The sequence below is a fragment of the Pseudophryne corroboree genome, chromosome 8 (genome assembly GCF_028390025.1).
Source record: "Pseudophryne corroboree isolate aPseCor3 chromosome 8, aPseCor3.hap2, whole genome shotgun sequence".
NCBI classification, from domain to species: domain Eukaryota; kingdom Metazoa; phylum Chordata; class Amphibia; order Anura; family Myobatrachidae; genus Pseudophryne; species Pseudophryne corroboree.
Genome location: NC_086451.1, coordinates 15,001,184 through 15,899,146, shown reverse-complemented (window position 1 = coordinate 15,899,146; position 897,963 = coordinate 15,001,184). Strand labels below are relative to the sequence as shown.

At 49.3% G+C, this 897,963-nt stretch overlaps 5 protein-coding genes and 1 non-coding gene across 14 annotated transcripts; 3 read left to right on the top strand and 3 right to left on the bottom strand.

Moving 5' to 3' along the window:
• Positions 1–139,939: 139,939 nt before the first annotated feature.
• On the top strand, positions 139,940–569,022 carry GARNL3 (GTPase activating Rap/RanGAP domain like 3). 4 transcript variants are annotated; one of them, XM_063935954.1, is made up of 30 exons: positions 139,940–140,181; positions 226,756–226,776; positions 324,199–324,268; positions 425,451–425,525; positions 447,111–447,210; positions 453,159–453,277; positions 456,982–457,046; positions 458,406–458,469; positions 459,976–460,002; positions 461,011–461,086; positions 463,000–463,098; positions 470,676–470,779; positions 480,310–480,418; positions 481,025–481,070; positions 481,653–481,759; positions 483,146–483,261; positions 494,350–494,454; positions 495,241–495,315; positions 500,242–500,353; positions 515,036–515,134; positions 537,671–537,787; positions 539,823–539,974; positions 540,060–540,218; positions 542,782–542,848; positions 550,021–550,128; positions 550,743–550,861; positions 552,485–552,623; positions 558,044–558,253; positions 561,000–561,123; positions 564,933–569,022. In XM_063935954.1, the coding sequence occupies exons 1-30, from the start codon at positions 140,081–140,083 to the stop codon at positions 565,090–565,092; spliced, it is 3,045 nt and encodes a 1,014-aa protein (XP_063792024.1). In that variant the 5' UTR covers positions 139,940–140,080; the 3' UTR covers positions 565,093–569,022. The 4 variants fall into 4 exon arrangements, with proteins under 4 accessions (XP_063792024.1, XP_063792025.1, XP_063792023.1 ...); XM_063935953.1 differs by lacking the exon at positions 139,940–140,181 and adding an exon at positions 201,838–202,107; XM_063935955.1 differs by lacking the exon at positions 226,756–226,776.
• Positions 569,023–570,637: 1,615 nt separating this feature from the next.
• Positions 570,638–608,794, bottom strand: SLC2A8 (solute carrier family 2 member 8). 3 transcript variants are annotated; one of them, XM_063935950.1, is made up of 11 exons: positions 608,689–608,794; positions 588,818–588,901; positions 588,199–588,361; positions 585,453–585,659; positions 584,326–584,425; positions 583,900–584,111; positions 581,813–581,959; positions 581,607–581,715; positions 581,012–581,173; positions 573,247–573,392; positions 570,638–572,062 (listed from the first exon to the last, which is right to left on the bottom strand). In XM_063935950.1, the coding sequence occupies exons 2-11, from the start codon at positions 588,895–588,897 to the stop codon at positions 571,883–571,885; spliced, it is 1,506 nt and encodes a 501-aa protein (XP_063792020.1). In that variant the 5' UTR covers positions 588,898–588,901; positions 608,689–608,794; the 3' UTR covers positions 570,638–571,882. The 3 variants fall into 3 exon arrangements, with proteins under 3 accessions (XP_063792020.1, XP_063792021.1, XP_063792022.1); XM_063935951.1 differs by lacking the exon at positions 608,689–608,794 and adding an exon at positions 590,871–590,920; XM_063935952.1 differs by lacking the exons at positions 588,199–588,361; positions 608,689–608,794 and having other exon boundaries at positions 588,818–588,903.
• Positions 608,795–616,955: 8,161 nt separating this feature from the next.
• Positions 616,956–729,507, top strand: FBXW2 (F-box and WD repeat domain containing 2). 2 transcript variants are annotated; one of them, XM_063935949.1, is made up of 8 exons: positions 616,956–617,058; positions 675,226–675,285; positions 688,033–688,542; positions 704,107–704,301; positions 706,720–706,853; positions 707,443–707,529; positions 726,987–727,156; positions 728,543–729,507. In XM_063935949.1, exons 3-8 carry the CDS (start codon positions 688,053–688,055, stop codon positions 728,829–728,831), a joined length of 1,365 nt encoding a protein of 454 aa, XP_063792019.1. In that variant the 5' UTR covers positions 616,956–617,058; positions 675,226–675,285; positions 688,033–688,052; the 3' UTR covers positions 728,832–729,507. The 2 variants fall into 2 exon arrangements, with proteins under 2 accessions (XP_063792019.1, XP_063792018.1); XM_063935948.1 differs by having other exon boundaries at positions 687,994–688,542.
• Positions 722,433–722,551, top strand: LOC134951269 (5S ribosomal RNA). The gene has a single exon (XR_010184041.1). It is a non-coding gene; the product is annotated as a 5S ribosomal RNA (ribosomal RNA).
• A 39,809-nt stretch (positions 729,508–769,316) lies between the features above and the next one.
• LOC134948139 (histo-blood group ABO system transferase-like) lies at positions 769,317–817,878 on the bottom strand. 2 transcript variants are annotated; one of them, XM_063935946.1, is made up of 5 exons: positions 817,677–817,878; positions 787,147–787,219; positions 782,420–782,476; positions 773,419–773,553; positions 769,317–770,116 (listed from the first exon to the last, which is right to left on the bottom strand). In XM_063935946.1, exons 1-5 carry the CDS (start codon positions 817,690–817,692, stop codon positions 769,426–769,428), a joined length of 972 nt encoding a protein of 323 aa, XP_063792016.1. In that variant the 5' UTR covers positions 817,693–817,878; the 3' UTR covers positions 769,317–769,425. The 2 variants fall into 2 exon arrangements, with proteins under 2 accessions (XP_063792016.1, XP_063792017.1); XM_063935947.1 differs by lacking the exon at positions 817,677–817,878 and adding an exon at positions 817,318–817,409.
• A 63,336-nt stretch (positions 817,879–881,214) lies between these two features.
• On the bottom strand, positions 881,215–887,800 carry LOC134947421 (beta-1,4-galactosyltransferase galt-1-like). Of its 2 annotated transcripts, none has more exons than XM_063935517.1 (2): positions 887,595–887,800; positions 881,215–882,778 (listed from the first exon to the last, which is right to left on the bottom strand). In XM_063935517.1, the coding sequence occupies exon 2, from the start codon at positions 882,756–882,758 to the stop codon at positions 881,466–881,468; it is 1,293 nt and encodes a 430-aa protein (XP_063791587.1). In that variant the 5' UTR covers positions 882,759–882,778; positions 887,595–887,800; the 3' UTR covers positions 881,215–881,465. The 2 variants fall into 2 exon arrangements, with proteins under 2 accessions (XP_063791587.1, XP_063791586.1); XM_063935516.1 differs by having other exon boundaries at positions 881,216–882,778; positions 887,565–887,800.
• Positions 887,801–897,963: the final 10,163 nt, after the last annotated feature.

Sequence of the window (897,963 nt, the reverse complement as noted above, 5' to 3'; positions counted from 1 at the left end):
AAGCTGGAACATATTGTTCCCATCTAGGGACCATGTTAATATTCACAAATTATTTTAATTGCCAGAACTGATAGATTCCTTGCGATGGAGTCATAAATTACAGTTTATTTGTTTTGTGTGTATTTTTTCTGCATGGAAGAGAAAAACATAAGCAGATGTTACATCTCCTCGTGCCGAGTTATACAAAACACAGTCTGCTCCCTCTGCCCGTACAGAAGTCAGAGACCAGAGGCCTGAAGAGGACCCTGCCATATAATTACTCTCTAGTCATTATACACCACACTGGCAGAGGCCAGAATAAGTAATCTAGTGCTTAGGGCCCTAAACTGCTCCAACACCCCCCAGTCCGGTAATTAGCGTCCGCCAGCTACCTATAGGAATGATATGGAAATATTCCATAAAGTGGAATTATTCTGTACTCTATATGCATTTTCATTGTCCCGTGTAGAAGATAATTTGCTGTTCTCCATTGTCTGCTGAGATAAATGTTGCAAAGCAATAGAACAGTGCCACCTAGTGGACACACTTAGCTGAAGATTGTTTGACGTGTGAACAAAACTACTCGCAAGTAGCAGTTTCTGGAAAGGAAATGGAATGAAGGAGCAATCAGATCTCCATAATGGCAGATTTCCTGTGAGGGGAAAAAAGCAGAAATGACTCTCACTCACACTCTCTCTCTCTCTCTCTCTCTCTCTCTCTCTCTCTCTCTCTCTCTCTCTCTCTCTCTCTCTCTCTCTCTCTCTCTCTCTCTCTCTCTCTCTATATATATATATATATATATATATATATATATATATATATACATATATGTATGTATAGAGAGAGAGAAAAAAAAATACATTTCTCTGACGTCCTAGTGGATGCTGGGAACTCCGTAAGGACCATGGGGAATAGCGGGCTCCGAAGGAGGCTGGGCACTCTAGAAAGATTTATGACTACCTGGTGTGCACTGGCTCCTCCCACTATGACCCTCCTCCAAGCCTCAGTTAGATTTTGTGCCCGGCCGAGGTTGGATGCACACTAGGGGCTCTCCTGAGCCCTTAAAAAGAAAGTATAGATTTAGGTTTTTTATTTTCAGTGAGACCTGCTGGCAACAGGCTCACTGCAGCGAGGGACTAAGGGGAGAAGAAGCGAACTCGCCTGCTTGCAGCCGGATTGGGCTTCTTAGGCTACTGGACACCATTAGCTCCAGAGGGATCGACCGCAGGCCCAGTCCTTGGTGTTCGGTCCCGGAGCCGCGCCGCCGTCCCCCTTACAGAGCCAGAAGCAAGAAGAGGTCTGGAAAAACGGCGGCAGAAGACATCAGTCTTCACCAAGGTAGCGCACAGCACTGCAGCTGTGCGCCATTGCTCCTCATACACACTTCATACTCCGGTCACTGAGGGTGCAGGGCGCTGGGGGGGGGCGCCCTGAGAAGCAATAATAACACCTTGGCTGGCAAAAATTCCACAATATATAGTCCCAGAGGCTATATATGTGGAAAATACCCCTGCCAGAATATGGAAAAAAGCGGGAGAATAGTCTGCGGAAAAGGGGCGGAGCTATCTCTCACAGCACACTGGCGCCATTTCTCCTTCACAGATCCGCTGGAAGGAAGCTCCCTGGCTCTCCCCTGCAGTCTACACTACAGAACAGGGTAAAAACAGAGAGGGGGGGCACTAAATTTAGGCGCAGTATATAATATATAGAAAAAGCAGCTATAGGGGACATAACTCAGTTAGTCCCTGCATTATATAGCGCTCTGGTGTGTGCTGGCATACTCTCACTCTGTCCCCCCAAAGGGCTTTTGTGGGTCCTGTCCTCATTCGGAGCATTCCTTGTGTGTGTGTCGGTACGGCTGTGTCGACATGTTTGATGAGGATAATGATGTGGAGGCGGAGCAGATGCCTTTAGAAGGGATGTCACCCCCTGCGGGGCAGACACCTGAGTGGATGAGCTTATGGAAAGTAATGAGTGCACGTATAGACTCCTTACATAAGAAAATTGACGACATGCCAAATGTGGGACAGCCGACTTCTCAGCTCGTGCCTGCCCAGGCGTCGCATGGGTCGTCAGGGGCTCTAAAACGCCCGCTACCGCAAGCAGACCCAGATGTCGACACTGATACTGACACCAGTGTCGACGACAATGAGTCTAACCTGATGCCCACTAAGGCCATTCACTGCATGATTGAGGCAATGAAAGAGGTGTTACACATTTCTGATATAACTACAGGTACCACTAAAAAGGGTATTATGTTTGGGGAGAAAAAACTACCCGTAGTTTCTCTGACGTCCTAGTGGATGCTGGGACTCCGTAAGGACCATGGGGAATAGCGGCTCCGCAGGAGACAGGGCACAAGAATAAAAGCTTTAGGATCAGGTGGTGTGCACTGGCTCCTCCCCCTATGACCCTCCTCCAAGCCTCAGTTAGATTTTTGTGCCCGAACGAGAAGGGTGCAGGCTAGGTGGCTCTCCTGAGCTGCTTAGAATAAAAGTATATTTTAGGTTTTTTATTTTCAGTGAGTCCTGCTGGCAACAGGCTCACTGCATCGTGGGACTAAGGGGAGAAGAAACGGACTCACCTGCGTGCAGAGTGGATCGGGTTTCTTAGGCTACTGGACATTAGCTCCAGAGGGACGATCACAGGTTCAGCCTGGATGGGTCCCGGAGCCGCGCCGCCGGCCCCCTTACAGAGCCAGAAGAGCGAAGAGGTCCGGTGAAATCGGCGGCAGAAGACGATCCTGTCTTCAGACTAAGGTAGCGCACAGCACCGCAGCTGTGCGCCATTGCTCTCAGCACACTTCACACTCCGGTCACTGAGGGTGCAGGGCGCTGGGGGGGAGCGCCCTGAGACGCAATATAACATGATATACCTTAGATTGGCTAAAGAATACATCACATATAGCTCTGGGGCTATATGGATGTATTTTAACCCCTGCCATTTTTTACAGAAAAAGCGGGAGATAAGGACGTCGTGAAGGGGCGGAGCCTATCTCCTCAGCACACAAGCGCCATTTTCCCTCACAGCTCCGCTGGAAGGACGGCTCCCTGACTCTCCCCTGCAGACTTGCTACTGAATCAGGGTAAAAAAGAGAAGGGGGGGCACTATTGGCAGCTAAAAACTATATAAACAGCAGCTATAAGGGATTAACACTTATATAAGGTTATCCCTGTATATATATATAGCGCTTGGTGTGTGCTGGCAGACTCTCCCTCTGTCTCTCCAAAGGGCTTGTGGGGTCCTGTCCTCTATCAGAGCATTCCCGGTGTGTGTGCTGTGTGTCGGTACGTGTGTGTCGACATGTATGAGGAGGAAAATGATGTGGAGGCGGAGCAATTGCCTGGGTTAGTGATGTCACCCCCTAGGGAGTCGACACCTGACTGGATGATCGTATTTAAAGAATTAAGTGATAATGTCAGCACTTTGCAAAGAACGGTTGATGACATGAGACAGCCGGCAAATCAATTAGTGCCTGTCCAGGCGTCTCAGACACCGTCAGGGGCCCTAAAACGCCCGTTACCTCAGTGGGTCGACACAGATCCAGACACAGATACTGAGTCTAGTGTCGACGGTGAGGAGACAAACGTAATGTCCAGTAGGGCCACACGTTACATGATCACGGCAATGAAGGAAGCATTGAACATTTCTGACACTACAAGTACCACAAAGAAGGGTATTATGTTGGGTGTGAAAAAACTACCAATAGTTTTCCCTGAGTCAGATGAGTTAAATGAGGTGTGTGATAAAGCGTGGGTTTCCCCCGACAAAAAACTGCTAATTTCTAAAAAATTATTGGCACTATATCCTTTCCCGTTAGAGGTTAGGACACGTTGGGAAACACCCCCTAGGGTAGATAAGGCGCTCACACGTTTATCTAAACAAGTAGCGTTACCGTCTCCTGATACGGCCACCCTCAAAGAACCAGCAGATAGAAGGCTGGAAAATATTCTTAAAAGTATATACACACATACTGGTGTTATACTGCGACCAGCAATCGCTTCAGCCTGGATGTGCAGTGCTGGCGTCGCGTGGTCGGATTCCCTGACTGAAAATATTGATACCCTGGATAGGGACAATATATTGTTAACTATAGAGCATTTGAAGGATGCATTACTATATATGCGTGATGCACAGAGGGATATTTGCACCCTGGCATCAAGAGTAAGTGCTATGTCCATTTCTGCCAGAAGAGCGTTATGGACGCGACAGTGGTCAGGCGATGCGGATTCCAAACGACATATGGAAGTATTGCCGTATAAAAGGGAGGAGTTATTTGGGGCTGGTCTATCGGACCTGGTGGCCACGGCAACGGCTGGAAAATCCACCTTTTTACCCCAGGTCACTTCACATCAGCAGAAAAAGACACCGTCTTTTCAAACTCAGTCCTTTCGTTCCCATAAGTACAAGCGAGCTAAAGGCCATTCCTTCCTGCCCCGGGGCAGAGGAAGGGGAAAAAGACTGCACCATGCAGCCGCTTCCCAGGAGCAGAAGCCCTCCCCTGCTTCTGCCAAGTCTTCAGCATGACGCTGGGGCTTTACAAGCAGACTCAGACATGGTGGGGGCCCGTCTCAAGAATTTCAACGCGCAGTGGGCTCACTCGCACGTGGACCCCTGGATTCTACAGGTGGTATCGCAGGGGTACAAACTGGAATTCGAGGCGTTTCCCCCTCGCCGGTTCCTGAAGTCTGCTCTACCAAAGTCTCCCTCCGACAGGGAGGCAGTTTTGGAAGCCATTCACAAGCTGTATTCCCAGCAGGTGATAATCAAGGTACCCCTCCTACAACAGGGAAAGGGGTATTATTCCACGCTGTTTGTGGTACCGAAGCCGGACGGCTCGGTGAGACCAATTTTAAATCTAAAATCCCTGAACACTTACATAAAGAGGTTCAAATTCAAGATGGAATCACTCAGAGCGGTGATAGCAAACCTGGAAGAAGGGGACTATATGGTGTCTCTGGACATCAAGGATGCTTATCTCCACGTCCCAATCTACCCGTCTCACCAAGGGTACCTCAGGTTTGTAGTACAAAACTGTCATTATCAGTTTCAGACGCTGCCGTTTGGGTTGTCCACGGCACCTCGGGTCTTTACCAAGGTAATGGCCGAAATGATGATTCTTCTTCGAAGAAAAGGCATCTTAATTATCCCTTACTTGGACGTAAGGCTGCAGAGTGCTCATCTACTAGAGGGCCGCAGATTTGGCATTCAGGATTGGGTCCTGGTGACCACGGATGCCAGCCTGAGAGGCTGGGGGGCAGTCACACAGGGAAAAAATTTCCAGGGCTTGTGGTCAAGCATGGAAACATCTCTTCATATAAACATTCTGGAACTAAGGGCCATTTACAATGCCCTAGGTCAAGCGAAACCCCTGCTTCAGGGTCAGGCGGTATTGATCCAATCGGACAACATCACGTCATTCGCCCACGTAAACAGACAGGGCGGCACGAGAAGCAGGAGGGCAATGGCAGAAGCTGCAAGGATTCTTCGCTGGGCGGAAAATCATGTGATAGCTCTGTCAGCAGTGTTCATTCCGGGAGTGGACAACTGGGAAGCAGACTTCCTCAGCAGACACGACCTTCACCCGGGAGAGTGGGGACTTCATCCAGAAGTCTTCCACCTGATTGTAAACCGTTGGGAAAAACCAAAGGTGGACATGATGGCGTCACGTCTAAACAAAAAACTAGACAGATATTGCGCCAGGTCAAGGGACCCTCAGGCAATAGCGGTGGACGCTCTGGTGACACCGTGGGTGTACCAGTCAGTGTATGTGTTCCCTCCTCTGCCTCTCATACCAAAAGTACTGAGAATCATAAGAAGGAGAGGAGTAAGAACGATACTCGTGGTTCCGGATTGGCCAAGAAGGACTTGGTACCCGGAACTTCAAGAGATGCTCACGGAAGACCCGTGGCCTCTACCTCTAAGAAAGGACCTGCTCCAACAGGGGCCTTGTCTGTTCCAAGACTTACCGCGGCTGCGTTTGACGGCGTGGCGGTTGAACGCCGGATCCTGAAGGAAAAAGGCATTCCAGATGAAGTCATCCCTACCCTGGTCAAAGCCAGGAAGGATGTAACCGCAAAACATTATCACCGCATTTGGCGAAAATATGTTGCGTGGTGTGAGGCCAAGAAGGCCCCTACAGAGGAATTTCAACTGGGTCGTTTCCTCCATTTCCTGCAAACAGGACTGTCTATGGGCCTAAAATTAGGGTCCATTAAGGTTCAAATTTCGGCCCTGTCGATTTTCTTCCAGAAAGAACTGGCTTCAGTACCTGAAGTTCAGACATTTGTAAAAGGGGTACTGCATATACAACCTCCTTTTGTGCCTCCAGTGGCACCTTGGGATCTCAATGTTGTTTTGAGGTTCCTTAAGTCACATTGGTTTGAACCACTCACCACTGTGGACTTAAAATATCTCACATGGAAGGTGACGATGCTGTTAGCCCTGGCTTCAGCCAGGCGTGTGTCAGAATTGGCGGCTTTATCATATAAAAGCCCTTACTTAATTTTTCATTCTGACAGGGCAGAATTGAGGACTCGTCCTCAATTTCTCCCTAAGGTGGTTTCTGCCTTTCACATGAACCAACCTATTGTGGTGCCTGCGGCTACTAGGGACTTGGAGGACTCAGTTACTTGACGTTGTCAGGGCCCTGAAAATATATGTTTCCAGGACGGCGGGAGTCAGAAAGTCTGACTCGCTGTTTATCCTGTATGCACCCAACAAGCTGGGTGCTCCTGCTTCTAAGCAGACTATTGCTCGTTGGATTTGTAGTACAATTCAGCTTGCACATTCTGTGGCAGGCCTGCCACAGCCAAAATCTGTGAAAGCCCATTCCACAAGGAAAGTGGGCTCATCTGGGGCGGCTGCCCGAGGGGTCTCGGCTTTACAACTTTGCCGAGCAGCTACTTGGTCAGGGGCAAACACGTTTGCTAAATTCTACAAATTTGATACCCTGGCTGAGGAGGACCTGGAGTTCTCTCATTCGGTGCTGCAGAGTCATCCGCACTCTCCCGCCCGTTTGGGAGCTTTGGTATAATCCCCATGGTCCTTACGGAGTCCCAGCATCCACTAGGACGTCAGAGAAAATAAGATTTTACTTACCGATAAATCTATTTCTCGTAGTCCGTAGTGGATGCTGGGCGCCCATCCCAAGTGCGGATTGTCTGCAATACTTGTACATAGTTATTGTTAACTAAATCGGGTTATTGTTGTTGTGAGCCATCTTTTCAGAGGCTCCTTCGTTGTTATACTGTTAACTGGGTTCAGATCACAAGTTGTACGGTGTGATTGGTGTGGCTGGTAGGAGTCTTACCCGGGATTCAATATCCTTCCTTATTATGTACGCTCGTCCGGGCACAGTATCCTAACTGAGGCTTGGAGGAGGGTCATAGGGGGAGGAGCCAGTGCACACCACCTGATCCTAAAGCTTTTATTCTTGTGCCCTGTCTCCTGCGGAGCCGCTATTCCCCATGGTCCTTACGGAGTCCCAGCATCCACTACGGACTACGAGAAATAGATTTATCGGTAAGTAAAATCTTATTTTTCCCCCCATCAGATGAATTAAATGAAGTGTGTGAAGAAGCGTGGGTTTTCCCTGATAAAAAATTGGTAATTCCTAAGAAGGTACTAATGGCGTTCCCTTTCCCGCCAGAGGATAGGTCACGTTGGGAAACACCCCCGAGGGTGTGGATAAAGCGCTCACACGTTTGTCTAAAAAGGTGGCACTACCGTCTCCGGATACGGCCGCCCTCAAGGAACCTGCTGATAGAAAGCAGGAGGCGATCCTGAAGTCTGTATATACACACTCAGGCGTTATACTTAGGCCAGCTATTGCGTCAGCTTGTATGTGCAGTGCTGCCGCTGCGTGGTCAGATAAACTGTCAGAAAATATTGACACATTAGACAGAGACACGATCCTGTTTACCATAGACCATATAAAAGACTCAGTCTTATATATGAGAGATGCACAGAGGGAAATCTGCAGACTGGCATCTAAAGTAAGTGCATTGTCCATTTCTGCTAGGAGAGGCTTATGGACTCGCCAGTGGACAGGAGATGCAGATTCTAAAAAGCACATGGAAGTGTTGCCATATAAGGGTGAGGAATTATTTGGGGATGGTCTCTCGGACCTAGTTTCCACAGCAACGTCTGGGAAGTCAGCATTTTTACCCCATGTCCCCTCACAGCCTAAGAAGGCGCCGTTTTATCAGGTTCAGTCCTTTCGGACCCAGAAAAACAGGCGTGGAAAAGGCGGGTCCTTTCTGTCCAGAGGCAGAGGTAGGGGAAAAAGGCTGCAACAAACAGCAGGTTCCCAGGAGCAAAAGTCCTCCCCCGCTTCTTCTTCCAAGTCCGCCGCATGACGGTGGGGCTCCACAGGCGGAGCCAGGTACGGTGGGGGGTCGCCTCAAGAATTTCAGCGATCAGTGGGCTCACTCACAGGTGGATCCCTGGATCCTGCAAATAGTATCTCAGGGGTACAAACTGGAATTCGAGGCGTCCCCACCCCACCGGTTCCTAAAATCTGCCTTGCCGACTGCGCCCTCAGACAGGGAGGCGGTGCTAGCGGCAATTCACAAGCTGTATTCCCAGCAGGTGATAATCAAGGTACCCCTACTTCAACAAGGCCGGGGTTATTATTCCACACTATTTGTGGTACCGAAACCGGACGGTTCGGTGAGACCCATTTTAAATTTAAAATCCTTGAACACGTACATAAAAAAATTCAAGTTCAAGATGGAATCGCTCAGGGCGGTTATTGCAAGCCTGGACGAGGGGGATTACATGGTATCCCTGGACATCAAGGATGCTTACTTGCATGTCCCTATTTACCATCCTCACCAGGAGTACCTCAGATTTGTGGTACAGGATTGCCATTACCAATTCCAGACGCTGCCGTTTGGCCTGTCCACGGCACCGAGGGTATTTACCAAGGTTATGGCGGAAATGATGATACTCCTTCGAAAAAAAGGAGTTTTAATTATCCCGTACTTGGACGATCTCCTAATAAAAGCGAGGTCCAAGGAACAGTTGTTGGTGGGAGTAGCACTATCTCAGGAGGTGCTGCACCAGCACGGCTGGATTCTGAATATCCCAAAGTCACAGCTGGTTCCGACGACACGGCTACTGTTCCTGGGTATGATTCTGGATACAGTCCAGAAGAAAGTGTTTCTCCCGGAGGAGAAAGCCAGGGAGTTGTCATCTCTAGTCAGAGACCTCCTGAAACCAAAACAGGTATCAGTGCATCGCTGCACACGGGTCCTGGGAAAGATGGTGGCTTCTTACGAAGCAATTCCCTTCGGCAGGTTCCATGCCAGAATCTTTCAGTGGGACCTGTTGGACCAGTGGTCCGGATCGCATCTTCAGATGCATCGCTTAATAACCCTGTCTCCAAGAACCAGGGTGTCTCTACTGTGGTGGCTGCAGAGTGCCCATCTTCTAGAGGGCCGCAGGTTCGGCATACAGGACTGGGTCCTGGTGACCACGGATGCCAGCCTTCGAGGCTGGGGGGCAGTCATACAGGGAAGAAACTTCCAAGGACTATGGTCGAGTCAGGAGACTTCCCTTCACATAAATATTCTGGAACTAAGGGCCATCTACAATGCCCTAAGTCAAGCAAGATCCCTGCTCCTACACCAGCCGGTGCTGATCCAGTCAGACAACATCACGGCAGTCGCCCATGTAAATCGACAGGGCGGCACAAGAAGCAGGATGGCGATGGCAGAAGCCACAAGAATTCTCCGATGGGCGGAGAATCATGTACTAGCACTGTCAGCAGTGTTCATTCCGGGAGTGGACAACTGGGAAGCAGACTTCCTCAGGAGACACGACCTCCACCCGGGAGAGTGGGGACTTCACCCAGAAGTCTTCCAGATGCTGGTAAACCGTTGGGAAAAACCACAGGTGGACATGATGGCGTCCCGTCTCAACAAAAAGTTAAAAAGATATTGCGCCAGGTCAAGGGACCCTCAGGCGATAGCTGTGGACGCTCTAGTGACACCGTGGGTGTACCAGTCGGTTTATGTGTTCCCTCCTCTGCCTCTCATTCCAAAGGTATTGAGAATAATAAGAAAGCGAGGAGTAAACACAATTCTCGTGGTTCCGGATTGGCCAAGACGAGCGTGGTACCCGGAACTTCAAGAGATGCTCTCAGAGGACCCGTGGCCTCTACCGCTCAGACAGGACCTGTTACAGCAGGGGCCCTGTCTGTTCCAAGACTTACCGCGGCTGCGTTTGACGGCATGGCGGTTGAACACCGGATCCTAAAGGAAAAGGGTATTCCGGAAGAAGTCATTCCTACGCTTATTAAGGCCAGGAAAGATGTTACGGCAACGCATTATCACCGCATATGGCGGAAATATGTTGCATGGTGCGAGGCCAATAAGGCCCCAACAGAGGAATTTCAACTAGGTCGATTTCTGCATTTCCTGCAAGCAGGAGTGGATATGGGCCTAAAACTAGGCTCCATTAAAGTACAGATCTCGGCTCTGTCGATTTTCTTTCAAAAAGCATTAGCTTCAGTACCTGAAGTTCAGACATTTGTGAAAGGAGTGCTGCATATTCAGCCCCCATTTGTGCCTCCTGTGGCACCTTGGGATCTCAACGTGATGTTGAGTTTCTTAAAATCACATTGGTTTGAGCCACTAAAAACCGTGGATCTGAAATATCTCACGTGGAAAGTGGTCATGTTATTAGCCTTGGCTTCAGCCAGGCGAGTGTCAGAATTGGCGGCTTTATCATGTAAAAGCCCTTATCTGATTTTCCAGATGGATAGGGCAGAGTTGAGGACTCGTCCCCAATTTCTCCCTAAGGTGGTGTCAGCATTTCACCTGAACCAGCCTATTGTGGTGCCGGCGGCTACTAGTGAATTGGAGGACTCCAAGTTGCTAGACGTTGTCAGGGCCCTGAAAATATATGTTTCCAGGACGGCTGGAGTCAGAAAATCTGACTCGCTGTTTATCCTGTATGCACCCAACAAGCTGGGTGCTCCTGCTTCTAAGCAGTCTATTGCTCGCTGGATTTGTAGTACAATTCAGCTTGCACATTCTGTGGCAGGCATACCACAGCCAAAATCTGTAAATGCCCATTCCACAAGGAAGGGGGCTCATCTTGGGCGGCTGCCCAAGGGGTCTCGGCTTTACAACTTCGCCGAGCAGCTACTTGGTCAGGGGTAAACACGTTTGCAAAATTCTACAAATTTGATACCCTGGCTGAGGAGGACCTGGAGTTCTCTCATTCGGTGCTACAGAGTCATCCGCACTCTCCCGCCCGTTTGGGAGCTTTGGTATAATCCCCATGGTCCTTACGGAGTTCCCAGCATCCACTAGGACGTCAGAGAAAATAAGAATTTACTCACCGGTAATTCTATTTCTCGTAGTCCGTAGTGGATGCTGGGCGCCCATCCCAAGTGCGGATTGTCTGCAATACTTGTAAATAGTTATTGTTAACTAAAGGGTTATTGTTGAGCCATCTGTTGAGAGGCTCAGTTGTTTTTCATACTGTCAAACTGGATATAGTATCACGAGTTGTACGGTGTGATTGGTGTGGCTGGTAAGAGTCTTACCCGGGATTCTAAATCCTTCCTTATTATGTCAGCTCGTCCGGGCACAGTGTCCTAACTGAGGCTTGGAGGAGGGTCATAGTGGGAGGAGCCAGTGCACACCAGGTAGTCATAAATCTTTCTAGAGTGCCCAGCCTCCTTCGGAGCCCGCTATTCCCCATGGTCCTTACGGAGTTCCCAGCATCCACTACGGACTACGAGAAATAGAATTACCGGTGAGTAAATTCTTATTTTTTCCAATAGGACTTGAGCTTTTAAATACCCAATAAAAGTACAAATCATCTTCGGGAGAGATATGAGGATCTGTAACCGCAGAAAGAGACGGTCTCTGATCACTGTATTGAGGCCAAGCAGTAATGAGACAGCAGTGGATTACTATGTTTGAACTGCAGGAAACGGTTACAGTAATACCCAAGGGAGAAGAGACTCATTTGCTGGATATAAGACATTAGGAAAAACTGAAAATATTAATTAATTTGCCCCCTGCAGTTATGTTAGGAAGTAAATATTTTGTAGCTGATTATATTGTTGACTGCAAGTTTTTAACAACTATTTCTCTGACGTCCTAGTGGATGCTGGGGACTCCGTAAGGACCATGGGGAATAGACGGCTCCGCAGGAGATTGGGCACATCTAAAGAAAGATTTAGGTCTATCTGGTGTGCACTGTATCCTCCCCCTATGACCCTCCTCAAAGCCTCAGTTAGATTTCTGTGCCCGGCCGAGCTGGATGCACACTAGGGGCTCTCCTGAGCTCCTAGAAAGAAAGTATAGTTTAGGTTTTTTTATTTTACAGTGAGACCTGCTGGCAACAGGCTCACTGCAGCGAGGGACTAAGGGGAGAAGAAGCGAACCTACCTAAGTGGTGGTAGCTTGGGCTTCTTAGGCTACTGGACACCATTAGCTCCAGAGGGATCGCACACAGGACCCGACCTCGTCGTCCGTTCCCGGAGCCGCGCCGCCGTCCCCCTTACAGAGCCAGAAGCAAGAAGGTCCGGAAAATCGGCGGCTGAAGACTTCTGTCTTCCCCAAGGTAGCGCACAGCACTGCAGCTGTGCGCCATTGCTCCTCATGCACACCACACACTTCGGTCACTGATGGGTGCAGGGCGCTGGGGGGGGGGGCGCCCTGAGCAGCAATATTAACACCTTGGCTGGCAAAACTGACACCATATATAGCCCCAGAGGCTATATAGGTGTTAATTACCCCTGCCAGAATAACACAAAAAGCGGGAGAAAGCCCGCCGAAAAAGGGGCGGAGCCATCTCCCTCAGCACACTGGCGCCATTTTCCCTCACGGCTCCGCTGGAAGGATCGCTCCCTGGCTCTCCCCTGCAGTCCTGCACTACAGAAAGGGTAAAAAAGAGAGGGGGGGCACAAATTTAGGCGCAGTATAATATATATATATGCAGCTATAAGGGAAAACACTCTTTATAGGTGATATCCCTGTGGTATATAGCGCTCTGGTGTGTGCTGGCATACTCTCCCTCTGTCTCCCCAAAGGGCTTTGTGGGGTCCTGTCCTCTGTCAGAGCATTCTCTGTGTGTGTGCTGTGTGTCGGTACCGCTGTGTCGACATGTATGATGAGGAAAATGATGTGGAGGCAGAGCAAATGCCTGTAAATGTGTTGTCACCCCCTGAGGGGTCGACACCTGTGTGGATGGACTTATAGAAGGAATTACGTGACAGTGTCAGCTCCTTACATAAAAGGTTTGACGACATAGGACAGCCGGCTACTCAGCTTGTGACTGTTCCAGCGTCTCAAATGTCATCAGGGGCTTTAAAACGCCCGCTACCTCAGATGGCAAACACAGATGTCGACACGGATACCGACTCCAGTGTCGACGACGATGAGACTAGTGTACCCTCCAATAGGTCCACCCGTTACATGATTGAGGCAATGAAAAATGTATTACACATTTCTGATAGTACCCCAGGTACCACAAAAAAGGGTATTATGTTCGGTGAGAAAAAAATACCAGTAGTTTTTCCTGCATCTGAGGAATTAAATGAGGTGTGTGAAGAAGCCTGGACTTCCCCCGATAAGAAATTGATAATTTCTAAACGGTTATTGGCAGCGTACCCTTTCCCGCCAGAGGATAGGTCACGTTGGGAAACATCCCCTAGGGTAGATAAAGCGCTTACACGTTTATCAAAACAGGTGGCACTACCGTCTCCGGATACGGCCGCCCTAAAGGATCCTGCTGATAGGAAGCAGGAGGCTACCCTAAAAGCTATATATACACACACGGGCATTATATTGCGACCAGCGATTGCATCAGCATGGATGTGCAGTGCTGCTGCTGCGTGGTCAGATTCCCTGTCGGATAATATTGATACCCTGGATAGGGACACTATTTTGCTGACAGTAGAGCATATAAAGGACGCTGTCTTATACATGCGTGATGCACAGAGGGATATTTGCCGGCTGGCATCAAAAATAAGCGCAATGTCCATTGCCGCCAGAAGGGGGTTATGGACTAGGCAGTGGTCAGGTGATGCCGATTCAAAAAGGCACATGGAAGTTTTGCCTTATAAGGGGGTGGAACTGTTTGGGGATGGTCTTTCAGACCTCGTTTCCACAGCTACGGCTGGGAAATCGACATTTTTGCCACAGGCTACCCCACAGCAAAAGAAGGCACCGTATTATCAAGTACAGTCCTTTCGGCCCCATAAACACAAGAGGGCGCGAGGAGCATCCTTTCTGCCGAGAGGCAAAGGTAGAGGGAAAAAGCTGCAGCATACAGCCAGTTCCCAAGAGCAAAAGTCCTCCTCCGCGTCCGGTAAGTCCACAGCATGACGCTGGGGCTTCACAGGCGGATCCGTGTACGGTGGGGGCCCGTCTCAGAAATTTCAGCACACAGTGGGCTCTCTCACAGGTGGATCCCTGGGCCCTTCAAGTAGTATTTCAGGGGTACAGGCTGGAATTCGAGACGTCCCCCCCCCCCCCCCCCCCCCCCCCGCCGTTTTCTAAAATCTGCCTCACCAGCAACTCCCTCTGCCAGGGAGGCAGTGTTGGTGGCTATCCAAAAACTGTATTCAACAGCAGTGTTCATTCCGGGAGTGGACAACTGGGAAGCAGACTTCCTCAGCAGGCACGACCTCCACCCGGGAGAATGGGGACTTCATCCAGAAGTCTTCCAAATGCTGGTAAACCGGTGGGAAAGACCACAGGTGGACATGATGGCGTCCCGCCTCAACAAAAAGCTAAAAAGATATTGCGCCAGGTCAAGGGACCCTCAGGCGATCGCTGTGGACGCTCTAGTAACACCGTGGGTGTACCAGTCGGTTTATGTGTTTCCTCCTCTGCCTCTCATTCCCAAGGTACTGAGAATAATACGAAGGCGAGGAGTGAAAACTATACTCGTGGTTCCGGATTGGCCAAGAAGAGCTTGGTACCCGGAACTTCAAGAGATGCTTTCAGAGGACCCTTGGCCTCTGCCGCTCAGACAGGACCTGCTGCAGCAGGGGCCCTGTCTGTTCCAAGACTTACCGCGGCTACGTTTGACGGCATGGCGGTTGAACACCGGATCCTGAAGGAAAAGGGTATTCCGGAGGAAGTCATCCCTACCCTGAACAAAGCCAGGAAGGATGTCACCGCAAAACATTATCACCGCATTTGGCGGAAATATGTTGCTTGGTGTGAGGCCAGGAAGGCCCCAACGGAGGAATTTCAACTGGGTCGATTCCTGCATTTCCTGCAAGCAGGGGTGACGTTGGGCCTCAAATTGGGGTCCACTAAGGTCAAGATTTCGGCCCTGTCGATTTTCTTCCAGAAAGAACTGGCTTCACTGCCTGAAGTTCAGACTTTTGTCAAAGGAGTTCTGCGTATTCAGCCTCCTTTTGTGCCCCCAGTGGCACCTTGGGATCTCAATGTAGTTTTGGAGTTCCTGAAATCACATTGGTTTGAACCACTTAAGACTGGATTTGAAATATCTCACGTGGAAAGTGGTCATGCTGTTGGCTCTGGCTTCGGCCAGGCGTGTGTCAGAAATGGCGGCTTTGTCCTTTAAAAGCCCTTATCTGATTTTCCATATGGATAGGGCAGAGTTGAGGACTCGTCCTCAGTTTCTCCCGAAGGTGGTATCAGCGTTTCACTTGAACCAGCCTATTGTGGTGCCTGCGGCTACTAGGAACTTGGAGGATTCCAAGTTACTGGACGTAGTCAGGGCCCTGAAAATGTATGTTTCCAGGACGGCTGGAGTCAGGAAAACTGATTCGCTGTTTATCCTGTATGCACCCAACAAACTGGGTGCTCCTGCTTCTAAGCAGACTATCGCGCGCTGGATTTGTAGCACTATTCAGCTGGCACATTCTGCAATGGGACTACCGCAGCCTAAATCTGTAAAAGCCCATTCCACAAGGAAGGTGGGTTCATCTTGGGCGGCTGCCCGAGGGGTCTCGGCTTTACAACTTTGCCGAGCTGCTACTTGGTCAGGGGCAAACACGTTTGCAAAATTCTACAAATTTGATACCCTGGCTGAGGAGGACCTGGAGTTCTCTCATTCGGTGTTGCAGAGTCATCCGCACTCTCCCGCCCGTTTGGGAGCTTTGGTATAATCCCCATGGTCCTTACGGAGTCCCCAGCATCCACTAGGACGTCAGAGAAAATAAGAATTTACTCACCGGTAATTCTATTTCTCGTAGTCCGTAGTGGATGCTGGGCGCCCATCCCAAGTGCGGATTGTCTGCAATACTTGTAAATAGTTATTGTTACACAAATCGGGTTGTTATTGCGAGCCATCTGTTCAGAGGCTCCATTGTTATCATACTGTTAACCGGGGTTCCTATCACGAGTTATACGGTGTGATTGGTGTGGCTGGTATGAGTCTTACCCGGGATTCAAAATCCTTCCTTATTGTGTCAGCTCTTCCGGGCACAGTGTCCTAACTGAGGCTTGGAGGAGGGTCATAGGGGGAGGAGCCAGTGCACGCCAGATAGACCTAAATCTTTCTTTAGATGTGCCCAGTCTCCTGCGGAGCCGTCTATTCCCCATGGTCCTTATGGAGTCCCCAGCATCCACTACGGACTACGAGAAATAGAATTACCGGTGAGTAAATTCTTATTTTCTGTTAAATGACCAGTTGGTGCCTCTGACCCCCTGTCTGCGCTGCCTAGTCCCAGCCGAGCGCTGAATGAGCAGATAACTGGGCCCATTTATCATTAAAATTTGCGGCTTATTGTACCAAAACAGTTTTCAGCAAGTATTTGGTATCATCCCCGTGGTTCCTGCATTTCCGACAGCAGCTGCAGCCCCCATAGTTTTCTTTGGGGAATGCACTGTTATAAGCGAAAAAAACAGTCCTCTCTGCTTCTGCAGAGAAAACTAGAGAAAAAAAGGAGACCTTATCTTTTTCTGGGGCACGCTTTATGAAATATATATTATAATTAAAATTAATTCTTTATTGATCACTATTAAAAATTCTAGGCTTTATCATAATTTAGTCATATCAGGCATGAAAATTTGCCGAATGTCAAGCGATAATCTCTATATCATTATCCGTGCCCGGGTATCCCTGATATAAATATATCTACCGATAGGTGTACTTTAGGGATATGATCACTTTATCTCCTCCACCGAAATCAACAATAGATCAGAAATTACCAAAATATATTTTTGGGAGTTTATATGTACTCCTTTTTGTGCAATAAGTGAAAATTACAAAAATTTCAAAAAAAAATGTTTTTGTTGGAGTTTGTATGTACTCCTTTTTATTATGGTCTGTTCAAAGAAAATTATTTTAAAATAGAACAGATAATGTGCTTGTCCCCTCGCAATTATATATGTGAGCAGGACACCTTACATAAGGCTTATTCACATGGATTTAAACCAACACCACTGTATACATATACTCTTACTCCACACCACTGTGTCATTATAGTTCTTATGATCAAACACTTATTCTTAATCCCTTTATTCTATCTTGCTGTTATTCCACACCACTGGATCTTGGTTGAATAAAAAACCCAGTGGTATCCACAGGGTATATCAAATATGAATTTGTTCTCTTCAAAAATAATCCAAATGTTGAATAAATGAATTATGCTATATATTCATACTTGCTACCAAATCTATATTTTATGGAGAACATACATCTCACATACGAAGTTTTAGATCGAGCTGATTTACCAATCCTACTAGTCAGTGCCCACTAGATCACAGTTTGATATGCACTAAATGTTTTCATATGCATGTGGAAATTCCGGATCTATTATTCCAAACGGTGGGTGCACAATTGCTATATACCAAATGCATTCACATGTATAAATCCCCACACATACGGAATTTCAAAATCCAACCAAAATTAATCCATATATACACAAAATTACTGCGAAAACCTGTGTTTGCAGAGACACATATCCAACATAGAAAATTACAGATCCAGCTATTTATAATGCAATTAATTTCATATATACACACACCTATAGAATTGGCTAGAAAAACCCACATGGAGGAGTCAGCTAATAATTTTCCTTGGCGCTGCACTAGGAGCCCTGATGTCTACTGTTGATTACAGAGACAACACTGGGCATCCCGGCTGCTAAAATGAGTAAGCCTTCTGCTATGAAGAGAAGACAAAAAAAGGGGATACTCTGTGGATACAATAGTGTAAAAGTGGAGTGGAAAAAAACGTTATGTATACTTTACGTATACAGTGGTGGTCCAGCGGTGTTGAATTACGGTGAGGAGAGATCGTGACCACCGGCGTCCGTGTCCGTGAAAACCGGAAGTCGGAGCCGGCCCGGGGCGGAAGTTCTTTGGGGAATGCACTGTTGTCAGATCTAACAGTCAGGGGTGAGAGTAAGAGAGGAGGGGCCCCGTGTGCAGTCTCTGTCTGGATACCCACCTCTCTGGCACGCATCTCAGTAGACTCTGGGCACTAGGAGAACCTAGAGCTGTACCAGAGTCTATTGTGCCATTTTCTCTGTGATTCTTCCACGGCGCATGCACGAAATGCGGGGGGAAATGGCCACTGTTCCACTTTCAGGTTGATTTGTGCAGCGCTGCTGCTGCCGGATGCGGGCCTCCGTAGGTGTGAGAATTCAAGAAGATGGATGCAAGATGTGCAGTGCGGGCCTCCCCTGGACACCACACGCCTTGCACTCATTATACTGTAGATGCACCACTGTCCGCAACCCCATCTCCTGATGGCGTTAGCCCGTTTTAGCCACTTCACAAAAAGTTCTCCTCTGGAACCCTTCCCATTGCCACCATGCATGCGCAGGAGTCCCGACACTGCAGCGAACACGTCGGAGCCCCTGTCCCTGCATATATTCATTCATACATATGCTGGCAGTGTAATAACATCTGGCAATATGATTTGGGGCGCTAATAATGCAGCAAAATTTCATGAAGTCAGCATAGTACTGGAGTCACAAACGAGGGGTCTGCAATAAGTTTCCAGATGTGCAGGATGATGCAATCTGACTGTCTGGTTGTGAATTGTAATCTCTGACAAAAGCTTCAAGTTCTTGTGAAATGTCAGAGCACAGAACTGTACATAAGTAGCACTGCACACTGAAGAAGTCAGCATGTTCACTTCCTTCACAAACTCATTATGGAGGCCACTGGTGAACCATGATGATCTACCACTACAAGAGTGCTCTGCGGCAGCAGGAGAGTTCTGACCGACTGCGCACCGCTCTTGGGGAGAAAGCAGCGTCCTGAACCACTGTGTTTGAATGGTTTGCGTAGGATTAACTGAGTCCCTGGAAGCTGCAGTGGAGAGTCTCATCCAGTATGTAGAAGACATACCTGCTTCTGACTGGTCCAGTGGCTTCACCAAGTGGTTTGAGCGCATGCAACTTAGCACAGACTGTAGAGGACGTGGATGAGATGGAGAGCTCGGTAGTGCTATTGGTAGTGAAACCTCTGAAGGAGATCCGTCACCAGGATATATGATGCCGTGTTCCACAGCCCGCTGCGCTCTCTCCAGGCTACCCCCAGCCATCGTTACAGCTGCAAGAGATTACGCTCATAAAATATAATGCTCTCTCCTTATACTAGCACCAGGCATGACGCACGAACGCAAAAAAAACAAACCTAAAAATAACATCACAGGACTGGGGTCAATAGATCCTCTGCATAAAATGGAATACACACAATAAGCACCGCTGACATTTTGCATGTAGTGAAGACATGAGAACAGAAGTCCGTTCTCAGAAGGTGCAATACAATATTAACACTTAGTAACTTTCATTGGTATCCTGTAAATCAAATGCAACTATTGTAGTTAGGACAGCAATATATAAACTTGCAGAATAGGTGAGGGTATTATACAAGGAAAGTCAAAAGGAATAAACCAGTGGTTCCCAAAAGCAGTCCTCAAGGCACCACAACAGGTCAGGTTTTAAGGAAAAACGCAGGCGTGTCCAAGCGTTTGCAGGGAGGGTTCCTGACGTCATTTCCGGTCCCGGACAGGCTGATGTAATCGCAGCGGCTGAGTAAGTCCTGGGCTGCGCAGAGACTGCACAAGATCTGTTTGTACAGCTCTGCTACACATGCGATCGCACACTTGCACAGCTAAAATACACTCCCCTATGGGCAGCGACTATGCGAACGCAGCAGTGCAAAAAAACTAGCGAGCGAACAGGTCTGAATTAACCCCTTTGTTACTGCCTACTATACTGCAGGCAGCTTGTGCGGCCACATGCCACCCTGCGAAGTGATATACAGTAACTTGGTCAATGTGGTAAAGCAATGTTCTGCAGACCTCTAGAGATGTCAGTAATGTAATAATCTGCAGAATATGGTACTAGAGGGCAGATAGAACACAGCGATGTTCTGCAGATCTGTAGAGGTGTCCGGTATGTAATCGTTTGCAGAATATATTACTGTGGTTTAGATGGGACAGAGCAATGTTCTGCAGATCCCTAGAGACAGCAGGAATGTAATAATCTGCGGAATATGGCTCTAGAGGTTAGATAGAACAGAGCAATATTCTGCAGATCTCTAGTGGTGTCAGGTATGTACCTGAAGGTACCTCAGAATAGGGAAGAGCGGAGTACGGACGTGCTGGGAGACAACACACAGTAATTATTCCTATACATCACAATCTCTGCCTTCAGCAAAAATCAATTCAGTGATAACACAACTGACTGCTTACTAAATTCCCTAATTAGCTGTAATTACAGGATTATATAACAGGTTACTATGAGGAAACCCGCATTATGAAGGATATCACCTCTGACAGCTCCGTATCCGCGCCACTTATCTGCGCCCTCAGCCATTGCGCGGCCTGGTGTTAATGAGACAACATGGAGCCTCTGAACAGGCCGTCCTGAGGAGATTATCTGAGGAAAACAATTTCCCAGCCAGCGCTGTCTCTGGGTTCTGACTGTAATCAGGGAAATCGCCGCTGAACTTCATCTGACAGATATTAATAGAAGTCAGTCTCCTCAGAAAACAATATGTCCGCCCCGCACTGGCAACAAAGGTTCTCTTCATCATGAACCATTTAAGTTCTTGGAAATGACAAGGAAGAAGTAAAAAAGAACAATGTGATGCACAAGAACGTTGTATAAATCTGCTTTATTCACCGTGTACGGTGTATGTAGCACGGGAGGCCCGTTCAGTCCTATATCCTGAGCACATAAGCCCTAAATCAGTCATTGTGAAACGCTGACGCTGCACAATACGGAAAATGGCGGTGTTTTGGGTTCGTTTGGTTGTCAGATAATGGTCTCTTGCAAAAGAGCTTGGGCGTATCCGTAATGGGCGCAGGGTGGGCGGTGCTACTATAGACTGTACTTGCTGGCACCACAGAAATCACAGGGAAAATGGCGCTGGCATCACTTTCCCAGAGATCTGAGCAGTAAAGGAATCACCGGGAAAATGGCGCCATGTGCAATAGACTCCGTCACAGTGCGAGAGCCTGCGCGGTGCACGCTCCGGAGAGAGAGGGGCAGAATGGTCACCGAGACTGCACCTGGGCCCCCTCCTTTCCCAAAAGAGGGGACATAAAATGGCTTAGAAATGTCCATGTTCCATCCAGAATACCATAAATCTAGACAGTGTGAAGCAGAGGGGTCTATTTACCAAGCCTTGGCGAGAGATAATCTAGAGAGAGATAGAGTACCAGCCAATCAGCTCCTAACTGCCATGTTACAGGCTGTGTTTGAAAAACGACAGGAGCTGATTGGCTGGTACTTTATCTCTCTCCAAGGCTCAGTACATAGTCCCCTAAGAGGCCTATTTACCATCAGTGGGCGGTGTTCTCTCCATACGTACTGGAAAAGGAGGAAATGCTATGCGCACCTGGTGACCTGCATAATGATTTGGCCCAGGGGGGGTGCAGTGATGCCTCTTTGGCTTTGCTGAGCCCCCCAACGCCCAGGTAACCAGGCGCCACCCGGAGGTTGCATTGTGCATAAAGTTTTGCTGAAAATAAGAATTTACTTACCGATAATTCTATTTCTCATAGTCCGTAGTGGATGCTGGGGACTCCGAAAGGACCATGGGGAATAGCGGCTCCGCAGGAGAGTGGGCACAAAGTAAAAAGCTTTAGGACTACCTGGTGTGCACTGGCTCCTCCCCCTATGACCCTCCTCCAAGCCTCAGTTAGGATACTGTGCCCGGACGAGCGTACACAATAAGGAAGGATTTTGAATCCCGGGTAAGACTCATACCAGCCACACCAATCACACCGTACAACTTGTGATCTGAACCCAGTTAACAGCATGATAACAGAAGGAGCCTCTGAAAAGATGGCTCACAACAACAATAACCCAATTTTTGTAACAATAACTATGTACAAGTAATGCAGACAATCCGCACTTGGGATGGGCGCCCAGCATCCACTACGGACTATGAGAAATAGAATTATCGGTAAGTAAATTCTTATTTTCTCTAACGTCCTAGTGGATGCTGGGGACTCCGAAAGGACCATGGGGATTATACCAAAGCTCCCAAACGGGCGGGAGAGTGCGGATGACTCTGCAGCACCGAATGAGAGAACTCCAGGTCCTCCTCAGCCAGGGTATCAAATTTGTAGAATTTAGCAAACGTGTTTGCCCCTGACCAAGTAGCTGCTCGGCAAAGTTGTAAAGCCGAGACCCCTCGGGCAGCCGCCCAAGATGAGCCCACTTTCCTTGTGGAATGGGCTTTTACAGATTTTGGCTGTGGCAGGCCTGCCACAGAATGAGCAAGCTGAATTGTACTACAAATCCAACGAGCAATAGTCTGCTTAGAAGCAGGAGCACCCAGCTTGTTGGGTGCATACAGGATAAACAGCGAGTCAGATTTTCTGACTCCAGCCGTCCTGGAAACATATATTTCTCTAACGTCCTAGTGGATGCTGGGGACTCCGTCAGGACCATGGGGATTAGCGGCTCCGCAGGAGACAGGGCACAAAAATAAAGCTTTAGGATCAGGTGGTGTGCACTGGCTCCTCCCCCTATGACCCTCCTCCAAGCCTCAGTTAGGTTTTTGTGCCCGTCCGAGCAGGGTGCAATCTAGGTGGCTCTCCTAAAGAGCTGCTTAGAAAAAGTTTTTAGGTTTTTTATTTTCAGTGAGTCCTGCTGGCAACAGGCTCACTGCATCGAGGGACTTAGGGGAGAGAAGTGAACTCACCTGCGTGCAGGATGGATTGGCTTCTTAGGCTACTGGACACCATTAGCTCCAGAGGGATCGAACACAGGCCCAGCCATGGAGTCCGGTCCCGGAGCCGCGCCGCCGACCCCCCTTGCAGATGCCGAAGATTGAAGAGGTCCAGAAACAGGCGGCAGAAGACTTTTCAGTCTTCATGAGGTAGCGCACAGCACTGCAGCTGTGCGCCATTGTTGTCAGCACACTTCACACAGCGGTCACTGAGGGTGCAGGGCGCTGGGGGGGGGGCGCCCTGGGCAGCAATGTATAATACCTTTTTTATGGCTAAAAATACATCACATATAGCCCTTGAGGCTATATGGATGTATTTAACCCCTGCCAGATCTCACAAACTCCGGAGAAGAGCCCGCCGAAATAGGGGGCGGGGCTTATTCTCCTCAGCACACAGCGCCATTTTCCTGCTCAGCTCCGCTGTGAGGAGGGCTCCCAGGACTCTCCCCTGCACTGCACTACAGAAACAGGGTAAAACAGAGAGGGGGGGCACTTTTTTGGCGATATTACTATATTTAAGCTGCTATAAGGATACAACACTTATATAGGGTTGTTCCCATATATATTATAGCGCTTGGGTGTGTGCTGGCAAACTCTCCCTCTGTCTCCCCAAAGGGCTAGTGGGGTCCTGTCTTCAATAGAGCATTCCCTGTGTGTCTGCTGTGTGTCGGTACGTGTGTGTCGACATGTATGAGAACGATGTTGGTGTGGAGGCAGAGCAATTGCCGGTAATGGTGATGTCACCCCCCAGGGAGTCGACACCGGAATGGATGGCTTTGTTTATGGAATTACGTGATAATGTCAGCACATTACAAAAATCAGTTGACGACATGAGACGGCCGGAAAACCAGTTAGTACCTGCCCAGGCGTCTCAGACACCGTCAGGGGCTGTAAAACGCCCTTTACCTCAGTCGGTCGACACAGACCCAGACACGGACACTGAATCTAGTGTCGACGGTGAAGAAACAAACGTATTTTCGAGTAGGGCCACACGTTATATGATCACGGCAATGAAGGAGACTTTACATATCTCTGATACTGCAAGTACCACAAAAAGGGGTATTATGTGGGGTGTGAAAAAACTACCTGTAGTTTTTCCTGAATCAGAGGAATTGAATGATGTATGTGATGAAGCGTGGGTTAACCCAGATAGAAAAGTGCTAATTTCAAAAAAGTTATTGGCATTATACCCTTTCCCGCCAGAGGTTAGGGCGCGCTGGGAAACACCCCCTAGGGTGGATAAGGCGCTCACACGCTTATCAAAACAAGTGGCGTTACCGTCTCCTGATACGGCCGCCCTCAAGGATCCAGCTGATAGGAGGCTGGAAACTACCTTAAAAAGTATATACACACATACTGGTGTTATACTGCGACCAGCCATCGCCTCAGCCTGGATGTGCAGTGCTGGGGTGGTCTGGTCGGATTCCCTGACTGAAAATATTGATACCCTGGATAGGGACAGTATTTTATTGACTTTAGAGCAATTAAAGGAGGCTTTTCTTTATATGCGAGATGCTCAGAGGGATATTTGCACTCTGGCATCGAGAGTAAGTGCGATGTCCATATCTGCCAGAAGAAGTTTATGGACGCGACAGTGGTCAGGTGATGCGGATTCCAAACGGCATATGGAAGTATTGCCGTATAAAGGGGAGGAATTATTTGGCGTCGGTCTATCGGATCTGGTGGCCACGGCAACTGCCGGAAAATCCACCTTTTTACCTCAGACCCCCTCCCAACAGAAAAAGACACCGTCTTTTCAGCCGCAGTCCTTTCGGTCCTATAAGAACAAGCGGGCAAAAGGACAGTCATATCTGCCCCGAGGTAGAGGAAAGGGTAAGAGAGGGCAGCAAGCAGCTCCTTCCCAGGAACAGAAGCCCGCCCCGGGTTCTGCAAAGCCCTCAGCATGACGCTGGGGCTTTACAAGCGGACTCAGGAGCGGTGGGGGGTCGACTCAAGAATTTCAGCGCGCAGTGGGCTTGCTCTCAGGTGGACCCCTGGATCCTGCAGGTAGTATCTCAGGGTTACAGGTTGGAATTCGAGAAGTCTCCCCCTCGCCGGTTCCTAAAGTCTGCTTTGCCAACGTCTCCCTCAGACAGGGCGACGGTATTGGAAGCCATTCACAAGCTGTTTTCTCAGCAGGTGATAGTCAAGGTACCCCTCCTACAACAGGAAAAGGGGTATTACTCCACACTATTTGTGGTACCGAAGCCGGACGGCTCGGTAAGACCTATTCTAAATCTGAAATCTTTGAACCTGTACATACAAAAATTCAAGTTCAAGATGGAGTCACTCAGAGCAGTGATAGCGAATCTGGAAGAAGGGGACTTTATGGTGTCCCTGGACATAAAAGATGCTTATCTGCATGTCCCAATTTGCCCTTCACATCAAGGGTACCTCAGGTTCGTGGTGCAAAACTGTCATTATCAGTTTCAGACGCTGCCGTTTGGATTGTCCACGGCACCTCGGGTCTTTACCAAGGTAATGGCCGAAATGATGATTCTTCTGCGAAGAAGAGGCGTATTAATTATCCCTTACTTGGACGATGATCTGATTAGGGCAAGGTCCAGAGAACAGCTGGAGGACGGAGTAGCACTAACCCAAGTAGTGCTGCAACAACACGGGTGGATTCTGAATTTTCCAAAATCTCAGTTGACCCCGACAACACGTCTGCTGTTCCTGGGAATGATTCTGGACACGGTTCAGAAAAAGGTGTTTCTTCCGGAGGAGAAAGCCAAGGAGTTATCCGAACTTGTCAGGAACCTCCTAAAACCAGGAAAAGTGTCTGTGCATCAATGCACAAGAGTCCTGGGAAAGATGGTGGCTTCTTACGAAGCGATTCCATTCGGCAGATTCCACGCACGAACTTTTCAGTGGGATCTGCTGGACAAATGGTCCGGATCGCATCTGCAGATGCATCAGCGGATAACCTTATCGCCACGGACAAGGGTGTCTCTTCTGTGGTGGTTGAACATCTGTTAGAGGGCCGCAGATTCGGCATACAGGACTGGGTCCTGGTGACCACGGATGCCAGTCTGAGAGGCTGGGGAGCGGTCACACAGGGAAGAAACTTCCAGGGAGTATGGTCAAACCTGGAGATATCTCTTCACATAAATATACTGGAGCTAAGAGCGATTTACAATGTTCTAAGCCTGGCAAAACCCCTGCTTCAGGGTCAGCCGGTGTTGATCCAGTCGGACAACATCACGGCAGTCGCCCACGTAAACAGACAGGGCGGCACAAGAAGCAGGAGAGCAATGGCAGAAGCTGCAAGGATTCTTCGCTGGGCGGAAGATCATGTGATAGCACTGTCAGCAGTGTTCATTCCGGGAGTGGACAACTGGGAAGCAGACTTCCTCAGCAGACACGATCTACACCCGGGAGAGTGGGGACTTCATCCAGAAGTCTTCCACATGATTGTGAACCGTTGGGAAAAACCAAAGGTGGACATGATGGCGTCTCGCCTCAACAAAAAACTGGACAGGTATTGCGCCAGGTCAAGAGACCCTCAGGCAATAGCTGTGGACGCTCTGGTAACGCCGTGGGTGTTCCAGTCAGTGTATGTGTTTCCTCCTCTGCCTCTCATACCAAAAGTACTGAGAATCATACGGCAAAGGGGAGTAAGAACGATACTCGTGGCTCCGGATTGGCCAAGAAGAACTTGGTACCCGGAACTTCAGGAGATGCTCACGGAAGATCCGTGGCCTCTACCTCTAAGACGGGACCTGCTTCAGCAGGGACCGTGTCTATTCCAAGACTTACCGCGGCTGCGTTTGACGGCATGGCGGTTGAACGCCAAATTCTAAGGGAAAAAGGCATTCCGGAAGAGGTCATTCCTACACTGGTAAAAGCCAGGAAGGAGGTGACTGCACAACATTATCACCGCATTTGGAGAAAATATGTTGCGTGGTGTGAGGCCAGGAAGGCCCCCACGGAGGAATTTCAATTGGGTCGATTCCTACATTTCCTGCAAACAGGATTGTCTATGGGCCTCAAGTTGGGGTCCATTAAGGTTCAAATTTCGGCCCTGTCGATTTTCTTCCAAAAAGAATTGGCTTCAGTTCCTGAAGTCCAGACTTTTGTAAAAGGAGTACTACATATACAGCCCCCGGTTGTGCCCCCAGTGGCTCCGTGGGACCTTAATGTAGTTTTGGATTTTCTCAAATCCCATTGGTTTGAGCCACTCAAATCGGCGGATTTGAAATATCTTACATGGAAGGTAACCATGCTACTGGCCCTGGCTTCAGCCAGGAGAGTGTCAGAATTGGCGGCTTTATCGTATAAAAGCCCATATCTGATTTTCCATTCGGACAGGGCAGAACTGCGGACGCGTCCTCATTTTCTGCCTAAGGTGGTGTCAGCGTTTCACCTGAACCAGCCTATTGTAGTGCCTGCGGCTACTAGCGATTTGGAGGATTCCAAGTTGCTGGACGTTGTCAGGGCATTGAAAATATATATTTCAAGGACGGCTGGAGTCAGAAAATCTGACTCGCTGTTTATACTGTATGCACCCAACAAGCTGGGTGCTCCTGCTTCTAAGCAGACGATTGCTCGTTGGATTTGTAGCACAATTCAACTTGCACATTCTGTGGCAGGCCTGCCACAGCCTAAATCTGTCAAGGCCCATTCCACAAGGAAGGTGGGCTCATCCTGGGCGGCTGCCCGAGGGGTCTCGGCTTTACAACTCTGCCGAGCAGCTACGTGGTCGGGGGAGAACACGTTTGTAAAATTCTACAAATTTGATACCCTGGCTAAAGAGGACCTGGAGTTCTCTCATTCGGTGCTGCAGAGTCATCCGCACTCTCCCGCCCGTTTGGGAGCTTTGGTATAATCCCCATGGTCCTGACGGAGTCCCCAGCATCCACTAGGACGTTAGAGAAAATAAGATTTTACTTACCGATAAATCTATTTCTCGTAGTCCGTAGTGGATGCTGGGCGCCCATCCCAAGTGCGGATTGTCTGCAATACTTGTACATAGTTATTGTTACAAAAAAATTGGGTTGTTCTTGTTGTGAGCCGTCTGTTCAGAGGCTCCTACGTTGTCATACTGTTAACTGGGTTCAGATCACAAGTTGTACGGTGTGATTGGTGTGGCTGGTATGAGTCTTACCCGGGATTCAATATCCTTCCTTATTGTGTACGCTCGTCCGGGCACAGTATCCTAACTGAGGCTTGGAGGAGGGTCATAGGGGGAGGAGCCAGTGCACACCACCTGATCCTAAAGCTTTATTTTTGTGCCCTGTCTCCTGCGGAGCCGCTAATCCCCATGGTCCTGACGGAGTCCCCAGCATCCACTACGGACTACGAGAAATAGATTTATCGGTAAGTAAAATCTTATTTTTCAGGGCCCTGACTACGTCCAGTAACTTGGAATCCTCCAAGTCCCTAGTAGCCGCAGGCACCACAATAGGCTGGTTTAAGTGAAATGCTGAAACCACCTTAGGGAGAAATTGAGGACGAGTCCTCAATTCTGCCCTGTCCGTATGAAAAATTAGGTAATGGTTTTTATAGGATAAAGCCGCCAATTCTGAAACACGCCTGGCTGAAGCCAGGGCTAACAGCATTACCACTTTCCATGTGAGATATTTTAAGTCCACAGTGGTGAGTGGTTCAAACCAATGTGATTTTAGGAACCCCAAAACAACATTGAGATCCCAAGGTGCCACTGGAGGCACAAAAGGAGGCTGTATATGCAGTACTCCCTTGACAAACGTCTGAACTTCAGGAACAGAAGCTAGTTCTTTTTGGAAGAATATTGACAGGGCCGAAATTTGAACCTTAATGGACCCTAATTTTAGGCCCATAGACAGTCCTGTTTGCAGGAAATGCAGGAATCAACCCAGTTGAAATTCCTCTGTAGGGGCCTTCCTGGCCTCGCACCACGCAACATATTTTCGCCAAATACGGTGATAATGTTGTACGGTCACATCCTTCCTGGCTTTGATCAGGGTAGGGATGACTTCATCCGGAATGCCTTTTTCCTTCAGGATCCGGCGTTCAACCGCCATGCCGTCAAACGCCGCCGCGGTAAGTCTTGGAACAGACATGGTCCCTGCTGGAGCAGGTCCTTTCTTAGAGGTAGAGGCCACGGGTCTTCCGTGAGCATCTCTTGAATTTCCGGGTACCAAGTCCTTCTTGGCCAATCCGGAGCCACAAGTATAGTCTTTACTCCTCTCCTTTTTATGATTCTCAGTACTTTTGGTATGAGAGGAAGAGGAGGGAACACATACACTGACTGGTACACCCACGGTGTTACCAGAGCGTCCCCAGCTATTGCCTGAGGGTCCCTTGACCTGGCGCAATATCTGTCCAGTTTTTTGTTGAGGCGGGACGCCATCATGTCCACCTTTGGTTTTTCCCAACGGTTCACAATCATGTGGAAGACTTCTGGGTGAAGTCCCCACTCCCCCGGGTGAAGATCGTGTCTGCTGAGGAAGTCTGCTTCCCAGTTGTCCACTCCCGGAATGAACACTGCTGACAGTGCTATCACATGATTTTCCGCCCAGCGAAGAATCCTTGCCACTTCCGTCATTGCCCTCCTGCTTCTTGTGCCGCCCTGTCTGTTTACGTGGGCGACTGCCGTGATGTTGTCCGACTGGATCAACACCGGCTGACCCTGAAGCAGAGGTCTTGCCTGACTTAGGGCATTGTAAATGGCCCTGAGTTCCAGGATATTTATGTGAAGTGACGTTTCCATGCTTGACCACAAGCCCTGGAAATTTCTTCCCTGTGTGACTGCTCCCCAGCCCCTCAGGCTGGCATCCGTGGTCACCAGGACCCAATCCTGAATGCCGAATCTGCGGCCCTCTAGGAGATGAGCACTCTGTAACCACCACAGGAGAGACACCCTTGTCCTTGGAGACAGGGTTATCCGCTGATGCATTTGAAGATGCGATCCGGACCATTTGTCCAGCAGATCCCACTGAAAAGTTCTTGCGTGGAATCTGCCGAATGGAATCGCTTCGTAAGAAGCCACCATCTTTCCCAGGACCCTTGTGCATTGATGTACTGACACTTGGTCTGGTCTTAGGAGGTTCCTGACTAGGTCGGATAACTCCCTGGCTTTCTCTTCCGGGAGAAACACCTTTTTCTGTACTGTGTCCAGAATCATTCCTAGGAACAGCAGACGTGTCGTCGGAATCAGCTGCGATTTTGGAATATTTAGAATCCATCCGTGCTGTCGTAGTACTACTTGAGATAGTGCTACTCCGACCTCTAACTGTTCCCTGGACCTTGCCCTTATCAGGAGATCGTCCAAGTAAGGGATAATTAAGACGCCTTTTCTTCGAAGAAGTATCATCATTTCAGCCATTACCTTGGTAAAGACCCGGGGTGCCGTGGACAATCCAAACGGCAGCGTCTGAAACTGATAGTGACAGTTCTGTACCACAAACCTGAGGTACCCTTGGTGAGAAGGGCAAATTGGGACATGGAGGTAAGCATCCTTGATGTCCAGAGACACCATATAGTCCCCTTCTTCCAGGTTCGCTATCACTGCTCTGAGTGACTCCATCTTGAACTTGAACCTTTTTATGTAAGTGTTCAAGGATTTCAGATTTAAAATGGGTCTCACCGAGCCGTCCGGCTTCGGTACCACAAACAGCGTGGAATAATACCCCTTTCCCTGTTGTAGGAGGGGTACCTTGATTATCACTTGCTGGGAATACAGCTTGTGAATGGCTTCCAATACCGCCTCCCTGTCGGGGGGAGACGTTGGTAAAGCAGACTTCAGGAACCGGCGAGGGGGAGACGTCTCGAATTCCAATTTGTACCCCTGAGATACTACCTGCAGGATCCAGGGGTCCACTTGCGAGTGAGCCCACTGCGCGCTGAAATTCTTGAGACGGGCCTTCACCGTCTTGCCTGAGTCCGCTTGTAAGGCCCCAGCGTCATGCTGAGGACTTGGCAGAAGCGGGGGAGGGCTTCTGTTCGTGGGAAGAGGCTGTCTGCTGCAGTCTTTTTCCCCTTCCTCTGCCCCGGGGCAGATATGAGTGGCCTTTTGCCCGCTTGCCCTTATGGGGACGAAAGGACTGAGCCTGAAAAGACGGTATCTTTTTCTGCTGTGAGGTGACTTGGGGTAAAAAGGTGGATTTCCCAGCCGTTGCCGTGGCCACCAGGTCCGATAGACCGACCCCAAATAACTCCTCCCCTTTATACGGCAATACTTCCATATGCCGTTTGGAATCCGCATCACCTGACCACTGTCGCGTCCATAACCCTCTTCTGGCAGAAATGGACATCGCACTTACTCTTGATGCCAGAGTGCAAATATCCCTCTGTGCATCACGCATATATAGAAATGCATCCTTTAAATGCTCTATAGTCAATAATATATTGTCCCTGTCCAGGGTATCAATATTTTCAGTCAGGGAATCCGACCAAGCCACCCCAGCACTGCACATCCAGGCTGAGGCGATTGCTGGTCGCAGTATAATACCAGTATGTGTGTATATACTTTTTAGGATATTTTCCAGCTTCCTATCAGCTGGTTCCTTGAGGGCGGCCGTATCAGGAGACGGTAACGCCACTTGTTTTGATAAGCGTGTGAGCGCCTTATCCACTCTAGGGGGTGTTTCCCAACGCGTCCTAACCTCTGGCGGGAAAGGGTATAATGCCAATAATTTTTTAGAAATTAGCAGTTTTTTATCGGGGGAAACCCACGCTTCATCACACACCTCATTTAATTCATCTGATTCAGGAAAAACTACGGGTAGTTTTTTCACACCCCACATAATACCCTTTTTTGTGGTACTTGTAGTATCAGAAATGTTCAAAACCTCCTTCATTGCCGTGATCATATAACGTGTGGCCCTACTGGAAAATACGTTTGTTTCCTCACCGTCGACACTGGAGTCAGTGTCCGTGTCAGTGTCTGTATCGACCTGAGGTAACGGGCGTTTTATAGCCCCTGACGGTGTTTGAGACGCCTGTACAGGTATTAACTGATTTGCCGGCTGTCTCATGTCGTCAACAGTCTTTTGTAAAGTGCCGACACTATCACGTAATTCTTTCCATAAGACCATCCAGTCAGGTGTCGACTCCCTAGGGGGTGACATCACTAACACAGGCAATTGCTCCGCCTCCACACCATTTTCCTCCTCATACATGTCGACACAGCGTACCGACACACAGCACACACACAGGGAATGCTCTGATAGAGGACAGGACCCCACTAGCCCTTTGGGGAGACAGAGGGAGAGTTTGCCAGCACACACCAGAGCGCTATATATATACAGGGATAACCTTATATAAGTGTTTTTCCCTAATATAGCTGCTGTATATATTTATATGCCAATTTAGTGCCCCCCCTCTCTTGTTTTACCCTGTTTCTGTAGTGCAGGACTGCAGGGGAGAGTCAGGGAGCCTTCCTCCAACGGAGCTGTGAGGAAAAAATGGCGCCAGTGTGCTGAGGAGATAGGCTCCGCCCCTTTTTTGGCGGCCTTTCTCCCGCTTTTTTTATGTAAAAATAGGCAGGGGTTAAATACATCCATATAGCCCAGGAGCTATATGTGATGTATTTTTTGCCAAAAAAGGTGTTTTTATTGCGTCTCAGGGCGCCCCCCCCCCAGCGCCCTGCACCCTCAGTGACCGGAGTGTGAAGTGTGCTGAGAGCAATGGCGCACAGCTGCGGTGCTGTGCGCTACCTTAGTGAAGACAGGACGTCTTCTGCCGCCGATTTTCCGGACCTCTTCAGTCTTCTGGCTCTGTAAGGGGGCCGGCGGCGCGGCTCCGGGACCCATCCATGGCTGGGCCTGTGATCGTCCCTCTGGAGCTAATGTCCAGTAGCCTAAGAAGCCCAATCCACTCTGCACGCAGGTGAGTTCGCTTCTTCTCCCCTTAGTCCCTCGATGCAGTGAGCCAGTTGCCAGCAGGTCTCACTGAAAATAAACAAAACTATTTAAACTTTTACTCTAAGCAGCTCAGGAGAGCCACCTAGATTGCACCCTTCTCGTTCGGGCACAAAATCTTAACTGAGGCTTGGAGGAGGGTCATAGGGGGAGGAGCCAGTGCACACCAGGTAGTCCTAAAGCTTTTTACTTTGTGCCCAGTCTCCTGCGGACCCGCTATTCCCCATGGTCCTTTCGGAGTCCCCAGCATCCACTAGGACGTTAGAGAAATAAATTACTCGCAGTCGCCGTCGTCGTGCTCCTGCGACAAAAGTAACGTCAGGGAACTCTGTTGTCTCCCACGTTAACCCTTTAGTTAAATGGTGAACAGCGATAGAGCCACACCGCCATTTTAGCTCTTCACCGCTTCCTAAATAGACCCTTAAGTTCCGTCAGCATGTCATTCTGGGGATTGTAGTGCTCCAAGATCCTATAGAGGTTAGCGCACATGATGTGTCAGCTTGGAGGCCCCCAAACGTATTTTATAAATACTTCACCGTCATCTTTAGATCCCAAAATATGGGCTACGAGAGATACACAAGATGATCGGGATCACCTACCATTGCAGTAAAATAATAAAATACCCACATATACCGCTACGATATAGAAGCGGTGGCACAATGGTTAGCTTTGGGTTGGGTTAGGAATATAGATTGTAAGCTCCACTGGGGCAGGGACTGATGTTAATGACTAAATATTATTTGCAAAGTGCTGCTTAAAGGGGGTCATTCCGAGTTGTTCGCTTGCTAGCAGTTTTTAGCAGCCGTGCAAACGCTAAGCCGCCTCCCACTGGGAGTGTATTTTAGCTTAGCAGAAGTGCGAACGAAAGGATCGCAGAGCGGCTACAAAATAATTTTGTGCAGTTTCATAGTAGCTTCAAACCTACTCAGCGCTTGCGATCACTTCAGACCATTCGGTTCCTGATTAGACGTCACAAACACGCCCTGCGTTCACCCAGCCACGCCTGCGTTTTTCCGAACACTCCCTGAAAACGGTCAGTTGACACCCAGAAACGCCCACTTCCTGTCACTCTGCGGCCAGCAGTGCGACTGAAAAGCATCGCTAGACCCTGTGTAAAACTACATCGTTCATTGTAATCGTATGGCGCGCGTGCGCATTGCGCCGCATACGCATGCACAGAAGTGCCTTTTTTTGCCTCGTCGCTGCACAGCGAACAACTCGGAATGACCACCAAAATATCTATATAGATAGCCTAATAAATAATATGTGACATAGAACAGTCATGTAAAAATACTGCAACGTAATACAGCATGCTGCCACTAGGGGGCACTGTTCCATTACAGTCTAGGGAGAATATTCAATTCCATGGTTTTAAATATACAGGATGATTCAAAAGTTGCAGTACACCCTTTTGTTTCAAAAACTGTGCAGGAAATGGGAAAACTGAATACTCCAGTAAGGTATGGGTGAGGTGGGCTATCTTATAGGGTATGTACCAAACATGGGCGCTATCTTGAAATTGGCCATCTTGAATCTGTCAGTTTTTTCAAATAGAAAGGGGGTCGTGTAACATGTCAGACAACATCAGATTTTGATGAAAAGTTTATTGCTGAAAACAGATTTAAAATAGCAGATATGGATCAAAAGTTACTACACTTTTTTATTGTTCCACTTAGATGAAAATGGCTTTGACAAAAGAGGAGAGAATTGAGGTCATTCTGCTGACGAACGTCGTGTGCTGCATTGTGGGCTCTTTACGAAGGATCCCAAAACTATTGTTGATATTGTCTCGTCAATAGCACTTTTTGGACGACCACTCCGTGACTTGTCAGCCACAGTCCCAGTTTCTCGTAATTTGGAAATTAGGCACCTGACAGTGTTATGTGAAATTGGAGGTCTTTCTGGGTGCCGGTTGTTAAAATCTGCAGCTATGACACAAATGTCATTCTCCAGACATCAAAATGACCTCAATTCTCTCCTCTTTTGTCAAAGCCATCTTCAATTACCTGCAACAAAAAAAGTGTTGTAACTTTTGAACCATAGCTGCTATTTCAAATCTGTTTGCAGAAATAAACTTTTCAGCAAATTTTGATGTTGTTTGATTTGTTACACGACCCCCTTTCCATTTGAAAAAACTGATTTAGATTCAAGATGGACGATTTCAAGATGGCGCCCATGTTTGGTACATACCCTAAAAGATAGCCCACCTCACCCATACCTTACTGGGGTATTCAGTTTTCCCATTTCCTGCACAGTTTTTGAAACAAAAGGGTGTACTGCAACTTTTGAATCACCCTGTATTTTGTTTGGATACATGTACAGTGCCTTCACCCCATTCAATTAACTATTTTCTTGCAATGCCACTACATAAAAGAAGGCGCAGAATGGGATGACTGTAGAAATGTATAATGTTTTGGTGACCATGTTACTACCCCTGGATCGATGCTCAGGATACATCATTCTGCCCTGCGGACTGTGTGGGTGCAGGAGGGGGCCCTTAATGTAGTGGGGACTACTAATTTAATGATGGGTAAGGATGAGTGCTTATCATTTTGCAATGGGTAGGGGCTATTTAATGTAATAAAGGGAGCCATTCATTTAACGTGAGATGTCGGGACCTTTAATTTAATGCTATGTTGGTTTGGAGGACAATTAACTGAATGTGGGGAGAAGGAAAACTATTCCATGTAATTAAGTACATGGTGTTAATTTATTTAAATGTAATTATTAAATTAATGTCTGGGCTAGTTGAGGGAAAATATGTCTTTATTAAATGAATGTGAATGCTATTAAGTTGAATTTCAGGCTGGTTTATAATAGAAACGTCTAATTATTAGACATGATCTGGATAAGAATCTTCATAACAGGCCTCCAACGTTCCAGGGTTCCGGCAGGTTGCAACTGAGCTTAAGACACAAGTGGCACAGCCTTCAATGAACGCTGCGCAACCATGTAGGAGAGAGGGGGGGTCTGCCAGATGCTCTGATCCCGACTGAGCGGTCCCAGTTTTGCAGCATATGTAGTTCATACGTGTCCAGATTTGTATGCCGGTCAACGAGTCTTATATTCCCTCATTTCCAATGAATGCATACATTTTATTTTATTTTTTTTGCAAAAAGTCCCATTTCCAATTGTCATTCGGGAAATAGTATACCGCCGTTTTCAAATACTGAATTTTTTTTATGTTGTTGTTGCTATGTAACATTTCTTTGGGATGAACCATTTCCTACATCCCACCCAACATCTGGGCCAATTACGCGTCATGGAGGCCTGCTGGCGATTACTTCACGCCGGTCACTTATCTGCTATTTATAGATGTATTATTACAAACAGACACGGCTCTCTGCAGCTAGGAGAAAACGAGGAACGAGGCTTCAGGAGGCAGATAATTCCCTAGCCCCAAATTATTCTGTATTTTCAGTGGGCACGTTACTAGAATAATCCGACCGCCTACACTTCAGCTGCGCTGTATCCTACGGGGTGCTCGGACTGTCTGCAGTAGTGATGGACAATACCTATATACACATTACTGGTTGTAATACTGCCGGACTATCTCATACACAGTCCCTCTGTGATAGACAGTAAAAGCCAGATGGGTGAATGGCGGATCAGCTATAACGGATTGCACAGGACCTGCAGGGGCGGCAGGATTGCACAGGTGTGTTCAGAGACACAGATAATATAATTACAGGTTATGTACCAATGGGAACTGAACACACTGAGACACAAGAAAAATGTAATCTACTTCTAGAACATTCCAACCCAGATAAGGCTAGAACCTTTGAGAAATGCATTTCTGAAAGTGCTGGAGGGTGCAGGAAAAGGAAGTACATGTTGCTTGGAGGCGTGCGCAGACAAGTAAGCAGGGGAGGGGGGGGGGCAGATAGAGGGACACAGGGCAAAGAACAGATATTCGGGGGGGGGGGGGGGGGGGATAAACATCCAGTAAAATAAACATTTAACAGATACAGCAAACACCAGAGAGAGCTGCAGCACGAGACGCAAACGAAGCAATGATCACGTGACAGGGATGCAGCTACTTGGGGGCGGGCAGTGGGTGGGCTGGGCAGCGTTTCCATAAATTGGGGTGGTTGGCCAACACAGACTTACTGGCCTGGTGAAAAGTAAGGAGGAGCCAGTGATATTGCATACTAGCATACAGTCGCTGGCCAACCCCAAACCCCCCACCGTACCTTCCAGCAAGAGGTCACTGTCTGTCATTCGCTCTGCGTCCTGATCCACACTACGACCACCGTGGCAGGTGTAGGCCCATTATACCTCTAAAGGATCATATCAGACCCAGGTTATTACTGTCTGCCTCCACGCTCAGTACTTGTTTATACCGCAGCTAATGGGGAATGTGTGTAGTTACTATTTCATCCCCATGATCTTGTTAATAGAAACTCAATATTAAAAGCAAAGTAACGCGCTCAATAAATGTAAATTCAGCGCCATCTGTTCTCATTAGATATATAGATTCTTCAGCTATAGCACAAAGCAGGAAATCAATAACTGCAGAGACCGATATGAGGCAACAGCAGTAACGATGTGAATGAGGGGTCCAGGCAGAGCTATAAAACTTTTCATATGGTCCAAGGGCAGATACGGAACTACCAATAGTCCCCAATGGGCCTCAGAGGTAGACTCCTATCTGTCACATACGAGGAGTAAAACCATTGCAATTATACTTTTCGATTTGTGCTACGGCAGTACTTTGTTACAATTGCATAGTCGTGGCCCCGCCCACCGATATACAAGTGGCGCCATTGAAAAGTGGGGTGTGGCCATAATGGAGTCATCATGCCACCCTGAGTGAAGTAGGCCACAGAGGCGGAGCCTCCGGGAGACTTGCCCACATTTCCAGACACCCAGGAGAACCATCTGAGATTTATTAGTCTCCTGGATGTACCGGGAAAGTAGGCAGAGGGTCTGATTTACATACGGACAGTAATTCAAGTAAGCGGCTTTGAATTACCATCCGATTTGAAGGAGGAACATGCAGGAGACGTCTTAGTAGAAGAGACGAGCACTGCGACCGGCGTCATAAGCTGGGATTCAACATCGCGACCATCAGCTGCGATGTTCTCGGAGACGGGCAGCTGACCAACGGGAGCGGAGGTTGCGAGGCCAGGAAGGAAGGCTGCATGGTGACACACAGACCCTTGGCTCTCCCTCCCAGAAAACGTGAGGCGACACCCCCCCTTCCCCCATATCTGGGAACGCTGGCCTCCCCACTTCCTCAGCGCTGCTGCTGCCAGCCGCATATTCACGATTATTGGGAATCTGCGGTAAAGGGCAACCACAGGCGGAATCGCAAGACCCATACTGCGCAGGCGCAGATTCAGGATAATCAGGAATCTGCGAGCGGTGGGTCTCCTGTGTCCATCTCTCAATCAGGCTCAGAGTATGCTGCACCATCGATGGTTCAAACCAATCAAGTGGCTTAGAAGCAATGGTCACGTGCTCTTGCTAGGCATGTAATGACTGCGGAGAAAATGCATCAGTTCAATTCCGCCCTTTCAATGGCCATTCATACGTAATCCACTGGTCTGTTATTATGCACAGAAAAAACTAGGCCCCACCCACTTCCAGCATAAACTGCTAAAAACACATCCCACAACTGCTAAAATATGCTAATGTCTACAAATCTGACTCGACCATACGGCTGCACACTGGTGCCTTCTCATATCCGCCCCTGGCAACGTACAATATGGAATATCGACGCAGATTGGGCAACTGCGCCGCCTCTGAGTGAGTCTGACCTGTCTCACACTCTGCGGCTCACCTGACACACAGAGAGCTCTCGTGCTGCGAGGGAGATCGCAAAGGCTAATTTACGCACGTCCATGAAATGGTGTTTCAACAGTCTCGTGCTCGTCCGACTGCCTCCCGTTACTTCACCCAAACGCTGGCTACCTGTCACTCACTTTGCAAGCGATTCCTCTGTGCGAGCGGCATCGCAAAAACAATCGTTGCGTCTATGCAGTGCGGCTTTAGCACATGCATAATGGATAGCAATCGGTCCAGTTGCGTCCACATCGGTTGTTGCGTCCCCATCTGAATTAGGCCCAATGCTTTCCGCAAAATATAAACACTACTATAAATGGGGAAAAGTAGCAGCACAACAATGATGGAGTGAAAGCTCTGCAGCTCCCCGGTTACCGAGCTCCCATTTCTTGTGGTTATTAAAGGAATAATGAAAATGACATTTTACTGGCGCGTCCTCCTCTCCCGATGGATAAGCCGAAGACAAGGAATGGTCGCCTACGTGCAACGGTCACGGTTTCTCTGGTCCAGTATATCTCTTGTGGCCTCTGGCTGACCTACTCTGCTGTCCATGGTGCTGAACTAATTATACCCAGCCGTCCAATTACCGCCAGTATCTCGGACAGTAGGGTCCCACCAGGGGCTTGTGCGGAGATTACGCAGCAACACAACAAAAGAAACAGTGTCAGAAGTATAATAGTAACAAAGAACAAAACCACAAGTCCTGGGAGTATCCCGCTTTAATCAGTTTTACCAGCCGCAGGTCTGTGTTGCACATTTCTCATCTCTGTGCTCTGTTGATGCATTTTATAGTCTAGACCTGTGTTTCCCAGATTCACTTTACAGTCCAGGTTTTAAGGATAGCCATGCTTGAGCATATGTGACTTTATTAGTACTTTATTATTCGTATTTAACCATCTCTGCCTAAGAACGGATATTCTTCAAGGCGACGTCTGTACTTCTAAACACTTCTGTCAGTTGGATGGTGAGCACAAAGTATTTCCTTAGAGGAACAGAAACCATTACACGGGTTAATGGTCGGTCCCTGATTTGGCGTCTGAGCCTTAGCACCACGCATCTCCCAAACAGCCTCATCCATTATGCAGATTGTTGCTGGGAACCCAGAATCCCTGCGAGGGATATAATCAGGAGAGTCCTGCCGCCATAACACAAATAGGGCGAGGTTCGTCCATGTTAGATAACTGCTGCTGGGTGTTAGCTGCAATGGCACCGTGCTACTAAAGAATAATGCACCCTCAGGTCACTTGAACTTATTGGCTTGCATATGCCCTCCTGTAACGTTTACCATTTGCATTGCTTTGTCCTTCCAGGTTCATTCTGACTCTTGTTTATTTGTACAGTATCATGGGTCAGAGACGCTGAATTTGAAGACAGGGCAAAGCTCTGCGCCCGCACTTCTATCCAGGCTGCAGGACAGTGATAATAACCACCTGATAAAGGACGATGGTGAAAAGCACAGAAGGAACAAACGTGTTTGTTAAAAGGTAAAGCTGCAGGAGGGTGCGCACAAACCAGGAAACTAAAGTGCACTGAAGTCTTAAGCACCCTGTAGTTATATACGGTATCCAGTCAGCTAGTCGACAATTCAGGAGGGTGACAACAGTCAGAATACCGTCAGGTTCTGAATGTCGCCGGTCTGAATGCCGACACGGGTGTTAGCTTGACAACCGAACTGTCGACATACACTTTGGTCTACTTGGTTAAAATGTTGTCACACTCAGAATGCAACCATTTAACATGTCAACACCAGAATGCCGACACGCAGTTGTTTATTTTTTAGGTTTAGTTTTAGGCTAAAATATATTTAAGAAAATAGGTCAACATTCTTGTGTCGATAAATGTCAACATTTTGAAGGTGTCGACATTATGGATATTGCCGACATCTGAATGTTGGCTAGCCACGCCCTCATATACAATGCACAGTGCGCACAGACTACCCATTAAAAATGTTTGTCTTTTTCTTTTTCCTCTGGAGTCGCAAGATAAGCAGAGAGGGACGTTCCTGTCAGCAGCTGTCACCGCGTATGTCTGTGTGAGTGGCGAGCCGCGAGTAAGGTCACCTCTCAGCGGCTGCCCGTTGCGCCCCGCTGGCCGCGTTTAAAACAAAAGCATAACATTTATTTTGTGTAACGTAAGTATAAATGACACACGTTGTGTACACGCATAAACACGTTACATTTATATGTATCTTTATGAAATCTCAGAAGGGAATTGATGAATCACAACTTTCTGTTCCCTGTCCATTTCCTCGTCTTCCAGTCCAGATACTGGGTGCGGATAACGATTACCGTGATAAGAGACAATGACATATTTTACAGACTTTTCTCCTAGATTATAGCAGTGATGATGCACTACAGACTACACAGCCGCATATATATATAAGAATTAAACCATGTTGTCTTGAGCCATTGAACAGTAACAAAACCAATTTTATTCTGCGGTCTTAGCCACCGCTGTGAGTCTCTCATCCCGTTAATGCTGGGCCCAAGGCAACTGAATAAATGTTGGATTTGGAGAAGATTTTCCCCGCGCACCCCGCAGATAGTGTGTGTCCAGCTGGCGTTCTCCTCTCAGAAAGTGATGTTCCAATTATTTACTTATTGAAACTGAATAAATACTTTGAACTGTTTAAAACGCTGCACCTGCTCCCAACCTACGTGGAACGCAGCGAAGCTCGGGGTTTAAGCAGAAAGCCTGGGCTTCGTTACAGAACACAGAATTAGCTGGCCGGTTATTGGCACCTATGATGGTAGCAATTAGAGGCATAAATTGCTTTCTATCATTAAATACAGGTTTTGTAAACTATTCCATGAAGAAAATAAAAAAAAAATTTGCACCACGTGACCCTCCAGCTCTGTTATTATATTTCCCCAATTTACAACATATGTTTCTTAGCGTCCACCTGTATCCACGCACCACCAAGGCAGCCATTTTCCAAGATGGAGCTCCCTGGGGACCAGCACTTCATTAATATTTGGGCCTGGCATACTTCTGTGATGTCGTTGGGTCCTAGTGGAGATATGGATACACTATGGTCACCATTCAAATCTCTGGCACAATAAGAATGTGACCGTGTCTTGGAAGACGAGGCAGTATAAGTGCTCTTCAGCAATATATTAACGAACACTTTGGTTGGGGTTAGAGATGTGGGGTTCAGTTCTCTAGAAATCCGAACCCACCTGAATTATGTGGATCCAAACCGGATTTTGGTTCGGATCTCCTGAGAAGATCAGAACCGATTCCTGGTTTAGATTGTGGTTCAGAATTCGGATTTTAAATCCGAATTTCGGGTTTTGGATTGCAGAAATTTCGTGATTTTAGCTGTTTTTATCCATTTTCAAGAAATCCAAAACCCAAAATTTTGAATTTTAAATCTGAATTTCAAACCAAAACTCTTGAGGGTGGTTTTGCAAAAACCAAAACATGACAATGACATTGGAACCAAAACATCATCTATCTTGTGATGTTATATCGCTACGTTATAATGCACCGTACGGTAGAAATAGGGAGTGTCAGTTCCACATATGACACTACTCATTATGCTGTCCACCCCTGATAGCATCTCCAGCTGTTGAGTCTAGTGATCAAGCGGAGGCCATCTTTAAGATGCCCAAAACAGAGGTATCGCCATTTAGCTGCTGCGGTCCCCTGGATATTAATCTGTAGAAAGCTGTCATATTGCGGAGCGCTCAAAGTAATGTCCCTAATTATTACACTCCGCTGCAGTTTGTACCCCAGGAGGAGAGCTGATGGTGATTTCAATTTAAGGTGGATCTAAGAAGGTTTTTTGACGCTGCTCCATCTATTCTTCATGATTGAGGCTGAGTTGGCGCTATAGACCAAATATATAACTGGTCTATATTTACAAAGGAATAATTGTAGATATTGCCCCATCTGTAGAGCTGCAGGCATCTCTTTGTCCTCTTCTCCCCTATCCAAACCCTTACTGAAGTAGCGTCATTACATCAGCGCTCATTTGCACGTGGTGTAAGATATCTGGCCAGAATCAGATGGATCTTTGTGTACCCTAAACTCAGACTAGCTGGCACACCCTCAGACCACTTAGTCTATGTGCACACCCACTCAGCTGCGAGTGGATGTGTCCGTGACTCTGGATCACCCATAGTTGCGCACAGTTGAGTATGCTCGGACATAGAGCATGCAAAGTGCAAAAATGCACAGGATCCATCCTGGTTTATCACAGCTGAGGTGGAGGGTTCATCACAGCTGAGGTGGAGGGTTGATCACAACTGAGGTGAAGGGTTCATCTCAGTTGAGGTGGAGGGTTTATCACAGCTGAGGTGGAGGGTTTATCACAGCTGAGGTGGAGGGTACATCTCAGTTGAGGTGGAGGGTTTATCACAGCTGAGGTGGAGGGTTCATCTCAGTTGAGGAGGAGGATTTATCACAGCTGAGGTGGAGGGTTTATCACAGCTTAGGTGGAGGGTTCATCTCAGTTGAGGTGGAGGGTTTATCACAGCTGAGGTGGAGGGTTTATCTCAGTGAGGTGGACAGTTTATCACAACTGAGGTGAAGGGTTCATCACAGCTGAGGTGGAGGGTTCATCTCAGTTGAGGTGGAGGATTAATCACAGCTGAGGTGGAGGGTTTATCACAGCTGAGGTGGAGGGTTTATCATAGCTTAGGTGGAGGGTTCATCTCAGTTGAGGTGGAGGGTTCATCACAGCTGAGGTAGAGGGTTTATCACAGCTGAGGTGGAGGGTTTATCTCAGTGAGGTGGAGGGTTTATCACAGCTGAGGTAGAGGGTTTATCACAGCTGTGGTGGAGGGTTTATCACAGCTGAGGTGGAGGGTTCATCTCAGTTGAGGTGGAGGGTTCATCACAGCTGTGGTGGAGGGTTTATCACAGCTGAGGTGGAGGGTTCATCTCAGTTGAGGTGGAGGGTTCATCACAGCTGAGGTGGAGGGTTATCACAGCTGAGGTGGAGGGTTTATCTCAGTGAGGTGGAGGGTTTATCACAGCTGAGGTAGAGGGTTTATCACAGCTGTGGTGGAGGGTTTATCACAGCTGAGGTGGAGGGTTCATCTCAGTTGAGGTGGAGGGTTTATCACAGCTGAGGTGGAGGGTTATCACAGCTGAGGTGGAGGGTTCATCTCAGTTGAGGTGGAGGGTTCATCACAGCTGAGGTAGAGGGTTATCACAGCTGAGGTGGAGGGTTCATCTCAGTTGAGGTGGAGGGTTTATCACAGCTGAGGTGGAGGGTTATCACAGCTGAGGTGGAGGGTTCATCTCAGTTGAGGTGGAGGGTTTATCACAGCTGAGGTGGAGGGTTATCACAGCTGAGGTGGAGGGTTTATCTCAGTGAGGTGGACAGTTTATCACAACTGAGGTGAAGGGTTCATCACAGCTGAGGTGGAGGGTTTATCACAGCTGAGGTGGAGGGTTCATCTCAGTTGAGGTGGAGGATTAATCACAGCTGAGGTGGAGGGTTTATCACAGCTGAGGTGGAGGGTTTATCATAGCTTAGGTGGAGGGTTCATCTCAGTTGAGGTGGAGGGTTCATCACAGCTGAGGTAGAGGGTTTATCACAGCTGAGGTGGAGGGTTATCACAGCTGAGGTGGAGGGTTTATCTCAGTGAGGTGGAGGGTTTATCACAGCTGAGGTAGAGGGTTTATCACAGCTGAGGTGGAGGGTTTATCTCAGTGATGTGGAGGGTTATCACATCTGAGGTGGAGGGCTCATCATCACAGCTGAGGTGGAGGGTTCATCACAGCTGAGGTCTATCTCAGTTGAGGAACATTTATCCCTTTGCACCCCCTTAGGAGTGGAATTTGGAAAAATCCAGCTGCTTAGTGGGTGTCTGCAAATAACTGTCACAGTTTCCAGACCACCCAGAAGGTCACATGTTCCAGGTCACCCAGCAGATGCACCGGGAGAGTTCACCAACTGTCACATTTTCCAGAGCACAGTGTTGATGCATTGTAAATTGCAGGCAGACGTTTTGCCTTATAACTCCGAAACGAAGCAACCAATTACAATGTTTTTCTGCAACTCTACTGGTCAATGCCTTTAATTTGGTATATGATGTTCGCTGCTCAGACAACGGCATCAAAGAAATAAAAGGCGTCCTTCTGCTACTAATATATAGATACTGTAAAGAAAAAAAAATGTAATATTGGAGCAGACTTTGAGCGACATTATCCTGTTCCCCAGCTTACTGCGCAGGTCTCCTGTGCTTACTGCATTTATAGCCACTGTACGGCTGTAGTGCTCGGTACTCAGATGCACAGAGCATCACACCTGCCGGCACTCTGAGTATTTTTAGTCTTTGGGGGAAGAAGAACAAAAGGAGCGGATCTCGTTACGGCGGCTGACATGACAATCACTGTTGGAGACATGAAATCACAGATCTGCCATCATCTAGCACTCACTGTCTGCACTCAGCTGACGTGTCTCAGTTCTCAAACATTTTCTTTGCTTAACAGAACAAGACGGAACCCATCTCTGGGGGTGTCTGCAGAGAGACAAAGGGCTACATTTACTAAGTGGCGCTATTCAAAGTTGCTGCCACACTGACAGTTTTGCGGGCGATGGATTTGAAGGGGCTATGGGGCAGATGTATTAACCTGGAGAAGGCATAAGGAAGTGATAAACCAGTGATAAATGCAAGGTGATAAAAGCACCAGCCAATCAGCTCCTAACTGTTAATTGACATATGGGAGCTGATTGGCTGGTGCGTTATCACCTTGCACTTATCACTGCTTTATCACTTTTTTATGCCTTCTCCAGATTAATACATCTGCCCCAGTAAACCAAGTGGCTGGTAACTAGTTGTCCACGAAAACAGATCTGGACAGCGAGCAAAATACTGAACTAGCAAAACAGCAAAATATCTGTCCACACAAAGCATACAGTACTTTGCTAAACAACAATAATAGACAAGAAGACAGGAGTGAAGAGGTTCCTGCTCCCAAGAGCTTACAATCTAATGGATCGTCGTACAGACTGTCGCTTTGTATTGGCTGTGCCACGTCACATGATCGTGCAGGTAAGATATCTAATATTACAGTATCCCGTCCCAAATCTGCCGCTACCCTGAAGGTGTCTGTAGCACCACACGACCCTGGTGTCCAAATGCCTCAATATCCAAACTTACTATCATCCAACCTTCTTTTTATCATGAAGCATTTAACTCATCCACAGCTAAAGGACCTACTGGCTGCGGGCTTAGATCTCTGCCACCCTGACCACGTGATAACTGCCCTAGGCCGGCAGACCATGGGCGTCACCAGGGACCGGCATCCAAATGCATTTTGCAGGCGTAATTTGCGATGATTCAGCGTCATCCGCATCTCTTCTTGTGAGTGGTTGGGTGTCACTGTTTATGTGCAGCCAGACATACACCGAGATCCATATTCATTTCAACTACTTCCCTAGTGAGCGGATGAGATCGGTGCAGGCAGCTCTGACAATGGGCAGAGAGACGCCTCTATCTCTGATCACAATGGAGGCATCTGCCGCCAACTTGCATGGAACTTTGACACTTCCTTTCCCAGCTTCTGCCAGAAATAGGGGGTCATTCCGAGTTGATCGCTAGCTGCCATTATTCGCCGCATAGCGATCAGTGAAAAAAATGGCTAATCTGCGCATGCGTATGCACCGCAATGCGCACGCGCGATGTACGGGTACAAAGAGCATAGTGGTTTTGCACAGGTTCTAGCGACGCATTCAGTCGCACTGGTGGTCGCAAGGAGACTGACAGGAAGAAAGCGTTTCTGGGTGTCAACTGACCGTTTTCTAGGAGTGTTTGGGAAAACGCAGGCGTGGTCGGGCGTTTGCTGGGCGGGTATCTGACGTCATTACCGTGTCAGTCGTTGCAGCAATCATCGCACAGGATAAGTAACTACAGGGCTGGTCTTGTTCTGCACAAAATGTGTTTGCAGGTGCTCGGCTGCACACGCGTTTGCACCCCTGCAAAGCGATAATACACTCCCCCGTGGGCGGCGACTATGCGTTTGCACGGCTGCTGAAACTGCTAGCGAGTGATCAACTCGGAATGACCCCTATAGACTTTTGGGGCTCTCAAAATGTTCTAAAATCCCCCCCTATCAAAAAAAAGGGGGCACTGCATATACAGTAGGTGCAAATCGTATCCCGAAGCATGATTCCGCAATGCGCCTATATTGCAGACTTGTATATTCCCACATAGAGGTGCACACAAATATCTGCGACTTTGCATGATTCTGGGGCTATCATATATGGCAAATGTAATTATAATAAAAATATATATTTACATAGCGCTCTTTTCCAATAGGACTTCAAGGCGCTTAACAGATACTGTAGATTAATGTAATATAATACAATACAGAAACAATGAAGTACACAAAAGCTTGTCATAAAACACAGAGAGCATGGAGATACTAAAGGGACATTAGTGAAACGCGTGAGGAACCGGGAAAGTCTTCAGTCAGCTTTTGAAGGGTTCTAGAGCGGGGGCTTCTCGAACTGTGCGGGGCAGTGACTTCCACAGAGTCAGAGCCACATGGCTAAAAGCTCCACCCCAGATATACGCGCAACCGCCCCCCCCCCCCATTGTATCCTCTTATTGAATTGACCCCTAATATTTTTGCACCCACAAAATTCACCCTACCAACGTTCCTTTATATGTTGCACTTATAAGCTTAATACCTACACAGATCTATCACCAAACACCACCACCACCTCCTACACGCTGAACACCCCCCTTTGCTGACCCCGGGACACATGTAACCAGCTACGAGTTGCGGTAAGTGCCGATATTGTGTGGCTGTAGCTGTGAGATTTAAAGTGACACTTTTTTTTTAAGCAAACCCGACTTGGAAAGTCCAAATTAATTCAGTTCTGTCCGGGCTGCTTTATGTATTCCGGGCTCTCCAGGTTATAACGCACACTTGTCCTACGTTCTTCCAACACTACATATTGCTCTTTATATCTGTAGACGTAATGAGTTCCACGTCACCCCTTGCACAAGCCCGGATAGAATGCGCCTGTTACATTACGTACCAGACGGTTTATTAGTTTCCATCTTGAGCGACAACAAAGTAAGATAACGATGCACATGCCGGAGGGAAGATATTAAATCATGCGGCACAATGACAGATGCTCATGTGCGATACACACAGTGACCTCTATCGCGTCAAATATTGTTTGCAACAAATTACAAAATGTACAGTTTATATATATATATATATATATATATATATAAAAGGAGGTGATAAAGCTAAATATTTATCTTGTTTAAAACCCTTTAAGAGGCCTAAGAACACTGTACGCTATTGACGTATGGAGTACCGTAAGGGTACGCACGTTGCGTAGCAATCGCTTAGCCGTGGTCGAGACGCTCAAGCGTCACGTTCGCTCACGGCCAAGAGATCACAGGCAGGCACGCTATTGGCTGCTGACTAACGTAATGGTTCGCTATAGCGTAGCGGACGCTCGGGACCACGAGGAGATCACCAGCGGCGCAGACGCTCACAATGTTAAACCTTTATATCTAAACCATAAACAATGTAATATGCAGTAAAACCTTAGTGTAGAGATAGGGTGTAGATGCAACACAGTGTAACCTTATTAACTTAAAAGTTGTTCGAGCGTCACCGACGCTCTGAGAATACTTAACACTATAATGAACACACAACTACCGGGCTTAGGGTCTAACGCCTTATGAATATGTTATACTTGCAAAAAGAATAATACAATACAAGTCATACACTACAATATAACATAGACTACCTAACCAGAAAACTACACGTGAAATACAATATCAGTACAATAACTATATAAGAGAAACGAGAGAGAAAGAGAAGAGAGAGAGAGAGATATGGCCCATAATAACAAGAAATACAATATGATTGCGGAGAATAACTTACGCACAAAGGGGAACGATCGCATGCGCCTCTGGACATCCAGCTCCCGATTATCAGCAATGAGAACCGTTGAAGAGTGAGAGCTGGATGTGATCGGCTTGTCTATTTATGCCCCACACACAATACAATTCAATGGTCCCTACAATCTCATTGTTCATTGGACACAGGAATTCCTCCTCGCATTATAACAAAAGGTCATAGGTTGATTCATACAGGTGGGCTGTGACAATTTCCAACTGCTCAGGTGGGTGGGAAACTAGGTTTCCCGCCGCATGGATAAGTAAGTGCAAATAATAGTAAATGGACATAAACTTCTTATGTCCATAACTATTCGCACGAGCGATTAATTCGCTTCAAACCAACACCGGAATATTGCTAATTAAATACTCTTCCGATGGATACTAAACACCACTGTATTACTCCTGTCTGACCCTTCGTATCAAACAAAGAGGGATTTCTCCGTCCATGAACATTCTACATTAACCAAACTTTCAGATTCTATCAAAGGGACCATAATCTACAAAATACATTATATGGTAAAAATATGTAACGAAAGAGTCGCCCGCTAGACGCATACAATCTCTACCGTAAATGCGCATACCGTGCGCCTGCGGGTGCCCGCAACAGCGAGTATGCGCACGCACGGGAGAGCGCACGCATGCGCAGCAGGGACACATATGAGGTGCAAATATGGCAGTGTGCATCGTGATATTTTTCTGACTTTGACAGTCCACCCTTTGCAGTCAACAATAACTGCCACTTCCTAAAACATTTCAAAACGAGAAAAATATATGTCAGGGGTTAATACATTTCCATGGTTGGGTAAGGGGGGAGAGAGGAGAAGGTGTGAAGAGGGTATGACCTAGTGAGATAGTAGAAGCATGTGTGTATGAATCCATGTTTGGGGGGTCATGTATCATCGTGCCGTACGTGTTGTACATCAAGCTTCGAGGTATTGCGAAGTATACATTTGAATTCCTTCTTATCCCGCGGTACGGGTCTGTGGATGGGCTGTCCAACTTTACCGAGCTCTTTTCGGATTTTGGTTGCAACAAAATGGGGGAGCACATTTTAGTTGATGATACATGAATGGGGGGATATGTGATTGCTGATATCTGTGCCTGTATTCCCTATCGACTATGTGTGTCATTACCTGAAGGTTGTAGAGATGAAGAAAAAGAACACTTATGGTAAATGCAGTGGTATTCTATGTCAGGTTAATGAACATTTGTCGGTTGAAGTCTTGTTCGGTGTCTGTTGAATGCAGTCTTCTTTGTGCTTTTGCCCAAAAGGTGTGAGCAAAAGCTTTGTCAATGTCCATAGACTTACAAAAGTGTTGGGCTAGCGTAAATTTAAAATTTCTAGGGAAACTGGGGGTCCATGGCATAGTTCATCAAATATCTGTGTATAAGGTTTGTCAAAACTTCTTCTTTAATCCATCAGTTGTCTGTATACAGGGTCATCAAATTCCTCGTCCAAGTGGGTCTTTTTACCTTGGAGAAAACGGAAAAACAGGTGAAAGAAACGGACCGTATAATCGCATTTTCATCACATCATTGTTTCTACCGTTGGGTCATAAATCAAATCCATTGGAATTGCAATTTCCTCACTCCTTAAACTCATCACCCTAGTACTTCGTTTGCACTTCATTAAAGCCTGACCGCATCTAAATATCAAGCCAATCGTTATGATAACACCTAAGATACATAGGAGAAACTTCCCTACATCCATTATGACTCCCTGAGCCCATTCTCCTAAACCAGAGAACCAATTTCGCGGGTTCAACCATGACACCCAACTAGTCAGCTCGTTACTCACAGCAGCAAGGGTGAGATTGTGTCTCCTGCGAAATTCCCACTTCAATTGGAGAATATCGCCCATCTTTTGGGCTATGACCTCGACCGGGTCCTCGGTACTATTCGTTATATATGTGCAGCATTTCACGCCGTACTGCGTTGCCAGTGTGACACAATATCCACCTGTTACTGCCGTGAGATAATTGAGAATCATTCTATGCTGAACCAGTTCTGTTTTATAAGCTTGAAGTTCTCTTCCAGTATACCTAAACGTGTCATCATACATTTCTGTGATATTGTCTAACAAATTTGCGAGCGCAGATATGTATTTAGAATTCAACACTCCTCTGGCGGTGCGAGTGATGTCTAACGCAATTAGAAACTGAATCCCGGTGGATTCATGGATCATGTCAGAGGCCGGATGCTCTGTTCTTTCTATCAGGTGCCGTTTAACTACGTGCTCGTAGTGGGTGTGAGTATAAGGAGCTTGGGCAACACGGTGTATATCTTTCATTTTGGCATGTGATACAGTCATTACTTCAGGCAGTACTTTTCCAATATAACACAATCCTTCAGAGTTTGGGGCAAGCCACTTATACGCCTTCCTCCCGCATATGAAATATGCATCATCGGGGAGAACATATGGGACGGAGTAGGACATAACCATATTACACATTTTCCATGTGAAATCTCCTAACCCTAATTCTCCCATCTGTCTAGTACACGTATCAGCTTGTACGATATGTGCACAGTATCCTGGTGATACCTCTCCAACTCTCGTAATCCTACCTCCTAGGGTATACCTATATCGGAAAGATTTTCCTCTACTGGCTATGTGGCGTATAAGCTCTGTATCTGTCGGCATTCTATCTGCTCTATATGAAAAGGTCATGGTTTGGTTACTCCATGACACTTCCCAATTTCCCGGCTTTCGGGGATTGGAAATGTTAAAACATATTAGGGATCTATCCACATGATATTGGTGGAGCTTCAAACTAGGAGGACTGGAGATATTAAACCTCCTGTCCACCGGCCTCCCACCACTTAGCTCAAGTACCTCACCTATCGTTAAAGGAAATGGTACTAGTCCTGATTTGCTATGACCTTGAGGTACTTGAGAGCATACCCAACAATCTGTTTGATTTAACACACTACCCACTAAGGAGTGATAGTCACTCAAGGGATGCCGGTCCATGTGGATATTAAAACTGGATTGGCATTTCTTGATGCACCCATCCTCAACCACATTGTCACAGAGCCTACAGATACAGTTTTCTTCAGCTAACAATCCTTCACAATTCCTTCTATGGTCAATGCTATCGGATCGTTTTCTGATACTCGCCTTTGCTTGTTGATTATGTTGTTCTTGGGAAACTACGCCTCCATCTCTGTCATCAGAACCCATTCCAGAACCTCTCTCGACCTCCATGGTACTCTCGCCGGAACAGACTGCTCTGGTCAACATCATGGTCAACAGGAAAATCCGGATCACAGTCTCTTGAGGCAAGTCCATCTTAGGAGGAAACGAAGAAGAATGAGAAGGGGGAGAAAATGATTTGAGGGAGAGGGGATGGGAAGTGGAGAAAAACAATAAAAGGGAACAGGGAATCGACAACTGCTTTTGATCTTGTGATTTTCAATGCTCAGGTGCCGCCTCAGTCCTCCTGGAACAGACACTCCAGTGATACAACTTCCTCTACTGTCTGTTCCTTATCACGGGACCTCTCTGGATCAGCAACCTTCTTACAGTGGGACGAATGAACCCAAGTCTCTCTCTCGGCAACCTTCAATGCTGTAGTGCTAGTCAATAAGACTTGGTATGGTCCTTCCCATCTGTCAATAAGGCAACCTGAGCGTAGAAAATTCCGTATCATTACATAATCCCCAGGTTCAGTGTCATGACAATTACTATCTGGTAAATCAGGAATCACCAACCTCAAATTATCATTTTGATTCCTTAACTGTTTACTCATGTTAATCAAGTATTTTACAGTCACTTCATTGTTACACTTCAAATCATCCTGAGGGTTAATCATACCATGCGGTTGTCGACCAAACAAGATTTCAAAGGGAGACAGATTAAGAGGGGACCTGGGAGTGGTTCTGATGCTGTACAGTACAATGGGTAAAGCTTCTGGCCATGTCAATCCTGTCTCTGCCATAACTTTGCTCAGTTTATTTTTAATAGTGCTGTTCACTCTTTCCACCTTCGCACTCGCCTGTGGACGGTATGGAGTGTTCAGCTTGCTATCAATTCCCATCAACTTACACATTCCTTGGAAGACATCACCTGTAAAATGGGTACCCCTATCACTTTCAATTATTCTAGGGATACCATATCTACATACAAATTCCTGCACTATTTTCTTAGCAGTAAACATAGCGGTATTTGTGGCCGCAGGAAATGCTTCGACCCAATTTGAAAAAACATCTATACAAACAAGTACATATTTCAAATTTCGACAAGGGGGTAATTGGATAAAGTCAATCTGTATTACCTGAAAAGGACCGCCTGTAGGTGGGATATGAGATGGTTCTGTTGGTATTGCCTTTCCGATATTCTTTCTCAAGCATGTAAGGCATAACATTGCTCTCTTACTTGCATGAGATGAAAATCCTGGGGCGCACCAATATGCTCTTACCAACTTGCACATTCCTTCCTTGCCCAGATGAGTCAGCCCGTGAGCTGCCTCAGCTAAACATGGAAGATATGCTCTGGGGGGCCACTGGTTTACCTTGTCCATCCGTCCAGAGTCCTGAGGACTCCTGGCCATATCCCTTTGCCTTCCAGACTGCCTTTTCCTGTGTGGAACACAAATTTTGCATCTCACACAACTTCTGTGTGTTGATGGTATTAAATACCATCAGTTGTGTGGTGTCTGTCTGTCTGGGGGTAGCAGCTGCTAACTTAGCTGCTTCGTCTGCTCGGCTGTTACCAAGTGATACTGGGTCTTGGCTATATGTGTGTGCTTTACACTTGATAACGGCCACTCTGTCGGGTTCCTGTATCGCTGTTAGAAGCCTTTTGATGTGAGCTGCATGCGCTACCGGTGTACCAGCTGCCGTCATGAAATTTCTGAGGCGCCATAGGGCTCCGAAATCATGGACTACCCCGAATGCGTATCTAGAGTCGGTGTAGATATTGGCTGATTTGCCCTTAGCCAATTCACATGCTCTGGTTAGGGCGACCAGTTCAGCAACCTGGGCTGAGTGAGGTGGGCCTAGCGGTTCTGCTTCTATGGTGCCTTGGTCATCTACGACTGCGTATCCAGTACACAAGTCTCCCGAGTCTGACTGTCTGTGACAACTACCGTCCGTGTAGAAAGTTAGATCTACATCTTCCAGTGGGTTGTCACTGATGTCAGGCCTTGCGGTAAAATTTTGGGTCAAATATTCCATACAATCATGTGTGTCCTCCTTTGTATTAACTTCTCCTTCCCCACCACTCTCATCCTCCACCCTTTGTGCCTGTCCAGGCACACCTGGGAGATATGTTGCAGGATTTAATGCACTGCATCTCCTTATGGTGATGTTTACGGGGGCCATTAGTGCCAATTCCCATCTTGTAAACCGCGCTGATGAGACGTGCCTGGTTTGGGCAGAATTTAGCAAGGCTGACACTGCATGTGGTGTATGAATTGTGAGGTTGTGGCCTAGCACTACATCTTCGCTTTCCGTTACTAGCAATGCTATCGCAGCAACGCTTCGCAAGCATGTGGGGAGGGATCGCGCTACCGTATCTAGCTGAGCGCTGTAGTATGCTACTGGCCTGCTGGCATCACCGTGCTTTTGGGTTAAGACGCCTGCTGCGCAACCAGCACTTTCTGTTCCGTACAGCTCAAAGGGTTTCCCATAGTCTGGCATACCTAATGCTGGTGCCTGCGTTAGGCACTGTTTAAGTCTCTCAAATGCCATCTCGGACTCGTCTGTATGCGAAATCCGATCAGGTTTGTTTGAGGAGACCATCTCCTGCAAAGGTAATGCTAGAATGGAAAACCCTGGGATCCAGTTACGGCAATACCCACACATTCCTAAAAATGTTCTGATCTGTTGCTGGGTTTGTGGCAGAGTCATGTCTCTAATTGCTTGAATTCTATCAGCGGTCAGGTGTCTCAGTCCTTGTGTTAGACAGTGTCCCAAGTATTTTACTTTAGTTTGGCATAATTGTAACTTGTCTTTGGAAACCTTGTGTCCTGTGTCTGAAAGATGAAACAGGAGCTGTTTCGTATCCTTCAGGGATGCTTCCACTGAATCAGAACACAGTAGTAGATCATCCACGTACTGTATTAATACTGATCCACTCTCTGGTTGGAAAGACTGTAAACAATCATGCAAAGCATGGGAAAATATACTTGGACTGTCTATGAAACCTTGTGGTAATCGAGTCCATGTGTATTGGACTCCTCTGTATGTGAATGCAAACAAGTATTGGCTGTCAGGGTGCAGAGGTACCGAAAAGAAAGCGGAGCAGAGGTCAATAACAGTGAAAAATTTCGCAGTGGGAGGGATTTGCATAAGGATGACAGCTGGATCTGGCACTACGGGGAACTGACTCTCAACTATTTTGTTAATCCCCCTTAGATCCTGCACTAGCCGGTAACCCCTCCCCCCACTCTTTTTCACAGGGAAGATGGGACTATTGGCAGTGCTGGATGTTCTTACCAGAATGCCCTGTTGTAGCAAGCGCTCTATTACGGGATACACTCCTAACTCCACCTCTGGCTTCAGAGGGTATTGTGGGATTTTTGGAGCTATCCTACCATCTTTTACTTGTACAACTACCGGAGCTACGTTTGCCATTAATCCAGTGTCCTGTCCATCTTTAGTCCAAAGTGACTCTGGTATCTGAGATGTCATTTCTTCTACTTGGGATGGAGTCCTATTTGTCATAATGGTATGTGACATTAATTTTGATGGGGAGTCTAACATGTCTCGCACTTCCTGAGCGTGATTCTCAGGTATGTCCAAGAATACACCTTCAGGAGTACAATAAATGACGCACCCCATTTTACACAATAAGTCTCTTCCCAGGAGATTAGTCGGTGCCGATGCAGCCAGCAAAAAGGAATGCTTGGTATGTAAAGGCCCTATTGTAATCTCGGCTGGTTTGCTAACAGGGTAGTGCTGGACTACTCCTGTTACTCCTATGGCTGGAATTGTCTTACCAGTGGTTCTCATGCCCACTGTCGAATTTATCACTGATTTGGCCGCCCCCGTATCTACAAGAAAGTTTAATGATTTACCAGCTACATTTATTGCAATTTCGGGTTCACTTCCAAGATTTGCAATCAATTTTACTGGCTGCAGATTACAGGTATGGCCACACCCCTATTGGGTATGGTGACCTCCCTGAATCCCGCTGGCAGCAACTACTTGTGAAGGGGTTAAATGGGAACTGCCAGAAGTTTGCCAGTCTCCTTTTGGGGGATATCTTTTTGTTTCCCCTGTATGTGGCTCATAACTCCGTCTCTGTGGACCCTGATCCCAATCTCGTGTGTCATGTCGTTGTCTAGGGGGTTGGTATGATCTTTGTGAATTTTTCGCTCTACAGTCTCGTGCTATGTGTCCCTGTTTATGACAAAAATAACATGTTACCACATTTGACTTACCCACAGGGTTTGGTGATCTATACAAAGGCTGCTTTGTGGTCAGGGCCTGTATACTTACGGCCATTAACTTATCACCTTGTGACTCCCTGTGTCTGGTGATATTCCGGTCGTGATCAATAGCAGCCTCTCTCAAAGTAGCCACCGACAGACCTCGCCAACATGGTTGCGTGGTCTGTACCCTTGTCTTTAATGCTTCTTTTAAACCATCCATTAGCACAGATACTGCTACTTCTTGATGATTTGCATTGGTCCTAATGTCCTCTATGCCAGTGTATTTTGCCATTTCTAATAATGCCCGGTGAAAATAATCAGCAGCTGTTTCTGACTCTTTTTGTTTAATGGAAAAAATTCTATTCCATTTGGCTACAGCTGGGAAATACTCCTTTAACTGTAAATTTATTCTTTTTACATTGTCTTTGTTGTACACATCTGTAAGAGGTACATCCTGATCCAGTCCACAGTCAGCTAAAAATTGAGCTGCGTCGACATTGGAGGGCAAACATGCCCTCAGCAATACCTGCCAGTCTTTGTTATTGGGCTCTAAAGTGTTCCCTAGGTCTCTGATGTATTTCTGGCTAGCAACTAAGTCTTTTCTAGGATCAGGGAATTCAGACACTATGGTTCTTAATTCCATTCGGGAAAACGGGCTGTACATGGCAATGTTCCTGATAGGAGTGACTCCTGTAGTGTCCGTTTTCCCATTTGGAACTGCTATTACCCTCACGGGAGCAAGTTTAACAACATCATTCTGTGTAGATTCTACAGTCTGTGGTGAAATGGTTTCAGCATAGTGTATGGTGCCGTACTTACCCGTTGATACGACCTCACCTGTCCCTCCGCTAGGGGGCTTTGTTACTAATCTTATGGGTTGGGCCGTGCCTACTGTTGTTTCTGATATAGTGGCTGCTAGAGAGAGCGCCGATATTGTTGCCGATTCGTCCTCTTGATCACACTCCTGGGGAAAGTTCAAAACAGGGTACAACTTGCACGGGTTAATACTTGCATTGGTTAGCTTATTAACATTATCCTTAACATTTATACAGTTGCTAAGTGCCTGTTTGTTACCCCCTGATGCGTCATTCTCCGCAACCAATTTCTCTCCTGATATGTATGGTGGCGGCGGGGCCGTGGCTACCAGTTTCCTGATAGGATTAGATCCCGCCGCCTGAGCCAATCCTCTCTGTATTTCACCCTCCTGTTGCCATAGCTGCAAATAATCATAATGTTGGATTCGTCTCTTTGTTGATTTAATGAGACATATCCTTCTCCTTAGATTTTGTAACACTTCTGGGCTAAAGCTGCCTACTCTTGGGAATTTCTCCCCGTCATGTACCGTCATTCTCTCCCATTCATCACATAAAACTTCTGTGTGTGAGCCGTATTTTTCACACATTACGTACCTTGCCGACCCGATTGGTCGGTTCACTAAATCAACCCAAACCGAGGTTGATCGCCCCCTTCCTGAACAACTGGCCCCCATAATTTGCAGGTGTTGCTTGCTCTACCTCTGACCTTTATATCAGGGTCTTCAGCGAACCCTTACAAAAAAACAAAATATTCAAAGATAGGTTGACGGTGGTGGTTTACCGAGTACCCCACTTACTCGCCCACGCCGACCAATACGCCCACACACTGCTTTAGCGCTGGCGTACTCGACCTAGGGCCCCTATGAACCTTTGTTTACTGGAACATGTGGGTGTGATCCGCAGAGCATTAACCCTTTCCAGTAACTGTGGGGTTGTTGGATAATTCCTGAGTGACCAGCGAACTTCCCTTTTAAAAATAAAAAATTACACAAATCACGTCAGAATGTACAAATAGTGTTTATGACCGGGTTCGTACACAAATGGTACTGGTCAGACTAACTAATGCACACAATTACGTGCGGTACAATCGTTCAGTACATAAGCAACTAATCTTATGTACGGAGCGACCAGTGGAATCGACATTCAGCAGCTGCGAATTCCTTCAGCCTGAGCTTTATGGCCTATATGGGTTCCGCTCCAACCCTTCTTGGTGTTGGGCTACTTGACTCTTTAGCGGACTTCCTTGTCTGCTGTACCTGGACCTCCTGGTCTGTTATGCGACCTCCTGGTCTGACCTCCTGGTCTGACCTCCTGGTCTGTTACAGTATGACCTCCTGGTCTGCTACACTCTAATGCTCTTTATATGTTTAACAAGGGATGCCTCCCTAGCCACCATGTATGTCACTTACACGTATGTACTTCACGAGAACTCGATGATTTCTGTGGTTCAATCCCCAAAATTGTAAAAACTTATATAATTGCAAACACTCACTCACCACATGTACACTTTTGTTTCTATTTCTATTTCTGCGCAGAAATTTTCTTTAAACCAGATGTGTTGTAAATTTGGAGAAGGATCTGTTAGTCTAAATTTCGGACACTAAAATAAACTTGCGCTATTTATCGCCTGTTGCGCTATTTATCGCCTGTTGCGCTATTTATCGCCTGTTGAAAATCAACACTATCGTGTGACTTGAGTTACGTGGGCGTACCCAGACGCTCCGTTGCGTAATTTACGCTGCGTGCGTCGGCCTTTGCGTACGCGAGTCTCAGCCCTTTGTTAGAGACACGTGTACACAAAACCCATGTCCACCGTAACACAATGTACACGTTTATCAATGTAGATGATCCTCGATCCTCTACTAAACCCCACACCAATCTCTCCTTGTACCTTTAGGTAGAGCTGCGTGTGTGCTTTACACTTTATCCCTTAATATATTACTTTTACACTTACTATGAAATAGCGACAAATCTCTCTTAGCACGTTTTATCAATTATAAAATGGCAAACAGGAGAGTGATATATGAAAATACACGAATGAAAAAGAAATGCAGATATGTGCGTGCGTACGCAAGACAGAAATAAACAGTTTTAAAAGACACTAGCGTGTTGTTCTTACATCCGGTTCCGGATTCCCTCAGCACCCTTTACTAAGCGAAGCAGACGCTTAACCCGTCAGCACTGCGAAGAATATGATCTCCCGCCCTTTGCTGATGGATAATGTCTGCTGAAATTACCTAGCAGAGATATGTGAAGGACGGACGAGCCGCCAATTGATAAAGCTAAATATTTATCTTATTTAAAACCCTTTAAGAGGCCTAAGAACACTGTACGCTATTGACGTATGGAGTACCGTAAGGGTACGCACGTTGCGTAGCAATCGCTTAGCCGTGGTCGAGACGCTCAAGCGTCACGTTCGCTCACGGCCAAGAGATCACAGGCAGGCACGCTATTGGCTGCTGACTAACGTAATGGTTCGCTATAGCGTAGCGGACGCTCGGGACCACGAGGAGATCACCAGCGGCGCAGACGCTCACAATGTTAAACCTTTATATCTAAACCATAAACAATGTAATATGCAGTAAAACCTTAGTGTAGAGATAGGGTGTAGATGCAACACAGTGTAACCTTATTAACTTAAAAGTTGTTCGAGCGTCACCGACGCTCTGAGAATACTTAACACTATAATGAACACACAACTACCGGGCTTAGGGTCTAACGCCTTATGAATATGTTATACTTGCAAAAAGAATAATACAATACAAGTCATACACTACAATATAACATAGACTAACCAGAAAACTACACGTGAAATACAATATCAGTACAATAACTATATAAGAGAAACGAGAGAGAAAGAGAAGAGAGAGAGAGAGATATGGCCCATAATAACAAGAAATACAATATGATTGCGGAGAATAACTTACGCACAAAGGGGAACGATCGCATGCGCCTCTGGACATCCAGCTCCCGATTATCAGCAATGAGAACCGTTGAAGAGTGAGAGCTGGATGTGATCGGCTTGTCTATTTATGCCCCACACACAATACAATTCAATGGTCCCTACAATCTCATTGTTCATTGGACACAGGAATTCCTCCTCGCATTATAACAAAAGGTCATAGGTTGATTCATACAGGTGGGCTGTGACAATTTCCAACTGCTCAGGTGGGTGGGAAACTAGGTTTCCCGCCGCATGGATAAGTAAGTGCAAATAATAGTAAATGGACATAAACTTCTTATGTCCATAACTATTCGCACAATCGATTAATTCGCTTCAAACCAACACCGGAATATTGCTAATTAAATACTCTTCCGATGGATACTAAACACCACTGTATTACTCCTGTCTGACCCTTCGTATCAAACAAAGAGGGATTTCTCCGTCCATGAACATTCTACATTAACCAAACTTTCAGATTCTATCAAAGGGACCATAATCTACAAAATACATTATATGGTGAAAATATGTAACGAAAGAGTCGCCCGCTAGACGCATACAATCTCTACCGTAAATGCGCATACCGTGCGCCTGCGGGTGCCCGCAACAGCGAGTATGCGCACGCACGGGAGAGCGCACGCATGCGCAGCAGGGACACATATGAGGTGCAAATATGGCAGTGTGCATCGTGATATTTTTCTGACTTTGACAGAGGATTTCGGCGGCACTCAGGAAAATAAAGAACACAGACGCAGCCACTTAAAGCAAGCCAACGTTTCAATGCTGTTGCATTTTCGTCAGGGCAGTAACAAGATATAAAAACACTCCCCATTATATGTGCTCCCCTCACCATCAAAGCCCGCGCCGCCGGCTCCACTTCCCGTAGGCTGACGTTTCCCAATGACGTCACCCAGTGCGCCCATCACCATGGAGACAATTGATACACTGGCAAAATACAGTACAATACGTAGCATAATGATACAATGCTATACAGACAATCTGCTTTCACAGTAAAAATACGCTGCTTACTGGATACAAAGAAAATATACAGGATACACTCCGAAGTTTCAAAGAAAACTATTAAAGCCTGACTGCTCATTTTACCCACGAGGATTTAGTGCATCCAATAAAAATATCCATCTCGATTCACGTTGTAACAACATTTTAGACCTATTACCCCCCCTTTGTTAACGGGGGTATGTGATCGATAATTTTGTGTTTGAGGGAGGTAGGTGAGTGGCCGGCTGAGGCGAAGTGTCTCGCCACTGGCTGTTCACTACTACCAGACAGGACTGCTTCCCGTATAGCATATCTATGTTGGCCCATGCGCACTTTAAATGCACATTCTGTTTTACCTATGTAGTATTTGCCACAAGGGCAAATCAAAACATATATAACAAATTTCGACATACATGATAATCTATGCCTAATTTTAAAACTCTTGCCTGTATAGGGATTTTTTATTGTATCCCCGGTCAACATGTAGCCACATGTGACACAGCCTGTACATTTAAAACACCCATTTCTAGGCACTCCCAAAAAGGAGGTAGTTAACTTTTTGTCAAGATTTGTGATGTCATTATGTACAACATAATCACGTACATTTTTACCTCTCGAATAGCTACACATAATTTGTTTATTACGTATGCTAGGCAGATCTCTATCTGTTGCTAATAAAGGCCAATTAGATCGAACTGCTTTCCTGATCTTATTGCTAGCAACATTATAACGATTGGGCCATATAATCTTATTAGCTGTAGATTTCTTGGGTTTAGATTTAAGCGTATCTGACCTGGGAATTGACATGACCTTTTGTTTCAATTTTAACAATGATTGTTTAGTATAACCCCTTGCCACAAATTTATCAATCATTAAATCTAATTTTGGGGAGAAACATCTTTCTCATCACTGCAGATACGTCTCACACGTAAAAAATTGAGAGAAAGGTAGACCTTTCTGTATGGTTACAGGGTGGTGACTGGTGGCACTCAGTAATGTGTTGCGGTCTGTAGGCTTCACAAACAAAGAGGTTTTTAACCCAGTGTCGGTTTTAGTTATTCTAATGTCCAAAAAACTCAATTGAATATTTATCCATTTTATAGGTGAGTTTAATCGGACTATTACTGCTGTTGTGTTTTTTAATAACCTCATCCAATGACTCCTCATCCCCCCTCCATAGGAGTAACATGTCATCTATGAAGCGGGTATAATATATGACATTCTGTTGAACAGCAGGATCTGCAAAAAGAATATCTTGTTCAACTGATATCATATAGGCGTTCGCGTATGCCGGTGCTACCGATGCTCCCATAGCACACCCGGAGACTTGGAGGTAATACCGCTCATCAAAGTAAAAATAATTTTTACTGAGTACCATCTCTAGGAGTGCACAAAAAAAATCAACATTAGGTCCCTTGTACCAAACATCTGTAATTAATCTTCTAGTGGCCGCTATGCCCTCACCATGAGGGATGCACGTATACAGCGACGTAACATCTTTTTTTGTATAATCTGTTTTTATTGTAACAATACAGACTTACAACAGGTTGTAAACATTTCTGGGTAACAATCAAAGCGAGATGATGTGTCAACATGAGCGTACATATATTGATAATCGCATATTCCATACAGTTATAGTCTGCATTAACATTTTGGGTTAATAAAGTAAAGTAAAGAATAGGTGTATAATATGAGAAAAGAGAAAGAAAACATCACAAAGGTGAGGTGACTGAACCGAGTATGTTGTGGTAAGGAGAGTAGGATATGTGCAATGTTTCAATGATTAAGTTTATTTGTCTAGGACCCTATACAGGTTGAGTCAGGGAGGTATTTCCGTCTTCTGCTCTATTTTACAGAGGAAATGTAAGACTTATATAAGTCTGATGTTTTATAATCTATCCAAGGCCACCACAGAGCAGTAAATTCCGAGCGCCTGTCTTCGGCGCTCATTAGGACATCTTCCATGTTCATGTAATAATCTAGTCTAGAAAACCAGGTATGTCTTGTGGGGGGACTGGGAGATTTCCACATTGTGGGGATCACTGCTCGTGCGGCGTTGCCTAGGTGTCTTAATAGCGATGACTTGTAGGTAGAGATTGGGGTAGTGGAATGATTTAGTAACCAAAAGGCCGGGTCAGATGGGACGGGAGTATGTAAAACAGCACCAGAGATAGAAATTACGTCGTCCCAGTAGTTTTTTATAGAGGGGCAGGTCCACCAGATGTGTAATAGAGAGCCTAGGTCTCCACGACATCTCCAACAGATAGGTGATATGGATGGGGAAATGACGTGTAAGAGAGTGGGGTGTCTGTACCATCTCATCAAGATCTTATATTGTGTTTCTCTAACCTGGATACAGATGGAGCTCTGATGTGTTTTAAGAAAGATAGAGTTCCATTCCTTGTCTGAGAGTGAAATGTTTAGATCCCTCTCCCACTTTTGAATAAAATGGGGAGGTGTCAGGGAGTCAGATGCACTTAGGAGTTTGTACAGGGTGGAGACAGTGTGTACGGGAGTCATAGGAGCCACACACATTTTTTCAAACGCGGTCAGCTCCCTTGAAGCCTCACGATATGCATTATCTGTGTGTAGGAAGTGTCGGACCTGTAGGAACTTCCAGAAATCTGTCTGTGGGATCTCCCATTTCTCCCGTATCTCCGAGAACTGTTTAATCCCAGATGGGTGGACCAACTGCCCCACTCTAAAGAGTCCCTCTAGCGCCCAATTTTGATAATATCCCAGTGAGAGGCCAGGTGGAAAGTTTGGGTTGCTGAGAAAGGAGGTGAGGGGGCCAAAGACAGAAGAGATATATGATCTTCGTCGTGTCCCCTTCCAAAAAGAAAGTGTGGGAGTAATGGTCGGGTGAGGGCGTTGTAATTTGGGCAAGATCGGGAGCCACGGGAATATTTCTGGGAACAATTGTATGCATAAACTTTCCAAGACCACCCATTGTTTAATCTCCCGGCTCCTGGTCCAGTCCAAGACTCTGTTTAAGAGGATTGCTTGGTAGTAAATTTTAATATCTGGGAGCGAGAACCCCCCTTTTTGAGGTGGTCGAGTCAGGATAGATCCACTGATCCTGGGTCTCTTGCGACGCCAAATGAATTGCTGAATCAAAGATCTCACAGTCCGGAACCAGGAGTCGGGGATCTGGATTGGTAAGGTCTGAAGGAGATAAAGCAGTTTGGGTAACGTATTCATCTTTACAACGTTAATTCTTCCTAGCCAAGAGAGGTTATGATATTGCCATCTGCAATAGTCGTTTCTGATGGCTTGGAGAATAGGGTGGAAGTTCAGTGACAGTAGACGTGAAGGGTCGCTGGATAGTTGAACTCCCAGGTAAGTGATGTGGGAGTCTCTCCACTGAAAGGGAAATGTAGCTTTCAAATCGGTTAAGACCGAATGGGGGATGGAGATATGAAGGGCGTAGGATTTGGATGTGTTGATTTTAAAACCCGACATGGAGCTAAAGATGTCCAGCTCGCTCATCAGGTTGGGGAGCGAAAGCGCCGGGTCTGTGACCGTTGTTAGCAGATCATCTGCAAATAGAGCAAGTTTATAATCTATATCTCCTACTTGTAGTCCTTTAATCTTGTCATTAGCCCTGATCGCCCTGGCTAGGGCTTCAATACAAAGGACGAAAATCAGGGGGGACAAGGGGCAGCCCTGTCTCGTTCCATTACTGATAGAAAAGTTATCAGAGAGGGTCCCGTTAACCCGTACCTTAGCTGATGGTTGTGTATACAAAGATAATATTCTATGGAGGGCTCGAGGGCCCACCCCAATATGCTCCAGCACCGCTCTTATGAAGTCCCAACTTACCCTGTCGAAGGCCTTTTCGGCATCTGTGGACAACAATACAGTGGATGTTTTACTGCTAGAGGCCAAATGGATTAAATTGAGGAGTTTAGTCGTATTATCTTTAGCTTCACGACCGGGTACAAAGCCCACTTGGTCGTTATGGACGAGCGACGGGAGGAAGTCATTTAGTCTAAGAGCCATCAGCTTCGCAAAGAATTTGAGATCTAGATTAAGTAAGGAGATTGGCCTGTAACTGGAGCATACTGAGGGGTCCTTCCCTTGTTTGGGAATTACTGTGATATGGGCTTCAAGTGATTGTCTAGAAAAGTGGGTTTCGGCAGATATGGAGTTGAAAGCCTGCAATAGTTTGGGAGCAAGAACTTCTTTAAACATCTTATAATAGGTGGCTGTAAAACCGTCTGGGCCTGGACTTTTACGTAAGGGGGCGATAGAAATGACATGTTCCACCTCGTTTAAAGTGAAAGGTACTTATAAAGATTCCCGAGCGGATTGTGATAGTTGAGGAAATGCTACATCGGCTAAATATTTCCTGGCTCTCAACATATTGGAGAGGGGATCGTGGGTCTGGGAAGGGTTACCTAGGTTATATAGGGAATTATAATAGTTTTTAAAGCATGTTGCTATCTCCGGAGATTTAAAGCATATGGAGCCCGTGTTGTTTTTCATTGAAGGAATGAAGGAGGCCAGTCTCTGAGATCTAAGTGCTTGGGCCAACAGTCTACCTGGTTTGTTCCCCCACTAATAATATTTACTATTACATCTGCGTAGGGTGGCTTGAGTTTTGTTATTAAGGGTCATTCGGAGTTGTGTTCGGGCCGCAGACAACTCCACCAAATCTGATGGAGTCAGGGAGGATTTGTGGCGGGTTTCTAGGGCGTGAATTTTATGTAATAATGTAGTGATCAAGGCCTGACTATTTTTCTTCACAAATGAGCCTAATTGGATTAGTTTACCCCGTATAACACATTTGTGGGCCTCCCAAATCGTAATTTTAGACACCTCTCCTGCATCGTTGATATCAAAGTAGTCAGACAATGCCTTATCCAGTTCTGATTTGCAGTACGTATCGTATAAGAGTGATTCATTGAGGCGCCAGGTCCAAGGACCGGGGGTTCGGGAGGGGGTCGATAAGGATAAAAATACTGGGGCATGGTCAGACCACGTGATGGAGCCTATAGAGGCTTCTACAATTAGGGGGAGGTGTCTATGGCCCAAGAACAAATAATCAAGGCGTGAGTAAACCTGATGTGGGTGTGAGAAAAAAGAGAAGTCCCTATCGGTGGGATGTGTGACCCGCCAGGAATCAGCCAGTTGAGATTCATGGAAGATCTTCCTAACCTGTCTATGTTTGTGTTCAGAGAATCTCGGGGCTGGGGGAGAAGTGTCTACGGAGGGATCCATGGACCAATTTAGGTCACCCCCTAACACCATTATACCTATTGCAAGTGCTTCAAGTCGGGGAAGGAAGGATCGAAAAAAGGGTACTTGGCCTTGATTTGGCGCGTAAAGGGATATGAGAGTGTATGCTTGGGAAAATATAGTGCACTGGACTACTAGCAACCTCCCTGGGACAAGTTTATGGACCGAGACATTAGATACTTGGAGGGCCTTGGAAAAAATTATGGCGACTCCCTTAGATTTACTGTCAGGGTTATTGGAATAGAAAGCTAAGGGATATCTTTGGTTTACTAAAGAGGAGCCTCGAGCGGAGATCCTAAAGTGTGTCTCCTGAATTAGAGCTACATCTACCTTGTCAGATCTTAGTGTCCGAAGTAAATGGGATCTTTTCTCGGGGGTATTGAGTCCCTTTGCATTGATCGAAGTAAATTTAATTACTTTTGAAGTGGACATCACACTATATCGCAACACTAAGAAGCATAGGACTCGGACAGTTCACCAAAGAAAAAGTAAGAAAGTTAAAGAAACCATGAAGAGAAAGAGAGTGAAAAAAAGAGCAAGTTACAGAGAATAGAAACATCATAAACATAGTAACATCCGCAATGGGGAAGTTGGTAGGTATATTAACCAGCATCCCCATGGGGCACGACGGCCGTATGCGGGATCGGGGTAAGGGAGTCACCCCTACAAGCACTATTGTAGCATAAACATCGCGATAGTGCAAAACCAATTTAATAAGGTTTATTTCAACCGATAATAATATTCATCGGTGGATACAGGTACTCATCTTCTAATAGAGTCTCGTCGCTGAGCTCTAGGACCAAGAACAAGACCGGGGGGGGGAAGGGTAGGGTACAATACAACGAGGTCAAACTGGCACTATGCCGTGTTTGGCTTGTCTCACCCGGTACCTTAAAGTCAAGATATTCAGTTCTCTCACAGAGAACAGCAGAGTTCATTCAGCGAGATAGTGGGAAGTAATTTCTTCAGGCGGGGGGATGATCCTGGCGTGGAGAAAGTGGATTTGAGGGTTTCTTTTGAGCACTGCTGACCACTTGCCATGGTTCCCCTCCTCTTGATGGCTGTGGTGGATGTAAATCTGGGGGGGCAAAGTCCCAGTCTGGGATCTTTAAAGATGGGAGGCCGAGACCGGAGCAGAAGGTTGGGAGGTCAGATATGGTGTGGAGAGAGTGTATTTTGCCAGAGGAAGATACTTGTAGGTTGAAAGGGAAACCCCATCTATATTTCAGCTGTCGTTTGCGTAGTTCATCTGTCAAGGGGCGAAGAATCTTCCTTTGTTGTAGGGTGTGCCAGGAGAGATCTTGAAAAATGGAGATAGGGTCGCCGTTGTAGTTCAAGTCATCAATATGACGCGCTTTATTCATGATTTCTTCCTTCTGGGAGTAATAATGCAGGCGACATATGACGTCTCGGGGTCGATCGGAGGAAAGCCCCCTTGGTTTTAGAGCGCGGTGGGCTCTATCAAATGTTATGGCGGTGGTTGGGTCTTTGCCCATAATTGTGTTGAAGATTATCGTCAAGGCATCCACTATGCCTGTCTGGGGGACCTCTTCCGGAACCCCTCTCACCCGGATATTATTCCTCCTTCCTCTGTTATCTAAATCCACTACACGGGACCGTAGCACTCTTATCTCGTCCGACTGGGATTTTATGGCGTCTGTTAAGGACCCCAGGAATTTATCAGTGGAGTCTCGGTGTTCTTCCAGTGTGTTTACCCTTTCAGAGAGCTGTGAGATATCTTGTTTGATTGATGCCAGCTCTCTTCGCATAGTATCTTGGATATCCTGTTTAGTTGGTAGCGTTTTCATGAATTGCAGGATATCTTGAAGAGCGGTATCGCTGTGAGTGTGTAAGATAGGTTGCTCCATCGTTGACGGGGAAGCAGAGGAAGCCGAATGGCAGGAAGATGGGCTGGAGGGGGAGAGGTTTTCGGATAGCCTTGTGGGAGTAGGTTGTAGGAACGGTCTCATCCCCGGTTGGGTCGCGGTCTCCTTAGGTTGCGTGGCTTTACCTCTTTTTTTTTTTTTTTCCCAGGATCTGACCATGCTTAAGAATGAGTAGATGAGTACCTGGTTGCAAGAGCTATCATAAGTGTAAACTTGGCTTTGCTTGGTGCATTATGAGGTGCCTATAGCATGGTGACTCCCAGTGGAATGGCACTAGCACGCCATTAATCGGTGGTCGGTATTACAATTCTGGGCATATAGATGGCGTCGGATCTCGTTTCTTCGGCGGTGCGGAGGCAGACATGAAGTGTCTGCATTGCCAGCTCCCAGGGAGCGGCCCACCTCCTTTACAGAGTCTCTTGTGAAAGTACAAAGGGGCTTGAGTGACACGTGTATAACTGTGTATATAGATAGGCCACTAGAGGGAGCTCCAACTCAGGACATTAACCACAGAGGGCACAGTCTCTGTAGATTAGGAGTTGCTGGTCTCAGGAGGTATAATAGTAAAACTATGCTTTATGGAGAGACCTCGCTGGGATTCTGCAGGCCTAATGGGATATGAGGAGATAAATGGTGCAGGGTCTCCAGGGGCGTATTCACCTCAATGTGCTGTGTGTCATTAGGGTTTTTAGTATTAAATAACCAATACCCCTGTGTCTTGTTTGCTGGTGTAGGTTATTGTTATTAGGCCTACCACACGTGGTTCAGGATCTTGGGGTCCGCCGTGTCTCGTTCCGGTCCCGGAACTCACAGCCGGGCCTCCGTTAGGTTTCAGTTCCTTGTCCTCGGATGCAGGGGAGAGGTGGGGGCCTCGGATATCAGGCCTAAGTTGAGCGCCTTTTGGTTAGGCGACAAGGAGCGAGGGGAGTGCAGCGGGTGTCGTGGGGCCGCCGGGAAACGAGGGACCGGCAAGCCAGCAGAGACCTACCAGCTGTCGCCTCCGTCTGGTCCTCAGGTGCACCAAATCTCCGTCGCCGCTGCCACGTCCCGTGGTTTCCCCTCCTGTCTGCCGCCGCCCTCCGATGTGTGCAGGTGTAGACTCTGCCTCCGGGGTGTCAGGGATGAGTCCAGGCGGGGGGAAGACTCCTCTTCGGTCCCCGGTTTCACAGCTCTCCTCAGAGCCCTTCTCCAAGATGGCCGCCGGGCTCCAGGCAGTTCAGCCCCGCGCGGCGTCTCCTCCGATCTCCGTCAGGTAGGAGTGCTGTGGGTGCAGTGGAGAGCGGGGAGATATGTGTAGTCGCGGTCAGCGGCTAGCGGTAGTAGGAGGTCCGGACTTCTGGGGGAGATTCACAGCCCGGGCATCGGGTCCCGGAACCATCCCCGGCTCTGGGTTAAAATCGAGGCCCCGGCTTCTATGGTCCCCGTAGGCCGCAACCCGCGGGAGCAGTTAAAACTGCTCCCCGATTCCGCGGCGCCTCGGGGGACTCAGCAGGGGGTGTAATAAGGGCTCGGAAGGTATTGGGGCAGGATAGAGACTGCAGGTGGGTATGGGTTTGTGTGTTTTATATCGTGAGTCCCGGGAGCTCTGCCAACACACAACTGCTTCCTTCAGCAGCCAGACCACGCCCCGCGACGTAACATCTATACTACACAGTATGCAGTCAGAGGGAATATTCTCTAGATCAGACAATTGCAACAGGAGATCGGTAGTGTCCTTTAGGACATGAACTGACTTTTGTACACACGGTTGAAGGTAGGTGTCTAAAAAGATAGATACAGGTTGAAAAATAGATCCCCTGGCCGAAATAATCGGTCTACCAGGGGGATGCAATAAATCTTTGTGCACCTTCGGAAGCGTGTATAACAAAGGTTTTATAGGAAACTCAGTTTTTAACAAACCAACAACTTCACTAGATACAATCCCTATTTGAAGAGCATCTTGCAACAAATGATCAAGGGCTTTTTTATACTCAGTTGTTGGATCACTAGGTAATGGACGGTATACCGTGCCATCAGACAACTGACGTATTATTTCACTCCTATAATCAGACACATCCTGCACCACAATTGAACCGCCCTTATCTTCTGCACGGATAACAATGTCTTTTCGTGCACTCAACGTATTTAGGGCTTTAAATTCTGCAGAAGTCAAATTCGAACGTCCTTTATTGGACCTAGTTTCCACTGTGTCAACTGTTGTGTCCAACATCCTGATAAAGGATTTAATAGATGCATTATTCGAGCTGGGGTCAAAACATGACTTCGGTGCCAATTTTCTTAGTTCATCCGGTAAGGGGTTTGTATTCCCCATTGATGGGCGGGATCCAAAGAATTCTTGCAACTTCAATTGTCGATTCAACTTAAAAATTTCTGTTTTCCACAAAAAAGGGTCAAAGGCAGTGGTGGGTACGAAACTCAGTCCTTTCTTTAATACATTAGTTTCATCTGCAGAAAGTGGAACTGATGACAGGTTGAAGATTATTTCTTGGTCGGCAAAGGTGGTTTTTTGCGCGCATCACTTCCACTGGCCTCCTCGTCGGTTGTATTGACGTTTGCGTCGCGATATTTTGCACGTGTTTTCATCCCTAAAGGGAGAGACCTAAACCGTTTGCCTCTCCTTGATCCATGGTCACTGTCACTAGCAGAAGTGGCAGAGTCTTTGGCAGACTTGTAATTGGGGTTTCTTCCAAAGCGCTGGCCTCCCCTTTGTTGCTGCTGGGGTAATTGGGATCCCCCTGTAAGCCAACCATATACGTTATTGGATTCATAGTCCCCATTTACTTTTGTGAATTTTTCACGTTTGTATTTCAATAGCTCACGTTGGTAACTTTCAACCTGTTTGGTCAGTTTATCCATCCAATCGCAGGTTTTATCCTCCATCAGTGTCTTTTTATGTGTTGCTTCAAATGCCTCTATTTTGCTTTTGGTGACGTTCAGCTCCCTGGTAGCTTCTTCTATCACCAGCAATATTAAATCTAGAGAGCATTTGTTTAAAATGGCACACCACCTTCTACAAAATCCAGTATTAATTATAATATATACCAGCGGCTCCGCAGGAGACTGGGCACAAAAAGTAAAGCTCTAGAACTACCTGGTGTGCACTGGCTCCTCCCCCCATGACCCTCCTCCAAGCATCAGCCAGGATACTGTGCCCGGACGAGCGTACACAATAAGGAAGGATTTTGAATCCCGGGTAAGACTCATACCAGCCACACCAATCACACCGTACAACTTGTGATCTGAACCCAGTTAACAGCATGATAACAGAGGAGCCTCTAGAAAAGATGGCTCACTACAGCAATAACCCGATTTTTTTGGTAACAATAACTATGTACCAGTATTGCAGACAATCCGCACTTGGGATGGGCGCCCAGCATCCACTACGGACTACGAGAAATAGAATTATAATTAATTATATTATTAAAAAAAATCCAGTAAGCAGCGTATTTTTACTGTGAAAGCAGATTGTCTGTATAGCATTGTATCATTATGCTACGTATTGTACTGTATTTTGCCACTGTATCAATTGTCTCCATGGTGATGGGCGCACAGGGTGACGTCATTGGGAAGCGTCAGCCTACGGGAAGTGGAGCCGGCGTTGCGGGCTTTGATGGTGAGGGGAGCACATATAATGGTGAGTGTTTTTATATCTTGTTACTGCCCTGACGAAAATGCGACAGCATTGAAACGTTGGCTTGCTTTAAGTGGCTGCGTCTGTGTTCTTTATTTTCCTGAGTGCCGCCGAAATCCTCCTTATATCCAGCAGTTTGGCTGCATTTTGCGGAAGGCAACGGGGACAGATATAAATATATTAGTGAGTGCCGGATCCTACAGAAATATATATATATATATATATATATATATATATGTGTATGACCGGCACTCCAACAAAAAATGCATATAGATACCTGGGTGCCCTCCCGTGGCACTACAAGGCCCAGCAGACAGCACAGGTTGGTGGGCGGCACTCCAAGGATTTGATATATATATTTCCATGGATACATTTTTTTATTTATAAAGGTCCATCTAATCAGGGACAAGCCATCTTAGAGTATAGGCTTACTGGGCAACTGGCCAGGGCCCCACAATTATAGTGGCCACCAAGTAGGGGCAGGCTGGGCCAGGGGGCATCGCCCCTGTCGCCCATCCCTTAATCCGCCCATGCTACCCAGCTGCTCTGATTGTGAATTACACACACTCAGAGTAGCCAGGCAGCATTCTTTACCTGCCTCTCAGGCTGCAGCAAGACTGTGAACTGCTGTCAGCTTGCTGATTGGTGGATGGCTGGAGCTATCCACCAATCAGAGTTCTGACACGCATTCACTGTTTGAAAGCACGTGGAGAGTGGGTGTGGGACTACAGGAGGATTTTTTTATGATTTTTTTTTTTTTTTTTAAATGTATTCCCGACATGGGTGGGGGAATCCTCCAGACACTGCGATCACCGAGAACGTGGTTTGTGAATCCCACTGCGTGAAAGGATTTCAGCGACCCGCAACCCAGACAGAGGTTTCCAAATAGTATTAATGGTCATTAATGTGAGCGATCCTCAGTTGCTCGGAAGCCGTGTGTTCCATTAAGTTTATTGTCCTTTAATCTTTGGCCGCAGTTGTCTCCTAAGCCCTTTTCCCATTAGCAGAAATGATGCAACTCAACCATAAATCACATTCTCTGTTCTTATATGATTCACAGGAGTGAGGTCACCTAGCGGAGCGCGTTGGGGCTCATCTCAGCGCAATATAAAGCAACGCTCTCTTGTTATTTATCAATTGGACATTTGTTTTATACTAAAATACAAAAAATCCCCACAAAATGTTCCAGCGATATGTAAATGATATGTACTGTAGCTCCGGCTGGTTCTACCTCAGGGAAACTAATGGAAGAGAAAGTAATGGAGGGAGGGATTTGTAGGCGTGTCGCTGAATGCGGTTGCGTACACAGACGCTCGCATAGGAGCCATAATCACATTGGAAATCTGCAGCTGCAATAGGGCTCGCGCAAGTTACAATAATGCGACCTAAAGGCGCACTGGCCGATATTACAGTGCGTACGGACGCTGACAGCGAGCATCTAAGTCTTACACACGGATGTGCACCAGGGAAGAAGCTTATGGCCATTTGTATACAGTTGCAGATGAGCAACTCCCAATAGACACAGACATGGAGGCTCCCACGTCCGACTCAGTGCTATGGAGATATTGGGGGTATCCAACTACAGGTGAAAATATATCGGGCGTTTTTTGCGATTTTTCCCGATGTTTCACCCGTTTTTTTTTGTTTTTTTTACAGACTATTCAATTTGGTCGCCTGTAAAAAAAAATACATTATCTCCCAAAAACAAACAGGTTCAGTGAAAGCTGTGTGTTTTCGTGAGAAACAGACCCATTTTCGGATGATTTGCCTGAGGCAGGTGAAACAAAATTCATTATAAGCCGGCACGAGTCGCGGCTTTACGTAGCTAATTGGATAGCCTCCAGCCGGACAATTAGCCACAGTATTTAACCGTGGCTAATTGGATACCCCAATAATGCGCCACTGCTGTATATACTGAGTATATAGATAAGCAGCGAGTGGTTTCACTAACTTATAAATATTAAGGCCTGGTTCTGAGTCACAATCATTCCTCCCAAGTTTTCCGAAGAGATGATCGGCTTATTAACTGTATAGATAGATATGACTTGGGCAGCTGTTGTAGAACTGCAAGTACCATCATACAGCTTCTGGTTCAGAGTGTGGGATACAATAAATGTCAGGCTTGGAAAAGCCAAAGACCACAGACTGCATTGATTTATGTATTGAACGGGGGAAATGTCTCCGGCTGCTGCTGCAGTTTGACGGTCAGGGGAGAGATGATTAACCCCTTCAGTGGTGGGTTTTTGGAATTTGGTCACACCTCCCAGGGCAGGTTTTAAAATTTTTTTTACCTGTGCGTTGCCAGGGGTTTCATGCGCGTTGCCAGGGGTTTCACGCATTGTGTCATGCTTTTTGCCAGGGGTTTTATGGTCTGGGATTCATGCTCGTTGCCCTGGGGAATCCTCATTGCCTAGGGGTAACTAGGAATGGCCACCGACCATCGATGATTCAAAATCATCGATGGTCTATGACCGATGTGGAAGACTTTTACCATCGATGGTAATGAACCAGATGGTTTCTCGCCATCGATGGTTCAGTGCTACCGATTTATTTATTTTATTATTATTTTTTCTCAAAGTGTCAGTGCATGGAGCTTAGCTCCACCTCCTGACACTCACTAAACCACGCCCCCTGGTTTGCATTTGTATAGTAGTGCAGGGATGACCATCGATAGGTAAAACCATCGATGGATCCATTCCAGATGGTTTTACACCAACGAGGTTATCCATCGATGGTGACCATTGATGAATAACCCACCGATAGCCATCCTTGGGTAGCGTTTGCTGGCGGGTACTGGCCCACCAGCACTGTAATCCCCCCCCCCCTCCCTTGTACTCCGCTCTGCTGGCGGAGTTTTGCGGAATGACGTGATCGCGTCATGACGTCGTGACGTGATCGCGTCATGACGTCGCGACGCGACCGCATCATTCTTCTAGTCCACCGGCCGAGCGGAGTGTAAGGTGGAGGGAGGAGGAGCAGTGGCATGCCCTGGAAAATGTCCGCGATTGCCGGTCTGCACAGCGCAGCTGGCCCCTGAAATTCTCCGGGCATGCCACTGAAGAGGTTAATTAACACTGTAAATGGCAGTTTTTAGGGGAAAGACACAGGGCCTGATTGGCTGACTCAGAGGTGGACGCAATGTCGCACTGCGCATGTGCCAGAATGGTCTTGCGCCGACTGTCACAGTGAGGATTTGTTTGCAAGTTGAGTGACAGTTGGGGAGCGTTTGTTGGAGGTAACCGAGGAGTGGCCACTCAAACGCAGGCCTGTTGCCACCATTGCGGGAGCGTGTCGCGACTGTGATACTGTACGCAGTTACAAGGGCGCGGCGTCTTTCTGCCAGCGGCCATCCTGCACAGCTGTAGAGTTACTCAGATGCTCTATGTGCGTCATGATGGCTGCGTCTTTGTACACAAGCAGTGGTACAGGAACGCAACCTGCGGGCGTCAGAATACAAAGCCCCGCAGCTGCATATTTTCTCTGACGTCCTAGTGGATGCTGGGGACTCCGTAAGGACCATGGGGATTAGCGGCTCCGCAGGAGACTGGGCACAAAAGTAAAGCTTTAGGACTACCTGGTGTGCACTGGCTCCTCCCCCTATGACCCTCCTCCAAGCCTCAGTTAAGATTTTGTGCCCGAACGAGAAGGGTGCACACTAGGTGGCTCTCCTGAGCTGCTTAGAGTAAAAGTTTAAATAGGTTTTTTTATTTTCAGTGAGACCTGCTGGCAACAGGCTCACTGCATCGAGGGACTAAGGGGAGAAGAAGCGAACTCACCTGCGTGCAGAGTGGATTGGGCTTCTTGGCTACTGGACATTAGCTCCAGAGGGACGATCACAGGTTCAGCCTGGATGGGTCCCGGAGCCGCGCCGCCGGCCCCCTTACAGAGCCAGAAGAGCGAAGAGGTCCGGAAAAATCGGCGGCAGAAGACGTTCCTGTCTTCAATAAGGTAGCGCACAGCACTGCAGCTGTGCGCCATTGCTCTCAGCACACTTCATACTCCGGTCACTGAGGGTGCAGGGCGCTGGGGGGGGGCGCCCTGAGACGCAATAAAACACCTTGGATGGCAAAAAAAATGCATCACATATAGCTCCTGGGCTATATGGATGAATTTAACCCCTGCCAGAATACACAGAAAAACGGGAGATAAGGCCGCCAAGAAGGGGGCGGAGCCTATCTCCTCAGCACACTGGCGCCATTTTCCCTCACAGCTCCGTTGGAGGGAAGCTCCCTGGCTCTCCCCTGCAGTCACTACACTACAGAAAGGGTTAAAAAAGAGAGGGGGGCACTAATTACGCGCAGTATTAAATAATACAGCAGCTATAAGGGGAAAAACACTTATATAAGGTTATCCCTGTATATATATAGCGCTCTGGTGTGTGCTGGCAAACTCTCCCTCTGTCTCCCCAAAGGGCTAGTGGGGTCCTGTCCTCTATCAGAGCATTCCCTGTGTGTGTGCTGTGTGTCGGTACGTTTGTGTCGACATGTATGAGGAGAAAAATGATGTGGAGACGGAGCAGATTGCCTGTAATAGTGATGTCACCCCCTAGGGGGTCGACACCTGAGTGGATGAACTGTTGGAAGGAATTACGTGACAGTGTCAGCTCTGTATAAAAGACAGTGGTTGACATGAGACAGCCGGCTACTCAGCTTGTGCCTGTCCAGACGTCTCATAGGCCGTCAGGGACTCTAAAGCGCCCGTTACCTCAGATGGCAGATATAGACGCCGACACTGATACTGACTCCAGTGTCGACGGTGAAGAGACAAATGTGACTTCCAGTAGGGCCACACGTTACATGATTGAGGCAATGAAAAATGTTTTACACATTTCTGATAATACGAGTACCACCAAAAAGGGGTATTATGTTCGGTGAGGAAAAACTACCTGTAGTTTTCCTGAATCTGAGAAATTAAATGAGGTTTGTGATGATGCGTGGGTCTCCCCCGATAACAACTGATAATTTCTAAAATGTTATTGGCATTATATCCTTTCCCGCCAGAGGTTAGGGTGCGTTGGGAAACACCCCCTAGGGTGGATAAAGCGCTCACACGCTTGTAAGAACAAGGGCTCTACCCTCTCCTGAGATGGCCGCCCTTAAGGATCCTGCTGATAGAAAGCAGGAGGGTATCCTAAAATGTATTTACACACATACTGGTGTTATACTGCGACCAGCAATCGCCTCAGCCTGGATGTGCAGTGCTGGGTTGGCGTGGTCGGATTCCCTGACTGAAAATATTGATACCCTAGATAGGGACAGTATATTATTGCCTATAGAGCATTTAAAAGATGCATTTCTATATATGCGTGATGCACAGCGGAATATTTGCCGACTGGCATCACGTCTAAGTGCGTTGTCCATTTCTGCCAGTAGAGGGTTATGGACACGACAGTGGTCAGGTGATGCGGATTCCAAACGGCATTTGGAAGTATTACCTTATTAAGGGGAGGAGTTATTTGGGGTCGGTCTTTCAGACCTGGTGGCCACGGCAACAGCTGGGAAATCCACGTTTGTACCCCAGGTCGCCTCTCAACATAAGAAGACGCCGTATTATCAGGCGCAGTCCTTTCGTGGGCAAGCGGACAAAAGGTTACTCATTTCTGCCCCGTGACAGAGGGAGAGGAAAAAGGCTGCAGAAATCAGCCAGTTCCCAGGAACAGAAGCCCTCTCCCGCCTCTGCCAAGCCCTCAGTATGACGCTGGGGCTTTACAAGCAGAATCAGGCACGGTGGGGGCCGTCTCAATGAATTTCAGCGCGCAGTGGGCTCACTCGCAAGTAGACCCCTGGATCCTTCAGGTGATATCTCAGGGGTACAAATTGGAATTCGAGACGTCTCCCCCTCGCCGTTTCCTAAAGTCGGCTTTACCGATGTCTCCCTCTGACAGGGAGGCAGTTTTGGAAGCCATTCACAAGCTGTATTCCCAGCAGGTGATAATCAAGGTACCCCTCCTGCAACAGGGAACGGGGTATTATTCCACACTGTTGTGGTACCAAAGCCGGACGGCTCGGTGAGACCGATTCTAAATCTAAAATCTTGAACACTTACATACGGAGGTTCAAATTCAAGATTGAGTCACTCAGAGCAGTGATTGCGAACCTGGAAGAAGGGGACTACATGATGTCTCGGGACATCAAGGATGCTTACCTTCATGTCCCAATTTACCCTTCTCACCAAGGGTACCTCAGGTTTGTGGTACAGAACTGTCACTATCAGTTTCAGACGCTGCCGTATGGATGGTCCACGGCACCCCGGGTCTTTACCAAGGAAATGGCCGAAATGATGATACTCCTTCGAAGGAAGGGAATTTTAGTTATCCCTTACTTGGACGATTCCCTGATAAGGGTAAGATCCAGGGAACAGTTGGAGGTTGGTGTAGCACTATCTCAGGTAGTGTTGCGGCAGCACGATTGGATTCTCAATATTCCAAAATCGCAGCTGATTCCGACGACTCGTCTTCTGTTCCTAGGGATGATCCTGGACACAGTCCAGAAAAAGGTGTTTCTCCCGGAGGAGAAAGTCAGGGAGTTATCCGAGCTAGTCGGGAACCTCCTATAACCGAGCCAAGTCTCAGTACATCAATGAAAGGGTTCTGGGAAAAATGGTGGCTTCCTACGAAGCAATCCCATTCGGCAGATTCCACGCAAGAACTTTCCAGTGGGACCTGCTGGACAAATGGTCCGGGTCGCATCTTCAGATGCATCAGCGGATAACCCTGTCACCAAGCACAAGGGTGTCTCTCCTGTGGTGGTTGCAGAGTGCTCATCTTCTAGAGGGCCGCAGATTCGACATTCAGGACTGGGTCCTGGTGACCACGGATGCCAGCCTGCGAGGCTGGGGAGCAGTCACACAGGGAAGGGATTTCCAGAGCTTATGGTCAAGCCTGGAGACATCACTTCACATAAATATCCTGAAGCTAAGGGCCATTTACAATGCTCTAAGCTCAGCAAGACCTCTGCTTCAAGGTCACCCGGAGTTGATCCATTCGGACAACATCACGGCAGTCACCCACGTAAACAGACAGGGTGACACAAGAAGCAGGAGGGCAATGGCAGAAGCTGCAAGGATTCTTCGCTGGGCGGAAAATCATGTGATAGCACTGTCAGCAGTATTCATTACGGGAGTGGACAACTGGGAAGCAGACTTCCTCAGCAGACACGACCTCCACCCGGGAGAGTGGGGACTTCACCCAGAAGTCTTCCACATGTTTATAAAACTCGACAAGTATTGCGCCAGGTCAAGGGACCCTCAGGCAATAGCTGTAGACGCTCTGGTAACACAGTGGGTGTACCAGTCAGTGTATGTGTTCCCTCCTCTGCCTCTCATACCCAAGGTACTGAGAATCATAAGATGGAGAGGAGTAAGCACTATATTCGTGGCTCCGGATTGGCCAAGAAGGACTTGGTAACCGGAACTTCAAGAGATGCTCACGGAGGATCCGTGGCCTCTACCTCTAAGAAGGGACCTGCTCCAGCAAGGACCCTGTCTGTTCCAAGACTTACCGCGGCTGCGTTTGACGGCATGGCGGTTGAACGCCGGATCCTGAAGGAGAAAGGCATTCCGGATGAAGTCATTCCTATCCTGATCAAAGCCAGGAAGGATATAACCGCAAAACATTATCACCGCATTTGGCGAAAATATGTTGCGTGGTGCGAGGCCAGTAAGGCCCCGACGGAGGAATTTTCAACTAGGTCGATTCCTACATTTCCTGCAAACAGGAGTGTCTATGGGCCTGAAATTGGGGTCCATTCAGGTTCAAATTTCGGCCCTGTCAATTTTCTTCCAAAAAGAACTAGCTTCAGTCCCTGAAGTTCAGACGTTTGTAAAAGGGGTACTGTATATACAGCCTCCTTTTGTGCCTCCAGTGGCACCTTGGGATCTCAATGTAGTTTTTGGGTTCCAAAAGTCACATTGGTTTGAACCACTTAAATATGTGGAGTTAAAATATCTCACATGGAAAGTGGTCATGCTGTTGGCCCTGGCCTGGGCCAGGTGCCTGTCAGAATTGGCGGCTTTATCCTGTAAAAGCCCTCATCTGATTTTCCATTCGGACAGGGCGGAATTGAGGACTCGTCCTCAGTTTCTCCCTAAGGTGGTTTTCAGCGTTTCACCTGAATCAACCTATTGTGGTGTCTGCGACTACTAGGGACTTGGAGGACTCCAAGTTGCTAGACGTTGTCAGGGCCCTGGAAATATAGGTTTCCAGGACGGCTGGAGTCAGAAAATCTGACTCGTTGTTTATTCTGTATGCACCCAACAACCTGGCTGCTCCTGCTTCTAAGCAGACTATTGCTCGTTGGATTTGTAGTACAATTCAGCTTGCACATTCTGTGGCAGGCCTGCCACAGCCAAAATCTGTAAAAGCCCATTCCACAAGGAAGGTGGGCTCATCTTGGGCGGCTGCCTGAGGGGTCTCGGCTTTACAACTTTGCCGAGCAGCTACTTGGTCAGGAGCAAATACGTTTGTAAAATTCTACAAATTTGATACCCTGGCTGAGGAGGACCTGGAGTTCTCTCATTTGGTGCTGCAGAGTCATCCGCACTCTCCCGCCCGTTTGGGAGCTTTGGTATAATCCCCATGGTCCTTACGGAGTCCCCAGCATCCACTAGGACGTCAGAGAAAATAAGAATTTACTTACCGATAATTCTATTTCTCGTAGTCCGTAGTGGATGCTGGGCGCCCATCCCAAGTGCGGATTGTCTGCAATACTGGTACATAGTTATTGTTACCAAAAAATCGGGTTATTGCTGTAGTGAGCCATCTTTTCTAGAGGCTCCTCTGTTATCATGCTGTTAACTGGGTTTAGATCACAAGTTATATGGTGTGATTGGTGTGGCTGGTATGAGTCTTACCCGGGATTCAAAATCCTTCCTTATTGTGTACGCTCGTCCGGGCACAGTATCCTAACTGAGGCTTGGAGGAGGGTCATGGGGGGAGGAGCCAGTGCACACCAGGTGACCTAAAAGCTTTTACTTTTGTGCCCAGTCTCCTGCGGAGCCGCTAATCCCCATGGTCCTTACGGAGTCCCCAGCATCCACTACGGACTACGAGAAATAGAATTATCGGTAAGTAAATTCTTATTTTTGCACAGCTGCGTTCAAATTCCACAGCGTTAGCGTACATTAGCGTACATCTCTGAATGAGGCCCACGGTTTGGTAAATGTGCCCAAGGAGAGAGCAGGTGAGCCGCGGCTGGAATAACGGAGAACAAATCTCCTTGGCGGAATATTAAACATTAAAGTCGTTATTTAGGGTTAATTGTCTTCTCTATACATTTTTAATTTCTTAAAAAGTGGGATTTATGGCTGCGCCTTAGTAGGAATATGAATGTGCTCCTAGCTGTTCTGTAGTCACTTTGGGTAAGACAATGTCATACTATGTTAATATACAGCACAGACTGGGAGTCTAGGATACGTACTGCGCTGTAACTTAGGCCACGCCCACTTCTAATTGTCGCAGGAGGCAGGAAAAATACCAGCGATACAGGTAAATTCAACAGGGAGTGATTCCGGCGGTTACGCCAGCCCTTAAATCACATATTTTAATATCCACCCCTAAGGGAATGCAAACTAAAATGTGCAATTTAGGTGCTAGCCTGGGATGATTTGAGGTGACAGTACCAGTGTTCCGACGCCGTTGCAGCGACACACCTGCAGTTCCCCCCTAATTGAATTGACCCCATGAATATTGTGTAAAAAAAAATAAGTGAGTTCCAGCAGGATTGTGGTTACTCCTCTCTATAGAACCCCCCTGTGAGTGTTGTACTCTCGCTGTCTTCTATTTGTGGGGGGGGGACAACTTACATTTCATCATTTTTATTTTTAACTCACAGACATCATCGCCCTTTATACGGCACATTGGGGTCTACAGAGGTTGTGGCACTGGCACTATGGGGGTCACGGTGTCACATGGCGCAGGAGCGTGATGTGACAGTAGCTGCGCCTCCCGGGAACCGGCTGGGTCAGTAATGTCACCAGAAAGGGAGGAATTAGACTGAGCATTCTAACCGACATCTCCATAATGGGGGATTAATAGCGGCGGGCAGATGTAATACTGTATAACACAGTAAGCGGGGGCCTCCCCTGAGCCCCTCAGATCACCGCTCAGTCTCCCAGCAAATGTGAAACAGATCTACATCTATCTTCTAGATGTAAAGAAAAATCCACAAGCGGCTGAGAGGAAAGAGCAACGTGTGACATCCACAGGAAGCGAGTGTCTACTCCGCCCTCACTCACTCTCACCTTCAGGGGCTCCCACTCTCATAATGTGTACATCAGCAAAGCTGCAAACTGGACCGTCAGCCACCTCGTACCTCATACCTCACCCTTTTCCATTCTGGGGACAAGACTTCACCTGTTTCTCACACAATAACCCCTAGATTGTAAGCTCTTCTGTACAGAGCGATACAGTGGAGAAGGTGCCCTTCAACTTCTAGCTGTGGTGTTTCTAGCACAGTCTATGAAAGGACAGACGCTGGTAGCTTCAGGCAGCTTCCTCCACTTTATCTCTCTCCAAGGCTGGATACATCTCCCCCTGTGTAATCTGAGCACTGTAATTATATATAATTAAAGTAAATGTGTAATGTCGTGTGCTTGTCCGTATTAGTTCCTATGTAAGTTGTTATATTCTCTACCACTATGTACCGTGTGGCGCCATATACATAAAACACTACTAATGAGGCCGCCAGTGTGTGTATCTGGGTATACAGAGCGTTCCGGCGTCGGTGCTGGGAATATATGATCAGTGGCGTACCTCTAATGGGTGCAGGGAGTTCCGTGCACACAGGCCCAAACTGCACACCTTGCGCCCGTTTAGTATACTTACCCGGCGCCATTTTCCACAAGATATGCACAACAGATAAATTACCGAGAAATTGACCCCAGTGCCATTTTCCCAGAGCTATGCGTATGCCAGCACAAGTTTTTGTTGGGGCGGCCCACTTGGACACTGTACAAGGGCCCGTTCCAAATAGCCATCTGGCACTTTTGGCAAATGCCAGAAGGACCAATGGCTTGATGGGCCGATCCAGGATGGCATAACTGCCTGGCCAAGCAGCTCCGCCTCCCCGTACTCTGCTCAGCCGCCTGACATGCAAATAGACGGGGGTGCCGCTATGCTATGCCCCATTAGCTGTGACCACGCCCCTTGTAGTGCACACGCACTGGAATGCCAGGGCTGTTTGAGGCCCCCAGTCCATCCCTGCGCCCCTTTATATGATGTTATTACTATTATTACAACATTTTATTTATAGGGCACCACAAGTGTTTCGCAGCGCCGTACAAAGGACAGTACAGGGAGACAAAACTTACATTACAGTAAATAAATAACAAAAATAGAGTACAGGTAACAGAGCACCACAATTCTCATACATAATACAGCTAAGATATAAGTAGTGAGGGAGTCATCGTACTACTAGGGGCTGGCGGCCATCGATAGAGATGAGCCGTTACCAGCAGGAGAAAACGCGGGTAAAGATGGTGGCTGAGTAAAATGTGTCAAGAAGAGGGCTTAGACAACAAGAGGAAAGGGCCCTGCTCTGAAGAGCTAACAATCTAGTGGGGAGGGGCGACAGACAGATGACATGAGGTACAAGGAAGCGGGAGGTAGCCTGATGGCAGTATGCAAGTAAAGCTGAGATGTTCAAGGCATGAGGCAGGGGGATGGAGGAGCAGCCTCAGGACTAGGTTATGCATCGGGAGGGTAGGCTTTGATGAATAGGTGGGTTTTCAGTGCCCGTTTGAAGCTTTGAAAGGTCGGGGAGAGTCTAATGGAGCGGGGGAGTGCGTTCCACTGAAGGGGTGCAGCACGGGCATAGTCTTGAACTCGAGCATGGGAAGCAGTGACCAGGGTGGTGGAGAGGCGACGGTTATTGGCCGACCGTAGTGGGCGGGAGGGAGTATGAAGGGAGAGGAGGTTGGAGATTTAGGGAGCAGTGGAATTAGAGATGGCCTTGTATGTGAGGGTGAGGCGTGTGAAGACGATTCTGTAGGGGAAAGGGAGCCAGTGTAGATTTTGTAGAAGTGGTGCGGCGGGAGAGGAAGATGAGCCTAGCTGCGGAGTTCAGGACAGATTGGAGGGGAGCAAGATGGGAGCAAGTGAGGCCAGTGAGGAGAACATTGCAGTAATCAAGTCGTGAGATGACCAGTGAGTGGATGATGAGTTTAGTTGCACTCTGGGAGAGGTATGGCCTGATACGAGCAATGTTGCATAGCTGGAACCGACAAGATTGCACCAGAGCTTGGATGTAGGGTGCAAAGGAGAGGGAGGAGTCAAGAGTGACGCCCAGGCAGCGGAGTTGGGGAACGGGGGAGATGATTGTGTTGTCAACAGTGATGGAGATATTAGTAGGGGGTGTTGCTCTGGCTGGGGGAAAGATAATTAGTTCAGTTTTGTCCATGTTGAGCTTCAGAGAGCGCTCAGACATCCAGGAGGAAATGGCAGAGAGGCAGCTGGAGACCTGAGAGAGGACAGAGGGGGACAGATCAGGAGAGGAGAGGTAGAGTTGTGTGTCATCAGCATAGAGGTGGTATTGAAGGCCAAAGGAGTTAATGAGCGCACCCAGGGAAGAGGTGTACAGGGAGAACAGAAGGGGGCCTAGGACAGAACCCTGAGGGACACCAATAGGAAGGATGGAAGGGTGTGAGGTGGTGCTGGAGGCAGACACAGAGAAGGAGCGGTTAGTGAGGTATGAGGTAAACCAGTCAAGGACGGTGCTAGAGAGGCCAATGTTTTGGAGTGTGCGGAGGAGGAGAGGGTGATCTACGGTGTCAAAGGCAGCAGAGAGGTCCAGAAGGATGAGCGGAGAGAAGTGGCCCTTGGATTTGGCCGAAAGCAGGTCATTGGTGACTTTCACCAGGGCAGTCTCGGTGGAGTTGAGTGTGCGAAAGGCAGATTGTAGTGGATCAAGGATGGAGTTTTCAGAGAGGTAGCTAGTGAGACAGCTGTAGACCAGACATTCAAGTAGTTTGGAGGCGAAAGGGAGAAGAGAGATGGGGCAGTAGCTAGTGAGTGATGAAGGGTCGAGGTTGGGTTTTTTGAGAATAGGGGACACCAGAGCATGTTTGAATGGTGAGGGAAAGATGCGGTAGAGAGCGATAGGTTAAAGAGGTGAGCAAGGTGGGAGCAGGCAGTGGGGGGGAGGGAGCGGAGAAGACGGGAGGGGAGGGGTCCAACGGGCAGGTTGAGGGGGGGGGGAGTGATAAGCCACTTGCCGCATCATGGTGCTTTTGCTAAGAGTGGTTCTAACTCTAGACAATGAGAGCCCCTATATTGAGTTATACGTTCATGTGTTTTTAAACTGAGAGAAAACTTACCAGGAGGTACCCCAATACTACAGCTACTGCTCCTTGCGGTGTCTCATTATATGTATTCACAAATGTGTGTATATCTTATTTAACCTACTCTCCTGGAACTGCCTGGAGGCTCCCAAAACTCGTGTGTCACTTCTGGCTGCCCGGAAGAGTGGCAAGTCTCCCGGAGCCACGAGTGAGGCGGGTGGGTGAGGTATTTCCCGCTGAATCGCATAATCGTGCCGCTGCCTCTAGTTCTCAATTCCGGTAATTGCAGTATTGCCTGGTGAGGGAGGGGCCACAATTATGCAATTGTGTCGTCATACCCTCAGCACCGCCCCTTGGCCGCATCACGCCCACCTCATTGCAACCCAAAGGTTGGTAGGCAAGTATGGTACAATTGAGTATTCTGCATTTTAATTTACATAGAGTGCTGGCTTTTTTACTGGCATATGGCAGTGTGTGGAGGAAATGTTCTTTGTGTCTTTTCTTCTTTATATTAACCCTTCCCTTAAGCCTATAAATTGTTTGAGCAACTTGCATTTTGTTTATCACGTGTCATTTTCATTTGCAGTACTGAAAAAAAAAAACATGGCTGCCGGCCGCTGAATGCTAAAAATATTTGTTTAATTTTTTTGCTTGCATTGTGTATGGCAAATACAACTTCCACTATTATCTCTTGTGTGTATGACACTTTATTGCAGCATTATATTATGCACGAATAGGGTACTGCGAGTTCAGCCTTTACCACTAGCATTGTCAGGCCGCATCTCTACGCTATCAGGGTGCTAGAACCCACGTCCTGCGCCCAATTAATGACAAGCCTGCAATACCTCCATAGCCCATCCCTCATTCTTTGATGGTTCTCCTGACGTCAGTGTAACTCAGTAGTAGCAGCGGTCACAAGGGAAGACCCCGGTTAGGTGGACATAGCCCATGAAAGGCATTCACAAGTCCCCTACAAGCCACAGAAGGAACACAGGAAACCTACTTTGGCTTCCGAATTGTTTTGTAGGCCACAAAAACAACACAAGAACGTTAAATGCACAGAACCCAGAGCGGGGAGCGCAGGGAAATACAAAAATATGAGGAATATTTCTAGGAACTAAACCAAAAATGTTCTAACTAATAACACAGATTTACAAAAGAAAAAAGGATTTCCAAATCCCTGGCAACTTTCAGCCAAGTTATTTCCAGCCGGTGGTTTCCTTAATAGTCTAAGACAGCTTCAGTGTTAAATTGTGTTACATGTAACTTTGTGATTTATGGTTTTTAGTGCGATTATAGTGGAAGACCATGGCGATTAATGAGGCCAGAAAATCCTGGGCACTTTGTCTGAGGTAAAATGGCCGCCAGCTACATACTCAGCCATCTATGTCCAGCAAACGCTTCACTACAACCTCCAATTAGCTGCAGCGATTTCACTGCTCCGATTTGCCAAAAGCCTTAATGCTTGGTAAAATAGGAGACGTCCCCAGAGGGAAGTTATTTTTAATTTCAATGAAGGCCAATACGAGAATTAAAGAATGTCAAACCTACAATTTGGTGGTTTTGTTAACACAATGATATACCTTTGCATTGCACTGTGTAGTAGGCGGACGGCAGACATGGCTGCGCAATACCGCCCACGTAACCGCCCACGCTATCCAATTTTACAAAGATACAAAGCAACTAAATAGGAGTCTCTACCTGGATAGATAGATAGATAGATAGATAGATAGATAGATAGATAGATAGATAGATAGACACAGAGATAGATAGATAGATAGATAGACACAGAGATAGATAGATATACACAGATAGCTAGATAGATATACACAGATAGATAGATAGATAGATAGATAGATAGATAGATAGATAGATAGATAGATAGATAGACACACACACACACACATATATATATATATATATATATATATATATATAGTATATATACTTTTCTGTTATCATTCACCCTGTGGAAGGCTTTGTTAGATGGTGTGATGTCTTGCACTCTGGTTAATATATTCCATGCTGCAGTACCAGTGGGTTCCATAGAAAACAGTTAGTAGACTTGAATAAAATGTGATATAATTCTACTTATTTGCAATATTGGACAATTTCTCTGAGGGTTTACTAGGTCTGTTATATCACACGGTGCTGCAAGTACCTTTGTGGTATTATTATGGACCTGATTAATGTACTGTTACACCCTATACCAATACATCCGTAGTACTTGCGCTGCAGCCCTGGCGGCATCTGAGTGCGGTTAAGCAGAAGGAGCTGCAAGTGAAAGGCGGTTGCTATATGTGATGGATGGGGTTCCGCTTATAAGGAGACATCCATAACACATCCCTCTGTTCTTTCCATTTCACATTTGTGTTGCTGACCTATAAGACGGGTACCAAATTCTTAGACAACTTTGCGGCTTGGCGCACTTATCCCCACACTCACCTGTTGGGAATATGTGTGTGCCGGCTTGAGATATAGCAGAGTTTCTGGATATGCAGCACATGGCTCACACCTACCAACAGCCCAGTTACTTAACCTGTGGAGGGGCTTTAAAGAAGATAAAGCAGGTACATCCGTACTCACTGTTATATGCACCGGTAGATGGAGCAGAGCTTGGGCGGAGCGAGGGTCATGCAGATCACCAGCCGGTGAGTGTATGTAGGTCCCAGGTAGCGCCCTCCACTTTTTCAACACAACCTTCTTACCTACCTCCTCTCATACTAAGTGGTTACAGTATTCCCATCAGCAAACCCAACGTCTTTGTCATTCAGAAATGGGTCTCCCCAGTGCTACTAAGACTTGGAGAGTGATAAAGTCATCAGAGATAAAGGGACAGATATATTAAGTATGAGAAGTGATAAAGCAGTGATAAGTGCAAGGTGATAACGCACCAGCCAATCAGATCCAATATGGAAATTTACAGTTAGGAGCTGATTGGCTGGTCCGTTATCACCTTGCACTCATCACTGCTTTATCATTTCTCCAGGCTTAATACATCTGCCTCACAGTACCAACCAATCAGCTCCTAACTGTCATTTTTCAAACACAACATGGCAGTTATGAGCTGATTGGCTGGTACTTTATCTCTCCCCACTTGACATTTTCTATATTTAGTTATAATATAATACCGTGGTTTCTATAGAGCTCTGTCTCCCTTGCAGCCTAATGAGTGCAGGTGCTGCCTATAGGCTGCTGGAGAGAGACGGACACAGGCGGGCAGTTAGCGTTACAGGTAATCAGCATCGGTTCCAGATCTGCGGCTCCGGGGGCACTAATGATGGCAGCCAGGGCGGATGGCTGGGAGATGAGCGGAGAGAGAGAGACAGCGGAAACCAGGCCTCTGCCTCCAAACCCACTAATTATGCCTCAGGTCGCAGAGCGTACGGACTAACACCTGGGTTTTACATTATAATTGGGATGATAAATGTCTTGTAAGTGGTCTTTGGCTGGGATTCATAGATGTAGATGAGCGTATCAGCCGGTACAAGACTTATATGAATAAAGAAACTGGAGGACGATGGTAACTCCCGTTTAAAGGAAGAGTTATAAATAACTGTTGGGTTCTATTGCCCAAATATCTCTTCCTGCTGGGTGGGATGTATCAAGCGTTACATTTTGAATGCGATACATCCCTCCGCTTACCACATGCATAGTGGCGGTTGTTAACACCGTATGGAGATTTGCGATTATTTGCACAAAGGACAGCGCTTCTGAGAAGGACGGTCTTTTGCAATGTGAGGTCCTCCGCGTTTATGACCCAGGAGTCCTACTACTGCACATGTGCTTACTCCGACCAGTGCATGTGCGAGCCATAGGGGACGCTGGAGTTTATGCAGATATGCTCCTACAGGTAGCGCTAGCTAAAGATGCTTTTGGCATTCGTACATCCCACTCTCTTACTGCAGTTTTCTGAGGGAGTTGGTCAGGGCCGGATAAAGGGCCACATGGGGCAGGAAATGAGCAAGTGCCTATTGTGACATGTTCTGGGTGGGTGTGGCCAATGCTGTGTGGGTGTGGCCCGTGCCATGTGGGCGTTTACATTCCTTGTGCTGTCAGCCACAATGTCTCACTACATACATAAAAGGAGAAATATTGCATCATTGTGCAAGGATAATAGAAATATAATTGTTATGATTTATGGCCGACCATGTGTCCGGCTGGGAGGCTGGGCATCGTCATGCTGTCATATTGATGGGCCTATTTGTAAATTGAGGCCTCGGGCTGTAGCCCCGTCCGCCCCATTGTTAATCTGGCCCCGGAGTTGGATGAGCCTAATTAGTCTGTAATTACTCACCTGGGTGAAGTGGTGTCCTCTGCATCCAGTGTCAGGATCCGGTCCTTTGCAGCAGCGGTGAGTATGCAGTGTTGTGTGACTGTGTGTAAGTGTGCATGCATGTGTGACACACTGTGCAGATAGTTGTAGTAAATGGAGTGCAATGATTAATCTATGGAGGGAAATGTTACCAGTGGAGTACCCCAGGGATCTGTACTTGGACCAGTTCTCTTTAATATCTTTGTTGGTGACATTGCAGATGGTATTGAAGGGAAGGTATGCCTTTTTGCAGATAATACAAAGATATGCAACAGGGTATACACACCGGGAGGGGTAAAACAAATGATTGATGACCTAGCTAGGCTTGAGAAATGGTCAAGAACAGTTTAATGCTAAAAAATGCAAAATCATGCACTTGGGTCTCAAAAACCCAAAGGCTAAATTATACCCCTTTCACATCGCACAAATAACCCGGTACCGACACGGCATATTGCCGTTTCGAACCGGGTCAGTGTGCGATGTGAAAGCACACTGGGCGATTTAGCGGGTCGCCTGACCCGGTAAATCAACCCGGTAAAAAAGAAGGGTTTTACCCGGGTTGATTACCGGGTCAGGTGCGGTGTGAATGGGAGCCGTGTCGATGCGACACGGTTCCCATTCACAAGATAGGGAGAGGCGGCGCTGGAGACGAGCTCATCTCCCGACGCCGCCTCCACCCCCGCCCCTGCTGCTGCTGCTGCCTCCGTTGTCATGGCAACCGACCCGGTATATTGCCGGGTCGGGAAGCCTGCAACGGAGCGCAAAAGCCGGATCCCACCCGGTAAGTACACGTTTGTCTTACCGGGTAGGACCCGGCATTTGCGGTGTGAATGCAGCATTAGTATCAAGGGTACTATAATGGAAACTACTGAGGAGGAAAGGGATTTAGGAGTCACTATCTCAGGTGACATAAAGGATAAATATAGTATTAATGACACTATACTGGAACTACTGAGGAGGAAAGGGATCTAGGAGTCACTATCTCAGGTGACATAAAGGATAAATATAGTATTAATGGCACTATACTGGAAACTACTGAGGAGGAAAGGGATCTAGGAGTCACTATTTCAGGTGACATAAAGGATAAATATAGTATTAATGACACTATACTGGGAACTACTGAGGAGGAAAGGGATCTAGGAGTCACTATCTCAGGTGACATAAAGGATAAATATAGTATTAATGACACTATACTGGAAACTACTGAGGAGGAAAGGGATCTAGGAGTCACTATTTCAGGTGACATAAAGGATAAATATAGTATTAATGGCACTATACTGGGAACTACTGAGGAGGAAAGGGATCTAGGAGTCACTATCTCAGGTGACATAAAGGATAAATATAGTATTAATGACACTATACTGGGAACTACTGAGGAGGAAAGGGATCTAGGAGTCACTATTTCAGGTGACATAAAGGATAAATATAGTATTAATGACACTATACTGGGAACTACTGAGGAGGAAAGGGATCTAGGAGTCACTATTTCAGGTGACATAAAGGATAAATATAGTATTGATGGCGCTATACTGGAACTACTGAGGAGGAAAGGGATCTAGGAGTCACTATTTCAGGTGACATAAAGGATAAATATAGTATTAATGGCACTATACTGGAAACTACTGAGGAGGAAAGGGATCTAGGAGTCACTATTTCATGTGACGTAAAGGATAAATATAGTATTGATGGCGCTATACTGGAACTACTGAGGAGGAAAGGGATCTAGGAGTCACTATTTCAGGTGACATAAAGGCAGGTAAGCAATGTAACACAGCAATGAGGAAGGCTAGTCAGATGCTTGGCTGCATTGGGAGAGGAATCAGCAGCAGAAAGAAAGAAGTGATAATGCCACTGTATAGGTCATTGATGCGGCCTCATCTAGAATACTTTGTCCAGTTCTGGAGGCCATATCTCCAGAAGGATATTAATTAATACATTAGAGAGTGTACAAAGAAGGGCAACTAAAATGGTGCATGGCCTACATCACACAACATACCCGGAAAGGCTAAAAGATCTTAACATGTATAGTTTGGAGAAGAGAAGGGAAAGGGGGGACATGATAGAAACTTTCACATATACCAAGGGTTTTACCAAGGGAAACATTCTCCAAATGAAGAGAAGCAATAGGACACGAGGACATGCACTGAGGCTGGAGGGGGGGAGGTTCAGGGGAAATTTAAGGAAAAATTACTTTACAGAAAGGGTAGTGGATAAGTGGAATAGCCTCCCATCAGAGGTGGTAGAGGCTAAGACAGTAGAGCCATTTAAACATGCTTGGGATAGGCATATGAATATCCTTACAGGATAAAAATAAGGGGAATACTAGATGGGCCAAGTGGTTCTTATCTGCCGTCAAATTCTATGTTTCTATCCCCCCGGAGCCAGCCACTGGGAGAACTACATCTCCCAGTAGTATCCGAGCCTCCCAGCAAGCCCCACCAAAGAGAACTGGGCAGGAATCTTTGGGTTGTTTTTTTTTTCATGCACTACAGGGTTTTCAGCCCTGAGAACCCTGCAACCATTTTGTTTCATTGGAACACAGGACAGATCTGCACCTGGAGAACCAGAAGTCTCCCTGTGATAGACCGGCGCAGGAAGCAAGAAATGAGATATAAAATTAGACGCATCCGTATCACTCACCCCCCGCCCCTCTCATTAGTACCCATTGTGTAAATGAGGCGCCACAACAAATATGTAAAGAGGATTCTGCTCACGCCAATAAACCATCAAGCTAGATTCCTGGACAACACTGTATAAACAGGGAGACTATTTTTGCATAAAAGGAAAAGGCAATTAACACACTAATTATACAAGAGCCCAGTGGAGCCAATAGGATCCGTTTTGTTTCTGATATTCTCTAATGTTCAGTTTTGTTATCCGCAGATATGACACAAAGCTGCTCCCTAGCTACAGCTGTTATTTACAGCTCTTACTGGTGATATAAAGATACAGCTGAAAAGCACGGAAGGGAGCCAGAAACGTAATTTTTTGTATTTTTTTTTAACCCCCTTATTATGATGATACGTATTCCTTTACATACAGAACCCCCATTCTCCTTGCTGAAATCCTCTGCAGGTATTGGGGGTCATTCCGAGTTGATCGCTTGCTGCCGTTGTTCCCAGCGCAGCGATCAGGCTAAAAATCAGCATTTCTGTGCATGCGTATGGACCGCAATGCGCACGCGCGATGTACGGGTACAAATTCCTTTGTGGTTTTGCACAGGTTCTAGCAACGTTTTCATTCGCACTGGCGGCCACAAGAAGATTGACAGGAAAGGGGCGTTTCTGGGTGTCAACTGACCGTTTTCAGGGAGTGCTTAGAAAAACGCAGGCGTGCCAGGGAAAACGCAGGCATGGCTGGGCGAACGCAGGGCGGGTGTGTGACGTCAAAAGCCAACCCTCCAACGTTAGAATCAACGCACACGAAGATTAACTACAGGGCTAGTCTTGTTTTGCATAAAATGTTTTTGTAGGAGCTCTGCTGCACAGGCGTTCGCACTTCTGCAAAGCGAAAAATACACTCCCCAGTGGGCGGCGGCATAGCGTTTGCACGGCTGCTAAAAACTGCTAGCGAGCGATCAACTCGGAATGACCCCCATTATTCTGGCTGCCATGTACGGTCAGCAACACCAAGTAGAGTTTTTTCTTCCTACAACATCACAAATTGACTACAATTTGTAACCAATGATTAAAAAAAAAAGAAAAGAAAAACTGCACAAAATGGGTCAAAAAGCTGAAATCCCAAAGTTGTGCAAGTTCAGTTACTTGGGTCTCCTTTCTGTTATCCATTGTCTGGTTTTCAGTGACCTCTGTTAGAATCCACCAATCAGCACTGAGTTGCCAGACCTTTAAACAAGTCCTCTTCGAGCTGGAGAACAAGCCACCCCATCATATTACATTGCCACCTTGACGGTGGGGTAATAAATACCCCGTCTGTCCTCCTTGCCACCCAGTTACAGCAGCAGCGTATTACAGTATGACTCCCTTTAACCCATCTCATTTATAATGGATGAAGTACACAAGGTTTGTAATCCTTGCTCAGAGAGATGAATGGCTATTGTCAATTATTTATCAACCACCCACTTCCCTCAGTGCGCTCCTGAGAGTGACTGCATCTATTGCTGTATCCATATATTATGACTCCGCACTGATAATGGACGCAGCTTGTACCCCATAAACGTGTGCCAGTGTGCCAGCGGAGGAGCATGGTGAGAGCAAAACCACTCCTTTAATGGAGGATGCAATCGTGTAATGCTACCAAAGGGAATAATACCCACGCTATTGTATTCAGGGATCTATGACCCTTCTTCAGGTTGGTTAGCACACCAATAAAGTTAGCAATTAAGCAAAACCATGTGCAGTGCAGGTGGGGCAGATGTAACATGTGCAGAGAGATTTGCAACGGCAACGATCGCAACCGTGAAGCCCTATGTGGTGTGCGCAAGCATCTCACTGCTGCAATTGCCTCTGCCTGATTGACAGGCAGGGGCGGGAGGGGGCGTGCCAGCGGCGTTTGAACACAGTTGGATGGGTGCGGTCTGGACAACACAAGCATGTGTGGACCGTTGCAGCTAGGCTGCATAGGCTGGGAGCTACTTGCCGGATGCGAAAGCATCGGCGCCAATGCAATACTTCTGCACCACTGCGGAGGGAGAAAAGGGGCGGGGGGGGGGGTAGGGTTTGGCGTGTGGGGCGGACTAGTCTTGCACTGGGCCCCCCACCGCATGCCTCTGAGATTTGGGTGGAGTGTGTTCAAACTGAAATCTACATTGCAGTGTAGAAATTAAGCAGCCAGTATTTACCCTGCACAGAAACAAAATAACCCACCCAAAACCTAAATATCTCCTATATAATAGCCCTGTGACTCTGTGCCTGGTTCTCTAACGCTGGGCGTGGCTAGGAGCTCTCATTGGGTTAGCAGCAGGTCTATCACACCCAGTCCACAGCTGATTGGGTGAGAAACCCCTCCCACACAGGTTACTTCCAATGGGAGGCTCTGCCCTTTGGCTGCTGTGTTTTCACAGAGCAGGATTAGCAATGGGACTGATGGAGCTGCAGCTCCAGCCCCACACCCCAAAATAGTCCCCATGCATCTGCAGCAACACACCCTCCAACAATGTACACATAAACATTGATACACATTCGAAAAGGGGGCGTGACCACGGGTACGCCCCTTTTCATCTACTTTCAATGGAAGCTTGGAGAGTCAAAAATCGGTACAGACCATAAAAAAAAGGTCCTGTACCTGCCAAAAAGGTGCAGCTGGAGGGTATGCCACTGCATCTGCAGCAAGTCTCTGCACTGTAGATATAGAAAAAACATCCTTTTACTGCAGCGTCCTATGTCCTGCTGCCAGTCCGCCTGCCCCCTCCGCCAACAACAATCCCCACTCCCTAGCCGCGGCGCAGGTGGAACAAAAGCTGCTGCGGCCACCGGCATAGATGTGTATGAAAGCGGTGCAGCAGAAGGCTTTCATAGCCCTCCCTGCGCCGCATACTCTCTGAGCCCCTGGAGCCTCCTCTGTGTGTGATGTCACAGAAGTGCCTCCCCGCCACAGCCGCGCCCAGATCCCCAGAGGCCCTGACTCCGCAACACAGCACCTGGGCTGCCGGCCTGGAAGCCCCGAGATGGCTAATGTAACTGATAGAGTGGGTGATATCGCGGAGGGGAATGTCTGGACACTGAATCAATGTAAGAGGTGACAGTGCTGTGCAGTGCAGTGGGTGTGCAGTCAAGGCCGGTGCTACGGTGTTCAGCGCCCCCGGCAAACTATAAATTTGCACCCTTGAATACTTTACAAACGAACAGCGCACATAATACCCCCTGTACCAGTGACGCTTACACACGTAACTCCCCCTGTACCAGTGACGCCAGTGGCGGATTTAGGGGGGGGGGCACTCGGGCCCGTGCCCCCCCTGTCATTTGTGACCCCCCCCCCGGTGGCGCCGCCGCCGCATAGGGAGATGACGGGCGCCCGCTGAGATTGTGTTACCAGCGGGCGCCCGTCTCCCTGCACAGCGGCAGCCGGATGCAGGAGCTCAGTACTGAACTCCGGCTTCCGGCGCTGTCACTGCGCCGTGCGCTATGGGAGAGACGTCAGTCATGACGTCTCTCTCATAGTGCTGAGTGACTGAGGAGCGGACGCCAGGAGGAGGAGGACTGCAGCGGCGCGGGAACGGGGCTCGGTAAGTATGTATTTTTCTTCCTTAATGCATCTACTGGGGGCTAACTATGGGGGACATTACTACTGGGGGGCATCAACAAGGGGCATTACTACTGGGGGGTCAAACTACTGGGGGCATTATAACTGGGGCATCTACTGGGGGCATCACTACTGAGGGGTCATCTATTGGGGGCAGCTACTGGGGGCCATATTTACTGGGGGCCATCTACTGGGGGCATTACTACAGGGGGGTCATCTATTGGGGCAAACTCGTAGGGGGGCATTATTACTGGGGGGTCATCTATTGGGGGCAGCTACTGGGGCATTATTACTGGGGGGCATCTACTGGGGGCATTACTACTGGGGGGGTCATCTATTGGGGGCAGCTACTGGGGCATTATTACTGGGGGGCATCTACTGGGGGCATTACTACTGGGGGGGTCATCTATTGGGGGCAGCTACTGGGGGACATTTTTCCTGGGGGGCATCTACTGGGGGCATTATTACTGGGGGGCATTACTACTGGCGGGTCGTCTATTGGGGGCAAACTCCTAAGGGGCATTACTACTGGGGGCAAACTACTGGAGGACATTATTACCAGGGGGCATCTACTGGGGGCAAACTGCTGGGGGACATTATTACTGGGGGGGCATCTACTGGGGGACTATTACTGGGGGCCAACTACAAAGGTGCTAACTACTGGCGGTGTAACTACAGGGGCATTACTACTGGCGGCTTAACTACAGGGGCATTACTACTGGGGGCAATACGGGCATTGCATAAGGGGCACCACTACTATGGGGTCTATATAAGGGGAACTACCAGTACAGTGGACATTGCATAATGAGCGCTACAACTGTGGGCATTGTATAAGAAGCGCCACCTCACATGCACCGAAGCCGCACGCAAATGTACTTGCCCCTTCCATGGTGCCCCCCTATCATTTTCTTCTGGATCCGCCCCTGAGTGACGCTTATACACATAACGCCCCCTGTAGCAGTGCCTCTTACACACGTAACGCCCCCTGTAGCAGTGACGCTTACACACGTAACGCCCCCTGTAGCAGTGACGCTTACACACGTAACATTCCGGCCCTTAGGGCTGCTGGGAGCTGTAGTTTATTGAGTGCATCTTCTTCCCTGTAATGCGGCGCATTGGTACACCGGTGCCAACAATAGTGACTGCCTGCTGTGCGAGTCTCCGGGAGAGCCACTGCCAAAGGGAGGACAGCAGCCTAGCTGGTGACAGGAGGAGAAGCAGGATAAGCATTACCCGCCCCTCCCCGAGTCACAGTACCTCCGGGCCCCATCCGCGGCACCCCCACACATCCCCTCCAGCGCCCGCGGTAGCTCCAGACCCCCTCCCCCACCCGCAGTGACCCCGCACCCGTACCTCCCGCCACACCACCGCATCTGCCCCTCCCCCACCCGGGGCAACCCCGCAACTGCTCCTCCCCCACCCGCAGTGGCTCCGGACCATCACCCGCGGCACCCTCCCCCACCTGCGGCACCACCGCACCAGCCCCTCCCCCACCTGCGGCACCAACGCAACCGCCCCTCCCGCGGCACCCCAGGATCCCATCAGCCTCTTCCCCGCACCCCCTACTCCCCCAACCAAAGCACCTACTAGGTGATTCACCAGGCCCTGCGTGCGCTGTTCATACCATTGCAAGGGGCTTCCACCCCTTAACCATTGCACGCCCTTTGTCCGTGCAATATTTAACCACTCACACAATTATGATTGGATGTAATACTACATATAATACAAATATTGCACGCCACAAGGGTGTGCAAGGGTTAAGGGGGCGTAGCCCCTTACGACGGTGTGAAGAGCGCCCGTAGGGCGCGATGAATCACCTAGTAGATATATATATACCTATGTAGCCAGTTATCTCTCTACTCCCGGTAACTCTGCTGTGATTCACCACTCGCCTGGTAATCCGCAGGTTGCAGAGGACACTGTGACAACCGATTGTGGGGAAGACGGGGGGAATAACCATGAATAATATCAGTGGAAGTAAAGCTGTCCTTGTCTAATTGATATAAAGTGCCAGTGATGCTCATTTCCCACCAACAAACCACACGCATGGTGTGTCTGTCTGTGAGAGATATATACTGTTTATTACTGCAGTAATATATTACATACTGCCAGCCGAAGGGATAAGAGGGTTTGGCTCAGCAGGCAGCTGCTTAGGGCACAGGGAGACCTGGGGGCTCAGACCACGTGTGGGTGCTGGACATCACAGACTGGCAGGAGATCTGCAGGCAGCTCCTGTATAATGACCAGCGGCATATATGTCTTAAGGCGTTTCATCTACAACCATTTGGGCGTCTTAGTTTTTTTTTTTAAACCAATTCTTCCATCCTAGCTACTGGACGTGAAGCAGCCACAGTCCTCACACTTCTGCAACAAGCTGACATGCTAAAGATTGTTTATCTATAGGTTACACTGAAAATTCACAGATTGCCTCAATTAACCCCCGGAGACATAGCGTAATCAATAGCTTTTCTAAGGATGCATTGTGTGTGCACACAGGCTCAATACACGCAGCCCAACCGTTCATCCACTCTCTCGTGTGGGCAGTAACAGGGCCGATATCCGGCCTGCGGGATCACGTTGCTGTAAATTGTATAACACACAAGTGTCCGGTTACAAAACAATCTATTTCTGCCGGAGACACAAGGGAATTTATTTACTAAGTGGCGACTTTTCAAAGCCACCGACTAAAGATGTTTTTGCCTGTAGTATTTAGAACAGCAATAACATTACGTGTAATACCAGGTTACTACTGTTGCTGTTTTAAATATTATGGGCGAAGATGCTGATAATCGTTACGCTTAGCCCCGCCCATTTCAGTCATTGGTCCATGCCCCGCATCAGCGATGCTCATCATTGGTGCAAACCATCAATGTCTTTCTGACCATGGTTTCATGCCTTGATGATAAGCACCATTGGGTAGCCCTTTGGCGGACTTCGAAAGTGGCTCTAGTAATGGCTCTAAGGGTCCGAGTAAGAGGCACTCCCGTTTCGAGGCACTTGTCAAAACTCCCATGAGCTTCCCATGTGTACTAAGCCCCCCCCCCCCCCCTCCCCTCCCCAGTAGGGAGATAGCCATTCTATAGTCTTAAAATAAAGCATTTTTAATGCAGTACTGCTTCCATTATTTTTAAAATATAAAAAAAGGTATTTGTTTTTCCCCCACTGCCCCCTGTCCCAGCCTGCGCCGTTCTTCTCCTTGCATAACACTCTACAATTACAGCAAGGATCACATGCAGAATTTTTCCCTCGAAGTAGTAAGTTAAGTGTCTTTTATGCCTGCATCCGTGTTCTTAGGTGTCCCCCAGCAAATCATTATCTCCTTTCCAAAATCTCTCTGGAAGAGAGACATGTATGGATGCCAATAACACACACAGGCTTTCAGACTGACAACATGTCATGTGTTGGTAGAGGTGGGAGAAGAAAGGGAGGGCCTGGGTTATTACACTGCATATACAGTTGAGAGAGGTGTGCCAAAGCCTCCTGTATATTGTGTGTCATGTGACTCTGGTTGTCATGTTAGTAGTCACATGACACTTTGCAGAACGATAAAAAAACATAATAATGATTGTGGTCTGGAAAATGTGACAGTTGGTGAACTCTCCCTGTGCACCTGTTGGGTGACCTGGAACATGTGACCTGCTGGGTGGTCTGGAAACTGTGACAGTTATTTGCCGTGACCCACTAAGCTGGGATACTACAGTGTATCGACTCCTAAGGGGGTAAAAGCAGTAAAATGTTCCGCCCTCGCAAACCTTTGCTCGGTGAAAACCATGCACATCAGCTAGACTCCATTAATGGCGTTCCCTTTAACACAGTGTGTACTTGACAAGAGATTTGACTTTATTTTGTGGTGACTTGAGATCCAAATGAGCCTCTACCAAAGGGTCAGGTGCCAGACAAGATAATCTGCTCACAAAGCAAAAATAGAAATTAAACCAGCACATTCTGAATACATGGGATGCAGCTACTGTGAGGAACGTATAAAATACAATATACAGAATTTGTAAGAATGCAATAATGCGACTTTTACACCAACATTATCGCATATACCAAAATTGCCGCCTGTTTAACATGAATAAACGTTTATATTACATGCAGAAAATAACCTCTTCATAACAAGACCAACACTGCAATCCAGCACACTTGTCACCTAGGTGGTCATTCCGAGTTGTTCGCTCGCTAGCTGTTTTTAGCAGCCGTGCAAACGCTATGCCGCCGCCCTCTGAGAGTGTATTTTAGCTTAGCAGAAGTGCGAATGAAAGGATCGCAGAGCGGCGGCAAACTTTTTTTGTGCAGTTTTAGAGTAGCTCCATACTTACTCAGCGCTTGCGATCACTTCAGCCTGTTCAGTTCCTGAATTTACGTCATGAACACGCCCTGCGTTCGCCCAGCCACGCCTGCGTTTTTCCTGGCACGCCTGCGTTTTTCCGAACACTCCCTGAAAACGGTCAGTTGACACCCAGAAACGCCCTCTTCCTGTCAATCACTCTGCGGCCGGCAGTGCGACTGAAAAGCTTAGCTAGACCTTGTGTGAAACGACATCGTTCGTTGCATTAGTACGACGCGCGTGCGCATTGCGCCGCATACGCATGCGCAGAAGTGCCTTTTTTTGCCTCATCGCTGCACAGCGAACGAAAGCAGCTAGCGATCAACTCGGAATGACCCCCCCTAGCCCTAATAGCTGACATTCTCGTGCAGCGTCCTTCCCCCAAATAATGATTCTCTATTCTGATAGGCACCTGGATACTGTATCACTCACTGTAATTCAGCGTTTGTCTCAGTTTAATTGACAGACCTGTCAAACCTTCCTACTGACCGCCAGCCCCATAATACCTCATATTCAGTGGGTTTAATTGCCCTATATACAAGTCCAGCAATGTGGAAACAGGACAGCGCTGCACATTTCTGCATACAAATCAGCAGTAATGATCCAGAACGCGGCTAATTGCTGTCCCCTCTCCCCGCCACATAATACACAGCACTGAATGACGGAGCTGAAATATGCGGTTTTCAGGCAAATAAACAACTAAAAATAACACATCCAGCCCTTGTTTGTTGTCACAACTTGTAGGAGGGCGACAAAGTCACTGGAAAATCAGCAAACAACAAGTGCGTTGTTTACCAAGCGCCGAACAGAAAGGGCTCTTCCGCTGCCAGAGATGGGTGCGAGGAGGACAGGCCTGTCATCGCCATAATTACATATCCTTGTGAGCAGCATTGAAATTCAGAGCCGGGTGATCATTCGGCAGAAATTAACTTTTGCTTGTAACACAATAAAATAAAATCTGAATCTTTGAACATAAAAAACTAACACAATTGCGTAATCGGAGCGTGCACAAAATCTCAATAATATTTAGGGTATTAATAATGAATTTGTAGAGGAGAGGAAATTGTAAGATTGCTCCTGGGGCTGCTATATAAATCCCGCGTCACAGCTCGCCAATTTAATTGCATGAATTAACTTTATGACACTCAGTGGTGGTTTTAAGGGCGGGCTGGCCGGTGCTGTGGACTGAGGGCGCGGCCGCCATATTGCAATCTGATTTGAGTGTGGCATCCCGATACCTGCACTACGCTGGCTGCCTCTACCTGGCACAACGTGTCTAAGGGGCTCTACCTGCATAACGTGTATAAGGGGCTCTACCTGGCACAACGTGTATAAGCGGCTGTATCTGGCGTAATGTGTATAAGGGCTCTAACATGGCATAATGTGTGTAAGGGGCTCTAACATGGCATAATGTGTGTAAGGGGCTCTAACATGGCATAATGTGTATAAGGGGCTCTAACATGGCATAATGTGTGTAAGGGGCTCTAACATGGCATAATGTGTATAAGGGGCTCTAACATGGCATAATGTGTGTAAGGGGCTCTAACATGGCATAATGTGTATAAGGGGCTCTAACATGGCATAATGTGTATAAGGGATACTACTGTGTGATGTAATGTGACTGACACTACTGTGGAATGTGAATTGGTACTATTATGTAGCCACGCCCCTATATTTTACACTGTGCGCCTTCGCCACGCACTATCTCTGTTTTGATGGGGAGACGCCAAAGGAAACATTCACCCTGGGCGCCACAAGTTCTAGAACAGGCCCTGCACTGACTAGTAACATTTCCCAGTCCTGCAAACGTCGATGTATTTATAACACTTTGTCCAACAACCCCAAAAATAGGACTTAAGCTGGGCACACACTTTAAGACATACCCTTCTGAAGCAAATCACAAAAATACATCAGCGTGATAATTAAAGGGCACCCAAAACAATTGAATTGCAACAATGTGCGCCCAATGATAATGTGTACCCGCAATGCGGTCTTACCTGGCCATCGCACGTCCAAAGAGACAATTCCACAGCCGACTTGGGCGTAGTTACATGCCGCCGTACAACGGATTGCGCAGTGTGTATCATTACATTGTGTCGCTAGGCCGCACCATCGCATGGTGTGTACCCAATTTTACCCTTCCCAGGTATCTGCTGTGCATGTTATGCTGCCTGTACACACTAGGGGGTAAATTTACTAAGATGGGAGTTCTATTTAAGATGGGATGTTGCCCATAGCAACCAATTAGATTCTACTTCTCATTTATCTAGCACCTTCTATAAGATAATATCTGGAATCTGATTGGTTGCTAGGGGCAACATCCCATCTTAAATAGAACTACCATCTTCGTAAATTTACCCCTAGGAGTACAGTTTGCGCCAATAAGGAATGGTTATGCGCCTAAATGTATCGTTGCCAGAACAGAAGCCTTTCCCGGTGATCAGTAAGAAGTATTTGCTTTAGTGCTTTGGATCCCCTACTGCTTACTGCCCATGCGCCATTACCAAATGCAGGAGTAGGGGGAATGCAATCAGTAATTACTTGGCCCAGATAATATAACTATGCAGACTAAACATTCCTATAAAATCGGTTAACGCTGGGTAGAATTCTGCAATTCAATTTATTGCTCCATTAGAAAACCATATAAAAGTCATTACTATTTAGACCATACGGTTATCGACACGTTTCTAAGCAACAAAAACCCATGCGACGGTGCTGCATTCTGCATTGCAATACTGCGGCCGCAGTAAGAACATATATTATGATATTATAACGCTGCTTCATATATACGGGTTACATCTTGTGCGGGTAAATGTGGGGTTAACCAATCGGTGGGTCTGTACAGCTGTTTCTAGGCTATTTGTTTGTGATTATCCTGCTCCCTCCCTCCTGATTACTTATTATGTGCTAATTCATACTCCTGATGCACAAATTACTAGGATAAGATGGAAGAGGCTCCTGCAACCGTTCTACCCTATTAGGGACCTAAACAGGAGAATTGTGCAGAATGTATATCTTACTTACGGGGTGATACAGATATTAATTTCAAATGAAAAAAATAAATAAAAATAGACGCCTCATTAGCCGCGGCAGACACATTTCAGCTCGCAGCCCCGGAATTGGCGAGCTGAAATGTATGAAAAGTCGTCTGTTTGGGCGCACTTTTCCACATCACGCCCATTAATTTAGTTGGGTTTTACCGCAATAAGCGCGACAATTAAAGGGCACCCAAAACAATTGAATTGCAACAATGTGCAATTCAATTGTTATTGAATACTTGATAATTGATAATCATTGATAATCGCCACTTTAAAAACAATTGAATCCCCCCCTACGAGTCTTATTACAGCTGGGAGACAAAAGATTAATGACCGTAGCGTGTTGTGTTTAGACGTCTGCGTGAAGAAAGTGAAATATACAGGAAAACTAAGAAGCGATTTGTTCTGTGTTTTATTATTTGCTGTAGATTCATCTTTTGCGCTCCCGCGTAAGACACATTTCATTGTGAGCCTAACAATGAACAGACTGGAAAAACACTTCCAAACATTTAACTTAGAGCATAACAAAGGTTCATTCGGGAGCAGATATATTCTGCGCAGTTATATTTAGCTTGTGCCGTTCTGCGAGGTTAATGTCAGAGCGCTATATCTTTCATTTACTGGGAATGTATTGAAGATAAAAACACTTTTTTTTTCTGCTGTAGACAAGGGTGAGCTGTGCTGTATATTGTATGTGTGAGTTGGGTGTGGCGGTCGGGATGTCAGCGATGCTTAGTTTTTTATTTTTAATAAATTTGCAAAAAATCTCAGAAAAACTTTTTTCACATTGTCATTATTGTGTGTAGAATTGTGAGGGGAAAAATTAAATTATTCAATTATGGAATAAGGCTGTAACATAACAAAATGTGGAAAAAGATAGATAGATAGATAGATAGATAGATAGATAGATAGATAGATAGATAGATAGATAGATAGATAGATAGATAGATATGGTGCCTATACACTTGTGAGATAATCGGTGCTAACCTTCGATTTTGACCGCATCTGTGAGAGAAATCGGGGGGTTGTATGCACATTTTAGGTACCTTGCGACGCGATGCGCGGGCACGCTGGTCGAATCTCGTATCTCAAGACAGTATGTGCTGCACTTAATATTTATCGAGTTGCAGTGCGATCGCATGTGTTTTATAAAACATATGCAATATATCGCACTGCGATGCATGATGGGCACCTGCCGGGAGCGGACGGAGGCCGCCCCCACTCGGCGGTGAGGTGCCCATCACGTGATTACCATGCGATCTATCGCATGATCGCATGATAATCACTTTGGCAGTTCAGGTGCGATTTCATCGAACCTGAACTGCCGGTGCGATGCCCCGCGATGTCGCGTTGCGGGGCATCACACAAGTGTATGGGCACCAATAGATAGATATGAGATAGATCGATAGATAGATAGATAGATAGATAGATAGATAGATAGATAGATAGATCAATAGATGATAGAGAGATAGATGATAGATATGAGATAGATAGATAGATAGATAGATAGATAGATAGATAGATAGATAGATAGATAGATAGATAGATATGAGATCGATAGATAGATAGATAGATAGATGATAGATCAATAGAAGATAGATAGATAGATAGATAGATAGATAGATAGATAGATAGATAGATAGATAGATATGAGATAGATAGAGAGATATGAGATCGATAGATATGAGATAGATAGATAGATAGATAGATAGATAGATAGATAGATAGATAGATCAATAGATGATAGAGAGATGATAGATAGATAGATAGATAGATAGATAGATAGATAGATAGATAGATATGAGATGGATAGATAGATGATAGATAGATAGATAGATAGATAGATAGATAGATAGATAGATAGATAGATAGATAGATAGATAGATCGATGATAGATAGATAGATAGATGATAGATAGAGAGATAGATGATAGATATGAGATAGATAGATAGATAGATAGATAGATAGATAGATAGATAGATAGATAGATAGATAGATAGATAGATAGATCAATAGATGATAGAGAGATAGATGATAGATATTAGATAGATAGATAGATAGATAGATAGATAGATAGATAGATAGATAGATAGATATGAGATCGATAGATAGATAGATAGATATGAGATCGATAGATAGATAGATAGATATGAGATCAATAGATAGATAGATCAATAGATGATAGAGAGATAGATGATAGATAGATAGATAGATAGATAGATAGATAGATAGATAGATAGATATGAGATAGATAGATAGATAGATAGATAGATATGAGATAGAGAGATAGATAGATAGATGATAGATAGAGAGATAGATGATAGATATGAGATAGATAGATAGATAGATAGATAGATAGATAGATAGATAGATAGATAGATAGATAGATAGATAGATAGATATGAGATAGATAGATAGATAGATAGATAGATAGATATGAGATAGATAGAGAGATAGATAGATATATAGATAGATAGATAGATAGATAGATAGATAGATAGATAGATCTTATTCTAAAATCTACCCAAAATGATAACAAAAAAGTGGACTTATTTCACTTAAATTGCAACAAAATGGGCTAAAAGAAAATGCTTTTTAATTTGTATTTTTTTTGTGAATTACACCAATACATTCTGATTCCCTGGCTTCAGCATGAACTCACCTTTCCAAAACAGCAAAAGGTGGATTCTAGATGTAGATTTCATAATAGAAGTACAATATCAGTTCTTAGGGAGGCAGCCATTACTTAGCGAAGAATAAAGTATAACCTAAATCTCATGTATTATGTGGGTGTGCCCAGACTTAATGGGCGTGGCCACCGAAGCTGCTCGACCAGGCCCTCTCATTGGCAGGACTGGCCCATGTGACCATGAGTTCCATCTGGCATTTGCCAGAGGTGCCAGATAGCCAACCCGCCCTGCATATAGTTATATAATAACATGAGCAGGATTACGTAGATAGATAACAATACATACAGTATTCATCCACGCTGTACATACGGATAGACAGACTGACCAAGTGCACACATTAGCTGGGGTTTACCCTTCACCTATCACAGCTACAACAGAAGGGCCGAATAATACCGCATTATAATAATGGTAAATGTAAGGAATACATCGTCTTTATTCCGCACACGGGACGGCCCTACAAGTTAAATAGTCCGTAGCCTCCATAGCGCCTGGGACCTGCCCGTACTCTCCACCTGGCTGGAAACTTTCACTTGTGAAATGCAAACACTCTTCCAGATATCCCCACAGACCAGAACCTGCGCAAACACAGGGTGTGACTCCATATTCAGGGACACTGATCGTTTTTCCACAGGGGCCGATGTACAAACTATTGTGTTTAGCTGCTGACAAACATGATGTGTCTTTGGAAGGCGCACAACCCCAATGAGCGCATAAGCCGAGCGTGTTCAGTCTGCACAAAGGGCCTATTTGGGTGGGGTGTGTTCAAACTGAAATCTAAAGTGCAGTGTAAAAATAAAGCAGACAGTATTTACCCTGCACAGAAACAATATAACCCACCCAAATCTAACTCTCTCTGCACATGTTACATCTGCCCCACCTGCAGTGCACATGGGCCCTCATTCCGAGTTGTTCGCTCGCTAGCCGCTTTTCGCAGCAGTACACACGCTAAGCCGCCGCCTACTGGGAGTGAATCTTAGCTTAGCAGAATTGCGAACGAAGTATTCGCAATATTGCGAAAAGACATCTCTGTGCAGTTTCTGAGTAGCTCGAGACTTACTCTGCCAGTGCGATCAGTTCAGTGCTTGTCGTTTCTGGTTTGACGTCACAAACACACCCAGCGTTCGCCCAGACACTCCCCCGTTTCTTCAGCCACTACCGCGTTTTTCCCAGAAACTGTAGCGTTTTTTCACACACTCCCATAAAACGTCCAGTTTCCGCCCAGAAACACCCACTTCCTGTCAATCACACTCCGATCACCAGAACGAAGAAAAAAACTCGTAATGCCGTGAGTAAAATACCAATCTTCTTAGCAAATTTACTTGGCGCAGTCGCAGTGCGAACATTGCGCATGCGCAATTAGCGGAAAATCGCTGCGATGCGAAGAAAATTACAGAGCGAACAACTCGGAATGAGGGCCATGGTTTTGCCCAACTGCTAACAAATTTGCTGCTGCGATCAGACCTGAATTACCCCTAAAGAGCAGCAATCAGGATAAATCGGCAGAAATAATTATAGCTAAGGAAGATTGTGGTGACGAGACCCATCTAGGCACATGTGAGATATTGGTGTGAAAGGGCTTGAATGTTCCTCCCTATAAAAGGGAGTCTCTCAGCACTTACAAGTGCAAGAGTATAGGCTCCCAAACCTTACTCCCTGTGCTCAGGGTCGGACTGGCCCACAGGGGTACCAGGGAAACCACCGGTAGGCCCCACTGTCTGAGGGCCAACTCCTTCCTCTAGGGATCAGGTTACAGACTGTGCACTTGTATTATACATGGTAGATATGTTACATTACACTGCACAAGACAACTGTGTATTTCAATCCTCTGTGGAGACTGGCCACACCCCCTTTGTAGGCTGGCCACACCCCTAAGTATGGGTCCCTATCACTCAGGGCCGGATCTGGGGGGGGGGGGCGGCAAAGGGGGCGACCGCCCCCCCCCCCCCCCCCCCTAACACAGTCATAGCCATGCCCACTGTTGAGCAGAGGCAGAACGATGTGCTACAGCTTATACCACAGCAGCACAGAGGAGCCAGGAGAGCAAGGGTTACAGAGCATTTGCCCCTCACTTGCAGGTGTGTGGGTACTAGGGCTAATAAATACAATTACCCCACAGCACAGTCACATGTACATAGAACAATCACAAAGCTCTATCTCAGTCTCACTCAAAAAGTTCAGTCATAATTGAGAGAGGAGGAGTTAGGATTGCAGATGGGAGGAGTTGGGACTGTAGAGGGAGGAGTCAAGATTAAACAGTAAACCGCCCCCCCTAAAGAAAAGTCTAGATCCGTCCCTGCTATCACTGCATTCCCCCGGTGGACCCTTCATGCCCCAGTCCAACACTGCCTGTGCTTCTTTGTGTGGTTCTAAATTAAATATCTGTTCCTGATCCTGGTAATAGCTGTGTCCTAATCCTGTCCATCTCCTGGTACCCAATTTTCCCGACCAAGTCTGATGACATTATTGTACTCCTCAGGGCAAATTGTCAGTTCCCGCTCCAGCGTATACCATCCCCAATACTTAGGAATCCGGATAGAGGGCTGCGACCTGCCTGTCGGGCGCAACGATGGCCAAACCTGCCTGTGGTGGTCCCTGGTGAAAACCCCCATCGTGTTAGTCTCCGTGCTTCTGTTCTGAGTATCAGCCAAATCTAAAGTACGGATCACCATTTACTATATCCATCGGTGAGTTTGCAACAGTAAATGACAGTTTATGCAAACCAAACTATCCCCTGGAAAAATGTAGCATTAGGAAGTGAATGACATGTGAATTAATTATGAACACAAAGACAGAACGTTATTAAATGTAATTGAATATGAGAAAAAAAGTCATAATGTTTGTTGGCAAGGTTTGTACTGATATGCTGATTATTTTTACAACTGTTTTATTACCCATTGTCCAAGTTCTAGCAATGAGATATACAATCTTTTGGAATATACTGTAACTAAGTTACGGCATTAAGTACACAAATATGATATGATTTTACTTACATATTCATATGAAACATGATTTCATTGTATGGATTTCTTGACCAAATACCGGTACATTATTCTTATAGCTTTTTTTTTTTCTGGGATATGTATATATTACTGAAACGTTTACAAATTTATATAGAGATTGTCACAAACATGTATTATGAGAAATATTGATTTAATGCATTATATTTCGATGTAAGGATTATCCACTGATCTTGGTGTGACTCCAAATATGGGAAAGGAATATCACCCAATCATTTAGGATCTATGGACTCATCACTGGGCAGTGAACCGAAGAGCTGACTGCCTGACTGTGGCATCACGCATTTTCGAAATTAACCCTTAAAACCAGGTGACATAACGCAGGCCTCTGAAGTTTACATCAAAACACATTAACCCTTTGTTGCCTTGCACACAGTGATTTAATTGAAACTATGTTATCCAAAGGAACTTCAGATTTTATGGTTGATCATGAACAAATTCATATATTAATATATCATTTCCCCAAAATATCCTAGTTAGACTATACAAAATCAAGATATTTAATAAATCAGCAAAAGTACTTCAAAGTTCCCCAAGAGTTTCCAGAGCCCGGGGGTCATCGTTACAGCAACTTGGAAACTTTTCTAAATGACTATTGAAGTGTTTGAAAACAAATATATTTTAAGCCTCAGTTTTATTTCTAGCTCCGACATATGTGTCATTTAGCAACTGCATTACCAAGAGCATATGGTTCTCCAGATAGTTTAATGGTCAATTAGAGGGTGCTCACTAAAAATACCTAGTACGGAGAGATACTAAATCAATGCATCGCTGTTAACAAGTCGCCCACACTCCAGTTCATCAAAGATGTTCTGTTTAATGGAAAAATATCTGCAGGATACATTAGTAGATGATCTGCAGAATGCAACAGAACTGAGCAGGAACATTTAGTTCATGAACAAGATAGGTAGACAGACAGACAGACAGACAGACAGACAGACAGACAGACAGACAGACAGATAGATAGATAGATAGATAGATAGATAGATAGATAGATAGATAGATAGATCTTTGAATACAGTTATTATTATTATTAATATTAATTATTATTATTATTATTTGTTGTTGTTTTTATCATTGTTGTATTATTCCATCCTTCTTTTTAGTCATTTCATTTTCCTGTAGGTACCACTGTGATTACTGCTGTGTTTTGAAGCTGGTCACTGACTAACCCTGTCTATGGAAGGAAGCTCGGGACACATTTTGGAATTCATTATTTAATCCTTGAAAGGGAGAGAGTCAATTTGATGTTTGACTTTGCTGATTCCTCTGTGCACCTCTGTGGGGTGCAAGTGCAACTGAATATTAGTGATGTCACTGGTTACAAAATGTGCTTTCGCCCAACCGTTCCGGTAGGCATCTTGCAACCATCGTAGACAATTGATTAATTGTCTAATTCTACTTAACTCACATGTGAGAATACAAAAGAATTTCCACCACCTTTCAGGTATCCTGCCAAGCTGCCCCGACTCTTCCAAATAGCTCCCCCGACTCTTCTAAATTATCCTTGATAAGGCTAAATTAGAAGGAGGCACAATTTGGAATTTCCGCACTACAACACCTCTTGTGTCCTTAGCTCTGAATGGACAAGTCCTAGAGTACCTCTACATCATCTAACAGTAGTCATAAATAACATATATATATATATATATATATATATACACTAGGTGCTTCATCGCGCCCTACGGGCGCTCTTCACACCGTCGTAAGGGGCTACGTCCCCTTAACCCCTGTACGCTATTCAATATATGTATTATATGGAGTATTACCTGCATTCCTAGTTTTGTGAGTGGTTAAATATTGCACAATGAAAGGGCGTTGGATGGTGAAGAGGGCGTAGGCCCTTGCGACGGTGTGAACAGCGCCTGCAGGGCACACTGTACAGAATGCAGCGGGTGTGGAGGGGAACGTGGATGGGGTCGTGAGGCGCTGCGGGTGGGGATGTGCGGGGAAGTGGGATCCGGAAGCGGTATGGGTGGGGGAGGGCGGGGGGTTTGGTGGGTAGGGGAGGGGCAGGTACGGGAATCTGGAGGGTGAGTGAGGGGGTTCCGGAGGCGCTGCAGGTGGGGAAGGGGCGAGTGCGCCGCAGGTGGGGTAGGGGGTCCGGAAGCGACGCGCGTGGGGGAGGGGCAGGTGGGGGGGTGCGGCAGATGGGGTCGGGAGGAGCAGCGGGTAGTGGAAGAGCGGGTGCAGTGGGGCCGTGCGGGTGGGATAGGAGCGAGTGCGCTGCGGGTGGGGTAAGGGGTTTGGAAGAGATGTGCGTGGGGGAGGGGCAGGTGTGGGGGTGCGGCAGATGGGGGAGGGGGTCCGGAGGCGGTGCGGGTGGTTGAGGGGCGGGTGCAGTGGGGCACCGGGTGGGGTAGGGGGTCAGGATGTGCTGCGGGTGAGGGAGGGGCGGTTGCGGGGGTTGACGGCGGATGGAGGAGTGTGTCTCTAGATGCTGTGGGTAGAGGGGGGGTGGTTGGGAGGGTCTGTGGTTGAGGGAGGGGCAGGGGAGTGGGGGCCGTGGCTGGTGTAGGGGGTCTGGAGGGGCCGCATGTGAGGGAGGGGTGGTGGTGCGGCGGATGGTGGAAGGGTTCAAAGGCGCTACAGGTGGTGGATGGGTAGGTGCGGCGGGTAGGGGAGGGGCAGGTACGGGGATCTGGCGGATGGGGTTCCGGAGGCGCTGCAGGTGGGGAAGGGGCGAGTGCGCCGTGTGTGGGGGATGGGAAGGTGCGGCACATGGGGGAGGGGGTTGTGAGGCGCTGCGGGTGGTGGAGGGGCGGGTGCAGTGGGGCAGGGTGTTGGGAGGTGGTGCAGGTGGGGAGGGGGCGAGTGCGCTGCGGGTGGGGTAGGGGGTCCATAAGCGACGCATGTGAGTGGAGGGGCAGGTGCGGGGGTGGGGGTCTGGAGGCGCTGCGGGTGGTTGAGTGGTGGGTGCAGTGGGGCCGTGGGTGGGGTAGGAGGTCAGGAAGTGGTGCGGATGGGGGTGTGCGGTTGGGAGGTTCTGTGGATGAGGGAGGGGCAGCGGAGTGGGGGGCGTGGGTGGTGTAGAGGGTCTGGAGGGGCCGCGTGTAGGGGAGTGTCGTGCGGTGGAGTGGCAGGTGCGGCGGATGGTGGAAGGGTCCGAAGGCATTGCGGTGGTGGATGGGCGGGTGCGGGGGTGCTGCAGGTGCGGTATGGAGTGAGGAGGCGCTGCGGGTGGGGGATGGGCGGCTGCGGGGGTTGACGGTGGATGGGGGAGGGTGTCTTTACAGGCTGTGGGTGGAGGGGGGGAGTATGGGGGCTGTGATTGGGAGGGTCTGTGGTTGAGGGAGGGGCAGGGGAGTGGGGGCCGTGGGTGGTCTGGAGGCGCGGCATGTGGGGGAGGGGTGGTGGTGCTGCGGATGGTGGAAGGAGCTGCAGGTGGAGGATGGGCGGGTGCGGGGGTGCCGCAGGTGGGGTAGGGGGTCAGGAGGCGCTGGGGGTGCTTGTCCATCAGCAGCAGCAGGGCCGCAGGCCACCCGGGTGCAGTGTCAGGGTAACTGTGTTGCGGGCACCCGGGGAGCACACCAGAGTGGGGTGTCCCTGCTCCTGCGTGAGGCGCTCTGCCTCACATCCCCCCACCAGGCACATGTCCGTCCCCCCCCCCCAGCCAGGCACATGTCCCCCTTCCCCCAGCCAGGCACATCTCTTCCCCCAGCAGGCACATGTCCAGCCCCCCCAGGCTAGGCACATGTCCCCCCCAGCCAGCACATCTCTTCCCCCAGCCAGGCACATGTCCCGTCCCCCCTTCGTCAGGCACATCTCCCTCGGCAGCCGGGGAGCACACCAGTGTGCACTGTCCCCGCTGCCACACATCTTCCCCCCCCCCCCACGAGGCACATGTCCCCCCGCCAGGCACACCTTCGCCATCTGCAGGCACATCTCCCCCACAGGGCACCAGGCACATTTCCCTCCCCCCCAGGCAGTCGGGGACCCGCTGTACCTGGAGGACCGGACCGAGGGCTGTGCCGGCAATAGGAGCGCTGTGCAGGGTTGCTCGCTGGGGCAGACGGCAGGGGAGAGGCGCCGGGGCTCAGGCGGGGAGCGGGAGTGACAGGCCCTCGGCTTCAGACAGAGAGTCGCCTCCCGCCCTCACGTCTTCGGCGCGGGACGATGGAAGACTGGGGAGATGTGCGCCGAGAAGGTGCATGGTGTGTGACGTCACTGATCTGCATACAGTAGCTTAGCCCATCTGTGACTCCACCCAGCGTTACGGCCAGGCACAGAGTCACGGATGTAGGCAAATATATAGGAGATATATACATATATATATATATATATACTAACTGTTCTACCCGTTCCTTGCATGGGAGTTTCTGATTTTGTACATATAAATGAGTGTTGTAAATTTGAGACGTCTTAATGTAAGTAAATATTAATCCATGGTTCTTGGCGTTACCCGAGGAGCACCCATAGCAGATTCAGTAAGAAGTGACAGGACCATTTTTGTAGTTTATTAAATTCTACACACTGGAGGTGCAATCCAAATTTTTATAAAATTGTCCGTTGGGGCGTTATCGTTCACCCAACGCAAGCCACACGTCGGTAATGACGTCATTATGTCAACCGCATGTTCATCCCCTTAGGGACGGTTTATTTAAATTCTAATTATGTAGTTTTCCTATTTCCCACCTGTAGAATACCTGTGTTAAGGCCCATACACACGGTGAGATTTGGGCTATGCCCGTTCTCACTATGCGACAGGGGCTATGTCGGCATCGCAAGCACATAATGACTGTGCTTGCGATACTGACTATGCACGATTTTGGCTAAGTGTCAATTTTGACTATCTCTTCTATAGAGATAGTCAAAATTGACTTGCCTGCACAGTCTATCTAGGCTTGCGATGCCGACCGCGCTGGACCGCGCATCGGCATCGAATCAGGATCGCAAGGTGACTTTCACCTTGCGATCTGCACTAACTTTTCTTACGATTTTGACTATATAGTCAAAATCGGAAGAAAATATCTCACCGTGGGGGTCATTCCGAGTTGTTCGCTCGCAAGCTGCTTTTAGCAGCTTTGCACACGCTAAGCCGCCGCCTACTGGGAGTGAATCTTAGCATATTAAAATTGCGAACGAAAGATTAGCAGAATTGCGAATAGACACTTCTTAGCAGTTTCTGAGTAGCTCCAGACTTACTCGGCAACGGCGATCAGTTCAGTGCTTGTCGTTCCTGGTTTGACGTCACAAACACACCCAGCGTTCGCCCAGACACTCCTCCGTTTCTCCAGCCACTCCCGCATTTTTCCCAGAAACGGTAGCGTTTTTTCACACACTCCCATAAAACGGCCAGTTTCCGCCCAGAAACACCCACTTCCTGTCAATCACATTACGATCACCAGAGCGAAGAAAAAACCTTGTAATGCCGTGAGTAAAATACCTAACTGCATAGCAAATTTACTTGGCGCAGTCGCACTGCGGACATTGCGCATGCGCATTAGCGACTATTCGCTCCGTTGCGACAAAAAAATAACGAGCGAACAACTCTGAATGACCCCCCGTGTGTACTGTTAAAGTCGAAAAATATCCTGATTCATATGCCTTGTACTAACCCCTCATGCACATGCCCGCTGCACGTGCATGAGCTCTGCTGTGCGTGCACATGTCCGCAATTTGCGTAAGATCGCTCCGGCGATCACGCGCGGTGTATGCGCATTTACGGTAGAGTTTGTGAGCGTCTAGCGGTGACTCGATCATAACATATTTTACCCACATAGCGTGTTTTATAGTGATTATTCCCTTTAATAATGTTAGAAAGTATGTTTAGTGTAAACGGTTCTTGGACAGAGAGATTCCTCTTTGCATGATATGAAGGGTCAGACAAAGGTAGAACGGTGGTGTTTAGTATCCAGCTGTAGAGTATTTTAAATGTAACATTTCGGTGTTGGTTAGGAAGAGATTGTTCGCTCCTGCGTATAGTTATGTTTAAAAGTAATTTAGAGACATTTACTGTATTTGCTGTTCATTACCCATGCGGCGGGAATCCTGAGGATACCTCCCACCTGAGCAGTTGGAAATAGACACAGCCCACCTGTTCGAACCCACCTATGACCTTTTGTTATAATGCAGAGACACATTCCTGTGTCCAATGAACTATAAGATTATAGGGACCATTGTATTGTTACTGTATGTTGTGTATATAAAGGCCACCATTGCTGGACCAGCACTCACTCTCTCTACAAAGGTTTTCACACTAAAGGCTGAGGGCTGGTCCAGGACGCGCTTGCGAATCATTCCCACGTTTCTCTGTAGCCATTTTGTTACTCTTTATGTACGCCATTCGTTCTCATTTTGTTATCCTTTAAGTGTTTGCCATTTTATTCTCTTTGTGTTTATTCTGTTTGCGATCGTTCGCTATTGTTCACATTTGTTTCTTGTTATTCTGTTTAGATATTGATGTTAGGTCTGTAGTGTATAAGCTGTAACTGTTTTTCCCCTTTTTATACTAAAGTATCTTCTACGAAGGTGTTGGAACCTTAACAAGTCTTGTGTGTTTCACCAGTTATTGAATAGGGTTTCTGAGCGTCTCAATCGCTCAAATAGCTTTCATATTATCAAGGTCATTAAGTGTTGTATTGTGGTAATATTACAGTACCAAGGTTTACAGTATAAGCATACCCTTAAAGTGTGCTGTTAACAAGGTTTACAGTGTGTCAGTCAGTGAGCGTACGTGCCGCTCGTGCGTCGCACCCACGATAAGCGTCTGCTACGCTAAGTGCGTACCCTTACGGTACTCCGTGCGCCAATTGCGTACTTAGTCCATAATAAGTATATAGCTTATGTTCAAAGGTAAATATTTGACTCTATCAGTACACACCATTACATTTCATCTTTCTAACATATCGGGAAGTGAGAGAATTAGTGATGAGTCAGTGAGTGAGAGTGAGTGAGTAAAGGCTTTTGCATTTATTTATATATAGATAAAGGAGTTATTTATCTATCTATGGGCCTAATTCAGACCTGAACACAACAGCAACATTTTTCTCTAATCGGCAAAACCTTGTGCAGTGCAGGTGGGGCAGATGTAACATGTGCAGAGAGAGTTAGATTTGGGTGGGTTATATTGTTTCTGTGCAGGGTAAATACTGGCTGCTTTATTTTTACACTGCAATTTAGATTTCAATTAGAACACACCCCACCCAAATCTAACTCTCTCTGCACATGTTACATCTGCCCCACCTGCACTGCACATGGGTGGTCATTCTGAGTTGTTCCTTCTGCGATAAAGCAGGAGCAGACTAATATACCCCGTCCCTATAGGAGCCGTGGTACCAGCAGCACCATGCGCAATATAGGGGGTCATTCCGGATTGATCGCTCGCTAGCAGTTTTTAGCAGCCGTGCAAACGTTATGCCGCCGCCCACTGGGAGTGTATTTTAGCTTAGCAGAAGTGCGAACGAAAGGATCGCAGAGCGGCTACAAAGTTTTTTTGTGTAGTTTCAGAGTCGCTCAAAACCTATTCAGCGCTTGCGATGACTTCAGACTGTTCAGTTCCTGTTTTGACGTCACAAACACGCCCTGCGTTCGGCCAGCCACGCCTGCGTTTTTCCTGGCACGCCTGCGTTTTTCCGAACACTCCCTGAAAACGGTCAGTTGATACCCAGAAACGCCCACTTCATGTCAATCACACTGCGGCCAGCAGTGCGACTGAAATGCATCGCTAGACCCTGTGCGAAACTACATCGTTCGTTGCAATAGTACGACGTGCGTGGGCATTGCGCTGCATTACGCATGCGAAGAAGTGTCTTTTTTTGCCTCATCGCTGCACAGCGAACTAATGCAGCTAGCGAATAACTCGGAATGACCACCATGGTTTTGTAATATGCAGGTGAATTTATAGGTCCCAAACAGCAATCTGATTTTCACCTGTAGATTACACTATTGATTGATGTCGTATTAATCCATTTTCCTTAATAAAGACAGTAACTGTGTCCGGATCTGTTGCTACGTTCTCCTCTAGGATTATCTGCGTACAGAGACAGGCCGCAGAAGATGTAATATAGCATCAGTGCTCAGTCACAGAGGTTTCTATCACTGGAGGAGGACGCTTCTATGGTAAGATGCTGCAGAAAAGCTCAATGATAACACTTATTCATCACCGGCGCTCTAAGGACAGCCCGAATAAAAGGAGGGGCCTCTGCGTCCATGTTATGTCCCACGTGGGAGAAAGTGATTACTAATTATCTGTATCATAACAGTTTTCCAAACTGACAGCCTAGGTCTGTACAGGGTCAGACACTATTAGAACTATAAGAGCCAGCATACCCAGTCGGCTATATTGCACATGACAATCGCATCTGCCCATTTCTTGCGCCCCGTGTGTCTTCTTGGGTCCACGCAGTTCATGCCACAATAGTAACCCCATCTTGGATGTGGCCATGGATTGGTGGATGGTCTCCGGATGAGTGAGGCCTTCCGTGTCCTGTTTGGTCATTCTAGCAATCCCCATTATAATGAAGACAATTCATGTTGAGGCTAGAGTACTTGGAAATTCCATTCGGAAGCTGATCAGGAGTGAGTCTATAGCATTGCGGCATTGCTGCGATAACAGAAACAACCCGGCGCCATGTTACCTGAGACACGTGCTGGAGGCGGTGACATTACTGCGTTTTTGACGTCACTCCCCGTTACATCCCCACAAAACTGTCGCTTCCTGTCAGCCACTTGTGAGTGAATTCTCAATGCGTCCGTAGTCTCAATTCAACTGCCGCACGTGGGCATCGCGGCTGTGATAGAGGCGCAGACCACCGATAATCACTGAACTGCCTGAACATCGGAATAGCGTACAACTATGTATCAAGCCACATCCAGGGAGCAGCAGAACTGACAATTCCACCAAGACGCCTGATTTTTCCTGCTAAATCCTCTTCACTTTAATTGGCCTGCTCCATACATGTAAACTGCGAGCAACATCAATATTGTAACATCTTACGGGAGAACGATCCCTAATACACATTGATTAATATATTGTGTGACAATAAAGTACAAAAACAGACATTTGGGCTCCGATTCAGACCTGATAGCTGTTGAGCGAATTTGCACAGTGGCCGATTATCGAAAAGACTGCGCATGCGTATGCACCGCAATGCGCAAGCGTGTCACCAAACAGTGACAGGATCGTGCAAAATTTTCGATAGCAAGGTGACTGACAGGAAGGGGACGTTTGGGGGTGGCAACTGCCCGTTTTCTGGGAGTGTCAGGAAAAACGCAAGTGTTCCCAAGCGTTTTCAGGGCGGGTGTGTGACGTCAGCTCCGGCCCCGGACAGGCTGTTCTCATCGCGCTGTAGGAGTTGTCAAAGTCAGAAAAATGTCTCTATGCACGTTGCCATATTTGCACCGCACACTGGTCCGCGCTGCGCATGCGTACGCTCTCCTGTGAAGGCGCATACCCGCGATAGCGTGCACTCGCAGGCGCGGTATGCGTATTTACGGTAGAGTTTATGTAGTCGTAGCGTGCGACTCATTCGTTACAAATGTTCACAATTAATGTAGTTTGTAGATCATGGTCCCCTTGATAGATTCTGAAAGTTTGGTTAAAATAGAAGGTCCCTGTTTAAAGGAATCCCTCTTTGTATTGTACGAAGGGTCTGACAGGAATCATACAGCAGTGTTTGGTACCCATCGGAAGAGTATTTAATTAGTAATATTCCGGTGTTGGTTTGGAGCGTATTAATCGCTCGTGCGAATAGTTATGGACATAAGAAGTTTATGTCCATTTCTATTATTTACACATACTCAGGTATGCGGCGGGAAACCCAGTTTCCCACCCACCTGAGCTGTTGGAAATCGTCACAGCCCACCTGTATGAATCACCCTATGACCTTTTGTTATGATGCAGGGCCGAATTCCCTCGGCCAATGGACAATGGGATTGTAGGACCATGAGATTGCATTGTGTGTGGGGCATAAATAGGCAGGCCGACCATATCCAACTCTCACTCTCTCATCAACGGTTATCTGCTGATAGCCGGGAGCTGGATATCGAGGCGCAGGCGATCATACCCTTTGTGCGTAAGTTTCTCTCCGTAATCATTGTCTTTCTGTGAGCCAATTTCTCTCATCTCTCCCCGTCTCTCTCTATCTCTCTCCTCTTTTCTCTTATATCTCTCATAGTATTATAGTATTGTATTGTATTGCATTTAGGTCAGTGTAGTATTGTCTTTTTGTATTTATTGTTTAGTTCTGTGGTTAGGAAGTCTCTGTTATATTGTAGTGTATCATTTGTACTGTTATCCCCTTTTTACAAGTATATTAGATATAATACAGTTGATAGGCTTTGGACCCTAAACCAGTATCTGTGTATTTTCTATAGTATTAAGTGTTCACTTGAGCGTCGGTGACGCTCAAGCAGCCTTGTAGTTAGTCAGGTTACACAAGGTTGCACTTACACCCTGTACTCACATTAAGGTATTCTGTGTATTTCTTTAGTATAAGGTTTATACATAAAGGTATAGCGCTGTGAGCGTCTGCATCGCTGGTGACCTACTCGTGGTCTCGAGCGTACGCTACGCTACCGCGAATCATTACTCTAGTGATAACCAATAACGTGTTCTGTGATCACTGGGCCGTGAGCGAACGTGACGCTTGAGCGTCTCGCTTACTGCTGAGCGATCGTTACGCAAATAGCGTACCATTACGGTACTTCTTAAGTAAACAGCGTACAGTGTTCTTAGACTTCATAAAGGGTTATAATTACGACAAAAGGAATTTAGCATTGTCAATTGGGGGCTCGTCCGATCCTTCTCATATCTGCACTAGGTAGATCAGCAGACATTATCCCTCCAGCAAAGGGTGGGAGGTTGTCTCGCAGTGCTGACGGGATAAGCGTCTGCTTCGCTTAGATAAAGAGTGCTGAAGGAATCCGGGAACCGGAAGTAAGAACAAAACGCTTGTGTCTTTTAAAACTGTTTCATTTCTCTTCTGTCTTGCGTATACACGCACGCATACATTTATCTGCATTTCTTTTTTTCAATTTCGTATATCACTATTCCTGTTTGCCAATTTTTATAGTTGATAGAAAGTGCTAAAAGAGATTTGCTGTTATTTCATAGTAGAGGTAATAGTTAAAGTATAGAACAACACACGATTTGTCTGAGATACAAGGCAGTCAGTGTGGATTGCGGTAGATGATCAGGGATCATTTACATTGATAAAAGTATATATTGTGTTACGGTGGATCTTTTGCATTGCGTACACGTGTCGCTAACAAAGACTAGCGTACGCAATCCAAAGGCAGACGCACGCAGCGTTCACTACGCAACGTAGCGTCCGGTTACGCCCACGTAGCTCAAGTCACGAAAAGTTGAATTAGCGCAAAGCGATAATTAGCGCAAAGCGATAAGTAACGCACAGCGGTAAATAACGCAAATCTATTTTTGGAAAAATCTGAAATTTAGTTTAACAGATCCTGCTCCTAATTGGTAACACTGTTGGACTGAAGACAATTTCTGCGCAGAAATAGATATAGAAACAAAGTGTACATGTGTTGAGTGAGTGTGGTTTTGTATACATAAGTTTATACAACTTTAAGGTGGAACCAAAAGGAAAGCCGGGTACTCGTCAAGGGACATACGTGTAAGTGACATATACGGTGGCTAGGGAGGCATCCCTGGTTAAATAATATTTGAGCATTAGAGTATAGCGGACCATAAGGTAACAAGACCAGGAGGTCATAAGGTAACAAGACCAGGAGGTCATAAGGTAACAAGACCAGGAGGTCGTAAGGTAAAAGGTCCGCTATAAAAGTCCAGTGGCACAACCCCTGGGGGCGTTGGTGCAGAACCCATATAGGCCATACAAGCTCTTGCTGAAGGAATCGCGGCCGGAAACATCGATTCCATTGATCTTTCAGTACATAACAAGTAGTGCTTGTGTACTGAACGATTGGACCACACGTAATTGTGTGCAGTAGTTAGTAATCTGACCTAATACCATTAGAGTAAAGTGGTCACAAACGCTATTTGTACATTCTGACGTGATTTGTGTAATTTTTTATTTTTGGAAGGGAAGTTCGCTGGTCACTCAGGAACTATCTAACAACCCCAACTTTACTGGAAAGAGTAAGTGTCCTGCGGGTAACCCTCATATGTTCCAGTAAACTGAAGGTTCCATAGGGGCCCTGTATCGAGTACGCCAGCACCACGTCGGTGTGATCAGGTCGTATTGGTCGAGGTGGGCGAGTGAGTGGGGTACTCGGTAAACCGCCACCGCCGGCCTACTGTGGAGTAATTTGGTTGTCTGAAAAGGCTTGCTGAAAACCTTGATACAGAGATCCAAGGAGGACTAAGCAACACCTGCAGACTATGGGGGCCAGTTGCTCAGGTAGGGGGCGATCAACCCTGGTTCAGGTTGATTCTGTGAACCGACCAGTTGGGTCGGCACGATATGTAATGTGTGAAAAATATGGAAGTCACACCGAATCTTTATGTGATGAATGGGAGAGAATGACTGTACAAGACAGGGACAAATTCCCAAGAATAGGTAGCTTTAGTCCAGAAGTGTTACAAAATTTAAGGAGGAGGATATGTCTCGTAAAATCAGCAAAGAGACGAATTCAGCATCATGATTATTTACAGTTATGGCACCAGGAAGGTGAGATACAGAGAGGTTTGGCTCTGGCGGCAGGATCTGGGGCAGTTAGGAAGCTGATAGCCACAGCTCCTCCTCCACCATACATTGCAGGAGAGAAGTTGATTACGGAGAGAAACGCACTGGGTTATAAAACAAAAACTCTTAGTAACCTTGTAAATGTTAATGATGTTAACCAAATAACTCATGCAAGTATTAACCCGTGCAAGATGTACCCTGTTTTGAACCTTCCTCAGGAGTGTGATCAAGAAGACGATTCAGCAACAATTTCAGCTCTCTCTCTTGCAGCCACCATAGCAGAGACCACAGTAGGCACAGCGACACCCACGAGATTAGTGAAAGCCCCTAGCGGAGGGATAGGTGAGGTCGTGTCAACGGGTAAGTACGGCACCATGCACTACACTGAAACAATTGTACCACAACAAGCTGTAGAATCTACACAGGAAGAGGCTGTTAGAATTGCTCCTGTAAGGGTAATAGCAGTTCCCAATGGAAAAACAGATGTGTCTGGAGCCACTCCCATAAGGAACATTGCCATGTACACTCCATTTTCCAGAATGGAATTAAGAACAATAGTGTCCGAATTTCCTGACCCCAGGAAGGATTTAGTTGCTAGCCAAAAATACATCAGGGATCTAGGTAACACTGTAGAACCCAACAACAAGGATTGGCAGATACTGCTAAGAGCTTGTTTACCTTCCAATGTTGACGCAACTCAATTTTTAGCTGACTGTGCATTGGATAAAGATGTACCGCTTACAGACGTGTACAACAAGGATAATGTAAAAAGGATAAATTTACAGCTAAAGGAGTATTTCCCAGCCGTTGTTAAATGGAATAAAATATTTTCCATTAAGCAAAAGGAGTCCGAAACGGCAACAGAATATTTTCACCGGGCACTATTAGAAATGGCAAAGTACACTGGTATAGAAGACATTAAGACCAACCCAAACCATCGAGAAGTAGCAGTATCTGTACTGATGGATGGTTTGAAAGAAACATTAAAAGCTAGGGTACAAACCACGCAACCATGCTGGCGAGGTCTGTCAGTGTCCACATTGAGAGAGGCTGCTATTGATCACGACAGAAATATCACTAGGCACAGGGAGTCGCAAAGTGATAAGTTGATGTCAGTAAGTATACAGGCGCTGACCACAAGGCAGCCTGCGTATGTACCACCGAATCCTGTGGGTAAGACAAGTGTAATAACATGTTTTTCTTGTAACAGACCGGGACACTTTGCACGAGAATGTAGAACAAAGAATGTACAAAGATCTTTTCAACCCCCTAGACAACAACACAACACACGACATTGGGAGCAGGGTCCACAGAGGCGGAGTTTTGAGCCACATACAGGGGAAACAAAAAGATACCCCCCGAACAGAGATTGGCATGCCTCTGGTAGTTCCCAGCTAACTCCCTCACAAGTTGTTGCTGCCAGCGGGATTCAGGGAGGTCAGCATACCCAATAGGGGTGTGGCCATACCTGTAATCTGCAGCCAGTTAAGTTGATTGCCAGCCTTGGAAGTGAACCAGAGATTGCAATCAATGTAGCTGGAAAAACTTTAAACTTTCTTGTAGACACAGGGGCGGCCAAGTCAGTGATAAATTCGACAGTGGGCATGAGAACCACTGGTAGGACAATTCCAGCCATGGGAGTAACAGGAGTAGTCCAGCACTACCCTGTTAGCAAACCAGCCGAGATTACAATAGGGCCTTTGCATACCAAGCATTCCTTTTTGCTGGCTGCATCGGCACCAACTAATCTCCTGGGAAGAGACTTACTATGTAAAATGGGTTGCGTCATTTATTGTACTCCTGAAGGTGTATTCTTGGACATCCCTGAGAATCATGCTCAGGAAGTACGAGACATGTTAGACTCCCCATCAAAATTAATGTCACATTCCATTATGACAAATAGGAATCCATCCCAAGTAGAAGAGATGACATCTCAGATACCAGAGTCACTTTGGACAAAAGATGGACAGGACACTGGATTAATGGCAAATGTAGCTCCAGTAGTTGTACAAGTAAAAGACGGTAGGATAGCTCCAAAAATCCCACAGTATCCTCTGAAGCCAGAGGTGGAGTTAGGAGTTTTTCCCGTAATAGAGCGCTTGCTACAACAGGGCATTCTAGTAAGAACGTCCAGCACAGCAAATAGTCCCATCTTCCCTGTTAAAAAGAGTGGGGGGAGGGGTTACAGGCTAGTGCAAGATCTAAGGGGGATTAACAAAATAGTTGAGAGTCAGTTCCCCGTAGTGCCTAATCCAGCTGTCATCCTAATGCAAATTCCTCCCACTGCCAAATTTTTCACTGTTATTGACCTCTGCTCCGCATTCTTTTCGGTACCTCTGCACCCTGACAGCCAATATTTGTTTGCATTCACATACAGAGGAGTCCAATACACGTGGACTCGGTTACCCCAAGGTTTCATAGATAGTCCAAGTATATTTTCCCAGGCTTTGCATGATTGTTTACAGTCTTTCCAACCGGAGAGTGGATCAGTGTTGATACAGTACGTGGATGATCTACTACTGTGTTCTGATTCATTGGAAGCTTCTCTGAAAGATACGAAACAGCTCCTGTTTCATCTTTCAGACACAGGTCACAAGGTTTCCAAAGACAAGTTGCAATTATGCCAAACTAAGGTAAAATATTTGGGACACTGTCTAACACAAGGACTGAGACACCTGACCGCTGATAGAATCCAAGCCATTAGAGACATGACACTGCCACAAACCCAGCAACAGATCAGGACGTTTCTAGGAATGTGTGGGTATTGCCGTAATTGGATCCCAGGGTTTTCCATATTGGCGCTACCTTTGCAGGAAATGGTCTCTTCAAACAAACCTGATCGGATTTCGCATACAGACGAATCTGAAACAGCATTTGAGAGACTCAAGCAATGCCTAACGCAGGCACCAGCACTAGGTATGCCAGACTATGGGAAACCCTTTGAACTATACGGAACAGAAAGTGCTGGGTGCGCAGCAGGTGTACTAACACAAAAACACGGTGATGCCAGCAGGCCAGTTGCATATTACAGCGCTCAGCTAGATACGGTAGCGCGATCCCTCCCCACATGCTTGCGTAGCGTTGCGGCGATAGCATTGCTAGTGACAAAAAGCGAAGATGTCGTGCTAGGCCACAACCTCACAATCCATACACCGCATGCGGTATCTGCCTTATTGAATTCTGCCCAAACCAGACACGTCTCATCAGCAAGGTTTACGAGATGGGAATTGGCATTAATGGCCCCAGTAAACATCACCATAAGGAGATGCAGCGCATTAAACCCTGCAACATTTCTCCCAGGTGTGCCTGATCAGGCACAAAGGGTGGGAGGTGAGAGTGATGGGGAAGGAGGATTTAATGCAAAGGAAGATACACATGATTGTATGGAATATTTGACCCAAAATTTTACCGCAAGGCCTGACATCAGTGACAATCCACTGGAAGATGCAGAACTCACGTTCTACACGGACGGTAGTTGTCATAGACAGTCAGACTCGGGAGACTTGTGTACTGGATACGCAGTCGTAGATGACCAAGACACCATAGAAGCGGAACCGCTAGGCCCACCTCACTCAGCCCAGGTTGCTGAACTGGTCGCCCTAACCAGAGCATGTGAATTGGCTAAGGGTAAGTCTGCCAATATCTACACCGATTCCAGATACGCGTTCGGGGTAGTCCATGATTTCGGAGCCCTATGGCGGCTCAGAAATTTCATGACGGCAGCTGGCACACCGATAGCGCATGCAGCTCATATAAAAAGGCTTCTAACAGCGATACAGGAACCCGACAGAGTGGCTGTTATCAAATGTAAAGCACATACATATAGCCAAGACCCAGTATCCCTTGGTAACAGCCGAGCAGACGAAGCCGCAAAGCTTGCAGCTGCTACCCCCATACAGACAGACACCACACAACTGATGGTATTTAATACCATCAACACACAGAAGTTGTGTGAGATGCAGAATTTGTGTTCCACACAGGAAAGAGCAGTCTGGAAGGCAAAGGGATATGGCCAGGAGTCCTCAGGGCTCTGGACGGATGGACATGGTAAACCGGTGGCCCCCAGGGCATACCTTCCATGTCTGGCTGAAGCAGCTCACGGGCTGACTCATCTAGGCAAGGAGGGGATGTGCAAATTGGTAAGAGCATACTGGTGCGCCCCAGGATTCTCCTCTCATGCGGGTAAAAGAGCAATGTCATGCCTTACCTGTCTGAGAAAGAATATTGGAAAAGCAATACCTACAGAACCATCCCATATCCCACCTGCCGGCGGCCCTTTCCAGGTAATACAAATTGACTTCATTCAATTACCCCCATGTCGAAATTTGAAATATGTACTTGTCTGTATAGATGTTTTCTCGAATTGGGTCGAAGCATTTCCAGCAGCTACAAATACTGCCATGTTTACAGCTAAGAAAATTGTGCAGGAATTTGTATGTAGATATGGTATCCCTAGAATCATCGAAAGTGATAGGGGTACCCATTTTACAGGTGATGTCTTTCAAGGAATGTGTAAATTAATGGGTATTGATAGCAAGCTGCACACTCCGTACCGTCCACAGGCGAGTGCGAAGGTCGAAAGAGTGAACAGCACTATTAAAAATAAATTGAGTAAAGTAATGACAGAGACAGGATTGACGTGGCCAGAAGCTTTACCCATTGTTTTGTATAGCATCAGAACCACTCCCAGATCCCCTCTTAATCTGTCTCCTTTTGAAATCTTGTTTGGTCGACAACCGCATGTCATGATTAACCCTCAGGATGATTTGAAATGTAACAATGAAGTAACTGTAAAATACTTAATTAACATGAGTAAACAGTTGAGGAATCAAAATGATAATCTGAAGTTGGTGATTCCTGATTTACCAGATAGTAATTGTCATGACATTGAACCTGGGAATTATGTAATGATACGAAATTTTCTACGCTCAGGTTGTCTTATTGATAGATGGGAAGGACCATACCAGGTCTTATTGACTAGCACCACAGCATTGAAGGTTGCTGAGAGAGAGAGACTTGGGTCCATTCATCCCACTGCAAAAAGGTTGCTGATCCAGAGAAGTCCCGTGATAAGGAACAGACGGTAGAGGTTGTATCACTAGAGTGTCTGTTCCAGGAGGACTGAGGCGGCACCTGAGCCTTGAAGACCGGAAGCAGTTGTCGACTCCCTTCTCCCTTTTATTGTTTTTCTCCACTTCCCAGCCCCTCTCCCTTAAAATTTCTTTTTCCCCCTTCTCATTCTTCTCTATTTCCTCCTCAAAGATGGACTTGCCCCAAGAGACTGTGATCCGGATTTTGATGTTAACCATGATGTTGACCAGAGCAGTCTGTTCCGGCGAGAGTACCATAGAGGTCGAGAGAGGTTCTGGAATGGGTTCCGATTATGATGATGGAGGCGTAGTTTTCCAAGATCAACCAAACCAACAAGCAAAGGCGAGTATCAGAAAACGATCCGATAGAAGAAATTGTGATGGATTGTTAGCTGAAGAAAATTGTATCTGTAGGCTCTGTGATAATCTGGTTGAAGATGGATGCATAAAGAAATGCCAATCTAGTTTTAATATCCATATGGACCGGCATCCATTGAGTGACTATCACTCCTTAGTGGGTAACGTGTTAAACCAAACAGATTGTTGGGTATGCTCTCAAGTACCTCAGGGTCACAGCAAATCAGGGCTAGTACCATTTCCTTTAACGTTAGGGGAGGTACTTGAGCTAAGTGGTGGGAGACCGGTGGATCGGAGGTTTAACATCTCCAGCCCTCCTAGTTTGAAGCTCCACCAATACCATGTGGATAGGTCCCTCTTATGTTTTAATATCTCCAATCCCAGAAAACCGGGAAATTGGGAAGTGTCATGGAGCAACCTTACCATGACCTTTTCACACAGAGCAGATAGAATGCCTACAGATACAGAGCTCGTACGCCACATAGCCAGTAGAGGAAAATCTTTCCGGTATCGATATACCTTAGGAAATAGGATTACTAAAGTTGGAGAGGTATCACCAGGATACTGTGCACATATCGTACAAACTGATACGTGCATTAAGCAGATGGAAGAATTAGGGTCAGGAGATTTCACCTGGAAGGTTTGTAACATGGTCATGTCCTTCTCCGTCCCTTATGTTCTCCCCGATGATGCATATTTCATATGCGGGAGAAAGGCGTACAAATGGCTTGCCCCAAACTCTGAAGGATTGTGTTATATTGGAAAAGTATTGCCTGAAGTGATGACTGTTACACATGACAAAATGAAGGACATACACCGTGGTGCCCAAGCTCCTTATACTCACACTCATTACGAGCACCGAGTTAAACGACAACTGTCAGAAAGGTTAGAGCATCCGGCCTCTGATCTTATCCATGAATCCACCGGGATTCAGGTTCTGGTAGCGTTAGATTTCACTCGCACCGCTCGAGGTGTGATGAATTATAGATACATTTCCGCACTCGCCAATTTGTTAGATAATATCACTGAAATGTATGATGACACGTTTTAGATACACTGGAAGAGAACTTCAAGCCTACAAAACAGAACTAGTTCAGCATAGGATGGTTCTTAATTATCTTACAGCAGTAACAGGCGGATATTGTGTTACATTGGCAACACAGTACGGCATAAAGTGTTGCACGTACATCACAAATAGCACCGAGGACCCGGTAGAGGTCATAGACCAAAAGATGGACGATATTCTCCAATTGAAGTGGGAATTTCGTCGAAAACACAATCTCACCCTTGCTGCTGTAGGTAATGAGCTGACTGGTTGGGTGTCATGGTTGAACCCGCGAAATTGGTTCTCCGGTTTAGGAGACTGGGCTCAAGGAGTCATAATGGATGTTGGAAAGTTTCTACTATGTATCTTGGGTGTCGTTATATCGATTGGATTGATATTTAGATGCGGGCAGGCTTTAATGAGGTGCAAACAAAGTACAAAAGTGATGAGCTTGAGGAGTGAGGAAACCGTAATTAACCTGGATTTGATTTATGACCCAATGATAGAAACCAGAATGTGATGAAAATGCGATTATACGGTCCGTTTCTTTCACCTGTTTTTCTGCTTTTCTCCCAGATACAAAGACCCCCTTGGACGAGGAAGCTGACGAGACGAGATGTATACAGACAACGGATTGACCAAAGAAGAAGATTTGACAACTTTAAATATGGACACTTGATGAACTTTGCCATGGATCCCCAGTTTCCCTAGTACTTTTAAACTCACGCTAGCCCAACATTTTTTGTAAATCTGATGGCTCAGACAAAGCTATTTGCTCATGCCCAAGGAGCAATACAGCGCAAAGAAGACGACTCTCAACAGATACCGAACACAACTTCAACAACAGATGTACATTTCCCTGACATAGAATATCATTGCATTTTTCGTAAGTGTTCTTTATCTTCATCCCTACAACCCTCAGGTAACGACACACATAGACGATAGGGAATACAGGCACAGATATCAGCAACCACATACCTCCCCCATTCATGTATCATCAACTAAAATGTGCATCCCCATTTTGTTACAACCATAGCCGAAATGAGCTCGGTAGAGTTTGACAGCCCATCCACAGACCTGTACCACAGGATAAGAAGGAATTCAAATGTATACTTCGCAATACCTCGAAGCTTGATTTACCACACGTACGGCACGATGATACATGACCCTCCAAACATGGACTCATACACACATGCTTCTACTTTCTCACTAGGTCATACCCTTCTCACACCTACTCCTCTCTTCTTCCTTACCCCACCATGGAAATCAATTAACCCCTGATTTACATTTTTCTCCTTAAATATTTTAGAAGGTGGCAGTTATTATTGACTGCCAAAGGGTGGACTGTCAAAGTCAGAAAAATGTCTCTATGCACGTTGCCATATTTGCACCGCACACTGGTCCGCGCTGCGCATGCGTACGCTCTCCCGTGAAGGCGCATACCCGCGATAGCGTGCACTCGCAGGCGCGGTATGCGTATTTACGGTAGAGTTTATGTAGTCGTAGCGTGCGACTCATTCGTTACAAATGTTCACAATTAATGTAGTTTGTAGATCATGGTCCCCTTGATAGATTCTGAAAGTTTGGTTAAAATAGAAGGTCCCTGTTTAAAGGAATCCCTCTTTGTATTGTACGAAGGGTCTGACAGGAATCATACAGCAGTGTTTGGTACCCATCGGAAGAGTATTTAATTAGTAATATTCCGGTGTTGGTTTGGAGCGTATTAATCGCTCGTGCGAATAGTTATGGACATAAGAAGTTTATGTCCATTTCTATTATTTACACATACTCAGGTATGCGGCGGGAAACCCAGTTTCCCACCCACCTGAGCTGTTGGAAATCGTCACAGCCCACCTGTATGAATCACCCTATGACCTTTTGTTATGATGCAGGGCCGAATTCCCTCGGCCAATGGACAATGGGATTGTAGGACCATGAGATTGCATTGTGTGTGGGGCATAAATAGGCAGGCCGACCATATCCAACTCTCACTCTCTCATCAACGGTTATCTGCTGATAGCCGGGAGCTGGATATCGAGGCGCAGGCGATCATACCCTTTGTGCGTAAGTTTCTCTCCGTAATCATTGTCTTTCTGTGAGCCAATTTCTCTCATCTCTCCCCGTCTCTCTCTATCTCTCTCCTCTTTTCTCTTATATCTCTCATAGTATTATAGTATTGTATTGTATTGCATTTAGGTCAGTGTAGTATTGTCTTTTTGTATTTATTGTTTAGTTCTGTGGTTAGGAAGTCTCTGTTATATTGTAGTGTATCATTTGTACTGTTATCCCCTTTTTACAAGTATATTAGATATAATACAGTTGATAGGCTTTGGACCCTAAACCAGTATCTGTGTATTTTCTATAGTATTAAGTGTTCACTTGAGCGTCGGTGACGCTCAAGCAGCCTTGTAGTTAGTCAGGTTACACAAGGTTGCACTTACACCCTGTACTCACATTAAGGTATTCTGTGTATTTCTTTAGTATAAGGTTTATACATAAAGGTATAGCGCTGTGAGCGTCTGCATCGCTGGTGACCTACTCGTGGTCTCGAGCGTACGCTACGCTACCGCGAATCATTACTCTAGTGATAACCAATAACGTGTTCTGTGATCACTGGGCCGTGAGCGAACGTGACGCTTGAGCGTCTCGCTTACTGCTGAGCGATCGTTACGCAAATAGCGTACCATTACGGTACTTCTTAAGTAAACAGCGTACAGTGTTCTTAGACTTCATAAAGGGTTATAATTACGACAAAAGGAATTTAGCATTGTCAGAGTAAGTCCTGGGCTGCGCACACACCGCACAGACTGGAAAAATAATTTGGTGGTGAGTGAGTTGCGAACGGATTTGCAGCTGTCCGCTGTCCAGCGGAATTTTCGCACACTGTACACGTGCATTCGCACACTTGCACGTTGCGGGTTTTCACTCTCTATGGGCGGCAGCTATCTGATCGCAGATCACTGCAAAAACGCACAGTAGCGGTCAGGTCTTGATCAGGCCCTTGGTTCGGTACTTTGCTACATCAATGTCTGCCCACCTCTGCTGAGGTTCTATAATGCATAAGGGGCCCGCCATTTAGCTGTCCTCTTTTGCAACAATAAAGAAAAACATTTTTACTGCAATCCCCCCCCCCCCCCCCCTCTTGCAAAAAAATGGTGGTATTTATAATAAATCTCACGGACAGACAATTACTGTGGAACAAGCGTCCACACCCATGGAAATCTTTAATGTGCACTTTTGCTGAAAACCAGATTATTCGGAGCAAATGAAGGCCTTCAGCAAAGCCATGAAAACGCCATCAGGGCCGCATACGCCGTAATTCCCTGTCCGGAACGGCCTGTTTTAAGGAAAAGTGCACTTTATAAATTTCCACGGATGGGACGCTTTCCGCAGTAATCGGATTTCTTTGCGAGTCATTATAAGCTTCAGGGACAAAGCTCCCTGCGGGCTCCTGACCGCTTATTGCGGTGTGTTAATTATATGAAGGTTGCTGCACACAATTGCTGGTCCAGTGTATGTGGATTATTTGAAGGTTGTTGTATACAATTGTTGCGATAATGCAATAGCCTTGTTGTGTTACTATTATAGCCTTGTTGTGTAGATTTCTTTTATTACTATATTCTAGACTAGCATTTGCCCGCGGATGTCCGTTATTGCTCAGCGGAACTAATTTTATAAAGACAGTAGTGCCATCTAATATTGTGTGATGTATATTTTATATTGTACACACTGATCACCAAATTTCTTTAAAACCAATACAGTATTTGCAGTTTTTCCTTCAGGGATAACACAAAAAGATGTTTGGGGCTACTAACTCGTGAGCAAGCCACGTAACGCTGCCCATTGGAGAAGCAGCTGGTCCTGAGATCTACACCTACAGCCCTGAGCGTTTGCCCCTGTGACTTGTTGATCGTCATAGCGAAGCAGATGCTGACAGGAAACTGCAGGCGCTTGAAATGAAAAGTCAAATTGTTGGGGATACGGGGTAAACGTGGTATAATCACAGTCTCACCTGCACCACATCCCGTTAGAATCTTTGCCTCAATTATGTTCCTCTGCAGAGCAGTCACTTTAAGTCGGGTTCCATTGCATAAGTTTAAGTCAAGATCCGCAGAAGCATGGGGGGTCATTCTGACCTGATCGTTTATCGCAGCAGTGCGATGGGGTCAGTACTGTGCATGCGCCAGCCAGATGGCCAAAGGCTGTCGTTGACTGGCGATCGCCTCTACCTGTTTGGCAAACAGAGGAGGTTGCTGGGTGGGAAGGGGCTGGATGGCGGCGTTTAGCCGCCGTTTAGGGGGCCGGACCGTTGGGGGGGGGGGGGGGGCGGGCCGCGGTGGCTGCGTGACTTCAGACGCAGCCGCTGCGACCCGGGCAGCAAATAGGTTCTCCCGGCCAGCTGCAGGAGCTGCGCTGGCCGGGAGTTACTCCTCAAATGCAAAAGCACTGACATGCGGGGCGGACTAGCCCTGTGTTGGGCATCCCCCCTGCATGTCTGAGTGCCTGATCGTAGCTGTGCTAAATTTAGCACAGCTACGATCTACTCGGAATGACCCCCATGATTGGAACACCAACTTTCAGTGTGCTGATTGTCAAGAGTCTGTATTTTCCTTTATTGGGCCCTCTCCCTGATGATACACTAGATCTCTGCAAGTCCCTACTCTAGCATATATGCCCAACACGAATTGCAGTCAGGATCCTGGCAGTCGGAATACTGACAGCGGGATTCCAGCGGTCAGAAACCCTACAGATCCCAAAGGTAAGTACTGACCTTGGGGTTAGGCACTAGGGAGAGGGTTACATAGGCAAACTGAGGAGGGGGTTCCAGTTGCCCGGAAACCCCCCTTCTCCATAGCTGGCCAGTGGGCACTACATGCGGTATAAAGATTGGAATGGAGCCGTTGCACGTGCCCAGCAGCAGAGGATTTTCCTACCATGTCTGCTTTGTATGTGTGTGTCTGTGGATCTGAGTGCTCGCTCCAGGGGAGGATTGGGAAGGAAAACCAGCCTGGGAAATTTAGGGAAGAAGCCCTAATGGCGGTGTGATCTGATGAGGCGGTGGGGTCTGTTGAGGGGGGCGAGATCCCTCATAGGGCCTGATTGTACGCAGTTGCGGCCAGGGCCGGACTGGGACTAAAAATAGGCCCTGGCATTTTTGAAGCACACAGGCCCACCTCTGTGACTCCTCCCCTTACTATTCCTGACTCCTCCCACTTATTAGTATATGCTCTTACAAATATAATTAATATTCTAACAACATACAAGCGTACATCATTTTCTATTAAAATACACACAACCTGTGGTTGAAGTGGAAATTTTTAAGTGGGGGTATGTAAATGTGAAGTTTGTAAATAAGCGCGCGCCGAAGGCGGAAAACGGTCCCAGCCCGCAATGACGCCCTATCCTTCCTGGATGCGCCCGCTGCGTGTGAACGCGTCCAGATCTGAATCAGAACCTGAGTGCAGTGGGCTGCCTGTCATGTGATGGGTGTCTGTCATGTGAGGGGTCGGCCCCTCCCCTTTAGAATGTAAGCTTTCACGAGCAGGGCCCTCAACCCGCATGTGCTTATCCTTCTCTTACTTAAACCATCTTTGATGGCACCAAATCCCGCAGTTTCCTGCCTCCCTGATACGTATCTCAGTGTTATCTGCTAATGCAGCTATATGTACCTATATTGTCTTCAACTGTAAGTCGCTGTTTTCCTGTTTGATTATTTATGTACTCTGCAATTGGGCGCTGCAGAACCCTTGTGGCGCCATATAATTAAAGGATAATAATAATAATAATAATGACAACAACACACAAAACAGTCCCCACAGACACATCAGCCTGCCGGGAATCTTCCTGGTGAGCCCCTGGCTCACTCCGCACCAGAGAGAGAATCTGGTAATGGCTCACCATGATCATTGGGGATGCGGTCAGGATCTCAGCAGTACGAATAACGATGCCAGAATCCCGACACAGCTCAGAATGCCGACACCGGTATCCCAACATGGATTGAAATGCCAGCGCTGGGATTCCGACTACCGGAATCCCCAATGAGGACTGCCGGGACACCGCACTGTTAAGCCATGAAGGGGGGGGGCGGGGGGGTTTAGGTTTAGCCTACGGGGGGAGGGCTAGGGTTAGGCTGCGGGAGGGAGAGGTCAAGGTTAGGCTGCAGGGACGGGAGGGTTAGGGTTAGGCTGCGAGGGAGGTAGAGTTAGGTTTTGGCTGCGGGAAGGGGAGGTTAGGGTTACGCACCACCAGGGAGGGTAAAGGTTAGGCTGTGAGAGGAAGGAGGGAAGGTAGGTTTGGGCCAGGCTGCGGGACAAGCAGGTTAGGGGGTTAAGGGATCAGGGTTACCTTACTTAATAGTAGCTGTCGGGATCTTAAGTGTGGGGATGTCGTATCCAATCCAATCATTGGGCCTGCATACGTCTAAAGGGGGGTGGTCTTCAGTATGCCGACTGTCGGGATCCCGGCGCACAGTATACCGGTGCCGGAATCCCGACAGCCGACATACTGACACTTTTTCTCCCTCGTGGAGGGAGAATAAAATAGCGCGCGCCACCGTGCCCGCAGCGTGGCGAGCACAGCGAGCCCGCAAGGGGCTCATTTGCGCTCGCCACGCTGTCGGTATGCCGGCGGTCGGGCTCCCGGCGCCGGTATGCTGGTCGCCGGGAGCCCGGCCGGCGGCATACCATACTACACCCGTCTAAAGCACTGTATTACATACACTGCACTTTGTTTAGGGCAGACTACAGTCTGTCACATGATCATTATGCAGCCTTCATGGGCTGGCAACGATCACTCTATAATCAAACATTTTGAAATCCTGCATTTGCCCCTGGGGTGGGGGATTTTGAATGTTTGCCGCCATCGAATGGTAAACATTTGATGGTGTTGCGATGGTCCCATCCCCGGTTGGCCACACTGTAGAGGTTTTTGCACTTGTGCATCCATGCTGCAGAGGTTTGCACATGCGCAAACAGGGCTTTTTTGGTGTATGCGCATACAGTATCTTATGATTTTTTTTTTATATCGAATTCTTTTGATGTGATGGTCAGTTACAATCACATCGAAAGATTCAATGGCGGAAGCAAAGCCATCATCTGATGGTAAGCTTCCGATGTCCATCCTACTACAGTGTGTGGCTAGTTACTGTGGGCTGGCCCCTCCTCTGGGTAGGGGTGTCCATCGATGGTTACCATCAATGGTATCATTGATGGATAACTTAGATGGTGGGAAACCATCTGTAAGGGAACCATCAATGGTTTTGCCCATCAATGGTCACCCTTACTTTAATATTGAGTGAGCCGCGGGCCAATCAGGGCCTGGGGGCGCGGCTGCACGGGTTTGATAGCTCTTTATCATCGATGGAGGGAAACCATCTGGTTCTCCCCATCGATGGTAAAAGTAGTTACCATCGGTCATAGACTATCAATGGTTTCAAATCATTGATGGTCGATGGCCATCCCTACCTCTGGGTCCAGCCTTGCGCCCTTCTCACCTCCCACTTCATATGTTCCCCTCAGCTTCCCCTCCTTCCTTTCTCTCCCTCCCTTGCAGCAAACCCCCCCCCCCTCCCCCCCAGATAGATAGATGTATAGATAGAAATATATGTCCGTTCAGTGGAGTGGTAGGTAAGTCCAGCTGCCCCAGAGGGGTGTCATTCCGCAATTTATGGGTGGCAAAATGAAATTATATCCCACCCCCCCCCCCCCTTCTTCCCTGCCCCTGAGTACGTTCCTGTGTTTTCAGCAGGTAATTTCTGGCAAAAGATCTATATAACTATACAGTATAAGAAATATCAGTAGTTTTTCCCCTAGTTTACCAGCGTAATGACTTTATTTAGGTATCATTAGTACTGAGCGGAATTCCCCTGTCACAAAGTTACGCGGCCTCTATAGTGAATGTTACATTGATGCTGAGACCTTATTATACTTTAGAAGCTGAGTAATTGTTCGTGTGAGCCTGCGCTCGGTGCTCCGATGCACAATGCCTGGCTGCCGCAGGACGCACACCGTGCGCACAATGCCTGTCTGCCGCAGGACGCACACCCCGCTGATACCTGCTGACGCTGATTCCCATTGTCTCAGATCTCTGCGGATCTGCGCCGCTAACAGATCGCAGCGGGTGCTGCACGCTGACTGACAGCAGATAAATAGACTTTTCCTACATGACTGAATTGTACTAGAACATTACTTCAATCTCCCAGTCACCGGCCACATGGGCGCAACGCTAATTACAGGTTGCTGGCAATTATCTACTAAATCAGAATTCAGTCGCTGGAAGATTGCTGGAATGGCTCTCACCTACTTCCCAGAGGCTGCGAAGCATTATATTCCCTCTATTCTCCCTTTCTAGCTATATAATACACACATATATCTACAAACACATACTGTATATATACACACACACATATACTGTCTATATATCCTACATAATAAAAGGCTAACACTGCTCCTCACCTCTATGGGGGTAATTCAAGTGTTCGGCGCCGGCAGCCACTATATGGCACCCGACAGAGCAATTCAAGTATTGCTCCACCCGGGCGCGCACTGCTGCTGGCGCTGACATCACTGTTATGTTGTTCCATCATATTGACTGGCTGGTAACTAGGAGATAGATAGATAGATAGATAGATAGATAGATAGATAGATAGATAGATAGATAGATAGATAGATAGTGCTCACACTGCTTGTAATAACTATACCAGTGACAAACGCAGGATTTGCATGGGGGGGTTTCCAGAACTGGGCGGAGCCAATCCCGGGGGTGAGGACTGAGGTGACCCAGTATATGCTGGGTCCGTAAAACTAGTGTGTGTGTGTGTGTGTATATATATATATATACATATATCTACACATATATATATATACATATACATAGCATATTAAACATGCATACATATATATATATATATATGTACACACACATATATATACACATGTATATATATATATCGTGTATGTGTGTGTGTGTTTATATGTATGTATGTATATACATGTGTATATATGTATGCACATGGATATATATGTACTATAATTGAAAGAAAGTAAACTTTTATTGCACTTACAAGTGCCACCAGGAAGACAGCAGGCTGCAGAGGACGCAAGACAGCCATTAATTATACTCATGCAGCTAAAAAAAAAAAAAAAGGCGGGGGGGTTCTGGGTGCTCGGAAACCCCCCCTGGGTGCGCCACTGTATACTATTGATATCTCACCTGTGCGCACAAATATATATATATATTTATGTACTGTGCATATTTATCCAGCATTTGTGTGGGTGAAAGCGCTATGTAGAGAGGTCAGTGGGGAATGGTCAGACTGGTTCCAGCTTGACGTGAAGGCGATAGTTACTGCATACCTCCCAACTGTTCCGATTTTCGCGGGACAGTCCCGTTTTTTGGGGACTGTCCCGTTGTTCCACTCGCGGGCCACAGTGTCCCACAGTTGTGGGCTCCGTCTCTCGTTGCCCTGCTTAGCAGAGCAGCGGTGAATAGACGCTGTGTGCATGCGCACAGCGTCTATTCAGTGGAGACAGGAGGAGTGGGGGCATGCCAGCGGCTCACAGAGCGTTGTTGCGTATGCTAGCCTCAACAAATGCGCAGTTGCCAAAAATCTGAATCAGGCCCGAGAAGTCTCATTAGTAAATACAGGACCCTTTATAGACTTTTATTACAGGTTAGATACACTTACAGGCACATCGTATCTAGCATTGCACATTGCAGCTGTAGTCTCTCCTTTTCAGTGGGAGCATGTCCAGCGAATCACATGCATTCGCCTGCATTAGTCCAGCCCCCAATTCAGCTTCATCGTCCTCATTTTAAAACTACTGAAGACTGAAGACGAAGTCCCTATTACTGCCACCTGCTGCCTCGTGTGGGTACTGCAACGTGCTATGTTATACAGAGGGTAAGTTATTACTTGGATGTTGCCGGAACCTGGACGCCAGAGATTACACTATAGGGCAGTATTCAATTCTAGTTGAAACTGCCGCCTTGTCGGAAAGACGGCATTTTCAGACTTTTTATGGTCGACTCATGATTCGACCTATTCAATCCTCCTGCCGTTTTTCCGTCAAGTCGGCAAATCCCACTTGTCGGAAAACAGGTGGATCAGCGGAATAGCCGCGGATCCACCTGTTTTGATGGAATTGCGGCAAAATCCGACAGGTTTTAGCCCTGTATCCGACAGTGTCAATCCGACTTTAAAAAAAGTCGGATTGGCATTGTCGGGAATGGCCAAAACCTGTCGGATTTGGCCAGTAATTGAAAGGATCCGACATCAATTGAATACTGGTTGGTCTAGTCCTGTAACTGTGCTAAAGCTCTGATTGGCTGCAGGTTGGTCTAGTCCAGTGACTATTCTAATGCACTGATTGGCTGCAGGTTGGTCTAGTCCCGTGACTATTCTAATGCACTGATTGGCTGCAGGTTGGTCTAGTCCCGTGACTATTCTAATGCACTGATTGGCTGCAGGTTGGTCTAGCTCTGTGATTGTTCAAATGCTCTGATTGGCTACAGGTTAGGGAGCGCTTGGCTGATGTCTTGTCGCCCCCAAGTGTATTAACTGATAAAGTTGCATTTGCCATGTGTAGAAAATTGAAACTTGACACAAAGGCCAAATAAAAGCAATAGCTAACTTCAAATCAATACACACATCCGTCCCCTTCCCCCTGAAATATGCTTTCTACATATCACTGGAAACGTGAATAAATGGCAGCAGCTACATTACTATAGCAATGGCACAAGTAAGAGGCAATTCATCTGCATTCAGCCAACCAGAAGCCGCGGTTCATCACCACCTCCACCTCGCGTCTCGCTCCAGCGGATGAGCACATGTGGGAGACCCACCTCCTAGCAGGGGCAGGTGTGACTTTCATGTGGCCAGCACGGGAGGCATTCTGCGTAAATACCCCCAACTTGTACTAAGGCCGCACTTACACATGTCACACCTCCCTAAGCGCAAGGAGCTATGGGGGTCATTCCGACCCGATCGCTCGCTGCAGTTTGTCGATCAGGTCGGAACTGCGCATGCTCCGACGCCGCTGTGTGCCGGCGCATGGCAGCCGTCGTTGCCTAGCGATCGCCTCTGAGACAGAGGTGGTCGCTGGGCGGGAAGGGGCTGTTAAGCCGCCGTTTAGGGGGGGCGGGCCGCGGCGGCTGTGTGACATCTCACGCAGCCGCTGCGGCCAGTGGCAGCGACAACCAACTCCCAGCCAGCCGCAGGAGATGCGTTGGCCGGGAGTTACTCCACAAATACAAAAGCATCACCGCTGTGCGATGCTTTCATATTTGTACGGGGGGGCGGACTGACATGCGGGGCGGACTAGCCCTGTGCTGGGCCTAAATTTAGCACAGCTACGATCAACTTGGAATGACCCCCTATGATCGGTGCACATTTGCATAGGGGATTGGGCGTAAATGACGCGATTTCCATAGAAACGCGTTGTGATGCCCCGCCCCCTCCTCAACATCCATGGATTCCCTATATTATTCTCCCCACATCACTAGGAAGTGGGCAGGATGTGGGAGGGGTGCCCACTCTTCCAGGGGTGCAGGGGACTAACCCAAAAATCAGGAGTTTCCCGCAGGTTCCGGGAGAATTGGCACGTATGCCCTGTGCTGTGCGCAATGCATAAGTCTGAAACAGACGTCCCGTCTCCGTCCACAGCCACGGCAATCCCACTAGATGAAACAGTTCCATGCACGGTCGCCGCCCAGTTACCGCATAAGAAACGCCCATTTCTCGGGAAGAGTTTTCAGGGAAATCTGTCTGCACTTGCGATCTCCCTCCGAGTGTGTATGGCTGTGTACACACGGCGCGATGACTGTTCGACGTGGCCGGAGCCCAGCCCCGCCGATATAGTAAATAGTGTGCTGCCTGAACAGTCTATTTATCCTTGCGGTGCCGATCCCGCGAGACCGCGCATCGGCATCGCAAGGACTATACGCACGGTGCGATATGCACTATATTTTCTTACGATATTGACTATATAGTCAAAATTTAAAGAAATATTGCACTGTGTGTACACACCTTATGCCTGATCCGGCATTTACGCAGTCACCGATTTCTTTCTACGGCGCAGTATGCTGCAATCAGCACGATGCATCCGCAAATCCACTTGTGTCCGGCTCACAATCAGGCCCAATGGATCCCAATCGCCATACACACAGATGCATAGGAATTTGCAGGAAGAAAAGTGCAAACATGGTGTTTGAGTCCAGTTGTACGGGAGCCCGGGTTATATTTCATCAGATTGGATAAAATTCATATTTTTCTGCTGATTTTGAGGGAGCTAAAAGATCTTCCCTCTGTTACCAAGAGGTTCTGCAGCAGCAGAGGATGGTACTGTGATGGACAGCAGAGCAGGGAGAGAGCCTGTGAGTGAAGTGGGGAGGAGGGGGCACTGCACACACAGGAGTACCTCCTCCTCCTTCTCCTCCAGGGCACCGCAGCTGAATGTAGAAGAGAGTTGGGAGCTTGCAGCCTGGAGGATCATGTCATCCTGTGAAGGGGGTTCCTGGACCAGGATCTGAAGCTGCCTGGGACACTGAGGGTCTCCTCTCAGAAGTGGGGGGCAACATGGATTGCCAGCTTGATACTTACATGGGGAAAGACAAGACCTCACTCATGAGGAAGAGGGCTGCTCTGCTGAGGAAGGGTTGCAGCTTTGAGATACAGAGGTAGGTGCAACAATGTTTCCACTGCCCCCCCATGCACCCCCCCCCCCTTTCCCCCCAGTACCTGGGGCATGCATTGCAGACACAGACACAAGTCCCAGCTGCTGCAACCTCTGCAACAGTATCCATGGTCCAGGTATCTGCAACAACTTACATTGTTCTGCATATTTATATGGGGGCTGCTGCCAGTCTGTGTCAGGGGGCTGTCATGTGTGGAGGTCTGCAGAGGGTTAACAGGACTGCACACTAGAGGGGGGCTGCAGTGGGGGTTACATGTATTGTGGTAGAACTCTCTGATCTCCCTGACAGGGGCAGCTTCATATGTTGGGCAGCAGGGGAGGGAGATCAGAGAGTGCTGTAAGGAAAAGACAGCCACCCACACATGCACAAAGTTCCAAAAAGCTGCCTGAATTCCCAGTCTGTTGCACAGCTGTGGCTGACATTACTGTAGTCCTATGCCAGGGTGCAGAGGAGGAAGCAGAGCTCGCATGTGCTGCATGCGTAGGTGCAGAGCCTCTGGTGCAAGCTGCAGGACCAGGAGCCGCGAGGTTCTGCAGAAATGGCTTTTCCTGGTCCTGCGGGACTGCAGCTAGGACTGGTCTGGTTCCCCTTCTCTGCTCCTGCACCAAGAGGAATGCCCCTATTCCCAGCTGAACGTACATCTGACCCTCCAACATGACCCCCTCCCATCAGGTACGCAGTGCTCTGCCCCTGGGCTTCCCCAGAAATCTATGATTGCCGTGACCTGTGCTGAACTAGTTAATGGATGAGAAAGGGGATCCGGCACAGGTGATGGCAATCAGGATGGAAGTCCAGGAGCGGAGCATTGTGTACCTGACGGAACGGGTCATGTTGGAGGGTCTGCTTACACTTACAGCTAAAGCTGGGCATACACTATACAATTATCTGGCAGATCATCTGGGCATACACTATACTATACAATTATCTGGCAAATCATCCGCCAGATCTGGCTGGTTGGAATGACAATCTGGTAATGGATGAGAGCAAATGACCAGATTTTTATTCCAACCAGCCAGATCTAGTGGATGGTCTGCCAGATGATTGCATAGTGTGTGCCCAGATGATCTGCCAGATAATTGTACAGTATATGCCCAGATGATCTGCCACATAATTGTATAGTGTATGCCCAGATGATCTGCCAGATAATTGTATAGTGTATGCCCAGATGATCTGCCAGATAATTGTACAGTATATGCCCAGATGATCTGCCAGATAATTGCATAGGCTTACCATACAATCCCTTTAAACCGGAACACTCATGAATTACACAGGTTCTGTGGCTCGCTGCCCTCAAGCCTGCATGTCACCTGGTTGTAATCAGCCACAGAACCTGTGTAATCCATGAGTGTCCTGGTTTAAAGGGATAGTATGGTACGCCTCATTATAATATATAAACATTATAGTAAATATTGGGGCTCCAGCAGTTCTCAATGTGATCTCAGCCCCGAGTGCAATGTATCCTGATATGTGAGGATGTTCCAGGAGCTGGATAGTAGTCACATGTGAATCTCAGTCTATATTTATCCATCCTTTAATGTAATTTATGATTGGGGCGGATGATGATCCAGCTTTAGATATAGGGGAAGACTGTATCAACCGGATTGTAACGTGACCTTGGGAAAGGTATTGCCTCTTCAGTGTCAGTCATTGTGATTTGATTGACAGCCGTAGTTATAATTGGGTGCTGCATCGCTGGAAACACTTTGTACCTTTCGTATTGTTGCTAACAAAATATTCCTTGCACACCTGTCAGTGTCTATTACTGTAGCTGCAAATCCTCTTACATATATGTCCCGTGATGCCATAATGCCACATAGGGGAATGCTTGGCTTTCCCGTCCCCATTATATTGTGTAGCAGAGCTCCTCTCAGTGACTGCCGGAGAGGAGGAGCTTGGTGATCATATTTGTGTCCATGACATGCTCATCCCCATTATATTGTGTAGCAGAGCTCCTCTCAGTGACTGCCGGAGAGGAGGAGCTCGGTGATCATATTTGTGTCCATGACATGCTCATCCTCATTATATTGTGTAGCAGAGCTCCTCTCAGTGACTGCCAGAGGGGAGGAGCTTGGTGATCATATTTGTGTGCATGACATGCTCATCCTCATTATATTGTGTAGCAGAGCCCCTCTCAGTGACTGCCGGAGAGGAGGAGCTTGGTGATCATATTTGTGTACATGACATGCTCATCCTCATTATATTGTGCAGCAGAGCTCCTCTCAGTGACTGCCGGAGAGGAGGAGCTTGGTGATCATATTTGTGTCCATGACATGCTCATCCTCATTATATTGTGTAGCAGAGCTCCTCTCAGTGACTGCTGGAGAGGAGGAGCTTGGTGATCATATTTGTGTCCATGATATGCTCACCCCCATTATATTGTGTAGCAGAGCTCCTCTCAGTGACTGCCGGAGAGGAGGAGCTTGGTGATCATATTTGTGTCCATGATATGCTCACCCCCATTATATTGTGTAGCAGAGCTCCTCTCAGTGACTGCCGGAGAGGAGGAGCTCGGTGATCATATTTGTGTCCATGACATGCTCATCCCCATTATATTGTGTAGCAGAGCTCCTCTCAGTGACTGCCGGAGAGGAGGAGCTAGGTGATCATATTTGTGTCCATGACATGCTCATCCCCATTATATTGTGTAGCAGAGCTCCTCTCAGTGACTGCCGGAGAGGAGGAGCTCGGTGATCATATTTGTGTCCATGACATGCTCATCCTCATTATATTGTGTAGCAGAGCTCCTCTCAGTGACTGCCAGAGGGGAGGAGCTTGGTGATCATATTTGTGTGCATGACATGCTCATCCTCATTATATTGTGTAGCAGAGCCCCTCTCAGTGACTGCCGGAGAGGAGGAGCTTGGTGATCATATTTGTGTACATGACATGCTCATCCTCATTATATTGTGCAGCAGAGCTCCTCTCAGTGACTGCCGGAGAGGAGGAGCTTGGTGATCATATTTGTGTCCATGACATGCTCATCCTCATTATATTGTGTAGCAGAGCTCCTCTCAGTGACTGCTGGAGAGGAGGAGCTCGGTGATCATATTTGTGTCCATGACATGCTCATCCTCATTATATTGTGTAGCAGAGCTCCTCTCAGTGACTGCCGGAGAGGAGGAGCTTGGTGATCATATTTGTGTGCATGACATGCTCATCCTCATTATATTGTGTAGCAGAGCTCCTCTCAGTGACTGCTGGAGAGGAGGAGCTTGGTGATCATATTTGTGTCCATGACATGCTCATCCTCATTATATTGTGTAGCAGAGCTCCTCTCAGTGACTGCCGGAGAGGAGGAGCTCGGTGATCATATTTGTGTCCATGACATGCTCATCCTCATTATATTGTGTAGCAGAGCTCCTCTCAGTGACTGCCGGAGAGGAGGAGCTCGGTGATCATATTTGTGTCCATGATATGCTCACCCCCATTATATTGTGTAGCAGAGCTCCTCTCAGTGACTGCCGGAGAGGAGGAGCTTGGTGATCATATTTGTGTACATGACATGCTCATCCCCATTATATTGTGTAGCAGAGCTCCTCTCAGTGACTGCCGGAGAGGAGGAGCTTGGTGATCATATTTGTGTGCCTGACATGCTCATCCTCATTATATTGTGCAGCAGAGCTTCTCTCAGTGACTGCCGGAGAGGAGGAGCTTGGTGATCATATTTGTGTCCATGACATGCTCATCCCCATTATACTGTGTAGTAGAGCTCCTCTCAGTGACTGCCGGAGAGGAGGAGCTTGGTGTCATATTTGTGTGCATGACATACTCATACTCATTATATTGTGTAGCAGAGCTCCTCTCAGTGACTGCCGGAGAGGAGGAGCTTGGTGATCATATTTGTGTGCATGACATTCCCATCCCCATTATATTGTGTAGCAGAGCTCCTCTCAGTGACTGCCGGAGAGGAGGAGCTTGGTGATCATATTTGTGTCCATGACATGCTCATCCTCATTATATTGTGTAGCAGAGCTCCTCTCAGTGACTGCTGGAGAGGAGGAGCTTGGTGATCATATTTGTGTCCATGACATGCTCATCCCCATTATATTGTGTAGCAGAGCTCCTCTCAGTGACTGCCGGAGGGGAGGAGCTTGGTGTCATATTTGTGTGCATGACATGCTCATCCCCATTATATTGTGTAGCAGAGCTCCTCTCAGTGACTGCCGGAGAGGAGGAGCTTGGTGATCATATTTGTGTGCATGACATGCTCATCCTCATTATATTGTGTAGCAGAGCTCCTCTCAGTGACTGCTGGAGAGGAGGAGCTTGGTGATCATATTTGTGTCCATGACATGCTCATCCTCATTATATTGTGTAACAGAGCTCCTCTCAGTGACTGCCGGAGAGGAGGAGCTCGGTGATCATATTTGTGTCCATGACATGCTCATCCTCATTATATTGTGTAGCAGAGCTCCTCTCAGTGACTGCCGGAGAGGAGGAGCTCGGTGATCATATTTGTGTCCATGACATGCTCATTCTCATTATATTGTGTAGCAGAGCTCCTCTCAGTGACTGCCGGAGAGGAGAAGCTTGGTGATCATATTTGTGTACATGACATGCTCATTCTCATTATATTGTGTAGCAGAGCTCCTCTCAGTGACTGCCGGAGAGGAGGAGCTTGGTGATCATATTTGTGTACATGACATGCTCATTCTCATTATATTGTGTAGCAGAGCTCCTCTCAGTGACTGCCGGAGAGGAGGAGCTTGGTGATCATATTGTGTAGCAGAGCTCCTCTCAGTGACTGCCGGAGAGGAGGAGCTTGGTGATCATATTTGTGTCCATGACATGCTCATCCCCATTATATTGTGTAGCAGAGCTCCTCTCAGTGACTGCCGGAGGGGAGGAGCTTGGTGTCATATTTGTGTCCATGACATGCTCATCCCCATTATATTGTGTAGCAGAGCTCCTCTCAGTGACTGCCGGAGAGGAGGAGCTTGGTGATCATATTTGTGTGCATGACATGCTCATCCTCATTATATTGTGTAGCAGAGCTCCTCTCAGTGACTGCTGGAGAGGAGGAGCTTGGTGATCATATTTGTGTCCATGACATGCTCATCCTCATTATATTGTGTAGCAGAGCTCCTCTCAGTGACTGCCGGAGAGGAGGAGCTCGGTGATCATATTTGTGTCCATGACATGCTCATCCTCATTATATTGTGTAGCAGAGCTCCTCTCAGTGACTGCCGGAGAGGAGGAGCTCGGTGATCATATTTGTGTCCATGACATGCTCATTCTCATTATATTGTGTAGCAGAGCTCCTCTCAGTGACTGCCGGAGAGGAGAAGCTTGGTGATCATATTTGTGTACATGACATGCTCATTCTCATTATATTGTGTAGCAGAGCTCCTCTCAGTGACTGCCGGAGAGGAGGAGCTTGGTGATCATATTTGTGTACATGACATGCTCATTCTCATTATATTGTGTAGCAGAGCTCCTCTCAGTGACTGCCGGAGAGGAGGAGCTTGGTGATCATATTGTGTAGCAGAGCTCCTCTCAGTGACTGCCGGAGAGGAGGAGCTTGGTGATCATATTTGTGTCCATGACATGCTCATCCTCATTATATTGTGTGTAGCAGAGCTCCTTTATATGATTGAAAGAGGAAAAGCTCAGTATCATATCTGTGTATATGATATTCCCCACCTCATTACCGTTGCCTAGCAGTGCTCCTCTCAGTGTCTGTAGGATGAGCCCAGTAAACATGCCTGTGGGTATTCCCCTCACTACTGTTGTGTAGAAGAGCTCCTCTCAGTGACTGCAGGAAGAGGAACGCTGTGATCACATGATAATGTGTATGTATGACGTCCCCCTCATTACCTCTCTGCAGCGCAGACCGTCTAGTGACCATGGGCATGTTTCAGAGGTGGGCGCAGTTGAGAGAACAGAATGGAAATCTGCAAACTGCGCATGTGCAGCCGAGGAGAGATCCTTGCTGCACGCGCTTGGAAACAGTGTGATGGCGCGCGTATTTGTGTGTGACATTGCTATTACTTGAGGCGGCTTCTGTGATCCATGGGCGGTTCAGGCTGGAGACTAGGAGGTGACCTATGTTATGGGCGTGTTATGGGAGGGACATGGGGGTGTATTGGAGCATGTGTGCAATCTCGTTTGCAGCCACAGTGGCCATATCTTAAGAAAGTTACAAGGGAGACTCTGAGCCAGACAGGGGCTGCTCCAGAAGTCGATGTTGGGACCGTTGATGTGTCGATGGTGGAGATATCGGATCCCCTAGTGCACTTGAGCATTGCTCTGATAAAAAGAATGAGTGTTGCCGGGCTCGCTCAGTGTGTCACACCGAAATACACAAGGGGAGCGCTTACACCGTAATTTGCATATATTCGCACAGGAGAATCCGTGAGTTACCGCAGCCATGCGTGAACTGCTTGCACCTCTCAATCAGGCCCTCTAGGAGGCGGTGCTCAGTGATTGTATTTGTGTATACACATCATTACTGTACTGGAGCCCCTCTCAGTGACTGGCAGAAGAGGGGCTCAATGATCAGATCTCTATGATACTACCCCTAATATCATTGTGTAGCACTGCTCCTCTCAGTGACCGTCCGATCAATGATCAGGTCTGTATGGTACTACCCCTAATATCATTGTGTAGCACTGCTCCTCTCAGTAACCATCAGATCAATGACCAGGTCTGTATGATACTACTCCTAATATCATTGTGTAGCACTGCTCCTCTCAGTGACCATCAGATCAGTGATCAGGTCTGTATGGTACTACCCCTAATATCATTGTGTAGCACTGCTCGTCTCAGTGACCGTCCGATCAATGATCAGGTCTGTATGGTACTACCCCTAATATCATTGTGTAGCACTGCTCCTCTCAGTAACCATCAGATCAGTGATCAGGTCTGTATGATACTACCCCTAATATCATTGTGTAGCACTGCTCCTCTCAGTGACCATCAGATCAGTGATCAGGTCTGTATGGTACTACCCCTAATATCATTGTGTAGCACTGCTCCTCTCAGTGACTGGCAGAAGAGGGGCTCAATGATCAGATCTCTATGGTACTACCCCTAATATCATTGTGTAGCACTGCTCCTCTCAGTGACTGGCAGAAGAGGGGCTCAGTGATCAGGTCTGTATGATACTACCCCTAATATAATTGTGTAGCACTCCTCCTCTCAGTGACCATCAGATCAGTGATCAGGTCTGTATGATACTACCCCTAATATCATTGTGTAGCACTGCTCCTCTCAGTGACCATCAGATCAGTGATCAGGTCTGTATGATACTACCCCTAATATCATTGTGTAGCACTGCTCCTCTCAGTAACCATCAGATCAGTGATCAGGTCTGTATGATACTACCCCTAATATCATTGTGTAGCACTGCTCCTCTCAGTGACCATCAGATCAGTGATCAGGTCTGTATGATACTACCCCTAATATCATTGTGTAGCACTGCTCCTCTCAGTAACCATCAGATCAGTGATCAGGTCTGTATGGTACTACCCCTAATATCATTGTGTAGCACTGCTCCTCTCAGTGACCATCAGATCAGTGATCAGGTCTGTATGATACTACCCCTAATATCATTGTGTAGCACTGCTCCTCTCAGTAACCATCAGATCAGTGATCAGGTCTGTATGATACTACCCCTAATATCATTGTGTAGCACTGCTCCTCTCAGTGACCATCAGATCAGTGATCAGGTCTGTATGGTACTACCCCTAATATCATTGTGTAGCACTGCTCCTCTCAGTGACTGGCAGAAGAGGGGCTCAGTGATCAGATCTCTATGGTACTACCCCTAATATCATTGTGTAGCACTGCTCCTCTCAGTGACTGGCAGATCAGTGATCAGGTCTGTATGGTACTACCCCTAATATCATTGTGTAGCACTGCTCCTCTCAGTGACCGTCCAATCAATGATCAGGTCTGTATGGTACTACCCCTAATATCATTGTGTAGCACTGCTCCTCTCAGTGACTGGCAGAAGAGGGGCTCCGTGATCAGATCTCTATGGTACTACCCCTAATATCATTGTGTAGCACTGCTCCTCTCAGTGACTGGCAGATCAGTGATCAGGTCTGTATGATACTACCCCTAATATCATTGTGTAGCACTGCTCCTCTCAGTGACCGTCCAATCAATGATCAGGTCTGTATGGTACTACCCCTAATATCATTGTATAGCACTGCTCCTCTCAGTGACCATCAGATCAGTGATCAGGTCTGTATGGTACTACCCCTAATATCATTGTGTAGCACTGCTCCTCTCAGTGACTGGCAGATCAGTGATCAGGTCTGTATGGTACTACCCCTAATATCATTGTGTAGCACTGCTCCTCTCAGTGACCGTCCGATCAGTGATCAGGTCTGTATGATACTACCCCTAATATCATTGTGTAGCACTGCTCCTCTCAGTGACCGTCCAATCAATGATCAGGTCTGTATGGTACTACCCCTAATATCATTGTATAGCACTGCTCCTCTCAGTGACCATCAGATCAGTGATCAGGTCTGTATGGTACTACCCCTAATATCATTGTGTAGCACTGCTCCTCTCAGTGACTGGCAGATCAGTGATCAGGTCTGTATGGTACTACCCCTAATATCATTGTGTAGCACTGCTCCTCTCAGTGACTGGCAGATCAGTGATCAGGTCTGTATGGGTACTACCCCTAATATCGTTGTGTAGCACTGCTCCTCTCAGTGACTTTAGGATGAGGAGGGGCTGATCATATCTGTCTACACAGTATTATGGCAATTCCTGGAAATTGGTGTTAAAATAAATGAATCCACTCCTGAATACCTCTCGGCAGAGGAGGTGTATTATTCAGGAGAGTGTGAGTCTCCAAAACGGGAGTGCGGTTAGAATGGGCTTCGGAAACCGATGTTTTGTCAACCATCGATGTTTCTGATCTGATGAAGATGCTATATCCTTTCAGTGCTGGGATAGCCACCATTGCAGGCTTGTTGACGATTTGCTGCTCCGATGGCTGACTCTAGGATGGAGAAACGCAGCAGGGCTTCTTTCCATATGTGAGTGCTATAGTGTTCACTCTAGGATTTTTTTAGGGCAGGGTGCTGATCACGGGGAGGGCACATTTTTCATTTGTGAGGGCACATTTTTAAGTTAGAAGGGCAAAATTAGGTACATGCTATAATGCTTGGTGCTCCCACTCCTATAGGTGAAAGCATGGACAGTGCGCGCCGGAGGCGTGCAGCAAAAATTTAGGGGAGTTGTTTCGTGAGGAAGGGGCGTGACCACATAATAGTACCAAATCACATTATACCACACAATAGTGCTGCTTATACACATTGCACCAGGTAGAACCTCCTATACACACTGCGCCAGGTGTATACATATTGCGCCAGATAGAGCACGTTATACACATTGCACCAGGTAGAACCTCCTATACACACTGCGTCAGGTAGAGCACGTTATACATATTGCGCCAGATAGAGCACGTTATACACATTGCACCAGGTAGAACCTCCTATACACACTGCGCCAGGTAGAGCACGTTATACATATTGCGCCAGGCAGAGCACGGAGGCACACTGCACCAGGGAGAGAACACTGAGGCACACTGCACCAGGGGTAGAGCACTGAGGCACACTGCACCAGGGGTAGAGCACTGAGGCACACTGCACCAGGGAGAGAACACTGAGGCACACTGCACCAGGGGTAGAGCACTGAGGCACACTGCACCATGGAGAGAACACTGAGGCACATTGCACCAGGGAGAGAACACTGAGGCACATTGCACCAGGGAGAGAACACTGAGGCACACTGCACCATGGAGAGAACACTGAGGCGCATTGCACCAGGGAGAGAACACTGAGGCACACTGCACCAGGGAGAGAACACTGAGGCACATTGCACCAGGGAGAGAACACTGAGGCACATTGCACCAGGGAGAGAACACTGAGGCACATTGCACCAGGGAGAGAACACTGAGGCACATTGCACCAGGGAGAGAACACTGCGGCACATTGCACCAGGGAGAGAACACTGAGGCACACTGCAACAGGGAGAGAACACTGAGGCACACTGCACCAGGGAGAGAACACTGAGGCACATTGCACTAGGGAGAGAACACTGAGGCACACTGCACTAGGGAGAGAACACTGAGGCACACTGCACTAGGGAGAGAACACTGAGGCACACTGCACCAGGGAGAGAACACTGAGGCACACTGCAACAGGGAGAGAACACTGAGGCACACTGCACCAGGGAGAGAACACTGAGGCACACTGCAACAGGGAGAGAACACTGAGGCACACTGCACCAGGGAGAGAACACTGAGGCACACTGCAACAGGGAGAGAACACTGAGGCACACTGCACCAGGGAGAGAACACTGAGGCACGTTGCACTAGGGAGAGAACACTGAGGCACACTGCACTAGGGAGAGAACACTGAGGCACACTGCACCAGGGAGAGAACACTGAGGCACACTGCACTAGGGAGAGAACACTGAGGCACACTGCACTAGGGAGAGAACACTGAGGCACACTGCAACAGGGAGAGAACACTGAGGCACACTGCACCAGGGAGAGAACACTGAGGCACACTGCAACAGGGAGAGAACACTGAGGCACACTGCACTAGGGAGAGAACACTGAGGCACACTGCACTAGGTAGAGAACACTGAGGCACACTGCAACAGGGAGAGAACACTGAGGCACACTGCAACAGGGAGAGAACACTGAGGCACACTGCAACAGGGAGAGAGCACTAGGAGGAAGGGGAGGACGGGCACAGGACAGATGCAGAGCGGCACTCACTGTTGCGGAGGAGAGCGCTGTGCCGGGTCAGCGGGGCCGGTCTCTTGATGCTGACGGCGGAGCCCAGGTCAGCGCGCAGCGCCATGGTGAGGGGGAATTAAACCATGCCGGAGGACTGGCGGGAGACACCGCAGGCTCTGATTGGCTGCTCCTCCCCACTGCACGCTGACCCTGTCTCCGCTTTCAGCTGAGAGCTATCAGCGCGGCGGGGGGGCAGAAGTGACAGCGCGGGGGGGGGAGAAGTGACAGCGCGGCGGGGGGGGGGGGAGAAGTGACAGCGCGGCGGGGGGAGAAGAGCAGTCCTTAGCAGGGCGGGCACAAACGGGCAGGGCGGCATTCTGTCACTCAAAAAAGGGGCAGGGCGCAGCGCCCTGCGAAAGAAGCTTAGAGTGAACACTAGTGCTACGCATGCACACTAGCAAACCATAGATGTGTAACCGGTAAACAACACAGATGACGTAGTGTTTAGCATTGCTGCCTCATACTGTAGCACTGAGGTCTGGGGTTTGAGTCCCAACGTATAGAGTGTAACCTTCACTGGGTCAGGGACTGATGTGAGTGACTGATATTCTCAGTACAGCGCTGCGGTATATGTGTGCACTCTGTAAATAACTGGTAATAAATATATAGTTTACATGCCATGCTTACATTTTCTCTCTCTCTCTCTCTCTCTCTCTCTCTCTCTCTCTCTCTCTCTCTCTCTCTCTCTCTCTCTCTCTATATATCTATATATATATATATATATATATATATATATATATATGTGTTGAAATTCAGCCCGGCACTCTGTTTGTAATGTAAGATCTGCCCCGGTGCCTCCAGTAACGGAATCAATAGTAAATTAAAGAAGGCTGCGGCACTCGAGGTCTTGTCAAAAAGTTAGTTATAATTGAAACGATGTATTGATTTTGATGTTTCAATTATAACTAACTTTTTGACAAGACCTCGAGTGCCGCAGCCTTCTTTAATTTACTATATATATATATATATATATATATATACATCTATATATATATGTCCTGATGACAGGGGGAAGTGCCCCGAATCGTTGATATTAAAAGCACCGGCTTGTTTCACCTATGTGATTGTCCAGGAGTGCCACCTCATTCTGCATGTGTGTATATGTATATATGTATGTATATATATATATATATATATATATATATATTCAGTTTGCACTTTCTCTGGACGTCACCTGTCAGAGGATGTGTATATTCTCTCGGTTGTCGCACTGTAACGCTGTCACCCGGCTCCCTGACAGCAGGGGGACAGAGAATACTTGTTTCTGTATATGCCTTTTACATATATAGCTATAGGATGACGTTTGTAACTGTTGGAACCTTAAGCCACTCTGCTGCTATGTAGCAATTAGACAAAACGTAACCTGACAAATATTTTCTCGTATTTTGGGGACATCTGACAGATTGAGTTGCTGTAGAATGATTGCTGTACAGGTAACATCAGTGTGATCTCCCGGCCGCCAGTATACGAGGGCAGAGAGTCCCTGTGCGGGTTTGCTGCGCTCGCCACAGGTTCTGTTCCTACTGACTGGGAATAGACCCTGAGCGCAGGGATTCTAGCTGTCGGCATTGCCAGCTGTTGGGATTCTGGTGTCGGCACCCTGTGTGCCAGGATCCCGACAGCCGGCAAATTAACTGCATCCCAACAGATCCATATGCGCTTTTAGTTTGGCGCACGCAATGCAGGAATAATGGCGGACGATCTGTCCTTGTGTCTGAAATTTCTGTTTATGTCTAAGCTCCTACGACAGCAACATACTGTACATGTGAATGGCTGTACTGTATATAGATCCCGGGCCATGTATATGCGCTGGAAATAAGATGTGTGTGTATATATATTGGAAAGGGGGGGAATAAGGTGATATTAAGCGACCAATGGTGTCAAAAAATAGGAGACTATGGCCCTCATTCCGAGTTGATCGCTGGCTGCCGTTGTTCGCTGCGTAGCGATCATTTAAAAAAAAACGGCAAATCTGCGCATGCGTATGCAACGCAATGCACACGCACGGCGTACGGGTACAAAGAGCATTGTGGTTTTGCACAGGTTCTAGCAACGCTTTCAGTCGCACTGGCGGACGCAAAGTAATTGACAAGAAGTGGGAGTTTCTGGGTGTCAACTGACCGTTTTCTGGGAGTGTTTGGAAAAACGCAGGTGTGGCCGGGCGTTTGCTGGGCGGGTGTGTGACGTCATTACCGTGTCATTCATCGCAGCAATCATCGCACAGAATAAGTAACTACAGGGCTGGTCTTGTTTTGCACAAAATGTGTTTGCAGGCGCTCTGCTGCGCAGGCGTTCACACTCCTGCAAAGCGAAAATACACTCCCCCGTGGGCGGCGACTATGCGTTTGCACGGCTGCTAAAAGTAGCTAGCGAGCTATCAACTCGGAATGAGGGCCAATGTGTGTAAGATATAAAAGTGTTGCAACAATTTATTTTACAGAACGTAGCACTAAAACAAAATATCACTAAAAAATAGACTGTAATATATCACATATGCATATAAAACTAAAAGCTTTAAAAATGGAAAATTTAAATAAAAAAAAAAAAATAAATAAAAAAAATATATATATATAAGAGCACAGAGAATATATTAAAAAAACAAAAGAGGAGATCTATATCTTAACTTATGAGGATGAGTCAGATCAACGCGTTTCGTCCTCATTGGACTTTATCAAGGGGCCAATGGCTGTACTGTATATAGATCCCGGGCCATGTATATGGCCTGGAAATAAGATGTGTGTGTTTATATATATATATATATATATATATATATATATATATATATATATTTCTGCTGCGGGGAACACTGGGCTCCACAAGGATTAACATCGGGGTGTAGAGTAGGATCTTGATCCGAGGCTCAAAGCTGGTGCATGGCACCAGCTTACAAACTGAGTGTGTGGTGTAATTGGCTACGAGCGATTGTCGTCTCTGGTACCTGCTACTGCACTGACTGGTTAACGAAACTGAGCTCCTGTGCACGGAGGCGGAGTTATAGAGGAGGCGGCGCTGTGCATCTTGGGAACAGTCAAAGCTTTGAGCCTGTTGGTGCCTCGGATCAAGATCCTACTCTAAACCCCGATGTTAATCCTTGTGGAGCCCAGTGTACCTCGCAGAAAGAGATTTAACAACGATAAGTTCTTACCATAAATCTCTTTTTTATATCTCCTATATATTAGCCCAAGTCTGTGACTCTGTGCCTGGCCATAACGCTGGGCGGAGTCACAGGACTGGGCGGAGTCACCTGCTTCTGACCAGTTCCCAGGTGGACAGCCACAAAATCCAGCCACCATCATCAGAGGGCACCATCACTGGACGGACGCCCCACCGTGCACGGTACCACACACACCACCCCATACACCCACCCTTGGTTTTTCCGCAACACACCCGCACCCTTAATGACACCCGCAACTCACCGCACCGAAGCCTCTTCCCCAACAACTTGCTCCCACTGACACCCGCACCACCTCAGGCTGCCTCCGCAACCCCCCTCCCCAACACCCGCCTCCAGCCGCACACATCGGCCCCTGGTCGGGAGCTGCAACACACCCGCACCACCGCTGATCGCCTCCGCAACCTCCCTCCCCAGCACCCGCCTCCAGCCACACACATCATATGCCGGACGAAAGCCGCCCGCACCCCGCACCACCACAGCACCCCAGGCTGCCTCCGCAACCCCCTTCCCAGCACCTGCCTCCAGCCACACACATCATATGCTGGATGAAAGCCGCAAGACACCCGCTCCACAGCCGCCCTCCGCAACCCCCTCCCCAGCTCCTACCTCCAGCCGCACACATCATATGGCGGCCGGAAGCCGCCCGCACCACCACAGCACCCCAGGCTGCCTCCGCAACCCCCCTCCCCAACACCCGCACACATCGGCCACTGCACGGTACCCACCCGCACCCCCACAGCCTGCACACAAAAACCCCCACCCCAGCACCTACCTCCAGCCCCACACACCGGCCGCTGCACGGCACCCACCCGCACCCCCACAGCCTGCACACACAACCCCCCCACCCCAGCACCTACCTCCAGCCACACACACCGGCCGCTGCACGGCACCCACCCGCACCACCACAGCCTGCACACACAACCCCCCCACCCCAGCACCTACCTCCAGCCACACACACCGGCCGCTGCACGGCACCCACCCGCACCACCACAGCACCCGCACAGTCTCCACAACCCCCCTCCCCAATACCCGCCTCCAGCCACACCGGCTGCTGCACGACACCCACCCGCACCCCTGCACCCCCACAGCCTGCACACACAACCCCCCCCCCCCTCCCCAACACCCGCCTCCAGCCACACACACATCGGCTGCTGCACGCCACCCACCCGCACCACCACAGCCTGCACACACAACCCCCCCCAGCTCTTACCTCCAGCCACACACACCGGCCGCTGCAAGGCACCCACCCGCACCCCACACCCCCACAGCCTGCACACACAACCCCCCCTCCCCAGATCCCACATGTACACACTGGCCAGGAGCCACAGCCACACGCTGCTCAGGACTGGAGCAACATATTACTGGACATGCTGTCCACCATTCCACCTGCCGATTTACCAGCCTCCGCAGTCTGCTGCCCCCAAACCCCAATACAAACATGTAACTTACCCCCCCCCCCCCCCCCCCCCGCCACCTCCACCCCCACAACCACAGACCACACACCTCACACAATGTGTACACCCACCTTGGGCAAGCACTCACTATCAGCACACACTGCTACCACTTCTACCTTACACACACACACACACACACACACACACACACCACACTCTTCACCCTTCTTCCCCCCCCCCCCCCCCTCCTCACACACAACACCTTACCCATCTTGACTACACCACCAGCCAAGACCCAGCACTCCTGCACCCACCACCCTCAGGCCAGCTCTACCAGCCTCCGCTGTCTACTGTCCCCAAACCCCTGTAATGCATGTCCCTTACCCTACCCCCCCAACAACCCTCCACAAGAAACACACAATATGTACACCCACCTCGGGCAAGCACTCTCTATCAGCACACACTGCTACCACTTCTACCTTACACACACACACACACACACACACACACACACACACACACACACACACACACACTGAACCACCACACACTTCCCCCTTCCCCCCCCCTCCTCACACACAACACCTTACCCATCTTGACTACACCACCAGCCAAGACCCACCACTCCTGCACCCATCCCCCTCAGACCAGCTCTACCAGCCTCCGCTGTCTGCTGCCCCCAAACCCACGTCAAAGAACACATTACACCAACCCAGCTCCTAGGTGACGACTGACACTTTACGAACATTTTTATTTTCAATCACGTGTTTCAAATGTACAACATGCCTTCACATACTTTACCTAACCAAAGCTTTTTAGTCTACATGTCATTTCCACCTACATTCTCAACATCATACCCTGCATATACTCTTCACACACTCACAACACCCCTACACACCATTCACCATCACATTCCCTTTTGCCATGCAAGATTTATTTAACCAACACCAAAAGCCATATTCCACCACAATACATTATACAACTACTATTCTACACCTTCACCTTTATGTAGGGGTTACGGGGGGCGAAGCCCCATACGACGGTGTGAAGAGCGCCCGTAGGGCGCGATGAATCACCTAGTATATATATATATATATATATATATATATTATATAATCCCTAGGCTGCTGCACTGGACCTTTCACTGAGATGTCATCAATTTTCTTTTTCAGTGGTTCTGTGTTAGTCCCACATTACTACCTATTTAACAGGAGCACTTAGGATGAGCCTATTGAGTTGACATACTGATAAAGCACTCTATCGCCCCGGGAATCAGCTCTGCATGCTCTGCGTTGGGCGCTGCAGGTGGTGTGGGCAGCAGCGCTCTTCCCTCTGCAGTATGCCTCTTACACAATCAATGACTGCTCTGTGTGTGTGACAGGAGGGGAGTGATGTGCGGAGTCACTAGATAGGAGAGCCGTGGATTCTCATTGCCTATGACCGGGAGAAGCTGAGGGTGTGACAGATGGGGGGGCATTCCCGCCACGAGCCGTGTGCCGTCCACCATAATCTGCTGCAAAGCACACTTCCACCAATCTCATGTCTTACGCCTCGTCCTTTGGTGACCATAGTAGGACATGAAAGCTGCAGGTGTGAACGTGATCCGGCAACAGCGGCGTGCTGCAGCGGTGATGTCATCTGTCACAGGGGCAGATGTACTGAGCCTTGGAGAGAGATAAAGTACCAGCCAATCAGCTCCTAACTGCCACACTACGGGTTTGAAAAAATGACAGATGGGGGATGATTGGTTGGTGCTTTATCTCTCTCCAACTGTCATTTTTTTTCAAACGTAGGGTCGGGTGTACTAAGCAAAAAGCCACCCGGATTTTTTACTCTAAATCGGTGGCTTTCACACGCAATGGCTTTGTGCCGTGTTGAATCTTATGGGCCTGCGCAGCAGCCACAGCCACCACAGCGGCAGACAGACGGCAGCCGTCCTAGCCAGTGGATATTGACGGCTGTAACACGGCGACCGTGCCGTGTCCGTCTAGTTACATGGTTTTATAAAAAAAATACAAAAAAGAACACTGCAAAAAAAAACTGGGCGGCTTTTTGCCATCCGGTGAAACCCGGTGTGTGTGAAATAGCCCTAAAGTCTTCCAGGGACATTACTCCGCTGCCAGGTGCATGGCACTAGGCCGTAAAGGTGTGAACGTTTTTGCATACGCATTTTGCAATCCCGTTTATTTGAAGCTCTGAATAAGGCTCCATATAGGGAGCTGTAAAATCCAAAGCAGCCAATCAGATGCTTTCAATGCATTCTGTAAATGGTACTATGTAATGCTAGCAGCTCAGTTGCTATTGGTTACAGCACCTCTTCTGCGCCAGTTTTCAGATGTCCCCATAGCCAGATTTTGTGTACTGTATATAGAATATATAGTGGCATCATACATGATTCATCTGATAGTGTATGTCTGTATATAGTGGTAATATAAATGATATAGGTGTGCTGCTGTTATATGTATATAAAAGGCGACATACATGAAACGTGCTGCTATATATTTGTGTATATTTCTATAAAGCTGAAGAGTGATAGAAATGACATCATCACGTTGGCATGTAATGACACTAAAGTCTGACCTCTGACCCCTCCCACTAGTGTCAGTGATGTCACTCTCAGCGCGTTTCGGCATACTGCAACACACAGCTACAGTCTACATATACATTTGTTTCTTCTCATACTGGGGGAGATGTACCAAGCCTTGGAGAGAGATAAAGTACCAGTCCACCAGCTCCTGACTGTCACACTACAGGCTGTGTTTGAAAAATGACAGGAGCGGATTGGCTGGTATTTTATCTCTCTCCGCTTTACCCAGTGGTGCAAGTAGAAAAAATGTCTTACAGCTACTGCGCGCGTGCCAAAAATGGGTGTGGCCAAATGCTATATGGGGCGTGGCCAGTGACAATGGGGGCGTGATACACAATGGGGGAGGGGCAGATACACATATGACCCCAATAGTGCCAGATACATGTTGCCCCACAGTGCCAGATACACATTGCCCCACAGTGCCAGATATACATTGCCCCACAGTGCCAGATACACATTGCCCCACAGTGCCAGATATACATTGCCCCCACTGTGCCAGATACACATTGCCCCACAGTGCCAGATATACATTGCCCCACAGTGCCAGATATACATTGCCCCACTGTGCCAGATACACATTGCCCCACAGTGCCAGATATACATTGCCCCACAGTGCCAGATACACATTGCCCCACAGTGCCAGATACACATTGCCTCACAGTGCCAGATACACATTGCCCCACAGTGCCAGATATACATTGCCCCACAGTGCCAGATATACATTGCCCCACTGTGCCAGATACACATTGCCCCACAGTGCCAGATATACATTGCCCCACAGTGCCAGATATACATTGCCCCACTGTGCCAGATACACATTGCCCCACAGTGCCAGATATACATTGCCCCACAGTGCCAGATATACATTGCCCCACAGTGCCAGATATACATTGCCCCCACTGTGCCAGATACACATTGCCCCACAGTGCCAGATACACATTGCCCCACAGTGCCAGATATACATTGCCCCACAGTGCCAGATATACATTGCCCCACAGTGCCAGATATACATTGCCCCACAGTGCCAGATATACATTGCCCCCACTGTGCCAGATATACATTGCCCCACAGTGCCAGATATACATTGCCCCCACTGTGCCAGATATACATTGCCCCACAGTGCCAGATATACATTGCCCCACAGTGCCAGATACACATTGCCCCACAGTGCCAGATATACATTGCCCCCAGAGTGCCAGATACACAAATGCCCCCAGAGCGCCAGATACACAAATGCCCCCAGAGTGCCAGATACACAAATGCCCCCAGAGTGCCAGATACACAAATGCCCCCACAGTGCCAGATACACATTGCCCCACAGTGCCAGATACACATTTCCCCACAGTGCCAGATACATAAATGCCCCCTCAGTGCCAGATATGCCCCCAGTGCCAGATACACATGTCCCCCCAGTGCCAGATATGCCCCCAGTGCCAGATACACATGTCCCCGCAGTGCCAGATATGCCCCTAGTGCCAGATACACATGTCCCCGCAGTGCCAGATATGCCCCCAGTGCCAGGTATACATGCCTCCAGTGCCAGATATGCCCCCAGTGCCAGGTATACATGCCCCCCCAGTGCCAGATATGCTCCCAGTGCCAGGTATACATGCCCCCCCAGTGCCAGATATGCCCCCAGTGCCAGATATGCCCCCAGTGCCAGGTACACATGTCCCCCCCAGAGCCAGATATGCCCCCAGTGCCAGGTATACATGCACCCCCCAGTGCCAGATATGCCCGCAGTGCCAGATATGCCCCCAGTGCCAGGTATACATGTCCCCCCAGTGCCAGATATGCCCCCAGTGCCAGATATGCCCCTAGTGCCAGGTATACATGCCCCCCCCAGTGCCAGATATGCCCCCAGTGCCAGATATGCCCCCAGTGCCAGGTATACATGCCCCCCCCCCAGTGCCAGATATGCCCCCAGTACCAGATATGCCCCTAGTGCCAGATATGCCCCTAGTGCCAGGTATACATGCCCCCCCCCAGTGCCAGATATGCCCCCAGTGCCAGGTATACATGCCCCCCCCCAGTGCCAGATATGCCCCCAGTGCCAGGTATACATGCCCCCCCCCCAGTGCCAGATATGCCCCCAGTGCCAGATATGCCCCCAGTGCCAGGTATACATGAAGCCCTCCCCCCTGCTGCTCACCGCTGCTGCTGGTGTCACGGGCGGCGCTGATTTGAACGAAGACATTGAGGGGCAGGAGAGGCGCAGGCTGCGCTCTCCTCCCCTCACATCAGCGGTAGCGAGCGGCAGCCCAACGGTGTGGGTACGGCGTACCCATGGCGAAATTCTTAAGGGTACGCCGTACCCACCCGTACCCGCATACTTGCACCACTGGCTTTACCACTCTCCAAGGCTTGGTACATCTCCTATGTCCCAGTGACTAACTCATCACTCACCACCTCATGGTGACATCACAGACACTCCTAATAATCGCCCAATAATCCGTGCAGCCAGACGGGATGCAGCTAATCTGCCAGCGGTCAGGATACTGGCGCTGGATTCCCGACAGCCGGAATCCCAGTGCACAGGTGTTATTCCAGCTCTATCCATGACACCCATAGAGCGGGAATAGAACCTGTGGTAAGCCCTCAGGGGGACTTTTTGCGCTCTCCCTACTGCCGGGATGCCGCTGTCGGTATACTGACGGCCAGCTGACAGAAATAATTGGGGTTAGGGAATGTTTTTGCATTCTCACCGCTAAATTTGCGGATGCTGCAATGAAGATCCGCTCAGCCATGAATTCCGCCCCCACCCGTCATTCCAGGGACGCGATTACCCACATAATGAGCGCACATGGGTACAACGTGGCGCTGACGGACGCAGTGTTGAGCGCACGTCCGTGTCTGGTTTTGCTGTTGATGGCAGAGATTGTGATATTACACAAAGACATTGTTATGGGGTACTAGCGACAAATCTCCGTTCATGGATTATTTATCTGACCGTCGTTCTCCTGTGTGATTCCGCCCAGTGACAGTATTACATATAGATCTTGTGCTACTAGATTTGCGTTCCTTCATATTGATCATGTGCTGCCCTATAACCTGCTGAGAAGACATGCCATTCCTGCATCTTTCGGGCCAGGCGGAGAAGATTGATCCTGGCAGCGAGGGGAGCGTTGATCCGTCGCTCCGATCGTTGCAGCTGATACGGTATAGATCAGGTTCCGGCAGCTCACTGCGGGTGTCGTACTGTTCCTTTCTCCAGCAATCTCATCTAAACATTGGTCATATAATGACTATTTCTCTTACATTGTTTTATATACAGTAGAAAGATGGCTTTGACATTTAAAGTGGAGTCACTGATTCCTCGTGCATTCACTTCGTTACAATCACCATTGGGAATTCCCTGTGCTTGCAGCACAAATAAGTCTGGAATGACGGAATCTTTCCTTTTCTTCTTTCTCCAAAAATGACAATTCTCGTGGTTATCTTCCTTTTTACACTGATAGCAAGCCTGCTGACTCTGTCTCCTCCCTGACGCTATGTTCCGAGTTCTCGGCATGGGAAGGGTTTGGGTCCAACCACTGTTAATGAGTTGTGGCCGCTGAGAGTCAAGGAATCCTGAGTGACCTGTTATTGGGCCCTGTGGGGGCTCAGAAAGTGCCAGGGCCTGTGGCGGTTCCAGAGCCATTTTGGGGTAAGTATCAGGCAAAGCACCCTACGTGGGGTGGGGCCTATACAGGGTAAGTCTCCTTCTTGGGGTTAAGATCTCCCTGAAAATGCCATTACTTTGTGTGTTCTTTGTATCACGTGATTATATACAAGCATCACATGACTACATATAAGCACCACGTGACTATATACAAGCATCACGTGACTATATACAAGCATCGCGTGACTATATACAAGTATCATGTGACTAGATAAAAGCATCAAGTGACTATATACAAGTATCATGTGACTATATACAAGCATTAAGTGATGCATTTATATAGTCACGTGATGCTTGTATATATTCACATGATACTTGTATATAGTCACGTGATGCTTGTATGTAGTCAAGTGATGCTTTTATATAGTCACATGATTATATACAAGCATCACTTGACTATATACAGGCATCATGGGACTATATACAAGTATCACGTGACTATATACAAGCATCAAGTGACCATATACAACCATCACGTGACTATACACAAGTATCACGTGCCTATATACAAGCATTACGTGACTATATACAAGTATCACATGACTATATACAAGCTTCACGTTACTATATACAAGCATCACATTACTATATACGAGCATCTCGTGACTATATACGAGCATCACATGACTATATATAAGCATCACGTGACCATATACAACCATCACATGACTATACACAAGTATCACGTGCCTATATACAAGCATTACGTGACTATATACAAGTATCACATGACTATATACAAGCATTACGTGACTATATACAAGTATCACATGACTATATACAAGCTTCACGTTACTATATACATTATGTGTGACTATATACAAGCATCACGTGACTATATACAAGCATCATGTGACTATATACAAGCATCACGTGACTATATACAAGTATACTGTGCATTACTGCCCTAGAACTCTGAGTTCGGTTCACATGTAATGTTGCTACGTCGTGCACACAGGAAATTGATGCAGCGCATTAGTAAAGATTATTATTTAATGGGAAGTCTCGTTCCCGCTCCTCTGCCCGCTGTCTAGGAGCCGCATTAACTCTCGGACGTCTGGGGATGTCTGGGAATCCTGGGTTAGTGCTTGGTAAAGGTTGACGTGATTAATGGATATTCTGGGTAGTAAAACGCGCTCAGCTTGGCCTCCCTTGTCTTTAATAGTATGATGAGTTGGCGATATATGTGGCTAATGATTTATACCTCCAGTGCTCTCCTAGCAGAGGTCTAGGTACACGGAGTCTTCCTCTCTGACTCCTGCGCGGCCACCGTTACGGCGGTATATTGGCTCAGAGGCGCACTGTCCCAGAATGGGAGACTCCCAAATTTTGAGTGGCTGCTCCAGGGAGAGTAGGCCATTCCCCCACATGCCGTTTGCTGCCGCACACTTCCCAGGGGAGGGGGGGGGGGGGTTTACCACATTTCTTCTTTAATACATCCCGCCCTTTATCAGTCCTATTAAAGCGAACTGTTTGAATGCTTGCAGCATCAACATTAGCCAAAGTTGATGGCTAATGTCCAATGTTGATACACTGGATTTATTTTCAGCAGATTTCTGGCGACAATTGGCGTCTTGATATCTGAACGACTTTCCTCGTGTTGTTGCAGGAATGTTCTATATACAGTGTAACTAAAGATGAGGACTTATTGTGGAGAGGGAAACGTTCTCTGTACAGAGTTCCCGGCTGAGGGTTCCGTCTGGTAAAAGTTATTTGTTTAGTGTTTCCAGACAATGTTAAGGCATTATTCAGATTTACACAAGCAGAACCATTGGCCATTGTACCAGGGGAGATAAGGGGGCCTCAAACACCGCTCCTTTATTAATATTTGTTTAACGCTCTTTCCTAATCTCTGGCTCTTTGGAGTTGTACCGTAGCGTGAAAGGTAAATACTAACATAGGGCATGCATAACCTTGAAGTGTAACTCTACACAGGTTACGCCGGAGATATGCGCTAAAGGCGGCAAATAGGTTCTGCAATTCTAAACGCTCAAAATATTGCCTCCGACAGCCACTTCTTTATATGAAGGGTTGTTGTGTCGCTTTGCTGATAGCCTAAATAACCTCGTCCCATCTGCCTGGTTCTCATGGCATTCAGTACACAGGACCCACACGTTGTGTTCGATCCCTTAACTAGGCACTGAGTAATTCTGCCTTCTTCTATCTGTGATGTGGTTATTTGTACACGGCCCCCTGGCTTGGTATCCGGTCTCTAGGTCAACAGTCATTAGGTTCAACCACTATTGGTCGACATGCTTTCGGTTGACACGGTCTTTAGGTTGACATGTTCAGTAGGCCGACATGGCAAAGGTCGACACATGAAATGGTCGACATGAGTTTTTGACAATTTTTCCCATTTGTTGAACTTTTTCATACTTTACGATCCACGTGGACTATGATCGGGAATTAGGTCGACAGTGACTAGGTCGACAGAGTTATCAGCTCGACAAGGAAAAGGCCCGCGTGAGGGGACACTGAGCACTAATTGGGGTTCCCGGTCACTTTACGTAGAAAACGACACCCAATTTTTTTTTTTTACAAAAAAACTCGCGTCAACCTTTTTTTTCCACGTCGCCCTGATGACCGTGTCAACCTATTTCAGGTGTCGATCTAGTCACTGTCGACCTAGTGAACCACACACCCCTGGTAGGTTTGGGTTGAGGTTGGAGCACTTTTCACTAAATCAGTTCTATTTGTGTTCTTCTGTTTCCCATCCATCCATCTATATATGGGGTCTATTTATTAAGCGTACAAAAGACCCCTCTTGCTTTTTTGCTGGAGAAATTTCCACTTTTTTCTTCTACATATTTAACAAGTTCTGAACATCAGATAAATCCCTGTTTCCGCATACTAGTGCCGTCCCCATAGGGCACAATGACAGCTGGGCACCACATACGGCTAGATGGCATTATGCCCAATTACATTCACCCAAAGAGGAGAAAAGCAATGGACTGTGGATCTGCATGGTGCAAGGTGGCTCCTAGTGGTTGGGCAGAGTGACGGTCTTCAAGAGCTCCGAGGCATGCATGCTGCCATCTTGGAAGAGGCAGTCGGCAGATGCCTCATACCTCAAACTTCCAAAAGCTCTCCAGCACATTCTTCTTTTGCAGATCTCTCACCTGGTAATTATGCCTGCTAGCACCTCCTCATCTCTGCCCTCTGACTGGTAACTCTCCTGGTGCCTCGTGCCTCCCGCTTATTTCCTTGTGGTTACAGTTCCAGGCAGTTAGTGACATAAGTCAGCTGATTCCTGCCATATCTGCTCTCTATCGGTGTCACCTAGGGGGTAATTCCGATCTGATCGCTGCTCTGCGTTTTCGTACAGGAGGCGATCAGATCCGAACTGCGCATGCGTATGCACCGCAATGCGCAGGCGCGATGGATGGCTTCAACGGGGATCGCTGGTCAGCGATGGGATTGTGCGAAGGATTCATTCGCACGGGCGTTCGCAAGGAGACTGACAGGAAGAGGGCGTTTGTGGGTGGCAATTGATCGTTTTCTGGGAGTGTCAGGGAAAACGCAGGCGGGATCAAGCGTTTTCAGAGAGGGTGTCTGACGTCAAATCCGGTCCCGGACAGGCTGAAGTGATCACAGCGGCTAAGTAAGTCCTGGGCTGCGCAGAGACTGCACAAGATCAGTTTGTACCGCTCTGCTACACATACGATCGCACACTTGCACAGCTAAAATACACTCCCCTATGGGCGGCGACTATCTGATTGCAGGGCTGCAAAAATCACCTGCTAGCGATCAGGTCTGAATGACCCACCTAGTCTAACCTGTAGGTTCGCAACATGAGGAACCCAATGTCCATTGCGGGCTTCTATGTGAAGGCCACTGCCCTGTCATACTCCATGCCTCTCGTTGTGCAGCACCAAACCTCGTCCATCTCAGGAGCCCAGCCTCATAGTGCTGTGTATTAAAATAGACGTCAGTATTTTTATTCATGTGTTTATATCAGGTGATTTGGTGAAGGTCACGTATAGCAGACCAGTGTATTCAGTAAGTCATTGTCATTGTGAATCAGGGCACTTAACCACTGAGCCTCTCGCCAGGGACGCGAATGTAAATCTCCTTCTGTTCTGTGGAGATAGGATGTAGAGCTGTGGAAGTGGCTCATACTGGCTGATTAGCTGTCCTGAAGATCCAGATATGAACGTTAGTCAGTGGTTTGATGGGAAGTACCCGTCTGACACGTAATGCGTTATGCTGCAGAGTGATGCTCCTCCTGGGACCATTCTGTGACTTTCCAAGCTAAGGGGCCGATGTTCTCCTGAAAAAGCCCCTTCACAAATGTGTGCAATGTACTCTCAGTGGAATGAACAGGGGGTGCCACCCTGCAATGCATTCGCAATTTAATTGCAGACGCGTCGATTAGAGGTTGACCCCTGCCTGTGTAGCCTGGCTGCGTTGGTAGGCGGTCTGATGTAATCTTTTTCTCAGAACGGCTGCGTGAGACGTCATGCAGCCGGCCTGAAAATGCTCCCGACACACCACCATTTGCCCGGAAAGCCCGCCGCTGTCATTCACCTTGCAGCCGCATCCTGGTAGGGTCGTGCACGTGCACTGCGGCCGGTGTGCGTGCGCTGACCCTGCGTCCGGGTCTGAATAGGCCCCCAAATCCGGATCGCTAACTCTGTGGGTGGGATGCACTAAGCACCGCATACATGATGCGATACATCCCGTCGCTTATTGGGTACACCTAAAGATGGCGTTACCCACCGTGTAATGCGATACATTCTGGAGCTTGGTACATATGGAAATGTGGCTAAAACGCAGAAAAATGGGATTTATCCGACAGCGTCTGCGCCATCCTGATAGTCACTGAGAAGAGTGGAACTTGTTGGGGGTCGTCGGCTGTCGCCCGTAGACAAGATGTGACGCTATTGCATATAAGGTAGCAAGTCTGTCAGTCACTCTGTGCCTGCTCTGTCAGGATGCAGCATAGAGAGGAGTGGTCGCCCCCTGATATAGTTGTATATCATTCTGCTCAGCAACACAAAGGCTTTATAATGGCGTCAGACAGTGGCGTCAGCCGCTCGTTACCTCAGGTTGATGTCTTGTTTGTTGGTATGAGGCAGATAATATGTGAGCGGCCTTTTCCCCACTGGATGTAAGTAAACAATGGAGGCAGCTGTTACACTGTGGTTATTCTCACTGACAGTAAAACGCTAAGAGCAGATATTTGTTGCTGGGTCAGGGTGACTCTCCTTCCCAGGTGCACGTTAACTCCTGGATCAACTTCTAAAAACTAGACTGAACGTCACCGGGAAATTGCCAACATCTGCAGCCAAAGGGCCTAAAAAGTTCTGGGACCCCTTCCAGAAATGCTGTGGAGAGTCCCCGTCCCCTCACCTGCGGGGACACCGCCCTCTGAATGTTCGGGATCTCTGAACCCAACGTACTGTACATGCAATGTAGTAAAAGTTTCAGGATCCAATTCTCATATTGCGTCCATTAAGTCACTCCAACAAATATATATGCGGATATAGGGCCTACTTCAAACCTGATCGCTGAGGTGCGTTTTTGCAGCGGTCTGCGATCAGATAGCCGCCGCCCATAGAGAGTGAAAACCCGCCCCGTGCAAGTGTGCGAATGCATGCGTACGCCGTGCAAAAACTTTTCCAGACAGCGGACATCTGCAAATCCGTTCGCAGCTCACTCACCATCGAATGATTTTTCCAGTCTGTGCTCAGCCCAGGACTTACTCCTACAGCGCGATGAGAACAGGCTGATCGGGCCGGAGCTGACGTCACACACCCGCCCTAAAAACTCTTGGGCACACCTGAGTTTTTCCAGACGCTCCCAGAAAACGTCCGGTTACCACCCGCAAACGTCTTCTTCCTGTCAATCAGCACGCGTTCGCCTAGCAATAAAAAAAAATGCAGGATTTTTTTTGCTGTTTGACGTTGCGCCTGCGCATTACGATCCGTAGACATGCGCAGTCATTCGATAATCGGCCGCTGCGCGAATTCGCACAACTGCGGTCAGGTCTGAATTAGGCCCATAGATTGTCCACCCTCCCCGGTTTATTAGTCTGATTGTGTCGCCATTTTGTTGGCTCAAAAGGTACCATGGAAACCGTTTTTTTAATTTTTTTTAAGGCAACTCTCATTGCCAGGGGTGAAGCAGTCTGATCCTTATGTGTGTATGTTGTTATACGCCGCCTCTAGAAGTACATCAGGAACCCCCTTCAGCTGGAGCACAGGCGTCACGAGGTGAAAATTTCCACCTGCAACTTATAAAAGATTTTTACGTCCCCATAAAACTCTTTTTTCCGAGCGGCGCACCGCCCCAGCCCTGAGCTTAATATAAGCTATTGCGACATACGTGGTCCTGTTTAACATGTGCGCTTGTTGGTTGTTTATATAATCCTGCAGGCCAGACGCTGCACAGATGCTTGGTGTCCCAGCGAGCGCATCCAGCTACAATATGGCTCCTGCTAATTATTATACAGAACTGAGAGAACGTACTAAGATGAAGTGTCCCTCGGAGGGATGAGGGTGACATTTCCCAGCCGCGCCGCAACATTAGTTAGCGCTGACACATGCAACCTTTTGAAAGTCTTGTGGTGACAGTTTGGTGCGGCGGTCCCGTGCAGAAAAGTATTAAAGCGCGCGCTGTGTATTTACTGTCAGGTTTACTCCCATGCCATGGATCAAGGGGGCACACCGGGGAATCCGTATGTCATGGCGGCTGACGTGTGACAAGGGTCCCCCCCCCCACCTCCCCGAATGACTTATTGGGCACTTAGAAGTTTTTAATTATTTTTAATTGGCCATAATGACATGTCATTTTTGGGGTGATAAAATTGCACAATGATAGAAATTGGGGTACAAGGTATGGGATTGGTATATTAGGGTGCTTTATGACTGGGACAAGTGTTTTTAGACTTGCAGGTGGGAGTAATCAGTCTGTTTCCTCTAAAATGAAACAAATATACTTAGACCTATTTTTATGAACCCCAAAATTTATTTTAGCACTGAAAAAAAACTGTTTTCTATAAATTTTTTCCATAAAAAAAAAAATGCATATAACAGCCATTTCACCCAATTTAAGTACCAGAAATACTTTTATTATAACCAATTATAAACTTCTGTAATGTTATCCGATGTTAGTTTAGCTTTTTTTGGGGTACGGGCAGATTTACCCATTATTCACTTTTCACTGCGGGCAACAATTTTCACGAATTTGCAATTGAATGGGGCGAATTGCATGAGCGCGCATACCTGCAAAAAGACGTTTTCGCTGTAAAAAAAAAAGTGAAAATGGCAATCGCTGTAAATGATCAGATTCATGTCTAATTGAATTCAGCTCTTAGTGTGTTTTTCTTTCTAATCAGTTCAGTCCCACATTCGTTTGGACCGAACATGAGTTTTTTATGTTTGTGCGTGTAATATTACCGTCCCTCGTTACCTTTGTTTCGGCGGAGCTCCTCACAGTGACTGCCAGGGAGAACACTGTGATTATGTGTGCGTGTGACATTACCATCATTGATCACTTGTGCAGCAGCGCTCCTCACAGCAACTATAGGACAGGAAAAAGAAAAACGCAGGTGCACACTCTAAGCACTAAGGGGTATATGTACTAAACTGCGTGTTTTCAAATGTAGGGATGTTGTCCATACCAACCAATCAAATTCTACTTATCATTTATCTTCTTATCATTTATCCAGTCAAAAAATCTGCAATTATCAGCCATTTTTGGGGCGAATAAAATCCGCCCTATTCAATGCCTGTGACGATTTTTCGACTGGTTGAAAAATCCGGCACTGATGAAAACCACGTGGATTGGCGAATTCAGCACTGATCCATGGCCCTCATTCCGAGTTGTTCGCTCGCTAGCTGCTTTTAGCAGCTTTGCACACACTAAGCCGCCGCCTACTGGGAGTGAATCTTAGCTTTTCAGAATAGCGAACGAAAGATTCGCAAAATACCGAATAGAATAGCGATTAGAAATTTCTTTGCAGTTTCCGAGTAGCTCGATACTTACTCTGCCACTGCGATCAGTTCAGTCAGTTTCGTTCCTGGTTTGACGTCACAAACACACCCAGCGTTCGTCCAGACACTCCCCCGTTTCTCCAGCCACTCCCGCGTTTTTCCCAGAAACGGTAGCGTTTTTCCGCACACTCCCATAAAACGGCCAGTTTCCGCCCAGAAACACCCGCTTCCTGTCAATCACACTCCGATCACCAAGCCGTGAGTAAAATAGCAAACTTCTTAGCAAATTTACTTGGCGCAGGCGCAGTGCGAACATTGCGCATGCGCAGTTTGCAGAAAATCGCTGCGATGCGAAGAAAAATAACGAGCGAACAACTCGGAATGAGGGCCCACGTGTTTTGTTGAATTTGCTGGTGTTTTCAACCATTTTTTGGACCCATGCTGATTCGGAAAAAAAAAAAAAGAAGCGAAAAGGCATGGGCGAAAAGGGATTCAAAAACAGGTGAAAACGGCTGCAATTTAATACCTATGGTCGAATTAGTGAACGGCACATAATTGAATACCCCCCCAGACTCTGATGAGTTGCTAGAAGCAACATCTACACATTTGAAAATCTGCACTTTAGTAAATATACCCCTTACAATACTGATAGTCAAAATAATTTTGATAATCTCTTACAATTAACATGGAGGATAAGTAAAGTTCTTAGCAGAAATTTGGCCAAAATGTGGCCCCATCCACTGTGTCCTGGTGAACTTCATTAAATGGGTCCCTAACGGCTATAGTGCTAACACATTATATAAATGTATCCAGGTCATACCTTCAAATAGAGCCCATTCTAATATGTAGTTGGCAATGCAGGAGCCTGTGCTAATTAGAAACACCTGATGGTAGATAGGAGGGGTGCCAATACCAGGGTGAAGGAGCCTCACCTTCAAGTGTACAATATATACACAAATATAGAGAGAAAAGGGAGAAGGGGGGGGGGGGGGACTTGGACTGGACACCCTATTTGTAAACATAATAGGTGCTAACATGCTGGGACTTCTAGTACCACACAGGAAAAAGAAAAATGCAGGCGCACACTCTAAGCACTAAGAAAACTCATAGTCACAACAATTTTGATAAACTCTTACAATTAGCACAGATGTGGCCAAAATATGGGCCCATCCACATAGCAGAGCATCTCACAGTGACTGTACAGTCGTTCCGCCTTTGGGGACCATGTCTATGTGTATCAGAGTATCTCAGCCGCAGATTTAAAAAAAAAATATATTATTATTTCTCTATTTTTGCAGCCTGAAGTGCAATCGGTGTCTGGATAAAAGATCTATATAATAATTAGTAGATCCGATCTAACGCCTATGTAATAAATATAATAAAATAAATAGTACTGTATATAAGATTTTACATCTATATAATAAGTGATGTGCACCGGAAATTTTTCAGGTTTTGTGTTTTGGTTTTGGATTCGGTTCCGCGGCCGTGTTTTGGATTCGGACGCGTTTTGGCAAAACCTCCCTGAAAATTTTTTGTCGGATTCGGGTGTGTTTTGGATTCGGGTGTTTTTTTACAAAAAACCCTCAAAAACAGCTTAAATCATAGAATTTCGGGGTCATTTTGATCCCATAGTATTATTAACCTCAATAACCATAATTTCCACTCATTTCCAGTCTATTCTGAACACCTCACACCTCACAGTATTATTTTTAGTCCTAAAATTTGCACCGAGGTCGCTGTATGACTAAGCTAAGCGACCCAAGTGGCCGACACAAACACCTGGCCCATCTAGGAGTGGCACTGCAGTGTCAGACAGGATGGCAGATTTAAAAAATAGTCCCCAAACAGCACATGATGCAAAGAAAAAAGAGGTGCACCAAGGTCGCTGGATGGCTAAGCTAAGCGACCCAAGTGGCCGACACAAACACCTGGCCCATCTAGGAGTGGCACTGCAGTGTCAGACAGGATGGCAGATTTAAAAAATAGTCCCCAAACAGCACATGCAGCACAGGTATGGATGGATAGTATACTTGATGACACATAGGTAGAGCAATGGACTACTGTACCGTACTGCTATATATATACTGGTGGTCAGCAAAATTCTGCACTGTCCTCCTTCTATATACTGCGCACAACTAAAATGCAGCACAGGTATGGATGGATAGTATACTTGACGACACAGAGGTAGAGCAATGGACTACTGTACCGTACTGCTATATATATACTGGTGGTCAGCAAAATTCTGCACTGTCCTCCTTCTATATACTGCGCACAACTAAAATGCAGCACAGGTATGGATGGATAGTATACTTGACGACACAGGTAGAGCAATGGACTACTGTACCGTACTGCTATATATATACTGGTGGTCAGCAAAATTCTGCACTGTCCTCCTACTATATACTACAATGCAGCACAGATATGGAGCGTTTTTCAGGCAGAGAACGTAGATATTTTCAGCAGACTGAGCACAGATATTTGCAGCACACTGAGCACAGATATTTGCAGCACACTGAACACAGAAACTGAGAGAACGCAGCCACGTCCTCTCGCTATCATCTCCAATGCACAAGTGAAAATGGCGGCGACGCGCGGCTCCTTATATAGAATACGAATCTCGTGAGAATCCGACAGCGGGATGATGACATTCGGGCGCGCTCGGGTTAACGGAGCAAGGCGGGAAGATTCGAGTCTGCCTCGGAACCGTGTAAAATGGGTGAAGTGACACCTATATAATAGCTGATACAATCTGCACATACGTATATAATAAATACGTAAATAACATCATACACCTGTATAATAAATAGTAAGTAAGATCTTGCATCTGTATAGTAAATAAGATCTTACACCTGTATAATAAATAGTAAATTAGATGCATTATAATATTATTACTGCATTATAAATAGGTTAGAACTCTACTGAGGGGATCACATAATAGTTTTCACACTTTGGGTAGAAATATCACTTAAAATGGGTATTCCCCCCCCCCCCCCCCCCCCCTCATATCTCCCGTGTGGCTGCCGCTCAGGTGACAGGAGCCCCTTACTGCAGGTAGTAGCCGGCTTACACCGTGGTCTCCGGCAGGTACGGTGAAACGTCTTCGCTGTGACGTCCGCCTTAGAAAGATAAACTGCTGAAACGGCAAAGAAAAAAAAAAAAAAATCCGTGTCCATACTGCAGTCTGTAAAACAGCCTGATTCCCCAGTGTGGTCACCCAGATATAACGGGGAAATGTGTGTTAAAAATTACATTTCCCATTAATTATAAATGAAAAGCGTAATAAGTGCAGAGCATTCCTCGTACGGTTCCCGGTATATGGGTCATCGGCGCACCCTGCACGCCGGCTGGATATACCAGACATGGGCCAATATTTACTAAGAATTCGAGTTTGTCCGATTTGTGGGTTTTTTTTTCTAAGTCCCAATCCGAGAATTCACTAAGCACCAATCTCGGCAGTGTTTTGACTATTCGTAATGGTTTGATTTGCATAGTTCCGAAATACGAATAAATAGACCATCGGTCAAATGCGGCTGTTATTTCATAGAATATGAGCATTCACTATTCATTCGTATTTGGGTGTTAGTTTCTGAGTGCTCAAGTGCGGGTCTGTTTTTTTTCGAATCGTTAAAAAAAGCAGCAAAAAAATAGACCTGCTTTTTCCAGTCGAGATCTGTGCATGGTTATCTATGGGAAAGGGTCTGTTTAGTGTAAAAACTCAAAAAAAAATTGCGTGGGGTCCCCCCTCCTAAGCACAACCAGCCTCGGGCTCTTTGAGCCGGTCCTGGTTGAAAAAATATGGGGAAAAAAATGACAGGGGTTCCCCCATATTTAATCAACCAGCACCAGGCTCTGCGCCTGGTCCTGGTTCCAAAAATACGGGGGACAAAAAGCGTAGGGGTCCCCCGTATTTTTGAAACCAGCACCGGGCTCCACTAGCCAGGTACATAATGCCACAGCCGGGGGACACTTTTATACTGGTCCCTGCGGCCCTGGCATTACATACCCAACTAGTCACCCCTGGCCGGGGTACCCTGGAGGAGTGGGAACCCCTTAAATCAAGGGGTCCCCCCCCTCCAGCCACCCAAGGACCAGGGGTGAAGCCAGAGGCTGTCCCCCCCATCCAAGGGCGGCGGATGGGGGGCTGATAGCCTTTGTAAAAAATATGAATATTGTTTTTAGTAGCAGTACTACAAGTCCCAGCAAGCCTCCCCCGCAAGCTGGTACTTGGAGAACCACAAGTACCAGCATGCGGTGGAAAACCGGGCCCGCTGGTACCTGTAGTAGTACTACTACTAAAAAAATACCCCCAAAAAAACAGGACACACACACCGTGAAAGTACAACTTTATTACATACATTCCGACACACACATACTTACCAATGTTCACATGCCGACTCGGCCCACGTCTCGACGGCGATTCCAGGGTGCCTGAAAATAAAATTATACTCACCTAAATCCTGTGTGTGGTGTCCTTTTGTAATAATCCACGTACTTGGCAAAACAGAAAAACGGAAACCCGACCACGCACTGAAAGGGGTCCCATGTTTACACATGGGACCCCTTTCCCCGACTGCCAGGACCCCCCCTGACTCCTGTCAAAGAGGGTCCCTTCTGCCAATCAGGGAGCGCCACGTCGTGGCACCCTCCTGATTGGCTGTGTGCTCCTGTAGTGTCTGTCAGGCAGCACACGGCAGTGATACAATGTAGCGCCTATGCGCTCCATTGTATCCAATGGTGGGAACTTTGCGGTCAGCGGTTGACCGAAAGTAACCTCACCGCTGACCGCAAAGTTCCCACCAATGTAATGCCAGGGCCGCAGGGACCAGTATAAAAGTGTCCCCCGGCTGTGGCATTATGTACCTGGCTAGTGGAGCCCGGTGCTGGTTTCAAAAATACGGGGGACCCCTACGCTTTTTGTCCCCCGTATTTTTGGAACCAAGACCAGGCGCAGAGCCCGGTGCTGGTTGATTAAATATGGGGGAACCCCTGTCATTTTTCCCCCCATATTTTTTCAACCAGGACCGGCTCAAAGAGCCCGAGGCTGGTTGTGCTTAGGAGGGGGGATTTTTAAAGACTTTTATCAACTTTTTAATGTACACAATGAAGCCCTGCACGGATCTCACAGATCCGGCCGGGATTCCTTGTGTTTTGTCAGGCAGTGTTTTACTCATCACTCCCGTAAAACACTGCCTGATATTACGAATCACATCGACATCGGAAAAAAAAACGAATTGTAAAAACTCGGCAGCTTAGTTAATGACCGTATCAGGATTCAAAAAGTTGCAGTAAAATGCACCAGATACCATTCGAGTTCAAACACCCTTCAAAACGGCCAAAACACGAATCTTTGTAAATATACCCCATGCTGTTTGGATCTGGAGAAATAGTTTCCACTCTCCGACAGCCAAATGCTGCTGACAGCGGCCTGTCTGTGAGTGTCTTGGCATGTCATCGCTCTGGAAGCGTTCCCGCGTGACGTTTTCTGCCTCTTCTGAGAAGGAAAAGCAGCTGATTTATTTCACATCCTCTGCGTCCAAAACAATGGCTCTCTGCTCGTATAACGCAGAGTATCCCCACTGTTAGCATGTGGCTGGGACATTATATCCCCTCTCTGGGGTTACTGCTAGGTACAACTCCATGTTCAAGAATTAAGACTCATTTGCTGGAGGGATATAGAATACAACTGTGTCCTACATTCAGTAACTAATAGTCTGCAGAATATATCGTTAAGTATCTGTCAGGGGGTAGATGCGACAGAGCAATGTTCTGCAGGTCACTAGAGAGGTCAGTAATGTAATAATCTGCAGAATATATCACTATGTATCTGTTGGGGTAGATGGGACAGAGCAATGTTCTGCAGATGACTAGAGAGATCAGTAATGTAATAATCTGCAGAATATATCACTATGTATCTGTCGGGATAGATGGGACAAAGCAATGTTCTGCAGATCTCTAAAGAGGTCAGTCATGTAATAATCTGCAGGATAAATCACTATGTATCTGTCAGAGGGTACATGGGACAGAGCAATGTTCTACAGATCACTAGAGAGCTAAATCATGTAATAATCTGCAGAATATATCGCTATGTATCTGTCAGGAGGTAGGAGGGACAGAGCAATGTTCTACAGATCACTAGAGAGCTAAGTCATGTAATAATCTGCAGGATAAATCACTATGTATCTGGCAGGGGTGGATGGGACAGAGCAATGTTCTGCATATCACTAGAGAGGTCAGTAATGTAATAATCTGCAGAATATATCGCTATGTACCTGTCAAGGGTAGATGGGACAGAGCAATGTTCTGCAGGTCCCCAGAGAGGTCAGTAATGTAATAATCTGCAGAATATTTCACTATGTGCCTGTCGGGGGGTAGATGGTACAGAGCAATGTTCTGCAGGTCTCTAAAGAGGTCAGTAATCTAATAATCTGCAGAATATATCACTATGCACCTGTCATTGGTAATGGGACAGAGCAATGTTCTGCAGAACTCTAGAGAGGTCAGCAGTGTAATAATCTGCAGAATATATCACTGTGTATCTGACAGGAGGTAGATGGGACAGAGCAATGTTTTGCAAGTCCCCAGAGAGGTCAGTAATGTAATAATCTGCAGAATATTTCACTATGTGCCTGTCAGGGGATAGATGGGATAGAGCAATGTTCTGCAGATCACTAGTGAGGTCAGTAATGTAATAATCTGCAGAATATATCACTGCGTATCTGTCAGGGGGTAGATGGGACAGAGCAATGTTTTGCAGCTCCCCAGAGAGGTCAGTAATGTAATGATTTGCAGAATATTTCGCTATGTTCTTGTCAGGGGGTAGATGGGACAGAGCAATGTTCTGCAGGTCTCCAGAGAGGTCAGTAGTGTAATAATCTGCAGGATATATCACTATGTATCTGTCAGGGGTAGATGGGACAGAGTAACGTTCTGTAGATCTCTAGATGGGCCAGTAATCTAATAACCTGCAGAATGTCACTAAGGGAGGAATGTAATAGGGTGTGAGAATCAGAACGTGAGAGATTTTGAGAGAGTTCTCCTGTGTTTTTTTTTTTTTTTTTAAAGTGGCAATCTTTTACATGACAAAATCAACCCGTTTTTCCATGTAAACGATTGCCACTTTAACAAAATCATACATTTCCCCCCCCATGTGTCTGTCAGGGTGTAGATGGGACAGTGCAATGTTCTGCAGGTCACTAGAGGTAGTGTAATAATCTGCAGGATATATCACTATGTATCTGTCAGCTGGTAGATGGAACAGTGCAATGTTCTGCAGATGACTAGAGGGGTCAGTAATGTAATAATCTGCAGAATATATCACTATGTGTCTGTCAGTGGGTAGATGGGACAGTGCAATGTTCTGCAGAGAGCGGTCATACCACGGTGGAAGCTTAGACCCCCCAGCCCGCTCCCCTCGGATAATGTTATATATAGGGTTATTGGTGTAATAAATCTTTGGTCGTTTGTTCTTGTTCCGGGATCTCAGAGCTGCTGTGTAGAGCCGGACGTGTCACAGTTCCAGCACGACCAACCACTAGGCATCCTAGGCTCCTGCCTGGGGCCCAGATTACTGTTACACAATTTTGTTTTCCCTTAACGAATGGAGGGTGGGAGGGAGCACAAATCGGGTCCCACGGGGTGTTATTACGGCTCTGATCATCATGCAATAATCCACATTCTGTAAACTGAACACACACAGGCGATTCTGCGGAACCCGCTTTACAGCACAATGACGCACTTAGGCGCCGCTTCAGAACTGCAGAGTTACACGCTCAGTGGTTGGTGCTGATGCGTCGTGTCTTTAGTATCTTGTGATCTGTGGAGGGTTTTAGTCGCTGACTAACTTCTCCCTAGACACCAGTAACAACAGCGACACCTGCTGGTCATATGTGATACTAACCGGTAACAAAGTAGGAGAATCATCAGATCTCACTGCATGAACTCTAAGTGGTTTCCTGCCGAAATAAATTGCACGTTTTGTTTTCTTCTGCGGGATCGGCAGGTGCCGCTGTGTTCTGACGTGGTTGTTACATTACATCCTCTCCCGGTGTCTCCACTGCGTTGTACCCTGCTGGTAGAACTGTATTGCAGAGTTGGCTTATAGCACAGAGCGGTCATGCAGACCCAGGGGGTCATTCCGAGTTGATCGCTCACTAGCTACTTTTAGCAGCCGTGCAAACGCATTGTCGCCGCCCACAGGGGAGTGTGTTTCCACTTTGCAAGTGTGTGAACGCTTTTGCAGCCGACAGCACAAAAAAGTTTTGTGCAGTTCCTGAGCAGCTCTGGACATACTCAACCGCTGCGATCACTTCAGCATGTCCGGTCCCGCAATTGACGTCAGACACCCGCCCTGCAAACGCTTGGACACACCTGCGTTTTTCCAAACACTCCCAGAAAACGGTCAGTTGACACCCATAAACTCCCTCTTCCTGTCAATCTCCTTGCGATCGGCTGTGCAAATGGATTCTTCGTTAAATCCATCGCTTGCCTACGATCTGCTTTGTACCCGTACGACACTCATGCGCATTACGGTGCATATGCATGCGCAGTAGTGACCTAATCGCTGCGCTGCAAAAAACGCCAGCGAGGGATCAACTCGGAATGACCCCTATAGAGTATGGCGTCTTATTGGAGTCATATCTTCTAATGCACTTTTATGCAGAGAAAATACCTGGTGTGTTATAAGATGAGGGGTGGCGGTGTACAGAGGGGAGCACCGAGCTACCTTAACGACATAGGCGGTTGCTGTAGAAAAGGGAAATGTCAGACACCTTGAGATATTAATAATATTTATATAGCGCTATGTATTGCGCAGCGCTTTACAGAGAATGTTTAACCCTTCAGATTGGTCCCTGCCCCAGTGGAGTTCACAATCTAATATATTGAGTTATTAAAGCTGCACTCTCAATGGGTCTGATCCATGTTTGTAAATAAAGCAAAAAAGCACACCACTGGCCAAAACCATGTGCACTGCAGGTGGGGCAGATGTAACATGTGCAGAGAGAGTTAGATTTGGGTGGGGTGTGTTCTAACTGGCATCTAAATTGCAGTGTAGAAATAAAGCTGTCTAGTATTTGTGGGTTACATGCAAAAACAGCCGGTACTTACCCTGCACAAAAAAACATCTAACCCACCCACATCTAACTCTCTCTGCACATGTTACATGTGCCCCACCCGCAGTGCAGCATGTTTTTGCCCAATTGCTTGCTTTTTTGCTTTACTTACAAACATGAATCAAACCCAATGACTGTTGTTACTAATCAGGCTCTTTGCCCCTAGTCGGAGCCCGGTTGCGGTGCAGCCATTTTTCCCGGGGATCAGTCAGTCCTCTCCAATCCAGGAGGAGGCGAGGAGACAGGGTAGGGGGAGCGGAGGAAGGACGGAGATGGTAGTGGAGCTTTAATCCTTTATATACATAGTATTAAAAGCTCAGGTAGAAGGAGCAATCTGGAATCTTGGCTCGACATTGAACTAAAGTATTTATATAAATCTCTGCATTATCAGAAAGAGTATATAGTAAATTCCATCTGCAAATGACCTGGTTTCCTCCTAATTGACTGAGATGTCAATAGTAAAACTGTTTTAATACTAATAAGTAACCACTACTAACGATTATGACGAACCACACTCATAAGTGTCATTTATACCCCTGTTTACATGGAATGAAGCGCCCCCTAGTGTCAGTTATAGGATATAACTCAATGCCTATATACTGTATGTGTACATTTCTATTATCTCCTGTCTATTATATATGTATAAACATAGCGCTGTGGTGACATCACTTTTCCTGGGATCACATAAATATTCCCTTCTTCTCTTCCTATAACAAGCGAGCACGTATGGAAGATCGCTGATAGAGAGTTTGGATTCAAAGAGAACATCATGTAACTAAGGGGGACATTTACTAAGCAGTGATAAGAGCGGAGAAGTGAGCCAGTGGAGAAGTTGCCCATGGCAACCAATCAGCACTGAAGTAACATCTATAATCTGCATACTATAACATTATACAGAGCTGCTGATTGGTTGATGGGGCAACTGCTCCACTGGCTCACTTCTCCACTCTTATCACTGCTTAGTACATGTCACCCTAAGGAGTTTATTCATGAAGCAGTGGAAAGTGTGGAGAAGTTGCCCATGGCAACCAATCAGCAATGAAGGAACATTTATAATTTGCATACTATAAAATTGTACGTAGCAGCTGATTGGTTGCCATGGGCAACTTCAATACTGGCTCACTTCTCCACTCTTTTCACTGCTTCATGAATAGATCCATAATAGAGGCCATTACCGTTGATGCGCAGAACTTTTCGTGGGTCAGTTCACTGTGTACATGATTAAATAGGGACTTATGGGGCCTGTTTATTAAGATTTGCGCTCAAGCCCCAAAAAGTTACCTTCCCTGACATGTATTGTGACGATTTGAAATGTTGTTTGTTTGTTTTTTTTCCGGGGCATCTATTCAGGGGCAGACACTGGTATCCAGACTCTGATGAGAGTCTTTCTGGAGCTTGGTATTTTGTTTGCATTCCCCGCAGAAAGATACGGGGACTGCGTTTGTGATTGATAGGAGGGGACTGTCCATACTGTATATTTAATGGCTATTCTGTCCACCTGGTAAATACAGCACAACTGTACATGTAAATGGTCCTCTGTAGCCGTCACATGAATTTAATGTCTGATTATGTCATATACTGTATGAAGACATTCTCATCTAGAGCGCTCACTGCAAGCACAGGAATGTATTTCCAATTGTGCTTATAACTGTTTTTTTTAGAAGTGTAATGTCACTTTATTGCCAATAATGTCATGGATCTGCCTTTTATTAGTCTTTTACTGTTTATTTGCATTCCTCACCCATCTCTGTTTGCTCAGTGAAAATGTAATAACCGGAAAATCTATATTTTCTTCCTGTAAAATTCTTATTGCAGCGTTCTCCTTTGTCACCAGCAGATGGCACTGTAAGACCAGCACACACTGCGGTGACTCAGATTAGAGTAGTTTAGATTAGAGTTCACACAAGAAGGTTCAGACTTGCTATTATCCGCATATAACAATACTGAAAACAAATTCAGATTCCGGGGGGGTGGGGGGGTATTCAAATCCCTGGAAATAGAGTCTGTAGAACCAGTTAGAATAGCGACCTTTTGTCCAAAGGAGCTTAAGGTTTTAATGAGCAAGGAGAGGTCTACAGCATATAGATCCAGAGTGTTTATAGGTACAGTCGTCATAGTGGCTGCACATGTTGGGTGGACCTGTTTCCCACTGTTCGGTTATTAGGTCAAAGGTCAGAACCCAGGGTGTGCCATTAGTACACTGGTATAGCGATAAGTCAATGGTCCCCTGCAGTATTATAAGGTAACAGTCAGTTTTCAGTCGCTCTCAGCCATGAACGATGGTCCAGGAGCAATCAGACGACCAGTGTTTATGGGTCCAAACTGATTAACGCGTTTCGCCAGCTTTATAGCAACTTTATAAAGGGAAAATTCAGTGGGATATAGTCTACAGTGCCCAGATTGAAGAAGTCTATCCAAGAGTTAGCAGGAACATAGCAGATTGGGCTGGTACACACCAAGAAGAGGATGCAACCATGTTAAAGTAATAAAGACATGATTTAAGAATAATAAATAAATAAATAAAAACCCAGAGCACCCGCACTGCCCTGTAACGCCTCCACATCTAAGCCAGGCTTCCTCAGGTCCCACCACCACGCACCTCCTCAGATCTCCCTATCCTGCTCCGCAGATGTGCGGAACCCCCAGACCCAGCGCACAGTGAAGGAGCTGCTAGCAGAACCCCTCCCCTCGCACACATCACCTACATCACAGCTCTCAGTGATGTCACTGGCTCCTAGTGACTGGATAGGCTATGCTCTCAGTGATGTCACTGGCTCCTAGTGACTGGATAGGCTGCACTCTCAGTGATGTCACTGGCTCCTAGTGACTGGATAGACTACACTCTCAGTGATGTTACAGGCTCCTAGTGACTAAATAGGCTGCACTCTCAGTGATGTCACTGGCTCCTAGTGAATGGATAGGCTGCACTCTCAGTGATGTCACTGGATCCTAGTGACTGGATAGGCCGCACTCCCAGTGATGTCACTGGCTCCTAGTGACTGGATAGGCTGCTCTCTTAGTGATGTCACTGGCTCCTAGTGGCTGGATAGGCTGCACTCTCAGTGATGTCACTGGCTCCTAGTGACTGGATAGGCTGCACTCTCAGTGATGTCACTGGCTCCTAGTGACTGGATAGACTACACTCTCAGTGATGTTACAGGCTCCTAGTGACTGGATAGGCTGCACTCTCAGTGATGTCACTGGCTCCTAGTGACTGAATAGGCTGCACTCTCAGTGATGTCACTGGCTCCTAGTGACTGAATAGGCTGCACTCTCAGTGATATCACTGGCTCCTAGTGACTGGATAGGCTGATTTCTCAGTGATGTCACTGGCTCCTAGCGACTGGATAGGCTGCTCTCTCATAGTGACTGGATAGGCTGCACTCTGTGTAATATTGGTCGAGCCCACACAGTGACTGTGTGTATGCAACATATAAACTTTTAAGTGTTGTGTTCCTTGTTCTAGGCTGCAGTTTCATTAATGTATATGTGTAACTCATAATGACCACTTTCATTTCAAATAGCTGATGGACATACTAAGTAAATACTCCACTGGTGCTGAGGCTCCGCTCACCCTCAGACGTAATGAGACTGATCATCATGGGGGTTGTAGTAGTGTCACATCTGCCCAGACCTCTGTCCCCTGATCTGTATCTCAGTGTTCTGTCTGTTTTCCTCTTTATCTGTTTATCGGAAGAGTCTCGCTCCCTTGGCAAGACCTGAGGCCATTTATCTCCTGTGACAGCTGACTTAGAAAATGTTGTATCATGTTATTAAATAAATCTGCCTGATATCAATGAAGGAATCCAGCACGTCGGAGCCAACACAGAACCAAACTCATTTATAGATGCTGAGCGTCTCCCGGCTAAGAACCAATGTGTTCCTTACAAGCATCACTTTGTCATTCACATCCAATTAGTCATCGTGTGTCTGTCTAGACCTGGAACTTCCATATTAGGAATAAGCAAGAAGTGTTCCCGCTCATCATATCACTTCTGTCATTACTGTAATCCCTACTGCATCAACTCCCTACTGCTGAACACCCTACTGCATCCCCTGCTGAACGCCCTACTGCATCAACTCCCTACTGCTGAACGCTCTACTGCATCAACTCCCTACTGCATCAACTCCTTACTGCTGAACACCCTACTGCATCAACTCCCTACTGCATCCCCTGCTGAACTCCTTACTGCATCAACTCCCTACTGCATCCCCTGCTGAACTCCTTACTGCATCAACTCCCTACTGCACCTACTGCATCAACTCCCTACTGCATCCCCTGCTGAACGCTCTTCTGCATCAATTACCTACTGCATCCTCTGCTGAACGCTCTTCTGCATCAATTACCTACTGCATCCTCTGCTGAACGCCCTACTGCATCAACTCCCTACTGCATCCCCTGCTCTACGCCCTACTCTTATCAACTCCCTACTGCAGTGCACCTACTGCTGAACGCCCTACTGCAGTGCACCTACTGCTGAACGCCCTACTGCTGAATGCCCTACTGCATCAACTCCCTACTGCTGAACGCCCTACTGCATCCACTCCCTACTGCAGTGCACCTACTGCTGAACACCCTATTGCATCAACTACCTACTGCAGTGCACCTACTGCTGAACGCCCTACTGCTGAATGCCCTACTGCATCAACTCCCTACTGCTGAACGCCCTACTGCATCCACTCCCTACTGCAGTGCACCTACTGCTGAACACCCTATTGCATCAACTACCTACTGCTGAACGCCCTACTGCATCAACTCCCTACTGCATCCCCTGCTGACCGTCCTACTACATCAACTTCCTACTGCATCCCCTGCTGAACGCCCTACTGCATCAACTCTCTACTGCAGTGCACCTACTGCTGAATGCCCTACTGCATCAACTCCCTACTGCTGAACGCCCTACTGCATCAACTCCCTACTGCTGAACACCCTACTTCATCAACTTCCTACTGCATCCCCTGCTGAACGCCCTACTGCACCTACTACTGAACGCACTACTGCATCAACTCCCTACTGCTGAACGCCCTACTGCATCAACTCCCTACTGCATCCCCTGCTGAACGCCCTACTGCATCAACTTCCTACTGCTGAATGCCCTACTGCATCAACTCCCTACTGCTGAACGCCCTACTGCATCAACTTCCTACTGCATCCCCTGCTGAACGCCCTACTGCACCTACTACTGAACGCCCTACTGCATCAACTCCCTACTGCATCCCCTGCTGAACGCCCTACTGCATCAACTCCCTACTGCATCCCCTTCTGAACGCCCTACTGCATCAACTCCCTACTGCATCCCCTGCTGAACGCCCTACTGCATCAACTCCCTACTGCTGAACGCCCTACTGCATCAACTCCCTACTGCTGAACGCCCTATTCTATCCCCTGCTGAACGCCCTACTGCATCCCCTGCTGAACGCCCTACTGCATCAACTCCCTACTGCTGAACGCCCTATTCTATCCCCTGCTGAACGCCCTACTGCATCCCCTGCTGAACGCCCTACTGCATCAACTCCCTACTGCTGAACGCCCTACTGCATCAACTTCCTACTGCAACCCTGCTGAACGCCCTACTGCATCAACTTCCTACTGCATCCCCTGCTGAACACCCTACTGCATCAACTCCCTACTGCTGAACGCCCTACTGCATCAACTTCCTACTGCATCCCCTGCTGAACGCCCTACTGCACCTACTACTGAACGCCATACTGCATCAACTCCCTACTGCTGAACGCCCTACTGCATCAACTCCCTACTGCATCCCCTGCTGAACGCCCTACTGCATCAACTTCCTACTGCATCAACTCTCTACTGCAGTGCATCTACTGCTGAACGCCCTACTGCTGAATACCCTACTGCATCAACTCCCTACTGCATCCCCTGCTGAACACCCTACTGCATCAACTCCCTACTGCATCCCCTGCTGAACACCCTACTGCATCAACTTCCTACTGCACCTACTGCTGAACGCCCTACTGCATCAACTCCCTACTGCTGAACGCCCTACTGCATCAACTTCCTACTGCATCCCCTGCTGAACGCCCTACTGCACCTACTACTGAACGCCCTACTGCATCAACTCCCTACTGCTGAACGCCCTACTGCATCAACTCCCTACTGCATCCCCTGCTGAACGCCCTACTGCATCAACTTCCTACTGCTGAACGCCCTACTGCATCAACTCCCTACTGCTGAACGCCCTACTGCATCAAATTCCTACTGCATCCCCTGCTGAACGCCCTACTGCACCTACTACTGAACGCCCTACTGCATCAACTCCCTACTGCATCCCCTGCTGAACGCCCTACTGCATCAACTTCCTACTGCATCCCCTGCTGAACGCCCTACTGCATCAACTCCCTACTGCATCCCCTGCTGAACGCCCTACTGCATCAACTTCCTACTGCTGAACGCCCTACTGTATCCCCTGCTGAACGCCCTACTGCATCCCCTGCTGAACGCCCTACTGCATCAACTCCCTACTGCATCCCCTGCTGAACGCCCTACTGCATCAACTCCCTACTGCACCTACTCCTGAACGCCCTACTGCATCAACTCCCTACTGCTGAACGTCCTACTGCATCCCCTGCTGAATGCCCTACTGCATCCCCTGCTGAACGCCCTACTGTATCAACTCCCTACTGCTGAACGCCCTACTGCATCAACTCCCTACTGCTGAACGCCCTACTGCATCAACTCCCTACTGCTGAACGCCCTACTGCATCAACTCCCTACTGCATCCCCTGCTGAACTCCCTACTGCTGAACACCCTGCTGCACCGCCTGCTGAACGCTCTACTGCATCAACTCCCTACTGCATCCCCTGCTGAACGCTCTACTGCACCCGCTGCTGAACGCTCTACTGCACCCGCTGCTCAACGCCCTACTGCATCAACTCCCTACTGCATCCCCTGCTGAACACCCTACTGCACCCCCTGCTGTACTACTGTATATCCACTCCCTGGCTCTCCCAACTTCCCAACTAACTACTACTGTATATCCACTCCCTGGCTCTCCAACTCCCCAACTAACTACTACTGTACAGTGTATCCACTCCCTGGCTCTCCAACTCCCCAACTAACTACTGTACTACTGTATATCTACTCCCTGGCTCTCCAACTCCCCAACCAATTACTACTGTATATCCACTCCCTGGCTCTCCAACTCCTCAACTAACTACTACTGTATATCCACTCCCTGGCTCTCCAACTCCCCAACTAACTACTACTGTATATCCACTCCCTGGCTCTCCAACTCCCCAACTAACTACTACTGTATATCCACTCCCTGGCTCTCCAACTCCCTAACTACTACTGTATATCCACTCCCTGGCTCTCCAACTCCCCAACTAGCTACTACTGTATATCCACTCCCTGGCTCTCCAACTCCCTAACTAACTACTACTGTATATCCACTCCCTGGCTCTCCAACTCCCCAACTAACTACTACTGTATATGCACTCCCTGGCTCTCCAACTCCCCAACTAACTACTACTGTATATCCACTCCCCGGCTCTCCAACTCCCCAACTAACTACTACTGTATATCCACTCCCTGGCTCTCCAACTCCCTAACTACTACTGTATATCCACTCCCTGGCTCTCCATCTCCCCAACTAGCTACTACTGTATATCCACTCCCTGGCTCTCCAACTCCCCAACTAATTACTACTGTATATCCACTCCCTGGCTCTCCAACTCCCCAACTAACTACTACTGTATATCTACTCCCTGGCTCTCCAACCTCCCAACTAACTACTATTGTATATCTACTCCCTGGCTCTCCAACTCCCCAACTAACTACTACTGTATATCCACTCCCCGGCTCTCCAACTCCCTAACTAACTACTACTGTATATCCACTCCCTGGCTCTCCAACTCCCTAACTAACTACTACTGTATATCCACTCCCTGGCTCTCCAACTCCCCAACTAACTACTACTGTATATCCACTCCCTGGCTCTCCAGCTCCCCAACTAACTACTACTGTATATCCACTCCCTGGCTCTCCAAAACCCCAACTAGCTACTACTGTATATCCACTCCCTGGCTCTCCAAAACCCCAACTAACTACTACTGTATATCCACTCCCCGTCTCTCCAACTCCCCAACTAACTACTACTGTATATCCACTCCCTGGCTCTCCAACTCCCTAACTACTACTGTATATCCACTCCCTGGCTCTCCAACTCCCCAACTAGCTACTACTGTATATCCACTCCCTGGCTCTCCAACTCCCTAACTAACTACTACTGCATATCCACTCCCTGGCTGTACAACTACAACTCCCTGTCACTGTTCAACGTCTGTATCAACTTCTGTATCAACTCCCCATCTCCTTATGGTATCCGATTGATAGAACTACAGTAAAAAGATAGTCAAAGGTCAATAAAGTCAAAAGGTAGACAGTGTTTAAGGTCGACAAATTCACAAGGTCAACATGACAATGGTTGACACACGTGGTCTTTTTCTGGCTCCATACTACTTCAACTCCCTGACTCTACTATATCAACTCCCCGACTCCCTACTACATTAACTCTCCAACAGTTTCTCTACTACATCAACTCCCCAACTCCCAGTTTCCCTACTACATCAACTCCCCGACTCCCAACTACATCAACTCCCTGACCCCCTACTACATTAACTCCCCAGCTCCTGGTTTCCCTACTACATCGACTCCCTACTACATTAACTCCCTAACTCCTGGTTTCCCTACTACATCAATTGCCCGACCCCCTACTACATCAACTAACCAACTTTCCGACTTCCTAGTAAATCAACTCCCCAACTCCTGGTTTCCCTACGACATCAACTCCCCGACTCCCTACTACATCAACTCTCCAACTCCCTACTACATTAACTCCCCAGCTGCTGCTTTCCCTACTACATCAACTCCTCAACTCCCTACTACATCAACTCTCCGACTCCCTACTGCATCAACTCCCCAACTTCCTGACTCCCTACTACATCAACTTCCCAACTTCCTATCTCCCTACAACATCAACTCTCCAACTCCCTACTATATTAACTCCTCAACTCCTCGTTTCCCTACGACAACGACTCCCTACTACATCAACTCCCCAACTCCCTACTACATCGACTCCCTACTACATCAACTCCTCAACTCCCTACTACATCAACTCTCCGACTCCCTACTGCATCAACTCCCCAACTTCCTGACTCCCTACTACATCAACTTCCCAACTTACTGTCTCCCTACAACATCAACTCTCCAACTCCCTAGTATATTAACTCCTCAACTCCTCGTTTCCCTACGACAACGACTCCCTACTACATCAACTCCCTACTACATCGACTCCCTACTACATCAACTCCCCAACTCCTGGTTTCCCTACTACATCAACTCCCCAACTCCTGGTTTCCCTACTACATCAACTCCCCAACTCCTGGTTTCCCTACTACATCAACTCCCCGACTCTCTACTACATCAACTTCCCAACTTCCTGTCTCCCTATGACATCAACTCCCTGACTCCCTACTATATTAACTCCCCGACCCCCTACTACATCAACTCCCCAACTCCCTACTACTGTACATCAACTCCCCAACTCCCTGACTCCCTACTACATCAACTCCCCAACTCCCTACTACTGTACATCAACTCCCTGACTCCCTACTACATCAACTGCCCGACTCCCTACATCATACACACCACAACTTCCTATTGCATCAACACCCGATCAAGCACTACTACATAAATTTTCTACTGCATCATCTCCCAACTTGCTCCTACATCACATGATTTATTATAGTTGTTAAATAGTCATAAACCATTACTTCAAAAGGTACATTATAATCAACACAATTGAATACAGGTTGGACACGATGGGCATTTTGCCTCTTTTCAACCTCAATTACTATGTTACTATAAACTTCCCAACTCCCTCCTGCACTGCCTGCTCCCTACTACTACTGTGCATCCAACAACTCTCACACTCCCTTCTACAGCCAATCTCCAGCTCCCTGTGGGGTATATTTACTAAGGTGGGAGTTCTTTTAGAAGTGGAGATGTTGCTCGTAGCAACCAATCAGATTCAACTTAATATTTATGTAGCTCCTTCTAGAAGATAATAGCTAGAATCTGATTGGTTGCTATGGGCAACATCTCCACTTCTAAAAAAACCTCCCACCTTAGTAAATATACCCCTGTGTGTCAGTTCCACTACTCCCTCTTGCAACAATGGATCTCAGTATTACAAATTATCTCCCTGGCTGCTGCTGGAGCCTCTGTAGTGGGGAAGACTCCAGGGGCCTGATTCATGTTTGGAAGTAAAGCAAAAAAAGCAAGTAACTTTGTGTCTGGAACCAACCATGCTGCCATGTAAGGGGATCAAATACCTTTATATTTTTTCTGTGCAGGGTAAATACTAACTGCTTTATATTTACACTGCAATTTAGATTTCAGTTTGAACACACCCCACCCAAATCTAACTCTCTCTGCACATGTTACATCTACCTGCAGTACACATGGTTTTGCCCAGTTGCTTGCTTTTTTGCTTTACTTACAAACATGAATTAAGCCACCCCAAAAAAAAGGATTATGCTCCTTATCCCAGAGATCTCCGTGACTGAGGCAGTTCAGTTACATTTAGCACGTAACGATACATTGCGCCGCCGTACAGCGGATTGTCTAGTGCAGCGGTGGCCAACCTGTGGCTCTTGAGCCACATGTGGCTCTTTCTTTATTCAAATGTGGCTCCCGACACTCGAGGTCCACAACAGTTCCGGAAACCGCTGCACTCCAGCCAGACGCACAGCAGCACTATGGGGACTGACAACTGAGGGAACCAGATACTAGAAGTGAGACACCCACCGGCAAACAGAGGACAAATAAGGTTCTGCTGCAATGGCAAGAGTTGGGGGGCTGTAGTGACACATGAGAGTGGGCTGGAGTGACACAGGAGGGTCCTGGCAGGAGTGACACATGGGGGAGATGACTGGAGTGACACATGGGGGAGCTGACTGGAGTAACACAGGAGGGTGCTGGCAGTAGTGACACATGGGGGAGCTGGCTGGAGTGACACATGGGGGAGCTGGCTGAAGTGACACATGGGGGAGCTGGCAGTAGTGACACATGGGGGAGCTGGCTGGAGTGACACAGGAGGGTCCTGGCAGGAGTGACACATGGGTGAGCTGACTGGAGTGACAGGAGGGTGCTGGCAGGAGTGACAAAGGAGGGTGGTGGCAGGAGTGACACATGGGGGAGCTGGCTGGAGTGACACAGGAGGGTGCTGGCAGGAGTGACACAGGAGGGTGCTGGCAGGAGTGACAAAGGAGGGTGCTGGCTGGAGTGACACATGGGGGAGCTGGCTGGAGTGACACAGGAGGGTGCTGGCAGGAGTGACACAGGAGGGTGGTGGCAGGAGTGACACATGGGGGAGCTGGCTGGAGTGACACATGGGGGAGCTGGCAGGAGTGACACAGGAGGGTGCTGGCAGGAGTGACACATGGGGGAGCTGGCTGGAGTGACACAGGAGGGTGGTGGCAGGAGTGACACAGGAGGGTGGTGGCAGGAGTGACACAGGAGGGTGCTGGCTGGAGTGACACAGGAGGGTGCTGGCAGGAGTGACACATGGGGGAGCTGGCTGGAGTGACATAGGAGGGTGCTGGCAGGAGTGACACATGAGGGAGCTGACTGGAGTGACACAGGAGGGTGGTGGCAGGAGTGACACATGGGGGAGCTGGCTGGAGTGACACATGGGGGAGCTGGCAGGAGTGACACAGGAGGGTGCTGGCAGGAGTGACACATGGGGGAGCTGGCTGGAGTGACACAGGAGGGTGCTGGCAGGAGTGACAAAGGAGGGTGGCAGGAGTGACACATGGGGGAGCTGGCTGGAGTGACACAGGAGGGTGCTGGCAGGAGTGACACAGGAGGGTGCTGGCAGGAGTGACACAGGAGGGTGGTGGCAGGAGTGACACATGGGGGAGCTGGCTGGAGTGACACATGGGGGAGCTGGCAGGAGTGACAGGAGGGTGCTGGCAGGAGTGACACATGGGGGAGCTGACTGGAGTGACACAGGAGGGTGGTGGCAGGAGTGACACAGGAGGGTGCTGGCAGGAGTGACACATGGGGGAGCTGACTGGAGTGACACAGGAGGGTGCTGGCAGGAGTGACACATGGGGGAGCTGACTGGAGTGACACAGGAGGGTGCTGGCAGGAGCGAGACATGGGGGAGCTGGCAGGAGTGACATAGGAGGGTGCTGGCTGGAGTGACACATGGGGGAGCTGACTGGAGTGACACAGGAGGGTGCTGGCAGGAGTGACACAGCAGGGTGCTGGCAGGAGTGACACATGGGTGAGCTGACTGGAGTGACACAGGAGGGAGCTGGCTGAAGTGACACAGCAGGGTGCTGGCAGGAGTGACACATGGGTGAGCTGACTGGAGTGACACAGGAGGGAGCTGGCTGGAGTGACACAGGAGGGTGTTGGCTGGAGTGACACATGGGGGAGCTGGCTGGAGTGACACAGGAGGGTACTGGCAGGAGTGACACATGGGTGAGCTGACTGGAGTGACACAGCAGGGTGCTGGTAGGAGTGACACATGGGTGAGCTGACTGGAGTGACACAGGAGGGAGCTGGCTGGAGTGACACAGGAGGGTGTTGGCTGGAGTGACACATGGGGGAGCTGGCTGGAGTGACACAGGAGAGTGCTGGCAGGAGTGACACATGGGTGAGCTGACTGGAGTGACACATGGGTGAGAAGACTGGAGTGACACAGGAGGGTGCTGGCAGGAGTGACACATGGGGGAGCTGACTGGAGTGACACAGGAGGGTGCTGGCAGGAGTGACACATGGGGGAGCTGGCAGGAGTGACACAGGAGGGTGGTGGCAGGAGTGACACATGGGGGAGCTGGCTGGAGTGACACATGGGGGAGCTGGCAGGAGTGACACAGGAGGGTGCTGGCAGGAGTGACACATGGGGGAGCTGGCTGGAGTGACACAGGAGGGTGCTGGCAGGAGTGACACAGGAGGGTGCTGGCAGGAGTGACACATGGGGGAGCTGACTGGAGTGACACAGGAGGGTGCTGGCTGGAGTGACACAGGAGGGTGCTGGCTGGAGTGACACATGGGGGAGCTGACTGGAGTGACACAGGAGGGTGCTGGCAGGAGTGACACATGGGGGAGCTGACTGGAGTGACACAGGAGGGTGCTGGCTGCAGTGACACATGGGTGAGCTGACTGGAGTGACACAGGAGGGTGCTGGCAGGAGTGACACATGGGGGAGCTGACTGGAGTGACACAGGAGGGTGCTGGCAGGAGTGACACATGGGTGAGCTGACTGGAGTGACACAGGAGGGTGCTGGCAGGAGTGACACATGGGGGAGCTGGCAGGAGTGACACAGGAGGGTGCTGGCAGGAGTGACACAGGAGGGTGCTGGCAGGAGTGACACATGGGGGAGCTGGCTGGAGTGACACATGGGGGAGCTGGCTGGAGTGACACAGGAGGGTGCTGGCAGGAGTGACATAGGAGGGTGCTGGCAGGAGTGACACATGGGGGAGCTGACTGGAGTGACACAGGAGGGTGCTGGCAGGAGTGACACATGGGGGAGCTGACTGGAGTGACACAGGAGGGTGCTGGCAGGAGCGAGACATGGGGGAGCTGACTGGAGTGACACAGGAGGGTGCTGGCAGGAGTGACACATGGGGGAGCTGACTGGAGTGACACAGGAGGGTGCTGGCAGGAGCGAGACATGGGGGAGCTGGCTGGAGTGACACAGGAGGGTGCTGGCTGGAGTGACACATGGGAGAGCTGACTGGAGTGACACAGGAGGGTGCTGGCAGGAGTGACACATGGGGGAGCTGGCAGGAGTGACACAGCAGGGTGCTGGCAGGAGTGACACATGGGTGAGCTGACTGGAGCGACACAGGAGGGAGCTGGCTGGAGTGACACAGGAGAGTGCTGGCATGAGTGACACATGGGTGAGCTGACTGGAGTGACACAGGAGGGTGGTGGCAGGAGTGACACATGGGGGAGCTGACTGGAGTGACACAGGAGGGTGCTGGCAGGAGTGACACATGGGGGAGCTGACTGGAGTGACACAGGAGGGTGCTGGCAGGAGTGACACAGGAGGGTGGTGGCAGGAGTGACACATGGGGGAGCTGACTGGAGCGACACAGGAGGGAGCTGGCTGGAGTGACACAGGAGGGTGCTGGCATGAGTGCACATGGGTGAGCTGGCAGGAGTGACACAGGAGGGTGGTGGCAGGAGTGACACATGGGGGAGCTGACTGGAGTGACACATGGGGGAGCTGGCAGGAGTGACACAGGAGGGTGCTGGCAGGAGTGACACATGGGGGAGCTGGCTGGAGTGACACAGGAGGGTGCTGGCAGGAGTGACACAGGAGGTGCTGGCAGGAGTGACACATGGGGGAGCTGACTGGAGTGACACAGGAGGGTGCTGGCAGGAGTGACACATGGGGGAGCTGACTGGAGTGACACAGGAGGGTGCTGGCAGGAGCGAGACATGGGGGAGCTGACTGGAGTGACACAGGAGGGTGCTGGCAGGAGTGACACATGGGGGAGCTGACTGGAGTGACACAGGAGGGTGCTGGCAGGAGCGAGACATGGGGGAGCTGGCTGGAGTGACACAGGAGGGTGCTGGCAGGAGTGACACATGGGGGAGCTGACTGGAGTGACACAGGAGGGTGCTGGCAGGAGCGAGACATGGGGGAGCTGGCTGGAGTGACACAGGAGGGTGCAGGCTGGAGTGACACATGGGAGAGCTGACTGGAGTGACACAGGAGGGTGCTGGCAGGAGTGACACAGGAGGGAGCTGGCTGGAGTGACACAGGAGGGTGCTGGCAGGAGTGACACATGGGGGAGCTGGCAGGAGTGACACATGGGGGTGCTGGCAGGAGTGACACATGGGGGAGCTGAGTGGAGAGACACAGGAGGGTCCTGGCAGGAGTAACACATGAGGGAGCTGGCTGGAGTGACACAGGAGGGTGCTGGCTGGAGTGACACATGGGTGAGCTGGCAGGAGTGACACAGGAGGGTGGTGGCAGGAGTGACACATGGGGGAGCTGGCAGTAGTGAGACATGGGTGAGCTGACTGGAGTGACACAGGAGAGTGGTGGCAGGAGTGACACATGGGGGAGCTGGCAGTAGTGACACAGGAGGGTGCTGGCAGGAGTGACACATGGGTGAGCTGACTGGAGTGACACAGGAGGGTGCTGGCAGGATTGACACATGGGGGAGCTGGCAGGCGTGACACATGGGGGAGCTGGCAGGAGTGACACAGGAGGGTGCTGGCAGGAGTGACACATGAGAAGCTGACTGGAGTGACACAGGAGGGTCCTGGCAGGAGTGACTCATGGGGGAGCTGACTGGAGTGACACATGAGAAGCTGACTGGAGTGACACAGGAGGGTCCTAGCAGGAGTGACACATGGGGGAGCTGGCTGGAGTGACACAGGAGGGTCAGGAAGGACTGATACATGGGGGAGCTGAGTGGAGTGACACAGGAGGGTCCTGGCAGAAGTGACACATGAGGGAGCTGGCTGAAGTGACACAGGAGGGTCCTAGCAGGAGTAACACATGAGGGAGCTGGCTGGAGTGACACAGGAGGGTGCTGGCTGGAGTGACACATGGGTGAGCTGGCAGGAGTGACACAGGAGGGTGGTGGCAGGAGTGACACATGGGGGAGCTGGCAGTAGTGAGACATGGGTGAGCTGACTGGAGTGACACAGGAGAGTGGTGGCAGGAGTGACACATGGGGGAGCTGGCAGTAGTGACACAGGAGGGTGCTGGCAGGAGTGACACATGGGTGAGCTGACTGGAGTGACACAGGAGGGTGCTGGCAGGATTGACACATGGGGGAGCTGGCAGGCGTGACACATGGGGGAGCTGGCAGGAGTGACACAGGAGGGTGCTGGCAGGAGTGACACATGAGAAGCTGACTGGAGTGACACAGGAGGGTCCTGGCAGGAGTGACTCATGGGGGAGCTGACTGGAGTGACACATGAGAAGCTGACTGGAGTGACACAGGAGGGTCCTAGCAGGAGTGACACATGGGGGAGCTGGCTGGAGTGACACAGGAGGGTCAGGAAGGACTGATACATGGGGGAGCTGAGTGGAGTGACACAGGAGGGTCCTGGCAGAAGTGACACATGAGGGAGCTGGCTGAAGTGACACAGGAGGGTCCTAGCAGGAGTAACACATGAGGGAGCTGGCTGGAGTGACACAGGAGGGTGCTGGCTGGAGTGACACATGGGTGAGCTGGCAGGAGTGACACAGGAGGGTGGTGGCAGGAGTGACACATGGGGGAGCTGGCAGTAGTGAGACATGGGTGAGCTGACTGGAGTGACACAGGAGGGCGGTGGCAGGAGTGACACATGGGGGTGCTGGCAGTAGTGACACAGGAGGGTGCTGGCAGGAGTGACACATGGGTGAGCTGACTGGAGTGACACAGGAGGGTGCTGGCAGGATTGACACATGGGGGAGCTGGCAGGCGTGACACATGGGGGAGCTGGCAGGAGTGACACAGGAGGGTGCTGGCAGGAGTGACACATGGGGGAGCTGACTGGAGTGACATAGGAGGGTCCTGGCAGGAGTGACACATGGGGGAGCTGGCAGGAGTGACACAGGAGGGTGCTGGCTGGAGTGACAAGGGGGAGCTGAATGGAGTGACACAGGAAGGTCCTGGCAGGAGTGACACATGGGGGAGCTGGCTGGAGTGACACAGGAGGGTGCTGGCTGGAGTGACAAGGGGGAGCTGGCTGGAGTGACACAGGAAGGTCCTGGCCGGAGTGACACATGGGGGAGCTGGCAGGAGTGACACATGGGGGAGCTGGCTGGAGTGACACAGGAGGGTGCTGGCTGGAGTGACAAGGGGGAGCTGAATGGAGTGACACAGGAAGGTCCTGGCAGGAGTGACACATGGGGGAGCTGACTGGAGTGACACATGGTGGAGCTGAAGTGTATTATGTGAATCTTTTTCAATATATTTTATGTGAATCTGTTTTTTTTAATGTATTTTATGTGGATCTAGCTTTTTCAATGTATTTTTTTTTATCAGGGTTGTGGCCTAGCAGGCACAAGGCCACACCCCATTTTTGTACACGCAAGTTTGGTTCGATGACGGCTCTTAGATGTACCTAACAAAATTTTTTGGCTCTTTGTCTCCGACTGGTTGGCCACCCCTGGTCTAGTGTGTACGCTGGATAATGACTGCTACAAAGGCAGTTTATCTACTTGAAACTTCAGCTTGGTGTGTGGGTTGGACTATTACAGAAATGTGGCAACATGTAGAGAGCAATGCCAGAAAATGTTATTACTTTGTTCTGCGTTGCTCTGATAGTGAAGGGATGGCTTTTACGCCTCTAAAATGATGTTTTGTTTGACACATGGGGGAGCTGACTGGAGTGACACAGGAGGGTGCTGGCAGGAGCGAGACATGGGGGAGCTGGCTGGAGTGACACAGGAGGGTGCTGGCTGGAATGACACATGGGAGAGCTGACTGGAGTGACACAGGAGGGTGCTGGCAGGAGTGACACATGGGGGAGCTGGCAGGAGTGACACAGCAGGGTGCTGGCAGGAGTGACACATGGGTGAGCTGACTGGAGCGACACAGGAGGGAGCTGGCTGGAGTGACACAGGAGGGTGCTGGCATGAGTGACACATGGGTGAGCTGACTGGAGTGACACAGGAGGGTGGTGGCAGGAGTGACACATGGGGGAGCTGACTGGAGTGACACAGGAGGGTGCTGGCAGGAGTGACACATGGGGGAGCTGACTGGAGTGACACAGGAGGGTGCTGGCAGGAGTGACACAGGAGGGTGGTGGCAGGAGTGACACATGGGGGAGCTGACTGGAGTGACACATGGGGGAGCTGGCAGGAGTGACACAGGAGGGTGCTGGCAGGAGTGACACATGGGGGAGCTGGCTGGAGTGACACAGGAGGGTGCTGGCAGGAGTGACACAGGAGGTGCTGGCAGGAGTGACACTTGGGGAAGCTGACTGGAGTGACACAGGAGGGTGCTGGCAGGAGTGACACATGGGGGAGCTGACTGGAGTGACACAGGAGGGTGCTGGCAGGAGCGAGACATGGGGGAGCTGACTGGAGTGACACAGGAGGGTGCTGGCAGGAGTGACACATGGGGGAGCTGACTGGAGTGACACAGGAGGGTGCTGGCAGGAGCGAGACATGGGGGAGCTGGCTGGAGTGACACAGGAGGGTGCAGGCTGGAGTGACACATGGGAGAGCTGACTGGAGTGACACATGGGGGAGCTGGCAGGAGTGACACATGGGGGAGCTGGCAGGAGTGACACATGGGGGTGCTGGCAGGAGTGACACATGGGGGAGCTGAGTGGAGAGACACAGGAGGGTCCTGGCAGGAGTAACACATGAGGGAGCTGGCTGGAGTGACACAGGAGGGTGCTGGCTGGAGTGACACATGGGTGAGCTGGCAGGAGTGACACAGGAGGGTGGTGGCAGGAGTGACACATGGGGGAGCTGGCAGTAGTGAGACATGGGTGAGCTGACTGGAGTGACACAGGAGGGTGGTGGCAGGAGTGACACATGGGGGAGCTGGCAGTAGTGACACAGGAGGGTGCTGGCAGGAGTGACACATGGGTGAGCTGACTGGAGTGACACAGGAGGGTGCTGGCAGGATTGACACATGGGGGAGCTGGCAGGCGTGACACATGGGGGAGCTGGCAGGAGTGACACAGGAGGGTGCTGGCAGGAGTGACACATGAGAAGCTGACTGGAGTGACACAGGAGGGTCCTGGCAGGAGTGACTCATGGGGGAGCTGACCGGAGTGACACATGAGAAGCTGACTGGAGTGACACAGGAGGGTCCTAGCAGGAGTGACACATGGGGGAGCTGGCTGGAGTGACACAGGAGGGTCAGGAAGGACTGATACATGGGGGAGCTGGCAGGAGTGACACAGGAGGGTGCTGGCAGGAGTGACACATGGGGGAGCTGACTGGAGTGACACAGGAGGGTGCTGGCAGAAGTGACACATGAGGGAGCTGGCTGGAGTGACACATGGGGGAGCTCAGCTGACTGGAGTGACATAGGAGGATCCTGGCAGGAGTGACACATGGGGGAGCTGGCTGGAGTGACACAGGAGGGTGCTGGCAGGAGTGACACATGGGGGAGCTGGCAGGAGTGACACAGGAGGGTGCTGGCAGTAGCGAGACATGGGGGAGCTGGCTGGAGTGACACAGGAGGGTGCTGGCAGGAGTGACACATGGGGGAGCTGACTGGAGTGACATAGGAGGGTGCTGGCAGGAGTGACACATGGGGAAGTTGGCTGGAGTGACATAGGAGGGTCCTGGCAGGAGTGACACATGGGGGAGCTGACTGGAGTGACATAGGAGGGTCCTGGCAGGAGTGACACATGGGGGAGCTGGCTGGAGTGACACAGGAGGGTGCTGGCTGGAGTGACAAGGGGGAGCTGAATGGAGTGACACAGGAAGGTCCTGGCAGGAGTGACACATGGGGGAGCTGGCTGGAGTGACACAGGAGGGTGCTGGCTGGAGTGACAAGGGGGAGCTGGCTGGAGTGACACAGGAAGGTCCTGGCAGGAGTGACACATGGGGGAGCTGGCAGGAGTGACACATGGGGGAGCTGGCTGGAGTGACACAGGAGGGTGCTGGCTGGAGTGACAAGGGGGAGCTGAATGGAGTGACACAGGAAGGTCCTGGCAGGAGTGACACATGGGGGAGCTGACTGGAGTGACACATGGTGGAGCTGAAGTGTATTATGTGAATCTTTTTCAATATATTTTATGTGAATCTGTTTTTTTAATGTATTTTATGTGGATCTAGCTTTTTCAATGTATTTTTTTTACCAGGGGTGTGGCCTAGCAGGCACAAGGCCACACCCCATTTTTGTACACGCAAGTTTGGTTCGATGTCGGCTCTTAGATGTACCTAACAAGATTTTTTGGCTCTTTGTCTCCGACTGGTTGGCCACCCCTGGTCTAGTGTGTACGCTGGATAATGACTGCTACAAAGGCAGTTTATCTACTTGAAACTTCAGCTTGGTGTGTGGGTTGGACTATTACAGAAATGTGGCAACATGTAGAGAGCAATGTCAGAAATTGTTATTACTTTGTTCTGCGTTGCTCTGATAGTGAAGGGATGGCTTTTACGCCTCTAAAATGATGTTTTGTTAGTTTAGAGATCCTATAGTAAGCGGTGGCCATACACATGTAAGACAAAAAGGGTAATTCAGAGTTGATCGTAGCAGCAAATTTGTTAGCAATTGGGCAAAACCATGTGCACTGCAGGCTGGGAAGATGTAACATGTGCAGAGAGAGTTAGATTTGGGTGGGTTATAGTGTCTCTGTGCAGGGTAAATACTGGCTGCTTAATTTTTACATGGGATACGGACGTTAGGTCGACACAACGTAGGTCGGTAGTCATTAGGTCGACCACTAAAGAACCTTGCCCGAAGCATGGCGAGCGAACACGGTGCACTAATTGGGGTTCCCCATCATTTTCCGAAGAAAACAACACCAAAAAAAGTGACTGTCGACCTAAGTTGGGTCGAGCCAACGACCCATACCCATCTGCCCCACCTGCAGTGCACATGGTTTTGCCCAACTGCTAACAAATTTGCTGCTGCGATCAGGTCTGAATTACCCCCATAGTCTCTACAGCCCGGGGCACAGTACCATGGATCCTGTTCTGTATTATAGGTGCAATTCTCAGTATCTGCTCATAGCGACAGCTCCACTGTGTAACCTCTAATTCGCGGCATCTGTACTAGTTCTGAATACATTAAAGACTTCATGAGGAGCAAAGATCTTATATATATCCTTCATATGCATATATGGACAATTGCGCAAGGTGTGTTCTATTGTTCCCTATAATATGTGTAATTCTCAGTACCTGTTTGTGGACAGTACCACTTCTTTTGTTCTATATGCCGTGTGTAATTCTTTGTTATTTATGGTATCCGGACTCCAGGTCGACAACAAAAAGGTCGACACACATTAGGTCGACGCCAATTGGTCAATACACCTTAGGTCGACATGGGCAAAAGGTCGACAGGAACAAGGTCGACATGGAAAAATGTCGACATGAGTTTTTCACGATTTTTTTCTTTTTGGAACCTTTTCATACTTAACGATCCACGTGGACTACGATTGGAACAGTAATCTGTGCCGAGCGAAGCAGTAGCGGAGCGAAGGCACCATGCCCGAAGCATGGCGAGCGGAGCGGTGCACTAATTGGGGTTCCTGGTCACTCTACGAAGAAAACGACACCAAAAAACATTAAAAAATCATGTCGACCTTTTTCCATGTCGACCTTGTTCCTGTCGACCTTTTGTACATGTTGACCTAAGGTGTGTCGACCAATTGGTGTCGACCTAAGGCGTGTCGACCTTTTTTGTTGTCGACCCTGAGTCCCAGACCCGTTATTTATTCTTATGTTGTATATAATGACTACGGCACAGTACTACTTCTTTCATTCTATATGCAATGTGCAATTCACTGTATCTGGTCTTATTCTGTATGTATGGACAACTGCACAGTACTACTTCTTTCATTCTATATGCAATGTGCAGTTCACTGTATCGGGTCTTATTCTGTATGTATGGACAACTGCACAGTACTACTTCTTTCATTCTATATACAATGTGCAATTCACTGTACCTGGTCTTATTCTGTATGTATGGACAACTGCACAGTGCCACTTCTTTCATTCTATATGCAATGTGCAGTTCACTGTATCGGGTCTTATTCTGTATGTATGGACAACTGCACAGTACTACTTCTTTCATTCTATATGCAATGTGCAATTCACTGTATCTGGTCTTATTCTGTATGTATGGACAACTGCACAGTGCCACTTCTTTCATTCTGTATGCAGTTCACTGTATCTTGTCTTATTCTGTATGTATAGACAACTGCACAGTGCCACTTCTTTCATTCTATATGCAATGTTCAATTCACTGTACCTGGTCTTATTCTGTATATATGGACAACTGCACAGTACCACTTCTTTTGTTCTGATTCCTGACAATGGTATTTGGTTTTAAGCCCATTATGCACAGTACAACTTCACAGGTCTATATTGTCCGTTTTATAGAAGCACAAACGGTATAGCACACTATGGGGGAGGGGGGGGGGGGGGGCATTTATCAAAAATCCCATTTCCAGATCATTCTGGGCACAATGTTAGTGCCCAGGATCGCATTGCAGGAGGCCATTTTACCGGCGCCAAACCGATGGGGGCTGCGTCTGCCTGCGGGAACGGGGGGAATCGCAGCAGATATCTGAGATTTCTGCTGCAGTCCCTCCGTCATACATTTAGAGGATACTAACTACATTTTTGTGGTTACCCCCCCAAAATGGGTGTTTTTGGGGAATAAGCCTCAAATATTTCGTGATAAATTGTCCCCTATACTAGCAAGCCTTGTGACCGTGTCCTGTTGGGGGGGTATCCAGATGACCATAAAAGGTACAAAATGTCAACATCATCCCGTTGACACATGTTGTTTGTGTTTTTTCCATGTTTTCCCAACATTTGCTTGATTTCCCATCCACGTGGACTACGACTGGGAATAGTAACCTGTGCCGAACAAAGATTTGTCCCAAAAAACGTGGAAAAACAGTGTCGGCCATTGCCCTGTCATGTCGACCTTTGAACCCGTTGACCTTAACCACTGTCAACCTTTTACCTGTTGACCTTTTTGTGCCTGTAAACCTAATGTATGTATGACATTGTATATCACACCCGTCGGAGCCCGCAATGCCGAGTGCCCCCAGGACCCGTACAGGTGACTGCGCTGCCAGACGGAAAAGGTTAATCCCAGGATAGGGATTACATGTGCACAGATACTGTCTCCCTGCAATGCATCCTCCTCTCCCAGGATCTCCGCGGCGGCTGCAAGGGACCAATCTGTGAACTTTTCCCCCCTTTGCTTTTGGGTCTGTGGAGATCTGTGTCGTTTTATTTTTTTGGGGAACCCTGGCCGGGTGCCAGCTGTCGCTCCTCGCAGCCCTGGTATAGAGCCTCCCTCCCCTCTCCTCTGATCTGGTGCGCAGTGATCATGCTGCTGCAATATAGCAAGATCCTGGCTGGAACATGTTTATCCCCATTCCCCCTCTCTCCCTCTCTCTCTCTCTCTCTCGCTCCCTGAATTCACACTGAATTAACCCGTCCAGTAGCTGGTGCCAATGCATGTGCCGAATGCCTGTCTAAAGTGGCCTGCTGTCGTCTCGTCCTCCTCTGCCTTCCTGCTGTTTGTGGTGGAGACTGTAAGATGGGAGAAGACCTATGACAGCATGAGGTAAGGTGCTGCAGCATTGTCCGCGTTGATGATTATGTGTCGCTTGATTCCACACATGGAAAGTTTAATCGCCTGCAGGCACCGGTGCAGAGGATATGCGGCGTTGATGCAGGTGCCGGCCTGGGGTGGCTGGCTCCTCTCTGTGTGTGTGTGTGTGTGTGTGTGTGTGCGCGCTGGCTGGGGGCACTGGGTGAGAGGCTGGTAACGCCAGAAGCCACCGCCTGTGAAGTATTCATGGATGTTTGCGGTTCTAGTAATACATACAGAGAAAGGGGGAGTGTGTCTGTGTGTAGAGGAGGGGGCAGCTTCTGTACGAAGCTCAGCTTCCGACCGCAGAATCACCAGAGGCAGCAGGAGAGTCCACGCTGAGCCAGATGCAGCACACGTTAGCCGTAGAGGGGAAATATGCACAGGCGTGTGTGTGTGTGTGTGTGTGTGTGTGTGTGACGCTGGCTATACCCCGGAGCCATATACTTTGGTTAATCCCATTAATTGCTCTCAACGCGCCCTTAATAATTTTGTTGTTGTTTTTGTTTGTTGTTTTTCTTTAGCATGAATCCATTTAATTTGGGAGCCCCCCAGCTGGGCGTCGTTGCCAGGCTGTGCGTTATCGCAGAGGGCGGCACATTTTATAAAGTGCCTGAAACTGATTGTGACTTCCCTCTCCGTGGTCAGGCGCCCGCCTGGAAGCTTTAATACTTTAATTTTAGCCCCGCGGTACGAGATATTACTGCTGTTGTCTCGGCAGATAATTGGTGGTAGTGCCCTGGGATACACAGCAGGAGGCGCACCGTCGCGTATGCAGCTGGCTGGCATTGGGCGGGCGGTTTCTGACGGCGGGCGATCGCACGCTGAAGTCACTCGATGACCGGGTTGTTGGACCCGGCGATCTTTTTTAAAGCCACCGGCGCAGAGATTTAAGGACAGTCTGACCGATTCGCTTAGCGTGTTCATAAGCCGCCCCTTTACGCCACTGCATAAATCATGTCATTTTAGTGTCGGCACTATAGACCTGTTATCTGACGGGAAATGTCCCCTCCCAAAGGTTTACCTTATAAATGCAGGTACTGCTGCTACCTCCATTTAATCATCATTAGTTTGGGATTTTACTTGTGTAACTTTGAGACCTATATAGTGGCAGATGCTCAATTAGCTTAGTGATATCACTCAGGTGCTTGCAAGGGAGGGGTATTTCTGAGCAAGAAAAAAATGCATTTTGTTTCCCCCAGCACCCTGAATGATAACAGTAACCAGATTTAAATACTACATAATATGAGAATTCCGAGATCTTGGTTACATATATTTGCGCAAATGTATCAATAAGCCCCAAAGCCGCGTAAAGTCCTCTCTGTATATTGGGGGTCCCTAGTGCTATATCTAGGTGCAGGGTGTGGCACCCCAAAAAATCAGCATAAGCCAGAAAGCCCAGGGCAGCATACCAGTGAAAAAACTATAGTGTTAATAGATTAGTGTTAGGAAGCTGAAGCTATATACAGAAGGTGATACAAAAATCATGTGATGTAATTAAAATAAAGAAATAGTGTTAGTGAAGAAATGAGTAAGTGATAAGTGTTAATAGAATGTAATGGTATGCCACACTAGAGCCATCCAGCCCAGCCAATCCAGGGGCACCGCACCCCACACCTCCGTTACCGCAATCTGGGTCTATGAATAACCAGCAAGGAGCCACATGATAGTAACTTTGAGACCCACAGGTTGATGGTGGGCTACCGGTTGATGGTGGGCTACCGGTATTACAGGGGCGACCAAGTTCTTGCATGGCCGCAGTCTGTCTAAACGCAATGGCCTCAACTGGACTGTGGCCATTTTGCTACGCATAATCTCACATCATTCCAGGCAGGAAAATAGGGACAAGTTAGGTCACCCCTAAGCCCTGTGCCCTCTCCTAGACTGCGCCATAACACTGTGGATAATTTATGTGCCCCCACGGCAGATTTTATTATTAAACTTCTAAGATGTGATCAGAGTTCTAGCAGCCGACTCATGGGGGGAAAGGTGCATAAAAATGTCATTTACTAGGAAGAGTCGACGTTACCACTGATATATAATGGGGCGCAGTGCGGCGTTACGGAACAGTATGGAAATGGGCGCATTGAACAAATTGCACCAGTGTCGCTCAGACTGGAGAACGCCGCGAGACGTGGTGACAACTCCCAGGATTCAGCGTGGTCCCATTAATTATTAACACCTTCAGCGTTGGGAATGAACTGGGAAACTAGGTCACCAGATGTGACAGCGGGGAGCGGACAGAGGCCGCAGCTATTTGCGCTCCCATCCCACTGAGAAAGTTTTGCTTCTGGCGCTGAGCAATTCAATATATTGTGATTGATGGATTTTGCCTTTAGATTTAGACAGTTTAATGGCTTCATTTTGCATTCAGCAACTTATACACCGCTTTACCTGACTGTCTTATGTCTGTGCTTTTCACCAAGTCCTTTATATCAGCGAGGCACAGTTGTTTATCGCTACTGTCTTTTGGATGCTACAGAGGCCGCTCCTGCTGCTCCTCACTGACATACACCCAACAGCTATGTATTGCCTCATAAGAGCGGCCCTCTGACTAGAGCCTGGGTCTATGTGTTTATTGGGGAAGCTGCAGCTGGGTGGGTGCACGGAGTCCAGTAGCTTCACCGCTATATAGAGGTGTTTCCAAATTCAAAGTGGCCGGAATTATGTTGTGGGGCTTTTTCGTTTGCAAATATTTTGCTTTCTAATCCTTTAAAATGTAAGTTCTCACGAGCAGGGCCCTCAACCCTCATGTGCTTTTCCTTCTCTTACTTAAACCATCTTCGATGGCACCAAATCCCGCGGTTTCCTGCCTCCCTGATACTTATATCAGAGTCGTTTGCTGATGTAGCTATGTTTATTTACCCTGTACTTGTCCTATATTGTCTTCAACTGTAAAGGTGGGTACACATTGGAAAGATATATCTGCAGATCAATTGATCTGCAGATATAGCTATGGACGGATCGGGCAGTGTGCTGTGCATACACACTGCCCGATCCGTCGGGGACTGACGTCATGAACTGGGTGGGCGTGTACACACGCCCGCCCAGTTCAGCTGTCAGTCACCGCCGGCTGCCGCAGCATGTGTACGGGCGGTCGGCCGACCGCCGTACACACACAGCGACGCGCCAATATATCGGTAGATATATTGGCCGTCGGCTGTGCTGCAGGGCCGACGCGATACGTCTGTGAACGACGGAGTTCACAGACGTATCAGCCGTACACACTGGCCGACGGTCCCACGATATATCGGCCGTTCAAGAGAACGACCGATATATCGGCCAGTGTGTACGGGCCTTAAGTCGCTGTTTCCTGTTCTGATTATTCGTTTATGTACTCTGTAATTGGGCGCTGCAGATCCCTTGTGGCACCATATAAATAAAGGATGACAATAATAGTAATTATTTTTCTGCTGTTATCATGCTGTTAACTGGGTTCAGATCACAGGTTGTACGGTGTGATTGGTGTGGCTGGTATGAGTCTTACCCGGGATTCAAAATCCTTCCTTATTGTGTACGCTCGTCAGGGCACGGTGTCCTAACTGAGGCTTGGAGGAGGGTCATAGGGGGAGGAGCCAGTGCACACCACCTGATCCTAAAGCTTTTACTTTTGTGCCCTGTAGTAATTTTTTTTTTTTTTTTTAGCTCTCTTCCATTCTAGATAAGCGCCACCCAACCCTTTATTAGCGGAGACCACAAGTGTCAGACATATTAGGGGACATCAGGATGCTATTTTCTGGGAGTCCCCAGCAGCCAGTATAATCTGCTCACTGTCCGCCCTGTTTAATATATTCCTTCAGGGATGATTGATATTTCAGGTTTGAGAGCATTTTGCCCATGTTACGCGCAGTCAGTGATCCCTACGGAGGAACGTAGATTTATTCTCCTGCTGCAATGGTAGACTGGGTGATGCGCTATAAGTAACGCATGCACCGCTCCTGCTGCAATGGTAGACTGGGCGATGCGCTATAAGTAACGTATGCACCGCTCCTGCTGCAATGGTAGACTGGGTGATGCGCTATAAGTAACGTATGCACCGCTCCTGCTGCAATGGTAGACTGGGTGATGCGCTATAAGTAACACATGCACCGCTCCTGCTGCAATGGTGGACTGGGCGATGCGCTATAAGTAACACATGCACCGCTCCTGCTGCAATGGTGGACTGGGCGATGCGCTATAAGTAACACATGCACCGCTCCTGCTGCAACGGTAGACTGGGCGATGCGCTATAAGTAACGCATGGACCGCTCCTGCTGCAATGGTAGACTGGGCGATGCGCTATAAGTAACGCATGGACCGCTCCTGCTGCAATGGTAGACTGGGCGATGCGCTATAAGTAACACATGCACCGCTCCTGCTGCAACGGTAGACTGGGCGATGCGCTATAAGTAACGCATGCACCGCTCCTGCTGCAATGGTAGACTGGGCGATGCGCTATAAGTAACACATGCACCGCTCCTGCTGCAATGGTAGACTGGGTGATGCGCTATAAGTAACACATGCACCGCTCCTGCTGCAATGGTAGACTGGGCGATGCGCTATAAGTAACACATGCATCGCTCCTGCTGCAACGGTAGACTGGGTGATGCGCTATAAGTAACGTATGCACCGCTCCTGCTGCAATGGTAGACTGGGCGATGCGCTATAAGTAATGCATGCACCGCTCCTGCTGCAATGGTAGACTGGGCGATGCGCTATAAGTAACACATGCACCGCTCCTGCTGCAATGGTAGACTGGGTGATGCGCTATAAGTAACACATGCACCGCTCCTGCTGCAATGGTAGACTGGGCGATGCGCTATAAGTAACGTATGCACCGCTCCTGCTGCAATGGTAGACTGGGCGATGCGCTATAAGTAACACATGCACCGCTCCTGCTGCAATGGTAGACTGGGTGATGCGCTATAAGTAACACATGCACCGCTCCTGCTGCAATGGTGGACTGGGCGATGCGCTATAAGTAACGTATGCACCGCTCCTGCTGCAATGGTAGACTGGGCGATGCGCTATAAGTAACACATGCACCGCTCCTGCTGCAATGGTAGACTGGGTGATGCGCTATAAGTAACACATGCACCGCTCCTGCTGCAATGGTAGACTGGGCGATGCGCTATAAGTAACGTATGCACCGCTCCTGCTGCAATGGTAGACTGGGTGATGCGCTATAAGTAACGCATGCACCGCTCCTGCTGCAATGGTAGACTGGGCGATGCGCTATAAGTAACGTATGCACCGCTCCTGCTGCAATGGTAGACTGGGCGATGCGCTATAAGTAACACATGCACCGCTCCTGCTGCAATGGTAGACTGGGTGATGCGCTATAAGTAACACATGCACCGCTCCTGCTGCAATGGTAGACTGGGTGATGCGCTATAAGTAACGCATGCACCGCTCCTGCTGCAATGGTAGACTGGGTGATGCGCTATAAGTAACGTATGCACCGCTCCTGCTGCAATGGTAGACTGGGCGATGCGCTATAAGTAACACATGCACCGCTCCTGCTGCAATGGTAGACTGGGCGATGCGCTATAAGTAACACATGCACCGCTCCTGCTGCAACGGTAGACTGGGCGATGCGCTATAAGTAACGTATGCACCGCTCCTGCTGCAATGGTAGACTGGGCGATGCGCTATAAGTAACACATGCACCGCTCCTGCTGCAACGGTAGACTGGGCGATGCGCTATAAGTAACGTATGCACCGCTCCTGCTGCAATGGTAGACTGGGCGATGCGCTATAAGTAACACATGCACCGCTCCTGCTGCAATGGTGGACTGGGCGATGCGCTATAAGTAACACATGCACCGCTCCTGCTGCAATGGTAGACTGGGTGATGCGCTATAAGTAACGTATGCACCGCTCCTGCTGCAATGGTAGACTGGGCGATGCGCTATAAGTAACACATGCACCGCTCCTGCTGCAATGGTGGACTGGGCGATGCGCTATAAGTAACACATGCACCGCTCCTGCTGCAATGGTAGACTGGGCGATGCGCTATAAGTAACGTATGCACCGCTCCTGCTGCAATGGTAGACTGGGCGATGCGCTATAAGTAACGTATGCATCACTCCTGCTGCAATGGTAGACTGGGCGATGCGCTATAAGTAATGCATGCACCGCTCCTGCTGCAATGGTAGACTGGGTGATGCGCTATAAGTAACACATGCACCGCTCCTGCTGCAATGGTAGACTGGGTGATGCGCTATAAGTAACGTATGCACCGCTCCTGCTGCAATGGTAGACTGGGCGATGCGCTATAAGTAACACATGCACCGCTCCTGCTGCAATGGTGGACTGGGCGATGCGCTATAAGTAACACATGCACCGCTCCTGCTGCAATGGTAGACTGGGCGATGCGCTATAAGTAACGTATGCACCGCTCCTGCTGCAATGGTAGACTGGGCGATGCGCTATAAGTAACGTATGCATCACTCCTGCTGCAATGGTAGACTGGGCGATGCGCTATAAGTAACGTATGCACCGCTCCTGCTGCAATGGTAGACTGGGCGATGCGCTATAAGTAACGTATGCATCACTCCTGCTGCAATGGTAGACTGGGCGATGTGCTATAAGTAACGTATGCATCACTCCTGCTGCAATGGTAGACTGGGCGATGCGCTATAAGTAATGCATGCACCGCTCCTGCTGCAATGGTAGACTGGGTGATGTGCTATAAGTAACGTATGCACCGCTCCTGCTGCAATGGTAGACTGGGCGATGCGCTATAAGTAACGCATGCATCGCTTCTGCTGCAATGGTAGACTGGGTGATGCGCTATAAGTAACGCATGGACCGCTCCTGCTGCAATGGTAGACTGGGCGATGCGCTATAAGTAACGTATGCACCGCTCCTGCTGCAACGGTAGACTGGGCGATGCGCTATAAGTAACGCATGGACCGCTCCTGCTGCAATGGTAGACTGGGTGATGCGCTATAAGTAACACATGCACCGCTCCTGCTGCAATGGTAGACTGGGTGATGCGCTATAAGTAACACATGCACCGCTCCTGCTGCAATGGTAGACTGGGCAATGTGCTATAAGTAACACATGCACCGCTCCTGCTGCAATGGTAGACTGGGCGATGCGCTATAAGTAACACATGCACCGCTCCTGCTGCAATGGTAGACTGGGCGATGCGCTATAAGTAACACATGCACCGCTCCTGCTGCAATGGTGGACTGGGCGATGCGCTATAAGTAACGTATGCACCGCTCCTGCTGCAATGGTAGACTGGGCGATGCGCTATAAGTAACACATGCACCGCTCCTGCTGCAATGGTAGACTGGGTGATGCGCTATAAGTAACATATGGACCGCTCCTGCTGCAATGGTAGACTGGGCGATGCGCTATAAGTAACACATGCACCGCTCCTGCTGCAATGGTAGACTGGGTGATGCGCTATAAGTAACATATGCACCGCTCCTGCTGCAATGGTAGACTGGGCGATGCGCTATAAGTAACACATGCACCGCTCCTGCTGCAATGGTAGACTGGGCGATGCGCTATAAGTAACGCATGTATCGCTCCTGCTGCAATGGTAGACTGGGCGATGCGCTATAAGTAACACATGCACCGCTCCTGCTGCAATGGTAGACTGGGTGATGCGCTATAAGTAACACATGCACCGCTCCTGCTGCAATGGTAGACTGGGCGATGCGCTATAAGTAACACATGCACCGCTCCTGCTGCAATGGTAGACTGGGTGATGCGCTATAAGTAACGTATGCACCGCTCCTGCTGCAATGGTAGACTGGGTGATGCGCTATAAGTAACGTATGCATCGCTCCTGCTGCAATGGTAGACTGGGTGATGCGCTATAAGTAACACATGCACCGCTCCTGCTGCAATGGTAGACTGGGTGATGCGCTATAAGTAACACATGCATCGCTCCTGCTGCAATGGTAGACTGGGTGATGCGCTATAAGTAACGCATGCACCGCTCCTGCTGCAACGGTAGACTGGGCGATGCGCTATTAGTAACGCATGCACCGCTCCTGCTGCAATGGTAGACTGGGCAATGCGCTATAAGTAACGCATGCACCGCTCCTGCTGCAATGGTAGACTGGGCGATGCGCTATAAGTAACGCATGCACCGCTCCTGCTGCAATGGTAGACTGGGTGATGCACTATAAGTAACGTATGCAGCGCTCCTGCTGCAATGGTAGACTGGGCGATGCGCTATAAGTAACACATGCACCGCTCCTGCTGCAATGGTAGACTGGGCGATGCGCTATAAGTAACACATGCACCGCTCCTGCTGCAATGGTGGACTGGGCAATGCGCTATAAGTAATGCATGCATCACTCCTGCTGCAATGGTAGACTGGGCGATGCGCTATAAGTAATGCATGCATCACTCCTGCTGCAATGGTAGACTGGGTGATGCGCTATAAGTAATGCATGCATCACTCCTGCTGCAATGGTAGACTGGGCGATGTGCTATAAGTAATGCATGCATCACTCCTGCTGCAATGGTAGACTGGGTGATGCGCTATAAGTAACACATGCACCGCTCCTGCTGCAATGGTAGACTGGGTGATGCGCTATAAGTAAGGCATGCACCGCTCCTGCTGCAATGGTAGACTGGGTGATGCGCTATAAGTAACACATGCACCGCTCCTGCTGCAATGGTAGACTGGGTGATGCGCTATAAGTAACGTATGCACCGCTCCTGCTGCAATGGTAGACTGGGCGATGCGCTATAAGTAACACATGCACCGCTACTGCTGCAATGGTAGACTGGGTGATGCGCTATAAGTAACACATGCACCGCTCCTGCTGCAATGGTAGACTGGGTGATGCGCTATAAGTAACGCATGCATCGCTCCTGCTGCAATGGTAGACTGGGCGATGCGCTATAAGTAACGCATGGACCGCTCCTGCTGCAATGGTAGACTGGGCAATGCGCTATAAGTAACACATGGACCGCTCCTGCTGCAATGGTAGACTGGGCAATGCGCTATAAGTAACGCATGCACCGCTCCTGCTGCAATAGTAGACTGGGCAATGCGCTATAAGTAACATATGCACCGCTCCTGCTGCAATGGTAGACTGGGCGATGCGCTATAAGTAACGTATGCACCGCTCCTGCTGCAATGGTGGACTGGGCGATGCGCTATAAGTAACGTATGCACCGCTCCTGCTGCAATGGTAGACTGGGTGATGCGCTATAAGTAACGTATGCACCGCTCCTGCTGCAATGGTGGACTGGGCGATGCGCTATAAGTAACGTATGCACCGCTCCTGCTGCAATGGTAGACTGGGCGATGCGCTATAAGTAACACATGCACCGCTCCTGCTGCAATGGTGGACTGGGCGATGCGCTATAAGTAACGTATGCACCGCTCCTGCTGCAATGGTAGACTGGGTGATGCGCTATAAGTAACACATGCACCGCTCCTGCTGCAATGGTGGACTGGGCGATGCGCTATAAGTAACGTATGCACCGCTCCTGCTGCAATGGTAGACTGGGCGATGTGCTATAAGTAACGTATGCACCGCTCCTGCTGCAATGGTAGACTGGGCAATGCGCTATAAGTAACACATGCACTGCTCCTGCTGCAATGGTAGACTGGGTGATGCGCTATAAGTAACACATGCACCGCTCCTGCTGCAATGGTAGACTGGGCGATGCGCTATAAGTAATGCATGCATCACTCCTGCTGCAATGGTAGACTGGGTGATGCGCTATAAATAACACATGCACCGCTCCTGCTGCAATGGTAGACTGGGTGATGCGCTATAAGTAACACATGCACCGCTCCTGCTGCAATGGTAGACTGGGTGATGCGCTATAAGTAACACATGCACCGCTCCTGCTGCAATGGTAGACTGGGTGATGCGCTATAAATAACACATGCACCGCTCCTGCTGCAATGGTAGACTGGGCGATGCGCTATAAGTAACGTATGCACCGCTCCTGCTGCAATGGTAGACTGGGCGATGCGCTATAAGTAACACATGCACCGCTCCTGCTGCAATGGTAGACTGGGTGATGCGCTATAAATAACACATGCACCGCTCCTGCTGCAATGGTAGACTGGGTGATGCGCTATAAGTAACGCATGCACCGCTCCTGCTGCAATGGTAGACTGGGTGATGCGCTATAAGTAACGCATGGACCGCTCCTGCTGCAATGGTAGACTGGGTGATGCGCTATAAGTAACACATGCACCGCTCCTGCTGCAATGGTAGACTGGGTGATGCGCTATAAGTAATGCATGCATCGCTCCTGCTGCAATGGTAGACTGGGTGATGCGCTATAAGTAACGTATGCACCGCTCCTGCTGCAATGGTAGACTGGGTGATGCGCTATAAGTAACGTATGCACCGCTCCTGCTGCAATGGTAGACTGGGTGATGCGCTATAAGTAACGCATGCACCGCTCCTGCTGCAATGGTAGACTGGGTGATGCGCTATAAGTAACACATGCACCGCTCCTGCTGCAATGGTGGACTGGGCGATGCGCTATAAGTAATGCATGCACCGCTCCTGCTGCAATGGTAGACTGGGCGATGCGCTATAAGTAACACATGCACCGCTCCTGCTGCAATGGTGGACTGGGCGATGCGCTATAAGTAACGTATGCACCGCTCCTGCTGCAATGGTAGACTGGGTGATGCGCTATAAGTAACACATGCACCGCTCCTGCTGCAATGGTGGACTGGGCGATGCGCTATAAGTAACGTATGCACCGCTCCTGCTGCAATGGTAGACTGGGCGATGTGCTATAAGTAACGTATGCACCGCTCCTGCTGCAATGGTAGACTGGGCAATGCGCTATAAGTAACACATGCACTGCTCCTGCTGCAATGGTAGACTGGGTGATGCGCTATAAGTAACACATGCACCGCTCCTGCTGCAATGGTAGACTGGGCGATGCGCTATAAGTAATGCATGCATCACTCCTGCTGCAATGGTAGACTGGGTGATGCGCTATAAATAACACATGCACCGCTCCTGCTGCAATGGTAGACTGGGTGATGCGCTATAAGTAACACATGCACCGCTCCTGCTGCAATGGTAGACTGGGTGATGCGCTATAAGTAACACATGCACCGCTCCTGCTGCAATGGTAGACTGGGTGATGCGCTATAAATAACACATGCACCGCTCCTGCTGCAATGGTAGACTGGGCGATGCGCTATAAGTAACGTATGCACCGCTCCTGCTGCAATGGTAGACTGGGCGATGCGCTATAAGTAACACATGCACCGCTCCTGCTGCAATGGTAGACTGGGTGATGCGCTATAAATAACACATGCACCGCTCCTGCTGCAATGGTAGACTGGGTGATGCGCTATAAGTAACGCATGCACCGCTCCTGCTGCAATGGTAGACTGGGTGATGCGCTATAAGTAACGCATGGACCGCTCCTGCTGCAATGGTAGACTGGGTGATGCGCTATAAGTAACACATGCACCGCTCCTGCTGCAATGGTAGACTGGGTGATGCGCTATAAGTAATGCATGCATCGCTCCTGCTGCAATGGTAGACTGGGTGATGCGCTATAAGTAACGTATGCACCGCTCCTGCTGCAATGGTAGACTGGGTGATGCGCTATAAGTAACGTATGCACCGCTCCTGCTGCAATGGTAGACTGGGTGATGCGCTATAAGTAACGCATGCACCGCTCCTGCTGCAATGGTAGACTGGGTGATGCGCTATAAGTAACACATGCACCGCTCCTGCTGCAATGGTGGACTGGGCGATGCGCTATAAGTAATGCATGCACCGCTCCTGCTGCAATGGTAGACTGGGCGATGCGCTATAAGTAACACATGCACCGCTCCTGCTGCAATGGTAGACTGGGTGATGCGCTATAAGTAACGCATGCACCGCTCCTGCTGCAATGGTAGACTGGGTGATGCGCTATAAGTAACACATGCACCGCTCCTGCTGCAATGGTAGACTGGGTGATGCGCTATAAGTAACACATGCACCGCTCCTGCTGCAATGGTAGACTGGGTGATGCGCTATAAGTAACGTATGCACCGCTCCTGCTGCAATAGTAGACTGGGTGATGCGCTATAAGTAACGCATGCACCGCTACTGCTGCAATGGTAGACTGGGTGATGCGCTATAAGTAACGTATGCACCGCTCCTGCTGCAATGGTAGACTGGGTGATGCGCTATAAGTAACACATGCACCGCTCCTGCTGCAATGGTAGACTGGGTGATGCGCTATAAGTAACACATGCACCGCTCCTGCTGCAATGGTAGACTGGGTGATGCGCTATAAGTAACGTATGCACCGCTCCTGCTGCAATGGTAGACTGGGCAATGCGCTATAAGTAACACATGCACCGCTCCTGCTGCAATGGTGGACTGGGCGATGCGCTATAAGTAATGCATGCACCGCTCCTGCTGCAATGGTAGACTGGGTGATGCGCTATAAGTAACACATGCACCGCTCCTGCTGCAATGGTAGACTGGGTGATGCGCTATAAGTAACGCATGCACCGCTCCTGCTGCAATGGTAGACTGGGTGATGCGCTATAAGTAACGCATGCACCGCTCCTGCTGCAATGGTAGACTGGGTGATGCGCTATAAGTAACGCATGCACCGCTCCTGCTGCAATGGTAGACTGGGTGATGCGCTATAAGTAACACATGCACCGCTCCTGCTGCAATGGTAGACTGGGTGATGTGCTATAAGTAATGCATGCATCGCTCCTGCTGCAATGGTAGACTGGGTGATGCGCTATAAGTAACGTATGCACCGCTCCTGCTGCAATGGTAGACTTGGTGATGCGCTATAAGTAACGTATGCACCGCTCCTGCTGCAATGGTAGACTGGGTGATGCGCTATAAGTAACGTATGCACCGCTCCTGCTGCAATGGTAGACTGGGTGATGCGCTATAAGTAACGTATGCACCGCTCCTGCTGCAATGGTAGACTGGGTGATGCGCTATAAGTAACACATGCACCGCTCCTGCTGCAATGGTAGACTGGGCAATGCGCTATAAGTAACGCATGCACCGCTCCTGCTGCAATGGTAGACTGGGTGATGCGCTATAAGTAACACATGCACCGCTCCTGCTGCAATAGTAGACTGGGTGATGCGCTATAAGTAACGTATGCACCGCTCCTGCTGCAATGGTAGACTGGGTGATGCGCTATAAGTAACGTATGCACCGCTCCTGCTGCAATGGTAGACTGGGTGATGCGCTATAAGTAACACATGCACCGCTCCTGCTGCAATGGTAGACTGGGTGATGCGCTATAAGTAACACATGCACCGCTCCTGCTGCAATGGTAGACTGGGTGATGCGCTATAAGTAACGTATGCACCGCTCCTGCTGCAATGGTAGACTGGGCAATGCGCTATAAGTAACGCATGCACCGCTCCTGCTGCAATGGTAGACTGGGTGATGCGCTATAAGTAACGTATGCATCGCTCCTGCTGCAATGGTAGACTGGGTGATGCGCTATAAGTAACGCATGGACCGCTCCTGCTGCAATGGTAGACTGGGTGATGCGCTATAAGTAACACATGCACCGCTCCTGCTGCAATGGTAGACTGGGTGATGCGCTATAAGTAACGCATGGACCGCTCCTGCTGCAATGGTAGACTGGGCAATGCGCTATAAGTAACACATGCACCGCTCCTGCTGCAATGGTAGACTGGGTGATGCGCTATAAGTAACACATGCACCGCTCCTGCTGCAATGGTAGACTGGGTGATGCGCAATAAGTAACGCATGGACCGCTCCTGCTGCAATGGTAGACTGGGTGATGCGCTATAAGTAACACATGCACCGCTCCTGCTGCAATGGTAGACTGGGCGATGTGCTATAAGTAACGCATGCATCGCTCCTGCTGCAATGGTAGACTGGGTGATGCGCTATAAGTAACACATGCACCGCTCCTGCTGCAATGGTAGACTGGGTGATGCGCTATAAGTAATGCATGCATCACTCCTGCTGCAATGGTAGACTGGGCGATGCGCTATAAGTAATGCATGCATCACTCCTGCTGCAATGGTAGACTGGGTGATGCGCTATAAATAACACATGCACCGCTCCTGCTGCAATGGTAGACTGGGTGATGCGCTATAAGTAACACATGCACCGCTCCTGCTGCAATGGTAGACTGGGTGATGCGCTATAAGTAACACATGCACCGCTCCTGCTGCAATGGTAGACTGGGTGATGCGCTATAAGTAACACATGCACCGCTCCTGCTGCAATGGTAGACTGGGTGATGCTCTATAAATAACACATGCACCGCTCCTGCTGCAATGGTAGACTGGGTGATGCGCTATAAGTAACACATGCACCGCTCCTGCTGCAATGGTAGACTGGGTGATGCGCTATAAATAACACATGCACCGCTCCTGCTGCAATGGTAGATTAGGTGATGCGCTATAAGTAACGTATGCACCGCTCCTGCTGCAATGGTAGACTGGGCGATGCGCTATAAGTAACACATGCACCGCTCCTGCTGCAATGGTAGACTGGGTGATGCGCTATAAGTAACACATGCACCGCTCCTGCTGCATTGGTAGACTGGGTGATGCGCTATAAGTAACACATGCACCGCTCCTGCTGCAATGGTAGACTGGGCGATGCGCTATAAGTAATGCATGCATCACTCCTGCTGCAATGGTAGACTGGGTGATGCGCTATAAGTAACACATGCACCGCTCCTGCTGCAATGGTAGACTGGGTGATGCGCTATAAGTAACGCATGGACCGCTCCTGCTGCAATGGTGGACTGGGCGATGCGCTATAAGTAACACATGCACCGCTCCTGCTGCAATGGTAGACTGGGTGATGCGCTATAAATAACACATGCACCGCTCCTGCTGCAATGGTAGACTGGGCGATGCGCTATAAGTAACGTATGCACCGCTCCTGCTGCAATGGTAGACTGGGCGATGCGCTATAAGTAACGCATGCATCACTCCTGCTGCAATGGTAGACTGGGCGATGTGCTATAAGTAACGTATGCACCGCTCCTGCTGCAATGGTAGACTGGGCGATGCGCTATAAGTAACACATGCACCGCTCCTGCTGCAATGGTAGACTGGGCGATGCGCTATAAGTAACGCATGCACCGCTCCTGCTGCAATGGTAGACTGGGTGATGCGCTATAAGTAACGTATGCACCGCTCCTGCTGCAATGGTAGACTGGGTGATGCGCTATAAGTAACGCATGCATCGCTCCTGCTGCAATGGTAGACTGGGCAATGCGCTATAAGTAACGCATGGACCGCTCCTGCTGCAATGGTAGACTGGGCAATGCGCTATAAGTAACACATGCACCGCTCCTGCTGCAATGGTAGACTGGGCGATGCGCTATAAGTAACACATGCACTGCACCTGCTGCAATGGTAGACTGGGTGATGCGCTATAAGTAACGCATGCACCGCTCCTGCTGCAATGGTAGACTGGGTGATGCGCTATAAGTAACACATGCACCGCTCCTGCTGCAATGGTAGACTGGGTGATGCGCTATAAGTAACACATGCACCGCTCCTGCTGCAATGGTAGACTGGGCGATGCGCTATAAGTAACGTATGCACCGCTCCTGCTGCAATGGTGGACTGGGCGATGCGCTATAAGTAACGTATGCACCGCTCCTGCTGCAATGGTGGACTGGGCGATGTGCTATAAGTAATGCATGCACCGCTCCTGCTGCAATGGTAGACTGGGCGATGTGCTATAAGTAACGTATGCACCGCTCCTGCTGCAATGGTAGACTGGGCGATGCGCTATAAGTAACGCATGGACCGCTCCTGCTGCAATGGTAGACTGGGCAATGCGCTATAAGTAACACATGCACCGCTCCTGCTGCAATGGTAGACTGGGCGATGCGCTATAAGTAATGCATGCATCACTCCTGTATATATGCATGCATTACTTATAGCACATAAGTAACACATGCACCGCTCCTGCTGCAATGGTAGACTGGGTGATGCGCTATAAGTAACACATGCACCGCTCCTGCTGCAATGGTAGACTGGGTGATGCGCTATAAGTAATGCATGCATCACTCCTGCTGCAATGGTAGACTGGGCGATGCGCTATAAGTAATGCATGCATCACTCCTGCTGCAATAGTAGACTGGGTGATGCGCTATAAGTAACACATGCACCGCTCCTGCTGCAATGGTAGACTGGGTGATGCGCTATAAGTAACGCATGCACCGCTCCTGCTGCAATGGTAGACTGGGTGATGCGCTATAAGTAACACATGCACCGCTCCTGCTGCAATGGTAGACTGGGTGATGCGCTATAAGTAACGTATGCACCGCTCCTGCTGCAATGGTAGACTGGGCGATGCGCTATAAGTAACACATGCACCGCTCCTGCTGCAATGGTAGACTGGGTGATGCGCTATAAGTAACACATGCACCGCTCCTGCTGCAATGGTAGACTGGGTGATGCGCTATAAGTAACGCATGCATCGCTCCTGCTGCAATGGTAGACTGGGCGATGCGCTATAAGTAACGCATGGACCGCTCCTGCTGCAATGGTAGACTGGGCAATGCGCTATAAGTAACGCATGCACCGCTCCTGCTGCAATAGTAGACTGGGCAATGCGCTATAAGTAACACATGGACCGCTCCTGCTGCAATCGTAGACTGGGCAATGCGCTATAAGTAACGCATGCACCGCTCCTGCTGCAATAGTAGACTGGGCAATGCGCTATAAGTAACATATGCACCGCTCCTGCTGCATGGGTAGACTGGGCGATGCGCTATAAGTAACGTATGCACCGCTCCTGCTGCAATGGTGGACTGGGCGATGCGCTATAAGTAACGTATGCACCGCTCCTGCTGCAATGGTGGACTGGGCGATGCGCTATAAGTAACGTATGCACCGCTCCTGCTGCAATGGTAGATTGGGTGATGCGCTATAAGTAACACATGCATCGCTCCTGCTGCAATGGTAGACTGGGCGATGCGCTATAAGTAACGTATGCACCGCTCCTGCTGCAATGGTAGATTGGGTGATGCGCTATAAGTAACACATGCACCGCTCCTGCTGCAATGGTGGACTGGGCGATGTGCTATAAGTAACGTATGCACCGCTCCTGCTGCAATGGTAGATTGGGTGATGCGCTATAAGTAACACATGCACCGCTCCTGCTGCAATGGTGGACTGGGCGATGTGCTATAAGTAACGTATGCACCGCTCCTGCTGCAATGGTAGATTGGGTGATGCGCTATAAGTAACACATGCATCGCTCCTGCTGCAATGGTAGACTGGGCGATGCGCTATAAGTAACGCATGGACCGCTCCTGCTGCAATGGTAGACTGGGCAATGCGCTATAAGTAACACATGCACCGCTCCTGCTGCAATGGTAGACTGGGTGATGCGCTATAAGTAACACATGCACCGCTCCTGCTGCAATGGTAGACTGGGTGATGCGCTATAAGTAACGTATGCACTGCTCCTGCTGCAATGGTAGACTGGGTGATGCGCTATAAGTAACACATGCACCGCTCCTGCTGCAATGGTAGACTGGGTGATGCGCTATAAGTAACGCATGCACCGCTCCTGCTGCAATGGTGGACTGGGCGATGTGCTATAAGTAACGCATGCACCGCTCCTGCTGCAATGGTAGACTGGGCGATGCGCTATAAGTAACGCATGGACCGCTCCTGCTGCAATGGTAGACTGGGCAATGCGCTATAAGTAACGTATGCACCGCTCCTGCTGCAATGGTAGACTGGGTGATGCGCTATAAGTAACATATGCACCGCTCCTGCTGCAATAGTAGACTGGGCAATGCGCTATAAGTAACACATGCACCGCTCCTGCTGCAATGGTAGACTGGGTGATGCGCTATAAGTAACACATGCACCGCTCCTGCTGCAATGGTAGACTGGGTGATGCGCTATAAGTAACGTATGCACTGCTCCTGCTGCAATGGTAGACTGGGTGATGCGCTATAAGTAACACATGCACCGCTCCTGCTGCAATGGTGGACTGGGCGATGTGCTATAAGTAACGCATGCACCGCTCCTGCTGCAATGGTAGACTGGGCGATGCGCTATAAGTAACGCATGGACCGCTCCTGCTGCAATGGTAGACTGGGCAATGCGCTATAAGTAACGTATGCACCGCTCCTGCTGCAATGGTAGACTGGGCGATGCGCTATAAGTAACGTATGCACCGCTCCTGCTGCAATGGTAGACTGGGCGATGCGCTATAAGTAACACATGCACTGCACCTGCTGCAATGGTAGACTGGGTGATGCGCTATAAGTAACGCATGCATCGCTCCTGCTGCAATGGTAGACTGGGCAATGCGCTATAAGTAACGCATGGACCGCTCCTGCTGCAATGGTAGACTGGGCGATGCGCTATAAGTAACACATGCACTGCACCTGCTGCAATGGTAGACTGGGTGATGCGCTATAAGTAACGTATGCACCGCTCCTGCTGCAATGGTAGACTGGGTGATGCGCTATAAGTAACACATGCACCGCTCCTGCTGCAATGGTAGACTGGGCGATGCGCTATAAGTAACGCATGGACCGCTCCTGCTGCAATGGTAGACTGGGCAATGCGCTATAAGTAACGCATGCACCGCTCCTGCTGCAATAGTAGACTGGGCAATGCGCTATAAGTAACACATGCACCGCTCGTGCTGCAATGGTAGACTGGGTGATGCGCTATAAGTAACATATGCACCGCTCCTGCTGCAATAGTAGACTGGGCAATGCGCTATAAGTAACACATGCACCGCTCCTGCTGCAATGGTAGACTGGGTGATGCGCTATAAGTAACACATGCACCGCTCCTGCTGCAATGGTAGACTGGGTGATGCGCTATAAGTAACATATGCACCGCTCCTGCTGCAATGGTAGACTGGGTGATGCGCTATAAGTAACATATGCACCGCTCCTGCTGCAATGGTAGACTGGGTGATGCGCTATAAGTAACACATGCACCGCTCCTGCTGCAATGGTAGACTGGGTGATGCGCTATAAGTAACACATGCACTGCTCCTGCTGCAATGGTAGACTGGGCGATGCGCTATAAGTAACACATGCACCGCTCCTGCTGCAATGGTGGACTGGGCGATGCGCTATAAGTAACGTATGCACCGCTCCTGCTGCAATGGTAGACTGGGTGATGCGCTATAAGTAACACATGCACCGCTCCTGCTGCAATGGTGGACTGGGCGATGCGCTATAAGTAACGTATGCACCGCTCCTGCTGCAATGGTAGACTGGGTGATGCGCTATAAGTAACACATGCACCGCTCCTGCTGCAATGGTGGACTGGGCGATGTGCTATAAGTAACGTATGCACCGCTCCTGCTGCAATGGTAGATTGGGTGATGCGCTATAAGTAACGCATGGACCGCTCCTGCTGCAATGGTAGACTGGGCAATGCGCTATAAGTAACATATGCACCGCTCCTGCTGCAATGGTAGACTGGGTGATGCGCTATAAGTAACGCATGGACCGCTCCTGCTGCAATGGTAGACTGGGCAAAGCGCTATAAGTAACGCATGGACCGCTCCTGCTGCAATGGTAGACTGGGCAATGCGCTATAAGTAACACATGCACCGCTCCTGCTGCAATGGTAGACTGGGTGATGCGCTATAAGTAACACATGCACCGCTCCTGCTGCAATGGTAGACTGGGTGATGCGCTATAAGTAACACATGCATCACTCCTGCTGCAATGGTAGACTGGGTGATGCGCTATAAGTAACGCATGTATCGCTCCTGCTGCAATGGTAGACTGGGTGATGCGCTATAAGTAACGTATGCACCGCTCCTGCTGCAATGGTAGACTGGGCGATGCGCTATAAGTAACACATGCACCGCTCCTTCTGCAATGGTAGACTGGGCGATGCTCTATAAGTAACGCATGTATCGCTCCTGCTGCAATGGTAGACTGGGCGATGCGCTATTAGTAACGTATGCACCGCTCCTGCTGCAATGGTAGACTGGGTGTTGCGCTATAAGTAACGCATGCATCGCTCCTGCTGCAATGGTAGACTGGGCAATGCGCTATAAGTAACGCATGGACCGCTCCTGCTGCAATGGTAGACTGGGCGATGCGCTATAAGTAACACATGCACTGCACCTGCTGCAATGGTAGACTGGGTGATGCGCTATAAGTAACGCATGCACCGCTCCTGCTGCAATGGTAGACTGGGTGATGCGCTATAAGTAACACATGCACCGCTCCTGCTGCAATGGTAGACTGGGTGATGCGCTATAAGTAACACATGCACCGCTCCTGCTGCAATGGTAGACTGGGTGATGTGCTATAAGTAATGCATGCATCGCTCCTGCTGCAATGGTAGACTGGGTGATGCGCTATAAGTAACACATGCACCGCTCCTGCTGCAATGGTAGACTGGGTGATGCGCTATAAGTAACATATGCACCGCTCCTGCTGCAATGGTAGACTGGGCGATGCGCTATAAGTAACGTATGCACCGCTCCTGCTGCAATGGTGGACTGGGCGATGCGCTATAAGTAACGTATGCACCGCTCCTGCTGCAATGGTAGACTGGGTGATGCGCTATAAGTAACGTATGCACCGCTCCTGCTGCAATGGTGGACTGGGCGATGCGCTATAAGTAACGTATGCACCGCTCCTGCTGCAATGGTAGACTGGGCGATGCGCTATAAGTAACACATGCACCGCTCCTGCTGCAATGGTAGACTGGGCAATGCGCTATAAGTAACGCATGGACCGCTCCTGCTGCAATGGTAGACTGGGCGATGCGCTATAAGTAACACATGCACTGCACCTGCTGCAATGGTAGACTGGGTGATGCGCTATAAGTAACACATGCACCGCTCCTGCTGCAATGGTAGACTGGGTGATGTGCTATAAGTAATGCATGCATCGCTCCTGCTGCAATGGTAGACTGGGTGATGTGCTATAAGTAATGCATGCATCGCTCCTGCTGCAATGGTAGACTGGGTGATGCGCTATAAGTAACGTATGCACCGCTCCTGCTGCAATGGTGGACTGGGCGATGCGCTATAAGTAACGTATGCACCGCTCCTGCTGCAATGGTAGACTGGGTGATGCGCTATAAGTAACGTATGCACCGCTCCTGCTGCAATGGTAGACTGGGTGATGCGCTATAAGTAACGTATGCACCGCTCCTGCTGCAATGGTGGACTGGGCGATGCGCTATAAGTAACACATGCACCGCTCCTGCTGCAATGGTGGACTGGGTGATGCGCTATAAGTAACACATGCACCGCTCCTGCTGCAATGGTAGACTGGGTGATGCGCTATAAGTAACGTATGCACCGCTCCTGCTGCAATGGTAGACTGGGTGATGCGCTATAAGTAACACATGCACCGCTCCTGCTGCAATGGTGGACTGGGTGATGCGCTATAAGTAACACATGCACCGCTCCTGCTGCAATGGTAGACTGGGTGATGCGCTATAAGTAACGTATGCACCGCTCCTGCTGCAATGGTAGACTGGGTGATGCGCTATAAGTAACGTATGCACCGCTCCTGCTGCAATAGTAGACTGGGCAATGCGCTATAAGTAACACATGCACCGCTCCTGCTGCAATGGTAGACTGGGTGATGCGCTATAAGTAACGTATGCACCGCTCCTGCTGCAATGGTAGACTGGGTGATGCGCTATAAGTAACGTATGCACCGCTCCTGCTGCAATGGTGGACTGGGTGATGCGCTATAAGTAACGTATGCACCGCTCCTGCTGCAATGGTAGACTGGGTGATGCGCTATAAGTAACGTATGCACCGCTCCTGCTGCAATAGTAGACTGGGTGATGCGCTATAAGTAACGTATGCACCGCTCCTGCTGCAATGGTAGACTGGGTGATGCGCTATAAGTAACGTATGCATCACTCCTGCTGCAATGGTAGACTGGGCAATGCGCTATAAGTAACACATGCACCGCTCCTGCTGCAATGGTAGACTGGGTGATGCGCTATAAGTAACACATGCACCGCTCCTGCTGCAATGGTAGACTGGGTGATGTGCTATAAGTAATGCATGCATCGCTCCTGCTGCAATGGTAGACTGGGTGATGTGCTATAAGTAATGCATGCATCGCTCCTGCTGCAATGGTAGACTGGGTGATGCGCTATAAGTAACGTATGCACCGCTCCTGCTGCAATGGTAGACTGGGTGATGCGCTATAAGTAACACATGCACCGCTCCTGCTGCAATGGTAGACTGGGTGATGCGCTATAAGTAACGTATGCACCGCTCCTGCTGCAATGGTGGACTGGGTGATGCGCTATAAGTAACACATGCACCGCTCCTGCTGCAATGGTAGACTGGGTGATGCGCTATAAGTAACGTATGCACCGCTCCTGCTGCAATGGTAGACTGGGTGATGCGCTATAAATAACACATGCACCGCTCCTGCTGCAATGGTAGACTGGGTGATGCGCTATAAGTAACGTATGCACCGCTCCTGCTGCAATAGTAGACTGGGCAATGCGCTATAAGTAACACATGCACCGCTCCTGCTGCAATGGTAGACTGGGTGATGCGCTATAAGTAACGCATGCATCGCTCCTGCTGCAATGGTAGACTGGGTGATGCGCTATAAGTAACGTATGCACCGCTCCTGCTGCAATGGTAGACTGGGTGATGCGCTATAAGTAACACATGCACCGCTCCTGCTGCAATGGTAGACTGGGTGATGCGCTATAAGTAACGTATGCACCGCTCCTGCTGCAATGGTAGACTGGGTGATGCGCTATAAGTAACACATGCACCGCTCCTGCTGCAATGGTAGACTGGGTGATGCGCTATAAGTAACACATGCACCGCTCCTGCTGCAATGGTAGACTGGGTGATGCGCTATAAGTAACGTATGCACCGCTCCTGCTGCAATGGTAGACTGGGTGATGCGCTATAAGTAACGTATGCACCGCTCCTGCTGCAATGGTAGACTGGGTGATGCGCTATAACGCATGCACTGTTCCCTAATGTAATACAGAATTTTTTATTTAATTCTCTGAACTTACTATTAAAACTGTTGCAAAATTTAGGTCAAACGACTGCTCTTAAATATGCAAAAAAAAAAAGTAATGCAAAAAATAAAGAAAAAATGCATAAAAACAGCAGTGCAGGATATTATATTAGTATATTCAGGTTATTTGTGGGATACAACAAATCACAATTTAAAAAAAGAACCTTTAATCTTCCTTATGTAGATTAATGTAACCAGGAACCGGGGTCAAACAGGAAAACAACTAAAAACAAAATTGTCTACTTATCCCCAACACGGACCCGTGGTATAATAAAGGAATACCCCCGGGGAAGTTTAGTGGGAGGAGCCTGATCTCTGAATGGGAATAAATCCTATTGATAATACTTCCATGTGATTGATTATTGCTATAGGAAGTTATAGATATTGTCTCCTGCTCTGTTCCTGTGTGACATCTGCAGATTATCCAGTAGCCTATCCAATATCAGAATTGGTTATAGATATTTGGGTATTTTCCTCCTCTCTCTTCTCGGTCAGGGGGTAAAATGGCCAAATTGCAGAATGTTTCCAGAAAGGGGGATGGATACTGGTGCCGCAGTTGCTGTGGAGTCAGCGCCTATGTGTGTGTTCTGTCTTACTATAGGCATGGTGCCTGCGCTGACCGCCCCGGCAGATGGGAAAGAAGCGTATAGCTTACATTATAATAGCATTGTTTTCTACATCAGAATTGTTACCGATACACCAGAACTTTTCACTATGTATTAAAAAGAAGACAAAAAAACATTTTAAAGTACTGTAATTAATAGTAATCTCTTCCCATGTTACAGACCCAAGAGCTCAGAGGTGACTTATATACAGTAGTACAGTCCAGTCTACATTATCCTTTAGAGTCACAGGGGGAGATGTATCAAGACGTGGAGAGAGATAAAATACCAACCAATCAGCTCCTAGCTGTCTTTTTTAAAGCACAGCCTGTAACATGGCAGTTAGGAGCTGACTGGATAGTACTTTATCTCTGTCCGATTTATCTCTTTCCAGGGCTTAGTACATCTCCCCCATAGTACTGTATTTTACTTTCTAGAAATCTAAACCTATACTTAGAGTATTCCTGCGCCTGTATATCACATTGTTATGAGAAGGTTTATGCGGTGATCTGAATATTCTGCCAATGTTCTGGAAAAAGACGGCACTCAAAGCTATTGTAAATCATTGGCAAGGTGGTGGTGCAGGGTAAAAGATAATAATATTTACACTCCCTTTTTCAGCAATTTAGAAAAAGAAATTACCAGCACTCACAGTTAGAGGAACGTGAAAAGAGTTTTATTCTTAATTTGAAAATCCATGTGAAGCACATCTGGCAGCTGTAGCCCAACAGCTGTTTCAACCAACAGGTGCTGAGGAAAACCTTGTTGGTTGAAACAGCTGTTGGGCCACAGCTGCCAGATTGTGCTTCACATGGATTTTTCTTGAAGAATAAAACTCTTTTCACGTTCATCTAATTGTGAGTGCTGGTAATTTCTTTTTCTAAATTGTTTAAAAAGTGAGTGTAACTATTCTGCCAATGAGAGAATTGCAAATGCTGTTTTTGTAATGATCAAATGTATGTGCAGAGATTGCTCTACTGCTGTTTATATGTGATGATAAAAGTAACACGTTTTCTTTCTGTGATTCTCTTCCTTATCGCTGCATTCCTGGTCCCAGAGCTACAGCCCTCCCTGCCAGGTACAGTCTTGTCATTACAGTATATCCTTCTATTGCTATTGTTAGGGCTGAGGAATCCTGTCAGTGGTCATGGAGAACGTAGACATGTTTTACATTATCATGTGGAAGCTAGAAACATCCTAAGAGAGTTATACTGTATTATATAGAGCGTATGTGTGTCTTGTATCGTATAGCAGCAGTATTAATATAAAACACGGGATAATGTATCAATTACTTTCGTGTACCTCTATGTATCTATACGTTTATGTGTTTGTGTTATTAAATCCTATTATATTGAGCTACAACAATATAATTGTATTTAGAAGTTTTATATAGAGCTACTCATTTGTTAGTTGTACAGATGTGATGAATATCATAGCATCGTAGTGTATAAGCCTATTATACACCAGATTATAATATACAGTACCTTGGTGTTAAATATAATGTTAGAACATATATATATATATCGGAAGTGGTGTATTTAAATATTTTGTTTGGCGGTTATTTGGGTGGCGAGTTTATACATATTAGTATAAGACTCTCAGGTATTGTCGGAGTCATCTATACTTGTGTGTAAATGTAGGAGCGTACAATAGTTGTTATTTATTTTGACTAAGTCAAATATTTACCCAATTTACCTATTTTACTGATAGTGATCACCCTCTGATTATAAGCCAGACATATCTGAACTCCGCCATCTTGTTTGTGGGGATTTGGGCAGCATTAATGCGACAGAGCATATGCAGATACTATGATATCCCTGTTACGTGAGGCGTCCGCCACACAGGAGAAATCTGGATTACTAGGAGTCTTAGGAGGACATTTACTAAGCATTAATAAGAGCAGAGAAGTGAGCTAGTGGAGCAGTTGCCCATGGCAACCAATCAGCACTGAAGTAACATCTATAATTTGCATACTGTAAAATGATACAGAGCTGCTAATTGGTTGCCATGGGCAACTTTTCCACTGGCTCACTTCTCCGTTCTTAATCACTGCTTAGTAAATGTCCTCCTCAGTAACATCCTGAATCCTGAAGTGAGGCCCGGCCAGAGAGGAAGGCATCATGGAAGATTATGCAGGGGTGTCCCGGGTCCCGCGTCTCCTGCTTATGTTTTGGTTACATAAGCACTCAGCGGTCATTCGGTGGCAAGCGCCGTTGTGCTCCAACCTTCCTCCATTATAGACTGAATACCTCATGAAACTGGAAGTAATGCATTAAATATTTATCAAGCAAATCAATACGATAAATCAGACGAAACAATAAACGTGGATCACCAGCCTCGAGAAGACATATAAGATATTGTGTGTTATTATTTTGTTAATTCTGTTTTGTAACAACAATACCCTACAGCCGGGACCCGATCTCTGCCGGTGACTGGGAAAAATCAATCCTGGAAACGTTTCGCTGTAATATTCCCTGAGGTTTTATGTCCTGACCCCCTGTGGGCATTTTGTGGGCGTTTCACAGCCAGCGTCTGCGTCTTTGTACACAGTTGTAATGGCTCCAGCGGATTAGCTGGGACGGGAATTCGCTGGTGTGACGGATGTGCGACCAATGGTGGGAATGATGTGTAACCATTGGTGCGTCATTGTACACACAACAGTGACTGCATCATTAGCATATTTTCGCAGTCCCGCTGCGGCCCGTTGTCCCGTACCACCTTAGAACATTTTGTATGGGCTGAGATAATGTTGATTGCAGTATAGCCCATTAATTGACCAGACGTGAGCAATCACAAGGGATACGCACATCCCAGCTGTCCCCATGTTGCAGAATAGGATTATGGTGCAGTGGTGGATGCAATTATGCCATATGGAAGTAGTTGATTGAGTAGGCCAGTGGTTCTCAAACACGGTCCTCAGGAGTCAGGACCCCACACGGTTCAGGTTTTCCATGTCACCCGGCAGCTGCACTGTGTATCACCAACTGTCACATTTGAAAAATCTACAGGTGACCTGCAAACCATGAACCGTGTGGGGTCCTGAGGACTGAGTTCGAGAACCTGTGGATTAGGCAATGGGGGACAGATAGGCAGCGGAAGGGGAAGGGTTAGGCTATGGGAGGTTAGAGTTAGGGCGAGGGTTAGGGTTATGCACTAAGGGAAGGTATAAGGTTAGTCTATGGCAGGCCTGGCCAACCTGTGGCTCTCCAGATGTTGTGAAACTATACATCCCAGCATGCCCTGCCACAGTTTTAGCATCCCTTAATAGCAAAACTGTGGCAAAGCATGATGGGACTTGTAGTTTTACAACAGCTGGAGAGCCGCAGGTTGGCCAGGCCTGGTCTATGGGTTAGGGTTAGGCTGAAGGGGGGTGGAAGGTTAGGGTTAGGCATAAGGGGGAGATTAGGATTAGGCTGCAAGGGGTTGGAGGGTTAGGCACTAGGAGGAGGGTTAGGCACTTGGGGGAGGGTTAGGGTCAGGCACTAGGGGGAGGGTCAGGGTTAGGCACTAGGGGGAGGGTTAGGGTTAGGCACCAGGGGGAGGGTTAGGGTTAGGCACTAGGGGGAGGGTTAGGGTTAGGCACTAGGGGGGAGGGGTTAGGGTTAGGTTACAAGAGGGGAGGTTAGGGTTAGGCACTAGGCGGTGGGTTAGGTTACAGGAGTGGAGGGTTAGGTTACAAGAGGGGAGGGTTAGGCACTAGGCGGAGGGTTAGGTTACAGGAGGGGAAGGTTAGGTTACAGGAGGGGAGGGTTAGGCACTAGGCGGTGGGTTAGGTTACAGGAGGGGAGGGTTAGGCACTAGGCGGAGGGTTAGGTTACAGGAGGGGAAGGTTAGGTTACAGGAGGGGAGGGTTAGGCACTAGGCGGAGGGTTAGGTTACAGGAGGGGAAGGTTAGGTTACAGGAGGGGAGGGTTAGGCATTAGGCGGTGGGTTAGGTTACAGGAGGGGAGGGTTAGGTTACAAGAGGGGAGGGTTAGGCACTAGGCGCAGGGTTAGGTTACAGGAGGGGAAGGTTAGGTTACAGGAGGGGAGGGTTAGGCACTAGGCGGTGGGTTAGGTTACAGGAGGGGAGGGTTAGGCACTAGGCGGTGGGTTAGGTTACAGGAGGGGAAGGTTAGGTTACAGGAGGGGAGGGTTAGGCACTAGGCGGAGGGTTAGGTTACAGGAGGGGAAGGTTAGGTTACAGGAGGGGAGGGTTAGGCACTAGGCGGTGGGTTAGGTTACAGGAGGGGAGGGTTAGGTTACAGGAGGGGAGGGTTAGGCACTAGGCGGAGGGTTAGGTTACAGGAGGGGAAGGTTAGGTTACAGGAGGGGAGGGTTAGGCACTAGGCGGAGGGTTAGGTTACAGGAGGGGAAGGTTAGGTTACAGGAGGGGAGGGTTAGGCACTAGGCGGAGGGTTAGGTTACAGGAGGGGAAGGTTAGGTTACAGGAGGGGAGGGTTAGGCACTAGGCGGAGGGTTAGGTTACAGGAGGGGAAGGTTAGGTTACAGGAGGGGAGGGTTAGGCACTAGGCGGAGGGTTAGGTTACAGGAGGGGAAGGTTAGGTTACAGGAGGGGAGGGTTAGGCACTAGGCGGAGGGTTAGGTTACAGGAGGGGAAGGTTAGGTTACAGGAGGGGAGGGTTAGGCACTAGGCGGAGGGTTAGGTTACAGGAGGGGAAGGTTAGGTTACAGGAGGGGAGGGTTAGGCATTAGGCGGTGGGTTAGGTTACAGGAGTGGAGGGTTAGGTTACAAGAGGGGAGGGTTAGGCACTAGGCGCAGGGTTAGGTTACAGGAGGGGAAGGTTAGGTTACAGGAGGGGAGGGTTAGGCACTAGGCGGTGGGTTAGGTTACAGGAGGGGAGGGTTAGGCACTAGGCGGTGGGTTAGGTTACAGGAGGGGAGGGTTAGGCACTAGGCGGAGGGTTAGGTTACAGGAGGGGAAGGTTAGGTTACAGGAGGGGAGGGTTAGGCACTAGGCGGTGGGTTAGGTTACAGGAGGGGAGGGTTAGGTTACAGGAGGGGAGGGTTAGGCACTAGGCGGAGGGTTAGGTTACAGGAGGGGAAGGTTAGGTTACAGGAGGGGAGGGTTAGGCACTAGGCGGAGGGTTAGGTTACAGGAGGGGAGGGTTAGGCACTAGGCGGAGGGTTAGGTTACAGGAGGGGAAGGTTAGGTTACAGGAGGGGAGGGTTAGACACTAGGCGGAGGGTTAGGTTACAGGAGGGGAAGGTTAGGTTACAGGAGGGGAGGGTTAGGTTACAGGAGGGGAAGGTTAGGTTACAGGAGGGGAGGGTTAGGCACTAGGAGGGGAAGGTTATGTTACAGGAGGGGAGGGTTAGGCACTAGGCGGAGGGTTAGGTTACAGGAGGGGAAGGTTAGGTTACAGGAGGGGAGGGTTAGGCACTAGGCGGAGGGTTAGGTTACAGGAGGGGAAGGTTAGGTTACAGGAGGGGAGGGTTAGGCACTAGGCGGAGGGTTAGGTTACAGGAGGGGAGGGTTAGGCACTAGGCGGAGGGTTAGGTTACAGGAGGGGAAGGTTAGGTTACAGGAGGGGAGGGTTAGACACTAGGCGGAGGGTTAGGTTACAGGAGGGGAAGGTTAGGTTACAGGAGGGGAGGGTTAGGCACTAGGCGGAGGGTTAGGTTACAGGAGGGGAAGGTTAGGTTACAGGAGGGGAGGGTTAGGCACTAGGCGGAGGGTTAGGTTACAGGAGGGGAAGGTTAGGTTACAGGAGGGGAGGGTTAGGCACTAGGCGGAGGGTTAGGTTACAGGAGGGGAAGGTTAGGTTACAGGAGGGGAGGGTTAGGCACTAGGCGGAGGGTTAGGTTACAGGAGGGGAAGGTTAGGTTACAGGAGGGGAGGGTTAGGCACTAGGCGGAGGGTTAGGTTACAGGAGGGGAAGGTTAGGTTACAGGAGGGGAGGGTTAGGCACTAGGCGGAGGGTTAGGTTACAGGAGGGGAAGGTTAGGTTACAGGAGGGGAGGGTTAGGCACTAGGTGGTGGGTTAGGTTACAGGAGGGGAGGGTTAGGTTACAAGAGGGGAGGGTTAGGTTACAAGAGGGGAGGGTTAGGCACTAGGCGGAGGGTTTGGAGGTTAGGATTATAATTACTTTCCGCCAGAAGTCACGTAGGATTCATTGGAAGTCCTATCGATGTCACAGCTGGAGCCACTGGACCCACCGTACCAGGTATGTCATCACTAGCTCACCAGCGGTGTCCTGTTGACATTTCATCAGTGTTGACATCATGATTGTTGACAAAATAATATACCATATAAGTAACAGCAGCAACGGCATAACAAGTATTATAATAATATACAGTATAAATACGTCATGACGGCAGCGTGCGATAAGCAACGCGTAACTGATTATCCAATGACTGGCAGCTGTCTTATCTGGCGTCCCTCCACTGCTCACGTGGCACAGACACGGGAGACCTGCTGCCGCCTTGTGCCGCAGCAGATTCACCCATAAAATATGTATTTCTTCTCTCCGACACACATGCCGTCAGCCTGTTCTGCTCCTCTGCCCCATCCTCCGTTGTCATACGCTGGGGCGCAGGAGGGCGATATCTGCGGCACACGTGTACGGTGAATTGAGGCGATTTCTGTCTATGGAGATATACACACTGGGCCTAATTCAGACCTGATCGCAGCAGCAAATTTGTTAGCAGTTGGGCAAAACCATGCTGCACTGCAGGTGGGGCAGATGTAACATGTGCAGAGAGAGTTAGATTTGGGTGGGGTGTGTCCAAACTGAAATGTAAATTGCAGTGCAAAAACAAAAAGCAGCCAGTATTTACCCTGCACAAATATAACCCACCCAAATCTAACTCTCTCTCTGCACGTTACATCTGCCCCACCTGCAGTGCACATGGTTTTGTCCACCTGCTAACAAATTTGCTGCTGCGATCAGGTCTGAATTAGGCCCACTATGTACAGTATCCGCAATGGCTGCCTATAGCGTGATTTTCTTATTGTAATCTGTAACCTCATTCTCAAACACTATTCTCTTAAACACAGATTTTATTGCGCTCTCTGGGGTTTGTGCCTCTGGAAAACCCTCCAGCTCTTTAATAAAACACGAAGTCCAGAAATAGACGTTGGCTGTGTTGGATAGAGGACGGGTTGTATTGTGTAGCGCAGGATAACGCAATAGGGGGGGATTTTCTCCAATAGAGGCGAGCGTTTCACTGTGGCTTTAGCCTCCAACCTCCCGTTCTTATTCACCGTCCTCTATTGTATGTTACATCTCACGGCTCAGTCCTGCACTACCGGTTTATATTGAAACTTACGCCGTTCAATGTCTCGGAGAGCTCTGCAATTAAAGCATAGAATAGATAGCGAGGACTTGGATTGCGATCGCAGTCTTAGTGCCGTCAGGGGGTGGTGGTGGGGCGTCGTTGCAGCGTTTTGTGGACGACGTTGGGGTGTGTGGTCCGGACATCGTAGGCGTGATCGGGCAGTTTGCGGGGAGGGCTGCGGCGCTGCATGACGTCGCACGCAGCCGCTGCGACCCAAAAACATGGCGGCCCTGCGCCTGCCTAGAGGCAGGGGGTTACCCTAAAGAGGCGAGCACTTAGCTGTTTAGCGAAGCACTCACATTTTAGCGGGGAGAGGAAGGACCTGGCACGCGGGACAGTCTTGCTCCCCCGTATGCTAGTGGAAGGAGCTGTCGTTTTGTGACTTTTCGCAAAACTATGACTCATGCTGAATTAGGCCCTCTGTCCGATATGGGGACCGTCTGGCCGCTACCTCCTGGCAAGACTGACCGCTCGCATAATATAAGCCAAGCATTTCTGAAAGTTTTTGGACCGTTTTATCGGCGTTTGGCCAAAACGCTCATACCTACACACTAGAGAATAAAGCAGACCCATCACCTGATCATTGCCAAATCGGCCCAATCATTGTATAGCGTGTTCCTAGTCTATCTTCCAGCCAACAGAAGTAACTTCCCTCACATCTCTCTGATAATATGACAATACAGACATATGTGCCTACTCTCCCGAAACCTGTCGGATTTTTCGGCTAGTCCCCACGCATTCCCGGAAGAGTGGGCACCCCTCCCAATTACTAGTGAAGCAGGCAGAATGGGTAAAATAATATTGGGAATCCGTGGTCTGTGAGGAGGGGGTGGGGTCTAGTGACTAGATTTAATGATCAAGTCACTTAGGCCCTGCCCCTTATTCACATATGCATGAGTCGCAGCATTTTGTCATGAAGGGGTTGAGCCTAATGATGCACATAGTCCAGCTCCGCCCCTATCGCCGCCCACCTGCACCTCCTCTCTGGGCTTCTCCTGGAGAGGAAACTAGAATAATAGCTACGTAGGCTCCTCAGACTCGCTGCCTCGCGTTAGGCCTCATTTTAAACTGTCCTATTTCCTGAGATCAAATCTGCCTCCGTCCAAACCATGTTACATGGATCTACGGAACCCGGGCGGAAAGTACGTCTTATACAGAGCATTAATTCATGCAATTAAAGGGGGGATTCAATTGACGGCGGGAAATAGGGGGGGGGGGGAGAAATGTAGCTCTGGGTTTTTCCTGCAGCCGCAGGGTTTTGCTATTTCATTGCAGGACTGGAAATGAGACGCGGCGATTTATATAGACTGCGTCTTTTTTTCACGCACCCCCAGGTAATTAGTCCTGGAGGGGAGGGGTGCCACCGTGGTCCCAGAGCAAGACCTGATGATTTTCCCTACAAATAAAGTATTATGGAAAATCACTAGGACTTGCTCTGGGACCCTGATGGCACCCCTCACCCCCAGGACTAATTAGGCAATTGGAAGATTCCAATTAGCTTAATTAGTCAGTAATTACTCACCTTCCAAACTGGTGTCTTCTTCATACCAGCGTCGAAACCCAAGTCTTCTGCAATAGTGGTGTGTGTGTGTGTGTGTGTGTGTGTGTGTGTGTGTGTGTGTGTGTGTGTGTGTGTGTGTGTGTGTGTGTGTGTGTGTGTGTGTGTGTGTGTGTGTGTGTGTGTGACCCCTACCCGGCAGCCCTCCTTCCTAGTGGGAAGATGGAGTGGAAAGCCCGCAACCATTTTTTTTACACACCTTTGGAAATCCAAAATTGGGCTTGAGGTACTCTAGGTTATTTTTATCTCGCTAAACCTCGCACCCAATTGAATTCCCCCCATCGTGTTCGTCCTAACCAGACTTTCACTCTAAACATGTGTTGAGAACACAGCGACGAGACCAGTAGCCTTTATTCCCCTGCTGCTCCCCTCTGCCAGTCCGCAGAACCTGTGGAAATCATTGGTGTCCCGGATTACAGGGATATTACGTCTGGCCTAGATATGACAGTACATATTGTATGCCAGATTTAACAGCCTAGGAGGATTCCCAGGTAGGACCATTCAGGAGCTCCCCAGATGTATTCACGCGATGGTAGTGACTAGGAGCAGAGCAGGCGCATCTGCTAAACCTGCAGAGACGGGCGCCTCTTTTAAGCAAAGGACGCCCAATTTATTTCCAGCTCTCCCTAAGGCCCTCTGAACAGAAGGTGGGACACAGAAATCTGAGAAGGCTGGGTCTCCTTTCTCCAAGATCATCGGGCCATCAGTATATAGGACAGATAGAGATCGCAGCACATTCCCACATGTCATGCAACAGACACCCGTCTCTCCGACGCAAATTACATTATATCTTCCTAACCCAATCGTGACTCAACAGTTCTCGGGAAAATCTCATTTCTGTGATTTTATCTGGTTAGAATACGGCTGGGAACGCGAGAGGCGACACCACAATTCATTATCTTAGGAAACTAATATGTAACCCAATAGGTTATAGGCTTCCTGAAGGCGACTTTCTAAGATCAAAGCAAACAGAGTCTAAAGTCAGCAGCGAGGGGGAATTGTGTGCCTGTAAGTACAGTACATATAAAGTATATTTAGTGCCCTGCCGTTGTAGTGGGTAGTTTGGCCACTAGAGGCATTGTTCCATTGCAATCACGTGGCCTTGAAAGACGCAAGCACTTGCGCAAATCCAAGTCTGTATTTTTCAATCGCCAGTAAATTAAAAGGCAAAAGCAGCTTGGTTATGCCATTGGGGAGATTTATTTTTCTTGTTCCATGGCGGAAATAAGTGAAATTATTTTTACTGTCACCGCCATAAGCAAACTAGACTGGTCTCTGTATCATAATAAATATTTACTGCCACAAGGGGGCGATGGATCACCCATCCATAATGTTTTATAGGCCTGGTGTACAGACTCCTGTTTATGTTCTGAGTGGGAGGTGGAAGGGAACCAGTTTCTTTTTGTATGTGAGAAGCATCTGTTCTTTTATGTGGCTCAGAGTATTGGGAAATCTATTCAGTAATAAGTAAAGTCTGCAGTCCTAGGACGGGTTCCGCCATGATGGTGACTCTTTCCCAGGTTCTGCACTATGCCTTCTGCAACCAGAGGAAAAGAGAGTACTATATACACAGGCAATGGGGGGTCATTCCGAGTTGATCGCTCGCTAGCAGATTTTAGCAGCCGTGCAAACGCATTGTCGCCGCCCACTGGGGAGTGTATTTTAGTTTTGCAGAAGTGCGAACGCTTGTGCAGCCGAGCGCCTACAAAATGGTTTTGTGCAAAACAAGAGTAGCCCTGTAGTTACTTTTCGTGTGCGTTGATTCTAACGACGGAGGGATGGCTTTTGACGTCACACCCCCACCCAGCGAACGCCCAGCCACGCCTGCGTTTTTCTAAGCACTCCCTGAAAACGGTCAGTTGACACCCAGAAACGCCCTCTTTCTGTCAATCTCCTTGCGGCTGGACGTGCGATTGGAATAGTCGCTACAACCAGTGCATAACCACAATGGACTGTGTACCCGTACGACGCGCGTGCGCATTGCGGAGCATACGCATGCGCAGATTAGCCGTTTTTTTCACTGATCGCTACGCAGCGATCAACGGCAGCTAGCGATCAACTCGGAATGACCCCCTATATGTCTTGTATTACACATGGCTGCTACCAGAGCAGTTATCTATTACATAAAGTCATTGAGTTAGGATGTGGGGTGGACGTCCACTGAAACATGGCAAGTGGCAGTGAGCAACTTCTGAATCATGAGCAGATAAAGCTGTTCTTTTTTCATTTAAGAAGATGTTAGCAGTACAGAACCAGCTCCTTACTGGTGCAGTAAGTGTGACACACACTCCAGTAAATGCCGGGTTACGAAAATGCAATAAAACATTGTAAATGAATATACAGTGCCCCCCCCCCCCCCCCAGCGCCTCCGTCTTTCCACAGAACAAAGCCCTCTCGGAGGTGAGATAGAGATCTGATGAGGTATTATACTGCTGCCGGGCGCTGACTATAGCCGCACACCTGTACTATAATGTATGGGATGTGGAATTTGCATGTGTGTGCCGCGGTTGGATGGCTGCCATTCATCCTTTCCTTTCTCTCTCTCTGCCTTTATTCCCGCACAATCACTCAATGTCACACTGAGTAAACACCGAGCACCTTTTCTTTCCTCCGGCATAAAACACTGAGAGGTGACACCTGCTGTGTGAGGCTTCTGTTCCAGCCCTGACAGACATCATCCGCTGCTAATTGATTGCGGGGTGAGCCGGCCGCAGGTTGCCCAGTCCGGGGCTGCGGCTATCCCAGTAATACCTGTAGAGGAATAAACATAAAGGGGAGATTCGGATATGTGTCATGGAAGGCACACAGATACTGTTGAATGGATAAGATCTTGGTGGCAGGATAGGAAACAGACAGTTGTAGTAAATGGAGTGCAGTCAGAGGAGGGAAATGTTACCAGTGGAGTACCCCGGGAATCTGTACTTGGACCAGTGCTTTTTAATATCTTTATTGGTGACATTGCAAATGACATTAAAGGGAAAGTATGCCTTCTTGCAGATGACACAAAGTTATGCAACAGGGTAGACACACACAGGAGGGGTAAAACAAATGATTGAGGATCTACGTAGACTAGAGGAATGGTAGTATTAATGGCACAAGTTGGATGCTTGGCTGCATAGGGAGAGGAATCAGTAGCAGAAAGAAGTAATAATGCCACTGTATAGACCAGGGGTGGGGAACCTTTTTTCTACCGAGGGCCATTTGGATATTTATAAAATCCTTCGGGGGCCATACAACCCTGCCCCCCAGTAGGTCTGCCCCTTAGAGGTACTGTGTGTGCGCACGCACCAAAAAAAAAAATGGGTGTGGCCAATTAAAATGGGACGTGATGCACATATGCCCCCAATAGTGCAGTGCCAGATCCACAATTGTCCCCACAGTGCCAGGTATACAGATGTCCTCACAGTGCCAGGTATACAAATGCCCCCACAGTGCCAGGTATACAAATGCCCCCACAGTGCCAGGTATACAAATGCCCCCCACAGTGCCAAATCCACAAACACCCCCACAATGTCAGGTATACAAATGCCCCCACAGTGCCAGATCCACAAATGCCCCCACAGTGCCAGGTATACAAATGCCCCCACAGTGCCAGGTATAAAAATACCCCCACAGTGCCAGGTTTACAAATGCCCCCACAGTGCCAGGTTTACAAATGCCCCCACAGTGCCAAATCCACAAATGCCCCCACAGTGCCAGGTATACAAATGCCCCCACAGTGCCAGGTATACAAATGCCCCCACAGTGTTAGGTATACAAATGTCCCCCAGAGTGCCAGGTATACAAATACCCCCCACAGTGCCAGGTATACAAATGCCCCCACAGTGCCAAATCCACAAATGTCCCCACAGTGCCAGGTATACAAATGCCCCCACAGTGCCAGATCCACAAATGCCCCCACAGTGCCAGGTATACAAATACCCCACAGTGCCAGATCCACAAATGCCCCCACAGTGCCAGATCCACAAATGCCCCCACAGTGCCAGGTATACAAATGCCCCCACAGTGCCAGGTGTACAAATGACCCCACAGTGCCAAATCCACAAATGCCCCCACAGTGCCAGGTATACAAATGCCCCCACAGTGCCAAATCCACAAATGCCCCCACAGTGCCAGGTATACAAATGCCCCCACAGTGCCAGGTATACAGATGCCCCCACAGTGCCAGGTATACAAATGCCCCCACAGTGCCAGGTATACAAATGCCCCCACAGTGCCAAATCCACAAATGCCCCCACAGTGCCAGATCCAAAAATGCCCCCACAGTGCCCCGAACCCCCCACCCCACCACCACACTGTGCTGCTGCTGCTCCATCCGGCGGCGTTACTTGGGTGTCAGGACAGGGAGGAGAGCGTGGCTATGTCGGGCGGCGGCAGCGTGTAGGACTTCAAACCAACCGCTGGTTCGAGAGCCAATCAGAGCTCGCAGACCGGCAGCGGCAGCTCCTGATTGGCTGCCGGTCCGCGAGCTCTGATTGGCTCTCAAACCGGCGGCTGGTTTGAAGTCCTACACGCCGCCGCTGTCCGACATAGCCGCTCTCTCCTCCCTGTCCTGACAGCTGAGACACGCTGCCGGACTGAGCGGCGGCATGTCTCACTGAAGTCTCATTATGTATAGTTTGGAGAAGAGAAGGGAAAGGGGGGACATGATAGAAACTTTCACATATACCAAGGGTTTTACCAAGGGAAACATTCTCCAAATGAAGAGAAGCAATAGGACACGAGGACATGCACTGAGACTGGACGGGGGGAGGTTCAGGGGAAATATGAGGAAAAATAACTTCACAGAAAGGGTAGTGGACAAGTGGAATAGCCTCCCATCAGAGGTGGTAGAGGTGAAGACAGTAGAGCAATGTAACATGCATGGGATAGACATAAGGATATCCTTACACAGAAATAAGGATCAAACTTTGGGCCTAATTCAGACCTGATCGTTGTTGTGTGAAATCGCACAGCGGCTGATTATCGAATGACGGCGTATGCACCGCAATGCGCAGACGCGAGCCCAAACAGCGACAGAATGGTGCAAAAATTTTGATTGCAAGGTGATTGACAGGAAGCGGCCGTTTGTGGGTGATAAGTGGCCATTGACTGGGAGTGTTGGGAAAAATGCAGGTGTTCCCAATCGTTTACAGGGCGGGTGTGTGACGTCCGCTCCGGTCCCGATCATCCTGTGTGTATTGTACTGTAGGAGTAAGTCCTGGGCTGCGCACACACCGCACACACTGGGAAAACCATTCCATGGTGACGGATTTGCGGATGTCCGCTGTCTGGCGAAGTTTTGGCACGGCGTACGCATGCATTTGCACACTTGCACTGGGCTGATTTTAACTCTCTATGGGCGGCGGCTATCTGATCGTAGACCGCTGCAAAAACGCAGAGGAGCGGTCACGTCTGAATTAGGCCCACAGTTCTGCATGCTGCTAAACAAAAGCCGCATTACACAACGTTGGTTTCATTAGTGTAACATTGTAGCTCTACGTTACCCAATGTGGTATTGTGATTACAGGATGTGTCTCAATACAGCGCCTGGCAATGTAGGGCTGCTGTCGCGCATTGGTTCGGCCACAGTGCTACGAGCAGCCAGTTCTGGCACTTATTATTGTAGATGTCTATGAGCGTATACCTGTATTAAGGCTGATGTCGTTAAACCTGTTTCTTTCTACCTCAGTGCTGTAAAAAATAATAATTGGCGGTTGTATTATCACTAATTAGCTGATCCTGTGTAGCTTACCGTCTGCGGGAGATCTGATGAGTGAAAGTCGCAGTCACATGGAACAATGGCCCTCATTCCGAGTTGTTCGCTCGGTAATTTTCTTCGCATCGCAGCGATTTTCCGCTAATTGTGCATGCGCAATGTTCGCACTGCGACTGCACCAAGTAAATTTGCTATGCAGTTTGGTATTTTACTCACGGCATTACGAGGTTTTTTCTTCGTTCTGGTGATCGTAATGTGATTGACAGGAAGTGGGTGTTTCTGGGCGGAAACTGGACGTTTTATGGGTGTGTGTGAAAAAACGCTGCTGTTTCTGGTAAAAACGCGGGAGTGGCTGAAGAAATGGGGGAGTGTCTGGGCGAACGCTGGGTGTGTTTGTGACGTCAAACCAGGAACGAAACTGACTGAACTGATCGCAGATACCGAGTAAGTCTGGAGCTACTCAGAAACTGCTAAGAAGTGTCTATTCGCAATTCTGCTAATCTTTCGTTCACAATTTTACTATGCTAAGATTCACTCCCTGTAGGCGGCGGCTTAGCGTGTGCAATGCTGCTAAAAGCAGCTTGCAAGCGAACAACTCGGAATGACCCCCAATGTAGTGTCGTTTTACTGTGGTAGGGTTTAAGAAACATGGCATTTACCCTTTTCTCCTTGATTTGTTTTTTTTCTTCAGACCGCTAGTAATAAGTGATAATTCTTCAGGATTCCCACAGGATTCTACCATGGCAACCACAGTCACACGGCAAATGATGCCATGAGCAGAGAGGCTCTAGAATGCCTCTCTGAGCTCTGTCTTTGATGTGACATCCTCCTAGGCCCCTCCCCCTCTGCTTTTACATGGCACACTGAGATTCTGTGTCTGGCAGATAGACCATGGTAGGATTCTATCAAACATCACATTTTTAATGCCATACATCCCGCCACTTACCGCATGCATAGCGGCGCCTGTAAACGCCATATGCGCGAAGATTCGCATTTAAAATACCAAAGAACGGCTCTTCTGATAAGAACTGTCCATTCCTGTGTGAGGGCGTCCAGGTTTATGACCCGGCGGAGGTGTCCTTCTGCACATGTGCGGCTGTCCGCTGATGTTGGACTACGTAGTAGAGTTTTCGTATCCTGACCGCCGGCAAATTGACTGCGTACCGGTTATGTGATAGGTAACATACAGAGGTGACCCCCTAAAACTTCCCACATTTGCATGACGGAGCCTGAAGGATCGGGACACATCTCCTGAAATATTCTGCGCTGCTGTGATCATCCCAGTGATCTGATTGGCTGCAAGTTTTCCTGCCCACTGAAAACTGGCAAAATACTGGGTGAGCAGAAGATGAACACAGTACAGCGCTACGGCCGTGGTCAGATGCACTTAAAGAAATACAAGCCAACAATACCACCAATTATATTATATCATGTCTCCTCATGTAGATCAGCGGCACATATGGAAAATAAGTGACTCTATGGGGGTAATTCCGAGTTGATCGCAGCATCAAATTTGTTAGCAGTTGGGTAAAACCATGTGCACTGCAGGTGTGGCAGATGTAACATGTGCAGAGAGAGTTAGATTTGGATGGGTTATTTTGTTTCTGTGCAGGATAAATACTGGATGCTTTATTTTTACACTGCAATTTAGATTTCAGGTGGAACACACCCCACCCAAATCTAACTCTCTCTGCAAATTTTATATCTGCCCCACCTGCAGTGCACATGGTTTTGCCCAACTACTAACAAATTTGATGCTGCGATCAACTCGGAATTACCCCTATATACAGTGTTGCTGATAGTCTGTGGGTATATAGGGATATAGGAGCCTCCTCTCATTCCTAAGTGCAGGAGAGCTGAATTAATGCAGGGCACATAACCTGCCAGGGAGCTGCATGGGGGCAAATTTTCCCTCCTGCCCTCAGTGTACGTTCCTCCTCCTTCATGAAAGTGAGAAATGGCGGCTCCCATGGCGGGAAGTGTTATTATAGGGATCTCATCAGTGTGAGGTGTGGTTTAATATAACGCAGATTCTATTAGGTAAGTGGAGAATCTCAAGCTCTGCGCTAAATTAATTCTAACGTGCAGAACCCCTGAATGTGTGCAAGAAGCCAGAGAGTTATATAGTGGGAGGGGCAGGAGCCACAGCAGCACAGAGTATATCAGGAGATGAGGGGTTTGTCGGTGAGGACAGGGCTGCATGTGACAGGGGCAGTGACATGATGTGAGGAGGGGAATGGAGGCAGCAGGAGGCCACAGGCTGAGAGTTATATAGTGGGAGGAGCAGGGTCCCCAGCAGCACAGAGTATATCAGGAGATGAGTGATGTGTCAGTGAGGACAGGGCTGCATGTGACTGGGGCAGTGACATGATGTGAGGAAGGGAATGGAGGCAGCAGGAAGCCACAGACTGAGAGTTATACAGTGGGAGGAGCAGAGTCCCTAGCAGCACAGAGTATATCAGGAGATGAGTGATGTGTCAGTGAGGACAGTGCTGCATGTGACAGGGGCAGTGACATGAGGTGAGGAGAGGAATGGAGGCAGCAGGAAGCCACAGACTGAGAGTTATATAGTGGGAGGAGCAGGGTCCCCAGCAGCACAGAGTATATCAGGAGATGAGGGATGTGTCAGTGAGGACAGGGCTGCGTGTGACAGGGGAAGTGACATGATGTGAGGAGGGGAATGGAGGCAGCAGGAAGCCACAGACTGAGAGTTATATAGTGGGAAGAGCAGGGTCCCCAGCAGCACATAGTATATCAGGAGATGAGTGATGTGTCAGTGAGGACAGGGCTGCATGTGACAGGGGAAGTGACATGATGTGAGGAGGGGAATGGAAGCAGCAGAATCCGCAGACTGAGAGTTATATAGTGGGAAGAGCAGGGTCCCCAGCAGCACAGAGTATATCAGGAGATGAGTGATGTGTCAGTGAGGACAGGGCTGTATGTGACAGGGGCAGTGACATGATGTGAGGAGGAGAATGGAGGCAGCAGGAAGACACAGACTGAGAGTTATATAGTAGGAGGAGTAGGGTCTCCAGCAGCACAGAGTATATCAGGAGATGAGTGATGTGTCAGTGAGGACAGGGCTGCATGTGACAGGGGCAGTGACTTGATGAGAGGAGGGGAATGGAGGCAGCAGGAAGCCACAGACTGAGAGTTATATAGTGGGAGAAGCAGGGTCCCCAGCAGCAGGGCCGGCTCCAGGCATGTTCGACTAGAGCGGCCGCGCGGGGCGCCACTCTTACAGGGCGCCGCACGCTGCGGCCGCCATTTTCCTGCCTGGAGCCAGCCTCTGTGTGTCCGACTCCGACTCCCGGCCGCTTGTGTGCGCGCTATGCAGCGCGCTGTGCGGCGCCGGCGTCTGACGTTGGACGCCGGCGCCGCGCAGCGTGCATAGCGCGCACACAGTTTTGTTCCTCCGTCCGCGGCCCGCCCACAGCAGTATTCCCGGCTCCCAGCAGCACCGCAGTGTCAGTGACAGACAGGTAAGTTAAAATCTGTCTGGCACTGTGTGGGGCCGTTTATTTTTCTGGCACTGTGGGGGCATTATTTTTCTGGCACTGTGGGGGCATTATTTTTCTGGCACTGTGGGGGCATATCTGCACTGTGGGGGCATTATTTTTCTGGCACTGTGGGGGCATTGTTTTTCTGGCACTGTGGGGGCATATCTGCACTGTGGGGGCATTATTTTTCTGGCACTGTGGGGGCATTGTTTTTCTGGCACTGTGGGGGCATATCTGCACTGTGGGGGCATTATTTTTCTGGCACGGGGGCATATCTGCACTGTGGGGGCATTATTTTTCTGGCACTGTGGGGGCATATCTGCACTGTGGGGGCATTATGTTTCTGGCACTGTGGGGGCATTATTTTTCTGGCACTGTGGGGGCATATCTGCACTGTGGGGGCATTATTTTTCTGGCACTGTGGGGGCATTATTTTTCTGGCACTGTGGGGGCATATCTGCACTGTGGGCATTATTTTTCTGGCACTGTGGGGGCATATCTGCACTGTGGGGGCATTATTTTTCTGGCACTGTGGGGGCATATCTGCACTGTGGGGGCATTATTTTTCTGGCACTGTGGGGGCATATCTGCACTGTGGGGGCATTATTTTTCTGGCACTGTGGGGGCATATCTGCACTGTGGGGGCATTAATTTTCTGGCACTGTGGGGGCATATCTGCACTGTGGGGGCATTTATGTTTCTGGCACTGGGGGCATTTATGTATCTGGCACTGTGGGGGCATATCTGCACTGTGGGGGCTTTTATGTTTTGTGGCACGGCGGGCATTTATTTATCTGGCACTGTGGGGGCATTTATGTTTTGTGGCACTGGGGGCATTTATGTATCTGGCAGTTATGTATCTGGCACTGTGGGGTCATTGATGCATCTGGCACTGTGGGGGCACTTATGTATCTGGCATTGTGTGGTCATTTATGTATCTGGCATTGTGGGGGCATTTATGTATCTGGCACTGGGGGCATATCTGCACTGTGTGGCCATTTATGTATCTGGCACTGCTGGGGGGCATGTCACGTGTAGCTGGCACTGCTGGGGGGTATGTCACGTGTAGCTGGCATTGCTGGGGGGCATGTCACGTGTAGCTGGCACTGCTGGGGGGCATATCATGTAGTGTATCTACTAGGCATCTGTGGCTAGGCAATGTGTCTATCGTGCGCTGCCTGGCGCAAAGTGTCTATCGTGCGCTGCCTGGCGCAAAGTGTCTATCGTGCTCTGCCTGGCGCAAAGTGTCTATCGTGCTCTGCCTGGCGCAAAGTGTCTAACGTGCTCTGCCTGGCGCAAAGTGTGTAGGAGGTTCTACCTGGTGCAATGTGTATTAGCTGCACTACTATGTGGTGTAATGCGAATTGCCACTACTCTGTGGTCATGCACCTTCCCCACGAAGCAACGGCCCTAAATTTTTGCTGCGCGCCTTCGGCGCGCACTGTCCCTGCTTCAGCATGTGGGTGGAGGAGCACCAAGTATTACAGTATGTACATCATTTTGCCCTCCTTACTTAAAAATGTGCCCTCCTTGTGATCAGCACCCTGCCCTAAAACGTGAACACTATCATGTGTAGCTGGCACTGCTGGGGGTCTATTGTGTGTAGCTGGCACTGTTGAGGGGCATGTCATGTGTAGCTGGCACTGCTGCGGGGCATGTCATGTGTAGCTGGCACTACACTGGAGACATTGTGTGTAAGGAACACTACTGTGGCTGTTCTGCATAAGGCTGCTAATTGTGTGCATAGAGGGGGTGTGAAAAAATATATTTATTTATAGTTTAATAATATGAAGTTACGAGGCCACACCCACTTTCCCAGGAGGCCACGCCCACTTTTCACGAAGCGCGCGCGCCTTCGGCGCGCGCATAGGGGTTAGGGGGCGCTTTTACATTTTCTCGCACAGGGTGCTAGTAGGCCTGGAGCCGGCCCTGCCCAGCAGCACAGAGTATATCAGGAGATGAGTGATGTGTCAGTGAGGACAGGGCTGCATGTGACAGGGGCAGTGACATGATGTGAGGAGGGGAATGGAGGCAGCAGGAAGCCACAGACTGAGAGTTATATAGTGGGAGAAGCATAATCTCAGCAGCACAGAGTATATTAGATGTGTATTTTTTAATACGGAAGGCAGTGATCGGTCTCCCTACTTGTGTTATTGTGTAAGGACAATTTAATGTGACATGATGTGTTGAGGGGGGTGGAGATAATTTGTAAGTCAGAGGCAGAGTTAGATATTTGCAGGTCCCCCAACATTGATGAAAAGATCTTGATAAGAAACTTTTGTGTATCTATCTTGTTTGACTATACATTATCCTGGTTCTAGTTATCATTATGATCGTAGATGTGCTAAATTTAGCACATCTACAATCAGATCTGAATTCCCCACATTGCTGTAAAATGAATATATAAGGTCATTTAAGTTCCAGAAAATGGGCAGAAGGGGGCAGTATTAGGGTTGGTGGTTCACGATTCATTGTATTGTTCCCTTTAGCAGTCGTTTTGGGCTAATTGGCGGTATTCGGGTGGCTGATTGGAGTTTGTGATTGTGTGTGCAATATTAATGATGAGCATTTACTCCCATCCTCCTATCAGACACAATCACGAAAATCACAACCAATAGCATAAACAATACAACAGATAATTGTCCATCAGAGCAGACACAGAGTGACTGACAGCTTTGCAGACTTGCTGTGCAGAAATGCGTTGTGTGGTTGGTGGTATAATGGCCCTTTAACTGGACACAACCAGGCAGTTGGTTCAAGTACGCTCCGCTTCTTATCGTCTCAGGCATCGGTGCCAATTCTAAATACGAGCTGCTGACTTCTCCTTGTTGGCTGATGGCGTCTTGGCAGACGTTGCGTTGTTTCAGTCTGTTACATGCCTGGCAACACTCACGATTTTCCCAGAATAATTCCGTATTTAGGTGATGAAAAGGGGGCATGGTGTGCTGTGGTAATGGGTGGGGTGTAGGCGTTTGGGGCGTGGTGTGAGTATGCTGCTGCTATTATAGTAAATGCAATACTAATACAAGGGGGGGTATTCAATTGTTTGAAAAGTCAGTTGGGTGTCTGTTTTTTCCCCGATCTAATAGACAGAAAAAAAACAGACACCCAACCGACTTTTCAAACAATTGAATTCCCCCCATAGGCTTATCATACTCCGTGTAACAGATAACAGATGACACAACCTCGGGAAGCTAAATTCTTAGATTACCGCTTAGAAATGGAAATAAGAAACAATTTTTTAAACCTTTTAACTGATTTTCAGCTTAATTTCCCTGACGGAGAAACAATATTTTTCTGGTAATGCGCTTCGGCGTGAAACTAAGTGGTTCTGCCCTTAAGCCTCACCCCAGGACTACTACTGTATGTTCTAAAACCGTATTTCCTTATATTTCAGATGTTTTAGTATATAGTCAGTAGGTATCCTTTACTAAGCTTGCGTTTATGTGCGCAGCAAAGGGCGGCTTTCATGCTCAGTCTTGCGCTAGACAGATGAAAGTTGCTGATTGCTGTAGTTCAGCGCCAATGTTAATGCTCAACAGCAGTGTTGCAACGCTCCCGGAGTCACTGACTGATGTTCTGCCCGTTCACTTGCGCAGGATTGGAAGTAAATCAGCCGTACATTGGGGGTAATTCTGACCGGATCGTTGCTGTGCGTATTCGGACTGCGCAGAGACTGCACAAAATTAGTTTGTGCAGCTCTCCTGCACATGTGATCGCACACCTGAACAGCGATTTCCCCCTCCCCCCTGTATGCGGCGACTACCTGATCGCAGGGATGCAAAAAATGCACCCTAGTGATCAGGGGCCTAATTCAGATCTGTTCGCTCGCTAGCTATTTTTTGCAGCGCTGCAAACCGATAGACGCCGCCTATAGGGGAGTGTATTTTAGCTTTGCAAGTGTGCGAACGCGTGTGCTTCCGCCTTGTACAAAAACATTTTGTGCAGTTTCTGAGTAGCTCTGACCTTACTCAGCCGCTGCGATCACTTCAGCCTATTCGAGCCCGGAATTGACAACAGACACCCGCCCTGCAAACACCTGGACACGCCAGCGTTTTTCCAACCATTCCCAGAAAACGGTCAGTTGCCACCCACAAACGCCTTCTTCCTGTCAATCTCCTTACGATCGGCTGTGCGAATGAATTGTTCGTAAGAACCATTGCACAGCAACGATCCGCTTTGTACCCGTATGACGTGCCTGTGCATTGCGGTGCATACGCATGCGCAGTAGTTACCTGATCACTGCGTAGCGAAAAACGCTAGCGAGCGAACAGACCAGAATTAGGCCCTAGGTCTGAATTAGGCCCTTGGCTCAAATGAGCACGCGGACAATTGACTTAGTTTCGGTTGAAATGCGCATGCGCCTAATTTCTGTGCGCGAGCGGTGCAAAATTAGGAAAACTACGGTTTGCAGACGGGCATACATTCAGCTCGCCATCAGCTCCATATTCCTGAAGGATTACCTAGGACGTAGACGCCAGGCCTGTCAGTGTCTCATTTTAGGCTCATTTTTACCTCAGAAGTAAAGAGCCATGACACCTTTGCTAAAACGCTCCAAAACCCACAGAATGAAGGCTATAAAGAGCCTCGGTTTCTGCTCTGGCACAGCGGGCGAGCCCCCCTGAGACCCCAGCACGGTGCCAGGCGTGCCTCGGCGGTCTGCCACCGACAGGAGAGAAGAGGACCCAGTCCTGGAGGAAGTGGTGACTTGCTGGTTGCATACAATTATCTGTGACATGACTGCGATCTTGCAGCTGCCTTCAGCTGAGAGAGAGGAGGGGGCTGCAGGGTGTCAGGGAAAGGCAGGCCCATCCTGGGAAGCAGGCGGGACCTTGTCAGGGGAGAATGTGATATGAAGGTTCTGAAGCCGGAGGAAAGTATTAGGCTGCCAGCAGCAGTCTGCATATATAGACTTCAAGTCACGTTCACATACAGAGAAGCCCCCTCCCCCCCCCCTCTTCTCCCTCTCTCCATCTCACAGGTGCATTCTGAGGAGCCAATGGCAGGGATCTGTGAGAAGGGTGTATAGCGGGGCTGCCCGGGCGAGGGGGGACACACAGCCCACAGAACATGTCCGCACTCCCAGTGCCCCTGTAAAGCATTTCTTCCTTTTCTTTTCTTTTTTCTTTTTTCCCCCCCGTTGTTTTCTTTATTTTTTTAATCTGGAGAGGGGGGGATAGAAAGACGCATGGATTATGGAAATGGACAGCGCAGACGCAGCCTCCTACAAACTACACAGCTTCACCCAACGGTAAAATGTCCATTGATTCATTTTTACTATTAGAATTGCATGCCGCTCGCCGGCACCCTGGGGAATGCCCCGGAGGGTGGGCGAAAAGGGGGGGGTCTGTCTCTTCCAATCATTGCAAATGATAATGTATGTTCTCATTCTGTCGGGGAGGAAGGTTACAGGCTGCAGCCACCAATATTCTACCGTGAGGGAGTGTGAGGAGAGCGGTGGTATTTTAGGACAGTGTCACTGAGGTAACATGGCAGCACGGTGCAGGGGTGGGCATACAGCGCCCAGGTACTCCTACCTGCAGGAGCCACAAGGGCTATATAAGCACTGACCGGCCACCTGTGTTTGCCTAGAAGTCCCATTCTTGCAGCTGGCAGTCTGCAGCATCCAGTGCCCTCATGGAATTTTAATTGCATATGTAATTTGCGGAAGGCAGTACGCCGCATGAGGATTTGCGCATCCCAGTGGGCAGGTATGGCTTGGGCGAGAGCGGCTGCGTTGGCGATCCGCGTCAGCGACAGATCTTTAATATTTCCTTCGCTGCAGCTCTTTCCTCCCCGTGTGGTGTCTGGACAGAATTATAAGTTGCGATATTTAGGGGCAGATGACAGGGGCTGATTGGCTGGAGCGCCATTTAACATTCGTAACGAGTGGTAACAAGAATAATGTAACCACGATTAATTGGCGTCGTAAAATCCCTGCAGCGTGGGGAAAGGCCATTTGATTAAATAGGCTTTTTCCAGCGCCGATAAATTGGGATTCAGTCGCGGAAACCCACTGATTCCGTGAAAACTGTGGTATCGATGTTTTTTTTGTCCTGTCCGCGTTCCCCCGATTTTGTGTTTTTTTCCAAAGACTTTTACGGTTCAGTCTAACTGTGGGACTGGCGTGTAGAGTGATCCACGCTAATTGTTTCAAACACATGATAGTTAGGAGCTGATTTGCCGGATCACCATTTAACGTTCGTATTGAATGATAAAAAGAATATCAGTGGTTGTTAAATCTGCCCCTTTGTGCGTTATTCTTATCTCTGGTGTATATCTTGCACCTTGCAGGTTCAGCTTGTGTGACTGTGTTGCAGGGCTGAGTAGCTGGCGGCAGGAGGTTATTAATGGAATGACCGTGTTATTTCATGTACAGTGGACTGGAGAACGTTGAGTGCACCGGTCTTAGGAGTAGATGGCATCCTCTAGAGGCTCCGCTCTCTCTGACCTTCCCATGTGTTGCACTAATAGTGTTGCCGCAAGAGGAAGCAGTGATGCAATTCGGCAATGTGCTCTGCCTCCTGCAGAAGATTAACCCCACCGAGAAGCTTACATAAATAACATAAAGCCAACCACTAGCAGCAGGAAACTGGGAACCTTAGGGTTGTCCTGCACACAATAGCCAAATCTACCTGCAATTCGCTCCATAGACTCTACACTGCCCCTAGTGGACACAGTATCCAGACAAAATGGGAAACCTCCCTCTGGTCCTTGACTGCCATTGTGATAATGGTACCTTTACATGTACACCTGACCCCAAATTCCAGCATTTGTCCCTATAGGAGTCCTTGGTTAAGTAAATGTAATTGTCATAGTGTGAGGTGTTGCAGGGAGGTGCATGCAGAAATCCAACATGGCTGCCAATATTCTGTACCATCATTGCTGCAAGTCACTGACTCATAGGATTTTGATGACGTCAACACTGCACAATGAATCATTTCTCAAACTATCAGACTGAGTGTAATTAGGAACGGCATTACTAGGTAAAAAACACGGTTACCAAGAACTGATTTTACAGTGACATGTTGTGTATCTCCATCCCAATCCCACCTAACACCGCGTCACACTAATTACACCGTTACCCATCTGACGCAGGGGCCTGAGCTATATACACATTCCTCCTATCCTCAGCGTCTCCATCCCAATCCCACCTAACACCGCGTCACACTAATTACACCGTTACCCATCTCACGCAGGTGCCAGAGCTATATACACATTCCTCCTATCCTCAGTGTCTCCATCCCAATCCCACCTAACACCGCGTCACACTAATTACACCGTTACCCATCTGACGCAGGGGTCTGAGCTATATACACATTCCTCCTATCCTCAGTGTCTCCATCCCAATCCCACCTAACACCGTGTCACACTAATTACACCGTTACCCATCTGACGCAGGTGCCTGAGCTATATACACATTCCTCCTATCCTCAGTGTCTCCATCCCAATCCCACCTAACACCGCGTCACACTAATTACACCGTTACCCATCTGACGCAGGGGCCTGATCTATATACACATTCCTCCTATCCTCAGCGTCTCCATCCCAATCCTACCTAACACCGCGTCACACTAATTACACCGTTACCCATCTGACGCAGGGGCCTGAGCTATATACACATTCCTCCTATCCTCAGCGTCTCCATCCCATTCCCACCTAACGCCTCGTCACACTAATTACACCGTTACCCATCTGACGCAGGGGCCTGAGCTATATACACATTCCTCCTATCCTCAGCGTCTCCATCCCAATCCCACCTAACACTGCGTCACACTAATTACACCGTTACCCATCTGACGCAGGCGCCTGAGCTATATACACATTCCTCCTAGCCTCAGTGTCTCCATCCCAATCCCACCTAACACCGCGTCACACTAATTACACTGTTACCCATCTGACGCAGGGTCCTGAGCTATATACACATTCCTCCTATCCTCAGCGTCTCCATCCCAATCCCACCTAACACCGCGTCACACTAATTACACCGTTACCCATCTGACGCAGGGGCCTGAGCTATATACACATTCCTCCTATCCTCAGCGTCTCCATCCCATTCCCACCTAACGCCTCGTCACACTAATTACACCGTTACCCATCTGACGCAGGGGCCTGAGCTATATACACATTCCTCCTATCCTCAGTGTCTCCATCCCAATCCCACCTAACACCGCGTCACACTAATTACACTGTTACCCATCTGACGCAGGGTCCTGAGCTATATACACATTCCTCCTATCCTCAGCGTCTCCATCCCAATCCCACCTAACACCGCGTCACACTAATTACACCGTTACCCATCTGACGCAGGGGCCTGAGCTATATACACATTCCTCCTATCCTCAGCGTCTCCATCCCAATCCCACCTAACACTGCGTCACACTAATTACACCGTTACACATCTGACGCAGGTGCCTGATCTATATACACATTCCTCCTATCCTCAGCGTCTCCATCCCAATCCCACCTAACACTACGTCACACTAATTACTCCGTTACACATCTGACGCAGGGGCCTGAGCTATATACACATTCCTCCTATCCTCAGCGTCTCCATCCCAATCCCACCTAACACCGCGTCACACTAATTACACCGTTACCCATCTGACGCAGGGGCCTGAGCTATATACACATTCCTCCTATCCTCAGCGTCTCCATCCCAATCCCACCTAACACCGCATCACACTAATTACACCGTTACCCATCTGACACAGGTGCCTGAGCTATATACACATTCCTCCTATCCTCAATGTCTCCATCCCAATCCCACCTAACACTGCGTCACACTAATTACACCGTTACCCATCTGACGCAGGCGCCTGAGCTATATACACATTCCTCCTATCCTCAGCGTCTCCATCCCAATCCCACCTAACACCGCGTCACACTAATTACACCGTTACCCATCTGACGCAGGGGCCTGAGCTATATACACATTCCTCCTATCCTCAGCGTCTCCATCCCAATCCCACCTAACACCGCGTCACACTAATTACACCGTTACCCATCTCACGCAGGTGCCTGAGCTATATACACATTCCTCCTATCCTCAGTGTCTCCATCCCAATCCCACCTAACACCGCGTCACACTAATTACACCGTTACCCATCTGACGCAGGGGTCTGAGCTATATACACATTCCTCCTATCCTCAGTGTCTCCATCCCAATCCCACCTAACACCGTGTCACACTAATTACACCGTTACCCATCTGACGCAGGTGCCTGAGCTATATACACATTCCTCCTATCCTCAGTGTCTCCATCCCAATCCCACCTAACACCGTGTCACACTAATTACACCGTTACCCATCTGACGCAGGTGCCTGAGCTATATACACATTCCTCCTATCCTCAGCGTCTCCATCCCATTCCCACCTAACGCCTCGTCACACTAATTACACCGTTACCCATGTGACGCAGGGGCCTGAGCTATATACACATTCCTCCTATCCTCAGTGTCTCCATCCCAATCCCACCGAACACACCGCGTCACACTAATTACACCGTTACCCATCTGACGCAGGGGCCTGAGCTATATACACATTCCTCCAATCCTCAGCGTCTCCATCCCATTCCCACCTAACGCCTCGTCACACTAATTACACCGTTACCCATCTGACGCAGGGGCCTGAGCTATATACACATTCCTCCTATCCTCAGCGTCTCCATCCCAATCCCACCTAACACTGCGTCACACTAATTACACCGTTACCCATCTGACGCAGGCGCCTGAGCTATATACACATTCCTCCTATCCTCAGTGTCTCCATCCCAATCCCACCTAACACCGCGTCACACTAATTACACCGTTACCTATCTGACGCAGAGTCCTGAGCTATATACACATTCCTCCTATCCTCAGCGTCTCCATCCCAATCCTACCTAACACCGCGTCACACTAATTACACTGTTACCCATCTGACGCAGGGTCCTGAGCTATATACACATTCCTCCTATCCTCAGCGTCTCCGTCCCAATCCCACCTAACACCGCGTCACACTAATTACACCGTTACCCATCTGACGCAGGGGCCTGAGCTATATACACATTCCTCCTATCCTCAGCGTCTCCATCCCAATCCCACCTAACACTGCGTCACACTAATTACACCGTTACACATCTGACGCAGGTGCCTGATCTATATACACATTCCTCCTATCCTCAGCGTCTCCATCCCAATCCCACCTAACACTACGTCACACTAATTACACCGTTACACATCTGACGCAGGGGCCTGAGCTATATACACATTCCTCCTATCCTCAGCGTCTCCATCCCAATCCCACCTAACACTGCGTCACACTAATTACACCGTTACACATCTGACGCAGGGGCCTGAGCTATATACACATTCCTCCTATCCTCAGTGTCTCCATCCCAATCCCACCTAACACCGCGTCACACTAATTACACCGTTACCCATCTGACGCAGGGGCCTGAGCTATATACACATTCCTCCTATCCTCAGCGTCTCCATCCCAATCCCACCTAACACCGCGTCACACTAATTACACCGTTACCCATCTGACGCAGGGGCCTGAGCTATATACACATTCCTCCTATCCTCAGTGTCTCCATCCCAATCCCACCTAACACCGCGTCACACTAATTACACCGTTACCCATCTGACGCAGGGGCCTGAGCTATATACACATTCCTCCTATCCTCAGCGTCTCCATCCCAATCCCACCTAACACCGCATCACACTAATTACACCGTTACCCATCTGACGCAGGGGCCTGAGCTATATACACATTCCTCCTATCCTCAGCGTCTCCATCCCAATCCCACCTAACACCGTGTCACACTAATTACACCGTTACTCATCTGACGCAGGGGCCTGAGCTATATACACATTCCTCCTATCCTCAGCGTCTCCATCCCAATCCCACCTAACACCGCGTCACACTAATTACACCGTTACCCATCTGACGCAGGGACCTGAGCTATATACACATTCCTCCTATCCTCAGTGTCTCCATCCCAATCCCACCTAACACCGCGTCACACTAATTACACCGTTACCCATCTGACGCAGGGGCCTGAGCTATATACACATTCATCCTATCCTCAGTGTCTCCATCCCAATCCCACCTAACACCGCGTCACACTAATTACACCGTAACCCATCTGACGCAGGGGCCTGAGCTATATACACCTTCCTCCTATCCTCAGCGTCTCCATCCCAATCCCACCTAACGCCGCGTCACACTAATTACACCGTTACCTATCTGACGCAGGGGCCTGAACTATATACACATTCCTCCTATCCTCAGTGTCTCCATCCCAATCCCACCTAACACTGCGTCACACTAATTACACCGTTACCCATCTGACGCAGGCGCCTGAGCTATATACACATTCCTCCTATCCTCAGCGTCTCCATCCCAATCCCACCTAACACCGCGTCACACTAATTACACCGTTACCCATCTGACGCAGGGGTCTGAGCTATATACACATTCCTCCTATCCTCAGTGTCTCCATCCCAATCCCACCTAACACCGCGTCACACTAATTACACCGTTACCCATTTGATGCAGGGGCCTGAGCTATATACACATTCCTCCTATCCTCAGCGTCTCCATTCCAATCCCACCTAACACCGCGTCACACTAATTACACCGTTACCCATCTGACGCAGGGGCCTGAGCTATATACACATTCCTCCTATCCTCAGCGTCTCCATCCCAATCCCACCTAACACTGCGTCACACTAATTACACCGTTACCCATCTGACGCAGGGGCCTGAGCTATATACACATTCCTCCTATCCTCAGTGTCTCCATCCCAATCCCACCTAACACCGCATCACACTAATTACACCGTTACCCATCTGACGCAGGGGTCTGAGCTATATACACATTCCTCCTATCCTCAGCGTCTCCATCCCAATCCCACCTAACACCGCGTCACACTAATTACACCGTTACCCATCTGACGCAGGGGCCTGAGCTATATACACATTCCTCCTATCCTCAGTGTCTCCATCCCAATCCCACCTAACACCGCGTCACACTAATTACACCGTTACCCATCTGACGCAGGGGCCTGAGCTATATACACATTCCTCCTATCCTCAGCGTCTCCATCCCAATCCCACCTAACAACGTGTCACACTAATTACACCGTTACCCATCTGACGCAGGGGCCTGAGCTATATACACATTCCTCCTATCCTCAGCGTCTCCATCCCAATCCTACCTAACACCGCGTCACACTAATTACACCGTTACCCATCTGACGCAGGGGCCTGAGCTATATACACATTCCTCCTATCCTCAGCGTCTCCATCCCAATCCTACCTAACACCGCGTCACACTAATTACACCGTTACCCATCTGACGCAGGGGCCTGAGCTATATACACATTCCTCCTATCCTCAGCGTCTCCATCCCAATCCTACCTAACACCGCGTCACACTAATTACACCGTTACCCATCTGACGCAGGGGCCAGAGCTATATACACATTCCTCCTATCCTCAGCGTCTCCATCCCAATCCTACCTAACACCGCGTCACACTAATTACACCGTTACCCATCTGACGCAGGGACCTGAGCTATATACACATTCATCCTATCCTCAGTGTCTCCATCCCAATCCCACCTAACACCGCGTCACACTAATTACACCGTTACCCATCTGAAGCAGGGGCCTGATCTATATACACATTCCTCCTATCCTCAGTGTCTCCATCCCAATCCCACCTAACACCGCGTCACACTAATTACACCGTTACCCATCTGACGCAGGGGCCTGAGCTATATACACCTTCCTCCTATCCTCAGCGTCTCCATCCCAATCCCACCTAACACCGCGTCACACTAATTACACCGTTACCCATCTGACGCAGGGTCCTGAGCTATATACACATTCCTCCTATCCTCAGTGTCTCCATCCCAATCCCACCTAACACCGCGTCACACTAATTACACCGTTACCCATCTGACGCAGGGGCCTGATCTATATACACATTCCTCCTATCCTCAGTGTCTCCATCCCAATCCCACCTAACACCGCGTCACGCTAATTACACCGTTACCTATCTGACGCAGGGGCCTGAACTATATACACATTCCTCCTATCCTCAGCGTCTCCATCCCAATCCCACCTAACACTGCGTCACACTAATTACACCGTTACCCATCTGACGCAGGCGCCTGAGCTATATACACATTCCTCCTATCCTCAGCGTCTCCATCCCAATCCCACCTAACACTGCGTCACACTAATTACACCATTACCCATCTGACGCAGGGGCCTGAGCTATATACACCTTCCTCCTATCCTCAGTGTCTCCATCCCAATCCCACCTAACACCGCGTCACACTAATTACACCGTTACCCATCTGACGCAGGCGCCTGAGCTATATACACATTCCTCCTATCCTCAGCGTCTCCATCCCAATCCTACCTAACACCGCGTCACACTAATTACACCGTTACCCATCTGACGCAGGGGTCTGAGCTATATACACATTCCTCCTATCCTCAGTGTCTCCATCCCAATCCCACCTAACACCGCGTCACACTAATTACACCGTTACCCATCTGACGCAGGGGCCTGAGCTATATACACATTCCTCCTATCCTCAGTGTCTCCATCCCTATCCCACCTAACACCGCGTCACACTAATTACACCGTTACCCATCTGACGCAGGGGCCTGAGCTATATACACATTCCTCCTATCCTCAGTGTCTCCATCCCAATCCCACCTAACACCACGTCACACTAATTACACCGTTACCCATCTGATGCAGGCGCCAGAGCTATATACACATTCCTCCTATCCTCAGCGTCTCCATCCCAATCCCACCTAACACCGCGTCACACTAATTACACCGTTACCCATCTGACGCAGGGGCCTGAGCTATGTACACATTCCTCCTATCCTCAGCGTCTCCATCCCAATCCCACCTAACACCGCATCACACTAATTACACCGTTACCCATCTGACGCAGGGGCCTGAGCTATATACACATTCCTCCTATCCTCAGCGTCTCCATCCCAATCCCACCTAACGCTGCATCACACTAATTACACCGTTACCCATCTGACGCAGGGGCCTGATCTATATACACATTCCTCCTATCCTCAGTGTCTCCATCCCAATCCCACCTAACACCACGTCACACTAATTACACCGTTACCCATCTGACGCAGGGGCCTGAGCTATATACACATTCCTCCTATCCTCAGCGTCTCCATCCCAATTCCACCTAACACCGCGTCACACTAATTACACCGTTACCCATCTGACGCATTGGCCTGAGCTATATACACATTCCTCCTATCCTCAGTGTCTCCATCCCAATCCCACCTAACACCGCGTCACACTAATTACACCGTTACCCATCTGACGCAGGGGCCTGAGCTATATACACATTCCTCCTATCCTCAGTGTCTCCATCCCAATCCCACCTAACACCACGTCACACTAATTACACCGTTACCCATCTGATGCAGGCGCCAGAGCTATATACACATTCCTCCTATCCTCAGCGTCTCCATCCCAATCCCACCTAACACCGCGTCACACTAATTACACCGTTACCCATCTGACGCAGGGGCCTGAGCTATGTACACATTCCTCCTATCCTCAGCGTCTCCATCCCAATCCCACCTAACACCGCATCACACTAATTACACCGTTACCCATCTGACGCAGGGGCCTGAGCTATATACACATTCCTCCTATCCTCAGCGTCTCCATCCCAATCCCACCTAACGCTGCATCACACTAATTACACCGTTACCCATCTGACGCAGGGGCCTGATCTATATACACATTCCTCCTATCCTCAGTGTCTCCATCCCAATCCCACCTAACACCACGTCACACTAATTACACCGTTACCCATCTGACGCAGGGGCCTGAGCTATATACACATTCCTCCTATCCTCAGCGTCTCCATCCCAATTCCACCTAACACCGCGTCACACTAATTACACCGTTACCCATCTGACGCATTGGCCTGAGCTATATACACATTCCTCCTATCCTCAGTGTCTCCATCCCAATCCCACCTAACACCGCGTCACACTAATTACACCGTTACCCATCTGACGCAGGGGCCTGAGCTATATACACATTCCTCCTATCCTCAGTGTCTCCATCCCAATCCCACCTAACGCCGCGTCACACTAATTACACCGTTACCCATCTGACGCAGGGTCCTGATCTGTATACACATTCCTCCTATCCTCAGCGTCTCCATCCCAATCCCACCTAACACTGCGTCACACTAATTACACCGTTACCCATCTGACGCAGGGGCCTGAGCTATATACACATTCCTCCTATCCTCAGTGTCTCCATCCCAATCCCACCTAACACCACGTCACACTAATTACACCGTTACCCATCTGATGCAGGCGCCTGAGCTATATACACATTCCTCCTATCCTCAGCGTCTCCATCCCAATCCCACCTAACACCGCGTCACACTAATTACACCGTTACCCATCTGACGCAGGGGCCTGAGCTATATACACATTCCTCCTATCCTCAGCCTCTCCATCCCAATCCCACCTAACACCGCGTCACACTAATTACACCGTTACCCATCTGACGCAGGGGCCTGAGCTATATACACATTCCTCCTATCCTCAGCGTCTCCATCCCAATCCCACCTAACACCGCATCACACTAATTACACCGTTACCCATCTGACGCAGGGGCCTGAGCTATATACACATTCCTCCTATCCTCAGCGTCTCCATCCCAATCCCACCTAACGCTGCATCACACTAATTACACCGTTACCCTTCTGACGCAGGGTCCTGAGCTATATACACATTCCTCCTATCCTCAGCGTCTCCATCCCAATCCCACCTAACACTGCGTCACACTGATTACACCGTTACCTATCTGACGCAGGGGCCTGAGCTATATACACATTCCTCCTATCCTCAGTGTCTCCATCCCAATCCCACCTAACGCTGCGTCACACTAATTACACCGTTACCCATCTGACGCAGGGGCCTGATCTATATACACATTCCTCCTATCCTCAGCGTCTCCATCCCAATCCCACCTAACACCGCGTCACACTAATTACACCGTTACCTATCTGACGCAGGGGCCTGAGCTATATACACATTCCTCCTATCCTCAGCGTCTCCATCCCAATCCCACCTAACACCGCGTCACACTAATTACACCGTTACCCATCTGACGCATTGGCCTGAGCTATATACACATTCCTCCTATCCTCAGTGTCTCCATCCCAATCCTACCTAACGCCGCATCACACTAATTACACCGTTACCCATCTGACGCAGGGGCCTGAGCTATATACACATTCCTCCTATCCTCAGTGTCTCCATCCCAATCCCACCTAACGCCGCGTCACACTAATTACACCGTTACCCATCTGACGCAGGGTCCTGATCTGTATACACATTCCTCCTATCCTCAGCGTCTCCATCCCAATCCCACCTAACGCTGCGTCACACTAATTACACCGTTACCCATCTGACGCAGGGGCCTGAACTATATACACATTCCTCCTATCCTCAGTGTCTCCATCCCAATCCCACCTAACACCGCGTCACACTAATTACACCGTTACCCATCTGACGCAGGGGCCTGATCTATATACACATTCCTCCTATCCTCAGCGTCTCCATCCCAATCCCACCTAACACCGCGTCACACTAATTACACCGTTACTCATCTGACGCAGGCGCCTGAGCTATATACACATTCCTCCTATCCTCAGCGTCTCCATCCCAATCCCACCTAACGCTGCGTCACACTAATTACACCGTTACTCATCTGACGCAGGCGCCTGAGCTATATACACATTCCTCCTATCCTCAGCGTCTCCATCCCAATCCCACCTAACACCGCGTCACACTAATTACACCGTTACTCATCTGACGCAGGCGCCTGATCTATATACACATTCCTCCTATCCTCAGCGTCTCCATCCCAATCCCACCTAACACCGCGTCACACTAATTACACCGTTACCCATCTGACGCAGGCGCCTGAGCTATATACACATTCCTCCTATCCTCAGCGTCTCCATCCCAATCCCACCTAACACTGCGTCACACTAATTACACCGTTACCCATCTGACGCAGGGGCCTGAGCTATATACACATTCCTCCTATCCTCAGTGTCTCCATCCCAATCCCACCTAACACCGCGTCACACTAATTACACCGTTACCCATCTGACGCAGGGGCCTGAGCTATATACACATTCCTCCTATCCTCAGTGTCTCCATCCCAATCCCACCTAACACCGCGTCACACTAATTACACCGTTACCCATCTGACGCAGGGGCCTGAGCTATATACACATTCCTCCTATCCTCAGTGTCTCCATCCCAATCCCACCTAACACCGCGTCACACTAATTACACCGTTACCCATCTGACGCAGGGACCTGAGCTATATACACATTCCTCCTATCCTCAGCGTCTCCATCCCAATCCCACCTAACACCGCATCACACTAATTACACCGTTACCCATCTGACGCAGGGGCCTGAGCTATATACACATTCCTCCTATCCTCAGCGTCTCCATCCCAATCCCACCTAACACCGCGTCACACTAATTACACCGTTACCCATCTGACGCAGGGGCCTGAGCTATATACACATTCCTCCTATCCTCAGCGTCTCCATCCCAATCCCACCTAACACCGCGTCACACTAATTACACCGTTACCCACCTAACACTGCGTCACACTAATTACACCGTTACCCATCTGACGCAGGGGCCTGAGCTATATACACATTCCTCCTATCCTAAGTGTCTCAATCCCAATCCCACCTAACACCGCGTCACACTAATTACACCGTTACCCACCTAACGCTGCGTCACACTAATTACACCGTTACCCATCTGACGCAGGGGCCTGAGCTATATACACATTCCTCCTATCCTCAGTGTTTCCATCCCAATCCCACCTAACACCGCGTCACACTAATTACACCGTTACCGATCTGACGCAGGGGCCTGAGCTATATACACATTCCTCCTATCCTCAGCGTCTCCATCCCAATCCCACCTAACACCGCATCACACTAATTACACCGTTACCCACCTAACACCGCGTCACACTAATTACACCGTTACCCATCTGACGCAGGGGCCTGAGCTATATACACATTCCTCCTATCCTCAGTGTCTCCATCCCAATTCCACCTAACACCGCGTCACACTAATGACACCGTTACCCATCTGACGCAGGGGCCTGATCTATATACACATTCCTCCTATCCTCAGTGTCTCCATCCCAATCCCACCTAACACCGCGTCACACTAATTACACCGTTACCCATCTGACGCAGGCGCCTGAGCTATATACACATTCCTCCTATCCTCAGCGTCTCCATCCCAATCCCACCTAACACCGCGTCACACTAATTACACCGTTACCCACCTAACACCGCGTCACACTAATTACACCGTTACCCATCTGACGCAGGGGCCTGAGCTATATACACATTCCTCCTATCCTAAGTGTCTCAATCCCAATCCCACCTAACGCCGCATCACACTAATTACACCGTTACCCATCTGACGCAGGGGCCTGAGCTATATACACATTCCTCCTATCCTCAGTGTTTCCATCCCAATCCCACCTAACACCGCGTCACACTAATTACACCGTTACCCATCTGACGCAGGGGCCTGATCTATATACACATTCCTCCTATCCTCAGTGTTTCCATCCCAATCCCACCTAACACCGCGTCACACTAATTACACCGTTACCCATCTGACGCAGGGGCCTGAGCTATATACACATTCCTCCTATCCTCAGTGTTTCCATCCCAATCCCACCTAACGTCGCGTCACACTAATTACACCGTTACCCATCTGACGCAGGTGCCTGATCTATATACACATTCCTCCTATCCTCAGTGTCTCCATCCCAATCCCACCTAACGCCGTGTCACACTAATTACACCGTTACCCATCTGACGCAGGGGCCTGAGCTATATACACATTCCTCCTATCCTCAGTGTCTCCATTCCAATCCCACCTAACACCGCGTCACACTAATTACACCGTTACCCATCTGACGCAGGGGCCTGAGCTATATACACATTCCTCCTATCCTCAGCGTCTCCATCCCAATCCCACCTAACACTGCGTCACACTAATTACACCGTTACCCATCTGACGCAGGGGTCTGAGCTATATACACATTCCTCCTATCCTCAGTGTCTCCATCCCAATCCCACCTAACACCGCGTCACACTAATTACACCGTTACCCATCTGACACAGGGGCCTGAGCTATATACACATTCCTCCTATCCTCAGTGTCTCCATCCCAATCCCACCTAACACCGCATCACACTAATTACACCGTTACCCATCTGACGCAGGGGCCTGAGCTATATACACATTCCTCCTATCCTCAGTGTCTCCATCCCAATCCCACCTAACACCGCGTCACACTAATTACACCGTTACCTATCTGACGCAGGGGCCTGAGCTATATACACATTCCTCCTATCCTCAGCGTCTCCATCCCAATCCCACCTAACACCGCGTCACACTAATTACACCGTTACTCATCTGACGCAGGGGCCTGAGCTATATACACATTCCTCCTATCCTCAGCGTCTCCATCCCAATCCCACCTAACACCGCATCACACTAATTACACCGTTACCCATCTGACACAGGGACCTGAGCTATATACACATTCCTCCTATCCTCAGTGTCTCCATCCCAATCCCACCTAACACCGCATCACACTAATTACACCGTTACCCATCTGACACAGGGACCTGAGCTATATACACATTCCTCCTATCCTCAGCGTCTCCATCCCAATCCCACCTAACACCGCATCACACTAATTACACCGTTACCCATCTGACACAGGGACCTGAGCTATATACACATTCCTCCTATCCTCAGTGTCTCCATCCCAATCCCACCTAACACCGCATCACACTAATTACACCGTTACCCATCTGACACAGGGACCTGAGCTATATACACATTCCTCCTATCCTCAGCGTCTCCATCCCAATCCCACCTAACACCGCATCACACTAATTACACCGTTACCCATCTGACACAGGGACCTGAGCTATATACACATTCCTCCTATCCTCAGCGTCTCCATCCCAATCCCACCTAACACCGCATCACACTAATTACACCGTTACCCATCTGACGCAGGGGCCTGAGCTATATACACATTCCTCCTATCCTCAGTGTCTCCATCCCAATCCCACCTAACATCGCGTCACACTAATTACACCGTTACCCATCTGACGCAGGGGCCTGAGCTATATACACATTCCTCCTATCCTCAGCGTCTCCATCCCAATCCCACCTAACACCACGTCACACTAATTACACCGTTACCCATCTGACGCAGGGGCCTGAGCTATATACACATTCCTGCTATCCTCAGCGTCTCCATCCCAATCCCACCTAACACACCGCGTCACACTAATTACACCGTTACCCATCTGACGCAGGGGCCTGAGCTATATACACATTCCTGCTATCTTCAGCGTCTCCATCCCAATCCCACCTAACGCCGCATCACACTAATTACACCGTTACCCATCTGACGCAGGGGCCTGAACTATATATACACATTCCTCCTATCCTCAGCGTCTCCATCCCAATCCCACCTAACACCGCGTCACACTAATTACACCGTTACCCACCTAACACCGCGTCACACTAATTACACCGTTACCCATCTGACGCAGGGGCCTGAGCTATATACACATTCCTCCTATCCTCAGTGTTTCCATCCCAATCCCACCTAACACCGCGTCACACTAATTACACCGTTACCCATCTGACGCAGGGGCCTGATCTATATACACATTCCTCCTATCCTCAGTGTTTCCATCCCAATCCCACCTAACACCGCGTCACACTAATTACACCGTTACCCATCTGACGCAGGGGCCTGAGCTATATACACATTCCTCCTATCCTCAGTGTTTCCATCCCAATCCCACCTAACGTCGCGTCACACTAATTACACCGTTACCCATCTGACGCAGGGGCCTGATCTATATACACATTCCTCCTATCCTCAGTGTCTCCATCCCAATCCCACCTAACACCACGTCACACTAATTACACCGTTACCCATCTGACGCAGGGGCCTGAGCTATATACACATTCCTCCTATCCTCAGTGTTTCCATCCCAATCCCACCTAACGTCGCGTCACACTAATTACACCGTTACCCATCTGACGCAGGGGCCTGATCTATATACACATTCCTCCTATCCTCAGTGTCTCCATCCCAATCCCACCTAACACCACATCACACTAATTACACCGTTACCCATCTGACGCAGGGGCCTGAGCTATATACACATTCCTCCTATCCTCAGTGTTTCCATCCCAATCCCACCTAACGTCGCGTCACACTAATTACACCGTTACCCATCTGACGCAGGGGCCTGAGCTATATACACATTCCTCCTATCCTCAGTGTCTCCATCCCAATCCTACCTAACACCGCGTCACACTAATTACACCGTTACCCATCTGACGCAGGGGCCTGAGCTATATACACATTCCTCTTATCCTCAGCGTCTCCATCCCAATCCCACCTAACACCGCGTCACACTAATTACACCGTTACCCATCTGACGCAGGGGCCTGAGCTATATACACATTCCTCCTATCCTCAGCGTCTCCATCCCAATCCCACCTAACACCGCATCACACTAATTACACCGTTACCCATCTGACACAGGGGCCTGAGCTATATACACATTCCTCCTATCCTCAGTGTCTCCATCCCAATCCCACCTAACATCGCGTCACACTAATTACACCGTTACCCATCTGACGCAGGGGCCTGAGCTATATACACATTCCTCCTATCCTCAGCGTCTCCATCCCAATCCCACCTAACACCACGTCACACTAATTACACCGTTACCCATCTGACGCAGGGGCCTGAGCTATATACACATTCCTGCTATCCTCAGCGTCTCCATCCCAATCCCACCTAACACACCGCGTCACACTAATTACACCGTTACCCATCTGACGCAGGGGCCTGAGCTATATACACATTCCTGCTATCCTCAGTGTTTCCATCCCAATCCCACCTAACACCGCGTCACACTAATTACACCGTTACCCATCTGACGCAGGGGCCTGAGCTATATACACATTCCTCCTATCCTCAGTGTTTCCATCCCAATCCCACCTAACGTCGCGTCACACTAATTACACCGTTACCCATCTGACGCAGGGGCCTGATCTATATACACATTCCTCCTATCCTCAGTGTCTCCATCCCAATCCCACCTAACACCACGTCACACTAATTACACCGTTACCCATCTGACGCAGGGGCCTGAGCTATATACACATTCCTCCTATCCTCAGTGTTTCCATCCCAATCCCACCTAACGTCGCGTCACACTAATTACACCGTTACCCATCTGACGCAGGGGCCTGATCTATATACACATTCCTCCTATCCTCAGTGTCTCCATCCCAATCCCACCTAACACCACGTCACACTAATTACACCGTTACCCATCTGACGCAGGGGCCTGAGCTATATACACATTCCTCCTATCCTCAGTGTTTCCATCCCAATCCCACCTAACGTCGCGTCACACTAATTACACCGTTACCCATCTGACGCAGGGGCCTGAGCTATATACACATTCCTCCTATCCTCAGTGTCTCCATCCCAATCCTACCTAACACCGCGTCACACTAATTACACCGTTACCCATCTGACGCAGGGGCCTGAGCTATATACACATTCCTCCTATCCTCAGCGTCTCCATCCCAATCCCACCTAACACCGCGTCACACTAATTACACCGTTACCCATCTGACGCAGGGGCCTGAGCTATATACACATTCCTCCTATCCTCAGTGTCTCCATCCCAATCCTACCTAACACCGCGTCACACTAATTACACCGTTACCCATCTGACGCAGGGGCCTGAGCTATATACACATTCCTCCTATCCTCAGTGTCTCCATCCCAATCCTACCTAACACCGCGTCACACTAATTACACCGTTACCCATCTGACGCAGGGGCCTGAGCTATATACACATTCCTCCTATCCTCAGCGTCTCCATCCCAATCCCACCTAACACCGCGTCACACTAATTACACCGTTACCCATCTGACGCAGGGGCCTGATCTATATACACATTCCTCCTATCCTCAGCGTCTCCATCCCAATCCTACCTAACACCGCGTCACACTAATTATACCGTTACCCATCTGACGCAGGGACCTGAGCTATATACACATTCCTCCTATCCTCAGTGTCTCCATCCCAATCCTACCTAACACCGCGTCATACAAATTACACCATTACCCATCTGACGCAGGGGCCTAAACTATATACACATTCCTCCTATCCTCAGCGTCTCCATTCCAATCCCACCTAACACACCGCGTCACACTAATTACACCGTTACCCATCTGACGCAGGGGCCTGAGCTATATACACATTCCTGCTATTCTCAGCGTCTCCATCCCAATCCCACCTAACGCCGCATCACACTAATTACACTGTTACCCATCTGACGCAGGGGCCTGATCTATATACACATTCCTCCTATCCTCAGCGTCTCCATCCCAATCCCACCTAACACCGCGTCACACTAATTACACCGTTACCCATCTGACGCAGGGGCCTGAGCTATATACACATTCCTCCTATCCTCAGCGTCTCCATCCCAATCCCACCTAACACCGCGTCACACTAATTACACCGTTACCCATCTGACGCAGGGGCCTGAGCTATATACACATTCCTCCTATCTTCAGCGTCTCCATCCCAATCCCACCTAACACCGCATCACACTAATTACACCGTTACCCATCTGACGCAGGGGTCTGAGCTATACACACATTCCTCCTATCCTCAGCGTCTCCATCCCACCTAACACCGCGTCACACTAATTACACCGTTACCCATCTGACGCACGTGCCTGATCTATATACACATTCCTCCTATCCTCAGTGTCTCCATCCCAATCCCACCTAACACCACGTCACACTAATTACACCGTTACCCATCTGACGCAGGCGCCTGAGCTATATATACTTTCCTCCTATCCTCAGTGTCTCCATCCCAATCCCACCTAACACCGCGTCACACTAATTACACCGTTACCCATCTGACGCAGGGGCCTGAGCTATATAAACATTCCTCCTATCCTCAGTGTCTCCATCCCAATCCCACCTAACACCGCGTCACACTAATTACACCGTTACCCATCTGACGCAGGGGCCTGAGCAATATACACATTCCTCCTATCCTCAGCGTCTCCATCCCAATCCCACCTAACACCGCGTCACACTAATTACACCGTTACCCATCTGACGCAGGGGCCTGAGCTATATACACATTCCTCCTATCCTCAGCGTCTCCATCCCAATCCCACCTAACACCGCATCACACTAATTACACCGTTACCCATCTGACGCAGGGGCCTGAGCTATATACACATTCCTCCTATCCTCAGCGTCTCCATCCCAATCCCACCTAACACCGCATCACACTAATTACACCGTTACCCATCTGACGCAGGGGTCTGAGCTATACACACATTCCTCCTATCCTCAGCGTCTCCATCCCAATCCCACCTAACAACGCGTCACACTAATTACACCGTTACCCATCTGACGCAGGGGCCTGAGCTATATACACATTCCTCCTATCCTCAGTGTCTCCATCCCAATCCCACCTAACACCGCGTCACACTAATTACACCGTTACCCATCTGACGCAGGGGCCTGAACTATATACACATTCCTCCTATCCTCAGCGTCTCCATCCCAATCCCACCTAACACCGCGTCACACTAATTACACCGTTACCCACCTAACACCGCGTCACACTAATTACACCGTTACCCATCTGACGCAGGGGCCTGAGCTATATACACATTCCTCCTATCCTCAGTGTCTCCATCCCAATTCCACCTAACACCGCGTCACACTAATTACACCGTTACCCATCTGACGCAGGGGCCTGATCTATATACACATTCCTCCTATCCTCAGTGTCTCCATCCCAATCCCACCTAACACCGCGTCACACTAATTACACCGTTACCCATCTGACGCAGGCGCCTGAGCTATATACACATTCCTCCTATCCTCAGCGTCTCCATCCCAATCCCACCTAACACCGCGTCACACTAATTACACCGTTACCCACCTAACACCGCGTCACACTAATTACACCGTTACCCATCTGACGCAGGGGCCTGAGCTATATACACATTCCTCCTATCCTAAGTGTCTCAATCCCAATCCCACCTAACGCCGCATCACACTAATTACACCGTTACCCATCTGACGCAGGGGCCTGAGCTATATACACATTCCTCCTATCCTCAGTGTTTCCATCCCAATCCCACCTAACACCGCGTCACACTAATTACACCGTTACCCATCTGACGCAGGGGCCTGATCTATATACACATTCCTCCTATCCTCAGTGTTTCCATCCCAATCCCACCTAACACCGCGTCACACTAATTACACCGTTACCCATCTGACGCAGGGGCCTGAGCTATATACACATTCCTCCTATCCTCAGTGTTTCCATCCCAATCCCACCTAACGTCGCGTCACACTAATTACACCGTTACCCATCTGACGCAGGGGCCTGATCTATATACACATTCCTCCTATCCTCAGTGTCTCCATCCCAATCCCACCTAACACCGCGTCACACTAATTACACCGTTACCCATCTGACGCAGGGGCCTGAGCTATATACACATTCCTCCTATCCTCAGTGTCTCCATCCCAATCCCACCTAACACCGCGTCACACTAATTACACCGTTACCCATCTGACGCAGGGGCCTGAGCTATATACACATTCCTCCTATCCTCAGCGTCTCCATCCCAATCCTACCTAACACCGCGTCACACTAATTACACCGTTACCCATCTGACGCAGGGGCCTGAGCTATATACACATTCCTCCTATCCTCAGCGTCTCCATCCCAATCCTACCTAACACCGCGTCACACTAATTACACCGTTACCCATCTGACGCAGGGGCCTGAGCTATATACACATTCCTCCTATCCTCAGCGTCTCCATCCCAATCCTACCTAACACCGCGTCACACTAATTACACCGTTACCCATCTGACGCAGGGACCTGAGCTATATACACATTCATCCTATCCTCAGTGTCTCCATCCCAATCCCACCTAACACCGCGTCACACTAATTACACCGTTACCCATCTGAAGCAGGGGCCTGATCTATATACACATTCCTCCTATCCTCAGTGTCTCCATCCCATTCCCACCTAACGCCTCGTCACACTAATTACACCGTTACCCATCTGACGCAGGGGCCTGAGCTATATACACATTCCTCCTATCCTCATCGTCTCCATCCCAATCCCACCTAACACTGCGTCACACTAATTACACCGTTACCCATCTGACGCAGGCGCCTGAGCTATATACACATTCCTCCTATCCTCAGTGTCTCCATCCCAATCCCACCTAACACCGCGTCACACTAATTACACCGTTACCTATCTGACGCAGGTGCCTGATCTATATACACATTCCTCCTATCCTCAGCGTCTCCATCCCAATCCCACCTAACACTACGTCACACTAATTACACCGTTTCACATCTGACGCAGGGGCCTGAGCTATATACACATTCCTCCTATCCTCAGCGTCTCCATCCCAATCCCACCTAACACTGCGTCACACTAATTACACCGTTACACATCTGACGCAGGGGCCTGAGCTATATACACATTCCTCCTATCCTCAGTGTCTCCATCCCAATCCCACCTAACACCGCGTCACACTAATTACACCGTTACCCATCTGACGCAGGGGCCTGAGCTATATACACATTCCTCCTATCCTCAGCGTCTCCATCCCAATCCCACCTAACACCGCGTCACACTAATTACACCGTTACCCATCTGACGCAGGGGCCTGAGCTATATACACATTCCTCCTATCCTCAGTGTCTCCATCCCAATCCCACCTAACACCGCGTCACACTAAGTACACCGTTACCTATCTGACTCAGGGGCCTGAGCTATATACACATTCCTCCTATCCTCAGCGTCTCCATCCCAATCCCACCTAACACCGCGTCACACTAATTACACCGTTACCCATCTGATGCAGGGGCCTGAGCTATATACACATTCCTCCTATCCTCAGTGTCTCCATCCCAATCCCATCTAACACCGCGTCACACTAATTACACCGTTACCCATCTGACGCAGGGGCCTGAGCTATATACACATTCCTCCTATCCTCAGCGTCTCCATCCCAATCCCACCTAACACCGCATCACACTAATTACACCGTTACCCATCTGACGCAGGGGCCTGAGCTATATACACATTCCTCCTATCCTCAGCGTCTCCATCCCAATCCCACCTAACACCGTGTCACACTAATTACACCGTTACCCATCTGACGCAGGGGCCTGAGCTATATACACATTCCTCCTATCCTCAGCGTCTCCATCCCAATCCCACCTAACACCGCGTCACACTAATTACACCGTTACCCATCTGACGCAGGGACCTGAGCTATATACACATTCCTCCTATCCTCAGTGTCTCCATCCCAATCCCACCTAACACCGCGTCACACTAATTACACCGTTACCCATCTGACGCAGGGGCCTGAGCTATATACACATTCATCCTATCCTCAGTGTCTCCATCCCAATCCCACCTAACACCGCGTCACACTAATTACACCGTTACCCATCTGACGCAGGGGCCTGAGCTATATACACCTTCCTCCTATCCTCAGCGTCTCCATCCCAATCCCACCTAACGCCGCGTCACACTAGTTACACCGTTACCTATCTGACGCAGGGGCCTGAACTATATACACATTCCTCCTATCCTCAGTGTCTCCATCCCAATCCCACCTAACACTGCGTCACACTAATTACACCGTTACCCATCTGACGCAGGCGCCTGAGCTATATACACATTCCTCCTATCCTCAGCGTCTCCATCCCAATCCCACCTAACACCGCGTCACACTAATTACACCGTTACCCATCTGACACAGGGGCCTGAGCTATATACACATTCCTCCTATCCTCAGTGTCTCCATCCCAATCCCACCTAACACCGCGTCACACTAATTACACCGTTACCCATTTGATGCAGGGGCCTGAGCTATATACACATTCCTCCTATCCTCAGCGTCTCCATTCCAATCCCACCTAACACCGCGTCACACTAATTACACCGTTACCCATCTGACGCAGGGGTCTGAGCTATATACACATTCCTCCTATCCTCAGTGTCTCCATCCCAATCCCACCTAACACCGCGTCACACTAATTACACCGTTACCCATCTGACGCAGGGGCCTGAGCTATATACACATTCCTCCTATCCTCAGCGTCTCCATCCCAATCCCACCTAACACCGCGTCACACTAATTACACCGTTACCCATCTGACGCAAGCGCCTGAGCTATATACACATTCCTCCTATCCTCAGCGTCTCCATCCCAATCCCACCTAACACTGCGTCACACTAATTACACCGTTACCCATCTGACGCAGGGGCCTGAGCTATATACACATTCCTCCTATCCTCAGCGTCTCCATCCCAATCCCACCTAACACTGCGTCACACTAATTACACCGTTACCCATCTGACGCAGGGGCCTGAGCTATATACACATTCCTCCTATCCTCAGTGTCTCCATCCCAATCCCACCTAACACCGCATCACACTAATTACACCGTTACCCATCTGACGCAGGGGTCTGAGCTATATACACATTCCTCCTATCCTCAGCGTCTCCATCCCAATCCCACCTAACACCGCGTCACACTAATTACACCATTACCCATCTGACGCAGGGGCCTGAGCTATATACACATTCCTCCTATCCTCAGTGTCTCCATCCCAATCCCACCTAACACCGCGTCACACTAATTACACCGTTACCCATCTGACGCAGGGGCCTGAGCTATATACACATTCCTCCTATCCTCAGCGTCTCCATCCCAATCCTACCTAACACCGCGTCACACTAATTACACCGTTACCCATCTGACGCAGGGGCCTGAGCTATATACACATTCCTCCTATCCTCAGCGTCTCCATCCCAATCCTACCTAACACCGCGTCACACTAATTACACCGTTACCCATCTGACGCAGGGGCCTGAGCTATATACACATTCCTCCTATCCTCAGCGTCTCCATCCCAATCCTACCTAACACCGCGTCACACTAATTACACCGTTACCCATCTGACGCAGGGACCTGAGCTATATACACATTCATCCTATCCTCAGTGTCTCCATCCCAATCCCACCTAACACCGCGTCACACTAATTACACCGTTACCCATCTGAAGCAGGGGCCTGATCTATATACACATTCCTCCTATCCTCAGTGTCTCCATCCCAATCCCACCTAACACCGCGTCACACTAATTACACCGTTACCCATCTGACGCAGGGGCCTGAGCTATATACACCTTCCTCCTATCCTCAGCGTCTCCATCCCAATCCCACCTAACACCGCGTCACACTAATTACACCGTTACCCATCTGACGCAGGGTCCTGAGCTATATACACATTCCTCCTATCCTCAGTGTCTCCATCCCAATCCCACCTAACACCGCGTCACACTAATTACACCGTTACCCATCTGACGCAGGGGCCTGATCTATATACACATTCCTCCTATCCTCAGTGTCTCCATCCCAATCCCACCTAACACCGCGTCACGCTAATTACACCGTTACCTATCTGACGCAGGGGCCTGAACTATATACACATTCCTCCTATCCTCAGCGTCTCCATCCCAATCCCACATAACACTGCGTCACACTAATTACACCGTTACCCATCTGACGCAGGCGCCTGAGCTATATACACATTCCTCCTATCCTCAGCGTCTCCATCCCAATCCCACCTAACACTGCGTCACACTAATTACACCATTACCCATCTGACGCAGGGGCCTGAGCTATATACACCTTCCTCCTATCCTCAGTGTCTCCATCCCAATCCCACCTAACACCGCGTCACACTAATTACACCGTTACCCATCTGACGCAGGCGCCTGAGCTATATACACATTCCTCCTATCCTCAGCGTCTCCATCCCAATCCTACCTAACACCGCGTCACACTAATTACACCGTTACCCATCTGACGCAGGGGTCTGAGCTATACACACATTCCTCCTATCCTCAGTGTCTCCATCCCAATCCCACCTAACACCGCGTCACACTAATTACACCGTTACCCATTTGATGCAGGGGCCTGAGCTATATACACATTCCTCCTATCCTCAGCGTCTCCATTCCAATCCCACCTAACACCGCGTCACACTAATTACACCGTTACCCATCTGACGCAGGGGTCTGAGCTATATACACATTCCTCCTATCCTCAGTGTCTCCATCCCAATCCCACCTAACACCGCATCACACTAATTACACCGATACCCATCTGACGCAGGGGCCTGAGCTATATACACATTCCTCCTATCCTCAGTGTCTCCATCCCAATCCCACCTAACACCGCGTCACACTAATTACACCGTTACCCATCTGACGCAGGCGCCTGAGCTATATACACATTCCTCCTATCCTCAGCGTCTCCATCCCAATCCCACCTAACACTGCGTCACACTAATTACACCGTTACCCATCTGATGCAGGGGCCTGAGCTATATACACATTCCTCCTATCCTCAGTGTCTCCATCCCAATCCCACCTAACACCACGTCACACTAATTACACCGTTACCCATCTGATGCAGGCGCCAGAGCTATATACACATTCCTCCTATCCTCAGCGTCTCCATCCCAATCCCACCTAACACCGCGTCACACTAATTACACCGTTACCCATCTGACGCAGGGGCCTGAGCTATATACACATTCCTCCTATCCTCAACCTCTCCATCCCAATCCCACCTAACACCGCGTCACACTAATTACACCGTTACCCATCTGACGCAGGGGCCTGAGCTATGTACACATTCCTCCTATCCTCAGCGTCTCCATCCCAATCCCACCTAACACCGCATCACACTAATTACACCGTTACCCATCTGACGCAGGGGCCTGAGCTATATACACATTCCTCCTATCCTCAGCGTCTCCATCCCAATCCCACCTAACGCTGCATCACACTAATTACACCGTTACCCATCTGACGCAGGGGCCTGATCTATATACACATTCCTCCTATCCTCAGCGTCTCCATCCCAATCCCACCTAACGCTGCATCACACTAATTACACCGTTACCCATCTGACGCAGGGGCCTGAGCTATATACACATTCCTCCTATCCTCAGTGTCTCTATCCCAATCCCACCTAACACCACGTCACACTAATTACACCGTTACCCATCTGACGCAGGGGCCTGAGCTATATACACATTCCTCCTATCCTCAGTGTCTCCATCCCAATCCCACCTAACACCGCGTCACACTAATTACACCGTTACCCATCTGACGCATTGGCCTGAGCTATATACACATTCCTCCTATCCTCAGTGTCTCCATCCCAATCCCACCTAACACCGCGTCACACTAATTACACCGTTACCCATCTGACGCAGGGGCCTGAGCTATATACACATTCCTCCTATCCTCAGTGTCTCCATCCCAATCCCACCTAACGCCGCGTCACACTAATTACACCGTTACCCATCTGACGCAGGGTCCTGATCTGTATACACATTCCTCCTATCCTCAGCGTCTCCATCCCAATCCCACCTAACACTGCGTCACACTAATTACACCGTTACCCATCTGACGCAGGGGCCTGAGCTATATACACATTCCTCCTATCCTCAGTGTCTCCATCCCAATCCCACCTAACACCACGTCACACTAATTACACCGTTACCCATCTGATGCAGGCGCCTGAGCTATATACACATTCCTCCTATCCTCAGCGTCTCCATCCCAATCCCACCTAACACCGCGTCACACTATTTACACCGTTACCCATCTGACGCAGGGGCCTGAGCTATATACACATTCCTCCTATCCTCAGCCTCTCCATCCCAATCCCACCTAACACCGCGTCACACTAATTACACCGTTACCAATCTGACGCAGGGGCCTGAGCTATATACACATTCCTCCTATCCTCAGCGTCTCCATCCCAATCCCACCTAACACCGCATCACACTAATTACTAGAGATGAGCGCCTGAAATTTTTCGGGTTTTGTGTTTTGGTTTTTGGTTCGGTTCCGCGGCCGTGTTTTGGGTTCGAACGCGTTTTGGCAAAACCTCACCGAATTATTTTTGTCGGATTCGGGTGTGTTTTGGATTCGGGTGTTTTTTTCCAAAAACACTAAAAAACAGCTTAAATCATAGAATTTGGGGGTCATTTTGATCCCAAAGTATTATTAACCTCAAAAACCATAATTTACACTCATTTTCAGTCTATTCTGAATACCTCACACCTCACAATATTATTTTTAGTCCTAAAATTTGCACCGAGGTCGCTGTGTGAGTAAGATAAGCGACCCTAGTGGCCGACACAAACACCGGGCCCATCTAGGAGTGGCACTGCAGTGTCACGCAGGATGTCCCTTCCAAAAAACCCTCCCCAAACAGCACATGACGCAAAGAAAAAAAGAGGCGCAATGAGGTAGCTGTGTGAGTAAGATTAGCGACCCTAGTGGCCGACACAAACACCGGGCCCATCTAGGAGTGGCACTGCAGTGTCACGCAGGATGGCCCTTCCAAAAAACCCTCCCCAAACAGCACATGACGCAAAGAAAAAAAGAGGCGCAATGAGGTAGCTGACTGTGTGAGTAAGATTAGCGACCCTAGTGGCCGACACAAACACCGGGCCCATCTAGGAGTGGCACTGCAGTGTCACGCAGGATGTCCCTTCCAAAAAACCCTCCCCAAACAGCACATGACGCAAAGAAAAAAAGAGGCGCAATGAGGTAGCTGTGTGAGTAAGATTAGCGACCCTAGTGGCCGACACAAACACCGGGCACATCTAGGAGTGGCACTGCAGTGTCACGCAGGATGTCCCTTCCAAAAAACCCTCCCCAAACAGCACATGACGCAAAGAAAAAAAGAGGCGCAATGAGGTAGCTGTGTGAGTAAGATTAGCGACCCTAGTGGCCGACACAAACACCGGGCCCATCTAGGAGTGGCACTGCAGTGTCACGCAGGATGTCCCTTCCAAAAAACCCTCCCCAATCAGCACATGATGCAAAGAAAAAGAAAAGAAAAAAGAGGTGCAAGATGGAATTATCCTTGGGCCCTCCCACCCACCCTTATGTTGTATAAACAAAACAGGACATGCACACTTTAACCAACCCATCATTTCAGTGACAGGGTCTGCCACACGACTGTGACTGATATGACGGGTTGGTTTGGACCCCCCCCAAAAAAGAAGCAATTAATCTCTCCTTGCACAAACTGGCTCTACAGAGGCAAGATGTCCACCTCATCTTCACCCTCCGATATATCACCGTGTACATCCCCCTCCTCACAGATTATCAATTCGTCCCCACTGGAATCCACCATCTCAGCTCCCTGTGTACTTTGTGGAGGCAATTGCTGCTGGTCAATGTCTCCGCGGAGGAATTGATTATAATTCATTTTAATGAACATCATCTTCTCCACATTTTCTGGATGTAACCTCGTACGCCGATTGCTGACAAGGTGAGCGGCGGCACTAAACACTCTTTCGGAGTACACACTTGTGGGAGGGCAACTTAGGTAGAATAAAGCCAGTTTGTGCAAGGGCCTCCAAATTGCCTCTTTTTCCTGCCAGTATAAGTACGGACTGTGTGACGTGCCTACTTGGATGCGGTCACTCATATAATCCTCCACCATTCTATCAATGTTGAGAGAATCATATGCAGTGACAGTAGACGACATGTCCGTAATCGTTGTCAGGTCCTTCAGTCCGGACCAGATGTCAGCATCAGCAGTCGCTCCAGACTGCCCTGCATCACCGCCAGCGGGTGGGCTCGGAATTCTGAGCCTTTTCCTCGCACCCCCAGTTGCGGGAGAATGTGAAGGAGGAGATGTTGACAGGTCGCGTTCCGCTTGACTTGACAATTTTGTCACCAGCAGGTCTTTCAACCCCAGCAGACCTGTGTCTGCCGGAAAGAGAGATCCAAGGTAGGCTTTAAATCTAGGATCGAGCACGGTGGCCAAAATGTAGTGCTCTGATTTCAACAGATTGACCACCCGTGAATCCTTGTTAAGCGAATTAAGGGCTGCATCCACAAGTCCCACATGCCTAGCGGAATCGCTCCCTTTTAGCTCCTTCTTCAATGCCTCCAGCTTCTTCTGCAAAAGCCTGATGAGGGGAATGACCTGACTCAGGCTGGCAGTGTCTGAACTGACTTCACGTGTGGCAAGTTCAAAGGGCATCAGAACCTTGCACAACGTTGAAATCATTCTCCACTGCACTTGAGACAGGTGCATTCCATCTCCTATATCGTGCTCAATTGTATAGGCTTGAATGGCCTTTTGCTGCTCCTCCAACCTCTGAAGCATATAGAGGGTTGAATTCCACCTCGTTACCACTTCTTGCTTCAGATGATGGCAGGGCAGGTTCAGTAGTTTTTGGTGGTGCTCCAGTCTTCTGTACGTGGTGCCTGTACGCCGAAAGTGTCCCGCAATTTTTCTGGCCACCGACAGCATCTCTTGCACGCCCCTGTCGTTTTTTAAAAAATTCTGCACCACCAAATTCAAGGTATGTGCAAAACATGGGACGTGCTGGAATTTGCCCATATTTAATGCACACACAATATTGCTGGCGTTGTCCGATGCCACAAATCCACAGGAGAGTCCAATTGGGGTAAGCCATTCCGCGATGATCTTCCTCAGTTGCCGTAAGAGGTTTTCAGCTGTGTGCGTATTCTGGAAAGCGGTGATACAAAGCGTAGCCTGCCTAGGAAAGAGTTGGCGTTTGCGAGATGCTGCTACTGGTGCCGCCGCTGCTGTTCTTGCGGCGGGAGTCCATACATCTACCCAGTGGGCTGTCACAGTCATATAGTCCTGACCCTGCCCTGCTCCACTTGTCCACATGTCCGTGGTTAAGTGGACATTGGGTACAACTGCATTTTTTAGGAGACTGGTGAGTCTTTTTCTGACGTCCGTGTACATTCTCGGTATCGCCTGCCTAGAGAAGTGGAACCTAGATGGTATTTGGTAACGGGGGCACACTGCCTCAATAAATTGTCTAGTTCCCTGTGAACTAACGGCGGATACCGGACGCACGTCTAACACCAACATAGTTGTCAAGGACTCAGTTATCCGCTTTGCAGTAGGATGACTGCTGTGATATTTCATCTTCCTCGCAAAGGACTGTTGAACAGTCAATTGCTTACTGGAAGTAGTACAAGTGGGCTTACGACTTCCCCTATGGGATGACCATCGACTCCCAGCGGCAACAACAGCAGCGCCAGCAGCAGTAGGCGTTACACGCAAGGATGCATCGGAGGAATCCCAGGCAGGAGAGGACTCGTCAGACTTGCCAGTGACATGGCCTGCAGGACTATTGGCATTCCTGGGGAAGGAGGAAATTGACACTGAGGGAGTTGGTGGGGTGGTTTGCGTGAGCTTGGTTACAAGAGGAAGGGATTTACTGGTCAGTGGACTGCTTCCGCTGTCACCCAAAGTTTTTGAACTTGTCACTGACTTATTATGAATGCGCTGCAGGTGACGTATAAGGGAGGATGTTCCGAGGTGGTTAACGTCCTTACCCCTACTTATTACAGCTTGACAAAGGGAACACACGGCTTGACACCTGTTGTCCGCATTTCTGGTGAAATACCTCCACACCGAAGAGCTGATTTTTTTGGTATTTTCACCTGGCATGTCAACGGCCATATTCCTCCCACGGACAACAGGTGTCTCCCCGGGTGCCTGACTTAAACAAACCACCTCACCATCAGAATCCTCCTGGTCAATTTCCTCCCCAGCGCCAGCAACACCCATATCCTCATCCTGGTGTACTTCAACACTGACATCTTCAATCTGACTATCAGGAACTGGACTGCGGGTGCTCCTTCCAGCACTTGCAGGGGGCGTGCAAATGGTGGAAGGCGCATGCTCTTCACGTCCAGTGTTGGGAAGGTCAGGCATCGCAACCGACACAATTGGACTCTCCTTGTGGATTTGGGATTTCAAAGAACGCACAGTTCTTTGCGGTGCTTTTGCCAGCTTGAGTCTTTTCAGTTTTCTAGCGAGAGGCTGAGTGCTTCCATCCTCATGTGAAGCTGAACCACTAGCCATGAACATAGGCCAGGGCCTCAGCCGTTCCTTGCCACTCCGTGTGGTAAATGGCATATTGGCAAGTTTACGCTTCTCCTCCGACAATTTTATTTTAGGTTTTGGAGTCCTTTTTTTACTGATATTTGGTGTTTTGGTTTTGACATGCTCTGTACTATGCCATTGGGCATCGGCCTTGGCAGACGACGTTGCTGGCATTTCATCGTCTCGGCCATGACTAGTGGCAGCAGCTTCAGCACGAGGTGGAAGTGGATCTTGATCTTTCCCTAATTTTGGAACCTCAACATTTTTGTTCTCCATATTTTAATAGGCACAACTAAAAGGCACCTCAGGTAAACAATGGAGATGGATGGATTGGATACTAGTATACAATTATGGACGGGCTGCCGAGTGCCGACACAGAGGTAGCCACAGCCGTGAACTACCGCACTGTACTGTGTCTGCTGCTAATATATAGACTGGTTGATAAAGAGATAGTATACTCGTAACTAGTATGTATGTATAAAGAAAGAAAAAAAAACCACGGTTAGGTGGTATATACAATTATGGACGGGCTGCCGAGTGCCGACACAGAGGTAGCCACAGCCGTGAACTACCGCACTGTACTGTGTCTGCTGCTAATATATAGACTGGTTGATAAAGAGATAGTATACTCGTAACTAGTATGTATGTATAAAGAAAGAAAAAAAAACCACGGTTAGGTCACTGGTATATACAATTATGGACGGGCTGCCGAGTGCCGACACAGAGGTAGCCACAGCCGTGAACTACCGCACTGTACTGTGTCTGCTGCTAATATATAGACTGGTTGATAAAGAGATAGTATACTCGTAACTAGTATGTATGTATAAAGAAAGAAAAAAAAACCACGGTTAGGTCACTGGTATATACAATTATGGACGGGCTGCCGAGTGCCGACACAGAGGTAGCCACAGCCGTGAACTACCGCACTGTACTGTGTCTGCTGCTAATATATAGACTGGTTGATAAAGAGATAGTATACTCGTAACTAGTATGTATGTATAAAGAAAGAAAAAAAAACCACGGTTAGGTCACTGGTATATACAATTATGGACGGGCTGCCGAGTGCCGACACAGAGGTAGCCACAGCCGTGAACTACCGCACTGTACTGTGTCTGCTGCTAATATATAGACTGGTTGATAAAGAGATAGTATACTCGTAACTAGTATGTATGTAGAAAGAAAGAAAAAAAAAACACGGTTAGGTCACTGGTATATACAATTATGGACGGGCTGCCGAGTGCCGACACAGAGGTAGCCACAGCCGTGAACTACCGCACTGTACTGTGTCTGCTGCTAATATATAGACTGGTTGATAAAGAGATAGTATACTCGTAACTAGTATGTATGTATAAAGAAAGAAAAAAAAACCACGGTTAGGTCACTGGTATATACAATTATGGACGGGCTGCCGAGTGCCGACACAGAGGTAGCCACAGCCGTGAACTACCGCACTGTACTGTGTCTGCTGCTAATATATAGACTGGTTGATAAAGAGATAGTATACTCGTAACTAGTATGTATGTATAAAGAAAGAAAAAAAAACCACGGTTAGGTCACTGGTATATACAATTATGGACGGGCTGCCGAGTGCCGACACAGAGGTAGCCACAGCCGTGAACTACCGCACTGTACTGTGTCTGCTGCTAATATATAGACTGGTTGATAAAGAGATAGTATACTCGTAACTAGTATGTATGTATAAAGAAAGAAAAAAAAACCACGGTTAGGTCACTGGTATATACAATTATGGACGGGCTGCCGAGTGCCGACACAGAGGTAGCCACAGCCGTGAACTACCGCACTGTACTGTGTCTGCTGCTATTATATAGACTGGTTGATAAAGAGATAGTATACTCGTAACTAGTATGTATGTATAAAGAAAGAAAAAAAAACCACGGTTAGGTCACTGGTATATACAATTATGGACGGGCTGCCGAGTGCCGACACAGAGGTAGCCACAGCCGTGAACTACCGCACTGTACTGTGTCTGCTGCTAATATATAGACTGGTTGATAAAGAGATAGTATACTCGTAACCAGTATGTATGTATAAAGAAAGAAAAAAAAACCACGGTTAGGTGGTATATACAATTATGGACGGGCTGCCGAGTGCCGACACAGAGGTAGCCACAGCCGTGAACTACCGCACTGTACTGTGTCTGCTGCTAATATATAGACTGGTTGATAAAGAGATAGTATACTCGTAACTAGTATGTATGTATAAAGAAAGAAAAAAAAACCACGGTTAGGTCACTGGTATATACAATTATGGACGGGCTGCCGAGTGCCGACACAGAGGTAGCCACAGCCGTGAACTACCGCACTGTACTGTGTCTGCTGCTAATATATAGACTGGTTGATAAAGAGATAGTATACTCGTAACTAGTATGTATGTATAAAGAAAGAAAAAAAAACCACGGTTAGGTCACTGGTATATACAATTATGGACGGGCTGCCGAGTGCCGACACAGAGGTAGCCACAGCCGTGAACTACCGCACTGTACTGTCTGCTGCTAATATATAGACTGGTTGATAAAGAGATAGTATACTCGTAACTAGTATGTATGTATAAAGAAAGAAAAAAAAACCACGGTTAGGTCACTGGTATATACAATTATGGACGGGCTGCCGAGTGCCGACACAGAGGTAGCCACAGCCGTGAACTACCGCACTGTACTGTGTCTGCTGCTAATATAGACTGGTTGATAAAGAGATAGTATACTACTAATATTATATACTGGTGGTCAGGTCACTGGTCACTAGTCACACTGGCAGTGGCACTCCTGCAGCAAAAGTGTGCACTGTTTAATTTTAATATAATATTATGTACTCCTGGCTCCTGCTATAACCTATAACTGGCACTGCAGTAGTGCTCCCCAGTCTCCCCCACAATTATAAGCTGTGTGAGCTGAGCAGTCAGACAGATATATAATATATATAGATGATGCAGCACACTGGCCTGAGCCTGAGCAGTGCACACAGATATGGTATGTATGTGACTGAGTCACTGTGTGCTGTGTATCGCTTTTTTCAGGCAGAGAACGGATTATAAATAAAAGTGGTGGTCACTGGTCACTATCAGCAAAACTCTGCACTGTACACTACTGAGTACTCCTAATGCTCCCCAAAATTAGTAAATCAAGTGTCTAAACGGAGAGGACGCCAGCCACGTCCTCTCCCTATCAATCTCAATGCACGTGTGAAAATGGCGGCGACGCGCGGCTCCTTATATAGAATCCGAGTCTCGCGATAGAATCCGAGCCTCGCGAGAATCCGACAGCGTCATGATGACGTTCGGGCGCGCTCGGGTTAACCGAGCAAGGCGGGAAGATCCGAGTCGCTCGGACTCGTGAAAAAAAACATGAAGTTCTGGCGGGTTCGGATTCAGAGAAACCGAACCCGCTCATCTCTACTAATTACACCGTTACCCATCTGACGCAGGGGCCTGAGCTATATACACATTCCTCCTATCCTCAGCGTCTCCATCCCAATCCCACCTAACGCTGCATCACACTAATTACACCGTTACCCATCTGACGCAGGGTCCTGAGCTATATACACATTCCTCCTATCCTCAGCGTCTCCATCCCAATCCCACCTAACACTGCGTCACACTGATTACACCGTTACCTATCTGACGCAGGGGCCTGAGCTATATACACATTCCTCCTATCCTCAGTGTCTCCATCCCAATCCCACCTAACGCTGCGTCACACTAATTACACCGTTACCCATCTGACGCAGGGGCCTGATCTATATACACATTCCTCCTATCCTCAGCGTCTCCATCCCAATCCCACCTAACACCGCGTCACACTAATTACACCGTTACCTATCTGACGCAGGGGCCTGAGCTATATACACATTCCTCCTATCCTCAGCGTCTCCATCCCAATCCCACCTAACACCGCGTCACACTAATTACACCGTTACCCATCTGACGCATTGGCCTGAGCTATATACACATTCCTCCTATCCTCAGTGTCTCCATCCCAATCCTACCTAACACCGCGTCATACAAATTACACCGTTACCCATCTGACGCAGGGGCCTGAGCTATATACACATTCCTCCTATCCTCAGTGTCTCCATCCCAATCCCACCTAACGCCGCGTCACACTAATTACACCGTTACCCATCTGACGCAGGGTCCTGATCTGTATACACATTCCTCCTATCCTCAGCGTCTCCATCCCAATCCCACCTAACGCTGCGTCACACTAATTACACCGTTACCCATCTGACGCAGGGGCCTGAACTATATACACATTCCTCCTATCCTCAGTGTCTCCATCCCAATCCCACCTAACACCGCGTCACACTAATTACACCGTTACCCATCTGACGCAGGGGCCTGATCTATATACACATTCATCCTATCCTCAGTGTCTCCATCCCAATCCCACCTAACACCGCGTCACACTAATTACACCGTTACCCATCTGACGCAGGGGCCTGAACTATATACACATTCCTCCTATCCTCAGCGTCTCCATCCCAATCCCACCTAACGCCGCGTCACACTAATTACACCGTTACCCATCTGACGCAGGCGCCTGAGCTATATACACATTCCTCCTATCCTCAGCGTCTCCATCCCAATCCCACCTAACACTGCGTCACACTAATTACACCGTTACCCATCTGACGCAGGGGCCTGAGCTATATACACATTCCTCCTATCCTCAGTGTCTCCATCCCAATCCCACCTAACACCGCGTCACACTAATTACACCGTTACCCATCTGACGCAGGGGCCTGAGCTATATACACATTCCTCCTATCCTCAGTGTCTCCATCCCAATCCCACCTAACACCGCGTCACACTAATTACACCGTTACCCATCTGACGCAGGGGCCTGAGCTATATACACATTCCTCCTATCCTCAGTGTCTCCATCCCAATCCCACCTAACACCGCGTCACACTAATTACACCGTTACCCATCTGACGCAGGGACCTGAGCTATATACACATTCCTCCTATCCTCAGCGTCTCCATCCCAATCCCACCTAACACCGCATCACACTAATTACACCGTTACCCATCTGACGCAGGGGCCTGAGCTATATACACATTCCTCCTATCCTCAGCGTCTCCATCCCAATCCCACCTAACACCGCGTCACACTAATTACACCGTTACCCATCTGACGCAGGGGCCTGAGCTATATACACATTCCTCCTATCCTCAGCGTCTCCATCCCAATTCCACCTAACACCGCGTCACACTAATTACACCGTTACCCACCTAACACTGCGTCACACTAATTACACCGTTACCCATCTGACGCAGGGGCCTGAGCTATATACACATTCCTCCTATCCTAAGTGTCTCAATCCCAATCCCACCTAACACCGCGTCACACTAATTACACCGTTACCCACCTAACGCTGCGTCACACTAATTACACCGTTACCCATCTGACGCAGGGGCCTGAGCTATATACACATTCCTCCTATCCTCAGTGTTTCCATCCCAATCCCACCTAACACCGCGTCACACTAATTACACCGTTACCCATCTGACGCAGGGGCCTGAGCTATATACACATTCCTCCTATCCTCAGCGTCTCCATCCCAATCCCACCTAACACCGCGTCACACTAATTACACCGTTACCCACCTAACACCGCGTCACACTAATTACACCGTTACCCATCTGACGCAGGGGCCTGAGCTATATACACATTCCTCCTATCCTCAGTGTCTCCATCCCAATTCCACCTAACACCGCGTCACACTAATGACACCGTTACCCATCTGACGCAGGGGCCTGATCTATATACACATTCCTCCTATCCTCAGTGTATCCATCCCAATCCCACCTAACACCGCGTCACACTAATTACACCGTTACCCATCTGACGCAGGCGCCTGAGCTATATACACATTCCTCCTATCCTCAGCGTCTCCATCCCAATCCCACCTAACACCGCGTCACACTAATTACACCGTTACCCACCTAACACCGCGTCACACTAATTACACCGTTACCCATCTGACGCAGGGGCCTGAGCTATATACACATTCCTCCTATCCTAAGTGTCTCAATCCCAATCCCACCTAACGCCGCATCACACTAATTACACCGTTACCCATCTGACGCAGGGGCCTGAGCTATATACACATTCCTCCTATCCTCAGTGTTTCCATCCCAATCCCACCTAACACCGCGTCACACTAATTACACCGTTACCCATCTGACACAGGGGCCTGATCTATATACACATTCCTCCTATCCTCAGTGTTTCCATCCCAATCCCACCTAACACCGCGTCACACTAATTACACCGTTACCCATCTGACGCAGGGGCCTGAGCTATATACACGTTCCTCCTATCCTCAGTGTTTCCATCCCAATCCCACCTAACGTCGCGTCACACTAATTACACCGTTACCCATCTGACGCAGGTGCCTGATCTATATACACATTCCTCCTATCCTCAGTGTCTCCATCCCAATCCCACCTAACGCCGTGTCACACTAATTACACCGTTACCCATCTGACGCAGGGGCCTGAGCTATGGCCCTCATTCCGAGTTGATCGGTCGCAAGGCGAATTTAGCAGAGTTACACACGCTAAGCCGCCGCCTACTGGGAGTGAATCTTAGCTTCTTAAAATTGCGACCGATGTATTCGCAATATTGCGATTACTAACTACTTAGCAGTTTCAGAGTAGCTCCAGACTTACTCTGCCTGTGCGATCAGTTCAGTGCTTGTCGTTCCTGGTTGACGTCACAAACACACCCAGCGTTCGCCCAGGCACTCCCACCGTTTCTCCGGCCACTCCTGCGTTTTTTCCGGAAACGGTAGCGTTTTCAGCCACACGCCCCTGAAACGCCGTGTTTCCGCCCAGTAACACCCATTTCCTGTCAATCACATTACGATCGCCGGAGCGAAGAAAAAGCCGTGAGTAAAAATACTTTCTTCATAGTAAAGTTACTTGGCGCAGTCGCAGTGCGAACTTTGCGCATGCGTACTAAGCGGATTTTCACTGCGATGCGATGAAAAAGAACGAGCGAACAACTCGGAATGAGGGCCCATATACACATTCCTCCTATCCTCAGTGTCTCCATTCCAATCCCACCTAACACCGCGTCACACTAATTACACCGTTACCCATCTGACGCAGGGGCCTGAGCTATATACACATTCCTCCTATCCTCAGCGTCTCCATCCCAATCCCACCTAACACTGCGTCACACTAATTACACCGTTACCCATCTGACGCAGGGGTCTGAGCTATATACACATTCCTCCTATCCTCAGTGTCTCCATCCCAATCCCACCTAACACCGCGTCACACTAATTACACCGTTACCCATCTGACACAGGGGCCTGAGCTATATACACATTCCTCCTATCCTCAGTGTCTCCATCCCAATCCCACCTAACACCGCGTCACACTAATTACACCGTTACCTATCTGACGCAGGGGCCTGAGCTATATACACATTCCTCCTATCCTCAGCGTCTCCATCCCAATCCCACCTAACACCGCGTCACACTAATTACACCGTTACTCATCTGACGCAGGGGCCTGAGCTATATACACATTCCTCCTATCCTCAGCGTCTCCATCCCAATCCCACCTAACACCGCATCACACTAATTACACCGTTACCCATCTGACACAGGGGCCTGAGCTATATACACATTCCTCCTATCCTCAGTGTCTCCATCCCAATCCCACCTAACATCGCGTCACACTAATTACACCGTTACCCATCTGACGCAGGGGCCTGAGCTATATACACATTCCTCCTATCCTCAGCGTCTCCATCCCAATCCCACCTAACACCACGTCACACTAATTACACCGTTACCCATCTGACGCAGGGGCCTGAGCTATATACACATTCCTGCTATCCTCAGCGTCTCCATCCCAATCCCACCTAACACACCGCGTCACACTAATTACACCGTTACCCATCTGACGCAGGGGCCTGAGCTATATACACATTCCTGCTATCTTCAGCGTCTCCATCCCAATCCCACCTAACGCCGCATCACACTAATTACACCGTTACCCATCTGACGCAGGGGCCTGAACTATATATACACATTCCTCCTATCCTCAGCGTCTCCATCCCAATCCCACCTAACACCGCGTCACACTAATTACACCGTTACCCACCTAACACCGCGTCACACTAATTACACCGTTACCCATCTGACGCAGGGGCCTGAGCTATATACACATTCCTCCTATCCTCAGTGTTTCCATCCCAATCCCACCTAACACCGCGTCACACTAATTACACCGTTACCCATCTGACGCAGGGGCCTGATCTATATACACATTCCTCCTATCCTCAGTGTTTCCATCCCAATCCCACCTAACACCGCGTCACACTAATTACACCGTTACCCATCTGACGCAGGGGCCTGAGCTATATACACATTCCTCCTATCCTCAGTGTTTCCATCCCAATCCCACCTAACGTCGCGTCACACTAATTACACCGTTACCCATCTGACGCAGGGGCCTGATCTATATACACATTCCTCCTATCCTCAGTGTCTCCATCCCAATCCCACCTAACACCACGTCACACTAATTACACCGTTACCCATCTGACGCAGGGGCCTGAGCTATATACACATTCCTCCTATCCTCAGTGTTTCCATCCCAATCCCACCTAACGTCGCGTCACACTAATTACACCGTTACCCATCTGACGCAGGGGCCTGATCTATATACACATTCCTCCTATCCTCAGTGTCTCCATCCCAATCCCACCTAACACCACGTCACACTAATTACACCGTTACCCATCTGACGCAGGGGCCTGAGCTATATACACATTCCTCCTATCCTCAGTGTTTCCATCCCAATCCCACCTAACGTCGCGTCACACTAATTACACCGTTACCCATCTGACGCAGGGGCCTGATCTATATACACATTCCTCCTATCCTCAGTGTTTCCATCCCAATCCCACCTAACACCGCGTCACACTAATTACACCGTTACCCATCTGACGCAGGGGCCTGAGCTATATACACATTCCTCCTATCCTCAGTGTTTCCATCCCAATCCCACCTAACGTCGCGTCACACTAATTACACCGTTACCCATCTGACGCAGGGGCCTGATCTATATACACATTCCTCCTATCCTCAGTGTCTCCATCCCAATCCCACCTAACACCACGTCACACTAATTACACCGTTACCCATCTGACGCAGGGGCCTGAGCTATATACACATTCCTCCTATCCTCAGTGTTTCCATCCCAATCCCACCTAACGTCGCGTCACACTAATTACACCGTTACCCATCTGACGCAGGGGCCTGATCTATATACACATTCCTCCTATCCTCAGTGTCTCCATCCCAATCCCACCTAACACCACATGACACTAATTACACCGTTACCCATCTGACGCAGGGGCCTGAGCTATATACACATTCCTCCTATCCTCAGTGTTTCCATCCCAATCCCACCTAACGTCGCGTCACACTAATTACACCGTTACCCATCTGACGCAGGGGCCTGAGCTATATACACATTCCTCCTATCCTCAGTGTCTCCATCCCAATCCTACCTAACACCGCGTCACACTAATTACACCGTTACCCATCTGACGCAGGGGCCTGAGCTATATACACATTCCTCCTATCCTCAGCGTCTCCATCCCAATCCCACCTAACACCGCGTCACACTAATTACACCGTTACCCATCTGACGCAGGGGCCTGAGCTATATACACATTCCTCCTATCCTCAGCGTCTCCATCCCAATCCCACCTAACACCGCATCACACTAATTACACCGTTACCCATCTGACACAGGGGCCTGAGCTATATACACATTCCTCCTATCCTCAGTGTCTCCATCCCAATCCCACCTAACATCGCGTCACACTAATTACACCGTTACCCATCTGACGCAGGGGCCTGAGCTATATACACATTCCTCCTATCCTCAGCATCTCCATCCCAATCCCACCTAACACCACGTCACACTAATTACACCGTTACCCATCTGACGCAGGGGCCTGAGCTATATACACATTCCTGCTATCCTCAGCATCTCCATCCCAATCCCACCTAACACACCGCGTCACACTAATTACACCGTTACCCATCTGACGCAGGGGCCTGAGCTATATACACATTCCTGCTATCTTCAGCGTCTCCATCCCAATCCCACCTAACGCCGCATCACACTAATTACACCGTTACCCATCTGACGCAGGGGCCTGAACTATATATACACATTCCTCCTATCCTCAGCGTCTCCATCCCAATCCCACCTAACACCGCGTCACACTAATTACACCGTTACCCACCTAACACCGCGTCACACTAATTACACCGTTACCCATCTGACGCAGGGGCCTGAGCTATATACACATTCCTCCTATCCTCAGTGTTTCCATCCCAATCCCACCTAACACCGCGTCACACTAATTACACCGTTACCCATCTGACGCAGGGGCCTGATCTATATACACATTCCTCCTATCCTCAGTGTTTCCATCCCAATCCCACCTAACACCGCGTCACACTAATTACACCGTTACCCATCTGACGCAGGGGCCTGAGCTATATACACATTCCTCCTATCCTCAGTGTTTCCATCCCAATCCCACCTAACGTCGCGTCACACTAATTACACCGTTACCCATCTGACGCAGGGGCCTGATCTATATACACATTCCTCCTATCCTCAGTGTCTCCATCCCAATCCCACCTAACACCACGTCACACTAATTACACCGTTACCCATCTGACGCAGGGGCCTGAGCTATATACACATTCCTCCTATCCTCAGTGTTTCCATCCCAATCCCACCTAACGTCGCGTCACACTAATTACACCGTTACCCATCTGACGCAGGGGCCTGATCTATATACACATTCCTCCTATCCTCAGTGTCTCCATCCCAATCCCACCTAACACCACGTCACACTAATTACACCGTTACCCATCTGACGCAGGGGCCTGAGCTATATACACATTCCTCCTATCCTCAGTGTTTCCATCCCAATCCCACCTAACGTCGCGTCACACTAATTACACCGTTACCCATCTGACGCAGGGGCCTGATCTATATACACATTCCTCCTATCCTCAGTGTCTCCATCCCAATCCCACCTAACACCACGTCACACTAATTACACCGTTACCCATCTGACGCAGGGGCCTGAGCTATATACACATTCCTCCTATCCTCAGTGTTTCCATCCCAATCCCACCTAACGTCGCGTCACACTAATTACACCGTTACCCATCTGACGCAGGGGCCTGAGCTATATACACATTCCTCCTATCCTCAGTGTCTCCATCCCAATCCTACCTAACACCGCGTCACACTAATTACACCGTTACCCATCTGACGCAGGGGCCTGAGCTATATACACATTCCTCCTATCCTCAGCGTCTCCATCCCAATCCCACCTAACACCGCGTCACACTAATTACACCGTTACCCATCTGACGCAGGGGCCTGAGCTATATACACATTCCTCCTATCCTCAGTGTCTCCATCCCAATCCTACCTAACACCGCGTCACACTAATTACACCGTTACCCATCTGACGCAGGGGCCTGAGCTATATACACATTCCTCCTATCCTCAGTGTCTCCATCCCAATCCTACCTAACACCGCGTCACACTAATTACACCGTTACCCATCTGACGCAGGGGCCTGAGCTATATACACATTCCTCCTATCCTCAGCGTCTCCATCCCAATCCCACCTAACACCGCGTCACACTAATTACACCGTTACCCATCTGACGCAGGGGCCTGATCTATATACACATTCCTCCTATCCTCAGCGTCTCCATCCCAATCCTACCTAACACCGCGTCACACTAATTACACCGTTACCCATCTGACGCAGGGACCTGAGCTATATACACATTCCTCCTATCCTCAGTGTCTCCATCCCAATCCTACCTAACACCGCGTCATACAAATTACACCATTACCCATCTGACGCAGGGGCCTAAACTATATACACATTCCTCCTATCCTCAGCGTCTCCATTCCAATCCCACCTAACACACCGCGTCACACTAATTACACCGTTACCCATCTGACGCAAGGGCCTGAGCTATATACACATTCCTGCTATTCTCAGCGTCTCCATCCCAATCCCACCTAACGCCGCATCACACTAATTACACTGTTACCCATCTGACGCAGGGGCCTGATCTATATACACATTCCTCCTATCCTCAGCGTCTCCATCCCAATCCCACCTAACACCGCGTCACACTAATTACACCGTTACCCATCTGTCGCAGGGGCCTGAGCTATATACACATTCCTCCTATCCTCAGCGTCTCCATCCCAATCCCACCTAACACCGCGTCACACTAATTACACCGTTACCCATCTGACGCAGGGGCCTGAGCTATATACACATTCCTCCTATCCTCAGCGTCTCCATCCCAATCCCACCTAACACCGCGTCACACTAATTACACCGTTACCCATCTGACGCAGGGACCTGAGCTATATACACATTCCTCCTATCCTCAGCGTCTCCATCCCACCTAACACCGCGTCACACTAATTACACCGTTACCCATCTGACGCACGTGCCTGATCTATATACACATTCCTCCTATCCTCAGTGTCTCCATCCCAATCCCACCTAACACCACGTCACACTAATTACACCGTTACCCATCTGACGCAGGCGCCTGAGCTATATATACTTTCCTCCTATCCTCAGTGTCTCCATCCCAATCCCACCTAACACCGCGTCACACTAATTACACCGTTACCCATCTGACGCAGGGGCCTGAGCTATATAAACATTCCTCCTATCCTCAGTGTCTCCATCCCAATCCCACCTAACACCGCGTCACACTAATTACACCGTTACCCATCTGACGCAGGGGCCTGAGCAATATACACATTCCTCCTATCCTCAGCGTCTCCATCCCAATCCCACCTAACACCGCGTCACACTAATTACACCGTTACCCATCTGACGCAGGGGCCTGAGCTATATACACATTCTTCCTATCCTCAGCGTCTCCATCCCAATCCCACCTAACACCGCATCACACTAATTACACCGTTACCCATCTGACGCAGGGGCCTGAGCTATATACACATTCCTCCTATCCTCAGCGTCTCCATCCCAATCCCACCTAACACCGCATCACACTAATTACACCGTTACCCATCTGACGCAGGGGTCTGAGCTATACACACATTCCTCCTATCCTCAGCGTCTCCATCCCAATCCCACCTAACAACGCGTCACACTAATTACACCGTTACCCATCTGACGCAGGGGCCTGAGCTATATACACATTCCTCCTATCCTCAGTGTCTCCATCCCAATTCCACCTAACACCGCGTCACACTAATTACACCGTTACCCATCTGACGCAGGGGCCTGATCTATATACACATTCCTCCTATCCTCAGTGTCTCCATCCCAATCCCACCTAACGCCGCGTCACACTAATTACACCGTTACCCATCTGACGCAGGGGCCTGAGCTATATACACATTCCTCCTATCCTCAGTGTCTCCATCCCAATTCCACCTAACACCGCGTCACACTAATTACACCGTTACCCATCTGACGCAGGGGCCTGATCTATATACACATTCCTCCTATCCTCAGTGTCTCCATCCCAATTCCACCTAACACCGCGTCACACTAATTACACCGTTACCCATCTGACGCAGGTGCCTGATCTATATACACATTCCTCCTATCCTCAGCGTCTCCATCCCAATCCCACCTAACACCGCGTCACACTAATTACACCGTTACCCATCTGACGCAGGGGCCTGATCTATATACACATTCCTCCTATCCTCAGTGTCTCCATCCCAATCCCACCTAACACCGCGTCACACTAATTACACCGTTACCCATCTGACGCAGGGGCCTGAACTATATACACATTCCTCCTATCCTCAGCGTCTCCATCCCAATCCCACCTAACACCGCGTCACACTAATTACACCGTTACCCACCTAACACCGCGTCACACTAATTACACCGTTACCCATCTGACGCAGGGGCCTGAGCTATATACACATTCCTCCTATCCTCAGTGTCTCCATCCCAATTCCACCTAACACCGCGTCACACTAATTACACCGTTACCCATCTGACGCGGGGGCCTGATCTATATACACATTCCTCCTATCCTCAGTGTCTCCATCCCAATCCCACCTAACACCGCGTCACACTAATTACACCGTTACCCATCTGACGCAGGCGCCTGAGCCATATACACATTCCTCCTATCCTCAGCGTCTCCATCCCAATCCCACCTAACACCGCGTCACACTAATTACACCGTTACCCACCTAACACCGCGTCACACTAATTACACCGTTACCCATCTGACGCAGGGGCCTGAGCTATATACACATTCCTCCTATCCTAAGTGTCTCAATCCCAATCCCACCTAACGCCGCATCACACTAATTACACCGTTACCCATCTGACGCAGGGGCCTGAGCTATATACACATTCCTCCTATCCTCAGTGTTTCCATCCCAATCCCACCTAACACCGCGTCACACTAATTACACCGTTACCCATCTGACGCAGGGGCCTGATCTATATACACATTCCTCCTATCCTCAGTGTTTCCATCCCAATCCCACCTAACACCGCGTCACACTAATTACACCGTTACCCATCTGACGCAGGGGCCTGAGCTATATACACATTCCTCCTATCCTCAGTGTTTCCATCCCAATCCCACCTAACGTCGCGTCACACTAATTACACCGTTACCCATCTGACGCAGGGGCCTGATCTATATACACATTCCTCCTATCCTCAGTGTCTCCATCCCAATCCCACCTAACACCGCGTCACACTAATTACACCGTTACCCATCTGACGCAGGGGCCTGAGCTATATACACATTCCTCCTTTCCTCAGCGTCTCCATCCCAATCCCACCTAACACTGCGTCACACTAATTACACCGTTACCCATCTGACGCAGGGGTCTGAGCTATATACACATTCCTCCTATCCTCAGTGTCTCCATCCCAATCCCACCTAACACCGCGTCACACTAATTACACCGTTACCCATCTGGCACAGGGGCCTGAGCTATATACACATTCCTCCTATCCTCAGTGTCTCCATCCCAATCCCACCTAACACCGCGTCACACTAATTACACCGTTACCCATCTGACGCAGGGGTCTGAGCTATATACACATTCCTCCTATCCTCAGTGTCTCCATCCCAATCCCACTTAACACCGCGTCACACTAATTACACCGTTACCCATCTGACGCAGGGGCCTGAGCTATATACACATTCCTCCTATCCTCAGTGTCTCCATCCCAATCCCACTTAACACCGCGTCACACTAATTACACCGTTACCCATCTGACGCAGGGGCCTGAGGTATATACACATTCCTCCTATCCTCAGCGTCTCCATCCCAATCCCACCTAACACCGCGTCACACTAATTACACCGTTGCCCATCTGACGCAGGGGCCTGATCTATATACACATTCCTCCTATCCTCAGTGTCTCCATCCCAATCCCACCTAACACCGCATCACACTAATTACACCGTTACCCATCTGACGCAGGGGCCTGAGCTATATACTAGAGATGAGCGGGTTCGGTTTCTTTGAATCCGAACCCGCACGAACTTCACTTTTTTTTTCACGGGTCCGAGCGACTCGGATCTTCCCGCCTTGCTCGGTTAACCCGAGCGCGCCCGAACGTCATCATGACGCTGTCGGATTCTCGCGAGACTCGGATTCTATATAAGGAGCCGCGCGTCGCCGCCATTTTCACACGTGCATTGAGATTGATAGGGAGAGGACGTGGCTGGCGTCCTCTCCATTAGAATAGATTAGAAGAGAGAGAGAGAGAGAGAGATTGTGCAGACAGAGTTTACCACAGTGACCAGTGCAGTTGTTGTTAAGTTAACTTTTATTTAATATATCCGTTCTCTGCTATATCCGTTCTCTGCCTGAAAAAAACGATACACAGCAGTCACACAGTGTGACTCAGTCTGTGTGCACTCAGCTCAGCCCAGTGTGCTGCACATCAATGTATAAAAGCTTATAATAATTGTGGGGGAGACTGGGGAGCACTGCAGGTTGTTATAGCAGGAGCCAGGAGTACATAATATTATATTAATTTAAAATTAAACAGTGCACACTTTTGCTGCAGGAGTGCCACTGCCAGTGTGACTAGTGGTGACCAGTGCCTGACCACCAGTATAGTAGTATATTGTTGTATACTATCTCTTTATCAACCAGTCTATATTAGCAGCAGACACAGTACAGTGCGGTAGTTCACGGCTGTGGCTACCTCTGTGTCGGCAGTCGGCACTCGGCAGGCAGTCCGTCCATCCATAATTGTATAATTATATACCACCTAACCGTGGTATTTTTTTTTCTTTCTTTATACCGTCGTCATAGTCATACTAGTTGTTACGAGTATACTACTATCTCTTTATCAACCAGTGTACAGTGCGGTAGTTCACGGCTGTGGCTACCTCTGTGTCGGCAGTCGGCAGGCAGTCCGTCCATCCATAATTGTATTATTATAATATATACCACCTAACCGTGGTTTTTTTTTCATTCTTTATACCGTCATAGTGTCATACTAGTTGTTACGAGTATACTACTATCTCTTTATCAACCAGTGTACAGTGCGGTAGTTCACGGCTGTGGCTACCTCTGTGTCGGCAGTCGGCAGGCAGTCCGTCCATCCATAATTGTATTATAATATATACCACCTAACCGTGGTTTTTTTTTTCATTCTTTATACCGTCATAGTGTCATACTAGTTGTTACGAGTATACTACTATCTCTTTATCAACCAGTGTACAGTGCGGTAGTTCACGGCTGTGGCTACCTCTGTGTCGGCAGTCGGCAGGCAGTCCGTCCATCCATAATTGTATTATAATATATACCACCTAACCGTGGTTTTTTTTTCATTCTTTATACCGTCATAGTCAGTCATACTAGTTGTTACGAGTATACTACTATCTCTTTATCAACCAGTGTACAGTGCGGTAGTTCACGGCTGTGGCTACCTCTGTGTCGGCACTCGGCAGGCAGTCCGTCCATCCATAATTGTATTATAATATATACCACCTAACCGTGGTTTTTTCTTCATTCTTTATACCGTCATAGTGTCATACTAGTTGTTACGAGTATACTACTATCTCTTTATCAACCAGTGTACAGTGCGGTAGTTCACGGCTGTGGCTACCTCTGTGTCGGCAGTCGGCAGGCAGTCCGTCCATCCATAATTGTATTATAATATATACCACCTAACCGTGGTTTTTTTTTCATTCTTTATACCGTCATAGTCAGTCATACTAGTTGTTACGAGTATACTACTATCTCTTTATCAACCAGTGTACAGTGCGGTAGTTCACGGCTGTGGCTACCTCTGTGTCGGAACTCGGCAGGCAGTCCGTCCATCCATAATTGTATTACAATATATACCACCTAACCGTGGTTTTTTTTTCATTCTTTATACCGTCATAGTCAGTCATACTAGTTGTTACGAGTATACTACTATCTCTTTATCAACCAGTGTACAGTGCGGTAGTTCACGGCTGTGGCTACCTCTGTGTCGGAACTCGGCAGGCAGTCCGTCCATCCATAATTGTATTACAATATATACCACCTAACCGTGGTTTTTTTTTCATTCTTTATACCGTCATAGTCAGTCATACTAGTTGTTACGAGTATACTACTATCTCTTTATCAACCAGTGTACAGTGCGGTAGTTCACGGCTGTGGCTACCTCTGTGTCGGAACTCGGCAGGCAGTCCGTCCATCCATAATTGTATTATTATAATATATACCACCTAACCGTGGTTTTTTTTTCATTCTTTATACCGTCATAGTGTCATACTAGTTGTTACGAGTATACTACTATCTCTTTATCAACCAGTGTACAGTGCGGTAGTTCACGGCTGTGGCTACCTCTGTGTCGGCAGTCGGCAGGCAGTCCGTCCATCCATAATTGTATTATAATATATACCACCTAACCGTGGTTTTTTTTTCATTCTTTATACCGTCATAGTCAGTCATACTAGTTGTTACGAGTATACTACTATCTCTTTATCAACCAGTGTACAGTGCGGTAGTTCACGGCTGTGGCTACCTCTGTGTCGGAACTCGGCAGGCAGTCCGTCCATCCATAATTGTATTACAATATATACCACCTAACCGTGTTTTTTTTTTCATTCTTTATACCGTCATAGTCAGTCATACTAGTTGTTACGAGTATACTACTATCTCTTTATCAACCAGTGTACAGTGCGGTAGTTCACGGCTGTGGCTACCTCTGTGTCGGCACTCGGCAGGCAGTCCGTCCATCCATAATTGTATTACAATATATACCACCTAACCGTGGTTTTTTTATACCACCTAACCGTGGCAGTCCGTCCATAATTGTATACTAGTATCCAATCCATCCATCTCCATTGTTTACCTGAGGTGCCTTTTAGTTCTGCCTATAAAATATGGAGAACAAAAAAGTTGAGGTTCCAAAATTAGGGAAAGATCAAGATCCACTTCCACCTCGTGCTGAAGCTGCTGCCACTAGTCATGGCCGAGACGATGAAATGCCAGCAACGTCGTCTGCCAAGGCCGATGCCCAATGTCATAGTACAGAGCATGTCAAATCCAAAACACCAAATATCAGAAAAAAAAGGACTCCAAAACCTAAAATAAAATTGTCGGAGGAGAAGCGTAAACTTGCCAATATGCCATTTACCACACGGAGTGGCAAGGAACGGCTGAGGCCCTGGCCTATGTTCATGGCTAGTGGTTCAGCTTCACATGAGGATGGAAGCACTCAGCCTCTCGCTAGAAAACTGAAAAGACTCAAGCTGGCAAAAGCACCGCAAAGAACTGTGCGTTCTTTGAAATCCCAAATCCACAAGGAGAGTCCAATTGTGTCGGTTGCGATGCCTGACCTTCCCAACACTGGACGTGAAGAGCATGCGCCTTCCACTATTTGCATGCCCCCTGCAAGTGCTGGAAGGAGCACCCGCAGTCCAGTTCCTGATAGTCAGATTGAAGATGTCAGTGTTGAAGTACACCAGGATGAGGAGGATATGGGTGTTGCTGGCGCTGGGGAGGAAATTGACCAGAAGGATTCTGATGGTGAGGTGGTTTGTTTAAGTCAGGCACCCGGGGAGACACCTGTTGTCCGTGGGAGGAATATGGCCGTTGACATGCCAGGTGAAAATACCAAAAAAATCAGCTCTTCGGTGTGGAGGTATTTCACCAGAAATGCGGACAACAGGTGTCAAGCCGTGTGTTCCCTTTGTCAAGCTGTAATAAGTAGGGGTAAGGACGTTAACCACCTCGGAACATCCTCCCTTATACGTCACCTGCAGCGCATTCATAATAAGTCAGTGACAAGTTCAAAAACTTTGGGTGACAGCGGAAGCAGTCCACTGACCAGTAAATCCCTTCCTCTTGTAACCAAGCTCACGCAAACCACCCCACCAACTCCCTCAGTGTCAATTTCCTCCTTCCCCAGGAATGCCAATAGTCCTGCAGGCCATGTCACTGGCAAGTCTGACGAGTCCTCTCCTGCCTGGGATTCCTCCGATGCATCCTTGCGTGTAACGCCTACTGCTGCTGGCGCTGCTGTTGTTGCCGCTGGGAGTCGATGGTCATCCCAGAGGGGAAGTCGTAAGCCCACTTGTACTACTTCCAGTAAGCAATTGACTGTTCAACAGTCCTTTGCGAGGAAGATGAAATATCACAGCAGTCATCCTACTGCAAAGCGGATAACTGAGGCCTTGGCATCCTGGGTGGTGAGAAACGTGGTTCCGGTATCCATCATTACTGCAGAGCCAACTAGAGACTTGTTGGAGGTACTGTGTCCCCGGTACCAAATACCATCTAGGTTCCATTTCTCTAGGCAGGCGATACCGAAAATGTACACAGACCTCAGAAAAAGAGTCACCAGTGTCCTAAAAAATGCAGCTGTACCCAATGTCCACTTAACCACGGACATGTGGACAAGTGGAGCAGGGCAGGGTCAGGACTATATGACTGTGACAGCCCACTGGGTAGATGTATGGACTCCCGCCGCAAGAACAGCAGCGGCGGCACCAGTAGCAGCATCTCGCAAACGCCAACTCTTTCCTAGGCAGGCTACGCTTTGTATCACCGCTTTCCAGAATACGCACACAGCTGAAAACCTCTTACGGCAACTGAGGAAGATCATCGCGGAATGGCTTACCCCAATTGGACTCTCCTGTGGATTTGTGGCATCGGACAACGCCAGCAATATTGTGTGTGCATTAAATATGGGCAAATTCCAGCACGTCCCATGTTTTGCACATACCTTGAATTTGGTGGTGCAGAATTTTTTAAAAAACGACAGGGGCGTGCAAGAGATGCTGTCGGTGGCCAGAAAAATTGCGGGACACTTTCGGCGTACAGGCACCACGTACAGAAGACTGGAGCACCACCAAAAACTACTGAACCTGCCCTGCCATCATCTGAAGCAAGAAGTGGTAACGAGGTGGAATTCAACCCTCTATATGCTTCAGAGGTTGGAGGAGCAGCAAAAGGCCATTCAAGCCTATACAATTGAGCACGATATAGGAGATGGAATGCACCTGTCTCAAGTGCAGTGGAGAATGATTTCAACGTTGTGCAAGGTTCTGATGCCCTTTGAACTTGCCACACGTGAAGTCAGTTCAGACACTGCCAGCCTGAGTCAGGTCATTCCCCTCATCAGGCTTTTGCAGAAGAAGCTGGAGGCATTGAAGAAGGAGCTAACACGGAGCGATTCCGCTAGGCATGTGGGACTTGTGGATGCAGCCCTTAATTCGCTTAACAAGGATTCACGGGTGGTCAATCTGTTGAAATCAGAGCACTACATTTTGGCCACCGTGCTCGATCCTAGATTTAAAGCCTACCTTGGATCTCTCTTTCCGGCAGACACAGGTCTGCTGGGGTTAAAAGACCTGCTGGTGACAAAATTGTCAAGTCAAGCGGAACGCGACCTGTCAACATCTCCTCCTTCACATTCTCCCGCAACTGGGGGTGCGAGGAAAAGGCTCAGAATTCCGAGCCCACCCGCTGGCGGTGATGCAGGGCAGTCTGGAGCGACTGCTGATGCTGACATCTGGTCCGGACTGAAGGACCTGACAACGATTACGGACATGTCGTCTACTGTCACTGCATATGATTCTCTCAACATTGATAGAATGGTGGAGGATTATATGAGTGACCGCATCCAAGTAGGCACGTCACACAGTCCGTACTTATACTGGCAGGAAAAAGAGGCAATTTGGAGGCCCTTGCACAAACTGGCTTTATTCTACCTAAGTTGCCCTCCCACAAGTGTGTACTCCGAAAGAGTGTTTAGTGCCGCCGCTCACCTTGTCAGCAATCGGCGTACGAGGTTACATCCAGAAAATGTGGAGAAGATGATGTTCATTAAAATGAATTATAATCAATTCCTCCGCGGAGACATTGACCAGCAGCAATTGCCTCCACAAAGTACACAGGGAGCTGAGATGGTGGATTCCAGTGGGGACGAATTGATAATCTGTGAGGAGGGGGATGTACACGGTGATATATCGGAGGGTGAAGATGAGGTGGACATCTTGCCTCTGTAGAGCCAGTTTGTGCAAGGAGAGATTAATTGCTTCTTTTTTGGGGGGGGTCCAAACCAACCCGTCATATCAGTCACAGTCGTGTGGCAGACCCTGTCACTGAAATGATGGGTTGGTTAAAGTGTGCATGTCCTGTTTTGTTTATACAACATAAGGGTGGGTGGGAGGGCCCAAGGATAATTCCATCTTGCACCTCTTTTTTCTTTTCTTTTTCTTTGCATCATGTGCTGATTGGGGAGGGTTTTTTGGAAGGGACATCCTGCGTGACACTGCAGTGCCACTCCTAGATGGGCCCGGTGTTTGTGTCGGCCACTAGGGTCGCTAATCTTACTCACACAGCTACCTCATTGCGCCTCTTTTTTTCTTTGCGTCATGTGCTGTTTGGGGAGGGTTTTTTGGAAGGGACATCCTGCGTGACACTGCAGTGCCACTCCTAGATGGGCCCGGTGTTTGTGTCGGCCACTAGGGTCGCTAATCTTACTCACACAGTCAGCTACCTCATTGCGCCTCTTTTTTTCTTTGCGTCATGTGCTGTTTGGGGAGGGTTTTTTGGAAGGGCCATCCTGCGTGACACTGCAGTGCCACTCCTAGATGGGCCCGGTGTTTGTGTCGGCCACTAGGGTCGCTAATCTTACTCACACAGCTACCTCATTGCGCCTCTTTTTTTCTTTGCGTCATGTGCTGTTTGGGGAGGGTTTTTTGGAAGGGCCATCCTGCGTGACACTGCAGTGCCACTCCTAGATGGGCCCGGTGTTTGTGTCGGCCACTAGGGTCGCTAATCTTACTCACACAGCTACCTCATTGCGCCTCTTTTTTTCTTTGCGTCATGTGCTGTTTGGGGAGGGTTTTTTGGAAGGGACATCCTGCGTGACACTGCAGTGCCACTCCTAGATGGGCCCGGTGTTTGTGTCGGCCACTAGGGTCGCTTATCTTACTCACACAGCGACCTCGGTGCAAATTTTAGGACTAAAAATAATATTGTGAGGTGTGAGGTATTCAGAATAGACTGAAAATGAGTGTAAATTATGGTTTTTGAGGTTAATAATACTTTGGGATCAAAATGACCCCCAAATTCTATGATTTAAGCTGTTTTTTAGTGTTTTTGGAAAAAAACACCCGAATCCAAAACACACCCGAATCCGACAAAAATAATTCGGTGAGGTTTTGCCAAAACGCGTTCGAACCCAAAACACGGCCGCGGAACCGAACCCAAAACCAAAACACAAAACCCGAAAAATTTCAGGCGCTCATCTCTACTATATACACATTCCTCCTATCCTCGGTGTCTCCATCCCAATCCCACCTAACACCGCATCACACTAATTACACCGTTACCCATCTGACGCAGGCGCCTGAGCTATATACACATTCCTCCTATCCTCAGCGTCTCCATCCCAATCCCACCTAACACCGCGTCACACTAATTACACCGTTACCCATCTGACGCAGGGGCCTGAGCTATATACACATTCCTCCTATCCTCAGCGTCTCCATCCCAATCCCACCTAACACCGCGTCACACTAATTACACCGTTACCCATCTGACGCAGAGGCCTGAGCTATATACACATTCCTCCTATCCTCAGTGTCTCCATCCCAATCCCACCTAACACCGCGTCACACTAATTACACCGTTACCCATCTGACGCAGGCGCCTGAGCTATATACACATTCCTCCTATCCTCCGTGTCTCCATCCCAATCCCACCTAACACCGCGTCACACTAATTACACCGTTACCCATCTGACGCAGGCGCCTGAGCTATATACACATTCCTCCTATCCTCAGTGTCTCCATCCCAATCCCACCTAACACTGCGTTACACTAATTACACCGTTACCCATCTGACGCAGGCGCCTGAGCTATATACACATTCCTCCTATCCTCAGTGTCTCCATCCCAATCCCACCTAACGCTGCGTCACACTAATTACACCGTTACCCATCTGACGCAGGGGCCTGAGCTATATACACATTCCTCCTATCCTCAGTGTCTCCATCCCAATCCCACCTAACACCGCGTCACACTAATTACACCGTTACCCATCTGACGCAGGCGCCTGAGCTATATACACATTCCTCCTATCCTCAGCGTCTCCATCCCAATCCCACCTAACACCGCGTCACACTAATTACACCGTTACCCATCTGACGCAGGCGCCTGAGCTATGGCCCTCATTCCGAGTTGATCGGTCGCAAGGCGAATTTAGCAGAGTTACACACGCTAAGCCGCCGCCTACTGGGAGTGAATCTTAGCTTCTTAAAATTGCGACCGATGTATTCGCAATATTGCGATTACTAACTACTTAGCAGTTTTTGAGTAGCTCCAGACTTACTCTGCCTGTGCGATCAGTTCAGTGCTTGTCGTTCCTGGTTGACGTCACAAACACACCCAGCGTTCGCCCAGGCACTCCCACCGTTTCTCCGGCCACTCCTGCGTTTTTTCCGGAAACGGTAGCGTTTTCAGCCACACGCCCCTGAAACGCCGTGTTTCCGCCCGGTAACACCCATTTCCTGTCAATCACATTACGATCGCCGGAGCGATGAAAAAGCCGTGAGTAAAAATACTTTCTTCATAGTAAAGTTACTTGGCGCAGTCGCAGTGCGAACATTGCGCATGCGTACTAAGCGGATTTTCACTGCGATGCGATGAAAAATACCGAGCGAACAACTCGGAATGAGGGCCTATATACACATTCCTCCTATCCTCAGCGTCTCCATCCCAATCCCACCTAACACCGCGTCACACTAATTACACCGTTACCCATCTGACGCAGGGGCCTGAGCTATATACACATTCCTCCTATCCTCAGTGTCTCCATCCCAATCCCACCTAACACCGCATCACACTAATTACACCGTTACCCATCTGACGCAGGGGCCTGAGCTATATACACATTCCTCCTATCCTCAGTGTCTCCATCCCAATCCCACCTAACACCGCGTCACACTAATTACACCGTTACCCATCTGACGCAGGGGCCTGAGCTATATACACATTCCTCCTATCCTCAGTGTCTCCATCCCAATCCTACCTAACACCGCGTCACACTAATTACACCGTTACCCATCTGACGCAGGCGCCTGAGCTATATACACATTCCTCCTATCCTCAGCGTCTCCATCCCAATCCCACCTAACACCGCGTCACACTAATTACACCGTTACCCATCTGACGCAGGGGCCTGAGCTATATACACATTCCTCCTATACTCAGTGTCTCCATCCCAATCCCACCTAACACCGCGTCACACTAATTACACCGTTACCCATCTGACGCAGGGGCCTGAGCTATATACACATTCCTCCTATCCTCAGCGTCTCCATCCCAATCCCACCTAACACCGCATCACACTAATTACACTGTTACCCATCTGACGCAGGGGCCTGAGCTATATACACATTCCTCCTATCCTCAGTGTCTCCATCCCAATTCCACCTAACACTGCGTCACACTAATTACACCGTTACCCATCTGACGCAGGCGCCTGAGCTATATACACATTCCTCCTATCCTCAGCGTCTCCATCCCAATCCCACCTAACACCGCGTCACACTAATTACACCGTTACCCATCTGACGCAGGGGCCTGAGCTATATACACATTCCTCCTATCCTCAGCGTCTCCATCCCAATCCCACCTAACACCGCGTCACTCTAATTACACCGTTACCCATCTGACGCAGGGGCCTGAGCTATATACACATTCCTCCTATCCTCAGCGTCTCCATCCCAATCCCACCTAACACCGTGTCACACTAATTACACCGTTACCCATCTGACGCAGGGGCCTGAGCTATATACACCTTCCTCCTATCCTCAGTGTCTCCATCCCAATCCCACCTAACACTGCATCACACTAATTACACCGTTACCCATCTGACGCAGGGGCCTGAGCTATATACACATTCCTCCTATCCTCAGTGTCTCCATACCAATCCCACCTAACACCGCGTCACACTAATTACACCGTTACCCATCTGACGCAGGGGCCTGAGCTATATACACCTTCCTCCTATCCTCAGTGTCTCCATCCCAATCCCACCTAACACTGCATCACACTAATTACACCGTTACCCATCTGACGCAGGGGCCTGAGCTATATACACATTCCTCCTATCCTCAGTGTCTCCATCCCAATCCCACCTAACACTGCATCACACTAATTACACCGTTACCCATCTGACGCAGGCGCCTGAGCTATATACACATTCCTCCTATCCTCAGCGTCTCCATCCCAATCCCAACTAACACCGCGTCACACTAATTACACCGTTACCTATATTACTAAGCGACATGTTTGGCCCATACGTTGTGTAAGTAAGAAATATCCTTTCCTGACATCTCGGTTCTCGGTGCATGTTGGGTGATGTCATTGGCTGAGTGCTTGGATGCCCTGACAATGGTGTTAGGGTAATTTGGGGCGTACGTTACCCCTCTGCTGTGTAACAGGAATAGAGTTTACGCTCTGTACTATTCTCTATGTGAATCCTGCCGCCTTCCAGTAATGGCTACATCCTGTTCTGCAACTCTGCTTCAGAAAGATAATCTGAGTTAAGAGCAGGATTAAAGATACTACAGTATCCTGCGCAGGTGGGACTTGTGGTGCTTTCTCTTAGGGAAATTGTTGTATTTAACATATTACAGTGTCTTTGGGAACCCTACAAAGCACTTTAATAACCACCAGGGCAGGCACAGGAGCGGCTTGGGGTAATCACAGAACGAGTCCTAGAAAGAGTTGCGAGTGCAAAGGAAAATTGTTTCCAGTCAGTGTTTTGTTCTCATTTCTTTACATGAACCCAGCAAGAATAATGAATACCTATGGATGGAGTCGAGCTTTGGTGGTCATTCCGAGTTGTTCGCTCGCTGCCGTTTTTTTCAGCCGTGCAAACGCTATGCCGCCGCCCACTGGGAGTGTATTTTAGCTTAGCAGAAGTGCGAACGAAAGGATCACAGAGCGGCGGCAAAGTTTTTTTTTGTGCAGTTTTAGAGTAGCTGAAAACCCACTCAGCGGTTGCGATGACTTCAGACTGTTCAGTTCCTGTTTTGACGTCACAAACACGCCCTGCGTTCTCCCAGCCACGCCTGCGTTTTTCCTGGCACGCCTGCGTTTTTTCTGGCACGTTTGGGTTTTTTCAAACACTCCCTGAAAATGGTCAGTTGACACCCAGAAACGCCCACTTCATGTCAATCACTCTGCGGCCAGCAGTGCGACTGAAAAGCTGTTCTAGATCCTGTGTGAAACTACATAGTTCGTTATAATATTACTTTGCGCGTGCGCATTGCGCCGCATACGCATGCGCAGAATTGCCGTTTTTTTGCCTCATCGCTGCACAGCGAACGAATGCAGCTAGCGATCAACTCGGAATGACCCCCTTAGTGCAAAGGGACTCCTCCAATTTTTCCAGGCCCCATGGTTAATTTCACAGCTCCATGTGCGACATTTTGAAGGGGAGGGACCAATGAGGTGTCCTCAGTATTGCAGCCTCCCCCAGTTTTTCGACCTTTGTTTGATTTATCATCCACGTGGACTGCGATTGGGAATAGTAACGTTGCCCGAAGCGTGGCGAGATACACGCTCACAAGGGTATACATTTGTACTAATTATGGTCACAGATGATGGACTATAGAAAATGACACACAAAAAAACTTTTTAAAAAAGTGTGTCAACCTTTTGTACTGTCTTCACAGATAGATAGATAGGCTGTGATGGCAGATAAGAACCTCTTGGTCCATGTCCTCTCCCCATGTGCACGCACACGTAGACGCTAGGGTTATTTTTTCTTTTGGAGCCAATTCACCTACCAGTATATTTTTGGAATGTGGGAGGAAACCGGAGTACCCAGAGGAAATCCACGCAAGTTTGGGGAGAACATACAAACTCCACACCAATGGTGCCATGGTGGGAGTTGAACCCATGACCTCAGTGCTGTGAGGCAGTAATGCTAACCATTACTCCATCCGTACTGCCCAAACCTACCCACAAGGAGTAGATTTACTAAATCTTCTAAAACAGACAAGTGTTAGTATTGCCCATAGCAACCAATCCAATTCCTGCTATCATTTTCTAGAATGAAATAGAGAAATGATAGCTAGAATCTGATTGGTTGCTACATGCAGCGCCACTTGTCTGGTTTTAAAGCTTTAGTAAATCTACCCCTGTCTATAGGGGGAAATGACTTGGCCATATAGACACCTACTGTACGAGCGTTCCCTCAGAATGTATTTCTTACAAGCGACGTTCCACAGTTCTGATCACATCCGTCCCGGCTCATTCTCGTCTGTGTTACTGGAAAGCACCGTGCGCCCAGTATCTGCTCTCCTGGCAGCCGGAGCAGGGCAGGGAGAGAGAATGGCCTTGTTTGGCCAAAGTATTCAGTGGGTAGCTGCCATGTGCCCCTGCTGCTGCTGCTCCCGCTCAGCTGCTTCCTCCACCTCTCCAAGAAGCCAGTTCGTATTTCAGGAGGTAGCACAGGAGCCAACAGAGCCTTCCGCAAGGCTCCTGCCAAAGTGCAAGCACTCCGCACATAATCCAGAACGTGTGTGGAGGTCCGGACACAGGGTGACGTGGGGACAACTGGAGAAGGTCCCAGCTCGCAGGAAAAGTGTCAGGAAGTATTGCGTTCTGTATGCAGCCAAGAGCTCTCTCTCTCTCTCTATATATATACTGTATATTTATGTGTGTGTGTGTGTATGTATATATATATATATATATATATATATAAATAAGCAATTGGGTATTCGTTGACATGGTCGACATGGACACATGGTCGACACATGAAAATGGTCGACTCCCGGAAAGGTTGACATAAGTTTTTTTTTTTTTTTTTTAGTTATTTTGGGGAACTTTTCCATACTTTATAATCCACGTGGACGACGATTGGGAACGGTAATCTGTGCCGAGCGCAGCGGTAGTGGAGCGAGGCACCTTGCCCGAAGCATGGCGAGCCATGCGAGGGGACGCGGTGCACTAATTGGGGTTCCCCGTCACTTTACGCAGAAAACGACACCAAAAAAAGTAAAAAAACTAATTTCAACCTTTTCATGTGTCGACCTTTCATGTGTCGACTATTTTCATGTGTTGATCATTTGTCCATGTCGACCATGCCAATGTCGACCAATAGTGGTCGACCTAATGACTGTCGACCATAACATGGTCGACCATTCATACCGGAACCAATTGGGTATCCGTTTGGATGGTCGACCATGTTATGGTTGACAGTCATAAGGTCTACCGTTATTTGTCAACATGCATTAGGTCGACAGGGTTTCCAGGCCGACATTCCAAAAGGCTGACATGAGATTTTTAATTTTTTTGGGGGTGTCGTTTTCTTCGTAGAGTGACCGGGAACCCCAATGAGTGCACCGCGTCCCCTCGCATGGGCAAGGTGCTCGCTCCGCTACCGATGCCCTCGGCAGTATGAAAAAGTTGAAAAAATTAAAGAAAAAAATTTGTGAAAAACTCATATCGACCTTTTGTCATGTCGACCTAGAAACCCTGTCGACCTAATGCATGTCGACCAATAGTGGTCGACCCAATGACTGTCGACCTAAGCATTATTGACCTATGGACCGTATCCCGATAGAACATTAGGGGGAGACGGTCCTCATGTACAGGAAATAAATATTCCGGATTGGTATCACCAGCTGTTTATTTAATCTTATACCTGCAGCTAAGCGCCACCTGCCTCTGGTGCTGTAAGCGTTCGTACATACCGCCCTGGTGTCACCCTCATGTCAGGGAGGCCATTGCTCTGGCTCTGAAGTGCCATCTGCTGACAAGAAGCGTTAACTGCAGCATCTTATGCTGTTCTGATCTTGCGATAAGTAATGTCCTGCGGGCGGGTCTAGACACATCTCCCCATCCTCTACTGTGTAGGTAAATATGTGCTAGTATGAAGAATGAATGACTGATTTATTTATTTTTTATTTCACTTGAAGCCCAAGGTGCGAGGCTTCATCACCCAGTGTCTGTGCCAAACGTGCTGGGGGCGTAGGTTCTTGGACCCTCTCCAAAAGGAGAAAGGCCCCGTTACTCCCCTACCCCTCAGAGTCAAAAGGCCTACTAAGGGGAAAAAGGGACTGTGGGTACCACCTTGCCGAAGTGCAGAGGGACCCTTGTGTATCCCCAAGGTTGGCCGAAGCTACCCCCTGGGGATCGAAAACAGCCTCTGGCCCTCCCCAAAAGGAGAGGGCCTCAGCAATAGGGGAGAGGGTGGCCCATAAGGGTCTCACCTAAACCCCGCCCGAACAAAAAAACCGTGACAGTGACTTACAGAAAAACATAAATAAGTGCTGTGTGGTGCAATAGTGCAAAAGACGTGTTATACATAAATAAGTAATCCCCAGCCAGAAGACCGGGGGGCGGGGGGTATAAAAAATATTATCCCTGCCCTAGCCAAAAGGCCAGGGCAAAGGAAAAAAAGTGCAGCAGAAGTTGGGGAGGTGAAAGTGCCAAGTGCCGTAGTAGTGCAAATGTGGGCAGACATCACCAGTGCATATTCGGGCACCCCTGGCTCTTCCTGCACCAGGGGCACATATCCGCTCAGGCTTCAGGCTGCGCCCGACCTCTCAGCCAGACCAAGCAAGCTTCATGCCCACTCTGTGCCAGGGTCAACCCCCAGTACGAGAGTAGATACTAGACCAGGCCGTTCCCGCTCCACGTAAGGGGCCCTATTTCAACCCCTAAGAAGGTAGCGGATACTAAGCCCAGTTTTTCTCCACTCTCGACCAGAGGCATTGCCACACCCCGGCATGGTACTCCACAAGGTGTTTCTCCATTCCACATCTCGGAACCTCTCACGCTCCTAGTGTAAGAACAGGTACTCCACCAAGTGTTTCCCTCGAGCAGGTACTACACCTGATCTTAGCCAAAAGGCCGAGAAGCGAATGAATGACTGATTTATTGATTGCTGAAGCTTGCTCAGGCTGGTCTTAGGATCCGGACCCCCAGGTACAGGAAGTCTGCGTCTGACAACGCAGACCCTGGACACGTCACGCCTACAAAACGTGGACGACACTCCCCCATTTTAAAGAACAGTTCCAGTCAGAGAGCTGTCCTTTACGATGGGGCTCCCATCACTGAACTCTCGGTTATCGGCCACGGGAGTCCGTCTGCGCATGTGCAGAGTGAAGCAGCAGCCGCGGTGCATGCTGGGAGGGTTCGATCGGATCCCTCTCACTGCACAGTGCGGAGTGAAGCCCATAGGCTGCTATAGGGTAACACCAGCAAAAGCTGGCGTTACTTTCCCACCGAAGCCCGGCATAAGGGCTTAGTGCATATGGAAATGCGGTTAATTTCCCCTAAAACTTGGGTTTTTACCGCATTTTTCTTTTAGTGCATTCCGTCCATTGACAGGACTTGTAGCAAATAAATAGCCCACAATATCCTTATAAACAGCAAAATGGGCTGCGTCTAGTCACAGGAAACATGAAGGTTATTCAAGGACTGGTGCGCTTCTCCTCTGTTGCTGATTGGCCATTGTTGCTGATCATGTGACACGGACGATATGTAAATGGTGACTCGTTCCTCTGTAAATAATGGCATCAACAGCTGGGACAATGTTAATGTGCAGAGTTCCAGGTTTTAAATACATGTCTGTGGGTTATGCCCTCTTCATTACTCATCAGCTATACATTACATATCCTCCTTTTCCTTATATTGGATGGAGGTTTCCACTGTTAGAAGTTCATATTTAATATGAGGGCATGAGTTCCCAGTCATGGCTGATCTGTGTGGAGTTTGTATGGTCTCTCTGCGTTTATGTGGGTTTCCTTTGGGTGCTCCAGTTTCAACCCATGCTCCAAAAATATATTGTTAGGTTGACTTGTATCTGTCAAAAGATTAACCCTAGTGTGTCCATGTTGAAGGGGAAATAGATTGTAAGCTCCACTGATGTGAATGGCATAGTCTCTGTACAGTGCTGCAGCCTATGTCTGTGCTATATAAATAGCTGTTAAGAAGTCAATGTGGCCATGCCGTGATGGGGGTTGTAGTACACCAGGGCTTTATACTTTTGACCTTAGTTGTGTCTGTGGCTTCGTTCTGCAACTTACAATAGTTAATTGTGTTCTTCCTTTTTACTACTGTGCAGTTTCCCATAAAGAAACTATTATTGCTAAAATATAACAGTAGACTATAATAATAGACGACTAATAATTTATAGATTATTAATAATTAATTTGCAAGACAGTGGGAATGCAAACTTTAGGGGTCTACTCATGAAGCAGTGAAAAGTGTGGAGAAGTGAGCCAGTGGAGAAGTTGCCCATGGCAACCAATCAGCATTGACGTAACATTTATAATTTGCATACTATACAATTATACAGAGCAGCTGAATGGTTGCCATGGGCAACTTCTCCATTGGCTCACTTCTCCAGTCTTTTCACTGCTTCATGAATAGACCCCTAAATGAAGTGGTGACACTTTTTGAGGGGGATTCTGGTATCCCGGTGAAGTAATCAGACCTAGACAGTATCCTCCAAAACTGAATGAATAAGGGGCCCGATTGGGTAAAAAGCACTATGATAGCTAGTTACCATCTACCCCACTGGGCGGCTGAGTATCGTAGTAGTTTGATAAATTGCCTTTTGGGGAGAAGGCTGAAGGTTTTTGTTCCGCGGGGGGAAGCTTCGGCCAACCCTGGGGCGAAAGGGACGACCCCGAGCCGTGAGGCAGAGGGAAGTCCGAAGAACCTTGCCCCCTAAGGGGCCTCTTGGCTCCGGGGGTCGGGGATTTGAGGGGTTCTTCTGCACTTTGTCAAGGGGGTACCTGAAGGCCCTTTTTCCCTCAGTAGTCCTTTTGGCTCTGAGGGTTTGGAGAGTAACGGGGCCCTTCTCCTTTTGGAGAGGGTCCAAGTTCCTACGCCCCAGCACGGTTTTTGGACAGACCAGTGGGTGATGAAGCCACGCACCTCAGGCTTCAAGATAAAATAAAAAAGTTTGATAAATTGCAGCGTTTAGGGATTTTATCACCGTGATCAGAAATGGGCCTTATTGCTACAGTTGAGGCCTAGTCATAAACAGCCGCCTATGTCCTTTTTAGGTATGGTAGTGTTTGTCCTGTGTTAGACTTGCTGTATACGTCCCCACCATGCACTGGTTCCGTCCTCTTATCTGCATTACCCATGGTAGCCCTGCAGGCCGCGTCTCGGAAAGCAGGACCCAGCCGGGGAACAGGTCTCCCTCATCCCCCCGACCTTCCCTGCAACGGACGCTTTACATAAGAGTGAAGTGAGCGGCCTGACATCCCAGCTTTATTCAAATCACCAAGCACATTTGCTTGCGAGTGTCCCATTCATTTGCACAGTGCATTGTCTTCTACGTGCACACAGAACAGTGGGGGACCAAACAGAAAAGGGAGAAAGCATAATAAAATGGCAAATACAGCGATTGAAAGCAGTTCTCTGAGTAGTTAAATGATAATAACAGAATGAAAAGCTCACGTGTGAAATGAGACCCTCACGTGTGGAAACAAAAGCAGCATTTGTATTACTATGTTGTACAGCATCTAGTCACTGACTAGCCCTCATTATGTGGACAGCAGTAGCAACAGTGACACCTGCAGGTCATAGGTAGAATGACATATTCATGCGGCGGATCTTTTTAGATACACAAATGTTCTGGAATAAAACGAAAGTATTATATTAACAAAAATGTGTCACGGTTAGGGTTGTTTGTAGATCAGGACTAGATTGAGCTGCTGGGTTTTGGCTTGAGATCGTAGGACGGAATTGGGCTGGCTTAATATACAGTATATGATCTACTCATTTATAGAAGTGTCAGTTTGGCAAACACCTGACTAGATGCTGTATCAGGTGAATTGAGTTGGTGATGTGATACCAGCTGTATGGGAAACTGGAACATGGGAAGTTCATAACACTGAGGGTCCACTGTCACTGGGATGAGATTAACCAGTGAATATGGAAATGCGGCAACGGATTAGCAGGAGCAGCTTCACAGGAATGCTGGGATAGGCTGTACTAGCAAATTGGAAATGCTGCAATGGAGTTGCAGGAGCAGCTCTTCAGGAACACTGGGATAGGCTGTACCAGCGAACTGGAAATGCTGCAGTGGAGTTGCAGGAGCAGCTCTTCAGGAACCCTGGGGTAGGCTGTACCAACAAATTGGAAATGCTGCAGTGGAGTTGCAGGAGCAGCTCTTCAGGAACGCTGGGATAGGCTGTACCAGCAAACTGGAAAAGCTGCAGTGGAGTTGCAGGAGCAGCTCTTCAGGAACGCTAGGGTAGGCTGTACCAGCAAATTGGAAATGCTCCAATGATGAACTGAACAGCCCTTCAGGATCACTGGGATTGGTTGTACCGGTGAATCTGGATATGCTGTGATGATGAACTGGGCAGCCCTTCAGGATCACTGGGATTGACTGTACCGGTGAATCTGGATATGCTGCAATAATGAAGTGAGCAGCCCTTCAGGATCACTGGGATTGGCTCTACCGCTGAATCCAGATATGCTGCGATGCTGAGCAGCTGAACTGGATAGCTCAGGAAGTCATGGAGTGCTGGAGATGTGAACTGCACTTGTATTGAATTCAACAGTAGAGTCTGGAGCTCACTACAGGTTGATAGACAACAAAGCAGTTGGCAGTTTGCCTGTGCTGGGATTCAGGATTTATACCCCTGGCTTGATGCTGATTGGTGGTGATGATCACATGACTGTGAAATGGTTTTGATTGGACTCTGGGCGGTCAGCTGGTCAGAACTGGTATGGCACCATCCATGGCTGATTTTGGAGGGAACTGCCGGCGTTGGTTGGGCAGTGGAGACTGACAATGGCTGCCAGGCCTGGGAGCGCCGGTATGAGAGACACAGTGCATCGGCAGACAGCGCAGGGCGCCAGACGGACCAGCGGATGACGGAATAGTGCCTCAGAGTGCGGCACAGGTAAGAGAGAGTGCGGCTGGGGAGTGCTGAATACCTTGGTTTTCTGACAAAATGTCTGTGATGTTCTTTTTCGTGTAATTAGTTATATCCACCTGTATTGTTAATACCAGCATCTCTCTTATTAGATTTTATTTATTTATTTATTTTTTCCCAACAATTTTTTATTGAGACATCATGGATTGTTCAGAGAAGTACAATGACATGTACAGTCGAAAAATATATACAGTGAAGTTGTACAATAGATTCTCATATTATCAAATGAAGGCATAAAAATAAAAATAAGCGGCGGGATGTACTAAAGCAAAAATGCGGTAAAACCCCCGAAAACGGGGGTTTTACCGCATTTTCATATTTACTAAGACCCTACCGCAGCGTTTTCGGCGTCCAGGGTTTCGCCATCTCTGGATGGCGAAACCCTATAGAAGCCCATGGGCTTCTTTTCGCCGACCGCCGCAACCCGCCGACACCGTCGACCCCCGCCGCAGACGCCGACCCCCCTTCCCCCTGGCTTACCTTCCTCCAGGCTGCCCTGGAACCGGAAGGTAGTGTCCTCCTCCCCCTAGCAACGCAGCCGGACGTCCTTCCGGCTGCAGGGGGGAGGAGGATGTGTCGGGGGCAGCCTGCTGCTGCTTCCCGGCATCTAGCCAGTGTGGGGACCCCGGGGAGGTGACGGAGACCCCCCGCAGACCACCTAACAGGTATCGCGGGGGGCCTCCGTCACCGCATCGCGATGTTGATCGCATATGTTAGTACATATGCGATCAACATCGCTGCGGTAACCGGCGAGGGGCGGCGATGTATGTTAATACATCCCGCCCAAGATGAGATAACACACAGTATGCATTCATACATTGGAGTCACACGTGTGGTTATGAACATTACAAAAAGCCTTGGGGGAAACCACCATAACCGCCAATCCTCAAACTAGAGATATAGGTTGGTCCTGTGCTGCCAATCTGGTTTGGTACCACGTGGTGTTTTTTAAACTATTGTAGATTTGTAGTCGCGTAGTGAGGGGCAGACTGGAAATATAGGAATCCCATAGAGTGAAAAAACAACCTACTTGATTACCCTTATCTACAATGGCTTCCACCCACTTAGGGAGGCCAATCCCGGGCCGTTTTTTCAATCCCGGGATTCGGGATTGAAAAACGATCAATCCCGGGATTCCCGGGATTGCAGTAGGGATCAGTAAAGAAGGGTGTAGAGAGCAGCGCTGGAGGGTAGGTAGCGATGCGGGAGGGTGTAGGTAGCGGCGGGGAAGGGAGGGAGGGTGTAGGTAGCAGTGCAGGAGGGTGTAGGTAGCTGGGCGGGAGGGTGTAGGTAGCGGTGCGGAGGGTGTAGGTAGCTGGGTGGGAGGGTGTAGTTAGCGGTGTGGAGGTTATAGGTAGCTGGGCGGGAGGGTGTAGGTAGCTGGGCGGGAGGGTGTAGGTAGCGGTGCGGAGGGTGTAGGTAGCTGGGTGGGAGGGTGTAGTTAGCGGTGTGGAGGTTATAGGTAGCTGGGCGGGAGGGTGTAGGTAGCTGGGTGGGAGGGTGTATTTAGCGGTGTGGAGGTTGTAGGTAGCTGGGCGGGAGGGTGTAGGTAGCTGGGCGGGAGGGTGTAGTTAGCGGTGTGGAGGTAGTAGGTAGCTGGGCGGGAGGGTGTAGGTAGCTGGGCGGGAGGGTGTACAGTAGGTAGCGGGGAGGGTTGGTAGCGGCGCGGGAGGGAGGCTGGGTGTAAGTAATAACACTTACTATTAGGTGGGCGCCAGCCATGGACACACTGAACGCGGCGGCATTTCAAATGAAGCGCCGGCCGCCAGCCAACCAGAGCAGGCGGACCAGCAGCCAATCAGGGAAGCGGCCGCAGCAGTCGCTCCTGATTGGCTGCTGCGGCAGCTTCCCTGACTGGCTGCCGGTCCGCCAGCTCTGATTGGCTGGCGGCCGACGCCACATTTGTAGTGTCGCCGCGTTCAGCGTTCGTCTATGGCTGCCGCCCGCCTAAGTGTAAGTAGTATTACTTACACACACTCCCTCCCGCACATGCGCAGTGCAATCCCGTGAATCCCGGGATTGGATGCTCCAAACCCGGGATTCAAATCCCGGCATTTTTGGGCCCAAATCCCGGGATCCCGCCGATCCCGGGATTGGCCTCCCTACACCCACTCCATCCGGAATAGGTGGTGTAATTTAGCCAGAAACAGTGGTATCTGTGGAGGCGTGCTATCTATCCAACCCTGAAGTATCGTCTTTTTCCTCGCAGCACTGAGGGCCAACAATAGTTTTTTACATTCTGATGGCATCCGGAGATCAGGATCAATAATACCCAGTATCGCCCATTCAGGAGTAAATGGCACAAAATTGATCAATTTAGCTTCTGAATATCTTATAATGAGATGCTAGAAGTACTGTACAATAGGACGTGCCCATAAACAATGATAAGTATCCGCCTCACTCTGATGGCATTTTGCGCATGAGTGAGTCTCTGACGTTCCCATATGAAAACGTCGCAATGGGGATAAATAAGTGTTATGGTATACATTTAGAAATAATTTGGGCCCTCATTCCGAGTTGTTCGCTCGGTATTTTTCATCGCATCGCAGTGAAAATCCGCTTAGTACGCATGCGCAATGTTCGCACTGCGACTGCGCCAAGTAACTTTACTATGAAGAAAGTAATTTTACTCACGGCTTTTTCTTCGCTCCGGCGATCGTAATGTGATTGACAGGAAATGGGTATTACTGGGCGGAAACACGGCGTTTCAGGGGCGTGTGGCTGAAAACGCTACCGTTTCCGGAAAAAACGCAGGAGTGGCCGGGGAAACGGTGGGAGTGCCTGGGCGAACGCTGGGTGTGTTTGTGACGTCAACCAGGAACGACAAGCACTGAAATGATCGCACAGGCAGAGTAAGTCTGAAGCTACTCTGAAACTGCTAAGTAGTTAGTAATCGCAATATTGCGAATACATCGGTCGCAATTTTAAGAAGCTAAGATTCACTCCCAGTAGGCGGCGGCTTAGCGTGTGTAACTCTGCTAAATTCGCCTTGCGACCGATCAACTCGGAATGAGGGCCTTGGTGTACATACTCGCCGGCAGAACCTTTTGGGAATACAGCAAGGCCTTTTCCATCATGGGTATAGTCAGCCTAGGGAAATGAGTCAACCATTTGGACATGCCGCCTGTTATAGTAGCATGATCCAATGTAGTTTTTAAGAATGTATAGTGTAATAAGAATGTATAGTGTAATAAGAATGTATAGTGTAATGAGACTGTCCAGTGAATTTTTCCAGTCCCCTTCCGAAAAGTGTGTGAGAACATGTCTGACATAAAATCGCGTTTGCAGAAATGGCAGAGGAAACTGTGTAACCACAGTATATTTTGCGGATACCCCAGAAAAAGTCAGCATACGGCGTTCATCCGTGTAGATTTATTTTCTAGTTTAACTGTGGTGTAGGTTTTATAGTTTTATCCACTTCTTTCGTAACATTAAGCACTTTAGCAGGCACAGGTCTAGACCAACCTGCAGCCATTTAGAGCATTAGAACAGTCACAGGACTAGACCAACCTGCAGCCAATCAGGGTATTAGAGCCGTCACAGGATTAGACCAACCTGCAGCCAATCAGGGCATTAGTTCATTCACAGGACTAGACCAACCTGCAGCCAATCACATACCTCCCAACCGTCCCGATTTTCGCGGGACAGTCCCGTTTTTTTGGGACTGTCCCGTTGTCCCACCTGTGGGCCGCTGTGTCCCGCGGTGGGTGTGTGTGTGTGGGGGGGCAGTTGGGAGACTGTCACTCGCTGCTTTGCTTAGCACAGCAGTGGTGGATAGATGCTGTGCGCATGCGCACAGCGTCTATTCAGTGGAGACAGAGGGAGAGGGGGCATGCCAGCAGCTCCCAGCCCCCTCAGTCACGAAAATGGGGCGTGGCTCGCGATTGCGGGTCCTCTCGAGAAGCCACACCCTCTCGAGAAGCCACACCCTCTTTTCAGTAGGCCATGCCCCCTTTTCGGACACGCACGCTACGCGCGCGTGAAGATGTCCCTCTTTCCCTCAGTCAAATGTTGAGAGGTATGCAATCAAGGCATTAGTGCAGTCACAAGACTAGACCAACCTGCAGCCCGTACAATTGCTGCGTGTGATGACATCATAGTTCGGCTGTGATGCGAGACCGACTCATCGAGCGGCTGATTGGTAAGTGTATCTGCTGTCGCTGTACCTCACCGTTATGTAAAGGCTTTATATCGCACACCCCATACTTGCTGTGACCCCGCGACTCCGGTGGTCTCTGTCCTGTGTGAGATATTGCTCTGCGCCGCAGACCCTCTCCGCTCTGTAGTGACAGGATGGTATTATTAGGTCTTATGTAAAGCCAGAGCCGTATATATATTCCGCTGCTAATTATCATATATATTAGATTCTCCAGAACGGGAGGGGAGGTGAAACGTTTGATTGTTTCATTGCAGGAATATTAATGAAGATCAGATTTTGATAAATTCTTTTGATGGCCGTCTCTCATTAACATTGAGGTTGCCGGGCAACCTGGAACAGCGATGCGGAGCGGCCTGCACTGGATGACCTTGTACTTAATGAGAGTCATCGACTACGGCTGGAAACAGTCCTGGAGTTTCCTGGACCACAGCCCTGCACCACTACTCCCAGCGTTATATCACTGATATATAATTCCTGTTCCCCTTCATCCTCAGCGATATGTAATGATTGTGGGGTCTATTCGTGAAGCAGTGAAAAGTGTGGAGAAGTGAGCCAGTGGAAAAGTTGCCCATGGCAACCAATCAGCTGCTCTGTATCATTTTATAGTATGCAAATTATAAATGTTACCTCAGCATTGATTGGTTGCCATGGGCAACTTCTCCACTGACTCACTTCTCAACACTTTTCACTGCTTCATGAATAGACCCCTTCTCCAGTAATGCGGAGCTGTGTCACGATGAGACAACCCCTGTTATCGGAACACCACGGCAGATACACGGTTACACAGTGGGAGGAGACCGGAGTAATATTATTACACGCTGCAGGATGGGCCTGCTTCAGGTGCGGCTGGTGTAGCGAGCTGTACGCAGTTTTCCCGATTATCGGAAAACATTGTATTGCACATGTGCAGCACGGGTCCTCGCACGCTGAGAGGCTGCGGACGTCAGGTGAGTGAACAGTCTGCAGCCGTTTGGGGTTGGGGAGGGGGCGGCGACGGTCTCCGTTTCACAAAACAGACCTGTGTCGCCTTTCTTTTGGGGGGAGTGGCAATTCCAGGGTCTCTGCATTCTGGCGGATATTTCCTGGCCTCAGTGATGGAGAAATGGCTGCCGGTCTACCTTATCTCCTCACCGGGACAGACTTTTACTGTCAGGTATGTTCCGGCACCCAACAAAAGATAAAAAAATATATGGCGCTAAAAGGAAAAATGAAAAGTAGCCATGTTTTTTTGCCGCTTTTTTCTTTCTTTTTTCAAAAGAGCAGAAACTGACCTGAGCTGAGCGAGGTTCCAGCACCTTATCTGTCAGAAGCCGCCTTTACTCATCTCCTTTTAATACATCTATTATTTACCGTGCCGGAGACAATAAGGTCGTGTTCTGTCAGTATATTACCACACGCATTTCGCCTTCAGGCCTGTAAACCTTGAAAGCGATTCATCCTGTATATTATATATGTCTCTTGCTGTGACTCTCTGGGTGTGGTATATAACACCTGCAGTGTCTGGGTAGACAGTCATTAGGTCGACCCCATATCGTCCACATGCATTAGGCCAACAGGTCAGAAGGTCGACCGATAAATGGTCAACAGTGGGTAAGGTCGACAGCTACGAAAGTCGCCAGGGTGAAAAGGTCAACACAGAAATGGTCGAGACAATTTTTTGGTTGTCTTTTGGTCATCATTTTGTATGTTTCATCATATGTGACTACAGTCCGTGGAAGCGTGTACCCTCACAGGCGCGCCTCTCTTGCCACACTCGCTCCGCTACCGCCGTGCTCGCCACTGGTTACTGTTCCCAATCGTTGTCCACGTGGATAATAAATGAAGCACAAGTTGGGAAAACATGTAAACCCTTTGTCATGTCGACCCTGTGACCTTTTGTACCCGTTGACCTTTCATCTGGTGACCTTTTGCAACGGTCGACCTAATGACTGTCAACCTAGACAGGCGACCTATCATCCAGATACCGAACTCTCTACCATTCTCCGTGAAATGCGGAGGCTATTTATTCATTGGGGCTACTTGATATTTACAGTGACGCTCCCAACACTCCATAACAGGGGGCGTCCTAACCCCCTGAAGAATTACACTGTACCCACAGCGCCGGATACTGATCACCCAATACACTTTCACACAACAAGTTGGCACCAAGTGTTTATCCCCCAAACCTGGGCTAACTATATTCCAAACGGGGGTCCTGGTCACTAGCCAGAGCAGCCTACATGGCAGCTCTCATCTCTGTCGGTGCATGGGGGTACATGGAGAGACTATGTTATGGAGATTGTTATTTAACCAGAGGGGACAGTTATATTTGTTATAGTGTAAAACTAAACCTGCAAACTCCTAACTGTATCTTTGCAGCTGAGTCCGCCAGACCTCTTATGTTCTGGCTCATATTCGGGGGCTATGAACGCGTTATGGAAGGTGCGTCGTGGCACCAGGGTCCATCTTTTGTATGGACAAGCGACAGGTTTACTGCTTCTAAGTCCCTTTAGTAGTCGCTGAGCCACCATTGTACAGTGTGCCTGAGTGAGAGGATTTACAGAGCAATACACATTTATTTACTTTTATACACATTATATTGATCCATGCTGTTTTATTTCTTGGCACGTTATTGATAACAAAGTTTAGCGTCCTCGCATGTTCCGAGTGTGTTTGGCCTCTAGGGGAGCTGTTCTATTGAAGTCAGTGGCTGGTCTTTACGTTTACTGCTCTCTGTTTTCTAGACTACTGCACAGGTGAAATAATAAAGAGGGTAATTCCAAGTTGATCGCAGCAGGATTTTTGATAGCAATTGGGCAAAACCATGGCCCTCATTCCGAGTCGTTCGCTCGGTATTTTTCTTCGCATCGCAGCGTTTTTCTGCTTAGTACGCATGCGCAATGTTCGCACTGCGACTGCGCCAAGTAATTTTGCTATGAAGATAGTATTTTTACTCACGGCTTTTTCTTCGCTCCGGCGATCGTAGTGTGATTGATAGGAAATGGGTGTTACTGGGCGGAAACACGGCGTTTTATGGGCGTGTGGATAAAAACGCTACCGTTTCCGGAAAAAACGCGGGAGTGGCTGGAGAAACGGAGGAGTGTCTGGGCGAACGCTGGGTGTGTTTGTGACGTCAAACCAGGAACGACAAGCACTGAACTGATCGCAGATGCCGAGTAAGGTTGAAGCTACTCAGAAACTGCTAAGTAGTTTGTAATCGCAATATTGCGAATACATCGGTCGCAATTTTAAGAAGCTAAGATTCACTCCCAGTAGGCGGCGGCTTAGCGTGTGTAACTCTGCTAAAATCGCCTTGCGAGCGAACAACTCGGAATGAGGGCCCATGTGCACTGCAGGGGAGGCAGATATAACATGTGCAGAGAGAGTAAGATTTGGGTGGGTTATTTTGTTTCTGTGCAGGGTAATACTGGATGCTTTATTTTTACACTGCAAATTAGATTGCAGATTGAACACCCAAATCTAACTCTCTCTGCACATGTTATATCTGCCTCCCCTGCAGTTCACATGGTTTTGCCCAATTGCTAACAAAAATCCTGCTGCAATCAACTTGGAATTACCCCCAAAGTGTTAATAAACACTGTTGACTTTTAGGTGCATAATTTATTTTGTATGGCTGCATTAGATGAATGTCATCTGCATAGTACCACTTCTCCTGTTCTGTATACTGGGATGTGTGACACTGCATAGTACCACTTCTCCTGTTCTGTATACTGGGATGTGTGGCACCTGCATAGTACCACTTCTCCTGTTCTGTATACTGGGATGTGTGGCACCTGCATAGTACCACTTCTCCTGTTCTGTATACTGGGATATGTGACACTGCATAGTACCACTTCTCCTGTTCTGTATACTGGGATGTGTGACACTGCATAGTACCACTTCTCCTGTTCTGTATACTGGGATGTGTGGCACCTGCATAGTACCACCTCTCCTGTTCTGTATACTGGGATGTGTGACACCTGCATAGTACCACTTCTTCTGTTCTGTATGTTGGCATATGTGATACTGCATAGTACCCCTTCTCCTGTTCTGTAAACTGGGATATGTGACACTGCATAGTACCACTTCTCCTGTTCTGTATACTGGGATATGTAACACCTGCATAGTACCACTTCTCCTGTTCTGTAAACTGGGATATGTAACACCTGCATAGTACCACTTCTACTGCTCTGTATACTGGGATATGTGACAACTGCATAGTACCACTTCTCCTGTTCTGTATACTGGGATATGTGACACCTGCATAGTACCACTTCTCCTGTTCTGTAAACTGGGATATATGACACCTGCATAGTACCACTTCTCCTGCTCTGTATACTGGGATATGTGACACTACATAGTACCATTTCTCCTGTTCTATATACTGGGATGTGTGACACTGCTTAGTACCACTTATCCTGTTCTGTATACTGGGATAAGTTACACCTGCACAGTACCCCTTCTCCTGTTCTGTATATTGAGATATGTTACACTGCATAGTACCACTTTTCATGTTCTCTATACTGGGATATAGGACACCTTCATAATACCACTTCTCCTGTTCTGTATACTAAGATATATTACACTGCATAGTACCACTTCTCCTGTTCTCTATATTGAGATATGTGAGACTGCATAGTACCACTTCTCCTGTTCTGTATACTGGGATATGTTACACTGCATAGTACAACTTCTCCTGTTCTGTATACTGAGATATGTGACACTGCATAGTACCACTTCTCCTGTTCTGTGTACAGTACTTTGTTATCTTTTTTTATTTTTTGATAGATGGGGAGTGAGACATTGAATTAAATTGTCAGATGCTTAATAATTGCTAACCTATGAAGCAAATCAATGGTCTTAATATTTCTTACTATGTATGTTTATAAATATGTAGCAAGTCTGAGATACGATAGATACGATAGATAGTTACGATAGATAGATAGATAGATAGATAGATAGATAGATAGATAGATAGATAGATAGATAGATAATGTTCTGTGTATGTGGATTCCGATAACATAAGTGTTACTGCCTGGAATGCTATGTACTATCATGTTGCATAGTGTGTTTATAAATATGTAGCAATATCTGGTGAATATGCCACTAAATATGGAGATAATATAAAACTGTATGTAATATCAATTATGTCTAAGATTTATATTAGCTGTTAAAGGTAATCTACATAGCCAGGGGCACAAAGATGTATTTACTTAAAAATTGCATCTGTTCTCAGGACCCCCCGAATGCTGTATTTCTGTATAGCGGGGAACACGGCTGATAGTCCAGATGATTGAATTTAGCATCTTGCCATGGGTGGGTAAAGTAATTCTCCAGCCCCTCATTATGCGTCCCCTCCTAGCCAGGGCTCATTTGCAGGATGCGACGACCTGCAGTGGCTGCACATTGCGAGACGTCCCCCCCCCCTGCAGTGAGCAGATGTTGTGTGTCTGCTGCATAGATGCTCTCTGGACCTCTAGCTATGTATACTGATGAAGCGTTTCTGTTCCAGCTCCGTCTCCGAAGACCTGGGCTGCAGACGGGGAGAATTCAGCAGGAAACACTACGGCTCGGTGGAGCTGGTGAGTTTGCACAACCATTTTCTTTTTTCCATCCGTTGCAGCATTGATTTCTGTTTAAGCCGGCGGCACCAGGGTTCTCCCTTAAGACACATCTGCAGCAGACGCATGACCCAGATAATAGCCGTCTGGCATGCGTTTTCTGTGCGTCGTCTGTCCAAAGAGCCTTCTTTATGGTATTAAACTTCTACCTGTCTATTGGTGAATGGTCCCCAGAGCTCCGCACAAACTTTTCCTGACTGTTTATCTGATGCGTTCTATTCTGTGCATCGTGGTTTGGGCAACAGGTTCATTGCAATACAACGTACAGACACTGCTGGGCGTTATACAGGTGGATACGGTGCTTTTCTGTGGGATGAAACAGGAAGGTATGATGGCTGTATAGGCGTCTAGCACATACATACATACATACATACATACATACATGCATGCATGCATACATACATACATACATACATGCATACATATATTCTGTTAGAGGTGTATGTAATTTGATATGTTTAATTCTAAGAAAAATATGTATTTATGTAAAAATGTTGATTGACTTAATTCAAATTTACTTTATCAGAGTTATCATCCGAAATAGCTTTAACAAAATGGTAAAAAAAACGAAGTAAAAACAAAAAAATGACGGCAAATAGTAACAGCGACTGGGATGGGTTGCGTTATTATAGTCGTTATTGGATAGATGCTTTAATTGGCCAAAATCATCATATTTTACATCCGCAGACCCTGATATCTTCCCAGGAAAGACTGGTTATATTGGGGGTGATTCCAAGTTGATCGCAGCAGGAATTTTTTTAGCAGTTGGGCAAAACCATGTGCACTGCAGGGGAGGCAGATATAACATGTGCAGAGAGAGTTAGATTTGGGTGGGGTGTGTTCAATCTGCAATCTAATTTGCAGTGTAAAAATAAAGCAACCAGTATTTACCCTGCACAGAAACAATATAACCCACCCAAATCTAACTCTCTCTGCACATGTTACATCTGCCTCCCCTGCAGTGCACATGGTTTTGCCCAACTGCTAAAAAAATTCCTGCTGCGATCAACTTGGAATTACCCCCATTGTTCTGTTGCGTTGCGTCGTCGTCGTCTGTAGGTCTGATATCTAGAGGGAGTGCGGGAGAAGCCGCTGAAACTAATCCATGAGATTTACTATTACATGAAAGTTACAATTTCCTGCAAATTTCCTTTATTTATTTTTTTCAAACACGCCCGAAATACGGTGATGTCAGGTGTTTACGTTTCTGAGAGTCCTCATATGTTTGTGTTCCATTGTGACATGGTAGCGGGTGTTTCGTTTCAAGGCTTTCCTTCCGCTTTATGTTCTTCTGAGGTTTTAATCACTGATAAGTGTGATTTCCACTGAAAACAAAAGAGAAGTTTGTGGAAGGGGAAGAAATAAAATATAAGCAGAGAGCTAAGAGCGGCATTTACCTCGCTGGCTGAGGCATTGTGTGGGACGGATAAGCGAGGCATTTGGTAAAAACCATGAACACTCGGGCTGTTGCGGAGCCGGACGTAAGTGCTTGCTCACACAATCTTACACGTCCATCCGTGCGTATGATGGCTTATCAACTTCGACGATGTCGCAACTGAGCAATCACCGGTAGACTGCGCATGTATTGCGGCCGCAGTTTGCACACGCCAAGGTTCCTTTGTGATGCTGCTCGTGACGAGGAACCGGTCGCGGAGTGATTGGCAAGTAGAGGCTGTTTGGGGGAGGTAACGGAGTGTCTGCAAGCACGCAGCCATGTCTCGGCATGCGACTGTGATCGCGTAAGCATAAAACATGGCGCCAGCGTCGCAGCTCCTGTGCGGTCGTGGAGTCGATGTCCCTCGCAGCTGCGTCGCGGTTGCAACAGAGTACGCAGTTGCCGAGCATGTTGCAATGGCTTCAGTGGGCGTCTCTGCTCACATGTAAGCGGCTGCTACACTTGCCGTGCCTCGCAGTTCCGTCACTGAAAATGATCGCTGCCGCTTCGGCATTGCGGCCACGCCTAAACCAGGCGCGTGGTTTGCAGATGCTCCACCTTGGCCAGAATCCAAATGGATGGTGATGATGGGCAGTTGCTTCTGATTGGCTGATTGCGCGTCTGCGATCGGGTCAGGCAGTATCAGAAAGGTATATCCTGCCATATAACCTTGCATCCATTAAATATGCGCATATCCTATGCTGTAATACAGTTATATTATCATTTTACCACCGTACTGTTAAGCCTTTCTCCCAATTCCAGAAAAGTCATCCCGATTTACAGAGAATTGTTAAATCTACAGCGAATCTTACACCTTTCTGTTTCAGTCCAAACAACTGCACTAAAAGTGTGTTACCTATGAGACTGCAAGTCTGTCATTTATTCTTCTGCACCGCCCCAGAGGGATGTCGGACAGATAAGATCTTGTTCGGCGGAGAAATAGGCCCTGTAGGGAACAGTATTGCTCTTTAAGATTTCAGGCGTTAGGTGAGAGTCTGGTTAAACAGTCGGGGGAGACGTAGAAACGTTTATAGATGATTTAGAATCGGTTCTCCAGCAGGAATCTGATGACAGTGATAGCGTAACGCTGAGCTCATACCCTGCCTCCTTACATGCTGATTGTGTCCAGATGACCGTTATATTTATTCTACAAATGAACAATTTGTTCCTAGAGGCACTAAAACATCATTAAATCTCTGTATGAGTCATCTGCCCACTAGACTGTCCTGTGAACCCTCTTCCCTGTCTCTGACGCCTTACATCTCGGAGTGTTGGGAAACATAACTGCTGCGCTGTATCTATGGAGAATGTGATAATACCACTCTGTCTTACTGGCACGAGGCACCAGGTGCCTCATGTGTTTTTATGTTGTCTATGTTACGTTAAAAATGCAAATGAACATTTGAAAGGTTAGGAGGATCAAAGAGGTCTTCAATCCCGTGTCTGACAATGCTTTACAGAGCTTGGGGGGTAATTCCAAGTTGATCGCAGCAGGATTTTTGATAGCAACTGGGCAATACCATGTGCACTGCAGGGGAGGCAGATATAACATGTGCAGAAAGAGTTAGATTTGGGTGGGTTATTTGTTTCTGTGCAGGGTAAATACTGGCTGCTTTATTTTTACACTGCAAATTAGATTGCAGATTGAACACACCACACCCAAATCTAACTCTCTCTGCACATGTTATATCTGCTTTCCCTGCAGTGCACATGGTTTTGCCCAGTTGCTATCAAAAATCCTGCTGCGATCAACTTGTAATTACCCCCTTGGTAAATAGCCATTTTTGCAGTCCCCTCGTTCTCTGAGGACGGCAGAGCTTAGTTGACGCCGGATATGTCAGTGAAATCTCTGACGTAATTGCAGTAATTAAACACCCATTTTCATGGATTATTGTTGCAGTGGTTCCCAAATGTGGTCTCCAAGACACCCGAACAGTCCAGGTTTTAAGGATTTCCATGTGCACAGATGGTATAATCAAACTGACTGAGTTACTAATTAATTAACCTGTGCTTGAGCATGAATATCCTTAAAACCTGGACTGTTAGGGGTATATTTACTAAAGTGTGGGTTTTCAGAGAGAGTGGAGATGTTTCCCGTAGCAACTGATTAGATCCTAGCTACAGTATTTTCTTCTAGAAAGTGCTAGATAAATGAGAAGTAGGATCTGATCGGTTGCTGTGGGCAATTGGGGTCATTCCGAGTTGATCGCTCGCTAGCAGTTTTTAGCAGCCGTGCAAACGCATGGTCGCCGCCCACGGGGGAGTGTATTTTCGCTTTGCAGGAGTGTGAACGCTTGTTCAGCAGAGCGCCTGCAAATACATTTTGTGCAAAACAAGACCAGCCCTGTAGTTACTTATCCTGTGCGATGATTGCTGCGACGAGTGACACGGTAATGACGTCCGATACCCGCCCAGCAAACGCCCGGCCACGCCTGCGTTTTTACAAACACTCCCAGAAAACGTTCAGTTGACACCCATGAACGCCCTCTTCCTGTCAATCTCCTTGCGTTCGGCTGTGCGATTGGAATCGTCGCTAGAACCAGTGCAAAACCACAATGGACTTCGTACCCGTACGACGCGCATGCGCATTGCGGTGCATACGCATGCGCAGATTAGCCTTTTTCTCTGACGTCCTAGTGGATGCTGGGAACTCCGTAAGGACCATGGGGAATAGACGGGCTCCGCAGGAGACTGGGCACTCTAAAAGAAAGATTAGTTACTATCTGGTGTGCACTGGCTCCTCCCTCTATGCCCCTCCTCCAGACCTCAGTTAGATTTCTGTGCCCGGCCGAGCTGGATGCACACTAGGGGCTCTCCTGAGCTCCTAGAAAGAAAGTATATGTTAGGTTTTTAATTTTACAGTGAGACCTGCTGGCAACAGGCTCACTGCAACGAGGGACTAAGGGGAGAAGAAGCGAACCTACCTGCTTGCAGCTAGCTTGGCTTCTTAGGCTACTGGACACCATTAGCTCCAGAGGGATCGACCGCAGGACCCGTCCTTGGTGTTCGTTCCCGGAGCCGCGCCGCCGTCCCCCTTACAGAGCCAGAAGCAAGAAGAGGTCCGGAAAATCGGCGGCAGAAAACTTCAGTCTTCACCAAGGTAGCGCACAGCACTGCAGCTGTGCGCCATTGCTCCTCATACACACTTCACACTCCGGTCACTGAGGGTGCAGGGCGCTGGGGGGGGGCGCCCTGAGCAGCAATAAAAACACCTTGGCTGGCAAAATAATCACAATATATAGCCCCAGAGGCTATATATGTGATAATTACCCCTGCCAGAATCCATAAAAAAGCGGGAGAAAAGTCAGTGAAAAAGGGGCGGAGCTATCTCCCTCGGCACATTGGCGCCATTTTCTCTTCACAGTGTAGCTGGAAGACAGCTCCCCAGGCTCTCCCCTGTAGTTTTCAGGCTCAAAGGGTTAAAAAGAGAGGGGGGGCACTAAATTTAGGCGCAATATTGTTTATACAAGCAGCTATTGGGGAAAATTCACTCAGTGATAGTGTTTATCCCTACATTATATAGCGCTCTGGTGTGTGCTGGCATACTCTCTCTCTGTCTCCCCAAAGGGCTGTGTGGGGTCCTGTCCTCAGTCAGAGCATTCCCTGTGTGTGTGCGGTGTGTCGGTACGGCTGTGTCGACATGTTTGATGAGGAGGTTTATGTGGAGGCGGAGCAGATGCCGATAAATGGGATGTCGCCCCCTGTGGGCCGACACGAGAGTGGATGGATAGGTGGAAGGTATTAACCGACAGTGTCAACTCCTTACATAAAAGGCTGGATGACGTAACAGCTATGGGACAGCCGGCTTCTCAGCCCGCGCCTGCCCAGGCGTCTCAAAGGCCATCAGGGGCTCAAAAACGCCCGCTCCCTCAGATGGCAGACACAGATGTCGACACGGAGTCTGACTCCAGTGTCGACGAGGTTGAGACATATACACAATCCACTAGGAACATCCGTTACATGATCCCGGCAATAAAAAATGTGTTACACATTTCTGACATTAACCCAAGTACCACTAAAAAAGGGTTTTATGTTTGGGGAGAAAAAGCAGGCAGTGTTTTGTTCCCCCATCCAATGAGTGAATGAAGTGTAAAAAAGCGTGGGTTCCCCCGATAAGAAACTGATAATTTCTAAAAAGTTACTGATGGCGTACCTTTTCCCGCCAGAGGATAAGTTACGCTGGGAGATATCCCCTAGGGTGGATAAGGCGCTCACACGTTTGTCAAAAAAGGTGGCACTGCCGTCTTAGGATACGGCCACTTTGAAGGTACCTGCTGATAAAAAGCAGGAGGCTATCCTGAAGTCTGTATTTACACACTCAGGTACTAGACTGAGACCTGCAGATAGTGCTGCTGCAGCGTGGTCTGTAACCCTGTCAAACAGGGATACTATTTTGCGAACATAAGACGTCGTCTTATATATGAGGGATGCACAGAGGGATATTTTGCCGGCTGGCATCCAGAATGAATGCAATGTCTATTCTGTCAGGAGGGTATTAGAGACCCGACACTGGACAGGTGATGCTGACTTTAAAAGGCACATAGAGCCTTATAAGGGTGAGGAATTGTTTGGGGATGGTCTCTGGGACCTCGTATCCACAGCAACAGCTGGGAAGAAAAATTTTTACCTCAGGTTTCCTCACAGCCTAAGAAAGCACTGTATTATCAGGTACAGTCCTTTCGGCTTCAGAAAAGCAAGCGGGTCAAAGGCGCTTCCTTTCTGCACAGAGACGAGGGAAGAGGGAAAAAGCTGCACCAGTCAGCCAGTTCCCAGAATCAAAATTCTTCCCCCGCTTCCTCTGAGTCCACCGCATGACGCGGGGGCTCCACAGGCGTAGCCAGGTACGGTGGAGGGCCGCCTCAAAAATTTCAGCGATCAGTGGGCTCGCTCACAGGTGGATCCCTGGATCCTTCAAGTAGTATCTCAGGGGTGCAGGCTGGAATTCGAGGAGTCTCCCCCCCCGTCATTTCCTCAAATCTGCCTTGCCGACAACTCCCTCAGGCAGGGAGGCTGTGCTAGAGGCAATTCACAAGCTGTATTCCCAGCAGGTGATAGTCAAGGTGCCCCTACTTCAACAAGGACGGGGTTACTATTCCACACTGTTTGTGGTACCGAAACCGGACGGTTCGGTGAGACCCATTTTAAATTTGAAGTCTTTGAACACATACATAAAAAAATTCAAGTTCAAGATGGAATCGCTCAGGGCGGTTATTGCAAGCCTGGAGGAGGGGGATTACATGGTATCCCTGGACATCAAGGATGCTTACCTACATGTCCCCATTTACCATCCTCACCAGGAGTACCTCAGATTTGTGGTACAGGATTGCCATTACCAATTCCAAACACTGCCGTTTGGACTGTCCAGGGCACCGAGGGTCTTTACCAAGGTAATGGCAGAAATGATGATACTCCTTCGAAAAAAGGGAGTTTTTAATTATCCCGTACTTGGACGATCTCCTTATAAAGGCGAGGTCCATGGAGCAGTTGTTGGTCGGAGTAGCACTATCTCGGGAAGTGCTACATCAGCACGGATGGATTCTATACATTCCAAAGTCACAGCTGGTTCCTACCACACGCCTGCTGTTCCTGGGGATGGTTCTGGACACAGAACAGAAAAAGGTGTTTCTCCCGCAGGAGAAAGCCAAGGAGCTGTCATCTCTAGTCAGAGACCTCCTGAAACCAAAACAGGTATCGGTGCATCACTGCACACGAGTCCTGGGAAAAATGGTAGCTTCTTACGAAGCAAAATTCCATTCGGCAGGTTCCATGCAAGAACCTTTCAGTGGGACCTCTTGGACAAGTGGTCGGAATCGCATCTTCAGATGCATCGGCTGATAACCCTGTCTCCAAGGACCAGGGTATCTCTACTGTGGTGGCTGCAGAGTGCTCATCTTCAAGAGGGCCGCAGATTCGGCATACAGGACTGGGTCCTGGTAACCACGGATGCCAGCCTTCGAGGCTGGGGGGCAGTCACACAGGGAAGAAATTTCCAAGGACTTTGGTCAAGTCAGGAGTCGTCCCTACACATAAATATTCTGGAACTGAGGGCCATTTCCAATGCCCTAAGTCTGGCAAGGCCTCTGCTTCAAAACCAGCCGGTACTGATCCAATCAGACAACATCACGGCAGTCGCCCATGTAAACCGACAGGGCGGCACAAGAAGCAGGATGGCGATGGCAGAAGCCACAAGGATTCTCCGATGGGCGGAAAATCACGTCTTAGCACTGTCAGCAGTGTTCATTCCGGGAGTGGACAACTGGGAAGCAGACTTCCTCAGCAGACACGACCGACACCCGGGAGAGTGGGGACTTCATCCAGAAGTCTTCCAACTGTTGGTAAACCGTTGGGAAAGGCCACAGGTGGACATGATGGCGTCCCGCCTAAACAAAAAACTAGATATTGCGCCAGGTCAAGGGACCCTCAGGCAATAGCTGTGGACGGTCTAGTGACACCGTGGGTGTACCAGTCGGTTTATGTATTCCCTCCTCTGCCTCTCATACCAAAGGTACTGAGAATAATAAGAAAACGAGGAGTAAGAACGATACTCGGGGTTCCGGATGGGCCAAGAAGAGCTTGGTACCCAGAACTTCAAGACATAATATCAGAGGACCCATGGCCTCTACCGCTCAGACAGGATCTGCTACAGCAGGGGCCCTGTCTGTTCCAAGACTTACCGCGGCTGCGTTGGACGGCATGGCGGTTGAATTCCGGATCCTAAAGCAAAAGGGCATTCCGGAGGAAGTCATTCCTACGCTGATAAAAGCCAGGAAAGAAGTAACCGCAAACCATTATCGCCGTATTTGGCGAAAATATGTTGCGTGGTGTGAGGCCAGGAAGGCCCCAACAGAGGAATTTCAGCTGGGTCGTTTTCTGCACATCCTACAGTCAGGAGTGACTATGGGCCTAAAATTGGGTTCCATTAAGGTTCAGATTTCGGCTCTGTCGATTTTCGTCCAGAAAGAACTGGCTTCACTGCCTGGAGTTCAGACATTTGTAAAGGGAGTGCTACATATTCAGCCCCTTTTTTGTGCCTTCTGTGGCACCTTGGGATCTCAACGTGGTGTTGAGTTTCTTAAAATCACATTGGTTTGAGCCACTTAAAACTGTGGATTTGAAATATCTCACGTGGAAAGTGGTCATGTTATTGGCCTTGGCTTCGGCCAGGCGTGTGTCAGAATTGGCGGCTTTGTCATGTAAAAGCCCTTATCTGATTTTCCATATGGATAGGGCAGAATTGAGGACTCGTCCCCAGTTTCTCCCTAAGGTGGTATCAGCTTTTCACTTGAACCAACCTATTGTAGTGCCTGCGGCTACTAGGGACTTGGAAGATTCCAAGTTACTGGACGTAGTCAGGGCCTTAAAAATTTATATTTTCAGGACGGCTGGAGTCAGGAAAACTGACTCGTTTTTTTTATCCTGTAGGCACCCAACAAAATAGGTGCTCCTGCTTCTAAGCAGACTATTGCTCGCTGAATTTGTAGCACAATTCAGCTGGAGCATTCTGTGGCTGGATTGCCGCATCCTAAATCAGTAACAGCCCATTCCACGAGGAAAGTGGGCTCATCTTGGGCGGCTGCCCGAGGGGTCTCGGCTTTACAACTTTGCCGAGCTGCAACTTGGTCAGGGGCAAACACGTTTGCTAAATTCTACAAATTTGATACCCTGGCTGAGGAGGACCTTGAGTTCTCTCATTCGGTGCTGCAGAGTCATCCGCACTCTCCCGCCCGTTTGGGAGCTTTGGTATAATCCCCATGGTCCTTACGGAGTTCCCAGCATCCACTAGGACGTCAGAGAAAATAAGATTTTACTCACCGGTAAATCTATTTCTCGTAGTCCGTAGTGGATGCTGGGCGCCCATCCCAAGTGCGGATTGTCTGCAATACTTGTATATAGTTATTACCTAACTAAAGGGTTATTGTTGAGCCATCTGTTGAGAGGCTCAGTTATATTTCATACTGTTAACTGGGTATAGTATCACGAGTTATACGGTGTGATTGGTGTGGCTGGTATGAGTCTTACCCGGGATTCAAAATCCTTCCTTATTGTGTCAGCTCTTCCGGGCACAGTATCTTAACTGAGGTCTGGAGGAGGGGCATAGAGGGAGGAGCCAGTGCACACCAGATAGTACCTAATCTTTCTTTTAGAGTGCCCAGTCTCCTGCGGAGCCCGTCTATTCCCCATGGTCCTTACGGAGTTCCCAGCATCCACTACGGACTACGAGAAATAGATTTACCGGTGAGTAAAATCTTATTTTTTCACTGATCGCTACGCAGCGAACAACGGCAGCTAGCGATCAACTCGGAATGACCCCCAATATCTCCACTTTCTAAAAACCCACACTTTAGTAAATATACCCCTAACAGTCCAGGTTTTAAGGATATTCATGCTCAGGTACAGGTTAATTAATTAGTACCTCAGTCAGTTTGATTGTGCAACCGGTATCTTTAGTAAATATACCCCGTAGGGGAACTAGAGGACGAGTTTGGAAACCACTGTATAGATAAATAGTTATCACGATAAAAAAAAAATCGTCCTCCTGGCTGCAATTTGATAAATAGTCCACTAAGGGGGACATTTACTAAGCAGTGATAAGAGCGGAGAAGTGAGCCAGTGGAGAAGTTGCCCCATCAACCAATCAGCAGCTTTGTATCATTTTATAGTATGCAAATTATAGATGTTACTTCAGTGCTGATTGGTTGCCGTGGGCAACTTCTCCACTGGCTCACTTCTCCGCTCTTATCACTGCTTAGTAAATGTCCCCCTAAGTAACAGCACTGTTCAGGACTTGTTCCCTTCGGAGTTTATCTGCATTTTAGAACTGACCGGGCGGAACCACATGGTAACTTGGTAGTTTCCCATAATCCTTTGCAGTGGTGCTGCTTTATCAGAGCCTAAAATATCCTGAATTTAACATATTCCACACATAACTTGATATTTTCTTCACATATGCTTTGACTAGCAAAGTACCTGAGACGTACAGTTATTTGCATCCGATCTGTCACTGGAAAGTGTAATTGTTTACATGAAGGCGCGGCCACTGTGAACGGCTGATGTTACAAAATGGCACCTTTCTAGCTGTGAAAGAACAGGTATTTGGGAAAATGTGTAATTTGACAGGAATGAGGTTAGTTTTTCTCTTTGTGAAATGTTTGCACTTATTATGCACTCCGATAACGTGACAGGCCGCAAGCTGGGAAAGCGTAGCCCCTTATCTTATGCCGCTCAGCCGGAACAACAATCCCTGCGTTTGCTGCTGTTTTAGTCTAGCGTGCCCACAGGGGGATATTCCTCTTCCTTCAATCTCCCGGCATTTATGGGCCGTGGAGGTTTTTGCAACGCAAATACCGCGCTCCAGGTGATCTGCAAGGTCTCCGGGCTTATAACGCAGCAATTGTCAGCGCCGTTATGCGGTTTTCCCCTGCATCAATTATAACGCGCCTTTCTCTATGAATATACAGCTGTGTTATAGAAGTGCACCTTATTCATACATTATTATACTTCTAACATAAACCTTATTTAATCTAATATGGCATCCAGCTTCCATTAACACTAAACCATCACAAGCCTGCGTAATGGCGGCCTTCCTGTCGGTCTATCTTAACGTGCTGCCTTGTATGGCCTGTAATTAGTAGGCTGTAATAGATGCTGTTGGAAACAATGATTAGGATTAATATTGAATATTAATTTCCCTATCTACGGTTTTGCACAGATTGTGAAATGAGAATTTAAGATCTCATTGTTATTCCGTTACAATACCCTTTATCAGGGGTGCAGGAATGTTTTGTGGTTGGGGGGGCATAGTAAAATATCCTTTTTGGCGCTCCCCCCTGATTCACCCCTAGCCTCCCTCCTCTCTGTGCCGGGAGCGCTCACCTCTGGCTCCCCAAGGAGACTCCTACTACAAAATGGCTGCCGTCGGAGCCGCATCCTGCTACCACATGTCCTGTCCTGTTCGGCTCGTCACTCTTCAGGGATGCATTACTGGGAGGAGGCGTGGCCATGCTGGGCCTGCAAGGACATCCCCGCCTCCTCCCAGTAATGCATCAGTGGTGAAGAACCGGCTGAGACAGGTCAGGGGGCAGCACGCTGTGGCGCCGGCGGCAGACTTTTAAAGTAGGAGTCTCAGCGGGGGTCCGGAGGTAAGCACTCCCCATCGCCTGGGCCTCTCTCATGTTTGGGGGGGGGGGGCATACTGCCCCCTTGCCCCCCCCGTTCCGACGCCACTGCCCTTTATTAAATAACACATTTCAGTATACTGCCATACACAGGATTCACACCCATAACTTGTTGCATTTCAGTCAAACACCCTACTCATTGAGCTATTTGATCCTGCATAAAAACTATGAACACTATGGGGGTCATTCCGAGTTGATCGCTCGCTAGCTAGTTTTAGCAGCCGTGTAAACGCTATGCCGCCGCCCACTGGGGAGTGTATTTTAGCTTAGCAGAAGTGAGAACGCATGTGCAGCCGAGCTCTGCAAAAACAGTTTGTGCAGTTTCAGAGTAGCTCCGAACCTACTTGGCGCTTGCGATCACTTCAGCCTATTCGTGTCCGGATTTGACGTCACACACCTGCCCAGCGAACGCCCAGCCACGCCTGCATTTTTTCAGACACGCCTGCGTATTTTCAGACACTCCTGAAAACGATCAGTTGACACCCAGAAATGCCCCCTTCCTGTCAATCTTCTTGCGGCCGCCAGTGCAAAGGAAAACTTCGCTAGAAACTGAGCACAACCACAAAGAGCTGTGTACCCGTACGTCGCGCGTGCGCATTGCGGGGCACATGCATGCGCAGAAATGCCATTTTCTCTGACGTCCTAGTGGATGCTGGGGACTCCGTAAGGACCATGGGGAATAGACGGGCTCCGCAGGAGACTGGGCACTTCTAAAAGAAAGATTAGGTACTATCTGGTGTGCACTGGCTCCTCCCTCTATGCCCCTCCTCCAGACCTCAGTTAGAATCTGTGCCCGGCCAGAGCTGGATGCACCTAGTGGGCTCTCCTGAGCCTGCTAGTAAAGAAAATAATGTTAGGTTTTTTATTTTCAGTGAGATCTGCTGGCAACAGACTCACTGCTACGTGGGACCGAGGGGAGAGAAGCAAACCTACCTGTTCACAGCTAGGTTGCGCTTCTTAGGCTACTGGATACCATTAGCTCCAGAGGGTTCGTACACAGGCAAAGGTCCTCGGTCGTCCGTTCCCGGAGCCGCGCCGCAGTCACCCTCGCAGAGCCAGAAGATCAGAAGTTGGTGATGAAATCGGCGGCTGAAGACTCCTGTCTTCATTAAGGTAGCGCACAGCACCGCAGCTGTGCGCCATTGCTCCCACTGCACACCACACACTCCGGTCACTGTAGGGTGCAGGGCGCTGGGGGGGGGGGGCGCCCTGGGAAGCAATAAGAATACCTTTGGCATAAAAAAGACACATAATACAGTCTGTGACTGTATATGTGTAAAACCCGCGCCATTTTTTAGTCAGAAATAGCGGGACAGAAGCCCACCGCTGAGGGGGCGGGGCCTTCTTCCTCAGCACACCAGCGCCATTTCTCTTCACAGCTCCGCTGGAAGGACGCTCCCCAGGCTCTCCCCTGCAGTCTCCTGGCACTAAGAGGGTAAAAAGAGAGGGGGGGCACATAAATTTAGGCAAAAGGTGTATTGATACAGCAGCTATTGGGAAAAATTCACTTCTGGTAGTGTGTATCCCTGTGTATATAGCGCTGTGGTGTGTGCTGGCATACTCTTTCTCTGTCTCCCCATAGACCTTGTGGGGTCCTGTCCTCAGTCAGAGCATTCCCTGTGTGTGTGCTGTGTGTCGGTACGGCTGTGTCGACATGTTTGATGAGGAGGGTTACGTGGAGGCGGAGCAAGTGCCGATAAATGTGGTGTCGCCCCCGTCGGAGCCGACACCTGATTGGATGGATATGTGGAAGGTCTTAAATGACAATGTAAACTCATTACATAAGAGATTTGATTATGTTGCTGCCGGGGGACAGCCGGGCTCTCAACCCGGGCCTGCCCAGGCGCCTCAGAGGCCGTCAGCGTCTCAAAAACGCCCACTATCTCAGTTGGTTGACACAGATGTCGACACGGAGTCCGACTCCAGCGTCGACGAGGATGAGGCACTATTACAGCCCAAAATGACTAAGGCCATCCGATACATGATTATTGCAATGAAAAATGTATTACACATTTCAGAGGCTGACCCTGTCCCTGACAAGAGGGTAAATATGTTTGGGGAGAAAAAGCAGCCAGTGACTTTTCCCCCTTCACATGAATTAAATGAGTTATGTGAAGAAGCGTGGTCTTCCCCTGATAAGAAAGTGGTGATTCCCAAGAGAATACTAATGGCGTACCCTTTCCCGCCAACGGATAGGTTACGCTGGGAATCTTCCCCTAGGGTTGACAAGGCCCTGACGCGCTTATCTAAAAGAGTGGCCCTGCCGTCTCAGGATACGGCCGCCCTAAAGGAACCTGCAGGAAGGTATCTTGAAGTCTGTGTATACACACTCTGGTACTCTACTGAGACCGGCTATTGCTTCAGCTTGGATGTGCAGTGCTGTTGCAGCATGGACAGATACTCTGTCAGTGGGGTTGGATACACCGGACAGGGATACCGTATTGCTAACACTTAGCCATATTAAAGACGTCGTCTTATATATGCGGGATGCCCAGAGGGACATTTGCCTGCTGGGCTCTCGAATAAATGCAATGTCCATTTCTGCCAGGAGGGTCTTATGGACTCGGCAATGGACAGGAGATGCCGACTCTAAAAAACACATGGAGGTTTTGCCTTATAAGGGTGAGGAATTGTTTGGGGACGGTCTATCGGACCTCGTATCCACAACGACAGCTGGAAAGTCGACTTTCTTGCCACAGGTTTCCTCACAGCCTAAGAAAGCACCGTATTACCAAATGCAGTCCTTTCGTTCTCAAAAAAGCAAGAGAGTCAGAGGTGCATCCTTTCTTGCCAGAGGCAGGGGTAGAGGAAAGAAGCTGCACCATGCAGCCAGTTCTCAGGAACAAAAGTCCTGCCCTGCTTCCACTAAGTCCACCGCATGACGCTGGGGCTCCACAGGCGGAGCCAGGAGTGGTGGGGGCGCGTCTCCGAAATTTCTGCAACCAGTGGGTTCGCTCACAAGTGGATCCTTGGGCTATACAAATTGTATCTCAGGGATACAAGCTGGAATTCGAAGTGACGCCCCCTCACCGTTACCTAAAATCCGCCTTGCCAGCTTCTCCCACGGGGAGGGAGATAGTCCTGACGGCTATTCACAAGCTGTACCTCCAGCAAGTGATAATAATGGTACCCCCCCTTCAGCAGGGAAGGGGTTACTATTCCACCCTGTTTGTGGTACCGAAACCGGACGGTTCGGTAAGACCCATTCTAAATTTAAAATCCTTGAACATTTACATGAAAAAGTTCAAGTTCAAAATGGAATCGCTCAGAGCGGTCATTGCCAGCCTGGAAGAGGGGGATTTTATGGTATCTCTGGACATCAAGGATGCGTACTTGCATGTCCCCATTTATCCGCCTCACCAGGAGTACCTCAGGTTTGTGGTACAGGACTGTCATTACCAATTCCAGACGTTGCCGTTTGGTCTATCCACGGCACCGAGAGTCTTTACCAAGGTAATGGCGGAGATGATGGTACTTCTCCGGAAGCAAGAAGTTACTTGGACGATCTCCTCATAAAGGCGAGGTCCAGAGAGCAGTTGTTGGTCAGCGTAGCGCACTCTCAGGAAGTGTTGCTACGGCATGGCTGGATTCTGAATATTCCAAAGTCGCAGCTGATTCCTACGACGCGTCTGCCCTTCCTGGGCATGATTCTGGACACAGAACAGAAGAAGGTATTTCTCCCGGAGGAGAAGGCTCAGGAGTTAGTGACCATGGTCAGGGATCTCCTGAAACCAAAGCAGGTGTCGGTGCATCACTGCACGCGAGTCCTGGGAAAGATGGTAGCGTCATACGAAGCCATTCCTTTCGGCAGGTTCCATGCCATGATCTTTCAGTGGGATCTGTTGGACAAGTGGTCCGGATTGCATCTTCAGATGCATCGGCTGATCGCCCTGTCCCCGAGGGCCAGGGTGTCTCTTCTGTGGTGGCTGCAGAGTGCTCATCTTCTCGAGGGCCGCTGGTTCGGCATACAGGACTGGGTCCTGGTGACCACGGATGCAAGCCTCCGCGGATGGGGGGCAGTCACTCAGGGAAGAAACTTCCAGGGGCTGTGGTCAAGTCAGGAGACTCGTCTGCACATAAACATACTGGAATTAAGGGCCATATACAACGCCCTGAGTCAAGCGGAGCCCCTGCTTCGAGACCAACCAGTGCTGATTCAGTCAGACAACATCACGGCAGTCGCCCATGTAAACCGACAGGGCGGTACAAGAAGCAGGGTGGCGATGGCGGAAGCCACAAGGATACTTCGTTGGGCGGAGAATCACGTACAAGCACTGTGAGCAGTGTTCATTCCGGGAGTGGACAACTGGGAAGCAGACTTCCTCAGCAGGCACGACCTCCACCCGGGAGAGTGGGGACTTCATCAAGAAGTCTTCGAGCAGATTGCAAATCGGTGGGAACGGCCACAGGTGGACATGATGGCGTCCCGCCTAAACAAAAAGCTAAAAAAATATTGCGCCAGGTCAAGGGACCCTCAGGCGATAGCTGTGGACGCACTGGTAACTCCGTGGGTGTTCCAGTCGGTATATGTGTTTCCTCCTCTTCCTCTCATACACAAGGTACTGAGAATAGTAAGAAAAAGAGGAGTGAGAACGATACTCATTGTTCCGGATTGGCCAAGAAGGACTTGGTACCCAGAACTTCAAGAGATGGTCACAGAGGACCCATGGCCTCTGCCTCTCAGACAGGACCTGTTGCAGCAGGGGCCCTGTCTGTTCCAAGACTTACCGCAGCTGCGTTTGACGGCATGGCGGTTGAACGCCAGATCCTAGCGGAAAAGGGTATACCGGAGGATGTAATTCCTACGCTGATAAGAGCTAGGAAGGATGTGACAGCAAAGCATTATCACCGCATATGGCGGAAATATGTTGCTTGGTGTGAGGCCAGGAAGGCCCCTACAGAGGACTTCCAGTTGGGTCGTTTTCTGCATTTCCTACAGTCAGGTGTGACTATGGGCCTCAAATTAGGGTCCATAAAGGTTCAGATCTCGGCCCTATCCATTTTCTTTCAAAAAGAACTGGCTTCACTGCCTGAGGTTCAGACGTTTGTAAAGGGCTGCATATTCAGCCTCCTTTTGTGCCACCAGTGGCACCTTGGGATCTTAACGTTGTGTTGGATTTCCTGAAATCCCACTGGTTTGAGCCACTTAAGACCGTGGAGCTAAAATATCTCACGTGGAAAGTGGTCATGCTATTGGCCTTAGCTTCGGCTAGGCATGTGTCAGAATTGGCGGCTTTGTCATGTAAAAGCCCCTATCTGATCTTCCATATGGACAGGGCAGAATTGAGGACTCGTCCCCAATTTCTCCCTAAGGTGGTATCGTTTCATTTGAACCAACCTATTGTGGTGCCTGCGGCTACTAGGGACTTGGAGGATTCCAAGTTGCTGGACGTAGTCCGGGCTTTGAAAATTTATGTTTCCAGAACGGCGGGAGTCAGAAAGTCTGACTCGCTGTTTATTCTGTATGCAGCCAACAAGGTTGGCGCTCCTGCTTCGAAGCAGACTATTGCTCGCTGGATCTGTAGCACGATTCAGCTGGCTCACTCTGCGGCTGGATTGCCGCATCCAAAATCAGTAAAAGCCCATTCCACAAGGAAGGTGGGCTCTTCTTGGGCGGCTGCCCGAGGGGTCTCGGCTTTACAGCTTTGCCGAGCTGCTACTTGGTCGGGTTCAAACACATTTGCTAAGTTCTACAAGTTTGATACCCTGGCTGAGGAGGACCTTGAGTTTGCTCATTCGGTGCTGCAGAGTCGTCCGCACTCTCCCGCCCGTTTGGGAGCTTTGGTATAATCCCCATGGTCCTTACGGAGTCCCCAGCATCCACTAGGACGTCAGAGAAAATAAGAATTTACTCACCGGTAATTCTATTTCTCGTAGTCCGTAGTGGATGCTGGGCGCCCGTCCCAAGTGCGGACTTCTTCTGCAATACGTGTATATAGTTATTGCTTACTAAAGGGTTATTGTTATGAGCCATCCGTTGATTGAGGCTCAGTTGTTGTTCATACTGTTAACTGGGTATAGTTATCACAAGTTATACGGTGTGATTGGTGTGGCTGGTATGAGTCTTACCCTGGATTCCAAATCCTTTCCTTGTAGTGTCAGCTCTTCCGGGCACAGTTTCCCTAACTGAGGTCTGGAGGAGGGGCATAGAGGGAGGAGCCAGTGCACACCAGATATAGTACCTAATCTTTCTTTTAGAAGTGCACAGTCTCCTGCGGAGCCCGTCTATTCCCCATGGTCCTTACGGAGTCCCCAGCATCCACTACGGACTACGAGAAATAGAATTACCGGTGAGTAAATTCTTATTTTTTCACTTGATCGCTGCACTGCGAAAGTCGGCAGCGAGCGATCAACTCAGAATGACCCCCTGTATGTAGCTACTGGTACTTTGTAAAAAAAATAATAATCAGCATTGCAATTGAGCAGATCTATGTAGTGTGCAGCCATACATACAATCTCCTGCAGCCGCACACTACATAGATCTGCTCAGCCGCAATGCTGATAATTTTTTCATAAAGTACAAGGTAAGCTTCAAATAGTTAGAATTCTCTAGCTTAGAATACTCTAGCTGTCTATGCAAGGGCAGATAGCTCAATGAGTAGATTGTCTGACTGCAATGCCACAGGCAATGGGTTAGAATCCCGGGGATGTCAGCATCTTCAACTGTAATAAAGGACTGTGTGACTGAATAACAAAGAAATCTCAAGTTGAGCTCATGAATGTTGTATAGGTATTAGTGACAGAAGGGGTCAGGGTAGGAGACAGGCGAGGTCAGGAGATGCTGGGCTTCATAAAGGGGGGAAGCTGCAAGTGAAAGTAATTAAAACAGATAATTGACAAGTGCCACCAACAACACCCCCTACCCTGCAGCGCTATGTGCAGAGCACACTCCGCACACACCTAGCTACGGCTCTGGCGGGCTGTGAGGATAGCTGGCATACATAGAACATAGAAATACAAGGTAGGTATAATATTTGCAGATGGAAATTGAAGGGGTGTGACATGCCATGTATCAGTGTACTGCGGGCAGGAGTAGGTGAGGGCACGCTGGCACCGTGTACCCCCATACAGCAGGGCTGTGACATGCCATGTTTCAGTGTACAGCAGGCAGGAGTAGGTGAGCACACGCTGGCACTGTGTACCCCCATACAGCAGGGCTGTGACATGCCATGTAGCTGTGTACTGCAGGCAGGAGTAGGTAAGGGCAGGCTGGCACCGTGTGCCCCCGTACATCAGGGGTGTGACATGCCATGTAGCTGTGTACTGAAGGCAGGAGTAGGTGAGGGCACGCTGGCACCGTGTGCCCCCATACAGCAGGGCTGTGACATGCCATGTAGCTGTGTACTGCAGGCAGGAGTAGGTGAGGGCAGGCTGGCACCATATACCCCCATACAGCAGGGCTGTGACATGCCATGTAGCTGTGTACTGCAGGCAGGAGTAGGTGAGGGCACGCTGGCACCGTGTACCCCCATACAGCAGGAGTGTGACATGCCATGTAGCTGTGTACTGCAGGCAGGAGTAGGTGAGGGCAGGCTGGCACCATATACCCCCATACAGCAGGGCTGTGACATGCCATGTAGCTGTGTACTGCAGGCAGGAGTAGGTGAGGGTACGCTGGCACCGTGTACCCCCATACAGCAGGGCTGTGACATGCCATGTAGCAGTATACTGCAGGCAGGAGTAGGTGAGGGCAGGCTGGCACCGTGTGCCCCCATACAGCAGGGCTGTGACATGCCATGTAGCTGTATACTGCAGGCAGGAGTAGGTGAGGGCACGCTGGCACCGTGTACCCCCTCACAGCAGGGGTGTGACATGCCATGTAGCTGTGTACTGCAGGCAGGAGTAGGTGAGGGCACGCTGGCACCATGTACCCCCATACAGCAGGGGTGTGACATGCCATGTAGCTGTATACTGCAGGCAGGAGTAGGTGAGGGCAGGCTGGCACCGTGTACCCCCTCACAGCAGGGGTGTGACATGCCATGTAGCTGTATACTGCAGGTAGGAGTAGGTGAGGGCAAGCTGGCACCATATACCCCCATACAGCAGGGCTGTGACATGCCATGTAGCTGTGTACTGCAGGCAGGAGTAGGTGAGGGCACGCTGGCACCGTGTACCCCCATACAGCAGTACTGTAACATGCCATGTAGCTGTGTACTGCAGGCAGGAGTAGGTGAGGGCACGCTGGCACCGTGTACCCCCATACAGCAGTACTGTGATATGCCATGTAGCTGTGTACTGCAGGCAGGAGTAGGTGAGGGCAGGCTGGCACCGTGTACCCCCATACAGCAGTACTGTGACATGCCATGTAGCTGTGTACTGCAGGCAGGAGTAGGTGAGGGCACGCTGGCACCGTGTACCCCCATACACCAGGACTGTGATATGCCATGTAGCTGTGTACTGCAGGCAGGAGTAGGTGAGGGCAGGCTGGCACCGTGTACCCCCTTACAGCAGTACTGTGATATGCCATGTAGCTGTGTACTGCAGGCAGGAGTAGGTGAGGGTACGCTGGCACCGTGTGCCCCCATACAGCAGGGCTGTGACATGCCATGTAGCAGTATACTGCAGGCAGGAGTAGGTGAGGGCAGGCTGGCACCGTGTGCCCCCGTACAGCAGGGCTGTGACATGCCATGTAGCTGTGTACTGCAGGCAGGAGTAGGTGAGGGCAGGCTGGCACCGTGTGCCCCCGTACAGCAGGGCTGTGACATGCCATGTAGCTGTGTACTGCAGGCAGGAGTAGGTGAGGGCAGGCTGGCACCGTGTACCCCCATACAGCAGGGCTGTGACATGCCATGTAGCTGTGTACTGCGGGCAGGAGTAGGTGAGCGCACGCTGGCACAGTGTACCCCCATACAGCAGGGTTGTGACATGCCATGTAGCTGTGTACTGCAGGCAGGAGTAGGTGAGGGTACGCTGGCACCGTGTGCCCCCATACAGCAGGGCTGTGACATGCCATGTAGCAGTGTACTGCAGGCAGGAGTAGGTGAGGGCAGGCTGGCACCGTGTACCCCCATACAGCAGGGCTGGGACATGCCATGTAGCTGTGTACTGCAGGCAGGAGTAGGTGAGGGCAGGCTGGCACCGTGTACCCCATACAGCAGGGGTGTGACATGCCATGTAGCTGTGTACTGCAGGCAGGAGTAGGTGAGGGCACGCTGGCACCGTGTACCCCATACAGCAGGGCTGTGACATGCCATGTAGCAGTATACTGCAGGCAGGAGTAGGTGAGGGCAGGCTGGCACCGTGTGCCCCCGTACAGCAGGGCTGTGACATGCCATGTAGCTGTGTACTGTGAACAGGAGTAGGTGAGGGCACGCTGGCACCGTGTACCCCCATAAAGCAGTACTGTAACATGCCATGTAGCTGTGTACTGCAGGCAGGAGTAGGTGAGGGTATGCTGGCACCGTGTACCCCCATACAGCAGTACTGTGACATGCCATGTAGCTGTGTACTGCAGGCAGGAGTAGGTGAGCACACGCTGGCACCGTGTACCCCATACAGCAGGGCTGTGACATGCCATGTAGCTGTGTACTGCAGGCAGGAGTAGGTGAGGGCACGCTGGCACAGTGTGCCCCCATACAGTAGGGGTGTGACATGCCATGTAGCTGTGTACTGCAGGCAGGAGTAGGTGAGGGCAGGCTGGCACCGTGTACCCCATACAGCAGGGCTGTGACATGCCATGTAGCTGTGTACTGCAGGCAGGAGTAGGTGAGGGCTCGCTGGCACCGTGTACCCCCATACACCAGGACTGTGATATGCCATGTAGCTGTGTACTGCAGGCAGGAGTAGGTGAGGGCACGCTGGCACAGTGTGCCCCCATACAGTAGGGGTGTGACATGCCATGTAGCTGTGTACAGCAGGCAGGAGTAGGTGAGGGCACGCTGGGACCGTGTACCCCCATACAGCAGGACTGTGACATGCCATGTAGCTGTGTACTGCAGGCAGGAGTAGGTGAGGGCACGCTGGCACCGTGTACCCCCATACAGCAGGGCTGTGACATGCCATGTAGCTGTGTACTGCAGGCAGGAGTAGGTGAGGGCAGGCTGGCACAGTGTACCCCCATACAGCAGGGCTGTGACATGCCATGTAGCTTTGTACTGCGGGCAGGAGTAGGTGAGGGCAGGCTGGCACAGTGTACCCCCATACAGCAGGTCTGTGACATGCCATGTAGCTGTGTACTGCAGGCAGGAGTAGGTGAGGGTACGCTGGCACCGTGTGCCCCCATACAGCAGGGCTGTGACATGCCATGTAGCTGTGTACTGCAGGCAGGAGTAGGTAAGGGCAGGCTGGCACCGTGTGCCCCCGTACATCAGGGGTGTGACATGCCATGTAGCTGTGTACTGCAGGCAGGAGTAGGTAAGGGCAGGCTGGCACAGTGTGCCCCCGTACATCAGGGGTGTGACATGCCATGTAGCTGTGTACTGCAGGCAGGAGTAGGTGAGGGTACGCTGGCACCGTGTGCCCCCATACAGCAGGGGTGTGACATGCCATGTAGCTGTGTACTGCAGGCAGGAGTAGGTGAGGGCACGCTGGCACAGTGTGCCCCCATACAGTAGGGGTGTGACATGCCATTTAGCTGTGTACTGCAGGCAGGAGTAGGTGAGGGCAGGCTGGCACCGTGTGCCCCCATACAGCAGGGCTGTGATATGCCATGTAGCTGTGTACTGCAGGCAGGAGTAGGTGAGGGTACGCTGGCACCGTGTACCCCCATACAGCAGGGGTATGACAAGCCATGTAGCTGTGTACTGCAGGCAGGACTAGGTGAGGGCACGCTGGCACCGTGTACCCCCATACAGCAGGGCTGTGACATGCCATGTAGCTGTGTACTGCAGGCAGGAGTAGGTGAGGGCACGCTGGCACCGTGTACCCCCATACAGCAGGGCTGTGACATGCCATGTAGCTGTGTACTGCGGGCAGGAGTAGGTGAGGGCACGCTGGCACCGTGTGCCCCTATACAGCAGGGCTGTGACATGCCATGTAGCTGTGTACTGCAGGCAGGAGTAGGTGAGGGCAGGCTGGCACCGTGTACCCCCATACAGCAGGGGTGTGACATGCCATGTAGCTGTGTACTGCAGGCAGGAGTAGGTGAGGGCACGCTGGCACCGTGTACCCCCATACAGTAGGGGTGTGACATGCCATGTAGCTGTGTACTGCAGGCAGGAGTAGGTGAGGGCACGCTGGCACCGTGTACCCCCATACAGCAGGGCTGTGACATGCCATGTAGCTGTGTACTGCAGGCAGGAGTAGGTGAGGGTACGCTGGCACCGTGTGCCCCCATACAGCAGGGCTGTGACATGCCATGTAGCTGTGTACTGCAGGCAGGAGTAGGTGAGGGCAGGCTGGCACCGTGTACCCCCATACAGCAGGGCTGGGACATGCCATGTAGCTGTGTACTGCAGGCAGGAGTAGGTAAGGGCAGGCTGGCACCGTGTGCCCCCGTACATCAGGGGTGTGACATGCCATGTAGCTGTGTACTGTGAACAGGAGTAGGTGAGGGCACGCTGGCACCGTGTACCCCCATAAAGCAGTACTGTAACATGCCATGTAGCTGTGTACTGCGGGCAGGAGTAGGTGAGGGCAGGCTGGCACCGTGTACCCCCATACAGCAGGGCTGTGATATGCCATGTAGCTGTGTACTGCAGGCAGGAGTAGGTGAGCACACGTTGGCACCGTGTACCCCATACAGCAGGGCTGTGACATGCCATGTAGCTGTGTACTGCAGGCAGGAGTAGGTGAGGGCAGGCTGGCACCGTGTACCCCCATACAGCAGGGCTGTGATATGCCATGTAGCTGTGTACTGCAGGCAGGAGTAGGTGAGCACACGTTGGCACCGTGTACCCCATACAGCAGGGCTGTGACATGCCATGTAGCTGTGTACTGCAGGCAGGAGTAGGTGAGCACACGTTGGCACCGTGTACCCCATACAGCAGGGCTGTGACATGCCATGTAGCTGTGTACTGCAGGCAGGAGTAGGTGAGGGCACGCTGGCACAGTGTGCCCCCATACAGTAGGGGTGTGACATGCCATGTAGCTGTGTACTGCAGGCAGGAGTAGGTGAGGGCACGCTGGCACAGTGTGCCCCCATACAGTAGGGGTGTGACATGCCATGTAGCTGTGTACTGCAGGCAGGAGTAGGTGAGGGCAGGCTGGCACCGTGTACCCCCATACACCAGGACTGTGATATGCCATGTAGCTGTGTACTGCAGGCAGGAGTAGGTGAGGGCACGCTGGCACAGTGTGCCCCCATACAGTAGGGGTGTGACATGCCATGTAGCTGTGTACTGCAGGCAGGAGTAGGTGAGGGCACGCTGGCACAGTGTGCCCCCATACAGTAGGGGTGTGACATGCCATGTAGCTGTGTACTGCAGGCAGGAGTAGGTGAGGGTACGCTGGCACCGTGTACCCCCATACAGAAGGGGTGTGACATGCCATGTAGCTGTGTACTGCAGGCAGGAGTAGGTGAGGGCTCGCTGGCACCGTGTACCCCCATACACCAGGACTGTGATATGCCATGTAGCTGTGTACTGCAGGCAGGAGTAGGTGAGGGCACGCTGGCACAGTGTGCCCCCATACAGTAGGGGTGTGACATGCCATGTAGCTGTGTACAGCAGGCAGGAGTAGGTGAGGGCACGCTGGGACCGTGTACCCCCATACAGCAGGACTGTGACATGCCATGTAGCTGTGTACTGCAGGCAGGAGTAGGTGAGGGCACGCTGGCACCGTGTACCCCCATACAGCAGGACTGTGACATGCCATGTAGCTGTGTACTGCAGGCAGGAGTAGGTGAGGGCAGGCTGGCACAGTGTACCCCCATACAGCAGGGCTGTGACATGCCATGTAGCTTTGTACTGCGGGCAGGAGTAGGTGAGGGCAGGCTGGCACAGTGTACCCCCATACAGCAGGTCTGTGACATGCCATGTAGCTGTGTACTGCAGGCAGGAGTAGGTGAGGGTACGCTGGCACCGTGTGCCCCCATACAGCAGGGCTGTGACATGCCATGTAGCTGTGTACTGCAGGTAGGAGTAGGTGAGGGCAGGCTGGCACCGTGTACCCCCATACAGCAGGGCTGGGACATGCCATGTAGCTGTGTACTGCAGGCAGGAGTAGGTGAGGGCAGGCTGGCACCGTGTACCCCCATACAGCAGGACTGTGATATGCCATGTAGCTGTGTACTGCAGGCAGGAGTAGGTGAGGGTACGCTGGCACCGTGTACCCCCATACAGTAGGGGTGTGACATGCCATGTAGCTGTGTACTGCAGGCAGGAGTAGGTGAGGGCACGCTGGCACCGTGTACCCCCATACAGCAGGGCTGTGACATGCCATGTAGCTGTGTACTGCAGGCAGGAGTAGGTGAGGGCAGGCTGGCACCGTGTACCCCCATACAGCAGGGCTGTGACATGCCATGTAGCTGTGTACTGCAGGCAGGAGTAGGTGAGGGCACGCTGGCACCGTGTACCCCCATACAGCAGGGGTATGACAAGCCATATAGCTGTGTACTGCAGGCAGGACTAGGTGAGGGCAGGCTTGCACCGTGTACCCCCATACAGCAGGGCTGGGACATTCCATGTAGCTGTGTACTGCAGGCAGGAGTAGGTTAGGGCACGCTGGCACCGTGTACCCCCATACAGCAGGGCTGTGACATGCCATGTAGCAGTATACTGCAGGCAGGAGTAGGTGAGGGCAGGCTGGCACCGTGTACCCCCATACAGCAGGGCTGTGACATGCCATGTAGCAGTATACTGCAGGCAGGAGTAGGTGAGGGCAGGCTGGCACCGTGTACCCCCATACAGCAGGGATGTGACATGCCATGTAGCTGTGTACTGCAGGCAGGAGTAGGTGAGGGCACGCTGGCACCGTGTACCCCCATACAGCAGGGGTGTGACATGCCATGTAGCTGTGTACTGCAGGCAGGAGTAGGTGAGGGCAGGCTGGCACCGTGTACCCCATACAGCAGGACTGTGACATGCCATGTAGCAGTGTACTGCGGGCAGGAGTAGGTGAGTGCAGGCTGGCACCGTGTACCCCCATACAGCAGGGCTGTGACATGTCATGTAGCTGTGTACTGTGAACAGGAGTAGGTGAGGGCACGCTGGCACCGTGTACCCCATACAGCAATGCTGTGACATGCCATGTAGCTGTGTACTGTGAACAGGAGTAGGTGAGGGCAGGCTGGCACCGTGTGCCCCCATACATCAGGGTTGTGACATGCCATGTAGCTGTGTACTGCGGGCAGGAGTAGGTGAGGGCAGGCTGGCACCGTGTGCCCCCATACTTCAGGGTTGTGACATGCCATGTAGCTGTGTACTGCGGGCAGGAGTAGGTGAGGGCAGGCTGGCACCGTGTGCCCCCATACTTCAGGGTTGTGACATGCCATGTAGCTGTGTACTGCAGGTAGGAGTAGGTGAGGGCACGCTGGCACAGTGTGCCCCCATACAGCAGGGGTGTGACATGCCATGTAGCTGTGTACTGCAGGCAGGAGTAGGTGAGGGCAGGCTGGCACCGTGTACCCCCATACAGCAGGACTGTGACATGCCATGTAGCTGTGTACTGCAGGCAGGAGTAGGTGAGGGCAGGCTGGCACGTGTACCCCATACAGCAGGTCTGTGACATGCCATGTAGCTGTGTACTGCAGGCAGGAGTAGGTGAGGGCAGGCTGGCACCGTGTACCCCCATACAGCAGGACTGTGATATGCCATGTAGCTGTGTACTGCAGGCAGGAGTAGGTGAGGGCACGCTGGCACAGTGTGCCCCCATACAGTAGGGGTGTGACATGCCATGTAGCTGTGTACTGCAGGCAGGAGTAGGTGAGGGCAGGCTGGCACCGTGTGCCCCCATACAGCAGGACTGTGACATGCCATGTAGCTGTGTACTGCAGGCAGGAGTAGGTGAGGGCAGGCTGGCACAGTGTACCCCCATACAGCAGGGCTGTGACATGCCATGTAGCTTTGTACTGCGGGCAGGAGTAGGTGAGGGCAGGCTGGCACAGTGTACCCCCATACAGCAGGGCTGTGACATGCCATGTAGCTGTGTACTGCAGGCAGGAGTAGGTGAGGGCACGCTGGCACCGTGTACCCCCATACAGCAGGAGTGTGACATGCCATGTAGCTGTGTACTGCAGGCAGGAGTAGGTGAGGGCAGGCTGGCACCATATACCCCCATACAGCAGGGCTGTGACATGCCATGTAGCTGTGTACTGCAGGCAGGAGTAGGTGAGGGTACGCTGGCACCGTGTACCCCCATACAGCAGGGCTGTGACATGCCATGTAGCAGTATACTGCAGGCAGGAGTAGGTGAGGGCAGGCTGGCACCGTGTGCCCCCATACAGCAGGGCTGTGACATGCCATGTAGCTGTATACTGCAGGCAGGAGTAGGTGAGGGCACGCTGGCACCGTGTACCCCCTCACAGCAGGGGTGTGACATGCCATGTAGCTGTGTACTGCAGGCAGGAGTAGGTGAGGGCACGCTGGCACCATGTACCCCCATACAGCAGGGGTGTGACATGCCATGTAGCTGTATACTGCAGGCAGGAGTAGGTGAGGGCAGGCTGGCACCGTGTACCCCCTCACAGCAGGGGTGTGACATGCCATGTAGCTGTATACTGCAGGTAGGAGTAGGTGAGGGCAAGCTGGCACCATATACCCCCATACAGCAGGGCTGTGACATGCCATGTAGCTGTGTACTGCAGGCAGGAGTAGGTGAGGGCACGCTGGCACCGTGTACCCCCATACAGCAGTACTGTAACATGCCATGTAGCTGTGTACTGCAGGCAGGAGTAGGTGAGGGCACGCTGGCACCGTGTACCCCCATACAGCAGTACTGTGATATGCCATGTAGCTGTGTACTGCAGGCAGGAGTAGGTGAGGGCAGGCTGGCACCGTGTACCCCCATACAGCAGTACTGTGACATGCCATGTAGCTGTGTACTGCAGGCAGGAGTAGGTGAGGGCACGCTGGCACCGTGTACCCCCATACACCAGGACTGTGATATGCCATGTAGCTGTGTACTGCAGGCAGGAGTAGGTGAGGGCAGGCTGGCACCGTGTACCCCCTTACAGCAGTACTGTGATATGCCATGTAGCTGTGTACTGCAGGCAGGAGTAGGTGAGGGTACGCTGGCACCGTGTGCCCCCATACAGCAGGGCTGTGACATGCCATGTAGCAGTATACTGCAGGCAGGAGTAGGTGAGGGCAGGCTGGCACCGTGTGCCCCCGTACAGCAGGGCTGTGACATGCCATGTAGCTGTGTACTGCAGGCAGGAGTAGGTGAGGGCAGGCTGGCACCGTGTGCCCCCGTACAGCAGGGCTGTGACATGCCATGTAGCTGTGTACTGCAGGCAGGAGTAGGTGAGGGCAGGCTGGCACCGTGTACCCCCATACAGCAGGGCTGTGACATGCCATGTAGCTGTGTACTGCGGGCAGGAGTAGGTGAGCGCACGCTGGCACAGTGTACCCCCATACAGCAGGGTTGTGACATGCCATGTAGCTGTGTACTGCAGGCAGGAGTAGGTGAGGGTACGCTGGCACCGTGTGCCCCCATACAGCAGGGCTGTGACATGCCATGTAGCAGTGTACTGCAGGCAGGAGTAGGTGAGGGCAGGCTGGCACCGTGTACCCCCATACAGCAGGGCTGGGACATGCCATGTAGCTGTGTACTGCAGGCAGGAGTAGGTGAGGGCAGGCTGGCACCGTGTACCCCATACAGCAGGGGTGTGACATGCCATGTAGCTGTGTACTGCAGGCAGGAGTAGGTGAGGGCACGCTGGCACCGTGTACCCCATACAGCAGGGCTGTGACATGCCATGTAGCAGTATACTGCAGGCAGGAGTAGGTGAGGGCAGGCTGGCACCGTGTGCCCCCGTACAGCAGGGCTGTGACATGCCATGTAGCTGTGTACTGTGAACAGGAGTAGGTGAGGGCACGCTGGCACCGTGTACCCCCATAAAGCAGTACTGTAACATGCCATGTAGCTGTGTACTGCAGGCAGGAGTAGGTGAGGGTATGCTGGCACCGTGTACCCCCATACAGCAGTACTGTGACATGCCATGTAGCTGTGTACTGCAGGCAGGAGTAGGTGAGCACACGCTGGCACCGTGTACCCCATACAGCAGGGCTGTGACATGCCATGTAGCTGTGTACTGCAGGCAGGAGTAGGTGAGGGCACGCTGGCACAGTGTGCCCCCATACAGTAGGGGTGTGACATGCCATGTAGCTGTGTACTGCAGGCAGGAGTAGGTGAGGGCAGGCTGGCACCGTGTACCCCATACAGCAGGGCTGTGACATGCCATGTAGCTGTGTACTGCAGGCAGGAGTAGGTGAGGGCTCGCTGGCACCGTGTACCCCCATACACCAGGACTGTGATATGCCATGTAGCTGTGTACTGCAGGCAGGAGTAGGTGAGGGCACGCTGGCACAGTGTGCCCCCATACAGTAGGGGTGTGACATGCCATGTAGCTGTGTACAGCAGGCAGGAGTAGGTGAGGGCACGCTGGGACCGTGTACCCCCATACAGCAGGACTGTGACATGCCATGTAGCTGTGTACTGCAGGCAGGAGTAGGTGAGGGCACGCTGGCACCGTGTACCCCCATACAGCAGGGCTGTGACATGCCATGTAGCTGTGTACTGCAGGCAGGAGTAGGTGAGGGCAGGCTGGCACAGTGTACCCCCATACAGCAGGGCTGTGACATGCCATGTAGCTTTGTACTGCGGGCAGGAGTAGGTGAGGGCAGGCTGGCACAGTGTACCCCCATACAGCAGGTCTGTGACATGCCATGTAGCTGTGTACTGCAGGCAGGAGTAGGTGAGGGTACGCTGGCACCGTGTGCCCCCATACAGCAGGGCTGTGACATGCCATGTAGCTGTGTACTGCAGGCAGGAGTAGGTAAGGGCAGGCTGGCACCGTGTGCCCCCGTACATCAGGGGTGTGACATGCCATGTAGCTGTGTACTGCAGGCAGGAGTAGGTAAGGGCAGGCTGGCACAGTGTGCCCCCGTACATCAGGGGTGTGACATGCCATGTAGCTGTGTACTGCAGGCAGGAGTAGGTGAGGGTACGCTGGCACCGTGTGCCCCCATACAGCAGGGGTGTGACATGCCATGTAGCTGTGTACTGCAGGCAGGAGTAGGTGAGGGCACGCTGGCACAGTGTGCCCCCATACAGTAGGGGTGTGACATGCCATTTAGCTGTGTACTGCAGGCAGGAGTAGGTGAGGGCAGGCTGGCACCGTGTGCCCCCATACAGCAGGTCTGTGACATGCCATGTAGCTGTGTACTGCAGGCAGGAGTAGGTGAGGGCACGCTGGCACCGTGTACCCCCATACAGCAGGGCTGTGACATGCCATGTAGCTGTGTACTGCGGGCAGGAGTAGGTGAGGGCACGCTGGCACCGTGTGCCCCTATACAGCAGGGCTGTGACATGCCATGTAGCTGTGTACTGCAGGCAGGAGTAGGTGAGGGCAGGCTGGCACCGTGTACCCCCATACAGCAGGGGTGTGACATGCCATGTAGCTGTGTACTGCAGGCAGGAGTAGGTGAGGGCACGCTGGCACCGTGTACCCCCATACAGTAGGGGTGTGACATGCCATGTAGCTGTGTACTGCAGGCAGGAGTAGGTGAGGGCACGCTGGCACCGTGTACCCCCATACAGCAGGGCTGTGACATGCCATGTAGCTGTGTACTGCAGGCAGGAGTAGGTGAGGGTACGCTGGCACCGTTTGCCCCCATACAGCAGGGCTGTGACATGCCATGTAGCTGTGTACTGCAGGCAGGAGTAGGTGAGGGCAGGCTGGCACCGTGTACCCCCATACAGCAGGGCTGGGACATGCCATGTAGCTGTGTACTGCAGGCAGGAGTAGGTAAGGGCAGGCTGGCACCGTGTGCCCCCGTACATCAGGGGTGTGACATGCCATGTAGCTGTGTACTGTGAACAGGAGTAGGTGAGGGCACGCTGGCACCGTGTACCCCCATAAAGCAGTACTGTAACATGCCATGTAGCTGTGTACTGCGGGCAGGAGTAGGTGAGGGCAGGCTGGCACCGTGTACCCCCATACAGCAGGGCTGTGATATGCCATGTAGCTGTGTACTGCAGGCAGGAGTAGGTGAGCACACGTTGGCACCGTGTACCCCATACAGCAGGGCTGTGACATGCCATGTAGCTGTGTACTGCAGGCAGGAGTAGGTGAGGGCAGGCTGGCACCGTGTACCCCCATACAGCAGGGCTGTGATATGCCATGTAGCTGTGTACTGCAGGCAGGAGTAGGTGAGCACACGTTGGCACCGTGTACCCCATACAGCAGGGCTGTGACATGCCATGTAGCTGTGTACTGCAGGCAGGAGTAGGTGAGCACACGTTGGCACCGTGTACCCCATACAGCAGGGCTGTGACATGCCATGTAGCTGTGTACTGCAGGCAGGAGTAGGTGAGGGCACGCTGGCACAGTGTGCCCCCATACAGTAGGGGTGTGACATGCCATGTAGCTGTGTACTGCAGGCAGGAGTAGGTGAGGGCACGCTGGCACAGTGTGCCCCCATACAGTAGGGGTGTGACATGCCATGTAGCTGTGTACTGCAGGCAGGAGTAGGTGAGGGCAGGCTGGCACCGTGTACCCCCATACACCAGGACTGTGATATGCCATGTAGCTGTGTACTGCAGGCAGGAGTAGGTGAGGGCACGCTGGCACAGTGTGCCCCCATACAGTAGGGGTGTGACATGCCATGTAGCTGTGTACTGCAGGCAGGAGTAGGTGAGGGCACGCTGGCACAGTGTGCCCCCATACAGTAGGGGTGTGACATGCCATGTAGCTGTGTACTGCAGGCAGGAGTAGGTGAGGGTACGCTGGCACCGTGTACCCCCATACAGAAGGGGTGTGACATGCCATGTAGCTGTGTACTGCAGGCAGGAGTAGGTGAGGGCTCGCTGGCACCGTGTACCCCCATACACCAGGACTGTGATATGCCATGTAGCTGTGTACTGCAGGCAGGAGTAGGTGAGGGCACGCTGGCACAGTGTGCCCCCATACAGTAGGGGTGTGACATGCCATGTAGCTGTGTACAGCAGGCAGGAGTAGGTGAGGGCACGCTGGGACCGTGTACCCCCATACAGCAGGACTGTGACATGCCATGTAGCTGTGTACTGCAGGCAGGAGTAGGTGAGGGCACGCTGGCACTGTGTACCCCCATACAGCAGGACTGTGACATGCCATGTAGCTGTGTACTGCAGGCAGGAGTAGGTGAGGGCAGGCTGGCACAGTGTACCCCCATACAGCAGGGCTGTGACATGCCATGTAGCTTTGTACTGCGGGCAGGAGTAGGTGAGGGCAGGCTGGCACAGTGTACCCCCATACAGCAGGTCTGTGACATGCCATGTAGCTGTGTACTGCAGGCAGGAGTAGGTGAGGGTACGCTGGCACCGTGTGCCCCCATACAGCAGGGCTGTGACATGCCATGTAGCTGTGTACTGCAGGTAGGAGTAGGTGAGGGCAGGCTGGCACCGTGTACCCCCATACAGCAGGGCTGGGACATGCCATGTAGCTGTGTACTGCAGGCAGGAGTAGGTGAGGGCAGGCTGGCACCGTGTACCCCCATACAGCAGGACTGTGATATGCCATGTAGCTGTGTACTGCAGGCAGGAGTAGGTGAGGGTACGCTGGCACCGTGTACCCCCATACAGTAGGGGTGTGACATGCCATGTAGCTGTGTACTGCAGGCAGGAGTAGGTGAGGGCACGCTGGCACCGTGTACCCCCATACAGCAGGGCTGTGACATGCCATGTAGCTGTGTACTGCAGGCAGGAGTAGGTGAGGGCAGGCTGGCACCGTGTACCCCCATACAGCAGGGCTGTGACATGCCATGTAGCTGTGTACTGCAGGCAGGAGTAGGTGAGGGCACGCTGGCACCGTGTACCCCCATACAGCAGGGGTATGACAAGCCATATAGCTGTGTACTGCAGGCAGGACTAGGTGAGGGCAGGCTTGCACCGTGTACCCCCATACAGCAGGGCTGGGACATTCCATGTAGCTGTGTACTGCAGGCAGGAGTAGGTTAGGGCACGCTGGCACCGTGTACCCCCATACAGCAGGGCTGTGACATGCCATGTAGCAGTATACTGCAGGCAGGAGTAGGTGAGGGCAGGCTGGCACCGTGTACCCCCATACAGCAGGGCTGTGACATGCCATGTAGCAGTATACTGCAGGCAGGAGTAGGTGAGGGCAGGCTGGCACCGTGTACCCCCATACAGCAGGGATGTGACATGCCATGTAGCTGTGTACTGCAGGCAGGAGTAGGTGAGGGCACGCTGGCACCGTGTACCCCCATACAGCAGGGGTGTGACATGCCATGTAGCTGTGTACTGCAGGCAGGAGTAGGTGAGGGCAGGCTGGCACCGTGTACCCCATACAGCAGGACTGTGACATGCCATGTAGCAGTGTACTGCGGGCAGGAGTAGGTGAGTGCAGGCTGGCACCGTGTACCCCCATACAGCAGGGCTGTGACATGTCATGTAGCTGTGTACTGTGAACAGGAGTAGGTGAGGGCACGCTGGCACCGTGTACCCCATACAGCAATGCTGTGACATGCCATGTAGCTGTGTACTGTGAACAGGAGTAGGTGAGGGCAGGCTGGCACCGTGTGCCCCCATACATCAGGGTTGTGACATGCCATGTAGCTGTGTACTGCGGGCAGGAGTAGGTGAGGGCAGGCTGGCACCGTGTGCCCCCATACTTCAGGGTTGTGACATGCCATGTAGCTGTGTACTGCGGGCAGGAGTAGGTGAGGGCAGGCTGGCACCGTGTGCCCCCATACTTCAGGGTTGTGACATGCCATGTAGCTGTGTACTGCAGGTAGGAGTAGGTGAGGGCACGCTGGCACAGTGTGCCCCCATACAGCAGGGGTGTGACATGCCATGTAGCTGTGTACTGCAGGCAGGAGTAGGTGAGGGCAGGCTGGCACCGTGTACCCCCATACAGCAGGACTGTAACATGCCATGTAGCTGTGTACTGCAGGCAGGAGTAGGTGAGGGCAGGCTGGCACGTGTACCCCATACAGCAGGTCTGTGACATGCCATGTAGCTGTGTACTGCAGGCAGGAGTAGGTGAGGGCAGGCTGGCACCGTGTACCCCCATACAGCAGGACTGTGATATGCCATGTAGCTGTGTACTGCAGGCAGGAGTAGGTGAGGGCACGCTGGCACAGTGTGCCCCCATACAGTAGGGGTGTGACATGCCATGTAGCTGTGTACTGCAGGCAGGAGTAGGTGAGGGCAGGCTGGCACCGTGTGCCCCCATACAGCAGGACTGTGACATGCCATGTAGCTGTGTACTGCAGGCAGGAGTAGGTGAGGGCAGGCTGGCACAGTGTACCCCCATACAGCAGGGCTGTGACATGCCATGTAGCTTTGTACTGCGGGCAGGAGTAGGTGAGGGCAGGCTGGCACAGTGTACCCCCATACAGCAGGTCTGTGACATGCCATGTAGCTGTGTACTGCAGGCAGGAGTAGGTGAGGGTACGCTGGCACCGTGTGCCCCCATACAGCAGGGCTGTGACATGCCATGTAGCTGTGTACTGCAGGCAGGAGTAGGTGAGGGCAGGCTGGCACCGTGTACCCCCATACAGCAGGGCTGGGACATGCCATGTAGCTGTGTACTGCAGGCAGGAGTAGGTGAGGGCAGGCTGGCACCGTGTACCCCCATACAGCAGGGGTGTGACATGCCATGTAGCTGTGTACTGCAGGCAGGAGTAGGTGAGGGTACGCTGGCACCGTGTACCCCCATACAGTAGGGGTGTGACATGCCATGTAGCTGTGTACTGCAGGCAGGAGTAGGTGAGGGCAGGCTGGCACCGTGTACCCCCATACAGCAGGACTGTGACATGTCATGTAGCTGTGTACTGCAGGCAGGAGTAGGTGAGGGTACGCTGGCACCGTGTGCCCACGTACAGCAGGGCTGTGACATGCCATGTAGCTGTGTACTGCAGGCAGGAGTAGGTGAGGGCTCGCTGGCACCGTGTACCCCCATACAGCAGGGCTGTGACATGCCATGTAGCTGTGTACTGCAGGCAGGAGTAGGTGAGGGCAGGCTGGCACCGTGTGCCCCCATACAGCAGGGCTGTGACATGCCATGTAGCTGTGTACTGCAGGCAGGAGTAGGTGAGGGCAGGCTGGCACCGTGTACCCCCATACAGCAGGGGTATGACATGCCATGTAGCTGTGTACTGCAGGCAGGAGTAGGTGAGGGCAGGCTGGCACCGTGTACCCCCATACAGCAGGGCTGTGACATGCCATGTAGCTGTGTACTGCAGGCAGGAGTAGGTGAGGGTACGCTGGCACTGTGTACCCCCATACAGCAGGGGTGTAACATGCCATGTAGCTGTGTACTGCAGGCAGGAGTAGGTGAGGGCAGGCTGGCACCGTGTACCCCCATACAGCAGGGCTGTGACATGGCATGTAGCAGTGTACTGCAGGCAGGAGTAGGTGAGCGCAGGCTGGCACCGTGTGCCCCCATACAGCAGGGCTGGGACATTCCATGTAGCTGTGTACTGCAGGCAGGAGTAGGTGAGGGCACGCTGGCACCGTGTACCCCATACAGCAGGGCTGTGACATGCCATGTAGCTGTGTACTGCAGGCAGGAGTAGGTGAGCGCAGGCTGGCACCGTGTACCCCCATACAGCAGGGCTGTGACATGTCATGTAGCTGTGTACTGTGAACAGGAGTAGGTGAGGGCACGCTGGCACCGTGTACCCCATACAGCAATGCTGTGACATGCCATGTAGCTGTGTACTGTGAACAGGAGTAGGTGAGGGCAGGCTGGCACCGTGTGCCCCCATACATCAGGGTTGTGACATGCCATGTAGCTGTGTACTGCGGGCAGGAGTAGGTGAGGGCAGGCTGGCACCGTGTGCCCCCATACTTCAGGGTTGTGACATGCCATGTAGCTGTGTACTGCGGGCAGGAGTAGGTGAGCGCAGGCTGGCACCGTGTACCCCCATACAGCAGGGGTGTGACATGCCATGTAGCTGTGTACTGCAGGCAGGAGTAGGTGAGGGCAGGCTGGCACCGTGTGCCCCCATACAGCAGGGCTGTGACATGCCATGTAGCTGTGCACTGCAGGCAGGAGTAGGTGAGCGCAGGCTGGCACCGTGTACCCCCATACAGCAGGGATGTGACATGCCATGTAGCTGTGTACTGCAGGCAGGAGTAGGTGAGTGCACGCTGGCACCGTGTACCCCCATACAGCAGGGCTGTGACATGCCATGTAGCTGTGTACAGCAGGCAGGAGTAGGTGAGGGCACGCTGGCACCGTGTACCCCCATACAGCAGGGCTGTGACATGCCATGTAGCTGTGTACTGCAGGCAGGAGTAGGTGAGGGCAGGCTGGCACCGTGTGCCCCCATACAGCAGGGATGTGACATGCCATGTATCTGTGTACTGCAGACAAGAGTAGGTGAGGGCAGGCTGGCACCGTGTACCCGCATATAGCAGGGCTGTGACATGCCATGTAGCTGTGTACTGCAGGCAGGAGTAGGTGAGGGCACGCTGGCACCGTGTGCCCCCATACAGCAGTACTGTGACATGCCATGTAGCTGTATACTGCAGGCAGGAGTAGGTGATGTACGCTCGCACCGTGTACCCCCATACAGCAGGGCTGTGACATGCCATGTAGCTGTATACTGCAGGCAGGAGTAGGTGAGGGCACGCTGGCACCGTGTACCCCCATACAGCAGGACTGTGACATGCCATGTAGCTGTGTACTGCAGGCAGGAGTAGGTGAGGGCAGGCTAGCACCGTGTACCCCCATACAGCAGGACTGTGACATGCCATGTAGCTGTGTACTGCAGGCAGGAGTAGGTGAGGGCAGGCTAGCACCGTGTACCCCCATACAGCAGGGGTGTGACATGCCATGTAGCTGTGTACAGCAAGCAGGAGTAGGTGAGGGCAGGCTGGCACCGTGTACCCCATACAGCAGGGCTGTGACATGCCATGTAGCTGTGTACAGCAAGCAGGAGTAGGTGAGGGCAGGCTGGCACCGTGTACCCCATACAGCAGGGCTGTGACATGCCATGTAGCAGTGTACAACAGGCAGGAGTAGGTGAGGGCACTGATAAAGCTAATTATTTACCTTTTAACATAAGCTATATACTTATTATAGACAATGTACGCAATAGGCGCACAAAGTGCCGTAATGGTACGCACTTTGCGTAGCAGACGCTAGGTCGTGGTCGAGACGCACGAGCGGCACGTTCGCTCACGGCTTACGCTTAGTATCGAGCACGCTATAGGCGGCCCGAGTACCGTAATGCTACGCTATTGGCGTAGCGGACGCTGTACCGCGAGAGTGGGATACGAGCGGCGCTGACGCTCACTGAATTACACACAGAAAACCTTGTTAACAACACACTGAAAGGGTATGCTTATGCTGTAAACCTTAGTACTGTAATATTACCACAATGTAACGCTGATTAACATGGATGATATGAAAGCTGTTTGAGCGATTGAGACGCTCAGAAACCCTTTATATAATAACTAGTAAAACACACACTACTTGCTAAGGTTCCAACACCTTTATAGACGATATTAGTAAGTAAAAGGGAAAAGAAAAAAACAGTTTACAGCTTATACACTACAGACCTGACATTAATACCTAAACACAATAACTAAACAGAAATATAAACACTAGCGAACGATCACAAATAGAATAAACACAAAGACAATAAATGGCAAACACTTATAGGATAACAAAATGAGAACAATCGCATACACACAGAGTAACGAAATGGCCACAGAGAAACTTACACACGTGGGAATGACTCGCAGGTGCTATCTGGAAACCAGCTCTCAGTCATCACGGGGAAAACCTTTGTGGAGAGAAGTGAGCTGGTCTGTCTATGGGGGTCTTTATATACACGGTATACTGTACAATACAATGGTCCTATAATCTCTTTGTTCATTGGACACAGGAATGTCCCTCTGCATTATAACAAAAGGTCATAGGTGGATTCGAACAGGTGGGCTGTGATTATTTCAAACTGCTCAGATGGGAGGTATCCTCAGGATTCCCGCCGCATGGATAATGAACTGCAAATACAGTAAATGTCCATAAACTACTCATAGACCTAACTATAAGCAGGAGCGATTAATCTCTTCCTAACCAACACCGGATTGTTTCTAATAAAATACTCTTCAGTTAGGTACTAGACACCACTGTTCAACCCTTGTCAGACCCTTCGTATCATGCAAAGAGGAATTCCCAAGTCCCTGAACCATTTACACTAAACATACTTGCAGACATTATTAAGGGGAATATTATCTACAAAACACACTATAAAGGTTAAATATGTTGCGATCGAGTCGCTCGCTAGTCACTCACAAACACCGCCGTAAATACACATCTCCGTGCGCAGGCGACGTCGGAGCGTCCCTTACGCAACCTGAGGGGATGCGTACGCACGGGGGAGTCGGTGCACGAGCAGCGGGCACGTGCATTGGGGTTAGTACAAGGCATTGGGAATCATGATATTTTTCGACTTTGACAGTCCACCCTTTGGCAGTCACCAATAACTGCCACTTCTTAAACAATTCAAACAGAAAAATATATGTCATCATGGAAATACCTTTTTATGATTGGGTAGAGGGAGAAGAGGAGAAGGTGGGAAAGATATGACCTAGTGAGATAGTGAAAGCATGTGTGTATGAAATCCATGTCTGAGGGGTCATGTATAATCGTGCCGTACGTGTTCTAAATCAAACTTCGAGGTATTGCGAAGTATACATTTTGAATTCTTCTTATCCCGTATTAAGGGTCTGTGGATGGGCTGTCAAACTCTACCGAGCTCTTTTCGGCTTTTGGTTACAACAAATGGGGGTGCACATTAGTTGATGATACATGAAAGGGGAGAATATGTGAGTGCTAATATGTGAAAATCACCTGTTGACTATGTGGGGTACTACCTGGAGGTTGTAGAGATGAAGATAAGAAACATGCGTTATAAATGCAGTCATGTGATTATGTATGTGTTCGCCGATTGGGGTCTTCTTGATGTCTTGTCTGATGTCTTGTCCGGATTGTCGTGTCTTTACTGTAGCTTTGCGGTAATTGGCAAACAAAGCTTCTTCAAGTTCCATAAAAAGAATTACAGTCTCTAAAAGCGCATTAGGTGTCTGTGACACAGTTCATCAGTGGTCTGTGTAAAAGGTCATCAAACTCTTCTTCCAGGTGGAACTCTTGGTACCTCAGAGAAAATCAAAGGAGAAACGGGTGAAAGAAACGGACCGTGGAATCACATTTTATCACAACATTGTCTCAATCGTTGGGTAATAAATTCACTTCAGGCAACACTTTTCCAACGTAACACAATCTCTCTGAGTTTGGGGCAAGGAACCAATACGCCTTTCTCCCACATATGAAATATGCGTCCTCGGGGAGAACATATGGGACAGAATATGACATAACCATTTACAAACCTTCCATGTAAAAAGTCCTATCCCTAACTCTCTCATTTGTCTAGTACACGTATCAGGCTGTATGACATGTGCACAGTATCCTGGTGATACTTCTCCAACTCGCATGGTCCTACTTCCTAGAGTGTACCTATACCGGAAATATTTTCCACTGTCGGCTATTTGGCGTATAAGTTCTGAGTCTATGGGCATTCTATCGGCTCTGTGTGAGAATGTCATGGTTTGGTTGTTCCATGACACTTCCCAATTTCCCGGCTTTCGGGGATTGGAAATGTTAAAACATATTAGGGACCTATCTACATGGTATTGGTGGAGCTTCAAACTAGGAGGACTAGAAATATTAAATCTCTTGTCCACCGGTCTCCCACCCCTTAGCTCTAGTACCTCATCTACCGTTAAAGGATATGGCACTAGTCCTGACTTTCTATGGCCTTGAGGTACTTGTGAGCATACCCAACAGTCTGTCTGATTTAACACTTTACCCACCAATGAGTGATAGTCACTCAATGGATGCCGGTCCATGTTGATATTAAAACTGGACTGACATTTCTTGATGCAATCGTCCTCAACTATATTTTCACAATTCCTACAGATGCAGTTCTCTTCAGCTAACAATCCTTCACAATGTCTATTAATGTCATGGCTACCAGATCGTTTTCTGATACTCGCCTTTGCTCGGTGATTGTGTTGCTCTTGGAATTCTATGCCTCCATCCTGATCATCAGAACCCATTCCAGATCCTTTCTCGACCTCACTGGTACTCTCACCGAAACAGACTGCTCTGGTCAACAACAGGGTCAACAGGAAAACACGGACTGCAGTCTCTTGGGGTGAGTCCATCTTACAGGAGGAGAAAGAGAAAGTTGTAATGGGGGTACAGATAATAATTGAAGGTGGAAAAAACTTGTTAGGATGATTTGTCCTCTAGTCTTGTTGTTCTTCTTGCTCAGATGTCATCTCAAAGGTGCTGTCTCTCAGTCTTCCCAAAACGAACACTCCGGTGATACAATATTCTTTCCAAATCAGCGATCCTTCTGTAAGGAGCATAAAATCTTGCATTACCATTTGTCTAACTGATGTGTGACATACCATCCGTAAAACATGAAAGAACAAAAAGAGAGAGAACAATTTGAAAAGAGAAAAAAACATTATCAGATTTTCATCAGCAGGCTGTCGCATCAACATGTCCACCAGTATCTCCGCATAGTCTCCCCCCCACCAGTATTTCCCCTCTCCACCCTTTGCGTCTGGCCAAACACAATGATGCTGATAAGACATACTGGGGTTAGGTAGACCTCTGAAAAGACCAAGTAGTCATGTGACGTTTGAGGTCTGCTGGTGAAAGTTACAGATGAGAAGAAAACATTTAAAGATAAATTACAAAGTTTACCCGGTTGTCCCTGTGTCTACGAGGAACTGACCTCCCAATTACATTGACTGTAACCTCAGGCAGGCTTATTATCAAGGCTAATGATCAACTTTACTGGCTGCAAATTACAGGTGCGGCCCAAAATTCTTCATATGTGATCCCTGATTACACTTTCGAGTGTCATAACTCTGCTCGTGTTCTTGTCTAGGGGGTTTATCTACCTTGTGCGTGTCTTCAAAACCTACAATTTCTCTGACGTCCTAGTGGATGCTGGGAACTCCGTAAGGACCATGGGGAACAGCGGCTCCGCAGGAGACTGGGCACAAAAGTAAAGCTTTAGGACTACCTGGTGTGCACTGGCTCCTCCCCCTATGACCCTCCTCCAAGCCTCAGTTAGATTTTTGTGCCCGGCCGAGAAGGGTGCACACTAGGGGCTCTCCTGAGCTTCTTAGTGAAAGTTTAGTTTTCGTTTTTTTATTTTCAGTGAGACCTGCTGGCAACAGGCTCACTGCATCGAGGGACTAAGGGGAGAAGAAGCGAACCTGCCTGCTTGCAGCCAGCTTGGGCTTCTTAGGCTACTGGACACCATTAGCTCCAGAGGGACCGAACACAGGCCCAGCCTCGGAGCTCGGTCCCAGAGCCGCGCCGCCGGCCCCCTCACAGAGCCAGAAGCAAGAAGAGGTCCGGAAAAATCGGCGGCAGAAGACATCAGTCTTCAACAAGGTAGCGCACAGCACTGCAGCTGTGCGCCATTGTTACTCAGGCACACTTCACACTTCGGTCACTAAGGGTGCAGGGCGCTAGGGGGGGGCGCCCTGAGCAGCAATGTAAACACCTTGGCTGGCAAAAATACACCACATATAACCCCCAGGGCTATATGGATGTATTTTAACCCCTGCCAGAACTCACCAAAAAGCGGGAGAAAAGGCCGCCGAGAAGGGGGCGGAGCCTATCTCCTCAGCACACGGGCGCCATTTTCCATCACAGCTCCGCTGGAAGGACGTCTCCCTGACTCTCCCCTGCAGTCCTGCACTACAGAAAAGGGTAAAAAAGAGAGGGGGGCACTAATTTGGCGCAGTTTTAATAATAACAGCAGCTATAAAGGGAAAAGCACATTTTATAGTGGTATTCCTGTCTATATATAGCGCTCTGGTGTGTGCTGGCATACTCTCCCTCTGTCTCCCCAAAGGGCTAGTGGGGTCCTGTCCTCTATCAGAGCATTCCCTGTGTGTGTGCGGTGTGTCGGTACGATTGTGTCGACATGTTTGAGGAGGAAAATTAGATGGAGGCGGAGCAATTGCCTATTATAGAGTTGTCACCCCCTAGGGAGTCGACACCTGAGTGGATGAGCTTATGGAAGGAATTGCGTGACAGTGTCAGCTCTTTACGAAAGACAGTTGACGACATGAGACAGCCGGCTACTCAGCTTGTGCCTGTCCAGGGGTCTCAAACGCCATCAGGGGCTTTAAAACGCCCGTTACCTCAAATGGCAGACACAGACACGGATACTGACTCCAGTGTCGATGATGAGGAGACAAACGTGACTTCCACTAGGGCCACACGTTACATGATTGAAGCAATGAAAAATGTATTGCATATCTCTGATAATACAAGTACCACTAAAAAGGGTATTATGTTTGGTGAGAAAAAATTGCCTGTAGTTTTTCCTGTATCCGAGGAATTAAATGAAGTGTGTGATGAGGCGTGGGTTTCCCCCGATAAAAAACTGATAATTCCTAAAAGGTTATTGGCATCATACCCTTTCCCGCCAGAGGATAGGGCACGTTGGGAAACACCCCCTAGGGTGGATAAAGCGCTCACACGCTTGTCTAAACAGGTAGCACTACCCTCTCCTGATACGGCCGCCCTAAAGGAACCTGCCGATAGAAAGCTGGAGAATATCCTAAAATGTATATACACTCACACGGGTGTTATACTGCGACCAGCAATCGCCTCAGCCTGGATGTGCAGTGCGGGCGTGGCGTGGTCGGATTCCCTGACTGAAAATATTGATACCCTAGATAGGGACAGTATATTACTGACTATAGAGCATTTGAAGGATGCATTTCTATATATGCGTGATGCACAGAGGGATATTTGCCGACTGGCATCAAGAGTTAGCGCACTGTCCATTTCTGCAAGAAGAGGTTTATGGACGCGGCAGTGGTCAGGTGATGCGGATTCTAAAAGGCACATGGAAGTATTGCCTTATAAGGGGGAGGAGTTATTTGGGGTAGGTCTATCAGACCTGGTAGCCACGGCAACTGCTGGAAAATCCACATTTTTACCCCAGGTAGCTTCTCAACCTAAGAAGACGCCGTATTATCAGGCGCAGTCCTTTCGGCCCCATAAGGGCAAGCGGGCAAAAGGCGCCTCATTTCAGCCCCGTGGCAGAGGGAGAGGAAAAAGGCTGCAGCAAACAGCCAGTTCCCAGGAACAAAAGCCCTCTCCCGCCTCCGCAAAGTCCTCAGCATGACGCTGGGGCTTTACAAGCGGACTCAGGCACGGTGGGGGCCCGTCTCAAGATGTTCAGTGCGCAGTGGGCCCACTCGCAAGTGGACCCCTGGATCCTTCAGGTGGTATCTCAGGGTTACAAATTGGAATTCGAGACGTCTCCCCCTCGCCGTTTTCTAAAGTCTGCTTTACCGACGTCTCCCTCAGACAGGGAGGCAGTATTGGAAGCCATTCACAAGCTGTATTCCCAGCAGGTGATAATCAAGGTACCCCTCCTACAACAGGGAAAGGGGTACTATTCCACACTATTTGTGGTACCGAAGCCGGACGGCTCGGTGAGACCAATTTTAAATCTAAAATCCTTGAACACTTACATACAAAGGTTCAAATTCAAGATGGAGTCACTCAGAGCAGTGATTGCAAACCTGGAAGAAGGGGACTATATGGTGTCTCTGGACATCAAAGATGCTTACCTACATGTCCCAATTTACCCTTCTCACCAAGGGTACCTCAGGTTTGTGGTACAGAACTGTCACTATCAGTTTCAGACGCTGCCGTTTGGATTGTCCACGGCACCCCGGGTCTTTACCAAGGTAATGGCCGAAATTATGATACTCCTTCGAAGGAAGGGAGTTTTAGTTATCCCTTACTTGGACGATCTCCTGATAAGGGCAAGATCCAGGGAACAGTTGGAAGTCGGGGTAGCACTATCTCAGATAGTGCTGCGCCAGCACGGTTGGATTCTCAATATTCCAAAATCGCAGCTGATCCCGACGACACGCCTTCTATTCCTAGGGATGATCCTGGACACAGTCCAGAAAAAGGTGTTTCTCCCGGAGGAGAAAGCCAGGGAGTTATCCGAACCAGTCAGAAATCTCCTAAAACCAGGCCAAGTCTCAGTGCATCAATGCACAAGGGTCCTGGGAAAGATGGTGGCTTCTTACGAAGCAATCCCATTCGGCAGATTCCACGCAAGAACTTTCCAGTGGGATCTGCTAGACAAATGGTCCGGGTCGCATCTTCAGATGCATCAGCGGATAATCTTGTCACCAAGGACAAGGGTGTCTCTCCTGTGGTGGTTGCAGAGTGCTCATCTTCTAGAGAGCCGCAGATTCGGCATTCAGGACTGGGTCCTGGTGACCACGGATGCCAGCCTGCGAGGCTGGGGAGCAGTCACACAGGGAAGAAATTTCCAGGGCTTGTGGTCAAGCCTGGAGACATCACTTCACATAAATATCCTGGAGCTAAGGGCCATTTACAATGCTCTAAGCTTAGCAAGACCTCTGCTTCAAGGTCAGCCGGTGTTGTTCCAGTCGGACAACATTACGGCAGTCACCCACGTAAACAGACAGGGCGGCACAAGAAGCAGGAGGGCAATGGCAGAAGCTGCAAGGATTCTTCGCTGGGCGGAAAATCATGTGATAGCACTGTCAGCAGTGTTCATTCCGGGAGTGGACAACTGGGAAGCAGACTTCCTCAGCAGACACGACCTCCACCCGGGAGAGTGGGGACTTCACCCAGAAGTCTTCCACATGCTTGTGAACCGTTGGGAAAAACCAAAGGTGGACATGATGGCGTCCCGCCTCAACAAAAAACTAGACAGGTATTGCGCCAGGTCAAGGGACCCTCAGGCAATAGCTGTGGACGCTCTGGTAACACCGTGGGTGTACCAGTCAGTGTATGTGTTCCCTCCTCTGCCTCTCATACCCAAGGTACTGAGAATCATAAGAAGGAGAGGAGTAAGGACTATACTCGTGGCTCCGGATTGGCCAAGAAGGACTTGGTACCCGGAACTTCAAGAGATGCTCACAGAGGACCCGTGGCCTCTACCTCTAAGAAGGGACCTGCTCCAGCAGGGACCCTGTCTGTTCCAAGACTTACCGCGGCTGCGTTTGACGGCATGGCGGTTGAACGCCGGATCCTGAAGGAAAAAGGCATTCCGGATGAAGTCATCCCTACCCTGATCAAAGCCAGGAAGGATGTAACCGTACAGCATTATCACCGTATTTGGCGTAAATATGTTGCGTGGTGCGAGGCCAGGAAGGCCCCTACAGAGGAATTTCAACTGGGTCGTTTCCTGCATTTCCTGCAAACAGGACTGTCTATGGGCCTAAAATTAGGGTCCATTAAGGTTCAAATTTCGGCCCTGTCGATTTTCTTCCAGAAAGAACTGGCTTCAGTTCCTGAAGTTCAGACGTTTGTCAAGGGGGTACTGCATATACAGCCTCCTTTTGTGCCTCCAGTGGCACCTTGGGATCTCAATGTAGTTTTGGGGTTCCTAAAATCACATTGGTTTGAACCACTCACCACTGTGGACTTAAAATATCTCACATGGAAAGTGGTAATGCTGTTGGCACTGGCTTCAGCCAGGCGTGTCTCAGAATTGGCAGCTTTATCCTATAAAAGCCCTTACCTAATTTTTCATACGGACAGGGCAGAATTGAGGACTCGTCCTCAATTTCTCCCTAAGGTGGTTTCAGCGTTTCACTTGAACCAGCCTATTGTGGTACCTGCGGCTACTAGGGACTTGGAGGAAGTTGCTGGACGTAGTCAGGGCCCTGAAAATATATGTTTCCAGGACGGCTGGAGTCAGAAAATCTGACTCGCTATTTATCCTGTATGCACCCAACAAGCTGGGTGCTCCTGCTTCTAAGCAGACTATTGCTCGTTGGATTTGTAGTACAATTCAGCTTGCACATTCTGTGGCAGGCCTGCCACAGCCAAAATCTGTAAAAGCCCATTCCACAAGGAAGGTGGGCTCATCTTGGGCGGCTGCCCGAGGGGTCTCGGCTTTACAACTTTGCCGAGCAGCTACTTGGTCAGGGGCAAACACGTTTGCTAAATTCTACAAATTTGATACCCTGGCTGAGGAGGACCTGGAGTTCTCTCATTCGGTGCTGCAGAGTCATCCGCACTCTCCCGCCCGTTTGGGAGCTTTGGTATAATCCCCATGGTCCTTACGGAGTTCCCAGCATCCACTAGGACGTCAGAGAAAATAAGAATTTACTTACCGGTAATTCTATTTCTCGTAGTCCGTAGTGGATGCTGGGCGCCCATCCCAAGTGCGGATTGTCTGCAATACTTGTACATAGTTATTGTTACAAAAATCGGGTTATTATTGTTGTGAGCCATCTTTTCAGAGGCTCCTCTGTTATCATGCTGTTAACCGGGTTCAGATCACAGGTTGTACGGTGTGATTGGTGTGGCTGGTATGAGTCTTACCCGGGATTCAAAATCCTTCCTTATTGTGTACGCTCGTCCGGGCACAGTATCCTAACTGAGGCTTGGAGGAGGGTCATAGGGGGAGGAGCCAGTGCACACCAGGTAGTCCTAAAGCTTTACTTTTGTGCCCAGTCTCCTGCGGAGCCGCTGTTCCCCATGGTCCTTACGGAGTTCCCAGCATCCACTACGGACTACGAGAAATAGAATTATCGGTAAGTAAATTCTTATTTTCGTGCAAAATGACCTTCCCTCTGGCAACTATAACATCTTAACACATTCGACTTACCCACAGGGGTCTGGGGCTTCTTACCCCCCTGTGACTCCCTGTGCTTGCTGATATTTCGATCGTGCCCAACAGCGGACTTTCTTAATGCAGCCACCAAGATATTTCTCCAGTTAGGTTGAGTGGTCTGTACCCTTGTTCTCAACACTTTTGTTAAACCTTCCATTAATACATAAACCACTACTTCTCTATGATGTACATTTTCCTCAATGTCCGCGATCCCAGTGTATCTAGCCATTACTTGCAGTGCTCGATTGAAATAATTAGGAGCAGTTTCACCTTCTTTTTGTCTTATGGAGAAGATTTTGTTCCACTTAACAACAGCTGGGAAATATACTCCTAATTGAATGTTGATCTGTTTAATATTTTCCTGATTGTATGCATCAGTGAGAGGTCTCTCTTTGTCTAACCTACAATCAGAAATGAATTTCAAAGGGTCAATAGTGGAGGGCAAACATGCCCGCAGTACGGTCTGCCAATCCTTGTTAGTGGGTTCTGAGGAGTTACCCAGTTCTTTAATAAACCTCTGACATGCGGCTAGATCTCTCCTGGGATCAGGAAATTCAGACATAATTGTTCTCAATTCCATCCGGGACCAGGGACAATGCATAGCAATGTCTCTGACGGGAGTGATTCCCTGAGCGTCAGTCCAACTATTGGGGACTGTGATCACCCTGACAGGATTTAGTTCAATTACACCATCTTGTGTTGACTCTACAATGTGAGGTGCAGTTGTCTGTGCATGATATACAATACCATACTTACCTGTGGACACGACCTCACCTGACCCTCCGTTAGGGGGCTTGACTACTGCCTTTACCGATTGGGCCGTGCCCACCTGGGTGTCTCGTATGATGGCTGCTGGAAGAGGTGCCGACATCGTGCTGGGCTCACTTTCTTGCTTGTAATCCTGAGGGAAGTTTAACATGGGGTGCGACTTGCACGGTTTAGAATTTGTATATTTATCAGTTTTCCTTCTATCATTATTACCTTTATTACAATTATTACATTTATCACATTTACTCTTATCATTAATAATACAGTTACTAAGTGCACAATTATCATCATATCCCAGTATGTCATTCTCTGCAGCCATTTGTTCTCCAGTTGCCATATGTTTCCTATTAGAGTGAGAACAACCTGTGTAAGTTAATTCCCTTTGTATCTCACTTTCCTGTTGCCATAAATGTAAACAATCATAATGTCTAATCCTCTGTTTTGCAGATTTTATTAAACTTATCCTTTTTCTTAGATTTTGCAATACCTCAGAATTCAAACTGCCCACCCTGGGGAACTGTTCTCCATCATCCTCAGTCATTCGTTCCCATTCTTTGCATAATACCTGTGTGTGTGATCCGTATTTCTCACACATTATATACCGTGCTGACCCTTTGGGCCAACAAACACCAACGTGAACCCTTGTTGGTCGTCCCTTACTTGAGCAACTGGCCCGCATCGTTTGCAGATATTGCTGTCTCAACGAATTCTTACAAAACAAACCAAGTTTCCCGAGATAAGGCGACGGTGAAAGTTCAACGAGTGCCTTCACTCACTCACGCCCACGTTGACCAATACACGCAGAAACTGCTTTAGCGCTGCTGTACTCAACCCAGGGCCCCTGTGAACCGCTATTTACTGGGGCTTGTGGGAGTATGCTACCCTCCCCAGTAAGTATTGGTTGTTGGAGATTTCCTGAGTGAACAGCGAAACTCCCTTAAAATAACAAAAACCTACACAAATCACGTTAGAATGTACAAATAGCGTTTATGATCCCACAGCAAATTTTTAATGGGTATCAAGGTAACAAACTAATGCACACAATTACATGCGGTACAGTCGCACTTCGTATAAATAACTATTATTTATACGCTGTACGACCAACGGAATCGGTTGCTTAGGCTGCGAAACCTTCAGCCGGAGCTTTATTACTGAACGGAATATGGGTAATACGCCAACCCCCCGGGCTGCGCTTTCTAACCTTACTACTTGCTCCTTTACCTTATATAATGTTAACGTGGGCAAGCCAGTCCCACGCACCAAGTGTCCACTCACCTGATGTGGTCTCCGACGGGATCCCAATTTCTGGGTTCACAAAAGAATACCTTTATTTGCACACTCACTCCTATTCACTCATATGCACACTGATTTTTCTGTACAGAAATTACTTTCATTCAGGCAGTAGTTCAATCCCCGGGTTTTGCAATAGAAAAAGGTTCTCTTTAAACTAAAACTTTTGGAAACTGAACAAACTTGTGCTATTATCACGTGGCTACTATACCGCCCACACTAAAACAATGCTATCGGGTGATTTGAGTTTAGTGGGCTTATCTGTACGCAGGTTGCGTAATATACGCTACGTGTGTACGCCTTTGCGTCACGTACGTAATCTCGCATGTTGCCCGAGACACGTATGCACAAAGTCCAGATACACTCACAGTAACGCAAATAACACTCTTCTATAAATGTAAACGATGTTCAACTGTAATCGCTTACCGAGCACCACACAGTATCTGCTATGCTGCGTGCGTGCTTTTATAATTACTCCCTTAAAATATTATTCCTTATAATATTAACTGAATAGCACCAAATTTCCTCAGCACGTGTCTAACAATCAATTCTAATGGCAACAAGAGAGTGACTATGCGAAAATACACAAAATAAAAATACAGGTGTGTGTGCGTGTATTGTGTGCGCAATTGGCGCCAAACAGAGAGAGAGAGAAAGAAAACAGATTTAAAACAATAGCTGTATGTTCTTACCTTCCTCGGATTCCACCAGCATCCCTACAAACCAAGAGAATCAGACGCAGACGCACATCCGATCAGCACTACAGGATACTACCTATCCGCCCTTTGCTGATTGATAAAGTCTGCGTTTTTTCGCCTGACTGCGGATATGAGGTGGACCGGACTAGCCCCCAATTGATAAAGCTAATTATTTACCTTTTAACATAAGCTATATACTTATTATAGACAATGTACGCAATAGGCGCACGAGGTGCCGTAATGGTACGCACTTTGCGTAGCAGACGCTAGGCCGTGGTCGAGACGCACGAGCGGCACGTTCGCTCACTGCTTACGCTTAGTATCGAGCACGCTATAGGCGGCCCGAATACCGTAATGCTACGCTATTGGCGTAGCGGACGCTGTACCGCGAGAGTGGGATACGAGCGGCGCTGACGCTCACTGAATTACACACAGAAAACCTTGTTAACAACACACTGAAAGGGTATGCTTATGCTGTAAACCTTAGTACTGTAATATTACCACAATGTAACGCTGATTAACCTGGATGATATGAAAGCTGTTTGAGCGATTGAGACGCTCAGAAACCCTTTATATAATAACTAGTAAAACACACACTACTTGCTAAGGTTCCAACACCTTTATAGACGATATTAGTAAGTAAAAGGGAAAAGAAAAAAACAGTTTACAGCTTATACACTACAGACCTGACATTAATACCTAAACACAATAACTAAACAGAAATATAAACACTAGCGAACGATCACAAATAGAATAAACACAAAGAGAATAAATGGCAAACACTTATAGGATAACAAAATGAGAACAATCGCATACACACAGAGTAACGAAATGGCCACAGAGAAACTTACACACGTGGGAATGACTCGCAGGCGCTATCTGGAAACCAGCTCTCAGTCATCACGGGGAAAACCTTTGTGGAGAGAAGTGAGCTGGTCTGGCTATGGGGGTCTTTATATACACAGTATACTGTACAATACAATGGTCCTATAATCTCATTGTTCATTGGACACAGGAATGTCCCTCTGCATTATAACAAAAGGTCATAGGTGGATTCGAACAGGTGGGCTGTGATTATTTCAAACTGCTCAGATGGGAGGTATCCTCAGGATTCCCGCCGCATGGATAATGAACTGCAAATACAGTAAATGTCCATAAACTACTCATAGACATAACTATACGCAGGAGCGATTAATCTCTTCCTAACCAACACTGGATTGTTTCTAATAAAATACTCTTCAGTTAGGTACTAGACACCACTGTTCAACCTTTGTCAGACCCTTTGTATCATGCAAAGAGGAATTCCCAAGTCCCTGAACCATTTACACTAAACATACTTGCAGACATTATTAAGGGGAATATTATCTGCAAAACACACTATAAAGGTTAAATATGTTGCGATCGAGTCGCTCGCTAGTCGCTCACAAACACCGCCGTAAATACACATCTCCGTGCGCAGGCGACGTCGGAGCGTCCCTTACGCAACCTGAGGGGATGCGTACGCACGGGGGAGTCGGTGCACGAGCAGCGGGCACGTGCATTGGGGTTAGTACAAGGCATTGGGAATCATGATATTTTTCGACTTTGACAGCACGCTGGCACCGTGTACCCCACACAGCAGGGCTGTGACATGCCATGTAGCTGTGTACTACAGGCAGGAGGAATTGAGGGCACGCTGGCACCGTGTACCACCATACAGCATGGCTGTGACATGCCATGTAGCTGTGTACTGCGGGCAGGAGTAGGTGAGGGCAGGCTGGCACCGTGTGCCCCCATACAGCAGGGCTGGGACATGCTGTGTACTGCAGGCAGGAGTAGGTGAGCGCAGGCTGGCACCGTGTGCCCCCGTACAGCAGGGCTGTGACATGCCATGTAGCTGTGTACTGCAGGCAGGAGTAGGTGAGGGCTCGCTGGCACCGTGTACCCCCATACAGCAGGGCTGTGACATGCCATGTAGCTGTGTACTGCAGGCAGGAGTAGGTGAGGGCACGCTGGCACCGTGTACCCCCATACAGTAGGGGTGTGACATGCCATGTAGCTGTGTTCTGCAGGCAGGAGTAGGTGAGGGCACGCTGGCACCGTGTGCCCCCATACAGCAGTACTGTGATATGCCATGTAGCTGTGTACTGCGGGCAGGAGTAGATGAGGGCAGGCTGGCACCGTGTACCCCCATACAGCAGGAATGTGACATGCCATGTAGCAGTGTACTGCGGGCATGAGTAGGTGAGGGCAGGCTGGCACCGTATACCCCCATACAGCAGGGATGTGACATGCCATGTAGCTGTGTACTGCAGGCAGGAGTAGGTGAGGGCACGCTGGCACCGTGTACCCCCATACAGTAGGGGTGTGACATGCCATGTAGGTGTGTACTGCAGGCAGGAGTAGGTGAGGGTACGCTGGCACCGTGTGCCCCATACAGCAGGGCTGTGACATGCCATGTAGCTGTGTACAGCAAGCAGGAGTAGGTGAGGGCAGGCTGGCACCGTGTACCCCATACAGCAGGACTGTGACATGCCATGTAGCAGTGTACAACAGGCAGGAGTAGGTGAGGGCAGGCTGGCACCGTGTACCCCCATACAGCAGGGCTGTGACTGGCCATGTTTCAGTGTACTACAGGCAGGAGGCATTGAGGGCACGCTGGCACCGTGTACCCCCATACAGCAGTACTGTGATATGCCATGTAGCAGTGTACTGCAGGCAGGAGTAGGTGAGGGCAGGCTGGCACCGTGTACCCCCATACAGCAGGGCTGTGATATGCCATGTAGCTGTGTACTGCAGGCAGGAGTAGGTGAGCTCAGGCTGGCACCGTGTACCCCCATACAGCATGGCTGTGACATGCCATGTAGCTGTGTACTGCAGGCAGGAGTAGGTGAGGGCAGGCTGGCACCGTGTACCCCCATACAGCATGGCTGTGACATGCCATGTAGCTGTGTACTGCGGGCAGGAGTAGGTGAGGGCACGCTGGCACCGTGTACCCCATACAGCAGTACTGTGATATGCCATGTAGCAGTGTACTGCAGGCAGGAGTAGGTGAGGGCAGGCTGGCACCGTGTACCCCCATACAGCATGGCTGTGACATGCCATGTAGCTGTGTACTGCAGGCAGGAGTAGGTGAGGGCAGGCTGGCACCGTGTGCCCCCATACAGCAGGGCTGTGACATGCCATGTAGCTGTGTACTGCAGGCAGGAGTAGGTGAGGGCAGGCTGGCACCGTGTACCCCCATACAGCATGGCTGTGACATGCCATGTAGCTGTGTACTGCAGGCAGGAGTAGGTGAGGGCAGGCTGGCACCGTGTACCCCCATACAGCATGGCTGTGACATGCCATGTAGCTGTGTACTGCGGGCAGGAGTAGGTGAGGGCAGGCTGGCACCGTGTACCCCATACAGCAGGGCTGGGACATGCCATGTAGCTGTGTACTGCAGGCAGGAGTAGGTGAGGGCACGCTGGCACCGTGTACCCGCTTATAGCAGGGCTGTGACATGCCATGTAGGTTTGTACTGCAGGCAGGAGTAGGTGAGGGCAGGCTGGCACCGTGTGCCCCCATACAGCAGGACTGTGACATGCCATGTAGCTGTGTATTGCAGGCAGGAGTAGGTGAGGGCAGGCTGGCACCGTGTACCCCCATACAGCAGGGGTGTGACATGCCATGTAGCTGTGTACTGCAGGCAGGAGTAGGTGAGGGTACGCTGGCACCGTGTGCCCCCATACAGCAGGGGTGTGACATGCCATGTAGCTGTGTACTGCAGGCAGGAGTAGGCGAGGGCACGCTGGCACCATGTTCCCCCATACAGCAGGGCTGTGACATGCCATGTAGCTGTGTACTGCAGGCAGGAGTAGGTGAGGGCAGGCTGGCACCATGTTCCCCCATACAGCAGGTATGTGACATGCCATGTAGCTGTGTACTGCAGGCAGGAGTAGGTGAGGGCAGGCTGGCACCGTGTGCCCCCATACAGCAGTACTGTGATATGCCATCTAGCTGTGTACTGCAGGCAGGAGTAGGTGAGCACACGCTGGCACTGTGTACCCCCATGTTCCCCCAGGAGTAGGTGCACCCACGCTGCTGCAGTCGCATCCTAATTACATCCCAGCATTCACATTTAACTTTAGTACATATTTCCTGCCAGATGCACAGAGATTGCATTAATGATTTCCATTGTGCGTCCGCCCCTTGGAGAGCGCCGCTGTTCTGTTATCCTTCAGCCATTTCTTCATCTCATTCAGCCGCTAAGACCTTGGTTCTTCCCTCCCAGATGCCTTGCAAAACCTTCGGCTCAAAGTGCTGTTTTAGCATTTTATTTATCTGTTCCCCTCTCCCTGTTTATGCCGGTGCTTGATTTTCAGTTTGGTTCTTTTTACTGTTCTCTTATGCGGACAATGGAGGTCATTCAGACCTGATCGCACGCTAGATTGTTTCGCTGTGCTGCGTTTAGGGTCAGAACTGCGCATGCGTAAGCACCGCAATGCGCAGGCGCGTCATACGTGTACAAAGCGGATCGTTGCTAGGCGATGGATTTAACGAAGAATCCATTCGCACAGCCGATCACAAGGAGATTGACAGGAAGAGGGCGTTTGTGGGTGGCAACTGACCGTTTTCTGGGAGTGTTTGGAAAAACGCAGGCGTGTTCAAGCGTTTGCAAGGCGGGTGTCTGACGTCAATTCCGGTGTCGGACAGGCTGAAGTGATCGCAGCGGCTGAGTAAGTTCTGGGCAACTCAGAAACTGCACAAAACTTTTTTGTACCGCTCGGCTACACATGCGATCGCACACTTGCACAGCTAAAATACACTCCCCTATAGGCGGCGACTATCTGATCGCACGGGCTGCAAAAAATAGCGAGTGAACGATCAGATCTGAATTAGGCCCTATGTTAGCAGTTGGACAAAACCATGTGCAGTGCAGGTGGGGCAGATGTAACATGTGCAGAGAGAGTTAGATTTGGGTGGGGTGTGTTAAAACTGAAATCTAAATTGCAGTGTAAAAATAAAGCAGCCAGTATTTACCCTGCACAGAAACAAAATAACCCACCCAAATCTAACTCTCTCTGCACATGTTACATCTGCCCCACATGCAGTGCACATGGTTTTGCCCAACTGCTATCAAATTTTCTGCTGCGACCAGGTCTCAATTACCCCCAATATGCAGGATCCTCTGTCTGTGGAAAGGGCTGAGACCTATAAATTGCCACCATCCTGAAGGTTTGGGAAGCTCCCTCTTCAGGTGAATGGAAGATGACCAGCTCCCTTGGGAAGATTCGGCAGACCCCAGTGATAACAGCCTTGCGGGTCAGAGGGATAAACAGGACTGTGCATATAAGAAGGACCTAACCCGAGTGTGTCTCACCACTGGTGTCTGGCGGGTTCTCATGTTACCGGTACCAGGCTTGGACTGGCCCACAGGGGTACAGGGGAAACCACCGGTGGGCCCCACTGCCTGGGGGCCCACCTCCTGCTCTAGTGATCAGGTTCCAGACTGTGCATTTGAATTATACAATATACATATGTTACCTTATACTGGACTATGGTGTATTTTCTACAGTGCATTGCTGTTATTAATCTGGAACATTATTATGCATGCAGCAGCTGAATTTACTGTATATATTTATGAAGGGTCCAAGATGTTGCACTCTATAATGGCTAGTCAAACCAATGAGGTGGTAGGCCACACCCCCTCTACAGACTGACCACACCCCTTAACATGGGCCCCAACCACTGCATTCCCCCGGTGGCCCCACATGTTCCAGTATGACCGGCACCGATAGTCCTGTGGCTGTAACGCCACACAAAGTTGACGCTTCAGATCGTTGCCTTGAACAGTAATGGATATAACCTACCTGGGTCCTTACCTCCCCCCAGGGCGGCCATTACCAGAAGCACAGCCCCTGTATCCCTCTTCACCTTTATCATTCAGTTTAAAAAATCTTTACATTTTAAGGTTTTAAAAGGCTTCTTTCTTTTTTTTTTTGCCACAGGGGGAAGGGTTGTTTACCAAATTTTCCTAAGGTGGATGTCGCCCATAGCAACCAGATTCCAGCTGTCATCTGTGTAGTGCATTCTATAAAGTAGTAGCTGGATTCTGCTCGGTTGCTACGAGCAACAACTCCACTTGCCCTCTTGACAAGGCTTGATACGTCCACCTCCACGTGATAGCGCTATCACCCAACAGGGCTGTGGTGGCCTAGCCGCCATAGCAATGCCCTGCCTTGGTAGGTTCTCCCACCGCATTGCAGCTGCCCCTCATTTCAGGTGTAGGGTGCGCCGTCCTCGGGGACGGTGGAGAGCTTATGTTACTGCTACAGACACCATAGTTTGTGTACAAATATGGGGTCTCTATACGCTACAGCACTGTGGCCCCTAATGATGAGTTGGAACATAGCGACCTGGTGAGAATTGGGGGTGAACATTTTGAACGTTTAGGAAATTCCTCGCAAACTTTTTATGGTCCTTAAAGTGACCCCAATGATCATGCCACTTTGACATGGCTGCTCCCTAGGGTGAGGGTCCTGTATCTGCTTTCTCGCTTCTCAGTTTTACATTTTCCCTCCTCTGACACCCTCTCATTCACACGAATGGGAAGATAAAGTAGGAGGGGCGTTGACAACGTGCTGTCTGATTGGAGGAATGTCCCACCTCTGGACATGCTAGGGGCTCTTCCAGACATGGAGGCAGCCGCTGAACTGGGAGGTGTACCAGACTCGTAATAGTAACATCATTATTGTATAACTTGCTGAACTCCTCCCAGAACAGAATTTCCATCCTATAAAACACAGTGGATTGTCCGAGAGTGCGGTAACGTCGTATCATAGCGTAATACTCCGCAGGGTTTAATTCATGACATTACAAATAAGAATCGAGGTTCATTATTATGCTAGACAGATAAAGCTGTTTGCTGTGAGCAGCGTTAGTAAATAACACTATAATATCATTCTACAATACGTCGCGATCAATCCATGTGTTCCCCAGTGAATGGGGCGCTATGGGGAACATTTACTAAGCAGTGATAAGAGTGGAGAAGTGAGCCAGTGGAGAAGTTGCCCATGGCAACTGTGGCCGGAGAGCCCCAGCCACGAGGCAAATGGCCGCCCTGGCACTGAAGGGGTTAATCCCTAGTGCCCGGCGCCATTTGTAAGGACAAAGGGGCGCTTGGCGCCAAATTTGAAATGTATTGGGCGCTAGGCGCCGGGTTGTATTAAATGTTTTAAATGTATTTTTTAAACTGTGCCGTGGTCCCGGACCCCTCCGGAGACCACGGCAGGGAGGACAGCTCCCCGGCGCGCTCAGCAGAGTGTGCGCGCCGAGGGAGAGGAGGCAGCCGCTGACCGCCGGAGTCCGGGAGCTCCGCTCCCGGCAGCGGTCAGTGTAGCCCCGGGCGCACTGGAGTGTGCGCGCCGGGGAGAAGGGTGAGCGCTGCGGCTGGGAGCTCGGCTCCCGCTGCAGTGCTCTATGTGAGAGCCGCCGCTGGGGGCCGGGAGCTCTGCTCCCAGCGCCTCAGCACAGCACGAGTGGCCAGCCGCAGCAGCCGGGACGGACGTCCCGGGCTGCTAGCCGGCGAGGGGGGTGCGCTGCAGCCCGGCTCCCCGCCGGACGCTGCAGCGAGGCCACAAGACAGGCGCCGCTCAGGGGGGACCGGGCTAGCCGGCTCCCTAGCGGCGTGGGCACATTAGGCGGGCGAGCAGGCTGATGAGCACTGGGGTCCGGGAGCTACGCTCCCGGCGCCCCAGCGCCACAACAAAGCCAGAGTCACGGCGGCCGGGACAAGTGTCCCGGGCCGCCGGGCTTAGGTACAGGGGGGTGCGCCGCTGCGTGCGGCGAGGCCACTGATTAGTGCCACCCTGGGGGGACAGGGAGAGCCAGCTCCCTGGAACCCCAGAGGCAGAAAAGCAGGCTGGAGGATGGGGGAAGCCAGCCCCATACCTCCAGCACTGAGAGGGAGAGCCCTAGCAGCCAGGCTGCAGGGCTAGGGAAGCACAGCAGTTAAATAAAACATTGTGTAAAATAAGGACATACAGTGTGTTGTAAGGCACTGCAGTGCCTGAGTATGTAGAGTCTGTGCAGGGCACAGGCTCAGTGTATATTTAAAAGGGGAAATGTACAGTGTGATTTTAAAATGTAATGTATTTAAAGATAAAATGCACTTACTTGATTGTGTGTCCCAGGAGGGGGGAATCCATAGCTGTGCAGGCTGATGGATTCTCCCAGACCTTTTCCCTAAAAACGGAATGCTTTCCCATCCAGCCTCACAGTTCCAATGGGGACAGGGAGAAAGAGAAGCAGCTTAGCTATAAAACAAGCTGAGTGGTTTCTTGGAGCTCCATGGAGATCAGCCGTAGTGGACCAGAGACCTGGACCGGGGAGCCAGGCTGCCCAGCTCTGGAGCCCAAATCCAGGCTGCAGGCAGTGAGAAGGGGTCCCGGGCAGGTTTCTGGAAGTCAGTTTAGGAGGGAAAACCTCCCCCCAGCCAGACTGAACGGCACCGTGGGAGTAGCCTGCTCTCCCAGATGGGAGAGACAAAGGAGACCGACCACTCCCCACTGTCCATTGGGGACAATGTTAGGTGTGCATGAGACCAGAGCATGCACAGCTCATGGGTAAACATTGATTGGTTGTACACCACAGGGCGGGCTTACCCCCTGTGGTAAGGGGTCTTGGAGAGGGATAAAAGGAGGGCAGTTGGCCCATAGGATTGTGTATTGTAACATCTTCTTCTGCTGAAAAGATCTTAATTGTATGCTGTTGCCCCTAGCAATAGGGAGGAGCCTTTTTAAAGGTTTTTGAGCAATAAACACCTTTGCCTCAAGAAGACTGCTTCATCTTGTGACCAACAGGGTTAGGCCAAACCTAGCCCCGTCCTCCGGCTGTCCAGGGAAGCACCTGACGTCTCCAAGCTCCGCCTTCCGCCAGCTACCGGTAGAGGCCTAGCGAGTGGCTAGTGGGGATTCGTCGACACCGCACAGGTGTGGTAAAGCAGTGCGTCGGCACATACAGAGCAGAACCGTGGTTCCAAACGCCACGGCAGGTTAGGAGTTTGGTGGTGGCAGCGAGAACCCGCCCACAGCGCAGTGGGTGGAGTCAGTAACAGGCGGTTACTGACGGTAAGCGGGAATCCCCTATGTGGTCAGGCCTCGTGCGGCTTGACCTTCCAATCTGTGCGCAGGCCACGGGACGCGGCAAGCGGTGAGTGCTTCCGTACGGTACCGTCCTGTCACAGCAACCAATTAGCACTGAAGTAACATCTATAATTTGCATACTATAAAATTATACAGAGCAGCTGATTGGTTGATGGGGCAACTTTTCCACTGGCTCACTTCTCCGCTCTTATCACTGCTTAGTAAATGTCCCCCCTATGTACTGTAAGTCAACGCTATGCCTGGTCATTGGAGACATGCGTGCCTTAATGAACAATGAACCGCTACGTCAGTTCAAAGTGGCGCCAACATCAGCTTACGCGAGGGGGTTAGAATGCGTACACACGCGTTGCGTAGTGGAGGCAGAGCGTGAGGCGATAATATGTGAAGCATTCTCATTGGATGATTCCATATTATTGGGTCTCTGGAATACGCACATTTATTTACATTTTATTTCCAGACCATTTTTTTTTTTGTTTAATTACGTTATTGTTCACTAAATGACCCCTGACAATCTCTGTGTCCCCGGCATGTCTGCGATATCATTTTTCCACACGTGATACTAAATAATGACATTAGAAATATATAATTTTCTTGTTAGAAATCTATTATTAGGATTATTTTTATTTAAGATCCCCCTTAAGTGCACATGTTCCATGTGTATAATGACAATTCCATACAGCCTGGGCTGTGCGTTCTAGAGCCCGCGCAGTTCCTGCAGATGATCTCACTAATGACCACTTCAGTCGCCCGTTTGATTGGCAGGTGGCAGAACAAAGGCGGCCGCGGCTCTGGAGAGGCGCAGAGCAGTTTCCCATCGGCGGCTCATTAATATTCATGGTGACATTTCTGGATTTGTTTTGCATTTCGTGAAAGGGTCAGACCACGCGGCAGACTCTTGTTTGGTTTAATAGTGTGTTATTGGCAATTAGAAAACGAAGCCAAGTGAATAGGGTAACGTGCTGCTTGCTGCATGGACACCATCCTTAATTCTCTATATTACGGACATTGGTTTTATATTACTGAGTAAATGGAACATTGCAAATTGATATTTCAAATAATATTTTGGAAAATTGGTTTACACGGCATAATGTAATCCTATATAGAAGCATGAATAGTCTTAATGGAAAGAATAATGTTCTTTTTTATTATTTTTTTAAATATATATATATGTGTTAGCCTCCAGCCTCCCAGGCCCCCAGTCTGAAGCGCCAAGCAGGGGCATCTTCTGTGAATGCGTCATGGTTCTTATCTGCCATCAAATTCTATGTTTATCGGGAATTTACTGTGCATGCGCCATATATACCAGGATACCAGGGGGGAGAAAGCACCCCCCCCCCCCCCCCCCTCTGTCTGCTGTTTGTTTGTGACTTCTTCCCTTTTCTAGCCCCTGATATATAATTATCAACAGGAATGATTGAGCAACTGCCACTGTTTGTCGCCATATACAGAGGAGCAGAACAAATTCCTTGGGAGATTGGCCCAACATTACCCCCATCCCCTCCTTGCCCCCTACCGTGGTGGTTGTGAAATGCTTCTCCTATCCTGCAGTGTTGCCGTCCAGTAGACCTTTATTAAATGATATAGGAAAGTAAAATGTAATAGAGTATTTCCTTTCTCATGAGATGGAACATTGCGGGATTAGGGGTGTGGTTTAGCGAGAAATGGCGTGGCATGAGATGGATCATTGCGGGATTAGGGGTGTGGTTTAGCGAGAAATAGCGTGGCTTGAGATGGATCATTGCAGGATTAGGGGTGTGGTTTAGCGAGAAATGGCGTGGCATGAGATGGATCATTGTGAGATTAGGGGTGTGGTTTAGCGAGAAATGGCGTGGCATGAGATGGATCATTGCTGGATTAGGGGTGTGGTTTAGCGAGAAATGGCGTGGCATGTGATGGATCATTTCTGGATTAGGGGTGTGGTTTAGCGAGAAATGGTGTGCCATGAGATGGATCATTGTGGGATTAGGGGTGTGGTTTAGCGAGAAATGGCATTGCATGAGATGGATCATTGTGGGATTAGGGTGTGTTTTAGTGAGAAATGGCGTGGCATGAGATGGATCATTGCGGGATTAGGGGTGTGGTTTAGCGAAAAATGGCGTTGCATGAGATGGATCATTGCGAGATTAGGGGTGTGTTTTAACGAAAAATGGCGTGGCATGAGATGGATCATTGCGGGATTAGGGGTGTGTTTTAGCGAGAAATGGCGTGACATGAGATGGATCATTGCGGGATTAGGGGTGTGGTTTAACGAAAAATGGCGTGGCATGAAGATGGATCATTGCGGGATTAGGGGTGTGGTTTAGCGAGAAATGGCGTGGCATGAGATGGATCATTGCGGGATTAGGGGTGTGGTTTAGCGAGAAATGGCGTGGCATGAGATGGATCATTGCGGGATTAGGGGTGTGGCCCTAATTAAAATTGGTGGCAAATATAACATACTGGATGTACACAACCAAACTGGTAATACGCCGCTGTGCGGTACAAAGCATCCGATCCCCCATTTTATCACATTCACTAAAATAGGTATATACAGTAGGAAACGCTGTATGTAAATAGGGTTCCTGCCGGCGGATTGTATAGCGCAGAGGAATCGCTGGGCTCCTGGTTACTCAGGTGAGGAGGTGGCTGCATCTCTCGGTGCCTCCGCCCGGCTCTCTTCCCCGCGTCTGTGACGGTACCCGCCTCGCTGCAGTGCAGATAATTGCTTTAACAAAAAAAAAAAAAAAGAACATCCAAGTTATTTGCTATACAAAACATCTAATAAAGCCTGGAGGAGGATCAGCTCGGCAAAGGGCTCTCTTGTCAGTAAATGTGATTAAACAAAGATGTCTGTCTGGCCTGCGGGCACTCTGCAGCCCTGCGTCTGGGTACAGCGCCAGCAGACTGCTCTCTGGGTGGGAGAGATGACTGTTGCAGCTTGCACAGATTCCTGGCTAGTGTCTCACCAGCCGGTATACCCCTCAGAGACGCACTGCCTCGTCGCTGCTGTCCTGGGTGGTAGCGCCACCTGTGCCCCCCTGTATGATGTGGGAGAGAGGGACATGGGTGTCCAGTCACTCCCAGGGGCCCGCGTATCGCACTAGCTTTGCCACCAGGCTTCTCTGAAAACAGGCCGCATTATGTTCTATTATTGATCCCATGGCGCACTATAGGGACTGCGAAACGGTTTATCGCCAAATGTGTATCTTGCTTAGCTTTTTGTATTTTACAAAGTCTTCAGATGGCGTTGCCCACTGTACCCTATAGGCTAAAAGATCCTTCCCCACTAACGTCAGCACAAGCGATGTCCAATGGCCGCAGTGCGTAAGTCAGATCCAAACGCAGAGGTATTGTCATAGCGTGAGCACTCGCTTTATACTGTTCGCCTGGCATGGGCTCGTAGGGGTCATTCCGACCTGATCGCTCGCTGCGGAATTTCGCAGCGCAGCGATCAGGTCTGAACTACGCATGCTTATGCACTGCAATGCGCAGGAGCATCGTACAAGTGAAAAGCGGATCGGCGCCAGCGCTGGATTTAACGAAGAATTTATTTGCACGGGCGATCGCCAGGTGATTAACAGGAAGAAGGCGTTTGTGGGTGGCAACTGACCGTTTTCCGGGAGTGGTTGGGGAAACGCAGGCATGTCCAAGCGTTTGGAGGGCGGGTGTCTGACGTCAGCTCCGGCCCCGGACAGGCACAAGTGATCGCAGCGGCTGAGTAAGTCCTGAGCTGCTCAGAAACTGCAAAAAACTTTTTTGTACCGCTCGGCTGCACAAGCGTTCGCACACTTGCAAAGCGAAAATACACTCCCCTATGGGTGGAGACTATCTGATCGCAGCACTGCAAAAAATAGCTAGCGAGCGATCAGGTCGGAATGACCCTCCATCAGGTAAATTTACTAAGATGGGAGTTCTGTTTAAGATGGGCTGTTGCCCTTAGCAACCAATCAGATTCCACTTCTCATTTATCTAGCACCTTCTAGAAGGTAATACCTGGAATCTGATTGGTTGCTATGGGTAACATCCCATCTTAAATAGAACTCCCATCTTAGTAAATTTACCCCCATGTCGGAAGAGAATTGTAATACATTGCCGCAATAGAGAATAGAATTCCTTCTAATGTACAATATGTAATAAAGAGCATAGTCTTCTCCCTACTATATATATATATATATATATTATATAGAGAATAATCTGCTCCATACTATATATATAATGTTCTTGAAAAAAGTCAATAGACTGAAACGTTGAATAAGGTGACGCTGTTCGTCTGATTATTCCTGGTTTAAAGACTCGTGAGTGCCGCCTACCAGCTGTTTGTACTATATATATAATATAGAGAATAATCTGCTCCATGCTATATATATTATCCATGCTATATATATTATATAGAGAATAATCTGCTCCATGCTATATACATTATCCATGCTATATATATTATATAGAGAATAATCTGCTCCATGCTATATATATTATCCATGCTATATATATATTATATAGAGAATAATCTGCTCCATACTATATATATAATATAGAGAATAATCTGCTCCATGCTATATATATTATATAGAGAATAATCTGCTCCATACTATATATATAATATAGAGCATAGTCTACTCCCTACTATATATAATATATAGAGAATAATCTGCTCCATACTGTATATATAATATAGAGAATAGTCTACTCCCTACTATATATATATTATATAGAGAATAATCTGCTCCATACTATATATATAATGTTCTTGAAAAAAGTCAATAGACTGAAACGTTGAATAAGGTGACGCTGTTCGTCTGATTATTCCTGGTTTAAAGACTCGTGAGTGCCGCCTACCAGCTGTTTGTACAATATATATAATATAGAGACTAATCTGCTCCATGCTATATATATTATATAGAGAATAATCTGCTCCATACTATATATATTTCCATGCTATATATATTATATAGAGAATAATCTGCTCCATGCTATATATATTATCCATGCTATATATATTATATAGAGAATAATCTGCTCCATACTATATATATAATATAGAGAATAATCTGCTCCATGCTATATATATAATATAGAGAATAATCTGCTCCATGCTATATATATTATCCATGCTATATATATTATATAGAGAATAATCTGCTCCATGCTATATATATTATCCATGCTATATATATTATATAGAGAATAATCTGCTCCATGCTATATATATTATCCATGCTATATATATTATATAGAGAATAATCTGCTCCATGCTATATATATTATCCATGCTATATATATTATATAGAGAATAATCTGCTCCATACTATATATATAATATAGAGAATAATCTGCTCCATGCTATATATATAATATAGAGAATAATCTGCTCCATGCTAGAGAATAATCTGCTCCATACTATATATATAATATAGAGAATAATCTGCTCCATACTATATATATTATATAGAGAATAATCTGCTCCATACTATATATATAATAGAGAATAATCTGCTCCATACTATATATATATAATATAGAGAATAATCTGCTCCATGCTATATATATTATATAGAGAATAATCTGCTCCATACTGTATATATAATATAGAGAATAGTCTACTCCCTACTATATATATATAATATAGAGAATAATCTGCTCCATGCTATATATATTATATAGAGAATAATCTGCTCCATGCTATATATAATATAGAGCATAGTCTACTCCCTATTTAATATAATATATAGAGAATAATCTGCTCCATACTATATATAATATAGATAATAGTCTACTCCCTACTATATATATAATATAGAGAATAATCTGCTCCATACTATATATATAATATAGAGAATAATCTGCTCCATGCTATATATATTATATAGAGAATAATCTGCTCCATGCTATATATAATATAGAGCATAGTCTACTCCCTACTTAATATAATATATAGAGAATAATCTGCTCCATACTATATATAATATAGATAATAGTCTACTCCCTACTATATATATTATATAGAGAATAATCTGCTCCATACTATATATATAATAGAGAATAATCTGCTCCATACTATATATATAATATAGAGAATAATCTGCTCCATGCTATATATATTATATAGAGAATAATCTGCTCCATACTGTATATATAATATAGAGAATAGTCTACTCCCTACTATATATATATATAATATAGAGAATAATCTGCTCCATACTATATATATTATATAGAGAATAATCTGCTCCATGCTATATATAATATAGAGCATAGTCTACTCCCTACTTAATATAATATATAGAGAATAATCTGCTCCATACTGTATATATAATATAGAGAATAGTCTACTCCCTACTATATATATAATATAGAGAATAATCTGCTCCAAACTATATATATAATATAGAGAATAAACTGCTTCATACTATATATATATATAACTAGGTGCTTCATCGCGCCCTACGGGCGCTCTTCACACCATCGCAAGGGGCTACGCCCCCTTAACCCTTGCATCTGGGGTTCAATATTTGTATTATATGGAGTATTACCTGCATTCCTTTGTTAATGGTTATATATTGCACAATGAAAGGGCGTGCGATGGTGAAGGAGGCGCAGCCCCTTGCGACGGCGTGAACAGCACCTGCAGGGCATGATGTACAGAATGTAGCGGGTGCGGGGGGGACTGCGGATGGGGGAGGGTGTCTGTAGATGCTGCGGGTGGAGGGGGGGCGGATGCGGGGGGCGCCCGGATGGGGAAGGGTCGGGAGGTGCTGCGGGTGGGGGAGGGGCAGAGGAGTGGGGGCTGCAGATGGGGGAGGGGTCTGGAGGCACTGCAGGTGGGGGAGGGGCAGGGGTGCCACGGGTGGGGGAGGGGCAGGTGCGGGGATGTTGCGGATGGGTGAAGGGTTCCAGAGGTGCTGTGGGATGGGAAGGGGCGGGGGTGCCGGGGGTGGGGAAGGGGGTCCGGAGGCGCTGCAGGTGGTGTAGGGGCAGGTGCGGGGGTGCCGTAGGTGGGGGAGGGGGAGGACTGCGGATGGAGGAGGGTGTCTGCAGATGCTGCGAGTGGAGGGGGGGGCAGGCGTGGGGGGAAACATATATGGGGTGGATGGTGGAGGGGGTCTGGAGGTGCTGTGGGTGGTGGAGGGGTGGGGGAGTGGGAGCTGCGGGTGGTGTAGGGGGTCTGGAGGCACAGCGTGTGGGGGAGGGGTGGAGTGCCGCATGTGGTGGAGGGGAAGGTGCGGAGGTGTGGTGCATTGGGGAGGGATCTGGAGGCGCTGCGGGTACTGTACCTGCCAAAAAGGTAGTTAGAGGGTATGCAGTAACAGGACCAGGACAGGGGTGACAGGGTCAGAACAGGGGTGACGGGGCCAGGACAGGGGTGACAGGGTCAGAACAGGGGTGACGGGCCAGGACAGGGGTGACGGGGCCAGGACAGGTGTGACGGGGCAAGGACAAGGGTGACGGGGCAAGGACAGGGGCGACGAGGTCAGGACAGAAATGACAGGGACAGGATAGGGGTGACAGGGCCAGGGTAGGGGCGGCAGGACCAGGACAGGGGTGACAGGGCCAGGATAAGGTTGACAGGACAAGCACAGGGGTGACAGGGCAAGGCCAGGGGTGACAGGGACATGACAGAACACAGGGCACGGGAGAGATTGGTATTAGGGACAGAACAGTGGTGACAGACAGATGTGTGTTACCGGAGTCACTGCTGCTGGCTGCTGCTGTTCCACTCCAACCTGTTGGGATCTGCTGCTGGTGGAGACTTGACATGGCTGACTCTCTCAGGCTGGAGTCCTGCTTCCTCTGCCCGTCCGCATCCCTCCCCCCCTCCTCAGTCACACACCGCGGACCTCGCGCGGCTGCCGGGCACTGTGGTAAGGGGAGACTGGGAGTGACTGGTTAGCCCCCAGGAGACGCTGCGGCTGGAGGGAGGAGGGGGTTGGAGCCTGCAAGCAGCGCGGACTTCTGCAGCGCTGCCCACCGGTGTGAAAACCCCACCTCACTGCGGGCGGCAGCGCTGCAGCTAGCGGTGGGGTTGCCGGGGCTGGAGATAACAGAGGCAGTACGGAACCTGCACAGCGGCAGGTGCCCCACAAAACTGCAGCTAAGAAGCGTGGAGTGTGCCAGAAAGTGACGCTCCTCCGCGCCAGAGAGACCCTGCAGAGTTTGCTGATGTGGGGGGGTCAAGCACACAGTGAGCCAGTGCCCGTCTGTCTGTACGGCATACCCCCTCACACACCCCCATACCTCCCAACTGTGCCGATTTTCACGGTACTGTCCTATTTTTTTGGGTCTGTCCCGCTGTCCCACCTGCGGGCCGCAGTGTCCCGCGGTAGGGGGGGGGGCAGTTGGGAAGCTCCTGTACTCGCTGTGCTGCTTAGCAGAGCAGCGGTGAATAGACGCTGTGCGCTTGCGCACAGCGTCTATTTAGTGGAGACAGAGGGAGAGGGGGCATCAGGGGGTACGGATTAAGAGGGGGTTCGGCAGCAGAGCCGTATTAAGGGGGGGGGGGGAGGGGGTACGTACCCCAAGCCCCACAGTTTTAGGGGGGCCCCACGGCTGGAGTAGCTCTGTCCCAGCTCTGAAGCTCCCCTGTCCCTGCCAGTAACAGCAGCAGCATTGTGCTACAGTCAGCACACGCTGCTGCGTGTTGGCAGGTCTGTGGTGGTGCAGGGAGGCAGCAGACTCCCTGCTTTCTTCTTGCCTGTGCGGGTGTGTAGGGGGAGTGACCACCCCCTCTGGATTTACCCCTAGCTGAGGGGCCAAAATCCCATTAAAAAAAACAGCAAAAACCCGGAATTTGCATAAGGGGCGTGGTCATGGGGGGATAGGCCACGCTCCCAAACCCACAGCAGGCACAGCAATGAGATAGGGCCCCCCTGTCTAAAGTGCCCTGGGCCCCCAGACTCATAATCCGCCCTGGGGGCATGCCAGCAGCTCACAGAGCGCTGGGCTTGCCCCCTCACTGATGAAAACGGGGGCGTGGGCTCGCGATCGCAGTCCTCCCGTGAAGCCACGCCCCCTTTCCGTTGACCACGCCTCCTTTTCACCGCACGTGTGTCCCTCCTTCTGCCAGAAGAAAGCTGGGAGGTATGCACCCGCCTGTGCCATGCCCATACCATCTGCTTCTGCTCCTAGTCTCCTATAGATTTGCCCAGATCTGTGACTCATGTGACTACTCCGCATAGTGTTGTGACTCCGCCCAGCGTTAGCAAATGAGGCACAAAGTCACAGATCTGGGCTATTAAATAGGAGATATAGAGAATAATCTGCTCCATACTATATATATAATATAGAGAATAATCTACTCCTACTGTGTATAGTATAAATAACCTACAGCCCTACTGTATTCAATAGAGAAATTACAAGTTCTCTACTGTATAGAATGTAGAGCATAGAATACTGTATATAATATAAAGAATATCATACTCCCTACTGTGTATAATACAGATAATAATCTACTCCCTACTACTACAAAGAATAAAATGCCCCTACCGTGTATAATGTAAAAAAAACAACATATTCCCTACTGTATATAATATATACAATACCTTGCTTCCTACGCTAGATAATAACCTCCTGCCTACTGTTTATAATGGAACGCTTAGCATGCTGCATACTGTATATATTTTACAGAATATATCGATAGGGCCTAAGTCAGACCTGGTCGCTTCTCTGTGAATTTGCAGAGGTTTGTGATCGGATAGTCGCCGCCCAGACAGAGTGAAAATCCGCCCTGTGCAAGTCTGCGCACGCCGTGCAAAAAGCTTTACATGCACCGGTCAGCTGCAAATCCGTTCACAACTCGCTCACCATCAAATGATTTTTCCAGTCTGTGCGCAGCCCAGGACTTACTCCTATAGTGCGAGAGAATCAGGCTGATCGGGGTCGGAGCTGACGTCACACACCCGCCCTGAAAACGCTTGGGCACGCCTGCGTTTTTCCTGACACGCCCAAAAAAGTCCAGTTACCACCCCCAAGCGTCCGCTTCTTGTCAAACAGCCTGCGTTCGCCTAGCACCCAAAAAATGACGCTGAATTCTTTTGCAGTTTGACCTTACACCTGCACATTACGATGCATACGCATGCGCAGTTGTTCGATAATCGGACGCCTTAACAGCATTCAGGTTTGAATTAAGCCCATAATTATATAGAGGATACACTTCTGCACTCTCCCAGAATGTCTGGCAGACCATCGGAGTCCTGGGAGGACAGACCAATCTCCCGGATCCTGTCCGCTTTCCTAGCGCAGTCCAGGGGAGTAAAGCTGCGATGTGAGATGAATTGCGCCAGTATAGCGCCCCTCCAAGTGTGCAGTGCCGTGATTTGCGGTATAGCGCTGTGATGGTTAGGGCCTCAATGGCGCAAATCGCGTCAGCTTGGATTTCTGGATGGGGCGATGAATGAGTAAGGGTGTGCCCACTAATGTCCGTATTTAATATTCATATCCAATTTTTTTTCTCCTTTTAATTAGTTTTTTGGGGGGGGAATAATGAAATAATTGCAAAGTGAGAATTTGCAGTAGCCACATCCAAGGAATGCATAAGCCACATGAAATCCGGTTTGCTCTTTGACCCCATGAGGTTGACCACCAGGAGGGGGTTGACCGGTGCTGTCTGTATGTCGTTCAGATTATTGATCCACATCGCTGTGCGTTTATGTAAATGGGATGTGTGCAATTAGTGACCTCACGCAGCCAATGTAACGGATAAATCGTCCCTCAGAAGATTATCTCCTCCTGACCCATAATACTCTAATCCTGACCTTGCCGGCTGGCCGCTGAGAGCAGTGGTAATTATCTCCCCCCCCCCCCCCCCCCCCCTCCCTCCCTCTCTCTCTCTCTCATCCGGTTCATCAAGGGGTTAATGCTGTAGAAATCAGATATTTCTCTGGCCTTAACCCATTGATGGGGAACCTTCGGCCCTCTAGCTGTTGTTGAACATACACATCCCAGCATGCCCTGCAACAGTTTTACCATGGCCAGCTAGTAAAACTATAGCAAGGCATGCTGGTATGTGTAGTTCAACAACAGCTGAAGGGCCGAAAGTTCCCCATCCCTGCCTTAACCTATTACTCCTGTATAACACCATCCACCTCTTTGAGGACAGTGACCTGCACTTATACAAAAGCCTTCACCGGCGAAAGGTACCGCCACCAGTCTTATCACCGGTGGTAATTAACTGCGCCGGTAGCCCGTATTCCGTTCTGTTTTCTCCAGCCCTGTCGTAGAACTGTCCCAAATAATACAGCAATATCCCCCTTATAAAAGGAATTACTGGAACGTGTCTGTATTGTGGGATTTATGTTAATGGCCACCTACTGTTGTGTTCCCAGCACACTACCTCTTTATAACAGAATCCCGGTACAATACCTGTAGGGAGGGTGGGGCTATATAGAGACTGACCTATAATACAATTTATACATTTTAATTAACTTGTATAAACGCCTGGAGTGTAACTGTGTACTACATTATACTATATGTCTCCCTCGTTATACCACCCAGACCGCCATGGCAGGCCCATGTTCTGTGCTCACTTGCGGAATCTCCTGGAATGTCCTCAATTCCGCCCACGCCCCTAGTAAAGTGGGCTGCGCAAGGCCTCGGCGCCAATCGCAATCTCCAATCCCGGTTCTACCCTTCAACCACTTTCTCTAGCCGTAATGTACAGTGGCCAAATGCAAAGCACAACAGACTATGGGGGTAATTCAGACCTGATCACTCGGCTGCGTTTTCTCACAGCCTGTGATCAGGTCTGAACTGCGCTTGCGTATGCACCGCAATAAGCAGGCGCGTTGCACGGGTACAAAGCGGATCGCCGCTCATCGCTGATGGGTTTGTGCAAAGAATCCATTCGCACGGGCGAACACAAGGAGATTGGCAGGAAGAAGGCGTTTGTGGGTGGCAACTGACCGTTTTCAGGGAGTGATTGGAAAAACGCAGGCGCGTCCATGCGTTTGCGGGGAGGGTTCCTGACATCAATTCCGGTCCCGGACAGGCTGAAGTGATCGCAGCGGCTGAGTGAGTCCTGGGCTGCGCAGAGACTGCACAAGATCTGTCTGTACCGCTCGGCTACACACGCGTTCGCACACTTGCACAGCTAAAATACACTCCACTATGGGCGGCGACTATCTGATCGCAGCGCTACAAAAATCGCCTGCTAGCAATCAGGTCTGAATTAGTCCCTATGTTGGTGCTATATAAATAAATGTTAATTAATACTGGTAAGGCCGCAGCAGTGTACTGACAACCCATAATGTAGTAACCACATGTAATGAACAAAATAGTGATTTACATAAGAGTTTTCCTAAATGACATGGCACATAATAAGCCCCACGCCAGCGGTGACCTTTGTACCTGCCAACTAATGTTATCCATTACTCTATTAAATAAAGATTTCTTGCTATCCGATAATGATATTTGGAGAGGTAAACGCACGGTATATAGAACTATTCCTGCTTTGTATTGCCGCAGCGCACAGGGAGGTCAGAGAGAGGCTAATTAGATTAATTTCTCAGGGGATTTAAATAGAAAATGCAATTATTCCACTCAGTTATACTGCGTCTAAGTATTTCTGTATCTGCAGCCTCAGTGGACTATGGGCCTAATTCAGACCTGATAGCTGATGTGCAAAATGGCACGGCAGACGATTATCAAATGACTGCGCATGCGTACGGATCATAATGCGCAGGCGCGAGGCCGAATTGCGAAAAAAATCTTGAAATTTTGATCGCTAGTCTTATACAGGCTTCTTGACAGGAAGCGGGCGTTTGGGGGTGGTAACTGCCCGTTTTCTGGGAGTGTCAGGAATAACATAAACGTTCCCAAGCGTTGTCAGGGCGGGTGTGTGACGTCAGCTCCGGCCCCAATCAGCCTGTTTCTCTCGCACTGTAGGAGTAAGTCCTGGGCTGCGCACAGACTGGAAAAATCATTCGAGGGTGAGTGAGTTGTGAACGGATTTGTAGCTGTCCGGCGATTGCAAAGCTTTTCGCACGGCGTACGCAGACTTGCACGGGGCGGATTTTCACTCTGTCTGGGTGGCGACTATCCAATCGCAAACCTCTGCAAATTCGCAGGGGAGCGATCAGGTCTTAATTAGGTCCTGTACCCACTCATGGGAATGTTTTTGATTTCAGTCACTAGTGGGTAAATGTACTGTAGTCAGATGACATCACCGCGCTGTTTCTTTCACGTTAGCGGTGCGGTTTGGGAATAATATACTGGACACTGGTACATTGCATCATTTGGAGATGGCTTTGCCAGCCACTCGGCTAGTGCCATGGCGGTTTTCCGATAACCTGTGTGTCTTATGTGGCTCTTCTCAGCCCCCTCATACACATATGTTCAGTATACCAGTGGGCACAGTAGCTGGTACTGTTCAGACACATTGGAGGCTGGCTGGGGGCCGGGATGGCTAGCATTCAGGTGCAGATTTCCTGGACTTCGCTATGGAGCAGTGACGCCCAATCTGAGTAGCCTCAGGCTCACTCAGATGGACAATGTTTACTTTTCACAGAGTGATCCGGTACTCAAGACGCAGCAGCGATCATAGAAGCTGGTAGGAGCAGGTACAGAAACAGGTAGGAGCAGGTACAGATGCTGGCAGGAGCAGACACAGAAGCAGGTAGGAGCAGGTACAAAAGCCGGCAGGAGCAGGCACAGAAGCCGGCAGGAGCAGGCACAGAAGCCGGCAGGAGCAGGCACAGAAGCCGGCAGTGTCACAACTGAGGGCCTGAGCTGACGGGAGGCAGCCTCAGTTGTAGGGGCTGAGATGTACCGGAACCTGGGAGGTTGTATCAGACCCCTGGACATGTAAGTAACATGAATAATAACTGCCCGAAGGCGTGACCACGACAACTTGGATAAAAGTCAATGATGTTTATTATGACAACTCCGCAACACAGCAGCAGTAAAAGAAAACGTAAAAGTCAGCAAAGAATAAATACAGTTCCTGGGTACTACAGGATGGCAGGAGCCACGGGGCACTGGTAGTGTGAGATAGTTCTTATGATCTTCTAGATGGAAAGTCCTTACCAGGCCCGACTGTAGCAATGGAGATAACCCAGGATTGTGCCAGCTGGTGTTCCAGGAAAAGCTGGGTTGCTGAAGGTAAAACAGCTGCTGTGGATACTGGCTGGAACCAGACTGTTGTTAGCACGGAGTGGATACTGGCTGGAACCAGTTAAATAATAAATGAACTTGGGAGCGATGAAATATGAACTGAAATGTAGAACTTGAGAGCGGAGAAATAATAATACCGGTGGAGAGTGGTAAAGTGTAGAAAGGACACCGGCCCTTTAAGGGAAGCTGTACTCTGCTGGAAGCTGAGCTGGAAGCAGGTAATGTTGTAGCTGGAAACAGATGAATCCACAGTGGATTGGAGAGTCAGGCTACACCGCAGGTGGAATGCTGGTGCGGGTCTCTATGGTGGAAGTCTTGAGACAGGAGCTGGAACCTGGAAGACAATCACAGGAGAGAGACAAACAGGAACTAGGTTTGACAACCAAAGCACTGACGCCTTCCTTGCTCAGGCACAGTGTATTTATACCTGCAGCAAGGAAGGGATTGGCTAGGCAATTATGCAGATTATCAATACTGAGAACAGATTGGTGGAAATGATCAGCTGACAGAATCCAAGATGGCTGCGCCCATGCAGACACTTGGAGGGAAGCTTGGTTTGTAATCCATGTGGTAATGAAAACAGTAATGGCGGCGCCGGCCACCGGAGACAGGAGGTGCCAGGCTGACAGATGCACATCCAACCACGCGGACACAGCGGAGGCCGCGGCTGACGTAATCGCCACTCAGACACTCTGCATGCAGAAGTTCAGGGACGGCGGCGGAGGCCGCGGGAGACGCCATGCCAGGTGTAATATGGCGTCCACTGTGACAGCGTCCCAGAGTGACAGGAGAGGATACAGGAATGTACACATCAGGATAACAGATGGGATCCGGTCCTGGAGCGCTGAGCCAGCCTTAGGAGGCATCTGATGGGTAAGAAATGGCGTCCAGATACCCGGATCGTGACAGGCAGGCACAGAAGCCGGCAGGCACAGAAGCAGGTAGGAGCAGGCACAGAAGCAGGTAGGAGCAGGCACAGAAGCAGGCAGGAGCAGGCACAGATGCAGGCAGGAGCAGGCACAGAAGCAGGCAGGAGCAGGCACAGATGCAGACAGTAGCAGTCACAGAAGCAGGTAGGAGCAGGCACAGAAGTTGGCAGGAGCAGGCACAGATGCAGGCAGGAGCAGACACAGAAGCAGGCAGGAGCGGACACAGAAGCAGGCAGGAGCAGGCACAGAAGCCAGCAGGAGCAGGCACAGAAGCCGGCAGGAGCAGGCACAGAAGCAGGCAGGAGCAGGCACAGAAGCCAACAGGAGCAGGCACAGAAGCAGGTAGGTGAAGGCATGGAAGCCGGCAGCAGCAAGCACAGAAGCAGGTAGGAGCACGCACAGAAGCCGGCAGGAGCAGGCACGGAAGTCATCAAGAGCAGGCATGGAAGCCGACAGGAGCAGGCACAGATGCAGGCAGGAGCAGGCACAGAAGCCGACAAAAGCAGGCATGAATGCCGGCAGGAGCATCACTCGGTACAATAGGGGGCAGTGTGTGGAATTACTGTGGGGGCAAGGGGGGGCAGTATGTGGAATTACTGTAGGGGACAGTGTGTTTGATTTATTACTTTGGGGGCCAGTGTGTTTGATTTCTGTGGGGGCCAATGTGTTTAATTACTGTAGGTTCAATTTATATTACTATGGGGCCGGTGTGTTTGTATAACTGTGGGGGCCAATGGGTTTAATTACATTGGTGGCCAATTTTTATTGCTGTGGGGGCCAATGTGTTTTTATGTGTTTTTTTCCCGTTGGGGACTGATGGTGTGCCTTGGCAATTTTAAAATCTTGTTTGCTGTGAGGCGAGTTGAAAAAGGTTGCAAATCATTGCACTAGGGGGAGGGTTAGTGTACCTGTATAACCTGTAGTAGACACAGCACCTGGTGCAGCAGGGTTACAGTTAGGCACTAGGGGAAGGGTTAGTGTAACGGGTTGGGTGTGGGTGACCGGCACTTAGGATCCCGCCGGTCACCATACCGACGCCGGGATCCCAGGCTCCAGATTGCCGGCGGGGGGAGGGGTGGGGGGGCAGCGCAGCTAAGCCCCTTGCGGGTTCGCTGCACTCACCACAGGTTCTATTCCCACTCTGTGGGTGTCGTAGGGTGTCGTGAACACCCATGAGTGGAAATAGTCCCTGCTAGGCGACATGCCGACTGTCTGAATTTTGAGGGGATGGGATGTAGGCATCGGTATTGTGACCGCCGGTCACATAACTTAATCCTAGTGTAACTGTGTAACCTGTAGTAGACACAGCACCTGGTGCAGCAGGGTTAGGGTAAAGCACTAGGGGAAGGGTTAGTTTGTAACCTTTAATAGATACAGCAACTGGTGCAGCAGGGTTAGGGTTAAGCACTAGGGGGAGGGTTAGAGTGTAACCTGTAACAGACACAGCACCTGGTGCAGTAGGGTTAGGGTTAAGCACTAGGGGAAGGGTTAGTGTGTAACCTGTAATAGACACAGCACCTGGTGCAGCAGGGTTAGGGTTAAGCACTAGGGGGAGGGCTAGTGTGTTACCTGTAATAGACACAGCACCTGGTGCAGCAGGGTTAGGGTTAAGAACTAGGGGGAAGGTTAGTGTGTAACCTGTAGTAGACACAGCACCTGGTGCAGCAAGGTTAGGGTTAAGCACTAGGGGGAAGGGTAGTGTGTAACCTGTAGTAGACACAGCACCTGGTGCAGCAGAGTTAGGGTTAAGCACTAGGGGAAGGGTTAGTGTGTAACCTGTAGTAGACACAGCACCTGGTACAGCAGGGTTAGGGTTAAGCACTAGGGGGAGGGTTAGTGTGTAACCTGTAGCAGACACAGCACCTGGTGCAGCAGGGTTATGGTTAAGCACTAGGGGAAGGGTTAGAGTGTAACCTGTAATAGACACAGCACCTGGTGTAGCAGGGTTAGGGTTAAGCCCTGCTCAATCCGACTTTTTTTTAAAGTCGGACTGAGATTGTCGGAAAGGGGGCCACAACCTGTCTGATTTGGCACCGTTTCCGTCAGAAGCACGCGGATCGGTGCCTATTCCGCTTGTCGGAAAAAAAAACTGCTCTTTTTGAATAGGTTGGAACCCCTTTCCAACCGAAATCTGTCGGAAGCTGCCATCTTTCCGACAAGATGGCAGCTTCAGACAGCTATTGAATACACCCCATAATGTTTAAATACTCCCAGCACCACAAATGGAATAAACACACTGTCGTGCCCTCAGCTCACATTATGCCCCACAGAAACCATGTGCCACAATACCCCCATGCTGGTTATGTAGCTATGTGTGGGGGGACCAGGGCACCTGCCCCGCTTGCCCTGTTATTAATCCATCACTGTGTACCACCCACGTTCTGTCCCCGCCATACTTGCTGGTCCTCCTGTTCTCCTGCGGGATGGCTGTCCCGTTGCGGGGCTCCCACTATACATGTCTGTGACATTATAGCCACCCTGTACTATTATATAGATTCTTCCACCCGTATAGTAGTCTGCTTTCATCCAGAAAAATAGTGAAAGAAAACATCTCTAAGGCTGTCGAGCATTACTTCACTGTCCTGGCAGTACTGGAGCGGGAAGGGGTGTGTCTGTAACAGCTGACCTATGGCCTCAGCAGGCGGTGTTCGTCGTTCTGCGCAAGTTCACGCGTAAATTTGCTTTGATGTAGAAGACGATGCAATAACACACCCTATCACCCGTGTACTGTTGATTAATAATGACCTTCATTTCTTTTTTGCCAAGCTAAATGTTAAGGACAAATGGGCTTATTAATTAATCTGTTGCGACAGGGCTGTCAGCGATAGTGGCTTGGAACGGTAAGACATACTGTAACTTACCACTTTGCCGGGTCTGTCTCAGGATGGGCTTATGTGTAAACAGGTTTGGCCTTTTAATACCATACAGAAAAATAGCTAAAACATATTCTAAATAAATTCCTGATTGAAAAGTAAAATGCTCAGTTTAGAAGTAAAACATTTTGTCATTTGCTCCTGCTGTTGCCATCCTGACATTGCCATAAAAGATGGAAGATTGCGGCGTTACCTGCTATGTGCGAGAGCCGTTTCTCCCTTTAATAACTATGGCCCAAGGTCGTGAGAGTTTATGGGGGACATTTACTAAGCAGTGATAAGAGCGGAGAAGTGAGTCAGTGGAGAAGTTGCCCATGGCAACCAATCAGCACTGAAGTAACATCTATAATTTGCATACTATAAAATTATACAGAGCTGCTGATTGGTTGCCATGGGCAACTTCTCCACTGGCTCACTTCTCCGCTCTTATCACTGCTTAGTAAATGTCCTCCTATTTTGCTTACGAATTTAGCTACAAACCATTATATTACATTACACCATAAAGCTAAGGTGTTTGTGAATGTGACTTTACGTGTTGGCAGTTCATTTGGAACACACGTTATATGTAGGATTCACAAGCATACGGTATATGTTATATTTCATGTTCAGGGCACCCAAAGATTCTTTCTCCATTGTAGGTGCCTTTATCACCCCAAGTGTGTATCCGTTATATTCCGGCGTCGGTCACATGGCTGCCGGCATTCCGGTCACTGGGATGTCAAACGCATCCCGTTATATGGCATGTCTTCGGAAAGCTTCCTGCAATACAAGAAGACACTACTACAGACAGGAAGTCTAGTGTGCATAGACAAATGTCTTCCCTGTAATGCACTTAGGGCCCAATTCAGACCTGATTGCCGTGCTGCAAATTACACCGTCCTGCGATCAGATAGTCGCCGCCCAGGGGAAGTGAAAATTCTCCTCGTGCCAGTGTGCGAATGCATGTGTACGGTGTGCGAAAATTCCCCTCAGTCAGCGGACAGCTATAAAACCGTTCCCATCACACTCACCGTCGAATGTTTTCTCCAGTCTGTGCAGTGTGTGCGTAGCTCAATACTTACTCCTCCAGTGTGAAGAAATCGGGCTGATCGGGGTCAGAGCTGACCTCACACACCCGCCCTGAAAACGCTTGGGCACGCCTGCGTTTTTCCTGACATGCCCTGAAAACGGTAAGTTGCCACCCACAAACGTCCTTTTCCTGTCAGTCACCTTACAAACGCCCGTGCGATCGAAATTTTAGCACCATCCTGTCGCTGATTGGCGATGCACGTGTGCATTGCAGTGCATACGTATGCGCGGTAGTTCAATAATCGCCCGCTGTGCAAAAACGCACAGCAGCGACCGGGTCTGAATGGAGCCCATTATTGTCTTTAAAGGTTAAGCTGGTATCTTTATTCACTATGGGGGACATTTACTAAGCAGTGAGAAGTGGGCCAGTGGAGAAGTGGCTCCATCAACCAATCAGCAGCTCTGTATCATTTTATAGTATGCAAATTATAGATGTTACTTCAGTGCTGATTGGTTGCCATGGGCGACTTCTCCACTGGCTCACTTCTCTGCTCTTATCACTGCTTAGAAAATGTCCCCCTAACTCTCTGTTAGACACTTGTCATTTTAGTAATTAAATGGAAATTTTACTGGTTTATCGCCTTAAATGATTTTCCCCAGGTGATACGCTGCCTGAACGGGTTGAAAAGCAGCATATAAATGGATCATTTATTTTTCTATTTGGATGACTGGAAAGAGCTCTGCAAAGAATGACAGCGTAAGCCTTTTCTGTCTGTCTATATACATTATATTCTGCAGCCGGTCCAGCAGCGCAGACACCCTCCTCCACCCTCCACCGGCAGAAGATCACTTATTCCTCTGCGCTCTGAGGGATAACGGTCTATAATTCAGTATTACCCATATGATTAATGTCTACAGACAGAGCAGCCGTTTGTGCATCATCCTCATTAATGTGAAACTGCCAGGTTACGCCGGCTATGTGCCCTGTGCCGCTCCCTCGTAGGACTACTACTCCCAGCCACCGCTTCCTATAGGCACTCTGATAGATGGCAGTGCATATGTGCGATTCTGGGCACTTGGGGGGCAGAGTACCGCCCCCACACACACACACAAAACAAACAAGAATACAGATGGCAGCTGTCATTTTATTCAATTAGTATGATTACCCTGATCAAATGCAATCTGATTTTCCACGAACCTTCATTCCAGAAGAGAGATTCACAGAGAAGAAAAAAAAATGTTCCTTTTATGATATTTACCAGACATATTACTGTGTAATTAGGAAATAATTGGTTTAGTCATGATGTGTTGTTTATTTCACAGGCATCTAGTGTGTTGCAGGAACAGCAGAGCGGCCATTTTACAGCTCTGGAAACTGCAGACATCTCTTGTAAGGAACCAAAATGGCGCCTGTAGCAAAGAAAGGCGAGGTTAGCTTCCAGCACAGAACATTTAAGGAATGAGGCCACAGAACTCTCTATCTGTCTGTTGGTGCCAGCACTTGGCCAGAACAGGGAGCGTTGCGTAGAGACCACATAGTTGCTGGGGCCTTTAAAACCCTCCATGTGATGGGCTAGGGGCACTTCGGCCTAGGGACAAGGTGAAAAGATGGCCAACGCCCTACGTGGCCCAGGTCTAAATACCTTAGATGTATAGTAGGCCTTGGGGCCTACAACACTGCTTATGCAACCTTGGTGGAATAGTGACCTGACTGCTGTGTGCAGCAACAAATAAAGCCAGTGTAATAGTTTCCCCACTCCAACAGTCTCTTGTCCTCCAAAATAAATAGATATCCAACTAGTATGGAAAAATAAGTGTGATTTACTGACGCGTTTCGTTGCATGGACAGCTCTGCCTTCAGAAGAAGATGTGGACATGGGCCCTCATTCCGAGTTGTTCGCTCGCAAGCTGCTTTTAGCAGCATTGCACACACTAAGCCGCCGCCTACTGGGAGTGTATCTTAGCTTATCAAAATTGCGAACAAAAGATTTGCAATATTGCGAAAAGACTTCTATGTGCAGTTTCTGAGTAGCTCGAGACTTACTCTTCCAGTGCGATCAGTTCAGTGCTTGTCGTTCCTGGTTTGACGTCACAAACACACCCAGCGTTCGCCCAGACACTCCTCCGTTTCTCCAGCCACTCCCGCGTTTTTCCCAGAAACGGTAGCGTTTTTTCACACACTCCCATAAAACGGCCAGTTTCCGCCCAGAAACACCCACTTCCTGTCAATCACACTCCGATCTCCAGTACGAAGAAAAAACCTTGTAATGCCGTGAGTAAAATACCAATCTTCATAGCAAATTTACTTGGCGCAGTCGCAGTGCGAACATTGCGCATGCGCAGTTAGCGGAAAATCGCTGCGATGCGAAGAAAATTACAGAGCGAACAACTCGGAATGAGGGCCCTGGTTTGGCCAGTTTGTGGTTGGGTGTATTTATCCTAACTTTACTTTCTTCATGTTGGACAATATGCTACAACAGGGTGGTGAGCAAAGCACGGGCAGACAATGTTTGCGGCCCGCCGGGCGATTGTATCCCGTCCGTTGTCCGACCTGGATATTTTGGGGATGAATATCCCCCCTTCTCTGCTATATATCCACATTGACCGCTCCCGCACTCCCGATTCACCCTCAAATAATCAGCGGACTTGGCAGTGTCAGAGAGGAGGCTTTTCATTGGTTGCAGCCTTTGTTAAGTGGGCGAGAGGGTGGGGATTGAGCTCCGAGAGCAGCACTGTTCCGAAAAGGGAACTTGTGCTGAATTGTCATCAATTGTCAAAATGCCGACTTAGTCAGAATACCGACATTTGAAATGACGACATGCGTTTTTAAGGAATTTTAGCCGCAAAACAGACTTGTTCATACTTTACCATCCCAGTGGACCTGGAGGGGGAATATAATAGTGTGCCGAGCGCGGCGAGCCATGCGAGGGGACGCGGTACACTTACACGGTGTCCATGACGACCTATGTCGACATTGACACAACACCTCCTCCTCCCCCCCCCCCCCCCCCCCCCCCCCCCCCCCCCCCCGAAAAACGGGATCCGGTCTCTAGGTCGACAGTAACTAGGTCAACACTATCTAGGTCGACCACTATTGGTCGACAGTAACTAGGTCGACAGTTTCTAGGTCGACAGGGTCTATAGGTCGACATGTTCTAGGTCTGCAGGTCAAAAGGTCGACATGAGTTTTTCACGATTCTCTTCTTTTTCTGAACCTTTTCATACTTAACGATCCACATGGATTACGATTGGAACGGTAATCTGTGCCGAGCGAAGCGGTATCGGAGCGAGAATGCGAGGGGACACGGTGCACTAATTGGGGTTCCCGGTCACTCTAAGAAGAAAACAACACCAAAAAAACATAAAAAACTCATGTTGACCTTTTGACCTGTCGAACTAGGTCATGTTGACCTAAAGACCCTGTCAACCTAGAAACCCTGTTGACCTAGTTACTGTCGACCAATAGTGGTCGACCTAGACACTGTCGACCTAGTTACTATCTACCTTCCATACCACACCCCCGAAAAACGCATGTCAGTATTTTGAAATGTCGGCATTTCAAATGTCGGTTTTCTGACTGTCTGCATTTTTGACATGTCGGTATTTTTACTGTCTGTCAATGGCTGCCGGGATTAAGACCGTCTGTATTGTGTCCGTCTGTAAATCATACTGAACCCGTGGCCTCAGCTGAAATAGTTGCCCACCTCGTGTTACAGTAACGGTAGTCAGATATAAGTGTGCACCACGCCCGGTCAGCGGCAGATTACTGAGTGACCCTGAGTTTATAGGGTTCATTCAGAATCTGCTCTCTGAAGGTTTTCTAGCCGATCTCCAGGCAGCGTATAGAATACGTCTTCTATGTTTATATCCGTCCATTGCGTCCAGTGAATACAGTATTGTTGTACTCTGTGTGTTTATTGCTGCCGCGTGTTGTGTCGCAGATAACAAAATCACTTATGTTTTTATTACAATTCCTATCTGTCTATCTTAGGCCATCTGAAGCTTTGGGATAAATGGAATTAGATGAAAAGTTATTTTAAAATATGCAACTAGGGCTGGAAATGATGGGAGCGTAAGTAATTAAATTGCTATCCACTGCGACAGAAGGGGCCAGCACGGAATAAATATAGATTTTTTTCATTAAATATGGAGAATAAAGTAAATCAGACTTTGCAGGAAATGTATATATTCATCACACAGGGAGTACTATAGAATACTGATTAGGCTGCGGCTGCCAAATTCTGTACAAATGATGGAACATATACAGCGACTGATTAGTAAGCGTTTGAAATACAGGCAAATATGTGTGCTGAGAAGCTTAAAGCAATATAATATATATATATATATATATATATATATATATATATATATATATATATATATATATATATAATTCATCAGTTGCCATTCTAAACAGTGGCTGAATTTTAAAACTTATTATTTTGGTGGAATAAATGTAATATTGTCTTGTCCCTAGAAGGATACGTGAAATTAATGATAATTTGTTTTATACCTTAATCATTGGTGACGGCACCGTTTCAGTAGTGTCTTCTGCAGTCCAGGTGACGCAGTCCTGGAGGGATTATTTGGTGCTAGTGATGTTGCGGATAATTAATATTCTGGGGAATTTTGCTGAATTTATGACCATCATAGTGAGTGACCTTATGATAATGTCCACCCAGCATCTGTGGGTGTATTTTAGGAGCCCACCCAACATCTGTGGGTATATCTGAGGAGCCCACCCAACATCTGTGGGTATATCTGAGGAGCCCACCCAACATCTGTGGGTATATCTGAGGAGCCCACCCAACATCTGTGGGTGTATTTTAGGAGCCCACCCAATATCTGTGGGTATATCTGAGGAGCCCACCCAACATCTGTGGTATATCTGAGGAGCCCACCCAACATCTGTCTGTATATCTGAGGAGCCCACCCAACATCTGTCTGTATATCTGAGGAGCCCACCTAACATCTGTGGGTGTATCTGAGTAGCCCACCCAACAGCTGTGGGTGTATTTTAGGAGCCCACCCAACATTTGTGGGTATATCTGAGGAGCCCACCCAACATTTGTGGGTATATCTGAGGAGCCCACCCAAGATCTGTGGGTATATCTGAGGAGCCCACCCAACATCTGTGGGTGTATCTGAGTAGCCCACAAAACAGCTGTGGGTGTATTTTAGGAGCCCACCCAATATATGTGGGTATATCTTAGGAGCCCACCCAACATCTGTGGGTATATCTGAGGAGCCCACCCAACATCTGTGGGTATATCTGAGGAGCCCACCCAACATCTGTGGGTATATCTGAGGAGCCCACCCAACATCTGTGGGTATATCTGAGGAGCCCACCCAACATCTGTGGGTATATCTGAGGAGTCCACCCAACATCGGTGGGTATATCTGAGGAGCCCACCCAACATCTGTGGGTATATCTGAGGAGCCCACCCAACATCTGTGGGTATATCTGAGGAGCCCACCCAACATCTGTGTGTATATCTGAGGAGCCCACCCAACATCTGTGTGTATATCTGAGGAGCCCACCCAACATCTGTGGGTGTATCTGAGTAGCCCACCCAACAGCTGTGGGTGTATTTTAGGAGCCCACCCAACATTTGTGGGTATATCTGAGGAGCCCACCCAACATTTGTGGGTATATCTGAGGAGCCCACCCAACATTTGTGGGTATATCTGAGGAGCCCACCCAAGATCTGTGGGTATATCTGAGGAGCCCACCCAACATCTGTGGGTGTATCTGAGTAGCCCACAAAACAGCTGTGGGTGTATTTTAGGAGCCCACCCAATATATGTGGGTATATCTTAGGAGCCCACCCAACATCTGTGGGTATATCTGAGGAGCCCACCCAACATCTGTGGGTATATCTGAGGAGCCCACCCAACATCTGTGGGTATATCTGAGGAGTCCACCCAACATCGGTGGGTATATCTGAGGAGCCCACCCAACATCGGTGGGTATATCTGAGGAGCCCACCTAACATCTGTGGGTATATCTGAGGAGCCCACCCAACATCTGTGGGTATATCTGAGGAGCCCACCCAACATCTGTGTGTATATCTGAGGAGCCCACCCAACATCTGTGTGTATATCTGAGGAGCCCACCCAACATCTGTGGGTATATCCGAAGAGCCCGCCCAACATCTGTGGGTATATCTGAAGTGCCCACCCAACATCTGTGGGTATATCTTAGGAGCCCACCCAGCATCTCTGGGTGTATCTGAGGAGCCCACCCAATATCTGTTGGTGTATCTGAGGAGCGTATTTATTATTTTTGTTTACAAAGAAAGCCCAGAAATAGTTTTTTATTATTATTATTTAATTAAGTTTAGAACATATTTTTAAACATATATTTAAATATATCTAAAAAAATAAATAAATTGGCAAATGATCTCCAATCTCCAGTGGTATTACCCCCCTACTGGTAATAGATCTCTCCAGTGGCACTACCCTCCCACCTGACAGTCTCCATAGGTAGTCCCCAATGTGTCACTATAGGCACCTCTTTTCCCAGACATCACTCTCCAACCCCCCCTCCCCCCCCTCTCCACCCCTCTTCCTGTGCCAAAGAAGTTTTGGGTACTTCAGGAGGCTGTCTGCAGTTGGGAGGGGTGGGGCTAATGGCCCCCATACATCAGCAATTCATTGATGCAATGTCCCGATACCCTGGTTCAGGGAATCTGAATTATTAAACATGTTTAAAAATCCCGATTCTGGCTATTTTCGATCAGGGAATAGGGCATTTTTAACATGTTTAATTTTCCCAACGGATCTGGTCGGTGGATCAGCGGTGCCGGGGGGTCAGGGAATCCCGACCGCTGATGTATGGGGGCCATAATTCAGAAAGCACCAGTTGTGTGTCTTCTCTGGGTCATCAGGAGGCATCCAGCACACAACTCTGGGAGCAGGGGAATCTGTAGCTGCAAGGGTACAAGCACTGTCAGTGTGTCTGTCTGTCCAGTGCAACGCTACCTCGCTCCTGCTTGTGTTCCTGTCTGTGCTGTCAGTGAGTCTCTGTCTCCTCCAGTCGTGTCAGTAGCCCCTGCACAAGCTACAGTAGGTTGCTTTTATAATGCAGAGTGGCAGTCCACCTCCAAGCACGGGTATGTGTAATATTGGCTGTGATTGGATATTTGTAAGGACAGAAACACACTAGGTTACCGTGAAAACCTAAAAATAAGATTTTACTTACCGGTAAATCTATTTCTCGTAGTCCGTAGTGGATGCTGGAGACTCCGTAAGGACCATGGGGAATAGACGGGCTCCGCAGGAGACAGGGCACTTTAAGAAAGAATTTGGATTCTGGTGTGCTCTGGCTCCTCCCTCTATGTCCCTCCTCCAGACCTCACTTAGAGAAATTGTGCCCGGAAGAGCTGACAGCACAAGGAAAGGATTTTGGAATCCAGGGCAAGACTCATACCAGCCACACCAATCACACCGTATAACTTGTGATAAACTTACCCAGTTAACAGTATGAACAACAACAGAGCATCAGATCAACCCTGATGCAACTATAACATAACCCTTATTTGAGCAATAACTATATACAAGTATTGCAGAAGAAGTCCGCACTTGGGACGGGCGCCCAGCATCCACTACGGACTACGAGAAATAGATTTACCGGTAAGTAAAATCTTATTTTCTCTAACGTCCTAGTGGATGCTGGGGACTCCGTAAGGACCATGGGGATTATACCAAAGCTCCCAAACGGGCGGGAGAGTGTGGATGACTCTGCAGCACCGAATGAGCAAACACAAGGTCCTCCTCAGCCAGGGTATCAAACTTGTAGAACTTTGCAAAAGTGTTCGAACCTGACCAAGTAGCTGCTCGGCAAAGCTGTAATGCCGAGACCCCTCGGGCAGCCGCCCAAGAAGAGCCCACCTTCCTTGTGGAGTGGGCTTTTACTGATTTTGGCAGCGGCAATCCAGCCGCAGAATGAGCCTGCTGAATCGTGTTACAGATCCAGCGAGCAATAGTTTGCTTTGAAGCAGGAGCACCCAGCTTGTTGGATGCATACAGGATAAACAGCGACTCAGTTTTCCTGACTCTAGCCGTTCTGGCTACATAAACCTTCAAAGCCCTGACCACATCTAGTAACTCGGAATCCTCCAAGTCACGAGTAGCCACAGGCACCACAATAGGTTGGTTCATATGAAAAGATGACACCACTTTTGGCAGAAATTGTGGATCGGTCCGCAATTCTGCCCTGTCCATATGGAAAACCAGATAGGGGCTTTTATGTGACAAAGCCGCTAATTCTGACACACGCCTAGCCGAAGCCAAGGCTAACAGCATGACCACCTTCCACGTGAGATATTTTAACTCCACGGTTTGAAGTGGCTCAAACCAGTGTGACTTCAGGAAACTCAACACCACGTTAAGATCCCAAGGTGCCACTGGAGGCACAAAAGGGGGCTGAATATGCAGCACTCCCTTTACAAACGTCTGAACTTCAGGCAGAGAAGCCAGCTCTTTTTGAAAGAAAATAGACAGGGCCGAAATCTGGACCTTTATGGAACCCAATTTTAGGCCCAAAGCCACTCCCGACTGTAGGAAGTGAAGGAAACGGCCCAGCTGGAATTCCTCCGTGGGGGCATTCCTGGCCTCACACCAAGCAACATATTTTCGCCATATACGGTGATAATGTTTAGCCGTCACGTCCTTCCTAGCCTTTATCAGCGTAGGAATAACCTCATCCGGAATGCCTTTTTCTGCTAGGATCCGGCGTTCAACCGCCATGCCGTCAAACGCAGCCGCGGTAAGTCTTGGAAGAAGCAGGGCCCCTGTTGCAACAAGTCCTGTCTTAGAGGCAGAGGCCATGGGTCCTCTGTGAGCATTTCTTGCAGATCTGGATACCAAGTCCTTCTTGGCCAATCCGGAACAATGAGTATTGTTCTCACTCCTCTTTTTCTTATGATTCTCAGCACCTTGGGTATGAGAGGAAGAGAAGGAAATACATAAACCGACTGGAACACCCACGGTGTCACTAGTGCGTCTACAGCTATCGCCTGAGGGTCTCTTGATCTGGCGCAATACCTCTGTAGCTTTTTGTTGAGGCGGGATGCCATTATGTCCACCTGTGGCAGTTCCCACCGACTTGCAATCTGCGTGAAGACTTCTTGATGAAGTCCCCACTCTCCCGGGTGGAGGTCGTGCCTGCTGAGGAAGTCTGCTTCCCAGTTGTCCACTCCCGGAATGAACACTACTGACAGTGCGCTTACGTGATTCTCCGCCCAGCGAAGAATTCTGGTGGCTTCCGCCATCGCCACCCTGCTCCTTGTGCCGCCTTGGCGGTTTACATGAGCCACCGCGGTGATGTTGTCTGACTGAATCAGAACCGATTGGTCGCGAAGCAGGGTCTCTGCTTGACGTAGGGCGTTGTATATGGCCCTTAGTTCCAGGATGTTGATGTGAAGGCAAGTCTCCTGACTTGACCCCAGACCTTGGAAACTTCTTCCCTGTGTGACTGCCCCCCACCCTCGGAGGATTGCATCCGTGGTCACCAGGACCCAGTCCTGAATGCCGAATCTGCGCCCCTCGAGGAGGTGAGCACTCTGCAGCCACCACAGGAGAGACACCCTGGCCCTGGGGGATAGGGTGATCAGCCGATGCATCTGAAGATGTGATCCGGACCACTTGTCCAACAGGTCCCATTGAAAGGTCCTCGCATGGAACCTGCCGAAGGGAATGGCCTCGTATGATGCCACCATCTTTCCCAGGACTCGCGTGCAGTGATGCACCGACACCTGTTTTGGTTTTAATAGGTCTCTGACCAGTGTCATGAGCTCCTGAGCCTTCTCCATCGGGAGATAAACCCTCTTCTGGTCTGTGTCCAGAATCATGCCCAGGAAGGGCAGACGAGTCGTAGGAATCAACTGCGACTTTGGAATATTTAGAATCCAGCCGTGCTGTTGTAACACTTCCCGAGAGCGTGCTACGCTGATCAGCAACTGCTCTCTGGACCTCGCCTTTATGAGGAGATCGTCCAAGTATGGGATAATTGTGACCCCTTGCTTTCGCAGGAGCACCATCATTTCTGCCATTACCTTGGTAAATATTCTCGGTGGCGTGGAGAGAACAAACGGCAACGTCTGGAATTGGTAAAGACAATCCTGTACCACAAATCTGAGGTACGCCTGATGAGGTGGATAAATGGGGACATGAAGGTATGTATCCTTTATGTCCAGAGACACCATAAAATCCCCCCCTTCCAGGCTTGCGATGACCGCTTTGAGCGATTCCATCTTGAACTTGAACCTTTTCAGGTATATGTTCAGGGATTTTAAATTCAATATGGGTCTGACTGAACCGTCCGGTTTCGGTACCACAAACATGGTCGAATAATAACCCTTCCCTTGTTGAAGGAGGGGAACCTTGACCACCACCTGCTGAAGATACAATTTGTGAATTGCAGCTAACACTATTTCCCTCTCTAAGGGGGAAGCTGGCAGGGCCGATTTGAGGTATCGGTGAGGGGGCATCTCTTCGAATTCCAGCTTGTATCCCTGAGACACAATCTCTATTGCCCAGGGATCCACCTGGGAGTGAACCCACTTGTGGCTGAAATTTCGGAGACGCGCCCCCACCGGGCCTAGCTCCGCCTGTGGAGCCCCAGCGTCATGCGGTGGATTTAGTGGAAGCCGGAGAGGACTTCTGTTCCTGGGAACTAGCTGTGTTGTGCAGCTTCCTTCCTCTGCCCCTGCCTCTGGCAAGAAAGGACGCACCTCGGACTTTCTTGCCTTTTTGTGATCGAAAGGACTTCATTTGGTAATACGGTGCTTTCTTAGGCTGTGAGGGAACATATGGCAAAAAAATTGACTTTCCAGCAGTAGCTGTGGAGACCAGGTCCGAGAGACCCTCCCCAAACAATTCCTCACCCTTGTAAGGTAAAACCTCCATGTGCCTTTTTGAGTCGGCATCGCCTGTACATTGCCGAGTCCACAGGACCCTTCTGGCAGAAATCGACATTGCATTTATTCTAGAGCCCAGTAGGCTAATGTCTCTTTGAGCATCTCTCATATATAGGACAGCGTCTTTTATATGCCCCAGGGTCATTAATATAGTATCCTTGTCTAAGGTGTCAAGTTCCTCAGATAAGGTATCCGTCCATGCTGCTACAGCACTACACACCCAGGCCGACGCAATTGCCGGCCTTAGTAAGGTACCTGAATGTGTATAAATGGACTTCGGGGTACCTTCTTGCTTTCTATCCGCAGCATCTTTTAGGGTGGCCGTATCCTGTGACGGCAGAGCTACCCTCTTGGATAAGCGTGTTAAAGCTTTGTCCACCCTAGGGGAGGATTCCCAGCGTAACCTGTCCGTTGGCGGGAAAGGATACGCCATAAGCATCCGTTTGGAAATCTGCAGTTTTTTATATGGATATTCCCAAGCTTTTTCACACAACTCATTTAGCTCATGTGAAGGGGGGAAGGTCACCACCTGCCTTTTTTCCCCATACATATGAACCCTCTTGTCAGGGACTGGGGTTTCCTCTGTGATGTGCAACACATCCTTCATTGCTATAATCATATAGCGGATGGCTTTAGCCAATTTAGGCTGTAACTTTGCATCATCGTAATCGACACTGGAGTCGGAATCCATGTCGGTATCTGTGTCAACAATTTGGGATAGTGGGCGCTTCTGAGACCCTGATGGCCTCTGCGATATAGGATCAGGCATGGGTTGAGACCCCGACTGTCCTAAGGTTTCAACTTTATCCAACCTTTTTAAGCAAGGAATTAACATTATCATTTAAAACCTTCCACATATCCATCCAATCAGGTGTCGGCGCCGTCGGCGGAGACACCACATTCATTTGCTCCCGCTCTGCTTCCACATAGCCTTCCTCGTCAAACATGTCGACACAAACGTACCGACACACCACACACACAGGGGATGCTCTTTTTTGAAGACAGTTCCCCCACAAGGCCCTTTGGAGAGACAGAGAGAGAGAGTATGCCAGCACACACCCCAGCACTATATGTCCCAGGAATCACACAGTAACAAATAGGCCCTACGCACATGCCGATTTTTTTGAAAGATATGAACGATCTCGTTCATAAATGAACGAGAACTCGTTCATATCTTTCAGTGTGGAGGCTCCAGCGATGAACGATGCGCGGCCCCGAGCTCGTTCATCGCTGGTCTCCCGTCGGCTGTGCATGCAGGCCAATATGGACGATCTCGTCCATATTTGCCTGCACTTCAATGGAGCCGCGTGACGGGGGAGTGAAGAAACTTCACTCCCCCCGTCACTGCCCCCCCGCCGCCGGGTCGCTCGTCGGCCGTATCCGCCGTCGGGTAGCTCGGCGGCGGATCGGCATGTCTGTAGGGCCCATTAGTGTTAACCCAGTAGCTGCTGTATATTATGTTTTTTTTGCGCCTAATTTATGTGCCCCCCCCTCTCTTTTTACCCTCTTCTACCGTGAATCTGCAGGGGAGAGCCTGGGGAGCTTCCTCTCAGCGGAGCTGTGGAGAAAAAATGGCGCTGGTGAGTGCTGAGGAAGAAGCCCCGCCCCCTCAGCGGCGGGCTTCTGTCCCGCGTTTCTGTATAATATTATGGCGGGGGCTTCTACATATATACAGTGCCCAACTGTATATATGTCTAACTTTTGCCAAGAGGTCCTAATTGCTGCCCAGGGCGCCCCCTGCGCCCTGCACCCTACAGTGACCGGAGTATGTGGGTGTAGTGTGGGAGCAATGGCGCACAGCTGCAGTGCTGTGCGCTACCTCAGTGAAGACTGGAGTCTTCTGCCGCCGATTTTGAAGTCTTCTTGCTTCTTTCACCCGGCTTCTGTCTTCCGGCTCTGCGAGGGGGGCGGCGGCGCGGCTCCGGGATCGGACGACGAGGGTGAGATCCTGTGTACGATCCCTCTGGAGCTAATGGTGTCCAGTAGCCTAAGAAGCAGGACCTATCTGCAGAGAGTAGGGCTGCTTCTCTCCCCTCAGTCCCACGATGCAGGTAGTCTGTTGCCAGCAGAGCTCCCTGAAAATAAAAAAAAAACCTAACAAAACACTTTCTTATAGCAAGCTCAGGAGAGCTCACTAAACAGCACCCAGCTCGTCCGGGCACAGATTCAAACTGAGGTCTGGAGGAGGGACATAGAGGGAGGAGCCAGAGCACACCAGAATCTAAATTCTTTCTTAAAGTGCCCTGTCTCCTGCGGAGCCTGTCTATTCCCCGTGGTCCTTACGGAGTCCCCAGCATCCACTAGGACGTTTGAGAAATTGTATTAAAACATAAAACATCCATCTCGCCGATCACACATAGTGCCCAGAGACAGTGAACACGTTACATGTATGTATGTCCATGTCAGTCATGTCTCATATTACACCTTCTACTATTACCGTATGCAGTAGAGGTGTGTCATTGGATTGCATATTGGGAGTCTCTCTGAGTCCTTATATTTCCTCCAGTTGAATTAAGCTAATCATCTGCAGCCCATGAAAAAGGAATTTTACAGTTACTAAGTGGCTTCACGAGGAGTAAATCCATCATTCTGTCCCCTGTGAGAGCAGGACGCTTGCGAGCCGTGATGTTGGGGGCTTGGGGAGCATGTCTGGTGGCCTGGTCCATTCTTTATACAGTGAGGAACATCTAGTTTCTGTCTTCTTTCCACCCTGGGGAAAAGCCCCATCTACCCATAACTGCTTCATCTGTCTGCTGCAATTCACAGAGCTCCTTCTCCAGATGCCTGTGTGCAGTCTGTGTTACGATTCCTGTACTCCAGACTGGAGAAGATCTTATGGCAGAGATCTGAGTACAGGAATGAAATACAGGTTGTGGGAGCTGGAAAGCCTAGTAACCCCTGGCACCCTAACTCCGTTGTCTCGCCCGTGTTATCAGAAATCCCCTGCGAGACTATGGTTGCTTGAGCCCATGGCAGCCGCGTTCGAAGGGCGGATTATGTCTGCCCAACCCCGATGCCCCCGCAGGTCTTAATGGGAGACAAGGGGAAGTCCGAGACAGGGTGATAACAAGGGGCCCTCTGACTAAGCAACCAAGCCAGGGGTTACAAGCTAACTTAACTAAATCAAAGGGTATGTGCGGACTAGCCGCCAGGGAAAAGGACAACCAAAGATCCACTGATCCGACACTCCTATCCGGCACCGCTGGACACCAGAGTGGATCTTGTGGAAGCGGAATCCTCCGCAAAGCTCCAGAACACAGTATAAACAAAATAATAAATAATAGCGGACAAGCCGCAACACACGGCTGCGCCGCGACTCACGAACACCACCAGATGTTAAAGGTGCTCGATCAGACTCCAGGAACAGATGGTAACTTCCGAGTACAGGATCACTGAGAACAGGAACAAACGAACAGACCGGGACTGGGAACTCTCTCTGCAGCAGAATCAGGCAAACAGGAAGCTATCACCGGCGTCTGTGAGGAGTCCTGGGAGTGCTTTTAACAGAGAGTCCTAATTAAACAATCCAGAGCAGCTGGCCCACTGCATGATTCCAACTGACAAAATGCAATCAGCAGCCAGGTGAGGCTGAACACATGGAACAAGCTGCAATTACACAGACTAACCAGCGGCAGCAGACAAGAGCATACTAAAACAGAGCAACAGGAAATCCTGGCATGCAAGACAACTAATAAACATGAAATACCTAACAAAAATGCAAAACAGGAATGAGCCACAGCCGTGGCTCATAACATTACCCCCCCCTTGAGGAGGGGTCAAAAGACCCCAATATTCAGACTATCCAGAACAAGGGATACAAAAAAAAAAAAAAAAAAAAAAAACCTGACACACTGGTCTAACAGACAAGAAAACAAAAAACAAGCTGTAGCAACAACTTGTAACAGTGCCCTCCCCTTGATGGTGGCCACTGGACACAAGACAAGGAAAAAAAAAAAATCTCTCTTTTTTTTTTTTATCAAGGCAAGAGTCAAAAATTATTTCTTTTTCTTCTTCTTCTTTTTACAAAGCTCTTTAGGTCTGACCAAGGTAATTCCCCAAACATTGTCTGAACTGATGGTACCACCCAGCAAGGCTGCGTTCAAATCAGAGACAGGTCTCTTACCCTTGGGAGCTGAACTTTCTGGTAAAGTACTATTATTAGAAGAAGAAGTCAGAAAAGCACATCCTGCAGTCAAAGCAACGGGCTGGGACTCTTGTGCCGAGTTTACAGTATTTGGTGGACTCTCAGCAGACAAGACGGGTGACTTAGAGGAACCTGAACCAATTTCTTTGGAACCGTATCTTTTAACAATTGCATCACAGAATGCTTGGGGATCCTGAAGAATGGGATCTTCAGCTTTCATTAGGCTGGTTGCCCACTCAGAAGGCTCTCCTCTAAAAGAATAAATCAGATAGAGCCCAAGGTTTTCTGAAGTGATGCCCAGAAATGGTCTAGACAACATAATAGTGTAATAGTGTTTGAAAAGCGCCATAAATTGGGCGAAGTCCCCATCAAAGGTTATGGATGTTGAAATATCAGAGTCAGGATCTGTTTCCTTTTCATCTGACTGACTGGAGTGCTTTGCTAGGACCTGGTCACTATTGACCTTACTCGAGGCTGAGACTCTCTGAACCCCACCCGGGGCTGAGACTTTCTGAACCCCACCCGGGGCAGTGACTTTCTGAACCCCACACGGGGCAGTGACTTTCTGAACCCCACACGGGGCAGTGACTTTCTGAACCCCACACGGGGCAGTGACTTTCTGAACCCCACACGGGGCAGTGACTTTCTGAACCCCACACGGGGCAGTGACTTCCTGAACCCCACCCGGGGCAGTGACTTCCTGAACCCCACCCGGGGCAGTGACTTCCTGAACCCCACCCGGGGCAGTGACTTCCTGAACCCCACCCGGGGCAGTGGCCTCCGGGAACCCCGCTGGGGCAGTGGCCTCCGGGAACCCCGCTGGGGCAGTGGCCTCCGGGAACCCCGCTAGGGCAGTGGCCTCCGGGAACCCCGCTAGGGCAGTGGCCTCCGGGAACCCCGCTGGGGTCAGCACCTCGGATTCTTTTACTGGGACCGGGCCGTTGGCCTCCCTGACTGGGATCGGGCCACCGGCCTCCCTCTCTGAGTCGATAATTATCGAAAGTTCTTCCGTGACTATGACTTCCGGGACTTTTGCTGAAGCAATAACGTTCAGATCCTCCACTAATGCTATGCTTCTTAAGTTCTTTCCTGGGGAAGCGACTTCTAGACCCTTCTTTGGGGCTGCGTCTCTCGAGACCCCACTTGGGGATATTACTTCAAAGATCCCTTCTGGGGTTTTGCTTCTCGAGTTCCCTTCAAGAACTATGGTTTTAGATACCCTTTCTGGGGTTGCGCTCCTCAAGTCCCTACCTGGGGTAACAGCTTCTGAGACCCCTTCTGGTATGGAAACCTGAGCTACAATATTTGATTTCCCTCTATAAGCTTGGGCATCGGGTACCGCTCCAGCACTCTGGGCATCGGGTACCGCTCCAGCACTCTGGGCATCGGGTACCGCTCCAGCACTCTGGGCATCGGGTACCGCTCCAGCACTCTGGGCATCGGGTACCGCTCCAGCACTCTGGGCATCGGGTACCGCTCCAGCACTCTGGGCATCGGGTACCGCTCCAGCACTCTGGGCATCGGGTACCGCTCCAGCACTCTGGGCATCGGGTACCGCTCCAGCACTCTGGGCATCGGGTACCGCTCCAGCACTCTGGGCATCGGGTACCGCTCCAGCACTCTGGGCATCGGGTACCGCTCCAGCACTCTGGGCATCGGGTACCGCTCCAGCACTCTGGGCATCGGGTACCGCTCCAGCACTCTGGGCATCGGGTACCGCTCCAGCACTCTGGGCATCGGGTACCGCTCCAGCACTCTGGGCATCGGGTACCGCTCCAGCACTCTGGGCATCGGGTACCGCTCCAGCACTCTGGGCATCGGGTACCGCTCCAGCACTCTGGGCATCGGGTACCGCTCCAGCACTCTGGGCATCGGGTACCGCTCCAGCACTCTGGGCATCGGGTACCGCTCCAGCACTCTGGGCATCGGGTACCGCTCCAGCACTCTGGGCATCGGGTACCGCTCCAGCACTCTGGGCATCGGGTACCGCTCCAGCACCCTGGGCATCGGGTACCGCTCCAGCACCCTGGGCATCGGGTACCGCTCCAGCACCCTGGGCATCGGGTACCGCTCCAGCACCCTGGGCATCGGGTACCGCTCCAGCACCCTGGGCATCGGGTACCGCTCCAGCACCCTGGGCATCGGGTACCGCTCCAGCACCCTGGGCATCGGGTACCGCTCCAGCACCCTGGGCATCGGGTACCGCTCCAGCACCCTGGGCATCGGGTACCGCTCCAGCACCCTGGGCATCGGGTACCGCTCCAGCACCCTGGGCATCGGGTACCGCTCCAGCACCCTGGGCATCGGGTACCGCTCCAGCACCCTGGGCATCGGGTACCGCTCCAGCACCCTGGGCATCGGGTACCGCTCCAGCACCCTGGGCATCGGGTACCGCTCCAGCACCCTGGGCATCGGGTACCGCTCCAGCACCCTGGGCATCGGGTACCGCTCCAGCACCCTGGGCATCGGGTACCGCTCCAGCACCCTGGGCATCGGGTACCGCTCCAGCACCCTGGGCATCGGGTACCGCTCCAGCACCCTGGGCATCGGGTACCGCTCCAGCACCCTGGGCATCGGGCACCGCTCCAGCACCCTGGGCATCGGGCACCGCTCCAGCACCCTGGGCATCGGGCACCGCTCCAGCACCCTGGGCATCGGGCACCGCTCCAGCACCCTGGGCATCGGGCACCGCTCCAGCACCCTGGGCATCGGGCACCGCTCCAGCACCCTGGGCTACGGGCACCGCTCCAGCACCCTGGGCTACGGGCACCGCTCCAGCACCCTGGGCTACGGGCACCGCTCCAGCACCCTGGGCTACGGGCACCGCTCCAGGACCCTGGGCTACGGGCACCGCTCCAGGACCCTGGGCTACGGGCACCGCTCCAGGACCCTGGGCTACGGGCACCGCTCCAGGACCCTGGGCTACGGGCACCGCTCCAGGACCCTGGGCTACGGGCACCGCTCCAGGACCCTGAGCTACGGGCACCGCTCCAGGACCCTGAGCTACGGGCACCACTCCAGGGACTTGCAACTCCGCTTCCACAGGAACCTCAAGAGAGGAGAGAAACATTCTCTTTTGATTCCTGAATCTATAATGGGGCTCCCTTGCCCAAGGACCCCAATTATAGGACAGAGAGCTTTTTTGTGTGGGTTGTGTGACAAGTACCTCTGCCACAGTAGAGACAGGAGTAGGTCTTGTATCATGACTCAACTTGGACAGAGGGCAAGACTCGTCACCACACTTTGGCTTGCGCAACTCACAGGTCTGCAGATAATGGCCTAAACCCCCACAATATAGGCATAAGTTTAAGTTTCTGCGACGCAGACGCTCCTCTTCTGAGAGCCTGGGCCGCAGAAAACTTTTAAACTTTTTCTCTTCAATTAAACCAGAGGATTCTCTTGTCACCATACTGTGAACAAGAGTCTCTTTAGAGATAGATGTACTCTCAACGACTTCTGGCAAAATAAGCAAGATTTTAGTCAGAAGGTTTTGCAGTTGCTTTAGGGATTGCTGAAAAGCTTCTAGTCGCTCTGGTCTCAAAGCACTGAATACAGAGTTCAGGGCTGCGAGAGATGCCTGCAGGGCTTGCATAGTAGACATAGGAGGATTTAAAACTAGACAAGACAAGACAAGGCAAGACAAGACAAGGCTAGGCAAGGCAAGGCAAGGCAAGACTAAATTTTGCTAAACAAATCAAGACTTTTTTTTTTTGTATTTTTTTTTTTTTTTTTTTTTAAACACCGGACTGGATTCTAAACTCCGGACTGGATTCTAAACACCGGACTGGATTCTAAACACCGGACTGGATTCTAAACACCGGACTGGATTCTAAACACCGGACTGGATTCTAAACACCGGACTGGATTCTAAACACCGGACTGGATTCTAAACACCGGACTGGATTCTAAACACCGGACTGGATTCTAAACACCGGACTGGATTCTAAACACCGGACTGGAGTCTGCACACTGAATTCTATACAGGACTGGATTCTAAACACCGGATTGGATTCTGCACACTGAATTCTAGACAGGACTGGATTCTAGACTAGACACTGGACTGGGCCAAAAAAGAAAAAAAAAAAAGTTTTATTTCTTTTTTGTGGTATGGCCGGTGATAATGTTACGATTCCTGTACTCCAGACTGGAGAAGATCTTATGGCAGAGATCTGAGTACAGGAATGAAATACAGGTTGTGGGAGCTGGAAAGCCTAGTAACCCCTGGCACCCTAACTCCGTTGTCTCGCCCGTGTTATCAGAAATCCCCTGCGAGACTATGGTTGCTTGAGCCCATGGCAGCCGCGTTCGAAGGGCGGATTATGTCTGCCCAACCCCGATGCCCCCGCAGGTCTTAATGGGAGACAAGGGGAAGTCCGAGACAGGGTGATAACAAGGGGCCCTCTGACTAAGCAACCAAGCCAGGGGTTACAAGCTAACTTAACTAAATCAAAGGGTATGTGCGGACTAGCCGCCAGGGAAAAGGACAACCAAAGATCCACTGATCCGACACTCCTATCCGGCACCGCTGGACACCAGAGTGGATCTTGTGGAAGCGGAATCCTCCGCAAAGCTCCAGAACACAGTATAAACAAAATAATAAATAATAGCGGACAAGCCGCAACACACGGCTGCGCCGCGACTCACGAACACCACCAGATGTTAAAGGTGCTCGATCAGACTCCAGGAACAGATGGTAACTTCCGAGTACAGGATCACTGAGAACAGGAACAAACGAACAGACCGGGACTGGGAACTCTCTCTGCAGCAGAATCAGGCAAACAGGAAGCTATCACCGGCGTCTGTGAGGAGTCCTGGGAGTGCTTTTAACAGAGAGTCCTAATTAAACAATCCAGAGCAGCTGGCCCACTGCATGATTCCAACTGACAAAATGCAATCAGCAGCCAGGTGAGGCTGAACACATGGAACAAGCTGCAATTACACAGACTAACCAGCGGCAGCAGACAAGAGCATACTAAAACAGAGCAACAGGAAATCCTGGCATGCAAGACAACTAATAAACATGAAATACCTAACAAAAATGCAAAACAGGAATGAGCCACAGCCGTGGCTCATAACAGTCTGTAACATTAATGTGTAACATACTGTGGTATTAATGGCAATTTTGAATCATTGCCAAGTTACTGTATATGGGGGGTGAATCCGAGTTGTTCGCTCACTAGCATAGCAGAATTGCGAACGAAAGATTCGCTAATTTTCTCGTAACGATTACCCCGCAGTTTCTGAGTAGCTCCAGACTTACTCTGCCATTGCGACCAGCTCAGTCCTTTTCGTTCCTGGTTTGACGTCACAAACACACCCAGCGTTCGCCCAACCACTCCCCCGTTTCTCCAGACACTCCTGCGTTTTCAACTAGCACGCTTGCGTTTTTCTGCACACTCCCATAAAACGGCCAGTTTCCGCCCAGAAACACCCACTTCCTGTCAATCACACTACGATCAGCACAACGATGGAAAAGCTTCGTTCTGCCGTGAGTAAATCTACTAAGTTTTGAGCTAAAATACTTAGCGCATGCGCACTACGTACCATGCGCATGCGCATTTTCGCATTAATCGCTCCGTTGCAAAAATCGTCAACGAGCGAACAACTCGGAATGACCCCCATGGTTGTTGCCTGTTTCGAGACAAAATTCAAGTCAAACTACAGTAGACGTGGCTATTAAACAATGAGACTGTACTGTAAGAAATAAACTATACTGCGTGAGTTAGAAGGGACTGGGGGAACAATGACCTTGGACTATCCCAAAACAGTTTTGGAAGTGTCACCCCTCTCACACAGACAGTTTGCTGTCACACAGCGTTGGAAGAAGGTGTGTGTTTCCCGTGCGTCGTATAAATGCTTAGTTCAAAGTACAGCAACATGTTTAGTTAAATTGAACAAAACGCCCACTGAATCTTTCCGTATGCTAGCCGTGGCTTATGGGACAGATTGTATGTCACGTGCAGGTGTGTTTCAGTGGCACAAAAGATTTGGTGACGATCGGGAGGCTGACGAAAATGATGAACGTCACGGAAGACCTTGCGCAACAGAAATGTGGAAAAAAATTTGAAAATTATTCGAATTGACCGTCGACTCAGCATCCGAATGATAGTAGATACGGTATACACCCACACAGAAACTGTTAGGCAAGTCTTGCATCAAGATCTTAGCATGAGAAAAGTTTGGCTAGGATAGTTCAGAGGCTTCTCACTGCTGAGCAGAAAGAAGATCAGTAGCGGATTGGTACATTTTGAACAAATTCAAGCGGATTCGCATGTTTAAATTAAAGTTCTCTCCCCATCAGTCTCTCCATGGGGGTCATTCCGAGTTGTTCGCTCGGTAAAAATCTTTGCATCGCAGCGATTTTCCGCTTAATGCGCAATGTCCGCACTGCGACTGCGCCAAGTAAATTTGCTATGCACTTAGGAATTTTACTCACGGCATTTTCTTCGTTCTGGCGATCGTTATGTGATTGACAGGAAATGGGTGTTACTGGGTGGAAACAGGCCGTTTTATGGGCGTGTGGGAAAAAACGCTACCGTTTCCGGAAAAAATGCAGGAGTGGCTGGAGAAACGGGGGAGTGTCTGGGCGAACGCTGGGTGTGTTTGTGACGTCAAACCAGGAACGACAAGCAGTGAAATGATCGCAGATGCCGAGTAAGTCTGGAGCTACTCAGAAACTGCTACGAGGTGTGTAATCGCAATATTGCGAATACATCGTTCGCAATTTTTAGATGCTAAGATTCACTCCCAGTAGGCGGCGGCTTAGCATGAGCAAATCTGCTAAAATTCACTTGCGAGCGAACAACTCGGAATGACCCCCCATATTTCTCCAAAGTTTCATATCTGCTCTTAAAATCAGATTTTCCTGCTCTCCCAGAACTGTCCGGAGCCTCCTGAATCTTGGGTGATGCTTCCGTCCGCCTGGTAAAGTATCCAAGTCTCCGGCTCCGATGCTGCAGCTGCCCGTGTGGCCCTCCAACTTGCTTGAGTGAAGTGGGTGATCCTGATAGCAGATGACGCAATTGGCTGGGAATCACGTCATCATAGCCATGCCCCCCACTATACAGCGCCTGTAATCTCAGCATTCTATAGCAGGGGCGGGGCCACAAGGACGGGATCACACCGCCACGCCCCCTGTTGTGCCAACCTGGTCGCCCCCTCCAAGTATGCTTAAAACCCATTTGTTTGTCAATGTCTACCAGCTCTCATTCTAACCCACCACTCACCTCTCTGGTTATCCCCTATAGATTGTAAGCTCTGGTGAGCAGGGCCCTCATCCTTCATGTACTTTTCCTTTTTAAACCTATACCATTATCTGCTAACCCTATGCTTATAGTAGCCCTGAACCTGTCTGCCGCATCCAGCAACCAGGGTGCAGATACAGACAGTTTTGTGGTTATTATAATGTTTATATTGGCCCTCATTCCGAGTTGATCGCTCTGTATTTTTCATCGCATCGCAGTGAAATTCCGCTTAGTACGCATGCGCAATATTCGCACTGCGACTGCGCCAAGTAATTTTACAATGGAGATAGTATTTTTACTCACGGCTTTTTCATCGCTCCGGCGATCGTAATGTGATTGACAGGAAATGGGTGTTACTGGGCGGAAACAGGCCGTTTTATGGGCGTGCGGGAAAAAACGCTACCGTTTCCGGAAAAAACGCAGGAGTGGCCGGGGAAACGGGGGAGTGTCTGGGCGAACGCTGGGTGTGTTTGTGACGTCAAAACAGGAACGACAAGCACTGAACTGATCGCACAGGCAGAGTAAGTCTGAAGCTACTCTGAAACTGCTAAGTAGTTAGTAATCGCAATATTGCGAATACATCGGTCGCAATTTTAAGAAGCTAAGATTCACTCCCAGTAGGCGGCGGCTTAGCGTGTGTAACTCTGCTAAAATCGCCTTGCGAGCGATCAACTCGGAATGAGGGCCATTGTTCTATGTGCGGCTATGTTCTGCTTTGTAACTTTTATGCAGTTTATATACTGTTATGTTTGCTCTTTATAAATAAGGAATTATAAAAAAAAAAGATTATAATACCTTTTATATATTTAATTAACGTCACACTGAATCACACTGTCTCGTCTGGTAATTGACACTATAATAGGTGATAATTAAAAGAAATTGGTGCAATAGTTGCTCTGTGTTCGGGGATTTAAATTCACAGAGATTTTCTGCAGAACATTTCGAGGTTGTGTATCAGTGTATAAGGCAAAAGCACAGACAATTGTCAGACTATGATTCCTCTGTAACGTGGGGATCATTCCGAGTTGATCTCTAGCTGCCGTTGTTCGCTGCGCAGCTATCAGGCAAAAAAAATCAGCATTTCTGCGCACGCGTATGCACCGCAATGCGCTCACGCGACGTATGGGTACAAAGTTCTTTGTGGTTTTGCACAGGTTCTAGCGAATCTTTCAGTCGCACGGCACAACGCAGGATGATTGACATGAAGTGGGCGTATCTGGGTGGTAACTGACCGTTTTCAGGGAGTGCTTAGAAAAACGCAGGCGTGTCGGGGAAAACGCAGGCGTGGCTGGGCGGGTGTGTGATGTCTAAAGCCGTCCCTCCGTCATTAGAATCAACGCACACGAAGAGTAACTACAGGGCTGGTCTTGTTTTGCACAAAAAGATTTTGCAGGCGCTCTGCTGCACAGGCGTTCGCACTTCTGCAAAGCGAAAATACACTCCCCAGTGGGCGGTGACAATGCGTTTGCACGGCTGCTAAAAACTGCTAGCGAGCGAACAGCTCGGAATGACCCCCGTAATCAGTGTGGCACAGCATGCAAATGATATGCAGAACAGCACCTCATTTGCATATAGTGCCAGAGTGCTGGGTCTTCAGGAGTTATATGTGATCGGACAATATACTGTAACTGTGTACTCACATTTTTTTTATTTCTGTTTATTCTTTCGGCAGCTAATTTCAAGTGATGCTGATGGAGCCATTCAGAGAGCGGGAAGATTCCGAGTTGAGAATGGATCTTTGGATGAGGTAAATAGTGTCCGAATAATTTTTTTTACATTTTTTTTGGTATAATCTGTTTTTATTGAAGATAAGACAGAAACAAATCGGTATAAAACAAGAGACCAAACATTATCGAACACATAGAAAATAGCAGTGCACATCAGCGTATAACAGTACATACAGAGTTAGAAAAATGTGTCCAATATCGCATAAGTTCATATTAACACATTTCAAAACAGGAAAACAAGAGAAAAATAGGAAGAAAAGAGAAGGAAAGAACACGACCAAGAGCCGAGAATAAATAAAAATAATAAAAAAGATAAGAAACATCCAAGTATGTGTCTCAATAACATATGATCAACTTATCATTTCAGAGAAGAGATATCATTTTTGTAGGACTCAGAGGTTTTATACTCTATCCAAGGAAGCCATACAGTTATAAGCTCGGTCTGTCTATCCCTAGAACTCAGTAGAATATCCTCCATAGTCATATAGTAATCAAATCTAGAAAACCAAGTGTTCCGAGTAAGGGGGCTAGCGGATCTCCACAAAGTGGGGATCACTGCACGGGCGCAATGCCAGATTAACGTCAACATGGGCCTGGAGCTGAAATTTCAGAAGGACCTATTATGAGCCATCGCAGGTAGTTTGATCAGAGCCATAGATAATTTCTTTCAGGTGGGTAGGGGGGTGCATGGTGACATACCATTCACTGCACTACCTCCCCACACTACATCACTATACTACCTCCCACACTACTTTTCTGCACTATCCTTGCACTACCTCCCGACATTACACCATTACATTACTTCCCCACACTGCTCTCCCTCACTATATCTACCTCCCCAAATTACTTCCCCACACTACGTCACTACGCTACCTCCCCACACTACTTTTCTGCACTATCCTTGCACTACCTCCCGACACTACACCATTACATTACTTCCCCACACTGCTCTCCCTCACTATATCTACCTCCCCAAATTACTTCCCCACACTAGGTCACTACGCTACCTCCCCACACTACTTTTCTGCGCTATCCTTGCACTACCTCCCCACACTACATCACTATACTACCTTCCCACACTACTTTTCTGCACTATCCTTGCACTACCTCCCGACATTACACCATTACATTACTTCCCCACACTGCTCTCCCTCACTATATCTACCTCCCCAAATTACTTCCCCACACTACGTCACTACACTACCTCCCCACACTACATCCCTGCAGTATATCACTATGCTATCGCCACACTATTTCACTGCACTACCTCCCCAGACTACATTCCTGCACTATACTGTATATACATTCCCACACCACATTATTGTGCTACCTTCAGGGCCAGATTAAGATATGTGAGGCCACTGGGTAACAAAAATGTTGGGCCCCTATCAATATAAGAAAAGGGGGAGGATGTGAGGCTGCAATGCTTGCCTCCAGTGCAGGGTTGGCTGGGATCATGGTCGAGGGAGCGACAGACATCCTCCTTCTGTCAGGGGAGGCCATGAACAGTAAGCTGCACTGTATAGTGGCCACTGCTAACTGTAGTTGTCCAGAAGTCACAACTGAAGTTGTGAGTGGGGAGTCAGCTGTGTATCCTGGGACTCTGCGGCAGCGCCACTGCTACACTGTAGTACAGGGGTGGCCAATCAGTCAGCGACAAAGAGCCAAGAAAAATCTTTGGGCATACCAAAGTAGTAGCCCTTCACGTGTCCAGTAGCCCCTGCTCCAAACCTGAGGTGGTCCATGCTGAGGTAGCTGTAGTCCCCCTGTGCTTGCCAGTGGGTTCTCACCCAGTCCACTTAGTGACGCGCTGACACTGCGTGCCTGGCTGGAGCACAGTGGTTTCTGGATCTTTTGTGGTCACCTGACCTCAAGTGTCAGGAGCCTCATCTGAATTACGAAAGAGCCACTGCTTGGGCCACCGCTGCTGTAGTAGATCAGTGGTCACTGCTGGGAGCTGCCTGAGTTCACCACACAGTTTCCTGTGGCCTTCTTTGCTCGCTGCTGTGGAGAATCAGTGGTCATAGTCAGGAGTTGTGGGAGATCCACACACACAGAGTTTAAGGGTGCAGGCAAGTGCTTATACAGATTTGTTTAAAACAGTACTGCAAGGTGTCACCAGCTCTATAGGACTCATTGCCGTGACAGTCTCTGAGACGCACACAATCTTGATAGATGTCATCACCTCATGAGAGCACGGCATTGAGCGACCGCCCCTAACTATAATCTGACCCTGGCTACCATCTCACATTATTGCACTACCGCACCACAACACATTACTGTATTGTCTCCCCACACTACATTACTGCGCTACCTCCCTACACATTACTGCATTATTGCCCTTATTTATCAACGAGTGATACATTTCACTGTGAGGGGCAGATGTATTAAGCCTGGAAAAGTGATAAAGTGGAAGGTGATAACGCACCAGCCAAATCAGCTGCTGACTGCCAAGTTACAGGCTAGTTTTGAAAAATAACAGTTAGGAGCTGATTGGCTGAAGCATTATCATCTTCCACTGTATCACTTCTCCAGGCTTAATACATCTGCCCCTGAGTGATATATTGCACCAGTCAATCAGCTCCTAACTGTAATTTTTCAAACACAGTCTGTAACATGGCAGTTAGGAGCTGATTGGCTGGTGCGATTTATAACTCACAGTGAAATGTATCACTCATTGCTAAATAAACGCATATGTCTTCACACAATGGGGGGCATTCAGAGTTGATCGCAGCAGCAAGTTTGTTAGCAGTGGGGCAAAACCTTGGCCCTCATTCCGTGTTGTTCGCTCGCTAGCTGCTTTTAGCAGCATTGCACACGTTAGGCCGCCGCCCTCTGGGAGTGTATCTTAGCTTAGCAGAATAGCGAACGAAAGATTAGCAGATTTGCACCAAAAAATTTTCAGGCAGTTTCTGAGTAGCTCCAGACATACTCCTATCTTGCGATGAATGCAGTCTGTTTAGTTCCTGGTTTGACGTCACAAACACGCCCTGCGTTCGGCCAGCCACTCTCCCGTTTCTCCAGCCACTCCTGTGTTTTTACCTGGCACGCCTGCGTTTTTCAGCACACTCCCTGAAAACGCTGAGTTGCCGCCCAGAAACACCCACTTGCTGTCAATCACACTACGAACACTTGAGCGACTGAAAAGCGTCGCTCGACCTTGTGTAAAAGTACAAAGTTTTGTGTGAAAGTACTTAGCGCATGCGCGCTGCGTACCATGCGCATAAATGCTGATTTTTCACCTGAACGCTGCGCTGCGAAAATTGGCAGCGAGCGATCAACTCGGAATGAGGGCACATGTGCACTGCAGGTGGGGCAGATGTAACATGTGCAGAGAGAGTCAGATTTGGGTGGGTTATATGGTTTCTGTGCAGGGTAAATACTGGCTGCTTTATTTTTACACTGCAATTTAGATTTCAGTTTGAACACACCACACCCAAATCTAACTCTCTCTGCACATGTTACATCTGCCCCACCTGCAGTGCACATGTTTTTGCCCAACTGCTAACAAATTTGCTGCTGTGATCAACTCTGAATTAGGTTCAATATCACAACACTACACCACTACACTAGCTCCCCATACTACAACCATAGCGTGCGCAGCACATTTTATCAGGGGGTGCACCGTCGGATGGGCTTGTGTAGCACCGCCTATTGACATTCCTTTCCATTCCATATGCACCTTACCTAAATGGTGGTTTCTCACAACGAGTAACCTCTGAAGAAATGTATCCTCCCTGGTCAGACAGCGTCTTCAGTCATTATTCAATTCATGTAGGATATCACACGGTCAGGAAGATGCCTGTTTGTGTAGGAATATAACCAAGGTCATCATCATACAAGAGGTTCAACCAGACTCATGTCACCTCCCGCCCTCTGCGTCTCTGAACCACACCATCATCTCCCCCCTTGCCTCTCAGCCACACCATCAAGCCCCGGCTACGCCTCCCAGACACACCATCATCTCCATCCAGCGTCTCCCAGCCACACCATCATCTCCATCCTGCGTCTCCCAGCCACACCATCATCTCCATCCTGCGTCTCTCAGCCACACCATCATCTCCATCCTGCGTCTCTCAGCCACACCATCATCTCCATCCTGCGTCTCTCAGCCACACCATCATATCCTCCCTGAGTCGTCTCTCAGCTACACCATCATCTACCTCCTGCATCTCTCTACAACACCATCATCTCCCACCTGCATCTCTCACTACCCCCCTCACTTTGTGGCTCTCAGCTGCCCCCCTTCACTCTGTGCCTCTCAGCCTTCCACCCTTCATTCTGTACCTCTCAGTCTTCTCCCCTCACTCTGTGCCTCTCAGCCTTCCACCCTTCATTCTGTACCTCTCAGTCTTCTCCCCTCACTATGTGCCTCTCAGCCTTCTCCCCTCACTATGTGCCTCTCAGCCTTCCACCCTTCATTCTGTACCTCTCAGTCTTCTCCCCTCACTCTGTGCCTCTCAGCCTTCCACCCTTCATTCTGTACCTCTCAGTCTTCTCCCCTCACTCTGTGCCTCTCAGCCTTCCACCCTTCATTTTGTACCTCTCAGTCTTCTCCCCTCACTCTGTGCCTCTCAGCCTTCCACCCTTCATTCTGTACCTCTCAGTCTTCTCCCGTCACTCTGTGCCTCTCAGCCTTCCACCCTTCATTCTGTACCTCTCAGTCTTCTCCCCTCACTCTGTGCCTCTCAGCCTTCCACCCTTCATTCTGTACCTCTCAGTCTTCTCCCCTCACTCTGTGCCTCTCAGCCTTCCACCCTTCATTCTGTACCTCTCAGCTGCCCCCCTTCACTCTGTGCCTCTCAGCCTTCCACCCTTCATTCTGTACCTCTCAGTCTTCTCCCCTCACTCTGTGCCTCTCAGCCTTCCACCCTTCATTCTGTACCTCTCAGTCTTCTCCCCTCACTCTGTGCCTCTCAGCCTTTCACCCTTCATTCTGTACCTCTCAGTCTTCTCCCCTCACTCTGTGCCTCTCAGCCTTCCACCCTTCATTCTGTACCTCTCAGTCTTCTCCCCTCACTCTGTGCCTCTCAGCCTTCCACCCTTCATTCTGTACCTCTCAGTCTTCTCCCCTCACTCTGTGCCTCTCAGCCTTCCACCCTTCATTCTGTACCTCTCAGTCTTCTCCCCTCACTCTGTGCCTCTCAGCCTTCCACCCTTCATTCTGTACCTCTCAGTCTTCTCCCCTCACTGTGTGCCTCTCAGCCTTCCACCCTTCATTCTGTACCTCTCAGCTGCCCCCCTTCACTCTGTGCCTCTCAGCCTTCCACCCTTCATTCTGTACCTCTGTCTTCTCCCCTCACTCTGTGCCTCTCAGCCTTCCACTCTTCATTCTGTACCTCTCAGTCTTCTCCCCTCACTCTGTGCCTCTCAGCCTTCCACCCTTCATTCTGTACCTCTCAGTCTTCTCCCCTCACTCTGTGCCTCTCAGCCTTCCACCCTTCACTCTGTACCTCTCAGTCTTCTCCCCTCACTCTGTGCCTCTCAGCCTTCCAACCTTCATTCTGTACCACTCAGTCTTCTCCCCTCACTCTGTGCCTCTCAGCCTTCCACCCTTCATTCTGTACCTCTCAGTCTTCTCCCCTCACTCTGTGCCTCTCAGCCTTCCACCCTTCATTCTGTACCTCTCAGTCTTCTCCCCTCACTCTGTGCCTCTCAGTCTTCCACCCTTCATTCTGTACCTCTCAGCTGCCCCCCCTTCACTCTGTGCCTCTCAGCCTTCCACCCTTCATTCTGTACCTCTCAGTCTTCTCCCCTCACTCTGTGCCTCTCAGCCTCCCACCCTTCATTCTGTACCTCTCAGTCTTCTCCCCTCACTCTGTGCCTCTCAGGCTCCCACCCTTCATTCTGTACCTCTCAGTCTTCTCCCCTCACTGTGTGCCTCTCAGCCTTCCACCCTTCATTCTGTACCTCTCAGCTGCCCCCCTTCACTCTGTGCCTCTCAGCCTTCCACCCTTCATTCTGTACCTCTCAGTCTTCTCCCCTCACTCTGTGCCTCTCAGCCTTCCACCCTTCATTCTGTACCTCTCAGCTGCCCCCCTTCATTCTGTGCCTCTCAGCTGCCCCCCTTCTTTTCTGTGCCTCTCAGCCTTCCACCCTTCATTCTGTTCCTCTCAGTCTTCTTCCCTCACTATGTGCCTCTCAGCCTTCCACCCTTCATTCTGTACCTCTCAGTCTTCTCCCCTCACTCTGTGCCTCTCAGCCTTCCACCCTTCATTCTGTACCTCTCAGTCTTCTCCCCTCACTCTGTGCCTCTCAGCCTTCCACCCTTCATTCTGTACCTCTCAGTCTTCTCCCCTCACTGTGTGCCTCTCAGCCTTCCACCCTTCATTCTGTACCTCTCAGTCTTCTCCCCTCACTCTGTGCCTCTCAGCCTTCCACCCTTCATTCTGTACCTCTCAGTCTTCTCCCCTCACTCTGTGCCTCTCAGCCTTCCACCCTTTATTCTGTACCTCTGTCTTCTCCCCTCACTCTGTGCCTCTCAGCCTTCCACCCTTCATTCTGTACCTCTCAGTCTTCTCCCCTCACTCTGTGCCTCTCAGCCTTCCACCCTTCATTCTGTACCTCTCAGTCTTCTCCCCTCACTCTGTGCCTCTCAGCCTTTCACCCTTCATTCTGTACCTCTCAGTCTTCTCCCCTCACTCTGTGCCTCTCAGCCTTCCACCCTTCATTCTGTACCTCTCAGTCTTCTCCCCTCACTCTGTGCCTCTCAGCCTTCCACCCTTCATTCTGTACCTCTCAGTCTTCTCCCCTCACTGTGTGCCTCTCAGCCTTCCACCCTTCATTCTGTACCTCTCAGTCTTCTCCCCTCACTCTGTGCCTCTCAGCCTTCCACCCTTCATTCTGTACCTCTCAGTCTTCTCCCCTCACTCTGTGCCTCTCAGCCTTCCACCCTTCATTCTGTACCTCTCAGTCTTCTCCCCTCACTCTGTGCCTCTCAGCCTTCCACCCTTCATTCTGTACCTCTCAGTCTTCTCCCCTCACTCTGTGCCTCTCAGCCTTCCACCCTTCATTCTGTACCTCTCAGCTGCCCCCCTTCACTCTGTGCCTCTCAGCCTCCCATCCTTCACTCTGTGCCTCTCAGCCTTCCACCCTTCATTCTGTACCTCTCAGCTGCCCCCCTTCACTCTGTGCCTCTCAGCCTCCCACCCTTCACTCTGTGCCTCTCAGCCTCACCCAATCCCCTTAAGCCAGCATCCTCCTCCTCTTCCCCTTCATGTCAAACTTTGATCCTGTGCTTCTTTTAGTTTAGTCAGTCACCCACTCCCCTTAGCAGCCTAGTCACCTACTCGCACTCCTCTCACCCCCCTGGACCCTCTCATCTATGTAATGGGACAGGCCAGGGTTACACAGGGGGAGTCGGTGGAGCTGTGCCACTGAATGAAGCTGCTGCTGAACTCAAGTGACCGGACTCAATCTAATGCTCACCTCTCTGAGGAAAGCTGGGGTGTGCCTGTCCCGATTGGTGCAGCTTCATCCTTGTGGTGTGGCCTGCTGGGCATCTGGACCATGACACTGGCGTCCTCGTGGTGGTGGCTGGCCTGGCGGGGAGTCCAGAGACTGCAGCTTCCTCTGACCGGTGGCTGGGCTGTGCATCTGGTTGGTGATTTCCCATATCGGCAAAGGGTGTCCACCTCCCGGACTGGTGCCGGTGGGTGTGAATGGTGTCTCAGAGTCTGTGTGGTGGCTGCTAGGCTCTTCTTCACCGCACAGAGGCCCTCATTCCGAGTTGATCGGTCGCAAGGCGAATTTAGCAGAGTTACACACGCTAAGCCTACGCCTACTGGGAGTGTATCTTAGCTTCTTAAAATTGCGACCGATGTAATCGCAGTATTGCGATTACAAACTACTTTGCAGTTTCTGAGTAACTTCAACCTTACTCTGCCTGTGCAATCAGTTCAGTGCTTGTCGTTCCTGGTTTGACGTCACAAACACACCCAGCGTTCGCTCAGACACTCCCCCGTTTCTCCAGCCACTCCTGCGTTTTTTCCGGAAACGGTAGCGTTTTCATCCACACGCCCATAAAACGCCGTGTTTCCGCCCAGTAACACCCATTTCCTGTCAATCACATTACGATCGCCGGAGCGATGAAAAAGCCGTGAGTAAAAATACTATCTTCATTGTTAAATTACTTGGCGCAGTCGCAGTGCGAATATTGCGCATGCGTACTAAGCGGATTTTCATTGCGATGCGATGAAAAATACAGAGCGTACGACTCGGAATGAGGGCCAGTGTCAAGTGTGTGCAGTGAGCCAATGATGTTCAAGCCAGTAGAGGGAGGCGGAACTGGGCTGTATGCATAGCTGTCTAGAGGAGGGGCTGACAGGCTGACTGACAGCCAGCAGAAAATAAAAGTGAAATAAAAATAAAAGTATCCCCTCCGAATCCGCTTATGGGTGGCTCTCTACATTAGGGTGTGCCTGTGCGCACCAGGCACATCTCGTGCGCACGCCTATCACTGCACTGACTCCCCACAGTTAGGGTTACCACCTCATCCCTTTAATTCTGGACACATATTAATTACACAGGTTCTGTGGCTGAACCAGGTGAAATGGAGTCTTGAAGTCAGCCAGCCACAGAACCTGTGTAATTAATATGTGTCCGACTCCAGAATTAAAGGGATGAGGTGGTAACCCTACCCACAGTACATCTCTGCACTACCTACCCATACTACAAAACAGTACTACACTACCTCTCCACTCTGCACCACTACACTTCCTCACTACACTACATCACTGCACTACCTCCCCACACATACACACTACATAACAGCACTAACACCTCAGCCCACACTATACCACGTACCCACACTACATAACTACCCTGCCTCCCCCCCACGCACACGCACACTATATAACAGCAGTAATGCCCCACACTACATCACTGCACTACTTCCACTCACATACACAGTACATAACAGCACTAACATCCCAGGTCCACACTACATCACTGCACTACCTCCCCACACATACACACTACATAACAGCACTAACATCCCAGGTCCACACTACATCTCTGCACTACCTACCCATACTACAAAACAGTACTACACTACCTCTCCACTCTGCACCACTACACTTCCTCACTACACTACATCACTGCACTACCTCCCCACACATACACACTACATAACAGCACTAACATCCCAGGTCCACACTACATCTCTGCACTACCTACCCATACTACAAAACAGTGCTACACTACCTCTCCACTCTGCACCACTACACTTCCTCACTACACTACATCACTGCACTACCTCCCCACACATACACACTACATAACAGCACTAACACCTCAGCCCACACTACACCACCTACCCACACTACATAACTACCCTGCCCCCACGCACACGCACACTATATAACAGCAGTAATGCCCCACACTACATCACTGCACTACTTCCACTCACATACACAGTGCATAACAGCACTAACATCCCAGGTCCACACTACATCACTACACTACCTCCCCACACATACACACTACATAACAGCACTAACATCCCAGGTCCACACTACATCTCTGCACTACCTACCCATACTACAAAACAGTACTACACTACCTCTCCACTCTGCACCACTACACTTCCTCACTACACTACATCACTGCACTACCTCCCCACACATACACACTACATAACAGCACTAACACCTCAGCCCACACTACACCACCTACCCACACTACATAACTACCCTGCCCCCCCCCACACACACACACGCACACTATATAACAGCAGTAATGCCCCACACTACATCACTGCACTACTTCCACTCACATACACAGTACATAACAGCATTAACATCCCAGGTCCACACTACATAATAGCGCTAACACCTCAGCCCACACTACACCATCTACCCACACTACATAACTACCCTGCCCCCCCATGCACACGCACACTATATAACAGCAGTAATGCCCCACACTACATCACTGCACTACTTCCACTCACATACACAGTACATAACAGCACTAACATCCCAGGTCCACACTACATCACTGCACTACCTCCCCACACATACACACTACATAACAGCACTAACATCCCAGGTCCACACTACATCTCTGCACTACCTACCCATACTACAAAACAGTACTACACTACCTCTCCACTCTGCACCACTACACTTCCTCACTACACTACATCACTGCACTACCTCCCCACACATACACACTACATAACAGCACTAACACCTCAGCCCACACTACACCACCTACCCACACTACATAACTACCCTGCCCCCCCCACACACACACGCACACTATATAACAGCAGTAATGCCCCACACTACATCACTGCACTACTTCCACTCACATACACAGTACATAACAGCATTAACATCCCAGGTCCACACTACATAACAGCACTAACACCTCAGCCCACACTACACCATCTACCCACACTACATAACTACCCTGCCCCCCCATGCACATGCACACTATATAACAGCAGTAATGCCCCACACAACATCACTGCACTACTTCCACTCACATACACAGTACATAACAGCACTAACATCCCAGGTCCACACTACATCACTGCACTACCTACCCATACTACATAACTACCCTGCCCCCCCCCCCCACACACACACACACACACACGATATAACAGCACTAACACCTCAGCCCACACTACACCACCTACCCACACTACATAACTACCCTGCTCCCCCCCCCCCCCACGCACACGCACACTATATAACAGCAGTAATGCCCCACACTACATAAAAGGTTTTGTTTTTTTTCACAAAAGAATGCAAAAAAAGAAAAAGGGGACTACAATGCCTTTTCTGGGGCACACTTATAAAATTATGAATTTTTTACATGATTAAAAATTTACTTTTAATTCATCTTTAAAAAATTGTGAGTATAACAATTTTTACACCAAGTTTTGTGGCATACCCTGCTATTCTGGTAATGTATATCAACACACCATATGTCATGAATTAATAATCCGCTCTAGCAAAAATATCAATTAACAATCTATATTTCTCAAACGGTATCCGGAGACCTCAAATTTCTCTATGAATAAATTAAATTATAATGGTCTGATCATTCTATTCATCACCTCTCACCATCAAAACCAAAAAAGAAGAAGAGAGAAACACCAATAAGCTCAAAAGTGGTTTTTTGTTGGAGTTTATACGTACTCCCTTTTTATAATTACTTAGCTGAAGAGTAATTCTTCTGCTTTGCTGCTCACCAATCAGTCGTGTGGGCAAGCAATCTAAAAACAGCTGTAAGGTAAAGTTTTTGTTAGTACTGACTTGGTGTATATAAATCACCCCGGTGTCTCTAACTACATAGGCAGAAGTCCACCATTCAGTTGTGTGGACGCCCACCTAACCTGCAAATCTTAGTTGGTCTAATTCTATGTAACAGCTGTTAATTAGCCTTTAAGGTAAACAGTACCAGTTGTCGCTGATGATCTAGAATGCAATTGCAATAACATGAAAAAAATTCAAATGGAAGTGACTAGCTTGGTTGAGTGATTATGTCAGATAGTATACACTGTAGGTCATATGCAGAGATCCTCTGTCAATATATTAAGTCTATGGATGCATGTGTGCACAATAATACAGAGAGATTAGTGGGAATATCTAGCTAGAATTGCATATTAAGAAATAATTAGATCCTTAGTGGAGAAATTCTAGTAAGTCAAAGTGTAGTGAGATAGAAAGTCTTCTGCTGTCCTGTATCTGTTGTAAAAACATCGAATACAGGATGAGAGAGACTACCTAAGCTCCAATCTGCTTGGAAAAGTGCAGAGAGGAGCTGGCTTCTGCTTTTTCTATATTGCTGCACAGGGAACCCTGATGCTCTGATGGCAGTGCAGGGTAACCCGGCTGCAGAAATGAGAGAGCCCGTTCCTGTGGAAAAAAGAAAAAGCACATAGGACAAGAGAAATACTATTGTCCCTGTCTGCACTAGCTAGTTACCACCAAGATCTCTCTGTATGGTGAGCGCTGGAGTGCGGTGATGTGAGGCACGATCCCCGTCGCCCAGTGAGACGGACCCGGACCGGAACCGGAAGTGACGTACGTTTAGCTTTACACAGCTTGATCACAGTTGTGTTGAGTCTATTTGGACTAGTTATCTGGGAGCACCACCAACTAAGAGCTGATAGCAATTAATTTGGCAGTAACAGCTAGTATGTTGGTTTACAAACTATCTATCTATTGGTAACAGGTCCTGTGCGGTTTCAATTCCAATGTGTTGCCCCACACTACATCACTGCACTACTTCCACTCACATACACAGTACATAACAGCACTAACATCCCAGGTCCACACTACATCACTGCACTACCTACCCATACTACATAACTACCCTGCCCCCCCCCCCACACACACACGCACACACGATATAACAGCACTATTGCCCCACACTACATCACTGCGCTACTTCCACTCACATACACAGTACATAAGAGCACTAACATCCCAGGTCCACACTACATCACTGTACTACCTACCCATACTACATAACTACCCTGCCCCCCCCCCCACACACACACACACGCACACACACGATATAACAGCACTAATGCCCCACACTACATCACTGCGCTACTTCCACTCACATACACAGTACATAAGGGCACTAACATCCCAGGTCCACACTACATCACTGTACTACCTACCCATACTACATAACTACCCTGCCCCCCCCCCCCCCCCCCCACATACACACGCACACTATATAGCAGCACTAATGCCCCACACTACATCACTGCACTACTTCCACTCACACACACTCTATAGAACAGCACTAATGCCCCACACTACATCACTGCGCTACTTCCACTCACATACACAGTACATAAGGGCACTAACATCCCAGGTCCACACTACATCACTGCACTACCTACCCATACTACATAACTACCCTGCCCCCCCCCACACACACACACACACACACACACACACGCACACACACACGATATAACAGCACTAATGCCCCACACTACATCACTGCGCTACTTCCACTCACATACACAGTACATAAGAGCACTAACATCCCAGGTCCACACTACATCACTGTACTACCTGCCCATACTACAAGTCTACCCTGACCCCCCCCCCCCACACACACACACACGCACACACACACACACACACGATATAACAGCACTAATGCCCCACACTACATCACTGCGCTACTTCCACTCACATACACAGTACAGAAGGGCACTAACATCCCAGGTCCACACTACATCACTGTACTACCTACCCATACTACATAACTACCCTGCCCCCCCCACACACACACACGCACACTATATAACAGCACTAATGCCCCACACTACATCACTGCACTACTTCCACTCACACACACTCTATAGAACAGCACTAATGCCCCACACTACATCATTGCCGCAAATTACTCCACTAACCTACTTACTTACTTACTTAACTATACTTACTTCTAATGAGGATGCCTGTGTCTCTTTTCTCTGGTTCCTGGCTGCATGTGCAGAAGCCCCGTCTCCTGAGAAGAGTATAGAGAGGGCAGGCTCGGACACGATAGGGGGTAAAGAGGGCCGGGCCTGGGAATGGGAGGAGTACAAGAAAAGAGGGAGGCGGATGGGGTAGAGCAGCAGGAGGGGGGCGGGCCTGGACCTGGAGATGGGAGGGGTTATGTGGACATCAATGCCTACTCCCTACAATGCAGCAGCAGGGCAGTGGAGGAGTGACCAACCACGGTATCTGAATATGTGGGACCAGTAAACCAGCGAAGGCAGGCGGGTAGGAGGTAAGCAGCCGACTGCCGGTGCCACCCCCTCTCCGAGAAAGAGGTGAGAGCTAGTGCACCAGCGCAAGCTGCAGTAGAAGGGGGGAAAAATTCCTATCTTTACAGCAGCGCAGAAATCTGTAAAATGCAGTGGGCCTAATTGGGAGAGTGGGCCTGGAGCTGCAGCTCCATCAGCCCCATTGTTAATCCGGCCCTGCACGGGCGGCATTGCTAAGGTGTCTCAGTAGCGATGTCTTGTAAGTGGACAGAGGCATAGAAGAATGATTCAATAACCAAAAAGCTGGGTCAGAAGTGGTAGGAGCATGCAGGATAGCACTTGAAACTGCTATTACATTGTCCCAAAAAGTTTTAATGAGGGAGCAAGTCCACCAAATGTGTAATAAAGAGCCTAAGTCTTTATGGCACCTCCAACAAGCGGGGGGAAACAGACGGGAAAATAGCATGGAGAAGAGATGCCTGTACCATCTCATCAGTATTTTATATTGCGTTTCTCTGACTTGCACACAGATGGAACTCCCATGAGTCTTGAGAAATATAGATTCCCACTCCCTATCTGAAAGTGAAAGGTTTAAATCCCTTTCCCATTTGTGAGTAAAAGGAGGGGGAGTGAGGGAGTCAGACAATTGTACTAGTTTATACGGGGTAGATATCGTGTGTCTAGGGTGCAGAGGTGCAACACAATTTTTTTCAAATGGAGTCCGTTCCCGAGATGCTTGTCGAGAAATATTGTCCGTGTATAGGAAGTGCCGCACTTGCTAATACTTCCAGAAGTCAGCTTGTGGAATATCCCATTTTGGCCGTACGTCTAGAAGTTGTTTAACCCCACTCTGAAATGTCCTTCTAGGGCCCAGTGTCAATAAGAGGAGAGGGGGCCGAAGTCTGAGGAGACAGATGGTCGCCGTCTCATCCATTTCCAAAAGGAAAGTGTAGGGGAGATAGTCGGGTGAGGATGTGGGAGTTTGGGCAGCGTCCGGAACCAGGGGAAAATTTCAGAGTATTGCTGAATGTATAAGCCCTCCAGGACCACCCACTGTTTAACCTCTCGGCTTCTGGTCCAGTCCAAGATAGGATTGCGTGGTAATAATTCGTATGTCAGGGAGTTGGAATCCGCCTTTTCAAGGCAAGCGCGACAAGACTGATGAACTAATCCTGGGTCTCTTTCGAAACCAAATAAATTGTTGGATCAAGGATCGTATGGACCGAAACCAAGAGTCCGGGATTCGGATGGCTATTTTTGGAGGAGATAAAGTAGTTTGGGCAAGGTGTTCATCTTCACAACGTTAACTCTGCCGAACCAGGATAGATTATTATGTTGCCATCTACAGGAATCATTTTTAATCAATTGGAGTAAAGGATAAAAATTCAGGGACAGCAAACGCGATAAATCGCTGGGAAGTTGGACCCCTAGATACGTTATATGGGAATCCTTCCAAATGAATGGGAAAGCAGATTTTAAAGAAGCTGATATTGTAGGAGGGGTTGAGACGTTAAGGGCATATGATTTGGATGTATTGACTTTAAAGTTAGAAAGCGAACTGAAAACGTCCAATTCACACATGAGATATGGAAGCAAGTGAGCGGGATGCATGATGACTGTCAGTAAGTCATCCGCAAATAAGGCGAGTTTATAATTGGTATCACCCATTTGTAGGCCTGTGATATGACCGTTCGCCTTAATGGCCCTAGCTAAGACTTCAATACAAAGGACAAATATCAGGGGGAACAGACGGCAACCATGTCTCGTGCCATTGCTAATAAAATTGTCGGAGAGGATTCCATTAACTCGAACTCGAGCTGATGGCCGTGTATAAAGGGACAACACTCTATGAAGTGCCTGTGGACCCAACCCAATGTGCTCCAGCACAGCTCTCATGAAATCCCAATTGACCCTATCAAAGGCCTTTTCGGCATCTGTAGATAGTAATATGGTAGGGGTCTGACTTTTTTAGACGCTAAGTGTATAAGTCTGAGGATCTTTGCGGTATTATCCTTTGCCTCGCGGCCTGGGACAAAACCCACTTGGTCATTGTGGATAAGCGATGGGAGGAATTCATTTAGTCTAAGAGCCATCAATTTTGCGAACAATTTAAGATCCACATTGAGCATAGATGTGGGTCTGTAACTGGAGCACACTGAGGAGTTCTTTCCAGGTTTAGGAATCACAGTGATTTGGGCTTCCAGGATAATTTACTTTTCATTATTATCGGTATGTAAAGTGATCATGTCCTGTAGGGGGTGTAGTGTCATATGTTTGTAAAGAGTGTAATGTATTATGGTCATGTCAAGTGGTCAGGTCATGTTGGGAGTGTAGAGTCGTATGTCTGTATAGAGTGTAATAGAATTCTATAGATTGTAAGTTTGCGAGCAGGGCCCTCCTACCTCTATTACTGTCTGTTATTGCCCAGTTTTGTTTCATCACTGTTGTTTCAAATTGTGATCATGGCCAGTGGTCAGGTCATGTTGGGGGTGTAGCGTCCTATGTGTGTATAGGGTGTAATAGATGTATTATGGTCATGGCCAGTGGACAGATCATGTTGGGGGTGTAGTGTCCTATGTCTGTATAGGGTGTAATAGATGTATTATGGTCATGGCCAGCGGTCAGGTCATGTTGGGGTGTAGTGTCCTATGTCTGTATAGGGTGTAATAGGTGTATTATGGTCATGGCCAGCGGTCAGGTCATGTTGGGGGTGTAGTGTGCCATATCTGTATAGGGTGTAATAGATGTATTATGATCATGGCCAATGTTCAGGTCATGTTGGGGGTGTAGTGTCCTATGTCTGTATAGGGTGTGATAGATGTATTATGGTCAGGTCATGTTGGGGGTGTAGCGTCCTATGTGTGTATAGGGTGTAATAGATGTATTATGGTCATGGCCATCGGTCAGGTCATGTTGGGGGTGTAGTGTCCTATGTCTGTATAGGGTGTAATAGATGTATTATGGTCATGGCCAGTGGTCAGGTCATGTTGGGGTGTAGTGCCCTATGTCTGTATAGGGTGTAATAGATGTATTATGGTCATGGCCAGCGGTCAGGTCATGTTGGGGGTGTAGTGTCCTATGTCTGTATAGGGTGTAATAGATGTATTATGGTCACGGCCAGTGGTCAGGTCATGTTGGGGTGTAGTGTCCTTTGTATAGGGTGTAATAGATGTATTATGGTCAGGACATGTTTGGGTGTAGTGTCCTATGTCTGTATAGGGTGTAATAGATGTATTATGGTCACGGCCAGTGGTCAGGTTATGTTGGGGTGTAGTGTCCTATATAGGGTGTAATAGATGTATTATGTGAATGAACTTGTTATGTTGCGGGGTATATTTTTCTGTATACACTGTAGGATGTTATTTGAAATCATATTTCAGTATATTTAGTTTTAACGTTTACGAACTACCTCTACTGAGATGAAAAGTCTTCCAATTTGTCTTTTAATCGTTTTGCTAATAGCAGATGACTGTTCGTTAAATACATTTAATTCTTCTGAGTGAGATTCTCTGTGATCGGTGCAGAAACTAATTCCCGACTGAATGTCTCTTATTCCAGAAGAGATTTTCTCTGTGTTTGATGTATCTGCTCCCGGATTTCCCAACGGCACGCTGCTCTTCATATATAGGTTTAAGAAGAGATAATCTGTACCGCCAGAACTGCAGCCGCTCTCCATCCATCATTCTGTAGGAAATGCTGATTCAGGTCCTTGGTCTGCATTTATTAGGCTGTAAAGTCCCATGATTTGATAAATATCTGTAGCTGATATGTGCTTGTAGCGTTACCTTTCCTCACCCTGGAAAGAAATATGGCCGTCCCCACTCATGTGAACAGATGTAAATATGAAGAGGTACTAGCTCCTGACATCAGATTGATTTATGGCCAATTCTTCCTGACACCATATGAATTATATCCAGCAAAAAGAACACCAGACGTGATACTGTGCAATAAAAATATAAAAAAAGAAATTGCGAAAAACATTAGGTTTTCCTTAGGTATCACACTTTTTTGCCTATGGGGTTGCAGCGAGGCTTTGCTATAATTGTAGTGGAACATATTGGCGTTGCAGAAAATTCTTATCTGTTCAAGCACAAAATTTGCAAAGACGGCGTGGTGAACATTTCTATAACTCCCACAGGTAACATTCCCAACATACAGTAATATAGAGGATTAGCCAGAGAGTTACAGGAGGGTACAGAGAATGCATAGTGACAGTTTACGACACATCGCCACCTACTGGACCTCCAATGTAATAATTTGATAATAGTTAGCCTGTAGCTGTAGCTATACTACAACACCCTTGTCTACAACTGAAATTTATACCCCTCCTAAGTCACGGGTCTGAACCCAGATTTGGAATACCGTTCCACATCGGGTCAGACCTCCACTGCGGCGCCGATCCGGGTTATTCCCATATCGGCCCTTTTCACACTGTACACGGGTGCAGTACCAGATCCTTGTCCGATATAACTCTGCTAGCTAGTGCTACCAGGGTTGGAAATAAACACTGAGAGGGCTTGTTGCTGCTTCCTTGCTGTGCCTCTAATGTAACCATCAGTAAAATCTGGTGTCACCGTGACAAAGTTCTTTTGCACGTGTCCCTATTTCTTCTCGACACTATCCAGGTCAAGAGGCGATATAGCGCTACCTCATTTATATATAATCACTTCATAACGAGAGCAAATGTTTGATCGCCACAAAGGAACTTGTATCCTTTCCCTTTAATCCCATTGATGTGTGTTGTATAAGGAGTCTGGGGAGGGGGGGGGGTTTGGGGGGTAGGCAATGGCCTTTGAATAGCAGAAACATGCAGAGCCATGTCAGTACCTCGGCGGCACAGTGGGAGCGGTGTCGCAGAGCTAATAAGACCTCTCATACAGGCCTAGCGTTTTATCTTTCGCTTTGATGCTGAAAAATTATTTTGTCTGTCTGGGGCAATGGGGACGGTGCTCTGGAAAGGGAACCAGTTCTATTTAAAAGGCTCTGAAGTGGATACAAATAAAAGGTGCCTTTGATCTGCTTCGGAATGGGGTGTAGATAGAGTAGGGGTTGGTGGACCCCAGATTTCATAAATAGATTTTTAGACTTGTGCCGTGAAACCTCACTCCCGTCTGTGCAACATGAAATACAGACTTGCATTAATAAGATAAACTAAGTTGTCTCTGTCTTGCTTTTTACACTGCAAGAATTGCTGTTCAATCTGTCTCCATGACTAAATTATCAGCTGGAAATGTCAAACAGAATTATGTTATATTTAATTGTTTATTTATTTATTTATTTATTTATGTTTTATATAGTGTGTTACAGTTGTTTTGTTTTGTTGTACTGTACAGTATATTCATTTTGTTATATGTCTGCATGAAGCTAGCCATCCTATGGCAGGTATTAGGGTTTCCAGGAGTATATAATATTTTTGTATAGCTTTGTGGTGGCATATGTATGAACGTGAGAACAGCCCTGCGTTAGCATGGTTATGAATGGCCGTAGTCTTGCCACTGGCAAGATAATCGCGTGGAAGCCTATTTAACAAGTATCACGGCTTTACCCGTACCAAAATGATACCTGTTATTACTGTCCCTGTCTTTTGTTCTCTGAATGTTTTGAGGCCTATGGGGGTAATTCAGATCTGATCGCAGCAGCAAATTTGTTAGCAGTTGGGCAAAACCATGTGCACTGCAGGTGGGGCAGATGTAACATGTGCAGAGAGAGTTAGATTTGGGTGGGTCATATTGTTTCTGTGCAGGGTAAATACTGGCTGCTTTATTTTTACACTGCAATTTAGATTTCAGATTGAACACACCCCACCCAAATCTAACTCTCTCTGCACATGTTACATCTGCCCCACCTGCAGTGCACATGGTTTTGCCCAACTGCTAACATATTTGCTGCAGCGATCAACTCTGAATTAGGCCCATTATTGGGTAATTATTCTGACAGTTCTTTTTATTAGAGGTATAGAGTAAACCTTATTTCTATGTAGAAAGGTATTTATTCACCTGTGGGACTGCGGAAGCTTGTGACGGAAAGGCTGTTTTTCCGCTTCCACCGTATAGCCTGAGGATGCAGTGACTAGGAGGAATATCGGGGGAGATGTACAGATTGCTACTCATACAGCTATCCTCAGAGGCGCCAAATATCCCGGATTCACGCGTCGCAGACTTTTTATACGTTGCTGTGCCAAAATACTAATCCTAAATGTACTAAGATGTGCTAAAGCCAAAAATGCTGCCAAATCTCAGAAATCCTATTTTCAGAGATCTGACACAGCCTATAAAGGCAGTTGCAGCGCCGCCATTTTCCGGGTCACGCGTATACCCCAAACCCGCCCCCGTTTTCGTCAATCAGGCAGAGGCGATCGCATCACCCCAGCCAGCGCACGCGCAGTGCGGGTTCTGCGCGTCGCACTGCGGGTTATGGCAGGGAGATGCGATAGCATCTCAGTAGCGTTGCCTACTGAATACCCCCCCCCAAAGACTCCAAATTAATCCAAAAATAAAGTCTGTGTATAAAGGCAAAAGACAAATCTAACACATGTGACCTACGCCATGTATCATTGTGCTTTGTCTGCGACTTTATATGAATTCCTTTTCGACAAAAAAAAAAAAGACTCTAGTACAGTATGACCCTAGGGCCAGACGTACCAAGCCTAGGAGAGAGATAAAGTACTTGCCAAACATCTCCTGTCATTTTGCAAACTCTGACTATAACATGACAGGAGCTGGTTGGTTCGTACTTTGTCTACATATACTTTATCTCTCTTCAAGGTATAGGCGTTTCTACTATGGGTGCGGTGCAGACGGGCCCCTAGGTCCGGCGGGAGGGGGGGGCCCACACCGCACACACTGCACCCATATAGTATATTTACCCCTCCGGTGTCCCGTGGCCATTTTCGAGTGATCTGCGCAAGCGCTCTCGAGATGTCCTCGGGAGCAAGGCGCGGGCGCCATGTTCCCGGAGACCTGCATGCGGGCCCCTTTCAGTGAAATATGTGTTGGAGAAGACCTAGAAATTAACAGGGGTGTCGTTTCAGCGGTGGGGACCCATGACGTGGACTGTTAGCGGCGCCAGCAGTCCCCTCACGAGTAACCATCCGGATCCGCTGCGTTGTGTCCGAATACTGTGACAGCGGCCGCCAGGATAAAGTCTTTGTAATAACTGAGTTTATCTTCACATTCATTTCCTGCTGCCACCGTGGTCAGCGTGAGGAGGAGGGAAGAGCTCTGTTTTTTTTAATATTAAAACAGCCGAATGTTTGTAATAAAACAAAAATGCAGAGAAGTAATAAATATCTGAGATAACACTGCAGAGGAAGGAAATATGTGCAAGACGGAGAACGGCTCGGCCACAGGATTCCAATCACTTTGTAATAACAGATATAAGTGTATAGAGTCAGATGTTACTGTAAAAATGGAGTCATTGGTTGTTGCCCATTTGTTCACCTTGGAAAATGTCATGGGATTAATTATGGCTTTGCAGGCTTCCATACTGTACGACCTGTGCTCCTTATCATTTAGCAACCATTGACTGCTGGGCCTTGCTGGGTCCTTACGTAGGAGGATGGTGTGTCGTCCAACACATGGGTGGGCAGGAGAATGGAGCTATAATTGTCTCTGCGTCTCTCTAGGACCCTGTAGCACAGCTTTGGTTCCCAATTGACCTGAGGCCTATGTGCACCAGATACTGTCACAGTGTCCCTTTTTCCTACCTTTTTTAAAAAAATGGTTCAAAATGGTTAAATCCATTCAGAAGTGAAAAGCGTTGTGCTGGATTTGCTATGGTGCAGTCCCAGCCTACGTCAATGCTTGTACACAATACAGACTGGCTCTGAGCTTCACCTTCTAATCCTCCTGCCTATATTTGTGTGTTACAGAGTAATGACTACCTGCCAGGAATGTGGAGGAGAACGGACGTTCACCTGGAGAACCCCGAGTATCACACACGATGGTACTTCAAGTATTTCCTGGGAAAAGGTGACTACTGTACATCCACCCCCCACCTTCCCTGCCGAGACATCGGGGGCAGTTTATAAACATAGGAGCCAACAAGCACAAAGTGATCACCCATAGCAACCAATATCTAAGAGAATGAAGTAAAACTTGCAATTAGCAGGAGCATTCCTAGAGATTTGTAGCACAATACACAAAACCTATAGCTACTAATTGGCCACGTTCAGCGGTCTGCCTTCCAGTGGATGCGTCGTAGCTAATTGCTGCTTGGTTCCTAGGAGTGACAGAATTACCCCATGTGGTGATATTCTTTCAATAAGCAACATTTATAAAACCAGCACAGCTAATACCAGTGTCCTACCATACCGGAATTAAATAACAGGTAGTTATTTTGCCTGAAACATATGCTGCAAAAATGTAAACGCTAGCACTATAGTTGCTGTATATACTGTATATAGGGCACAGATAAATAACCATTCAGAAACTGCACTGAGCGTTCGCTTGTATGGGGGTTTTTAATGCATTTTGCAATCTTTGTTTTAGTGCCTTAAAAAGTGAGGGTGGTGTGGACAGTCCACTGCTGTCCTTTATTTATCAGGTAAGTATTGTGTTTACACAGCTACCGCCTGCACCCCAGGCACTATGCAATCTGTGCTGTGCTCTAGCGGTGATAGTTAAAGTGTTGACAGTGGAGTGTGCTACTGTGCAGACTCCATGTTGCTACTCCTCTAGGGAAGCTTCATTCCCTGTACCAAGATGGCCGCTGAGGTTCGGAGCTATCTTGAGACTGTGTGAGAGTGCCACAGTGGAAGACGATAGTCTTCCTCTTAGCTCCAATGAGACCTTTTCCGTTTGCGTAACTGTTATATAGCACAGTATATTGTTTTGAAGCATGTAACACTCATGTTCCCCATTTCTCTGATGTATTAGAATGCACGCCATTTTATCGGTCACACTGTTGCAGAACTTTAGCAAAGCGCAGTTTAAGCCACGCCCACTGAAAACACTCCAGCACACGGACTGTGCAACTACAGCAAAGGCTTCTTATAAATGTGATATAGTTTGAAAGAAACACATTCTGCACAATTTGCTTTTTTAAAGAAGTGTTGTGCGACGTCTAAATCTAATATATTTCTGTTATTCAATTGGCGCACAACTGCAATTATCCCGCCAGTCCCGTTTATGTAACATTACGCCGTCAAGTGACACTAATATGGCCAATTATTCAATTTATGGTAAATCTAAAATCACAACTGCAGTCGGCGACTGGTGTTTCCACCTAGAATATCTCAGCCGATCACCTTTATATAAGGGCTGAATATGTGTCAAATTATCCTGGAACGTAGCATATAAAGTGTGGATGATGTTTGAGAGTATGGGGTCTATTTACTAAGCCTTGAATAGAGATAAAGTCAACAGAGTTAAAGTACCATCCAATCGGCTCCTAACTGACATTTCACAGGCTGGACGTGAAAAATGACAGGAGCTGGTTGGCTGCTACTTTATCTCCGTTGACTTTGGTGGTCATTCCGAGTTGTTCGCTCGTTGCCGATTTTCGCTACGCTGCGAATAGGTGGAAAATGCGCATGGTATGCAGAGCGCATGCGCTTAGTAATTATACTAAGAACTTAGTAGATTTGCTCACGAGCGAACAACGTTTTTTCCACGCTGAAGTGTTCGTAGTGTGATTGACAGGAAGTGGGTGTTTCTGTGCGGCAACTCAGCGTTTTCACGGCGTTTGCGGAAAAACGCAGGCGTGCTAGGGAAAAACGCGGGAGTGGATGGAAAAACGGGGGAGTGGCTGGCCGAACGCAGGGCGTGTTTGTGACGTCAAACCAGGAACGAAACTGACTGAACTGATCGCAGTGTAGGAGTAAGTATCGAGCTACTCAGAAACTGCTAAGAATTATGTAGTAGCAAATCTGCTAATCTTTCGTTCGCTATTCTGCTAAGCTAAGATACACTCCCAGAGGGCGGCGGCCTAGCGTGTGCAGTGCTGCTAAAATCAGCTAGCGAGCGAACAACTCGGAATGAGGGCCTTTATCCTCCATCCAAGGCTTAGTAAATAGACCCCTAAGTCCCTAAGCAGTGGTGGTTCTTGCCACGGGCAAGCGGTACTTTTGCCCGGGGCGCCGCCTTCCGGAGGGCGCCGGCGCCATCCGGAGGGCGCCGCACCAGGGCAAGATCCGCCACTGTGCCCCCCGCAGTGCCCTGCTGTGCCCCCCCGCTTTGAAGGGAACCAGACGCGTAGCGTCTAGTTTCCCTTCATTGAGAGGACCTTAGTTGTGCGGTGCGCGATGACGTCATCGCGCACTGCACAGCAAAGGTCCTCTCCATGAAGGGAAACTAGACGCTACGGTCTAGTTTCCCTTCGTGTAGAGGACCTTTGCTGTGCGATGCGCGATGACGTCATCGCGCACCGCACAGCATAGTGGCACAGACACTAGGGGTCATAATTGACCTCTAGTGTCTATGCTGTTCTATGGGAGAGACGTAATAACGTCTCTCCCATAGATCGAAGAGAAGAGAGAGGGGAGAAGAGCGGTGCCGCCGGCGGAGGGGGTCTGGATCAGGAACGGGGATGGTAAGTATTCTTTTTTTTTTATTTTCTTGCAGTGTCGTGACCACGCCCCCAATTGAAGCCACGCCCCCATATTTTGCCCAGGGCGCCACAACTCTTAGAACCGGCCCTGTCCCTAAGCATTTATAATCTAAATGTCAGGGAAATTATATCAACATAAATGTGAAACACTACATTAAAATCATTTACTAGGGGTGTGTATGTGCATTAGACAATCAGAATGCCGACATGAATGTGGACGCAGTGTAAAGTTGACATACTCTCAGACATGTTGGCGGTGAGAATGTCGGCCATACTATTTAACCCTAACCGCTTCCTATCCTAACGCTGATATGTTCATAATGGAGACACGCATTGTGCCAGCCTTTTGTCAGTATTGCATGTCGAGATTATGAATATGCCGACATGGTCAGTTATATTGTCGACATTCTGAGTGCTGCTCTGCATTCAGATAGCTGCATGAAATAAAACAAGGACAATGGGCGCCCGAAACTTTCAACCTTATGAGAACTTCCTATTGCTGCACAATTTGGTAAGAAGGGGAAGGTTGCTCACCCCCACAAAACAAGATAAACAAGGAAAAAAGAAACCAATCTGTGCGCAACAGGATTAACTTTTAAAATATAATAATTTTATTAATAATCCAAAAATATGGATAGATAAAATAAAATATACAGTATATACTATCTGATTCAGAGGTGACCTCACAATATTATTGAACAATTTTAGCAGATTTTAAACCATCTAGATCTTATAAAAGAACCCGCAATGATGCCATAATCACTTTAAACTTAAATAATGGTATCGTATTCAAAATATAATCCCTTAATGAAAAATCCCAATACAGTGCACTGATTCATTAAACGTAAATGTCCACATATGCTGGCCAGCCTGTATTCAAATAAGGTGTATTTCACCTAGAGATTTAATCCAAAAGAATCAGTTTACTTTGTATGGATAATGTCTATAGCACAGTACTGTGATTAAAATGAGGAAAAATCACCATATAATTAGACCATTTTTATCTACCTCTGATGAAACGACCGGGGCTAATGGTCGAGAAACGCGTTAGGTAATAGCTCTGGAGTGACCTCTATTTGGATCATCTATTGCTGCCCTGAATATTGGGTAATTTTTATCATCACTGAATCCGCTGCAAAGGACTCTGTACATTTTGGTACACCGGACTCCGGCTACAAAGGTAAATTCAGTTGTACTAACTGATAGCCTTCAGGCATCACGGTGAATGTCAGCCACCACTGCCGTGATTGCTGGTGAATTATTACACCCATAACCCGCTGCAAGGGACTCCGTGCATCACCGTATATTGGACACCGGCTGCTAAAGAAAATCTAGCCGCACTGTTTTGTGAGTGACCGGGCGATGCAGTGAATGCCGGTACGTGAAATACAGATGACGGAGGTCTCGGGTGATCACAGCAAGTGAATCAGCACAAGTACGAGAGCCAGCAGGAGACGGCTGCTCTGCAAATATATCCCCACTGAACAGCTATACATATCGGTGGCACGGGGAGGATATTTACCGTTCAACTAAAGGAGACACTTGTTACTACTGACGGTACCTAATCATAGGATATTTAAATGGTCTAATTATATGGTGATTTTTCCTCATTTTAATCACAGTACTGTGCTATAGACATTATCCATACAAAGTAAACTGATTCTTTTGGATTAAATCTCTAGGTGAAATACACCTTATTTGAATACAGGCTGGCCAGCATATGTGGACATTTACGTTTAATGAATCAGTGCACTGTATTGGGATTTTTCATTAAGGGATTATATTTTGAATACGATACCATTATTTAAGTTTAAAGTGATTATGGCATCATTGCGGGTTCTTTTATAAGATCTAGATGGTTTAAAATCTGCTAAAATTGTTCAATAATATTGTGAGGTCACCTCTGAATCAGATAGTATATACTGTATATTTTATTTTATCTATCCATATTTTTGGATTATTAATAAAATTATTATATTTTAAAAGTTAATCCTGTTGCGCACAGATAGCTGCATGGCCTGAGGGCGGACTTCCAGGTTGGGAGTGAGATTGGCCAAACTAGATAACAGTCCTGTTACCCTTGTGTCGACCATTTATGTGTCGGACAGTGTCATGTCGACCTTTTGTACCTGTCATATGGTGTGGAACTATGGGTTGTCTACCTAGACAGTGTAGATCAGTGGTTCTCAAACTCGGTCCTCAGGACCCCACGCGGTTCACGTTCTCCATGTCACCCAGCAGCTGCACTGTGTGTCACCAACTGTCACATTTTAAAAATCTACAGGTGACCTGCAAAACATGAATCGTGTGGGGTCCTGAGGACCGAGTTTGAGAACCTGTGGTGTAGATCAATCATCCGGGCAGCCATTTATATAGTTACTCAGGGCTGTAGTGTACGTGAGACCTTCAGGAACACAAAGAGATAAATTGTGTCCTTTGGTGATTTTGTGTATGTAGATGTTGTTGGGATATCACCAATTAGCTGCAATCAATGCACCAATAACCGTCATATAAATCTCCAACATGATTAATGGCTCCTACGTCTGCCTACTGGTTCATGTCATGTTTCATCTTCCCATGTTAATTCCTTTATTAATACATCATGGTGTGTCCATGCACAACTGCTCTTGTTATGTCTTTAATGGATCTTTTCAACCAAGTGCTATAGGGGGTCATTTCGAGTTGATCGCTAGCTGCATTTGTTCTCAGCGCAGCAATCAGGCTAAAAAACCACATTTTTGCGCATGCGTGTGCGCCGCAGTGCGCACGCGTGTCGTACGAGCACAACAAATGATGTAGTTTTGCACAGGGTCTAGTGAAGCATTTCAGTCGAGTGGTGGCCGCAGAGTGATTGACATGAAGTGGGCGTTTCTGGGTGGCAACTGACCGTTTTCAGGGTGTGTTTGGAAAAATGCAGGCGTGCCAGAAAAAACGCAGGCGTGGCTGGGCGGGTTTGTGACGTCAAAACAGGAACTGAACAGTCTGAAGTGATCGCAAGCGCTGAGTAGGTTTAGAGCTACTCTGAAACTGCACAAAAAAACTTTGTAGCCGCTCTGCGATCCTTTCGTTCTCACTTCTGCTAAGCTAAAATACACTCCCAGTGGGAGGCGGCATAGCGTTTGCACGGCTGCTAAAAACTGCTAGCGAGCGATCAACTCGGAATGACCACCATTGTCATTCATCCCGTGTACTGAACACGTTTAATCCGTTCTAGGAATGATCTATCTGGGGCTATTACTATAGAGAGACAAAATTATTTTGGTGGCGTATACTGTATATTTGACCCTATTACACTATGCATTGTCATTATTATCTATACTGCTGTCCCAGTTCCTTCTAAAATAATTGACTATTTCTGTTTTGTTAACAGTTCATCAAAACTACGTAGGAACCGATGCAGAGCGGAACCCGTTTTTCCTGTCCGTCGTCCTCTCCGACCAGAACAATCAGCGCGTACCGCAGTATCGAGCGATCCTATGGCGGAAAACCGTATGTGTCACAACGGCGGGGTCTTTCGCTACGTATAACTTATTGCCTGGAATCTTGTAATGCAGAAATGTCTGTTGAAATCCAGGGTTAGATATAGAACTGTTGTTGTGTCCTATACAGTGGAGGCAGCCATTTTGGGTCTGCCAATTCAGTAGAGACCGGAGACATCGCTGCCTGAATACTAGCATAATGACTGCCTCCGCTGGGCGAGGACGATTTAAAATTAAAGTGCTGTGTACAGATATAGGGGGAGATTTATCAAAGCTTGGAGAGAGAAAAAAGTACCAACCAATCAGCTCCTGTCATTTTTGAAACACGGCCTGTAATATGGCAGTTAGATGCTGATTGGTTGGTACTTTATCTCTCTCTCAACTTTATCTCTCTCCAATTTTTGATAAATCTCCCCCATTGTATAATCCATACGGGTGAGTCTGTGCTTTTGGGACTCTGAAAGGCAAAGCATGGACTTGTAAAGACTAAAGAGTAGCTTAGTATATGAAGTATGTAACTATAAAATAAATGATATAAATAAACAATATATAAATAAATAAAGAAGGCATCACTGTGATGTCACTTTGTACGTTTACTGTGCACCAGCGCCTGTCAGAAGGAAGATATCCTTACACTAGTCGAGATCAGCGCATTTCTGCGAGTTATGAGCCATCGATTTGTCCTGTGACAGTTCAGGGTTAGACACGTCCAGGGCGAAAGGATTACTAAGCGATGTTCCCGGCCTTCTCTGGCTCAGGGTTGTGGCTGATTTCATTGAGATTACTGCACCTGGCACCTTGCTCAGACGCGTTAATACGTACAGTGATGCTGCAAGCAGGCCCCATCCCACAGCCACCTGTGTAATCTGCCATCTGGCTGTAGGATGGAGAGTATCTGATGGAGCATCTGGGAATGGGCATTGAGGCGGGCGCGGAAACACACTGAGGGGCTGATTCTTTACTGAGGGCAAAGCAAAACAGACCGAGTAACTATTCACCTTGGGAAAACCATGCTGCACTGCAGGTGGGAAGATGTAACATGTGCAGAGGGATATAGATTTGGGAGAGGCATGTCCAAATTTAGAGCTGTAAAAATAAAGCCATCCAGTATGTGTGGGCTGGGTTCAGTATGAAAAGCCGGCGGTTGGGATGCCGGTGGGGTGTGTTCGGTACCCTAACCTCCCTCCCCTACCCCCTAACCCACCCTGTCCATAGCCTAAACCTAACCTCCCCTATTGGTGCCTAACCCTAACCTCCCCCCGGTGGTGCCTAAACTTAGCCCCTCTTCCCACATAACCCTCCCCCCTTAGTGCCTAAGCCTAACACTCCCCTGGTGGTGCCTACCCCTAACCCCCCTCTCTGCAGCCTAACCCTAACCTCCGCCACACCGCAGCCTAACCCTAACCCCCCTGGAGTGTGCCTAAACCTAACCCCCCTCCCGCAGCCTAATCCTAACCCCCCCGGAGTGTGCCTAAACCTAACCCCCCTCCCGCAGCCTAACCCTAACCCCCCTGGAGTGTGCGTAAACCTAACCCCCCTCACGCAGCCTAACTCTAACCCCACTGGAGTGTTCCTAAATCTAACTCCTCTGCCGCAGCCTAGCCCTAACCCCCCCCCCCGGAGTGTGCTTAAACCTAACCCCCCCTCCTGCAGCCTAAACCTAATCTGGCTGTTCATACTTACCTTCGGGATCCTGTTGGGATGCCGTCGTTGGGATCCTGCTCTTTTCGGGTTGCCGGCATCGGTGTTATGACGGCTGTTGGGATTCCAGTGTTGGTATTACAGCTGCTGGGATCCTGAATGTATACCTGTGGGCTACGTGCAGAAGCAGACACTATTTACCCTGCTTGCATATATAATAAATGTATTTGCCCCCCCTTGTATTGCAGCATGGTTTGATGCAGATATAAAGTTACTTGTGTTTTTTTTTGGTTTGCACCCGAGAATCAGCCACTGAATCCTTAATGCGGTGGAAGCAGGAGGTGAAGGAATGGCCGCAATCTGTGCAGCGTGACACTTCCAAATAATCAGTCACAATACAGCTGTCAGTCTGTCATCAGCAGATAATGTACAAGTGCTATGCTCTATATTCCTGGCTACAGCCCCGCTCTCTGCTTATTGCACTGTCTACCAAATGGAAGATCTGCATTCCTAACCTCTTGTGTCCTGGAGTCTTGCATTTTCTTTCTACAACATCATTCAGGGATCCACCTCATCTGCTGTCTGAAGGTGGCAGAAATGGTGGCCTCTTCATCCATTCTGCAAATTACCATTAATATATGAATGTATTGCAGAGACGAGATACATTCTCAAAAACCTTTCGGGGAAATCTTCGCCTCACTTGCATTTGACCATGAAATGTAACATAGTGGCAGTTTGGCCTTAGGTGTCCATTATCATCCAAGCTCTTCTCATAGTGTACACATGTACATAAATGGGCTGATTCAGAGGTGGGCGCCTGGACCCTTTTAGGGACCTGGAATTTTTTTTCAGGGTTTTCCCATACTTTTTCAAATATAGCATTCAATTCCTTTGATGCAGGGAAGGTTAGCGAGGCTTTTTTATTTTCAGTGAAAATGGCCTCCTCAGCATGCGACTGTGGAAGGACTGAGGTGCCCACTTGCAGCGTCCTTCCGTCCACTGCGATTTTCACCAATCGCACCATGGAAACTTGCATCAGTCCAATGGCAAGTTCAGTTTCTCTGAGTATGGCCGCTTGTTTCAGTGGTTCTGCATCTCTGCATTCAGTCGCTTTCAAGCCCACGTCCGTTTCACCACCACATTAACTCCCAGTAACGTCCACCCTAATTCCCAGATCCTGCATCCAAATCTGTGCTGCGTCTCTTTACGCAGTCGCTTTCAAGCCCACGTCCGTTTCACCACCACATTAACTCCCAGTAACGTCCACCATAATTCCTAGATCCTGCATCCAAATCTGTGCTGCGTCTCTGTACCTAGACACTTAGGACATATGCACATTACGAATCAGATGCCTGCCTGGTAGAAAATACATCAGCCAATTGCGTGCATATCGCCACTGAGTCCACCTCTGAATCTGCCCCACTGTGCCCACGAGCGTTCCACATAATGGCATAATGAAAGCATCTCAAAGCTTGTATCACCAAAACATCTCCGCTCTACTGGATGTTTCAGTGTGAAACTCGTTTGGCAAAGAATGTAAATGTTGATCTCTATAAGTGGTTACTGTACACTCTTAAGGGTTTATTTACTAAAGGTTAATTTTTGTTATCAATGAAAATTGATCTCAATCGATGTTGTATCTCCAGGGCTAAAATACACATTTACAAACAGTTTTTTTTTGTTTATGCTAATTTTTAAATATTAGTAAATGTGTGTTTTAGCCCTGGAAGCCCAGCAATGATTTAGTAATTATACCCCTTACAATACTGTACATTATTGTTATTTTGCCAATATAGTAGAACCTCTCATTCGGCTTCCAGGGAAAAAAAAAAAAAAAATTAATTGTAATGCAATAAATTAATTGTTTTGCCCCCCCCCCCCAAACCATGATACTTACCGTAGAGTTTTACAGGACAATATATGCCGCAGTGGCGATCACACGTCAGTATATAGTATTGCAGCACAGTATGCAGTGATACAATGGCCGAGCTCTCATGACGTTGGTGCAGAAAGCGCTGACACAGGAGATTGGTTTGTCTAACGTGGTTTTCTGCTTTGTGTGTGTTTTCCCAGGGTACACAGAAAATCTGCCTTTCATACTGTCCCACAAAAACATTATCAGTGAAATCTATATTAAGGTATGTAATATAGGAAGTGTTTTTGCTATTATGACAATAACATAGTAACTAAGGTTGAAAAAAGACAATTGTCCATCGAGTTCAACCTATATGTGGTCTCCTATGCAGTCTTATTATAGGACTAGTTATTTTTATGTTAGGACTAGTTATATTAACTATAATGCGTGCCTACGCACCATAACCCTGAATATCATTATCCAATAGGAATTTATCTATCCCATTCTTAAAGGTGTTGACTGAGTCCGCCGTTACCACTCTCTCAGACAGGGAATTCCAAACACGTATTGTCCTTACTGTGAAAAAACATTTTCGCCTCAATGTGCGGAAACTCCTCTCCTCTAACCTAAGCGAGTGACCACGTGTCCTCTGTGCTGATCTTATTGAAAACAGGTCCCCCGCAAGCTCTGTGTATTGACCCCTTATATATTTGTAGATGTTCATCATGTCCCCTCTTAGTCTCCTCTTTTCCATTGTAAACATGCCTAGCCTTGCAAGCCTTTCCTCGTATTCCAGCATCTCCATGCCCTTAATTAGTTTGGTTGCCCGCCTCTGAACCTTTTGTAGCTCCAGGATATCCTTTTTGTAATATGGTGCCCAAAATTGCACACAGTATTCAAGATGTGGCCTCACTAGTGATTTATATAATGGGAGTATAACACTCTCGTCCCTTGCATCAATTCCCCATTTTATGCATGCTAATACTGTATCTTATTAGCCTTCTTTGCTGCACTCCTAATTTGGGTACTGCTGCTTAATTTGTTATCTATGTGAACACCTAAGTTTTTTTCCAGTACAGAATCCCCTAATATTACCCCATTTAGTATGTAATTGATTGTGGAACAAACTTCATTCTTGGAGTGGAAGGCATATGGAGGGTTAGCTTTGGGCTGTAAGTTGCTGGACTTTGTAGAAATGTAAATTTGCATCCACAGCCTGGGGCAGAAAGGTCTGGCAGAATTTTAGATGAAAGGATTAATTCTCAGGCGGGAATTCCGTTCCATGCGAGGGGTATCGTCGCGATGGCCGGCTGCGCACATATCAGCCATTTCCTGCAGTGTGGTTATCGTTAGTTTCCCTGCGCTTCTCTAAGGGGTGCGAGGTTAAAATTGGGACACAACATTGATGCAACTTCATAGTCTACAGCCAATCAATTTTAGCACCGATAAGAATGCGGTATATGATTAATACATGTTAGTATGCAGGTATGAATGGTTTTTTTATATAGGGTAGGCCCAGTTACATCAGCTTTATAGCCCCATTGTGTCTACATCCCAGCACCTTAAATGTAATTGGCCGCCTTAGTCTACAACCGGAAAGCTGCCGCTGGAAAGGGTAACGCTGTCATTTATTTTTTTTCAGTGCCATGAACCTCGATAGATTTGAGAAAAGCCCCAGGGAGATCCTCAACCCAGAGATTCAGAAGGTGAGATCCTGTGTAGGTCACGGGAGTGTCTCTGATGTAGCCTGGAGGGAGTAGAGCCAGGCAGAGTGCATCAGGAACTGTCATGTTCGTTTGCTCAGTTACTTCTTAAAAGAACTTTTACACAAGTCAACGCCTTAAGCAATTGTAGAGAATATAGACTTTGCAAGGGGTATTACTGCCTTTTATATTCAGCACACACGCACAGTTATAGCGGTAACACAGACCTCAGTCGTTAACTCTCACATGAATCAGTCTGGAACATGCTGGGGGTTTTTCATTTGTTAATAGTGGGGGTCATTCCGAGTTGATCATTCGCTGACAGTTTTCGCAGTGCAGCGATCAGGTGAAAAAAATGGCAAAACTGCGCAGGCGTATGCACCGCAGCGCACAGGCGCGTCGTACAGGTACATTGCTGAGCGATGGTTTTAACGAAGAAACCATTCGCACAGCTGATCGCAAGGAGATTGACAGGAAGAGGGCGTTTGTGGGTGGCAACTGACCGTTTTCTGGGAGTTTTTGGAAAAATGCAGGCGTATCCAAGCGTTTGCAGGGCGGGTGTCTGACGTCAATTCCGGGAACAAAAAGACTGAAGTGATCGCAGCGGCTGAGTAAGTTCTGAGCTACTCAGAAACTGCACAAACTGTTTTTGCAGAGCTCGGCTGCAAAGCCGTTCACACACTTGCAAAGCGAAAATACACTCCCCCGTGGGCGGCGACTATGCGTTTGCACGGCTGCTAAAAGTAACTAGCGAGCGATCAACTCGGAATGACCCCCTTTGTGCTCTCCCCACTGTCCTCACACTTGGGTTATTGCCCCTCTCCATCCTGGCCAATGGAAGACTAATCTTTATATCTCCTGTCCCAACTACCCACCAGAATAATTTTACTTGAATCTTGCGCCCCCTCAAGCTGAAATTGTCTCCAGTAATGATGATAGCCAGACCTTCCGCCTTGCCCCCTTTGGCACTTCACATTCATTTAAGGCCAGGAGGCACCAGTAAAAGCTGCTGGTTGGAACACCAAGGAGTGGTAGGCAGCCATAGTTGCTTCTCCACTGGCACCGCCACATTCCAGTTCCCACAAATGGATAACACCCCTGCACTTACCTCGAGCCCCCACTCAGCCACCATGGCCAGTGCCATTTTTTTGAGATCATGCATTATTAAATACCTTAGTAATATATTATATACATTGTGTGTTATTATTCACATAGGGCACGCTACATAAAATATATTCCACAGCGCGTGTCGGGTGTGGTGGGAGGGTGAGTGCGGTATAACATATTATATAATACATGTCTTAGGTTTTGGCTAGATGTGATTCTATAAGAGAGACCTGGGCTGAAGCTCCCTCACCCTGAGGACTCTGCATTTGGGGTTAACCGACAGCTGCAATAATTCAGTGTTGACTTTTCAGCGTTTGCAGAGTAAAGAGTAATTACGTCTGCTTGCGCCGCTACTATATTACTGCTGTCGCTCACTCTCCTCTTCCCTTTCTCCGACTATAGGACCTGCTGGTGTTAGAGGAACAGGAGGTGAGTGAAACTGATCGTTTTCCACTGCTGTCTCCATTAAGTACATTTCCAGAATTGTGCACAAAGCAGAGAGTCTCCCAATCTGCCCGAATGACGGGAATGTGTCCAGGGATCCTGGTGGATGTGGGATTCCACCTTCATCTCCATACTTGTAATGTACATTTGTGCCATTGACGTTGTGAAGTCAGGGTAGGGTTAGGGCTAAAATACTGTAAAAACGCTGCGTCGACATGCCGACTGATGCTGTACTTAATTCCGTCCCCTTGTCCATCCTGGGGTAAGAGTGTTATCCTACAAACATATTTATCCCAATCCGTGTGTGCCACGAGTTCCGTCCGTTGTCCTGGTTACTGTCCTGTGGCCAAGAATGAGACTAATAAGTGGTCTCTTCATGAAGCAGTGATAAGAGCGAAGAAGTGAGCCAGTGCAGAAGTTGCCCATGGCAACCAATCAGCACTGAGGTAACATTTATAAAGTGCATTCTATAAAATAGGCCTCAGCTCTGTGTACACGCCCACGGATAATGTAATCTGCATGCGAACGCACGTTACCGGACCACTGCCACCCGGTAACGCAGATCCAAGTAAGAAGCAACCGAGACGTGTATAAAGCAGAATCGCTTGCAAATACTATAGGATGGAAGCACGCGCATTTTGTTAAAAAATCACTTGATATGACCCCATACAGAATTGCGTACATCTCAGGCCATAGGTGTGAGGCACGGGGGTGGAAGTACCAGATTGTGGGTGCAAATCCCACATGGGGGGTGTAGTAATGGGAACAGTTGCTGTCACTGACTAGATGATAATTACGGGGATTGGGGGCGGGAGAAACACCATCACTTTTTGGGGGGCTGTAACGTTGCGAGCTTAACTCTCCCTACTAGCAGTCTCCACGCCGGAAGTGTGTAGCCGCGTATTAGTCGTACAGAATGCGTTATTTCCATACTGACTAATCCTTTATTATCGCAGTGTATTAATAATCTTTCTGGTCTGTATCTTTTTTTAGGGCTCAGTGAATTTTAAGTTTGGAGTTCTTTATGCCAAAGATGGTCAGCTGACAGATGACGAGATGTTTAGTAATGGTAAGTGCCAGCCAGAGGGTTGTCCTGATGGTACGGTCTGTGTATTGAAGACAAATAATCTGACGGCTCTGGTTATAACGTTAACGATAATTTGCTATTGTTTCCCACTGGAAATCTGTAATCGTAACGTATTTATTACTAATGTATACTGGCCAAGAGCCTCGCCAGGCCAGTTCGGGAGTGAATGCACAGGCAGACTTGGGTTTCAGCTCCGCTAATTAAAAAATAAATCAAATTAAAATAATAATAATAATAATAATAATAAAAATCGATAATTCCCTTTTTTCTTCTGTACCCCTTAATGAAAACTATTGACGACAAAAATACATACATATGTTAAAACTATGAAAAAGCATTTTTTTTTTCGTTATCGCGGTAATGAGACGCTGATTATAGATTCAGGGCAGCAGCAGGATTTAAATCGCCACAGCCACTATTGCCGGTTAAATCTGACAAAATGTATCGCTAGCGGGGGTTACCTCTGTACACCGCAGGTTTGTATGCTGTTTGCATCCAGGTCTTACCTGGTGCTAGTTCTACGGACAGCACTACGGATAAATGGTAATAACACGACCACCTGTTGTTTTACACCTCGGTGAAGAAGAAAAATTGCAGTGGGAGCAAAAGAAAAATGAAGCTACAAAAATGACAACTGCAGCTGCACATTGTAGGGTCATTGGGCGTGGCTCAGGGGCGGTAATAGTAGCATTTGCTATTGCGATTTATTTTTTTCGGATTTATGGCTGCGATAATATTCAAATGCTATTTGCTGCCTTCCCCTTGTGCGACGGAGCGTGCAAGCGCTGAGACTCCCGCTTTCAGTGTCCGTGGACAGTGCAGCTGTGTCGGCAGTTCTGAACACCCCACCTCCCCCTGATACCTACTCAATCTCTCCCTCCCACTGACACCTGTTGAATTGGACCCTCCCCTTAGCACTCAGTAAATTGGACCCTCCCCTTAGCACTCAGTGAATTGGTCCTTCCCCTTAGCACTCAGTGAATTGGACCCTCCCCTTAGCACTCAGTCAATTGGACCCTCCCCTTAGCACTCAGTGAATTGGACCCTCCCCTTAGCACTCAGTGAATTGGACCCTCCCCTTAGCACTCAGTGAATTGGACCTTCCCATAGCACTCAGTGAATTGGACCTTCCCCATAGCACTCAGTGAATTGGACCTTCCCCATAGCACTCAGTGAATTGGACCCTCCCCTTAGCACTCAGTGAATTGGACCCTCCCCTTAGCACTCAGTGAATTGGACCCTCCCCTTAGCTGGACCCTCCCCTTAGCATTGGACCCTCCCCTTAGTACTCAGTGAATTGGACCCTCCCCTTAGCACTCAGTGAATTGGACCCTCCTCAGTAACTGCTGCTCTGTAATAGTTCTGTGGTTCTGTTGCAAAATTGCAAATTGGGCAATTATCGGATGACCGCATGCGCTGCGACTGCATCGCAGGTGCGCGAAGGCTGAAATGCATGCGCAGTACGATCGCAGGCCCAGCAAAGTGCGATTGGCAGAAAGTGATCGTTTGTGGGAGGTCACATGGCGTTTGTGGGGAGTGGTTGGGAAAACACAGGCGTGTCATGCCTGTTTTCCGGCCGTGCATATGACGTCAGCTGTGGCTGAAATCATGGCGCCGCCGCCACTGCAGCTGCGTTTATTCTGCGTATGCATGGGTCAACTGGATGGTACTCGATTTCTGAATATGCATCGCAATTATGTGAATGTATATGCAAATTTGCGAATGCATCGGTGGCATCTTTTGCCTTTCTGGGCGGCTCTTCACATGCGATTTGTAGCAGACGCAGTTCTGAGAAAATCGCAATTTCTGTCTCAATAGTGATCCAGGCTGAATAAGGCCCCTCGTTTGGTCATTTTCTCAGTGTTTGACGATCAGGATTTCTCCTTTGATTCCAGAAGCCGGAAGTGAAAGTTTCCAAAAATTATTGAACTTGCTTGGAGACACCATCACGCTGAGGAGCTGGATCGGCTACAGGGGAGGACTAGATACCAAAAGTAAGAACCCTCTTACTGTACGCATACTGTGTCTGTGGCGGTCCAGGGGCATTCTGTCCCTCCTGGAGAGGGTCATGTTGGGAGTTATGGGGTGGTCATATCCTAGGGCAGAGGTTCTCAAACTCGGTCCTTGGGAGCCCACACAGTGCATATTTTGCAGGTAACCCAGCAGGTGCACAGGTGTATTAATTACTCACTGACACATTTTAAAAGGTCCACAGGTGGAGCTAATTCTTTCACTTGCGATTCTGTGAGGAGACCTGCAAAACATGCACTGTGTGGGCCCCCGAGGACCGAGTTTGAGAACCTCTGTCCTAGGGTCTCCCTTGTTATTAATTCCAGAATCACAGTAGAACATTGGGGGTCATTCTGACCCGATCGCACGCTGCAGTTTTTCGCAGCGTAGCGATCGGGTCAGAACGGCGCATGCGCTGGCGCTTGGCCGCCCGTCGCTGTGCTACAATCGCCTCTGCCTGATTGACAGGCAGAGGCGGTCGATGGGCGGGAGGGGGCAAAACGGCGGTGTTTGGACGCCGTTTTGTGGGCGTGGTCCGGCCAACGCAGGCGTGGCCGGACCGTGCGGGGGGTGGCTGCGGACTGAGGCGCGATGAGTAGCTCCCGGCCAGCACGCTAAAGCTGCGCTGGCCGGGAGCTACTCTTGAAGTGCAAAGGCATCGCCGCTGTGCGATGCCTTTGCACTTCTGCGGGGGGGGGGGGCGGCACTGACATGCGGGGCGGACTAGACCTGTGCTGGGCGTCCCCCCACATGTCTGAGTTCATGATCGTAGCTGTGCTAAATTTAGCACAGCTACGATCAACTCGGAATGACCCCCATTATTTATAGGCTTACCATACAATCCCTTTAAACCGGGACACTAATGAATTACACAGGTTCTGTGGCTGGCTGACTAAAGCCTGCATGTCACCTGGTTGTAATCAGCCACAGAACCTGTGTAAACCATAAGCATCCCAAATTAAAGGGACAGTATGGTAAACCTAATTATTTAAGAAACACTAACTGTTAGTGGAATTTTACTGCAAAGTTGAAAACTTTTTAAAGCTCCACGTTAGCGATGTCAGTAAACACACGTGATAAAAATAAGAATTTACTTACCGATAATTCTATTTCTCGGAGTCCGTAGTGGATGCTGGGGTTCCTGAAAGGACCATGGGGAATAGCGGCTCCGCAGGAGACAGGGCACAAAAAGTAAAGCTTTTCCAGATCAGGTGGTGTGCACTGGCTCCTCCCCCTATGACCCTCCTCCAGACTCCAGTTAGGTACTGTGCCCGGACGAGCGTACACAATAAGGGAGGATTTTGAATCCCGGGTAAGACTCATACCAGCCACACCAATCACACCGTACAACTTGTGATCTAAACCCATTTAACAGTATGATAACAAAGGGAGCCTCTGAAAGACGGCTTCCTACAACAATAACCCGATTTTTGTAACAATAACTATGTACAAGTATTGCAGAATAATCCGCACTTGGGATGGGCGCCCAGCATCCACTACGGACTCCGAGAAATAGAATTATCGGTAAGTAAATTCTTATTTTCTCTATCGTCCTAGTGGATGCTGGGGTTCCTGAAAGGACCATGGGGATTATACCAAAGCTCCCAAACGGGCGGGAGAGTGCGGATGACTCTGCAGCACCGAATGAGAGAACTCCAGGTCCTCTTTTGCCAGGGTATCAAATTTGTAAAATTTTACAAACGTGTTCTCCCCCGACCACGTAGCTGCTCGGCAGAGTTGTAATGCCGAGACCCCTCGGGCAGCCGCCCAAGATGAGCCCACCTTCCTTGTGGAATGGGCATTTACATATTTTTTGCTGTGGCAAGCCTGCCACAGAATGTGCAAGCTGAATTGTACTACAAATCCAACGAGCAATAGTCTGCTTAGAAGCAGGAGCACCCAGCTTGTTGGGTGCATACAGGATAAACAGCAAGTCAGATTTCCTGACTCCAGCCGACCTGGAAACTATATTTTCAGGGTCCTGACAACATCCAGCAACTTGGAGTCCTCCAAGTCCCTAGTAGCCGCAGGCACCACAATAAGCTGGTTCAGGTGAAACGCTGACACCACCTTAGGGAGAAACTGGGGACAAGTCCACAGCTTTGCTCTGTCCGAATGGACAATCAGATATGGCTTTGTGAGATAAAGCCGCCAATTCTGACACTCGCCTGGCCGAGGCCAGGACCAACAGCATGGTCACTTTCCATGTGAGATATATCAAATCCACAGATTTGAGTTGTTTAAAACAATGTGATTTTAGGAATCCCAAACTACGTTGAGATCGCCCAGTGCCACTGGAGACATCAAAAAGGGGTTGTATATGCAGTACTCCCTTAACAACTTCTGGACTTCAGGAACTGAAGCCAATTTCTTTCTGGAAGAAAATCGACCGGTCGAAATTTGAACCTTAATGGACCCCAATTTGAGACCCATATACACTCCTGCTTGCAGGAAATGTAGGAATTAACCTAGTTGAAATTCTTCCGTGGAGCCTTCCTGGCCTCACACCATGGAACATATTTTCACCTAAGCGGTGATAATGTTGTGCGGTCACCTCCTTCCTGGCTCTGACCAGGGTAGGGATGACCTCTTCCGGAATGCCTTTTTCCCTTAGGATCCGGCGTTCACCCGCCCTGGCGTCAACGCAGCTGCGGTAAGTCATGGAACAGACATGATTCTTGCTGAATCAAGATCCTTTCTAGTATCTCTTGAAGTTCCGGGTACCAAGTTCTTCTTGGCCCAAACCGGAACCCCGAGTATAGTTCTTACTCCTCTCCTTCCTATCATTCTCCATACACTGGGTATGAAAGGCCGAGGAGGGAACACATACACCGACTGGTACACCCACGGTGTTACCAGAGCGTCCCAGCTATTGCCTGAGGGTCTCTAGACCTGGCGCTTCATGTGGGACGCCATCATAACCACCTTTGGTCTTTCCCAACGGTTTACAAACATGTGGAAACTTCCAGATGAAGTTCCCACTTTTCCGGGTGGAATTCATTTATGCTGAGGAAATCTTCCTAGTTGTCCACTCCCGGAATGAACACTGCTGACAGTGTTATCACATGATCTTTCGCCCAGCGAAGAATCCTTGCTGTCATTGCCCTCCTGCTTCTTGTGCCGCCCCGTCTGTTTACGTGGGCGACTGCCATGATGATGTCCTACTGGATCAGCACCGGTTGACTTTGAAGCAGAGGTCTTCCTAGGCTCAGAGCATCGTAAATTGCCCTTAGCTCCAGTATATTCATGTGGAGAGAAATCTCCAGACTTGACCACACTTCCTTGGAAATTTCTTCCTTGTGTGACTGTTCCCCAGCCTCTCAGGCTGGCATCCGTGGTCACCAGAACACAGTCCTGAATGCTGAATGTGCTGCCCTCTAGAAGATGAGCACTCTGCAGCCCCCACAGAAGAGACACCCTTGTCCTTGGAGACAGGGTTATCCGCTGATGCATCTGAAAATGCGATCCGGACCATTCGTCCAGCAAATCCCCCTGAAAAGTTTTTGCGTGAGATCTGCCGAATGGAATCGCTTCGTAAGAAGCCACCATTTTTCCCAGGACTCCTGTGCATTGATGCACTGATACTTGGCCTGGATTTAGGAGGTTTCTGACTAGGTCGGATAACTCCCTGGCTTTCCCCTCCAGGAGAAATACCTCTTTCTGGACTATGCCCAGAATCATTCCTAGGAACAGCAGACGTATCATCGGAAAACAGCTGCGATTTTTGGAATATTTAGAATCCACTCGTGCTGTCGTAGAACTACTTTAGATAGTTCTTTTCCGACCTCCAACTGTTCTCTGGAAACTTGTCCCTTTCAGGATATCGTCCAAGTAAGGGATAATTTAGATGCCTTTCTTCTTTTAAGAATCATCTTTTCGGCCATTACCTTGGTAAAGGCCCGGGGTGCCGTGGATAATTCAACGGCAGCGTCTGAAACTGATATTGACAGTTCTGTATCACGAACCAGAGGTACCCTTGTTGAGAAGGGCAAATTTGGACATGGAGGTAATCCTTGATGTCCAGGGACACCATATAGTCCCCTTTTTTCCGGTTCTCTATCACTGCTCTGAGTGACTCCATCTTGATTTGAACCTTTTTATGTAAGTGTTCAAAGATTTCAGATTTAGACTATGTCTCACCAAGCCGTCTGGCTTCAGTACCACAATATAGTGTGGAGGACTAATACCCTTTTCCTTGTTGTAGGAGGGGTACTTTGATTATCACCTGCTGGAAATACAGCTTGTGAATTTTTTCCCAATACTGCCTCCTTGTCGGAGGGAGCCGTTGGTAAAGCAGGCTTCAGGAACCTGCGAGGAAAAAATGTCTCGACTCTCCAATCTGTACCCCTGGGATAATACTTGTATGATCTAGGGGTCAACTTGCGAGTGATCCCACTGCGCGCTGAGACTCTTGAGACTACCCCCCCACTGGTGGAGGGCTTCTTTTCCTGGGAAGGGGCTGCCTGCTGCAGTCTACTTCCCTTTCCTCTATGTCTGGGCAGATATGACTGGCCTTTTGCCCGCTTGCCCACATGGGAACGGAAGGATTGAGGCTGAAAAGACAGTGTCTTTTTCTGCTGAGATGTAACTTGGGGTAAAAAGGTTGGATTTCCCAGCTGTGGCCGTGGCCCCCAGGTCCGACGGACCGACCCCAAATAACTCCTTCCCTTTATACGGCAATACTTCCATGTGCCGTATGGGATCTGTATCACCTGACCACTGTCGTGTCCATGACATCTTCTGGGAGATATGGACAACGCACTTATCTTGATGCCAGAGTGCAAATATCCCTCTGTGCATCTCGCATACATATATATAGAATGCATCCTATTAAATGCTCTATATCAATAAAATATTTTTAGTCAGGGAATTCGACCAAGCCAACCCAGCACTGCATCTCCAGGCTGATGGCGATCGCTGGTCGCAGTATAACCACCGTCTGTGTGTATATACTTTTTAGGATATTTTTCCAGCTGCCTATCAGCTGGCTCCTTGAGGGCGGCCGTATTTGGAGACGGTAACGCCACTTGATAAGTGTGTGAGCGCCTTATCCACCCTAATGGGTGCTTCCCAACGCGCCCTAACTTCTGGCGGGAAAAGGTATAACGCCAATATTTGCTATCGGGGTAAACCCACGCATCATCACACACTTCATTTTATTTTATCTGATTCAGGAAAAACTACAGGTAGTTTTTTCACTTCCACATAATACCCTTTTCTGTGGTACTTGTAGTATCAGAAATATGTAACAGCTCCTTCATTGCCCTTAACGTGTGGCCCTAATGAGGAATACGTTTGTTTATTCACCGTCGACACTGGATTCAGTGTCCGTGTCTGTGTCGACCGACTGAGGTAAATGGGCGTTTTTTATAAAAAAACCCTGACGGTGTTTCTGAGACGCCTGGACCGTTACTAATTGTTTGTCGGTCGTCTCATGTCGTCAACCGACCTTGCAGCGTGTTGACATTCTCACGTAATTCCCTAAATAAGCCATCCATTCCGGTGTCGACTCCCTAGAGAGTGACATCACCATTACAGGCAATTTCTCCGCCTCCTCCAGCATCGTCCTCATACATGTCGACACACACGTACCGACACACAGCACACACACCTGGAATGCTCTGACAGAGGACAGGACCCCACTAGCCCTTTGGAGAGACAGAGGGAGAGTTTGCCAGCACACACCAAAAAACGCTATAATTACATAGGGACAACCTTATATAAGTGTTTCTCCCTAATAGCATCTTTATATATATATTTATATCGCCAATTTGTGCCCCCCCTCTCTGTTTAAACCCTGTTTCTGTAGTGCAGTGCAGGGGAGAGCCTGGGAGCCTTCTCTCCAGCCTTTCTGTGAGAGAAAAAATGGCGCTGTGTGCTGAGGAGATAGGCCCCGCCCCTTTTACGGCGGGCTCGTCTCCCGCTCTTTAGTGAAGTTTGGCAGGGGTTAAATATCTCCATATAGCCTCTGGGGGCTATATGTGAGGTATTTTTAGCCAGTATATAGGTTTACATTTGCCTCCCAGGGCGCCCCCCCCCAGCGCCCTGCACCCTCAGTGACAGCGTGTGAAGTGTGCTGAGAGGAAAATGGCGCACAGCTGCAGTGCTGTGCGCTACCTTTAGAAGACTGTCAGAGTCTTCAGCCGCCGATTCTGGACCTCTTCTAACTTCAGCATCTGCAAGGGGGCCGGCGGCGCGGCTCCGGTGACCATCCAGGCTGTACCTGTGATCGTCCCTCTGGAGCTAATGTCCAGTAGCCAAGAAGCCAATCCATCCTGCACGCAGGTGAGTTCACTTCTTCTCCCCTCAGTCCCTCGTTGCAGTGATCCTGTTGCCAGCAGGACTCACTGTAAAATAAAAAACCTAAGCTAAACTTTCTCTAAGCAGCTCTTTAGGAGAGCCACCTAGATTGCACCCTTCTCGGCCGGGCACAAAAATCTAACTGGAGTCTGGAGGAGGGTCATAGGGGGAGGAGCCAGTGCACACCACCTGATCTGGAAAAGCTTTACTTTTTGTGCCCTGTCTCCTGCGGAGCCGCTATTCCCCATGGTCCTTTCAGGAACCCCAGCATCCACTAGGACGATAGAGAAATGGGGCTTTACACTTACTGACATCCGTTCTACACCCCCAGCTGCAATGAGGACCTCTGACAGTGGGGGGCGCTGTTCCTGATCTCCTGTGTGCAAAGGCAAATTGTATAGTTATGGAAAGTCGTTACACTGATTGGGATTATATAAATTTAAGTGTAGGCAAAGGAAGTGAGTCCCCAGCAGCGTACTGTGAGTAAAGCCATAGACTTGGGTGGGGCACACGATGATCCCAGTTCAAAGGAGGAGGATTTCTGTGCTGTATTGGGTGACTCTGCAGTGGGGGCACCCGGGCAATGAGAGGGTCTCTGCTATGCAGTCAGTGCAGCCTTATTACCCTGTATACCAGTGATGGCTAACCTTGACACTCCAGCTGTTGTTGAACTACACATCCGAGCATGCCCTGCATCAGTTTTGCTATTTGACCTTGCTAAAACTGATGCAGGGCATGCTGGGATGTGTAGTTCAACAACAGCTGGAGTGTCAAGGTTAGCCATCACTGTTGTATATTCCAGCATCAGGCTGTATTTTTATTATACCCGGGAGTGAAGGTAGATTGGGGGCCCCTACTCAGATTTTATATAGGAGCCGAGGGCCACGGCCATTGTATAATATATTTTTTTATTTCCATCTGGTGGAGGAAAATGTTAATTTCACCCCTCACATACTGAACGTTTGCCCAGAGGATTCCTATATCATTTACACCCCCTGGAAGTATGAAATAGTTGTTGCATCTACAGTACAAGCGCATCCTGGTATAATTATCATCTTTTCCTGCCTCCCAGCCTTAGGGACCAGAGGTGATCACAGGTATAAATGCAGCAGCCTGCAGAGAGATAAGTAACTGCATTTACAGCCAGAGTGTGGGGCCCCCTGGTGGCCAGAGTGTTAACGACGCCTCGGCTAGGTGTGAATACTGTGTTGACACATTCATGAAGCTGGAACGGATTTAATTTCCTGCGGTTTCTTTGCAGATGACACAACGGGAATACATTCCGTCTACACTGTTTACCAAGGGCACGAGATCATGTTCCACGTCTCCACCATGCTACCGTACTCTAAAGAGAACAAGCAGCAGGTACGTTTATCACCTGCGCAGGGTGATGTCAGCGCTTGGTAAGGGGCGCTGCCTCATCCTGAGCGTCAGCCGGCATTGCACTGTATGGGCACACCTGTTGTTGGCGTTCAGTGGGCGTAACGCCGAACCCGCGACAAAGAAATGGTAAGGTATGGCATACCCTGAAGCCGCGGTGCTGGGTATTCGCTGAGCCAGTGTTGTTTTACGCTCCGACGTTCTGTACAATGACAGCTGCTTGGGAAAGGGGTTATAAAACCAAGGGGTAGATTTATCAAAGCTTGGAGAGAAGTAAAGTAGAGAGAGAGAAATAAAGTACCAAGCAATCCGCTCCTAACTGCAATGCTACAGGCGATGTTTAAAAAAAAGACAGCAAGAGCTGATTGGTTGGTACTTTATCTCTCTCCACTTTTATCTCTCTCCAAGCATTGATAAATATCACCCTAAGTGTTCTCAAAGGATGGTCACCGACACCTACAACGCACAATACAGATATTCTCCCCTAGCTATGTGTGGGGGCCTGAGGGCAATCGTCCCAGCTGCCCTGTTGTTATTCTAGTACCGTTTACAGTAGAAGCTGTAGCTTTCCCCACGCACGCTTCGCCGTCTGGCCACCATGTTGTAAATTTAGATGCCACCGTCGGCCTCTTCTACTGTCCCCGATAGCCCAGACGCTGCATAGAATCTTATGTGTCCACGTGTAAAAGAAAAATGAAAATGAAATCTGTGGCCTTTCCTGAGTGTTCCCACAAGAATGCCCGTCTGCGTCACTGGAAGCTGTCGTCTCATTACTGCATTCTACAGCATGACCAGTTATGACCTGATTCATTCCCATTGTAGTGTTACAGAGCTTCTGTCTCACCTGGAGGCCAGCATTAGTGATATAGGTGGTCATTCCGAGTTGATTGCTAGTTGCATTCGTTCGCTGTGCAGCGTTGAGGCAACAAAAACGGCTCTTCTGTGCATGCGTATGCGGCGCAATGCGCACGCGCGACGTACTATTACAACGAACTATGTCGTTTCACACAAGGTCTAGCGAAGCTTTTAATTCGCACTGCTGGCCGCAGAGTGATTGACATGAAGTGGACATTTCTGGGTGTCAACTGACCGTTTTCAGGAAGTGTTTGGAAAAATGCAGGCGTGCCAGTAAAAACGCAGGCGTGGCTGGGCGAACGCAGGGCGTGTTTGTGACGTCAAAACAGGAACTGAACAGTCTGAAGTGATCGTAAGCGCTGAGTAGGTTTTGAGCTACTCTAAAACGGGTCTGGGACTCCAGGTCGACAACAAAAAGGTCGACACACCTTAGGTCGCCGTCAATTGGTCGACACACCTTGGATCGACATGGACAAAAGGTTGACAGGAACAAGGTCGACATGGAAAAAGGTCGACATGAGTTTTTTATGTTTTTTTGGTGTCGTTTTCTTCGTAGAGTGACTGGGAACCCCAATTAGTGCACCGCGTCCCCTCGCATGGCTCGCTTCGCTCGCCATGCTTCGGGCATGGTGCCTTCGCTCCGCTTCGCTCGGCACAGATTACCGTTCCAATCGTAGTCCACGTGGATCGTTAAGTATGAAAAGGTTCCAAAAAAGAAAAAAATTGTGAAAAACTCATGTCGACCTTGTTCCTGTCGACCTTTTGTTCATGTCGACCTTTTGGCCATGTCGACCAATTGGCGTCGACATAAGGTGTGTCGACCTTTTTGTTGTCGACCTGGAGTCCGGATACCATCTAAAACTGCACAAAAAAACTTTGCCGCCGCTCTGCGATCTTTTCGTTCGCACTTCTGCTAAGCTAAAATACACTCCCAGTGGGAGGCGGCATAGCGTTTGCACGGCTGCTAAAAACTGCTAGCGAGCGAACAACTCGGAATGACCAGCATTGGGCTGTTTTCTGTCAGTACATGGTCATCTCCCAGATATAACCCTGCGCCGGATACAAGTGTCACTGGCACCACCATGTTATATCAGTCACAGACACGTCTGGTCGTGGCCTTCACTGTGGAGGAGATGTATCAACCATTGGAGAGAGATAAAGTACCAACCAATCAGCTCCTACCTGTCATTTTAGAAACACAGCCTGTAACATGACAGGTGCTGATTGGCTGATACTTTATCTCTCTCCATTTTAGCTCTCTTCAAGAGGATCATCTCCCCCTTTGTGTAGCTTGTTGCATTGGGGAGGAATAATCAGGATAATTAGATCAACTCTAATTTAATGGTCCTCCTGGCGGCACTGTTATCAGAGTGGGTGGGGCCAGCAGCTGTCATTGTCCCATGGCACTCTCTATACGTCATCCAGGACCACTATTATACTATGTGTGAAGTCCCCCTGACGTGGGGGATTTATAGAGAAATTAAGGTTACGAGGAATTGCCGAATTTCCTTATGAATTAGAATGAACATTTTTTTTACACATATAAAAGACGGCGCGCTCCGCCTGCAGCGCCGGGAAGCAAGAGCTTACGGGCGTGTTGGGCCAAATTCCACTTCTGTCGTTAATCAGGCTCGTGTGACGCCGACACGGATGCCACTGTGTGTGACTGGGAATCAGCACCTATAGGGTTATAATGTCATTTTCAGTACTATAGTAATATAGAAACATCTGAGCGCAACAGTAGTGAGAACATTATTCAGTATACAGAATGAGCATTCATGAGACATAGGAACCTGTACAGCGATATAATCCTGCGGCTGTCCCGCGGTATTGAGCTGTGGGCGCAGGCTCTGATCCGGGGGTCAGTATATGTCAGTGCTGCGGATCTCGCATCACGTTGTACAATCCCTGCGTGAAAGGAAAGTAGCAAATTATACTTACCGATAATTTCATTTCTTCGAGGTACTCCATGGCAGCCATTACTCTGGGGACTTATCCCTACTCCTAGGTTTTAGACAGGAAGTTTTTTCTATTTTAGGCTCCGCCCCCTCTGGGAATATAGGTCCGTCCTCTCCTGGCTTCCCCCAGTCTTTGAGTGTCTCTTTAACGGAGCCTAAGAAAAAACAAAGATATATCGAGGTGGGAAAACTGTAGGCTGCCATGGAGTACCTCGAAGAAATGAAATTATCGGTAAGTATAATTTGCTACTTTCTTCTATGCTACTCCATGGCAGATATTACTCTGGGATATACCAAAGCATCCTAGTAGGGAGGGAAATAAACCACGCAGAGCCCAAATTATGCTTAAAGTAATAATTTTTTATGCAGTTGCTTCCTTGAGTACCGCTTCTCCAAAGTGACCACCAGAGACATCTAAGCCATAGTGTCTGGTGAATGTATGGATAGACGACTATGTCGCCGCCGCACATATCCCTCTTATCGACACCTGCGCTCTTCTTGCCCAGGATGTAGCCACAGCCCTCGTAGAGTGTGCCTTAATGTGGTCTGGAACTGGTCGGCCATTTTCTTGATAGGCGAACGCAATCAGTTCCGTAATCCATCTAGCAATCGTGTGTTTAGAAGGTGCTTCACCTCTTTTGACTCCAGGGTGTAAAACAAACAGATTTTTTACTTTCCGTAAATCTTTCACCCTTTCTAAGTATATGGAGACTGCCCGCAAGACATCCAGCATATGCAACCTCTCTTTGTAATCATCTGTTGGGTATGGAAAGAAAGATGGTAGAATGATCTCCTGGCTTATTTGCACCTTGATGGTTGTTACTGCAAGACCCATCTGAAAACCTTCACTTAGAAACTGCAGTACCTGCGGGACTCCAACCGTAGAGATTTCTGCGTCATTCCCCAACCAATCACCAAACTTCCTCCATACTCTATAATAGGACTTTGAAGAAATATTTTTCCTTGCCTTCATAAGTAAGGTAACAACCTGCTCTGAAAGACCTTTACTTCTCAGGATTGACCGCTCAACTTCCACACCGTCAAATGAAGACTCTGCGGGTTCGGATGACAGATTGGTCCTTGTCGCAGTAACTCTGGTTCTATTGGTAAGGTCCATGGACCCTGTATCGCCATTCTGAGGACTGTGGGAAACCACACTCTGTTTGGCCAATGGGGTAGAACTATTATAACTACCGCTTTTTCCTCTCTGATTTTTCGTAGAACTCGAGGTATCATTGGTAGTGGAGGGAACACATAACTGAGGCTGAAGTTCCATCTCTGGGAGAGAGCATCTGTCCCGCTGGAACTTGAGGATTGGTATCTTGAAAAGAATCGCTTCACTTTCGTGTTCTGAGATGTGGCCATCAGGTCCACCTGAGGGAACCCAAACCTCTGCGTTATTAAGTGGAACACATGAGGATTTAGCTCCCATTCTCCCGGTAATACATTGTGTCTGTTCAGGTAATCCGCCACTAAATTGGATTCTCCTGGGACATGAAGGGCTGGATTTTAGGTTCTGTTCTGCCCAATCCAGAATTTTTGCTACTTCCACCCATAGATCTCGACTCCTGGTGCCTCCTTGACGATTTAAATATGCCACGACTGTCACATTGTCCGAGAATACTCTTAGATGAGACTGCACCAGCAGTGTCTGAAAACAACATATCGAGTTCCACACTGCCCTCATTTCTCGTTTGTTGGAAGACATGAGTTTTTCTTGGGTGGACCATAACTGCTGACAGGTGTGATTTAACAGATGACCTCCCCAACCTGTGGCACTTGCATCTGTTGTCAAGACAGCGTACTTGGGCTGCACTAAGGACACTGACCTTTGGCTTAGGCTCTGATCTATCCACCAATCCAGGGACTTTTTTGCTCCTTGAGTGAGGATTATCTTGTGGTCTAGGTCTCTGCCTATACTGACCGCTCTGATTATGTCCCACTGAAACGTTCTCATTTTCCACCTGGCCCAGGGTACTACTTCTATCGTAGAAGACAACATCCCCACAAGACTCAGGCCTAGGCGGAGTGAAATGCTGTCCTCTACCTGAACTAGGGACGAGAGATCTTGAATTTTTTTGCATCGGTCTTCTGACAATGCCACCGTGTACTTCTTTGAATCTATCCGAACTCCTAGGAACTGTATGTTTTGAGTTGGATCTAATTTGCTCTTCTTCCAGTTCACTAGCCAGCCATGAGCTTGAAGAATCTGAAGAGTCCTCTGTACCACTATTATTAGTCGCTTTCGTACTCGCACAAATCAGCAAGTCGTCCAGGTACGGCCACAATGCTATGCCCGTCACTCTCATATGCGCCACTAGAGCTAGGAGAACTTTCGTGAAAACTCTTGGTGAGGAAGACAGGCCGAACGGCAGGCAGGTGAATTGACGATGTTTTCCAAGGACGTAAAACCTTAGGACTCTCTGGTTGTCTTTGTGAATTGGCACGTGAAAGTAGGCGTCTTTCAGATCTATAGAGGCCATAAAGTCTCCCTGCTTTGTCCCTAATAATATGGTTTTCAGCGTCTCCATGTGAAACCGTTTCCTTATAAGGAATTTGTTTAATCTTCTTAAATCCAGAATTGCCCTGAATTCTCCCAATGGTTCCTGAATCAAGAACATCCTGGAATAAAAACCTCTTCTCTCCTCTGCCACTGGTACCTTTCCGACTGCCTATGCTTTGAAAAGGTTTTTTTATAATATCTTGAAAAGCTGTTATCTGTTCTTCTGACGTTGGAATCTTTGATTTTACAAAATTCCACCCCGTCGGCTTCCTTATAAATTCTATATGATAACCCTGGGAGATTATCTTTAACACCCAGGCGTCCTGAGTTGACTCTTGCCATTGATCTGCATATTTCATTAATCTGCCTACTACGGGCGCAGTACTCTGGGGTATCATATAGTCAGAATTTTTTATTGCCTCTTCTGGCGGACTGACGAAAGGACTGCCTGGTAGTTGTTGGAGTATATCTACTATACTGTCTACCTGGCCTGTATGACCTGGCTTCCTTAAACTGTTGTTTAGGCGAGGAAACTCTAAACCTTGATTTCCTATCATATGCCAGCTTCGCAGATTTTCCTCCTGACATGACATTGATTATAGATTCTAGCTTACTTCCGAAAAGGCGAGAGCCTTCATAAGGAAGAGCTACCAATCTGTTTTTAGAATGGACATCTGCCGTCCAGGTACGTAACCACAGTGACCTTCTAGCCGCTACCCCTGCTGCTAATGATTTTGCCACATATTCGACTACCTCAAGAGAGGCCTCACACAGGTATTCCACCGCCTTCATTATCACAGCCAGGTCTTTCTGCAGGTGATGTCTGGATACCTGATCCTCCAAATCACGGTTCAGGTTGTTCCCCCACAATCTCAGGGTTCTGGTTGTTGACGCCATCGCTACCCCAGCCTTTAGCGTCACCGCTGATGCCTTATGGACCTTTTTCAAGGAACTTTCAACCTTCTTGTCCATAGCATCCTTAAGCACCGCACCATCTTCCAACAGGATAGTGGTTTTGGAAACAACTTCTGCTACTGCAGCATTCACCTTAGGCAATTCACACCACTTCACAAACTCCTCATCCTGTACTGGGAACATACGATCCAATCTTTTCATGTAATTAAGACGCTTATCTGCACTTTGCCACTGTACTGACATAATTTCCTTCAGTACTTTATGCATCGGAAAACATCGGTTTTTCTTAATCCTATCTTCAAATAAAGGATCCTGAGCATCATCCTCCTGTGCTTCATCCTTAATATTTAAAGCTCTATACATATGCCTGAGTAAGCTATCCACTATATCCAAATTAAATGATCTATCTGTCTCCTGAGCCTCCTCAGACTCTGCCGGAGAGGGACTATCATCATAATCCAATACCACAAGACTATCCGATTCATCTGCAGCGTCCAGACTTGTCTGTGACCTGGACCTTTTAGTCCCCTGAAGTTCCATTAGTTCATCTTTCGTTACGAATGACTTTTTCATCCATTCCATAAGATCTTGCATTTACCTAGATTGGCCCTGGGATGCTTCACAATCATCACATAATTTGCTATGTTTATCTCCAGAAAAACTCTTTTTACATCCAGAACAAGCCAAATGATGCTTCTTTTTACATGTTCTCTTCCTGGGAATTTCAGACACACTGCAACCAAAATAAACAGTATCCTAAACACCCTAACTACATAACATAGTGCCCTAAATGAGATTGCTTACCATTCCTGGGCACATGTAGGCGTGGAGCGAGACCTTTCTTTATCCATAGCCGCTGTATAATCCTCCTGCAGCACTTTCACTTTAAGTCCTGCAGCGTCCCTTATTACTGGGATCCCAGTCTCACTCTCAGCTGTGGACCGCGCCATCTTAGCAGCCTTTAAACCCTGCTGCCGGCCGGCGCATGCGCAGATCGATCCGCGACGTCTTCCGGGATTCAAAAGGCGCACTTCCGCCCTCCAGGCTCCAGCGTCTAGGCGGTCAGCTAATCAGCAGCAGTGGGAGCCGGAGGCACTTCTACAGCAATAACACTCATTCCTCCTTTAATATCCTGGCGGCGGTGGGCGACATGCACTTCCACAGGCAGCAATACACCCGCTACAGGTAACCTCAGCATCAGAGTGGTGGCGGACATTTCTACTGCCACAGGCAGTAATTATAGTTTCTCCTCATATAGTGGTGGCATTCAGCATTTGTACTGCCACAGGCAGTAATTACAATGCTCCCCATGGGTCCGTACTCCGGGTGCCAAACCCCCTTCCAGCCGCGGCTCACAGAGGCGCATTAGGCCGGGAAAATCCTGGTAAGCCTCATATTTGTCAAAAAAACAACAACAAACAACTACTCTGCCACTACCTAAGGAGACAGGAAAAAGACTGGGGAAGCCAGGAGAGGACGGACCTATATTCCCAGAGGGGGCGGAGCCTAAAATAGAAAAAACTTCCTGTCTAAAACCTAGGAGTAGGGATAAATCCCCAGAGTAATGGCTGCCATGGAGTAGCGTAGAAGAAATGAAGTTTTCCTGCAAGTCCAAGGTCTTCGTCCTATTCAGTTAATCAATAAGAAGAAATGAGACTCCCGGGAGTGTCATGTGATCTGCGCGGATTACAGGGTGTCGTGTCTGACCTTCTGCATCTAATATCATTACATGTAATGCCTGCAGACAGGCGACGTCTGAGGATGAGCACCTACAGGGCCTCACTGTCAGCTGACGGCCGCTGGGATTAATTCCAGCCGAGTTTTTATACAACCGTGCTGTTACCCAGTATCCAACGTTCTATTACATATAACAATTACAGGGGAAGATTTATCAATGCTTTGTGAACGATAAAGTGTAGAGAGATATAGTACCAGCCCATCAGCTCCTAACTGCCATGCCACAGGCTGTGTTTGAAAAATGACAGCTAGGAGCTGATTGGCTGGTACGTTATCTCCATCCACTTTATCTCTCTCCAAGATTTGATAAATCTTCCCCATAGTCATAAGTAATAACCGTAGCATTATGGTAACGCTAGTAATAATCATTCATATAACCGTAGTAATAGAACTAGTATAGTCATTCTGACTCGTCAGTTATAGCGCAGGGTGTATCGCCGATGCCGGATGCGGTCATGTGGTCTGCCGGCGGCTTCTTTGTGTATCGCCTCCCCACCATGTCAGTAGCAGTGAGGAGACGACGAGGGAGCAGCTGCCAGCAGACCATGTGACCTCTCCCAGCAGCGTGACGGCGTCAGCTCCAGATATCCGTAAGGAGATGAGGCGTCCATTTCTGGGGTGTGGTTTAGAAGATCTACGAGAATCAGAGACGACCCCATATAGTCAGCCAGGGTCAAAGGGTCGCAATAGAAAAGGCTGACAGGGTCAAAAGGTCAACATTGAAATGATCGTCACAGAAAAGGTTTTTTTATTTTTTATGCATTTTCTATGTTTTATTATATGTGACCCAATTGTAGCAAACATAGACCATCGCGGGGTCACTTAGCTGCCACGCTTTGGGCAAGGGTGCTATTCCCAGTCCTGGTCCAAGCAAAGGCTGAAAAATCCCCCAAAACTCGTGTCCATTGTCATTTTGACTGTTTGACCCTGTTGACCTTTTACCTGTCGACCTTTTACCTGTCGACCTTTTGAACATATTGACCTAATGCATGGACAGGACTGTGACAGTGTCCCGTTACCGGCTGTCTCTCTGCCCCCCCTGCAGACAGATCCGGTCTAAAGATCGACAGTGTCTGGGTCGACAATGTTTAGGTCGACCACTATAGGTCGACAGTCACTAGGTCAACAGGGCTTCAAGGTCGACATGGGTTTCTAGGTCGACATGTGCTAGGTCGACAGGTCAAAATGTCGACATGCATTTTTCACATTTATTTATTTTTTTTAACTTTTTTCGACTTAACGATCCACGTGGACTATGATTGGAACGGTAATCTGTGCCAAGCGAAGCGGGTTCCCGGTCACTGTACGCAGAAAACGACACAACCCCCCCAAAAACAAAACAAAAACAAACCTCATGTCGACCTTTTGACCTGTCGACCTAGCACATGTCGCCCTAGACACCCTGTCGACCTTCAAACCCTGTCGATCTAGTGACTGTCGACCTATAGTGGTCGACCTAAACATTGTCGACCTAGACACTGTCGATTCCCTGCAGACATGTCAGACCCACGAAAGAGTCCACTGAAGACCTTGTCTGTGTTTTCCAGGTAGAAAGAAAACGTCACATTGGGAACGACATTGTGACCATCGTCTTTCAGGAAGGGGAGGAGTCTTCTCCGTCTTTCAAACCCTCCATGATCCGATCTCACTTTACCCGTATCCCTTTCCAGCTGCTTAAGTGACATTAGAAAAGAATATTTAGGAAATCTCCCAAAACTAATAGGGTTTAATGTAATTTCACAAGCTAGCATTGTGATGGTGATGTGTTAAACACCCGGGGACATATGTATCAAGGCTTGGGGCAAGATAAAGTACCCACCATCCAGCTCCTGACCTATTTCAAACATAGGGGCAGATGTATTAAGCCTGGAGAAATTATAAAGCAGTGATAAGTGCAAGCTGACAAAGCACAAGCCAGTCAGCTCCAATATGTAAATTGACAGTTAGGAGCTGATTGGCTGGTGCGTTATCACCTTGCACTTATCACTTCTCCAGGCTTAATACATCTGCCCCAGTCTGTAACATGGCAGTCAGGAGCTGATTGGTTGGTAATTTATCTCTCTCCACTTTATCACTCTCCAGTGCTTAGTACATCTGCCCCCCAAGGTCTGTAACTGCGGAATGACCGATACGGCTGCGCCCTTGTGTCGGGGGCTCCTCTGCGCTATTTCAGCTCATTCGCAAAAGTTTCTAAAGTTTAACTTAATGACCAGTAAATATTTGTTGCCTCTTTTCATTGAGTTTCCTTAATTAAAGCTCCAGATATTTTCGCCTTAGTGAGATACAACAAACAGAACGACAGTTACAGGTGAGTTTTGCACTTATATTTTTATTTGCCTTGCCTTCCTAGGGCCAGATTCAGGGGTGACGCACGATCGATTAGTTTGCAACGGGCATATGGTTTCAGATCTGCGCAACAGCGGTCGCAATGCAGCTTTAGTCGCAGTTTCATTGACAGCTAGCGACCGTCTAAAATGCAGGCGCATCTCGACCGTTTCGGGGGCGTTTGGCATAGATCCGATTGTGTGACTGATGCGTCTTTGGACGCAAGTGGTGGATCTGAGAAATCGCCAGTGGTCCTATCGTACAAAAAGGCGGCTGCTGCAGCATTTGCGTAACTTTTCAGATCCGCTGGGACTGAAGACGCAGCACAGACTTGAATTGCGTCCACCCCTCAATCAGGCCTATAGACCGGTGTTTCCTATTACCTGGGTGCACACTGATAATACAGGATTTGGGGGGATTCCATACAACTCATAGCTTTGTAAGAGAACTTGCCCAGGGCTCCCCCCATTCATTATACGTAATGTGCTGGAATTATGGGGAGTAGGTCTCTACCAGACTATAATAATCTCCATTGCTTTTGTTTCCCCCCTTCGTTCTACCTGAGGCTAAAAATATTTTCGGAAGAAAGCGTTCCGCTGTTTGGTCCCCCTCTCCCTTCTCCACCTGTCTTTACTGACCATCAAGAATTCAGGGATTTTCTTCTAGTAAAACGTAAGTTTCTTTCCTTAAACGTTCCTAGTAAATGTCACCTAACAGAAGAAAATGCATTTCCAGTAGTATCTCATTAGATAATACAGTTATTGATGCACAACGACCTGTCCGTTTTCGGATGCCTAAGCTGAGAGAGTTAGATTTGGGTAGGTTATATTGTTTCTGTGCAGGGTACATACTGGCTGCTTTTGCATGTAGCCCACAAATACTGGCTGCCTTATATTTACACTGCAATTTAGATTTCAGTTTGAACACACCCCACCCAAATCTAACTCTCTCTGCACATGTTACATCTGCCCCACCTGCAGTGCAACATGATATTGTCCAGTTACTTGCTTTTTTGCGTTACTTACACACCTAAATCAGGCACCGGATGACAACCCCCTGTACTGCAGTTATTATTTAGTTGTCCACAGCTGGAGAAGATCTCACCTATCCAAACTTTAATATACTCCAGATCACATTTCGGAGGATGTGCCATGGGTACTGAAAGAGCCCTAGCTACCCTATACAAAAATAGGGTTTCCTTATTGGGGATATGTATCAAAGGTTGAAGAGAGATAAAGGGATCTATGGCCCTCATTCCGAGTTGTTCGCTCTGTAATTTTCTTCGCATCGCAGCGATTTTCCGCTAATTGTGCATGCGCAATGTTCGCACTGCGACTGCGCCAAGTAAATTTGCTAAGAAGTTTGGTATTTTACTCACGCATTACGAGGTTTTTTCTTCGTTCTGGTGATCGTAATGTGATTGACAGGAAGTGGGTGTTTCTGGGTGGAAACTGGCCGTTTTATGGGAGTGTGTGAAAAAACGCTGCCGTTTCTGGGAAAAACGCGGGAGTGGCTGGAGAAACGGAGGAGGGTCTGGGCGAACGCTGGGTGTGTTTGTGACGTCAAACCAGGAACGACAAGCACTGAACTGATCGCAGTGGCAGAGTAAGTATCGAGCAACTTTGCTAAGCTAAGATTCACTCCCAGTAGGCGGCGGCTTAGCGTGTGCAATGCTGCTAAAAGCAGCTTGCGAGCGAACAACTCGGAATAAGGGCCTATGTTCTAACCCTTGAAGAGAGATAAAGTGGACGCAGATAAAGAACCAGCCAATCATCTCCTAACTTCCATGTAAAAGGCCGTGTTTGAAAAATGACAGGAGCTGATTGGCTGGTACTTTTTCTCCGTCCACTTTATATTTCTAAGGGTGAATGGCCACACCTCCTGTGGTTAGGCCACTACTCCTGGTACGGTGGACGCATTATAACGTATATCGCTTTAGCTCGTGTGCGTCAGTGAAGGGGACACTTTGGGACTTTTACAGTATGACTTCTGCATCGTGTGTGAGGGACCACAGAACATTTGTCCATCTAATCTCTCCTAATGTCCTTCATGACGCAGTAATAAATGGCGAGAAGGCGACTCTGGAAACGCAGACCTTTGCGCAGAAGAGACAGCGGACGCTGGACATGTTGATCCGTTCCCTGTACCAGGATCTCATGCCTGATTTACATAAGGTAATCCTGAGTAATGATTATTTCCCGTCGCTGTTGTGAAATATTCCGCCTGAGTGTCGCCAACACTGCAATCTGTCAGCTGATATTTATATACGGAACATCTGCTGAGAGCTTGTCATCCAGCCAATGTGCCAGAGATTCCTATTCATCCCGCAGTTATCATTGCCTGTATTGTCCCCCGCACGCCCTGCGTCGCTGTCTGCTGCTCCTTCTCAGGCAGCACACTGGCTTATCTCCCACTAATTCTATATATTCATATATTCTTCTGTACATGTCCATAGGTGGGACGGCCGCGTTATCCTAGCATCCATAGGCAGGACGGCCCTGTCATCCTAGCGTCCATAGGCAGGACAGTCCTGTCATCCTAGCATCCATAGGCAGGACAGCCCTGTCATCCTAGCATCCATAGGCAGGACAGCCCTGTCATCCTAGCATCCGTAGGCAGGACAGCCCTGTCATCCTAGCGTCCATAGGCAGGACGGTCCTGTCATCCTAGCATCCATAGGCAGGACGGTCCTGTCATCCTAGCGTCCATAGGCAGGACAGCCCTGTCATCCTAGCATCCATAGGCAGGACAGTCCTGTCATCCTAGCGTCCATAGGCAGGACGGCCCTGTCATCCTAGCGTCCATAGGCAGGACAGTCCTGTCATCCTAGCATCCATAGGCAGGACAGCTCTGTCATCCTAGCGTTCATAGGCAGGACAGCCCTGTCATCCTAGCATCCATAGGCAGGACAGCCCTGTCATCCTAGCATCCATAGGCAGGACAGCTCTGTCATCCTAGCGTTCATAGGCAGGACGGTCCTGTCATCCTAGCGTCCATAGGCAGGACGGCCCTGTCATCCTAGCGTCCATAGGCAGGACAGTCCTGTCATCCTAGCATCCATAGGCAGGACAGCTCTGTCATCCTAGCATCCATAGGCAGGACAGTCCTGTCATCCTAGCATTCATAGGCAGGACACCCCTGTCATCCTAGCATCCATAGGCAGGACAGTTCTGTCATCCTAGCATCCATAGGCAGGACAGCCCTGTCATCCTAGCATCCATAGGCAGGACGGCCCTGTCATCCTAGCGTCCATAGGCAGGACAGCCCTGTCATCCTAGCGTCCATAGGCAGGACAGCTCTGTCATCCTAGCGTTCATAGGCAGGACAGCCCCATCATCCTAGCATCCATAGGCAGGACAGTCCTGTCATCCTAGCGTCCATAGGCAGGACAGCCCCGTCATCCTAGCATCCATAGGCAGGACAGTCCTGTCATCCTAGCGTCCATAGGCAGGACAGTCCTGTCATCCTAGCGTCCATAGGCAGGACAGCCCCATCATCCTAGCATCCATAGGCAGGACAGTCCTGTCATCCTAGCATCCATAGGCAGGACAGCCCTGTCATCCTAGCGTCCATAGGCAGGACAGTCCTGTCATCCTAGCGTCCATAGGCAGGACAGCCCTGTCATCCTAGCGTTCATAGGCAGGACATCCCTGTCATCCTAGCGTTCATAGGCAGGACAGTCCTGTCATCCTAGCGTCCATAGGCAGGACAGCCCTGTCATCCTAGCGTCCATAGGCAGGACAGCCCTGTCATCCTAGCGTCCATAGGCAGGACAGCCCCATCATCCTAGCATCCATAGGCAGGACAGTCCTGTCATCCTAGCGTCCATAGGCAAGACAGCCCCATCATCCTAGCATCCATAGGCAGGACAGTCCTGTCATCCTAACATCCATAGGCAGGACAGTCCTGTCATCCTAGCGTCCATAGACAGGACAGTCCTGTCATCCTAGCGTCCATAGGCAGGACAGCCCCATCATCCTAGCATCCATAGGCAGGACAGTCCTGTCATCCTAACATCCATAGGCAGGACAGTCCTGTCATCCTAGCGTCCATAGGCAGGACAGTCCTGTCATCCTAGCGTCCATAGGCAGGACGGCCCTGTCATCCTAGCATCCATAGGCAGGACAGCCCTGTCATCCTAGCGGCCATAGGCAGGACGGCCCTGTCATCCTAGCATCCATAGGCAGGACGGCCCTGTCATCCTAGCGTCCATAGGCAGGACAGTCCTGTCATCCTAGCGTCCATAGGCAGGACAGTCCTGTTATCCTAGCATCCATAAGCTCTGTCATCCTAGCGTTCATAGGCAGTACAGTCCTGTCATCCTAGCGTCCATAGGCAGGACAGTCCTGTCATCCTAGCGTCCATAGGCAGGACAGTCCTGTCATCCTAGCATCCATAGGCAGGACAGTCCTGTCATCCTAGCGTCCATAGGCAGGACAGTCCTGTCATCCTAGCGTCCATAGGCAGGACAGTCCTGTCATCCTAGCGTCCATAGGCAGGACAGTCCTGTCATCCTAGCATCCATACGCAGGACAGCCCTGTCATCCTAGCGTCCATAGGCAGGACAGCCCTGTTATCCTAGCGTCCATAGGCAGGACGGCCCTGTCATCCTAGCGTCCATAGGCAGGACAGTCCTGTCATCCTAGCATTCATAGGCAGGACAGCCCTGTCATCCTAGCATCCATAGGCAGGACAGCCCTGTCATCCTAGCGTCCATAGGCAGGACAGTCCTGTTATCCTAGCGTCCATAGGTAGGACGGCCCTGTCATCCTAGCGTCCATAGGCAGGACGGCTCTGTCATCCTAGCGTTCATAGGCAGGACAGTCCTGTCATCCTAGCGTCCATAGGCAGAACAGCCCCATCATCCTAGTGTCCATAGGCAGGATGGTCCTGTCATCCTAGCGTCCAGAACAGCCCTGTCATCCTAGCGTCCATAGGCAGGACAGCCCTGTCATCCTAGCGTCCATAGGCAGGACAGTCATCCTAGCGTCCATAGGCAGGACAGCCCTGTCATCCTAGCGTCCATAGGCAGGACAGCCCTGTCATCCTAGCGTCCATAGGCAGGACAGTCCTGTCATCCTAGCGTCCATAGGCAGGACAGTCCTGTTATCCTAGCATCCATAGGCAGGACGGCCCTGTCATCCTAGTGTCCATAGGCAGGACAGTCCTGTCATCCTAGCGTCCATAGGCAGGACAGCTCTGTCATCCTAGCGTTCATAGGCAGGACAGTCCTGTCATCCTAGCGTCCATAGGCAGGACAGTCCTGTCATCCTAGCGTCCATAGGCAGGACAGCCCTGTCATCCTAGCATCCATAGGCAGGACAGCCCCATCATCCTAGCATCCATAGGCAGGACAGCCCCATCATCCTAGCATCCATAGGCAGGACAGTCCTGTCATCCTAGCATCCATAGGCAGGACAGCCCTGTCATCCTAGCATCCATAGGCAGGACAGCCCTGTCATCCTAGCGTCCATAGGCAGGACAGTCCTGTCATCCTAGCGTCCATAGGCAGGACAGCCCCGTCATCCTAGCATCCATAGGCAGGACAGCCCCATCATCCTAGCTTCCATAGGCAGGACAGTCCTGTCATCCTAGCGTCCATAGGTAGGACGGCCCTGTCATCCTAGCATCCATAGGCAGGACAGCCCTGTCATCTTAGCGTCCATAGGCAGGACAGCTCTGTCATCCTAGCGTTCATAGGCAGGACAGTCCTGTCATCCTAGCGTTCATAGGCAGGACAGTCCTGTCATCCTAGCGTCCATAGGCAGGACAGCCCTGTCATCCTAGCGTCCATAGGCAGGACAGTCCTGTCATCCTAGCGTCCATAGGCAGGACAGTCCTGTTATCCTAGCATCCATAGGCAGGACGGCCCTGTCATCCTAGCGTCCATAGGCAGGACAGTCCTGTCATCCTAGCGTCCATAGGCAGGACAGCTCTGTCATCCTAGCGTTCATAGGCAGGACAGTCCTGTCATCCTAGCGTCCATAGGCAGGACAGCCCTGTCATCCTAGCATCCATAGGCAGGACAGCCCTGTCATCCTAGCATCCATAGGCAGGACAGCCCCATCATCCTAGCGTCCATAGGCAGGACCGTCCTGTTATCCTAGCATCCATAGGCAGGACAGCCCTGTCATCCTAGCGTCCATAGGCAGGACAGCCCCATCATCCTAGCATCCATAGGCAGGACAGTCCTGTCATCCTAGCATCCATAGGCAGGACAGCCCTGTCATCCTAGCATCCATAGGCAGGACAGCCCTGTCATCCTAGCATCCATAGGCAGGACAGCCCTGTCATCCTAGCATCCATAGGCAGGACAGCCCCATCATCCTAGCGTCCATAGGCAGGACCGTCCTGTTATCCTAGCATCCATAGGCAGGACAGCCCTGTCATCCTAGCGTCCATAGGCAGGACAGCCCCATCATCCTAGCATCCATAGGCAGGACAGCCGCCTCATCCTAGCGTGTATATATATATATATATATATATATATATACACACACTGTATATGTTGCAAGCTGTTTTCTGTTCCATTGTGCGCTGGTCACGGCTGGCTGCGCTGTCCTGTAATGCGGCTGTTGGCAGGAAGTCTGATGTGCGTAGGATTATGTCTCCCACCTTCAATAATCTCCTGTATAAATATCTCTGACTGTCATTATCGGTTCCGTTACATAATGATCATTCAGTGAATGTGGACGTGTTCTGTGACTGGGCGTCTTCGCCCTCTGCTTTCAGAAAGCCCCGTGACAGACTCATTACCCAGCAAAGGGGATTTGGGGGATATATTAAACAATAAATAAATGGGGTTAACAAACCTATTTGGAGTGTTCTGCTGAATGGTGCAGACGTGTGTGTGGAATTAGGATGGGTTGTTATATGTAGCAGTGAGTAGGTAATCATCGTGAGGGGGGGGGGGGGGGGGGGGTGTATCACTGGTAATAGCCCAGAGCTGCATAAAGCAGCCATACTCATTGAGCCATTGAATAAATGACTATTTAGTTAATGTAACTGTTGCAATGATTTGTTTGCAGTGTTTTAGTGATTTTGACAAAGTTAAACTGAAAACTTCCATGATGCAGAACAGCAGGAAAAGCCAGGCAGGGTATGTAAGCTCTCACAGGCAGGGCCCTCCTTCCTCTTGTTCTTCCCATAACACTATCCATTCCACCCGTGCTCTTTGTCTTTTGTCATCATCGTCATTGTCCCCTTCAGCAACTATGATACCCTATGCTCGCACTTACGTTGGGTAAAGGCTCATAGAGTTGTCAAATTGCCTCCCCTCCCCGTGACTCACTTGCCCTACAAGATACAGTGACTTTCCCTACCCCCACCCCGTGTCCTCATCTTGTTGTATTATTGCTCTGCTGCTCCTAGATTTGGCAATTTACACTATCTCATAATTACGACATTGTTACTATGTATTTCTCTATCGTCCTAGTGGATGCTGGGGTTCCTGAAAGGACCATGGGGAATAGCGGCTCCGCAGGAGACAGGGCACAAAAGTAAAGCTTTACGATCAGGTGGTGTGCACTGGCTCCTCCCCCTATGACCCTCCTCCAAGCCTCAGTTAGATTTTTGTGCCCGGCCGAGAAGGGTGCAATCTAGGTGGCTCTCCTAAAGAGCTGCTTAGAAAAGTTTAGCTAGGTTTTTTATTTTACAGTGAGTCCTGCTGGCAACAGGATCACTGCAACGAGGGACTTAGGGGAGAAGAAGTGAACTCACCTGCGTGCAGGATGGATTGGCTTCTTGGCTACTGGACATTAGCTCCAGAGGGACGATCACAGGTACAGCCTGGATGGTCACCGGAGCCTCGCCGCCGGCCCCCTTGCAGATGCTGAAACGAGAAGAGGTCCAGAATCGGCGGCAGAAGACTCCTCAGTCTTCTAAAGGTAGCGCACAGCACTGCAGCTGTGCGCCATTTTCCTCTCGGCACACTTCACACGGCAGTCACTGAGGGTGCAGGGCGCTGGGAGGGGGGCGCCCTGGGAGGCAAATGAAAACCTAATTTGGCTAAAAATACCTCACATATAGCCTCCGGGGGCTATATGGAGATATTTAACCCCTGCCAGAATCCACTAAAGAGCGGGAGACGAGCCCGCCGAAAAAGGGGCGGGCCTATCTCCTCAGCACACAGCGCCATTTTCCTTACACAGCTCCGCTGGTCAGGACGGCTCCCAGGCTCTCCCCTGCACTGCACTACAGAAACAGGGTAAAAAAGAGAGGGGGGGGCAAAATTGTGGCAAAAATATATTATTAAAGCAGCTATACAGGGAGCACTTATTATAAGGCTATCCCTGTCATATATAGCGCTTTTGGTGTGTGCTGGCAAACTCTCCCTCTGTCTCCCCAAAGGGCTAGTGGGGTCCTGTCTTCGTTAAGAGCATTCCCTGTGTGTCTGCTGTGTGTCGGTACGTGTGTGTCGACATGTATGAGGACGATATTGGTGTGGAGGCGGAGCAATTGCCAAATATGGGGATGTCACCTCCTAGGGGGTCGACACCAGAATGGATGCCTTTATTTATGGAATTACGGGATAGTGTCAACACGCTAAAGCAGTCGTTTGACGACATGAGACGGCCGGACAATCAATTAGTGCCTGTCCAGGCGCCTCAAACACCGTCAGGGGCTGTAAAACGCCCTTTGCCTCAGTCGGTCGACACAGACCCAGACACAGGCACTGATTCTAGTGGTGACGGTGACGAATCAACCGTATTTTCCAGTAGGGCCACACGTTATATGATTTTGGCAATGAAGGAGGCGTTACATATAGCTGATACTACAGGTACCACTAAACAGGGTATTATGTGGGGTGTGAAAAAACTACCTATAGTTTTTCCTGAATCAGAAGAATTAAATGAGGTGTGTGATGAAGCGTGGGTTGCCCCCGATAAAAAAATGCTAATTTCAAAGAAGTTATTGGCTTTATACCCTTTCCCGCCAGAGGTTAGGGCGCGCTGGGAAACACCTCCTAGGGTGGACAAGGCGCTCACACGCTTATCAAAACAAGTGGCGTTACCCTCTCCTGAGACGGCCGCACTTAAAGATCCAGCAGATAGGAGGATGGAAAATATCCAAAAAAGTATATACACACATACAGGTGTTATACTACGACCAGCTATAGCGACAGCCTGGATGTGCAGTGCTGGGGTAGCTTGGTCAGAGTCCCTGATTGAAAATATTGATACCCTGGATAGGGACAATGTTTTACTGTCTTTAGAGCAAATAAAGGATGCATTTCTTTATATGCGTGATGCACAGAGGGATATCTGCACACTGGCATCACGGGTAAGTGCTATGTCCATTTCGGCCAGAAGAAGTTTATGGACGCGACAGTGGTCAGGCGATGCGGACTCAAAACGGCATATGGAAGTTTTGCCGTATAAAGGGGAGGAGTTATTTGGAGTCGGTCTATCGGATTTGGTGGCCACGGCTACAGCCGGGAAATCCACCTTTTTACCTCAAGTCACTCCCCAACAGAAAAAGACACCGACTTTTCAACCGCAGCCCTTTCGTTCCTTTAAAAACAAGAGAGCAAAGGGATATTCATATCTGCCACGAGGCAGAGGAAGGGGGAAGAGACAGCAACAGGCAGCTCCTTCCCAGGAACAGAAGCCCTCCCCCGCTTCTACAAAAGCCTCAGCATGACGCTGGGGCTTCTCAAGCGGACTCGGGGGCGGTGGGGGGTCGTCTCAAGAATTTCAGCGCGCAGTGGGCTCACTCGCAGGTAGATCCCTGGATCCTGCAGATAATATCTCAGGGGTACAGGTTAGAACTAGAGACGAATCCACCTCGCCGTTTCCTGAAGTCTGCTTTACCAACGTCCCCCTCCGACAGGGTGACGGTCTTGGAAGCCATTCACAAGCTGTACTCTCAGCAGGTGATAGTCAAGGTACCTCTTTTACAACAAGGAAAGGGGTATTATTCCACTCTATTTGTGGTACCGAAGCCGGATGGCTCGGTAAGACCTATTCTAAATCTGAAGTCCTTGAACCTGTACATAAAGAAGTTCAAGTTCAAGATGGAGTCACTCAGAGCAGTGATAGCGAACCTGGAAGAAGGGGACTTTATGGTATCCTTGGACATCAAGGATGCGTATCTCCACGTTCCAATTTACCCCTCACACCAGGGGTACCTCAGGTTCGTCGTACAGAACTGTCACTATCAGTTTCAGACGCTGCCGTTCGGATTGTCCACGGCACCTCGGGTCTTTACCAAGGTAATGGCCGAGATGATGATTCTTCTTCGAAGAAAAGGCGTATTAATTATCCCATACTTGGACGATCTCCTAATAAGGGCAAGGTCCAGAGAACACCTTAAAAATAAAAGATGATATATTGAGAGCGATGGGATGTCATTTCCGGCACAGGCTACGCACGGGGTGGGGTTGGGTTAAAACAGCTTCCAGTGATCGTAGGGGACAAGGAGATAAAAGACAAGGAGCACAGGTGGCATGGATAGTGCTACGGGGAAGGAGGGTCCTGCCTGTGAGAGCTTACATAGTCAGCACAAGGGGTGTAGTGATGAATGGTGAATTATGAGGACAGCTGGTAAATTTAGATAAAAAGCTTTACTTTATGTGCACCTTTACTGCTAAGGAAAAAGGTAGAACGTTGGACTCTTGGAGGCAGACATGAGAGGACGTGACCTGAGTTGAGTTGAGGCGGCGTTATGTGCAGGAGGTAGCCGTTGGGAGGGAATCCGGACAGAGATGAGGTTGGAGATATAGATTGGGGGTGAAGCAATTAAATTCTCTATAGTCTTAAGAGGGGAGAGGCCGGGGTGAGGGAGGCCAAAGAATATTTGGATCACTCAGTTCCAGCCCCATTGGAGGTTGCCATGTAAATTCCATACCGCACAAGCACATACATACTAGGGTGCTGCCAACCTATGGAGTCTGAGACTGGTCAGGGTGGAACTGTAGACTTAGCCGGCTTGGTCAGGGCAGAAAAGGGCAGAGGTGGGAGAGAGGAGGATGTCCACTGAAGAGCAGAAGCAGGTGGGGTCAATAGCATTGAGCTTGTGCTTCGTGACAGTAGCCTTGGGAGGTGGGTTAGGAGACAGTAGGAGGTAGAGAGATTATGGTGAAGTTACAGATATCACCTCAAGCTCAAGCAGCGGACTACTGGATGGACAGGAGGTCCATTGGGTGAGGCTAGACAAGGAAGAGAAAGGAGCTCAGCTTAGAGGCAGCAGCATTGGTGGGATAGTGAACTCACCCAGGATGAGATGGGGGTTGGAGGAGAGGAAGTGGGGGAGCCAGGCAGCAAAGATATGAAAGAACTTGGAGGAAGATGGGAAATGACCACAATGCAAAGGTGAATAGAGGGGGAAGAGGTCCTCAAATATCTGGAAATTCTACTAGTTGATAGAGAAGAAAGTATCCATTATTTCACCATGACATTTTGGCCACTAGGGGCACTGTTTTAATGAAGTCCGTGGCTGGCTTTTGATTTGATGCGGAAATGTCATTTTATATATATATATATATATATATATATATATACAGATTACTGTTATTCGCACAGAATTACTTGTGTACATTGGTATTGGTGACCATTCCTAGCCTATAAAGTATTAATAAAAGCTTCTCACAAGCAGCCTATGTTCCCTTTAAGCTGCCATGGAGCTGACTGTGAGTGGACTTCCCGAATCTCTGCAATCTCCTACTGAGAAAGCAGACAAGTGGCTCTTTAAACGCTAACAAAATGTTCCCACCAGCCCCATACATCAGGCAGAGCGTATGACATTAATAGGGTCTGTGTGATGAAACGCCGCTGTCATTCCTGGGCCTGGCTCTGCCGGCTATAACCATAATCATTATCCAGAAATAGACATCATCCGTTTTGCCTGGTGGCCCGTCATTAGCACCGATTTGCAGAGATCTTTCTCGTAATTACCGCCCCCACCAGACGGGGATCGTTGCACACAGCGGAAACTCAATGTCGGAATCTAGGACAGATCCCCCCTATTACACACACTTGTGGTTTTACATAAACATAACCATTTACCAAACAGACAGCAACATGTTGCTGAATTCTACGCCCATGATGCACAGCGAGATTCTACAGTCAGGGGCAGATTTATGGCAATATAGACCTGGAACTGCTGATGGGACTATTATGTCTGTTGTCCAAAATTGCTGCTTTAATTCAAATATGATATAATAGTTAGTTGTGTCAATGGTTCTTCCCAATAATTGTCTTAATTTTCTTGGGCAGAGGTTCCCAAATTATGTCATTACACTCCAGGTTTTAAGGATATCCATACTTGAGCACAGATGATTACATCAAACTGGCTGAAGCACTAATTGAGTCACCTGTGTTCAAGCTCAAATATCACCTGGGCTGTATTGGCTGAGTTTGGGAACCTCTGGTCTAGGGTCTGCAATACTCCTCTTAAACAAGTACAGTCGAGGACTAATCTTAAGTGTTTAAAGCTCCACAGCTGGGCATCTCAACTCCAGTCCTAAGGTCCTCCCAATTCTGGTTTTCAACTCACCCAACTCTGAGCCTCTGGTCCCCAAACTCGGTCCTCTTGTCCCTCAACACTGAGAAGCTAACTACATCCTATCCTCTGTCCCCCTAACAATGGTCCATGGGTCCCTCAACTCTAGAACTCTTGTCTCCAAACTGTGGCCCAGAGGTCTGCCAGATTTACTCTACAGGATGTCAGCTCATGTCCTCAGGATCCCCAGCCCTTGGCCTTAGGTTCCCCAAACCTTGTTCTCATATTCCCCAACCCTTGTTCTCATATTCTTGAACCCTTGTTCTCATATTCCAGAACCCTTGTTCTCATATTCACCAACCCTTCTCCTCATATCCTCCAAACCCGGTCCTCAAGTTCACCATCCCCGGTCCTCAGGTTACCCAACCCTTGTGCTCAGGTTCCCCGACATTTAGGGGTATAACATGTAGAACAGGTGCTACAGTGGATAACTAGATGTAGAACAGGTTAGGCATCATGGGGCATTTGACATAGGGCATTAGATGTGGAACAGGTGGCTTAGTAGTTTATTTGGTATAATAGGGCATTAGCTATAAAATATGTGCCACATTGGGGCAGTAGATGTGAAACAAGTTACACACCGGGGCAGTAGATGTGAAACAAGTTACACACCGGGGCATTAGATGTGCAACAGATAGCAAAGTAGGACATTTGCATAATATGGTATTAGATGTGTGGCATAGGGAGCCATTAGATCTGGAACAGGTGATAATTTTATCAAGGTCATGGTGCTAAAATTGTATTTATAATGATATTTCTAGAACATGCTAAACAGAAGATCATTCAGCGACGTCCTGCCGGAATCACCTAAATCTGCCAGAAAGAAAGAAGAAGCTCGGCAGGCAGAGTTTGTCAGGATTGGCCAGGTCTGTATCACATGGCACCTATGGTGGGAGCGCTGCAAGAGTCCTGGTATTGGGGTATAATGTCTGTCCAGCCGTATCTGACCATGTGACCTGCGCTAAATGCTCTGTTGTACCACTTATAAATCCAATGGCGAAGACACAGACCGCAGCAGTTATTCTCCGTTTTCCGCCGTCTCCCGCAGCAACGCATTTTATTATTTCAGTGCCAGCTTGGTTGAATTTTTGGCGCAATGTATTTGATGAAGGATAGCTAGTTTGGTTGCTACGGTCAGCGTCTCCACCTCTCCTCTTTAGAAGACTTGATACATCTCCCCCTTAATGCTTTGACAATTTTGGATATGGGAATTGCGGGAACTCTGGGTTCTCGCTGCTGATTGGAAGACTGGAGTATGGGCCATTAATGAGGAGCCACCACGTATCTCCAGGATATGGTGTCCCCGCCATTCTGCTACTTGCAGAAGGAGGAATCTACTCGGTTATATTATTGTACTATACTATTTATCATGTTACTCAATACGTTACAGTTTCCAGACATTCTGTCACTGCTGGAATAAAGGGGTCATCACAGAGGTCAGTGCTGTCAGGAACAATCAGGACATGAAGGTTTAAGGCACAGAAATACAATGTATTGTGCTATGCGCAGAGATTGCATACAAGATATTAAGAAGCATTGTGGTTAGTGGGCTTGGGAATGTGCTCACAGGAATATACAAAGACAGGGACCTTTCATAGGAGCCATATTATCACCTGTACCTCCTCTTGATTATGTCATTTGTTTTGTTTTAGGCGCTGAAGTTGAAAACAATTGTACGGGGAGACGCTCCTACAAGTCTGGCGACCACGGGGCTGTGTAGGAAAGAGGTTAGAACTCTCCATTGCCAGCCCAATGAATCCTTACTGTAGTTGATGAGACTGTGTATGACATGTCCCCGGTGCAGGAAGGCTGGTGCTATATCATGTGTTAGTGCACACCAGGGTTCCGGCCAGGTGCAGGAGGCTGTAGCTATATCATGTGTTAGTGCACACCAGGGTCCGGACGGGTGCTGGAGGCTGGTGCTATATCATGTGTTAGTGCACACCAGGGTTCCGGCCAGGTGCAGGAGGCTGTAGCTATATCATGTGTTAGTGCACACCAGGGTTGCAGCCAGGTGCAGGAGGCTTTAGCTATATTATGTGTTAGTGCACAGCAGGGTTCCGGCCAGGTGCAGGAGGCTGGTGCTATATCATGTGTTAGTGCACAGCAGGGTTCCGGCCAGGTGCAGGAGGCTGTAGCTATATCATGTGTTAGTGCACACCAGGGTTTCGGCCAGGTGCAGGAGGCTGTAGCTATATCATGTGTTAGTGCACACCAGGGTTTCGGCCAGGTGCAGGGAGGCTGTAGCTATATCATGTGTTAGTGCACACCAGGGTTCCGGGCAGGTGCTGGAGGCTGTAGCTATATAATGTGTTAGTGCACACCAGGGTTCTGGCCAGGTGCAGGAGGCTGTAGCTATATCATGTGTTAGTTCACAGCAGGGTTCCGGGCAGGTGCTGGAGGCTGTAGCTATATCATGTGTTAGTGCACACTAGGGTTCCGGCCAGGTGCAGGAGGCTGTAGCTCTATCATGTGTCAGAGCACACCAGTGTTCCGGCCAGGTGCAGGAGGCTGTAGCTCTATCATGTGTCAGAGCACACCAGTGTTCCGGCCAGGTGCCATGCTTTAGTGCACACCAGAGTTCCGGCCAGGTGCAGGAAGCTGTAGCTATATCATGTGTTAGTGCACACCAGGGTTCCGGCCAGGTGCAGGAGGCTGTAGCTATATCATGTGTTAGTGCACACCAGGGTTCTGGCCAGGTTCAGGAGGCTGTAGCTATATTATGTGTTAGTGCACACCAGGGTTCTGGCCAGGTTCAGGAGGCTGTAGCTATATCATGTGTTAGTGCACACCAGAGTTCCGGCCAGGTGCAAGAGGCTGTAGCTATATCATGTGTTAGTGCACACCAGGGTTCCGGCCAGGTGCAGGAGGCTGTAGCTATATCATGTGTTAGTGCACACCAGGGTTCCGGGCAGGTGCAGCAGGCTGTAGCTATATCATGTGTTAGTGCACAGCTGGGTTCCGACCAGATGCAGGAGGCTCTAGCTATATCATGTGTTAGTGCACACCAGGGTTCCGGGCAGGTGCTGGAGGATGTAGCTATATCATGTGTTAGTGCACACCAGGGTTCCGGCCAGGTGCAGGAGGCTGTTACTATATCATGTGTTAGTACACACCAGGGTTCCGGGCAGGTGCTGGAGGCTGTAGCTATATCATGTGTTAGTGCACACTAGGGTTCCGGCCAGGTGCAGGAGGCTGTAGCTCTATCATGTGTCAGTGCACACCAGTGTTCCGGCCAGGTGCAGGAGGCTGTAGCTATATCATGTTTTAGTGCACACCAGAGTTCCGGCCAGGTGCAGGAGGCTGTAGCTATATCATGTGTTAGTGCACACCAGGGTTCCGGCCAGGAGCAGGAGGCTGTAGCTATATCATGTGTTAGTGCACACCAGGGTTCCGGCCAGGAGCAGGAGGCTGTAGCTATATCATGTGTTAGTGCACACCAGGGTTCTGGCCAGGTTCAGGAGGCTGTAGCTTTATCATGTGTTAGTGCACGGCTGGGTTCCGACCAGATGCAGGAGGCTGTAGCTATATCATGTGTGAGTGCACACCAGGGTTCCGGGCAGGTGCTGGAGGATGTAGCTATATCATGTGTTAGTGCACACCAGGGTTTCCGGCCAGGTGCAGGAAGCTGTAGCTATATCATGTGTTAGTGCACACCAGGGTTCCGGCCAGGTGCTGTAGGCTGTAGCTATATCATGTGTCAGTGCACACCAGGGTTCCGACCAGATGCAGGAGGCTGTAGCTATATCATGTGTTAGTGCACACCAGGGTTCCGGCCAGGTGCTGTAGGTTGTAGCTATATCATGTGTTAGTGCACACCAGGGTTCCGGCCAGGAGTAGGAGGCTGTAGCTATATCATGTGTTAGTGCACACCAGGGTTCCGGCCAGGAGCAGGAGGCTGTAGCTATATCATGTGTTAGTGCACACCAGGGTTCTGGCCAGGTTCAGGAGGCTGTAGCTATATCATGTGTTAGTGCACAGCTGGGTTCCGACCAGATGCAGGAGGCTGTAGCTATATCATGTGTGAGTGCACACCAGGGTACCGGGCAGGTGCTGGAGGATGTAGCTATATCATGTGTTAGTGCACACCAGGGTTTCCGGCCAGGTGCAGGAAGCTGTAGCTATATCATGTGTTAGTGCACACCAGGGTTCCAGCCAGGTGCTGTAGGCTGTAGCTATATCATGTGTCAGTGCACACCAGGGTTCCGACCAGATGCAGGAGGCTGTAGCTATATCATGTGTTAGTGCACACCAGGATTCCGGCCAGGTGCTGTAGCTATATCATGTGTTAGTGCACACCAGGGTTCCGGCCAGGTGCAGGAGGCTGTAGCTATATCATGTGTCAGTGCACACCAGGGTTCCGGCCAGGTGCTGGAAGCTGTAGCTATATCATGTGTTAGTGCACAGCTGGGTTCCGACCAGATGCAGGAGGCTGTAGCTATATCATGTGTTAGTGCACACCAGGGTTCCGGCCAGGTGCAGGAGGCTGTAGCTATATCATGTGTCAGTGCACACCAGGGTTCCGGCCAGGTGCTGGAGGCTGTAGCTATATCATGTGTTAGTGCACACCAGGGTTCCGGGCAGGTGCAGGAGGCTGTAGCTTTATCATGTGTTAGTGCACAGCTGGTTTCCGACCAGATGCAGGAGGCTGTAGCTATATCATGTGTTAGTGCACAGCTGGTTTCCGACCAGATGCAGGAGGCTGTAGCTATATCATGTGTTAGTGAACATCAGGATTCTGGCCAGGTGCTGGAGGCTGTAGCTATATCATGTGTTAGTGCACAGCTGGGTTCCGACCAGATGCAGGAGGCTGTAGCTATATCATGTGTGAGTGCACACCAGGGTTCCGGGCAGGTGCTGGAGGCTGTAGCTATATCATGTGTCAGTGCACACCAGGGTTCCGGCCAGGTGCAGGAGGCTGTAGCTATATCATGTGTCAGTGCACACCAGGGTTCCAGCCAGGTGCAGGAAGCTGTAGCTATATCATGTGTTAGTGCACACCAGGGTTCCGGCCAGGTGCTGTAGGCTGTAGCTATATCATGTGTCAGTGCACACCAGGGTTCCGACCAGATGCAGGAGGCTGTAGCTATATCATGTGTTAGTGCACACCAGGGTTCCGGCCAGGTGCAGGAGGCTGTAGCTATATCATGTGTCAGTGCACACCAGGGTTCCGGCCAGGTGCTGGAGGCTGTAGCTATATCATTTGTTAGTGCACACCAGGGTTCCGGCCAGGTGCAGGAGGCTTTAGCTATATCATGTGTTAGTGCACACCAGGGTTCCGGCCAGGTGCAGAAGGCTGTAGCTATATCATGCGTTAGTGCACAGCAGGGTTCCGGCCAGGTGCACGAGGCTGTAACTATATCATGTGTCAGTGCACACCAGGGTTCCGGCCAGGTGCAGCAGGCTGTAGCTATATCATGTGTTAGTATGCGCCAGGGTTCCGGCCAGGTGCAGGAGGCTGTAGCTATACTGTATCATGTCCCTGGTGCACGCTAGGGTTCCGGCCAGGTGCAGGAGGCTTTAGATGTATCATGTTCCCGATGCACTGCAGGGTTCCGGTAGGTGCAGAGACTGTGGATATTTAATGTCCACAGTGCACCAAGGTTTCGACCAGTTACTGGAACCAGTTGCAGGGATTTCTCCACACCACTACCCATAATAGTAACCATAAATACCATGGACCTCATTCAGGTTGGATTGCAAATCACGATCCAACCGCAATAATTACAATGCCGATGCGAGCGCTGCGCAGTATTTGCGAATGCTTCTGCCTGATTAACAGGCAGAGGCGTTCGCGCGGGGGGCGGCAATGGTCCGTTTCCAACGTGGAGGTGGAGCATTGCGGGTGCGGCGGCTTCCAAATGGGGGCGTGGTTTCAGCGTTATCGGGACGGCTGTGTGACATCACACGCAGCCACTCTGATCAAAAAGATGGCGGCAGGTCTCCTGCCGTTGCAGGCAAGCTGCGTCAGCAGGAGGCTTCCCTAATTTCTGTGACCACACGATAATTGCAGCGCGATCGTAATTAGTGCGGGTCACAGAGGGGGTGGCGGCGGTTAGCCTGCTGGGCGATCTTGCCCTGCAATGGGCGGCCCACAACATGCGAGGCAAAGTATTGCAAATTCTGCAAAAAAGCAAAATCTGCGGTCCTTACTGAGTAGTGGGCCTAATTCAGACCTGATCGCAGCAGCAAATTTGTTAGCAGTTGGGCAAAACCATGTGCACTGCAGGTAGGGCAGATGTAACATGTGCAGAGAGAGTTAGATTTCGGTGAGGGGTGTTCAAACTGAAATCTAAATTGCAGTGTAAAAATAAAGCAGCCAGTATTTACCCTGCACAGAAACAAAATACCCCACCCAAATCTAACTCTCTCTGCACATGTTACATCTGCCCCACCTGCAGTGCACATGGTTTTGCCCATCTGCTAACAAATTTGCTGCTACGATCAGGTCTGAATTAGGCCCAATGTCCCATGTCTACATTTCAAAACCCTGGAGACATGAAGGTAAATATGGAAGACGGGGCAAAAAAAGGGGATATATAGTACATAACTGTATATATATGGTGAAATAAAATCGAATGTTCCAGATATATTTCAGTGTTGATATAACAATACCTGGACCTTAAACATGCCCCCTCTGTTTCATTGCACAGCCCTGGGAGTCCCAGTGTTTCTGTAACAGCTTTGCCCACGAAGCTATCGGTGGAGATTCCTGGGGGCCGTTGCTATTAGTATCCACAGACTCCGGGGTGTTGCTAATAGAAGGTACGTGTCTGTCATTGTGTACAGGATCTCTCATTGGTGAAGTATTTTCTGGCATATAGCATTACATCTGAGAAGCACAGACACAATGGTCCTATCCTCCCAGCTTCACAGCGCGTGGGGGGACATCAGACAAAGCCGACGGCTATTTATATAGTAGGGGCACTGCTGGCTGACGTGACAGACAGATGCTGCTAGTTGTGACACTTCGGCCTGACCTGAGAGAGTTATGTACCGTATACCAGCCCGTTACCCATTTTCCACACTATATTTTCCTAACATATTATTTAAAATGCAAAGTAGCATAACGGGGGCTCCAGTCTTCAGCGTCCGTATGTAAGTAGGCATTCCTGGAGGTTTGAGGAATTGGACGGGGTCATAATTCATTGCGTTGTCCACTGGTTTGGATGTCCTCTCCCCACCTGGGGAATAGCGTAGCAGGTACTGGATGATGGCCAATGGTACTGGCAGTTTTTGGTAAAATGGCTCTTTGCAGATCAATGCCTGAGACCGCTGGTTCAACTCGCACACATGGGGTCAATATTGGTGATCGGCCCTTCCAAGATGCAAACTACATGGCCCACCTGATCAGTATTTGCCATCAGTTTTAGGTGTCTTATTTCTGATATCAAGTAGTCACAAGTGTGCCCTCTCATGTTTAGCAATGTATGAATGGATGAATGAATGGATTAATGAATGCAGACCTGAGCGGTCTAGCTGAAGTAGAATGCTATATGAATGCTCTGTACACACAAAGCTGTCTCCACTGAATCAGTTTTAGAATTTTCATGTCAGTTGTATCCGAATTTCAACTTCCTACGTCTTTGAAGTTGGGATAAAGAGTTTCCAGGTATACATAATGCGTACAGACCTGAGAGATGCAGCCGCAGGTGACGGAAATAATTCCGCTTCCATAGGCTCGAGCTTTGGCTTCACCTCAGCAGTTTTTTTTTATCAATTGTGACCTAAAAGCTGAAAGTGAGTTCACCAAGAGATTGTGAGATTATGACATGTAACTGGTCCTCCTACACATATGCCCAAAGCTGCCATTTAAAGATGGTTAATGGACCGGTCACATTTCTGTGATAAATGGGTATTCCTGGTGATCTGGCTCATGGGGCACCTTAGGCAAAATAATAGTGCAGCTTGAAAGGCTTGCAGTTCGCTGAAATTGTCACATATCGGGTACTTAGACCCTGTTAGCTGGCATGTGTCCGATAGCCAGACATCCCAGGTTTCCCCTTTTGAAGGGGTCTGGCATGGGCACTGCCATCTTGCCTGAGGCCAACTGAGACCCTTACAACCATTCACAAAGTGTCTATGCTGCACATGACTTCTACATCCAATCCAGAGTTAGAGTTCTCTATTTAAACCTGTCCCTGCCACTTGCTCATTGCCAGTACAACTAGTCTTTATCCTAGTCTCCTGTGTCAGAAGCTGGTCTCTGTGTCTGAGCTTCCAGCATCTGTTCCAGTTCCTCTCCGGTGTCATACAGGGTGCTCCTATTTCTGCTACTGATTCAGCCCTGTACTCATCGCTCTGCAGCAAGGTTTCATCATCTGCTCTCCCTGTTGTATCAGAGTACTCATCCTGTACACCAGTGTGCTGTCTGCCACCTGCGGTGTTACCTGTGCCCCAGCTGCAGTCTGCTATTCTATAGCCTCCTGCATGCAGTCTAACAGACAAATAAAGTGAGCGAAATAGATGGTGCCTGTCTTTGGTAGGTGCGCACCCCATACCTTATACAGGAAAAACATTGCTCACAGCATCCGCCCAGGGAATTGTCCTATTCCTCGTTAGCTGCGACAGAGGTCCTGCAGCGGTCCTGTCTGTCCTGCCTTTTATATCTTCAGTTTCCTTTTTCTCCTGATATCGATGTCTGTTGCAGCTTTAGAAAATGCTCTTTCCTCCATATACGTTTATATATAAATTGCTTTTAACATATATTCTAGTGGAGGAGTGTGAGAAGGCTCTTCAAAATACACAGTTATATAGAATATTGGGGGTCATTCTGACCCGATCGCACGCTGTAGTTTTTCACAGTGTAGCGATCGGGTCAGTAATGCGCATGCTCCGGCGCCGTAGTGCGCCGGTGCATGGCGCCCGTCGCTGCGCAACGATCGCCTCTGCCTGATTGACAGGCAGAGGCGGTCGATGGGCGGGAGGGGGCAAAACGGCGGCGCAGTCCGGCATTTCGTGGGCGCAGTCCGGCCAACGCAGATGTGGCCGGACCATGCGGGGAGTGGCCTGCTGCGTGATGTCACATGTAGCCACTGCGGGCCGGGGAGCGATGAGTAGCTCCCGGCCAGCACACTATAGCTGCGCTGGCCGGGAGCTACTCTTGAAGTGCAAGGGCATCGCCACTGTGTGATGCCTTTGCACTTCTGGGGGGGGGGGCGGCACTGACATGTGGGGCGGACTAGCCCTGTGCTGGGCGTCCCCCCGCATATCTGAGTTCATGATCGTAGCTGTGCTAAATTTAGCACAGCTACGATCAAGTCGGAATAACCCCCCTTATACATATTGCATATGTGTGGAGTTTATATGTTCTCCTTGTGTATGTGGGTTTCATCCATGTGCTTTGGTTTCCTCGCAGACTCTAAAAAATATTCTAGCAAGCTAATTAGAGACTGTAAAAAACTAATTAATGTGTGCGTGGTAGGAAACATAGATTGTTAGCCCAATGGGGCATGGAAAGATGTGAATGACTCTCTGTACAGCACTGCGGAATATGTATGCGCTGTATAAATAACTTTATGTGCTAGTACCAGTATATAGAGTATCCCTCCCCGCCCGCCCGCCCCCAGTTTCTGGTTCCTCAAACTACCTGGGTATAATATTGTATATCGTTTTCTTACTCCCAAATAGAGAATCTGATATGAATATAAAGAATATTTATCACTGTGCCGAGAGAACACCATTGCGCTCGGAAAGCGCGCGGCTTAAAGCAATCTACTTCTATAATAAACCCACAAGAGAGTCTCCGGGGGCCGATCAGAGGCTGCCCCTCCGAGACACAAAGGAGTAAGATCTCGCCGCTGCGAATCTCATTAGAGCCGGGCTGCATCTTATTGATTCATTTATTTCAACAGTTTTATTAATGTAATGCGCCGAGCGCCAATTACGGTCTATTTTTAGCTGCTCGGCTACAAATTAGGAATCCGTTAATACAGCAGCAGCCTGCGCCTCCTGGAAGGGAATGAAATCAGGATAATTGAGGACTTCTCTGACACAACATGTCAGATGTGTGGATAATGTTGACACTATCCACTAAATAATGACCTTTTCTCATGTGCGATGTCATTGTTGCCTTAGGCTTTCTGCATCATGGTAATCCTTACAAAGTCTGCAGGAGAAATGTATTTTATTGTACAGTATGGGGAATTACCGGGAGAGGAAAATCATTATTTACTCCTTGAGGCGACCAGACAGTATTATCCAACTTCTGATCAGCCTGTGTGGGTGTGAAGTCACACACCAAAGCCTGGCTATCCTCTCTCTCTCTCTTCTTATCTCCTGTCTCTCCTCTTCTCTCCTCTCTCTCTCTTTCTTTTTCATCCACTAGGGGTCACTGGAGTACTCTTGGGATATGGACGGGGCGTAGCCGGGAATGGCACATTTAAATATTTAAATTAGTAACTGGTCACCCCCTCCATACTCCCATATAGCCTTCAGTATTTTTCTGTGCCTCCAGTCGGGAAGGTGCAAGTGGAAGAAATCCACAGAAACTTCAAGGTTTTTTTTTGTTTTGTTTTTCAAATTTTTCTCCACAATTCCTTCCCAGATTATAAAGAATCTTGGGTCCGGGATTGTTGGTGCTGCAGAAGGGCAGCAGATGGTCTGTCGGTGCTCATAAGAGGAGCCCCGTCATTGACCACAATCAGCAGAGCTGACTGCAGCCTCCGGCTGCACAAGGAAGCAGGACGGAGCTTGGCAGAGTAGCCCCGTCATGGCCTCCACGGGTGGTGCAGGTACTGAGCTGTTAGGCAGCTCTCACTGCCGCTGCTCACTCATTTACTTTACTCTCATTTTCTGGGCGGTCAGCTCACGCTGCCGCCCATTATGTGACTGTATTTATTTATTACTGTGTGAAGGTATTTCTTTATTAAATGTAATACAGTCCTGCTGCCTGCCCATTGGGTGATTCCTCCCACACAGCAGCGCTGTCTCCCCTCCTTACTTCATTGCGCTGAGCAAACATCGGGGAGGGAGTGGACAAGGGACCGGATACATCTCCGGTCACAGCCGCCAGCGCCCGTACTATTGTAGCCCAGCGCCGCTAAGCGCTTGCAGGGGGAGCCAGCGAGCAGTCCCTGGCACTGCCGCAGGGACGCTCGCCGCTCCCCGCTTCTCCGGCGCCCGCACTTGCCGCCCTCCTCACATAGTTCACTGGGCACGGCTCTGGAGGGGAGAGCGGGCGAGCTGACCGCGGACAGTGGCTGCCGCGGCCCGCTCTTTCATCCGCTCCCCAGTCTCCGGCAAGCCGCTCCGTGCACCAGCCGCTCCCCGGTCCCTGCTCCCGCCGCTCCCCGGCTCCCGTCCGCTGAATAGACGGAGCACAAGGGGGGTGAGCAGGGGGGGAAGTCTGCAGCTTTTAGTTGACCGCGGACAATTCTCATAGCTGCCGCGGTCCGACGCTGAAGTAGAGAGAGGGGGGGAAGAATGCCCGCTGGGAGGCCCCATAACTAAGCTGCGTTTAGGCAGCAAACAGCTCAGGCTTTTAAGCCTGTGAGGGGGTCACAATTATATGTGTGCATATATGCATGACTGCTGGGCAATATAAGAGCCTCTGTTACCTATGGATATATGTATATAGTTTTATATATACATATATATATATATATATATATATATATACATATATCTGGGTGTGTGTATATGGGTATATATATATTTATATATATTGGTGTATCTGCTAACATTAAAAGTCTATTCTTGCAATAAGCAAGCACATGGCGGCCACCATTTTAACATTACTTCCTGGTTCTTCCTGTCACGTCTGGCAGGGTTTGAGGATCCGGCAGCTGAGATTTGCCCGAGAAGGTAGCAGGCTGTGAATGAACCAGATGAGGGGGCTGGATATAGTTCCTTCGCATGGGACATGGAGCAATGAAGAATGTAGGCGAGGTTTGAGAGTCAATGGAAAGTATTTATTATGTACAGGGCTGAGGTAGAGAACCGAGGCTGAAGCACAATGGTTAAAGACGTGGCTGGAGGTGAAGAACTGCGGACTGTGATTCGAAAGATGAGACTGTAGATGATGAACTGTGGATGGTAGTTGAAAACGTGGCTGGAGACAAGGACTGTGGACTGTGGTTTGGAAAACGACACTTGAAGATAATAATCTGCAGGCTGTGGTCAGTGGTACAAAGGCGTGGCTGGTGAAGGAGAGCTGTGGAGTGTGGCTTGAAAGACGAGGCAGAAGACCCGGGGCCGACTGTGCCCAAAGAGTCTTACTGGACCGGGTTTTCTGCCACCTACTTTGAGATATCTCTATCCAAGTTTCAGTGGCCTTTACATCTCAGCCCACTGGCAAGCCAGTGCCATAATGGGTTTCCAGCATCTCCGCTCATCAGTTGTGGACATCCACAGTTGGGTGGATCTGCAAATTTGGATTCACAGATTATGAAAATACACAACGGTTTCCATCATTGCCATTTTCAAGACAGGTCTGCCGGGGTCAGAGGACAGGACGGTAGTTCTGCGGAGACACAGGCTCTAGTAGTCTCAGCAGTTTGATACCGCAGTCAAAACCCGAGTCACGGTTATGTTTCGGTTTAGGATAGTTCCAAAACTGGATGACTCTGTCAGTCCGATACTGACCCTGCACACAATACGTCGTTTGCTACAGATTCAACATGGAATACTTGCAGGCGGTGACTGCAGGTTGGATCCGCCGTAATACCAAATTCCGATGGATCTCGTATTTAGACGAATCGGCCTTACTTATGGTTCCTGTAAAAACCATTCTTACTTTCACACGCTACCGTTTGCCTTCTTATCGGCGCCTCGGGTAGTCACAAGAGTCAGGATAGCTCAGCTCAGATCCCTGAGAGTGATACAGTTCCGTACTTTGCAGATCTGCTCATCAACGCTCCGTCTCAACGCTTATTCCTGCAACGTGCCTTACTAATGTACAATGGCGTTGTTCAGCACGGTTGGATTGTCAACCTCAAGAAATCAACCCTCATTCCGTCACAAAGGCTTCAGGCATAGGAATGATTCCGTGGATAAACGGATTTCCCTGCCTGAACACAACACAAAGTGTTCATCATCGCGTACAGTTAGTACGCAATCCACGGATTGTCTCGGTGCATTAGGGCATTCGACTATTAGAAGGAGGGTGGCTTCTTTCAATGCACTCAAGTTCGCAGGAATTCGCTCGGGTCATTTTTACCTGAATGTCATTGCACGCATCTACTGTCCAGGTGCAGTCAGACAACGCAACGGCGGTCACATACACATTCATCAGGAAGTGCGGTTGTCGCCAAGGGCCAGAGTATCGCTACCCTGGTGGCGCCAAGTACACAATCTCACCGCAGGGAGAAGGTTCGGCGTCTGGAATTGGACCAAACTTGTCAACTTCAGGGTCTCTGGTCAGATCACGGAAGATTGCTGTCAATTAACTGACCTGGAACTCAGGCCAGTTTCCAACGCGCTGCAACAAGCAGAGCACATGCTCCGGTCTCAGAGACAAGGAGGAATTCGAGGTCGCATGGCCATGCGGGAGGCTGCTCTAATCCTCAATTGGGCCGAACGTCACCAGGTGATATTGTCAGCAGTGTTTATTCTGGAGTGGACAACTGGGAGGCAGATTATCCCAGCTGTCAGGATTTTCACCCAGGAAACTGGACAATGACTTTAGAAGCGTTCCAGATGTTGGTCCAGCGGTGGAATTACCCACAGGGGTATCTAATGGCATCTCGCCAAAAATCATCAAACATCCCAGTATGGGTCCAGAACAAGAGTTCCAAAGGCAGTGGCAGTGGATGCTCTCACGATCACGTGGCCGTACAGCTTTGTGCATCTGTTTCCACCGGTTCCGCTGCTTCCTCGATTGCTAAAGCGGACCAAACGAGAGTCCACGACGGTCATACTAGTGGTGTCTTATTGGCCTCGGAGAGCATGGTTCTCGGATCTCCGCAAACTACTCGCAGCCGATCCTTGACCGCTTACGTGGCGTAAGCGGTCAAGGATCGGCTGCGAGTAGTTTGCGGAGGGTCCGTTCCTTTACCCCGATTTAGCGCAGCTGCGTTTGCCGTGGTGGCTGTTGAAACCGCCCTCCTTAAGAAGGGAGGGCGTTCCAGAATCTGTTTCTACCAACCAGGTTACGTGCTAGGAAGCCAGTTACGGCAGCTCATTATCACAGAATTTGGCGTGTCTATATAGGTTGGTGGGAAGCTCGGACGTTTCCGACATCATCTTTCAAGTTATTCCCTCTTTTAATATTTTTACAGACTGGGTTAGGTTCCTGTCTCTTATCTTTCCCTATCTCTCCTCTGTCTCTCTCTCTCACATCTTCTCTCCTATTATCTCTCTCTCTCCTCTTCCCTCTCAACTTTTTTACTTTCTCTGTTCTGTCTACTCTCCTGTCTCCCATTTCCTTTCCCTCTAGTCCCTCCTCTCTTCTATCTCATCTCTCTCTTTTTTTTCTCATTTTTGCCCTCTCCAATATATAATTTCTCTGACGTCCTAGTGGATGCTGGGACTCCGTCAGGACCATGGGGAATAGCGGCTCCGCAGGAGACAGGGCACAAAACTAAAGCTTTAGGATCAGGTGGTGTGTACTGGCTCCTCCCCCTATGACCCTCCTCCAAGCCTCAGTTAGGTTTTTGTGCCCATCCGAGCAGGGTGCAATCTAGGTGGCTCTCCTAAAGAGCTGCTTAGAAAAAGTTATTAGGTTTTTTATTTTCAGTGAGTCCTGCTGGCAACAGGCTCACTGCAACGAGGGACTTAGGGGAGAAGAAGTGAACTCACCTGCGTGCAGGATGGATTTGCTTCTTAGGCTACTGGACACTAGCTCCAGAGGGACGATCACAGGTACAGCCTGGATGGGTCACCGGAGCCGCGCCGCCGACCCCCTTGCAGATGCCGAATAGAGAAGAGGTCCAGAAACCGGCGGCAGAAGACGTCTCAGTCTTCATGAGGTAGCGCACAGCACTGCAGCTGTGCGCCATTGCTCTCCGCACACTTCACACCAGCGGTCACTGAGGGTGCAGGGCGCTGGGGGGGGCGCCCTGGGCAGCAATGTAATATACCTATTCTGGCTAAAATATATCACATATAGTCCCTGGGGCTATATGGATGTATTTAACCCCTGCCAGGTTCCAAAAAAACCGGGAGAAGAAGCCCGCCGAAAAGGGGGCGGGGCCTATTCTCCTCAGCACACAGCGCCATTTTCCTGCCCAGCTCCGCTGCAAGGAAGGCTCCCAGGACTCTCCCCTGCACTGCACTACAGAAACAGGGTAAAAACAGAGAGGGGGGGCACTTATTGGCGATATTTATAATATTTGAGCTGCTATAAAGGGAACACACTTATTAAGGTTGTCCCTATATATATTTATAGCGCTTGGGTGTGTGCTGGCAAACTCTCCCTCTGTCTCCCCAAAGGGCTAGTGGGGTCCTGTCTTCTATCAGAGCATTCCCTGTGTGTCTGCTGTGTGTCGGTACGTGTGTGTCGACATGTATGAGGACGATGTTGGCGTGGAGGCGGAGCGATTGCCTGTAATGGTGATGTCACCCCCTAGGGAGTCGACACCAGAATGGATGGCTTTGTTTATGGAATTACGGGATAGTGTCAGCACGCTACAAAAGTCGGTTGACGACATGAGACAGCCGGCAAACCAGTTAGTACCTGTCCAGGCTTCTCAGACACCGTCAGGGGCTGTAAAACGCCCTTTACCTCAGTCGGTCGACACAGACCCAGACACTGACACTGAATCCAGTGTCGACGGTGAAGAAACAAACGTATTTTCCAGTAGGGCCACACGTTATATGATCACGGCAATGAAGGAGGCTTTGCATATCTCTGATACTGCAAGTACCACAAAAAGGGGTATTATGTGGGGTGTGAAAAAACTACCGATAGTTTTTCCTGAATCAGAGGAACTGAATGAAGTGTGTGATGAAGCGTGGGTTACCCCAGATAGAAAACTGCTAATTTCAAAGAAGTTATTGGCATTATACCCTTTCCCGCCAGAGGTTAGGGCGCGCTGGGAAACACCTCCTAGGGTGGATAAGGCGCTCACACGCTTATCAAAGCAAGTGGCGTTACCGTCTCCTGATACGGCCGCCCTCAAGGATCCAGCTGATAGGAGGCTGGAGAATACATTAAAAAGTATATACACACATACGGGTGTTATACTGAGACCAGCAATCGCCTCAGCCTGGATGTGCAGTGCTGGCGTGGCTTGGTCGGAGTCACTGTCTGAAAATATTGATACCCTGGATAGGGACAGTATTTTACTGACTATAGAGCAGTTAAAGGATGCATTTCTTTATATGCGAGATGCACAGAGAGATATTTGCACTCTGGCATCAAGAGTAAGTGCGATGTCCATATCTGCCAGAAGAAGTTTATGGACGCGCCAGTGGTCAGGTGATGCGGATTCCAAACGACATATGGAAGTATTGCCGTATAAGGGGGAGGAATTATTTGGGGTCGGTCTATCGGATCTGGTGGCCACGGCAACGGCCGGAAAATCCACCTTTTTACCCCAGGTCACCTCCCAGCAGAAAAAGCCGCAGGCTTTTCAGCCGCAGTCCTTTCGTTCCTATAAGAACAAACGAGCAAAAGGACATTCCTATTTGCCCCGAGGCAAAGGAAAGGGTAAGAGACTGCAACAAGCAGCTCCTTCCCAGGAGCAGAAGCCCTCCCAGGCTTCTACAAAGGCGTCAGAATGACGCTGGGACCTTACAAGCAGACTCAGGGGCGGTGGGGGGTCGCCTCAAACATTTCAGCGCACAGTGGGCTCACTCGCAGGTGGACCCCTGGATCCTGCAGGTAGTATCTCAGGGTTACAGGTTGGAATTCGAGAAGTCCCCTCCTCGCCGTTTCCTAAAGTCTGCTTTGCCAACGTCTCCCTCCGACAGGGCGACGGTATTGGAGGCCATTCACAAGCTGTATTCTCAGCAGGTGATAGTCAAGGTACCCCTCCTACACCAAGGGTACCTCAGGTTAGTGGTCCAAAACTGTCATCATCAGTTTCAGACGCTGCCGTTTGGATTGTCCACGGCACCCCGGGTCTTTACCAAGGTAATGGCCGAAATGATGATCCTTCTTCGAAGAGAAGGCGTCTTAATTATCCCTTACTTGGACGATCTCCTGATAAGGGCAAGATCCAGAGAACAGCTGGAGGTCGGAGTAGCACTAACCCAAGTAGTGCTCCAACAACACAGGTGGATTCTGAATTTTCCAAAATCCCAACTGATCCCGACGACACGTCTGTTGTTCCTAGGGATGATTCTGGACACTGTTCAGAAAAAGGTATTTCTTCCGGAGGAGAAAGCCAGGGAGTTATCCGATCTAGTCAGGAACCTCCTAAAACCAGGAAAAGTATCTGTGCATCAATGCACAAGAGTCCTGGGAAAAATGGTAGCTTCTTACGAAGCGATTCCATTCGGCAGATTCCATGCACGAACTTTTCAGTGGGATCTGCTGGACAAATGGTCCGGATCGCATCTGCAGATGCATCAGCGGATAAAATTGTCCACAAGGACAAGAGTGTCTCTGCTATGGTGGTTGCAGAGTGCTCATCTGTTAGAGGGCCGCAGATTCGGCATACAGAACTGGGTCCTAGTGACCACGGATGCCAGCCTGAGAGGCTGGGGAGCGGTCACACAGGGAAGAAACTTCCAGGGCGTGTGGTCAAGCCTGGAGACGTCTCTTCACATAAATATACTGGAGCTAAGAGCAATCTACAATGCTCTAAGCCTGGCAAAACCTCTGCTTCATCAGCCGGTGTTGATTCAGTCGGACAACATCACGGCAGTCGCCCACGTAAACAGAGCAGACTTCCTCAGCAGACACGATCTGCACCCGGGAGAGTGGGGACTTCATCCAGAAGTCTTCCACATGATTGTGGTCCATTGGGAAAGACCAATGGTGGACATGATGGCGTCCCGCCTCAACAAAAAACTGGACAGGTATTGCGCCAGGTCAAGAGACCCTCAGGCAATAGCTGTAGACGCTCTGGTAACACCATGGGTGTACCAGTCAGTGTATGTGTTTCCTCCTCTGCCTCTCATACCAAAAGTACTGAGAATTATACGGCAAAGGGGAGTAAGAACGATACTCGTGGCTCCGGATTGGCCAAGAAGAACTTGGTACCCGGAACTTCAGGAGATGCTCACGGAAGATCCGTGGCCTCTACCTCTAAGACGGGACCTGCTTCAGCAGGGACCGTGTCTATTCCAAGACTTACCGCGGCTGCGTTTGACGGCATGGCGGTTGAACGCCGAATCCTAAGGGAAAAAGGCATTCCGGAAGAGGTCATCCCTACCCTGGTAAAAGCCAGGAAGGAGGTGACTGCACAACATTATCACCGCATTTGGAGAAAATATGTTGCGTGGTGTGAGGCCAGGAAGGCCCCGACGGAGGAATTTCAACTGGGTCGATTCCTACATTTCCTGCAAACAGGATTGTCTATGGGCCTCAAATTAGGGTCCATTAAGGTTCAAATTTCGGCCCTGTCTATTTTCTTCCAGAAAGAATTGGCTTCAGTTCCTGAAGTCCAGACTTTTGTAAAAGGAGTACTACATATACAGCCCCCGGTTGTGCCCCCAGTGGCACCGTGGGATCTTAATGTAGTTTTGGATTTTCTCAAATCCCATTGGTTTGAGCCACTCAAATCGGTGGATTTGAAATATCTTACATGGAAAGTAACCATGCTACTGGCCCTGGCTTCAGCCAGGAGAGTGTCAGAATTGGCGGCTTTATCGTATAAAAGCCCATATCTGATTTTCCATTCGGACAGGGCAGAACTGCGGACGCGTCCTCACTTTCTGCCTAAGGTAGTTTCAGCGTTTCACCTGAACCAGCCTATTGTGGTGCCTGCGGCTACTAGCGATTTGGAGGATTCCAAGTTGCTGGACGTTGTCAGAGCATTGAAAATATATATTTCAAGGACGGCTGGAGTCAGAAAATCTGACTCGCTGTTTATACTGTATGCACCCAACAAGCTGGGTGCTCCTGCTTCTAAGCAGACGATTGCTCGTTGGATTTGTAGCACAATTCAACTTGCACATTCTGTGGCAGGCCTGCCACAGCCTAAATCTGTCAAGGCCCATTCCACAAGGAAGGTGGGCTCATCTTGGGAGGCTGCCCGAGGGGTCTCGGCATTACAACTCTGCCGAGCAGCTACGTGGTCAGGGGAGAACACGTTTGTAAAATTCTACAAATTTGATACCCTGGCTAAGGAGGACCTGGAGTTCTCTCATTCGGTGCTGCAGAGTCATCCGCACTCTCCCGCCCGTTTGGGAGCTTTGGTATAATCCCCATGGTCCTGACGGAGTCCCAGCATCCACTAGGACGTCAGAGAAAATAAGATTTTACTTACCGATAAATCTATTTCTCGTAGTCCGTAGTGGATGCTGGGCGCCCATCCCAAGTGCGGATTGTCTGCAATACTTGTACATAGTTATTGTTACAAAAAAATCGGGTTGTTATTGTTGTGAGCCGTCTGTTCAGAGGCTCATACGTTTGTCATACTGTTAACTGGGTTCAGATCACAAGTTGTACGGTGTGATTGGTGTGGCTGGTATGAGTCTTACCCGGGATTCAAAATCCTTCCTTATTGTGTACGCTCGTCCGGGCACAGTATCCTAACTGAGGCTTGGAGGAGGGTCATAGGGGGAGGAGCCAGTACACACCACCTAGTGGTCAAACTTTTAAATTTTGTGCCCTGTCTCCTGCGGAGCCGCTATTCCCCATGGTCCTGACGGAGTCCCAGCATCCACTACGGACTACGAGAAATAGATTTATCGGTAAGTAAAATCTTATTATTTCTCTTCCTTCCTTTTAGCCCTAATGTCACAATTTTCTAACTGCTCTTTCAAAGTTCAAGAGCAATGTAATGCCATAAACAGCGATGTAATGCCATAAACAGCTATGTAACACCATAAACAGCTATGTAACGCCATAAACAGCTATGTAATGCCATAAACAGCTATGTAACGCCATAAACAGCTATGTAATGCCATAAACAGCTATGTAATGCCATAAACAGCTATGCAATGCCACAAACAGCAATGTAATGCCACAAACAGCTATGTAACTCCATAAACAGCTATGTAATGCCATAAACAGCGATGTAATGCCACAAACAGCGATGTAATGCCACAAACAGCTATGTAACGCCACAAACAGCTATGCAATGCCACAAACAGCAATGTAATGCCATAAACAGCAATGTAATGCCATAAACAGCGATGTAATGCCACAAACAGCGATGTAATGCCACAAACAGCGATTTAATGCCATAAACAGCTATGTAACGCCATAAACAGCTATGTAATGCCATAAACAGCAATGTAATGCCACAAACAGCGATGTAATGCCATAAACAGCTATGTAACGCCATAAACAGCTGTGTAATGCCATAAACAGCTATGTAACGCCATAAACAGCGATGTAATCCCATAAACAGCTATGCAATGCCACAAACAGCTATGTAACTCCATAAACAGCTATGTAATGCCATAAACAGCAATGTAATGCCACAAACAGCGATGTAATGCCATAAACAGCTATGTAACGCCATAAACAGCTGTGTAATGCCATAAACAGCTATGTAACGCCATAAACAGCGATGTAATCCCATAAACAGCTATGCAATGCCACAAACAGCTATGCAATGCCACAAACAGCGATGTAATGCCATAAACAGCGATGTAATGCCATAAACAGCTATGTAACTCCATAAACAGCTATGCAATGCCACAAACAGCTATGTAATGCCATAAACAGCTATGCAATGCCACAAACAGTGATGTAATGCCATAAACAGCTATGTAACTCCATAAACAGCTATGTAACGCCACAAACAGCGATGTAATGCCATAAACAGCGATGTAAGGCCACAAACAGCTATGCAATGCCACAAACAGCAATGTAATGCCATAAAGAGCGATGTAATGCCATAAACAGCTATGTAACGCCATAAACAGCTATGTAACGCCATAAACAGCTCTGTAACGCCATAAACAGCTCTGTAACGCCATAAACAGCTCTGTAATGCCATAAACAGCAATGCAATGCAATAAACAGCAATGTAACGCCATAAACAGCAATGTAACGCAATAAACAACTATGTAACACCATAAACAGCAATGTAACGCCATAAACAGCAATGTAACACCATAAACAGCAATGTAACGCCATAAACAGCAATGTAACCCAATAAACAGCAATGTAACGCCATAAACAGCAATGTAATACCATAAACAGCAATGTAACGCCATAAACAGCAATGTAATGCCATAAACAGCAATGTAACGCCATAAACAGCAATGGAATGCCATAAACAGCAATGTAACGCCATAAACAGCAATGTAACCCAATAAACAGCAATGGAATGCCATAAACAGCAATGTAACGCCATAAACAGCAATGTAATACCATAAAGAGCTATGTAATACCATATTCAGCTACTGTATATAATACTTCTCCCATGTGTTGTGTTGCAGATGGACAGCCAGCGATTGCGGTATTTGATAAGTCGCTGCAGATCAAACAGATTCATGTGCTGGAAATCCTAGATCTTCTGATCGCGCGAGCCGACAAAGGTGAGATGTGACGCCTGTAGCTGAGGCCTTCCCTATTATTCCCTATTGCAGCAGGGTGGTCTCTCTCCCAGCGGCCCCGTCCCTGAGAGGGGTGTAGTATGTTATGCCGGCGGTCGGGCTCTCTGAGAGATACTTTGTTTAAACCTTGTTACTATGTAATATTTTCACCATTATTTATGATCGTTTTTTTCCCATTAGTTTCCCTGCTTCCTTCTAATTCTGCCATCTCTGCCCTCTGCTCCCCATTGTGTCCCCCCGTATCCTCTATAGAGTGTAAGCTCATATGGGCAAGGCTTCTCCCCTTTGTCTCCTCTTTATAAAGATGCTAACGGATTAATGTAATTATGGACCTGAATGTGAATGTGAATTTATATACGGCCTGTAGTTCTGCTATCCAGTCAGATAGTCGGCAGTATCCTGTGCCGACACTCATAATGCCGACATTGTTGAACATGTTGTCAGGCACCAGGTCGACATCCTCAGAATGCAGATGATTAGGGTCAAACTGTGGGATGGGAGGGGAGGGTTAGGCTGCGGGAGGGGAGGGTTAGGCTGCGGGAGGGGAGGGTTAGGCTGCGGGATAGGAGGGTTAGGCTGCGGGATAGGAGGGTTAGGCTGCGGGATAGGAGGGTTAGGCTGCGGGAGGGGAGAGTTAGGCTGCGGGAGGGGAGAGTTAGGCTGCGGGATAGGAGGGTTAGGCTGCGGGAGGGGAGGGTTAGGCAGCGGGAGGGGAGGGTTAGGCTGCAGGATGGGAGGGTTAGGCTGCGGGAGGGGAGAGTTAGGCTGCGGGAGGGGAGAGTTAGGCTGCGGTAGGGGAGGGATAGGAGGGTTAGGCTGCGGGATAGGAGGGTTAGGCTGCGGGAGGGGAGGGTTAGGCTGCGGTAGGGGAGGGTTAGGCTGCGGGAGGGGAGGGTTAGGCTGCGGGATAGGAGGGTTAGGCTGCGGGATAGGAGGGTTAGGCTGCGGGAGGGGAGAGTTAGGCTGCGGGAGGTGAGGGTTAGGCTGCGGGAGGTGAGGGTTAGGCTGCGGGACGGGAGAGTTAGGCTGAGGTAGGGGAGGGATAGGCTGCGGGATGGGAGGGTTAGGCTGCGGGATGGGAGAGTTAGGGTTAGGCTGCGGGAGGGGAGAGTTAGGCTGCAGGATGTGTGGCTGCAGGATGGGAGGGTTAGGCTGCAGGATGGGAGAGTTAGACTGCGAGATGGGAGGACTAGACTGTGGGAGGGGAGGGTTAGGCTGCGGGAGGGCTAGGCTGCATCAGAGGAGGGTTAGACTGCAGGAGGTGAGGGTTAGGCTGCAGGAGGTGAGGGTTAGACTGCGGGAAGGAGGGTTAGGCTGCAGGACTGGAGGGTTAGACTGCGGAAGGGCTAGGGTTAGGCTGCGGGACAGGAGGGTTAGGCTGCAGAACTGGAGGGTTAGACTGCGGGAGGGCTAGGGTTAGGCTGCGGGACAGGAGGATTAGGCTGCAGAACTGGAGGGCTAGGGTCAGGCTGCTGAAGGGGAGGGTTAGGATGCTAGATGGGAGGGTTAGGGGTTAGGCTGTGGTAGGGAAAAGTTAGGGTTAGGCTGCAGGAGGGAAAGGACAGGGTTAGGCTGCGGGATGAGAGGATTAGGCTATAGGAAAGGAGGTTAGGGAGAGGCTGTGGGATGGGAGCATTCGGGTTAGGGTCTAGGGGGAGTGTTATTGTTAGGGACTAGGGCAGTGTTTTTCAACCTCTGTGCCATGGCACACTAGTGTGCCCTGAGCAGTCTCCAGGTGTGCCGCCATAGAAGCAGAGCCAGGCCCGTCAGTGTTTTGCCGCTACTGAGGCCCTGGAACGATCAATACTGGTGGGTTTATTGGTTGCAGAGCCAGCTCTAATTTTGTGTCCGGGCAGTGTTGGGCTCTACTGGCTTTCTCAGATGTGGCTCAGGCGTTAGCTATGGAGAAGCTGCGACATGACATCCTAGGACACGCAACTGCACCATGCATCACCATTATATTTGAGTGTGCCTTGGCAATATTTAAATCTTGTTCAGTGGACTAGGGGATTGGTTAGTGTTAGGCACTAGGGAAGACTTAGGGTTAGGCACTAGGGGGAGCATTAGGGTTAGGCACTAGGGGTAGAGTTAGTGTGGCATTGCCATAGGTTATGGGGATTCCTCAGTCTCTCTGTACCTAAGATTTTAGATGTGACCTGATTGTTATGTATTGGAATGGCTGTTATGCTGTGTCCTCTGACTGTGACCTGGGGGGGAGATAGTTTATGCTTCTTTGGAGTCAGGGAACAGATAACAGTTTCGTACCAGTCGTAAAAGATTGTGTGATAAAAGTGTCATGCCTCACTCCCCAAAATACCAAAACTTTCAACTAGGTCCCCTAAGCAAGAGAGGTATATGAGTAGTGGTCCCTGGAGACACCTAATTTGCATCTAAGCAAGCCTTGTGGGAACAGTTATTCCTTGCTCGCCCTGGAGGGTGGGGGCTACTGAGGGATGAGGCTTGTGGTACTATATGTCCCAGCAAGAGACGCATCTGTTCACTCTTGAGAGTAGCTTTGGGCTAGGAGTGGGACCAGCTTCTGCTTCATGGGGTCTCTCTTCCCCAGATCACCTAAGTCTCAGAGTACGTTAACTTAGAGTTCTGACTTTTATTCCCTTTATTTTCTTGAAGTTAACCTGTGCATATTTCATTACTTATTTACCATTGATTTTTCTTTTCATAACTCTGGAGATATTTCTCAACAAATCTAAAAACTTTATTAGTGTCTCTCTGTGCCTCTTATGAATTCACACGACCAGAAAAGGCCTATGCTACATGTATGTAATAAATGTGTGATTTACATATCTGACGATCGCCGAAGTGCCATTCAATACATGGCGTGGTGGCAGTTGAAGTATAACCCATGTCACGATAGCCCATTTGTGTCTGGTTGGTGTATCGGAGTACAGGCTGGGGTGGGGCACTGTGACAGATTTAGGTGCTACGGGGAGCATTAGTGTTAGGCACTAGGGGAGAGTTAGGGTTAGGCACTAGGATTAAGCACTAGGGGAAGAGTTAAGGTTAGGCACGAGGGGAAGAGTTAGGGTTAGGCACTAGGGGGAGAGTTAGGGTTCGGCACTAGGGGGATGGTTAGTGTTATGTACTAGGGTGGAGCATTAGGGTTAGGCACTAGGGTTAGGCACCAGGGGGAGCATTAGGGTTAGGCACTAGGAGGAGGGTTAGGGTTAGTCACTAGGGGGAGCATTAGGGATAGGCACTAGAGGGAGGGTTAGGGTTAGGCACTAGGGGGAGCATTAGGGTTAGTCACTAGGAGGAGGGCTAGGCACTAGGGGGAGGGTTAGGAACTAGGGGGAGCATTAGAGTTAGGCACTAGGGGGAGCATTAGGGTTAGTCACTAGGAGGAGTGCTAGGCACTAGGGGGAGGGTAAGGGTTAGGAACTAGGGGGAGCATTAGGGTTAGGCACTAGGAGGAGAGCTGGGCACTAGGGGGAGGGTTAGGCTTAGTCTGCTGGGGGGGAAGTAAGGGTTAGGCACCAGTGGGAGGGTCAGGCACTAGGAGGAGGGTTAGGGTTAGTCACTAGGGGGAGCATTAGGGTTAGGCACTAGGAGGAGGGTTAGGGTTAGTCACTAGGGGGAGCATTAGGGTTAGGCACTAGGAGGAGCGTTAGGGTTAGGCACTTGGGGGAGAGTTAGGGTTAGGCACTAGGTGCCATTCAATACATGGCGTGGTGGCATTAGTGTTAGGCACTAGGGAAGAGTTAGGGTTAGGCACTAGGATTAAGCACTAGGGGAAGAGTTAAGGTTAGGCACGAGGGGAAGAGTTAGGGTTAGGCACTAGGGGGAGAGTTAGGGTTCGGCACTAGGGGGATGGTTAGTGTTATGTACTAGGGTGGAGCATTAGGGTTAGGGTTAGGCACCAGGGGGAGCATTAGGGTTAGGCACTAGGAGGAGGGTTAGGGTTAGTCACTAGGGGAGCATTAGGGATAGGCACTAGAGGGAGGGTTAGGGTTAGGCACTAGGGGGAGCATTAGGGTTAGTCACTAGGAGGAGGGCTAGGCACTAGGGGGAGGGTTAGGAACTAGGGGGAGCATTAGAGTTAGGCACTAGGGGGAGCATTAGGGTTAGTCACCAGGAGGAGTGCTAGGCACTAGGGGGAGGGTTAGGAACTAGGGGGAGCATTAGTGTTAGGCACTAGGAGGAGAGCTGGGCACTAGGGGGAGGGTTAGGCTTAGTCTGCTGGGGGGGAAGTAAGGGTTAGGCACCAGTGGGAGGGTCAGGCACTAGGAGGAGGGTTAGGGTTAGTCACTAGGGGGAGCATTAGGGTTAGGCACTAGGAGGAGGGTTAGGGTTAGTCACTAGGGGGAGCATTAGGGTTAGGCACTAGGAGGAGCGTTAGGGTTAGGCACTTGGGGGAGAGTTAGGGTTAGGCACTAGGTGCCATTCAATACATGGCGTGGTGGCAGTTGTAGTAAAACAAACATCACAACCGCCTATTTGTGTCTGGTTGGTGTATCGGAGCACAGGCTGGGGGAGGGTTAGGCACTAGAGGGCCATTAAGGGGAGCATTAGGGTTAGGCACTAGAGGGAGGGTTAGGCAGTAGGGGGAGCATTAGGGTTAGGCAGTAGGGGGAGCATTAGAGTTAGGCACTAGGGGGAGCATTAGAGTTAGGCACTAGGGGGAGCATTAGGGTTAGTCACTAGGAGGAGGGTAAGGCACTAGGGGGAGGGTTAGGCACTAGGGGGAGCATTAGGGTTAGTCACTAGGAGGAGTGCTAGGCACTAGGGGGAGGGTTAGGAACTAGGGGGAGCATTAGAGTTAGGCACTAGGGGGAGCATTAGGGTTAGTCACTAGGAGGAGTGCTAGGCACTAGGGGGAGGGTTAGGAACTAGGGGGAGCATTAGGGTTAGGCACTAGGAGGAGAGCTGGGCACTAGGGGGAGGGTTAGGCTTAGTCTGCTGGGGGGGAAGTAAGGGTTAGGCACCAGTGGGAGGGTCAGGCACTAGGAGGAGGGTTAGGGTTAGTCACTAGGGGGAGCATTAGGGTTAGGCACTAGGAGGAGGGTTAGGGTTAGTCACTAGGGGGAGCATTAGGGTTAGGCACTAGGAGGAGCGTTAGGGTTAGGCACTTGGGGGAGAGTTAGGGTTAGGCACTAGGTGCCATTCAATACATGGCGTGGTGGCAGTTGTAGTAAAACAAACATCACAACCGCCTATTTGTGTCTGGTTGGTGTATCGGAGCACAGGCTGGGGGAGGGTTAGGCACTAGAGGGCCAATAAGGGGAGCATTTGGGTTAGGCACTAGAGGGAGGGTTAGGCAGTAGGGGGAGCATTAGGGTTAGGCAGTAGGGGGAGCATTAGAGTTAGGCACTAGGGGGAGCATTAGAGTTAGGCACTAGGGGGAGCATTAGGGTTAGTCACTAGGAGGAGGGTAAGGCACTAGGGGGAGGGTTAGGCACTAGGGGGAGCATTAGGGTTAGTCACTAGGAGGAGTGCTAGGCACTAGGGGGAGGGTTAGGGTTAGGCACTAGAGGGAGCATTAGAGTTAGGCACTAGGGGGAGCATTAGGGTTAGTCACTAGGAGGAGTGCTAGGCACTAGGGGGAGGGTTAGGCACTAGGGGGAGGGTTAGGGTTAGGCACTAGGGGGAGCATTAGGGTTAGGCACTAGGAGGAGGGCTAGGCACTAGGGGGAGCATTAGGGTTAGGCACTAGGGGGAGCATTAGGGTTAGGCGGTAGGGGGAGCATTAGGGTTAGGCACTAGGAGGAGGGCTAGGCTGCTGGGGGGAAATAAGGATTAGGCACTAGGAGGAGAGTTAGGATTAGGCACTAGGGGGAGCATTAGGGTTAGGCACTAGAGGGAGGGTTAGGGTTAGGCACTAGGGGGAGCATTAGGGTTAGTCACTAGGAGGAGGGCTAGGCACTAGGGGGAGGGTTAGGGTTAGTCTGCTGGGGGGAAGTAAGGGTTAGGCACAAGGGGGAGGGTTATGGGGTGGGGATTACGGATAGGGGTAAAATGCTCACCAGAAAAGAATAGAATTTAGTCAATATGATGTTACACATTGAATAAATAACACAAATAATATTAAAGAATAAAAAGACAGACTAAAATCTGGTATACGTGTAACCAGATACAGGTAATATTACAGTAAAGCACTTGGTTATTTTGAGGGTGCCCTGTATCTAAAGAACAAGAGCCAATTTGGCAAAACTAATCGCATATTCTGATTTTCCACCCCAAAAATACCCATTATTGTTCACATTTTTTGTTGGCATGTGTTATATTTTCACCAGTTTGAGCTGAATTGTCATCTGGCGTCACCTGGAGACGCCGTAGACGCTAAAGTAATTGTCAGCGAATGCAGTTGTTATTACTCATTAGTACTCCAGATGGAAGTGGATGGAGCGCTCGGCCCTCAGTGAATAATGAATATAGTTAATATTTCCTCCCGTCTGTGGTGAGTGCTCCAGGAAGATGAAGTAATAGAGGTGGATGTGAAGGAGCACTCTGGGAATATTAAGGACAGGGAAGGATAGTTATTCTCATCATTTATCACCTCCTTGGTCTCATCTGACTTATTAAAAGCGCTGTGCGCAGGAAGCTGGATCTGACTTGTGGCTTATTAATATTGAGAGACATTATCCTTATGCGATATTGTGTCTCAGGACGTCTGTGGGCGCAGCTTAGGGGTTGACGTCGGGGTAAGCTGCGGTACATTCATGAGATGATGTGACGTGTCAGTGAGGACAGGGCTGCATGTGACAGGGGCAGTGACATGATGTGAGGAGGGGAATGCAGGCAGCAGGAAGCCACAGACTGAGAGTTATATAGTGGGAGGAGCAGGGTCCCCAGCAGCACAGAGTATATCAGGAGATGAGTGATGTGTCAGTGAGGACAGGGCTGCATGTGACAGGGGCAGTGATATGATGTGAGGAGGGGAATGGAGGCAGCAGGAAGCCACAGACTGAGAGTTATATAGTGGGAGGAGCAGGGTCCCCAGCAGCACAGAGTATATCAGGAGATGAGTGATGTGTCAGTGAGGACAGGGCTGCATGTGACAGGGCCAGTGACATGATGTGAGGAGGGGAATGGAGGCAGCAGGAAGCCACAGACTGAGAGTTATATAGTGGGAGGAGCAGGGTCTCCAGCAGCACAGAGTATATCAGGAGATGAGTGATGTGTTAGTGAGGACAGGGCTGCATGTGACAGGGGCAGTGACATGATGTGAGGAGGGGAATGGAGGCAGCAGGAAGCCACAGACTGAGAGTTATATAGTGGGAGGAGCAGGGTCCCCAGCAGCACAGAGTATATCAGGAGATGAGTGATGTGTCAGTGAGGACAGGGCTGCATGTGATAGGGCCAGTGACATGATGTGAGGAGGGGAATGGAGGCAGCAGGAAGCCACAGACTGAGAGTTATATAGTGGGAGGAGCAGGGTCCCCAGCAGCACAGAGTATATCAGGAGATGAGTGATGTGTCAGTGAGGACAGGGCTGCATGTGACAGGGGCAGTGACATGATGTGAGGAGGGGAATGGAGGCAGCAGGAAGTCACAGACTGAGAGTTATATAGTGGGAGGAGCAGGGTCCCCAGCAGCACAGAGTATATCAGGAGATGAGTGATGTGTCTGTAAGAACAGGGCTGCATGTGACAGGGGCAGTGACATGATGTGAGGAGGGGAATGGAGGCAGCAGGAAGCCACAGACTGAGAGTTATATAGTGGGAGGAGCAGGGTCCCCAGCAGCACAGAGTATATCAGGAGATGAGTGATGTGTCAGTGAGGACAGGACTGCATGTGACAGGGGCAGTGACATGATGTGAGGAGGGGAATGGAGGCAGCAGGAAGCCACAGACTGAGAGTTATATAGTGGGAGGAGCAGTGTCCCCAGCAGCACAGAGTATATCAGGAGATCAGTGATGTGTCAGTGAGGACAGGGCTGCATGTGACAGGGGCAGTGACATGATGTGAGGAGGGGAATGGAGGCAGCAGGAAGCCACAGACTGAGTTATATAGTGGGAGGAGCAGGGTCCCCAGCAGCACAGAGTATATCAGGAGATGAGTGATGTGTCAGTGAGGACAGGGCTGCATGTGACAGGGCCAGTGACATGATGTGAGGAGGGGAATGGAGGCAGCAGGAAGCCACAGACTGAGAGTTATATAGTGGGAGGAGCAGGGTCCCCAGCAGCACAGAGTATATCAGGAGATGAGTGATGTGTCAGTGAGGATAGGGCTGCATGTGACAGGGGCAGTGACATGATGTGAGGAGGGGAATGGAGGCAGCAGGAAGCCACAGACTGAGAGCTATATAGTGGGAGGAGCAGTGTCCCCAGCAGCACAGAGTATATCAGGAGGAATGATGTGTCAGTGAGTACAGGTTACCTCTAGTCATATTCTTCATTTGCTTTAATATTCTAAACACGGAAATATCTTAAATATTTTCTGGAATCTATGAAGAGATAATGTCCCTATGCAGGGTATTTTATATTTCTCTGACGTCCTAGTGGATGCTGGGAACTCCGTAAGGACCATGGGGAATAGCGGCTCCGCAGGAGACTGGGCACAAAAAGAAAGCTTTAGGACTACCTGGTGTGCACTGGCTCCTCCCCCTATGACCCTCCTCCAAGCCTCAGTTAGATTTTTGTGCCCGACCGAGCAGGGTGCAATCTAGGGGGCTCTCCTGAGCTTCTTAGATAAAAGTTAGTTTTAGGTTTTTTATTTTCAGTGAGACCTGCTGGCAACAGGCTCACTGCATCGAGGGACTAAGGGGAGAAGAAGCGAACCTGCCTGCTTGCAGCCAGCTTGGGCTTCTTAGGCTACTGGACACCATTAGCTCCAGAGGGATCGAACACAGGCCCAGCCTCGGAGTCCGGTCCCAGAGCCGCGCCGCCGGCCCCCTTACAGAGCCAGAAGCAAGAAGAGGTCCGGAAAATCGGCGTCAGAAGACATCAGTCTTCATCAAGGTAGCGCCATTGCTCCTCATGCACACCACACACTCCGGTCACTGAGGGTGCAGGGCGCTGGGGGGGGGCGCCCTGAGCAGCAATATTAACACCTTGGCTGGCAAAAATAATACATCACATATAACCCCCAGGGCTATATGGATGTACATTAACCCCTGCCAGATTCCAGAAAAAAGCGGGAGAAAAGTCCGCGAAAAAGGGGCGGAGCTATCTCCTTCAGCACACTGGCGCCATTTTTCCCTCACAGCTCCGTTGGAGGGAAGCTCCCTGGCTCTCCCCTGCAGTTAATACACTACAGAAAGGGTAAAAAAGAGAGGGGGGGCACAATTTAGGCGCAGTATACAATATATATGCAGCTATAAGGGAAAACACTTTTTTATATGTGATATCCCTGTGATATATAGCGCCCTGGTGTGTGCTGGCATACTTTCCCTCTGTCTCCCCAAAGGGCTTTGTGGGGTCCTGTCCTCTATCAGAGCATTCCCTGTGTGTGTGCTGTGTGTCGGTACGGCTGTGTCGACAGGTATGTGGAGGATACTGAGGTGGAGGCGGAGCGAATGCCTGTAAATATGTTGTCACCCCCTGCGGGGTCGACACCGGTGTGGTTGAACTTATGGAAGGATTACGTGAAAGTGTCAACTCCTTACATAAAAGGTCGACGACACAGAACAGCCGGCTACTCAGCTTGTGCCTGTTCCAGCGTCTCAAATGTCATGGGGGGCTCTAAAATCGCCCGCTATCTCAGATAACAGACACAGATGTCGACACGGATACTGACTCCAGTGTCGACATCGATGAGACTGGTGTACCCTCCCAATAGGTCCACCCGTTACAGGATTGAGGCAATGAAAAATGTATTACACATTTATGATTATACCCCAGGTACCACATAAAAGGGTATTGTGTTTGGTGAGAGAAAACTATTAGTAGTTTTTCCTGCATCTGAGAAATTAAATGAGGTGTGTGAGGAAGAGTGGTCTTCCCCCGGTAAGAAATTGATAATTTCTAAAACGGTTATTGGCAGCGTACCCTTTCCCGCCAGAGGATAGGTCACGCGGGGAAACACCCCATAGGGTAGATACAGCGCTTACATACTTATCAGAAAAGGTGGCACTACCGTCTCCGGTTACGGCCGCCCTGAAGGAACCTGCTGATAGAAAGCAGGAGGTTACCCTATAAGATATAGTCACACACTAGGGCATTATATTGCGACCAGCCGTTGCTTCGGCATGGATGTGCAGTGCTCCCGCTGCGTGGTCAGATTCCCTGTCGGAAAATAACTATGGATAGGGACAATATTTTGCTGAAAATAGAGCATATAAAAGACGTGATCTTATACATGCGTGATGCACAGAGGGATATTTGCCGGCTGGCATCAAAAATAAGCGCTAGGTCCATTGCCGCCAGACGGGGGTTATGGACTTGGCAATGGTCAGGCGATGCCGACTCGAATCAGCACATGGAAGTTGCCCTATAAGGGGGTAAAACTGTTTGGGGATGGTTTTTCAGACCTCGTTTCCACAGCTACTGCTGGGAAATCGATTTTTTTTGCCACAGGCTACCCCACAACAAAAGAAAGCACCGTATCATCAAGTACAGTCCTTTCGGCCCCAGAAAAGCAAGAGGGCTAGAGGCTCATCCTTTCTGCCGAGAGGCAAAGGTAGAGGAAAAAGCTGCAACACACAGCTAGTTCCCAAGAGCAGAAGTCCTCCCTGCGTCCGGTAGGTCCACAGCATGGTGCTGGGGCTGCTCAGGCGGACCCGGGTACGGTGGGGGCCCGTCTCAGATATTTCAGCGGACAGTGGGCTCTCTCACATGGATCCCTGGGTCCTTCAAGTAGTATCTCAGGGGTACAGGCTGGAGTTCGAGACGTTCTTCCCCCCGCCGTTTCCTAAAATCTGCCTTACCGGCACCTCCCTCTGCCAGGGAGACGGTGTTGGTGGATATTCAACACTATAATCACAACAAGTGATTGTCACGGTGCCCCTCCTTCAGCAAGGAAGGGGTTACTATTCCACAGTGGTTGTGGTACCGAAACGGTTCGGTGAGACCCATCTTGAAATTAAAATACTTGAACTTTTATATCAGAAGATTCAAGTTCAAGATGGAATCGCTCAGGGCGGTTATTACGAGCCTGGACGAGGGGGATTACAGGGTCTCCCTGGACATCAAGGATGCGTACCTGCATGTCCCCATTTACCCTCCTCACCAGGAGTACCTCAGATATGTGGTACAGGACTGTCACTATCAGTTCCAGACGCGGCCGTTGGAGTTGTCCACGGCACCGAAGGTCTTTACCTAGGTAATGGCCGAAGTGATGATACTCCTTCGCAAGAAGGAAGTTTTTATTATCCCGTACTTGGACGATCTCCTGATAAAGGCGAGGTCCAAAGAACAGTTGGTAGTGGGGGTAGCACTCTCTCGGGAAGTGCTACAACAGCACGACTGGATTCTCAATATTCCAAAGTCACAGCTGGTCCCGACGACACGTCTTCTGTTCCTGGAAATGTTTTCTGAACGCAGACCAGAAAAGAGTGTTTCTTCCAGTGGAAAAAGCCGAGGAGTTGTCATCTCTAGTCAGAGACATCCTAAAACCAGGACAGGTGTCGGTACATCAATGCACACGAGTCCTGGGAAAAATGGTAGCTTCGTACGAAGCATAATTCCATTCGGAAGACTCCACGCAAGGACGTTCCAGTGGGACCTGTGGGACTAATGGTCCGGGTCCCATCTACAGATACAACAGCGGATAACCCTGTCAGCAAGAAACAGGGTGTCGCTGCTGTGGTGGCTGCAGAGGGCTCATCTACTAGAGGGCCGCAGATTCGGAATACAGGACTGGGTCATGGTGACCACGGATGCCAGCCTTCGGGGCTGGGGTGCAGTCACACAGGGAAGAAATTTCCAAGGAGATTTCGCTTCACATAAATATTCTGCAGCTAAGGGCCATTTACAATGCCCTAAGCCAAGCAAGGCCCCTGCTTCAGAACCAGCCGGTACTGATCCAATCAGACGACATCACGGTGGTCGCCCATGTAAACAGACAGGGCGGCACAAGAAGCAGGATGGCGATGGCAGAAGCCACAAGGATTCTCCGATGGGCGACCTACACCCAGGAAAATGGGGACTTCATCCAGAAGTTTTCCAAATGCGGGTAAACCATTGGGAATGACCACGGGTGGACATGATGGCGTCCCGCCTATACAAGAAGTTGAAAAGATATTGCGCCAGGTCAAGGGACCCTCAGGCGATCGCTGGGGACGCTCTAGTGACACCGTGGGTGTACCAGTCGGTTTATGTGTCTCCTCCTCTACCTCTCATACCCAAGGTACTGAGAATAATAAGAAGGCGAGGAGTGAAAACCATACTCGGGGTTCCGGATTGGCCATGAAGAGCTTGGTACCCGGAACTTCAAGAGATGCTGGCAGAGGACCCTTGGCCTCTGCCGCTCAGACAAGACCTGCTGCAGCAGGGACCCTGTCTGTTCCAAGACTTACCGCGGCTGCGTTTGACGGCATGGCGGTAGAACACCGGATCCTAAAGGAAAAGGGTATTCCGAAGGAAGTCATCCCTACCCTGATCATAGCCAGGAAGGATGTCACCGCAAGACATTATCGCCGCGTTTGGCGAAAATTTGTTGCTTGGTGGGAGGCCATGAAGGCCCCGACGGAGGAATTTCAACTATGTCGATTCCTGCACTTCCTGCAAGCAGGGGTGACGTTTGGGCCTCAAATTGGGGTCCATCAAGGTCCAGATTTCGGCTCTGTCGATTTTCTTCCAGAAAGAGCTGGCTTCACTGCCTGAAGTTCAGACTTTGGTTAAAGGAGTACTACACTACATATCCAGCCTCCTTTTGTGCCTCCTGTGGCACTTTTTGGATCTCAACGTGGTGTTGGATTTCCTAAAGTCGCATTGGTTGAGCCACTTAAAACCATGGAGCTAAAGTATCTCGCGTGGAAAGTGGTCATGCTGTTGGCCTTGGCCTTGGCCAGGCGTGTGTCAGAATTGGCGGCTTTGTCATGTAAAAGCCCTTATCTGATTTTCTATATGGATAAGGCAGAGTTGAGGACTCGTCCTCAGTTTCTCCCGAAGGTGGTCTCAGGTTTTCACTTGAACCAACCTATTGTGGTGCCTGCGGCTACTAGGGACTTGGAGGATTCCAAGTTGCTGGACGTAGTCAGGGCCCTGAAAATTTTATTTTTCCAGGACGGCTGGAGTCAGGAAAACTGACTCGCTGTTTATCCTGATGGCACCCAACAAGCTGGGTGCTCCTGCTTCTAAGCAGTCTATTGCGCGCTGGATTTGTAGCACTATTCTGCTGGCGCATTCTGCGGTAGGATTACCGCAGCCTAAATCAATAAAAGCCCATTCCACAAGGACGGTGGGCTCATCTTGGGCGGCTGCCCGAGGGGTCTCGGCTTTACAACTTTGCCGAGCAGCTACTTGGTCAGGGGCAAACACGTTTGCAAAATTCTATGAATTTGATACCCTGGCTGAGGAGGACCTGGAGTTCTCTCATTCGGTGCTGCAGAGTCATCCGCACTCTCCCGCCCGTTTGGGAGCTTTGGTATAATCCCCATGGTCCTTACGGAGTTCCCAGCATCCACTAGGACGTCAGAGAAAATAAGAATTTACTTACCGATAATTCTATTTCTCGTAGTCCGTAGTGGATGCTGGACGCCCATCCCAAGTGCGGATTGTCTGCAATACTTGTACATAGTTATTTTTAACTAATGGGGTTCTTGTTGTGAGCCATCTATTCAGAGGCTCCTCTGTTATCATGCTGTTAACTGGGTTTCATATCACAAGTTGTACGGTGTGATTGGTGTGGCTGGTATGAGTCTTACCCGGGATTCAAAATCCTTCCTTATTGTGTACGCTCGTCCGGGCACAGTATCCTAACTGAGGCTTGGAGGAGGGTCATAGGGGGAGGAGCCAGTGCACACCAGGTAGTCCTAAAGCTTTCTTTTTGTGCCCAGTCTCCTGCGGAGCCGCTATTCCCCATGGTCCTTACGGAGTTCCCAGCATCCACTACGGACTACGAGAAATAGAATTATCGGTAAGTAAATTCTTATTTTCCACAGGACAAGCCAATCTGAACTACAAAGGTCCTAAAGGTGATATTATCAGTTACACATATAGAAATCTGAACTTGTCAGAACTGAAGATATGTGACAGAAGGGACAGTGGAGGAAGCATTTTCCCTACTCACGTCACTTATCCTTGAAGGACACAACAGGGGATAAAGACATTTGTGTTGCCGGCTGTAGTGTGGACATTTAAAGGCCTGCACTATAGGGTGTTACACAAAGATATGTCTTGATATAAGTAAGGCTTTTGACTTCATATTAACATATAACATGTATGTGTCTCTTGCACATTCGTTGTAAACAGTTTAAAAAAAAGTTTTGGAAGTTTGATACAGTGACGTTCTGTGCGTAGAGAGGCTTATAAGTACTAAGAGGGATATTAATTAAAGTACCAACCAACCAGCTCCTAACTGTCATTTTTTAGACGCAGCATGCAACATGGCAGTTAAATGCTGATTGGTTGGTACTTTATCTCTCTCCAAACTTTGATAAATCTCCCCCTAAGCTTTACACACTGGCACAGATAGTAGAGAAGTACCTTCTCTACTTTGCGGCCTGAGAACCGGAAATTGTGCGCACTTGTTGGAGCTGGGGGGTGGGGAAGGCTGGCCCCATATATGTGATGCTACGCATAGATGCACATTTGGAGGCACCGACATCTACACAAGAAGATAATGAGTTTGCAGAAGGAAGTAAAGAGGATTGGTCAGACATATTTGGTGTCATGGCGACTTTACCAGGGAAACAACACGGTTTTCAACCTAGAACGTGCGCGGGGTGAATGATTTTGTCGGTTGCAGTTGGTCCTCTGTGTAATTATTGAAGCAGATAATTCAGCTCTCTTTCGTAGCAGCTGAGTACATTTAATTGGCTGGCGTTGCTGGATTCCAGGAGATGGCAATTAGTGTTGTCAAGGCCCAACATATATTAGCCGAGGTCTGGTTCTAGTCACGTGAGTCACGGCTTCTGCTCGCAGTGATTGCATGCGGCTTGTCTCTCTCAGGCACGTAATCAGGTATACGACAGAGGGGCTTATTTTTCATATGTCCCTTTCTCCGGCGTTAAGGGAGATTTCTTATATCACCACAGTTTAGCAAAATAATAAAACCCAGGTCAACTGAGAGCAGGAAGGGTTAGCTATGACAGGCCAGTCGCTCTAGATATGCGCACGCTTTGTGCTCTCAGTTCCACTTGTAAATTAAATAATTTAAAAAAGCTGAAAAATATTTCAACCTTTTAAAAAAAAAAAAACCTTACAAAGCTGCTTTTCTAACTATAAGAACAGCATCTATTTAATGCAAAATGAGGTTTGTGAACGCAGTCCAGGGTGGCTCCTGATTGATTACAGTAGCTGCGGACTGACTGGGAGATGTAGGACACACAGTACACAGACCATCATACACAGCTTCCCCCTCTGGTAAATCTTTTGTGCATGCTCTGCATGATGCTGGAGCGTCCACAGATTTATTGCCCTTCCTGTTAGACATTGTACACAAATGCAACAACAGAGCGGTTTAGTACGATAAAGCCAGACAGAGTACAATACCTGTGAATAAATCAGTTAGTATGAGACTGAATACACAGTACACAACACCTGCAAATAAATCCGGTATTATGTGACTGAGTATACAGTAGAATACACGTAATGGGTAAATACTGTGACGCACTATATATATATGACCCAGACTCGCCCAGTCCCTTGGGGTACAGAATATAGTGATAGATATATCTGGCAAACACTGAAAGTGAAACCACACAGCAGATACAGGCACACACAGTCACAGGTCACAGGCAATGCAGATAATGATTATGACAATAAAACTGCACTGGACTAGTATATGTACAGATATATATATATATAACACAGCGCGGTCCTAGACCGGAGGTATATATCAGAATGCTCGTACAATTAACCTGTAAAAGGTACACTCGTTCTTAACTAACGCTGTCTAAAGACATGTAGAATACTCGAGTGTTTGTAAAGTCACAGCGCTGTATACAGACTGCTTTACAAGGGAGACCTTGCCCTGCAGTCCCGGAGACCAGCCGCAGCTATGCTTAGAAGATGGCGTCCAGCGTCTCAGTTAGGGAGTGAGGGAGAGTGTGAGGCAGCTCCAGGGTGGAAAGATCTGCAGTAGATGGTGCCCTGAGCCGGGGGAGGGGCTACAGGTCAAGCACCACCTCCCCTATGCTGGACTTCCACCCCTGGTACTGTGAGTCTTATTAACTGGGGTGTTAGTACACCCGACCTGTACTCAATACGCCCCGGTGGTCTAGTGGGGTCCCTGCTCGGTGACAGTGTCCACGCCAGCGTAGTGATCCGTCTCCTTAGACCACGACAGGAACACTATTTAATGGCGGGACCCGCCTGGTGGACCCTCTTACCTCCTCCCCGTAGCAGCCCCGCAAACCAGGAGAGCATCTGCGACCGTGTGCCTAAAGCCGGAGCATCTCCACCACAAGTACCCGGGAACAGGCCGCAGCAGTATGCGACGCCGCTTGGGAGGTGATGGAGCCGCAGCACTGAATGTTACACTGACATATCAGCACTGCGGCCCTTGAAGTCTTCTTAGAAAGCTTTTCAGGGCTTTCCAGTGCAGCCCCCGTTAAGTGACCTGCTGATGCAGGCACCAACTTGAAACTGAGCTCACAGTGCCTGGAAGCGGGGTTATAGAGGAGGCCCCAAATCATCCTGGGACAGCCTAAAGCTTTAGCCTGTTGGTGCCTCTGGATCAAGATCCACTCTACACCCCGATGTTTCCCTGTGGAACACAATGTACCCTGCTGCAGAAATAGCCTTTTCCATGCAAATGCATTCATCGTCAAAACATATGGGGAAAAGCCTGATAGTCCACAAAAACAGCCGACTTTGGGACGTTATGTCCTTTGATATCAGCCGATATATGTACACACACAAAATTGAAGTAGCTCACATCAGCGTATAAGTTCTGGAAAGGAATGTGTGAGCTAGGACAGAAGCACTGACAATCTCCCAGCACACTGCTGGAGAGAGGAAGGGGTTAGCTAGGACAGAAGCACAGACATTCCCTCAGCACACTGCTGGAAAGGAAGGGGTTAGCTAAATCAGAAGCACAGACATTACCCCAGCACACTGCTGGGAAGGAAGGGCTTAGCTAGATCTGAAGCACAGACATTCCCCCAGTACACTGCTGGAAAGGAAGGGGTTAGCTAGGACAGAAGCACAGACAGACCCCCTGCACACTGCTGGAAAGGAAGGGGTTAGCTAGGACAGAAGCATAGACAATCCCCCAGCACACTGCTGGAAAGGAAGGGGTTAGCTAGATCAGAAGCACAGACAATCCCCTAGCACACTGCTGGAAAGGAAGGGGTTATCTAAGACAGAATCACAGACAGTCCCCCAGCACACTGCTGGAAACCAAGGGGTTAGCTAGATCAGAAGCACAGACAATCCCCTAGCACAGTGGATTCCAAACTTTTTTGAATCACGGCGCCCTAGAATATCCGAATTTTTTTCCCGGCACCCCTAGGCCAAAAATTTCTTATTGAGAAATTTAGAAAGAAATATTTCATTAAGTAGATCGCGTTTATATGTCATCCTTAGGGTCAGTTGTGTGGTGAGGGACAAGATTTGCTTCTGTTTGACCACATATTTTATGACTGGCAGCCACCAGCACTGGTTTTGCCTATTATATTGACCATGAATAATTTGAATTGGTCCTGGACCATCAACCCAGGGCACCCCTGCAAGTGTCCCGAGGCACACCAGGGAGCCACGGCACACAGTTTGGGAACCTCTGCCCTAGCACACTGCTGGAAAGGAAGGGGTTATCTAGGACAGAATCACAGACAGTCCCCCAGCACACTGCTGGAAAGGAAGGGGTTAGCTAGGTCAGAAGCACAGACAATCCCCTAGCACACTGCTGGAAAGGAAGGGGTTAGCTAGAACTGAAACACAGACAATTCCCCAGCACACTGCTGGAAAGGAAGGGGTTACGTAGGACAGAAGCACAGACAATCCCCCAGCACACTGCTGGAAAGGAAAGGGTTAACTAGGACAGAAGTACAGACAATCTCCAAGCACACTGCTGGAGAGGAAGGGGTTAGCTAGGATAGAAGCACCATCAATCCCCCAGCACACTGCTGGAAAGGAAGGGGTTAGCTAGGACAGAAGCACAGATATTCCCCAAGCACACTGCTGAAGAGGAAGGGGTTAGCTAGCACAGAAGCACGGACAATCCCCAGCACACTGCTGGAAAGGAAGGGGTTAGCTAGGACTGAAACACAGGCAATCCCCCAGCACACTGCTGGAAAGGAAGGGGTTACATAGGACAGAAGCACAGACAATCCCCCAGCACACTGCTGGAAAGGAAGGGGTTAACTAGGACAGAAGTACAGACAATCCCCAAGCACACTGCTGGAGAGGAAGGGGTTAGCTAGGATAAAAGCACAGACAATCCCCCAGCACACTGCTGGAAAGGAAGGGGTTAGCTAGGACAGAAGCACAGATATTCCCCCAGCACACTGCTGGAGAGGAAGGAGTTAGCTAGCACAGAAGCACGGACAATCCCCCAGAACACTGCTGGAGAGGAAGGGGTTAGCTAGGACAGAAGCACAGATATTCCCCCAGCACGCTGCTGGAAAGGAAGGGGTTAGCTAGCACAGAACCACACACAATCCACCAGCACATAACTGTAAAGGAAGGGGTTAACTAGGACAAAAGCACAGATAAACCCCCAGCACACTGCTGGAGAGGAAGGGGTTAGCTAGAACAGAAGCACAGACAATTCCCCAGCACACTGCTGGAAAGGAAAGGGTTAACTAGGACAGAAGCACAGACAATTCCCCAGCACACTGCTGGAAAGGAAAGGGTTAGCTAGGACAGAAGCACAGACAATTCCCCAGCACACTGCTGGAAAGGAAAGGGTTAGCTAGGACAGAAGCACAGACAATTCCCCAGCACACTGCTGGAAAGGAAAGGGTTAGCTAGGACAGAAGCACAGACAATCCCCCAGCACACTGCTGGAGAGGAAGGGGTTAGCTAGGATAGAAGCACCATCAATCCCCCAGCACACTGCTGGAAAGGAAAGGGTTAGCTAGGACAGAAGCACAGATATTCCCCCAGCACACTGCTGTCCACCAGTAAGAAAGCCGCTATTCTATATGGAGATGAAATGCAGAAGTCAAACACATTTGCAATTATATGATAAGCCATCCTCTGCTCCCTTGTGCTTCTGCTAAGAGAGGCCCTAATTAATGAGCGCCCCTATATTGGGTCATCTATATTCATGTGAATTGAGCGCTCAGTTACCAGGAGGTCCCTATGGTATATATTGTAGGGGGCCAGTCCACCTCTCCTGTTTATCCTCTGTAAAAACCGTCCCTCTTAATTCTTGTAGCACATTACAGTGTCCGCCTTTCATTGCTTGGAGTATAATGTGCATAATGCAGATATTGCTTTTGGGGAGGTTCAGCCCAATGCCGGGTTACAGACAGAGAGGAATTAGTGGCAGACAGAGCTGCTGGCGCCACTATATACAGTAGGTTAATGCTGAGACCCCACCTACAATACAGGATTCAACGCTGGAGTTATAATCTCCAGGAGGATATAAATAAGTTACAGAGGGCGTGATTCAGAGATGAACGCCGTCCACACGCTGTGCAGATGTTTGCGCAGTTGAGCAATTATTATCTACCATGACTGCGCAAAATATTCTGGAATCCACTACGGCGCATACGTCACCCTGAGTGTATGTACAGAAGTGCCGGTAACTGGAACACCAGAAACAAAGCAATGGCTGTTTCAGGGCAGTGTCTGAGAGGAGCGCAACAACAGTCTGCTACGCGGGTGTGTAATGTAGTGTCATTGTAAGCGGGTGGCGTTCTCCGACACACTGGCGCTGCCAGGGAGGCCATGATCAGACAGAGACAGAGTGCGCAGGTGCAAGTGCAGGTTGGGAACGAGGTGGTGCGCTGATGGTGGACTGTCTGTAGCCACCGGGGGTGTTACAGCGTACAGGGATGCAGAAAGTGGGCATCTTAAGGCTGGCACATTCCGGCGCACGCTGGTACACAAGGGGAAAGTGGAGAATAGCATGTGAGTATTATAGCACCTGCAACTGCGTCAACAGGCGCTAGAGCTGGCATAGCAGCGACATCTCTGACGCAGGCCTAGAATGTGGAAGGAGGAGCAACTGTAACGGTGCATGATGTGTATGACAGAAAGGGTCGTACATAGGGGGCGCAGCGTCCCAGCACAGGTGGTAGAGTATTGGAACAGACAGGGGCCCAATTGTAACAGATTGCGATATTTGGAGAGGGATAAAGTGAATGGAGAATAAGGGGATAATTCAGATCTGATCGCTGGGCTGCATTTTTTTTGCTGTCCTGCGATCAGATAGTCGCCGCCTACAGGGGGGAGTGTATATTCGCCGTGCAGGTGTGCGTTCCTATGTGTCCGCCAAGCTGCTAAAATTCTGTGTGCGCAGCTCAGGACTTACTCTTCCAGTGCAATAGAATCCTGCTGATCATGGCCGGACTTGACGTCCGACACACTCCCTGAAAACGCTTGGGCGCGCCTGCGTTTTCCCGGACACTCCCTGAAAACGGCTTCCTCCTGTCAATCACCTTGCGGACAACTGTGCAAACGAATTTATCACACCATCCCGTCGCTGACCGGCGATGCCCGTTGTTGTCCGAGGAGCGTGCGAATTGTGGTGCGTACTCATGCGCTGTTATGACCTGATCGTCCGCTGAGCGAAAATGCGCAGCAGCGATCAGATCTGAATCACCCCCTAAGTACCCCTAAGGAGTCTTATGTACTAAGCCTTGGAGAGAGAGAAAGTGTACGGAGATAAAGTACCAGCCAATCAGCTCCTGTCATTTTTCAAACACAGCCTGTGACATGACAGTTAGAGCTGATTGGTTTGTACTTTATCTCTCTCTAAAGCTTAATACATAGGCCCCTATAATTAGTGCTGAACGGCCAATGGGGGTCATTCCGAGTTGATCGCTCGCTAGCTAGTTTTAGCAGCCATGCAAACGCTATGCCGCCGCCCACTGGGGAGTGTATTTTAGCTTAGCAGAAGTGCGAACGCATGTGCAGCCGAGCTCTGCAAAAACAGTTTGTGCATTTTCAGAGTAGCTCTGACCCTACTCAGCGCTTGCGATCACTTCAGCCTATTCCTGTCCGGATTTGACGTCATAGCGAACGCCCAGACACGCCTGTGTTTTTTCAGACACGCCTGCGTTTTTGCAAACACTCCCTCAAAACGGTCAGTTGACACCCAGTAACGCCCCCTTCTTGTCAATCTTCTTGCGGCCGCCAGTTCGAAGGAAAACTTCGCTTGAACCTGAGCACAACCACAAAGAGCTTTGTACCCGTACATCGCACGTGCGCATTGCGGGGCATACGCGTGTGCAGAAATGCCATTTTTTTCACCTGATCGCTGCGCTGCGAAAATCGACAGCTAGCGATCAACTCGGAATGACCCCCAATATCTCCTCGATTTGCAAATCTCACGCTTCTGTTGCATGTGGGCCATGGCCTGAGGTTATCAGGGCTATAAACGGGCCAAATGCGTATATATGTTTCTCCTCCTCTTGCTCGCGGCTCGCACAGACTGTGTAATGCTGTTAGTCAGGGACAACATGATCTAATATCACATTTCTGATATATGAGAGCTATGTATTCACGTTCGCCCTGGCATCTTGTATAATGATTCTTGTGGGTAGGGGTTTGCATTATAAGATTAAGCTGCAGTTACTCGTTGCCCATTAGGTCTGATATGTACTCAGATGGATCTGTTTGAAACATTTCCATAAAGTGTAAATGATAATAGTTATCAGAAGTTCTTTCTCTGTACAACAAAGGAGGTCATTCCGAGTTGTTCGCTCGCAAGCGGATTTTAGCAGATTTGCTCACGCTAAGCCGCCGCCTACTGGGAGTGAATCTTAGCATCTTAAAATTGCGAACGATGTATTAGCAATATTGCGATTACACACCTCGTAGCAGTTTCTGAGTAGCTCCAGACTTACTCGGCATCTGCGATCAGTTCAGTGCTTGTCGTTCCTGGTTTGACCTCACAAACACACCCAGCGTTCGCCCAGACACTCCCCCGTTTCTCCGGCCACTCCTGCGTTTTTTCCGGAAACGGTAGCGTTTTTTCCCACACGCCCATAAAACGGCCTGTTTCCGCCCAGTAACACCCATTTCCTGTCAATCACATTACGATCGCCAGAACGATGAAAATGCCGTGAGTAAAATTCCTAACTGCATAGCAAATTTACTTGGCGCAGTCGCAGTGCGGACATTGCGCATGCGCATTAAGCGGAAAATCGCTGCGATGCGAAGATTTTTACCGAGCGAACAACTCGGAATGACCCCCAATGTGTAGCCCAGGCTTTGTGGCCCTTCCCTGTGGGGAAAGCAGGAAAACCTGGCCTGCTGGTAACTCAGGAGAACATAATTCTGTGTGTCCCACGTTTCCCGAATCATCTCTTAACTTGTCCCCTCTCTGTTCTGTTCCCAGGGAAGGACGCCCGTCTCTACGTCTTCCGGCTGAGCACCATTAAGAAGGGTCTGGAAGACAAGCAGGTGCCAAGGAACAAGTATGAATGCAGGGAAAATAAACTTGAAAAAACAAAAGGTAGGTGGATAGCGACGTGTCCCGTCCTTTCTCCTCCAGCCGGGGGCAGAATCTCTCTTCATAGATCTGTAAATCCCTATCCGGTTTCTAATTCATTTTAATGTAAATGACTTTGAAGAATGTGGAAATACATGTGCTTTGCTGGGGATTCCATTTTCTGTTGCACATGTCACTTCCTGGATCCTTTTATTTCCTGTATGTGGCAGAGGTTCTCAAAGGCGTTCCTCAAGGCACCGCTACGGTCCAGTTTTTAAGTATATCCATTGCTCAGCACAGACGGTTAAATCAAATTGACTGAGGTGCTAATTAAATCACCTGTAGCCAAGCACGGATATACTTTAAACCTGGACCGTTGGGGTGCCTTGAGGACCTTGTATGAGAAGCTCTGATTTAGGGTCTGCACATGCGGAGAAGTCGCACTGTATATGTGCAGATCGCTGGTGGTGCCCCAAAAGCTGCATCATGATTGACAGGGTGCTGGCGTTTGGGGTCGGATGCAGCCTCTGTGGCTCCGGCATCGTGATTTGGGTTACTCAGATGTCCGATGTTCACACAGATGATCTGGTGCTGCATCTCCAGACGCAGCAGCGAATCAGAGAAGCCGACAGAAGGCGCCTGTTTACACGTGACGCCTCTCGCCGTATCTGCATACTGTCGCACAGACGCTGCGTACACAGAGATCCAGTAGCAGCAACAGTAGCGCCCCCCTCTGGATCAGCCCCGTAATACTGGCTTAGATCTGCATAACTTACAGAAATCATGAGCATGACGCTGAGGTGTGGCAGCCATTTTGGATTGTTAGCTCCAAGGATTATTTGTGCTACCCACGAAGGATTCCCCCCAGTGTACATAGGGTTACACTGGGGGGGGGGAATAGGCAATGCCTGGAATTGATGACACATAGGGGTCTATTCATGAAGCAGTGAAAAGGGTGGAGATGTGAGCCAGTGGAGAAGTTGCCCATGGCAACCAATCAGCATTGAAGTAACATTTATAAATTGCATACTATACAATTGTACGGAGCAGCTGATTGGCTCATTTCTCCACTCTTTTCACTGCTTCATGAATAGACCCCACAATGTGGGAGAGAAACATGCTACTGTAGGCGGGATCATCAGAACTATGTATTGTTCATTCTAGAGTACCAGATGTGGCAGCCATGTTGGGCACGCTACATCGGTTACAATGCATGGGGCCCAGGAAACTGCTGGTGGCATGTAGAGAAGCGGAAAGAGAAGAATATGTGGGAGCCCAGTATATTAGAGGCATAGTGTTGTTGGTGTGGTTATAGGTGGATTGGTGGAACTGGTATGGAGCACAGGTTACCTATTATAGGCCCCCATTTATCAAGCTTTGGAGAGTGATAAACCATATGCTGATAAAGTACCAGCCAATCAGCTGCTAACTGTCATGTTACAGGCTTTGGTTGTAAAATTACAGTTAAGAGCTGATTGGTTGGCTGGTACTTTATCACCGTGTAATTTATCACTCTCCAAGGCTTGATAAATGGGGTCTATTTACTAAGTCTTGGGTGGAGATAAAGTACCAGCCAATCAGCTCCTAACTGCCATGTCACAGACTGTGTTTGAAAAATGACAGTTAGGAGTTGATTAGCTGGTACTTTATCACCGTGCACTTTATCTCCATCCAAGGCTTAGTAAATAGACCCCTAAGTGTGTAAGATTTTTAACCATAAAGGGTGATGAAGGTTCAGTTCTTTATGAGGGAGATGTACCAAGCACTGGAGAGAGATAAAGCACCAATCAGCTCCTCTGTGTCATTTTACATGTGTTTTAAAAAATGCCAGGAGCTGATTGGTTGGTTCTTTACTTGTCTCCAAGGCTCGATACATCTCCCCCTGTATAAGTTGAGTAATGAGACAGAAGTGACACCTGTGTGACACCACCTCTGTAGGTAGGTGGGTTTGTCTACGATGGGGCCAGTTTCTATCGGAGATTGCCGAGTTACTCCTGCACGGCCCCAGCCGCGGCACGCTGTTTCCTGTTCTGTAACACGGTTCCCTTCCCCCGCACAGGATGCCATTTGTACGCTATCAACACGCATCACAGCCTGGAGCTGAGGATCATAGTGGCGATCCGGAACAAGCTTCTGCTCATCACACGGAAACACAACGCGCAAAACAGTTGCGCCGGCTTCTCGCCGGTGGAGGAGTTCCAGTACATCAGGGTGAGGGCCCGGTGCTGTCTGTATAACCGGCTGGCGGCTGCCCCCTTCCTCCGGCGCCCGTGTCACAGTGTGTCTGTCCTTACAGGAGATCTGTCTGTCGGACCCTCCGGTGGTGATGACCCTTGTGGACGGGCCGACTGGTGAAAATGACAACATGATCTGCGTGGCGTACCGGCACCAGTTTGATTTGGTGAATGAGAGCACGGGCGAGTCCTGCAGGCTGCATTATGTTGATGCTAGTAGGGTGAGTGAGCGACATAACAATGTATGACTCTATAGCACAGGGGCTGTCATGGCTGCAGGGTGTGTCGCACACCAGACACACAGGACTGTGGCTCACCTATAATTACCCAGTGACAGTGGTGCAGAGACTCTTCTGTGCATGCCCCATCTTTCTGACTATATCACAGGCAAGATGGCACCACCGGTATACCCGCTGCCTTGTCACTGTGGGGGGCACTGCATACACGCTGCCTTACCACTGTGGGAGGCACTGCACTGCATACCCGCTGCCTTATCACTGTGGGGGGCACTGCATACCTGCTGCCTTATCACTGTGGGGGCCATTGCATACCCGCTGCCTTATCACTTAAAATGCCCTTGAACACAATGTTTCTCATAGTTACATACTCTTATATACCAAAGTACATACAACTAAAGTGTTAATTCAAAGCAGAACTCAGTGTTGGAATTGCGTCCATCCTGTCACATAAAGTGTAAGCTCTTGTGCTCTGCGTGTCATTAGCTGCCGTGTCCTGGACAGTAGTTATAGGAAATGGCTAAGAGCCGCCCATATATTGGTGACATGTTATCATAAGTTAGTTGGTAACGTTACATTTTCTACCCATTTATGTTTACAAAAGATTCATCTCCTTCTATGAGAGTCTATGTACTAAAGTCTTGGAGAGAGATAAAGCGGATGGAGACAAAGTACCAGCCAATCAGCTCCTGTCATTTTTCAGACACAGCCTGTAACATGGCAGTTAGGAGCTGATTGGCTGGTACTTTATCTCTCTCCATCTAGGTGGAAATTCAACGTACAAGAGCAAGTCCTGGTGATTTTAGGAAAAATCAGACGTGCTCTGGGGGGGCAGGAAAAAGGTGATTTTCTAGAGAAATAACAGCGTCTCATTGTCAGTCCGGCAATTGAATAGCGTAATCCCCACAGCTGCGGGAAAAATTCCGTGCCGCAGGGTTTTTCAAACTTTCCACCTAATGTCTCTTCCAGGCTTAGTACATAGATAGCTTGTAGTCTGACATGTGTGACGTGCTGCTCTGTAATCAGACGACGTTGTCTCTAATGTCTTCCTGCCGGGATTATGAAGTCCCCAATATCAGTCTGGACGCATTTTACACCGCGCCCTGATAGAACCGCAGGTGGATTTTATCTGCTGACTGCGGCATAACGGCAGACTTGGCGCCAGCGCTCTGGGGCAATGTCAGACTCTGCCAGCGTGGAGGACGTAGAGTGGCTCAGCTCTGTGTAGATAAATGACTCCATAATGCACAGTGGGGTCTATGTACTAAGGCACATGTTTAACAGCATGTTTGGCTATTCTACTCATTCCTCCTTTTGTGCCTCATATACAGATGGAGCCCTGCTCATCTATCCCTTTTAATAGGATAAACTGAGCCAGTGCTGTCGGACTTAATCCCCTGCTGTATTGTTCTCTCTGTATTGTATTGCAGCTGAGAACAATAGATGAAAGGCTTATGCTAATAAACCTTGGTGCACCTAGGTGCAGCAGAGAAGCCTAGATGAGCATGGCTCCAACTGTATGTCCTTATTACTGGGTCACCCACTGGGAGGAGATATCAGGGCACCTTATAGACTGGGTGCTAAACCCCTGCGCAGAGATACCGCTACCACATCAGAGCAATAGCCACATTATACGCAAGAAACAATTCTTACAAATGGCGCCAAAAAACGTAATGATATGGCGGAGGCGGCTCAGTGAACATTCGCACAAGCTTTCAGCACCTGAACCGAATATACAAGCAATCATTTACATAATCCGTCCGGCATCTGCCAGAATGAACGCACAGACCCTCGTGATTAGTACAATGACGTCTATTCCAGCCTGGCGAGAAATATAAGTAGTTCTAGGGCAAATCATGCAGGTGTTATATGGTCCGGCAAGGCATGCTGGGAGTCGGTCTAGTCTGACCTTGAGCACCGGGGCTCTCCATGGGCCTAATTCAGACCTGATCGCAAAAGCAAAATCTTTCTCTAATGGGCAAAACCATGTGCAGTGCAGGTGGGGCAGATGTAACATGTGCAGAGAGAGTTAGATTTGGGTGGGTTCTATTGTTTCTGTGCAGGGTAAATACTGGCTGCTTTATTTTTATACAGCAATTTAGATTTCGATTTGAACACATCCCACCCAAATCTAACTCTCTCTGCACATGTTACATCTGCCCCACCTGCAGTGCTGCATGGTTTTGCCCATTAGAGAAAAAGTTTGCTGTTGCAATCAGGTCTGAATTAGGCCCCATGTACGACAACATAACTCTTCATACATACTAATGGCCACATGCGGCTTGTAAGCCGCTTCCATACCAGAGCCTGACTAAGAGCCTATGTGGCCGAATGTTTGTCAAAAATAACCACACAAAAAATGTTTTTGAGAAAACCTGGCCCCTCAGTACCCACCGGGCAGTAAGCGGGAGCCTAGACTGTGTAATGGCCCAGCTCTGCCCCCCCGTACCCTGCAGCTGCAGCTGACCAGGTAAGAGCTGTAAGATGATGTGTGACTGTGACCCAGCTCCCAGGATGTGCACTAGCCTCTGCCGCATTATCATTTCAGGTTAATTTTGTTACAGCAATTGATGTGTACGAAGACGGAGAGGCAGGACTCCTGCTCTGCTATAACTGTAAGTGTGTGTGTTTATGTAATGTGCATTCTGTTACATTACCTGGGGTCTATGTACTAACCCTTGGAGAGAGATAAAGTATCAGCCAATCAGCTCCTAACTGCCATGTTACAGGCTGTGTTTGAAAATTGACAGGAGCTAGTTGGTTGCTACCTTATCTCCATTCACTTTATTTCTCTCCACGGCTTAGTACAAAGACCCCTCCGTCTTGTAGCCTCTAGAGGAACCATATGAGCTCATGCAGGACACACAGGACACAGGTTACACAGGACATAGTAATATATCAGCTATGGGCCGGTGCTACAAGAAGGATATCCTGGAGCTAGAAAAGGTTCAGAGGCGGGCGACTAAACTAATCAGAGGAATGGAGATGCTGGAATACCAGGAAAGACTTGCAAGGCTAGGCATGTTTACACTGGAAAAGAGGAGATTAAGAGGAGACATGATCAACATTTATAAATATATAAGGGGACAATACACAGAGCTAGCAGGGGATCTGTTTTTAGTAAGATCGGCACAGAGGACACGTGGACACCCGCTTAGGTTAGAGGAGATTCCGCACACTAAGGCCAAAAGGTTTTTCACAGTAAGGAAAATACGTGTTTGGAATTCCCTGCCTGAGAGAGTAGTAATGGCGGACTCGTCCCCCATTTCTCTGACGTCCTAAGTGGATGCTGGGGACTCCGTCAGGACCATGGGGATTAGCGGCTCCGCAGGAGACAGGGCACAAAAGTAAAAGCTTTAGGATCAGGTGGTGTGCACTGGCTCCTCCCCCTATGACCCTCCTCCAAGCCTCAGTTAGATTTTTGTGCCCGGCCGAGAAGGGTGCAATCTAGGTGGCTCTCCTAAAGAGCTGCTTAGAGTAAAAGTTTGTTAGGTTTTTTATTTTCAGTGAGTCCTGCTGGCAACAGGCTCACTGCTACGAGGGACTTAGGGGAGAGAAGTGAACTCACCTGCGTGCAGGATGGATTGGCTTCTTAGGCTACTGGACACCATTAGCTCCAGAGGGAGTCGGAACACAGGTCTCACCCTGGGGTTCGTCCCGGAGCCGCGCCGCCGACCCCCCTTGCAGATGCCGAAAAGTGAAGGTCCAGAAACGGCGGCAGAAGACTCTTCAGTCTTCATAAGGTAGCGCACAGCACTGCAGCTGTGCGCCATTGTTGTCAGCACACTTCATAGCAGCGGTCACTGAGGGTGCAGGGCGCTGGGGGGGGGCGCCCTGGACAGCAATGATAGTACCTTATTCTGGCTAAAAATACATCACATATAGCCCCTGGGGGCTATATGGATGTATTTAACCCCTGCCAGGTCTCAGAAAAACGGGAGAAGAAGCCCGCCGAAAAGGGGGCGGGGCCTATTCTCCTCAGCACACAGCGCCATTTTCCCTCACAGAAATGCTGGTGGGAAGGCTCCCAGGCTCTCCCCTGCACTGCACTACAGAAACAGGGTTAAAACAGAGAGGGGGGGCACTTATTTGGCGATATGTATATATATATTAAAATGCTATAAGGGAAAAACACTTATATAAAGGTTGTCCCTGTATAATTATAGCGTTTTTGGTGTGTGCTGGCAAACTCTCCCTCTGTCTCCCCAAAGGGCTAGTGGGGTCCTGTCCTCTATCAGAGCATTCCCTGTGTGTGTGCTGTGTGTCGGTACGTGTGTGTCGACATGTATGAGGACGATGTTGGTGAGGAGGCGGAGCAATTGCCTGAAATGGTGATGTCACTCTCTAGGGAGTCGACACCGGAATGGATGGCTTATTTAAGGAATTACGTGATAATGTCAACACGCTGCAAGGTCGGTTGACGACATGAGATGGCCGGCAAACAAATTAGTACCTGTCCAGGCGTCTCAAACACCGTCAGGGGCTGTAAAACGCTCATTTACCTCAGTCGGTCGACACAGACACAGACACGGACACTGACTCCAGTGTCGACGGTGAAGAAACAAACGTATTTTCCTTTAGGGCCACACGTTACATGTTAAGGGCAATGAAGGAGGTGTTACATATTTCTGATACTACAAGTACCACAAGAAGGGTATTATGTGGGGTGTGAAAAAACTACCTGTAGTTTTTCCTGAATCAGATAAATTAAATGAAGTGTGTGATGATGCGTGGGTTTCCCCCGATAGAAAATTATTGGCGGTATACCCTTTCCCGCCAGAAGTTAGGGCGCGTTGGGAAACACCCTTTAGGGTGGATAAGGCGCTCACACGCTTATCAAAACAAGTGGCGGTACCGTCTCCAGATAGGGCCGCCCTCAAGGAGCCAGCTGAGAGGCTGGAAAATATCCTAAAAAGGTATATACACACATACTGGTGTTATACTGCGACCAGCGATCGCCTCAGCCTGGATGTGCAGCGCTGGGGTGGCTTGGTCGGATTCCCTGACTGAAAATATTGATACCCTTGACAGGGACAGTATTTTATTGACTATAGAGCATTTAAAGGATGCATTTCTATATATGCGAGATGCACAGAGGGATATTTGCACTCTGGCATCAAGAGTAAGTGCGATGTCCATATCTGCCAGAAGATGTTTATGGACACGACAGTGGTCAGGTGATGCAGATTCCAAACGGCACATGGAAGTATTGCCGTATAAAGGGGAGGAGTTATTTGGGGTCGGTCCATCGAACCTGGTGGCCTCGGCAACAGCTGGAAAATCCACCTTTTTTACCCCAAATCACATCTCAGCAGAAAAAGACACCGTCTTTTCAGCCTCAGTCCTTTCGTCCCCATAAGGGCAAGCGGGCAAAAGGCCAGTCATATCTGCCCAGGGATAGAGGAAAGGGAAGAAGACTGCAGCAGGCAGCCCATTCCCAGGAACAGAAGCCCTCCACAGCTTCTGCCAAGTCCTCAGCATGACGCTGGGGCCGTACAAGCGGACTCAAGTGCGGTGGGGGGTCGTCTCAAGAGTTTCAGCGCGTAGTGGGCTCACTCGCAAGTGGACCCCTGGATCCTACAAGTAGTATCCCAGGGGTACAGACTGGAAATTCGAGACGTCTCCCCCTCGCAGGCTCCTGATGTCTGCTTTACCAACGTCTTCCTCCGACAGGGAGGCAGTATTGGAAACAATTCACAAGCTGTATTCCCAGCAGGTGATAATCAAAGTACCCCTCCTACAACAAGGAAAGGGGTATTATTCCACACTATATTGTGGTACTGAAGCCAGACGGCTCGGTGAGACCTATTCTAAATGGGAAATCTTTGAACACTTACATACAAAGGTTCAAATCAAGATGGAGTCACTCAGAGCAGTGATAGCGAACCAGGAAGAAGGGGACTATATGGTGTCCCTGGACATCAAGGATGCTTACCTCCATGTCCCAAATTGCCCTTCTCACCAAGGGTACCTCAGGTTCGTGGTACGGAACTGTCACTATCAGTTTCAGACGCTGCCGTTTGGATTGTCCACGGCACCCCGGGTCTTTACCAAAGTAATGGCCGAAATGATGATTCTTCTTCAAAGAAAAGGCGTCTTAATTATCCCTTACTTGGACGATCTCCTGATAAGGGCAAGGTCCAGAGAACAGTTGGAAGTCGGAGTAGCACTATCTCAAGTAGTTCTACGACAGCACGGGTGGATTCTAAATATCCAAAATCGCAGCCGTTTCCGACGACACGTCTGCTGTTCCTAGGGATGGTTCTGGACACAGTCCAGAAAAAGGTGTTTCTCCCGGAGGAGAAAGCCAGGGAGTTATCCGAGCTAGCCAGGAACCTCCTAAAACCAGGAAAAGTGTCAGTGCATCATTGCACAAGAGTCCTGGGAAAAATGGTGGCTTATTACGAAGCGATTCCATTCGGCAGATTCCACGCAAGAACTTTTCAGTGGGATCTGCTGGACAAATGGTCCGGATCGCATTTTCAGATGCATCAGCGGATAACCCTATCTCCAAGGACAAGGGTGTCTCTCCTGTGGTGGTTACAGAGTGCTCATCTTCTAGAGGGCCGCAGATTCGGCATTCAGGATTGGATGCTGGTGACCACGGAGGCCAGCCTGAGAGGCTGGGGAGCAGTCACACAGGGAAAAAATTTCCAGGGAGTGTGATCAAGTCTGGAGATTTTTCTCCACATAAATATACTGGAGCTAAGGGCAATTTACAATGCTCTAAGCTTAGCAAGACCTCTGCTTCAAGGTCAGCCGGTATTGATCCAGTGGGACAACATCACGGCAGTCGCCCACGTAAACAGACAGGGCGGCACAAGAAGCAGGAGGGCAATGGCAGAAACTGCAAGGATTTTTCGCTGGGCGGAAAATCATGTGATAGCACTGTCAGCAGTGTTCATTCCGGGAGTGGACAACTGGGAAGCAGACTTCCTCAGCAGGCACAACCTCCACCCGGGAGAGTGGGGACTTCATCGGGAAGTCTTCCACATGATTGTGAACCGTTGGAAAAGACCAAAGGTGGACATGATGGCGTCCCGCCTGAACAAAAAACTGGACAAGTATTGCGCCAGGTCAAAAGACCCTCAGGCAATAGCTGTGGACGTTCTGGTAACACCGTGGGTGTACCAGTCGGTGTATGTCTTCCCTCCTCTGCTTCTCATACCCAAGGTATTGAGAATTATAAGACGTAGAGGAGTAAGAACTATACTCGTGGCTCCGGATTGGCCAAGAAGGACTTGGTACCCGGAACTTCAAGAGATGCTCACAGAGGACTCATGGCCTCTACCGCTAAGAAGGGACTTGCTTCAGCAAGTACCATGTCTGTTCCAAGACTTACCGCGGCTGCGTTTGACGGCATGGCGGTTGAACGCCGGATCCTAAGGGAAAAAGGCATTCCGGAAGAGGTCATTCCTACCCTGGTCAAAGCCAGGAAGGAGGTGACCGCACAACATTATCACCACATGTGGCGAAAATATGTTGCGTGGTGTGAGGCCAGGAAGGCCCCATGAAGAAATTTCAACTCGGTCGTTTCCTGCATTTCCTGCAAACAGGAGTGTCTATGGGCCTCAAATTGGGGTCCATTAAGGTTCAAATTTCGGCCCTGTCGATTTTCTTCCAGAAAGAATTGGCTTCAGTTCCTGAAGTCCAGAAGTTTGTCAAGGGAGTACTGCATATACAACCCCCTTTTGTGCCTCCAGTGGCACTGTGGGATCTCAACGTAGTTCTGGGATTCCTAAAATCACATTGGTTTAAACCGCTCAAATCTGTGGATTTGAAATATCTCACAGGGAAAGTGACCATGCTGTTGGCCCTGGCCTCGGCCAGGCGAGTGTCAGAATTGGCGGCGTTTGTCTCAAAAAAGCCCATATCTGATTGTCCATTCGGACAGGGCAGAGCTGCGGACTCATCCCCAGTTTCTCCCTAAGGTGGTGTCAGTGTTTCACCCGAACCAGCTTATTGTGGTACCTGCGGCTACTAGGGACTTGGAGGACTCCAAGTTGCTAGATGTTGTCAGGGCCCTGAAAATATAGTTTCCAGGACGGCTGGAGTCAGGAAAACTGACTTGCTGTTATCCTGTATGCACCCAACAAACTGGGTGCTCTTGCTTCTAAGCAGACGATTGCTAGTTGGATGTGTAGTACAATTCAGCTTGCACATTCTGTGGCAGGCCTGCCACAGCCAAAATAAGTAAATGCCCATTCCACAAGGAAGGTGGGCTCATCTTGGGCGGCTGCCCGAGGGGTCTCGGCTTTACAACTTTGCCGAGCTGATACTTGGTCAGGGGCACACCCTGACTGAGGAGGACCTGGAGTTCTCTCATTCGGTGCTGCAGAGTCATCTGCACTCTCCCGCCCGTTTGGGAGCTTTGGTATAATCCCCATGGTCCTGACGGAGTCCCCAGCATCCACTTAGGACGTCAGAGAAAATAAGAATTTACTTACCGATAATTCTATTTCTCGTAGTCCGTAGTGGATGCTGGGCGCCCATCCCAAGTGCGGATTGTCTGCAATACTTGTACATAGTTATTGTTACAAAAATCGGGTTATTATTGTTGTGAGCCATCTTTTCAGAGGCTCCGCTGTTATCATGCTGTTAACTGGGTTCAGATCACAGGTTGTACAGTGTGATTGGTGTGGCTGGTATGAGTCTTACCCGGGATTCAAAATCCTTCCTTATTGTGTACGCTCGTCCGGGCACAGTATCCTAACTGAGGCTTGGAGGAGGGTCATAGGGGGAGGAGCCAGTGCACACCACCTGATCCTAAAGCTTTTACTTTTGTGCCCTGTCTCCTGCGGAGCCGCTAATCCCCATGGTCCTGACGGAGTCCCCAGCATCCACTACGGACTACGAGAAATAGAATTATCGGTAAGTAAATTCTTATTTACTACAGGGTTATGGTGCATAGCTCACACGCTACAGTTATAAAAAAAAGAGTAATAAACATAACGGCCGACTTTAGAACAAGTTAGAATTAGTCCTGATAATAATACAGCATAGGAGACAACAAATAGGTTGATCTCGATGGACAAATTGTCTTTTTTCAACCTCAGAAACTATGTTACTATGTAAAACATTATATGTATCCCTGTAACGCCGGAACAGGAGGGAAATATAATGTTACATTGTGGTGGTATATGCTTGTTATACTGGTTCTAGATTAGTTCTGTAACTCTTAGCCCAGACTTGGGGTACTCGGTTACCCGCTCTGGAGTCAGCGCTATGTATATTGGCAGTAACAGTCCGCTGTACACAGTACAGACTTGGGGTACTCTGTTACCCGCTCTGGAGTCAGTGCTGTGTATATTGGCAGTAACAGTCCGCTGTACGCGGTATAGACTTGGGGTACTTGGTTACCCGCTCTGGGGCCAGCGCTGTGTATATTGGCAGTAACAGTCCGCTGTACACAGTGCAGACTTGGGGTACTCTGTTACCCGCTCTGGAGTCAGTGCTGTGTATATTGGCAGTAACAGTCCGCTGTACGCGGTATAGACTTGGGGTACTTGGTTACCCGCTCTGGGGCCAGCGCTGTGTATATTGGCAGTAACAGTCCGCTGTACACAGTGCAGACTTGGGGTACTCTGTTACCCGCTCTGGGGCCAGCGCTGTGTATATTGGCAGCAACAGTCCGCTGTACACAGTACAGACTTGGGGTACTCTGTTACCTGCTCTGGAGTCAGCGCTGTGTATATTGGCAGTAACAGTCCGCTGTACACAGTACATGAGGGAATAACATAAGAACAGGCCTCATCCCTGGCGCTGACATTTCCTCCTCTCCCCACAGATATCTGTTACTACAAGAAGGTGAGCCCGTTCAACGGAGGCTCACCCCTCATCCAGCCCTCAGCGTCCGACTTCCACTTCAGCTGGAACCAGGTCCCGAATGCTGTGGGTACGTCTGTGTCCGGTTCCGTCTCTCACTCTGCGTAGGCCGAACGGTTATCCACCTGCTGTCCTTAAATTATCCTCCCCCCGCCCCATCTTCATGGCTGCAATACACGTTAGAGCAGTGGTTCCCAAACTTCTTTGGATCACGGCACACTAGAGCATCAGAATTTCTCTCACGGCACCCCTAGGCCAAAAGATTCTTATTGAGAAATTAAAAAATATGAAATGAAGTAAATTGTTTTTATATGTCATCCTCAGGTGCCATTGTGTGGTGAGGGATAAGATTTGCTTCTGTTTCTCCACATATTTTATGACTGGCAGCCACCAGCACTGGTTTTACCTATTACATTCACCATATATAATTGAACTGGTCCTGGACCACCAATCCAGGGCACCCCTATAAGTGTCCTGAGGCACACCAGGGTGCCACGGCACACGGTTTGGGAACCACTGCGTTAGAGTGCTTTACAGAGTGCAGGAAATACTAATGGCTACAGATGATGCGCCATAGACCGGGAAAGCCATGGCAACGTGGGGGAAAGGCGGACAGGACGGTTTATTATTGGTTCCTCTTCTCTATGTAATCATTGTATATAACAGTGTTGTCTTTGCCGGCAGTGTGCGCTTTCCCGTACATCCTGGCCTTTACCACCGACTCCATAGAAATCCGTCTAGTTGTCAACGGCAACCTGGTGCATACAGCCGTGGTGCCGGAACTGCAGCTCGTGGCCTCGCGGGTAAGACGGAACACCTGGCCTATCTCTCCGTGCCCCATCTTTATAACAACCTATTTATGTTGCCCCTGGGTTTAATATCTGCTGTATACCACACCGCATTATGGATTGCCCAGCTTCATAACCCCCCCCCCCCCCCCCCCTCCTCCCCCCCAGCTGTGGCCGGTGAGCCGGTGCTGTATGTTACCGCTCTCATAAGGGGTCTATTTACTAAGCCTTGGACGGAGATAAAGTACCAGCCAATCAGCTCCTAACTGTCATGTTACAGGCCGTGTTTGAAAAATGACAGTTAGGGGCTGATTGGCTGGTACTTTATCTCCGTCCCAGGCTTAGTAAATAGACCCCTTAGTTAGCGGTCACTGGGAGAGAACACACAGACATGGTACAGCAATCACTATGCATCACATCACCTATAACAGATCACACCGATCTATTACTGGCTCTCATAATAGACACTGACTGTTAAAAGAAAAATTATCACCCTCCTTTCACAAGTCGCGTTAATGAAATACATTACAGTAACTACATTAACACGACCTACTTACAGTATGTGCAGTTTATTCTCTTAGCTCGGAGCCAGCCAGAGGCTGACGCCGTAACCCCTGAAGTGCCACAAGCCCAGCAGACTGGAGCTTAAATCTGTCTCCTGCCCGCTGGCCGCATCGATGACACACACCTGTCCTAAATATCAGAGTGTTAGCTCCACAGCCAGCTCCACACAAGCAGTTGGTTCATTGTGGATAATTCACAGTGATGAGATTGTTCCCAATATAGATTGATCACCTATATATACCTAATTATACCTGTCCTATATTGTCTTGAACTGTAAGTAGCTTTTTTTCTTGTTTGCTCATTTGATTATGTACTGTGTAATGGGCGCTGCAGAACCCTTCTGGCGCCATATAAAGTAAAATAATAATAATAATCACCATACGACTCACTGATTGGTTCTTATAAATGTAAGAACTGGGATTAAACAGTTATCTTTGCACTTGAATGGTCCACGCCGTAATGTCATTTACATTGGTTCAGCCCCACAGCACGGCAGCCTCCACTCTCTGTGAGTGTAGGTGCGCTTGTGCCATCTAGTGGTGGGAGAAGGTATTACTCCCTGTTGTGTTGGTTACCAGCATCCTGCGGTTCCGGTATGAATGGTCAACCATGTTATGGTCGACAGTCATTAGGTCGACCACTATTGGTCGACATTGACATGGTCGACATGGACACATGAAAATGGTCGACACATGAAAGGTCGACATGAGTTTTTTAACTTTTTTTGGTGTCGTTTTTTGCGTAAAGTGACTGGGAACCCCAATTAGTGCACCGCTTCGCTCGCCATGCTTCGGGCATGGTGCCTTCGCTTCGCTCGGCACACTTTACCGTTCCAATCGTAGTCCATGTGGATCGTAAAGTATGGAAAAGTTCCCCAAAAGAAAAAAAAGTAAAAAAAAACTCATGTCGACCTTTCATGTGTCGACCATGTGTCCATGTTGACCAATAGTGGTCGACCTAATGACTGTCGACCATAACATGGTCGACCATGTGAACGGATACCCATCCTGCACCCTCTCTCTCTCTGAAATGTATCCCAGTCCTGGAAACTTCAACATGCTCTTATTTCTCCAGTCAGATATATACTTTAAAGCAGCCGCTGCAGTGGGCTCCTCATCCAACAGCAGCTCGAAGGACACAAGCTCCCACAGCTCCCCACAGTCCCCCACGGGATACGAGTTGCCGGTGTTCCCCACCCTGCCTGGAGATACAGGTACGGTGTGTGTACAGTGTCATCGCCTGATTCCTGTTATCTTCCCATCTCAAACATCTTTATATTGTTCCTTTCATCCCGTTCTCATTGTCCGATAAAGAAGCACCGTCGTTAGGCCATGGCGAGGATCGTTCTGCGCAGCGTTAGGACTGTACGGCGTCTGCAAATCCGCACACAGTGAGAGCAGACATTGACTTGTTTCCTAGAAAAGGGCGCAATAGAACAGACCACACTTGGCAGACCAGGGCTAAGCGTGTCCCAGCTCCGGGGAATGTCCCGTCCTTTGCAGGAGACAGAGCGGCCACTGCCATCTAAGTAGAGAATTAGATAAATATATGAATGGCCACACTGACACCTGCTGTCTATAATAAGCAACTGCGCCGTCATTGGGGCAGACGTATTAACCTGGAGAAGGCATAAGGAAGTGGTAAACCAGTGATATGTGCAAGGTGATAAAGTCACCAGCCAATCAGCTTCAATATGTAAATTAACAGTTAGGAGCCGATTGGCTGGTGCATTTATCACCTTGCACTTATCACTGGTTTATCACTTCCTTATGCCTTCTCCAGGTTAATACATCTGCCCCTTGGTTCGCAGATGCTATCCAAATATAGTGGCCCGTACAGGGCAGACCTGTAACGCAGATTAGATACAACGCGTTTCGTCCCATATTCAGGCTTTCTGCGGGATGAGACCCTCCTTATAAAAGGAATGCCTTTAAATCATCTTTATCAGTTAAGATGCATTACTTGTTAATAAGAAAAGTTATACCCAAAAACAGATAAAACCTTTGACCATATAAGCTGGGGTATCTATAGTCTGGGCTGCCCTTGTGGAAAGTCTACCAGGAACACTGGGGGTCATTCCGAGTGTATCGCTCGCTAGCAGTTTTTAGCAGCCGTGCAAACGCATTGTCGCCACCCACTGGGGAGTGTATTTTCGCTTTGCAGAAGTGCGAACGCTTGCGCAGCAGAGCGCCTGCAATATCTTTTTGTGCAAAACAAGACCAACCCTGTAGTTACTCTTCGTGTGCGTTGAGTCTAACGACGGAGGGACGGCTTTTGACGTCACACACCCGCCCAGCCACACCTGCGTTTTCCCCGACACGCCTGCGTTTTTCTAAGCACTCCCTGAAAATGGTCAGTAGACACCCAGAAACGCCCTCTTTCTGTCAATCACCTTGCGGCCGGCTGTGCGATTGGAATAGTCGCTAGAACCAGTGCAAAACCACAATGGACTTTGTACCCGTACGACGTGCGTGCGCATTGCAGCGCATACGCATGCGCAGATTAGCCGTTTTTTTCGCTGCGCAGCGAGCAACGGCAGCTAGCGATCAACTCGGAATGACCCCCACTGAGAGAGGGTTTACAACAGTGATCATGATTTTACAGATCCACAATAAGGATTCTGTAGCTGCATGTTGTATAGAGATCCAGTACGTTCAGGCAACTGGGAGAGGAGGCGATCATCTGTCGTCAGGATCCAGACTAGGAGTAAATTGTAAATCTTCACTTTGATTTTAATTTAAATATTGAGTAAGATTTTCAAATGAACCATCGCATGTTCATTTTCCCAAAAAATTTATAGATCTTTTTATTACTACACGTCCAATAAATATTTCCGGGATCCTGTCAGGAAGTCGACAATGACCGTGTCTACATAATAAATGTCAACATTGTCAAAATGTGGGCATTTACATTACGTTTAGGGTTAGTGTTCAGACTATCATTAGGGTCCGGGCTACACGCACATGGAAAAGACACTGTCGTCATGGTCAATGAGCATTACTCAATTGTGAACATGTCCACATTCTCATGCCAGCCTAATGAAAGTTGACGTAACGTATGTAGATATAATATATCAAACCCGTACTTTCTATGACTCTTTATTGAATCTGTAAGCAGTGTTTTCTTTCATAGTAGACCCTTTGGGCAGTATTCAATTCTTTTCACCCCCTTTACCACCCGTTCTGTTTCTGCTGACGGGCGTGGTATTTTCATTTCAGCTTGCTACCCGCGAGGTGCCCTAACCCTTTAAGCAGTTAAACCTGATTACTATAGGCGCAATATGCGTGATAACGGGGATCACTTTGGAAAGGAGATTGGGCGTGATATATCATTTGAATATCGCCCCTTGTGTCCTTTTAACAGGCAGCGCATTTTAGCTAATAAAGTTGACTCAAAGGCAGACGCTTTATATAGAGGATCTACCACGTACCCTTGAAAAAGTCTAAGTACAGGATGAAACGCGTTGATCTACATGACAAGTCTGTTACAAGTGTAGCGAATAAGTAGGACTCTGCCGGCGAGTGGGAAGAGCAGACAGATTTACATTCAAACTGGGCTGTGGATTTGACAACACCAAGCTCTGGGGCCTATTTACTAAGCGTTGGACGGAGTTAGAGTGGAGAGAGATAAAGTCCCAACCAACCAGCTTCTGTCATTTTTCAAACACAGCCTGTAACATGGCAGTTGGATGCTGACTGGCTGGTACTTTATCTCTCTCCATCCAAGGCTTAGTAAATAGACAGTTTTATCACTGATTCAGAGACGGAAAGGAAATATATGGTTTGTATTTGAGGTGGTAAATGATTGTTATTAGAAGAAAGGCTGTGTATATGCATCCAAAATCCAATTATTCATTTTGAAACAGACTAAACCCAGAACACCACAAACCGTACACAAAGATCGTATTTGGGATATATCAATTACAATGACCTGTGTTATGATTTTTGTGTAATTTCATTTTAGATGAGTAACAATCTGCCATGCGATGGGGAAGAGGGGGGGTGGGGGTGGGGGTGGGTCTCTGAATGCCAGAGGTCAGCTGATGCCCTTTAATAATCAAATCCTGTCGGCTCTCATTTGCGCAGATTGTTTCTACCGCTCGTCGGGTCACCGGGGTCCTCAGTACGTGTCAGCTACTATAAACAATCTAACCATACTTATTAAATCCGGCGATCCTAATCCCGCTTGTAGCAAACCATGGGATGATCCGGGAAACCTCCGCCCTTCTTACTGATCCGTTGTGTATTGCACAAGTTTATCGTAGCAGAGGATTCTCCATGGGATTATTTGTGTGTGTGTGTATATATATATATATATATATATATATATATATATATATAGTACGTTGGAGTGAATATAGCGTCTAACGGTGTGGAAAAATAATCAAATATTGGGATACAAAGATACACTTAGTTTCCTTTATATTAAAGTCTTCAGTCAAATTACCGGGGTGGAATTAAAGTTACATGCAACACAATAAAAACACAGTGCAACCTGTTATGGTGCGAGGAATGGTTGTGCATATATACATTTTTCCTCATATAAAGGAACTGTATTTAGAAACTGTTGCAAGTTCCAAAAAAACAGTGTAGAATGTTTTTTATATATCCTCTTGATGAAGTCCACAAGCTAGGACGAAACGCGTTGGCACTTATGCCTTCTGGACCCCTTTTGATGGACAGATAAGCCTTCTTTTAACTTATTTCTTGTACGTTTTCTACCTATTAGTTACCGTTTGGAATATCTGTGATTAAGGAACCGGTTGTCTCTGGACCCAGTGTTTGGGCAGATAAGCTTGTTATTGTTTTTTATCTTGTACATGCAATACCTTTTGGTTGCCACTTGGAATATTATGTCAATTAAATTATTGTTTTTATATATATAAAAAACATTCTACACTGTTTTTTTGGAACTTGCAACAGTTTCTAAATACAGTTCCTTTATATGAGAAAAATGTATATATGCACAACCATTCCTCGCACCATAACAGGTTGCACTATGGTTTCTATTGTTCTTTGTTTGCTTTGAATGTAACTTGAATTCCACAATGGTCATTTGACTGAAGACTTTAATATAAAGGAAGCTAAGTGTATCTTTGTATCCCAATTTTTGATTATTTTTCCACAACACGCTATATTCACCCCAACGTACTATGGGGGGTCATTCCGAGTTGATCGCTCGCTGCCGATTTTCGCAGCGCAGCGATCAGGTGAAAAATTAGCATTTCTGCGCATGCGTATGGGCCGCAATGCGCACGCACGTCGTACGGGTACAAAGCCCGTTGTGGTTGTGCACAGGTTGTAGCAAAGTTTTCAGTCGCACTGACGGCCGCAAGCAGATTGACAGGAAAGGGGGCGTTTCTGGGTGTCAACTGACCGTTTTGAGGGAGTGTTTGCAAAAACGCAGGCGTGTCTGAAAATACGCAGGCGTGGCTGGGCGTTCGCTAGGCGGGTGTATGACGACAAATCCGGACACGAATAGGCTGAAGTGATCGCAAGCGCTGAGTAGGTTCAGACCTACTCAGAAACTGCACAAACTGTTTTTGCAGAGCTCGGCTGCACATGCGTTCGCACTTCTGCTAAGCTAAAATACACTACCCTGTGGGGGGCGGCGTAGCGTTTGCACGGCTGCTAAAACAGGCTAGCGAGCGATCAACTCGGAATGACCCTCTATATTACTACCACTTGTGTGTCTCACTAAAGGGCCCTACAGACTGGGCGACCCGCCGCCGAGCTGCCCGACTGCCGATACGGCAGGCGGCTGATCCGGCGGCAGGGGGTAGGTGACGGGGGGAGTGAAGTTTCTTCACTCCCCCCGTCACCGGGCGCCATAGCAATGCATGCTAATATGGACAATCTCGTCCATATTGGCCTGCATGCATAAGCGACGGTGCACCAACGATGAACGATGCGCGGCCCGCGCATCGTTCATCGTTGGTGCCTACACACTGCACGATATGAACGAGTTCTCATTCATTAATGAACGAGAACGTTCATATCGTGCAGTGTTATCTGCCAGTGTGTAGGGCCCTTTACACACATCTTATTGTGAAAAGCTGCCACTCAGTTATAGTTGAGGGGTGTATTAAGATTTGGGCTGCTATTACCGGTCTAAAACACGTAGTTCACTTACCTTGGCACCTATTTTTACTATATATATATATATATATATATATATATATATATATATAAATAAAAATATGTATGACTTTGTTTCTAATAGTGGCAGTGCAAAATATATTTTTCAGTGAAGCTTCAAGCAATAAAATAGGATTTAATAAATAAAAGACCCCACTATTGCCTTTCCGCCATTCCTCCCCCTTGGTGTGTCTGTGTACAGCTTTGTCTTGTATTTGTTCTTTCATGTAAACATTGGATGCAGTTTGTCCATATTTGGATACCGTCTTCATTTTTGTCTTGAAAATGCTTTACTGTTCTGGACTTGTGTGTCTTTTACTGAAAGAATATCTAGAAACAAATCTAAAAGAAGTTTTCCAAAGTGTACGCAACCGGTTACAACAAAACTCTCACAGGAAACTATTTCCGTGGGATATTTCCTATACCGGTGAAATGAGAGAGGATTTGGGCCTGGTGAGCGCCGCAGGTAAAGATTGTGGTGTTTGTTTCGTTCTAGGTGAGGTCCAGTATACAAACATTTACAAGATTCCCCTCTGTAACCTCGTGGGACGGAGCATCGAGCGGCCTTTAAAATCCCCGTTGGTTCCCAAAGTCATCACAACACCCACGTCCAGTGGCATCGCCTGCATTCCAGTCACCCACTCCCTGTCGCTGTCCCGCATGGAGATCAAAGAGATTGCGAGTCGGACGCGGAAGGAGTTATTAGGTAAGGTACTGCTCTTTATGCCGGGCGACGCCTGGGCCCTGACCTATTACAGTGGTTCAGTGACGCCTGGGCCCTGACCTATTACAGTGGTTCAGTGACGCCTGGGCCCTGACCTATTACAGTGGTTCAGTGACGCCTGGGCCCTGACCTATTACAGTGGATCAGCGACCTCTTATTACAGTCAGCTTGGCGCGGCTAAGTCACAAAATTCATGGCACGTTTCCCCAACAATGCACATTCTCATTTACAGTGATTTATGAATGATTATGGTTAACCCTACATATGGCCTGTCCAGCATGGAGCGTCCGTTCTGCATATGGCCTGTCCAGAGCATGGAGCGTCCGTTCTGCATAGGGCCTGTCCAGAGCATGGAGCGTCCGTTCTGCATAGGGCCTGTCCAGAGCATGGAGCGTCCGTTCTGCATAGGGCCTGTCCAGAGCATGGAGCGTCCGTTCTGCATATGGCCTGTCCAGAGCATGGAGCGTCTGCATATGGCCTGTCCAGAGCGTGGAGCATCCGTTCTGCATATGGCCTGTCCAGCATGGAGCGTCCGTTCTGCATATGGCCTGTCCAGCATGGAGCGTCCGTTCTGCATAGGGCCTGTCCAGAGCATGGAGCGTCCGTTCTGCATATGGCCTGTCCAGAGCATGGAGCGTCTGCATATGGCCTGTCCAGAGCGTGGAGCATCCGTTCTGCATATGGCCTGTCCAGCATGGAGCGTCCGTTCTGCATATGGCCTGTCCAGCATGGAGCGTCCGATCTGCATATGGCCTGTCCAGCATGGAGCGTCCGATCTGCCATCTTGATTCTCCCCTTCCTTCCTCATCATTTGGAGCTTCTGCCCAGTTCTCCACAGCCGTCTTCTGCTCTATAATAAACAGTTTTCGAATATCCCATTAAATCAGCAATTCTATAAAAGGGAAGAAATTAACAAATGTTCCTAAAAACATAAACATTTTGCAACTTTACCCCTATATATATATATATATATATATATATATATATATATAATATCTATCTATATATATATATATATATATATATAATATCTATCTATCTTGCAGTAGTAACAACGGGTCCGGTGCCTAACCTCTCAGAATGAGCATGTAGAAGAACGTATGGTGGCACTCAGAAAAAACGACAGCAGAGACAACGCTGATGCGGTCAACGTTTCAGGGATGGCTCCCTTTTATTAAGACACAACCAGCAACCTGTGATACAAGACATATATATATAAGACATATGTATATATAGGTCTTGTATCACAGGTTGCTGGTTGTGTCTTGATAAAAGGGAGCCATCCCTGAAACGTTGACCGCATCAGCGTTGCCTCTGCTGTCGTTTTTTCTGAGTGCCACCATACATTCTTCTATATACATATATACATATATACATATACACACACAAAAAGTCTTTAAGAAGAAAGCACATTACATTTTTTCTAGTCATTTAAGACTTTGTAAGTGTCGCATGTGCCTTCTGCAGACGGACATTTCTAAATGCCATACAGGGGATTGCGCTCCTGCGCAACCTCCATCTCCGGCCATGGATGACAGGCGTCGGGTGCAGCAGTGTCACAGCAAATCCCGGTTATTGTCACCGTGCGGTTACTCCAGGGTGGGAGGTCAGGTCCTCGCATGGACCAGCTGCACCCATGCCGCTCTACATATAATAGTAGCAGCTCTGGAAAGTAGAAAAGCAAGTGCCGTTTGTATTTAATCTTTTGGTAACTTCAGCCTCTGATTATCCCAAAATGTCTTTCCTGGTACAAAAAAATTAAAAAAAATTCCCAAGGAACCTTATGAGATGTCCATACCTGTAGCCCACAGACTTGGTACACTCGGACTTTACACTGATGATCCTGACAAATGGGGACTCTTCTAAGAGGACTTCAGGGTTAAATGACCTGAGATCTTCTACTGTCTCTCCTAATTCACTGTCCTGTGAGCATTTGGGATCACCGCGACCACTCAATGACCCCAGGCAAAGAGCCAACATCATCCAGATCCAAAGTTGCGTGCGCTCTTGGCTCTCTTCAGCCCACGCATGGCAAAGAAATTTTCCCTTGTGACGAAAGTGTCCACCCGTGATCTTACCATGCAGGAATTAGCCGCGGCAGCTGTCCAGGGAGGTGAGCGGAGGAGCTTGTGGGCTGGGGAGTACGGCCTGCACTAAAGGCCCCTTCACCATTCTCAGACAAAGGCGGATCACATGCTCCACTAAGTCAAACAGATGTGGGGTGATTTATTGGCAGTTGTCATGACAACAGGACAATGCAGCATGTCAATAATGGCCGTGTCTACATTCATCATGTCTACACTTCAGGGTCAGACCGCTGAGGGACTGGCGATTTTTGTATTCCCCCCCTAACCGTCGGCATCCCCAGGATGTTGACATTTCACATGGTGACATTTCATTTGTCAGCAGTGTGAACATGTCAACATTCTGAGGATTTCAACTTGATGCCTGTCGACATTTTGAACAATGTCTGCATTGTGGTGTTGACGTAATTGCCGACCAAGTGACTGGATAACCCACAGACAAGGTGATGAGTTTGCTGCTCTTACAGAGTACATAGAAGAAAGAACAGATAATGGAGTAAATCGTTAGGGCAAAGGCTCCCAAACATTATATGGAGTCCACGGCAAGCCACTGGCCTGTCACCATCTGTTCCACCTTTATTAGCCTTATTGCACAGTGTGAAGGGTTATTGAGCATTCGTTCTCATACTAATTATGTTTCTTAGGTCTTTCTGGTGAGACGACCTCCAAGTCTGAGGGATCGCAGCGGCAGAAGAAGCTGGCCAGGAGGCAGGAGGAGGAGGAAGAAGAAGATAAGCAAGAAGCTATGAGATCAACCAGCAGTGACAGGTAAGTGCCACACAAGGGTCACCACACTCCGTAATGAGCAGGGTCTCCCGGCGGCAGCGCACCGCGCACTCCTGGTACCCGCTGTGCCGCTTTCACCAGGTGATGTCTGGGGATGGAAGGGAAAGTCCTCCCTGCAACTGCAGAGAAAACAAAGAAAAAGAAGACCTTATCTTTTTCTGGGGTACGCTTTATGAAATGATTATTGGAATTAAAAATAAATCTTTATTAATCAATATTAAAAATTCTAGGCTTTAACATAATTTGATCCTATCAAGCATACAAAATTACCGAATGTCAAGCGAAGATCTCAATATAAATATCCGTATCCGGGTATCCCTTACATCAATTTGCCTACCAATAGGTTTATTAGGGATATGGTCACTCTGTCTCCGCCACCAAAAATTACATAAAAGTCAAAAAATTATATAATGTTGGAGTTTGTATGTACTCCCTTTTATTGTGGTCTGTTCAAAATTTCCCTAGAACAGATCATGTGGTTGTCCTCTCACAATTATGTATATGAGTGGGACTCGTTACATGTGGCTAATTACATAAGGCTTTAACTCGCACCACTGTTCTCCTCAAACACTTATTCTTTGTTAATGTAATCTTATTCCACACCACTGTACCATTGGAATTATTTTGATCATAACTCAAAAAGTATCCACAGAGTATTGACAAATATAGATTATTGTCTTATATTAGCCAAGGAGGCTCCTATCTATGAGTTAAACAAGTTGAAAGCGCTCATAATTGCTTCTAAAACACAAAAGTTAAGAAATAATCAAACTACTGTTTTAATTGCAATGGGTTAGTAACCCTGAAAAATGTAAATCACAATTGATATCCACCAAATAATCTCCTATATATTAGCCCAGATCTGTGACTTTGTGACTCATTTGCTAACGCTGGGCGGAGTCACAATGCTGGGCGGAGTCACAGATCTGGCCTAATATAGGTTACAGACACCGTGACCACACAAACCCCCATCACCCCGCCTCCAGTTACTGGCCAAAAAGAATTCTGACCCTCGCCCCGACCAAGGAGACCGACCCCCTGCACCGCGCCACTCCTATCACCCGTCCGTCTCACATGCGGGTGATCAGCGGCGTGTGGTGCCGGGAGCACCGGCCCCCCAGCACCGCGCCATCCCTCTCACCCGTCCTTCTCACATACGTGGGTGATCAGCGGCGTGTGGTGCCGGCGGCTCCCACCCTCCCGTCGCCTGGCTGCTGCTGTGTACACGCTGGGCGCTGTGCAGCAGGAGGCGGCAGCCACCGTTCAGGAGAGCAGAGCGCCTCATATCAGAATGTGACAATCCCATCAGTAAGAGGCAGGGCATGGTGTGGACAGTGGGAAAACTGCAGAGAGGGTAGATGGCGAGTACAAACATACACAGTAGTGCCTCTCAGCTGTTTTCCTCTCTGGTCAACAGGTTTCCGGAGGAGAATAGGTCACCGTATAATCCTCCGGATCCCTCTCCTTCGCCCCTTCCACACTGATGCAAGCCATGCATGTGCAAAGACACAAAACAGAAAGCAGAGTGATGGCATAAGCTATCTGTCTGCTTGCAGTTCTTCACTGAGACGGGCTACCAGCAAGGGCTTTTTGTCCCCTATACTGTCACCTCTGCGGTGCACCACCTGGATGCATCTCATGCAATCCCGCACCACTCCCAACCTCAGCACCACCACACCCTCCCCCGCCCACCGTGGCTCCGGACCACCTCCCCCACGTGACACCCCTGCATCCGCCCTTCCCCCAACCACGCAACTCCCACTGCACCCCCTCACCCACCCCGCAGCACCCCCGCCACAGTGGCTCAGGACTCTCCCCCACTCGCCGCACCCCTGGACACCCTCCCCCATCCGCGTCTATCCCGCACCCAACACTCCCCCATCCACAGCACCTCCGGCCTCCTCCCCCATCCACCCCCTTTAACCCTCCTCCATCCTCAGTCCCCCCCCTCATCCGCCCCTCCACCACCCTAAGCACTCCCCGCAACCACCCCTCCCCCACCCACGACACCCCTGGCCCCCCTCCACCATCTGTGTCTCCCCCGCACCCACCACAGCACCTACTAGGTGATTCATCATGCCCTGCGTGCGCGGTTCACACAGTCGCAAGGGGCTACGGCCCCTTAACCATCACACGCCCTTTGTCTCCATATATTCAACATATTGCATGCCTAAAGGCTGTGCAAGGCTTAAGGGGGCGTAGCCCCTTGCGACGGTGTGAAGAGCACCCGTAGGGCGCGATGAACCACCTAGTTTTATATATATATATATATACATACATACACACACACACACACATACACAATGTAGAATTTCTAGATCCAGCTATTAAATATTTAGAATAAATTAATCTATGTACACATACTTGCTGCAAAACCTATATTCACAGGAAAGCATGTATTCCACATGAAAGGTTTTCACTTAAGGTCATTTCGTTTTTCCAGTGCGGTTTCCAAAAACTCCCAATCTCCCTTCCCTCTTTTTTCTAGATGTCTGGGGATGACAATGCGGTCAACACACAATCATGAAAGTGTAACTGCTGCATCATCAGAAAAACAAGCTCTGCTCCAATACTGTACCTCAGGCATTCCCAACCACGGTCCTCAAGGCACACTAACAGGGCAGGTTTTAGGGATATCCAGGCTTCAAGCACAGGTGACTTCATGAGTAGCTCAGTTATTTTAAGTTAACCATCTGTGCTGCAGCCTGGATATCACTAAAACCTGCCCTGTTAGTGTGCCTTGAGGGGTGGTCTTCAGGTTGCCGACTGTCGGGATCCCGGCGCCGGAATCCCGACAGCCGGCATACCGACAGATTTTCTCCCTCGTGGGGGTCCACGACCTCCCTGGAGGGAGAATCGCCACCGTGTCTGCAGCGTGCCGAGCACAGAGAGACCGCAAGGAGCTCATTTGTGCTCGCCACGCTGTTGGTATGCCGGCGGTCGGGGTCCCGGTGCCGGTATGCTGGTCGCCGGGAGCCCGGCCGCCAGCATACCATACTACACCCGCCTTGAGGACCGTGGTTGGGAAACACTGCTGTACCTGCATAATTTAATGTAAAATTAGATTTCCCTGAAAATCCCTCCGCCTCCTCCTCGTTACCATTGCAGAATCCTGACTTACAGTCAATGATACTACATACCTGGTAGCTCTCTCCTATGGAGGTGGGTTCTCCCCACAGCCACACTCCCAGACCTGGGAGTCGATCTGACTTTCCGCCAATGTGCACCTTCCTATGCCCAGCTCCCTTACTCGCATTCCCTTCCTTAGAAGGACACACCATGGGGCGGGCGGAGAAAGCGCCGTGGGGAGGGAGGAGGTGAAGCAGCCAGAAAGGGGCTACAGCCACACTAGACCAGGCATGTCCAAACGGCGGCCCTCCAGCTGTTGTGAAACTACATATCCCAGCATGCCCTGACACAGTTTTGCTGTCAGCAGAGAATGCTAAAGCTGTGTCAACGCATGCTGGTATGTGTAGTTTCTCAACAGCTGGAGGGCCGCAGTTTGGACATGCCTGCACTAGACCATGGGTCTTCAGCCTGTGGCCCTCCAGCTGTTGTGGAACTACACATCCCAGCATGCCCTGCTCAGTTTTAGCATGCCTTAATAGCAACACTGTGGCAGGGCATGCTGGGATGTGTAGTTCCACAGCAGCTGGAGGGCCGCAGGTTGAAGACCCATGCACTAGACGGTGCCCACGACCCAGTGCATTGACTGACGCCTCTCAAATTAATTGGGGGGGGCCTTTCCTCCACACTTATGATTGACACGGATACATCTATTTTCTTACCAGGATAAATTCTGGCTCTTTTGAAAGCAATTCAGAAGGACAGCGTCACTGTTCTACCAGTTCGGACCCCGAGTCTAACGTCAGCGTGGAGGAGAGCCCACCTTTCAGCAGCCCCTTCAACATGGCCACGTCCTTTGATGAAGACTTTGTGGATCTGAAGTGAAGACAATCTCCGTGTCCCGTGTCCTTCCCACCCCTCTCTCCTCACAAATGTCCAGTCCTAGTAAGGATCGTCCTAACACTGCTGCTGGGGGTAGGCACACAGAGTTCTCGCACGCTGGACCGCCGCGTCCTGTTGCCAGCGTGTCACTGCCGCAGGACCTAGGTTTGTTGCCTTTTTATATAAATATATATATATATCGGTTATAGTATATATCTTGTGATCCACAGAAGAGCTGACACAATAATGATTTTATTCTACTTTACACGTCAAATCCAACCAGAACCGTACAATCCGTCTGGGTTCGAAAAATGCTATTTATTCCGGCGTCTACGTTATATGAACAATCATCAGAAAATGTCACCGTCACTTTATTTATCAATTATCAATGTACTTAATAATACAAGTTTTTAATATTGTTGTATAATATTGTAGGGTTTACATTACTGGGAATTATTTGCCCTTTTCTCATATTCATTCAAGAGATCTGCAGGACATTGCCCTATTCCGATTACCCCGAGAGAGACATAGTGATATATTCTGCAGATTATTACATTACTGACCTCTCTAGTGATCTGCAGAACATTGCCCAATCTACCCCGACAGATACAGTGATATATTCTGCAGATTATTACTGACCTCTCCATCGACCTGCAGAACATTGCTTTGCTCCATCTACCCCCATATAGATATATATTCTGCGGAATATCTCAAACTAACAAACCATGATTTATTTTGTCTTTCTGAACATGATGGGGACGATTAAATTGTTTTATGGGCGCCAACTTGGGCTATTCAATTGTTGCCCCCGTTGGGCATGCATGCCCTGTATGCGCGCCCATTAGTACCGGGTTTAGCCGCGTAAAGCAGATAAACCTAAGGTGTTAAAACCACAGAGTTTACACACTTTTCAGCTTGCACCGCAGGGGGCTTCGAGCTGAAATCTGGATCTGCGGCTGCAGCTCGCCCGAATGGAGCAACAATTGAATTGCTCTGTTGGGCGCCATCTAGTGGCGGCTGAGGAGACCAACAATTGAATCGGCTCCGATGTGTCTTTTATGCTGGTATATGGGCTTTATCACACCCCGGTTTCCTAAGGCTGGCCCGCGTTATGACTTCTGCTGCTACTTAATGTTTATTGTCCTATTCTCTCCTGAAACTGTCATTTCCACTCATAGTGAATTACAGGGAATCTAGATAAATATTTTTCTACAGTGACAGAAAGATTCTTCCTCCATGTATCTAAGCTGCTATTCCCCCACGCTCTGCGCCTGTGTACCCAGGTACTACTGTACCCCTGCTACAGGGAGGAGAAAGATTTAGTCATTCAGAGTCTGTGCCACCAAAAAATGACCCCTCCACCCCCAAAAAAAAAAAATGCCTGAAGCCGCTACGGCCCAGAGCCACAGCTGAAATACCGACATTGCTAAATCCAAAATATTTCAAGAGTGTTTCTCAGACTCCTATTTCATAAAGCAAAATCATTTGTCCGTTGTGAATAGTCTACTATAAATATGGCCATTTACAGTGTAATAACCCTCTATAGAGTGATGCATGATGCAGCTAGTCGCCATGACAGACACATGAAATGTCATGCGACTTACCTGTACACTCACCTGGAGACACAGACAGGCAGATCAGGGGTAACCTCTACCCAGACAGCCCGACCAGGAGTAACATGTACACAGATAGACGTAACATGTACACGGACAGGCAGAGCGACCAGGAGTGACCTGTACCTAAACATAAATGAATATATACAAACAAACCAAGCGGAACAAACAGACCATAAGTAACCTGGCCGGACGGACAGCTAGACAGACCAAGTATTACCAGTATAGATAGATAGACAGACAGACAGACAGACAGACAGACCGACCAAGTATTACCAGTACACAGACAGACAGACAGACCGGGGGTCACCAGTACACGGAGAAATACCAGTACACAGACAGACAGACAGACCGGGGGTCACCAGTACACGGAGAAATACCAGTACACAGACAGACAGACCGGGGGTCACCAGTACACGGACAGACAGACCGGGGGTCACCAGTACACGGACAGACAGACCGGGGGTCACCAGTACACGGACAGACACACCGGGGGTCACCAGTACACGGACAGACACACCGGGGGTCACCAGTACACGGACAGACACACCGGGGGTCACCAGTACACGGACAGACAGACCGGGGGTCACCAGTACATGGAGGATTACCAGTACACAGACAGACAGCCCTGGGGTCACCAGTACACAGACAGACAGCCCTGGGGTCACCAGTACACAGACAGACAGCCCTGGGGTCACCAGTACACAGACAGACAGCCCTGAGGTCACCAGTACACAGACAGACCAGGGATAACAGTCTCCTTAGGGCGAGATGGGCCTGCAAAGTAATGAAATTAATGTCACAACCCCCAGTACTAGTGCTCCTTTCTCATATGCCACATGGACAGAGTAACAGTACTCCTCTGTTGCTAGCGGGTATGATTACCTGTAAGGGCTATTCCCCTCTGGTGGTCTGCAGAGAATTGTGCCCGGAGGGCACATATATAGATACTCAGCGGAGGCTCTGCCCATTGCAGGAACGTGCTATAATCATTGTGGTGCCATCACTGCCATTATAATGTCAGACTTCTAGATGCATCAGCCCGGCTAGATCAGGGAAAGGATATTCCTGTGACTAGTGAGGCTATCCTGTATATCTGGCCTGCAGAACTGTGCCTGAATGATGATACCACATCTATCCAACCATCACACGTTATCGTACCTGTGTACTGCAGATCGACCCCTTCCAAGGGACCTGTGTGGCCATGTTTTAAGGATTTCCCCAATCACACGTCATATGGATTAATCCAGAGGGAGTGGGCCGCAGATCGCAGAACCTCAAAAGTGCAATCAAAATATGGCTAGCTGGGGCACTGGAATGATGGTGACCCCCCCCCCCAAACACTCACCCTAGTTTTAGTTATAGATGAAACACCAAGCATGTTTACATTATAACAGCTGCTTGCATGTAACATGTACGTGGACTAACCCCAGCCTATGCATTCCTATCTGATGGTACCATAACCTGCCGTATAATCTCCTCACGTGTAGATGGAGGAGACGGGTGTCGGAGATTTACTACCGTGGAACTACAACTCCCCCTATAGGCTGTCAGAGCATAATACAGGTTATAGATCATCCCCTGCCCGGCCTTCCCCTAAATCCCGCATAGGAAGGAGAGCGCGTAGGCCAGACCCCAGTGATACGACCGCTCCCAGGTAACGCATGGTGATGTTTATTACGCGATTGCCCCCAGAGCACAGCAATGTGTGACCACCTGTGAACCACATGGCCGCACCCACCCCCCTACACCCCCCCTCCTGCACTTCAGCTGATAGACCACCTGTAAAATGTGAACTCTGGAACACTATCGAGACGACGAGCCTTGCGCAGAACATTACAAAGACAAAAAAAAGAAAGGGATATTTTTTTGCAGATTTATTTACTTATTTATTATTAGATATTTAACTTGTTGAAACAAATGTTACCACGCCGAGGTTTGTACAAATCTGTTTCTCTTTTTATTTTATTAGCCCCCCCCCCCCCCCCCCCGTCACCTTATTTTTGTCCGGTTGCCCCCACGCCCTGACCTTTAGCGGTGGTTTTGTATCTGATTCTGTACAGTTAGACTGTTGCTGAACTTCTGTGATACCAGAAATGTAACAAAAAGAAGATTTATCACCAAGTGTCTTAAACTATATTGTATTTCCATTATTTCTAAGCCAAGTGATAATGTCAATGTTTTGGTGTTTCAAATGTGGCCTGTATAAATACTGAAGTATTAATAATTATTACCACAATATTTGGAAGTGCCGTGGGATCACCGCTGTGGAGGTAGAACCGTTTTGTTCTTGATATGTAATAAATATTTATGAAATTTGGTCTCAGGTTTATTTTATTGGTTTGTGCGCAAATGTGCGATGAGCGCAGGAAATGATCTATAACAAACGAAGGTCAGCGATACGGGTGTGGTACCGGAGCCCGGTGGTCACATGACCGACCACAGAATCCCAACATTTAGAATGCAAACAGGGTAATTATTTTACCCCTCCTCTGTCCCCTACCCTTACCCGTTTAGGGTGGCGGCTAGGACTAAGACTCGGAGGGGGTGTCGGCTAGGGCTAAAACTCGGAGGGGGAGGCGGCTACGGCTATCCCCCACCCCTCTAGTGCCTAAACATAACTATCCCCCACCATTACCTCTATTTCCCCACCAGGCCAGAGCAGGTAAATCGCTGCTTCCTCTCACGGTCATTACACCGCGCCTAATATCAGTCATACTGTCCCAGCATCAGGTGTTAAACGGCGGGACTGGCGGACGGGATGCAGACACCCCTGATGGGAACATGGTCACACATTGAGGTGCGTAGTGTGATCAGATTTCTGCGTCCATCAAGCACATCAGCAGCTGACATTCATCCCTAACTTGTCACGGTGTACGGTGATAGCGTCAGGTCACGGGAACAGGTTTGTGATTGGTGCACTGCCTTTGATAACAGCAAGACAGACGTTTAAGATGAGCAGCGATCCGGCTGGCTAATCACATCCACCACAAGCCGTGCACCAATCCCAACCTGTTTCTGTGACATGACGCTATAACCGTACACCGCGACAAGTTTGGCGAGGAGTCTTAGCTGCTGATGTGCCCTTTAGAGAGGAAATCTGGTTACACTACGCACAAACTCTGCAGCTCTGTTCTAGAACATTCAATATTACATCTCCCGCTATTTCAGGCACCTGAACCCCATCCCTCCTTATGGAATACATGCGATACACCGGTTGTTGGGATGCCAGCGGTCAGTATCCCGACAGCGGCATCCTGGCAGCGAGTCTGCTCGTGGGCTCGCCACGCATCGGACCCGGTGCGCTTGCCACAGATTATATTCTCACTCGGGTGGTGGCATGGACTAACCACCCGAGTGGGAATACGGGTTCCAACCACCAGCATTTAGCCGCCTGTCGGGATCTTGAAAGATTATATATTAACCGCACACCCTCCATCTATAGGACACTGCCCTGACGAGATGCAATGTACATCCACAAGCAGAGAATGGAGTCATTTCAGTGGCTGAGACATCACTGGCCCCACCCCTGTGTATGAATCAACCAATCCACATGGTGCAATGCAAGACTGACAAGCTGTCAGTCACTTTGTCTCCTCTGGTAGAGCAGCTGCCGCATTGGGGCAGATGTATTAAGCCTGGAGAAGTGATAAGTGGAAGGTGATAACGCACCAGCCAATCAGCTCCTGTCAAGTTACATATTGGAGCCGATTGGCTGGTGCGTTATCACCTTGCACTTATCACTTCTTTAGCCCTTCTACAGGCTTAATACATCTGCCCCATAGTGAGCACGGTAGCCTAATATATAGTGCTGCAAATGCATATAATAGACATTTGTAGCCAAATATAAACACTCGAGTTATAACATACGTACAGGATTTACCCAGCACATCTCTGCGGCTGTCCGAGAATACAAACGAGAATAGACTCCAATATATAAAAATCATCAACAGATATGACGTTTTATTTAAAGACAGACAGAACGTTCACTTCCCCTGAGATCAGAAGATCAAAGATCGCACACAGCGACACAACTTCCATCATAGATACAATCCCTGAATGTAACAATGTACCAACACACAACAGTGCTCTAGAGCATGGGTCCTCAACCTGCGGCCCTCCAGCTGCTGCAGAACTACACATACCAGCATGCCCTGCCACAGTTTAGTTAGTAAGGCATGCTGGGATGTGTAGTTCGACAGCAGCTGGAGGGCCGCAGGTTGAAGATCCATGCTCTAGAGTCACCCAGAAAGTAACAATTTCAGTCACATGTGTGTGTTCTAGATTAATACTGTTATTCACCAATATTACTATGGGTGACATAATGTGATGTAACTTACCTTACACGTTACATGGTATCCCATTACATTTAATAATGAAACGGTAAAATCTTCTATGTGCATAGTGCAATATGACAAATTTTATATATATATATATATATATATATATATATATATATATATATATATATATATATATATATTTTTTTTTTTTTTACCTATTTATATTCATTCCTGCCCGCAGACCAAAGCGGTGGAGCGTTCTGCCTCAGTAATCCACGATGGCGGACGTTGCTACAACAAAGTATGGGATACACCCACCTCTGCGACCTCACACGTGTGTGGAGCTTATACCACATATACCTAATGACTAGTGGGGGGGGGGGTAACTACTTTCTCCCCAATAACACTGTGGCAGAAGATACAGCATTGGAATGAGACAGTGACTGACATAATTTAACATTAGACTTAAGTGCGTCACTAGGAATACGCTCCCCCTAGAACGCACATTGGCTAATTACCAATAGGCGGGGCTTGTGAATGACAATGTCCCGCCCCTTTCCTAGGACAGAGCACAAAATTCTGTGCGTCTCGCAGTCTTATTTCTGCAAATACCTCTAGTCAGAAACACGGCAGGGAGAAGCCATTATGCTTGAGCGTCGATCTCCGCAGCGACGCGTGATGAGGGAATCCGGAGTCGGCATGGGCTCAGTACACAAATGTCAGCCTGGTGTATTCCGCGTGGTCATTTCCAGCACTTACTGCAATAAGAACGGAGCGCAAAGGCCGTAAAGCACCAGGTTCAGCTACTGTAGTAGAACACGCCAGCACCAGAGCGGTCCCTGAGGAGAGGCGTCACGCGGCCGGGTCATGCGACTGTGCGCCCGTTATCTCTATGCGTCATTGAATGATGTTGGAGACAGGGCCGAGTCCCCCTCTATTCTGCCCTCGCTGGAAATAAGATTCAATCTCTTCCAGAGTTTTTCCCTTTGTCTCAGGGACACACAAAATGGTGAAGACGACGTTCAGGCCACAGAAACCGGCAAATAACCAGAAGGTCCCGTAGGAGGTCAGAGAGTCCTGCCAAAAACAGAGATGTATAAACAGGCGCACCGGCAGTATAAATAACCAGACTGTGTCGTATAACAGTTCTATAACACTGTGGATTGTGTCCAAGGATTTAACCCTAAAATAAAACCAATGTAATAAAATGCACCAGTTCAATGTTACCAGAAATGGTGTACAAAATGGTGGACAGGGTTCTGTCAGGGCAACGTGCAAAGTACCAACCGCGCACATAACTGGACACCACGACCTTGCTCATTTATGGTATGCACGCAATAGAGAGCGAGAATTCCCGGCGGATTACTCATTATGTATTCAGACGGAACCTCACTGCTTATTCCATCTCCCACATTGTATATTCAGAACATGCAGCTGAGGCCTTGTATTTGCTGAATACATAAAATGATTAATAATAATAAAAAATATTATTCTTTGTTTATATGGCACCTGTCTGCCAACAGGACTCAAAGCTCTTTACATGACTGCAGAGGGCGAGGCGGCCATCTTAGATACCCTCGGTCACTGTCCTGTGTAATCGGGTGTAGTGGGGTATGCCGGCGGCCGGGCTCCCGGCGGCCAGCATACCGGTGCCGGAATCCTGACCGCCGGCATACCGACAGCTGGGCGAGCGCAAACAAGCCCCTTGCGGGCACGGTGGCGCGCGCTATTTATTCTCCCTCCAGGGGGGTCGTGGACCCCCAAGAGGGAGAAAAAGTGTTGGAATGCCGGCTGTCGGGATTCCGACGGCGGTATACTGTGCGCCGGGATCCCGACAGCCGGCATACTGAAGACCACCCTGTGTAATCACATTCATCAGCGTCCCACTGGAACCTGCCACATACACTCACAGTTTGTGGTTAGACTTTATGGGATTAAACACATCCCAAGATAACCGTGCTGGGAGGCGTCACAATGCTAACCACTGTGCCACCACGCACATTGCATGTGCATTTCGTTATCCCTGTTCGACATTGTTATATGTGCAATGAAAGGTCAGTGGTTGTTTTACTCCCACTGTCGATAATTCCATTTACCCACTTCTAAAGATTGAAAGTTTCCCATAGCAACCAATCAAATTCCAGCTATAAATGGTATAAAGTGATAGGTAGCAGCCGATTGGCCCACTTGCCCCACTCTTTCATAGAGGATGGGTAGGAGAACCAGAAAAGTCATGAGACCATTAAATCATCATCACTTACCATCAGGTCATGAAAGATCTTTGTGACGAGGAAGGCGCAGCCCCAGTTAGTTACCACACACATTCCGCTGGCCACACCCCTGGCGCGCAGTGGGAAGATTTCAGACATGACCAGCCAGGGAATAGGGCCCCAGCCAATCGCAAAACCTGCGGAGAACACAAGAGAGTAGGGTCAGAGAGAGGGGGGGGGGGCAACAAAACTAATGGTGGGGGGGTGAGGAGAATCTACCTCAGATTCCCCATATAATGCATTAAATAACCACTTATATCCCAGCATGCAACCTGAATGTCTGACTGGTGACACAGGTACTGGTGACCCGGGCGCAGCGTCTCCTGTAGCCGGCGCTCACTGTGAGTGACACAAGTACTGGTGACCCGGGTGCAGCGTCTCCTGTAGCCGGCGCTCACTGTGAGTGACACAAGTACTGGTGACCCGGGCGCAGCGTCTCCTGTAGCCGGCGCTCACTGTGAGTGACACAAGTACTGGTGACCCGGGCGCAGCGTCTCCTGTAGCCGGCGCTCACTGTGAGTGACACAAGTACTGGTGACCCGGGCGCAGCGTCTCCTGTAGCCGGCGCTCACTGTGAGTGACAAGTACTGGTGACCCGGGCGCAGCGTCTCCTGTAGCCGGCGCTCACTGTGAGTGACACAGGTACTGGTGACCCGGGCGCAGCGTCTCCTGTAGCCGGCGCTCACTGTGAGTGACACAAGTACTGGTGACCCGGGCGCAGCGTCTCCTGTAGCCGGCGCTCACTGTGAGTGACACAAGTACTGGTGACCCGGGCGCAGCGTCTCCTGTAGCCGGCGCTCACTGTGAGTGACACAAGTACTGGTGACCCGGGCGCAGCGTCTCCTGTAGCCGGCGCTCACTGTGAGTGACACAGGTACTGGTGACCCGGGCGCAGCGTCTCCTGTAGCCGGCGCTCACTGTGAGTGACACAAGTACTGGTGACCCGGGTGCAGCGTCTCCTGTAGCCGGCGCTCACTGTGAGTGACACAAGTACTGGTGACCCGGGCGCAGCGTCTTCTGTAGCCGGCACTCACTGTGAGTGACACAGGTACTGGTGACCCGGGCGCAGCGTCTCCTGTAGGCAGCGCTCACTGTGAGTGACACAAGTACTGGTGACCCGGGCGCAGCGTCTTCTGTAGCCGGCACTCACTGTGAGTGACACAGGTACTGGTGACCCGGGCGCAGCGTCTCCTGTAGGCAGCGCTCACTGTGAGTGACACAAGTACTGGTGACCCGGGCGCAGCGTCTCCTGTAGCCATCGCTCACTGTGAGTGACACAAGTACTGGTGACCCGGGCGCAGCGTCTCCTGTAGCCGGCACTCACTGTGAGTGACACAAGTACTGGTGACCCGGGCTCAGCGTCTCCTGTAGCCATCGCTCACTGTGAGTGACACAAGTACTGGTGACCCGGGCGCAGCGTCTCCTGTAGCCGGCACTCACTGTGAGTGACACAGGTACTGGTGACCCGGGCGCAGCGTCTCCTGTAGCCGGCGCTCACTGTGAGTGACACAAGTACTGGTGACCCGGGCGCAGCGTCTCCTGTAGCCGGCACTCACTGTGAGTGACACAGGTACTGGTGACCCGGGCGCAGCGTCTCCTGTAGCCGGCGCTCACTGTGAGTGACACAGGTACTGGTGACCCGGGCGCAGCGTCTCCTGTAGGCAGCGCTCACTGTGAGTGACACAGGTACTGGTGACCCGGGCGCAGCGTCTCCTGTAGCGGGCGCTCACTGTGAGTGACACAGGTACTGGTGACACGGGCGCAGCGTCTCCTGTAGCCGGCGCTCACTGTGAGTGACACAAGTACTGGTGACCCGGGCGCAGCGTCTCCTATAGCCGGCTCTCACTGTGAGTGACACAAGTACTGGTGACCCGGGCGCAGCGTCTCCTGTAAGTAGCGCTCACTGTGAGTGACACAAGTACTGGTGACCCGGGCGCAGCGTCTCCTGTAGCCGGCGCTCACTGTGAGTGACACAAGTACTGGTGACCCGGGCGCAGCGTCTCCTGTAGCCGGCGCTCACTGTGAGTGACACAAGTACTGGTGACCCGGGTGCAGCGTCTCCTGTAGCCGGCGCTCACTGTGAGTGATAACGGTACTGGTGACCCGGGCGCAGCGTCTCCTGTAGCCGGCGCTCACTGTGAGTGATAACGGTACTGGTGACCCGGGCGCAGCGTTTCCTGTAGCCGGCGCTCACTGTGAGTGACACAAGTACTGGTGACCCGGGCGCAGCGTCTCCTGTAGCCGGCGCTCACTGTGAGTGACACAAGTACTGGTGACCCGGGCGCAGCGTCTCCTGTAGCCGGCGCTCACTGTGAGTGACACAAGTATTGGTGACCCGGGCGCAGCGTCTCCTGTAGCCGGCGCTCACTGTGAGTGACACAAGTACTGGTGACCCGGGCGCAGCGTCTCCTGTAGCCGGCGCTCACTGTGAGTGACACAAGTACTGGTGACCCGGGCGCAGCGTCTCCTGTAGCCGGCGCTCACTGTGAGTGACACAGGTACTGGTGACCCGGGCGCAGCGTCTCCTGTAGCCGGCGCTCACTGTGAGTGACAAGTACTGGTGACCCGGGCGCAGCGTCTCCTGTAGCCGGCGCTCACTGTGAGTGACACAGGTACTGGTGACCCGGGCGCAGCGTCTCCTGTAGCCGGCGCTCACTGTGAGTGACACAAGTACTGGTGACCCGGGTGCAGCGTCTCCTGTAGCCGGCGCTCACTGTGAGCGATAACGGTACTGGTGACCCGGGCGCAGCGTCTCCTGTAGCCGGCGCTCACTGTGAGTGACACAGGTACTGGTGACCCGGGCGCAGCGTCTCCTGTAGCCGGCGCTCACTGTGAGTGACAAGTACTGGTGACCCGGGCGCAGCGTCTCCTGTAGCCGGCGCTCACTGTGAGTGACACAGGTACTGGTGACCCGGGCGCAGCGTCTCCTGTAGCCGGCGCTCACTGTGAGTGACACAAGTACTGGTGACCCGGGCGCAGCGTCTCCTGTAGCCGGCGCTCACTGTGAGTGACACAAGTACTGGTGACCCGGGTGCAGCGTCTCCTGTAGCCGGCGCTCACTGTGAGTGATAACGGTACTGGTGACCCGGGCGCAGCGTCTCCTGTAGCCGGCACTCACTGTGAGTGACACAGGTACTGGTGACCCGGGCACAGCGTCTCCTGTAGCCATCGCTCACTGTGAGTGACACAGGTACTGGTGACCCGGGCGCAGCGTCTCCTGTAGCCATCGCTCACTGTGAGTGACACAGGTACTGGTGACCCGGGCGCAGCGTCTCCTGTAGCCATCGCTCACTGTGAGTGACACAGGTACTGGTGACCCGGGCGCAGCGTCTCCTGTAGCCATCGCTCACTGTGAGTGACACAGGTACTGGTGACCCGGGCGCAGCGTCTTCTGTAGCCGGCACTCACTGTGAGTGACACAGGTACTGGTGACCCGGGCGCAGCGTCTCCTGTAGGCAGCGCTCACTGTGAGTGACAAGTACTGGTGACCCGGGCGCAGCGTCTCCTGTAGCCGGCGCTCACTGTGAGTGACACAAGTACTGGTGACCCGGGCGCAGCGTCTCCTGTAGCCGGCGCTCACTGTGAGTGACACAGGTACTGGTGACCCGGGCGCAGCGTCTCCTGTAGCCGGCGCTCACTGTGAGTGACACAAGTACTGGTGACCCGGGCGCAGCGTCTCCTGTAGCCGGCGCTCACTGTGAGTGACACAGGTACTGGTGACCCGGGCGCAGCGTCTCCTGTAGCCGGCGCTCACTGTGAGTGACACAAGTACTGGTGACCCGGGTGCAGCGTCTCCTGTAGCCGGCGCTCACTGTGAGTGATAACGGTACTGGTGACCCGGGTGCAGCGTCTCCTGTAGCCGGCGCTCACTGTGAGTGACACAGGTACTGGTGACCCGGGCGCAGCGTCTCCTGTAGCCGGCGCTCACTGTGAGTGACACAAGTATTGGTGACCCGGGCGCAGCGTCTCCTGTAGCCGGCGCTCACTGTGAGTGACACAGGTACTGGTGACCCGGGCGCAGCGTCTCCTGTAGCCGGCGCTCACTGTGAGTGACACAGGTACTGGTGACCCGGGCGCAGCGTCTCCTGTAGCCGGCGCTCACTGTAAGTGACACAAGTACTGGTGACCCGGGTGCAGCGTCTCCTGTAGCCGGCGCTCACTGTGAGTGATAACGGTACTGGTGACCCGGGCGCAGCGTCTCCTGTAGCCGGCGCTCACTGTGAGTGACACAGGTACTGGTGACCCGGACGCAGCGTCTCCTGTAGCCGGCGCTCACTGTGAGTGACACAGGTACTGGTGACCCGGGCGCAGCGTCTCCTGTAGCCGGCGCTCACTGTGAGTGACACAAGTACTGGTGACCCGGGCGCAGCGTCTCCTGTAGCCGGCGCTCACTGTGAGTGACACAGGTACTGGTGACCCGGGCGCAGCGTCTCCTGTAGCCGGCGCTCACTGTGAGTGACACAGGTACTGGTGACCCGGGCGCAGCGTCTCCTGTAGCCGGCGCTCACTGTGAGTGACACAAGTACTGGTGACCCGGGCGCAGCGTCTCCTGTAGCCGGCGCTCACTGTGAGTGACACAGGTACTGGTGACCCGGGCGCAGCGTCTCCTGTAGCCGGCGCTCACTGTGAGTGACACAAGTACTGGTGACCCGGGCGCAGCGTCTCCTGTAGCCGGCGCTCACTGTGAGTGACACAGGTACTGGTGACCCGGGCGCAGCGTCTCCTGTAGCCATCGCTCACTGAGTGACACAAGTACTGGTGACCCGGGCGCAGCGTCTCCTGTAGCCGGCGCTCACTGTGAGTGACACAAGTACTGGTGACCCGGGCGCAGCGTCTCCTGTAGCCGGCGCTCACTGTGAGTGACACAGGTACTGGTGACCCGGGCGCAGCGTCTCCTGTAGCCGGCGCTCACTGTGAGTGACACAGGTACTGGTGACCCGGGCGCAGCGTCTCCTGTAGCCGGCGCTCACTGTGAGTGACACAAGTACTGGTGACCCGGGCGCAGCGTCTCCTGTAGCCGGCGCTCACTGTGAGTGACACAGGTACTGGTGACCCGGGCGCAGCGTCTCCTGTAGCCGGCGCTCACTGTGAGTGACACAAGTACTGGTGACCCGGGCGCAGCGTCTCCTGTAGCCGGCGCTCACTGTGAGTGACACAAGTACTGGTGACCCGGGCGCAGCGTCTCCTGTAGCCATCGCTCACTGAGTGACACAAGTACTGGTGACCCGGGCGCAGCGTCTCCTGTAGCCGGCGCTCACTGTGAGTGACACAGGTACTGGTGACCCGGGCGCAGCGTCTCCTGTAGCCGGCGCTCACTGTGAGTGACACAAGTACTGGTGACCCGGGCGCAGCGTCTCCTGTAGCCGGCGCTCACTGTGAGTGACACAGGTACTGGTGACCCGGGCGCAGCGTCTCCTGTAGCCGGCGCTCACTGTGAGTGACACAAGTACTGGTGACCCGGGCGCAGCGTCTCCTGTAGCCGGCGCTCACTGTGAGTGACACAGGTACTGGTGACCCGGGCGCAGCGTCTCCTGTAGCCGGCGCTCACTGTGAGTGATAACGGTACTGGTGACCCGGGCGCAGCGTCTCCTGTAGCCATCGCTCACTGTGAGTGACACAGGTACTGGTGACCCGGGCGCAGCGTCTCCTGTAGCCATCGCTCACTGTGAGTGACACAGGTACTGGTGACCCGGGCGCAGCGTCTCCTGTAGGCAGCGCTCACTGTGAGTGACACAAGTACTGGTGACCCGGGTGCAGCGTCTCCTGTAGCCGGCACTCACTGTGAGTGACACAGGTACTGGTGACCCGGGCGCAGCGTCTCCTGTAGCGGGCGCTCACTGTGAGTGACACAGGTACTGGTGACCCGGGCGCAGCGTCTCCTGTAGCCGGCGCTCACTGTGAGTGACAGAGGTACTGGTGACCCGGGCGCAGCGTCTCCTATAGCCGGCTCTCACTGTGAGTGACACAAGTACTGGTGACCCGGGCGCAGCGTCTCCTGTAAGTAGCGCTCACTGTGAGTGACACAAGTACTGGTGACCCGGGCGCAGCGTCTCCTGTAGCCGGCGCTCACTGTGAGTGACACAGGTACTGGTGACCCGGGCGCAGCGTCTCCTGTAGCCGGCGCTCACTGTGAGTGACACAAGTACTGGTGACCCGGGTGCAGCGTCTCCTGTAGCCGGCGCTCACTGTGAGTGATAACGGTACTGGTGACCCGGGCGCAGCGTCTCCTGTAGCCGGCGCTCACTGTGAGTGATAACGGTACTGGTGACCCGGGCGCAGGGTCTCCTGTAGCCGGCGCTCACTGTGAGTGACACAAGTACTGGTGACCCGGGCGCAGCGTCTCCTGTAGCCGGCGCTCACTGTGAGTGACACAGGTACTGGTGACCCGGGCGCAGCGTCTCCTGTAGCCGGCGCTCACTGTGAGTGACACAGGTACTGGTGACCCGGGCGCAGCGTCTCCTGTAGCCGGCGCTCACTGTGAGTGACACAGGTACTGGTGACCCGGGCGCAGCGTCTCCTGTAGCCATCGCTCACTGTGAGTGACACAAGTACTGGTGACCCGGGCGCAGCGTCTCCTGTAGCCGGCGCTCACTGTGAGTGACACAAGTACTGGTGACCCGGGCGCAGCGTCTCCTGTAGCCATCGCTCACTGTGAGTGACACAGGTACTGGTGACCCGGGCGCAGCGTCTCCTGTAAGTAGCGCTCACCGTGAGTGACACAAGTACTGGTGACCCGGGCGCAGCGTCTCCTGTAGCCGGCGCTCACTGTGAGTGACACAGGTACTGGTGACCCGGGCGCAGCGTCTCCTGTAGCCATCGCTCACTGTGAGTGACAGAGGTACTGGTGACCCAGGCGCAGCGTCTCCTGTAAGTAGCGCTCACCGTGAGTGACACAGGTACTGGTGACCCGGACGCAACGTCTCCTGTAGCCGGCGCTCACTGTGAGTGACACAGGTACTGGTGACCCGGGCGCAGCGTCTTCTGTAGCCGGCGCTCACTGTGAGTGACACAGGTACTGGTGACCCGGGCGCAGCGTCTCCTGTAGCCGGCGCTCACTGTGAGTGACACAAGTACTGGTGACCCGGGCGCAGCGTCTCCTGTAGCCGGCGCTCACTGTGAGTGACACAAGTACTGGTGACCCGGGCGCAGCGTCTCCTGTAGCCGGCGCTCACTGTGAGTGACACAAGTACTGGTGACTCGGGCGCAGCGTCTTCTGTAGCCGGCGCTCACTGTGAGTGACACAGGTACTGGTGACCCGGGCGCAGCGTCTCCTGTAGCCGGCGCTCACTGTGAGTGATAACGGTACTGGTGACCCGGGCGCAGCGTCTCCTGTAGCCGGCGCTCACTGTGAGTGACAAGTATTGGTGACCCGGGCGCAGCGTCTCCTGTAGGCGGCGCTCACTGTGAGTGACACAAGTACTGGTGACCCGGGCGCAGCGTCTCCTGTAGCCGGCGCTCACTGTGAGTGACACAAGTACTGGTGACCCGGGCGCAGCGTCTCCTGTAGCCGGCGCTCACTGTGAGTGACACAGGTACTGGTGACCCGGGCGCAGCGTCTCCTGTAGCCGGCGCTCACTGTGAGTGACACAAGTACTGGTGACCCGGGCGCAGCGTCTCCTGTAGCCATCGCTCACTATGAATGACACAAGTACTGGTGACCCGGGCGCAGGCCAGCACATGATCTCTCTCTTAATTTCACAAGAAGCATTGTTTTTTTTAACCAAAACGCTCTTTATTAAAGATAGTGGAACCTCACCAGTGATAAACAGCCCCATGCTGGCCAACGCCAACCATGCCAGGTGCTCTGCGGGGTCTCCGCCGCTGCTCAGAGTCAGGGGGCCCGAGGAGTTGTGCACGTGCACCTCTGTGATTTTAAAGAACACCCCAAACAGGGTCGCGCTGATCGTCATGATGGTTCCTGAAAGAAATAGTCATATAGTTAGATGCAGTGTACTGAACAGTGTATCTGACCAACAGCTTAAATTAGGCGGCCGGCTTCGTGTGCAAAACAGATCCAGCAGGCCTATTATAATTATAAATAAATGTCTAACTCTAGCATGGTTAATCAAGTCTGAGGTTACCGCTACTAAATACAGGTAACTGCAGCGCTGAAAGCACCAGCACTGAGGAGTAGGAGCACCAGCACTGAGGAGAAGTTACCTATCAAAGCTCTATACCCAGCCTACAGCAAAGTGACCACGACAGCATAAAGCAACAAGATCAGACCTACAACAGTGGTACTCCTAGCAAGGTGCATAGTACTCTTCTTCCAAGAACAGAAGTCAGAGATAGATTATAATATAATATATGCTGCTGGCAAGTCTTCGGCTCTGTAGGTTATGTATTGATACCTGAGATGATTAGGAGAAGCTTCCTCCCTGCTCTATCCATGATGAGCGCCGCCACAGCGGTGAAAACCACCTGGACCAGCCCCACGATGACCGACGCCAAACTGCTGTTCTGAAAAACATCGAACAACGGAGAAAGGCAATGAGAGCAGCCGGCAGACTTCATTCTGGAGATATTACTATTCTCTACAGCAGGGGGCGCCACATACCTTGAAATTGGCTTCTTCAAAGATCATGTCCGCGTAGAACATGATGGCGTTAATACCGGTGGCCTGCTGGAAGAACATGAGCAGAATCCCGATGATGAAGGGTTTATAGATGGACGGGTTCCGGAAATCTGCCATCTTCAGGCTGCTCTGATTGGACAGGAACACCAATATATACAGTTACGTTATATCACAGAAAGGAGTCCGACGCGGCTCCGGGATGTATTTTATCTCCAATAGATTGCAATGTTTTAAGATCATTAGTCAGCGTAAGCCATATTGGGGGTAAGTTGCACTTCCTTGTAGCAAGTCATTGAGTACCCCCCCTTATTATAGCTGCCTAGCATTCATGCAGGAATAGGTTACCAGGAGACACATTTAATCATCCTAATACAGAGACATGTAGACATCAGAGATCACCTCTCCGGCAACAGCAAATGTGTCATTTATATAACTATCTGCCCCGTCAGAAAACATTATTAAAGAACGCACGGCCTTACACTGGTCAGCAATAAGGCACGAGACCGACGCAAGACACTTTGTTGAGGCCCAACACAACTTGGCCGTCCTCCGATATAAGATCATCGACCTTTTCCCAATGCTTGTAAGAGCGGGAGACTGATCAAACAAATGACTGCAGTTAAAACCTCGCTGGATCTTCAGGTTAGACTCTTTAGAGATTTAACAATTCTTGGAGAGAGATAAAGTACCAACTAATCATCTATCATTTTACAGGAGCTGATTGGTTTGTACTTTATCTCTCTCCAAGATTTGATAAATCTCTCCCTTTTCCCCTAAGGGGCTGGACGAGATAATGGTTTTTCGGGTTCAATATGATTTCCAGATGGACGGGGTGCTGATGGTTTGAATACCAACATCGGCATCCCGTTCATCAGAATCCCGACAGCCCCCCAGTAAGCCCCCTAACCCTCCTATGCCCCCTACCCTAACTTGTGGGTGCTTAACCCTCCCCGGTGGTGCCTAACCCTCCCTTCCCCGCTGCCTAAACCACCAGCGCCACTTGGGAATTATCTCTTAGCTACTGAATGGAATTAAATCAGAGGTTCTCAAACTCGGTCCTCGGGGGCCCACACAGTGCATGTTTTGCAGGTCTCCTCACAGAATCACAAATGAAATAATTAGCTCCACCTGTGGACCTTTTAAAATGTGTCAGTGAGTAATTAATACACCTGTGCACCTGCTGGGTTACCTGCAAAACATGCACCGTGTGGGGTCCTGAGGACCGAGTTTGAGAACCTCTGAATTAAATTATAGACACTTCCAAAATATAAGGGCGTCAACTGCCCCCTAAATGAACAGAAATGGAGAATTACTGTGAACATAAGAAAAAATGGATAGGGGTTTTAAGCAACCAATGGTGTTCTAAGATGGTAATTTGGGAACAATAAAAGGATTAAAAACCTTGTTAATTCTATACAAGGATAAAATAGAAAATAGAAAATTTAACAGGGACAATTTATTTCAAACAGAGTATACAACATGAATATATAAATATAAAAAAAAAATTCTAAAAAAGTTAAGAGCAAGATAAAAGGGGACTGCGGAGGACGAGCCGCCAGAGGGAGGGGACTGCGGAGGACGAGCCGCCAGAGGGAGGGGACTGCGGAGGACGAGCCGCCAGAGGGAGGGGACTGCGGAGGACGAGCCGCCAGAGGGAGGGGACTGCGGAGGACGAGCCGCCAGAGGGAGGGGACTGCGGAGGACGAGCCGCCAGAGGGAGGGGACTGCGGAGGACGAGCCGCCAGAGGGAGGGGACTGCGGAGGACGAGCCGCCAGAGGGTGGGGACTGCGGAGGACGAGCCGCCAGAGGGTGGGGACTGCGGTGGACGAGCCGCCAGAGAGAGGGGACTGCGGAGGACGAGCCGCCAGAGGGAGGGGACTGCGGAGGACGAGCCGCCAGAGGGAGGGTTCTACAGAGAAGAAGCTATCACATACATTAGCCAGGGTTGCAGAGAAGAACATTTCAGAAAGAGACATGCTTTAGGTGAAGATTTGTTTAGGCCATTCCAGCTGTGATATAAACGTCTATATTACATACATGTTTAGCAAACGCAGGAACAGGGCCATACCTCATCATTCCCACTAGACTCAATCTGACGATATTCAAATTCATGGTTCACATCAGGACCTCTGAGGAAGCGGAGAGCAGACAAGGCCTCGGACCGCCTGCCCTGGTTGATGAGATATCGGGGACTCTCGGGCATGACGCACATAAACAGGAGCATGAGGACCGGTGGGACGGAGCAGAAGACAGCGAGCCAGCGCCAGTCCAGGAACATCCCTGGTGATCACAAAGACGGCAAAATGGTGAGGAGATGTCAACAACCAGAAACCATGTCCCCACCTCCTGCGCAATCTCCTCCTGACTATCTAGGAGTATAGATTTGAGGTGGGGCAGACGTACAGCCCAAGCTGTGTTAGTCCCGAGTGTGGAACCACACCTGTGGGAGAGTATTGGAAGAAAAAGACATTAAAAATAAAATGAAGCTCAGTACCTGAAATGTAGGCTCCAACAATGCCTGTGACCACCATTAGCTGGACGCAGGACCCCAACGTCCCCCGTACTCTGGAGTGGGACGTCTCAGAAATATACACCTACGAGTCAGGTTACAATGTAAGTCTCTCACATAGATCAAATATCAAGATTTGAGGATCTCTTTCTGGACAGAATGAGGGTGCTTTAATGTGCGGGAGGTGCTTTAATCAAAGTGGACCCTTCAGTGACACACCGTGGAAGCAGCCATCTTGTGGCTGCGGAGGCAGCCATTTTGTGGACTGAACCAGTATGCAACCTATCAATTTGCTACAAACCAGTGACATCACTGAGGCACAAATTAATAATCTCATGGTACCCTCACTGAGAATGGAGTCCTTCTCGCAAATACTAGCACAGCCTACAAAATGGCTGCCTCCGTCATGTGTAAGGAACATATTTCATGGTAAAGAGCCAGGACGTGCATGTATTCTATAGTTTTTACCGATAACTAGGCAACTGAGGGATCTGTTCTATTAATGTCTAACTCTGCGATTAATTTTTACCTCAGCTTTCTGTGGAATAACTTTAAGGTGGGACTCCAGGCTGAAAGGAACTTTCAATGCTCATCTTCCTAATTTACTTGAAGTTCCTCATTTAAAACATTTACATTTATTGAACATTTCCATGAAATAAAACAAAAAGAATCCAATCTATAAGCAAGGCCTTTTTTTCCATTGTTATTTGTGTCCCTCATTTACAGTTACAATGGCAGTGGCCATCTTGGATTCGTCTGCTGTTTCCTCCCTCTCATTTGCAGAAAGTGTCACTGGCATCAGAGAGGAACCAGAAGAGCAAGGATGAGATAAGGGTTCATTAATAGGTAATTCTGTTACCGTGCAATGAGCGGTCATTACATGGACTATACGTGTTCATGTACCGTGACTTCGTTGGATTCTGTAGACATGGCGACCGCTTCATTTTCTCATCCATTTCATTGTGCAACTTTTTTAGTTTACTCAACATTTTTCTTATACATTCAAGCTGCAGATTAATGACCTATCCCTTTATAATAATAATAATAATAATAATAATAATAATAATAATAATAATAATAATAATATAGCACAGCGCTTGGGCGATACTTACGGGGACCACTAGTGAGGTGACTCCGCTAGCCAGCCCGGCCAACAAGCGGCCGCAGAGTAACATCCAGACGTTCTGCGCGGATATGATCAGCATGAACCCGAGGACGAAGGGAAGAGAGCACAGCATGAGGCTGAGCTTCCGGCCGATCCGATCCACCATCCAGCCACCAAATATCCCCCCAGCGGCCGCTCCGATCGTCACTATGGACTGCGAGGGAGAAATGGCGCAATTTACAATCACAGCTCAGACAATGGTGCAAAACCCTGGGGTTTATTCATCTCGCTGGGAGCCCCTATTAGAGTTGGATATTAAGATATTGGGATCAACAAACAGACGCGTCGATTGGGGGATTCAGAATATTCTGAAAACTATAATGCAGCACCACACACCGCATAGATTAGGGATGGGGAACCTTCGGCCCTCCAGCTGTTGAACTACACATCCCAGCATGCCCTGCAACAGTTTTAGCATGGCCAAATAGCAAAACTGTAGCAAGGCATGCTGGTATGTGTAGTTAAGCAACAGCTTGAGTGCCGAAGGTTCCCCATTCTTGGCACAGATTCGCATCACTTCAACTTACACGTAACAGACGTGAATAAAGGCCCAAGCTATTAATTGGGTATCCAGTCATGATGTAGACATTCAGAATATTGACAGTCGACGTGTCATTATGTTGACACTATGCATGCCAGCAGTACATTGTAATGATAGATTTATTGTTTGGGTTTAAATAATAAAAAGAGACTGTGTCGGCATGCTATCGACACACAACGCCGATGTAACATTCTGGTGTAGACTGTTGACACTGAATGCCGACATGACATACCAAGACCTGAGGCGACTTCAAAATGGAGTAAAAAATGTGTAAAATGAAAATCTCTCAGGTAAGTCTCCGATAAATTTGCGCTAGGGGGATGTGGATAGACGTAGACAGATATCCTGCTTAGCCACCAATGGGGAAATTATAACATAACCGTTAAGCCGCTCCTACACATCAGAACCAATCGCAGCGCCTGAGAAGCGCCCGGATATAGTGACGCACAGTGGGTAGCATGTCCCTCTCATTACACTTATTAGGAGATACAGGGCCTGACAGAGTGGTACAACTCGCTCCTGGAACAACGTGTGCAAATGACATTTATTTATTAACATTTTTGAGCACAGGTCAAACCCCCCCCTTACAGTTACTGATTTCTCTCTGCTGGAACACTGGGTGCCGCAAGCTCAGACTCTCTTATAAATCATTGTCCTTGTTATTTGGGGACAAAGGCTGAACGTACAGAGTCTGTTATACCCGATCTACTGATCCCAGCAAACGCCAACCCCAGGCATCAGTGTACAGACAAACATTGGGGTCCACGCAGGTCCTAACCTTTCTCCAGGTAGGTTGCAGGACCCCCTGGGTGAGCCCTACCTGGGGTGTAGACTTCCTGCCAGCTTGTCCTTCATCACTTTCTGTATATACGGATGGAGCATACATCTAGCCTTCTCTGCTGCGCCATCTATCTGCTGGGATAGATGAGCAGGGCTCCATCTGTATGTTACCCAGCAATTTTTTTACCCCCCTGCAATTAAGCTTCACGTACCATCTAAGATCTACCTCCGAAAGCCGCATCCTTCATTTCCATAAAAGAACCTAACGTCTCCTACCGGGGTGACGATTTACCATCTGCCGCCTGTCTGAGATCATTCCGAGCTTCTGTCCCCCCAATTTGTAGCTATAATACGGACGCCTACTGTCATTAGGGGACGGCGGCTTGGACGATCTCGGGTCCAGATGTTACTCTGGGTTTCTAGGTAACAGGTTACTATTCTGTAAATGAGCAGACGCAGCTAGATAGCAGGGAAAGTACCGACACAGCACGATCCCGACCTTTACTGACGTGTAATGACTGGCTGAGGATGACCTCAGGAAATGGGAAGTCAGCACTTCTCGTTTATCTGCCCTTTCTCCCACAACGTGACCATGACCAGTGACACCACAGACAGCCGGCCGGCAGCAGCGGGGTTAATCCGCATTATAAGCTGGAGACGGGGAAATGTCTCTCTGGGTAAAGGGACGCTAAGCCGAAAGAGGAATCACATATATACAGAGCACAAAGCGGCCGTATACCCTGTACAGAACAGGATTTACATTACATTAGACCTTTCCTCTCCATCTGTACGAGCAGCGATATAGAGGTTTCACCTAACAGATATGTAAGGAATGAGGTACGAGGCACAGAGTGGAGAACGGGAGCAACCAGTTAAGCTCTGAGGTAGCATTTATCAAGCACCTTCTATGAAATGGACGGTAGCCGCTAATTAATTGCTATGGGCAACCTCTCCACCGCTTGATACACCTCCCCCAGAGTTACAGGCTGCCTTGTACACACTGGGAGCGTTTATTAATGATGTAATCAGCAGTAACGGCGTTAGGGACACAGGTGGGGTAGTCGCCATCAAAACTTTATATTCACCGTCAGTGGTACTTTGTTATTTTAGATCATCCCCTGTAAGTAACATTAGGGGTCTATTTACTAAAGCCTTGAATGGAGATAAATAAAGTACCAGCCAATCAGCTCCAGTCATTTTTCAAAAACAGCCTGTAACATGACAGTTAGGAGCTGATTGACTGGGTACGTTATCTCTCCCCACTTTATCTCCATCCAAGGCTTGGTACATAGACCCCAAAGTCTAATAACATGCTCTCTCCGGCTCGGTGGATGGATCCTGCAATGCCAGACACACTGCCCGAGTGACTCACCCCAAACCACGACGCTGCCTCCTTATCCAGCACTAAGCGAGGGTCGTCCGCATTCCTCAGGTCGGAGATGGCCGGAGAGCTGTACCCCAGGACGAAGCCGAAACTCAGGGGTCCCAACACCGCAGCGAACGTCACCAAGTACAGATTCCCATTGCGGACTTTGCTGCAGGAAGGGACGAGAGAAAAGTTCCATCCCATTTACTGACAGTGTCGGCAGCACGGATCTCCTGACGCAGAGTTATCAAAGGCGGGAATATCTCAGCAAGGAACTAAGCCACACTTCCACTGACACTGGTGGCAGCTTGTAAGAGCACCGGTAACGCAATATACGCCTCGTGTATGGGTTCCTGCACCTGCCCTCAGCACTGCAGGTTTTCCAGATGTCTGGTAGTCAGGAGGCGTATGAATCACTGACTGTGTGACCGTGTGCTACGGCTTGTGTGATGACAGCTGTAATATAGACCCTAACGTAACCCGGGCAGCGACACCTCCTGTATATCCCCCAATACCCGGGCACAGGGCCGTACAGCACAGCGCGGGGTATAGCAGACTGACACAATGTAACACAACTACACACTGTAACACAACTATCACATTTCATCAGCAGCGCGGAATTTACCTGAGATACCGGCTGTGCTCACTCTCAGTGTCCGGAGACCTGGAAGGATCTAGAAGAGGCTCAAACCCATCCGAATCCATTATCCTGAGAAAGACGCCACAAAATGTATCATATAGACAGCCGCCTGCGGTATATACACACATTCACACAGCCGCCTGCGGTATATACACACATTCACACAGCCGCCTGCTGTATATACACACATTCACACAGCCGCCTGCTGTATATACACACACATTCACACAGCCGACTGCGGTATATACACACATTCACACAGCCGCCTGCGGTATATACACACATTCACACAGCCGCCTGCTGTATATACACACACATTCACACAGCCACCTGCTGTATATACACACACATTCACACAGCCACCTGCTGTATATACACACACATTCACACAGCCACCTGCGGTATATACACACATTCACACAGCCGCCTGCTGTATATACACACACATTCACACAGCCACCTGCGGTATATACACACATTCACACAGCCGCCTGCAGTATATACACACACATTCACACAGCCACCTGCGGTATATACACACATTCACACAGCCGCCTGCTGTATATATACACACATTCACACAGCCACCTGCGGTATATACACACATTCACACAGCCGCCTGCTGTATATACACACACACATTCACACAGCAGCCTGCGGTATATACACACATTCACACAGCCGCCTGCTGTATATACACACACATTCACACAGCAGCCTGCGGTATATACACACATTCACACAGCCGCCTGCTGTATATACACACACACATTCACACAGCAGCCTGCGGTATATACACACATTCACACAGCAGCCTGCGGTAAATACACACATTCACACAGCAGCCTGCGGTATATACACACATTCACACAGCAGCCTGCGGTATATACACACATTCACACAGCCGCCTGCTGTATATACACACACATTCACACAGCAGCCTGCGGTATATACACACATTCACACAGCAGCCTGCGGTATATACACACATTCACACAGCAGCCTGCGGTATATACACACATTCACACAGCCGCCTGCTGTATATACACACACATTCACACAGCAGCCTGCGGTATATACACACATTCACACAGCAGCCTGCGGTAAATACACACATTCACACACACACACACACACACACATTCACACAGCAGCCTGCGGTAAATACACACACACACATTCACACAGCAGCCTGCGGTATATACACACACACATTCACACAGCAGCCTGCGGTATATACACACATTCACACAGCAGCCTGCGGTAAATACACACATTCACACAGCAGCCTGCGGTATATACACACACATTCACACAGCAGCCTGCGGTATATACACACACACACACACACACACATTCACACAGCAGCCTGCGGTAAATACACACATTCACACAGCAGCCTGCGGTACATACACACACACACATTCACACAGCAGCCTGCGGTATATACACACACACATTCACACAGCAGCCTGCGGTATATACACACACACATTCACACAGCAGCCTGCGGTATATACACACACATTCACACAGCAGCCTGCGGTATATACACACACACACATTCACACAGCAGCCTGCGGTATATACACACACACACATTCACACAGCAGCCTGCGGTATATACACACACACATTCACACAGCAGCCTGCGGTATATACACACACATTCACACAGCAGCCTGCGGTATATACACACACACACATTCACACAGCAGCCTGCGGTATATACACACACACATTCACACAGCCACCTGTGGTATATACACACATTCACACACCTGCTTCCGGTATATACACGTGCCCACACAGCAGCCTGCGGTATATACACACACATTCACACACCTGCTTCCGGTATATACACGTGTCCACACGGCCACCTGCGGTATATACACAACGTTCACACAGCAGCCTGCGGTACATACTGTACACACACACACATTCACACAGCCTGCGGTATACACACACACATTCACACAGCAGCCTGCGGTATACACACACACACGTTCACACAGCAGCCTGCAGAATATACACATACCCCTCAACATGACCCTCTCCAGGAGGGACGCAATACTCTGTCTCTGGACTTTTCTCTTAGTGTATGATTACCATCACCTGTAGTGAAACACCTTTCTTGTCCATTACCTGTTCAGCACAGGTGATGGCAATCATACATTAAGAGAAAAGTCCAGGAGCAGAGCATTGTGTCCTCCTGGAGAGGTCATGTTGGGAGGTATGACATAGGTATGAGCACTGGGTCAGTATTAGGGTACAGCACAGGTGATGGTAATCATACAGTAAGAGAAAAGTCCAGGAGCAGAGCATTGTGTCCTCCTGGAGAGGTCATGTTGGGTGGTATGACATAGGTATGAGCACTGGGTCAGTATTAGGGTACAGCACAGGTGATGGTAATCATACAGTAAGAGGGAAGAGCAGGAGCAGAGCATTGTGTCCTCCTGGAGAGGGTCATGTTGGGAGGTATGACATAGGTATGAGCACTGGGTCAGTATTAGGGTACAGCACAGGAGATGGTAATCATACAGTAAGAGGGAAGAGCAGGAGCAGAGCATTGTGTCCTCCTGGAGAGGTCATGTTGGGAGGTATGACATAGGTATGAGCACTGGGTAAGTATTAGGGTACAGCACAGGTGATGGTAATCATACAGTAAGAGGGAAGAGCAGGAGCAGAGCATTGTGTCCTCCTGGAGAGGGTCATGTTGGGAGGTGTGACACAGGTATGAGCACTGGGTCAGTATTAGAGTACAGCACAGGTGATGGTAATCATACAGTAAGAGGGGAGAGCAGGAGCAGAGCATTGTGTTCTCCTGGAGAGGGTCATGTTGGGAGGTATGACATAGGTATGAGCACTGGGTCAGTATTAGGGTACAGCACAGGTGATGGTGATCATACAGTAAGAGGGAAGAGCAGGAGCAGAGCATTGTGTCCCTCCTGGAGAGGTCATGTTGGGAGGTATGACATAGGTATGAGCACTGGGTCAGTATTAGGGTACAGCACAGGAGATGGTAATCATACAGTAAGAGGGAAGAGCAGGAGCAGAGCATTGTGTCCTCCTGGAGAGGAACATGTTGGGAGGTATGACATAGGTATGAGCACTGGGTCAGTATTGGGGTACAGCACAGGTGATGGTAATCATACAGTAAGAGGGAAGAGCAGGAGCAGAGCATTGTGTCCCTCCTGGAGAGGGTCATGTTGGGAGGTATGACATAGGTATGAGCACTGGGCCAGTATTAGGGTACAGCACAGGTGATGGTAATCATACAGTAAGAGGGAAGAGCAGGAGCAGAGCATTGTGTCCTCCTGGAGAGGTCATGTTGGGAGGTATGACATAGGTATGAGCACTGGGTCAGTATTAGGGTACAGCACAGGTGATGGTGATCATACAGTAAGAGGGAAGAGCAGGAGCAGAGCATTGTGTCCCTCCTGGAGAGGTCATGTTGGGAGGTATGACATAGGTATGAGCACTGGGTCAGTATTAGGGTACAGCACAGGAGATGGTAATCATACAGTAAGAGGGAAGAGCAGGAGCAGAGCATTGTGTCCTCCTGGGGAGGTCATGTTGGGAGGTATGACATAGGTATGAGCACTGGGTCAGTATTAGGGTACAGCACAGGTGATGGTAATCATACCGTAAGAGGGAAGAGCAGGAGCAGAGCATTGTGTCCTCCTGGAGAGGAACATGTTGGGAGGTATGACATAGGTATGAGCACTGGGTCAGTATTAGGGTACAGCACAGGTGATGGTAATCATACAGTATGAGGGAAGAGCAGGAGCAGAGCATTGTGTCCTCCTGGAGAGGTCATGTTGGGAGGTATGACATAGGTATGAGCACAGGGTAAGTATTAGGGTACAGCACAGGTGATGGTAATCATACAGTAAGAGGGAAGAGCAGGAGCAGAGCATTGTGTCCTCCTGGAGAGGTCATGTTGGGAGGTGTGACACAGGTATGAGCACTGGGTCAGTATTAGGGTACAGCACAGGTGATGGTAATCATACAGTATGAGGGAAGAGCAGGAGCAGAGCATTGTGTCCTCCTGGAGAGGTCATGTTGGGAGGTATGACATAGGTATGAGCACTGGGTCAGTATTAGGGTACAGCACAGGTGATGGTAATGATACAGTAAGAGGGAAGAGCAGGAGCAGAGAATTGTGTCCTCCTGGAGAGGAACATGTTGGGAGGTATGACATAGGTATGAGCGCTGGATCAGTATTAGGGTACAACACAGGTGATGGTAATCATACAGTAAGAGGGCAGTGCAGGAGCAGAGCTTTGTGTCCTCCTGGAAAGGTCATGTTGGGAGGTATGACATAGGTATGAGCACTGGGTCAGTATTAGGGTACAGCACAGGTGATGGTGATCATACAGTAAGAGGGAAGAGCAGGAGCAGAGCATTGTGTCCCTCCTGGAGAGGTCATGTTGGGAGGTATGACATAGGTATGAGCACTGGGTCAGTATTAGGGTACAGCACAGGAGATGGTAATCATACAGTAAGAGGGAAGAGCAGGAGCAGAGCATTGTGTCCTCCTGGGGAGGTCATGTTGGGAGGTATGACATAGGTATGAGCACTGGGTCAGTATTAGGGTACAGCACAGGTGATGGTAATCATACAGTAAGAGGGAAGAGCAGAAGCAGAGCATTGTGTCCTCCTGGAGAGGGTCATGTTGGGAGGTATGACATAGGTATGAGCACTGGGTCAGTATTAGGTTACAGCACAGGTGATGGTAATCATACATTAAGAGGGAAGAGCAGGAGCAGAGCATTGTGTCCTCCTGGAGAGGTCATGTTGGGAGGTATGACATAGGTATGAGCACTGGGTCAGTATTAGGGTACAGCACAGGTGATGGTAATCATACAGTAAGAGGGAAGTGCAGGAGCAGAGCATTGTGTCCCTCCTGGAGAGGTCATGTTGGGAGGTATGACATAGGTATGAGCACTGGGTCAGTATTAGGGTACAGCACAGGTGATGGTAATCATACAGTAAGAGGGAAGTGCAGGAGCAGAGCATTGTGTCCCTCCTGGAGAGGTCATGTTGGGAGGTATGACATAGGTATGAGCACTGGGTCAGTATTAGGTTACAGCACAGGTGATAGTAATCATACAGTAAGAGGGAAGAGCAGGAGCAGAGCATTGTGTCCTCCTGGAGAGGGTCATGTTGGGAGGTATGACATAGGTATGAGCACTGGGTCAGTATTAGGATACAGCACAGGTGATGGTAATCATACAGTAAGAGGGAAGTACAGGAGCAGAGCATTGTGTCCTCCTGGAGAGGTCATGTTGGGAGATATGACATAGGTATGAGCACTGGGTCAGTATTAGGGTACAGCACAGGAGATGGTAATCATACAGTAAGAGGGAAGAGCAGGAGCAGAGCATTGTGTCCCTCCTGGAGAGGTCATGTTGGGAGGTATGACATAGGTATGAGCACTGGGTCAGTATTAGGGTACAGCACAGGTGATGGTAATCATACAGTAAGAGGAAGAGCAGGAGCAGAGCATTGTGTCCTCCTGGAGAGGTCATGTTGGGTGGTATGACATAGGTATGAGCACTGGGTCAGTATTAGGGTACAGCACAGGTGATGGTAATCATACAGTAAGAGGGAAGAGCAGAGCATTGTGTCCTCCTGGAGAGGTCATGTTGGGAGGTATGACATAGGTATGAGCACTGGGTCAGTATTAGGGTACAGCACAGGTGATGGTAATCATACAGTAAGGGGGAAGTCCGGGAGCAGAGCATTGTGGCCCTACTGAAGAGGGTCATGTTGGGAGGTATGACATAGGTATGAGCACTGAGTCAGTATTAGGGTACAGCACAGGTGATGGTAATCATACAGTAAGAGGGGAGAGCAGGAGCAGAGCATTGTGTCCTCCTGGAGAGGTCATGTTGGGAGGTATGACATAGGTATGAGCACTGGGTCAGTATTAGGGTACAGCACAGGTGATGGTAATCATACAGTAAGAGGGAAGAGCAGTAGCAGAGCATTGTGTCCTCCTGGAGAGGGTCATGTTGGGAGGTATGACATAGGTATGAGCACTGGGTCAGTATTAGGGTACAGCACAGGTGATGGTAATCATACAGTAAGAGGGAAGAGCAGGAGCAGAGCATTGTGTGCTCCTGGAGAGGTCATGTTGGGAGGTATGACATAGGTATGAGCACTGGGTCAGTATTAGGGTACAGCACAGGTGATGGTAATCATACAGTAAGAGGGAAGAGCAGGAGCAGAGCATTGTTTCCTCCTGGAGAGGTCATGTTGTGAGGTATGACATAGGTATGAGCACTGGGTCAGTATTAGGGTACAGCACAGGTGATGGTAATCATACAGTAAGAGGGAAGAGCAGGAGCAGAGCATTGTGTCCTCCTGGAGAGGTCATGTTGGGAGGTATGACATAGGTATGAGCACTGGGTCAGTATTAGGGTACAGCACAGATGATGGTAATCATACAGTAAGAGGGAGGAGCAGAGCATTGTGTCCCTCCTGGAGAGGTCATGTTGGGAGGTATGACATAGGTATGAGCACTGGGTCAGTATTAGGGTACAGCACAGGTGATGGTAATCATACAGTAAGAGGGAAGAGCAGGAGCAGAGCATTGTGTCCTCCTGGAGAGGTCATGTTGGGAGGTATGACATAGGTATGAGCACTGGGTCAGTATTAGGGTACAGCACAGGAGATGGTAATCATACAGTAAGAGAGAAGAGCAGGAGCAGAGCATTGTGTCCTCCTGGAGAGGAACATGTTGGGAGATATGACATAGGTATGAGCACTGGGTCAGTATTGGGGTACAGCACAGGTGATGGTAATCATACAGTAAGAGGGAAGAGCAGGAGCAGAGCATTGTGTCCCTCCTGGAGAGGGTCATGTTGGGAGGTATGACATAGGTATGAGCACTGGGCCAGTATTAGGGTACAGCACAGGTGATGGTAATCATACAGTAAGAGGGAAGAGCAGGAGCAGAGCATTGTGTCCTCCTGGGGAGGTCATGTTGGGAGGTATGACATAGGTATGAGCACTGGGTCAGTATTAGGGTACAGCACAGGTGATGGTAATCATACAGTAAGAGGGAAGAGCAGGAGCAGAGCATTGTGTCCTCCTGGAGAGGAACATGTTGGGAGGTATGACATAGGTATGAGCACTGGGTCAGTATTAGGGTACAGCACAGGTGATGGTAATCATACAGTATGAGGGAAGAGCAGGAGCAGAGCATTGTGTCCTCCTGGAGAGGTCATGTTGGGAGGTATGACATAGGTATGAGCACTGGGTAAGTATTAGGGTACAGCACAGGTGATGGTAATCATACAGTAAGAGGGAAGAGCAGGAGCAGAGCATTGTGTCCTCCTGGAGAGGGTCATGTTGGGAGGTGTGACACAGGTATGAGCACTGGGTCAGTATTAGGGTACAGCACAGGTGATGGTAATCATACAGTATGAGGGAAGAGCAGGAGCAGAGCATTGTGTCCTCCTGGAGAGGTCATGTTGGGAGGTATGACATAGGTATGAGCACTGGGTCAGTATTAGGGTACAGCACAGGTGATGGTAATGATACAGTAAGAGGGAAGAGCAGGAGCAGAGAATTGTGTCCTCCTGGAGAGGAACATGTTGGGAGGTATGACATAGGTATGAGCGCTGGATCAGTATTAGGGTACAACACAGGTGATGGTAATCATACAGTAAGAGGGAAGAGCAGGAGCAGAGCATTGTGTCCTCCTGGAGAGGTCATGTTGGGAGGTATGACATAGGTACGAGCACTGGGTCAGTATTAGGGTACATCACAGGTGATGGTAATCATACAGTAAGAGGGCAGTGCAGGAGCAGAGCTTTGTGTCCTCCTGGAAAGGTCATGTTGGGAGGTATGACATAGGTATGAGCACTGGGTCAGTATTGGGGTACAGCACAGGTGATGGTAATCATACAGTAAGAGGGCAGTGCAGGAGCAGAGCTTTGTGTCCTCCTGGAAAGGTCATGTTGGGAGGTATGACATAGGTATGAGCACTGGGTCAGTATTAGGGTACAGCACAGGTGATGGTGATCATACAGTAAGAGGGAAGAGCAGGAGCAGAGCATTGTGTCCCTCCTGGAGAGGTCATGTTGGGAGGTATGACATAGGTATGAGCACTGGGTCAGTATTAGGGTACAGCACAGGTGATGACAATCATACAGTAAGAGGGAAGAGCAGGAGCAGAGCATTGTGTCCTCCTGGAGAGGTCATGTTGGGAGGTATGACATAGGTATGAGCACTGGGTCAGTATTAGGGTACAGCACAGGTGATGGTAATCATACAGTAAGAGGAAGAGCAGGAGCAGAGCATTGTGTCCTCCTGGAGAGGTCATGTTGGGTGGTATGACATAGGTATGAGCACTGGGTCAGTATTAGGGTACAGCACAGGTGATGGTAATCATACAGTAAGAGGGAAGAGCAGGAGCAGAGCATTGTGTCCTCCTGGAGAGGAACATGTTGGGAGGTATGACATGGGTATGAGCACTGGGTCAGTATTAGGGTACAGCACAAGTGATGGTAATCATACAGTAAGAGGGAAGAGCAGGAGCAGAGCATTGTGTCCTCCTGGAGAGGGTCATGTTGGGAGGTATGACATAGGTATGAGCACTGGGTCAGTATTAGGATACAGCACAGGTGATGGTAATCATACAGTAAGAGGGAAGAGCAGGAGCAGAGCATTGTGTCCCTCCTGGAGAGGTCATGTTGGGAGGTATGACATGGGTATGAGCACTGGGTCAGTATTAGGGTACAGCACAGGTGATAGTAATCATACAGTAAGAGGGAAGAGCAGGAGCAGAGCATTGTGTCCTCCTGGAGAGGGTCATGTTGGGAGGTATGACATAGGTATGAGCACTGGGTCAGTATTAGGATACAGCACAGGTGATGGTAATCATACAGTAAGAGGGAAGAGCAGGAGCAGAGCATTGTGTCCCTCCTGGAGAGGTCATGTTGGGAGGTATGACATAGGTATGAGCACTGGGTCAGTATTAGGGTACAGCACAGGTGATGGTAATCATACAGTAAGAGGAAGAGCAGGAGCAGAGCATTGTGTCCTCCTGGAGAGGTCATGTTGGGTGGTATGACATAGGTATGAGCACTGGGTCAGTATTAGGGTACAGCACAGGTGATGGTAATCATACAGTAAGAGGGAAGAGCAGAGCATTGTGTCCTCCTGGAGAGGTCATGTTGGGAGGTATGACATAGGTATGAGCACTGGGTCAGTATTAGGGTACAGCACAGGTGATGGTAATCATACAGTAAGGGGGAAGTCCGGGAGCAGAGCATTGTGGCCCTACTGAAGAGGGTCATGTTGGGAGGTATGACATAGGTATGAGCACTGAGTCAGTATTAGGGTACAGCACAGGTGATGGTAATCATACAGTAAGAGGGCCGAGCAGTAGCAGAGCATTGTGTCCTCCTGGAGAGGGTCATGTTGGGAGGTATGACATAGGTATGAGCACTGGGTCAGTATTAGGGTACAGCACAGGTGATGGTAATCATACAGTAAGAGGGAAGAGCAGGAGCAGAGCATTGTGTGCTCCTGGAGAGGTCATGTTGGGAGGTATGACATAGGTATGAGCACTGGGTCAGTATTAGGGTACAGCACAGGTGATGGTAATCATACAGTAAGAGGGAAGAGCAGGAGCAGAGCATTGTGTCCTCCTGGAGAGGTCATGTTGGGAGGTATGACATAGGTATGAGCACTGGGTCAGTATTAGGGTACAGCACAGATGATGGTAATCATACAGTAAGAGGGAGGAGCAGAGCATTGTGTCCCTCCTGGAGAGGTCATGTTGGGAGGTATGACATAGGTATGAGCACTGGGTCAGTATTAGGGTACAGCACAGGTGATGGTAATCATACAGTAAGAGGGAAGAGCAGGAGCAGAGCATTGTGTCCTCCTGGAGAGGTCATGTTGGGAGGTATGACATAGGTATGAGCACTTGTTCAGTATTAGGGTACAGCACAGGTGATGGTAATCATACAGTAAGAGGGAAGAGCAGGAGCAGAGCATTGTGTCCCTCCTGGAGGTCATGTTGGGAGGTATGACATAGGTATGAGCACTGGGTCAGTATTAGGGTACAGCACAGGTGATGGTAATCATACAGTAAGAGGGAATAGCAGGAACAGAGCATTGTGTCCTCCTGGAGAGGTCATGTTGGGAGGTATGACATAGGTATGAGCACTGGGTCAGTATTAGGGTACAGCACAAGTGATGGTAATCATACAGTAAGAGGGTAGAGCAGGAGCAGAGCATTGTGTCCTCCTGGAGAGGGTCATGTTGGGAGGTATGACATAGGTATGAGCACTGGGTCAGTATTAGGGTACAGCACAGGTGATGGTAATCATACAGTAAGAGGGAAGAGCAGGAGCAGAGCATTGTGTCCTCCTGGAGAGGTCATGTTGGGAGGTATGACATAGGTATGAGCACTGGGTCAGTATTAGGATACAGCACAGGTGATGGTAATCATACAGTAAGAGGGAAGAGCAGGAGCAGAGCATTGTGTCCTCCTGGAGAGGTCATGTTGGGAGGTATGACATAGGTATGAGCACTGGGTCAGTATTAGGGTACAGCACAGGTGATGGTAATCATACAGTAAGAGGGAAGAGCAGGAGCAGGGCATTGTGTCCTCCTGGAGAGGTCATGTTGGGAGGTATGACATAGGTATGAGCACTGGGTCAGTATTAGGGTACAGCACAGGTGATGGTAATCATACAGTAAGAGGGAAGAGCAGGAGCAGAGCATTGTGTCCTCCTGGAGAGGGTCATGTTGGGAGGTATGACATAGGTATGAGCACTGGGTCAGTATTAGGGTACAGCACAGGTGATGGTAATCATACAGTTAGAGGGAAGAGCAGGAGCAGAGCATTGTGTCCTCCTAGAGAGGTCATGTTGGGAGGTATGACATAGGTATGAGCACTGGGTCAGTATCCGGGTACAGCACAGGTGATGGTGATCATACAGTAAGAGGGAAGAGCAGGAGCAGAGCATTGTGTTCTCCTGGAGAGGTCATGTTGGGAGGTATGACATAGGTATGAGCACTAGGTCAGTATTAGGGTACAGCACAGGTGATGGTAATCATACAGTAAGAGGGAAGAGCAGGAGCAGAGCATTGTGTCCTCCTAGAGAGGTCATGTTGGGAGGTATGACATAGGTATGAGCACTGGGTCAGTATTAGGGTACAGCACAGGTGATGGTAATCATACAGTAAGAGGGAAGAGCAGGAGCAGAGCATTGTGTCCTCCTGGAGAGGGTCATGTTGGGAGGTATGACATAGGTATGAGCACTGGGTCAGTATTAGGGTACAGCACAGGTGATGGTAATCATACAGTTGGAGGGAAGAGCAGGAGCAGAGCATTGTGTCCTGGAAAGGTCATGTTGGGAGGTATGACATAGGTATGAGCACTGGGTCAGTATTAGGGTACAGCACAGGTGATGGTAATCATACAGTAAGAGGGAAGTGCAGGAGCAGAGCATTGTTTCCCTCCTGGAGAGGTCATGTTGGGAGGTATGACATAGGTATGAGCACTGGATCAGTATTAGGGTACAGCACAGGTGATGGTAATCATACAGTAAGAGGGAAGAGCAGGAGCAGAGCATTGTGTCCCTCCTGGAGAGGATCATGTTGGGAGGTATGACATAGGTATGAGCACTGGGTCAGTATTAGGGTACAGCACAGATGATGGTAATCATACAGTAAGAGGGAAGAGCACAGCATTGTGTCCTCCTGGAGAGGGTCATGTTGGGAGGTATGACATAGGTATGAGCACTGGGTCAGTATTAGGGTACAGCACAGGTGATGGTAATCATACAGTAAGAGGGAAGAGCAGGAGCAGAGCATTGTGTCCTCCTGGAGAGGTCATGTTGGGAGGTATGACATAGGTATGAGCACTGGGTCAGTATTAGGGTACAGCACAGGTGATGGTAATCATACAGTAAGAGGGAAGAGCAGGAGCAGAGCATTGTGTCCTCCTGGAGAGGTCATGTTGGGAGGTATGACATAGGTATGAGCACTGGGTCAGTATTAGGGTACAGCACAGGTGATGGTAATCATACAGTAAGAGGGAAGAGCAGGAGCAGAGCATTGTGTCCTCCTGGAGAGGTCATGTTGGGAGGTATGACATAGGTATGAGCACTGGGTCAGTATTAGGGTACAGCACAGGTGATGGTAATCATACAGTAAGAGGAAAGAGCAGGAGCAGAGCATTGTGTCCTCCTGGAGAGGTCATGTTGGGAGGTATGACATAGGTGTGAGCACTGGTTCAGTATTAGGGTACAGCACAGGTGATGGTAATCATACAGTAAGAGGGAAGAGCAGGAGCAGAGCATTGTGTCCTCCTGGAGAGGGTCATGTTGGGAGGTATGACATAGGTATGAGCACTGGGTCAGTATCCGGGTACAGCACAGGTGATGGTGATCATACAGTAAGAGGGAAGAGCAGGAGCAGAGCATTGTGTTCTCCTGGAGAGGTCATGTTGGGAGGTATGACATAGGTATGAGCACTAGGTCAGTATTAGGGTACAGCACAGGTGATGGTAATCATACAGTAAGAGGGAAGAGCAGGAGCAGAGCATTGTGTCCTCCTAGAGAGGTCATGTTGGGAGGTATGACATAGGTATGAGCACTGGGTCAGTATTAGGGTACAGCACAGGTGATGGTAATCATACAGTAATAGGGAAGAGCAGGAGCAGAGCATTGTGTTCTCCTGGAGAGGGTCATGTTGGGAGGTATGACATAGGTATGAGCACTGGGTCAGTATTAGGGTACAGCACAGGTGATGGTAATCATACAGTAAGAGGGAAGAGCAGGAGCAGCGCATTGTGTCCCTCCTGGAGAGGTCATGTTGGGAGGTATGACATAGGTATGAGCACTGGGTCAGTATTAGGGTACAGCACAGGTGATGGTAATCATACAGTAAGAGGGAAGAGCAGGAGCAGAGCATTGTGTTCTCCTGGAGAGGGTCATGTTGGGAGGTATGACATAGGTATGAGCACTGGGTCAGTATTAGGGTACAGCACAGGTGATGGTAATCATACAGTAAGAGGGCAGTGCAGGAGCAGAGCTTTGTGTCCTCCTGGAAAGGTCATGTTGGGAGGTATGACATAGGTATGAGCACTGGGTCAGTATTAGGGTACAGCACAGGTGATGGTAATCATACAGTAAGAGGGCAGTGCAGGAGCAGAGCTTTGTGTCCTCCTGGAAAGGTCATGTTGGGAGGTATGACATAGGTATGAGCACTGGGTCAGTATTAGGGTACAGCACAGGTGATGGTGATCATACAGTAAGAGGGAAGAGCAGGAGCAGAGCATTGTGTCCCTCCTGGAGAGGTCATGTTGGGAGGTAAGACATAGGTATGAGCACTGGGTCAGTATTAGGGTACAGCACAGGTGATGACAATCATACAGTAAGAGGGAAGAGCAGGAGCAGAGCATTGTGTCCTCCTGGAGAGGTCATGTTGGGAGGTATGACATAGGTATGAGCACTGGGTCAGTATTAGGGTACAGCACAGGTGATGGTAATCATACAGTAAGAGGGAAGAGCAGGAGCAGAGCATTGTGTCCTCCTGGAGAGGGTCATGTTGGGAGGTATGACATAGGTATGAGCACTGGGTCAGTATTAGGGTACAGCACAGGAGATGGTAATCATACAGTAAGAGGGAAGAGCAGGAGCAGAGCATTGTGTCCTCCTGGGGAGGTCATGTTGGGAGGTATGACATAGGTATGAGCACTGGGTCAGTATTAGGGTACAGCACAGGTGATGGTAATCATACAGTAAGAGGGAAGAGCAGGAGCAGAGCATTGTGTCCTCCTGGAGAGGAACATGTTGGGAGGTATGACATGGGTATGAGCACTGGGTCAGTATTAGGGTACAGCACAAGTGATGGTAATCATACAGTAAGAGGGAAGAGCAGGAGCAGAGCATTGTGTCCTCCTGGAGAGGGTCATGTTGGGAGGTATGACATAGGTATGAGCACTGGGTCAGTATTAGGTTACAGCACAGGTGATGGTAATCATACATTAAGAGGGAAGAGCAGGAGCAGAGCATTGTGTCCTCCTGGAGAGGTCATGTTGGGAGGTATGACATAGGTATGAGCACTGGGTCAGTATTAGGGTACAGCACAGGTGATGGTAATCATACAGTAAGAGGGAAGTGCAGGAGCAGAGCATTGTGTCCCTCCTGGAGAGGTCATGTTGGGAGGTATGACATAGGTATGAGCACTGGGTCAGTATTAGGTTACAGCACAGGTGATAGTAATCATACAGTAAGAGGGAAGAGCAGGAGCAGAGCATTGTGTCCTCCTGGAGAGGGTCATGTTGGGAGGTATGACATAGGTATGAGCACTGGGTCAGTATTAGGATACAGCACAGGTGATGGTAATCATACAGTAAGAGGGAAGTACAGGAGCAGAGCATTGTGTCCTCCTGGAGAGGTCATGTTGGGAGGTATGACATAGGTATGAGCACTGGGTCAGTATTAGGGTACAGCACAGGTGATGGTAATCATACAGTAAGAGGGAAGAGCAGAGCATTGTGTCCCTCCTGGAGAGGTCATGTTGGGAGGTATGACATAGGTATGAGCACTGGGTCAGTATTAGGGTACAGCACAGGTGATGGTAATTATACAGTAAGAGGAAAGAACAGGAGCAGAGCATTGTGTCCTCCTGGAGAGGGTCATGTTGGGAGGTATGACATAGGTATGAGCACTGGGTCAGTATTAGGGTACAGCACAGGTGATGGTAATCATACAGTAAGAGGAAGAGCAGGAGCAGAGCATTGTGTCCTCCTGGAGAGGTCATGTTGGGTGGTATGACATAGGTATGAGCACTGGGTCAGTATTAGGGTACAGCACAGGTGATGGTAATCATACAGTAAGAGGGAAGAGCAGAGCATTGTGTCCTCCCGGAGAGGTCATGTTGGGAGGTATGACATAGGTATGAGCACTGGGTCAGTATTAGGGTACAGCACAGGTGATGGTAATCATACAGTAAGGGGGAAGTCCGGGAGCAGAGCATTGTGGCCCTACTGAAGAGGGTCATGTTGGGAGGTATGACATAGGTATGAGCACTGAGTCAGTATTAGGGTACAGCACAGGTGATGGTAATCATACAGTAAGAGGGCCGAGCAGTAGCAGAGCATTGTGTCCTCCTGGAGAGGGTCATGTTGGGAGGTATGACATAGGTATGAGCACTGGGTCAGTATTAGGGTACAGCACAGGTGATGGTAATCATACAGTAAGAGGGAAGAGCAGGAGCAGAGCATTGTGTGCTCCTGGAGAGGTCATGTTGGGAGGTATGACATAGGTATGAGCACTGGGTCAGTATTAGGGTACAGCACAGGTGATGGTAATCATACAGTAAGAGGGAAGAGCAGGAGCAGAGCATTGTTTCCTCCTGGAGAGGTCATGTTGTGAGGTATGACATAGGTATGAGCACTGGGTCAGTATTAGGGTACAGCACAGGTGATGGTAATCATACAGTAAGAGGGAAGAGCAGGAGCAGAGCATTGTGTCCTCCTGGAGAGGTCATGTTGGGAGGTATGACATAGGTATGAGCACTGGGTCAGTATTAGGATACAGCACAGATGATGGTAATCATACAGTAAGAGGGAGGAGCAGAGCATTGTGTCCCTCCTGGAGAGGTCATGTTGGGAGGTATGACATAGGTATGAGCACTGGGTCAGTATTAGGGTACAGCACAGGTGATGGTAATCATACAGTAAGAGGGAAGAGCAGGAGCAGAGCATTGTGTCCTCCTGGAGAGGTCATGTTGGGAGGTATGACATAGGTATGAGCACTTGTTCAGTATTAGGGTACAGCACAGGTGATGGTAATCATACAGTAAGAGGGAAGAGCAGGAGCAGAGCATTGTGTCCCTCCTGGAGAGGTCATGTTGGGAGGTATGACATAGGTATGAGCACTGGGTCAGTATTAGGGTACAGCACAGGTGATGGTAATCATACAGTAAGAGGGAAGAGCAGGAGCAGAGCATTGTGTCCTCCTGGAGGGGTCATGTTGGGAGGTATGACATAGGTATGAGCACTGGGTCAGTATTAGGGTACAGCACAGGTGATGGTAATCATACAGTAAGAGGGAAGTGCAGGAGCAGAGCATTGTGTCCTCCTGGAGAGGTCATGTTGGGAGGTATGAAATAGGTATGAGCACTGGGTCAGTATTAGGGTACAGCACAGGTGATGGTAATCATACAGTAAGAGGGAATAGCAGGAACAGAGCATTGTGTCCTCCTGGAGAGGTCATGTTGGGAGGTATGACATAGGTATGAGCACTGGGTCAGTATTAGGGTACAGCACAAGTGATGGTAATCATACAGTAAGAGGGTAGAGCAGGAGCAGAGCATTGTGTCCTCCTGGAGAGGGTCATGTTGGGAGGTATGACATAGGTATGAGCACTGGGTCAGTATTAGGGTACAGCACAGGTGATGGTAATCATACAGTAAGAGGGAAGAGCAGGAGCAGAGCATGGTGTCCTCCTGGAGAGGTCATGTTGGGAGGTATGACATAGGTATGAGCACTGGGTCAGTATTAGGATACAGCACAGGTGATGGTAATCATACAGTAAGAGGGAAGAGCAGGAGCAGAGCATTGTGTCCTCCTGGAGAGGTCATGTTGGGAGGTATGACATAGGTATGAGCACTGGGTCAGTATTAGGGTACAGCACAGGTGATGGTAATCATACAGTAAGAGGGAAGAGCAGGAGCAGGGCATTGTGTCCTCCTGGAGAGGTCATGTTGGGAGGTATGACATAGGTATGAGCACTGGGTCAGTATTAGGGTACAGCACAGGTGATGGTAATCATACAGTAAGAGGGAAGAGCAGGAGCAGAGCATTGTGTCCTCCTGGAGAGGGTCATGTTGGGAGGTATGACATAGGTATGAGCACTGGGTCAGTATTAGGGTACAGCACAGGTGATGGTAATCATACAGTTAGAGGGAAGAGCAGGAGCAGAGCATTGTGTCCTCCTGGAGAGGTCATGTTGGGAGGTATGACATAGGTATGAGCACAGGGTCAGTATTAGGGTATAGCACAGGTGATGGTAATCATACAGTAAGAGGGAAGAGCAGGAGCAGAGCATTGTGTCCTCCTGGATGGGTCATGTTGGGAGGTATGACATAGGTATGAGCACTGGGTCAGTATTAGGATACAGCACAGGTGATGGTAATCATACAGTAAGAGGGAAGTGCAGGAGCAGAGCATTGTGTCCTGGAAAGGTCATGTTGGGAGGTATGACATAGGTATGAGCACTGGGTCAGTATTAGGGTACAGCACAGGTGATGGTAATCATACAGTAAGAGGGAAGTGCAGGAGCAGAGCATTGTTTCCCTCCTGGAGAGGTCATGTTGGGAGGTATGACATAGGTATGAGCACTGGATCAGTATTAGGGTACAGCACAGGTGATGGTAATCATACAGTAAGAGGGAAGAGCAGGAGCGGAGCATTGTGTCCCTCCTGGAGAGGATCATGTTGGGAGGTATGACATAGGTATGAGCACTGGGTCAGTATTAGGGTACAGCACAGATGATGGTAATCATACAGTAAGAGGGAAGAGCAGGAGCAGAGCATTGTGTCCTCCTGGAGAGGTCATGTTGGGAGGTATGACATAGGTATGAGCACTGGATCAGTATTAGGGTACAGCACAGGTGATGGTAATCATACAGTAAGAGGGAAGAGCAGGAGCAGAGCATTGTGTCCCTCCTGGAGAGGATCATGTTGGGAGGTATGACATAGGTATGAGCACTGGGTCAGTATTAGGGTACAGCACAGATGATGGTAATCATACAGTAAGAGGGAAGAGCACAGCATTGTGTCCTCCTGGAGAGGGTCATGTTGGGAGGTATGACATAGGTATGAGCACTGGGTCAGTATTAGGGTACAGCACAGGTGATGGTAATCATACAGTAAGAGGGAAGAGCAGGAGCAGAGCATTGTGTCCTCCTGGAGAGGTCATGTTGGGAGGTATGACATAGGTATGAGCACTGGGTCAGTATTAGGGTACAGCACAGGTGATGGTAATCATACAGTAAGAGGGAAGAGCAGGAGCAGAGCATTGTGTCCTCCTGGAGAGTGTCATGTTGGGAGGTATGACATAGGTATGAGCACTGGGTCAGTATTAGGGTACAGCACAGGTGATGGTAATCATACAGTAAGAGGGAAGAGCAGGAGCAGAGCATTGTGTTCTCCTGGAGAGGTCATGTTGGGAGGTATGACATAGGTATGAGCACTGGGTCAGTATTAGGGAACAGCACAGGTGATGGTAATCATACAGTAAGAGGGAAGAGCAGGAGCAGAGCATTGTGTCCTCCTGGGGAGGTCATGTTGGGAGGTATGACATAGGTATGATCACTGGGTCAGTATTAGAGTACAGCACAGGTGATGGTAATCATACAGTAAGAGGGAAGAGCAGGAGCACAGCATTGTGTCCTCCTGGAGAGGTCATGTTGGGAGGTATGACATAGGTATGAGCACTGGGTCAGTATTAGGGAACAGCACAGGTGATGGTAATCATACAGTAAGAGGGAAGAACATGAGCAGAGCATTGTGTCCTCCTGGAGAGGTCATGTTGGGAGGTATGACATAGGTATGAGCACTGGGTCAGTATTAGGGTACAGCACAGGTGATGATAATCATACAGTAAGAGGCAGGAGCAGAGCATTGTGTCCCTCCTGGAGAGGTCATGTTGGGAGGTATGACATAGGTATGAGCACTGGGTCAGTATTAGGGTACAGCACAGGTGATGGTAATCATACAGTAAGAGGGAAGAGCAGGAGCAGAGCATTGTGTCCTCCTGGAGAGGTCATGTTGGGAGGTATGACATAGGTATGAGCACTGGGTCAGTATTAGAGTACAGCACAGGTGATGGTAATCATACAGTAAGAGGGAAGAGCAGGAGCAGAGCATTGTGTCCTCCTGGAGAGGTCATGTTGGGAGGTATACACCCGTGTCCACGCAGCAGCCTGCGGTACATAAACACGTGTCCACGCAGCAGCCTGCGGTACATAAACACGTGTCCACTCCACGCAGCAGCCTGGCGTACATACACACGTGTCCACTCCACGCAGCAGCCTGGCGTACATACACACGTCAACGCAGCAGCCTGGCGTACATACACGCGTGTCCACACAGTAGACCGCGGTACACACACACACACGTGTCCACACAGTAGACCGCGGTACACACACACACGTGTCCACACAGTAGACCGCGGTACATACACACGTGTCTACACAATAGACCGCGGTACATACACACGTGTCTACACAATAGACCGCGGTGTATACATTCACCAAAACTACCGAATCCTAAATGAATGCCTGCGAGTTATACAGTAAGAACTCATGGTGCTGAGTCAATGTGACAGTAGACATGATATGAACAACACGTAGCTACATACATCATGTATGATACATGAACCACGCATATATTACTGATTAACATACATCTCTCTCTCTATTTATTACATACATATAAAACAGCTTTCTATAAATAGTCTCTGTAAGTAAATATGTATCACACAGGATAATGCACAGGGGATATAACAGTGAGTACAGTGCACATGCAATGGTAGAGACTGTAACAAGCAGCATTAAGCCCAGCAGTGAGACACAGGTGGCACTGGCATTGTGCAGTAGTAGTAATTCAGTGCAGCAGTGACGGCCAACGATATTTTCAAACGCTCGCCACTTCAACGATATCGTTCACTCCGTGTGCCTGGGAATGGCCAATCCCTGCTAATATCGCTCATGGAGCATATCTTCCGCTGAGTACCCGCTGCGAAAGCATGGTAGCGGCGATACTACTGTATGTCGTTACATTCTTACAGCTGCGTCACGTAACTCACCCTCCGCTCTCCTCGTCTCCCGTGTGTGAGCGGCGAACGAGCTGCAGCCTTGGTCTGGTCACGTGACGGCTTCCCACCGGTCAGCTGACCATACTCACGTGACGCCTGGGCGCCGTAGAACGGAAATTAATGTTGTTTACATTGTCATCTGCAGCGCAGGAGCCATTTTTTTGAGGACGCTCCCTTTGGCCACAATACCCGGGACTCCGGAAACATGGGGCCGATAATAGAAATGCACGGTCGGCAATGGAGACACTACACCATGGTCGTTTTTACCTCTCGGAACATTTTTTAATCAATCATTACCGCCCTCAAATGGGCAAATCTTTTAGGATTATAATCTACTGTAGCTGTCATCATATTGCTGTGCAGCATTATTACCAACCTACAGAGCCACTATAAGTGGTATAATGGGTGATTAGATAACTCAGCTTGTAGCTGCAGACGTTATCATCCTATTAATAATATGTAACCCCCATAGGCCGGCTCAGTTAAATAATTGTTTCAGAGTTACAGAAAAGTCAGAATCTGAGAGAGTAAATGACACGACCTAGCGCCCACTGTGTCCTGATATCAGCGGTACAGTCTGGATATGAGGGTTCTGTCCCGCCGCTGTCCCAATCCAGTCCCTGCATTGTTCTCCTCATGGTTCAAGTATATACACACGGTCACACAGCCGCCAGCGGTATATATACAGTATATACCCACACACACATCCACAAAGCACCCTGTGGTACATAAACACGTGTCCACGCAGCCAGAGGTGTAGCCAGGTGCCATGGTGCCCGGAGCAAGGGTATGTTTTGGCGCCCCACTCCCCTGTACTGAATTGGGGGCCTGGCTAACATGTGGTAGCATGTTACATTTGAAAAGAAGAAATATTTGAAAATACTAAATTGGTGACAGGGCCAGTTCTAGACTTTGTGGAGCTCAGGGCGAATATTTCCTTTGGGTGCCCCCCCCACCCCCACCCCCCCCACCCCCCCCCCAAGTTAAAAGTATTGACAGTGCGCATCAAAAGCATGCAACTAAAATATAGGGGCATGGCTTCATGGGAGAGGGGCGTGGCCACAGAATAGTACCAATTCACATTACACCACACAGTAGTGTCCGTTATTCACATTACACCACACAGTAGTACCCCTTATACATGTAACGCCACACAGTAGAGCTACTTATACATGTTACGCCATATAGTAAAGCTGCTTATACATGTTACGCTATAGTAGAGCTGCTTATATAGATTATACCACAGTAGAGCTGTTTATACACGTTACACCACAGTAGAGCCCCTTATACACATTACACCACAGTAGAGCTGCTTATACACATTATGCCACAGTAGAGCCCCTTATATATGTTACGCCACACACTAGAGCTGCTTATACATGTTACGCCACAGTAGAGCTGCTTATACACATACCACAGTAGAGCTGCTTATACACTTTACACCACAGTAGAGCCACTTATACACATTACACCACAGTAGAGCTGCTTATACACGTTACACCACAGTAGAGCTGCTTACACATGTTACACCGCAGTAGAGCCGCTTATACACGTTACACCACAGTAAAGCCTCTTATGCACATTACCCCACAGTAGAGCCGCTTATACACATTATGCCACAGTAGAACCCCTTATACATGTTACACCATGGTAGAGGCCCTTATACATGTTACGCCATGGTAGATCCCCTTATACACGTTACACCACGGTAGAGCTGCAATGAAAGTAGCTGTATTTAACAATTTACTTGTATAATTAAAATAAATTAAAAACACTATATATGCCCTGACTGATCTGACAACCCCCCTCCCCCCCACAGACCTGAACCCTCCCCCCAAACTTTCAATGAAAATAATGCACTAAATCTGCTCCAACTCGATATTCCCCCAATGCCTCAATGAAAGTAATTCCCTAGGACTGCCATAATCCCACTATGCCTCAATGAAAATAATATTCTAGAATTAAGGGGCAGAGAGAGGTGCTGCAGCTGCCTGAAAGGCAGAGAGAGGTGCTGCAGCAGCAGCTAGGGCAGAGAGAGGTGCAGCAGCTGGGCTAGATAGAGAGAGGTGCTGCAGTAGCGGAGGCAGAGAGAGGTGCTGCAGCAGCAGCTAGGGCAGAGAGAGGTGCAGCAGCTGGGCTAGATAGAGAGAGGTGCTGCAGTAGCGGAGGCAGGGAGAGGTGCTGCAGCAGCAGCTAGGGCAGAGAGAGGTGCAGCAGCTGGGCTAGATAGAGAGAGGTGCTGCAGTAGCGGAGGCAGAGAGAGGTGCTGCAGCAGCAGCTAGGGCAGAGAGAGGTGCAGCAGCTGGGCTAGATAGAGAGAGGTGCTGCAGTAGCGGAGGCAGAGAGTGGTGCTGCAGCAGCAGCTAGGGCAGAGAGAGGTGCAGCAGCTGGGCTAGATAGAGAGAGGTGCTGCAGTAGCGGAGGCAGAGAGAGGTGCTGCAGCAGCAGCTAGGGCAGAGAGAGGTGCAGCAGCTGGGCTAGATAGAGAGAGGTGCTGCAGTAGCGGAGGCAGAGAGAGGTGCTGCAGCAGCAGCTAGGGCAGAGACGAGAGGTGCAGCAGCTGGGCTAGATAGAGAGAGGTGCTGCAGTAGCGGAGGCAGAGAGTGGTGCTGCAGCAGCAGCTAGGGCAGAGACGAGAGGTGCAGCAGCTGGGCTAGATAGAGAGAGGTGCTGCAGTAGCGGAGGCAGAGAGTGGTGCTGCAGCAGCAGCTAGGGCAGAGAGAGGTGCAGCAGCTGGGCTAGATAGAGAGAGGTGCTGCAGTAGCGGAGGCAGAGAGTGGTGCTGCAGCAGCAGCTAGGGAAGAGACGAGAGGTGCAGCAGCTGGGCTAGATAGAGAGAGGTGCTGCAGTAGCGGAGGCAGAGAGAGGTGCTGCAGCAGCAGCTAGGGCAGAGAGAGGTGCAGCAGCTGGGCTAGATAGAGAGAGGTGCTGCAGTAGCGGAGGCAGAGAGAGGTGCTGCAGCAGCAGCTAGGGCAGAGAGAGGTGCAGCAGCTGGGCTAGATAGAGAGAGGTGCTGCAGTAGCGGAGGCAGAGAGTGGTGCTGCAGCAGCAGCTAGGGAAGAGACGAGAGGTGCAGCAGCTGGGCTAGATAGAGAGAGGTGCTGCAGTAGCGTAGGCAGAGAGAGGTGCTGCAGCAGCAGCTAGGGCAGAGACGAGAGGTGCAGCAGCTGGGCTAGATAGAGAGAGGTGCTGCAGTAGCGGAGGCAGAGAGAGGTGCTGCAGCAGCTAGGGCAGAGACGAGAGGTGCAGCAGCTGGGCTAGATAGAGAGAGGTGCTGCAGTAGCGGAGGCAGAGAGTGGTGCTGCAGCAGCAGCTAGGGAAGAGACGAGAGGTGCAGCAGCTGGGCTAGATAGAGAGAGGTGCTGCAGTAGCGGAGGCAGAGAGAGGTGCTGCAGCAGCAGCTAGGGCAGAGACGAGAGGTGCAGCAGCTGGGCTAGATAGAGAGAGGTGCTGCAGTAGCGGAGGCAGAGAGTGGTGCTGCAGGACAGAAGTAACCCTGCTGCATACATACAAGCACACAGTGAGCCACATAAATATAAAGAGGACGGGCAGAGCTCCAGCATGTGCCGGCTTTCAGTATCTCCTGCTGTCGTCTCTGACCTGCTCTGCAGCCTGCCTAGTCTCAGAGTCCGAGTCAGTATGCGCACCCTCTGCTTCTTCTCCTGCTCTGCGTCTTCCTGTACAGCGGTTTGCGGTACAGCTAGAGGCACGAGCGCGCCCTCTAACTTTTCCAGCGCCTGGAGCTCGTGCTCCACTGGAGCCACCCTCGCTACACCCCTGCACGCAGCCGACTGTGGTATATACACACCCGTGTCCACACAGCCACCTGCAGTACAGTCCACACAGTAGTCTGCAGTATAGACACACACGTTCACATAGCCGCCTGCGGTATATACATGTGTCCACGCAGCAGCCTACAGTACATAAATACGTGTCCACGCAGCAGCCTACAGTACATAAATATGTGTCCACGCAGCAGCCTACAGTACATAAATATGTGTCCACGCAGCAGCCTACAGTACATAAATATGTGTCCACGCAGCAGCCTACAGTACATAAATATGTGTCCACGCAGCAGCCTACAGTACATAAATATGTGTCCACGCAGCAGCCTACAGTACATAAACATGTGTCCACGCAGCAGCCTACAGTACATAAATATGTGTCCACGCAGCAGCCTACAGTACATAAATATGTGTCCACGCAGCAGCCTACAGTACATAAACACATGTCCACGCAGCAGCCTACAGTACATAAACACATGTCCACGCAGCAGCCTACAGTACATAAATATGTGTCCACGCAGCAGCCTACAGTACATAAATATGTGTCCACGCAGCAGCCTACAGTACATAAACATGTGTCCACGCAGCAGCCTACAGTACATAAATATGTGTCCACGCAGCAGCCTACAGTACATAAATGTGTCCACGCAGCAGCCTACAGTACATAAATATGTGTCCACGCAGCAGCCTACAGTACATAAACATGTGTCCACGCAGCAGCCTACAGTACATAAATATGTGTCCACGCAGCAGCCTACAGTACATAAATATGTGTCCACGCAGCAGCCTACAGTACATAAACACGTGTCCACGCAGCAGCCTACAGTACATAAACACGTGTCCACGCAGCAGCCTACAGTACATAAATATGTGTCCACGCAGCAGCCTACAGTACATAAACACGTGTCCACGCAGCAGCCTACAGTACATAAATATGTGTCCACGCAGCAGCCTACAGTACATAAACACGTGTCCACGCAGCAGCCTACAGTACATAAACACGTGTCCATGCAGCAGCCTACAGTACGTAAACACGTGTCCACGCAGCAGCCCACAGTACATAAACACGTGTCCATGCAGCAGCCTACAGTACGTAAACACGTGTCCACGCAGCAGCCTAAAGTACATAAACACATGTCCACGCAGCAGCCCACAGTACATAAACACGTGTCCACTCCACACAGCAGCCTACGGTACATAAACACGTCTCAACTCCACACAGCAGCCTACGGTACATAAACACGTCTCAACTTCACACAGCAGCCTATAGTACATAAACATGTGTCCACTTCACACAGCAGCCTGCAGAACATAAACACGTGTCCACGCAGCAGCCTACAGTACATAAACACGTGTCCACGCAGCAGCCTACAGTACATAAACATGTGTCCATGCAGCAGCCTACAGTACATAAACACGTGTCCATGCAGCAGCCTACAGTACATAAACACATGTCCATGCAGCAGCCTACAGTACATAAATATGTGTCCACACAGCAGCCTACAGTACAGAAATATGTGTCTACGCAGCAGCCTACAGTACATAAACACGTGTCCACGCAGCAGCCTACAGTACATAAACATGTGTCCACGCAGCAGCCTACAGTACATAAACACGTGTCCACGCAGCAGCCTACAGTACATAAACATGTGTCCATGCAGCAGCCTACAGTACATAAACACGTGTCCACTCCACACAGCAGCCTACGGTACATAAACACGTCTCAACTTCACACAGCAGCCTATAGTACATAAACATGTGTCCACTTCACACAGCAGCATGCAGAACATAAACACGTGTCCACGCAGCAGCCTACAGTACATAAACAAGTGTCCATGCAGCAGCCTACAGTACATAAACACGTGTCCATGCAGCAGCCTACAGTACATAAACATGTGTCCACGCAGCAGCCTACAGTACATAAACATGTGTCCACCAACAGCCTACAGTACATAAACACGTGTCCACTCCACACAGCAGCCTACGGTACATAAACACGTCTCAACTTCACACAGCAGCATACGGTACATAAACACGTGTCCACTTCATACAGCAGCCTATGGTACATAAACATGTGTTCACTTCACACAGCAGCCTGCAGAACATAAACACGTGTCCACGCAGCAGCCTACTATACATAAACACGTGTCCACGCAGCAGCCTACAGTACATAAACACGTGTCCACTCCACACAGCAGCCTACTGCACATAAACACGTGTTCACACAGCAGACTGCGGTACATAAACACATGTCCATGCAGCAGCCCACAGTACATAAACACGTGTCCTTGCAGCAGACCGCTGTGTATACATTTGCCAATACTACTGAATCCTACATTAATTATACAGTAAGAACTCATGGTGCTGAGTCAATGCGACAGTAGACATGGTATGAACAACACGTAGCTACATACATCATGTATGATACATGAACCACCCATATATTACTGACCGACATACATATCTCTCTCTATTTATTACACACATATAAAAGGCATTTGTTTTGGAAAATACAGAAGTTACGGCAGAGCCAGCAGGAGAAGCAGCTATGACCATATCCCAGCCCCAGCCCAACACACGTAAAGCATAACAAGTCACAGTCATACGCAGCTGCTGGGGCCCCTCATTCCCAGGGCCAAGTCCAGGTTTTAATCGAGCGTCCCACAGAAATGTCCCTATCTTCTACGGCTGCCCAAAAGAAAAATTCTACTTATTGTGTATATTGCTCGCCGTAAGTAAATATGTATCACACAGGATGATAAGGATAACACAGTGAGTACAGTGCACATGCAATGGAAGAGACTGTTGTGCAATAGTAGTAATTCAGTGCAGCACTGACGACAGTAGGGCGATGTTTCAAGCGATATCACTCACGTCCCTTCTGAGCGACGTCGTTTATAATATTGGGGGTCATTCCGAGTTGTTCGCTCGTTGCCGATTTTCGCAATGGAGCGATTAATGCGAAAATGCGCATGGTACGCAGTGCGCATGCGCTAAGTATTTTAGCTCAAAACTTAGTAGATTTACTCACGGCAGAACGAAGAATTTTCATCGTTGAAGTGATCGGAGTGTGATTGACAGGAAGTGGGTGTTTCTGGGCGGAAACTGACCGTTTCCTGGGAGTGTGCGGAAAAACGCAGGCGTGCCAGGATAAAACGCGGGAGTGTCTGGAAAAAGGGGGGAGTGGCTGTCCGAACGCAGGGCGTGTTTGTTACGTCAAACCAGGAACGAAACGGCCTGAGCTGATCGCAGTGTAGGCATACCTCCCAACTGTCCCGATTTTCGCGGGACAGTCCCGTTTTTTGGGGACTGTCCTGCTGTCCCACCCGCGGGCCACAGTGTCCCGCGGGGGGGGGGGGGGGGGGGGCAGTTGGGAGGCTCTGTCACCCGCTGCCCTTAGCAGAGCAGCGGTGAATAGACAGCGTCTATTCACTGGCGTCAGATGGAGAGGGGGCATGCCAGCGGCTCACAGAGTGCTGGGCATGCCCCCTCGGTGACTAAAACAGGGGCGCGGCGCGCGATCGCGGGTCCTCCTGCGAAGACACGCCCCTTTTTTCTTAGGTCACACCCTTTTTCGGGAGCACGCTGCTTCGCCGCACGTGTGTCCCGCTTTATAAAGAAGAAATGTTGGGAGGTATGGTGTAGGAGTAAGTCTCGAGCTACTTAGAAACTGCTAAGAAATTTCTATTTGCAATTCCGCTAATCTTTCGTTCGCAATTCTGCTATGCTAAGATTCACTCCCAGAGGGCGGCGGCCTAGCGTGTGCAATGCTGCTAAAAGCAGCTAGCGAGCGAACAACTCGGAATCACCCCCATCGTCCACTGTGTGCCGCTGCCTCGTCTGCTCACGTGACAGTTTTTCACCAGTCAGCCGACCATACCCACGGGACGCCAGGTGCCGGCTTAAATGCTGTCTGCACCACAGGAGCCATTTTGTTGAGGATGCTCCCTTTGGCCACAATACCCAGGACTCCGGAAACATGGGATCGATAGTAGAAATACATGGTCAGGAATGGAGACACTACACTATGGTCATTTTTACCTCTCGTTATATAACTATACATATTATTGCTGTCATATGTGTGTGTGTGTGTGTGTGTGTGTGTGTGTGTGTGTGTGTATCTATCTATCTATCTATCTATCTATCTATCTATCTATCTGTATCTATCTATATCTATCTCTATATATATATATATCTATATACCGCTCTCTCTCTCTCTCTCTCTACAGATGACAGATATTATATATATATATATATAAAATATATGTGGTACATAACACTAGGTATAAGTGACAGCAGCCAATAGATGAGTGACAGATCATGGAGTAGAACTGAGTTTTGCCCGGAACCAATATGGCGGCGCTGGAAGAGACAGAATCCGCCTCATGCTCCAGCGGCCATTGCTCAGGCATGACTAGGAGAATGCCGGCTGAGCAGCCGTCGGACTAGGTAAGCATGTGCATGAATCGATGCAGCGCTTGCTCTGGTCTGGTGTGAGGCCGAGGCTGAGCTGAGGGCGGAGCTGGCGGGAGATCAGGATGGCGGCCGTGTGGAGAGAGAGCCCGCGGGGAGTGAGGTAAAGGCTGGGGCCGGAGGCTGTCACTGCACACAGGGCTAGCGGAGGGAGTGTCAGCCAGACCCTAGTAATCACATAGGCCCGGCCGAGGTCCATGTCAGGTGGCCGAGCCCAGCAGTGTCCCCTCCCAGCCGCAGGGCTGCGTTACTATAATCATGTCCTGTATGGGTCATTATCCCATCCACTGTGTATTATCACACGTCCTATATGTCATTATACCACCCACTATGTGTTATCACACGTCCTATATGTCATTATACCACCCACTATGTGTTATCACACGTCCTATATGTCATTATACCACCCACTATGTGTTATCACACGTCCTATATGTCATCCCATCCACTGTGTGTTATCACACGTCCTATATGTCATTATACCACCCACTGTGTGTTATCACATGTCATATATGTCATTATACCATCCACTATGTGTTATCACACGTCATATATGTCATTATACCACCCACTATGTGTTATCACACGTCATATATGTCATTATACCACCCACTGTATGTTATCACACATTATATATTTCATTATACCACCCACTGTATGTTATCACACATCATATATGTCATTATCCCATCCACTATGTGTTATCACACATCATATATGTCATCCCATCCACTATGTGTTATCACACATCATATATGTCATTATACCACCCACTATGTGTTATCACACGTCCTATATGTCATTATCCCTATATGTCATTATCCCATCCACTATGTGTTATCACACGTCCTATATGTCATTATACCATCCACTTTACGTTATCACACGTCCTATATGTCATTATACCATCCACTTTACGTTATCACACGTCCTATATGTCATTATCCCATCCACTATACGTTATCACACGTCCTATATGTCATTATACCACCCACTATGTGTTATCACACGTCCTATATGTCATTATCCCATCCACTATGTGTTATCACACGTCCTATATGTCATTATCCCATCCACTATGTGTTATCACACGTCATATATGTCATTATCCCATCCACTATGTGTTATCACACGTCATATATGTCATTATCCCATCCACTATGTGTTATCACACGTCATATGTCATTATACCACCCACTATGTGTTATCACACGTCATATATGTCATTATCCCATCTACTATGTGTTATCACACGTCCTATATGTCATTATACCACCAACTATGTGTTATCACACGTCATATATGTCATTATACCACCCACTGTGTTATCACACGTCATATATGTCATTATCCCATCCACTATGTGTTATCACAAGTCATATATGTCATTATACCACCCACTGTATGTTATCACAAGTCATATATGTCATTATACCACCCACTGTGTGTTATCACACATCATATATGTCATTATACCACCCACTGTGTGTTATCACACATCATATATGTCATTATACCACCCACTGTATGTTATCACATGTCATATATGTCATTATCCCATCCACTATGTGTTATCACACGTCATATATGTCATTATACCACCCACTATGTGTTATCACACGTCATATATGTCATTATACCACCCACTGTATGTTATCACACATTATATATGTCATTATACCACCCACTGTATGTTAACACACATCATATATGTCATTATCCCATCCACTATGTGTTATCACACATCATATATGTCATCCCATCCATTATGTGTTATCACACATCATATATGTCATTATACCACCCACTATGTGTTATCACACGTCCTATGGGTGTGATTCAAATGACATATCACGCCCAATTTCCTTTCTAAAATGATCTCCGTTATTGCGCATATAGCGCCCACAGTAATCAGGTTTACTGTGTGAAGGGTTGGGTGCCTCCCTACTCCAGGGGTAGCGAGCTGAAATAATGATACAACGTCCCTGAGGGCAGAAACAGAACGAGAGTGGAAACGGGTGAAAATAATTGAATCCCGCCCTATATGTCATGATCCTATTCACTATACATTATCACACGTCATATGTCATTATCCCATCCACTATGTGTTATCACACGTCATATATGTCAATATACCACCCACTATACGTTATCATACGTCATATATGTCATTAACCCATCCACTGTGTGTTATCACACATCATATATGTAATTATACCACGCACTGTATGTTATCACACATCATATATGTCATTATACCACCCACTGTATGTTATCACACATCATATATGTCATTATACCACCCACTGTATGTTATCACACGTCATATATGGCATTATTCCATCCACTATGTTATCACACATCATATATGTCATTATACCACCCACTGTATGTTATCATACATCATATATGTCATTATACCACCCACTATACGTTATCACACGTCATATATGTCATTATACCACCCACTATGTGTTATCACACATCATATATGTCATTATACCACCCACGGTATGTTATCACACATCATATATGTCATTATACCACCCACTGTATGTTATCACACATCATATATGTCATACCACCCACTGTATGTTATCACACATCATATATGTCATTATCCCATCCACTATGTGTTATCACACGTCCTATATGTCATTATACCACCCACTGTATGTTATCACACATCATATATGTCATTATACCACCCGCTGTATGTTATCACACATCATATATGGCATTATCCCATCCACTATGTGTTATCACACATCATATATGTCATTATACCACCCACTATGTGTTATCACACGTCCTATGGGTGAGATTCAAATGACTCCGTTATCGCGCATATAGCGCCCACAGTAATCAGGTTTACTGTGTGAAGGGTTGGGTGCCTCCCTACTCCAGGGGTAGCGAGCTGAAATAATGATACAACGTCCCTGAGGGCAGAAACAGAACAAGTGTGGAAACGGGTGAAAAGAATTGAATCCCGCCCTATATGTCATGATCCTATCCACTATACATTATCACATGTCATATATGTCAATATACCACCCATTATACGTTATCATACGTCATATATGTCATTATCCCATCCACTGTGTGTTATCACACGTCATATATGTCATTATACCACCCACTGTATGTTATCATACGTCATATATGTCATTATCCCATCCACTGTGTGTTATCACATGTCATATATGTCATTATACCACCCACTAAGTGTTACCACACGTCATATAGGTCATTATACCACCCACTATGTGTTATCACACGTCCTATATGTCATGATCCTATCCACTATATGTTATCACACGTCATATGTCATTATCCCATCCACTATACGTTATCACACGTCATATATGTCATTATCCCATCCACTCTGTGTTATCACACGTCATATATGTCATTATACCACCCACTATTTGTTATTACACGTCATATAGGTAATTATACCACCCACTATGTGTTATCACACGTCCTATATGTCATGATCCTATCCACTATGTGTTATCACACGTCCTATATGTCATTATCCCATCCACTATGTGTTATCACACGTCCTATATGTCATGATCCTATCCACTATATGTTATCACACGTCATATGTCATTATCCCATCCACTATACGTTATCACACATCATATATGTCATTATCCCATCCACTGTGTGTTATCACACGTCATATAGGTCATTATCCCATCCAGTATGTGTTATCACACGTTATATATGTCATTATCCACTATACGTTATAACACGTCATATAAGTAATTATTCCATCCACTATGTGTTATCACACGTCATATATGTCATTATACCACCCACTGTGTTATCACATGTCATATATGTCATTATCCCATCTACTGTGTTATCACACGTCATATATGTCATTATCCCATCCACTGTGTGTTATCACACGTCCTATGTGTCATTATCCCATCCACTATGTGTTATCACACGTCATATGTCATTATACCACCCACTATACGTTATCACACGTCATATATGTCATTATCCCATCCACTGTATGTTATCACACTTTATATATGTCATTATCCCATCCACAGTGTGTTATCACACATCATATATGTCATTATCCCATCCACTATGTGTTATCACACGTCATATATGTCATTATACCACCCACTATACGTTATCACACGTCATATATGTCATCCCATCCACTGTGTGTTATCACACGTCCTATATGTCATCCCATCCACTGTGTGTTATCACACGTCCTATATGTCATTATCCCATTCACTATGTGTTATCACATATCATTTGTGACATTATACCACCCACTATGTGTTATCACTAGAGATGAACGCCGGAAATTTTTCGGGTTTTGTGTTTTGGTTTTGGGTTCGGTTCCGCGGCCGTGTTTTGGGTTCGACCGCGTTTTGGCAAAACCTCACCGAATTTTTTTTGTCGGATTCGGGTGTGTTTTGGATTCGGGTGTTTTTTTCAAAAAACACTAAAAAACAGCTTAAATCATAGAATTTGGGGGTCATTTTGATCCCAAAGTATTATTAACCTCAAAAACCATAATTTCCACTCATTTTCAGTCTATTCTGAATACCTCACAATATTATTTTTGGTCCTAAAATTTGCACCTAGGTCGCTGGCTGACTAAGCTAAGCGACCCTAGTGGCCGACACAAACACCGGGCCCATCTAGGAGTGTCACTGCAGTGTCACGCAGGATGTCCCTTCCAAAAAACCCTCCCCAAACAGCACATGACGCAAAGAAAAAAAGAGGCGCAATGAGGTAGCTGTGTGAGTAAGATAAGCGACCCTAGTGGCCGACACAAACACCGGGCCCATCTAGGAGTGGCACTGCAGTGTCACGCAGGATGTCCCTTCCAAAAAACCCTCCCCAAACAGCACATGACGCAAAGAAAAAAAGAGGCGCAATGAGGTAGCTGTGTGAGTAAGATAAGCGACCCTAGTGGCCGACACAAACACCGGGCCCATCTAGGAGTGGCACTGCAGTGTCACGCAGGATGGCCCTTCCAAAAAACATTCCACAAACAGCACATGACGCAAAGAAAAATTAAAGAAAAAAGAGGTGCAAGATGGAATTGTCCTTGGGCCCTCCCACCCACCCTTATGTTGTATAAACAGGACATGCACACTTTAACCAACCCATCATTTCAGTGACAGGGTCTGCCACACGACTGTGACTGAAATGACGGGTTGGTTTGGACCCCCACCAAAAAAGAAGCAATTAATCTCTCCTTGCACAAACTGGCTCTACAGAGGCAAGATGTCCACCTCATCATCATCCTCCGATATATCACCGTGTACATCCCCCTCCTCACAGATTATCAATTCGTCCCCACTGGAATCCACCATCTCAGCTCCCTGTGTACTTTGTGGAGGCAATTGCTGCTGGTCAATGTCTCCACGGAGGAATTGATTATAATTCATTTTAATGAACATCATCTTCTCCACATTTTCTGGATGTAACCTCGTACGCCGATTGCTGACAAGGTGAGCGGCGGCACTAAACACTCTTTCGGAGTACACACTTGTGGGAGGGCAACTTAGGTAGAATAAAGCCAGTTTGTGCAAGGGCCACCAAATTGCCTCTTTTTCCTGCCAGTATAAGTACGGACTGTGTGACGTGCCTACTTGGATGCGGTCACTCATATAATCCTCCACCATTCTTTCAATGTTGAGAGAATCATATGCAGTGACAGTAGACGACATGTCCGTAATCGTTGTCAGGTCCTTCAGTCCGGACCAGATGTCAGCATCAGCAGTCGCTCCAGACTGCCCTGCATCACCGCCAGCGGGTGGGCTCGGAATTCTGAGCCTTTTCCTCGCACCCCCAGTTGCGGGAGAATGTGAAGGAGGAGATGTTGACAGGTCGCGTTCCGCTTGACTTGACAATTTTCTCACCAGCAGGTCTTTCAACCCCAGCAGACTTGTGTCTGCCGGAAAGAGAGATCCAAGGTAGGCTTTAAATCTAGGATCGAGCACGGTGGCCAAAATGTAGTGCTCTGATTTCAACAGATTGACCACCCGTGAATCCTTGTTAAGCGAATTAAGGGCTCCATCCACAAGTCCCACATGCCTAGCGGAATCGCTCCGTGTTAGCTCCTCCTTCAATGTCTCCAGCTTCTTCTGCAAAAGCCTGATGAGGGGAATGACCTGACTCAGGCTGGCAGTGTCTGAACTGACTTCACGTGTGGCAAGTTCAAAGGGCATCAGAACCTTGCACAACGTTGAAATCATTCTCCACTGCGCTTGAGACAGGTGCATTCCACCTCCTATATCGTGCTCAATTGTATAGGCTTGAATGGCCTTTTGCTGCTCCTCCAACCTCTGAAGCATATAGAGGGTTGAATTCCACCTCGTTACCACTTCTTGCTTCAGATGATGGCAGGGCAGGTTCAGTAGTTTTTGGTGGTGCTCCAGTCTTCTGTACGTGGTGCCTGTACGCCGAAAGTGTCCCGCAATTCTTCTGGCCACCGACAGCATCTCTTGCACGCCCCTGTCGTTTTTTAAATAATTCTGCACCACCAAATTCAAGGTATGTGCAAAACATGGGACGTGCTGGAATTTGCCCATATTTAATGCACACACAATATTGCTGGCGTTGTCCGATGCCACAAATCCACAGGAGAGTCCAATTGGGGTAAGCCATTCCGCGATGATCTTCCTCAGTTGCCGTAAGAGGTTTTCAGCTGTGTGCGTATTCTGGAAACCGGTGATACAAAGCGTAGCCTGCCTAGGAAAGAGTTGGCGTTTGCGAGATGCTGCTACTGGTGCCGCCGCTGCTGTTCTTGCGGCGGGAGTCCATACATCTACCCAGTGGGCTGTCACAGTCATATAGTCCTGACCCTGCCCTGCTCCACTTGTCCACATGTCCGTGGTTAAGTGGACATTGGGTACAGCTGCATTTTTTAGGACACTGGTGACTCTTTTTCTGAGGTCTGTGTACATTTTCGGTATCGCCTGCCTAGAGAAATGGAACCTAGATGGTATTTGGTACCGGGGACACAGTACCTCCAACAAGTCTCTAGTTGGCTCTGCAGTAATGATGGATACCGGAACCACATTTCTCACCACCCAGGATGCCAAGGCCTCAGTTATCCGCTTTGCAGTAGGATGACTGCTGTGATATTTCATCTTCCTCGCAAAGGACTGTTGGACAGTCAATTGCTTGGTGGAAGTAGTAAAAGTGGTCTTACGACTTCCCCTCTGGGATGACCATCGACTCCCAGCAGCAACAACAGCAGCGCCAGCAGCAGTAGGCGTTACACGCAAGGATGCATCGGAGGAATCCCAGGCAGGAGAGGAATCGTCAGAATTGCCAGTGACATGGCCTGCAGGACTATTGGCATTCCTGGGGAAGGAGGAAATTGACACTGAGGGAGTTGGTGGGGTGGTTTGCGTGAGCTTGGTTACAAGAGGAAGGGATTTACTGGTCAGTGGACTGCTTCCGCTGTCACCCAAAGTTTTTGAACTTGTCACTGACTTATTATGAATGCGCTGCAGGTGACGTATAAGGGAGGATGTTCCGAGGTGGTTAACGTCCTTACCCCTACTTATTACAGCTTGACAAAGGCAACACATGGATTGACACCTGTTGTCCGCATTTCTGTTGAAATACTTCCACACCGAAGAGCTGATTTTTTTGGTATTTTCACCAGGCATGTCAGTGGCCATATTCCTCCCACGGACAACAGGTGTCTCCCCGGGTGCCTGACTTAAACAAACCACCTCACCATCAGAATCCTCCTGGTCAATTTCCTCCCCAGCACCAGCAACACCCATATCCTCCTCATCCTGGTGTACTTCAACACTGACATCTTCAATCTGACTATCAGGAACTGGACTGCGGGTGCTCCTTCCAGCACTTGCAGGGGGCGTGCAAATGGTGGAAGGCGCATGCTCTTCACGTCCAGTGTTGGGAAGGTCAGGCATCGCAACCGACACAATTGGACTCTCCTTGTGGATTTGGGATTTCGAAGAACGCACAGTTCTTTGCGGTGCTTTTGCCAGCTTGAGTCTTTTCATTTTTCTAGCAAGAGGCTGAGTGCTTCCATCCTCATGTGAAGCTGAACCACTAGCCATGAACATAGGCCAGGGCCTCAGCCGTTCCTTGCCACTCCGTGTGGTAAATGGCATATTGGCAAGTTTACGCTTCTCCTCCGACAATTTTATTTTAGATTTTGGAGTCCTTTTTTTACTGATATTTGGTGTTTTGGATTTGACATGCTCTGTACTATGACATTGGGCATCGGCCTTGGCAGACGACGTTGCTGGCATTTCATCGTCTCGGCCATGACTAGTGGCAGCAGCTTCAGCACGAGGTGGAAGTGGATCTTGATCTTTCCCTAATTTTGGAACCTCAACATTTTTGTTCTCCATATTTTAATAGGCACAACTAAAAGGCACCTCAGGTAAACAATGGAGATGGATGGATACTAGTATACTTATGGATGGACTGCCGAGTGCCGACACAGAGGTAGCTACAGCCGTGGACTACCGTACTGTGTCTGCTGCTAATATAGACTGGATGATAATGATATGAAATCAATATATATATGTATGTATATATAATATCACTAGTACTGCAGCCGGACAGGTAGATAATAATATATTTATTAGGTAATGATGACTGATGACGGACCTGCTGGACACTGTCAGCTCAGCAGCACCGCAGACTGCTACAGTAAGCTACTATACTATAGTAGTATGTACAAAGAAGAAAGAAAAAAAAAAAAACCACGGGTAGGTGGTATACAATTATGGATGGACTGCCGAGTGCCGACACAGAGGTAGCTACAGCCGTGGACTAACGTACTGTGTCTGCTGCTAATATAGACTGGATGATTGATAATGAGATGAAATCAATATATATATGTATGTATATATAATATCACTAGTACTGCAGCCGGACAGGTAGATAATATATTTATTAGGTAATGATGACTGATGACGGACCTGCTGGACACTGTCAGCTCAGCAGCACCGCAGACTGCTACAGTAAGCTACTATACTATAGTAGTATGTACAAAGAAGAAAGAAAAAAAAAAACCCACGGGTAGGTGGTATACAATTATGGATGGACTGCCGAGTGCCGACACAGAGGTAGCTACAGCCGTGGACTAACGTACTGTGTCTGCTGCTAATATAGACTGGATGATTGATAATGAGATGAAATCAATATATATATGTATGTATATATAATATCACTAGTACTGCAGCCGGACAGGTAGATAATATATTTATTAGGTAATGATGACTGATGACGGACCTGCTGGACACTGTCAGCTCAGCAGCACCGCAGACTGCTACAGTAAGCTACTATACTATAGTAGTATGTACAAAGAAGAAAGAAAAAAAAAAAACCACGGGTAGGTGGTATACAATTATGGATGGACTGCCGAGTGCCGACACAGAGGTAGCTACAGCCGTGGACTAACATACTGTGTCTGCTGCTAATATAGACTGGATGATTGATAATGAGATGAAATCAATATATATATGTATGTATATATAATTTCTCTATCGTCCTAGTGGATGCTGGGGTTCCTGAAAGGACCATGGGGAATAGCGGCTCCGCAGGAGACAGGGCACAAAAGTAAAGCTTTCCGATCAGGTGGTGTGCACTGGCTCCTCCCCCTATGACCCTCCTCCAAGCCAGTTAGATTTTTGTGCCCGGCCGAGAAGGGTGCAATCTAGGTGGCTCTCCTAAAGAGCTGCTTAGAAAAGTTTAGCTTAGGTTTTTTATTTTACAGTGAGTCCTGCTGGCAACAGGATCACTGCAACGAGGGACTTAGGGGAGAAGAAGTGAACTCACCTGCGTGCAGGATGGATTGGCTTCTTGGCTACTGGACATCAGCTCCAGAGGGACGATCACAGGTACAGCCTGGATTGTCACCGGAGCCTTGCCGCCGGCCCCCTTGCAGATGCTGAAGTAAGAAGAGGTCCAGAATCGGCGGCAGAAGACTCCTCAGTCTTCTAAAGGTAGCGCACAGCACTGCAGCTGTGCGCCATTTTCCTCTCAGCACACTTCACACGGCAGTCAATGAGGGTGCAGGGCGCTGGGAGGGGGGCGCCCTGGGAGGCAAATGAATACCTATTTTGGCTAAAAATACCTCACATATAGCCTCCGGAGGCTATATGGAGATATTTAACCCCTGCCAGAATCCGTTAAGAGCGGGAGACGAGGCCGCCGAAAAAGGGGCGGGGCCTATCTCCTCAGCACACAGCGCCATTTTCCCTCACAGAAAGGCTGGAGGGAAGGCTCCCAGGCTCTCCCCTGCACTGCACTACAGAAACAGGGTTAAAACAGAGAGGGGGGGCACTAATTTGGCGTTAGAAATATATAAAAAAGATGCTATAAGGGAAAACACTTATATAAGGTTGTCCCTAGATAATTATAGCGTTTTTGGTGTGTGCTGGTAAACTCTCCCTCTGTCTCTCCAAAGGGCTAGTGGGTCCTGTCCTCTATCAGAGCATTCCCTGTGTGTGTGCTGTGTGTCGGTACGTGTGTGTCGACATGTATGAGGACGATGTTGGTGAGGAGGCGGAGCAATTGCCTGTAATGGTGATGTCACTCTCTAGGGAGTCGACACCGGAATGGATGGCTTATTTAGGGAATTACTTGATAATGTCAACACGCTGCAAGGTCGGTTGACGACATGAGACGGCCGTCAAACAATTAGTACCGGTCCAGACGTCTCAAAAACACCGTCAGGGGTTTTAAAACGCCCGTTTACTTTAGTCGGTAGACACAGACAGGGACACTGAATCCAGTGTCGACGGTGAATAAACAAACGTATTCCTTATTAGGGCCACACGTTAAAGGCAATGAAGGAGGTGTTACATATTTCTGATACTACAAGTACCACAAAAGAGGGTATTATGTGGGATGTGAAAAAACTACCGTAGTTTTTCCTGAATCAGATAAATTAAATAAAGTGTGTGATGATGCGTGGGTTCCCCCCGATAGAAAATTATGGGCGGTATACCCTTTCCCGCCAGAAGTTAGGGCGCGTTGGGAAACACCCCTTAGGGTGGATAAGGCGCTCACACGCTTATCAAAACAAGTGGCGGTACCGTCTATAGATAGGGCCGTCCTCAAGGACCAGCTGACAGGAGGCTGGAAAATATCATAAAAAGTATATACACACATACTGGTGTTATACTGCGACCAGCGATCGCCTCAGCCTGGATGTGCAGAGCTGGGGTGGCTTGGTCGGATTCCCTGACTAAAAATATTGATACCCTTGACAGGGACAGTATTTTATTGACTATAGAGCATTTAAAGGATGCATTTCTATATATGCGAGATGCACAGAGGGATATTTGCACTCTGGCATCAAGAGTAAATGCGATGTCCATATCTGCCAGAAGATGTTATGGACACGACAGTGGTCAGGTGATGCAGATTCCAAACGGCACAAAGGTGTATTGCCGTATAAAGGAAGAGGAGTTATTTGGGGTCGGTCCATCGGACCTGGTGGCCACGGCAACTGCTGGAAAATCCGCCGTTTTTACCCTAAGTCACACCTCTGCAGAAAAAGACACCGTCTTTTCAGCCTCAGTCCTTTCGTCCCTATAAGATCATATCTGCCCAGGGATAGAGGAAAGGGAAGAAGACTGCAGCAGGCAGCCCATTCCCAGGAACAGAAGCGTTCCACCGCTTCTGACAAGTTCTCAGCATGGCGCTGAGACCGTACAGGACCCCTGGATCCTACAAGTAGTATCCCAGGGGTACAGATTGGAATGTCGAGACGTTTCCCCTTCGCAGGCTCCTGAAGTCTGCTTTACCAAGGTCTCCCTCCGACAAGGAGGCAGTATGGAAAAAAATTCACAAGCTGTATTCCCAGCAGGTGATAATTAAATTACCCCTCCTACTACAAGAAAAGGGGTATTATTCCACACTATATTGTGGTACTGAAGCCAGAAGGCTAGGTGAGACTTATTCTAAAAAAAATTTTTGAACACTTACAAAGGTTCAAATCAAGATGGAGTCACTCAGAGCAGTGATAACGAACCAGGAAGAAGGGGACTATATAGTGTCCCGGGACATCAGGGATGCTTACCTCTATGTCCCAAATTTGCCCTTCTCACTAAGGGTACCTCAGGTTCGTGGTGCAGAACTGTCACTATCAGTTTCAGACGCTGCTTTGTCCACGGCACCCCGGGTCTTTACCAAGGTAATGGCCGAAATGATGATTCTTCTTCGAAGAAAAGGCGTCTTAATTATCCCTTACTTGGACGATCTCCTGATAAGGGCATAGTCCAGGGAACAGTTGGAGGTCGGAGTAGCACTATCTCGGATACTGCTACAACAGCACGGGTGGATTCTAAATATTCCAAAATCGCAGCTGATCCCGACGACACGTCTGCTGTGCCTAGGGATGATTCTGGACACAGTCCAGAAAAAGGTGTTTCTCCCGGAAGAGAAAGCCAGGGAGTTTTCCGAGCTAGTCAGGAACCTCCTAAAAACAGTGCATCATTGCACAAGGGTCCTGGTAAAAATGGTGGCTTCCTACGAAGCAATTCCATTCGGCAGATTTCACGCAAGAACTTTTCAGTGGGATCTGCTGGACAAATGGTCCGGATCGCATCTTCAGATGCATCAGCGGATAACCCTATATCCAAGGACAAGGGTGTCTCTCCTGTGGTGGTTATAGAGTGCTCATCTTCTAGAGGGCCGCAGATTCGGCATTCAGGATTGGATGCTGGTGACCACGGAGCCCAGCCCGAGAGGCTGGGGAGCAGTCACACAAGGAAAAAATTTCCAGGGAGTGTGATCAAGTCTGGAGACTTTTCTCCACATAAATATACTGGAGCTAAGGGTAAATTTATAATGCTCTAAGCTTAGCAAGACCTCTGCTTCAAGGTCAGCCGGTATTGATCCAGTGGGAAAAACATCACGGCAGTCGCCCACGTAAACAGACAGGGCGACACAAGAAGCAGGAGGGCAATGGCAAAAACTGCAAGGACTTTTCGCTGGGCGGAAAATCATGTGATAGCACTGTCAGCAGTGTTTCATCCCGGGAATGGAAACTGGGAAGCAGACTTCCTCAGCAGGCACGACCTCCACCCGGGAGAGTGGAAACTTCATCGGGAAGTTTTTTCCACATGATTGTAAACCGTTGGGAAATACCAAAGGTGGACATGATGGCGTCCCGTCTGAACAAAAAACGGGACAGGTATTGCGCCAGGTCAAGAGACCCTCAGGCAATAGCTGTGGACGTTCTGGTAACACCGTGGGTGTACCAGTCGGTGTATGTGTTCCCTCCTCTGCTTCTCATACCTAAGGTGCTGAGAATTATAAGACGTAGAGGAGTAAGAACTATACTCATGGCTCCGGATTGGCCAAGAAGGACTTGGTACCCGGAACTTCAAGAGATGCTTACAGAGGTCTTATGGCCTCTGCCGCTAAAAAGGGACTTGCTTCAGCAAGTACCATGTCTGTTCCAAGACTTACCGCAGCTGCGTTTGTCGGCATGGCGGTGGAAAGCCGGTCCTAAGGGAAAAAGGCATTCCGGAAGAGGTCATTCCTACCCTGGTCAAAGCCAGAAAGGTGGTGACCGCACAACATTATCACCACATGTGGCGAAAATATGTTGCGTGGTGTGAGGCCAGGAAGGCCCCACAAAGAAATTTCAACTCGGTCGTTTCCTGCATTTCCTGCAAACAGGAGTGTCTATGGGCCTCAAATTGGGGTCCATTAAGGTTCAAATTTCGGCCCTGTCGATTTTCTTCCAGAAAGAATTGGCTTCAGTTCCTGAAGTCCAGAAGTTTGTCAAGGGAGTATTGCATATACAACCCCCTTTTGTGCCTCCAGTGGCACTGTGGGATCTCAACGTAGTTCTGGGATTCCTCAAATCACATTGGTTTAAAACCAGTCAAATCTGTGGATTTGAAGCATCTCACATGAAAAGTGACCATGCTCTTGGCCCTGGCCTGGACCAGGCGAGTGTCAAATGGGTGTTTTTTTCTCAAAAAAGCCCATATCTGTTTGTCCATTCGGACAGGGCAGAGCTGCGGACTCGTCCCCAGTTCTCTCCCTAAGGTGGTGTCAGTGTTTCACCTGAACCAGCTTATTGTGGTGCCTTGCACCTACTAGGGACTTGGAGGACTCCAAGTTGCTAGATGTTGTCAGGGCCCTGAAAATATGTTCCAGGACGGCTGGAGTCAGGAAAACTGACTTGCTGTTATCCTGTATGCACCCAACAAACTGGGTGCTCTTGCTTCTAAGCAGACTATTGCTAGTTGGATGTGTAATACAATTCAGCTTGCACATTCTGTGGCAGGCCTGCCACAGCCAAAATATGTAAATGCCCATTCCACAAGGAAGGTGGGCTCATCTTGGGCGGCTGCCCGAGGGGTCTCGGCTTTACAACTTTGCCGAGCAGCTACTTGGTCAGGGGCAAACACGTTTGCTAAATTCTACAAATTTGATACCCTGGCTAAGGAGGACCTGGAGTTCTCCCATTCGGTGCTGCAGAGTCATCCGCACTCTCCAGCCCGTTTGGGAGCTTTGGTATAATCCCCATGGTCCTTTCAGGAACCCCAGCATCCACTAGGACGATAGAGAAAATAAGAATTTACTTACCGATAATTCTATTTCTCGGAGTCCGTAGTGGATGCTGGGCGCCCATCCCAAGTGCGGATTATCTGCAATACTTGTACATAGTTACAAAAATCGGGTTATTATTGTTGTGAGCCATCTTTTCAGAGGCTCCGCTGTTATCATACTGTTAACTGGGTTTAGATCACAAGTTGTACGGTGTGATTGGTGTGGCTGGTATGAGTCTTACCCGGGATTCAAAATTCCTCCCTTATTGTGTACGCTCGTCCGGGCACAGTACCTAACTGGCTTGGAGGAGGGTCATAGGGGGAGGAGCCAGTGCACACCACCTGATCGGAAAGCTTTACTTTTGTGCCCTGTCTCCTGCGGAGCCGCTATTCCCCATGGTCCTTTCAGGAACCCCAGCATCCACTACGGACTCCGAGAAATAGAATTATCGGTAAGTAAATTCTTATTATCACTAGTACTGCAGCCGGACAGGTAGATAATATATTTATTAGGTAATGATGACTGATGACGGACCTGCTGGACACTGTCAGCTCAGCAGCACCGCAGACTGCTACAGTAAGCTACTATACTATAGTAGTATGTACAAAGAAGAAAGAAAAAAAAAAAACCACGGGTAGGTGGTATACAATTATGGATGGACTGCCGAGTGCCGACACAGAGGTAGCTACAGCCGTGGACTAACGTACTGTGTCTGCTGCTAATATAGACTGGATGATTGATAATGAGATGAAATCAATATATATATGTATGTATGTATGTATATATAATATCACTAGTACTGCAGCCGGACAGGTAGATAATATATTTATTAGGTAATGATGACTGATGACGGACCTGCTGGACACTGTCAGCTCAGCAGCACCGCAGACTGCTACAGTAAGCTACTATACTCTATAGTAGTATGTACAAAGAAGAAAGAAAAAAAAAAACCACGGGTAGGTGGTATACAATTATGGATGGACTGCCGAGTGCCGACACAGAGGTAGCTACAGCCGTGGACTAACGTACTGTGTCTGCTGCTAATATAGACTGGATGATTGATAATGAGATGAAATCAATATATATATGTATGTATATATAATATCACTAGTACTGCAGCCGGACAGGTAGATAATATATTTATTAGGTAATGATGACTGATGACGGACCTGCTGGACACTGTCAGCTCAGCAGCACCGCAGACTGCTACAGTAAGCTACTATACTATAGTAGTATGTACAAAGAAGAAAGAAAAGAAAAAAACCACGGGTAGGTGGTATACAATTATGGATGGACTGCCGAGTGCCGACACAGAGGTAGCTACAGCCGTGGACTAACGTACTGTGTCTGCTGCTAATATAGACTGGATGATTGATAATGAGATGAAATCAATATATATATGTATGTATATATAATATCACTAGTACTGCAGCCGGACAGGTAGATAATATATTTATTAGGTAATGACGACTGATGACGGACCTGCTGGACACTGTCAGCTCAGCAGCACCGCAGACTGCTACAGTAAGCTACTATACTATAGTAGTATGTACAAAGAAGAAAGAAAAAAAAAAACCACGGGTAGGTGGTATACAATTATGGATGGACTGCCGAGTGCCGACACAGAGGTAGCTACAGCCGTGGACTAACGTACTGTGTCTGCTGCTAATATAGACTGGATGATTGATAATGAGATGAAATCAATATATATATGTATGTATATATAATATCACTAGTACTGCAGCCGGACAGGTAGATAATATATTTATTAGGTAATGATGACTGATGACGGACCTGCTGGACACTGTCAGCTCAGCAGCACCGCAGACTGCTACAGTAAGCTACTATACTCTATAGTAGTATGTACAAAGAAGAAAGAAAAAAAAAAAACCACGGGTAGGTGGTATACAATTATGGATGGAGTGCCGACACAGAGGTAGCTACAGCCGTGGACTAACGTACTGTGTCTGCTGCTAATATAGAGTCTAGACTGGATGATAAGTTATTGATAATGAGATGAAATCAATATAATATCACTAGTACTGCAGCCGGACAGGTACTATATATATTTATTATGTAATGACTGATGACGGACCTGCTGGACACTGTCAGGTCAGCACAGCACCGCAGACTGCTACAGTAAGCTACTATAGTAGTATGTATAAAGAAGAATGAAAAAAAAAAAAAAACCACGGGTAGGTGGTATACAATATTATATATATATATATATTATATACAATTTTATATATATATATATATATATATATATTAAACTGGTGGTGATTGATTATTAAACTGGTGGTCACTTCAGGTCACGTTGCAACTAGTACTCCGAGGCCTAAGCAGACAATCACAAAATATATTTTCTCTATCGTCCTAGTGGATGCTGGGGTTCCTGAAAGGACCATGGGGAATAGCGGCTCCGCAGGAGACAGGGCACAAAAAGTAAAGCTTTTTCCGATCAGGTGGTGTGCACTGGCTCCTCCCCCTATGACCCTCCTCCAGACTCCAGTTAGATTTTTGTGCCCGGCCGAGAAGGGTGCAATCTAGGTGGCTCTCCTAAAGAGCTGCTTAGAAAAAGTTTAGCTAGGTTTTTTATTTTACAGTGATTCCTGCTGGCAACAGGATCACTGCAGCGAGGGACTGAGGGGAGAAGGAGTCAACTCACCTGCGTGCAGGATGGATTGGCTTCTTGGCTACTGGACATCAAGCTCCAGAGGGACGATCACAGGTACAGCCTGGATGGTCACCGGAGCCACGCCGCCGGCCCCCTTGCAGATGCTGAAATCAGAAGAGGTCCAGAATCGGCGGCTGAAGACTCCTGCAGTCTTCTAAAGGTAGCGCACAGCACTGCAGCTGTGCGCCATTTTCCTCTCAGCACACTTCACACGGCTGTCACTGAGGGTGCAGGGCGCTGGGAGGGGGGCGCCCTGGGAGGCAAATGATTACCTATAAAGGCTAAAAATACCTCACATATAGCCCTAGAGGCTATATGGAGATATTTAACCCCTGCCTAATTTTTCTAAATAGCGGGAGACGAGCCCGCCAGAAAAGGGGCGGGGCCTATCTCCTCAGCACACGGCGCCATTTCCTCTCACAGCTCCGCTGGTCAGGACGGCTCCCAAGTCTCTCCCCTGCACTGCACTACAGAAACAGGGTAAAACAGAGAGGGGGGGGCACATTTATGGCGATATTTTGATATAACAAAGCAGCTATAAGGGAGCACTTATTATAAGGCTATCCCTGATATATATATAGCGCTTTTGGTGTGTGCTGGCAAACTCTCCCTCTGTCTCCCCAAAGGGCTAGTGGGTCCTGTCTTCGTTAGGAGCATTCCCTGTGTGTCTGCTGTGTGTCGGTACGTGTGTGTCGACATGTATGAGGACGATATTGGTGTGGAGGCGGAGCAATTGCCAAATATGAGGATGTCACCCCCTAGGGAGTCGACACCAGAATGGATGCCTTTATTTATGGAACTACGGGATAGTGTCAACACGCTAAAGCAGTCGTTTGACGACATGAGGCGGCCGGACAATCAATTAGTGCCTGTCCAGGCGACTCAAACACCGTCAGGGGCTGTGAAACGCCCTTTGCCTCAGTCGGTCGACACAGACCCAGACACAGGCGATGACTCCAGTGGTGACGGTGACAAATCAACCGTATTTTCCAGTAGGGCCACACGTTATATGATTTTGGCAATGAAGGAGGCGTTACATTTAGCTGATACTACAGGTACCACTAAACAGGGTATTATGTGGGGTATGAAAAAACTACCTATAGTTTTTCCTGAATCAGAAGAATTAAATGACGTGTGTAATGAAGCGTGGGTTGCCCCTGATAAAAAGCTGATAATTTCAAAGAAATTATTGGCATTATACCCTTTCCCGCCAGAGGTTAGGGAGCGCTGGGAAACACCTCCTAGGGTGGACAAGGCGCTAACACGCTTATCTAAACAAGTGGCGTTACCCTCTCCTGAGACGGCCGCACTTAAAGATCCATCAGATAGGAGGATGGAAAATATCCAAAAAAGTATATACACACATGCAGGTGTTATACTACGACCAGCTGTAGCGACTGCCTGGATGGGCAGTGCTGGGGTAGTTTGGTCAGAGTCCCTGATTGAAAATATTGATACCCTGGACAGGGACAATATTTTACTGTCGTTAGAACAAATAAAGGATGCATTTCTTTATATGCGTGATGCACAGAGGGATATCTGCACACTGGCATCACGGGTAAGTGCTATGTCCATTTCGGCCAGAAGAGCTTTATGGACGCGACAGTGGACAGGCGATGCGGATTCAAAACGGCATATGGAAGTTTTGCCGTATAAAGGGGAGGAGTTATTTGGAGTCGGTCTATCAGATTTGGTGGCCACGGCTACAGCCGGGAAATCCACCTTTCTACCTCAAGTCACTCCCCAACAGAAAAAGGCACCGACTTTTCAACCGCAGCCCTTTCGTTCCTTTAAGAATAAGAGAGCAAAGGGCTATTCATATCTGCCACGAGGCAAAGGTCGAGGGAAGAGACAGCAACACGCAGCTCCTTCCCAGGAACAGAAGCCCTCCCCGGCTTCTACAAAAGCCTCAGCATGACGCTGGGGCTTCTCAAGCGGACTCGGGGACGGTGGGCGGTCGTCTCAAAAATTACAGCGCGCAGTGGGCTCACTCGCAGGTAGATCCCTGGATCCTGCAGATAATATCTCAAGGGTACAGGTTGGAATTAGAGACAGATCCACCTCGCCGTTTCCTGAAGTCTGCGTTACCAACGTCCCCCTCCGAAAGGGAGACGGTTTTGGAAGCCATTCACAAGCTGTACTCTCAGCAGGTGATAGTCAAGGTACCTCTTCTACAACAAGGGAAGGGGTATTATTCCACTCTTTTTGTGGTACCGAAGCCGGATGGCTCGGTAAGGCCTATTCTAAATCTGAAGTCCTTGAACCTGTACATAAAGAAGTTCAAGTTCAAAATGGAGTCACTCAGAGCAGTGATAGCGAACCTGGAAGAGGGGGACTTTATGGTATCCTTGGACATCAAGGATGCGTATCTCCACGTTCCAATTTACCCCTCACACCAGGGGTACCTCAGGTTCGTTGTACAAAACTGTCACTATCAGTTTCAGACGCTGCCGTTCGGATTGTCCACGGCACCTCGGATCTTTACAAAGGTAATGGCCGAGATGATGATTCTTCTTCGAAGAAAAGGCGTATTAATTATCCCATACTTGGACGATCTCCTAATAAGGGCGAGGTCCAGAGAACAGCTAGAGATGGGATTAGCACTGTCTCAAGAAGTGCTAAAACAGCACGGGTGGATTCTGAATATTCCAAAATCCCAGTTAATGCCGACAACTCGTCTGCTGTTCCTAGGGATGATTCTGGACACGGTTCAGAAAAAGGTTTTTCTCCCGGAGGAAAAAGCCAAGGAGTTATCCGAGCTTGTCAGGAACCTCCTAAAACCAGGAAAGGTGTCTGTACATCAATGCACAAGAGTCCTGGGAAAAATGGTGGCTTCTTACGAAGCAATTCCATTCGGCAGATTCCACGCAAGAATTTTCCAAAGGGATCTGTTGGACAAATGGTCAGGGTCGCATCTTCAGATGCACCTACGGATAACCCTGTCTCCAAGGACAAGGGTGTCTCTTCTGTGGTGGTTGCAGAGTCCTCATCTATTGGAGGGCCGCAGATTCGGCATACAGGATTGGATCCTGGTGACCACGGACGCCAGCCTGAGAGGCTGGGGAGCAGTCACACAAGGAAGAAACTTCCAGGGAGTATGGACAAGCCTGGAAACGTCTCTTCACATAAACATTCTGGAACTAAGAGCAATATACAATGCTCTAAGCCAGGCAGAACCTCTGCTTCAGGGAAAACCGGTGTTGATCCAGTCGGACAACATCACGGCAGTCGCCCATGTGAACAGACAGGGCGGCACAAGAAGCAGGAGTGCAATGGCAGAAGCTGCAAGGATTCTTCGCTGGGCAGAGAATCATGTGATAGCACTGTCAGCAGTGTTCATCCCGGGAGTGGACAACTGGGAAGCAGACTTCCTCAGCAGACACGATCTTCACCCGGGAGAGTGGGGACTTCATCCAGAAGTCTTCCACATGCTGGTAACCCGTTGGGAAAGACCAATGGTGGACATGATGGCGTCTCGCCTCAACAAAAAACTGGACAGGTATTGCGCCAGGTCAAGAGATCCGCAGGCAATAGCTGTGGACGCGCTGGTAACGCCTTGGGTGTACCAGTCGGTGTATGTGTTTCCTCCTCTGCCTCTCATACCAAAAGTATTGAGAATTATACGGCAAAGAGGCGTAAGAACGATACTAGTGGTTCCGGATTGGCCAAGAAGGACTTGGTACCCGGAACTTCAAGAGATGATCACGGAAGATCCGTGGCCTCTACCTCTAAGGAGGGACTTGCTTCAGCAGGGTCCCTGTCTGTTTCAAGACTTACCGCGGCTGCGTTTGACGGCATGGCGGTTGAACGCCGGATCCTAATGGAAAAAGGCATGCCGGAAGAAGTCATTCCTACTTTGATTAAAGCAAGGAAAGAAGTAACCGTGCAACATTATCACCGAATTTGGCGAAAATATGTTGCGTGGTGCGAAGATCGGAGTGCTCCGACGGAGGAATTTCAACTGGGTCGATTCCTACATTTCCTGCAATCAGGATTGTCTATGGGTCTCAAATTGGGATCTATTAAGGTTCAAATTTCGGCCCTGTCGATTTTCTTTCAAAAAGAATTGGCTTCAGTCCCTGAAGTCCAGACCTTTGTTAAGGGAGTGCTGCATATACAGCCCCCTGTGGTGCCTCCAGTGGCACCGTGGGATCTCAATGTAGTTTTGGATTTTCTAAAATCTCATTGGTTTGAACCACTAAATAAGGTGGATTTGAAATATCTCACTTGGAAAGTGACCATGCTTCTAGCCCTGGCTTCTGCCAGGAGAGTGTCAGAATTGGCAGCTTTATCTTACAAAAGCCCATATCTGATTTTCCATTCGGACAGGGCAGAACTGCGGACTCGTCCGCATTTTCTCCCTAAGGTGGTGTCAGCATTTCATCTGAACCAGCCTATTGTAGTGCCTGCGGCTACAAGTGACTTGGAGGACTCCAAGTTACTGGACGTTGTCAGAGCATTAAAAATATATATTGCAAGAACAGCTGGAGTCAGAAAATCTGACTCGTTGTTTATATTGTAGGCACCCAACAAGATGGGTGCTCCTGCGTCTAAGCAGACGATTGCTCGTTGGATCTGTAGCACAATCCAACTTGCACATTCTGTGGCAGGCCTGCCACAGCCTAAATCTGTAAAGGCCCACTCCACAAGGAAGGTGGGCTCATCTTGGGCGGCTGCCCGAGGGGTCTCGGCATTACAACTTTGCCGAGCAGCTACGTGGTCAGGGGAGAACACGTTTGTAAAATTTTACAAATTTGATACTCTGGCTAAGGAGGACCTGGAGTTCTCTCATTCGGTGCTGCAGAGTCATCCGCACTCTCCCGCCCGTTTGGGAGCTTTGGTATAATCCCCATGGTCCTTTCAGGAACCCCAGCATCCACTAGGACGATAGAGAAAATAAGATTTTACTTACCGATAAATCTATTTCTCGGAGTCCGTAGTGGATGCTGGGCGCCCATCCCAAGTGCGGATTATCTGCATAAATTGTACATAGTTATTGTTAACTAATTCGGGTTATTGTTGAAGGAAGCCATCTTTCAGAGGCTCCGCTGTTATCATACTGTTAACTGGGTTTAGATCACAAGTTGTACGGTGTGATTGGTGTGGCTGGTATGAGTCTTACCCGGGATTCAAAATCCTCCCTTATTGTGTACGCTCGTCCGGGCACAGTACCTAACTGGAGTCTGGAGGAGGGTCATAGGGGGAGGAGCCAGTGCACACCACCTGATCGGAAAAAGCTTTACTTTTTGTGCCCTGTCTCCTGCGGAGCCGCTATTCCCCATGGTCCTTTCAGGAACCCCAGCATCCACTACGGACTCCGAGAAATAGATTTATCGGTAAGTAAAATCTTATTATTATACTGGTGGTCAGTGTGGTCACAACAATGGCAGTGTGGCACTGACTCTGGCAGCAAAAGTGTGCACTGTACGTTATATGTACTCCTGAGTCCTGCTCTCAGACTCTAACTGCTCCCCACTGTCAGTGTCTCCCCCACAAGTCAGATAATACACTTACAGTCACACTATCTAATCTATAAATATCACTTCAGCAAGTAGTATAGTAGTATACAGTATAGTAGTACTCCTCCTAATAATGCTCCCCGAAAATACTGTGTCTCTCTCTTCTCTAAACGGAGAGGACGCCAGCCACGTCCTCTCCCTATGACTCTCAATGCACGTGTGAAAATGGCGGCGACGCGCGGCTCCTTATATAGAATCCGAGTCTCGCGATAGAATCCGAGCCTCGCGAGAATCCGACAGCGTGATGATGACGTTCGGGCGCGCTCGGGTTAGCCGAGCAAGGCGGGAGGATCCGAGCCTGCTCGGACCCGTGTAAAAAACCTGAAGTTCGGGCGGGTTCGGATTCAGAGGAACCGAACCCGCTCATCTCTAGTTATCACACGTCATATAGGTCATTATCCCATCCACTATGTGTTATCACACATCATATATGTCATTATACCACCCACTGTATGTTATCACACATCATATATGTCATTATACCACCCACTGTATGTTATCATACGTCATATATGTCATTATTCCATCCACTGTATGTTATCACACATCATATATGTCATTATACCACCCACTATACGTTATCACACGTCATATATGTCATTATACCACCCACTATGTGTTATCACACATCATATATGTCATTATACCACCCACTGTATGTTATCACACATCATATATGTCATTATACCACCCACTGTATGTTATCACACATCATATATGTCATTATACCACCCACTGTATGTTATCACACGTCATATGTCATTATCCCATCCACTATGTGTTATCACACATCATATATGTCATTATCCCATCCACTATGTGTTATCACACGTCCTATATGTCATTATACCACCCACTATACGTTATCACACGTCATATATGTCATTATACCACCCACTATGTGTTATCACACATCATATATGTCATTATACCACCCATTGTATGTTATCAACCATCATATATGTCATTATACCACCCACTGTATGTTATCACACATCATATATGTCATACCACCCACTGTATGTTATCACACATCATATATGTCATTATCCCATCCACTATGTGTTATCACACGTCCTATATGTCATTATACCACCCACTGTATGTTATCACACATCATATATGTCATTATACCACCCACTGTATGTTATCACACATCATATATGTCATTATACCACCCACTATGTGTTATCACACGTCCTATGGGTGAGATTCAAATGACTCCGTTATCGCGCATATAGCGCCCACAGTAATCAGGTTTACTGTGTGAAGGGTTGGGTGCCTCCCTACTCCAGGGGTAGCGAGCTGATATAATGATACAACGTCCCTGAGGGCAGAAACAGAACGAGTGTGGAAACGGGTGAAAAGAATTGAATCCCGCCCTATATGTCATGATCCTATCCACTATACATCATCACACGTCATATGTCATTATCCCATCCACTATGTGTTATCACACGTCATATATGTCAATATACCACCCACTATACGTTATCATACGTCATATATGTCATTATCCCATCCACTGTGTGTTATCACACGTCATATATGTCATTATACCACCCACTGTATGTTATCATACGTCATATATGTCATTATCCCATCCACTGTGTGTTATCACACGTCATATATGTCATTATACCACCCACTAAGTGTTACCACACGTCATATAGGTCATTATACCACCCACTATGTGTTATCACACGTCCTATATGTCATGATCCTATCCACTATATGTTATCACACGTCATATGTCATTATCCCATCCACTATACGTTATTACACGTCAAATATGTCATTATCCCATGCACTCTGTGTTATCACACGTCATATATGTCATTATACCACCCACTATGTGTTATTACACGTCATATAGGTAATTATACCACCCACTATGTGTTATCACACGTCCTATATGTCATGATCCTATCCACTATGTGTTATCACACGTCCTATATGTCATTATCCCATCCACTATGTGTTATCACACGTCCTATATGTCATGATCCTATCCACTATACGTTATCATACATCATATATGTCATTATCCCATCCACTGTGTGTTATCACACGTCATATGTCATTATCCCATCCACTATACGTTATCATACATCATATATGTCATTATCCCATCCACTGTGTGTTATCACACGTCATATAGTTCATTATCCCATCCACTATGTGTTATCACACGTTATATATGTCATTATCCACTATACGTTATCACATTTCCTATATGTCATTATCCCATCCACTATGTGTTATCACACGTCATATATGTCATTATTCCATCCATTATGTGTTATCACACGTTATATATGTCATTATCCACTATACGTTATCACACGTCATATAAGTCATTATTCCATCCACTATGTGTTATCACACGTCATATATGTCATTATACCACCCACTGTGTTATCACATGCCATATATGTCATTATCCCATCCACTGTGTTATCACACGTCATATATGTCATTATCCCATCCACTGTGTGTTATCACACGTCCTATGTGTCATTATCCCATCCACTATGTGTTATCACACGTCATATGTCATTATACCACCCACTATACGTTATCACACGTCATATATGTCATTATCCCATCCACTGTATGTTATCACACGTTATATATGTCATTATCCCATCCACAGTGTGTTATCACACATCATATGTCATTATCCCATCCACTATGTGTTATCACACGTCATATATGTCATTATACCACCCACTATACGTTATCACACGTCATATATGTCATTATACCACCCACTATACGTTATCACACGTCATATATGTCATCCCATCCACTGTGTGTTATCACACGTCCTATATGTCATTATCCCATTCACTATGTGTTATCACACATCATTTATGACATTATACCACCCACTGTATGTTATCACACATCATATATGTCATTATCCCATCCACTATACATTATCACACGTCCTATATGTCATTATCCTATCCACTATACGTTATCACACGTCATATATGTCATTATCCCATCCACTATGTGTTATCACACGTCATATATATCCATTATCCTATCCACTATACGTTATCACACGTCATATATGTCATTTTCCCATCCACTATGTGTAATCACACATCATGATTGACTGGTGCGTTATCACCTTTCTCTTACGTACTAGAGGATGCTCGGGTCCATATTAGTACCATGGGGTATAGACGGGTCCACCAGGAGCCATTGGCACTTTAAGAGTTTAACAGTGTGGGCTGGCTCCTCCCTCTATGCCCCTCCTACCAGACTCAGTTTAGAAACAGCTAGGGGAGCTCTACAAAGCTTTCTTAGTAAAAGTTTATTTTAGAGTTTTTTATGTTACAGGGAGGCTGCTGGCAACAGCCTCCCTGCATCGAGGGACTGAGGGGGGGAGCAGTGTCCGCCCTGCGGGGTCTGAGCCACTGTCTCCGCTGACTGGACACTGAGCTCCAGAGGGGATAGATCGCTCCCCGCCGCAGGGGAACGCTCACCCCAGCAGCATGCCGCCGCGACCCCCTTGCAGAGCTGAAGTTTGTGGCGAGTGAGTCACCGACCCCCCTAGCAAGCGGGGGGTCGGTGTGAAGATGGCGGCATCAGGGTAGGAGCGCAGTACTAACTGCGCTCCGGGGGCTCAGCGGTACTTAGGTGCGGCGCTGTGAGGGGCGCCCTGAGCCGGCGCCTTAACCCTACACTGACCAGAAAGCCTGTCGGGGTCTGCGGATCTCAGCCAGCACAAAATCCTCAGGCCAGTATAGTCTTGGAAAAGCGGGAAGACAGCGCCATTAAGGGGGCGGAGCTTCTCCTCAGAGCAGACCCAGCAGCGTTCAGCGCCATTTTCCTGCCTGCAGACACGCTGCCAGTGGAAGAGCAGTCCCTCCAGAGCACCTCCAGCTATCTGTACGGCACCAGGGGGTTGTAGAAGGGGTGTCACCTATTAAGGGACACAGTCAGCGCTGGTAAGGGTCTCCCTGTTCCTATATAGCGCTGTGTGTGGGCTGGCTCCAATCTCTGTGTGTCTCTGCCATTCTTGGGGGGGTGGGGGGGGGGGACTCTGTCTGCCCTGTACCCTGTGTGTATGCAACGTGACCACAGTGGCCTACATAAACCGACAAGGCGGAACGAAAAGCAGGGCTGCAATGTCAGAGGTGACAAGACTCCTCCTCTGGGCAGAAAGGCATGCAGTGGTGATGTCAGCAATCTTCATTCCGGGAGTAGACAACTGGGAAGCGGACTTCCTCAGCAGACACGATCTCCAGGGGAGTGGGGCCTCCATACGGAGGTGTTCGAGGAGGTAACCGGTTGGTGGGGGGTTCCTCACATAGACATGATGGCCTCCCGCCTCAACAAGAAGCTGCGGAGGTACTGTTCCAGGTCGAGAGACCCTCACGCAGTGGCGGTGGACGCACTGGTAGCACCGTGGGTGTTCACGTCGGTGTATGTGTTCCCTCTACTTCCTCTGATCCCAAAAGTTCTACAACTTATAAAAAGAACAAAGGTTCTGGCAATCCTTATTGCTCCGGACTGGCCAAGGAGGGCTTGGTACGCGGATCTGCTGGATTTACTGCTGGAAGATCCAAGGCCCCTACCTCTTCGAGAGTATCTTCTACTGCAGGAGCCGTTCGCTTATCAAGACTTACCACAGCTACGTTTGACGGCATGGCGGTTGAGCGCCAGATATTAGCTCGGAAAGGGTATTCCGAGCGCAGTTATTCCTACCCTGATACAGGCTAGGAAGGGGGTAACGTCTAAACATTTCCATCGAATTTGAAAAAAATATGTTTCTTGGTGTGAATCCAAGAAATTTCCTGCGGTGGAGTTTCAACTTGGACGTTTTCTCGTTTTCCTGCAAGCAGGGGTGGATATGGGACTGAGATTGGGCTCCATCAATGTCCAAATCTCAGCTTTATCCATTTTCTTCCAAAAACAATTGGCGGTCCTCCCTGAGGTTCAGACCTTTTTGAAAGGGGTCCTGCACATCCAGCCTCCCTTTGTGGCGCCATCGGCACCCTGGTATCTTGATGTGGTATTACAGTTCCTGCAATCGGATTGGTTTGAGCCTCTACAGGAGGCTGAAATCAAATTTCTCACGTGGAAGGCGGTCACTTTGTTGGCCTTAGCTTCTGCTCGACACGTGACGGAATTGGGGGCTTTGTCCTGTAAAAGTCCCTATCTGGTCTTCCATGAAGATAGGGCGGAACTCAGGACTCGTCCGCAGTTCCTTCCTACGGTTGTGTCAGCTTTTCATATCAACCAACCTATTGTGGTGCCAGTGGCTACTGACTCCTCAATTGCTTCAAAGGCTTTGGATGTTGTGAGGGCTTTGAAGATCTATGTGAAGAGGACTGCTCGTCATAGAAAATCTGACTCTTTGTTTGTCCTGTATGATCCCAAGAAAATTGGGTGTCCTGCTTCTAAGCAGTCCATTTCTCGCTGGATCAGGTTCACCATCCAGCATGCATATTTTACGGCAGGATTGCCGTGTCCAAAATCTGTTAAGGCTCACTCTACTCGTAAGGTGGGTTCTTCCTGGGCGGCTGCCCGGGGTGTCTCAGCTATACAGCTTTGCCGAGCAGCTACTTGGTCTGGGTCGAACACGTTTGCTAAGTTTTACACGTTCGATACTTTGGCCTCTGATAACCTCAAGTTTGGTCAAACAGTTTTCAGGAGCCTCCGCGCTCTCCCTCCCGTTCTGGGAGCTTTCGTACATCCCCATGGTACTAATATGGACCCCAGCATCCTCTAGGACGTAAGAGAAAATAGGATTTTGGTTACCTACCGGTAAATCCTTTTCTCGTAGTCCGTAGAGGATGCTGGGCGCCCGCCCAGCGCTATGTTTTCCTGCAGTGGTTATTTACTTCAGTACTGCCTGGTTCCTAGGTACGTTCTGCGTTCTTTACTGTTTCAGCTGTTGCTGAGTTTTCCGGACTGTTGGCCGGATTTGCCTTGTTGTGTGAGCTGGTGTGAATCTCGCCACTATCTGTGTATTTCCTTCTCTCAAAGTATGTCGTCTCCTCGGGCACAGTTTCTAGACGGAGTCTGGTAGGAGGGGCATAGGGGGAGGAGCCAGCCCACACTGTAAAACTCTTAAAGTGTCAATGGCTCCTGGTGGACCCGTCTATACCCCATGGTACTAATATGGACCCCAGCATCCTCTACGGACTACGAGAAAAGGATTTACCGGTAGGTAAATAAAATCCTATTTTAACTTGTCACTGCTTTATCACTTATCCAGGCTTAAAACATCTGCCCCTAAAGCTCTTGATCTGTAGATTTTCGTTGTAATTTCCAAATTGTACTTCTTATCCCATCTAATATACGTTATCACATGTGATATATGTTCTAATGTCCCATATATGAAATTATCACTTACCATTTTTATTTCCCATCTCATGTAGAGCACTATAAATAAAATTATTAATATTATCATCATCACATCCCATATATGTTATCATATCTCATATGTGAGTGTAATATTCATATATACTGTCATATAACTTATGATATTGACATATTCCATATATGACACTAGGTGATTCATCGCACCCTATGGGTGCTCTTCACACCGTCGTAAGGGGCTACTCCCACTTGCACGCCCTTGTGGCGTGCAATATTTGTATTATATGGCGTATTACCTCCAATCATAATTGTGTGAGTGGTTAAATATTGCACGTACAAAGGGCGTGCGATGGTTAAGGGGTCGTAGCCCCTTGCTACAACGTGAACAGCACACGCAGGGCCTTATGAATCACCTAGTAGGTACTGTAGTTGGGGGAGTGGTGGGTTCGGGGGAGATGCAGATGGGGGAGGGGCTCCGGGGGTGCCGCAAGTGGGGAGGGGCGGTTGCGGGGTTGCCGCGGGTGGGAGAGGGGCAGGAACGGTGGGTGGGTGAGGGATGGTTGTGTGTGGAAGTGTTGCGGGTGGGGAGGGGGTCCGGAGCTACCGGTGGTGGGGGAGGGGCGGGTGCAGTGGTGCCGTGGGTGGGGGACGGCGTCCGGAGTCACCGCGGGTGGTGGCTGCGGATGGGACCCGGAGGTACTGTGAGTCCGGGAGGGGCGGGTAATGCTTCTCCTGCTTCTCCTCCTGTCAGCAGCTAAGCTGCTGTCCTCCCTTTGGCAGTGGCTCTCCCGGAGACTCGCACAGCAGCCAGTCACTATTGTTAGCGCCGGTGTCCCAACGTGTCGCATTACAGGGAAGAAGAAGCGCTGCTCCCAGCAGGCCTTTAGCGCCGGAATGCATCGGTGCTAAGGGCTGCTGGGAGCTGTAGTTTATTTAGTGCGTCTACTTCCCTGTAATGCGGCGCGTTGGGACTCCGGCGCTAACAATAGTGACTGGCTGGCAGAACTAACTGACTGGCTGAATCAATGTAAAAGGTGAGAGTGCTGTGCAGTGTCAGTGACACTGCACACCCACTGCACTGCACAGCACTGTCACCTTTTACATTGATTCAGCGTCCAGACATTACCCTCCGCGATATCACCCACTCTATCCATTACATTAGCCATCTCAGGGCTTCCAGGCCGGCAGGCCAGGTGCTGTGTTGCGGAGTAGGGCCTCTGGGGATCTGGGCGCGGCTGTGGCGGGGAGGCACTTCTGTGCTATCACACGCAGAGGAGGCTCAGAGAGTATGCGGCGCAGGGAGGGCTATAAAAGCCTTCCGCTGCGCCGCTTTCATAAACATCTATGCCGGTGGCCGCAGCAGCTTTTGTTCCACCTGCACTGCGGCTAGGGAGTGGGGATTGTTGATGCCGGAGGGGGCAGGCGGACTGGCAGCAGGACATAGGCCCTCATTCCGACCTGGTCGCACGCAGGCTTATTTTTGCACTGCTGCGACCAGGTAATCGCCGCTTACAGGGGGAGGGGGTAAACGCTGTGCAGGGGAGCGATCGTTTGTGCAGAGAGCTCTCTGCACAGCCCAGGACTTACTCACCTGCTGCGACTATCCGGCCTGCAGGTGACGTGAGGATCCCTCTCTGGAAACAGCCGGGCACGCCTGCGTTCGGCCGGACACTCCTTCAAAACTGTGAGTTGACACCTCCAGCCATCCTCTTCCTGTCATTCTTCTTGCGTTCGCCGCTGCGAATGCTTTCTTCGTTGTCTTTGTCATCGCCGGGCAGCGATGCGCCTGCGCATTGCGAGTCGCACGCATGTGCTTTTGAGACCCGATCGCACGGCTGCAAAAAAACTGCAACGTGCGAACGGGTCGGAGTGACCCCCGTAGAACGCTGTAGTAAAAGGGTTTTTCTCTTACGTCCTAGAGGATGCTGGGGAATCCGTAAGGACCATGTGGTATAGACGGGCTCCGCAGGAGACATGGGCACTCTAAAGACTTTAGATGGGTGTGCACTGGCTCCTCCCTCTATGCCCCTCCTCCAGACCTCAGTTAGATCCTGTGCCCAGAGGAGACTGGGTGCACTGCAGGGGAGCTCTACTGAGTTTCTCTGTAAAAGACTTTTGTTAGGTTTTTTATTTTCAGGGAGCACTGCTGGTAACAGGGTCCCTGCGTCGTGGGACTGAGGAGAGAGAAGCAGACCTACTTAAATGCTAGGCTCTGCTTCTTAGGCTACTGGACACCATTAGCTCCAGAGGGAGTCGGAACGCAGGTCTCCCCTCGCTGTTCGTCCCGGAGCCGCGCCGCCGTCCTCCTCACAGAGCCGAAAGATAGAAGCCCGGTGAGTATAAGAAGATAGAAGACTTCAGAGGCGGCAGAAGACTTCAGATCTTCTCAGAGGTAACGCTGCGCGCCATTGCTCCCACACACAACACAGGCACTGATGGGTGCAGGGCGCAGGGGGGGCGCCCTGGGCAGCAATAATAAACCTCTAGGACTGGCCAGATATATATATATATATATATAGGCTCTGCGGGCTGTATATAGGTATCCCCCGCCAGTTTTGAAGAAATCGAGCTGGACCAAAGCCCGACGCTGAGGGGGCGGAGCTTGATCCCTCAGCACTAACCAGCGCCATTTTCTCCACAGCACACCGCTGAGAAGCTGGCTCCCCGGACTCTCCCCTGCTGAACACGGTGACAGAGGGTTTTAAAGAAGGGGGGGGGCACATAATTTGTCGCAGTTATTATAAAAAGAAAAGCGCTATATGTATCTGGGATTTCTCTGACGTCCTAGTGGATGCTGGGAACTCCGTAAGGACTATGGGGAATAGACGGGCTCCGCAGGAGACTGGGCACTCTAAAAGAAAGATTAGGTACTATCTGGTGTGCACTGGCTCCTCCCTCTATGCCCCTCCTCCAGACCTCAGTTAGATTTCTGTGCCCGGCCGAGCTGGATGCACACTAGGGGCTCTCCTGAGCTCCTAGAAAGAAAGTATATGTTAGGTTTTTTATTTTACAGTGAGACCTTCTGGCAACAGGCTCACTGCAACGAGGGACTAAGGGGAGAAGAAGCGAACCTACCTGCTTGCAGCTAGCTTGGGCTCCTTAGGCTACTGGACACCATTTGCTCCAGAGGGATCGACTGCAGGACCCGTCCTTGGTGTTCGTTCCCGGAGCCGCGCCGCCGTCCCCCTTACAGAGCCAGAAGCATGAAGATGGTCCGGAAAATCGGCGGCAGAAGACATCAGTCTTCACCAAGGTAGCGCACAGCACTGCAGCTGTGCGCCATTGCTCCTCATACACACTTCACACTCCGGTCACTGAGGGTGCAGGGCGCTGGGGGGGAAGGGCGCCCTGAGCAGCAATAAAAACACCTTGGCTGGCAAAATAATCACAATATATAGCCCCAGAGGCTATATATGTGATAATTACCCCTGCCAGAATCCATAAAAAAGCGGGAGAAAAGTCCGCTAAAAAGGGGCGGAGCTATCTCCCTCGGCACACTGGCGCCATTTTCTCTTCACAGTGTAGCTGGAAGACAGCTCCCCAGGCTCTCCCCTGTAGTTTTCAGGCTCAAAGGGTTAAAAAGAGAGGGGGGGCACTAAATTTAGGCGCAATATTGTTTATACAAGCAGCTATTGGGGAAAATTCACTCAGTGATAGTGTTAATCCCTACATTATATAGCGCTTTGGTGTGTGCTGGCATACTCTCTCTCTGTCTCCCCAAAGGGCTGTGTGGGGTCCTGTCCTCAGTCAGAGCATTCCCTGTGTGTGTGCGGTGTGTCGGTACGGCTGTGTCGACATGTTTGATGAGGAGGCTTATGTGGAGGCGGAGCAGATGCCGATAAATGGGATGTCGCCCCCTGTGGGGCCGACACCAGAGTGGATGGATAGGTGGAAGGTATTAACCGACAGTGTCAACTCCTTACATAAAAGGCTGGATGACGTAACAGCTGTGGGACAGCCGGCTTCTCAGCCCGCGCCTGCCCAGGCGTCTCAAAGGCCATCAGGGGCTCAAAAAACGCCCGTTACCTCAGATGGCAGACACAGATGTCGACACGGAGTCTGACTCCAGTGTCGACGAGGTTGAGACATATACACAATCCACTAGGAACATCCGTTGCATGATCTCGGAAATAAAAATTGTGTTACACATTTCTGACATTAACCCAAGTACCACATAAAAGGGGTTTTATGTTTGGGGAGAAAAAGCAGCCGGTGTTTTGTTCCCCCATTGGATGAGTGAATGAAGTGTGTGAAGAAGCGTGGGTTCCCCCGATAAGAAACTGGTAATTTCAAAAAAATTACTGCTGGCGTACCCTTTCCAGCCAGAGGATAGGTCACGTTGGGAGATATCCCCTAGGGTGGATAAGGCGCTCACACGTTTGTCATAAAAGGTGGCACTGCCGTCTTAGGATACGGCCACTTTGAAGGAGCCTGCTGATAAAATGCAGGAGGCTATACTGAAGTCTGTATATACACACTCAGGTATTATACTGAGACCTGCAATTGCCTCAGCATGAATAGTGCTGCTGCAGCAGGGTCTGATACCCTGTCAGATAATATTAATACCCTAGACAGGGAGAATATGGTGCTAACATTGAGCATATTAAAGACGTAGTCTTATATATGAGGGATGCACAGAGGGATATTTGCCGGCTGGCGTCCAGAATTAATGCAAGGTCCATTCTGCCAGGAGGGTATTAGAGACCCGGCAGTGGACAGGTGATGCTGACTTTAAAAGGCACATGGAGATTCTGCCTTATAAGGGTGAGGAATTGTTTGGGGATGGTCTCTAGGACCTCGTATCCACAGCAACAGCTGGGGAAAAAAAATTCTACCTCAGGTTTCCTCACACCCTAAGAAAGCACTGTATTATCGGGTACAGTCCTTTCGGCTTCAGAAAAGCAAGGGGGCCAAAGGCGCTTCCTTTCTGCACAAGGGAAGAAGGAAAAAGCTGCACAGACAGCCAGTTCCCAGGATCAAAAATCTTCCCCCGCTTCCTCTGAGTCCACAGCATGACGCTGGGGCTCCACAGACAGGTGCGGTGGGGGCGCGTCTCGGGAACTTCAGGGACCAGTGGGCTTGCCCACAGGTGAATCACTGGGTTCTGCAAGTAGTATCACAGGGATACAGGCTGGAGTTCGAGGCGACTCCCCCTCGCCGTTACCTCACATCAGCCTTGCCTGCTGCCCTCGGATATAGGGAGTTAGTACTGGCGGCAATTCACAAGCTGTACTTCCAGCAGGTGAAATCAAGGTACCCCTCCTTCAACAAGGCCGGGGTTACTATTCCAAAAATGTTGTGGTACCGAAACCAGACGGTTCGGTGAGACCCATTCTAAAATTGAAATCCTTGAACACTTATATACGAAGGTTCAAGTTCAAAATGGAATCGCTCAGGGCGATTATTTCAGGGTATCACTGGACATCAAGGATGCTTACCTGCATGTCCCTATTTACACTCCTCACCAGGAGTACCTCAAAATTGTGGTACAGAATTGTCATTACCAATTCCAGATGTTGCCGTTGGTCTGTCCCCGGCACCGAGGGTATTTACCAAGGTAATGGCCGAAAGAATTATCCAGTACTTGGACAATCTCCTTATAAAGGCGAGGTCCAGGGAGCAGTTGTTTGTCAGAGTAGCACTATCTCGGGAAGTGCTACAACAGCACGGCTGGATTCTGAATATTCCAAAGTCGCAGCTGATTCCTACGACGCATCTACTGTTCCTGGGGATGGTTCTGGACACAGAACAGAAAAAAGTGTTTCTCCCGCAGGAGAAAGCCAAGGAGCTGTCATCTCTAGTCAGAGGCCTCCTGAAACCAAAACAGGTGTCGGTGCATCACTGCATGCGAGTCCTGGAAAAAATGGTAGCTTCCTACGAAGCAATTCCATTCGGCAGGTTCCATGCAAGAACTTTTCAGTGGGACCTCTTGGACGGGATCGCATCTTCAGATGCATCGGCTGATAACCCTGTCTCCAAGGACCAGGGTGTCTCTGCTGTGGTGGCTGCAGAGTGCTCATCTTCTAGAGGGCCGCAGATTCTGCATACAGGACTGGGTCCTGGTGATCACGGATGCCAGCCTTCGAGGCTGGGGGGCAGTCACACAGGGAAGAAATTTCCAAGGACTTTGGTCAAGTCAGGAGTCGTCCCTACACATAAATATTCTGGAACTGAGGGCCATTTACAATGCCCTAAGTCAGGCAAGACCCCTGCTTCAAAACCAGCCGGTACTGATCCAGTCAGACAACATCACGACAGTCGCCCATGTAAACCGACAGGGCGGTACAAGAAGCAGGATGGCGTGGCAGAAGCCACAAGGATTCTCCGATGGGCGTAAAATCACGTCTTAGCACTGTCAGCAGTGTTCATTCCGGGAGTGGACAACTGGGAAGCAGACTTCCTCAGCAGACACGACCTACACCTGGGAGAGTGGGGACTTCATCCAGAAGTCTTCAAACTGTTGGTAAACCGTTGGGAAAGGCCACAGGTGGACATGATGGCGTCCCGCCTCAACAAAAAGCTAAAGAGATATTGCGCCAGGTCAAGGGACCCTCAGGCGATAGCTGTGGACGCTCTAGTGACACCGTGGGTGTACCAGTCGGTTTATGTGTTCCCTCCTCTGCCTCTCATACCAAAGGTACTGAGAATAATAAGAAGGCGAGGAGTAAGAACGATACTCGTGGTTCCGGATTGGCCAAGAAGAGCTTGGTACCCAGAACTTCAAGAAATGATATCAGAGGACCCATGGCCTCTACCGCTCAGACAGGATCTGCTACAGCAAGGGCCCTGTCTGTTCCCAGACTTCCCGCGGCTGCGTTTGACGGCATGGCGGTTGAATTCCGGATCCTAAAGGAAAAGGGCATTCCGGAGGAAGTCATTCCTACGCTGATAAAAGCCAGGAAAGAAGTAACCGCAAACCATTATCACCGTATTTGGCGAAAATATGTTGCGTGGTGTGAGGCCAGGAAGGCCCCTACAGAGGAATTTCAGCTGGGTCGTTTTCTGCACTTCCTACAGTCGGGAGTGACTGTGGGCCTAAAATTGGGTTCCATTAAGGTCCAGATTTCGGCTCTGTCGATTTTCTTCCAGAAAGAACTGGCTTCACTGCCTGAAGTTCAGACATTTGTAAAGGGAGTGCTACATATTCAGCCCCTTTTGTGCCTCCTTTGGCACCTTGGGATCTCAACGTGGTGTTGAGTTTCCTGAAATCACATTGGTTTGAGCCACTTAAAACTGTGGATCTGAAATATCTCACGTGGAAAAAAGTGGTCATGTTATTGGCCTTGGCTTCGGCCAGGCGTGTGTCAGAATTGGCGGCTTTGTCATGTAAAAGCCCTTATCTGATTTTCCATATGGATAGGGCAGAATTGAGGACTCGTCCCCAATTTCTCCCTAAGGTGGTATCAGCTTTTCACTTGAACCAACCTATTGTAGTGCCTGCGGCTACTAGGGGCTTGGAAGATTCCAAGTTACTGGACGTAGTCAGGGCCTTGAAAATTTATGTTTCCAGGACGGCTGGAGTCAGGAAAACTGACTCGCTTTTTATCCTGTAGGCACCCAACAACCTAGGTGCTCCTGCTTCTGAGCAGACTATTGCTCGCTGGATTTGTAGCACAATTCAGCTGGCGCATTCTGCGGCTGGATTGCCGCATCCTAAATCAGTAAAAGTCCATTCCACAAGGAAAGTGGGCTCATCTTGGGCGGCTGCCCGAGGGGTCTCGGCTTTACAACTTTGCCGAGCTGCAACTTGGTCAGGGGCAAACACGTTTGCTAAATTCTACAAATTTGATACCCTGGCTGAGGAGGACCTTGAGTTCTCTCATTCGGTGCTGCAGAGTCATCCGCACTCTCCCGCCCGTTTGGGAGCTTTGGTATAATCCCCATGGTCCTTACGGAGTTCCCAGCATCCACTAGGACGTCAGAGAAAATAAGATTTTACTCACCGGTAAATCTATTTCTCGTAGTCCGTAGTGGATGCTGGGCGCCCATCCTAAGTGCGGTTTGTCTGCAATGCTTGTATATAGTTATTGCCTAACTAAAGGGTTATTGTTGAGCCATCTGTTGAGAGGCTCTGTTATATTTCATACTGTTAACTGGGTATAGTATCACGAGTTATACGGTGTGATTGGTGTGGCTGGTATGAGTCTTACCCGGGATTCAAAATCCTTCCTTATTGTGTCAGCTCTTCCGGGCACAGTATCCTAACTGAGGTCTGGAGGAGGGGCATAGAGGGAGGAGCCAGTGCACACCAGATAGTACCTAATCTTTCTTTTAGAGTGCCCAGTCTCCTGCGGAGTCCGTCTATTCCCCATGGTCCTTACGGAGTTCCCAGCATCCACTACGGACTACGAGAAATAGATTTACCGGTGAGTAAAATCTAATTTTTTCCAGGGTCATTGGCGCTGGGTGTGTGCTGGCATACTCTCTCTCTGTCTCTCCAAAGGGCCTTGTTGGGGAACTGTCTCCAGATTAAAGATTTCCCTGAGTGTGTGGGGTGTCGGTACGCGTGTGTCGGCATGTCTGAAGCGGAAGGCTCTTCTAAGGAGGAGGTGGAGCAAATGAGTGTGGTGTCTCCGTCGGCAACGCCGACATCTGACTGATTGGATATGTGGAATGTTTTAAATGCAAATGTGAATTTATTACACAAGAGGCTGGACAAAGCGGAGTCCAGGGAATGTACAGGGAGTCAAGCCCTGCCTTTCACTATGACGCAGGGACTTTCTGGGTCTCAGAAGTGCCCACTATCCCAAGTAGTTGACACTGATACCGACACGGATTCTGACTCCAGTGTCGACTATGATGATGCGAAGTTGCAGCCTAAATTGGCTAAAAGTATTCATTATATGATTATTGCAATAAAGGATGTGTTGCATATCACAGATGACCCCTCTGTCCCTGACACGAGGGTCCACATGTTTAAAGAAAAGAAGCCTGAGGTTACTTTTCCCCCTTCACATGAGCTAAATGAGTTGTTTGAAAGGGCTTGGGAAACTTCTGACAAGAAACTGCAGATTCCCAAAAGGATTCTTATGGCGTATCCTTTCCCGACTAAGGACAGGATACGGTGGGAATCCTCCCCAAGGGTGGACAAAGCGTTGACACGCTTATCCAAAAAGGTAGCGCTGCCATCTCAAGATACCGCAGCCCTCAAGGATCCTGCTGATCGCAGGCAGGAGACTACCTTGAAGTCAATTTACACACATACTGGTACATTACTCAGTCCGGCGATAGCGTCGGCTTGGGTTTGTAGCGCTGTAGCAGCGTGGACAGATACCTTATCTGCTGATATTGATACGCTGGATAAGGAAACCATTTTATTGACCTTGGGTCATATTAAGGATGCTGTCCTATATATGAGAGATGCTCAGAGAGACATTGGCCTACTGGGTTCCAGAGCCAACTCTATGGCGATTTCTGCTAGGCGAGCCCTATGGACCCGACAATGGACGGGTGATGCCGACTCGAAGAGGCATATGGAGGTTTTGCCTTACAAGGGTGAAGAATTGTTTGGGGAAGGTCTCACGGACCTGGTTTCCACGGCTACGGCAGGTAAATCAACTTTTTTACCTTATGTTTCCTCACAGCCTAAGAAAACGCCACATTATCAGATACATTCCTTTCGGTCGCATAAATCCAAGAGAGTACGGGGATCTTCCTTTCTTGCCAGAGGTAAGGGCAAGGGGAAAAAGCTGCCAACTACAGCTAGTTCCCAGGAGCAGAAGTCCTCCCCGGCTTCTACAAAATCCACCGCATGATGCTGGGGCTCCGCTGAGGGAGTCCGCTCCAGTGGGGGCACGTCTTCGACTTTTCAGCCACGTCTTGGTTCAATCACAGGTGGATCCCTGGGCAATAGACATTGTTTCCAAGGATTACAAGCTGGAATTCGAAGAGGTGCCTCCTCGCCGGTTTTTCAAATGAGGCCCTACCGGCTTCTTCCCCAGAGAGGGAGGTAGTTTTAGCAGCAATTCAAAAATTGTGTCTTCAACAAGTGGTGGTCAAGGTTCCCCTGCTTCAGCAGGGGATGGGGTATTACTCAACCCTGTTTGTGGTCCCGAAACCGGACGGTTCGGTCAGACCCATTCTGAATTTAAAATCCTTAAACCTATACTTAAAAAGGTTCAAGTTCAAGATGGAATCGCTCAGAGCGGTCATCGCCAGCCTGGAAGGGGGTGATTATATGGTGTCCCTGGACATAAGGGATGCATAACTTCGTGTCCCCATATATCCGCCTCATCAGGCGTTCCTGAGATTTGCTGTACAGGATTGTCATTACCAATTTCAGACGTTGCCGTTTGGGCTTTCCACGGCCCCGAGGATTTTCACCAAGATAATGGCGGAAATTATGGTGCTCCTGCGCAAGCAGGGAGTCACAATTATCCCGTACTTGGACGATGTCCTAATAAAAGTGAGATCAAGAGAGCAGTTGCTGAACAGCGTATCACCCTCCCTGAGGGTGTTGCTGCAGCACGGCTGGATTCTCAATATCCCGAAGTCACAGTTGGTTCCTACGACCCGTTTGCCTTTCTTAGGCATGATTCTGGATACAGAACAGACAAGGGTTTTTCTCCCGATGGAAAAGGCCCAAGAACTCCTAAACTTGGTCAGGGACCTCTTGAAGCCAAAAAGGGTGTCGGTGCATCACTGCACTCGAGTTCTGGGAAAGATGGTGGCGTCTTAAGAGGCCATTCTATTCGGCAGGTTCCATGCAAGGACTTTTCAGTGGGACCTTCTGGACAAGTGGTCCGGGTCGCATCTACAGATTCATCAGATGATCAGCCTGTCCCCCAGGGCCAGGGTATCTCTCCTGTGGTGGCTGCAGAGTGCCCACCTTTTAGAGGGTCGCAGGTTCGGCATTCAGGACTGGGTTCTGGTAACCACGGACGCGAGCCTCCGAGGATGGAGAGCAGTCACACAGGGAAGAAACTTCCAAGGTCTATGGTCAAGCCAGGAGGCTTGTCTACACATCAACGTACTGGAACGCCCTTCGTCAAGCGGAGAATTTGCTCCGCGACCTACCGGTTCTGATTCAGTCAGACAACATCACCGCAGTGGCTCATGTAAACCGTCAAGGCGGAACAAAGAGCAGAGTGGCAATGGCAGAAGCCACCAGGATTCTTCGCTGGGCGGAAAATCATGTAAGCGCTCTGACAGCAGTCTTCATTCCGGGAGTGGACAACTGGGAAGCGGACTTCCTCAGCAGACACGATCTACATCCAGGAGAGTGGGGACTTCATCAGGAAGTCTTTGCAGAGATTGCAAGTCAGTGGGGACTGCCTCAAATAGACATGATGGCGTCACGCCTCAAAAAGAAACTTCCGAGGTATTGCGCCAGGTCAAGGGACCCTCAGGCGGTAGCAGTGGACGCCCTGGTGACACCGTGGGTCTATGTGTTCCCTCCTCTTCCTCTCATCTCCAAGATATTGAGAATCATAGGACGAAGAGGAGTACGGACAATTCTCATTGTTCCAGATTGGACTCGAAGGGCCTGGTATCCGGATCTGCAGGAAATGCTCACAGAAGATCCGTGGCCTCTTCCTCTCAGAGAGGACCTGGTGCAACAGGGGCCCTGTTTGTTCCAGGACTTACCGCGCCTGCGTTTGACAAAATGGCGGTTGAACGCCGGATCCTAGCGGAAAAGGGCATTCCGGATGAGGTCATTCCTACTCTGATAAAGGCTAGGAATGACGTGACAGCAAAACATTATCACCGTATATGGAGGAAGTATGTGGCTTGGTGTGAGTCCAGGAATGCTCCTCCGGAAGAATTCCATCTGGGCCGTTTCCTTCACTTCCTACAGACTGGAGTGAATTTGGGCCTAAAATTAGGCTCCATTAAGGTTCAGATTTCGGCCCTTTCCATTTTCTTTCAGAAGGAATTGGCTTCTCTCCCAGAAGTCCAGACTTTTGTGAAGGGAGTGCTGCATATCCAGCCTCCTTTTGTGCCTCTTGTGGCACCATGGGACCTTAACGTGGTGTTACGGTTCCTTAAGTCTCACTGGTTTGAGCCTCTTCAAACGGTGGAATTAAAGTATCTCACTTGGAAAGTGGTCATGTTGTTGGCCTTGGCATCGGCAAGGCGAGTATCTGAGTTGGCGGCTTTATCTCACAAAAGCCCCTATCTGATTTTCCATGTGGATAGAGCGGAGTTGCGGACTCGTCCTCAATTTTTGCCTAAGGTGGTTTCCTCTTTTCATATGAACCAACCTATTGTGGTGCCTGTGGCTACGCGGGACTTGGAGGATTCCGAGTCCCTTGATGTGGTCAGGGCATTGAAAATTTATGTAGCCAGAACGGCTCGGGTTAGGAAAACAGAGGCACTGTTTGTCCTGTATGCAGCCAACAAGGTTGGAGCTCCTGCTTCTAAACAGACTATTGCTCGCTGGATCTGTAACACGATTCAGCAGGCTCATTCTACGGCTGGATTGCCGTTACCAAATTCAGTAAAGGCCCATTCCACTAGGAAGGTGGGCTCTTCTTGGGCGGCTGCCCGAGATGTCTCGGCATTACAGCTTTGCCGAGCGGCGACTTGGTCGGGTTCAAACACCTTTGCAAAGTTCTACAAGTTTGATACCCTGGCTGGGGAGGACCTCCTGTTTGCTCAATCGGTGCTGCAGAGTCATCCGCACTCTCCCGCCCGTTTTGGAGCTTTGGTATAATCCCCATGGTCCTTACGGAGTCCCCAGCCAGGACGTAAGAGAAAATAAGATTTTAAACCTACCAGTAAATCTTTTTCTCCTAGTCCGTAGAGGATGTTGGACGCCCGTCCCAGTGCGGACTAAATTCTGCAAGACTTGTATATAGTTTTTGCTTACATAAGGGTTATGTTACAGTTTTGATCAGTCTCGGGCTGATGCTGTTTTGTTTCATACTGTTAACTGGTTCGTATATTCCATGTTATACGGTGTGGATGGTGTGGGCTGGTATGAATCTTGCCCTAGGATTAACAAAAATCCTTTCCTCGTACTGTCCGTCTCCTCTGGGCACAGTTTCTCTAACTGAGGTCTGGAGGAGGGGCATAGAGGGAGGAGCCAGTGCACACCCATATCTAAAGTTCTTTTTAGTGCCCATGTCTCCTGCGGAGCCCGTCTATTCCCCATGGTCCTTACGGAGTCCCCAGCATCCTCTACGGACTAGGAGAAAAAGATTTACCGGTAGGTTTAAAATCTTATTTCCCCCCCCCCCCCCCTATCTACAGCGCAGAGACTTGCTGCAGATGCAGTGGCATACCCTCCAGCTGCACCTTTTTGGCAGGTACAGTCCCTTGTTTTTATGGTCTGTACCAATTTTTGGCTCTCCAAACTTCCATTGAAAGTATAGGAAAAGGGGCGGGGCCACACCACTTTACCTGTGGCCACGCCCCTTTTCGAATTTGAGGCGATTTTTACGTTTAAATTGTTGGAGGGTATGTTGCTGCAGATGCAGTGGGCCCATTTTGGGGTGTGGGCCTGGAGCTGCAGCTCCATCAGCCTCATTGTTAATCCTGCTCTGGGAACACACAGCAGCCAAAGGACAGAGCCTCCCATTGGATGTAACCTGTGTGGGAGGGAGTTTCTCGCCCAATCAGCTGTGGACTGGGTGTTATAGACCTGCTGCTAACCCAATGAGAGCTCCTAGCCCCGCCCAGCGTTAGAGTCCCAGGCACAGAATCACAGGGCTATTATATAGGAGACTAGGTGATTCATCGCGCTCTACGGGCGCTCTTCACACCGTCGTTAGGGGCTACGCCCCGTTAACCCCTGCACACCTTTGAACATACGCAGGCCGGTAGATAACAGATCCAGAAACGCAGGGCAGTATAGAGGGCATACAGAAATGGTGTCCGGTTGAGAAAAGATAGAGAGGCGTAGGGGGGGAGAAAGGGAATGTACAGACACGCTGTGAGATCGGTAAAGGATAGGAGAGGCAGGGTGGTAGGGAGAGGATAAAGAGAGGGAAGGTGTTAGACAGAAAATACCGTTGCAAGAGGCTACGACCCGTTAACCCCTGCATGGGCTTCAGCTGTGCTATAATTGTTATTATATGGAGTATTACCTGCAAAAAAGTTTATGCTATTGGGTAAATATTGCAAGGGGGAAGGGCGTGCGATTGTCAAGGGGGCGTAGCCCTTTGTGAGGGCGTAAAGAGTGGCCGCAGGGCACAATGAATAACATAGTGTAGTATATACTGCTAGTGTATGCAGCGCAGCTTATACACACACTGGCCACAGGTATGAGAGCCGCATATACACACAATGGACACAGGTAGCTGAGCTGCTTATACACACAATGGCCACAGGTAACGGAGCCACGTATCCACACAGTGGCCAGAGGTAGCAGGGCAGCTTATACACACAATACCCACAGGTAGCAGAGCCGCTTATACACACAATACCCACAGGTAGCAGAGCCGCTTATACACACAGTGCCCACAGGTAGCAGCGCAGCTTATACACACAGTGGCCACAGGTATCAGAGCCACGTATCCACACAGTGGCCAGAGGTAGCAGGGCAGCTTATACACACAATACCCACAGATAGCAGAGCCGCTTATACACACAGCGGCCACAGGTAGCAGAGCCGCTTATACACACAGTGCCCACAGGTAGCAGAGCCGCTTATACACACTGTGCCCACAGGTAGCAGAGCCGCTGATACACACAGTGCCCACAAGTAGCAGAGACGTTGATACACACAGTGCCCACAGGTAGCAGAGACGTTGATACACAACGTGCCCACAGGTAGCAAAGCAGTTTATACACACAATGACCACAGGTAGCAGTGTTGCTTATACACACAATGGTCCCCGGCAGCAGTGCCACTTCTACACACAATTCCCATAGGTAACAGAGGCACTTATACACACAGTGGCCACAGGTAGCTGAGCCGCTTATACACACAATGGCCACAGGTAGCAGCACCACTTATACACACAATGGCCACTTTTAGCAGCACCGCTTATACACACAATGGCCACTGGTAGCAGTGTCACTTATACACACAATGGCCACAGGTAGCAGCACCACTTATACACACAATGGCCACAGGTAGCAGCACCACTTATACACACAATGGCCACAGGTAGCAGCACCGCTTATACACACAATGGCCACTGGTAGCAGTGGCGCTTATACACACAATGGCCACAGGTAGCAGTGTCACTTATACACACAATGGCCACTGGTACCAGAGCCGCGTATACACACAGTGGCCACAGGGAGCTGTTCCACTTATACACAATGGCCACAGGTAGCAGTGTCGCTTAGACACATAATGGCCACAGTATTACTTTTTTTTAATTAATCCAATGTCCATTGGTAGCAACTATACTCACAGAAGTCCAGTGTGTGTGTGGGGGGTTTGGAAAGAGGGTGGGTTCAGTGAGGTGGAGGTGCCTATCCATGCCGCTGATCACCCCGATTCAGGGAATCACTTGTAGCGGCTGCGGATGGTGTCCGAGGTGCTACGTGTGGTGGAGGGGTGGGTGCGGGAGGGGGTCCAGAGGTGTTGCGGGTGTGGTGGAGGGGTGGGTGCAGTGGCATTACTGGCGGAAAGGGTGCAGAGGTGCTGTGGGTGAGGGAGGGGTAGGTGTGGAGGGGGTGCGGATGGGGGAGGGGGTGTAGAGGTGCTGCGGGTGGGGGAGGTGCGGGTGCAGAAAGGGAGTGTAGATGCTGTGGATGAAGGAGGGGGTCTGGAGGTGGTGTGCATGGGGGAGGGGCGATGTAGTAGGGGGGTGTTTGGGGAGGTAGGGTTGCAGGGGGGGTGAGGTTGGGTGAGAGGTTCTAGAAGTGCTGCTGGTGGAGTGGTGGCTGCAGGGGAGCCGTGGATGGGGTCCGGAGGTGCTGTGGGGGGTGGTAGTCATGTGACCGCCGGTCGGCTGACCGACAGTCACATGACCTCCTCCGTGAGCCCGACGGCTCACTATCCCGATGGTCGGCATGCCGACCAACAGGGACTATTTCCACTCGTGGGTGTCCACGACACCCATAGAGTGGGAATAGAACCCATGGCGACCGCAGGTCGCCACCGAGCCCGCAGCGTGGCGAGCGCAGCGAGACCGCAAGGGGCTTGCTGCACTCGCCCCTCCCCGCCGGGATCCCGGCGTCAGTATGCTGCCGGGATCCCGGCGTCGGTAAGGTGACCGGCAGTCAGGAGACCGCCGGTCACCCGTACTACACCCGCTGTGGGAGGTGGTCCAGAGGTGCTGCGGGTGGGGGAGGTATGGTAGGTCCACGAATGGGGGAAGGTGTCTATAGATGATGTGGTTGGGGGAGTGGCGGCTGCGGGGGTGTGGTGGGGGTCCGGATGCGCTGTGGGCAGGGGAGGGGGCGGGGGTGCTGCGGGTGGTGGAGGAAGCGGGAGTGTCGCGGGTGGGAGGGGGATGTGGTGGATGCTGTGGGTGGGAGGAGGGGCATGTGCAGCGGTTGGGGGGCAGATGTGGTGGATGCTGTTGGTGCGGCGGGTGGAGTGGAGGATGCGGGGGTGTAGCGGGGGGGAGAGGTGGGTATGGGGGTGCGGGGGTGGGGGAGGGGTGGTGGGTGCTACGGGTGGGGGAGGGGCGTGTGCCGCGGGTGGGGGCAGATGTGGTGGATGCTGTGTGTGCCGCGGGTGGGGGAGGTGCGGGTGGGGTAGAGGGTGGGAGGGGTGGGTTGGGGGAGGGGAGGGTGCGGGGGTGTAGCGGGGGGAGAGGTGGGGGAGGTGCAGGGGTACTGCGGGTGGGGTAGGGGCGAGGGGTTTGCGGGTTGTAGGTGATACGGGTGGGGGAGGGGCATGTGTGGGGGACGGATGTGGTGGGTGCTGTGGGTGTGGGAGGGGTGGGAGGTGCTGCGGGTGTGGGTGGTACGGGTGGGGTAGGGGGTGCGAGGCGGATGTGGTGGATGCCGCAGGTGGGGGGCAGATGTGGTGGATACTGTGGGTGCCGCGGGTGGGGAAAGGGCGGGCGGGTTTTATGGTGCGGGGGGGAGTGGTGGGTATGGGGGTGGGGTGGGAGTGCCGCGCCGCGGATTGTGGGTGATACGGGTGGGGGAGGGGCGTGTGCTGTGGGTGGGGGATGGATGTGGTAGGTGCCGCGGGTGGGGTGGAGGGTGCGGGGGTGTAGCGCGGGGGGGAGAGGTGGGTATGGGGGTGGGGAGGTGCAGGGGTGCTGCGGGTGGGAAAGAGGGCAGGAGTGCAGCGCACGGGGGAGGGGCCTGTGCCGCTGGTGGGGGGCGGATGTGGAGGATGCTGTGGGTGGGGGAGGTGCGGGTGGGCTGTAGGGGGAGGGGGGAGAGATGGGGGTGGCGGCTGCGGGGGTGTGGTGGGGTCTGGATGCGCTGCGGGCAGGGGAGGGGGTGGTGTGGGTGCTATGGGTGGGGGAGGGGCGGGAGTACCGCTGGTGGGGGGCGAATGTATTTTGTGGGTGCCGCGGGTGGGGATGGAGCGGTGGTGTAGCGGGGGAGAGGTGGGTATGGGGGTGCCGCGGGTGGGGGAGGGGTGGTGGGTGCTACAGGAGGGGGAGGGGCATGTGCCGCGGGTGGGGGGATGTGGTGGATGCTGTGGGTGGTGCGGGGGTGTAGGGGGGGGAGAGGTGGGTACAGGGGTGGAGGAGGGGCGGGGGTGCCACGGGTGGGAGAGGAGGGAGGGCGGCGCGGTTTGTGGGTGCTACGGGTGGGGGAGGGGGCTGGAGTGGTGTGGGTGGGGCGTGTACTGTGGGTGGGGGACAGATGTGGTGGGTGCTGTGGGTGGGGGAGGGGCAGGGGGTGCTGCGGATGGGGGAGGGTGCGGGAGTGCGGCGGGTGGTGCTGCAGGTGTGGGTGCTACGGGTGGGGGAGGGGCGTGTGCCGCGGGTGGGGGAGGGGCGGGGCGGGAATACCGCGGGTGGGGGAGGGGCGTCTGCTGCTGGTGGGGGAGGGACGGGAGTGCCGCGGGTGGGGGAGCGGTGGGGGGTGCTGCAGATGTGGGTGCTATGGGTGGGGGAGGGGGTGGGAGTGCCGAGGGTGGGGGGTGCTGCAGATGTGGGTGCTATGGGTGGGGGGTGGGAGTGCCTCGGGTGGGGGAGGGGCGGGAGGGTGCTGCAGATGTGACTGCTATGGGAGGGGGCGGGAGTGCCGCGGGTGGGGGAGGGGCGGGAATGCCGCGGGTGGGGGCGGGGCGGGAGGGTGCTGCAGATGTGGCTGCTATGGGTGGGGAAGGGGCAGGGGGGTGCTGCAGATGTGACTGCTATGGGTGGGGGCGTGAGTGCCGCGGGTGGGGGAGGGGCGGGAATGCCGCGGGTGGGGGCGGGAGGGTGCTGCAGATGTGGCTGCTATGGGTGGGGGTGCTGCAGATGTGGATGCTAAGGGTGGGGGAGGGGGTGGGAGTGACGGGGGAGGGGTGGGGGGTGCTGCAGATGTGGCTGCTATGGGTGGGGGAGGGGGCGGTAGTGACGCTGGTGGGGGAGGGGAGGGGGGTGCTGCAGATGTGGCTGACATGGGTGGGGGAGGGGCGGGGGGTGCTGCAGATGTGGCTGCCATGGGTGAGGGAGGGGCGGGAGTGCCGCGGGTGGGGGAGGGGCGGGGGGTGCTGCAGATGTGGATGCCATGGATGGGGGAGTGAGTGCCGCGGGTGGGGGGTGCTGCAGGTGTGGGTGCCGTGGGTGGGCGGGTGCGGGGTGTGTGCCGCGGGTGGGTGGCGGATGTTGTGAAGGCTGTGGGTGCCGCGGGTGGGAGGGGGGTGGCAGTCAGTGGTCGTCCACGGTATTCTCCTCCGGACTGTGCTGCAGCTGAGCAGTCACCTGCTGCAGTGTCACCAGGGTGCAGGGAGTGTACGGGGAGGAGGGAAAGGGGAGTGGGCGGAGATGGGGAGGGGACTGGGCGGACCGAGGGAGGGGACTTTTCCTGGCCTGCATCCAGCCACCCAGATCTGTAACTGTGACTCCGCCCAGCGTTAGAAATGCAGGCACAGAGTCACAAGGCTAATATATATAGGAGATTATATGACATTATCACATCCCATATATAGTCATTTTATTTATATAGCGCTCTTTCTCCAATAGGACTACCCTGGGTGGAATAGGTCAGGTCCATGTATTGTTCATCCCATCCACAAGCGTACCAGGTGACGCAGCCGTGGCGGGCGCACTACTTAGGTTACACTTTGGTAGATAAGCCATACAAAGTCCCAAGAACATCCAAAGTGCGTAGGTTGATGCTGGCAGGGTGTGCATTCAGTACAGGCATAGCATACGGTGGGGCAAAAGTACACGGGGCAGCAGGGAATAGATTAGACAGAGTGTTAGCTCCTATGTCTAGGTCCCAGGATTACAGCAGGCAATAGGTGAGCAGCCCTGACCAGGACTGTGACACATCAGTATGTATGACTGATGATTCCTATAGAAGTAAATGATGTCATTACATGTGCTCCACCCATGCCATACATGTAGTACTGCACTGCTCTTGGTAGATGTTTGATCAGGGTGGCCAATCTGGGGGAGACTGGACTCAGCCCAACCAATCAGGATTAGATCTAACTGACAATGACATTACGAGCATGTGCTGCTCTTATACCCCATGATCAATCCTCTTGATGGATCTGCCAGGATTCCTTCAAAACAGGGAGGCTAATTCAGACCTGATCGCACACTAGTTTTTTTTGCGATCAGGTCAGAACTGCGTATGCACCGCAATCCGCAGGCGCGTCGCACGGGTACAAAGCGGATTGTTGCTGTGCGATGGATTGTACGAAGAAACCATTCGCTCAGCCGATCGCAAGGAGATTGACAGGAAGAGGGCGTTTGTGGGTGGCAACTGACCGTTTTCTGGGAGTGTTTGGAAAAACGCAGGCGTGTCCAAGCGTTTGCAGGGAGGGTGTCTGACCTCAATTCCGGGACCGGGCAGGCCGAAGTGATCGCAGCGGCTGAGTAAGTTCTGGGCGACTCAGAAACTGCACAAAACTTTTTTGTACCGCTCGGCTGCCCATGCGATTGCACACTTGCACAGCTAAAATGCACTCCCCTATAGGCGGCGACTATCTGATCGCAGCGCTGCAAAAAAAAACCTAGCGAACGATCAGGTCTGAATTAGGCCGTAGTTAATACGGGTTCGGTATGTTATACTGCCACTCGGGATGCCGAATGTCCGTATATCGATATCGGCATTCCGAGCGGTAGAATGCCGGCAGGGGGCACCCGTAAAGGGAGATTTACTTACCTTGCCGGGATCCCGGCGGCAGTATGGTGACCCTGTCGGGATCACGGCATTGATATTGTGACAGCCAGGATTCCGACGAGCGGTATGCTGACCGCATGCCGGTTATTACATATCAATGTGCAGTAGCAGGGAGCAATGAGTTATATAAATATTGGGATCTAAGCACAGCATATAGTAATCTGGTATTTATAAAGTCTAGTCTGTGACTTTACGGAATGTCTCAAAGATACATACACATAGGCACAGACAGATCCCCTGCCTGCAAGAGGTGACACCTTCCACTCATTCCTAGACCGTGAGGCTAAAGGGTAGATTATAAAGACTTCTGAAGAAGTTTCCCATAACAACCAGTAAGCGTCTTCCTATCATTGTATGGGATATACTTTACAAATGATAGCTAGAAGCTGATTGGTGTTTTTTTTCTCTCCATTCTGTAGAGGGCTTGATACACCTCTCCCATGTTTGTGTATAATTTCCTTTGTTGGTGTCACACCTTCATAATCTTTTTGCATTTACAAAAACATACATCAGGCACCGCTGTGTCAGTAACAGAAAGAAAGTGAAACAGTAAGTTCCCCATTCTCCCTGCGTGACGCTGGCTCCAGTCACAGGGCTGAGGGCATTGTAGGTAAATGAGACTGGTTGCCCGGAAGAGGGTGTGGTATGCAAGGTCGACGGTAACTAGGTCGACCACTATTGGTCGATAGTAACTAGGTCGACAGGGTCTAGGTCAAAAGGTCGACATGAGTTTTTTTGTTTGTTTGGTGTTGTTTTCTCCGTACAGTGACCGGGAACCCCAATTAGCGCACCGTGTTCGCTCGCCACGCTTCGGGCAAGGTTACTATTCCCAATTGTAGTCCGCGTGGATCGTTTAGTATGAAAAATGTAAAAAAAAAAAAAAAATTGTGAAAAACTCATGTTACCCTTTTGACCTGTCGACCTAGAGACCGGATCCCCCCGGAAGATCCCCCTTCATTACCTGATTAGAACTGTACAATGGATATACATAGAGAGAGAATGTTCCTGCAGAGAGATTTCTTGTTCTCTGAACAAAACGGAACTATACATTATTATGTATTTGTGGCCGGAGAGCCCCAGCCACGGGGCAAATGGCCGCCTGCGGCACTGAAGGGGTTAACCCCTAGTGCCCGGCGCCAGTTTTTAAGACAAAGGGGCGCTTGGCGCCAAATTTGAATTATGTTGGGCGCTAGGCGCCGTGATGTGTAAATGTTTAAATGCTGTATTTTTTTAAACTGTGCCGTGGTCCCGGACCTCTCCGGAGACCACGGCAGGGAGGACAGCTCCCCGGCGCGCTCAGCAGAGTGTGCGCGCCGAGGGAGAGGAGGCAGCCGCTGACCGCCGGAGTCCGGGAGCTCCGCTCCCGGCAGCGGTCAGTGTAGCCCCGGGCGCACTGGAGTGTGCGCGCCGGGGAGAAGGGTGAGCGCTGCGGCTGGGAGCTCGGCTCCCGCTGCAGTGCTCTATGTGAGAGCCGCCGCTGGGGGCCGGGAGCTCTGCTCCCAGCGCCTCAGCCCAGCACGGGTGGCCAGCCGCAGCAGCCGGGACGGACGTCCCGGGCTGCTAGTCGGCGAGGGGGGTGCGCTGCAGCCCGGCTCCCCGCCGGACGCTGCAGCGAGGCTAACAGACAGGCGCCGCTCATGGGGGACCGGGCTAGCCGGCTCCCTAGCGGCGTGGGCACATTAGGCGGCCAAGCAAGATGATGAGCGCTGGGGTCCGGGAGCTACGCTCCCGGCGCCCCAGCACCACAACAAGCCAGGGTCACGGCGGCCGGGACAAGTGTCCCGGTCCGCCGGACTTCGGTACAGGGGGGTGCGCCGCTGCGTGCGGCGAGGCCACTGATTAGTGCCACCCTGGGGGGACAGGGAGAGCCAGCTCCCTGGAACCCCAGAGGCAGAAAAGCAGGCTGGAGGATGGGGGAAGCCAGCCCCATACCTCCAGCACACAGAGAGCCCTCGCAGCCAGGCTGCAGGGCTAGGGAAGGCACTGCAGTGCCTGAGTATGTAGAGTCTGTGCAGGGCACAGGCTCAGTGTATATTTAAAAGGGGAAATGTACAGTGTGATTTTAAAATGTAATGTATTTAAAGATAAAATGCACTTACTTGATTGTGTGTCCCAGGAGGGGGGAATCCATAGCTGTGCAGGCTGATGGATTCTCCCAGACCTTTTCCCTAAAAACGGAATGCTTTCCCATCCAGCCTCACAGTTCCAATGGGGACAGGGAGAAAAAGAAGCAGCTTAGCTATAAGACAAGCTGAGTGGTTTCTTGGAGCTCCATGGAGATCAGCCGTAGTGGACCAGAGACCTGGACCGGGGAGCCAGGCTGCCCAGCTCTGGAGCCCAAATCCAGGCTGCAGGCAGTGAGAAGGGGTCCCGGGCAGGTTTCTGGAAGTCAGTTTAGGAGGGAAACCTCCCCCCAGCCAGACTGGACGGCACCGTGGGAGTAGCCTGCTCTCCCAGATGGGAGAGACAAAGGAGACTGACCACTCCCCACTGTCCATTGGGGACAATGTTGTGTGTGCATGAGACCAGAGCATGCACAGCTCATGGGTAAACATTGATTGGTTGTACACCACAGGGCGGGCTTACCCCCTGTGGTAAGGGGTCTTGGAGAGGGATAAAAGGAGGGCAGTTGGCCCATAGGAGTGTGTATTGTAACATCTTCTTCTGCTGAAACATCTTAATTGTATGCTGTTGCCCCTAGCAATAGGGAGGAGCCTTTTTAAAGGTTATTTTGAGCAATAAACACCTTTGCCTCAAGAAGACTGCTTCATCTTGTGACCAACAGGGTTAGGCCAAACCTAGCCCCGTCCTCCGGCTGTCCAGGGAAGCACCTGACGTCTCCAAGCTCCGCCTTCCGCCAGCTACCGGTAGAGGCCTAGCAAGTGGCTAGTGGGGATTCGTCGACACCACACAGGTGTGGTAAAGCAGTGCGTCGGCACATACAGAGCAGAACCGTGGTTCCAAACGCCACGGCAGGTTAGGAGTTTGGTGGTGGCAGCGAGAACCCGCCCACAGCGCAGTGGGTGGAGTCAGTAACAGGCGGTTACTGACGGTAAGCGGGAATCCCCTATGTGGTCAGGCCTCGTGCGGCTTGACCTTCCATTCTGTGCGCAGTCAACGGGACGCGGAAGCTGCGAGTGCTTCCGTACGGTATCGTCCTGTCACAGAAATTGGTGGCATAGTGGTGGGATAATCCCAGGCGGCTTTTCATCACCTGATTGGAGAAGCCGAGTTACTCAGGAGAGGAGTAACTGCAGCGCAGGAGAACGCACAAGATGGCGGAATTCAGCGGAATGTCCAAGGAGGATCTGGAGATCGTATGCCAGGGGAAGGGTGTGGATATCCCTTCCAACGCGTCCAGAAGCGTCATGAAGGCGGCGCTCAGGAGCGTGGAGGAGTCTCATCGGGCGGAGGTGGAAAGCACTGACGGCGTCAGCATCGCAGAGGACGGCCCAACAGTGGACCTTCGTAAGGAACCGGTGAGAACCACAAGCCCCGCCCCCTTTCACAGCAGCCATGTTTCCCAGCAATCCCTAGCAGGGCCAGGATCCCAACGTCCCAGGGGGGGCAGTACGGATAGCCTAGCAGATCGGCTAGCGGAATTGGGGGAAAGGGCAACGGAGCAAGAGCGCTTGATCATCATCCAGATGTGGCGTGATGAGCGGGCACCACAGGCCGTGGTACCCCGGGAGCCGTTGTCAGCTGTTGTACACAGATCAGGACGAGTTCAGTTTGCCAAGTTTGCAGACAGTGATGGGGACATTGATGGACATTTGCAAGTTTTTGAAAGGACTTGTAAACTACACGATCTACCCAAGTCAGAGTGGGTGAGACACCTTGTGCCCACTCTGCATGGAGAGGCCTTGGAGGCCTATCGAGGAGTGGCGACGGAGGACTGTGGGAACTACGACGAAGTCGCGAAGGCCCTCCTCCAGCGATTCTTCATCACTCCAGAGTCTTACAGGAAGAAATTCAGAGACTTGCCCAAGAATCCTAGCAGCACCCATGAGCAGTTCGCCACCCAGCTGCGGCAGTACGTGGTGAAGTGGGTGAAGGATTCGGAAGCCACTACATGGGACGCACTGATCGACCTGATCTGCAGGGAGCAGTTCTACCGCCGGTGCGCCCAAGAAGTGAAGGAGTGGGTGCTAGATCGGGAGCCACCCAGCTTAAAGATGGCTGCCCAATTAGCCGACAAGTATGTGGCAATTCGGCCACGGGGGCAGAAGCGCCCCGCCAGCAGCCAGCTCCAACAGACTGTACCACCAAGGGGACCCCCCTCTTCAGCTCATCACCCCCAAAGACAAGCATCTTCCAACCCGGGTGCTCTTGGCCAGCAACCGCACCGCAGCGTCCCTGCAACTGATCAGAGATCATCGGTGCCACGACTGGAGAAGAAGTGCTACGGCTGTGGGAAAATCGGACATCTGAGGATGAACTGTCCTGCATCCCAAGCACCCCAGACTCGTGCCCCAAATCCGAGTGCTGGAGCCCGGCTCGCTTGTTTGACGAGAGGAGATGAGCCTACAGAGACTGTTCCCCCTCCAGTCAGTCCGATGGAGTGTGGCGAGAGACAGGTGCACTCTGCGGAGAGAGTCACCTGCATGGCCAAACAGCCCCTACACAACATGTGGAGGCACCTGCAGCCAGTCCACGTGGGACACCTGCAGGGAGAAGGCCTAAGAGACTCTGGGGCCTCAATCACTGTGGTGAGCCCCCACCTTATAGATCCTGCTGCAGTATTGCAGGGTCGCACTGCCACGGTCACCCTGGCAGAAGGAACAGAAAAAGCGGTTCCCATGGCAAGAGTCTACCTGGACTGGGGAGCTGGACCAGAGTTGCGAGAAGTTGCCGTCATGGATGGTCTCCCAACTGATGTGGTCCTAGGAAATGATCTTGGTGGTGGGATCGTCACTATGTTTGTTGGCGCCATTCCCCGGAGTCAAGTTCCAAAACCACCGTTGACATCAGCTACTCCAGCACAGCCCAGCCCAGAGGAAAAGACTACAGCTGCTAGACAACTGCCAGCACAGCCAACCACAGCATCAACCAGCCCAGAGGAAAAGATTACAGCGGCTAGATCAGCACATCGACCCCGCATGCCTTTTGCCTCTGGTATGCCCACGTCCCCTAGCAACGCAGAGGATGTCGGTTCCAGCTCGTTTGATCCTGTGGGGGTGCCCAATGATGTTCCTGACCCAAGTGGTTTGCCAACTCCGGCGGTGAGTATGAGAAACCACACTGACTTTTCCATGACTGACCCCTACCAGACTGACCCTAGTAGTCCCCACCTAGATCCCCCTGTAGTGTGTCCCAATTTAGGAGAGATTGAGGGCCGCAGGCAGGAGTTTAGGGAGGCTCAACTCTCTGACCCATCCCTGAAAGGCATGAGGCGCCACTCTGGCAGCGGCCTTGACAGGGTTGGGGCAGGAAGTTTGACCGGGCGGGAAGGGTTAAGGTACAGGGTAGACAGGAAAGTGGGAGGGGATAGACCAGATAGGGAATGTGTCCAACTGGTCCCCTCAGGGAACGTTCCTGCGCAACCGGTGTCGGTTGCCAGCGAAACCCCTTTGGACAGCAACCCGGAGACAGACCGTACCCTGAAGTGCCTGACACAGAGCTTACCCTGGTCTGGAATGTCGGATGACGCCCAGACCACAGGTAAGGCTGGTGCCATGCGTTGGCAGCCGGGGCACTCCAGCGTTTGTGTTGTCTCTGGGCCTCTGCCCATAGGAGAACCCTTGCAGCAAGTTGCTGTGGACATAGCAGGTCCCCTGCCTGTGCACAGTAGATCGGGGAAGACACGCAGCCTCCCTGTAGTGGATGCCACACAGGATCCAGAGGCTGGTGGTCTGGCCGCCATCACTGTGGCACAGATAGCGGACGAAGAGGAAGGAGTAGGCCTAGGTGACAGGGTAGGTTTCCCGAGTCATAGGTCGACGGAGGAGGATTGGAGGGCAGGTCTGACAGTTAGGGCAGACAGTTGCCAGATAGGTATGACGGAGGTGCAGTGCCTGGGGCACCATGTGGGAGGAGACAGGGGTAGGCCCAACCCAGAGGGGGTGGAGGCAACCAGAGGCTGTCCCCGACCCACATCACCCAGACCGGTACTGACCTTAGAACCTGTAAGGCCCTACGGACATGTTGTCATTGACTTTAGTCCTGTAGTGAACCCCTTGACAGAGATGGCTAGGAAGGGCATTCCCAAGTCAGTGGACTTTGCACCCGCTTGCGAGTTGGCATTCCAGTCATTGAAGGAGGCTCGGATACCCGCTCCCGTGCTGATGGCGCACATTCTTGACCAGGACTGTGTGTTACGAACTATTGCGCCACTGCACGGACTGGGAGCAGTACCGAGCCAGAAAGAGCCATATGGGCAGGAGCACCCTGTGGCCTGTGTGAGCAGAAAACTGCTATTGTGGGAGGTGGGGTATGCCACAGTTGGGACACCGTGGGTGGCACTTGTTTGTAACCGGCCCCCCACCGTGGTGACTTACCACCTACCTGTTAGGTGGCTGCAACCGACCTTGGGGGAATTGGACAGACTTTTGTGGTGGAGCCTTGAACTTGGACTTCAGGTGGACTATTTGAACATTGTGCACCCACGAAGAGAGGCCCACTACACTATGGATGAACTGTCTAGGCCAGAGCCTACACCCCCCAGGTAGCGTCCCCTTCACCCCAACTGACTGCGGGACCAGGACCCAAATCGTTGGGACATGGGTCCCTGGTTGACCCGCTTGAATGGGGGGGGAGGAGTGTGGCCGGAGAGCCCCAGCCACGGGGCAAATGGCCGCCTGCGGCACTGAAGGGGTTAACCCCTAGTGCCCGGCGCCAGTTTTTAAGACAAAGGGGCGCTTGGCGCCAAATTTGAATTATGTTGGGCGCTAGGCGCCGTGATGTGTAAATGTTTAAATGCTGTATTTTTTTAAACTGTGCCGTGGTCCCGGACCTCTCCGGAGACCACGGCAGGGAGGACAGCTCCCCGGCGCGCTCAGCAGAGTGTGCGCGCCGAGGGAGAGGAGGCAGCCGCTGACCGCCGGAGTCCGGGAGCTCCGCTCCCGGCAGCGGTCAGTGTAGCCCCGGGCGCACTGGAGTGTGCGCGCCGGGGAGAAGGGTGAGCGCTGCGGCTGGGAGCTCGGCTCCCGCTGCAGTGCTCTATGTGAGAGCCGCCGCTGGGGGCCGGGAGCTCTGCTCCCAGCGCCTCAGCCCAGCACGGGTGGCCAGCCGCAGCAGCCGGGACGGACGTCCCGGGCTGCTAGTCGGCGAGGGGGGTGCGCTGCAGCCCGGCTCCCCGCCGGACGCTGCAGCGAGGCTAACAGACAGGCGCCGCTCATGGGGGACCGGGCTAGCCGGCTCCCTAGCGGCGTGGGCACATTAGGCGGCCAAGCAAGATGATGAGCGCTGGGGTCCGGGAGCTACGCTCCCGGCGCCCCAGCACCACAACAAGCCAGGGTCGCGGCGGCCGGGACAAGTGTCCCGGTCCGCCGGACTTCGGTACAGGGGGGTGCGCCGCTGCGTGCGGCGAGGCCACTGATTAGTGCCACCCTGGGGGGACAGGGAGAGCCAGCTCCCTGGAACCCCAGAGGCAGAAAAGCAGGCTGGAGGATGGGGGAAGCCAGCCCCATACCTCCAGCACACAGAGAGCCCTCGCAGCCAGGCTGCAGGGCTAGGGAAGGCACTGCAGTGCCTGAGTATGTAGAGTCTGTGCAGGGCACAGGCTCAGTGTATATTTAAAAGGGGAAATGTACAGTGTGATTTTAAAATGTAATGTATTTAAAGATAAAATGCACTTACTTGATTGTGTGTCCCAGGAGGGGGGAATCCATAGCTGTGCAGGCTGATGGATTCTCCCAGACCTTTTCCCTAAAAACGGAATGCTTTCCCGTCCAGCCTCACAGTTCCAATGGGGACAGGGAGAAAAAGAAGCAGCTTAGCTATAAGACAAGCTGAGTGGTTTCTTGGAGCTCCATGGAGATCAGCCGTAGTGGACCAGAGACCTGGACCGGGGAGCCAGGCTGCCCAGCTCTGGAGCCCAAATCCAGGCTGCAGGCAGTGAGAAGGGGTCCCGGGCAGGTTTCTGGAAGTCAGTTTAGGAGGGAAAACCTCCCCCCAGCCAGACTGGACGGCACCGTGGGAGTAGCCTGCTCTCCCAGATGGGAGAGACAAAGGAGACCGACCACTCCCCACTGTCCATTGGGGACAATGTTGTGTGTGCATGAGACCAGAGCATGCACAGCTCATGGGTAAACATTGATTGGTTGTACACCACAGGGCGGGCTTACCCCCTGTGGTAAGGGGTCTTGGAGAGGGATAAAAGGAGGGCAGTTGGCCCATAGGAGTGTGTATTGTAACATCTTCTTCTGCTGAAACATCTTAATTGTATGCTGTTGCCCCTAGCAATAGGGAGGAGCCTTTTTAAAGGTTATTTTGAGCAATAAACACCTTTGCCTCAAGAAGACTGCTTCATCTTGTGACCAACAGGGTTAGGCCAAACCTAGCCCCGTCCTCCGGCTGTCCAGGGAAGCACCTGACGTCTCCAAGCTCCGCCTTCCGCCAGCTACCGGTAGAGGCCTAGCAAGTGGCTAGTGGGGATTCGTCGACACCACACAGGTGTGGTAAAGCAGTGCGTCGGCACATACAGAGCAGAACCGTGGTTCCAAACGCCACGGCAGGTTAGGAGTTTGGTGGTGGCAGCGAGAACCCGCCCACAGCGCAGTGGGTGGAGTCAGTAACAGGCGGTTACTGACGGTAAGCGGGAATCCCCTATGTGGTCAGGCCTCGTGCGGCTTGACCTTCCATTCTGTGCGCAGTCAACGGGACGCGGAAGCTGCGAGTGCTTCCGTACGGTATCGTCCTGTCACAGTATTATTATAGAGAGCTGGATACTATAATTATCAGGCAGAACAGCGGTCTGACGTGCCGGGCGCTGTCCCGCTACTTATTATATATTTGTACAGTGTCAGCCACAAGCGGTAATTAATAGGTGCGCTTTTCTTGTTCCACCTAGGTGCAGTGTATAGAATGCTGAGCGAGCAGCTTGGAGAATAGAGGAAATGTAACAGTTCTGGTAGGTTTACTGTATAAACCAGTGTATATAACTGCTGTGTTCTCTCTCCCTAATGTGTAACTGCAGCGTAACTGTACTGTCAGATGTTTATTAACTCTTTTATTCTTATAGTGGCCTTTGCGTGCTTCCCCTTGTTGGCAATGATTGAGCTGGAGTTTACGTTGTGTTATCAAAAGCCAGCGGTGCTAAAACAGAGCTGAAATTGTGCTTTATGTATAACTAGGTGATTCATCGCGCCCTACGGGCGCTCTTCACACCGTCGTTAGGGGCTACGCCCCGTTAACCCCTGCACACCTTTGAACATACGCAGGCCGGTAGATAACAGATCCAGAAACGCAGGGCAGTATAGAGGGCATACAGAAATGGTGTCCGGTTGAGAAAAGATAGAGAGGCGTAGGAGGGGAGAAAGGGAATGTACAGACACGCTGTGAGATCGGTAAAGGATAGGAGAGGCAGGGTGGTAGGGAGAGGATAAAGAGAGGGAAGGTGTTAGACAGAAAATACCGTTGCAAGAGGCTACGACCCGTTAACCCCTGCATGGGCTTCAGCTGTGCTATAATTGTTATTATATGGAGTATTACCTGCAAAAAAGTTTATGCTATTGGGTAAATATTGCAAGGGGGAAGGGCGTGCGATTGTCAAGGGGGCGTAGCCCTTTGTGAGGGCGTAAAGAGTGGCCGCAGGGCACAATGAATAACATAGTGTAGTATATACTGCTAGTGTATGCAGCGCAGCTTATACACACACTGGCCACAGGTATGAGAGCCGCATATACACACAATGGACACAGGTAGCTGAGCTGCTTATACACACAATGGCCACAGGTAACGGAGCCACGTATCCACACAGTGGCCAGAGGTAGCAGGGCAGCTTATACACACAATACCCACAGGTAGCAGAGCCGCTTATACACATAATACCCACAGGTAGCAGAGCCGCTTATACACACAGTGCCCACAGGTAGCAGCGCAGCTTATACACACAGTGGCCACAGGTATCAGAGCCACGTATCCACACAGTGGCCAGAGGTAGCAGGGCAGCTTATACACACAATACCCACAGATAGCAGAGCCGCTTATACACACAGCGGCCACAGGTAGCAGAGCCGCTTATACACGCAGTGCCCACAGGTAGCAGAGCCGCTTATACACACTGTGCCCACAGGTAGCAGAGCCGCTGATACACACAGTGCCCACAAGTAGCAGAGACGTTGATACACACAGTGCCCACAGGTAGCAGAGACGTTGATACACAACGTGCCCACAGGTAGCAAAGCAGTTTATACACACAATGACCACAGGTAGCAGTGTTGCTTATACACACAATGGTCCCCGGCAGCAGTGCCACTTCTACACACAATTCCCATAGGTAACAGAGGCACTTATACACACAGTGGCCACAGGTAGCTGAGCCGCTTATACACACAATGGCCACAGGTAGCAGCACCACTTATACACACAATGGCCACTTTTAGCAGCACCGCTTATACACACAATGGCCACTGGTAGCAGTGTCACTTATACACACAATGGCCACAGGTAGCAGCACCACTTATACACACAATGGCCACAGGTAGCAGCACCACTTATACACACAATGGCCACAGGTAGCAGCACCGCTTATACACACAATGGCCACTGGTAGCAGTGGCGCTTATACACACAATGGCCACAGGTAGCAGTGTCACTTATACACACAATGGCCACTGGTACCAGAGCCGCGTATACACACAGTGGCCACAGGGAGCTGTGCCACTTATACACAATGGCCACAGGTAGCAGTGTCGCTTAGACACATAATGGCCACAGTATTACTTTTTTTTAATTAATCCAATGTCCATTGGTAGCAACTATGGCCCTCATTCCGAGTTGTTCGCTCGGTATTTTTCATCGCATCGCAGTGAAAATCCGCTTAGTACGCATGCGCAATGTTCGCACTGCGACTGCGCCAAGTAACTTTACTATGAAGAAAGTATTTTTACTCACGGCTTTTTCTTCGCTCCGGCGATCGTAATGTGATTGACAGGAAATGGGTGTTACTGGGCGGAAACACGGCGTTTCAGGGGCGTGTGGCTGAAAACGCTACCGTTTCCGGAAAAAACGCAGGAGTGGCCGGAGAAACGGTGGGAGTGCCTGGGCGAACGCTGGGTGTGTTTGTGACGTCAACCAGGAACGACAAGCACTGAAATGATCGCACAGGCAGAGTAAGTCTGGAGCTACTCTGAAACTGCTAAGTAGTTAGTAATCGCATTATTGCGAATACATCGGTCGCAATTTTAAGAAGCTAAGATTCACTCCCAGTAGGCGGCGGCTTAGCGTGTGTAACTCTGCTAAATTCGCCTTGCGACCGATCAACTCGGAATGAGGGCCTATACTCACAGAAGTCCAGTGTGTGTGTGGGGGGTTTGGAAAGAGGGTGGGTTCAGTGAGGTGGAGGTGCCTATCCATGCCGCTGATCACCCCGATTCAGGGAATCACTTGTAGCGGCTGCGGATGGTGTCCGAGGTGCTACGTGTGGTGGAGGGGTGGGTGCGGGAGGGGGTCCAGAGGTGTTGCGGGTGTGGTGGAGGGGTGGGTGCAGTGGCATTACTGGCGGAAAGGGTGCAGAGGTGCTGTGGGTGAGGGAGGGGTAGGTGTGGAGGGGGTGCGGATGGGGGAGGGGGTGTAGAGGTGCTGCGGGTGGGGGAGGTGCGGGTGCAGAAAGGGAGTGTAGATGCTGTGGATGAAGGAGGGGGTCTGGAGGTGGTGTGCATGGGGGAGGGGCGATGTAGTAGGGGGGTGTTTGGGGAGGTGGGGTTGCAGGGGGGGTGAGGTTGGGTGAGAGGTTCTAGAAGTGCTGCTGGTGGAGTGGTGGCTGCAGGGGAGCCGTGGATGGGGTCCGGAGGTGCTGTGGGGGGTGGTAGTCATGTGACCGCCGGTCGGCTGACCGACAGTCACATGACCTCCTCCGTGAGCCCGACGGCTCACTATCCCGATGGTCGGCATGCCGACCAACAGGGACTATTTCCACTCGTGGGTGTCCACGACACCCATAGAGTGGGAATAGAACCCATGGCGACCGCAGGTCGCCACCGAGCCCGCAGCGTGGCGAGCGCAGCGAGACCGCAAGGGGCTTGCTGCACTCGCCCCTCCCCGCCGGGATCCCGGCGTCAGTATGCTGCCGGGATCCCGGCGTCGGTAAGGTGACCGGCGGTCAGGAGACCGCCGGTCACCCGTACTACACCCGCTGTGGGAGGTGGTCCAGAGGTGCTGCGGGTGGGGGAGGTATGGTAGGTCCACGAATGGGGGAAGGTGTCTATAGATGATGTGGTTGGGGGAGTGGCGGCTGCGGGGGTGTGGTGGGGGTCCGGATGCGCTGTGGGCAGGGGAGGGGGCGGGGGTGCTGCGGGTGGTGGAGGAAGCGGGAGTGTCGCGGGTGGGAGGGGGATGTGGTGGATGCTGTGGGTGGGAGGAGGGGCATGTGCAGCGGTTGGGGGGCAGATGTGGTGGATGCTGTTGGTGCGGCGGGTGGAGTGGAGGATGCGGGGGTGTAGCGGGGGGGAGAGGTGGGTATGGGGGTGCGGGGGTGGGGGAGGGGTGGTGGGTGCTACGGGTGGGGGAGGGGCGTGTGCCGCGGGTGGGGGCAGATGTGGTGGATGCTGTGTGTGCCGCGGGTGGGGGAGGTGCGGGTGGGGTAGAGGGTGGGAGGGGTGGGTTGGGGGAGGGGAGGGTGCGGGGGTGTAGCGGGGGGCGAGGTGGGGGAGGTGCAGGGGTACTGCGGGTGAGGTAGGGGCGAGGGGTTTGCGGGTTGTAGGTGATACGGGTGGGGGAGGGGCATGTGTGGGGGACGGATGTTGTGGGTGCCGTGGGTGGAGGAGGGGCGGGGGGTGCTGCTGGTGGGGGCGGGAGTGCCGTGGGTGTGGGAGGGGTGGGAGGTGCTGCGGGTGTGGGTGGTACGGGTGGGGTAGGGGGTGCGAGGCGGATGTGGTGGATGCCGCAGGTGGGGGGCAGATGTGGTGGATACTGTGGGTGCCGCGGGTGGGGAAAGGGCGGGCGGGTTTTATGGTGCGGGGGGGAGTGGTGGGTATGGGGGTGGGGTGGGAGTGCCGCGCCGCGGATTGTGGGTGATACGGGTGGGGGAGGGGCGTGTGCTGTGGGTGGGGGATGGATGTGGTAGGTGCCGCGGGTGGGGTGGAGGGTGCGGGGGTGTAGCGCGGGGGGGAGAGGTGGGTATGGGGGTGGGGAGGTGCAGGGGTGCTGCGGGTGGGAAAGAGGGCAGGAGTGCAGCGTACGGGGGAGGGGCCTGTGCCGCGGGTGGGGGGCGGATGTGGAGGATGCTGTGGGTGGGGGAGGTGCGGGTGGGCTGTAGGGGGAGGGGGGAGAGATGGGGGTGGCGGCTGCGGGGGTGTGGTGGGGTCTGGATGCGCTGCGGGCAGGGGAGGGGGTGGTGTGGGTGCTATGGGTGGGGGAGGGGCGGGAGTACCGCTGGTGGGGGGCGAATGTGGTGGATGCTGTGGGTGCCGCGGGTGGGGATGGAGCGGTGGTGTAGCGGGGGAGAGGTGGGTATGGGGGTGCCGCGGGTGGGGGAGGGGTGGTGGGTGCTACAGGAGGAGGAGGGGCATGTGCCGCGGGTGGGGGGATGTGGTGGATGCTGTGGGTGGTGCGGGGGTGTAGGGGGGGGAGAGGTGGGTACAGGGGTGGAGGAGGGGCTGGGGTGCCACGGGTGGGAGAGGAGGGAGGGCGGCGCGGTTTGTGGGTGCTACGGGTGGGGGAGGGGGCTGGAGTGGTGTGGGTGGGGCGTGTACTGTGGGTGGGGGACAGATGTGGTGGGTGCTGTGGGTGGGGGAGGGGCAGGGGGGTGCTGCGGATGGGGGAGGGTGCGGGAGTGCGGCGGGTGGTGCTGCAGGTGTGGGTGCTACGGGTGGGGGAGGGGCGTGTGCCGCGGGTGGGGGAGGGGCGGGGCGGGAATACCGCGGGTGGGGGAGGGGCGTCTGCTGCTGGTGGGGGAGGGACGGGAGTGCCGCGGGTGGGGGAGCGGTGGGGGGTGCTGCAGATGTGGGTGCTATGGGTGGGGGAGGGGGTGGGAGTGCCGAGGGTGGGGGGTGCTGCAGATGTGGGTGCTATGGGTGGGGGGTGGGAGTGCCTCGGGTGGGGGAGGGGCGGGAGGGTGCTGCAGATGTGACTGCTATGGGTGGGGGAGGGGGCGGGAGTGCCGCGGGTGGGGGAGGGGCGGGAATGCCGCGGGTGGGGGCGGGGCGGGGCGGGGCGGGAGGGTGCTGCAGATGTGGCTGCTATGGGTGGGGGAGGGGCAGGGGGGTGCTGCAGATGTGACTGCTATGGGTGGGGGCGTGAGTGCCGCGGGTGGGGGAGGGGCGGGAATGCCGCGGGTGGGGGCGGGAGGGTGCTGCAGATGTGGCTGCTATGGGTGGGGGTGCTGCAGATGTGGATGCTAAGGGTGGGGGAGGGGTGGGGGGTGCTGCAGATGTGGCTGCTATGGGTGGGGGAGGGGGCGGTAGTGACGCTGGTGGGGGAGGGGCGGGGGGTGCTGCAGATGTGGCTGCCATGGGTGAGGGAGGGGCGGGAGTGCCGCGGGTGGGGGAGGGGCGGGGGGTGCTGCAGATGTGGATGCCATGGATGGGGGAGTGAGTGCCGCGGGTGGGGGGTGCTGCAGGTGTGGGTGCCGTGGGTGGGCGGGTGCGGGGTGTGTGCCGCGGGTGGGTGGCGGATGTTGTGAAGGCTGTGGGTGCCGCGGGTGGGTGGCAGTCAGTGGTCGTCCACGGTATTCTCCTCCGGACTGTGCTGCAGCTGAGCAGTCACCTGCTGCAGTGTCACCAGGGTGCAGGGAGTGTACGGGGAGGAGGGAAAGGGGAGTGGGCGGAGATGGGGAGGGGACTGGGCGGACCGAGGGAGGGGACTTTTCCTGGCCTGCATCCAGCCACCCAGATCTGTAACTGTGACTCCGCCCAGCGTTAGAAATGCAGGCACAGAGTCACAAGGCTAATATATATAGGAGATGCTGAGCAAATGCTGCCACCTGCTGGCCGACATTAGAAGGGGCAATGTACATTTCCCATTTGTAGCTATTCCTATAGTCCTCTTAGCTCTTTTGCTGTGGTTCTCTTTGTCTCCGGCAGGCAAGAGTGATCCCCATTTTTAGTTCGCTACAGCATGTGGCTTGTGCTGGATGTGACTGAGACATTAATACTTTCTTGTGGACATCACTGTGTTGTGTTATCCAGGATTTACTTTTCTGCCTCTTCAAAATGAAAATGTATCTTCAGTACCTTTTCTGAATGGGCAATATTTGTCATTTTACCTGAAGGCACTCTAGTAGTACAAGAGCTTCGAAACTTGTTACTAGGCATATCTGCTGCTGCAAAAAGGACAGGTTTACTGAAAGATTTTGCAAAACCTGGGAAAGTTACATAGATACCCTCTCAGTCACTTGAGGAGCAGGTTTGGAAACGTTTAAGGAATACATTATGGTATGAGACACGTGTATATGAGCAAAAACCCCCGATTTCCCTCCATGGCGATTAAATCAGCGTATTCCCCCAGCCCCGTCTCCTGTATTCAAGGTCTCTCTCCCTGGGACCCTTGTTCTCTGCGCAGTCCCAGGTGAAACCAGCCGCTACATAGAAGGCTTGATACACAGGTAAGCCTACAGGGTGGCGCTGTGTCTTTCTATTTTCTCTGACGTCCTAAGTGGATGCTGGGACTCCGTAAGGACCATGGGGAATAGCGGCTCCGCAGGAGACTGGGCACAACTAAAAGAAAGCTTTTGGTCTAACTGGTGTGCACTGGCTCCTCCCACTATGACCCTCCTCCAGACTTCAGTTAGAATCTTGTGCCCGGCTGAGCTGGATGCACACTAGGGGCTCTCCTGAGCTCCTAGAAAAGAAAGTATATGTTTGGTTTTTTATTTTCAGTGAGATCTGCTGGCAACAGACTCACTGCTACGAGGTACTAAGGGGAGAAGAAGCGAACCTACCTGACTGGAGATAGTTTGGGCTTCTTAGGCTACTGGACACCATTAGCTCCAGAGGGATCGAACACAGGACCCGACCTCGATCGTTCGGTCCCGGAGCCGCGCCGCCGTCCCCCTTACAGAGCCAGAAGCATGAAGATGGTCCTGGAAATCGGCGGCAGAAGACTTCGGTCTTCAACAAGGTAGCGCACAGCACTGCAGCTGTGCGCCATTGCTCCTCATGCACACCTCACACTCCGGTCACTGAGGGTGCAGGGCGCTGGGGGGGGGGCGCCCTGAGCAGCAATATTAACACCTTGGCTGGCAAAACATCACAATATATAGTCCCAGAGGCTATATATGTGATAAATACCCCTGCCAGAATCCATGAAAAAAGCGGGAGAAAAGTCAGCCGAAAAAGGGGCGGGGCTATCTCCCTCAGCACACTGGCGCCATTTTTCCCTCACAGCTCCGCTGGAAGGATCGCTCTCTGGCTCTCCCCTGCAGTTTCAAGCACAAAAGGGTAAAAAAGAGAGGGGGGGCACTAAATTTAGGCGCAGCAAATATATAATATAAGCAGCTATAAGGGAAAACACTCAATTATAGTGTAAATCCCTGTGTTATATAGCGCTCTGGTGTGTGCTGGCATACTCTCTCTCCGTCTCCCCAAAGAGCTTTGTGGGGTCCTGTCCTCTGTCAGAGCATTCCCTGTGTGTGTGCTGTGTGTCGGTACGGCTGTGTCGACATGTTTGATGAGGAGGCTTATGTGGAGGCGGAGCAGATGCCGATAAATGTGATGTCACCCCCTGCGGGGTCGACACCTGAGTGGATGGTTTTGTGGAAGGAATTACGCGACAGTGTCGACTCCTTGCATAAAAGGTTTGACGACATACCAAATATGGGACAGCCGGCTTCTCAGCCTCTACCTGCCCAGGCGTCTCAAAAGCCATCAGGGGCTCTAAAACGCCCGCTACCTCAGATGGCAGACACAGATGTCGACACGGATACTGACTCCAGTGTCGACGACGATGAGACTAATGTAACTTCCAATAGGGCCACACGTTATATGATTGAGGTAATGAAAAATGTGTTGCATATTTCTGATGTTACCCCAGGTACCACAAAAAAGGGTATTATGTTTGGAGAGAAAAAACTACCAGTAGTTTTTCCTCCATCTGAGGAATTAAATGAAGTGTGTGAAGAAGCGTGGGCTTCCCCCGATAAGAAACTGGTAATTTCTAAAAGGTTACTAATGGCGTACCCTTTCCCGCCAGAGGATAGGTCACGTTGGGAAACATCCCCTAGGGTGGATAAAGCGCTCACACGCTTGTCAAAAAAGGTGGCACTACCGTCTCCGCATACGGCCGCCCTAAAGGAACCTGCTGATAGAAAGCAGGAGGCTATCCTGAAGTCTGTATATACACACACAGGTATTATACTGAGACCAGCTATTGCTTCAGCATGGATGTGCAGTGCTGCAGCTGCGTGGTCAGATTCCCTGTCGGAAAATATTGATACCCTAGACAGGGACACTATATTGCTAACCGTAGAGCATATTAAAGACGCAGTCTTATACATGAGAGATGCACAGAGGGATATTTGCCGGCTGGCATCTAAAATAAGTGCAATGTGCATTTCTGTCAGGAGAGGGTTATGGACTCGGCAGTGGACAGGTGATGCAGATTCTAAAAGGCACATGGAAGTTTTGCCTTATAAGGGTGAGGAGTTGTTCGGGGATGGTCTCTCGGACCTCGTTTCCACAGCAACAGCTGGGAAGTCTAAATTTTTACCCCATGTTCCCTCACAGCCAAAGAAAGCACCGTATTATCAGGTACAGTCCTTTCGGCCCAATAAGGGCAAGCGGGTTAAAGGCGCGTCCTTTCTGCCCAGTGGCAGAGGTAGAGGGAAAAAGCTGCAGCATACAGCCAGTTCCCAGGAGCAAAAGTCCTCCCCCGCTTCCTCTAAGTCCACCGCATGACGCTGGGGCTCCACAGGCGGAGCCAGGTCTGGTGGGGGCCCGTCTCAAAAACTTCAGCAATCAGTGAGTTTGCTCACGGGTGGATCCCTGGATCCTTCAAGTAGTATCTCAGGGGTACAAGCTGGAATTCGAGACGTCTCCCCCCCGCCGTTTCCTCAAATCTGCCTTACCAACAACTCCCTCAGGCAGGGAGGCAGTGTTAGAGGCAATTCACAAGCTGTATTCCCAGCAGGTGATAGTCAAAGTGCCCCTACTTCAACAAGGACGGGGTTACTATTCCACAATGTTTGTGGTACCGAAACCGGACGGTTCGGTGAGACCCATTTTAAATTTGAAATCCTTGAACACATATATAAAAAAATTCAAGTTCAAGATGGAATCGCTCAGGGCGGTTATTGCAATCCTGGACGAGGGGGATTACATGGTATCACTGGGCATCAAGGATGCTTACCTGCATGTCCCCATTTACCATCCTCACCAGGAGTACCTCAGATTTGTGGTACAGGAGTGTCATTACCAATTCCAGACGTTGCCGTTTGGTCTATCCACGGCTCCGAGGGTATTTACCAAGGTAATGGCCGAAATGATGATACTCCTTCGAAAGAAGGGAGTTTTAATTATCCCGTACTTGGACGATCTCCTGATAAAGGCGAGGTCCAGGGAGCAGTTGTTGGTTGGGGTAGCACTATCTCGGGAGGTGCTACAACAGCACGGCTGGATTCTAAATATTCCAAAGTCACAGCTGGTCCCTACGACACGTCTACTGTTCCTGGGGATGGTTCTGGACACAGAACAGAAAAAAGTGTTTCTCCCGGAGGAGAAGGCCAAGGAGCTGTCATCTCTAGTCAGAGGCCTCCTAAAACCAAAACAGGTGTCGGTGCATCACTGCACGCGGATCCTGGGAAAGATGGTAGCTTCCTACGAAGCAATTCCATTCGGCAGGTTCCATGCAAGAACCTTTCAGTGGGACCTGTTGGACAAGTGGTCCGGATCGCATCTTCAGATGCATCGGCTGATAACCCTGTCTCCGAGGACCAGGGTGTCTCTGCTGTGGTGGCTGCAAAGTGCTCATCTTCAAGAGGGCCGCAGATTCGGCATACAGGACTGGGTCCTGGTGACCACGGATGCCAGCCTTCGGGGCTGGGGGGCAGTCACACAGGGAAGAAACTTCCAAGGACTATGGTCAAGTCAGGAGACTTCCCTACACATAAATATTCTGGAACTGAGGGCCATTTACAATGCCCTAAGTCAGGCAAAATCCCTGCTTCAAAACCAGCCGGTACTGATCCAGTCAGACAACATCACGGCAGTCGCCCATGTAAACCGACAGGGCGGCACAAGAAGCAGGACGGCGATGGCAGAAGCCACAAGGATTCTCCGATGGGCGGAAAATCACGTGTTAGCACTGTCAGCAGTGTTCATTCCGGGAGTGGACAACTGGGAAGCAGACTTCCTCAGCAGACACGACCTCCACCCGGGAGAGTGGGGACTTCATCCGGAAGTCTTCCAACTGATTGTAAACCGTTGGGAAAAGCCACAGGTGGACATGATGGCGTCCCGCCTCAATAAAAAGCTAGAAAGATATTGCGCCAGGTCGAGAGACCCTCAGGCGATAGCTGTGGACGCTCTAGTGACACCGTGGGTGTACCGGTCGGTTAATGTGTTCCCTCCTCTTCCTCTCATACCAAAGGTACTGGGGATAATAAGGAGAAGAGGAGTAAGAACTATACTCATTGTTCCGGATTAGCCAAGAAGAGCTTGGTACCCGGAACTTCAAGAAATGATCTCAGAGGACCCATGGCCTCTGCCGCTCAGACAGGACCTGCTGCAGCAGGGGCCCTGTCTGTTCCAAGACTTACCGCGGCTGCGTTTGACGGCATGGCGGTTGAACACCGGATCCTGAAGGAAAAGGGCATTCCGGAGGAAGTCATTCCTACGCTGATTAAAGCTAGGAAAGAAGTGACCGCAAACCATTATCACCGCATTTGGCGAAAATATGTTGCGTGGTGTGAGGCCAGGAAGGCCCCAACGGAGGAATTTCAGCTGGGCCGTTTTCTGCACTTCCTACAGTCAGGGGTGACTATGGGCCTAAATTTGGGTTCCATTAAGGTCCAGATTTCGGCTCTATCGATTTTCTTCCAGAGAGAACTGGCTTCACTACCTGAAGTTCAGACTTTTGTTAAGGGAGTGCTGCATATTCAGCCCCCTTTTGTGCCTCCAGTGGCACCTTGGGATCTCAACGTGGTGTTGGATTTCCTAAAGTCACATTGGTTTGAGCCACTTAAAACCGTGGAATTGAAATATCTCACGTGGAAAGTGGTCATGTTGTTGGCCTTGGCTTCGGCCAGGCGTGTATCAGAATTGGCGGCTTTGTCATGTAAAAGCCCTTATCTGATTTTCCATATGGATAGGGCAGAATTAAGGACTCGTCCCCAGTTTCTCCCTAAGGTGGTATCAGCTTTTCATCTGAACCAACCTATCGTGGTGCCTGCGGCTACTAAAGACTTGGAGGCTTCCAAGTTGTTGGACGTAGTCAGGGCCCTGAATATCTATGTTTCCAGGACAGCTGGAGTCAGAAAGACTGACTCGCTATTTATCCTGTATGCGCCCAACAAGTTGGGTGCACCTGCTTCAAAGCAGACTATTGCTCGCTGGATCTGTAGTACGATTCAGCTTGCACATTCTGCGGCTGGACTGCCGCATCCTAAATCAGTGAAAGCCCATTCCACGAGGAAGGTGGGCTCTTCTTGGGCGGCTGCCCGAGGGGTCTCGGCTCTACAACTTTGCCGAGCAGCTACTTGGTCGGGGTCAAACACATTTGCTAAATTCTACAAGTTTGACACCCTGGCTGAGGAGGACCTAGAGTTTGCCCATTCGGTGCTGCAGAGTCATCCGCACTCTACCGCCCGTTTGGGAGCTTTGGTATAATCCCCATGGTCCTTACGGAGTCCCAGCATCTACTTAGGACGTCAGAGAAAATAAGAATTTACTCACCGGTAATTCTATTTCTCGTAGTCCGTAGTGGATGCTGGGCGCCCATCCCAAGTGCGGATTGTCTGCAATACTTGTATATAGTTATTGTTTAACTAAAGGGTTATTGTTGAGCCATCTGTTGAGAGGCTCAGTTGTTGTCATACTGTTAACTGGGTATTGTATCACGAGTTATACAGTGTGATTGGTGTGGCTGGTATGAGTCTTACCCGGGATTCAAAATCCTTCCTTATTGTGTCAGCTCTTCCGGGCACAGTATCCTAACTGAAGTCTGGAGGAGGGTCATAGTGGGAGGAGCCAGTGCACACCAGTTAGACCAAAAGCTTTCTTTTAGTTGTGCCCAGTCTCCTGCGGAGCCGCTATTCCCCATGGTCCTTACGGAGTCCCAGCATCCACTACGGACTACGAGAAATAGAATTACCGGTGAGTAAATTCTTATTTTATCTGCCAACTTCCGGTATTTTAAAGTCCGAGGACACAAAGTGGATGCTGCACACTACTACGGCCTACCTGCACGTCAGCTAAGGTGGATTTGGACCTTAAGCTCTTCATAAGCTCATGGAAACATAAACAGTTGTTTTAATGAATTAATGATTACGTAAGGTTGACTTCCCTTTGAAAGGTCTTATTTAAATGTGCTGTAGTTATATTGTTTTGCAATAATAGGGATGCGTTACTGATAGCATACTGTAAAGGTTTCCAAGAATTGAAATTCATTTAGTAAAACGTTAGATGAATTATAACAGTACTTCATGCGTCTCATTGTCCGTGCACTATGTACTCTGCTGTTACAGGAAATGACTATAAGCCTCTGCATGTCCTCTGTGCCACAGCTCAGTGCGTCTGGAACCCTATGGAGAAGAAGGATTTTGAGACATGGCTTGAAACCCTTTCGGCATCATTCTTCGCCCTGACGGACCTGCAGAAAAATGAGACCCTGGATCACTTGATCAGCCTGAGTGGAGCGGTGCAGCTGCGACACCTCTCCAATAATCTGGAAACTCTGCTGAAGAGGGACTTCCTGAAACTGCTTCCCCTGGAGCTCAGCTTCTACTTACTCAAATGGCTGGACCCCCAGACGTTACTCACATGCTGCCTAGTTTCGAAGCAGTGGAACAAAGTTATCGGTGCCTGCACGGAGGTGTGGCAGACGGCGTGCCGGAGCCTGGGCTGGCAGATAGACGATGCCGTGCAGGACACTATTCACTGGAAGAAAGTCTACTTGAAGGCTGTGTTACGCATGAAACAGCTAGCCAACCATGAAGCTTTCCAGACGGCGACGCTCATCGGACACAGCGCCAGAGTTTATGCACTTTATTATAAGGACGGCCTCCTTTGCACAGGTACGCAGCACCTATAGATGCCACGGATAATGCTGAAAGGGGCCATAGTTTCCAAGAGAAATGTGCTCAGTGTAAATATCTGTAATGAGATTCTGGTCCCTGTGGTTGTTTGGGACAGAAAGCAGATTCTGTGGACATTAGAACATAGTGTTCACTCTAGGATTTTTTTAGGGCAGGGTGCAGGTCATTGAGGAGGGCACATTTTTATTTTGAAGGGCACATTTTTGATGTGAGGCTTTGCGCACAAAGCATAGCGCAAATGTTTATAGTTTTTGTACATACATTTTCCCCTTAGTACATCATATACCCATACATACATACATATAGGACACCCATGCAACACCCAACATCTATACTGAGAAACACACTGTATATGGAGGTCATTCCGAGTTGTTCGCTCGCTAGCAGTTTTTAGCAGCCGTGCAAACGCTATGCCGCCGCCCACTGGGAGTGTATTTTAGCTTAGCAGAAGTGCGAACGAAAGGATCGCAGAGCGGCTACAAAGTTTTTTTGTGCAGTTTTAGAGTAGCTCCAGACCTACTCAGCGCTTGCGATGACTTCAGACTGTTCAGTTCCTGTTTTGACATTACAAACACGCCCTGCGTTCGCCCAGCCACGCCTGCGTTTTTCCTGGCATGCCTGCGTTTTTCCGAATACTTCCTGAAAACGGTCAGTTGACACCCAGAAACACCCACTTCATGTCAATCACTCTGCGGCCAGCAGTGCGACTGAAAAGCTTCGCTAGACCTTGTGTGAAACTACATCGTTCGTTGTACTAGTACGTTGCGCGTGCGCATTGCGCCGCATACGCATGCGCAGAAGTGCCGTTTTTTTGCCTCATCGCTGCACAGCGAATGAATGCAGCTAGCGATCAACTCGGAATGACCACCAATGTCCAGTCTTCGTGAAAGATCGGCTGTAGCATATACATAAGTAGATAATAATAAATGTCTCCTCCAGTGCTGAAGTGGTTATAATCCGTATGTGTTATAAAACAGAAAAGTTAGGCAGAGGGTTCAAATATATAGGAAAAAAATAAGTCTGTTCTACTAGGGAAATACTGTAAGCAGTACATGCTCACTGATTACCCTGTTATTTCCCTCTTTATCAGAGTGCTGTGTTAGTTACAGTGCCTCCTCTGCCATCCAGTTGGCTAAGGATAGAAATTGTGCTCCAATTTCAGAGATGAGCAAGGAGTAGACAATAACATTGTAACATGCACTCTGACTGTTACATTCTGTATACAAGGGGGTGATTTATGGTCCTGCAGGGTGCACTGAAAAAGGGTAGGGTGCTTTTTCACATTTCAAAAATGGGCAGGGTGCAGCACCCTGCTGAAACAGCCTAGAAGGAACACTAAGAACATTTGCCGATTTAAACTTCATGGGGTACAGGCTGAATGCGACACCACATAGAGGCTTACCATATAGGAACACACCTGGTACGTGGCAGATTTCTGATGAGAAAATAGGTAGATGACCAAAAAACACCAGAGAAAGATTATTCTAGTTTAGTAGCGTTCTGTACAGTGTGTTATGTCGTAGCGGAGCCTATATAGTGTAGAGGAGAGTTCTGTACAGTACGTTCCATGTGTGTTATGTTGTAGTGGAACACATACAATGTAGAGGAGAGCACTGTACAGTACGTTCCATGTGTGTTATGTTGTAGTGGAACACATACAATGTAGAGGAGAGCACTGTACAGTACGTTCTATGTGTTATGTAGTAGTGGAACACATACAGTGTAGAGGAGGGTTCTGTACAGTACGTTCCATGTGTTATGTAGTAGTGTTACTCATATAGTGTAGAGGAGAGTTCTGTACAGTACTTTCCATGTATGTTTCGCATTGCGCCCATTAGTTACGGCAGTTTTAGCCTCTATGGGCGCAATAGCCGTGCTTAAAACATCAATTGAATATCGTCCCGTGATTTTACATCACTTTAGATGGACATCGGGCGCGATATAACAATTGAATTCCACTCCATGTGTGTTTTATGTCGTAGTTGAACTTGTACAGTATAGAGGAGAGTTCTGTACAGTACGTTCCATGTGTGTTATGTTGTAGTGGAACTCATACAGTGTAGAGGAGAGTTCTTTTCAGTACGTATCATGTGTTATGTAGTAGTGGAACACATACAGTGTAGAGGAGAGTTCTGTACAGTACGTTCCATGTGTGTTATGTTGTAGTGGAACTCATACAGTGTAGAGGAGAGTTCTGTACAGTACGTATCATGTGTTATGTAGTAGTGGAACACATACAGTGTAGAGGAGAGTTCTGTACAGTACGTTCCATTTGTTATGTTGTAGTGGAACTCATACAGTGTAGAGGAGGGTTCTGTACAGTACGTTCCATGTGTTATGTAGTAGTGGAACACATAAAATGTAGAGGAGGGTTCTGTACAGTACGTTCCATGTGTGTTATGTTGTAGTGGAACACATACAGTGTAGAGGAGAGTTCTGTACAGTACGTTCCAGGTGTTATGCCGTAGTGGAACACATACAGTGTAGAGGAGAGTTCTGTACAGTACGTTCCAGGTGTTATGCCGTAGTGGAACACATACAGTGTAGAGGAGAGTTCTGTACAGTACGTTCCAGGTGTTATGCCGTAGTGGAACTCATACAGTGTAGAGGAGAGCACTGTACAGTATGTTCCATGTGTTATGTTGTAGTGGAACTCATACAGTGTAGAGGAGGGTTCTGTACAGTACGTTCCATGTGTGTTATGTTGTAGTGGAACTCATACAGTGTAGAGGAGAGTTCTGTACAGTACGTTCCATGTGTGTTATATTGTAGTAGAACACATACAGTGTGGAGGAGAGTTCTGTACAGTACGTTCTATGTGTGTTATGCCATAGTGGAACACATACAGTGTAGAGGAGAGTTCTGTACAGTACGTTCCGTGTGTGTTATGTTGTAGTGGAACACATACAGTGTAGAGGAGAGTTCTGTACAGTACGTTCCAGGTGTTATGCCGTAGTGGAACTCATACAGTGTAGAGAAGAGCACTGTACAGTATGTTCCATGTGTTATGTTGTAGTGGAACACATACAGTGTAGAGGAGAGTTCTGTACAGTATGTTCCAGGTGTGTTATGTCGTAGTGGAACACGTACAGTGTAGAGGAGAGTTCTGTACAATACGTTCCATGTGTTATGCCGTAGTGGAACACATACAGTGTAGAGGAGAGTTCTGTACAGTACGTTCCATGTGTGTTATGCCGTGGTGGTACTCATACAGTGTAGAGGAGAGTTCTGTACAGTACGTTCCATGTGTTATGTTGTAGTGGAACACATACAGTGTAGAGGAGAGTTCTGTACAGTACGTTCCAGGTGTTATGCCGTAGTGGAACTCATACAGTGTAGAGGAGAGCACTGTACAGTACGTTCCATGTGTTATGTTGTAGTGGAACTCATACAGTGTAGAGGAGGGTTCTGTACAGTACGTTCCATATATGTTATGTCGTAGTGGAACTCATACAGTGTAGAGGAGAGTTCTGTACAGTGCGTTCCATGTGTTATGCCGTAGTGGAACACATACAGTGTAGAGGAGAGTTCTGTACAGTACGTTCCTTGTGTGTTATGTTGTAGTGGAACACATACAGTGTAGAGGAGAGTTCTGTACAGTACGTTCTATGTGTGTTATGCCATAGTGGAACACATGCAGTATAGAGGAGAGTTCTGTACAGTACGTTCCATGTGTTATGCCGCAGTGGAACACATACAGTGTAGAGGAGAGTTCTGTACAATACGTTCCATGTGTTATGTAGTAGTGGAACACATACAATGTAGAGGAGAGTGCTGTACAGTACGTTCCATGTGTTATGTAGTAGTGGAACACATACAGTGTAGAGGAGAGTTCTGTACAGTACGTTCCTGGTGTGTTATGTTGTAGTGGAACACATACAGTGTAGAGGAGAGTTCTGTACAGTACGTTCCAGGTGTGTTGTGTTGTAGTGGAACACATACAGTGTAGAGGAGAGTTCTGTACAGTACGTTCCATGTGTGTTATGTTGTAGTGGAACACATACAGTGTAGAGGAGAGTTCTGTACAATACGTTCCATGTGTTATGTAGTAGTGGAACACATACAGTGTAGAGGAGAGTTCTGTACAGTACGTTCTATGTGTGTTATGTTGTAGTGGAACACATACAGTGTAGAGGAGAGTTCTGTACAGTACGTTCTGTGTGTTATGCTGTAGTGGAACACATACAGTGTAGAGGAGAGTTCTGTACAGTACGTTCCATGTGTGTTATGTTGTAGTGGAACACATACAGTGTAGAAGAGAGTTCTGTACAGTACGTTCCATGTGTTATGTTGTAGTGGAACACGTACAGTGTAGAGGAGAGTTCTGTACAGTACGTTCCATGTGTGGTATGTTGTAGTGGAACACATACAGTGTAGAGGAGAGTTCTGTACAGTACGTTCCATGTGTGTTATGTTGTAGTGGAACACATACAGTGTAGAGGAGAGTTCTGTACAGTACGTTCCATGTGTTATGCCGTAGTGGAACACATACAGTGTAGAGGAGAGTTCTGTACAATACGTTCCATGTGTTATGCCGTAGTGGAACACACACAGTGTAGAGGAGAGTTCTGTACAGTACGTTCCATGTGTATTATGCCGTAGTGGAACACATACAGTGTAGAGAAGAGTTTTGTACAGTACGTTCCATGTGTTATGTTGTAGTGGAACACATACAGTGTAGAGGAGAGTTCTGTACAGTACGTTCCATGTGTTATGCCGTAGTGGAACACATACAGTGTAGAGGAGAGTTCTGTACAGTACGTTCCATGTGTTATGCCATAGTGGAACACATACAGTGTAGAGGAGAGTTCTGTACAGTACGTTCCATGTGTGTTATGTTGTAGTGGAACACATACAGTGTAGAGGAGAGTTCTGTACAGTACGTTCCAGGTGTTATGCCGTAGTGGAACTCATACAGTGTAGAGAAGAGCACTGTACAGTATGTTCCATGTGTTATGTTGTAGTGGAACACATACAGTGTAGAGGAGAGTTCTGTACAGTATGTTCCAGGTGTGTTATGTCGTAGTGGAACACGTACAGTGTAGAGGAGAGTTCTGTACAGTACGTTCCATGTGTTATGCCGTAGTGGAACACATACAGTGTAGAGGAGAGTTCTGTACAGTACGTTCCATGTGTGTTATGCCGTGGGGGTACTCCTACAGTGTAGAGGAGAGTTCTGTACAGTACGTTCCATGTGTTATGTTGTAGTGGAACACATACAGTGTAGAGGAGAGTTCTGTACAGTACGTTCCAGGTGTTATGCCGTAGTGGAACTCATACAGTGTAGAGGAGAGCACTGTACAGTACGTTCCATGTGTTATGTTGTAGTGGAACTCATACAGTGTAGAGGAGAGTTCTGTACAGTACGTTCCATATATGTTATGTCGTAGTGGAACTCATACAGTGTAGAGGAGAGTTCTGTACAGTACGTTCCATGTGTTATGCCGTAGTGGAACACATACAGTGTAGAGGAGAGTTCTGTACAGTATGTTCTATGTGTGTTATGCCATAGTGGAACACATACAGTGTAGAGGAGAGTTCTGTACAGTACGTTCCATGTGTTATGCCGTAGTGGAACACATACAGTGTAGAGGAGAGTTCTGTACAATACGTTCCATGTGTTATGTAGTAGTGGAACACATACAATGTAGAGGAGAGTGCTGTACAGTACGTTCCATGTGTTATGTTGTAGTGGAACACATACAGTGTAGAGGAGAGTTCTGTACAGTACGTTCCATGTGTATTATGCCGTAGTGGAACACATACAGTGTAGAGGAGAGTTCTGTACAGTATGTTCCATGTGTGTTATGTTGTAGTGGAACACATACAGTGTAGAGGAGAGTTCTGTACAGTACGTTCTATGTGTGTTATGTTGTAGTGGAACACATACAGTGTAGAGGAGAGTTCTGTACAATACGTTCCATGTGTTATGTAGTAGTGGAACACATACAGTGTAGAGGAGAGTTCTGTACAGTATGTTTCATGTGTGTTATGTTGTAGTGGAACACATACAGTGTAGAGGAGAGTTCTGTACAGTACGTTCCATGTGTTATGTTGTAGTGGAACACATACAGTGTAGAGGAGAGTTCTGTACAGTATGTTTCATGTGTGTTATGTTGTAGTGGAACACATACAGTGTAGAGGAGAGCACTGTACAGTACGTTCCATGTGTGTTATGTTGTAGTGGAACACATACAGTGTAGAGGAGAGTTCTGTACAGTATGTTTCATGTGTGTTATGTTGTAGTGGAACACATACAGTGTAGAGGAGAGTTCTGTACAGTACGTTCCATGTGTGTTATGTTGTAGTGGAACACATACAGTGTAGAGGAGAGTTCTGTACGTACTGTTCCAGGTGTGTTGTCGTAGTGAAACTGTTTTGGTATCGCCATCATTTGCGCTTGGACATCCTGTGTTACTGCAATGCCTGCCCAGTGTGTGTGCCATATGTCAGGGGGCACCACTGAGCCGGATACTCAGGACTATCTCGCACAGACATTGGGGACATCCCTGAAGTTAGCCTACTACCATTGTTATGGTGCCATCCATGTTCTGGGCTTAAGCCGGATCACAAGGCGCACGGAAGAGCTGCTGTAGGGACTAGGTGGACAGTAACACTCTTTTCTCTGACGTCCTAGTGGATGCTGGGAACTCCGTAAGGACCATGGGGAATAGCGGCTCCGCAGGAGACTGGGCACAACTAAAGAAAGCTTTAGGACTACCTGGTGTGCACTGGCTCCTCCCACTATGACCCTCCTCCAGACCTCAGTTAGAATTTTGTGCCCGGCTGAGCTGGATGCACACTAGGGGCTCTCCTGAGCTCCTAGAAAAATAAAGTATATTTTAGGTTTTTTATTTTCAGTGAGATCTGCTAGCAACAGACTCACTGCTACGAGGGACTTAGGGGAGAGAAGCGAACCTACCTGCTTGCAGCTAGCTTGGGCTTCTTAGGCTACTGGACACCATTAGCTCCAGAGGGATCGAACACTGGGCCCGTCCATGATCGTCCGGTCCCGGAGCCGCGCCGCTGTCTCCCTTGCAGAGCCAGAAGCAAGAAGATCTTCCTCAAAATCGGCGGCTGAAGACTCCTGTCTTCATTAAGGTAGCGCACAGCACTGCAGCTGTGCGCTATTGCTCCCTGTGCACACCACACACTCCGGTCACTATGGGTGCAGGGCGCTGGGGGGGGGGGCGCCCTGGGCAGCAATTTGAGTACCTTACAGGTGGCAAACACACATAATATAGCTTACTAGGCTATATATGTGTAAAATACCCCTGCCACATTAATTTAATAAAAGCGGGAGAAGTCCGCCGAAAAAGGGGCGGGGCTATCTCCGTCAGCACACTGGCGCCATTTCCTCTCACAGCTCCGCTGGAAGGATCGCTCCCAGGCTCTCCCCTGCAGTTTCAGACTACATAAGGGTAAAAAAGAGAGGGGGGGCACTAAATTTAGGCGCAATTCTGTGTAATAAGCAGCTATAAGGGAAATCACTGTGAATAGTGTAAATCCCGGCATTATATAGCGCTCTGGTGTGTGCTGGCATACTCTCTCTCTGTCTCCCCAAAGGGCTTTGTGGGGTCCTGTCCTCAGTCAGAGCATTCCCTGTGTGTGTGCGGTGTGTCGGTACGGCTGTGTCGACATGTTTGATGAGGAGGCTTATGTGGAGGCGGAGCAGGTGCCTATAAATGTGATGTCACCCCCTGCGGGGTCGACACCTGAGTGGATGGATATGTGGAAGGAAGTACGTGACAGTGTCAACTCCTTACACAAAAGGTTTGACGACATGACAGATGTGGGACAGCCGGCTTCTCAGCCCGTGCCTGCCCAGGCGTCTCAAAAGCCATCGGGGGCCCTAATGATACTCCTTCGAAAAAAGGGAGTCATAATTATCCCGTACTTGGACGATCTCCTTATAAAGGCGAGGTCCAGGGAACAGTTGTTGATCGGAATAGCACTAGCTCAGACAGTGCTACAACAGCACGGCTGGATCCTGAATATCCCGAAGTCGCAGCTGGTTCCTACAATGCGTCTACTGTTCCTGGGGATGGTTCTGGACACGGAACAGAAAAAAGTGTTTCTCCCGGAGGAGAAGGCCAAGGAGCTGTCATCTCTTGTAAGAGACCTCCTAAAACCAAAACAGGTGTCGGTGCATCACTGCACGCGAGTCCTGGGAAAGATGGTAGCTTCTTACGAAGCAATTCCATTCGGCAGGTTCCATGCAAGGATCTTTCAGTGGGATCTGCTGGACAAGTGGTCCGGATCGCATCTTCAGATGCATCGGCTGATAACCTTGTCCCCAAGGGCCAGGGTGTCTCTACTGTTGTGGCTGCAGAGTGCTCATCTTCTAGAGGGCCGCAGATTCGGCATACAGGACTGGGTCCTCGTGACCACGGATGCCAGCCTTCGAGGCTGGGGGGCAGTCACTCAGGGAAGAAATTTCCAAGGACTATGGTCAAGTCAGGAGACTGCCCTACACATAAATATTCTGGAACTAAGGGCCATTTACAATGCCCTAAGTCAGGCAAGGCCCCTGCTTCAACACCAGCCGGTACTGATTCAGTCAGACAACATCACGGCGGTCGCCCATGTAAACCGACAGGGCGGCACAAGAAGCAGGATGGCGATGGCAGAAGCCACAAGGATTCTCCGTTGGGCGGAGAATCACGTGTTAGCACTGTCAGCAGTGTTCATTCCGGGAGTGGACAACTGGGAAGCAGACTTCCTCAGCAGGCACGACCTCCACCCGGGAGAGTGGGGACTTCATCCAGAAGTCTTCCAAATGATTGTACACCAGTGGGAAAGGCCACAGGTGGACATGATGGCGTCCCGCCTCAACAAAAAGCTAAAAAGATATTGCGCCAGGTCAAGGGACCCTCAGGCGATAGCTGTGGACGCTCTGGTTACACCGTGGGTGTACCAGTCGGTGTATGTGTTCCCTCCTCTGCCTCTCATACCCAAGGTACTGAGAATAATAAGAAAGAGATGAGTACGAACTATACTCGTGGTTCCGGATTGGCCAAGAAGATCTTGGTACCCAGAACTTCAAGAAATAATCTCAGAGGACCCATGGCCTCTGCCGCTCAGACAGGACCTGCTGCAGCAGGGACCCTGTCTGTTCCAAGACTTACCGCGGCTGCGTTTGACGGCATGGCGGTTGAACACCGGATCCTAAAGGAAAAAGGCATTCCGGAGGAAGTCATTCCTACGCTGATTAAGGCGAGGAAAGATGTGACCGTAACACATTATCACCGTATTTGGCGAAAATATGTTGCTTGGTGTGAGGCCAGAAAGGCCCCAACGGAGGAATTTCAACTGGGTCGTTTTCTGCACTTCCTACAGTCAGGAGTGTCTATGGGCCTAAAATTGGGTTCCATTAAGGTCCAGATTTCGGCTCTGTCCATTTTCTTCCAAAAAGAACTGGCTTCACTGCCTGAAGTTCAGACTTTTGTTAAGGGAGTGCTGCATATTCAGCCCCCGTTTGTGCCTCCAGTGGCACCGTGGGATCTCAACGTGGTGTTGGATTTCCTGAAGTCGCATTGGTTTGAGCCACTTAAAACCGTGGAGCTAAAATACCTCACGTGGAAAGTGGTCATGCTGTTGGCCTTGGCTTCGGCCAGGCGTGTATCAGAATTGGCGGCTTTGTCATGCAAAAGCCCTTATCTGATTTTTCATGTGGATAGGGCGGAACTGAGGACGCGTTTCCAATTCCTTCCTAAGGTGGTATCAGCTTTTCATGTGAACCAACCTATTGTGGTGCCTGCGGCTACTCGGGACTTGGAGGACTCCAAGTTGCTGGACGTAGTCAGGGCCCTGAAAATATATGTTTCCAGGACGGCTGGAGTCAGAAAAACTGACTCGCTATTTATCCTGTATGCACTCAACAAGCTGGGTGCTCCTGCTTCTAAGCAGACTATTGGTCGCTGGATCTGTAGCACGATTCAACTTGCACATTCTGCGGCTGGACTGCCGCATCCTAAATCTGTAAAGGCCCATTCCACGAGGAAAGTGGGCTCTTCTTGGGCGGCTGCCCGAGGGGTCTCGGCTTTACAACTTTGCCGAGCTGCTACTTGGTCGGGTTCAAACAGTTTTGCAAGATTCTACAAGTTTGATACCCTGGCTAAGGAGGACCTTGAGTTTGCTCATTCGGTGCTGCAGAGTCATCCGCACTCTCCCGCCCGTTTGGGAGCTTTGGTATAATCCCCATGGTCCTTACGGAGTTCCCAGCATCCGGTAAATCTATTTCTCGTAGTCCGTAGTGGATGCTGGGCGCCCATCCCAAGTGCGGATTGTCTGCAAAACTTGTATATAGTTATTGCTTAACTAAAGGGTTATTGTTATGAGCCATCTGTTGGTGAGGCTCAGTTGTTATTCATACTGTTAACTGGGTATAGCATCACGAGTTATACGGTGTGATTGGTGTGGCTGGTATGAGTCTTACCCGGGATTCAAAATCCTTCCTTATTGTGTCAGCTCTTCCGGGCACAGTATCCTAACTGAGGTCTGGAGGAGGGTCATAGTGGGAGGAGCCAGTGCACACCAGGTAGTCCTAAAGCTTTCTTTAGTTGTGCCCAGTCTCCTGCGGAGCCGCTATTCCCCATGGTCCTTACGGAGTTCCCAGCATCCACTACGGACTACGAGAAATAGATTTACCGGTGAGTAAAATCTTATTTTCTCTGACGTCCTAGTGGATGCTGGGAACTCCGTAAGGACCATGGGGAATAGACGGGCTCCGCAGGAGACTAGGCACTCTAAAAGAAAGATTAGGTACTATCTGGTGTGCACTGGCTCCTTCCTCTATGCCCCTCCTCCAGACCTCAGTTAGAATCTGTGCCCGGCCAGAGCTGGGTGCTCCTCGTGGGCTCTCCTGAGCTTGCTAGAAAAGAAAGTATTTGTTAGGTTTTTTATTTTCAGTGAGATCTGCTGGCAACAGACTCACTGCTACGTGGGACTGAGGGGAGAGAAGCAAACCTACCTGCGTGCAGCTAGCTTGTGCTTCTTAGGCTACTGGACACCATTAGCTCCAGAGGGTTCGAACACAGGGCCTGACCTCGATCGTCCGTTCCCGGAGCCGCGCCGCCGTCCCCCTTGCAGAGCTAGAAGACAGAAGAAACGACGAAAACGGCGGCTGAAGACTCCTGTCTTCATTAAGGTAGCGCACAGCACTGCAGCTGTGCGCCATTGCTCCCACAGCACACCACACACTCCGGTCACTGTAGGGTGCAGGGCGCTGGGGGGGGGGTGCCCTGGGCAGCAATTATAATACCTTTTGGCACAAATTATACACATAATACAGTCTGTCACTGTATATGTGTGCAAACCCCCGCCATTAAGTCTCACAAAACGCGGGACAGAAGCCCGCCGCTGAGGGGGCGGGGCCTTCTTCCTCAGCACATTAGCGCCATTTTCCCTTCACAGTTCTGCTGGAAGCAGCTCCCCAGGCTCTCCCCTGCAGTATCTGGATACAAGAAGGGTAAAAAAGAGAGGGGGGGCACTTAAATTTAGGCGCAAATAAGATAAGTAAGCAACTATTGGGAAAAATCACTTATTATAGTGTACATGCCTGTGTTATATAGCGCTGTGGTGTGTGCTGGCATACTCTCTCCCTGTCTCCCCAAAGGACTTTGTGGGGTCCTGTCCTCAGTCTGAGCATTCCCTGTGTGTGTGCGGTGTGTCGGTACGGCTGTGTCGACATGTTTGATGAGGAGGGTTACGTGGAGGCGGAGCAGAGGCAGATAAGTGTGGTGTCGCCCCCGACGGGGCCGACACCTGATTGGATGGATATGTGGAAGGTCTTAACCGACAGTGTCAACTCCTTACATAAAAGGTTCGATGACGCAGCAGCCTTGGGACAGCCGGGGTCTCAGCCCGCGCCTGCCCAGGCGACTCAGAAGCCGTCAGGGGCTCATAAACGCCCGCTAGCTCTGATGGTAGACACAGATGTCGACACGGAGTCTGACTCCAGTGTAGATGAGGATGAGACAAATGTACAGTCTACAAAAGCCATCCGATGCATGATTACTGCAATGAAAGATGTATTGCACATTTCTGATATTAACCCGGTTACCACCAAGAGGGGTATTATGTTTGGGGAGAAAAAGCAGCCAGTGACTTTTCCCCCATCTGATGAATTAAATGAGTTGTGTGAAGAAGCGTGGAGTTCCCCTGATAAGAAACTAGTAATTTCTAAGAGGTTACTGATGGCGTACCCTTTCCCGCCAACGGATAGGTTACGTTGGGAAACGTACCCTAGGGTGGACAAGGCGCTAACACGCTTATCTAAAAGGGTGGCACTGCCGTCTCAGGATACGGCCGCCCTAAAGGAGCCTGCGGATAGAAAGCAGGAAGCTATCCTGAAGTCTGTGTATACACACTCTGGTACTCTACTGAGACCTGCTATTGCTTCAGCATGGATGTGTAGTGCTGCAGCAGCATGGACTGATACCCTGTCAGACAACATTGATTCCCTCGACAGGGATACTATTTTGCTAACCATCGAACATATAAAAGACGTCGTCTTATATATGCGGGATGCACAGAGGGACATTTGCCTGCTGTCATCTAGAATTAATGCAATGTCCATTTCTGCCAGGAGAGTATTATGGACTCGGCAGTGGACAGGTGATGCTGATTCTAAAAGGCACATGGAGGTTTTGCCTTATAAGGGTGAGGAATTGTTTGGGGACGGTCTCTCGGACCTCGTATCCACAGCAACTGCTGGGAAGTCGACTTTTTTACCTCAGGTTCCCTCACAGCCTAAGAAAGCACCGTATTATCAAATGCAGTCCTTTCGGCCTCAGAAAGGCAAGCGGGTCAGAGGAGCATCCTTTCTGGCCAGAGGCAAGGGTAGAGGAAAGAAACTGCACCAGGCAGCCAGTTCCCAGGAACAAAAATCCTCCCCTGCTTCCACTAAGTCCACCGCATGACGTTGGGGCTCCACAGGTGGAACCAGGTGCGGTGGGGGCGCGTCTCCGAAACTTCAGCAACCAGTGGGTTCGCTCACAAGTGGATCTCTGGGCTGTACAAATTGTATCTCAAGGATACAAGCTGGAGTTCGAGGCGACTCCCTCTCGCCGTTACCTCAAATCAGCCTTGCCAGCTGCTCCCAGGGAAAGGGAGGTAGTACTGGCGGCAATTCACAAGCTGTACCTCCAGCAGGTGATAATCAAGGTCCCCCTCCTTCAACAGGGCAGGGGTTACTATTCCACAATGTTTGTGGTACCGAAACCGGACGGTTCGGTGAGACCCATCCTGAATTTAAAATCCTTGAACACTTATATAAAGAAGTTCAAGTTCAAAATGGAATCGCTCAGAGCGGTCATTGCAAGCCTGGAAGAGGGGGATTTTATGGTGTCGCTGGACATAAAAGATGCTTACTTGCATGTCCCCATTTACCCACCTCACCAGGAATACCTCAGGTTTGTGGTACAAGACTGTCATTACCAATTCCAGACGTTGCCGTTTGGTCTCTCCACGGCACCGAGAATATTTACCAAGGTAATGGCCGAAATGATGATACTCCTTCGGAAGAAGGGAGTTATAATTATCCCGTACTTGGACGATCTCCTCATAAAGGCGAGGTCCAGAGAGCAGTTGTTGCTCAGCGTAGCACTCTCTCAGGAAGTGTTGCAACAGCACGGCTGGATTCTGAATATCCCAAAGTCGCAGCTGATTCCTGCGACGCGTCTGCTTTTCCTGGGCATGATTCTGGACACAGAACAGAAGAAGGTGTTTCTCCCGGTGGAGAAGGCCCAGGAATTGTCATCTCTGGTCAGGGACCTCCTGAAACCAAAACGGGTATCGGTGCATCACTGCACGCGAGTCCTGGGAAAGATGGTGGTTTCTTACGAAGCAATTCCCTTCGGCAGGTTCCATGCAAGGATCTTTCAGTGGGATCTGTTGGACAAATGGTCCGGATCGCATCTTCAGATGCATCGGTTGATCACCCTGTCCCCAAGGGCCAGGGTGTCTCTGCTGTGGTGGCTGCAGAGTGCTCATCTTCTCGAGGGCCGCAGGTTCGGCATACAGGACTGGGTCCTGGTGACCACGGATGCAAGCCTCCGAGGATGGGGGGCAGTCACTCAGGGAAGAAACTTCCAAGGACAGTGGTCAAGTCTGGAGACTTCACTACACATAAATATACTGGAACTAAGGGCCATTTACAACGCCCTGAGTCAAGCAGAGCACCTGCTTCAAAACCAACCTGTACTGATTCAGTCAGACAACATCACGGCGGTCGCCCATGTAAACCGCCAGGGCAGCACGAGAAGCAGGATGGCAATGGCAGAAGCCACAAGGATTCTTCGATGGGCGGAGAATCACGTGCTAGCACTGTCAGCAGTGTTCATCCCGGGAGTGGACAGCTGGGAAGCAGACTTCCTCAGCAGGCACGACCTCCACCCGGGAGAGTGGGGACTTCATCAAGAAGTCTTCACACAGATTGTAAATCGCTGGGAACTGCCACTGGTGGACATGATGGCGTCCCGCCTCAACAAAAAGCTAAAAAAATATTGCGCCAGGTCAAGGGACCCTCAGGCGATAGCTGTGGACACACTAGTGACACCGTGAAGGCCCATTCCACAAGGAAGGTGGGCTCTTCTTGGGCGGCTGCCCGAGAGGTCTCTGCATTACAGCTTTGCCGAGCTGCTACTTGGTCGGGTTCAAACACATTTGCTAAATTCTACAAGTTTGATACCCTGGCTGAGGAGGACCTTGAGTTTGCTCATCCGGTGCTGCAGAGTCATCCGCACTCTCCCGCCCGTTTGGGAGCTTTGGTATAATCCCCATGGTCCTTACGGAGTTCCCAGCATCCACTAGGACGTCAGAGAAAATAAGAATTTACTCACCGGTAATTCTATTTCTCGTAGTCCGTAGTGGATGCTGGGCGCCCGTCCCAAGCGCGGACTCTCTGCAATACATGTATATAGTTATTGCTTCACTAAAGGGTTATTGTTATGAGCCATCCGTACATGGAGGCTCAGTTGTTGTTCATACTGTTAACTGGGTATGGTTATCACAAGTTGTACGGTGTGATTGGTGTGGCTGGTATGAGTCTTACCCTGGATTCCAAATCCTTTCCTTGTTGTGTCAGCTCTTCCGGGCACAGTTTCCCTAACTGAGGTCTGGAGGAGGGGCATAGAGGGAGGAGCCAGTGCACACCAGATGTAGTACCAAATCTTTCTTTTAGAGTGCCCAGTCTCCTGCGGAGCCCGTCTATTCCCCATGGTCCTTACGGAGTACCCAGCATCCACTACGGACTACGAGAAATAGATTTACCGGTGAGTAAATTCTTATTATAAAGCCTTTTTCATCCACTGATCATAGTTGAATACACATCGAGCGAGTTCAGCTTCTTGTGAGAAGTGTTACTGAGAGTAGACCACTAGAAACTCACGGCGTTATGTATCCCAGCTGTTGTGTGACAATATTGTGAAAGTAATTAAATGACGCTTTACCTGAACGTGACGTGTGTTATACCACATACATACCGGCCTGTAACGTGCGCGTTTTGCTTCTGAATGATCCCTGTCTTTGTATATGGCGCAGGTTCTGATGACTTGTCGGCAAAGTTGTGGGATGTGAGCACCGGCCAGTGCATATACGGAATCCAGACCCACACGTGTGCCGCTGTGACGTTTGATGAACAGAAGCTCATCACCGGCTCCTTTGATAACACGGTGGCTTGCTGGGACTGGAGCTCCGGGGCCAGAACGCAGCACTTCCGGGGTCATACCGGAGCAGGTGAGGCAGAGTGTTACATCCCCATCGCTCATCCATATGTCAGGCAGAGCTGTTTTATTTCTCTGGCCCTGGGGTACACCTCAAAGCTCCTCTCTGGATGTACTGTAATTGTATGTACTGCACAGAGCACATGTGCAATGATATACATAGGAAATGCAGTAACATTGTGCATTGCTATTTCATTTTCAGACCTGCTTTATAGTTCTAGGTGTTGCAGCCTGTTTCACCTGCAGTAGGTGTATGGTGTGGCATGACCTGTGACATCAGCAGTTGAACACTTGTTGAGGGGGGCAGATCAGGGGATAGAATATGTCACCAGACTGTTGGTAAAGTACAAAACAGAAATATCATCACTAGTTTTTATTACCAGTTATTCATATATCGCATACATAATCCGCGGCGCTTTTCGGGGAACATGTTGAACACAGTTATAAATGTTCACTAAAGCAGGGGTGGCCAAACAGTCTATCGCGATTGGTCGATCGCGGACATGCGACCAGTCGATCGCGATCCGCCGCCCATCCACACGAGGCCAGGAGAACGCAGCACGCGCCTCTCCTTCCTGCCCCTCAGTCTGGTCTCCGGCAGTGACGGCGGAGTGTATAGCTCAAATCAGGTGCTGGTTCGTTAGCCAATCAGAGCTCGCGGACCGGTGCCTGATTTGAGATATACACGCTGCCGTCACCGCCGGAGACCAGACTGAGAGGCAGGGTGGCAGGCAGGAGAAGCGCGCGCGCTGCGCTCTCCACACAGCAAAATGGTGAGCAGTACTATGGGGGCATATCTGGCACTGTGGACACATGGCACAGTGGGGGGCATATGTGGCACTGTGGGGTCATATGTGGCACTGTGGGCACATGGCACTGTGGGGGCATATCTGTGTCTGGCACTGTGGGGTCATATGTGGCACTGTGAGCACATGGCACTGTGGGGGCATATCTGTATCTGGCACTGTGGGGGCATATCTGTGTCTGGCACTGTGGGGTCATATGTGGCACTGTGGGCACATGGCCCTGTGGGGGCATATCTGTATCTGGCACTGTGGGGGCATATCTGTGTCTGGCACTGTGGGGTCATATGTGGCACTGTGGGCACATGGCACTGTGGGGGCATATGTGATGTGTATCTGGCACTGTGAGGGCATATGTGTATCTGGTACTGTGGGGGCATATGTGTATCTGGTACTGTGGGGGCATATGTGTATCTGGTACTGTGGGGGCATATGTGTTTGAGGTTTTTACCTGTGGGGGCCAGTGTGTTATTTCGTGCGAGACAGTCATTACACTCTGTGCAGCAAGGCTACATCCCTTTATTTGTTATGCCACGCCCCTTTTTGGTACACGCGCGCCTGCGGCGCACACTATTCGCCCACCTAGGTAGATCACAAAAGCTTTTCAGCTTTCAAAGTAGATCACCGACTCCAAAAGTCTGGCCACCCCTGCCCTAAAGCATATGCCGCTGTCTTGTTACACCACATGACAAACTATTGCCAATATCACACACAAGGAAACTTGGTCTCAACGGTATTTGCGTTGCCCTTGACTGTCCGTAAATAATGCGGCTTGGACAGGAGAATATTCGTCTGTGATGGACTGCGTATACTGTTGCATAATCCTGCCCTTACTGTACTTGGCCCTCCTGCCCGATCCTGCTAGATCCAGGCGTAAGTGCGCACAACGTAATTTCTGTGCTTGTACGTAAAGGACACTGCAGGAGCTGGTGTTGGCCTCACTATGTTTCAGCCGCATTATCTTTATAGTTTATAGAGCTGAGTGTCCCCTATAAGTGTTCACTCTAGGAGTGAAAAGGGGCAGGGCGCCGGACTCCGGGGGCACATGTGCGCGCGCGACGACGAAGCCGCGCGCGCGTCCGAAACGGGGGCGTGGCCACATCTACGTCATTTTAGGGGCGGTGCGGCCCACAGACGCTACTATAGAGAGCGTCTGTGGCCGGCGACGGCACTGTTGGGGGCGTGCCCAGCACCTCCGTCGGTGCTGGGCTTCCCCCAGCCCTCTCCCAATGCGTGAATGGATGCCGCGCGTATGCGCACGGCATCTATACACGCCGGGAGGGCAGGAAGCGGGCGGCTGTTCTAGCAGGGCGCCGCAAAAGGGGCAGGGCGGGTTTTGCCTGCTAAAAAAACGGGTAGGGCGCGGCGCCCTGCTAAAACTAGAGATGAGCGGGGTTCTCAAAACCGAATCTTATTGGCTATCCAAAACACGTGACATCCGTGAGCCAATAAGATGTCGTTTTGAGAACCGAGTAAAACCGAATCCGCTCATCTCTAGCTAAAACAGCCTAGAGTGAACACTACCCTAACCTGTTCTGGATTTATGTGTCCCCCCGGTTAGAGAATAGATCTGCAAATCGGGACATAATCGGGGAATAAACGTTCATTGTTTCTTTGTCTCTTGTCAGTGTTCAGTGTGGACTACAACGATGAACTGGATGTACTGGTGAGCGGATCCGCAGATAACACTGTGAAAATCTGGGCCTTATCGTCAGGATCATGCTTGAATACACTCACTGGTCACACCGAGTGGGTCACAAAGGTAGGTAGCATTCTGAGAGTTGTAGTCCAACGACCGGGGTGTAAAAAGTTGCTTAACTAAACATATGGGGTATATTCATTAAGAGCCGGAAACTGGCGTCTTGTCGTAAAGACTGCAGTTTCCGAGTGATTGAGGTCGGAAGGGGTTCCGACCTATTCAGTGTCGGCCCGTTTCCTCTGACAAGTCGGGAAATCCAACTTGTTGGAATACAGCAGATCGGCGGATTCAGCGACCGGTTTTAGCCCCGTTTCCGACATTACTTTAAAAAAAAGTCGAATTGACACTGTCGTGAACGGGCCGAACCTGTCGGGTTTGACCCGGCATTGAATAGGGAGCTGTCGGGTCCTTTCCGTCGGAAAGGACCCGACAGCTATTGAATACACCCCATGGTTGTACGTATATATATGGTTTTCTTGCTAATGGGGTCTTTGTACTGAGCCTTTGGAGAGAGATAAAGTATCAGCCAGTCGGCTCCACTGTTACAGGCTGGGTTTGAAAAACGACAGGAGCTGATTGGTTGGTACTTTATCTCTCTCCAGGGCGCAGTACATAGACCCGTCACTTAGGAGGTGTCACTGTGTGATTGCAGGTTGTGCTACAGAGGTGCGAGGTGAAGTCTGTGATGCACAACCCCGGAGATTACATTCTACTGAGTGCCGATAAGTACGAGATTAAGGTATTATTCCATCTTCAGCAAGCGCAGATATTATATTGTGTGTATAGTACGTCTGATTGTCTTCTTTTCTGCTGCGGGGTACACTGGTCTCCACAAGGAAAGACATAGGGGTGTAGAGTAGGATCTTGATCAGGCTGAAAAGCTTTGACTGTTCCCAGAATGCATAGCGCCGCCTCCTCTATAACCCCGCCTCCCTGCACAGGAGCTCAGTTTTGTAGTTGGTGCCGCAGATAGCAGGCACATAACAGAGGGGCTGCTCTGGGCAGCCCTGAGAAGAGCTTTTTCAGAAGAAAAGTGAAGACTTCAAGGGCTGTAGCAGTGTGTACATGTCTAGTGACATTCACTGCTGCAGCTCCATCTCTCCCCAGCGGCGCTGTACACACCCGAGCCCTGGTTGCCGGGTAACTACAGCAGGAGGCTCCGGTTTTCTTCCATGGTCAGGCACACACGACGGGGGCTCTCCGGGATCGCGTGGCCGCGCTTCGGGAGGTGGTGAGTGGGCCCCGCTTGCGGGACCCGTACTTTATTGCGATCCGGCGCGGTCAGTGGGAGACAGGCCACGCACGCTGGCGGTGGACACTGTGGCAGTACAGGCGATCCCACTAGATCACCAGGGCATGGGTGCAGGTCAGGTTTTCTCTTAAAACCATTTTAATAGTAGCCCACAGTACCTGGTGGTTTTGCCAACAGGGGGATAAGGCTTAGACCTGAAGCCCCTCCCCCAGCCCTAGGGCACCATTTTCCGCAAATGTTCCCACCCTGGAGCTGCATATCTGTCTCTCCCTCACTCCCTGTCAGTGTCTGGGCGCCATTTCTCTCAGCTACACTGTTCCTGGGACTGCTTGGGCAAATCCTCCTGTGTAAAGCCGCCTGGTTGTCAGCGCTGTAACTTTACATGACACTTAAGTATTCTACCTGCCTATTAAAATGTGTTAGTTAAGAAAGAGTGCATTTAGTCAGGGTTTTCTAGTACAATTACCCTGTGATATACATCCAGTTCTTACTGTGTACTGTTATATCTATTGACTACATAGCTATATAAGCTGGTCCAGTGCAGTATTATTGTTAGTAATAACCTCTGCATTGTACAAACTGTGACTGTTTGTGTGTGCATTAGATAGCTGAGTGGTGTCCAGTTTGTGTCTCTCACTCAACTTGCTATCCCTATATTCTATAACCTGAAGGGGCTTGGTGCGTCAGGTTTTATATTGATATAGGATTTTCACAAGATATACTTTAATACGTATTTTTCTCTGTGATTTTAGTCACCATATCTCTCCTTTATCTCTGCTTGTGTTGACTACATTGCGCAGGGGTTTGGGTTAGAGGTATTGTGCTGCTGACAAATTGTACTGTGTTACCTAATTGTACTGTGTTACCTGATACTGCAAGTTATATCATGTCTGCTTCTGAAGGTAACGGTTCTGGGGCGGAACATACTGCAGGTGTTGCTGAAGCCACAGACCCATATGAGGGGAATATAGCAGCTGTGGGCTCTGGTTCTGGGGGCTCCTTTCCCCCCAGTGGGACTGTGGCAACGGAGGTCCATAATGACCCTCCATGGGCTGCTTTTTCCACGCTTCTGCTTACGCTAGTTAATAAATTAACACCCCCTATGGGACCCCCTGTGCCACCGTATGTGGTCCCTGCAGCTAACCCGCCGTGGGCGGACAATTTAGCTGCTCAATTGAAGAAGTTGAACCAGTCCCTGACTACTAAAAAGTCTGACTTTCGCTCGCCCAAGCCCAAGGGGTCCTCTAAGCGAGCTCTTATCTCCTCACAATCCACTGCTGTCACTGACACCTCGTCTGATGAAGATGGCACTTATACTGACCCCACAGATTCTGACACAGATACTGCTGATGGGGAGGGTAGTTCACATGTGGATGTTCCTGATCTTTTGGAGGCTATTAAGTTGATTCTGCAGATTACGGATGATCCCGAGCCATCCGTTCCTCCTAAGAAACCAGATAGGTTCAAGCGTCAGAAGGTGGTTAAACAAGTTTTACCTCACTCTGACCACCTAGTGGATATACGTCAGGAACCCTGGGAAAACCCGGGTAAGAAGTTTGTGCCTCAAAAGAAGATGCTGGCTCGCTATCCCCTCGCGCCAGAGCTGTCTAAAAATTGGGAAACGCCTCCTCCAGTAGACTCGCATGTGGCTAGGATGGTGGTTTCCTCAGCTCTACCTGTCACTACCGTCACGTCGGATAAACGTGTGGAGGGTTGTCTGAAAGCGATTTACACCCTCACGGGTGCTGCACAAAGGCCCACTATTGCAGCAACATGGGCTGCAGAGGCTATTGAAGCATGGGCCTTGGAGTTAGAAGCTGAAATCTCTTCTGACCATGCTAGACAATGCTTGTCATATATTGTCACAGCTTCTCGCTATATTAAAGAGGCGGCTTCTGATGCCGGTGTCCTAGCAGCCAAGGCCTCTACTACGTCAGTCCTGGCTCGCCGGATATTGTGGCTGAGATCCTGGTCCGTGGATCTGGACTCTAGAAAAACCCTGGAGGTACTCCCTTTCAAGGGAGATATTCTGTTTGGGGAGGACTTAAATAAGATTGTGGCTGACTTGGCTACTGCCAAAACTGCCTGTCTGCCAAGTACCGCTCCTTCTGTGTCGAAGGCTAAAGGTGCTTCCTTTCGCCCCTTTCGTCCTTCAGGTAAAGCAAAAGGTCAGGCGTACAACAAGCAGGCCCGTACTTCCAAACCTGGTAAGCCGAAGCCCAGAAGAGCCTGGGCTGCCCGTCAGCCAGCTTCCAAAACCGATAAGCCTACTGCATGACGGGGCGGGCCTCCCCCTGGGGGATCCCAGGGTGGGGGGCCGGCTTCTAGGATATACCCAGGAGTGGTTGAAGACCACTTCAGATGCCTGGGTACGGGAAGTCGTCACTCGAGGTTACGCCATAGCCTTCAAAAACCGACACCCTCATCGATTTTGCCGGACAGACGTCCCGTTGGACCAGAGAAAGGCAAACGCTCTACATTCGGTGGTACAGACCCTCCTGGATACAGGAGTCGTAGTACAGGTGCCTCCTACGCAGAGGGGCCGGGGGTCCTATTCTCCGCTATTTCTAGTCCCGAAACCGAATGGGTCCTCCCGGCCCATTCTCAACCTCAAGGCTTTGAACAGGTTTGTGAAGGTTTCCAAGTTTCGTATGGAAACCCTTCGCTCTATGGTTCTGGCTTTGGAACCTGGGGACTACATGGTCTCTCTGGACATACAGGATGCTTACCTGCATATTCCTATAGCAGCGTCACATCGGCAATACCTGAGGTTTGCGATCGGCAACCTCCATTACCAGTTTCGGGCGTTACCTTTTGGTTTAACAACGGCTCCGCGAGTGTTCACCAAAGTTATGGCGGTGATGACGGTGGTACTCCGCCGTCAAGGGGTCAGGATACTGCTGCATCTGGACGACTTGTTAATCCTGGCAAATTCCCCAGAACTTCTCCTACGTCATCTGGATATGACGGTCCGGTTTCTACAAGCCCACAGGTGGCTCATCAACTGGAAGAAATCCTCCCTGGTCCCTGCTCAGAGCATGGTGCACCTGGGAGCGTTGTTGGACACTCACAACCAGAGGTTGTTCTTGTGTCAGGAGAAAGTCCTGAAGATTCAGGACAGGATTCGTTGCTTCATTTCTCGTCTGCAAGTGTCGATACATTTGGCGATTGCAGGTGCTGGGCCTCATGGTGTCAGCATTCGACATGGTGGAGTATGCTCAATTCAATTCTCGCCCCCTCCAGAGGCTGATTCTAGCCAAGTGGGACGGCCTGCCTCACCGGATCAGGTCTCACATGATCTCATTGACTCAGGAGGTCCGTCTGTCGCTGCACTGGTGGCTCCAGGACCGACAATTGTGCAGGGGCCGTCCCTTCTGGATATCCGACTGGGTCCTGTTGACGACAGATTCCAGTCTAAGAGGTTGGGGCGCGGTGCTGGAGCCACACTCCCTTCAGGGTCGGTGGACCAAGGAGGAATCCCTCCTCTCGATCAATATTCTGGAATTGCGGGCGGTCTTCAATACGTTGAACCTGGCCCAGCATTTAATTCAGAACCGTCTTGTTCAAGTACAGTCGGACAACGCCACCACAGTGGCTTACATAAATCATCAAGGCGGCACTCGAAGCCGTTTGGCAATGAAGGAAGTCTCTCGGATTCTACATTGGGCGGAACGCCATCTACCGGCCATATCGGCAATATTCATTCCGGGAGTCCTGAATTGGGAAGCGGACTTTCTTTATCATCCACTAGGGGTCACTGGAGTACTCTTGGGATATGGACGGCGTAGCAGAACAAAGGCACTGAATATTTAAATTTAGGACTCTCCACCCCTCCATATCCCAGAGTACCTCAGTGTACGACCTCAGTGTTTTTTCGGTGCTCACAGCACTAACATCGGCTTGTGGGAAGTTTCCACATTTGGTGGAAGATTTTATTAATTTTTCATTTTTACTTTTTATTTTTACTTTTTACACTTCCCTTCCCAGTTTCTAGAAAAACATGGGTCCGGGATGGTGCCGCTGCAAGGCAGCGCATGGCGTGTCGGTCCTCACAAAGAGCACCCTCACAGCCACAGGCAGCCCACTGTCTCCTGCAAGCTGGACGGAGCTTACAGAAAGAAGCCCCGTCACAGCCAGGGAAAAAAAAAAACAAAGAGCTGGACGGAGCTTACAGAAAGAAGCCCAGTCACAGCCAGGATGAAGTGATCAAGAAGCTGGACGGAGCTTACAGATAGAAGCCCCGTCGCAGCCATGATCTGAGAAGCTGGACGGAGCTTACAGATAGAAGCCCCGTCGCAGCCAGGACTGGAGACATGATCACATAAGGTAGGCTGGGGAACGGGACGGTCAGCGCCGGCTGCCGCCCGCTATGTGGGGGTATTGTAAGTCGCTCCCGCCGCACATCCGGCAGTCACAACGCCCCAGCCGCTCTATACTGCAGCCGCTCCGTCCGGCCATCTCAGCCGCTACGTCCGGCCCGCCCAGCATGCCAGAACCGGCGCCGCTCCGTCCACCCGCAGACAGCGTTAAGAGGGTGGCAACGGGCCGCCGCTCCGTTCGGCCGCCTAGCAACGGCCACCCGCAGACGCTCCGTCAGTCAGCAGAAACGGAGCGCTCCTGGTGACCTCCGCTGCTCGGCAAGAAAGCCTCCCTGCAATGAATTCCCTGGCTTCCCGCTGAGACACAGCGTTACAGGGAGCACGGGGGGAAGGGGGGCGGTGAAACTGGCAGATTACAAGGTGATGTAATCTATAAACCACAGACATATATATGTGACATGTCACTAGATAATAGGCTATTGAGTCTATTTTAATGATGGTGAGGCATGTATTGTAACACTGCAGGCATGTAGTGTAACATGCCCTGTGATTATTACTGTATAATAGGCTATTTAGCCTATATATTGATGTCTGTTATTATATATTAATGTCTGTGGTTATCACTGTAGGCTATTTAGCCTATATATTAATGTCTGTTATTATATATTAATGTCTGTGGTTATCACTGTATAACATCATATATATATATTTATTCAAGAGCATGTGTTGTACCCTGCCTATGATTATCATTGTATAATAGATTATATTAACACTGAAGCAATTGTTCTGTGTTTATCAGGGTCAGCATGGCATGACGGCCATTTTAACCATGCTTCCTGTTGTTTTACAGTTGTAGTTCCGGAACTTTCCTGCCATACATCCCTACGCCACCAGAGGCGCAGGGGTGTTAGTGGGAATTTTTGGTTCGGGTTTCACATAGGCTGCCTATGTGAACTGTTTTTCAGCCAGAAATAAATATATATTACACACCTTCAGATAATAACTTTACTAAGTCGTGCAGGTGTCTGTCCGTTGCCTATTGTGTTGTCTGTCTGCATAGGGAGTAAGGCTCCAGCGCAGACTAAAAATACTTTTAAACTAGACATAAATCAACCACATGTTCACTACGTGGGTAGGTTTTCAGAATCCCAGACATTGGCAAATTAAATTAACTCCGCTCGACAAGAGCGGTAAGATCGACGGAAGTTATCCCGCAGGCTCTAATAAAGGAGTCTTTCCAAAGGTACAATTTTCCTTTGGGTACCAAGGTGTTAATTTAACTGGTTTATAATTTCATGCAGTCGGATAATTCTATATCAGACCTCACATTAAACCAGCAGTCAGATAGTGCGGGGTTTAGGCAACCATACATTGCTAATGACCAGTGAGTCATCGTTTCGAATTTACAGAGACTAAGGAGACTCTAACATCTAATCCGTCGAATTTAATAAACAACAGATTTTCAGTGAATTTCTTATTTAGAATATCTGACTAAGATTTAAGTCTATTTAACCGTTTCCACATCTAAATGGGAGAATCCGCCATTGGTGAATTCGTCTGTGTCAAACATTATAAACACCCAAGATACATTTGGGTCACCAGGCGCTCTATGTATGGAAACAATGACGATCACGTTTCACTTATCGTTAATACAAAGCGGCAGAGTATCTCTGTAAAGCTTCTGCTGACGGCTGTTACCTCGATTCTCGCTTTTTAGCGTCACTAATTTCAGCACGACAAGGTCAGAAGTTGTTTGATAAAATTTCAAACGTTCATACTTTGGTCCGGCGGTTAAAGTCTTTACAATCCAGTCTTTTCAAGGCTGTGGTACAAGTCAAGACTTGTAACACCAGGGCGCTAAAGTCAACAAGACAGTGGCTGGACGACCTCTTAGGCCATCTCGAATTTCCAATTGTGGAAACGCGCCTTTACACATTTGCCGGGTTTCCAAACATCCACTCATGGATATATCCGCTATTTAAAGGTTAAAATACTGCCTCTGTCGGACGAAATTAAGAGTTTTGGCAGGTTGCCATTCAGTCTCTGCTGTTTTCAGCTGTTTTTATTTCCAGCCATGGTACACCAACAGAGTCAGGGCTACTTATTCCCCTCTGTTTGGCGTAACGAAACCAAAGGGCTCCGTCGCAGTCTCAATCACAGAGGGCTCCGTCGCAGTCTCAATCAGCAAGTTACTTACTGCAGTTTGGAAAATGGAATTTCTGCGGTTAGTAGTTGCATATTTGAAGCCACAAAATTTCATAATTGCGCTTGATCTTCAATACCCATACCGGTTTGGTCACCACATCACAGGTTCTAGAGTTTTGCAAAACGCCACAACCATTAACCATTTCATCTACCGGTTGGCTTCTTGTCAACGCCTCGGGTATTTACCAAAGAGATGTTGGTGATGATAGCTCATCTCAGAGCCCTGCCAGTGACAATCGTTCCATACATAGACGATCTGCTCATAAGAACTCTGTTTCACCAGAGGTTCTTCTTACTGGCGCTACTAACGTACACCATGGTGGCAGGTCAAGTTCAAAAAGCGATCGCATCTAATTCCGTCTCAACGACTTCAATTCCTAGGTATGATTATAAATACGGTAAATCAAAGACATTTACCTACTACACCAGCAAATATACCAGCTAGTACAATTAGTGCAAAAGCCACGCACACTAGCGGTACATTGGTGTATTCGCCTATTAGGAACAATAATGTGGTTTCAAAGCGCTTTAGTTCGCTGGGCTTCTCTCGCGTTTCCCACAGGGGGGCAAGGGTGTATATGCTCTGGACGAGAGTCTCAGAGCTTGAGGAGTTGTAGTTAAAAAGCTCAGCGACAGGGGTTCTAAAACGGATCACGACAGATTGCTGTCTATAAACGGATCACGACAGATTGCTGTCTATAAATGTCCTGGAACTCCGTGCAATTTACAATGCACTACATGCTTCGTTTTCAGTCTGTCCAAGTACAGTCAGACAACGCAACGGGAGTTGCATATACAAGAAGCTGCATGGCAATGCGGCAGGTAGCTTGAATCCTCAATTGCCCAGAACACCATTAGGTGATGTTGTCCACAGGGTTCATTCCGCAAGTGGATATCTGTTAGACAGATGATCTCACCCGTCGGGATTTATATCCTGAAAACTGGGCATTCAATCCAGAGGTGTTTCATATGTGAGTCCACAAAAGGGGTTACCCTCAGGTATACATGATGGCATCTCGCCACAATTACAAACGCTCAGTATGTGTACAGAACGACAGATCACAAGGGCAGTGGCGGTGGAGTCTCTCACATTCGTGTGGTCATACAGCATCGTGTATCTGGCTCCACCATTTTCCGCTGCTCTCTCCGTTGCGAAAACGGATCATAAGACAGTTCGTCACAGTCATACTAGTGATATCTCATGGGTTTCGGAGAGCTTGCTTCTCGAATCTCCAAGGAATACTGGCACACGATCTTGGTCCGCTCATAATACGTCCAACCTGTTACAACAGGGAACGTTCTTTTACCCCTAGTTACCTATGTACCTATTACCTATATACCGCGGCTGCGGTTGACGGGGTGGTGGTTCAGACCGCCCTCTTAAGAAAAGAGATAGGGCATTACAGTATCGGTTATACCAACCGCTCATTATTACAAAATTTCGTGTGTCTATATAGGTGGGTGGGAAGCTCGGAAGTTCCGACTTCATCTTTCAAGTTACCCGTATTCTGTTATTTTACACACGGGGTGGAATGGAAAACTGCATTTATCTGCACTAAGGGTGCAGGTATCTGTGTGGTCAATTTATTTTCAAAGACGTTTGACTCTATTGCGTCGGTACACACCTTTCTACAAGGTGTCATCAAAGTACAGCCTCCATTTAGCCCACCTACAGCGCCATGCGACTGGAAGCTGGGTTCACATTTCTTACAGTTTTCAATATTTGAACCCTTACAACAAATGGGGATTAAGTTTCTCACTTGGAAAACGTTTTTCTTCTAGCCTTAGCTTCGGCAAGGGTTTGTTTTCACATTTAGGTGCCTTGTATTCCAAGCCACCGTATTTGGGGTTTTCTCATAACAAAGCAGAACTTCGGACGAATCCCGATTTCTTATTTTTCCACATCAATAAACCAATAGTGGTTCCTGTGTTGACGGCACATTCTGGAATTCTGAATGTGGTACATTACGCGTCTATATGTCCGAACGTCTACAGTTCGTAATACGGATACGTTGTTTGTTCTCTATGATGCTGCCAACTGCGGTTAGCCAGTTTCTCAGCAGACATTATCCAGTTGGATAAAAATGACTACAAGTCAGGCTTACTTTAAGGCTAAGTTACAGTCGCCTACGTCAGTAATAGCTCATCCCACAGGTTCTGTGGGAATGTCATGATCAGCTGGTCGTTAAGCGTCTACGACGCGGCTACATAGTCTTCAGTGCACACGTGTGTGCGCGTTTACACGTTATGAAACGGTTGCGGCATCAGCATCTAGCTTTGGCCGCCTACTGTTACAGGTGTCAAACAGCTCTCCCGCCCACGAGGGAAGCTTTGGTACGTCCCAAGAGTACTCCAGTGACCCCTAGTGGATGATAAAGAAAATAGGATTTTGGTACTTACCAGGTAAATCCTTTTCTTTGAATCCATAGGGGGCACTGGACGCCCACCCAGAGCAGTTTTACCTGGGTTGTATTAAGCTCAGAGGAGCTTATGGTAACACATTTTACCTGGTTTGTATTAAGCTCAGAGGAGCTTATGGTAACACATTTTCACCGATTGGTTCAAATTATAAAGTTCTATCGGTTATGGTGTCAACTGTTTAGTTGACAGTAAAGTTATGGGTCAACTTTGTTGTTGTCCGTTATGTTATAGGAATTCTCCATTGTCAACCTCTCTATATAGTTCCTGTTCGCTCAGTAAAAAACACTGAGGTCGTACACTGAGGTACTCTGGGATATGGAGGGGTGGAGAGTCCTAAATTTAAGTATTCAGTGCCTTTGTTCTGCTACGCCGTCCATATCCCAAGAGTACTCCAGTGCCCCCTATGGATTCAAAGAAAAGGATTTACCTGGTAAGTACCAAAATCCTATTTTCTCAGTCGTCAGGACGTACATGCCGGCGAGTGGGGCCTCCAACCAGAAGTGTTTCAACTCCTAGTGGAAAAGTGGGGCCTTCCAGACGTAGATCTGATGGCGTCTTGACACAATCACAAGGTTCCGGTCTTCGGAGCAAGGACAAGGGTTCCTCAAGCAGCATTCATGGATGCGCTGGCGGTACCGTGGAGGTTTCGGCTGCCGTACGTGTTCCCTCCGGTGTCATTCCTGCCCAGGGTTATTCGGAAGCTCAAGCAAGAAAGAGGAATTCTGCTTCTCATAGCTCCAGCGTGGCCCAGACGGCACTGGTTCTCAGACCTGCAAGGCCTATCGTCAGAGCGTCCAATTCTACTTCCGCAACGCCCAGACCTCCTCGTTCAGGGCCCCTGTGTCTACCAGCACCTAGCTCGGCTGTCTTTGACGGCGTGGCTCTTGAATCTTCCGTCTTAAGGGCTAAAGGGTTTTCTGAGGCGGTCATTCAAACTATGTTGCGGGCCCGGAAACCAGCTTCTGCTCGGATTTACTATAGGGTCTGGCATTCTTACTTTGGTGCGCATCTAACGATTATGACACTTCCAAGTATAGTACAGCCAAGTTGTTGGCTTTTCTTCAGCAGGGCCTGGACTTAGGCCTGCGTCTGGCTTCCCTCAAGGTTCAAATATCTGCCTTGTCGGGGTGGTTTCAGAGAAAGATTGTGACCTTACCTGATGTGCATACCTTTACTCAGGGTGTGTTGCGTATCCAACCTCCCTATGTCCCTCCTGTGGCTCCTTGGGACTTGTCGGTGGTTTTGGAGGCGTTACAAGAGTCTCCGTTTGAACCTCTTGGTTCAGCTGATCTTAAGTGGCTTTCCCTTAAGGTGGTGTTTCTGCTGGCTATTGCTTCAGCTAGACGAGTGTCGGATTTGGGTGCCTTGTCCTGTAGTTCCCCATATCTGATATTTCACCGTGACCGGGTGGTTCTTAGGACTCGTCCCGGTTATTTACCTAAGGTGGTTTCTTCGTTCCACCTTAATCAGGAGATTGTAGTTCCGGCACTTGTTTCTCCTGATCTGTCTCCCAAAGAGCGGTCTTTGGTTGTGGTACGGGCTCTCCGTATCTATGTGAAGAGAACTTCCTCCATTAGGAAATCTGATTCTCTTTTTGTACTGTTTGGTTTTCACAAACGTGGCTGGCCTGCTTCCAAGCAGACCCTGGCCAGATGGATTAGAATGGTGATTGCACATGCTTATCTGAAGGCTGGTCTGTCAGCTCCTGATCACATTAAGGCCCATTCTACTCGGTCTGTTGGACCTTCTTGGGCGGCCCAACGTGGTGCGACCCTTGAACAATTGTGCAAGGCGGCTACGTGGTCCTCTGTGAACACGTTCATTAGGTTCTATGCCTTCGATACTGCCGCTTCCCAGGATGCTTCCTTTGGACGCCGGGTTCTTGTGCCCGCTACAGTGCGTCCCCTCCCATAAGGAACTGCTTTAGGACATCCCCTGTGTCTATTCCTTGTGGAGCCCAGTGTACCCCGCAGCAGAAAACGAGTTTTATGGTAATAACTTACCTTTGTTAAAACTCTTTCTGCGAGGTACACTGGGCTCCACAAGGCGCCCACCCTGACGCACTTAGCTTCTTTGGGTTGGTGTGGCATTAGCCGCTGACACTTCTCTTGTCGTGAGAGTGTGGTGTTGTGGCTACTAACCGTTGTCGTCTCTTTTCCTGCTACTGCATTGGGCTGGTTAACTAAAAACTGAGCTCCTGTGCAGGGAGGCGGGGTTATAGAGGAGGCGGCGCTATGCATTCTGGGAACAGTCAAAGCTTTTCAGCCTGTTGGTGCCTCGGATCAAGATCCTACTCTACACCCCTATGTCTTTCCTTGTGGAGCCCAGTGTACCTCGCAGAAAGAGTTTTAACAAAGGTAAGTTCTTACCATAAGACTCGTTTTGTACCTGTCCGGTAAAAGAGAGGGGGGGGGGGGGGGGGGTGTCTATGTTCTAAGCCTCGGAGAGAGATAAAGTAGCAGCCAATCAGCTCCTAACTGCCACGTTACAGGCTGTGTTTGAAAAGTAACGAGTTGGTTGGTACTTTATCTCTCTCCAAGCCTTAGTACATAGACCCCAGGGTATTTAAATGGCATTATAATAATTCACCCCCTTATCAGCGTCTCTGCAACGACTGCGCTAAGTGTAACTTGTTTCAGTAAAGTGCAGCAATGTTGTTTCAACAAAGTTATACACCGAGGTTCCTGTCAAGCTACTGTATATAGGGCCCAATTCAGACCTGATCGCTGCTGTGTGAATTTGCAGAGGTTTGTGATCGGATAGTAGTGTTCCCTCTAGAAATTAAATGGGGCAGGGCGCCGGACTCTGGGGGCATATTTGCGCGCGCCCGAAACGGGGGATGTGCCCATGCAAATTAGGGGGCGTGGCTACGCTTACGTCACTTTAGTGTGCGGTGCGGCCCACAGACGCTGCTGTAGGGGGTGTCCGTTGCCGGCGGCATGCCCAGCACCTCCATCGGTGCTGGGCTTCCCCCAGTTCTCTCCCATAGCGTGAATGGATGTCGTGCGCATGCGCACGGCATCTTTACACGCTGGGAGGGCAGGAAGCGGGCGGCTGTTCTAGCAGGGCGCCGCAAAAGGGGCGGGGCGTGTTTTGCCATTTAAAAACCGGGCAGGGCGCGGCGCCCTGCTAAAACAGCCTAGAGTGAACACTAGATAGTCGCTGCCCAGACAGAGTGAGAAACCGCCCCATACAAGTCTGCGTACACCGTGCGAAAAGCTTTGCATACGCCAGTCAGCTGCAAATGTGTTTACAACTCGCTCAGCATGTAATGATTTTTCCAGTGTGTGCGCAGCCCAGGACTTAACTCCTACAGTGCGATACACGCAGGCTGATCGGGGCCGGAGCTGACGTCACACACCCGCCCTGACAACGCTTGGGAACGCCTGTGTTTTCCCTGACACTCCCAGTAAACGGTCAGTTACCCACTCCCAAATGGCCGCCTCCTGTCAATCAATCTGCGTTCGCATAGCGATAAAAAAAAAAAAAACCCACAAGATTTTTTTTGCAGTTTGGGCTCGCACGTGCGCATTAGGATCCATACACATGCGCAGTCGTTCGATAATCGCCCGCTGTGCGATTAGGTCTGAATTAGGCCCAATGTCCATTCTTTCCAGCTAGATCTCTTATATGTGTTCTAGTGTAAAAATAAGATTATTTCTCCTTCATCCACTAGGGGCCACTGGAGTGTAGTTACAATGGGGAGATAGTAGGTGGTATTGGTAGCTGGCACTTTAAAAATTCTCACACTGTGGCTAGCTCCTCCCCTACTATCTCCCCTCCAAGCCAGTCTTAGTTAAGTGCCCGAGGTAGCTGGTTCACTTGGGTTTAGCTGAAGAATTTTCTTCTTTTTTCTTTATTATTTTATTTTTCTTACACACACTCACAGACTGGCAGCTCTGCCACTGCCAGTCTGCACCGTGGGAGCTGCCGGCGGGGTCCCATCGCAGCTGCGTGCGGCTAGGGATGGGCCCCGGCTGAGGGAGACACTGAGCTCTCCTGAGTTGGCGGACACCGCTGCGTGCGGCGCGTGTCGCGGCCACTCCATCCAGCAGAAGATTCCGGCAGCATGGCAGCGGTGAGTATCAAAAATGGTCGGACACCGCTGCGTGCGGCTTGTGTCGGGACCACCCCACCACAGAAGATTCCGGCTGGACGCCGCTGCGTGCGGCGTGTGTCGGGGCCGATCCACCAAGAACACAGTGGTGAGTGAAGTATACTTTATTTGTGGTGGCTATGTATGTTTTTAGAGCAATCTGTTTATTGTTGTACAACCCACTCCAGAAGGGCTCTCTGGGGCTGTAATGTACTTTATTGTATCCTTACCTGTCCTCCTCATGGAGAAACAGACAGGATGATTGGGGGAGGCTGAGTATGTGTTTATACAACCCTGACTGAAAAACGGGTGTGTGTCATTCTGATAACCCTCTGCTCCCCCAGCTCCCCGCACCCCCCGCACCCACTCAGCGCGACTCACAGAGCCGGCACAGGGATCCCGCTCGAGCGCAAAGCAATGTTTAAATTTGGCGCCTTGTACGGAGGGGGCGGAGCTAAGTCCCGCTCTGTAGAGCGAGCTCAGCGCTCCCTGCTCCCAGGCGGCGACTCGCGCTCTGTTCAGCGCAACACTCCCCGGCGGCGGCTAGCAGATACAGGGCTCTACTAGCGCTGTATAGCGGGCTCAGCGCTCAGCGCTCCCCGGCGGTGACTCGCAGGCCCAGCGGAGGGTACAGCTCGCTTCCCGCTTAGTTTTGCAATAAGGCGCCATAGCCGGGGGGCGGAGCTAACTCCTGCTCTGTACAGCGGGCTCAGCATTCTCCGCTCCCCGGCCACTGTTATAGTGTAATAGGCATTTATGTGAGTTTAATGCACATGGTGCTGAGGAGAATGTGATATAGTCAGAGTGGCTCAGCACTAATCCAGTTATCCACTATATAGATTTTATCGCATAGCCCAGAGGAGTTTCACTCTGGCGGCCATTTCCTCCCTGCACAGACCTGGCTTCATATTTGCAGTGTCTCCTATAGCCCAGTGGGCTAATCTTGCATACTCAGAGACAAATACAAATAAAGTCCCAGGTATATTAACAGTTAACCCGCTTTACTCAGCGGGCTCCCAGGTCTCCCCGTCGCTAGGCAACAGCTCTGGGATTTGTAACTTTTCGATACTTCAGGCTGCTGAAATATAGATACATTCCTCCTGCAGTAGAGTCCTCTACCCAGCATTTTCCTACTTGCAAATCAGGGAACCTGCTCTATTACAGTAGCTGGGACTCAGCTCAATAATAATTAAAAGGATCTACTGTGCAGTATTTATTTACCTACGGTGTGTGTGTATATATACATATATAGTTATGTTTGTGCATGTATATATATAGATATATATATTTAAGTGCGTGTAGGTATGTATATAGATAAATCCATAAAATACCAGATATAGGGGATAAAAGCCTACGGCCACACCACCCTGAACACGCCCGATCTCGTCTGATCTCGGAAACTAAGCAGGGTCAGGCCCGGTTAGTACTTGGATGGGAGACCGCCTGGGAATACCAGGTGCTGTAGGCTACTTCCGCAATGTTTTCTAATAACAACATCTTGCACATAACATTTTCCCCCATCTTTCTCACAGGCTGGTCACCATTTTGAAAAGCCAGCGGAACCTCAGAGAAACATCTGGTGCACCTTAATTAGCGGTACACTAAATACAGGGCGGGGTGTTGCCTTCCCTTTATTATTCCTTGTTGTCACTAGTTACTAATGCTATTTGTAATTGTGGAATGCGTGTAAGGCATCAGACAAATAGCGCTGCGGCTCAGTACGCTAGTAGCGGGTATCTGAACAGGGGTTTGAATCCAAACAAAACTTTAAGGAGAACTCCTATAGCCTAGGGCTAAGACTCCTGTCCCACAGCGCAGCGTTGCTGGTTCAGGTCTCCGCTGCTCCAGAAAGTTTATTTTAATCGTATCGGTCACTACACATTATAGTGCAGACCTTACGTAGGGCTCTGTTTATTTAACCCACCTTTTCTCCTTTCGTTTGTCTCTCCTGGGATAGTCGAAGAATTCCCTCTTAGGTGTGAAGTATGCGGCGGAGCCATCTGCTTCGCCCTCCACGCACCTGCACACCCCTGTTTGATCAATGATGCAGGTAATGTCACTATTAACCAGACAATAGCTCATCAGGTAAGCCCTTGGACTTTGGTTTCCAAGGTCACAGGATCAAATCACAGCGGGACCAAACACACCTTTCCAAAAAGAAACTTTGCTAACATTCCATGCATTACTGATGTCTGTTTTCTGTGGATCTGAACCAGTGTCTCAGAATATACAGGTACATAATACAGCAGTTCATCTGATACTGCAGGTAAAGGAGGAGGACACGTCAAGTCCATCAGGGTTCCACGCCATTGACGAAAATGACAGCGACTGGTTCAGTTTCGGATGAGCTGGGCAGGCTCCGGTAGGCGGCCGACAGACACCCGAATACACAATATCAGGTATCAAACAGGGTTTGTTTTCCTATCTTTTCCCCGCAGATGGCAGGAGATGGTATCAGAACCTCTCTAGGGTATACACCTCGGTGTATCGCCGGTCCATCAAGCCGCCGTTTTCCTGAGGCAACCTTGCTCAGGGATCCATCGACATATGCGGCAGCATGGTTCTACCGTATCCGGAGCAGGTAGGTTGGGGAACAATTGTCCTCTAGGTTACAGGATGCTTCGCATCAGGATCAATTGATACTTTGATACAGGTCAGAATCACGATTCTGCTTTATGTTCCTTGGAGGTCTCCATGTCTACAGACTCGGACCCTGCATCTTCGCTTGGGCTGTCTTAACCCGACGACCTCTGGGGCTGCGACAGTGACAAGTAAACATGAAATCCTACGGGGCAGATGGTTCTGGGGAAGGAACTTTCTGCAGGATTTCTTGAACCAATGGAGGTAGGTCCACTTTGATTTCTCCTACTACTGCCCCAGCTCCAAGACAGACCTTTACTGGTCTTCCCTTTAGATTGTTTCGTGCCCTTTCAGGTTTTTGACTCCACACGGGTGATATCTTCGTCGCCAGGGGTTCTCAGGGTAAAAAGGCTGAAGCAGAGGTTCAACATCCTCAGTCCAGTCTGATTTTATGTCATCCTATACACCCATTACACCTGCAGGGTCCCAGGGTAGGCGCAGGTCGATGGGAGAAGGCTTGGGCGGTTACAACCGTCTCAGGAGTCCCTCGGCATGGGTCGGCTGATTTACGATGACAAGAGAGTCATACTGCAGGCTGCGCTCCATAGGTTTCTAACCGCAAAGGGTGTTGATCCCTGTTTTACACATATCATTTGAATTAGGACAGTTCTCAGGCCTTTGTTTTCTTTTCACGTTCCGAAGCCAAGTGGCTCGGACAGGCCTATTCTGGCCTTACAATCCTTTTAGTCTGTGATTGCTAGTTTAAACAAGAAAGGGAGTTTTACGTGTCCCTTGTCTTCAGAGATGCCTGTTTACTGATTTCCGTTGGACAGGCTTTTCTCAGATTCCCCCTTAACAGGATTCTCATTTTCACTGTAAGTCCTTTACTCTTCTCTCTTCCGCTCCCACAGAGTTTAGGAAGATAACAGAATAACTCTTTTTCAAGGGCAGTGGGTGACGTTGGTTCCCTAATGGGACAATTTACTGCTACTATCCCACTCTGTACATTAGGTGGCTTCTGAATATCCGGAGGATCCACGAGCTTCTGATTCGACACAGATCCAATTTATGCTCCGCATAGACGTTTCTCAACACGGTCCGTCAGAGGTTTTTTCATTCCTCGGCACCAGAGACTCTATTTCTTCAGTCAAGTTGCGACGTAATGAGTGGTCGCCTCCATTCCTCTCGGAACGGGGGACAACAATCTTGTTTCCAGATCAAGCCACCAGGTCAGACTCCTGGGTGAGGGAACATGCCCCGGAGTTTTGTCAGCTGGTCCGCTGTGGGCGGAGATTTCGGATCGACCTCAGGGCGTTCTGACTGACTCTTTAACCCTTTATTACTCTCGGACGGCAGTAGCCGTGGAGGCCCTCAGGGCTCCGGGGAGTTTTCTGGTTATTCTATCCTGCCTCCTTTTCTATTTCTACTTCATGTTCAGTAACACAGGAGGGGATTATGCGTGCTAGTCCTCTCGGTGGCGCTGGTTGGGCCACGCATGACTTGAAGATACAGATACGCCTGTTGTCAGTAGAGGAGCCTTGGCTCCTACCTCGACGGGACTGTCTACTTCAACAGGCTCCTTTTTTTTTTTTTTTTTTCTCCTTGTTCAATTTTACACTGGTTTCGGTTACCCGTGTGACTGTTCACGAGACCTCAGAAGGGAGGAGTTCCCTAGTTCGGTTAGGCCTACTGGGCTCCGATTTCAGAAGTCTATTACCTCTTCTCGCTTTTGCCACTTTGGGAAAACTTTATGGAACATAATGAAGATAAAAGGGGGTTTTTCCCCCTTCTTCCAGTTACCATTCATCTTTGGTTTCTCTGGGAGGTTTTTTGCTCCGCTGCGCTTCAAACCACACTGACCGGAATTTTAGGTCTCTGCCTTTTTCGCTTTTCTTCCAAATGAGATTAGCCTAGCGGCCGTAAGTTCGGCCTCTTGTTCAGGGAGTACTCTATTGGCAACTCCCCGGGCTCGGCTTCGGCCTCAGCGGTCGTTTCTTCCAGAGGGGAGGTCCATTTTTCATATAAATCTGACACTAGTGGTTTTCAATCCTCTCTGAATGTTGTCAGGGCTCGTCAACTCTCTCTACAGAGGTCTCAGGCTATTCGATGAAGTGTTTTTTCTTCTTTGCTCTGGACGATGCTCCCGTACTAAATAGCCGGGGCCCCAGCATATGCTGGACAGTTGGATACATCTGATCATCAGACAGTCTTCTTGGCGGTTACTAGGGAACCTCCGTTTTCCAATTCAGCGCGCTTTACGCGCATTGTAAGACCTTCGTGGGCAGCCGCCCGCGGGGTCTCCATGAATATTTTGTCGGGCGGCTACTTGGTCAAACCGACATTCGTTTTGTCAAATTCTACAAGTTTGACACTTTTACGACCTCTGCATCACTGTTTGGCCGAGCAGTTTTTACAGGACTCTCAGCGCTTTCCCACCCGTTTTTTGGGAGCTCTGGGACGTCCCCATTGTAACTACACTCCAGTGGCCCCTAGTGGATGAAGGAGAAATCAGGATTTTGGTACTTACCGATAAATCCCTTTCTCCGATTCCACAGGGGCCACTGGACGCCCGCCCAGCGCTGTTTCTCCTGATTTTTGTTTGATTAACGATTGCAGATCACCATATGACTGCTTGTTGGGTTCAGGCTAGCCTGGTTTTTTGTCAGGTTCTGTTCCAGGTTTAGTTTGTGTTCGCCTGGTTTACAGGGCGTCGTTAACCTCCTCTACCTTACGGTTTGTTTATTACAGCTCTCCTCGGGCACAGTTTAACGTAGACTGGCTTGGAGGGGAGATAGTAGGGGAGGAGCTAGCCACAGTGTGAGAATTTTTAAAGTGCCAGCTACCAATACCACCTACTATCTCCCCATTGTAACTACACTCCAGTGGCCCCTGTGGAATCGGAGAAAGGGATTTATCGGTAAGTACCAAAATCCTGATATTGGTTTTCTCCTTCAACCTCAATCAAATGTTTTATTTATTCAGCCAAACACCACTGAGCAAGTATGATTACACAAGCAACCTTCATTATATAACAATACTGTCGTATACAGATTAATAGACGGTGACTGCACCAGTGCTATGCTACTCGCATACCAGCAACGTACATGGTAAATAAAACAAAATAACAAAGCTTCAGATGAAAGACGCTTGGCAGTATATGAATATAATAGTGAAGATGTAACTCGGGTGTATCAGACCATAGCGGTACCGGATATATGCTGGAAATGCTTGGAGCGTGCTAAATACAGCAGTATGTAGGGTTTCTAGGGAAGGGGACCCCACCAAAGTATTACACAGAGTCTCATTTCTCCCCTGTGTTGCAGATTTGGCCTATCGGAAGAGAAATTAACTGCAAGTGTCTGAAAACGCTGTATGTGTCGGACAATCGCAGCATCTCCCTCCAGCCACGCCTGCACTTTGACGGCAAATACATAGTCTGCAGCTCTGCCTTAGGACTTTACCAGTGGGACTTTGCAAGCTATGACATCCTGCGGTAACTATACCATGTTCTTATAATGTCTTGTAACTAAGCCCTTTTGTTATAATGTCTTGTAATCCTTGCGCTGAGTGCTCTTCTCAGTGACTTCAGTGTACTGTGCGTAGATTTAGGTGGTCATTCCGAGTTGATAGCTCGCTAGCAGTATTTAGCAGCCGTGCAAATGCTATGCCGCCGCCCACTGGGAGTGTATTTTAGCTTAGCAGAAGTGCGAACGAAAAGGATCGCAGAGCGGCTACAAAGTTTTTTTTGTGCAGTTTCTGAGTAGCTCTAAACCTACTCAGCGCTTGCGATCACTGCAGACCATTCAGTTCCTGATTGACGTCACAAACACGCCCTGCGTCTGCCCAGCCACGCCTGCGTTTTACCTGGCACGCCTGCGTTTTTCCGAACACTCCCTGAAAACGGTCAGTTGACACCCAGAAACGCCCTCTTCATATCAATCACTCTGCAGCCAGCAGTGCGACTGAAAAGCTTCGCTAGATCCTGTGTAAAACTACATAGTTCGTTGCAATAGTACGACGCGCGTGCGCATTGTGCTGCATGCGCAGAAGTGCCGTTTTTTTGACGAATGCAGCTAGCGATCAACTCGGAATGACCACCTTAGTCTGTCAGTAGCTGGCAATAGCGAGTGGTTTTTCTGTATATCACTAGCATAAAACACAAGCCAACTGGCGCTATAACACAGATGTTATTCTGCCGAGGGGGACATGGTGTGATGATTACATTTGAATGCCCTTTTGTGCGGAGATTATAACATCAGTAACGTTGGATATGGTTAGCCTGCCTCCATCCGTCTGTGTACTATACTTCGTGCTCTCTGCGGGTATTTGGTCCTATTATAAAGGCGTGATGTCACAGCAGCCTTACCGATGATCCCAATTATGCAGAGCTAATCAAATGACATGACGCAGAGCGGCTGATTCAGAATTAAACGCAAGCCCGCTTTCCACTCGGATTTTGCGTGTTCCTGCAGTGCAAATGCACACCTACGGACGATACTGAGTGGTAATGAGACGTTTGCACGTAGGTTAGTGAGGGTGTCTCGGGCGTGTTGGTGGAATTACGGGCTATGCAAATTTGTGAATAAAGACAGACTGATCTCTCACACCGATGCTGGTGCCGTCATAATGATGAGGACCGTGAAGCGGAGCTACGGCGGATTGGGCGGCGCAGACGCACAGATTCGTATATCTGCACGTGGGAGAATATCCACTAATCTGTGCACGCAATGTTTGAGTGTCAGTTACAGAATGAGGGAATCCTGGTACCCGGATCTACACAACCATTAATCTGCACCTTAAAATTACAGCTCTTTAATTCTTTTGATTGTATTTTTTTTTTTCTTTTAATCATGCGGATTTCTCTGTTTTCCCCCTGTAGAGTTATAAAAGCACCAGACTCCACAAACCTTTCCTTGCTGGGCTTTGGGGATATTTTCGCCCTCCTGTTTGACAACCATCACCTGTACATCATGGACTTACGGACTGAAAAAGTCCTCAGCCGCTGGCCCTTACCCGAATACCGAAAGTCCAAGAGGGGCTCCAGCTTTCTGGCTGGAGAAATGGCCTGGCTGAACGGCCTGGACGGTGTGAATGACAGCGGTCTGGTCTTTGCCACCAGTATGCCGGACCACAGTATCCACCTGGTGTTGTGGAAGGAGAACGGCTGAGAGCACGGGGAACTTGGGGACTAGATGTTTTTAACAGGACACTGGGTTGGACGGACGGATCAGCGAACACTTTCAGAACATAACGTGCATGAACCAAAGTTTCCCACAATGCAGTGCACAATCATTATTTTATTTTCCTTTGGATCACTTTTGGAAGGAAATAGCCTTTTTTTTCCGGACACCATCCCAATACCGCATGATGAGACCATTTCACCGGGTATTTTTACATTCATCGAATGAATTAATTTTGCAATTCTTCCTTACCGGTCGGGCCGCAATACTTTTCTCTAGGCTTGTTTTAAAGAATAATTTCTTAGGATATAAGATCACTCCATGGTGCAACAAATCCATTTGTACTTATATATTTCAGTCTTTAATAGTGTTTATACATGTAATCTATTTTAATACGAAAATAGTCCTAACAATTTGCTAGTCTGTCTATAACGTGGACACATCGTCATCATAGGAGCGAGCAGGGGATGCCGCTGACCTGACATCACCTCCGAATGTTATATAGAGCGCACTTCAGCCCTGGAACGAGCAGCGGGATCTCTCTCCAGCCATGAGCAATCGTATAAAGACTGTTATTTAGGGTGATGTCACCTGTACACTTATGGGGGGAGGGGAATTCACAATCTCCCCCGCTCCGGTCACAATAAAAGCTTCACGTACCCTGGTTACGGCCTCTGGTTTTACTTCAGAAGGAATAGTATAACAGTAAGGTGTGTGTATTCTGGCGCAGTCTGAAGTGTCAGCCCAATCTCACTCCTCTTGTGATTTGCCCAGCCACAAATCACAAACAATCAAGATAAATGTAAGGGTTTGTTGAGGGGAAATCAAAGGCGATACTTGAAACCAAAAATGAAATACAAAATTATAAAATAAATCAATATACGTCACATAGAATCCCAATGAAATGATGTTAATGTTGATTTTTTCTTATCCAATGTCTATGATGAACTTTTTCTTATTGGTTCAGATCGACGTGGAATACATAGGGGAAAAAAAAATTGAAAGAGGGGCATACAATGTGTAGCAATGTTTGTTATGGTAATAGCATCAAAATAGTTCCAGTGACTTCTCCCACAGAAAAGAAACTCTGTAGGGTGTGGATCTTGATAGATGAGAAAGGGACAGTTCCTCACCACCTTTTCATATAGAGGTAAACGTACCAACACTCACTTAAGGGAATGTATCACCATACATATCAAGGTATCTTTATAATTTCTAAGAAGAAAACAGCAAAAGAAGTCGAAAATTCGTTCAATTGAACGTACCACACTCACGTTCTTGGAATGCGGGTATCCTCATGTAAAGGTATCTTTAGAATGGATGTACGTGAGGCCTTCTCTTTTTCAAAAAAAGGGTCATTTATTGTTACAAGTCACATTAAAATTACATAAAAGAATTTTTCTCCTTATATGTTACCATAAAAAAGGTATAGATACAATAGGTGGGTCAGATGGAATGAGACTGACAAAGGTGAATTCCGGACTATCACCTAGGTGACACCAATGCACTTTACCTTCAAAAACTTTTGGTGGCAACAGGAGAACGCAGTAAAAACACGGATAAATCACTGTCTGAGTGCACCAACGACGTTTCGACCCTCAGGTCTTTTTCAAGGTGTGTACCCAGACAGTGGTAGACAGGATATTTATACTCTAAAACAGGAAGTAGTAAGGAAGCATGGGTAATATTTTTACCTTAAAATCTGGCTCCAGTTTTATCTTATCAATCTTAATTCCTATATCTGTGACCAGTACTTATATTGTTTATCAATGTTTTTCAATATTTTAATAATATAAACAGTTTAAAAGAGGTCTTATTCTAGAATCACGGTAGCCACGCTTCCGCGTTCCAGTATGCGTTTCACTGAACCGGAAGTGGCCCGCGATTACATTTCTACTGAGGTCTCCTAGTGTGTTCACACTGCTATCCCTGCTGATACGGTTATACAGCGGTTCGGCCTGCATGATCAATGTTTGTTAGAAGCAGACTTAGATTCTATTATAGATGCTCTCTTCCGTGATCTATTATCTACGGAGGCCGCACTTCCGCATTGCATTGTGCGTTCCACTGCCCGGAAGTGATCTAGACGTTGTCAGTTCCCACTATACTACAGAAACATAAATAATATTGTATATTGTAGTCCTCATAATCTTAATAAATTTATATATTTAGAATAATTCAATGAAGGGGAATCAAATCTCCCTAGTAGTGGACCCGTTTTCACTATATCTATTATATTACACACTACAAGAGATAGAGTAAAATTTAAAAGGAATCTTGTATGAATATATATGGCTTTCGCCTCTGTGTATATCTCCCATAATCTCTCTTTTTTAACCATAACATATTATAAATCATTTTATACACTGGTTTGAAAGACATAAAAATACTGTATAATGGGGAATTTATAAATCTCCATATAATGGCCATAAATGAGGAAAAAGATAATTACAGATTTATAGAGAAATTACATGAACCATTTTAATTCGAAATCCGAATTTAAGCCACAGGGGGAGAGGGTGTTTAATCTAAAGATCCAGCTCATTTCAGCTTTAGCGAGATTGGTTTCAATGTCCCTATCCCTCCAATTGGATCTGATTTGCTGAATACCCAAAAAGAACAGTATTTTAGAAGTGGAACAATTGTGTTTTTTAGAAAAATGTTCTGAAAGTGAGTGTGTTTGTAGGCCTTTCTTTATATTACGTATGTGCTCTGCTATCCTGGTTTTGAGAGCCCTACTTGTTCTGCCCACATATAATAAACCACACTCACATTTTACCAAATACACAACATTAGTTGTGTGACAAGTGATAAAAGTATTAATTTTATAATCCACATTATTAATGGTAAAACTGGTGATTTTCGAAGTATCCGATTGTATAGTTCGGCATGCTATACATGTGCCGCATCTGTGGAATCCCTTCGTACGTATGGGATTGGTGGAATCCACAGATAGGGCGCTTTGTACCAAAGTATTTTTGAGGTTTTTTCCTTTCCTATAAATAAATTTTGGTTGAGACGGAATGATTTCTTTCAACACAGGATCTCTTAAAAGGAGATGCCAGTGTTGTCGGATGATCTGCTCCTGTTTTTTGTAATTGGCCCCAAATTCTGAAATGAAAGCCCATTCTGCCTGATTAAATTTAGACTTTATATTTTCTTTTTTTAGGATATCTTTCCTGTCTATGGCTTCCACTTCTTCTTCTTCCGCTTTTTGTAGGAGTTCTGAATTATATCCTTTTTTCAAAAATTTCTTTTTCATATCATTCTTTTGTATCTCATAATGATGGTTTTCACTACAATTCCTCTTTAACCTTAGGAATTGTCCTTTTGGGATACCCTTTAACCAGTGTGGGTGATGTTGACTTGAAAAAGGAATAAAACTATTTGAGTCCGTGGGCTTTGTATATCCTTTGGTATGGATAGCATTATCTTTAATATATACTGTTAGATCCAAAAAATGTATTTCTTCTTTGCTGATGTTGTATGTTAATCTAATATTCTTATCATTGGAATTCAGATGGGAACAAAATTCTTCTAGACGATGTTGATCTCCTTTCCACAGAAAAATGATGTCATCTATATACCTGTGCCATGACACCAAGTCCGCACCGGCCGATGTATGGCTCCACATATGTTCCTCCTCCCAATTTGACATGAAGAGGTTTGCGTAGCTTGGGGCGAACTTGGTGCCCATGGCGGTGCCAACTTTCTGTAAAAAGTATTAGATTTGTATCAATTACTTGATACACGTTCTGGCGCTATGATTGTGCTGGTTCTCTAAGCTGCTGTTAAAGTGAGGGATAGTCAATCTCTCATATACTGCAAAAACAACATGTGAAAAACATAAAAACAGCGCTAATAAAGAAACTAAAAAACAGGTGTTTCCTTAAAAAGCATTGTATACGTTTTAATAATACATATAAAATAAAAGAGAAACTCTCATGAATATACACCATAAAATGATGGAGCCTCTAGAACCAGTCTCTGACCCTCGACAATTAGATGTAAATGTGCACACCTCTTGGTATTAACAATGTCCCTGTGACCGGTCACAATATCAACAGGATCCTCAATTTAGATATGCAGATGAGTCCGATCTTGTAATATATTTACCAGGATTGTAGTGGATTGGCCGGGTATCCCACCTAGCGAAGATTCAGAGGCTATCTCAGATCCAACGCCGATGTTTTTGGTGGTTTTCCCTTTGTTAATTTTCCACGTCCATGGATTAGAAATGTCCAAGATGGTGATAACTGCAATGGTGTCCTGGAGGTGATTTTGAAGTGTCTGGGTCAGGGCTGGTATCCTTACGCGTTTCGCTGGCGTTTGGCAGCTGTCTTCCTAAAAAAGGCCCCTGATCTTCTCTAAAATTGTCAAAGGCCTCAAAACGATTATATGTGTTAACTTGAGGTCTTCTGTTCCATCTGTTATATCCAGAATCTCTTCTTGCAAATCTTCTTGGATATCTCCATTCATTTTGTTGGTAACGTTCTTCTTCTCTATTCCTTGGTGGGTGTCTATTTCTTTGTTCTCTTCGATAATCCTCATGTGTGTGCATGTTGTCATCCTGATAGTCAATCGTATCTCTTGCAAAGGTAACTTGGAAAACAATACTGTAAGCAAGAACAAAATGGTTACCTTTGCAAGAGATACGATTGACTATCAGGATGACAACATGCACACATGAGGATTATCGAAGAGAACAAAGAAATAGACACCCACCAAGGAATAGAGAAGAAGAACGTTACCACAGATGGAACAGAAGACCTCAAGTTAACACATATAATCGTTTTGAGGCCTTTGACAATTTTAGAGAAGATCAGGGGCCTTTTTTAGGAAGACAGAACAACAGGTGGAATACCAGATATTGAAGCATAAAAGACGGGGCAAAAGAGGGGGACAAAAAAAGAGACGAAAGAGAAAGAAAAAAGAAAAAGGATCAAATGAGAAAATTGACACGAGTGAGGGAGAAGACATACAAATATTTAACCTAAGCTCACGTAAATTAACAAAAGATGAAGAAAGTCTCTTACATAAAGGCCTCAAATTCGCCCCTACATCCACTACTGATCCATTTAATGCTCATATTGATGTGCAGAAATTTTCTAGGAAACTTGCTCTAAAAAAAATTTTTGCGACCAATATTGCAACGAAAACTACAGATTCAGATACCGCTCAAGATACACCGTTTAGAAAGAAATCTACCTTTTTTCCATCACATGTGAAAGGATGCATCGTGGAGAGTTTCACGAAATCTGTGTCAGAAGATTTCAAAAAGATCAAGCCCTTAGGGGCAACAGCAATGAAATCCTACCGGAAAAATAATATGACTAGAAAAGAGAGAGCAGCTTTAAAAACCCTCCGGAATGATAAAAATATAGTGATAAGGGGGGAGGAATAACAATCCAAGATAAGGAGGATTACATCAAAGAAATTAACACACAATTGAGTACAAATGGTACCTATCAGAAATTAAAATCTGATCCAACAATAAAAATTAAAAATAATTATCTTAAGCTCATTACCAAATATTCGGAAAAAGGTACACTAACAAAAAAAGAGTTTGATTTTTTGAATATTGATCACCCCAAAACCCCGACCATTTATACCTTACCAAAGGTTCATAAAAATCCCAAACAACCACCAGGGCGCCCAATTATTTCGGGGGTAGGTGGTTTAACCACCAACCTTTCCGAAATGATTGATTTTTATTTACAACCACTTGTCATTAAAGAAAAATCTCATTTGAAGGACACCACAGAGACCATCAAAAAATTGGCAGAAATTGAATGGCAAGAAGGGACATTTTTGGTTACAGCTGATGTTACATCACTGTATACCATAATTAAACATGAAGATGGCCTAAATGCAGTAAAATGGCATCTAGAAAAATCAGATTTGGAGATGGAGAAGAGAGAATTTATCCTAGAAAGCATCCAGTTCATACTTAAAAACAATTTTTTCTTTTTCAATGGAGACTACTTTTTACAGAAAGTTGGCACCGCCATGGGCACCAAGTTCGCCCCAAGCTACGCAAACCTCTTCATGTCAAATTGGGAGGAGGAACATATGTGGAGCCATACATCGGCCGGTGCGGACTTGGTGTCATGGCACAGGTATATAGATGACATCATTTTTCTGTGGAAAGGAGATCAACATCGTCTAGAAGAATTTTGTTCCCATCTGAATTCCAATGATAAGAACATTAGATTAACATACAACATCAGCAAAGAAGAAATACATTTTTTGGATCTAACAGTATATATTAAAGATAATGCTATCCATACCAAAGGATATACAAAGCCCACGGACTCAAATAGTTTCTTTTTCATCCACTAGGGGGTCACTGGAGTACTCTTGGGATATGGACGGCTTAGCAGAACAAAGGCACTGAATATTTAAATTTAGAACTCTCCACCCCTCCATATCCCAGAGTACCTCAGTGTACGACCTCAGTGTTTTTTCGGTGCTCACAGCACTAACATCGGCTTGTGGGAGTTCCCACACTTTGTGGAAGATTTTATTAATTTTTCATTTTTACTTTTTACTTTTTCATTTTTACACATCCCTTCCCAGTTTCTGAAAAACATGGGTCCGGGATGGTGCCGCTGCAAGGCAGCGCATGGCGTGTCGGTCCTCACAAAGAGCACCCTCACAGCCACAGGCAGCCCACTGTCTCCTGCAAGCTGGACGGAGCTTACAGATAGAAGCCCCGTCGCAGCCATGACCTGAAGAGCTGGACGGAGCTTACACATAGAAGTCCGTCGCAGCCATGAGAGAGCTGGACGGAGCTTACACATAGAAGCCCGTCGCAGCCATGATCGGAGATACAGAGCGTAAGGTAGGCTGGGGAACGGGGCGGTCAGCGCAGGCTGCCGCCCCGCTATGTGGGTCAGTATTGTAATGCCGCTCCCGCCGCTCATACATCCGCCCGCCACAGCGTCCCAGCCGCTCCATACAGCGTCCGGCCGCCCATCCCAGCCGCTACGTCCGGCCGCCCAGCAAAACACTCCATCAGTTGTCAGCGCTAAGAGGGTGACAACCGGGCCGCCGCTCCGTCCGGCTGCCTAGCAACGTCCACCCGCAGACGCTCCGTCAGTCACCAGCGCTAAGAAGCGGAGCGCTCCTGGTGACCTCCGCTGCTCGGCAAGAAGGCCTCCCTGCAAGTCTTCCCGGGCTTCCCGCTGAGACACAGCGTTACAGGGAGCACGGGGGGAAGGGGGGGCGGTGGAATCTGGCGGATTACAGCGGCAAGGTTATGTAAAATACCTATAAGCCACAGTTTATGTATATATATATGTGACATGTATTCACTAGATAATAGGCTATTGAGCCTATATTAATGATAGTGAGGCATGTATTGTAACACTGGAGGCATGTATTGTAACATGCCCTGTGATTATCATAATAGGCTATTGAGCCTATATTAATGTCTGTTATTATCACTGTATAATAGGCTATTGAGCCTATATTAATGTCTGTGGTTATCACTGTATAATAGGCTATTGAGCCTATATATTATTCACACTAGAGCATGTGTTGTACCCTGCCTGTGATTATCATTGTATAATAGGCTATATTAACACTGAAGCAATTGTAACTTGTTCTGTGATTATCAGGGTCAGCATGGCAAAGGGGCCATTTTAACCATGCTTCCTGTTGTTTTACAGTTTGTAATTCCGGAACTTTCCTGCCATACATCTCTACGCCACCAGAGGCGCAGGGGTGTTAGTGGGAATTTTGGTTCGGGTTTCACATAGGCTGCCCATGTGAACTGTTTTCAGCCATAAATAAATATATATTACACACCTTCAGATAATAACTTTACTAAGTCGTGCAGGTGTCTGTCCGTTGCCTATTGTGTTGTCTGTCTGCATAGGGAGTAAGGCTCCAGCGCAGACTAAAAATACTTTTAAACTAGACATAAATCTACCACATGTTCACTATGTTTGTAGGTTTTCAGAATCCCAGATCCTATGTTAAACATTGGCAATTCAAATTAACTCCGCTCGACAGGAGCGGTAAGATCGACGGAAGTTATTCCGCAAGCTCTAACAAAGGAGTCTCAGTCTTTCCAAAGGTACAATTTCCCTTTGGGTACCAAGGTGTTAATTTAACTGGTCTTATAATTTAATGCAGTCTGACAATTCTATGTCAGACCTCACAGGGCACATTAAACCAGCAGTCAGATAGTGCGGGGTTTGGGCAACCATACATTGCTAATGACCAGTGAGTCAATGTCTCAAATTTACAGAGACTAAGGAGACTCTAACATCTAATCCGTCGAATTTAATAAACGACAGATTTTCAATGAGTTTCTTATTTAGAATATCTGACTAAGATTTAAGTCTATTTACCCGTTTCCACATCTAAATGGGAGAATCCGCCATTGGTGAATTCGTCTGTGTCAAACATTATAAAGACCCAAGATACATTTGGGTCACTAGGCGCTCTATGTATGGAAACAATGACGATCACGTTTCACTTATCGTTAATAAAAAGCTGCAGAGTATCTCTGTAAAGCTTCTGCTGACGGCTGTTACCTCGATTCTCGCTTTTTAGCGTCGCTAGTTTCAGCACGACAAGGCCAGAAGTTGTTTGGTAAAGGCTAACATTGCCTCCTCCGGTATCAAAACGGAAATACTTTGGTCCGGCGTTTAAAGTCTTTAGAATCCAGTCTTTTCAAGGCTGTGGTACAAAAACAGTCAAGACTTGTAACGCCAGGGCGCTAAAGTCAACAAGCCAGTGGCTTGACGGCCTCTTAGGCCATCTCAAATTTCCAATTGTGGAAGCGCGCCTTTACACATTTGCCGGGTTTCCAGGCATCCACTCATGGATGTATCCGCTATTTAAAGGTTAAAATACTGCCTCTGTCGGACGAAATTAGGAGTTTTGGCAGGTTGCCATTCAGTCTCTGCTGTTTTCAGCTGTTTTTATTTCCAGGCCTGGTACACCACCAGAGTCAGGGTTACTTATTCCCCTCTGTTTGGGGTACCGAAGCCGGAGGGCTCCGTCGCAGTATCAATCAGCAAGTCACTTACTACAGTTTGACAATGGATTTCTGCGGTTAGTATTTGCATATTTGGAGCCACAAGATTGCATGATTGCGCTTGATCTTCAGAATGCGTATTTACCCATTCCGGTTTGGTCACCGCATCACAGGTTCTTGCGTTTTGCAATACGCCACAACCATTACCCGTTTCAGGTTCTACCGGTTGGCCTCATGTCAGCACCTCGGGTATTCACCAAAGTGATGTTGGTGATGATAGCTCATCTCAGAGCCCTGGCAGTGACAATCGTTCCATACTTAGACGATCTGCTCATATGAACTCTGTCTCAACAGAGGTTCCTCTTACTTGCGCTACTAACGTACACCACGGTTGCAGTGCAAGTTAAAAAACAATCGCATCTAATTCCGTCTGAACGACTTCAATTCCTAGGCATGATTTTACATACGGTCAATCAAAGAGATTTACCTACTACACCAGAAAGAACAGACATCTAGTACAATTAGTGCAAAAGCCACGCACACTATCGATACATTGGTGTATTTCGCCTATTAGCAACAATGATGTGTTTTCAAGGCGCTTTAGTTCGCCGGGTTTCACTCGCGTTTCCCACAGGGGGCGAGGGTGTCTATACTCTGGGCGAGAGTCTCAGAGGTTGAGGAGTTGTAGTTAAAAAGGTCAGCGACAGGGGTTCTAAAACGGATCACGACAGATTGCTGTCTATAAATGTCCTGGAACTCCGTGCAATTTACAATGCACTACATGCTTCGCTTTCAGTCTGTCCAAGTGCAGTCAGACAACGCAACGGGAGTTGCATACACAACAACCAGGGAGGACCGAGAGGCCGCATCGCAATGCGGGAGGTAGCTCGAATCCTCAAGTGCCCAGAACACCATAAGGTGATGTTGTCGACGGGGTTCATTCCGGGAGTGGACATCTGTTAGACAGAATGATCTCACCCGTCGGGATTTTCATCCAGAAAACTGGGCATTAAATCAAGAGGTGTTTCACATGTGGATACACAGGTGGGGTTACCCTCAGGTATACATGATGGCATCTTGCCACAATTACAAACGCTCAGTATGTGTACAGAACGACAGATCACAAGGGCAGTGGCGGTGGAGGCTCTCACATTCGCGTGGTCGTACAGCCTCGTGTATCTGGCTCCACCGTTTTCCGCGCCTCTCTCCGTTGCTAAAACGGATCATAAGACAGTTCGTCACAGTCATACTAGTGATATCTCATGGGTTTCGGAGAGCTTGCTTCTCTAATCATACTCGCACACGATCTTTGCCCGCTCATAATACGTCCAACCTGTTACAACAGGGACCGTTCTTTTACCCCTATTTACCTATGTACCGCGGCTGCGGTTGACGGGGTGGGGGTTCAGACCGCCCTCTTAAGAAAATACATAGGGCATTACAGTATCGGTTATACCAACCATGTTACGAGCTAGGAAGCCGCTTACGGCAGCTCATTATTACAAAATTTGGTGTGCCTATATAGGTGGGTGTGAAGCTCGGAAGTTCCGACTTCATCTTTCAAGTTACCCGTATTCTGTTATTTTACACACGGGGTGGAATGGAAAACTGCGTTTATCTGCACTAAGGGTGCAGGTATCTGTGTGGTCAATTTATTTTCAAAGACGTTTGACTCTATTGCGTCGGTACACACTTTTCTACAAGGTGTCATCAAAGTGCAGCCTCCATTTATCCCACCTACAGCGCCATGCGACTTGAAGCTGGGTTCAGATTTCTTACAGTTTTCATATTTTGAACCCTTACAACAAATGGGGATTAAGTTTCTCACTTGGAAAACGTTTTTCTTCTAGCCTTAGCTTCGGCAAGGGTTTTGTTTTCACATTTGGGTGCCTTGTATTCCAAGCCACCGTATTTGGGTTTTCTCATGACAAAGCAGAACTTCGGACGAATTCCGATTTCTTATTTTTCACATCAATAAACCAATAGTGGTTCCTGTGTTGACAGCACATTCTAGAATTCTGAATGTGGTACACGCATTACGCGTCTATATGTCCCGAACGTCTACAGTTCGTAATACGGATACGTTGTTTGTTCTCTATGATGCTGCCAACTGGGGTTAGCCAGTTTCTCAGCAGACATTATCCAGTTGGATAAAAATGACTACAAGTCAGGCTTACTTTAAGGCTAAGTTACAGTCGCCTACGTCAGTAATAGCTCATCCCACAGGTTCTGTGGGAATGTCATGATCAGCTGGTCGTGAAGCGTCTACGACGCGGCTACATAGTCTTCAGTGCACACGTTTGTGCGCGTTTACACGTTATGAAACGGTTGCGGCATCAGCATCTAGCTTTGGCCGCCTACTGTTACAGGTGTCAAACAGCTCTCCCGACCACGAGGGAAGCTTTGGTACGTCCCAAGAGTACTCCAGTGACCCCTAGTGGATGAAAAAGAAAATAGGATTTTGGTACTTACCAGGTAAATCCTTTTCTTTGAATCCATAGGGGGCACTGGACGCCCACCCAGAGCAGTTTTACCTGGGTTGTATTAAGCTCAGAGGAGCTTATGGTAACACATTTTCACCGATTGGTTCAAATTATAAATGTCTATCGGTTATGGTGTCAACTGTTTAGTTGACAGTAACGTTATGTGTCAACTTTGTGGTTGTCCGTTATGTTATAGGAATTCTCCATTGTCAACCTCTCTATATAGTTCCTGTTCGCTCAGTAAAAAACACTGAGGTCGTACACTGAGGTACTCTGGGATATGGAGGGGTGGAGAGTTCTAAATTTAAATATTCAGTGCCTTTGTTCTGCTAAGCCGTCCATATCCCAAGAGTACTCCAGTGCCCCCTATGGATTCAAAGAAAAGGATTTACCTGGTAAGTACCAAAATCCTATTTTTATTCCTTTTTCAAGTCAACATCACCCACACTGGTTAAAGGGTATCCCAAAAGGACAATTCCTAAGGTTAAAGAGGAATTGTAGTGAAAACCATCATTATGAGATACAAAAGAATGATATGAAAAAGAAATTTTTGAAAAAAGGATATAATTCAGAACTCCTACAAAAAGCGGAAGAAGAAGTGGAAGCCATAGACAGGAAAGATATCCTAAAAAAAGAAAATATAAAGTCTAAATTTAATCAGGCAGAATGGGCTTTCATTTCAGAATTTGGGGCCAATTACAAAAAACAGGAGCAGATCATCCGACAACACTGGCATCTCCTTTTAAGAGATCCTGTGTTGAAAGAAATCATTCCGTCTCAACCAAAATTTATTTATAGGAAAGGAAAAAACCTCAAAAATACTTTGGTACAAAGCGCCCTATCTGTGGATTCCACCAATCCCATACGTACGAAGGGATTCCACAGATGCGGCACATGTATAGCATGCCGAACTATACAATCGGATACTTCGAAAATCACCAGTTTTACCATTAATAATGTGGATTATAAAATTAATACTTTTATCACTTGTCACACAACTAATGTTGTGTATTTGGTAAAATGTGAGTGTGGTTTATTATATGTGGGCAGAACAAGTAGGGCTCTCAAAACCAGGATAGCAGAGCACATACGTAATATAAAGAAAGGCCTACAAACACACTCACTTTCAGAACATTTTTCTAAAAAACACAATTGTTCCACTTCTAAAATACTGTTCTTTTTGGGTATTCAGCAAATCAGATCCAATTGGAGGGATAGGGACATTGAAACCAATCTCGCTAAAGCCGAAATGAGCTGGATCTTTAGATTAAACACCCTCTCCCCCTGTGGCTTAAATTCGGATTTCGAATTAAAATTGGTCATGTAATTTCTCTATATATCTGTAATTATCTTTTTCCTCATTTATGGCCATTATATGGAGATTTATAAATTCCCCATTATACAGTATTTTTATGTCTTTCAAACCAGTGTATAAAATGATTTATAATATGTTATGGTTAAAAAAGAGAGATTATGGGAGATATACACAGAGGCGAAAGCCATATATATTCATACAAGATTCCTTTTAAATTTTACTCTATCTCTTGTAGTGTGTAATATAATAGATATAGTGAAAACGGGTCCACTACTAGGGAGATTTGATTCCCCTTCATTGAATTATTCTAAATATATAAATGTATTAAGATTATGAGGACTACAATATACAATATTATTTATGTTTCTGTAGTATAGTGGGAACTGACAACGTCTAGATCACTTCCGGGCAGTGGAACGCACAATGCAATGCGGAAGTGCGGCCTCCGTAGATAATAGATCACGGAAGAGAGCATCTATAATAGAATCTAAGTCTGCTTCTAACAAACATTGATCATGCAGGCCGAACCGCTGTATAACCGTATCAGCAGGGATAGCAGTGTGAACACACTAGGAGACCTCAGTAGAAATGTAATCGCGGGCCACTTCCGGTTCAGTGAAACGCATACTGGAACGCGGAAGCGTGGCTACCGTGATTCTAGAATAAGACCTCTTTTAAACTGTTTATATTATTAAAATATTGAAAAACATTGATAAACAATATAAGTACTGGTCACAGATATAGGAATTAAGATTGATAAGATAAAACTGGAGCCAGATTTTAAGGTAAAAATATTACCCATGCTTCCTTACTACTTCCTGTTTTAGAGTATAAATATCCTGTCTACCACTGTCTGGGTACACACCTTGAAAAAGACCTGAGGGTCGAAACGTCGTTGGTGCACTCAGACAGTGATTTATCCGTGTTTTTACTGCGTTCTCCTGTTGCCACCAAAAGTTTTTGAAGGTAAAGTGCATTGGTGTCACCTAGGTGATAGTCCGGAATTCACCTTTGTCAGTCTCATTCCATCTGACCCACCTATTGTATCTATACCTTTTTTATGGTAACATATAAGGAGAAAAATTCTTTTATGTAATTTTAATGTGACTTGTAACAATAAATGACCCTTTTTTTGAAAAAGAGAAGGCCTCACGTACATCCATTCTAAAGATACCTTTACATGAGGATACCCGCATTCCAAGAACGTGAGTGTGGTACGTTCAATTGAACGAATTTTCGACTTCTTTTGCTGTTTTCTTCTTAGAAATTATAAAGATACCTTGATATGTATGGTGATACATTCCCTTAAGTGAGTGTTGGTACGTTTACCTCTATATGAAAAGGTGGTGAGGAACTGTCCCTTTCTCATCTATCAAGATCCACACCCTACAGAGTTTCTTTTCTGTGGGAGAAGTCACTGGAACTATTTTGATGCTATTACCATAACAAACATTGCTACACATTGTATGCCCCTCTTTCAATTTTTTTTTCCCCTATGTATTCCACGTCGATCTGAACCAATAAGAAAAAGTTCATCATAGACATTGGATAAGAAAAAATCAACATTAACATCATTTCATTGGGATTCTATGTGACGTATATTGATTTATTTTATAATTTTGTATTTCATTTTTGGTTTCAAGTATCGCCTTTGATTTCCCCTCAACAAACCCTTACATTTATCTGGTTTTACTTCGTTGTCATAGACTTTTTTTTTTTTTAGTCGTATTTCTTGCATGTTTATGTTTTACATTTGACAACTTTTATGACTGTGGGACCTCGTTCAGGTCCGGTTGTTACTGCGTCCCATCCCGCAAAGTACCGATAATCCTGCAAGTGACGCTGAATGGTATCAGACTGCCAGTGATTGACAGTCTGATGCTGTTTGGGGGCGGCGGCAGCCTCTGTTTCTCCAAACAGAGGCCTGTCACTGCCGTTGCAGGAGAGGTAGGAGGCCAGGCTCTCCATCAGAGGACTCTAGGTAGCAGCTGGCCAGTGGTACCGGGGGTGATCCGATACTACGTCCGTGGATGCCGTTCACATCAGCCTCCTGCTGCATTACCATAATAGTGGTATCGCAGATGCTTCTATGTAGTGCAGCAGCCTGGTTCTCTGCAGTCCCCTCCTCTCGCCTTCTCATGAGCGCGGTAAGCTGCGGTCTGTAGCAATGAGATCATCGGGTCATTCAACAATCTGCTGGATGGAAACCAGTAAGTGCTGTGAATTGTTAGACGTGATTTATGGTGTTTTAAGATGTTTGTGTATGTTTCACGCGTTTCATATGTAACTGTCAGCATATGTGGATTGTTGGTCTCTCAGGCGTTGCACACTTTAGGCCTGACTTTGAGTGGTATGAAAGTCCGAATGTGGGCGCATCTCGCAATTTTTCTGCAGCTATTGCATCAGAGAACCTGATTTACAGATGGACGCTAACGCCTTCGCAGCTTCGATCCCATATGCAGCTGATGTGCAAAAATATGCTAGTTCTGTAGGCGCCCGTAAATGTAGTAAGACGCCCACCGCTGGCTCTGCAGATCCCAGCAATTGTGTACAAACGCACAGCGGTGGTTGCAGATCCTTAACCGGCCGTCTGAGTGACTCTGGGGTTGTGCAGAATGACCGCGTGAACTGAGACGCTAGTGCTATGTTTTCTGTGTATGGGATCGCAGTCGTAGGTTGCGACACACCCTGAAAATGGTTGCCTGCGTTTTTGCTGCCCCTCCCCATAAATGTCCCCAAAACGCGCCCCTGACTCTCAATCACTTTGCGAGCGACAAAGCTAAGGTACTTGGTGCAGTCTACAAATTATCGTTCAACTCTGTCCGTATCGGCGCTGTGTGTAACTGAATCAGGCCCCAGTGACAGGCGGTGCCGTACACAGTCATGTGATCTGGTTAGATGTGTACTGAGGGCCACACGCAGAGCCGCCTCATCTGCAGCCGGGTGTGGTTCATCAAATCGACAGTGTCTAGGTCGACAATGTTTAGGTCGACCACTATAGGTCGACAGTCACTAGGTCGACATGGATGGAAGGTCGACAGGGTTTCTAGATCGACATGTGCTAGGTCGACAGGACTAAAGGTCGACATGAGGATTTTTTTATTTATTTTTTGGTGTCGTTTTCTTTGTAGAGTGACCGGGATCCCAAATTAGTGCACCGCGTCCCCTCGCATGGCTCGCTTCGCTCGCCATGCTTCGGGCATGGTGCCTTCGCTCCGCTACCGCTTCGCTCGGCACACTTTACCGTTCCAATCGTAGTCCATGTGGATCGTTAAGTATGAAAAAATTCAAAAAAATAAAAAAAATGTGAAAAACTCACGTCGACCTTTAGACCTGTCGACCTAGCACATGTCGACCTAGAAACCCTGTCGACCTTCCATCCATGTCGACCTAGTGACTGTCGACCTATAGTGGTCGACCTAGACACTGTCGATCTTCAGACCGGATCCCCTGCAGCCGCATTGAATGCTTGAAAACAGACGCAGGCTTAGACTCGTATTCCGTGTCAGACGCATCTATGCAAGTGCAGCACCCGTATACATCCACTTGTGAGAGCAGGTGTCATCCCTTTAGGCGCCTGAAATCGCCGGATCTTTGCCTGCACTTATATGTGAACTGGCTACAACTCTGTATGCCTCCACAGCATGCCCGCAGCAAGATGTGAATGCCCAGTTACACCCACTTAGCTGCAGTGGATACCTGGCTGACTTCAGTGCTGTTTAGATTAGCCCTGAAAAGATGGCGCGTGTTCACCTCTGACGCATGCGCAGTGCAGAATAACGCAGGTGCAGCCGCTTTCCATGCTGCACTGAATCACGCCCCCGGTATTAGCAGACCCCTAATACTGATAGGTACCTAATACTCCTTTCTTCCGTTGCAAATGTTGAGAATTTACCACTAATCTTCCAGCGTCTCATCCCTTAATTTACTGATCCTATTTTTGGGATACGGGATCACCGTCTGTAGTGTACCTTCAGACCCCTGACCTAGGATATAGGTGTGGTCATTCCGAGTTGATCGCTCGCTAGCAGTTTTTAGCAGCCGTGCAAACGCTATGCCGCCGCCCTCTGGGAGTGTATTTTAGCTTAGCAGAAGTGAGAACGTTTTTATCGCAGAGCGGCTGCAAAATAATTTTGTGCAGTTTCAGAGTAGCTTCAGACCTACTCAGCGCTTGCGATCACTTCAGACCAGTCAGTTCCAGATTTGACATCACAAACACGCCCTGCGTTCGCCCAGCCACGCCTGCGTTTTTCCTGCACGCCTGCGTTTTTTCAAACACTCCCTGAAAACGGTCAGTTGACACCCAGAAACGCCCACTTCATGTCAATCACTCTGCGGCAACCAGTGCGACTGAAATGCTTAGCTAGACCCTGTGTGAAACTACATAGTTCGTTGTAATAGTACGCCGCACGGCGCAACGCATACGCAGAAGTGCCGGTTTTTAGCCTCATCGCTGCACAGCGAACGAATGCAGCTAGCGATCAACTCGGAATGACCGCCAGTGTTAGGGTAGACTGCTTAGAGACATACAACGCTGCATATGGGTAGATATCTGCACAAAGGTGGACCATATATGGGCAATTCATGTTTAACGCCGCACGGGCACACACTATGTACCATCCGGTCTGCTTATGTTCTCGCACAGTGAAAGGTTATTTGTGTCCTCTTACAAACAAGGCGTCATTTTGCCGTTTCTTCATTCTTGAGGCTCCACAGCCGTGGATAAACCGTCCCTAAAAGCAAACGGATGAAGTGGGGGGGGAATACGCAGAAACAGGTGTGTACTCCTGGGGCTTCAAGTATGGCACTGGCAGCTAAATGGTTAATAGTTCTCGGAGACTGCTGTACTACTAATAGTTCTCAGTCTATACATACAGTCATAAGTAATAAAAAATTGTTCATTAATGAAATGGAGATTATGGAGGGTTTCTGTGACGAGAACGGAACATGCGGTAACGTAATGGGTTTACATTACTGGTTTAGTTTCAGTTTGGCAGAATCTTATGACCCATCTAGATTGTGATTTTTATATATATATATATATATATATATATATACATATATATATTTCTCTAACGTCCTAGTGGATGCTGGGGACTCCGTAAGGACCATGGGGAATAGCGGGCTCCGCAGGAGACTGTGCACTCTAAAGAAAGATTTAATACTATATGGTGTGCACTGGCTCCTCCCTCTATGCCCCTCCTCCAGACCTCAGTTACAATCTGTGCCCGGCCGAGCTGGGTGCTCCTAGTGGGCTCTCCTGAGCTTGCTAGATAAGAAAGTATTTTGTTAGGTTTTTTGTTTTCAGAGAGCTTCTGCTGGCAACAGACTCTCTGCTACGAGGGACTGAGGGGAGAGAAGCAAACCTACTCACGGCAGCTAGGTAGCGCTTCTTAGGCTACTGGACACCATTAGCTCCAGAGGGATCGAACACAGGTACCTAACCTTGATCGTCCATTCCCGGAGCCGCGCCGCCGTCCCCCTCGCAGAGCCAGAAGAACAGAAGCAGCAGAAGCATGAAGACATCGAAATCGGCGGCTGAAGACTCCTGTCTTCACTTAAGGTAGCGCACAGCACTGCAGCTGTGCGCCATTGCTCCCACAGCACACCGCACACTCCGGTCACTGTAGGGTGCAGGGAGGGGGCGCCCTGGGCAGCAATTAAATACCTTTTTTGGCAAAAGGAGACATATATACAGTCTGGGACTGTATATATGCCAGAGCCCCCGCCATTTTTTATACATTTAAGCGGGACAGAAGCCCGCCGCTGAGGGGGCGGGGCCTTCTTCCTCAGCACACCAGCGCCATTTTCTCTTCACAGCTCCGCTGGAAGGAAGCTCCCCAGGCTCTCCCCTGCAGTATCAGGTGCATTAGAGGGTAAAAAAGAGAGGGGGGGGCACATAAATTTAGGCGCAGTATATATACATATATTAACAGCAGCTACAGGGTAAACATTAAGGTACAGTGTAATACCTGGGTTATATAGCGCTGGGGTGTGTGCTGGCATACTCTCTCTCTGTCTCCCCAAAAGCCTTTGTGGGGTCCTGTCCTCAGTCAGAGCATTCCCTGTGTGTGTGCTGTGTGTCGGTACGCCTGTGTCGACATGTTTGATGAGGAAGGATACGTGGAGGCAGAACAAGTGCAGCTGAGTGTGGTGACGGTGCCGACACCTGATTGGATGGATATGTGGAAGGTGTTAAATGATAATGTAAACTCCTTGCATAACAGGTTGGATAAAACTGTAACCGGGGGACAGGCAGGGTCTCAACCCATGCCTGATCCTACAGCGCAGAGGCCCTCAGGGAGTCTGACTCCAGTGTCGATGACGATGAGGCAAAGTTGCAGCCTAAAATGACTAAAGCCATCCGCTACATGATTGTAGCTATGAAGGATGTATTACACATTTCTGAGGAAAATCCTGTCCCTGACAAGAGGATTTATATGTATGGGGAGAAAAAGCAAGAGGTGACTTTTCCCTCTTCCCATGAATTAAATGAATTATGTGAAAAAGCGTGGGATTCCCCTGACAGGAAGGTGATAGTTTCCAAGAGATTACTCATGGCGTATCCTTTCCCGCCAACGGACAGGTTACGCTGGGAATCCTCCCCTAGGGTAGACAAGGCATTGACACGCTTGTCTAAAAAGGTGGCCCTGCCGTCTCCGGATACGGCCGCCCTAAAGGATCCTGCTGATAGAAAGCAGGAAGCTATCCTGAAGTCAGTTTATACACAAGCAATTGCTTCGGCCTGGATGTGTAGTGCGGTAGCTGCATGGACGGATTCTCTGTCTGAGGAGTTAGATACCCTGGACAGGGACACTGTTCTACTGACCCTGGCACATATCAAGGACGCGGTCCTATATATGCGGGATGCCCAGAGGGACATTTGCCTGCTGGGCTCTAGAGTTAACGCTATGTCCATTTCTGCCAGAAGGGTCCTGTGGACTCGGCAATGGACGGGGATACCGACTCTAAAAAACACATGGAGGTTTTATCTTATAAGGGTGAGGAATTGTTTGGGGACGGTCTCTCGGACCTCGTTTCCACAGCTACGGCTGGGAAGTCAAATTTCTTGCCTTATGTCCCTCCACAACCTAAGAAAGCACTGTATTACCAAATGCAGTCCTTTCGTTCTCAGAGGAGCAAGAAGGTCAGAGGTGCGTCCTTTCTTGCCAGAGGCAGGGGTAGAGGAAAAAAGCTGCACCACGCAGCTAGTTCCCAGGAACAAAAGTCTTCCCCCGCTTCCACTAAGTCCACCACATGACGCTGGGGCTCCACAGGCGGAGCCAGGAGCAGTTGGCGCGCGTCTCCGACATTTCAGCCACCAGTGGGTTCACTCACAGGTGGATCCTTGGGCTATACAAATTGCGTCTCAGGGATACAAGCTGGAATTCGAGGTGATGCCCCCTCACCGTTTCCTGAAATCGGCCTTACCAGCTTCCCCCATGGAAAGGGAGATAGTGGTGGAGGCAATTCACAAACTTTTTCTCCAGAAAGTGGTGGTAGAGGTTCCCCACCTTCAACGGGGAAGGGGCTACTATTCCACTATGTTTGTGGTACCGAAACCAGACGGTTCGGTCAGACCCATTTTAAATTTAAAATCCCTGAACTTTTATCTGAAGAAATTCAAGTTCAAAATTGAATCGCTCAGAGCGGTCATTGCAAGCCTGGAGGAAGGGGATTTTATGGTGTCGCTGGATATCAAGGATGCTTACTTGCATGTCCCCATTTATCCGCCTCATCAGGAGTACCTCAGGTTTGTGGTACGAGACTGTCATTACCAATTCCAGACGTTGCCGTTCGGCCTGCCCACGGCACCGAGAGTGTTTACCAAAGTGATGGCGGAGATGATGGTGCTCCTTCGGAAGCAAGGGGTTACAATTATCCCATACTTGGACGATCTCCTCATAAAGGCGAGGTCCAGGGAGCAGTTGCTGATCAGTGTAGCACACTCTCAGGAAGTGTTGCGTCAGCACGGCTGGATTCTGAACATTCCAAAGTCGCAGCTGATTCCTGCGACGCGTCTGCCCTTCCTGGGCATGATTCTGGACACAAACCAGAAGAAGGTGTTTCTCCCGGAGGAGAAGGCTCAGGAGCTCGTGACTCTGGTCAGGGACCTCCTAAAGCCAAAACAGGTGTCAGTGCATCACTGCACACGAGTCCTGGGAAAGATGGTGGCGTCTTACGAAGCCATTCCCTTCGGCAGGTTCCATGCGAGGATCTTTCAGTGGGACCTGCTGGACAAGTGGTCGGGATCGCATCTTCAGATGCATCGGATGATCACCCTGTCCCCCAGGGCCAGGGTGTCTCTTCTGTGGTGGCTACAAGGTGCTCACCTCCTCGAGGGCCGCAGATTCGGCATACAGGACTGGGTCCTGGTGACCACGGATGCAAGCCTCCGAGGGTGGGGGGCAGTCATCAAGGAAGAAACTTCCAAGGGTTGTGGTCAAGTCAAGAGACTTGTCTGCACATCAATATCCTTGAGCTAAGGGCCATATACAATGCCCTGAGTCAAGCGGAGCCTCTGCTTCGAAACCAACCAGTGCTGATTCAGTCAGACAACATCACGGCAGTGGCCCATGTGAACCGCCAGGGCGGCACAAGAAGCAGGGTGGCAATGGCAGAAGCCACCAGGATTCTTCGGTGGGCGGAGAATCACGTGCTAGCACTGTCAGCAGTGTTCATTCCGGGAGTGGACAACTGGGAAGCAGACTTCCTCAGCAGACACGACCTCCACCCGGGAGAGTGGGGACTTCATCAGGAAGTCTTCACGCAGATTGCAAATCGATGGGAACTGCCACAGGTGGACATGATGGCGTCCCGTCTCAACAAAAAGCTAAAAAGATATTGCGCCAGGTCAAGGGACCCTCAGGCGATAGCTGTGGACGCACTAGTAACACCGTGGGTGTTCCAGTCGGTCTATGTGTTTCCTCCTCTTCCTCTCATACCAAAGGTGCTGAGAATTGTAAGAAGAAGAGGAGTGAGAACAATACTCATTGTTCCGGATTGGCCAAGAAGAACTTGGTACCCGGAATTGCAAGAAATGATCACAGAGGACCCGTGGCCTCTGCCTCTCAGACAGGACCTGTTACAACAAGGGCCCTGTCTGTTCCAAGACTTACCGCGGCTGCGTTTGACGGCATGGCGGTTGAACACCGGATCCTAGCAGAAAAGGGCATTCCGGAAGCAGTTATTCCTACGCTGATAAAGGCTAGGAAGGACGTGACAGCAAAACATTTTCACCGTATATGGCGAAAATATGTTGCTTGGTGTGAGGCCAGGAAGGCCCCTACAGAGGAATTCCAACTGGGTCGATTCCTGCACTTTCTACAGTTGGGGGTGACGTTGGGCCTGAAATTAGGGTCCATAAAGGTCCAGATTTCGGCCCTATCCATTTTCTTTCAAAAAGAAATGGCTTCACTGCCTGAGGTTCAGACGTTTGTTAAGGGAGTGCTGCATATTCAGCCTCCTTTTGTGCCACCAGTGGCACCTTGGGATCTTAACGTGGTGTTGAGTTTCCTGAAATCCCACTGGTTTGAGCCACTTAAAACGGTGGAACTAAAGTATCTCACGTGGAAAGTGGTCATGCTGTTGGCCCTAGCCTCAGCTAGGCGTGTGTCAGAATTGGCGGCTTTGTCATGTAAAAGCCCCTATCTGGTTTTCCATATGGACAGGGCAGAATTGCGAACTCGTCCGCAGTTTCTGCCAAAGGTGGTGTCAGCGTTTCATCTGAACCAACCTATTGTGGTGCCTGCGGCTACTCGTGACTTGGAGGATTCCAAGTTGCTTGATGTAGTCAGGGCTTTGAAGGCTAGGACGGCTGGAGTCAGGAAGACTGACTCGCTGTTTATCCTGTATGCATCCAACAAGCTGGGTGCTCCTGCTTCAAAGCAAACCATTGCTCGCTGGATCTGTAACACGATTCAGCAGACTCATTCTGCGGCTGGATTGCCGCATCCAAAATCAGTAAAGGCCCATTCCACAAGGAAGGTGGGCTCTTCTTGGGCGGCTGCCCGAGGGGTCTCGGCATTACAGCTTTGCCGAGCTGCTACTTGGTCGGGTTCAAACACCTTTGCAAAGTTCTACAAGTTTGATACCCTGGCTGAGGAGGACCTGGTGTTTGCCCATTCGGTGCTGCAGAGTCATCCGCACTCTCCCGCCCGTTTGGGAGCTTTGGTATAATCCCTATGGTCCTTACGGAGTCCCCAGCATCCACTAGGACGTTAGAGAAAATAAGAATTTACTCACCGGTAATTCTATTTCTCGTAGTCTGTAGTGGATGCTGGGCGCCCGTCCCTAGTGCGGACTTTCTGCAATACGTGTATATAGTTATTGCTTGATAAAGGGTTATGTTATGTTGGCATCCATTGGTTGATGCTCTGTTGTTTGTTCATACTGTTAACTGGGTATAGTTATCACGAGTTGTACGGTGTGATTGGTGTGGCTGGTATGAGTCTTACCCTGGTTTCCAAAATCCTTTCCTTGTAATGTCAGCTCTTCCGGGCACAGTTTCCTTAACTGAGGTCTGGAGGAGGGGCATAGAGGGAGGAGCCAATGCACACCAGATAGTATTAAATCTTTCTTTAGAGTGCCCAGTCTCCTGCGGAGCCCGCTATTCTCCATGGTCCTTACGGAGTCCCCAGCATCCACTACGGACTACGAGAAATAGAATTACCGGTGAGTAAATTCTTATTATATATATATATATATATATATATATATATATATATATGCTAGGAAATTAGGAGAGCGCACTGGTAAGTTAAAAAGTAATATCTTTATGAATAAAATGTAATAGTAACGTACATCTCAGTTTTAGAAGACAAACACAGCATGTATTTAAAAACCGTCACGGCTCTGCTCTGCTCCGTCTCGTTGATAGCACTGCACTGGCTCCGGTTCCAGCAGCTGATGTCACAACGTCCACGGTGTGTAACCACGCCCAACGCGTTTCAACCAATAATGGTCGCGTTTCAACCAATAATGGTCACCGTGGACGTTGTGACGTCAGCTGCTGGAACCGGAGCTAGTGCAGTGCTATCAACGAGACGGAGCAGAGCAGAGCCGTGACGGTTTTTAAATACATGCTGTGTTTGTCTTCTAAAACTGAGATGTACGTTACTATTACATTTTATTCATAAAGATATTACTTTCTTTTTCATCCACTAGGGGTCACTGGAGTACTCTTGGGATATGGATGGCTTCCGTAGGAAACAGCACTGAATATTTAAATTTAGAACACTCCACCCCTCCATATCCCCGAGTACCTCAGTGTTTTTTCTGTGCTCGAAGTAGTAACAGCTCTGTGGCTGAGTCCACAATTACTTTGAATTATTATTATTTTTTTTTTTAGAATATTTTTTCTATTTTATACACATCCCTTTCCCCCTTCCAAAAGGCAGGGTCAGGGATAGTGCAAGCTGCTGATAGCAGCAGTGGCGTGTCGGTCCTCACTGAATGAGCACCCTCACAGCCACACAGAGATCTCCTGCACACAGGCTGGCCGGCACGTGTACAGAAGCCCCGTCGGAGCCTCATCACAAGCAGCAGGAGTGAAGGTATGTGTACGGGGCGGTCAGCTCCCGCTGCCGCCCCGAGGTGTGGGGACATTGATTTCAGGCGCTGGGATCCCTCTACTGACAGCCGCCCGCCGCCACTGCTCCGGCCGCCGCTTCTCCGAGCCCCACCGCTGCTCAGGCCGCCGCTTCTCCGAGCCCACCGCTGCTCGGCCCCGCTACTCATAGCGCTGCACAGCGCGCTCCCCGTCCCGCTTCCCGGCTCCCGCTGACGGCCCCACGCTACCCGCTGCCCGGCCCGCACTGCAACGGAGCAGACAGGGGGGCGGGTCATTACAGGGGCTAATAACAGAATAGAAGGGAAAGCAGCAGCATCAGCAGTATGACAAGCTGTTTATACTGGCAGGGATTTTACACAGGCTGTCTATAATATCAGTTAAGAATAGAAACTGCACTGTGATTATAACTTTAAGCATGGCAGCCATTTTTAACCATGCTTCCTGTGTCTTCCAGCTGTGATTCCAGAACGTTCCAGTACTACATCTCTACTCCACCGGAGGCGCAGGGGTGTTAGTGGGAATTTGGGATCACATTTCATAGTACTGGCCACGTGTACTGCACTTGGCCAGATATATATATAGAGACACCTTACTACTATTTTACTGAGTCGTGCAAGTGTCTGTTTTTTTTGTGTATTGTATTGTCTGTCGCCATAATGAGTAAGGCACCAGCAAAAACTAAAAAGCATAATTGCAAAGTCTGTAGCAGTGTGTTACCGGATGGATCTACCACATGTAAAGTAGGTTTTGTGGATTCGGTTCAGAATACAATTTCTGCTCCGGTTTTACAGCCAATTTCCTCACCGAACCCTCCTTGGGGAATGCTAGCCAATGCACTGGCTGGGTTGCAATCAGAATTGGCCGCCGCTCGACAAGAGCGGGAAACGGCAAGATCTGAGTCTAGGGTGAGACCGCCAGAACTACCGGAGGCGTCTCAGCCTTGCGAAAGGTCCAAATCCAGTTTGGGTAAACAGGATAAATTTCATATGTCTTATGATTTTCCAGTTTCTGCTATGTTGCATTCTGACGATTCCATGCCAGACCTCACGGAACAAGATGAGGGTGAGGAGGGCGAAGTGGAGTCAGAGAGTGAGGATTTTAACAGCTCCGGCATTGATAATCTCATCAGAGCGGTGCGTCAGTCTCTGAGGTTTACTGAAACTGAGGAGCCTCTCACAAATGATCAGGTCGTATTTACTAAACGACAAAGAACTCCAATAAGTTTTCCTGTCTCGGAATCTCTTAATCAGATGTTAGTAGAAACACGACAGAATCCAGATAAACGGTTTTCTATACCTCGCAGATTTAAGTCTAGTTACCCGTTTCCAGACTCTGTAACATGTACATGGGAGAATCCACCAATAGTTGATTCGTCAGTGTCGAAGCTTACCAAGAAATTAACCATACCAGTGCCAGCGGCTACTATGCTTAAAGACCCTTCAGATCGCAAGATAGAAACTATGCTAAAGTCCATGTATGTAGCAGCAGGAGTGATGCTGAGACCTGGCTTGGTTGGCATCTGGGTCACTAAGGCGCTCATAATATGGATTACAGAACTCAAATCTGCCTTACATGACGAAAACCTGATACTTCTTGCAAATCAAATGATTGAGGCTGCAGAGTATCTCTGTACAGTGTCTACTGACGTCTGTCAGCTCACTTCTCGTATTTCATCGTCGCTAGTTACGGCACGACGAGCACTCTGGCTGCGTGCTTATCAAGCGGAGGCAGAGGTCAAACGAGGTATAGAGGCGTTACCTTACGATGGCAAGAAGTTGTTTGGTCCTGAATTGGACGCATGGATTGCTGAGGCTACGGGAGGTAAGTCGGTTTTCTTACCATTGCCTCCACCGGTACCAAGAAGGAGGTACGCTGGACCTTTGTTTAAATCCTTTAGACCTCAGTCCTTTCGAGGACGTGGCAGAGGAACAGCCACACCTGCTAGACGTGGTCGTGGACGTGGTTTCCAACAAACCAACACAAGTCGCCAGGACGCTAAGGTTACCGATAAACCAGTGGCATGACGGGCTACCAGCCCATCTCGGTTCTCCGATTGTGGGAGCACGCCTTCAGACGTTCCATTTGGCGTGGTTCCACACATCCGCGGATGGGTGGATCCGCAATTTAGTGTTAAAAGGTTACAAAATAGAGTTAGACTGTCTTCCGCCTCTGCGGTTTTTCAAGACAGGATTGCCTCTGTCGGACGACAAGAGGGCGGTACTGCAAATTGCCATTCAGTCCCTACTGGATTCAGCAGTTTTGATTCCGGTCCCTGTACATCAACAGGGTCAGGGTTATTATTCCAGTCTGTTTGTGGTACCGAAGCCGGATGGCTCAGTCAGACCAATATTGAACTTAAAGGGTCTCAATCAGTACGTAACTTACTACAGATTCAAGATGGAATCTCTGCGTTCCGTGATTGCGGGTTTAGAGCCAAAGGAATTTATGATTGCGCTAGATCTCAAGGATGCGTACTTACACATTCCAATTTGGCAGCCTCATCAGAGATTCTTGCGGTTTGCAATACGCCAGAACCATTACCAGTTTCAGGCTCTACCGTTTGGTCTGTCGTCAGCGCCTCGGGTATTCACCAAAGTGATGTCTGTGATGATAGCTCATCTCAGATCCCTGGGAGTGACAATAGTTCCGTATTTAGACGATCTGCTCATCAAAGCTCCGTCTCAACACATACTTCTCCAACATGCGCTGCTAACATACGATGTACTGGTTCACATTGTCAACTTCAAGAAATCACATCTAATTCCGTCTCAACGCCTTCAATTCCTAGGTATGATTCTTGATACGGTCAATCAAAGAATTTACCTACCACAGCAGAAAGTACAGATTCTACGCCATCTAGTACAATTAGTGCTCAAGCCACGCACAGTGTCTGTACATTTGTGCATTCGCCTCTTAGGCACAATGGTGGCAGCTTTCGAAGCGCTTCAGTTCGGAAGATTTCACTCGCGTCCATTTCAACTGAATGTGCTCGCACAGTGGTCGGGCTCGCATCTGCAGATTCACCACAGGGTGAGGTTGTCGCCAAGGGCAAGGGTGTCTCTGCTCTGGTGGCTCAAGGAACACAATTTAACCGCAGGAAGACTGTTCGGCGGCTGGAATTGGATAATTCTAACGACGGACGCCAGTCTCAGAGGTTGGGGAGCGGTAGTTCAAAATTGTCAGCTCCAGGGTCTCTGGGCGGATCACGAAAGATTGCTGTCTATAAATGTCCTGGAACTCCGCGCAATTTACAATGCGCTACGACAAGCAGTGCACATGCTTCGCTCTCAGACTGTCCAAGTGCAGTCAGACAATGCGACGGCGGTCGCATACATCAACAAACAAGGAGGAACGAGAAGCCGCATGGCAATGCGGGAAGTAGCTCGAATCCTCAATTGGGCGGAATACCACCAGGTGATATTGTCGGCCGTGTTCATTCCGGGAGTGGACAACTGGGAAGCGGATTATCTCAGTCGTCGGGATTTTCATCCAGGAGAATGGGCATTAAATCCAGAAGTGTTTCACATGTTGGTTCAGCGATGGGGTTATCCTCAGGTGGACCTGATGGCGTCTCGACACAATCACCAAACGCTCCAGTATGTGTCCAGAACAAGAGATCCAAAGGCAGTGGCGGTGGATGCTCTCACCGTCGCGTGGCCGTACAGCCTTGTGTATCTGTTTCCACCGTTTCCGTTGCTCCCTCTGGTGCTCAAACGGATCAAAAGAGAGTCTGTCACAGTCATACTAGTGGCGCCTCATTGGCCTCGGAGAGCTTGGTTCTCGGATCTCCACGGACTACTCGCAGACGAACCTTGGCCGCTCCCTCTGCGTCCGGACTTGTTACAACAGGGTCCGTTCCTTTACCCCGATTTAGCGCGGCTGCGTTTGACGGGGTGGCTGTTGAGACCGCCCTCTTAAGAAGAGAGGGCATTCCAGAATCGGTTATACCAACCATGTTACGAGCTAGGAAGCCAGTTACGGCAGCTCATTATTACAGAATTTGGCGTGCCTATATAGGTTGGTGTGAAACTCGGAAGTTTCCGACATCATCTTTCAAGTTATCCCGTCTTGTGTTATTTCTACAGACGGGCTTAGATGGAGGACTGCGTTTATCTACACTAAAGGTGCAGGTATCTGTGTTGTCAATTTATTTTCAAAGACGATTGGCTCTATTGCCGTCGGTACACACTTTTCTGCAGGGTGTCCTCAGAGTACAGCCTCCATTCATTCCACCTACAGCGCCATGGGACTTGAATCTGGTTTTAGATTTCTTACAGTCTTCATATTTTGAACCCTTACAGCAAGTGGATATTAAGTTTCTCACTTGGAAAACGATTTTTCTTCTAGCCTTAGCTTCGGCAAGGCGTGTTTCAGATTTGGGTGCCTTGTCATGCAAGCCACCGTATTTGGTGTTTCATGATGACAGAGCGGAACTTCGGACGAATCCCGCTTTCTTACCAAAGGTAGTGTCATCTTTTCACATCAATCAACCAATAGTAGTTCCTGTGTTGACAGCACATTCTGGAACTATGGATGTGGTACGCGCATTACGCGTTTATGTATCCCGAACGTCTTCAGTTCGTAAGACGGATACGTTGTTTGTTCTCTATGATGCTGCCAAGATGGGTTGGCCAGCGTCTAAACAAACCTTAGCCAGATGGATAAAACTGACCATACGTCAAGCTTACCTTCATGCTAGGTTACAGCCGCCTACATCAGTAACAGCTCATTCCACACGTTCTGTGGGAACTTCATGGGCAGCTGGTCGGGGAGCTTCTACGACGCAGCTTTGCCGTGCGGCTACATGGTCTTCAGTGCACACGTTTGTGCGCTTTTACAAGTTTGATACGTTTGCGGCAATAGCATCTAGCTTTAGCCGCCTAGTGTTACAGGTGCCAAACAGCTCTCCCGCCCATGGGGGAAGCTTTGGTACGTCCCAAGAGTACTCCAGTGACCCCTAGTGGATGAAAAAGAAAATAGGATTTTGGTACTTACCAGGTAAATCCTTTTCTTTGAATCCATAGGGGGCACTGGACGCCCACCCAGAGCAGTTTTACCTGGTTTGTGGTAAGTTCAGAGGATCTTATGGTAACACACTCTCACCGACTGGTTCAAATTTATCAAGTGATGGTTATGGTGTCAACTGTTTAGTTGTCTGTACCGTTATGGGTCAACTTCGTTGTTGTCCGATATGTTATATGTAATACTCCATTGTCAACCTCTCTATAGTTCCTGTTCGGCTCAGTAAAAAACACTGAGGTACTCGGGATATGGAGGGGTGGAGTGTTCTAAATTTAAATATTCAGTGCTGTTTCCTACGGAAGCCGTCCATATCCCAAGAGTACTCCAGTGCCCCCTATGGATTCAAAGAAAAGGATTTACCTGGTAAGTACCAAAATCCTATTTTTTAACTTACCAGTGCGCTCTCCTAATTTCCTAGCAACAATACCTTTCTGCTCCATTGGCTTGGAGCTGGATGTAGCGGCACATGGAGGAGTTTTAAAAGCAGGAGAGGAACTAACTCTGGAAACATTCGGACTGTTTGCGCAGAGACTGAGTATCTCAACATTATCTCATATATATATATATATATATATACTCCCTCATCCTTTTTTGCTTATGAAGCTGGTTAACTATTATTCCCATCAACACAAGTACAGAGACGTGTGCTCTGTGGCCGCTTCCCTCCCCATTAATAAAATCATGTCATTGCTTGTACACGGGGAGTTTAATTCCGCGGCATGTGCCGATGCAGTGTTTGGCTTTGCACATGGCCCAACATTGATAATTTCTCTGACGTCCTAAGTGGATGCCGGGGACTCCGTCAGGACCATGGGGAATAGCGGCTCCGCAGGAGACAGGGCACAAAAGTAAAAGCTTTAGGATCAGGTGGTGTGCACTGGCTCCTCCCCCCATGACCCTCCTCCAAGCCTCAGTTAGATTTTTGTGCCGAGAAGGGTGCAATCTAGGTGGCTCTCCTAAAGAGCTGCTTAGAGTAAAAGTTTTGTTAGGTTTTTTTATTTTCAGTGAGTCCTGCTGGCAACAGGCTCACTGCATCGAGGGACTTAGGGGAGAGAAGTGAACTCACCTGCGTGCAGGATGGATTGGCTTCTTAGGCTACTGGACACCATTAGCTCCAGAGGGAGTCGGAACACAGGTCTCACCCTGGGGTTCGTCCCGGAGCCGCGCCGCCGACCCCCTTGCAGATGCCGAAAAGTGAAGAGGTCCAGAAACCGGCGGCAGAAGACTTTTCAGTCTTCATAAGGTAGCGCACAGCACTGCAGCTGTGCGCCATTGTTGTCAGCACACTTCATAGCAGCGGTCACTGAGGGTGCAGGGCGCTGGGGGGGGGGCGCCCAGGACAGCAATGATAGTACCTTATTCTGGCTAAAAATACATCACATATAGCCCCTGGGGGCTATATGGATGTATTTAACCCCTGCCAGGTCTCAGAAAAACGGGAGAAGAAGCCCGCCGAAAAGGGGGCGGGGCCTATTCTCCTCAGCACACAGCGCCATTTTCCCTCACAGAAATGCTGGTGGGAAGGCTCCCAGGCTCTCCCCTGCACTGCACTACAGAAACAGGGTTAAAACAGAGAGGGGGGGCACTTATTTGGCGATATGACTATATATATTAAAATGCTATAAGGGAAAAACACTTATATAAAGGTTGTCCCTGTATAATTATAGCGTTTTTGGTGTGTGCTGGCAAACTCTCCCTCTGTCTCCCCAAAGGGCTAGTGGGGTCCTGTCCTCTATCAGAGCATTCCCTGTGTGTGTGCTGTGTGTCGGTACGTGTGTGTCGACATGTATGAGGACGATGTTGGTGAGGAGGCGGAGCAATTGCCTGTAATGGTGATGTCACTCTCTAGGGAGTCGACACCGGAAGGGATGGCTTATTTAAGGAATTACGTGATAATGTCAACACGCTGCAAGGTCGGTTGACGACATGAGACGGCCGGCAAACCAATTAGTACCTGTCCAGGCGTCTCAAACACCGTCAGGGGCGTTAAAACGTCCTTTTACCTCAGTCGGTCGACACAGACACGGACACTGACTCCAGTGTCGACGGTGAAGAAACAAACGTATTTTCCTTTAGGGCCACACGTTACTTGTTAAGGGCAATGAAGGAGATGTTACATATTTCTGATACTACAAGTACCACAAAAAAGGGTATTATGTGGAGTGTGAAAAAACTACATGTGGTTTTTCCTGAATCAGATAAATTAAACGTGGGTTTCCCCCGATAGAAAATTATTGGCGGTATACCCTTTCCCGCCAGAAGTTATGGCGCGTTGGGAAACACCCCTTAGGGTGGATAAGGCGCTCACACGCTTATCAAAACAAGTGGCGTTACTGTCTCCAGATACGGCCGCCCTCAAGGAGCCAACTGATAGGAGGCTGGAAAATATCCTAAAAAGTATATACACACATACTGGTGTTATACTGCGACCAGCGATCGCCTCAGCCTGGATGGGCAGCGCTGGGGTGGCTTGATCGGATTCCCTGACTGGAAATATTGATACCCTTGACAGGGACAGTATTTTATTGACTATAGAGCATTTAAAGGATGCATTTCTATATATGCGAGATGCACAGAGGGATATTTGCACTCTGGCATCAAGAGTAAGTGCGATGTCCATATCTGCCAGAAGATGTTTATGGACACGACAGTGGTCAGGTGATGCAGATTCCAAACGGCACATGGAAGTATTGCCGTATAAAGGGGAGGAGTTATTTGGGGTCGGTCCATCGGACCTGGTGGCCACGGCAACAGCTGGAAAATCCACCTTTTTTACCCCAAGTCACATCTCAGCAGAAAAAGACACCGTCTTTTCAGCCTCAGTCCTTTCGTCCCCATAAGGGCAAGCGGGCAAAAGGCCAGTCATATCTGCCCAGGGGTAGAGGAACGGAAGAAGACTGCAGCAGGCATCACATTCCCAGGAACAGAAGCCTTCCACCGCTTCTGCCAAGTCCTCAGCATGACGCTGGGGCCGTACAAACAGGTGCGGTGGGGGGTCGTCTCAAGAGTTTCAGCACGCAGTGGGCTCACTCGCAAGTGGACCCCTGGATCCTACAAGTAGTATCCCAGGGGTACAGATTGGAAATTCGAGACGTCTCCCCCTCGCAGGTTCCTGAAGTTTGCTTTACCAACGTCTCCCTCCGACAGGGAGGCAGTATTGGAAACAATTCACAAGCTGTATTCCCAGCAGGTGATAATCAAAGTACCCCTCCTACAACAAGGAAAGGGGTATTATTCCACACTATATTGTGGTACTGAAGCCAGACGGCTCGGTGAGACCTATTCTAAATCTGAAATATTTGAACACTTACATACAAAGGTTCAAATCAAGATGGAGTCACTCAGAGCAGTGATAGCGAACCAGGAAGAAGGGGACTATATTGGTGTCCCTGGACATCAAGGATGCTTACCTCCATGTCCCAATTTGCCCTTCTCACCAAGGGTACCTCAGGTTCGTGGTACAAAACTGTCACTATCAGTTTCAGACGCTGCCGTTTGGATTGTCCACGGCACCCCGGGTCTTTACCAAGGTAATGGCCGAAATGATGATTCTTCTTCAAAGAAAAGGCGTCTTAATTATCCCTTACTGGGACGATCTCCTGATAAGGGCAAGGTCCAGAGAACAGTTGGAGGTCGGAGTAGCACTATCTCAAGTAGTTCTACGACAGCACGGGTGGATTCTAAATATTCCAAAATCGCAGATGTCTCCGACGACACGTCTGCTGTTCCTAGGGATGATTCTGGACACAGTCCAGAAAAAGGTGTTTCTCCCGGAGGAGAAAGCCAGGGAGTTATCCGAGCTAGTCAGGAACCTCCTAAAACCAGGAAAAGTGTCAGTGCATCATTGCACAAGGGTCCTGGGAAAAATGGTGGCTTCTTACGAAGCGATTCCATTCGGCAGATTTCACGCAAGAACTTTTCAGTGGGATCTGCTGGAAAAATGGTCCGGATCGCATCTTCAGATGCATCAGCGGATAACCCTGTCTCCAAGGACAAGGGTGTCTCTTCTGTGGTGGCTGCAGAGTGCTCATCTACTAAAGGGCCACAGATTCGGCATTCAGGACTGGGTCCTGGTGACCACGGATGCCAGCCTGAAAGGCTGGGGAGCAGTCACACAAGGAAAAAATTTCCAGGGAGTGTGATCAAGTCTGGAGACTTCTCTCCACATAAATATACTGGAGCTAAGAGCAATTTACAATGCTCTAAGCTTAGCAAGACCTCTGCTTCAAGGTAAGCCGGTATTGATCCAGTGGGACAACATCACGGCAGTCGCCCACGTAAACAGACAGGGCGGCACAAGAAGCAGGAGGACAATGGCAGAAACTGCAAGGATTCTTCGCTGGGCGGAAAATCATGTGATAGCACTGTCAGCAGTGTTCATTCCGGGAGTGGACAACTGGGAAGCAGACTTCCTCAGCACGACCTCCACCCGGGAGAGTGGGGACTTCATCGGGAAGTCTTCCACATGATTGTGAACCGTTGGGAAAGACCAAAGGTGGACATGATGGCGTCCCGCCTGAACAAAAAACTGGACAGGTATTGCGCCAGGTCAAGAGACCCTCAGGCAATAGCTGTGGACGTTCTGGTAACACCGTGGGTGTACCAGTCGGTGTATGTGTTCCCTCCTCTGCTTCTCATACCTAAGGTACTGAGAATTATAAGACGTAGAGGAGTAAGAACTATACTCGTGGCTCCGGATTGGCCAAGAAGGACTTGGTACCCGGAACTTCAAGAGATGCTCACAGAGGACTCATGGCCTCTGCCGCTAAGAAGGGACTTGCTTCAGCAAGTACCATGTCTGTTCCAAGACTTACCGCGGCTGCGTTTGACGGCATGGCGGTTGAACGCCGGATCCTAAGGGAAAAAGGCATTCCGGAAGAGGTCATTCCTACCCTGGTCAAAGCCAGGAAGGAGGTGACCGCACAACATTATCACCACATGTGGCGAAAATATGTTGCGTGGTGTGAGGCCAGGAAGGCCCCACGAAGAAATTTCAACTCGGTCGATTCCTGCATTTCCTGCAAACAGGAGTGTCTATGGGCCTCAAATTGGGGTCCATTAAGGTTCAAATTTTGTCCCTGTCGATTTTCTTCCAGAAAAAATTGGCTTCAGTTCCTGAAGTCCAGAAGTTTGTCAAGGGAGTACTGCATATACAACCCCCTTTTGTGCCATCCAGTGGCACTGTGGGATCTCAACGTAGTTCTGGGATTCCTCAAATCACATTGGTTTAAACCGCTCAAATCTGTGGATTTGAAATATCTCACATGGAAAGTGACCATGATGTTGGCCCTGGCCTCGGCCAGGCGAGTGTCAGAATTGGCGGCTTTGTCTCACAAAAGCCCATATCTGATTGTCCATTCGGACAGGGCAGAGCTGCGGACTCGTCCCCAGTTTCTCCCTAAGGTGGTGTCAGCGTTTCACCTGAACCAGCTTATTGTGGTACCTGCGGCTACTAGGGACTTGGAGGACTCCAAGTTGCTAGATGTTGTCAGGGCCCTGAAAATATAGGTTTCCAGGACGGCTGGAGTCAGGAAAACTGACTTGCTGTTATCCTGTATGCACCCAACAAACTGGGTGCTCTTGCTTCTAAGCAGACGATTGCTAGTTGGATGTGTAGTACAATTCAGCTTGCACATTCTGTGGCAGGCCTGCCACAGCCAAAATATGTAAATGCCCATTCCACAAGGAAGGTGGGCTCATCTTGGGCGGCTGCCCGAGGGGTCTCGGCTTTACAACTTTGCCGAGCTGCTACTTGGTCAGGGGCACACCCTGGCTGAGGAGGACCTGGAGTTCTCTCACTCGGTGCTACAGAGTCATCCGCACTCTCCCGCCCGTTTGGGAGCTTTGGTATAATACCCATGGTCCTGACGGAGTCCCCAGCATCCACTTAGGACGTCAGAGAAAATAAGAATTTACTTACCGATAATTCTATTTCTCGTAGTCCGTAGTGGATGCTGGGCGCCCATCCCAAGTGCGGATTGTCTGCAATACTTGTACATAGTTATTGTTACAAAAATCGGGTTATTATTGTTGTGAGCCATCTTTTCAGAGGCTCCGCTGTTATCATGCTGTTAACTGGGTTCAGATCACAGGTTGTACAGTGTGATTGGTGTGGCTGGTATGAGTCTTACCCGGGATTCAAAATCCTTCCTTATTGTGTACGCTCGTCCGGGCACAGTATCCTGAGGCTTGGAGGAGGGTCATGGGGGGAGGAGCCAGTGCACACCACCTGATCCTAAAGCTTTTACTTTTGTGCCCTGTCTCCTGCGGAGCCGCTATTCCCCATGGTCCTGACGGAGTCCCCAGCATCCACTACGGACTACGAGAAATAGAATTATCGGTAAGTAAATTCTTATTTTTCCTGTACACCACTATGGGGTGCGAAGGGAATTCATCGGTGTTGACATTTGTGTAGTTCTCTAGTGTCTGAGTGCATTACACTCAGAGGAGATCCTAAACGTAACACTCACCTCCCTGCAGCCTAAACCTCACCCCACTTTCCGCAGCCTACACTCTTACATCTTCGGCAGTCACTCGTTTTGGGGTGCCGGCCCCAGGATTGTGATTCCGGCACCAGTATTTTGACTGCCGGGATCCTTTTTATAGTGAAGTGTCAGACGTATACTGTGTCTATTATATGTATCACGTCTAAGTTACAGTCCAAGCAATACACAAGGGCTAGTACTGCCGTAGAGTCTCAGTTTTACAGCTGTGGGCCCTGGATGTTAGTATGTAAAAGTAAGACATTCAGACGTGCAGTACGGAGTCACAGACAACTTCACCGGCGGCTGAAGGGGTGTAATGCATTTGTAATGGAGCGTTTGCACTTGGGCAAAATCTAGTGAGAGTGTGTAGACAGAATTGCTGGCCGTACAGTTGTGTGTACACATAAATACAACCCGTCTATTGCGCCAAGGGTAGGGCTGGTAGGTGGCCCAGCCATGGAGATACGTACACTCTGCATATACGCTCTATGTATTCCCGGCCCGTGCAGTTACACCTGATCTGCACCAAATTTCTTCATCTGTGTTAAGTTTGTATGTACTCCCCACGTTTGTATGTAGCTCTCCTGTGTTCTCTCTTTCCTCCCACATCGAATAAACCAGGCTGTATTTCCTGAGTAAGTGGCACATTTACAGATCTAGATCAGTTACTCCCTTATATAAGGGCAGGTGAAACAGGCACTCCTGTAATTGCCGAGCAGAATCTAATAACATTTCTCACATCATATTAATACATCATCGCAGCTTAATCTTGCAAATGAATTTAGATCTGCTATCATTTATGTTGTGGAAGACTTGCGCCATCTACTGGTTACTTGTGTGACTGCAGCTGTATAATAGAGCAGACTTGTATCTATTCCACTAGAGGGAGTCCGTTCTGATGCAGTTTGTGGCTTTAGAAACCTATGGTCATCAACGGCTCTTGTCAAAACCCACGCTTAGTAAATACTGTGTTTGGCTACCAAAACCCACGCTTAGTAAATACTGTGTTTGGCTACCACGAACCACTGGCGATGGCCATTGTTTCTGAATTGCAGCAAACCTGAAGCTTAGTTTACCCCGTATAGGCCTACCACAACTAATTGTCCTGAAGTGGATGTTTATGGGTTGGATATGACGCAGATAAGGAAAACAAACCTGTAACTATGCCGGTAAACCGATAATTAAGAAGTACGTACCTGGACAGGGAAAATGCATTTCCTCAACTGAAAAATATTTATCTTAAAACAGATTAAAAAGTTTTTGTTCTTTTTTATTTTTATTTTTTCTAAATTAGATTTTTATTGGTGTAGCAAAACAATACAACAACAAAAAATGGCCATCAGCAGCAAACTGTACAGATAAAATAACACAAAACTTGAAATAAAGGAAAACGGGAAGGATGGATTGAGGGAGAGGGGGGGGGGGGGATGTCAAAAGCTCCAGGGACATTGAAACATGAATACTGGGAAAGATTGACATGTCAACTGTGGGATACGGTCATTAGGCCAAGCACTATTGGCCGACGTACTAGATCGACATGCATTTTTCAGATTTTTTTTTTCCTTTCATTTTTAAAACTTTTTCATACTTTTTGGTCTATGTGGACTACGATTGGGAATAGTGACCTGCACCTAGCCCGAACGCGAGCCATGCGAGGGGACACGGTGCGCTAATTGGGGTTCCCCATCACTTTATGTAGAAAACGACACACAAAAAAAAAAAAAAGTAAAAAAACTGTCAACCTTTTTCCATGTCGACCAATAGTGGTTGACCTAATGACTGTCGACATAAGTGTGGTCGAGCTAATGACCCATACCCGTCGACTGCATACAATAAAATAAACACATTCTAGTAATAAAGAAGGCAGGCTGTAAGTCACACAAAAGATAAAAAAAAACCCTACCCATATGAAATCATAGATGCTAACTTAAATGAAAACTAAAATGAAGTCCTCTAGTGTTTTGGAAATACTAGCTGCACTGGTAGCTGTGGTAGAGGTAGCTCTGTAATCGCTTCACCCAAACCACTTCATCAGGGGATTATTGGCAGAAGCGGGGTAAGGGTAGTGGATAAGTGGAATAGACTCCCATCAGAGGTGGTAGAGCAATTTAAACATGCTTGGGATAGGCATATGAATATCCTTACAAAGAATTAAGGTTCAGAAAGAGTTGAGATTACCTAAAGCAGTGGTTCTCAAACTCGGTCCTCAGGACCCCACACGGTGCATGTTTTGCAGGTAACCCAGCAAGTGCACAGGTGTATTAATTACTCACTGACACATTTTAAAAGGTCCACAGGTGGAGCTAATTATGTCACTTGTGATTCTGTTAGGAGACCTGCAAAACATGCACCGTCTGGGGTCCTGAGGACCGAGTTTGAGAACCTGTGACCTAAAGGATAAAAAAAAAAGGGGCAGACTAGATGTGCCAAGTGGTTCTTATCTGCCGTCACATTCTATGTTTAAGGGACACTCGCGCTCTCCAAGTTACACTACGTCTTATATTCTATTGCTTCAAGACGCGGCATAACGTCTGAGTGCCAGTGGTGCCTTAGCGATTATGTCCCGTCACATAACTGTTCCCTGAGGCAGCATCCCCGTCAAAAAGATGAAATAGCGCCATGTGGGGATCTTGTGACCCAGTAATCTCTGTCACCTTCGTAATTAACAGGAAAACTGTACTTTAACCGCTCTGGGATATGAACGAGAGACTCTGCCTGCCATGCATAATTATGTGTTCCTTTAAGCTGAGACAAAAGGTCAGCGGGGAAATATACACTCAGCAGCTGATCGGGGGTAAACGCTCCCGATTACCCGTGTTGCATGTCACCAGCGTGACCCCCTTCCTGCGAGCACCGTACACACATGCAGACTTACTGCAGCCCAGTGTGTACAGGCTTCTATGGGATCGGAACGGAAGGCCGAACCTTTAAATATTAAAGCGTACATACGATTCGATCATCTGATCCCGGCCGGTGCAGGAGCATTATAAGTCATTTATAGGCCAACGCTCACTGCTTACACACCTATATAATCGTCTGCCCGTTATTTCAATATTGAAAGAATGGGCAGATAATTGTGTAGGTGTGTACCCGGGTGTGGTTCGTTTTATCAACAGTGTCTAGGTCGACAATGTTTAGGTCGACCACTATAGGTCGACAGTCACTAGGTCGACATGGATGGAAGGTCGACAGGGTTTCTAGGTCGACTTGTGCTAGGTCGACAGGTCTAAAGGTCGACATGAGGATTTTTTTTTTTGTGTGTCATTTTCTTCGTAAAGTGACCGGGATCCCAAATTAGTGCACCGCGTCCCCTCGCATGGCTCGCTTCGCTCGCCATGCTTCGGGCATGGTGCCTTCGCTCCGCTACCGCTTCGCTCGACACACTTTACCGTTCCAATCGTAGTCCACGTGGATCGTTAAGTATGAAAAAAAAAAAAAAAAAAAAGTGAAAAACTCATGTCGACCTTTAGACCTGTCGACCTAGCACATGTCGACCTAGAAACCCTGTCGACCTTCCATCCATGTCGACCTAGTGACTGTTGACCTATAGTGGTCGACCTAAACATGGTCGACCTAGACACTGTCGATCTTCAGACCGGATCCCGTGTACCCACCTATAGACGTATTCCATTTGTAAATGGACAGCCTCGAATACTCGTCCAGTACAGTATGCGGGGGTGGCAGAGAGGATACAGGGCTAGTAAGGCACAACGGGACATTGTCTGCAAATAGAGTTCTAATATAGACAAGGCCCAGTCACGCACTCCCAACGCGGCTCAGAACAGCAGATAAATATCCCCAGTGCGATCTATCAAATGCCTTCCAGCGTCCAGAGAAAGCAGCAACCGCGGACCCTCGGACGCAGCAAAGACCTCCACCATATTAAACGTCCAACGTGTATTGTCCGAGGATTTACCCAGGTAAAACCGAGGGGTTCAACTTGATCACCATTAATTTAGCATAAATGTTTACATCAGTATTCAAGTGGGCAGTCGGGTCTATAATTTGTAACTAGAGAAGGGTCTTTCCCAGGTTTAGGAAGAGCCACGATTTGTCCTTCCAACATCTTAGGGAAAAAACCCTTGTCGGAGGCTTCGCTATACATAAAAGTAAGTAGCGGGACCAATCCCTTTAAAGATTTATAAAAGGCATTAATACAACCACACGGGCCGTTGTCAAGGGGCATCAAATCTGTAATTGTGCAGGGAGAGGGTTAGGCTGCAGTGCAGGTAGGGTTATGTTTAGGCACCACCAAGGAGGGTTAGGGATAGGCTACGCAAAGGGAGGGGTTAGGGATAGGCTGCGGAAAGGGAGGGTTAGGGATAGGCTGCGGAAAGGGAGGGTTAGAGGGTCATTGGGGAAAGGTAAGTATACTTACCTATCCCATTGGGATGCGGGCATATCATACCTAACCCAACTGGATGGCTGTACCTCTAAGTACCGCTTTGGGGGCGCACCAGTAACTGAAAGTGGAGGCATCAATAGCTGTATTAGTGCCAAAATACAAAAAAAAAGTGTTTGTTTTGAGAAAAATTGATATTATTGATTTACTGTGTTTCATTATAAAAAGTTTTCACACCTTAATTAAAAAAAAAAAGAAGAAAAAAAGTTACTTAAATGTATTGTACATGCACAAAGAAAATATTGTATATACAGGAAAAAAGCGAACAATCTGCAAATCTGAATGAATAAGTTACCTAACGCTTTACTTTTTCATCGTCTGTTTCGGATTTGACGATGGTTTTTCCGCACGGCGAGAAAGCGCTTCCTCTGCAGGAAGTCCGGTGAACCAAATTTCTCGTCCCATAGATACTCCGGGGAGAGAATTTTCGTCGGCTTGTGATCTAGGAAATATTTGTTCAAGTAACTCTCGTCGTGCCAAATGGCTTCAATGTTGTTGGCTCTGTCGGCCATCATGGCGTTGTGGCAGAAATCCGTTAGCTTGTAGACCTCTGCTACTGTTCCCCCAAAATATCCTCCCGCGTAATAAAAGTCGCCCTCCTCCGCCGCAATGTAGGCTTCAGATTGCAGTTTCCGCTCATAAGTAAAACTTTCCCGCGGAGCGCCGTACAGACCAGGATGCAGCGTCCCAATCAAATCGCTTAAGATTTCCACCCCAACCTCATCGCTGAACCTCATGTCCACGTCCACGCACACCAAATAATCCACCTCGTTGACGAATCGTTCCTGTGAATACTTACGGATCATCTCCATGCGCCTCATAGACACCTCCTGCCATCTTTGGTAGCTGGGAACTTCCAGGACAGTCACGCTTCTGCCCTCTCCGAGGTCGGGGGTTGGAATATCGCCCACGCGGTCAGTGAAGATGTAGTAGATGACCTTGTGGCCAATCATGAAATATTTCTCAGCGGTGTCTATAAAAGTTTTGACAAACGCCGTATACCTGGAAAAGAGACAGGAAGGACGCATCACTGGAAATCACACTCTCAAGCCCCACTCCAAAACCAATATAAAGCATAAAATATACACCTTAACAATAGTAAGTCATAGATCATGTAGAAAGCAGCGCATGGGTTCAAATTGTAAAAAGAAACTGTCCATTGTGCAATTAGATGTAAGTATAGGAAATATATTATTTGTGCTGTGTCGATGGTTCGATGTTATTCTGCAGTGTGATGGGTAATGTATTAATCTTCGTGGTGAATGGAGGGAGTGTATTGGGCTCCAAGCCAGGGTGGAGCCACGTGCTGGGCCCAGGGTGGAGCCACGTGCTGGGCCCAGGGTGAAGCCACGTGCTGGGCCCAGGTTGGAGCCACGTGCTGGGCCCAGGTTGGAGCCACGTGCTGGGCCCAGGTTGGAGCCACGTGCTGGGCCCAGGTTGGAGCCACGTGCTGGGCCAGGGAGGAGCCACTTGCTGGGCCAGGGAGGAGCCACGTGCTCGGGAAATGTACTCATAAGTACATTTCCCGAGCACGTGGCTCCTCCCTGGCCCAGCACGTGGCTCCACCCTGGCCCAGCATGTGGCTCCAACCTGGGCCCAGCACGTGGCTCCACCCTGGCCCAGCACGTGGCTCCACCCTGGCTTGGGGCCCAATACACACTCTCCATTTACCATGAAAATTAATACATTACCCATCACAGTGCAGAATAACATATGCTATATAACATATAGCACTAATCCCCCTCACCGCCCCCAAATCACGCAGCGGCTTTTGGTGAACTACAGCTGATGTTGCTGATCCAGACATGCACATATATGCTCAGTATTCGTCCTGCCAATGCGCAGATAAATATCGGATTGATGTAAATCTCTGAATCGGGGCTACAATCATTTTATCCTCCAAACAATGCACAAACATCAAAGAAGATCAGCATTAATATGTAACCTATGGTAATTGTGAAGCGAGTACAGGTTGAGTATCCCATATCCAAATATTCCGAAATACGGAATATTCCGAAATACGGACTTTTTTGAGTGAGAGTGAGATAGTAAAACCTTTGTTTTTTGATGACTCAATGTACACAAACTTTGTTTAATACACAAAGTTATTAAAAATATTGTATTAAATGACCTTCAGGCTGTGTGTATAAGGTGTATATGAAACAAAAATGAATTGTGTGAATGTAGACACACTTTGTTTAATGTACAAAGTTATAAAAAATATTGGCTAAAATTACCTTCAGGCTGTGTGTATAAGGTGTATATGTAACATAAATGCATTCTGTGCTTAGATGTAGGTCCCATCACCATGATATCTCATTATGGTATCTAATTATTCCAAAATACGGAAAAATCCGATATCCAAAATACCTCTGGTCCCAAGCATTTTGGATAAGGGATACTCAACCTGTATAATAATTTATAAGCATTCACAAATGAATGTTTGTATAATCTCATGATGCACTCCATACAATAAGACAAAAATGCTGTATTTAATACAATTTGAGAATAGATTAGTTGTTGAGGATACATAGCAAACTGCACGTAGAACATATACAAAAATAATAACTAATCTTTGAACAGTAAATATATACGGTGGAGTCACATTATTATGACCATCTCCTGCATGCGGCAGTGCGTACGCCATGAAGTAGTCACGTGTGGTGCGCTGGCTTGGTGGGTATATAAGGTGTGTGATAGGCCGTCTGCACGTATATCACTCGTTGCTGGCTTGGTGGGTATATAAGGTGTGATAGGCCGTCTGCACGTATATCACTCGTTGCTGGCTTGGTGGGTATATAAGGTGTGTGAGAGGCCGTCTGCACGTATATCACTCGTTGCTGGCTTGGTGGGTATATAAGGGGTGTGATAGGCCGTCTGCACGTATATCACTCGTTGCTGGCTTGGTGGGTATATAAGGTGTGTGAGAGGCCGTCTGCACACATATCACTCGTTGCTGGCTTGGTGGGTATATATGGTGTGTGATAGGGCGTCTGCACACATATCACTCGTTGCTGGCTTGGTGGGTATAGAAGGTGTGTGATAGGCCGTCTGCACACATATCACTCGTTGCTGGCTTGGTGGGTATAGAAGGTGTGATAGGCCGTCTGCACACATATTACTCGTTGCTGGCTTGGTGGGTATATAAGGTGTGAGATAGGCTGTCTGCACGGGTGTAGTACTGGTGACCGGCGGTCTCCTGACCGCCGGTCAGCTTACCGACGCCGGGATCCCGGCGGGGAAGGGCGAGTGCAGCAAGCCCCTTGCGGGCTCGCTGCGCTCGCCACGCTGCGGGTTCGGTGGCGACCTGCGGTCGCCACGGGTTCTATTCCCACTCTATGGGTGTCGTGGACACCCACGAGTGGAAATAGTCCCTGTAGGTCGGCATGCCGACCATCGGGATAGTGAGCCGTCGGGCTCATGGAGGTCATGTGACTGTCGGTCAGCTGACCGGCGGTCACATTAATACCACCCGTCTGCACACATATCACTCGTTGCTGGCTTGGTGGGTATAGAAGGTGTGTGATAGGCCGTCTGCACACATATCACTCGTTGCTGGCTTGGTGGGTATATAAGGCGTGTGATAGGCCGTCTGCACACACATCACTCGCCGTCATGGGTAAAAGGGGCGATTCATCCAAGTTGCAAAAAGAGATGATTATTGGCTTTCGGGCCAAGGGTAGCGGTATTTCTGACACAGCGCAGTGTGTGAGCTGTTCGCGTGCTGCTGTGGGGATGGTACATCGTGCTGGACAAATGGCACCATTGCGAATAACCGTCGCGGAAACTGCGGAGCACCATGCGCCACTGATGTGAGAGGTAAACGCCGGCTGTGAAGGTGCGTGAGGGCCGACCGACACGCTATAGGGAAGCAGCTCACCGTCACAATGTACGTGTGTCTAATACGCCAGTTCAGCCCATCTAGCTGCTGTCTGTGCTGCATGCGGCGGTTACTCCGGCTATTAGTTGGTGCTCATAATAATGTGACTCCACCATGTATATTCATCACTATTTTCCCACACAGTGGGTTTACAGAAGGAAAACTAGTGTGTAGTGTTATACACCTGGCACCGCTTTATCTGTTATACATCCGCCATCGGCGGCTTTGACCAATGCATTCAAAACGACAACAGAAGTAAATATTAAGCAAGTCTGATACAGCATTTATTACTATTGCCGGTTTTATGGGTCGAAGTTGCAGATGATCGTCTGCTTTACAAAATATCCCCTGAAATGTTACAAATTACAAAATATTCCCTGTGCGGGGAAAAAACAGAAAAGGCCACATAACGTTTGGAACTTACTTTTTAATAGCGAACACGGTTATCCCAATGCGGACATTCCTTTGGTGGAATTGCGCATCCAGTATTGCAGAGTTGTATGTTCCGTTCCAGACAATGGGTGCGAGCCACGGCGACAGCAGCAGCACGTCCGTCCTCCTGCCGACACAGACCATCCATACATTACATCACATCACAGAGTGTCTCCTACCACAGTCACTGTGTGGAGCTCTGCTATACAGGAGAATAAGGGGGTGATAGACATTCACGGACATGGGTGGTCATTCCGAGTTGATCGCTAGTTGAAGTTTGCAGCGCAGCGATCAGGCTAAAAAACGGCTATGCGGCGCAATGCGCACACGCGTCGTACGAGCACAGCGAACGATGTAGTTTCACACAAGGTCTAGCGAAGCTTTTCAGTCGCACTGCTGGCCGCAGAGTGATTGACAGGAAGAGGGCGTTTCTGGGTGTCAACTGACCGTTTTCAGGGAGTGTTCGGAAAAATGCAGGCATGCCAGGAAAACGCAGGCGTGGCTGGGCGAACGCAGGGCGTGTTTGTGGCGTCAAAACAGGAACTGAACAGTCTGAAGTGATGGCAAGCGCTGAGTAGGTCTGAAGCTACTCTGAAACTGCACAAAATTATTTTGTAGCCGCTCTGCGATCCTTTCGTTCGCACTTCTGCTAAGCTAAAATACACTCCCAGTGGGAGGCGGCATAGCGTTTGCACGGCTGCTGAAAACTGCTAGCGAGCGAACAACTCGGAATGACCCCCATGGTCACCAAATGGAAAGTCACAAGCCCCTGTGTACACAGAGGTCTGCTATTCTAGTCTTCACCCAGAGCCAGATTAAGGAGCAAAGGGGGGAAATGTTTTCCTTCTCTGCGGATCCTAAAAAGATAATAATTACTGTGCAATAACATTTGTTTAAACTTTAGAGTCACCTGAGCGAATTTCAGGAAAGTCTCAAAACAAGGTCTGGTGGGTTCATTAGCTCTTCTTTAAATATTTACAAAATAAATGTCCTAATCCAGATAGAAATCCTGAAAACATGACATGTTGGGGATCGAAGTTAAGAAGCACTGTTCTAATTCATTGAAATTTTTTTTGTAATCGCTCAAGTGGTAGCAACCTATCTCATTCACTATGAAACCTTTTAGGCCCTAATTAAGGGTTACACAACATTCGCTCTCCAATTCGTCAGAAATAAATTGGACTATCGGCATATTTTTGGAGCGTGGAAGGAAAAACCTTCGGAAGCCTGTGCAAAACACTGGGAGGAACATACAAACTTCACACAGATAGAGGAAGGGACAGAATCAAACCCAGCACTGTTTGCCCTATCCATTTATTTAAATGAGCAAAGGTAGCCAACAATGATGACAGTAAGTATATTTTAGGCCATCAATTCCTCACCGGGGATTTGACATTGACCATCGATGTCCAGCAAACATCGATGGTTTGCCATCAGTCTTTGAGTTACAATGGTGACGATGCAACAGGTTTTATTTTCCCATATCGGCCATCCCTGAACGCTGCCCTGTTTCTCCGATTGGCCTGAAAACTGCACTTGCGACGCCCCCTGATGGGTCAGCCCATCACTTGTTTTCTGTCCATGTTTTCGTGCTATTGACAGAAGGTACCGATAGTGCCAGCCATTGATGGAAACATCGATAATGAACCATTCGATGTACTGTATATCTCTAGCCCCCCCTTAAGTCTTCAGTGCCTCAGCCCCCCATAGCCTTAATATAGCACTCCAAGCAGCAACTTGAATTAATTATGGGGGTAATTCAGACCTGAAAGCAGCAGCAAATTTGTTAGCAGTTGGGCAAAACCATGTGCACTGCAGGGGAGGCAGATATAACATGTGCAGAGAGAGTTGGATTTGGGTGTGTGATTTTGTTTCTGTGCAGGGTAAATACTGGCTGCTTTATTTTTACACTGCAATTTAGATTGCAGATTGAACACACCCCACCCAAATCTAACTCTCTCTGCACATGTTACATCTACCTCCCCTGCAGTGCACATGGTTTTGCCCAACTGCTAACAAATTTCCTGCTGCGATCAACTCGGAATTACCCCCTCTGTTCTCAATGATGTGATAAGTACATTCAGATCAGATGTTGCTCTTCTATTCTGGGTGAGAAAACATATACTTAAGCTAGCAATCGGAGATATAGGGCCAGATTTATCAAGCCTCGGAGCGTGTTATTTATCATTACTCTCCAAGGCTTGATAAATCTGGGCCATTGTATGGGACAGATCTTATAATAGATATATATGTGTGTGTGTGTGTGTGTGTGTGTGTGTGTGTGTATATCTATCTCTCTAAAAGCAAAAAATCCATCCTTCCGTCTTTCTATACAAATCCTCAGTTTACAAGCGAAGATTGTGAAATTTGACATACAAGCCTATTACAATAAGGCGGAGACAACTAAAACAATTTGAAATCCCTAGCACCCCTGGGGGGGGAGGGGGGCGGGGAGACAGCAGCACAGAGTATATCAGGAGACAGCATAACTCTGGAATTGCAGGAGCAATGTACTCAGAAATTGGTACACATATGCCTTACACTCTGGGAACAAACACTGTGGGGGGGAATACACCCCTAGCGGTAGGACAGCAGCACAGAGTATTTCTGCAGACAGCTTAACTCTGGAATGCATGCAGCAATTTGCAACAAACTTGGGGGGTCATTCCGAGTTGATCGCTCGCTATTTTTTGCAGCGCTGCGATCAGATAGTCGCCGCCTATAGGGGAGTGTATTTTCGCTTTGCGAGTGTGCAATCGCATGTGCAGCCGAGCAGTACTAAAAAATGTTTTGTGCAGTTTCTGAGTAGGTTTGAACTTACTCAGCCGCTGCGATCACTGTCCGGGACCGGAACTGACGTCAGGCACCCGCCCTGCAAACGCTGGGACACGCCTGCGTTTTTCCAAACACTCCCAGAAAACGGTCAGTTGCCACCCACAATTACTTTCAATCTTCTTGCAGTCGGCTGTGCGAATGGATTCTCGCACCGCACCAAAAAAAACTAGCGTGCGATCAACTCGGAATGACCCCCTTGGTACACATATGGCTTACACTCTGGAAACAAACACTGGGGGGGGGGGGGGTCACACACCCCTAGGGGTAGGACAGCAGCACAGAGTATGTCAGCAGACAGCAAAACTGTGGAAGGCCTGGAGCAATTTACACCAGACTTGGTGCACATCTGACTTGCAATCTGGGAACAAACTCTGTGGGAAGAAGGGGGGGGGGGGAGACACCCCTAGCACCCCTAGGGGTGGGCCAGCAGCATAGAGTATATCAGGGCATATCCCCCAACTCTCATGACCTACAAAGCCTGCTTGACATACAGGGCTGGTTCTGGGGCTTTGCGCACCCCGGGCGGCAATGGGGGGTATGGCTTCGTACAGGGGGCGTGGTCATTTACGCACCCTGTACAGACTACTGTAGCGCTCTGAAATGTGCCCCCCGCTGCCGCTGGCCGCTGTGAAGCCCTTCGTGGAGAGGTCCTTTAATGTGCGGTGCGCGATGACGTCATCGCGCACCGCACAGCAAAGGTCCTCTCCACGAAGGGAAACTAGACGCGTAGCCTCGGGCAAAAGTCCTGCTTGCCCGTGGCAAATTCCGCTACTGTTGACATACGTACATACGCATATTCTCTTACACGTTTGGCTCTACACTCCTGGCAGTGAGATGCAGTCAGTATGTAGACACAGTGGCGGATCCAGGGGGGGGCACTCGGGCCCGTGCCCCCCCTGTCATTTGTGCCCCCCCCCCCCGTTCCCCCCCGCGGCGTCGGCGCCGCCGCACAGGAAGATGATGGGCGCCCGCTGAGATTGTGTTACCAGCGGGCGCCCGTCTCCCTGCTCAGCGGTAGCCGGAGGCAGGAGCTCAGTACAGAGCTCAGGCTTCCGGCGCTGTCACTGCGCCGTGCGCTATGGGAGAGACGTCAGTCATGACGTCTCTCTCATAGTACTGAGGAGAGGACGCCAGCCAGGAGGAGTACTGCAGCGGCGCGGGAACGGGGCTCGGTAAGTATTATGTTTTTTTCTTCCTTAATGTAGCGGGGGCATCTCCTGGGGGAAAACTACGGGGGGGGGGGGGGGGCATCAACAAGGGGCATTACTACTGGGGGGGGATTACTACTGGGGGCATTATAACTGGGGGCATCACTACTGGGGGGGGCAGCTACTGGGGGCATTATTACTGGGGGGGGGCAGCTGCTAGGGGCATTATTACTGGGGGGCACCTACAGGGGGCATTACTACTTGGGGGCTAAACTACAGGGGCATTACTACTTGGGGGCTAAACTACAGGGGCATTACTACTTGGGGGCTAAACTACAGGGGGGCCAAACTACTGGGGGCATAACTACAGGGGCCAAACTACTGGGGGCATAACTACAGGGGCCAAACTACTGGAAGCATTACTACTGGAGGCTAAACTATAAGGGGGGCATAACTACAGGGGCTAAACTACAATGGGGCAAACTACAGGGGGGCATAACTACAGGGGCTAAACTACAATGGGGCAAACTACAGGGGGGCATTACTACTGGTGGCTAAACTACTGGGGTCATAACTGCAGGGGCATTACCACTGGGGGCATAATGACTGGGGGCATTACTACAGGCAACATTACTACTGGGGGCAATACGGGCATTGCATAAGGGGCATCACTACTATGGGGTCTATATAAGGGGCACTACCAGTACAGTGGACATTGCATAATGAGCGCTACAACTGTGGGCATTGTATAAGAAGCGCCACCTCACATGCACCGAAGCCGCACGCAAATGTACTTGCCCCTTCCATGGTGCCCCCCCTATCATTTTCTTCTGGATCCGCCCCTGTGTAGACAGCATTACGGGAGAAGTGTCATGTTAATGAAAGTATTTTAACTGTGTCAGGATTTATAACATGACGCTTTCTGATTGTGTTTAAAGTTAAACAGCTGAAATGGTTAAACCACTTTCAATTACGCTACAACTATATCTTCATCCTCCCGTCGGCATAATGCTGCGGAGATATTGTCTGTTGGCAGCTGTAGTGTTGACGAAACATATGTGCCCCATGATGCTTCATTCTTAATGCTGCAGCGTTATTTACACAGGACGAAGGCGCCGCTGGAGAAAGTGCGGATCTCTCGTTAGGATTTCTCCGCAGTCAGAGAAACGCTGAAGACACATTTTTTGGGTAAAAATGCCATAAAGATGAGGTTTTCATCGCTTGATACATGAACCCCATTGTATGGGAGCAGGTTTAGGAAGCAAATGGGTGCAATCACCTCATACAGTCCCTCTCCATGTGGGGGGCCAAGGTGCACAAATAAGCTATGGGCCCCCACTCCCACCAAAAGAACATTTCTCTTGTACTGTATTTATTACACTGTATGTGATACATATAGGTGTGTATTTACAAACCCTTCCTCACAGCCTAACCCACCTCCCACATACTAACCCTCCCCAACAGCCTGACCCTATCCTTCACCCACATCTTAATCCTCCCCAACAGCCTAACCCTTACCTCCCCTAACCCTTCCCCACATACTAACCTTCCCCTACAGCCTAACTCTAACCTCCCCCCACATCCTAACCCTTCCCCACATACTAACCCTCCCCTACAGCCTAACCCTAACCTCCACCCACATACTAACCCTTCCCCACATACTAACCCTCCCATACAGCCTAACCCTAACCTCCCTCCACATCCTAACCCTTCCCCACATACTAACCTTCCCCAACAGCCTAACCTCCCCCCACCCTAACCCTTCCCCACATACTAACCTTCCCCTGCAGCCTAACCCTAACCTCCCCCCACATCCTAACCCTTCCCCACATACTAACCCTCCCCTACAGCCTAACCTTCCCACACCCTAACCCTTCCCCACATACTAACCTTCCCCTACAGCCTAACCCTAACCTCCCCCCACATCCTAACCCTTCCCCACATACTAACCCTCCCCTACAGCCTAACCTCCCCCCACCCTAACCCTTCCCCACATACTAACCCTCCCCTACAGCCTAACCCTAACCTCCCCCCACATCCTAACCCTTCCCCACATACTAACCCTCCCCTGCAGCCTAACCCTAACCTCCACCCACATACTAACCCTCCCCTACAGCCTAACCCTAACCTCCACCCACATACTAACCCTCCCCTACAGCCTAACCCTAACCTCCCCCCACATCCTAACCCTTCCCCACATACTAACCCTCCCCTACAGCCTAACCCTAACCTCCACCCACATACTAACCTCCCCTGCAGCCTAACCCTAACCTCCCCCCACATCCTAACCCTCCACCCACATACTAACCCTCCCCTACAGCCTTACCCTATCCTCCACCCACATCTTAACCCTCCCCAACAGCCAAACCCTAACCTCCCCCCACCCTAACGCTTCCCCACAGCCTAACCTCCCCCCACATACTAACCCTCCCCTACAGCCTTACCCTATCCTTCACCCACATCTTAACCCTCCCCTACAGCCTAACCTCCCCCCACCCTAACCCTTCCCCACATACTAACCCTCCCCTACAGCCTAACCCTCCACCCACATACTAACCCTCCCATACAGCCTTACCCTATCCTCCACCCACATCTTAACCCTTCCCAACAGCCAAACCCTAACCTCCCCCCACCCTAACGCTTCCCCACAGCCTAACCTCCCCCCACATACTAACCCTCCCCTACAGCCTTACCCTATCCTTCACCCACATCTTAATCCTCCCCAACAGCCTAACCTTTACCTCCCCTAACCCTTCCCCACATACTAACCCTCCCCTACGGCCTAACCCTAACCTCCCCCCACATCCTAACCCTTCCCCACATACTAACCCTCCCCTACGGCCTAACCCTAACCTCCCCCCACATACTAACCCTTCCCCACATACTAACCCTCCCCTACAGCCTAACCTCCCCCCACCCTAACCCTTCCCCACATACTAACCCTCCCCTACAGCCTAACCCTAACCTCCACCCACATCCTAACCCATCCCCACATACTAACCCTCCCCTACAGCCTAACGCTATCCTCCACCCACATCTTAACCCTCCCCAACAGCCTAACCCTAACCTCCCCCCACATCCTAACCCTTCCCCACAGCCTAACCTCCCCCCACATACTAACCCTTTCCCACATACTAACCCTCCCCTACAGCCTAACCTCCACCCACATCCTAACCCTTCCCCACATACTAACCCTCCCCTACAGCCTAACCTCCCCCCACATCCTAACTCTTCCCCACATACTAACCCCAACCTCCCCCCACCTTAACCATCCCCAACAGCCTAACCCTATCCTCCACCCACATCTTAACTCTCCTCCACATCCTTACCCTCCCCAACAGCCTAACCCTAACCTCCACCCACATCCTAACCCTTCCCCACATACCCTACCCTACAGCCTAACCCTAACCTCCACCCACATCCTAACCCTTCCCCACATCCGTACCCTAACCTCCCTCACAGCCTAACCCTCCCCCCACATCCGTAACCTTACTTCCCACACATCCTAACCCTCCCCCCACATCTGTACCCTAACCTCCCCCCACATACTAACCCTCCCCCCACCTACTATCCCTTCCCCTACATCCTAACCCTAACCTCCCCCACATCCTAACCCTCCCCCACATACTAACCCTCCCCCCACATACTAACCCTTCCCCCACATACCCTCCCCTACAGCATAACCCTAACCTCCACCCACATCCTAACCCTTCCCCACATACCATCCCCTAGACTCTAGGGGATGGTATGTGGGGAAGGGTTAGGATGTGGGTGGAGGTTAGGGTTATGCTGTAGGGGAGGGTATGTGGGGGAAGGGTTAGGATGTGGGTGGAGGTTAGGGTTATGCTCTAGGGCCTAGAGCATAACCCTAACCTCCACCCACATCCTAACCCTTCCCCACATCCTAACCCTCCCCCCACATACGTACCCTAACCTCCCCCACATCCTAACCCTCCCCCACATCCGTACCCTATCCTCCCCCCACACCCTAACCTCCCCCGCATCCTAACCCTCCTCCACATACTAACCGCCCCCACATCCGTACCCTAACCTTCCCCCACATCTGTACCCTAACCTTCCCCCACATCCTAACCCTCCCCCCACATCCTTACCCACTCCCCACATACTAACCTCCCCCCCACATCTGTACCCTAACCTCCCTCACAGCCTAACTCTCCCGCCACATCCTAACCCACCCCCCACATCCGTACCCTAACCTCCCCCACATCCTAACTCTCCCCCACATCCGTACCCTAACCCCCCCCCACACCCTAACCTCCCCCCGCATCCTAACCCTCCTCCGCATACTAACCGCCCCCACATCCGTACCCTAACCTTCCCCCACATCTGTACCCTAACCTTCCCCCACATCTGTACCCTCCCCCCACATCCTTACCCTCCCCCCCACATTCTAACCTCCCCCCACATCTGTACCCTAACCTCCCTCACAGCCTAACTCTCCCGCCACATCCTAACCCACCCCCCACATCCGTACCCTTACCTCCCTCACAGCCTAACCCTCCCCCCACATCCGTAACCTTGCTTCCCACACATCCTAACCCTCCCCCCACATCTGTACCCTAACCTCCGCCCACATACTAACCTTCCCCCCACCTACTATCCCTCCCCCTACATCCTAGCCCTAACCTCCCCCACATCTTAACCCTCCCCCACATTCTAACCCTTCCCCCACATCTTAACCCTCCCCCCACATACTAACCCCCCAGATCCTAAACTCCCCGCAGATCCTAACCCTCCCGCACATACTAACCCTCCCCCCATATCCTAACCCTAACCTCCACATCCGTACCCTCCAGCCCGCAGCCTGTCCTAATGTCGACATTTCAACAATGTTGGTATCATAACTCTACATTGTTGTGTGGACATATGACTGCCAACACATCATACCACGCCTGTTTACACAATACTGATGCCACAAATCTCTCACACAGGACTCAGGCAGGCAGAGCGCATGGTGTAAGCAGAGATATTATTTGTGCCAGTACTCACTGCCCTTTGTAGGAGAACGTGAGTCGGGGGCGCCAGCTAGTCTCCTTCATGCTGAACCTGCAAGAAGAGAGAGGTAAACCATTAACTCTTTCACGATCTGTTGTCCCAGATGTCCAGACGGCACATCACATGAATAGACTGTAGCAGTCACGGCATGGTTAATGATTTCTTACTCTATACAAGTGCATTTTATTTTTTATATTTTTATTAAATAAGAAATAGGGCACTTAGTACTACAAACCCAGCCATGTGCCCATTTATACATACATCCCTACACTCCATGAACGTCAGAGAGGCTCCCTGAAACAGTAATAATCTCCCAGACTCCCTGAGGAGACTAGCAATCTCTCCAAAGCCTGGTCAGTGATGATGTCATCTCTTTCTCCTGTCATGGAGGAAACTCTGGGGAAGTGAATATGGGGGATGAGTGCTCCAAGAAAATGGCCACCAGCACACTGATGGCTCTGTAGGGATCCCGGCAATCAGATTATCCGGACCAATCCCGAAGGCGAGTTCAGGCGATTGGGTTAGGCACTAGGGTTATGGTTAGGCTACAAGAGGGGTGGGTTAGGATTAGGGGTAGGGTTAAACTACCTGGCTCCGTCAGGATTTTGACCGCCAGGACTTCGTACCCAACCCCTACAGTAATGGTCTCAGGCTTGATCGCGCCTGCTACCATGTATATCCTATACTTCTCGTGCACTGATGCTGTAATCACATCCCTGATAAATGTTTCTTCTCTAGACCAGTGGTTCTCAACCTCGGTCCTCAAGTACCCCCAACAGTTCATGTTTTCCAGGTCACCTAGCAGTTGAACAGGTGTATTCATTACTCGCTGACACATTTTAAAAGATCCACAGGTGGAGCAAATTATTTCACTTGCAATCCTGTAAGGAGACCTGGAAAACATGAACTGTTGGGGGTACTTGAGGACCGAGGTTGAGAACCACTGCTCTAGACCAGTGTTTCCCCAACTGCAGTTTTAAAGGCACACTAACATTCCAGGTTTTTGGGATCTCTATCCTTGAGCACAGATGGTTAAATCAATATAACTGAGGTACTAATTAAGTCACCTGTGCACAAGTATGGCTATTCTTAAAACCTGGGGGTATATTTACAAAGATTCGTGTTTTGGCCGTTTTGAAGGGTGTTTGAACTCGAATGGTATCGGGTGCATTTTACTGCAACTTTTTGAATCCTGATACGGTCATTTACTAAGCTGCCGACTTTTCACAATTCGTATTTTCCGATGTCGATGTAATTCGTAATATCAGGCAGTGTTTTACGGGAGTGATGAGTAAAACACTGCCTGACAAAACACAAGGAATCCCGGCCGGATCTGTGAGATCCGTGCAGGGCTTCATTGTGTACCTTAAAAAGGTTTTTAAAGTGTTTAAAAATCTGAAAAAAATTGCGTGGGGTCCCCCTCCTAAGCATAACCAGCCTCGGGCTCTTTGAGCCGGTCCTGGTTGAAAAAATATGGGGGGGAAATTGACAGGGGTTCCCCCATATTTGATCAACCAGCACCGGGCTCTGCGCCTGGTCCTGGTGCAAAAAATATGGGGGACAAAAAGCGTAGGGGTCCCCCATATTTTTTGAACCAGCACCGGGCTCCACTAGTCAGAGAGATAATGCCACAGCCGGGGGAAACTTTTATAGTGGTCCCTGCGGCCCTGGCATTAAATCACTAACTAGTCACCCCTGGCCGGGGTACCCTGGAGGAGTGGGAACCCCTTAAACCAAGGGGTCCCCCCCCCTCCAGCCACCCAAGGGCCAGGGGTGAAGCCCGAGGCTGTCCCCCCCCATCCATGGGCTGCGGATGGGGGGCTGATAGCCAAGTGTAAAATAAAAGAATATTGTTTTTTGCACAAGAACTACAAGTCCCTGCAAGCCTCCCCCGCAAGCTGGTACTTGGAGAACCACAAGTACCAGCATGCGGGGGTTAAACGGGCCCGCTGGTACCTATAGTTCTGCAAAAAAAATACCCAAATAAAAACAGGACACACACACCTTGAAAGTACAACTTTATTACATACATTCCGACACACACATACTTGCCTATGTTCAGATGCCGACTCGGCCCACGTCTCGACGTCGATTCCAGGGTACCTGAAAATAAAATTATACTCACCTAAATCCAGTGTGTCGTGTCCTTTTTTAATAATCCACGTACTTGGCAAAAAAACAAACCGCATACCCGATCCACGCACTGAAAGGGGTCCCATGTTTACACATGGGACCCCTTTCCCCGACTGCCAGGACCCCCCGACTCCTGTCAAAGAGGGTCCCTTCAGCCAATCAGGGAGCGCCACGTCGTGCCACTCTCCTGATTGGCTGTGTGCTCCTGTAGTGTCTGTGAGGCAGCACACGGCAGAGATACAATGTAGCGCCTATGCGCTCCATTTTAGCCAATGGTGGGAACTTTGCGGTCAGCGGTGAGGTTACTTTCGGTCAACCGCTGACCACATAGGCGCTACATTGTATCTCTGCCGTGCGCTGCCTCACAGACACTACAGGAGCACACAGCCAATCAGGAGAGTGGCCCGACGTGGCGCTCCCTGATTGGCTGAAGGGACCCTCTTTGACAGGAGTCAGGGGGGGTCCTGGCAGTCGGGGAAAGGGGTCCCATGTGTAAACATGGGACCCCTTTCAGTGCGTGGATCGGGTATGCGGTTTGTTTTTTTGCCAAGTACGTGGATTATACATTGGACACAATCTACACTGGATTATGTGAGTATAATTTTTTTCACAGGTACCCCAAGGATTCTACAGGGACAAGAGGACAGAGCCTCGTGTGAACATAGGTAAGTATGTATGTTTGGAGGTGTGCATGTATGTAATAAAATTATACTTTCACGGTGTGTGTGTCCTGTTTTTGGTTTTTTTTTTTTTTTTAGTTGTAGTACTACAGGTACCAGCGGGCCCGGTTTTCCACCGCATGCTGGTACTTGTGGTTCTCCAAGTACCAGCTTGCAGGGGAGGCTTGCAGGGACTTGTAGTACTGCTACTAAAAACAATATTCACATTTTTTCAAAAGGCTATCAGCCCCCCATCTGCCGCCCTTGGATGGGGGGGGACAGCCTCGGGCTTCACCCCTGGCCCTTGGGTGGCTGGAGGGGGGGACCCCTTGATTTAAGGGGTTCCCACTCCTCCAGGGTACCCCGGCCAGGGGTGACTAGTTGGGTATGTAATGCCAGGGCCGCAGGGACCACTATAAAAGTGTCCCCCGGCTGTGGCATTATGTACCTGGCTAGTGGAGCCCGGTGCTGGTTTCAAAAATACGGGGGACCCCTACGCTTTTTGTCCCCCGTATTTTTGGAACCAGGCGCAGAGCCCGGTGCTGGTTGATTAAATATGGGGGAACCCCTGTCATTTTTTACCCCATATTTTTTCAACCAGGACCGGCTCGAAGAGCCCGAGGCTGGTTATGCTTAGGAGGGGGGACCCCACACAATTTTTTTTTCAGTTTTTACACTAAACAGACCCTTTCCCATAGATAACCATTGCACAGATCTCACTGATCCGTGCATAGTTATCCAAACTCGACTGGAAAAAGCAGGTCTATTTTTTTGCTGCTTTTTTTAACGAATCGAACAAAAATAGACCCGCACTTGAGCACTCAGAAAATAACACCCAAATACGAATGAATAGTGAATTCCCGTATTGTATGAAATAACAGCCGCGTTTGACCGATGGTCTATTCATTCGTATTTCGGAACTTTGCAAATCAAACCATTACGAATAGTCCAAACACTGCCGAGATTGATGCTTAGTGAATTCCCGGATTGGGACTTAGAAAAAAAAAACACAAATCGGACAAACTCAAATTCTTAGTAAATATTGGCCCTGGACTCTAAATGTGCCTTGAGGTCCATGGTTGAGAATTTCTGCTGTAGACCAAGGCCTCTAGTTGTGGCCATGCCACACGTGCCCAGCCCTAAGGTATGGCGCGGAAGGAGTGGGGCCGTGATGTCACTCTGCTCACTTTGCACTTTAAAAAAAGTGGACTGGCTTCTCAAGAGCTGGATCAGTAATGAAAAGTCATAAACAGATTGATATTCAGAGTCCTTCTCTGGCAACCAAGGACATCCAAAGCCTATGTTACCCCCATTCTGTACGATTAGAATATCTGAGCCTCTCCCTCCACTAGGTGTTATTCCACAGACATGGGGCCTATTTACTAAGCCTTGGATGGAGATAAAGTCTACGGAGGTAAAGTACGAGCCAATCAGCTCCTAACTGTCATTTTTCAAACCCAGCCTGTGACGTGGCAGTTAGGAGCTGATTGGGTGGTACTTTATCTCGGTCCACATTATCTCCTTCCAAGACTTTGTAAACAGAACCCATAATACAGAAGAATGTATGGAAATTACCCTCCGTCTCTGTATCACTGCTATGTGTAATCTACGTGTGTGGCCCCCTGGACAGGGAGTGTGCTGATCAAGATTCTACATCGGAGATAAGTTACTCTTCACATTTCATGCAAAACTAGGACGTTTCTCATCTGTGTTGGGGTTCATATTGAAGTGCACCCAGATGGGCAGGAGAAAGTTGCATTGCGTTAAGTCACCGGAGGGCTGAAATGCACAAGTCTTTAGGATCGCAAAGTCCTCAATAAAACGGCGTCTCGCATAGGCCTTCTCCTGGGATGGGCACAATGCGACAAATAATTTATTAGAATCTAGATTGTAGTCTGATAATACTTCATGCAGCCATTACTAACTCACCACCAAAGGGACAGGAACAGCGCAGCCATCAGACTGTTCAGAAACCACCATTTGTTCCGGCAGAGTTTTTCAGCTGCAACAGGAATATTAGAGATATCAGTCGTTTTCATGGGAGCCATAGCAACATATCTGCGAGGGAGAATCTTCTTTCTCACCTACTGTATAAAACTACTAATTACCGACCTGTCAAGATGACGGAACATCATAACAGCATACCTCCCAACATGACCCTCTCCAAGAGGACACAATGCTCTGCTCCTGCTCTTCCCTCTTACTGTATGATTGCCATCACCTGTGCTGTACCCTAATACTGACCCAGTGCTCATACCTATGTCATACCTCCCAACATGACCCTCTCCAGGAGGACACAATGCTCTGCTCCTGCTCTTCCCTCTTACTGTATGATTACCATCACCTGTGCTGTACCCTAATACTGACCCAGTGCTCATACCTATGTCATACCTCCCAACATGACCCTCTCCAGGAGGACACAATGCTCTGCTCCTGCTCTTCCCTCTTACTGTATGATTACCATCACCTGTGCTGTACCCTAATACTGACCCAGTGCTCATACCTATGTCATACCTCCCAACATGACCTCTCCAGGAGCACACAATGCTCTGCTCCTGCTCTTCCCTCTTACTGTATGATTGCCATCACCTGTGCTGTACCCTAATACTGATCCAGTGCTCATACCTATGTCATACCTCCCAACATGACCTCTCCAGGAGGACACAATGCTCTGCTCCTGCTCTTCCCTCTTACTGTATGATTGCCATCACCTGTGCTGTACCCTAATACTGACCCAGTGCTCATACCTGTGTCATACCTCCCAACATGACCTCTCCAGGAGGACACAATGCTCTGCTCCTGCTCTCCCCTCTTACTGTATGATTACCATCACCTGTGCTGTACCCTAATACTGACCCCGTGCTCATACCTATGTCATACCTCCCAACATGACCCTCTCCAGGAGGATACAATGCTCTGCTCCTGCACTTCCCTCTTACTGTATGATTACCATCACCTGTGCTGTACCCTAATACTGACCCAGTGCTCATACCTATGTCATACCTCCCAACATGACCTCTCCAGGAGCACACAATGCTCTGCTCCTGCTCTTCCCTCTTACTGTATGATTGCCATCACCTGTGCTGTACCCTAATACTGATCCAGTGCTCATACCTATGTCATACCTCCCAACATGACCTCTCCAGGAGGACACAATGCTCTGCTCCTGCTCTTCCCTCTTACTGTATGATTGCCATCACCTGTGCTGTACCCTAATACTGACCCAGTGCTCATACCTGTGTCATACCTCCCAACATGACCTCTCCAGGAGGACACAATGCTCTGCTCCTGCTCTCCCCTCTTACTGTATGATTACCATCACCTGTGCTGTACCCTAATACTGACCCCGTGCTCATACCTATGTCATACCTCCCAACATGACCCTCTCCAGGAGGACACAATGCTCTGCTCCTGCACTTCCCTCTTACTGTATGATTACCATCACCTGTGCTGTACCCTAATACTGACCCAGTGCTCATACCTATGTCATACCTCCCAACATGACCTCTCCAGGAGCACACAATGCTCTGCTCCTGCTATTCCCTCTTACTGTATGATTACCATCACCTGTGCTGTACCCTAATACTGACCCAGTGCTCATACCTATGTCATACCTCCCAACATGACCCTCTCCAGGAGGACACAATGCTCTGCTCCTGCTCTTCCCTCTTACTGTATGATTACCATCACCTGTGCTGTACCCTAATACTGACCCAGTGCTTATACCTATGTCATATCTCCCAACATGACCTCTCCAGGAGGACACAATGCTCTGCTCCTGCTCTTCCCTCTTACTGTATGATTATTATCACCTGTGCTGTACCCTAATACTGACCCAGTGCTCATACCTATGTCATACCTCCCAACATGACCTCTCCAGGAGCACACAATGCTCTGCTCCTGCTATTCCCTCTTACTGTATGATTACCATCACCTGTGCTGTACCCTAATACTGACCCAGTGCTCATACCTATGTCATACCTCCCAACATGACCTCTCCAGGAGGACACAATGCTCTGCTCCTGCTCTTCCCTCTTACTGTATGATTACCATCACCTGTGCTGTACCCTAATACTGATCCAGTGCTCATACCTATGTCATACCTCCCAACATGTCCTCTCCAGGAGGACACAATGCTCTACTCCTGCTCTTCCCTCTTACTGTATGATTAGCATCACCTGTGCTGTACCCTAATACTGACCCAGTGCTCATACCTATGTCATACCTCCCAACATGACCCTCTCCAGGAGAAGACAATGCTCTGCTCCTGCTCTCCCCTCTTACTGTATGATTACCATCACCTGTGCTGTACCCTAATACTGACCCAGTGCTCATACCTCCCAACATGACCTCTCCAGGAGGACACAATGCTCTGCTCCTGCTCTTCCCTCTTACTGTATGATTACCATCACCTGTGCTGTACCCTAATACTGACCCAGTGCTCATACCTGTGTCATACCTCCCAACATGACCTCTCCAGGAGGACACAATGCTCTGCTCCTGCTCTTCCCTCTTACTGTATGATTACCATCACCTGTGCTGTACCCTAATACTGACCCAGTGCTCATACCTGTGTCATACCTCCCAACATGACCTCTCCAGGAGGACACAATGCTCTGCTCCTGCTCTTCCCTCTTACTGTATGATTACCATCACCTGTGCTGTACCCTAATACTGACCCAGTGCTCATACCTATGTCATACCTCCCAACATGACCTCTCCAGGAGCACACAATGCTCTGCTCCTGCTCTTCCCTCTTACTGTATGATTACCATCACCTGTGCTGTACCCTAATACTGACCCAGTGCTCATACCTATGTCATACCTCCCAACATGACCTCTCCAGGACACAATGCTCTGCTCCTGCTCTTCCCTCTTACTGTATGATTACCATCACCTGTGCTGTACCCTAATACTGATCCAGTGCTCATACCTATGTCATACCTCCCAACATGACCTCTCCAGGAGGACACAATGCTCTGCTCCTGCTCTTCCCTCTTACTGTATGATTGCCATCACCTGTGCTGTACCCTAATACTGACCCAGTGCTCATACCTGTGTCATACCTCCCAACATGACCTCTCCAGGAGGACACAATGCTCTGCTCCTGCTCTCCCCTCTTACTGTATGATTACCATCACCTGTGCTGTACCCTAATACTGACCCCGTGCTCATACCTATGTCATACCTCCCAACATGACCCTCTCCAGGAGGACACAATGCTCTGCTCCTGCACTTCCCTCTTACTGTATGATTACCATCACCTGTGCTGTACCCTAATACTGACCCAGTGCTCATACCTATGTCATACCTCCCAACATGACCTCTCCAGGAGCACACAATGCTCTGCTCCTGCTATTCCCTCTTACTGTATGATTACCATCACCTGTGCTGTACCCTAATACTGACCCAGTGCTCATACCTATGTCATACCTCCCAACATGACCCTCTCCAGGAGGACACAATGCTCTGCTCCTGCTCTTCCCTCTTACTGTATGATTACCATCACCTGTGCTGTACCCTAATACTGACCCAGTGCTTATACCTATGTCATACCTCCCAACATGACCTCTCCAGGAGGACACAATGCTCTGCTCCTGCTCTTCCCTCTTACTGTATGATTATTATCACCTGTGCTGTACCCTAATACTGACCCAGTGCTCATACCTATGTCATACCTCCCAACATGACCTCTCCAGGAGCACACAATGCTCTGCTCCTGCTCTTCCCTCTTACTGTATGATTACCATCACCTGTGCTGTACCCTAATACTGACCCAGTGCTCATACCTATGTCATACCTCCCAACATGACCTCTCCAGGAGGACACAATGCTCTGCTCCTGCTCTTCCCTCTTACTGTATGATTACCATCACCTGTGCTGTACCCTAATACTGATCCAGTGCTCATACCTATGTCATACCTCCCAACATGACCTCTCCAGGAGCACACAATGCTCTGCTCCTGCTCTTCCCTCTTACTGTATGATTGCCATCACCTGTGCTGTACCCTAATACTGATCCAGTGCTCATACCTATGTCATACCTCCCAACATGACCTCTCCAGGAGGACACAATGCTCTGCTCCTGCTCTTCCCTCTTACTGTATGATTGCCATCACCTGTGCTGTACCCTAATACTGACCCAGTGCTCATACCTGTGTCATACCTCCCAACATGACCTCTCCAGGAGGACACAATGCTCTGCTCCTGCTCTCCCCTCTTACTGTATGATTACCATCACCTGTGCTGTACCCTAATACTGACCCCGTGCTCATACGTATGTCATACCTCCCAACATGACCCTCTCCAGGAGGACACAATGCTCTGCTCCTGCACTTCCCTCTTACTGTATGATTACCATCACCTGTGCTGTACCCTAATACTGACCCAGTGCTCATACCTATGTCATACCTCCCAACATGACCTCTCCAGGAGCACACAATGCTCTGCTCCTGCTATTCCCTCTTACTGTATGATTACCATCACCTGTGCTGTACCCTAATACTGACCCAGTGCTCATACCTATGTCATACCTCCCAACATGACCCTCTCCAGGAGGACACAATGCTCTGCTCCTGCTCTTCCCTCTTACTGTATGATTACCATCACCTGTGCTGTACCCTAATACTGACCCAGTGCTTATACCTATGTCATACCTCCCAACATGACCTCTCCAGGAGGACACAATGCTCTGCTCCTGCTCTTCCCTCTTACTGTATGATTATTATCACCTGTGCTGTACCCTAATACTGACCCAGTGCTCATACCTATGTCATACCTCCCAACATGACCTCTCCAGGAGCACACAATGCTCTGCTCCTGCTCTTCCCTCTTACTGTATGATTACCATCACCTGTGCTGTACCCTAATACTGACCCAGTGCTCATACCTATGTCATACCTCCCAACATGACCTCTCCAGGAGGACACAATGCTCTGCTCCTGCTCTTCCCTCTTACTGTATGATTACCATCACCTGTGCTGTACCCTAATACTGATCCAGTGCTCATACCTATGTCATACCTCCCAACATGTCCTCTCCAGGAGGACACAATGCTCTACTCCTGCTCTTCCCTCTTACTGTATGATTAGCATCACCTGTGCTGTACCCTAATACTGACCCAGTGCTCATACCTATGTCATACCTCCCAACATGACCCTCTCCAGGAGAAGACAATGCTCTGCTCCTGCTCTCCCCTCTTACTGTATGATTACCATCACCTGTGCTGTACCCTAATACTGACCCAGTGCTCATACCTCCCAACATGACCTCTCCAGGAGGACACAATGCTCTGCTCCTGCTCTTCCCTCTTACTGTATGATTACCATCACCTGTGCTGTACCCTAATACTGACCCAGTGCTCATACCTATGTCATACCTCCCAACATGACCTCTCCAGGAGGACACAATGCTCTACTCCTGCTCTTCCCTCTTACTGTATGATTACCATCACCTGTGCTGTACCCTAATACTGATCCAGTGCTCATACCTATGTCATACCTCCCAACATGTCCTCTCCAGGAGGACACAATGCTCTACTCCTGCTCTTCCCTCTTACTGTATGATTAGCATCACCTGTGCTGTACCCTAATACTGACCCAGTGCTCATACCTATGTCATACCTCCCAACACGACCCTCTCCAGGAGAACACAATGCTCTGCTCCTGCTCTCCCCTCTTACTGTATGATTACCATCACCTGTGCTGTACCCTAATACTGACCCAGTGCTCATACCTATGTCATACCTCCCAACATGACCTCTCCAGGAGGACACAATGCTCTGCTCCTGCCTGTCCCTCTTACTGTATGATTACCATCACCTGTGCTGTACCCTAATACTGACCCAGTGCTCATACCTATGTCATACCTCCCAACATGACCTCTCCAGGAGGACACAATGCACTGCTCCTGCTCTTCCCTCTTACTGTATGATTACCATCACCTGTGCTGTACCCTAATACTGACCCAGTGCTCATACCTGTGTCATACCTCCCAACATGACCTCTCCAGGAGGACACAATGCTCTGCTCCTGCTCTTCCCTCTTACTGTATGATTACCATCACCTGTGCTGTACCCTAATACTGACCCAGTGCTCATACCTGTGTCATACCTCCCAACATGACCTCTCCAGGAGGACACAATGCTCTGCTCCTGCTCTTCCCTCTTACTGTATGATTACCATCACCTGTGCTGTACCCTAATACTGACCCAGTGCTCATACCTATGTCATACCTCCCAACATGACCTCTCCAGGAGCACACAATGCTCTGCTCCTGCTCTTCCCTCTTACTGTATGATTACCATCACCTGTGCTGTACCCTAATACTGACCCAGTGCTCATACCTATGTCATACCTCCCAACATGACCTCTCCAGGACACAATGCTCTGCTCCTGCTCTTCCCTCTTACTGTATGATTACCATCACCTGTGCTGTACCCTAATACTGATCCAGTGCTCATACCTATGTCATACCTCCCAACATGACCTCTCCAGGAGGACACAATGCTCTGCTCCTGCTCTTCCCTCTTACTGTATGATTGCCATCACCTGTGCTGTACCCTAATACTGACCCAGTGCTCATACCTGTGTCATACCTCCCAACATGACCTCTCCAGGAGGACACAATGCTCTGCTCCTGCTCTCCCCTCTTACTGTATGATTACCATCACCTGTGCTGTACCCTAATACTGACCCCGTGCTCATACCTATGTCATACCTCCCAACATGACCCTCTCCAGGAGGACACAATGCTCTGCTCCTGCACTTCCCTCTTACTGTATGATTACCATCACCTGTGCTGTACCCTAATACTGACCCAGTGCTCATACCTATGTCATACCTCCCAACATGACCTCTCCAGGAGCACACAATGCTCTGCTCCTGCTATTCCCTCTTACTGTATGATTACCATCACCTGTGCTGTACCCTAATACTGACCCAGTGCTCATACCTATGTCATACCTCCCAACATGACCCTCTCCAGGAGGACACAATGCTCTGCTCCTGCTCTTCCCTCTTACTGTATGATTACCATCACCTGTGCTGTACCCTAATACTGACCCAGTGCTTATACCTATGTCATACCTCCCAACATGACCTCTCCAGGAGGACACAATGCTCTGCTCCTGCTCTTCCCTCTTACTGTATGATTATTATCACCTGTGCTGTACCCTAATACTGACCCAGTGCTCATACCTATGTCATACCTCCCAACATGACCTCTCCAGGAGCACACAATGCTCTGCTCCTGCTCTTCCCTCTTACTGTATGATTACCATCACCTGTGCTGTACCCTAATACTGACCCAGTGCTCATACCTATGTCATACCTCCCAACATGACCTCTCCAGGAGGACACAATGCTCTGCTCCTGCTCTTCCCTCTTACTGTATGATTACCATCACCTGTGCTGTACCCTAATACTGATCCAGTGCTCATACCTATGTCATACCTCCCAACATGACCTCTCCAGGAGCACACAATGCTCTGCTCCTGCTCTTCCCTCTTACTGTATGATTGCCATCACCTGTGCTGTACCCTAATACTGATCCAGTGCTCATACCTATGTCATACCTCCCAACATGACCTCTCCAGGAGGACACAATGCTCTGCTCCTGCTCTTCCCTCTTACTGTATGATTGCCATCACCTGTGCTGTACCCTAATACTGACCCAGTGCTCATACCTGTGTCATACCTCCCAACATGACCTCTCCAGGAGGACACAATGCTCTGCTCCTGCTCTCCCCTCTTACTGTATGATTACCATCACCTGTGCTGTACCCTAATACTGACCCCGTGCTCATACGTATGTCATACCTCCCAACATGACCCTCTCCAGGAGGACACAATGCTCTGCTCCTGCACTTCCCTCTTACTGTATGATTACCATCACCTGTGCTGTACCCTAATACTGACCCAGTGCTCATACCTATGTCATACCTCCCAACATGACCTCTCCAGGAGCACACAATGCTCTGCTCCTGCTATTCCCTCTTACTGTATGATTACCATCACCTGTGCTGTACCCTAATACTGACCCAGTGCTCATACCTATGTCATACCTCCCAACATGACCCTCTCCAGGAGGACACAATGCTCTGCTCCTGCTCTTCCCTCTTACTGTATGATTACCATCACCTGTGCTGTACCCTAATACTGACCCAGTGCTTATACCTATGTCATACCTCCCAACATGACCTCTCCAGGAGGACACAATGCTCTGCTCCTGCTCTTCCCTCTTACTGTATGATTATTATCACCTGTGCTGTACCCTAATACTGACCCAGTGCTCATACCTATGTCATACCTCCCAACATGACCTCTCCAGGAGCACACAATGCTCTGCTCCTGCTCTTCCCTCTTACTGTATGATTACCATCACCTGTGCTGTACCCTAATACTGACCCAGTGCTCATACCTATGTCATACCTCCCAACATGACCTCTCCAGGAGGACACAATGCTCTGCTCCTGCTCTTCCCTCTTACTGTATGATTACCATCACCTGTGCTGTACCCTAATACTGATCCAGTGCTCATACCTATGTCATACCTCCCAACATGTCCTCTCCAGGAGGACACAATGCTCTACTCCTGCTCTTCCCTCTTACTGTATGATTAGCATCACCTGTGCTGTACCCTAATACTGACCCAGTGCTCATACCTATGTCATACCTCCCAACATGACCCTCTCCAGGAGAAGACAATGCTCTGCTCCTGCTCTCCCCTCTTACTGTATGATTACCATCACCTGTGCTGTACCCTAATACTGACCCAGTGCTCATACCTCCCAACATGACCTCTCCAGGAGGACACAATGCTCTGCTCCTGCTCTTCCCTCTTACTGTATGATTACCATCACCTGTGCTGTACCCTAATACTGACCCAGTGCTCATACCTATGTCATACCTCCCAACATGACCTCTCCAGGAGGACACAATGCTCTACTCCTGCTCTTCCCTCTTACTGTATGATTACCATCACCTGTGCTGTACCCTAATACTGATCCAGTGCTCATACCTATGTCATACCTCCCAACATGTCCTCTCCAGGAGGACACAATGCTCTACTCCTGCTCTTCCCTCTTACTGTATGATTAGCATCACCTGTGCTGTACCCTAATACTGACCCAGTGCTCATACCTATGTCATACCTCCCAACACGACCCTCTCCAGGAGAACACAATGCTCTGCTCCTGCTCTCCCCTCTTACTGTATGATTACCATCACCTGTGCTGTACCCTAATACTGACCCAGTGCTCATACCTATGTCATACCTCCCAACATGACCTCTCCAGGAGGACACAATGCTCTGCTCCTGCCTGTCCCTCTTACTGTATGATTACCATCACCTGTGCTGTACCCTAATACTGACCCAGTGCTCATACCTATGTCATACCTCCCAACATGACCTCTCCAGGAGGACACAATGCACTGCTCCTGCTCTTCCCTCTTACTGTATGATTACCATCACCTGTGCTGAAACACCTTTCTTATCCATTACCTGTTCAACAGAGGTGATGTCAATCACAAATTAAGAGAGAAATCCAGGAGCAGAACATTGTGTCCCTCCTGGAGAGGGTCATGTTGGAAGGTATGCAGTAGCCTTCTCCCACCCAATAAAGGGTGAGACCAAGGTGTGCAAGTTGCTTGGCTGAGTAAGTGACCAAGATCCTGTGACAAGGGATCCGCTGATCACTTGAGGAGCTTTGTGAGTATTTACCACACCCTTCCCCTGCAGCGTCAGGGGTGTTTAATAGAGAACGCCCACCTGGTGACCCGTGCAGGTTATCTCCTACCACATAGCAGCGACAGGGTAGTGCGGCGTCTCCGGTCAGGTTACACTGCCAGAGACGCGGAGAGCAGGCTGCGCGCAGGCTGCGCGCAGTTCCTGCCACTCAGTAATGGCGGAATTCAGCGCTGGGGATGCCGCGGGAGACGCCGATCATGGACGAGACGGACGGAGCGGCTCTGAGGTATGGGAACCATAGGGAACCGCTTCCGTCCGGCTTAGGCATTTCCCCACATTGTTTAGTTAGATTTAATGATGTGCTCCAAAAATTGAAGCAGCGGCCATTTTAGATGATACAGGCGCGCTCAGCAGCGGGTGGGAATAGCAGGGGGAGGAAATTAAAACACTGCCCTCACTTAGACCCGCAGTGGTTCTCAAACTCGGTCCTCAGGACCCCACGCGGTTCCCGTTTTCCATGTCACCCGGCAGCTGCACTGTGTATCACCAACTGTCACATTTTAAAAATCTACAGGCGACCTGCAAAACATGAATCGTGTGGGGTCCTGAGGACAGAGTTTGAGAACCTGTGGAATTAGACTATCTCTCAAGGGCTCTGCTGACAGGTCCGGCAAGAGAGGCATCAGAGAATGAGAAAAGAATTCACAAGCCTGATTCATCCTGCAAGTACAGTGGTGGTGTGGGGTTTGTACTGGTACTTTTAATTTCATAGACACTGATTTTTTCACAGGTTCTTCACAAATCCAGCTGTGTACTCCCTAGTTTTTATTTACTCCCTTCTCCCTACAGTCTGTCTCCTTCTAACTCAATAGAGTGACAGGACTGCTTATTGTGGTGTGTGTGTGGGTGTACGTGTACTTTAAACATGGCTTCTAAACCACCATCCAAACCCACAAAAATGTCTTGTTTGTACAAGATGTGACAAAAAGAGCACGTGTGGGCAGTACATGTTTAGAACTGGACGCACAGGCTGGGAGCAGTGGTTCGTCTAGTTTGTGGCAGAGTGCCTTTGCTAATTTATCCAGATAATTGCTGTAGTCCCGCAAACAACATTTAGAAGGGGTTGCGGGATTCTCTAAAACCATGGAGGAATTTACTATTAGACTTACACACACACACACACACACACACACACACACGTAGAAAAACCTGTCCGAAAGTCAGTTAAAAGACCCTTTTCCCGTATGGCTCGGGTAACCCGTGCGCGCCCGAACGTCATCATCCCGCTGTCGGATTCTCGCGAGATTCGGATTCTATATAAGCAGCCGCGCGTCGCCGCCATTTTCACTCGTGCATTGGAAATGTTAGGAAGAGGACGTGGCTGTCGTCCTCTCCGTTATTGTTGAACTTGATTGTGCTTTATTGCTTAATTGTGGGGAGGACTGGGGAGCAGCTGTATAATATAGGAGGAGTACAGTGCAGAGTTTTGCTGATCAGTGACCACCAGTTTTATCCGTTCTCTGCCTGAAAAAAAAAGCTCCTTATCTGTGCTCAGTGTGCTGCATAGATCTGTGCTCACACTGCTTAATTGTGGGGACTGGGGAGCAGCTGTATTATATAGCAGGAGTACAGTGCAGAGTTTTGCTGACAGTGACCACCAGTATACGTTGTCTGCCTGAAAAAACACTCCATATCTGTGCTCAGTGTGCTGCTTTATTGTGGGGACTGGGGACCACCAGTATAATATTATATAGGAGGAGTACAGTGCAGAGTTTTGCTGACCAGTGACCACCAGTATATAATATATAGCATTACGGTACAGTAGGCCACTGCTGTACCTACCTCTGTGTCGTCAAGTATACTATCCATCTAGATTCTATACCTGTGGTGCATTTCAGTTGTGCAGTTTGATGACACAGTGACCACCAGTATATATAGCAGTACGGTACGGAAGGCCACTGCTGTACCTACCTCTGTGTCGTCATTAAGTATACTATCAGTCTACATCAGAGGTTCTCAAACTCGGTCCTCGGGGCACACACAGTGCATGTTTTGCAGGTCTCCTCACAGAATCGCAAGTGAAATAATTAGCTCCACCTGTGGACCTTTTAAAATGTGTCAGTGAGTAATTAATACACCTGTGCACCTGCTGGGTTACCTGCAAAACATGCACTGTGTGTGCCCCCGAGGGCAGAGTTTGAGAACCTCTGGTCTACATTCTATACCTGTGGTGCATTTTAGTTTTGCAGTTTGCTGACACAGTGACCACCAGTATATATAGCAGTACGGTAGGCCACTGCTATACCTACCTCTGTGTCGTCATTAAGTATACTATCCATCTACATTCTATACCTGTGGTGCATTTTAGTTTTGCAGTTTGCTGACACAGTGACCACCAGTATATATAGCAGTACGGTACGGAAGGCCACTGCTGTACCTACCTCTGTGTCGTCATTAAGTATACTATCCATCTACATTCTATACCTGTGGTGCATTTTAGTTGTGCGCAGTATATATAGTAGTAGGCAATTGCTATTGATACTGGCATATAATTCCACACATTAAAAAATGGAGAACAAAAATGTGGAGGTTAAAATAGGGAAAGATCAAGATCCACTTCCACCTCGTGCTGAAGCTGCTGCCACTAGTCATGGCCGAGACGATGAAATGCCATCAACGTCGTCTGCCAAGGCCGATGCCCAATGTCATAGTAGAGAGCATGTAAAATCCAAAAAACAAAAGTTCAGTAAAATGACCCAAAAATCAAAATTGAAAGCGTCTGATGAGAAGCGTAAACTTGCCAATATGCCATTTACGACACGGAGTGGCAAGGAACGGCTGAGGCCCTGGCCTATGTTCATGGCTAGTGGTTCAGATTCACATGAGGATGGAAGCACTCATCCTCTCGCAAGAAAAATGAAAAGACTTAAGCTGGCAAAAGCACAGCAAAGAACTGTGCGTTCTTCTAAATCACAAATCCCCAAGGAGAGTCCAATTGTGTCGGTTGCGATGCCTGACCTTCCCAACACTGGACGGGAAGAGCTTGCGCCTTCCACCATTTGCACGCCCCCTGCAAGTGCTGGAAGGAGCACCCGCAGTCCAGTTCCTGATAGTCAAATTGAAGATGTCACTGTTGAAGTACACCAGGATGAGGATATGGGTGTTGCTGGCGCTGGGGAGGAAATTGACAAGGAGGATTCTGATGGTGAGGTGGTTTGTTTAAGTCAGGCACCCGGGGAGACACCTGTTGTCCGTGGGAGGAATATGGCCATTGACATGCCTGGTCAAAATACAAAAAAAATCAGCTCTTCGGTATGGAATTATTTCAACACAAATGCGGACAACAGGTGTCAAGCCGTGTGTTGCCTTTGTCAAGCTGTAATAAGTAGGGGTAAGGACGTTAACCACCTCGGAACATCCTCCCTTATACGTCACCTGCAGCGCATTCATCATAAGTCAGTGACAAGTTCAAAAACTTTGGATGACAGCGGAAGCAGTCCACTGACCACTAAATCCCTTCCTCTTGTAACCAAGCTCCTGCAAACCACACCACCAACTCCCTCAGTGTCAATTTCCTCCTTACCCAGGAAAGCCAATAGTCCTGCAGGCCATGTCACTGGCAAGTCTGACGAGTCCTCTCCTGCCTGGGATTCCTCCGATGCATCCTTGAGTGTAACGCCTACTGCTGCTGTTGTTGCTGCTGGGAGTCGATCGTCATCCCAGAGGGGAAGTCGGAAGACCACTTGTACTACTTCCAGTAAGCAATTGACTGTCCAACAGTCCTTTGCGAGGAAGATGAAATATCACAGCAGTCATCCTGCTGAAAAGCAGATAACTCAGGCCTTGGCAGCCTGGGCGGTGAGAAACGTGGTTCCGGTATCCACCGTTAATTCAGAGGCAACTAGAGACTTGATTGAGGTACTGTGTCCCCGGTACCAAATACCATCTAGGTTCCATTTCTCTAGGCAGGCGATACCGAAAATGTACACAGACCTCAGAAAAAGAGTCACCAGTGTCCTAAAAAATGCAGTTGTACCCAATGTCCACTTAACCACGGACATGTGGACAAGTGGAGCAGGGCAGACTCAGGACTATATGACTGTGACAGCCCACTGGGTAGATGTATTGCCTCCCGCAGCAAGAACAGCAGCGGCGGCACCAGTAGCAGCATCTCGCAAACGCCAACTCGTTCCTAGGCAGGCTATGCTTTGTATCACCGCTTTACAGAAGAGGCATACAGCTGACAACCTCTTACGGAAACTGAGGAAGATCATCGCAGAATGGCTTACCCCAATTGGACTCTCCTGGGGATTTGTGACATCGGACAACGCCAGCAATATTGTGCGTGCATTACATCTGGGCAAATTCCAGCACATCCCATGTTTTGCACATACATTGAATTTGGTGGTGCAGAATTATTTAAAAAAAGACAGGGGCGTGCAATAGATGCTGTCGGTGGCCCGAAGAATTGCGGCCCACTTTCAGCATTCAGCCACCGCGTACAGAAGACTGGAGCACCACCAAACAATCCTGAACCTGCCCTGCCATCATCTGAAGCAAGAGGTGGTAACGAGGTGGAATTCAACCCTCTGTATGCTTCAGAGGATGGAGGAGCAGCAAAAGGCCATTCAAGCCTATACATCTGCCCACGATATAGGCAAATGAGGGGGAATGCACCTGACTCAAGCGCAGTGGAGAATGATTTCAACGTTATGCAAGATTCTGCAACCCTTTGAACTTGCCACACGTGAAGTCAGTTCAGACACTGCCAGCCTGAGTCAGGTCATTCCCCTCATCAGGCTTTTGCAGAAGAAGCTGGAGACATTGAAGGAGGAGCTAAAACAGAGCGATTCCGCTTGGCATGTGGGACTTGTGGATGGAGCGAGTGCTGACATCTGGTCCGGACTGAAGGACCTGCCAACGATTACTGACATGTCGTCTACTATCACTGCATATGATTCTCTCACCATTGAAAGAATGGTGGAGGATTATATGAGTGACCGCATCCAAGTAGGCACGTCAGACAGTCCGTACGTATACTGTCAGGAAAAAGAGGCAATTTGGAGGCCCTTGCACAAACTGGCTTTATTCTACCTAAGTTGCCCTCCCTCCAGTGTGTACTCCGAAAGAGTGTTTAGTGCAGCCGCTCACCTTGTCAGCACTCGGCGTACGAGGTTACTTCCAGAAAATGTGGAGAAGATGATGTTCATCAAAATGAATTATAATCAATTCCTCCGTGGAGACATTCACCAGCAATTGCCTCCAGAAAGTACACAGGGATCTGAGATGGTGGATTCCAGTGAGGACGAATTAATAATCTGTGAGGAGGGGGATGTACACAGTGAAAGGGGTGAGGAATCGGAGGATGATGATGAGGAGGACATCTTGCCTCTGTAGAGCCAGTTTGTGCAAGGAGAGATTGATTGCTTCTTTTTTGGTGGGGGCCCAAACCAACCAGTCATTTTAGTCACAGTCGTGTGGCAGACCCTGTCGCTGAAATGATGGGTTCGTTAAAGTGTGCATGTCCTGTTTATACAACATAAGGGTGGGTGGGAGGGCCCAATGACAATTCCATCTTGCACCTCTTTTTTCTTTCATTTTTCTTTGCATCATGTGCTGTTTGGGGACAATTTTTTTGAAGTGCCATCCTGTCTGACACTGCAGTGCCACTCCTAGATGGGCCAGGTGTTTGTGTCGGCCACTTGTGTCGCTTAGCTTAGTCACACAGCGACCTTGGTGCGCCTCTTTTTTTCTTTGCATCATGTGCTGTTTGGGGACTATTTTTTTGAAGTGCCATCCTGCCTGACACTGCAGTGCCACTCCTAGATGGGCCAGGTGTTTGTGTCGGCCACTTGTGTCGCTTAGCTTAGCCATCCAGCGACCTCTGTGCAAATTTTAGGACTAAAAATAATATTGTGAGGTGTTCAGAATAGACTGGAAATGAGTGAAAATTATGGTAATTGAGGTTAATAATACTATGGGATCAAAATGACCCCCAAATTCTATGATTTAAGCTGTTTTTTTAGGGTTTTTTGAAAAAAACACCCGAATCCAAAACACACCCGAATCAGACAAAAAATTTTCGGTGAGGTTTTGCCAAAACGCGTCCGAATCCAAAACACGGCCGCGGAACCGAATCCAAAACCAAAACCCGAAAAATGTCCGGTGCACATCACTAGTTATTACCCAATCCCACTAAAAACACCCTGGAAAGAAACCTAAAAGTCTATGCTGTCGGGACAGTCACCGAAATGTAGGTGTCACAAAAAGTCACGGATGGATTGTGGATGTGGACCTGTACCGTTGGATTGGCGGAGACCCTGATCTGAGGCGCAGAGTCTAATGTGATTTTTACCAGGGACCGCCGCAAGGAGGTTTGGATTTAGCTACACCCGACACTCAGGTCGCGTCCCTCAGTCTGGGTTCCCAGGTACGGGATCCGGATTGAAAGTCGACAGTAACTAGGTCGACAATGTCTAGGTCGACCACTATTGGTCGACGGTAACTAGGTCGACAGGGTGTCTAGGTCGACAGGTTCTTTAGGTCGACATGTTCTAGGTCGACAGGTCAAAAGGTCGACATGAGTTTTTCACAATGTTTTTCTTTTTTTGAACCTTTTCATACTTAATGATCCACGTGGACTACGATTGGAACGGTAATCTGTGCCGAGCGAAGCAGTAGCGGAGCGAAGGCACCATGCGAGGGGACGCGGTGCACTAATTGGGGTTCCCGGTCACTCTACGAAGAAAACGACACCAAAATAACATTAAAAACTCATGTCGACCTTTTGACCTGTCGACCTAGAACATGTCGACCTAAAGACCCTGTCCACCTAGACACCCTGTCGACCTAGTTACTGTCGACCAATAGTGGTCGAACTAGACATTGTTGACCTAGTTACTGTCGACTTTCAATACCACACCCCCCAGGTGCAGGGGCTGGTATGCACTGGAGCCGACACTGAGTACGCTTAACGACATGCAGACACAGGAGCAACAACTGCAGGACAGGAACACGGATGGAAACACACCGGGGACCTCCCACCCGCTACCTGCCTGGAATCCCCGGAAGCCAGTGCCACTGGAGCCAGAAAGTGAGCACCAGGGTCCGAGTCGCTGTGACAGTAGGTCTGACTCGCATAATCCAGATTACTTTGGACAATTTTTTTTTTTTTTTTTTTAAACTAGCCTGTGCAATAGCAGGTATCTGACCCCGCCTTACAACATGATAAATGATGTGCGATATGGCCACCAGAAAGCCTATATATAGCTTTATGATGTATGTGCTGCCCTTTCATTTATTACCTCACTGATAACGGCGACAGCCCAGGTCACGCTGGGCCCCGATAAGGTCACGCTGTGTAAGCCAGTGCAGCATATTGCTTTACATTGCTGAGCAAACTATTATACATAACAGTGGCGCTGAGAGATTCCATTTATTGGGGCAAAACGCGATAATAGTCCCCTGTGTATTTTCATTATCCAAACTTCCAGACTTGATAAGGGTAAATCTTACAGCATAATTACATTCTGAAGTAAAACTTACAATATGGTTATATCCGGTTATTCACGGTAAATCGCGTCATCTTAGCCTCACCCCCGCTTTGCAATGCATGTAATGTGGGTATTGCATGGGGGGGCATGACCACCCAGACCCCCCCTTTATTTTATAGCCCCGCACCCTGTCAAGCCTGAAAGTCGGCAAGTCTGATTTCGTGTCATCTCTTCTAGGGGGAGACTATTCCACCCAGGGTGATCCTACGCAGTGCGCCCAAGATGGCTGCCACACTTGGTACATGTGAGGGTGGAATACACAACCCTTGGAAGTTATTACCCAAAATGCCTACACCAATCCTGTATTATACTTTCTGTGTGCTCAATGTTTTCTTTTATGTCTGTGTGGATTGTCTATTGCTGTATTACTTACATACTCTGTATTATGGCCCTCATTCCGAGTTGATCGCTCGCTGACGTTTTTTGCAGCGATCAGGTTACAACTGCGCATGCACCGCAGTGCGCACGCGCGTCATACGGGTACAAACAGCATCGTTGCTGTGCAATGCTTCTAGCGACTAATCCATTCGTACAACCGATCGCAAGTAGATTGACAGGAAGAGGGCGTTTATGGGTGTCAACTGACCGTTTTCTGGGAGAGGTAGGGGCATTATGTGTGTAGGCATTGCTGCTGTGGGCATTATGTGTGTAGGTGACGCTGCTGCTGTGGGCATTGTGTGTGTAGGCGGCGCTGCTGCTGTGGGCATTATGTGTATAGGCGGCGCTGCTGTTGTGGGCATTATGTGTGTAGGTGACGCTGCTGCTGTGGGCAATGTGTGTGTAGGCGGCGCTGCTGCTGTGGGCATTATGTGTATAGGCGGCGCTGCTGTTGTGGGCATTATGTGTGTAGGTGACGCTGCTGCTGTGTGCATTGTGTGTGTAGGCGACGCTGCTGCTGTGGGCATTGTGTGTGTAGGCAATGCTGCTGCTGTGGGCATTATGTATGTAGGCAGCGCTGCTGCTGTGTGCATTATGTGTGTAGGCAACGCTGCTGCTGTGGGCATTATGTGTGTATGTAGCGCTGTTGCTGCTGTGTGCATTATGTGTGTAGGCGGTGCTGCTGCTGTGGGCATTATGTGTGTATGTAGCGCTGTTGCTGCTGTGTGCATTATGTGTGTAGGTGGTGCTGCTGTGGGCATTATGTGTGTATGTAGCGCTGCTGCTGCTGTGGGCATTATGTGTGTAGGCGGTGCTGCTGCTGTGGGCATTATGTGTGTATGTAGCGCTGCTGCTGTGGGCATTATGTGTGTAGGCGGTGCTGCTGCTGTGGGCATTATGTGTGTAGGCAATGCTGCTGCTGTGGGCATTATGTGTGTAGGCGGTGCTGCTGCTGTGGGCATTATGTGTGTAGGTGGCGCTGCTGCTGTGGGCATTATGTGTGTAGGCAACGCTGCTGCTGTGGGCATTATGTGTGTAGGCGGTGCTGCTGCTGTGGGCATTATGTGTGTAGGCGGTTCTGCTGCTGTGTGCATTATGTGTGTAGGCGGTTCTGCTGCTGTGGGCATTATGTGTGTATGTAGCGCTGCTGCTGTGGGCATTATGTGTGTAGGCGGCGCTGCTGTGGGCATTATGTGTGTAGGCGGCGCTGCTGCTGTGGGCATTATGTGTGTAGGCGGCGCTGCTGCTGTGGGCATTGTGTGTGTAGGCAATGCTGCTGCTGTGGGCATTATGTGTGTAGGCGGCGCTGCTGCTGTGGGCATTATGTGTGTAGGCGACGCTGCTGCTGTGTGCATTATGTGTGTAGGCGACGCTGCTGCTGTGGGCATTGTGTGTGTATGTAGCGCTGCTGCTGCTGTGGGCATTATGTGTGTAGGCGGTGCTGCTGCTGTGGGCATTATGTGTGTATGTAGCGCTGCTGCTGTGGGCATTATGTGTGTAGGCGGTGCTGCTGCTGTGGGCATTATGTGTGTAGGCGGTGCTGCTGCTGTGGGCATTATGTGTGTAGGCGGTTCTGCTGCTGTGGGCATTATGTGTGTAGGTGGCGCTGCTGCTGTGGGCATTATGTGTGTAGGCGGTGCTGCTGCTGTGGTATTATGTGTGTAGGTGACGCTGCTGCTGTGGGCATTATGTGTGTAGGTGGCGCTGCTGCTGTGGGCAATATGTGTGTAGGCGGCGCTGCTGTGGGCATTGCGTGTGTAGGCAATGCTGCTGCTGTGGGCATTATGTGTGTAGGCGGTGCTGCTGCTGTGGGCATTATATGTGTAGGCGGTGCTGCTGCTGTGGGCATTATGTGTGTAGGCGGTGCTGCTGCTGTGGGCATTATGTGTGTATGTAGCGCTGCTGCTGTGGGCATTATGTGTGTAGGCAACGCTGCTGCTGTGGGCATTATGTGTGTAGGCAACGCTGCTGCTGTGGGCATTATGTGTGTAGGCGGCGCTGCTGCTGTGGGCATTATGTGTGTAGGCGGCGCTGCTGCTGTGGGCATTATGTGTGTAGGTGGCGCTGGTGCTGTGGGCATTATGAGTGTAGGCGGCGCTGCTATGGGCATTATGTGTGTAGGCGGTGCTGCTGCTGTGGGCATTGTGTGTGTATGTAGCGCTGCTGCTGTGGGCATTATGTGTGTAGGCGGTGCTGCTGCTGTGGGCATTATGTGTGTATGTAGCGCTGCTGCTGTGGGCATTATGTGTGTAGGCGGTTCTGCTGTGGGCATTATGTGTGTAGGCGGCGCTGCTGCTGTGGGCATTATGTGTGTATCTAGCGCTGCTGCTGTGGGCATTATGTGTGTAGGCGGTTCTGCTGTGGGCATTATGTGTGTAGGCGGCGCTGCTGCTGTGGGCATTATGTGTGTAGGCTGCGCTGCTGCTGTGGGCATTATGTGTGTAGGTGGCGCTGCTGCTGTGGGCATTATGTGTGTAGGCGGTGCTGCTGCTGTGGACATTATGTGTGTAGGCGGCGCTGCTGCTATGGGCATTATGTGTGTAGGCGGCACTGCTGTGGGCATTATGTGCGTAGGTGGCGCTGCTGCTGTGGGCATTATGTGTGTAGGCGGCGCTGCTGTGGACATTCTGTGTGTAGGCGATGCTGCTGCTGTGGGCATTATGTGTGTAGGCGGTGCTGCTGTTGTGGGCATTATGTGTGTAGGTGGTGCTGCTGCTGTGGGCATTATGTGTGTAGGTGACGCTGCTGCTGTGTGCATTGTGTGTGTAGGCGACGCTGCTGCTGTGGGCATTGTGTGTGTAGGCAATGCTGCTGCTGTGGGCATTATGTATGTAGGCAGCGCTGCTGCTGTGTGCATTATGTGTGTAGGCAACGCTGCTGCTGTGGGCATTATGTGTGTATGTAGCGCTGTTGCTGCTGTGTGCATTATGTGTGTAGGCGGTGCTGCTGCTGTGGGCATTATGTGTGTATGTAGCGCTGTTGCTGCTGTGTGCATTATGTGTGTAGGTGGTGCTGCTGTGGGCATTATGTGTGTATGTAGCGCTGCTGCTGCTGTGGGCATTATGTGTGTAGGCGGTGCTGCTGCTGTGGGCATTATGTGTGTATGTAGCGCTGCTGCTGTGGGCATTATGTGTGTAGGCGGTGCTGCTGCTGTGGGCATTATGTGTGTAGGCAATGCTGCTGCTGTGGGCATTATGTGTGTAGGCGGTGCTGCTGCTGTGGGCATTATGTGTGTAGGTGGCGCTGCTGCTGTGGGCATTATGTGTGTAGGCAACGCTGCTGCTGTGGGCATTATGTGTGTAGGCGGTGCTGCTGCTGTGGGCATTATGTGTGTAGGCGGTTCTGCTGCTGTGTGCATTATGTGTGTAGGCGGTTCTGCTGCTGTGGGCATTATGTGTGTATGTAGCGCTGCTGCTGTGGGCATTATGTGTGTAGGCGGCGCTGCTGTGGGCATTATGTGTGTAGGCGGCGCTGCTGCTGTGGGCATTATGTGTGTAGGCGGCGCTGCTGCTGTGGGCATTGTGTGTGTAGGCAATGCTGCTGCTGTGGGCATTATGTGTGTAGGCGGCGCTGCTGCTGTGGGCATTATGTGTGTAGGCGACGCTGCTGCTGTGTGCATTATGTGTGTAGGCGACGCTGCTGCTGTGGGCATTGTGTGTGTATGTAGCGCTGCTGCTGCTGTGGGCATTATGTGTGTAGGCGGTGCTGCTGCTGTGGGCATTATGTGTGTATGTAGCGCTGCTGCTGTGGGCATTATGTGTGTAGGCGGTGCTGCTGCTGTGGGCATTATGTGTGTAGGCGGTGCTGCTGCTGTGGGCATTATGTGTGTAGGCGGTTCTGCTGCTGTGGGCATTATGTGTGTAGGTGGCGCTGCTGCTGTGGGCATTATGTGTGTAGGCGGTGCTGCTGCTGTGGTATTATGTGTGTAGGTGACGCTGCTGCTGTGGGCATTATGTGTGTAGGTGGCGCTGCTGCTGTGGGCAATATGTGTGTAGGCGGCGCTGCTGTGGGCATTGCGTGTGTAGGCAATGCTGCTGCTGTGGGCATTATGTGTGTAGGCGGTGCTGCTGCTGTGGGCATTATATGTGTAGGCGGTGCTGCTGCTGTGGGCATTATGTGTGTAGGCGGTGCTGCTGCTGTGGGCATTATGTGTGTATGTAGCGCTGCTGCTGTGGGCATTATGTGTGTAGGCAACGCTGCTGCTGTGGGCATTATGTGTGTAGGCAACGCTGCTGCTGTGGGCATTATGTGTGTAGGCGGCGCTGCTGCTGTGGGCATTATGTGTGTAGGCGGCGCTGCTGCTGTGGGCATTATGTGTGTAGGTGGCGCTGGTGCTGTGGGCATTATGAGTGTAGGCGGCGCTGCTATGGGCATTATGTGTGTAGGCGGTGCTGCTGCTGTGGGCATTGTGTGTGTATGTAGCGCTGCTGCTGTGGGCATTATGTGTGTAGGCGGTGCTGCTGCTGTGGGCATTATGTGTGTATGTAGCGCTGCTGCTGTGGGCATTATGTGTGTAGGCGGTTCTGCTGTGGGCATTATGTGTGTAGGCGGCGCTGCTGCTGTGGGCATTATGTGTGTATCTAGCGCTGCTGCTGTGGGCATTATGTGTGTAGGCGGTTCTGCTGTGGGCATTATGTGTGTAGGCGGCGCTGCTGCTGTGGGCATTATGTGTGTAGGCTGCGCTGCTGCTGTGGGCATTATGTGTGTAGGTGGCGCTGCTGCTGTGGGCATTATGTGTGTAGGCGGTGCTGCTGCTGTGGACATTATGTGTGTAGGCGGCGCTGCTGCTATGGGCATTATGTGTGTAGGCGGCACTGCTGTGGGCATTATGTGCGTAGGTGGCGCTGCTGCTGTGGGCATTATGTGTGTAGGCGGCGCTGCTGTGGACATTCTGTGTGTAGGCGATGCTGCTGCTGTGGGCATTATGTGTGTAGGCGGTGCTGCTGTTGTGGGCATTATGTGTGTAGGTGGTGCTGCTGCTGTGGGCATTGTGTGTAGGTGGCGCTGCTGCTGTGGGCATTGTGTGTAGGCGGTGCTGCTGCTGTGGGCATTATGTGTGTATGTAGCACTGCTGCTGTGGGCATTATGTGTGTAGGCGGTTCTGCTGTGGGCATTATGTGTGTAGGCGGCGCTGCTGCTATGGGCATTATGTGTGTTTGTAGCGCTGCTGCTGTGGGCATTATGTGTGTAGGCGGTTCTGCTGTGGGCATTATGTGTGTAGGCGGCGCTGCTGCTGTGGGCATTATGTGTGTAGGCTGCGCTGCTGCTGTGGGCATTATGTGTGTAGGCGGTGCTGCTGCTGTGGGCATTATGTGTGTAGGCGGTGCTGCTGCTGTGGGCATTATATGTGTAGGCGGTGCTGCTGCTGTGGGCATTATGTGTGTAGGCGGTGCTGCTGCTGTGGGCATTAGGTGTGTATGTAGCGCTGCTGCTGTGGGCATTATGTGTGTAGGCGACGCTGCTGCTGTGGGCATTGTGTGTGTAGGCAACGCTGCTGCTGTGGGCATTATGTGTGTAGGCGGCGCTGCTGCTGTGGGCATTATGTGTGTAGGTGGCGCTGGTGCTGTGGGCATTATCTGTGTAGGCGGTTCTGCTGTGGGCATTATGTGTGTAGGCGGCGCTGCTGCTGTGGGCATTATGTGTGTATCTAGCGCTGCTGCTGTGGGCATTATGTGTGTAGGCGGTTCTGCTGTGGGCATTATGTGTGTAGGCGGCGCTGCTGCTGTGGGCATTATGTGTGTAGGCGGTGCTGCTGCTGTGGGCATTATGTGTGTAGGCGGTGCTGCTGCTGTGGGCATTATGTGTGTATGTAGCGCTGCTGCTGTGGGCATTATGTGTGTAGGCGACGCTGCTGCTGTGGGCATTGTGTGTGTAGGCAACGCTGCTGCTGTGGGCATTATGTGTGTAGGCGGCGCTGCTGCTGTGGGCATTATGTGTGTAGGTGGCGCTGGTGCTGTGGGCATTATGAGTGTAGGCGGCGCTGCTATGGGCATTATGTGTGTAGGCGGTGCTGCTGCTGTGGGCATTATGTGTGTATGCAGCGCTGCTGCTGTGGGCATTATGTGTGTAGGCGGTGCTGCTGCTGTGGGCATTATGTGTGTATGTAGCGCTGCTGCTGTGGGCATTATGTGTGTAGGCGGTTCTGCTGCTGTGGGCATTATGTGTGTAGGCGATGCTGCTGCTGTGGGCATTATGTGTGTAGGCGGTGCTGCTGCTGTGGGCATTATGTGTGTAGGCGGTGCTGCTGCTGTGGGCATTATGTGTGTATGTAGCGCTGCTGCTGTGGGCATTATGTGTGTAGGCGACGCTGCTGCTGTGGGCATTGTGTGTGTAGGCAACGCTGCTGCTGTGGGCATTATGTGTGTAGGCGGTGCTGCTGCTGTGGGCATTATGTGTGTAGGTGGCGCTGGTGCTGTGGGCATTATGTGTGTAGGCGGTTCTGCTGTGGGCATTATGTGTGTAGGCGGCGCTGCTGCTGTGGGCATTATGTGTGTATCTAGCGCTGCTGCTGTGGGCATTATGTGTGTAGGCGGTTCTGCTGTGGGCATTATGTGTGTAGGCGGCGCTGCTGCTGTGGGCATTATGTGTGTAGGCGGTGCTGCTGCTGTGGGCATTATGTGTGTATGTAGCGCTGCTGCTGTGGGCATTATGTGTGTAGGCGACGCTGCTGCTGTGGGCATTGTGTGTGTAGGCAACCTGCTGCTGTGGGCATTATGTGTGTAGGCGGCGCTGCTGCTGTGGGCATTATGTGTGTAGGTGGCGCTGGTGCTGTGGGCATTATGAGTGTAGGCGGCGCTGCTATGGGCATTATGTGTGTAGGCGGTGCTGCTGCTGTGGGCATTATGTGTGTATGTAGCGCTGCTGCTGTGGGCATTATGTGTGTAGGCGGTGCTGCTGCTGTGGGCATTATGTGTGTAGGTGGCGCTGCTGCTGTGGGCATTATGTGTGTAGGTGATGCTGCTGCTGTGGGCATTATGTGTGTAGGCGATGCTGCTGCTGTGGGCATTATGTGTGTAGGCGGTGCTGCTGCTGTGGGCATTATGTGTGTAGGCGGTGCTGCTGCTGTGGGCATTATATGTGTAGGCGGTGCTGCTGCTGTGGGCATTATGTGTGTAGGCGGTGCTGCTGCTGTGGGCATTATGTGTGTATGTAGCGCTGCTGCTGTGGGCATTATGTGTGTAGGCGACGCTGCTGCTGTGGGCATTGTGTGTGTAGGCAACGCTGCTGCTGTGGGCATTATGTGTGTAGGCGGCGCTGCTGCTGTGGGCATTATGTGTGTAGGTGGCGCTGCTGCTGTGGGCATTATGAGTGTAGGCGGCGCTGCTATGGGCATTATGTGTGTAGGCGGTGCTGCTGCTGTGGGCATTATGTGTGTATGTAGCGCTGCTGCTGTGGGCATTATGTGTGTAGGCGGTGCTGCTGCTGTGGGCATTATGTGTGTATGTAGCGCTGCTGCTGTGGGCATTATGTGTGTAGGCGGTTCTGCTGTGGGCATTATGTGTGTAGGCGGCGCTGCTGCTGTGGGCATTATGTGTGTAGGCTGCGCTGCTGCTGTGGGCATTATGTGTGTAGGTGGCGCTGCTGTTGTGGGCATTATGTGTGTAGGCGGCGCTGCTGCTGTGGGCATTATGTGTGTAGGCGGCGCTGCTGCTGTGGGCATTATGTGTGTATGTAGCGCTGCTGCTGTGGGCATTATGTGTGTAGGCGGCGCTGCTGCTGTGGGCATTATGTGTGTAGGCGGCGCTGCTGCTGTGGGCATTATGTGTGTAGGCGGCGCTGCTGCTGTGGGCATTATGTGTGTAGGCGGTGCTGCTGCTGTGGGCATTGCGTGTGTAGGCGATGCTGCTGCTGTGGGCATTATGTGTGTAGGCGATGCTGCTGCTGTGGGCATTATGTGTGTAGGCGGCGCTGCTGCTGTGGGCATTATGTGTGTAGGCGGCGCTGCTGCTGTGGGCATTGCACCTTAGCCGTGAGCTGACCTTTATAAAGTGTGGGAGGGCGCCGAACACCCTAGCACCGGCCCTTGTTATATGCTATATAAGTAACTGAAATATATATTATATATATATATATATATATACACACACAAAGCACTATTCCACGGCACTCACCTATTTCTAGATTTGGGGTGCGGCATTGTATGTGACCATATTGTTTTAATAGAAATCACAGGGGCTCTGCACTCACTATATTAACAATAACAGTTCAGTCTTAGTTCATGTTTTGATCGGGTGTGGTTCGTTTTATCGACAGTGTCTAGGTCGACAATGTTTAGGTCGACCACTATAGGTCGACAGTCACTAGGTCGACATGGATGGAAGGTCGACAGGGTTTCTAGGTCGACATGTACTAGGTCGACAGGTCTAAAGGTCGACATGAGGAATTTTTTTGTTATGGTGTCGTTTTCTTCGTAGAGTGACCGGGATCCCAAATTAGTGCACCGCGTTCGCTCGCCATGCTTCGGGCATGGTGCCTTCGCTCCGCTACCGCTTCGCTCGGCACACTTTACCGTTCCAATCGTAGTCCAGGTGGATCGTTAAGTATGAAAAAATCCCCCCCAAAAATGTGAAAAACTCATGTCGACCTTTAGACCTGTCGACCTAGCACATGTCGACCTAGAAACCCTGTCGACCTTCCATCCATGTCGACCTAGTGACTGTCGACCTATAGTGGTCGACCTAAACATTGTCGACCTAGACACTGTCGATCTTCAGACCGGATCCCGTTTTAATCACTGCATTTAAGCCTGCAGCCCCCGACAAGGGACCCCATGTACCCTGTTTTAACTTAATTATAGCTTGTGTCGGGCTGATTTCCTATGTGCTTTCCAACAGGTGTGTTGGTAACTGTCTCACCTATACATTCCTCCCAACACGACCCTCTCCAGGAGGGACAGAATGCTCCGCATCTGGACTTTTCTCTTAATTTAAGATTGCCATCACCCAGAGCCGGCCCTAGCCAATTTGATGCCTTAGGCAAAATTTTGTCTGGTGCCCCCTAGCACCGCCGCTGCTTCTGCCTCTGACCCGCCACACTTAGGAAGTGGGGCCCACCGGGGGGGGTGTACACTGTGGGCCAGATCAACCCTACATAATGGCACACAGTGATGCCCATAATACACATAATGCCACACAGTAATGCACCTTACACATATGCCCCACATTAGTAGCACTAGTAGCTATTTTTATATAACTTATTTTTGCTTGCTGGTGTGCTTGCAGTCAGTGTGTGCGCCCATGCAGCTCCCTGGATCCATGACTGCATTTTGTGAGATGGGGGTGGCAGGATGGGCGAGTGCTTGCGCTCACACCCGTTAAAGGGGCACCCATACAAGGGATGTGACCTCACAGGGTATGCCATAATGGAAGGGGAATTTTACAGCATGGACTGACTAGGAAATAAAGTGTGGGGAGAACACTGCCCATGTTATGTCCCTGCAGACACCTGGGGTTTGCACAGGGATAAGGGACACACACCGGATGGCAGGGTCCCCCTCCCCCATGTGCACAAGCAGTATAGGTGATGTCAGGTTTCTGTGAAGCAGTCTTCCAAAATACACATGTGTTATCATAAGAAGCCATCCAGTAATAACCTTATATAGTCAGTGAAAATGACACAGGTCCAGGAATTGCATTTACTGGGCTTCTGCTGTCTGTCTGAGTTCTCACAAGTCAGGGGCATTCAAGCATGTCGGAGGGAGTTTAAAGAACTTTAAGGGAGAGTGTGCATTTCATTTGACAAATGTAAACAGCAGTGTATACAAGTACTGATTGAATACATTTGGAAAGTAACAGTTAGTTTGCAGACTGTCCCTCCCAGCATGAGATACTGCAGGGACATGCTTGGATGCCCCTAGACATGCTTGGATGCCCTAGGCATGAAATGCCTAGCCTGCCTATAGCTAAGGCCGGCTCTGCCATCACCTGTGCTGAATGCATAATTGTTGACTTTCCAATTGATCAATGAGCTTATTCTAAATACTGCGCTATAGGCGCCCTCCTGGTGTTCATCTCGTACAGAGCTATCACTAGCTGGAGCAAACCTAAAAAAAGTAGTACATTTAAACCTGCGTAAAACCACATTGCACTACAGGTGGGGCAGATGTAACAGTGCCTAGAGTTAGGTTTCGAGGGGGCGTGTCCTAACTGAGCTCTAAATTGCAGTATGTGAATAAAGCTGTGTAGCATGTGTGAATTGCATGCAAAAGCAGCCAGTATTTACTCTGCATGCAAATATAATACAGAAATTATCCCAGGGCCGGTTCTTGCCCTTTTGGCGCCCCGGGCGTGAAATATGGGCGTGGCTTCATACAGGGGGCGTGGTCAGTTACGCCCCCTGTACAGTAGTGTAGTGCCGCTGTAAAAGAAAAAGAAAAAAATAATAATACTTACTATCCCCGCTCCAGACCGCTGCAGACGTCCGCCGGCGCCGCTCCTCTCCTTGGATCTGGCATAGACAGACACTAGAGGTCAATTATGACCCCTAGCGTCTGTGTCAGTCCCACAATGCTGTGCAGTGCGCGATGACGTCATCGCGCTCCGCACAGCAAAGGTCCTCTCCACGAAGGGAAACTAGACGCGTAGCGTCTAGTTCCCTTCACAGCGGGGGACACAGCGGGCAGCTGGGGGCACAGCAGTAGCGGATCTTGCCATGGTGCGGCACCCTCCGGATGGCGGCGCCCCAGGCAAAAGTCCTGCTTGTCCGTGGCAAGATCCGCTACTGATTTGTCCCCTTGTACGACGGCATGGTTTGTCCGGGTGCAAAGTTACTCCTTCTGATTTTGTTTTTTACTCCTAACTTAAAATCAGTCCTACAGTGTCCTGTATAGAGATTTTATATATGCCTGATAATTACACCTCCAAAGTTATGGTGCAACGGTTCTGGAATAATGTTGCTTTGGTTATTGAATGATTGTCTTTATTTGCAATTTATGTGTCTGCCTTGTGCTAGTATAGTCTATATAAAGTGTTCTAATTAATAGACTGGTGTAATTGCCTAACAGCGCTGAGTATTAAACTAAATTATGTTACTGCTTTTTTAATAGATGTTTTAACTACTGTATATCTCTGCGACAGTATTGTTAGTCATTTATTTAATTCATCTGATCATTCAGCTACAGTATTGAGCTCATACACTGGGGTCTATGTACTGAGGTGGTCATTCCGAGTTGATCGCTAGCTGCATTCAGTCGCTGTGCAGCGATGAGGCAAAAAAAAAGGCACTTCTGCGTATGCGGCGCAATGCGCATGCACGTCATACTAATACATCGAATTATGTAGTTTCACACAGGGTATAGCAAAGTTTTTCAGTCGCACTGCTGGCCGCAGAGTGATTGACAGGAAGGGGGCGTTTCTGGGTGTCAACTGACCGTTTTCAGGGAGTGTTCGAAAAAACACAGTCGTGCCAGGAAAAACGCAGGCGTGGCTGGGCGAACGCAGGGCATGTTTGTGATGTCCAAACAGGAACTGAACAGTCTGAAGTGATCGCAAGCGCTGAGTGGGTTTTGAGCTACTCTAAAACTGCACAATTTTTTTTTGCCGCCGCTCTGCGATCCTTTCGTTTGCACTTCTGCTAAGCTAAAATACACTCCCAGTGGGAGGCGGCATAGCGTTTGCACGGCTGCTAAAAACTGCTAGCGAGCGATCAACTCGGAATGACCACCTGAGCCTTGCAGGGAGATAAAGTGGAGAGAGATAGAATACCAAACAATCAGCTCCTAACTCATTTTTCAAACAGACTGCAACATGGCAGTTAGGAGCTGATTGGTCGGTACTTTATCTCTCTCTCCACTTTCTCTCTCTTATATGCTAAAATAGATGTGTAAACCTCCTATTCATGTATGTGTCAGGAGTTACACTTTATCTACCCTATAGGCGTATATACTGTGTCTTATGGGTGTAATCAGTTTATTTATACCTGCGGTGACATAACTCACACAGTCTCGCGATTATACAATGACGCCACAAACAGCCTGATTCTGAATCAGACGCAAGTCCAAACAGGGACGCAATTTTAGCCATGGCCGTCCGCACTCCCATAGAGAGTGGTTCACTTGTTCGCTTGTGCTTCGGTGACAATTCGACCTGCAGTCCCTATAATTTACGTTTCATCTTTTATTTAATAATTGCTGTCCAGCCGTTCAATCGTTATAACAGAAGATACAGGTTTATGTGAGATATGGTAGATATTAAACTGCTGAGCTAGAACAAAAACATATTTCAGATCCAGTTCAACAAGAAACCTTATCCACATATTAGATATAACCTCAGGCCGTGACAGTCCTAATGGCAAATAAGACCTTAAATATGGGCGCGATTAAAGCGAACACAGATGTAATTTAAGACGAAGAAAAAAGTAGAAAAACTTGAATAGGCGTAAGCATAAAAATGTATTACTGGAAACAATCAGCAAACTAATTTCAATGCAATGCGTGTATTATTGTGTACAATATTTCTTACTATTGTTACACAAAGCACCCTACCTGGGCTCTCTATGCTGTATGGCAGAGGTTCCCAAACGCAGTCCTCAAGGAACCCCAACGGTCATGGTTTTAAATGTGTCCATGCTTGGCCACTGGTGACTTAATTAGCACCTTAGTTAATTTGATTTAACAATCTGTGCTGAGCCAGGGATATACTTAAAACCTGCACTGTTGGTGTGCCTTGAGGACCGTAGTTGGGAATGCCTGACTTACTAGGTCATATCCTGCAGAGGTTGGGGATCTTTAGCAGTGCAGAATGGGAAGCACCTGGTTATCACCTTTACATAATGTTCTTGCAGAGTCTCCCCCTGTATAAGAGACACCACATCAGACTCACAAGATGCAGAGTGCCTGCTCACCTTTCTGGATGCTCATGGTGGAAGGTTATTCCATATAGAGACGGCAGCCCATGTCTGGAGTGAGCGCAGCTCCCAGGTAAGAGGTCTAGAGACACCTGAGACCGGCAGATGAATGGCAGGATTGGTCCCGGCCTCAGGGGGAGGAGGGGAGATTCCCACCAGATACCTGTACTGGATTTTGTGTGGAACTGAAGCACAGCTCCCTCTGTATTACTGTATGTAACTGTGGGCGGCTATTTCTTTATGTTCCACTGGTAGGTGTATTGGCTGCTGGTACACATAGACCCTATTGTGTATTTGTGTGAAAGAGAGTTTACATTGTAAACGCCCAATGGGGAGGGACTGATGTCAATGACAATATTCTCTGTAACGTGCTGCGTAATATTATAGCGCTATATAAACAGCTGGTAGTAATGAGCACTTACCAACAGACAGGAGCCATGCTCTGCAAGATTACTGCACCAGTCTGCAAATCACTTACCAGCAGGCAAGTGTTGTGCTCTGCAGAAGTACTGTGACAGGCAAGCGCTTACCAGCAGGCAGGTGTCGTGCTCTGCAAGATTACTGCACCAGTCTGGAAACAACTTACCAGCAGGCAGGTGCCGTGCCCTGCAAGATTACTGCACCAGTCTGGAAATCACTTACCAGCAGGCAGGAGCCGTGCCCTGCAAGATTACTGCACCAGTCTGGAAATCACTTACCAGCAGGCAAGTGTTGTGCTCTGCAGAAGTACTGTGACAGGCAAGCGCTTACCAGCAGGCAGGTGTCGTGCTTGGCAAGATTACTGCACCAGTCTGGAAACAACTTACCAGCAGGCAGGTGTCGTGCTCTGCAAGATTACAGCACCAGTCTGGAAATCACTTACCAGCAGGCAGGTGTCGTGCTCTGCAAGATTACAGCACCAGTCTGGAAATCACCAGCAGGCAGGTGTCGTGCTCTGCAAGATTACTGCACCAGTCTGGAAATCACTAGCAGGGCAGGCAGGTGTCGTGCTCTGAAATATTACTGTGACGGTTAGGCAAGCGCTTACCAGCAGGCAGGTGTCGTGCTCTGCAAGATTACTGCACCAGTCTGGAAATCACTAGCAGGGCAGGCAGGTGTCGTGCTCTGAAATATTACTGTGACGGTTAGGCAAGCGCTTACCAGCAGGCAGGAGCCGTGCTCTGAAAGATTACTGCGCCAGTCAGGCATGCACTTACCAGCAGACCGGATCCGTGCTCTGAAAGATTACTGTGTCAGTCAGGCAAGCACTTTTAAAGTATTTACTTTTCCTTTACAAGATAATACGGCCGTATACAGATTTGTTAGCAAACCAAGAAGAACATACTAATGTGCAAAACCATGCTGCACTGCAGGCGGGGCAGATGTAACATGTGCAGAGAGAGTTACATTTGGGTGGGGTGTATTCAAACTGAAATGTAAATTGCAGTGTAAAAATAAAGCAGCCAGTATTTACCCTGCACAGAAACAATATATCCCACCCAAATCTAACTCTCTCTGCACATGTTACATCTGCCCCACCTGCAGTGCATGGTTTTGGCCATTAGTGTGCTTTTTTGGTTTGCTAACAAACCTGAATAACCCCTATAGTGTTAAGATCTTATGGCTTACATTTTTCTGATGCAATATTGAAGATTGGGAGACCATAAACCAACCGCTGTAAAACACAGATATACTGTAGACCATGAGTTTTCAACCTGTGGCCCTCCAGCTGCTGTGGAACTACACATCCCAGCAGGCACTGTCTCAGATTTAGCATGCCTTAATAGCAAAACTGTGGCAGGGCATGCTGGGATGCAGAGCCGGCCCTAACCAATATGATGCCCTAGGCAAGATTTTGTCTGGTGCCCCCTAGCACCGCCGCTAGTTCCGCCTCTGACCCTGCACCCCATTCCCAGCACCATCACCCCTCACCCATAGCAGTCCTTATTTTGGTGTTCCTACCCCCTATATTTTAAATAGGAACACTGCGCACAACCCAAAAAGGGGCGTGTTTTTGCTGGCAAGGGGCATCGCCACACAATAGTACCCCCAATTCAAATTAGGCCACACAGTACTGCAACTTTATTTACATTTCATCATGCAATAGTGTCCATAATTCACGTTACATCACACAGTAGTACCACTTTACATTATAAACGTTACTCACAATTGTGCCCCTTATTCACATTACATCACACTGAATTGCTCCTTATTCGCATTACACCACACCATATTGCTCTTTATTCACATTACACCACACCATATTGCTCTTTATTCACATTACACCACACCATATTGCTCCTTATTCACATTACACCACACCATATTGCTCCTTATTCGCATTACACCACACCATATTGCTCTTTATTCACATTAGACCACACAGTTGTGCCCTTTCTATACGTTACGCCACACAGTAGAGCACCTTGTACACATGATGCCACAGATTAGTAATGCATTTATACACATAATACCACACAGTAATGTCCCTTACACATATGACACACATTATTAATGTCCTTATAAAAATAATGCACCTTATACATTATGTCAACCTTTAGTAATGCCCTTATACACATAATGACACACGTAATGTCCCTTACACATACGCTGCACATTATTAGTGCACTTATACCTATAATGACACACATAGTGCCCCTTACACATGTCACACATTATTAGTGTGCTTAGCCTTATACACATAATGACAAACATAGTGCCCCTTACACATTTGCCGCACATTATTAATGCATCTATACACATAACACGCATAATGCCCCTTACACATATGCCGAACACTATTGCACAACCAACCAACTCACACACAGCACTCACACGGCCGCTAACACTGTGACCTCTGCCTCTGCTTGGATACAGATGTGTCCTCAGAAGTCTTGCCTCAATGCGCCATGCAGCCGGAGATGCCTGGCGTGAGTCAGCTGGCAGCTCTTCTAATGTTAGGTGCCTATTTTTGATGAAAATGTATTATTACTATGCGGATAGGATCACAAGCAGCTTCTGCTGATTAAAATGATATGCAGCATGCCTATATTCTGTGTGTAGCATTATGTATGCAGATACAGCCACAAGGCTAGATGCATCATCGCTTGGAAAGTGATAAAATGGAGAGGCATTTGCCTAGTTTGCCTATGCCTAGGGCCAGCTCTGCTGGGATGTGTAGTTCCACAGCAGCTGGAGGGCCACAGGTTAAAGACCCATGCTGTAGATGGTCGCTTCAGAAATAATGACTTGCAAAGCCTAATTTTTAGTGGACTGACTCTGCCTGCGTTACCCTCCGGAAGATAATGCAAACCATGTGTTCTGGTGTTTCATGCCTCAGACACACAGGAGACCTAGCTAAGCATGTGCGTGCATGTCCAAAGAAACCGTAAATACCTGCAGAACTGGGAAAACAGATTCCTTGCATCGCATCATGGTTTTGCCCACTAGCGTGCTTTTTTGGTTTGCTAACAAACCTGAATAACCCCCATAGTGTACAGATCTTATGGCTTACATTTTTCTGATGCAATATTGAAGATTGGGAGACAATAAACCAACCGCTGTAAAACACAGATATACTGTAGATGGTTGCTTCACAAATAATGACTTACAAAGCCTTATTTCTCTTACGTCCTAGAGGATGCTGGGGTCCATCTTAGGACCATGGGGGTATAGACGGTTCCGCAGGAGCCTTCGGCACTTTAAGACTTTTTAACAGTGTGAACTGGCTCCTCCCTCTATGCCCCTCCTCCAGACCTCAGATTAGAAAATGTGCCCGGGAGACTGGATGCACACCAGTGGAGTTCTACAGAGTTCTGCTGGAAAAGACTTTGTTAGGTTTTTTATTTTACAGGAAAGCTGCTGGCAACAGCTTCCCTGCTTCGTGGGACTTGGGGGGGGGGGGAGTAGGAACCAACTTCTCAGTTAGTTTAATGGCTCTGCTTCCCCTGACAGGACACCATTAGCTCCTGAAGGGTACTGAACACAGCCCTTGCCTGGCTGCTGCTCACTCCCACAGCACTGCCGCCACCCCCTAACAGAGCCAGAAGTCAGAAGGCTGATGAGTATTTACTGGAGACCTGCAGAGAGGGGTCCTTCGGTCATCGTGGCGGCATTAAGGTACCAGCGCGACGCTGCGCACAAACATGTCTCTCAGCACAGGGTGCAGGGCGCGGTGGGAGGGGGGCGCGCTCTGAGGGACATGAAAAACAAATCCTTACTCTCATTAGCGATAAAATACACACAAGGGAGCCGCTGGTGTACATACCCCTGCCAGTATAAACATGTATTACTGAGGCTGAACCGCGCCATTACAGGGGACGGGGCTTCTCCTCAGACTTGCTAGTAACACTTTGGCGCCATTTTCTCCCCACAGAGACGCCGGAGCGCTGATCCTGAACGCTGCTTCTCCTCACACATCGCTGATACAAGTACCAGGGTGTTATAGAAGGGGAGGGGAGCGCATAGTTTATGGAAGTCTGCGGCTTCATATTGGATAAATAAGCGCTGTGTTTGTGTATTTATTGTATGCAATACATATAGGGCACGTGGTGTGGACTGGCAATTTCCTCTGGGTCTCTCTGACAGACTTTAGGTAGATCTGTCCCCATTAGCTCCCGTGTGTGTGAGTGGTGTGACTGTACACGTGTGTACCATGTCTAGAGTAAGTTCTTCCCCAGAGGAACCCATTTTGGAGGCACAAGAGTGTTCTGAGCCTGTGTGGGTGAGAAAGTTGCAGAGTAATATGTCTAAGCTAGCAAAGACAAAGCAATGGAGACAGTCTGTGGAGGATGCTCTGTTTGCTGATTCCTCCACGTCACCCACTCGGGACCCCTCCTGTTCCCAGAAAATGTCTCTGGCCCAAATTATGCAAAGGGACACTGACACAGATTCCGACACTGAAGTCGACACTGGAGATTTGAGGGGGGTAGATACCAAACTGGCTAAGAGCATTCAATGTATGATAGTCGCTATAAAAGAGGTGTTGGAATTTCCTGACACAACACCTCCACCTGAGGAAAAAGATTATTTTAAATTAAATAAAAAACAGGTGGTGACTTTTCCTCCGTCTAAGGACTTAAATACATTTTTTTTGAGGATTCCTTGGCTAACCCGGAAAAGAAGTTTGTTATCCCTAGAAGGTTGCGGGTAGCGTACCCTTTCCCAGAAGAGGATAGGCGTAAGTGGGAGTCACCCCCAATGATGGACACCTCAGTCTCAAGGTTGTCAAAGAAAATCATTTTACCTGCCCCAGGGTCAGCTACATTAAAAGAACCTGCTGACCGCAAATTAGAGATGACTTTAAAGTCCATCTATGTTGCTACGGGTACGTTACTCAGGCCCACAATTGCTTCTGCGTGGGTAGGTAACGCAGTGGAAAAGTGGGCAGACAATTTAATTGTTAATATTGACACGGTCGTCATATAAAAGATTCTGCAGGTTACTTGGTTGAGGCTATGAAGGACGTTGGCTTACTGGGCTCAAGGGCTTCTGCTATGGCGATTTCAGCCCGCAGGGCGCTATGGATCCGCCAATGGAATGCTGACGCTGAATCCAAAAGAAATATTGAGGCGCTCCCCTAAAATGGTGAGGCCCTCTTTGGAGAGAAACTAGATGCCATGATATCAACTACTACGTCTGGCAAGTCAAAAAGTATATCATTCTCATACTATGCAGTCCTTTTGGCCCAACAAATACAAAAAAGCTAAGAGCACCCCTTTTTTCACAGGGAGAGGAAAAGGTAGAAAATCTACAACACCGTCAGGCTCCCAGGAGCAGAAGTCAGCAACTACTTCTGCAAAAGCCACAGCATGACGCTGGGGCTCTTCTGCGGGAGTGCGATCGGGTGGGGGCACATCTACTATTTTTCAGCCAGGTCTGGCTTCACTCAGACCTGGATCCTTGGATATTACAGATAGTATCCCAGGGTTACAGGTTGGAATTTCAAGACCTTCCCCCATGCCGATTTTTCAAATCAGCCTTGCCAGTTTCTGCTCAGGACAGCACAAATGTCCTGAACGCAATACACAAATTATGTCAAGACAAAGTAATTTCCTTGGCTCCTTCTGAACAAAGGAACCAAGGTTTTTATTCAAGCTTGTTTGTGGTGCCGAAGCCGAATGGCTCGGTCAGACCGATTTTAAACCTAAAATCTCTGAATCTTGATTTGAAAAGGTTCAAATTCAAGATGGAATCCTTGAAAGCGGTGATTTCCAGCTTGGAAGAAAAGGAATTTCTAGTGTCAGTGGACATCAAGGATGCTTACTTGCATGTCCCCATTTACCCGCCACATCAAGCATACCTGAGGTTTGCGGTTCAGGATTGCCACTACCAATTCCAGACATTACCGTTCGGGCTCTCCATGGCTCCGAGAATATTCACCAAGGTGATGGCAGAGATGATGGTTCTCCTTCGCAAACAAGGAGTCAACATAATTCCATACTTGGACGATCTCCTCATAAAAGCGAGATCTAGGGACAAGCTACTCCAGAACATAGCATTATCCCTGAAGGTGCTTCAACAGCAAGGTTGGATCATCAACTTTCCAAAATCCCAGTTGGAACTGACAATGAGATTATCATTTTTGGGAATGATACTGACACCGAGGTACAGAGAGTATTTCTACCGGTGGAAAAGGCTCAGGAGATCCAGAGCATGGTCAAACAACTTTTGAGACCAAGAACAGTATCAATTCATCAGTGCATTCGCCTGTTGGGGAAAATGGTAGCGGCTTACGAGGCGCTACAATATGGCCGATTCCATTCCAGGGTCTTCCAGTGGGGCCTACTGGACAAGTGGTCCGGGTCGCATCTCCACATGCATCAAAGGATAACCTTGTCAGCGAAAGCCAGAATTTCGCTCCTGTGGTGGCTACATATTTCTCACCTCCTGGAGGGACACAGGTTCGGGATTCAGGCCTGGATCCTGGTGATCACAGATGCAAGTCTCCGAGGATGGGGAGCAGTCACGCAAGGCGAAAGCTTCCAAGGTAGATGGTCAAGTCAAGAAACTCGCCTTCACATAAACATTCTGGAGTTGAGAGCTGTGTACAACAGTCTTCATCAAGCGGTACACCTTCTTCAAGGTCGTGCCATACAGATCCAGTCAGACAATGTAACGGCAGTAGCTTACATAAACCATCAAGGCGGAACAAAAAGCAGAGCGGCAATGGCAGAGGTGACAAAGATACTCCTCTGGGCAGAAAGACATGCAAAAGCTCTGTCGGCAATTTTCATTCTGGGAGTGGACAACTGGGAAGCAGACTTCCTCAGCAGACACGATCTCCACCCAGGAGAATGGGGCCTCCACCCAGAAGTCTTTGCGGAGGTGGCAAGTTGTTGGGGCGTTCCTCAAGTGGACATGATGGCATCACGCCTCAACAAGAAGCTTCAGAAATATTGTTCCAGGTCGAGAGACCCACAAGCAATAGCAGTAGATGCACTGGTGACCCAGTGGGTGTTTCAGTCGGTGTATCTGTTCCCTCCACTTCCACTTATCCCAAAGGTTCTCAAGATCAACAGAAGAACAAGAGTTCGAGCAATCCTCATTGCTCCAGACTGGCCAAGGAGGGCCTGGTATCCAGATCTTCAAGAGTTATTACTGGAAGATCCTAAATGGTCGGGTAACCTAACTGAGGGGTTAGATACCTTGCCTCAAGGGGAGATTGTTTTACTCCTGCAACATATACAGGACTCTGCGAACTTTATGGTGGAAGCCATAAAAGAAATAGGCTTGCTTAATGCACGCATCTGTCACAACTGAGGGCCTGAGCTGACGGGAGGCAGCCTCAGTTGTAGGGGCTGAGATGTAACGGAACCTGGGAGGTTGTATCAGACCCCTAGACATGTAAGTAACATGTAGAATAACTGCCCGAAGGCGTGACCACGACAACCAGGATAAAAGTCAATGATGTTTATTATGACAAACTCCGTAACACAGCAGCAGTAAAAGGAAACATAAAAGTCAACAGAGGATAAATACAATTCCTGGGTACTACAGGGTGGCAAGGGCCACAGGCACTGGTAGTGTGAGACAGTTCTGATAATCTTCTAGTTGGAAAGTCCTTACCAGGCCTGACTGTAGCAATGGAGAGAACCCAGGATCGTACCAGCTGATGTTCCAGGAAAGGCTGGGCTGCTGAAGGTAAAACGGCTGCTGTGGATACTGGCTGGAACCAGACTGTTGTTGGTACGGAGTGGATACTGGCTGGAACCAGTTAAATAATAAACGAACTTGAGAGCGATGAAATAATAATGAAGTTTGGAGTTTGAGAGCGGTGAAATAATAATACCGGTGGAGAGTGGTAAACTGCAGAAAAGGACACCGGCCCTTTAAGAGAAGCTGTACACTGCTGGAAGCTAGGCTGGAAGCAGGTGATTGTTTGAGAGCGGTGAAATAATAATACCGGTGGAGAGTGGTAAACTGCAGAAAGGACACCGGCCCTTTAAGAGAAGCTGTACACTGCTGGAAGCTGGGCTGGAAGCAGGTGATTGTTGTAGCTGGAAACAGGTGAGTCCAGAATGGATCGGAGAGTCAGGCTACACCGCAGATGGAATGCTGGTGCGGGTCTCTATAGCAGAAGTCTGGAGACAGGAGCTGGAACCTGGAAGACAACCACAGGAGAGAGACAAACTGGAACTAGGTTAGACAACCAAAGCACTGACGCCTTCCTTGCTCAGGCACAGCATATTTATACCTGCAGCAAGGAAGGGGTTGGCTAGGCAATTATGCAGATTAACAATACAGACAGCAGATTGGTGGAAATGATCAGATGACAAAATCCAAGATGGCTGCGCCCATGCAGACACTTGGAGGGAAGTTTGGTTTGTAATCCATGTGAGAATTGAAACAGCAATGGCGGCGCCGGCCACAGGAGACAGGAGACGCCAGACTGATGATTGCACATCTAAACCACGCGGGCACAGCGGAGGCCGCGGCTGACGTAATCGCCACTCTGACACTCTGCATGCAGGAACTCAGGGACAGCGGTGGAGGCCGCGGGGAACGCCATTCCAGATGTTACATGGCGCTGCGGTGACCGCGTCTCAGAGTGACAGGAGAGGAGGCAGGAATGTGGACATCAGTGTAACGGATGGGATCCGGTCCTGGAACGCTGAGCCAGCCTCAGGAGGCATCTGAAGGGTAAGTAATGGCGTCCAGATACCCGGATCGTGACAGCACCCCCCCCTTTAGGAGTGGCCCCAGGACACTTCTTAGGCTTTAAAGGAAACTTTGCGTGGAAATTTCGGACCAAGGAAGGAGCATGGACGTCTGAGGCATTGGTCCAAGAGCGTTCTTCAGGACCATAGCCCTTCCAGTCAATGAGGTATTGTAACTGACCGTAACGGAAACGTGAGTCCAAAATCTTGGCCACCTCGTACTCGACTCCCCGTTGAGTCTGAACTTTGGGAGCTGGAGGAAGTGCGGAATGAAACCGATTCAGGATCAGCGGTTTCAACAAAGAAACATGAAATGTCCTGGGTATTTTCAAGAAGGATGGTAACTGTAACCTGTAGGCAACAGGATTGATGACTTGTTCAATCTTGAAGGGTCCGATGTAGCGAGGTGCAAATTTCATGCTGGGAACTCTCAACCTCAAATTCTTCGTGGACAGCCACACACGATCACCCACCTTGAGAGCAGGAACCGCTCTACGCTTCCTATCGGCAAACTTCTTATACCTGAATGAGGCTTTAAGCAGGGCTGCGCGGACGTTCCTCCAGTTATTTGAAAACTGACGCAAGGTGACATCCACTGCTGGAACAGAAGTTGCGGGAAGCGGTTGGAATTCTGGGACTTTAGGGTGGAATCCATAATTAATGAAGAATGGTGTAGAAGAAGATGAGGAATGGTATTGATTGTTGTGGCTGAACTCAGCCCAAGGAAGGAGTTGAACCCAGTCATCTTGAGAGGAAGACACATATATACGGAGGAAGGCCTCCAAGTCCTGATTCACCCTCTCGGTTTGACCATTGGTCTGAGGATGGTAAGCCGTGGAAAACTTTAACTTGACTTGGAGGGCTTGACACAAACTTCGCCAAAATTTGGCTACAAATTGTACTCCACGATCCGAGATGATCTCTTCAGGAAGACCGTGAAGTCGGAAGATCTCTTGTATAAACACTTGAGCCAACTTGGAAGCTGATGGAAGACCGGTGAGAGGGATGAAATGTGCCATCTTGGTGAACCGGTCAACTACCACCCAGATTGTATTAAACTTGTTGCAGATAGGTAGATCGGAAACAAAGTCCATCGACAAATGGGTCCAAGGTCGACGGGGAACAGATAATGGAACCAGTTGCCCCGCAGGCGACTGGCGGGAGACTTTGTGTTGGGCACACTTTGGGCAGGAGGCAATAAATTCCATAACGTCCTTCTTCAGAGTTGGCCACCAGTAGGACCTAGAAATAAATTCAAGGGTTTTCTGAATGCCTGTATGTCCAGAAAAACGGGAAGCATGGGCCCAATGCATGAGCTTCTTCCTTAGAACTGGCTTAACAAAACTTTTCCCTGGTGGAGGCGTAGAGTCCATCCCTACCGTGGAGAATGCCAACGGATTAATAATAGGATGCTTGTCTGCAGACTCGGACTCATTTTCTTGCTCCCATGAGCGGGAAAGGGCATCGGCCTTACGATTCTGAGAACCCGGACAGAACTGGAGTTTAAAGTCAAACCTAGAGAAGAAAAGTGCCCATCTGGCCTGACGAGGATTCAGACATTGTGCGCCTTTGAGATATAAAAGATTTTTGTGGTCGGTAAGTATGGTGATTGAGTGGGAAGCTCCCTCCAACAGGTATCTCCACTCCTCCAGAGCGAGCTTGATGGCTAGCAACTCCTGATCGCCAATGGCATAGTTGCGCTCAGCTGGGGAGAACTTCCGGGAGAAGAAACTGCAAGGATGTAGATGTCCATCTTTGGCCCTCTGGGATAACACTGCTCCTACTCCAACGGAGGAGGCATCTACCTCTAAGATAAAAGGAGAGTCGGTGTCGGGCTGTTTCAGAACTGGTGCAGAGATGAACCGTTGCTTCAGAAGGTGAAAGGCCTGTGTAGCTTCCTCGGACCACTTGGACGAATTAGCACCTTTCTTGGTTAATGCAGTGATAGGCGCCACAATGGTGGAAAAGTCTCGTATAAATTTTCTATAATAATTGGCGAACCCTAAGAACCTCTGGACCCCTTTGAGGCTTAAGGGTATAGGCCAATTCTGGATTGCTTGGAGTTTCTCAGGATCCATCTCTAGTCCGGAACCTGACACAATGTAACCTAGAAACGGAATGGTTTTAACTTCAAACACACACTTCTCCAATTTACAATAGAGGTGATTGACACGGAGACGGGAAAGAACCTCTTTTACCCAGAAACGATGATCTTCGAGATTATTAGCAAAGATGAGGATGTCGTCTAGATAAACCACGACATGGCGGTACAAGATGTCCCTGAAAATCTCATTCACGAAGTGCTGGAAGACTGCTGGAGCGTTGCTCAATCCGAAGGGCATGACGAGGTACTCATAATGTCCGTCACGGGTGTTAAAGGCGGTCTTCCACTCGTCACCCTCACGGATTCGGATGAGATTGTAGGCACCCCTCAAGTCCAGCTTTGTGAAAATAGTTGCACCACTAACTCTATCAAAGAGCTCGGTAATCAGGGGTAAAGGGTATCGGTTCTTGACGGTAATGTCGTTCAGACCTCTGTAGTCGATGCACGGACGCAGACCACCGTCTTTCTTCTTAACGAAGAAGAAGCCTGCGCCGGCTGGAGAAGAAGATGGTCGGATGAAACCCTTCGCCAGGTTCTCTTTGATGTACTCTTCCATGGAGTGTGTCTCAGGCAGAGACAACGGATAAGTTCGGCCTCGCGGTGGAACCTTCCCTGGAATGAGGTCGATTGGGCAGTCCCATTCTCTATGAGGAGGAAGGATATCAGCAGAGGCTTTACTGAACACGTCCGTGAAGTCTTGATATGGAGGAGGCGGAACATCAGATGACCTGGGGAAGGAAGAACAAACAGGAAGAACTTTGGCTAAACAAGTCTCAGCACAGGAGGGACCCCATGCCAGTATTTGCGTAGTCGTCCAGTCAATTGATGGGTTGTGGAGACGGAGCCATGGAAGGCCTAAAACCACTGGATGTGTGGCTCTTGGAATCACTAAAAAAGAAATATACTCAGAATGAAGAACTCCCACTCTCAGACGAACTGGAAGAGTCCTTAAGGAAATGACTGCGTCAAAAATCTTGCTGCCATCCACGGCAGTCAAAGAGATGGACGAGGACAGTCTCTCGGTGGGTAGGGACCACCGTTTAACATAAGCTTCGGTTATGAAATTCCCAGCTGCTCCGGAATCAAGGAGGGCAATGACGTTCCTGTAACGTTGAGCAATTTGGAGCGACACTGGGAGGTTACAGTCATGAGGAGATGGAGAGGAGATCATTACTCCTAGCCGGCCCTCTCCTTGGCGAGCTAGGATCTGGAGTTTCCCGGACGTTTGGGACAGGCATTGATAGTGTGCGACGGAGCTGCACAGTAGAGACAGAGAGACTCAGAGAGACGTCTTCGGCGCTCAGCGGGAGATAGACGGGAACGACTAATTTGCATAGGCTCATCCTTGGATGGAGATGGTTGACGAGGAGGAGGAGCAGAAGATTTAGGAGTAGATGATCTTCCTCGCTCGGTTGCTCTCTCTCTGAAACGTAGATCAACCTTCGTGCAAAGAGAAATTAGCTCATCCAACTTAGAGGGCAAGTCTCTGGTAGCTAACTCATCCTTGATGCGTTCTGATAAGCCATGCCAGAATGCAGCATACAGGGCCTCGTCGTTCCATGCCAGTTCGGATGCCAGGATTTTAAACTGTATAAGATACTGTCCCACAGTACGTGTTCCCTGGCGTAAACGGAGAATCTCAGATGAAGCAGATGTTATCCGGCCTGGCTCGTCGAAGATGCGCCTGAATGTAGCTACAAAGTCAGTATAGGAGGATAGCAGGGGATCAGACTTCTCCCATAAAGGTGATGCCCAGTCAAGGGCTGAGCCACTGAGAAGGGAGATGATATAGGCAATTTTGGTACGGTCACTGAAGAAATTGCCAGGTAGAAGCTCAAAGTGGATTTCACATTGATTGAGAAATCCCCTGCAGAACCTTGGAGATCCATCAAATTTTGCTGGCGTTGGAAGATGAAGATGTGGACTGGAAATGGGTAAGGTGGGTGGGGTTACAGCTGGTGTCACTGTAGTGGACGTGCCAGGTCCACGGAGGGTCGTTTGAATCCCATCCAGCCGTGTAGAGAGATCCTGGAGACAGCGGATGATGTGGCCCTGTGCAGCCTCCTGATGTTCAAGTCGGGCTGCCAGTTCTTGCATCGGCCTGGCCGCTTGATCCTGGTCTCCGGCTGGATTCATTAGGTCAGTGCTTACTGTCACAACTGAGGGCCTGAGCTGACGGGAGGCAGCCTCAGTTGTAGGGGCTGAGATGTAACGGAACCTGGGAGGTTGTATCAGACCCCTAGACATGTAAGTAACATGTAGAATAACTGCCCGAAGGCGTGACCACGACAACCAGGATAAAAGTCAATGATGTTTATTATTAACGGAGCAGCAGTAAAAGGAAACATAAAAGTCAACAGAGGATAAATACAATTCCTGGGTACTACAGGGTGGCAAGGGCCACAGGCACTGGTAGTGTGAGACAGTTCTGATAATCTTCTAGTTGGAAAGTCCTTACCAGGCCTGACTGTAGCAATGGAGAGAACCCAGGATCGTACCAGCTGATGTTCCAGGAAAGGCTGGGCTGCTGAAGGTAAAACGGCTGCTGTGGATACTGGCTGGAACCAGACTGTTGTTGGTACGGAGTGGATACTGGCTGGAACCAGTTAAATAATAAACGAACTTGAGAGCGATGAAATAATAATGAAGTTTGGAGTTTGAGAGCGGTGAAATAATAATACCGGTGGAGAGTGGTAAACTGCAGAAAAGGACACCGGCCCTTTAAGAGAAGCTGTACACTGCTGGAAGCTAGGCTGGAAGCAGGTGATTGTTTGAGAGCGGTGAAATAATAATACCGGTGGAGAGTGGTAAACTGCAGAAAGGACACCGGCCCTTTAAGAGAAGCTGTACACTGCTGGAAGCTGGACTGGAAGCAGGTGATTGTTGTAGCTGGAAACAGGTGAGTCCAGAATGGATCGGAGAGTCCGGCTACACCGCAGATGGAATGCTGGTGCGGGTCTCTATAGCAGAAGTCTGGAGACAGGAGCTGGAACCTGGAAGACAACCACAGGAGAGAGACAAACTGGAACTAGGTTAGACAACCAAAGCACTGACGCCTTCCTTGCTCAGGCACAGCATATTTATACCTGCAGCAAGGAAGGGGTTGGCTAGGCAATTATGCAGATTAACAATACAGACAGCAGATTGGTGGAAATGATCAGATGACAAAATCCAAGATGGCTGCGCCCATGCAGACACTTGGAGGGAAGTTTGGTTTGTAATCCATGTGAGAATTGAAACAGCAATGGCGGCGCCGGCCACAGGAGACAGGAGACGCCAGACTGATGATTGCACATCTAAACCACGCGGGCACAGCGGAGGCCGCGGCTGACGTAATCGCCACTCTGACACTCTGCATGCAGGAACTCAGGGACAGCGGTGGAGGCCGCGGGGAACGCCATTCCAGATGTTACATGGCGCCGCGGTGACCGCGTCTCAGAGTGACAGGAGAGGAGGCAGGAATGTGGACATCAGTGTAACGGATGGGATCCGGTCCTGGAACGCTGAGCCAGCCTCAGGAGGCATCTGAAGGGTAAGTAATGGCGTCCAGATACCCGGATCGTGACAGCATCCACATACCTTCCTTCTGCAGCTCCCCCAGCCAGGAAGGCCTACTCAGTATCCAATTTACAGTCCTTTCAGACTGCCAAGTTTAGGGGCAAGCCCAGAGGTTCTTCTTCTGCCACCGGAGGCGCTAGAGGTAAACCACGCAAACCAGCAACTGCCGGTTCACAGGAACAGGCTCTGCTTCCTCAAAACCTTCAGTGGACTGAGATGCTTGGAAGACTGGCAGGTGGGAGCCCAGCTAAAATTCTTCAGTAACGTCTGGACAACATCGTGCCAGGATCCCTGGGTCATGGATCTTATTTCCCAGGGCTACAGACTGGAGTTCCAGGAGCTCCCACCTCACAGATTCTTCAAATCAGGCTTACCAGTTTCAGAACGCCATTCAAAAATTGGTACAGACCCAGGTCATTGTTCCAGTTCCATCTCATCTGCAAAACAAGGGGTACTATTCCAACTTGTTTGTAGTACTGAAACTGGACGGTTCGGTGAGGCCGATTCTGAACCTCAAGTCGTTGAACCCATACTTACGAGTGTTCAAATTCAAGATGGAGTCTCTGAGAGCGGTGATCTCAGGTCTGGAGGAGGGGGAATTTCTAGTGTCTTTGGATATCAAGGATGTGTACCTTCACATTCCAATCTGGCCGCCTCGTGAGTAGAGATGAGCGGGTTCGGTTTCTCTGAATCCGAACCCGCTAGAACTTCATGTTTTTTTTCACGGGTCCGAGCGACTCGGATCTTCCCGCCTTGCTCGGTTAACCCGAGCGCGCCCGAACGTCATCATGACGCTGTCGGATTCTCGCGAGACTCGGATTCTATATAAGGAGCCGCGCGTCGCCGCCATTTTCACACGTGCATTGAGATTGATAGGGAGAGGACGTGGCTGGCGTCCTCTCCGTTTAGAATTAGAATAGATTAGAGAGACACTTGATTTACTAATTTTGGGGAGCATTAGGAGTACTCAGTAGTGTACAGTGCAGAGTTTTGCTGATAGTGACCAGTGACCACCACTTTTATTTATAATCCGTTCTCTGCCTGAAAAAAGCGATACACAGCACACAGTGACTCAGTCACATACCATATCTGTGTGCACTGCTCAGGCTCAGGCCAGTGTGCTGCATCATCTATTATCTATATATAATATTATATATATCTGTCTGACTGCTCAGCTCACACAGCTTATAATTGTGGGGGAGACTGGGGAGCACTACTGCAGTGCCAGTTATAGGTTATAGCAGGAGCCAGGAGTACATAATATATTATATAGTGAGTGACCACCAGACACACAGTGCAGTTTATTTAATATATCCGTTCTCTGCCTGAAAAAAGCGATACACACAGTGACTCAGCCAGTCACATACCATATCTGTGTGCACTGCTCAGGCTCAGGCCAGTGTGCTGCATCATCTATATATATATATTATATATCTGTCTGACTGCTCAGCTCACACAGCTTATAATTGTGGGGGAGACTGGGGAGCACTACTGCAGTGCCAGTTATAGGTTATAGCAGGAGCCAGGAGTACATAATATTATATTAAAATTAAACAGTGCACACTTTTGCTGCAGGAGTGCCACTGCCAGTGTGACTAGTGACCAGTGACCTGACCACCAGTATATAATATTAGTAGTATACTATCTCTTTATCAACCAGTCTATATTAGCAGCAGACACAGTACAGTGCGGTAGTTCACGGCTGTGGCTACCTCTGTGTCGGCACTCGGCAGCCCGTCCATAATTGTATATACCACCTAACCGTGGTTTTTTTTTCTTTCTTTATACATACATACTAGTTACGAGTATACTATCTCTTTATCAACCAGTCTATATATTAGCAGCAGACACAGTACAGTGCGGTAGTTCACGGCTGTGGCTACCTCTGTGTCGGCACTCGGCAGCCCGTCCATAATTGTATATACCACCTAACCGTGGTTTTTTTTTCTTTCTTTATACATACATACTAGTTACGAGTATACTATCTCTTTATCAACCAGTCTATATATTAGCAGCAGACACAGTACAGTGCGGTAGTTCACGGCTGTGGCTACCTCTGTGTCGGCACTCGGCAGCCCGTCCATAATTGTATATACCACCTAACCGTGGTTTTTTTTTCTTTCTTTATACATACATACTAGTTACGAGTATACTATCTCTTTATCAACCAGTCTATATATTAGCAGCAGACACAGTACAGTGCGGTAGTTCACGGCTGTGGCTACCTCTGTGTCGGCACTCGGCAGCCCGTCCATAATTGTATACTAGTATCCAATCCATCCATCTCCATTGTTTACCTGAGGTGCCTTTTAGTTGTGCCTATTAAAATATGGAGAACAAAAATGTTGAGGTTCCAAAATTAGGGAAAGATCAAGATCCACTTCCACCTCGTGCTGAAGCTGCTGCCACTAGTCATGGCCGAGACGATGAAATGCCAGCAACGTCGTCTGCCAAGGCCGATGCCCAATGGCATAGTACAGAGCATGTCAAAACCAAAACACCAAATATCAGTAAAAAAAGGACTCCAAAACCTAAAATAAAATTGTCGGAGGAGAAGCGTAAACTTGCCAATATGCCATTTACCACACGGAGTGGCAAGGAACGGCTGAGGCCCTGGCCTATGTTCATGGCTAGTGGTTCAGCTTCACATGAGGATGGAAGCACTCAGCCTCTCGCTAGAAAACTGAAAAGACTCAAGCTGGCAAAAGCACCGCAAAGAACTGTGCGTTCTTTGAAATCCCAAATCCACAAGGAGAGTCCAATTGTGTCGGTTGCGATGCCTGACCTTCCCAACACTGGACGTGAAGAGCATGCGCCTTCCACCATTTGCACGCCCCCTGCAAGTGCTGGAAGGAGCACCCGCAGTCCAGTTCCTGATAGTCAGATTGAAGATGTCAGTGTTGAAGTACACCAGGATGAGGAGGATATGGGTGTTGCTGGCGCTGGGGAGGAAATTGACCAGGAGGATTCTGATGGTGAGGTGGTTTGTTTAAGTCAGGCACCCGGGGAGACACCTGTTGTCCGTGGGAGGAATATGGCCGTTGACATGCCAGGTGAAAATACCAAAAAAATCAGCTCTTCGGTGTGGAGGTATTTCACCAGAAATGCGGACAACAGGTGTCAAGCCGTGTGTTCCCTTTGTCAAGCTGTAATAAGTAGGGGTAAGGACGTTAACCACCTCGGAACATCCTCCCTTATACGTCACCTGCAGCGCATTCATAATAAGTCAGTGACAAGTTCAAAAACTTTGGGTGACAGCGGAAGCAGTCCACTGACCAGTAAATCCCTTCCTCTTGTAACCAAGCTCACGCAAACCACCCCACCAACTCCCTCAGTGTCAATTTCCTCCTTCCCCAGGAATGCCAATAGTCCTGCAGGCCATGTCACTGGCAAGTCTGACGAGTCCTCTCCTGCCTGGGATTCCTCCGATGCATCCTTGCGTGTAACGCCTACTGCTGCTGGCGCTGCTGTTGTTGCCGCTGGGAGTCGATGGTCATCCCAGAGGGGAAGTCGTAAGCCCACTTGTACTACTTCCAGTAAGCAATTGACTGTTCAACAGTCCTTTGCGAGGAAGATGAAATATCACAGCAGTCATCCTACTGCAAAGCGGATAACTGAGTCCTTGACAACTATGTTGGTGTTAGACGTGCGTCCGGTATCCGCCGTTAGTTCACAGGGAACTAGACAATTTATTGAGGCAGTGTGCCCCCGTTACCAAATACCATCTAGGTTCCACTTCTCTAGGCAGGCGATACCGAGAATGTACACGGACGTCAGAAAAAGACTCACCAGTGTCCTAAAAAATGCAGTTGTACCCAATGTCCACTTAACCACGGACATGTGGACAAGTGGAGCAGGGCAGGGTCAGGACTATATGACTGTGACAGCCCACTGGGTAGATGTATGGACTCCCGCCGCAAGAACAGCAGCGGCGGCACCAGTAGCAGCATCTCGCAAACGCCAACTCTTTCCTAGGCAGGCTACGCTTTGTATCACCGCTTTCCAGAATACGCACACAGCTGAAAACCTCTTACGGCAACTGAGGAAGATCATCGCGGAATGGCTTACCCCAATTGGACTCTCCTGTGGATTTGTGGCATCGGACAACGCCAGCAATATTGTGTGTGCATTAAATATGGGCAAATTCCAGCACGTCCCATGTTTTGCACATACCTTGAATTTGGTGGTGCAGAATTTTTTAAAAAACGACAGGGGCGTGCAAGAGATGCTGTCGGTGGCCAGAAAAATTGCGGGACACTTTCGGCGTACAGGCACCACGTACAGAAGACTGGAGCACCACCAAAAACTACTGAACCTGCCCTGCCATCATCTGAAGCAAGAAGTGGTAACGAGGTGGAATTCAACCCTCTATATGCTTCAGAGGTTGGAGGAGCAGCAAAAGGCCATTCAAGCCTATACAATTGAGCACGATATAGGAGATGGAATGCACCTGTCTCAAGTGCAGTGGAGAATGATTTCAACGTTGTGCAAGGTTCTGATGCCCTTTGAACTTGCCACACGTGAAGTCAGTTCAGACACTGCCAGCCTGAGTCAGGTCATTCCCCTCATCAGGCTTTTGCAGAAGAAGCTGGAGGCATTGAAGAAGGAGCTAAAAGGGAGCGATTCCGCTAGGCATGTGGGACTTGTGGATGCAGCCCTTAATTCGCTTAACAAGGATTCACGGGTGGTCAATCTGTTGAAATCAGAGCACTACATTTTGGCCACCGTGCTCGATCCTAGATTTAAAGCCTACCTTGGATCTCTCTTTCCGGCAGACACAGGTCTGCTGGGGTTGAAAGACCTGCTGGTGACAAAATTGTCAAGTCAAGCGGAACGCGACTGTCAACATCTCCTCCTTCACATTCTCCCGCAACTGGGGGTGCGAGGAAAAGGCTCAGAATTCCGAGCCCACCCGCTGGCGGTGATGCAGGGCAGTCTGGAGCGACTGCTGATGCTGACATCTGGTCCGGACTGAAGGACCTGACAACGATTACGGACATGTCGTCTACTGTCACTGCATATGATTCTCTCAACATTGATAGAATGGTGGAGGATTATATGAGTGACCGCATCCAAGTAGGCACGTCACACAGTCCGTACTTATACTGGCAGGAAAAAGAGGCAATTTGGAGGCCCTTGCACAAACTGGCTTTATTCTACCTAAGTTGCCCTCCCACAAGTGTGTACTCCGAAAGAGTGTTTAGTGCCGCCGCTCACCTTGTCAGCAATCGGCGTACGAGGTTACATCCAGAAAATGTGGAGAAGATGATGTTCATTAAAATGAATTATAATCAATTCCTCCGCGGAGACATTGACCAGCAGCAATTGCCTCCACAAAGTACACAGGGAGCTGAGATGGTGGATTCCAGTGGGGACGAATTGATAATCTGTGAGGAGGGGGATGTACACGGTGATATATCGGAGGGTGAAGATGAGGTGGACATCTTGCCTCTGTAGAGCCAGTTTGTGCAAGGAGAGATTAATTGCTTCTTTTTTGGGGGGGGTCCAAACCAACCCGTCATATCAGTCACAGTCGTGTGGCAGACCCTGTCACTGAAATGATGGGTTGGTTAAAGTGTGCATGTCCTGTTTTGTTTATACAACATAAGGGTGGGTGGGAGGGCCCAAGGACAATTCCATCTTGCACCTCTTTTTTCTTTTCTTTTTCTTTGCATCATGTGCTGATTGGGGAGGGTTTTTTTGGAAGGGACATCCTGCGTGACACTGCAGTGCCACTCCTAGATGGGCCCGGTGTTTGTGTCGGCCACTAGGGTCGCTAATCTTACTCACACAGTCAGCTACCTCATTGCGCCTCTTTTTTTCTTTGCGTCATGTGCTGTTTGGGGAGGGTTTTTTGGAAGGGACATCCTGCGTGACACTGCAGTGCCACTCCTAGATGGGCCCGGTGTTTGTGTCGGCCACTAGGGTCGCTAATCTTACTCACACAGTCAGCTACCTCATTGCGCCTCTTTTTTTCTTTGCGTCATGTGCTGTTTGGGGAGGGTTTTTTGGAAGGGACATCCTGCGTGACACTGCAGTGCCACTCCTAGATGGGCCCGGTGTTTGTGTCGGCCACTAGGGTCGCTAATCTTACTCACACAGCTACCTCATTGCGCCTCTTTTTTTCTTTGCGTCATGTGCTGTTTGGGGAGGGTTTTTTGGAAGGGACATCCTGCGTGACACTGCAGTGCCACTCCTAGATGGGCCCGGTGTTTGTGTCGGCCACTAGGGTCGCTAATCTTACTCACACAGCTACCTCATTGCGCCTCTTTTTTTCTTTGCGTCATGTGCTGTTTGGGGAGGGTTTTTTGGAAGGGACATCCTGCGTGACACTGCAGTGCCACTCCTAGATGGGCCCGGTGTTTGTGTCGGCCACTAGGGTCGCTAATCTTACTCACACAGCTACCTCATTGCGCCTCTTTTTTTCTTTGCGTCATGTGCTGTTTGGGGAGGGTTTTTTGGAAGGGACATCCTGCGTGACACTGCAGTGCCACTCCTAGATGGGCCCGGTGTTTGTGTCGGCCACTAGGGTCGCTAATCTTACTCACACAGCTACCTCATTGCGCCTCTTTTTTTCTTTGCGTCATGTGCTGTTTGGGGAGGGTTTTTTGGAAGGGCCATCCTGCGTGACACTGCAGTGACACTCCTAGATGGGCCCGGTGTTTGTGTCGGCCACTAGGGTCGCTAATCTTACTCACACAGCTACCTCATTGCGCCTCTTTTTTTCTTTGCGTCATGTGCTGTTTGGGGAGGGTTTTTTGGAAGGGCCATCCTGCGTGACACTGCAGTGCCACTCCTAGATGGGCCCGGTGTTTGTGTCGGCCACTAGGGTCGCTAATCTTACTCACACAGCTACCTCATTGCGCCTCTTTTTTTCTTTGCGTCATGTGCTGTTTGGGGAGGGTTTTTTGGAAGGGACATCCTGCGTGACACTGCAGTGCCACTCCTAGATGGGCCCGGTGTTTGTGTCGGCCACTAGGGTCGCTTATCTTACTCACACAGCGACCTCGGTGCAAATTTTAGGACTAAAAATAATATTGTGAGGTGTGAGGTATTCAGAATAGACTGAAAATGAGTGTAAATTATGGTTTTTGAGGTTAATAATACTTTGGGATCAAAATGACCCCCAAATTCTATGATTTAAGCTGTTTTTTAGTGTTTTTTGAAAAAAACACCCGAATCCAAAACACACCCGAATCCGACAAAAAAAATTCGGTGAGGTTTTGCCAAAACGCGGTCGAACCCAAAACACGGCCGCGGAACCGAACCCAAAACCAAAACACAAAACCCGAAAAATTTCAGGCGCTCATCTCTACTCGTGAGGCTTATCTACGATTTGCACTGTAGGACTGTCACTACCAGTTCCAGGCCCTGCCATTTGGTCTCTCCACGGCAACGAGAGTGTTCACAACCGTGATAGCAGAAATTATGTTTCTACTCCGCAAACAGGGAGTGACCATAATTCCATACCTGGACGATCTTCTGATAAAGTCACCATCCAGGGAGCGGTTGTTGGACAGCATTGGCCTCTCAACCAGACTACTCCTCGATCACGGGTGAATTCTGAACCTACCAAAATATCACCTGGAACTGACACAGGCTTCCTTTCCTGGGAATGATACTAGACACAGAGTCTCAGAGAGTGTTCCTTCACTTGGAAAAGGCTATGGTAATCCAGTCGATGGTTCGGGCTGTCCTGAAGCCAACCCGGATCTCGGTGCATCTGTGCATTCGCCTTCTAGGGGAAATGGTGGCCTCTTACGAGGCGCTTCAGTATTTCATGCGAGGTTCTTCCAACTAGATCTATTGGACAAATGGTCCGGATTGCATCTTCACATGCACCAGAGGATCCATCTGTCGCCAAGAGCCAGGATCTCTTTTCTGTGGTGGCTACAGACTTCTCACCTCGTCGAGGGTCGGAGGTACGGGATTCGGAATTGGATTCTGTTAACCACAGACGCAAGCCTCAGTGGTTGGGGAGCAGTCACCCAGGGGGTGCAGTTTCAGGGAAGATGATCAGGAAGTCGTCCTTCCAATAAACATCCTGGAACTCAGGGCTATCTACAACGCCCTTCTGCAGACCTCATCTCTACTTCGGAATAAGGCCATTCAGGTCCAGTCGGACAATGTGACGGCAGTAACGTACATAAACCGTCAGGGCAGAACAAAAAGCAAAGCAGCAATGTCAGAGGTGTCAAGAATTCTCCTCTGGGCGGAAAAACACACCGTGGCATTGTCGGCGGGCTTCATTCCGGGTGTAGACAACTGGGAAGCAGACTTCCTCAGCAGACACGACCTGCACCCTGGGGAGTGGGGCCTGCACCCGGAGGTGTTCCGGTGGTTGACACATCGGTGGGGTTATCCGCAAATCGACATGATGGCCTCTTGACTCAACAATAAGCTCAAGCGGTATTGTTCCAGGTCGAGGGACCCACAAGCAGTGGCGGTAGACGCTCTGACAACTCCGTGGGTCCACCAGCTGGTGTACGTGTTTCCTCCACTTCCTCTGACGCCAAGTATTCTAAAAAAAATAAAAAGGGAAAAGGTTCAAGCAATCCTCATTGCTCTGGACTGGCCACAAAGGGTCTGGTATGCGGATCTTCTCGAGATACTGCTTGAAGATCGGTGGCCTTTACCTCTTCGTGAGGATCTTCTGCAGCAGGGCCCGTTCGTCTATCAAGACTTACCACGGCTACGTTTAACGGCATGGAAGTTGAATGGCTGATTCTAGCCAGGAGAGGGATTCCTGACAAGGTCATCAGGACTATGATCCAAGCCAGGAAGGGGGTAACGTCTAAACATTGCCACCGTATCTGGAGGAGATATGTCTCTTGGTGTGAGAGCAGACAATATTCTCCGGTGGAATTTCAGGGACGTTTCCTGCTTTTTCTGCAGTTTGGAGTGGATGTGGGCCTACGTCTAGGCTCCATAAAAGTCCAGATTTCGCCTTATCTATTTTCTTTCAGAAACAATTGGCTTCTCTCCCAGAGGTCCAGACGTTCTCGGAAGGTGTTCTGCACATCCAACCTCCCTTTGTGCCTCCTACGGCACCTTGGGATCTCAATTTGGTGCTGCAGTTCCTCCAATCGGACTGGTTTGAACCGTTACAGGAGGTTAACGTAAAGTACCTTACGTGGAAGACCGTCACACGGTTGGCCTTGGCTGCAGCAAGACGTGTGTCTGAGCTAGGGGTGTTGTCTCACAAGAGCCCCTACTTAAGTTTCCCTGAGAACAGAGCTGAACTCAGAACTCATCAGCAATTTCTTCCTAAGGTGGTGTCTGCCTTTCAGATCAACCAACCTCTTGTGGTTCCGGTTATTACGGACACCTCTGTTACTCTAAAGTCTTTGGATGTTGTGAGGGCTTTGAATGTGTATGTAAAGAGAACAGCTCGTCACAGGAAATCGGACTCACTGTTTGTTCTCTATGATCCCAATAAAATTGGGTGTCCTGCTTTAAAGCAGTCCATTGCTCGCCGGATCAGGTGCACTATCCAGCATGCTTATTCAATGGCATGCTTGCCGGTTCCAAAATCTGTACAGGACCACTCTACTAGGTCGGTGGTTTCTTCTTGGGTGGCTGCCCGGGGTGTCTCGGCTTTACAGCTCTGCCGATCAGCTACTTGGTCAGGTTTGAACACGTTTGCTAAGTTCTACAAGTTTGATACTTTGACCAAACTGAAGGTCCTCAGAGGCCAATCCGTTCTGCAGGAACCTCCGCACTCTCCCACCCGGTTTGGGAGCTTTGGTACATCCCCATGGTACTAAATGGATTCCCAGTATCCCCTAGGACGTAAGAGAAAGTAGGATTTTAATTACCTACCAGTAAATCCTTTTCTCGTAGTCCGTAGAGGATACCGGGCGCCCGCCCAGCGCTTTGTTCTTCCTGCGCTGTTACTTGGTTAAGTATTGTTGTTTGGTTCAGCTGTTGCTGTTCCTGGTTTCAAGTTTGTTCCTGGTTTCAAGTTTGGTTAGCTTGGCTTTCCTCTTGGTGTGTGTGTGTGTGTGTGTGTGTGTGTGTGTGTGTGTGTGTGTGTGTGTGTGTGTGTGTGTGTGTGTGTGTGTGTGTGTGTGTGTGTGTGTGTGTGTGTGTGTGTGTGTGTGTGTGTGTGTGTGTGTGTGTGTGTGTGTGTTGGTTTGTAATCTCACCACTATCCTTCTCTATCCTTCTCTCAAAGTATATCTGTCTCCTCGGGCACAGTTTGCTTGACTGAGTCTGGTAGGAGGGGCATAGAGGGAGGAGCCAGCCCACACTATCAATTTCTTAAAGTGCCCATGGCTCCTAGTGGACCTGTCTATACCCCATGGTCAGTGTGGGACTGGGGCATGAAGGGCTCACCAGGGGAATGCAGTTATAGGGGCCCATACTTAGGGGTGTGGCTAGCCTACAAAGGGTGTGTGGCCAGCCTCCACAGAGGCTTGAAATACACAATAGTTTTGTGCAGTGTAATGCAACATATTTACCATGTATAATAGGGATCAGTACGTATTACCGCCAGACGGAATCCCGGCAGTCAGAATACCAACACCGGGATCCCGACCGGCACCATCCCGACAGGGGGGCGAGCGCAACGCAGCCCCTTGCGGGCTCGCTGCGGGCACACTAATTTATTCTCCCTCTATGGGTGTCGTGGACACCCACAGAGGGAGAATATGTCGGGATTGTGCCGGTTGGGATCCCGGTGTCTGTATTCCGACTGCCGGGATTCCATCCGGCGGGATCTTGACCGCATCCCGTATAATACAAGTACACAGTCTGGGACCTGATCCCTAGAGGAAGGAGTGGGCTCTCAGGCAGTGGGGCCTACCAGTGGTTTCCCTGGTACCCCTGTGGGCCTGTCCGATCCTGCCCATGGTACTAAATAGATTCCCAGTATCCCCTATGGACTACGAGAAAAGTATTTACTAGTAGGTAATTAAAATCCTATTTTTGAGTGGACTGACTCTTGCGTTACCCTCCGGAAGCTAATGCAAAGCATGTGTTCTGGTGTTTGCCTCAGACACACAGGAGACATAGCTAAGCGTGTGCTTGCATGTCCAAAGAAACAGTAAATTCCTGCAGTACTGGGAAAACCGCTTCCTTGCATCGCATCATGTGTGTGTTTTTTTGTTTTTTAAATAATGGGATGGATCTATTGGCACGCATATTAAAGCGCACCAATTAGTATTTCAGCGCCTATACGGACGCTGACAAGGGGCGTCTTAGTACTTGCGCATTCATACACCAGGGAAGCGGTATTTGCACTAAGATGCAGACGGGCGATCACCCCAAGATGGGGTGGTCTTTAGTATGCCGGCTGTCGGGATCCCGGCGCACAGTATACCGGCGCCGGAATCCCGACAGCCGGCATACCGACACTTATTCTCCCTCGTGGGGGGCCACGACCCCCTGGAGGGAGAATATAATAGCGTGGCGAGCCCGCAAGGGGCTCATTTGCGCTCGCCACACTGTCGGTATGCCGGCGGTCAGGCTCCCGGCGCCGGTATGCTGGTCGCCGGGAGCCCGACCGCCGGCATACCATACTACACCCCCCAAGATGCGCGCTTAGTCGCCATCTCCGCACCAGGTCTAATGTGTGTGACTGCTAGACTGTGAAAGGATATATAATCCCCGCCTGCGTGTCACCAGTATATAGATATATTGTGTTCTTAGACAGCCAATTCTGTGCACAGAATCTTACACCCTGCTCCAATGTCACACACAGATAATTCTGTAATCTCATAGACATGTGAATTACTAACAGGAAGGCATACACGCACAGCCCTCCTCCGATAAAGATCTTCAGACAGCATGGTGGCACAGTGTTTTGCATCTCCGTGCCCAAGCACTGAGGAAATGGGATTAATTCCAACCGAGGTTGCGTCTGTGTGGAGTTTATATGTGCTCCCATGTTTCTAAGTACCCACCCACAATCCAAAAACACACTGGTAGGTGTTAATTGGCTGCTGACAAATAAAAAAATATAACCCTAGTGTGAGAATATCGATTGTAAGCTCCACTGTCAGGTACTTATTTGACTAAATATTCTCTGTAAAGTGCTACGTAATGTGTTCGTGCTGTGCGCATGCTTCGGCAATGGGTGGACGCAAGTGCGCTTGGTGGTAGCAATTCCTGATGGTACATGGTAGACCACAGGCGAGGCGTCTTCTGTAGACCATTCTGGGTAAAGTTGGAAATCCATACCAGGTATCGGATGTCAAGCCGGGCTGACCAGTGGCTCACCAGCTGTTGGGAAACTACATATCCCAGCATGCCCTGACCCAGTTATAGCATTACCTGATAGCAAAACTGTTGCAGGGCCTGCTGGTACTTGTAGTTTCACAACAGCTGGCAGGCCACAGGTTGGCCAGACCTGCCCTAGCGCTTTCTCAGAATAGATTCCCACTTTGTAGTCCCTCAGTAAAAGAAGGGCTGGAAGGTTTCTTATTACCAGGTTTCCCAGTGTATATAACAGCGGTGGCCAACCTGTGGCTCTTGAGCCACATGTGGCTCTTTCTTTATTCAAATGTGGCTCCCGACACTCGAGGTCCACAACAGTTCCGGAAACCGCTGCACTCCAGCCAGACGCACAGCAGCACTATGGGGATTGACAACTGAGGGAACCAGATACTAGAAGTGAGACACCCACCGGCAAACAGAGGACAAATAAGGTTCTGCTGCAATGGCAAGAGTTGGGGGGCTGTAGTGACACATGAGAGTGGGCTGGAGTGACACAGGAGGGTGCTGGCAGTAGTGACACATGGGGGAGCTGGCTGGAGTGACACATGGGGGAGCTGGCTGAAGTGACACATGGGGGAGCTGGCAGTAGTGACACATGGGGGAGCTGGCTGGAGTGACACAGGAGGGTCCTGGCAGGAGTGACACATGGGTGAGCTGACTGGAGTGACATAGGAGGGTGCTGGCAGGAGTGACAAAGGAGGGTGGTGGCAGGAGTGACACATGGGGGAGCTGGCTGGAGTGACACAGGAGGGTGCTGGCAGGAGTGACACAGGAGGGTGCTGGCAGGAGTGACAAAGGAGGGTGCTGGCAGGAGTGACACATGGGGGAGCTGGCTGGAGTGACACAGGAGGGTGCTGGCAGGAGTGACACAGGAGGGTGCTGGCAGGAGTGACACAGGAGGGTGGTGGCAGGAGTGACACATGGGGGAGCTGGCTGGAGTGACACATGGGGGAGCTGGCAGGAGTGACACAGGAGGGTGCTGGCAGGAGTGACACATGGGGGAGCTGGCTGGAGTGACACAGGAGGGTGGTGGCTGGAGTGACACAGGAGGGTGCTGGCTGGAGTGACACAGGAGGGTGCTGGCAGGAGTGACACATGGGGGAGCTGGCTGGAGTGACATAGGAGGGTGCTGGCAGGAGTGACACATGAGGGAGCTGACTGGAGTGACACAGGAGGGTGGTGTCAGGAGTGACACATGGGGGAGCTGGCTGGAGTGACACATGGGGGAGCTGGCAGGAGTGACACAGGAGGGTGCTGGCAGGAGTGACACATGGGGGAGCTGGCAGGAGTGACACAGGAGGGTGGTGGCAGGAGTGACACAGGAGGGTGCTGGCTGGAGTGACACAGGAGGGTGCTGGCTGGAGTGACACAGGAGGGTGCTGGCTGGAGTGACACAGGAGGGTGCTGGCAGGAGTGACACATGGGGGAGCTGGCTGGAGTGACATAGGAGGGTGCTGGCAGGAGTGACACATGAGGGAGCTGACGAGTGACACAGGAGGGTGGTGTCAGGAGTGACACATGGGGGAGCTGGCTGGAGTGACACATGGGGGAGCTGGCAGGAGTGACACAGGAGGGTGCTGGCAGGAGTGACACATGGGGGAGCTGGCTGGAGTGACACATGGGGGAGCTGGCAGGAGTGACACATGGGGGAGCTGGCAGGAGTGACACAGGAGGGTGCTGGCTGGAGTGACACAGGAGGGTAGTGGCAGGAGTGACACAGGAGGGTGCTGGCTGGAGTGACACATGGGGGAGCTGGCAGGAGTGACACAGGAGGGTGCTGGCAGGAGTGACACAGGAGGGTGGTGGCAGGAGTGACACATGGGTGAGCTGACTGGAGTGACACAGGAGGGTGCTGGCAGGAGTGACACAGGAGGGTGGTGGCAGGAGTGACACATGGGGGAGCTGGTTGGAGTGACACATGGGGGAGCTGGCAGGAGTGACACAGGAGGGTGCTGGCAGGAGTGACACATGGGGGAGCTGGCTGGAGTGACACAGGAGGGTGCTGGCAGGAGTGACACAGGAGGGTGGTGGCAGGAGTGACACATGGGGGAGCTGGCTGGAGTGACACATGGGGGAGCTGGCAGGAGTGACACAGGAGGGTGGTGGCAGGAGTGACACATGGGGGAGCTGGCTGGAGTGACACATGGGGGAGCTGGCAGGAGTGACACATGGGGGAGCTGGCAGGAGTGACACAGGAGGGTGCTGGCAGGAGTGACACATGGGGGAGCTGGCTGGAGTGACACAGGAGGGTGGTGGCAGGAGTGACACAGGAGGGTGCTGGCAGGAGTGACACATGGGGGAGCTGACTGGAGTGACACAGGAGGGTGCTGGCAGGAGTGACACATGGGGGAGCTGACTGGAGTGACACAGGAGGGTGCTGGCAGGAGCGAGACATGGGGGAGCTGGCAGGAGTGACATAGGAGGGTGCTGGCTGGAGTGACACATGGGGGAGCTGACTGGAGTGACACAGGAGGGTGCTGGCAGGAGTGACACAGCAGGGTGCTGGCAGGAGTGACACATGGGTGAGCTGACTGGAGTGACACAGGAGGGAGCTGGCTGAAGTGACACAGCAGGGTGCTGGCAGGAGTGACACATGGGTGAGCTGACTGGAGTGACACAGGAGGGAGCTGGCTGGAGTGACACAGGAGGGTGTTGGCTGGAGTGACACATGGGGGAGCTGGCTGGAGTGACACAGGAGGGTACTGGCAGGAGTGACACATGGGTGAGCTGACTGGAGTGACACAGCAGGGTGCTGGCAGGAGTGACACATGGGTGAGCTGACTGGAGTGACACAGGAGGGAGCTGGCTGGAGTGACACAGGAGGGTGTTGGCTGGAGTGACACATGGGGGAGCTGGCTGGAGTGACACAGGAGAGTGCTGGCAGGAGTGACACATGGGTGAGCTGACTGGAGTGACACATGGGTGAGATGACTGGAGTGACACAGGAGGGTGCTGGCAGGAGTGACACATGGGGGAGCTGACTGGAGTGACACAGGAGGGTGCTGGCAGGAGTGACACATGGGGGAGCTGGCAGGAGTGACACAGGAGGGTGCTGGCAGGAGTGACACAGGAGGGTGCTGGCAGAAGTGACACATGGGTGAGCTGATTGGAGTGACACAGGAGGGTGCTGGCAGGAGTGACACAGGAGGGTGGTGGCAGGAGTGACACATGGGGGAGCTGGCTGGAGTGACACATGGGGGAGCTGGCAGGAGTGACACAGGAGGGTGCTGGCAGGAGTGACACATGGGGGAGCTGGCTGGAGTGACACAGGAGGGTGCTGGCAGGAGTGACACAGGAGGGTGCTGGCAGGAGTGACACATGGGGGAGCTGACTGGAGTGACACAGGAGGGTGCTGGCTGGAGTGACACAGGAGGGTGCTGGCTGGAGTGACACATGGGGGAGCTGACTGGAGTGACACAGGAGGGTGCTGGCAGGAGTGACACATGGGGGAGCTGACTGGAGTGACACAGGAGGGTGCTGGCTGCAGTGACACATGGGTGAGCTGACTGGAGTGACACAGGAGGGTGCTGGCAGGAGTGACACAAGGGGGAGCTGACTGGAGTGACACAGGAGGCTGCTGGCAGGAGTGACACATGGGTGAGCTGACTGGAGTGACACAGGAGGGTGCTGGCAGGAGTGACACATGGGGGAGCTGGCAGGAGTGACACAGGAGGGTGCTGGCAGGAGTGACACAGGAGGGTGCTGGCAGGAGTGACACATGGGGGAGCTGGCTGGAGTGACACATGGGGAGCTGGCTGGAGTGACACAGGAGGGTGCTGGCAGGAGTGACATAGGAGGGTGCTGGCTGGAGTGACACATGGGGGAGCTGACTGGAGTGACACAGGAGGGTGCTGGCAGGAGTGACACATGGGGGAGCTGACTGGAGTGACACAGGAGGGTGCTGGCTGCAGTGACACATGGGTGAGCTGACTGGAGTGACACAGGAGGGTGCTGGCAGGAGTGACACATGGGGGAGCTGACTGGAGTGACACAGGAGGCTGCTGGCAGGAGTGACACATGGGTGAGCTGACTGGAGTGACACAGGAGGGTGCTGGCAGGAGTGACACATGGGGGAGCTGGCAGGAGTGACACAGGAGGGTGCTGGCAGGAGTGACACAGGAGGGTGCTGGCAGGAGTGACACAGGAGGGTGCTGGCAGGAGTGACACATGGGGGAGCTGGCTGGAGTGACACATGGGGGAGCTGGCTGGAGTGACACAGGAGGGTGCTGGCAGGAGTGACATAGGAGGGTGCTGGCAGGAGCGAGACATGGGGGAGCTGACTGGAGTGACACAGGAGGGTGCTGGCAGGAGTGACACATGGGGGAGCTGACTGGAGTGACACAGGAGGGTGCTGGCAGGAGCGAGACATGGGGGAGCTGGCTGGAGTGACACAGGAGGGTGCTGGCTGGAGTGACACATGGGAGAGCTGACTGGAGTGACACAGGAGGGTGCTGGCAGGAGTGACACATGGGGGAGCTGGCAGGAGTGACACAGCAGGGTGCTGGCAGGAGTGACACATGGGTGAGCTGACTGGAGCGACACAGGAGGGAGCTGGCTGGAGTGACACAGGAGGGTGCTGGCATGAGTGACACATGGGTGAGCTGACTGGAGTGACACAGGAGGGTGGTGGCAGGAGTGACACATGGGGGAGCTGACTGGAGTGACACAGGAGGGTGCTGGCAGGAGTGACACATGGGGGAGCTGACTGGAGTGACACAGGAGGGTGCTGGCAGGAGTGACACAGGAGGGTGGTGGCAGGAGTGACACATGGGGGAGCTGACAGGAGCGACACAGGAGGGAGCTGGCTGGAGTGACACAGGAGGGTGCTGGCATGAGTGACACATGGGTGAGCTGACTGGAGTGACACAGGAGGGTGGTGGCAGGAGTGACACATGGGGGAGCTGACTGGAGTGACACAGGAGGGTGCTGGCAGGAGTGACACATGGGGGAGCTGACTGGAGTGACACAGGAGGGTGCTGGCAGGAGTGAAACAGGAGGGTGGTGGCAGGAGTGACACATGGGGGAGCTGACTGGAGTGACACATGGGGGAGCTGGCAGGAGTGACACATGGGGGAGCTGGCTGGAGTGACACAGGAGGGTGCTGGCAGGAGTGACACAGGAGGTGCTGGCAGGAGTGACACATGGGGGAGCTGACTGGAGTGACACAGGAGGGTGCTGGCAGGAGTGACACATGGGGGAGCTGACTGGAGTGACACAGGAGGGTGCTGGCAGGAGCGAGACATGGGGGAGCTGACTGGAGTGACACAGGAGGGTGCTGGCAGGAGTGACACATGGGGGAGCTGACTGGAGTGACACAGGAGGGTGCTGGCAGGAGCGAGACATGGGGGAGCTGGCTGGAGTGACACAGGAGGGTGCTGGCAGGAGTGACACATGGGGGAGCTGACTGGAGTGACACAGGAGGGTGCTGGCAGGAGCGAGACATGGGGGAGCTGGCTGGAGTGACACATGGGAGAGCTGACTGGAGTGACACAGGAGGGTGCTGGCAGGAGTGACACAGGAGGGAGCTGGCTGGAGTGACACAGGAGGGTGCTGGCAGGAGTGACACATGGGGGAGCTGGCAGGAGTGACACATGGGGGTGCTGGCAGGAGTGACACATGGGGGAGCTGAGTGGAGAGACACAGGAGGGTCCTGGCAGGAGTAACACATGAGGGAGCTGGCTGGAGTGACACAGGAGGGTGCTGGCTGGAGTGACACATGGGTGAGCTGGCAGGAGTGACACAGGAGGGTGGTGGCAGGAGTGACACATGGGGGAGCTGGCAGTAGTGAGACATGGGTGAGCTGACTGGAGTGACACAGGAGGGTGGTGGCAGGAGTGACACATGGGGGAGCTGGCAGTAGTGACACAGGAGGGTGCTGGCAGGAGTGACACATGGGTGAGCTGACTGGAGTGACACAGGAGGGTGCTGGCAGGATTGACACATGGGGGAGCTGGCAGGCGTGACACATGGGGGAGCTGGCAGGAGTGACACAGGAGGGTGCTGGCAGGAGTGACACATGAGAAGCTGACTGGAGTGACACAGGAGGGTCCTGGCAGGAGTGACTCATGGGGGAGCTGACTGGAGTGACACATGAGAAGCTGACTGGAGTGACACAGGAGGGTCCTAGCAGGAGTGACACATGGGGGAGCTGGCTGGAGTGACACAGGAGGGTCAGGAAGGACTGATACATGGGGGAGCTGAGTGGAGTGACACAGGAGGGTCCTGGCAGAAGTGACACATGAGGGAGCTGGCTGAAGTGACACAGGAGGGTCCTAGCAGGAGTAACACATGAGGGAGCTGGCTGGAGTGACACAGGAGGGTGCTGGCTGGAGTGACACATGGGTGAGCTGGCAGGAGTGACACAGGAGGGTGGTGGCAGGAGTGACACATGGGGGAGCTGGCAGTAGTGAGACATGGGTGAGCTGACTGGAGTGACACAGGAGGGCGGTGGCAGGAGTGACACATGGGGGTGCTGGCAGTAGTGACACAGGAGGGTGCTGGCAGGAGTGACACATGGGTGAGCTGACTGGAGTGACACAGGAGGGTGCTGGCAGGAGTGACACAGGAGGGTGGTGGCAGGAGTGACACATGGGGGAGCTGACTGGAGCGACACAGGAGGGAGCTGGCTGGAGTGACACAGGAGGGTGCTGGCATGAGTGACACATGGGTGAGCTGACTGGAGTGACACAGGAGGGTGCTGGCAGGATTGACACATGGGGGAGCTGGCAGGCGTGACACATGGGGGAGCTGGCAGGAGTGACACAGGAGGGTGCTGGCAGGAGTGACACATGAGAAGCTGACTGGAGTGACACAGGAGGGTGCTGGCAGAATTGACACATGGGGGAGCTGGCAGGCGTGACACATGGGGGAGCTGGATGGAGTGACACAGGAGGGTGCTGGCAGGAGTGACACATGGGGGAGCTGACTGGAGTGACATAGGAGGGTCCTGGCAGGAGTGACACATGGGGGAGCTGGCTGGAGTGACACAGGAGGGTGCTGGCTGGAGTGACAAGGGGGAGCTGAATGGAGTGACACAGGAAGGTCCTGGCAGGAGTGACACATGGGGGAGCTGACTGGAGTGACACATGGTGGAGCTGAAGTGTATTATGTGAATCTTTTTCAATATATTTTATGTGAATCTGTTTTTTTTAATGTATTTTATGTGGATCTAGCTTTTTCAATGTATTTTTTTTTTATCAGGGTTGTGGCCTAGCAGGCACAAGGCCACACCCCATTTTTGTACACGCAAGTTTGGTTCGATGTCGGCTCTTAGATGTACCTAACAAGATTTTTTGGCTCTTTGTCTCCGACTGGTTGGCCACCCCTGGTCTAGTGTGTACGCTGGATAATGACTGCTACAAAGGCAGTTTATCTACTTGAAACTTCAGCTTGGTGTGTGGGTTGGACTATTACAGAAATGTGGCAACATGTAGAGAGCAATGCCAGAAATTGTTATTACTTTGTTCTGCGTTGCTCTGATAGTGAAGGGATGGCTTTTACGCCTCTAAAATGATGTTTTGTTTGACACATGGGGGAGCTGACTGGAGTGACACAGGAGGGTGCTGGCAGGAGCGAGACATGGGGGAGCTGGCTGGAGTGACACAGGAGGGTGCTGGCTTGAATGACACATGGGAGAGCTGACTGGAGTGACACAGGAGGGTGCTGGCAGGAGTGACACATGGGGGAGCTGGCAGGAGTGACACAGCAGGGTGCTGGCAGGAGTGACACATGGGTGAGCTGACTGGAGCGACACAGGAGGGAGCTGGCTGGAGTGACATAGGAGGGTGCTGGCATGAGTGACACATGGGTGAGCTGACTGGAGTGACACAGGAGGGTGGTGGCAGGAGTGACACATGGGGGAGCTGACTGGAGTGACACAGGAGGGTGCTGGCAGGAGTGACACATGGGGGAGCTGACTGGAGTGACACAGGAGGGTGCTGGCAGGAGTGACACAGGAGGGTGCTGGCAGGAGTGACACATGGGGGAGCTGACTGGAGTGACACATGGGGGAACTGGCAGGAGTGACACAGGAGGGTGCTGGCAGGAGTGACACATGGGGGAGCTGGCTGGAGTGACACAGGAGGGTGCTGGCAGGAGTGACACAGGAGGTGCTGGCAGGAGTGACACATGGGGGAGCTGACTGGAGTGACACAGGAGGGTGCTGGCAGGAGCGAGACATGGGGGAGCTGACTGGAGTGACACAGGAGGGTGCTGGCAGGAGTGACACATGGGGGAGCTGACTGGAGTGACACAGGAGGGTGCTGGCAGGAGCGAGACATGGGGGAGCTGGCTGGAGTGACACAGGAGGGTGCAGGCTGGAGTGACACATGGGAGAGCTGACTGGAGTGACACAGGAGGGTGCTGGCAGGAGTGACACATGGGGGAGCTGGCAGGAGTGACACATGGGGGTGCTGGCAGGAGTGACACATGGGGGAGCTGAGTGGAGAGACACAGGAGGGTCCTGGCAGGAGTAACACATGAGGGAGCTGGCTGGAGTGACACAGGAGGGTGCTGGCTGGAGTGACACATGGGTGAGCTCAGGAGTGACACAGGAGGGTGGTGGCAGGAGTGACACATGGGGGAGCTGGCAGTAGTGAGACATGGGTGAGCTGACTGGAGTGACACAGGAGGGTGGTGGCAGGAGTGACACATGGGGGAGCTGGCAGTAGTGACACAGGAGGGTGCTGGCAGGAGTGACACATGGGTGAGCTGACTGGAGTGACACAGGAGGGTGCTGGCAGGATTGACACATGGGGGAGCTGGCAGGCGTGACACATGGGGGAGCTGGCTGGAGTGACACAGGAGGGTGCTGGCAGGAGTGACACATGAGAAGCTGACTGGAGTGACACAGGAGGGTCCTGGCAGGAGTGACTCATGGGGGAGCTGACTGGAGTGACACATGAGAAGCTGACTGGAGTGACACAGGAGGGTCCTAGCAGGAGTGACACATGGGGGAGCTGGCTGGAGTGACACAGGAGGGTCAGGAAGGACTGATACATGGGGGAGCTGGCAGGAGTGACACAGGAGGGTGCTGGCAGGAGTGACACATGGGGGAGCTGGCAGGAGTGACACATGGGGGAGCTGACTGGAGTGACACAGGAGGGTCCTGGCAGAAGTGACACATGAGGGAGCTGGCTGGAGTGACACATGGGGGAGCTCAGCTGACTGGAGTGACATAGGAGGATCCTGGCAGGAGTGACACATGGGGGAGCTGGCTGGAGTGACACAGGAGGGTGCTGGCAGGAGTGACACATGGGGGAGCTGGCAGGAGTGACACAGGAGGGTGCTGGCAGTAGCGAGACATGGGGGAGCTGGCTGGAGTGACACAGGAGGGTGCTGGCAGGAGTGACACATGGGGGAGCTGACTGGAGTGACATAGGAGGGTGCTGGCAGGAGTGACACATGGGGGAGCTGGCTGGAGTGACATAGGAGGGTCCTGGCAGGAGTGACACATGGGGGAGCTGACTGGAGTGACATAGGAGGGTCCTGGCAGGAGTGACACATGGGGGAGCTGGCTGGAGTGACACAGGAGGGTGCTGGCTGGAGTGACAAGGGGGAGCTGAATGGAGTGACACAGGAAGGTCCTGGCAGGAGTGACACATGGGGGAGCTGGCTGGAGTGACACAGGAGGGTGCTGGCTGGAGTGACAAGGGGGAGCTGGCTGGAGTGACACAGGAAGGTCCTGGCAGGAGTGACACATGGGGGAGCTGGCAGGAGTGACACATGGGGGAGCTGGCTGGAGTGACACAGGAGGGTGCTGGCTGGAGTGACAAGGGGGAGCTGAATGGAGTGACACAGGAAGGTCCTGGCAGGAGTGACACATGGGGGAGCTGACTGGAGTGACACATGGTGGAGCTGAAGTGTATTATGTGAATCTTTTTCAATATATTTTATGTGAATCTGTTTTTTTTAATGTATTTTATGTGGATCTAGCTTTTTCAATGTATTTTTTTTTATCAGGGTTGTGGCCTAGCAGGCACAAGGCCACACCCCATTTTTGTACACGCAAGTTTGGTTCGATGTCGGCTCTTAGATGTACCTAACAAGATTTTTTGGCTCTTTTGTGGGAATGTGTCCTGTTTTACAGGACACATTCCAGCTGCAGCAGCCAGAGCGCCTGTGTCCCCTGCGGGACAATGTCTCTGACAGCGCGGGGACAGCTTGTCTGTCCCCAGCGCCTGTCAGTGTGTGGCGGCGGCGGGTGTCCGGTGCAGGGATTACCCTTTTCCCTGCACCGGACCAGAGACTGCGGGGGCATTTGAATGTTGGCGCCCTCCGGGAGCCAATCCGGCTCCCGGAGCGGCAGCCAATCGTAGAGAGACGCGGCGAGCCAATCGGCGCTCGCCGCGTCATAGGCCCCGCCCCCGGCGTCTGACGTCAGACGCCGGGCGGGACCAAGAAGGAGAGGCCGCGCCGAAGAGCGGGAAGAAGAGAAGACACGGCCGGGAGCAGCAGAGGAGGTCGTCGGCGCGCCGGAGCGCAGAAGAGGATCCGGCGCCGAGGAGAAGACGACGACCGCGGGGAGAGGAGGTCCTGAGGCCGCGGAAGAGGCCAGAAGACGTCGGCCTGCAGAAAGAAGATGTCCAGCGGCGGCTGGACGCAGGGAAGAGACGGAGGCGCCGCTGGCCAGGACGGGTCAGCGGCAGAAGACGGTGGAGGCCCCCAGGTTAGGTAAGGCCTCAGTGAGGCTATCCTCCCCCTCCCCTTTTCCTCCCTCGACCACCAGGGACGGGCATTAGGCCCGAGGACACAATTCAGGCGCTAGGCCTGGGCGCAGTTAGGAGTTTGGGCCCCCAATATTTGATGAGGTGGTTTGGGCATTAGGCCCAAGCCACCCCACTCATGCGGCACCAGTTAGGCGGGCACTAGGCCCGGGGAACAATCTAGGCACTAGGCCTGTGGCTAATAGAGGGCGTTAGGCCCTAGGGTATTTGTGGCCAAATCAGGGATACGATAAGGTGACCCTGGGCACAAGGCCCAGGTCACCCAACGGGCGGCAAGTAGGCGGGCGCTAGGCCCGTGGGCAAAGTCAGGCCTCCGGCCTGTGGGCAGTTAGGGGGCGCTAGGCCCAGCGAAGCAGTGTTTCCCTGAGGTGAGTAAAGGTGGTACTGGGCGCTAGGCTCAGGCCACCCTGAGAGTACGGTAGGTGGGTGAGCTGTGCGGTCCCCACTACTGGGTGTTCTGGGTCGGGTAGATAAAGGGACAGCACCGTTTTATGTTGTAACTCCGATAGTGTGTTATATGTTGTTACCGTGCAGGGCAAAGTGTATGTGTTGTGTAAGTTGTGCATAGTTGTGTTGCACCACACCCACAGAGCTAGTTTGAGGGCTCCGCTGTTGTAGATAGTATAGGGTGTGACACTTGGTCAGAGTTAGGCCCTGCACGGCTGTTTCTCTTTGCCTCCTTACAGGGACCTGTAAGTGGAGAAGATCGGAGTGCAAGACTCGTGACGGTGAGTAGCATCCGTGTACGTCTGTCCCTTGTTTGTCCCCGAGCGCCGGAGTTAGGATTGCTCACGGACGTGAGAATCCCTTTCATCACACTACGTGCGAAAGCGCGAGTGTGTGAAAGCTGGGTAGCTGAGGCTTTGTGCCGGTGATGACCATTCACCCAGCCGGTGAAGGTCGCAGCCACCCCTGGGGTATCCCCTGTTCCACTGGAAGAAGGGTCGATACCCCCTTTAATGTAAACCATTCTCTCCTCAGCTCGGTCGACGGTCAGCTCCAAGAGGGAATCGCCGTGTCCGGATCCGACTGAAGAATTCCAGGTCCGTTGAAGGTTCCGGTACCTGAAGGTGAGAGAGAGCGGCGCCTGGTGAGTACAGAGTCTACACCTGCACGGCAGCAGGGCACCACCACACGCACCGCACCTCTCACACTTTGTCTCCGACTGGTTGGCCACCCCTGGTATATAACAATGGGGATTTTGTCTATTTATACTGTAGACCAGGGGTGGGGAACCTTTTTTCTACCAAGGGCTATTTGGATATTTATAAAATCCTTCGGGGGCCATACAAAAATTATCAACTTAAAACTGACCCTGCCCCCCAGTAGTTATGCCCCTTAGAAGTATTGAGTGCCAAAAAAATGGGTGTGGCCAATTAAAATGGGACGTGATACACATATGCCCCCAATATTGCAGTGCCAGATACACAAATGCCAGTGCAGTGCCAGATGCACAAATGCACCCCCCCCCAGTGCCAGATACACAATTGCCCCCCCCCCCCCAGTGCCAGATACACAATTGCCCCCCCCCCAGTGCCAGATACACAATTGCCCCCCCCCAGTGCCAGATGCACAAATGCCCCCCCCCCCCCCCCCCCAGTGCCAGGTGCACAAATGCCCCCCCCCCCCCAGTGCCAGATGCACAAATGCCCCCCCCCCCCAGTGCCAGATACACAAATGGCCCCCCCAGTGCCAGATTCACATATGCCAGTGCAGTGCCAGATGCACAAATGCCCCCACAGTGCCAGATACACAAATGCCCCCACAGTGCCATACCGCTCACCGCTGCTGCAGCTCTGTCCGGCAGCAGTGGCGGCGTGTCTCAGCTGTCGGGTCAGGGCAGGGAGGAGAGCATGGCTATGTCAGGCTGCGGTGGCGTGTAGGACTTCAAACCAGCCGCCGGTTCGTGAGCCAATCAGAGCTTGCGGATCGGCAGCAGCAGCAGCTCCTGATTGGCTGCCGGTCCGCGAGCTCTGATTGGCTCACGAACCAGCTGCTGGTTTGAGATCCTACCCGCCGCTGCCGGACTAAGCGGCGGCGTGTCTCGCTGCCAAACAAGCGGGTGGGTCGTAAACGACCCGCGGGCCGGAGGTTCCCCACCCCTGCTGTAGACAAAGCCTTTGAATAGACATCTAGCATTAGTTTGTTCAAACACCCTCTTTTGTGAGTCTTTGTATGAAAATAATTGATTGATGTTTATATTGTATGTAACTTGAGACCTACAATCACATGCCTGTTCATTATCACTAATGGGCTGTTACACGTGCGGAAATGCGATAATTATTAGGGACCCACAGGTGCCTCAGGACGGCCGGGAATTCATGCTGCAGAGACCAGTAATTCCCTGGCCTCAACCCTCCCACTAAACGGTGATGACACGCCTCCATTTGGGAATCGTCTCCCGTCACCCGCCTCCTCCCCATCAGGGGGCACTCTGTCTGGCGATGCAGAAACCATTCTGCGCACGTGCAGAATAGAAAACATCAGAGATGTACGTAAACCGTTGGTTTGCGTACATATGTGAATGAGGCCCATATTTTGTTGGAACCAATCTCCACCTCCTTTGAACCCCCTTTTTTTTTTTTACAATAGGCCGATTCAGCGCCGGTTTCTCCTTATTAAATCTTTGCCTCTTTATACAAAATAATTTAGTAGTGACCCCTTGGGAAATTACTAATACAGTTGCGCCCCCTTGTAATAAAACAAACAAAATGTTGCCGGCTTATTCTTAAAATAAAAAAAAAGTAGTAATATAATAATTAACAATTGGCACCAAATAAACAAACAACAACGGCCGGAAACACAAAAACTCGCCGTCTTACACAAGAACACGCTACATCACATTCTGCCCATCCATTTGTCTTCATCAACGCAAAATGATAAGTTATTCTCCACCCTGGTAGCATCTGACAACACTTCCGGACGTCTACATCTGAGGGGCGCAGAGCAATGGTTGTAGGGCCCGATTCAGACCAGCTCACTGTTGTGTGAAATTGCACAGCGGCCGAGTATCAAATGACTGCATATGCACCGCAATGCGCATGCGCAACGCCAAACAGCGACAGGATGGTGCGAAAATTTTGATCGTTAGGCGTTCGCAAAGTGATTGACAGGAAGCAGACGTTTGAGGGGTGGGAACTGGCCAATTTCTGGGAGTGTCAGGAAAAACGCAGGCGTGCCCAAGCGTTTTCAGGGCAGGTGTGTGACGTCCGCTCCGGCCCCGATCATCCGGTTTGTATCGCAGTGTAGGAGTAAGTCCTGGGCTACGCACAGACTGGAAAAATCATTCCATGGTGAGTGAGTTGCGAATGGATTTGCAGATGTCCGCTGTCTGGCGAAGTTTTGGCACGGCGTACACATGCATTCACACCCTTGCATGGGCGGATTTTCACTCTATGGGCGGCGAATATCTGATCGCAGACCGCTGCAAAAGCGCACATCAGCGATCAGGTCTGAATTGGGCCCTTCAGTCCATAACTTTCAGCAAATATTAAACCGGGAAATGTTAGAACATGTTGTACAGTGACATCATCATCTAGCTGCAATCAGTAGCGGCTCTTGCCATGGGCAAACAGGATTTTTGCCTGGGGCGCCACAGTCCTGGGGGCGCCGCTACAGCCGCCGCCTTTCCCTTCCCACTGGTGCCGTGCGGTGCGCCTGACGTCATTGCGCACCGCACAGCATTGTGGGAGCGGCGTCAGACGCTAGAGGTCATAACTGACCTCAAGTGTCTGTGTGCAGCTCTATGGGAGAGATATCTCTCCCATAGATCCGAGTAGCGGCGGCTGGAGACGGAGGACAGCAGCAGGAGCGGGGCTGGTGAGTATTTTTTTTTTTTTTGGTAAGCGCAGCTACCTGGGGCACAGCAACAGGGGGCACATCAACTGAGGGCACAGCAACAGGGGCACAACTACTGAGGGCACAGCAACAGGGGGCACATCAACTGAGGGCACAGCAACAGGGGGCACATCTACTGAGGGCACAGCAACAGGGGGCACAACTACTGAGGGCACAGCAACAGGGGGCACATCTACTGAGGGCTCAGCAACAGGGGGCACATCTACTGAGGGCTCAGCAACAGGGGGCACAACTACTGAGGGCACAGCAACAGGGGACAAAACTACAGGGGCACAACTACTGAGGGCACAGCAACAGGGGGCACATCTACTGAGGGCTCAGCAACAGGGGGCACAACTACTGAGGGCACAGCTACAGGGGGCAAAACTACAGGGGGCACATCTACTGAGGGCACAGCAACAGGGGGCACATCTACTGAGGGCACAGCAACAGGGGACACATCTACTGAGGGCACAGCAACAGGGGCCACAACTACTGAGGGCACAGCAACAGGGGGCACAACTACTGAGGGCACAGCAACAGGGGGCGAAACTACAGGGGCACAACTACTGAGGGCACAGCTACAAGGGGCACAACTACTGAGGGCACAGCAACAGGGGGGCAAAACTACTGAGGGCACATCAACTGAGGGCACATCAACTGAGGGCACATCAACTGAGGGCACAGCAACAGGGGCACAGCAACTGAGGGCACAGCAACAGGGGGCATAGCAACAGGGGGCATAGCAACAGGGGGCAAAACTACTGACGGCATAGCAACAGGGGACAAAACTACTGAGGGCACAGCAACGGGGCAAAACTACAGGGGCACAACTACTGAGGGCACAGCAGCAGGGGGTAAAACTACAGGGGCACAGCAACAGGGGGAAAAACTACAGGGGCACAGCAACAGGGGGCACAACTACTGAGGGCACAGCAACGGGGCAAAACTACAGGGGCACAACTACTGAGGGCACAGCAGCAGGGGGTAAAACTACAGGGGCACAGCAACAGGGGGAAAAACTACAGGGGCACAACTACTGAGGGCACAGCAACAGGGGGCACAACTACTGAGGGCACAGCAACAGGGGACAAAACTACTGAGGGCACAGCAACAGGGGGCAAAACTACAGGGGGCACAACTACTGAGGGCACATCAACAGGGGGCACAACTACTGAGGGCACATCAACAGGGGGCACATCTACTGAGGGCACAGCAACAGGGGGTACATCTACTGAGGGCTCAGCAACAGGGGGCACATCTACTGAGGGCACAGCAACAGGGGGCAAAACTACAGGGGCACAACTACTGAGGGCACAGCTACAGGGGGCAAAACTACAGGGGGCACATATACTGAGGGCACAGCAACAGGGGGCACATCTACTGAGGGCACAGCAACAGGGGACACATCTACTGAGGGCACAGCAACAGGGGGCACAACTACTGAGGGCACAGCAACAGGGGGCACAACTACTGAGGGCACAGCAACAGGGGGCAAAACTACTGAGGGCACAGCAACGGGGCAAAACTACAGGGGCACAACTACTGAGGGCACAGCAACAGGGGGGAAAACTACAGGGGGCACAGCAACAGGGGGGAAAACTACAGGGGGCACAGCAACGGGGCACAGTAACAGAGGCCAAATCTGCTGGGGGCACAGCTACAGGGGGGCATAACTGTGGCCACGCCCCTTCCCTATGAAGCCACGCCCCTATTTTTAACACGCACCAACCCTGTTTTACCTATGGGGGGGGGGGTTTGCCAGAGAAAACCTTTGCCCTGGCGCCAGTGGCGGAACTAGCGAGCGGTGGGCCCAGGTGCGACAAAATGCTTTGCCCCCCCCCTCACCCCCCCATCCAAGTCCACCCCCTCACCCCTGGAGAGGATCTGGTGAGGGAGACCTGCTCAGGGCCAGAGAAATGGATACCTAGCAACAGTGCCGTAACTACTAAATTTTAGCACTGTGTGCAAGAAACGTCATCGGAGCCCCACCCCTGCATGCAAAACAGGGGCAGTGCGCGCTGTAGGTGCTCGCAAAAATACATAGTGGCGTGGCTTCGTGGGGTAGGGGTGTGGCCACAAAATAATACCAATTCATAATCCGCACAGTAGCACCACTACACCAGGTAGAGACCCTTTTACACCTTACGGCGGACAGATTCCTCTTTTTACACATTACAGCAGACAGCGGGGTATATTTACTAAGGTCCCGATTTTGACCGAGATGCCGTTTTTTCTTCAAAGTGTCATCTCGGTAATTTACTAAGCAAAAATCACGGCAGTGATGAGGGCATTCGTAATATTTTGGAAGTCCTAGGAAAAAATCACGAATCAATACACCATCGGTCAAATACGCCTGCAATTTGGTAGAAATCGGGAATTTACTAAAAAGTGCAAAACACAAACACTGCCGACAATAGCCAAACACTGCCGTGCTAAAATACAAATCGTGAAAAAGTGCTAAAAAAAAACAGACCTGCTTTTTTATCCCGTGTTTGTATAGGCATGCATGGATCCATGAGATCCGTGCATGTTTTTCAGTGGGAAGGGGGGGGGAAATGTTATAAATTTACACAAACAAAATTGCGTGGGGTTCCCCCTCCTAAGGCAAACCAGCCTCGGGCTCTTTGAGCCGATCCTGGTTGCAGAAATATGGGGGAAAAAATGGACAGGGGTTCCCCCATATTTAAGCAACTAGCATCGGGCTCTGCGCCTGGTCCTGGTTCCAAAAATACGGGGGACAAAAAGAGTAGGGGTCCCCCGTATTTTTAAAACCAGCACCGGGCTCCACTAGCTGGACAGATAATGCCACAGCCGGGGGTCACTTTTATACAGTGCCTTGCGGCCGTGGCATCAAATATCCAACTAGTCACCCCTGGCCGGGGTACCCTGGGGGAGTGGGGACCCCTTCAATCAAGGGGTCCCCCCCCCAGCCACCCAAGGGCCAGGGGTGAAGCCCGAGGCTGTCCCCCCCTCCCCCCATCCAAAGGGCTGCGGATGGGAGGCTGATAGCCTTTGTTCAAAGTGTTTGATATTGTTTTTAGTAGCAGTACTACAAGGCCCAGCAAGCCTCCCCCGCAAGCTGGTACTTGGAGAACCACAAGTATCAGCATGCGGCGGAAAAATGGGCCCGCTGGTACCTGTAGTACTACTACTAAAAAAAATACCCCAATAAAGACAACACACACACACACCTTGAAAGTATAACTTTAATACATCCATCCACACCTCCATATACACATACTTACCTTATGTTCCCACGCAGGTCGGTCCTCTTCTCCAGTAGAATCCATGGTGTACCTGTTGAAAAAATTATACTCACATAATCCATGGTTGAAGGCTCCTCTGCTTGTAATCCTTTTGTAATCAACGTACTTGAAAAAAAAAAACAAAAAAAAACGGATACCCGACAACGAACTGAAAGGGGACCCATGTTTTCACATGGGACCCCTTTCCCCGAATGCCAGAAACCCACTCTGACTGATGTCTAAGTGGGTTTCTTCAGCCAATCAGGGAGCGCCACGTTGTGGCACCCTCCTGATCGGCTGTGTGCTCCTGTACTGTATGACAGGCGGCACACGGCAGTGTTACAATGTAGCGCATATGCGCTCCATTGTAACCAATGGTGGGAACTTTCAGGTCAGCGGTTGTCCGAAAGTGACCTCACCGCTGACCTGAAAGTTCCCACCATTGGTTACAATGGAGCGCATAGGCGCTACATTGTAACACTGCCGTGTGCCGCCTGTCATACAGTACAGGAGCACACAGCCGATCAGGAAGGTGCCACAACGTGGCGCTCCCTGATTGGCTGAAGAAACCCACTTAGACATCAGTCAGAGTGGGTTTCTGGCATTCGGGGAAAGGGGTCCCATGTGAAAACATGGGTCCCCTTTCAGTTCGTGGTCGGGTATCCGTTTTTTTATTTTTTCAAGTACGTGGATTACAAAAGGATTACATGCAGAGGAGCCTTCAACCATGGATTATGTGAGTATAATTTTTTCTACAGGTACACCATGGATTCTACTGGAGAAGAGGACCGACACGTGGGAACATAAGGTAAGTATGTGTATATGGAGGTGTGGATGGATGTATTAAAGTTATACTTTCAAGGTGTGTGTGTGTTGTCTTTATTGGGGTATTTTTTTAGTAGTAGTACTACAGGTACCAGCGGGCCCATTTTTCCGCCGCATGCTGGTACTTGTGGTTCTCCAAGTACCAGCTTGCGGGGGAGGCTTGCTGGGCCTTGTAGTACTGCTACTAAAAACAATATCAAACACTTTGAACAAAGGCTATCAGCCCCCCATCCGCAGCCCATTGGATGGGGGGGACAGCCTCGGGGGGCTCCTTGATTGAAGGGGTCCCCACTCCCCCAGGGTACCCCGGCCAGGGGTGACTAGTTGGATATTTGATGCCACGGCCGCAAGGCACTGTATAAAAGTGACCCCCGGCTGTGGCATTATCTGTCCAGCTAGTGGAGCCCGGTGCTGGTTTCAAAAATACGGGGGACCCCTACTCTTTTTGTCCCCCGTATTTTTGGAACCAGGACCAGGCGCAGAGCCCGATGCTGGTTGCTTAAATATGGGGGAACCCCTGTCCATTTCCCCCCCATATTTCTGCAACCAGGATCGGCTCAAAGAGCCCGAGGCTGGTTTGCCTTAGGAGGGGGGACCCCACACAATTTTTTTTTTTACATTTAAACTTTTTTTTTTTTTTATAACAAAGTGCACAATGAAGCCCAGCACGGATCTCTCAGATCCGGCCGAGATTCATTGTATTAAAGTCGGCAGTGTTTTACAAGTCACTCACGTAAAACACTGCCAAAAAAAACGAATGACATCGACATCGGAAAACCCGAAAATGCAGAATACGGCAGCTTAATAAATTAGTCGTAATCAATTCAAAAAGTTGCATATTTACACTTTCGATGTCATTCGTGATTGAACTTTGACCTCAAACGGGAAAATACGAATCTTAGTAAATTTACTCCAGCGTCCCCTTTTTACACATTACGGCAGACAGCGTCCCCCTTTTTACACATAACGGCAGACAGCGTCCCCCTTTTTACACATAACGGCAGACAGCGTCCCCATTTTACACATAACGGCAGACAGCGTCCCCCTTTTTACACATAACGGCAGACAGCGTCCCCCTTTTTACACATAACGGCAGACAGCGTCCCCCTTTTTACACATAACGGCAGACAGCGTCCCCCTTTTTACACATAACGGCAGACAGCGTCCCCCTTTATACACATAACGGCAGACAGCGTCCCCCTTTATACACATAACGGCAGACAGCGTCCCCTTTATACACATAACGGCAGACAGCGTCCCCTTTATACACATAACGGCAGACAGCGTCCCCTTTATACACATAACGGCAGACAGCGTACACTTTTTACACATAACGGCAGGCAGCGTCCCGTTTTTACACATCACGGCAGACAGATTCCCCCTTTTTACACATTACATCAGGCAGATTCCCCCTTTTTACACATTACGTCAGGCAGATTCCCACTTTTTACACATTACAGCAGGCTCCCCATTTTTACACATTGCGGCAGGCAGATTCCCCCTTTTTACACATTACGTCAGGCAGATTCCCCCTTTTTACACATTACGTCAGGCAGACTCCCCCTTTTCACATTGCGGCAGGCAGATTCCCCCTTTTTACACATTACGTCAGGCAGAATCCCCCTGTCACAACTGAGGGTTTAGGCTGACAGGAGGAAGCCTCAGTTGTAGGGGGTGAAATGAAATTAAACTTGGGAGGTTTAATCAGACCCCTGGACATGTAAGTGTAGAAGGATTACCCGAAGGTGTGACCATGACAACCAGGTTAAAAGTCAATAAAAGTTTTATTAACAGACTCCGTGTAGAAACAACAGTATTCACAGTTGATAAAAGCAAATGGCAAATAATACAGTTCCTGGATCATTTATAACCATGGGAGGTATCACAGAGCACTGGTAGGTTAAGGAATAGGTGTTAAAGTCCTTTGATGGAATAACCTTACCAGGCCTGGCTGTAGTAGTGGAGATAGCCGAGGAACATGCCAGTAGAAGTATAGATGTACTTGGTAACTTGAACAGACTGTTGTAGATACTGGATGGAACCAGCCAGGTGGTAGAGACACGGAGTGGATGCTGAAATGGAATCAGCCAGGTAGTGAAGACACGGAGTGGATGCTGAATGGAATCAACCAGGTGGTGAAGACACGGAGTGGATGCTGGATGGAACCAGTCAGGTGATGAAGACACGGAGTGGATGCTGGATGGAACCAGTCAGGTGATGAAGACACGGAGTGGATGCTGGATGGAACCAGTCAGGTGATGAAGACACGGAGTGGATGCTGGATGGAACCAGTCAGGTGATGAAGACACGGAGTGGATGCTGGATGGAACCAGTCAGGTGATGAAGACACGGAGTGGATGCTGGATGGAACCAGACAGGTTATGAAGATACGGAGTAGATACTGTAAGATGCTAGGGAGCGTGGAACCAGAAGAGTTGACAAGAGGTTACCGGTGGTAGTGGATACTGCTGGGAAGTAGGGATCCGCTGGAATAACACCGGCACTTTAAAGAAACTGGATACTGCTGGAAGCTAGAAGCAGATGGGTTAATAGCTGGAATAGCCACGGAGGGCTGCAGAGTCAGGCTGCACCGCAGGATGGAAGGCAGGTGCGGGTCTCGCAGTGGATGCTGGAGACAGGAGCTGGAACCTGGAGAAACAACCACAGGAGAGAGACACTGGAACAAGGTTTGACATTCAAAGCACTGACCATTTCCTGGTTCAGGCACAGGATACTTATACCTGCTGCAGGGCAGGCATTGGCTGGCCAATCATGCAGATTCACAGTGCAGCAGATTGGTGGAGATTGAGCATGTGACTGAAACAAACATGGCTGCGCCCATGTTAGTACTGGAGGGAAAGTTGGTTTGGAAAACCATGTGGAAACATAGCAGCAATGGCGGCGCGGCCGCGGAGGACAGGAGACGCCAAACTGACAACTGCACACTGAGAGACATGGATGACAGCGGAGGCCACGGCAGGCATGGGGCACCACTCAGACAACCTGCATACTGGAACAAAGGAGCGGCGGCGGAGGCCGCGGAGGACGGGAGACGCCACACTAAGTTCAAACATGACGCCGCTGTGACAGCATCTCAGAGTGACAGGAGGGATATGCAGAGTGTGGACATCAGGAACACAGATGAGATCCGGCCCTGGAACGCTGAGCCAGCTTCAGAAGGCATCTAAAAGGCAAGTAATGGCGTCCAGATACCCGGATCGTGACAGCAGCACCCCCCCCCCCCCCCCTTTAGGAGTGGCCCCAGGACACTTCTTCGGCTTTTGAGGAAACTTAGAGTGGAAATTCCGGACCAAGGCAGGAGCATGGGCATCTGACGCATTGGTCCAAGAGCGTTCTTCAGGACCATAGCCCTTCCAGTCAATAAGATACTGCAATTGACCGTAACAGAAACGTGAGTCCAGAATCTTGGCCACTTCATACTCAACTCCCCGTTGAGTTTGGACCTTCAGAGCTGTAGGAAGTGCAGAATGAAACCGATTCAGGATCAGCGGTTTCAACAGGGAAACATGGAATGTCCTGGGTATCTTCAGGAAGGGAGGTAACTGGAGTTTGTAGGCAACAGGATTGATGACTTGTTCAATTTTGAAAGGACCGATGTAACGAGGTGCAAACTTCATGCTGGGAACTCTCAACCTCAAATTCTTCGTGGACAACCACACACGATCACCCACCTTGAGAGCAGGAACCGCTCTACGCTTTCTATCAGCAAACTTCTTGTACCTGAACGAGGCTTTGAGCAAGGCCGCTCGCACACTCTTCCAGTTGTTAGAAAACTGACGCAAGGTGACATCCACGGCTGGAACAGAAGTTGCTGGAAGCGGTTGGAATTCTGGAACTTTAGGGTGGAATCCCATAGTTGATGAAAAATGGTGTTGAAGAAGATGAGGAATGGCATTGATTGTTGTGGCTAAACTCGGCCCAAGGAACGAGTTGAACCCAGTCATCTTGAGAGGAAGACACATAAATGCGGAGGAAGGCCTCCAAGTCCTGATTCACCCTCTCGGTTTGACCATTGGTCTGAGGATGATAAGCTGTAGAAAACTTTAACTTGACTTGGAGGGCTTGACATAAACTTCGCCAAAACTTGGCTACAAATTGTACACCACGATCAGAGATGAGCTCTTCAGGAAGACCGTGGAGTCGGAAGATCTCTTGAATAAACACTTGAGCCAGCTTGGAAGCTGACGGAAGACCGGTGAGAGGTATGAAATGTGCCATCTTGGTGAACCGGTCAACTACCACCCAGATGGTATTGAACTTGTTGCACATAGGCAGATCTGTAACGAAGTCCATCGACAAATGGGTCCACGGTCGACGGGGAACAGATAATAGAACCAGTTGCCCAGCAGGCGACTGGCGGGAGACTTTGTGTTGGGCACACTTTGGGCAAGAGGCAATAAACTCCATGACGTCCTTCTTCAGAGTTGGCCACCAATAGGACCTAGAGATAAACTCAAGGGTTTTCTGGATGCCTGTATGTCCGGCAAAACGGGAAGCATGGGCCCAATGCATGAGCTTCTTCCTTAACACCGGTTTTACAAAACTTTTCCCTGGTGGAGGCGTAGAGTCCATCCCTACCATGGAGAATGCCAACGGATTAATAATAGGATGCTTGTCTGAAGACTCTGACTCATTTTCTTGCTCCCATGAGCGGGAAAGGGCATCGGCCTTGCGATTCTGAGAACCCGGACAGAACTGGAGTTTAAAGTCGAACCTGGAAAAGAAAAGTGCCCATCTGGCCTGACGAGGGTTAAGACATTGTGCGCTTTTCAGATACAAAAGATTTTTGTGGTCGGTAAGTATAGTGACTGAATGGGAAGCTCCCTCTAACAGATATCTCCATTCTTCCAGAGCGAGCTTGATGGCTAGCAACTCCTGGTCGCCAATGGCATAGTTGTGCTTAACTGGGGAGAACTTCCGGGAGAAGAAACTGCAAGGATGTAGATGACCATCTTTAGCCCTCTGGGATAACACCGCTCCTACTCCAATGGAGGAGGCATCTACCTCAAGGATGAAAGGAGAGTCGATGTCGGGCTGTTTCAGAACTAGTGCAGAGATGAAGCGTTGCTTTAATAGATAAAAAGCTTACGTAGCTTCTTCAGACCACTTGGACGGGTTAGCACCCTTCTTGGTAAAAGCAGCGATAGGCGCTACAATGGTGGAAAAGTCTCGTATAAACTTTCTGTAGTAATTGGCGAACCCTAAGAACCTCTGGACCCCTTTGAGGGTTAGGGGAATCGTCCAATTCTGGATTGCTTGTAGTTTCTCAGGATCCATCTCTAGTCCGGAACCGGACACAATGTAACCTAGAAACGGAATGGATTTGACTTCAAAAACACATTTCTCTAATTTGCAATAGAGATGATTGACACGGAGACGGGACAGAACCTCCTTTACCCAGAAGCGATGTTCCTCTAGATTATTGGCAAAGATAAGGATATCATCTAGATAAACCACGACATGGCGGTACAGAATGTCTCTGAAGATTTCATTTATGAAATGCTGGAAAACAGCTGGAGCGTTGCTCAATCCGAAGGGCATGACGAGGTACTCATAGTGTCCTTCCCGGGTGTTGAAGGCGGTCTTCCACTCGTCACCCTCACGGATCCGGATGAGATTGTAGGCACCCCTCAAATCCAACTTTGTAAAGATGGTAGCTCCGCTAACTCTATCGAAGAGCTCTGTAATCAAGGGTAAAGGATAACGGTTCTTAACGGTAATGTCGTTCAAACCTCTGTAATCGATGCACGGCCGCAGGCCACCATCTTTCTTTTTAACGAAAAAGAAGCCTGCGCCAGCTGGAGAAGAGGAAGGTCGAATAAAACCCTTCGCCAGGTTCTCTTTGATGTACTCCTCCATGGAATGCGTCTCTGGAAGGGACAACGGATAAGTTCGGCCTCGAGGTGGAACCTTCCCTGGGATGAGATCAATTGGACAGTCCCATTCTCTATGAGGAGGAAGGATATCAGCGGAGGCTTTACTGAACACATCTGTGTAGTCTTGATATGGAGGAGGTGGAACATCAGACGACCTGGGGGAAGAAGAACAAACAGGAAGCACTTTGGACAAACAGGTCTCAGCACAGGAGGGACCCCATGCTAGTATCTGCGTAGTTGTCCAGTCAATCGATGGATTGTGAAGACGGAGCCATGGAAGGCCCAAAACCACTGGATGTGTGGCTCTTGGAATCACTAGAAAGGAAATAAATTCTGAATGAAGAACTCCTACTCTCAGACGAACTGGTAGAGTCCTTAAAGAAATAACTGCGTCAAAAATCTTACTGCCATCCATGGCAGTCAAGGAAATAGACGTAGGAAGTCTCTCGGTGGGTAGGGACCACTGTTTAACATAAGCTTCGGTTATGAAATTCCCAGCTGCTCCGGAATCAAGGAGGGCAATGACGTTCCCATAACGTTGAGCAATTTGAAGCGAGACTGGGAGATTACAATCATGAGGAGATGGAGAGGAGATCATTACTCCTAGCTGGCCCTCTCCTTGGCGAGCTAGGATTTGGAGTTTCCCGGACGTTTGGGACAAGCATTGATAGCGTGAGACGGAGCTGCACAGTAGAGACAGAGAGACTCAGGGAGAAGTCTTCGGCGCTCAGCGGGAGATAGACGGGAATGGCCAATTTGCATGGGCTCATCCTTGGGTGGAGACGGTTGACGAGGAGGAGGAGCGGAAGACTTTGGAATAGATGATCTTCCTCGCTCAGTTGCTCTTTCTCTAAAACGAAGATCAACCTTTGTGCATAGTGAAATTAGCTCATCCAACTTAGAAGGCAAGTCTCTGGTAGCTAATTCATCCTTGATGCGTTCTGATAAGCCATGCCAGAATGCAGCATACAGGGCCTCGTCGTTCCATGCCAGTTCGGATGCCAGGATTTTGAAGTGTATAAGATACTGTCCCACAGTACATGTTCCCTGGCGTAAACGGAGAATTTCAGATGAAGCAGAGGTTACCCGGCCTGGCTCGTCGAAGATGCGCCTGAATGTAGCTATAAAATTGGTATAGGAAGACAACAGGGTATCAGACTTCTCCCATAAAGGTGATGCCCAGTCAAGGGCTGAGCCACAGAGAAGGGAAATAATATAGGCAATTTTAGTACGGTCACTGGGGAAATTGCCAGGTTGTAGCTCAAAATGGATTTCACATTGGTTGAGAAATCCCCTGCAGAGTCTTGGAGATCCGTCAAATTTTGCTGGCGTTGGAAGATGAAGACGTGGAGTAGAAATGGGTAAGGTGGGTGGGGTTACAGCTGGTGTCACTGTGGTGGACGCACCGGACGTGCCAGGTCCACGGAGGGTCGTTTGAATCCCATCCAGTCGGGTAGAGAGATCCTGGAGACAGCGGATGATGTGGCCTTGTGCAGCCTCCTGATGTTCGAGTCTGGCTGCCAGTTCTTGCATCGGCCTGGCCGCTTGATCCTGGTCTCCGACTGGATTCATATGGTCAGTGCTTACTGTCACAACTGAGGGTTTAGGCTGACAGGAGGAAGCCTCAGTTGTAGGGGGTGAAATGAAATTAAACTTGGGAGGTTTAATCAGACCCCTGGACATGTAAGTGTAGAAGGATTACCCGAAGGTGTGACCATGACAACCAGGTTAAAAGTAGAGATGAGCGCCTGAAATTTTTCGGGTTTTGGTTTTGGGTTCGGTTCCGCGGCCGTGTTTTGGGTTCGACCGCGTTTTGGCAAAACCTCACCGAATTTTTTTTGTCGGATTCGGGTGTGTTTTGGATTCGGGTGTTTTTTTCAAAAAACCCTAAAAAACAGCTTAAATCATAGAATTTGGGGGTCATTTTGATCCCATATTATTATTAACCTCAAAAACCATAATTTCCACTCATTTTCAGTCTATTCTGATTACCTCACACCTCACAATATTATTTTTAGTCCTAAAATTTGCACCGAGGTCGCTGGATGACTAAGCTCAGCGACCCAAGTGGCCAACACAAACACCTGGCCCATCTAGGAGTGGCACTGCAGTGTCACGCAGGATGGCCCTTCAAAAAACTACTCCCCAAACAGCACATGACGCAAAGAAGAAAAAAAAGAGGCGCAATGAGGTAGCTGTGTGAGTAAGCTAAGCGACCCTAGTGGCCGACACAAACACCTGGCCCATCTAGGAGTGGCACTGCAGTGTCACGCAGGATGTCCCTTCAAAAAACCCTCCCCAATCAGCACGACGCAAAGAAAAAAAAGAGGCGCAATGAGGTAGCTGTGTGAGTAAGATTAGCGACCCTAGTGGCCGACACAAACACCGGGCCCATTTAGGAGTGGCACTGCAGTGTCACGCAGGATGTCCCTTCCAAAAAACCCTCCCCAATCAGCACATATAGACATATAGCTAATATAGACTGGTTGATAAAGAGATGTCGTAGTATGTATGTATAAAGAAGAAAGGAAAAAAAACCACGGTTAGGTGGTATACAATTATGGACGGACTGCCGAGTGCCGACACAGAGGTAGCCACAGCCGTGAACTACCGTATTGTACTGTGTCTGCTGCTAATATAGACTGGTTGATAAAGAGATGTCGTAGTATGTACGTATAAAGAAGAAAGAAAAAAAAAAACCACGGGTAGGTGGTATACAATTATGGACGGACTGCCGAGTGCCGACACAGAGGTAGCCACAGCCGTGAACTACCGTACTGTACTGTGTCTGCTGCTAATATAGACTGGTTGATAAAGAGATGTCGTAGTATGTACGTATAAAGAAGAAAGAAAAAAAAACCACGGTTAGGTGGTATACAATTATGGACGGACTGCCGAGTGCCGACACAGAGGTAGCCACAGCCGTGAACTACCGTACTGTGTCTGCTGCTAATATAGACTGGTTGATAAAGAGATGTCGTAGTATGTACGTATAAAGAAGAAAGAAAAAAAAAACCACGGTTAGGTGGTATACAATTATGGACGGACTGCCGAGTGCCGACACAGAGGTAGCCACAGCCGTGAACTACCGTACTGTACTGTGTCTGCTGCTAATATAGACTGGTTGATAAAGAGATGTCGTAGTATGTACGTATAAAGAAGAAAGAAAAAAAAACCACAGTTAGGTGGTATACAATTATGGACGGACTGCCGAGTGCCGACACAGAGGTAGCCACAGCCGTGAACTACCGTACTGTACTGTGTCTGCTGCTAATATAGACTGGTTGATAAAGAGATGTCGTAGTATGTATGTATAAAGAAGAAAGAAAAAAAAAACCACGGTTAGGTGGTATACAATTATGGACGGACTGCCGAGTGCCGACACAGAGGTAGCCACAGCCGTGAACTACCGTACTGTACTGTGTCTGCTGCTAATATAGACTGGTTGATAAAGAGATGTCGTAGTATGTATGTATAAAGAAGAAAGAAAAAAAAACCACGGTTAGGTGGTATACAATTATGGACGGACTGCCGAGTGCCGACACAGAGGTAGCCACAGCCGTGAACTACCGTACTGTACTGTGTCTGCTGCTAATATAGACTGGTTGATAAAGAGATGTCGTAGTATGTATGTATAAAGAAGAAAGAAAAAAAAACCACGGTTAGGTGGTATACAATTATGGACGGACTGCCGAGTGCCGACACAGAGGTAGCTACAGCCGTGAACTACCGTACTGTGTCTGCTGCGACTGGATGATAAATAATGATGTAAAAAATATATATATATCACTACTGCAGCCGGACAGGTATATATATTATATAATGACGGACCTGCTGGACACTGTCTGTCAGCAGAATGAGTTTTTTATAGAATAAAAAAAAAAACACCACACAAGTGAAGTCACACGACGAGTGTTTAACTTTTTCAGGCAATCACAATATAGTATACTACTAACTATACTGGTGGTCAGTGTGGTCAGGTCACTGGTCAGTCACACTGGCAGTGGCACTCCTGCAGCAAAAGTGTGCACTGTTTAATTAATTTTAATATAATATGTACTCCTGGCTCCTGCTATAACCTATAACTGGCACTGCAGTGCTCCCCAGTCTCCCCCACAATTATAAGCTGTGTGAGCTGAGCACAGTCAGATATATAATATATACATAGATGATGCAGCACACTGGGCTGAGCAGTGCACACAGATATGGTATGTGACTGTCTTGTACTCCTGGCTCCCGCTATAACCTATAACTGGCACTGCAGTGCTCCCCAGTCTCCCCCACAATTATAAGCTGTGTGAGCTGAGCACAGTCAGATATATAATATATACATAGATGATGCAGCACACTGGGCTGAGCAGTGCACACAGATATGGTATGTGACTGAGTCACTGTGTGTATCGTTTTTTTCAGGCAGAGAACGGATATATTAAATAAAACTGCACTGTCTGGTGGTCACTGTGGTCAGTCACTAGTAAACTCTGCACTCTCTTCTACAGTACTCCTAAGCTCCAGTAAATCAGGTCAATCTCTCTCTCTCTCTCCTAATCTAAATCACTGTACTCCCTAACAGCTGCTCCCCGTCCCCAATCCTCCCCACAATTATAACTAAGTCACTCAGTCTTTACTCTTTTCTACTATAACGGAGAGGACGCCAGCCACGTCCTCTCCCTATCAATCTCAATGCACGTGTGAAAATGGCGGCGACGCGCGGCTCCTTATATAGAATCCGAGTCTCGCGAGAATCCGACAGCATCATGATGACGTTCGGGCGCGCTCGGGTTAACCGAGCAAGGCGGGAAGATCCGAGTCGCTCGGACCCGTGAAAAAAAACATGAAGTTCGTGCGGGTTCGGATTCAGAGAAACCGAACCCGCTCATCTCTAGTTAAAAGTCAATAAAAGTTTTATTAACAGACTCCGTGTAGAAACAACAGTATTCACAGTTGATAAAAGCAAATGGTAAATAATACAGTTCCTGGATCATTTATAACCATGGGAGGTATCACAGAGCACTGGTAGGTTAAGGAATAGGTGTTAAAGTCCTTTGATGGAATAACCTTACCAGGCCTGGCTGTAGTAGTGGAGATAGCCGAGGAACACGCCAGTAGAAGTGTAGATGTAGTTGGTAACTTGAACAGACTGTTGTAGATACTGGATGGAACCAGCCAGGTGGTAGAGACACGGAGTGGATGCTGAAATGGAATCAGCCAGGTAGTGAAGACACGGAGTGGATGCTGAAATGGAATCAGCCAGGTAGTGAAGACACGGAGTAGATGCTGAAATGGAATCAGCCAGGTAGTGAAGACACGGAGTGGATGCTGAATGGAATCAGCCAGGTGGTGAAGACACGGAGTGGATGCTGGATGGAACCAGTCAGGTGATGAAGACACGGAGTGGATGCTGAATGGAACCAGTCAGGTGATGAAGACTGTAAGATGCTAGGGAGCGTGGAAACAGAAGAGTTGACAAGAGGTTACCGGTGGTAGTGGATACTGCTGGGAAGTAGGGATCCGCTGGAATAATACCGGCACTTTAAAGAAACTGGATACTGCTGGAAGCTAGAAGCAGATGGGTTAATAGCTGGAAGCTGGAATAGCCACGGAGGGCTGCAGAGTCAGGCTGCACCGCAGGATGGAAGGCAGGTGCGGGTCTCGTAGTGGATGCTGGAGACAGGAGCTGGAACCTGGAGAAACAACCACAGGAGAGAGACACTGGAACAAGGTTTGACATTCAAAGCACTGACCATTTCCTGGTTCAGGCACAGGATACTTATACCTGCTGCAGGGCAGGCATTGGCTGGCCAATCATGCAGATTCACAGTGCAGCAGATTGGTGGAGATTGAGCATGTGACTGAAACAAACATGGCTGCGCCCATGTTAGTACTGGAGGGAAAGTTGGTTTGGAAAACCATGTGGAAACATAGCAGCAATGGCAGCGCCGGCAGCGGAGGACAGGAGACGCCAAACTGACAACTGCACACTGAGAGACATGGATGACAGCGGAGGCCGCGGCAGGCATGGGGCACCACTCTGACAACCTGCATACTGGAACACAGGAGCGGCGGCGGAGGCCGCGGAGGACACTAGGTTCAAACATGGCGCCGCTGTGACAGCGTCTCAGAGTGACAGGAGGGATATGCAGAGTGTGGACATCAGGAACACAGATGAGATCCGGCCCTGGAACGCTGAGCCAGCTTCAGAAGGCATCTGAAAGGCAAGTAATGGCGTCCAGATATCCGGATCGTGACACCCCCTTTTTACACATTGCGGCAGGCAGTCCCCCTTTTTACACATTGCGGCAGGCAGATTCCCCCTTTTTACACATTGCGGCAGACAGTCCCCCTTTTTACACATTGCGGCAGAGAGTCCCCCTTTTTACACATTGCGGCAGACAGTCCCCCTTTTTACACATAGTGGCAGGCAGATCCCCCCTTTTTACACATTGCGGCAAAGATCCCCCCTTTTTACACATAACTGCAGGCAGATTCCCCCTTTTTACACATTACGGCAGACAGGCCCCCTTTTTACACATTGCGGCAGGCAGATTTCTCCTTTTTACACATTGCGGCAGGCAGATTCCCCCTTTTTACACATTGCGGCAGACAGTCCCCCTTTTTGCACATAGAAAGACAGAAAGAAAGAAAGAAAGAAAGAAAGAAAGAGAGAATTAATTATACTCACCCTCTCCGCTGGCTCAGGCTCTTCAGTGCAGTTTCTGATCACAATTCCCGGGCAGGAGAGAAGGAGGAGGAGGGAGCCGCAGCAGCGCTGTGTTATTGGTGAAGGCGCTGCTGCTGCTGTCCCTCTGCTTCACTATAGGCTGTTCTCGGAAGACCGCCTATAGTGAAGCAGAGGGACAGCAGCAGCAGCAGCGCCTCAACCAGTAACAAAGCGCTGCTGCGGCTCCCTCCTCCACCTCCCTCCTCCTCCTTCTCCCCCGTACCCGTGACCGCTGCGCTCCCCTCCGACTCCTGTGTCCTGCGGGCGGCTGTGTGCTGCGGGCACACAGCGGCATGTATTGAGTCAGTTTGACTCATTACATGCTTTGGGCCCCTGGACAGAGGCGGGCTCCAGTGCAACGCACTGGTTTCACTGGCGGTAGTTCCGCCTCTGCCTGGCGTCACAAGGTCTAGAACCGTCCCTGGCTGCAATATGTGTCCGGTGACAGCGGGCAGAATGAGGCCCCTGTAGAACCTGCATGATGTTTGAAGGCGCAGTAAGGGGTGGGAATTGACGGGGCTTTGCAACATTCTCCATCAGTATGACACAGTTAGTGGCATCACATATGAGAGGAACGGCAACACCAGTGGAGAATGACCTCAGGCTGTGGCTGCTGCATACACACCAGGTGCCGATGTGCAATAATTATCTACTTAAAAAGAACATTCTCTCTGGAAATGGGAAACTAGAAGCCTGAAGTGTCCGGCTACTAATGCCTGCGGTGAGGGTGCGCTCTGTAATCTGGGGATAAACCTTGGAACAACATAATATAATGTATATTTCATGCAGGCCTACTTTTGAAAAAGCATATCAGGCAGGTTGTAAAAGTAACACCTACGGGCCTAATTCAGACCTGATCGCAGCAGCAAATTTGTTAGCAAATGGGCAAAACCATGCGCACTGCAGGGGGGGGGGGGGGGGGGGGCAGATGTAACATGTGCAGAGAGAGTTAGATTTGGGTGGGGTGTGTTCAAACTGAAATCTAAATTGCAGTGTAAAAATAAAGCAGCCAGTATTTACCCTGCACAGAAACAAAATATCCCACCCAAATCTAACTCTTTCTGCACATGTTACATCTGCCCCACCTGCAGTGCACATGGTTTTGCCCATTTGCTGCTGCAATCAGATCTGAATTAGGCCCTATGTGCGGGGTGCTGAAGAGGGTGTACTGCTCCATCTGAGAGAGATTGTTTTATATCCGACTAAGTGAGCCCCAAAGCTGTCACAATGGTCCTGATTCAGAGATGGTTAATGTTCATCTCCGATGACTCTGGGTACGCTCGCGCGCAGGGGCCATTCTCCACATGTGCAGAACAGGTCCTGCGTCCTTACAGCCTGTAACATGGCAGTTAGGAGCTGATTAGCTGGTGCGTTATCACCGTGCAATGTATCACTCTCCAAGGCTTGATAAATCTGGGCCAGAGTGTGATATGTTGGGGAATCAGGACTGTCTTTAGTGCATGTGTAGATGCTCTTATTACGTTAGGATCGGCCACACAGCCGGATTAAGGGGATCTCTCTTACCGATCCGATCTGCGGTGCTGCACTCCCGGTTCCCCACTGCAGTGCACTGGCAACCTAACAGCCACGGCGCCGGTGCCGCAGAGCAGTACAGGACAGATGAGCGAGGGCTGAATAGTTTCATTGACTTTAATAGTAAACGTTAGCACTTACATTTATCCGTACAGCATGTGAGAACACAGTAACATTATTAGTAAAGATAAAAATGTGGGCAGAGTTTTGTCCTCCATCGCTCAGAGAAGTTTCTCAGCGTGAGCAATTTAGACACCTGACGCTGCTTAGCGGTAGCGAGTTATTTCTTATTACCTGGGGAACTTTACCGGGCGATTGGAAGAGCATATAGGAGCGGTTCATCTTGGAAAGACGACGCTGTGTTGCCTCATAAGCGATGAGAGAGCAGCTGATACCCCAACTTGTCACCCAGGCAGTGGCGTTTCTTGCGGCGGTCAAGCCGTGCAGCCGTACGGGGCGCCCGCCGTGGCACTTATGCTGCTCTCTGTTGCCCCCTCCTCCCTCTTCCCGAGTACCCAGCTCGGGGGGCAGAGTTTCACGGAATGACGCGGTAGAACCTCATCGTAAGTCTCTCCCTCTCTCTCGCCACCCCTCCTCCTCCTCTGTCACCTAATGAATAAAATGAAGACTCGTGCCTGCCGTAATGTGTAAAATGGGGACACTTGCCTGCTGTAATGCGTAAAATGAGGACACGTGCCTGCCGTATTGTGTAAAATGGGGACTCTTGCCTGCCGTATTGTGTAAAATGGGGACTCTTGCCTGCCGTAATGCGTAAAATGGGGACTCTTGCCTGCCGTATTGCGTAAAATGGGGACTCTTGCCTGCCGTATTGTGTAAAATGGGGACTCTTGCCTTCCGTAATGCGTAAAATGGGGACTCTTGCCTGCCGTAATGCATAAAATGGGGACTCTTGCCTGCAGTATTGCGTAAAATGGGGACTCTTGCCTGCCGTATTGCATAAAATGGGGACTCTTGCCTGCCGTATTGCGTAAAATGGGGACACGTGCCTGCCGTATTGTGTAAAATAGGGACACGTGCCTGCCGTAATGTGTAAAATGGGGACTCTTGCCTGCCGTAATGTGTAAAATGGCGATTTAATGTATCAAGGGCATTGCAGTATATGGCATAATATTATTATTATTTTTTCCTGTGGTCGCCGTGATCTGTCGGCGCAAGGTCAAAAACTGGGGTGTAAGGTAATATTTTCAGATAAGGCCACGCCCATTTTAACGCCCACGCATTTCTTCTTTTTATGTCAATGGGGGGGGGGGGGGAGCCGCGCATTTTTTAATTTCGCACTGGGAGCCAAATTGGCTAGAAACAGCCCTGCACCCAGGCCTAAGTGACGCAGGATGGAATCTATGGCTCAGTCACCTCTACATCTGTAACGCTTTGTGTCGGTCATTTATTACAGTAATGTGCGAGGTGTAGACACAAATCTCTGCCTCTGTTATCTAATCAGCTATAGTTATAAATACAGAGGATTTGGCAGTGGGTGTATTTGTTTTACGCTCTGATGAGGGCTGGGAGGTGATAAATTGCTGCTTAAATAGTAACATAACATAAACTGTCTCTGTATGCTGGGCCTGACTGAGAGTTGTACGCAAACCTGATGCATCCTGTGCAGTGTACGGGTCTACTTTTGATAAAGCATTTCAGGGAGATTGTGAAAGTAGTGTCGGTTACACACTGACCGATATTTTGTGGGTCTGTCGGTCCAGTGTCGGACTGGGGTATGAATGGCCCACCGGGGGGGGGGGATGCAGTTATAGGGGCCCATGTTTAGGGGTGTGCCCAGCCTACAAAGGGGGTGTGGCCAGCCTCCACAGAGGCTTGAAATACACAATAGTTTAGTGCAGTGTAATGCAACATATCTACCATGTGTAATACAAGTGCACTGTCTGGAACCCGATCCCTAGAGGAAGGAGTGGGCACTCAGGCAGTGGGGCCCACCGGTGGTTTCCCCTGTACCCCTGTGGGCCAGTCCAACCCTGTGTCGGTCTGTGTGTACCAGCAATATGTCTGTGAAAAACTTTGTTCACAGACGTATTGCGTCAGCTGTGCAGTATAGCACTAAGGGGAGGTTTAGGGAAAGGCTAAGGCACTAGGATGAGAATTAGGGGTCACCAGGATAGCAGGATGTCACCCACCAGACATGGAAGAAAATCCTGGAGCCGCCAGACCTGCTGTACCAGGTAAGTCACCAGACTACCAGGGACATTAATCTAATCATGGCTGTAGTGTTGACATTCTCTTGTCGACAAAATACTGTGTACCACACCCGACTGTATGACCAGAACGTCAACCTCTAGGAATTGCCCTGTACCTCTGCAAAATGTAATTTGCACAATTGTCACCCGCAATTTTTCTTATCTCTAGCAAATAACCAAGGAGAAATGTGAATGAAAGAAGATTTTGCTGCACTATGGTACAGATAAGCTGATTATTATTAATTTATTTGCTACAAGGCCAATTCACTTATACTGGCTGGAACAATCTCACATGGTGTGTAATTCAGCTTTGTTACACTAGGAGGCGACCTAGTTTCTTTTTATTTTGGATTTCAGAATCATTTGCTATCACAGCAGCTTTTTTTTTTTCTTTTTTTCTTTTTTAAAGGAGTCTCATTAGGGACTCCCAATATCAAAAATAACCATCGTTAATTGGACTATTTGTGGAACATCTACTAAATGTCACAATTTACCTTTACAATATCTATATCTATATCTATATCTATATCTATATCTATATCTATATCTATATCTATATCTATATCTATAGATAGGCCCAGGGGATGCAATGGGAGCTGAGTTTTGCGTACGGGAAAAAGTTGGACAAACTCAGACAAAAAGTGCAACTTTTTCCCGGAACTCTGCCAGTGTAATGGTGGGTGTCTTTTGCGCTCACAATGCAAATCAGACCCGACTTCTGGCGGCTTACAGTTGCTATAACATACAGAATATAGCCATGCCGCATATCCTTTAAATCAACATAAGCTACTTGTGCGTCTTGGAGGACGCATTTTCCGGGGCAAAATGTGAAAAAAAGGACTTGTACACTACACAGGCTATTTTGAGAGATCAACTTTTTGTTTTTAAGGTTACAAATAATTAAAAAAAAATTATTTGATGTAAATGTACTGTCATTGTGTACTTGTAATAAATTTTCAACATTTTCAAATACAACAACAACCCAGCTCTATTTATGTCCGACTTTGTAGAGCTGTTTTGTATGAGATCCATTACATTGGCCGAGTTGTACGTTTAACATGGCAAAAACATCTGGATCCAACTTTTTCCTGGCCACTCTACTTTAGAGCATAAAGTGGCCGAGTTTTCATGTAATACATTGGTCGACTTTGCAAAATGTCTGACTTTTTCCGTAAATGATGCTCATTTCTGCAAACTTGGCCGCCATTACATCCCGGCAGTAGCGGATCTTGCCACGGGCAAGCAGGACTTTTGTCCGGGGCGCCGCCATCCGGAGGGCGCCGCACCATGGCAAGATCCGCCACTGCTGTGCCCTCCACTGCCCGCTGTGTCCCCCGGCTTCTGCGGCTGTGGTCCCCTCTGAAGGGAACTAGACACGTAGCGTCTAGTTTCCCTTCGCGGAGAGGACCTTTGCTGGGCGGTGCGCGATGATGTCATTGCGCACCGCACAGGAAAAGGTCCTCTCCGCGAAGGGAACTAGATGCTACGCGTCTAGTTTCCCTTCGTGGAGAGGACTTTTTGCTGTGCGGTGCGCGATGACGTCATCGCGCACCGCTCAGCATTTAAGCGGTGCTTCTACTGTACAGGGAGCGTAACTGACCATGCCCCCTGTATTAAGCCACACCCCCATTCCTTGCCCGGGGCGCCGAGGGCCCTCGAACCGGCCCTGCATCCCGGCCACAGTATCTATAACTTATTTATCTAGTTATAGATACTGTGGCTGGGATCTGTAGATGTGGAAAGAATAATCTGACATTAATGACCCTCGGGTTCTTATGACTGTAGATCTACTTGACTCAGGACCATGTTAACATTTGTAATCAATGAAGCATTGTATCTCCAAAGAGTTTTATCTTCTATTAAAGATGTCTTAGGTAAATTGTTCTGGTGGGGGTCTCTGCAATGGTAAAGCAGGGCTGTCTCCACTGAGACTCTTTTAGAACCCCCAATAGATTTTAGAACATTGTGCACAGATGTTTGATAAACCTTCCTAGGATCCACAATCATTTTCCGGGGATTGAAATGGCCCGGTCTTTCTGGCTCACGGTGAACGTGCTGAAGTATATTGAATCCCGGCAAACTCTTCCAAGATGAAGTGTTGGAGAAGTTTCCGTCAGTGGCCACGGTCCGAGGGAAAATGCGATTTTCAAAGATAAAAACCCCAACGTCTGGGTTCTGTTGCTGGAGACTTTCCATCAGGCTGTCCCACGTCCGGTGTTTGATTGGCAGAATTATTTCATCCATATCATTAAGCAGCACATACATACTCCTGTACATGTTCCGATAGATACAGTCATTGAGTGTTGCCATTTGGCCATAATACCCAATATCTTTGGCCTCCATGGAATGGTGCCATCTTCGTGCCACGGTCAAGTATTGTTCGATTGGCCATGGTATCAGTTCTACAAAGCCTTCTGCTACATAGTATTGCAAAAGTTTTTCCACCTGTGTGCTGCAGTTATTAAGGTAGATGGTGACCCGCTGGGCCCCCAATATCCGGTACATCTCCATGGTCTGTATGAACTGTAAGACGTTACTGTAATTCCCATACATGGTGGAAATGCAGACTGTGAAGTTGGCGGACCTGTCCTGATTTTGTATTCGGAACAAGGGTAATTGCATCATGTTTCCTGTAGGAGACGTATGGACAGATAGGTACTTGGCATGGCAGTCTGGTGGTTCCATACAGACCAGGTTCGTTGTACCATAGGGAAAGCCGAACCGGTCACCGAGTATATCTATTTGAGCCCGGGAAACCTCCACAGATTTGTTTACGGTGCAGCAAAACCAGCAGTATAGCTCCTTTACCTCTTTATGGTGAATAATGCTGAGGATACGGACTGCGCGTTTCTGTATTCGAGTGTCGATATATGGAGCTATGATAAATGTCCGGTTGTCTCGCAGTGGGGTAATGGTATCAGCGGTCAGTCTACGATCACAGCAGATACACGGAGGTCTCCAGCGATTCAACGCAGGGTTGAGATGGTTAGTAAAAAATCCCAGGAGAAAGGCGCCAGTCAGTAAGACATACATATATGTCAGGTTCCTCATTGAGGCACTGACCATTGTATCAGGAAATGGAGCAACTAGGGGTGAAAAACAAGAAGACACATGAGAAGACAAAGTGATAAATGGATAAAACTCGCTGATTCCACACCTATTTTATGCTCAGCCACTGGGTGGCGCCACATACTAGTGTAACTAGATAGAGCAGGGCTGACTTGTCAGCAAGCTTTATGCACATTGGTGGTCATTCCGAGTTGTTCGCTCGGTAAATTTTTTTTTAATCGCAGCGATTTTTCGCTTAGTGCGCATGCGCAATGTCCGCAGTGCGACTGCACCAAGTAAATTTGCTATGCAGTTAGGAATTTTACTCACGGCTTTTCATCGTTCTGGTGATCGTAGTGTGATTGACAGGAAGTGGGTGTTACTGGGCGGAAACAGGCCGTTTTATGGGCGTGCGCGGAAAAACGCTACCGTTTCTGGGAAAAATGCGGGAGTGGCTGGAGAAACGGGGGAGTGTCTGGGCGAACGCTGGGTGTGTTTGGGACGTCAAACCAGGAACGACAAGCACTGAACTGATCGCAGATGCCGAGTAAGTCTGGAGCTACTCAGAAACTGCTAAGAGAGGTCTAATCGCAATATTGCGAATACGTCGTTCGCAATTTTAAGAAGCTAAGATTCACTCCCAGTAGGCGGCTTAGCGTGAGTAAATCTGCTAAAAGCAGCTTGCGTGCGAACAACTCGGAATGAGGGCCCTTGCACAGGACTCAGTTATAGTAGCATTGCTGTAATGTTTTGTCTAGTTACAGATCTTTTCCATCGTTTTCTGCTGCTCAGACTCTAAATTATTTGTGAGAGTGAGCGAAAATGGGCCCTCATTCCGAGTTGTTCGCTCGCTAGCTGCTTTTAGCAGCATTGCGCACGCTAGGCCGCCGCCCTCTGGGAGTGTTTCTTAGCTTAGCAGAATAGCAAATGAAAGATTAGCAGAAGTGCTAATAAATATTTTCTTGCAGTTTCTGAGTAGCTCCAGACCTACTCCTAGATTGCGATCAGCTCGGTCCGTTCAGTTCCTGGTTTGACGTCACAAACACGCCCTGCGTTCGGCCAGCCACTCCCCCGTTTCACCAGACACTCCCGCGTTTTTCACCGACACGCCTGCGTGTTTTAGCACACTCCCGGAAATGCTCAGTTACCTCCCAGAAACGCCCCTTTCCTGTCAATCACTCAGTCTGCAGTGCAACTGTAAAGCACCGCAAGATCCACAGCAACTCTACTAAGTTTTTTGTTAAATAACTAAGCGCATGCGCAATTAGCAACAAATCGCAGCATAGCGAAAATCGGCCACTCGGAATGACCACCATAGACCCGTATTACTTAAATGTGTCACTATTGTGTAGCTGAATGTTACTGTTGCATTGGAAACTGCATTTCTAGGTGCATTTTGCCAGTCAAAAGAGCATTTGGATCCTGGATAAAGTGTCCCATTGACAGGACTGTAACTATGCGTGTGCCCCTGATGCGTGGCACAAGTATTGCAGCGCCCTGTAGCCTTGTTAGCAGGTCACAGATTGGTAGCCGGGTGCTGCTGCTGGTGTCCTGCGCTGTAGCTCTCGGTCATTGGCGTGTTACCCCACTGAGGCGCTGGGCTACTGCATCATGAAGCTCCTGAGTGGTGGCTCTGCCGCTGTGCAGCTGAGTATATTCGGGTTCCCACTCTGTTAGGCTTCGGGCTCTCCCTACAAGGTAATGTGAGGAGAGAGAGACAATTTCCCTTTCTCTCTACCTGGCGCAGTGTGTCTAAGTAGCTCTACCAGGCACAGCAAAGTCTGCGACCACTTACATCACATGGGGGCAAGCACAGGCCACGGCCACTCAACATGGGTGGGTCCGCCCCACAATGCAATTCAATTGCAGTGAATAGAGGTAGACCTCTGCCTACGCAGCATGGCTGCATATGCAGGTGGTCCAGCGCCATGTTTCCACTCTCAGGAAACGCAGGCATAGTCATCGGACCATCACAAAGGGGCCATGGCATGTGTATATACATGGGGACAGTGGGGAGGTAAGCATACATGCCCACTATACCGCTGTGCCCATGTATAATGCTCACACATGTATATACTGCTGCACCTGTGTAGAATGCCCACATGTATATACTGCTGCACCTGTGTAGAATGCCCACATGTATATACTGCTGCACCTGTGTAGAATGCCCACATGTATATACTGCTGCACCTGTGTAGAATGCCCACATGTATATACTGCTGCACCTGTGTAGAATGCCCACATGTATATACTGCTGCACCTGTGTAGAATGCCCACATGTATATACTGCTGCACCTGTGTAGAATGCCCACATGTATATACTGCTGCACCTGTGTAGAATGCCCACATGTATATACTGCTGCACCTGTGTAGAATGCCCACATGTATATACTGCTGCACCTGTGTAGAATGCCCACATGTATATACTGCTGCACCTGTGTAGAATGCCCACATGTATATGCTGCTGCACCTGTGTAGAATGCCCACATGTATATGCTGCTGCACCTGTGTAGAATGCCCACATGTATATGCTGCTGCACCTGTGTATAATGCCCACATGTATATACTGCTGCACCTGTGTATAATGCCTATATGTATATACTGCTGCACCTGTATATACTGCTGCACCTGTGTATAATGCCTACATGTATATACTGCTGCACCTGTGTAGAATGCCCACATGTATATACTGCTGCACCTGTGTAGAATGCCCACATGTATATACTGCTGCACCTGTGTAGAATGCCCACATGTATATACTGCTGCACCTGTGTAGAATGCCCACATGTATATACTGCTGCACCTGTGTAGAATGCCCACATGTATATACTGCTGCACCTGTGTAGAATGCCCACATGTATATACTGCTGCACCTGTGTAGAATGCCCACATGTATATACTGCTGCACCTGTGTAGAATGCCCACATGTATATGCTGCTGCACCTGTGTAGAATGCCCACATGTATATGCTGCTGCACCTGTGTAGAATGCCCACATGTATATGCTGCTGCACCTGTGTATAATGCCCACATGTATATGCTGCTGCACCTGTGTAGAATGCCCACATGTATATGCTGCTGCACCTGTGTATAATGCCCACATGTATATACTGCTGCACCTGTGTATAATGCCTATATGTATATACTGCTGCACCTGTATATACTGCTGCACCTGTGTATAATGCCTACATGTATATACTGCTGCACCTGTGTAGAATGCCCACATGTATATGCTGCTGCACCTGTGTAGAATGCCTAAATGTATATACTGTTGCACCTGTGTATAATGCCTATATGTATATACTGCTGCACCTGTATATACTGCTGCACCTGTGTATAATGCCTACATGTATATACTGCTGCACCTGTGTATAATGCCACATGTATATACTGCTGCACCTGTGTATAATGCCTACATGTATATATTGCTGCACCTGTGTATAATGCCTACATGTATATACTGCTGCACCCGTGTGTAGTGCTCACACGTATATACCACTGTGCCCGTGTATAATGTCCACACGTATATACAGCTGCACCTGTGTATAAAGCCCACATGTATATACTGCTGCACCTGTGTATAACGCCCACATGTATATACTGCTGCACCTGTGTATAACGCCCACACGTATATACTGCTGCACCTGTGTATAACGCCCACATGTATATACTGCTGCACCTGTGTATAACGCCCACATGTATATACCGCTGCACCTGTGTATAATGCCCATATGTATATACTGCTGTACCTATGTATAATGCCCACATGTATATACCACTGCACCATGGAGAGTGGGGAGCATACTTGCCTACCTGACCCTCTCCATGAGGGAGAAAATGCTCTGTTCCTGGACTTTCCTGGTAATGTATGATTGCCATCACCTGTGGTGAAACATCTTTCTTATCAATTAACTAGCTCACCACAGGTGATGGCAATCATACATTACCAGGAAAGTCCAGGAACAGAGCATTTTCTCCCTCATGGAGAGGGTCAGGTAGGCAAGTATGGTGGGGAGGTGTACAGACATGGGGACAGGTGTATAAATGGAGAGAGTGGGGAGGTGTACAGACACGGGGACAGGTGTATACATGGAGAGAGTGGGTATATATATATAGACATGGGGACAGATGTATGTCTGAGAGTGGGTATATATACAGACATGGGGACAGATGTATATATACACAGACATGGGGACAGGTGTATACATGGAGAGAGTGGGGAGGTGTACAGACATGGGGACAGGTGTATACATGGAGAGAGTGGGTATATATACAGACATGGGGACAGATGTATACGTGGAGAGAGTGGGTATATATACAGACTTGGGGACAGGTGTATACGTGGAGAGAGTGGGGAGGTGTACAGACATGGGGACAGGTGTATACGTGGGGAGGTGTACAGACATGGAGAGAGTGGGTATATATACAGCATACTTGCCTACCTGACCCTCTCCTGGTAATGTATGATTGCCAGCACCTGTGGTGAGCTGGGTAATTGATAAGAAAGGTGTTTCACCACAGGTGATGGCAATCATACATTACCAGGAAAGTCCAGGAACAGAGCATTTTCTCCCTCATGGAGAGGGGCAGGTAGACAAGTATGATATACAGACATGGGGGCAGGTGTATACATGGAGAGAGTGGGTATATATACAGACATGGGTACAGGTGTATACATGGAGAGAGTGGGTATATATGCAGACATGGGGGCAGATGACAAACATTGTGTCTGACTCGAAATCAGGCCCAAAACTTTCTACACTTCTCTCCTATGGCTATGCCTATCTTGGAAGCATAATATAGAAGTACTTAAAATATAAAATACCTGTCGCTGGTCACCCTAAATTCTGCTCACCCAGCTGTAAAGTCCCCGTCTCTTCTACTGGTATCTCAGCTGCTGCTATTCCTCAGGAAGGATTCACGTCCACAGCCAGGCAGAGAGCAATAATCCCAGGGAGCCAATCACAGCGCAGACCTGTAGCAGAAATCCCCAAATCTCAGAGGAGGCTGAGACTGACACACTCTCTCGTGTGTTCAAATGTACTAAGAGGGGCGGGACTCAGAGAAGTCATTCAAACTCTTCTCCATCCCATGAAGGCAGGGTGTCAGGTGTGGGTGTGGAAGGGTTTTTTTATTTTGTAATTAGAACATAAGGGGTATATTTACTAAAGCTCTATTTAGACTGATCTCAGAGCGATTACAAATTGATCTGGTTCAATATTGTCCTTCCAGGGCTAAAATATTCATATTTACTAACATTTAAAAATGAATATTAAAATCTAGGTGATTCATCGCGCCCTACGGGCGCTCTTCACACCGTCGTTAGGGGCTACGCCCCGTTAACCGGGTGTAGCGGGGGGAGAGGTGGGTATGGGGGTGGAGTGGGGGGGTGTCACGGGTTGGGGAGGGTGCGGTTTGCCGGTGTGGTGCATTTGGGGGGTGGGGGGGGGGTTTGAGGGCGCCACAGTTGCAGAAGCAGGTGCTACAAGTAGGGGAGGGGTGGGGGTGCGGGAGCAGGGGTGCTGTGCGTAGGAGAGGGGCGGGGGTGCTATGGGTGGGGGGTTTGGAGCAGGGGTGATGTGGGTGTGGGAGGGCTGTGGGAGAAGCTGGTGTGGGAGTGCCGTGGATGGGGGAGGGGGGGTGCTGGGGGTGGAGGGACAGGTGCGGAGGGGGGGCAGGGGCTGGAGCAGTGGTGGTGCAGTTGGGTGGTGGGAGGCAGCTGCTGGTGTTCCGAGGGTTGGGGCGGTGGTGCGGGTGGGGGAGGGGTGGGTGCAGGATGGGGCAGTTTCGGTGGTGGCGCGGGTTGGGTGAAGGGTGCAGCAGGGGGGAGAGGTGGGTATGGGGGAGGGGCAGGGTTGCAGCGGGTGGGGGAGGGGCAGGGGATGCTGCAGGTGTGGGAGCTACGGGTGGGGGCGTGAGTGCCGCGGGTGGGAGCGGATGTGGGGGATGCGTTGGGTGCCGCAGGGGGGGCCAGCGGGTGTTGGTGCTGTGGGTGTGGGAGGGGCCAGAGTGCCACGGGTGGTGCGGGTGTTGGTGCTGCGGGTGGGGGAGGGGGTGGAGTGCCACGGGTGGTGGGCGGATGCGGTGGGTGTCGCGGGTAGGTGGCGCAGTTGTTGGTGCTGCGGGTGGGAGTGCTGCAGGTGGGGGGCGAATGCGGTTGGTTGCCTCGGGTGTTGGTGCTACGGGTGGGGGAGGGGTCGGGAGTTCCGCGGGTGGGTGGCGCGGGTGTTTGTGCTCTGGGTGGGGGAGGGGACGGGAGTGCCGCGGGTGGTGGGTGGATGCGGCGGGTGTTTGTGCTACGGGTGGGGGCGGGAGCAGTGGCGCCACAACGTGGGTGCGGGGGGTGCGGCCCGCACCCGGGTGTTACCCTCTGAGGGGTGACACCAAAGTGCCGGCTCCTGTCACAGTCCAGAAGCCAGCACTGCAGATTCAGCAGTGTCCGGGTGAAGGCCGTATGCCCCGACCCACAATGTGCCAAAAACGGGGGTCGGGACGCTGAGCCACGCCCCCTTCCGTGAAGCCACGCCCTTTCACCCGCGACCGCGGGTGACGGGTGGATGCCGCGGGTGGGGGGCAGATGCGGGTGGTTGCCGCGGGTGGGAGGGGGGGCGAGTTGTGCCGAAAACGGGGTCTGGACGCGAAGTCACGCCCCCTTCCGTGAAGCCACGCCCCCTTTCACCTGCGGCCGCGGGTAAGTGACGGGTGGGAGGGGGAGCGAGAGCAGCTGCCAGTGCTCAGCATGTCCCCCTGAACTCTGCAGCAGCCGCTGGTCTGTGAGGCGGGTAGTGTGAGTTCCGCTCACAGTCAGCGGCTGCTCTGTCACCAGAGAGTGTACGGGGAGGAGGGAGACAGGGGACTGGGCGGAGAGAGGGAGGGGACTGTTCCTGGACAGATCTGTGCCTGTGACCCCGCCCAGCGTTACGGGCACAGAGTCACAGACTTGGGCAAATATATAGGAGATGCCCCCCCAGTAGTAGTAGCAGTTATATGTAATTCTCCCCAACAGTAATAGTAGCGTCCTTATACATAATGCCCCCCCAGTAGTAGTAGCATCCTTATACATAATGCCCCCCCAGTAGTAGTAGCGTCCTTATACATAATGCCCCCCCAGTAGTAGTAGCATCCTTATACGTAATGCCCCCCCAGTAGTAGTAGCATCCTTATACGTAATGCCCCCCCAGTAGTAGTAGCGTCCTTATACATAATGCCCCCCCTATAGTAGTAGTGTCCTTATACATAATGCCCCCCCAGTAGTAGTAGCGTCCTTATACATAATGCCCCCCCAGTAGTAGTAGCATCCTTATACGTAATGCCCCCCCAGTAGTAGTAGCGTCCTTATACATAATGCCCCCCCTATAGTAGTAGTGTCCTTATACATAATGCCCCCCCAATAGTAGTAGCGTCCTTATACGTAATGCCCCCCAGTAGTAGTAGCGTCCTTATACATAATGCCCCCCCAATAGTAGTAGCGTCCTTATACGTAATGCCCCCCAGTAGTAGTAGCAGTTATATGTAATGCCCCCCAACAGTAATAGTAGCGTCCTTATACGTAATGCCACCCCTGTAGTAGTAGCATCCTTATACATAATGTGCCCCCAGTAGTAGTACCGTCCTTATACATAATGCCCCCCCAGTATTAGTAGCCTCCTTATACGTAATGCCCCCCTATAGTAGTAGCGTCCTTATACGTAATGCCCCCCCTATAGTAGTAGCGTCCTTATACGTAATGCCCCCCTATAGTAGTAGCGTCCTTATACGTAATGCCCCCACTATAGTAGTAGCGTCCTTATACGTAATGCCCCCCCTATAGTAGTAGCGTCCTTATACGTAATGCCCCCCCTATAGTAGTAGCGTCCTTATACGTAATGCCCCCCCTATAGTAGTAGCGTCCTTATACGTAATGCCCCCCCTATAGTAGTAGCGTCCTTATACGTAATGCCCCCCCCTATAGTAGTAGCGTCCTTATAAGTAATGCCCCCCCTATATTAGTAGCGTCCTTGCATGTAATGGCCCCCCCAGCAGTGGCATCCATAAAGTGCGCACACACAGACATACCTCACACACACACAATTCACACATATATACAAACACACACACCCCACCATATATACACACACACACACACACACACACACACACACACACACACACACACACACACACACACACACAATATATATATACACACACGCACACACATTTCTCTCTCACCCTCCACTTACCAAGTCTGGCTGGCCGTCACTGCAATGCTGATTCCACCACTGTTCAGCTGTCTGGTCCCGTGTAGCTCCGCCCCTCTATTTCGTGTAGCTCCTCCCCTCGTGACGTCGTAGCTCCGCCCCTTTTTAGGACCCGTACAGCACACAGCCCGCTGTCACAGGTGATTGGGGGGGGGGGGGGGGGGGAGGACAGGCACAGCAGCCGGCAGCTGGTGGCCATCCTCACCTCCTATACTGTAAGGTAGGGTCTTGCACCTGACTGCTGCTGGCGCTGGGTATGGGGTAGCTCCCTGCAGCAGATGCAGTTGACTCCGCCCAGCTCTGTGACTCCGCCCAGCGTTACGGGCACAGAGTCACAGACTAAGGCAAATATATAGGAGATCATCTGTTAGTAAATGTGTTTCTTCCCCTGAATCCAACATCGGTTCAAATCGATTTTAATCAGTTTGAAATTGATAATAAAAAAAAAGCAACCTTTACTAAATATACTCTCCTGGACTGTCCAGGGGGGTAGCAGTCGATTTACCGATGGTCATAATTCCGTCAGCCATTGATCGACAGTCAAAATACCGACATGCTCAAAATACTGACATTTATTATGCCGACATGCGCAAAATGCTGTCATAGTCAGAATACAGACATGTTTTTGCCCCCAAACAGACTTGTTCTTTCTTTACAATCCCAGTGGACCTGGAAGGGGAATATGATGCCCGAAATATGGCGAGGGGACGCGGTACGCTTACACGTGTCATTGTCGACCTATGTCAACATTGACACAAAACCCCCAGAAAACTTCATGTCAGTATTTTGACATGTCGGCATTTCAGATATCGGTTTTCTGACTGTCAGCATTTTGAACATGGCATAATGAATGTCGGTATTTTGACTACAGGTCAATGGCTGTCGTATGACCGTCGGTATTGTGTCCGTCGGTAAATCATACTGAACCAGTTAAGCACGCGGTGCAGTTAGGCACATGGGCAGTAGGTGGAGATGGCTTGTGCGTCTAGTTCACTTACAGAATAGCTGTCACCGCTGCCGGGCACAGGGGTCAAATTGGGAGTCATTAGTGAGAGCGCTCATTGGGGGTCATTCCGAATTGTTCGCTAGCAGATTTCGGTCACTGCGTAGCAATCAGGCAAAGAAAAGGCACTTCTGCGCATGCGTATGCGGCCACACGTTGTACTATTACAACGAAGGATGTAGTTTTACACAAGGACTAGCGAAGCTTTTCAGTCGCACTGCTGGCCGCAGAGTGATTGACATGAAGTGGGCGTTTCTGGGTGTCAACTGACCATTTTCAGGGAGTGTTCGGAAAAACGCAGGCGTGCCAGGAACAACACAGGGCGTGCCAGGAAAAACACAGGCGTGGCTGGGCGAACGCAGGGCGTGTTCGTGACGTCAAAACAGGAACTGAACAGTCTGAAGTGATCGCAAGCGCTGAGTAGGTCTGGAGCTACTCTAAAACTGCACAAAAAACTTCTTGTAGCCGCTCTGCGATCCTTTCGTTCGCACGTCTGCTAAGCTAAAATACACTCCCAGTGGGCGGCGGCATAGCGTTTGCATGGCTGCTAAAAACTGCTAGCGAGCGAACAACTCGGAATTACCACCATTATCTCAGCACTGGGCTTATTACAACCGCTCAGAATTGTTCACGAAGCTCTTCAGGCGTGATGTACCTAGCAACGCTTCCAGATGTAGTTCCAGCCTCTGGGTGCAGTACAGATTTATTACTCACTTTCTTCAGCAGTGACCTGGATACATTGTAACCTTTTACCAGTTACATGTTTAACAATTTACTGGAGAGCATCATTAAATGTGTTCTTTATATTGGTAGTTTAGTCAGCTGGCAAGTTGTTACATTATTTGCATATGTCCTTCCTGGTATCATTTCCCAGGTAGGTAGGTAGGTAGGTAGGTAGATAGACAGACAGACAGATTATTTAGATCTTTATCCTACTTAATAAAAGGATAACGCTGCTCCTTACCCCTAAATGATGAATTCAAGTATTTTGCACGCCAGCAGTCGCTAGATGTGGTGCCCGACAGAGCAATTCAAGTGTTAATTATATTGTTCCGTTGTTATATATATATATATATATATATATACAGTACTGTGCAAAAGTTATAGGCAGGTGTGGGAAAAATGCTGCAAGGTAAGAATGCTTTCAAAAATAGAAGTGTTAAGAGATTATTATTTACAATTAACAAAATGCAAAGTGAATGAAAAGAAAAGAAATCTAAATCAAATCCATATGTGGTGTGACCGACCTTTGCCTTCAAAATGGCATCAATTTTTCTAGGTACACTTGCACACAGTTGTTGAAGGATCTTGACAGGGAGGTTGTTCCAGACATCTTGGAGGACTAACCACAGATCTTCTGTGGATGTAACTTTCTCACATACCTTCTGTCTCTTTATGTAATCCCAGACAGACTCGATGATGATGAGATCAGGGCTCTGTGGAGGCCATACCATCACTCCCAGGACTCCTTGTTCTTCTTTACGCTGAAGATAGTCCTTAATGACATTGGCAGTATGTTTGCGGTCTTTGTCCTGTTGCAGAATAAATTTGGAGCCAATCAGACGACTCTCTGATGGTATTGCATAATGGATAAGTACCTGCCTTTATTTCTCGGTTACTCGGTCTATATTACATATTGGCCCTCATTCCGAGTTGATCGCTCGCTAGCTGGTTTTTAGCAACCGTGCAAACGCATAGTCGCCGCCCACGGGGGAGTATATTTTTGCTTTGCTAGTGTGCGAACGCCTGTGCAGCCGAGCTGTGCAAAAACATTTTGTGCAGTTTCTGAGTAGCTCTGGGCTTACTCAGCCGCTGCGATCACTTCAGTCTTTTTGGTCCCGGAATTGACGTCAGACACCCGCCCTGCAAACGCTTGGACACGCCTGCATTTTTCCAAACACCCCCTGAAAATGGTCAGTTAACACCCACAAACGCCCTCTTCCTGTTAATCTCCATGCGATCGCCCGTGCAAATGGATTCTTCATTAAATCCATAGCTCTGCAATGATCCGCTGTGTACCCGTATGATACACCTGCGCATTGCGGTGAATACGCATGCGCAGTACTGACCTGATCGCTGCGCTGCAAAAAACGGCAGCGAGCGATCAACTCGGAATGACCCCTATAGCTAGAATAACCGCCGTGTGCAGCACGGACAGCAGCTAGACTGGCTGGGAGTGACTTAATAAGGCGCTGGCAGGTTGGCGCAGGTTCATTATGACGGTGAGCCCCTTTTACCCATGACAGCAAGAAGTGATATGTGTGCAGACGTACTATCACACACCTTATATACCCACCAAGCCAGCAACGAGTGATGTGTGTGCAGACGGCCTATCATACACCTTATATACCCACCAAGCCAGCAACGCGTGATATGTGTGCAGACGGCCTATCATACACCTTATATACCCACCAAGCCAGCAACGAGTGATATGTGTGCAGACGGCCTATCATACACCTTATATACCCACCAAGCCAGCTACGAGTGATATATGTGTGCAGACGGCCTATCACACACCCTATATACCCACCTAGCCAGCAACGAGTGATATGTGTGCAGACGGCCTCTCACACACCTTATATACCCACCAAGCCAGCAACGAGTGATATATGTGTGCAGACGGCCTCTCACACACCCTATATACCCACCAAGCCAGCAACGAGTGATATGTGTGCAGACGGCCTCTCACACACCTTATATACCCACCAAGCCAGCAACGAGTGATATGTGTGCAGACGGCCTATCACACACCCTATATACCCACCAAGCCAGCAACGAGTGATATGTGTGCAGACAACCTATCACACTTTATATACCCACCAAGCCAGCAACGAGTGATATGTGTGCAGACGGCCTCTCACACACCTTATATACCCACCAAGCCAGCAACGAGTGATATGTGTGCAGACGGCCTCTCACACACCTTATATACCCACCAAGCCAGCAACGAGTGATATGTGTGCAGACGGCCTCTCACACACCTTATATACCCACCAAGCCAGCAACGAGTGATGTATGTGCAGACGTCCTATCACACCTTATATACCCACCAAGCCAGCAACGAGTGATATGTGTGCATACGGCCTATCACACCTTATATACCCACCAAGCCAGCAACGAGTGATATGTGTGCAGTCGGCCTCTCACACACCTTATATACCCACCAAGCCAGCAACGAGTGATATGTGTGCAGACGGCCTATCACACACCCTATATACCCACCAAGCCAGCAACGAGTGATATGTGTGCAGACGGCCTATCACACACCTTATATACCCACCAAGCCAGCAACGAGTGATATGTGTGCAGATGGCCTATCACACACCCTATATACCCACCAAGCCAGCAACGAGTGATATGTGTGCAGACGGCCTATCACACACCCTATATACCCACCAAGCCAGCAACGAGTGATATGTGTGCAGACGGCCTCTTACACACCTTATATACCCACCAAGCCAGCAACGAGTGATATGTGTGCAGACGGCCTATCACACACCCTATATACCCACCAAGCCAGCAACGAGTGATATGTGTGCAGACGGCCTCTCACGCACCTTATATACCCACCAAGCCAGCAACGAGTGATATGTGTGCAGACGGCCTCTCACGCACCTTATATACCCACCAAGCCAGCTACGAGTGATATATGTGTGCAGACGGCCTATCACACACCCTATATACCCACCAAGCCAGCAACGAGTGATATGTGTGCAGACGGCCTATCATACACCTTATATACCCACCAAGCCAGCTACGAGTGATATATGTGTGCAGACGGCCTATCACACACCTTATATACCCACCAAGCCAGCAACGAGTGATGTGTGTGCAGACGGCCTATCATACACCTTATATACCCACCAAGCCAGCTACGAGTGATATATGTGTGCAGACGGCCTATCACACACCTTATATACCCACCAAGCCAGCAACGAGTGATATGTGTGCAGACGGCCTATCACACACCTTATATACCCACCAAGCCAGCAACGAGTGATGTGTGTGCAGACGGCCTATCACACACCTTATATACCCACCAAGCCAGCTACGAGTGATATATGTGTGCAGACGGCCTATCACACACCTTATATACCCACCAAGCCAGCAACGAGTGATATGTGTGCAGACGGCCTATCACACCTTATATACCCACCAAGCCAGCAACGAGTGATATGTGTGCAGACGGCCTCTCACACACCTTATATACCCACCAAGCCAGCAACGAGTGATATGTGTGCAGACGGCCTATCACACACCTTATATACCCACCAAGCCAGCAACGAGTGATATGTGTGCAGACGGCCTATCACACACCCTATATACCCACCAAGCCAGCAACGAGTGATATGTGTGCAGACGGCCTCTCACACACCTTATATACCCACCAAGCCAGCAACGAGTGATATGTGTGCAGACGGCCTATCACACCTTATATACCCACCAAGCCAGCAACGAGTGATATGTGTGCAGACGGCCTCTCACACACCTTATATACCCACCAAGCCAGCAACGAGTGATATGTGTGCAGACGGCCTCTCACACACCTTATATACCCACCAAGCCAGCAACGAGTGATGTATGTGCAGACGTCCTATCACACCTTATATACCCACCAAGCCAGCAACGAGTGATATGTGTGCATACGGCCTATCACACCTTATATACCCACCAAGCCAGCAACGAGTGATATGTGTGCAGTCGGCCTCTCACACACCTTATATACCCACCAAGCCAGCAACGAGTGATATGTGTGCAGACGGCCTATCACACACCCTATATACCCACCAAGCCAGCAACGAGTGATATGTGTGCAGACGGCCTATCACACACCTTATATACCCACCAAGCCAGCAACGAGTGATATGTGTGCAGACGGCCTATCACACACCCTATATACCCACCAAGCCAGCAACGAGTGATATGTGTGCAGACGGCCTATCACACACCCTATATACCCACCAAGCCAGCAACGAGTGATATGTGTGCAGACGGCCTCTCACACACCTTATATACCCACCAAGCCAGCAACGAGTGATATGTGTGCAGACGGCCTCTCACACACCTTATATACCCACCAAGCCAGCAACGAGTGATATGTGTGCAGACGGCCTCTCACGCACCTTATATACCCACCAAGCCAGCAACGAGTGATATGTGTGCAGACGGCCTCTCACACACCTTATATACCCACCAAGCCAGCAACGAGTGATGTATGTGCAGACGTCCTATCACACCTTATATACCCACCAAGCCAGCAACGAGTGATATGTGTGCAGACAGCCTATCACACACCTTATATACCCACCAAGCCAGCAACGAGTGATGTGTGCAGACGGCCTATCACACACCTTATATACCCACCAAGCCAGCAACGAGTGATGTGTGCAGACGGCCTATCACACACCTTATATACCCACCAAGCCAGCAACGAGTGATGTGTGTGCAGATGGCCTATCACACACCTTATATACCCTCCAAGCCAGCAACGACTGATATGTGTGCAGACGTACTATCACACCCCTTATATACCCACCAAGCCAGCAACGAGTGATATGTGTGCAGACGGCCTATCGCACCCCTTATATACCCACCAAGCCAGCAACGAGTGATGTGTGTGCAGACGGCCTATCATACACCTTATATACCCACCAAGCCAGCTACGAGTGATATATGTGTGCAGACGGCCTATCACACACCCTATATACCCACCTAGCCAGCAACGAGTGATATGTGTGCAGACGGCCTCTCACACACCTTATATACCCACCAAGCCAGCGCACGACACATGACACACTTCATGGGCTACGCGCTGGCAACGTCACATGTAGGAGGTGGTCATCATAATGTGACTCAACCGTGTAGATACTAGTTACTAGTCCATCAAAATGATAAAACAGTGATGGCAGCACCAGCGGCTGTGCGCGTCCGAACAGAGCAACACTTAAATTTGCTCCGTCAGATGCCATTTAGTGACCTCC

Coding starts and splice junctions, on each gene's coding strand:
- GARNL3 (XM_063935953.1), top strand. CDS start 201,995: ATGCATGTGCCGAATGCCTGTCTAAAGTGGCCTGCTGTCGTCTCGTCC. Junction 539,975..540,059: donor AGGAGTTCCAGTACATCAGG/GTGAGGGCCCGG, acceptor CTGTCCTTACAG/GAGATCTGTCTGTCGGACCC. Junction 550,129..550,742: donor CCAGGTCCCGAATGCTGTGG/GTACGTCTGTGT, acceptor CTTTGCCGGCAG/TGTGCGCTTTCCCGTACATC.
- SLC2A8 (XM_063935950.1), bottom strand. CDS start 588,897: ATGGATTCGGATGGGTTTGAGCCTCTTCTAGATCCTTCCAGGTCTCCG. Junction 581,716..581,812: donor TTGAAGAAGCCAATTTCAAG/GTATGTGGCGCC, acceptor GATGTTTTTCAG/AACAGCAGTTTGGCGTCGGT. Junction 572,063..573,246: donor AGATCTTTCATGACCTGATG/GTAAGTGATGAT, acceptor TGTTTTTGGCAG/GACTCTCTGACCTCCTACGG.
- FBXW2 (XM_063935949.1), top strand. CDS start 688,053: ATGGAGAAGAAGGATTTTGAGACATGGCTTGAAACCCTTTCGGCATCA. Junction 688,543..704,106: donor GGACGGCCTCCTTTGCACAG/GTACGCAGCACC, acceptor TATATGGCGCAG/GTTCTGATGACTTGTCGGCA. Junction 707,530..726,986: donor CCGATAAGTACGAGATTAAG/GTATTATTCCAT, acceptor CCTGTGTTGCAG/ATTTGGCCTATCGGAAGAGA.
- LOC134948139 (XM_063935946.1), bottom strand. Junction 773,554..782,419: donor ACGTTCTCCTACAAAGGGCA/GTGAGTACTGGC, acceptor CTGTGTCGGCAG/GAGGACGGACGTGCTGCTGC. Junction 770,117..773,418: donor ACCGTGTTCGCTATTAAAAA/GTAAGTTCCAAA, acceptor TCTCTTTTCCAG/GTATACGGCGTTTGTCAAAA.
- LOC134947421 (XM_063935517.1), bottom strand. CDS start 882,758: ATGGTCAGTGCCTCAATGAGGAACCTGACATATATGTATGTCTTACTG.